This window comes from Lissotriton helveticus, chromosome 3_2, assembly GCF_964261635.1.
Source record: "Lissotriton helveticus chromosome 3_2, aLisHel1.1, whole genome shotgun sequence".
Classification (NCBI taxonomy): Eukaryota; Metazoa; Chordata; class Amphibia; order Caudata; family Salamandridae; genus Lissotriton; species Lissotriton helveticus.
In genome coordinates this window covers 111,167,552-112,320,984 of record NC_136062.1, presented here as the reverse complement: position 1 = coordinate 112,320,984, position 1,153,433 = coordinate 111,167,552, and the positions used below count along the sequence as shown (strand labels likewise).

At 46.0% G+C, this 1,153,433-nt stretch overlaps 4 protein-coding genes and 1 long non-coding RNA gene across 11 annotated transcripts in view; 3 read left to right on the top strand and 2 right to left on the bottom strand.

Annotated features, from left to right (window-relative positions):
• Positions 1 to 15,761, bottom strand: part of PIGB (phosphatidylinositol glycan anchor biosynthesis class B) — a 166,197-nt gene extending 150,436 nt beyond the window's left edge. For all 4 annotated transcript variants that reach the window (XR_013609834.1, XM_078684865.1, XM_078684866.1 and 1 more), the window contains exon 1: positions 15,636 to 15,761. Coding sequence is in view for 3 of the 4 variants with exons in the window: in XM_078684865.1 (XP_078540991.1) it covers positions 15,636 to 15,735 (100 nt within the window). In the remaining variant the exon portion in view is untranslated. The remainder of the gene's footprint in view (positions 1 to 15,635) is intronic.
• Positions 15,755 to 38,536, top strand: PIGBOS1 (PIGB opposite strand 1). The gene is made up of 3 exons (XM_078684868.1): positions 15,755 to 15,876; positions 16,418 to 16,530; positions 37,929 to 38,536. Exon 3 carries the CDS (start codon positions 38,004 to 38,006, stop codon positions 38,169 to 38,171), a length of 168 nt encoding a protein of 55 aa, XP_078540994.1. The 5' UTR covers positions 15,755 to 15,876; positions 16,418 to 16,530; positions 37,929 to 38,003; the 3' UTR covers positions 38,172 to 38,536.
• Positions 38,537 to 446,437: 407,901 nt separating this feature from the next.
• Positions 446,438 to 980,177, top strand: RAB27A (RAB27A, member RAS oncogene family). Of its 4 annotated transcripts, XM_078684862.1 has the most exons (8): positions 446,465 to 446,694; positions 559,105 to 559,236; positions 866,873 to 867,046; positions 887,572 to 887,657; positions 890,418 to 890,521; positions 915,941 to 916,064; positions 977,131 to 977,223; positions 978,556 to 980,177. In XM_078684862.1, exons 3-8 carry the CDS (start codon positions 866,894 to 866,896, stop codon positions 978,599 to 978,601), a joined length of 606 nt encoding a protein of 201 aa, XP_078540988.1. In that variant the 5' UTR covers positions 446,465 to 446,694; positions 559,105 to 559,236; positions 866,873 to 866,893; the 3' UTR covers positions 978,602 to 980,177. The 4 variants fall into 4 exon arrangements, with proteins under 4 accessions (XP_078540984.1, XP_078540988.1, XP_078540985.1 ...); XM_078684858.1 differs by having other exon boundaries at positions 446,438 to 446,694; positions 977,131 to 980,177; XM_078684859.1 differs by lacking the exons at positions 446,465 to 446,694; positions 559,105 to 559,236 and adding an exon at positions 785,577 to 785,722 and having other exon boundaries at positions 977,131 to 980,177.
• Positions 980,178 to 1,090,767: 110,590 nt separating this feature from the next.
• On the bottom strand, positions 1,090,768 to 1,113,480 carry LOC144826487 (uncharacterized). Its single transcript, XR_013609833.1, has 2 exons — positions 1,113,202 to 1,113,480; positions 1,090,768 to 1,091,176 (listed from the first exon to the last, which is right to left on the bottom strand). It is a non-coding gene; the product is annotated as an uncharacterized LOC144826487 (long non-coding RNA).
• Positions 1,113,481 to 1,113,534: 54 nt separating this feature from the next.
• RSL24D1 (ribosomal L24 domain containing 1) overlaps positions 1,113,535 to 1,153,433 on the top strand; it is an 80,320-nt gene continuing 40,421 nt past the window's right edge. The window contains exons 1-3 of the mRNA XM_078684857.1: positions 1,113,535 to 1,113,690; positions 1,143,976 to 1,144,089; positions 1,150,735 to 1,150,807. Coding sequence (XP_078540983.1) covers positions 1,113,610 to 1,113,690; positions 1,143,976 to 1,144,089; positions 1,150,735 to 1,150,807 — 268 coding nt within the window. The 5' untranslated portion in view covers positions 1,113,535 to 1,113,609. The remainder of the gene's footprint in view (positions 1,113,691 to 1,143,975; positions 1,144,090 to 1,150,734; positions 1,150,808 to 1,153,433) is intronic.

Sequence of the window (1,153,433 nt, the reverse complement as noted above, 5' to 3'; positions counted from 1 at the left end):
AGTCGATGTATAATACCGGAACGTGAAACGCCTCGTCCTTGATTTGAATCTTTGAGGCATGCTACATACATGTCCCTTTTCGGCTTTATGAGGGTGTCGTCAGTCAGTCCATCCACCTGGGCGTGTGTTTGATGGGGGTAGGAGGGAGGGGGGGTGGAAGGTTCTAAAAAATTTCAGGGACGAAATATTCTGGTGAAAGTTGAGAGATATACAGCATTATGATCAGCACGGGTTATCCTTACACTTCCATCTCTCACCTTCTTGATGGTGCGCGGGGCCTCGGAGATGCCCCCTCGGCGCTCAGCCTCGCATCCTCGGACTGCCGGTGGTGCCGGTGCTCGCTCCTCTTCAGGACAGAGGCCGGGGGCTAGGCGCCCTTGCTCCCCAGGGGCAGCAGCAGCAGCAGCATAGCAGGCGACGGCTCGGCGGGGGAGATCGGGGGTGCGGGGCTGGTGCGCAGGAGCAGCTCAGACAGCGCGAGGGTCACAGCCAGGATCGGCTTGAGCGGTGGCTCAGCGGCGGCGGGAGAGGCTCCAGACACCGTCTCCAGTGGCAGTGGGGCGCCCGGAGCAGGCAGCGGGAAAAAGACACGGCACATTGGGATGGGGAGGACAAAAGGGGAGAGGTAAAATAAAAGAAAGACAGACCGTGTGTAACGCGGACGCACGGTCCTAGACGGGCTAGCTGACAACAACAACAAAATAAAATGGCGGCCGGCAACTATGAAATCTTTCGGATTGGGGGCGTGTTTTGCTGTTTTGAGTGACAGACAACGTCACTGTCTAAAGAACAGCAAAACGTACGCCCCCAAATCCGAAAAAGACGGAGCTTCTTTGGAGGGACGGCTCTCTCCTCCAATGGCTGGCCTCCGTTTAGGAAGCCAGCCAATGGAGGATAGACGGGCCAGGGAGGCGGGTTCTAAAGCCCTACTAAGAATCATTAAATCTCCTACCCAGACTGCGCAAGCGCAGCCTTTAGGTCCTCGACCTAAAAATGACACTTTAGAAAATGTATGATTACATCAAACAGGGGCAGCCCTATTCCCCATGACCTGGGGACAATAAACAATGTAACTGCTACAATGGTTCAGGGAAATTTATTTTTTTTACAAGAAAGGAAACACCAATTATACTGTAATCAAATCAGAAATGTATAGGTCAGTGCAGCAATGGAGAAAACAGAAAATAAGGTAGCCACAATAGGTTTTTACAGAAAACTTGTTTTGCTGTTGCGAATATTTTTGTAAAACATGATAGTACAAAATCTAATATAAACAAACAATTGGTGCTCATAAGGTTACACACAAACATAATACAAATCACAGTGTAAACAAAAACAGACCCAATGACAGAGGAAAAAATATACAAATGCTTGTCCGTATTATACCAAGATCAGAATGCAATATATGCTTCCTCTTGGTTTGCCAAAGGAGAAAGACAACGGTGTTTCGACCTTATTGATTTGTTAAGTCATCATCAGGACATAAAGCATTGTTTGAGAGCAACCATAAAATTCAATTTGTAGCACATAATATTCTGAAATGTCAGTTCAAGAGAATTTGCACCAACATATCTGTATTGTCTCAAGGAAGCATAGTTCCGCTATCATGTGTGTATAAATTACACTGGGATTGAATTCTCGAACACAAGTATTGGATTCCATACAACACATTCAAAGCGCTGTCGAGTTCACAAATTAAAGCCCCAGGGAATTAAATTCACTTCAGGTTGCCAACCACTCTCCGACCGTGAGGAAGAAATAATCTATCTATTGTAGGTACCTTATTTTCTGTTTTCTCTGTTGCTGCACTGAGCCATATATTTTTATTTTCATTACAGTATAATTAGAGTTTCATTTCCTATATATACACATTATTTTCCCTCAACTATTGTAGCCGTTACACAACTTTTAGAAAATTGGCATTTTCTTGCCCATTTGAAGCCTGAAACCTGTTCCTGGGTCACATGACTAGGTGTAGCTGGCAGTTGGTCTTTGTGTATTCCTCCCAGATAGCCACACAAAGGAGGGTCTGGGTGTTGGCAGGATGGCCATCATGATTTGACGAGGGGGCTGTCACCTACCACACTGCCCCAGCACATACACAAAACTCTTCACACTAAGCAATCATGATTCCAGACAGACTGGGACCAGGGGAGGGAGGAAGGAAATTCCCAATACCTCTGTGGGGAGAAAACTCCAGAAGCTTCTCCCATTTCAAAATTACCACTAGGTATAACAAGCATTGAAAATGCAATAGGTCTCGCCTTTGATTAAGTTAAAGCCATTTGTATAGCAAGCAAATGGCTTTAACTTAATTAAAGGCGGGACGTATTGCATTTTTAATGCTGGTTATTTATGTAGTGTGAGAGTTACTCTAAAAGTTACGTCTCCTGTGATCATACCGTGGAATGGTTATTAGCATATTGTGTTTAGCTGTAAGAGTTAACAAGAAGGTTCCCTTTGGGTAGAAAATAAATGTTCAGCAATCACACTCCTTACACAACTCAACCACACCCCTTCATATGGGTCCCAAATGAAGCACTTATAAATCAAACAACTAGGTTCTTATATCTAAGAAATATATTCATCAATTTATTTTTATCAAAAACAATTTCACAAAATACAATTTATACATCAAACAATTTCGAATTAAAATACAGTTAAAAACCAGAATGTATGTTGAAAGGAAAAACCTAAAAAGACAATGGCCTCTGTCTTTGCTTGTGGTAATTGTCTTAATCAATAACCAGCATTAGAGCACCCTTCTATTTCTCTTGTCTCTAGTATGATGCTGACTTGGGCCCAATTTAACATCCCTTAATCATCAGGCGTCGACGCGTTTCGATGGCATATATATTATTGATATCATCTTCTTCAGGACATACACTTTGTTCTCCTTATGTAATACAATTAAAATTCAGATTCAAGGATCTGTACGAAGTCAAACCGGTGCCTCACTGCACTCTGGGATTATTATTCCTTGCTCATGTTCTCATATGCGGGAACGGTTAGGAGAGGTTCCTCACGGATACTTTACTCTTTTTGTTCTGGGAGTAATCGAGATAGATGACAAGCCGGTATTCCAGGTTTCCTGATGACCACTCTATCATGGATTGGTTCAGTGGTCTATAAATCTTTCTGCACCGTCCGTGTGTTATATCTTTGAACATCTTGCCTTTGTGTTTATCATTCACTCTTGTGTTTAGCTCGTTGGTCTTTATTCCGACGAGCGCAGCGTTTAACCGGGTTTCTTTTTCAGCAATGGTTAGCTGTAAGAGGCATGGGGTAGGTACAGATGTTTAATGCAAATATAAGTCCAACACAGGGAAAACCACTCAGGACGGCTCCTCGAAACCATGGGTCCCTTACCTGCTCTGGACGCGGCGCTTTGGGTGACTGCTCTGCTCATCGATGGCAGTGGCTACAGAGAACAGATCCGTCCAAGCCCTCGGCTTCTGTTTTTGCTTTTGGGTGGCTGCTGTGCCCTTTGATGGCGAGGGCTGAGGAGAGCAGCTCCGCCCGAGCCGCCTGCTTTTATTGCTGCTTTTAGGGCCAAAGCATCACCGAAAGGAGCACATTAACAGCATCTTGTGATTCTGGGCAAATCACTTAATCTCCCCGTGTCTCCAAGAACAAATGAATGTGTTCTTGTGTAACGTAACTGGTGCTCGTGTAAAGCGCTCCTATACCTTCGTGGCGAGTTTGCGCTATATAAATCTGCAATATAACAGGCACTTCTTTCTTTGCCTAGACATTGACAGTTTAAACCTGCCATACTGTATGAGTTGAAGGGTTAGGGTTGCTTTTTGTGTTTTTTCCAGCGAAGTTGCCTCAAATGCAAAGCAATCCAGTTGACCTAACAGCCACTGTAGAAATGTGTGCATAGCAATCTCCAGTTTTCACTCAGCCTTTCATCTATCCGAGATCGCTAAAATAGGTACCAGTACTGCAGAATCGGGCGATTTTATGGCGCTTGGAAGGGTAAGACCGGAAGCAAGCGCTATTATTGTAGAGAGCAGATTCTCTCGGCAGTTCTCGGGATCTGGAAACTTCCAGTATCCTGCTCCTCGAAAGAGGCCAACCGCAGTGGAAAAATTTGCAGAAAAACTAGCTCAGATCACGCAAAAACAAGCAACGAAGAAAGGCTGTTGAGAAAGGCATGCATACAATCAGGGCAGCAGATGCAGCCACAGAGACTGTTCCCAGCAACATATGCTAATAATGCTCCTGCGAATTACCTATGTAAGGCCAACATGACACCTATCGGCGACTTCAAGGGATTAGGGACCAGAGCAAACAAGCGGACGAGATTGTCACAGCACCTCTAAAAGTGAAAGTGCGCAGAATGTAAATAAAGTGGTCCATTAGCTGCCTGCTTCCACGTCGCGGGAACAAAGATGGCGTCGGGCTGTCCACATGGGCCGTCCTAAAAGTGGACAAGGCGTGAACACAAAACCCCGATTGCCAATCACGCGCCAGCGTTTAACATAAACGCTGATGCAAACCAATGGAAAAGAAGGGCGTGGCTTAAGCCCCCTTCTGAAATTGAATCGATTGCAAAAGGCACTTGCGTGTTGAGAGAGGCGCATGCGCTCTGCTAACGCCAGGCGAGACCTAAAAATGGACCCTCAGACCCACTCTTCAGTACACTCCTGGACCCATGGATGCTCCAGAAGAAGGACTGACCTGCTTACAGAGGTCTACCCTACTTGAGGCTTGAAAAGGGAGATTTCACCAGCACCCTTCATCCCAGGGTGAAGTGACTCCAAGGTTCAGCTGACTGAACTACTGTTCTGAGCTACAGAGACACAACGAGCTCCAGAGATCTCCCTGCAATTACCCAGTTGACCTGCTGCCCTGGACATGCAACTGGGCCTGCCCGAGTTCTGCTGGCCTCTGTGCTGGAGTGAGTTCCTGATCTCAAAGGGGTGTCTCCCAGGTCCTGGACCCCTGGTGTAGCATCAGTTGAGCTCCTCTTAAACATAAAAGAGAAATCCTGATATTTTGGGTTATTCACGCCCCACTAACGGGTCTGTTTCATCCAAGATCTTGCTGCAACGCCGACGTCCAACGCAAAACTCTGCTGATGTGACTCTTCATGCTACAGCGACAACCGCCAATGTGAGATCTGCACTTTGCGCTATATCATCGACAGCCTGTGGTGACAGCCAACACGAAGCTCCATCAATGACCGTTTGCGACGCCCAACAGTACTATCTCGCTACAGTGAAACTGTCCCCGATGCTCAGCCTCCTTCTCGTGCTACAGCGACAACCACTCATGACTCTCTCCCTTCTCCTTGTAGCCTCCTCCACTGCGAACAGAACACTTTGGGTTGGCCTTAAAAAGGTGAGTTTTCTGCTGGACTAACCTGGTCCCTGTATCCGACACCCACTCTAATGCGGTTGGACTGAACTTGTGACTTTCACCCAGTCTCACACAACCAGATAACCACGGGTGGCGTTTCGTGCTTTGAAGAGCTGTACTTATCTTAAATCTTTGAAATTGCATATCTTTGGTTCTACTGATTGGATTTCTGTCATTTTGGTATCAAAAAATGTATACCAGTTTACCCTATTTTGCTAAATTGGTGTGGGATTCTTCTTATGTTGTGTTTTCACTTTATTACAATTTTGTGCTGCATAAATAATTTACTCATTGCCTCTAAGTTAAGCCTGACTGCTTTCGTGCTTAGCTATCAGAGGGTTAAGCATAAGTTAATTGAGTGACTTTTGTGGTTCATCCGGACAAGAATTGCGGTTGCTGCTTGAGAAGGACTCACAACTTCCTCAACTAACAACCAATTTCTCAGTTAGGAATGAAGGTAGGCTTTTCATTCAACCTTTATGTTGTCGCCATATTTATGATCGCTCACCACTGATGTTACTGATTGATTGATCGATTCATTGGTCGGCCACAGAACTCCTGCCAACTTAATTTCATGTTTTGTGCACCCTTCGTGCTTCACTCAACACAGGGATTAAATAAGGAAGAACTTATTGGAAAATTTTAAAAAATAAATGGGACCCCCAATAATCTCTAAATTGAGAGTGCAACTTTGGTGAATATATGTCAAAATGGTTAACTGTAATAGAAATAATCATTGGTCAATAGATCTCGCCATTAAAAGGCAGATTCTCGTCCAGCAGAAAAAAGAAAATTGATATAAAAATAGTATGATTTTGGGGAGGGCAACGTAGGAGCAACTCAATGTCATGAATCAGCGGTGAAAGGAAAGCAACAAGGAGTTGGGCAGGTTGCCCCAAAAAAAAACAGTTAGAGCAACAGGTGGGTAGTAGAGCAACAAGGAGAACTTGGAAGGGGGTGGAGGGTGTCAGGGATTTGAGAGCAGAAGAGTGAAGGAGGCAAGAGGAAAAAACTGCACTCCCATAGGTGTGAAACATATTTCCTGTAAGACTTTCCCCGTTGACAACATCTCGGGTTGTGAGGCCTTGGGCTTCACTCTTCGTTTTTCCCCGTCACAAGCTTGTGCAGGGCTTCTTCTTTACAGAACACCTGGACCTCTTGGGTCTTTTTTCGATGAGCTTCAAGTGGCGCTTTCTGTGCCGTGCCTTAGATCAGAACAATGCATTCTATTAGGTGACCTTAATTTGCACATGGACAATAACTCGGACTCTGATGTTATGAAACTTCTTGACATTACGGCTCCGTTAGGGTTGGCCCCTTTTATCACTTGGCCTACCCATAACAAAGGTCACACTCTGGATCAGGTATTTTCTACGAGGCAGATTAGTGTGTCTCCGCCACAGCCAGTCTTGTGGTCCGATCATTTCTTAATCAACTTTGCGGTGCTTTCTACCACAAAAACATGGTTGAGAACATTAAGAGACACCAAGAGGGCCACGCGGCCTTTTCATCAGATTTCGGCCGAAATGCTGTCTGATGCCCTGCATAGCTTCCCCTGTCAATTATCGGGCAATCTGGAGGAGAATCTTAACCTCTTCCAGAAGTGGCTTACGGCCAGACTGGAGGAGTTAGCTCCCGAGAAAAAAGTTAAATCCACTGGGAGGCGTGCGTCTGCCCCGTGGTTTACTTCCCATCTCGGGGTTTTACGTCAGGAATGCAAGAAGGCCGAAAGGGCCTGGCGGCGCTCATATGACCCTATTGAGAAAATGAAATATAGAGTCGCGATCAGATCTTACCATAGGCATATCTGGGACGGAAAAAAAGCCTATTTGGAGCATAGAATAGATGAAGCTGAAAATGCTAGCAAAGAGATCTTTAGGATAGTAAAAGATTTCACCTCTCCTTCCCTGAGCATTCCCGCTCATTCGCACTCCGAGTCCTGGATTAACCAATTAGCAGAGTTCTTTGTAAACAAAATTAAGTCCATTCAAGAATCTTTTCCTCTCATCTGCCCCTAGTCGGTAGACGGTCGTGTGCCTTTTTTGTCCCCCTCCTTGGAGGGGGTAGGCCCCTTTCTCTCCGAATTTCCCCCCATGTCTCTCGCCATTTCTCTGGATCTCCTTTCCCGGTTAAAGTCTGGCTCACCGCTGGATCCTTGTCCGGCGAAATGTCTGGGAAGAGTGGCGTCGGCTCTTAACATCTTGCTGAACCCACTTCTTAACTCCTCCCTTTCTACCGGTGTGGTTCCTCAGGCATGGAAACGTGCCTTGATTTTGCCTTTGATTAAAAAGCCCACCCTGGATCCCCTTATTCATGCCAACTATAGGCCGATCTCTCTCCTCCCTGCGCTGGCAAAAGTGACGGAGAAGCATGTGCATCTGTCGATCTCCAATTTCATCGAGGAAAACAACCTTTTGCACATGTCTCAATCAGGCTTACGTGCTAATTTTAGCACTGAGACAGCCCTTCTCGAGGTCACCAATGCTATCAGGGACGTTTTAGACTCTGGAGGTAAGGCCATGTTGGTTATGTTGGATTTGTCGGCGGCTTTCGACACCGTCCCCCATGAGGGTCTCCTTTTAAGACTCTGGGAGATCGGCTTTCGTGGGACGGTGTTGAACTGGTTTAAATCTTTTCTTACCGGCCGCCGGCAAATGATCTGGGCACCTCCACATTCCGCCGAAATGTTGCCGCTAGAGGTTGGGGTTCCTAAGGGTTCTATCCTCAGCCCCACCCTTTTTAACATCTATATGGCCCCTCTGGCGGCGGTGGCGGAATCTTTTGTTGCCCAGATCATATCCTATGCTGACGATACCCAGCTTCTGTTCACTTGTGGCAGAGGTGGGGCGTTCGACGGCATGCGGATCAGGGATTGCTTGGGTGCAGTCTTCGAATGGTTTCAGCGGCACGGTCTAAAATGCAACTCCGATAAATCGGAGTTGCTTTTTTTTGGATGTATGCCAGATCCCAGCTGGAAGGCTTGGTGGCCGCAGGATATGTTTCCCCCAGATGACGTCTCTCTCAAGGCGAAAAACCTTGGAGTTTTGATTGATTGTGATCTATCATTCAGACCCCAGATTATAGGGTTATCAGGGAAATGTTTCAGCATCCTGAGGATGCTTAGGAAGTTTCTTCCTCTGCTGTCACTTCATCACAAAAAAACTATCATGCAGGCCCTGATAGGTTCGCGTTTGAATTACGCGAACGCCCTCTATCTGGGTTTGCCCAAATATCTTATGGCCCGTCTGCAAATTGTGCATAATTCTGCGGCTAGAGCTTTTTTTGGGCTTCCGAGAAGGCCTAAAGCCACTGAGTTGCTCAAAATGCTGCATTGGCTGCCCATCTCCAATAGGATTTTATTTAAAATCCTGACCCTAGCTTTTAAAGCCCTTCATCGCGTGGGTCCAAAGTACATTGGGAAACGTCTGTCTTTCTATCTACCCAGCAGGACTCTTCGGTCAGCTTCTTTGGCCAAAGCTGTTGTCCCCTCTATCAAGCGTACTAGAACAGGAGGCCGTTCGTTTCGATACCTGGCTTCTCGGGGTTGGAACGAGCTGCCTCTCTCCTTAAGAAAAGCCAATAGTCTGCTTGTCTTCAGGAAAGAGCTGAAAACCTGGCTCTTTACTCAATAGAGTTCTTCTGGTTCTTCTTGTTTTTAGCTGTTGTGTTTTCACTCTGCCTTTAGCACTCTTCGCTAAAGCGCAGGGATGCTCTTTGGAGTAGCCGTGCGCTATAGAAGAGATTAAATAACATAACATAACATAACATAACAAACTGGAACTTAAGTCTGGCAGGACTGTACAAAATAAGCTAAATTATCTAATAATGTAAAACACTGAGGTGAGAGTCGTATCTACTGCCAACTCCTTAAAGTTGCTAAAATAGGTATTTTAGCTAATTGACTGCATCTTATATTGCCCACTTTAATAACCAATCTGCCTTTTTTCTCAATTAGTTGAACTTCTAAATTTGCATAGGGGAGACTAAGCCCCAGCCAACAGCTATTGCCATCTTAGAAGCTCAAAGTTTGACTTGAGTCCTGTATACTGTCTGTAAGGGTATTTTGGCCCAAATACAATTTTAAAATTACCCTGCTTGACAGTGAATGTGTTAGGTAATTACTTACACATTTCACAAGCTGACACCATTTTTTATATTGAGATTTACCATATACGAGTGAACGTAGTCTTTTATGACTTTGTCAAAGATCTTTTAATAATGGCATGTGGCTGGGCGAAGAATATTAACGGTGGTATCCAGGACATACCAAAACTCTGGGAGCTTCAATTCCACAAGCGCTGTTGACCATAAACAGGGCTGCTGAAATTAAGCATCTCCGCAGTTTCTGCGTTTTCCACATAATTATGGATTAGTCACATAATCCATCTTCTGCAGATTTTTTCTAACTCCAACAGATTAAAAGTTATTAAAAGCGTGGAGACAAGTGTTCTTGCACAGTGAAAGGCCCTTTGCAAAGATTGACTAGTTATCTTTCCGTTGCTTACTGCTGTATTTGGTTGTTAAATAGACACTAATGAGGTGACATTTATGCCAGTGTTACCAAGTGGACAAAATAATTAAGTAATACTAAAGTCTGCTGTGCTGCATTATTCACCTTTTTTACAACATAATTTAGTCAACCCTGCTGCCTAATTCGGACTTTCAACTGCCACCTAATGCCAGTGGCCCAGACTATAAATGATCAAGGCAAGTGAGCCTCCAAATGAACTGATCTAAGTCTGACTGTTCGAGTCGTTTTGCTCCCAACTCATTCTTTTATTTGGGTAAGGTTAATTAAAGAAGCAAAATAGAGTTCATTAATGATAACTCCTATTAACATGGCCCCTAAAATGCAAGCATGTTGTAATTTAAAAAAGGAGAACAGCATATCTGAAAACTCACATGGTGCCACCGTGTGACAAACAATATCCGCTCCAATCACCTGGTCATCCGGTGAGGAGTTGATATCAAACGATGGCAGGGAACACAAGCTGAAAACCTCTGTACAGAGAGCACAGATGCCAACATTTCAGAAGAGGAAAGTGGGAGATTTACAAAAAATAACTGAGAGACTGTATTTCTCCCATTGATTTCTGTTGAGTCCAGAATCGAGTCTATTGTCATGTATGGGACTTGCAACTGTGCTGCTGCAGGATCGGATTATAGAAATGTAAATACACATTTTTTCCCTGCATGTCAGGCGCATGGATAAAGTGCTATAGCAGACAGAGTGTGTGACAAAGGAGCAGGTGACTTGCAGAGCACACTCCAAGTCACACAAGACCTGTCCCTGTCGCCATAAGTCTGCCGAGGAATCGGAAGACAAGCCTTGAAATCGATAGTCTCCCACCTGAATTGGGAAGGTTGGTATGTACGATAGAGGTTTTTCAGCTCGTTTCCCTAGGTTTTGAACTGCCAACGTACATTAAGGGGTGTGAAATCATCCCAAGACAGTGCACCAGCAAGGGAGGTGGGGGGGGCGGGGTGCACAAATGCCTCTTCGATACTTCCTCACACGAGGCCCCACCCCCTCTTCACACAGATTTTTGATTCAAGTGGTAGATATGAAATAGTAACCAGAGCTATGTAGGAAAAAATTTCTAAATAATGTGTGGGTCTATATGTATTCACCACACCTGCGGCTAATGGAACAGGGGAGAGACAAACATTTTCTGTGTACCCTTTGTAAAGTCAGTCTCTCATAACTATAATAATGCTAATAGTGTGAAGCATGTAAATTAACCAACCGAGGGCACTTGAATTCTACACAACACGCGGGAAACTAATTGCTGTTCGGCAGAAATTAATTTACTAATAAAACAATGAGTCACACTAATATAGAGCTGTGATATCGTAGATATAACTGAATAAACGTGTATATTGTGTGCTTATGTTAGGAGTTTTGTGGCAAAAAGAACGCAGATGGTGAGTAAATGACGAATATTGGTGTGCTTTTGCTAGGTAATTACTAATAAGGAATTTTAGTATGGTGGGAGGTAAACAGAAGGGCTAAAATTCTATATCTATCTTCTGTTGTGTTTGTTTTTGTATTCGTTTTCATTGAGGCTTGTGCGGCCTAGTCTGAAAATGGCTGTTTAAACGAAACAATGAAAGTTAACTCCAGAAAGATGGCCCGCACACATGTGCTGTGTAAATGAGAGAAGAGTGAATGGCCTATAATTGGAGCAAAAGATGTCAAGGCCAGTTGGGCCTATGAACGGGAGATGTGCCAAAGGATGCCTGCATTTAAAAGCCTGGGAAAGGAAGGAGCTGAAACGTTCTTATGTATAAAAGATACAAGGAGTGGACGGCAAGTACAAATGTGAACATTAAGTCATGAGAAAAACCTTGGGAATGACAGGGCAAATTCGTGGACTGGTTTGAACAAGGAGGACATGAGGTGATCATCACCACCCCTCTAATGGACCAATAAGAAATGAGTGCGGACCCTAAAAGTTTCAATTTTGAGTTAGATAGTTAGTGAAAAGGGTATAAAAGAGCTTGCGCGAATGAGCGAAAATGTTGGTTCCGTGGATTTTATTTCGCACCATGACATGCTGACGGTTTGAACAATTTTATGGCGCAAAAGACTTTGAAATATTTTTGGACTTTAACTTTTGATGAGGCAAAGGATCGATTGCGGAGATTTATTTCGGGAGGGCGACATCGAGGAGGTTAGAAAGACAGTCAGCTAGGGAACCTGTTCTATGCAGTTCTGTCATCTTCCTATGGCAGATTGGTAATATACTTTCTAAGTTTTCATTTCTTGAATGTATTTAATAAATGCTTAAATTGTGCTTATCTAAAGAAAATGTTATTTTTTTCTTTCCTAATGAATCTAGATAAATTTCCTGTAAAATATAAACTAGAGTCTGTTTTTATTCAGAATAAAAAGTCATGACAAATTAGATACTTGAAAGTTATGGGAATATATTGTGATTGAGCTGGACTTAGTCGCCATCAACTGACTTCTACTAGTTGGTCCATCGACCAAAATAGCGGAGTATCTTGATTTTTTACTCCTTATGACTGTTGAGTAACTTTGAAATGTATATAATGTATAATGTATCTGGAATTTAGGTTAATGAGGTACCCCGCTTATCCAGCAGCTCGCCTTCTTTTTCACTGACTCGGGGACAGTGAGTATTGATGTGTGAATGTGTGACTCGCGTTGTTACGGGCCCCACCCATGAGTAAAAAGATAAGTAATTCCTGGGTTAGTGGGATTGAGTTTGAGGGTTGTTGGGAAGCTGCGCTGCGTCACTGCAAAAGGGTTATAATTTATAGTGAGTGGAGGTTAACTCTGGATTTTGTTTTAGAAAAGATGACAACCTTATCCTAACGCCAATCCTCTTGTCCATTATCCTCTTGTCTCAAAGAATATCGTATTCACCCTCTGGCTCCTCGTCTACTACTCTCCTTCAGCTGTCTCTCCACAATCTGTCTCTGTACTTACACTTACACCTCTCTTTTTTTACTTACACGTATCTCGCCATGATCTGTGAATACAGGCTCTGGTAGCTAGTCCCACCATTACTCTTTGGAGGCGAGCCACGGAGGACGTTTTCCGCTACTCTCACAATCGTTGACTCTTGACACATATCCGTGTCTTCTTTTTGCTTTCCCGCTATCACGTGGATTTGACGTGAAGCCAGGGGACACAGCTCACCAATCTTACTCAAATTTATCACATTTGAACACACACCTGTGTGCACTTCTGTGGCTCTTTTTAAGTCCTGAAACCGTGTTTTCAGATCACCTTACCGATTGGGCACGTTCCCATACACCCAGGGGTACAGACCTGCCGGGTTGAAATTATCACCGGCATCTCGATTACACCACCTTGTTTCCATCAACACAGCCCTGAATAAGCTATTGGAGTATCCTCCTAGACGAAACATGTGTTGGCTGGTTGTTCTATGCTGATTGATTTACAATGCAAAGGAAATTAAAGGAAACAAGAAACAACTCCTCTGCAAACTTTATTTAATTGATCTTTCTCATGGAGTTACGTTTTAGGGAATTTTTCGAATTACTCCCGTATATGAGTGCCCAGGACTTGGCAGTACGATATTGTTGTGGGATTTCCCCACAAACACATAGGGGTCACAGGGGTCTTGCCTACCTGGCTAGCACCATATCTGCTTGTAACGTTCTTGACACATACGCAAATTTAGCTGTGCGCCACAACTTCCTACTTACTGAAAACCCCCTCTTTTAACTATAGCTCATCTAGCCTATGTTTTCGACTTGCAGGCTTGTTTATCCTATTGTAAAATCCGGAATACGTGTCCCAGAATGCAAAGCAAACAAGCATTTGCAATGCAATAGGTCTCGCATTTAAGCATGTTTAAGCTATTGGCATTGTAAATGTCATTGCCTTTTATTTACATAGATAAAAGGCATTGTCATTTACAATGCTAATAGCTTAAACTCTTGCAAATGAGACGCATATTGCATTGCAAATACTTGTTATTTATTTGCGATGGAGCCTCTTGGTTTTTGTCGGCATTTTCAGATGGATTCACACTGCGCAATTAAAATCCTAGGAAATTTAGTTGTTTCATATCTGTAACCACCTCTTTGTGCACGCACTTTGGCAATCGTTAACACATAGTTGAGAAGACCACCATTACGACACACTCATTGTTTGCTGGCTAAGCCTTCTCTGCTCATCAAACTCTTCACAAAAAAATAATTACGATTGTCTGGCACTGAGGGTCAGGGAGCCACGGAGGCAGGTGGTACCAGTGTATTTAACACTTTTGTGAACGTAGCCGAAATCTTTCCCATTGAAGTGGAAAACTGCGCACACGACTTTTTAAACGAGCTGCTCCGTTACAAGCACTATTTTGGTTATACTTGAACAAAAAGCAAAGGCTTTTTCCCTATTGGGACCCACTAACGGCAAAGTGTTTTTTAAAGCGGGTGAGGGACGCACACAGAGGGTTGATTGTTGGGGCGGAAGCAACATGGAAGGGGCGGGGGACTGACAAAGAGGGTGGGGGGTCTGGGAGGGTGGGGGGGGGGTGACCGAGGGCGAGGTGAGGAGACCTACAGAGAGGGCGGAGGGAACCGACACAGAGGGAAGGGGAAGCAACAAGGAGTGTGGCTGGATATGTATCCAACACTGAGAAGCAGCAACGTGGATCATGGGGAAGAAAAGAAACACATGGGGGAGAAGAGAAACACATGGGCGGGAGAGAGAAGCATGGAGTGGGCAGAAGGGTCCTGGGGGAGAAGTACACGAGGGAGAGAGCTAGAACCAGAACGCTGCCTCCCTCGTGGTGTTATGGGGCTAGTGTGTTTATGTATGAGGGTGACCCTTTAACAACTCACAAACATGCTTCCCCCAGCATCACCCGCAGATTTCTCAACCACTCCACACAATTTTGGGCCTCTTACCCCGGTTCCGATGGAACTCATGTTTGTGGTGAATCTGCACTTTCTGGACACAGGCGATCCCGCACGCCGACAGAGTAATAACGTGCTGACTCATTGGCTGGGTATCCACCAATCAGTACGCGTGATGCCAAGAACACGTGACCTCATGCCAGAAGAAAGCAGGGGTTCCGGGAGTGAGCAGGCAAGGTATAACGGTGTGAGACATCACGTAGCAGCGCAGCAAGAAAAGAGCCATGTGAGTGGGGGGTGAGTGGGGGGGTGCGCGTGTGTGGGTGTATCTGTGTGTGTGCGCGTGTAGCTGTGTGTGTGTGCGCATGTGTAGCTGTGCGTGTGTATGTATATGTGTGACTGTGTGTCTGTTAGCTGTGCGTGTGTGTGCGTGAGTACTGATGCATTGTGCCTGCGTGGGTGTATGTATGTATGTGTGTGTGCGTGCGTGCGCGATTTCGAATGCATGACTTGCTCTGAATATAGGACAGGGGATGTGCAAGGCGCCGGGCTGGGCGTGCGCGCCGACGAGGTCAAATCGCCAAGGAAAAGCGCGTGCACATCCCCTGTCCTACATTCCCGGCAAACCCACAACAATAGGTCTTTCGCTGGACGGAGCGCTTCGCGCTGCTAACACCAGCAAGACCTAAAAACTAGCATTATTACCCACTCACGCTTGGTGATCTGTTACTGTTACACTTACGTCTCTGCTCCTCCCACCTCTGACGAAATATTTGGTTGCCCTCCAACATTTCAATCTTCTCCCTACACTTTATTTCCCTACTTCCTCACCTGTTGTCTTGGCACTGACACTACCCCATTGCCTCCTTCCATTGTGCACGCCTGTCCCCATTGTTCCTGGCTCCCCACAGTACCTGCCCCATTCCGAGTGCCTGGACCCTCTGTGCTGTAAAGCACGGATTTCCTCTTCCTCAATCGCATCTGCTGGTCTCTTTTACGCAGCGCGAAACTCATCTTGCTCTGTTCCGTAGTGGAGCAGAAACTACAGGACAGGAGGGACCGGTCCCATTAGAGGAATAATCCTTAGCAATAACATCTGATCACATGACAGGCACAGCGCCCAGCACGTTGTTGCTATGTTTCCAGATCCTATGTGTATGTATTTTGCTTCAGCGGTGAGCTGCGCCCGCTAATCCTGAGCGTGAGGTTCCCCAGTAAAGGCTTTACGAACTAGTCAACCACGATGGTTGTAAAGTGAATGCTTGGCGGCAAGGGCTGGGGAGGTCCTGGACTTCGAGGGCCGATCATTAAATTGTATTTTAATATAATAGCGCGAACAAGAAAGGGGCTTGTGGTAGTTGATGATTCCTAAAGGGATCCCATGGCCGTCAAGGTCAGCCTTCGGATGCTTGTGGGTCACATGAGAGGTTTTGGCAACTGTTTTTCCTGTTTAGGCAGGCTAATTATCGTATTTTCTGCATACGGGGGGTTTGGGCCGGCAGATTGCTTCTTTACGGTAGTAGGGTTTTAAGGACATCAAGAACTAGGCGTGGGTTAAGAAAATCTTGAGAAATCTCTAATTGAGTACAGAAAGGGTCGCTTAAGAAATGACAGCCCGCTCCTCTTGAAGATGGCCGCTGACTTACTATGTAAAGGTCTTTGACTTTTTGTCCCTCTTCTGTGTCCATTTCTTCAGCGTGGTGTAGACAAATAGTATCCCGTCCTGACAAATAATCATCCAATCTCCTGGAGGAAGCCATGATAAAGTCAGGCACAAGCTGGCTGCACACGACAGTAGCGTTTTAAGAGGTGAGTATCACCGAAGTATGTGCTACTACTAACCTGTGCATATGACTGTGACCAATTATTAATAGGCTTGTAGAGAGCGTGCTGTCTGTCGCAGAAATGGGAGACGGGCCCTTCATGGAATACGTGTGGACTACTTTTATTGAAAGTTAACCAGAGAAATGAAACAGTTATTTGTGAATACACGCCAAGGTGATATGTGTAAAGTGACGGTTCTCTTGTTGAAAGTAATATACAGGAGACGTCGTTGAAGTCTTTAAGTGGGTTTATTAAGATAAACCAAAACACATCACAGGAGCACATCCACACCCGGTAAACTCCAACTGTAGAAGTGACAAACTCACAGTTGAAGCTTACAGGTAATCATTGCCACGAGAGACGCGTCTCTTGAAAGATAACATTCTTCAAGAGATGCGCGTGATAATATACATCATGAGAAACTATGCACGTGATAAACATTTACTTGAATTCTACGAACTCTACATCTCCTCTCTCCTTATCAAATAAAGAAATTGAAAGAAAACTTAACTACTAGAAATGAAACTTAACAAAAATAATAATCTCTAAAGCGAGTGGGAAAAGAGCAGTTTCTATGAGTTCTAGATGCATTATCAGAAGTTTGGCAAGCAGTACTATCATTTTCAACATCGTCAGTAAGAGTAAGTGACATTTCAATGGGAGGTGAAGTTTCCTCATCAGAAACTGGAGTAACTTGAGAATAAGAAGAAATGTCATTAGGAGTTGGACATTCTAATTGTGGTAAATCAAGAAAAGACCCAGAATGACTTTCATTTTCACTCTTGGTTCTGAGGATGCTCTTGGCTTGGTCAGAAGTTAATTTGACAAGTGAACGTTTATTACGCCATCCTCTCTTATCTAAAAATAAAGAACCTTTGGACACTTTAAGTACTTGAGTAGGGAGTGAAAATTTAGAAAGGCCTTTTTTAATTCTATCTACAGACTTAAACATGACCCAATCACCTACTGCAAAAATTTCAGGGTTAGAGACAACTTTGGCATTAAAATTCCGTGTTTGTACTGCTTGTTGTTTCTCAACATTATTCTTAAGTTTTGTTCTGTCAGAACATGCTAAACAAACAGTTTTCTCTGGAATCAGATTTTTAATCCAGGAAGGACAAACAGTATTATGTGGGCTTCTTTTCTTAAGTAATCTGAAAGGTGATAAGCCTGTGGTGGAGTGTGGTGTAATTAGGTATGCCCAAACTTTCTCTCTTAGAAAAATTTCTACATTTTCTTTACATGAATAAGCAGTCTGAATGCCCTCTTTTAAAAATCGATTCATTCGTTCAATTAAACCATTTGATGTAGGAGAATATAGGGCTACTCTTAAGTGTTTTATGTCAAATTTCTTGAAAAATTCCTCTATGACGTTAGAACAAAAATGCGAACCATTGTCGCTAACAATTTCTTTGGGAGGTCCTTCCATCCTAAAAATCCTTTGTAAAAATCTTATAGCTGAAGCAGAATCAGGGTTAGTACAAAAATCAAAATCAAACCATTTGGAGTAATAGTCTATAACAGAGACAATGTAACGTTGATTTTGAGGCAAAATTTCAAAGGGTCCTGAAAAATCAATGGCTAGCTTGAACCAGGGGTCATCAGGAATAGGAACATTATGTAAAGATACATTTCGTAACTTCCAGTGTTTATCAGAAGCTAAACAAATGCTACAGGTATCAATCCAATCATTTACATTCTTTTCCATAGCTGGCCACCAAAAATGCTCTTTTAATTTGCGTGAGGTACCACCTACCCCTAGATGACCTTGATGCGCAGTGAAAAATAATTTTTTGCGCAAAATTAAAGGTGGAATGCAACGGTCATCTCTAAAAATTATTCCATTAACAATTGTTAATTCTTCAGAAACCTGTGCAAAGGATTTTAAAGGGGCGGGAAGAGAACGAATTTTGGGCCAGCCTGAGATTATAAGGTTTTTTACTGCCATAAGAGTTTCATCTTCAGTGTAGCATTTGAACCAATCCTCTTCAGAAATAGAAAGAGGAGAGAGAATTAAGTCCTCTAAGGATGCAACAACGCACTCAATATCATTTCCAAGTACGTCATTATTATTTTCTAATGGCAATCTAGAGAGAGCATCAGCTCTCATATTTCTGCCTCCAGCAATGTGGTGAATGCTGAAATTGAAGTCATTTAATTTTGAAAGGATTCTAACTAACCTTGAAGAGGCTTTGCCAGTGCCATTCCCATTTAGAAGATGTATTAAAGGTTTGTGGTCAGTGTATAATAAAAATTGAGAGCCCCAAATGTAAATCTTAAATTTTTCTACAGCCCATACACAACCTAGGGCTTCTCTTTCAATGGTGCTGTAATTGTATTCCGCACTGCTGAGTGATTTTGACGCAAAACCAATGGTATGTTCTACTGAACCTTTCCATTGACAAAGGACAGCACCAAGGCCTTTTTGACTTGCGTCTACAAAAATGCCACATTTGAGACCTGGTGTAAAGGATGAAAGAGCTGGAGAATTTATGATGACCTTTTTGATGTTATTAAAGGCCAAATCTGCTTCATCATTCCACAAAAATGAAACATCCTTTTTCATTAAAATTCTAAGAGGCTGAACCAATTGAGAATAATTCATCACAAATCTCGAATAATATTCGGTGAGACCAAGAAAGGATCTCAAATTATCTTTGTTGTTTGGGATGGGTACATCTTGAATGGCCTGAGTAAGGGAAAGTTTAGGTTTGATACCTATGGTAGAGATGGAATGACCTAAATAGTCTAATTCTTCAACAAAAAACTTGCACTTTTTTGTACCAAGGGTGATACCAACATCCCTGAAGCGAGATAAAACAACATATAAGTCTTTAACATGTTCATCAACATTTTTGGAATGAATTAAAACATCATCTTGATATGCTTGTACATTCTTAATATTGCATAAAACGCTGTTCATAAATTTTTGAAAAACACTTGCGGCACTTGCTAAACCAAAGGGGAGTCTTAGATATTTAAAGGCTCCAAAAGGAGTAATAAACGTGGTAAGTTCAGATGAACATTTGGTTAAGGGAATTTGGTGGTATGCACTCCTTAAGTCTAAAAGCGTAAACAATTTAGAATCAGCAAGTCCAGTGAGAAGTTCTTGAATTTTGGGTAATGGATAACAGTCAATCAAAATATTTTGATTTAATGATCGAAGGTCGGTACACAAACGAATGCTGGAATCTTTTTTTTTAACAACTACGATCGGACTGACCCATAAAGATGAGTCAACAGCTTCAATTATTTTCTCATCAACCATCTTCAAAATTACCTTTTTCAAATCATCTCTTACATTAAGAGGAACATTCCTCAATTTGTGTATGACAGGAATAGCATTGGGTTTAAGGCGAATGTGATGTTCATAGTTTTTAATCTTACCAACTGAATCATTGAAGACTTCTGGAAAATCTGAAATGATTTTGTTAATTATTCCTACATCAATGAAATTAACGAAGGATACATCACATTGTTCATTTATCTGAACGGGGCAATCAGAACCAGGGACTAGCTTGAGACCCATTTTGGCAAGATCTTGCCATCCAACAATGCATTTTCCATTAGTAGCAACATATACTTTTGTATATATTTTTCTACCTAAACAAATTATGCTAGTAATGAAATATCCCCACATTTCAATGCTTTTTCCAGCATATGCTTTTGGTATGATATCCAATGGTTCAAGGGCAATCTTGGAAGACCAGTGAGTATTGAATAGTAATTCAGAGATAATGGTCACGGGGGCACCGGAATCTGCCATCATGTCAATTGTTAAATGATCAACAATTACCTGGCAAGTTGGATCTTTTGCGTGTGCCAGACCATTGGAATCAACCATGCAAATAGAAACTGAATGAATAGAAAGAATTTCTTTTTCAACTAAGTTTCTATTGGGAGTAACAATTTCAACAGTGTTAATAGTGGTATTTTTCATTTCAGTGTTAATAAATTCGACATCATCAGAGTTTTCACCTGTAATGTAAGAAATATTATTAATCTGAGAACTCTTACGATTACGACAAACGGTTTGAAAATGCCCTATTTTTTGACAAAAAGTGCACTTTTTTCCTTGAGCTGGACAAATTGGGCTGTTACTTAAGTGTGTTTTCGAACCACAACGAAAACAAAAGGCATTTGTTCTTCTTTGAAAAGGTTTCTGAAAGGGCTTATTTCTAGTATATAAAGCATTAATATTTGTATCAGGTTGAATGAGAGAAGAAGTTTCAGTAATGCATTTTGACGATACAATGGATCTTTCAATACCTTTAGCTATTTCCAATACTTCAGATAAGGAAGGGTCTCTACAACTCAATATTCTTTCTTGAATTTTCTTGTGACAGCAATTATACACGAATTGATCTCTCAATGCAGTTTCAAGGTAAGTTCCGAAACTGCACTCAGCAGCAAGGTTTCTTAAAGCAGATATGAATTCTTCAATAGATTCATCTTGTTCCTGACGTCTTTTCATGAAATTATAACGTTCGAGTATGACACTAGGTAGTTCAAGGAATTTTCTTTTCAATTTTAAAATTGCAGCAGAATATTCATTAATGTCACCTCCACCACTAGAGGATGGAAGAGGGTTGGGAAGATTGTTGAAGATTTGTCTGCCCTCTTTACCTAAGTTGCTGTAAAGTATTGCCAATTTCCTTTTAGGAGAGTATTCATCAGCTCCTATGGCAATTAAATAACTTTCAAAGTTTTGAAACCAATGTCTCCAAGGTTCTTTAGGTTTCCCAGGTACTGGTAAAAATAATTTAATGTAACTATTTGCTGGCTCGTGGCCATTTCGCTTATTGCAATGTAATGTTGAAAAGACAAAATTTGTAAAATTAAAATTTACTGAAAGTTGTTTAAATATTCCTTTAGAATCCTCAAAAAGAGGTAAAATTCAATATATTTCTTTAAAAACCGCTCACCGTAAATCCTTTAAATGAGTAAACGCGGTTGTTTCCCTTCTGATCTCTCCGATCGGTAACTGGTTGTTATGGTAACGTGGAAACAAATTAAAATGGCCTCCAAGCGTAACCACGCTCCTACGCATGCGTGATGACGTGTTAGGAACGAGATGATGATCTCGTTAACGTCATGAATGACGCGCAGCAGGGTCCGTCAACAATTGTAGAAATGCATAAAATTATGCAAAATTGCGAGGAGACGGCCAATCGGCGGCGGATTTTTCCGTAGTGAAGCTTGTGGAGGTCTTGGAGTCGGCGGTGAGGGTAGTGGGATCGTGCAAGGTAGGTGATGTGCTTTTTCTTTGGTGAAATGGAGGTCCTCGTCGCCAAATGTAAAGTGACGGTTCTCTTGTTGAAAGTAATATACAGGAGACGTCGTTGAAGTCTTTAAGTGGGTTTATTAAGATAAACCAAAACACATCACAGGAGCACATCCACACCCGGTAAACTCCAACTGTAGAAGTGACAAACTCACAGTTGAAGCTTACAGGTAATCATTGCCACGAGAGACGCGTCTCTTGAAAGATAACATTCTTCAAGAGATGCGCGTGATAATATACATCATGAGAAACTATGCACGTGATAAACATTTACTTGAATTCTACGAACTCTACAATATGTCATCTAGGTCCGCGGTTGTTATACACGTACCTGCCAACTCACACGGTGCCACAGTGTGACACACGATATCGGCTCCCACACCACACGGTCACCGGGCGAGGAGCCGATATCACACAGTGGCAGAAAAAACGTGCTGAAAATCACTGGATTTACAGCTCGTTTTACGAGGCTTTGAACTGCAGATATCCAGTAAGAGGTGTGTGAGAACACCCCAGGACATCGGCACCAGCCCCCTCAAGCTTTTTCTCTGGACTTGCAGGAGGGTGATTGGGGGCACGAGGCCATGCCCTTCCAAGGCAACCCCCCCCCCCTCACCGAAATTTCTGTTTTAGTTGGCAGGTTTGTAAACATTTGATTTCTGTGGATCTGCACTGAATGATTCACTCTGCAAAGTTTCCCCATGAAGCGAGACACCTTAACCATTTCTTTGGTTTCAGCTAGTAATACTCTGCATGGTATGATGTAAGGAGGCAGGTATATGCAGGGCTTTAAGCAAGCAGGGTCCCTGCAGGTCACAGACCCAGTAGTAATTTAAAACTGACCGTGAAACGGGTTCATCTCAAGTCCTGTGTTTATGTCCTTAACTTTTCATGCAAAAAAATGGATCCATTTCTGATCTCTTCACACTGAGTGGCACGTGTCCCCATATTTGGAGGTCTGTGCTATTTTCATAATTGTAAATTGATTTACATAGCACTTACTACCCCTGAAGAGGGGTTGAAGCACTTTATGGCGAGTAGCATGCCACTCCAAAACTCAAGGTTAGTGGTTAATCTAGTGGTTATTGTTGGTAATTGTGATTCGTCATGGGCTCTGGAGTAAAAACTGCATGCATTTATTCCAGTTTCTTAGTGATGTATTAATACCAGGTAGGTGTGAACATTAGTGGGGGCTGTATGCTTTTCGGTAAATGGTTGGTGAGTTAGGTTGGCGGAGATTATGCAATGTTACATTACAGGGATAGAGTTTTGAAGTTGTGATCTATGAAATGGGGTGTCAGCCAATTGCAGAATTAGTAGGATTGATGCAGGTGTGGGTCTGAGCGAAGCTATTCTCAGAAGGAATGCAGAGGATTGCAAGTTAGAAGAGTGTCACTGAAGAAAAAAAGAATCAAGCGGTCGTAGGTCAAGGTGAAATTTTCATTCAGGGTTTTAGAAGTATAGTGGACGAAGGCTTTCTGAGTTGGCAAGCAATCAGGGAATGTAAGCTGTAGAAAGAAATAACATTATACATAGTGTTCCATATCCATGGGAGGCAGTTTAAACAGGTGATTCCAAGTGTACATATCATTTAAACATTAAAAAATCTGAAATGTAGTCTGGAGTTTCCCAACCTTGGTACAGGATTGTATGCTGCACAAAGGGAATTGGCAAAGACAAAGAATAGGTCTCGTATAAGGATTTTCCCTCACTACTCTGCAAATACGTTTTTTTCACTCTCCCACTAAAAATTAGTTATGAGGCAATGTCTGAGAGCTCCTCGCCAATGCACAATCAGATTTACACCACATTTTGTCACCTAATCCCACCCAAATGTACTGTTGTGCATGTTTCTGTATGTGACTTTTGTTTTATATGCATTTCATGTATACGTGAAATTGTAGTGATGAAGTCCTGTGGGTTCCATTTTGGATGTCCCAGGCCTGTTCCTGTACACAAGAAGTGGGTGAGTTTGTTTTTCCAGTCAGTGGAAGTGTATCAGAATAGAGGAGACTTAGACAGTGAAGTCAGGACAAAGGAGACAAGGCTCCTTTGGAAATTCGAATATGGCCTTTCTGTAGCACTGCCACTTGGTAGATGGTGAGGGTGAAAGGCGCTGCGGTCTGTTGTTTAGAGTGAGAAGTGTATTTTAGTTAAAACCACCCTTTTGTCTCTTTCTTTCTGTAAACACACTAGGCAGAGAGGGAGCCCCCAGATTTTGAGCACGCCGGGTCCTTAGTTTCCAATGCACAACATGCAGCTACCAGTCCAAACTGCTCAAAGCTGTCTAATTTCCTCTGTATTTGTTTTTGACTCCAACAATTGTCAACATTTACAAATGTGCTTTTTTATCATGGTTTTCATTGCAGCTTTAACAATTGCCTGAAAGCATGGGGGCACTCTTTCCTTTTCTGAGCTAAAATACAGATCAGTTTTCCCAAACTTGGCAGGCACCAACATGACGGAGCATGCGCTACCAGCCTACATTTTTAATTGATACTTGCTGAGCACTGGCATTCCACGAGTAGGCCTCAGGACACTTTCACCTCCATATAAGCTCTGACTAAGCACACCCAAACAGCTCCCTGGAATTTCAGTCCCACCCCCAAACCAATATCCAAGGATTCAACAGGGCAGGCGTCCCAGACAGCAACCTGCAAATCCACCATCCTCGAATTGAAGGTATATAGTTTGGCTTTGAGGCCATACAATCGGTAGAAATGAGCTAATCAACCAGTAGTGGCATAATAGGACATAGTGCTGCAAAGTTGACTTCAGGCAATAAGATGGTGCTTTACAACATATTCGGGCAAAGACCGCTACATAAGATGGTGAGAGGCAGTCTTAAGCATTTGCCCCTCCCTTGCCACTTCATGTTTGAGGTTGAATACATTTTCTCACCGAATTTGAATTAAACCACCTTCTTAGAGCTAAGCGAGATAAGCAACATGGATGAATTTCTACAACTCTGACTAGTAGTCTGAATCTCCCAGAAATAACAACCAATGATGCCATCTGCAATTGGAGAAACAGTTGAAAATGAGAAATGCTTTTTAGTCTGAATGAAGTGTATACAACAGGCAATACCTTTGCTCCCCCACATCACGTGCCCATAGGTGGCTTCCTGCATTACCGGAGAGACTGCACAAATCCCTTCATTTTAGAACACATAAGGGGACATTTTGCAATTGAAAATCGGAAGCAATATTTGTGCCCTTGACTACCATCGTAGTGTTTTTTTTTTGTGGGGTGCGGGGGGGAGGGGGCTGGGGGGTGGGGGGGATCCTGGGAAGTTAAAATGGTTTGGAACCATTAAGATTTTCAACTGCAAAGGATGTTTTTCCCTCCTACAGATTGAGAGGATGTGTAGTCTGAGGTACTCAGTTTGAAGCGATAAGTCCTCCACAGACTTACACTGTCCTGCTTGAACCCCCAGAAATATTTACAATTTATTGTACGTTTAAATTGAAGGTTTATGTTGGTTCAGGTCTGCATAGTCGGGGAACCATCATAATAATGTGGACAGGTTGAGAATTCTGTGTATGGGGCAAAGCAGACCCCGCTCTCCCATGCCAAACCAGAAGTAGCCCTCCTGCTTCCACCTGTACAATCCCACCCTCAAAAAGCAGGGCTATAAAGGCATGTTACCTCCATGGGTGATGTATGCCAGAAGTAGCAGGCATAGCAGGGGCCCCTATAACCACGAAAGCACCCTGCGGTCTTCGATTCTGCCCCTTCCTGGCTGAGTTCAGTCCTGCTGCCTGGCAACCGGGTAAGGAAAAGAAGAAATCAAAGTCCTCTGTCAGCACGGGTACTGCAGGGCTCTGCCCATTCTAGAGCTCTGCTACTCTCACCCTATACCGCAGGGAGGTTTGTGAACATTCATAAAGCATTGTGGCATGTATTTAGTGTAACTACCAATCCCTAGAGATGATGTGGTAAAGCCTACAATTTATAAAAACAAAAAAAAAGGTTAAGCCTGTTCTGGATTTCGCTTAGGATTAGTGCAAAGAACTACTCATACACTACCTATTTTACAGCACCAGGTCTACAGTGCTGGCTCTATCTGCGCTCTCCTGGTGCAACATGCCCTGGATTCAAGTAAGTGAGTGTAGAGATACCAGAAGTGCTCTCAGGGCTCCGATGTGTGCAGGCTCTTCCACGGGCCTTGTTTTCACTCAGGGACTCTGTTTGCTGAATGCAGCAGAGAGCTCAGAGTGAAAAAAAACCAGAGATATTTGGGGAATAACCAGGGAAATCAGCTGTGAGTTACTGATTTCCCCAACCCCAAAGTAATTCCTCATTCTTGGGGGTACTCTCGGGCTACACCTAAAAATCAACTAGTATCTTCATCTCTTCCTGGAGTTACCAAGATCTACGGACGCTTCATTCCCAATGCCTGTTGTAATGTTGGGGAGAGGAGTTGGCCTAACGGCTAGGGCGCTCGACCTCGGACCTGGGGATCTGGGTTCGAGACTCGGTAACGACGCCAAAACCTCCTGTGGTTCTGGGCAAATCACTTAATCTCCCCGTGCCTAAAATGAAAGTGTGTCCTCATGTAACGTAACTGGAAAATATGTAAAGCGCTCTGATACCTGATTCGGTTCGGGTCTGGTTCGCGCTATATAAAACTCTGCAAAAAAAAGTCACACAAGTCTCTTCACTCTCATATCCCCTCAAGATGCAAGACACTGCTAGAGAGAAATAGTATTCCCTTCTGTATGGTGGAACTGCTGGATGTTTGTTCATTACTACTTTAACATGAAAGGTCCTACAGCTAGGTGATCTAAGATTAGTCGCTCATCCTCAAAGCCAATTAGCTTAACCAGGAGGTCCACAATGTGAGGGCCTGACCGGTTTCTTAATGGAAACTGTCACCGATAAGCCTGAAAGAAATCACACTTTTAAAGTGTATTCCTATCACAGCTCAGATTCAGTTTGGAAAATTATATCTTTAATTTGCATTTCCATCACTCCATCTATCGAGTGGGTCACAACCCGGTCTAAGGAGAACTCTCTGGATGCTTGTATAAGTAACTGATCGGTTTCTCAGTTTTCAATATGTCCGCCTCACAGTGACTGTCTATAAATCTAAAAACTCTGTCTAAGGACTGAACAGTTATCATACTCTGATCGTTGCTTCAGTGTGGAAGCTGCACTCACGGATGTAGGAGAGTAGGGTCTGCTTCCTATGGTCACCCCCACTTTTTGCTTTGATTCTCTTGTTTTTCGACTTTAATATGGCTGTGGGCCTGCTAATCAGACCCACAGCCCAGCTGTTCTCTCTCTAAATTGATACCATGCATTTTAGGTGCATACCAGATTGGTTACTGGGTCACTCTTGTGAGCCCCTGTATAGTGTACCATAGGTACCCAGGGCATAGGTGTACCCTAGGCCTACCAGGGGCTGCAGCATGTATTGTGCCACCCCTGGTTTGCCTTCCAAACTGACACCACAGGTATGTTCACACAGCCTGGGTAAGGTGGTGTAATCACCCCTTACTTAGATATAGTATACCTATATCTACCTTTATATATAGACACATATACACATATAAGCCACTCCTATGGTAGGCCTCGACAATAATGGAAGCAGAGTGCTTGGTTTTATGTGAGAGGGTGCCCTAGCATGAGCTGAGCCCCTCTGCAGCTTTTGAAACCATCTCCTTATAGCTGTTCTATGATATAGCCATACCATATACTCTTAAGTGCATTATAATCCTCGCAGTTAATGCTAACTTTGGTTTGGCTTTTTTATCAAAACATGTCATGTAAGGTGTCAAACACTTTGGAATGCTACGCCCCCGCCAATTCTGGCGGCGGGGGTAGCATTCTACCCTTCTAGAGGTAAAAGACATGTATGTTACTGCTTTACCCGATTATAGTTAAACAGAGCCTCAGCATCACAAAATGGATGCTGCTGCCACAGACACGAGTCTGACCTCCTGTTGCTGGGGGAAACTCCAGCAAGGGCGACCTGGACAATAGGTTTCCTGTTCGGGGAGGTGCCAGCACCTCCCCAGACAGGGGTTTTGTGTATTGGGGCAGGGAGGGCTGCATTCAGTGAATGCATCTAGACACTGCCTGGGGCATACAAGGTGCTCCATGCATAGCCCGGTTCAAACCAGTTGCTGGGGCACTCCAGCCCCAGCTCTGGCGCGAAACTGGACAAAGGGAAAGGGGTGTAACCACCCCCTTCTCAGGTCCACCCATAGGAGGGACCTAGTCAGGTAATCCAGCCCCCATCCTTAGTATAAGTATAGGAGCTGTGTCCCCAGGACTTTAGATTATCCTGGAACAAAACTTTGATACAGAACTCCTGGACCTTCGACATTCTATTCTGACTAGAAGACGGAAGACATCTCCCTTGTGGTCAAGGAGTGACCACCTTGTTCAAACAGGCACCAACAACAACTTTGCGGGTCTGCAGTTTCAAGGCTCCTGCCGGAACCCGAAGACTCTGCGACTCAAGAACTGGACTTCCAGACTTCTCTGACCCCGACCCACATCCACAACAAAGCTGAGACCCGTGGCGGACATGAGAGACGTGGGACCGGACATTTTGGACATCCTGTATTTTGCTACCTGCACTCCTTTACTGAAGCCTCAGTAAGTTGTGCATTGGGGTACGAGAAGCCCCAGCCCCGAGCATCATTTGACCTGAAGCCCAGGCCCCCACACTCCGCGAGTGTCCCGTGGGCCCCGCCTTTACATTTGTGCTCGATGCGTCTTCCTGGCTCCTTGCCCGTTGGCTAGTGAGCCCCCTGAAGTCGCCATCTTGAATCTGACTTGCGATCCTGGTTGCTTCAGGCTTGCTCCTACTTCCCTAAGAAGGAGAAGCGCCACAGACCTTGCTGGTCTGCAACAGAGCCAATCTCGACATCCTTCATGGGTTGCGGTTGCCAAGGCTTGTTGGGTCCAATTCGGAGACCGACGCTGCAGTCATCTAGATCCATCATGGGACAGCTCGAATCCAGCTCCTGGTCATCGTCTATGCCTCCTGGACCTCGTGGCGGAAGAGACAAACTCACCTTCTTCACCTTAAAGCACCCAACATCGCCTGGTTCCTTCCTGGTCACTGGCTAGTGACCCAGACTCTGTCCCCTCTGCTTTCAGGTTCTTTACATCTCCCATCCACCCTTGGATCCACCCAGACACTTTTCCTCTGGTCGCCGGCAGCACTTCTCTGAAGCTCTCCATAGAAAACGACGACGAAACCCGACATCAAAAGACACCTATGCACCCGGATTCCGTGGGTGAGGTAACACGAGTACTCTGGTAGTCTTGAGGGTATTGGCCCTCCTAGTGTCTAAGTCTAAAAGGGTACCGTCCTAGTCAATCCGGAAGTGTCCTTAGCTTGTAACTTTGACGAACTCCATAGAAAGTCAATGGGAACCTGCGCCTGTGTTTAGACACTGCACGCGGCTCCCGTGGGTCTCCTACTTCCTAACCTTTGGTCGTCTAGTGTATCCCAGTGATTCCACAGGCCCTAGGCCTGCTTTCTAACTCTCACATGGTACTTATACCACTTTCTTAGTATATGGTTAGTGAGGCCCCTAGGGCATAACGTATACTGTGCAACTTATTGTGTATTAACTGTGTGACTTGTATTGTATTTTTACCTCTGACCTCATAAAGAGTGCAGAGGGGTTGTGTTTAGATTAAATACATATACCTTGTGTGGTGTCCTTTCATTTGGTATTCAAGGGATTATATATGGTAAACAACTTGCTTAAATCGCCTACTGAAGTCTTAGCCTGAAGACTGCTGGTTCATGCTACCACTAGGATAGCTTTCTATAAGGTTGACTTTACAACCACCATCAATAAGGGTCGATTAGACTGGTGCAAGGTGCCCACTAGAACTAGTGGACGTCATATGCCAGGCTAACTTCTCACAGCGGAGAGATGCCTGATTCAGTCTGAACATTCAAAGTCTCAATATAACGGTCACCTAGCTCTTGCTACTGCTTTCCCTGTTTTATTTCTAACAGCATTTGTATCTCCTGTCGTACTTTTTCAGAGTTGCTCCACTACTCAGTACTATTCATTTTATTTTTCCCACAAGACTTTCCCAGCCATAGCACAGACACATCAGTGTTTGTTTGCTTTTTCTCACTACACAACCTTTGTTGTTGTCTCATTCTCACTGATGTTGGTACCTGTGTAATCCTTTACAAGCCTATCTAAGGAGTAATGGAGCAATCTTTATCATCAGTATATTGCTGAACGTGGCACTGTGCTTGGAAAGGAGGGCTTCCAGGAGCTCAAAGACAAGTTTCTGATAAAAACGGAGATTATAATTCTGTTTTATTAAACATACCTGTTTAATCTGCAGGCCGCTCTTTAAAGAATTTAGTGTTGGATAGGCAGTAGGAGAACCTGCAAAGTATTGTCATAACATAAGTATGTTGACAGGGTGTTTATTAGGGTTTGATGGTCACCAGAATTTATTTAACCCCTTCAATGCTCATGACGAGCTGAGCTCGTCATGAGGTACACGTCTCGTGCACTCATGACGAGCTGAGCTCGTCATGCACAATGGGTTTTTGTAAATATGCACCGCATTCATGCGGTTAAAAAGAGAGAGGGATCTTACTGGTCCAGGAGGCGGGGTTCCTGTCGTCTTTATGCAGAGCTTCATCCATGATTTTGACCGTTGCAGCTTTAGTGCTGTTTGAGATTTGAAGCTCGACTAGCAGGCGCGGATTGTTAGTTTAGCCTTGCAATGGGATCGTTGCTGCTTTTTCAGATGCCTGCTCAAAGATTGTAGGTGAGTGACAGGATGGTAGCTGGCATGGTCACTGGGATGAGCTTTGCTTTATTCAATAGTGGATGTACTTGTTCTGTTTTCATAAAAGGGAGTGTCGTCTTTTTTCTTTTAACTGGACGCTTCTCATTGGAATGCTTCTTTTTGTTCATTCTGTAATTATTTAATGGTTTTATTTAGCACTGATGAACGCTGCGGTATATGGTTCTGTGGAGAAAACCAGAAGTGATCTAGGAATAGTGAAAATAAAAGAACAATAGACAAGCTTGTACTTTATGAAATGCGTCGTCAATGGCTGGTAAAGCATTCTCTTTGTTTTCGTTCAGCTGCCTGTTTCCCTTTTCTGCTACAAACCCTCTCCTTTATTCATTGTATGTCCTCTTATTTTCATGCTGTAGTCCATTACCAGGGAATCCTATTTGCTCATTTAATTTAGCAATCCTGTCTGGTTGTAAGCAGACATAGTTCTGCTCATGACGTGAGCCTTGCGTCCTACACTTCAGTACACTTTGAAATAGACACTGACGCCAAGCGCCCTAATTGATATCCCCTCTTGAAAAGCAACACGTCATAAAGAAGCATGCATCATCCCTTCTCGTCAGTGCCATATTCAACAAAGATCTATTTGTTTGGAAACTGTACGGACTAGTGATATTCTGAAAGTCTGAGATATGTGTTAAGCCGCCCTTTACTTTGGTTGGTAAATCCAAAGATTCACTCCATTCCACATTTCTTGAAGTTGCAGAGATGCACCCTTAATGACTTGTTAGCTCTGCTGAAACCTCCTGCTCTTATACGTCTTGAATTGATTCCTGCAGCCCATGACCTACCTTGCACTTGGATCTTCTTGTGTCCGTCCATTACATTGGTTCTCAAATGTATTTAGCAATCATGTTTCTTTACATGTGCTATCCCTAAATTGAACCTTGCTTCCTTTCGTAGAATACACCTCACAGATAAACATTGCTTCACCCTAAGGCCTGCAAGCTTTAGGGCCCTTTTGTGAGCAAAGCAGTCCTCACAAATGGGCTTAATATGTTCAGTCTACTGCACATTCCACCAACTCGACTTTCCAACAGGTGTGTTGTAAACACAATGTAAAGCAAATGAAATTGTGTGCCCCACTACATCAGGTCAAGGCTGGCGGGTCTGTTCCCTTGGTGATCATTTTGAATAGAAAATGGGCAAAATAATGCATTTGACAGTATATTTTTTTCAAAGAAGTATAACATTTTTGTTTTACAAGTAGCTCTGAATGGCAACTGTTTTAATAGTTCAATCCTGTGGTCTGCAGAGTGAACCTGACTCTCCCACGTGTTATTTAAGGGTCAAGACATGCCACATGCATTTACAGCACGATTGTCCAAAAGAAAGTGGCTGTAAGGACATAGGTTGTACAGACAGATCAAATACTGTGTATTTTTAAGAGTATCTCCATCGTATTCTGTTTCAAAATGAATAAAAAATGTCTTTCTTCCTCTTCTTTTAATTGTATCTTCCTGCCTCAGGAGTGGAGGTGGAGGCACTTAGGGTCGCAGGGGGGGGGGGAGGGGGAATAGAACTTGCCCGCAGCCATCCCAGTCGCGCATTTCTGCTCCTCTTCACCTTTTCAGGAAGGCACATGCTCCCTGCGGCGTACCTTGAAGCTGCTCTCGCCCATGAGCAGCTTTAGGATTGGCCTGATCGCCCTCGATTTACGCTCCAGGACAGACTGTGAGTCTGTGCCTTCTCTGTCCAACCCAGCTGCTTTGGTGAGAGGTTTCACTGTGCATGATGGTTTGGCGGGCCTGATACGGCTGGCAAAACCATCATGCGCAGTGATGGGAGGGCACTACCACTACCCTCAGTGCCTTTCACTACCAGAACCAACCCCCAAGAATCGACAGGAAACCTAAAATAAAACGAGTGGCATTTTATTTTTCCTTTCCTGACGTTTTTGGGGGGCGATGCTCCTCCGCAATAAAGGAAGAGCCGCAGCTGTCCTAGCTTTTCTAAATAGATTCCTAGATATAAAGTTGGAATACCCTGGAAAGGGCAGTAGCAGTTACCAAGTCACCTGCTTGAATGGGATAGTAAATTTAAAAGTAGCAACACCCACAATATCATTCATTAAACTACAGAGTTATCTATCTGGGTCGACATATATTAAATATTAGACCACAGTAATATTCATTCTTGGTCTCAAAGCAGCATAGCATTTTGTGAAAATACACTGGTGGAGATTTGCCCTTTCAGCAGTGCCACCTCAGTTTAATTTTTTTTTTTTTGCTGAACGCTATTTTTGCTGGCTATAGAGCTCTGTGTGCTTTACCCCTGCTAACCAGCGGTGAAGTTCTTGTGATCCTCCTTTCAACGTGGTGAAATTGGCATACCTCTAATTGGCATATTTAATTTATCTCAAAGTTCCTAGTTTACAGTGCCCAAAGTGTATCCAGGGCCTGTAAGTAAAATATCACCAGTGGGCTGCAGCACTCATTGTGCCACCCACTACAGTGGCAATGCAAATTTGGCTGCTGGCCTACCATCTGTAGCCTGGCTGTGCTGCTTAAAACTGAATTCAATCTGTAAAAATAACCCCTTTCGACAGACTAAAAACTCTCCTTTAAATATTTATAAGTCACACTAAGTAGTTAGTATTTCAATGGGCATGTATTATTGCATTCTTTCTTACTTCGGTGATAGAAAGGGACATATTTTTACATGCATTCCATTGAACCAGGGCTGCTTGTCCCTTAGATGGCAGTGGAAATTGTATTTATTATGTTAGTCTGTCTACTGAAAAAAGCAAGTAGGTACCTGTTGCTATTTACACGCAAGAAGACTCCCTGCTCGCCCAACTTCCACTTACCCCTTCTTGCAATATGCATACGATCTGCATGAAACTTACAGATGGCATGACCGCTACAATTGTGCCTTTCTGTCGCAGTATTAGACACATTACATGCTAAACATCCACAATTTCTAAAGCATGTTTAACCAAAAAAGACTTTCTGGTTGAATAAACAAGAGATTTACTCTTGTCTCAACTGACAATTATGGATATGTCAATTTGCAGATCTATTTGGGCACCTGGAAGTCTGGACTATAACGGACTAGCATTAAATGCTGCTGATTTGCTCAGGGTGTCTCTCCTCCCCCACCCTACAAGGACCGGCTTGTTCAGAAACTCCGAGCACATGGAAAAGGGTTGTTCCGTAGTAAGCAGCTTGGGCGTCTGTAGAAGCTGTAATCTTCTAGTCAGCCCTACTGCAATTCTTTAAGTCTGGGGGTACTAACATTTACAGTACCATGCAACAAATGTATTTAATGGTCCCTAATGGAAGGGTTTGTGAGAGGCTCTCCCTTGTGAGAATATGGTTTCTAATGACATACAGCCTTTGAAGTCCCCCCATTCACACTTACTGCTTAATACTTGAAACTGCTCTTGCCGCAGAGTGGACCCTTGTGTCGACTAAGATTCTTCAATTGACCATGAGAGCAAACCTAAAACAGAAGTTTACTAAACGTTCTCTTTCAGGTAAAACAGGTTTGATCCAGAATATGCATGCAGCAATATACAACAATCGCAGAGAGCATCGGGAAAATCAGTGTGTGTACTCTTCAGACCCAATCACTAATACCCAGTGTTTAATATGCTCTCATGCATGCACAGTGTCTTCAGAACCCTAATTGGCCACCTTGGGATTATTGTGGCCCTCTGATGATTTAGGTAAAATCCCACACCTTTCCTACTCATTTGTTGGCTATTGTTAAACACCAGTCTCGATATAGTCTCTGAGAATCATTCTATTTATTTAACATTTTTATATATCTCCTCTCTACACAAGATGGGGACTAGTTACTTTAATAGAAACAACCATAGAGAAGTTCGTAAGGAAGCCAGATGGTACTGGAAAAGTGAACATGAAAGTCTTTGTATAAAAGAATAGTCTTAACCGAAAGTAAAGCACACGCAATAACCGAATGGCACCATTGTGAAATAGCATCAGATGGTGTTTGAGCAAATGTTCCAGAGGAGATGAATGTGGAGGAGATCATACGTAGTTAATAGAGGTAGTAATGTTTAAGGCATTGCAGAGTTTCATTCTATATGCTTTTAAATTGGGGGAAGAGATTGCAGTGAGTTTGACATCGCTACTTTCTCCCTCTTCGTTCATAGGAAGCTCTTTGTTTCTTCACATCTACTGCAGGTGTTTGTAGATGGTTCTCATGGTTCTCATACTACGCAGTCTTTTCCAAGATGTTATTTTTAGTTGTACTGTTCACAATTCCCCTGGAACATATCCCTTTCACCCTCTTTGCACAGGACTTGTAGCTAGTGAATTCAACTGTGTTGATAGATTTAGCGAGTTTATCTGAAAAAATAAACTCGGCTTCAGTTCAGTAGATTTATGGGCTAGAACGATGTCCATTTCTGTATAAAGAAAAGTTTGACCAGAGTTTTATTTTCGATTTTTTTTTCTTATCCATATTTTTTAGGGCTTGTGGAAGTTTTCTCTGAAGCCTCCTAGAGATCGCAGACCACGTTACTAGAATCTGTATGTCAATGAATGTAGGCCTTGCAAGACCTTCTAGTGCCTTTTATTAAGTCAAATTAAATAGCAGCTTTAAAGTGTTGTTCTAGAATTTGTTGCAAATTATTAATATTTATGCTGGCAGAGATGGTGTTTACCGAACCTCGTCTATCACAATTCTTGTGTTTAAGTACAGGTAGCTGATAGTTTGATTTATCAATCACTTTACTCTTTTACCAGATAAATTAAAGATCATTCAACTGTTCATGGTGCCAACTGTTCATGGTGCCCTGCACCAGAGAAGTTTCTGAGGAAAATGGCTTAGATTGTGTCACCCTGTATTACACCTGATGACAACTTGGGTCGCGAGTTGGAAATGGAGCCGCAAGATTACATCTCCCTTTTGTTGTTGACAAGTAGCCTATGTGGGCATTTCATGAAACATCAAGAGTGTTAATCCAGGGACAGCGTACTGGATTTTTCAGGATTAGGTCTATTGGGATCAACATACTGCCAGAAATCTGTCGGAAACCAAGTTATTTCTATTTATTTAGTTATAAAGTTTTATATAGCGCAAACAAGATTCCAAAGGATATCAGAGTGCTTTACAAAAGGATGGAAGGAAGGTAATACATTTCAATATTGACATATAAAAAGCATAATAAACATGAATAATTACAGTACAAAGAGGTCAAAGGAGAAAAAATACAACATCTAATACATATCGGGCTAAGAAGGGGGCCCAGGATGAGGTAAAGAAGAGTGGTATCAAATGAAGGTATAACGGTTGTAGGATCAGAGACTTCGAGCGGGTGATCATAACCCATTTAAGGTAAGAACTTGTTCATTAGGAATCTTTTGGCTTCCAGTTTGAAAGCAGCCGTGGAGGAGATTCTGCGTACCTCAGGTGGAAGAGAGTTCCAGATCTTCGGGGCAGCGCCGGAGAAGGCTCGTTGGGAGGTTTTCCTTTTCTTATAGATTTGTGGTTTCAGGAGGGAAGAGTTTGCACTTCTTGAGGGTCTACCGCCCCCAGATAATTCAAGTTTTTGTGCTAGGAAACTGGGAGTTTTGAAATGTAGGGCTTTGTGGACCAGACAAGCCATCTTTAGCTGAATTCGAGCTTTGTAAGGCAACCATTTGCAGGGCTCGAAAAATCCAGAAAATTGTACTAGTCCTGCAGGACTAGTACCTTAAAAAATGTCCTCGACCTAACTGCAACCTACTTGACCTCCGTCTCTGAAAGCAGAGCTAATGTGACAAGATAACAAGATTTAAAGGCATCTTTATTGCCATTAACTTTGTGAGCAATAAAAATGCCTTTAAATCTTATCTTGTCACATTTGTTCCGTTTTCACAGACAGAGGACAAAAATTGGTTTGTTTTTTCACAGACAGAGGACAAAAGTTGGTTTGTGTTCCTACTCTCCAGAAAGGGCGAGTAGGACCTAAAAACAGCTCGACTATGCGAGCAGTCAAGTGGCATTTTCGAGCCCTGATTTAAGAGATTTTAGAACTGGGGATATGTGCACGTCTCTTTTGGTAACCAACCTAGCCACAGCAATCAGAGAAGCCCTTAAATGAGCCAATGTATATTTAGAGAGTTCACAGAGCGTAGCGCTGCCATAATCAAGTCTCGGCAACGCAAGCTCTTGCTTGAAATCAGATTGTGGAAGCAATGGTTTGATATTTCTGAGTGTCCTCATCAAGTGATTAGCTCCCTTACACACATTGCCGATATGAGTCTTCGTGTTCAGTTGCTTGTCCAGGGTGATTCCAAGAGATTTGTCTGAGTCTATAATGAGGGGGGAGCAGTTGAAGGCAGTGAGGTGATTCAACCATAGCGTCTGGCTTGGGGATGTGTTTAGAAGGTGAGATGAGAAGGAATTCAGTTTTGGAGGTGTTGAGGAGGAGTTGGTTCTCAGTTAACCAGTTTTGAGTAGATGTTAGGATAGAGTTGAGTGAGATGATGTCCGGGAAGGAGAGTTTCAAATAGTTGTGTATCGTCCGCATACATGTGGAAGAGAATGTTCCTGGAATTTAGTGCATTAGCTAAAGGTTCCAAGAACAGGTTGAATAGTATAGGAGATAGGGCGGACCCTTGGGGGAACCCCCATGAGTACTGGAGAGGGCTGGGAAGTGTGTGGTTCACCTTGACTCGTTGTGATCTGTGATGGAGGAAAGACGAGAACCATTGTAGCACCTGACCAGAGATGCCCATCCTGTTCTTCAGAATGGATATTATGTTATCATGATTAACCGTGTCGAAAGTGGAAGAAAGGTCAAGGAGGATTAAGAGGCAGGATTCATTTTGGTTGAGCATTTTAAGATGTCATCCAAGACGTGAATGAGAGCCAATTCAGTGCTAAGCCCCTTCCGAAACCCAGATTGATGCTGGTCTAGGAGTTAGAAGTTCTCTATGTGCGCACAGAGTTGGGATTGGACGTATTTTTCTAGGAGCATGGCTATGGTGGGAATGTACGAAATAGGGCAGAAGTTGTTAAAGTTAGCCCTATTAGCATTAGTTTTTTTTAGTATTGGTAATACCTGAGCTGCTTTTAGGCACAGTGAAGTGTTTACAATCCTTGTCCAGGTGGGGATGAGGATATTCTTGATTTTCTGGACAGAACATATGAGTGCATGTTGCTGTTTTAATGTGTTTGAAAGGATGCACCCCTGTGCCACACCACCTCCTTTCTGAGCCTATCTGGCTAAGACATCACCAACCCTAATGCAAGCCTGTATTTCGTCAATTACTATAAGTTTGCAATTGAACTCAAAATAGTAAAGCCAGTTTCCTTCTTTGTTTATTTTTTCTAGATTTGAAGATTTTACTTTTGTTCCAGTGTCACGCAAACAGAATATTTGAATTCCAGGGGTTTTCCGGTTTTCGAAATGTTTCGTAGATTTACTCTACCCCAGATGCTTTTAGCCTCTCTCATTGGTATAGTAGGAGGCTACTACATTTATAAACCAATCTATCAACAATATTATTGGGATAGCAGGACAACAAAAGGAACAGAAGAGATGCCACAACAAGAGGAAAAGAAGAATCAAAAGTGATGTGGACAAATGTGGACGCTTCAAATGTATCAACAATATTGTTTTTATTGCTCACCATGCAGGTGTGTCTTTAAAAATCGTTGGTCGGTGGAGAGGAAGAAATAAAATTGGGACGTTGCCAATCAATAAGCTTCAATGCAGAAGAGCACAGAATGAGTTTATCTGTAATCATGTATGCTTTCCCAAAAATAATATATTTTCAGTAGTATTGTACCTGAAAGGTAAATTCTATTAAAGAGAACTAGCTATTATGATTATCGTTATTTACGTTTCCTAGTCCATAGCAAATTGAAACATTTAAAAGCTTTTCCCAACAACTTGGCTTTAAATTGTAATGCTTTCCATTAATAAACTATTGCCTGTGATTGCAAGGCCATCATTGTCATGCTAAGTAAACTCTGAACACTCTTCATTCCCTATCCGTAAACATTGATTCCATAGTTGCAAAAACTACTATCTAATGTGATGATTCTCATGGTAGTGACCCCCTTTATGCAAGACAATACACATTCCAACACATTTAATATGCCTCCATTGTGGGTAAATTAATCATATTACAACATTTGCAGCACTGTTAATGGACACCAATTGACAGGGTAAAGCTAACAGAACGTTCTTGTAAATTAGCTTAGAAACTAGTAATCAATGGCAAGACATGGAAGTTGCCATCAGTCTTTAAAGCTCACCATGACCTCTGGCCAATCGATTTGAAATTTCCTCAAGCATGGCTGTAGTCATGAAAGTTATAGACCCCATGGTGGTCTATAGTTAGACCACCCAAAAAAATCAGATGGTTAAACCCACCTCTTGCACCTTCAAATGTACACATCTTGGTAGAGAATGAGAGCAAACTTGGGGAGTGAGGGGTGTGTTCAGGTCATAGCCCATTGACGTCTGCTTTTAACGCCTATGGAAGTTTGGAAACCGCCATTACAATGCGGTCATAACCACGCATGACCATTACCACACATATGCCTTTAGCAGGCATGCCTTAACCACACATTTTCGTTGTAAAGACAAGAATTATAAAGGCATATGGGTTGTAATGGCTTAAGTGTTTCATTTGAGGTGTGCCGTGCTCGCGTTTTAGGGGTTAGTTTCAGTGTGCCCCAAGCTAACATAAAGGCTCATTCAAATGGAGGATTGGGCTTGTGTTGGTGTGTGCTACGGTTCGGATGACCTTCACTCAAATATACAGGCTTTTTTCAACTAAGGATTGGGTTTCTTTAACCATCTGCTTCACTTTGGACTATCAATGGAACGTACAGCCTCACAACGGGCAACCTCACAAGCAAATGAGTTTCACCAGACAACAGACTCCACCCATTTCCTAAAACTCTTTGGCCGTCTTTCAAGCCAGACAGCCACGCTGTAACACACTGTATTGACTCTCTAAAACCTCTTCTCACCTCACCTCCTTAATGTCAGGTACACAGTGAGTGCAGCTTTCAGCATTACAAGCAGTACTACTTATACCACAATTTCGTTTTAGAAGTGGTATGCGTGGTAATGGCACTTTCAATGTGTTCTGATCTATGCGCATTGTAACATCATGTGTGGTATTGGGGTGCGTGGTAGTAGGTCATGCATGTTAGTGTACGCGTTGTAAGGGCATGTGTGATGAATGCATGCTTTGTTCCATCATACAACCTGACAGTAGACCACACACATGCTGGATCAGTTCAGCCGGAAACTCCTAATACATTACAAAGATGGTACTATTTTTATTCCTCATAAACATGTAGGCAATGCATCCATTTCCCTAGCATCTAAAAGCCTCTTGCATAAACGAGAGACCGCAACATTGCCACATTTCCTGCTAAGACTTTGTGGGACGCATCTTTGGCCACTCCTTGAACAAGTGAAACATTTTTGTTTGTGTACCATAAACAAGATCATCTAGAGGCCAGTGCGCTGATGTAATATTCATATGTCTGCTTAACAAGGGAGTAGCTGTGACTAGGAATCCTGCCACATACTCGTGTCCTGGCCTTTTTTGTTTCTATAGGGTGTACAAGTTAATTTTAAAGTGTGAGCTATAGTCCAAGGAGGATGCAAGTTTTGTTTTACATGTTCCAGCTCTGCTCTGTCCATGTTGCTATGTAGGCCGTGGGCACATGCAGTCCTCTGGTAACGTTTCTGCAAAGGTCTTTGGATTTTCTTGTGTGTCCGAAATTTTTTAACCCACTAGCGGGAATGACCCCTTCAGCAGCAGGAGGTGTTGTTGACCATGCCAATGCCTCAGTAGATCATGTAACTGGGTTAGATATCCTTGAAAGTAAGTAGAACTGTACAGAAGAACTACACCCTAGACAGATGTCCGATTATTGTTTCCTTCAGCATAGCTCTATAGTTGACGTATTTTATTCACTGTCCACCACTGTCAGCCCCAACACTATTACTGTTGCCATATGTTTCATAAATACTTAATATTCACCCCCCTGAACAAATACGACCTCAATCAACCATTTTCTGTGTTCCATGTGATCTTTGATCAGGACAAATTTGCTTTCTACCAAATGCTCATAATCTTGATACGCACTTAGAAACTGTCTAGGACATTCAGAACCTTCCTCTCTGTGCCCGCTTAAAACTTGTGCAATCCTCCCTTGTTCAAAAATGCTATGGCTCAGAAAATAGTTCACATGCAAAAACAACAGTTGATGGACAGAATGCAGAACAATGTCATACATTCACCCCAGTACAGAGATCTGGGCCTAAATCCATCGTTTTTTTGCACTCCACACCACCCCAGTTCAGACATGGCCATATGCAAATCAGCCTTGACCCTGTTCCTCATGGGAACAGTCAAGCCCGAACTGCCAAGCCATGTCTTTCCTGGACCGGAATCAAGGCTTTCTGGGGCATATGGTTAATTGAATGATTTCTGCACCCACATATCAAAGCACACCTGATGCACAGACCTTTTTTTTTATAGACCCAAAGAGGTGGCCTCTTCACATCACCCAAATTAATATATATAGCCCCATCACCGCCACCAACGCGCCTGAGCCAGGATTGGTAAATGTGCTCTGAAGTTTTAACGTGGTTTAATGAGCTAAGAGACCCTTACAGTGATGTGTTACTTGTACGTCACGGGTTCGGTTCTGCAGAAGAAAAAAATGAAGCAGTTCTTAAGTGGCACTACGAACGACAACAATGTTATACCAAACTGAAAACTTAAATTGAAACCAAACTGAAAACTTAAATTAAAAGCAAACTGGAAACTAACATGAAATGGACTTGAAATTCCAACTCCCTCAACGTGGTATACGGCGTTTTACTGGGGTTTCGGAATGCCTGGGATCCGGTTGGTCTGCTTTTCAGACAACAAAAATGAAGTGATGGGGATGGGGGCAGTACAGACGGGCGCTGAAGCCGAACAGCCACGGACAACAGCAAATGTAAACCAGTGCATATTTTTAACGCTTCAACCCCGTCATAACAAAAAGAAACAAACAAGAATTATGCTAAAACAAAGCTTTACAAAAAGACTCAAGACTATACACGTGAGCAGTGTTTAGGTTCACTGCTTTTAAAATAGGCACCATTGTCCTCCACTGCGTCGAACAACAGTCGGCGGGCCCCTCTGTCCTCTATGTCTTGGTGTCATTGCACCTGCTGCACAACTGATGCATACGCCTACATTTAAGCTATGTGTCCTGGTGCCACTACACCTGCTGCACCACTAATGCATATGCCTTAATATGAAGTATGAACCATGCCCATGCTGTTAATACGATCTCTGCTAACATTCAGGTGCACATTTTAATAGAAGCCTCTCGGAAACTTTGCAGCATTAATTATAAAAAAATAAATTAAGATAGACAGCAGTAGCGGACACTGAAGTTGGGTGGCAGTAGCCATGATAACCGTGATAATGGTGGCGGCACAACAAACTTGCACGAAACACTGCTATGCAAGGACGGGTAGCAAACAGCAGCAATTTAATCTATTCTTGAGCTGATGCTTAAAATGCACATATAAACTGATGAAGGACAACCTGTCTTGATGTCATTGCACCTGCTGCACCACTAATGCATATGCCGAAATCTAAATTATAGCTCTTTCACATTAAGGAGGGAAGATAGTAGCAAGAGTCAAATACTGAGGTGTATAAAGGGCTCACTTTAGGAACTCACAGAATGGACGGGCAATGAAAGTCACAACAACTTTAACATCCTTCTGCTCTGAGTAGTGATGTCACTTTGTATGTTTTGTCCCCTGCTCTGATTGGATCAAAGTCTTTTCGATTTGGTCAGGCAGCCATTCAGAACTCGCGACTTAACTAGTTCTTTTCCACTGCAGTGCAAGTGCAAAGGGCGGTGTGGCGGGAAATACAACTGTTTGCGCACAACATTATACATCGCAACTGTAAAGAATGACTGTTCCGCAGACACAATACATTTGTTATTTATTTTTCTAGAACCTTGGCCATGCACCAGTATCTCAGATGCCACGTTATTTTCCCCAGTTTCAATGGAATAAGTCACTAGCAGCTGCGTCCGTGACAGCCATTATGAAGGTTCGTGCCTTTGAGACCACGCTAGTAAAGGTGCTTTTTCAAAAAATCACTAGCATTTGTTGTTCCATGAAAATATTGGGCCCTTTGGCAAATCAACAGTTATCTGAAAACTCTGAATGGTCCACTTTGAAATAAAAAATATTGGCGTTAAATTCCTAGTATGTAATTTAATTCAAATGCCTAGCTGTTTGTGTAACGAAGTTTACAGATCAGTTTATTATAATATCACTCAGGACGAAACTTCATGGTCTAACAGGCGTGATGTAGTTTCTTATAATGTTTATAAATCATTGTAATGTTTATATTATTGGTTGAATAAAGTTATATCCACAATCGAGCCAGCCAGGAGTCCAACCTGGAATCTTTGCTCCGCAGCAGACGTGTTATCCATTGCGCCACTGGCCCGCCGAGGATACTTTTTGATAGGGGTGAAAGTATAGAGATGCAAATCCCAGGGTATCGGTGGAGATTGATACTGAAAAGTTTGGAGTGTTAGCATGAGCATGTAATTCAAAGCCAAACGGGGAACGCTACAGTAGCAAAGGGTGAACTCCCAGAATGTAGGAGTCATGGGGAGAGTGGATAGCTTCAACAACCTTGTGCATGGAAGAGCGACTAGCAGGGAGACTGGTATAATTTGGACAGAGTTCATGTTGACTGCTCTGATTGGATCACAGTCTCTTAGATTAGGCTAAACAGCCAATCAGCACTGTGCACTTTCCCGATAAAAGTCCACATGCAAAAGACGGAGTGAAGTGTTGCAATTACACACCACACAATGTATTGCATCAAGGAGCAGCCGTCGGGCATGCGTTGACACACAGCTTTCTTAGTCATGTTTCAAGAAAGAGATTGAAACTTGTAACTGGCAACTGATACAGACAATAAGTAAAGTCATGCATTTCAGAAAACAAACACCAACAGTGATTTTCTGATTATAAACAAATCTCCCTCAGTGCTAATGAATAGACAGCAGGTGATTACCAGCAAGTTGACTGGACTTTAACAAGTACTGCGCTTTCCAAAATTATGCAAGATATTCTTTCAACCAAAGACCTGAAATAGAGCCAGACAAAACTGTTGTGAGATCCTGTTCTCCACCACCGGAACGCGAACGCCTGCCCGTGAGCGTGCACATCCCGAAACCAGAAGTTCGGGTGCGTCACGCCTGTCGTGGGGCGGGACCTCCGTCTTCTGCGGGAAGCCCGCGCCCACGGAGTGGCTGGCCCAGAGGAGCAGTGGTGATGCGTGGCTCCCATGCCTGAGGGAGAGCCCCGCGGAGGGTGCACGAGTGGCGCCGAAGCGGTGAGTGGGGCTTAGTTGGGGGAAGGGTGAGCGTGTGTGCGCGCGCGTGTGTGTGTGTGTGTGTGTGCGCGCGCGTGTGTCTGTGTGTATGTGTTATCCACTTGCTGGGCATCTGGTACAGGATTATGCGTGGGTGAACGTGCGCGCACACACGCTGAAATCGCCGACGGCTCTGCGCGTGCCCATCTCCTGTCCCACTTTCCCAGCAAGTGGATAACAAAAGATCTTTCGCTGGACACTTCGCGCTGCTAACACCAGCTCGACCTAAAAAGGCAAGAAAACGACAGAAAAGTCTATTTGAAAAGATTGTGTTAAAACATAAACACTGGTCATGTTGTAAGAACGTTAATCCAATAAAAAGTACCAATGTGTCTGGGCTTTTAAACTGACCACAAAAATTGCATAAATTATTCATCATTTTAAGAAATACCTTTTAGTTTGCAAAATGGCCTATTTACTGATAGGTTACATTGCAAAATCTGCAGTTACTGGGGGTCGCAGAATGACCTGCCTAATGAAAATTACCCAGGTCATTAAAAAACCCTGTGAGGCCATAAACACTTGGATGGCGACCTGCAGGTTGCAATGATCTGCGGACCACCATCCCTGTATTTGTGTTCGCAAATGAGAAACTTGTATTTATTTATTCAGTTATTAATTTTATTTAAGCAACCAGTGTTCATTTAAAGAGCAGGTGCTGCTTTATCAAAAAAAATCCTTTTTTGGAAAACATTGTGGAAACGTGGAAGTAGTTTCCTGGACCACAGCCGGCTCCCGCTGAGGGCATTTGTTTGGGTTGGAAGTGGTTTTCCAACTTTCAAAGTGGTTTTAGTACACTGTAACAAGCCATTTTACTATAACAGATCCTCTGGCTTTGCAAATCGTTGTTTTTGCCCGGTAAAAGGTTTTGTACATTGACTCTTACTTCTGGTATGGACCGTATACCATTGTAGACTAACATAGTCCTTCGCCATGGCTTTGTACATCAGACAACAAACTCAAAAGTTGGAAGCATACCACTGTCTTATTTTCAGACATACGATATCAATAGCTCATTAATGTGGCTAGAAGGACTGCAGCTGGTGGTATAAACTACATTGTATTACTGAACCCTTTAATTATGTGGCAGTGGAGGGTGAAATTATAGAGCGGGTTTACTAAATATTGATGCAGTAAGCAAATGCAAATAATGTAGTTAAGGCAAGTTATCTTGCACGTTCTAACTGACATTGATACAGGGGGATCCCAATGCTTTAGAAAAGTCATGTTTCTCAACCGAAAAAAAACCTACGTAAAGATCCTATCTACATCGTTATTCACTGTCTTTCTTCGAAGATTTTTCCGTCACATTGTCCATTTGCCTCCCCCCCCCCCCACACACCTCCAGTGGATTCATTTCTGTACCAATATGCAACATTGCACTTGCCTAAAAGCAAGCTTTATGACCTAAAGACAACTTTAGCTTTCTCGCAGGTTCATGGTTTCCAAAAAATAAATTAATAAAATTCATCCGTATATACATGGGCTTTTAGTCGGTCATCTTCATCCATTGGTCTGTTCATCTGTAATTCACATTTTACTTCCGCTCACCACAGCTTACAGCATGGGTCTGTGGCTCAGTCTGCTTCATCCACTGCCCTCTTGCAGCTAGCATGATGACATTTTGCCTGATCACATGTGAGCAGCCATCTGAGTAGGAGTGCACCGCAGTGGCCGGCCTGGTGTGCCTATGCTGCTAGGCCACCCCTTTATTTTTATTTTTTTTAAATGTTTGGTGATTCTTTTTGTAAGATGCCAAATCTAGACATATGGCTTCGCCAATGGTTTTTATAACTTTTCTTCATTTTTAAGTTTAGTTTGTGTTCTCACCTTAGGCTTCTGGAAGTGCCTCTTTCCATTAAGAAACAACCATGAAGAATTTTATATTACTTATTTATCATGTAGGCGTCTTACAGGGGGGCACTTTAAGATTGGGGAGAGCAGACATATGAACTTTGTAGTCTGAGTGAACCATTAACGGAATCCAAGTCAGTTGATAAACATTATATATTGATAATTCATAAGCAGTTTTGCCTTATGTGATCTCCTTTATGTAAAGCCTGAATGACTGATCAGCTGTACTGACACCTTGACCTCGCGCCTCGAGGCTAGTGAGAATGCTTTTGGTCTCAATCAGTGCTCGACACTCGCCAGGTGCATCAAAAAGAGATAATTGGCAGGATAGTCGTTAGAGGTCTAACGCAGGCCCCTTCGATGCAGGGGTGCACAGCTCTTCAACGGGAGCTCGTTCAGCTCAAGGCCAATGAATGTCTGTGAGATACAGGTGATGGGGGCCCTCCCCCTTCAAGTTATACAGGCGGGCCTCCTCATTTTGCATTTTGCACTGTCCTTAGTGCTTTTTATGGTTCAGAACTATTTGTGCTCTTTTATAGCTCCCTCATATTTCCCCCTTGCAAAACAGCAGTTTTTACTTTGCATTAGCGCGATCGAAGATGGCCACGTAGTGGGTTAGCTCCAGAGAGCGTCCCTGCCCTGCGACTATCCTGCAACGACATCCGTCTCGCCCGACGACAGCCTCAGGGGTCGGAAAAGTAGCGGATCCCAGCCCGCTGTTCCGAAATAGCAGCGCAGGTTGGATGGGGAAGATATCCTCCCTGGAACACTGAGGCCTACCACGATCTCAGGAGCCGGGGCCCACAGTACTCGGGGCGCCGGAGGAGAGGCCCGACTGGTCCGGCCCCTTTGTGAGGTGGAGCCGTGGTCTGGAAGGGCCGCCGCAGCTCAGTAACGGAGCTGTAAAGAAGTGATTTCCGCCCGCGGCAGTGGCAGTGACTGTACACCTGCACCAAGCGCCTGAACACTGTGCAGCACGAGAACGCTGGTGAGGAGCTTTAAAGAAGTGATTTCAGCCCGCGACGGTGACTGTACGCCTGCACCAAGCGCCTAAATACTGTGCAGCACGAGAACGCCGGGGAAGGGACCCGGCCGATGAGACCGCATTGCCTGGCCACGCTGCGGGATCAAAGGTGCCGCCATGGGTGTCTGGTACCCATGGTACCGTGAGTTCCATGCAACACTCCCGGCGAGGCGGTGGGGTGCAATCCTCACTGCCAGCTTGGCGCGCATCCGCCGCAAGTTGGCTATTGGTAGTGATGCACATTTGAGAATTGTGGCCTCCCCCTACTTTCCCCATCGGAGCCACATCTATCACACAATCTGCCTCTTCAGTGGCCCTGCACAGTACACAGCTGGTCCCTTGAGGTGCTGGAGAGACCCCTCCTGGGAGCTCTAGGGCTGGCTTTGAGGGAGCAGTGGCCCCCCTGTGCTTTCACTGGCATTCAGACTGCTCCAGGCGGGAGGAGCCGAAGCAAGTGTCCCCTGGATCAGCACAGGACGACTGCTGGGCGTGCAAGCAGCGACTGTCCCGGATGCCTGTGACTCCCTTGGCGGTTTTGGCCCCCATGGCGATTACAGCTGCTAGAGACTGATTGTTGGGGGCCCATCCCCCACCACTCCAGGGGAGAACAGACAGTGTGAGAAACCACCAAGGGCCTGCCCGGCGCTATTGAGGCCATACCAGACTGGCGTAGCTATTGAGAACTGGGGTGGGGTGGGTGGCGCTTCGGCCAACTCTGAATGCCCTAGTCTGGTTGGCAGCATATCTTGGACATTACTTGAGCGCGTCAAGGGCACTGGATCCCGCGGGACGAAACCGGTCCAGACTAACAAACTAGACTGCTACACAGTTTCCAAAGACACTCAACGGGGCCGACTGTCCGAAGATGCCGTCAAAGGGAGACCCGGAGAAGATGAACTGGAACCGTCGCTTAAGGATGTCATGAAGGCCATTACCGGAGTCGAAACTTCCCTGCCTACTGTGGCGATTGACGTTAATCTTATTAGGGCCGACCTTGGTAAACTTAACGAAAAAGTTAAGCAGGTAGAAATCACTACCTCTAGCCTCGTCGAAGACGTCTCGCAGCAGTAAAGGGAGGTCCGCGAGCTCCAGGACTCTTGCACCCTGGCGGATCTCAAGTCGGAGGATTATGAAGGTCGACTGCGGCGCAATAATCTTCGCATCCTGGGAATTTCGGAGAAAGCTGAGGGGCAATCCCCAGACCTATTTATAGAGGACCTTATCCTTAAACACCTCCAACCCAAAGGCCTAAGTAAGTTCTTTGTTATTGACTGTGCTCACAGGGTCCCGGGCGGCCGTCCCAAACCGGGCGCTCCCCCGCGGCCCATGCTGGCTCGAGTCCTAAACTTTCGTGACAGAGATGTGATTCTCCAGAACTCCAGAACAGGGGCCCCCTTCGCTACGAAAACGCTGACATCTCCTTCTTTCCGGACTTGGCGCAAAGAGTGCAGAAACGGAGGCATTCATTCCTCTCTATGAAATGCGACTTGAGGGAAAGGGGCCTGAAGTACTCTGTTCCCAGCACGCCTCCGGGTTGAGGCGGAGGGGAGAGCGTGGTTCTTCGACCGGCCGGAAGCAGTGGCAGAGTGGATTGAGTAGCGAGGTGCAAAGGGTCCTACAGATCGCGACGCCGGGGAGCATGCTGACACTCGACCTCCGTGAGATAGAGACTCGGAACATGGCAGCCTAACACTGAGTAACTGGGGGCATGGTGGTGACGGGGTGGGCCGTGGAGGGTGGGCCACGAGTGTTTTAATGCAGGGGCTGAGGATTGCATATGGCTTTACGCTATCTGTTCATTAGGGGCGTTGCGAGTACCATGGTCAGGGGCAGGGACGCGGAGCACACTCTTTCTCCCCTCTTTCTTGCTTTGAATTTTTCTCTCTTGCGACAGGCACTCTGCAAGTTTTCGATGGGCAGTTCTAAGCCCAGAGTGCAGAGTTGTTGGGTTGGGGTGTATTGTTTGTTGGTTTGGTGCTATTTTTGCTACATCGGCACGGTATATGACTATATCCTCAGGAAAATAACAACTGGGGTAAAATGCGGAGGATATTTGGATTTGTGACCTGCAGGACAGACGTGATGGGGTAAAAAACGTTAAAATCTTGAGCTGGAATGTTAATGGGTTAGGGGATAAAATCAAACAAAGTGTTGTTCTCCAGTACATTAAGAGACATGCTCCAGATATGGTTCTGCTCCAGGAAACGCACCTGGTTGGGAACCTATGTAAGAGCGATGCACAGGGGGGGGGGGATATAAAATTGTTGCACATTATGGGTTTACCTCAGGTTCCTGGGGGGTAGGTATCATGACAAGAAATGTATTTCCACTAGCGGTGAATTCCATGTGGGCGGATGATCGAGGCAGATACATTGGTGTCTCCGGGATGTGGGAGGGCCGGATTCTTACCCTTATGTCCGTCTATGTCCCTCCAGGCTTGCAGGGCACAACGTTTGCTAACTTGGGTGCGGTCCTGCTCTCAATTCCAGAGGGGCTCATAGTGATCGGGGGTGACTTCAATGCAGTGGTCTCCGGTGTATTGGATAGGTTTCCCCCCCGGGAGGTAAGGCCATCGGCTTGGTGGTTGCCTGACCTTCTTGAAGCAATGGGACTGGTTGATGGATGGAGAGTATACCATCCTGACCAGATACAACACACCTTTCACTCTGGGGAACACCATAGTCTCTCCCGTCTAGACTATTGTCTCGTACCGGCCGCACAAGCCACCTAGATAAACAAAATCAAACACTTAGCTAGGGGAATCTCTGATCACTCGCCCCTCTGGGTCCATCTGCGCATAAGCCCGGGCATGGTAGGAAGCTTGGCTCCCATTAACCCTTGGTATCTACGCAACCCAAAGATCCGTAAAGCCCTTATTAAGACCATTGACGAATACTTCTCTGACAATGTGGGGTCTGTGTCTTCTTCCTGGACCTCATGGGAAGCGTTTAAGACGATGAATTGGGTATAGGCACTGTCACTAATCACTGGCTCCAAAGGAGACAGGCAGAAGGAAGTGCTCGAGCTCGAGACTGATATTTACAGGCTAGAGAACGACTTGGAATCAGGGGAGATGCCGGAGAAGCTCCATCTGCTGAACCTGAAGCAACATGACTAGAGAACTTTAGTCTCCGATAGAGCCAAGGCCCTCAGCAGGGAGCAGCAGGGGAGACTTTACGAACTGAGAGATAAGGCCGGGAAGCTCATAGGGTGCCTGGACAGAAAGGAATGGGCGAGCCAGCTGGTCCCGTAGCTTATAGTAGAGGGTGGCATCTCGATCACAGAGCCCTAGGAAATAGTAAATAGATTTGCTGCCCATTTTCAAATGGTCTATACGTCAGTGAACTCCCACACAGAAGCAGATTCCCAGGACTTATGGCAGGATATTAAGCTCCCCTGTCTCTCCCTTGAAGATTTTGTCTTTATGGATAGCCCTCTTACGACCGACGAGATTGCGCAAGCAATCCAATCTCTAAATTCCGGGAAAGCTCTGGGCCCAAACGGACTCCCCATTGAACTTTACAAACTTAAGCCGAACAAGCTTGCCACCTATCTGAAAGCCATGTTTGAAGAATCAATGGAAGCGGGAATGCTCCCCCGGAGCAGAGAATAGCTACCATTGTCACTATTCATAAGGAAGGGAAGGCTAGAACAGACTGTGCTTCGTATAGGCCCATCCCTCTTCTAAATGCAGAACCTAAGATATTAGCCAAACTGTTAGCTAACCACCTGGTGAAAGTGATCAGTGGCCTAGTGCACCCGGATCAATCTGGTATATGCCCCATAGAAATACAGCCCTCAACCTACGTAGGGTTCACGGGGTGGTGGATAGAGCCCACACCCTTCGAGAACCAGCTGTGATCGTATCACTAAACGCGACAATGGCCTTCGATACAATTGAATGGCCCTATTTATGGGCAGTCTTAGCGAAGTTAGGATGTGGTCCGAAATATATCCACTGGGTGTGACTTTTATATTCCGAACCACTGGTTCAAGTGGTGGTAAACAAGAAAGTTTTGGCCACTTTTTCGCTTAGTCGGGGAACGCATCAGGGTTGCCTATTGTCCCCCCTCCTTTTCTCCTTGGCCTTGGAACCCTTGGCGGCTTGGATCCGTTGGGATCCGATGATAAGAGGCTGCGGTGGTCTCCCGGATGGGAGGACCAAATATCTTTATACGCAGACGACATACTACTTTATTTGGCCTCTCCTAAGAAATCTCTTACGGTAGTGCTAGACATCCTCACAATCTTTGGCAGATTCTCTGGACTCTCCTTCAACTGGGGAAAATCCCTACAATTTGTACTGAGCGGACACCCCCCTGTTCCACCCCGGGGCTGTCAAATACAAATCAACACAGTCGGATTTAAATATTTGGGAATTTTTATCTCACTTGACCCCTCGGTCTGTTATGCCCAAAATCTTCTTCCCCCTCTTCGAAGACTGAAAAGTGACATCGCTAGTTGGAAGACACTGCCTATTTCGCTCCTGAGCAGGGCGAATATGAGCTCGCAGACACTGAGTACTTTCGTTATGCTAAGGTTTCACACTCCCTCCAATCTTTGCTGCCTAAGGGTTCCGATCCCCCCCGGGGCCTCTCCCCTGGAAGACAGAGTTTTAGACGGTCACCTCCCCGACAAAACAATCTCATTAATATATAAGAAGTTAATCAATCACATGGCAGACCCTCTACGAATACAACGGGATAAATGGACACAGGATGGGTTGGAACTAGATGATGAGGATTGGCAAGCAGCAGTATCCTCCCCTAAAGAGGTGGGTATTCCGGCACGCTTGCGACTGGTTCAGCTTAAAATCCTTCATAGGATTAACATAACAGGACCCCGGTTGGTGCACATGGGGTGGTCTGACACAGGCGAATTCAAAAGGGGTTGTGGCCTCACCGGAACATTTATGCACAACATCTGTGAATGCACACATATTAGCTCCTACGGGGTCCAAATCCATGACACAATCAATGAGGTGTTACATGTCTCTCTTCGCCCGGAGGCGAGACGATGTATTTTAAATATTTGGGAGCCCACAGTCTTGAACACTTCGCAAACGCAATGGGTCACACTGGGGTTCATGTTGGCCAAACAAAACATCGCTCTGTGGGGGGCAGCACAACTGCCCACTCTGGAAGCCTAGGAGAAGACCCTTGATTGGTGTATGTTTATAGAAAAAACTGTATATTTGGCAAGGGAGTGTCCTAGGAAATGGTCCTGTACCTGGAATCCGTGGAATGTATATAGAGGAGAGATCTGTGTACTGCCTCGAAGTATTGAGCATGATGACCCTATAACCCCTAGATGTTCATCTTTATGATGAAGTCAATGTGTACTGTAACGTGTAACCAACACAACCTTCTGCACTGTACTGTTTTGCCGATGTATGTTTCAATAAAAAGATTTATTAAAAAAAAAAAAAAATCAGCAGGATTGGCTGATGCCTTGCTGCATTTCTGGAGAGGGAGCTTCATGATTTAAGAGTGAAAGACTCCCCTGTTGCCCATTCACAGTATTACACCCTTAGCCATGACATATGATTGTCCCTGTTTGTATTTATGTATTTTCGAAATTAACAGAAAAGAATAATTAAGTTTGAGAAGAAAAAAAGCGACATTGTTTGTATAGAATAATGAATATATTGTACTCAAATTATCATCTTGGGCGACTTTAACTTGCATGACATAGGGCACCCTACTGATGAAAAACACCGTAGCGGAAACACAAGAAAACTCAATGCCCTAATGCGAGCCTATAAATTGGGAACAACACACCAAATTTCCATGAAGTACAAACCAACAATATTGATACCCCCGACCTTTAATAATCATACAACAATTGACTATATCTTATTAAGCGAATACTTACAAAAGCACATGATACGCTACACCGTCCAACCTCGGACTGACAGTGATCACGCTGCACTCTTGTTAGAGCTGTCCATGAGCGCAAACTTTAGACAGCCTATTCAACACATAGGATCCTCAAATGGAGATGAACTATACAAACTGCCCAAAAGAATCAAATGGGGACTGCTCCCGATCCATAAATTTGCCGAATGGAAATCATCATGGAAAGGGTGGCAGGCTGACCATAAGGACCAGGGAAGAATTGGAGAATGGGGAGCCCTGGCATACGACCTTGCCCAACAGCTCCGAGGGAACACTAATCAAAGAGCTCGTGACAACATCGTATACAAACTGGGATTCCATCCTGCAATAAAGGGCTCAAAAAAAGAGCTCAATTCCAAAAGCAGGGCTTACAGGGCAACTGGAACAACAATCGACAAAAAGGGTTTACAGGAGGCGGCCAAGGCTTATAAAAAAATCGTCTGGCAAGTGAAACGTGAGGCAACTGAGCAAAAATGGCTGACAATCTTCAAACTGCTCGCTCCCTCCAAGACACAAGAATTTTGGCATTATATAAACAAACTCAGCCAGGGGTCTTGCAACATAGAGAATTCGATTGATGCGAGCACGTGGGTAGCCCACGTAAAATCCCTCTATACTAACGACTGGGAAACAAACCCAAGTAAAAAATTCTCTCTTGATGACCTGCTAATTGACAATTTAACAGAACCAACGCCCCTCAATGCCAATGCAACACCAGCTGGAAACAAGGCTCTGAGAGCAATCTTGAAAAAAATACGCCCCAATGGGGCACCTGGACCAAACGGCCTGCCTGGCTCTCTCTTCAGAGAGGACATCAACTTTTGGACTGAGAGCCTGAGTCTGCTGTATGCGGAGTGCAGACTCATGATGGACGTCCCGGACTCCTGGAGGGGATCCCTGCTACACCCAATCCACAAAAAAGGGGCGTGCGTCGACCCAAAGAACTATCGAATGATTGCCCTACTGGATGTGGAAGGTAAAGCATATGCAAGTTCTCTCCTTACAGAACTAACAAATTGGGCAACCAAGGAAAACCTGCTCCCCTTGCACCAAACGGGTTTCCGCCCGGGAGGCTCAACCATAGATAACATCATAGTGCTCTCATACCTTGCTCAACAATCAACGGCCCAGGGTGCCCAACCTCTTTTTGCCTGCTTTATTGATTACACAGCAGCATTCGACGGTGTCGACCGGAACATCCTATGGAGCAAACTGGCAGGTTGGAACATCTGTCCGAAACTTTTACAAGCCATCAGATCCCTGTACACCCAGACGTGGGTAAGAGTCAAACTTTCGAGCCAATCAGCCACGGAAAAAATTGGCACAGATCAAGGCCTAAAGCAGGGGTTTGTCCTTGCCCCGCTCCTTTTTAATTTATACACAGCTGATTTGGGCAAAGCCCTTAAGGGAGCAAACCTGGTGACTCCGAAGATCGGGGAAACCAGACTTCAATTGATGCAGTATGCCGACGATCTGGTCATATTGGATCATACAAAAGTCGGCCTTCAAAAAGGGCTAACTGCCCTAGCAAACTACAACGCCAAAAATAAACTGGTGGCAAACCAATCAAAATCCAAAATACTGATTTTTGGCAGATACCCAAACAAGAAATTAACAAAATGGAGACTGGGATCGCTCACGTTATCCACGACTCAAGCATATAATTACCTTGGAGTATGGCTTAGTGAAACCGGCAGGCCTCACGCTCATCGACTCAAGCTTATGCAGAAAGCCAAAATGGTAACCTATGCAATTTGCAAATTAAACGCAACCTTGGAAAGCCCGACCACCGTGGCAATCCAACGGGTCTTGAAAGCGAAACTACTACCTTCAGTCAATTACGGTATACAGGCGTTTCCAGGAAAACTGTCGCAAGACCTTGAAAAGCTTAATTGCGCAGCATATAAAAAGCTATTCTGTCTACCAGCATGTACAAGAAATACCCTAATTCGCCTTGAATTTAACCTTACCCGACAATTCTTGGAAGAATTGGCAGGCATGGCAAAATACTTTTATTTAACGACAGCAGCTCCAGAGAATTCGATGAAGCAAGTAATAAATAAAATATTCACAAAATCTGGTAACCCCTGGTCGGACTGCCTGACTTTAGCTAAAGAACATCTGGAACTAGCAATAGAAAACTGGTATCCCAACATAATAAAATACACAAACATAAAAGCAGTCATGAGAAAACAAGTAAGAACTCGTTCACGAAACCTGGACATCGAAGCCTTGACAATCAGAGGCTTCCATGATACTCAAAGCTCCCCGCATATTTTAAACGGTCTAAAACCTCACTTGGTACAGTCGGTGGGCCGGCAAGCCCTTCAAAGGATCCTGGCTGCAAGACTTCATGCGCTCCCCTTAAAACAGCTATATCCATCTGTTAAAGCTGCACCAGAGATCAAGGAATGTCGACTCTGTCAATATAAGCGGGAATCTTTATCTCATATTTTATTATGCTGCCCTGTCCTCCTGACAGTTCGAAGAATTTATCTAAGACCTATCCTCCTCCAAATAGGAGTACGGACGGCAGAAGAGGCTGTTTTCCAACTATACCTGCTGGACACAGTGAAGCATATGGCCAACTTCGCAAAATTCATCTATCATGCTCAAATAGCTTTAATGGCCAAATCAAACAAGCCTGTAACTGATTTTTACCCGTTACCCCACAACCCTTTTATTTATTTATTTATTTATTTTTTTGTTGTTTGCATTGTGTATGTATTCTAAATAGGAAATTCCAAGACCAAGAATATAGACTTTTAGTTTTAAATGAAATATGAATTTGTTCTAAATATGTGTTTTTGTACAGATTGCTAAAATTTTTATTAATTAAGCAATAAAGATTACCATACCATACTCAAATTATTGATTCAATTGACAATTGTTCTTATTTGACTGATTATACATGTTTATTAATTCAGATTGAAGAACTACTAAATGTATGAGACTAGCATTATTAGACAAACTAGTGCAATTGTGATACTAGGGCGAAAATGCATAGCGCAAAACTTGATTTAATAATCATGTAATGCATATATCATTGCTAGTTGTCTTTTTATAAAATATAAGGAAAAAATAAGAGAGAAAAAGAAACTAAAAAAAATGTATATTAAAAAATGATGAATGAACAAAATTAAAAATCAATAAAATATGAGCTTTTGATATCAAATAATCTTTGGATGGTTACATAATTGTTCATGGTAACTAGACAGTCCACTACTCATCATGTTTCCTATATGGCTTTTCACATAAGCCCATTCACAGTATAACATTTTTAGGTCTCGACTAGCGTGGCTGCGCACTTGCGTAGCTCGCTCAGCGAGATTTGTTGCAGATGAGGAGTTTTAGAAAACTGCTTTAAGCCCTGCCCCTTATTTACATTGGTTGGCGCCACCGTTTATGTTAAATGGTTGCCTGCCATTGGAAATTAGGATTTTTGGTGGACGTCCTTTGGCCTCCGAGCCGGACTCGGTGGCCTGCTTTGCATCTGTCGCAAACACTTTCTTATCTCTTTGGGGCCCATAAAGATAAGAGATCGGTGCCTGCTAATCCTCTGGCTTTGGTTGGTGGCTGCTGGCAAGCAGGCCACGCGGCTGTGGGAGCTGGGCTCCTGGTCACTTGCTCAGGGCAAATTGGGAAGTAGATTAGGACAGAGGTTGCACTCCCAGGGGCACTCTGGCAGCTGTGTGCAGGGTGCATTTGAGCCGTCAGGCGCTCAATGTTATTCAATGAAAAAGCAGGAAGGTGAACAAAGGCTGCAGGCTCGGGGACGGAGATTCTTCAGGTGCGACCACCACTTCGAGAGGTAAGTTGGGATCTTGGAGGATATGTAGGCACCCAGAAGTTGGGCACAGGGGGCCATGGGGCGCCGAGGTGTCTTTTGATGTCGGGAAATCTTACCCTCAGCTGGTCGCGGTTGGAGGGGTCCCTGGTTATGAGGCTGCAGGCGTCGTCTGGGTCGTCGAGGAGGGTCCTTGGGCACTGGATTTCAGGTCACAATCGCCGGGGGGACGTCCTCAGGGTCTTTGTCCACTCAGGCACAGGCCGGGCTGGGCGGGTGCAGAGTGTGCTGGATTTGCGGTTCCTGGCTGGCACCGGGGGTGTTGCTTTTTTAGCAGAACCACTGCTCGTGGGAGTCCCAGTCTTGGTAGAGTCACAAGGCAGTCAGGTCCTCCGGGGTTTTTGAGGTTGCTGACCACTAAAGACGCCGGGTTTTAGGAGTAGTAGGTTAGAAGGTCTACAGGCCCGTAGGACTGGGGCCAAGTCCATTGGTGTTATCCTCTTCTTAGCAGCTGCACGGCAGGTCTTCTGGTATCTTGATCTTCTTGCTTGTTTCGGTATCAGGAACTGAGGAAGGAAGGTTCAGGGTGCCCCTAAATACTAAATGTAGGGGCGTTACAGGTAGGGCAAGGGCAGGGACCAATGGGTCCCTCTCCTGGGGTGAGTACACCCCCTATCCTGCTCCTCTCCTGTGGGAGGGGGCCAGGTGCCAATCTCTGATTGGGCAGGGCTCCCCATCCTCAAGATGGCGAGAGCCCGGAGTTGTGCTTTACCTCGCCTCCCCCACCTGAGATGTGAATTTGGCAGAGGCTGGCACACCCTTTTCCCTTCCTTTGTTTTTCCCGCCTGTCTTCCCGCCAGAGTGGGGGTCAGAACTGGTGGGGGCCAGTTGCTGAGTACAGCAAGTGGCCTGGAGAAGCTCACAAAGGCGGCATGCCTTTGAAGCACCCCCTACCCATCCTGGGGGAGGAGACCTAGCACCTCGTCCCAGGATGTGCATTGTTGCAGGCCCAGGAGACCAAATTGCTCTCCACCCAGGGGTCCAGCAACATGGCTGCTGTTTGGCAGCCTAGGCAGCCTCTCAGTCAGGACACTGGTAGTTGGTTAGGTTTCAGGGTCCCAAACTTCTCAGTCTTCAGTGTAGTCAATTTGGTGCTGTGGAGTTCGTAATGACAACCTCCCAGCACCATATACTCTTAATTGCATCACTGCACTTACAGTGCCCACGAATGGCCTTGGGTACTGTAGGGGCACAGTGCTCATGCACCTGTGCCCACACCACTGGCATAGTACACCCAGCTAGAGGGGTGACTGAGGTATGCCAGGGCAGTGTGTCTGTGGGCATGGCACACAGGGATGTGTGCCATGTCAACTCTCTGTTTATTTCTGCACCAAGTCCCTCAGCCTGCAAAGGCAGTGTGTGTGTGTCAGGGTACAGGGCCTCCAAGGGTGGCACAATACGTGCTGAAGCCCTTAGGGGCCTTCTCTGGTCACAGTGCCCTGGGTACCTAGGGTACCATTTACCAGGGGCTTACCTGTGGTCAGAGATGCCAATTGGGTTTAGGCTTTAGTACAGTTTTTAGGGAAGGAACACAGGCGCTGTGTACCTGATTGGCAGGGTCCCAGGGCACACCAAGGAAAAGTGCATCAGTTATCAGGCAAAAAGTGTGGGGGGTTACTGCAACAAAAACCCACTTTCCTACATCCAGCTTTAGCATTGTTGGCGCCCGGTGCAACAGCCATTGTTGGCGCACCTTAAACATTCTCCACAGATTCCCTCACTGACACCCAACAGCAGTGCCCCATATCTTTCTATAGCCTATCTTTCCCATTTATTTTATTTCATTTATAACACCACTCTCACCACAATGTAGGCTTCCAGAGAGCTTAATATCACACAAATATTATGCTGAGTCTGTGAATCATACAAGTCTGTAAATCAATGTATATGAAATGTTACATTAGACAATGAGGCCTACAGGGTGTAGAAGCCATGTGCCATCCCTACTGATAGGCAGTATATTTTAAGAGTGCTTCCTCTGGTGAAACACAAACTCAGGATTTAAAACGTAAATCAGTGGTTGGGGTTATCTATACTAACAAGAACGTATCACTACCCCAAAGAGCCTTTTTTAAGCAACCTATGTTATGTTATATGTTAGTTACTCTTTTATAGCGCACAAATCACCCTGGGCATCTTGGCGCTGCTTGGAGAAACATCACAGATAATGTGGTCCTGAGCTGTAGTCGTCTAATACAAGAAAGCCTTTAGATGTTTCCTAAAAGTTGCGTATGTCGGAGTGTCTCGCAGGGTCTTTGGCAAGCTGTTCCAATACTTGGGAGCTAGATGGGAAAAGACTCTGCCTCCAGTGCGATTCAGGCGAATGCGAGGGATCTGTAGCAATTTTAGGGAGCCAGATCTCAGATTACGGTTTGGAATGTGTTTTTTCAGTTTCTTTTGTCGATAGTAAGGGCCTCGGCCATCTAAAGCATTGTATGACAGGCAGCAAATTTTAAAGATGGATCTTTTTTTTACCGGCAGCCAATGCACTTCTTTTAGCAGAGGTTCGGAGGGGGAGACTGCTGGCATATTTAAGATAATTCTGGCAGCAGTATTTTGAATGACCTGTAATTTGTTTAGTAGGGTTACCCCCACTTCGGCCAGCAAGGCGTTTCCGTAGTCCAAGCGGCTGATCACCATTGCTTGGACCAGTTGTCAGTCATCCAGTTGGAAATTGCCAATATACCCTAGGAGAAACGAACTTTGTCGGTTTCTGGATTGGGGCCGATGGTGAACAGCAGCTGGGTGTCGTCAGCATAGGAAATCATTTCAAAGCCCAGGGCTTCTACTGCTTTAGCCAAAGGGGCCATATAAATGTTAAAAAGGGTAGGGCTGAGACAAGAGCCCTGAGGTACACCCTTGTCCAACGGCATTTTATCTGATTGAAATGGGCCCAAGATGACTGTTTGAGTTCTATCTGCCAGAAAGTTCTGAAGCCATTTTAGGGCTACTCCCTGGATGCCGCAGGAGGTTAACCTCTCCGCGAGCCTTGTATGGGAGATGGTATCAAAGGCCGCGGAGAGGTCGAGACGGATCAGTATTGCTGACGCACCTGCATCTATTGTCATCCTAAGGGAGTCCGTCACGGCTAATAGTTCAGTCTCCGTACTGAAACCCGGGCGAAAACTCGATTGTGAGGGGTTCAGGATTAAGTTGGTTTTAAGATAACTACTCAATTGCCTGTTGATAATACTTTCTAGCATTTTGGCCAGTAATGGGAGCAGAGAAATTGGGCGGTAGTTGACGATATCCTGGGGGTTTGCCAAGGGTTTTTTTCAGTATAGGGCGTACAAACGCTTCCTTCCTGGTTGTGAGTATGGTTCCAGATTGTATAGATTGATTAAACATTTTTTGAATGTCAGGGGCACAGCTGGGGGTCAGAAGAGCCATGATTTTAGGAGGGCCAGGATCTGTAGATGAGCCGGATTTAGCCGAGCACAATATTTTTGTTACCTCTTCCAGTGAGGCAGGTGAAAAGCAGTCAAGGGAGCAGTCTGCCACTATTCTGGGTCCATCAGAACGTGGCCGAGGGAGGGAAGTTAGAATAGATGTTGGCAATTTTTTCCTGAAAGAAGGCTGCTAGGAAGTTACAGAGTTCTTGGGTTTCCAAAGGGGATTGTTTACAGACTGGGGGAGATACAAAGTCTCTAACTATGTCGAAGAGAGCTTTGGAGGAGTTGCTAGAGCGCTCAATTTGGTTCAAGATAAATAAATGTCTGGCTGACTTTAGGTTTTGATGGTAGCTTGACAGTGCTAGTTTGTACACTAGTCGGTTCTGGGGGTTCTTACTCACTCGCCAGCGTCTCTCTAGTTGCTTACAGGAAGATTTTTCCTGCCTTAGCTCTACAGAATACCAAGGGGCTGATGTCCGCCTAGGGATTGGGCCAGGGTTATTTTTTATTGGGATTATCAAGTCTAAAGCTTTCACAAACGACTTGTTAAAGGAGGCCAGCATTTTTGATACTTCTAATTCTTTTATTTGTGGTTCCATGTAGAACACCTCGTCAAAGGCCTCTGAAGAGAGATTGCGCCAAGGTCTGTGTGCAAGATGTTTCCTGCAAGTAGTCTGAGATAGGATTTTTGGCTGAGGATTAGGAATAGAAAACTTTATCAAGGAGTGGTCAGTCCAGGTAAGGGGCAGAGTAGTATCACAGGTCAGATTGTCAGCGTTGGAGAAAATAAGATCCAATGTATGGTCAGCCAGATGTGTTGGGCCTTTAACTCGTTGGGTTAGGTCAATATGCTCTAAGCCAGTGAGGAGTTTGTTTACCTCATGGGTTGTGTGTGTTTCACCATGGAAATTGAAGTCTCCCTGCATCAGGAAATTATTTGACGCGAGGACATGAATGGCTATATAGTCAATGAGTTTATCCGTGAAGTCGGCTATAGGGCCAGGGGGCCGATATATAAGGCTCCATTCCAGCTTTCCGTGGGAGATGAAGTGACCTTAAAGATACCTATTTCTAAATTCTCATTAGTTAGGGTAAATAGCCAAGTTACACTGAGATGGTTCTTGAAGGCGATGGCTATTCCGCCTCCTGTTTTACCCATCCGATCCAGATGAAGGAACTTACAGTTCTCTGGAATGGCTAGATTAATGATGGGATGGTTCGAGGGGTTCAGCCATGTTTCCCTGAGGAAGCAAGTCTCAGGGGAATGGGAGGTAATCAGGTCCCAAATTTCGAAAGGGTGTTTCGCTAAGGAGCGTACATTGCATAGGATGCTGTGTGGGCCCTTTGTTAAGCGATCTGTCAAAAGCCTAGATGACAGCGAGTTAGATGCAAATGAATCGCTTTGAAAGAAACAGTGTCTGCAGGCTACCGGGCCTTCCAGTGTGCTGGGGAACGTCTTTGTGCAACATATGTCTGAGCATCGTTTGGCTACTTCCGAGGCTCTGAAAGTGTACAATATGTCAGCAGAGTATGATATATTGGTAGGATAGGTGGGTTCTACCTGATTTTGAGCAGGGTCCGTGGCCTCTGGGCTCGGGCAGGCACGGACTGGCGCAGGCAGGCTTGCCTTCGGCGTGCCCGCTAAGCCCGTCCGCTGCGCGTAGGCATTTCCCCTTTCCTTCATGGGTCCGCTAAGCGCAAAAAAGACTAGCCCGCCACCCTATGTGATTCCAAAGATGGCCGCTCATTTCCCCCGGATGCCTCCGTGGTCATGCGGCACTCAGCGCCTAGATCGGCTGAGTGGTAGAGGGTGAGTGCGGTAAAATTGCGTGACAGTTAAAAGATTATGTGCGATCTGCGACAGCAATACAAAGATTAAAAGTACAACAGCTCCCGGCTTCTGCCTCAGGAGTTTCTAAGACTAGCGCCTGCCCGTTCCCACCTTCCTTTATGGGTCCGCCGAGCGTGAAAAAAGACTAGCCTGCCACCGTACGTGACTCCAAAGATGGCCGCTTGTTTCCCCCGGCTGCCTCCGTGGTCATGCGGCACTCAGTGCCTAGATCGGCTGAGTGGTAGAGGGTGAGTGCGGTATAATTGTGTGACAGTTAAAAGATTATGTGCGATCTGCGACAGCAATACAAAGATGAAAAGTACAACAGCTCCCGGCTTCCGCCTCAGGAGTTTCTAAGACTAGCTCCTGCGCGTTCCCACCTTCCTTTATGGGTCCGCTGATCGCGAAAAAAGACTAGCCCGCCACCATACGTGACTCCAAATATGGCCGCTCGTTTCCCCCGGCTCCCTCCGTGGTCATGCGGCACTCAGCGCCTAGATCGGCTGAGTGGTAGAGGGTGAGTGCGGTAAAATTGCGTAACAGTTAAAAGATTATGTGCGATCTGCGACAGCAATACAAAGATGGTGGAAAAAAGTTCTAAACCTATGCTTTGCAGTTTGCCTGCAGCTCTTAGAAGGATTGTAATGCACCAATTGCAAGGATCAGACAGATGTCCATCTAAAAAGCACTAACCTCCTGAGCTTTCTGCATACAATATACATTTATGACTTTCATGTTACATGTTGCGCTGGATTTTGTTGTGTCTCCCCGATGTTCCTTAAATTTGCCTGTCCGTCCCCCAAAATTCAAACATTCCTGCTCATCACTCATCCTTGCTAAATTCTGAGCCTACAGGCTGTTCCATTCTGAAGCTTTCTTTTAACAGGTGTATGCTGTGAAATGAACTAAAGCACCTTAAGACTCTGGTTTGTTGGCACAAGGAGCGTGTTCCTGATAAACATGTTGAGGTTCTCTGCCAGTAGCGGCAACTGGCATCTAAGGGTAGGGGGCAAATAAAATTAAATGAACATCACTTACCTAACATGCCCTCCTCCCACCGGACCTCGGAACTCTTCATTCGTTGACTGAGCAAACTCCCTTCACCAATCCTGGTGCTGCTCACATGCTGTTTACTAGCATGAAAGCAGTGCCCTGATTGGAGGGAGTGGCCTCTCTTGGGGGCCCCCAAAGCACACTCGAGGCTGGCAATTGCTCTCAACCCATCTGTCTTAAGACAGCTAGGTTGAGAGGTTTAAAGTATACATATCTGACTGGCCATCACATGACAGCCGGCCAAAGAGGCATGCGCACTGTAAACGGTGCACTGGCAACCCTCTGCCCACCACTCCTCCCTGCCCCGCCACAGCCTGAGACTTTTCTGGAAGGAATGATGAAAAATTAAATGGTAATAAATTGCCATTTTATTTTTTATCTCTGGGGTCTAGGGGAACATTTAATTGGGGTGATGCTCCTCTGTTGTAATGGAGGAGCCATCCCATCTACCAGCCCGTTGGGTGCTACGGAATTTACAAGCACCCCTAACAATGGCCCAAAAAACAATAATTTGTGATGAGGTTTAAACAAAACAAAAAAAAAAAAGATTCTGGGGTGAGGTGCTGGTATGGGGGGGAGGGGCGATTAATTTCTTGCTCAACAAATGAATTCTCCAGGGACAGAGTGATAGGTGTTAGAAAAAACCTGCAGACCAATTAAGAACAAAACGTCATACTAGTGCACAGTGATATATAATTACGCCCTCCACCCTCTTTCATCTTTTGTTTTGGTGGCTGACCACTAATACTGCCATTCATGGGCTGAGAAATCGAGAAACATGTAAATCCCATCGGTGCCAAGCAGGAGCCTGTGCCTACCTCCGAGTTTTGAGACTCCAGCAGCAGTTCTACTTTGAGGCACCGGGAAGAATTAAATCATAAGTTCCATCTACGAAGGTAGCACTGGAACCGACCCAATACTGGCGAATAACTCTCGTGGATAGTAAAGCGGAAGGCAGCAGGTCAGCTCCGCAAGCTACACCATTTCCCAGCAAGCAGCAAGCAAAGTTAACTCGGAGAACTGTGGAATTTTGGGCACCAGTGGACATTGGGCAGGAGTCATGGGTAAACGCAGCTTCCCACAACTCCCTTGCTAGCTATGCATGCCCTTGCACATTTCAGGACTGGCAGTTCACCTCAGCCGCAGCACCAGGTCAGAAGGCACATAAAAATATCACGTACCCCGGGGGTCGGCGCACTCTGAACTCCTGGAGAAGAGTGCTTTTAAAGTGCATGCACAAACAGTGCCCCCAGAAACGTGGTGCCCAGTGTCGTGACACCACCTGCACATCCCTAAAGCTGGCCCTGGCTGCGGGGTGCCCATTGTCAAACATTTTCTCTCAGCCTGATTTAACCATGTCCGATGATAAGCAACTCTCGTACTTTCAGCCCTTTATGAGCTGTTCAAGTGGATGGACGTTTGGGCCAGCAGAACAGAATGGACTCTGCACAAACCAACCCGCTTCAGGAGCACCTTCAGTCAGAGCATAACGCAGGCCAGGTGCCCAGGGCATGGGGCACCCACCCGGGGTGGGGAAGGAGGAGACATCCACCCGGGGGTGGGGAGAAAGAGGACACCTGGGGAGGATGGCAACCTTCAAGGGGCACCATTGAGCTTCAGAACCATCGGGGAGGAGCACACACATAGGTGCACTTACGGGAGACGCACCTTGATGCAAGTTTGAGTACAGGGATCTTCCCTTCTTTTGCCCTCCTCCCATGGGGCATTTAGGTCTCTACTCCAGGACTTCGAAATGAGTCCTTTCCTCTGTGGAGTGTGACATAGGTCACCACACCTATTGGCATCTTATCACCACAAGGCAGGTAAGATCGAAGCTCTTCATTAATGTTAAGTCCTGATGAATGCCACGGACCCGACTGGGCCACACGGCAGAAACATGTCAACCGCACCTACAATGGTGAGGGGACATTAATTTCCCCATTGCACCGTTCACTTGTTTTTAATACCATATGGCTGCCTGCCACATTAAAATTAATTTGGTAACTATAACGGCTTTTAAATCTCACTCACTTGTCACGCGCCCCACTTAGTTTGGAAGTGCATCCCTGTTGTCAGGTGTATGCCCGCCCTCCACCAAACCAAGTTTCTGGAGGGCGAGGATTGGTCAATGATGAAGCATGACACCAGGTGGTATGTGAGACCAGTTCACAATTTAAGCTTCACCTAGGTCACTACCCTGGGAGCGGCCCCACTTTGTGTTGAACAAAAATATATGCTATTAGTCTTAGGTACCCCTCATTACATTCTGCTTGGGGGACCCATCCCCTTGAATTTTGCCACTGCCTACAGCTAAAGAAGCAAAACAGCCCTAATGAATACAAAGCTGGGCTTCCAGGAGTGTACCCTTGGTGATTTCTTCCATTCTGCACCTTCACAGAGACGAGTCTGTCAGAACACTACTCAGAAGCGCAGGAAAAAGTATTATTTGCCTAGGATTAAGCAGCTTGTTAAATTAGCATACCCAAGATTGCATGCAGCACACTGGTACTTGCTGCAAAGGCTAAACATTTACCACCATATTGCATTTAGGTGAACATACCTTTTGACTGGGTAATTCTCCCCTTCCTCAGGTAAAGGTGCATACATTTTGTAGAATTTACTTTCAATTAATTACGTGAACTTTTTGCAAAAATACCCCAAATTATGCATAATTATGCAAAATGTAAATCCATTATATAGTGCTATATTGTAGCGCACATGCGTTCTTGAAAAGCACAAAAAAAGGTATCGTGAACAACAGCCACCTGTGTTCTGTTGTTTTTGTCCATTTGAAGTAAATTTTGACCCCAAACGGTATGTTTGCTGTAATTTTTCATCCCAAAAGGCATAAAATTAAAAAGTGGCATCATTTTGTGAATTCTGCCCAACAAAAAATTCCTGAAATTACACAAAATACTCTGGGGTGATTTAAATTTCACCCAGGCTTAGTAATACCAGGTCAACTTTTTAAACCTCACTCTTCCTCACAGCTTTTACACTGAATATAACTACTCATGGTCTTGCCATAAAGAAGGCAGAGAAATAAGGGGCACATGACGATGTCAGAACGAGATTTACCCACTGCCATATTAGGATGGCGGTGGGTATCGCGGTGGACGCAAAGTCCGTCCACTGCTTTTTTGGCGGTGGCGATTGCCTGCCGGGCGGAGCTGGGTCAGTAATATGGTGGCGGTGCCTAGCAGACACCGTCCGCCATATTAGGATCAGGGCATTGGACAGGCCTTTCCATGGCGGTGATCCCACCATAGAAAGGCTGGCAGGAATTGGCTTTGGGGGCCAGTTGCGGGCCCCGTCTGTGGGGGGGAGGAGTGCACGGGGGGGTACCACAGTTCCCTGCACCAAGTGGCAAACACAGCGTGGTGCCTGCCACGTGGTGTAGGTAAATGCTGTGCATGCTCTTTTACCATTGCGGACGGTGCTGCATCAAACAGCACCATCCGCAATGGTAAAAGACCAGGATCCGCCCGCATCCTAATTGCACTGGTGGGACCACCGCACATCTGGTGGGCGGTCCCATCACCGTTATGATGGCAGGCGGACTGATGTCCGTCCACCATCATAATGACCCCCTAAGTTCTGAAAAGTAATTGCCCAAGAGAGCACAAGTCATCCAAATGGGAAGCTGGGATTAAAAACTCTGGTCTTGATTTAGATCTTGGTATACGTGTTACTCCTTCACAACGGTGACGGATATCACATCTGCCAAAATGTAAATCCCATAGACTATAATGAGATTAATATTTGTTGTGACGAATTAACCCATTAGCCAAGATCGAAATCAGGCCCTCTATCTCCTGGTTCAGCGTTTTCTGGTATCAGTTTAGTGTGCCAGGCTTATAGCATCATTTAATTGCATTTGGGTATGTGCTTTCCAGGTGCAAAACTGGGAAAATATTTGTATGCAGGTGAAAGGTGATATATCTCAAAACTAGCAATTGAATCTGCATCATACTAATTTGCAAAAGAAAATGCACACTGGGGCCACCAAAGTGTATCCAAATAATTTATATTAGAAATTTTAAAAGCAGCAGAGGACATTTATAGGGGCCTTGTAGCCTTGCGTCAGGGCACATGACATTACCTCAGCCTACATCTCATTGTATTCTGGTAGTTTCTGGTATTTTAAAATTACTTGAATGATGTGTGAGGCCTTCAGTAACAGTCAAGTTACTTTTAGCTGTTTGCTTCCATAACTTTCTTGCTGAAAAATCTTCTGCCCCACACACCTTATAGTGCACTCGGTATGTAGAAAAAAATATTAGAATTCTAATCCACGCTGCCCCCCTTTAAGAGCATCATCCAGGCTGCAGCATACCTCATTATGGCATTTGTCAAGCCACCCTGATGGAACTCCACAGGCTCCACTTGCCAGTTTGCACCAACTTCAAAACCAGCTTCATTATCGCAAAATGATAGAGGCTGCCCATCATAATGCTTTAATAGCCCCCAGACCAGCCTAGTCTTTTATTCCTCCCTAACTATATGCTCATTTTTGACCATGTACAGCACTCTGCTACCTTTTGGCTAGTGTCAAGCTATAGAAATACCACAACATACGTATGCCCCTCTTTATATTTGGATGACAAGCTCACTACCTCTGGAGCTTTTTTGCCCACTGGCAGCAAGGACAAATTCAGAAGGAAGATCAAGACGTGCCCAAGGGCAGAAAGCTAACTTGCCACTAGATATTTCATAATGGTGCCAAAACAAAAGGATAAGGACAGTCCTCCCTGGCATTGGGCCATACCCCATCCCAGAATTATTGACAGTCATCTTTCTGCACTTCTGTGGTGCAAATAGGTTTGCCCTGACTGCAGGTTTGTCGGTAACTAGCCCCCTGGGAGGTGAAAGCCCACTAGAACACCACAGTGAATTTATCCTGGGGAAATAAAAGGGGTGGGTGTCCTACTCTGACATTCTGTCATACACCTTCTCCTAAAAGGAACAATAGAGGCTTTCTGCTCCTCTTCCCCCAAGAGGCAGATTGGGGGCAAACCCAGGAGAAGAAGACAGCCCACTACACCAGAGAAATAATAAGGAGTTGGAGGCAGCCCACGCAGGCATTGGGCTACGTATCATGGGTGCTAGACTCAGCCACACAAGAAGGGTAAAGTTTTTATAGGGAGAAATGTTGGAATGATGGATAGTAGGAATATTGTCGATCCACATAGCTTCCAGAACTTTCAGAAATGTGAGGAAAATGATTGTTTTTAGCCAAATTTTGAGGTTTGCAAGGCTTCGTGGTTTAAAAAAATCTTGGGATCCACACAAGTCACAGCACCTGAACTCTCCTGGGTGTCTAGTTTTGAGAAATAGCTGAGTTTGGTAGGTTTACCTGGGTGGCGGCTGAATTAGGGCCCAAATTCTACAGCTACCAACATTGTAAAAAGTTGATTTTGCTAGGTGAAATGTGATGCTACCAGGTTACATTTTGGGGCATTTTGTGTCAAGGCCCAGCCACCCAAGTGGGTACCTTTTTTTATCAGGAGAAGTGTGGAAACCCAAAATAGTAAAATATTTGTTATTACAGGCTGGATTTCTGTGCATTTTGGCTTCCAAATATAAGTCAGTGTGCAAGAAGAAAGACGGCTTGTAAAATAGTTTTAAAGAATGTCATCCTTTAGCCACCAATATGTACAGATTTTTGTTGTATCAGTCAAACAATATACTCTGTTTAATTTTGTGATATAAAAACAACAAATGTATAAATATAATATACTTCTGCAACATATTGAGAATGAGAGGGATGAGAAGTGGATGCATGCAAGGGTATGTATGAGTATTGGTATGTCTGATGATTGCAATGTATGTTATATATATAGTGTATATTTTTTCTGTTAATAATTATGCTTAAAGACACAGTGTTATTGCTATTTATAAGATAAAAAATATCTTCCTACTTTTGTATCAATAAGACAGTTTTGCTGTGTGTCTTTTACTGTGCCCTCAACCCATTCTATAAATCACTTGCCTGAGGTCTCATTTTCAAATTCATGACAGTTTGTAAAATGCCATCTGACTCCCCTGATAGTATAGGTAAGCCCGAATTCAGAACTGTTCCTAAATTTCAAATATCATAAATGGTTGTGGACTGAAACGTTACAGTCCATTCCCAAAACGTTCCAAAATCCATGTGTTCCAAAACTTCTTTATTTTCTTTGATAACAAGCCGAGACCCCAGTACAGGCAGGGGCCAAACCAGTGGGCCGCATCCGGGGTCTCAGGAACCCCCTCCCACAGTCCTCTGCTGAAGTTCAAATGCACGCTACGCCTTATGATAACGGGGAAGTGTTAACTACTTCGAATCTCAGTGGTTTTGTCCAGTTCTTCACACACACTGGAAAGTTCAAATCAAAAGAAGTGTAGAAAACACGGTTCTGTCAGTATTAGTGTGGCCTCCTGACTAAGCTGCAGGCCGGAATTGCTTATTTTCAAATTAAAATAGTTTCAAGGCGCTTGCATAATTGTCTTCGAATTCTAGATTTCTTAAGATTTCATTAAGGTCACTATGATGTGTACCGCTGCTATATGACCGCGAGCAACATGTTCATACTGCCTGCAGGGCAGTGTTTTTGTTGCACCCTACTGTTTGAGTTTTTTTCATTCACCAACAGCAAACTTTTTTAAAATAAGTTTCGTGGACGATCACCTTATAGCAAAGCGAACCCCCATTGTCACTGTAGACGTATATGATAACGGAGATAGCATAGAACCCCAACATTCGGGCATTCCCTCTAATTTCCCGCCACTTTCAGCCAGCTCCGGTCACTATTCAGGGAGCAGACTCCTGTCATCTGTCGCGAGAGCACCGCACACTGCAGCAAGGGGTTTTATGGGAGCTTCAGTCTGGGTTTGGTGGTCCATGTGATCTGCGCTCGCTTTGGTGCAGACTCCCGTATCTGAGGCGGCTGGCAGTATTCCGCGCTTCATTTTCACACAGGAGTCGGTGAAGCACGCACTCTGCAGGTCACCCCAGGGGTACTTGCTCAGCTTTGGGATGTCCCGGAAACCCTGCAATGTGTTTTCCGTGGGCTGCTGGGGGTTACTCTGAAGCCAGCCTCTCCCCGCCACGCTCAGGAGGTTTGACTTTGCCCGCAGTCTTGGCCACTTTTGTTTTGGAAGATTCTAGCGTGTTTCATCACAGTTTGAATTAGACGAATCAGCTGTAGTAACAGCAGCGGAGCAGGACTGTGTTTTATTATTTTCCTCTGAAGTGTTCACGTAAAAAAAAAACGGGGACTCCTTCTTTTTCTGTCTGATAGTTAGATGGTTCAGTAGTTCGGCAATCCTTATGTTTCCTACAGAAGTTGGTTGAAGCCTGCTAGTATGCATCCCAGGAACTTGCCAAAATAAAAGCGGCAGTGAAAGCCATCGCGACAGCGATCGCTAATGTAAAAATAAAACATGCCCGCGAGTCGTACGCACGCGCCACTGCGATCCATATGTGTTTTGAATTACCGCGCCCGTGTCTGGGCACGATAATTGAAAACATATGGGCTTTGGTGCGCTTAACAGACATCAATAGCCCATTGACGGAGCAATGCGACCACCTTTGGCCTATTGCGTGCTCTGTTTAAAAAAACACACACACAAAGCCCAATAGCGGAACCCAAAAGGAAAAGCACACGCACGAGCGTGTGCGATTCCAGGGTTCCTTTTTCAATCCCCGGACAAAAGGGCTCTCGTCTGCGCGAGCACTGCTGCACTGTGCAACGCATGGCGCGAGCCATAAAAATGAGACAGTCAACGTGTTTCGTTCACCACATGTGAACTTCCTTGGTGCATTTAAAATTCTATGCCCATTCGGTATTGGTCCTTTCATCCTGTTATTTTACGAGACACGAGACTGTACGCCACGACAGCTTAATGGTCGAAGACACGCATCGAGGGGTTAGCCATGGGGTCTAATAGCCAAAAAGGTTTAAGGAATTGAGATCGGTTAGAAATGTGAGGATTGCATGTATGCAAAGGTCCGATACTGAATGACATAGAATTTTAATGCCACCAATTTTGGTTATTTTCTGTTTCTTCCAGGGGAATCTACAGCCTTTAGAATTCCCAAGAATATTGAAAAAAGGACACACATTTGGTGTGAATATCTTTTGTTGAAAAGAAGTAATTATTGTTTAAGCTCAAATTACCAAAAACATCTAAGAAAGGACTTAACCCGAGGAAAAGACTAAGCAGCCAAGTGGTTAAACCATGTTGCTCCACTGCCTTTCTTTGCACAATATCAATGTTCAATAGAGCTGTTTACTTTCACCCCCTACCCGAAACGCCTCTGCTGCTTCCCTGCTCGTCCTTTTCATTTCTTAAAATGTTTTTTCTCACTTTTAGGCTGTATTTGTAACGAGGCCGATCCTTTCTTTTGTACACATTTTTTAAATTACCTCCAAAATACCAGCTGCATAAAAGGCGATTGAGCACATGTGTGTGCATTTATCATCATGCTGGGGCTGATTGAGCGTGAAGACATATATGTGTGCATGCTTGATGATGCACGTACACTTACTCGTGAATATGATTGTACACTTGTAGATCTTTTGCCGTTTCTGAATAATATTTTTTTTTCTTTTTGCTGATGCTTCAAATTATCGACAGAAAGCAATGGCCTCTGTCAAACAAAACTAGTATTGGCAAAGCCCGGAGCTTGCCACTTGTTTTCAAAAGATGAGACCAATTAGCGTTGTCAATGCTTGGTTAATAATGGGGCTGTAAGAAGAGCTGGATTCAAAAGTAGAACTGGAGCTGGTACAGGGAGGTATAAAAGAGAATCTGTGGAAGCAGGTAAGGGGTGAAAGGACAAAGTGGACCAGAGGAGCGGAGTACAAAAAGAGTATATAGGGTGAGGAACAATAAATATAAACCTTGTAAAAAAAGAAAAAAAAAGAAAAATGCATGGTCGAGGAAGGCTAAGGAGCACACGGATAGACAATGACGAGGGTTAAGGACAACGGTAGTGGGAGATGATGTAATATACTGTACAAAGGTAACGGTAAAGTTTTGTTGACAGGATATAAGAATGAGGAAGCTATTTTTAAAACTGCCACAAATAAATGAGAAAGATGTCAGGAGTAATTACAGGGAGAGGAAAAATCAGAGAGGAGAGCCGGCGAAGATTTCCTCTACCTTTAAAAGGCAACAAAGAGTGTCAGTGAGGGAAGGATAACAGGGCTCGTCGTGAGGTGTAATGGCCTTGCAATTGTTATTATCAGAAAATGCATTAGTTGGGAAAGTTTGATACGATCCATCCAACCCTATGAAAATTTCCACCAGGTCAGATTTGTCCAGTTTAAGCTGCCATTTGTGATTACACTATAGAAACCGCTGTTGGTGCCTACTGTGAAAAAGTGATTGGGTAGGTGATTAACCCTAGGATACAGCACTTATACTGTCTGCCAAAAATACATAAAACACATCAGCCATCTCCAGGTAGACAAATCCTGTTGTGCATAGACCTCACTGCTAAGGTTTCAGATTGCTTATCTGTGACATTTTCATAATTTCAGGGCAATAATGAGTGACATTCAACAACTATGAGTGACACTTTCTCGCGAACAGTATAAAGTCACCCACACTTAGTAGTAGCATGGCACAGCCCACAGCTGTAGTATGCGCTCTAGTCTATGAGCGTGAACGCGATGACGCGTCACGCTATAGACGAGAGCGCGAGGCTTGCGCATGCGCAGGGCGGAGTTTGTGGAAGGCGCGAAGAGCGAGAACGGCAGTTGGCGACCGGAGCGATTGTGTGCAGACGCTCGGCGCCCTAATGCTCAGATTACTTGGTGACTAATGCAAATAAAGAAGTCACACACCTACAGAGCCTCAGTGCATGTTGTGGGGGCAAAGGAGCGACATTACATTGGCGACGAGGCTGGGACCACGAACACCAGTAAGCACAGTGGTCAGGAGCAGGCACTTTACAATAGCCCCACACCAACCAGAAGGACTAACAGCATCAAGGACGAGCAGAGGGCGTGGCAGTAGCGAAACAGAACGAATATAAGTACAACACAGCTCCAACAACCAGGTCAGTGCCGGGCTAGGGAACGGAGAGTACAGCTAGCACCCTGGCAGCCAAAGGCATCACCCCCAAGACAGAGGAAGGGGCACAAACTGACAACCCCACGCAGGCTATAAGGGACAACACTCCAGGTAGTCCCAGAGGGCAAGGTGACACGGCAGGGAGTGCAGGAGCATCCGGTGTACCCATTCAACACAGTGCCCAGGTGGTAGACCCCAGAGGCGAGGCCAGGATGGCGAATCAAGCGTCGGCCCTGATGGCCCCTGTCCCATTCCTGCCTAGACAGGGAGAACCACAGTTAAAATGGGAAGATTGGAAGGAATACTTTCAAAACTACATTGAGGCGCTTGAAGATGAAAATGAGGGGGCATTTACCCCGGAAAGGAAGAAGAGACTGTTACTCCACAACCTGGGCCCGGAAGGGGTGAGAGTGTTCAAGAACCTGGTGCCCAAGGAGAGGGGAGCGACTGAAACAGATGTCTTTAAAAATGCACTAGATGACTTGGACAGCCATTACCGTCCAGCAGTTTGTGTCTCCATAGACAGGTATAATTTCCAACAGAGGAAGCAGGAGGCTGGTGAATCGATTGATGACTATGTGGCAGCACTCCGGCGCCTGGCCATCACGTGTCAGTACGGTGCTCTTCAGGAGGAGTATATCAAAGACCAGATTGTCATGCACACCACCTGCAGGGCTGTCCAGGACAAACTTTGGGCGCAGAGCGAGACATCACTTAAAGAAGTTGTTGCAATGGTCAAAAAGGCTGAGATGTCAAAACGCGGCGCTGATGCAGCCAAACGAGAGGGCGCACCGAGACAGATGATTAACAAGATAGACGAGGCGCCCCAGTCTAGCAGACCCAGAGGGATGTATGGAGACCAGAGGAAGGATTCGAGATGGACAGGGAAACAGACGGCCCGCCCCGGCTCAGACAACAAGTTTGCATGTTACAGATGTGGCAGCGCGGCACATTCGGCACAGGATAAACGCTGTCCCGCGTTCCGCGCCAGATGCTCGTTTTGTGGCCTGGTCGGCCATTTTGAAAAGGTATGCCGCAAGAAAGGAAAGAAGTCCACCGTCAAGTGCGTCGAGGCGGCCACAGCGGACGTCAGTGAGGAGGACGACCTGGAAGACGGAGATTTGGTGCTATGCATCGAGGACCAGGTGCTAGAAGTGGCGGGGAAGCGAAGAGATAAGCCTCGCACGGACATGCTGATTGGGGGAGTGAAGGTACATGTGGCCGTCGATTCAGGATCTCCTTGGACTATCGTGCAAAGATCCATATGGGAAGAAGACTTCGTCCCAGTAGTGGGGCCAGACCTATGGCCGCCAGACATCAAACCTATCTCGTATACCGAGAATGCCATTCCGCTAGTGGGGTGCCGAGACTTCGCATTTGAATTCAGAGGGAGGTCAGCCACGTGCACCCTGTATGTGGCAGAGAGAGGTCCATCAGTGCTGGGGTGGAGAGACGCAGGAGATCTGGGAATCATACTCAACCCAGGTGGAAAAGAGCAGATTCTCTTGACGGACGAGTGGCCCCTCACGAGAGATGGAGACTGGAAATCAGCATACCCCAAAGTTTTTGATGGCTCAGTCGGGAAACTGGACAAGTTCGTCCACAGAATGGTCCTCAAGGAGGGTGCAGTGCCAGTGGTGCACAAAGTCAGGAACATACCCATATCCACTAGCGGAGCGGTACAACAAGAACTTCTGAGGCTAGAGGAGCAAGGCATCATAGAGCCGGTGGACAGTGCGGAGTGGCTATCCCCCTTGGTGGTGGTCAAGAAACCTAATGGACAGGTTCGCCTCTGCGTTGACCTCCGCGAGCTCAACAAAAATCTCATTGTGGAGAGATTTCCTCTGCCCAGAATTGAGGAGATGCTCGCTAAGACGAAAGGTGTAACTCACTTCCCCACCATAGATCTCACGTCTGCATACTATCAGATTGAGCTGCATCCGTCGAGTAGGAAGTACACCGCCTTCATTACACCATTTGGGTGCTACCAGTTTCGGAGGATGCCCTTTGGCCTGGCATCCGCAGCGGCTGTATTCCAGAAGCTGATGCATCGGTTGTTCAAGGACATTTCGGGGGTACAGTACTTTCAGGATGACATCCTGGTGATGGGCTCTTCCAAAGGAGATCACGACAGCAAACTGCATAGAGTTTTGGGAGTACTGCAGAACAGGGGGCTAACAGCGGAATGGAGCAAATGCAAGATTGGGACCCACACGGTGACGTACTTGGGGCATGAGATTGGCACGCTTGGAATTTCACCCAAGGAACAAAATGTGAAGGCCATAAAGGACGCCAAGGCTCCCAGCACCAAGGAGGAAGTGCGGTCATTCCTTGGAATGGCCGAGTATTATAGCAAGTTTGTGAGGCACTTCGCCACCAGGACATACAGAATGAGGCAACTCATCAGAGACAAGACTAAGTTTGAGTGGGACTCAGAAGCGCAATTGGAATTCGACACGATAAAAGACTGCATCAGCCATGCTGTTCCCCTGCAAGGGTATGTCCCCACGGGCAAGACTGTGGTGACTACAGATGCCAGTGATAAGGGTTTAGGGGCGGTTTTGGCACAGGTGAGGGATGATGGAGCTACTGAAACGATCAGCTTTGCTTCACGTGCGTTGTCCCCGACGGAGCAAAGGTACAGCGTCATTGAAAAAGAGATGCTGGCAGTCACCTGGGCCTTGGGCAAGTTCCGGCAGTTCGTTTGGGGCACGAGATTCAAGCTTCAAACCGATCATAAACCCTTGATCAAAGTCTTGACGTCTTCGGGTCACGAGACAGCGACCCCGAGAATAGCTAAAATGACTCTGAAGCTGCTCGATTACACCTATGATGTGGAGTACCTACCAGGAACGCAGAACAGGGTCGCGGATTATCTCAGCAGAGCTGCGGCGATGGAAATGGCGCCGGCGGATGCCCTGGATAAGGAAGAGATGGTGGCCAGCATGGAGGACCATGAAAAGTCCATAAGTATCCAAGAATGGGCGGCAGCCTATGATCAGGACGTGGAAAAGGTAGAGATTAAGAGACATCTAACATCGGGCTGGCCTGACAAACGGAGACTCACCGAGGGAGTACGGAGGTTCTATGAAATGAGAGAGGAGCTGTCCCTGAGTGACTCGGGAGTGTTCATTTACAGAGGTGAGAGGGTCGTGCCACCAGATTCACTAATACCCCGATTATTAACTCTACTTCACGAGGGACATCTGGGTATTGTGAAGACCAAGGCACGTGTCAAGCAAATGTATTGGTGGCCAGGCATGGATGTCCACATAGAAAGGCAAGTAAGGGAGTGCGGCCAGTGCCAAGGAGCGGACAAAGTGCTGAGACCACTCCGTCCAGCCTTAGGGAAGTTTGACACGCCACAAGGCCCCTGGGAGAACGTGGCCATCGACATACTAGGGCCTGTCCTGGACAGCAAAGGTGTGAACAAGTATTTATGAGTGGTAATAGACAAGTATTCCAAATGGCCTGAAGTGGACATTCAAGAATCCATGGATACGGACACGATTCTGAAATTCCTGACGGCGGTGTTCTTAAGAGAAGGTATTCCCAAAAATATCCTCAGTGACAATGGCCCGCAGTTTGTCTCGGACAAATGGATTAGGTTTATGAGGAGGAATGGGATTGAGTCTAAACACACGGCAGTATATCATCCAGCATGCAATGGTCAAGTGGAGCGGTTCAACCGCGTGCTAATGGGCTCCATACAGGCGGCCATCACGCAGGGAAAGGACTGGGAGACCGAAGTGATGAGTATGCTGTGGGCCTACAGGATCACCCCCACGGCTGTGGGGTACAGTCCATTCCAGGTGCTGAGAGGACGGCATCCGTTCACCCGGGACAATGTAGTGTGGAGGGAGAAGACCATCACTAGCAAGTGGTCCCCCGCGGTGGTTCAGCACAACTTGGAAAAGGCCCAGAAGATATATGCCGCAAACTATGACAAACGTCGAAATGTGAAAGGGACAGAGCTGGAAGAAGGAGAGTGGGTCAGGGTCAAACTCCCTACCCTACAAAAGAAAGGTGAAAGCAAGTATAGCCAGCCTTTACAAGTCAAGGAGGTGCGAGGCAGGGCAGCCCTCCTCAGCGACGGCAGGGTGTGGTCCCAAGACCGCATGGCCAGAGTAAACAAGATAGTTGTGTGGCCCAAGCTGGAGGAGATAGAGACACAAGTGGACTCCCGTGAAACCAGGCTTCGACCAGAGGAAAGCGATGAAGTCCGGCCCGAGGGAATAGGAGAGGACAGTGAGACGGAAAACCCCAGCACAGGGTTTGCAGCCAGAGATGGTGCACCGGCCGGTGTAACACAGAGTGGAGATCAGAGAGACGGAGCGAGATCAGGAGGAGAAAGAGAAGTGGAAGAGAACATGCCGGTAAGACACACCCGTAGTGGCAGGGCAGTCACTGTGCCCTCTCGATATAGAGACTTTGAAATGAGTGGACACTAGCCATGGGCATGCCAGGCATGAGCACCCTCCAGAGACTATTGGGGACAATGGACTCACAGTTAGAGTTGGAAAAAAGTTATTTTGGTTATTGTTGAAAAGGGGAGATATGTAGTATGCGCTCTAGTCTATGAGCGTGAACGCGATGACGCGTCACGCTATAGACGAGAGCGCGAGGCTTGCGCATGCGCAGGGCGGAGTTTGTGGAAGGCGCGAAGAGCGAGAACGGCAGTTGGCGACCGGAGCGATTGTGTGCAGACGCTCGGCGCCCTAATGCTCAGATTACTTGGTGACTAATGCAAATAAAGAAGTCACACACCTACAGAGCCTCAGTGCATGTTGTGGGGGCAAAGGAGCGACATTACAACAGCGGAGTTCGAACACCTGTTGCTGGCCAGCAGAGCAACCATACATCCAATAAAGATTCCCTGCCTTAGCCAACCTGCGTCATCCTGGTTTGATCAGAACACGATCAATTGACACAGTCTGTCCAGGCTCTCTGCCACGTGGGACCCGAGGCCGACCCCAGATTGTGACAGGGGTCCCAGCGGGGATCTTCTCCCCGTACAGTTCTCCAAATAGGCCCCTCTTGTACTGCAGTTTAGACTGACCCAGTTTTTGTCATGTATTTATTTTAGAAGCTTCGTTTTGCGGCTGGACCACGTCTATTTGATATGGTTTTAGCAGGGGGCGCTGTTTTACATTAATTATGTGGGTGGGTGTGGTTTTGTGTTTCGGTCTTAAAATCTCTAACGTTCCTTCTTTGGCTTGAATATGAGTTTCTATGAAAGGATATTTCCACCTCATAATATATCGAAAATCTTTTACCTTCCATTGTACACTAGCGCCATCTTGTGGCCTTTGAAAAACGTACTCTGCTTTTATACGTTCCTCCCAGCAAAGCAAGAAACTGTACAGTTTTATCGCATTTAGGGAAACGGTTCTTTGGCGAGACTATCTCAGGCATTGCAGTAATCCGAGAACATTATCGGAAATGCATTATTCTAATGCGAGATGCATGGCACTTGGCAAGGCTGAATATGGTTTGTTTTGGAGTCTTTATCACTGTTTTGTAATTTATTGTTGCATCCCTTAGTACAGTGTATGTATGCCCTCTTATTTGAAGGACACAAATGACGTACTGGTATTACACAATGATCTCAACTTTGACTGCTCCACAGAGCAGGTGGAAACCCTATACACCAGCATACCACGGGACTACTATAACACATCTCCTCACCCCCTAGAACAACGGTGCCTGATTTACCAATTTTTGCAGCCACAAAACAAGACAATTGCAGCCCAAAAAGCAAAATTTGGGGAGTTTTGCAGTTGACACAGAAACACAGTGACCCATCCAGTTAATTAGCACCTTGCAGCAAGCATGAGCTGGAGAATGAGATATCTGATGCCAGAGAGAGTGCATAATACATTAAAATCTGCTCTCTCTCTCTGGCATCATCCAGACACATCGCTTCCCAGCATGACATACATTCTGCTAGATGGAGTGTTACTGTGCCCCCTGAGCCCTTATTCCATATTAATGTAATGTGGGGGAAGTGTGGTACGTGATACTGTAACAGCCCCCGGCAACAGTTTGTATTTCACACAGTTCAATGGTGTGGGGGGTGGTGAGGAGCAGAAGGTGACAGGGAGGGAGCCAAAACCGAAAGTAGGACAACTGCAAGGGGCAGATGGGTGAGGAGGGGGCTGGAACAAACCTGTCAAGCAGGGCTGTTGGGGGACCAGTTGAAAGAATATTAAAGGAAGCCGGGACGCTCACATACCTGCTGTGTCCCGGCTTCCAACAGTTTTATTTTATTTTTAGTGCTGGCTTGACACAGCTTGTTTTGAGGTTCTCGGAAGTGGGTTCTACTTCCAGGAAGATCATAGTGGCACTGAAGAGCAGGAGAGCGTCAAGGAACTAAAATACCTCTCTCATGACCTACCTCCTTTTAGTAGCAGCGCGTCAAATAAGCTTACAAGTGTTTTAAAAAGATTTTTGTGGGGCATTTTGTAAATATCACAGGATTTTTATAAAAGATCCAATTTCACAATTGTTTTTAGCAAATTCCGAAATCGTGAAATCCTGGAAGGTTTGACTGTAGAAGATCTGTTGAGAAGCATTGAATGGGGATATTTGACTTCTGTATTCTTCAGCAGTTTGTGCCTCCCTAGCCATGAACAAAAACTATTTCAAGTAAGGGAATTCTGTTTTTTAATAATTCAAGGGGACATGAATGAGCAGTAAGCTCCTGCGCCCTGAGCTTAGCCAAGCTATACATGCCCAGTTTTGAGAATGAACACATTTATTGTATTAAAAATTCCTTTCCCCACCAATTAGATCTGATCAAGTGCTACAAGGAGTTTATCCTTGTGGCATCATTACACTGAAAGTTACAGTCAATTCGTACAATGGATCAATACCTTGAACCTGAATCTTCACTTCTCCAGCGTGATTGGACAAGAGGACCTCAATTTTTTCAATCTTCGCGTCATAGAACACAGATATATGTACCAACCCAATGATTGCAATGCTCTTCTTTGCTTTGATAGTCAGCATCCCAGAGCACAGAGGGGGAGAATCTTCCCTTTTGGAGACTCAGGAGAAATTGTACACTGCTATCTCGATTTGATGAACAAGGAGAGGCGTTGACACAGAAATTAGAGGATGAAATGTACCCAACAAGAAATGATTTGCTGCACCAGGAGATAAGCAAGAAATAACAAGGATTCTCTTCTTGAAACATTCCAAAAGAAAAACCCAATGGACTGACGTGTGATTTGTGAACACTTTTTCCCAGGCCTCCCCAATCACATAAAAAAACCTTAAGCTATATTGGCACATCTTGAACTTTGGGAATCACTGTTTTAGACCTGCATTGTTTGCATTTAAAAGACCTCAAAATATAAGATACTTTTTGGTCTACACAAACCAAAAAAGTGAGAAAAATGTACATTTAAGAATTTAAGACCAGTCAAAGGATAGTTCCCTTTTGAATGCTGTAGTGAGTGTTCTTTTACAGAATACAAGGCTACTTTAGTTTGGAACTGTCTACACCATGGGAGTGAACGTTGTACCACAATAGTCACTTAATAAACCTGTGCTTAATCCTCTGGTATCTTGGCACAGAGCAGTCAGGTTTAACTTGGAGGCAATGTGTAAAGTATTTATGCAGTAGTCAAACAATAACAAAGTGAAAATAAAACACAAGAAAAATCCAAACCCTATGAAGCTAGAGAATATTCTAATACATGAAACCAAAATGGCAAAAGCCCACTAAGTAGAACTGGAGATGTGGATTTGTAAAGGTTGAATATTGAAAAATAGCACAAAGCGCACTATGCCAAGTCCAAATCAAAAGTTAAGGTAGACCTCTATGGATTTCAGATTGGATACAGAGACAAGGTTTGACCTTTAGGGAAATTCTACCTTCTGACTTAGGAATTTTCCTGGAGGAAAAGTGGTTGTTGACAAGTTGTTGGCGGGGCAACCTGCAAGATGGTTCTGTAGTAGAGTTCAATAGCAGCAGGTAGCTGAAGAGCAGGGTGCTAGTGCTGTTGTCAACGAAGGTGGGAAAGCTCCAAGCGGGTGAAATTCGAAGTCTGTGCTCACGAAGGCCTCAACTTCGATGGGCTGCTGCTTGCGATCTGTCCTGAGAAATTCCTCTATGCTCGGACTTAGAAAGATTTCTGGAAGTCAGAGTTCCCTCAGCCCTTTGTCAACTGTCTGAGAATACATATCTCGCCATAGGGGAGCTATCCAGGGTCAGGTCACGTGGTCACTGGAAGTAAATGTTTTTAGTTTTAGCCAGAAAAATGACATCTTTCTCAAAGTATGATTTCTAAAATAGTAAATTAAAATCCGACTTGACCATTAACTTGGATTTTAAATTACTATTAAAATAAGTATTTGATTTTTTTTCAAGCTGTCCCAAACCTAATGTAGCACTTAATAAATGTAATAGTGTAAACCAATGTTAGCCAATGGGAGCAGCAGCCTTATCACTTTAAAAAACGACTTAAGAGGTTTATCACTGCCAGGACATGTTAAACAATAAATATACATGTCCTACTTTTTAAATACCATGCACCCAACCTATGGTCTTTTAGGATTTACCTATGGGGTACATAAGTATTAAAAATAAAGGTTTATGCCCAGCTCAAGGTTTATTTTTCAAGGCACATGGCAGTTTAAAACTGCACATCCAGGTTGCAGGGGCAGTCCTGGAGACATGTTTTTACAGTGCTACTTTAGTGGGGGACTGTTGGAAATGGCCCTTTTTTGCAGGGTTATTCCCAAACTTTTTGCTTCTTCCTCCTACCTTTTCCTGACCTGTGGTTGTTGGCTTTAGGACTCTGGGCACTTTACCACTGCTGATCAGTGCTAAAGTGCATATGTACTCGGTGTAAATTATTATTATGATTGATTCTCCCTTAGCATAATTAGTTTACTAGTAGGTCCCTAATAAAGTGCATCACGTGTGCCAGAGCTGGTCAACAAAATGCTACACGTGGGCCTGCAGCGCTGATTGCGCCACCCACATGCATAGCCCGGAAAAGATGTCTCAGGCCTGCGAACGCAGTGCCTGCGCACAGTTTGTTAACTGCAATGTTGACCTGGCAAGCACACCTACTTGCCAAGCCCTACCCTACCCTTTCCTTGCACATAGGACACCCCTATGGAAGGCCCAAGGTACCCCCCCCCTGGGCAGGGTGTAGTGTATGTGAAATGTAGGACATGTACAGAGTTGTTTAACATGTCCTATTAGTGAACTACTGCCAATTTCTTTTTTCACTAACAAGAGGCTATCTTGCCCATAGGATAGAATGGGGAATGCTCTGTAATATTTTACAAACATATCTTCCCATAGGAGTAAGATGGAAAATTGGAGTCTGGTATCCCTGAACTCAGAATTTAATAACACATCTTTTAGGAAGGATGGTTTTTAAATGCTGTGCTTGAAAAAAGCACTTTTAGAAAGTATCTATTTTTCTTGTTCAACCTTTCTGTGTGCCTCTGCCTGGTTGTAGATTGACTGTCTGGCTTTGGAAGTGACAGGGGCTGGTGAGGTGTTCTGGCTCCAGGAGTCTGGGTGAGTCAGCACTAGGCTGAATTGGCCGATCTGCATTTGGAGTGGTGGGAAGAGTAGCACCTGTATCTGTATAGGGCTGTGCCTGCCCTTCACAAAAGACTGACTCCACCTCCTGGGGTGTGTTTGGGACCCAGGCTCTCACTGACAAAGGAAGAAGTTGTGCACTGGCAGAGTGCACCCAGAACTGGTTTGGACTGGGCTAGGAGCCCTTACACAAAGAGAACAAAGACATCTTGGAGTATAAATATTAGAGCTGAAACCCCTCGATGTAAGACAAGAGGAACCTTTGCCAAAGAGGATAGCTGTAGAGACTGAGGAGAAGTACTGTGTGTCTGGGGTTGGCCTGCAGTTTGCTGTTTCTGCTGAGGGAAGGACAAAGCACTTTGCTGTGTGATGTGCCATCTGTTCTTGAAGAAGAGTCCCCAAGGGCCTGAGTGAGCTGGCCTCCTGTTGTGGAAACTCAGGAACATCAAAGTTTCCAAAATCGTCTCAGCGACACTGTGTGCGTGTCTGCAGCTCTGTTTTAGTCTTTTTTGCCATAATAAGCTGATTGGAAAGGGGGCATGGCCTCACAATCTGGGCTTGTGGTGCACAGTCAGTGGAGAAGCGTGGCTCAGTGGTTAGAGGCGGCAGACCCGGAAGCTGAGATCGGCCGTGGACCAGGGTTCGATTCCCCGCCTCGGCGGGTCTCGGGCTCAAAAATTCCACGGACTCGACAATTCTCGCTCCGGTGCCTACTCGACTCACGGGGTCACACTCTGCGACTCTGGGCAATAGCTTGCTTAATCTCCACTACGGCCCCTCGCGGCGGGATGCCTGGCTTTCACCTTGTGGATACCCTGCCGGGGTATCTCACAGGGGAATACCAGGACGGGTTCCCTAAGCAAGCGCCTTGATACCTTCGGGTGATACGTGCGCTATATAAGTCACAATACATTTACATTTACATTTACAGTCTTAACGCCAGGTTGATACAATCACAACCTTCTTGTATTGCCACTTTAAACTATGCAACGTCTTGTCTTTTTTAGGTGGAAGCTTACCAGACAGCATAGTTATCTGGTTTGCAAAGACATCTTGGGAACATTCTGAAAGCTGCCCTGTGAATGCATTCGGCTGATTGCTTACCATTGGCTTTGTGGTTTGTAACTCACATGTTCTTGCTTTCTATTTACTGCCTTTATTTTTTTTAGGTTATCCAGTGTGTCATTGTAATTCCCGTGGAGTAAAGCTTGTTCAACGTCGCTCCTAGTATTCTTCCACAAGTGCTCATTTTCTGTACATAACCTTTACATTTTGTTCTCATCTTGTCACATTTACTGTGCATACAAAGACAAAGGTCAAATGTCAGGCTCTGTCTTCCGAGGAAACATTGTGTTTACGTTTCTTTCTCAGATTTCAATGTGAGAGGATTTATATGACAATCCTGCTGGGTACCCATGTAAAAGGAACACCTTTAGCTTTTAGGTCTTGCACTTGGCGATGCAGCGAGAAGCGCTGTCACCAGCGAGACCTATTGTTGCTGACTTGCCTCCCAAGGGAGACAGGAGATGGGCACGCGCAGGCCGGACTGGAAATGTGAACGCGGCGTGCACATCTCCTGTCCACCTTCTGTCCACACAAGCCAGCTGCATGCAGTACCTGTGCGCGTGCGCACACACACACACACACACACACCCTCCACCCCCACGTATCCCCGTCTCCCTCAACAACAAACATGGCACACTTTCGTTTTCCCTCTCTCCGCCTTCTCTATGGCTGGTCTCCTACCGGCCCTGCAGCGCTGTTACCAGTACAATGATGCCCAAGATGCCTGTGCTGTGGCTCCTCTAGGCCCTCGGCTGGGCCGGCAAGTACTCCCGAAAAGACCCGCTGGTCATCTTGGACTGCGACAACCGCTCTCACCTGCTTCACCGAGTTCTACACCCCGCCACTGAGCGCGAGCCGCAGGCCACGCCGATGTGCACGCTCACGGCGTGCCTACAACGCACGCAGCTCTTTCACTTTCCCTTGTTATGTACATTGTCATTGTTTTGTCAAGAGCTACATTGTAAGATTCTGTGTATGTGGGTAAATACTGCGGTTTATCCTGGCTCCATGAAATATCTGTTGGAAAAAATATTCCATGACAATTTTAATTTCTTCGGCCAAACCCCAGCTCAAGTACATGCTACTTTATTTTCTCCACTTATGACTGCGTATGTAAAAGCTTCCTCTTTGTGTTGTCTTTTAACGTACTGACCACTCTGAAGGAACCTACTTATCTGTTTTGGGATCATGTAGGAGGTTGGTACCACCGAGAAAGCGTTAGAATTTCTCGCGTTTTAGCCACATAAGCTCCAGAATGGATTGATAAACAAGACAACGAAACACCTGTTTAGGACCCCTGACTGCGATTGCATTTCTAGAAAATAAATGGGGCTCCTGTTTTAAAAATTACGCCAGAATGTTTTGATTGCAAACCCCTTAAGCGTCTAAAAACTACATTGACCTGCAGCACACCCCCAACAAAGCAAGTGCATATAAGCTGCTGAACAGCATTTGCCACATGCAACCAACGCCTTCACAGTTCCTGTACGCTCTGCTTCACCTACCAGCTGAGAACCGGGTGTGCAAGGAAGCGACACCGTGACCTAAACAGCGATGCTGTGTTCAGGCTGCAAAGAAAGAGCCTGGCCCAAGGCTGCGTGGAAGGAAACCACATGGCAGGTGTGACCTGCAGCCACGGAAATGACCACTGCCTGATTAGGCTGCAATGCAATCTGGCCCCTGCCAGGCAAGCACTTATGTTCAAGAAAATTCCCTTAAGCGAAAGGTAAACGCTCACCGGAAAAGGCAAGCAGATTCTGCCAAGCTCTGCCAGCGCTCGGAGCCCAGCACCAGCCCCCATGTGGTTTGCAGGCACTGAGGGACTGCCGTGATGGGTGAGTGGCAGCAGCACAGCCAGGAGTGTTTCCCCAGTCCCTGTGGGATCCAGTTGTCAAGTGAAGTGGTTTGAGGCCACGCGACAGCAGAGGAACGACCTGCTGCATTGGGGAGGCCACTGCGAGCCGATAGAGAGTAGCTGGAACCACGGCACACTATGCTAAACACAGATTTTTAAGGTAAATTTGTTAAAGCCACGCCCCTAATTACACTGGCCACGCCGCTTTGAGAGACCCTCCAGTTTCTTCAACCCACTGAAAGCTCTGGCTGGAACACCACCTGGGGTAAAGGCTACCTGGACTGCAATGCAAAGAAAGAATAGCACAGTGAATAACATTTCCAAATCCCCACACAGTTTTGGAAGCATAACGTCATACTGAAGTAAGCAAAGGAAGTGATCGCCTGCTGTACCCCCCCATACCGTCATCCCTGTCCTGGGACGACCCGGATCTTTCCTCAGTCCTAGCAGCCTGCACTGTAAAGCTGAGACATGCGGTGTGCACCATGCACCTCTAGTGGCCACTACTGCCCCACCGGCAAAATAGGGACAGACTGCTAATCCCCAGGTGGCAAAGAGCCACAAGTGAACACAAGCAACATAAGCACTGCACAGAACCCTAGACCAGAATTGCATGCATGGATGAGATTTATCAGCTTCATAAAGTAGCACCACCTGGAGTTTGCTGTGTCGCTATGCACCCAGCCACAGTAATGGACCCCTTGAGAGCAACCTTGTCCTGTAGTGGCTAAATTAAGTGAAGAGTGACCTGTGAGTGATGCCTTCGACGCATGCCAGTAATACCCCAACCACGACACACCGACACAATGTGGAAGGGCCCTCTGAGCATTTGCACTGCCTGCAGTAACACCAAGCATGACTCAAGTTGATAACACGTCCCCTGACGTGACTTGAGTAGCCCCAACGGTGGAGAATTAGGCCAGCGATGAGCCCCAGCCACCCCATCAGGGAACAAGCATTTGCAATGCAATAGGTCTCACATTTACGAGAGTTTAAGCTATTGACATTGTAAATGACAATGCCTTTTATTTGTCTGTTTTAAAAACCAACACAAATAAAAGGCATTGCCATTTGTAATGCCATTAGCTCAAACTCTCACCAATGCGTGACCTATTGCATTGCAAATGCTTGTTTTTCTAGCACACAACTCCACTCTGACTCTTTACTCCACTCAACGCTACACTGATCCACTCCACTTTACTCTACGCCTCGCCACTCGGTCATTTCCCTCTATGACACTCACTATACTCTACTACCCTCTATGCCACTCCACGACACTCCATGACACTCTAGGCCCCTCCATTCTACGCCCCTCCGCTCTATGGAACTTAACCCTATGCCTCTCAAATCTAAACCCCTCCACTCTATGACACAACACTCTGCAACACAACACTGTATGACACAACACCCTGCGCCACTCCATTCCACTCCATTGCATTCCAAGATATCCCATGCTACAACAATCCACTGCACTCTACGACACTCTATTCCACTCCACTCTATTCCAAGATATTCCACGCTACAACAATCCACTGCACTCTACGACACTCTATTCCACTCTGACATTCCAATCCTTGCCACGCCAATCTACGTTACTCTATGCCATTCCACTCTACTACACACTAGCCCATAGTGCTAGGATGTGTGCCTGTGTCTACTATAAGTTTTGGACAGGAAGGGTACCCTTCCTGTAAAAAATACTATATGTCGACACACTTTAAAGCTTTTCCTACGTTGCATGTTTGCTGCACAGTGCAGCACCCACGCAAAGAAAAGCAGGCAGAAATAAAAACATTTCTCCTATTAACGCTTCTCTTTAAATGGCGTTAACGTTTGGCACTAAACGCTGTCTACTCCAATTTGTAAATAGAGATTTGGGTCAAAAGGCATAAGTGGTAGCATGGGAATGCCCATGTACCACCCCTTTAAGACCCCTTTGGCACTAAGTAATGCAAAGCAGTGCTTCCCGCTGCTATGCATTAATTTTACTGGACTTTCCAGCGCAAAACAAGTTTTGCAATGGAAAGTAAATTAGGAAAGAAACATATTGTGCTGGTTAACGTCACTATTGTGATGCTAACACAGTGCAAAATGTTAATAACTCTATCCCCAAGTGTCTCCCCTGACCAGAAGTTCTAGTTTAGACATCAAGGCTGTCAAGTTAGATCATGCAGCGGTTTGCTGTTTTTCCCTGTCTGCCTTAAGGTCAATCACCTCCTATTGCAGTCCTTACTGCCTCCCAGACTCTCATGTACCTTCCACAGAGGTTCGGAGTATTGATTGCTGCCCAGCCCTCACTGCTACCAATGGCAAATCAGCGGTGTGACATGCACGGTCAAACAGCAAGTCAGTGTTGGGTGCAGGTCAGTAGAGAGGTGCACGAATGCTCCTCTGTGTGAGTGAAAGGTATAGTACCCCAACCCGTGTTTGAGAAATAACAATCTAGGCAATCATAGCGAACATAGATCAATGTCAATATTAAACAAGGAAATTAAGCTACAACAGTAAAGTAAAATTCAGTATTTTATTAGGAATTAAACAAAGAATCACATTTCAAGACTTGAGAAAAGGTTCTAATTAAAAGATTCTACATTTAGAGAATTGACATAATAATAAAAACATTTTATGTATTAAAACATTTCTTTTAGTAAACAACAAGTAAGGGGGAAATGAGTGGCAAGTTGGTACTCTACGCGCGTTTCGGCGACCAGCGCCTTCTTCTGGAGCAGCCACGAATGATTATGATCGAAGTTTTTTGGATGTGTTGAATAAGTTGTTTTGGTAAAGCTGAACCCACATCGATATTCTTTATTTTGAGGGTTTATACTGATAAACTAAAAACAAGTGAGGTTACTTCTGCCGTCCGGAACCTTTAAATTGTTGTAGTCAAATAAGGATATCTTGACAAGACGTGAAAATGATGTATCCTCCTGATATGGGGATCTTTGATTAAAGAAAGCTTTTTTCTTTTTACACTTGCGTGAGGTGCTTCAGTCTTGGCGAGGTAGTGATATTTTTTGATTAAAATAACTCCCTGTCCAAAACGATATAACAGGGCTCCAAATTTCCGGCGGCAGGACAGCGACTTCTCCCGATCTACGCGGTGATGGAACCCCAACCCAGCACCACTGAGGTTTCAATTGGGTCAACTGTTAATGAATGGCGGCTCAGAACTTCTTGCACTGAGGCTAGCCAGACATGCAGGCAAAAGCCAGTACTGCAGATGCCGTAACCCGACCGCACATATATCGCCTGGCTCGAAACAGAGACAAGGGGCCATATGTAGGTACACATTTCCCATAGACACAACATGGGTAAAACCCTTTGATACGTCTGGCCCAAGGTATTTCATTGCATTGTGGAACCCTGGTGAAACCCGCCACTGTTCCAATAAACCAGGACGTCCATTAACCTTGTAAGTCAATACGTTTGTGTGGAAGATGCTAGTTTCATGGAGGAACACAGAGGAAGATCCTTGGGATCATTTATGGACTGTCCTAAACCACTTCCTTACAACTGAGCACACTCTCTTGCCCTTCAGGTATTTCTTTTGAAAATTGAACTATTTAGAGTGTTGTGCCTACTGAATTCCTGCATTTCCAGGGGCTGTGATCATAGATCATCCGCTTGGAGCTAGCTCCCTCCCTCCCTGCTTGGACGTTTCTTCCTGACCACATCCCGCCATTGCTTCCTTCATCAATCAATCAATCTATCTTCTTCTGTTTAAACATTTATTTATTCCCCAATCTCCCATATCAAGTAACCAAAAGATTATAAGCATGCAGTGCAAAACTCCCAAACAAATAGATAAGTGGTGGTCCACACGGGGTGGGGCACTGTCTATGGAGGGTCTCAAGGGGTGGTTAGGAGGATCTCAAGGGGTGGTCTGGACTGTTAGCCCACTCCTTTTTGCCGCCACAGGTTGTGCTATTTCAGGTCCCATCCTAAGGTCAGACAACACTGATGTGGAGGATGCTGATCATCTGCAGTGCGTTGTGCTAGAGATTCTGTGCAGAGGCGTCTCTTTCATTAAGACGGAGGAGCGTCGCCCCACTACCTAAACACCCCCCAGAGATGTAAAAATAAAATGGCAATCAATGTTATTCATTACCATTTTATTTTTCAAAACCCTGTCCCGAGCCGAGCATCTGCACGGGGCCGGGACTATCTGCTTTCTGTTGCTGCCAATCAGGCTGCAGCAGAAGCAGTGTTTGGGCTGGGCACTTTAAGTTTGAAGTGCACATGTCTCTTTGGCTGGCCGTCTTGCGACAGCCAGCCAGACATTCACACTTTAAGCCTCTCAAATCCGGCTGTCCTATGAGGTGGTGCGGTTGTGGGCCAGTTGACCCCTGAGAGGCACTGACTTTCAATGGCAGCTTAAACCCATGGACTTTATAGGTGACAAATGACTTCCCCCATCCGTGCTTGGGCTGTTGCACAGTGCTAGGGACACTCTTTATTTTAAATGTTTTTATTTTCATCTTTCATATGTATGCACAAACCAATGAAGGCAATACAGTCACATACCTAATATGTTATTCTCCACATAGAGCTATTAATAGTATACAATATCACATTAATGTGCTTAATACAACTCGTAAGACACACAGTTGTACCTCAGATAGAAAATAGTGTACAATAAACAGTAGAAGACATCATCATGCCATCTGTTTCTGATTGACAGTCAGACCTGGTGTCATACCGAAGGCCCAAGATTGACTACAGAAGACGAGAGTGGAATAGAAGAATTAGGATTCTGGAAAGAGGATAGTCATGAGCTATGCTAGATCAGACTGGAGGTAGGATGTGTGTACCTAAAAGAGGAGTACAAGGAGAGCGCCACTGATCCAGTTAGGGCACATTATAGGAGGGTGTGGAAAAGGTTAATGAGGTGAGAAACAAAGCTGGAAAACTAATATCTTGTCTTAGTTGACAGTAGGAGGGCGCCTGATGGCTAGGGAGGATTGAGGACCTTAAAGTTACATTAGTGAGAGGTTAGGAGATAAAACAAACATTTGCTGGATGTTATATGAGGCATTAATCCTGCCCTCGATATATGGGTCAGTCATGGATGAGCCCCTTGGTAATCTTGATAACCATCAGCTTGTTGCCTTTGATGTTTTGTGTCTGGAGAAGGATCTTAGAAAGAGGAGGCACTAGAGTCAGCTGCAATCTGGTAAGGTGCCTTGTCCAAACAGGATCCTAGTCAAACAGTTCAATGCCCTTTCTGACCACCCAGGTCCCAGATTCTTGAACATATTTCTGCAATTAACATTATGCTGATTCAAAGTCTGGGAAAGATTGCTGACAAACGCTCATCGTATCGCCACCTTTTCCTCCTAAATGTTGAAGCTAAAATATCACCACCACTGCCCACCACCAGATTGACGATGGTCATTATATCATTATTACATCCTGACCAATCCGGTTTATGCCTCAAAGATCCAGGTATTGAAACATAAGATGAATTTATAATTCTATGGACAATGCAGAGTCTATAGTTGCGTTTTTGATGTTTGGTTTTACTACAGTGAAAGGGTGTTCCTCTCCATTGAGTGATGCTTTTTTCTCGGTATCCTGCATAGTACGGGCTTTAGATCGGTATTTGTGTCCCGAGTTAACCTTCTCACAAAGCCTTTGGCGGCCATGGGGGTGAGTAGAACACTCTCTTCACAGTTTCATCTTAATATGGAACCAAGGCAGAGATGTCCATCTCACCCTTTATTATTGCCTTAATAATGGATTCCCTAGCCTGTAGGATCAGGAGTGATTCTTTGGTTAAGGGATTTTTCGATGGTTGTAAGGATCATATATTGTTGCATGTGGACAATATCTTATTGCTTGTTGCCGGCACACTAAACTGAGACTGGGCTCCAAATTTACTCAAGGAAATGCACTTATTTCCCTACCATGCACTGGTGCATCAGACCCTAGCAAATTTTCATCTTAATGTGAATAGGATTGGTTTGCGTTACCTAGGTATCATTTTTCTTTGGAAGTAGAAATGGATCAGGGCAACTTGCAAAGAGTCCTGGATAAAAGTAAGAATGATTTCTAATATTGGAATGAACTATCTTTGTATCTTCTGATTATAGACACTTTCTTTAAGGTGGTCTCTCTCTTCCAAAGTTCCTGTATTTACTTCATAATACCCTGTTTTGGTAGTATCTATTCTCAGTTTTTGCCCCCCCCCAAGTGTGTAGATCATTTTATGATGGTGGCCTTTCGTTGCCTCACTTGGGAAAGTCTACTGGATGCTGGTAAACAATTGGCCTTTGGATGAGCTCTCCACCTGAAATGTTACAGACTCGCCATGGGCCAAAAGTCTTTACTCTATGCGGGTAGGGGCATTTGGTCACTATCCTAGGTCTTGAGGATGCTTCTTAAATATTGGGTGGCTGTTAGTAAGCGGTTGGGTTGAAATGACAAATACACAATGGATACAGTCCTTTGGGAAGGCATTAAACTTAAAGAAGTTTATAGACATGTGGGATTTAAAATGGTGGAGATATAAGCAATTTTAAAATTTGGTGACCTGGTAGGAAGGGGTGGAGCTAAAACCTTTGGTCAGTTAACTGCCAAATCTGATCAACGTGGGTGGCATGGTTCTACTATTTGGGGGCTTAATATGATTTATGATCTTATGGAATCAGTTGGCAGGATCTGCAGGACCATTCCTCCATCAAGACCAGTGTGCTTAAGTGAGAATTGATGGGGGCAAGAGCAATCACTCTATTATCTAGGAACTTAGGGGCAAATTCACAAGCACCTTGCACCTCTTTCTCGTCATTTTTAACATGGGAAAAGTGACGCAAAAGTGGCGTAAGGGGTATGTAAACTGCCCCTTAGTGTGCAACATGCTGAACACTGTACTGGCACTAAGTCTTGTGAGGATCTGATATAGATCCACTGTTCAGTTTATTTTATTAGCATAGTTACTTAAAACCATTGCTTCAAACACATAAATAAAAAGGATTTTTTCTCAAAAAATTATATATTGTTAATAAATAATTAAGAGAATTTAATCAAGATAAGTAGTTGTTCATTTCTATTTCAATTTGTAGTTGGAAGTTCATTCACTGGATATCTGTTTAGAGCCTTTTTCGTTTATGTTGAATTTATTGCTATGAAGTCAGGATGTACAGGATAATACAGTTTGGGACCTGGAGCCTCTTCCTAGGGCTCTTGCATTTCCCCCCCTGCCTGTCTTAGAAACGTCACCAAGCAGCAGTACAGCTGTAGGTCATGAGATTCGAAGCAGGCCAACACAGGCTGTCTCCGGGTGTGAATGCCTCGTTGATTAAAAGAAGATTTTAAAAGTTGTTTCCATTTGTTGACGAGTTCCTTGCAAGTTCAAAGTAAGTGCAACATGTCCTCCTGTGCTGTGCCACATAAGCGGCATGTGGAGTCAGTTTGAGCCTTCACCCAATGTGGAAAGTGCTTTGTGCAGGGTAGCAGCCCTAGTCGATATTTTAAAAACTGATTTTTTATAGATTCAGCATACCCCAGAGCTAAATATTTTTGAGCAGCAGGTGTCGAGTATGTGTTCAGAGTCATCCAGCCATGTGCCCGTTTTGATAGGGAAGCTTTGTCCTCAACCAATGATAGGAGTTTAACTGTTTTCCATTCTAGCTTTTTAAATATGCAGTTGTTGGACGGTGTTTCCCAGAATTGGGCTACCCCCATGTTGGTCAGACTTGTTTGAAAATATTTTGCTGCGGGCGATGAAGTCTGCTGTTGTAGTTCTAACCACAAGTGACAATTGAGCGTTGCTGATGCAGATTTTCGGACTTTGTCCCAAAAGATAATATATGCTTCTTGCCTTGCCAGGGTCTGTTTTTGAACACCGAATATAGATCCACTGTATATAAGCATATGCATATAACTGATATATCTTTTGTGCACACCTAGCCAAAAGGCAGCGAAGTTCTGTACATGGACAAATGCAAGCTTAAAGTTGAGATGTCAGCAGTTAAGCATCCATGACTCGTCTGAGGGATATAGCCATATAGATCAGACTGGTGAAGTGCATCTACTTTGTGGGCTGCATGATTGGTGAGGACCGGACGTGTACAAGATGTAGCCTAGAGGGTACCTTTTTTTGCATAAGATTTGGGGTGTGTTTTGTTGAGATTCAACCGTTTTGGAACAGGACAGGCGCTGAGCTAGCCAATGTATCTGCGGTGGTGGTGGTTATAAACCGAATATCGCTGTACTGGGAATGTGGAGACAAGTTGAACGATCGTGGCACAAACTGACCCTCGAAGCTTTCAGTCTGATGCTTACCCGAGGTTATTTTGCATGTGAATGGGGGAGTCCCAATATACCAGACATTTGCTGGATGACGGGGGGGGGGGGGGGGGGAGCAGGGGGAGAGGTTATAGTCCAGGGAAGTTTGAGAAAATGCGGACTGTATGAAGTGAAGGTTAATATTTGGCTTGAAGTTGGAAGTGTAGACGGTGTGTGCAAATGGTGCAAGGGGTGTAAACAGGGCTGGCTGACGTAAAAAAGGGCCCATATCAGATCAATGCACAAGTTATGTATATATTTAAGCCATGTTCCAATGGCTAGTGCACGCTATGGAAATTCCAATAAAAAGATATTATTAATGTTAAAACAAATAAAAATTGCAAAAGACAGGATAAACGATTTATTAGCCCAGTGTGAGCGGTGGGGAATAAAATATGACCCCAGCCTGCCTTGAGCTCAAGCTACAGGCTCCTAGCTCTCTCTGCCCCGTGAAATGGCTCCTCTCCAAAGCTGCCCTACAAGGAGGCGAGGCCGCTTTCAATTAAAAGGGAAGAAGCGCCCTGGCGCCGCCAAAAGGGTGGCCAACCGACCCGCAAATTGCAGTTTTGTCTTGCAGTTGTGACTTCTGTCCTGCTGATACACATGTTCCATGACACTTTTACCGGACAAGTAACTGTCACTTGTTGAGCCCTTTATAAGCAGTGAAAACAGTGCATGTGGTGGCTGAGAAGAAGGAGCTGCAGCACAGGAATGCAATTTCTGCTAAAGAGATGCAAATTCAAACACCTGCTTATCAATAGACCAGAAAGTGTGAATGAAAACCATGCTGGGATATTCTGGGAGTATGCCCCTGATGTTTATTTCTTTCATTAAGCCTGTTTCATAGTGCTCACATACAGGGGTGACTCCTCTACAATGGCGGTAGAGCATCACCCCACTGCTGAAACGCAGCCGTCAGAAGAAAAATTAAATGACAATAAAACTATTTTATTGTCATTTTATGTTTACTTCTAGCCCGCCAGGTCGAGGGCGGGGCCAGGCCACAATGTCACACAGCAGGGGGAGTGGTGGTAGGCACTAAAAGTGCGCATGTCAGTTGGGCCGGGTGTCAAAAGCCGGCCAAACCGACATGAGCACTTTCATATCTCCAGGCGGTTTCTTGGGGTTGTCTTAGTGCTCAGGGGCGCAGGCTCCAAGACCGTGCTGGAGCGTAGAACTGGTCCGCTCCGCCCAATCCAAGTGCTTGGGATTAGTTGGAGTCTCAGAGCCTGTGCTCAAGGGAATCGTAGTATCAGGAGCAGCGGAGCTGCACAGCGCGGGATCAGAAGATTGTGGCAGCTGACGGGAAAGGTGAGTTAATATTGTTGTTATAATTATTTTTTATTTTTCCCGCTCCCCCCAGCAGCCACCTTTGCTCACATATTGTCAGATAAATGGATCGAGGCACAGGGAAGATATGATTTTCCCAGGATCAAATAGTTTATGAAAGTAGGAGACCTGAGACTGTAGTATTCTGCTTCTTGCTGCAAAGGCTATATATTTGCCAAAATATTGAATTTTGCTGAATATACCATGAGACTGGGCATAATACCCGTTCCCCTGGGAATATAACATCCAGTCCATTTTTTCAATCACACATTTACCCGTAGCTTTTATATTAATTATAAATACTCCAAACATTACCCAAAGAGAGCATAGAAATAAGTTCAAAAATTGATTGCCCAATTTAGCATAATGGGTGGCCGGAGGAAAAGGCATTTCACTGTGCTGTGTGCCCTGTCCCGCTTAGGAATGCTGTATTTATTTCCAGTATATTTGGGCAAAGTGGTAAAGATTCAAGTATCCGAGTTCCCTGCTTAAAGGTAGACACTGGATCGCATCAAAAAAATTTTTTTCCCAGTAATCTTTTATTATCTTTTAGATAAGTAACACAGCATTTTCAGATTTAAATTCCGATCAGCAACATACAGCAAAACTATTGACCGGAATTTCGAAAGAGACATTATGAGTAACAGACTAATCAAACTAGACCCTGAGATATCTTTCTTAACAACCCAATTATATTCCAGTTCTAATGGATCAACTCCATATCTATAATAGTAGCTCAGATCCTGTCTCGTTTCTAAGGCATTGCCAGCCTTATTTTAAAAACCTGAGATGTACATGCACTGAGAGAGAATTTTGCAGAGGCACGTCTGCTTCTATAATGTTAAGTATATACCAAAAGGTCTCACCACAGTCCCCTGACATTGTGAATGTTTACCTAAGTGCCATTGCTAATCTGAAGTGAGTGCACATGCACTTTGGGTGGAGTGCAAAAGAGACCCTAGAGTTGGATAAATGGTTCCCAAATTCCTTTAAAAGGAATAATCTGATCTTTAGTTTCCAAAATTATCTGTTCTTACTCAGTCACCCTTACACATTCCTCATCCATTGGTATTGAAGGCAGTCAGCAGTGTCTGAAGAATGCACACTTGAGCACTGGCTAGGGGGGTAGCTATCCATCCGTGCCTGTGATCAGTGCCCAAGGTGCAATCAAACATATCGTGCAGGGGCCCCGTGATTGGATGGAATTATCTTGGAATCTGAATAGGAGAAAGTGTGGCCAACTCATCAGATCAGATTTGCTTCAGTGTATTGCAATCTCATAGGACATGGGTATGGTCACATACTATCTGCCTACATCACCAGCATTGAGAGTGTTGGTGTAGAGCGGTGCTGTATCGGCGCAAAGGGGTCTAGTACCAGTTATGAAAGATTTTCAGAGAGGAGAACGTGATTCTCGATTCTCTTGACAATCTATCATGTGAGTCCAGAAGAGACTTCCAGTCTACATCTGAAAATCCAAGATTCAAATCGGTTTGCCACGTGGCCTTAGGCACAGTTATGAAGGGTACGGAGTAATTCTGGTCAATCAAAGCACAATAAAGACTCAAGACCCCTCCGTTCTATTCCCTCCAGTTTTTCTATGTGTCATCTACACGAGGAGTGTGTCAATCCAAAAGGAAGTGAGCCTAACTTGTAGCAAAGACTTCCAGTATTGTTTTGGGCATATATGATGTGTTTCCTGTAGCTCTGGGAGGGTTTTGAGTACCACTGCATGTTTTCTCTGCTTCCCTTTCAATGGTAGCGCCCCCAACTACTATTCCCTCATTTAACCAAATGTGTGTCGACAGATGGATCCAGAGATCCACCTTAAGTATTTGTGGCCTGCTGTCCAGGTCTATAGTAGGCAGGTTGTAATGATTGTCATCCTTGAAGGACTTGGGAGGCCAGTTTTAGTAAAGGGGATTGATGCTGCGCTCTCTGTTAAGAAAACCAAATTCAATAGATAGTCAAGTTGGACGGTGAGCAATGTCTGTGTAAAAATATATTAGTGGTGATAAATGGTGAGCCAAGTATGATGACGAAATAAGGAGCAAGCTTAACCCACAGGCAGCCTACATTTTGCCCATGTTCAGTCTTAGTCTAGAGACCCAATAGAAAGGATCCTACCTTTGCGAGCAGTGAATTCTTTATACTTATGGATAGCATCCCTAGGACATAATTAAATCTTGGGTCCATTACCATTTTAGGTCTGGCATTAGCCAACACCTGGTGATCTTACTAAAATTATATATAATATACTTATGGGAGCTTTCAGCCAGCCTTCTTGATACATTGTTTATTAGGTCACGCTTCAGCGCGCAAGTACTGTCTGCAATACCTGCTGTCATCAATAATACCACTCTATTCCTGCCTGCTACTTGCCGGCATTGGTTTAACTCCTGCGTCGCTCTTCTTTTCGGCCTTCTAACTGGTATACGAGGCGATACATCACTTCCGTTATTCAGCAGAGGAGCACCACCTAAGTACAGTGTTGTTACACTTTCAGAGCAATTCTTTTGTTATAAGTGAACAATTTTTTGATTTAGCTTTCTTCCCATCGCTTTTCCGCCCGGTGTCGCTTCTCGCTAGGGCTGCTGCTTTATTTTTGTCCCCACGCTGACCATCTTAACCGAGGTCCTGCTAGCTGTAAGCTGCCGACTTCTCTCAGCTGCCCTTTTGCCTTATCTGGGTGCTTCCCTCTTGCAGACTGGCCTCAGACTGTTTAATTGTTAACAATTTCACTCACTCAATTTGAAAATCTTTAATTTTGCACATTAGTTTGACGTCACACACCCGAGATGCACTAAATTATCGCTGGAATTGCAGACCTTTAATTTTGGCAAGGGTGTATCTGACAGAGGGCACCCTGTAATTGTACAGTTCAGCTATGGTGCGTGAATTACAACGGCTGCGAGGACTGTTAAAGGTCTTTTTATGACCGCTGCACCAACATTTATTCATTTCGCGTCCAATTGTGGAAAAAAGCCTCTCCTTTCTGTAGTTTTTTCCATTGATTTACATGTTACTGAGCTGTCTGTAGTGTCCTGCCAGGACACAGTCTAGTTGTTTCCAAGTGTAACCCTACACTGAACACCCACCCACCACAGACGTCACTGGGTCAGGTGACGCTGTTAATAAAAGACACCGAGCGCACGTGCTGGTGGCCAGAGCTACGACCCCTAAGCTGGTGTCTATGTCACAATCATTTCATCATGCGGACCCCAACCCTTACATTGGCGACGAGGCGGTAACGCGATGCCACGCGTGCCAGCTGAAAGAAAAACAAGGGGGGAAAAAGGAGGAGAACGCTGCCCGTGCCATGAGCACTCCCCCTGCAGCAAGCGACAATTAGCGGAGGCCCGCGGGGCGTGTGCTGAGCCCCGGGCCGAGAACACGAAGCAGAAGGTGACCGGGAGCTCACCCCGCACCTTCCGTGCCCAACGTGTGTGCCCTCCCTGCCTGGGCGCAGAGAGAGCCGTGCGGATCCCACCCGCATCGGCCGCCACCGAGCCAGAACTGGACGCCCCCACAAACAGAGCAAGTCCACCCGTGGGGCAGGAGAGGCCGCCAGAGAAAGACAACGAAGCCGAGTGCCCACCTCGACCCCGCAGCCGGGGAGCCGACCCGTGGCGGGTCCAACGCAGGAGGGGAGCCCGCGAGGCGAAGAAGGCCCGTAGGCCGGAGGGGAGCCGGGGGAGTCGCGCATGCAAGAAGCGACCCTCCCCCACGTGGCTGTTATCACAAGCGGAGCCCACCCGCTATAGACTATAAACATTGACTGTGCCCCCAACAGTGTGAGCGGCGCTGGCCGCTGCTACCCCCCCCCCCCCGCTCGTGTGTTAAGTGCGGCGGCGGGGTGAATAAACATAAAAGAAGACCGCCCGCAGCGTGAGGAGAGCTGCCGGGCGCCGAGTAATTAGAGCGGAGCCCACCTGCAGCGAAGCGACCGAGAGAAGATCGGTCTCCGTCCGTACCCTCCCCTCTCAGTGCGCAGCCAAGTAGGAAAATGCCCACTGTGAGGGGTGGGAAGGCGCTGGAAACAAAGTGACACTCACCGCAGGAGAGGGGCAAAATACACCGTGACAACCCCGCCAGCATTCAGGGAACTGAAGACACGGGTTGCCCTCGGGCGTTAAAGGAGAAGTTAGGCCCACAGCGTCTGCAAGCTGCTGAGGCGGATCGGAGCACCGAGTGTGGGGACGGTCAACCCCTGAGGCCTTGGGGGTCACTGCACGCGTGCTTGGCAGGCATACACAGATGGGACACACACACGGAGTACTGGTCTGGATGGAAAGTGCCGTGCCACTTCCGCCCGTTTATTTTATATCTCTCTGGCCACGCCTGGCCAGAAAGTGCTACAATGTGTGCTAGTGCTTCCGGGGCTCAGGAGAGACCCTCGGAGCACTAGAGCGCTACATCCCTCCCCAACTTGGATTTTGAAAAACTTGGATTTGAAAACAAAAGTTTGTGTTAGTTCAGCATCTGAAGTCAGCCAGCTTCTGGCTCGGCTTTGGATTAGGTCTGAGATCATACCTCCATCGTCCTCGGGCTGGTACCTGCTCAGCTCTCGGGCTAGGTGTTGAAATGCTTGCTTCGCCCTGGTCTGTAGTGTTCAGAAGCGTGTTCTCATCATTGGACCTTCCTGCTCCTGTCTCGGACTCTTCTCCTGCTGGTTCTGCTTGGTCAGGGGTGCGCTGTCGAGCAGCCGGTATTTGTTTGAACCAGGAGACATTCCTAGTTACCACCTCTCCGTCCCGGCGAACTGTGACCGCAGTGCCCCGCGTTTCTTTGACGACCCATGGTTCTGGCTCAAACGTTGTGTTGAATTTCCCTCCAGGCCTTCTGGTCCGGATTAGCACAGTCTCGCCTGGTTTTACCTTTCGGGACTGGGCACGCCTCTTGTGGCTTGCTTTCTCATTCGTTCTCCTCCGCCGTTCTTGAGTGCGCCCGGGGGAGTAGGGTGTTGGTGCCCAGTTGTCGGCCATGGGGAGTAGGTCTCTTCTTGGTCCGGCAAACATCAGCGCCCAAGGTGACTGTTGCGTGGTGCTGTGGGGTGTGCTTCTGTACTCCCGTAGAAATAGTTGGAGAGCTTCCTCTGGGTCTTTACCTTCAGCGGTGGCGATTCGCAGGATCTTGTTGGTTGTCCTCATGAACCGCTCCACCTCCCCGTTTGCTTGGGGCCATTGGGGCGTGATTCGGTGATGTCGGATGCCCAGGTTGTGGAGGAACTCTCGGAACTCGCTCCCCTGGAATGGGGGCCCATTGTCTGTCTTGACGACAAGAGGAACTCCAAACATGGCAAAGGACTTGCTCAGGAGTGGGCGGATGTTGGCAAAGCTAGTGGAGGTGGCAAGATCTACAATCGGGTATTTTGTGTAATTGTCAATCAGCACGACGGTGACTCTCCCATCCGGGAAGCTTCCAAAGTCCAGACTGAGCCATGACCACGGCGAAGGGGCATGTTCTTCTGTGATGATTGGCGCGGGAGTGTCCGCAGAGCTAGTTATCTGGCATGCTCGGCACTGGCGCACCACGGTGTCAACAGCTTCTTCGAGGTTTGGGAACCAGACCTTCTCTCGCATCCTGGCCTTCATCCGGCGGGTGCCCTGGTGTCCTTCATGTGCTAAGATGGTCGCCCTTTCTTGTAGAGTCTTGGGGATGATCACCCGGTGGCCTCTGAGGATGAGGCCATTGCTTGCTTGGCTCAGGTCATGTCGCACTCTCCAGAACTGTGTCAGGCGTGCTCGGTCTTCCTCGCCCCAAGTGCTGACATTCCGCAGGAAGTTTTCCCAGGATCCCGACTGTATGGCATCTGCTACCCGCTGGACGACCGCGTCGTTCACATACTCAGGGATGATGGCGTCCGCTGTGAGGGCTTGGGGACACGAGGCAGCTGACAGCATGTCTACAAAGTCTTCAGTGGGGCCTTCAAGTTCTGTATGTCGGCACTCCTCTGGGCCGGGATGTCTGGATAGAAAGTCTGCGGGGTTCTTGGCCCCAGGGCGGTAAGCGAGGTCCATTTGGTACTGCTGCACTTGAATCGCCCAGCGTTCTATCCTCGGGGGTGGATGAGGAGCGGTGCCCTTGAACAAGGGTATCAGCGGCTGGTGGTCTGTTATCATGCGGAAAGGGTGTCCTGAGATGTATAAGTGGAAATGAGCACATGCCCACTTCACTGCCAGGGCCTCTCTTTCGACCTGTGAGTATCTTGATTCAGTCGAGGTTAGTGCTTTGCTCGCAAATGCTAGTGGCGACCATGTGCCGGGCTCGGTTTCCTGTGATATCAAGGCTCCTAGGCCAACCGGGCTGGCGTCTACTACTATTTCGGTGGGTTTGGAGGTGTCAAAGTAGGCCATCGTGGTGCTGTCTAGCAGCGCCGTTTTTATCTGGTCGAATGTTTTGGCTTCGATCTCTGTCCATCGCCATGCGTTCTCTTTCTTCGTTAGGTTCCTCAATGGCTCTGCAATTGTGGCCAAGTTGGGGATGAACCTCGCACAATATTGCGCCATCCCCAGGAAGCTTCGCACTTCCGACGCCGTGGTGGGTGCAGGGGCATTCTTGATAGCCACCGATTTGCGTGGGTCAACAGCGACTCCTTCAGACCCGAACACGTAGCCAAAGAATTCGATGGACTTTTTGAAAAACTGGCACTTGTCTTTGTGAAGGGTTACGCCATACTGTGCCAGCCTATGTAGCGTTGCCTTTAGCCTGTGGTGGTGTTCCTCGCTCGTTTTGGCATGGATTAAGATATCGTCGCTGACGTTCAGCACTCCTTGGAGCCCAGAGAGGATTTCTTTGATAGTGTTCTGGAAGATCTCAGCCGCAGATGAGATCCCAAAGTTCAACCTCTTGTAACGTCTCAATCCAAGGTGTGTCGAGAAGGTTGTGATGTATCGGCTTTCTTCAGCTAGCCTCAGCTGGTGATATCCTGCATTGAGGTCCAGTTTGGAAAACCATTGGGCGCCGTTCAGGTCAGTCAGGATGTCGTCGACTGTAGGTGTGAGGTATCGCTCACGGCGAATGGCTTTGTTAGGGATCCTCATGTCAATGCAAATTCGGATTTTTCCTGGTTGTTTCGGTTTCTCGGCTATGACCATGGGGGACACCCATGGTGTCGGTCCGGACACCTTCTCGATCACTCCTTGTGTTTCTAGCAGGTTCAGTTCTTGCTCGACCGCGGCACGCAGGTGGAATGGCACTCTTCGGTGTCGAAGTGCAATTGGTTGCACAGTGGGGTCTATGTGTAGCTTGATGGGTGGGTGCTTGATAGTGCCAAGGCCTGTGAATAGCTTGGGGAACATGAGGAGGATATCTTCAACTTGCAGCGCTCGTACTGCGTTTGCGAAGGCAATGAGGCCTAGGTCTTCCGCCGTGTTGCTCCCTACCAACAGGTCTGCCTCTTTGTCGATCACATGGAACGTGGTCGTGACTTCCTGGTCCTCTGCCCGGACCTGCACTACCATCTTGCCTCGTAGTGGGAGGGGATCCTGACTGCCATAGGTGAAAATCCTGGCTTTGGAGGGAACAAGTGTGGGTTTCGGATTTAGTGCTTTGTAATGCTGAATGCCCATTACATTCACCGTGGCTCCGGTGTCGATGACTCCGATTGCTGGCGATCCGTGGATCTGTATCTGGCACTTGGGTTGTGGTCGTCGGCTTCTCTTCAGCTCACTGACGAAAGACACGAAATAGCACTCGTCTTCGTCGTCTGTAGATGAGTCATCGTACTGCGGTTGCTGTGACCTGTGTGACCTAGTGGAACGTGATGTTGTGGGCTCATCTAGCGACAGTTGTTTGACTGCCCCTGCTGCTGATCGCCTTCCCGAAGCGTTCCGTCCTCGGGATCCTCCTCTACACACGCTGGCAAAATGATTGGGGATGCCGCATTTGGAACATGTCTTTCCACGTGCTGGGCAGCCATCTTGGGTGTGTTCATCCCTGCCGCAGTAGCCGCACGGCGTTTGGCGTCGTGTTCGCGTCGGCCCTCGACCTCTGCTTCCTCGGCTCGACACGCGCACAGCATCCGCCCGTTCTGTTTTGATCACCGTTCCTGTTTCATGGTGTGGATTAAGGGCCGCCTCCATCGCAGTGGCGCGGGCGTCAGATAGCTCATGGGACCGTGCAAGGATCAAGATTTCGTCGAGGGATATCCGCGGCTGTCTCAGGATTAATGTTCGTAGGTGTTTGTTGCGACAGCCCTGGATGAGTTGTGCTGTGACTTCCTTCTTTTCGTCGTCTTCGGTGCACGTGCTTATCAGGTCTCTTAGTCGCGCGTGAAACGCGTCCATTGTTTCCCCTTCCCGTTGTTTGGCTTGTCGGAATTTGAACCTCTCGTAGTGGGGGTTCAGCTGGGGGTCGAAATGGGCGTTCAGCGCGTTGACGGCAGCATCAAAGTCATTGGCGGCACCTGTGTTGGGGAGGTGTCTAAATAGCTTGTACAGTTCTGTGCCTCCGAAGTGGAGAAGTAGAGAACGCTTCACTTCATTGTCTTTCTCTCGGGTGGCTGTGAAGTAATTGTTGAGTTGCCCCAGCCACACTGCCCATCGGGGCGCTGCTGTCCCCGGGTCAATCAGCTCGCTGAAAGGCGGTAGTGCTTGTAACTGTGCGTGTGTGGAGGGTGTCGGGGCCTGAGCTGCAGGGGGCGCTGCCACCTGTGGTGCACCTCCGGTGGCCCCTCCTTGGACTTGAGACATGCTTGCGTGGGCAGTGCTCTAATCGCTGTCCTGGCGCTGATTTGGCTTGCCTTGCGCTTAGTTGTATTGTCCTGCGCCTGTTTGGACCGTTGGATTGCCTTGTGCTTGTTGGTCCTGTGCTTGTTTGGACCGTTGGATTGCCTTGTGCTTGTTGTTTTCCTTCGTGTGGCCAGGTGTTCCTTTGGATCGCTGGGCGCACGCTTTGTCGGTGCCTCTGTCTCCCAGCATCTGGTGTTGCCGGGCCTGCGTGCTGCCTCTCTTCCTCTCGCGTGCTCACGCGATGCGGGCTTGAAACCTGTGTCGGCCTCACTCGTCTGCGCATGCGCGCACTTCCCAGTCGGCCGGCTGGGCCTTTCTCCGGCGCTTCCCTGCCTCGCTTCAGAGCGTCGCCGGTACCGGTCCCTCACGCAGCTCCTTGCATATGCTGCTTACCGGTAGGCGATTTCTTTCTTTTCTCGTCGCTGGGTCCCTCGTGTCGGTGCTGGGCCGGCGGTCTAGGCCGCTTCGGGGTTCGGCGTCTTCAGCGCCTCCGTCCGCTGTTTCGCTTGTGGGTTTGGGTGGATCCCACTCCTCGTCGCCAGTGTGGGGACGGTCAACCCCTGAGGCCTTGGGGGTCACTGCACGCGTGCTTGGCAGGCATACACAGATGGGACACACACACGGAGTACTGGTCTGGACGGAAAGTGCCGTGCCACTTCCGCCCGTTTATTTTATATCTCTCTGGCCACGCCTGGCCAGAAAGTGCTACAATGTGTGCTAGTGCTTCCGGGGCTCAGGAGAGACCCTCGGAGCACTAGAGCGCTACACCGAGGGTGAGGAATGCAGCCCAGAGAAAATACTGATCACAGGGCCGCGAGCGCAAAAACACAGGGGATGGGGCCGGCAGCATTGGTGAGACTGCTCTGGCCGTTAGAAGCGCGGCAGTGCATGTGAATGATGTGCAGCAGAGCACCCGAGCGTGTGTTGCACAAACAGGCATATGAAGCAGCCTGTCGACATCAAACAGTGGAAACATAAGAAGAAGCACCTACCAGGCTATGAGTGCCCTTGCCCTGGGGGGAAAAGATTACAAGGACGCGCCCAGTCCACGAGGAGCCTGCACCGTCACTCCTCCAAAGAAAGTGAAAGGCATTGGAAAACTCGGTGAGGAACGAGCCGAGCACAGCACTGGAACAGTAAGCTCCAATGCCATCTAGTGGCCGAAAGTAGCAATTGCAAGCAGAGAAAGGAATCCAAGGAATAGGAACAAGCCTTGGACGAACCAAAAGAAAATATTCTGCATAAGAAAGCCTGCAGCAACACAAACTGATGATTTCAGCCCACCCACAGTGATGCTCATAGTGGAGTCACGACACCGACCGTGACCAAGTGCTGTCGCAGGGTTTCTGTTCTCACACAGAACTGTGCACAGAGGAGTGGAACCTCGGCAAATTAGGGTGTCCCAAAACTTACCTTAGCAACCAACTCACCCCTTACCGAGCTAGCTACAGTGTCTCATTGGACATATCAAACTCCCAATGTTTAGACAAACCAGAACATGAACTTACAGTACCTCAGGGTACGTGGAACTCATGAACACTCTTTTGTTATATTATCATTACAAACCAGAACATGGAGTAAAGAAGACACATGTGCATTTGAAATGTTTATTTACTAATGCCGTCTTCTCAGGCGCAGTATCTTAGATAATACAAGTATACTTATTATCAGTATCAAAATTATCAGCATAGTTACTAAGACATAAAAAGCGAATGGTGACAGCATGTTAACATGCTGTAATGAATAAGAGTTAACAACACTTATATCTCACCCTCCCTAACACATATATTATATTATTAGCTAAGAAGGTCTCTTTGGGTTGTTTTAGGGCGGGCCCATACCTTAGTGTCCTAGCATGAAGGAATCACATCAGCATACACCAGCTCTCTCTGCATGTGCACCGCATCAAGTGTTTTCTATGTGCCTCGTGCAAAGCAATATCAATCCCGCCTGAAGCCAGAGTTGGCAAAGGCTGCACTTGTGTTATGACTATGAAGGCGTGGAGATCAGACCTCATAACAATTCCATATCGTGTTGTTCCTGAAACTTCAGCACTCTTCGTGCAGACATAGTTTATTAAGCAAAGCTGATATCAGAGCAATAACATATTATTCTCACATAAACCACGGCAAACTACTAGGTCGAAAGCTAAGTCAACAATTAAGTGTTGTGTGCAGAAGTTGCAAGAAAGAAAAATGGCGTTTAAACCTCAAATGTACCTATGCTAACTTAACACGATATAAGGATATACAGGAGCTATATGACACCCCCCCATGATCCGAGAACGGACTAAATATGATAACAGAAGTGCCATCACATGAGAGCAGAACTCAACAGTAAACGAGCATGAGTCGAAACCAAACTTTAAAAGTAATGCTAAAAAATAGCCCAAAAATATAACGTGGCTCAAGCCAATAGGCAAACGAAAACAAAAAGTTCTTGACAAATAAGTCAATAAAATCAATGAAATGCTATTAATCAGCACGTCAATCCGAAGCAGTGTCTATGACAAAACTGTATATGAAAAGTAAGTAGCAACAGCCTCCAATAGGAAGTCACTGTCCTCATCCGAAAACAGTTCAGCCATCCAATTTAAAAGATGAAAGGAACATACGTGTTCTTCCAGCACCGGATCCTCTATAACCATCAGAGGACAGCTCGGTGGGTTTTCAAGAAAACTCAGTTCCAAGAAATTCCGTGCTGCCGACAACACATCCCAGGGACCAATTAGTCCATGCGCCACTGCTAAGGCCATAATCCTCTCGTCAGAACAAACCAACTCGTGAGCAATGATAGGACTCATCAGTTGATTAAAATCGACGTCAGGAGAAACCGGTCCGCAGAGACACAAATCAATGGCCCACTGGAAATCACAGGTCAGGCAGTGAAAAACAGGTTGGACACAGGTGAAATAGGAGAATCGAAAAGATAATCCAAACGCCGTGCTCAAAGTCGCCAACGGCAGTGTGCCATAATATTCAAGCATGCGATTGCGGAACCGCGTCAGCAGCAGTTGCGCGTGGTCTTGCACAGGATGGGGATCCATATTTAAAAAGACAGAAAACCACCAGAGCGCCAGCCGCTAGTGCAAGTAAAAACGGGAACCCTCCAAACAAGGATGAAAAGATTGAATGGAAGAAAGCAGGGATGACTCCAAAAATTTTCTCAAAGGAAGTCACGAGACCACTGCTAACAACTTTAAAAAAATGTGATAGGCCCTTTGTGGAGGATGCGTTAAAGATTGTTCGAACCATTGCTCCGAAATGCAAAGGCAAATCAGTATTTAATAGAGCCTGAACTTCTGTACGTGTGTTAGCAATGTGAAGCACGAAAGTTTCACGGGCCGAGCTCAAGGCCACCTCTTTCTGGGACAAAAGAGCTCTTATTCTTGCCATGCCGCTGAATTCTGCTCCCAAGGTTGGTATTCTTGGCCAGATGGAAGAATCTCTATGTTCATGTGTGGGAGGGTAAAGCACATTTCTACAGCAAATAACCCGCTCACTTACTGTAACTATGAAAGGGATACCTTTAATTAACCCACAACAGTCTTCATTATTGAGCATTAAATAACTTCCATTCCCTAATAATTTAAACGTGGGGATGATAGCAGGAACAGGCGTGCCCTGTAAAACGCAAGCCATATTCGGCCTGTCCTTATTGCATGAACCGTGTAACTGTATGTGTCGACACATTAAAGAATGATCTGGCGTCTCAGTACACTCCTCCCCTGTTAGATAAACCTCCTGTTCATCCTTGAAACATCTGTATGTGTATGGGAGTGACCAGACTTCATGAAGAAAACCGCTACCTAAAGGCTCATAACGACCTATGGGTACATATTTCATGCAATTTGAAAATTTATATAAAGCAAAAGGCAGCGTTATTAAACCGTGGATAAGCCACGTTGCAGCAGTGGCTTCAGCCACGGAAAAAGGTAAAGATTCTAACCTTTCAATATGTAACATAGAAAAGGAAGCATCACGCATTGAAAGCAAGCGTTGTTTGTCAGTCAAATTAAACGGTGCAAATAAAGAAGAAACGTTCATGTATCCCCAGGGAACTTTACCCATTTTCAGAGTTTGAAGGGTCCATGCAAACTGCATTATTGACCGTAATTGATTTTGACCATGGTATAATACTGACACCTCATCATGCACAATATCAACAACAGACGACACAATATTATCCAATGTGTAAATTCTAGAGGAAAGCACGTTAATGCTATTGTCAACAACTGCAAGCACTTTCTCAAGATTCGCCTGATCAATAGCCCTAAGGCGTGTAGCAGCCTCAATCTGTGACAGTTTCCAAATTTCATTGTAAACCCCATATAACCACCTTTTCGACCTGCCACTAGCTGGGCCTTTAATGAAATCATTCAAATCCACGTCTGAATTCAGTTTGGAAAGGTGATACTTAACCGCAGGTAAAGTTGAATGTTTCAGCCAAGCTTGACACAACTTGCCTACAGAGTAAGAGGTAACAGTATGACTCAAGTCAAACCGGGGATCAGATCTAACAGTCTTAAAACCGTCAGTCATATTTAAAAATCTTTTTTGGCAAGAATCAGCACTACGGTGCCAAAGCAGCCAACCCTTAGGATTCATACTGGAAATGTTAAAGGAAGAATTAAGAAGCAGAGCCTGTAAATCTTTAATGGACAATTGAGTAAAATTACTCCAACCCTCATATTCCTCCAACTCCGGGAAAGAAGGAGTGTTCAATCTTTTAGAAGTAGCCAATCCAAAGCATGTGGTCTGGGAAATTGTTTCATTCAAAAACAACATATGATTCGGGATGAGACATGCACGGTGCAAAGCCTCAGTGCCTTGTACCTGCCAGGCCCTTGAACCCCAAACCGATTTAAGGTCTATTGTTTCCTTCCATAGCTCATAGCCTCCAGTAACCAATTGATCTAAAAAGGCCTTTGAATACAATAATTTAGTATCGGTAAGTCTAACCTTGGACAGTGGCTGTTTGTGAAATTTAAAATAAAAGGACTCGGGATTGGACTGGTTAAAGTCAGTGAAATAAGTATACTTTTTCAGAAATGTTTCTGAACTCCCGTGTTTAGGTGCTGGGCAATGTTCCCACTGAGTGAAATTAACAGTTTCCCTTCGGGATGACGTTTTGTGTAAGAAGTGATTGCCATAATGTTGGTAACAGAACAATTCACCATAATTAGCAGATTCTAAATATAAATCCTCAGCATCAAAAGCAGCATAGTATTTCAAATCAGAAAACAAACTTTCCACAGCATTAACATCCCAATCATCAGAACGAATGTTTTGTTTCACCACATCCCCCATATTCACTCTAAGTACATTAGGAACATTAACGACTTCCGTTGGGCCATGAATCTGAAACCGAACTGCATCCCACACGATTCCATCCAGGACAGGCCATGCTGTGATGTTAACCAAAGTCAAGTCTCTTCTTAATCTGTGTGTAGAATGTGAAGAGGAAAGTGGGGCCAAAGTTCCATTTAAATGAGTAATGCATGTTCTTTCCTCGACATAATGTCCATTGATGATCCGAAAAAAATAAAACACAAAACCAACTGACATAAAAAGGTAAATCGAAACAAGGACTAGCCAAATGTAAGTCCAAGGTGGTGTTAAAAAATGTTTTTTAAACAGGCTTGCATAAACTGCAACACGAGAGGGTTCCTTTGAGGTAAGAGAAACAGAGTCAAAAGAAAATCTGGATTCTGTGGCTAAACGTGCTTGCAGGTCAGGTATGGACAAATCAGTGGGATAGGCATAGTCTGTCTCATCAATGTTAGTTCCCGGTAAATTATTTAATAAAGGACTGGAAACAGCAGGTAATTCGATGGCCACTCCAGGTTCAATATTAGAAGCAGTGGGCATAATTGAATTTCTCACAATGGAAGGACAGGAAACAGCTGGTGTCATGCTAAGAAGAATCGGCCACTCTGTGTATCTTGACATTGTCAATAGAAATAAACCTGTTTTCCTTACGACCTGGAAGTGGTGGTAATACGACTGTTCTTGTGCCCTTCACTCCAAGCACTGGGACTGGAGCTCGATAGGAGGGACCAAACTCTTTCTTGTTGTCGATCTTCTCTCGAACCAGTTCTCCAACCTGGGGTAGCCAGCCAACTACCGGGATCTGCAACGCATCATCCGATGTGGAGGGCAAATGTTCCCTTGCAAGACTGTCTCTGGTCTTTTGTAGATTCTGTAAAACATTGCAATGTTCATCTGCATCAAAGGAAGTGGCGCGAACCACTGAGTCTAGACCGTCAAGGTCAGGGACGTACATTTTGATGCCAAAGAGCATTTCGTATGGGGTCCGCCCACCCAGAGACCTTCTAGGGAGATTATTAAGAGCACGCTGCACGCCATAGAGATGAGCCAGCCAGTTTCTGCCAGTGCCTATAACTCGGGCTGTCAAAGATTGCTTTAAATCACGGTTCATTCGTTCTACTACACTATTACCCTCAGGTCTGTAGGGCGACGAAAACTTGACTTGGACCCCCATTGAAGTCATGGCATCCTTATACGCCTTAGAGGCGAAAGCCGGACCCTGATCCGAATGGAAGGTACCACAGGCAAAAATCCCTATAAAGATACGCAAATCTCTAATGACAGTCCGTGAATCAGCGCTGCGATGTGGCCATACCCACACAAAGCGTGTGCATGAGTCAACTGCTACTAAGATGTACTTATACGCAGTATCAGATGAAAAAGGACCGCAGTGATCTAAATAAACACAGCCTAGCGGTTTATTAGAAATGTACAACTGAGTCTGTGGCGGACGGGTAGCAGTTGAAGGTTTAATCTGCTGGCATATGTCACAGAGAAGGACATAATCACGCGTCTGTTTGTACAGTCCCCGCCACCAGAAACGTTGTTGTAATTGCGTTACAGTGGCCGAGACGCCCGCATGCGCAGACGCCACACCTTCATGAGCCGCTGTAATCAAGTCTGCTCTGCGATCCGAGTTGGGAATCAGCCGTTCCCCAACATCAGGAATTGTCACAAAAGGAACCTTTTCGGGACTTAAGTGGTATTTATACTTCGAAGGGAATCCCGCAGGATGTTTACTTCCCTTCTCAGAGGCAGCAATCGCTGCCAAGATGTCGCTATCAATCTTGGTTTTAGACCTAGTAACCGCTGCAACTAAGTATGTAGATACTGCTGATTTCGCTGCTTCATCAGCAAGCGAGTTGCCAACAGCGTGAACTCCTACGCGCTGATGACCGAGAGTATGAATAACAAAAACGAGTGGTAACTTAGCCTTAAGCTCTGCCACTCGAACCCAGATCATTTTATGTTTTATTGTGCTACCCTTTGAATCATGAAAATCATTTTGAATCCAAAAGAACAAGTTTTCATTGTAAGACTGGACACAGTAGTAAGAATCACTTACAATCAGAGTAGTAACACTTGGATCCGCGTACTCTAACGCTAGTAATAGAGCACGAAGCTCTGCCAATTGTGCGGTGCAATCGCCCAGGGGCAACGTGTGCACCTCCCTGGAAATGAACTCATCATTCAACATAGCACCGACCACAATGGCGCATGCGGAAACGTAGGCATGTTTAGAGCCATGCGCAACCTGCGCCGACCCATCAGTGTAAATGATGCAATGGAAGTCCTCCAAAGGTCGCATAGCCAGAGGAGCAGGATGAACGAATTCATACTGCAAGTACTCTTGCGACCGTAAGGAGGCATCAAAAATAAACATGACATCCGTGGATGACAATGACGCAGCCCACTGAATCCACCGAGGGTGCAAAGCTTTCGAATTTGGTACACTGGCTTTCGTGACTGCCTCCAAATGAGGACAGGGTGTTACCACTAACATGCGTTTCCCCTGCGACAGTGCTCGTTCCTTAAGAATCGCCATCTGTACAGCAGTTAAAACCTTTTCCACTGTGGGAAACCGCAACTCAGCCGAAGTGTACAAGTGTGACTTGTAAGCAATAGGTACTGTGTCACCTTCATTAAAAGTGAGGTATGTGAAACCCACCGTCCCAGGAATTATTCTTATTACCAGGTTGGTGTGGTTATCACGAGTCAGTAAATATTTAGAAGCGAGCAGATCAGCCTGCAAGGATTGCAAAATGGCTGAATGCTCAGGCAGCCAGCATGATTTTGAGAAAGTTGGTTGTATCAAAGCATACAAAGGCTTGATACGCTGGGCATATTCCGGAATGTAAGTTCTGCCGAAATTCAAAAAGCCCAGCAAAGACTGTAATTTTTTCAGTGTCGTAGGAGCGCGCAACTGTGCGCACTTCTCCAAGAAGTGAGGGGCCAAACCTCTACCTTCATTGTTCAGCTCATAACCGAGGAACAACACCGTGTGTTCTGCAATGTGCGATTTTGCAAAATTAAATTTGTAACCCATATCAGCAAAGGTACAAATGATGGAATTCACTCGACACAGATGCATCCAAATTTCGTCGTCTGTGAGATAAATGTCATCCACATAAGAACATGCATCTGGATCGATACCCTCCAATAGAGTGACTATTCTGGAGGTGAAGACACCAGGACTATTTTTGTAGCCCATAGGGAGTCGCCGGAAGCATTTTTGCACACCAGCGGACGTAAAACTTGTCCATTGGGAGCTAAAGCCATCCAGGCTGTGGGCATAAAAACCATTGGAAATGTCAAGCGTTGTCTTGAAACGCTTACGCACTAGACTATCCACTAACGCAGAGCCGTGAGTATTCTGTACTGCACAGTTACGGCAATGCGAGTTCAAATGCCGGTAATCCAATACCAAACAATACGATCCGTCAGGTTTGGTCACAGTAAAAAGGGGATTATTCATCGGTGACACACACGTTTCAATTACTCCCTGATATTCCAATTGTTCAAGGATTTCTGCGACGGCTGCTTTAGCTTCACGCCGTATGGGATATTGAGGCTGAGGCTGCGGCTCAGACCGCAAAGGAATTTCGTGGCAAGGGGACAATTTGTCCCAACCACATTGGTTGCGGTAGAGAGCCGGTGCAAGAGCCCGAGCCCACTCTTCTGCAAAATGCTGCGCATGCTCAGTCGAGACAGTGTGCGCGAAACTGGGAAGGATTACCTCCTCCCCTCGCGGCGCTGCGAGCACAAAAGGTGGGGGCCAGTCAGCCTCAGAAAGCAAAATGTCGTACGTAGACGACAGGTTCTCCCAAAATACCCCTCTGACTGTACGCTGTATGTCACCTTCAATTAACAGGACAATTTAAAAAAGTCTTTCAGGGGGAGCTAATCTCGTATCGGCTGTTTCTATGACAACAAACACTTCAGTCGCTGTCACCTTCAGTAGTGGACGGAGCGCCTCTCTGACTATGGTAATCTCCGCCGCGCTGTCCAGCAAGGTCAGAGCCCACGTCAGATTCCGAAGCCGCGTTCTCACTATCTGTGGCATATCTATGCGCTGTTAAGGCTGCGACTTTCTTTTTCGCAAACTGCGGACGCTTAGGCGTAGAATCTTCCTGCTTCACTGCGCCGTCCGTCTGGCGGGACTGACCACGTCCTTGTTGGCCACCACGTCCACGTCCACCCCCTCCTCCAGTGGTCTTCGGGACCGATGTTTCCTGAAAGGAACGAGGAGAGCGTTGATCAGAAACCTGAAATCGATCAGGTGATTTAATCATCGCGCGATCGCGCAAATCATAAACTTTTTCCGTCGGCGCAGGTGCTTGTACTGCAGGAAAAGAAGCCTGAGTCTGTGTATTCTGCTTCCCCTGTGTCTGTTTCTTAGGCCAATTTTGTTTTTGGACTTGGGCTGGACATCTGTCACTGCAGATTGTCCCTGAGGTTGTTTTTTCTCCTTTACTGGAAAATATTTCAGACCTCTACTTGTGCGGCCAATCGTCTTATAAGCGGCCACTACAATCTTTGCCAACTGACGGGGTTTGTCGGCATCGGGCAGAGCAGCCAAAGCATTCGACACCTGAAAGTTAACTGCATCTCCTTTAACATTGGAGAGAATGAGATCACATACAATCTCAAAAGAACCACACAGGCGCATACCCAATTCAACCGCTGCCTCTGGACCGTGATCATTCTGAACACGTCTAATGATGTCAGGCAGGGCAGTCATAGACGGGGTGCCGAAGCACCTTGTATAAACTGCCGCAAATGTTTTTCCCCAGCTTTCACAGTCAACAAGTTCAGGAGTCAAATCCTTCGGTAGAGTAATCGTTAACATTCTATGTTTATCAGCAGGAGTAGAATTCGGAAAAACCGCCTCCAGTTGATCAAACTTCTCTGCTAGCCAGAACGGGAAGTCATCGTTGTCAACCGGACGAGCACCAAAAACCGAATTAACCATCACTGGATTGAGACGCATTCCGCCTCGATCCACGGGAACGGCCGCACCCCCCTGGGGACCACCAGGCAGGTGGCGACCGATGTATTGCACTAATGCACGAATCACGGAAATGGAAACAACATGCAGCCTACGAATTTCCTGCAGGGTACAAGCGCCGTGATTCGGGTGCGGGGTAAAGCCACCCAACGCAGGCCAATTTGTACCTGGAATTGAGAGTGGACCTAACCTCGCCGCGGACAAAGAGTGGGGGAGGGCGCCATCAAACCAAACTCGATGCTGCCAATGATCAATAGGTATTTCCAATGCCCTGTACGGCGTATACTCAGCCGGGACATCCGAGGCGGTGTAGGAGTGGAACAAACCAGAATTAGCGTCCACAGCCGGAAACGTAACCCAAGAGTAAAACAACTCATAAGGGAACGCCGGATCTGCACACACCACGAAAATCACAGCCATCCCATCTACCGGTACTTGGTACGTCTGAAGATGGTTGCGCACCGCCACGCGACTATGCTGCGCAATGGCCACTGCCGCCATGACAACACTGGAAACTAGAAAACACAAAGAATACTTTGTAGCACAACTGGGTAGTAATTCAAAGAAACCGTTTAAGAAAGAATCAAGCTTGAAAAAAGACCTATCTCAAAAAATAGGTAGGTTTCACCGACACCCCGCTTTCCGGAAACGGAGGTGAAGGGGTTAAGGCATGAACGATATACTACTCGAGTGTCATGATATAAGACCACCGAAACCGTTGGGCGCCATGTCGCAGGGTTTCTGTTCTCACACAGAACTGTGCACAGAGGAGTGGAACCTCGGCAAATTAGGGTGTCCCAAAACTTACCTTAGCAACCAACTCACCCCTTACCGAGCTAGCTACAGTGTCTCATTGGACATATCAAACTCCCAATGTTTAGACAAACCAGAACATGAACTTACAGTACCTCAGGGTACGTGGAACTCATGAACACTCTTTTGTTATATTATCATTACAAACCAGAACATGGAGTAAAGAAGACACATGTGCATTTGAAATGTTTATTTACTAATGCCGTCTTCTCAGGCGCAGTATCTTAGATAATACAAGTATACTTATTATCAGTATCAAAATTATCAGCATAGTTACTAAGACATAAAAAGCGAATGGTGACAGCATGTTAACATGCTGTAATGAATAAGAGTTAACAACACTTATATCTCACCCTCCCTAACACATATATTATATTATTAGCTAAGAAGGTCTCTTTGGGTTGTTTTAGGGCGGGCCCATACCTTAGTGTCCTAGCATGAAGGAATCACATCAGCATACACCAGCTCTCTCTGCATGTGCACCGCATCAAGTGTTTTCTATGTGCCTCGTGCAAAGCAATATCAATCCCGCCTGAAGCCAGAGTTGGCAAAGGCTGCACTTGTGTTATGACTATGAAGGCGTGGAGATCAGACCTCATAACAATTCCATATCGTGTTGTTCCTGAAACTTCAGCACTCTTCGTGCAGACATAGTTTATTAAGCAAAGCTGATATCAGAGCAATAACATATTATTCTCACATAAACCACGGCAAACTACTAGGTCGAAAGCTAAGTCAACAATTAAGTGTCGTGTGCAGAAGCTGCAAGAAAGAAAAATGGCGTTTAAACCTCAAATGTACCTATGCTAACTTAACACGATATAAGGATATACAGGAGCTATATGACAGTGCAAGAGAGCTCCAGGAGTGCACAAAGCGCGCAAAGAGCAAAGCAAGAGACAAAGGTCAGCACAGCAGGTACGCTCCAAGAGACTGAGCAGGACCACGCCAGAAAACTCCAAAAACGTGCAAGAAGACAGCGCCAAAAGCGCAAGGAGCACATCAGGAGATTGCGCAGGAACGCATCAGAACCTCCCGGAACACACCAGCAGAAAACGCAGGAATGCGCCAGAAGCAAGGACCCGTACCACAAAGCGCAAGAACGCGACAGGAGTGCAAGAACTCCACACCCGCACAACAGGACCGCGCAGCACTGCGCCAGAACGTGCCAGGAGCGCCAGGAATCAAGAGCGCCAGAGTGACGCTGCACAGCGACACGCCAACGCCACGGGATAGAGCACAAAGGTCCCCAAGAGAAACAGCGACGTCTCGCAGCAACCAGAGCGCCATCGTCAACACGCATGGTGGCATGCACATGAGATGCACCAGGGGCGGTGACGCAACCCTCCTCCGCGCAGACAAAAGTGCGCCAACGCCAAAACACCGTGACGGTGAATAGCGACCACGAAGAAGATAGCACAGCATGACGACTCATGCCGAAGATGAAAGCCGACCACCCAGTCTGGTCGCCAAGGAAAGAAGAAGCAACTGAGAAGATGGCGACAACCGGTCCAGTCACTAGAAGATAAGACCAGTGTCTGAGAGCCATGCCCAGACCAGAGAGAAACAGGTGGAGTGCACGCTACCTGGAGAAGACTGGCTGGGAAGACCAAGGCAGTACAGTGACCGGATCACGTCGCAAGAAGGAAAAGGGAGAAGAAGGGCGCGACGCCATAAAGAAAAGGAAGAAGGGACAGTAGAGCCAAAAGAACCCGACAAGACAGGAGAGTCACAATGGAATTGACCAAGGAAGGGTATCCTGATTGAAGGCAACAGAAGTGATCAAGTACCAGGAAGATACGACAACAGGTCTAGTCAACAAGCCAAGTGAACACAGTGTCCTACCACATGGACAAGACCAAGGGGACGACATGTAGAGGGCCCGCTACATGGAGAAGCCTGGTTAGTATGAGTAAGCAAGCAAGAAGACTGGACCGCGTCGAGGAAGAGAACGAAGAGGAAGAATGGAGTAACACAACATCACTCCACAGAGGAAGAGAGAGAACCACAGCACACAGGAACATCGGTGCTGTCCAGGGAGCATCGCAACAGTCAGCACACAGGAACATCGGTGCTGTCCAAGGAACATCGCAACATCCGTGTGGATCCCAGTAATCCCTACAACCTGCATTCGAGGAGACCAACCACTGAAGAACCGTATGGGTGCCCCGTGAACCTGAAGCTTGCCGAAGCAGAGCATACCCGAGCACTAGACAATCCACCCTTGTGGACTACACAAGACTCGACTGTGGCCATGTCCGAAGTTCCGCAGTGACCCACACAGCCCACGCGATCAAGTGGCAGTCCAGGGGACAAGGGCCTCGGCCGCATGTCCTGTGAGAGAGGAATCCGGATGGGAGAGGTGCAGCAGAGGTAGCTCCACGACAGGCAACAGGAAGCACGAAGGCCCCAGGTGAACATCTGGCACCGAGAAACGGTCTGGTGAAGACACTGAACCCATGTCCTAACGGCAAGAACATCCTGGCGGATGACATCAACACCCCTGAGGACATCATGAGAGACTTGGCGGTGAGTCCGTTGGCAGTTCCTCAGCGAAGCTTTTGTGCGGCTCATGCGAAGCCCCGCACGGTCCACCCGGTCCCATCGTGTCCGGCAAGAGGGTCCTCCCAGCGTCTCTAGTGAGAGAAGAGTCCAAGCAGGAGAGGCCAATCTTCGAGGCTCCAGTGAAAGAGGAGTCCGGCAAGAAAGGCAAGTCGGAAGTTACTTGGCCGGACGGAGGTGTAAAGGCATCAAGATCAGCAAATCCAAAGAAAGACCTCTCGTGCCATAGTCGTCTCCAACAACCAACAAGCGTTGTCATCCACTGGACTAGGAACACCTGCGAGACCCCTCAAGGGTCACACCCATTCTGCTCCCGATGCTCCAAGTGATGAACACTGTATATAAGCGTCAACACAGCAAGACAAGGATGATCTGAAGTACACCGCTGAGGTGAAGCTCATCTGACTGACTTTGTGGTCCAGAACTTCAACATCTCCCAGCCGATCGCCTTAAGAAAATCTGTTGGGGCTGTAAACTGTTGTTGTTCTGTTTTTCTTGCAGGTTGGACATTTTGTTTTCCTTTCATAAAATTTTGGGAGGGATGTAGTGTCCTTCCAGGACACAGTCTAGTTGTTTCCAAGTGTAACCCTACACTGAACACCCACCCACCACAGACGTCACTGGGTCAGGTGACGCTGTTAATAAAAGACCCCGAGCGCACGTGCTCGTGGCCAGAGCTACTACCCCAAAGCTGGTGTCTGTGTCACAATCATTTCATCATGCGGGCCTAGGGCCCCAACCCTTACACTGTCGAGGGCCATTGTCTGCAAGCTTTTCTTTGGTCCCCTTTTGCGGCTGTGAGTTGTGTCATTCCCTCATGATCAGCACTTTTAATATCTTTGTTGTCTGCTACGCCTCAGAAGTCCATCTTTTCTTTCATCTCCTTCCCATTCGTACACAAGAGAACAGTTGCGCTCTCTGTTGTGGGAATGTTCTGCTGGGTTTCGAACAGTGGTTTTTTTCTCCTCTCTTCTGCACCGCACAATAAGACTGAGTGTCTGGTGCTCACTGAATGGACTAATTAATCTGCCAGGTTATTTTGTTCCCAAGAAGTAAATAAAAATGCTACATTTGCACTCGAGCCCTTGGCGTCCTCTTTCTTCAGTGTTTGCCTTGATGTCTCAGGCTATCCCTCTGTTTGTTTCTCACTTTTAAATATAATCCTCGCTATTAAGTTCAGGCATGGGATCAAGAAGCCCTTAAAATGGAGGTAAGATGCAACTGGCAGTGGGGCTGCTTTTTCACCACCGGACTTGGCAGTCTGAACTAGCCAGGGCAGGATACTGGCACCTAAAGCCAGATCTCATTGACAGAGGCTAAAACTGAAGGCTGGCGGTAACAGGTGATATTAACACGCTTTGCACCATTTCCACCGTCTTCGAATCAAGCTACATTTTCAGTCTGAGCATGAAAGTTTTAAAGGGGTTTGAGAAATAATGGTATTTGAATTGTTACCAGGTGTGTTCAAGTAAGTGTTCTGTATGTTGCAGTGTTTCATCGAGCTAACAAAACAAGATTAATGGTGGTGTAGACTATAGTTTCTCAGACCAGTCATCACACGAGGTTAGCTCACATTGTTTTTGTAGTCATTAGGTTTTGGGCATGTTGTTTTATGCTTTAGCCGACACAAGCAGCAGCCAACTCATCAGTGATAGAGCAAGGGCACCTGGCTGATGTGTGGAGTGGAAAACATTTAATGTGATCCTTATCAGCTCTTTTCCTTATTCTAGTCTATAAAATAAGTGTGTACCGCAGATCCGTGTTCAGTAATGTGGTCTTTTTAAAACCATACTGCTAAATTTTTTCACTCCACTTTGCAGCAACTAAAGTCATATTTTTTAGTAACTTGTGATTCTTTTGAGCTACAAACAAGTTTTTGGTTAAATTCCTCAGATTATGCAGCAGATAATGTATTATATGGCAAACATAGCAAAGCCATAATTATGTGGAAAACATTTGCAAACTAGGATATTTTGCCATTCATGTTTGAACTGCTCTTGTGGAAAATGGGAGAAGTGCTGATGACAGAAACTGCATGGTTCAGATACAAATGGCTTGTGATTCCACTTTTAAGTGTATTTGTGACATTCTATGAGTAGAAACGTATCCCACTTTGTGAATGTATTTTAATTAACCCTGGGCAATGAACTACGCTTCCACTTTTAAGTGTATTTGGGACATTCTATGATTAGAAAGGTATCCCACTTTGTGAATGTATTTTAATTAACCCTGGGCAATGAACTACGCTCCGCTCTTGGAGTTTGCGGAGAAAAACACAAAGTCAGGGAAATAATTCTAGCCAACTTCTAAACTGCACCCATAAATGCTTTGATAAAGCAACTTTACATGTTAAAAAGCATATAACCAATTCACAACGGTGAACTTTGATATTGAAAAATATCAGGCAATGAGAGAGGTGAATTTGGGGTCCATCCTAACCTAGGGGGAGGACCAAGCAGATGCCTTGAACACAAAGAGCATATCATGCTGAACGATTCAGTGGTGGTCTCATCCTCTTAGGACCACCCCAAGCTCAGTTATTATGGGCAAAAATACAATTCCAACCAAAGGCCCTGCAAAGCATTATTGGATGAGATTAGCAGTGGGCAGTGAATATTATAGTATCCAATATCAAAATAATTCTACAAAGAGCTGCAGTTCAACTCGTCGTTACTAGGTGTCCCTCACGAGTCAAATGCAAAAGCATTGAATCAAGCTGCAGTTCCATTAGTCCTTACTAGATGTCCCTCACGAGTCAAATACAAAAGCATCACCCTACACTTCTATGCACAGATTTGCTCAGATCTTGGGTGTTCTTCTTGGTTTGGGTACGGCCACTTCCCAATACCTTCCTCACCCAGTCACGTTTCAGCGTGTCCACTTCGGAAGCGGGATGTGACTGTCTTGGAGCATCACAGCTTTCTTGATATTCAAGTATTGCAGTACCCTCTTGCAGTTGATAAAACTGTATAAGATTTAAGAACAAGATACAGATGGGTCTCTGGGATCCATGCCTGATAGGCATGCCCCAACTTGTTCTCTAGCTGGTCAAAGGTGCAGAGGGTTGATATGTAAAATGATGTAAAGAAGCAAATGTCTGTTATATGAGTCATTTTCTGAATATAGTAAAGGCATTGTTGGATTAAACTCTGTGAAGGCCCCTAGGCAGTTGAAATTTTGGGGGCCCCCTTGCAAATGATCTCCTAATAGCCAATGCACAGGATATTTTTACAAACTGGCAGTTGCTAGAAGATGAGCTTTTAAGATATAAACTGTTACGTGAATCTGATGTCTCTGGTTTATGCACTTTAAGTTGTTAAGTGGGTACATTACATTAATACAGTATTTTCTCGATAGAGGTGCATATGTATCAACACATTTCCCCATAGACACAGAATGGGCGAAACCCTTTGATACATCTGGCCCAGAGTCTTTAATGTATAGTTTTCATTTCTTTGAGTTGATTTATTTTTTTCTATCTTTTGGAAACAATATTCAAGAAAGCTTGAATGTAATTTTCTTTCAAGATCAAATCAATAAGGGAAATTTGTAGAAGCTGTGCTCTATATGGTGGAGACTTACGTTCAGTAATACTCAGACACCACTTCTCAAGAATAAAGATTTTCATAGAAAATAAGCATCATGTATCCTACAGAACAGTCTCTTTGCCAAATGGTGAACATAAAAGAATACAAGCATTCACACCAATTAGTAATACGATCTTTGTGGAGCAGGACTTATGCCTGTGTTGTACTAGAGAAGCCACTACTCAGTTTAGTCTATCGCGGTCCGACTTCTATGATGGGTTTCATGTACAATAGGCACGATTTCTTCAGGGTCAGTCTTTTTTCAGGTTGCTGTTAGTTCTTGTTTCTTCTGCCGTGGTCCCCAGGGTCAAGAGGATCCGTGTCCATGGATGCAGGCAGGATATTGTCCATAAAGTTTACAATGTGATTTGGCTTGGTGAATACTGAGATTTTCCCCTTCAGTTGTCATTATTTTCATCGCAGGGTCCATGAGGGGAAATTTGAGGTTCCCCTGTCTCAGGTCTGAGGCGAACTGCTAAAACAGTCTTTCTTTTTTATGAAAGTATCATAGGACTAATCCACAATCATGTGAATATTTTTTAGAAGCAGTGGCAGTGGTGACCTTTAAAAGTGGTGCGGTATAATCCTTTGTTTGAATTCCAATGCGCTTCTTATTGAATGGTTCTCTTACACTTTCTTGCACTAAGGGCCTCAGTTACAAATATTTGGCATCGGGAATAGCCACAAGTCTTTCTGCTGCGCTGTCCTATGCCTAATCAAAGGGCATGAATGCACCGTATCTACGAGATACAGTGCATTCCCATTGTTTCCTAGCACCAACACAGGCACCCTTATTCTGAGTTGTTGGCAGCATTGTATTTGTGCAGGAAGGGACACCTTCCTGAACAGAAACAATCCAAGGAGGCGTTTTCCATGTTTTATGTGTGCTGCAGAATGCACCAGACATGGACACAGGAAAAACGATGAGAAATTAAAACATTTCTCCTCGTTATGCCTGCTCTGGGCTGCGTATGGTTTTGGCGCTGCCCCAGGTTTATGTGAATTTGTAAATCTTTGGCAGCGTCAGAATTCATGAGTTTTGCATGGGAACACCCACCGCAACGTCCATGGAGCGCCTTCTAGACACAGAGTAAGGCACGTAGTTCTTTGAGCTGCCTTGTCTTACTCCATATCTGTAAGGCCATGCAAAGTCATGCAGGGTGGCCTTGTGTCGCCTCATAGATATGATTGAGAGGCCTACACCCCGGGAGTGGCTAAAATAGTGATGCCCTGGTGGCACAGCCCTCTTATAAATAATCCTCTAAGTTTACCGTCTCACTTTGACTCACTCTGCCTCACTAATTCACGCAGTCTTACTCATTCTACTCTGACCCACTCATTAACACTCCGTTACACTGACTGTCATTCTCCCTCACTCACATTCATTCTCACACATATTAGTCCTTATTTTCACTCCTTCTCATTCAATGTGACTTACTTCTTCACTGACTCTTTCTCACGTTAACTCACACATAGTCACACAGACATGCTCACAGTACTAGAATGGCACAGGCACCTCCTTGCACCAGTGTCAGCAATCAAACAATGTCACTAGCTGCCTAAGTTTTTTTTTTGGAACCAGAAACAGGTTTGCATCCCACTTTTATTGTACCAAGAGTGAATAGTTATTCACTCTTGATACAAATAAAATGGGCAACAAAACAAGGAGGGCGTAGTGTAGTTGTGGAGCCCATAAAGACGTGCCCCCACAGGTCCAGGGACACCCATCCATCAAACCAATCCATCCACTCAATCATCCATCCTTACATGTATCCACCCCTTTTCATCCATCCTTTCTTTCAATCATTCATCCATTGTTTCGTTTATTAAGTCACCCTTTTGCTCCATCTATCCATCCTTTCACTCCATCCATTCATCAACCTCCCTTTGGCTCACTCTTCTATCCACCCTTTCACTCAATTATCCATTCTTACACCCATCCATCCTCCTGTCATCACATCCATCCACCAATACATCCAACCATCCATCCATCAATCTTCTCATACATCCCTCTATTCACCCAGCCATCTATTCTTTCACTCATTTTGTAGTGTGTTATCTAGGAAACCTGAATCGATATTCCTATTTTATGCCCTTGTCCGGTTATAATCAATAATATCCATACAACGGCATAATAATCATATCCATAATTCAGTCGTAGCACATGCTGTCACATTAAGCAAGGCTACTTCTCCGGCCCCCTAGTAAGCACACCGAGTTCTCTAAACAAAACCAAGCCTCCAGCAACCTGGGAAATCCCCCTTGCCTTTGTTTTGATTTCGTCCTAGAACTCCAGTAAAGCACTGTAAGAACGGCCAGTTCTTAGTGACATCTTTATTGACGTCTTATGTCCAACCTTACGTCAAACCCAGGCACCTTTCAGGTATAAATATACCAACGTTGCCTTAAGCAAACACACGGTGGTAATTCTGGAGCAGAGCAGCTATCTACTTCCGAAAGCCCAGCTGATGCGATAGCCCACGGACGCTGCCCCTCCTCCTTGACGCGCTGAGAAAGACGCTGTCTTTTCTCCTGCCGAGAAATCCAGCTCCGGCGTTTCCAGCCTACCCTTGCGTGTTGCTGGGATATCGAGTCCTGAGAGAGAGATACCAGACCTCCTGCTTTCTATTACCCAGGTACGAAACTGACTAAACCCTTACAGAGAATTCTTGAGTCAGATTCTTGGCAAAACAAACTTAACTTAAACTGCTACTTACTTACTCCCTCCCACGTATTAGGCTTAGGTCAGGTACACCGGGGTAGGTGTAGTTAGAAGCACCAATTGAGTACGATTAGTCAATGTATATATGTATGTATCTATTTTATCTATTTTAAAGTATCATATGGCTAAGAAACCATATCAATGCTTTTACAGTATTATTTTATAATCCTCCTTTTACTGTACGCACTTTACTTTACCATGAGCATTACAATCGTGGCAATTCATTTCTCTTGTATGAGGAAGAAGACTGCTCAATAAATAACACCTTTTATTGAAAACGCCCGTCTCTCTTTTCTCTGCATTCTGGTGAAACTAAGTACGCACGTTTGACTGAGTGAAATAGCTGTCTTTTGTTTTCACACAACTCTAGAGATACACTCTTATTCAGGGAGAGCAAAGTTGTCATGTTTTATGGTTGTCAGAAGCTAATCCCTTCTTGTCTATCCAGGGAGGTTAAACTCCTCCTCGTTTATTCGAGAAAGTTTCTAGTGACCTCTGAGCTAGCTGGCAAACCTTAAGTCTAATATAGTCAGTAGAGACCTAGATAACCTCAGTCCTACATCTACACTGCTGAATATATTATTCCAATGCGCAGAGCCTATTGGGAATATAGGAACTACACTACGTGGCGCCCAACGTTTGGTAAGGCGATAAATCTAACGCAAGACGTTAGAGTAACTCAGTCGTGCTTTTTCACACAGACCCTTTTTTCCCGTAAATACTCCAAAAGACGTCTGGAGTGGGTAAAAGGTTAAAAATCCGCCGGAACTTAGAAGGAAGAGATTTCTATGTATAGTTTTTGGTTTAGTCAACGTTGAAGGATACAGTGTTCCAAAAATATTGTGCACCTAATCTTTGTTTCCTTGAAACTTGATCTGCAACAAAAACCTTTCTGTCAGTAAAATGGCAGAAAGTGAAGAAGAAAGGGAGACAGCTAGAATAGCAGCTCAACTCCTAGAGGATGACACTAGTCTCCTGCAGACCGACCCGAATGCTATACTCATTCCGGTCAACATGAGAAAAACTATAACTCTTAAATTTATAGAGAATGGACTAACATCGAGAGGTGGTATAGTCGTATTCGTAATTGAGGCACATGAATATCGGCAGACAGAGGTATTCTATTCATGGATAAACTTTCCAGCAGCAAACGCTGTCACACACGAATTCCACTATTACAAAATAGAGGAACCACCGGATGAATACACTCCTTTCGAGGAGGTGGAAATCCCATTAAAATACCAATAGCACCTGCTCTGGTTTAAAGGCGCCCTAAAACATAATAATCACATCACCAGGCTCGGTCCACTAGGTAGACCAGGAGCAACGTGGCCGGTTCTAGCCAGCTACACACCACATCCAGACATTGAAAAAATGTCAATACCAGAACTTTTAGCACAGCTAAAACAACTGATTAAAATTCATAGACAATTAGTCCAATATGTAATGCGGACTTCAACAGTCCAAACAGCTATTAACATTCCACAGCTGACCCCTCATCAGGGGAATACAAATAAAACAACACCACAGAACATACAATTATCTCTGGGTAAAGTACCAATAAAACGGGAACAAATTCCATTCTGGTTAGCACAAAAAATCACTCAAATAGAGGCGGTATTTCCAGATACTACCCCTACTGAGAAACACAGAATTCTGACTATCTGCCTTCCAATGGGGATCGCACCACATGTGGAGGACTGTGACACTTGGGGCACAGTCTTTGCTTCCATTTACACAAAAACACATGGTGTTCCGTCCATGGCGGTAATACCCGATGTGCTAAGACAGATTCAAAATGAATACGGTCCAGAACCTGCTTTAACTCTGGGTATGAAATTACTAAAAGACTTCAAGCAGGTCTGGGCTATATTATTAGCCAACATAAAAGGGGAAGCAGCATCTGTGGCGATCCTCCAGAAATTGAAAGAAACAGATATAACAGAACAACCATTTGAACTTGCCAGAATCATAGAAAAATCCTATGAAGAACTAGGAAGAGATAGTTTGGGTGGGAAACCAGTAAAACCCCAACTAACTGAAAATCCAGAAAAAATATTTATTAAAAATAATCTAAACACTCCAAAAAAGAGCTGGGATGGAAATAAACAATCCACTCCCAAAGAAAAAAGATTCCAGTCTAGAGGAAGGTCTCCTCGGCGGAGAGAAAGATCTCCGGACCAAAGACACAAGTCTCCCAGGAGGGAGCCCTCTGAGAAAATATACAACCTTAGAAATAGGGATAATCTGAAGAAACCTGATAGATATCAAGATATTGACACACGTCCCTCTCGATCTTTTCAGACTTCCTCGCAGAAATCGGAAAGAAGTGGACGGTCAGAACAAAGGGAAGAGCACGTCAAGTCCAAAGACAAGGAACCTGCTCATCAAAGTAAAAAATTACAATTTCCAAGAAAGAAGGTAGCCAGCATTAAAATAGTCAAACATGCCGAGGATACTGAGGACACAGCTGAAAAATGGAGAGTGGGCCCAGACAGTGCTAGACAACGCAGCAGAAGTGACCATAGCTTGCAAGATCCTGATGAATCATCTGGAGACAGTGGACACGAATGAATACATTCAAGTGGAAACTGCAGACAGCAGAGTTAGCAAACCTCATAAAATATACGAGATAACATTACGTATAGAGGGAGAAAAGACTAGGAAAATAAGGGGTCTATTTTGGGATAACCTTTCCAAAGGCTATGACATCCTTTTAGCTGAAAAAAAAATGGCCACCAGAGTTTGTCAGGGGTGCCCTCATGGCGAAGAAATGATTATGCCTGCCTTCTCAAATCACATTCCAATTCATAAAAAATATACACTTGCAAGAAAGTGGGCAGTAGCCCAAGCTCCTGCATTATATAAAAATCATGTAGGATGGGATGAGGACTCTCCTCCTCACAAAATCCAATTAAAATGTCAACCAACTGCACAAAGGCAGTACCCAATTAAGCAAGAAGCTAAAAAACAGGTCAGGGAGATCTTAAATCAACTTGAATACCAGGGGGTGATTGAAACATGCACCTCACAAATGAACAATCCTTTGTTTCCTGTCTCCAAGCCAGACGATTCATATCGTCTAGTTTTGGACCACTGACACCTTAACTCATGTTGCAAGACATTTGCAGTACAAAACTCATACAGTGCAGCACTAATGAATAACATTGTGCGCAAAAAATACAAAACAACATTAGACATCTCTAATGGATTCTTTTGACAAAACATTGCACCTGAAAGCAGGTATTTGACCGCTTTCTCAATAATGGGCTCGCAGAAATTTCTGTCGACTCCCACAGGGGTTCAAGAACAGCCCAGGATTATTCTCAGCAAGAGTAACAGAGTTACTACAAATGTATGATGATGAGGCATTATCTTATGTCGATGACATCTATCTAACAGATGATGACTTGGATACTCACTTGAAAAGAGTAAACACCATAATACTTGGGTTCGCAGCAGAGGGTTACAAATTCAACTTTAAAAAGTCACGAATTGCCCATCTAACAGTCCTGTTTTTAGGATATGAATTATCAAGTGAAGGCAAAAGCCTAGCAGACAATTTCTTAGAGAAGTGTGCTGTACTCCAAGCACCAAAAACACTGAGGAACTTTCAATCAATACTATGTTTCCTGAATTTCGGAAGATCTTACATTCTAAATTATGCAGAGAGGGTTAAACCTCTCTATGAATTAATAAAACCTGATTTTAAACCAATCAATTGGACTCAAAAACACACTGAAATTTTGAGATCTTTGCAAACAGACATGTTAGCAAAAATAAAATTGCAAACTCGTGATAATACACGCAACCTTGTAATCAGAGTCATCCCAGGAAGATGCAGATTCACGTACCTGACCTCTAATGAGGGAGAAAAGGTACCAATAGCATACAAATCACACTTGTACTCACAGGCTGAAAAAACATTCAGTTTTGCGAAAAATGTTGTAAATGCGGTTCAAACAGCTGTAGCAAAAGAAAGAGCCCAGGCAGACGGATTACTGTCTTAACAGCAGAATCAGCCTTCGAGGCAGGGCTGGGCTGGCTACCGGGCAGTTTGAAATGCTGCTGAGCTGGGGGCTGATTTTGTTCATGGAGACCTGCGTGTGCTAAACTAAATTCGTTTTTCTTTAATTATTTCGAAGCACACGCAGGTCTCCATGAACGAAATCAGCCCCCACCACAGTGAAATCAGCTCCCAGCTCGGAAGCATTCCAAACTGCCCGGTAGTCAGTCCGGCCCTGCTTCGAGGCATTAACAAGCCCATGTAATTTAACTACCGTGGCATTAGATCCAAAATGGATACAATGGGAAAATTCTCTTGCTACAGAAAAAGTGAAATACTATTTTGACCCGGAAATGAAAAAATTGAAATATCTAACATATAACGACATTCTGTCCATACAACTTTACGCCTGCGTAATATACACAAACAGTTATGCAGAACCCTCAGTTTGGGGAAAACAAGCGTACAACGCTACGTGCGAGGTTGTCAAATGCCGGTGGCGCGGAGGTAAATTGATGCCACTGGTCACAATGTCAATGTTGGACCTGGCCCTTTTGGCAGGTTCACCCCGAAACTTTTTGCTTTTTCCTAGCCTGTTTCTGGAACCTGGGTTGGTGATTTTAGGCCTCTGCGCACTTTTTCACTGTGGTACAGTATGAAGTGCGTGTGCTCTCTGTGTATGTGTGGTGAGTGACCTGCCCTCCCATAGGAATGAATGGGGAATATGTATGCCCATGGTAGTTCCTGAAGTGTGGGGAGTGCAGGGTCGAGTTTGATATGTGCGAACTCGTGAGATTGAATGCTGCGTAATGGTGTATGCGGCATGGTTGTGTCTAGTCTAGAAGTGCTACTTTGAGAAGTTGGCATATTTGTGTAATTTGTGCCTGGCGTGTGATTGGCTGGTGAGCCTGGCCCAGAGTGCCTGGGCCTGCTTGTGGATTGACTGTCTGGTTTGAGTGTGACAGGGGCTGCAGAGCCCCCAGGAGGTTGTCTGAGTCAGCCCGTGGATGAAAGGCAGCATCTGCTGCCAGGGAAGTGGGTGGAGATCGCACCTGATAGTGAGTGAGGCTGTGCCTGCCTGCCACAATGCTGGCTCCACCCCCCCGCTGGGCGACTGTCACCTCTGTCCCTGATACTGACAGGACTTCCCTATAACCAGTTCTAGCTGGTTCTCACACTGCCTACACAAAGACTTCAAAGACTTTTCTGTGTATAAGAAGGGGCTGTGTCCCCTTCCAAATTGTTCTTGTTTCTAACTTGAATCTGCCAGGGGCGTGCTGCTGCTGGGGCTCAGGGGAATCCCTGAGCCCTGCCCAGCCCCTGGACTCCTGATGCACTTTCCCTGCTGGGAGTTGTGTTGCTCCATCTTTATTCTGCCAGGACTGCTAAGGACTTTGCTGCATCTCCTGGAAGACTTTACTGGACTTTGGATGTCCTTATAGTGCTGGGGGCGCTGTAGATTGATTCTGAGCGCTGATAGCGCTTTATTTTTAATCCTGGGCTTGACGGCGCGTGTTCTTGCCCCTTTAGCGCTTTGGAGCTGTTAGAAGCGGCTGTCTCTAGTTGGCAGAGGTATACACTTCTGACAAATAGGGACACACCTTTTCTAGTCAGGGCAAGGAGATCACACACTTAGATAACCCCTGCTCACCCCCTTGGTAGCTTGGCAAAGCAGACAGGCTTATCTCAGAGGCAGTGCGTTAAGCATTTATGACCACATACAGTAATAAAGTGAATACACTACAAATGGACACGACACAGTAGTATTATAAAAATATGGATTTTTATATAAGGTTTAGCACAAGACCAAATAACGACAAAAATATACCACAGTCTTAATAAATACTCTTGGAAGGAAAAATAATAGTTCAAGCACGGTTTCTTCTTAGCACAAAGTCTTTAGTATCAAAAGCAACTCTTCTTCTCTAAAACACAGTTCTTGGCAACAATGTAACCCACACGGGAGTCACACGACGTCGAGGCAAAGTTAATCCAAAGGTTCGGCGTCGACCGCGAGGAGCGCTACGTCGAGCCCGGAGTCGCACAGACCCCCAACAACACAGTACCTTGGAAAAGTGAAGCACTCGATGATCAGCGGCGTCGAGATGTCCGGCGTCGCGTCTTCGGCGTCGATCGGGCCTCGGAGTCGGGGCGATCTGCAGCGGCGTCGACCGAAGTCAGGCGGGAGCAGCGCTCACGGGATGAGGCGGGATACGGCGTCGTCGATGTCGATGTTGCAAGAGTGAGCAGCGCTCACGGCGTCGAGAGGGCTCGAAGTCGATGCGATCAGCAGCGGTGCAGACACGGGGTCACTTGGAGCTGGAGCCGAACTCACTACTCACTGGCGTTGCTGCTGGCGTCGATCGGGCCCGGCGGCCGGCGTCGAGGAAGCGGGACACTGGAGCCGTTACTCACGATGTCGAGCTGGATTCGGCGGCGTCCGTCGGCGTCGAGATTGCTGGATTCTTTCAGAGGTGCTGGATTCACAAACTCCAGCAAATAGCACTTTAAGCAGATGAAGTCCTTTAGCCCTGTGACTTCAACAGGAGACTGGCACTCTTCCAGCCCTTGGAGATTTTCTCAGCAAAGAGTGAGAGTACACACAAAGTTCCTCTCTCCTGGTTCCTTGGCAAAAATAAAGAAGCAATGCAGGATTCCCCCAACAAACAGCACTCTGGCAGAAGGGGTAGGCAGTCCTTAGATCAGCAGGCTTCTTGTCCTTGGTTCAGGTTTCCTTGTCAGAAGTGATCTGATTTCTTGGTTCAGGGGTCCTTCTCTTATACCCCTTTTTGGCTTTGATCCCTTTGTCCATGCAGGGGAATTTCCCCCCATCCTGGGTTTGTTGTGGGTGTTGCCAGGCCAGAGCACCTGGCCTATTCACTGGGCAGGGCAGAGTCCTCAGCCGCTCAGCAGGAGCGGAGCCAGCATTGTCACTGGCAGGGGCAGGGCCATCAGCTGCCCGGCAGGAGGCGGGCCAGGAAAGTCCCAGGCAAGCACAGAGTCATCAGTCGCCTGGCAGGGGGGCGGAGCCAACATTGTATCAGGCAGGGCAGGCTATCAAGAGCTACTCTCCCCTACTCTCAATGCAAATGCCCCACTCATCCCACACTGACTCATTCAGACTCTCTGGAGCCACCCAGCTCCTGTCACACACACACCAGAACCAGCAGAGACCGGTAGACAGTTAGACAAGAAAATAGCTACTTTCTAAAAGTGCTATTTTCAAACACAGAGTCCAAAAACCATCCACACAAACGGATGCGTTATTAAACCCTGAGTTCAGGGATACCAAACTCGACATTGCACCATGCTCCCCGAGCCCGCTAGGATTATAGCATTAATAATCCTGGCAGCCCATTCTAACTGATGGAGAGCAGGCTACCTTACAACAGTGAAAAACGACTATGGATGTAATTCACTATTAGGACATGCCAACCTTGTCAGGCTTGTCCTACCTTATGCTTACAATGCACCCTGCCCGTGGGCCTACCATAGGGGTGACTAACATGAAGTTAAGGGAAGGTTTAGGGACTGGCAAGTAGGTGTACTTGCGCAGTCCTCGTGACAGTCAGACTGCACGTGGTCTGGCAATGGCAGACCTTCAGACATACTTTTACTAGGCCGCTCTTGTGGGTGGCACAACATGTGCTGCAGGCCCACTAGCAGCATTTGTATTTACAAGCCCTGGCACTCCTGGTGCACTCTACTAGGGACTGATAGTAAACCAAATAAGCCAAAACATGGAAGTCAATCAATACAGCAATTTCACATAGGGAGCACTTGCACTGTGGCACTGATCAGCAGTGGCACAGTGCCCAAAGCATATACCAGCAAAAACATCGTAAACAGAGGAGGCAAACAGAAAAAACGGAGGAGAGACTCATGCCAATGATGCCAGGTCTAACACGTGTCCCCTCCAGCTGAAATGTGGGGAGAACTACCCTTACCCTAGGGAGTCCTCATCACTAAGGCGGAAAAATCTGGACAGACCATCAGCATTGGCGTGATCTGTGCCAGGGCGGTGTTCCACCGTGAAGTCCATCCCCTGTAGGGAAATGGACCACCTCAACAGCTTTGGATTCTCACCCCTCATCTGCATCAACCATCTGAGGGGCCTGTGGTCTGTCTGCACCCGGAAGTGAGTCCCAAACAGGTAGGGTCTCAGCTTTTTCAGTGCCCAGACCACAGCAAATGCTTCTCTTTCTATCGCACTCCACCTCTGTTCCCTGGGAAGTAACCTCCTGCTGATGAAGGCTACAGGTAAGTCTCGGCCCTCTTCATTCACCTGAGCTAGAACAGCCCCCACGCCATGCTCTGAAGCGTCCGTCTGAACAACAAATTCTTTAGAAAAGTCGGGTGCCTGGAGTATGGGTGCTGTGCACATTGCAGTTTTCAGGGTGTCAAAGGCCGTCTGACAGGCGTCAGTCCAGTTCACAAGTCGTGGCTGCTTCCTGGAAGTCAGCGAAGTCAAGGGGTGCACAATGTTACCATAATCCTTGACAAACCTCCTGTAGTAACCCGTGAGACCCAAGAAGGCTCTCACCTGAGTCTGGGTTTTGGGCGGTGCCCATGCCAGGATGGTATCAATCTTGGGTTGCAGGGGGGCCACCTTGCCGCTCCCTACTTGGTGCCCCAAGTACACCACTGAACCCTGCCCAATCTGGCACTTACTGGCTTTGATTGTGAGGCCTGCTCTGCGCAGGGCCAACAACACTTCCTGGAGGTGGCACAAGTGTTCCTCCCAGCTGGCGCTGAACACTGCTATGTCGTCCAGGTAGGCGGCACTGAAATCCTCCAGTTCAGCCAAGACCTGGTTGACCAACCTCTGGAAGGTGGCAGGGGCATTCTTCATCCCAAAGGGCATAACCCGGAACTGGTAGTGCCCATCTGGTGTGGAGAATGCTGACCTCTCCTTTGCCCCATCGGTCAAGGCGATCTGCCAGTACCCAGACGTTAGATCAAACGTACTAAGGTACTGGGCAGCCCCTAACCGATCGATGAGCTCATCAGCTCTGGGGATGGGGTGCGCGTCAGTCTTGGTGACTGAATTGAGTCCTCGGTAATCCACACAGAACCGAAGTTCCGGTGAAGCACCAGGCGCTGCCGCCTTTGGAACCAAGACCACGGGGCTGGCCCAAGGACTGCTAGAGGACTCAACCACCCCTAGGGCAAACATCTTGGAGACCTCCTCCTTGATGTATGCTCTGACCTTGTCAGTCACTCTGTAAGCCTTGTGCTTGACAGGAGTGCTGTCCCCGGTGTCTACATCATGGACACACCACTGAGTAACACCAGGAATCAAGGAGAACAGATCAGGGAATTGCCCCAACAAATGGCGACAATCCTGCTGCTGTTCAGGGGTCAGTGTGTCAGAGAGGACAACACCATCCGCTGACCCATCTTGCTCTTTTGCATACAGGAGGTCAGGAAGAGGCTCACTCTCCTCCTCCATTCCAGCATCTGTAGCTAGGAGCATGCCCACTTCGGACCTTTCTAAGTGGGGCTTCAAACGGTTGACATGCAGGACCCGCAAGGGGTTCCTGGGAGACTTTAAATCCACCAGGTAGGTGACATCGCTCTTCTTCTCCACAACCTCAAATGGTCCAGTCCACCTGTCCTTGAGCGCACAAGGTTCCACAGGGGACATGACCCAAACTTTCTGTCCAGGCTGAAGCTCTACCAGAGTGGCCCTCTGGTCGTACCACCGCTTCATCTCCTCCTGGCTGGCCTCCAGATTTGCCTGAGCAAGATCCCTGAAGCGCCTAGTCTGGTTCCTAAAGGCCAGCATGTAACTGTATACATCCTGGGGAGGTTTCCTGGGAGATTGCTCCCAGCCTTCTTTGACCAGACTTAAAGGTCCTCTTACCGGGTGACCATACAAAAGCTCAAAGGGGCTGAACCCTAGAGACTTCTGTGGCACCTCACGGTAAGCAAACAACAGGCATGGCAAGAGGACGTCCCATTTACGCCTCATTGGTTCTTCAAGACCCATGATCATGCCTTTAAGGGTACGGTTGAATCTTTCAACCAACCCATTACCTTGAGGGTGGTAAGGAGTGGTGAACTTATAAGTTACCCCACACTCCTTCCACAGAGACTTCATATAGTTGGAAATGAAGTTGGTGCCCCGGTCTGACACCACCTCTCTGGGGAACCCCATTCGGGAGAAAACACCCATTAGTGCCCGTCCCACCACGGGGGCAGTCACTGTTCTGAGAGGGATGGCTTCCGGGTACCGTGTGGCATGGTCCACCAAGACCAGGATGAACCTGTTGCCCAGGGCTGTCTTGGGGTCCAGTGGCCCAACAATGTCAATCCCCACCCGGTCAAAGGGGGTACTGACCACGGGGAAAGGTTGGAGGGGAGCCTTCTGCTTCCGCCCGCTCTTCCCACTTGCCTGGCAAGTCTGACAGGTCTTGCAATGGACATCTGTGTCCCTTCGCATCTGAGGCCAATAGAAATGGGTGACAAGCCTGTCATAGGTCTTGTCCTGCCCCAGATGTCCAGCTAAAGGAACGTCATGAGCCAAACCCAGTAGGAAGGCTCTGAAGCGCTGGGGTACCACCAGCACACGGGCTGACCCAGGCTCAGCAGCCTTAGGCTCGCTATACAGGAGGTCGTTCTCCCAGTACACAAAATGTGACCCTGACTGATCACCTGAGGTTTGGGCTGAGGCCTGCTGCCTCATACCCACAAGAGAAGGGCACACTTTCTGTTCTGCACAGAATTCCTCCCTGGAGGGACCACCATCCTGCTGCCAATGGGTCAGCTCGGGCAGGTCTCCCAGTTCGGCAACTTGTTCACCTGTGGGTTCCAGGGCATCCCCCTCGAGGTCTGCCTCCTCCTGGACCACGGGAACTACGGGGGACGGTTTCCCGCGCCCCCTGCCTCTTCTCTTCACAGCTGGGTCCTGGGCCATACTTTCAGGCTCCAGAACCCCATCAACACCCTTACTTGCTGTCATGGATCGAGTGGTTGCACACACCCACTCTGGCACACCCAACATTTTCAAATGTGTCTCCCTCTCCACCTTAGCCCAAGGGGAGTCTTCTAAATCGTTGCCCAGGAGACAATCAACAGGCATGGCGGGCCTCACAGCAACCTGAAGAGTACCCGAAACTCCCCCCCATTCAAAGGAAACTTGAGCTACCTCACACTCTTTCTGGGAGTTGTCAGCAGCTATCACAGGGTAGAATGCGTGGGGAACAACCTGCTCTCTGGACACCAAGTGACACTTGACAGCTGTCACACTCGCTCCGGTGTCTCTGAGAGCTTCCACTCTATGGCCATTAATGGTCACCCACTGCCTATATTTCTTAGTGTTACTAGGCAGAGGGGGTGGAGGGACCAATTCCATGTCTCCTAGAGAGACCAGGGACATCTCCGCGGGACCCTCCCCACCATGGGCAACCATCTCCTCCCCTCCCAGAGCTACACTAGCCAACTGACGGGGTGGTGCACTGGGTAGTGCACCAGACTTCTTCAAGGGACACTGAGGGTCATAAAAACGGTGTCCTACCTGCTTACAAACGAAGCAGGTCAGTGGGCCCCTATGACCAGGTTTACCTGGCGGGGCCTCTGATTTCTTCACAGGGGGAGGCTGGGAACCTTTCCCTTGGTTCCCTTGGGGATTACTTTGGGGCCCTTTCTGGGACTCCTTCTGTTTACCCCTGTCCCCCCCACTCTTCTGCTGGGGACCCTGCCCACCTTTGGCTGAGTCTCCCACTGGACCCTTGTGGACCCTGGTACTGACCCAGCGGTCCGCCTCTTCAGCAAGTTTTCTAGGGTTAGATATCTTGCTATCAATAAGGTGCTGGCGCAGCTCTGGAAAACAGTTATTAGACAAGTGCTCCCAAGCAAACAAATCATAAAGAGCATCATAACTTTCCACTTTGCTGCCCTTTACCCAACCATCCATGGCTCTGCAAAAATATGACACATACTCCACCCACGTGGTACCAGGCAACTTCTTACATTCTCTAAAGGCCTGTCTGTACTTTTCTGGGGTTAGGCCATACCTTAACATTAAAGCATCTTTCATATGAGCATAAGACGTCCTATTCTCAACAGGCATGTCTAACAGGGTATCTCTTCCCTCATTCACAAAGCGACCCCACAACCCCGCTCCCCAATCCTTCTCAGGGACCCGGTGGGCCAACAATGCTAACTCATATGCTTTAAACCACTGACCAATATCCTCATTCTTCTGAAAATCTTTGATCACATCTTTGGGAAAATAAAACCTACTTTCTGCAGGCACAGATGGGACGCTGCCACCAGAGGGATTCAATTCTAACTCCTTAGCTTTGAGCTCCATGTCCCTCACCATTTTCTCACGCTCAAAAGCTAACTTCTCTCTCTCAAACTCTAATCTTTTGATCTCCAAATCAGCTTCTCTCCTGCCTCTTGCATTCTCTATCTCCAACTGCCCATTTATCTTAAGTTTTGCCATTTCCACGTTGTAGGCTCGCTCCTTCGCCCTTTCTTCTCTTTCTTCAGGGGAAAGACCCTTGGAGGAAACACTGCTGCCAGGAGGGGATACAGGCCCAGTCACGGGCACTTCCTCCTCCCCTTCCTCTGTCGGTCCCACCACCGGATCAGAGGGATTTCTGGCCTCTAACCAGGCTTCCAATGCTTTGAAATATTCTGCTTTCTTGGAGAGGCCTGGAGTAGGGACTTTCAATTGTTTGCAAAAGTGTTTCAGCTCCTTTAAGGAATAACCATTTATCTTACTCCTATCAAATTCCTCCACAACAGCAACAACAGGTGTAGTGCTTCCAGCAGTACTCATGGTCAAAACTGGCAGTTTCAAAAATCAAGCTTCAGGAAAAGCGGAGAACAAAAATAGAATATCCAACCAAAACAGATTGTGGCTGCGCTATGGTCTGCTTTCACTATGTAGCGCACACTAATCACTGCACATGGGTCATAAATGCAAAGTTCAAAATCCCACCGCTGACCCACCAATGTTAGAAGCGGCTGTCTCTAGTTGGCAGAGGTATACACTTCTGACAAATAGGGACACACCTTTTCTAGTCAGGGCAAGGAGATCACACACTTAGATAACCCCTGCTCACCCCCTTGGTAGCTTGGCAAAGCAGACAGGCTTATCTCAGAGGCAGTGCGTTAAGCATTTATGACCACATACAGTAATAAAGTGAATACACTACAAATGGACACGACACAGTAGTATTATAAAAATATGGATTTTTATATAAGGTTTAGCACAAGACCAAATAACGACAAAAATATACCACAGTCTTAATAAATACTCTTGGAAGGAAAAATAATAGTTCAAGCACGGTTTCTTCTTAGCACAAAGTCTTTAGTATCAAAAGCAACTCTTCTTCTCTAAAACACAGTTCTTGGCAACAATGTAACCCACACGGGAGTCACACGACGTCGAGGCAAAGTTAATCCAAAGGTTCGGCGTCGACCGCGAGGAGCGCTACGTCGAGCCCGGAGTCGCACAGACCCCCAACAACACAGTACCTTGGAAAAGTGAAGCACTCGATGATCAGCGGCGTCGAGATGTCCGGCGTCGCGTCTTCGGCGTCGATCGGGCCTCGGAGTCGGGGCGATCTGCAGCGGCGTCGACCGAAGTCAGGCGGGAGCAGCGCTCACGGGATGAGGCGGGATACGGCGTCGTCGATGTCGATGTTGCAAGAGTGAGCAGCGCTCACGGCGTCGAGAGGGCTCGAAGTCGATGCGATCAGCAGCGGTGCAGACACGGGGTCACTTGGAGCTGGAGCCGAACTCACTACTCACTGGCGTTGCTGCTGGCGTCGATCGGGCCCGGCGGCCGGCGTCGAGGAAGCGGGACACTGGAGCCGTTACTCATGATGTCGAGCTGGATTCGGCGGCGTCCGTCGGCGTCGAGATTGCTGGATTCTTTCAGAGGTGCTGGATTCACAAACTCCAGCAAATAGCACTTTAAGCAGATGAAGTCCTTTAGCCCTGTGACTTCAACAGGAGACTGGCACTCTTCCAGCCCTTGGAGATTTTCTCAGCAAAGAGTGAGAGTACACACAAAGTTCCTCTCTCCTGGTTCCTTGGCAAAAATAAAGAAGCAATGCAGGATTCCCCCAACAAACAGCACTCTGGCAGAAGGGGTAGGCAGTCCTTAGATCAGCAGGCTTCTTGTCCTTGGTTCAGGTTTCCTTGTCAGAAGTGATCTGATTTCTTGGTTCAGGGGTCCTTCTCTTATACCCCTTTTTGGCTTTGATCCCTTTGTCCATGCAGGGGAATTTCCCCCCATCCTGGGTTTGTTGTGGGTGTTGCCAGGCCAGAGCACCTGGCCTATTCACTGGGCAGGGCAGAGTCCTCAGCCGCTCAGCAGGAGCGGAGCCAGCATTGTCACTGGCAGGGGCAGGGCCATCAGCTGCCCGGCAGGAGGCGGGCCAGGAAAGTCCCAGGCAAGCACAGAGTCATCAGTCGCCTGGCAGGGGGGCGGAGCCAACATTGTATCAGGCAGGGCAGGCTATCAAGAGCTACTCTCCCCTACTCTCAATGCAAATGCCCCACTCATCCCACACTGACTCATTCAGACTCTCTGGAGCCACCCAGCTCCTGTCACACACACACCAGAACCAGCAGAGACCGGTAGACAGTTAGACAAGAAAATAGCTACTTTCTAAAAGTGCTATTTTCAAACACAGAGTCCAAAAACCATCCACACAAACGGATGCGTTATTAAACCCTGAGTTCAGGGATACCAAACTCGACATTGCACCATGCTCCCCGAGCCCGCTAGGATTATAGCATTAATAATCCTGGCAGCCCATTCTAACTGATGGAGAGCAGGCTACCTTACAACAGTGAAAAACGACTATGGATGTAATTCACTATTAGGACATGCCAACCTTGTCAGGCTTGTCCTACCTTATGCTTACAATGCACCCTGCCCGTGGGCCTACCATAGGGGTGACTAACATGAAGTTAAGGGAAGGTTTAGGGACTGGCAAGTAGGTGTACTTGCGCAGTCCTCGTGACAGTCAGACTGCACGTGGTCTGGCAATGGCAGACCTTCAGACATACTTTTACTAGGCCGCTCTTGTGGGTGGCACAACATGTGCTGCAGGCCCACTAGCAGCATTTGTATTTACAAGCCCTGGCACTCCTGGTGCACTCTACTAGGGACTGATAGTAAACCAAATAAGCCAAAACATGGAAGTCAATCAATACAGCAATTTCACATAGGGAGCACTTGCACTGTGGCACTGATCAGCAGTGGCACAGTGCCCAAAGCATATACCAGCAAAAACATCGTAAACAGAGGAGGCAAACAGAAAAAACGGAGGAGAGACTCATGCCAATGATGCCAGGTCTAACAGGAGCGCTTTATCTTGCCCAAGCGCTTAGTAGCGCTTTTATTTTCATATTTAATGGAAGCCGGTGCCCACCCGGCATTGCCCCGTGTTGTTCACCGCCGCTGCCCGGGGCCAGGAATATCCCTAAAAGTTGCCGTTTGTAAACGGAGGCTGCAGCGGCAAAAATCGGAGCCGCCGTGCTCTCATTGGCTGAGAGAGCCGAGCCCCCTCACCAACGCCGCGACGGGATAGGCCCGTGCGGCGCAGCGTCATTGCCATTGTCATGCCGTGATTGGCTGAAGAGTGGAGGCTCGTCATCGGTGCCGCGACGGGATTGGCTGGTCGAGGGATGCCCATAGAAGAGAGGAGGAAGTTGGCGCGAGCTTCCGCGGGGCTCCCATGTCGAGAGGAGAGCCCCGCGGTGATGTCCAAAAGCCCCGGGTCCCAGGAGGGGACTTGGGTGAAGCTGTAATGGCGGCCGAGCGGGGCTCCTGGAGTCCCGGGAAGCCCCGCGCTGAGGAGAAGGCGCCGCCTCTGTGAGCCCCGCTGTCCAGGACCGCCACCGGAGGAGTCTATGCAGCCGGTGAGTGCGGGAGGGCTGGAGGCTGAGAGGGAAGGTCAGAGCGGCCCCAGATGGCAGCGGGCCGCTCCAACGGTGGACAGAGCCTGAGAGGCTCCGCAAAGGCTGCATTCTGTTTGGAGCCCCGAGGCTCCAGGGGCTATTTTGTGTTTAGAGCCACGGAGGCTCTAGGGGGCCATTTTTGATTCACGAGCCCAGCGAGGCTCGAGGGCCATATTGTATTTACGAGCCCAGAGAGGCTCAGGGGCATGTTTATTTACTGAGAGCCTGGGAGAGGCTCTAGGGGGCCATTTTTGATTCACGAGCCCAGCGAGGCTCGAGGGGCCATTGTCTGCAGAGCCTGAGGGCTCCAACGGCCATACCTAGTTTAAGAGCCGGTGTGGCTCCAGCGTTTGGCCACTTTTAGTTATAGGGGCGCCGGGGCATATTGCCGGTGCCCGCCCCCTCCTGCCTGTGAGGAACTTGCTTTTAGAGCCTGTGTGGCTCCCACAGTGGGTGCAGTTTGCGCCCAAGGGTCAGCGAGGACCCTGTCGCAGTTTCTTTGATGGTTCTCCCAGCTGCCCAGCAATTAGTGGGCAGCTGCACCGTTTAGGTCTTGGGATTTCACAGGTGCCCAGCAAGTAGTGAGCACCTGCTACGTTTAGGCTTGTGCTTGGACTGACGCTGCATGGCAGCGCGCCCTGACATTGAGACTCAGGGCGTTCTAGCCCCAACAAGGCCAGTTGGCCTAGGGACTGCCACAGGTGGTGGCTTATGTAAGGTTGTGCGCAATTGTATGGTTTTTATTCCTGCACCTCTGAATGTTTTTGAACATCATGTGACTTTTGCGCTATTGTATTGTTATGGTACCTCTGAATGTATTTTTATTGCATCATGTGCTTTGTTCTTAACACCGCTGAATGTGTAGGTTTATGCATCATGTGTTTCCCTTTACTACTCCTCTGAATGTATATTTATGCATCATGGATAATGTGTTCTTTCTTAGACCCCTAAATGCTGTATGATACTTAGGTGGTTGTTCTTTTTAGTACAGGTGGTCCTAGTGAGGTCCTGGTCCCCTGCGTGACATTCTCCTAAGGTGTTTAGGGTTGCGTAGGTGGTACTTACCTGTCCCCAGTAGTTACTGGATGTGATTTACAACTGTTATTCTTTTTGCTATACTTATTCTAAGTTCTATAAGTGCTATTTCTATATCTACAAAGTGTTGATTCTGACAGTGGGGCCCTGTCCTGTACATAATCCCTTATGAATGTTGCCCGTGCCAGTTGGCACAATGTACATGTGTGATTTTTATCTGATGTGTTTTGACAATACAAAAGTTATTTTAATATAACCTTGTGTGGAGTTCCTTTTGTGGTGTGCCTAGTATGTTGTTGCTGTTGTGTGCTGGAGCAAATGCTTTACACATCGCCTCCGAGTTTAGCCTCACTGCTCGTGCCAAGCTACCAAGGGGGTGAGCAGGGGTTATCTTGGCGTGTGACTTCCTTGCTCTGACTAGAATGGTGGTTTCTGCCTGGCTTTGGCGTCAGCCTTAGCCTACCAGAAATAGCCAGTTCTAACATTGTTGGTCAGCGGTGCGGATTTGGACTTGTGTTTGCGCAGTGCCACAGCGACAACTGGCTACATTACAAAACTCTGCATTTTTTAGATAGTCACATGTTTGGGATTATTGTTTTTGATTTTGTTTTTCCTCAAGAGTGTCATTTTCAGATGGTGTTCCTGCGCTTTATGTTTAGTGGCAGATGAGAGAAAATGACAGGGCGGGATGCCAGTAGAGGGGAGGTTCCCATAGATTAGGAATCCCTTGCTGGGTCCAGTGTCCAATCCTTGTTCCTGTTCCTGTGTGGGTAGATGGAAGAGAGGGAGTGTGGAGGAGAAATGGCTTGCTTGGGAGGGTAGTTATCCCCTGAGTGTAGCGTGTGTGTCTGGATTCCCCAGTATGGTAGGATCCAGTGGTGGCAGCTTAAATGTGTCCAGTGCGTGAAGTCCCATTCCCAGTTCCCAGAGTATGGTGCCTGGTGCTCAGTAAGAGGGTGACAGGTTGAGAGTCAGGGGCAGTGAGGAACTGTCTCGCCAGTCTGGAGGGGGAGTGTGTGGATGAGTGCTGTGTTAAACTGGAGGAGTTGGTGTGAGTTTTTTTTTTAAGGAGCTTGCACGTGAGGTGTACCTCTGGTGGTGTGCAGGAGGTCCTGCAGAGGCATTGGACAAGAAGGTGGATGTCTGGCTGTGTGCTAGATGTCTTGCAGAGACATTAAGGGAGTGATTCTAAAAGTAGTGGCTTGTGTATCTGATGATCCTGTGTAGGCGAAGAGGTTCATGTGTAGCCCAGCTAGGTCCCATTAGGATGGTAGGGGTGTAGGGGCTCATGTCCTGTCTCAGTGGAGGCGGAGTGAGTGTGGGACGGTGTGTCTCACGTTAGCCTGAAACCCTGTCTCAGGGCCTGGAGGGTTCCCTAGGGAGCGCCAGGTCAGGCTGTATTACAAGTCATTTGAGGAGGATCTTCCTGTGTCTAGAGGACGGGGAGTGTCTGTAACCAGAACTCCGGCGGTCCTGGTGTTGGGCTGTACCGCTCCTAAGTGGAGGGTGCAGAAGTCCTGGTTCGCTGGGCATTTGACCGTCTAGAGTGCTTGACCATTTTTGGGGCCTCTGGAGGTCGTTCCCCGAGGAGGGGGGAGGTCAGGTTCAGGTTCAGCCTGACCTGGAGGGAAGGGCATCTGTAATCAGTGTCCTGACCTGGTGTTTGGCTTCTAGGGGTACCGCTCCAAGGTGGGAGGGTGCAGAACTCTGGAAGGGGGTGCAGAGAGACGGTGTCCTTACTTCTGACCCCGGTGCAACCTGAGGGTTTAGATCCTAGGTTGGGAGATTAGGAAACTTCTAGTTCAAGAGGAATCACTGCCAAAGTAGATCAGCTGAAGAGACTGAGGGGGCTGCCCTTGCTGTGTGTTCTGGGGCCCGCCTGCAGTTAGTTGTTTCCACTAAGGTAGAGGAAAGGGGGCTTTGCTGTGTGCTGTTTCTCCCCACCTGCTTGAAGAGGAACTGTGCTGTGTGCTTTGTACCTCAGAAGTGAAATAGTTTCCAGATCCCAGGTGGTAGACCAGTGATGGAGTGAGGTCCTGATCTGGTGACAGAGTTGTGTTCTGGCGGGTGCTTCCCTGGGAGGGTACGGAACCCCAGAAGTAGAGGTAGGGTGGGGCATTCTCGCCCGTGACCTCTGGTCAGCCTGAGGGTGTGGTCCCTAGGTTGAAGGATCAGTGGTAGTTGTAGCTACACTGAGAGAGAGAGAGTGGAGAATGGCTATTGTGTGCCAGGGGTTACTGCCCCACGCTCTGTGGATTGGTTAGGACCTGTGATATTTGGATGGCCTAGGGCCTGGTCCTGGCTGTGGATGACTAGTGTGTACCAGTGGGGTACCCTAGTTGGGTCAGAGAGTTCTTGTTTGGAGGAAACCATGTAGGTTCAGAGTGGTGAAAAACTGGAAGGTGTCCCTACCTTGCGGGCCCGTGTCCGTGTTTTGTCGCCCAAAGCAAGGAAGCCCATCAGTGGAGTGATTGGTCTACCCTGCGTTTTGGCTGGAAGGGGGTTGTGTTGGACCTGGCCCTTTTGGCAGGTTCACCCCGAAACTTTTTTGCTTTTTCCTAGCCTGTTTCTGGAACCTGGGTTGGTGATTTTAGGCCTCTGCGCACTTTTTCACTGTGGTACAGTGTAAAGTGCGTGTGCTCTCTGTGTATGTGTGGTGAGTGACCTGCCCTCCCATAGGAATGAATGGGGAATATGTATGCCCATGGTAGTTCCTGATGTGTGGGGAGTGCAGGGTCGAGTTTGATATGTGCGAACTTGTGAGATTGAATGCTGCGTAATGGTGTATGCGGCATGGTTGTGTCTAGTCTAGAAGTGCTACTTTGAGAAGTTGGCATATTTGTGTAATTTCTGCCTGGCGTGTGATTGGCTGGTGAGCCTGGCCCAGAGTGCCTGGGCCTGCTTGTGGATTGACTGTCTGGTTTGAGTGTGACAGGGGCTGCAGAGCCCCCAGGAGGTTGTCTGAGTCAGCCCGTGGATGAAAGGCAGCATCTGCTGCCAGGGAAGTGGGTGGAGATCGCACCTGATAGTGAGTGAGGCTGTGCCTGCCTGCCACAATGCTGGCTCCACTCCCCCGCTGGGCGACTGTCACCTCTGTCCCTGATACTGACAGGACTTCCCTATAACCAGTTCTAGCTGGTTCTCACACTGCCTACACAAAGACTTCAAAGACTTTTCTGTGTATAAGAAGGGGCTGTGTCTCCTTCCAAATTGTTCTTGTTTCTAACTTGAATCTGCCTGGGGCGTGCTGCTGCTGGGGCTCAGGGGAATCCCTAAGCCCTGCCCAGCCCCTGGACTCCTGATGGACTTTCCCTGCTGGGAGCTGTGTTACTCCATCTTTATTCTGCCAGGACTGCTAAGGACTTTGCTGCATCTCCTGGAAGACTTTACTGGACTTTGGATGTCCTTATAGTGCTGGGGGCGCTGTAGATTGATTCTGAGCGCTGATAGCGCTTTATTTTTAATCCTGGGCTTGAGGGCGCGTGTTCTTGCCCCTTTAGCGCTTTGGAGCGCTTTATCTTGCCCAAGCGCTTAGTAGCGCTTTTATTTTCATATTTAATGGAAGCCGGTGCCCACCCGGCATTGCCCCGTGTTGTTCACCGCCGCTGCCCGGGTCCAGGAATATCCCTAAAAGTTACCGTTTGTAAACGGAGGCTGCAGCGGCAAAAATCGGAGCACCCGCGCTCTCATTGGCTGAGAGAGCCGAGCCCCCTCACCAACGCCGCGACGGGATAGGCCCGTGCGGCGCAGCGTCATTGCCATTGTCGTGCCGTGATTGGCTGAAGAGTGGAGGCTCGTCATCGGTGCCGCGACGGGATTGGCTGGTCGAGGGATGCCCGTGGAAGAGAGGAGGAAAGTGGCGCGAGCTTCCGCGGGGCTCCCATGTCGAGAGGAGAGCCCCGCGGTGATGTCCAAAAGCCCCGGGTCCCAGGAGGGGGCCCGGGTGAAGCTGTAATGGCGGCCGAGGCCGCCAACGGCCGGGCGGGGCTCCCGGAGTCCCGGGAAGCCCCGCGCTGAGGAGAAGGCGCCGCCTCTGTGAGCCCTGCTGCCCAGGACCGCCACCGGAGGAGTCTATGCAGCCGGTGAATGCGGGAGGGCTGGAGGCTGAGAGGGAAGGTCAGAGTGGCCCCAGATGGCAGCGGGCCGTTCCAACGGTGGACAGAGCCTGAGAGGCTCCGCAAAGGCTGCATTCTGTTTGGAGCCCCGAGGCTCCAGGGGCTATTTTGTGTTTAGAGCCACGGAGGCTCTAGGGGGCCATTTTTGATTCACGAGCCCAGCGAGGCTCGAGGGCCATATTGTATTTACGAGCCCAGAGAGGCTCAGGGGCATGTTTATTTACTGAGAGCCTGGGAGAGGCTCTAGGGGGCCATTTTTGATTCACGAGCCCAGCGAGGCTCGAGGGGCCATTGTCTGCAGAGCCTGAGGGCTCCAACGGCCATACTTAGTTTAAGAGCCGGTGTGGCTCCAGCGTTTGGCCACTTTTAGTTATAGGGGGCGCCGGGGCATATTGCCGGTGCCCGCGCCCTTCTGCCTGTGAGAAACTTGCTTTTAGAGCCTGTGTGGCTCCCACAGTGGGTGCAGTTTGCGCCCAGGGGTCAGCGAGGACCCTGTCGCAGTTTCTTTGATGGTTCTCCCAGCTGCCCAGCAATTAGTGGGCAGCTGCACCGTTTAGGTCTTGGGATTTCACAGGTGCCCAGCAAGTAGTGGGCACCTGCTACGTTTAGGCTTGTGCTTGGACTGGCGCTGCATGTCAGCGCGCACTGACATTGAGACTCAGGGCGTTCTAGCCCCAACAAGGCCAGTTGGCCTAGGGACTGCCACAGGTGGTGGCTTATGTAAGGTTGTGCGCAATTGTATGGTTTTTATTCCTGCACCTCTGAATGTTTTTGGACATCATGTGACTTTTGCGCTATTGTATTGTTATGGTACCTCTGAATGTATTTTTATTGCATCATGTGCTTTGTTCTTAACACCGCTGAATGTGTAGGTTTATGCTTCATGTGTTTCCCTTTACTACTCCTCTGAATGTATATTTATGCATCATGGGTAATGTGTTCTTTCTTAGACCCCTAAATGCTGTGTGATACTTAGGTGGTTGTTCTTTTTAGTACAGGTGGTCCTAGTGAGGTCCTGGTCCCCTGCGTGACATTCTCCTAAGGTGTTTAGGGTTGCGTAGGTGGTACTTACCTGTCCCCAGTAGTTACTGGATGTGATTTACAACTGTTATTCTTTTTGCTATACTTATTCTAAGTTCTATAAGTGCTATTTCTATATCTACATAGTGTTGATTCTGACAGTGGCCCATGTGGCCCTGTCCTGTACATAATCCCTTATGAATGTTGCCCGTGCCAGTTGGCACAATGTACATGTGGGATTTTTATCTGATGTGTTTTGACAATACAAAAGTTATTTTAATATAACCTTGTGTGGAGTTCCTTTTGTGGTGTGCCTAGTATGTTGTTGCTGTTGTGTGCTGGCGCAAATGCTTTACACATCGCCTCCGAGTTTAGCCTCACTGCTCGTGCCAAGCTACCAAGGGGCTGAGCAGGGGTTATCTTGGCGTGTGACTTCCTTGCCCTGACTAGAATGGTGGTTTCTGCCTGGCTTTGGCGTTAGCCTTAGCCTACCAGAAATGGCCGGTTCTAACAGTCACAATCTGTAAAAGACAATTCAGGTCAACAAACTGAATTAATAGCTTTAAAAATGGCGCTCGACATTGCCGATCGCGAATTCCCGACACTAATAGTGTGCGATTCGCATTCCTGCGTCAAATCATACAATAATGACTTGCAGAAATGGGTTCAAAACGGTTACAAAGATGACACAGGTGCCACAATAAAGCAAAAATCGCTTAGGGAACAAGTAGTTCTTTTTAAGAAAGAACTACAAAAGACTCACGTGATACATACACTGAGTCATCAGCGTGATGGCGTTCACGCTGCAGGGAATTCATTGGCTGAGACAGCCACAGCGGAAGCAGCTCAACAGGCTTCCGTAGCCACAAAAAAGCGTTCAGAAAAATACATAGACGGGGAAACCGTGCTGGCGGTAAAAACGTCTTCTAAAGGCGACTGTGCAGCATTACCCGTGAACTATCCACTCAATTATACATACATAATCGATGCAAACTCCGTTCCTTTTGCTCGATTTCCTGGAGTGGGGGATAGAGTTATTCCAAACACGAACAGGAGAGTCTTGCTAACAGCATACGCACACATGGGTGAAGGTCTAGGGCACCGAAAGATCAAGGAATCTCTGACAGAATTACAAACAGAATACTGGTGGCCGGGAATGAGCGTGGACAATCACAAATTTGCGAAAAATTGTGAAAACTGCAACAGAGATCGCAGTGGCGAACCGGCCGAAATAGTGCCAGAACACCTAATAGAAAGCATAAGGCGATCTATTCGCATGATTAAACAGGAAACATGCGTCCCTATGTATATTATTTAAGACTAGATTCACATACATTTTGGACACCAGTGCTCGGCTGACGCCAGAACTGTTATAAAAGATTTGCGAGTCTATATCGGCATATACGCAATTGGCATGCTACATTCTGATCATGGTCCTGCTTTTAGCTCTCGAGCTTATAAGGAGGCCATGACCAGCATGGGCATTGCATTGCGGTATTCTTGTCCCTTCCATCCTGAGGGAAACTGGATTGTGGAAAGAAAAAACCGAGACATAAAGCAATCTATAACGGCGAGGGTATTAGGTACGGGTACTGGGTGGGTCCAACATTTAACAAGTGTCCAACGTAGTCTTAACAATCTGCCAAGAAAATCTCTAAAAGGCTTCAGTCCGTATGAACTATTGTTCGGGACTAGAATGCATATTCAGGACCTCGATAGTCAGACTTCAGTGGTAGAAGAAAAATGCTTTGATATCAAAGATCGTTTGGCTATTTTACAGGACTTAAATGAAACAAGAAAAGACCTAACGTAAAGCTAAAACACCAGCCAACAGCCACTGAAGAGAAACCACCTGTCCCAGCAAGGCCTGTCTGGATTCCAAAGATTGGGGATCTGGTCAGAGAGAAGATCGCGGTGAAGAAGGAATTTGGGCCTTCTTACAGAAAAGCAGTACCTGTCTTAGCTGTCAACGGAACAAGATCAGTTTTACTACCGCCCCTTGCTGGTAAAAAGGAGAACCGAGTTGTATCCATCGACCTGGTAAAACCACAATCATGTGGCCGATAATAAGTAGTAGGCCCAGTGAACTCCCAAGAAATAGCAGAAGACCAAATCTTGCTACAATCCAAGAGGTTCAAACTGAGAGACTAATCACATTTGATAAACCTGCGGTGATTAAAAAGGGACTATGCAATAATGCCATGGAACTTGTGCCTCTTGAAGCCCAAATTGAAACAGTTCATCAAGAAACGCCTGTCTACAACGATGTAGCCACAGACTATGCTAATGAAACAAAGAAAATTCCAACAGCAACTAAAAATCCGGAAGCGATTCCAACAATTGACAGAACTGCATGCGGCTACTTCATCAATTTCGATGACTTTTCTGAGAATCCAAGCGAGCCTGAAGAACAGCCAACAACCAAATCTTTTAAAAACAAAGTTAAAGAACTCTTTCATCAACTCAAAGAAACCGATCTGATTTCTCCATGGATTGAATTTTGGATTGTGTTAGGTGTACTTTTCCTCCTGCTTTGGCTCATCATGGTACTTTGTTTGGGAAAATTCATTGAGGGAAAATACAGTACAATGGACACAGCAAGTCAGAACATCAACTTGGTCCTAAAGCCACACAAGTCATCTCACATCGAGAAAAGAGAACTATCATCCGTGAATGTCACAGCCAATCCAATACCCGGTGGGGTAGCTTGGGACAAAACAGATTACGATATTTATGGCCCGGTCGAGCTCTTGAAGTATCCACACCAGTTCAAGATTTCATTAAGTAAAACCGAGCACATTCTCTGATGATTGGGACTTTGAAAGTATTAATGATATGATGTCAGATTTAGTAATGTCAGCAAAATTTACAGAACACGATTACTTGCAGGGTTCATCTAATTATGACGAATTGTACTGCTACAACCACTTTGCGCATCACTATTTGCATAAATCTGCTCAACCTAGAAATGTTTTCAATTATAATCAATGGGAACATTGTGGAACTCCACCAAAAGGTAGTTCTAAAACATTTTATGAGAAATTCCCATACTTCTCAGGGTTTAACACAAGTGAAGCAGAAGTCTTTTATTTCAAAATGTTAAATAAGACAGGAATGAAAACGATGCTGACAAACACTAAATTAATCTATTCAGAAGCATTTTATGAAAAAATGACTACATTTGGTTTTGATTTTTGGAAAAACAATATTGAAACAAAAACCATCTGGGGTACCAAAGATTGGCAGGTCCAAGGTATAGAATCATTATTTAGAGCCTGCATGATCCCAGAACAAATTATATTCTTGAATGATACCATTCAACAGACAACCTGTCTTGGCCTAGCAAAATTAAAGACTTAAACAAACCGTCTATTCCAAAGCCAACACCTGACAGTAATAGCACTACAGATGTTGAGATAGACGTATCTCATATTTTTTAACCAAAACAGAACACAAAGATTGTAAAAAATGGTTGATCTGGCCCACAGACACAAATAACTGTCAAGATAGATTCCTGAACAAAATACAGGGGTTCGAATTGACCAGGCCAGACCCTAGATACTCCCAGGGACAACATCCAGGGATAGTTACAACATACAGTGTAGGAAAACTATGCCTCGAATGGCTACACACATCCACACTGGCAGAAATTAAGCAACACTTGACTTTACTTAAAGACGGTGCTGACTTGCGTGATTTCATAATGGGACCACGCAAACAGCGTCAAAAACGTTTCATAGCGGCCGGTATATATGCAGCTTACAACGAGGCTTGGAAAATAATGCAAATTGAAACAGCAGAGAAAATACGGGAAATTGCCCGTATTAATTTGGAAAAATCACTTTCTGTTGTGGACAATGGGTTAATGACTCTGTCTTCCAGAATATATTCACTGGACAGCATTGTATCATCTGCTATAGTAGAACAGGACTTGTTAATGTTACAACATGGTCAGTCCCAATTACGTTCTATTGTACAGCTTGGCTGGAGGTTACAAAATCTGCGTTCAGGCTATGTGCCTTGGCGTTTAATCAACACAACGTCATTATTCTCTATCTTTAACCTTACTGATACACAAATCAGCTTGGCACCGAAAGGAGCGGAATATACAATTCTGAGCATTGAAAAACTTGAGAGATTACCATTGACAATGTCAGAACGACCTGTCATTGAATGGATAATACACGGAATAATAACTATTCCGATAACAACTTTCAAATTTAAATTCTGTCAAGAATATATACCAGCAGGCCAGTATGAAAGGTTGAGTAAAGGGTACATTAAGTCATCATGGAAATTACCTTACACACACACATGTTATAGTGAAAAGGAACAGAATGTATTTCTTAGTGGTAATAATTGTAAAAGATCACTAAGTGGTATACTTCTGTGTCAAGGTATTAACCTGCATGGGGCCTGTGAGGGGACTTCAAATAACCTTTCATGTCACCAGCATGGCACACCTGCAATTCGAATAGAGCCATTCTTTAGACGGCTTTCTAACGGGAGCTGTATTCTAATAGTGGACCACAGATGTTGTGGCATGGTGCCAGGAAAAGCTTATCTAGTTAGCGTTAGTTCCATGGTCACTTGCTGTATGCAAGTATTGTTTCCAAACAGCACTCCAGACAGGGAGGAAAACATGTGGCCATTTTTTAATATCTCTTCTATTCGAATTTATACTTTAAGCAGAATAAAGTCTGTCCTTTTGCAGACAACTGTGCCCTTGACGTCATCAAAAGAAACGTATGATCTGCAAGTCGCAAGGACAACGGCAGAGATACATAGCCTTTTATCAGCAAATTGTCCCCTACATTTCGCAGAAATGTTAAGCCAAATCCTAAATATGTCCGATACAGGAGGTATCCCACATGTATTTAAGACAATTTTTTCGGGACTGTTAACACCCTTCACAACAGTTCTGGGCATTTTTCCTAATTTTGTCCATTCTGTCTTTGGTGGCCTACCACTCCTGTTGGGACTCGTAGCAGGCATTTTATTTTTGATTCTCCTGCTTTGTTATGGCAAGCCAAAACGCAGACAAGACTACAGGAACAATGGAAGAAACGATCCTAGCTATACGCTATCAGGACCGCATAACTAAAGTCCTTGGATTAGCCCGGCTAAGAGATCTGAATATGACCTGGTTTCTTTCATTCAGACCCATCTGGCAGAATTGTATCTTACCTGTGCTTCGATGTATGCTATGCGGAGAAGAATGCGTGTTGGACGTCTGTCTTACACTACAATCAGAAGTACCATTGGATACAGATACTTTGCTAAGTCCTGTAACGGCTCATGCATCGTGTTGTCCCCAGCGGTTACCCATCCTGATGACGGCATTCGTTGAGACTTCACCACTGTGATTAAAGGTAGTGAAGTACGAGATGAGAGCAACATCACCCAGGTACGACCTTCTGTGAGCACTGCTGATCCTGTCATCGATGATAGCAATCATGCTCATGACTGCACAGTTGCGGCATTTTCCAACTTGGTCGAACTTTCACCTGAAGCGGTAAACTGCTTTTTTGAAAGTCTTCCTGAAATGATGTTTTCCCCCGAACAAAAAGAATAACTTTAAAGCAAACTAGTACACAGCGTTCCCTAAACTCTGAATTCGGCCTTCGGCTTTGATAAACAAAAGCTACTGAACATATTTGGAACTATATATATTTTTTCTCTCTCTCCCTTGAAAGCAAATTTTTTTTTCCCGATTCCAAAATATTTACTTTTTTTTTTTTGGGCACATTGACTCTGCTTGAAGTAGAACTATTCTTAGAGAACAGAGCTTCTATTTTAGGACCTCTAAAGACAATATATCACGTCTAGCACATGTACAGCAACTGTATTTATATGTGTTTTGGAATGGTCTCGCACCTTTTTTCTGTATTAAGAGCCATTTCATGTGTAAATTTCGCAAATCAGTCATGCTGATATATATATGCATCCTTTTTTTTAATGAATGATTACACTGCTTGAAACGCGTACAGTACCTATAATCATTTTCATGTATTTCGCATACACCATTTCAAAGGCAAAAGTGTATTTTGGGGTGGGTTGGTATACACGTGCTCCTTTTATGTTTACTATTGCTTAAGTTTTAGTAATGATGGACATTAATTCGTGGAGTGGGTGTAGTGTGTTATCTAGGAAACCTGAATCGATATTCCTATTTTATGCCCTTGTCCGGTTATACCCAATAATATCCATACAACGGCATAATAATCATATCCATAATTCAGTCATAGAACATGCTGTCACATTAAGCAAGGCTACTTCTCCGGCCCCCTAGTAAGCACACCGAGTTCTCTAAACAAAACCAAGCCTCCAGCAACCTGGGAAATCCCCCTTGCCTTTGTTTTGATTTCGTCCTAGAACTCCAGTAAAGCACTGTAAGAACGGCCAGTTCTTAGTAACATCTGTATTGACGTCTTATGTTCAACCTTACGTCAAACCCAGGCACCTTTCAGGTATAAATATACCAACGTTGCCTTAAGCAAACACACGGTGGTAATTCTGGAGCAGAGCAGCTATCTACTTCCGAAAGCCCGGCTGATGCGAGAGCCCACAGACGCTGCCCCTCCTCCTTGACGCGCTGAGAAAGACGCTGTCTTTTCTCCTGCCGAGAAATCCAGCTCTGGCGTTTCCAGCCTACCCTTGCGGGTTGCTGGGATATCGAGTCCTGAGAGAGAGATACCAGACCTCCTGCTTTCTATTACCCAGGTACGGAACTGACTAAACCCTTACAGAGAATTCTTGAGTCAGATTCTTGGCAAAACAAACTTAACTTAAACTGCTACTTACTTACTCCCTCCCACGTATTAAGCTTAGGTCAGGTACACCGGGGTAGGTGTAGTTAGAGGCACCAGTTGAGTCCGATTAGATAATGTATATATGTATGTATCAATTTTATATATTTTAAAGTATCATATGGCTAAGAAACCATATCAATGCTTTAACAGTATTATTTTATAATCCTCCTTTTACTGTACGCACTTTATTTTACCATGAGCATTACAATCGTGGCAATTCATTTCTCTTGTATGAGGAAGAAGACTGCTCAATAAATAACACCTTTTATTGAAAACGCCCGTCTCTCTTTTCTCTGCATTCTGGTGAAACTAAGTACGCACGTTTGACTGAGTGAAATAGCTGTCTTTTGTTTTCACACGATACACTCTTATTCAGGGAGAGCAAAGTTGTCATGTTTTATGGTTGTCACAAGCTAATCCCTTCTTGTCTATCCAGGGAGGTTAAACTCCTCCTCGTTTATTCGAGAAAGTTTCTAGTGACCTCTGAGCTAGCTGGCAAACCTTAAGTCTAATATAGTCAGTAGAGACCTAGATAACCTCAGTCCTATGTCTGCACTGCCGAATATATTATTCCAATGCGCAGAGCCTATTGGGAATATAGTAACTACACTAAAATGTATCCATCTATTCATCTATCCATCAATTTACCCTTTCACTCATCCACCCATCCTTTCATCCAGACATCCATCTACCCTGCCTTTCACTCATCCATCCATTGTTTTACTCATCCATCTTTACGTCCATCCTTTCACTCATTCATCGTTTTAATCATCTATCCAAATGTGTATCCTATCCATTCATCCACTCATTCATCCTTTTACACTTCCACTCATCCACCCATCCTTTCACTCATTCTTCCATCCATCCATCCATCCTTTCTTTCATCATCGATCGATCCATCCTTTCACTCCTTCATAAATACACACTTTCACCCATCCGTACATCCTTCCTTTTACTTACCTACCCTTCCAGGTTCATTATGAGCCTTTTTTCTACCAATCTGCAGACAGAAGAGGCCCATCAAGAACCCCACTCCCTCTGTCGCTGCTAAAGCTGCAAGGGGGGTGGGTTCGGTGTGGGGGGTGATGATGCCCCTGATACAGAAGCTTACCTGCACACTTATCTCTTAGTCCACTAGTGCAATTGTTGTCAGCAGCTGGTTCCTTCCTTCTCTCGGGCCTCTGTGATGGCGATAAGGAGCACTCTGTGTGCTCAGCTTCATAATGTTTTTTTCACAGTGAAACCAAATGCAGTACTAAACACCTGTTACTACCAAGAGATCAGCCTCCCTGCACCCCTCCTACAGCCTGCCCCTCTGTGATAATCAACACATTGTTGCCACCCACTCCCTCCTTGTCCTTATCGGCCTGCCCAACCCACAGGCATTGAAGTGAATGGAGTTTTGTAACTTCTCCCGTAGCCACAGTTTATGCGTATACAGTTGTGCTCTCGCTACTACAAAAAGTATCACAAGCAGTACAATCACTGATACGTATTCAAGGAGACAGAAGCAGATTCTTTGGTGTGTTCAAAATGTAGCAAAACGTTGGTTTATTCTCTCCAGGTTCAAGTAATGTGAAGCAAAGCCGACACGTGTTTCGTCGTGTACAGTTGAGTCAACACGACTCTTCAGGGCTTGAAAATTAGTATAGATTTAGATTAGATTTGTGTCTCTCTCCGACAAGTAACGTCCAACATATGGATAATTGCCCAGACCTAGTGATAAGCATCACGAATATACTAATTTTCAAGCCCTGAAGAGTCGTGTTGACTCAACTGTACACGACGAAACACGTGTCGGCTTTGCTTCACATTACTTGAACCTGGAGAGAATAAACCAACGTTTTGCTACATTTTGAACACACCAAAGAATCTGCTTCTGTCTCCTTGAATACGTATCAGTGATTGTACTGCTTGTGATACTTTTTGTAGTAGCGAGAGCACAACTGTATATTTCTGTTTAGTCCCTTGACTATCTTAGACGGTTAAGGGTGTTTTTCCGCCTGCTCTTCACGCACTACATTTCTACTTGTCAATCTATACTCTGTAACGTCTGAACCGAGGCAGTGCGCCTGAATGATCTGATTTTCTAAAAACCCCACTAAAGTGTTTCCACAGTTTATGCGCCCCAAAAGTAACCGGATCCACGGAATTCTAATTCAGTACTCCTGCTCATGTGGTGTGACTGCTGTAGCTTGTACTTGCAGGTTGTAGAAACCCTCCCCGCTGGCACTTGCGCAGATGGAAATCTGTAAAGGTTACTAGAGTTCACCAATGAGATTCAGCACACCCTCTCATAGCAGTAATTTCATTTCAGTTGTTCTGTGTTAATTTTCCCTGTTCTTAACTCTTCCCCGAGGGTGGCAGGGCAATGCCCCTTTAGTCCATGAACACCAGTCGCCCCTGTCAAGAAGGATGACTCCTTCCTTTTTAGGTCTCGCGCCTAGCGTTGAGTGCCCAGAATTTCTCGCGCAGCGCGAGACCTCTTGTATGGACTTCAGAAAGCTAACGCTTTTAAAGGCTGGCATTGGCTGTAGCGCGCTTAAAAAAAAAAAGTCACGCAATCGGGCAAAGACGGGCGCATGTCCCGCCTTTGCTCTGCCCATTCGCATCCGTGTCTAGGATGAGCATCAGCGTGCAGCACAGACGATAGGCTCCCTCGCCCCACTCCTCTGTGGTGCACCACAGCTTTCAATTCCCAAGTCGGCTCCTCTGTGGCGCGCGCTCCACTGGTTTCATTTCAGCACGGAAGGGGCCGGGGAGGTACTGCTGGAGCCGTCTCTGCGCCTGTGGTGAAACGTAAAGATACACAAGGCAGCGCCTCGAGACGCTCATCCGTGAGTTGCCGCCTTTTATAAATGTTCGATTTATTTATTTATAGACCATAGTCCAAACTCGGATCTCCCTGAATCTGCCCGGTGCTGCTGAACCCTGCACAGTTTGAACAAGGCAGGGTCCCCTGACGGTAGTGTTGTGTCCTTCAGATCGGTTGGACCAACTCAGCTAATCGGCACTAGGCCTAACACGTTTTCCTCCAATTTGAAAGGATGTAGAGGGTGGTGGGACTGGCTGGAGTAATCGGTCACTGGCGTCCGCCAGCGCCCCTTTTGGAATTCCTGCCCCTGAAGGTAGATCGTCCGTATGAAGATTGACGGGCTTGTTGTTGTTTATGCTGGTATTGATTTTTGTTGGTAGAGGAATACGAGGACCGGCTCTGGTAGGAACCGCGATAAGAGGACTGACCTCTGGATCGGTTTCCTCGAAAGGACTGGTTCCGGGACTGTAACGTGCCTAGTGCCCTTGCAGTGTCGGTGTCCTTCTTAATAGTTTGCAGTGCCTCGTCGATCTTGTCCCCAAAGAGATGCTGGCCGTCGAAGGGCATGTCCAGCACCTTCAATTGTACTTCCTGGCGGAACGACGTCGCCTTCAGCCATCCTTGACGGCGTAGCACAGCAGCTCCGGCTAGTTGACGGAAGCCAGTCATGGCTGCATCTATAGCGCAGTCAATTATTTCCGCCGCCGAAGATTGACCTTCCGACAGGAGAGCCTTGACCTCCCCCCTTACGGCATCAGGCAGTTCCTTCAGGTATGGGGCTATGTCCTCCCAGAGTTGGCGATTGTAGCGCCCCAACAAGGCAATGGAGTTGGCGATCTTGATGGTCATGGCCGACGTGGACGTGAATCTCTTCCCTATCGTGTCCAGCTTCCTGCCTTCCTTGTCCGGAGGAGCGGACAGTGGGGAGGAAGGGTTGCGGGAGTGTTTCTGGGCCGCCTGCGTGACGACCGAGTCAGGTTTTGGGTGCCCGTTGAGGCAAGCCGCCGCCTTAAGTGGGGCTTTATATTTCTTGTCCAGGCGCGGAACAACCGCAGGCACGGAAGCGGGTGTCAGCATCAATTTCTTGCCCTGTTCCCACAAGAACTCTATGATTGGAATAGATTTGGTTGCCTTTTGTGTCTGCTCTTTGAAGTCATGCAGGAAGCAGTCCGTTTCCGTTGATTCCACTACCATATGGAATCTCTTCGCTGCCCGTTCCACAATTTTGTGGAAGCCTGCTATGTCCACAGGCGGCGAATCCGCCTGTCGCGGTTCAGGTGAAGCCGGGGATGGCGCTACATACTCGTTATCTCCATACTCGTTATCTCCATCCTGGTCCGAGTGGACCGAGTGGACTTCCTGGACCTCTCCTTCCTCCAATTCTTCCTCCTCCTCGTCGTCGTCCGAGGAGTCCATCACCTGAGGCTGGGTCTCACGGTGGGTTTGAGGGAGAGTTTGAGATCGTTTTGGGGCAGACGCTGGTGTATGGTCTACCGGTGTCTGATGACCACTGTCCGCATCCGGGAATCTTTGCTTGTAGTCCTGTACAAGGAACCGCAGGTCATTGACCAGAGTCGCCGGTAGGCATATCATGGGGGTGACCTCCGTGCGGACACTAGTGTGGATGGAGTGTTCCTGAAAAGTTAGCTCCTCCTGCTCCTCATCGGTGCTTTGGCACTTGACGTTGAGGTCCGAGATGGAGGTAGCTGGACCCATGCGGTCATCCTCTTCGGATTCCTCACTTTGGAAGATGTCGTGAGGTGGTTGCATCTCCACTTTGCTCGGAGACGTGGTTTCCGGGGTAATTTGCGTTTTTCTAGACTTGCTAGACGCAGCATGTGTTCCTGTCGACGTCGAGGGCGTCGTCGACGGCGGTAGCATGAGGGTCGGCATCTCTACCAGTTCGGATTTTTTCCATGGTTCCGATGCCATCTCCGACGACGAGTCTTCCTTCGTCGTCGGCGTCGTCGACGACGACGAGTGTGTCGTCGACGGTCCCTTCGTCGACGGTCCCTTCGTCGACGGTCCCTTCGTCGACGGTTCCTTCGTCGACGGTTCCTTCGTCGACGGTTCCTTCGTCGACGGTGTCGTCGTCGACTGCGTGGACGACTGCACCTTGGTCGTCGACGACTTCGATGACGATGTTGTCGTCGTCGGTACCTTCGTCGACGGCGAGCCCGCCGTCGACGGTGTCTTCGTCGTCGTCGTCTTCGTCGACGTCTGTGAGTTCTTCGACGACGGTGGGCTCGTTAATGACGATGCCGTTGTCGATGGTGTGGTTCTCGTCGTCGACAGGGTCTTCGTCGTCGACGACGATTGCAGTAATATAATAGAGGAAACAGGTCTACCTGATGATGTTGAGGAAGTAGTCGTCGTCGTCGACGCTGAAGGCGATGACGCTGATGTCATCGACACAGTGGTTGTGACAGAGGTTGTTTTGTGGGTCTGTCTGGTAGACGATGGAGCAGGCCTTTTGAAGGTGTGATCAGCCTGAACAGACACTGAAGATGACGTAGATCTTGCCTCTGAAGACTTTTTTGTCTTCGTAGGAGGAGTGTCTGAGGGGCCCGGGGAAGATACCCTAGGCCTCTTTTTAGAGACTTCTGAGCTTTTGGAAACACTGCTCTCAGAAGATTCTAGATTGTCTCTGTCCTTCAGCCTGTCCAGCCAGATGAGAAGGCGTCCTTCCCTGTCTCTCACAGTCTTTTTAGGGAAAGACCTACAGATCCTGCACTTGTCCGAAACATGATCTGGGTAAAGGCAGTACAAGCATAGCTCATGCTTATCATCCACATGGATCCTCTTCTTCCCACAGGAAGAGCAGGCCCTGAACAGGGCTTTCTTCTGTGACTCCGACATGGAAGAAGTTTGGGGAAAGAAGCCACTTACTGCAAAACAGTGTAGTGAAGAATCCTTGAAGGGTTGAGAGCGAGGAATCACTTTAGAAGAAAGTTAGATAGTTATAAGTAATCTTGAGCAGAGCTCAAGCTGGAGACTCCCTAGCACAACGTGCGGTAGAAAATCTGAGGGACTGGGGCTCCTCCCAGGGAGGTCCTAGAGGGAGGTCGGAGCTGATTGGCTGACTGTGAGAGTTTGGTCCTTTTTACATAAGGACAAGGAAAGGCCACTAAGAATAAAGGAGTCAGACACGGGAAATAACTTGCTGGCTCTCCGTGCGCCCGTCTCAGAATAGCGTACGTGCGTGCGGAGCCTTTCTTTATTATAGGCGGTCACATGACTTTAACACTACACGCCCCTTGCGCCAGGGGCGGAACATGGGCCCAGAACATAACATTCCTCCTAAAACAAGAAAAACTCAAAAACCAAATTCACACAGCTGCAACCCTGCAGTCTCGATGGATAGTCTATTGTACTAATTTTCATAGACTTCGAATTCACTTTCCAAAACCACTACTGACAAATGTGACACATTACTGGACATTGTATTCAACACTGATACATAGAACAGTCTTACGTGAGGTAATCGCGTAGTCGACAGGAAGGCGTCGGGTTTCGTCTCAGCCTTTGATCCACGCCCCTCTGGCTTGAACAGTCTGTCTCTGGGGCGGAGCTGGTCTCAGGCGCCTCCATGTCGGGCTCCTCCGGATCTAACACCCCCTCCTGGGCCTCCGCGCTGCCTTCCGTCTCCTTGATCACCGCCCTCGGAGTGTTACTCTGGGTGACCTCGAGACTAGGCGTCGGCTCCCTTCCTGGCAAGTCCTGTGCAGTTTCGGTTTCTGTTGTCAGAGTTGGTGAATCCGATGTTCTCAAACCCCCATGAAAATGTTTAAAGTGCGACACATTCCTGGTTACAGTCTCTCTCCCTCGGACCACAGTGATGCGGGTTCCTTTCACACCAACCACTCGCCAGGGTCTTCTCTCATAGTTCAAACGGAATTTTCCACTGGTCACTCTGTTACGGAGAAGTACCACATCTCCTCTGCTGAACTGTGTCACCCTGGCTCTTCTCGTTTGACTAATTTTAGCAAAGGCAGTCTTTCTTTTGCGGGCAATTGTTTCTTCATTCGCGGGTGCTGGGGCCCATTGGGGATGGTGAGGAATGGAATCAGGTATGATCCGTCCCATCAAAAGATGTGCCGGAGCTATCCCTGTGGTTGAATGTGGAGTTTGTCGGTAGCTGCGGAGAAAAGTGAAAATGGCCATCTCCACGGACTGCCCTTTGTCATGAGCAATGCGAATCACTTTATTGAGAGTCCTCATGAAACGTTCCGCTTCCCCATTAGCTTGTGGCCATCGGGGAGTGATGCGTCGATGCCGAATGCCCAGAGATGATAGATAGGTGGCCAATTCCTGTCCTTGAAATGGGGGTCCATTGTCTGTGCGGATTTCACACATAGCCCCATGTGTGGCAATAATCTTCTCTACTTTTGGGATTACACACTCGGCACTGGTGCTGGCTATTATTTCTACTTCCGGATACTTGGAATGGTCATCAATCATGACCAGCGTGTTCTTTCCATCCGGAAGACTGCCAAAGTCCATGCTGACCTTCTCCCATGGCTGTTGGGGACGAGGTTCCACGGCAATCGGGGCTTCCCGAGGGGCTTCCCCTGTCACCTGACACGCAGCACATGTCTTTACTACCTGCTCCACCATGTCATCCATCAGGGGAAACCACACCTTTGTCCGTAGGCGTGCCTTGGTTTTGACAATCCCATGCGCTAACTGTATTACTTGATCAGTGAGGGCTGAAGGTATTACCAAGCGATGCCCCCGCAGCAGGCATCCGGCCTCATCCTCATTGAGCTCCTCCCGGACATGATACAGGCTTTCCATTATTTTCTGGGCTTCAGACGTGAGCACCTTCCACCCCTCCTTGGCCCGATTCCAGTTGGTCGTGTGAACAAGTTCTTTGGCCCTCTGAAGGCAGGCGTCCTGTGCTGTGGCACTCACAATGTCACTGAGAGAGATGGGACGAGGGCAAGATCGCGCCACCACCCACCTGACATAGGCCTCCGTTTCTTCAGCTTCTTCCATCTCCTCGGCCATGGCTGGTCTGGGATGACGTGACAGATAGTCTGCCGGGTTCTTAGCCCCGGGCTGATACTCGATTGTGCAATTGTACTCCTGCAGTTGAAGCAGCCACTTCTCTATGCGAGGCGGGGGTTTAGATGAGGTTCCCGCAAACACAGACAGCAAGGGCTTGTGATCAGTCACCACAGTGAATGGTTTGCCATAGATGTAGAGGTGAAAGTGTCGGCACCCCCAATGAATGGCAATTGCTTCTTTCTCAATCTGCGAGTACCTTTGTTCCGTGTCCGTGAGAGATCTGCTCGCAAAAGCAACAGGCGTCCAGTCGATGTCGTCTCTCTTCCTTGCATGAGAACCGCTCCCAGTCCAGCAGGCCCCGCATCCACAGCAATGAGCGTGAAGTTGCGTGGGTCAAAGAAGGCGAGAGTGGTGTTGTTAGACAGAGACTCTTTGATGTCTCGGAAAGCTTTTTCTTGCTCAGGTCCCCAGTGCCAGGGAGTGGAGTCTTTGGTGAGGTCCCGCAAGGGGAGCGTGAGATTAGCCAAGTCTCTGATGAACCGGCCACAATAGTTGACCATGCCCAGGAAGCTCCGGACTTCAGTGACGGTCTGCGGGGGTGGCGCATCTTTGATGTCTTTTACTTTATCCGGATCCGGGTTGACACCCTCAGCCGAGAAGACATATCCAAAAAACCCTATCCGGTCCCGCAGGAATTCACACTTTTCTCGGTGGAGCGTCAGTCCTGCGTCTTTGAGTCTTCGAAATACTTGGGCCAGCCTTTGATTGTGCTCCGGGATGGTGCGGGCATGTATCATTATGTCATCACTGACATTGATCACTCCCGGTATACCAGCGATCAGCTCCTGGATGACGTTCTGGAATACCTCCGCGGCGCTGGAAATTCCGAAACTGAGGCGAGTGTATCGCCGAAGGCCGATGTGGGTGGAGAAAGTAGTGATGTTGCGCGACTCCATGTCCAACACCAACTGGTGATACCCTGATCGCAAGTCCAGCTTGGAGAACCACCGGGCACCTGCCATCTCTCCGATGAGGTCGTCTATAGTGGGCGTGATGTGGCGCTCCCGTCTTATGGCAGCATTCGGGAGGCGCATGTCCATGCAGATCCGGACCGCTCCGGGTTGCTTCGGTTTCCGGGTGACCACGATGGGCGAGACCCATGGGGTGGTGCCCGAAACCTTTTCGATTATGCCCGCCGCTTCCAGTTTGTGGAGTTCCTCTTCCACCAACGGCCGTAGATGGAACGCAATGCGGCGGTGTCGCAGAGCCACCGGCTGTACCGTTGGATCTATGTGCAGATGAATTTCTCGGCCTTTGAACTTGCCAATGCCCTCAAAGAGATCCGGGTATTCCATAAGGAGATGTTGAACGGATTCCTCATGGACCCCAAAGGCAAATGTCACCACACCCAGGTCTTCAGCCGCTCTGCAACTCAGCAGCATACCTTGGCCTTCTTCTGACACGAAGATGTTGGTTTTGATTGTCTTGTTCCCATGGCGGATCACCGCTTTGAATTTCCCTCTAATCTCGAGAGGGGTGTCTTGCCCATATGCGAAGACAGTGATGGGGGTGGGACGCAGCGCCGGAGGCGTGGTCATGGTCCTGTAGAGGGAAACACTCATGAGGTTTATGGACGCGCCCGTATCCACCACTGCTATTAGATCTTGGTCCGCTACCTGTATGGCGCATTGAGGCAGTGGCCTGGTACGGCGGGCAGCGGTACCGATCATCTGTACCTTGTGTACCGACCGTTCCTCCTCCTCATCATCATCCATATCACTGTGACTCTGTTCCCCCTCCATTATGGCCTGCACAGCGGGGCGTGGTTTACAGAATTTCTTCGACCGGCACACCTTCTCAAAATGATTCTGCCTGCCACATCCCGAACACCGCTTGCCCCGTGCTGGGCATTCTGCCATCTGGTGTCGCGGACCTCCACAGTAACCACATGACTGTCCCGACGCTCCACCCTGAGTGGGCGGTCTCTTGTGCCACTTAGTGGGCGTGTGCGTTTGTATTTTGTTAACCGGTTCCACTTTAACCGATGCCTGCAAAGCAGCTTCCATGTGCGCAGCCCTAGCTTTGGAGAGTTCTTTCGTGCGGCCAAGAGTTAGGATGTCCATTAGCGGCTTGCCAGACTCCTCTAGAATCCGTTCCCTCAGTTTGGCCGATGCACATCCCTGTATAATTTGTCCCCGAATTTCCTCGGTGGTATCTTGAAACCCACACGTGAGCGCCAACCTTTTGAGCCTGGTGTGATATGTGTCCAGCGACTCCTCGGGCAACTGGCGCGCTTGTCTGAACACAAATCGTTCATAATCTTGATTGGCCATGGGCTCAAAATGGGCATTGAGGGCATTAATCAGCGTGTGATGAGTTCTGGGGGTCGCCTCCGGGAGGGTCCGAGCAATGGAATGGATGTCCTTGCCGCCGAGATGTAACACCATGGCCCGTTTCTGTTCCTTGTGCGTCTTCGTGGCTTCGAAGAATACTAGGAGTCTATCCACCCACTCCTTCCATTTGGGAGCGAGCGCTGATGGCGCACCTTCCACCACAAAAGGTTCAATGGGCCGAATCGTCGCCATCCTCCCAGTCGCGCCAGATCAGGCACTTCGCACGACCACCTGATGCGTGGGCTGAAACGGGGCACCGCCCAGAGCACCGTGCAGATGTGAGCTGTGCGGCAGTAGAGTCGGAGTCACCTACTCGATGTCCATGCACCAGACCGCTCCTCTCGGCGGTCTGCGCGGGGGTGGGGTACGCCGCACGGCACGAGAACCACGAGCCGAGGAACAGGCTCGCGGCCGCCACACGGGGCAGGAAGCACGTACCATCACCCAGCGAGGATTCAGCATCCCACCCTCGTCGCCAATTGTTGTGTCCTTCAGATGGGTTGGACCAACTCAGCTAATCGGCACTAGGCCTAACACGTGGCCCTAGGAATAAAGGAGTCAGACACGGGAAATAACTTGCTGGCTCTCCGTGCGCCCGTCTCAGAATAGCGTACGTGCGTGCGGAGCCTTTCTTTATTATAGGCGGTCACATGACTTCAACACTACACGCCCCTTGCGCCAGGGGCGGAACATGGGCCCAGAACATAACAGGTAGCATGCCGGTGCAAAGTGACCTCTGCATTGCAGGGGCTTGGAACGACGCGATAATTTAGGCAGTCACTACATCCATAGCGTCTTCATTGTTTTACTGCATCCACGTGCTCTAGATAAAGAGTCACTCCCAACCAATCGGATGTAAGAGTGGGTCTTGCCGTGATTCGAAGCGGCGACTTACTTGTCACAGTAGGAGATTAGCGGCGAGCACTTAAGCAAGTGGGCCGTTACCTGCATGTAGGGAGCGTTAACCGAGACACGCTCAGGAGAAAAAGCAAGGATAAAATGTGTGCAGAACATCTGTGTCTTGGGCAAGTATGACCAGGAGGGACAACACCTGTGCAGGTCAGGCACCGAAGATGCTGATCACAGCGCCTGGAAGCCATAGCGCAGCGTCCCGTGTACTTGGGAGGAAAGACGTCATCTCCCTGGACAGAGCCTGGACCCACTCTGACTAACTGCCTGCATTTTTTTAGCCCGCTTGTCCCTCCTTCCCTGCCCTCTTCTCCTCTTTCTGCCCCCCTCATTCTCTCACGATTTCCTTCTTTCCCTCACTCATTGTCCTGCCCCTTCCCCATCTCTCTTCTCTCTCTGTCCCCCTCATTATCTCACAAGTTCATTTTCTTCCTCACTCGTTGCCCTGCCCCTCCCTGCCCTTTTTTTCCTCTCTCTGCACCCCTCATTCTCTCACGAGTCCCTTCCCTACCTCACTTGTTGCCCAGCCCCTCATTCCCTGCACTCTTTTCTTCTCTCTCTCTCTCTCTCTCTCTCTCTCTCTCTCTCTCTCTCTCTCTCTCTCTCTCTCTCTCATTCTCTCAGAAGTTCCTTCTCTCCCTCACTCGTTGCCCTGCCCTCCCTCCCTGGCCTCTTCTCCTCTCTCTTCGCCCTCATTCTCTCACGAGTTCCTACTCTCCCTCACTCGTTGCCCTGCCCCTCCCTCCCTGCGCTCTTTTCTTCTCTCTTCCCCCTAATTCTCTCACGAGTTCCTTCTCTCCCTCACTCGTTGCCCTGCCCCTCCCTCCCTGCACTCTTCTCCTCTCTCTTCCCCCTTATTACTAAAGTTTGCACTCTTTTATTCTCTCTCTCTCTCTCTCATTCTCTCAGAAGTTCCTTCTCTCCCTCACTCGTTTCCCTGCCCCTCCCTCCCTGCCCTCTTCTCCTCTCTCCTCCCCCTCATTCTCTCACGAGTTCCTTCTCTCCCTCACTCGTTGCCCTGCCCCTCCCTCCCTGCCCTCTTCTCCTCTCTCTTCCCCCTCATTCTCGCACGAGTTCCTTCTCTCCCTCACTCGTTGCCCTGCCCCTCCCTCCCTGCCCTCTTCTCTTCTCTCTTCCCCCTCATTCTCTCACGAGTTCCTTCTCTCCCTCACTCGTTGCCCTGCCCCTCCCTCCCTGCACTCTTCTCCTCTCTCTTCCCCCTTATTACTAAAGTTTGCACTCTTTTATTCTCTCTCTCTCTCTCTCTCTCTCTCATTCTCTCAGAAGTTCCTTCTCTCCCTCCCTCCCTCCCTGCCCTCTTCTCCTCTCTCTTCCCCCTCATTCTCTCACGAGTTCCTTCTCTCCCTCACTCGTTGCCCTGCCCCTCCCTCCCTGCACTCTTCTCCTCTCTCTTCCCACTTATTACTAAAGTTTGCACTCTTTTATTCTCTCTCTCTTTCTCTCTCTCATTCTCTCAGAAGTTCCTTCTCTCCCTCACTCGTTGCCCTGCCCCTCCCTCCCTGCCCTCTTCTCCTCTCTCTTCCCCCTCATTCTCTCACGAGTTCCTTCTCTCTCTCACTCGTTGCCCTGCCCCTCCCTCCCTGCACTCTTCTCCTCTCTCTTCCCCCTTATTACTAAAGTTTGCACTCTTTTATTCTCTCTCTCTCTCATTCTCTCAGAAGTTCCTTCTCTCCCTCACTTGTTTCCCTGCCCCTCCCTCCCTGCACTCTTCTCCTCTCTTCCCCCTCATTCTCTCACGAGTTCCTTCTCTCCCTCACTCGTTGCCCTGCCCCTCCCTCCCTGCACTCTTCTCCTCTCTCTTCCCTCTTATTACTAAAGTTTGCACTATTGGTGTTGCATGCTCACCTAGTTACTCTTGCCTTGCCCCTACTTCCGTCCTCAACATATTTTGCTATCCCATCCGAACTTTCTTTACCTTTTTACTCTTGCCTTGCCCCCTTCCTTCCTCCCCCTCACCATCTTTTGCTATCCCTTCCCAACTTTCTCTATCCTTTTTACTCTTGCCTTGCTCGCTACTTCCTTCCTCCCCCTCACCATCTTTTGCTATCCTTTCCCACCAAACAGATGTGCACTCCCAGCTGCTCGGGCGAATTTATGGGCATCTCATCCAGACCACATCTGGAAAGATAGCAAGGAGAAATAGGGGATGGACAGACACTTTTGTTTTCTAGTGGCTAGCATTCATCCCTCGTTTTGGATTAATATTCACACAAAAGGATGTTTGCAATCATCTGTGGGCAAACCAAAGCATAATCCCAAGTAGTAATTATAATGATTTATTATCAGTATTTAGTCCGGTCTACATAGTAATAACAAATTATTACAATTACCATTTGGGATTATGCTTTGAGCCACATATCATCCATCACTTGCTGTTGTTGATAGGAGTATTACAGTTCCTAAAACCTTGGTAGAACAGTGAAACAAAGCAGACAGGCTACCTCACAAGTTAAAGGTGGGAGTTACCTCTCTTTGGCCTTTTTTTTTATTACTATTGTGGACCTCCTTTGTCTTCGTATTTACGCAACGTCTGGCCATACCCTCTTCCTTCATCCTCACACTTTAATACAAGTTTGCCAATACGTTTTTTTGTCTGAAATGTGACCCAACACATAGGCAGAACTCCTATTCACCAGTTCACATGTTACACACAAGAATCGATAGAATGTATTGTTCAAATAGAATTGCAATGCAGGTGAGAGCTACTACATACTTGACGAAGTCCTTCTCCGATCACAACCCACTAGAAATAGTGATTGGTTGGGGCAGGGTACCCACCACAGTACCAACTTGGGGGTTATGGCCCTAAATGCTGGAAGACTCAGTGTTCCATGCTACTATATTTGACACTATCCAACACTATTTTGTTGAAAATAGTAACAGCATCTACTAGGTTGATTGAGTGGGACGCCTATAAAACAGTGATCCATGGGAAGGCAAAAGGTGCGACAGTAGGTGCACGACAAGAGGTCCATAAATCCCTTATGGACATAGAAGAGAAGCTGAGCAGGCTAGAACAGGAAGCCGCGATAGACGCCAACAAGCAGGTGCCCTTGCAGGAGGCCAGAATTAGAGATGCCGAATTACTGGAGTCTCTCCGTGTCTTAGACCATCAACAATACACGCAATTGAGTCGCACAGAGGCAGACAAGGGTGGGACCCTGTTGGCCACATTACTAAGGGATGACCCACCCAACGTAATTATTAATGAGGTCACTACCCTCGCAGGAGATACAGTGTCTACCCAGGAAGATATTAATGAGGCTTTTAGACAATACTATGCAGCACTCTATTGCGAGCCTACGGAAGGATTGGGCACACACATAGATGACTTTTTATCCGCAATTCCATGCCCTCAGTTATCGGTAGACGCACAGAAAGGGTTACTGGGCCCCATCACCAAGTCCGAAATTAATATCACCATCAAGGGACTCCCCCGAAATAAAAACCCTGGGGTGGATGGCCTGCCAGCTGAATTTTATGCCACATATGCGGATATACTTGTGCCCCAGTTGGAAATGAGGTGCTGGAGAAGGGTTACCTGCCCCTCACCACAGCGCAGGTGCTGGTGGTGTCACTCCCAAAACCAGGTAGGGACCCCACTGACATGGTGAGCTACTGCCCATTATCATTGCTAATGACGGAGTATAAAATACTTAGTAAAGTACTAGCTAACAGACTCCTGCTGACACTGCATAAGCTGATCCATATCGATCAGACGGGTTTTCTGCCTGCGCGTAGTACGTCATTAAACACTAGGAAACTGCATCACCAGCTTGCAGAGGCCCCAAACCGATATGAACATGCGTGTTGTATTTCATTAGATATGCACCAAGCGTTCAACACCATTAAGTGGGAATACATATTCAGGGCCCTAGTGAGATTTGGACTGCCGGAGGGGTATGTCAGATGGATCCGCCTCTTATATAACGCACCCACGCCTAGAGCACGGACGGGTGGGCATAAATCGCCAGAATACCAAATACGCAGGGGGACGAGGCAGAGATGCCTGCTTTCACCGCTTATATTTATACTGGCACTTGAACCTTTGGCATTGATGATCCGGGCGGAGCTGGCTGATATGGGGATAAAGGTGGGTAACACCACGCACTTGCTGTCGGCATATGCGGATGATATGATCTTATATTTGCGTGACCTCCGCACCCCTATGGACGCTATAGCTGCGATGTTTGAAGGCTTCGAACGGCTGTCAGGTCTCACTATCAACCCACTGAAATCGACTGTATTCTTCTTTAATGAACAGGCTCCTTTACTGGACTTTCAGTTTGGCACACTGCAATTCAAGGTTGCACCTCACACGTTTAAGCATCTAGGCATCCACGTATATCGAACACATGCAGACATGCTAGAGGGTAAGCTGAACAGAGCCCTGAGAGCCCTACGATCCAGCATTTCTTTCTGGACCACACTGCCATTGTTAGTAGCGGGTGTGGCAGCAATCGTAAAAATAGTGGTCATCCTGCGACTACTCTATTATTTTATGAATATACCACTTATGCTCCTGAGCACCACCTTTAAATTAATTAATACATTACTATTGAACTCATTTGGGGATCGGGTAGACGGAGAATCAGTCTTAAAAGATTACAGCGCAGCACGTCCGGAGGGGGTCTGGGAGTACCTGACCTCAGAGCCTGTTTCTACGCCTGTCAACTGCAGTGGCTGTCCTTCTGGAGAGCGGGGTGTAATTTACAGTAGATATGGATGACTGAGCAGGATGTAGGACATGGGGCTCTACACACCCTCTTACTGCCCAATAGCAAAATCCCACGGGATCTCCCCCCCTTTTGCGCACGGTGTTACAGTGCTGGAGGGCAGCTCTACAGTATACCAGATTGTCCCCTGCATATGCCGGGAATATACCTCTGCTTGGTATACCATTTGCAGGGTGGACGCTTGACGACACGAAGACTCACACCTTGGCTAGACGCGGCGGTCACAGGGCGTATCTTACACCACGCAAACTAGACAAAATGTTTCCACCAACACGACACCACTGCCCCAGATGTAGAGCGGAAGGAGCTGACCTGGTGCACACGATATGGTCATGCCCACGGATTGGAGGGTATTGGGACTCGATTAGACGTCATACGGCGGAGATCACACAAAGGGAGATACCTGGACTGTATCCTGGGATTAAGAAAAAGAACTTCCGAACACAAAGTACAATATAGGTTCATAAATCTGGCACTCCTGTTGGCAGTACGGGCGATCACCATGTGGTGGAAATCAAAAATACCACCCACCACGTATGCATGGCACAGTGAATTGGTACACTGCGGTGGAGCAGAGTGTGCTGCGTTGAGGTGGGTGGAGGCGAGAGGGCTGTGGAAAACCCCGATCGCGATGGACTGGGATGTCATGCTGGAAGCATGTAGGTCGTTGGATATAGCCTTTGATACTACTGTTAGCAACACACAATGAGGTGAATGAAACTGGGCTTGGATCTGGCACGACCCCGGATACAAGTAGAGTGCAACGTATCCGATGTAGGAGGACATTATACTAGTGCCGACGACCAGGATTTGTGGTTTCGTATGCATATAGGACTAGAGAGTGGGGGGAGGGAACAAGTACAGTTGTGGGATTGGTCATTATTTGTTGCTGTGAGACAATGATAGCACCATATACAGTAGTGTAAACCAGAGGCAGATAGTTACAATGATGCTGATTTGATGACGATTCGAGTTGACAGCAGCCGAGTTATTAGGGGGTCGACTGTAAATTATATTCTGAAATATCATGTGTATCACTGGATATGAGCGAACAGAAATCGTTGCAGAATGATATATGCAATAATGTAAGATGTCTGTAGTGAACACTCTGCAATACTGCGCTACTGTATGGTACATGAAAACTAATCAAATCAATAAAACTTTGTTTCAAAAAAATTGTCTCAGCACGTCACTTGAGATTGTCTACAGTGTCACATTTAAAGCAGCCATTCTTTTTTTTTTGTATTTCTTTTTATTGAAACTTTTAACAACATGAACAACAAAAACAATCCAGGCAGTGCAGTCAATCGAATGGCGAAGCGGCCTGCGGGGAGGAAAGCATAAGAACAAAGTACAATCATTGACATTGCAGGATGGGAGGATTAAGTGAGACAGCGAGTCCGGAGACAATCAAAGCAACATGGTAGCAGGAATGTCGGGTCAGGGGGAGGGAGGATCCGCCACTAATTGTGTGAAGGGAGGTGCACATATATCTCCCCGGTAGGAGTTCCACTGACCCCAAATCTTACCCCACTTGCGGGGCCTGCCACGGGCCACATACACCGTCTTCTCCCTGAACATACACCAGTCAATATTCTCCTTCCATGCCAGGTCTGTGGGCGGTCTCTGGGAGCCCCACAACTGGGCGATATCCCTCTTAGCGATCATATTGCCAAGGGTCACCATCTGAGTCTGTGACAAATCATAGTCATTCGTTTCCCAAACATTCAACAAGCAGCGTCTAGCTTCAGGCAACAACGCAACACCCGTGACCTCTTCCATTACTGCATGCACTCGATTCCAGAAGCGAACAAACACCGGGCACTCCCAGAGTATGTGAAGAAAAGTGCCCGGAAGGCCACAACCACGCCTGCACAGCCCATCCGAGGCATAACCCATACTGACCGGACGCGGACCGGTAACATAGATCCTATGGAGAATCTTAAGCTGCACAAACCTAAGGCGGGCCGGAATTGCAACCTCTTTCGGCGAGGATATGGCCAGCTGCCAGTCCTCGTCGTCTAGCTCCAAACCATCGCCAGTCCAGGCTTCCCGGAGGCGCTGCAAAAGGTCGGTCCTATCGTTAATCAGCTTTTTGTAGATAAGCGAAATTGTACTGTCGGGAACGTGCCCATCCAGCACCCGATCTTTAAGCGGTGACGCCTCCGGAACCACCGTGCCCGGAGGGAAAACCGCCATCAGCGCGTGTCGGATCTGAGCGTATCTAAAAAACTCCCTGTCACTCAGGTCATACTCCAATCTCAACTCGTCAAAGGTTTTGACTCTACCCTTGGTCCACACATCATTCACCCTGCATATACCAAGCACGTCCCATTTATCAAAGCCTTTCGTCTTCCATAGGGAGCCCAGCCTCTCGGAAGCATAAAGCGGAGTAGCGCGTGTTAGTCTATTCTTCCATCCCATGGCATCATTCGCACGATGCCATACCTGCACCGCTATTTTGGTGGGGCCAGTGAGCAGCCTCCCTGCGGAGTTTGTGTAAAGCGCCCTGTTGTAGTCACCACCAGGCAGCAACCATCTGTCCATTTCGAATGCGGGGTTCGACGCAGGATCATACGTACCGTGATTAATCGCCCCCAGTTGGGAGGCCCAGTAGTAACGCTTAATATCCGGGAGAGCAATTCCACCGTCATACCAAGGAAGTGTCAACTTGGCAAGTGCTATACGGGACCGTCCACCCCATATCAGTTGTCGCTGCAAGCTTTCAATCTCCCGAAAATAGCTGGCCGGGATGGTATCACAAGTAATTTGTAAAGCATATAAAAATCGGGGCAGTGACATCATCTTAAATAAAGCCGCACGTCCGAGCGGGGACAACGGAAGTCTACGCCATGCCACAACGTCGTATCGCAAGCGCTGAAGCGGGGGCAGCAGGTTACGTTCATAGCGAACCAAAGGATCTAAGGTGATAAACACCCCCAAGTATTTGAAACCCGCGTGTGCTACCTGTATTGGGCACCCACGCGGCAAGGGAGGAGGGTCTCCCAATATAACGTACACGCAAGACTTGGACCGATTAATCACAAGGCCAGAATTTTTACCGAAGGAAGTCAAGACATCAAACAATACCACTAGCGACTTCCGAGGCGACGTGAGATATAACAGGATGTCGTCAGCGTAAAGCGATATCCGGTCCTCGAAATCAGGGGTCCAGCGTATACCCTTCATTGACGGCTCCCAGCGCAGCCAAGCCACCAAAGGTTCCAAAGCAAGAGCAAAAAGGAGCGGAGACAATGGGCACCCCTGGCGAGTACCCCTCCCAAGAGAAAATGAGCCAGAAACACGACCGTTGACCACCACCTGGGCCAAGGGGTCCTGATATAGTAGCTTCACCCAACTGATGAAAACAGGGCCGAAACCAAACTTGGCGAGGACAGCCCAGAGATACGGCCATTCCAGCGTATCAAACGTCCAAGGAAGCCAAAATGGCCTATTCACTCAGCGAGGACGCTCTCGCAAGGGCGCCATGTAGACGCTGGTGATTCAGCGCCGTGTTCCGGTGTGGAATAAACCCGGACTGATCCGGAAGGATCAGGTCGCAGACAACAGAGATGAAATGATTCGCAAGCACTTTAGCGAGGATCTTAGGCACAGCGTTTAAGAGCGAGATGGGCCTGTAAGACGCACAGCAATCCCACGGCTTTCCTTCCTTGTGAATTACGACGATAGACGCGAGCCTTTGATCGGATGGAAGGGTACCCACGTCTAGCGATTCTAAAAACATTGAGCGAAGATGTGGTGCTATTTTGTCTGGACGCAGTTTATAGAGTTCGATGGGAAGTCCATTCGGACCCGTGGCCTTTCCCGATCTCACAGAGCGGATCGCGGTCGCGACCTCCTCAACCGAGAGTGTCGCGTCCATCAATTCCCTATCCAGATCCGACAAGCAGGGCAAAGCAATGTCTCTCAGAAGCAGATGCGAATCCTGTTCCGGTCTGTCCGATACAGGGGAGTATACGGTTTGAAAATACTCAGAAAAACACTCCACAATCTCGACCGGGTCAGTCACCCTCACTCTCACTCCATCCGCCCTCTCAATCAAAGGAACAACACGACTAGCCCTCTCCTTCTTGTCCAACCAGGCTATCAACTTTCCGGCCTTATCACCCACATCATACAAACGGCCCTGTTGCTTTTTACTCATCACCTTGGCGGAATCAGTGACCAACGCACTATAGTCAGTTTGTTTGAGGCTAAGAAGGTGCAACCTGTCCTGGGTAACATCAGATTCCAGCTCTCTTTCTATGTCTGATATCTCAGTTTCAAGTCGGACCACTGCCTCGCACTTACGTTTCTTAGCGTTATTAATTAACGATAAGGCGTGGCTGCGGATGACCGCCTTATAGGCTTCCCATAGCGAGACAGACGATGACACAGACCCCACATTCTCCACAAAATAATGGTCTAGTGATTTGATCAGTTCCGTACGGATCTTAGGGTCACGGAGATACCAAGGGTTGATCGGGGCCACCCGGCCCTCAGTTCCCGGTCCTGCCTCCATGACGAGCCACAAGGGGGAGTGATCTGAAATACCCCTAGTCAGATGTCTAATTTCCTTAACAAGTGTGGCCTGCGTTGCGGGCATCAGGATATAATCAAGTCTCGAGAGACTACCGTGTGCACCAGAGTGGAAGGTGTATTGTAATTGTCCAGGGTGTAGCAGCCTCCAGCAATCTATTAGTCCCAGAGTGTCAAGGAAGCCACCCAGCGAGGACTGGGACCTCCCAAGATCCCTGGGCGGGTAGCGATCGACATGGCCAGAGACCACTGAATTAAAATCGCCACCCACCACAAGGATGCCCTCCGGGAGCCCCAGTATCACCCTCCCCAGGTCAGCAAAGGTCGTAGTTTGGAGGCCAGGCGGGACATAAACGGAGAGCAGAGTGACGACCTTCCCCTCCCACCGTCCAGAAATGGCGGCATATCGCCCCCGGTCGTCAAGAATGACAGCATCGATCTCAAGGGGGAGGGAGACTCTGATCAGGACACCCACCCCCCCTAGAGCCAGTAGTGAAGCCAGAGTATGCCAGGAGACGGTAGGCCCTACGGTTCAGAGCCTGGCATGTATTGGCCATCAGACGCGTTTCTTGTAACAACACAACATCAGGGGAAAGACGTCTCAAGAGTTGTAACACCACACCACGTTTTATCCTGTCCCCCAACCCGTTAACATTCCAACACAGTAATTTTAGCCCCCTACCCCCATCCCAAACGTATTCGCAGCATCCACCCCACATTAGTCGCGACAGCCAAGTCCAAACGTCCATCAATATAGTGCCTTGAAGGAAACCAAACAATAACAACTTCCCCCCCTCCCCCACACCTACCCAGGAAACAAAACCCCCCACCCTGCACCCCTGCGTTAGACTCAAAGCCCCCCCCCAACTTGCAGTGTGCCTGTCGCCCTAGCAAATAACTAATCTACGAAAAGAAACCCCAGAGGAGGAAGAGACTCACTCCCCCCGCCACCCCTGGAGGACCACCTCAATTAAAACAAGTTAAAGGATCTGCAAACCATGCCGAAAGATCTATGCGCAGTCCAGCGAACCAAGTCCATTACTATTCCTGGTCCATCAGTCCACCCTCAGCTCCACCAGAATGTTCAGGGTGTTCCCGCTGCCTGGGCAATGTGTCGATCCAGTCACTTGCAGACTCAGGGCGATCGAAGAAGAACGTCCGATCTCCATGTTCCACACGTAGTCGGGCTGGAAATAGCATTGCGTATTTCATGTCCCTGTCTCTCAATCGTCTCTTCACTCCCTGAAACCCCATTCTTTGCTTCTGCACCAACTGAGTGAAGTCGGGATAGAAACTCACCGTCGTGTTCTCAAATTTCGTGGGGCCACCCAAACGCGATGCCTGCAGGATAGCATCTCGATCACGGAAATGAAATATCCTGGCAATGATGGGCCGCGGGGTAGCACCCAGCCTAGGTTTACCACCCGGCACTCTGTGAGCCCGCTCCACTGCAAAGAATTTACTCAGGCCTTTGGGTGCAAGATGGTTGACGATGAGGTCCTCCACGATGAGATCAACATTTAAGTTGTCTGAATTCTCAGGGATACCCACAATACGGACGTTGTTCCGCCTAGAACGACTTTCAAAATCTTCCAAACGACGGGAGAAGGAGTCATTAGAGGACCGTAGATCGCGGACCTCCGTTTGTAGATCGGAGACATCCGTCGTGAGGTTAGAAGTCTTCAAGTCCAGGGATTTAACCTTTTCGTTCGTTTTAGCCAAATCCGCCCTGATCAAGGTGACATTGATCGCCACTGTATCCAGTTTTTGCGCCAGGGTCTCATACTGCACACCAATTGAGGCCTGCATACTCGCAATGGTGCCCATGATATCGTGCAGAGTCGGGTCTTCGTCCGCCGTAGGGTCGTCTCCCTTGTCCGCTGGGGGCCTGCCCGTTCCACCGGGGGAGCCCTTGGGATGAGTGTATCGGTCCATGACATTAGATTGTATGGAGCCCCCACGGTGAACAGCCTTGGTCTTCTGCTTTTCTACCTCGGGCTTGCCGGCCATTTTGGAAGCTGCGCCCCCGAGGGGACCCCGAGATCTGGTGAAAATGGCTACGTCAAAATCACCCACAGATGCTCAACCAAAGTACAGCGTGTTCCAATTCACACGCCGAGCAGTGATATATAGTCCCGGCCCTAGAGTGGGACCGTGAAGTGAAGCAATCCGTGGGCGGCAGGGCCAAATCCGCTGCGCAGAAGGGTATGGGCCAAAAGCGAAACCGAAAGCCAAGTCCAGGATTAAAAGTGGGATCAGGGAGACCGCTGTTGTTCAATTACGACCAGGCAGCTCATCAACTCGAGCCCGGGGCAGATCCGTGGAGCCGGCCAGGAAAGTTCAGATCACCATAAAATCGGTTCTCTTGGACCAAATCGAATTTTAAAAGCAACTGTCATATCAGCTGGGTTTCATCTGTGATGGTCCGTAGTCATATCCAGGATTATGGTCAGGATAAATGCCGGAGGTGGCGAAGGTCCGGGAGCCCTGTGCTCACGCGACCATCTCGGTTGCGCGCAAAGCTCCTCCTCCAAAGCAGCCATTCTTTGTCCCTTGTCAGATCCACCAAACATAGTCACCAAGGTGTGGTTGGGATGTGAGGGTCGCCTTCCCTTTGCTGAGATGTCGGATCCCCTTTCACCCCCACAACATGCCATTTACAGCCGAACCTATCCCCTTCGATCAGCAGAGATGACCACATAGCAGCCATATTGCTCATGTCTAGTTCCGCTCCCCACCATATCTAGTTTTGAATAATACAAATCTTGAAACTTGAATCTTGAAACTTGTTGTCTGCACACTCCAGTGACGTGGCCACCTTTGAGGGTCCTGTCAATGTGTTTTATAGCACTCATTACCTTTTCTTAGGGTCTTGTGGCAGGCGGTTTTTACTGGGCACTATGTGTGATGGATACTGATGTTTACTGTTGGTGTTTCACAGGTACGACTATTTATACCATGTGGATGTAGGGTTGCCACCTGGCCATTTTTAGGTTTCGGCTGGAGGGCGGAGCTCTTAGCTCCGCCTCCAGAGAAATCTCTTGATTTCCAGTAAGGAGAATGGAATACGCCCCCCTGTCCCATTGGCTAGCTCCATAAATGGAGGCTAGCCATTGGAACAGAGATCTGTCCGTCAAGGCCGGACCAGATTCGGGGGCGTTCCCGAGATTTTTTCCCAGGGCGGAGTTACGTTTTTTCCCGTTCCCTCCCCTTTCACTGATGCGCTGTCGATTCCCGCCCCCTCCGTGTGCCTTTCCGCCCCCCCCTCGCTGTCCTGTGCACGTTTCCCGCCGTCCGTGTCCTCTCCCGCCCCCTACCGCCGTCCGTGTCCTCTCCCGCCGTCCGTGTCCTCTCCCGCCCCCTCCCGCCGTCCGTGTCCTCTCCCGCCCCCTCCCGCCGTCCGTGTCCACTCCCGCCCCCTCCCGCCGTCCGTGTCCACTCCCGCCCCCTCCCGCCGTCCGTGTCCACTCCCGCCCCCTCCCGCCCCCTCCCGCCGTCCGTGTCCACTCCCGCCCCCTCCCGCCGTCCGTGTCCACTCCCGCCCCCTCCCGCCGTCCGTGTCCACTCCCGCCCCCTCCCGCCCCCTGTGTCCTCGTAGGTGCTTGTTGTCTTTTGTTTCCTCCCTCAGAGCTCCGTCCAATTACTTGTATCTTTATGCTTCTGTGTCCACTCCCGCCCCCTCCCGCCGTCCGTGTCCACTCCCGCCCCCTCCCGCCCCCTCCCGCCGTCCGTGTCCACTCCCGCCCCCTCCCGCCGTCCGTGTCCACTCCCGCCCCCTCCCGCCGTCCGTGTCCACTCCCGCCCCCTCCCGCCCCCTGTGTCCTCGTAGGTGCTTGTTGTCTTTTGTTTCCTCCCTCAGAGCTCCGTCCAATTACTTGTATCTTTATGCTTCTGTGTTTGTGTTGTTTTAGGGGACAATTTTTTATTTTTATTTGTTCCTGCCTGTGTTTTGTCATTGCTTGTTCAACTTGTTGCTCGTGTTGTGTTTCTTGTTTCTCCTGTCCACACACCCTTCTTGCTTCCACATACACGCACCCTGCCCTGTCTTTTTATTGTTGTTTCCCTCGTTTCCCTTGTCATTAGGCCTCCACCACTCGTCGTTGCTGTTCAACTTCCGACCACTATCTTGTCCGATGATAAATGATCACGCTGTGGCAGAGCTGAGCGGAGGAAGTTGGCATTTCTAACTGCCCCGCAATGCAATAGGGGGGTTAGGAAAATCTGGTTATGCTAATTGGTGAGTGTGTGTGCGCTTCATACGGCTTCAGTATGCCTCTTTCTGCTTATTTGGAGCATAGCCCAGGTACTGATGGTTCCGGTGATTACTCTTCTTCTGTCCCTCATCCCTCCCTGTCCTCGATGCTTGCCCATACCAGAGCCATCTTCTCCCCTCCTTGTTTGGCCGTTGCACCCGCAAAAAAATAAATGCTAGTCGTGATGCGACCGCCGCCTCTGTTTATTCGTTAATATGAAGGTGTATTAATTTGGAGAGAAAATTGTAGTCTTCGCTCCTAATAAGATCAGGCAGTAAGAAAAAATACTTTTTGACACTAACATCTTCTCTTGGCCTTCTCAGTGGGTCAAAATAAATGTTCTGGCCCCTTCTACTTTACTTGTAAAGCTGGGATACCACATTTAAACAAATCGCAGACACGCACACAAACTGCTCCCACAAACACACTCCAAAACGGGCACACACCCATCTGCTCACTCGGATAGACTGAAAGGAGCGCATGGAGAAAGGTTCAAACATGCTCACCCAACGAACACCAATCACAGATGCAAACAAAAACCGTGGCTCATACGAACTCACAAGCTAAGATTAACATACATATGTACTCTGGGCCACAAGCACATACTAGGCTAGACATGCAGACATGTATATTGACTAACACTCAAATGCACATAAACACAAAATTCATAGATACATAAAAAAAACACGCCTAACTGTATACACTAACAAAAGTGCTTGCTTACTCAGTCATAGAAACATACACACATGATGTTCACTCTATCAAACATAAACGTTAACAGACAAATATATATAAGCACTAACTGACCGACACACACAACAATAATGAGCTTCAGCTCATACATACAAGATGCAGACAACTGACTCGGGAGACTTCTGTTTACATGCAACAGGCTGACGCTACACAGCAGAGCTTCCCTGAAGGAAGATGGGGAAAGACCTTACTTCCCAGATGCCAAGAACTCCTCCTATAATAGTAGTTTCGCCTCTTCGTCCTTGTTTTTTAAGAATGCCAATGAAGCTATTCAGCTGGTTTCTAACTGCTCCAGAACCACCAGAGATAATGCCCAAGATCACACAGTCTAGGCATGCATGGACGCCAGGATTAGACTTTCGAGTTCTTCTACTTGTTAAAGATAAAGTCATGCCAGTTCATGTTCAATGAAACATTTAGTAGATTTACGTTGCTAGATTGGGTGATTGGTCTTGATCACTTTCTAGCTTCTTTGAAAGGTCGCAGCATTTTACATGTGCTATACAACCAGTGGTTGTTTTATACATGGTATGTTTTTACCAATTTGAAAGAGCATTGTCTAAGTAAAAATATTTTTGTAATCTAGCTTCACAGACCATGTATTTGCCCTTTTTTCACAGTGTTTTCTGTTTTGCAGTGGAGTAAGAAACGAGCACTTTAGATTTACCCGAGTTATACATATTAAGCTATGAAGGATGAAACCCAAAGCCAGCACTGCCGAACTTTTCACTCACATGCCCAGTTAATGTTTGTACACTGTCATCATATGGTCCTGTGTTGCAGTTACAATCAGCTTGCTCTGCCTTGTCAGGCGACAACACTAATGGGAAAGTGAAACTACAGTCTGTTCCACACGTTTAGTGTTGTTAAAAACAATCTCAGCATCGTGTGGGTATGGTGGCGGGGGAGAGTTAGTTGTGAAGTTATGTTTCAAAGCTGGAGCGTACACTCTTTCTATGCAGTCCCCAAGTTCGGCCGTCTTAGCTCTAAAAAAATGTCTTCTGTGTCATGCAGATTTAATGTGATTTATAATGTATTTGTATGAATAGTCATTCTATGTTATATCCTTCGCATTGGGAGTGGGGAACAGATACGGCATCATGGAAAATTATAATCAAAGCAGGAGTCCCCTGCATAATGTTTTAATCATTAAACTGAGCAACCGTAGCTACTATTAAAGCGCATTTCAGATTAGGGTGACCAACTGGGTTGGGTGAAAATTCGGGAAGGTGAGCGTAAAAATTCAGGACAAAGGGTCGAAATTCAGGACAAAAATTCAGGACAGGAGGTCCAAATTCAGGACAAAAAGTAAGTTTTACAGACACATCAGAAGAGGTCACACAATAGTATATATAATAAGTAAATAGACAACCACTTAAGTACAAGTGAAAGGAAGTTTATATTAGGTTGAGACAATTGTGCACTTCATGTTTTTTTTCAGTATGTGCGCAGCTTTGAGCAAATGTGCAGGTCTTTTTGTGGTAACAAACCGCCCCCCCCTCACTTTTCCAGCCTCCCAGGAAAACGCTCTATGCCCTGTCCGGCCAGTCCGGCCTTGCTACCACCCTCCAATGGTGACCCTCCTCTTCACATAGACCCTCTCTCGTGTATTTAATTTCTTTTATAGTGCTACTCATCCCAGGCAAGTAGGAAAGGGTGTCGGAGTGTGTTACATCACACACATATTATATAGAGACCATGACTCATAAATGTGAAAGTCAATCTATAGGAAATGTACGATAATGGGGGTTACAAGGTGTAATTATTCTCTCATCCATCATTCAGTCTTTCACCATTCATTCTGTCCTTCCATCTGTGTGTCCATCCATATCAATATTCAGCTATTTGCAAACCTATTGATCATCTCTCCTTCCATCCATCATTCCACTCATCCATCCCTCCATCCACCCTTTCACTCATCCATCCCTCCATTCATCCTTTCACCTTATCCATCCATCCACTCATCCATCCACTCGTCCATCGATTCATCCATCCAGCCATTTATCGTTTCACCCATCCAGCCATCCTTTCCCTTACTCATTCATCCGCCCAGTCACTCATCCTTCCACCCATTCACCCTTTCAGTTATCCATCCATCCCCCTTTCTCTCTCCATCCCCCTTTCATTTAGCCATCCATCCTTCCATCCACCCACTCATCCATTCATGAATCCATCTATTGACCCTATTACTCATCCATCCTTTCACTCATCCATCCATCCCTTCTCTCATCCATCCATCCTTTCTCTCATCCATCCACCCTTTCACTCCTTCACTCATCCATCCACCCTTTCATTCCTTCATCCATCAATCCTTTCTCTCATCCATCCACCTGTTAACTCCTTCATTCATTCATCCATCCATCCTTTATCTCATCCTTCCACCCTTTCTCCCTTTCACTCCTTCACTTAAGAATCCACCCTCCTGTCCTTCCACCCTCCCTTTCACTCACACAGCCTTACATCCATCCTTTCACTCATCCATCCATCCATCCATTCCACTTACCAGTTCATCAATCCATCCATCAGTTCACTCTTTCAGTTATCCACCCATCCCCCTTTCATTTAGCCATCCATCGTTCCATCCACCCACTCATCCATTCATAAATCCATCTATTGACCCTATTACTCATCCATCCTTTCACTCATCCATCCATCCTTTTACCTCTCCATCTACCCTTCCACCCATACATTCATCTATTTACCTTCTCTCATCCATCCTTCCACTCACTCATCGTCCATCCTTTCTCTCATTATCCATCCACCCTTTCATTCATCCATTCACTCTTTCACTAATCTAGCCATCCCTTCACTTACCCACCTTTTCACATTAATTATGAGCTGAGCCTTTGTCTGCTTATTTGCCGACAGAAGAGGCCCATCAAGGACTTCACCCCTGCTGTAGTTCTTAAAGCAAGGGGTGGAGCAGGGGAGGGCTCACTATGCCCCTGTACATAGGCATTCCGTAAAAGTGGAAGTCATGAGTCATGCATAATGCACAGTGCTACTGTGACATGGTGTTGTTTCCAGAGCTTTAAGTGGGATGAAAAACTGGGGGTCTCTCCAAAGGGGGTGTTCGATGTAATTAAGGGCATGGCTTAAAACACCTAAGCTAAAAATCTGTGCTAAGCATAGTGTGCCGCCCAACTGGTAATTTGCTGCTTCTGTCATTGCATCCAGATATATAACACAAAAAAATGCCAATAGCTCTAACTTTAACAAAGGCGAAACCATTGCATTGTAAATGCTTGAGGCACAGCCAGGGGGCAGGGAAGCAAGCACAGCCAGGGGGCAGGGAAGCAAGCACAGCCAGGGGGCAGGGGAACCAGGGGGCGGGGAAAAGGTTTATTGGTCACCTTTCTATTATTTATTACTATATTGTAGAGCGGAGCTTGCATTAATGAGGTGCAACCTATGCTCAGACATTATTAACAAGTGTAAAAACTTCAAAATAATAAAGTAATACTATTATAAGTACGTTTTGCACTTCTCTGCCTCAGGACAGCAGTGCCCAGTAAATGGCGTAGCGCAAGATGACGGCCCCCTCTTACAGAATGTGATGAGAGACCCCTCTGCCCCACAGGGGCTGCAGGGGCCCTTTGTTACGCCCCTGAACACAGAAACAATATTACTAGGCTTGCAAGATTGCGCCTTTGCCACTCCCATTGGCAATTATTTTCCAGAACAAATAATTGTCCCACATTTTAGCAGCCAATTCCAGATCCCCCCGGCATGCTTCCTCCCATGCTGTCCGAACTCATCTAGTTGTTTTCCTGTCTAGGCCCCTTAAGGCATGCGCCTCGTGCACATTATTCTTTTTAATGCAGCTATTAGTGCTTTGTGGGCCTCACAGCACGCTTTTGTGTACGTGCACTCTCACACAGATACTTTCTGTGCTTTGCAAATCCATCGTCCCCATTGGAGTTACCCCCATATTTGGATTTCTCAAAGATTATAATAAAGGGTCGAGCACCATGGAGACAAAGGAGAAAGGAAGACCTGGAATGGATTCATGGACGGAACACCTTCACGTGAACAGTAATATCGGATCAGTGTGGCCGCTGAACTTTAACTGCTCCCGGGGTTTTGTGAACCATTCCTGTTCCAATAGCACTGGAGTGGATTATGAATTTTGAGCAGGTGTTCACTGAATCGGCATTATGTTTGGATAACATTTCACTTTTTTGGTTTTGTGAAGAGAGAGCCTGACGGGGGGTGGAATCCGTGAGTTTTTGCTTCATTTTATTGTGTTTTACGTTTTTATTTTACTGATTTCGTTTGATGGGTGACAGCAAAGAGCATTGTGGGATTTGGAGTTCCTAGCACTGTTTTTGGATTATGGAACAGCCAAGGTGATTGGGTGAGTTTGAATGAGCAAATGAGGGTGAAGAGAGGGGCTCACGTGGGAGAACACACCTCAATAATGCTCGAGAAGCGGGAGCGTTTCCTGGCTTTGCACCTGGAGTGGATTGTGTGCGGGGGTCAGGCTGCCGGCGGAGGCTCAGAAGAGGTAAACTGTCTAAGTGCAGATGTTGTGGTGCTAAGGGAGGTCCGGCTGTTCTTTTGAGGTGGGGTTGGTGCTAATGACGGAAGAGGGGATTCATAGGGGACCGGCGGAGGCTCAGAAGAGGTAAACTGTCTAAGTGCAGATGTTGTGGGGCTAAGGGAGGTCCGGCTGTTCTTTTGAGGTGGGGTTGGTGCTAATGACGGAAGAGGGGATTCATAGGGGACCGGCGGAGGCTCAGAAGAGGTAAACTGTTTAAGTGCAGGTGTTGGGGGGGCTCCGGGAGGTCCGGCTGTTCTTTTGAGGTGGGGTTGGTGCTAATGACGGAAGAGGGGATTCATAGGGGACCGGCGGAGGCTCAGAAGAGGTAAACTGTTTAAGTGCAGGTGTTGGGGGGGGGGGCTCCGGGAGGTCCGGCTGTTGTGGAGAGGTGGGGTTATGCTAATGACGGAAGAGGGAATTCATAGGGTGAAGAATGGTTCCAAAATCGGGGATTGGAAATGAGTTTTCCTTTCTTGATATAATTTTACACACTTGTTGCCCTTTCAGCTTGTAAGGGTTGAGGGTAACGTAGGAATGGGTTCATATAAGTTAAAGCACGTGCGTTTAACTTTAATGACGTGGTTTGGGGGGTAGTATAGCCCCCCAGCCGTATTGCCGGCTATACAAACATACTTCACAAACTCTGAATGCCACGGACGTGGAGTCATCCACATTTCTGGGTGGGTACAGTTGGCATGACGTGGCATCCAACCATTTGGTAATATGAACATTCCACCGTTATGATGGATTTCCGCAACAGCAAATTGAGTCCAATGGGTGGGCTTGTCAGTGTCCATTGATGGTCACTTGTAAAAGGGCAGTCACCTCCGGAGTACAGCCCCAGCTCACTGGCACGTGACACACCCATAGGCAGAACACTGTTTTCATGTGACGGTGCAAACACACATTATTCGTTTTTTTTAGCCAAAAGGTCTCGCCTTTGGGACCTTATAAGTGTTTAGGTTTCCTTGGTGCAACAACATTAACTGTTGCATGCCTAAACACTTATAAGGTCCCAAAGGCGAAACCTTTTGGCTATGCCAATGCTTGTTATATCTGCATGACCGGGATTTTATCTCCCTGCCGGTACAAGTACAAAAATTACAGAAATCACCTGAAGCTGGTATTTTTCCTCTAAGTCATCAGTAGGGCCAGCTCTAGGGCGGTGCGATTGTTGCCACCGCACCGGGTGCTGACTTGGGGTGGGGTCGTCATTTTTGCAAGTAAATTATCTTTTTAGGAGCTCTTGCTGGCGTTCTTGGCCTCCAGCAATTTTCAGGCATCTATTAAAATGTCAAAATAACTCTGGTGATTAATCGTCTTCGTGTAAAGAGACCGGAGGTGTGTGTATTGGAAGTTTTGACTAATCCTAAGGTAGCATAGAGGGTTAAAATACCTGTTGCTAAGAACGTGTACCATGCACCTAACAAACTACATATAATATAAAGAGGTCAGTGGGTTACTGCTTCTGTAAGAGAGCTCCTTTTGTTACTGTTCGTTTATAAGTTAAAATCCTTATATAGAACATTGAGCTATTAACAGTCATCAAAGAGCTGCATGCAAACTGCAAGGTATATATTAGAGCTATATGTTTTTTTGCCCAGTCTTTCATTATCCCAATCTTGCAAAAAGGGCTCATTTGGGTAGAAAATAATTCTTATTATTAAAGAGAACCCCTAACAATGGTGTTAAGTTTTAAATTCTGAATTTGCGCTTTAAAGAATAAAGACTCAAACTATATTGCCTACCAGAATCGATGACATGTCACTCCTACGCTACACCTTGTAGTCCTGTCTGATGTAACATTTCCTATACACTGATTTACACACATATTATTGTTTCTGTGCAATGTGTGTGTGATGTAAAGTGCTCTGACACCTTACACTGGTATGGGTGGTGCTATAAAACAAAATGAATCTGAGAGAGAGTGGTTGTGGAGACTTGAGGGGCACTGTTAAAAGGTGATTGTGAGGGAATCCGTGGCAGAGGCAGTCAGCAGTCATTGAGGGGGTGCCAACAAATATTGTTGCACAGAGCGCCACCAGTGTTGAAGCCGGCACTAGTTATCAGTACATACTTTATAACGTAAATGTTAGAAGAAAACACTTTCAAATGTGTTCTACAGCAGTCCTAATGACCCCTGGCTGATAGTTAAAATAAACCATGCTAGAAAGGGTATCTTAAAAATGAATACAAATTAATTCATATAAAGTTATACTTAAGAATCAGAGGGCAGATTTACAATAACTGGCTCATCCCTGCATATCAGCAGGGATGCCCAATTTATTTTGCGTCACGGCAGACACCTTTTGCACCACCATGGATGCACCGCATTTACAATGTGGCGCACCATGGGGCCGTAAAGGTGACGCATTGCTGGAGTTGTGTCGCAAGCACAACGCAGCTCCAGCAAGGCTCGGGGTGCCCCTATGCCTAACATGCTGCGTCAATCCTTACGCCTGCTTCAAGCAGGCGCAGGGTTTTGACACAGCATGGGCGTAAAAGTGCTGACTGAAATCTTGTAGAGTTCACTCAGCCACTTTTAGGAGGCGTTCCTGCGCCAGAACCTCCTCCCTGTGCCGGAACGCCCACATGTGGCGCAGGGCTTTACAACGTGACGCATTTCCCTAGACACGTCACGTTGTAAATACCCCGCAGCATGGCACTGGCTTTGTGCTGCCGCTGCGTCACAAAAGTGACGCAAAGGTGGCACAAATGTGGCATACGGGGCTTGTAAATCTGCCCCACATCCGGCCCTTTTTAAACGTAGACAGAATGGGCAGTATTTTTCTCTGGGAAAGGTGGCAACTCTGTGTAAATGCCAGAGCTGTTCCTTTTCTAAGCTTGTTTCTCGGAAGTTGCAATGCCAAGCAATCAAGGCTGACGAGAGACGATAAAGGGATGCAAACTCAAATACAGTAGAAGTAATAATCACACTTGATGAAGTCATCAGTAGCCCGCCCAGTTATATCTTTTAAAATGGCCTGATGTAGAGGAGGGGGTTAGGAAGTAACTCCAAAAATGCGTTACGTGACTTATAGTCATCCGTTCCCCATCAAACACCTTCTGATGTGCGTTTAGCGTCTCTTCATGATTGACACATGAATTGTGTCTCCTCACTCGCAAAAGTGTCCTCCGATCCATTGTATATCTTTTTTCCCAGCAGTTTTTGCACAAGCTTATCGGAGCCAACAATGGCAGTACCTGCATCATTTTCTTGTATTTGTTATACTGTCTCTTTTTCTAGCTGACCTGTAGCTCTATTTTTTGTTCTCTAAAATTAATCAAATGTGCTTTAAAAAATCAAGGGGCAGATTTACAAGGCCTGTACGCCACATTTGTGCCGCCTTTGCGTCACTTTTGTGACGCAGCGGCGGTGCAAAGCCAGCGCCATGCTGTTTGGTATTTACAACGTGACGCATCTAGGGAGATGTGTCACGTTGTAAAGCCCTGCGCCACATGTGGGCGTTCCGGTGCAGGGGGGGGGGGCGCCTCCTAAAAGTGGCTAAGTGAAATCTACAAGATTTCACTCCGTCACTTTTACGGCAATGCTGTGTCAAAACCCTGCGCCTGCTTGAAGCAGGCGTAAGGATTGGCGCATCATGTTAGGCATAGGGGCACCCAGAGCCTTGCTGGAGCTGTGTCGTGCTTGCAACACAACTCCACCAATGCGTCACCTTTAGGGCAGCAGATGCGTCACGCATCTGTCTATACTTGCCTCATGGTGCCCCGCATTGTAAATCACCACCCTCTTTTGTACCGCATTGTAAATGCGGCGCATCCATGGTGGCGCAAGAGGTGTCTGCTGCTTTGCAAAATAACTGGTGCAACCCTGCTGATATGCAGGGATGCACCAGTTGTTGTAAATCTGCCCACTAGTGCTTTACTTTTGCACTTGGAGTGCTGAAGAGACTGGTTTTTGAATTGTTAAATTGAAAGCATGGAGACTGCGACTGTTTGAACAGCAGAGGGCGCCTGTGAGCTGCAGTCATGTGGCACGCGCTGACAATTTGTACCTTCAGAAGGAGGACGATCAGACCAGCGAGGGGCTCGCGCCAGTGGATGTGACAGGGGCAACAGGAGGGACCGCAAGTGTTGCATGTGATCAGCCCTATCTCCGAAAGGAAGTACAGGCCAGTGACGAGCCGGAAGTATATGATAACACATCTCTTCAGAGATGTCCAAGACACAGCAGGGCAGGCACACACGTGTATAGTGTGTCTAGGAGTGTGCGAGACACAGCTGGACACACACCGACGCACCTACGTGCAACTGTGATCTCTAGTTTTAATAGTCGGGGGAGTAAGTAGTGATGACGTGCATCGCACACTCAGGATATATTCATAGGGTGATCAGTTGGCTGTGTATAGCTGGTGCACCACTTTTCCATTCCTGGACTTTCGGTGCACATATCATTGTGCTCAGCGGTGTTGGTCGAATTGGCTCAATAAAAAATGTCCAAGACTCCAAATCCCAGAATGCACTGATATATAAAGGCAAAGAACAGCGGTGTCCCTGTGCCATGGAGCCATCGAGTCACACTATCTATGGAGCGTGTCTGTTAAGTGCTGGAAGAGAGACAAAGTGGATGTGCTGAAGACAGAAGTGCAGGACTTTTCTCACTGTGTGAAGAGAGGTGATGAAATGCGAACTGAGGAAGACGCGCAGCTCTGGTGGTTAATGAGAGGGGAGTGGCGACTTGGGCAGTGCAGTGCAGGAGCAGTGTCAGCTTCGGGTGAAGGCCAGTGGCTTAGCCTGGAGATCACGGGCCCCAGTGCAAGCAATGAAACTAGGCCCCGGACGGTATTAAAATCCTGCTATAAATCAGGTGTGGCTGCCATCACACCCAGGGGCCCTGCGTCATTGCACCTGCTACACTAATGTCATTTACAAGTTCCTCACTGTACCCCTCCTTCCTTCACACCGCCCCATCTCTAAGCCTCTCTACTCTCTTCTCCTTCATCCATTTAATGCTCTCCTCTCTATTCCCATCCTCTGTCTCTCCCACCTTCTGTCTCATGTATCCACATCTCCTTCCATCCCTTATTTTCGGTTAATTTCTCTTCTTTTTTCTTTGCTCATCCTTATCTCTTTTCTCTTTCTCGCTCAACCTTATTTCACTTCTCTCATTCTGTCACCGTTCCCTCCCCTCCTCCCCGTTCTTTCAGCCCCTCCTTTTCTTTCTGCTCTTTCCTGTCTCTTCTATATTGCTCCCTCTGTGCCCTTCTCCCTGAAAAGTAAATATTGCCAAAACTCTGAATGCACCGTGTCTATAAGAGAATCAGAAGAGACAGCCTCTGAAATACCATCAGCTGATGCAGGGCAGACTGACCCCCACCCTCCCATCTCTGGGCCCTCGTGCATTGCAACGGCTGCACAAATGGTAGCTGCACCCCTGGGAAGGTCTGGCACTCACCTTGCACCTGAGTTCTGATGTCACTTTATTTATTTAATGAAGTTTTATATAGCGCAAACCCAATGTGTCAGAGCGCTTTACAAAAGAACCAGGTAAGTAAGAAAAGGTACACAAGATAGATTAAACACACTAATAAGTTACGTATATACAGTTACAGGTACACAGGATAGCCTGATCACGCTAAAAGGTTATATATATATGCAGTTACAACTCTAACAATTTGCATATTTATATTGTTAAAAATATAAAAGGTGTCAGCGTTAGGTTAGAACTGGAGTAAAATACATATTTACAAAGTTGATCTCATGTAAGTGGCAGGTAAATTACAAAAGAAAGGTACACAAGATAGATTAAACACACTAACAAGTTACAAATATACAGTTGCAGGTACACAATATAGGCTGATCACACTAACAAGTTACATATATGCAGTTACAACGCTAACAGGTTGCATATTTATCTTGAAAAATATGAGAGGTGTCCGCGTTAGGTTGAAACAGGAGTAAAATACATATTTACAAAGTTGATGTCATGTGAGTGTTCGATGGTCGTAATGGTCAAGGAATGGGTTGAGTTATTCCAGGAAGTGCTTTTTGAGCAGGAGAGTTTTAAGGTCTGTTTTGAAGTTCTGTAAAGAGGTGGTGATTCGGAGGGACGGAGGAAGTGAGTTCCAGATTCTGGTCGCATTACAAGAGAAGGATTGAGCCATAAATCGTTCCCTTTTGAAGGTAGGAGGTTCGAGCAGTAAGTTTTCCGCATTTCGTGAGGGTTTAGAGCCTCCTGAGATTTTGAGTTTATTAGCCAGATAGCATGGGGTGGAGGTGTGCAAGGCTTTGTGGGTGATACAGGCTGTCTTATAAATTGACCTCGCTTTGCTAGGAAGCCAGCGAAGAGACGATATATGGGTGTGATGTGATCATTTCTTTTAGCCCCATATATGAAGCTAGCTGCTGAGTGGAGGATGGATTTTAGAGGGTAAAGGTGGGATTTGGGGAGGCCAGCAAGGAGAGAGTTGCAGTAGTCCAATCTGGAAAGAACCAATGATTGGATCAAGGTTTTTAGGTCTTGTTCAGGAAAGAAGCGCCAAACCCCCCAGAGAAGGCGCAGTTGGTAGCGTACATTCTTGGAGATGGAATCTATATGAGACTGTAAATTGAGCCTTTTATCTAGGATGATGCCTAGAGATTTGGCCCTGTCAACAATGATAGGCTTGTTGTTGAGAATTATCAGATTGTTCATCCACGATTGGATAGGAGGAGGAGATAGTGAGGTTGAGAGGAGGAGAAATTCTGTTTTGGAAGGATCCAGTATTAGTTGATGAGTAGACAGCCGGTGGTGGATGGAGTTGAGAGTCGTGTTGAGGATTGAAATGTCATGAGTGGAAGAAACCTTCAAGTAGATTTGGGTGTCATCTGCATATAGGCGATAATGGATCCCAGATTTTTTTAGGCGATTACTTAGCTTTTCAATGTGGAGGTTGAACATTGTGGACGCTAGGATCGAGCCATAAGGGATACCTTGTCCAACAGCCAATGAAGTGGAGAGGCAATTGGCTATTTTGATCATCTGGGATCTGCCCGAGAGGAATTATTCAAACCATTTGAGCACTGTGCCTTCAAAACCCATTCTTAGCTTTAAAGTGTTCAAAAGAGTGTTGTGATTAACAGTGTCAAATGCTACGATAGGTCAAGAAGTATCAGTAGACAAGATTCACCAGAGTGAAGTACTCGCAGGGCATCATCGATCCCTTGAAGTAGGGCTGTTTCGGTACTGCAACCTTGGGTAAAACCAGATTTGAATTCGTCAAGGAGGGAGTTGTCCTTGATATGTTTGGAAAGTTGCTTCACCAATCAACTTTCTGTAATTTTAGCAAGAAAAGGAAGGCTGGTGATTGGGCGAAAGTTGTTGTGATCTTTTGTATTACCAGAAGGTTTCTTAAGAAGCGGGGTAATCTGTCCTGTTTTAAGGGCAGCAGGTGGGGAGCCTTGGTTGAGGAAGAGGTTCATCAGACTGGTCCAGTAGGGGAGTGTGTGGGTGTAAAAATCACAATGTCACTGGGTATGGGGTCGATGTAGTGATTAGAGGGTTACGTTTCTAGAAAGCTTTCAAGGAGGGCCGTTTCGGTGATGAAGTCAATGTTCTGCCACAGGTCTAGGGATTTGAGGTCCTCGGGGGTAGGATGGGTAACCTGATCCACAAGTGCTTTTACTTTTTCATCAAAGAATAATGCAAATTCTGCCGCTATCCTTGGGGGGGGGGGGGGTCGTTAAATATGGTGGGAGAGGTAGAGATGTTGGTGCTTTTGATAAGGTCGAATAACTTTTTAGTTCTGTTTTTGGCAAAATCTAGGAGGGTTCTGAAGTGCATGGATTTTTCTTGGAAGATGTGTTTGTGGTAACGAGATCTTGCGAGACGGAGATTGGATAGATTGGTGGTGGAAGGAGAATGTCTCCATAATTTCTCAAGGTTCCTCAAGTGTTTACTTTCTTCGTAGAGGGATTTATTGAACCATGGAGCAGAAGCAGTAGGTCTTTTCCTTTTACTTTGCAGTGGACCAACATTATCAATTACGGCTGATAGACTGGTGAGACATTGGGTGGTCAGGTCGTTGACATCAGAATAGGGGTCTAAGATTGGAAGAGAGCTCAAAGCTGTGTTGCATAAAATGTCCAGGCTGATATTTTTGATGTTGCGGAAAAAGGTAGTAGTTATTTTAGGTTGGACAAGAGTAACAGAAGGAGATGGGTGAATAGAGAAGGGGATGAGGAAGTGGTCAGACCAGTCTACTGGTATAGGATCAACAGCGGTTAGAATATCTACTTTGGAGATAACAAGCTCAAGAATGGTGCCCTTAGAGTGTGTCGGTTTTGTGTTATGTTGAACAAGATCATTTCCTAAGAGGAAAGTGACAAGCCTCTTAAATTCGTTTTTCACTACTGCAGGACCTGCCTCTCCCATAGGATAACATGGTACTTACCTTGTTATATTTAATAAGTGATAGCTTCCAAATGGTAGCAGGTAACCAGTTCGTGTTTGGTGTCTTTGGAATTGTAAAGAAAAAAACCTTTCTAATGGTGAAGTCTATTTTAAATTACAGTTTGGAAAATATCACTTTTAGAAAGTTGTCATTTTGCGACGATAGCCATTTAATGCTTGCAGCCTTGTCTCTGGTTCACATAACTGGGTGTAACTGACAGTTGGGCTTTGTGTATTCTTCCTAGACAACCACACAAAATAGAGAGCCTAGGTGTGCCTGGATGGGCCTTCACTTGCAGGATGGGAGTGAGGAACTGGGCACAGCCCTAAATAAACTTGAATAGGCTGTGTCCATCCTTCACACAAAGAGCTGCATAACCCTTGTAATTAGTCTGGAGCCGGGACAGGGAAGGCAGGATGCCTGCAGACTGCAAGGGGAAATATCTACAAGCCTCTTCTATGTTAAAGGAAGGCCCAGGTATAAATATTGGACCTAAGACACCAATTCTTCAGTACACTTTTGGACCTGTGGATACTTAGCTAGGAAGAAGGGCTGCTGTGCTGCTGAAATGACAGACACTCTTCTGGACTGCTGCTCTCGAGGACTGCTGCCCTGCTGTGCTGACCTGCTGCCCCCTTGCCTGGCTGAGAAGGACTCAACTTGCATCTGTTGAACCCATGACCCCAGAGCGACTCCAAGATCTTGTTGTCTGGCCTCCTGACTAATGCCTCAGGGACAGAAGGCTCCAACAACCTTGAAACCAGCACCTGGACTCTGCCGCTGGTGCCACCCTAGTACTGGACCCTTGGAAATGGACCTCAAGGTGCTCTGTCAGCCCATCTGTGGGTCCAGCAGACCCCGATGCATCTCCTATGCTGCACGATGCAACCACGAGCAGAAATTACTCATTGTGAGGGTTCTCCCAGCACAAGGACTCTGCATTGACCTTGCACCCGTATCAGAACCGCGGCTGTGTGTAGCTTCACAGATGCAGGTCTTTGCATTGCAAATCTCGTGTCAACAGCAGCCTCGATGATGACGCAGGTTCTCTCATCGCAGCCTTGCAGCTCTTTGGAGCTAACGCATTGCCTCGACTGTGCAACATATCCATGACATCGGACTTCGCATCTCAAGGCCTGGCCAATGTGATCAGACATTGCAGGACCTCACATCCCAGTTCCACAGCTCCATGGATTCTTGATGTGGGAGCACACAATGCTCCGCACCCTGGATTTAGGGTATTCTAGTTCAGTGGACCTAACTGGGTCCATGCAGCTGGCCCACACTCCACTGCTTTTGGCCTCAACTTGTGACTTTGTCCTTGTCCGGCACAATCAGATATCTACTGTTGCCACTTTGTGCTTTTTGGCTCTATTTTCACTAAAATCTTAAAAATTGCATATCTCCAGTTCTACTGATTGGATTTTTGTCAGTTTTGTTATTTTGGTCTTTTTTATTTATTAACATTTACTCTATTTTTCTAAATTGGTGTAGGATTTTTCTTGTCTTGCGTTTTCACTTTATTACTGTTAGAAGTGCTGCATAAATACTTTACACCTTATCACGAAGTTAAGCCTGACTGCTCTGTGCCAAGCTACCAGAGGGTTGAGCTCAGGTTAACTTGAGGTTTGTTTGTGCCTATCCCTTACAAAGATTGTGGTTGCTGCTTGCGTAGGGTTTCACCCAATTTCTTACAATCTCCCTCGTGCAAGTGGTAGTTGTGTGATAGGTTCTAGTCCAGTTTTGTGATTTCACATTTACTACCAGTGTTTAACTTTACTCTACGTACCCTCATCGCTGGCAAAAACAGAAGCAGAGGAATAATCCAAAAGCATTGGCAATGCCAGTAGGTTTCGCTGTTTACCTTTACCAGTGCAGACCTACCGGGTTTGTGAGTGTTTTTTTGCTGATGTATCAGCGAAAGAAAGGAAATCGCTGAGTTGAACAGCACAGGTAAAAGAATAAAAAATGTGATCATGCATAAGTGCGCATGCGTCATCATGCATGTGCACATCTCCGTCATGAATCTATAGCTTCCCTAGCATTACCATGCCTGTGCGCGCTTGTGTCACCACACATGAATGCATATGCATCATAGCCCAGCAGCAATGTTGTCTTAAGATTTAATTTACAATTCCAATGTGGCAGAAGCCCATCTTGAAGCGTTAAGTTAAAAAAAATTGAAAGGTATGGCAAGCTAATTTTTTTTTTGTTTTGTAGAAGAGGAATAGGAACCTTCTCAGCTTTCCCAAAAAGTGAATAAAATAACTTTAATGGGATGCAAGATAGAGGGTGCAATGGTTAAGAGAGCGAGGGTGGTGGGTTGAGTATGTGCTGACGGGTGGTGGCAGCAGAATACGGGTGAGCAACAAAGGTGCTGGGTGGGGGTGTGTAAAATAAACAAAATATAAAAAGACAATTCCTAGAGAGACAGGGATTGGCTGAGGAGGCAACGGACAAGTTGGGAGGCTAGGAGGGAGCAACATAGAAAAAGCATGGGGGGCAAGAATTTGAATGGGGAAATGGTACAAGAGTGAGAGAGCAAGAAACACATACTCTTGCTTGGTGTGCTAAAAAAAAGTAGTTAATTGAATGTAAGCAGAGGAAGGATGGTAAAGAAGCTGCCCGTCCACGTTTTCCAGGTCCATGCATGATGTGCTACTCCAGTCTGGGATTTGTCTTTGAAATCTGGAGTTTGTAGTCATGTATATTGCATTATAAAACAGGACTATATGTCTCACAATTCAAAGAAAAACCTGAATTGGAGAAGCACATCACACATGGATCTAGGAAACTTGGCAACTGTGAAGAAGCTATGCTCCAGGCGATGGACAAACCCAAGAGAAAGGAAAGGCATTGACTAATATTATTGTCCACAGTTGGACATTCACAATCGACAGCTAAAAGCTATCTGCAAGCGAGACCTAAAAAAGCATTGCCCAACAGCACACAATTCAGGCACATGCCAAAGCTGGGATTGAAAACCATGCCTCCTGGTTCTACAGTCTTGGTTTGCTAACTTCACTACAACTGGAGTAGGGGTGGCTCTGATGACGATACTCCGAGACAAGTCATCACTGAGGGTATGCTGCTTTTTGGGAGGCCTTGCCCATAAATTCAAAACAGGTTTATTACCAGCATATTTTGGTAAAGTGGTGAAGCCTAAATTATATTTGAAGTTTTAGTTCCATGGCTAAAATATTTCCACTGGTTGGTATCTAGCGGTAGGTGTGGAGGTGGTGTTTACCCACATCTTGCAGTCTCTGTCCCCCTCTTCGTCCCAGTGATGGGAGTTCGGTCAGAGCATTTTCTTTACTGATTAATGCTCAGTACCAGGACTGAAATAAGTCTGTGTCTATGTGCCCTCAAGTTTGCATATAAGGGCATAAGTGAAGAAGGAGATTGTGAGGCCTTTTCTCTGGGTCCAAGGTAGCCATTGGTTACTGGGAAGTATCCTTACTGAATACTGTAGTTTACATTTGGTGTCCCAGGGCTTAAGGTACTAGCGCATTCCAATTGGATACCCAAGGAATCTGCTTTCTAAAATTGTCTCTCCAGTGGTAGTGATAGGGAGCAGCCAGGTCTTACTCCAAGAGGTAGTAGAGGGATTGAAACTGAGATACAGGATGACACAAGTAAGCATACTCAATAAACTCAATGTCTAATCAGAGTTTTATCTTTTCTAGAGAACGGAGCTCTATTTTAGAGGAGTGGGGTATTGTATAAAATCCCAAAATGTACTTTGTGTCTCTTACCTCACCCCCACAAATAAACAACTTCTGCTGGGTCAGTGTGTGCGGTCCTGTGAAATGATAATTCATGCTTGGGCACTGTGGGGTTTAGTCGCGGCCGACATGATTCACGTTTGGGGGTGGGGCTTTCAGGACGGGCGGTGGGAGGTTTAATTTTAATTTTAAAAAAAGTTAACCTATCTTTACCGGCACGCCCCTGTCCAGTCCTGCATTGTCTCTGCTTCTCTGCTCCTCACAGGAATCAGGCAGCCTCTCTCCTGTAAGCTAATCACAGTGCTGCAATGGCAGTCTTGTGATTGGTTGGGACGCCGACCACACAGGCGTCTATGGGAGGCCTACGTGGAGAAAAGACAGTGTGTGTATGACTGGCTTGGTCGGACCTGGGGCGGACCTTACAGTCAGCACACTGAGAGTGGGCAAGCCACTCCTCCCCTGCCCTAGCGAAGGACCTAACGAACCAAGCCCTTTGTTATACTATATTAGAGTGTCTTCTGCTAGGCTGGGTGACGTTTATCTATGATGTACTTGGTGTTCTATGGGTGATGTAATTTCTGGTGGGGCAGTGACAGTTGAGCCAGCTGCGTCTGGTAGGGATAGTTTGGGGTTCTCCTGAGATTAAACTCCATCTGAAGATAAAGGTAATTTCCAGTCCTTTTTATGGACAACATTTTGGCGACATCCAGATGTGGCGAGGAGCAGAAGATAGACTGACCCTGAACGGAGAGTCGAACCGATGAGTGTGAGCTGCTGTCCGAAAGATCACACAAGCTGCGGTGTCATGGGGCATATGTAAATCAGTGAGAGTAGCGTGGCAATCGTCGTGAAGACTAAGGCTTGTTTAAAGCATTTACAAGCGAAGTGGTGCAGTGTGAAACGGATCAACAAAAAACAACAACAATGTACGGATCAGTGTACAAGAACAAGTAAGCGCATTTTAAAATGTCGTGCAGCAGTGTGGAAGAAAGCTGGTTGAGCATACTAGCGGAATAAAGACAAGCTGCAAGTATTAATTAACTTTGTCTTAAATTTTTTTTATGCGCGATGGATAATTAAAGACAAGCAGATTTGTCTGTTGTGCGGTGTTTGAAACTGTTAGGTCTTCTAGGAGGGAATCGCAAACTGCACCACAAGTTACACGGGGAGGAGCGGTGTGTTGTCGCATACTGCCCTGAAACAGGTCACATGACCTTGGAGGGAGTAACTTAACCACCCAGCGCTGTGATGGCGGCGCTTGGCTTTCCTTTCTGTTCCTACCTGCCTGTTGGATTCCCGTCATCTCAAGCTCCCCTTTTTGAATGTTCCTGCCTTCTCCTTCGGTTACGAGGAGCTCGCTCACCCCACCCTTTTTTGATCGGATACTGGTGTGCTTTCGGTGCGCTGTTCGAAAGTGCTTCGTGTTTGCCCGCTCGGGCTCCCTGTAATAGCAGATTCTTCCATGGGATTCTGCTCATTGGAGACGCTCCGCTCGACCATTACAAGTCGGGTGTTAGTTCCTGAATTGGAACGTTTGTTGCATTTCTCACCAGTGAATTTCCTCGCGTCCCCGTGACTATAACGGGTAGACGCGATCCACTTTTTTTGCTTATTCTCTGTCGTGAGCAGTCTGGCATCTTTATTGACTCTGACAAACCTTTCTCCCCGAACAGCGTGTGAGAGACGCTATTCCCTCTCAGCTCGCTGTCTTCAGCTTTACTCGTGCAGCGCGATTGAGACGCTGCTCCATCTTTGTACGTTGTCTGACGCTGGATCAGAGGATTTTGAAACCTTGAAAATCAAAACTTTATTTACAGACTTTTCCAGCATTCGTGATCCCAAAGACTGGTTTTATTGGGTTGGTTCATTTCCGTTTGTTGTTCTCTTACACCGGATTTAGTGTGGAGATATTTCATTTCAATCTGGAATTACTGTTACTTTATTTGGAGACCAAGTTGCCTATATTGAGTCACCGCTGTTGAAGTCCTGATTCTTGTATTTTACGGGTAAGTGTGGGATATCACACACACCTTGTTATTTTTATGGGGTTACGTTGTGGGGTGCATAATAGAGTAACTTTATGCTGTTTTCTCTTTTTGTTTTCACTGCAGCTATAGCCACCCCTTCCTCTTGAACATTCCTCCAGCGGATAGACCTCTGACTTGGTCTCTTCTTTTTCTGGGGTTAACGGTTCACCCTGCCTAGTTCTTAGAACACAGTGGTGGCGGTCCTCCTAGGAAAAATTGAGGCAGCAGCTTCACTCCTGAGGTGTTGGACTTCTCTCTGGATACATCCTGAACCCGACAGAAAGCCAAGCCCACGATATATACGCCTCCTGAGTGAAGCATTAGAATGGATGATTTAATGCAGGGAGAATCAGCTGATAGCACCATGAAAGAGCTAGCAGCCGCAGTTGTAAACCTCCAAACAGAATTGAAACTTATGAAAGTGGAGAATCAACGCCTAGTGTCAGAAAATGCAGTATTAAAAACACAACAAGATATCACTAATAAACCACCTGATACTACTCCTAAATTTAAACGAAGTTATATACAACCTGCACATTTTCAGGTCCCTTCAGCAAACACTACGTCCACTATCCCTGAGGGGGTGTCCTCTCCTGTTAACGTCACAGTAGTTACCCCTCCACAAACCCCTTTAGCTATGCCAGAACGGTTTTGTGGAGATAGTTCTAAATACGGAGTATTTATGAACCAGTGCCATTTACAGTTTTTATGTAGAGCCGCTTCTTTCCCGGATGATGCTGCTAAAGTTGCATTCATTATCTCTTATCTAAGTGGGAATGCTGAACTATGGGCTGTAACATTGGTTGAAAAAGATGATCCTATCTTGTATAATCTTGTGTTATTTAAGGATAAGATGAGAAGCCTGTTCGCCAGGCATTCGTATATGCAGGCCAGCGACAACGAGTTACTAAACCTGAAGCAAGGGTCAAAAGATTTATTATCATATATCACCACCTTTAATAGATTAGTGACCGAAACCCAGTGGCCTGAGGAAAAGAGAACGTCCTTGTTCTATAGAGGACTGAAGGATGAGTTAAAAGATATACTCTCTCAAATAGTTGATCCACCAGAAGACTGTTCTGCCTTTATTGAACTAGTAATAAAGATAGATCATCGTTTAGCGGAAAGAAAAGGGTAAAAAAACGAAGGGAGAATATACCCGCATCTTTCTGAATCGTAGTGAAAAGAAAGAGCCTAAAGACACCCCTGAACCTATGCAGATAGGAAGCATTAGAGGACCGCTGTCTTCTGAAGAAAAGGAGAAGCGGAGGAAGTTGAACCTCTGTTTATATTGTGGGAAAGGAGGTCATTTTGCTAGAGAGTGCACTGCAAAACCAAAGCCGAGTGCCAGAGACAATACTGTCAAAGGCGGTCGAGTTGCTACGTCGGAAAACTAATTGACTTGGAGAGAACAGAGGTCGCTCCTCCAAGTCCTGTTTTTTTAAAGACCTCTCAACATGTAGGACACACATGGACCTCGATCCCAAAACCTTTTTCTATAAACGTGATCTTTGTACTACCTTCGCAAAGAAGACATACTATGGCGATATTACTGGATTCCGGAGCTACAGGAAATTTCCTAGATATAGCAGTAGCAAAAAGGTTGGGGTTGGAATTCAAACCCAAAAAATATCCAGAGAAGGTCAGGGCTGTGGATGGAACTGAACTCTCCTCTGGATTAATATCCTTTCACACAGCCGACATTATCCTTTTGTGTGATAACGGTCACTCAGAATCGATATTTTTTGATTTAATTGACACTCCAACATTCGGAGCCATTCTAGGGGTTCCTTGGCTTCAGTTACATAACCCCCTTATTGATTGGGTAGCTAGAACAGTCACTCTAAGATCTTCCTATTGCCTCACTCATTGTTATCAGGACATGACTCATTGGCACACTCCTATATATTGTGCACTGTCCACAATAGATGGTGCATCCCTCCCTGAAGTATATCAATCATATGCAGAAGTGTTCGATGAAGTAAAAGCTACGGTCTTGCCCCCTCATAGATCCTATGATTGTAGGATAGATTTGCTTCCAGGGGCAGACCTACCTGTCAGCCGGGTATACGCCCTTATAGAACCTGAGACGGAATATCTTTACGAATACCTCCAAGACATGCTAAACAAAGGTTTCATACGCCATTCAACCTCTCCTGTTTCTTCCCCTCTCTTTTTTATTCCGAAAAGAGAAGGGGGCCTAAGAGCCTGCCTTGATTATCGATCCCTAAATAAGGTGACAATTAAAAATAAGTACCCTCTTCCACTCATCTCAAATTTGTTGGATCAGGTGCGTAAGGCCACGGTGTTCACAAAACTCGATCTTAGAGGGGCCTACCACCTGATACGCATAAAGGAAGGAGATGAGTGGAAAATGGCTTTCCGCACCAAGTTTGGACTGTATGAATATTGTGTAATGCCTTTTGGCGTATGCAATGCGCCTGCAGCGTTTTAGTTTTTTATCAATGAAATCCTAAGAGACTATTTGGATGTGTTCGTGATCGTCTATATTGATGATATTCCTATATACTCACAGAACATGGAGGAACATGTGAAACATGTACAAATGATACTGAAAAGACTGCAGGAGAATCATCTGTTTGCCAAATTGGACAAAAGTATTTTCCATACACAGAAAGTGGCATTCCTAGGATTTATCATATTTCCTGAGGGAATACATATGGACCCAGATAAAGTTTCTGCCATAGTGGATTGGTCCAGTCCCACCTCAGTCAAAGAGGTACAATCCTTCTTAGGGTTCATCAGTCATTTTTCAGAACTCATCAAACCCATCACAAGACTTCTAAAAAAGGGTGTGGTATTCAAATGGGATAATGAAGCTGAGAAGGCTTTTCAAGTCTTAAAACACCAATTTATTAATGCACCCATAGTCAAACACACAGACAAAACTCAACCATATTTTGTGGAAGCTGATGCTTCCCAATATGCGGTTGGAGGGGTTCTCCAAAACCCTATCCCAAGCAGAACAGAATTATACCATAGGGGAAAGAGAATTGTTAGCCATCAAATTGGCTTTCCAAGAGTGGCATCATTACTTGTTGGGTTCCCCTCATGTTATCACAATCTACTCTGACCATCGCAATCTGCAGTATTTCCGCACAGCCAAGGCCCTAACTCCTCGTCAGATGAGATGGGTTTCATTTTTTGGGGAATATGATTTTCAGGTACACTTCAGGCCTGGAGTAAAACAGGGCAAGGCTGATGCTCTATCACGTTTGGGCAAAGAACATAAGTGGTCGATTGACTACCCTGTTCCCATTATTCCAGAAAATCGAATAGTGGCCCTTGGGGAAAGGAGTATCGACTCCCATAACTTCATGACTCATTTGGAAAAAGTATACTCCTCCATAGATCAGGCAGAATGGGTAAAAAATCCCTCTAACACCATTGCAGAAAATCTCTTCTTTCATAAAGGGAAATTATATCTACCTACTAAAGAAGAGCAAAAATTGATCATGCAATGGTGTCATGCCCTTCCGCTTGCAGGACATCCAGGTGAAGAAAAGACAAGATTGATATGTCAGAGGTGGTTTTGGTGGATGGGAATGACAAAGGACATAGCCGCCTATGTAACCGCTTGTCCCACATGTGCTAGACAAAAATCTTTACATTGTGCCCCTGCAGGTCTTCTACAACCCCTACCAGTGCCCAATAGTCCTTGGTCTTCCATTAGCATGGACTTTATCACTGATCTCCCCTTGACTCGAGGATTCACTTCAGTATTAGTAGTGGGGGATTTGTTGTCCAAAATGGCACATTTCATACCTTTGAAGAAACTTCCCACAGCCCTCGAACTTACTGAGATATTCATACAGAACATAGCTAGGCTACATGGGTTGCCTTCCATGATCATATCCGACAGGGGACCTCAATTCATCTCCAAATTTTGGCAAACATTATGTTTAGCCCTCCACATAGACCATCGTCTATCGTCCTCTTATCATCCCCAAACTGATGGGCAAACAGGAGAACTAACCAGACCCTAGAGCAATATTTGAGATGTCTGAGTTCTACCATTACTGGTGATTGGGTTGAGGCCCTACCATTAGCTGAGTTTGCTTATAACAACTCCTTGTTGAAATCTTATCTGCCTCTTTCCTGTCCAGTACCCCCTCCACCTCCTATCAATGTGAACAATGAATTCGAATATGAAGTAAGACGAGTGATAGATTCACGAAGGGTGAGAGGCAGACTCCAGTATCTAATAGGTTGGGTTGGGTACTTCCCAGAAGATAGAACTTGGGAACCTGCTGAACATGTACATGCTCCCTTATTGGTTAGGAGATTTCACGCCCTAAATCCCACAAAACCTCGACCTATAAGGAGGCCTTTAGGGGGGAGAACTGTTAGGTCTTCTAGGAGGGAATCGAAAACTGCACCACAAGTCCCATAATTCCTTACACGGGGAGGAGCGGTGTGTTGTCCCATACTGCCCTGAAACAGGTCACATGACCTTGGAGGGAGTAACTTAACCACCCAGCGCAGTGATGGCAGCGCTTGGCTTTCCTTTCTGTTCCTACCTGCCTGTTGGATTCCTGTCGTGTCAAGCTCCCCCTTTTGGATGTTCCTGCCTTCTCCTTCGGTTACGAGGAGCTCGCTCACCCCACCCTTTTTTGATCGGATACTGGTGTGCTTTAAGTGTGCTGTTCGAAAGTGCTTCGTGTTTGCCCGCTCGGGCTCCCTGTAATAGCAGATTCTTCCACGGGATTATGCTCATTGGAGACGCTCCGCTCGACCATTACAAGTCGGGTGTTAGTTCCTGAATTGATACGTTTGTTGCATTTCTCACCTCATTTTTGTGAAACATGAACCTTGTTAAGTCAAGAAATATGTTTTACCTAACTAAACTGTAAAAAATTATGAAGTAACTGCCTTGCCTTGGATAAATAATTTAAAAATTCAGTAGTGAGCATGTAACCACAATACACGTAGAACAGTTGTACCCGGATTTGAATCGCAGGAATTGGCCTACCTGTCCAAGAGCAATAGCCAAGTGACCTGCTAAATAGGTCCATTATTCATTTTTTTAGTACCAGTAATGTCAATGAAGATCACTACATCTGTGCCTCTTTGAAGGCGTTAATCTTGTGGCCTACTCAATAGGCCCATTACTCGCATTTGTAGCACTTGAGTAGCATTTTTAAGATGGCTAGGATAACCCTATTAGTATTTAGTAAATATACGGGTTTTTTCATCATAACCTAGGTGGCAGATATATTCCAACCAATTTAAATAATGGGTGTAAAAACTAAAATTATCGACATCATAAATCAAATGTGATTATCTTAAACACCTTAAAGATTATGTAAATGAAATAACAAAATCCTTCTTAAAGATGGCGACCACAACAATATAATACCATTCATCTAGTTATTTAATCCCCGTTCAAAGATGGCCGCCACTGAGCGAACCATAACCATTTAGTCCATCTTTGACTCTACTACTCTTGAACAGCTGATCTGCGTCTGGTTTGGCGCGATATTTCGGCTATTTAAAACCCAACATGGGTAGTGTCTTTGCGAGTCCTGCCCCCCGTGAGGATAGGTCGATCTGGCCAATCGACGGAACCCCATCTATGGACGACTTGTCAGGGATGCCAAGTAAGTGCGCTTTGTCGATGCCCCTCGTTGTCTCTAAAGCAGAATGCGCGAAGAGGCTTTCCTCACTCTGCCTCTCTTTACTTCTAAACATTAGGCAGTTCCTTTTAAAGACCTACAAACTAAAAGCGCCTGTGATAGAACTCCATCTATGGACGCCTTGTTAGGAACGCCAAGTAAGTGCCCCTTATCGATGCCTCCTGTTTTTTCTAAAGTAGAATGCGTGTAGAGGTTTTCCTCACTCCGCCTCTTTTTACCTCTAAACACTAGGCAGCTCCGTCTAAAGATCTACAAACTAAGTACGCTTGCGAACCTCGTCCCCCGTAAGGAAGGGTCGGTCCGGCCAACCGACGGAATTCTATCTACGGACTGTGTGTCCACTCAGCCAAGTAAGTGTATTTAGCCGATAGCTCGGTTTTTTGAGCAAAATGCGCTAGGAAGCTTTATTCACTCGATTGCTTTCCTTTATTAGGCGGGTATATGCCAGCAGCGTTGGGGGATTCAGATTTCCCAGACTTGCTGTCCCTAAGTCATCGTTCATGGTGTGTATAAACTATTAGCAACCATACCCTGTGACTAAGTGAGTGATGGCTATTATGTATATTTACTATACTGTCTTACTTTAGGGATGTCTGCGTGATATTTCCAAGAAATCTTCAAAGTATAGCAGTCCCCAGCTCACCGTTCATCTGTAAACCCCTACGTAGTGGAATTCTCCCATTGACAAACACATTTTTTTAAAAATTCAGGTAATGGAATTAAAAGCTCACCTAGTGTCTGGTTGAAACAAATCCATGAGGATAATATATAATCAGAGTTCGTGTATCATTTATTAGATTCCTGATTTGCTGGAAAAATCAATTTTATGCGCCCTTTGCTCTAAGGAATCCTCTGTAGACTACTTCAGGTAAATTGAATACTTGGATCATGGTGTGAGCCTTTAGATCATCTTTTTACCGAAAACTACCAATAGATAGAATAACATTCAGTTAAATTACCCAGATACTACCTAATATCACCGCTGTCTGTCCTTACCTATTTTACTTAACATATGCTTACCTGTATTGACATCTAAATATCCAAGAAGTATCAAAGGTTGGCTTCTAGATTCCGTATTCTATGACTACCAACCTGATGTATAATAACCCTTGTTGGTTCTGGTCAAAATGTGTCCGAGAATTAATGTTTCGTATAATGTTAGTAAATGTGAGATATGAAAGATGCTAAAATGCTCTCTTTTTGGTTACTTAGCTTAGGTTATCCAATTGCCTTTCACAGATCTCACCGTCTGGGAGTCTGGTTTAGGGAGTGGCCCTAGATGTGTTGGGTACTGCATGCTGTCACAATGGCAACCATATAAATATCAGATTAATGACGACAATTATGTTTTCTCTTTTATCTATTTTTTATATAAAGGAAATGTATTAGAAAGAGATATGCATTGACAAACCGAAATTGTTATATAGATTAATACTAAAGCAATGTATTTTATTCTTAGATTATTATCCTGTCTCCTCCCAGTCAACAACTCCCAGCCCTGACGAAGGTGTGGCCCACCCGGCCTGTCACCGAAACGCGCGTCGGCCTGTGGCTCCAGAAATACGGCATACTATGTAGTATCAACTAACAAGATTAATTTTCTGGAACAATACTCTGCTCTATACCACATATCTACCATCTCTGTGTGGCATACAACAGAACGATTTGTATGAATTGAAGAATGTGAGCGGAATGTCTGAACTTTAGGTAGGATTAGGTTTTGAAAAACTGAAAGAATGAAAGTATGATTGAAGTATGAAGTGTTGCTGGGTAGGTTCCTAATAAGAATGCAATTTTGTCATTTTTACCTTTCTCTAAATTGACTATGTATATTGTGCAATATCTGTAAGATAATCATGTGTTATAGATGTATATAAAAGCTTTCTACACTAAAATAAAAATACCTATATATTTGCTAAAAACCTTCTCTTGCAAGTATTTGAATGGTGTTAACCTTGTAATGTGCAGTGCCAACTCCTAGGCTTATCACCCCTCATATATTGGGATCCCGGACTCGGGACCACATCAATAATTGGCGGGGTACGTTCTTTGTTCTCTGTTCAGTTTTTCTCCCCCCACGTCCCGCCTACATCCAACAAGAAGCCCATTGGGGAACCCCCTTCTTTCGCTTTCTTACTCACAGCCTTGTGCTGTGGGGGTATTCCGGGTGTTTCTCTCCTAAGTAAACCAATTGAGATGGGCTATGATAGATAGTTGTCATGATTTGAATGGTGTTGTGAATGTGGAACACATTGTTTGACCTATAAAAGCTGAGGTGCATAGAATCCCTATTGTAAAATCCACCTTACACGATATAGCTCCAATTGAACTGTACCTATTATGGATACCATAAAAACATTTGGTTTTACGGATGATGACTTTGCCAAGATGCTTGGTCTCCCAGCAGATGGTAATCAGGATTTCACCGTTCCTAAAGGCCTAAACGGTGATTGGAACAAACTGTTAAATCTCCGTAAAAAAACCAAACGAACAGAACTACATGCCAAATTTATGCTCGACTACCTACGAGCTGGCACCATCCCGATCGGACTTAGAGTCCGGAATATCCCTGGGATGTTTATTGAAATCAGACAGTTCCTGGAGCGATGGGCACTTATATCCAACCGTTGCTCCAGGGACTGGATGATGCTGATTGTAGAAACAGCACGTGCCATGATAGATATCCTAAATAAGGAGATCCGTGAACTAGAAGATAAGCTGAAAGAAGGAGATGCGGTAGACGATGGTAAAAGGAAACTAGAGGAGATTCAAATTGAACTGGAATCCTTCTCTGACTATCTTCTCAAAAGGAAAACCAAAAAACTAAGAAAGGATATTCGAATGTTTACCCAAGAAAGGGCATACCCCTACCTGGCTACCAACTTTTACACAGCCCAGGAAGAGAGTGCACCTCGAGGACAAGCCCCTAGGTGGGGCCAGGGAAGAAAAATCACCACCTTTTCAGAAACTACTGACTCCGAAGGAGATACCCCTGAAGACTATGATCCCATCTATGATGAAGGTCATAACCCCAACCAGGGACATAATACCAACCGGGGGAACCGGAATGGTAATTATAATCACCAGCAAAACCGTTTTTTAGGGAACCGCCGAGGCAACGCCCGTCCTCCATCGAGAGCGCCTCAGACGAGGAATTACCGTCAGGGTCGCGGACAGCCGCAGATGTACGTACAGACCCGCCACCAGCAATATTGGCGAACATAAGGGGGCTCCCTGTGTTCAACATATCGAGTGAAATCATTGACCCAATGGCCATACAACTCCTAACAAGGGGCCTATCCTTTGTACCATCAGCAAACTTTAACAAGTTTGAACTAAATAAGGATCTGCAACTATTTTTTAGGAAAGTGCGTCTTCAGAAATTCTTCCTGGAAACCCAATCTACAAACAATGAGAACAATAGATCTGGGTGCAAACCCCCGTCTTCATTTACACCATCGCTGGAAATGGTGGGCCCGGAGGTAAACATCTTCGAAAAGACGGTCATGAATAAAATCAATAAAGTGACCAAATATGTCCCGATACCAAAAGCAAACCTTCCTTTATCAGAAAAAACTGCTCTAAAAGAGCTTGAACAGAACAGAAACATCACAATTAAACCATGTGATAAAGGGGGTGGGATCACTGTATTTGATACCAAAGACTACAAAAGAAGAATGACCGAACTGCTCTCCGCGTCAGGCCACTATATTCGAATTACCAGGAATCCTGAAAACGCCCTGAAAAAACGAATTTTAAACCTTGTCCAGAGAGGGGTCAATCAAAATTACATATGTGAAGCGGAAGCGGAATTCCTTACCCCATGTAACACCAAAATGCCCATCATATATGGGCTACCGAAGACCCATAAGAGCAGCATTGATCCCCCCATGCGACCAATCGTCTCTACCATTGGCTCTGCCACCGAGCCACTGTCAAAATATATTGACAGATTTTTAAATCCCTTGGTAACTGAACTAGACTCGTACGTGAGGGACACAGGACATCTCATCCAACAAATAGAAGGACTACCATTCCAGGAGAACTCTGAAATAATGGTTACCCTCGATGTAGAATCATTGTATTCTAATATACCCCAGAGAGGAGCATATGAAGCCATTGAAAGCATACTCTCTAGAAAGCCCGGGATTACCAACGACGAATTCATCTTGCAATGCCTCAGGATAGTTCTCTTCGAGAACTATTTTGAATTTGATAACAACATATATAGGCAGGCCATTGGAGTCAGCATGGGGGCAAGCTGTGCCCCGAGTATAGCATGCCTATACATGGGCGAATTCGAAAAAATCAATATCTTTAATGAACTGGCCCCCTTCTTTGAGAACGTCATGAACTGGAAACGGTTCATTGACGATATCTTTTTCATCTGGAGGGGGACCGAAGAACAGCTATCTGAATTCATCCAATGGCTCAATTTAGCGGATGCTAATTTGAGATTCACTAGCCACACAAGTACCTCCAGAATTGAATTTTTGGACGTCTGGATTGAACATGATAAAAAAGCCATTAAGGTATCATTATACACTAAACCTACGGCTCCGAACACCCTGCTCCAGTACTCCAGCTTTCATCCGCGGAGCCAGAGGGACAGTATCCCTTACAGTCAATTTCTGCGAATTAGGAGAAATTGCTCTGATATGCATGACTTCCTGACCCAAGCGGATATCCTGCAAGAGAAACTCCGATTTCGAGGCTACCCAGCAAGGCTGATTAAAGAGTCTTTCAAACGGGCCAGATACACCAACAGAGAGGCTATGTTCACATCAAGAAACTCTGAGAAAACCAACCAGCTTGTATGTGTAACTCGCCACTCTGAAATGAACCACAAGATTAGACAGGCCATCAACTCAAGTTGGCATATCTTGAATGTAGAAAAGGAGAAACCACATCTGACTCGACCGATTTTTGCTTTAAAAAAAAATCCCAACCTAAAAAACCACCTGGTCAGGGGTAAATTCAAGGAGACGCCCGAAAACATTCAAACCTCAAGAACCGGACTTGAACCAATATATGGAAACCATAAATGTGGGACTTGCCACATCTGTCCTCAAGCTGTTGTGGGAGAGACAGTCAGTACCAATGACCGCACGATATCTGTACGACGGAATGCAACTATGACAAACTGTCGCACGAGTAATATCGTATACCTAATTCTGTGCCCATGCAACCTCCCATATGTTGGGGAGACGGGCAGAGAATGTAGAGTGCGGATAGGGGAACACAAATCGAACATCAGGAATGAAAAAACCACTGCTCCCTTGGTCACTCACTGGCTTGAAAAAAAGCACACTGAACAAGATCTTCGCTGGTTCATCCTAGAAAAAATAAAAGCGAACCCAGGCACTGACCCCATAGGTTTAAGAAAAAAACGGGAGGTGTTCTGGATTTTCTACTTGGATACTGTAAATAGAGGACTCAACGAAGAATGCCCTTGGCATCAAGCATTTTTGTGAAACATGAACCTTGTTAAGTCAAGAAATATGTTTTACCTAACTAAACTGTAAAAAATTATGAAGTAACTGCCTTGCCTTGGATAAATAATTTAAAAATTCAGTAGTGAGCATGTAACCACAATACACGTAGAACAGTTGTACCCGGATTTGAATCGCAGGAATTGGCCTACCTGTCCAAGAGCAATAGCCAAGTGACCTGCTAAATAGGTCCATTATTCATTTTTTTAGTACCAGTAATGTCAATGAAGATCACTACATCTGTGCCTCTTTGAAGGCGTTAATCTAGTGGCCTACTCAATAGGCCCATTACTCGCATTTGTAGCACTTGAGTAGCATTTTTAAGATGGCTAGGATAACCCTATTAGTATTTAGTAAATATACGGGTTTTTTCATCATAACCTAGGTGGCAGATATATTCCAACCAATTTAAATAATGGGTGTAAAAACTAAAATTATCGACATCATAAATCAAATGTGATTATCTTAAACACCTTAAAGATTATGTAAATGAAATAACAAAATCCTTCTTAAAGATGGCGACCACAACAATATAATACCATTCATCTAGTTATTTAATCCCCGTTCAAAGATGGCCGCCACTGAGCGAACCATAACCATTTAGTCCATCTTTGACTCTACTACTCTTGAACAGCTGATCTGCGTCTGGTTTGGCGCGATATTTCGGCTATTTAAAACCCAACATGGGTAGTGTCTTTGCGAGTCCTGCCCCCCGTGAGGATAGGTCGATCTGGCCAATCGACGGAACCCCATCTATGGACGACTTGTCAGGGATGCCAAGTAAGTGCGCTTTGTCGATGCCCCTCGTTGTCTCTAAAGCAGAATGGGCGAAGAGGCTTTCCTCACTCTGCCTCTCTTTACTTCTAAACATTAGGCAGTTCCTTTTAAAGACCTACAAACTAAAAGCGCCTGTGATAGAACTCCATCTATGGACGCCTTGTTAGGAACGCCAAGTAAGTGCCCCTTATCGATGCCTCCTGTTTTTTCTAAAGTAGAATGCGTGTAGAGGTTTTCCTCACTCCGCCTCTTTTTACCTCTAAACACTAGGCAGCTCCGTCTAAAGATCTACAAACTAAGTACGCTTGCGAACCTCGTCCCCCGTAAGGAAGGGTCGGTCCGGCCAACCGACGGAATTCTATCTACGGACTGTGTGTCCACTCAGCCAAGTAAGTGTATTTAGCCGATAGCTCGGTTTTTTGAGCAAAATGCGCTAGGAAGCTTTATTCACTCGATTGCTTTCCTTTATTAGGCGGGTATATGCCAGCAGCGTTGGGGGATTCAGATTTCCCAGACTTGCTGTCCCTAAGTCATCGTTCATGGTGTGTATAAACTATTAGCAACCATACCCTGTGACTAAGTGAGTGATGGCTATTATGTATATTTACTATACTGTCTTACTTTAGGGATGCCTGCGTGATATTTCCAAGAAATCTTCAAAGTATAGCAGTCCCCAGCTCACCGTTCATCTGTAAACCCCTACGTAGTGGAATTCTCCCATTGACAAACAAATTTTTTTAAAAATTCAGGTAATGGAATTAAAAGCTCACCTAGTGTCTGGTTGAAACAAATCCATGAGGATAATATATAATCAGAGTTTGTGTATCATTTATTAGATTCCTGATTTGCTGGAAAAATAAATTTTATGCGCCCTTTGCTCTAAGGAATCCTCTGTAGACTACTTCAGGTAAATTGAATACTTGGATCATGGTGTGAGCCTTTAGATCATCTTTTTACCGAAAACTACCAATAGATAGAATAACATTCAGTTAAATTACCCAGATACTACCTAATATCACCGCTGTCTGTCCTTACCTATTTTACTTAACATATGCTTACCTGTATTGACATCTAAATATCCAAGAAGTATCAAAGGTTGGCTTCTAGATTCCGTATTCTATGACTACCAACCTGATGTATAATAACCCTTGTTGGTTCTGGTCAAAATGTGTCCGAGAATGAATGTTTCGTATAATGTTAGTAAATGTGAGATATGAAAGATGCTAAAATGCTCTCTTTTTGGTTACTTAGCTTAGGTTATCCAATTGCCTTTCACAGATCTCACCGTCTGGGAGTCTGGTTTAGGGAGTGGCCCTAGATGTGTTGGGTACTGCATGCTGTCACAATGGCAACCATATAAATATCAGATTAATGACGACAATTATGTTTTCTCTTTTATCTATTTTTTATATAAAGGAAATGTATTAGAAAGAGATATGCATTGACAAACCGAAATTGTTATATAGATTAATACTAAAGCAATGTATTTTATTCTTAGATTATTATCCTGTCTCCTCCCAGTCAACAACTCCCAGCCCTGACGAAGGTGTGGCCCACCCGGCCTGTCACCGAAACGCGCGTCGGCCTGTGGCTCCAGAAATACGGCATACTATGTAGTATCAACTAACAAGATTAATTTTCTGGAACAATACTCTGCTCTATACCACATATCTACCATCTCTGTGTGGCATACAACAGAACGATTTGTATGAATTGAAGAATGTGAGCGGAATGTCTGAACTTTAGGTAGGATTAGGTTTTGAAAAACTGAAAGAATGAAAGTATGATTGAAGTATGAAGTGTTGCTGGGTAGGTTCCTAATAAGAATGCAATTTTGTCATTTTTACCTTTCTCTAAATTGACTATGTATATTGTGCAATATCTGTAAGATAATCATGTGTTATAGATGTATATAAAAGCTTTCTACACTAAAATAAAAATACCTATATATTTGCTAAAAACCTTCTCTTGCAAGTATTTGAATGGTGTTAACCTTGTAATGTGCAGTGCCAACTCCTAGGCTTATCACCCCTCATATATTGGGATCCCGGACTCGGGACCACATCAATAATTGGCGGGGTACGTTCTTTGTTCTCTGTTCAGCATTTCTCACCAGTGACTTTCCTCGCGTCCCCGTGACTATAACGGGTAGACGCGATCCTCTTTTTTTTGTTTATTCTCTGTCGTGAGCAGTCTGGCATCTTTATTGACTCTGACAAACCTTTCTCCCCGAACAGCGTGTGGGAGACGCTATTCCCTCTCAGCTCGCTGTCTTCAGCTTTACTCGTGCAGCGCGATTGAGACGCTGCTCCATCTTTGTACGTTGTCTGACGCTGGATCAGAGGATTTTGAAACCTTGAAAATCAAAACTTTATTTACAAACTTTTCCAGCATTCGTGATCACAAGGACTGGCTTTATTGGGTTGGTTCATTTCCGTTTGTTGTTCTCTTACACCGGATTTAGGGGCCGATTAGGATGGAGGATTTTCCGCCTCCTCTGGGCCGGCGGAAGCCACCTCCGGCCCGGAGGAGACGGAAAATCCTCTGCGGAGGCTCCAAAGACCCACCGCCAAATTAGGATGGCTGGTGGGTCTGGAATTCCGTCCGCCGCTTTTCCGCCGCGGTCGGCTTCCGACCGCGGCGGAAAAGCTATAACATGGCAGGCGGTGTCTATGAGACACCGTCCGCCATATTATGATGGTCGTGTAAAACTGCTTTTCCACGGCGGCTTTTCCGCCATGGAAAAGCATACAGACATTCACTTTGGGGGCCCGTTGCGGGCCCCCTGGGTGAATGGGGGGTGGGGGGTGCACATGGGGGGTACCTATGGTACCCCCCTGCATTTGCGTGCACAAAGCAGCAGGCACCGTGCGGTGCCTGCCGCTTTGTGCATGTAAATGTAACACATGCTTTTTTAACATTGCGGCGGGTGCAGCTTGTAGCTGCACCCGCCGCAATGTTAAATATAGAGGATGTGACCGCCACCCTGGCGGTCACATCCTAATCAGCACGGAGGGAACGCCGCTGCCCCTGCGGACGTTCCCTCCTCCTCAAGGGTGGCGGACGGACGCAAGTCCGTCCGCCATCCTAATCGGCCCCATTGTGTGGAGATATTTCATTTCAATCTGGAATTACTGTTACTTTATTTGGAGACCAAGTTGCCTATATTGAGTCACCGCTGTTGAAGTCCTGATTCTTGTATTTTACGGCTAAGTGTGGGACATCACACACACTTTGTTATTTTTATGGGGTTACGTTGTGGGGTGCATAATAGAGTAACTTTATGCTGTTTTCTCTTTTTGTTTTCACTGCAGCTATAGCCGCCCCTTCCTCTTGAACATTCCTCCAGCGGATAGACCTCTGACTTGGTCTCTTCTTTTTCTGGGGTTAACGGTTCACCCTGCCTAGTTCTTAGAACACAGTGGTGGCGGTACTCCTAGGAAAAGTTGAGGCAGCAGCTTCACTCCTGAGGTTTTGGACTTCTGTCTGGATACATCCTGAACCCGTCAGAAACATGCAAAGTTTCCATGCTGCGTAGTGAAGAAGACGCATGCTGTGAGTCTCAAATGTGCACCGACAAAACTTGTACGTTCGTAATGTTTTAAGCTGAACTGTTGAGAGGAGCGCTGTGCCCACGATACAAGGAAAAAAGGAAAAATAGTTGTTTTGAGGTTGGAGCGCAGTGTGAAGCAGCAGATTAAGCGCTGAAGTGCGCAGTGTGAAGCAACGGTTCAATGGCGAGACCACAGGAGGGCTGTAGCGCTTGTGGAGTGGAGCACGGAAGCCATAAGCAGTCCACTGTTACGCATCAGGAATATTACATGAACCTGAAATAACTCACGGTGTGTGTAGAGCATGTCCTTCGAGTGTCAGCTTAACCTCTGGTGGAATAAACAAGCAAGGTGATTTTTCATTGGTCGTGTAGAGCAGTGCAGCAACGTACATTCTTATTGGTTGAGGGAAACACTGTTGAGGCATTCAAGTCTATTACAGAAGACAAGCCTTGAGTGGAGTTTGCAGCCACCTGCTGGAGAAAGACGGAAATGGATGTCAGCAATGCAATTGCTGTTCCACCACCCTTTTTAATGTCACCTGGAGAGCCATCCATTGAATGGGAGGAATGGATAGAGAGTTTTGAAAATTTCCTAATAGCGTCGGATGGCACGAGATTCCCTGTAAGGAAGAAGGCTTTGCTGTTGCGGTCTTTAGGAAAGGAAGGCCAGCATCTTTTAAAATATTTGCCACCAGAAGGCAATGCGCAAGGAGGAGTAATGGAGGATGTGTATAAGGAGGCAGTGTTGAGATTGCAAAATAAATTTTTGAAGCAAGTTCTATACACAGCCTCAACGTGCAAATGAATGCATTGATGATTTTGTTGTACGGTTAAGAGAGCTTTCGGCGAAGTGTGAGTTTGGACAGATGCAAGAAGAAATGATAAGGGATCAATTAATTGTTCAGTGTGCTTGCAAAAAGACTCAGAGGCTCTGGGCGGCCAGCAATCCAACGCTCAAGGATGCTATAGCCATTGCTAAGGTTGTGGAGGAGTTGGAAAAATGTATGAGGGAAATGAAGATCACCTCGAACAAAGTGAAGGATGATGATATAGCGGCGTTGGAAGATGACACTGATACAATTAATGCTGTAAAGAGTAAATTTCAGAGTGGTGCTGTTGCCAGTGGGAAGAATAAATATCAGAAGCAATGGAGCAAAGTGTCTGCAAAAAGCGTTGTCAAGCAGTGTACAAGATGCGGGAGTAGCTACCATTTAGCTTTTTCAAAACTATGCTTTGCTGTGGGAAAAGACTGTTTAAAGTGTGGAAAGAGAGGTCATCTGGCGAGAATGTGTAAGCAGCAAGGAAATATGCTGTTGAAGAAGCACAAACCTCGTATAGGGTTATAGTTGTTGATGGTGGAGAGGAAGTTGCATAAGTCACAGGAGACGAGCGGAGGAGAGTGCGTCCTAAAGCAGATTTTGAAATCAATGGCAGGAATGTGTCGTTGATGGTGGATCACTCTACACCATTTTTCCACATGTGCTGTTTAAGGAGACTTGGCCGGAATCGTCTTTATCTTCGTCGGATGTCGTGTTAAAGTCTTACCAAGGCAATGACATAAGTGTCCTGGGATATTTGGACGCTGACATTTGTTTTCAAGGAAGAGCTATACAAGGGAAGATGTATGTGGCAGAGGAGGGTCCACCCATTTTGGGTTGGCCACACCAATTTGATTTGGGTATAAAGGTGGATCCACGATCAGATGTTCCGGTGTTGGCTGTTGATAATGTGAGCTTGGATGATATTTTGAAACAACACAAGGCTGTCTTTGAGTCCAGATTGGGTCAATTTAATGGGTATGAACATGAAATAAAGTTGAGGAAAAATTCAGTTCCAGTGAAACATGTAGCAAGGAGGGTACCTATGGCGGCAAGAGGAAAGGTCAAGGAAATTATTAAACAGTTGTTAGAAGACAAAGTGATAGAACCTGTCGAAGCAACAGATTGGTTATCCCCGGTAGTTATTACTAAGAAAGCAGATGGATCACTCAGATTTTGTGTGGACTTAAGAAGTTTAAATGAGAATATAATCATGGACAGATTTCCACTTCCAAACATTAATGAATTAGTAATGATGTTGAATGGTGGCAAGTTTTTTTACAAAACTAGATATGCGGAGTGCATATCATCAAGTCATATTAGCTTTGCAGTCTAGACATTTAACCTCATTTATCACTGGCGAGGGAACTTTCCAGTTTTGTAGACTCCCTTTTGGTTTATGTTCGGCTGCGAGTGTATTTCAACGGTTGATGTCCACAATTCTTGAAGGTGTGAAGAAAGCAGTTGTGTTTCAAGATGATGTGTTGGTGTTTGGGGCGAATGAAGAAGAACATAATCTGTCTTTAGCTAAAGTTCTAGGGTGCATAGTCAAGGCAGGGTTGACATTACGAAGGGAGAAGTGTAAGTTCTTCACCAGAGAGGTAGAGTATTTAGGTCACTTGGTCACCAGTGAGGGAATTAAACCGAAGGAAAATTTGGTCAGTGCCATTGTTAATGCCCAAGCTCCACATGACAGAGATTCCTTAAGATCTTTTATGGGACTTGTCGAATATTATGCAAAATTTGTGTTTGATTTTGCACGAAAGACTGAGCCATTGAGAGAGTTGTTGAGACGTGGAAGAACGTATGTTTGGGAAGTACAACAGCAGGAAGCTTTTGATCTGGTTAAACATGATATCACACATGCAGGGGTGTTGACTCCATTTAAGTCTGGCATTGAGTGTGTTGTGACTGTGGATGCAAGTGCTGTTGGGATTGGCGCGGTTTTCGCACAAAGACATGGAAAAGAGGAGAAAACGGTCGCTTTTGCGTCCAGATCATTGACTGAGGTTGAACAAAATTATGCTGTGATTGAAAGGGAAACAACACCAACATACAAATTGACCCTCACACCTTTGTTTGACACTTATTAGTGAAACAACAATAATCAGGACTGTTTCTGATTATGTGGGCTTAATTTATTTGGCCCTTTACTTTATTATTCGTTCAAGTAAAAAGATTATTGTATGTATGAGAAACACACGAAGCATATAGTAATTCAATCAAATGTAAAAATTCACAAATAACAACACATTGTTTTCAAAGACATTAAATCATACAAAACAAACATGAAGAAAAATGAAGAAAAACTTTGCACGTTATTTGCAGTTGTAGCATATATCAAATGGTGAAAATGATGATAGTTCTTTGAAGGACAAAGAATCTACAAGAAGGCTAGTGGATACAAATCAATAAATATAATATCACAATATATTCTGTGTGTTTTGTAGCCTTCTTACTGCCGACGCGTTTCTCCCCGTTTAAATCAATGGACGGGGTCTCATCAGGGCCTTGTCACTTCTTTCTTTTCTATATCTAAAAAGTTTGTGCAAAAGAAGAGAAATTGGAGAACAACACCTTAGTTTTATTGTTCTGACCCATTTCACCATCCTAAGCCTCAGTCTATAAGCAATAGTGTACCTGTAGCGTTTGTGTAGCCGGATCCAAGTGGTTCAACAGCTTCCTTGTCTTATCTGTATCTCTGGGGACTCTGTAAAATAGTTGTGATCTATTAGTGTGGTGGTCCTTGTGGAGTCCCTTCACTAGTGTCCAATGCGTGTCTTTCGTACCTGTTTGCAGCACCGTTGTTTTCGGCGTCTGTCTACGTTTAGTCTTTTTAACTGTTTGTCTCTGTGGGTGGCTGGATTTTAGTTCTCAGTGCGTTATTCTCCCTGTGTGAAAGGAGAAAGTCGTTTATGTGTCTATTTATCATGAGCCTGTGTTGTTACATAAAAATGCTTTTAATCAATGTACCTTCCGAGGGAGACGTCCCTCGATGGACGAAACTCTGATCTCTTCAGAAAGCGGCACAGTTCCACATCATTCTATTGAGTGAAAGCGGTGTGCATTAGTCGGTGTCCTGCACTCACATTTATATGTGTCTGGTAATCTGTTTAAAACGGATGATTCTTACCTTTAGAAAAACGGGGTTTTATTTGGATTCAGAAATCCTCAGCACGCTCTGTCTAACACGTTGCAACTGGCGTTTTTGGCAACAACAGCCATATTGCTGTGGGAATGGTTTATGGTTGTAGGTCACATGACCTTGGAATTCTGGGATACGTAGTTCTGTGAAATCGAGATGCCGCCTGACGTTTTGATTATATGAAGGTGTTTTCTTTGTGATGTTTAGAGTAAAACCATTTGAAGGAGACTCTTTTCAATGTCGACTCGCACAGGGCACTACATCGTTCTCAGCCGCTGAAATTTCGCAACAAAGATTTTGCAAATAAGAATTTTTACAGCCGGGAGACCTCTGATAATGTATTTAACCCGCTCTGGGTGCTATTGAATTTCAAGATTAAATACGCTTCTTTTGTTAGTAGCACTTTTTCAGTATCAGGTGGACACCTAGTTTGATTGATGCTGTATAGTACTGTCCATTTGAAATCTGTCTCTCGGTGGTCAGTCTCTGTAAAATGCTGTACCATGGGTGCATTAGCCACCTTATTTTTTAATCTTGATCTATGTTGTGTGATGCGAGTGTTTACTTGTTGGTTGGTCTTACCAATGTAAATTTTGTCACAAGGACATACAATCGCATATACAACATTTCGTGTCCGACAATTTGAAAATCCTAAATTTTTCCATTTGATGTTTTTGTGGGTGAATTCACTTCCTTCTATCGTGGTGTCACATGATACACAATTACCACATCTGTGGTGACCAACGATCGGTTTGAGACCCCACTTGGTAAGTAAATCACTTTTCGCTTTTTGTATTCGCACATCTGCACGAACCAATTGTTGGCCTATACTCTGATTCTTTTTGTAAGCGAATATGGGCCTTGGAAAAGGACATTCTAATTCCTCCAACAAATGCCAGTTCTTCAAAATCATTTGTCTGACTTTGTGCGTGTCTGGACCATAAGTCGTGACGCAGACCATCTTGCCAAGCTCCGGTTTGTGCTTTTCTTGTGTTAGCAGACACTCCCGTGGTGTATATCTGGCCCTTTTGTAGGAGTGTTTTAGTAATTTTTTGGGGTAGCCTCTGTTGATCATTTCCCCACAAAATGTTTGGGCATGTCGGTCATAGTCAGTTACCTCGGAGCAGTTCCTCCTAATTCTTAAAAGCTGTCCATAAGGGAGGTTGGCTCTGAGATTTCTAGGATGTGCACTTCCATGGTGTAGGATCGTGTTTTTGTCTGTCTTTTTCTTAAATAGAGACGCTTTTAGGTGACCTCCCTCGTTAAAAATTTCCACATCGAGAAACGTCATCTTGCTTTTGTTTTGTTCGATTGAGAATTTGATATCTTGGTGTTTGTTGTTCAACCACTGGTGAAATTGCATTAATTCCATGTGGCTCCCCTGCCACAGGAGCCACACGTCGTCAATGTATCGCAGCCATTGTTTGATGTGTTTCTTGAAAGGATTGTTATTTTCCACAAATTTATGCTCATATTCTGCCATATACAGTACTGCCATTTCAGGCGCATGAGGACAACCCATGGCCGTACCTTTGATTTGGATAAAGAACTGATCATTGAAGCGAAAGTAGTTTTTCTTCAATGTCAGTTCTGCTAGTTGAAGAATGTACGCTGTAGGAACCCGGTGAGGCCTTTCTCTGGTTTCTAGGTACATTTCCATGACCTCAAGCGCCTCATCTTGTGGGATTTGTGTGTATAGGGACGTAACGTCCATTGTCACCATGATCTCAGTTTCAGCGTTGATTTCTGTCCCTTCAACTTTTACCAAAAAGTCGGTGGTGTCCTTAAGGTACGACTTGACTTTACTCACAAATGGCTTTAGGAAGTAATCTACATATTTTGAGATCGGTTCCAGGCATGAATCACACCCGGAAACGATTGGTCGTCCTGGGGGGTCATCTAACTTCTTATGAATCTTCGGTAAGAAGTATAGAATGGGTGTTCTGGGGCATTTCTTTACCAAAAATTCTGCCTCTTTGGGTCCCACAAAGCCATTGTCAACCCCTGCTTGAACCAGTTCCATTATGATCCCTTGTATTTGTCTCAATGGGTCTTCCTGGATTATCCTATACCACACTTGGTTGTTTACCTGTGTGGACCCCTCAGCTAGATATTTGTCCCGTGGCCAAATTACCACGGCTCCGCCTTTGTCGGCAGGTTTAATTACAACTGTTGGATCTTCTCTCAAGTTTTTCAATGCCAGTTTTTGTCCTTTACTGATGTTCTGTTGGACATATTTTTTATTCCTTTCGAGTTTGTTCAAGGATGATAACAGGACTTGTTCGAAAGCAATGACCTGTTTTGGGATGTTATGATTGGGACAAAAAGTGGACTTATTTCTAAGTCCTGTTGTTTCTTTGTCGATACTGGGGGGTTGGTTTGCAAAAAATGCTTTTAGTCGTATCTTTCGACAAAAGGCAATTGTCTCCATTTTTATTTGAGCAAAATCTGTGTGTTTTCTAGGGACAAATTTAAGTCCAAGATTCAGTACGGATTCTTCATCCTTTGTTAGAACTTTTTGAGACAGGTTGACAATGGAAGAGGGTGCCTTTATGACTTGTAGAATTGTTTGCGTGTCCGCATCTTCCATGGTATTTTTTGTCTTGGTTTTGGCTGTTGGCCCTTCTCTAAAAAATTGACCTGTTTTTTATTGGTGTTGCTTCTAGCTTCAGACCCCGAGGAGTCCGATGAGGTTGTCTCTGAAAAAGTTTTGAATCTGTTGCGAGAGCGACCCTGATAGTTATATAGTGCTCCGCGCGAGTCCGCCTGTGAATAATAATCGTCCCTTAAAAATGGGTAGGCCTTTTCTAAAGTAAAAGACTTTGAATCTCTTTCGTACTGGGCAGTTTTACTATTAATAGTGGTGTCTTTAAACAGCAGAATTTCTTTCTCTATTTTTTCTATTAGAGTCTTTGCATCAGGAATAACATCACTTTCTGCAATGCTTTTAGTTATTGTTTCAATCTCTGCGAGTTCTTGTCGGCAGAGTCGTTGTGCAGTCTCGATGGTGTGAACCATGAGGTCCCGGCTACACTTCGTATTTATCTGGCTGAAGCCTAATTTGTATTCCGCATCCTCCGTGAAAATCACGGGGACATTTTTCACCTGCAGCCCCCACGGGATGGTGCCACCCCTCAGGTGCTTCAGGAGAAAATGTCCGTGGAGCTCGGTTCTGATGCGTTTTTTACTTAATCGGATAAGTTTGTCTGATTCGTTTTGTTGCTGAGCAGAAGTGCTTAAGGTAACATTGGCGAATGGGGATGAAGCTATTAGGTTTTGAATATGGGTCTCTGAAAATGATAACGTGTCTTTCTCAGACATAATATTGAGAAGGACTGGTAGTACTTCTATGCAAAAAGATATCTGGTTGGAAAAAGCAATGAATTTATTGCCCTTGTGATTGAAAGGGAGGCATTGGCGGCAGCTTGGGCAACCAACTACTTTAGGGTATTTTTGTGTGGAAGTCCTTTTACATTGCGTACGGACCATAAACCGTTGTTGAAGGTTCTGGGTCCGGGCGGAATTTAGAATTGTTCTGGATGACTGGCCCGGTTAGCGGGGAAATTACAGGAGTTTGATTGTAAGTTTGAGGATGTGTCTGGGTGGCGCAACAGGGTGGCGGACTGTCTGTCGCGTTTACCTGACAAACAAGGTTTGGTAGTGGATTTACCAATGGAAGAGGTGGTGGCGAATGTTGATGATGCTTTGGAGACGTATGCAAATGCAATTTAAATGAATACTTGGTATAAGCATATGGAGGAGGATGTTGTTTTGTGTAGTGTTGTGCGAATGATCAAAGATGGTACTCGGAGAGAGGGCGTTTTACCAGTGGGTGTATGACCATTTGTGAAAATTGTAGATGAGATGTCTGTGACTGCAGATGGTACTGTCATGAGGAATGACAAATTTGTTCCTCCGTGTGGATTGCATTCTAGGTTAATTAGTTTGGCTCATGAGGGGTATCTAGGTCAAACCTTAACGATGAAGAGATTGAAGGCGAATTATTGGTGGCCGAACATGGATGTAGAAGTAAAGGATTGGGTGGAGCGGTGTTTGGCTTGCAGGGAGTCTGAGAAGAGGTTGAGGGTAGGTTTGGGTGTCTCTAAAGAGTTGCAGCATATTACTTCAGCAGAGAGAGTGTGGGAGAAAGTCTGTTTAGACTTTATTGGTCCATTTACATTTTTGCCGCACAGTCAGAAATTTGTGTTTGTGTTAGTTGATGTAAAGTCTAAGTGGATTGAAGTAGCCTTTATGAGTTTGCTTACTACTGCTGCTACCATTGGTCTTTTGACAGAGATTTTCAAAAGAGAAGGTTTTCCATCAGTTATTCTGTCTGATAATGGCACGCAGTTAATGTCTTCTGAGATGAAAGAGTTCTTGGATTCTGTTGGTGTCAAACATTCATGTTGTTCATTATACAACCCACAGGGAAATGGATTGGTGGAGCGTCTAAATAGAATGGTGAAGGGTACCATGCAGTTGGCACATAACTCTCGATTGTCTGTGGTGGATTCTGTAACTGAAATGTTGTGGGCTTACAGGTCAACTTTTAACAGTAGTTTGGGTGCGAGTCCTTTTGCAATGATGCGTGGAAGGGTGGCTGGTACAAAGTTACTTCCATCTTGGATGTGGGTTAGCTCTGGGTCTAAATGTATGCATAACACGTTGTCTGAAGGGAAAGCTGAAAGGTTGTTCATCAATGTGGGTGATTGGGTCAAGGTTAAGCCTGGTCTTAACACTAATTTTTTTAATAAGTTCAGAGGTCCGTTTAAAGTTAAAGCTGTTCGTGGAAATTGGGTAAAGTTGATGAATGGGCAGACATGGAATTTGAGGCGTGTTGCTTTGTATCAAAGGAAGAATGGAACGTCAAAGGTGGATTTGGAGGTGTACACCGATTCGTCTGGGTCGTCGCCTTGGATGTTGATGGCTGATGATGAATTTGTGAAAGTTGATGTTGTTGGTGGTTTAAACAGGTGTGTGCTTGATGGGTTGGTTGGTGAAGAAGGTGATGGAAGAGGAGGAGATGGGTTGTTGGGTTCATCTCGTGTTTTGAGGGAGGCGGGGGAAAGAAGGGCACCTGCGTACCTTAAGGATTATATTGCCACTGTGGTGAACTAACTTTGTTGTATTATTCTTCTGGTGGTTCGTCAGGCCTAGTTATTTCTTTTTTTCATTTTCTTTTTCCTTTTACTCTTTCCTTAGGTTGTTTTCTTTTATTGAAATGCAAGATGGGGAGATATGTTATACTATATTAGATTGTCTTCTGCTAGGCTGGGTGACGTTTATCTATGATGTACTTGGCGTTCTATGGGTGATGTCATTTCTGGTGGGGCAGTGACAGTTGAGCCAGCTGCGTCTGGCAGGGATCGTTTGGGGTTCTCCTGAGATTAAACTCCTTCTGAAGCTAAAGGTCGTTTCCAGTCCTTTTTATGTACAACACCCTTCTACTTTCTCGCAGTGTGAGAAGCAGAAACATAAAATGGTATTTATAATACAATTTTACGTTTCTGCTTCTCGCACTGCCAGAAAGCAGTAGGGCGACGCTCCTCCACCCACATGGAGGTGCTGCCCCTGGTGGGTTTTTTGTAAGAAGAGAACACAAAGTAATGGCCAGGGTTTACGTGCAACACATGGTACAGCTCAGCCTCTGGAAGAGCCAAGTGCTGGAGAAGAAGGTAGAAACGCTGAACAGAGAAAACAGAGAAACATCTGCTGAGAGAAGGCAATGGATGGTGAAGAACTGAGGGGAAAATGGTGGCAAGAAAGGTGAAGTGAGGGAAAGGAGAGAAAGGATGAGTGTAGTCTAAAAAGGGGGAGGGCAGTAAGGGGCAAGGCTAAAGTAGAGGAAAAGAAAACAATAACAATTGGGGTAAAAGGCCTGAGAAGACCAGAGGAGAGTAAAACGAAGAATGCGGCCTGAATGTGATAAACATGGAGAGGTAAGAGGTGTGGGGTAAAAATGAGAACGGTTAAAAGGAAAACATAACTGGTTAAGGCAAGAACGGACAGAAACAACTGAGACTGAGGAAGAAAATGAAGGGCTGCGGATAAAAACCTGGTCAACTGACGGGAGGAAAATACGAGGACGAGTAGGAAAAGAAAGGAAAATGAGAGGAAAGTGAGGGAGTCAAAGCGAGAAAACAGGGTCAATGGCTAAAAAGGTGAAGAGGTAATACAAAGAGTGGAAGGGAGATGGACAGAAAAGAGAGGAACAAAGGTCTGGGTAGACAGTCGGGGAGGTGAAAGAATGAAAAGAACAGATAAAGAGCTTGGAAGTTGGGCCAAGGAAAGGACTCTAGTTTTACTACTTTTCGCCAATGATTGGCCCCGTGTATCAACAAAGGAATAACTCACAAAAGTTTGCGATCCATCCACGTGGGCCATTTTTCCGATGTCCGGCTCCAAATTTGGTCCGAATCCTACCTTTGCCATTGGTCAGTATGATGGTAGGCAAAGCTACTCTTGTGTTGCATTATTATGCACTTCTCAAAAATCCCCCTGTCTTGGCTCTTCTAACAGAACACATTCTGAATATCTGATCTGAATGGGGAAAGTATGAGTGCATTTACTAGGTATTTATGAATACTTGGCTTCACTTTCACTTTGACTACAGCTTATTATTTTTAGTAGCTCTTATTTCATATCAAAGTTATCGATTTTTGAAACATTTTATTCATGAGCGTCTTCCATTTACCCCCAGAAAGCTATAATATTGCTGGATGCTTTTGTTGATTTTGCAAGCTTCATCTAGGATTAGTTTTTGATTCTCGGTGTTTCATATAGATTTTTAGTTTTTTCCTTGTATTTTCATTTTGATTAACTGTTTTCATCCAGAAGCGCGGAAGTAATAGGTTTTCATATTATAATACGTTTTTTCGTAACACAAACCAAATTACCAAAGTCATTTTAAATTATGTCTCCTCTCTAGCTGAATTTGTGATCTCGTGCCAGTAGTACATAGCTTTTCACAAGAATGTATTAATGATCTGATTGACACATCCTTTTAGGAAATAGCAGCACAACCGTTTCCAAAGCCAGACTATTGCAAAACAAAAGATCTCACGCTCGTTTTGTCAGCCACAAGCAAAGTTCATACTTTTTCCAAAAGTAGAACGAGTACCGTGGCATCGCATTTCTACCTACATTCATGCATATCTACTGAAGAATCATAGGTCTATCCCTGTTTTACGAGGGGCACGCACATGTTAGCCTACAGCAATGCCAAGGAGGCACAGCAAACAACAATAACGCATCAAAACAGTAAATGCAATAAAAACCAAGAGGTAAAACAGAGATATTCACAAAACTATAAGACTGCTGCAGAAAAGTTTGAGAAAAAAACTTTGTAAAAGTCCTGCCTTGTGTGGAAAAGTAAATTTTGCCATGTTCTGTGTCCCTACGCCTCATCCATCATAGGTTATGTGTGCATGACCAATATGCATATGTTATTCCCCATGTCCGATTAATGACGCAATTACAGTTGTGTCCACCTTTAGTATGCTAGTTTCCAGTCCTCGTGAATACTACGAATATCAGGCCTATGTAAAGTTACGTTGCCACGTTTCTCAGTGTGCACGTTATTCCATTATAAAGTCCCCGTTTCCAGGCCTCAAAAGGGCCCGGACCACAGATTCAGCTCCTGTCTCCTGAAGTCTCGCTGAGGAGCGATACAGCCCCCACCTGTATCCTCGACCCTTCACTTACTTCCTGCCTCGCAGTGCCCGGTGCAGCCTGGCTCTGCCTCTGAGTCTGCCAAAAGTATGTTATAGTTCCAGTTATCAGTTCAGTCCTCCTTCTCTGCATTCCTAAGCTACTGAACTGCATCAATAGTTCCCGTCATTGTCTAGCCTATGCGGCTCCACGTTAGAGAAATACTGTATTTAATGGTCATTTAGTATTCTTCATCACACACTACATGTAGAATAATGCATGGTCCAGTCTTAGAATCAAGTTAGCCTTTCCCCTCATGACTTCTAGTTTATATCAACATGTTCCCTAAACATCAGATACTAGATAGGGTTTAGGTACAAGTCGCTCCGACCCTCCAGACTTTAGTCTCTGCTCCTAGCACAGAGTTCATAGCCCCCAGCTTCTCCTAGTAATACGTCATTGCCAGTTTGCGCGCACCACCAGGTTAGAGGTCCCGGCTCCTTAGGTAGCCCCCTCCTATGTTTCCGCCCCATTTCATGACATATTCTGTTACGTTTGCACCACATGTCTATGTATACGCCCAGTTACACCTACTTTTACTGTTATCTTTCGCGACTGCTACGCGTCACGCCTTCTGCTCCACCCACTGCTACGCCTACTGCAATGTAATGCTATGTGTTTGCGCTATGTATATAAGTTCATGTATTGTTATTAAAAGTTAGCGCGCTCATCCCAGACCCGGCCCCAGCAGCTGCTGGGTCATCCTATGCAGGTTGTCCTGATCCTGTCCTTATGCTGTAATAAACCTGCAGAAACTCCTACTACCTCGAATCTTGACTCTTATTTATTGAGCTATCTGTTATGCTATATGCCTAGTCAAAAATAGGGTATTATTTATTTATTTACCACATAATGGCGCCCGAATAGGGACTTGCCCTTTCCCCACGCGTCGGTGAAGCCACGCCGACCCCCTGACCCTCTACAGTCGTGACGGAACTCTTCTGCGCAGTGGCAGATATTTCTGCTCAAGTATCCCTCAGGCCCACGGAGGAGACGGAGGAGGCGGTCCAGCATCCGAACGAGACGGTGGAGGAACGCGGCGAGTCCCGACCAGAGCCCAAGCCGAGAGTCCAAGGTCCGAGGTATCCGGAGGCCCACCCGTAACTGAAGTCCGAAGTCCGTCGTCGTCAGCCCAGTCCCGTCCGAGGCCTTCCGTTCTTGCTGCCCGGTGAGTACCATTGCTGGGGTAGTATCTAGACAGGACCAATCTAAATTGACTCCTGGTCCGTGGGTTGGTGGTACCCAGACTCACAAACGAAGTGTTCACCTAGGTGGATACGGGTCTTGATGCGTTCCTTTATGGGACCGGTATGTTCCGTACTGTTTCAGCAGTGCATCCAGTAATTCTAGTCTGTTCCGTTCTCGAGAAATTCTGTTCTGTTTCTGTTCTCAAGTATTCCAGGTAATATTCTGTTCGAACTGTTATGTTATGATATTGTTTAATGTAATTCCAATGTCGTGGTATGCCTGAATTGTTATTGTTCTTCGTGTATTGTATTGTGTTCCGATTCAAGTTTACAATGCCGCTCTTTTCAAGATTACATCAGCTAAAAACTAGAAAGGGTTTATTAGAAGAAGCAGTTCCTGTCCCGCCTAGGGACAGTCCAGGTCACTTTATGTATCAGAAACATGGCATAAGCGCCATATTGTATCTAGATTTATGGGTAGAGTATACCAAACAGTTAGAAGAAAAGTATAGATGGCCCGTATCGGGTACATGGGATGCCGAATGTATCATGCGAGTAGAAGAAGCATTATGGAAAAAGAAAGCCAGACAGTCACAGAAAGATGCCATCGAGTTATGGCGTAAAGAAGCGCATAGAAGAACCGAAAAGGAAGTCAGAAAGTCAGAGTTAAGTAGAGAATCCCAAGAACGAGCCCAAGAAAGAGAATTAATCGAGATAGGTGAACGAGTCAAAGCCGAACAGTCAGACAGACAGAGGCATGCCCTCATTAAGGGTATGTATCCTCTTCTTGCCGAGGGCTTGCCAAAAGCGACCCCAGAGGCATCCAGTAATTTCCCGCCACCATTACTTCCGACCAAGCTACGTCACAAACCGACCGCAGCTGATATTTTTATTTCGTCCTACTTGGACGACACAGTCCCAGAATATGCAAATCCTGTTCGCGCTCCGCCAGTCCCTGTAAATCAGGCACTTCCCGCCCCTCCAGACACCGGAGTACCTGTTACGGTACCCCCGGTCCAGCCCGCCATACAAGTCCAGCCTACATTTCCATTTCCCACTCTGCCAGGACGTAGAGCCTCAGTAGACGACTCCAGTTTAGGGGCTGCAGGAGGAGGTCCTCCTCAAACCCCGCCGCCACACAAGCGTTTAACGTTAGCCGAATTACATGCACAAGCATCACAGCGTACGCCTAGATATCAGTCTGTTGCAGAAATAAGAAAATCCCTTGCCGAATGTTGCTATGATCCAGTCCCAGGCGAGGATAATATGGTTTTATATTCATTTCGCGTAAGAAAGGTGGCCGAGTATCTAGTCACCTTACCGAATATGAAAGAAGATCTAGACAGAATATATCGTTTCATCCGTACAGGGGATGATCCAGAAAGTATTAGCGAGACTATGTCTCAAAGGAAAGCCGAGATCCAGCTCATGATATTAAAGTTCCTGATCAATTGTCTAATAAGAGAACAAGATTACCCGTCTAAAGATTCCGCCGAAATGAGAATCCTGACAAGGTGGAGTGATAATATAGCCGAGGGTAAGCACAAGACCGTCGGTGCTATGGAGAGTATGTACAAGAAAATCCGTAAAGAGATAATAAAGATACACGAACAGCGTAAAGCAGCACAAGTAAGCGAGAAAGAAAGTATCTCTGATCCCGAAGAAGAAGAGGACGAGAATCCCGCCAGAATAGCGTATGTAGGAAAATCTAGATTTCCAGATCGCCATTTACGCCTAGAACCCAAGTCTATTTTTCATCATTCAGCACCAGAACAAGGTTCTCTAGAACAAGTATTTCAAGCTACCGATCACATTCTGAAATCACGAATCGGTTATAGTGAGTTAAGTACCATGCATGAACAAGAACTAGCCCGATCAGCAGTCCGATGGATTACTGATTCTACCACTTTTCCAGACGAAATAGTGGCACAAATGTTTCTGAAATTGCCCCCAGCCGAGCAACGACTGGTGGGTATGTATATGATTCAGCACCTCATTACTCTGTATGAGGGTCAACACTGTGATCCAGGTCCGTTACATGATATCCTGAACGAGTTACTCCAGTACAGATGGAGAGGTCTAGGTACCGATTTAATTAGTGTCATTCTAGAACAACGTCACAAATATAGAACGTTTTTGAACCCGCATTTTGTTCATGTCTCACCCCCAGAAAGTAAATCATTCTACATAGACCGACAGAATCCGTTACGAGAAGTCCACCCAGTCAGAGGGACGGGTGGCGAAATGCAACGAGTGTTTGTATACACTCCAATAACAAAGATGGAACTTCTTGAAATGAAGAAATTAATTCCCTGTCATGACAAAGATCCAGCGGGGTTCCATAGAGAATTAAAAGACATGCTCCGTATGGGAGAATACACTTACCCAGATATCATTAAAATGTTAAAGGTCCTGTTACCCGCAGGGGTGTATGAAAAGCTAAAGGAAAAAGAATGGGAGGTGGGAGAGAAAAAGATCGATTGGACAGCTCTAGAAGCTGAAGACAAGGCTCGAGTACCAGGTACCGGTCTTGGAGATAAATGTAAAGAATTACCAGAATTATTGATTCAAGTTTTACCCAGATTATTGACAACTAGAAAAGAAGACTGGGATGCAATCTCAGCCTGTAAACAGAAACAAGACGAAGATATTAGTGATTTTTATTCTAGATTTGAAAAATGTTTTAGTATTAACAGTGGTCTCAAGACAAGTAGTGAGTCATACCCTCACCTTTTCGTTACTAAATTAGTCGAGAATTCAAGTCCTCAAATTAAAAATCGAGTTTTGAAAGTCGAAAGCACCTGGCAAGCAAATACTCCGTCCCAGATGCTCCAGATGCTCCAATACCACCAGAATAGAATCAGAGAAGAGCAAGAACACGAAAGAAAACGTATGAAAGACACGAAAATGAAAGTGCTAGTTGCACAATCTGTTCCTCAAGACAGTCAGAAGAGGGGTCCGAATCAAGCCAGTCATCCTGCAGCTCCCGTTAAAGGGAACTGCAATTATTGTAAACAGCCAGGTCATTTTATAAACGAGTGTGCAGTTCTGAAACATAACATAGCTACTGGTAAGACTAAAGAAAGACCACGTCCGCCTAGACAAGAACAAGTTTCACAGACTCCTCAGTCACAGAATGCACAACAGACAGTTACAGTACCGCAGCCTATTGCTGCCACACAGCATGTCACATCACAGATGTACCAGTATGCACAGTCCGAGTATCCAGAGTATCAGTCATATTCATGAAACAGCCTAGAGAGGGAGGTAGGCTTGCCTCTCATCGAGATACCTATAGATCAAGAAGGTCCCTATGTTCACAGTCAAGTATTAGGGAAAGACAGAAAGTTTTTGATCGATACAGGGGCAAGTAGGACCACAATTAGTCATGCCGAAGTTCCAGGGGCTCCGCTCTCAGGCTCAAGAAATGTTTCCCTTGGATTTTCAGGAAAACCCATTATAAATGAGATCTCAAAGCCAGTTACTCTAGAAGTAGGTCCATTGTCCCGCACTACTGATCTGTTACTTACTAAGTCATGTCCAGAAAATCTATTAGGCATTAAGACACTGAAAGAGTTAGGTGCAGTCATTTGCTGTTCCCCAGAGGGAATACGTCTGTTCCTACGTGACTTTAAGGGTCACTATGTATTATGAGATTTTGATTCCAGACTGTCTAATGTTCCGCAGCATCTATGGGCACAAGGTCCAACAGATGTAGGTTATATGCAAATCACACCCTATCGTGTGACTCTCAAACCAGGTGTAGTGTTACCACGAATCAGACAGTACAGATTGCCACCTGAGGCTGTAGCAGCCTTATCCAAAATTATTGACGAGCTCATGGCTCAAGGAGTAGTTGTAGAAACTGACTCCAATGTATGTAATTCTCCGATCATTCCAGTCAAGAAACGTACTGATCCAAATGCACCCCCAGTATAACGATTAGTGATTGATTTACGAGAGCTTAATAAATGTATTATTCCTCAGTACCCAGTAGTCCCAGATATCTCTTCCCTATTAACAGCCATTGATTCTGAAGCCACGTTCTTCACTGTCATAGACCTCAAGAATGCATTTTTTAGTGTTCCTATTCATCCAGACAGCCAGTTTCTTTTCGGATTTTGTTTAAATGGAAGGAGCTATATGTTCACACGCGCTCCTCAAGGTTTCACAGAAAGTCCTAGTATTTACAGTCAGGCACTTAAGAGACAACTGGACAACATTCACATGCCAACGGACACTGCCCTGCTCCAGTATGTCGATGATCTACTGATCACAGCCCGTTCTGAACGTGCTTGCGAGCGAGCATCACTTACAGTCTTGTATTTTCTAGCCGAGATGGGGCACAAGGTGTCCCCTTCGAAGCTTCAATTCTGTGTCCAGCAAGTGGTCTACTTAGGACACTTACTGTCCAAGAGGGGTAGGCAGTTGACACCCGACCGTATCCAGTTAATAGCGAGTCTTCCCCAGCCCAGAACCCAGAAGGAGGTACGTGCTTTTATCGGCCTTACTTCTTATTGTAGACAATGGATTCCCCAGTATGCATTTCTAGCCAAGCCACTGATACAGTTAACGACACAGGAGGCAGCCGTATCGACTGTCCTCCCTTGGACATCTGAACATACACTTAGTTTCAACGAGTTAAAGAAAGCCCTATGTCAAGCTCCAGTTCTAGCTACACCGAACTACAGTAAGCCTTTTACACTTTTCGTTACTGAACGTGAAGGTACAGCATTATCTGTTCTCACACAAGATCAAGCAGGACAATCCAAGCCCTGTGCTTACTTTTCTAGCACATTAGATCCAGTCGCCCAGGCGTTGCCTGCGTGCCTTAAGTCAGTTGCAGCCACCGCACTAGCTATCAGACAAAGTGATTCCATAGTTTTAGGACATTCCCTGACAGTACAAGTTCCACATTCCGTGGAAGTTCTTTTAAACCGAACACAAACTCAGCACTTGACAATTGCACGTTTAACAGGTTATGAATTGACACTGTTCCAGCCACACATAGAAATTAGACGCTGCAACGTCCTGAATCCTGCTACACTGTTACCATCAGTCAGTTTGAACCCTGACCCACATGACTGTGTGGAAGTAGTTAACATTACGACAAAGCCAAGACAAGACCTGACAGACATTCCGTTACCAGATCCTGACCTGACACTTTATGTGGATGGTTCATGTATGAGAACTAGTACAGGAGAACTAGTCGCCACGTATGCAGTGACTACTGACACCGAAGTTATTGAAACACACCGTATTGATACCCTGTCCGCTCAAGCAGCAGAGCTAGTTGCTCTGACACAAGCCTGTATACACGCCAAGAACCTGAAAGTTAATGTTTATACAGATTCACGTTACGCATTCGGAGTTGTACACGACTTCGGAGTGCTCTGGCAGGAGAGAGGTTTCATGACTTCTCATGGAACCAAGATTCAGCATGGTCTCCTTATTCAAGCTCTGTTAGATGCCATACATTTACCGACATCCATTGCTATCATGAAATGCAAAGCACATACGAAAGTTACTGACATTATTTCCCAAGGTAACGATCTAGCAGACCGCACAGCCAAGCTTACAGCACAGACTCTAGACATTCCAGTTAATCAGACACATACTCCAGATCCGACTACATGCATGACAGTTAAGGACCCTACACAAGATGTCATAGATATCCAGTTACATGCTACTCCCGAGGAAATCAAGAAATGGTCCGAACAAGGAGGGGTCCAGACAGATCAAGGATGGTTAACAAAGGGTAGAGCCACATGGTTTCTCCCCGACTCTATGGTTCAAGTCATTATCAATACCGCACATAGTCCAGCACATTTAGGAGAAAAAGCTATGTTAGACAGTATCCAGAACATTTGGTTCAACAAGCATTTACGAGCTGCAGCCAAGCAGAAAGTCCGTACCTGTATGATATGTTGTCAGTTTAATCCAGGTAAAAGTGTCCCGGTGGAACAAGGTGGTTTCCAGCCCCCTGACCACCCTTTTGAGGTCCTCCAGATGGATTATATTCAAATGGAGCGATGTCGAGGTTTCAAGTATGTCCTTGTAGTAGTATGCGCTTTGTCCAGGTGGACAGAAGCATATCCAGTCCCAGATTACACAGCCGCGACCACTGCCAAGCAGTTGGTTCGTGAATTCTTCCCTAGATATGGACTCCCTAGAGTCGTATATTCTGATAACGGTCAGCCATTCTCCTCAGAGTTAATGAAGCATGTTTCCCTGTTGTTAGGGTACCAGTGGAAGTTCCATTGTGTACGCCATCCTGAAGCAGCCGGTCTAGTCGAGAGACATAATCAGACCCTGAAAATCCGTATTGCAAAAGTTTGTAAAGAAAAAGGTGTGGACTGGCTAGTAGCTCTGCCAGTTGCTCTATTTTATATGCGCATGGTCGCACATTCCAGATCAGGTCTGTCCCCGTATGAGGTCGTATTCGGCCGCCCCCCTAACATGTGGGGTACTCCTAGACCCCGAAGTATTACCGATGTTTCATGTAATATGTTGACAGATTACCTAGCTTCCTTGATGTCTGCCCTCAACTCATGTCGTTCACAGGTTGCCGCCGCCTTTCCAGACAATACCGAGGTGGCACCGCATGAAATCGTTCCAGGTTCCCTTGTGATGGTCCGGAATTTTGACAGATCAAGTCCGCTGGAACCTCGTTGGAAGGAGCCACGTCAGGTCCTCTTGACCACCCGTACTGCCGTCAAGCTGGAAGGCAGGAAGGGGTGGGTCCACCTTTCTCATGTAAAACTTTTCAATGGATTGAAACCCGTTTCTAAAAACATTTCCAAGGAGTCCCAGGATTTTAAAGACTGCCGAAATATTGTTCCTAAGGACTGTCCCGCAAAAGACATTGTTACAACCCCTTCCCTGTTAGAGAAAACTCCGCAACAGGAGTATAAGCAAAAACTACGGTCTAGTAAGTCAGTCAGTTTGATTGTATAAGTCCTCCCCTAGGTGAAACGGTTAGATTGTTTCTGACATGTATAAAATAGACCCCCATAGTGAGAGAGTCAGTAAAAACTCAATTCAATGTATCGTTTTTCTAAGTTTCATATTATTCATCAGCCTAATGATTTCCTGCACCAGTTATGCCTTTTTCCTATATTTTCCAGTTTCTCATGTAAATAAGTCTGCTAATGCTACAGTAGAGCACACGTTTAGTGATCTGCCTCCTCACGAATATTCTTACTGCCTCGCTATGCGTAATAATTCATTTATCCGTATGTTACATTATTCACACCAGACCAGCAATGCCACTAATTGTTGGGTGTGTGGTCGACTCCCCCCTTTCCAGACACCGAAGGGAGTTCTGCCACTCTTTCCTTATCCTTTTTCACATAATGGTTCGTGTGGAGCATGGTCCACGTTAACGTCATCCGCAACAGATATGTCTTTTCTTAACAGTACATGTTTCCCAGACAAGCAAGGTCTCCCCCACAGAACCGGGTTAGATCTAGAAAATGAAGTGTATAATTTAGGTAATTATTCGTCGAATTTCATGGTCCTGAATGTTCAGTCTGATACTACTCCAGACTCACCTGCTATTTCAGTACTACCAGTCAAAGGCGAATTATGTGTCCGTAATTATGGTTCTGTACACGTAGGCCATAGTGAATGTACTACTGTTATTCAGTATAGTGACAGTGGGAAATCTATTTTTAAAGCCTCACGTCATTCTTATTTTGTTTGTGGTCAAACAGCATATGTTCGTCTGCCCCTCGATTGGGAGGGAACCTGTTACATTGCCTTCCTACTGCCGCCTGTTTTTCTAGCCCCACCTGACTACCATAGGAATTCCTTCCTAGTACATACTAGACACAAGAGAAATCTCCCGATTGTCGATTATACTGAAACTGCCGCAGAGCAATTCATTGATATAGATAAAGGTGTTTTCCCTTATTTAGGCACAGTTGTAAATAGTAAGCTAATTCGTAGGTTAACAAGAACCCTTGAAGCAGTAGTAGATGAGACTGCCTCCGCTCTAGGTAACTTAACTGAAGAGCAATCCTTTATGAGAATTGTCGTTTTACAGAATCGTCTCGTCCTTGACGTCATACTGGCCGATAGGGGCGGGGCCTGTAGAGTCCTCGGATCTAGTTGTTGCATTTTCATTCCAAATAACGCGCCGTCTGTTTATTCAGCTATAACCAGACTCCATAAAATTGCCCATCTGTTACATCAAGATCCAGGCACCTGGACATGGTCCGGTTGGTTCTGGAATATAATTTCCGCATGGGGATGGAAATTCCTGTCCTTTCTAAGTATTGCAGTAGCGATCATATTTAGCTGCTGCCTCTGTATACAATGTGGCCCTGCGATTTGCAGCATGTGTGCTACCTCTTGTATTCCTAGTCCTAAGCCCCGTTCTAAGTCCCGTTCCAAGATAATTCGAGACGAGCAAATGGTACTGTATGAAATGATAGATGGTATCATGAAAATTGATGTTTCCTGATGGAAACGTAGTGACAAGGAGGGAATGTGGAAAAGTAAATTTTGCCATGTTCTGTGTCCCTACGCCTCATCCATCATAGGTTATGTGTGCATGACCAATATGCATATGTTATTCCCCATGTCCGATTAATGACGCAATTACAGTTGTGTCCACCTTTAGTATGCTAGTTTCCAGTCCTCGTGAATACTACGAATATCAGGCCTATGTAAAGTTACGTTGCCACGTTTCTCAGTGTGCACGTTATTCCATTATAAAGTCCCCGTTTCCAGGCCTCAAAAGGGCCCGGACCACAGATTCAGCTCCTGTCTCCTGAAGTCTCGCTGAGGAGCGATACAGCCCCCACCTGTATCCTCGACCCTTCACTTACTTCCTGCCTCGCAGTGCCCGGTGCAGCCTGGCTCTGCCTCTGAGTCTGCCAAAAGTATGTTATAGTTCCAGTTATCAGTTCAGTCCTCCTTCTCTGCATTCCTAAGCTACTGAACTGCATCAATAGTTCCCGTCATTGTCTAGCCTATGCGGCTCCACGTTAGAGAAATACTGTATTTAATGGTCATTTAGTATTCTTCATCACACACTACATGTAGAATAATGCATGGTCCAGTCTTAGAATCAAGTTAGCCTTTCCCCTCATGACTTCTAGTTTATATCAACATGTTCCCTAAACATCAGATACTAGATAGGGTTTAGGTACAAGTCGCTCCGACCCTCCAGACTTTAGTCTCTGCTCCTAGCACAGAGTTCATAGCCCCCAGCTTCTCCTAGTAATACGTCATTGCCAGTTTGCGCGCACCACCAGGTTAGAGGTCCCGGCTCCTTAGGTAGCCCCCTCCTATGTTTCCGCCCCATTTCATGACATATTCTGTTACGTTTGCACCACATGTCTATGTATACGCCCAGTTACACCTACTTTTACTGTTATCTTTCGCGACTGCTACGCGTCACGCCTTCTGCTCCACCCACTGCTACGCCTACTGCAATGTAATGCTATGTGTTTGCGCTATGTATATAAGTTCATGTATTGTTATTAAAAGTTAGCGCGCTCATCCCAGACCCGGCCCCAGCAGCTGCTGGGTCATCCTATGCAGGTTGTCCTGATCCTGTCCTTATGCTGTAATAAACCTGCAGAAACTCCTACTACCTCGAATCTTGACTCTTATTTATTGAGCTATCTGTTATGCTATATGCCTAGTCAAAAATAGGGTATTATTTATTTATTTACCACACTTGGACCAAGAGGAATCCAGATGGCTAAATAGGCTTGCAGATGTCTACTCTCCTTCAAATCCAGGACTAGTGAATACTTTCACAAACAGATAGAGTTCTGACAGTATCTACTAACATCGGTTTCCTTTTAAAGGAATAGTGAATGAGGTAACTGGACTTGTAAAAGAATATAAACCTTGAGCCTGGTGTAATGGAGGAGGTTGTATGTTGGAACTACGCAAGCCGTAACTACGGATGGGTTTATGATGCGGTCTTTACGACACGCGCCTTACCACTGCATTGCTTTACCACACAAGTATTTACAACTAACGACTTGCCTTAGGGCAGAGCGCAGGACTTTTGAGAGGTATAAATTAGTATTCCATCTATGGTCTGTACAACAGTAGGGAAAGCGTTGGAGTTCGAAGTCGAATGCTGCTTTCGCTAAGGCAAGTTGTTGTAAAGACTTACCTGGTAAAGGAATGCAGTGGTTAAGATTCATCGTTGTAAAGACCGCGTTGTAAAGCCAAGCGTGGTTCCGACTGCGTTGTAAATGCTGTTTCACGCGAGAGGACTCCAAATTTGAATAATTGCCTAAGTAAATTCCACTCACCAGGCCTCCTACAAGTGTTTGTCACTGTGATAAAAGGCTCACCAAGTATGGGCCTGGTGTCCAGAAGCAGGCTTGCTCTTCCCCATAGAGGAACCATATGTTATGCATTTTTATGTAGCACGCGTCAACCAGTCGCTTGGCCCTTAATTAAGTGGACACTGCCAAAATTACAAATTGAACATATTCTCAGATATCCTTCAGTGCACCGGTACGCCTCTCCACTGAGAGAAATGTTATTTCACTGCTGACACAACTGCTTTTAGAGATTATGCACATACCTTCGATTGGTTTAAATAAGTTAAATGAGTTTTTCTCCTGTTGAGTTGGCAGTTGAAAACGTCCCCACGTGGAAAGTCTACAGTTAAACAGGAAGCTGTGGCGAAGAAAGAGAAACTGTTTTCAGTGGTCGTAAAGGAAATGGTGCACTGCCATGGCATGTCGTTGTAAACAAATACCGACTTTGTTCCTTTAGGAAAAAATGTTACCTTAGCTATGTTTAAAATGTAACCCAAAGGTCCGCCCAGTCTGCCCATTTCCTGCCAACTCACTCATGTGGTATGATATTGTAACCAAACTATTTATTGTCTGACAGAAATAATTGTGCCCAACATATCATTTACCAAAATATTGTTCCATTAGAGTTAACAAATAATAGAACTCTGTAGATATTTTTGTAAACGATATTTAAGACACAATATTTCTGTCAGACAATATTTTTGCTAATAGTAGTCTGGATTTCCATACTAACTGTTCTGTATGCCTCATTATGAGGCAATTGCTAGTTTAGAGGGGGCTGGTTCTGTGAGTTAGCGGCTGCATTGTGTGACAAGGTCCACGGTACCCTTGCGTTTCCGATTAACATCTGGGTGACACACCAGAAGAAAATTTGGACAACCATGGAAATCCTGTACTATATTCTTGATTCCATTGATAACTCCCATTTAACAGAGGTGCAAAAGAGTTGAACTTGTAACCCAGTTTATTCATCTCCTCCACATAACTACTCATTCCCATGGTATCGGTATCTCTAAGGAATGGGGGTGGTGAAACACCAGTCCGTTCTTAGATCGATCTCATAAGGGACCCACAGTCTTCAGCTTTATTCCCTGTTGCCTATTTAATAGAAATGGTCCCATGCCAGCCCATTTTTAAAATGGTTACATTTTATTGTCTCTACTCTTTCGTACTTTTGGTTAGATATTTTTCTAATACTTAATTTTTGGCACGGAAGCGCTCATGAATAAATGTCCACAAATATATGAAATATATAATGCTAGAAAAAGTAAAAAAACAATAGAGGCGAAAATGTGGAGTCTTATATTTAAAGCATGGGGTAATTTTCAGTGATGCACAATCTTGCTATTGCACTTCCATTCTGCTATAATGATGATGATGCTTTTATTTTAATCTTTACTGCATGTTCTTGAAATATGAAGAACAAGCTTCCCAGTTTGAGCTGTGAAACACAAGAGCCACAAGTGGTAAAGGTGTGCACCTCCCTCTTTATGTATTCACCATTCCCTTCCTTCTTCATAAAACGCATCTTCCTGTCCACACTATGCTGCCTCCTCACACTTTCTCCAGTGAATTACTACTCTCAGTTCATCAATCTCCCTGGTTAAAAACAACTGGCATAACCCACTGCTCGAGAAGAAACCAGCTGACCCCCCTCTATCATAGATACCTACTGACCCTTGACCCTTCCAGGTAGGTTGCTCCCCCTCCGCACAGCACCGCCTGTGTCCCTGCCCAGCCGCCGCTGCTAAGGAAGTTCGAGGCCCTCCTCCACCCACAGGCTACCACCTGAACCTCATCCCTGGTGGCCAGTGGTAGGCCGTAGGTTTGCTCATCCTCCATTGTATTGCCTGTATTTTCTTTCATTGCTCCCGTTGTAGTGACTGCATTTTCATTGTTGTGTCTGTGACTGCTGTTGTCTGTCTCCCCCGCTGCCTGTACGTGGTCTGTGCCCGTTCTCTCCCTCTGTTCCCCTCGCTGACCCCGTGTCTCTCTGCCCGGTTTCCCTTCTGCTCTCCTCGCTGCCCCTGTGTCTCTCTGCCCGGTTTTCCTTCTGCTCCTATCGCTGCCCCCATGTCTCTCGGCCCGGTTTATCCTTCTGCTCCCCTCGCTGCCCCCGTGTCTCTCTGCCCGGTTTATCCTTCTGCTGCCCCCGTGTCTCTCGGCCCGGTTTTTCCTTCTGCTCCCCTCACGGCCCCGTGTCTCTCTGGCCGTTTTTGCCTTCTGTTGCTTAGCTGCCCTTGCATTTATGTGACCTTTCTGCCCTTTCTTGTGACCTTTGTGCCCTCTGTGCCACTCGTTTTCCCCTGTTTTCTTGTGACCTTTTCTGCTCTTTTTTGGGACCTTTCTGCCTCTGTGCCACTCGTTTCCCCCATTATATTTGTGACCTTTTGCCCTTTTTGTGACCTTTCTGCCTTCTGTGCCACTCGTTTCCCCCTCAATTGTTGTGCCCTTTGGCCTTCTGTTTCCTTCGTCGCCCCTCGCCGCTGCGTCCCCTGCGACCCGCCCCCTTGACTGCCCATTCGCTGCCCCCACCTCCCGCCTCCCAGCTGCTCCTCCCTCCCACCTCCCCATATAGGTCGGCCGCTGCGCGGTGAGGAGAGCGACCCTTGACCCTTCCAGGCAGGTCGCTCCGCCTCCGCACAGCACCGCCTGTGTGTCCCTGCCCAAGCCGCCGCTCCTAAGGAAGTTCGAGGCCCTCCTCCACCTACAGGCTACCACCTGCGCCTCATCCCAGGTGGCCAGTGGTAGGCCGCAGGTTTGCTCATCCTCCATTGTATTGCCTGTATTTTCCTTTCATTGCTCCCGTTGTAGTGACTGCATTTTCATTGTTGTGGCTGTGACTGCTGTTGTCTGTCTCCCCCGCTGCCTGTACCTGGTCTGTGCCCGTTCTCTCCCTCTGTTCCCCTCGCTGCCCCCGTGTCTCTCTGCCCGGTTTCCCTTCTGCTCCCCTCGCTACCCCCGCGTCTCTCGGCCCGGTTTTTCCTTCTGCTCCCCTCGCGGTCCCCGTGTCCCTCTGCCCGTTTTTGCCTTCTGTTGCTTAGCTGCCCCTGCATTTCTGTGACCTTTTTGCCCTTTCTTGTGACCTTCGTGCCCTCTGTGCCACTCGTTTCTCCCCGCTTTTTTGTGATCTTTCTGCCCTTTCCTGGGACCTTTCTGCCTCTGTGCCACTCGTTTCCCCCCGTTTTTTGTGACCTTTCTGCCCTTTCTTCGGACTTTTCTGCCTTCTGTGCCACTCGTTTCCTCCCGTTTTGTGTGACCTTTTTGCCCTTCTTGTGACCTTTTTGCCTTCTGTGCCACTTGTTTCCCCCTGTATTCTTGTGACCTTTTTGCCCTTTTGTAACCTTTCTGCCCTCTTAGCCACTCGTTTCCCCCTCAATTGTTGTGCCCTTTTGCCTTCTGTTTCCTTTGTCGCCCCTCACCGCCCACGCCGCTGCGTCCCCTGCGGCTCAGCCCACCTGACTGCCCATTCACTGCCCCCGCCTCCCACCTCCCAGCTGCTCCTCACTCCCACCTCCCCATACGTGCCGGCCGATGCGCGGTCGCGCCGCTGGCATGCGGCATACCCGTCTGCGCCTGGACCACGCCCAGCGGCAGAACCCCTGGCCCCCGCACCCGCCACGATGACCGCCGCCACTACGACGCCAGCACCATGTGCGTTCTCAACCCCGGACGGACCCACAACTGCTTCAAGGCCACCCCGAAACGCACACACGGTCCTTTCACCTGCCGGAACTGCAGCTACACTAGCCACAGAGCCGACGAACCACCCACCAAGAAAGACCTCAACCACCTCCGATGGATACTACTGAACACCCGCTCCACACGCAAACACGCCGTCGAGCTCTGTGACCTGCTTAACACAACCTCCCCGGATGTCGCCTTCCTGACAGAGACCTGGTTGAACAACTCCTCCGCACCCGACATCGCCATAGCCATCCCAGGCGGCTACAAGATCACCCACAGAGACCGCACCAATGGAGTCGGAGGAGGAATCGCCATCGTCCACAAGAACAGCATCAGGGTCTCGACTAGCACCGACGACGCGCTCAGCACCACCGAACACATGCACACTGACCCCAACTCCACCCTCAAAGGCACCCTAGTCTACCAACCCCACGAACCCTGCCCCCAGTTCAGCAACTCCATCGCCGACTTCATCAGGACGCACGCCCTGACCTCCACCAACTACATCCTCCTCGGAGACCTGAACTTTCTCCTTGAGAACAACATTGACAACAACTCCACCACCCTGATCGACAACCTCACCAACCTCGGACTGAGGCAACTCGTCACGACGCCCACCCACTCCGCCGGCCAAACGCTCGATCCCGTCTTCTCCTCAAGCCCGCACGTCTCCATCAGCTACACCACCGAACTCCTCTGGACCGACCACCGCTGCATCCCCTTCACCTTCCAGAAACCCACCACACACTACCGCACCCGACCGATCCCCCGCCGCTGCTGGAGCAAGATCACGAAGACCAACTACATGCAAACCTCGCTCTCCGTCCACCCACCGAACCCTCCAACACCGACGTCGCTGCCCACAACCTCAGACGCTGGATCGATGACTGCGCCAACACCCTCGCCCGCTGAAGAAACCCCCCCACAGAGACACCGGCAAGAGGGCCAGCTGGTTCACCCCAGAACTCCTAGATTCCAAGGAAGCCTGCCGGAAACTAGAGAAGAAATGGCACAGTGAACAAACTCCGGACAGCCACGCAGCACACAAGAAAGCCGTCCGCAACCACCACCACCTCATCAGGGCTGCCAAGAAGACCTCCTTCAAAGACCGCCTCGACAACAACGCACACGACAGCAAGGAGCTCTTCAACATCGTGAAGGAACTCTCCAACCCTAGCACCAACACCAAAGACATCCCGCCGTCGCCCGCCCTGAGCGACTCCCTCGCCACCTTCTTCTACCGCAAGATAGCAGACATCCACGATAGCTTCAACACCCAGACAGCCCCAACAGACAGCAACACAACAAACCCTCCACTCACCATCGACCACGTCCCCTTGATAGCCTGGACCAGCGTGAGCGTCGATGACACCATCAAGACCATGAGCACAATCCACTCCGGCTCTCCTTCAGACCCATTCCCGCACCACATCTTCAAGAAAGCAAGCAGCTCCATCGCACACCACCTACGCAATGTCATCAATCTTTCCCTTGAGACCGCGACCTTCCCAGAGAGCTGGAAACACGCCGAGATCAACGTCCTACTCAAAAAACCCAAGGCAGACCCAAGAGACCTCAAGAACTTCCGACCCATATCTCTGCTCCCCTTCCCGGCCAAGGTCATCGAGAAAATCGTTAACAGACAGCTAACCCGATACCTCGAAGAGAACAGAATCCTGGACCCTTCCCAGTCAGGGTCCTGCAGCAACCACAGCACCGAGACTGCCCTCATCGCCACCACCGACGACATCAGGACCCTGCTAGACAACGGGGAGACTGCAGCACTCATCCTCCTAGACCTCTCCGCCGCCTTCGACACCGTCTGCCACCGCACACTACGAGCACGCCTCCACGCCACAGGGATCCGAGACAAGGCTCTGGAATGGACCACCTCCTTCCTCTCAGGCAGAACCCAGAGCGTCCGCCTCCCCCGTTCCGTTCCGAAGCCTCTGAGATCATCTGCGGCGTACCCCAAGCATCCTCCCTAAGCCCGACACTGTTCAACATTTACATGGCCCCGCTTGCACACTTCGCCCGACAGCAAAACCTCAACATAATCTCCTACGCCAACAACACTCAACTGATCCTCTCCCTCACCAAGGACCCCATCATCGCCAAAGCCAACTTCCATGAAGGAATAAAGGTCGTCGCCGACTGGATGAAGATCAGCCGTCTAAAGCTGAACTCGGACAAGACGGAGGTCCACATCCTCGGCTCCAACCCGTCAGCCTGGGACGACTCCTGGTGGCCAACGGCAATGGGGGCAGCCCCGACCTCCACCGACCACGGACGCGACCTGGGAATCATCCTCGACTCAAAGCTCTCAATGACCAAGCAAGTCAACGCCGTCTCCTCCTCCTGCTTCAACACCCTCCGCATGCTACGCAAGATCTACAGATGGATCCCGACAGATACAAGAAAGACAGTCACCCAGGCCCTCGTCAGCAGCAGACTTGACTATGGAAACACCCTCTACGTGGGAGCCCCGACCAAGCTCATCAATCGACTACAACGCATCCAGAACGCCTTGTCACAACTGATCCTCAATGTACCACGACACGGCCACATCACCCCCACCTGAGAAACCTGCACTGGCTCCCCGTCAACAAGAGGATATCCTTCAAGCTCCTCATCCACGTACACAAGGCACTCCACAAGACTGACCCAGCCTACCTCAACAGACGACTTTCCTTCTACACCCCCAACTGCCAGCTATGCTCCGACGACCTCTCACTCGCCACCATCCCGCGCATCCGAAGAACAACCACCAGCAGGAGATCTTTCTCCCACCTCGCCGCCAAGACATGGAACACCCTCCCACTGAGCCTACGACAGACCCAAGACCTGCTGACCTTCAGGAGGATACTAAATACCTGGCTGTTCAATCAGTAGCGGCCCCCACTCCCCCCCCTCAGGCCTTGAGACCCTCGGGGGTATGTAGTGCGCTTAACAAATGACTGATTGATTGAATGATTGATCCATCCAACTCCTGCCCTTCTCCTTGGTCCCACAGCTTACTACATTTTCTACAACTCTCGCCATGTGCACTCAGCAGGTAGGCTGTGCTTCTTCTGTACTGAAAGTACAGCACATTGATGGAGCTCAGATTTAATCTGGAGTCAGGCATTGCTTTATTTTTGTGCTTCAGACAGACTGCATTTAAAATGATGTACATTTTGGTGCAAGTGAAAACACATGGCACATGAAAACATGATATGAGGCCTAGTCAGTCGGAAATGCTTGTGCTGAATTAACATGTGTTTTTGCAGTGTAAAGAAAACTCGTTATTTCAGTAGCCTTTTTAGCTTTGAAGATAATCATGGAATGTGTTCTCTCTTCCCAGCTCATTTTCTTTGTAATCTACACTCCCTATTCCTATCTTAAGAGACTTCGGCTTTGTTGTATATTTAGACAAATATATTCAGTTCATAACACATCTTTTTCTAATGTGTGTAAATTAACCATGCAACATCATTACATGGGGGCAAACACATTTTGCATGAAAAGAGTATGTATTAACTGTGTGCGCTTTGAAATTTACACTAGTGCATGTATAATGCTATGTTGTACATTGCACATTTTTGCATGTTGTACACAAATAATAAGAAAAGCTGCTTTAAAATAATAGCTTTTGCTAGGTAATCATTTATACAGGGTACTAGTATGGGATGGAAAAACATAATGGGCTTATTTACATAAAATTAATACTCTTTTTATGTTTTTTTTTATGGGCCCACCATTAAATGGCTGCCTAGGAATCCAGCGGTACAAAAGGGGGTGATGATGGACGGAGCATCTGAACCAATCAAACACTCACACCCAGTCAACAGATCTGGGTTTAATCCATCACCGTTCTTTAGCCCACTCAGATGCTCCGTCCATCACCACCCCCTTTTAGTACCACCTAAGAATCCAGCATGGCTGAGAATCGTGCTGAGAAAAGAGACGCATGGGCCAGACTGCCAAGTACCTCAAGTACAGAAGGAGTCAAGGCCAATGTGAACTGTACATTCTTGGTATCCTGCAAATATATCAGTGTTTGTGGAATGTGCCTGTCCTGCGTGCGATGTGACAGGAAGGAGGAAATAGGCTGAAACATTTTTCCTAGTAAATGTTGCTAAAACATATAAATGTAATAATCATTAACGCTTCTTTTGTTAAAACCGGTATGGTTTGGAATTTACAATGAGAACAGAATTGTGAGATCCTCATGTCATATATGCTAACTAATCAGGTACAAACATTACTGAAAACTTGCAACATTATTAGAATAGTCAGCCAAAAATTAGGGTATAAATAATGACCTCTTAGGGGGCGTGGGGACTTCTCTTTAAGCCAGGGGGCCTCTGTCAGGAGGAGGAGAGGCGAGGTAGCAGATGAGGCCAGACATCATATGGGTTAGGTACATGATCATCCCGGGTGCAGCCTGGGTGAAGATTGCGTCCGAGGAAAGACAGAGGGAGGTTGGGTTTCTTGCTCATAGTTATTTTTCAGAGAAGCCCTTGCACGTCATATTTTTGGCAAGACAGATCACATTCCTCTGTGGCCTTGTGAAGGGCGGGCTGTCTCGCTCCTTGTGTAGCTCAGATCATGGCCAGAGATAGCAACAGATGCAGAAGGTTTAGAATTTAGATGCTAAAACTTTGACTAATTAATTAGTTTTGAAAAGATTTATTTGTCTTATGTATTTATTTCTCTTTATGGGAGATGTTTGCCATTTATTAATTATTAATTAGCCTTGCAAGACTCACTCTTTTCTTAGAAGCTCTTTAAGAGTTTCTGACTGACAATTGTGCGTCACATTTTCTTCCTACATGGAATGCCTTGTATGCAGGCTGTAATATGTTCTGTATTAATGCTATTTTTCCTATTTTTTCAATTATGTAACCTGATTGATATTTGACTAATGAATAAAGAGCCAGAGAACCTTAACGTTTTACTAGAGAATAAAACCCTTTAAAAAGATTCACAACTCTCTTTATTGGCTTAAATCTTAATTGCATTTTTTGATTTTTCATGTTAATGTAAAGTCTCCTGAAGGTAATACATGGTGTCAAGGGCCCAACATCTTATACAGCGGTAAAATAGAGGTAAATGTGGTTTTGCATTGAGAAATTACCGTGAAATTGCCGCTTTATCACAGTGCATCAACAAACTCATAACTTAAACATCTGGCTACCAAACAGTTTGGAATGGTTAGGTTGGGAATCCGGGGACACTAATTCAAAGTGTTTTTATCGATTTCAATTATGGGTATGGACATGTTGCATCAAAGAGAAATGCACATCAAAACAGATTCTGTTTGGATGACATAAAAAAAGAAACGCACAGATCTGATGGAAGTGGAGAAAAGAGGACACTAGTGACTTCACCACCAGCTGAAAAAGAGCCACAAGTCAAACAGAGAAAAAGAAACAAACAGATGGAGCCTGAGTGATGGAAAATAACTTGAAATGAAAGCAAATTATTTGCAGCAATAATAAAACACATTGAAGAGTCATCTACAACAAAAGTATTGATGATATGTAGGGCTGTGCTAGTTGACCCTTGGAATAATAAACGTGGGTTTTCAGGATATCTGCAATAGGGTTTTGAGGGGACAGCCGACTGGAGGGAGGAGTGTCCCCCAGAGCACTGGGCGAATGCACACGTTACGCACGTTGGGCTACATCCATAAAAGGATGTAGCCCAAGGTTATATACAAGGCCATTTTGGGGCTGTCCCTCACTATTTTGTGGTAGATGTACCTGGTGGCAGCCCTAGCATTAGGTTGAGAGGAAGTTTTTGAAAAAATGTTCTGGTTAATTAGTTAGCCATAGCAGTAGCTTCAAAAGCCGTAGATTTGGTAGTGATTCAATTGCCGTGTCATTAATTAGTGGCTGAGACTTACCGCAATGGTCAAAGCGAAAGTCTGCAGGCGCTCGAAAAGTTGAAGGATGCAGGCATCTGGAATTACTGGGCGTACTACTGCATTCAAGCCCCAGGTATGTCGTCAGGGCTGCTCGCGAGTGTGCGGAGCGGCCCTCAGGATCAGGAGAGGTCAGGTGGGGAGGTGCCATGGGCATAAGCGGTATGGGGGTTTGTGAGGAGGGAAGTGGATATTTCCTCCCTGGAGGCCGGCGACCTGGGGAGGCTTCAAAAGTGCTAAGGGGCGCGTGGGGAAGCAAAGTCTCAATCACCATGTGTGGATAGGTTTCGAAGGAGAAGGGTAGGAGCCTTTCACAAGCATTCATTTAGGTCTAGTGCAGGCTGGAGACCAAGAAGAAGAGGGGCTGCAAGCTGGCACGTGCAAAGCCTTCTCTGCAGAGTCATGTGGGGGCACAGCAGGTCCAGAGGAGAGGAGGATGGAGCACCCTACAGGGAACACCCTCAAGTGAGGAGGTGAAGAGGGGTTAGGCCAAGGGGAGGATTTGACAGGCCCAGTAACAATTGAGGTGATTCAGCTCGAGGCAGACACAGACTGAGAGGCAGCAGGGCTGGTGAAAAGCCCAGAGTCTCATGGAATAAGTGGGACTGGTTGGATAGGGCACCTGCAGGTGTACAGCCGAAGTGGACTGAGAGGTTCCCATGGAAAGGTCGGACATATCAGGTGGGGGAGGGGGTCGACGGAGAGTGAGAGACTCCATTGGTCCCAGACGTTCCCAGTGGGGCACGGAGGGGACCAGCATGTTATGTTATGTTATGGGTGTCTTTTATAGCGCTCGGCTACCCCGAAGAGTGTCCCGGCGCTTTCTTACCCACAACAAACTGCAAAGGGCAGGCTCAGAGAAGAAAAAGTGCAAGTAGATCCTGGCTAAAAAGCCACGTCTTCAAATCCTTCCGGAAGGTCAACAGATTAGAAGTACTACGAAGTGACAAAGGAAGAGTGTTCCAAAGCTGAGGCGCCAAACGTTTAAAGGAACGCCCCCCAACCCTTGCTTTTTTAATGGCAGGGACAACGGCAAGGCAAAGAGATTCCGATCTCAGAGCTCTAGCCGGTTCATAGAGAGCAAGCCGTTTCTGGATATACTCTGCTCCAACACCATGGAATGCCTTATGCGCCAACGTAAGTGCTTTGAAAGCAATCCGCCAAAGATGGCACGGGCCGCCGAGTTCTGGACTACCTGTAGCCTTTGAAGAAGATATTCAGGCAAACCCAGATATAGGACATTGGAATAGTCCAATCTTGAACCGATGAGGGCCTGGACCGTGATCTTCCTATGCGCCAGCGGGAGGAGAGGAAGGAACTTGCGCAGCATCTTGAGGAGGCCATAACAGGTGCCGGCCAATCCAAGGACCTTTGACTTAAGTGTCAAGCCGTTGTCAATCTTGACCTCCAGGTTCTTGGCAATCAGAGAAGATGACACACTAGCATCAGTGCTAGTGGCTGCCATGTTGGAATGGAGCGTCAATGAGAATCAGGAGAATGAAACCTTGGCACATAGGAAGTGTGCCCAATGGGTTTACTCTTGGGAGGGTTTGGGGGCACAGGGGTTGCAGAGCACAGGGGGTTGTCAAGGATTTGGCTCCTTAAGCCCTGTTGAGGATTTTATGGATACGTCTCAGGTCATAAGGGTCCCAGGGCACTGCATACCAGACTTACATTCTTTTTTACAGTTTACAGGCAGTTCGTCAGTCAGTCGACTCAGGGGAGCATAGTTCAGCTCACACACCCTGAGGTGAAGAGAAGGCATGGCGCAGAACGACCGGACAGACAGCGTCTTGTGTCTTTAACTGGCAAGCGAAGGTCTGGTGACGCTTCGTCAAGGCAAACAGCGGACGGTCGCAGAGCATCATTGAGTGGACAGACACACAGGTCCTGACGGCCTGCATCAACAAAGGTCCTGGGAGAGTTTGGTATGGTCCCTCAGGGAGAGGCTGACGGTGACCCAATAGGGGGACACAAGGTGCACAAGGAGTGGCTGGTTTAAAGCACACTGCGAAGGATGAATGGAAGGATTGCATGGAATTGGACTATGATGAAGACAGTCTTGAGGAGGGTGAGATTGTGGATGGTGATGTGCAATGTGCCACAGAACAGAGATGGTGGATCAAAGGTGTGCGCTGATTAGAAGTGGGGGTCACGCTATTCAGTGTTTTTTTAGTGTTTTCCAGGCCTAGCAAGAGGCACCACCAAGATCCATTAACACCCGGTTGGCAGAAAGGAAGCTTTCACTGGCAAGGCGGCAGGCTTAATGGGCACCAACCTTAACACCAGGTAAGAGTGCAACAGCTGCTAGTTTAGCCCGGGTAATGGTGTCAATGGGGGTGGACGCTGTGTGCAGGGAGGCGCACAAAAAAGCGAGATTGCAGAAGGGCAAATATGTGAGGGACACTGGGGTGAGGACAGAACAAAAGGGGTCTACAGGCCACAGAGGTGGCTACTAAAAAGACAAGCATTGGCATAGCCAATAGGTCTCACCTTTGGGACCTTATAAGTGTTTAGTTATGCAGCACAATATCCTTGGTGCAATAACATCAACTGTTGCACTTATAAGGTCACAAATGCGAGACCTATTGGCTATGCCAATTCTTGAAATCGGGTGCGCTTGTCCTTGCGCATGCTCAGTGCGTCCATGCGTCTGTCCTCTGGACCTGGTGTGAGGGGTCTAGCACTCAGGGAGGGGTTCAACAGCCAGCCAGCCCCTGTTGCCCACGGTCCTGCCGGGCTCCAGAAACACCCCTTGTGTGCCAGCGGCCTTACCTCGCATACAGGGGCGCTTGTACCCAGGTACACAGACTCCACCTGAAGACAGAGTGCACAGGCCTGGCATGGGGGCCTCGACTCAAAGGGGTCTTGTGTGGCAGCTCCCCGAGGAGGGCAGGCCAAGGGAAGGGAGAGAGAGTGTGGAGGGCAGGCTGAGGAGAGAGCAAGAGGGTGGAGGGCTGGCCGAGTAGATGGATGGGCAAGCTGAGCAGGAGGATGGTCAGGCCGAGGATAGAGCAATAGCGTTGGCAGGCCAAGAAGAGAGATGGGTAGGCCGAGGAGAGTGGGCGGGCAGGCTGTGGAGAGTGGTGGGCATGCCGAGGAGAGAGGGTGGGCAGGCCGAGGAGAGAGGTGGAGGGTGGGCAGGCTAAGAAGAGAGATGGGCAGGCCGAGGAGAGAGGGTGGGCAGGCCGTGGAGAGTGGTGGGCAGGCCGAGGAGAGCGGGTAGGCAGGCTGTGGAGAGAGGTGGACAGGCCGAGGAGGGCGAGTGGGCAGGCCGTGGAGAGAGGTTGGCAGGTTGAGGAGAGATCAGGAGATGGGCAGGCCGAGGAAAGAGCAGGGGGGATGGGCAGGCCAAGAAGAGAGGTGGGCAGGCCGTGGAAAGATCAGGAGGGTAGGCAGGCCGTAAAGAGAGGTGGAGGGTGGGCAGGCCAAGAAGAGAGGTGGGCAGGCCAAGAAGAGAGGTGGGCAGGCCGAGGAGAGAGGGTGGGCAGGCCGAGGAGAGAGGTGTAGGGTGGGCAGGCTAAGGAGAGAGGGTGGGCAGGCCAAGGAGAGAGGGTGGGCAGGCCGAGGAGAGAGCAGGAGGGTGGGCATGACGGGGAGAGAGCAGTAGGGTGGACAGGGCATGGAGATAGCAAGAGTGGGCAGGCCGTGGAGAGAGCAGGGTGATGGGCAGCCCGTTGAGAGAGGTGGGTAGGCCGAGGAGAGAGCAGGAGGGTGGGCAGGACGTGGAGAGAGCAGGAGGGTGGGCAGCCCGTTGAGAGAGGTGGGTAGGACGATGAGAGAGCAGAAGGGTGGGGAGGAGGTGGATAGAGCAGGAGGGTGGGCAGCCCGTTGAGAGAGGTGGGTAGGCCGAGGAGAGTGCAGAAGGATGGGCAGGTCAAGAAGAGAAGTGGACAGGCCGTGGAGAGAGGGTGAGCAGGCCGAGGAGAGAGGGTGAGCAGGCCGAGGAGAGAGGGTGATTAGGCTGAGGAGTGAGGTGACCAGGCCGAGGAGAGAGGGTGAGCAGGCCGTGGAGAGAGGTGGAGGGTGAGGGAAGGCTGTGAGGAGATAGCAAGGCAGCAGGCTTAGGAGGGAACAGAAGGCAGGCCAGGCCGAGAAGAGCAGGTAAGGGGCAGGCATGGGACAGGAAATACACAGTCAGAGGAGCTGGGCCGCGCAGGGCCGCCGTGGCCAAAGCACTTGAAACTGCTTGTCCATTTGCTACTGAAAAGGGCAAGTACCGACAAACATGCATTAAAATGAGAAATCACTGGCCCTGGGCACCACAGGACGCTGGAGGGTGAGTGGGGGGAGCGAGGGTCTGCGGTGTCTTTCCCGGATGCTGTCAGTGCCTCGGTTGTCGCCCATAGCTGCCAAGGTTTCAGATTGCTGTGTGTGACATTTTCATAATTTCTGTCTAATTATGAGTGACATTTCAAGGACTATGAGTGACACTTTCTCGTGAGCAAAATCAAGCAATGGAGACCAGGTAAACATATCAGTATCAGAAATTACACCCATTTGAGCAACGAGAAACTCTCAGAAGATTTTGAAACTGCTTTTAACCACCAGAAATGAAAAGGCACTAATAACTGACAAAGAGTCTGTCCAGGCTCTGTCACATGTAAGACCTGACCAAGCAGACTGAGAGGCCCCAGTGAGGATCTTAGCTGCTATTTATAATTAATTTACTCGGTCAGTGTGCTACAGGGTTAGTCAGGCTGTAGTAATATTTTAGACCTCTAGTGCTAATAAATAAATAACAAAAATTAATTTATGGACTGCACTCACTGTGTCAGCTGCGTGGAGGGCTGGCGCTCCAGTGCGTCCTGACAGCACTGAGCTACAGGCTCAGACAGAGCAGTGACGTTGTAAATAAATATAATATACTGGTGGTTCGAAAGCTGGACGTCACCTGACTAGAATAAAAGGAAAAGCAGGATGTGACTGACTCGTACGTATATTTCAATCAAATGAGACAATAGTAAATAACATTTACTGATAATTGAGATCTGGATCACGCTCAGTACTGAGTGCTGCTCAGTGCAGCCTGGGAGAGCAGGGAGCAGAGTAGAGCTGTAACTGGATCTCAGACAGGCAGTGAGTGATGCTCTAAATTAAATACTACCAGGTCTTGTATTAGTTATATTTACCACGAGCCGGTTAGAAACTATGTGTTACAGTGGAGGCTGGAGTAAAAACAGAGTGCCAGGGCTCGGCTGAACCGCCCGGCCCAAGCAGCACAAAACTAAGATAATGTTGTTGCAGCATATTTTAGATACCAGCATTTGTAACGGAGGGCGCTCTGACTAGGCAGTCTCAATCCACGTGGGACGAACTAAGAAGGCTGAGAGGCACTAGTGCACATCTCAGCTGCTGCCTTTTACCCAATATTTAACCAACATTACCGAGGCCCCAGCTGTGGTGAGCACAGCGGAGAGTTAAAGAATCAGGCTGACTACAAAACGAACATTCCCAAGAATACTTTGAATTCCCACACTCCGCAAAGAGTTCTGCAGCAGTGCACACACCAGAGGCAGTTAGTCTGTTCCCATTCTAATGATCACCTGATGCTGCCTCATGCTCTGCCATGACTGTGCGACCCACTCACGTCCGTAAACGCCGGTGTCCATGATGAATGAGGTGCCAATAAAATGATTGCCATGACGCCTGGCGCAGCGGCAAATGAAAGCGCCATAATTGTAGCTTCCCCCGGCCCTGCCGCACATCAGAGAGAGCTGTTAGTTGCATTCACGGGACCTCACCACGTTACGTGAATGCCGTGCCAGACGTGCCGCAGCAGCTGAGCCATTGGTAATGAATGGTCATTCATCCACATGCCCAGACTAGAGAAGCATTGGCCACGCGGCCGTGAAAGTGAAACTGATCAAGATCGCGATTGCGCGGCTACGTCAGTTTCACGGTCTCCAGGAGCTGTTGTAAAAGTGCCTGTAAATGGCCATATGGCGTGCACGCGTGCGTGGCCGCAAGCTGGTGGCCAATCAAAGCTGGTGGTAGCACTTTGAAATGCCACTAACTAAATATCTCGACATACCAGCGCATGCGCTGACTCTAGCGAGACCTAAAAAAGGAGTTGGATTGCTCAGATGGTGGGACATCCACAGGTGAGCAGTTAGGTGAGCAGGGCAAGGCGACGAGTGATGATAGAAAATACAAAGATGAGGAAAAAGGTACGATGGAAGAGACAAAGGGCACAGAAAGTATGAAGTTGAAAATAAAAAAGCTCCACTAGATTGGGGTGACCAAACCATTGTGGTTATAAGGAGGAGGAATACAAACTGGCGAAATGCTTACGTGTGCCTATGACCATAGAGAACTGGACAGCAGCCTTTTTAATTTACGTCAGCGTATAGTTTGAGAAATACCCTTTAGTGAAGTGTGGCTCTTTTTAAATATATGGACATCATAGGTAAAGAGCAAATTTAGTTTGGTGCAATGCGTGGACGCAGTATGACGATGAATTCCGTGCTCGGATGGCCATTGATCCAGAGGCAACATTCTGACATATGGCAGTACACAATAGGTTTGTTGTATTTGGGAAGACAATTTTTACAGCTAACAATTTGTCAACTGTCTACAGGCCTTTTCAGGCCCGCCCATCTCGGGGAGGGGTAGGTGGTGCAGTTAAAAGCCAGGGAGGAACACTGGGGGCCTGCTGGGACTTCAATAAGAGGCTGTGCACTAGAGAATATTGTAAGTTTAAACATGAATGTTCAAAATGCTCGGGAAGCACCCTCTAATGCAATGTTATGGTAACACTGGGGGCATAAAAGGGGGACATGAAAGGGGGGTTCCACCAGCCAGTGGCAGTAGACCGTTGTGGAATCAGGGATGCCCCACCCAACTTCAGGAAACTACAGAGAATGATTGGGTCACAGGGATCTGGGAAAAACAGCTTGTATGCCAGTTAGATTAGATAGGCTGACATTCTGACTGCAGTTCTACCCTCATAGGGAAGGCCCAGCGATTCTGCACGAGGGATTTCAGTGGGGATTTCATTTGGGATCCAGAGTGCGTGGGTGGGCGGGCAATTTCAAGTTAGCCAGGGCACACCAACACGTTGCGCAAGAAACATTTAAGAAAGCAGTGTGGAAGGGTAGGTTGGCTGGTCCTTTTGACGAATGCCTATGGAGAATCTGATTATGTTCCTGATGGGATGGTTCCCAAAAAATAACAGGGTCAGTTCTGGTTAATCCAGCATGTGTCCTGGCTGGAAGAGCAATTGTTGAAATATTTTATTGGTGATGAGCTTGTTTCAGTGTCCTATTCGTCAGTGGAGGTATCGATGGCACTGGTGGAGCAAGCGGGGGTTAGTGCACAAATGGCAATGCACAACATTAAATCGAGTTTCAAATTGCTACCCATGCACCTAGATGATTTTCAGTTACTGGGTATTAAATTTGGAGGGCAATGGTACCCTCTCGATGGGACCTTCTATTTCATGTGCTTAGTTTGAGCAGTTTAGCTCCTTTCTGCAATGGTTATTCACTTGGTGCACTAGGTACCAGTGGGCGACCCATTACTTGAATTATTATTTCTTTGTCACGGACTTCGGATCTGTGGATTGTCAGAGATTGTTGGCAAGTTTTCAGGAGCTCATGGAGGTAGTTGGGGTGCTGCTGGTACCTAAGGAAATGGTAGAACCACGGATAGTGCTTTTATTTTTGGGATTGAGTTGGGCTCTGGGGCCATGGAGGCTCGCTTGCCGGCAGACAAAAAATTGAAGTTCAATTGCTGTTGGACACAATGCTTGCTAAACTTATGGTCATGGTCAGGGATGTGCAGACACTTTTGGATCATCTCAATTTTGTATGTAGAGTGGGACGAGCGGATAGGACTTTCTGCAGGATACTTGGCTTGGCACTCCCAGGCTATCCTTGCCACACCATCATGTGTGTCTGTCTGCAAGGGTGAGAGAGGATTTGCGAATGTGGCGATTCTTTTTGGATTCATTCAAAGGCATCCCCATGGGTACACCGCATGAGTTTGAGTGGGATGTTTAGATCTATTCAGATGCAGCAGGGGGTATAGAGTTTGGCTTGTACTGGCAAGAACAGTGGTGCGCGTAGGAATGGGCAGTCATTTGGAAGCATTGGTTTCTTCGAGTTGTTCCCTTTGATGGTCGCTTTCACTCTGTGGGGAGATTTGTTGAAGCAAAGTAAGGTTCTGTTTCGTGTGGACAATATGGCTGTGGGGCAGGTAGTTAACAGACAGTCAGCAAAGGATGTGCAGGGGCTAAAGCTGCTGCAGCTTTTTGTGCTCGCGTGCTTAAGGCGAAACATGTGACAAGTGTGGACAGTGTCATTGTGGATGCTTTGTCATGTTCACCATGGAAGAAGTTCCATGGACTGTTCATGGAGGTGGACATGTCAAGATACACATGCTGACGGAATTATGGACTGTAGGAGACAGAGGATGTTCCAGCTGGTGGTTGGGTATGTTGTGTAGGATATATGTGCTTGTAGGAGTTCATGGGAGTGGTTAAGAGTTGAGGATGTGGTGCAGTTTATTCTTTAGTTGACGGGGAAAGAGCTTTGATCGCTGGGAAATTGGCGGGTATCACATTCCTGGCAAAGATGTTTTGAGGATATGTGCCTTCCTTTGGAGAATTGGGCAGGAGGATGTTGAAAGGTTGGGCAAGGGAGCAAGTACGTTCTGGGCACAGAAGAAAGCCTCTTACATTGAAGGTCTTTTGCAAGGTTGTGGGTTCTTTGCCAGACATTTGCTCACCTGCACAGGAAACTATTTTGTTCTCCACATCGATGACATAGATTTCTTTTGGAGCATTTAGGGTGTCTGAGTTGTTGGGGGATAAAGGTAGTAGGAGGGCAGTGGTGTAATGAAACTTGAGGGGGCCCTACTTCAAGGTACATGGAGGGTGCCCCCCACACTCCAGACCCATTCAAGTCCACCACCTGTGTCCAGTGCCGGAGGCAGGCCCCTGGAGCGCAGGGCCCCCCGCACTGCGGGGGCTGCAGGTGCTATTGTTATGCCACTGTAGGGGGGTACTGAGGGGAGGTACATTTTCAGCCAACAGGGCATCGGAATTCACCGGCGCAGTTCAAAAACAGATCAGATGTAGAGAGGTCATACTGCCCTACTGCCAGCATACCCATTATAAAGTTTTTGCCCAGGAGCGTTGGGAAAGAAACTTTGGAGGCAAAGATCGGCACCTGGGGGGCAGTTTTCCAGCATGTGCACAGTGATTCGGTTACTGCATTCCAGCTTTTGGCAATTCTAATGAAAGCTCTTGCTAAGCTGGGACTAGTGGCCACAGAGTTTGGCACACACTCTTTCTCGCATCGGGGAGCAATTGAAGCAGGGAAGAGGAGTTGATCCAGGGATTAAATCATGGGGTTGGGCAGATGGTCTTCTGACTGTTTCCAGCATTATGTCAGGACCGGAGAGGAGGTATTGTTAAGCATGTATTTTGCAATATGTTCACTGACTGCTGTTTCTCTTTTCAGGTTTGGTTCGGGGCCTTTGGCTGCGGGCATGGCAGTTTGGATCGTTGGACATTCCTTTGTGAAGTGGGCTGATCAGGAAGCTGGGAAGAGCACCTGGGGCCATAACCTGGGGTTTGATTCAAATACTCTTTTGGTGACCTGGCATACTAAAGGGGGTATGCAATGGAAATAACTCTTGTCCATGTGAAACAAGCTGTTACAGGGGAAGGTTGGTCCTGACATTTTGTTATTACAATTGGGTGAAAATAATATGGTTGTGGAGAAGGGTCTGTCATTACTGTGGGAAATGAAGAAGGACCTGAGGGAGATCAAAGCTCAGTGGTCAGGTTGGTTTTTAGCATGGACTGAGTACATTCCTAAGGTTTCAGTTTTGTAAAGAGGTCTACCTAGGAAATTGTGATGTGCACCTTTTCAATAAAGCCTTCCTTTTTCACACATACTAAAGTGTCTGTGGTCTGTGCTGCGCCACTTTCACCCAATGATGTGTTAAAAAAGTGGTGTAACAAAACTTGAGGGGACACAGGGGGGCTCCCCTCTCCGGCCCACCACCTACCACTTTTGCTGAAGCGGCCCCCTGGAGCTCCGGGACCTCCCACACTGCGGGGGACTTATGTTACGCCACAGTGTAAACAGGATTTACAGATATTGAAAGTCAAGTAATGTAATTCAAATTTCAGGGCTACTTTTTAATGCATTTGATTGTCCAGCTGTAGTAAGAAATAATTGAAAAACCAAACATGCAAAATTACCACATTACTCTTTCCTAAAACCTGCCTGCTGACGACACCCAGGTCTTGTTCCCCCACCACACATTTCCAGCAACAAGTAACCAAATGCCTCACCATTCTGCACCGCGCCACCCTATGTTGAATGCTGCTAAAATAGAGCACCAATGATTTCCCCGGAAGACTTTCTCGATTCTACACAGGAAGAAGGCTCGGGGTTCACTTTGCCACATGTATCTATAAACAGTAACAGTCGCCTGTTACTTGATATCTAACATAACCAGATCTACTTTAAACCCTTGCATCAGTCAACTAAAACCGTGATCACCAACTTAGCCCCCAGCGAGCTGGACTGCAGGGCCTCGCCTCCTTATCTGACTCCCACATTATGCCCTCTTTCTAGAGGAAAATGCCATCAGCTTAAGCCTCCTCAGATCATCAGTCAACCTCCCCTTAAAACAGAAGGCTGCATGGCTCTCAGGTACACAAGAGGACCCAGAAGGTGTTCCTGCCCATTATTTTGAAAACCATTCTTCTGCATAGCCCATGTAATCTCCTTCCACACTGAAAAATGCTGGATTCGCTTTCAAGCCAGCCCTGCCTTACTAATTTAAATCCTGATCCACCACTTATTTATCCTTGTCCCTTGTCTCATACTGGAACACTTGTCCTCTTGACATGAAGACATTTAACTCCTTCCCTACTGTGTAAGTGGCCTACATAAAAGACCTCCTTCTAAGTTAAAATCCTCAACACCTATAAAAGGGACCAACATTGTTGGATCCGAAGACCCAAACTTAATGTATACAGAATGTAATGGACTAATATGAATTGCCATTTTGTTCTGTATTGTTTCACTGGCTTCTCCCTATTCTCTACACATATTTAAGTGCATATGTAGCTTCATTTCCGGCAAAGAAATATTCACGCAAACCACTGTTGTAACGAAACTTGAGGGCCCCCCTGCAAGGTACATGAAGAGAGGCCCCTTCTGGACTCCATCGAGAGCTCTCTGGTGAGAGTACTGTGCTGAGGGGACCCTCTAGAGCTTGTGCCGCTCCCACAAGCAGGAGCTGCATGGGCCTGTGTTACGCCACTGACAAAAGCAATACATACATCTCCAAGTAAAACAAGCATGGCAAAGCCAGCAGGTCTGGCTTATAACAAAGTGCCTGCATGTTTATTTATTTATTTAAAGAGTTTTATATAGCGCTGGATAGACCCGAAGGTATCAGAGCGCTTTACATCAGAATCAACAATGTAACAGAAAAAGATCAACAATTACACTATACATCAAAAAATAGGCAATACAAATAGGAGAGGAGAGAAAGGAGAGAGAAAAGTAGTGGAGTGGTCAGGGGAGATGAGAAAGGGGGCATAAGGGAAGAGACAACAAGGATGACGAAAGGAAGTCTGTCTAAAGACCGACTGGGTAGGTGACAACCAAGGAAGGAATCCACGGCCCATCTCCCCTCTAGCTAAACCAGGTAGCTCCATCGGGCATCAGACAAAATAGTTCAGTCTCAATACATTGAGAGAGGAGAGAAGGAGAGACATAAATAGAGCAAGGATGCGGGAAGAGATGACAGGAGAGACGAAAGGAAGTCTGTCTAAAGACTGGGTAGGTGACGTCCAAGGAGGGAATCCCCGGCCTGTCTCCCCTATAACTAAACCAGGTAGCTCCATCGGGCATCAGACAAAATAGCTAGATCTCAATTGACGAGGGAAAATTCACAGATAAACAGGGTGGAGACCAAGGGCCAGGACAGGAGAGGGCTAAGGTCAGTAGCAGGAAAGTGGAGAAGAGTAGAGCGGAGAGGGGTAGGGGGCAGAGGGAGGAGGGGGATACGGTCAGGAGAGACGCAGGAGGGTTTGTTGCAGCCATCATTTTAGGAAGACACTCATCCATCCATCCATGCACACGGTCATACAGCCTTGTACTCATGCCTCTGTTCATCCAACTTTTGACTCATTCTTGCCTCCACTTATATGTCCATCCTCAGAATCATATACACAAACTCAATATACAATAAAAAGGCACTTTCAGTTATGAGACTAGCCTCTTGGCTTTCCTAATGAATGTTAGTTTAATATCCCATGAGGCTTTGGGTTAACTTGTGACCATTCTTCAAGAAATGCTTGTATGTGTCCCAGCACAAGCTGAGGTACTTAGGTCTTCTGTATTCTGAGAATAGTGTGCATGGATTTGGAAAACTGTAATGCCCTAGGCTATTGCACAACACAGCATCAATTGGTTCTACACGGGCTAGGTTGGTCATCTAGTTGCATTTGCCTTTTCAACAGTGCCAAGAGAACTTTCAGCAGTCCTGTTTCTAGAGAAGAGCCCTATAAATGCTGGGACACGCAGAACTGTGACTATCGTGGGAAATGTGAAGGAATACATTGCAGCATCCTTAGTGCTGTTGACTGAAAACTCAGGCCTTCAGCCCTGTCACACTGTATCTCTCTTGCAGTCTCAACAAAGACCTAAGACTGAATGGACAAGCTGTCTGGTCTACCCTGCGGCTGTAGTTAATCCCTAAAGGTTTGTGGCATGGTAGTGCTGTACATTACTTGCTGATAAGGTGTAGCTTTTTCTTATACCTGCCTTTCTACATACTCTACATATACTGCCACAAAATTACTCTGAGCAAAAGTACCCCTCTTTTCTCTCTCCTGGTTGAAGAAAGTGTGCACTCTGTCTGGAACACTTAATTACATTTTTTGAGGTTACTTTGTCTGTATGTCCTTGGATAGCACTGGAAGGAGTGCACAGGGGTGTACATAAAATACTGAGAGGTGGGGAAGACTGTTGCCTTCGGCAGGGCCGGACTCGAACACAGACCAACCCTGGTAATTCAGTTGGACCAGCCCTGGGGGGGATGGGAGAGGGGTACTAGTAATAAGCTCTGCTGCTGCTTTTGTAACAAGGGGTGATATTGTAAAACTAGCCCCCATTAACAAAAACAACCCACACCACTCAAAAACTGCCCCCCACCCTCCCAGCCCACAGAGAAAACGCCTGGTGCCCGATACCACTAGTATGGCCCTGGCCTTTGGGGCTGTGAAGATGAAATGCCCAGGCTGCTACTCCCTTCACAGACTGTTCATACTCCCTCCATTCACCTCCCTCAGGCATGGGCAGTGCTCAATCCCTGCACTTAAGGGCTTCACCCAGACAGCAACTGCAACACCATATGCAACAGAGAACGTTGAACACACAGGGTGCACAATGCAGGTATCTCATAAGTAGCCATATGGAAATAAATGACTTGGTAACTTACTGGTAATCTCCATTACTCCAAATCATTGTCTTCCTCGCCATAGTCCTTACCCCTTGAGCACCTTGTGTATTGTGCACAGCAGTCACCAGTAAAAATAAAAGAACGATTACTATAATGCCCACACCAATATGGCCCCCACAGGAAGTTCTGCTAATCTGGGGAAATATAAATTGAGCCACAGCAGAGCACTTCAGTTGTACAGTAGTGAAACTCCTTCTACACTTCTCCCCCAGCCCACCCCTGAACCTGAGAGAGATGAAAGAGAAAGGCCCATCATTTAGTAAGCCAACGCAATCACAGTTTTAATCCACCTGCTAAGTGTGGAAACAGTAGGCTTATGTCCCTTGGACCACATTCCGTAAGTGAGAAATAATAAATCCACTTTCAATGAGGCAGCTCTTTGTAAATACATTGTAAGTGCTCTACCAGATGGATGGAATGCAAAGCAATTTTTTTCTCTGAGAATGAGTAAGGAAGAAAAAGGGGAGAACCAAGTCCTGAAATAAATGAAAAGAGGAAGAAACCTCAGGGAGAAAGGAAGGGTATAGGTCTCAGTACAGCCTTATCAGGAAAGAAACATAAACAAGCATTTGCAATGTGTTAGATTTGGGGGTCTCTAGTTGGCACTGGTAGGTACCTGTGACAAATAGGGACCCTCTCCTCTAGTCAGGACAAGGGGATTACCCTCCTAAAATAACCCCTACTGACCCTCTAGGCTGCGTGGCTCGTGCAGTCAAGGCTTATTTCAGAGGCGTTGTAAGTTAAGCAGTTGTGACCACATACAGTAACCCAGTGACAACACTACAAATGGACACCACACAGGTTTTATATAAAAAATAAGTAGACTTTATATAGAGTTACCACAAGACCATACACGACAAAAGTACACACTATGATTACTTTAAGATGGTAGATTTAAGCTTAGTTCAGTTCAGTTCTTAGATGCGACACTCTGCGTCAATGTACCTTAAGTTGCGTTGCGCTTCCACGACAAGCAATGTCGCAGCGATGGGAAATGCGGCAAAGTCAGGTGCAAAGAAATAAAGACGTGCAGATCTTCCAGATGTGGCACGCTTCTCGGGGATGCGAGAAACTCTCGGTTCGATGCGTGGACTGCAGCGGCGACACCCTTACGATGCGACGGCAACAACTCCAGCACCGACGCTCTTCTCCACGATGCGTGAAGCTTCCGCTCGATGTGACAACTACAGCGGCGACATCCAAGGTGCGACGGCAGCAGCTCTGACGGTGGTGCGCTTCTCGGGTATGCGAGGTGCTCTTGGTCGATGCGGTGCAATGCGACAGTCTCAGCGGCGACACCATCCTTCTTCGGAGTTACGACGGCAGGCACAGCGATGGCGACACGCTCCGACCTCGTTGCGAGATTCTTCTCCTGATGCGGTGCAGTGCGACAACTACAGCGGCGACACCCTCCTTCTTCGGAGTTGCGACGGCAGCAGCAGCGACGGCGACACGGTTCCTCTTCATTGCGGCACGCTTCTCTCCGATGCGGTGCAGTGCGACAGTTCCAGCTGCGACACCCTCCTTCGGAGTTGCGACGGCAGGCACAGCGATGGCGACACGCTTCTTCTCGTTGAGTCACGCTTCCAGCTCCTTGCGACACGCAGTTGCTCAGAAGGCCCAAAACAGCAGCAGGCACTTCCAAAAGAACTCTGAGATGAGGCGGGTGAAGTCTGTTGTCCCTGAGACTTCAGCAGGAGGCAAGCTCTTTTTCCAAGCCCTTGGAGATCCTTCACAAGTTGAAAGCAAAGTACACAAAGTTCCTTTCTCCTTCCTTTGGCAGTAAGGCTACCACTGCAGGCCAATCCCCCAAGCAGCGCTTCAGCTGGGGAATAGTCTCTCCTCAGTTTCTTCAGTTTCCTCTCCTCAGTAAAGGTTTCTTCTTGTAGTCCAAAAGTGATCTAATTTCTTGGGAGCAGGGTCCCAATATTTATACCCCAAAATCCTCTGTTCTCTGAGGGGAGAGGGGCTTGTGCCTAGTCCAAACCAGTTCCTGAGCATTTTGTTTACCAGACCTCTCCTTTCCTTTCACAGTGCAGGGTAGAGACATCAGACACCCCACAGGAGGTGGAGCCAGCATTGTGGAAGGCAAGTACAGTCCTGGAGCACTTTGTTGACAGGACTCCTTCTCTTCTTTCAGTGTGCAAGGCAGAGACATCAGCCACTCCCCAGGGGGTGGAGCCATCATTGTGGAAGGCAGGCACAGCCCTATTCAGAGTTCAGGTGCATTCCTCCCTCCCATCTAGATGCAGATCTCTCTATTCACCACTGGGTGACTCAGCCTGTCTCCTGGAATTCCCCAGCCCTGTCACTCACAGAAAGCCACATATAGGAATACACATCCTAGCAGAGGCAGGTTTGTATGGTTAGACGAGCAAAGACATACTTTCTAAAAGTGGTATTTGCAAACACAGAATATTAAAATAAAGTTCTCTAAAAGGTATATTTTATTATTCTAAGTTCAGGCATACTAAACTCGAATTTCTACCATGTTCTCTGAGCCTGTTAGGATTATAACATGTAATAACTCTAACAGCCCATTCCGGCCTATGGAGAACAGGTAGCCTTGCAATAGTGGAAAACGAAATTGGCTGTAATTCACTATTAGGACATGCCACACACATCAGGGCTTGTCCTACCTTATACTTACAATGCACACTTCCATGGGGCCTACCATAGGGGTGACTAATATGAAGAAAAGGGAAGGTATAGGGACTGGCAAGTGGGTGCACTTGCCCAGTCAGCATGACAGTACCAGACTACACGCAGGCTCTGCAATGGCTGACCTTAGACACATTTTACAATGCTGCTTCTGTGGGTAGCACAACCAGTGCTGCAGGCCTACCAGCAGTATTTGGATTACACGCCCTGGCACAGTCAGTGCACTAGGCTAGGGTTTGACAAGTAAACCAAAGTAGCCAAACATGGAATCACTAATCCATACATCAATTTACAATAGGGAGCACTTGCACTGTGGCACTGGATAGCAGTGGCACAGTGCCCAAAGCATTTAACATAGCGAAAACACATGAGGCAACAGCAAAAATAAATGGAAGGGAGACCCACGCCAATGGTGCCAGGTCTAACACAATGCAATAGGTCTCACATTAGGAAAGCTTGAGGTATTGGTATTGTAAATGACAAATATTTTATTTGTGTTGGTTTTGAAAATAGCAAAATTAATAGCTTTGTCATTTACAATGCCAATAGTTTTAACTTTCGCAAATGTGACACATATAGCATTTGAATGCAATATGTGTTGTATTTACGTGACTTAGATGTATTGATATTACAAATAACATTGTCTTTTAATTTTTTTAAATAATTAATACATAAATAAAAGTTATTGTGATTTACAATGGCAACAGCTTAAACTTTTGTAAATAATTTTTGTGAAGATTATGTTCAGTGTATTTTATTATGACGAAAATCCAAGAACAGAAGTGAAATATTAACATTTTTTTGTGACATTTGTAATAAAGCTTGAAACATTGAGAGAACATATAAGTCTAGCCCTATCACACCAACATCTATAATTACATCCAGTTAGGTTAATATCATATTACAAATTAGGCACAGTATTTACAACAAGAATATTTTTAATTATAATATCTTTCTCCAGGTCCAGCCAACACGTATATCGTCGTATGGGGTCAAAACCCACGACTTCCTCAGGGCTGGGAAATAAAACAAACAAAAAAACATCATGTAGTCCCGCAATACATCAGGTATTATGACAAGTTAGATGCATTAAATCACATCCATGCATAGGTGACATTCTCTGCTGAAGTGAATCTCATATTCAAATCCCACCACCAATGAAGGTAGTGTACATGGATATAAAGGGTGAGCAAGAGACGGGGATAGAATTCCCTTAAAGAGTAAAATTATTGTTAGCACAGGTTGAGGTCAGAGCCACATATCAAAAATTCCCACAGAGAAGTTATCGTAGTGCAGATATGGCTCACAACCATACCAAGTCACAGCATCCAACATCAACCAGTATGACAAATCAGTGCGCAAAACACACCAGGTGTCCTTCTCCACAATAACAATAGCATACTGAGCAACATGCTCAGGCCTACCTAGTGTTGCTCTGTATCTCTCTGTATGCCTAAAGAGGGTCACCAGATTAAATCATCAGTACAAATCGAATCTGAGATAAAGCTATACTTCCATATATCAGGCCTTCACACATACCTTCTGGTTGGTTATAATACCGACCCAACCTATAAATGGCTGGGTATACACTCCTGTTCTGTGTGCCAGTTAAACTCGATATTCTGCAGAAAAAGAAATTATTGAAATGGCTCTCAGACTGATGAGCAGCTTGATGTTATCCAAACACCATCACTATTGTGCCAATCTATCACTCGCTCTTAAATTATCTCATGTGCTCATACAGTTGTGCCACATTTAAAAAAAGTCTATCAATCAAGACAGCAACTAAGTATCCATTCCTCTTGAAATCTAGGCTGGCTTATCCCAAATAATGCGCCTGATATCCCTGCAATTTATCCACCAGTATTATTCCAAGTTATAAAAAGATCCATGCTTCGTATTTGACTAATGTTATAGTCCAAATGTGGATGCGACCATCACAGCCAGGGCCCCCCACCAAGGCCGGCATTCCTACTTACATCCTGCTATTTCTAGGGCCTCTCCCCTATCCAGCGAGAACCAGTCCATACTTATACTGGGCAGATATACCCTTTTGTTCACCAAACACCCTGTGAATTTGGCATCTAGCACCCATGTCCAATGCAGCCAGGTCTCCTCTGCCCAGCGAAAATTACGCATAGCGCAGAACTTCCTGCGCGCAGGGACCATGACCTCCCCTGCCAAGCTCCCTGCCACTGGACCAAGGGTGTTTCCGACCGCTGAGGAGTACCTATCGCCCACTGGTTGCGAAATAGCCCTGTGTGGTCATTGAGGTCTTCCTCCCCGGTTCATACTTTGCCACATTTACCAGACAGCTCCATAGGTATTTACAAATTATCCCTGGTGCCCATAGCAATGGTGTCACAGCAGGTTCGAGGGACTAAGTGTAAGGTGTCCATCCTTAGACCTAGCACATATCGTGAAGTGCCAACCTACAATTGCCCGGACCCTGTTAACCACCTGTGACCCTTGATACCTCTACCAGAGAAGGTGTCGAACTACCAGCTGGTGTGTCACATGACTCGCTATAGTCCTAATTAGTGGATTCGCTGGGACCCATCTGTGACCCTGCCAAAGCTGTTTCACACACTTCAGTTCTAAAAGCCCTAGCTCGTCCCTCAAAGGCACCTCACAGCCAGGAATCCCCTGTTGACATTGTGAGGGGGGGTTAGGGCCCAGCCACCCCTTCTACGTTACTAACCTTTGTCCCCTTAAAAGGCTCCGGCTAGTGTCAGGGGCTCACCCTGTCCTGGCGAGGCGCAACAATGGCCGATTCCAACCTGGGGACTATCCTGCCATAGGATAAGAGACATAGAAACGGGGTACCCTGTGTCCATGTCTTAGAAAGGGGGAAAGCCTAAACGAAAACTCTAGACCCATTTGTAGGCAGTCGAACCGCCAAAACAACCTACTCCAACCATTGTACCCAAATATGATGACCCCATGTTCTCCTCCTGTTCTCGCACTGCAACCCACCAAGTAGCTGGCAGCTACCACCACTGCCTAGCTCCCTGGCATTTGCCAGGTGTTATTTTCTGACTTGACTGGACATGGGCATCCAACACCTGCCAGCCTGATGCCCCCTTGCAGCTTTGGTGAATGTCCCAGCCCAGCCCACCCAGTCAGAGTTTGGCGTTACCAGATATTGTGCGTGGCTAGCCCTGTCCTGTCAAGGCATGTCAATGGCCGTACCCACTTTTAGGTGGCTATCTTGCCATGGGGTGTGAGACAAATGCACGGGTGTCCCCGAGGCCTGCAGGGTAAGAGGGGGACTACAAGACAAATACTTGCCCCTTCTTGAGCAGTGGGAACGCCCTTGAGTCTAATTGACTGTCTAGGCTGATGTTGAGGATCCATCTCTAAGTGCGTGTTTGCCCCCATAACAAATGACAATAGCTGGACAGCCCACTGCCTGGCCGCAAGGTTCTCCATCATGCGTATACTGCCAGTATGAGTTTTGCTTAGGCAACATCCCTTGTAACACTGAGTAGAGGATCTCCTCATATTTGACACTTGTACAAGACGTCCCCCTCTGCGCGGCCGTCGTTGGACCCAAGAAGCTTGTAACAAGCAGCCTAAACAACTGTAAATACAAGTTGAGCAACTAGGGGAACTATTCCTTCCTCCCTCTTACTTCCTGGCATGAGACCACTGCCAAAGGAGTCCCTACTTCAGTGTCGGAAAACACTAAAAGAATACTGTCTAGGTGAAAGCTTACCCGGGCACCTAGCCAAGGGCCCTCCACTGTGTGTCAACCCCTGATGTTGAAATATAGACTGCTGAATTTGCCTACCCACTTCCGGGCCCTTAACGTAAAACCAGCCAAACCAAATGCTTACATGGACACATGTGTGCCAACATGTGTCCCAAGAATAAAACAAGATAGAGGCTTGAAGAAACCGCCTGATCCAAAGTGGAGCCAGAGCTGCGAGGTCCTAGTGGGATCAGACTGGGGGGGTATGTGTGAGGCTAACGCAGGCCCAAAGTTCTGTGCAAATTGGTAATGCTTCCCCATACTGCCAATGGGCCAAAGAAAAGAAAACAAAATAAAATGAAAATAACCCAGGTTTTTTTACCGTTTTCTTTTTTTTTTTAATCTGTTGGTAGCGGAGGAGCCGCCGCTGGCTCCAACCACACATCACAAAAACAGAACGATCCAAAAGAAATTTCTTGACTGATCAGCAACGATCACTGGCACAAGCGTTAGCAGATGCCTCCGAATCACTCATAGGGGAAGGCAGCCTGCCGTGTATCAGCGAGGCAAAATGCCCAATGTGACCGTTATATGAGGCTGCATACATAAATATATAATAAAATAAATAAATAGGGGGCGTGGCTAGCAGCCGATGATGGCGGCCGCTGCTTAGGGAGGCTCCCGGGAAGAAGCGGCTTCCCGCAACAATCCGTATCTAAATATCCTTCCCTCACTAGCTGGGTGGGGCGGGCCAGACCCGGAGTCCGTGCGGCTGTCATTGCCAAAATTTTGGGAGCGACGGTGGCTTGATGACGTACGGAGTCCCCGTTTTAAGGCAGAGGAGGAGCTGGGCCTACCTGCCGCAGTGCAGCCGCGGAGCCACAGAACGTCTGCAGCCGGCCGGAAGCGGCCGGGTGTCGGAGGAGGAGTGACCGGAAGTGCCGGTGCGCCGGGCGCATCGCTCCAAACATCCACGGAGCCCCATCCAGTACCGTGATTACTTGTGCGCTTCCGAGAGTGGCCCTTGCACATCTACCGGCCCACGTGATCCGCCCGGAGGAGCGGAGGACGCCGCGCACCCTGGGCTCGGCGCCGCCGTTCTCCCGCAGCACCCGCGAGGCACACCAGGACCAAGCAACGGCCGTATTTACAAAGCGGTGCCCACGGTCTGTGAGGTAACTACAGCGTGTGCAGACCACTTCCTTAGGGCGCCGGGTGGCGCTTACTAGCCGGACCATAGTGAGGGCGGGGGCCCGGACAGCGTCACACTACGGGGGCACTGCAGTGAGGTGAACCACGGGGCATACCACGGGGGCATAGCCTGGTGCTGGAGGTACTTTGTGGTGACCGCCTGGTTCCCCATCAGGCCCGCTACTGGGGTGCGGATTCGACACAGACTCGGCAGACGGCCGGGGCATAGCGTCTGAAGGGGCGAACCCCCCCCCACCCTCCTCCTGCTACGAACTTGCAAGAAGACGTCCTCCACCCTCACTGAGTAATCGCCTGCACGCGTTGCCACGACCTACCACCGAAGTGCGTGAAGACGACCCAGCTTTCAGTCGCACCCGATTGCACCCTTTTTGGCAGCTTCACCACAGCCTGCGCCATGTCACACAGGGGCCCTAAAAACACCTCAACTCAAGCCAAGCTGGACAAGTTTGCATACGACAGGCAGTCACCGCCCCAGGAGCAACGCAAAAATGCTGGTAAGGTGACGGAGACCGATGGGGCGAAAAAGGCCACGCTTGATGATGTCCTGGCGGCGTTGGCCCAGGTGCAGGCTACGGTGGGTGCCACGGCGACCGAAGTCACCTTAATAAGGGCGGATCTCCAAAAAATGAATGAGAGGGTCAAACAGGTCGAAGTGGTTACTAAATCGCTGGTCGAGGATGTGTCCGAACTGCAAACGGTGATGGAACGGCTGCGGACTGATAACAAGCTGCTCAGAGACAAACTGGATGACCAGGAAGGTCGTTCCAGGCGCAACAATGTCCGCATTATAGGTGTGCCAGAATCGGAGGACACGGGGGCACTAGACCTCTACGTGGAGGACTTGGTCAAGACTCGGCTACAACCCAAGGGGCTCTCGAACTTCTTACGGTCGAAAGGGCTCACCGTGTTCCGGGAGAAAAGCCCAAGACGGGAGGCGCGCCGCGACCGATATTGGCCAGACTGTTCCATTTCCGCGATCGTGACGCCATTCTACAGGCTGCGAGAGTGGCGCCGGCCATTCAAATCCAGAACTCGAAGATCGCCTTCTTCCCGGACTACACGGCGGAAGTGTCCAGAAAGAGGAGAACGTTCCTAGAAGTGAAAAAGACCCTGAGAGAAAAGGAACTGCCATACTCCATGATATTCCCGGCTAAGCTTCGAGTGGTTGCGGACAAAAAAGTGTGGTTTTTCGATACCCCCGAATCGGCCCGGGACTGGCTGGAGGGCTGGCACACTGTTGGGCGACAACGCAGGACGCATAGGCCGGATCAAGACCGTAGAGGTGGCAGCAGAACGGGCTCCCAAACGTCTGGTCGAGTGGAGGGAGCGGAACAATCTCCATCCCACGGATTTGAAGGGGGAGGTGGGGACGAGTGACTCCTACCCCGAACTCTGACTTGCTGAGGATCGCTGATTCCCAAAGGTGACTGGTTGTTTAAAACGCTGCACGTAGACTCTGGCATGGCCGCCCCGACAGCCTATAGGGAGGCCGCCTGCCCGGGGAGACGCTCTCCCCCCTACACGCAAGTACTCTGGTTGTGGGATGGGTAAAGCACTCTGCTCAGTTGGGGTGGCGGGCAGTTCGAAGTCCGTTAGGCAGGGGGGCAGGGAGGGGGGTTTGTTTTGAACTGTTCTTGTTATTGTTGGGAATGTATGCAAACGGTCAGGGTCACTGTTTTAATTCATGTGTGTGCCAGTGCATATTGATGGGGAAGGACAGTGATACTAGGCCCCCGTGATGTCCCTTTGTTCTTTGCCGTGCAATGGCACGGCCGCTAGATTAGACCTGCTTTTCAGCCGGTACATCCTGCGCCCAATAACCACCGATGGCTGATAACTCTGGCCCGACAGTGGATGTAGGGTCTGCTGACTCACACTGCCCTCCCTTGCGTTTAATGTCCTGGAATGTGAGGGGCCTGGGAGATAAGGTTAAGCGGGGGTTGGTATTAACTGCAATCAAGCGCCAGCGGCCTACTGTGGCCCTGTTGCAAGAGACTCATCTGGTAGGGGGGGCTGCGAAAGCCTTGGACAGGCGTGGTTATAAAATGTGGGTCCACTCCGAGTTTACGTCTGGATCCAGGGGGTCCGGCATACTGGTACAAAAAAACTCACGATTCCTGCCTTTATCGACTAAGACGGATGATCAGGGATGCTTTGCAGCCTTACATGGACAGTGGGAGGGAAAGCTCTTTAACGTGGTGTCCGTGTATATCCCACCAGCATTACAGTCGGTCCACCTCCCAAAGCTGGGAGAATTCCTCTTGACTCTCCCCGAGGGCGAGATCATTCTGGGGGGGGATTTTAATGCGGTCATGGACACGCAACTGGACAAACACCCCGCGCCGGCTCCACAGGGGGGGGGCTCCTACCTCCAGCGCTTCGCAGCAGCTATGGGTTTGACTGACATCTGGAGACACTTGCACCCCAGCGCGCAGCAATACACTTACCACTCTGCAGTGCATGGCAGCCTTTCGCGCATTGACTACTTCCTGTCGCTGGGTGAGGGCCTCCGACATGTTGATGCAATGGTAATTCTCCCTCGAGGGATTTCTGACCACTCGCCACTCACACTGACACTTTCCTCGCAGACCAGTGCGCGCAAACTCATCTACCCCATTAGTGCTGCCTACTTCAAGGTCCCGCAGGTTCGTAAGGCTCTTAAAAACACAACGAAGCAATATTTCATTGAAAACGTGCATTCAGTGCGCTCCCCGGCGACTCTCTGGGAAGCCTATAAAACGGTCCTACGGGGGCAAGCCATTAATTCCATTACGGGGCATAGGAGGCAGCTGTCCCGGGAACTGGCCGATCTGGAGGTGGCACTGCAGGAACAAACTGAGGCTCATGAGCGACACCCCTCTCCCTCCGGCCTTCACACACTCACCCTCCAACAACAACTATATACTGCTCACTTGCGCCAGCTGGTGAAAGGACACATAGCCGATACTCAAAATAGAATTTATGAGGTGGGTGACAAAGCAGGGAAAATGTTGGCGTGGCTTGATAAGCGGGAGGGTAATTCTAGGGGGATCCAACGTCTGAAAGATGAGAGAGGGGAGGCACATACTGATCCACGGCATATCACGGAGCTACTGGCGGCCCATTTTGAGCGAGTGTACACCCCGGAGTGTGCGATCACGGCTGAGAGGGCCAGGACCCTCTTAGCCCCAATCGAGGTCCAAATGTTGTCACCGGAGGCCTCCAACGAGTTGGAGGCGGACATTACTGCCGACGAAATCCAGTTGGCGATTAAGGCTCTAAACCCGGGTAAGGCAATGGGCCCGAACGGCATACCCATTGAATGGTACCAAGCGATGCCTGAGACCCTTAGTGTGCACCTGTTAGGGATGTATAAGGATTGTTTGGAGAACGGTTGCCTCCCGCCGGACCAGCGGGCAGCGACCATCGTGACCATCCCCAAGCCAGGCAAACCGCCGGAGGAGTGTTCCTCTTATCGACCCATTTCCTTGTTAAATGCCGAAGTGAAGATATTGGCTAAACTCCTGGCGCAAAGGGTCCTGCCCCATCTGTCGTCGATTATACACCCGGACCAGTCCGGATTTATGCCACACAGAAATACATCGTTGAACCTGCGGCGGCTGCACGGGGTACTGGCTAGGGCGGACACCATCGACACACCAGCAGTAATTTTGGCATTGGACGCCAAAATGGCTTTTGACTTGGTGGAATGGGAGTACCTTTTTGAAACGTTGAACCGCTTGGGATTTGGACCTCGCTTTATAGCATGGGTCAAACTACTGTACACTGAACCGGTGGCGCACGTGGTGGCTAACGGCCACATTTCACACACATTCCCGTTGGGGAGGGGCACGCGGCAGGGGTGCCCTTTGTCGCCCCTGCTGTTTGCGATCTCTTTGGAGCCTCTTGAGATGAGGAGGAGGGGCCCTGAGCACTGGAGTTGGGCTCTACAGCCGATTGCAACAGCAGAGGGGGCGCAGGAGTTGGGGCCTCTGGGGGCACCCGGGGGCTCCACCGACGACGCTGTCCTTGGCCTGCAAAACGCCGCATCACTCGCCCCTGGCAGGACTGGCTGGAGCGACACCGCTACATCCTCGAGGCCCCTGACCGGCGCAGTGCTGGTGGTCAGGAGCAGCTCTTGCGGTATACGAGCAGAGGAGGTGGCGCCGTAGGGGGAGGGCCTGCGGGGATGGCCTTGGGACCCCCCCTGCCTGCTCCAGTGTGACAGAGACCGGCCCTGTGGACTGGCTCCACGCGCCAAATTGAGGTGGGGCTCGGCCTAGTTGTGGACAAATACAAGTGACCTGCTACAGGCCTGGGTGGAGATAGCTACAGCACCCCGCCCCACTCTCTGCCCCCCCACAGTAATATCCGTTGCGCTGTGCGCCTCAACACTTGCTGAGTGCCTCGGATGTGGAGCAGGAGGCACCATTGAATACGCAGGGCCACCCCTGGGCGAGTGGAGGGTGCCTACAGACAGCAGAGACAGGCGGGGGGTCTATACAGTATACACCCGAAGAGAGGCTGCTGAGGAGACCACGCACGCAGGGGAGCCCTATTCCTTTGCCGGAGAGGGCACAACGAGTGAGGTACCTCCATCCATGGGTTCTGCATCCCGGCGCCATGAGGCCAAAAGGGAACGCTCCCCCTCAAACTAACAAGCTGGACAAATACGCGGTCCCTCTGGGGCAAGACCAGGCAGGAGGCGCGACTGAGGGCCAGACCGGTCAAACAGAGCCATCCCTGAGCTCGATCATGAGGGCGATCCAAACTCTGGGCACCAACCCGGAAACAAAAATGGATGAAATCTCCATAGAAGTAAACCTTCTCCCGACGGACCTCGGCAAGACCACGAAAAGGTCCAAGACAAATGAAGCTTCGATTCAGGCGCTCCACACCTCCTTGAAAGCGTTGGAAAAGCGAGTTAACAAACTGGTCCACCAACACCGTGAAATGGCCTTGCGGCTCGAGGACCAAGAAGGAAGGGCCCGACACAGTAACGTTCGCGTGGTGGGTGTGCCGGAGGGAATGGAGGGGCCTAGCGTTGAGCTGTTTCTGGAGGACCTCATCCTCACCCACCTGAAGTTGAAACGCCTGTTCAACATCTTCACAGTGGAGCGGGCCCACCGAGCGCTGGTCCCTAAGCCCAAGCCAGGGGCGCCGCCCAGGACTATTATAGCTAAAATCCGCAATTATAGGGACCGTGATGCCATCCTTCAGGCGACAAGGCAAAGCGGGGAACTACGATTCGAAGGAGCTACGATCCGTTTCTTCCCGGACTTCACATTACAAGTCCAGCGTGAGAGACGCTCATTCACGGGCGTGAAGGCGGCACTCCGGGAAAAGGGGATAAAATACATGATGTTCTTTCCGGCCAAGCTTAAGATCATCGAAGGAGGTAAATCCTTGTTTTTCACCGTGCCCTCAGAAGTGCAGAATTGGTTGGATAATGAAGGGCCACAAGAGCAGGGACGACCGGATAATGGAGACTGAAGGGACACTCGGGACACCTCTCCGAGATCCACGGCGGGGGGTCGGAAGTGGATGCCCAGAGCCAGCGGTCATGGCGTTCCAGATCAGCTAGCCCCAAAGGGGGATCTCCCCGGAAATCCGACGATCGCTGAAGAGGATGGGTACCGACTGCGGACACTACCGAACTGTAATGTATAACTTGAGTATTTGGGGGTTACAACCACAGGTCACTCTCGGTGTGTTAACACTTTCAGGACTGGGACTTAAGCAAACTCAGTGTGTGTCTTAGACATAATAAAGGTATGCAAGCTTGGGGGGCAGTTGCGAGCAGTGGTTGTGGTTGGAGCCGGCGCACTTTTACCCCTTCAGGAGTTTACACGGGAGGGGGAGGCTTCCTCACTCCCGGGTTGGGTCTGGGCGAAAGGCGCTCTGCTAATTGGGGTTGTGGGTAGTTTGAAACCTACGGAGCAGGGAGCAGGGTGGGGGGGCAGTTGTTGGGGGGGGAGTTTAAATTCTCTGCATGGGGAACATTGAGGGACTGTTGCTGGGGGAGGAGGGGTGCGAGGGGGTGGGAAATGTAGGGTTGGGGGTGGTGGGAAGATGGGGGAACTGTTCAACATGGTCACACAATAACTATATGGTCACACATGTGCAAGATGTTGGGAAGGGCAAGGTTGCTCCTCTAATGGAAAGTGTGTACTGCAATGAAGTGGGATAAAAGCCTTAAGATCCTGAGCTGGAACGTCAACGGGCTGGGGGACAAACTTAAAAGGACTATTGTGCTACAATTTATTAAACAACATCTTCCTGATGTGGTGCTCCTACAGATGACACATCTGCTGGGGAACACATACCACGCGCTCAACCGTTGGGGGTACTCATTGGCGGTCCATGCTGGCTTCACCTCCGGATCTCGGGGAGTGGGCATCCTGCTCCGTCGTATCTTCCCCCAGGTTGTCGACTGCACGGATTCTGACCCTTTAGGACGCTAGGCGGCCATCTCGGGGAGGTGGGAGGGTCGCAGGATAAACCTGGTCACAACCTATATCCCGCCTGGTCTCCAGACCCAATCATACCACGCCCTGGGAAAGATGCTCCTCTCTCTCCCCGAGGGGCACCTTCTGGTGGGGGGCGACTTCAATGCCGTAGTTTCAGGGGTCCTGGACAGACACCCCCCTAGGGACCTACCAGTGGGTCACAAGTGGTTAGCTGACTTCATCGAGGCATTTGGGCTCACAGATCTCTGGCGACTACGTCACCCCACAGACACACAATTGACCTTCTTTTCAAGTCCCCACCTTTCTTTTTCTCGTATTGACTACCTCTTAGCACCTATGCAACAGGGCACTACTATCCACCAGATCACACACCTTGCAAGGGGTGTCTCAGAGCACTCACCGTTGCTGGCCCACATCATAATGGGGGATCGGCAAGAGGGTTGCGTAGCGCCAATTAATGCTTGGCACCTTCTCAGCGAAGAGGTGAGGAAGAAACTGATCCTCTCGATCGAACGCTACTTTGAGAAAAATGAAGGGACGGTAGAGTCCTCAACGATACTATAGGAGGCCTTCAAGACTGTACTCAGAGGGGAGGCGCTCTCGGTGATGAGACCGGGAGGCACAAATGGTCGACATGGAGAAGGACCTCCTCGTGCTCGAAAAAGCAGCTCAGGGAGGAGGCGACCCGGTGACAGTCCACCAGATGCAGCTTAAGGCGGCAGAGTACGAGGCATTGGCCACGGACGCTGCCAAGACTATAGCAAGAAACAGGGAGGGCAGGATTTATGACCAAGGGGACAAGGCGGGCAAGCTTATAGCCTGGTTAGATAAAAAACTACAGGCGCAGAGAGTGGTGGCGGAGCTTCGGGGTGAATCAGGAGCTGTCCTCACGAAACCCCGTGCAATAGTGAAGGAATTTGCGTCACACTATCAAAAGGTCTACAGTAGAGGCTCTGACAGGCCAGAGGAGAACTCGGTTTCCCTGTTGACTGACATCCGTATGCCCACCCTATCGGACGGCGAGCGGGAAACCCTGGAGTTGCCCATTACCACAGAAGAGCTGAGCCAGGCCATTAGGGACCTCTGGCCGCGAAAGGCTCTCGGGCCAAACGGCCTACCGATCGAGCTGTACAAGCTTAAACCAGACGGCCTTAGTCCATACTTAAGCCGAATGTTCGAAGAGAGCAGGGAGAAGGGCATCCTGCCAAGAGACCAGCGTATAGCCACAATAGTGGCCATTCCCAAAGAAGGGAAGCCGAGAGAATCCTGTGCCGCCTATAGGCCTATATATTTCTGAACACAGAGCCCAAAATCTTGGCTAAGGTCCTCGCTAACAGACTCAAACCTGTCCTGCCCACACTGGTTCACCCGGATCAGTCGGGCTTTATGCCCCACCGGAACACGGCACTCAACCTCCGGCGACTCCATGGAGTGCTGGGGCGATGCCACACTCTCCGCGAGGATGCGGTTGTGGTGTCTTTGGGTGCCGCAATGGTGTTTGACACGCTAGAGTGGCCCTATATGATGGCGGTCCTCCGAAAGTTGGGCTTTGGGCCCAGCTTCATCAGCTGGATACGTCTCCTCTACACTGAACCCCTGGCCCAGGTCTCAGTCAACAACAAATCCTCTGAGGTGTTTGCTCTCAGCTGAGGGACACGGCAGGGATGCCCACTCTCGCCCCTGCTCTTTGCTCTCTCCCTAGCTGAATGGATCAGACAGGATCACTCCCTTAAGGGAATCCGCTGGACTGACGGATGGGAGGATAGGATTTCGCTTTATGCGGATGATATCCTCTTATACCTCACGAAACCCCATATGTTCCTTATTGTAGCCATGGACTTCTTCGCCAACTTCGGGAGGAACTCAGGATACTGTATCAACTGGGACAAGTCCCTAATGTATGTACTACATGGAGATCCTCCGACAGCCCCCCGAAACTGCCCGATCAAGTTAGCAACGAATGGGTTCCGGTACCTGGGAATTTTTATCTCTAAGGAGAAGGCCACGAGGTACGAGCGGAATCTCCTGCCGCCCCTGCAGCGATTCAAAAGGGACGCTGCCTCCTGGCGCAAGCTCCCGCTGTCTCTCCTGGGAAGGGTGGCGCTCTTCAAAATGATGGCTCTGCCCAGATTCATATATGCCCTTCAAAACTACTCGGATATGGTCCCGAAAACATATTTTGCGTCCGTTGAAGCCACACAAAGAGAACTTCTGTGGGCTGGGACGCCGCGCATATCCCTTCAAAAACTGACACTGTAATGGTACGGGGGAGGCATTGCGCTCCCTGACATCCGGAAGTATTACTGGGCAGCACACCTTTTGGCAATTAACCAGGGCACGTATTGTGACAGGAACGATTCTGGGTATGGAATGGACCGGTGGCTTTTGCTTGGTGGTAACTTTGAGGCGGCGCTTTATTCCAGGCCTGGCAGGTACCCGCTCACGGGACAAACGAAGCACTCGGTCCAGCTATGGCACATTGTGCAGCGCACAATGGGATGGGCCAACACCCTGACTATAGCAACCCCATTGTGGGTGTCGGAGAAGCTGGGCACTCTGGGTCGTACCAAGGGGTTCCGTAACTGGGACCTTATTGGAATTTCTCGCATCAAAGATCTGTGGGGCCCGGACGGGGTAGTGTCCTTTGCCTCACTCCAACAAACATACGGACTAGCACACACAGAACACTTTAGATATTTGCATGTCAGACACTCACTTCAGACTAACATCCCTCCAGGGACCCACCCTCCGGAATCTTCCCCACTGGAGGACAGACTCCTGGACGGCCACCTCCCTGACCACGCCATCTCACTCACATACAAGAAAATTATCAACAACTCCCCAGACCAGCTATTGCCACATAAAAGGAAATGGGAGGCTGACGGGTTGGAAATTGACGAGGAAGAGTGGAGGGGTGCACTGGCCTCCCCTAAGGAAGTAGCCATTTCAGCTAGACTCCGACTGATTCATCTTAAAATTCTCCACCGAGTGTACCTCTCTGAGACCAGACTACAGAGGATGGGTCGTAGCGTGGATGAGTGCTGCAGGAGGAGCTGCGGAGAGCTGGGGACTTTCTTTCATACCCTGTGGGAATGCCCCGTGTTATGTAATTATTGGAACAGGGTGACCCGCTGTATGCAGGAGGTGTGGGGTGTGGAATTGAGGTTGGAAGCGAAGAGGTGCCTCTTGAACATCTGGGAACCCACGGACATGCCGTCCTGGGGGAGGATATGGGCGACACTGGGATGTGATTGCAAAACGTAACATAGCACGGATGTGGGGGGTTAAGGAACTGCCGAAACTAAGCTCCTGGAAGACCGATATGGACTGGTGCATGCTCCAGGAGAAAACAGTGTACGTGGCACGTGAATGCCCACGGAAATGGATAGAAGTTTGATCCAAATGGAACGAGTATAGAGGCAACATATGTGAGCCCCCCAAAATTGTCCCGTTGGACGAGCCACTCGGATTGTAAATAGAACTCTGATGTCCTGCCGTATACACTCTAAAAATGTAAAAGCTTGGTACGATTTGTGTTCTCCCACGACACACATGTGATTCAGATGTATTTGGAGGGGGGGCGTGGCCTGCAGCCATGGGGAATGGCCACACTCTAAGGCGGCTCCTCGGCCCTCGCTGCTATTCCGGACATTGTTCCTGTGCCAGTGCCTGTTTTTGCCCCTATGCTTGGGGGTAACGACTCGCTGAACGCCTAGACGGCCCCACCTGCTCCCTGTCTGCTGCCGGACCCCCGATCACCGCAGCTACCTCCTGAGGCCCTGCTCACCCCCAGCCTCAAAATGGCGGCCGAGACCGCCGGCCGATGTTTGGCCTGACTCCCGGGCCGCTGTGAAAGCCTGGCATCCGCGGAGATAATTATCCGGCCTCGGCGGAACTTGAGAAGGCGGGAGCCCGCCGATCCCTGCTGATCATGTTCTGCTGAACCCCAGGGGTGACGATCGCGGCAGCTGGTGCTGGGCCCCCCTGGTGATCGGGGCTGTGGCTACGCGAGTCCCCGGCTTTGGGCCTACTGCCGGTGACTGCTTCTCGACTGCCCGGAAGCGCCCAGATCTGCCGGCACTGATCGCAGCCACTTGTGCTGCCTAATTGAACTGTTCCTTGCCTCTGTGACCTGCTCCTGATGCCGCAAAAGACAATTTGGCACTTCTGAGCCCACACTGCCTGCGAGAGACTGGAGCGAGCTGGAGCTAGGTTCGGGGACGCAGGGGGCAGTGCTCACCTCTCTGCGCCCATAGAACATTGTGAGGAGCCTGGGCCCGGCCTGACCTCGAGACCCTGCTGGACCTGAAGTGATTTGCACTAACGGAGGCCCTGTCCTCTTTGCACTGAGGGTGCCGACTGGAGGCTGTACCCGGGAGGCGGCTGGACGTTCCCTTGGGCCTGGACTTGGTGCCCCTGCGAGGCCTTCCTTGACACTCCACGATCCGGCGCGGCGACAACGAGGCCTCTCCCACAGACTCTGGCAGTTGTGGCACGGACTGGACCCGAGGTATCGTCCTCCTCGCTCCTTCTGGTCGGACAAGCTGCGCTCCCCCGTGCAGAGAGCCAAAGTGCGTGACCAGCAATAGTGAGTAGAGCACCCGCTCCCCCCCTGTGCCCTGCCGCTGCCCTGCCTCGCCTTCCCCTGCTCGCACCTGGTCCTGCGTCTCACTGTGGGTACTGCCCTGACAGGTGTGGTGACTACTCATCTATCCGAGGGTGACGGTGATCCCCTTTTGATTACACGCACTCCAATCCAGCGCCACCGGGATATACTTTACGTATTGGACTCCACGATGGCCTCTAACAAAGGAAGTAAGCCCTCCAGCCAGAGACAGATTAATAAACTCTCATGGGGTTGTAAAGGGGAGCCTAAAGATGCCAACCCCGAGACTTTACCTAATACCGTGACTCCTCCTCCTGCAGCGAGGTCCCCCACTTTGGAAGACGTAATGGAGGCAATCGCTGGTGTCCGTTCGTCCATGGAGACCCGCATTGATTCTGTTAATATTGAGGTAACATTGCTGCGGGCAGTTCTCCGCAAAATGGACACCAAGGTTAAGGACATGGAAGTTAAAACCGCGGCGCTGATAGACGACACCTCCACCCTCCAACAGCTAGTGGCCCAACTCCAAAAGCAGCAGCAGCAAATGGGGGACCTCCTCGATGACTATGAAGGGCGCGCGAGGCGCAACAACCTCCGCATCTTAGGGGTTCCGGAGCGACTGGAGGGGCCGGCTACGGATCTATTTGTAGAGAACCTGATACTGAACCATCTCCAGCCAAAGCAATTATCTAATTATTTCTCCATTGAACGGGCACATAGGGTCCCGGGGGTAGGCTGAAGCCGGGTGCTCCCCCCCGCCCCATCATTGCTCGAGTATTTAACTTTCGTGACCGTGACGTCATCCTTAAGACGGCACGAACGGGACCACCCCTACGCCTAGACAATGCCCAGATCACGATCTTCCCTGACTTTACGGTGAAGGTTCAGGCTCGTCGGCGCAGTTTTCTGGAAGTCAAAAAGGCACTCGGAGGGCAAGACTTCATTTTTTGAGTTCCCTGCTGAGGTTTGGGACTGACTTGAGGGATGGCGTCAGTCAAGTGCCACTCAAAATCGCCGCCGTCGGTCGGCTGACCACTCCGGCCCGGACACGCTGCCAGAGAGCCAGGATCTGTTCACGGACGCTGCTCAAGACGACCACTGAAGCTCCCAGTTGTCTGGACCCATTCCACTGGTTGGCCCGAAGGGGGGTTCTTCTTTTTGCTCGACGACCTGCTACATAACTCAAAGCTCATTTACCTTGGTCCGGCCGTATATTGACTGATGTGTACCTACCCCTGTTCTTCGTGCACTCTCCTTTGTGGATACGATGCTGGGGTCCGTCCAGTTCATTTTGCATTGTTCTGTTATGTAAATGTTATCGCTGCCATCACTGACTTAAGTTGCATTAGACTCCTTCCTCTTGTAGACTTTAGGCGTGATTTTTGCAGCTGCCCGTTCTTTTTCCGCTGTTAATCCAGGGCGCTATCCAGTGCCTGGTCTGGTACTGATTAGACCTCCTGTTCTGAACGGCCTGGGGTCCACTGGTTGGTGCCCACCCCTAGCCTCCACATATCCTTTTTCTGGTCCAGACACTGTGGATAGTCCAGATTGTTTCCTTAATTCCTGTACTATGTGAATGTTACTGCTGATGTAATTTGTTTTTAGGTGCACTGGGCAATACACTCCTGTCAACTTTAAGCGGGGGCACCCATGGCTCTCCACACACCCCATTAATGTTCGGGAGGGCGACAGGCACTCTGCCTAGTTGGGGAGTGGATAGTTTCAAGTCCACGGGCAGGGGGGCAGGGAGGGGGGTTGGGGGCAGGGGGACAGGGAGGGGGGATGGTATGGGAGGGATGTGGGTAGTTGGGAAGTCTGTTATGATTTTGGAATTGTTTGTGTTTTTGTTTTTGTTTACACGCTGCAGAGTTTTTTTGGGCATGGAGCTTACTACACAGCGTTGCATGCCCTCGCAAGGCATTCCATACTCATCATTAGGACATACCTAGTCTACTTTGGATTTCACCCTCGACCGGTTCAGGTCCGCTATCGGCTCTGGGAAACACTCTGAGACTCAAGGGCCTATACTCCGTAAATATCTTCCATTCTTTAAGCCGCCATGACAACCCCCTGACTAAGTCTCTCTCCCTCATGACATGGAATGTCAATGGCCTTGGCAGTAGAGTAAAAAGGGGGATAGTCATGCAATATCTCAAGCGCCACGCTCCGGACCTGGTTCTCCTCCAGGAAACACACTTGATGGGTAACACATGTCAAGCACTGCACCGGGGGGGTTACAAATTGCTCGTTCACGCAGGATTTACCTCCGGGTCCAGAGGAACCGGTATCCTTGTTCATAAAAATGTTGCACTAACGTGTACAAAGACATGGGCTGACCCACTTGGTCGCTTTGCTGTGATAGAGACCATCTGGGAGGGAAAACAGTTAAATGTTATCTCAGTTTACATTCCTCCAACCTTGGGAATAGACACATTGCAGACCCTGCAGCGACTCATACTAGATCTCCCACAAGGACCCCTGCTTATTGGGGGTGACTTCAATATGACAATGAACGACGCCCTCGATCGACACCCCCAGTGTACGTCACATAGGCAAGGCTCTGATCTCCTAGATTTTACACAAGCGATGGGACTTGTAGATATATGGCGTTCGTTTCACCCGACAACTTCTTACTTCACACACTACTCTAATGCCCATAATAGTAGCTCTCGTATAGATTACCTTTTCTCCCCCACAACTGATATAGAGATTTTCCGCCACCCTAAGGGACTCCCCAGGGTAATCTCAGACCACTCCCCACTTCTTGTAGAATTTACATACCATCGCCAGAGATCCCGCGGTCCCATAATAATAACCCACTGGCTTCAAAATTTTATTTTTTTTTAGAAAAAAAAAAAGATGTATTTGGAATGTGATGACCACTGCCTTGTTTTATGTTGTTAATAAAAACAGAATAAAAAAAAAAGAAAATACACAGTATCAATCAGATTAATGGAAGCTAATCACCAACTAAAATACATTAGAGGGGACAAAACAAAAAGAGGAAAAAGAAAGAAGAAAAAAACAAAACACATTCATTTCATCCAGTCAGATGCTCATGCATAGCCCCACAAATATACATGCCCAATTTCCGTTTTTTTGAGCCTTTGACCGAATATAAACTAAATTCCATATTAAATGTATTATAAAAACTTGAACGCCACATTTCAAACGATGGTGCCTCCGGATGTAACCATGTGGAAGCTGTACACAACCCTATTACAGCCACAGCGATAAACACAAAATATCTAAACTTATACATCGGTCTCCCAACCAGTAAGTTTTCCCCAATCCCAAGCAATATGATGGAAGGCGATATTTTTATAACTACTCCTGTAATCTCTGATAGCAATCTCTCAATATTTTGAATAAACAGTCAATTTGGAACAAGAGTAGAAAACATGAAGGATATCAGCATCATCTGCACAACATCGAAAACATTTCCCATCGTAAACACCCCCCCCCATTTCTTCATCTTTACGCGAGTAGATGCAGATTTAATATAGTTTTATAGTGTTGTGTTTTCAGATTCGCCGCCATAAAAAATGTTCCCAGCAATATCAATCGAATCCTCTAAGTAAACCAGTGGTTCTCCCAAAATATTCCCCCCCTTACGATTCTGTTTCTCTAAATCACCTACTTTGGCAGTTTGCAACTCTTTATAAAGAACCCCAATACTTTCTTGACGTCTAATAATTTCAACTATCTGATGCTGTTTTAGCGTAGTTACATGCTTATATAAGAAATCGCGTATCTGCAAAAACTTAAAAAATTGGCTATTAGGTAACTGATATCTTTCCGACTAGGGTTTAGAAAGAAGAGAGGGAGCCGCCACCCTCCATAAGATGCCGCAATTGCGTGATATCAGCCAATTCCCATCTTCTAGTTATATGGTCATGAAATATCGATGGGAGGATCCCCTCAGCAGAAAGCGGTGTATAAAATGAAATCCCGTCAATATGAATCTTTTTACGTACCAACTTCCAAACCTTGTATACTGCACCCAATATTTAAAAGCGAGTTCTTTTGTAATAATTGCCATCAATTTTCTTAAAAAAACAAAGTTTGGCCTCCGTCCCCAATACCTTTTGATAAATTGTCTCGGTAAGATTATCGACATCTTCCCCAGTCAATAGTAACCGTATATTTACTAAAATGCATGCATAATAATATAATGCAAAGTTAGGGACTGACCACCCCCCTTTATCATACGGCAAGGTCATATACCGTGCAGCGCGTCGTGGTTTCCCGGGGGCCCTAAAAATTTGTTGAAGCTGTTGTAATTGCCAGTGAGATATCTCAGAAGATACAGATCTGAAAAAATATAATACTTTCGGCAATATGTTCATTTTAAGAACATTTGCTCTCCCTTCCAAATGCAGATGGAGACATTCCCATCTCGCAAGAGCTTGTTTAATGTTTCTGGTAATAGCCCCCCAGTTGTCATCAACAAGCTCTTTCAGACACACCTGTATCTTAATACCTAGATATATAACTTTGTCAATCACTCTCGGATTGTCGAGGGTTGCTCCGCAGGATCCGGTTGCCGCAAGTAATGGTCCACCTCCTGATATTACCAACACCCGAGAGCAGAATACAGGGGGTTCGAACTATCAGGCGAGGGAAAGGAAAGGGAAGGGACTGCAGGGAAAGGAACCTGAAACAACAAAAGAACAAAATATAAACAAAGCCTGACATACAATGCTACTCTCATGAAGTCTCACTAAGTCAGTATATACCTGCTCGAGAGATAAAACATAACATAGCTTCTCATATCAGTCAAACATCTCTCTATTTCTCTCAAACCTGTGATAGAGCGAGGTGAAGAATCAAAATTTAGTATACCTCTCGTGAAGTCATTTCCTCATAACTGTAATTTTTTTTATTATGTGGTATGAAATACTAATCAACGTAGTATAGAATGCACACACAAATACACGTGGGAATATTAATCTGCTTGCATGGAAAACTATAACTGACTAATTTAGTAATGTTGTCATGGTGTTTATTAATGCAAAGCTTTAAATTAATCAAAAGCGGCATAAATTTGCTTTCTGTTTATGTATTTCGTGGCAAAAACATGGAGACAGGCGAGTATACCATGCATATGTGTTGCTTATTTGCTAGGTAACAACTAACAGGGAAAACCTTAGTATGGGGGGAGGTAAACAGAGGGCTATATTTCAATAATTAACATTTATTTGTGTTTGTTTCTATAATAGTTCCCATTCTGGCTCGTGAGGCCCACTTAAAAAAGGAGGTTTTCGATTACTGTGACAGTGAAAGATACTGCGCACGCGCGGCTAGAGCCAAGATTGAATGTGAGCTGCCTGTGCCTGAGCGAGAGCGGTTCAAGGACGACTTGCCCTGAAAGTCCAGATGACTGCCAACAAAATGTGAACATCTGAATTTCAGAACGTGGGAAAGGAACCACATATAACAAGTTGAGGATGTGCCCAAGCTGGACACTTTTAAAACAATAAACTCTTTAATTTCCGCTGATGCTACAGAAATTGAATATTAGATGATGAGGTGATGCTCATCCACCCTCAAATTGTCCAATCAGGACTTGAGTTTGTACTGATAGTTACTTTTGTAGATAGATAAAGTTAGTGAAATAGGGTATAAAAAGACGTGACTTTTCTTAAGAAAAAACCCTATCTTTTCGATTTCCTCCTGAAATGCTGTCGGAATGCTGATTTTTCCTGAGATGTAAGACTTTGAATACATTTTCTATTTTCTTTGAATGAGAATTGAGTTTTAGATGAGGATGTTAGTTAGGGAGCTAGGAGAAAATGAACTTTGGAACTATCTGTCTTTTGCTAATACTTGCGACCTGAAAACTAAATAATAATGTCTATTTCTGAATCTTTGAAATAAATGAATATAACAGTTTGAGATAAAACTTTACTCTTTTAAGGTTATTTTTGAATAAAGAAATAAATAAAGCGAATTAACTGTTAGACATGCTAAACTTTGCTTTTAATAAAAATTAGATAAATGGAGAATTAAGCTGGTCTTGTATTTTCCATAGCCTCGTTTTTTACTAGCAGATCCATTGACCATAATGGTGGTGTGTCTGAATAAAATGTCTTATTAATAAAAAAACATGGTAAAAATTCCTTCAAACTGCAGGTGTATATAGTATAAATATTTAGTTTTGATTTAGACACTCCGCTATGATCCAGCAGCTCTCCTTTGAATCACACCGATCCATGAAGTAGGATGAAAGTGTTTGTGAGTAACTCGCAGTGTCATGGGCCCCACTGATGAGTAATGTATGATTTGGTACTTCAGGGAGAGGTGATATGGTTTTATAAAACATTTCCGGAGTAGCGCTGCATCACCTGTAATGAAAGATAAATCAATGCATCATTAACACATTTACCCTGGACTTGAATGGTTATCGTATTGTTTGCCCTGCCAAACACATGCCATAGTGAAAACGAGAGTTCTCTTTTTAGGGTGGGTTTCTACTTTGAGTGAGCTTAAATGATAGTTCCTTTCATATCACAATCCCATAATAGAAAATGTATCTGAGTATTGTTAATGGTTCTACTACAGCTCCAAAATGCACAATATCAGAAAAGTGAACAAAAACGCTGGAGGAATAGGCAGGTTCATAAGCAGTTTGATAGTACTGTAAGCGAGGTGTTTCATGAATAGTCTAACACCACATAAAAACCCGGTAGCGTGTAATTGAGACCACCATGCGCTCCGCTAACGGTAGCGCGTGGTTGCGACCACCACCGCGCTCCGCTAATTGGCCACATCAAAGAAAACACTGGAGAGACGAAAACGGCAGCGCGTGGTTGAGACCACCACCGCGCTCCACACAATTGCCCCAAAAGATCCGATTCTAATAAACAGAAGCGCGTGGTTGAGACCACCACCGCGCTCCGCTCATGCCCCAAAAGATCTGTTCCGAAGTAACAGCAACGCATGGTTGACCACCACCGCGCTCCGCTCAATGACTCGAAACAAACAAGGAAGAAGTGAAACGGTAGCGCGTGGCGACCCACCACCGCGCTACGCTCACCCTTCCTGCAAAAACTCCTCTTACCGGGAAGAAACACTCCAGTAACCTCTCCTCCTCACACGTACTTCAGAAAACAGGAAACAAAGGACTAAAACAAGGAACCTTCCAGCCGGAGGTACCATTCATGTCCTCACGAACAGCAGATTGCCAAGAATAACGCGCATTGGCCAATGCGCGTTCATGCCTGAAGTACTTCCTTCCGGCCAAGGATCATGGGAAATGTAGTTTCGGAACGTATGGTAGGCGCGGTTTGGCCCATCCTGACACGGATCACTATCCATCAAATGATTAGTACATAGAATCTGAGTTTTAGCCGAGTTGAGTTTATAGCAAGAGGGACAACCATATGTGATAGATGTTCGAATTCGGGTAGAGCCATCACAGGATCCGATGTTACTATTATTACGTCGTCTGCATAAGCGAAAACACATAACCGATCTTGCCCTACCATAAATGGACTTATCCTAGAACTTCTCTCCAACATCTCCAAAAAGGGTTTGATATACAACGCAAACAGGAGCGGGGAGCAGGAACATCCCTGGCGTGTACCTCTAAAGATTAAGACTGGTTCAGATGTCATTCCCGTAGAGCATATCCTAGTAACCTGAGAACGATATAAAACCTTCAATGATTGAATAAACCCATGGGGGAATCCCATCAAATCTAGGAACCCCAAAGGAAATCCCACGACACGGGGTCGAACGCATTCTCGGCATCAAGAAGCATTATTCCTAAATCACGAGACTCCACTTGAGCAATGTCAGGAAGGGCAATAACTCTAGCAATGTGATTCACAGTTCCCCTTCCGGGGATAAACCCATGTTGCCTTAAAGAAACCAAAGGGCATATGACCTTGGCTAGTCGATTGGCAAGAATTTTCGCATATAACTTCCCATCACAATTAGTGAGGGAAATTGGGCGATAAGACCCTGGAAGATCAGCGGGCTTATCCTTCTTTGTAAATACCACAATGTTAGGGTCATCCCATGACTGTGGGGCCATACCCCTTTGAGCGGCCTGAAAAACAGCTAGAAGGTCTGTTTGAAGGTCTTGAAAAAAGGTGCGATAGACTCCAGATGGAAGTTTATCAGGCCCGCAGCTTTACCCCTCATCATACTTTCAATAGCCTCCTCTAGTTCCTCCAGCGGAATCGGGCCATCTAATATCCGCCTGGGTTAATGCTGAAATTGCAAGTTAAGATCTCTAACATCCCGCTGTATCTCTTGCTCTGTATAAAGCTCTTGATAAAAATTATGAAAAATCTCCCGAATTTGGTGGGGATCATGCACCAAGGTACCCGCAGGATTCTTCATACCTTCTATTCTATGTGCCGCCTCTTTGGAACACAATCTCTGAGCTAGAAGTGATTCTGGGGAAGATTTGTGTCTGAGCATCTGTGAGTAATGAAGGTGAGATAAAAAAAATTATCCAGCCGAACAAGTTTTTTGTCTGGGTGAGAGCAAGGTGTATTAAGCGTACCCCACATGTCAATCAAACCATGATGTAACAATAGATTGTATAAAGCCTTAAACACTCTGAGTTTCCGACCATTATAACGCTGAACACCTAACTGTAATTCCCGCCCCACCAAGCTAATATTAAAGTAACCACATAGCACCAATGGAGTGGGCCATAGTGCTAACTCAAGATCAAGTTGTTCGAGGACAAGGGTTTCGTCAAAGTTAGAGCCGTACACAGTACAAAGCGTGAACCTAACACCCCCATGACATACTCCACAATTGCCCATCGCCCCTGCCTATCCGTTAGGGTCCGCCCAGTAGTTTGGACATTCGGTTTTGCCAACACCGCTACCCCACAATTCATTACAGTTTGTTGTGAAGAAGCTAAAACAGAATATCCAATTTCCGACAGCACGCTACGCTTCGCCCAGGGAATATGAGTCTTCTGTAAGCAGAATATATCAATGAATGAATCACCCTGAGTTCAGCAGCAACCCTCTGTCTTTTATTATAGTTATTAAGCACACAGACATTTAACGAACAAATTCTGAGGCTTACCTTAGCCATAAAATAAACATGTAAACCATCTGTTGTTCACTTCCCTTAGTTGACTTCTGACATCTCTGAGTCTTCATAGATTTAACTATACTGTGGATTAAGTTTCTTTTTTTACCCCGATTCATCTCCCCTCTCCACCCCACCCGCCAGCAACCCCCACACCCCTCCAGGTCCCCCCACTGGCCCCCTCCCCAACCCATCACTAAGGAAATAGGACTGAGCGATGACAAGCTCCCACCACCCGGGTGTCCCCACCCCACACTAATCAACAACATCTGTGCTAATAAGCCTTCCATTGTACATTAACCTAAAAAAAAGTACATTTTGAAAAAAACACAACGCATCTAGAAAGTGCAATACAGATACCAGCACTACTGACCTACCCCTATATAGATAATATGCTGAAGACCAGGTAATCATTCCAATCATATCAGCCCACTACCCCCACATTAAATCATACTATATTACAAAGACTGTAGATACTCTTTGGCCTGGACTTCAGAAGTAAAGAATCTGGTATGGTCTTTAAATACAACTTTTAACTTTGCAGGATTAAGCAAAAAAGCTTGTGCTCCTTTAGCCTGGAATGGTGCTGTAAGTTGCTGAAGCTGCCAACGTTTCTCTACAGTATAGTGACAATAATCAGGGTGTACAAAGAACTCCAAACCCTTACCAGCCCTCTTTCTATCGGGGGGGGGGGGCAGTTCATACACAGCTTCCAGAGCAAAGGAAATTATTAAGAGAAATCAAAATAGCTCTGCTTCTTGCAGTGGCTTGATCGGGACCAGAGCGAATAGAAAATGGAAATCAGTGTGCCCTCTGCACCTCTCTCTGCCAGTCCCACTGTTTAAGTTCAGAAAAAGCCACAGAAAATAACTCGATGATAAACTTGCGAGGATCCTGCCCTTCCAAGCCCTCTGGAATCTGAAGGATTCTAAGATTATTACGCCGAGAGCGATTTTCTAAATCAGCCAATTTCCACTGAGTATCATCCTTTACAGAGCATAAAGTCTCAGTCACAGCTTTCTGTGCAACCATTTCCTCTTCTAAGCTGGCAATCCGTGTCTCGACTTCATTGAGCGTAGTTGTGAATTCCGTACAGGTCTTCGCTATACGCCGCACCGAATTCTGAAGCTTACGGCAGGACCTTTGCACTCTCTGGCTCTCTATCCGTGTCTTTCCCCTATGGGTCATCAGATTTTGATATATCAGAGCCAGTAAGATCTCTTCAGATGGGCCTGATGCGTCTCCTTTAGCTACCTCAGTACCAGAACGAGTGCCACTCTTGGTTGTAAAAGAATAGTCCCACTGTAGAGCAATATCACCATTACTGTTATCTACACAAGCGGGACCCATTTTAACCTCATATTTCTTTCGATCCGTGCGATCATCGGAAGTATCCCCACCTTTATCCCCCGGTTGAGCACTGCTGAGATCGCTGCCACCGACCCCTGCAGTCCATCATATATCGTTTGATCCTAACTCCAGTTCTTCACTAGAGGAGTGAGAGTGGTCAGATAGAGAAAAAAAATTATCACCAGAGTCAGTTTTCTTCATGGAAAATTCTTTACTTTGTACGTCCCTTTTCACGGCTAAATCCTGCTTTGTGTTTCTATCATTCACCATAGTTAGTAACTGCTCAGACCCTTCCTCAATGTTAGGGGTATTATCACTATTAATGTTGTGAATGAGTGAGTCCCCCTGCCGCCCCATCCACCGTTGGTGTTGATGACAAGGGGTATTATGAGCCATCTTGCTACCGAAAATAGTAGTATCAGATTCCCCCATATTTTGAACATTTAAAGCATTTACAACGTTTACCGCGTCAGGGGGCTCCAATGCCTTCATACTTCCCTCTGCAGGTTCAGTTTGAGGGGAATTAATAACCTTTTTCTTTTCTCTGCCAACAGAAAACAGCAGGGGAATAGTGCACATAGCGGTGATTTCTTTAACAGCTTTTTCGTCCAATAGCGCGGTATCCCCCTTTGCAACTTTGTTACCTTGATTTGTAGCTGTAGTTGTAGAATTCCTGACATTCACTGTTCCGGCCGCCGCTCCACCAGTTGAATCAGCCAGGGGGCGAGAGCTCCCTTTGGCGGCCTTGGGAGGCATCACTGGAGGAGTATATCGTATACCTGAACGGCCACCGTAGAAATCTGCCATGAGAACACCACGCGGAGAACTCCAGTAGCCTCACAGCAATCGTCGTAGTCCCAGCAAGATAAAAGCGCTCAGCATCCTGGGGAGTAAGCCTCCACTTAGGTATGTTTTCCGACATTTTTTTATATATACGGAATGTTTTGGGGTTCCCGTCTCCTGCTCTCCTGCGCCGATTCCTTTCTCTCCTCACATAGGCGGCAGCCGACAGCCAGAAGCCAAACAAGTGATAATAACAAATGGCTGTAGCAGTCAGAGGTGGTAGCAATCAATATCACAGCCCCTGAGGTTTTTCCAAAAAACGAGCAGAAAGCCACTCTCCAGTATTCAGATGACCATAGTGCTATTTCTCGGGAACTCAACAGCCGAAACGTATACGCAATTCACGCCACATTGTATCCCGGCAAAATAACAGTCCGTGTGGATGCGGGGAAACCCAGGAGCGACCAGCTCACACGTCCGCGCTTGCGGACGCCAACTAGCCTCTCAAGTGAAGGAAGTGTTGCCAGCCATCTTGTGACTCGCTAACCGAGTCACAAGAAAAGAGTAAAAAAAAGTGGAAAACAAGAAAAGGGGGCAGGGTACTAACACCCTGACCCCCTAAGCCTGCTCAGGGGGTCCTACAAGGACGCCCAAGGCCAAAAAAAGCATTTTTTTTTAAACGTCCAAATTCGTGCTTGGTGCGCAAATCCGGGAAAAAAATTAAGCGCGGACTCCCGCACTTCATTTGTGAAAGCCCCCGGGTGGGCCAGGTCCCGCGTGCACTCACCAATCAATTTACGGGGGCCCTGGGGACCGCCACCTCCCCGGGGCTTATTTAATTGTATGCGAGGGGCACTGCGGCCCTCAGCAGTCCTGGGGACCGCCACCTGCCCGGGCCTTTAAAAATAAATCCATGGGGGGTCCCAATCCTCCCCACGCTGCCCTGGGGCCCGTCACATCCCCAGGGCTTTGATAATGAAACGCAGAGGGGCACGCATCCCCCCGAAGTCCCGGGGACCGCCACCTCCCTGGGGCTCTGTTTTAAAAAAAAGATGTGTGGGGAGGCAAGAGCCCCCACACATGCCCTGGGGACCACCACGTGGTTAAGACGCATTCGTGGTTGGGCTGCGTGGTGGAGGCACTTGTGGTAAAACCATTCGTGCTTCTATCATACAACCCCCTATGGTAAATCCTGGCAGCATGAAAGCAGCATCAAGATTGACCTGAGCACTCTCAATTTGTGCTCCCGGTGAGACTGGAGCCTGTGCCTGCTGTCTCCAACCCAGCAATGTAGCTCAGGCTGGAGAAAGCTTTAGTGCGCATGTTGGTTTGGCCGTCCTAAGACTGCCGGCCAAACCCACATGTGCACTGAAGGCAGTGTGTGCAACTACTCTCCTCAGTGACTGTCATTCTCTCCGCCCCTACCCCACCTCCCCCCAAGACTCAGCCGGGAAACAAAATAAAGTTAAAATAAACCCAGGTTTTTTATCGTTATTTACTTATTTTTTTTATCTGTTAGTAGCGGAGGAGCCGCCGCTGGCTCCGACCACACCTCACAAAAAAGAGAGCGATCCAAAGAAATATCTTGACTGATCAGCAACGATCACTGGTGACAGGCACAAGCGATAGCAGATGCCTGAGAATCACTCAGCAGGGAAGGCAGCCTGCCGTGTATCGGCGAGGCAAAATGCCCAATGTGACCATTATATGAGGCTGCATACATAAATATATAATAAAATAAATAAATGAATATATCCTACCTGAAATATTGGTGAATGAGATGTACGAGTCCACAGAAGAAAAAAAACGTGCCCGCCAAGATTTCCCCAGACTTCCAGTACTTCCTTTGGGGCCATATTGTTGTGGGCATTATAGTAATCGTTTTTTTTATTTTTATGGGTGAATGTTGTGCACGAGACACAAGGTGCTCATGAAGCAAGGACTGTTGTGAGGAAGATAGACAAGGTAGGTAATGAAATCAGATTTGTATTAGTTGACCAACCCTCTTAAAGACTGTGTGGTCCAGGAGCTTATATTTTATCAGCAAAGGTGCCCACTAAGCACCGTAGTCTGATCTTTGGGAGGGACTGATATTTAAATTTTTTCACCGAGGCAAAAAAAAACCAATGAAAGGCCACCTCTGTGTTCTCTCCTTAATCTCTTTTTACAATTCCATCAGCAACAGCAACAGCTAAAGCTGTCTCAGGCTACACCTAAAATCATGTCAATAGCGGTGGATCTTTAAATCTGAGGCAGCGACATGCAATAGCAGGTGTTAGCAGCCGCGGTCGGCAGTAGGAGTTCCTGTAGGGCGGTGACGTGGGGAGGGGGGTAGTAATGTATGGATTACGGAGTTTAACAGGTAAGTAAACATATAAATAAATAAAACGAATTTCGTTGCGCGCACTGCATCGCATTTGGTGATGCAGTGCGCACAATGAAATTCATTTTATTTATTTATATGTTTACTTACCTGTTAAACTCCGTAATCCATACATTACTACCCCCACCCTACCCCTCCCCCTCCCCACCTCATCGCCCTACAGGAACTCCTACTGCGGACCGCGGCTGGGTGTTAGAAGGGCGCAACGAGGAGACAACGCCATTAACCCCTTCCGTGCAGGGCTGTTTCCCCCGCTGTGCTGGGGGGCGGGTGGCGCGTATAGTGCCCCGGTGCTCATGACGAGGTCAGCTCATCATGAGCTCCGGCGCTCCGGTGCTCATGACGAGCTGAGCTCGTCATGGCCACACCCGTTCCCATGGAACGTTCAGCACAGCAGGGGAATCAGCCCAGCGTGTGGGCGTTCCACGGAACGGGCGCGGTCATGACGAGCTCAGCTTGTCATGAGCACCGGAGCGCCGTAGCTCATGACGAGCTGACCTCGTCATGAGCACCGAAGGTGTTACTGATTGATTATGTGCAGGAAGGTGTCCCTTCCTGCACATAAACAATCGTTAAATAATGACGATTTGCAGAATGCAGCACATTCTGCAGCACACATAGAACAAATCATCATTATTGATTGTTCAAGGTGTCCCTTTCTGCACATAAACAATCATTCCCTGAGTTGGCCCTAGGCAGCGCTAGGGAAAACACCGGGGTGCACCCTAATGTTGTAAATACAGCGCATCTCTGCGTTTTGGAAATGTTAGAATGCAGCGCTGCCGAATTTGGCACAGTTCTGCGCTCCAATATTTCATTGTAAATATGCCCAAAAAGGTACGACGGCCATGGGTACCAAGATTGCGAGTATAATCTCTACAGCATACATTTTCAATGAAAAGAATTATGCCAAAAGGCAAAAAAAGGCAGCTCGATCAATAATCACGAGTATTTGTGTTGCTGCTCGCCAGACTCTTTGGATTTTTATCTTTGGCGGTTAATTTTGTAGGAATCGTAAAAAACATAAAACAAGCGCACACACACCACTGCCATTTCAGTGCCTCTTGAGTAGCTTTTATTGCGGAAGTGAAGTCACGCCGGAAGAACTGACTAAACACATAACTGCTCACCAATCGATACATTATTTTACCATTACAGGCACTTCTTTTGCTGCTCCGGAGAGGAAAGTGCGCCCGTTGTTTTCTCACAAAGCATTTATTGGCTTCCACCTTGACCAGGAAAAAATAATGTTTCCAGATGATTCTTTTCTTAAAAACGCGTTTTATATCATAAAACCGTTATCTGTTGTCACTGTTTGGCGTTCGTTTGTGTCAGAGGGTGTGCTTGTCTGCTTATCATTTCCTAGTGGTGGTTTCTCTTTCCTGGCAAGAATGACTTGAATCATTTCTACATGAGTGCTGTGGTCACAGTTTCCCTGCAAGCGAGGCGAGCACCCTTCCCTAAATCAGCAACCTTAACTGAATTAGAAACAAGCATTGGCAAAGTCAATCGGCCTCGCCTATGCCAGATCTATTGGTTTTGTCAGTAACCCAAATATTTTATAGGTGAACAGACCTCTTTAAATAAGAGCAAAAAAATTCTTCAAATAGCGTGCAGATATATTTTTTTAAGTTTACCGCACTCTTTCAAGTATGAAGAACTCACTGAACAGTGAACCCCCCCTCCCATCCCACTTCTAAAACATAAGCAGTTCTCAAAAAGGCATGTACGCAGCGTGCAGTACAATGACAATAGTGCAGAACACTTTACAAGTGTACAGACTTTTCTATCAAACGTGCACAGGATGTTTGACAGGAGCGCTTCCCTCAGCCCGAGGTGTCCAGGTAAACACCTGCCTTGTCATCTTCAGACAGCCGTCGCACCTCCCAGACTCGGCATAACCCTCACAAGCCCAGGCAGCTGTTTTGGGGGTTTTACGCACCCAGGGTGGGTGTAATTGGATGTGGCGAGCCATCACTGTACATCTGTCACTTGCTGATCAAAGGGCAGGCAGCTCCTGGGATTTGTTGGGTCGGTGTCAAGCTGCTGGCTCAGTCCTAATCCAGGCTCCTCCACGAACAGATTGTGTGACTCTGAGCACATTGCATCCCCTCCATATATATCACATGGTGTTTAAATCTGGCAGTAGTTTAGAAACAAGCTGACATACAAGCATCAGAAATGCATGTGCCCATAACCACACACAATTGCACACAAGAACATTGAACAGTTTACAAGGTAGTGGGCGCAGTGCAGGCTTCTCAGTACTATGCTGGTGTCCTCATCCTTGGTTACATTTAAAATACACGAATGCAGCATACTGAACATATTGAAAAATGCATGCTCTCCTACAGCAAACGGAATAGTTTCTGAGCACTACCTGTTTTAGCATATTAAGTAAATAAGGCAAAGATGAAGACAGGTATCGAGACCACGCCTGAGACCTAGATAGTAGATCACATCTTCTCCCTGCATAACGAACAAGCCTCATAAAGTATAACACTAAATAGAACATAACGCCAGAGTCATGAGCAGACATACACTAATCCATATGAATCAATGTGTCCGTGCACCACTGAAAGAAAAGGAAGTGACGCAGGAAGCAACACCAAAAGCTGGCGAAATAGAAGGCAGCAAAGAAAATTGAAAATTATGCCAATGAATGGCATTTAATGCCAGGCTAAAAGGTTTTTTTTAGATTTTCTTTTTTAGACACAATATGTCGGAATGCTACGGTAGCAGAAGCGTGCTGCTTACAGGCTCGACCTAAAAATAGAGGCTCAAATTGTAAGAGACAAAGGAGAGACATAGTTTCCTTCTCTGCAAGTAAAAAGGTCAGAAAATTAAATTACATTTAGAGTTGACAAATAACCTGTAATAAGTACAAATAGGTGCTAAATATGGCAATGACCAAAAAGGATTTTGAAATCTTTCTTATCCTTTAACATATCTATGTATATATCCATGTACGCATATATATGCATACATAGATATATGTTTTATATACATATATATATATATTTATATATATATACACACACATATTCAATCCAGAAGAGTTGCCCCAACACGAAGAAGCCACACATTTGGAGCTTTCACCTTTTAATTGGAAATTGCAGGAACCTGCTACCAGTTCATCACAAACACCATGGGCGCCAGACGCGTAATAACCCATATACATACACATGTAGCTACTCAGCAACCCATGCAGCCACTTATACACAAAGTGAAACACTAATACATATATTTAAATATTTAAACATTACTCACTAATATTTATTTTTCAGAAAGACACACATTCACTGGATGGTGTCATCAGTGATGTCATGAGCGATGTCACTGACCATGTCATGAGTGATGTAATATGTGACGTCATCAGCAGTGCATTGCACGCGCAAGTTATAGTGAGTCCAACTAACTATAACGTGGGAATTTCAATGGTTTTATGCGAGTAAAATTTCCAGCTAACTATAACTGGTGTAAAACCAATGGTTTTTTTCAGTGAATTTAATAGGTTTTTTAAATGCTAATTCCTAACTATAACTGGTGTGAAACCTATGTTTTTTTCAGTGAATTTCAATGGTTTATTAATAGCAAATCTCTATAGGTATGAAAAGTAATGTTTTATAACGAATTTTATATTGTATAATTATTTTTATTTTTTTTATTTCAAAAAAATTTTTTTTAATTCTTTTTTGCCCTGGGGCGCTCCCGGGGCGCGTACCGGTGAACGCACGGGTAAGCGCAATGTTACGGCACGCCCTGGGGCGCGTACCGGGGAGCGTCCCGTTAGCGCTACTGCCGCGATCAAAAAAACCACATCGTGACGCGTCGCGTAAGCGTGACGTATCGCGTTGCCACGCAATGTGTCTTATGACGCGCTTCGTAAACGCACCCGGAAGCGCTCCACGGCGCAGCCCGGAGCGCATAGCGTAAGCGCGCCGGAGCGCGTAACGTAAGCGCACCAGGTCATGTGTCAGGTCATGTGACCTGAAAATAACACTTTTCATTGGTTCTCATCATTTTTTTTCTCCAAATGATGAAAGCCCCCTCCTTTTTTCCTCATTCTTACTTTCTTTATTGAGAGAGCAAGAGCTATTTTTGATCACTGCAATGGCATCACTTGTAGCTGCAGCTGGTGCACCCCCACCACCACCACCACCACCAAGAAAAGAAGGTCCACCACCACAGTTCCTTGGAGGAGAAGAAGAAGAAGAGGAAGAAGAGGAGGAGGAGCAACAATCAAGGCACTTCCTGCCTGAACAACCAAGGCCAAGGCACGTTAAAGTGCACTATGTTTGGCAATTCTTTTCCATCCCTGAAGGCCAAAAAAAGGTGAACGCCCCAAAAGTCACCTGTCTAATTTGTGGCTCAGTCCTCTCCAGGGGCAATCCCCTAGAGAAATATTCATTTGGTAATTTTACCATGATCCGCCACATCGAGAGGTTTCATCCAAATAACTTAGCCCACGCTGAACTACAGGAACTTCAGAACAACCTACCCCCTGTGGCCAGCACCTCCTCTACTGAAAACTCACATTCTGGTCCTGAAGCACGCCAAATGGTACCAAATATACAACCAAAATTTGGCACCATAAAACATGTTTGCATTTTCTGTGGCAAAACATTATGTTATGGTGAATTTAGTGTCACCTTAATAAATTATGCTGTGGACAACCACCAATGCAACAAGAAAAGGAAGCACTAATTCTGTTCTTTTTTTTGCTCCTGTTGAGCCATTTCCACTTCACTGTTTTTTGTTTGTTCCCTTAAAAAACACAAAAAAATATAAAATTGTTCAAAAATACAAACAAAAAAATGTTCAGTAAAATAATAAAAAAAATAAAACAACAAAAACAATAAAAAAAAGTTCTTTTCAGAACTACCTCACATTTATAAAATTAAACCTATATTTTTAAAGGATCTCTGTCAATTTTTTGTCCTTAGGGTACGCGTACCGGGGCGCGCCCCCCCAAAAAAAGATTTTTTTTTTTTAAATTTCACCAAAGTACGCTCCCTGGTACGCTCCCCGGTGCGCGTACCGGGCGCTCCCCCCGCGAAAATCAAAAAATTTTTTTTTTTTTTTTTTACCCGAGGGACCCTTTTATGGCCTCCACATCAAACCTAGGGGGTCAGGTGGGGTGTACCCTGCCCCCTTTTGGTCATTTCCCCCTTTGTTTTTTGCCACCTCTTGTGTCTCGATCCTACCGAGACACAAGATGGCGGCCGCTGCGGACTGTTTCGAATGTTTACAGACACCCGAGTGCCAATCAGCTTTCCGTGCGCAAGTCGCGTGGCGCGCCCGGAGCGCTCCCCGGTACGCGCACCGGGGCGCGCTTACAGATATATAAATTTTTTTGAACCTAAATTACTCAAAATCCTCTGGAGCACATATCTTGAGACATAGCAAAGGCACATCGGGCTACCAGTCCCTACAATTTTGCCAAGTTTGGTGAAAATCCATTCAGACGTTCGAGCTAAAAGTGCGACAGACCGCCCTATGGAAATTAACATGGGGAAAACATGTTTTGGGACCCCCCTTTTATCTCGCCCCCCGCTTGTCGAATCCCCCCCAAACTTTCAGGGAAGGAGCGGAGAGCCGCGAGGCAAAGTTGCTGAAAAATTCAGGTAGATTCCTCAACCGGCGCCAAAGTTATTCCCAATAGAATGTTGCGATTTCCCTATGGAAATCAATCCTAACTATAACTACCTACTGGCGACCGCCTGTAGGTAATATATAGATATATATATGACGAAGGCAAGTGCTGAAACGCGTCTGTTTGGATCATCTTTTGCGCAATAAACTTATAACTGAGTTTAGTCTGCTGCGAGTGCTGTTTCTTTGGCCCGAGGGGCTGTGGAGCTCTGAATATATATATATGTATATATATATATATATTTATATATACATCAATCAAAAGATCACAAAGATTGCTGTCGGACATACAGAAGAAAGGATGACTCTCTCATCAGTTGTTTTATTTTTTTAATTTACTTCAGCCCTGAAGATGTATTTTGGTATTACAGCCTTGGAACTTGATTGTTACAATAAAGCACAAAATAACGAATATTTTTAAAATTCTCCATCCCACAACAACGATTGTAATAGGAAAAAGATATGTTTACTTTACTCCATTAAAAAACAAAGACAGGCATCATTCGTTATTCCAAAAGAGCACATGTAAAATCGGGAAATGCAGTAGCAGTTATCTTCTCTTGGTCATACATAGTTATTTTTTGGGTATTTCCCGTGAGAAGGCAGCAACATTTAATTTGAGTTGTGTGATTGTGGTCAATTGCACTTGACAATGCTTTTAACATTCCATCCATTATCATCTTTCTGTTGAGATGTGAACTTCCAAGATGGACTTGAAATCTTGAGCAGCACGAGGCTGTTGTTAGAAGGTGGATCACCTTGCTCACTTGGGTTTTGATTGATTGCAGTGATTTATATATTTTGGGGCACATGTAGGAAGCATTTTTTAGGTCATAAACGGCGATCGGGCTGTGTGCGTCCGCAAAAATGCTTTTACATGTGTCCATAAGAGAAATTGTGATTCGATAGCACGTTATCAAATCGCATTTTATGTTTGTGATTCGGTATTCGGAAGGGGTGTGTTTAGAGTGTTCCTTCCAAATACCGAATCTGAATGGGATGTATGAATGTTTTGCGACCGAATTACGGTCGCGAAACATTCATATTTTGCCTTCTCCTTGATAGAGGTGTGTGGTCATGTCAGTGGAATTAGTGTTTACATTGTAATGGGATGTCACTTGGAATGTTATGAGGCGGCACTGGTATTCTGCCTGTCCCTTGTTGACAGTTACAACCTGTGCCTCTCAGTAGCTGGATGGCTGTATGTGCTCTTCTAATAAATACATGAATAACTCACCTTGAGTTCCGACAAGAATTCATACAAGAATCGGACGTCTTCACAAAGTGGTAACCCTTTAACAAATAGAAAGAGGTCCCCAGGGATCCCCTTCCCCTTTGAGAATGGAAAACGAATCGGTAAAATTGCCCCCCTACATGCCAATTCTTAAATACCGGTCGGTAACGGCCGAAATCGGCCATTACCGACCGGTATTTGGGCTCCTACATCTGGCCCTAGGTCTTCAAGCTGTGCTCCTTTCACCAGCAAAATTAAAGGTTCAAATGGAGCTATTAGAATATTTGTTGATGTTACTTCAACCAGTGCATGTCTGTGTGGGCTCAGTAAAAATAGAGTCAAATCTGGTATCCAAAAATTAATTAATTCTCTGATGTCTGAGCTAAAAAATAATATTTATAAAAGTAAATAGTAAACAGCCTTAAAATTGGAAGAAAAAATAAGTAGCTATATTAGCATGGCTTACTAGCTGGAGCTCTACAATTATATCACATAAAGAGATGCATATTTCAAAGCATTTAGTGAAAAATCAAGGTTGGCCATTCTTCAGCCTGCTCGGGTTAACATCAGCCTCAGCAGCTTGTAAAGGGGTCACAGTCTTAAAATCTATCAGATTGAAAGTAATTTACCCGAGATTATGATTGTAGAAGAGTAGCTATAGAGCTTGAAATAATTCAACAGCAGCTTACATTTTGATAGTATGAACAATTAGAAAATGAACTCCTCCAAACTACATATCTCTCAGACGAAAGCACAATATGGAATATCTTAGGTTTATTTAAAAGCAGAGCGGTGGGTGAGGGTGAATGATCCATAGAGGGCTGCAAACATTTCTCCAAAGCAATTTACTTATTTTTTAAAGTAGTAACAGACAGTCTCACGGTTGGATTTTTTTTAGTCTCTAGTACTAATCAAAATCCTTCTGTGGGATTTATTTCCAATTGTTTCTCAGACCACACTGCTTTGTACTTAAAAATGCATTTGCTAGCAACACCAAAACCATTGTTTAGATGGAATTTTGATATGTTCCTACTTTTAGATGCTACTGTTACTAAAAAAAATAAGACAAGACTAGGTTATTTTGTTAAGAAAACATAAGAACGTCTTCTATTGAACATGTTTAGGGATCCCATTATAGCTAGCCGCAGAGGTGAAGTAATTGCCCACTTGATATATGTACGTAAAATGAATAAATGTGAAATACAGGTAGTATAAAACTCATTACACCGAGCTGAAGCAAAACATAATCTAAACAATTGGGAAATTGCAAAGGATAAGTTAAAAGCGTTTCTAATAGAGAAATAATTAATTAACTCTAGGACTATAAGGCAGCAGATATATGAAGACAGTGAATATACCGGGAAGCTATTGATCTGTTATATACAAACTAGGTCAATAAAGATACAATAACAAAATTAAAAAATACTAATATAAACTCTGTAACTGAAGAAACAGCAAAGATAGAAAGGATTTTTTTGAACCTTTCAAAAATATATATCTGGATCAAATAGCAACTTCGGAGCAAGGGATTTTAGGTTTCTTAAGCCAATTAGAAAAGCCCTTCTTTACTTGCGGCTCTATAACTGGTTTGCCATTTTAACCAGATGAGCTACTACACACGATTATAAAAACGTAGTTTAATCTAAGGCATCTGGGGAGGTGAATTACTTTTCAGAATGGTACCAAAGTTGTGTTGAAGAACTGAAGGCTCCACTAATTCGGTTATTTAATCACATACTCACTGGAGGAAAAGTGCCACCTTTGTTTCATAAAGTAATTTTGTTTATTTATTTATTTTTTAAAGGCTATAATATTTGACAGATTTAATTCTGCTAAACACATATTATAAAATATTTTATAGCTTGCTAGCCACTTAAATAAGCTCAGTAATTAGAAATCTAATACATGTGGATCAAAATGGCTTGTCAACTATATTCCACAAATTCTTTTTGGCCAAAGTGATAGATAACTGTTCATAAATAAGATACCAACTACAAATATACTTTTATATGCTCTAAAATCCTTTGATCTTGTGAGCAGGGAGTTTATATTACATTAACATCAGGTGATGATTTTTCCTTTCCAGCACAACAGGATAATAGCCTCTTTATACCTGGGCACAATTGCTTTTTTTGACGATAAACAGCAGATGTGTTAAGGATATCAGCATCACACAGGAAACTAGCTAGGGCTGTCCTTTAGCACCTCCTTTTGCACCTACCCTGTTCGCAATTATAATAGAGACTCTAGCAATAGTATAAAGGTAAATGTATCAAATTAAGCCAGCCGTACCTTGGGCCCGCAAACTTACAATATATGCTGATATATGGTGGCGCTTCTAAGTGCAACTAGATACTAAATTGACAAATCGTTCCAGATAATTGCCTCTTGGTCCGATTTAGTGGGTATATAGAGTAAAGAATGCAAAAACAGAGGGGCTTCTTCTTAACACTACTCTCCAGTTTCTTCTGAGCTGCCATAGACAGAGCTACAAAAGAGTGCCTAACCAAAGGTAGGTATTTGGGAATCAGGAAACTGTGAAAATCTGTCTAAATTCAATTATATTCCTTTGCTACAGAAAATTAAGAAACTATTGGCAAGATGGAGCAAAGTCCCAGTGTATATAATTGGTAACGGTTTGGTTCTCAATATGTATATCAGATCCCTATTTATATTTAATTTCTCTACCCTCCCATGTATTTATTTTTGATACAATCATTAGAAAAAAAATTAAATATTGATTATGAACTTTCTTTTGTAGAAAAGCAATCTAGAACAACCTTGAATAAAGTACAGCTACAAAGAACAGAAAGAAAAAGAGTCCCTCTCAGAATTATAGAATTATTGCCTCACTGTCTATTTAATAGTACACTATTGAATACACTATACATCAAAAAAGAAATCTTTGATAACTATTGTTTTGATTTAACTAACAGAGATAGATATTTGTACCCAATTTCCCAAAAATAAGGACTGGAAATCCCATGTGCGATATTGCATCTAAATTGATATAATTCTCTACAACAAAAGCTATTCTGTTACTTTCACATACCAACTGTGCATGCAGAGACATTGTTTAAGATGCCTATTATGGAACTATCCCAGAAGGAGTTAAATTGCTGGGAAACAGTAAATCTAGTCAGAGTGTAGAACTGGCTTATTAACGGAAAAATTATTTTCTTGAAAATATTTATATGGTATTTCCTTGAAAAACTGTAAAAGAAAGATCCAGAGAAAATAGGGGGTGGTTCCAATTTTCTTATTGTCAAATATGCAGTATGATGCCTGACATTTCAGAACAGGACACCGAAACCTCTAGAGCTACAGTTGCCTATCTCTTGGGAATTGGGGTTAATATTTGAGGAAATACAAAATAATTAATTTATTTGAAATGTTTTGTAAAGAGCGAACATGACCAAATCATGTATCAGACCTCTGTACAAAGGAGCGGAAGTGGAAAGAGATAAAAGCATGAGTACAACATCATAGTGGAACATGTGAGGTACATGGAAAGCAACAAAGTCATACAGGACCACTGGGAAAAACAAAATACAATGTTAAACCAAAGTAATCAGCCCTTCTTGTGGGACATGTGAAGTTCCAGAAGAGCAATAAATCTAAAAGGGCATGTGAGGAGATAAAAATAGACCAAAAGTATAAAACAATGTCAAACAGGAGATGGAAGTAGGTTAAGATGGTTCCAGGACTATTGCTGTAGAAGGTCATTCAGGAGTAGCCATTTAACATGTTTTTTGAATGAGGTAGGAGAGGGGTTTGATCTGATCTCAGGAGCAAGACCAGAGAAAGCATGATTGTATGTTCTTTCTTATTGAATTCAGGAGATTTGAACAGTAGGGTATTAGAGCTTCTTCGGTTCTGACTCAAACCCGATAGTTTAAGTTTTTTTGCCAGGTAAACAGGGTTGTTGTAATGAATATCTTTGTGCATCAGGAAAGCTGCATTGAAACTAATCCTTGCTACGATGGACAGCTAGTTTAGTTGAATTAGGTCTAGTGTGATGTGGTTATGTGTTCTGGAGCCTGTGATGAGTCAGGCTGAAGAGTTCAGAGTGGCTCTGAGAGGTGCCAATCTAGCTTTAGAGAATCCAGCTAGGGTCACCAATGCATATTCCAATCGTGAGATAACTAAGGATTGGACTGTAGACAGGGTGTCCTCAGAAGGCAAGAATGACTTGATTTTCCTTAAGAGTGTTCAGCTGATGATTGGCTCCCCTGAAAGTAGCACTGATGTGATCTTGCATATTTAGGTCTTTGTCCAGAGTTATACCTAAGAATCTTGCAGAGTAAACAACATAAGGGGTGCAGTTGAGCTCAGTAAGTTGTTTGAGCCAGTTTTAATTAGGTGCAGAGTGATTGCGGGAGGCAATTAGGAGGAATTCTGTTTTGAGGGTATTTAACAAAAGATGATTATGAGTAAGCCATTGTTGAGTTTTTAGAAGCGCACAATTTAGAGTTTTTATGTCATCTGAATAGATTTACAAATACAATTGAGTGTCAACAGCATACATATGGTATAACAGTTCTTCTCAATATCGGGAGTTCTGATTCCGATGCATAGTTTCTGGGAACACATGCACCAAAGGCCTGGTGAGGGACATCACAAGGATATTTAGAAGTATCACACAGAGTCCCTGGATAGCCCAGACAACATTGACCAAATGACCCGTACCCTCCATAGCGGTGCATCAGAGGGTGGGCTTGGGATCTCTCCTCAACGGGTAATTGTTACAGATGTTCAAGGGGACTAAGTGTAGGAGGACAATTCCATCTGTCAAATTGATATCCAACCAATGTTTGATATATAGCCACTTGCCACGGATTACTGGACCTTTCTGTTATATTAAAACGCTCACCAAGATACTTGATGTAATGTAATGCAAAAGCTCAATAAAAACATTCAAACAAAAAAAAACAGCATACATATGGTATTGAATGTTAGAGCGGTTCAGACTTTTGGTGAGTGGTTCCATGAAGAGGCTGAAAAGCGTGGCCGAGAGTGTGGAGCCTTAAGGCACTCCAATTGTGACTGGGGTACTGGCTGCCAGGGAGTGGTTAACTTTGATTCTTTGCATTTGGTTACGTAGGAAAGAGGCAAACCAATTTAAGCATGTCTAGTTTGTTACCTAAAGAAATATTAAGAAAGTGGCAAATAGAGAAAGGCTTACTAATTAATGCTGCAATGTGGTTTGACACATGTGAGTACTGTCTAGACATTTTAGGAGGACAAAACGATAGGAGGATGCAGCTATAAGCACAGTGGTAAGTTTCTTATACTCTGGCTTATTTGCAAATATGCAATCCAAATTTAATAGTATGTCAATATGTCAAGAAATGGAAATTGGTTAAATATGTTTTGGTCCTGTGCTATGCTAAGTGACGTCTGGGAACAAGTTATGGCATTTATAATGGATTATCTAATAACTAAGATAACAAGGATGTGATTTCAATATAATTGAACTGCTCAAGGTAATTGGGGGTCTAACCAAATACTCAGTGCACCGTTGGTGGTGTCACAAAACAGTCCACATACGCCATTTGTCTTTTAAGCCACTTATGTTGTTTCTGCACAACTTTACTGTGAGCATACGTAACAGTGAAGTGAGACAATTAGAGCTAGCCAATTATTCACCATTTTCCATGAGTAAGAGCACTAGCAATCGGAGATGTTTAGCAGTCACACAGAGTCACTCAGAGTCAAAATATGGCAGCAGATCTAGTTAGAAAAAATTTAATCTAGCAAAAAGCAAATCTGGTTAGAACAAATGGGACACCACATACGAAGATGCCCTTTCCTAAAGGAGTGCACAGAGTATGCTCTTTAAGAAAAAGTGTCAGTGAAAATGAATGACCTTGGCTTCTGTATGTATTTATGCTTGTATGAATAAATGTGTGGTTGATATCTGCATAGCACAACCCTATTCAAAAGGCAGCCAAGCACAGTATAGGGGCAAAGACAAATATACAGTCAACAAGTAATTGAGGGGTAGCAGGTTTGTGAGTGGACTGTTATTTCATCATGATGTAGTGTTCTTTAAAAACGTGTTTCCTAAACTGGAGTGTGCTGAGAGCCACTGGATTCCTAGTGGGTCGTAAATAGACCTACCTCATATGTATTAATGAGGTAGGTCCCAATCTGCAACCCATTAAGATTTGCAGGCATCACAGGGATGGTGGTCTGCTGAGGTAAATACCGATTCGGTATTGCCCATTGATTCCTATGGGCTTCAAGGCCCATAGGAATCAATGGGCAATACCGAATCGGTATTTACCGATTCGGTAAATACCGATTTTTACAGATTCGGTAATTCAATTACCGAATTTACCTACATCTCCCACCTTCTATTTTACCGATTCATAAATACCGAATCGGTAAAATTCGGTATTTATGAGTCGGTAAAATAGAATTACCTACATCTAGCCCCTAGTTAGTTGAATCTGGGGTATCATTTGCTTAAACTTTCAGCTGTTTTGATGTTTTGTAAGATGTCTGAATATGTGTGGAAACTGAATACCCAGTATTTGAATATTTTTCCATGCAGTACACTGGTAAGAAGTTTGTCTTTAATTCTAAAATTGCCAGAATTTCCTAGTTCTGGGACAGGTATTATTCCAATTAATTAAAAAAAGGGACTATATGAAAGCTGCTTAGTAATGCATACTTTTTAGTGCCTGGCAGCACATACCTTCAATTATTTCCATAACCAAGGTTTTTTTTTTTTCAGGAATACCAACAGACCATAGATTTTATTTCCCTGTCTGATTTTCTTGTTCTTCTAGCTGGATAAATAGATTAGAATCTTCAATATCAGAATTTTATGTGTGGAAATAAGTTGCTACAATTTTTCTTTGTTTATTCTGTTTATTTGTGATCTGAAACCTGCACGTTTGGCTTTCCCCTGGTTGGTTGGTGTTTGTTGAACATAGATAAAACCTTTTCTGAATGTGCTTCTTCTTTATCTCTTCAGTTGGCTCTATTGGAATACTTGTAATCCTCTTTTTGGTAGCAAATGTGAGAAGGTGAATATTGTCCATGAGTTTTGCTGTGCCCTCCATGAATGACAGCTGTCTTATGCTCAAACAACCCCTTTCTTCAATTCTTGGGTTTTCTGCAGTATACCAAGCCCCACAGCTGCTTTCTCAGATATTTTATTGGCCAAGCAATGGAAAGAATTTGCTTTATTTTAAGTTTCCTTTGCACTTTCCGTGTTAGCGGGGTGATTGTCATTAACTTACCCAGCCTGTTTTATTGCTTCAACAGGTGGCAAGCGGTTATTTAAGTGAGCAATCTCTTTTTTTGCAGCAGACATTATTTGGGTCCTGCCATTTACTTGTGTGTGAGAGCTTTTTCTGCCAATTACTGGACTTATTCTTCCTTTACTCATTGACAATACAGTTTTTATCCCAAATATATTTCGTCCAACAAATAAAAAAGTTGGTCTAATTTCTGTATTTATAGTTTATAGATAGATTCTTGCCTCGAAATCTTGCCAAATTTCAGTTCATAGCTTTCATAAGGTATTCAAAACAACCCCCTACCTTGGATCTTCTAGGACATCCGTTTGGCTGCCGCAGTGGTCCATTCTGGCTTTAGGAAGGTGGTCACCAGGCTGGTCCCGATGGTATAGTAATTTGCTGTTTATGCTGCTCATGTCTTCGTTTGTATCTTGCTGTCTTCCTGCCTCTCAGGTTGCGGCTGTCTGGGCATTACAGTGCCTTGTTATGCAGTGTTGCTGAAAAGCAAGACGGAGAATACAGCGCCATCAATGTTGCACTGCTGCGGCTGAGTTAGTCTCGCGATAAAGGTAGTGCTTCGTTCACCGCATAAGCATTTGACTTGACTGATCGGCAACAAATTTGTTGTTGAACCCTTGGTCTTCGTAAGCGGCTTCCAAAGGGTGTCAGTGCGTATCCAGGGTCTCTTTATTCTTGCTAGTCTTACCTCGTAGGACGGCTGTGACAGCTGCACTGCTGGAAGATTCCTAGTAATAAGACATGGATGTTTAATTACCGGGTCATCAACCTACACTTATCTCACAACCATAAGGGGAGGAAGGGTAAGATGACAACAACTGGCCACAGAACACCCAGGCAGAAACTCTGGAAGCGTTGGTGTTTATGTAAAAGCAAAGATATAGTGCAATCGTACCTTTGAAATTAACCACTTCCTAACCAGGCTGGTTCCTCTCATTCAGAGAGATCAGGGGAGAACAGGGCCAATGAACATAGGTTTTCCATTAGTAGGAATAGCGAGGTGTTGATATTTGAACAGGCAAGACCAGGGGTGAGCTGCTAGGGCTCCAGCAGCTGGAATAGCCTTCTGCTACTTCTGGAAATCCCTAGAACAAGACGTCCTGTGAGGGAGAACCACCGTAAAGTTGTGAAATTACATAGGTTCGGACTTAATGAGGATTGCTCAGGGCCCTCCACCAATTACAGCTGAATTACTACTATGTCTTGTGGCTCCCACCACCTGCAAACCGTAGTGCTACTGGATTTGGAGGGAACAACAAAAAGAATGAGAGGAAATCTGCTAGCTGCCTTAATGCCTTGGATTTTGATTTTCTTTGTTGCTAAACATTTAAAGGGCCAAGAAGGCTGGCCTTCTGTAGTCCACAGCGAAATCCTGGATAACAGAGCACTAGCTCAGTGGACTGGTTTTTTGATTCTGCCAAAGGAAAGAGGTAGCAAATTCTTTTGCTCCCTTGTAACTGTGGCTTGCATTCCTAGAAGAGTTACTGAAGGTTTGGCGGCATTGGGAGCCCCGAGGAAGAACTTGTGCAAATATTTTCAGCCTCCAGAGGAATGGGACAATGTGGACAAGATTAATTTGGATTGTCCCACTCAGAGCTTTTTGCTCTAGGAAACAAAGCTCCAGTGGACCTCCCGCAGAAGGTATTAAACCTCACAAGTCGCTGTCAGCTACCAGGCAAGTTTTCAGCCATTCCTTGTTGGAGGATTGCAAGTTCCTAAAAAGGGACCAAATTTAAAACCTGAGAGTGAGAAAAGGCGAAAGTGACCACAGCTGCGAGACGACTTTTTATCTAAACCTCATGCTTTTACCTCTCTGAGGTTTAGAAACAAAAATCCAGTGGTTCAATATGTCTACAACCTGTGAGACCTGGTGGAGTCCTTGGGAGCCGAAGTGTCCTGCCTTGCTGAAAGATGTCTACTCTCAGAAAAACAACTATGTCAAAAGGTAGTACTATTGACAGGGGCAAACAGCTAGACTTCTGAGATCTGCTCTGCTATGTGGTCAGTCTGAAAGTACGCCAAGGGCCCAATCGCACATGAGACGTAAGCTAACATCAACTACGGTCTTCATCATTGTTTTCTATAGATCTTCACTGAATCCTACTGTTTCCTTCTTGCCGAGTGTGTTGCTTAATATTGTGGTTGCTCATACGTTGCTCATCCACTTAGTTTATAATACTGTTTCTCGCAACTAGTCTTCCTAGGTTTGTGGACATACACCCAGCAATGTATTAGCCCAGACAGGTAAAATAAGGATGCTGCCAAACTCCCTAAGATAGAGGTTCTTCCACCAGTTGTCTGATTTGCATAAGGCTAGCTCATACCTTTTGTTGCATAGTGAGCAAAAGTACAATAAACTGGAATATGTACATAATAATTATGACTTTCTCAGATGAATTCAACCATTCCACCTATCACATTTTTGTTTTAACGTCTTACATGGTAGTCCAAAAATAAGGTGTAGTGAAATTCACCATGGTCACCAAGGTTCCATTAGGTTTTTTGAAATTGGAAGGCAAAAAAAGCTTTTTATGATAGTGATATCTGACTGGTTGACTCATAAATCTTTCTTTCTGGGACTTCTGTTCTGTGGTAACCCTATTGCTCCGTTCATCTTTCTCTGGACTCCTCTGAGGGGAAAACACGGAAATGCTGGTGCTTTAGAGAGACCTCAGTTATTGACTTTAAAGGCTTCTTGAGTGCCTGGTTCTACTTGTGTCTGAGGAGACACCTAGAGTTAGTTACTTTTTGTTAGATGTAGGGGCAGATGTATCAAGCGTTTTGCGACTCGCAAAGGCCGAAATTCGCCGAATTTCGGCCTTTGCGTATCGCAAATGGTCTTTTTGCATGTTTTTGAATGTATCAAAAATTAGCAAATTAAGAAATCGCAAATTTTGCGATTCCTTAAATGCTATGTAAGAAGCATTTTTATTTTGCGAATTTTGGTTAAGGAATCGCAAATTACCACCGACTTGTAGTTGATGGTAATTTGCGTAAAGTCCTCAACAAATGCACACATTTGCATTTTTTAAGATGGCATGTATGTGCGCCATATGCACACATATGTACATTTCAGGGGTGCAGCAGGGTGTCTTTCACACCCTTGAAATAATTCTCAAATTGCGATTAGCAAATTGCGAATTCGCAATTTGAGAATTACTTCAAAATCATTCCTATGGGCCTCCTGGCCCATAGGAATGCATGGGAAATTATTCCTTATTTGCGAATTCGCAAAATGCAAATTCGCAAATAAGGAAGTGTAAGGAATCGCAAAAAAATAGCGATTTTTTTCATACATTCCATTTTGCGATTTCTAAATAGCGATTCCTTAAAAATCGCTATTTAGGAATCGCAAAATGGAAACTTGATACATCTGCCCCGTAGTCCAGAAAGGCCAGTTTTACAGAAAACATGTATTCTCGTAGGTGAATGGTTAGAGTGGAGCAATCATTGATGGATGGATGACAGCTTGGTACATTGGTCTGCCTGCCTTGCCTTTGTGTAGAGTGAACATACAAAATGAGAACTTAGATCCAAATAAACTAGCCTGTAAGACATCAACCTGGCTGCTGTGACTACAACAATGGGGCATATGTACAAGGGGATTGCGCCACTGGAACGTCACTTTTTTAGACGATCTGGTGGTGCAATGTCCTGCATCATATATGCAAAGCGGTGTTAAGCCACTTTGCATTTCTTAACGCCGCTTTGTAAATATAGTGCCCTTTTACGCAGATATCTGCATGAAAGAAGCGTGAAATGGGTGATGCTGTGGGCGTTCCACCACAACACCCATTGCTTTTTGACTCTGCCCCCAGATTTACAAGGATGTGTACATTTGAGGTAGCACCAAAAACGAACGCCATGCAAAAGCAGGCATTAGATTGATGCAACAAGGAGAAATACTTTTATTTCTCCTCGATTTTGCTTTTTCTATGTGCGATGCATTCTGCAGCACTCATGGAAAAAGCAAAACGCCATTAAAGGGATACCTTCCTGCACATAAACAATCATCCCAGCAACACAGGCACCTTTGCATTATGGTGCAAGGATGTCTGTGTTGGCGCTAGGAGCTATTTTGAGCACCAGCACTAAGGAAAAAGCAGGGGTGCGCTTTATGCTTGTGTATTCCTGTGTTTTGGAAATTGTGCGGTGCTGCAAAATTTGCAGAAGCATTGCGCTGTGCCATTTCTTTACACATATGCTACATTGTTGTTTTTGCCTGCCATTTTGTCTGGAGAGACTCAAACATAAAGGCCCTGAATATTGCCATCAGGCCTTTCAGGTTAGATTAGTCAGCATTTGTGGTCAATATAACGCTTAAGTCCAATTCAGATCAAGCCAGGTCCTTCCTGGACCTAAAACAAGAATCCTGGGACTGGTTTTGGGGCATCATCTCGCCACTGGATTCAAGCTAGCCTGGCTGATATGGGGTGGTGTGTCCAGTCCAGGGAGAATCTGGCTTGGCAGTTCGGGCTGAACTGTTCCCATGAGGAACAGGGTCAAGACTGATTTGCATATGGCTGGGTCCAAACTGGGGTGGTGTGGTGAGCAAAGATTAAACCCAGATCTTTATGACTGGGGGAGTGAATGTTTGCATTGTTCAGCATTCCTTCCATCATTTTTTCTTTTTGCTTTTGTTGCCCTAAGTGGGAGGGGTATGTCCAGACATGGTCCTGTGCTCACTGCACCACTGGGTTCAAGCGAGCCTGTCTAATGAGGGATGATTCCCCAAAATTGGACCCAGGATGCTTGTTTCCGGTCCAGGGAGGATCTGGCTTGGCAGTTCGGGCTGGATTGTTCCCACGAGGAACAGGGTAAAGACTGACTGGCTGGGTCCAAACTGGGGTGGCATGGTGAGCGAAAGAACAATGGATTAAACCCAGATCTTACTGACTGGGGGTGGATGTTTGCAATCTGTCCATCATTTGTTCCTATTTCTTTTGCTGCCCCAAGTGGGAACGGTATGCCCAGATGTGGGTCCCATACTCACTGTGCCACTGGATTCAAGTTAGCCTAGCTGATGAGGGGTGATGGCCCAAAGCAGGTCCCAGGATGCTTGTTTCCGGTCCAGGCATGATCTGGCTTGGCAGTCCGGGCTAGACTGTTCCCATGAGGAACAGGGTCAAGACTGATTAGCATATGGGTGGGTCCAAACTGGGGTGGCGCGGTGAGCAAAAGAATGATGGATTAAATCCAGATCTTTGTGCCTGGGGGTGAATGTTGCATTGTTCAGACTTCCGTCCATCATTTGTTCCTTTTACTTTTATTGACCTAAGTGGGAAGGATATGCCAAGACTTGGGTCCTGTGCTCACTACGCCACTGGAGTCAAGCTAGCCTGGCTGATGACGGCTGATAGCCAGAAACCGGTCCTAGGATGCTTGATTCCGGTCCAGGGAAGACATTGCTTGACAGTTCAGGCTGGACTGTTCCTATGAGGCACAGGGTCAAGACTGATTTGCATATGGCCATGTGTGAACTTGGGTGGCGTGGTGAGCAAAAGAACGATGGATTAAAGTCAGATCTTTGTGATTGGGAGTGAATGTTTGCATTGTTCTGCATTCCGTCCATCATTTGTTCCTTTTACTTTTGGAAAGCTGGCATTTTCCTGCCTTAGCCATATAGTGCATGCAGCCTGTCTCGGGATCACATGACTGAGCGTATCTGACAGTTGGGCTATGTGCATTTCTCCTAGACAGCCACACACAATAAGGAGATTAGGTGTGTCTGGATGGGTAATCACTGGTAGGAGGGAGAGAGAAGCGGGGCACAGTCCAGCTGACACTTTAATAGGCTTGCCTTGCCTACACACAAAGGGCTGCATACCCCCTGTAGTTAGTCTGGAACCAGGACTGGGAAGGCAGGATGCCTGGTGTCTTCAAAGTGTAACCTTTAGAAGCTTCTCTCACTTGAAAGGAAGGCCCAGGTATAAAAATTGGACCTCAGACACCAAACTCTTCAGTACACTTCCGGACCTGTGAATACTGTGCCAGGTAGAAGGACTGCTGTGTACTCTGCTGGCCTGGTGCTCTGAAGGACTGACCTACTGCCGTCTGCCCTCTTGCCTGGGTGAGAAGGACTGGACCATAATCTGTTGAACCCAGAACCACCAGAGTGGCTCAAAGGGAAAGTTGGCTGGCCTTCTGACTTGACCCTCAGGGACAGAATTTATTTATTTATGTGTTTTATAGAGCACGAACTTGACCCGTTAGGGTATCAGAGTGCTTTACAGGGGAACGTAGCAATATACAGACAGGCTTTGAATCAACCAGTAACAGATCGAGTAGTAGGGGGGCAGGGAGCAGGATACATAAGGGAAAGAAGGGCACGTATTTACAGTTTACATAACCAAGTACTCAAGACGAGATAACATATTTACAGATTACGTTTACAAATGTTCAAGATAAGGCCCCAAGTTTCAGACGGGGTGACTAGGTAGTCTGTGGGGAGGCAATGGACGGCTATACATCAGGGCTATGGTGGTGGTTGAGGCAAAGTTTAAACGAGAAATTTACCCATGAGGAAGGTTTTGGCATCCTTTTTGAAGCAAGTCAGAGAGGGAATTCTTCTGATGTTAGGTGGGAGAGAGTTCCATATTCTTGGAGCAGCCAACGTGAAGGCCCGATTGTACATTTTTTTCTTTCCGAAAGCGTGCAGGTTGGAGTAAGAGGTTTCTGGACGATCGGGAGTTTCTGATTCCTCCGGAGATCACAAGTTTCAGAAGCTCGAAGAACCTCGACCTCAGCACCTGGACTGTGCCATCTGTGAGTCTACCCTGCCAAGTGGTGACACCCCAGTCCTGGACCCCGGAAGTGGGCCTACGGTGCTGTGCCAGCCTCTGTGGACCCAGTGGAACCGAAGCATCTACTCTGCTGCAAACCGGACGTGTCGCTGCTTGTGTGTGGATATTCCCTGTCCCAAAGATCTGCATCGCCTTGCCAGCCCGCAACCTCCTTGAACCGATGGTGTGCATCGCATCCTCGATGCAGGCCCTTGCATCCTTTGTCGGTGACCGCTTTGATGCCGGATTCCGCAACATAGCCTTGTAGTTCCTTAGAACCATCACATCCCCCAACTGCGTGACGCATCCTCGACACTGGACTTCTTATCGCAAGCCATCTTTGACAGGATCCTCGATGATGACAGAGAACCTCGCACTGCAGCCTCGTCGCACTTCAGAACCCATGCATCGCTTCGTCTCCACAACGTATCATTGCCGCTGACCCTGGCAACGTTCCGCCAACCAGGATTTAAAGTTCTTTGTTCAGTGTGCTTAACTGGGTCCCTGTAGCCAATATGCACTCCATTGCAGTAGGCCTGACCTTGTTACTGTGTCCCGGTCCGGCTTGACAAGATAGCCACAGATGGTGCTTTGTGTTTTTTGGTGCAACTTTTACTGAAATCTTTAGAATTGCATAACTGTGGTTCTACTGCTTGGATTTTTGTTGTTTTGGTCTTGCTTTATTTGCAAAAAATTACTATGTGTTTCTATCTGGTGTGGGATCCTACTTGGGTGGTGTTTCTACTTCATTACTGTTTGTAGTGTTGCACAAATACTTCACGTGTTGACTCTAAGCTTGACTATTCTGTGCCAAGCTACCTGAGGATTTAGCACATGTTAATTTGGGGTTTGCTTGTACATTACCCTGACAAGGATTGTGGTTCCTGCTTAAGTAGGGTTTCACCCTCTCCCCAAATCAGCAACTCAATTTCTTACACTGGTATAAAGTGAAGCTGAGATGTGGACAATATCTCATCAAAAAAGGCCAGAAATGGTAGAGAACTTAAAATTAGTATGGCCTTCTGCTCATTCTTAGAAAATTGCTCTGATCCAGGGAAACTGGGTGTACTTTAGAAATCTGTAAGCTGGACTGTGGGGTGCTGTAGAGGTCCTCCTTTCCACCAGCCCTATATAAAATATAGTTGTGCCCTTTCTTTGAATGTGTAGGTAGCGTCTGGTGCTCGTCTTTTTCTCCCACCTGGATTGGGAGGTTGCTTTAGTTAATGCCAGAGGCAGGGATAGATGTTTCCCTTTAAAAACATTTTAAAGGTGTACCTGCTTTAAGGCTTTTTCTTGAAGTCCATTTCGCATGCCTGTTTGCAAGTAATCCTCGTGATTTAACCGTGCATGTTATATACCTTGATCCTAGCTATATACACTGAGAATTTCCTAGAATTCGCAGTAATAAGTGTAGATGTAGACATATTCTAACCCTCCTGGGGCCCTCCTGGAAGGTGGAGAAATAACTTACTCATCAAATTTGTACATTTAAGTGTCTTGCACGTTCAATTTCTGTCACTTTGATATGTTATGATGTGGCTTTTAACATAGTATTAGGTAACTAACCACTGCCTTTTCCCTTGAGCTCTGGTACCAGCGGACATGGTGGTTATGCAACCTTCAGACAGTTCATTCCGTTATTGCGTATTTTTGAGGAAGTAAACTCTTACTGAAGAGGCAGAATCTGCTAAATTGAGACCCTTTATTAATTCGCGAGCGTTCTCTTTTTTCTTATTTAAAGACGTCAAGTACTATTACTGCCATGGACAGTAAACATATGAAAGAAGACGTGAATGAAATTGCTGCCACAGAGCATGTCATTGTTTTCGAACTAGGAATGAAGAAAAACACATTTCTTACTGTTCATTTAGTCACAGCTGATGCTCTCTTTCGTTTATTTGCAGCACATACTGGCACGTAAATACGAGTGAACTTTTGTATTAGGTAAAATGCTGACGTCTCATACTGGTATATTAGTTAACGTTTGTGTTTAGTAAAGTGCTGACGTGCCCTGGTGCAGTATTAAAGAAAGATCAGCTGTATTTGGTAAATGTTCAGCATCCATATTATGTTGAATTAGAAGTGACATTACTTTTCCCCCCTCGAAACTGTCTTTTAATTTTCCAAGCAGGCATACACCATTATAAAATATATAGTACAATTCCATCGCAAAATTAGACAGCTAATGAGAAATACAGATTTTTACATTATGTGCATTTGACAAAAATCCAGCAATAAACAAATCGCCTACATTGTAAAGAAAAAATACAACTCGCCACAGTTCAATAAACCCTCCCCCTCACACTAACCGTAAACCAAGAACTAACTAACTAACGAGCGGTACATGGGGAAGTCATTAGTGATAACGGAAGGTTCTTCACCTCACTCCCGGGAGACCTCCTGTGGCATTCCTATTTTAGGTCTCGCCTAGCGAATGCACCGCATGCACTGCTTCACCTTGGCGAGACTATTGTTGTCGGTTTGGTGCACAAGGGGAGATAAACCATTGGCGCGCACGGACAGGCCATGTACACGATCACGGCGTCAGTATCAGACAGCTGATGTGCACCCTCTTGTTAAGTATGCGTGCGACCGGCTTGTGTTTGAACACAACGCGCTTTCACTTTCCTAGTTAATGCATTCCCATCACTGCCTACCCAGCAGCCTCTGTTCAGACCGGGCCGCCTCCGAGCCCTCGCTCCTGGAGCCATTGCACTGCGTCTCTCGGAGGGACTGCTGATATACATCCCTGTAGGACGGTATATTGTCGAGCACTTTCTCTTCGCTGTCTCACTGTGGGTGCTGACATCCTGTACTGCTCCAGCCTGGCTATTACTCAGTGGGCTATTTCTTACCTAATAAGTGACTTGCTATATCGCCTACACTTCTCATTTCCTAGGTGTTCAAGCCAGTAAATTACCAGCTGTGATGCGATGTCACTGCGCAAGGATTCCCTGTGCACAAAATATTCTCTATTTTGGGCTCGCCGCGTCCAACACCCACTCCTTCACCCCCACCGTTTTTGCTGTGTCCTTGTTCCTCGTATCCCCTCCCCATCTGTACTTTCCTCTCTCTGCTTTTCCACTTCCCCTCCTCTTTTTTCATTACTTTCCTTCTCTCGCTCTCGTTTGCTTCCCCCTTCTCTACAGTCTATAGCTGACCAGGCAGCTAGTAGGGTAACATGCCTGCCACAGAGATCTGTGCAGAGCCTTTGCTCCACAAATTAAATCAGCATTATTTCCCTCAGCTACCATATAAGTTACACCTTTCGGTTAGATGCCAGTGGTTCATATTGTACGTGCAAAAAGGTTTGCACATACAATTTGTTAATTTCCAACTTTGACAATATTTGAAAGATAAAACATATTCGCCTTTCGTGTTTTTCTTTCTGAGTCCTCCATCTTCCCCGTTCTTTCTATTTCTCCATTAATCTATGTGCACCACTCTCTCTGCCCTGGCCCATCAATGCACCTCCATTTCAATCCCGTAAAATTTAACCTAAAACGTCTACCTTCAAGCCCCACTAAAAAACACCTTCAAAACCAGCATTGATGAGGCAGACTCGATGGGACAAGCACTAATCCAGGACTGCGGCCTATACTTTTACTTTTATTATGAATTTGTAATACGTCACAAAACAAATAAAGGAATACATCTCACTCTCTGTGTTCTTCACTCGTTCCTCAATGTACCTTATATATCGAGTTCTCACGCTCCTCTTTTTTCCAATACAACTCACTCACCCTGGAACTTGTGCACCCTTTTCTCTACATAGCGCCTTCTTCCGCTTCCACCTCGAGCTCATTCATTTCTCTGTCATTCTCTCTCTTCAGTCTCACTTATATCACTAACACTTCCTTTTCCATAGTTCACCTATTTGTCAAACATCCCCGTTCTTCCATTACCTCTTCCAGTGCCTACATAACTGTTTGTTTCTGTTCTTCGTCGATAAGTCATTCACCTTACTCGCTCTCTCTCCCTTATGTGCAGCCACAGAAAGCAGCTAACTGATCCTTTACTTAAGTTGTCAAGCCATTCATTTGTAGGCTTCCAGTGTTGAAATTCAGGCTCCTCCTAATCATTTTCTCTAAATAAGCAATCAAGAAATCACTAATACATACCTTGTTATCTGCACCCCTCAGCTGCCCTGCGAAGGACTGTTGCACTAATGACGGTATGATTTAAGGTTACAGCGCCCAGCCATTAACCCCAAGAGTGACCCCTGACCCGGCTTGCAGGACATGTCGCTCCCCTGCTGCCACACAGCTCCACCTGCGTGTCAGCGCCTCCCTCGCTGCCGCTGCTCCGCCTGTTCCAGAAGCCCGTTCCTGCCGTTGCTCTCCTGCGGCCCCGCCCCCTCACCATCCCGCTCCCGCCACCCAGCTGCTCCTCCCTCCGTACTCGCCTTAAATGGAGCGCCACAGGCAAGCCTGTCTTCGCCCCTCCACCCCTGGACCCCGCACACACCACGACGCCAGACTCCGGTACGACGCCAGCACTCTCCTGGCCGTGACAACCGCTGCTTCCAGGCCGCCCCCCAGCGCACCCACGGACCTTTCTCTTGCCGCACCTGCAACTTCACCTGCAGCAGAACCACCAAACCTCCAAGGAACGGACCCAACCACCTTTGCTGCATCCTCTTCAACACCCGCTCCGCACGCAAACACGCTGTCGAGCTCTGGAAACTGCTCAACACCTCCGCACCAGACGTTGCCTTCCTGACCGAGACCTGGTGGAACGACTCCTCGGCGCCCGACATCGCCAAAGCCATCCCGGACAGCTACAAGATCACCCGCAGGGACTGCGCCAACGGAACTGGAGGAGGTCTAGCCATCGTCCACAAGTCCACCCTCCAATGCTACACCCACGCAGATGACACCCTCAACACCGCCGAACACCTGCACTTCCGGATCCACATCGACCCCAACACCACCCTCAGAGGAACACTCGTCTACAGATCCCCTGGACCCTGAGCTCAGTTCTGCGACTCCATTGCCAACCTCGCCAGCACCTACGCACTCGCCTCCACGGACTACATCCTCCTCGGGGACCTGAACTTCCACCTCGAGAACAACAACAACGCCAACTCTGCCACTCTCATCAACAACCTCACCAACCTCAGCCTCAGACAACTCGTCACTGCACCCACCCACGCCTCCGGCCAGACTCTTGACCCCGTCTTTGCCACAAGCACCCACGTCGCCTTCAACCACACCACCGAACTCCACTGGACCGACCACCGCGGTATACAACGTTTACAACGCAACTTTTACAACGCACTACCATTACAACAAAACTTTTACAACGCAACATCCATTACAACGCATACATTTACAACGCAGTCATTACAATGCATGACACTACAACGCACACCACTACAACGCATACCATTACAACACAGTCATTACAACGCATACCATTACAACGCAAAACTTACCATCCAACACTTACCCTACTGTTGCACCCCCTGGAGTTAGAATAGTAATTTTAACCCCTACACTATCCAAAACTTTCCCTACTGTTGCACCCCCTGGAGTTAGAATAGTAATTTTAACCCCTACACTATCCAACACTTACCTTATATGCAATGTAATGTAATGCGTTGTAATGGTATGCGTTGTAAATGTAGTATGCGTTGTAGTGGAATGCGTTGTAAAGGTATGTTTTAAGAATTCGTTGTAATGGTATGCGTTGTAAAGGTGTGCGTTGTAATGGATGTTGCGGTGTAAAAAATGCGTTGTAAAGGTATGCGTTGTAAAAGTGTGCGTTGTAACGTCATACATCCGACCACCGCTGCATCCATTTCAGCTTCCAGAAACCTACCACGCACCACCGCATCCAACAGCTGCCCCACCGCTTGTGGAGCAAAGTCACCGAAGACCAGCTGACCTCCACCCTCGCCCAGAACCCACCCACCAATCCCACCGACCCAGACGCCGCCGCCAGCAACCTCAGACAGTGGATCGACGACTGCGCCAACACCCTCGCCCCACTCACGAAACCCCCCAACAACCACACCAGCAAGAAAGCCACATGGTTCACCGAGGAGCTCCACACCTCTAAACGCACATGCCGGAAACTGGAGAAGAAATGGCTCCACGAACGCACACCGGACAGCCACGCAGCCCAAAAGGATGCCATCCGCATCTATCACCACCTCATAAGAACAGCCAAAAGATCCTCCTTCAAAGCCCGCCTGGACAACAACGCACACGATAGCAAAGAGCTATTCAAAATAGTGAAGGAACTCTCCAACCCCAGCGCCAACACCAACCATATCCCGCCCTCACAAGATCTGTGCGACTCACTGGCCACCTTCTTCCACCGCAAGATAGCCGACATCCATGACAGCTTCAACACCACAACCACCCCGACAACGCCAGGCTCCAACACCCCCTCGAACACCACCAGCACCAACCACCTGACCTTCTGGTCCTACGTAAATGATGACGAGACGCGCACAGCCATGAACTCCATCCACTCAGGATCACCATCGGACCCCTGCCTACACCACATATTCAACAAAGCGGACACAACCATCGCACCCCAACTACTGAAGGTCATCAACATCTCCTTCGAAACAGCGACATTCCCGGAAAGCTGATAGCACGCCGAAATCAACGCCCTCCTCAAGAAACCCAAGTCAGACCCCAAGGACCTCAAGAACTTCCGGCCCATCTCCCTGCTACCTTTTCCGGTGAAGGTCATTGAGAAAATCACCAGCATGCAACTGACCCGCCACCTCGAGGACAACAACATCCTAGACCCGTCCCAGTCCGGATTCAGACGAAACCACAGCACCGAGACAGCCCTCATCGCCGCCACAGACGACATCAGGTGCCAACTCAACAACAGCAAGACATCAGCCCTCATACTCCTGGACCTGTCAGCCGCCTTCGACACGGTCTGCCATCACACACTAAAGACACGCCTCCATGAAGCTGGAATCTGAGAAAAGTCCTTGGACTGGACCACGTCCTTCCTCTCCGGCATAAACCAGAGAGTTCACCTTCCACCCTTCCGATCTGAAGCCACTGACACCATCTGCGGTGTATTCCTCAGCCCTGTTTAACGTCTACATGGCCCCCCTCATACAAGTGGCCCACCAGCACGATCTTAACATTATCTCCTATGCCGACAACACTCAGCTCATCCGCTCCATCACCAAGGACCCTCACACCGCCAAAACCAACCTCCACGAGGGAATGAAGGCCGCCGCCATGTGGATGAGGAGAAGCCGTCTGAAACTGAACTCGGACAACAGAGGTCCTCATCCTCAGCCCCACCCCCTCTGCCTGGGGCGACTCCTGGTGACCGACCACACTGGGAACAGCACCGACACCCACGGACCACGCTCGCAACCTATGATTCATCCTCGACTCCTCCCTCTCCATGTCGAGGCAGGTCAACGCCATCTCCTCTGCCTGCTACAACACCCTCCGCATGCTCTGCAGGATCTACAAATGAATTCCGACCGAAGCAAGAAGAACGGTGAGCCAAGCCCTCGTCAGCAGCAGACTGGACTACGGCAAAGCACTCTACGCAGGAATCCCTGCCAACCACCTACGACGACTACAATGCATCCAGAGCGCTTCCGCCCGACTGATCCTCAACATCCCTCGTCGCAGCCACATCACCCCCACCTGAGACACCTGCACTGGCTCCCCGTCAACAAGAGGATCACTGTCGTGTATTGGTGCCTTAGCTCGGCAATGAATACACAGGAGCCAGGTACCGGTTTATATCTCTTTATTACTGAGTGTGCTCAGGGTGCCTCTTGCGTCCGTCCTCTTCGTCGTCCTGATGTTAAGTGTCCTCTTCCTGTCTGCCCACAGGAAGTCGTGTCCAGTGACCTGGACGCTGCCCCGTGGCCCACAGGGTCCTAGTGCCCTGGGATGGTGGTCAAGTCACCACATCTCCCCCTTTGTTGCAAACGGAATGTCTTTGTCCCATGTGCAAGTCCTTGGCCCAGGGAGAGAGAGAGGGAGAGAGAGAGAGAGAGAGAGAGAGAGAGAGAGAGAGAGAGAGAGAGAGACAAAGTCTCTACATTTCTTCCAGTAGTCTTCTTGTCTTCTTGCACTCCCTTTTTGGTCTTTGTTCTCTGCTCTGTTCTTGTCCTCCGTTTTCCTCTTTTGTTAGTACTGTCTCCCTTTTTGGTCTTTGTTCTTGTTCCCTGTCTTCAGTTGTTATTGCACGTTCTTCTTCCTCCACTTTCAATTCCTTGAAGTGGGAGCTGTTCCTTGTTATTTTCCTGTTGTCTGAAGCTGCAGTCACCATTGACCCCTTCACATCAGTCACAACCAGCGGGTCTCTTGAGAATGGACTGTCTGACTTCCTTTGTTGTTTCTGTCGCACTACCACCAGATCCCCTTCAGCCAGCTGGTGTTCTGTTGCATTTCTCCTTTTGTCGGCATATTCTTTAATTTTTTGTTTTGCTTTGTGATCTCTGGCCGCCATGTCACTTCTGGTCGTGTTTTCCGTTACCTCTATCTGAGGTAATCTTGTTCTGCTCGATCTCCCCAGCACCAGCTCTGCTGGGCACTTGCCGGTGGAGCTGTGAGGGGTGTTCCTGTAGTCTCTGAGTACTTGACAGAGCGCTTGCCCAATAGATATTTGCGTCAACTTCGCCCGCATGATGGCTTTCTTTATTGTCCCCATGAATCGTTCTGCCATTCCATTGGCCTGTGGCCACAGGGGAGTTATTTTCCGATGTTTTATCCCCAGGTATTCCAGGAATCTGCGGAATTCCTCTCCCGAGAATGGAGGACCGTTGTCCGTTTTCAGTGTTTGTGGGGAGCCCCAGGCGGCAAATATGTCATCTAGCACTGGTAGCGTAGCACTTGCCGACGTCGACGATACTTCTCTTACTATTGGAAACCTCGAGAACTCGTCAATGACCACTAGTAGGTATTTTCCATTCTCCAGTGGCCCATAGAAGTCTGTTGCCAGCTCTGTCCATACTGCAGGTGGCAGTTCCGACATCTTTAGTGGTGTCTGTTTGGCGGGAGGTCCTGTTACTTGACAGGTGTGGCAGTGCGATATCTCTTCCTCTACCATGTTGTCCAAACCCGGGAACCAGACTTTTTCTCTCAGCATCTTCTTTGTCGCCACAATGCCTCGATGCGACTCATGTGCTAGTTCAACTGTTCTCTTTCTGAGCCGACGTGGTATTACAATTCTGGAGCCCCTCATTAATATTCCTTTCTCTGTTTCCGACTGCTCTTCGCTTATCTTTTTGAAAGCCAGCAGTTCCTCTTTATTGACTCCTTCCTCTGTGATGGTGTTGCTGTTGATGTGTCTCCACCTCTGCTGCCGTACCACCACTCCAACGGCTTTCAGTGTCGGGTCTCCTTTTGTTTCTCGCTCTAGTTCTTCATTTGTTATGGATGCCGGAGTGCTCTGTCTCACGATGAAGTTCAGATATTCCTCTGCCATCGTGGTGCCCCCTTTTTGATAGGGAAGCGGATGCCGTGACATGTAGTCCGCTGGATTTTGATCCTTCCCTGGTTTATGGACAATCGTGAAGTTGTAGTCCATCAACCTTATTCCCCATCGTTCAATTCTTGGTGGTATCTTTGCCTTTGGGTTTCCATAGATTGTCACTAGCGCTTGATGATCTGTTACGATCGTGAACGGTTTTCCATATATGAACATGTGATAGTGCTCACATGCCCATACAACCGCCAAGCTCTCCTTTTCTGGTTGAGAGTATGCCCTTTCAATGTCTGACAAGCTCTTGCTTCCATACGCCACTATCTGTCGCGGCGAGTCTTTTCCTGGCTTGTGTTGGGCTAGTATCGCACCAAGGCCTACCGGGCTGGCATCCACTGTCAGTTCGGTGCAAAGTCTCGGGTCAAAGTAGGCTAGGTGGTCCACTGTTGTTACTGATGCCCTTATTTCTTCGAACGCCCTTTGACACTCTGTTGTCCAGTCAAATGCTTGGCCCTGCTTCGTCAGTTCTCTCAACGGCGTACTCACTGTCGCAAAGTCCTTTATGTATCTCGCGCAGTAGCTGGCGAGACCGAGGAATGAGCGCACGTCAGCGACATCTTTTGGTTCTTTTGCCTTTTCAAGGGTGTCTATTTTGCCCCGATCTGGTCTCATCCCTTTCTTTGAGAAGACGTGTCCGAAGAATACTAGTTCTTCCCTGCCTAGCTCGCATTTTTTTCCGTTTACGGTCAGGCCCACCTCTACTAGCTGTGAGCACACCTCTCTCAACGCCTTATCATGTTCGTCATCACATCTGCCAAACACCAGGATATCATCACTATAGTTCAGACTGTTTTTGATCGGTCTTATTATTTGCCTTATTGTTTCCTGGAAGATCTCTGCTGCTGACGATATTCCGAAGCTTAGCCTCTTGTAGCGAAATAATCCGAGGTGCGTGGAGAAGGTTGTGATGTATCTGGACTGTTGGTCCAGCTCCAGCTGGTGGTACCCTTTGCATAGGTCGAGCTTGGAGAATTTCCTCATTCCGGTCAGGCGACTTATCATGTCATCTAGGTGCGGCCCTGGGTGTCGTTCTCGTTCTATGGCTGTGTTGGGTATTCTCATGTCCACACATATTCTTATCTGCGCAGCGTCCTTTTTAGGCACCGCCACTATTGGGGATACCCATGGCGTTGGCCCCTCTGCTGGCTCGATGATGTCCTGTTCCAGTAGTGCCTTTATTTCTTCCTCTACCTGAGGTTGTAGATGAATGGGCACCCTTCTATGATGCTGGGCCATAGGCCTGACCGATTCATTTATGTGTAGAGTTATTTGTCTTCCCTTTAGCTTTCCAAGTCCTTTCGTTAGTGACGGGTACTCTTGTAGGATGTTTTCTCTGTCTGACATGTGGTACATCATTTTTAGTAGGCCCATTATCTTGGCCGTTACGTTGCTCAGTAGGCATGGTGCAGGAATGTCTCCTCGTAGCACGTGTATGTCTTCCGTGACAGTCTTGCCCTTGTGCGTCATGGTGTCCGTGAATTTTCCCATGTTCGTTACTGGATTCTGTGCACCCCATGTGAATACTTTGACGTTTGACGGTCTAAGTGGAGGTTTCTTCTTCATCTTATCATATTCTGTGGCACACATGATGTTACATGTGGCCCCACTATCTAGCACAAATTCTGTTTGATGGGGCCCTACGTCGATGGTCACCCAATCCGTCTTTTTTATAGACTTCCTATCCACTAATCGGATGTGCTCCTCCTCCTGCCCTTCCTCTGTGGACATGAGGTAAAGGCGTTCTACCTTTCCCGCCGTTCTTTGGTCCTCATCTTCGTCTTCCGACCCTGCCGACGAGCTCCTTTCGGTCGCTTCCATGTGACGTACATGTTTGTTTGTTGTCACTCTTTGTTTTCCTCTTTCATTTCTGAAATGTGCCCCTTGACACATGGTGGCAAAATGGCCGGTTTTGTTGCATTTTCTGCATGTCTGACCAAATGCCGGGCATGCTCCTCGGTGTGGAAAGTCCAAACCGCACCTGTAGCATTGAGAGCCTTCTTTCGAGCCCTCTTTCCTTGCTCCTTGTTCCTTTGATCCTTTCTTCCAGTTGCCCGTCTTGCGGGTGTCTGTCATCCGGTGTAGATGTTCTCCCTTTCGGTCCATCTGCCTGGCTTGCACCATTGCCCTAGCTTCCGCTCTTGCCAAATCTAGAATCTTTTCTACACTCGTCGGTTCTTTAAGTAGTCTTGTGCGAAATTCTGTGTCGCGACAGCCTTCTATCAATCGTAGGCGAAGGGCCTGTTCATTGTCAAAGTTCTCAAATTCGCAATGAGCCACTAGTTTTCTCAGCCTTGTTGCGAAATCATCCATTGACTCGTCCTGCTGTTGAAACGCCATGTTGAAATTGTATCTCTCAAAATCGACGTTCCTTTGGGGATCGAACTTTGTCGTCAAGCATTTGATCAGCTTGTCATAAGTTTTTATTTCGCTCGGGGGCAGTGTGATGAGGAGGTCCTCCACTTCATCCCCCGCAAGGTTCAGGAATAGTCCTAGTTTCTTTCCGTCTACCACATCAGTCGCCTCCACAAAGCGCTCGAACTTCACGATCCACTTCTCCCATCGAATTCCCACTTGTGGTTCTGACACGCTGAACGGTAGTGGTGTGCGATACTGCGCACTGTGCTTTGTTTCTGGCATTTTCTCTTTCTTTGGCCCTTTTGTTGCCTTTGTACTGTTATTCCTTTATTTTTTTTTTATTTTTGCCTTTCACCTGGCAGCCTTTGACTTCCTCTTGTAATTTCTCTTTGTCTATTGTATTTTTTTTTTCTTATTCTGTAGTCCTTATGTTTCTTTTCCTTTCTTCTTTGACTACTTTGTCACTCAATTCGGAGCTTTTTCTACTCCTTTTCCTCTTTTCCGGCGTTTTGCCTGTTTCCAAAATGGCCGCCTGTTATTCTGACCTTCTTATTGGCCCGGGCGCCTGACTCCAAGATGGCCGCCAAGTCTCGCAATCTTTCGCGCTCACTGCAACGTTGCCTGGCTTCAAGATGGCCGCGCAGCTGTGCAGCTTTTCTATTGGCCCAGACCGCCTGACCCCAAGATGGCCGCCGAGACTCTCGCGAGAGCTCGCGCCTATTTTCTTTCCTTTGCGCTCTTTCCTTACAGCGCTTACCCGATCAGGCGGGGGTCTCAGCCGGCAATCTTTCCCGCAGTCCTTTTTCAGTCGGGGTGGGCTCCCGCTTCAACGATGAGTTCCTCTTCCCCAGACAGCGATGCAGGGTGGGCTCCTGTATTCCAGTTCTCCTTTGTCGTGCGAGGGACGCACACGCGTGGATCTTCAAACCGCCTCGTCGCCAGTTGTCGTGTATTGGTGCCTTAGCTCGGCAATGAATACACAGGAGCCAGGTACCGGTTTATATCTCTTTATTACTGAGTGTGCTCAGGGTGCCTCTTGCGTCCGTCCTCTTCGTCGTCCTGATGTTAAGTGTCCTCTTCCTGTCTGCCCACAGGAAGTCGTGTCCAGTGACCTGGACGCTGCCCCGTGGCCCACAGGGTCCTAGTGCCCTGGGATGGTGGTCAAGTCACCACAATCACCTTCAAGCAGACTCAGTTTCCACACCCCAACCCAGCCTCGCCCTCGCAACCGTCCCCCGCATCCAACGAACAACCTCCGGCGGCAGATCCTTCTCCTTCCTCGCCGCCAAGACCTGGAACACCCTCCCTACCAACCTGCGACAGACCCAAGACCTGCTCACCTTCAGAAGACTCCTCAAGACCTGGCTATTTGAGCAATAGCAGCACCCCCCCCCCCCCCTTCCCTCAGCGCCTTGAGACCCTCACGGGTAAGTAGTGCGCTTTACAAGTGATTGATTGATTGAGTCATCATTTCTGTAAGTGTGCATTAGTTCATTACACCTAAAAAATGAATGGTTTAAAAAAGAGAGCTACCTACTCAACGTGCTGGCAAACGTCTTGTGGTTAATTAGCCATTAGCAACGAAGAAGAAAACAAAATTAATCAACATCAGTCCTAACAAATTAGTAACTATAACCTGAGAATTTGGCATTTAAGCAAAATCTTATAAGTGAGGTACAAGCGGTGTCACAAAGATTATTCCTGTATAGATAAAATCACTATGTAATTTACTTATCAGCAGTGAACTTCTTTATTAATTTGGTGTCTTTACACTTCCCATAGAATGAAAAATCCATGTATGTTAAAGGTCTCAGATGAGACAGCACATGCGCTTTTGCTTGCGGGCCATTTTGTTTACTTGCAGGGGCCTTGTAGCATGCCCGTTGCTCACAATTGCTTGACTTCATTGCCACTCTAATTTCCTTGCTTGTCTTTGGTCAGTGGGTACCGGCTTCACTTCTTCTTTATATGTATGTCCCTCCCCTGGAGCATGGTCCAAGTACTGTTTCCATGTCTAGTGTCCTATCATTACTCGCGCTTCAAGAGCAACTTTTTTTTTACTTACAACACTCCATAAGAGTACATGTGTTGGCAGATCATCTCCCACCCCTGTCCCTCTTTGCACTGTTGCTTTCCCCCTCCCGCATTGTTGCTTGTACCCGCTTCCCTTCCACATTGTTACTTGCCCCATCCCTCCTTAGTTCTTGCTTGCCCCATCCCTCCCTTTTCCAACGTTGTTGGTTGCCCTAGTCCTCCCACACCTTTCACACAATATTGCTTGCCCCATCTTTGTTGCTTGTCTCGTCCCTCTGCCGCCTTGCCACGTTGCTTGCCCCATCCCCACTTCTTCCAGCATTAGTGCTTGACCTGTCCCTTGCCCCCTCCTGCATTGTTTCTAGCCCCATACCCCCACCCACTCCCAGGTTTATTATTTGCTCTGTCCCCGCACCACTCCCATGTCATTGCTAGCACTTCCTCTGCCCTACTGGCATGCTGTTTCACTGGGTCAGCTCCCGACTCACTGATTTGGTATGTGACTGGATCTTTCCCAGCCCAATTGGCATAACATTCGACCAAACCTGAAACAGCCCCAATAGTGTGGCCTAAGTCTTTTTCTTTTCAGCCCTACTGGCCTGACAACTGACTCATTCAGTCCCAGCCTGCCAGACTTTGCATGCAACTGGCTTTGCCCCAGCACTGCGAGCCTGCAATGCCACAGGCTCTACCCAGACTGATGAGGCATGACTGGCCTATCCTGTGACTGTCTCTAACTGATCTGGCCCCCACGGATCTGACCTTTACTTCCCTGGCATGCAACTGTCTTTGCCAGACTGTCATGTGATTGTCCCTGCTTTAACCCAATTTTCATGCGCCTTCCTCTGTTGCACCCTATAATGTTGCAAAACTAATTGTGAAGACATCGAACCTCAATCGCTACAGGGGAGTGATGGAATTGATGACCGCCGATACTATATGGGAACCAAAATTAGGAGCCCCCCTCCTGACTTTGTGAAGAAGCTAATTGTTTAGAAGATCAGCAGTAAGGCAAATGTCACATCCACCTCACACTAATAGATTATGACGAGCATCCCCACCTCCTGTCCCTCTTCGTTGGACTGCTTGTCCCACTCTCCAGCATAATACACTCTCAGGAGTGCACTGTCTTTATTCCAAACACTTCCTTCATTACAGCACAACGCAAAATGCAGATCTGAATGAATAGGTACAAGTGTAGGGAGATATACAGGGGGAAGAGGAATGCTGTGTTCAAGTCAAGTGTGTGAACAATCACTGCCATGTGACAGCTGGGCATCAATATTTATAGACGTAGCTCTGCTCAACAATCCATCAGCAATGCCATTCCAGGCCGTGGAAGATGTGCCCACACAGTAATTCACATGAGATGATTACTGTCTGGTTGCTGTCTGTATTAACACCGCTGCACCAGCCATAAAAAAAGTTCATTGCAGCTTTCAGAATGGCTGAATGTTCCTTCCAGTTTGAGGATAATGTTACTTCGTTTGCAGATCACGGCCTTATTCACTCAGCGATCTGAGGGTTGACCACAGCCTTTCTTTCATGCTAGCATTTGTCGTAATCACCAGTGGCAAGGTTGCTTCTACCAGCTGCCACTGACAATCCCTGATCAGGACTCTATTGATAATAACTTGACATTTTATAATCCAGAAAATCCAAACATTATGCATGTAGGATAATCTTGCAAGCATGTACATCAGATATATCCTTAACTGAGTGGCAACACACTCACATGAAGTCATGTTCCCATGAGAACAAAGTCACTGCTGGGCAAAAGGCACATGGCACAACTATTCAATTTCTACTTGAACTCCAGCAAAACATGTAAGCCTTTTTAAGACCACTTCGTTTCTGACAAAGAGAGGGCCCATGTAAAAGTCAGTCGTTCAGAGAGTGGGCAGAAATTCCACTGGTTCAAAGGTGTTCCTAAAGCCCTGCAGGGCAGGCTTCTCGCGGAATGAGAGAACCTTGAATTGGAATTGGTACGGGCCACTCAACACTGAAAAGCAAAAGAACTTTCTGTGGGATTGACAGAACATGATGTGGATTGAGTCTTCCTATAGGTCTGTAGTGGCAGGAACTCAACCGGAACAATCATCAAATTACATGCAAAAAGATTTTCAACCTGAAATGCATCATCTGAACAAAACAGTTGGCCCTCGTCAACTCTATGATGATAAATAAGGAGCTAAAGCATTTTGAGACCAAGAGCAAAATGAAAAAAACACCCAAAACATTCTGCTGAGTTTTTGGTGAAGCTACAGATGAGGGTCAAAGATCTCAGAAAGAGGCAGAGTCAGTGGCTGTTTTCAGGCTTGAGGCCAGGACCTTTAAACCAGATGTGAGTTAGGGGAAAGAAACTAAAACGTACTATATATTTCCTGCAATAAATCCTAAACTCAGGTGTCTGAAAGTCTGGATTTTCCCTCCTCTTAACTCTACATAGTTGGCATGCGATGTGGAGCAGATGCTGGATGATTGCTGACTACTGGTATTGGAAGTAGATCATCCCTTTAACAAAGTACTCAGGGCTTCCCATTTGTCTCTCTGACTAGGTGAAAAACTGTGCCTGGTGCAAGCCTCGTCAAACTACTGGAACTGATGGTCATCAGGCCGCTGTTGGACAGATGAAGTTCTTGGATGAATGGTAACAGAAAGTTTGCATCTTCAATACCCTGTTCTAGTAATCCCACTACCATTGGGCCAAGCAGTTTCTGCTCCAACACAGGCAGTTTCAGCAGCATAACCTTTGGAAGTGACCCATACGGCTGTCTTGTTTTCACCACTAAAACTAAAGTCGTAACTGATGCCTGCAAAAATTGATGTGAAATGCCAAAGGAGCATATTTACTGTTTTTCAGTTATATCAAAGAGAGGAGAACAGTGAGTGCCCACTTTCAAATCCATCAGTAATGACTGAAAGTCTTGGATCAAGGAAGGGTATAGGTTTGAGATTGGCTACAGCAGAAAGCACCCTCTTTAGGGAAGCCTCCACCCTCTTACAAATGCTGCCAATGAGAGCAGGAGTCTCTAAAGATGCAGTTCAGCCTGATAAACTGTGAAAAAGGGAATCAGCAATTAGTGCTTCTGGAAATTCCAATTACAAACCCTAAATCAGATAAAGCCTTTTCCAGAGCTTTGGCCCGATGTACTATACCTATGCACTAGCCAGAGAGGTGATTTGCACATCAAGGGCTTTGGCAATACTGTTTGGACCTGTGTGCTAATAGGTTGCATCACAAATTGTACACTTACAAGACGGTCACAAAATGATCTGCCAAATATTATTACAGGACCTAGTTTTCGACCCCTTTCAATGCAGGGATGGAGGCTTAAGAGCAGCCAAAGTCCATTAGAGGAGCTGGTGTTGATTTTAAAAATGGTATGTTTCCCGACTGGGAAGACCTCACGGAAAGTAGGCAGTGGCATTGCCGGACCGACCCTCTGCTCCCAAGGCTGTGTCATGATACTCAAAGACGCTGTCATGATTCACAGAGACGATGGCACCCGAGGACCTCTCCCCTTTTGCAAATCAGATACACCTTCTGATCTTTCGGAATCTGATCAATGATTTGCGACTGCCGGGGTTGCACTGGCCTAAAGGGCAACCAGGCAGTGTACAGGAACTGGTCTGATAGGTCAGTGTGTGCCAATGGAGGTTTGTGGGTCTGCTTTATGCTCTGGTTAGCCGGTTTTTACGGTTGGTTTCCCTAATATTACCACAAGTATTGCCCGTATCAAGCAGACATGCATGCAGTCTCCCATACCTTGCAAAACACCTCTATAAACTGGCATTACAAGTTCAAAACTGCCCTGTTTCCAAAAGTGGGCCACCATTTTTAGAAATGATTCTGTAATGGGGAGGGCACATTTATTTTGGTGCTTGAGCCTGTTTTCTATCCCAGTCCGCCTGGTGACTGCTACTGCGTTACAACCCTTGATACCTTCTTCATCCATTCGCAGATATGAGGGTGCTCCCCAGTGACGTAACTAACGCCCCGGCGGTGCAGGGGGCCCAAAGTTCCAGGGCCCCCCTCAATGCAGTACTCTGGCTGGAGAGCTCCCAAGTGAGTCCTGATGGGGCACTTCCACGTACCTTGCAGGGGTGGCCCTCAAGTTTTGTTACGCAATTTAGACATGGTCGCAATAGCCCTTTATGAGTCCGAAAAATATTTCAGCTTATTTCTTTGGTTGAGGTCTGAGTTTTGTTTGTTTTCAAGTATTTTGGCACAAGCATATTGGTTCATGCTGTTTAGTTCCCTTATCTCTTTACCTTCAAGTGACAAGTACAGCCTGATGTCATCAATGTGAAGGGGCTCAGCTAAGCATGTACGCCAAATACCTGTAACTAGTGCAGAAACCAACCACGTTTGGCTGATACCTAGTAACGGAAATACGAATGTTATTGTGTATAAATTTTTTTTAAAAATAAAAACACTTTGAAATTAAAAGAATATTAAAACTAGTAAATAAGTATCACCTATTTTTGCAAAAAGTCTACACTTTATCCGTCCTGAGTCATAACTGCAGGCTTTACGTAACTGCCTGATTTGCAACATTAGCTCAGGGGGGCATCGCAAGCATCACATCACTGACTGATTTGCCGTTTAATCCATTGATCTTTTGTTTACAAAAGACACCTAGCGAGCAGATAGATGTCTCTCTAGCACAGATGAACTTCCGACTAATTCCAAAATATAAAGGAGGGACAAGCATTTACTAGGCGGGGCAATGGGGTTACGATGATAGCCCATCAGTCCTTGGCCATTGCTATATATACAATTGTGTGGTAAAAAGAGGGGCGGAGGGGGGGGTGGTGGTGATGGACGGAGTATCTGAACCAATCAAACACTCAGACCCAGTCAACAGATCTGGGTTTAATCCATCACCGTTCTTTAGCCCACTCTGCCACCCCAGTTCAGACATGGCCATATGCAAATCAGTCTGACCCTGTGCCTCATGGGAACAGTCCAGCCCGAACAGCCAAGCCATGCCTTCCCTGGACCGGAAACAAGCTTCCGAGGGCCGGTTTCTGGCATTTCAGCCGTCTTCAGCCCGGCTGCTTGAATCCAGTGGCAAAGTGAGCAAGGGACTCACGTCTGAGCATACCCTGCCAACTTATGGCGAACAAAGTGGTACAAAAGGGGGGGTGATGGACGGAGCATCTGAACCAATCAAACACTCACACCCAGTCAACAGATCTGGGTTTAATCCATCACCGTTCTTTAGCCCACTCTGCCACCCCAGTTCGGACATGACCATATGCAAATCAGTCTGACCCTGTGCCTCATGGGAACAGTCCAGCCCGAACTGCCAAGCCATGCCTTCCCTGGACTGGAAAAAAGCTTCCGAGGACCGGTTTCTGGCATTTCAGCCGAGGACCGGTTTCTGGCATTTCAGCTGTCTTCAGCCCGGTTTGCTTGAATCCAGTGGCAAAATTGAGCAAGGGACTCACGTCTGAGCATACCCTGCCAACTTATGGCGAACAAAGTGGTACAAAAGGGGGTGGTGATGGACGGAGCATCTGAACCAATCAAATACTCACACCCAGTCAACAGATCTGGGTTTAATCCATCACTGTTCTTTAGCCCACTCTGCCACCCCAGTTCAGACATGGCCATATGCAAATCAGTCTGACCCTGTGCCTCATGGGAACAGTCCAGCCCGAACTGCCAAGCCCTGCCTTCCCTGGACTGGAAAAAAGCTTCCGAGGACCGGTTTCTGGCATTTCAGCCGTCTTCAGCCCGGCTTGCTTGAATCCAGTGGCAAGCTTAATATTGAAAGTGAAATGCTGACATTCTCATGCACTACTAATGCCCTGACACTGTTGCAGGGATTCTGTTAAGGAACAGAACTATGCTTGGGACCATAGAACCTCACTATATATATATATATATATATATTCACTGAAAAAACCATAGGTTATAGACCATATATAGTTAGGAATTAGCATTTACAAAACCTTGAAAATTCACTGAAAAAACCATAGGTTATAGACCATATATAGTTAGGAATTAGCATTTAAAAAACCTTATTTTACTCACACAAAACCATTGAAATTCCATATATAGTTAGTTGCACTAACTATATATCGCGCACCTGCAATCCACTGCTGATCATGTCACATATTACATCATTCATGACATGGTCAGTGACATCACTGATGACATCACTGATGACATCTCAAATGACATCACTGATGACATCACTGATGACATCTCATTTGACATCATTCTTGTGCTAATACGATAAACCTCTTCAGACTCTAATATAACCTTAGATACACTCAGTGTATACAGACACTCACACACTTCCACTCATCCATGGAGTTACTCACACACCCAGTCAGTCATGCAAAGAAACAATCTCATCTCCATTTCTTCAACTATACAGTTAAACACACCTTACTTATTGAAACATATACTAACACATATTTACTCTCTTATACAATCCCTGATACAAGTTCACAATGATCGATACAACCACTCACTCATTCGGTGGCTCTCATGCACAGTTATTTATATATGCCAACTCTCACATGTACTGTGTTTTACATATGTACTTACTATGACATGTAGCATTGAGATATCCATTCACTCATCAATACACTCATGCACACAGTCAACTGCCCATGTAGCTGTTTCCACATGCACTCTTGAACTCATACACCTAGTGAATAAACTGTTCACACATCTATGCATAGAGTCACACACCTTCCAGCCACCCCCACACAAACTCAATCTCCCATAGAAATACTTGGGCAAGCAATTAATAACACATATAGCCTCTCGTATAGCTAATGATCAACACATGCAGCAGTTTACAGAACAACAGACATAATGATGCACAAATTAAGACAGTTTAGTCACTAACCCATGCATTCAGTGAGACACATTTAATCACTCACTCATACAGTCAGTCACGCACCTACTAAATCCTTCATCCAGACACTTATACATCCACTCATTCTTCAATATGTAAGATATATTTTAACTTTACAGAAACATACAGTCACTGGATGTTGTCATCAGTGATGTCATCAGTGATGTCATTTGAGATGTCATCAGTGATGTCATCAGTGATGTCACTGACCATGTCATGAATGATGTAATATGTGACATGATCAGCAGTGGATTGCAGGTGCGCGATATATAGTTAGTGCAACTAACTATATATGGAATTTCAATGGTTTTGTGTGAGTAAAATAAGGTTTTTTAAATGCTAATTCCTAACTATATATGGTCTATAACCTATGGTTTTTTCAGTGAATTTTCAAGGTTTTGTAAATGCTAATTCCTAACTATATATGGTCTATAACCTATGGTTTTTTCAGTGAATTTCAATGGTTTTTTAATAGCAAATATCATAAGCTGTCGAATGTCAAGTACGTGGTAAGTGAAAACATTTTCGTGTTTATGCACACTGATCTGCTTTGAATGGTGCCCCCCCCCCCCTCATTTCTATTAGGAGTACTCTCTCTTTGCAGATAGTGAAAGGTAGTTAACGCAGGTCTTTGCCCCCATTGTAATCCGTCGTGCCTGCTTCTCTCTCCATTTGATTGATTGTTATCCAAGTATTTACTGTTTTAGAATGAGTTCTCTTTGGTTCATTCTCTATTTACAAACAAACACAGAGTCGCAATACTCTGTTCAGTCTTTGCAGATAACGAAAAATCGTGTAAAAAAAAAAGAAAAGGAATCGAGCAAAATCAGTAGGCCACTAATGGGATCTCTTTTTGACCTCGCTAAAATAGAAACATTAGGAACAACCCCTCATGACAAATACAAAACTAGTGAGATGAACTGAACTCCACACAATGATGGCTGCAAAACAACTCGGCTCCGCCACCCACCCCGCCCAAAATAACGATAAAGAACGGCTGCCATGATTGGTTGCGGAATGACCACGACGGAGCTACGAAATGGTGCTGCTCTCATGCTAACCCCAGCTTTAGTCTGAAACATCCAGAAACACTGTAGACTACCAATTCGATCAGTTCCGGTAGCGCCCCAATGTAACCCGGTAGAGAAGAACTAGCTCTCCCCTCTTTGACTGATGGTTCTTGTTGCCTGTCCCTTCTGTTGTCATTTAACAGAACTATTTAGCCTGCTGAAAGGGGTTGTGTTCCGACCGCTGGTTGGTGGAGACATTTTGACTATATTCTGTACCTGCGTTGTCGCGTAATGCGTCATATGACGCGCCGCGTTAGCGCATCCGGAAGTCATCCGGGGCGCGCAGCGCGTAACGTAAGCATAACAAGTCATGTGACTTGTTAATAAAACTTTTCATTGGTTCATTTTACTTTTCTTATTGTAATGATGAAAGGCTTGGTCATATGACCTAAAAATTACGCTTTTCATTACTTCCGAACATTATTTTTTCTTAAATATATGTTATAATGTTCCAGGCTAATGTACTTTCCCGGAAATTTTACAACTGTCCTGCAAGTAAAATATATTCTTTTTTCGAGAAAAAGAGCGTTTCTTCGTCCCATGACGGAGCCGTTGAGCAAAAGAGGGTCGACCTGCTGTCTTAGTCGCCGATACACCTGAATATGAGATTCTTATCGATCACTTTATGTTGCAGGAATAGAAAACACAACAGCCCTTGACCATTTATCTTTACTGCGTTCCTTCGTATTATACCTTTTACCCTTCATGTAATTGGTCTGCTTTATTTCACTTGCCTTTTAATGATTCTAAAACAGTCACTATTATTAAAAACTTTACCAATGTATATACTACTACCATGTTTTCTTTTAAAAACCTTTATTGAGAAAATTTCATTATACAAATACGAGCCTATAACCACGTGGGCCTGCCACAGAGCAAACTGTAATCGTATATGATGAATAGACATTTACACTGTAGAGGAACGTAACGGGCGGGCCATTAGGTTGCAAGAACTAAGGTGTCTAACAGTTACGGAATCGGTGGACGTACATTTTATAATTAAAATACGACAGGGCCAGTTACAATAAAATTATCTAGATATACATTTGCGGGCAAGTACCATGGGTGACGTTAATTCGAACTTTCAACAGTACAGTAATCAATAACACATCAGAACTTAATATCAATAGGGATGTCGAAATATTCAATCAATTCTCGTCCCCGCCCGCCATGTGCTTCAAAACTGCATACGTATCTCGTGATTTTAAGGTTCTGCAACCAGTACACAACAAGGAGTTACGAGTCCCATTTATTCTGGCGCCATTTTGGGCGAGGACGGGCAGGTCCAGGATATAGTCAAAATGTCTCTACCAACCATCGACTATGATGATCTTCATATGCTGTATTTATTAGAGTAACACTCATCTGTCCACATGAAATTAATTTGCCACAATCTAAACATGTCATTTTAATCTTTCCAAAGTTCTTCTAAATATTTGGGACCGTTTCCCTTGCCTCTGAAGCTCTCAGTGCCACTTCTTTGATGAATGTACTAGCAGGTCAGGGGTTCTCCTCCAAATCTCTCTTTTATGCAGCACTATAATTAATTGGTGCCACCTCTCCATATGACGATGCATGGTATAGTTACCACAACTATATTTTTTTTCGGTTCCTCTGGAGAGTTCATCGTGGCAGATGAAGCGTGTAACGTACCGGGCATTTACCTTTTTTTGCATGTACAGGAAAGGAAAAAAAAATCGAGCGTCCGAGTTCTAAGGTGTCCCAGGGCCATTTTGGTGGACCAGGCCCAAATCCAAAGAACAGCCATCTCACAGGCTAATGGGGCGACCCACGCCGAGTTTCAGCATTGTAGGATGACCACACAAGTACAGCAACTTGCTAGACATCACCTCGGTGCCATCCGGATCTCGGCGCCCCACTGCAGATGAAGTGCCTCTCAACTATGAAACCACCACGGTGACATCCGGATCTTGGCGCGTTGTGCTGCCTTCGGCCTATTCGCACATCGGTCCGCTACTGACGCCATCTCACAGGCTAATGGGGCGACCCACGCCGAGTTTCAGCATTGTAGGATGACCACACCAGTACAGCAACTTGCTAGACATCACCTCGGTGCCATCCGGATCTCGGCGCCCCACTGCAGATGAAGTGCCTCTCAACTATGAAACCACCACGGTGACATCCGGATCTTGGCGCGTTGTGCTGCCTTCGGCCTATTCGCACATCGGTCCGCTACTGACGCCATCTCACAGGCTAATGGGGCGACCCACGCCGAGTTTCAGCATTGTAGGATGACCACACCAGTACAGCAACTTGCTAGACATCACCTCAGTGCCATCCGAATCTTGGCATCTCAACGCCTAGTAGTATCTTCCATACAAAAAATATTGTTACGCTGCCTTTGGCCCCATTCGCACATCAGTCCGCAACTTAGACACCACCTCGGTGCCATCCGGATCTTGGAATGTCAGCACCTTTTGGTGTCTTCTCGTCAGAAAATATTGTTGCGCTGCCTTTGGCCCCATTCGCACATCAGTCCGCTACTGACGCCATCTCACAGGCTAATGGGGCGCCCCACGCCGACTTTCAGCATTGTAGAATAACCACACCAGTACAGCAACTTGCTAGACATCACCTCGGTGCCATCCGGATCTCGGCGCCCCACTGCAGATGAAGTGCCTCTCAACTATGAAACCACCACGGTGACATCCGGATCTTGGCGCGTTGTGCTGCCTTCGGCCTATTCGCACATCGGTCCGCTACTGACGCCATCTCACAGGCTAATGGGGCGACCCACGCCGAGTTTCAGCATTGTAGGATGACCACACCAACTTGCTAGACATCACCTCAGTGCCATCCGAATCTTGGCATCTCAACGCCTAGTGGTATCTTCCATACAAAAAATATTGTTACGCTGCCTTTGGCCCCATTCGCACATCAGTCCGCAACTTAGACATCACCTCGGTGCCATCCGGATCTTGGCATCTCAGCGCCTTGTGGTGTCAGTCAGAAAATATTGTTGTGCTGCCTTCGGCCTATTCGCACATCGGTCCGCTACTGACGCCATCTCACAGGCCAACGGGGCGCCCCACGCCGACTTTCAGCATTGTAGGATGGCCACACCAGTGCGGCAACTTGCTACACACCACCTCGGTGCCATCCGGATCTTGGCATCTCAGCGCCTTGTGGTGTCTTCTACTCCGGAAATATAGTAGAAAATATTGTTGCGCTGCCTTTGGCCCCATTCACACATCAGTCCGCTACTGACACCATCTCACAGGCCAACGGGGCGCCCCACGCCGACTTTCAACATTGTAGGATGGCCACAGAAGTGCGACAACTTACTAGACACCACCTCGGTGCCATCCGGATCTTGGCGCGTTGTGCTGCCTTCGGCCTATTCGCACATCGGTCCGCTACTGACGCAAACTCACAGGCCAACGGGGCGCCCCACGCCGACTTTCAGCATTGTAGGATGGCCACACCAGTGCGGCAACTTGCTACACACCACCTCGGTGCCATCCGGATCTTGGCGCGTAGTGAAGCTGCAGCAGCTGCAAATAAGCTTCAGACAGTGTTACAACCGCTGCTCAGAACTCTCAACTATGACACCACCTCGGTGCCATCCGGATCTTGGCGCGTTGTATTGCCTTCGGCCTATTCGCACATCGGTCCTCTACTGACGCCGCCTCACGTGCCAACGTATTTTCTCCGCATTTTATACCCTATGCCGCATAACAGGTCATGTGACTTGTTTATAAAACTTTTCATTGGTTCATTTTACTTTTGGTTTCCTAATGATGGAAGGCTTGATCATATGACCTAAAAACAACACTTTTCATTGGATGAAAACTTTTTTTTTCCCCCAAACGATGAAAGCCCCACCTTGTTTCTGGATGTTTCAGACTAAACTGGCGTCACCATGAGAGCACCACCATCTCCTAGCTCCGTCGTGGTCATTCCGCGAGCAATCATGGCAGCCGCTCCCCACCAGAAGCCTGCAGGAGTCGGGGCCCCCAAAACTTTTGATGAATTCTCAAGGCGGAGGGGACGCTTTCGAGAATGGGGTCCAAGACCTAGCAGACAAGCGTCCGATTTCCAAGGTGTCCCAGGGCCATTTCAGTGGACCACGCCCAAAAAGGAAAGAGCCTGCCGCCATTTTGAGAGTCCTGTGGCAGCCGCCTATCGCTGCACCGCAAGAGTGGGCGCAACTCAGCTGAATGGCGGATTTTGACACAGTGGACCAAAAGCGGACGGAATGGCAACTGAAACGGTAAAGGGGCGCCCCACTAAAACAGATGAGACTCCACCTGGAGAGGCCCGTTCACGCCGCCTCCCCCGGGGCGCTCCACGCCGTTATTCGGAGCAGCATTGTAGGATACCAAAACCAGTGCCGCAACTTACTGGACATCACCTTGGTGCCATCGTTCTGCTGCCTTGGAACTATTCGCACAACAGTTTGCTACTGATGACCCACCCCCCGCGACGCCCCACGCCGTTATTTGCTGGGTGGCAACTTACTAGACATCACTTTCGTGTCATCTAGATTTCGGCGCGTTCTGCTGCCTTGGAACTATTCGCACAACAGTTTGCTACTGATGACCCACCCCCGCGACGCCCCACGCCGGAAATCTGGACGTTGTGCTGCGTTGGGACTATTCGCACAGCCGACCGCTACTTCGTTGTTTTTCTCTAAAAATGTTTATATGTTATTACTATTTTTGTTTTCTTGTATATATTTATAAATTATTAAAGTTTTATAATCTTACTACTTTGTCGGAGTGCTATATATTTTTAATGTGACACATAATTGTAAAAACTTTGATGTACAAAGAGTCATCCCTGGAATCTTCCGCTTCACGCTCGGTCCCCTCCCCAATCACAATACAGGATGGTTTTCAGATAATAGCAACGCTTCTGCTGTGACGGATCTCATCGAGTGTGGGCCTTGATCTACTATAACTCCTTTGAAGAGGGGTGATTCTTTACAGCTGTGGCCATAAACTACATCTGCAGGGCTAGCTGATAGCCTAGGACCGGCCTGGACAATCGGACACAGAGGAAAAGGAGTGTCAGAGGGTGCGGTAGTGAATAGGGCGAAAGGGAGGTGTCGGGCGGGCACAGGGTGTGATTCTCAGGGAAGAGCAGCGCAGATGGGGGGAGGTTTATTACCCATGCATAAGACAGAGATCGGGGGTGACCACTGCCTGGGTGAGATGCTTGCGAGGGTGGGGAGCCATGCTAAGGATCGACAGCGTGCACAGAGTGGGTCTGGTCAAGGCATCTAAAATGGCTGCCGTGCACGACAAAAGTGTGGCATTTGAAAAAAGACAAGATGGCGCACACAATGTTTTTCAACAATTCCTGATTTCCTTCGAATCGAACGTTAACAGACGTTGGGGCATATTACCAAAGTTAAGCGATATTTATCCCTAACGATGCATTGCAAAGATTTTTTTACCGTCAGAAATTATCGCAGATAAACCTTGCTATTATCAAGGTTTATCGCAAATACGATAAAAAACGAGCGCAATGCATTAATATCGCTGAAAACTCCGCGATATTCATGCATTACCGAGCTAATGCTCTTAGCCATGTTATCCACCTCCCATTGGATAACATGGCTAAGAACTGCTCAGGGCAGCTGTTACTTTTTGGAGATATTCGCGCTTATCTCGAATATTTCCAAAAGTTGATAATAGGAGATAGCGATGTTAGCGACTGTTTCCAGTCGCTAACATCTTGGCATGCCCACTTTGCATGTCATTAGTGATAAATATCACTCACATGCAAAGTGGGACCCAAGATGGTTGCTATCTCCTACTAGCCGTCGCTAACTGGTGTTAGCAACACCTAGGTAATACAGATATAATTTTATCTCCGCGAAGCGGAGCGCTGTTACAGATATATATCTTGTTTTTGAACGTTAATTTCTCAAAATGCACTGAAGCACATATATTGAGACATAGCAAAGGCACATCGGGCTACCAGTCCCTAATATTTTACCAAGTTTCGTGCAAATCCATTCAGCCGTTCGATTATTATTATTATTTTTTTTTTTTGCCCCGCGGGGCCCTTTTAAAACCTCCACATCAAACCTAGGGGGTCAGCGAGGATCTACTATGCCCCCTTATGGTCATTTGCCCCTTCGCTTTGGCCTCCTCTTGTCTCTCGATCCTACCGAGAGACAAGATGGCGGCCGCTACGTACTGTTTGGAATGTTTACAGACACCGGAGAGCCAATCAGCTTCGCTTCGCAAAGCTCCGTAACGCGAAAAGTACGCGAAGCGGTGCGCTGTTACAGATATATATCTTTTTTTGAACGTTAATTTCTCAAAATCCACTGAAGCACATATATTGAGACCTAGCAAAGGCACATCGGGCTACCAGTCCCTACAATTTTGCCAAGTTTCGTGCAAATCCATTCAGCCGTTCGATTATTATTATTATTATTTTTTTTTGCCCCGCGGGGCCCTTTTAAAACCTCCACATCAAACCTAGGGGGTCAGCGAGGATCTACTATGCCCCCTTATAGTTATTTCCCCCTTTGTTTTGACCTCCTCTTGTCTCTCGATCCTACCGAGAGACAAGATGGCGGCCGCTACGGACTGTTTGGAATGTTGACAGACGCCGGAGAACCAATCAGCTTCGCTTCACAAAGCTCCGTTGCGCGAAAAGTCCGCGAACCAGTGCGCTGCCTGGTCCGCGCTTACAGATATATATCTTTTTTTAAACGTTAATTTCTCAAAATCCACTGGAGCACATATATTGAGACCTACAAAAGGCACATCGGGCTACCAGTCCCTACAATTTTGCCAAGTTTCGTGCAAATCCATTCAGCCGTTCGGGCTAAAAGTGAGGCCAACCGCCCTATGGAAAACTCAATGTTAAAAACACGTTTTGGGACCCCCCTTTTTTCTCGGCCCCCACTGGACGAACCCCCCCCAAATTTTCAAGGGCTGCTCAGAAACAAAATGTGCCATTTTCCTGAAAATTTCAGCCAATTCCGTCCACAAACGCCAAAGTTATTAGACATAGAATTTTCAAAAAACCCATAGAGAAAAAATCCTAACTATATATACCTACTGGCGACCGCCAGTAGGTAATATATATATATATATATATATATATATATAAATAAATATATATATATATATATATATTACCTACTGGCGGTCGCCAGTAGGTAGTTATAGTTAGGACCTAGTTTCCATAGGAAATCCACAACATTGTATTTGGAATAACTTTGGCGCCGGTAGACGAATCTTCATGAATTTCTCCAAGAAAATGGCCTGCTTGGTTCCGCTCCTTCCCTGAAAGTTTGGGGGTGATTTGTCAAGTGGGGGCTGAGAAAAAAGGGGGGTCCCAAAACGTGTTTTCCCCCTGCAATTTTCCATAGGAACCTTTAGCAAGGGCTACAGCCCGAACGGCTGAACGGAATTACACGAAATTTGGCAGAGAGGTAGAGTTCTGTTCGCAGATTGTGCTTTTTGTTAAATGGTGTAAATCCGTTCAGTAGTTTCTGAGAAAATTGCAAGTAAAATCATAGCGATATCTAGAGTTGGAGTTCAGTACGCCTACTGAAATCTGTTCAATTACGAGCGCGAGCTGCATGTTGATTGGCTGTGAACTGTCTGTCAACACTCGAAACCAGGAAGTGTTGGCGCCCATCTTGTGCCTAGCTAGAACCGAGTCACAAGAAAATAGTAGAACAAAGTTGAGAAATAAGGGAAGGGGGTAGGGTAGAGATATTCTGACCCTCTAGGCTTGCTTAGGGGGTCGTATATGGATGTTTAGGCTCTATTTTTTATTTAATTTTTTTTAAAGAAAAATCGCGGCGTACGCGTATGTAAATACCTACAATTACGAGCAGGAGGTGCATGCTGATTGGCTGTCAATACTCCAAACCAGGAAGTATTGGCAGTCATGTTGTTTGTCGGAAGAGCAGAGTCACAAGAAAACAGTAAAACAAAGTTGAGAAATAAGGAAAGGGGGCAGGGTAGAAACGTTCTGAGCCTATAGTCTTGGTCAGGGGGTGGTACATGGATCTTTAGGCTCAATTTTTATTTAAAAAAAAATAAAAAATGGCGGGGTACTCGTGCAGTACTTGTACGCGGTGGAAAAGGTGAAAAAAAAGTAGAAGTCCGTTTTATTCATTAGGTCTCGGGGGGGTAAATTACGGGGGCAATTTTTATTCATTAGGTCCCGGGGGTAAATTACGGGGGCAATTTTTCTGCATAATGGGGGCTTGTAAGGTGCCCCGAGCACTGGGGAACGGCACTCCTCTGGTTTTATTTTGAAGTATGCGGGGGGGCATGGTTACGGTCCTACTCCCCGCAGTCTCGGGGAGCGGCACCCCTCGGGTCTTTTTAAAAAAAAAAATATGTTTTGAGCTCTCTCTCTCTCTCTCTCCCCGTACACGTCGCGGGGAACGCCACCTTTCTGGGGCAGTGGTATGTAAAATGACCTTCCAGCTCCAGGTATCTGCATTGTCTGGAGTTTTTTATTAATGTTGGGAGGGTGGGTTTGATAATACATCCTTGTTAATTCCCATAGAAGCCTATGTTCTGGTGCTAACATGGGGTTTTATGGGAAATAACAAAGCCGTATTATGAAGCTCATTATCGCCGTTTTATCAGCAGTTTCTTGCCAATAAAACTGCGATAATTTTAACACCGGTCCTTGATAATATGCATCTAAGTTTACTGGTAAAAAGAAAGAGCAATGGTCTATATTGTCAACAAAAGGCGATACATTATCGTCGCATTTATTGGCAGGAAACTGCAGATGAAGCGGAGATAATGGGCTTGATAATATGTACTTGTGAATAACCATAGCAACCTAGGTTAGGATCAGAACCTGGGCTGCTATGGGAAGTTACAAGGGCCTATTATCAAGCACATTATCGCTGCTTTATCGGCAGTTTCCTGTCGATAAAAGCGGCGATAATGTATTGCCTTTTGTATGTAAAGCTTTCCTTTTTTTTGGTGTAGCAGTTGTACTCTCTTCGCATGCTCAGCGTCGTTTTGAAGTTCACGTTTTTTTCTTCAAGTTCAATAAGCAAACCTTTCTTTATATCAGTTAGTAAATCTGTCGCTTTCTTTTCCCGGTTCGTGTGATTCATCCGGTGCTGTACTTTTGTACAGTATTAATAGTCATATTTTTTATATATTTATTTGAAAGGTAGTGCCAAGGCGCCAAACGTTGATTACGTACTCCGTCCACCGCCATTTTAGTAGTTTCTCACCGTTGTATTTATTATATCAGTTAGTTAGAACTCAGTAGTTTTCAATCCTAGTCTTGAATATCTTACTATAGTATTTCAACATTATTTTTATTGTGGACCGTCATACCCCTCCCCCACAAAATAAAAGTATGTCGTTTTTTTTCATTAACTTTTACTAAACAATAAATTTAAACGAAACTCAATTAACTTTTATTCAACAATAAATATAAACCAAACTCAATTATAACAATATTAGAACTGGCAAAATAAGTTAAACAATGTTATAAAGAAATTGTGAAATGGATTCCAAAAGGTGACCGATTGGTAATCTGCAAAAGAAAAAAGAAAATTAGAGTTTAGAATTATGTAGATGTGAGTAAATGAGCTGAAGCATTACGAATTGTGGTAACTCTACAGTTTTACGTGTGCAGTGTGACTCGTATATTCCTGTTCTGTTATAGTGCCGCGTTCAAGTGGTGTCTATATGGAAGTGCCTACTGCGTTACTGACGCCCGTTATGCCGAATTATTTCTAATGCATTCCTATGAAGGATTTGTAGATCTAGGCCTCTGTGCTTACCGTTGTGTAAACTTTGTGCCAAACACATTAGGAAGTAGAGTTGACAACTTAAGTTGAGCAGATCTTCTACACGTCCAAGCAGACAGCAGTGTCTAAGTTTAAGAGAGAAAGAGAAATGATGTCATAGAGAGTGAGAGAGAGAGAAAACAACATTAAAACTGTGTCGCAGAGTCTGGAGTTGAGATTGTTTGTTGAACCAGACGTAGATTTACTAGCTCCTTGCATCACTTTACCCATGTTAAAAGTGACTCAAAAGTGGCGTAATGAGGTTGATGATCTGTTTGTCAGACTGTTGTAACCTATCTGTTGTCACTGCTTGGAGGTAATTATACATTTTACAGAGAAGCTGCTGTACACTACGCACTCTGGGCCATATTTCAAACCTTTGGCGACAAGAATTATTGCCACTTTATCGCAGGAAAGTGTCGCTAAAGTGGCGATAAAGGGTTTGATAATATGCTCTATGGAATTCCAATCGAAGCTCATGTCAGATGTCCTTCACATCGAACATGAGCTTCGATTGGAATTCCATATAGCATATTATCAAACCTATTATGGCCACTTTAGCGGCAGTTTGCTGCCGATAAAGTGGCGATAATTTTGTCGCCAAGGGTTGATAATATGGCCCTCTCTCGTTTCCGAAATAAAGCTAACACTACAGTTTTACGAGTGCAGTGTTCCTGGTACATTTTACTTGTTATAGTGCTGCGCTCAAGTGGTGTCTATATGGAAGTGCCTACTGCGTTACTGACGCCCGTTATGCCGAATTATTTCTAATGCATTCCAATGAAGGATTTGTAGATCTAGGCCTCTGTGCTTACCGTTGTGTAAACTTTGAGCCCAAACACATTAGGAAGTGGAGTTCACAACTTCACTTTAACAATTCTTCTACACGTCCAAGCAGACAGCAGTGTCTAAGTTTAAGAGAGAAAGAGAAATGATGTCACAGAGAGTGAGAGAGAGAGAAAACAACATTAAAACTGTGTCGCAGAGTCTGGAGTTGAGATTTTTTGTTGAACCAGACGTAGATTTACTAGCTCCTTGCATCAATTTACCCATGTTAAAAGTGACTCAAAAGTGGCGTAATAAGGTTGATGATCTGTTTGTCAGACTGTTGTAACATATCTGTTGTCACTGCTCGGAGGTAATTATACATTTTACAGAGAAGCTGCTGTACACTACGCACTCTGGGCCATAATATCAAGCTTGGACGACAAAAATTATTGCCACTTTATCGGCAGGAAAGTGTCGCTAAAGTGGCCATAATGGGTTTGATAATATGCTCTATGGAATTCCAATCGAAGCTCATGTCAGATGTCCTTCACATCTAACATGAGCTTCGATTGTAATTCCATAGATTATATTATCAAACCCATTATCACCACTTTCCTGCCGATAAAGTGGCGATAATTCTGTTGCCAAGGTTTGATAATAAGGCCCTCTCTCCTTTCATAAATAAAAATTACACTACAGTTTTACGAGTGCAGTGTACCTGGTACATTTTACTTGTTATAGTGCCGCGTTCAAGTGGTGTCTATATGGAAGTACCTACTGCGTTACTGACTCCCGTTATGGCGACTTATTTCTAATGCATTTTTATGAAGGCTTTGTAGATCTAGGCTGCTGTGCTCACCTTGTATAAAATGTGCGGCCACCGGAGTTCATCATTCGACTTGAACTCTGCCTCTATACGTCAAAGTATATTCAGTAAGTTGCAGAGAATTCCATTGCTGTTGCTCGATAGGCCGTGGTTGCTTCTGAAGGATGTTTGCTGAAGGAAACAAAAGGACGTTTTGATTAGTCATCGTAAACTGAGTTGCGTAACTACTATCAAAAGTGAATTTTAATGTGGGTTCTTAATATTCCGTAGTTAAGACTGTTGCAACTCCAGCAAACAAAGGAAGATCAATAAATTAATAAAGGCCTGGGACGGCCTTGTGATGCAGAAAAAAAAATACTATCATGGACACACAATAAATAATAATAGAGGCCTAAGCACGTGGCGTAGTACAGAAATACTTATTACAAGAAACAATGGTCCTGTGCTAACAAGGATTTTGAAAACAACGATTAAATATAGACTACGATGAGTTCTATATATGTATTTCCAATGCCCAGCCGGACAAGGAATTTTATTTCAGTCAATCTTGGAGTATAAAATGAAAGGAATAGAAGCACAGACAAATATAAGTGGGCACAATCCTGTACCCAACATAAGGAAGGAAGTGAGGGAAAAAGACAACAAAAAAATAGTGCAAAAACATACAAAATAGGCAGGCAATAACTTTGGAGCCACGGAGGCTTGCACTTGAAATATAGTAAAGCAAGCTCTACCAAACAGTATCCACAATAATATCACTCAATGGTCAGTTTGTGGCACTGTTTCAAAACAGTCGACGTTTCGATCCCTAGCTCCTAGATAAGTGGGATCATCATCAGGACTAATTTTAATTACAATTGCCTGGTATATGTCGTTGGTGCCTGTTGAAATAAGGAGATAAGAAACAGGACAAGGGGGAGAAAAAGAGACAACAGCGACCTGTCAGATACATTACATTGGTTGTTGTTCATTATATCAATTACTAGTGTCCGGAACAGGTGCCACCATATTTTGGACAACCTAAAAGAAAACGTGTTCAATATTGTGCTCGGGCCACCGGTGAGGTAACATCCTGGTTCGTGCTGGTGTCTGTACAAACCACTAATGGAGTGATGATTATCGTGCCTAGGTGCATTGTACAACCGAATGAATAGCTGCGGCGAATCAAGGGACTGTTTAGTGCCAAGTTGTGAGGAGTGAGAATGAACGCAACGAAAGGTTGATTAAGAAGAACTGTGGCGGATCATTCACTTGGTGATTAAGCGTGATGAGTGAGACAGAACGCAAGGATATTGTGCGACACGGCGCTCCTACGTAATGTGAATTACCTTACCCGATTTCAGGCGTGGAGTAGCATGTATTCGGGCAATTCGGATGTTCAAACCACTGCGTTAGGCATCTGAATAGAATCAGGGAAAAGGGGGGGAAATTCAGAGCTGGTTGCCACTGAGGGAGTGTCAGGTGGAAGGCAGGAGGCTAGGGCTCATCTTTACCTGATCTTCACATCTAGCGGTCCTTGGAATTGTGTCCATGGTCTGTGTGGGTTTGTGGTAGTTAATGTGTCCGTTCGGCCGCGCCGGTATGCGGTATTAGCCGGATCGGAGCTGGGGAGGTTAAGAAAGCAAGTAAGCGAGTCACGGCTTGTAGATAGACGAGTCCGTCTTGCGCTGGATACTGCCAGGAGACTCCTGAGAAGCAAGTCACGGCTTGTAGATAGACGAGTCCGTCTTGCGCTAGCAATGACTTACCTCTAAGGAGTCTCCTGGCGGTATCAACGATATCAATCTAAGGTCCTCAGCATGATGGCGGGAACCGGACTGTACGCAATGTGGCGTTTTTATGTGTTACAGTACGCCATGTCGGGTAATGGAAAGCGAGGAGGGGCTAACGGGTTGAGAGTAGCTCAAGGGAACCGCCCTCTTGGATAAGTAGGAATTATTCAGGGTAGACATGCTGAAAAAGGTCGGGCGATAATTCGGGGGTGATATGTAGAGGGAATCGTGATTGTGAAGCAGTGCAGTGCAATGTGAGTGCCATAAAAGTACTATACACATATATGGTTTTTATCATGTGAATCTCATCATATTTACAATTTGGATTGTTTAGAAGGAGAAGAAAATTACAGTCACTTAAAAGGGCGTTTTGCATAGTAACATTGCAGAAGATTATAATTTTTCAATTTTCAATGCATGGTCGTCAATTGGCATTTGTAATGGAGCCACATTAGTTCTACATTGCGCCTTATGGCGGGGGCAATATTAGTCCCAGAGCCATGAACAAAATCAGCAGGGGGCTCCTTGCAGGTAGTTAGTGAGGAAAGTGTTCCTTATAGTTCTGTTTACCACCATTGTTCATAAAAAAGTAGTCCAATCCTCCATTCTGTTCAAACCATTTCTTATTGTGTCAAACTGAATTATTGACTTGAGTTCTTCTCTGTTGAGAAGCTGTGCCTCTTGGCGGAAGTTTCAAGACTTTCAGGATAGTCCAAGGGATGTCATCCTCGTCGTGGTTGGCTTCAGTGAAATGCTCCACCAAGGGGGCATTCTGTGTCCTGCATCTGATGCGGCTCCTGTGCTGTCCAATCCTTGTCTTACTCTTTTGAGTCGTTTGGCCAATGTATAGTTTGTCACATGGGCAGTGTATTAAATAAATCACGTTGCTGGTATTACAATTGGACAAAGTGCGGCATTGGATCGTGATATTATTAAATGTCAAACTTTTTCCCTCAATCGTGAATGTGCACACATTACAACAACCACATTTCACATGCCCCACAAGAGGGGTTATGCCCCATGCAGAATCAAGAGTTGCAGATTGGACAGTAGTAGGTAGGGCAGCTCTAACCAAATGATCCTTTAGATGTCTACTTTTACGGAAAGCAAAAAACGGTCTCTCAATATTCAGGATTCCTGCATTTATGATAGGCCAATGTTTGATTATCATTTTGCGTATATTATTGGATGCTGGCGAAAAGGTGGTAATGCATGGTATCCTTTCCAGTTCTTTTTTGGGTTTTGGTGTTAGTAGGATGTCCCGTGGGCAGTACCATGCTCTCTTTGAGGCATTCTTGACGATTCTTTTTGGATACCCTCGATCCTTTAATTTAGAAGCCAGTGTAGTGGCTTCTTTGATATAGTCCCCTTTACAGGAACAATTCCGTCTGATCCTCAAAAACTGAGAGTATGGGAGGGAGTCTCTCAGGGCTCTAGGGTGATTACTGGTGTAACTAAGGAGTGTGTTACGTTCAGTCGGTTTTCTAAACAGACGTGTCAGAAGTTCACCTTCGGAGTGGAAAATTGTCAGATCAAGGAAGTCAATTGAGGATTTGTCTGTGGTTATAGTAAATGATAGTCCAGAACAGTTATTGTTGAGCCAATGGAGAAATTGATGTAGGATGATTGTTTCATGTCTCCAAATGATAAAAATATCGTCACTATATCTTCGCCAGAGGCAAATGTCTGAGAAGAATGGGTTGGTGTGTGTGAGAATGGCCTCTGTTTCCAGGTAGTCCATAAAAAGGATGGCCAGGTTGGGGGCAAAAATAGCCCCCATGGATGTACCTTTGATTTGTTGGTAAAAAAGATTATTGAAAGAAAAGACGTTTTTGGTTAGACATAGTTCAAGGAGCTGCAAAATAAACAGTGTAGGAACTATATGAGGACGCGGACGTGAGTCTAGTGGTTTTTGGATCACCAGTAGAGCTGCAGTCTGGGGTATATTGGTGTACAAGTACTCTACGTCCTTAGTACATAATGTGTCAATTGTAGGATTGAAGGGGTGATGCTCAATTAAGTTTATCATTGCCATAGAATCTCTTACATAGCAGCTGGTGTTAGGGACAAAATCCTTAATAAAAAAGTCCACATACGCTCCAAGGGGTTCCAAAATGGAACCACAGGCTGAAACAATAGGCCGTCCTTGGGGATTGGTTGCGCTTTTGTGGATTTTCGGGAGGATGTAAATGACAGGGGTCCGAGGAGATTTCACATTGAGGAAGTTAAATTCCTTCTTACTAATGTAACCTTCAGTGAGGCCTTCAGTGGTGATTTTGAGAATCAATTAAGGAAATCAAAAGGTCCAATGAGACCAACTCTTGGGGCCCTTTCCAGTGTTACCCTTATAACTCAAAAATGCCCACTCTGACTAAACAGTTTATATAATTGCACAGTGAGAGGAGAGGTGAAAACACAAATGTAAAAAAAACATCATCATGTGGTCTTATTAAAAATTAAAACAGTTTATTACAAATTCATATAATCATAAATTATACACATTAATAAAAAACCATATGTTAAAACGATTTCCTAAACTTTTTTGTTTAAGGAAAAGGTTAATCCTTATACACATAAAAAATCATACAAGATCGTATTATTCAAAATGTACAAAAAAATCACAATAGGCATGGATGTCCAGTTATCAAAAGTTGTCGACGCAGCGTTTCGGTGTATTATGATATCACCTTTATCAGGACAAAACAGTTCTACACAAAGGAAACATACAATTAGAGGCATTCATAATGTCAATTTGCATACATTATTCTTTTTTATTAAAATGATTTCGACACTTTCCAGATTTTCTCAATAGGGTAATAAATGTTTTCACCGTAGTTATTAGTCGCATATTTATCACAATCAGGGGCATTGTTGTACTTAAATCCTTCACACATTTGAGTTAAGTCGGGTAACATAGGAAGGTAAACAGAATGAGGTGACTGTTTATCACTATTAGGTAGCTTGGCTGAATCGCTTAGTGTGCATACCTGTAAAGATTGATTAGGCCTCTCTTTTTAACTGGAGGTGGTTTACTCGATGTATCTCAATGGATAAAAAGCTCTGATATAGCTCGATTGGGTATCCCGTTCCTTTCTGTGAAGGGACACAAAATTATGCAAAATAACCGAACATTCAGGGGGCTAGATATCATCTATTTGCATAGTTGCATAGTGGCCACGTTAAATTCGTGATATTTTAAATTACCTGATTAATTCAGGGACCCAGTGATAAGGATGTTGCTGGAGGGGTGCCACCGCTTTTTTTTAAAGGGCGTGACTGCCTATAAGAGAATACGTGTACTTAGCCACCCGTTGCTTTTCATTATACGGGACCAATAGTTTTATAGAATGGGTGCTTTTTTGTTCACCATGGTACTCACCTATAACGGAGGATTCAACGACCCTTACTGCAGCATGACTGGGTTCTTTTAATTCTTGATCAGTGCTGGCTTGTCGTATCTCACGTCTTATTCAATTTAGACCTGCGGAGGAGTATGAGAAATGTATCTCTTTCGTTCTATTATCTCCCTCTCTTCTTAAAATGTAGTTACGAGTCTCTTTGATTAATTTACAGAGATTACTGTGCTGGTAACTTATTATCACACATGTTCTTGTGCATTAGAACTATATTAACTTGGAGAATCAGTTTAACGGTTATGTTGCCTGCTATTTTCCTGACTCACAGTAGGTATTATATTGCTCTTTGTGGAAACTCATCTTCTGGATAGACATTTTTATAGTTTTTATACAAAAGTTCTCTATGCCCCGTGCCCCGTGCCCCATGTCATGTCTATCCAGAAGATGAGTTTCCACAAAGAGCAATATAATACCTACTGTGAGTCAGGAAAATAGCAGGCAACATAACCGTTAAACTGATTCTGCAAGTTAATATAGTTCTAATGCACCCGACACAACTACGGACTCGGTAGAGTGCCTAGGCCGGAGGCCCGCTTGACAGGACGCCAAGCCCCCCGCTGCTTCCACGTGGGCACTGAGTATCGAAGCAACGTGGCGCTCGAGCACTTTACCCAAGTAAGGCAACAGGGAGATGGGGCGATAATTGACTGGGGCGGATGGATCTGCGCCTGGCTTCTTCAGGATAGGCACTATTGTAGCCGCTTTAAAAACTGGAATCACAACCCCTTGCGCAAAGGAATTATTACGTAAAGTAATCGGGGGCTGAGTGCAAACAGAATAGATCTGTTGAAGAATGCGGGCTGGGCAAATTGTATGCAAATTGACATTATGAATGCCTCTAATTGTATGTTTCCTTTGTATAGAACTGTTTTGTCCTGATGAAGGTGATATCATAATACACCGAAACGCTGCGTCGACAACTTTTGATAACTGGACATCCATGCCTATTGTGATTTTTTGTACATTTTGAATAATACGATCTTGTATGATTTTATATGTGTATAAGGATTAACCTTTTCCTTAAACAAAAAAGATTAGGAAATCGTTTTAACATATGGTTTTTTATTACTGTGTATCATTTATGATTTTATGAATTTGTAATAAACTGTTTTAATTTATTTTTAATAAGACCACATGATGATGTTTTTTTTACATTTGTGTTTTCACCTCTCCTCTCACTGTGCAATTATATAAACTGTTTAGTCAGAGTGGGCATTTTTGAGTTATAAGGTTAACACTGGAAAGGGCCCCAAGAGTTGGTCTCATTGGACCTTTTGATTTCCTTAATTTTGTCTCTCCTGGTCCCTTATTCAATTCTTAAGGAGTCCTCCCTTCCTTTTATGATTTTGAGAATCAGCCCCTGGATATCTTTAGTGGGGTTGGAAGCTAGTCTCAGGTAATGGTCTGTATTGTCAAGTTGTCTTTGGATTTCTGCTGTGTAGGCGTCTTTTTCTTGCAATACTATCCCTCACCCTTTGTCTACACATGTTATTACAAGTGAGTCATTGGTTTTCAGTAGATTGATTGCTTGTTTTTCTTTTAGGGTGATGTTGTATGGGATAAATCTTTTGCTGCTCTCCAGGTTTGACAAGTCTTTGAGAACCATTTTCTCAAATGTTAGGACCTCTGTGGGGATCATTCCGGCAGATGGCGAAAATGTGGAAGGTGGGCGGAAAGGGGTACGGGTGGTAGTTTCCGGTGTAGGATGAATGTGAGAAGTTCCGTTTGGAGCTCCATGAAATTCGGGGGTACCGTGGGAACAAAGGAGAGTCCATTTTTGAGTAGAGAGAGTTCTTGTTCAGCAAGTATATGCTTTGACAAGTTGAAGATAGGGACTACATCGGTGACTGATACATGCTGGTTGTTTGATTCTATCATTGGTAATAGTTGTTGCGCGTCTTCCATTCCCCTGGAGGATTGTACCATCTTTGAGTTTTCTTTACTCGTCCTCTCTGCGGTGTCTCGTGTTGGCCCCTGGCTAAAAAAGTACTCTGATGGACTCCACCCCGTCTTGAAACGCAGTGGTTTGAACATCATCCGAATTGCCCGAATACATGCTACCCCACTCCTGAAATCGGGTAAGGTAATTCACATTACGTAGGAGCGGCGTGTCGCACAATATCCTTGCGTTCCCTCTCACTCATCACGCTTAATCACCAAGTGAATGATCCGCCACAGTTCTTCTTAATCAACCTTTCGTTGCGTTCAATCTCACTCCTCACAACTTGGCACTAAACAGTCCCTTGATTCGCCGCAGCTAGTCATTCGGTTGTACAATGCCCCTAGGCACGATAATCACCACTCCATTAGTGGTTTGTACAGACACCAGTACGAACCAGGATGTTACCTCACCGGTGGCCCGAGCACAATATTGAACACGTTTTCTTTTAGGTTGTCCAAAATATGGTGGCACCTGTTCCGGACACTAGTAATTGATATAATGAACAACAACCAATGTAATGTATCTGACAGGTCGCTGTTGTCTCTTTTTCTCCCCCTCCTCCTGTTTCTTATCTCCTTATTTCAACAGGCACCAACGACATATACCAGGCAATTGTAATTAAAATTAGTCCTGATGATGATCCCACTTACCTAGGAGCTTGGGATCGAAACGTCGACTGTTTTGAAACAGTGCCACAAACTGACCATTGAGTGATATTATTGTGGATACTGTTTGGTAGAGCTTGCTTTACTATATTTCAAGGGCAAGCCTCCGTGGCTCCAAAGTTATTGCCTGCCTATATTGTATGTTTTTGCACTATTTTTTTGTTGTCTTTTTCCCTCATTTCCCTCCTTATGTTGGGTACAGGATTGTGCCCACTTATATTTGTCTGTGCTTCTATTCCTTTCATTTTATATTAAAAGATTGACTGACCCTTGACTACCCTCCCCTGGATCAGAGGTGTCCGAAAAACCCACCAAGGTTTGGCGTCTATTAAATCTACCCCAAGGTCTATTGTTTTGTGGATTGGAGTAGGATCTGTAGGTGTAGAAATCCTTGTGTAGATATGGGTAGGTGGTTTGTGTATTATATGTTTTGATGTCCTTTTTGATTTTGTTGGCTTTTTTATTTTGTTCAACCCTATGAAAGTCAGCAATAGTCTTCTCTATTTGTTCCAGCAATTTTTTGCTGTCAGTCGTGGGATTAGAGTCCTGAAGTTGTTTTTCAATGTCAGATATCTCTATTTCCAGTGATGTAAGTGTTTCAGTGGCAATATCGATACCTAAACCAACCAATGTCGGGAGCAGGTGGTGCCAATATAACTGAAATTGGAAATGTATTTTGGATTGTCAGTGAATATGCCCGGGATGTTGCGTACCTGTAAGCCAAGAGGAATTACTTCCGCTTTTAGGTAATCCGTGAGCATTAAGACCATCAGTTGTAAGCGGACCTGTTTTTTTCTGAGTCTCTCCAGTTGGTCTGGAAGGGATGTGTTGGTGCGGTTGGGAACGTCAGGAGTGTCAGATAAAAGTGAGGGGCCAGAGCATAGTTGTTTAATATAGTCGTCCGAACATAGTGGGGCATACGCTGACATACTGGGATATCAGTTAGGATAGGGTAAGAGGGGGTCGTTAGACAAGGAAGGTGACAGTATAGGGCATAGATTGGAGAGTAGGGGGTTACAGGGAAGGCCCAACCCAAGCAAGGGTGGGAAAGGAATTGGAAACCCTTGCAATCCAGCGATTGCGCTAACGTTATGATTTACAAACAAGGGAACCCGATAGGTAGCGTAGGACCGCGGGTATCAATTATTACAAGAAACAATGGTCCTGTGCTAACAAGGATTTTGAAAACAACGATTAAATATAGACTACAATGAGTTCTATATATTTTTTCCAATGCCCAGCCGGACAAGGAATTTTATTTCAGTCAATCTTTTAATATAAAATGAAAGGAATAGAAGCACAGACAAATATAAGTGGGCACAATCCTGTACCCAACATAAGGAGGGAAATGAGGGAAAAAGACAACAAAAAAATAGTGCAAAAACATACAATATAGGCAGGCAATAACTTTGGAGCCACGGAGGCTTGCCCTTGAAATATAGTAAAGCAAGCTCTACCAAACAGTATCCACAATAATATCACTCAATGGTCAGTTTGTGGCACTGTTTCAAAACAGTCGACGTTTCGATCCCAAGCTCCTAGGTAAGTGGGATCATCATCAGGACTAATTTTAATTACAATTGCCTGGTATATGTCGTTGGTGCCTGTTGAAATAAGGAGATAAGAAACAGGAGGAGGGGGAGAAAAAGAGACAACAGCGACCTGTCAGATACATTACATTGGTTGTTGTTCATTATATCAATTACTAGTGTCCGGAACAGGTGCCACCATATTTTGGACAACCTAAAAGAAAACGTGTTCAATATTGTGCTCGGGCCACCGGTGAGGTAACATCCTGGTTCGTACTGGTGTCTGTACAAACCACTAATGGAGTGGTGATTATCGTGCCTAGGGGCATTGTACAACCGAATGACTAGCTGCGGCGAATCAAGGGACTGTTTAGTGCCAAGTTGTGAGGAGTGAGATTGAACGCAACGAAAGGTTGATTAAGAAGAACTGTGGCGGATCATTCACTTGGTGATTAAGCGTGATGAGTGAGAGGGAACGCAAGGATATTGTGCGACACGCCGCTCCTACGTAATGTGAATTACCTTACCCGATTTCAGGAGTGGGGTAGCATGTATTCGGGCAATTCGGATGATGTTCAAACCACTGCGTTAGGCATCTGAATAGAATCAGGGGAAAAGGGGGGGGGAAATTCAGAGCTGGTGGCCACTGAGGGAGTGTCAGGTGGAAGGCGGGAGGCTAGGGCTCATCTTTACCTGATCTTCACATCTAGCGGTCCTTGGAATTGTGTCCATGGTCCGCGTGGGTTTGTGGTGGTTAATGTGTCCGTTCGGCCGCGCAGGTAAGCGGTATTAGCCGGATCAGAGCTGGGGAGGTTAAGAAAGTAAGTTAGCAAGGCCGTCTTCAGTCACGGCTTGTCGATAGACGAGTCCGTCTTGCGCTAGCAATGGCTTACCTCTAAGGAGTCTCCTGGCAGTATCAACGATATCAATCTAAGGTCCTCCTACCTGGAAACAGAGGCCATTCTCACACACACCAACCCATTCTTCCCAGGCATTTGCCTCTGGCGAAGATATATTGACTATATTTTTATCATTTGGAGACATGAAACAAACATCCTACATCAATTTCTCCATCGGCTCAACAATAACTGTTCTGAACTATCATTTACCATAACCACAGACAAATCCTCAATTGACTTCCTTGATCTGACAATTTTCCACTCCGAAGGTGAACTTCTGACACGTCTGTTTAGAAAACCGACTGAACGCAACACATTCCTTAGTTACACCAGTAATCACCCTAGAGCCCTGAGAGACTCCCTCCCATACTCTCAGTTTTTGAGGATCAGACGGAATTGTTCCTGTAAAGAGGACTATTTCAAAGAAGCCACTACACTGGCTTCTAAATTAAAGGATCGAGGGTATCCAAAAAGAATCGTCAAGAATGCCTCAAAGAGAGCATGGTACTGCCCACGGGACATCCTACTAACACCAAAACCCCAAAAAGAACTGGAAAGGATACCATGCATTACCACCTTTTTGCCAGTATCCAATAATATACGCAAAATGATAATCAAACATTGGCCTATCATAAACGCAGGAATCCTGAATATTGGGAGACCGCTTTTTGCGTTCTGTAAAAGTAGAAATCTAAAGGATCATTTGGTTAGAGCTGCCCTACCTACTAGTGTCCAATCTGCAACTCTTGATTCTGCATGAGGCCTAACCCCTCTTGTGGGGCATGTGAAATGTGGTTGTTGTAATGTGTGCACATTCACGATTGAGGGAAAAAGTGGCATTTAATAATATCACGATCCAATGCCGCACTTTGTCCAACTGTAATACCAGCAACTTGATTTTTTTAATACACTGCCCATGTGACAAACTATACATTGGCCAAATGACTCAAAAGATTAAGACAAGGATTGGACAGCACAGGAACCGCATGAGATGCAGGACACAGAATGCCCCCTTGGTGGAGCATTTCACTGAAGCCAACCACGACGAGGATGACATCCCTTGGACTATCCTGAAAGTCTTGAAACTTCCGCCAAGAGGCGGTAACATGGCACAGCTTCTTAACAGAGAAGAACTCAAGTCAATAATTCAGTTTGACACAGTAAGAAATGGTTTGAAACGAATGGAGGATTGGACTACTTTGTTATGAACAATGGTTGTACACAGAACTATAAGGAACACTTTCCTCACTAACTACCTGCAGGGAGCCCCCTGCTGATTTTGTTCATGGCTCTGGGACTAATGCTGCCCCCGCCATAAGGCGCAATGTAGAACTAATGTGGCTCCATTACAAATGCCAATTGACGACCATGTATTGAAAATTGAAAAATGATAATCTTCTGCAATGTTACTATGCAAAACGCCCTTATAAGTGACTGTAATTTTCTTCTCCTTCTAAACAATCCAAATTGTAAATATGATGAGATTCACATGATAATAACCATATATGTGTATAGCACTTTTATGGCACTCACATTGCACTGCACTGCTTCACAATCACGATTCCCTCTACATATCACCCCCGAATTATCGCCCGACCTTTTTCAGCATATGTGCCCTGAATACTTCCTACTTATCCAAGATGGCGGTTCCCTTGAGCTACTCTCAACCCGTTAGCCCCTCCTCGCTTTCCATTACCTGACATGGCGTACTGTAACACATAAAAACGCCACATTGCGTACAGTCCGGTTCCAGCCATCGTGCTGAGGACCTTAGATTGATATCGTTGATACCGCCAGGAGACTCCTTAGAGGTAAGCCATTGCTAGCGCAAGACGGACTCGTCTATCGACAAGCCGTGACTGAAGACGGCCTCGCTAACTTACTTTCTTAACCTCCCCAGCTCCGATTCGGCTAATACCGCTAACCGGCGCGGCCGAACGGACACAGTAACTACCACAAACCCACACGGATCATGGACACAATTCCAAGGACCGCTAGATGTGAAGATCAGGTAAAGATGAGCCCTAGCCTGCCGCCTTCCACCTGACACTCCCTCAGTGGCCACCAGCTCTGAATTCCCCCCCCCTTTTCCCTGATTCTATTCAGATGCCTAACGCAGTGGTTTGAACATCCGAATTGCCCGAATACATGCTACCCCACGCCTGAAATCGGGTAAGGTAATTCACAATACGTAGGAGCGCCGTGCCGCACAATATACTTGCGTTCCGTCTCACTCATCACGCTTAATCACCAAGTGAATGATCCGCCACAGTTCTTCTTAATCAACCTTTCGTTGCGTTCATTCCCACTCCTCACAACTTGGCACTAAACAGTCCCTTGATTCGCCGCAGCTATTCATTCGGTTGTACAATGCACCTAGGCACGATAATCACCACTCCATTAGTGGTTTGTACAGACACCAGTACGAACCAGGATGTTACCTCACCGGTGGCCCGAGCACAATATTGAACACGTTTTCTTTTAGGTTGTCCAAAATATGGTGGCACCTGTTCCGGACACTAGTAATTGATATAATGAACAACAACCAATGTAATGTATCTGACAGGTCGCTGTTGTCTCTTTTTCTCCCCCTTCTCCTGTTTCTTATCTCCTTATTTCAACAGGCACCAACGACATATACCAGGCAATTGTAATTAAAATTAGTCCTGATGATGATCCCACTTACCTAGGAGCTAGGGATCAAAACGTCGACTGTTTTGAAACAGTGCCACAAACTGACCATTGAGTGATATTATTGTGGATACTGTTTGGTAGAGTTTGCTTTACTATATTTCAAGTGCAAGCCTCCGTGGCTCCAAAGTTATTGCCTGCCTATTTTGTATGTTTTTGCACTATTTTTTTGTTGTCTTTTTCCCTCGCTTCCTTCCTTATGTTGGGTACAGGATTGTGCCCACTTATATTTGTCTGTGCTTCTATTCCTTTCATTTTATACTCCAAGATTGACTGAAATAAAATTCCTTGTCCGGCTGGGCATTGAAAATACATATATATAGAACTATTTGTAGTCTATATTTAATCGTTGTTTTCAAAATCCTTGTTAGCACAGGACTATTGTTTCTTGTAATAATTGATACCCGCGGTCCTACGCTACCTATCGGGTTCCCTTGTTTGTAAATCATAAAGTACAGAAATACGACACAGAAATTTATGAACTCACAATTTTTAAGATTAGAGGTGTATAGGACCTCGTGACTTATAAAGAAATATTTCAATTATGTGCATACAATTTAAAACCACTGAGGGGTAGGAAAGCCATATGAAGGATAAAAAAATAGTATTATGCATTTACAATTTACAGTGGATGCTGATGTTGTGACGTCTTCTCTTACCTTTGTTTCTGTCGTCTTTCGTCGTGTCTTGAAAGGCTGCGGTTTTGCTGAGTCTGGGGTGTTTTCGACAGTCTGTCTGTCATCGTAGCAGAGGCAGGCAGAAGAGAGTGTGCTTACGTCAGTGCCCGCATTATATGGGAACCGCGGGAGCTGACCAAACCAAGCCCAGGGCCGTCATTGGTAGAGTTTTTTCGGTCTATAAGAATGATGGCCCTGGGGAACATCAAACTAGCTAATGTATTGGTTTCCAGGCTAAATTATAGCAAGCATGCTTGGTGGTGGCATGTGGATAGTGTGGGCGGGCGTGCACCGCGCATGTGCAAGTATGAGTTTGTGCACCAACAATTAACAACAGAGAGAGATGGGGGCGGTGTTATAATGTACGCAGAGGCAGGCCCAGAATCGGACTCGCAATGAGTCAGCACTTCTAATCATTCTTCTTAGCGCGCCCTGAGCTCTGATTCGTCACTGAGAGGGTGATCGCACCATAGTTTGTACTGCTTATCATACTCAGAGTGTACCCGCGCATACGGTACGAATATGCTTTGACGTTACGCGTCGCATTAAAGCTTCGGTGTGACGTCATGTACGGCGTTCTGTACGCGAAAGGGGGCAATGTTTCTACTTGGTTCAAAACATGTATGTATTTAATGTAGATACTAAGGGCAGACATTTGGGATAACTATGATTTTTGTTTAATACTTTTAATAATCCTATATTAGTTTTAAAAAGAATTACACAAATCGCGGTAGAAGATCATACGTACTCGTATTGAAAGAGCATCATAACCGTACGCAAAGCCATGTGACTTTAAAAGTAAAGATTTGATTGGTTCGTAACTTTTCCTATTGCGAGTGTTGAAAGTTCCGTCCCATTATAATTATTCGACTTTGACTTTCTAAGAAGAAGCATTTGTTGTGAGAATCTTCTCAAATAGAAGGAAGATCACCATAATAAGAGCAATGGATTCATCTTCCAGCAGCTCTTCAGAGGGAGATTTCATTCCTGAAGAAGCTCCAAAGAAGAGGAAAGAAGCTCTAATTTGGAAGTTTCTCACTTTTCCAGAAGGTCAAAAAAAGGTTAATGCTGCAAAAGTAACCTGTAAAATTTGCTTAACAACTCTTTCAAGGGGTGATCCATGTAAAAAATCCTCCTTTGGCACAGCAAATATCGTGCGACACGTGAAGAACTTGCACCCCAAGAACTTTGCTCGAGCTGAAAGACGGAGGTTGCACGAGAACCCACCTGCTGCTACACCAAGCACATCATCTGCGGCAGTATTTTCAGCAAGCAGTCCACACCCACATATTGATTCTGACTTTGCTAAAGTTAAATTTCTTTGCATTTATTGTGATAAACGTTTGTGTTATGGGGAACAGTCTATCGACCTGATAAAACGCAGGATACAGGATCGTTGCTTTCCTCGACATTAGTTGTTCTTTTTTTCATTCTTTTGTTCCGCTTGGAATTTGTTGAGAAAACACAAAAAAAATAATACAAAACCAAAAAAACTGTTCTTTTTAGAACTACCTTCACTGGTCAAAGAAAGAACTATATTTCTATGTTAGTGTGTAAAAGTTTGTCAGAATGAATGTGTAGTTCATAAATGAATGAATGAATATATTACTAGTGTATGGAGAATGTGAAAGTGCAGAGCTATAAGGAAGTGCTACAGCATAAATCTATAGGGTGTTTACCTATAGTATACTGTAGTATGTGCGAAGCACTTGAATGTAACATATGTACATAAATATGTTAGAAGTCTATGCTTCAATTTGCGCTGCTGGTGAAACTGCCTGGGTGAATTTGTATGTGTTAGGGACGGATTTACAATACCCTTGTGCCTCTTTTACAGAGCCGTTGCGTCACTTTTGTGACACAGCGGTGGTGCAAAAGATGTGCCATGGTGTGTGCTAATAACAATGTGACGCATCTGGAGGGTGCATTACATTGTAAAGCCCTGTGGCAGAAGAGGCTTTTCTGTGCAGAAGGGGGTGCAGCAACCTCTCCTAAAAGTGACTGAGTGAACTGTATAATATTTCATTCAGTCACTTTTGAGCTTATGCTGCGTCAAAACTTTGCACATGCTTGAAGCAGGTGTAAGGATTGATACAGCTTTGTGAGCATAGGGCCCCCGAGCATTGCTGGAGTTTTGTTATACTTGCAACCGAAGTCAAGTAATAATGAATGCAAAAACTACTTTGCAATTTAGTTTTGTTATTATTTTATATTAAGAATATGAAATATAATCAAAAAAATTAAATACATATAAATATTTATATTAAAAATATAAGAAATTAGTGTAAAAAGAAAGACATAATAATTAATACATTTATAACTTATCATTTACAAAACCTATGAAATTCACTGAAAAAACCATAGGTTTCACACACGTTATAGTTAGGAATTAGCATTTAAAAAACCTTGCAAATTATAGGTCTCACACACGTTATAGTTAGGAATTAGCATTTAAAAAACCATGCAAATTCATTGAAAAAACCCTAGTTTTCATATGTTATAGTTAGCTGAACATTTCTCTCATACAAAACCTTTGAAATTCCTCCGTTATAGTTAGCTCAGCTAACTATAACTTGCGCGGCCGCAATGCACTGCTGATGACGTCACATATAACATCACTCATGACATACGTTTTGTCCAGTTCTTATGAATGAACTTATTATGCTGTTTAACAGCTCTCTCTTCCAAGATATTGTTCCCTAAGACTGGAAGTCTTCAGTGATAAACATGTATTTAATTTTCATAACATTTGAGTATTTGGCGCTCAGAAAGTAAAACACATTCCCCACCTCTAATATGTATCCCAATTTTTGTGGGAATGGAGTTAGAATAGCAAATCTGACATGCTGCCCACCTCCCCCCCAATAGATGCATGATCTGACCTCACCAAATATATACAAGTTCACCTAGTGTTTGTAGGATTGGTGTTAGAATATAAAATCTCACCCCAGAAAATACATGAACATGACCTCCCCAAATATGTGCACTGTTTCCAGTGTTTGTGAGAACTGTGTTTTACAATATTACGTCTGTCCCCACCAAATACATTCATGTTATCTGATGCTTGTGGGACTGGAGTTATAATAGTTAATCAATGTAGGAAAGTAGGATCTGCTTTAATGGTTACCCCCACTTTTTGCTTGATGTAATACTGTTTCTGACTAGTCTGGCTGGGAACTTGCTAATTAGGACCCCCGTCTGTGTGCTTTCTCCCTTAAATTGGTTTGGTAAGTACTTAGATACATCCTAGATTGGACACTGGTGTACCCTTATCAGTCCCTAGTATATGGTACTGAGGTACCCAGAGCATAGGTACACTAGGGGTCCCCCATGGTCCGAAGCATGTATTATGCCTCCCATGAGGGACCACTCAAACTGTAACTACAGGGCTGCCATTGCAGCCTGTGTAAGCTGGTTCTAGCACCACTTATGAAAGATATAGATTTACCTATATCTAGGGTCACTGCACTTAAAACCTATGAGTCACCCCTAAGTGTTCTAAGTGTGAGGGTGCCCTTGCATGAGGAGGGCACCCCTACAGCCCACAGAGTCCATTCTCTTGGGTTGTAAGTGAAACAGCCATATAACATATAGAGGGGCACTGAGTCATTACGTGATAACCATTGCAAAACTGGCGGTAATGTACCCTATCATGTATGGTATCAAACATGTTGGAATCATACCTCCCACACTGAGGTATGATTCCATGCACTGTAAAGCTCCTCCGGGAGGCCTCAGTGCTTTAGGTAGCAGTTTTCTAGACCCAGAGAGCACAACATGGCTACTGCCAACCAGAGACACAATTCTGCCCTCCTGGCACTGAGCCAAGCTCGAGCAGGGGAAGGCAGAACAATAGGTATCCTGTCACAAGGAGGTGTGATCAACTCACAGATAGGGTTTAGTGTATTGGGGCTAGGTGGAAGCGCTTGCTAGTGCCACTCAGTCTGCTTGAAGGGTACACTTGGTCCCTCCTTGCATAGTCCAGTTCAAGCCAGCTCAGGGATCCATTGGCTCCCCCTCTGGTGTGACACTGGCGAAAATACATGGGAGTATCCTCCCCACTGTCCGACCCCTCCCCTGGGAGGGAACTCTGAATCATCCAAACCCTTTCCTTAGGGTACTTAAGGGCTTACATGATTGTGGGGCCCTAGATTCACCGCGGGACAAGATTAATTTCAAGATATCACTTCTTCAACTGTCTGTGCACTCTGGACTTCGCTGGACTTCACTCTGGGTATCAAGGCTACAACTGGGAAATCTCCTTCTGCTCTTGATCTCGTCGCCCTGCTTGTCTCCTGCAACATCTCCTGGGACCAAGATCTTCGTCCTCACTGCATCACTTGCACCATGGGCCTGCTTCTTTGGTGAGCTGCTCGAGGCCCTCTTGACCTGTGGGCCTCAGACCTGTGGGACCTCTTTGGATTCTGTGGGCTTTCCTGATTGCTTGGGGCCTGCCCTAACTCCCCTGCTTGTGGTGAGTCCCCCGGACCTTGCTGGTCTCAACACTGCACCTTCTTTGCTTTCCACGTTGTTTGCAGTTGTCAAGACTTGTTGGTGCTCCTGACGGACACCGACCCCTCAACTCTCGACATCTGACGTGGTACAAGCTTGTGAAGGGCTCCTGGTTTTCCACAGCATCGCCTGGTCCTCACAGCTGCAGCTCCAAGGTCACCGCCATCTCTCCAGTAACACCCAACATCGGTGGGCATTAGTCTTCCGTGCCTCCTGGTCATTCCTGAGTGGCATAGACTCTGTCTCCTCTGCTTGCAGGTACTTAATGACTTGAATCCACCTTTGGGTTCCAGCGGACACTTTCACCTTCTCCAGCAGAGGCATCTTCCTGAAGCCCTCCATTGGGTTCGACAGAGGTTTCCGACGCCACTTCACACCTTTGCAACCAGCTTCCCTGGTGTAGGTATCCTGGTTCCTAGGGTATCCACAGGTGCGGTGGCTCTCCAACCTTCTGTCTTCCACAGGGTTTCTACAGGGTCCACTGGGAAGGGTCCTTCTTCTTTAAAATTGCAACCGCGACCTACCCATTGACTTGCATTGATCCCGCGGTGGTGTACCACTCTGCACACTGCCTCCATGGGACTCTTGGTTACTTACCTTGGGTAGTTCCTTGGGTCCACAGCACTTCTACATCTTCTGGGTATAGTCTTGACTTGAGTTGTAGTTCACATACCACTATTTTAGTATATGGTTTGGTCTCCCCCTGATGACCACTGTGTATTTCGTGCTATTTACCTGTTTCTATTGAAAAGTATTGTGTGCATTGTGTATATCTCTGGCTAGGAGATATATGTATGTGTTAGTGAGTTTCTTAAATTAATTACTTTATAAATACACTGTGTGTTTCTTTTTCACTTAATCTTTACATATCAGATTATGTTCTGGTAAATAAAGTTGCTTTACACTACTTCTTGACTAACCTGAAGGCTCCTCTCCACATCTACCACTTAGAGAGCTTTCTAAGCTAGTCTAAGACCACTAAAATCACCACAAGGGTGTTCTGGATTGGTGCAAGGTGTCCACTTGCATAAGTGTACACCATATACCAAGCCAGCTTTTCCCACTCACAGCCACTCTACCCCAAAATATATGCACTCTACCCATTGTTTATGTGACTACTGATAGAAGATTTCATCTCACCCCCTAAATGTATGCACAGTTTCAAATGTGGTGGACTAGAGTTAAAATGTTAAACATGCTCCCCTCCTAAAATGCACTTTCCCCAGTGTGTGCAGAAAGGGGGCTATAATAGTGAATGTAATTTCCCTAATATATGTACTTTACCAAATGTTTGTGGGACTAGAGTTAGAATAGTACATCTGGCCCATCCCCCTCATATATGTGTATTTTCTACAGTGTTTCCGGGACTGTAATCAGAAGAGTAAATCTCTGCCTTCCAACATGCACTTCACCAATGTTTGTGGGAGTGGAGTTAGAATAGTCAATCTCTCTCCACAAATATTCCTCAATGTTTGTGGATCTGAAGTTAGAATAATAAATCAGACAAGGCATGAGTTATTCACCTTGAAATGGGTCTGGATTCATCTCACTGTGAAAGCAACGATGTAAAGCCTGTGCCAACCGAATTCAAGATTTAAAAAAAAAGTTTAAACCTTTCTCCAATCTTATGAAAGAAAGTACATGTTGGTCTTATGCTTGTTTGCTTTCTCTCCTGCAAGAAGACCATCAGAGTCCTTTAGACCACAGGAGGCCGTCCGCAAAGGCCATGGACTCCACAACAGAGGTGGAAGACTGCCTGTGTATTATGAAATTCAGCCTGCCTAGAGGGCATCTCACTGTCTTCTTTGCATCCACGGGTGCTGAAGTTGCACAGAAGGTAAAGTTGGTTGCAGAGCAGGAGCCATGTGCAATTTAACTATCCAATATCTAGAGCAAAAACCCATTCCAGGTTTTGGATAATTTTTAAACAGAAGTACACCATCGTTTGCCAATTCACTGTATATTTATTTCAGGTGGGTCATGCTGCCATTAAATGCATTCCCAGTTAAATGAAAACAAGGTTACTCTGTCTCATGTCCCGCATGTGGGTATTGTCAGGAATCAGTGGACTTTGTTTTATTATTCTACCTACAATACGTCTATACACGCCATAAATGATTAAGACTGATTTGCCTAACACTTGTAATCTGGAATTATTTTTCGGCTTTCAGGCTGGTGAATTCAGATACCACAGAGTATGTAGTTTTCTCCGTTTCTAAATGTCTATGCTCCGCTAGCTTTAGAAGGCTAAAGGGTTTATCATGAGTATCTTAGTGGTGTTAAAATGCACCAGCACTTTTAGATGTAACTTATGAAAGTGATGTTGCATTTTAAGTTGTGATGATTTACTGTATATTAGAATCAATTTATGATTTTAAATGCCAATTAAAATCAAACTTCTATTTTGTACTGAGAACTAGTGTGTGATACTAAAGGTATTTTGTATTGGCTGTGAATTAATTACTGTTTTATGAACTCTGTTTCCGAAATAAATAAATAAATGTTTTGTATATGTTCAAGTATTTTGTTGTGATTATAAGAAAAGGTATGCAATCTAGGTATACTGCCATACATACATGCAATACGTTATACCAAGTGCACAAGTCGGTATAATGAAAACCATATAACAATAATTGCGGCTGGAGAAGTATCAGAAAAAGTACTCATATCAGTGCGAAAATGATGAGACAGACCTGTCATATGAGTGCAACCAGGAGCAATTCAACAGGATGTAAATTATCTTCCGAAACATTCAGATAATAGCTACAATCCTAAAATATGAAGATCTAAAAAGGCATTGTTGTGACGAAAGTAGCGCAAAGTCAGCTGTGTATTACAGCACTGCCATGTGCGGCAGAATATGTATCGCCTAATAACCAGAATATATCGGTAGTGGACATTAAGCGAAGGGGGTAAGGGAAGGTTGAAAAGGGGGAGGGGGTTGGACTTGGTATAATGGGACATCTACCTTATTTATATATTAATAACCCAAATAGATTTATCCAAGGAACACCACATAGTGCTAGCGATTGGAGGTGTATATTGCTTGTCCCCAATACGTGTATGAGCTCCTCAAAGATATGATAGTTCCAAAGATTATTGATAAATGCTTTTGTATAGGAGCCCAATAAGAGTCTAGTAATGTACACTTAAAGAACATGTGATGGTGAGTGTCCGGCTCTTTAATTTTAGTTCCAACTTTTATCGGTATCTCGTAACTTTAGTTTGTGTAAACAGGCAGGGGTCAAGTGTAGGAGATTCATTGTGAAGAAATTTGATTGAATAAGTAATAGAGCAATTTTATTATCCAAAGATGATTTCCCCATCAACTGCCAGGTTGACCCGTTTGGGTCATATGGCATCCAAAATCTACACATTTTTCTCTGTCCCCCAGTCCTTACAACACACAATTACTTGTGTTAAATGGTCAAAATATTTCGATCAGGAAATCTATCAACACATTTCCTGATCGAAATATTTTGACCATTTAACATAAGTAATTGTGGGTTGTGAGGACTGGGGGACAGAGAAAAATGTGTAGATTTTGGATGCCATATGACGACCCAAACGGTGGCAAAGGGCCAGAAGAGAGACTACTACAGAGTCCACAGACAGGACACGTCTAGAGAGTTTGACTTTGAGTTTAAAAAAAGTATAGAAATACATGTTACTAAGATTATGTTTCTTAGCCAAGGATAAAAATGGAAGAGGATCATGATTAGTATCGAAAAGGTCCCTAACTAATCTGACACCTTGGGGTGGCGTGGCTACCGGCCAAACATGGAGGACGTGAGTTGAGACTGCTCCGTCCACCACCCTGCAAATAAACTATTAATCCTGACTTACCCAACACCACGGAGCCCCCACCTCCACACAGCGGCAGCGGGACACACAAGGACGGTGCGCGACAGGAATAACAGGCTACTGGGCGCTTTATAAGACATCACCGAGAGCACGCCCTTGAGAGGCCGCAATCAGAGTGAAGCCGCGGCCCACAGTGAAGGCGGAGCCGGGAGGACTGCCGAGGAGGAGGGCGGCCGCCGAGACTGCTACAAGCCGGCTGAGGGCCGCGACCCGAGGCGACTGCAACTGCGGGGTGAGTGACCCCCCCCACCGGCCCAACAACGAGCTGCGGGGACATGACGGGCGGAGCGGAAGATCCTGCATAGCAGCCAGACGCCTTACATTGCCACCGGGGAGCGAGGCTGATGCGCCCGGAGCCTCGGAGCAGCCTGTGCCGGTCTGAGAGAGCTTCCTGCGGGGCTGGAACCCAGAGGCAAGGAGCGGAGAAGTTTTGAACAGGGAGGCTGCCTGCCGCATAAAGGGAGGGGGCCCCTCCCCACTCCATGCACAAATCACCCTGAAGGAGCACTGCCGAAAATATACAGACGCTACTGCGTAGCGCAAAATGGCGGTGTGATACTGAGGGGAGGGTGACACGGACTGCCAGACAGGGGAATGCACCAAAGGAGGGACGGGGAGTCCTTAACTGAATACAGAATCAGGTGGTCCTTACCTCAGCAAAAGGGGGCGAGCCGAGAGTAACACACACGGACAGACAAGCGGAGTGCCCGCGGATGGCAGCACGAAATTGACGGCGCCCGGCTATGCACCCTGATTCCCCCCCCCACACAGCGCGGAATCTGAAGCTGGCACAACAGCTGGAGCAGGCACCCGGGCACCAAGCAAGCAACGGTGAGAGTGGAAAGAGGTACATACAGGCACCAATGCGCCGAACTGCGGCTGGCGCCCGCCGCGAGCTTTCGTTGGGCCTACGGTGGGCCGATCCTGGTGACCCAGCGCCGCAAGAGTGAGGTGCACCACCAACAACTGAAGGGGCTTGTACGACAAGAGTGGAAACGGAACGGATGCGGGTGCAGAGAAACACCATGGGACGTAACAGGGCTAGGCAGCTAGACCCCGCGCCGGACGCCGCAATGCAATCCACCGGATCTGAGGAACCTTAGCCTCGTCCAACAATGACGTAGTACCGCCTACTGGAGTGGACTCACAAGATGCCAAATTGGATTTAATACTGTCTGAGATCAGAGCCTATAGAGAGGCACTGGAAACACGCATGGACGCAATGTCCACAGGACTATCTCTACTGCTCACAAACTGACACTTGATTACCTGATATCGCAGCAGACTGAACATTCCACGCGACTGGAGGATCTGGAGCGCCAGCTAAAGGGATTGCCGGACAGAGTAGACGACGCAGAAGGGCGCTCCCCCTGCAATAAAGTCCGAATTCTGGGTATTCCAGAGCGCAGCGAGGGATCGAACCCCACCCAGTTTGTGGAAGACTGGCTCAAAAACGTGGCGGCACCAACGGGCCTTACACCACTCTACAGCGTGGAACGCCTGCACAGGGTGCCTCCGTGACCGCCCAGACCGGGAGCACCCCCACGCCCCTTGATTGCACGCATACTTCATTACAAGGACAGAGACACGATCCTTAGAGCTGCCAGAGAGAGCGCCCCGGTGAAATACGAGAACAGGACAATATCGCTATACCTGGATTTCACTCCAGCAGTCTAGAAAGCTAGAACGACCTTCCTAGGAGTGAAACGTGCACTGCGGGACCACAACTTAAAGTACGCTCTCCTTTTCCCAGCACGCCTAAAAATCATACATGACCACAAGACTTACTTTTTGATACCCCGGAGGAAGCGTCAGAATGGATGGAGGTAACGCTCACGCCTCACGCCTCACAGGCTCCCCTGACAGAGACACAGAGAGACGGCCCCTCGCATTGGATGGAACCGATCACGCACCAGTCGACACACACTCAAGGCGCAGATACCACCGATTCGACTCAGCCACCGGACCTGGAAGGGACAGTTGTAGAGACAGCGATCCTGACAACAACAGCCCCGGCGGCCCACGACGCCCAGGAACAGACAGGTGCGGATCATCAGTCTGGCACACGCACGGAAGTTTCAGAATCAGACGCTAGCCTGCAACTCTTTCCGCGTATCACAGCGCAGATGGCGAATTACTTTTGACTGCCTGAGATGTCGACGCAAGGTGGTAACGTATGTAGTTGTATAATACGAGCAGGATGAGGGGGGCACATGTGGACTAGGGTTATTTGCTATAACAGGGTGCACCCTAAGGACTATCAGTGGACAATTATCTAGTGAGCGCAAACTGGACCCACCCCCCCGCCCCCCAGGCGAAGGCACAGTTGCGCTTAATTGTTTTGCCCACGTTGGGTAACAGATGTTTGGTCCCCAGCTGGTTATGAGTGATGACCTTAAGGTTGGGGAGTTTCACGTAGTTAGAGCACTCAGTTCAAGATTAATAATGTCCTACAAAACTGCTGTAATGGGTAAAGCATTCACTGTACAATCTCCTCACTATGACGACACCTAACACGTATACGTTCTGCACCTGAAACATGCGAGGAATGGGTCTACACCCCCAATGCGGAACAGGCGAAATTTCTTACCACCCGTAGCGGAATAATATCAGACTGGTCTGAACACGGATGGATCATAGGCGGGGACTACAATGCGGTCCTGGATGTTTCCCTCAATAGGTCCCACCCCCGATTACACACCGCCGATAGCAGAAAACAGGCAGAGGCACTAGCGCACTGGGCAGAATGCTGGGACATGTCAGACGTGTGGAGAATCAAACACGTGGGGCATAGGGAGTATACCTTTTACTCACCACCGCACAAATTGCAATACCAGAATAGACCACTTTTTCTGTTCTAACACACTTCTGGGGTCCATCAACTCGGCAATTCACATGGGAAAGACACTATCAGACCACAACCCAGTAGAACTGATATTGCAGTGGGGGAGGATCCCAACCCCGATACCAACCTGGCGCCTGCCAACAGGGGTACTTGAGGACCCGGTTTTCAGAACAACAATCTCGGTAGCCATAACTACGTTCTTTACCGAGAACGCGGGCACAGCTAGCACCAGACAAATAGAATGGACGCCTTCAAGGTGACCATACGGGGAGTTGCCTTGGGCACAAAAATAGGCATGCGGCAGACTCTGATGGAAAAATTAACGGAGGTGGAGGGCAGACTAGCAATGCTAGAAAGCGAGGCTGCGGGCACAAACGACCAACTCACACAACTTCAAGAGGCCCATATACAACATGCCGAGCTACTTGAGGAGTTAAGGGTTATTGATTACAGGGAATACACGACTAGACAACACACTCAGGCCGACAGGTCGGGACCATTGCTAGCGCGCATGGTGCGTAATACACCCATGTGTGCCCCTATAGTAGAGGTGCATGATCAAGTAGGAAGAACGGTAGGGACACAATTAGGCATCAATACTGCCTTTAAGGACTACTTCACACACCTATACGGACCGCACCCACCGATGACGGACATGACTTTCGAGTCCTTTATGGAGGACCTACCCATTCCACAACTCACGACCGTGCAGCGAGACGACCTAGCGCGCCCCATCACGACCGCAGAAATCAGACAAGCAATTAAGGCCTTGCCACGAAATAAGACCCCTGGGACTGACGGCCTACCAGCCGAGTTCTATATCACATATATTGATTTACTAGCTCCACAGCTACATCTCCTATACCAAGAATCAATAGCGGCTAGTGCCCTACCACCTACGCCTCTTCAAGCACTAATAGTCTCCCTTTTAAAACCCGGAAGAGATGGTTTACAAATGTCGAATTATAGACCACTGTCCCTACTAAATACGGACTATAAAATTCTTAGCAAGATATTAGAGACAAGACTGAACCAATACATCCCAGTGCTTATACATGCGGACCAATGTGGCTTCGTGCCCGGACGGAGCATGGTGCTCAACCTCAGGAGACTGAACCTGATAATGTTGCATGAGGACGCACGGAGAGGTGCAGAAGGCTGTGTCTCCTTGGACCTAAAGCAGGCATTTTACTCCCTAAGATGGGACTATAAGTTTGCATCCCTGGCGCGATTCGGCATACCACCTGCATATTTGGCATGGGTGAATCTCTTGTACCTACATCCGACGGCACGAGTCCGAATCAAAAAATGTATCTCGGGACAGTTCACGATAGCCAGAGGGACGGGACAGGGTTGCCCATTGTCGCCCCTACTTTTTATACTGGCCCTGGAGTCGTTGCTCCATAGACTCCGAGCCCTAGCTACACCACGGGGAGTACTGCGTAACCTAGTCCCACATGTAGTGTCGGCCTATGCAGACGACATAATACTATACGTTAAGGACATGTCAGGCTGCCTCGACCCTATACCCAACATCTTTGAAACTTTCCGAGTAATTTCGGGACTTGCTATAAATGAATCCAAATCCTATGGCTACTCTCTTAGTGGCGATACGGGAGATGCCCAGTTACTGTTCCCCCCACATAGGTTCCAGATGGCGCCCTCGTCATTTAAATATTTAGGGATACAAATATACCGCGACACGCGAGACCTTCTGGATGGTAATCTGGGTAGGGCGCTCACAACTCTTAAAGCACAAATACAATTTTGGACTACCCTGCCATTGTCGATAGCGGGAAGGATAGCTATCTCCAAAATGGTGGTAATACCCCGATTAGTATACTTCTTTAAGAACCTCCCACTCCTAATACCGATGAGCACCTTTAAATTACTGAACACGATGTTGACGGAACTGATATGGGGATCAGGGAGACAACTGATTTGTCTCGCTAAGTTACAACTACCAACATCACAAGGCGGTATGGGAGTCCCTGACATGGCGGCATATGGCTACGCCTGTCAGCTGCAATGGCTGGCCTACTGGCTAGCAGGTCGTAACCTCCATGAAATAAATATGACCGCGACCGATAGAGACCGCGGAACCATACATCGCCTGCTCCTACCGAATGTCACATTGCCCAGATTAACGCCACATTTATTACGTCTTGCAATTAGGTGCTGGAAGAGAGCTGTCAAATACACGAACGCGACGACCCCTTATGCACCCACAATACCTTTACTGGGTCTGCCCCTCGGGACTGGGACACTTACGGAGCACGCGCTCCAACCATGGCATGACTCTGGTGTTGCGCACATAGGCGACTTCTTCGCAGATGGCAGACTCATGACGCACATGGACTTCACACGAGCGCACCAGACCCCTGAAGCATTGTTCTTACTGCATGCACGAGTGACGCACTACATTACTACGATGTGGGCACGAGACGGAATAGAGCCGCCTACGAATCCGCTTCTCACCATGCAATATGTAATGGGGAATGCTAGTCATTTAACAAAATGGTTGACGTATGACATTCGCGTTGGCAGGGCGATCTCATTACAACCCACTCGGGAACGATGGGACCAGGACATGGGGCGAGCGCTCAGTGATAAGGAATGGGACAAGATACTAACATTTCCCAAAAAGGTGTCACGGAACCCTAAATTTAAATTTATACAACTAATGATTCTGCATAGAGCGTACCTCACTCCCCACCGACTGCACATCATGTTCCCCGACGCGGCAGACACGTGCCCTCGGTGCATTGCCACGGATGCCGGCTTGCTACACATGTTGTGGGAAGGCCCCAGGCTGGATCATTACTGGGGAACAATCCACAATGCCCTGACTCGATCGACCCCGCAAGACCTTACTCCTCCCCGGAATACTGTATATTAGGCCTAGGCCCCAATGAAAAGAAGAAAAGTGCTACCACACAATTTGTGGATCTGGCCCTCCTATTGGCTAAAAGAACGATAACAACGAGGTGGAAATCAGCCAGGCCCCCTCACCCTGGTGACTGGCACGGAGAAGTGATACGATGGGGGAAAGCAGAAGGGACCGAACTGCAGAGGGAGGAGCATAGAGGCCTCCGTAAGACGCACATCTCAATGGACTGGCAGGCCATACTCATAGAATTCAAAGCATATGATGTCACTGCGTAGGTATAGACAAATGTTGCTAGTACAGTGATTATAATGATGAACAGATACAGAACACCAGGTCCACCTCCCCTCCCCCCCCCCCCTGCCTGGCATAGTTGCACACTGAAGGGTGCAGTAGTTGATAAAGTTGGAAGAAGACAATACAGAAAGCAGAGATGTCGGAAGTAGAGGAAGTAGAGGATGTTACTGTTACATATAGCGATGGCCCAGTGAAATGTGGAATATGTAGATACTTTGAACTGAGTATGGGGAAAGTTGTGGGAGGGGGGTTTAGGAACTCATTGGGATTAGTTGTATGAAACAAGAAAACTGCATTATTATGTTTACTAAAGCTTTATGTATACAGTATATTGTAAAGGATTCAATATATTGGATTTACATGCTGTACTGATGTGACAATTAATGCAGAACAATAAAAATATATATTTTTAAAAATAATAAACTAATCTGACACCTTTAGAGGCCCACTGAAATGCTGTGCTAGGATTGATGTCAGTAACAAGCTTGGGGTTGAGCCATAGTGATGCCCATCTGGATTTATGGATGGGTTTGGAGAGCTTCTGTTAAGGTATTTTAACGCACTAACCGTATTAGAAAGAATATGCTAAGAGTGTGCAGCCCTACATTTTGAAATTGTGAGAAGGGAATGTGTGCCGAAAGGAGACCACAGTTCTCTTTCTATATGCACCCGTGGAAGAGTGTAATGAGAGTCTAGAAGAAACCAAGATGCCCATTGTTAGAATTCGGGGTCTCTAGCTGGCACAGGTAGGTACTTGTGACAAATAGGGACCCTGGCCTCTAGTCAGGGTAAAGGGGATACACTCTTTAGGTAACCCCTGCTCACCCCCTTGGTAGCTTGGCACGAGCAGACAGGTTTATCAAAAGCAATGTGTAAAGTATTTGTACCAACACTCATAGTGACACATTGAAAACACCACAAATGGACTCCACACCAGTTTAGAAACTAGAAGTATTAATCTAAACTAAACAAGACCAAAACAACAAAAATTCAACATACACAGTTCAAGAATATGGTTTCAAAAGAGATAAGGTTGCATTAAAATAATCCACAGTTGCGTCACGTTTTAGCCAACAGTACCTCTAGATGTGACAAAAGTTCAAAGTGAAAGCTGCAGCGTTGAAAAACATGCGATGCGTCACTCCTGAGACCCTGGGGAGGCGATGCGACAACCCCGCTGGACGAAGCGGGCGTGTTGCGGTGATTCCGGTCTGTATGGGGAGGGATGCGATATCTTGTGTGGATTCCGGTGCGCAGGTTTCGTAGGAAACGTCTCGCAAAGGTACGATGCGACTATCTTTGGGGCGGCGACGATCTCAGGTACGGCGACGATGCGCAGCGTCGATCTTCTCCTCTCACGGCCCCTCGATGCGATGGCTCTGCGACGAAACCCGCAGCAACGTGATGCGGTCCGCAAGCAAGCGCTGCGACGATCTCACCCATTGACGACAGGCTCTGCGACGATACTCGCAGCAATGGTACTTTTCCCGCACTGGAGCGATGCGTTCCGCAAGCGAAGGATGCATCGGTTCTTGCAGCGGCAACAGGCGCTGCGATGATCTCGATCTTCGCGGCGGCGGGAATTTCCAAGCACTGACGGGGATGCGCTCCGCAAGCGAGCGATGCATGAAACTTGGTAGAAAGACTCAGTTTCTTCTTGTCCAGCTTCCCAGCCAACAGGTACAACTTCCAAAGGCATCACAACTGGCCCAAGCACTCTAGGAAGGACGGAACTCTCTCAATAGAGTTCATGGGGGAAGCTGGGGGTGAAGTCCATTTGTTCGTGGGACTTCTTAACAGGGAGCCAGCTCAACTCAGGCCCTTGGAGATCTCTTCAAGCAAGGGGACACAGCAGAAAGCAAAGTCCTTCCCCTCTCCTTGGCAGCAAAGCAACTGCAGGCCAGCCCACAAACACACAGCAGGACAGTCCTTCCGCTTCATTCTTCCAGCTTTCTCCTTGGCAGAGGTTCCTTCTTGATTCCAGGATGATCTAATTTTCTGTAGTCTGTGGTCCTATACTTATACCCCTAAAAGTCTTTGTTCCCTTTCTGCAGGAGGGCTCTGAGCCCGGTCTGAACCTGTTCTGGTGTTCCTTGAGCACTTTGTTTTCCTGGCATCTCCCTTCCTTTCAGAGAGAGGGGCAGGGTCGTCAGCCACCCAGCAGGAGGTGGGGCCAGCATTGTGGAAGGCAGGCACAGCCCTATTCAGGCCCAGGTGCTACCCCCTCCCACCACTCTAGATGCAGATGGAGCCATTCAGCCCAGGGATGGCCCACTCAGCCTCGGGGAGCCACCCAACCCCTGCCACTCACTAACCAGACAATCAATTCACAAACAGGCCAAGGCACACCAAAAGGTCAGACAAGAGAACAGCAACTTTCTAAAAGTGCTGTTCTCAAACACAGGATTTAAAAAACACCTTTCCTAAAAAATGTGTTATTAAATTCTAAGTTCATGGATGCCAGACTTTTATGTCCTATCTTGGTCCTATGGGAAGATATGCAGGTAACCACTGTACACAGCATTCCCCATGATAGCCTATGGGCAAGATAGCCTTACAATAGTGAAACAAACGAAAATGGCTGTCATTCACTACAAGAGCATGTCACCTCCACTAGTACATGCTCTACCTCTCACATACACTGCACCCTGCCCAGGGGGGTACATTGGGCCTTCCATAGGGGTGTCCAATGTGTATAGAAAGGGAAGGGTTAGGCCTGGTCAGTGGGGACACTGGCCAGGCTGACAAGGCAGGTCACAGACTGCACACAGGCACTGCGGTGGCAGGCCTGAGACACCATTTTAGGGCTACTCATGTGGGTGGCACAATCAGTGCTGCAGGCCCAATAGTAGCGTTTGAATCACCAGCCCTGGCACACTTAGTGCACTTTACTAGGGACTTCTTGGTAATACAAATATGCCAATCATGGATAACCAATTACACTCAGGGAGCACTTGCACTTTGACACTAAACCAGCAAAAAGGAAATCCAGCACAGCGTCAAAAATACAGGAGGTAGAGGCGAAAAGACAGGGGAAACCATGTCCAACACCCATTGAGCCAATAAGAAGGCTTAATGGTATAGGTTTCAGTCCAGGAGACTACAGCCCCCCTAATGAGGGCAATTTCCTAAGCGATTTGTATTAGATATTAGCCCTCTTATTTGGGAGACCAGGTTATTAAAAGGTCCTTCACCTTGTTATTTGTATACGTTTCGTTATAAAGTACAGTATCTGTAGGTCGCTTCAAAACCAGGTGCCTAAATATTTGATGCATGTGGGTTGCCACTTAAGGCCAGAGTCTCCTAAGTGTGCAGGAAGGCTCAATGGATTCAGAGGAAACTCTTCAGTTTTGTCCTTATTAAGGGTATATCCAGAAACTTTAGAAAAATCGTGTTTAATGGGAAATATATGGAAGGGATTGCTAACTCAATATCTTCAGAAAAAATTTCAACATCATCGGCATGAGCAGTTAAGTTTATGTGTTCCAAATTGGAGTCTTTTGATTCCAGGATCTGTATTAAGAAGCTAAAGTAGTGGGTTGATGGATAAAAGAAAGAGTAGGGGTAAAAAGGGGGCACCCTTGTCTCGTTCCTTGGTGGAGTTCAAAATAAGGGGATGTCATACCATTAATTCTAATATTAGCCTTGGGTTGTGCATTGAGCGCCATGACCATCGTTACAAAAGAGTTGCCAAGGTTAAGTGATGCTAGGACCGCATGTAAAAAAGGCCAAGACACCTTATCAAATGCCTTTTCTGCATCTAGAGCAATCGCCGCTTTTTTCTAGGATATGACAGAACGTGCAAATATTGTCCCTTGCGAGCCTACCTTTAACAAAACCAGTCTGTGAGTTATGATGAGATTGGGTATGTGACTTTCTAGTCTGTTTGCTATGATGTTTGTCAAAATGTTTGCCTCCCTATTCAGGACAAAGTGGGGCAGAGGTTTTATGGATCCGAAAGATCCTTACCCTCCTTAGGTATAACCACTATAGTGGCCTCAGCGGCTGTTTCCGAGACTTTGTTCGATGAAACACAATGGTCAAAAACATTTTTAAGATACTTGATGATTGAGGTAGAAAAAGTCTTATAGAAGGCAATAGGGTAGCCGTCAGGACCAGGTGCTTTCCCAGAGCGAGTAGCCTTGTTTGCCTTAATAATCTCCTCAGTTTCAATTGGTTTACCCAAATTCAATTTGTCTTCATCACATACAGTGGACATGGAAAGAGAATTAAAAACATTTTGACATATCAATTTAGTGCAGCTCTTTTGTGGGGTATACAACTTTTCGTAGAACTCTCTAAAGACTTCAAGAATCTCCTGGGTGTGAAATTTTTTCAAGCCTTCCTTGTCCGTGATGTGGGTTATTTGTGTAGTCTTGGTATTGCAATACTTGAGTGTATCAGTGATAATTTACCTGCTCTATTACCTAACAATAATTGACGTGATTTCTGAGCGTGTACCCCAAGGTAGGCTCTTATGCTGACTATGGAGTTGAAAAAGTATGTCTAGGAGGAGAGATTGACTGATTGATTGCACAACAGGTCCCATGCTGTTTTGGTACTGCTCAACAAACTTTTTTCTGTTTTCAGAAACAAACCCTCGAAATGCACTTGCAGTTTTCTCTCGCCAGGTTGGGGGGTCATTTGTGATTTTCCTGTCCAGGGACCACCAGGTTTTCCTCAAGGCCCCAATCAGGAAAAATGGAAGTCAGAAGGAACTGCTAACTCTTGAGAGTGGAAGTACTCTTGATCTGTAGCAGGACTTCTGATCCACTTAACTCGAAAAGAGTCCCCATGTCAGCCCAGTCAATACTTGTCAGTTTCTGGTTGTTTAATGGAGTGATATAGGCAAAGTGCTCATGTTGACAAGCAAAAGCCAGCAATAAAGGAAAAGAGGTAAAAGAGAATTACATCAAGCAAAGAGAAAGTTACATCCGTCAAAGGAAACAATGAGGAAGCCTTCCACAACCCATTAAGTAAATCTGTGCCTGTGAGGGTGTCCTAATCAATGGAACATGCATCTATCGCCTTTTTAAAAAAAAAATTAAAATCTTTTATTTTGATCCAACATTTTCAAATAAATCATACCATAATACCCCCCCCCCCCCCCAGCCCACCCACTTCCCGGAAACCGAGGGAGATCACATTCCAAAAAGAAGAAAAGAAAGAAAGAAAGAAGAAAACTTATATTAGATTAATTTAATTTGATTCAATTTAATTTTAGTTTGTGCCCAGAGCCCATTAACTAATACCTATTAGTCTAACCGGTTTCTGGTTCTTACCAGTTCATCCTAACCTAGCAGACCACTTAACCTAGTTGTCTGCTTAACAGTTTACAAGCTTAAAACATAGATTCATTAATCCATGAACTAATTGTAGCCCAAATATCAGCCCCTTTTTTCCGGGCTCTTACTCCTCTGCGTTTGTATATTTCTTTCTCCCAGCGGTATGTAGCAAGCAATTTTCCCAGCCAGCAATGAACTGAAGGGGGCTCTTTATCAAGCCGCACTGTCGCTATGGTAAGCCTGAACACCGCCATCATAATATAGAGCTACGCTTTCTTGGATGTAGGCAAACCCTGGTTGCTTACGCCCAGCAGTATAACCTGTGGTGAAAATACAATATCATTATCCATTATTTGTTTAACGTTATGGCCCATTTTCCCAATTAAACTCAATAGACAGGGGCATGTAGCAAAAATATGCACACTATCGGCGGACAGTTCTCCACACTGGGAGCAATTAATTCCTGAAGTACCTCCCCACCTGAAAATCTGCGCTGGAGTAATATACAGATTAAACCACGTTTTATAACATTGGACCAGAATATGAGCTGAGATAGCTGTAGTAGAGCTTAATATTAAAGAATCCTACCAGACCCCCGGGTCAGACTGGACCTTCTCTTGCCAATGGTCCATGTGCTTTGCGAGATCATCCTCCATTATTATCATTAAGTAATGTGTAGAGCTTAGAGATTGATGCCCCTTGCGTTCCTAAGACTGTCTTCATTAGTGGAATTTTATGGCCCTGGATCATCTTTTTAAAAAGGAAGTCCCTAATTTGTAAATATTTAAAAAAGTGATTATTCCCCACACCAAATTTTTCTTTAATTATAGCAAACGACAGAATTGTGTTGTCCCGTATTAAATCCCCAATGTGCCTTATCCCTTTCTCCTTCCAAGATTCCATATAGCCATCGTGAAAGATTTATGGTAAAAGTTGATTGTTTTGTAAAGGCGTATACCTATGTATCCTATTTAATTTCAATTTTGTTCCTAATTGAGGTCCAAATTTTGAAAGCACCCAATTTTACTCTTTTGAAGTAGGCAAGATCAATATGCCGCGTCAGACAGCCATGGGCCTCTTCCCCAAGAAATAGTTTGTATATGGAGGGGTAGGATCCATCTTGGTCATCAGCATATCCTTTACCCAACAGTTTGGACAGCTGTTGGAGATTAGCAGCCCAATAAAAGATCTGAATATCTGGGACCGACCACCCCCCCGGTCCTTGGGTAAAGTCATATACTTCAAAGCTCTCCGTGGGTGCCTCCCTGCCCATAAAAACTTGGAAATGACTTGGTTAAAGGCAGAAAGCCAATTTTTGTTTACTTCCAGTGGGATTGATCTAAACAAATATAAAATTCTGGTCAAAAACATCATTTTGATAACGTTGCACCTTCCTAGTAATGTCAAGTGGAGGTTGTTCATTCTATTGAAGTCTGTCTTGGTCTTAAGTAGTAGAGGCGCCAGGTAACATTGTACTACATCTTCCACTTTTGCTGTAATTTCCACCCCTAGGTATCTCCCCTTCTCTGTGACCCTGCTATCAGCCAGGTCTACCATTGAGTTTTTAATGATCATGGTTTTCACCCAAATAGTAGCCTGAAACATCCCCGAATTTTTCAGCCTCTTTTTCTACCACCCTAACTGCCTCCGCAGGGTTAGATGTTGTTATAGCGAGATCGTCTGCATATGCTAAGATCTTTACTTCTCTTCCCCTGGTTTGAGCTCCCCAGATGTCGTTGTTCTCCACTATTATCCTAATAAAGGGGTCTATATATAAAGCAAATAATAGTGGAGAACAAGGACACCCTTGACGAGATCCGCGTGCGATTTTAATTGGATCTGATGAGGTGCCCATCACATTGATCCTTGCCTCAGGGTTTTGATACATGCAACCTATTGTGTTAATTTAGCTTCTGCTCAAACCCTGCTTTGCCATGGTGGCCCACAGAAAGGGCCAGGAGACCCTATCGAAGGCCTTTACGGACTCCAAAAGTATGGCCGCAATAGGATCCCCTGACACTCTAGCAAGATCAAATAGCGTAATTATCCTCCTTATGTGGTCTGTAGTCCCTCTGCCTGGTACGAATCCGTTCTGACATGGAGATACTAGTTTACCTAAAACCGCTGAGAGCCTTTTTGGGTTTCGCCTGCCGAAAGGCTGCGCTCTGCGCAGCCTTTCAGCGCAGGTGAAATCCTATGTCAACAATAAGGACTTCTGGAACGTCCCCCGGCTCTCATTGGCTAGCTCCATAAATGGAGGCTAGCCATTGGGTGCCGGATCTGTCCGTCAAGGCCGGACCAGATTCGGGGGCGTTCCGGAGATTTTTTCCCAGGGCGGAGTTACGTTTTTTCCCGTTCCCTCCCCCTTCACTGAAAGTGAATTCAGATGCGCTGTCCATTCCCGCCCCCTCCGTGTGCCTTTCCGCCCCCCTTGCTGTCCTGTGCACGTTTCCCGCCGTCCGTGTCCTCTCCCGCCCCCTCCCGCCGTCCGTGTCCTCTCCCGCCCCCCTACCGCCGTTCGTGTCCTCTCCCGCCCCCTCCCGCCGTCCGTGTCCTCTCACGCCCCCAGCGAGTGCCCACCTCGCGATTTCTGCCCGCCTGCCTGCCTAGCGAGGGCCGCCGCGCTGCCCGCGGCGACCCGGAAGTACCTGGCAGGCCGGCCAATCCCTTCGCGGCCGGCCGGAAGTCCCGCACCCGCAGCCCGGGGGAGGGAAAGGGAAGCCTTGGTGTTTGCCGATTCCCCCTGTCTGGGGGAAGCCTTTGCCGGTGTTGCCGGTCTCCCATGCCTGGAGGGAGACCGGAGAGGAGCCTGACGAGGGAGGAGCGGAGGGGGCGCGGGGCACATTGTGGTGCCCGCCCCCACCGCAAATCCGTACCGGCAGCAAGGAGGAGGGCAGCAGCGATCAGGTAAGGATCAGCGGAAGACGTTAGAACCGTGCAGATCTCACCACCCACGGAGCACGGCTCTCCTCGCGGAGGCTCCCTTCCCCCACCGCCTGGGCCTGCCTTTAGTCACGGCGCTTCCTCGAGCACTCCGCTGCCCCTGGCCACGAGCACAGCGTGGAGCCTCTGGCACCCACCCGAGGGGTGGGGCGCGAGCGGTGCGGCAGACCCCGTTTCCCTCGTGTTTTTATAGTTTAATGCTCGTTGAACGTGTGTGAGCTATTACTTTGCGAGGTTTGAGTAACTGTGAGTGCTTGGGAAGCGACTTTCCTTGCTTTCTTGTTGGTCGCTGCTGGGACACTCTTTCCACTCATTAACTTCTTATCTGCTCCTTGAAACCCTCCTCGGGGCTTCCAGGCACCCTCTGGGTTGAATCTCCTACCACATCAATGGAAGCCATGTGAGATGTTTAGCGCTCTGTTCCCCGCGTGCATGGAGACAGTCTATAACGTGTCATTTAGTGTGGGTTGTAACTGGTCAGCCCAGATGTTGAACAGCACCAGAAGGGAGATGGCAATAACTTTTATTTTTCTCCCGTATTTCATACCCGACGTCTGAGTTTCGACTGGCGGTAACTAAGCACGTTTCTCCCTCAACTTTGTCACTCTTCTCAACATCCCCGCGTCATCGTTTTACTAAAGATTTCAGGAAGGATGTGGTAGGTTCTAGGGCTGTGCGAGCCAAGTCTTCTGAAAATACGGGCTTGACTAAAAAGCATAATATTGTTACAGAAAGCAATGTGTCCGGAAGTGACATCCTACGCATCACGAGTGAAAAACCACTATTTTGTTGCCAAAGTCTGGGTACAATCTGTTCAAGTTAAAACATTAGTGTGTATGTGCACATAACACAAGCCTAGTGTAGTTAAAAGAACACTATATATTAAAAAAAATCCTAATGTCGAATAAAACCAAACAAATGGCTTAGATTTAAATGCACATTATGCAAAGCAGACATCGCATTTGGAAGCCAGGCTGATTTCCTTCAGACAAGGAACTAATTTGGTGGATATTAGGGATCACAGCAAAGGCTAGACAAATAAACGACACGTCATTGCCCCCATATTTTTCAATAGTTTTGGGTTTCTACAAGGTTTATGAAACTCCCATGCTTGACTCCACGAGCCATCGAAAGACGTACATGAGGTAGCACATTTAAAAAATATCGTCTAAAATGCAAAAAAGTTTTCTCAGTATCTCAAATAAATACATACTCCTATAATTGAATGACATTTACTGAAAGTAATATTTTTAAATGAAACTTTGGCAAAAATTCCCATGACCTGACAACATTGACACGTTATTCAAAATGTCAGTCTGTCATGTTATTTATTTCTATAGGCTATATTGCTATTAAATGTTAGCACGGTTGTTTACATTAACCATGTACGTGAGGATTTTCACCTGCGCCGAATTACTTCATTGTGCTCTCGTATTGTGTGGCTAAGCAAAATGATAGTGAAGTAAAGTGATGGGCCGTGGAGCACACAGTTTCGTCAAGTGGAAAGCCAGGTTTTTTCAAGCAGAATAGCATATTGTACAGTTTAGAAACTCTAAAAGCACACCCATTCTGTTTAACACGAAGTCATTGCTATGTGTTCAGCTATTGAACTAGTGATACTATGGGGAGTTTATCACCTTTCAACCAGACTGACACTATACACATACGTGTGTGCAGTCATGAGATGTAAACATGTGCTTTTCTGTTTGGAATATTCTGGTGGATGCTGAAGATCAAGCACCAGTGATGGAACACGTCTATCTGGAAAAATAATCCTGCTCTTTACAATTGTCCCCCTGACGGCCTTTAAACTAAGGAGCAAACTCATGGGCTCCAGGACCTGAGTTTTTGTTCCCCTGGAGAGGTGTCGAGCCACTCCTAAAATCAATCTTTTTCTCAAGTCAGCAGAGGCAGAAGTTGCCCTGTAGCAAGCAGTGATTGAAGAATGGTGCTGCTGACCAATTCCCTGAGGCTTCAGGGAGGGTTGTCCACACATAACCTATAAATTGGGCTGGCTTGATCTTCTTGTCCAGTATGGAAATCACTGTTGATCAGATTCTCAATTCTGGCTTGCCCTAAACTGTTTTTTCTCTATACTGTTAGTTTTTAAACATAATTTAGGTCGCCATCATATGCCGGTAGATTAAAAATGGATGCCCACTTTAAAAGGCACGACAGATTTACAGCCCCTCACTCCTAGTTTACTCCACCAGTTATACAGAAGCTACGACTTTGAGCATTGGGCACCGGTCCAATATCTCAGCCAAATTCCAAATGTTCTTAAATGAAACTGTTTTGGGGATCTAAAGAGATGCTTGGCCGCATAAAAGCGAGGAATCAAAATGTGTTTTGGGAAATGTCTTGGGTGGGACTTTGAGAAACGCTTTATTGTTATTTGTAGTTTGAAAAATGTACTATGCAGTTGTTTATTTTATTTTATTATTATATTTTATGTAGTCTGGCAATTCACCTTGGTAGTTTTGTAGCTTTTAGCAAGGTAGTGGCTCGTGTCCTTCGTCAACAGCTAGACTAGAGTGTCCATGTCTGTATCTCTGCTCCCATGTAACTCTTTTATTGTGGAGTGGCAGTGTGTGTGTCCTGTAACTTCCCAGGTCTGGCATTCTTTTTGTTTGTGTCTTCCTGTAGCTACCCAAGAGTGGAATACAGGGGCTCCGCTCCCAATGGTGCAGCAGGTGCTGTGGCACCTGGACCAAGAGGCTTTAGGCGTGCACTGAACCCAGTTTCGTATATATTAGCCATCCAACAATATGGAGACCCATTTGGCATGCTGGGACCCATGCCCACAGCACTCTTGGTATACGACTGGTGGTAGAACTGTGGATCCCATATGTTTGGGACTCGAATCTGATATTAAACATTTCAGATGATGTAAAGTGAAAAGCAGGTCTTTAAAAGGCTAACACACCCACTCATCATGCAGCACCATGGCTGATGTTAGGTAGAACTCTCACATGCCCAATCCCCTTTATTACCTCTTGGAACCACCAAGACCAATTGATTTAATTAAAAAGGTATGTATGATTACAGAGGCTTCCAACCAGGCCTCTTCATCCATTGCTCTGTTGCTGTGTCATTCATATTTTTATTCCGCCTACTCTAGCGTACAGCTTGGAACAATGGGTAATGCAATAGTCTATGGGAACGAAACTGGGTATTAAGTGGTAAAAGGCATTGTATGCATCACACTTGATTTGAACTTATGCAAATTATAGGTATTTTGTGCACTTAAATATATTAAAATCCTCAAATTTTTTTTTTTAGTGTTGCCGCCTTTGATTTGTGCAGTCTTTAGTTTGACGGTGTTCCCCGGTGTCTGTCCCGCCGAGTAAGATTAGAGTGGTTGCATTGATTGAAGCCGGCCAGTCTCCAGGGGTGTGCTGGACAATGCACTTTCTACACTGAACCTTAGGGTGGTAGAATAGCATAGATGCTAACTGTGCAGTCTCTTTAGCGGTCTCTTTCTATTGGGCATTTGTAAACCTCAAGCATGCATTTGTGGTTTCCTTGGGGTATCTCCATTTTGCATGGCTGGTAGTGGTGCAACAAATTCTGCTCCATTGACAGTTTTCAGGCAGAAGACTGACTCCCTAAATCAGACTGTAATGGAACTTGCTTGGCCACTGCTAGCTTAATATTGAGCCCTAAGACACAATTATGATGGAGTAAGGGATCAAAATGTGTAATTGTTGGCTAAATTATGCAGCAAGAAAAAAGAATTATGCTGTACATTGTGGCACATTTTGTAATATTGTGATATTTTACACAGTTATTTGTCTCGGCAAAAGTTGTTTATTCTTTGCAACGGGTCTGCCACAAAACAGCCCCAAGTGTTCGGCTTGTGTTTTTTAGTGCGCGTTAGCAACAATATTGTTCTTGGTGAAAACTCCAAATTATGTGGCAAAGGCTGTGTTGTGTGGTAAGTGCTGTAAGTTCATGAGTATTGCATTGCAAAATTTGTATAGAACTTACTACCTCTGTGGGGCACAGAAGCATTGGCATACAAAGGTAGTACAGTATGTAAAGGTGTGTGGTTAGAGGAGTATGCAAAGGTTTGTGGTTAGAAACGTGTTTGTTTTGATCCATTGTGACCAGTGTTTCCATGCCATGAATTCGAAAAATGTAATCAACACAATGACAAAAAATCCAATAAGGTGAGATTGAGAGATTCATTTTAAAACGTTTTAAATGGGAATAGCGCCAAGAAAGACAAAGTGTCAATGATATTCAATGGTCATAGTAGACCGGGACCTAGGCACCATTACACATTGGCCGTGATAGAGCGTAGGTTGGATACACTAACCAGCTTCGTCCTGGTCAGAGGTTTTACTTTCTAACTTTAATACTTTTAAGTCCCAGTCCACGAAGGTGTACACGTTAAAGAGCCCCAGGAACTTAAGCACAGCACTTGGAGACTCACAGGGTGTCAAGCAGAGGCCAGCAGTAGGGTCCAATCCAGGTCCAGCTGCCGCTGGGCACTTGCATTAAAGGCTTGTTGTAGACGTGTAGCTTGAGAAGTGGGTTAGCATTATGGCCCTTTGAGTCCACTTCTTTGTCCTGGGTACAACAGGGAGCCTATTCAGGACTTTGAGGCTCCTCTCAGGTCACTGCTTGTGCCTCCGTGTGCCCCTGTTGCCTGCTTGTGCCTCAGTTTTCGTGCCCCTGTCGCCTGCTTGTGCCTCAGTTTTCGTGCCCCTGTTGCCTGCTTGTGCCTCAGTTTTCGTGCCCCTGTTGCCTGCTTGTGCCTCCGTGTGCCCCTGTTGCCTGCTTGTCCCTCCGTGTGCCCCTGTTGCCTGCTTGTGCCTCCGTGTGCCCCGGTTGCCTGCTTGTGCCCCTGTTGCCTGCTTGTGGCTCCGTGTGCCCCTGTTGCCTGCTTGTGGCTCCGTGTGCCCCTGTTGCCTGCTTGTGCCTCCGTGTGCCCCTGTTGCCTGCTTGTGCCTCCGTGTGCCCCTGTTGCCTGCTTGTGCCTCCATGTGCCCCTGTTGCCTGCTTGTGCCATGTGGGTGTGTGTGGAGGGCTCTGTGTAGCTGTGTGTGTGGGGAGCTTTGTGTGGCTGTGTGTGGGGAGCTTGGTGTGGCTGTGTGTGTAGGGAGCTTTGTGTGGCTGTGTGTGTGGGGAGCTTTGTGTGGCTGTGTGTGTGGGGAGCTTTGTGTGGCTGTGTGTGTGGGGAGCTTTGTGTGGCTGTGTGTGGGGAGCTTTGTGTGGCTGTGTGTGGGGAGCTTTGTGTGGCTGTGTGTGTGGAGGGCTTTGTGTGGCTGTGTGTGTGGGGGGCTGTTTGTGGGTGTGTGTGTGGGGGGGCTCTGTGTGTGTCATTTGCGAGGGATAAAGCTAGTGGCATTGTAAATGACAATGCCATTTATTTATGTTAAAAAAAACATAAATAAAAATGTCAAGAGCAATGCCAATAGCTCTAACTTTAACAAAGGCGAAACCATTGCATTGTAAATGCTTGTTGATAATATTTTTGAGTAGATCTTTAAATCACTATTCAGCAGGCTTATTGGCCTGTAAGATCCTAATTCCTCAGTTGGTTTACCTTTTTTCGGGAATACTATGATAGACGCCCCTTTCCATGAATCTGGCGTGATCTGGTCCCGTTGTGCCCTTTGGAAGACTTCCAACATCAGTTCCATAATGTGTATTTTACATTTTTTATAAAATTCCCCTGGGATTGAGTCAGGTCCAGTGGCTTTGCCTAATGGGGTCTGGTCTATTGCTGTTGACAGTTCTTCCCGGGTGATTGGGCCCTCTAGTTGGTTTCGTTCTTCTGCAGATAATTGACCCAAAGCCACCCCTGTTAAGTAATCCTGAATTTTCTGGCTCCCACCCCTGATGTCTTCAGTATACAGTTTCTGGTAAAATTTCTGAAATGCTGTGATAATGGCCTTTGTCTCAGTCACCAGCCCCAGATCTGGATCCCTGATCTCTCTTATTCTGGCTGTCCACTGTTCTCTCCCTGGTGCGTGTCGCAAGAAGGTGCCCTATTTTTTCACTGCTCTCATACACCCGGGTTTTCCATGCCAGATATTTACCGGCTGCCTTTTTCACTGAAATTTGTGTGATGGCAGATTTTGCAACAGTAACTTTTATCTGCATAGCCTCTGAGTCTGTTCCAGCAGACAGCGCCTCTATCAGCTGAGCCTCCGCTGCTCCTAACTCTTGATATAATACTTGTTGCAGGCTTTTCTCTTCCCTCTGGGATTCCCACCCATATCTGTTTGTTTCTCCCCTTACCCCTGCTTTCAGTGTATCCCACACATTGCTTAGATTAGTGCTTCCGTAGTTATCTTCTATAAACCTTGGGATCCACTCGCCAAGCTGCAGGATACATTCTACCTCACTTAAATAAGCCCTATTGACAGACCACTGTGTCTGCCTGAGAAGAAGCTCAATATCTAACTCGATTACCAGGGGGTTATGGTCTGACATGACCTTTGGGAATAGATCAATTGTACTTTTGGAGGCTAATTCCTGAGAAACTAGAAAATAATCCAGCCTAGCAAAGGCCTTGTGTGGCGCGGAGAAATATGTATATCCTAGATCGGCCCCCCTGTTTAGAGCCCACACATCTTCTAACCCGTGTAGTGCCTGTAGCTGGGATAAAGAGTTAAACACTTTGGGCTTCCTGCCCTGATAGGGAATCTTCCTTGAGGCGACTTGGCAGTTCAGATTAATATTTAGGTCTCCACAGAGAATCAAAGGTAAAGTCCAACCTACTAGTTCCGTCCTAAGCCAATCCAGCGGAGCTGGCTCATCGAATACTGACCCGTATACAGAACATAGAGTAAATATTTTATTTTCAATACACCCTTGAACAATCACCCATCTTCCCAGGCTGTCAGCCTGACATCGAGGGAAGCTAAGGAAGCCCCTTGTCCCATTCTTTGCCAGGACAGCCACCCTTTTTGTGCGAGATTCTTGTGAGGTATTTGCTACAATATAATACCCAGACCATTACAGAAGTCTTTTCCTACTTCCCTCAACATGCGTTTCCTGGAGGCATAAGATATCAGCTCTTAAAACTTGCACATCAATACTGATCTGCCTCCTTTTCTGGGGATCATTTAAGCCGCAAATATTCACTGAGGCAATTCTAATTTTTATCCCCATTTATGACATAAAAAAATAACAAATAGATGCGATTCGACACCTGGACAAAAAAAGAAACACAACATTTTATTCACACCGTCTATCGTGAAATAATACTGCTTCTCCCGTGGTCCCCCCCCCTAACCCTCACTCCCCCTCCCTTCAATGTGGCAAAAAAGGTCCTGAGACCCTTGTGATGCCTTCTGCATGTGGTTGCGCCCCCAGCCGCTCCCGGCCCTGACCCCACACCCAAACCATTAAGTGATACTGCCTGTTTTACCAAAACTAACTCTCATTTCCTACTTCCCCTGTCCTTAAGCTCATTCAGGTACTCCTGCGCTTGAATTTCGGAGGTAAACACTCTAGTCATGCCTTTAAAAATAACTTTAAGCCTGGCTGGGATCATCAAAAATACTTCGCACCACTGCTGCTGGAAGGGAGAGATTAGAGAACTAAGTCTCCATCTCCGCTCTACCGTGGTGTGGCAGAAGTCAGGGCAGACGGAGAAGGAGTGTCCTGCTGCAGTTCTTTTTGCATCGGGCCGGCTTTTTAAAAAATGGCTTGGCGTAGCAAAAAATTGCCAAAGAATATTAGTATGGCTCTCGGTTTGTCTTCCTGGCCTGGCCTTTTCTTAAGCATTAAGGGGAACCTGTGCACCCTTTGCACTTCTGCATCCCAGTCCCAATGTGACAGCTCTGGGAAGGCCTCCCGAAAGAGTCTCAAAACAAAGCCTTGAATATCGTCGCCTTCCTCCTTTTCCGCAATTCCTAGTAGCCGTAGATTGTTTCGCCGCTGTCTGTTTTCAAAGTCCTCCAGCTTCCAGAGGACGTCCGTTAGTCTACTTTCCTGAGATGTGGATTGCTTGTCGGAGTTCTCCACACTTGCCTCCAGATGGACTACGCGCTCCTCCAGTGCGGTAGTCCGGTCGTTGATCTCGGAGCAAGCCTTATTTACCTTCCTAACCACACCCTGAAGTTTTCTGGTAGCTGCGTGAGCCCTCTTATGCTCCTGTCGAGCTTCTGTCTGAATTTGTTTTAGAGTGGCATAGATTAATTCCATCAAGTGTGGGCACCCTTTTGCCCCTGCCCCCTGTCTACACCTTTTTTGACATGCTGCCCGGGTGTGGTATCTGGCTCTAGGGCTCCTTCCAGGTGTGAGGTGGAATAGTCCCATACCAGCTGGTTTGACTGATTACCATCAGACGTGAATCCGTGATCTTTCCCAGAGCCTTTAAGGGTTTTCTTCCTACTGCGGGCTGGCAAGCGCTTAAAAGTGTCAAGCTTGAGAGCGGGGTCGCTGCTGTCAGAGGAAAACTCATCAGGGCTGTTCTACCAGCTTTCCTCTGAGGCATCAAATTCATCTGTCATGGAATAAAAATGATCCACCTCAGGAGTCCCTGCACCAGCTCTGTCCGTAGGTGCCTGACCGGACAAGTCCAATAAGCCTTTAGTCGGGGTTTGGGGGGGTCTGATGTCTGTGCCCCCAAGCTTTCCTTCATTTAACACCATGTCCTGCGTGGCATCTGCTGAGGTCTGAATTACAGGCCCGCTATTTGTGCTAGGGGGAACAGTAGTGAAAATATTTGCCAGATCATCAGCAAGGCCGTTAATCTCCTCTGCACTTGACACCAAGCCCTCAGTAGTAGTAGTGATCAGCCCATTGTTTTGTGGCCCTTTGCCAACCCCCTTAACAGCTACTTTATCAGCTACCTTATCGGCTGCTTGCTTTTTTCTCCCCGTATCTTTCAGTCCAGTATCTTTAAGCAATCTGTCATTAGAGTTAGTATTGGTAGCGTTTTTACCTTTTATTTGTCCTGAGGCTGCTTGCGAAGTTGAAGCATTGTTAGCGCCTCTGCCTGCAAACATTCCTGGCACAGTTGGTGCCTTGCTGTGGGCTCCTTTTTCTCCTTTCAGCTCCCCCGGGGTTGTACTCATCCCCTGCACACCGTCTCCGTGCGGACCAGAGTGGCGAGCATCAGTATTGGAGTCCAGGGCTCTGCTCTCGCCGGCACGCCGAGTAGTGGATGCGATCAGGGATGCCTGATTGACACCTGCCCCGCTCACGTCTTTCCCTTCGGGGGCATTCCTGCGTCAATACAGATTATCCTGCCGGAGTGATCTGGACTCTCTGACTCCGCAACAGTGTATCTTCGGTTCCCCATCCGCTCCGCGCTTCTGATCACGGCTGTCGCAGCTCCTCTCCAGGCTCAGAGCGCTTTGGTAGCGAGTGTCAGCGCCGTTGGGGAAAGTCGAAGCCGCATCCGTCTGATGCCGGGTAAGAAAGTTATTTTTAAGAGTGCTCCAATGTCCAATATCTCACATCACCAATTGTAGGTAATTTTCAAACGCTTTAGGCAGTCGTCATGTACTCCAGAGTCATTTTAGCGGGGCCGTGGTCAGGAGACAGCTAACCGCAAGACTCACACAGCCGCCATCTTGCCGCCAATCGCATCTACCGCCTTTCAATAGAGCAGGCCTCTATTGAAGAAACTTTGAGGAAAAGGAGAGCACTTCCAGTGAGTTTGGAGGTTGTTGATGGCACTCGTGTAAACATGAGGTAAGTGGAAGAAAAACAACACACTTGTGTCCACCTTTTCAGAGGACTTCTGTTTCCTCAGCATGCCCCTCCTACACCACACTAACCCACTTGAGTTTGGAGACTTTGACATTTGGCAAAAAGATATGCATGTTCCCATGGGCTTTGGAATGTGAATGAGAGGAGCTACAGGAAAGAGTGGTACTTGCTTGTTAGAACTGTAGCAGTACCTAGAGCATTTGTAAGAAATGTAGCAATTCCCAAGGGCACGTGTCACCATCTTTAAAGGCTCTTCAGTAAGTGGTGCGTGCTTTTCCTTGTTCTTGTGCTGGAGGATACTGACAATATAGGATAACTCTGGTGACCTAAATCGATAGTCTCCAAATCAAATGCAGACATGCGTATAATATTATAAACTTGTGATCCTGCCACCTCAGGGCATAAGGAGGAGGCCCCTCCAGCCCCTGTGGTGCAGGGTGGGCCCAACTCTTTCGGGGCCAACAAACTCTTCAGAAGGGTCCCATTCTTCCCAAGCCCAATGAATATCTGTGAGATATGTGAGACTATAGAGGACCTCGTTATATTTTGTAGTGGTCTCTATTTTATGTTACGTCACTGTGCCACCTATTAACTTTTGGTTGTATCGTGGATCAATTGAAATTCATCTCAGTGTTTTATATGGATAGATTTCTTCAAATATACACACGGGCAATCCTTATGAGACCAATTCTTACCTTTTGGTGTTTGCAGCTTGTGATTAGCTCATAACTTGATTGTTTCGCTTAATAAGGACCAACATTCTCACTTGTCTCTATTTGCTCTCTCATCCTTCATGAGTCCAACAGATTTCTGCTTCATAAATTTGTAAGTAGCTTTCTACTTTGACATGAATTATTTCAGAGACATTTTAAGGCATCGGCAAAGTGGGCTTTGGCACAGGGCTCCAGCCATTCAGGGGGCCCCTGATATTTCCAGCTCTATTCTGCAGAAAGTCTTGCCCTCGTGACATTGAATAATTCTTAAACAGATTGTTCCAAATACTGGTTTCCTTTAATTTAATGTTAATGTGGGTGTTGAGTTAGAGTCTATTACAAACATTTTGCAGAGAAATATTGTGTTTATGTTTAATGCAGCGTTCAAAAAAAAGTTTCTTTTAGATCAAAACTGGACCTCACATATGAGAAACAGGAAGGTGTCACAGAGAATATTCACAGCAATACTATACTTTACAATCCCTGAACATTAGATGTAAACACGTTAACAAATTTGGATTAGGGGGAGGAGCCTAGCCGGCGACCAAGATGGCCGCGTAGGGAACCGGCTCCGCCGACCGCCGTTCCCTGCCAACTCATCCTGTTACTTATCCTGGCCCGAGCAATACTCCCTGACTCCGGAACGGAAGCAACGCCTAACGCTTCTGCCGCGGGTCAATTCCGTGGCTTGGAGGTGCAGCTGTATCCCCCTGAAGATCGAGGTCTGGTCCGGCGTGAAAGCCGGGACCTCGCGTACCTGAGTGGCCGGCTACAAGTGTGTCAACACCCGGGGGTGCGGATGGACTACAACCGGTCCGGCCCGTGGAGCGGGAGCGCACTCCCCGGGCTCCGCGATTGGACGCGCTGCAGACACAGGGGCGGCATAAGTGACCAGGGGGGTGCGGGCGCATCCGATGCCCTGGCACATCTTGATTTGCAGATAGTAGGGGCTGCTCTGTGCCGAGGCCGCACTGGAGTACACAATACAGGGGCCGCGTGATTGCCTGCCACCGGCCAGGCTACGGAGGAGATATATCCCAGGGGACACTTGGCGCCCAGGGAGTGAGAGAGGCGGTGCTGCAGAGGAAGAGGGTTGCGGGCGTTGGACGCTGAGCCTGCCTGATGACGGGTGCCCCCAGAGAGACTGTGCATGGAGAGTGGCGGAGGTTTTGGCGCCTCTGTGGGCCGCAAGTGACAGAGGACACGTCGGTGGCCGAATAGGTAATAGGCCTGCCTGGACCGTCTTGAAAGCACCCCACACAGAAGACTTGCTTTGCAAGCGATCTGAAAACAGTGCCGGAGGCATCTGCGGGGTGCCCGCTGGAGGTGCCACCCTTGTGGTGAAGAAAGCGCGTCATGGTGGTGGAGTGACCTGAGTGTTCGCAACGCAATCCCTGGCTTCACAGGAGGGCACCGAGGTGAACATTTGCTGTGTAGAGCTACAACATAGGGGGGCTCCGGAGAAATGTATAGGTCGTATACAATATCGAGAGGGTCGAGAGAGACTGACTGTGGGGTGTCCTGCTCACGCGAACATCGAGTGGACGGGGTGTTCGGTGGTGATACTCTGGGAGGGCAGCGAAACCCTCGGACTGCCGCTCACCTCCCGGGAGTGGTGGAGATTGTCGCAAACAGCCCTGGCCGGATGAACGGATGTGACTCAACAGAGACTCGCAGACGTCAAGATCGTAGATACTCGATTGGTGGACGGCGGAAGTGGATGGCCAACCAGTGACATTGACCTCGGGAATAGACTACAACTTGGTCTGGCCTTGGGGGAAAGGGCGGCGATATGGCGACGAAACCGGAGTTGGACAAACCCCTGCCCCGGTCCTCCAAGGGATCCAGGAGCATCCAAACAAACCGGCTGGATCGCTACACCTTCCTGAAGGGGTCCCCAGAAGAACCGAAGAAGGCCCAGTCTGGGAGTGAAGAGATCACTCTTCCCCCACGGAACCGACATTGACAGACCTAATGGCGGCCATCAATGGGGTTCAAGCAGCCCTGGGCCAGAAGATGGAAGTCATGGATAATAAACTTGACACAGTCACGATCGAGATGGGGCTGCTACGGGCGGACCTCACTAAGCCCAACGAGAAGGTAAAGACACTAGAGCTCAAGACGGCCAGTTTGATAGACGATGTGTATCAGCTGCAACAAGAGGTGAGGAACCTTAAGGCCTCAAGTGTCCTCGTAGTTCGCAAGCTGGATGATTATGAAGGCAGGGCCAGGCGGAACAACGTCCGTATCCTTGGGGTGCCCGAGAAATCTGTAGGGCAAACACCAGACCTCTTTGTTGAAAATATAGTCCTCAATCACCTCAAACCATAAGGCCTTAGCAACTTTTTCATGGTAGAACGTGCACACAGAGTCCCCGGAGGCAGACCCAGGCCGGGAGCCCCCCCAGACCTATGATTGCCAGGGTCCTGAACTTTCGTGACAGGGATGTGATCTTGCAGGCGGCTCGAGCTGGGCCCCCCTTGAAGTTTGAAAACACAACTCTCTCCTTCTTCCCAGGCTTTACCTAAATGGGGCAAAAACAGCGTCAAGGTTTCTTATTGGTGAAGAAGAAATTGAGGGACAAAGGACTTAGGGCTAGATGTAGGTAAATAGGTTTTACATATTCTAAAATACCGAATTTTACTGATCCGGTATTTTAGAATCGGTAAATCCTATGTAGGTAATTAATCGGAAAAAAATACCGAATCGTTAAGATTCGGTCGGTAATTACCGATTCGGTATTTGCCATTCATTTCTATGGGCCTGGAGGCCCATAGGAATGAATGTCAATTACCGAATCGGTAATTACCGATTCGGTAAATACCAAAAAATTTAAGGGTGGCAGGGTGTCCCTTTGACACCCTGTTGCACCCCTAAATAGTGCTGGTGTGCACATGTGGCATACATACATGCACTAAGGGCATGTATGTCTGCCACATGGCACAGGTGTAAATGCACATTTATGCATTTACACAGGAATTCCTTATATACCACCAACTAATAGTTGGTGGTAAATAACAAAATCTTAAAGCCCAGAAGCACTGTTTACAGTGCTTCCTACATCTCATTTACCATTCGGTAAATGATGATTCGGTAAATACCGATTCGGTATTTACCGAATCGGTAAAATAGCCTCCTACATAGGAAAAGGCTTTTACCGGTCGGTAACGGCCGATTTCGGCCGTTACCGACTGGTAAAAGCCTACCTACATCTGGCCCTAAAATATGCCATGATGTTTCCGGCCCGGCTCCGAGTGGAGCTCAACGGTAAGGCCTGGTTTTCGACAACCTTGAGGTGGCGGCGGATTGGCTGGACACTACCCATGCGACGGAGGCGGAGATCCAAGATCGAGACGAAGCGGACGAACAATAGCCTTGTGCATAAGGATGTTCGAAGGGCATAATAGTAGGATGTTGCGCGCAGGGGGTGGGGCGGGTATGTGACAGCTCCTCTGATTTGCTGCCCCTGTACAGATATCGTTATAATCTGATTTAGAACACAGTAGCGGTGGCGGGGCGGGAGACGGTGGGGTTGGCGGGTTCGTTCGGGCCCTCCCTCTATTTTCTACTTTTAGTTAGCTGTAGATAAGTGTTGGGGCAACAGGCAAACTGCTAGTTGGGGTTGAGCGTAAGCTACATGCAGGGGTGCAGGGTGGGGGGAGGGGGGCCGAAGTTTGGTTTTTTTTTTGCAACTGAAATTTTACTATGTGCATCATTATTAGCGATTTGTTGTTGTTTTTTTATGGCATCAGGTGACCTAGACAGGATTTACCATTACAGTGTCTTCTGGTAAGCAGGGATTGGGGATATCCACGCTTAGTTGGAATGTGAACGGACTGGGGGATTAGATAAAGAGGGGATGGTTAGTCAACTTATCAGGAGACATTTCCTGGATGTTGTGTTGCTGCAGGAGACGCATCTGGTTGGAAATCGAGGAATGGCTCTGCACAAGGGGGGCTATAAGTTAGTGGCACATGCCGGGTTTACCACCGGGTCAAGGGGGTAGGTATCCTGGTTAGAAATTCCTTCCCTTTGACTGTTCAGGCCACTTGGGCTGACAAACGAGGTAGATACATTGGCATTTCGGGGTTGTGGGAGGGGAGGAGTGTAACTTTCTTGTCCGTGTATGTTCCTCCCTGTCTACAGACAGACACCTTCCGAGATCTTTGCGCAATTTTTCTAACTTTGCCTGTGGGGCTCCTGATTGTGGGTGGAGACTTCAATGCGGTAATGGAAGGTGAAGTGGATAGACACCCAGCTCGAATTCTGACACCGTCCCAGAGGTGGTTGTCGGATTTTGTAGCAACTACTGGGCTTACCGATGGGTGGCAACTGAGAAATCCTGGCCGAACACATTATACGCACGCCTCTGCCACGCACCACTCCTTATTAAGAATAGACTATTTCTTGGTCCCGACATCACAGGCTGCATGGATCCGGGAGGTGCGGCATGTGGGCAGGGGGATCTCCGATCACTCCCCAGTCTGGCTTAGGATGGAGGTAGGACAAAGAGATGTGGGTAGGATTGCCCCCATAAATGCCTGGCACTTACGAGACCCTGACACTAGGAAAGAGGCGATACAGGTCACAGAAAGATACTTCCAAGAAAATTTAGGAACAGTGGAGTTGGCACAGTCTCTGTGGGAGGCGTACAAGACAGTTATCAGAGGGGAAATTGTATTGTTAGTTTCAGGGAGGAGGTAGAGAGAGTGGAGATGGAATTAACGAATATGGAGGGGGAGATGTCGAGGGCTGCCACTCCCGAGGGGTTGCACCGCTTGAGTCTCCTATGAGATGAGTACAGGAGCTTGGCCAGAGGGAGGGCTAGAGTAGAGTGCAGCATGCAGATACCCAGAGTAGGGTATATGAGCATGGAGACAAAGCGGGGACGCTGATTGCGTGGCTGGAGAAAGGGGAGTGGGCGTCGAGATTAGTGCCAGAGTTGCAGATAGAAGGAGTTGGTAGTGTGACTGATCTGCAACTGATTGTGGACGAGTTCTCGGCTTATTACAATTCGGTGTATACATCTGCAGCCACCTATTCGGAGACAGATAACGCGGAAATGATACAGGACATTCAAATGCCTATTCTGTCGGAGGAAGATAGGAAGTACTTGGACTACCCCTTCACAAACGACGAAGTGGCTCAGGGTATTCGGGGGGTTCATTCCGGAAAGGCCTCGGGCCCGAACGGAATCCCCATAGAATTGTATAAACTCAGCGCGAATAAATTAGCACCGTTTCTTCGGGCCATGTTTGTCGAGAGTAAAGAAAAAGGCCAGCTCCCATACGATCTACGAGTTGTGAACATCATTGTTATTCACAAAGATGGCAAGCCTAAGACATGTGCTCTTCGTACCGGCCAATCTCGCTCCTAAACGCAGAACCCAAGGTGCTAGCAAAACTGCTGGCGACTAGGCTATTCAAGGTCATCACCACTCTGATCCATCCAGACCAGTCTGGCTTTATGGCGTCCCGAAACACGGCCCTTAACCTACGGGGGTTGCATGGAATCCTGGGAGGCGTGTCGCGCATTCACGAGCCAGCGATCCTATTGTCCTTAGATGCTACCATGGCCTTTGATAGAGTCGAGTGGCCCTATCTATTTGCAGTCTTGGAGAAGTTGGGTTTCAGACACGAATTTATTGGCTGGGTCCGTCTTGTATATGGATCCTATAGCCAGGGTAGTGGTGAACAACCACAAATCTGCAGACTACCCTTTGGGCAGAGGTACACAACAGGGGTGTCCTCTGTCCCCACTTTTATTTGCGTTGGCACTCGAGCCACTGGCGGCCTGGGTTCGTTGGGATCGTTCGATTAGAGGTCTGCGCTGGACGTCAGAGTGGAAAGACCAGATTGCATTGTACGCAGATGATATTCTGCTTTATCTCACCACTCCCATAGAATCACTGATTTGTTTCATGGATGTCCTGGCCATATTTGGGAGGCACTCTGGCTTCGCCATTAACTGGGCGAAGTCGGTGCTTTTTGTCATCAGCGGAGACCCACCGACCATTCCGGGCTCCTGCCCGTTAAAGGTTGAGAGGGTGGGATTTAGGTACCTGGGAATATTTGTGACTATGGACCCAAAGTTGAGGTATGATAATAACCTGGGTCCTCCTCTTGGCAGATTTCGGAGAGATGTGGCGAGATGGAAGTCGCTGCCGCTCTCTGTATTGGGTCGAGCGGTGTTGTTTAAAATAATGGCCCTTCCCCGCTTCTTGTATGCGCTCCAAAACACAATGGACCCTGTACCCCCCTCATATTTTACAGAAATAGAGTCCCTCCAAAGACAGCTTCTCTGGGATGGTAGGCCTCGCATAGCTTTCTCCAAGCTTACTATTCCCTGGTATGACGGAGGGATTGGCCTGCTGGACCTCAAGAAATACTATTGGGCTTCCCAAATGGCGGTGATAAACCACGCTGTTTACGGGTCTCCTTTAGATCCCGGATATGCAATGGACCGGGGCCAGATGCCAGGGGAGGATTTCACTAGGGCCCTGTATGCTAGGAGAGGTCGGTTTCCCCTTGCCGGGCCAGCGGCTCATGCGGTCCATGTGTGGCACACAGCTACTCGATCCCTCAAATGGGAGGGGAGACTCACTCAGGAGACCCAGTTGTGGAGCTCGGAGAGATTGGGCAGCCTGTGGAAAACAAAGGGTTTCGACTGGTGGGATCTCATTGGGATCTCCCAGATCAAGGACATTTAGGGGACGGACGGAATCCTTGCCTTCGACGCCCTGCAAAGAAAATACCAGTTGCAAGAGAGTGAGCGTTACCGATACCTCCAGGTCAGGCACGCTCTTCTTGCAAATGTTCCCAGAGACGCTACACTTCCAGAGGCCTCACCGTTGGAAGACCGGGTCTTGGTTGGCCATGTCCCAGAAAAAAAATCTCACTAATATACAAGAAACTGATCAATCACATGGGGGATCCATTGGTGACACTTAGGGAGCAGTGGGGCGCCGATGGCCTAATATTAGATGAAGAGGACTGGAGAGAAGCAGTCTCCTCCCCAAAAGAGGTGGCCATTCCTATGAGGCTTAGGTTGGTGCAATTGAAGATACTTCACCGGTCTTACACCACGGGATCCCGGCTGGTGCGGATGGGTTTGGCAGAGAGTGGAGAGTGTCGGAGGGGATGTGGGGAGATGGGGACATTCATTGACATTTTGTGGCACTGTGTGAAAATACAAGACTACTGGGTTAAAATCCATGAGATGATCTGTAAGGTAATGAGTGTCGAGTTGGTGCTGGAGACCCGATGATGTGTGCTGAATGTCTGGGAACCCACAGACCTGACCTCGTATGGGAAACAATGGGTGACCCTGGCGTGCATGATTGCCAAGCATAACATTGCTCAGCTGTGGGGTGCCAGTCAAGTGCCCCAGATTGGGAAGTGGATGGAGGATCTAGATTGGTGCATGTTCAGGGAGAGGTCAGTGTATGTGCAAGGGGGTGCCCCCGGAAATGGGGGAAAGTATGGGGAGCTTGGAATAGCTTTAGGGGGCATATATGTACTCCTCCAGCTGATGAAGAAGCGTTAGTGGTGCTGGATTCCCCATGATCCCAGAAAGTTATTGAATACATTATTCTGTAATATGGTACTGTGTAATTGTCCATAATGAAACTAATGTTTGTCACCTGATGCTTTTATTTTATTTTGTTAATAAAAAAATGTATTAAAAAAAAATTGGATTAGTGCGCCTGTGCACTGTCAGGGACCTGGCTAAAGAGTGAATGAAAGAGCTGAAATCAGATCATAAATTCCAAGCTATTCCAAGCAGGGGCCCACATTATACGTTTGACCAGGGCCCCCAAAATCCTAACGATGTCCCTGATTATTTTTACATTGTAGGTCTTCGGGATCGGGTCACCTATTTTCCCCTTTCTGTCCGATCTGTAAGCTTTGTGAACACCGTGAGTTCTTGTATCTACTATTACTTCCACTTTTACCCTAACTTTTTAGAGTGCCCTCGTTGATTTTATCCCTTTCAGCACTTCGTGGTCTTGCTTTACTTTTCCTCGTCTTGATGAGGACTTGGGAACTGTGAGTGGGACAAACCGTCTCGACTATCCCAGCCGCTATTACTATGAACACTGACATTTTCGACTGATGATTCATCTTGGCTTAGTTTGATCATTTATACTTCTTTAGGGGAGGTATTTGGCTGTGGAAAACGTATGCCTGATCTGATACACATAATTATTGTCAGACTATTCAATGTGTCAACAAACTACACTGAGTTTATTGCTCATATTTTCAAGTTTAGGTTAAGTTTGCCCACCTTTGTTTAAAGAAATGTTTGACTGTATGGTGTTTGTTAATTTTTCTCTCTTTAAAATTGCAATTATTTTGCGAGGAGTATTCATTATACCTCCATGACTCATAGAAATAATTTAATTTCATGTATCAAATATTGACCTCAGTGGAAAACTGCTGTTTAAAGTGCTCATGATACAGCTTCAATAAAGCCCCTTGTTTCTTCAACATACTGTGGAGAGTAAGTAAGTAAGTAAGTAAGTAAGTAAAATCTTTATTCGGCATTCATTTTCCATGAGTTACCATAAAAGCATTTATACATTATATTTACGTGCATTTTAACAATACTAAAACATATTCAACTCATTTAGAATTTGTAACGATAATGGTTTATCAAGACAATTTAATGGTTGTTATTCTGAAGATTCAGCCTTAGTTTAAAAATACATTTTAAGAAACTACTAACGACTTTGGATACATATTCTGAGGTTAAAAATTGTAACCACAACATAGCGGGACGGCATTTTCGCAGGCCTAGTGTTCTCAACAATGGGGTTAGCCAAAGCCTTCGATGGGTGGAATAATATTTGCAGAACAGTACAGTGTGCATCGTTGACTGTTCAGATAGTTCATCACATGGGCAAGGGATTAGACTCTCTTCCCAGCTATTTCTGTTTGGGAATGCTACGACCCTATGGAAAATATTCAGCCTGAATCTCGCTAATAGAAATCGCTCAAACTGCGAGTCAACATAGGTTAAATATGGTTCCATTTCCATTGTTGTTGTGACCGCCAAGGAATGCTGTACAGATGGTTTCTTAATCTCCGCAGTGATACGTAATTCTTCAAAGTGACTCAACGCCTTTGCCTTGAGGTCTTTCTTAGGAATTCCAATAATAGATTCCGGGTTGTAATAATACTCGGCCATTCCTAGATCAATGAGGAGATTTTTAACATATGTTAACCAGTCTATTTTATCTACGCGATCTAGGGTCATACAATCCGCAACAATACCTTTAGTAAGAGAGTTCTTTGTTGAGACCCATATTCTGCGCCAAAGAAGTACGGGTTCAATTTTGGCCAAGTCCTCAATGTGCGGTAGTCCCAATTCTGCATGAGAGGCAAAAGTTGATACTCTTTTAGGGACTGACAGTAAGAATCTTAAAAAAGTGTTCTCCGCAATCTGTAGGACTTTTGTGTGTTTGTGGCCCCATAAGCTCGCCCCATAAAGTGCGATTGAATGGCACTTGGCTCTATAGATTTGGAGTAGTTCAACCGGGGTTTTTTTCCCTAATTTCTGGGCAAATTTCATGAGAGCAGCGATAGATCGCAAAAGTTGGTGCTTGCGAGCTTCTATGGCCGCTCTCCAGTTGAGCTTCTCATCTATCATAATTCCCAGATAGGGCTATTTTGAAGTGGATTCTAACTTTTCGTTATTTAGAAAGATTGTTTTTCCATGTCTCCTAGCCCGTCCAGCTACCATAACGAAGGTTTTCTTTATGTTTATAAGAAGGTCTAGGTCGCTCATAAATTTTGCATAACTATTCAGGGATTTTTGTAGCTCACGAGGGGTGCGTGCTATAATCACCGCATCGTCTGCGTACAAGAGCGCGGGCACCAGTCGATCTTTTACAAGGGGTAGGTCCAGTCCCCCCCGTAACATCTCTACCTCAAGACCATTAGTATAGAGGGAGAAGAGGAAGGGGGCAAGGACGCATCCCTGCCTGACGCCGCGCTCTACAGGGAAAGAAGGGTTCTGTCAATTCACCCCGTACTCCAAAACGCACCCTCGCGGAGGCGTTGGAGTAAAGTTCTCTAAGGAAGGTCACAAGAACCTCTTCCATTCCCATATTAGTCAGAACTGACCAGAGTTTTGCATGACTGACGCAGTCAAAAGCGGCAGAGAGGTCGACATATACCATGTACAACCTCTCGCGCTTTGCTGTGACATACTTTCCCATCAGTAGGGCCAAGTTCAGGGCTTGTTCCATTGTTCCGTGGCCCTCTCGGAAACCATACTGAATGTCCGAGAGGGTCCCGGTATCGTCTGCCCACTCCTGTAAGCGCTGGAGAACCACTCTGCCCAGTACTTTCCCCAGTGAGTCCAGGAGGGAGATTGGACGATAGCAGGTCACCTCCTCTCTGTTTCCCTTCTTGAAGATGGGTACGAGTATAGATTGGGTCCAGGATGAAAGTAATCCACGGACCATTGATGCGTCAAACACCCTTTTTATTATCGGGGCCCAGAGATCTAATCTGAATTTGAAAAAATCAACTGGTACCCCGTCCGGGCCCGGGGCTTTTCCACTCTTACTGGCATTCAGTGCGTTTATTACCTCATGTAGTTTAAGTGTCAGTGGAATTGGGAATAAATTATCCTCGTTTATATGGTATTTTTTCCACTAGCAGCTACTACTGATGGTTTGCCAAAAATCTTAGCGAAGTAGTTTATCCAGGTTTGTCCCTCAATAACTACATCAAGACTTGGCTGGTCTTTTGAATCCGTCAGGAATGGTGCTTTAACCACTTTCCAAAATAGTTCGCTATTTTTTTTTAATGAGCTTTCGTGCAGCTGGTCCCATAATGCCTCTTTTAGCTCTTCTTTTCTCGCTTTACAGGCCAGCTTAAACGCTATTCTCAAATTCCTGACCTCCTCTTTATCTCTTGTTGTTTGTGTTAATGCGCTTTTTATGGGCTACTGAGCAATCGTGGCTGAACCATCCCTTTCTTTTTTCCATGTTCCCTTTCTGCTTCACGGTAAGGTGTTCATTTACTTTACCTAAAATCGTCTTAAAATTGGACAGGACTTCCTCATCGGATACCTCCATATCTAAGCACTTTAAAATTTCTGTTTGTGCTGCAATTACGACCTTATTTGTCAATTCGTTTGGATCGATCTTCCCCCACCCAAGAGTATAGCCATTTATTTTTGTGAGGTGGATATTATTCTGGGAAAGGGTAGACATCAAGGTTTGGGGTGATAATTGAGATTGGTCCAGGATTAGATCAAAGGTTAAAGCTGAGTGATCGCTTAATGTATTGATTTTCACTCTGAAATTCAAGATCTTATTTACGAGGGTCGCTGTAGTGAGGATGTAATCAATTGTAGTTTCACTTCCCCTTCCGAGATAGGTAGGGTCCAGCTTCCCAAGTAGAGGGTTTGTTTGGTTTAATATTGTTAGATCCAAACTGGACAGAGATTTGTTTAGGAAGTCTCCCACCGCTGAGTGAGTAAAATGGGTTATTTGCTCCTCCGTCCCATGGCCCATACCGCAGATATTACTGTTTTGATTCTCGCAGGGGTGGAGATTAAAGTCACCTCCCCAAACAATACTCGGTGGTTCTGCCCCTAGTATTAGTTTTGTATCCCTACTTAGTTTCTTGCGTAAAACCCCCAACATTTTTATTCTCTCGTTTTCCGCTACATTGTCATAGAGGTTGACGAGAAGAATGGTCCTCTTTGTCTTAAATACCAGTCTCAGGATCTGATAGTGGGTTTCTAAGCTAATTGGGGTAACTACTAGGCCAGGTATAGTGTTCGATATGTAAGTTATCAGCCCGCCTTTAGGTCTCCCATGGGTTCCTGCAATTCCTGCTGAGAAATAGGTTTTGTACCCTATCAGATGCATTTCTTTTGTAAGCCAGGTTTCCTGCAATGCTAAGACTTGGGGTTCATTGGCAAACTCTAAGAGACTTCCATCCAGAATTTTTTCTCTAAAGCCTGCATAATTCCAGTACATGAATTGAATTTTTTCTCCTCTCATGACGGAGGCCTGGGTTCCATTTATCCTATTTGGCGTATTTGGCACAGGTACCTCCATCTCCCTATTATGATCCTCATGAACTAGAATGGATTTAATGGTAATATTATTCCCCCTAGTTAGATTGTCCCACTCCCTATCAGGTGGTTGGTTAGATTGAGTCAACTGGCTGCGTTCTTCAGTTCTACGATTTTCACCCATGGTGTCATGGGTGTTATCACCAGCTAGAGTACCTTCTTTTATCGTAGTACAGTCTTGTATCAAGGGAAGGTTACTATTAAGTCAATCCAGACCTTCTAAGCCACACAATGTTGAAAAGTGATTAAATGTTGGAATGTTAAACTCTGGGAATGGTGTTTGGTGGTTGTTACTCAAGTTACAAGTGTGTCTGAAAGGGGAGTTGTTGCAGAGGTTGATTCAAGAAATGATTCTGAATAGGTTGGTAGCCTACTTCTCTCCACTCCAGACAATATCTTCTTGTTTGGAAATGTCTGGAATTGTTTATCAGTTCTCGTGGATAGAAGTAGCTGACATAATGTGTGGAGATAGTATCTCCGCCTATAGCCTCGTACCAATCTCCTAGGGTTCTTACCGCCCTGTGATCCTTGAAATTAATGATTATCACATCTCCCCTTTTGTCTTTTGGCCTTGAGCCCACCCACACTGCTCGTCTTACTGACAGGATTTCTCCATTTATGTGTGCCGGAAGGGGTCTATTCTGCTTCAACCAATAAATGGTTTTATTTTTTAGTGCGTGATAATTCTCTCTGGCCCCTTCTACTAGCTCTGGAACTCCTGTCAGAACAATTGTATATGGAGCTGAGTCCGGGGGTAAATCAACAGTCTTGGTCTTTTGGGATATTTTGTTGACTGCTCGCCCGAAACTCTGCTTGGTATATTATTTGTGGGCGGATTGGATTTTGTTATTGGTAAAGGAGGATTTGAATGTATAGAATTATTTGTCACGGGGAGGGCTGGACATGAAGACTGTGATGATGGATTTATAGTTTTACTATGTGGGGTCAAGGGTGGATTAGCCACAGGAGGATATAAAAGGGGGGTATCAGTGGTCGCCAAAAGAGGCCCCGCATTACGTTGGAGGTTTTTTGGGGTGGGGTGTGAGATAGGGAAGGTTTTGGGCTCAAGAGGTCTATCTCGAGTAGTAGCCGTTGATTTCATACTGCTCAAAGTGGCTTCTAAAATGGTGAGCCTATTCTCCACTTTCTTTATGCTCTCGCTGATAGGCAAGAGCAAAGATCTAAGCAAGAACTCCAAGTTACCCAAAGGAGCGGCAGGGGGTACTACATTCAATGTGTTAATCATGGGGGGTTCCTCAGGGTTAGTAGTTTGAACACCTCTTTCGAGGGAGGGACTATGCACATCCACCATCGATCTATCATGATTTGGGGCAGGTTTAGAGCCTTTCCCAAAATCAGAATGGGGAATTTTCGTTTTAGCATGTCCTCCCCCCGTTTTCCTTCTTCGCTTATTGGGGGGGGGGGCAAGCACCTTCGCATCAGCAACTGTTTTTGGCTTGCCTTTCCCAACTTTAGGTACTTTAATCGGTAGGATGGGTTGGGAGGTTAAGTCAATGGGCACAATACTAGGGATAGTTGAATCAGCAACGCTAGGAACTTGCTCAATAGGTGGACAGGGGGGAGTAATACGGTTCCTCAGCAGAAGCGGGACGTCCTCCTCAGATGGTGACCCCTCGCTAATACTGAGAGACGCAGCCTCTTGGGAGATAGAAATTTCAATCAGGGGCCTGTTTTTTAGGATTTCAATAGAGCGACGTCGCTCGGCCCTACGCTCGGCTAGAGAGGAGTCTTTCTCCCCATCCCCGCCACCTGGTGTTCGTGCGAAATATGTGTCCAATGTCCTGTTTTTTTGTTCCCCCCAACTTTGCAGTGAGCCCATCCATCGCTGGTGAAGGCATGTCAAATATATGCTATCTTAAGCAAGGGAAAAAACGGGGTGAAGATGGTGCGCCAACAACAAACGCAAGAGGGTGGGCCCAGCCCAGACTCCTCTGGCCTCTGAGGGCCACAGAGGGCCCGCCCTTTGCCCGGGCTTAGCCCCGGGCGCTCCCGCGCGCTCCCGCGCAGCGGTACTGAAACAATTATGAGGGCGAGGTAAGGCGAGGGGCGGGGCAGGCAGGGAAAGCGACCCAGGTGTTGCGGGTCTCGACCTCACGCAGGGACTCCTGGTATATCGAGTCCCTGCGGGTCAGCTCGCAGCCCTGCAGCTCCCACACACACGCAAAAAACGCAGCGGGACCCGCGCAGCGGGTCCGGCAAGGAGTTGGTGATAGTCCGGCGTTTTCTCCACACAGAAACAAGGGCAGGGTCTGTCTGTGATTCCCACGATGGTAGAACACCTTACAGGAAGTCCCAGCGAGAGGCGGTGCAGCAGATCCTTTTCTGCTGAGGCGAGGGCGGGGCAGGCAGGGAGAGCGACCCAGGTGTTGCGGGTCTCGACCTCACCCGGGACTCCTGGTATATCGAGTCCCTGCGGGTCAGCTCGCAGCCCTGCAGCTCCCACACACACGCAAACAGCGCAGCGGGAGCCGCGCAGCGGGTCCGACAAGGAGTTGGTGATAGTCCGGCGTTTTCTCCACACAGAAACAAGGGCAGGGTCTGTCTGTGATTCCCACGACGGTAGAACACCTTACAGGAAGTCCCAGCGAGAGGCGGTGCAGCAGATCCTTTTCTGCTGAGGAGAGGGCGGGGCAGGCAGGGAGAGCGACCCAGGTGTTGCGGGTCTCGACCTCACGCAGGGACTCCTGGTATATCGAGTCCCTGCGGGTCAGCTCGCAGCCCTGCAGCTCCCACACACACGCAAACAACGCAGCGGGACCCGCGCAGCGGGTCCGGCAAGGAGTTGGTGATAGTCCGGCGTTTTCTCCACACAGAAACAAGGGCAGGGTCTGTCTGTGATTCCCACGACGGTAGAACACCTTACAGGAAGTCCGAGCGAGAGGCGGTGCAGCAGATCCTTTTCTGCTGAGGCGAGGGCGGGGCAGGCAGGGAGAGCGACCCAGGTGTTGCGGATCTCGACCTCACGCAGGAACTCCTGGTATATCGAGTCCCTGCGGGTCAGCTCGCAGCCCTGCAGCTCCCACACACACGCAAACAATGCAGCGGGACCCGCGCAGCGGGTCCGGCAAGGAGTTGGTGATAGTCCGGCGTTTTCTCCACACAGAAACAAGGGCAGGGTCACCAACTCCTTGCCCGGGACCCGCGCAGCGGGTCCGGCAAGGAGTTGGTGATAGTCCGGCGTTTTCTCCACACAGAAACAAGGGCAGGGTCTGTCTGTGATTCCCACGACGGTAGAACACCTTACAGTGGAGAGTAGGCTTGCACCTGGGCAGAATGAATGGACCTGGTAGGCCTTGACTTGCAGTGAGATTCTAAAATGCTGTGTTGCTGGTCCCCTTTTCTAACCACAGAAAATGGTCCTTTCCTGCTTGCTATGTTGAAACATTTGTTTTGATTTGACACTAGCCAAAATTAAGGCCATCTGAGTACATCACGCCAGGGAGGATACTGAGTTTATAGTGACTCGCCAGAATGACTCAACATTCAGTTTGCCGCCAATCTACTCTCGTGGCACCCTTTTGGCAGGCAGTTGCTGTGTTTGTGTGGCCACAACTGGACTCTGACGTCCCAAGGATCATGAGTTTCCTCGGGCTTGGAAAAAACAGAACACAATGGTCCATTAAATATAAATAAAACACACATTAAACCATATTTTCACATTTAGTACATAAAAGATAGTTTGATCTTCTGGGTGCTCCTACTGTACTTATAAAATCAGATTTAATTTTGCAAGTGATTTAGTTAACCCCGCTGCATAAGCGTAGAGGGCCTGCATAACATTTTTGTTTCATAAGCTTTGAAAATAGGCAGAGTGTAGTTCTAGTAGTACTCTTCCGTGCAGGACCTTTGCTGTTTACGGCTAACATGTACTGTCGGCTTGGTGGCAAACTGACCCTGTAACCCCCACTGAATATGTCAGCCTATGTTTTCGCATTAGCTAGCTCGCAGTGCTACTTGAATCTCCTGTTATCAGAGAGATTCGTTTTTGCAACTTCAGAACATAATAACCTCAGACTCGTGGAAACAATATACTACTTTTCACCCAGTCACTTGTGCTTGCTTGTTTTGCTCTCAGAGAGATATACAGAAGAAACAGTCGAGCGTGATTACAATAAGAATTTATTGTACCGTTGTTCTCCTCATGTAAAATAAGTGCCCTGCTACAACTGTAACACAGTAGCAGAGATATAGAACCAGCAGTACAGTGATTAAAAAGAAATAGTATTGTTCTACCATTTTGTAATAGTCATGAACACATACATGACTATAAAATGCCTTTTTAAAATAAAGTGGTTACTCCCTAAATGCCTGTCTAATGTACCTAAGTGTACCTAGCATGTGAGTAGGTGCGAAAGAGCCTAAGTCTGAGAACCTAAGTCTAAGAGCCTAAGTCTAAGAGCCAAGAATCCCACTAGGATTTAATCGTACCCCCATACCTGAATAGTGAGAGTGTGGGACCTCGTCCTGGACTTGAGTTGGACACCCCGCAAGGGATCGTCAGACCACTGTCAGCTGGAGCGATGGCATGCCGGAGCTACATGTCTCTGGTCAGTGTGTTGGCCTTGAAGTCTCGGTTCCCTCCTAATTAATGATAGCAAGAGGTGCTGTATTTATACAGTCTATGTGCATAGGTTCCTCATTGTTCAGTATGAGGATGATGTTGGGGATTAAACCATGTGCGTCGATGGGAGAAGTGAAGTGGACCTCCTGTAGAGTGTACTCATAAATTATTCATATGTGCTAAGGATAACGTCTTAGCAATATCGGTTGGGAAAACCCCACCCTCTGCATGGTACTAGGTGAAAGGTTTAGTCCAAAGGCAACAGTCCTTATAAGGCGTTATGGCCATATAAGGCAGTCTGTCCATATTTGGAGTTATGTCCTTATAAGGCTTGTCATGTGAAATGACGGGGAGACGATGAAGGGAAGGTATATGATGTTCCCTAGACCTATATCAGGCTACCGATATGAAATATAACATTGCCATCACTGAGCAAGGATTTTGTTTATGTCATTTTGTTATTTTCAAGCCATCCAAGCACCCCTCACAAACCATACCCAGTCACACCCAGACAATGTTAATGTTAATGTTAAAAAGATTTTATATAGCGCACGGCTACTCCGGGGAGTGTCCCGGCGCTTTAATAAAAACTAGGAGACAGACAACGGGGCGAAAAGGGATCAGACATACGGACCTACTGGACAAAAAGCCAAGACTTTAGCTCCCTCCTAAAACCTAAGAGACTTGCATTAAGTCTCATGGACACTGGCAGAGAGTTCCAGAGCTTGGGGGCCAGATAGCGGAAAGAGCGTCCACCAATTCTGGCCCGTCTGATTGATGGAACTTGAGCCAGAGGCAGGGAAGCTGACCTTAGCGTCCTCGTAGGCAGATAGAATGGCAAACGATTCCTAATGTATTTAGCTCCTGTGCCATGAAGCGCCTTAAAAATCAGTGAGAGAGCCTTGAAAATCACTTGTTTTTTAATGGGGAGCCAGTGGAGATTTTTTAATAAAATAGTCGCACTGGTTCTGCGATGAAGCCCATAAATGGCTCTGGCGGCAGCATTCTGCACGACCTGCAGGCGAGAGGGAAGAAACTCCGGCAGGCCCAAGTAAAGAACATTGGAGTAGTCCAAACGAGAGCCAATGAGCGCCTGGACAATAACCTTCCGGTGGCAGAGGGCCAGCAGAGGAAGAAATTTCCTCAGCATCTTAATAATGCCGAAGCATTTGCCAACAAGACCCAACACCTGAGGCTTCAAGGTAAGACCGTCGTCTATCTGGACTCCCAGATTCTTGGCCCTGGAGGATACAGCTGCAGGGGGTACATAGCCGGCGGCCACCAGGTCTGCCATCTGGGGTCGGCGGGACAGCCAAAAAACAGCAACTCCGACTTGTCGGAGTTACATTTCAGGCTGTGCCGTTCAAACCAATCAAAAACGGCTCCCAGACAGCCTCTGATCTGCTCCCCATCGAAATCGGACCCCTTCAGACTGGTAAAAAGAAGCTGGGTGTCATCAGCGTAGGACACGATCTGGGCACCGAAGGACTCTGCCAGAGCTGCCAGGGGTGCCATATAGATATTAAACAGCGTAGGGCTCAAAACAGAGCCCTGCGGCACCCCTACCTCAAGAGGTGGCATCTCGGCGGAGAAAGGAGGGGCCCAGACCGTTTGCCGACGGCCAGCAAGGAAGGACTTAAACCAGTTAAACACCGCTACCGCAGCCCAATCTCCCTGAGTCTTAACAGGAGACTGCCGTGGGGAACGGTGTCAAAAGCCGCCGACAAGTCCAACATAGTCAGCATGGCCTTACCTCCCGTATCTAACACCTCTCTGATGGCATCCGTCACCTCCAGTAGGGCAGTCTCCGTACTCATGTTGGCCCGGAAGCCCGACTGAGTATCATGGAGGATGTTATTGCTCTCCAGGAAGTTCGTAAGCGAGGAGTGAACGTGCTTCTCCACGACTTTAGCCAAAGCCGGGAGGAGGGAGATAGGCCTATAGTTGGTGTGCAACAGAGGGTCAGGATTGGGCTTCTTCAGAAGCGGCAGTATCAGGGCATGTTTCCAGGCCTGAGGAACAACTCCCAGATTCAGCGAACAGTTGAGAACAGGATTTATAAGCTCATTCATGACAGGAGCCATTTTTGCCAAAACCTTCGCTGGACAAGGGTCCAATGGAGAGCCCGATTTAAGTTTAGAAATCAAATCCAAAGAAGAGGCGGGAGAAAGAAAAGGAAAAGTAGCCAAAACCGGACCATCCTCCGGGAGTGATACAGAAAGAGGGGCATATATATCAGAGGGGAGCATCGAAGTGAAAAGAGGAAATGAGTCTTGGATGGTCTTGATTTTAGACATGAAAAAAGTAGCCATAAGAGACACCCAGGATTCCGAGTGATGAAGTGTGGGCATGGCCGAGCTGGGGGAGATGAATTCCTTAACAATAAGGAATATTTCCCTACTGACCATGGCAGCATCCTCTATTTTACGAACCAGGTAGGCTTTCTTTTCCACCAGAATGCTACTGTGATATCCCTTGATGGCCTCTCTGTAAACGATTTTGTCCAAGGGGTCATAGAAGCGCCGCCAGGCTCTTTTCACTTTCTTACAACTGCGGCGCAAAACAGCCAGGGAGGTTGAAAACCAAGGAGCAGAAGTCCGAACGCTGTTATTGCGGACAGTAGAAACAGGGGCTAATTCGGCAAAACGCTCCGTCAGCCAGCTCTGCAGGCGGTCGATATCGACCTCCAGACTGCCTGACAGCTGGCAGGGATGTACAACGAGAGCTTGAGCTAGCATGTCAGGTAACACTCGACTAAAAGCTCTTGACGTTTGGCGCCCGGAAGATCAGACAATAAAACCGGTTCAGGGGGCAGTACAACAATAGGAATTGTGGAAAACACCTGGTCCAGGGTATGTCCTTTATTGTGTGTGGGCATGGTGATATAGGGAATAAGGTCTAGAGGGGCAGTAGCATCCAATAGTTTGATGGTGTCAACATCAGAGCTTATGTCCATATGAACGTTAAGATCCCACAACAGAAGGCACTGATCAGTTTTTAAACATATCGCCGGAACAGCTGCATGAAGGTCTTCATAAAAAGAACCTAAGGGTCCTGGGGGTCGGTAGACCAGGAGCCCCGCACAGGTCTGGTGGGGGGACAGAGACAAAGAGAAACCCAACGAATCGCATCCCGAAATAACATCAGTGGGGATTAAAACAGGAAGGGAAGCTTTTGTCGACTATCAGGGCTATCCCACCTCCTCTGCCCTGAGACCTGTCTTTCCTGAAGATGACATAGTTTGGAGGAATGGCTGCCGCCAGATCAGGGCCAGAACAAGGCCCGAGCCAAGTCTCAGTAAGGAAAAGACATGAAGGTTTAGAGTCAGCTAGAAGGTTATAAATATCCTGACAGTGTTTACTAAGAGATCTCGTATTTAGCAAGAAGCAGGATAGAAAATTAGGCATGTCGCGGGAAGGCGGAACCGCAGATCCAGCCAAACCCCATCCACAGGCAGAGCAGCGTTTTTTGTAGGCGTATCTCCCAGGGAAGATTTTCTGACAGTTGCCTGCATTTCCTCGTAGGGTAAGAAGCTCCGCGGCGGTGTAGGTACACATAATTTGAGATGAGCGACCAAAAGAAGAGTGGTAGGAAAGCACCGCCCGCACCCGTCCACTTCCGTGACGCTGACGGGCGCAGACGGGCTTTCCTTAGGCGCTCCTTTGGCGCGAGAGCGGGCGCACCCGCACCGCGCGACCGCTGCGCGGAGAAAAACACCCCTAGTTTTATATCAGTCAGGCTATAGGTGGAAAGACCGCCCCCCTGGTCAGCCGACCAGCGTGTCAGCAGTCCTCCCGAAGATGGCCGCTGATGCACAGTGCAGCCTCCCAGCCTACCAGTCCCAGAGTGCCGTGCGGACCCTAATCAGCCCAACAGGTATGGGGAAGGTGATCGTAATTTTCCACAGCGATGCTGTGCCACCCAGCAAGGCGAGGAAGTGCGGTGAGGAAGGTGCAAGGTCAGGGGCAGGAGACCACCCGGCTAGTTCGTCTCAAGTGGGAAAAAAAGAAGAGCAAGGAAAGAGGCAGTATGCCGTCAGGTGAAGCCGACGGCATACAAGAACACAGGTACTTATACCACATCTTCACAACACACAGACCCAACTTCATATGCATCCCACTAACCACCACACACCCTTAAACTATTGAACACACATTCAAACTCATGACAATCAATACATCCTCTGAATTATTATATGTTCCAGACATTGCAGACCACATCTTCTATTGCAATATTAACTCAGTCTTCATCCACATTCTTGTACATCGTAGATGTCCTTGTTCCCAGGATACTACATACAGAATGTGCATCTCGCTCATTAGAATGAAGGATGAAGCAACATCATCCAAAAGTCCTCCAGGTCCTGCACTCTAGACAAATAAAGAACACTAAAATCAATGGAGCCCCTCTCTACACCCAGTCCACCACCTTCCACCTCCTCTATAAGCCTCCCAGTCATAAATAAAATGTATTTCATTGGTAAATTCTGGGACCTCCTCACCACTTCATCTATCCAACACATCAACACCAGCCTTCTTGGTGACTTATAACCTCTAAGACAGTGCAAGAGCTAGTGAAACAAGTAACACACCTCTCAGCCTGATTCACAACATGGTTCAGCATGTCACCCAACCAACACACTCCAAAGGCGTTATCCTCAGCCTTATCTTCTTAACATCACCAACCATTGAGTGCAAACAACCTATGCCTATGAATTGAACTTGACCATCTCACCCTTCCCATCATTCAACTCAGCATCCAATCACCACAACAAGGTCAACCCAAAAGAGATCAATAAATCTTCAGTGTCTTAAATGACTTCTCATCAACAACTAGAGCACAGAATGCACAAACTAGTTTCTCTGCTTGCCACTTCCAAACCAACATCTTAAGTTAGCTCCTCAATGTAAACACCATTGCTCCAGCTACAACAAGCAAGTTCAAACTGAACCCTTTAGTATTGCGATACTCCAGAGTCCTTCCGACAACAAATGTTCCATCAGTAGACAGGAAAGAAAATAAAAGAAAAGCAGAACCCCAGAATCCTCGCACTAGCAAAGTCCTTTCATATAATGGACAGGCAACTCATCATATCAGACAAAAACAAGTACTGTGAATGGTTTTATGACGGGACCACGCATGCAGTTCAGTTACCCAGCAGCCATTACAACGACCGTCACACTACCACACGTGCCATAACCACGCAAGTCTTTACCAAGCATATGCCTTTACCATACATGCCTTTATAACACATTTTCGTTGTAAAGGCATATGTGCTAAAGGCATATGCGTGGTAAACATTTTACAGGTAAGTATTACCCCTCCAACACTATATATTTTTTTACACACACATATAGGTATATATATGTGCATATATATGTATATATGTGTTTGTAAAATAATTTGATGTCATATGTCTGTAGCACACATGCCTTTACAATGAAAATGTGTTGTAAAGGCATGCGTGGTAAAGGCATATGCTTGGCAATTACAATGCCTTTACAATGAACTTCGTTGTAATGACATGGGTTGTAATGGCATGCGTGGTAGTGTTGCATGCGTTTTAGAGCCTATGTGGTAAAGTCATGCGGGGTTCTGGCGTAGTTGTAATGGCTTTTTCCCCTGTGAATCAGCCAACAGAAGCAAGACTATCAGCATTGCATCAGCCACCTACCTAGTCCTTTAATCTCTATCTTCATTGACAAGTATACTTCTCTCAACCACTTCTTTTGTGAAATAAATACAGAAGATCTGAGAACACACTGACAACACCAACATGCTTCTCCTCTTACAACCGCCCCTGTGCACTGCATCCCACAATGGACAACTATCAAACTCTTGCCTCTCACAGATAACACCACCATCCTGAATTCCCTCAGTGTCACCACCTTCTACGAAGATGATGTGTTAACTTTATCCATCATCAAACCCCTCTCATGACACGCCCTATTACCTCATCAATGTCTCCCTTACACATAATATCTTCTCAGAACTTCACAGGACAGCCCAAATCCTGATGACCATCCCTCACCTATCATTCATTACCATTTATCAGCAAGATCATCCAAACATATTTCATGTATGCCAGCCATCTCTTGCGTTACTAACAATATGACTTCAGATCATTCTGCAACAAGAAGACAGCTACACTACAAATCATGGAATATATCCCCTGACGGCAGATAAAGCTAACCTCTTTCTCCTGGTACCACTGTATCTACTGGCCGCCCTTAAATCATTCAACCAACTCACCATCATCTAAACCCTAAAGCCTCAAATGGGATTTACTGGTTACATCCTCTACTGGTTTTCATACCTCTCCAACCAACACCAGTTTGTTAAACTCCACCCAATCCCAGATGTTCCTCTTCGCCTGTAGACCCCCCACAAGGATCCATCTTGTTCCCCATCATTGTTGCCCTCTACATGGACCCCATTGAAACTCCACTCACTGATATCATCATCAGAATTCATTAGCATAGCGGTGACACAAATCTCCACTGGAAATTCTCTTCTACATTATGCATCTAATGTCTTAAACACTGCCTGCACCATATCCACTCCTGAATGTCCAGCACCTACCTAAAACTTAAGTCTCACTAAATCAGCATATTCTCCAACAAATACCAACTAGTCCAAACTTGGATTGATGACATGAACGTGGATGGATTCAAAGATTAGCTTTTGACAGTGTGCCTAGTCACCTTCATTTATCCTTGACACTTATCTCACCCTTTCGGAATATATCAGCAAGAAAACTATGAAAGCTTGGTATCAGGTGTCTTTACTATAACTGAAGCCATTTCTCCCAGAAAGTGACCTTCGAACTGCCAATCCAGGGACTTGTATCTGGATTGAGGTAATGCCTTACACTCTGCAGCCTCCATACTCCACAACATTAACTTTTGAGGTTATTCTGTTATCCTACATGTCAGAGAAAACCTCAAGGGACAGCAGAAACATTAGACTACATCCACCTACCCTGATTGAACTCCACTGGCTCTCCTTGCCGGCTTGCACCACCTTTAAGGCAGCTGCATAATCTACAAAGTCATTGTGACCAGACCCCTTGCCCATCTGGCTGAAAAGATCCCCCCTTCCGGTGGCTGATGGCACACCCTTTAGTCAAGACACCATCAGTCTGGAGACGCATGAAAGACATTTGCCAACAGGGCTTCTTCACCTATGTACCCTGAATCTGGAAGAACATTCATGAATCGGTCCGGACTACCCTTACCTTTCCTCAATTTAGGTAAGAGATGAAAAGGCATCTCTTTAAAGAGCATTACATGGCCACACAGCAAGTAGGGTAACTCTTTTGTAACACATCCAACTTGATCCACTCTCTGATGTAATTTCTTACTTCGACCATGTACAATCATATTTACCCCAAACCAACATCTGAAAGTGTGTGTAAATGAATGTTTTTAAATAAAAATATTGCCATGACCTTAATTCTGGTCTAGATTTTCCTCTTCTTGTTTATTCTTTGAGGCAACATTTTTTTTAAAACTTGCAAAAATTAAAACACAAAATGTCAGGAAGCAGAATGGTGGTGCCAACTACTGCTCTATGTGGTTTGTGCGCATGGAGGCAGTGTGTCTAGCCCACTCGTACTTGGTGTCTTACAGTCAAGAGCAGGTCAGCAGTCATCACTAGTGCTGTTTGGATTGAAGTGTCATGCGCATCGAGGATGCCCTATGCGGTAGTGCACTAGATGTGAACTATGGTGCGGAGCAGTCCGAACTCTTGCATGTTCCAGAGAGATCACGGCCATTGTGGATTATTTGGTATAGGTTTCCTCATGGTTCATGATGTCTTTCCTAATCAACTGTGCTATAATATTAATGCAGCTTTAATTTACTGTTGATTAAAACAAATTTTGAAATTGAGCTTATTGGGAACTATTGGAACTATGAGCCAGATGTACGACGCAATTCTCTGGTTGCACACAGGCCATCAGCCTGTTTGCGGCTGGTAAAATGCATTTTCAAATGTACCAACACTATTTTGCGAGTTGGCCACCTATTACTGACTCTCAAAATAGGGTTTGCGAGTCGTTATTCGAGTCGCTATTAGGAAGGGGCGTGCTAAGGGCATCCGTTCCTAATAGCGAGTCGCACTGGTATGTACCACAGTCCGAAAACATTCGCCGTTTATATCAAATTTCTAATTATGGTAAGCCATTTTCAAACGGGAAGGGGTCCCCAAGAGTCCCATTCCCTTTGTGCATGGAGACGGCAACATTGTTCCAGAGCAGGCAGTGGTTCCATGAACCACTGACCAATCTGAAAAAAAACAAAAAAAACCTTCTCATTTATATTTTTGAAAAGCATCCTGTTTTCCTTGAAGGAAAACGGGCTGCATTTAAGAAAAAACTATTGCTTTTTTAAAAAGCAGTCACAGACATGGTGGTCACCATACCTGAGAGTGCAGACATTCCCAATAGGTCGCAAATTGCGACCTTTCTCATGAACATTAATGAGGCAGGTCCCTTGTGACCCATTTGGGAACCAACAGCTAGATGCATCAAACAAATATCCGCTCGCAAAGGGGCAGATTCTCAGAATCTGCCCCTTTGCGACCGGTATTTTTGCATTTGGGATGCATCATCCCAAATGCAAAAATCGCAAATGGAGAATTCGCTAAATTGCGATTATTTGCATTTAAGGAATCTCAAATTGAGATTCCTTAAATGCAATGCATGAAAGTTTTAAAAATAGCGAATTCGCTAATAGGGCACGCAAATTACCATGAAGTACAACTTCATGGTAATTTGCAAAAACTTTGAAAAATGCACTAAAGTGCATTTTTCAAAGTTTCATGTTGCGCACACACATGCCCTAAGGGCATGTGTGTGTGCAACATATGTGCACAGATCAATTTCAGAGGTGCAACAGGGTGTCCTTTGGACACCCCTGCACCCTTGAAATCGCAATCTCAATTTGCGATTCGCTAATTGCAATTCGCAAATTGAGATTGTCTTCCCATTCATTCCTATAGGCCTCTAGGCCCATAGGAATGAATGGGGAGGTATTCCTTAATTGCGACTCGCAATATGCGAGTCGCAATTAAGGAATTCTAAGAAATCGCTATTTTTTTTGTGATTTCTTGATGCATTCCATTTTACTATTCCTTAATAGCGAATCTGTATTTTTCGCTATTAAGGAATCGCAAAATGGGTTGTTGATACATCTGGGGGTATAAACAGTGTCTTAGACACTGTTGTAAATCAGGGTTGACGACTCGCAAATTGTGAGTTGCAAACCCTGATGGTCGAACATCTGGCCCAAGGAGTATAGTGAATATTTTAAAATTGTGCTATTGCTGAAAATGCCCTTGAATTAGCCTACTGAATGTTTAATGGCTCCTTATATATGTTCACAAATAACATGAATAAGGTCTTGTTGTTTGATTAATAACATATTGCCAGATTTAGGAACTACAGGATATTAACGATATCAGTTATCTTTCTAGTTTATAGAATTCAGACTACAATTCATCTCAAAAAGAGAATGTGTAGCAACAATACGTTGTAGTTATAAGCATATAGAGCTGCCTTACTTTTGAGCTGTCTATTGTTTGTATGTTTAGTTTTCAAGAATTTCCAGTTCCATATTAACCTACATACAGAGAGTTTGTTAGACTGGGATAGAGTTAAATATATCAATTCACAAATGTAGTTGTGTTTGGTTCTTTTTACGACAAAACACGCAAGACAGCTCTTAGCCTTGTAGTAATTCATTATATTCCGCATTCCTTCCTTATTGACCAGGTAAGCGACAAGACGTAGTGGTTGAGTCCTAAGTGTCGGTTTTATATCTTATCTGTCCCACTTTTACCACCTCAACCACTGCTCTCATATTTCCATATATAAGTACAGTGGTGGGAGTGGTGAGAGGTACAAAAGAGCATCACTCCCCTTTAATCTTTTGCACATTTTTACTGCAAACATGACACAAATATGTGAACCCATCACAACTATGGGGCCGATTACGATGCGGGCAGGAAGGGCCCCAACTGTCGGTTGGAGCCCTGCTGCCTGCATCGTAATCACTGGCTCGAATTCCCTTCCAACGAGCCATTTTGATGGGCTCGGTCGGAAGGGAATCTGAACCAGTTTTTCAAATGGCTTACGATGGGGTCGGATAGCACATCCGCCATTCGGAAAGCCCACTGTAATCCCCAGCCACCTCATTCCGGCCGAAGGATTACGATGGTAGTTTCCCACTGCCTTTTTTTGCCGGCCTTTCTGGCACAAAAAGGCAGTAGGAAACAGCTTTGGGGGCCCCCAGCAGGGCCCCCATTGGTGTAAGGCAGCCGAGTGGAAGCCTAGGGGACACTGCCCCCCGTTGATTCCTAAACCTGGTGGCAGGCACCTCTGGGTGGAGGGATGAACTACACCTTAGCATTTTGCTATGAGAGCACGCATTCCGATTGGAATGCATGCTTCCATAGCAAAGTATAGGATTGCGACCAAACCCAATTCCTGGAATAGAACCGATGACTGGAGGTCGTTCGGTTTCAGTTCCAGAACAATGCCGGATGGACTCGGGTCCGTCCAGCATCGTAATCTGCCCCTATGTCTTCAGTGAATAGGTGAGGATGGTGGTGTTTGTTTGTAGAGCTTTAAAAAAGCTTTTGTAAACCAATGTATTAGTAGTACATTTTTAAGACTTGTTCCACGTTAAAGACTAGCAGCTAGATTAATCATTATCCAGTTTTGCGAGTCCTTAATAGTGATTCATAAGGAATCGCTATTAAGGACTTGCAAACCGGGATTCATGTAGGAATTGCAAAAAATATTGCGATTCCTACATCTTCCTTATTTGCGATTGGCCCATAGGAATGAATGGGGAGTTATTCCTTATTTGCGATTAGCAATTTGCTAATCGCAAATAAGGATGCGATTTAAAGGGTGCCAGCGGTGTCCAAAGGACACCCTGTAGCACCCCTGAAAAGCAAATGTAGCCAGATGTTGCGCATACACATGTCCAAAGTGCATTTTTCTGAGTTTTCGCTATTTACCACGAAGTCTGACTTCGTGGTACATAGCGGCCAGAAATTGCGAATTCGCAAATTAAAAATGGTTGATGAATTGCATTTAAGGAATCTCAAATAGAGATTCCTTAAATGCCTCAGGGAGAGCAATTCTCAACCTGCTTGACTCCCTTAACTGCCCCACAACTTTGCCCTTGTCCAAAGCACTCCTACTCCCCTTGTTGGGGATAGATCCATCTTCTTCACCCTGGAGTCTCAGAGATCCCTCCGAGAGTCCACAGTGACAAGAGTGACACACCTAGTGAAGGAATGGGACGGATCCCCTTACCATACCCTGCCTGACGTCGGACTCTGTGTTCCTGCCGGGTATTCCACCCCCTCCCCCACCGCTTCCCTCCTTCATTCGTTAGTGTGCCCGTGACCAAAGCACTCCTCTCCCCTTGTTGGGGAGGGATCCTGCATCTTATGCCCTGGAGTCTCAGCGACCCCGCTGAGGGAGTCCACCCTGTATTTGGGAATCACACATAACTGAGAACTGAGAATGATCCCTGTCCCACGCAACTGGACGTCAGACACAGTTACTTTCCCCGTCTCTACACTGTTTCCCCTACCCCCTCCACCTCTGCTTCCCTCCTTCATTCTTTGGCTACCTCCCCTTTCCCTTCCTCTCTCCCCTGAATTCCTCTCCACCTGCTTGCTTTATCTATCCTTTTACCCATGCTCTGTTAAGTTCTCCCTCCCCTCACCCTTCTACTCCACCCCCTTACCCCATTACATGCCATCAACGTAAAAATGGAACTTGTAACTGTTGTACCTTATGTAACTATGTATCATTTGTAAGCTATGTAACTCTCCTCATGTAAAGCGCTCTGATGCCTTCGGGTCTAGCTAGCGCTATATAAAACTCAAGTAAAATAAAAGCTCACCACCAAAATTGAGGGTTTTTATACAGAATTCCTGCATATGAAATAATAAAAATCACAGTAAGATCTGGGTGTGGGAACACCAGAATACTTATAACAGAGCTCAGTGGTATCCTACCCTGGGGAATGCTACGCAACACTCACAAGAGGGGCCTTAGTATAACCAGGAGTTTTACAGTATTTTCACAAGTTCAAGTGACCCGGCCCTTCTGTGTGGTCTCTCATCACACCAGCCTTTCAGTGAGGCAGTTTTAATTGGCATTTTAGAGTTCGCTAATATTTCTACTGTAATCTTGAACATAAAAAAACAGATTACAATTGCACACTCATGTAGCATGCAGCAGGACAAAACATGACTATACCAGAGCATTCTGCATGGTGGTTTGGCAAGTTCATTAGAGTCAACAGACCCCCATTCTAGAAATTCATGTTTTTAATCAAAGCACATGCTTACATTTTTTCTCATCAGTTTTTCAATGTCCTTAAACATTAAAATGCAGTAGCATTGTTTGCTTGGTAGCTCCCTTTTTACAGGGGCGGTTCATGAATAGGGTTATCACCTTTGTCAGAGAAAATTCCTGGTACTTTGTTGATGATTTCAGAATGTGGGGGAGTCAAGAGTTCATACTAAAAAAAACAATTTGTGTACAATTCTCCGTATATTTTTTACTTGGCAATTTAGCCTATGTTTTCTTTAATATTCATTTGTGAATAGTATAGACAGCTTTAACATACGTTTCATCTAACTTCTTTTTACAGTTACTATTGTAAGTATTTAAAAGTATAAATAGTGGCATTTGCTGATTTCATGCTTCATTACAAGTACCCTGAAGCAGGATGTGTTATTTTTTATGTTTACATTTCTTTATTGATTTTATGAGAAGTAAACAATACTTAATAACAGAACAAATAAAGAGTGTGTATTCGAATCTAGAATCCTACAGGACATAGGGTAGCTTATAAGAAGGGATAATACATTAAAAACCCCAAATCCCCCATAAAGGATCCTTCCCCTACCCCCGTCCTCGATTTGGATCTCTTTAGATTGATAGTACCACTGGTGGGGACTTAGTAAACTGTAGCAGCCGAAGGAATTTGGGACGTGTGAGTTCCCGAAATGCAGTGGTGAGTAGTGATAAGAATGGTTTCCAGGGTTCCTGAAATTAGGCTTATTGATTGGAGAGGGGAGATATATCTTCTCCATCCACAAGATGTACCATAGACGGTGGAGCCACCCCCGGGGAGTAGGAAGGCTACTTGACCTCCAGTGAGCCAAAATATCCTAGAGGGCGGCACCCAAAGCCAAGGCTTTCTGTCGAACTCTTCGCGATTTAAGTGGGAAAGTGAGAGCGTTGGGCAGTCCCAGTAGGGTGTAGGACGGAAAGTGGGGGAGCTGAGTGTCGAAGTGAGCATCAATGTCATCTAATACAACTGACCAGTAGTTGGAGATGGCAATCCCATAGCAGATGAGTCAGTGTGCCAGGTGAGCCAAAGGCCCTCCAGTACAGGGGGTCTCGGGCTGAAGTCCCTCTATGGAGTTTTTGAGGGGTCAGATACCAATAGTTGACTATTTTTGTAGCTGTCCCAATGCTTGCAGCATTATACGTGGTGTATCAGCCTCTGTAATAAATGTCTTCTCATTCCTTTTTTGAGAGCGTTCTCCCCAGTTCTGTTTCCCATCTCTTTTGACCCTGGGATTTATCGAACATTGGCGCCTTTCAGAGAAGGCAGAGGAGTTCAGTTTTAAGGCGAGAGTCTGAATGTTTGGTCACCAACCATTTCTCAAATGGAGTGAGGTGTCTCTGCATCTTGCTACAAACCTGTTTGCAGTACCCCATGTCAATGTTCCGACTCTGGGAGGTTCTGTTGTGAGCTTAAGTTCTCAAACGTCAGGGGGCTGTCCACATCAAAGAAATGGCCATTGAGTGTAACTCTCTGCTGCCAGCCCACGTATAAAAGCAGGGTTGTTCACAATGGGGGTCAGCGGTGAGGGAAATGTCAGTAAGTCTCGATTCATAGCTACCCTATCCCATGCCACCAGGGGAGTTTGAGTGGCCAGAGAGAGATAGAGGTTGTGGGGGTGTGCCACCCCGTGAAGAAAAGTGATCCCCCACAAGGATTGACCCGCCACAGCCCTGTCCATGAAAACCCAGTGCTTTTCTGATTTGTGGCATGACCATTCCACAAATACTCAACTGTACCACCAAGTAGTACTCCTGCAAGTTTGGGACTACTCGGCCCACCTCCCTCGGGTATCTGTAGCATATCTTCCAATGTAAGCGGGGTCTCTCATCAAAGCCAAATAAAATGTTCCAAGTCGCGCTGCATAGAATGAATGACTAAGTGGGAGGTGGGGGTGCTAGCAGTTGAGTCTGGAAAAGAAATATTATAATTTTTACCTCTGCTATGTGACCTGCCCAGGACAACACATGTGACCACAACCAACGCAAATTTGCCCGTATTTGTAGGAGTAGTGTAGTATAATTCAGTGATATAGTGCGTTGTATGCTTGCAGTGACCTGGTATTTGATAATCACATTTCAATTCCGCTAGTGTAGCATTAGTGAGGGATATATTAAGGGCTTGGGATTTATGGGCATTAACCCTAAAACCTCCCGCTTTGGAAAATTGCTCAAAGTCCGCCATAAAGGCAGGGAGAGAGACCCTGGGTTCTTCCAGCGTCACCACTACATCATCTGCATATAAACTAATCATGTGCTTATCACCCCGACAGCTCACCATGGGTATTAGAGGATTATTGCGGATCCTTTGGGCCATTGGCTTCATATAAAGGGAGAGGAGGAGAGGAGAGAATGGACATCCCTGCCTCGTACCTTGCTGGATGGGAAAGGGGGTGGATGTGTAACCATTTACTCAGACTCGCTACTGGTCTGGTGTTGCGAGTTAGAATCAAGCTCAATAATCTTTCTGGTATGCCAAAATGCCTCAGGGTCTCCTCTAGATACGGCCAGTGTATACTATTGAACACTTTTACTGCGTCGATACAGAGAATCATGAGTTTGGTGCCAAAGCGTTGTGCTTTATCTATGATATGAAGTAGACGCTTTTTATTGCCAACGCATTGGCGATTGCGCACAAAACCTGCTTGACTTGGATCTATCAAACCTGGGAGAAGGGGGGACAGGCGCATCGCTAGTATCCCAGTAAATAATTTAAAATCTACATTGAGGAGGGAGATTGGTGCATAAGACGCACATTGGCTTAGGTATTTATTTTTTTATTTTTTTATCATTTGTAAAGCGCGCTGTTACCAACCGGTGTCCTGGCGCTGTATTGATAGCTCCCATGGGTTCAAGCCTCCTGCATAGTGAGTGAACAGACAAGTTTTTAGACTTTTCCGAAAAGTAATCAGGTCCGCACTCTGTTTTAGTGCCAAAGGTAATGCATTCCAGGCGTACGCCGCCCCTTTAACGAAACTTCTGCCCCCCCAGCGTGCCTTCCTGATACGAGCTGTACTTATCAGCCCCATACTGGCCGATCTGAGTTGTCTGCCCGGCTTGTACCATTGGAAATGCTGCTGGACAAACGATGGACCAGATCCATGTACCGCCTTGTACACTATGCACATTGATTTGAACATGATCCGTGCAGCTTCCCCAACTCCCGGGAAACGGAAGCGAACTTGCGCAGACCAGTAATCAGGCGGGCTGCAGCATTTTGCAGCACCTGCAATTTACTGAGAAGCCCATGTTGGGCTTCAAGGAGTAGACTGTTGCAATAGTCGAGGCGGGAGAGCACGAGTGTCGTCACCACCGTCTTCTTGCAACCATCCGGAAGGAAGGGGAGGATCTTCCTGATGATTTTCAGAGTCCAATGGATGGAGGAAGACAGCGCATTTGCTTGAGGTTTGAAGGAGAGTTGGTTATCAATAAGGACTCCGAGGTTTTTGACCTTCGTTACAGGAATGGGGGGGTTCCCATTTCTTCTGGACACCACGTAGGACTCCAGAAGTTGACATTGGAGCCAAAGAGTAGAATAGGACCTCTGTTTTGGATGAATTCAGTTTTAGGCAATTTCCAACCATCCAAGTGCTGACTGCTGTCATGCAGTCCTGAAACCTGGCTGCGACGCCTTCCTCTCTCCCCGGGAGCAGTGATACAACGATCTGCGTATCATCTGCATAAGATGTTATTTCAAATCCGTATGTCCGGATAACCGGGGCAAGAGAAGCTACATATATATTGAACAGGGTGGGGCTTAGAGAGGATCCCTGGGATTTTGAAAGGTCTCGACTCAAACTCTCCCAGGGCCACCACCTGAACCCTGTTCTCAAGGAAGGCTTTCAGGATGTTCAGGGCCCTCCCCCGAACCCCGCAGTCCTCATAATACTGTGGTGGACCGTAACGAAGGCCGCGGACAGGTCAAGGAGGACCAGAGCCGCTCGGCCCCCCCACATCCATCGCCTTCCTGATCTCCTCAGTTGATTTGATCAGGGCGGTCTCGGTACTGTGTCCTTCCCTGAACCCATGTTGGGCTTTATCCAGGCCCTGAGAGGATCCCAAAAAAGTGCAGAGCTGTGAGTTCATGACCTTCTCTATAAGTTTGGCTGGCAAAGGCAGTCTAGCAATGGGCCGAAAGCTGTTGGGATCGGCGATGTCCAGCGTAGGTTTCTTAAGCAAGGGGACAATAGATGCCCGTTTCCAGCAGGTTGAAAAATCCCCGTTTTCAAACATCTGATTGAAAAGAGTGGCAAGAGTGCCAGCTATCGGAGTTGCCGCCTGCTTTGCCACTGACGCCGTGCAGGGATCGTGGGGAGAGCCTGATTTCGTGGCGTACAGCAGTTTTTTTTATTTCTTCGGGACTCACAGGACCAAACACTGATAGTTTTGCCTCCTGTGAATTAGCAGCGGGGTTCCTATGTGTCCCATCTAGTATACTCTGTTCGACTTTGGGCTCAAGTGCGGTGAAAATAAGTTCCACCTTGCTTAAGAAGAACTTGGCTAGGTTCTCGCAGAGTTCCCTACTCGATGGGACCGTCACTGGCTTGGGTATGGCCAAGCTGGAGACCTTATTAAAGAGTTCCCTGGGTGAATTTTTGGCCCCCTCAATACGGCTTGTAAAGTATGGTATAACTACCACCGAGGCCTCGAGCATAGTCGATGGATGTGGGGAAGAGATCCCGATGGAATTGTATACTCTCATAAGCACCGGAGCCAGTATAGAGCAGAAGGTTTTATAAAACAAAAAGGGAGGAAAATCCATCCGGGCCTGGGGATTTAAGCAGTTGCTGTCTGGAAATGACGGAAACCACTTCCTCGATTTTAATTGGGGATTCGGGAGACTCGGCCTAATCAGGTGTTAATTTGGCGGTGTTTACTTCCAGCACATAATGGGCCGGGGAGCTCTGCGAGAGGTGTTGCACTTCGTATAGCCCCGCATAATAATATTGGCGGAATGTTTCCAAGATGCCCTGGTCTGAGGTCTGTTCCTGTCCTGCAGGGGTGACCACCGATGAGATCCCAGATGTTTTCCTCTCTATTCTAAATCTGCTGTCTGAGAGCCTCCCACATTTGTCCTCCTCCCGAGTGTAGAAGGTGTGGTGAAGAAGCAGTGCTGCGCATTCTACCCTGTCCAGGTCTAGGCAATAGCGATGAATTCTTCCCTGATAATCGCCTTTAGGGTGTCCCATAGGATAGCTATGGGGATTTCAGGAGTGTCATTCACTGCTAGGTAATCAGTTAACGCTCTTGTGATCTGCTGCACTGCCTCCGGGCGCTGCAGCATTGTTTCTCTAAGTCACCAAGGCGAGGTACGAGTGGCCAGGAGGGCAAGAGTCAAGATCACTGCAGAGTGGCCCAATAGCATACGGGCTAGTATGTCTGATTGTTGAATGTGGGGTATGACGTTTTTGGTGGCTAAAAACTGATCTATCCTAGGATAGGTCTTGTGGGAATGGGAATAAAAGGTGAACTCTCGGTCGGTAGGGTGAAGCGTTCTCCAGACATCAGTCAACCCAGTCACCTTGAGCTTCTGTATTCCCTCCTCAGTAAGAGCTCCTGACTGACCCTGCTATTGGGCCGATCTGTCTGTCTCGTTATTGAAGGCCAAATTGAGGTTGCCCCCCGTTAGCAAGATCCAGTCAGGTGATCTAGAAATCTCTGACACAGCCCTGTGTAGAAACCCCTCCTGCCCCTCATTTGGAGCGTAGACTGAGCCTATGGTGAGAGTGTGGGAGTCTAATTGAAAAGTGTGGCCACTATTCTTTCCCTGAGCTCTGCCTGTTTGGGGCCAATCTGTCCTGTAAACTTGGAGGAAATAAGAATGGCCACTCCGGCAGTTATAGTGGCATGGGATTAAAAAGGCTGATGGGAGAATGCCTTGGAGCGCAGCCTGTGAGTATTCTCAGGGAGAAGTTGAGTCTCCTGAAGGAGACATATATGTTCACCAGTATTTTCGAGATAGGAGAGTATGGCGTGCCTTTTAACTGGGCTATTGAAGCATTTTACATTCAATGAGATTATTTTAAGGGGCAGAGTCATAGCATAAGCCTTCGAGGGAAGTGTATTGAAGTTCGCCTGTGCGAGACAACAGCGGACCTCCTTGAGATGTAAAAGGGAAAGGGCCTGGGACCAGTGGCACGGCAGTGAGAGGATCCAAGAAGTTAGATTTGTGTACATTTGGGGTGGGGGTAGGTCCATACAACCCAATGCAATGCAACAAACAATTACCAATAATCGAGAAACATTATCAATTTCCAGGGTGAGTTGACGCATGAGAGAGGGGTGGAAGATGTCAGCAGATCCCATCCCACTGACTGTCCAGCCCGGGCCCCCTGCCAAAAGTTAGGGAATTCAAAGAGGAAGGACCGATAGAGCCTCAGGCCAGCCCCTTTGCAGTGTGCCGGCGGCAGAGTGCAATTTCCTTCATTCTGGAAGATCAGTGTCCTCTCCTATGGAAGCCAAGACCGCCTTACGTTGGTAACGGATGGTGCGAAGGCCCTTAGTCGGGAACAACAGGGGCGTCTCTATGACGTTGGGGACAAGGCTGGCAAATTAATTGCATGGCTGGACAGAAAGGATAGGGCTAGTCGTGTGGTACCAGAAATTGAGATGGATGGTGGGGCTCTGGTCACCGACCCACAGGAGATAGTAGTGTGCTTCGCTGATTATTTTCGCTCTGTGTACTCTTCTGTTTCGGATAGGCCGGAGGAGGACTCAGGCTTGTTGTTGCGAGATATTGCGCTCCCGTGCCTGTCTGAGGCGGACAGGGACCTTATGGATGGTAAGATTACTGCAGATGAGGTGGCGTTGGCAATGCGCTCCCTGAACTCTGGTAGGGCGACGGGTCCTAACGGTCTCCCGATCGAGCTTTATAAGCTTCGCCCGGATAGGATTGCCCCGTATTTGAGAGACATGTTCCTGGAGTCCTGGGATCGTGGTTTCCTCCCCCGAGATCTGCGATTGGCATCGATAGTAGTAATCCATAAGGAAGGAAAACCGAGGAATAAGTGCGCTTCGTATCGGCCGATTTCATTGTTAAATTCTGAATCTAAGATTTTTGCTAAATTGTTGGCTAATAGACTAATAAAGGTTATTAGCGATCTGGTTCACCCAGATCAATCTGGCTTTATACCGCACAGGAATGCGGCGTTGAACCTTAGGCGCTTGCACGGGGTACTTGCGAGGGCCTCGACGCTGCGTGAACCGGCTATTTTGGCGTCATTAGATGCCACAATGGTGTTTGACACTGTTGAATGGCTGTATTTGTGGGCGGTGCTGGCTAAATTTGGTTTCGGTTCTGATTTCATTAGCTGGGTGCGCTTTATGCAGACCCTCTTGCCCAGATTGTGGTGAATGGTCGCGTCTTGGAGCCATTTTGTCTTGGGCGGGGTACTCGCCAGGGTTGCCCGCTTTCTCCTCTTTTATTCGCGTTGGCCCTCGAGCCTCTTGCGGCTTGGATCCGCTGGGAGCCTTCGATGAGGGGTATTACTTGGTCTCCGCAGTTTGAAGATCGTATCTCATTATATGCAGACGACATTTTGTTGTATTTGACCTCCCCCAGGAAATCTCTAATAGTGCTCTGTGATGTTCTGACTTCCTATGGTAGAAACTCTGGCTTGGTCATTAATTGGGTGAAATCCTACCTCTACATTCTTAGTGGCGAGATACCGATATTACCGCGTAACTGCCCTATTAAAATAGCACAAGAGGGGTTTCAGTATCTTGGAAATTATGTTTCAAAGGACCCTGTGGTCCGATATGAGAGGAACCTTCTCCCTCCTTTGACTCGGCTAAGGCTGGATGTTGCGGGCTGGCGGAAACTCCCGCTATCAATGCTTGGGCGGGCAGCCCTCTTTAAGATGATGTCCCTTCCTCGTTTTCTGTATGCTCTTCAGAACACGCTTGATGTAGTCCCAGCTAGTTACTTTCGCTTGGTGGAAGATCTACAGCGGAAGCTGTTGTGGGATGGACGACCGCGTATTGCGTTGGCTAAATTAACGCTCCCGTGGTATGATGGGGGCATCGCTCTTCCTGATATTAAGAGATATTATTGGGCTTCGCAGTTGGGAGCCATCAATCACGGAATGTATGGCCCTGAGTTAAACCCTGGTTTCGCCATGGATAGGTGGATACTTCCTGGTGGCACTTACTATAGAGTGTTGTACTCTAACACTGTAGTGAAGACTTTGACAGGGCCAACCAAGACGGCTGTACGGATCTGGCTCGACGCTACCAGTTCATTAGGGTGGAAGGACCGTTTGACCTTGGCTACCCCGCTTTTCGGCTCTGATAAGTTTGGTAAACTGTGGAACACTAAAGGGTTCGACAAGTGGGATCTCATTGGCATCTCCAAGGTGGGAGACCTATGGGTGAAGGGACAAGTGAAATCGTTCACCGCCTTGCAAACCGAGTTTGAATTGGGAGGGACGAAGTACTTCCGGTACGCTCAGGTTCAGCATGCACTAATGTCTGTTTTCCCAGAGGGGGAGGATATACCGGAGTCGACCCCGCTAGAGGATCGTATCTTGGATGGCCATATGCCTGGTAGTACCATTTCCCTGGTGTATAAAAAAATGATTAATCACAGGGCAGACTTTCTATTGCAACTTCGTGATCAGTGGACCCGTGACGGCCTTGAGCTTGACGATGAAGACTGGCAGTCGCCGATTTCCTCACCAAAGGAGGTCGCGATTACGGCACGACTGAGATTAGTCCAGCTCAAAATATTGCATAGGGTATATGGCACGGGTCCCCGTCTGGTCCGGATGGGCTTTTCTGAGGAGGGTCTGTGTCAGCGGGGTTGCGGTCATTTGGAACGTTCCTTCATATCATTTGGGAATGTCGGGCAGTGTTTGACTATTGGAGTAAGGTTCATGAGGTGATGCAGGAGGTCACGGGGGTGGCTCTCTTACAGGAGGCCAGACGCTGCTTATTGAATGTTTGGGAGCCCACTGACCATAATGTGGCACAGATCAGTGGGTGACTCTAGGAGCCATGATTGCCAAACGGAACATCGCACAATTATGGGGGTCCCAGAGGCCTCCTACTCTTGAGGTGTGGACAGAAAACATGGATTGCTGCATGTTCCGGGAGAAAACGGTGTACTTGGCATGGGGTCGCCCCCGGAAATGGCATAAGATATGGGGCCCTTGGAACCGATATAGAGGAGACATATGCGTACCACCTGTAGCTGCAGTCTTTGATGACCCACTTTCCCCCTGACCCTTCATTGTTTTTTTAATAATTTCCATAGAAATACTGTGTTCTCTTCTCCTCACCCACTTCTACCGTCACTGTATTGTTTATTGTAATGTTTGATGACATGATGCTCAGCCCTCGTAGAGTCCTTGCATTCCTATGTTTTGTATATGCCTTGCTTTGTTTTCAATAAAAAGAAATATTTAAAAAAAAGCTTGGCATCGATATTGAGGAGGGATATCGGGTGGTATGATCCGCACTCTATGGGATCCTTTCCCGGCTTGGGGATTACCGTGATAGAGGCCTCTGACATTGAAGGGGTTACCGCTCCCGTTTCCAGGAAAGAGTTAAAAAGGCGGGTTAAAAAAGGCACTAGTTCCACACAAAACTTTTTATAAAAAACAGCTGTGACGCCGTCCGGCCCCGGGGATTTGGCCACTTTCAACCGCGCAATTGCCGAGATAACTTCTTCAATGCGAATATCAGCTTTGAGCGCCGCTGCTGACGTCTGGAATAGGGGGTAACACCGCAGGACTCTAAGTATGCCTCCACCCGTGCGGGGTCCACAGGTTCCCTGCAGTATAGCTTGTGATAAAAATGACTGAAGGAGTCTGCAATAGCGGAGTTGCTGGTTTGTTCTATCGCGACTTTGATCTGCAGTGCTCTGGACCTCCGGAGGGCGCCAGAGAGCTGAGAAAAGCAGAGCAGCACAGCGTTCGTGAAGAGGAAAGTGCAGGAGAGCAGGAGAGCAGCGCAGCGTGGTAGCCATCGTAGCTAGCCACATCCCCCGAAAGGAAAGGAACGCCGCAGCCCCCGTCCGCGCCCCACAGCAGTAGAGGGGCAGCAGTGTTGAAGCACCAAAAGCGCCGAAAGTGGAGCTGCGGAAGCCGTGGGAGCCGCAGCGGTTTTGCGGCCAGCGGCGACGCCTATCTGCAAAGGGAGCTGCGAGTACCACCGGCGGGGGGTGCACAACCCGCCCCAAATTGTTCCACGCATCCCGCGTCTCCCGCTGCATACCCCTCCCATACCCCCCCTGTCCCCAGCTCGAGGGGAGAGGAGAGCCTAGCAGCCGCACTCAGTGTGGTTCACGGACTGGCAGTAGGGGCTTGAGTGCAGAGCAGTGAGGAGCGGGGGAGAAAGAAGAGACGAAGGCCGCCCTGGGGAGCTGCTCGACCAGCGCCAGGGACAGGATTGCCAGGAGGGCCATCACGGGTGCGGCGTGGGACCACGGCAGGCAGAGCAGGTTGGTGTGCCTCCTTCCCCCTTCCTCCCGTGGCCCTTGGTGCTCTGGTCCCTTGCTCCCCAGTAAAGACAGCAGGAGAGAACAGCAGTGGTGAGCTCCCCTGAAAACGTACAGTGGGAGCACTACCTGACTCCCCATTCTTCATTCCCCACCTAAGAAAGAGAAAAAAAAAAAACACCTACCCACAGGAGAAGTACTAACCGCACTAACTGCACTAACTGCAAGCGGACGGCTGCGTTGGCGAGGCATTGTCCTGGTCTTTAACCAAAGGCTGTGTAGGACTCGATCTGACCCCGAAAAACCACAGGGACCCACAGACCTGCAGACCGGCAGTAAGTCCACAGAGAGCCGGCTTTCGTGCGGCCCTTGTGTTACAGGACCCGCGGGAGGCTTTTGCAGTGCCTCAGTGACATTGCTGCGGCGGTTCTGCTGCAGCGGTTTCAGCGCCCATTTACAGGACCCGCGGGAGTCCGCGGAAAACCCAGGAAAGACCCCAGAAAAAAAAATATATATATATCCGGAAAACCTGGATAGCCCAGGCTTTTGCAGCGCTTCAGGGGCTCTGCTGCGACGGTTCTGCACCAGAGTCGCCCTCTGCCCACCCGGCATCTAGGCGCCCACTCCTTTTGCGGGCAGCAGGGCAACAGGGGGTCAGGGCAGGCTCGGTGTCTAGGAACTGGGCGGCGGCGCAGGCGTGCCGGTGCAGGTCTGACACCCCCTAACCGACCCCTTCTAATCGCCCAACCAAGGCAGCTGTATCAGTACCGGCAGTACCCCACTCCAATAAGCATTGTCGGAAGGTCGGGAATTATAGTTTCATCAATGCCGACCAGCTGACTTCTTGATTTTTTGACTCAGCAGAGGCTTGTGCTGCCTGCCCTGCTATAGTTTGTTGTGCTGTGCTGTGGTCTTGTGTGCGCTGGAAGGAGGTCTATTGCACCAAGGTGTCTGCTGTTCCAATGTGAATATTGATCCAAGGCGATTGAATCGTTTGAATCATTTGAGAGTACTGTGGAGCTATAGAGGAACGCAAGAGGTGTATTGGTGCTGGTGCTGGTGCTGGTGAGTGCTAGTGAGTAAGACTAATATGCACACGAGGACACTGGGCACTAGGTAAGGACTCTTGCTTTGTTGTCCTATTGTTTTAACTGCTGCTGCATAGCCATCCTCCCTGCTCTGGTCTGGACCCTGTTTCTTCCTCACGGCAGCTGTCCCTTATCGATAGGGCAGACGGGCTTGGGAGGGCGCGCCCACACGGTGTGGGGGGGGGAAGGCATAGAAGTGCAGCACTGCAGTACTGCAAATCAGTCATTAGGAGGAGATATACTAACAACTAGGCACCATTCAATCTTATACAAACCTGTACAAACTCACTTCCTTGAGATAATCTCTAATACCGGGGGAAAGCCTGCCCAGTGAAAGGACGAAAAAGTCAAGAAATTGTGAGTTTGAGGGTTATTGTGTTTAATTGTTATATTTGGACGTGAGTATGTGAGAGTGGAGACACGCAGAAATCCACGACAGGAAAATACCTCCACTACAAGTTGCAAAGTGGGAATCTTGCTGCAAGTGGGTCTAACGCAAGCGTGAGAAGCACTGTGTCAATAAACGCTGTGGCTGCAGCGACTGCAGTGCAGGCTGCACATTTGCAATAACAAGAAAAAGAAAATTGGAAGTGTGTTATCCCTGAGTTTGAAGACCTGAAAAAGGAAACAATTAGTGTGCAGTAGGGATTACACAGGATAAAACACAAGGTAAGAATGTGCTCCGGCAAAGTGAGAACAGCGGTGACAACTGCCAGACGTACAAAGAAACTACAGCAGCCAAATATGAAAGCCAGTACTCTAAGACAAAATCAAACCTTAATCTCACCAATAGCTAGAATGTTTGCAAAATCAGGAAAAATACCGAACAAGTTTGAGTTCCTGAAAGATCCGGCTGGTGCTCTTATTATTATGCATAAGGATATGGAAAAGGACAATCTACAAACGCCAATAAACCCAATAAACCCAATGTCAACTGAAAAACACAAGAGGCAAATCAGTGAAAGCACCCCTCTCAAAGGAGATTGTGTTTTACAAATGGAGGACTATGAGTTCCAAATTAATGACCACGATATCCTAAATGTAACTACGGACTCAAATAATGTCGACCTAGCTAACCTAAAGGATCCAGAAATGCAAGGAAAACAAAATCTACAAACTGTCAGCAGCATGATGGAATCAAAACTGTCAGTAATACCATTGGAAGTAAATGTAGAAATTAGGAAGAAACCTCAGTTATACAATGATGATACTCATACTGCACCAATTAATACATTGGTTCACAATAATGATTATGGGAACCAAGAAAAGCTGAAAATATGGCAAAATAACACCACAAGAGAGAATGTGCTCTCAAAGGCAAATTTCATCCATAAGACAGACTTTGCGTCTCTATTAGATCCTATAAATGAAGCTCCTCTTGAAAACAACCCAATTGGAACAGACATGCCAACTGTTGGAATAAAATGGGACCTATTCTATCAAACATCAACGCTAACCCTAGAGGCATTAAATTATCAATCGAACAAGATGGATATTCAGATTGATCTCCTTACAATGATGGCTACAGCAGTTCCAGGGATAGATAACAAACTCGCACAGCTTAATAATCTGATAACTAGAGTCCAAAAGGATAAACAAAAAACAGACATGGAATGTATCTGCTCTCCCCTTTTGGAGAAACTTGCAGCAATACCGGAGGTCTTGCATACTATAATTGAGGATACAAAAAATGCTCTAAAGGAAGAAACTGGGCAGGAAGTGGGTACAAGGAAATATAAAGATAGGAATATAGTCAATATGGAGGATGACCAAACCACCACTAAAACAAACAAAGATGAAAAAGTAATAGTGAGGTTATCAGAGGACAATGAAGAAACACAGCATGTAAATGACCTTTATTCTGAAAACAATCAAAGGAATGCAAAGCACGAAGAAGATATAAATACAGCAGGAATAGGAGAAAATGATTGTAATACACAAGATTCATACGGTTATACTATGTCAAAAAGGCAAAAGAAAAAATTACGCAAAGCAAGGAAAAATCAAAAGTGCAGCCAACAGAAAAACGAGGAAACAATAAAGTCTAGTCAGCAGGAACATGAGGAAACAATAAAGTCTAGTCAGCAGGAACATGAGGAAACAATAAAATCTAATGGTAAAACAAAAAATACAGTATGGCAACAAGAAGCTCCAAGCAAGGAAAGAAAAAGTTCTCCTCTGCCCATCAAGGAGCCTAAGAAAGTATTCTCAATGTTCACACAAAAACCACTACAAAACCAACTGTTACACAATGTGGATAAAAATAGACAAAATGAAATAAAACTAAATGAGATGGCTAGAACGAATCCTCCAGCTAAAAAACAAAATAGAAGGGAGGGAGTTGAAGCCCAGGCGAACGATTCTAAACAGGGTTATAGGAATGGAATGTTTCAGTCACTAAAAACAATGAGCAAATCCTGCGATCAACAAGACGGGCTTTACAATGGAGACACAGAGCTATGTCTGAGGGAAACCAAGAACATCATACCTAGATGGAACTCAGAAGCTATAGTAGAACATAAAATCAAATCTCCGCATTGGGACCAACTGGTAATTGAGAAACGAGAAGGAGAAAAAACAATTAGATATAAAAAAAATCCAAAAACGGAAAAACCATGTAAAGAAAATCAAGTTGTTGCTGAGAATATTCAACTGATATTCAACCCTGAATATGAATCCAGAGGCAGATACGATATATTGAATAGAGGGAATATCCTCAGATTATTCAAATCAATTCCAGCATTAATCAATATCAAGAATGATGACATCAACTCCATCGAATTTATCACTGATAAAAACAGCTCCCAAGAAATGACACTGGTCACGGTTAATTCAATGCCAATAGCGGAGCAAATCTTAAAAGAAATTTCGACATTTAAGTCCTGGGGGATAGCTATTATAAAGCAGGCCCCAAAAGTGTACCCAATTCCATTCACTAAAGAGGCAAATCTGGTTCAAACAGAGCAAAGTACCAAACGCAATGGAACTGTACTTAGGAATGCTCGGGGTAGATCCATTAGTTCATCAGGAGTGGCACCGTCACCTTCCACAAATGAAATTACATCAAGAATAAACGAAAAATGGATTGTGCAGGCTCTGCATAACAATTACGAACAATGAAGGATTAAAAAACCCATCTCGGAACCAAAAGCAATAGAGTTCAGAATGTGTTCATGGAACATAAATGGAGTAGGGCCCAAACTATCCAACGCACATATAAGGGGTATACCCATACCATGTCAAATATTATTTCTACAAGAAACATGGGAAATCCAACCGTTTGCACTGAACGGTTATGTAGGTTACTATGAAAATGCAAGCAAAAATCACAGATACGGTCGTCCAAGTGGGGGGTTAGCGACCTTTGTCTCCTGCAGTCTGCAAGCAGAACATGAAAAAATTGCAACAAATAGTAAAAACATTCTCATAGTAAAATTGAAATATAAAAATACTGAGCAAAAGGTCAATAATCCTGATTAATGTATACATCCAGCCAACAAAAGCAAGCAGAATTGATATATGTGCTACCATTAATACCATACTGTTGGAACACATGCTAAATAATCCATTAGTAGACTACGTGATGATTGGGGATTTTAATCTGAACCTATTAATACCATTTATAAGGGATGATGTATCACAATCCCAGGACCATCAATGGTCGATACCGCAGCATGATCTTCAAGGAGTTACGAGCAACAAGGGACAAAACCAAATAGGTAAGACATTCATCAAGGATATGGAAGCGCTGGGTTTGCGAGTCCTTAACGGTCGATTTAAAGACAATAAACCACCTGCATACACATATATAGCCAATAATGCAAGCTCAAGAAATGATTATACAATGGTCTCATTGAATATATTCCAAAACATAATCACTTATAGGTTGGCTAAAGTCGAAGACAGCGATCATTGTCAGCAGATAATAACCACCAATATTACAAACAATATTAACCAACAATATTACACTGTGCCAGGATACACTGGAACGATAAACTACAAAAAATTAATTTGGACTAATTTCAATAAGGACAGTATGAACGAAACGGTCAAAAATATTATAAGGAGCTGCTTCACTGATAATAGGAAGGAGTCGGCAGTTGACCAGTGGGTGGAATTTACTAAAAAATTAGTGAAACCCCAATCCTCGAGTAAGCCAAGCAATATGAGGTTGAAGCGTGAAGAAGAGGAAAAAGACTCATATATGAATCTTCCATATACAATAACAAAGCTAAAAAGAGCAAGGAATAGGATAAGAAGACAACTAAACTCCACTTTGACTAGTGAAGAGACCCTGACTAACTTAAAAACATTGAACCAGCACCTAAAAAAACTTATATGGAATGAAAAATATCAAGCAAAACAGGAATTATGAACCAAACTATTGCATGCAAGTAAGCAGGCTAATGCTAGAGAATTCTGGAAAATTATAAACAAACTAGTAAGGCCAAACAAATTGGTAGTTTCGTCAACACTAACAGAACAAGAATGGGCAATGTTCCTGGAAAAACATCTAAACAATAATGGTGCGGAAAAAATCACTGTGAGCATGCAAAATAGTTGTACAGCTAGCGACGAGATGCAAGAACAATTTGTAATTTCTAAAGTGCACTTAATAAAATTAATTAAGAAGCAGAAAGATGGGGCGCCAGGCCCCAATGGGATACCATTTACCCTATACAAAGAAAATCCTGACTTTTGGTCGACGTACTTGGTAAAAGTGTTCAAAGAAGTGATAGAGACGGGAAAAATCCCAGATTCCTTGCGAGGATCTCTAATCTCTCCTATATATAAGAAAGGTAACTGGTCTCTTGCTGAGAACTATAGACTTATTACCTTACAAGACACAGATGCCAAATTGTTTGCTGGAGTACTCTTAAACAAACTAAATGATTGGGTAACAGAAAATAATATTTTGCCAATGAATCAGACTGGCTTCATTAAAGGGCTTGGAACAACGATAAACATCATGGCATTAGCACTAACAATTGAAAAATCAGTGAGGATAAAACTGCCATTATATTTATGTTTTGTTGATTTTAAGTCTGCTTTTGACTATGTGCAAAGAAACCTATTGTGGAAAAAACTTCTGGAAAAAGGCATCCCAGCTGTGCTATTAAATCTAATACAATTGCTCCACAACAAAACCTGGGTAAGAGTAAGGATGGGGGATGGTCAATCACTAACAAAGGAAATTCCTGAACTTGAAGGGTTGAAACAGGGATGTGTACTGGCCCCCCTCCTTTTTAATCTATTCTTAGGAGACTTATCAGTCAACCTGGATGACCTTAATGCACATCCTCCGAAGCTGGGGGATAAGCTGATATCCAACTTGATGTATGCGGACGATGCGATCTTACTAAGTCACACTAAAATAGGTCTCCAGCGCTTAATCAACAGAACACTTTTGTATGCAAATGAAAATGGAATGGTTATTAATGAAACGAAAACAAAAATCATGGTGGTGTCCAGGAACAAACATGTGAGACAAAAAAATAAATGGTTCATGGGAAATAATCAATTGGAACAAATAGAGGTGTACAAGTACCTGGGAGTACTGTTTGACCAGAAGGGAACTTATCTCCTTCAGAAACAAGACATCCAAAGGAAAGCCAACCAACTAACAGCAGCATTTAAGATAGCACCGAAATCCCTTGGGAATTTAACTTATGGGCCACTGTTGAAAATTATAGGAGCTAAATTGCTCCCAACTATTACATATGGAAGTGAGGCACTAATGGGCACGGATGCGGAACTAATTAATAAGGTACTTTCTAGAGTATATAGATCTCTCTTCCACCTCCCAAACAACGCTTCGCCAGCACAAACGAGACTGGAATTTGGTTTGAACAATCAACAGTTAGCAAGAAAAGGCCAGTTTATTAAAATGTGGTATAGGTTTAAGAATGACCATGATAATCAAATTTCACAAATACTCTGGCAAGAAGTAAAAAACAACAAAAAATCACTTGCTTGGAGATATCTTCACGAGGCATTAGAAGAGTTCTCGCTGATGCCTATATGGAACAATACGATAAACAATGGATCATTTAAAAAAATAGTGAATCGAACAACTAACTACCTATCACTTTTACATGACAAAAATGTGCTGGCAAAAAGAAAACATTCGTGGACAGTAATAAATGGATATGAAAAAAAGAAAGTACAAGAATACCTGGAGATACCATGGTCCGAAAGAAGTAAACAATGGTTTATGAATGCAAGATTTGGAATTCTGCCAGGCCTTAGTCATGCTCTGCCATGGAAAAAAACTATCTCCGGTCTATTGTGCAGACTTTGCAAAGGTGGAGAAGAAAATATTGTCCACCTCCTATGTATCTGTCCTGGACTTCGTAGGGAAAGATGTGCATTACTCAAACCTCACTTCAATCTCCGTGGTATAAGAACATGCAGGCATGCACTGAAAATTTGTCTTCACCCAAATGATATAGTCATGAACGTTGCCTTTGTAAAAATTTTAAAGAGAATAACTACTGAACTAGAAAAATAAATGAGGAAAAAAAAAAAAAAAAAAAACAATTAATTTTAAAATTTTAATCATGTTTTTAAGACCTAAGCATCTCAATTTTAAGGATAAAAATTGCCTATTTTATTTTTAATGTATTGTACTATATAAACTGAAAATGATTGTGTATTGAAATATTGTAAGATTTTAAATAATCAAACAATAAAGAATTTACTTACTATCGCGCTGGCATCCCTGATGGCCTGGACGGCGGCTTGCTGCGCTCGCGCCCTCAACCTGTGCGCTAACTTCCGGCCCCCTTTATCCCCACTGAGATAGAACTTGCGGTGCAAGCGCAAGAGGGTGTTTTCCACTCGGTCAAGGTCGAGATGTCTAAGCATTCGTCGTTTTGTTTCCAACTCTCTCCAAATGCGCGGCGCCCCTGTTCTCTTATGTATCGCTTCGAGCGCTCCCACCTCCCTCTCCAACTCCGCACGTTTCTCCCTACGAATCCGGGCCAATGATGCAGACACTGCAATGAATTCCCCTCGGGCTACCAACTTAAGGGCCTCCCACACGGAGCTTAGCGCCATGCCCCCCTTATCATTCTCTACAAGATAGTGGGTGATCGTATCCCGCACGCGTTCAACTACAGACTCTGAGTTGAGGAGGGAGTCCCTAAGCCGCCAACCGGCCGCCAGCGCCCCCTGGCCACCACATGCAAGCTGCACAGAAATAAGAGCATGATCAGACAAGGAGCGCGGGGAAATCGCGGCTGCAGACAAGTGAGGCATGAGGGACGTCGTCGCAATGAAGTGGTCTAGGCGCGCATACGTTTTACGGGCTGCCGAGTAATACGTGAAATCCCGCTCTAGGGGATGGTGCACTTGCCACACGTCATGTAGCCCCCCATCGCGCAGTCACTGCCTCCCTCCCTGGGACATGATCCCTGTCTGGTGTGAGCGCGCCACAGATCTATCTAGTTTCTGGTCCATCACAATATTCAGGTCCCCACCCACCAACACAGCCCCATCCGGGGAAGCTAGGACTTCCGCAAGCACCGTTTTCAAGAAGGATTCCTGGTGTTCATTTGGGGCATACAGGGAGCCCACTGTGAAGAGGGTAGACCCCCACTGCACCCTAACTGCTAGGAGACGCCCCTTGATATCAACTATTTGGGATAGGATCTTACAGTGAGCTTTAGCGCTGAAAAGGATGGCCACCCCCTGCTTCTTCGCCGGACCTGAGGACCACAATTGCACTGGGAAGCGTCTGTCCCTCATCCTTTTGGTATCCTTAGAAAGGAGGTGCGTCTCCTGCAGCAAACACACGGTCCCCCTCCGCACCCTCTAAAAGCGACAGTATTGCAGTGCGTTTAACGGGGTTATTAAGAGCCCTAACATTTAGACTGACAATTTTCAAGTCTCTCCCCATACTCGCCAGGTATGCAGGAAGGCATTAAGCAGGGAACCCGGGACTGTGCCATTGTGGTACATTTCGGAGGCACCCCCCAACCCCCACTCCCCGAGGACTGATGCGGAGCGCCTAAAACAAACCCCCCCCAAATCCCCTCCCCCCCAAGTGCAACAAGCACAAACTCAAGGCATGTGGAGAACCAAATGAGAAATGACAAAAGTGACAACCAGATCATCCTTACGTGGAAACACAGCACCCCTCAACACCTTACCCAACCCTGATGCAGGGCACCCTCAGTACTAGGCGCCGGAAGGATAGAAAGTCACAGTCTCTGCACCTGGAATCCCATCCCGGCACCACCCCGCAAATCATACCTGGCCAGGCAAACTACCCTCACCCTGCTCCATCACCATCAGTCACCAGCGCTACGGAAGAGACGGCAGCCTCCCTTTCAATAAGGCTTGTAGAGGGATCAGGCTTCTTCACCGGGGATGCTTCCCCCACTCTCTGCCACTCATTGGAGCACTGGCGCCGTTGCACAGGCGAGCTCTCTGCACCACACGCTGGGTCCGGACTTTTCAGGCCGAGTGTCTCGAGAGCCGCTTCCAGGGAACGGAGCTGTAGGAGTTTCCCCTTGTATTTAAAGATAATGCGGAATGGGTGACCCCATGAGTAGGGGATGTTTTGCTCCCTCAGGTACGTGGTAACCGGCTTAAAGCTGCGATGCTTGATCAGTGTGGAGGCCTCCAGGTCCTGAAAAAGGGCGGGTTGATGTCCACGAAACTGTACTGACTCCAGGCCCCGTGTCTTACGCAGAATCTGCTCTTTGGTCTGGAAGTCATGCACACAGACTAGAATGTCAGACGGCGGGGCCTTGGCACTTCTCGGTAGGCCGACGCGGTGCACCCTGTCCAGTTGCAGATCGCAATCGTCACCGACGTCCAGAATCTGCCTAAACAATGCAGTCATGTATTCCCGGAGGCTGTCCCCCTCTCCCTTCCAGGGGACCGCTCGGATCCTAATGTTATTTCTCCGGGAGCGGTTTTCTAGGTCCTCCGTGTGCGCTTGCAGGTCCAGGTTCTGCTCAGTCAACCGGAGCACGTCCTGCTGAAGCTGGTGCAGTTCATCGGCCGCGCTCACATCATGCTCTTCCAGTGTCGCCACCCTGTCGCCAATATCATCAACATCTCGCCTCATTTCTTGTATGTCGGAGGAGAGTTGCGAGCGGATCTCCAGTATGTCCTCTTTTATGGCAGCGAACAGTTCCATCATAAAGGCTTTGGTCGCTGGGGCCTCTACATCCTCCACGCGTGGCTTCGAGGCGTCCGGCAGCAGAGAGACCCGACTCCCTTGTTTCAACAGCGGGTCCTTAGGTGCCTTGTCCTTCTTGCCCCTGTTGGACGCCATTTCTGAGGCCTTAAAGTCCTCCAGCCCACTCCTAGCTCGTCGCCAAGAGGGGTCGGTCACCCCCCTCCCACCTCTGAGTACTTGCTTCACTCCGGGCCACCGCTCCACACCAGAAATCAGATGCTCCGCCGCAGGATCCCCGTATGCCAAGCTGGGGCCACTACCCGTGGCACAGGTCCCAGGGGGGGGGGGGGCAACACGGACCCGGACCTCAGCACACTATCCGTCCCAGCGCTAGGCCCTCACCAGCCTTCAAACGGCCCCGTAGTGCAACTCCCCATTTACCTTTTGCAGACTTCGACCCGGGGGGCCCCACCAAGCTCCTCATGGGTCGGCACGCACTCCACTCCTGCCACCTCCCGCTCTCAGGCCCTGCCAGCTAATCACGGCCTGATCCAGCCAGGAAAGTGCTCCGTCGTAGTCCCCTTCAGTGGCTGGCCCCTCACTTCCACCTCGAGGGGCCCCGGCTCCGCCAATAGCGATCAGGCCCCCTCTGGGCACTCAGCTATACCGGTGGGAAAGCAGGCCCAGCCCCTCTAGAGCCTCCGTTGTCTGCCCAGGCCGGCGCTGTCTCCACGTGGGGGGTGACCTCCCCCGGCACCACACCGAGACCGGGATCCCCCTCGTCCGCCGATCCGCGGACCGCCCCTCTAGGCCCCAGGCCCCGGTATGGCTGCCACGCTCCTTTCAGGATCACGGAGCGTTATCTCGCACTATGCTAGCGGGGGTTCCGCACGTGCCACCTCTCTGCGAAGCCCCTCGCTGCCAGGCACACAAGCGGGGGTCTCTGCACCAACGCGCTGGGGGCTGTTCACCGCACTGCCAGGGAGCCGCCCCCAGCTCCTCACCTCCGTCCTGGGGCACCAGCATCCACTCGACCAGCAGGCTCCGCCGCGACCTTCACCCCGCACGGGGTGCACCGGGGCCAGTCCACAGCCCAGCGTCAGGCCTCACAGCGGCCCAGGACCTGCAAGTTCCTCCGCGGTCCAGGGGCCCGTAGCTCCCACCCGGCCGGGCCTCGTCCGCTCGCGCAGCCACACCAGCGCAGTACTCGCTCTGCCTTCAGGCCTCCCGCCGATCGCCGCCTCTACACTCCACGCGGCAGGCACTGCCTATAGGACTTCCAGGCCGCAGTCGCCAACAGGGCGGAACATCGCCCGTCACCCCCGCAATATTACCAGCGCCAGAGCCACCGCGAAGCAGGGAGCGCCAGCCGCCTCCGTGCCCGCTCAGATGGGCAGCAGATAAGGCTATAACAAGGCTATTTTGCCAGGCGGTGCGGGAGGGACAGCAGGACACGTCCTACACCGCCGCCATCTTGGCCACGCCCACTACATCTGCACTTTTACCTGCTGATATGTACCCGGAGAAAACTGAAAGGGTATGGACTTAACTGAACCCGGTATATACTGATCAGAGTAAGTTCCACACCAATCATAATTCTGAGGCCTGTGCACACAGCAATTTATGCTTACAAGCAAGTAATAATCACCTTTGACAAAACTTTTAGTTTTGTCCTTGATTACAAACGTCCCGGAAGCATTGGTAATAATTATTGCACCTGCTAAAATTTGCGTGCCATAATCATCACCTGTTATGACTTTAGCCCTTTAAAAAGGTGTGACATGCTAATTTCAGTATGTTACACACCAAAATCCATATGCCCAGGTATTTATCAGACATTTTTCCCTTTGTTAAATTACAGCAGGTTTCACCTGTTGACTTTTAACATGGTGTGTGGACTATATCACATCTGGAACCTCCTAGGTGCGATAAAGTCCTCACAACTAATTCCAACTGTGCTAACAGAAGTTCGCACAGGGGTCAGATTTTTCCCACCAACTTGTAATCAGATCCCTTAAAAGAAAAATACTGGTCAAGCCATTAAAAACAAGCATTGGCATAGCCAATAGGTCTCGCATTTGGGGCGTTATAAGCATTTAGCCATGCAACAGTTGGTGTTGTTGCACCAAGAATATTCTGCTGCATAACTAAATACTTATAAGGTCCCAAAAGCGAGACCTATTGGCTATGCCAATGCTTGGTTTTTAGTGTGACTAAATCTAATGAATCAGTTGCCAACTCCTGAATACTAAGAATAAGACGTTGATTCCTACGAAGACTACTACTTTTTTGTCTTGTATGAGTTTGCTACAAGTAATGTGGCAACAGTGTTTTCGGTCCAAAGTATCAGCCAAACATAAACCAGAAAATGCTGGTTGTGCAAAAGTTGGCTGACGGGGTAGCCCCGCTGAGAAGCGTGAAGGGATTACGCCGCCTGCAAAAAATAAACTGAAGGGGGCGCGGTCTAGTGTTGAACTGCTAAGAGGGAAGCAGGCAGTCAGTCAAGACGGAGATCTTAGGACGCGAGTGGTGCGCGCGTGACGATAAAAATGAAGGTGAAACCTAACTATGCACCTGGAACAAACAGAGAAGTTAGGCGAAATTAAAACACGCAAAAGATAGGGCATGAGGGAGTGCGCGAGAGCGACTGTAAGGCATGAACAACGAGAGAGCGGGGTGGTGAGGGGACGAAAGGAACAAGCATTGGCTGCGAAAGTAAAAGTGATTGTGATCAAGCGCGGTGGCCGCTAGAAGCGATCTGTGGTGGGGGAGGGGGAGAAGAGGGAGTTGCGTGAGGAGGAAAGACAGCGCAAGCAACAAGAGCGGCCGGGAAACTGAAAGTACGGCCGGCCACCGGCCAGCCATGAATAATTAGGGGAGGAGAAGCCGCAGAGCACACGCTGGAAGAAGCCCTTTGATGTGGTGGCGGCCGTGAACAAAATGCAATTAGGAGGGAGGCTGATGCGCGTGCTTGTTTGGTCACGTGATTCACGTGAACTCAAAGAAAACCGCACCAAAAAGCCCTTGGTTTCACGAGTATTTTGAGCACTTGAATTCTCTCCATTTCCCATTCCTTCGGAATGGAAAAGGCGAGACCTAAAAAATCGCCCAGGTAGAAACCCAATTATAGATGCACTCTGGTACCCATAGCATTAGCTTCTGCAAGTTACAATGGCACCAATGAGGACCTAGATTAGCTATGCTGGATACTGCCAGTCCCAGGTATTGTTCCCATTCCTTGTCAAAGAAAACTAAAAAGAGTTACAGCTCTCTGAGATCTAAGACAGTTACTGGGCTTGCATGGAGGGTTGAAAACAGAAGGGTAACACTGGGTTGGTCGATTCATTCATGTGCTGTCAGGGCAGCAACCTATCAATCGCTTCGTCTCTCACCCTTACATCTGCATGGATGGGTCTCACTAGGATGTATGCCATGACCATACTAGGGCTTGTCTGATTTGTGCACATCTGCCTTTTGGGAGCCAGTGGAAGCATGAGAAGGGCTTTAGGTTCAAACCCTTCTTAAAATGTTGGCCTCCTCTGGCTTAGCCAAAGTAGGTGGAATTTGGGCCTTTTAAAGATCGTGCAGTTTCTTTTCTGGTTGAGAATTCTGAGTCTTTCCTTCCTCAAGAGGTGTATTTTACAGCATTAGGCTGTATCCCTGTTTTTTTTTAGAAATTATCATGTCTTCTACTCTTCTTTGCACAAGTTGGCATATCAATTACTGGGCCTTCTCTGATTTTCCCTTTACTGGTGTATGCGCATACAGCACCACAGCGCCCACCTGGCTTGGATGTTGCTGCTGTGTAGCTCCCTAGATTTTCAGTCTTTTGGCACCCCACCCATCCAATTGGATCAACTGTAACACAGACCATCCAAGTAAATCCCTAGCTCAAGCATAATTGAAGATATGAATCATTGAACGCGATATTAGGAGCAAATAGTTACCGCCAATTACAGTTATACCATGTCTCTCACACCTACTCCCTCACCATACTGCTAGGCGCTGCTCCCACCAACGAGATAAAAGCACCACTTAGGTAGCTCTCTCACGACACCAAAACGCTTCCTTCACAGGATCAGAACGAAACAACTCAACACTGCCAACTGTGCTCTCTCTGGATACTTTAACAAACAGTAGCATCCTGAACCCCCCGCTTTTACAGCTTAAGCGGGGGTGGTGTTGATGACAATTATAGCTATTAATGAACCTGTTCTGTCTGGAGCAGTGCAGACAAAAAGTAAGTAAAGAAAAACGAAGATTAGGGGTTAACCACTGGAAAGGAAGTAAGAGAAAAGAGAGGGAATGAAAGATAGGGGAGAGAGGGTTGGAAGGAAGAGCGAAAGGAAGGACATTTGAAAATAAGGAAGAAACTGTGGATGAAAGGATGGATGCAAGCCAAAGGGACTGATGGATAGAGGGGTAAAACAAGATTTGCATTGGTGGGTGAAAGAAAGTGGCTGGAATGATGAAAGGCTAGATGAATGGGTGGATGGATGAATGGATAGCTGAATGGAAGGGTGAAAGGATAGTTTGGTTGATTGATAAAAAAGGCTGTAAATTGATAGTCGGGTGGAAGGGAAAAATATGGATGAATGGTTGGACGTGTGAGTGGAAGGATCGATGCAAGACTAATGATGAGAGGATAGATGGATGGAATGGTGAAAGAATGGGTGGAAACATGAAAAGATGGATGGATGCATGAAAGGCTTAAAGGGTGGAAAGATAGGTTGATGGAAGGAAGTATGAAGGAACCTCATCTAGAGTGGGTACAGTTTCCTCGTTTCACTCGCTTCTGAGGAATGGATCAAAGTGGGGGGTATTTTCATTTTCTGGCTACTCCCTTGTTAAAAACGCCTCCTTCCCCCACCTCACAACTCAAAGATAGCTGTTGCTGCTCCGACGAGGAAGTGTGCCGAGAAACGGCCTGGGCTCGCACTCTCCTCGCTGCGGTTAATAAGACGAAGCTCTTTCTGCACTCAGGGGGGGAAGTGTTTATAAATGCATTAATCCTGCGGAAAGCCGGGCACATTACATCACCTTATAAAGTCACCGAGTGCGAGCGAAGTCTCAGCCGCCGTATCACTTAAAAGCGGCTCCACGCCCTCATCCTGTTTAGAAAATAGTTACACTTTTTATTCAGCTGCTCGCAGCACGGTCCACATTCTGAGACATGCAGGCGGAGAGACTACATCTCCCGTGAGTCTGTGCGAGCTCTGCCAGTGCTAGCAGGGGAGGGGACAGATCCCTTCATAAGGACCCTGGCTTTGAACAATTTTGAGAATTGTTGGACAGTTTGTCACATGGATGGATTGAAGATGCTGGCGAGCGAGGTCACTCATGAATGACACACTTGCAGACGGCTGAGTATTATGGGCTGTGAGTATAACGTTTATTTTAGTTTCTTGTGAAATATGTGAAGCCTTTGTAACTAATGGTGCTTGCAACCAGGAAAAGGGCATTTCCTTTTCTTAGGCAGAAGTTCTTTTCTGTGAACGTTAGGCCCCTGTCACTCTTTCCAGTTTCCACCCGTCTGTGCTCGAGAGAAGCGGAAGCGCTAAAGCAGCGAGTGACCATAAAGATAAATATAAAGTGCTTTCTTTCTGGACTCTTTTGACTCTGTGTTTTACTGGGTATTTATAAGGCATGTTTTTCCTTTAAGTCTAAAATACTATAATATCAAGTGGTACTATTATACTGCTCATTTTATTGGCTTCAGAAGAATTAAAAGCTTAGAGGACAGACAGGCATTTTAACTTCTGGCCTCCTACCTCTGGGGTCGATTTAGTAAGGCATATGTTGTTGGCTGTACATTGTTGTAGGCAGGCAAACGAGCATCGACATTCTGTAGGGCAGAAACTAAGTTGAACGCTTAAAATGCATATTTTGATGTACATTACCTAGTTTGAAACTTTTATTTTGAAATTGTTAACTGTCCATGGCCACGTGAGAGGCAAGGATATGGTTTACACCAGAATCGTGATTCTAATGAATGTATACAAAGTACACGCTGCCAAGTTTTTACCGGTATGAATTGTTGGAAAGCTGGTCAAGCACCGTGTAGGCAAACTGCACAATTACAAAGCGTATTATTGCACAAGTACTGAGCGTGCGCACCTCGAACGAGAGAAAACTTAAGCTATTCATTTCTCCACCAAGCCTTTTACTGTAAAATGTTATGGAGGCCACTACGTGTGTGTGAGCGTATTGATGAAATTTCCTGTTTTGCTGACACCCCTGTTAATAGTCGGAGCTTCATAATAAATCCATGGCTGGGTAAAATATTAGCAGCACGTTTCTTGAACATATATGGAGAAGTAAACCTTCGAGGTGCCCAGAATTTCAGTGGTGCAGGGGTTCGGATCCACTCTGAAAAGAAGAAGTTCTCCACCTAAAGACCTATGAGCTTTGCCAATTGCCTCCCTCCTGCCTGAATCACTGAAGCACACAAGTGAAAGCGGAGGCTGCTCAGTGCATGCACCATGCTCCAGTTTTCAGCCTGTTTCTTTTTCAGCTCTCCCTTGCCTAACCAGTCACTGGGTGGGATGGGGATAGTGATGTTCCTGGCCCTACCCAAGCCTCTGACGAGATGAGAGAGAGTGAGGTGATAGTCTGATTCGTGAGTAGCCATGTGCACTCCAGGGCCAAAGCCTAAAACATCCAGGATATCTTTGTGAATTATGGTGCAGTGTGTCACAAATGTGGTGGCGCCTGCGCTTGATCAGCCCCTTGGGTCACAGCTAGGAATTCACCAGTCTTTGATGGCTACACTAGCCCCTCTGTATGCCTGCCAGCCAGCAGACACTTTCACTTGCACACCGCACAATGACTTTATACAGTGGGTCGTATTTGGTTAAATATCTAATGTGTCCCCATCATGACTCTACATAGCCAACATGTGTCAGTTAGTCCTCCATCACTCGGACCTTATTTACTTGTTTATTTTATGTGGTAGTTGAAATAGGGGCGAGCGCTGAAGATCCACTACTCGGCTATGGTTTTGCACCCTTAATAACTGTCCCTCTTCAAGAGTTTGCACCATTACTAGGAACAATAGCATTCAGAACTCGAGCCGCGAGCATGCCAGATGTAGTGGAGATCCTGAAGGCTAAAGGAATTATTGTTTGAAGAACCACGTTTTGAGATTTTTTTTCAAAATTTAGGAAGGCTGAGCTTAGTTCATAGAGAGAGGGCAAGGGCGTTCTGAAGCTTGGAGCCTTGAACCCGAAAGGGTCTTCTGCCTCATTTTGATAATCGATGGGGCGTGCTGTTGGAACTTCTGCGAAAGGAATTCTAGCCAAGTGCTATAAAAGATTTTGTGAAGGATGCATGCCGATTTGACTTCGATTTCTTTGGCTACTGCAAGCCACTGCTACAGTGTCAGATTTTCTGAGAACATAGGCATAGGCAACCATGATTTTTTAAAAAAAAGTAAAGAAAGATAAATAACAGAAACATGTAAGGCAAAACCTAAGTGTGTACTGTGCATGCACGAGTTATGTATAGTTTTTTTGGCTGGCTGTATCAATCAGTCACAAAAAAACAAACAGAAAAAGATGTTCATGCACAGTAAATCCTCACATCCCTTACTCTCTCCGTAGAGACATAGTGTGGGGTGAGGGATTAATAAAAAGAAAAGAAAGAAGCACAGCAGGAGACCCTAGTCTGCCTTATGCATTTAGGGATAGGTCAGTAGGTCTTGGCCCAGCCACATATGTATATCTCTCCCTGGCCTTTCTAACCGGCAGGCATTGCCTCTGAACTCTACCCCACCAGGCCTATCTGAAACTTGGGGAGCAACACACACCTCCGCATAACAGGCTGGGATATTAAAAACCATAAACTCTCCTCGTCCTGGTGGAGTGGCTGCATGTTTTTTTTGCGTTTTCTTTTTCTGTTCCCCCCAGGGCAATGACTAAAGACGGGAGGTAGGGGTTTTATTTCTTCCATCCTTTGCTTTGACTAAGTGCACTGGAGGAGTAAAAGTTACACATACCTTTCAGCCTTGCTCAAAGGTGGAAGGACAACGTTTGTCCATTGCACCTCGGCAGCAAGGATGTGTCCTAACGTCCAGAAATGGCACCTTTGGAACTAGGGATCCAGGTTCGAGTCTGGCGTTGGCTCAACATCCTGTGATTCTGGCCAAATCACTTAATCTACCATGCCTTAAAAAAATGAATGTGTCTTTGTGTAATGTGACTGGTGCTCATGTAAAGCGCTGCAATATCTTCGGGTCGAGTTTGCGCTATGTAAAACTGTAAAAAAAACTTGCTGCTCATGTGCAGTAAAATAGAACCCTCCCAGCACAGCTTAGGGAAGGAAGGGAGTTGTTGCCAGAGCCCCCTGACAATCCTGATGCTGACGTGTGGGAGATTTTATATACTCACCCCTCGCCTTGACTTCAACTATACTCTTCTTGGCAGTTTTCAGCAGCACCATCTTGTGTAAGGGTTCAAAGACAAAGGTGTAATTTCTAAAAATGTTATACCATGCCTCCTCCAAAGGTGGTGTAGTGTGTGCTCTGGAGGCAGGTAGTAGGTGCTCCCTCATCTGAACCCGTACGGAACAGTTCTGAGCAGGGCCGGACTTGGTACGCAAACTGGCCCTGGCAATTGAGTCGAACTGGCAGTGGGGTTGGGGGCGAGGCGTTAGAGGGGCACATGGAAATCACTGCAGCTGCTCCCGGTAACAAAAACGGCCCCGGGGTCCAAAACCAGCCCCCACCCTGGCGGCCCACCGGGAAACGCCTGGTGCCCGCTATGGCCAGTCCGGCTCTGGCTCTGAGGTGTGATGGGGCTCATTCAGTCTCACAAAAAAATTGTTAAAGAGGACTATTGCAATCCACATATGTTCTCCTGGTCTGTTCTTATACTTTGTAAGTAGCTATTGTCAACATATCACTTTACCGTTTACCTGAACTCCCACTCAACTTTAGTTATTTTATAGAATGTCTTACTTTTTTGTGGTAGTAGTAAGGCTTTTGTTTTTTTGTGTGGACTTTCATTGTTTTTATAGAGTAGCAGGTCTTTTAATTACATTTTGAGGCGAACCTCACTGAGAACATCCTATTGTTGGCTAATGCTAATAGGGAACCAGGGCAGTTGCAGTTTTTCGCTCCATCCTTTGCGAGCAGCTGATTAGATGATTCTGAGATGTCTGTCACATGTGATGCAGGCCAAAGATTATCAGGGCAACTAGCAACATCTCCGAATGGCTTGTTCATTAAGGTGAAGAGTGTGCTGGGACAGCTACCAGCAGTACTGGCCCTCCTTTCCTCTCTTTGTTCGAGGGTAAAATAGGATGAAGAGGTCTGAGATGTGGCACGGTGGCCTGCTTGCAATTAAAAAGAGAACACCTGTCTAGCTGTGACCTATTCTGGGCTTTACTTGTCCACAGCGTGTTGATTGCCAGCGAGGACCAGGTTTCTGACATCTTTTTGAATGGTGTGAGCAGGGTGCCAAGGCATTCATGAGCTGTACCGGCGGTACTACATCCACATTGTTTTGAGGGTCAGAGAGGCCTGGCAGGCCACTTCAATGATCAGACACCTGTACCCCTGACTAACCCAACCCAGGACAATACCTGTCATTTTGTAGATGTGAAGACCGACCTATGTAAGTGACTGTCGTTCTGGGGCACTGACTGACTGTCCAGTGCTAGGAATACCCGGCCTGGCCAACTGAATATTGAATGCCATTTTATCCTAGTGACCCTCCCACTTCCTGGCTCAGTAACTGTCTGCCTGACATAGTGACTTCCAGTCTGGTAGACTACAGACACCTACTGACTCCTATTCTAACTGACGAATCACAGCCCAGTGTCCTCCCACCCCAGGCAAGTCCAATTTCTTGCAACCAGGCTGAGTGGCGAGTCAGGTCTAGTGACATCCATTGGCCCAGCCAGGCTCTAAACTGGCGAGTAGTATGTTTTCAGGACAGCTATGTTTTTTTCATTTTGACTGCAAGTAATGTGAACAATTCTGACATTGTGCTAAGTCAATGAACACATTTAAAAAGCACACTTAAGCATTCACAACATTCGGCTGCACTTGAATTGGAATAAGCACTGTAAACAGCGTGTAGCTGTAGGTAACTTCCTCTTCGTACATATGCTGTTGTTGCCACTTAATCCTTCTTCGACTTTTCGACTACTCCCTGCTACTGACTCCTACACTTACTCCTAAACGATCCATTTGAGCAAGTAACATTTTTTTATTGAAATCTGCAACTTATGCAGCAAATGATTAAGGATGCGCAGGTCAGTAATAGTTTGAAAAACAACAGCCACACAGTCGCATAAATCCAATGACCCTGGACAAGGGTTGAAGTGAATTCCCTGTGGGTTTTATACACTGGAAGCCAGGCAGCTGTAATAAACCAAGATAGCTCTTTTATAGGTAACTAGGAGATTTTAACTTTCACTTGGATGCTTTATCAGACAGAGAAACCACGCCTTTGCGGATACATTGGGCACGCACAAAAAATGTACGCACCTACACACTCGGCCCGACATACTCCCAATGCCCTTTTTACTAATAATAAGCTGATCACTACCAAGGAGGTTGTTACTTTAGTTTGGTCTGATCATCTTGCCATCAAATTGAAGACTAGCAGCCCGTCCCGACCTTGTCCGGGTGCAACAGGCTTCCCCGACCCCCGCCCGCCCCGACATTGTGCAGCAGCCCGGGCCGCCGCCCGGCCAGCCCCGACCCCCGCCTGCCCCGACCCCCGCCTGCCCCGGGTGCAACAGGCTTCCCCGACCCCCGCCCACCCCGACATTATGCAGCAGCCCGTGCCCCCGCCCGGCCTGTCCCCCGCCTGCCCCGAACCCCGCCTGCCCCGACATGGGTCCCCTTACCTGAGCCGCCGCTCCTCCCGCCTGTCCGCTGCTCGCACCGCCGCTGGCCTGTCCGCTGCTCCTCACGTCACCGCTCCTCCCCCGCGCTATGTCCGCCGCTCCTCGTTGTGCTCCTGGACGCCGCTCCTCCCCGCGCTCCTGACGTGAGCACGCACGTCGCGGCCGGCGCTACTTCGGAGGGACTACTTTTTTTTGACTTAAAATTTTTTAAATAACGTTTTACATTTTTTTTATATAGCCTATAACCATCTACACACCCTGACGATTCCAACGGTGTATCGGTTGTGTGGATTGGCGCTGTGGTTCCCGAGTTTACCCGCCTCAAAGGCTGAAAGTTCTTCCTTTATTATAGTAGTACTAGCAGCCGGTCTCGACCTTGTCCGGGTGCAACAGGCTTCCCCCACCCCCACCCGCCCCGACATTGCCCGCCCCGACATTGTGCAGCAGCCCGGGTCCCCGACCGGCCCGTCCCCCGCCTGCCCCGACCCCCGCCTGCCCCGACATGGGTCCCCTTATCTGAGCTGCTGCTCCTCCCGCCTGTCCGCTGCTCGCACCGCCGCTGGCCTGTCCGCAGCTCCTCACGTCACCGCTCCTCCCCCGCGCCATGTCCGCCGCTCCCTTACCTCAGCCGCCGCTCCTCCAGCCTGTCTGCTGCTCGAACCGCTGCTGGCCTGTCCGCTGCTCCTCACGTCACCGCTCCTCCCCCGCGCCATGTACGCCGCTCCTCATCGCGCTCCTGGACGCCGCTCCTCCCCGCGCTCCTGACGTGAGCACGCACGTCGCGGCCGGGGCTACTTCGGAGGGACTACTTTTTTTTTTACTGTAAATTTTTTAAATCACGTTTAAAAAAAAAAATTATATAGCCTATAACCATCTACACACCCTGACGATTCCAACGGTGTATCGGGTGTGTGGATTGGCGCTGTGGTTCCCGAGTTTACCCGCCTCAAAGGCTGAAAGTTCTTCCTTTATTATAGTAGTATAGATAGATGGGGAAGTCTGCATAGTGCTAAGTGCATTGGCAGTGGATTCCAGAGTTGCCCAGGCAGTGCTGCTGAGACAAGGCAATACTAGGAAAGAACACACGGGCCATCAGCATGGGGGCACACACCACACTTAGGAGCATCAACCTTGGCACCATTACCATGAGAGGGGGCATTCACATTTCATTTCGCCTACAGTGTCAAACTATGTTGTGCTTCTTTAATGTGTGTTTTTAGACTTTTGTGGAGTGGATAGCATTGTGGTTAAATATGTTTATTCCTGTGCTGGGCCAGTGACACTTTAATGGCAACCAGAGGAAGATGTGAGTGTTGCCCTCTACTGCCATATTTGCCAGTCTAAGTACTTTGAAATAAGCTTTCTAATTGATGGGTACCCACAGTGCACTAGTTTTTATGACATCATTTGTTGGCTTGTTTTTGGCTGGTTCACTATTCCTCATTTAAGGTTGACTAATATGTAGATGATTACTGTCTCATAAACACTTAAAAGAAATTCAAGAATAGAGGTGCACCCTCTCTATCGTATTTTACCACCAACATCAACACTTAACCTTAACTCTCACCCATGAAACTCTTCCACTAAGATACACCTAAGCAAAGTTACCGTCTGTAAACAACGTCAACCTCATACAATTTAACAAAGTACATTCGGAAATCCTTGGAAGTGTCAAATGTTATAAATATAGTCATAAAAACCAGGCACAAGTGATTGAGCACAGTAGCAAAAGTTAACTGAGCACCTTTCGACTGTTGAGTGCAGTATCGGAGACTAATCACGTTTTAAAGACATTTAAATATTGCCCATATATTATTATAGCCCCCACTTTGTAGACTGGGGCAGATGTTTTGTCTCCAACATCAAAACATTATTCTGTCTTATTTAAATGTAATTCAAATACTATAGAAATTATATTATACCTTGCTATGAAAATATTTTTTAGCCATTATTTCACTTGCAAAGTCATGTTACAACATAGGCACTGTTCTCATAGTCACAGTTATTTCAAGAGAGGACAGCGAATGTAGGAAAAAAACACCAAACGTTTTGCTTCTCTTTTTAACATCTGATACCGTGAACTTTATAGTGACACCTAGTGGCATATATACAGAATACAAGCGAGGAGCTTGAGAGTGCTGGTCCTTCTCCCCTGGATAATCTAAATCATGGGTACTCACAAACTTTCTCTCAGGGGCCAAATTTACAGTGTGGTTTGTGTCCGAGGGACGCACCGGTGGGGTCGGGGTCAGTGGGGCAGGGGGCGGGGCTAGAGCAACAAAAAGAACTGTGACCATGAGGTTGAACACAGGTCCCTGCAGCAGACGCCTTCGTCCACTGAACTGAACTACCAGACCCGGCATACACACCTCTCTCTCTCTCTCTCTCTCTCTCTCTCTCTCTCTCTCTCTCTCCTCCCTCTGTCTCCCTCCCTCTATCTATCTCTCTCTCTCTGCCTCCCTTCCTCCATCCCTCTATCTCCCTCTCTCCCTCCTGGTCTCCCCCTCTGTCTCACTCACTCTGACTGTCTCACTCCCTCTCACTCTCTCTCTCTCCCTCATTCTGACTCACTCCCTCTCCCTCTCTCTCCTTCCATCTCTCTCCTTCCCTCTCCCTCCCCTCTCCCTCCCTCTCCCTCCCTCTCCCTTCCTCTTCCTCCCTCTCCTTTCCCTCTCCTTTCCTCTCCTTCCCTCCCTCACCCTCTCCCTCCCTCACTCCCCTTCCCTCCTTCCCTCCCTCACTCCCCTTCCCACACTCCCCTTCCCTCTCTCCCTCCCTCACTCCCCTTCCCTCACTCCCCTTCCCTCACTCCCCTTCCCTCACTCCCCACTCCCCTTCCCTCACTCCACTTCCCTCACTCCCCTTCCCTCACTCCCCTTCCCTCACTCCCTTCCCTCACTCCCCTTCCCTCATTCCCTCCCTCCCTCCCTTCCCTCACTCCCTTCCCTGACTCCCTCCCCTCTCTCCCTCCCCTCCTTCCCTCTCCCTTTCCCTCACTCCCCTCCCCCTCCCCCTCCTTCCCCTATTCCCCCTCTCCTTCCCTCACCCCCTCCCCTCTCTCCCTCCCTTCCCTCTCTCCCTCTCTCCCTCCCTCCCCTTCCCTCTCTCCCCTCACTCCCCTTCCCTCCCTCCCTCCCCCCACTCCCCTCACTCCCCTTCCCTCACTCACCCCCCTTCCCTCACTCACCCCCCTTCCCTCACTCCCTCCCTCCCCTTCCCTCACTCCCCTTCCCTCACCCCCTCCCTCACTCCCTCCCCTCACTCCCCTTCTCTCACCCCTTCCCTCACCCCCTCCCTACTCCCTCCCTCACTCACTCCCTCACTCCCTCCCTTCCCTCACTCCCCTTCCCTTACTCTCTCACTCCCTTCCCTCACTCCCTCACTCACTGCCTCACTCACTCCCTCCCTCACTCCCTTCCCTCCCCCTTACTCCCTTCCCTCCCTTCCCTCACTCCCCTTCCCTCACTCCCTCACTACCTTCCCTCACTCCCCTTCCCTCACTCCGCTTCCCTCACTCCCTCACTCACTCACTCACTCCCTCACTCACTCCCTCACTCACTCCCTCACTCACTCCCTTTCCTCCCTCCCCTTCCTTCCCTCCCTTCCCTCACTCCCCTTCCCTCCCTCCCTTCCCTCACTAGCTTCCCTCACTCCGTCTCCCTCACTGCGTCTCCCTCACTCCGTCACCCTCCTCCCTCTGTCGCCCTCCTCCCTCTATCTGTCTCCCTTTCTCTGTCTCCATTTCTCTGTCTCCCTTTCCCTCCCTCCCTCTGTCACCCCACCCTGCCTGTGTGTCACCGGGCTGAGACAGCTTCCCCAGCCTGCTTCCCCAGCGCGCACAGACACACAGCCCCACCCGAGCACTTCACAGGTCTTTAACGAGACCATTTGCATGTTAATGGGACTTTGTGTCATTCCACCTCCTTTTACCGCCCCTGCAGCTCCATTCTGACCTCGCCGGAATGAATGGCCCGGCCCCCACAGAGCAGCAGAGTGTATGCAGACACTCTTTGAAAACACAGGTACGATGTCTCATGGTCCGCGGGCCGCCACGGAAGGCTTGCCGGGCCGCTGCTGGCCCGCGGGCCGTACTATGAGTACCCGTGATCTAAATCAACAATATGAACGGGCTAAAAAAATGCCAACTGCATCCAAAATTGAGTTGTTAGAGGGAAAAACGATTAGGTTTTTAACCCCTTCCATGCTGCCGTCGGCCATTGGCCGACGGCAGCACTACCTCGCTGGTGCTGCCAATGGCCGACGGGGCCCCGCCCGTTTTGCGGGAGTGCCGCACTTCCGCAAAATCGGCGGCGCATCCGAGGGGTTAAAAGAACCCTCAACCACCAACCTAGTTGGTGGCATGATTCATCATTGAGTTCCGACCTAGGGTGCTGAGTGCATCTTAGGTGTGCTTCGATGCCTGACTACAGCGCATCTGAATCTTTTTTTGGTTACAATTTGTGATAAAAGAGAGGCGGATTTTAAAAGTGTCTTCAGGAAACGCCTCCTATATAGGAGAATTTTAATGATGGGTACCTGTGACAGGGTTAAAAACGGAATGCGGATGTTTACGAGATATAGATGGTCTCATACATCCTACAACTGGTCTACATGTTTCAGTCAAATAGAGTCGATTATAATAACTTTTGTCAGGACCAAAAAGGGAAACGCCAAAGGAAACTTTGCCTTTGGTGATGTGAAAACACACACACTAAGGTGTGCTAAAACGTAACAAGTATTATCTCTATTTTCACGGTGAAACAGTAACTTACCGTTAACACCCAGCACGCACTACCTAGAGGAACAAAAGGTGACATCATAATCCAAGATCATTACTGTACATCAGGTATTTTTTATAATGCAGTCTACGATGTAAAACATCCATCACAACTAATCATAGGTGCAAGTGCATGCGCAAAGATCAATCATCCCAGCCACCAGTGATTTGGCTGGTCATCAGTGCTTTTGGAAAGCAAACCACAAAAGAGTCATCATTCTCAGTAAGTGAAAATGCACTTTTTTTTTAATTTCAGTAATTTTTTATTGAAAATTATATTTACATGGTGCAAAGGATATACAAGGGGAGTAACTGAGAAGAAAGAAGAGAAACAAACACGCCCCCGGGGGGGGGGGGGTTGGGATGGTCCAGTCGTCCGCTTTTCCTCTTGTGGCTTCTCTCGGCTTTGCCCCACCTGTTCGATTGTCTCTCGCGTGGCCCCACTCCCCTGGTGGCTTAGAAAGAGAGGATAAAGAGTGAAGAAGCACAGGGTAGGTCGGAATAGGCAGGGGTCGGTGTGTGCTGTGTAGTGGTCTCTGACTCAGTGGTGTCGCTTATGGTCCACTGCTGTGATTACGGTGGCTTGTGCGAGGACAGGTAGTTGTCTAGTGAGAGCCACATTTCGCACTTTTTCTGTGCCTTCAATGTGTGGTTGGTAGTTATGGTGTCTGCTCTCCTTAGGAAGGTAACCCAGTTGAACCAGGCTTTAAAGGTGGCTTTCGCTGTGTCCTTCCAGTTGTTCAGTACCGTCTTGACCGCCGCTGTCAGCAGGTGGTCAATCAGATCCCTGTCCTCTCTGGATTTGATTGATGGATCCATATACCCTAGGGCTAGGTAGTGGAAGTCAAGTAGTAGTGTAGCTCCTGTTATATCGTTGATTAGTGTGTTTATCGTGTTCCAGAATTTTTTGACCTTGGTGCAGTGGAAGAGGAGGTGTGCAAGGTCTCCTTTTTGTTTGTTACAGTTCCAGCAGGAGTCGTTTTCTCGGATGCCGAAGGAGGCGAGGCGGGCGGGGTCCAGTATGCCTTGTGTATCAACAAAATTTTTGTTTGGTCTAGGGTAGTGGATACCTTCCTTCTTGACGCGGAAGACCAGAGGTCGGTCTTTTCGTCCTCGCTGAGCTCCCGTCCTGTTAGTGTTTCCCAATAGGATGTGACCTTGTTGTTGAGTTTGGAGGATATGGGGCTCAGGGCTTTGTACAGGTGCGCTACTTGGTGACCTAGTCTGTTTAGGTTGACGGCGTATTGCAGGATTGAGGGTGTATGTTTGTTGATGTTTGCTTTGCTAATTGCGACTCTGATCTTCAAAAAGTTGTACAGCTCAGTGTTGTCTAGCTTGTGTTCTTCTTTGAGTGAGTCAAACGTGATCTGTGTTCCTCGGTGTTGGAGTTGGCTTACTGTGGTTATGCCATGTCTGTACCATGTGTGCATGTCTAATGTTCTGTTCCTGTACTTGATTCTGGGGTTGTGCCATATGGACTCCAGTTGGGTGTTTTTAACGCTTATGTCCAGTGACTAGTCTATCTTGAGAAGGTCCTTTCTCGTGTTCCTTAGGATGGGGTTGTGTTTGATTGCTGGGTGTTTGGTTGCAGTAAGAGGGCTATAGGTTCCATGCCCCCTAGCAGTCTTTTTTCTAGTGAGAGCCAGGCCGGGGTGTAGTCATTTCTGGGGGTGAGCCAGTATAGGCCTTGCTTTGCTATGCATGCTGTCTGGAATATTTTAAAGTTTGTTATGTTAAGGCCCCCCAGTCCTTTGGATAGTCTGAGCTTTTGTAGGCTGAGTCTGGGTTTTTCCCCCTCCATAGGAAGGTGTTAAGCAGCTTGTCAAGCTTTTTATGAAAGTCCGCCGTGTTGATCATCGGTAGCATGTTAAGCATGTAGTTCACTATTGGTGTGACCATCATCTTGATGGTCTCTACCCGCCCCCACCATGTGGTAAATTTGGGAGACCACCCCTCTAGCCTCTCTTTGATTTTGCGCAGTATTGCTTGTTCATTTTGGTCTAGTGTGGCGCGCAGATCTCTTTCGAATAGAAGGCCCAGGTACTTAATGGATTTCCTTTGCCAGGTCAGTCCTGATGTGCCTAGAACCGTTTTGGTGGTGTGGATATTTAGTGGTTTACATTCGGATTTCTCCCTATTTAGTTTATATCCTGACACTTGTGCGTACTGTTCTATAGTGTCCATGAGGGCCTTGATCGACTTCTCTGGATCCTCTGTCACAATAAGGACATCGTCTGCATAGGCTGCGAGCTTGAAGGTTTCCCCTCCTATCAGTATTCCCGTTATGTCTGTGTTTGTTCTTATCATGTTAAGTAATGGTTCTATTGCCAGGAGGAAAAGGGCCGGTGAGAGCGGGCATCCTTGTCTGGTGCCTCGTTCCAGGTCTAGTAGCTCTGACATGCCCCCATTTACAACCACTCGAGCTTTGGGTTCGTTATAGAAGGCCATGACCATCTTCCTGTAGTTAGGGCCCAGTCCGAATTTCTGCATGCACTGGTACAGGTATGGCCAAGACACTCTGTCGAATGCTTTCTCTGCATCTAGGGCTATCATGACCGCAGCGTTACTGCTCTTGGCGGCATGGTTTATTATGTGGCAGAGCAGTCTTGTATTGTCGTGGGGCATTCTGTTTTTCAGGTAGCCTACCTGCGAGCAGTGTATGAGTGTGGGCAGGAACATGTTGAGTCTGGTTGCTAGGATTTTAGCGTATATCTTGCAATCTACGCTTATGAGTGAGATTGGCCTATAGTTTTTGGGGTGCTGTGTGTCCTTGCCTTCTTTTGGTATGACGATGATGTTTGCTTCCGCCATTGTTGGTGTCATGCGCCCGTTATGTACGCAGTTTGTGAACACCTCTGTCATCATGGGTCTGATTATGGGTAGATAGTGTTGTAAAACTTGGCAGTGAACCCGTCTGGGCCCGGGGCTTCATTGTCTTTAAGGCTTTTAACTGCTCTTTCTATCTCCTCGCCTGTGATTTTTGAGTCAAGCATCTCCCTCTGGGTGTCGGTCAGTTCTGGTGTGATGATGTGTTTCAGGAGTTCCTTGCCTCCATCCATACCTAGTGTGGTGTCTCTTTTGTAGAGTTGTTCATAAAAGTCACTGAATGTGTTAAGTATCTCCTTGTTTGCTGTCTGTGATTTGTTGGTGTTGTCTCTGATAGCCGCTATCGAGTGTTGTTTCTGTCTACCCTTGATGTAGGACGCCAGTGCCTTCCCTGCTCTGTTTGCGGTGCAGAGATTGATTGATTTATATTTGTTGATCCAGGTGCCCGCCCTCTCGCTAAGGATCTTGTTTAGTTCATACTTCTTTTTTGTTAGGGTCGTGAGGGTGTTCCTGTCTTCTATGTTGGCTATGTGTCCTGTTTCAAGGTTTTTAATCTCATGTTCTAGGTCAGCTATTTTTTTTGTTCCTCTCTCTGTTTTGCCTTCCTTTAATGCTGAGTATTGTTCCTCTTATTGTTGCTTTTAGGGCGTCCCACAGGGAGTTTCTGTCTATTTCAGGTGTGTCGTTATTTGCGAAGTACTCTTTTATCGCTGTCTCTATTTCCGTGCTGGCTGACGTGTTTTTGAGCAGGCCATCGTCAAATCTCCACCTGCGTGTTGCCCTATCGTTGTGCTTTCCTGTCAGTGCAAGGCTGATGTGTGAGTGGTCTGAGATGGTCCTCGGTCCTATCTCTGTGTGGTCAATGAGGTGGGTGTGTGTGTCTGATATCAGGATATAGTCAATTCTGCTATAGGAGTTGTGTGGGGTGGAGTAGAAAGTGTACTCTCTGCCGTCCGGGTTTTGTAATCTCCACGGGTCTCTGAGATTTAGCTTTGTGCATAGGCTCTCCAGAACGTTCCCTTTCTGTGCTGTCTGGCTCTGTCTCTGGCTCTGGTTCATGTCCCCTGCTACTATTAGGAGTTCTCCCAGTAGGAGGGATCTCAGTTGTTTCCCAGCTTCTTCCCAGAATGCCCGGTCTTCGGTGTTTGGGCCGTAAATGTTTGCCACATGTATAGGCTCCTCCCCTCTTGCCAGGCTGGTAACTAGCACTCTGCCCTCAGTGTCCGCTTGTGAGTTTACTAGTGTGAGTTTCGATTTCTTACTTAGTAGCGTTATAACCCCATTCTTTTTATTTTGCGCGGGTGATCCTATTACCTCGCCTATCCAGCTGGCTTTTAGGCGGCCTATGTCTTCTGCTTCTAGTCTCGTTTCTTGTAGGACATAGATGTCGCTCTTAAGCTTAGCCATGTAGTCTAGGACTTTCCTCCTCTTCACTGGGTGGTTGAGACCCTTTACGTTCAGGGACACTATCTTGATGTCAGTGATTAGGTCGTACTGTTGGTTGTGTGTCATTTTGTGTGCTGTTTATCTGGCGGTTTCTCTGGCTGTGCTTTGTATGCAACATTATGTCTTGCTGTTCGTCTGCCCCTGTGTGTTGCTAGATGCCTATCTTCACTTCTGTGCTGAGAGTTCCCGTGGGTATGTACGGGTAGGTGATAGATACAGAAGGATAGAAAAAGAGATAGAAATAGAGACAGCCCATGTATGTGCTCCCCGCACCCCCCTCCCTCCACCTTGCCCCCCTCCCCTCCCACAACCCATCCCCCCCTTACTTGCGAATTGGGTGTGCGACGACAGAGTCCCTTTGCCCCGCATTGTCCCTGAGGCCATATTGCTGGTTCTTCATTTCTCCTCAGCCGTGGTCCATTTCTGATTCCGTCTGTATCTTTTCGTTCTTTGCTGTCTTTGAGGTAGCTCACTGTGAACCCTGCACTTTACTTAGTAATTTACCTACAAGCATTTCTTGTTGCACATGCATAAGAGAAAACGTGTGCGGTAACCTAAAGTCAGTTCCAACACTGACAGGTTTCTTTCGCATCCATTCTGAAGTCAGCGTTCCAAGTAGGGGGCCGTGACCTCTTTTTTTAAGAGCAATTTGTTTAGCATCAAAGTGTTATCACATATTTTTTTTTCTTTTTAAATGAACCTTTCCCAGGCAGAGAATTCTTGGTGTGAGTTGACTGAATTGGAACCCCTCAACAGCCAGGATAGCCTGACTCCAGTGGCATGGAGAGCATGGGACCCATGTCTGGGCATACCCGTCACACTCGTGGTGACCAATGCAAAAAGAACAATTGATGGACAGAATGCAGAACAATGTCATACATTCACCCCAGTACAGAGATCTAGGCCTAAATCCGTCGTTTTTTTTGCTCCCCATGCCATTCCAGTTTGAACCCAGCTATTTGCAAATCAGCCTTGACCCTGCGCCCAATGGGAACAGTCCAGCCTGAACTGCCAGGCCAGGTTCTCCCTGGACTGGAAACAAGCATCCTAGGGCCGGTTTTGGGGTTTCACCTCTCATCAGCCAGGATAGCCTGACTCCGGTGGCATGGGGAGCAAGGGACCCACGTCTGGGCATACCCATCCCACTCGGGTGATAAATGCAAAAATGTCATACATTCACCCCAGTACATAGATCTGGGCCTAAATCCATTGGTTTTTTGCTCCCCATGCCATTCCAGTTTGAACCGAGCCTTATGCAAATCAGTCTTGATCCTGCACCCAATGGGACTGGAAACAAGCATTCTACGACCGGTTTTGGGGTTTCACCCCTCATCAGAAATTGCTTTTTTCTAATGTGATATTTTACAGGTACACTGATATAGGCTAAGGTAGTAACCACACCTTTCACCTACATTTGCCCTGCCATTATACTACATAACTGTTCTTGGTACGGACCTCTTACCTAGTTAAGGTAATGACTAAATAACATGGGGGTTTCACCGAAAACTAGCCTCATTCATTATGCATGAGGATTCTTGGAATCTCAGCAGGACCCACCATCTCCTGCATAATAACTATGTAAGAGGGTCATACCTTCCGTCATCCTAGTCCGAAATGACACAGCAAGGTAGATCCCCTTAGGGTACCACTTTGGGTATATAAACACCATATCTTTGCTGAGGCAGGGAGAGGAGAAAAGGACTTCCATGCTGACATACTGACGCGAGACACTGAAGTTCCTGCACGCAGACACTCCTGCTCGCAGTGGTCTGACATCCCTCACTTGGTGTCCTGCTCAAGACCAAGACGGGTCCCACAGTCTCTCACTTCAGGTAACAGGCTTGGCTTTATCCTAGGGGGATTCTTGGCACCTACATACATGTTACGACACGCAGATACATCTAGATAGGTTTGCATTGTAGGAGTACGCATTTATTACTGTCATGTATTTTTATATTTGCCTGTATTCATTGTTTTAGCACTATGGTAGGAGTCTACCATCCTTTTATTCTATTGGTGCTGATAATCATTTATATCTGTTTCTGTCTTATGGTTGTTTCAGCACACCTATTTTACATTAGAATGACTATGGTTCAATAAATGCTTATTGAAAAATGTCTCCACCATTTATTCTGTGTATTCCTCTGAGACGGAGAGAGCAAAGGTGACTGAGCGAAAAGTACTGTACTGTTTCCATGATTTTGAGGGATCACGGTTGTCATGTTTGATAGTTGCCAAGAACTATTCTCTCTTTGGTAAGAGAAGTGTATAGTGGCACTGTGAGCTAGCAGGTATACAGGCTAACAGTCCCGGTCTGGGTGTCTGGAATCAGTCTGGGCACCAATCCTGCAGTGTATGTTGTCTAAACGCGCAGATCCTATATAGAGTTATAGGAACCACACAACATCATTGTCCACTGATGGCACATACGGATTCTAGAATTTCTACTGAAATGTGACATCCTGCAGCCTTCCAAAAGAGTATGGACACTAGAAGCCCTATTGGGGTTTTTGAACTTTGGAAGGCTGTACCTGCCAAAGTATGTTGAGCGGGATAACCCTTTCTATGAATTTTAGCACCTCCCTTTCTGTAAAAAAAACTAGATGGATGCTCACACAGGTATACGGCGTGGGTTTCAAGCAGACATGTTGGAGATTAACTATTTCCAAACCAAGAATGATAAATGAAACCCAGAACATCAGGCTACACCTATGTGCTATATAATGAGGGATAAACGACCCCCAATGACATATAAATCACATTTAAATTTCACTGAAATTCTCATGGGTGCAAATTGCTATCTGGAAGGAGAGACCCCTTATGCATGGTAGAAAGAACGATTTTAATAGTTTCTCCTGTACCTACATGAGAGGTAGCTACTAAAGAAATCATTTTTAAGGCTCATGTCCTACACCTACATTGGATACATTTGACCTCAATGCAAATGTCAATTGACTGAATACGATCCAACACTGAGAAACCAGGAATTCTAAAATATTGTGCAATAATGCAAACCCTTCATATGTGACCTTTACATAAAAAATGTTTTTTTTTCTTCAGGGATGGCTGGCCCTGCACAGCTACATTTGGCACTAAACAGAAGCAGAATGTTTCTGCTTCTCATATTTCAGTATAGATGGTGTTTCAAGATGAAGAGCTTTAAGTGCTAAAACTCAGAGTAAAGCGTTAAGCGACTTAGTGCACAAAAAACTGAACATCAAGCTTCCCTTTTAGCCTGAATTATCCAGTGACCATGGTATTTTTAAGCAAGCCGTGACTGCTAGAGTATTGGACATGGGATTGTTGTGGTACAGACTCTATATAAGGCTCAAATAGCACACTATAATTTGCTGAGTAGTGTACTATGTGGTTACACAATGTATGACCTGCTGCTTGAAAAATAAATGTATGTGCCTGATTTAATGTTCACTGCAAAGACTGAGGGCCTTCAAAAAAACATGAGTAAATACTCTACTAAAAAGGGCTCTGCAGACTCTGTGTTTGAAACTATGGAGGAGGGCTCCTCAAACTGGGTGAGTTGGTTCAGTAGAAGATTCGTGAAAAACTATAATTTGGACCTTCCTAAAAACCACCTGTTCCAGTTCTTCGGGTAGAAGGCACCTGTACAGTTATCCTGCCTGGTACCAAGAAAAAGAAAAAAAAGTGTCACATACTTAGCCTACCACCACTAGCTGGTACCAAGAAAAACAGAAAAGTCTTGATTTATCATATCAAGAAGCATTCTGTTCCCAATTATATTCAATGCCCCCGACCCCCAATGAATACGTCCCTCCATATCTGCATTCTGAAGTTACCTGCCAAGGTTTAAATTCCTTGGAAGCAGTACCCTCAAGATGCAGCCCAAAATGTGCACATAAAATAACTAAAGTTTGGAGTGGCCAGAAGAGGGGAGGGGAATTAAGTAGGAATCAGCAGGGAAGGAGCGATGACTCAATCAGCGATCTTACAAAGTCTACAAAACGTAATATTATAGTATTCCTATTACACGGTGAAACTCAATAATTCCCTATGGAAAGATTGGTGGTTATTCATCAGATTCTCAGTTTAAATCTTTAAACTTCGATATACCCCTGCATTTTCTTTGTTCACATCCTTTATTCTAAACAGTTCAAGTTTTCGTTTGAAGATTAGACTCATACCTTTTTAGCAAGAAACATGTTATAAGTGTATTGCTTTTCTCTAATAAGTTTGTTCCTCAATTCAAAGTAAATGCATAGCAAACATTATTCCCTGTGCTCACTGATTACGAATGATGTTCTTTTTACTCAAACGTTATAACAATTTTGACTTTTAGAATGTAATAGTATCGCCAGAGAGAAGCTTTCACTTAGAGGCATTTTTTCTTCTCAATTTACCCTACTATAACTTAGCAAAAATTGGTTTCACCATATTATTGCTTCACATGCGCACACCTTCCTAAAGTTCTTCACCAATCTGCTTGGAACACTAACGCCAACTCTGGACTGTCTCACTTGAAGTCATAGGAACCGAACGTGTCTTCAGAAGCGGCACAACAGGAGTTCCTCGACCGATTATTTAAAACCATCTAAATAATAAGTGGTGCGGTCAGGAAAGGGCTCCTTTATTTGTCATCATGACTCAATATGGTAGGTGAGATTTCCTTTCCTCGCAACATTTTGCCTTCTTCTGCGCTCACTTCTCATTTCAAGCAATGGAAGCTCTCAAAATGACTTGGCTGCAATAAAACAAATCTGTTTACAACAAACCAGGCATATTTTGTACAATGTGAGTATACTGGAATTCACTATAATAATAATGTAACCTCAAGGCATGATACCTCAAACAACACAGATTATTTGTTACCTCATAATATATTTTAACTAGCAAATTTCTGTGCCCTTGTGTTGTGTTTCCTGCCCCTAGATTTGTGTTGATATTTACAACTCCAGAATTCTACACCAGAAAGGTGTGCACGACCATATGGTAGCTTGCTGTATCTGGTATGGGCGAGATGGACTTTCTAAGAGCCACTCTTGACATTACCCCGAGAAGAGATCAACTCAGTTGAGGATATTGGAGGAGCAGCTGAGCCTACTTGCGGGTAAGCCCAGTGCCAGAGAATACTGAACAAGCATTGTCATTGGCACCATTGCAGGAAATTGCATCTGTGCAGGGGACTGCACTGTTGTTACAAGAATCTGCAACTTTGCAAGAGGAAACTGGAAGAAGCAAAGGATGTTTTTCTTCCCTCTGTTCCACACACTCCAAAGTCTAAAATGTCAATGCAGCACGGTTTAATGATTGCCCGTTGCCATCAAATTGATAGACATATTTGTCCACGTCTGTCCTACAACTGGGCTTTTGCAGCCAATTCTTCATTCCTAGTGTGGATTACAATTCTGATTATTATTTTGATGACTGTGCATGGGCACTATCCTCCACCAGATCACTCACATAACATCAAGGTCAACAGTATTCCAAAATATCATGTCCCTATACTTACAATGGTAAGGTCAAAAATATCAGAATTTTTTTTTGTTGACTCCAATACCGTCACAAATGTACAAAAATATCGATTTTTGAAAAATATAATTGGAGTTTAAAGTAGCAAATATTAAATATTGTAATATACAAATTTAATATAATGTAAATGAAGTAAATTACACTAATATTATTTATAAATATATAATTGTATATACCCACCCACACATATATATACAAACATATATATATATATATATATATATGTGTGTGTGTTTATATAAATATGTATATATAGTGTAACAATTAATAAAAACGTTTATTTTAAATTATATTACGTTTTAAATATTAATAATGTATTACTTTAAAAATAAACATATATATATATATATATATAAATACATACATATATATACATTTATATATATATGATTTAAATGTACCATTCCCACTCCAATGTGTACAACAGTAGGGAGAGTGTTGGACTTCGGAGGAGTTACATTAACTATTCCCACTCTAGTCTATGGGACCACTGCCTGCCCTTAAAAAATATTTCCTCCTTCGTTTGCAAAGGGGAAGGAGTCTCCTGGGGACCCATTCCCTTTTGTAACCCCATTACCACCCTATTGAAGAGGTTGGTAATTTGCGAGAGTTTTGCAACCGCAATTGCAGTCATAAAACATTTGTACGTGGGGTTGCGCTCGCTATTAGGAAGGGAACACCCCTTCCTAATAGCGAGTCGCAAAACCCTATTTTGCGTGTCGCAAACAAAGACGACTCGCAAAATAGGGTTTGTACATTCCCAATGCTGTTTTTGCATGCGCAAACGGGTTCGCGAACCCGTTTGCGCATGCAAAAATGGTCGTACATCTGGCCCTAAAAGGTTATAATTTTCATTTAACGAGCAAGATCAAACATACATATCCACCCAGTTCCATCTGACTTTGTAAACTCTTAAGTCACACATAGTGTCTTAATGCCCTTTAATGGAACTGCTCTCATTGCTCATCATAATTTTACTGCATGGCAAAAGTATGTGGCTGAAGAGATGTAGTTTAACATCTTTTCACAGTACAACAGATAGAAGAGATGCCTTCACCAGCTAATGATCCAAGTCTGTTACTGCTTATCATTTTATGGCGGTCTATGGCAAACATCTATGGAATGGTATGAGCTTATTCATAGCATCTGTGGCCTAGTGCTTTATGCAAAGTGTGAAAGAGGCAGAATGGGCAGTCTTAAGGTGAATTGAAGTCCCAGCAGTAAGAGATTGTCCCCAGGGTATCTACATGTATCTTTCAGTATATTGTGGAATAAATTTGGTTCCGATGTGTTTAATCATTGAGTCCAGTTACATGTAGTTTTTAATCTATTTACTCGTTGTTCCTGGGTCAATAGTTTTTTTGTCTTGTTAGTGTTTAGTTCATCTCAAATCGTTTTCTGAATGTCCTAACGTCATGAAATGGACTGTCATTTTTCTAGTCCAACACAAGGACAGAAAGATTTCCGAGGATCATAAGAATGATTCCCCTGAGTGGCTTCAGGAAAATAAAAAACACTTATGAGGATATTTCTATGAAGAATCCCAGCTGACCACTGGCAACTGGACCAGGACTGGACTTTGCTGTTGCCATCTGCCTGACATCCTTGGAGTCTCTAATTGCTCCCCTTGTGTCCTGTGACTTTAAAAAGTGTACTTTTGTTGCTTGGGGATCAAAAGAAGTTTGGGAACTTTCCTAATTCCAGGCCTTAGTGTGGGGCTAATCTGCTTGGTTTATCTGACCTGCGCTTTATTCCTGTCAGCCTCATATTTCGCCTAGGTCCCAGTCTACTGTGACCATTGATCACAGTGGCCGCTTTGTACTTCTTGGCGCTATTTTATCTTAACTCTTTAAAAACATATCTCAGGCTCCCCTCAGCAGATTTATGTCATTTTGGTGACATTTTGTTTATTCATTGTATTTTAATTTTATAAATCAGAGTGGGATTTGTGTCTTCGACTTTTTAACTCTCTTGGTACTTCTAAATGCTTTACTCATTTTCGTTATGGTAAGCCTTTCTGCTGTGTGATATATTTGTTCTAATCCATCAGCCATGTTTTGTTTGCATATGTTTTCAATTCAATTGAGTTTATAGAATTGCAATTTCTCCACTTGATTAAAACTAAGTATAAAGATTAATACCATTTGATAATGGATGTAAAATGAAATTTTCGTGATGTTCTAAAGGATCACTATATAATGATACATTAACTTTAGATGAATGAATGCGCAAGTGTGAGTGACCATTTAGGCGCGTTCTAGCATCAACTGATTGAAGGAGATATCATTGTTGTTTCAGGAATTTTGGACTATTTATTTTATTAAACACATTGTTAACTATTTTTCTATATGAATCTGTACTTTTGATACTAATGAAACACCTTTGTTATAGATTTGGATCTGGGTTTTCTATTCACTATTTTTATTGTTTGCCCATATATATATTTATAGCATAAGCTGTAACTGTCCGAGGCATATAGGTTATTTCTTGCACGTATGAGAAGGGTTATAAGTGACATATATTTTTTTGATAATCAAGTTTATTCGCATTTGAGATAGGGAAACAAACATAGACAGCATAACAGTGCACATTATAGCAAGCCCATCAATGGCAGACAACAGGAGACCTGGCCTAGATGTAATGCCCTCGGACAAACCATCTTGTGCAAACACAATATAACGACATTGGAGAAAAATAAACACCCAAATCAAGCCAATAGATTAAGCCACTTGCACTTTTAAAAAATTTCGGGACATCCCCGGGCCTCGAATTGGGGTTCCTCCTGGGCCATAAACCAGTCCACTCCCCGCCGCCACCTACGTATGGTAGGGGGTGTGGCTCGTGTCAAATCTGCTGCAATATCTTGCTTGGCCACTGCCACCGCAGTGCGCAAAAAGCCTGTATCGGCTCTAGAGCCATCCAGGCCATCAAATACTCCCAGGAGAAGCTTAAAGGGTCATGAGGGACCTGCCACCCCAGAGTCTGTATGAGCTCTAATTCCACTCCCGACCAGAATTGGGTGAGTCCAAGGCACAGCCAGACCATGTGGTAAAAATCGTCCGGGACGTGACCACATCATGTACAATCCGGGGATGGGCATAATCTTGCCCTGTGCAAGCGTGCAGGGTGTGATATGCCGTGTGAAGGTAATAAAGTTGGATGAGATGTAGCTTAGAGGAGGTCATCAGGGTTTTGGGAGCTAAAGGGTGTCTCGCCAGTCGGCTTCCTCCAGGGGGCTCAGCCAATCCTCCCAGCGGGTACGCAGCGAGTCTAAAGTAGTAGGGCCATTGTTCACGAGGGAGCAGTAATCCGCGACACCCCCCCCTCTACCCAGGTTCCCCATCATGACTTGGGCTTCTAGCGGACTAAACTCAGGGAGTGAGGTACCTGATGAAATATGCGTAGTGATGGCTTGACAGAGCTGCAGGTATTTGTAGAATTGAGTGGCGTGAAGGGAGTGGCGTTGCTGCAGGTCGGAGAAAGCCCTGATGTGATTTCCCACCCAAATGTCTCCAAGGAGTGAAATCCCCACCCGGGCCCGTTGCCGAAAACCCTTGTAGTATAGTTCCTATATTCCCAATAGGCTCTGCGCATTGGAATAATATATCCTATAGATTTGACTTAGGACTTAGGTCGACTATGTCTCCATCAAATATATTAGACTTAATTGTGAGTGCCAGCTAGCTCAGAGGTCACTAGAAACTTTCTCGAATGAACAAGAAGGGATTAGTTTCTGACAACCGCATAAACATGACAACTCATGGAAACAATAGATAGATATTTTACTCAGTCAATCGTGCATGCTTCGTTTCATAAGAGGTGCAGAGAAATAGAAATAGAGAGACGGGCGTTTTCAATGAAAGGATTTATTGAACAGTCTTCTTTCTCATGCAAGTAAAGTTAACTGCTACAATCGTAATACTGGTTGCAAAGTATAATGCGTACAGTAAGAAGAGTATTATAAAATAATACTGTAAAAGCATTGTATGGTTCCTAGACCATAGATAAATACATACATAAATAACAGAGGCTAAAAGTACTCAACTGGTGCTTCTAAAATACGCCTACCCCAAATGTACCTAACCTAAGTCTAGTACGAGGGAAGAAGTAAGTGAGGTGTACCATAGGTTTAGTCTGTTTTTGCCAAGAATCTAACCAAGATTTCTCTTAGGGTCTAATCAGCTCCGTACTTTGGTTTTAGAATGTAGAAGGGCAAGTAGATAGTCAAGCTGCTCCGAACCACCGCGCGTTTGCTAGGGCAAGAGTAGGCATATTTATACCTTGAAGGTGCCTTGTTTGAAGTAAAGTCGGACATAATAACATTACCAAAGAACCCCAAGGGAATAGTAGTTATTTGAAAACACCATGATTTCGAGGACAAATCAATATTCAAGTAAGGGGATGTCCCTGACTGCTGAAGCCGAGTTTTCCAGGAAATCGTTGTGGCTTTTTGGAACTAGTGGAAGTAGCCATGCCTGCATTTGGACTGGATGGGTTATGTCTAAATATGGGTATGATTTCTATGTCTATATACGGGCAATGTGAATTATACCTATATAAGGGCATGAATCGGTAAATTTTGCTCGGATCCTAAAACTCCATACAACACCCTGAAGGGCCGATGCCTCGCGCAACCATGTACCGCACCACAGAGGTGTATGATGGGTGAGCCTCTTGTCCCATCGCCTATGGCGCAGAGCGCCAAGCCGTTAGGACCGCCCTAGTGAAAAGTGGAATAGTTTGTGGAATGGGTGCACTATACAAGTAGGCTTGGATTTGTGGGAATTCCATAGTTCTAAGCTCGTTGCAATAAGCCGGGTCAGACCAGCCTCCAGCAAACCAGTTGTGGACGACAATGAGTCTAGTGGCAAGTAGTAGAGGTGAAGGTTGGTCACACCCATGCCACTGTCGAAGGGAGCTATCCGGCAGCGAGCCAGTGCCATGCGTGGCCTTCCACACCCCAGAAGAATCTGGTAAGAACTCAGGGAACCAACTAACCAGGAGGTGAAAGGTGATATTCTGAAGGATATATAAAAAACGGGGAAGGATCATCATTTTAAAAAGTGCCCCGCTTCCAAGGGGGTTGAGTGGGAGGGATTGCCAGCGCTTCAGGTCGGCTTTGGCTTTCGTGACCAGGGGCGTCATTTTGAGAGCCCCTTCCAGCTCTGGAAGAAGGACCACCCAGATCCCAAGATATTTAAATGATTGCCTCCGTAGGGGGATGTTGGATTGCCAGTCGAAGCTGGCTCTCGAGGGATGGAGGGAGATCAAAGTGGACTTCGCCAAATTGAGCTGCAGGCCCGAGACATTCTCAAAGGCCTCAATGACTTCCAGACAGCGTGTGCCAGAGTTCTCGGGTTGGCCAAGAAAAGGGGGACGTCGTCCGCTTATAGGGCAATATTGTTGACCTGATGTGGGTCCCATGACCACACTCGGATTTGGGGGTCATTACGTTTGAGGCCGGCCAGGGGCTCCAACGCCAGTGCGAATAAGAGCAGCGAGAGAGGGCACCCTTGACGGGTGCCTCTCCAGATTGGCAACGCCTCAGAGGAAGCACCGTTAGGCAGGACTCTTGCCGTGGGGCTGGAGTACAGGAAATGGATGAGGCGTAGAAAATGGGGGCCGAACCCCATCATAAGGAGGACGTCCTTCAAGTAACTCCAGTCAACCGTATCGAAGGCCTTTTCAAAATCGATGAGCAACAGGGCCAGGTACGGGGTGAGTAGATGGCGATGGGCTAAGGCAAGGTGGAGGCGCCTTATGCAGTGCTGCATGCTGGCATGAAGCCACATTGATCCGGTGGATCGATTGATTTAACAAGGGATGGAGACATTGAGCCAGGATAGTGGCATATATCTTCATTTCGGTGTCAATGAGAGAAATCGGGTGTTAGTCTGCACAGGAGGAAGAAGGTGGCTGGGTCTTCCATGATTGTTGCCACGTCAGTCTCTGAGGGGAAGGAATCTGTCTCGACCACATGCTGGAAGGGGTCAACCAGTCTTGGTGGGTCACGTAGTATTTCTGCGGGAAGCCTTCTGGCCCTGGTAACTTCCCAGAATGCAATAGGGAGTCGCTCCATGAATCTCTTCAGGGGTAAAGGGAAGGTCGAGGTCCGCCTATTCGGCCTGAGCAAGACAGGGAGCTGGACCTCTGTTCGCTCCAGCAAGTCAACCAAGGAGGTCCCAGGGGGCCGAGCTGAGTAGAGCTGGGTGTAGAAGCCCGTGAAGGCTTAGGCAATAGCCCGCGAAGTACAGTGGTGGGTACCCGCAGCATCGCAGATTTCAGGGATAATTCTGTTGGCCTTGGGGTAGGACACCAAATTATGAAGCAGCTTTCCATTTTTGTCGCCCCACCCATAGACACGGGTCACAGAGGAGCGCCACATCATCTTAGTGGAGTCAAGGGAGATCTGGCGAATCTTGTCCCGGAGCAGCGCAAGCTGTCTAGCGAGTTGGGCGTCGTCCGTGTCTCCAAGGGTCAACTCTAGCGTGTGGCCTGAGCTTCAAGCTGGGTCAGGCGAGCAGTCTGCGCCACCCGTTTTGTGTGAACCAGACCCCTGGCCACGCCACGTATGTGGCCTACCGGACAGGGCCACATAGCGGCCTCGCGCATCGGTCGTCACGTGTAGTGAGGTGAGAGGGAGACTTTCCAGGTCAGTATAGTCACCTCCCGAGAGCCTCGTTTGAAACCCGAGTGCCAGACCCTGTCGAACCCATATCGGGCTGTGGTCAGGATGACGGCCCATGTCCCGGGGGCCCGTTCTCCTGCAAACAATGTCATTTTCAGTCACTCTCTGGTCCCCCCCCTCTTAGACATTCCTACCCCTGTGGACCCCAACCCCTCTTCCCCCAGGGGTAATAGCATACTATGTAATGTCAGATCTCTCCCGAAGCACCTTTCGGAGGTTTGGGACCTAATACACTCAACCCGCCCCGACTACTGCTTCTGTACTGAGACCTGGCTTAAACCTCACCTGGTCCCTGCTATCACCCTGGCGGTTCCCTCGGGGTATAAGATTCTTAGGCTTGACCGCCCTGTCAAAACCGGCGGTGGGGTCGCAGTAATCTATAAAGATACTCTCACTGTCACTCTTCTCGACCAATGTTGTACTGATGACATTGAGATACTGGTTTTTAAATTCGGCTCCTCGCCCCCATTTTACTGGAAGGGAGCATTGGTGTACCGCCCTCCGCGCCCCTACACTGAGGCCTCGACCACCCTCCTGGAGACACTAGCCCCCCATATTAGATCAGGGACTAATTTTGTACTCCTAGGGGACTTCAATGTCCACAGCGAACTATCCGACAACGCTGAAACCCGCAAACTGTTGACCGACCTATCTGCCCTAGGCTTCAAACAGTGCAACCAGGGTCCGACTCACCAAGCCGGCCACACTCTCGATTTAATTTTATCGAACTCTAATTCCCTGATTTGTCACCCCCCATCGCAGGTGGATTGGACCGACCACTTTATAATTAACTTCTCCCTCCCTACTCTCTTGGAGGAACGCCCCAAACCTGTCCCCCTGCCGTTATGGCGCAGGCAGTGGCATAAGGTATCCGCCAACTCCTTCGGTGCTGCCTTTATTCCTCCTGATTTTCTCCCATCAGACTCCCCCAATTTGGCCTTGTCCAAATTTAATAATGCCTTGAGTACGGCGGTCAACTTGATCGCCCCCCTAAGACGCTGCAATCAGCGGTCGGACCGAAAACAAGAACCATGGTACTCAGACGCACTGCGCACGGAGAAAAGAGCCTGCAGAAAGTTGGAGAAATCTTGGAGACTTTCGCGCAGCACCATTGATAGAGACAGGTATAGCTCAGCAATGAGACTCTATCATAAAAACATCAGAGCTGCCCGCAAGTCCCACATTATCTCCCAACTCTCTGGGGCTAGCAACGACCCCAAAATGCTGTACCAGGTGCTTTGCACATTCACCAAACCTGTCGCTTGCGACAGTGCAGAGGTGCTAACCCAAAAACTGTGCGATGAAACAGCCGGTTTTTTCTCGGATAAAATTGATGCCATTTACCAAAATATCTCCCAATCAAGCACATCCGCGGATGAAAATGTCCCCTCTTCCAGTCTCCAGTCTGGAACAGCCTGCGCTGTCCCAGCCTCATTATCTCTCATCCCTGAGATCACCTTAGACCAGGTCAACTCCCTGATTGGGACCATTAAGTCAGGCAGCCCAGTTGACCCCGTACCTGCCCGTGTCATGCACCTTATTGGGAGTGTTATTAGCCCCTGCATTCAAACGGTGATCAATTGCTCCCTGTCTGAGGGACTGGTCCCCCAGGTGTGGAAGGAGGCCACGGTCAAGCCTATCAGGAAGAACTCCGCCATCCCCTGGTCGGACATGACCAATCTGCGGCCAATTTCCTTGCTGCCATTCATCGGCAAACTGACGGAGAAGCACGTCAATCACCATCTCTCCGCCTTCATTGAGCAGACTGGCAGCCTAGACCATTCTCAGTCCGGGTTCAGGCCTAGGCATAGTACCGAGACCGCCCTCCTCTCCGTTACGGATGCCATACGCCTGTCCTTGGACAGAGGTTTGTCTGTGGTGTTGGTGCTGTTGGACTTGTCCGCAGCATTCGACACCATATCCCACGCCATTCTCCTTACCAGATTAAAGGAGATAGGCATTGATAGATCTGCCCTGGCGTGGTTCACCAGCTTTCTCTCAGAGCGTACCCAGAAGGTGAACATGGGCTCCTTTACTTCCACCTCGGCCAACATCATCAGAGGAGTCCCGCAGGGCTCCTGTCTTAGCCCTACGTTGTTTAACGTATATGTCTCCTCTCTGGCCAACATGACTAGGTCCTTTGGGTTTATGCCAATCTCCTACGCTGACGACACGCAGCTGCTGTTCACTTTTAAAACCTATACCCCGGAGATAAGACAAGCTTTCTCCAACGGCATGACTGCAATTGCCAGCTGGATGGCCAAGAATTTTCTACAGTGCAACGTGGGAAAGTCTGAGGTCATGTTATTCGGGGAGGCGAAAATCCTTTGGACCCCAGACTGGTGGCCTTGAAGCCTGGGACATGCCCCGCTCCCTAAACAGGTGGTAAAAAACCTGGGGGTTCGTCTAGACCAGGACCTCACCCTTTCTTACCATGCCGGCACCACTGCGGGGTCCTGCTTCCACGTTATTGGCCTCCTTCGGAAGGTGTTCCCCCTTCTACCCGATGATACCCGGAAGACCCTGGTCCAGGCCCTCGTTTTGAGCCGCCTGGACTACTGTAATGGCCTACTCTTAGCGGCCAGCGAGGGAGTGCTCAATAAACTACAGGTGGTGCAGAACACCGCAGCACGGCTGGTGACCAACTCCCCCCCCAGAACTCCATCCCTCCCCCTCCTCAAAGCCCTTCACTGGCTTCCTATCCGGAAACGGGTAGAATTTAAGATCTGCTGTGTGATACACAAGAGTCTACACAATCTGGGACCCCATTACCTGGCGGACAAATTTGTTTATCACCGTCCATCCCGCATCCTCAGGTCCACCAACCAACAGTTGCTTCAGGTTCCCAGGCATTATAAGACCAGACAGGGAGGCCGCGCCCTTTCCATCATGGGTCCGCGTCTATGGAACAGCCTCCCCCTCTCCCTTAGAGAGTGCCCCAGTCACCCAGCTTTCAGGAAGCGCTTAAAAACTGTACTATTCTAGGAGGAGTCTCTTAAATCAGTCCACTTCACAGCACCGCGCGGAGATACACCTTCGGGTGTGATGCCGGCGCGTAATAAGCCTATAAATAAAATAAATAAATAAATAAAGGAGCAGTGGGTTCCCAGGAGGTGTGTCTCTTGAAGGAGGAGAACGTTGAGCACTTGGCGTTGGGTGCTTCAGAGGACTGCTGTGCGATTGATACGGTCCAGCAACCCATTTACGTTCCACAACAGGACATGGAGGGATCTACCGCTAGTGGGCATCTGGGGAGCAGCTGGCATGGGGGAGAGGGACTGGGGGACCGGGGTGCCAGGCGAGGTGGGGCATTGCAGCTAGGATAGGAAGATGCAAACTGTTTAGGGTGTTGAGTCTCCTGTCGATATTGGGGGCGTGTGCGTATGGTGAGCTGTCATTAAGAACGAAAAACAACAAATCAAACAGAACTGAAACAAGAAGAGTCCAGAGGGCAACGTCTCCCCCGTCCTCCCCAATCCCACCCATCTCCCCCACCATATACTTCCGAAATTGAAGCATCTGTCGCCCTGTAAAGGAAATTTAACAACAACAGTAACAAAGAGCTAAGCTAAAATATTTAGCAGGGCAGTTTGTGGCAATGATGGACCCCTCCATGTAGACAGATGTCATAGTGTCATCAGCTATTGATTAGCAAAAATAGGCAAAGACTTCTGCCTCAAATCCAGTCCCGTGGGCCTCCATTCGTCGGGTTCCTGTATCGTTGCTGGATCCATGGAGTGTGGGATTTCTAGATAAGTTGGCGTCTGATAAGACAGGGCGGAGTGTCCCAGATGGGTCGGGCCATGACTTAAGTCAATCAGAGAATTGGCTCAGCTATGTTCATCGAGAGCCGGAGGAACCTCAGAGGAAACCAGCAGTTGTGACCCAGCGCCTGGCGAACGTGAATCTCCCCCCTCCACCATTCTCCCCACCTTCGGGTCCGATTGTGCCCCCGCTGCGGTTTGGGAGAAGATGAGTGAGGCCTTGGAGATGTCGATGAGGCGGGGAGGAAGGGGGTCGGGTCCGCAGCGGACGCTCCTCTGTGAGCCAGGTCCAGGCCGCCTGCGGGGTATCAAAGAAGATTGATTTGCCTTGGATGACGACTCGGAGACTGGCTGGAAAGAAAAGACCATAGCACAGTCCCAAGTTGCGGAGCTTTTGTTTGACGTCCGAGAAGGTACGACGTTCGATATGGACTTCTCTTGTGTGGTCCGGGAAAACCATTATGGTGCTGTTTTGGTGCTTCAAGGGGCCGTGGGCCCTCGCTTCCCGAAGGATCGCATCCCTGTCTCGGAAATTAAGGATCCTGATGATGAGAAGATGAGATGACGCCCCGGGAGGAGGCCTGGGTGCGAGGGAATGGTGGGCGTGTTAGATTGCGAACCATGCAGAAAGAGCCTCCTTGAGTATCCATGACTTCAACCAGGTCTCCACAAAGGTGTCCGTCCGCCCTTGTTCAACTCCCTCAGGGAAACCTATGAGGTGCAAGTTGTTCCGTCGGGAGCGGTTTTTGCCATCTCCAGTGGAGCTCTGAGTTTTGTGTCTGTAGGTGGGCCACCTGGGTTTTCAACAGACCCAGCTCGTCTTTAGCCATGGAGAGGTGCGATTCAGCATCTGAGATTATCGCTGTGGCATTGCGCAGGTCCTGGTGGATAAGGGTCACGTCCACCCGCACCTCGCCAATCTTGCCCTCAACTGAGGCCTGAGGGGTGCTAATTGCCTGAAGGATGGTCGAGAGGTCTCCTCCAGCAAGGGGGGAACCCCCAATGGCCCCCTTTGTCGGATTCCGGTCAGCGATGGTGTACTGGCCCATTTTTGTTTGGGTCTGTGGGGCAGGTGTCTTCGGAGTGTGATCGTGACCGCGACCCATCTCTGCTGTGAGCTGGGGACCCAAACGTCCCGGTGGATGGAGGGGCAGGCTCAGATCGATGGTGCATAAAACTACAGAGTGGAGAAGAGCCCAAGGGGAATTAGTTTATAGACCTACTAGCATCTTGTCCCCCAACTATACATTTAAATACACGAGAGATGCCACAGGTCTTTGTAAGATCCAGAAGCGATGTAGAACCTATAAAGTATTCCACAAGGGTAACTGGAATAGCAAGATAGATTGAGAGCAGGAGAGATACAAAGGATAGGACAAATTAAAGTACAGTCCAGAATAGGAACTTAATCCAGAATAGAAAGTACCCATCAGCCCACTCACTAGTGGAACTTCGTCATCTGGGATTTCATGCTTGAAAATTGGTGTCCAAAAAGCCCTTCCTCATGGAGAAATTAAGGCTAGCTTAGGACCCAATGGTTGAACCCTCAACCAGGAAAGATGACAGAGTTAGAGGCCGATAGGGCTTAGTTGCAGTGCTCAAAGAAAGTATATAAGAATATGTGAAACAAAAAGGATGATAATCCAGGTGATTTAAAAATGCCTATCTTGATGTCAAAAAGGAGACTTTATTGGGTCTGTCCATCAAGATGGTATGATTAAAAAACAGAGTGATAATAGCAGAAAAAATAGTTTGCTATTTACCATCGATGTAATTTGGTCAACATGTTTCAGCCTTCAGAGGCTTTCGTCCGGACCTATGGATCACTACTGCAACAGTTACTTCTTGTGCTGTGAAAGACACACTACAGACATTCTCATGGGTGGTGTATCATCTCCTGTCAAAAGATAAAAAAGAAAAAAAAAAAAAAAAAAGAACACAAAACAGACCACATAACAGAAAGTTATGGTCATTGTAGCAATTATCATATGCATATACATTGATTTGTACAGTGTGTTCTTATTAGTAACTCACCCAAATTTTAGGGATGAAGAACCTCACCTCACCTGGCGACGGCTCAGGCTACAGGAGGCCACGCACTAAAAAGAATAATTTAAAATAATGTATTTCAGTTCATCTTGTAGATCGGATCAAATAATCCAAAATTTATCCCAGAGTAGATACAGGTAGGCAGCATAGGTAGCCGTAGGGAGAATGACGCTTGTTCTCAGAGATGCATCATTCCTACTTCATCTATGTCTGGTCAAGTGACATAGATAAGAACGTCTCTCTAGCCTACTCGTAAAAACATGGATCACACTTATTACCCTCAGTGCGTTTTTGTCAGTTATAAGCCTGATCCTGTGTACCTTAAAATGAATCATAATTCTCCCAAAATGAGCTAGTGGTGATCTATGGGACCAACGCAGTAGAGCGCTGTCCTTGCTATGGGTGATGCACTCATCGGACATCACATTCATTTTAACAGTGCCAAATGAGTAGACGCGACAAAGTAAATATCGCAGCTTGCAGCGCACCTACCTCTCCGTCGTTACCTCGTGCTTATTCTGAGCCGAGGGGGAGGTGATGGCTTGGTACGGTTCGTGAGATTAAAAAGTGAACCAGCGGACCAAAGAGAGACTCACCTTATCCTGCGTTTTGATTGGTTCTCCGTGTCGTTCACACGTAGACCAATCCTATGTTTTCGACTGGAGAGCGGCGTATGCTAATGTTGGGCCGCGTGCTGCTTCCTGTTCAACCTAGCAGTTACCATGGAGCGGACCGCTCTGAGAGCAAAGAACGGTCCGAACCTGATAGGTTCTCCTGCTCAGACCGGAAATTTAAGAAACCACCAATGACCTTGCGCCCATAGATGTATAATGTTCACTGTGGCTGGACGTTTATCGGTGCATTAATCGACTCTGTCGTTCGTGTACACTTTTATCGGGAAATTGTTTGCTCATAATACGCATGTTCTCTGTATTAAAAACCTAGGATAACATAAGTTTTAACATGAGTTTTACCACATTAGCCGACTGTTCGGAGAGACCGAACACGGTCCATTCCTGCAAATCACTTTTTTACACATAACCCTCTGCGGATAGTTACAATCATCTCGTCTATTTCCGAGATATCGTTTGTTCATAGTGTGGTATACACTTTGTGTTCAAAAGACCCAGGCTGACATAAGTTGACCACAGTAGCCGACTGTTCTGAAAAACAGAACACGGTACATTCCTGATTGGTCTTGTAAATCTGTGAGAGAACCCAACTGACTCATCAGCAAACAGAATGAGGAAGCCACATTAGCTATTAGGCAATGTCGGTGCCTATGCAGGCATTTGTCTTAGTCAACCCCAGATCACTAATTAGTACTGCAAACGGCATATTCACAGCTGTAACCACGGGATATCATCGTTCAATCCCTCTGAGTTACATTTTAATTTGTAGACCCATCTCTGTTCTTTTCTTAATAGGAAATGAGAGACATCTGTGACGTGCTGGGGTATGTAGGGTTGTTCTAACACCACCCATTGCAACTCATCTGCCTGGTGTTTGGCAGTGAGGAAGTGGGAGGTGAGACGGGTAGCTTGTTTATTGCGCCTAATCGTGCTCTTGTGTTCCTGTATACGCAGCTTGATCTTCCTCGTCGTCATCCCTATGTATCTCAGACTACATGGGCAGGTGATTAAGTAAATAACTCTCTCACTGTTACAGTTGGTGTGGCGTTTTAATACCCATGGTCGAGTCGTACCAATGTCAACATTCAGAGTTCTTTTCGTCTGTGGACAAACTGAACAGTTCCCGCAGGGGTGATGTCCCTGAACTGGAGGGAGATTCCACAAAGTAGGGATGAGTTCCTCAGTGGTTTGTCGTGGTCTTGTGTGGACCAGTTCGTCCTCGAAGACAAAGATGGCGTATTTTGAACAGTACCGGAGACAACATCCCCGTGCCACTTTTCTCGTTTAAAAGAGGAAGTAACCTCAAGGACGAACTGGTCCACACAAGACCACGACAAACCACTGAGGAACTCATCCCTACTTTGTGGAATCTCCCTCCAGTTCAGGGACATCACCCCTGCGGGAACTGTTCAGTTTGTCCACAGACGAAAAGAACTCTGAATGTTGACATTGGTACGACTCGACCATGGGTATTAAAACGCCACACCAACTGTAACAGTGAGAGAGTTATTTACTTAATCACCTGCCCATGTAGTCTGAGATACATAGGGATGACGACGAGGAAGATCAAGCTGCGTATACAGGAACACAAGAGCACGATTAGGCGCAATAAACAAGCTACCTGTCTCACCTCCCACTTCCTCACTGCCAAACACCAGGCAGATGAGTTGCAATGGGTGGTGTTAGAACAACCCTACATACCCCAGCACGTCACAGATGTCTCTCATTTCCTATTAAGAAAAGAACAGAGATGGGTCTACAAATTAAAATGTAACTCAGAGGGATTGAACGATGATATCCCGTGGTTACAGCTGTGAATATGCCGTTTGCAGTACTAATTAGTGATCTGGGGTTGACTAAGACAAATGCCTGCATAGGCACCGACATTGCCTAATAGCTAATGTGGCTTCCTCATTCTGTTTGCTGATGAGTCAGTTGGGTTCTCTCACAGATTTACAAGACCAATCAGGAATGTACCGTGTTCTGTTTTTCAGAACAGTCGGCTACTGTGGTCAACTTATGTCAGCCTGGGTCTTTTGAACACAAAGTGTATACCACACTATGAACAAACGATATCTCGGAAATAGACGAGATGATTGTAACTATCCGCAGAGGGTTATGTGTAAAAAAGTGATTTGCAGGAATGGACCGTGTTCGGTCTCTCCGAACAGTCGGCTAATGTGGTAAAACTCATGTTAAAACTTATGTTATCCTAGGTTTTTAATACAGAGAACATGCGTATTATGAGCAAACAATTTCCCGATAAAAGTGTACACGAACGACAGAGTCGATTAATGCACCGATAAACGTCCAGCCACAGTGAACATTATACATCTATGGGCGCAAGGTCATTGGTGGTTTCTTAAATTTCCGGTCTGAGCAGGAGAACCTATCAGGTTCGGACCGTTCTTTGCTCTCAGAGCGGTCCGCTCCATGGTAACTGCTAGGTTGAACAGGAAGCAGCACGCGGCCCAACATTAGCATACGCCGCTCTCCAGTCGAAAACATAGGATTGGTCTACGTGTGAACGACACGGAGAGCCAATCAAAACGCAGGATAAGGTGAGTCTCTCTTTGGTCCGCTGGTTCACTTTTTAATCTCACGAACCGTACCAAGCCATCACCTCCCCCTCGGCTCAGAATAAGCACGAGGTAACGACGGAGAGGTAGGTGCGCTGCAAGCTGCGATATTTACTTTGTCGCGTCTACTCACTTTGGCACTGTTAAAATGAATGTGATGTCCGATGAGTGCATCACCCATAGCAAGGACAGCGCTTTACTGCGTTGGTCCCATAGATCACCACTAGCTCATTTTGGGAGAATTATGATTCATTTTAAGGTACACAGGATCAGGCTTATAACTGACAAAAACGCACTGACGTTAATAAGTGTGATCTATGTTTTTACAAGTAGGCTAGAGAGACGTTCTTATCTATGTCACTTGACCAGACATAGATGAAGTAGGAATGATGCATCTCTGAGAACAAGCGTCATTCTCCCTACGGCTACCTATGCTGCCTACCTGTATCTACTCTGGGATAAATTTTGGATTTTTTGGTCCGATCTACAAGATGAACTGAAATACATTATTTTAAATTATTCTTTTTAGTGCGTGGCCTCCTTTAGCCTGAGCCGTCGCCAGGTGAGGTGAGGTTCTTCATCCCTAAAATTTGGGTGAGTTACTAATAAGAACACACTGTACAAATCAATGTATATGCATATGATAATTGCTACAATGACCATAACTTTCTGTTATGTGGTCTGTTTTGTGTTTTTTTTTTTTCTTTTTTATCTTTTGACAGGAGATGATACACCACCCATGAGAATGTCTGTAGTGTGTCTTTCACAGCACAAGAAGTAAGTGTTGCAGTAGTGATCCATAGGTCCTGACGAAAGCCTCTGAAGGCTGAAACATGTTGACCAAATTACATCGATGGTAAATAGCAAACTATTTTTTCTGCTATTATCACTCTGTTTTTTAATCATACCATCTTGATGGACAGACCCAATAAAGTTTCCTTTTTGACATCAAGATAGGCATTTTTAAATCACCTGGATTATCATCCTTTTTGTTTCACATATTCTTATATACTTTCTTTGAGCACTGCAACTAAGCCCTATCGGCCTCTAACTCTGTCATCTTTCCTGGTTGAGGGTTCAACCATTGGGTCCTAAGCTAGCCTCAATTTCTCCATGAGGAAGGGCTTTTTGGACACCAATTTTCAAGCATGAAATCCCAGATGACGAAGTTCCACTAGTGAGTGGGCTGATGGGTACTTTCTATTCTGGATTAAGTTCCTATTCTGGACTGTACTTTAATTTGTCCTATCCTTTGTATCTCTCCTGCTCTCAATTTATCTTGCTATTCCAGTTACCCTTGTGGAATACTTTATAGGTTCTACATCGCTTCTGGATCTTACAAAGACCTGTGGCATCTCTCAGATCGATGGTGTCCAGCGGGTGAGACCCAACACCGATGCCGTCAATGGTCAGGCCCAGGCACCGAGTCCACCCCCGCACCAGCCCTCCAACCTCGAGGGACCAGTCCAGTCGATCTGGGAACGATGTCCCCGGCCGCCCAAGACGATGGCCGAATCAGGGGGAACACCGCCTCCCCAACCCAGGCGTAGGCGATGCCAGGCCGGAGGAAGGTGGACGATGCCAGGCCGGAGGAAGGTGGGGGCATCTCCGCTGCTCGACGGGTACGGCCGGCTCCGATTTGCCTTCAGGGTCACCCACAAGATGGAGATGGCCTGTGAGCGAGATCCCGCAGATCAAAGGCAGGTGAAACCAGGCAACTGGTCAGCAGGGTCAGGCTGGGTTTGCAGATAGATCAATAGGGCGGCCATTTCACAGGGGAGGGAAGGGCCAGCACCGGGGGTCCCACGCTGCTCGATGGATGCGGCTGACAATGGCTGGCGACTACTATCCCCCGTGGGGCGCTCCAGATCCAGGGCACCAGGCCGGGAGTCACCGAAGGGCCCACCACCGGGACCTCAAGCCGCCTGACAGTCAACCCTCGTGGATGCAGAGCTGGAGCGAGGGCCGGGGAGGCACGGGGGGGGGGCGGACACAAGGATAACACCTAGAGCACCCCCACACCTCTGGGCAGAGGAGTAGACAGTCACCCACCTCAGCGTGGAGTTGCAGGTCCGTGAAGCCGGCCAGGCACAAGGAGAGCAGTCTGCCGCCCTCGACTCACGTCCTGGTTATGTCTTGCACCGATGGAAGGGTACCGGAGGTGCATCGGCCCCAGCAGGCGTGACAGGCCTTTCCGCTGGCCCCAGCAGAGGGGAGTGGGGGGGCACCCTCACAGTCCAGTTGTGCCGGTCATCAGGCCCCGGTTAACCAGCAGGCCCAGAATCCCCCGGGGATGCCCCAGGATCCGCCAGTGGACTGGAGAAGCCATGGAAGGCCAAATCTGCCGTTCGTCTGCAAAAGGGAGAGGGAGGGTCAGGGGTCCGGCCGGTGGAGCCGCAGCGGCAGCCTGGACCGCAGTTGGGCGCAAGGCAGGCCGGGGCACCAGTCACGGAGGTCAACAGGTCTCCAGGTAGCCCTTAGAGGTCAGGTCCAGCGACCCGGAAGCATCAGGGCATCCAGGACCCCCTGCGGCGGCCAGATGAATCCCAGGGCCCAGGCGACGGGTCATTCACAGGGGAAACCAAGACATCCAGTCACCGCCACCTGATCTAGTGGCCGAGGTGCCGCTCATCCGCCTGCGCACCCAGGAGCACCCAGGCGGCGGCGTGGGGTGGACCACCGTGTCAGCAGCCCAGACGGGGAGGTGGACCCGCTCCAGAGGACCACAGCGGGGAGGCCGGCACTCCGCTACACCAGCAGCGGGAAATATGCATAGAAGGACCCGACGGATCACTAAAGCCCACAAATCCTGCCAGGTAGGCCGCAATGCCAGACCCCAGGGCACAGAGAGGTCTCAGAAGACCACCAACGCCATTTTGTAGTAAAGGTGCGTCTGCATCTCGGACGGGAAAGCCGACTTCGCAGGAAGGTAGGGCGACATTGGGCACATCGCCGGATAGCGTGGGTAGAGGTGGAGGCCACAGAAGCATATCAGTGTAGTTGCCAAGCTGCTGGCGTTAGATCATAGTATAAAGACAATGATGCCAGCAAGGGACTTTGTTTCAAATAATCACTTTCCAGTTCAAGATTCTATCTTGAAATGATGACTAAATCTTGTCTGACTAATCAGAAACTGCAACAATTTGTCTATAAATTAAATACAAAAGACAGGGTATTAAACCAACCAAAATGTGTAAACACCCAGATTGAGAGATGAGAAAGCATCCTCATTGAGGACAATCTGGATGTCGCTTACCGTGAACCCGGACATCGTATGCTGGAGATCGCTGCTTTGAAATCTGAAGAACTACACAGATTAAGCCCAAAACGTTGTGACGATTGAATAGCACGAACAGCCCTAAAATTACTTGGCAATTGATAAACAGAAACATCAAGGACCATCATAGAAATTCACATCCACATAGGTGGAGACCTGCTAAGTCGCACTTGGACTTTATTGCAAAGGGTCCCAACTGTTTATTTACTTTACTGTCCTGAGGAAGGTCTGAAGGATTAATTCAACCGAAGACCGAAACATCGACTATACAGTCCTTCTCCAGATTCATGATTAATTTTCGTTGATGATTATCTTATTGTGAAGGAATAGATGTCATCTTTTTGATTGATTTAGGATTGGATTTTTTTGCAAATGAATTATACTTTGATTGTACAATTCTTTATTTCATTTGTTTAGTGCTGTGTTTCTACCAGAAATAGTTGATCTGTACTCTTTTGACTTGAAAAAAGCAATATATAAACTAAAGTATTTTTATCAAAAGATGTATTATTCCGTGTCTTTCTCATCTCTCAATCTGGGTGTTTACACATTATGGGTGGTTTAATACCCTGTCTTTTGTATTTCATTTATAGACAAATTGTTGCAGTTTCTGATTAGTCAGACAAAATTTAGTCATCATTTCAAGATAGAATCTTAAACTGGAAAGTGATTATTTGAAACAAAGTCCCTTGCTGGCATCATTGTCTTTATACTGTGTTCATTAGCCCAAGCTCGCAAGGGTATATTGGGTCTTCCCACCCCTCTCTATTTTGGCGTTAGATCACAGCACTGATGTCGGAGGGGTTCAGAGCACTCTTAGAGTGCGATCTTTGTGACGTATTAGTAAAGTTAACATCGTAGTTCCAAGGCTGCCACATTTAGTTGACCTAGTCTCATTGGCTGAGGAGCCTGTGACATTACTCCGGGTATTCAGGCTAGTGATAACTGGTTCTCTGTCAGGTATATGGGAAAGCTGGTGGGAGGAGGATGACAGAACCATTTGCCCTATCAGAAGTAGAGCATCCTTCCTTCAGAACTGAAAAACCAAGCGTGGAGCTAATTTAAAACCCTACTTATAGCCTCTCTTCTGTTTAGTGTGAGGGGGTGCCATGGCATTCGGCATACATGCCAATACTACTGATTTAGGTGGGAGACTTGAGATTTTAGCCCAAAAATGTCGTGGGTTTTTTCCCCCCTCTTCAAAACATTCTTCATTTTAGTGCAAATTAATGACAATAAAATTCCCCTGTTTATTTGTCTAAATCTCCTTCTTATCTATTGCCAAATGTTAGCATGCATTAACCCCCCAATCCCTACATACGTGAGTCAAATACTCCTGGACTTGTAAATCACAAGTGAGTGATGGACATCTACCTTTAGATGATCTGCCAGTAGCTTCATTGGAACTTTGGTTCAAATGGGCTGCCAGTGGTAGATTGGTGATTGGAAAAGTATAGGATGGACACATCGAGTGTGGAGTGAGTGCTACTGGAGAAGATCAGCATGCCTTAGTTCCATGTCAGGGCAAATGAATGCAGTATTGGCAAAACTGTTTCTCATCACAGTTGAGAGCTGCATCCCCTCCTAAGACATACCTTGAAGACATGATATGAAAACACCAGGGCCCTGATTACAGAGGGCTGTGTGACGCTAGTGAAGCAGGGATGAAAGGTCGGGAAAGAATCCACACGGTCCCACATTCCTGATGATTACAGGATCAGCAAAAGGTGAGAACCCCAACCCACCGATGTCATTGAATTAATCATAGTTCAGATAAGTGAAAACAGGACAAGATCCTCCATGGGTTGTCGATTGGGGAATAGACTGATGAATCCTCACTAGGTGAACCAGAGATTAATCTAATTCAGGCTACTGAAAGGTGAGTCAGTTAAAACTCTGACATATGCCTTAAGGACACAGGCAGGTCAGGGTTGCATGGGAAGTCTCTATGGGAGGAACCAAAATGTAGACCTAGTAAAGGAACTGGACTTTTATGACTCACCCCCCAATCCCTCTGCAGAGTGGTAGCAAGGTCATGGAAGAGCAGCAAAACTCCTTTACGAAGAATGCATGCATCCATCAAGTGCTACTTCTCCCCCCTGCAAAGTACACAGAGAGGTCCCCCACTCTCTGGACCCATTCAAGAGCTCTCAGGCCTGGGGCCCATGCACTGTGCCGGAGGGGGGCCTTTGGAACTCAGCCTTTCCCCCTTTGCGAGATTAGATTAGAGCGTTAGCATTTTTTCCCTGGTCTTTCATTATCCTAATGTTGCAAAGTTGGTTAATTTGGATAGAAATCAATTCTTATTATTCAAGAGAACCCCCAACCATGGCGTTATGTTTTATATTCAAAGTTTGTGCATCTCCAGACCGAGCACTCTTAAACTACATTGCCTACAGGCCCGGACTGGCCGTTGCGGGCACCGGGCAATCCCCCGGTGCGCCGCAAGGGTGGGGGGGCCGGTGGGCCCTGGGGGCTGTTTTTGTTACAGGGCCGTTTTTGCAGCAAAATCGGCCCTGTAACAAAATCGGCCGAAAACCGGGCCCGGCAAAGAGCTCGGTCGCACCCCCAGGAGGCCGGCCGAGCACTTTGCCAGGGCCGGTTTTGGTTCTCAGTCCGGCCCTGATTGCCTACCAGAATGGATGACATGTGACACCTACCCCTTGTAGTTCTCTGTGTTATGGAACATTTCCTATACTCTGATTTACACACATATGATTGATTGTTTCTGTGTAATATGTGTGCGATGTAAAGTGCTTTGACACACTACATTGGTATTAGTGTGAGTAGCGCTATAAAACTAATTCGGTGTATCTGAGAGACAGTGGTTATGGAAACTTGAGGGACACTGATGCCAGGTAGTAATCAGGGAATCCATGGCGGAGGTAGTCATTGGGGATGGGCGCAGGGCTTTAATTGGGCTGGGTCTCACCGGGTCTGAGCACTGGCAGTTTTTTCAAGGGGGTCTCGAAACGGGTCTCTATCGGGCTCTGTTTTGTGGTCTGTTTTTTCCGGCCTGCACTGACAGAGACATATCATGTGCTCCTGCTTACACTGATCACTTCTCACTAGTGGAGAAGTTACGGCATGACGTCATGCCAGATGAGCATTGTAGGGGACGGGAAATCCTTTAAAGAGAGTTATTTTCTCTACCAGGGATTTAAGTGCAAGCGTTTTCAATATTATATGCAATCCGTAGTTGCTGCTTATTTATCTTATGCAACTAACAACCATTGACAAAGGCAATAGTCCTGACTTCTTGTAGGTAAGATGTTAATTGTATCATATATCTGGATGCAATGACAGAAACAGCAAAATACAAGTCGGGCAGAACACTATGCTAAACACAGATTTTTAGTTTATGTTTTTAAGCCACGCCCTTCATTACATTGGCCACGCTCCTTTGAGAGAAACCCCCCTTCTCCCCCTCTGGATGGGCGCCTACAAACATAGTTGCACCAGGCACCACCAGCACCTAAGCAGGCCCTGGGTGAATGTGACTGACATGTTAGTGTGGGGCCAAATCACCAGCGCACTTATGGACCAGGCATCTACTTTGAAAGACTTCCTTTCTTCAACCGGCAGCAAGTTAAGGCTTTTCCAGCTGCCGTAATACGTTCCCGCTTCATTAAGCCTAAATCTAGACGGACTGCCGCGTCCTGTGCCATCACAACAGAATCAGCCGGCGAGCTCAAACACTGCACACATAGCACTGCAGTAAAAGTATTGGTAAACGTCTTTTATTGTGATATTGAGTTAAATGCACTGCGGTGTTTTATCTGGGCCTGCATTGCTGCGGCTTCCTGCAAGGCGTTTCTAGACTGCACGCTAGTTTTGTTTGGCCCCAGGCCTCTGTAGCAGAAAGAGTAATGTCACATCCTGGTCGTGCTCGCTGGCCTCGCCGCGCTGTTAATATTTTACAGAAAAATTCCAACAATGTTAACCCTGGTAACATTTTGAAAGCAAGGAAACAATAAATGGGTGTGTGCCGCCTGCTAGTGTCCTAGAGATATTTACAGTTTAGCTTACGCAGCTCGGCAGACTCAATGCCTCTTGACAAATAAAGGTGTAAACTGTTTTTGTCTGCAGCAACATGAGAAAGATACAAAGAAGTGCATTTAGAAAGAAAATAGTGACGGTTACATATTTCCTTTAATGGTATCGGTCAGAATGGCGTTTTATAAATACACAAACATCCTTGTAGATTCAAAAGTGAAGATTCACTGCCGTGTAATGGACATTGGGAGGTGGGTACGCACTTCACAAAACTCAGCTCCATGTATACAGAGCCTGTGTTCTATGGGTTGGTCGGAATATAGCGTCTGTTTGGCAGTTCTGCTGGTGAATGCACGAGTTGCAGAATTGCTTTAACCCATGCGGGTGCAGATTATAATCTTGCAAGGTTAGATTAGCGTTATATCGGTTCAAACTTGATGACAAATACTAATCCAAGTCCGTTGGCTAATGTTATTTAATGCTAAATAGCACATTTTGAAACAGGCGTATCTGAGAGATTTCGAGCCACAGAATCCTTACCTTAGAACAGAGGTCTTCAAACTTTTGGATGCCGAGACCCCCCTGTCGACATTTTCAGGTGTAAGGACCCCCTCATTAACAAACGGTTTCCTAAGCCTACATACTCAGGGGCAGATTTACTAGCCCCCTGCGCCACCACTACGTCACTTTTTGTGACGTATTGGTGGCGCAGGGGGCCCCTCTATATTTACAAGGAGATGAAAAGCCATCCTGCAAGCCTTTTCCTCTCCTTGTAAATATGGCCCCTTCACATGCAGCACTGTGCGTGGAAGGGGAGTTCCACGGGTGTTGCTGTGGGTGTTCCCACGCAACATCCATTGAACAAGACACATCTCCATATTTACAAGAAATCCTAAATCTGGAGATGCGTGTGAATGCTACACCACCCTAGAGGTGGCGTAGCGAGGCGCAACGAGGAGAAATGTTTTCATTTCCCCTCATTTTTTCCTCTTTTAGTGCATGCTGCATTCTACAGCACGCATTGAAAGAGAAAAATGCCTGTAGTGATTGTTTTTGTGCAGGAAGGTACCCCTTCCTGCACAAAAACAATCTCCCCACGACGCAGGCATCCTTGCACCATGGTGCAAGGGTGCCTGTGCCGGCGCATGGCTGAAGCTTGTGCGCCAGCGCAGGCAAAGGACGGAGATGCGACATTTTCTTGTAAATAGGTCGCATCTCTGTGCTTTCCAAACTAACAGAGCAGGGTGCAGCAAAATGACTTGCTGCACCGTGCTGCGTTACTTGGTGTAAATCTGCCCTAAAGTGCTTTAAATTTTTTACAACTCCAGCACATCCACAGGACCAAATTCTCCCGAGTGCCAAGATGTAATGGGACTTGTATATAATGTTTTTATAAGATCAATTATTCTTATAATAGTAATTGACAAAAGTGAAAAACATTTTGGGGCAGATTTACAAGTCCCTTGCGCCACTTTTGCATCACTTTTAACATGGGAAAAGTGACGTAAAAGTGGCGCAAGCGGCTTGTAAATACGCCCCTTGGTGTACAGAAAAAAACCTTTTAAGATGTATGAATGTCTTTTCTGTTCTTGGTTAATTTCATTTGTTGTTCACCTGTGACATTCTTAACTTCCTGGCGTTTTATTCACAGCTACTGCTTGATAAAACTGTTTAAATGTAAGGAATAGGCAGAGTGGGGGCCCAGGGAGTACTGGAACCAGAAAAAAACCAAAGCCTCTGTAACCAGTTTACAAAGGCATGTAAATATGCAAATGGTCTTTAACGACCTGTCAAAAACTCGGGTGTGCCGGAGATAAGACTCCAGACACTGCCCAGCCCACAGCAGCTCGAGCTGCACTGCAGCAGCCGGGGCTGAGACACAGATGAGGAGGAGGGGGGCTGAAGCCCTTGTAGTTCCATGGGCCTGGGAAGAAGTTTGACTGGGAATGCGCGACCCCCTTTGTAACACTCCACGCCCCCCCTGGGGGTCGCGCCCCACAGTTTGAAGACCCCTGCCTTAGAATTATTCCTGGGCGTCAGACTGGGTCCAGAAATTATTTGTGAGCAGTACCCGTGCGTGCCAGTAGGTGGCGTTGTTTGGTTTAACGTGACATGGTCAGCGTCCTCCGTGACATAAGTAACGTACGCTATACGGACAGAGGCTCTGCCCTAATGTGCTGACAGCAGATCTTTCCTTTCTGCGTCAGTCAGCGCAGATTGGTAGAGAACTGCACCCAGGCATTTTTTGACTGACCTTTCTTCGACTTTAGTTGAAGTGTTTTCGAGACTTATCTCCTGGTGTGACAGGGATGTCCACGGAGAACACTATATTCAAGCCCTGCAGCATATGTCGGTGACGGACCCGCACCTCGTTTGTCTCTGGTGCCTTGAGCACGACCAGGAAGCCAAGACCTGCATTGATTGTCTCGCCGTGCATCCTAAGGCCTTGAGGGAGCGAATCCCTCAAGCTCCTTGCTGCTCGATGTGCAATGCTGGGACAATCTCGATCGAGAGGAAGATTACGAGATTGTTCATAAAGCCATAGAACTTCGTTGCAGTCATAGTTGTCCCACTGCGGTAAGTCCCACAAAAAGAGAAAGAAGTTGAAAAGATCATTGACTTCACCCCATCCGTCGAAGTCATCCGATGCGTCGAGGGAGCTTTGTCACTCAAGGAATGCCTCTGCAGTTGAGCCTACCCCTGATCTGTCTTTGCGCCTACCCAAGTTTCCTGGAGCCAAAGCGACCCCTGACCAACTCCTAGAATTCTATGAGGCCATGCACCTTATATTTGGATTGCCCATCGCCTCTAAATCGCCTTCAGGCCTGTGGGTTTGGGAGGGGCCCCTACTGGTTCACCTCCTGCGGGTCCACCCCTGGTGCCAGTCGGGCCCCTTGGATCCACAGATGGATCCCGGACCGGTGGCGGTCATACCACCTCGACCTTTCCCGATGCCTGTCCACTGTTGATGTTCTAGGCACCACTGATGCTCTCTAGTGGTGCCGTCCCCATTCTTATAGTTGACACAGAGCTGGTGGGGCGCCGTCCGATGCTGACTTCGAAACCAACTGGAGCCGTTCACTTCAGGCCAGAGCCTGAGCCCTATTCTTATGGGCTAGGACTTGGGAAAGATTGGGAGGGGCCATGGGACCCTGAAGTATACCAGCCCCCAGACCCGAATCTGGACTGGTGTGAGGAATTGGCAGATGTCAGTGGACTTGACACCGCCCCAGATACTGGCTTGGGTTCTCATCCTACCATGCTTATGGAGGAGGGTACCACATTTACTATGGTCGTGAGGAGTGCGGCTGATGTCCTCGACCTTAATTTGCCCTCTGTGGCTGTCCTTACTAAGGTCTTGACGGAGGGGCTTCAACCAGGGGTCACCCCTTCAGAACCACTTCTCTCATTTAATAACACCCTTAGAGACGTCTAGCTCGGGGCCTGGTCCAAGCCCTACACAGGGGCTCCTGTGAACAGGACAATTGTCCACAACTATCACCCCGTCCCAAGAAACCCTTCTTTCCTCACCCAACACCATACCTGGAGAGCTTGGTGGTCCAAGCCTCCACTTCCAGAGTAGATTCTGGCGCATTCCCTATCGCCCTACTGGATAAGAAATCTAAAAGACTGGATGTTGGACTTGGCTTTTTTTGCAGGGTCATCCCAGAACTTTTTGCACTTTATCACAGCTGTTCAGTGTTAAAGTGCATGTGCTCTCTATGGTAAACTTGATAAGATTGGTCTACACCTGTTTGGTGTATTTAATTTACCTATCAATCCCTTGTAAAGTGGTATCTCATATACCCAGGGCCAGTAAATTAAATGCTACTGGTGGGCTTGCAGCGCAGCTTACGCCATCAACCAAAGTAGCCTTTCAAACCTGTCTCAGCCCTCTGCCATTGCAGGGCCTGCTCATGCAGTTTATTGCCACTGTGACGTGGCACATAAAGTGGTTGCCATGTCTGTGACTCCCCATGTACTACATATCAGTCACCACTAAGGTAGGCCCTAGCTAGCCCTATGGGCAGGGTGCGCTGTAGGTAAAAGGTAGGACATGTGCCTTTCCTGTGTGGCATGTCCTGGTAGTGACAAACAGCCTATTTGTTTTTTCATTACTGTGAGGCTGCCCTCTCATAGAAATGCATTGGGGATTCCCTGATATGTGTTTCAATGGTAATTCCTGATATGAGACGGGTGGCGTGATCAAGTTTGGTATGTTTGGAATAGTGGTAATAAATGCTGCATAATGGTGTTCGCAGATGTATTATCACTATTTTAGAAATGGCACTTTTAGAAGTGGGCATTTCTGTGTGATATGTGTCTTTGTGCCTACCTGTTGTGTATTGAATGTCTGGCTCTGGATGACAGAGGCAGGGGAGGAGCCAATGCTCTAGAGGGGCTGGGTGAGTCAACGCTAGGCTGAATAGGCTGATCTGCATTTGGAGTAATGGGAGGATGAGCACCTGACACTGAATAGGACTGTGCCTGCCTTCCACAATGCTGGTTCTGACCCCCTGTGGTGTGTCTGGGGCCAGAACCTACACTAACAATGGGGACTGTTGTGCACTTGTTAAGTGTCCCCAGCACTGGTTTGGACTAGGTCCAGTGCCCTGTGGCAGGGCAGAACAAAGACTGGAAGTAGTGTAAGTATTGAGGCTGTGACCCCTTGAAAGTGAACTTAGTGTTTACTTGACCAGGACGAAGGAGACTGCTGGGTGCCAGGAGGAACCGCCACGAAGGGCTTCCCCTCTGCTAGAGGGCCCTGTGCGCTGGCCTGCTGGGCTCAACTCTACTAATCTGGACTTTGGGGCTTAGTGCGTGGTGAGCGCTTTATCTGTTACCTTTAGGGCTTGGGGGATCCTTCCCTGCAGCACTCAGAAGCTGTAGTTCTAGATGAGGAGAGGAGCGCTTTGTGCCCTGCAGCGTGGGCAGCGCCTCCCTCTTTTGTGGCCTGAGCAACGGAGGGTAGAGCCAAGTCGTGGGAAGCGCTCTCCCACTTCCGGCCGTTCGCCCCTGTTGCGCTTCCAGTTATTGGTAGCCGGTACTCTGCTACGTGGCCCCGTGATGCGAGGAAGCTCCTAAACCATTAAGAATCCCTAGCCAGGATTGCCTGGTGACATCAGAAGGAGGGCGGGAGCCTACCCCGTATTTTTGTCCACTGAGAAAGCAGCTGCACCACAAACCCGGAAGTCAGGCAAAGTCGCCAGCTTGACTGTGGGCAGAGCTACAGCCCCCCTTCCCAGTCAGGCAGCTGCTACCCCTGGTTGTGGACAGGGCCCACTGCCGCAAAGATAGAAGCAGAGCCTCCCGGCCTCCCATCAGCTGGGGGCTGCCAGAGGTTCATGAGGAAGAGTGGAGAGAGACTTTATGTGTCTCGCCGAAGGAAGGCCCATCTGGCACCGCAAAACTGACGGAGTCGGTGCAGTTTGAAGCGGGTGGGTGAGTACGGAGCCCCTCACCTCTACCGCCCTTGTGGATCACCTGCCTGGGGCAATTGGGTTATTTTCTGTGGAAGGGAGATTGAGTCAGTGTCTCCCCTTCCCCTACCTTAAAGGAGCGTTACTCACCTTAGGGACCTGACGGAAGCCTCCACGGAGGTCCCGGTCCGGCCCAGTCGGTCAGAGCATTGGGAGTGTTCTTTTGCAGAGGCAGGGTGAGTTGCACCTGAGATGGTGTATCCTGTGGCCCACTGGTTGCCCATAATGGTCAGAAGGCAACCTAAAGAGGCTTGGAGGCTGCAGGGGGGGATGGACCAGGTCGATCTCTGGCTGCCTGACCATGGGGTCTGTGGGTGCTGTATCCTCGACCATGCAGGGGCTGGGAAGCTTGCGGGCCAAAGTGGCTGGGTGGGAAGAGAGGCAGCTGAAAACCCCTTCTGTGGCACAATAAGAGCCAAAAACGGACTGGGGTCGAAGGGGCGGGGGGCATAGAAAGGCCCAATGACCTGGCTGTAGCTCTGCTGTCCTTGAAGTGCTTCAGTGCTGATTCCGCCTTGTCTCTTAAGAGATGGGAGCCATCAAAGAGCATGTCCATAGGCGGAGCTTGGTCATCCCCTGAAAAGTCAGCCACTCTGCCTAGTGAGTCGGTCATATCCAGCCACATCTGATTGTGAACTTAACTGCGTCTCTCCCATCAGCCGTAGCTTGGGAAAGTATGGCTTGGGGCTCCTCTGGGACCATATTCAGCACCTACACAACCAAATCACAAAGGGAATCGGAGTAAGAGCCCTAAGGGCATTCGGGGTTCACAAACCACAATGCAAGGCAGGCGGAAAAAACATTTTCTTTCACAAGATGCCCATTGATAGAAATTGGATTTCTGGTTGGCTGGGGCAAGCGTCTAAGCCAGGCAGAAACCACCACTCTAGTCAGGGCAAGGGAGTTACAAGCTGAAGATAACCCCTGCTCACCCCCTTGATAGCTTGGCAGAGCAGTCAGGATTATCCCAGAGGCAATGTGAAAAGCGTTTGCGCAACACACACACACAGCAGTTACACACTAGGCATACCACAAAAGAAACTCCACACAAGGTTATATCAAAAATAGCCTATGTATTACTCATAAAACATATTAGAACGTAATCACATATATACAATGTGCCAACTGGCACTTAGTATGACTTTACAAGGATGACATACACTACAGGGCCAATCGGGCTGGTGTCATAACCATCAGAACTCACAATTAGTGAAGACAACCATTGACTACTGGTAACACTGCACTTAGCATGAATGCCTGAGACATGTACATCATAGCATGACATAGTATAGCCTATTATGCAAAACATAATCAGCAGGGTGCACTTCAAAACACCTTTCGCAGTGTACAGGCAAAAGTATGCGGTATAAAGGACCATAAGAACAGTGCACCGCAATGACCACCTATAAAGTGCGCACACTACTCCATGAGCATCACACCCAGCGCAATACCTGCGCTCTCCTTTATGTACTCGGTGTCATGGGTATAGGCTTCTGGGCCACGTGCCCGCCTAACTCTCAACAGAAGTGAGTTGCACCCTGCCCCTTTACTCATGGCAATGTGTCCCTGAACCGGGTGAGACCCCAACAGATGCCTCTGGGGACAAGAGTTGACTTCTGTTGAGAGTTAGGCGGGCACGTGGCCCAGAAGCCTATACCCATGACACCGAGTACATAAAGGAGAGCGCAGGTATTGCGCTGGGTGTGATGCTCATGGAGTAGTGTGCGCACTTTATAGGTGGTCATTGCGGTGCACTGTTCTTATGGTCCTTTATACCGCATACTTTTGCCTGTACACTGCGAAAGGTGTTTTGAAGTGCACCCTGCTGATTATGTTTTGCATAATAGGCTATACTATGTCATGCTATGATGTACATGTCTCAGGCATTCATGCTAAGTGCAGTGTTACCAGTAGTCAATGGTTGTCTTCACTAATTGTGAGTTCTGATGGTTATGACACCAGCCCGATTGGCCCTGTAGTGTATGTCATCCTTGTAAAGTCATACTAAGTGCCAGTTGGCACATTGTATATATGTGATTACGTTCTAATATGTTTTATGAGTAATACATAGGCTATTTTTGATATAACCTTGTGTGGAGTTTCTTTTGTGGTATGCCTAGTGTGTAACTGCTGTGTGTGTGTGTTGCGCAAACGCTTTTCACATTGCCTCTGGGATAATCCTGACTGCTCTGCCAAGCTATCAAGGGGGTGAGCAGGGGTTATCTTCAGCTTGTAACTCCCTTGCCCTGACTAGAGTGGTGGTTTCTGCCTGGCTTAGACGCTTGCCCCAGCCAACCAGAAATCCAATTTCTATCAATGGGCATCTTGTGAAAGAAAATGTTTTTTCCGCCTGCCTTGCATTGTGGTTTGTGAACCCCGAATGCCCTTAGGGCTCTTACTCCGATTCCCTTTGTGATTTGGTTGTGTAGGTGCTGAATATGGTCCCAGAGGAGCCCCAAGCCATACTTTCCCAAGCTACGGCTGATGGGAGAGACGCAGTTAAGTTCACAATCAGATGTGGCTGGATATGACCGACTCACTAGGCAGAGTGGCTGACTTTTCAGGGGATGACCAAGCTCCGCCTATGGACATGCTCTTTGATGGCTCCCATCTCTTAAGAGACAAGGCGGAATCAGCACTGAAGCACTTCAAGGACAGCAGAGCTACAGCCAGGTCATTGGGCCTTTCTATGCCCCCCGCCCCTTCGACCCCAGTCCGTTTTTGGCTCTTATTGTGCCACAGAAGGGGTTTTCAGCTGCCTCTCTTCCCACCCAGCCCCTTTGGCCCGCAAGCTTCCCAGCCCCTGCATGGTCGAGGATACAGCACCCACAGACCCCATGGTCAGGCAGCCAGAGATCGACCTGGTCCATCCCCCCCTGCAGCCTCCAAGCCTCTTTAGGTTGCCTTCTGACCATTATGGGCAACCAGTGGGCCACAGGATACACCATCACCTGCACCACAGGAGCTCAATAACATCAGACCGCTGGATTCACCAGATTGTCCGAAGGGGCTACTCCCTTCCCTACATAACTACCCTCATGCCCATGCCACCCACTTATGACTGGTTGACGGAGGACCATTTTATCTTTGCTCCACCTAGGAGCAGTGGCTCTCTTGGGCAAGAGAGTCATAGAGAGGGTACCAGCATGAGAATTATGTCATAGTTGCTATTCCCGCTACTTTCTGGTGACCATGAAGGACAGAGGCCTTTGTCCTATCCTAGACTTGTGCACTCTTAATTTCTTCCTGAAATAGAAGAAATTCAAAATGCTCACTCTCTCACAGGTCTTGTGTGCCCTGGACCCAGGAGACTGGATGGTAGTGTTGGACTAGCAGGACACTTATTTCCACAGACGTAACTGCGGTTCACGGTAAGCCACAAGCACTTTCAGTTTGCAGTGCTATCTTTTGGCCCTACCTGCAGCCCTCGGGTGTTCACCAAGGTGAGGGTGGTGGTTGCAGCTCATCTACGTAGATCAGGGGTGCCAGGCTTCCACTAGCTCAACGACTGGCTGTTGAAGGCGGGCTTGTCCCAGGCTGCCATCTCCGACCTACAGACGATGGCGGACCTCCTGCACTCGCTGGGGTTCACTATCTACATGCCAAAGTCCCGCCTGACCCCTTCTCAGATGCTCCCTTTGATCGGAGCTGTTGTGAACACAGTGCAGTTTTGGGCTCATCCTCCCGAACTGTGAGTCCATGATATTAAGGCTTTGATACCATTGTTTCAGCCTCTATCCTGGGTTTAGGTGAGACTGACTCTGAGGTTGCTGGGTGTCACAGCCTCATGCACCCTGCTTGTGAAACAATCCTGTTAGCATATGTGAGCTCAGCAGTGGGACCTGTAGTTCCAGTGGGCGCAGCATCAGGGGAATCTCTCCTACATGGTCCAGATCTTGGAGGGCACTGCAAAAGATGTGCAGTGGTGGTTAAGGAACCATGAATGGGTCAGCGGCAGACCCTTTTTCCGTCCTCAACCAGATCTGACAGTAGTGACAGATGCATCACTCCTAGGATGGGGCGGCCATCTAGGAGAGGTGGCGATCAGAAGCCTCTTGTCTTCGGAGGAATACGGACCCTACATCGACCTATTGGAGCTCCACATTGAAAGCCTTTCTACCCACCATGAAGGGAAGTCTAGTGCAGGTGTTCATGGACAGCACCACCGCCATGTGGTACTGCAAAAAGCAAGGCGGTGGGGTAGTGGACCCTTTGTCAAGAGGCCCTGCACCTCTGGACATGACTGAAACATCAGGTCATATTCCTGGTGGTTCAACCACTGGTGGGCTCTCTGAATGCCAGGGCGGACAAACTCAGTCGAAGATGCCTAGCGTATACTGAATGGTGTCTCCATCTGGAGGTGGTGCAAGGTCTCGTTCATCAGTGGGGGGAGCCTTGATTAGATTTGTTTGCCACCGCAGAGAACATGCAATGTCAGCAGTTTTGTGCTCTGAAGTTCACCAAGGCAGCTCTTGCTCAGTGATGCTTTTCAGATTGAATGGAGCAGGCCTCCTGTTTGCCTTCCCACCCATACCACTCCTGCCCAGAGTTCTCAAGAAGATCAGGAACGACTAGGTTCAAGTCATCCTTGTGGCTCTGGGCTGGCATAGAAGAAGTTGGTATTCCAAGCTGTTGAGCATGGCTATCGGTCCTCTGATCAGGCTGTCCCTTCGGAAGGATCATCTGTCACAGCAGCAGTGAGGTTTCTCCACATAAATCTGTCAATGCTCCACCTTCATGTGTGGAAACTGAGTAGAGACAGTTGACTGCTTTTGACCTTCCACCTGAAGTCTGCTATGTTACCTTGGCAGCCCGGCGTCCCTCCACCAAGATGGTATACACCAGCCATTGGAATACATGTGTGGCCTGATGTGCTGGGAAAAAGACTGATTCATTATCTACTTCCCTTTCCCAGGTCCTTTTGTTTAACCATGACCCTGCTCTGGGTCTCTGCAGGGCTCTGCATTGGGCACCACAAAGGGTTATTTATCCACTACCTCTGCCTTTCTGCAACTGCCAGGTCAGCCCCTTCTCTTCAAGTCCCCTATTGTAAATGGGTACCTTAAAGGTCTACAAAACGGTTCCTTTGCTCCCTTTGTTACGCCTCAATGGGACCTTAATTTGGTTCTTACTTTCTTAATGTGCTCTCCCTTTGAGCCCCTTCATTCTTGTCCTCTTAGTCTCTTCACCATCAAGACGGCTTTTCTGGTTGCAATTACATCTGCCCGTAGAGTCAGTGAGCTACAGACACTGTCCTCTCAGCCTCCCTGCATCTCCTTTTCTCCCCGAAAAACTGGTGCTTCGAACTCGAGGATCCTTCTTGCCGAAGGTAGTCACCCCATTTCGTGTAAGCCAGTGCATTACTTTGCCTACCTTTTATGCTCCAACTCATCCTTCTTTTTTTTTAAAGTTCTTTATTAATTTTATTAACCAAGAGTATACAGCATATAAAGACGTAAGAATGCATCATATTTCCACCCGCTCCCACCCCCAAGAATCATCTCACCCCCCCACCCTGGCTGGTCCTTGAAAGGCAAGAAAGAAAGAAAGAGAGAAGAAAAAAGATATATATTCATGCACTGGCATAAAGAAAGAAAAAAAAGAAGCAAAGAAAGAGAGAAGAAAAAATTAAAGAAAGAGGCACTTTCCGGAAATAAAACGTAGCTTTGCCCATGTTAACGAACAAGTTGGGCCACACACAATATACATATATACATATACTTTATCACCCAATCCCCTCAGTTTTGCTGTATTCAGACATCTAATCAGAGGGGCCCAAATGTCCATCACATTGGCTCTAGTTCTCTGCCCCCTTCTCGCATATACTGCCGTCTCTAGCCTGAAGAACGCCAAAAATCTCCCCAGCCATTGTTGTCCCGTAGGAGGAACAGGATCAAGCCAATGGGTGGCTTAGCAGAGTCGAAATACTATCATTGCAATAAAGAGACAGGTCTGTACCGAGCTGGTAGTCGAGAACTGCTCACTCCCAATACTATCAACTGTGATGTAATTTCTATATGCTGTCCCAGATGGGATTCAAGAATGGTTCCAACCTCCATCTTAATTAAATCTAAATTGGAGCAGGATGCAAACATATGTACGATGTCTGCTGCTGGAAACCTACAGCGTGGACATGTTTCCCCACCTCCTCCCCATTTGGAAATATTCTCCGTTGTTATATAAAGATTAAACCAGGTCTTAAAACATTGCAGTTGGAGGTTAGTAGCAATATAAGAAGTTTGGGCCATATTGAGTGAGTCTTCAACCTCTCCCGCTTCAATCTGTAGCCGCTCTTGCCAACGTTCACAGTGTTTGTGTGAATCGTCAATCATCGTCTCATTTAGTTTTTTTATAGATCCCACCTAGTTTAACTGATCCTTTGAGCAGCATCTCGACCAACATCACCCAGGCAAAACCACTGCTCCCACCAGATTTACACCCTAAAAAATCTCTTATCTGGAGATATTTAAAGAATTGATCCCAAAAGTTTCCTTGATCCTGTCAAAGGAGATCACCCCAGTATCGTCCATAATGTTCCCAACCATCCTAACACCTTTACCATGCCGTATTTTCATACGGCCATCATTCAAAATACTAGGGAACGATGTGTTACCATACAATGGGGTGTAAGCATGGATGAGGGCCAGACCAAGCTTTTTTCGAACTGCAACCCAGATTTTGAAAGCACACATTAGCGTCTTGAACTTCACTCTTTTGTAGTACTTAAAATCAGTATAATGCAGAAAACACCCCCTAGCTCCTGAACCCAACAGTAAATAAAAAATGGATGCGGGAGCCCCCTCCTGCCCTTGATCAGGTTCATCCCTAATTAGACTTCCTATTTTTAACAATATGAACGCCCAGTGGTATAATTGAAGATTAGGGACGGGCCATCCTCCTCTGTCCCTAGGTAGCGTCAAAAACTTTAGCGCTTTCCGGGGGCGGTGATTGGCCCAGAGAAATTTAGTAAACAACTGGTTCATAGATTTAAACCAAGTATTATCAATGGGCAGCAGAATTGCCCTAAAAAAACTTTCGGGCAGAAACACCATCTTAATAACGTTACACCTGGCCACAAAGCTTAGCTTAAGATTGTCTGTGCGATTTAACTCTGTTTTGAATTTTGGAAGTATTGGATACAAATTAGTTTCTACAATCTTAGACACATCTGCCATTATCTCGACCCCAAGATATGTTGCCTTTCGTGCAACCCGCGGGTCATTAAACTGGAGTCCCTTGCGACTACCACAAGAGTTTTGTTGGAATTGAATCGCTATTCCGAGATATGTCCGAAAGTCTCTGCCTCCTTTTCAATTTCAGCTAGTGCACCAAAAGTGTTGGGGGTCGTGATAGCTAAATCATCAGCGTACGCCAGGATCTTGGAGCTCCCCCCATTACTATGTATAGCTAAAATCTGATCATTATCTATAATTTTTCGGACCAGAGGGCCGATATACAGAGCAAATAACAGGGGGGAGCAAGGGCAGCCCTGACACGTCCCCCTTCTAATCGACACAGGATCTGACAGTTCCCCCATTATAGCAATTCTAGCCACCGGATTGTTATACATTATTCAGATAGCCTTAATGAAACCAGTACTAAAACCTCTCCTCTCAAGAGTGGCCCATAAAAACGGCCTGGAGACCCTATCAAAGGCTTTCTCTGCATCTAGCAGGATTAGCCCGATAGGGTCTCCTGTAATCTCTGCCGCATCAAATAGAGCAATCACTCTCTGAATATGATCGAATGTGCTCCTACACGGAACAAACCTATGTTGGGTGAGGGAAACCAATTTTTGGATGACTGTGGCTAACCGATTTGCCAGAATCTTGGCATAAAACTTTACATCGCTATTAATTAGCGTTATAGGCCAATAAGACCTGAGCTCCTTGACCTACTTACCTTTTTTGGTGAAAACCACAATGTTGGCCGAACCCCATGACTCAGGCGCCCTCTGACCAGCCTGGGCTTTTAGAAAAACTTCAACAATCATTTCCAGTAAGCAGGGAGCCAATTTTTTATAGAATTCCCCTGGGATAAATTCAGTCCCGCTGCCTTCCCATTAGCCAAGGAGCTGATGACATCTGCTACCTCTACAGCCGTAATGAGTACCTCTAATGCTTATCTTTCCTCCCTAGTTAGCCTTTCTCCTGGAAGCTCTGCTAGATAATCCCAAATTTACTCCTCACTTCCCATAGTTTCCTCAGTATAGATTAGATGGTAAAACGCTGGAAAGCAGCCCTAATGTCTATGGCCTCAGAGACTAACCCAGCTTGAGGTACGTTGATTGCGAGGATTGCTCCCTGTGTCACCGTTTGTCTAGTACATACCATAAGCAAATGTCCCACTTTCTCACTGCATTCATACATTTTGGATCTCCATGCTGCGTATTTCCCTGTCGCTTTTTTTGTTGAGACTTCAAGAATTTTGGATTTGGTTAATGCGACCAGAGTTTGTACCTGTCCCACGTCACCCCCATTCATAATAGCTTCAGCCAATTGTGTCTCTGCCTCACCTAGTTTATCTTATAGTTCATGTAGGTAGATTTTACCCGCTTTCTGAGACCGCCAGCCGTACCTTGCAACCCCCCCCCCCTTATCCCAGCTTTCAGAGTGTCCCATACGAAATCCACCCAGGTGCTACCCCTGTTCTCGGATATAAATCTAGGAATCCATGCTCTCATATGTGTTAAGTACTCTTGATCATAGAGGAGTACTCTATCAAAAGTCCACCGCCTTACCTCCTTCTTTAAGGCCTGAAGTGGGATCTCAAGGACTAGCAGATTGTGATCAGACATGACCCTAGGAAATTTGAAGATCCGGCAGTTAGTAGAGAGACACACAGAAATAATCCAGCCTGGCATGTGTCTGATGTGGTGCTGAAAATAGGGTAGAACCAGTCATTGGGTTCTTACCAGGCCCACGCATCATTTAGTTCATGAGTCAAGCATAAATTCAGTAGAGCTTTAAAGACTTTAGGTTTCCGTCTTCTATATAAGCTAGTCCCGAGCTTCATCGTATTAGCTCCCAGATTTAAATTAAAGTCGCCACAGATAATTAAAGGCAACGGCCACCCAACAAGTTCCATATTCAACCAGTTAAAAAGAGCTGGATCATCGAGCACTGACCCATAAATTGAGCAAAGCGTAAAGGAGTGATTATCCGCATTACATAGAGTAAGGACCCATCTGCCCCGGTGATCAGCCTTAGAGCGTAAGAAATTAAACCTTTTACTGTGAGCCATAATGCCTACCCCTTTTGTGCGTGTGCCTTGAGTTGTGAAGGAAACTAGCTGATACCCTGCTAATTCTGCCAATGTTTGTCTCCCTGCTTCAATATGTGTCTCTTGTAGACATACTATATCAGCATTCAAATACGTGATATCTTCATTTTCCGAGCGTTTTTTGCGCGGACAATTCAACCCACATATGTTAACCGATGCAATTCTTAGCTTACAACTTGTCATTTACTATATTCTCAATTGTCCTAGATGAAAATTCGCCTATAATTCCATATAATCTTCAAGCCATTACATATACTTCAACCCGATGGACCAGCTGTACACCCAGAAGACACCCTACCCCTCCACCCTCCCCCACCCTACCTTGCGGCAAAAAAGGTCCGAAGACCCATGTGATGCCTACTGCATGATGCTGCTTCCCTCCACCACCCATCACACTCCACTACATGCACAACAAAAGACTAAATCTAGTTATTGTCCGAGTACATCAGCCTAGAGAGTCTTTAAGGCCTGCGGCTCCTGATATCTCCCGTAGAAAATCCTGTGTTTGTATCTCAGATGAAAAGACCTTTGTGCTTCCCCTGTAGATAATCTTAAGGCAAGCAGGACTCAGCAGATACACCTCACAGCCAACCTTTTGGAAGAGAGTGATGAGCTGTTGTAACCTCCACCTCTTTTCCACCATAGCATGGCAGAAGTCCGACCTGACAAAAAAAGGAGTGGCCCTCCGCTGAGCACCTTGCTTCAGGGCGTGCTTTGTCAAAGATTGCTTGTCGTAGCAAAAAGTTACCAAAAAAAGATTAATGTAGCTCTAGGTCTGTCGTCCGCACCCGCCTGCCCCTTCCTTTTTTAGGTCTCGTAGAGAGACCTATTACGGTGTAACCAAAAATTTTAACTAAAGCGGATTTCGACGAGTGCATGAGTTCTCGTGACCGCGCTTTTATCCGAGCCGCCTGCCTCTGAGAGCTTTAAATTAAAGCCATCTGTTGCTTCCCCTGCGCACTTGGCCTCACTTCTCCTCCCCCTAATTAAGACACACTTCTAGCACGGCCGCGAGGCCGTGCTTCAAAGGGATCCGCTCCGGCTTGCCCCACATGGCTGCATGCCCCCCAGAGTGTATGGCTCACGAATTCCCCAGCGCACTTGGCCTCACTTCTCCTCCCCCTAATTAACACACACTTCTAGCACGGCCGCGAGGCCGTGCTTCAAAGGGATCCGCTCCGGCTTGCCCCACATGGCTGCATGCCCCCCAGAGTGTATGGCTCACGAACTCCTCGAACACTTGACACTTCTGCCCCTGCTTAGTGACGTAGGTTTTACTGGAAATACCCATGTGATTTTTACCAACAGGTAGAGCAACAGGTAGAGCGCAGCACTGCTGAGACCCGGCCTCTGTCTCATCTCGGACCCCGACCATCGCCGGAGACTCGACCGCCGGCGCACTCACCCGCCTGTCACCTCTGAGTCAGAGCGCACTCTGCTGTCACCGTCCCTGCACTCTCGTCTCAGTATCAGACCTCTCTCACTCTCGTCTCAGTGTGTGTCAGACCTCCCCCCTTTCTCTCCGCTCTCATCTCAGTGTCAGACCTCTTTCCCCTCTCACTCTCTGCTCTCTCTTCCCTCTCACACTCCGCTCTGTCTCCCCTCTCACTCTCCACTCTCTCTTCCCTCTCTCCGCTCTCTCTCCCCTCTCACTCTCCACTCTCTCTCCCCTCTCACTCTCTCTCTCCCTCCCCTCTCACTCTCCACTCTCTCCTCCCCTCTCTCTCCCCTCTCACTCTCCGCTCTCTCTCCCCTCTCACTCTCCACTCTCTCTCCCCTCTCACTCTCCGCTCTCTCTCCCCTCTCACTCTCCACTCTCTCTCCCCTCTCACTCTCCACTCTCTCTTCCCTCTCACTCTCCGCTCTCTCTTCCCTCTCTCCGCTCTCTCTCCCCTGTCTAGGCTGCTCTCTGACTGTCTCCAGTGGCCTCTGTCTGTCTCTGGTCACCCCTCCTCACCATCACACACCCTCACATCCACTCACCCTCACACCCTCACCCACCCTCACACCCTCACCCACCCACTCATCGTCACCCTCACACCCCCTCACCCTCACACCCCTCACACCCCTCACCCTCACATCCTCTCACCCTCACGCACCCACACACCCTCACACCCTCACCCACCCTCACACCGCCTCACCCTCACACCGCCTCACCCTCACACCCCCTCACCCTCACACCCCCTCACCCTCACACCCCCTCACCCTCACACCCCCTCTCCCCCGTCACCCTCACACACCCTTACCCTCTCACCCTCAGTCACCCTCACACTCACACCCCCTCACCCTCACCCCCCTCACCCTCACACCCTCACCCTCACACACCCTCACTCACCCTCACACCCCCTCACCCTCACACCCTCACCCTCACACCCTCACCCACCCTCACTCACCCTCACGACCCTCTCACCCTCACACACCCTCACCCTCACACCCCCTAACCTCACACACCCCCACTCACCCTCACACACCCTCACCAGCATAGCATAACAAAACCTAGCATAGCATAGCAAAGCATAGCATAACAAAACAAAGCATAGGATAGCAAAACCAAACCTAGCATAACAAAACAAGAAATAGCATAGCAAAACACAGCAAAGCATAGCATAGCATAACAAAACACAACAAAACATAGCATAACAAAACATAACAAAGCATAGCAAAACAAAACATAGCATAACACACAACAAAACATATCATAAGATAAAACATAGAATCACATAACAAAACAAAGCATTGCATAACAAAACATAGCAAAACACAAAGCATAGAATAACAAAACACAGCATACATAAAACATAGCATAACAAAGCATATCAAAACATAACATAATTTAGCATAACAAAACATAGCATAACAAAACAGAATACAGCATAGCATAACAAAACAAAGCTTAGCATAGCATAACAAAACATAGCATAGCATAGCATTACAAAACATAGCATAACAAAACATAGCATAGCAAAACAAAGCATAGCATAATAAAACACAACAAAACATTGCATAGCATAACAAAGCATAGCATAGCATAGCATAACAAAGCATAGCATAGCAAAACACAACAAAACATAGCATAACAAAACATAGCATAGCACAAAAAACAAAGCATCGGATAGCAAAACTAAACATAGCACAGCATTACAAAAAAAGCATAGGATAGCAAAACAAAACATAACATAACATAGCAAAATATAGCATAGCAAAACACAGCAACACATAGCATAACAAAACATAGCAAAACACAACAAAACAAAACATAGCAAAACACAACAAAACATAGCATAGCATAGCAAAACACAACAAAACATAGCATAGCATAACAAAACAAAGCATAGCAGAGCATAACAACACAAAGCATAGGATAGCAAAACTAAACATAGCATAGCATTACAAAAAAAAGCATAGGATAGCAAAACAAACCATAGCATTACATAACATAACATAACAAAACATAGCATAACAAAACACAACAACACATAGCATAACAAAACATAGCAAAACACAACAAAACATAGCATAGCATAGCATAACAAAACACAACAAAGCATAGCATAGCATAACAAAACAAACCATAGCAGAGCATAACAAAACAAAGCATAGGATAGCATATCAAAACAAAGCATAGCAAAACAAAACATAGCATAGCATAACAAAACAGCATAGCAAAACAAAGCATAGCATAATAAAATACAACAAAGCATAGCATAGCATAACAAAATATAGCATAACAAAACATAGCATAACAAAGCATAGCAGAGCAAAGCATAGCATAGCATAACAAAACATAGCATAGCATAACAAAGCACAGCCTAGCAAAACACAACAAAACATAGCATAGCATAACAAAACACAACAAAACATAGCATAGCATAACAAAACAAAGCATAGGATAGCAAAACTAAACATAGCATAGCATAACAAAACAAAGCATAGGATAGCAAAACAAAACAGCATAGCATAACAAATCATAGCATAACATAACAAAACATAGCATAACAAAACACAACAAAACAGCATAGCTTAACAAAACAAAACATAGCATGGCTGAACAAAACATAACAAAACATAATAGCATAGCAAAACACAGCATAGCATACCAACACAACATAACAAAACATAGCATAGCAAAACAAAGCATAGCATAATAAAACACAACAAAACATAGCAGAGCAAAATATAGCATAGCATAACAAAGCATAGCATAGCTTAACAAAACATAGCATAGCATAACATAGCATAGCATAGCAAAAATTAGCATAGCATAACAAAACATAGCATAGCATAACAAAACAGCATAGCATAGCATAACAAAACAAAACATAGGATAGCAAAACAAAACATAGCATAGTATACAGCATCACTCAGCACCACCACAGCATCACTCAGTGGCACCACAACATCACTGAGCTCCACCACAGCATCAATCTGTGCAACCATTCAACAACAACTGGTTCAAATATGTTATCTCAATGTTTCAAGCTTTATTACAAATGTAACAAAAAGATGTTAATATTTGACATATGTTCTTGGATTTTCGTCACAATAAAATACACTGAACATAATCTTCACAAATGTTATTTACAAAGTTTAGGCTATTGCCATTATAAATTACAATAACTTTTTAAAGTATTAATTATTAAAAAAAATTAAAAACCATTGTTATTTGTAATATCAATACATGTAAGTCACGTAAATACAACACATATTGCATTACAAATGCTATAGGTGTCACATTTGCGAAAGTTATAACTATTGGCATGGTAAATGACAAAGCTATTAATTTTGCTATTTTAAAAAACAAAACCTAAATAAAAAATGTGTCATTTACAATACCAATAGCTCAAACTTTCTTAATACGAGACCTATTGCATTGCAAATGCTTGTTTCAACATGAGTGTAAACCGATGTCCCCACCGCCCTTCTGCAATCATATCACAAACCCTCTGATGTCTTCGCCTTCCGCATTTTCTGAAATGCCCAAAAGTCTTAGATTGTTGCGCCTCTGGCGGTTCTCGAAATCTTCGAGCTTCCACATGACATCTCTCATCCTTAATTCATTTGAAGTCACTTGTTGGGCTACACTCTCAGCTCCTGCCTCTAGAGTCACCACTCGCTGTTCCAATACCATTGTTCTTTCGGCAATTTCTGTACAAAATTTATTGCTTTTCCGGATGGCCCCTTGTATCAGCTTAGTTGCATGGTATGCCCTGTTGTACTCCTGTCGAGCCTCATATTGTATCTGCTTGCGAGTGGAATATATAAGATCCATCGAGGGGGGATCTCAGAAGTGGACTTCACTAGAGTAGATATGCTATTTTCCCCTTGAGCGCCAACATCTGGTGTCAGCCCATTATCAGTTTCGAAATGCGTAGCGGAGTAATCCCATTTTAATTGTTCAGATTTACTTTGATCGGAATCCGATAGCCTTGCGCACAGCATTTTACCCCCTCCCCCTTTATTTCTGCTCCGGCGCCTCTGAGTGGAGATACGCTTTTGTGTATTGAGATTGGAATGACAGCTGTCTGAGTCCACCTCCGATTCCTCTGGCACTAACATTGGATGGCTCAGAGTCCTCATTGAGAGAGTAGAACTTGTCACCACCTTCAGGAGTCCCTGCAGTCAGATACTGTGTCAGAGTGGGTCTGGGGTTGACAAATAAATCTGCATTGGTGGCTTGTTCTAGTTCCTTGTTCCCCTGTTCCCCCACCACGGCGTCATCCACCAACAGCTGGGGTCCCCCCTGTAAAATTATAGATTTGTCTGAACATGTGGGTGCAAAGGGCACTAGTCCCGTACTTACAGTAGCCGGGGGTGTATTACCCTCACCGCTTGCTGCCGTCACTGGAGTTTCCTCATTATTTTTCTCCACGGCTTCGGCGAGAAATTTGCTTTTCTCCTGGACTTTCCCTCGACCGGTAAACATTCCTGGAATCACTTGTTGCTTGTCAGAGGCAGCGCCCGCCTCTTCGCCTGGACGCAGATCCTTTGTTTTAGATCTCCTGAGGGCCTCCTCCGCACTTCCTGCTGCCGCAGGAGTAGTGTCTCCTCTCTTCTTCCTGCCTGGAGTCTTGTGAGTCACTGGGGGGCCGCACTGACTCCCGACAGCTCCCGCTCATGCTCCGTTGCCTGTTGCTCCGCTGTCTCCACGGTCCCGTGGGGGTTTGAGGGCTTACGGCGGCAAACTGATGTGGCGGGGTTGGCAACCGTGACTGCCTGCACCCGACAGTATCCTCACGGCAGTCCAAATCAGCAGGTACGTAAATGCGCCTATTTTGCCTTGCGATCGCCCCAGCAGTCGCCTCAGACCATACAGTCTGGCCATTTAAAACATTTTAGCTGATGTCCCCTCGGAGTTTTCCTGGAGTCTCGGATGGGTGGTGAACTGCAGAACCTCATGCAGCCGCCATCTTGCCCACACCCCAACTCATCCTTCTAAGGAAGAGGAGAGACTCCACAGGCTGGACCCAAAAAGAGTGTTGTCATTCTACTGTGACCAAACAAAACTGTTTCATGTGGACAATCAACTTTTCATTAGATAAATCGGGGCCGCGAAAGGGAAGGCCGTGCAGAAATGGACCATCTCACTAGAGATCAAGCTCTGCGTTAAAATCTGCTAAGCACTGGTCAAGAAGAGACACACAAAGGGTTTGTGTGCTCATTTTACCAGAGCAAAGGCTGCGATCACACTGTTAGCATGCAGAGTTCCTGTCTTGGAGATCTACCAGCAAGCAAAGTGGGCGTCGATGTACACATTCATCAAATGCCTGTATGTATGTATTTGCCTAACACAAATAATCGTGTCCTCATGTAATGCAACTGGTGCTATGTAAAGCGCTCTGATACCCGATTCGCGCTATATAAAACTCTATAAAAAAAACAACAAAAAAAAACACTACTGCCTGGACAGTCAGGTCCGTCCGTCGGAATGGGAACTGTTTCCATTCGGTCATGCAGGACTTTCTAATTTGAATCATGTTCGCAGACCCACCTCTGGGAAGCTGTTACTTGGGTATCTATTCTAAGGTAAGGAGTCTGCGGCTGGAAGTCTCTATCAGCTGAACAAGTTACTTATCTTCGGTAACGCCTTATCTGATAAAGACTCTATCTAGCCGTGGATTTCTTACTGACCCACCCATCCTACGCACTCTACAAACAGATTTCTAATGTCAAAGCTATTCAGGTTCCTAGTTTTCCACACTAGTGGTCCGTGTTCTTGGTGGCTACGCGTTCCTGGTGAGGAAAACTGCGAAAAGAATCTGACATCAGCGTGCTGGGGTGGCACATATATAGGCACTGTGTACGTCACTTCCGACGCAGATGATGCCACGCAGAGCTGAACAATACCACCTACTGGCGCGCAGGCATACTACTTCCGAAAAACTTCCAAATCCAGTCTGATGCCTGTGGATAATTCTAAGGTAAGAAATCAGTAGCTAGTTAGAGTCTCTCCAGATAAGGCATTACCAAAGGTAAGTAACTTGTTCTTTAAGGTAAAGGCAGCCCCTGTAAATGATTATCTGTATGGGCCAAGGTGTCCAGAGGGGTCCTGGATGGCTTGATCCTTGCCACATTTTCAAGGCGACCACTTTCTATAGGTAAATGAGTTATTTTAGGTTGCTAATATAAAAATCTAGAAAGGATTGTGTTGAGCAAGCCCTCATGGATTTCTACTGAACAACACTGGACAAGAACGTTGAAACAAAAACGTTTAATCTCCGTTTGAACCTTTGGCTATTTCATGGTAAGCTTGTGCACCAAATGTTGCAGCTAAATTTAATTGGTCACTCCTATTTGTGTACATTATGATTAACTAATCTCAGAAGCTATACCTGCAAACATTAGAGAATTGCATTTAGGAGGATTGTAGTAGTATATTTGACAAGGAGTCCAAATATCCCTTATTACATTGCAATAATGTTGCTCTGTACATTTTACACATTTAAAAAACTTATAATTATGAGTATAAGTTAGCAATTGCTGCTCCCCCATAAATTAGTGAGAGTTTTCAAGTACAAGATAGTGTTTGCTGTAGAAGGTTTCTCGGCCAAGATTTCACATTGCATCTGGGAATCCAGTGCAAGAGTTTGATCATTTGATAGATGGGTAGCCATCAACAATATGTTCAGCCAAGAGATTTTCATAGGTATTTGCTAAACTTTCCAAGAATATTGCTTTAATTGTACGAGGTATGTCTCCTTCAATTTGGATGTCCAAATCATAGTCTGTCGGTAGGGCTAACCATCTGATCTGGTGTTTTAACTTGAATAAATTCATTAGTTGCTCTTGAAACCGGAAACTCTTGAAGATTCCAGCAAACTATTGTGACCTCTGCTGCGCTGTCCAGAATTGTCTCTGCCCAAGTCTTGTTCTGAAGAAGCTCTTACATGGGCTCAATATCTATCCAGTCGTCTATATAATCATTTAGAGAAGCTCCATCATGGACAAATAGAAGCAGATTAGTGGTGTCAACTGTGTGATATTGGAATTTTAGAAAACACACCTGCTACTTCCTGAGCATTAAGGAAGCTGTGGAATCAACTTCTTAAACTGGTCTTCCCTCAGACCACAATTGATACTTTTGCAGTTACTCTTAGTTTTCTACTGAATGCCTACATAAATGAGCAAGGTGTCTTAAGCAAAGAGTTTGAAGCCACAACACAGAAATCAATGTTCTTGTTGAATATCATATTACCCTTGTGGACAGATTTCTTGGACATCCGCTAACACATTTTGAATTATGGATAGGTGCCAATAATTGGGTATTTTCCCATCCGGGATACCATCCAAAACTTGCGGTAACCTCCCAGTCAACAACAGCTGTCCATCTACAATTGTATGCTATAAAAAGACCTCCTGTAGAGCACCTCCTTCTATAAGGAGAGGAGTAATGGGGGAGCCATGCATAACATTGTATTGCTTACAGTTCTCTACACATGTCGCTTCCAAAAATTGAAATAAGCAGTGGCAAAGCTAATAAGTCTGGCATTGACTGCTAGGCTTTTGGTTTTGTCAATGCCTGTTTTCATTTTGTCATGGTTTTGCCAAACTCTTATTGTTGATGAAGTTGCAGGGCCTTCATCAATTGGAAAAAAAGTGCAGTGGCTAAAAGCAAGAATTTTTCTGGTCTCAAAAAGGGATGTATGACGTTACAACGCACACTTTTACAACGCATACCTTTACAACACATTTTTTACACCGCAACATCCATTACAATGCACACCTTTACAGCACATACCATTACAACGAATTCTTAAAACATACCTTTACAACGCATTCCACTACAACGCATACTACATTTACAACGCATACCATTACAACGCATTACATTACATTGCATATAAGGTAAGTGTTGGATAGTGTAGGGGTTAAAATTACTATTCTAACTCCAGGGGGTGCAACAGTAGGGAAAGTTTTGGATAGTGTAGGGGTTAAAATTACTATTCTAACTCCAGGGGGTGCAACAGTAGGGTAAGTGTTGGATGGTAAGTTTTGCGTTGTAATGGTATGCGTTGTAATGACTGCGTTGTAATGGTATGCGTTGTAGTGGTGTGCGTTGTAGTGTCATGCGTTGTAATGACTGCGTTGTAAATGTATGCGTTGTAATGGATGTTGCGTTGTAAAAGTTTTGTTGTAATGGTAGTGCGTTGTAAAAGTTGCGTTGTAAACTTTGTATACCCTCAAAAAGTATACATTGCCATAGTAGTCCCAGGGACTGAAGATAATAACTTTGTATGTGAATTTGCTCTTTGTGAAAGAGTAGAATGCTCTTTCACAGTGAAGTCTGCAGGTTGCTGATCCAGATAAGGGTGGAAGAAAACTGGTACACAGTAACAGACCGATATATAAAGAGGGCTTTCTGAAAGCCCATACAAGTAGGACAATTGTGCATATCATTTTACTCAAATCGAAATGTCTCAGCTTACGTCAGACCTAAAAATACACATAGACTCCTGCCAACCTTCTCTAACAAGTAATGGACACAACAAAAGTCAAACATAACTGGCGTCTAGTCACTTTCTCTCAACTACCAATACCATACATTGTATGCTTCATGTCATTGTATTGTAATTGAAACACACAAAACGTGATGGGATGCTACTTGCAATAAGTCAACATCAGTAGCTGTTTGGAAGATGGCCCATTGTATCCATCTAGGATGTAAGGCTTTTGCATTAGGATTGCTTGCCGTGGTGACAGCCTCTCAGGCTAAGACGTGAGTAACCCCAATTATGTGTTTCACCTGAGCAAACAATCTTTCCTCTATACCAACTGTCTGAACTGCAGTCCATCATTAGAATATAAATATGATTTATATGCAATTGGCACAGACTCACCCTTGTTAAATGTGACATATGTATATCTTGTAAAACTCACAATTATTCGGATCCCCAAGTTAGTTGATTTGGCACGAGTGTGTAAGTGTCTTGATGCATGCATGTCTGTTTGCAATGTTCTGAGGATATCAGTGTGTTTCAAAGTCCATAGATTGTCTGAAAAATCAGGGCGAATTAAATTGTACAACGGTTTAACCCATGTGCATAGTCTGGTACGTATTTTCTAACACAGTTGAGACAGCCTAACAGTGATTGTAGCTATTTGATAGTGCTGGGTGGTTGTAAGAGGGCACATTTCTCTAAGAAATGAGGGGCAAGGCTTTTGCCTTCATTTGACAATTAGTATCCCAAGAAAAGGATACAGAGAAAATCATTTTTTGTTTTTTGAAAGTTGAATTTGTAGCCACGTCCAGCAAATCCCAAAATCTACTTTGGCGAAGTCATGACTGTTGGACTTGACCCTTTTTGGCAGGTTCACCCCTAAACTTTTTGCCTTAATCTGACCTAGTGTTGGTGGTTTTAGGCCTCTGGGCACTTTAGCAGTGTGGTCCAGTGTAAAGTGCGTGCACTCTCTGTTTACCTTTGATAAGATTGGCATGTCCTCCCATAAGAATGCATTGGGGATTCCCTGACTAAGTGTGTCAGTGGTATGGGAGGAGCAGCGTGGTAAAATTTAGTATGTATGAAATTGTGAGTATAAATGATGTGCAATGGTGTGCGCAGATTTATTGTGACTATGGCAGAAATGCCACCTTTAGAAGATGGTATTTCTGTGTGCTATGTGTCTGCCTGCCTGATGTGAATTGTATATCTGGCTTGTGGTGACAGGGGCTGGAATGTGTGTGTAGCTCCAGGAGGGGCAGGGTGAGTCAGTCCTGGGCTGAATAGGACATCTGGGCTGGGAGTAGTGGAAGGGATAATCCCCTAACTCTGAATAGGAAGGTGCCTGCCCTAGTGAATTCTGGCTCCGCCCCCTGTGGTGTCAGCCCCTACCTGACAAAGGGAAAGAGGAGCTTGCAAAACAAAGTGCTCCGAATCCCCCCTGAACCAGTTGCATTTGGTTCCCCCTTGCCCTGCACTAAGACAAATGATTATATGGTATAAGTAGAGGGGCTGTGACCCCATGAGAGTTGTTCAGTTCTGTACTTTCGTACTGTCCTGCGGGGGCATGTTGTTGCTGGGGCCAAAGAGGAACTGCCATGAGGGCTTGCCTCCCTGGGCCCAGCATGGCCCCCTTGATCCCTAAAAGAACTTTCTGCTTGGATCCTTGTACTTTTCCTTTGTTGCCCCATGGACCTGAAGGACGTCCTGCTGCCCTAGCGCCTCGCGAGCGCTATATTTCTAATTAGGAGGAGTGAGCAGGCTTTGCAGTGCTGAACTGCCTGAGGAGACAGAGAGGGAATCCCCAGCGTAGGGATTCTCCCGTGATGGTGAGAGTGAGGCGGGAGCCCACCCCGCGTTGGGAAGTGTTTGCAGGTGCCCACCCCGCTTGTTTGCCTTTTGAGCGGGTGCCCACCCCGCTTTGTTTTATTAATTGAGCCGGTGCCCATCCCGCATTATTTGCCTTTATTGGAAATTCACCGCCGCGGCCCGAGCCGATAAAGAAATCTCTTCCGGGCCGCTTCTCAGCGCAACCCAGAAGGCAGGCAAGGCAGTGCCTGTCCATGTGCTGGGCTTCCGAGAGGAAAGGGAAGCCCCGTGGTTAAGAGGTGCCGGAGCCTTGCAGGCTCCAGGTCGAAGTCCCGGGTCCCAGGAGGGAGCCTGGGTGAAGAGGTGAAGCAGCCAAGACCGCCGATGGCAGTGCGGGGCTCCCATGAGTAAAGGGAATCCCTGCGTGCAGGAGGAGCTGCTCCAGCGCAAGTGACCAGGCGAAGAAGAGAGACGGAGCCACAAGAGTCGGAGAGTCAGGACTCTACATGGTTGGTGCGGATCTAGGCAAAGTGTCCATGCAAGTCTTCTGAGCGGCCCAGCAGGACAGAGGTCCGTTCCAACAAGGGGGCACATGATTATTTGAGGGCTCAGGGTGGCCCGGGTTCCCCTGCATTTCGAGGCACATTGTCGGTGCTTGGGTGGTATGGCAGAGAGCGGGCCGCTCCAACGAGGGGCATCTTTCTTTCTAGCGCCTCTGGGGTGTCCCGTGGGGCGCTAGAAAGAGGGCCCGTGGTGCCCGTACCTCCCTTCGGCCATTTTTCTACAGCTGCCCCGCTTGCGAGAGGGCAGCTGCAATGTTTTGGGGGCACATTGAGTCTAAAAAGCCCCAGTGGGGCTGAAGGGGCACAGTTGTGCCAGAGTGCATCGATGTTGGCAATAGCTGCAACGACCGATTATTTCGGGTATCGGGTCTCTCCTCGAACCCCTGTCTTCATTTGTTGAAGTCTTTCTGAGTCCCCTTGTCAAAACCATGCCAACGTACCTCCAGGACACCAAAGATGTCCTCCGACTATTACCGGAGGTCGAGTTCAACACCGAGACTGACATCCTTGTCAGTTTCGACGTTGAATCGCTATATACTTGTATACCGCAGGCACAAACTTTACTGGTTGTACAAGAACTCCTTGAAATGATCCCATGGGACAGTAGAACACCTATCCGATTCATCATGGAACTTGCGAGAATCGCCATGACCGAAAACGTTTTCGGTTTTGAAGATCGCTTGTAGCTCCAGACATCGGGTACATCGATGGGCAGCAAATTTGCGCCGAGTCTGGCCAATTTGTATGTCCATCATTTTGAAACCCACCATGTCCTCAACCACAACAACCCGTATTACCATCAAACGGTGTTGTGGAAGAGGTACATCGATGATATCTTGGTGGTGTGGCGAGGAGACTGTCAGTCGATACTGGATTTTCAAACCTGGCTTAACAACCAAAATCCGTTTTTAAGATTCACTGTGGAGTACAGTAAAACAGAACTCCCATTTTTGGATCTTCTTGTGATTCCAAAGGAAGGACATCTCACAAGCAATCTGTATCGTAAATCAATGTCTCGCAATTCACTACTCAGGTTTGATAGCCATCATCCTCGATCTCTGCGAGAGAATCTACCTTTCGGACAACTTCTCCGAGTTCGAAGAAATTTTTCTGAAAAATCTGATTTTAAAATTCAAGCTGAAGATTTGTCATACAGACTTAAAAAACGACTCTATCCGAGTGATTTAATCAGTAAAGCCTGCAAAAGGGCTTCTAATAACCATCGAGAAGCTCTACTCGTACCCCCGCTGGTGAAACCTCCTTTGGATAGACTGACATGTGTCACCACGTTTAGCATGGCATCCACGATGATCCAGAAGATCATCAGACACAATTGGCGGATTCTGAACAGTTCAGGTGAAAAGATGTCTTTGCCACTTTTCTCTTTCAAAAGAAGTACCAGCCTAAGAGATGAACTTGTTCATACTAGACCTAGGAATCCCACTCAGGATACCACAGCAACTCTGTGGAATCTTCCGCCTGTACAAGGACACCACCCATGTGGAAATTGTTCTGTGTGTCCACAGACTAAAAAACCATATCGGTCGACATCGGTACATCACGCCCCTGGTTGTTGAAACGGCATACAAACTGTAATAGTGACAAGGTCATATATCAGATCACCTGCCCATGTGCCCTTAGATATATAGGCATGACGACCAGGAAGGTGAAGTTGAGAATACAGGAGCATAAAAGCACGATCAGGCGAAATAAGCAAGCAACCCGGTTGACTAACCACTTTCTCACAATGAAACACTCGGCTGATGAGCTGGAGTGGTTAGTACTAGAACAACCATTCATACCCCCGCACGTCAGTGACATTTCCCATTTTCTGTTCAAAAAGGAACAGAAATGGGTTTTCAAGCTTAAATGTGACACTGAGGGGTTAAATGATGACATACCTTGGTTGCAGTTATAACAAAGAATGTTGGCAGATTTATTAGATCTAGTAAGTCACTTACACATCACTAGCGAGACTTACGTTTGCTCCTAGCAATACAATCTGATCAATTGTGCTGGACCTACCGGTTACCAGAAGTGACAAAACAATCAGGTCCGCAATGTGATAACACAATCTGCACACCCGATCATCGGCTTACACATGGTTTTTTCAGTGTTGAGAATAGGGCATCTAATCGGAACAGACCCTTTTGATAAAGACTCCTTGTACTCTTTTCAAATACACGTTAACATGATGTGGGTGCCGGGCGCTTCCGGTTTTCGCTGTTGACTTAGCCCTCCGACAACCGAGTTAGCATCCTTTACCGGTCCGCTCATGTTCCCAGTATAGCTTTCTATAAGTATTTCCGGCACATCCGTCAACCAATAGACGTGATACAGCGGCTTTAGAGAGAGTTTCCTTTCTGGTCCGCATCCAATTTCATTTTTATTTAGACGTCTTTCCATAAGTATTTCCGGCACATCCGTCAACCAATAGACGTGATACAGCGGCTTTAGAGAGAGTTTCCTTTCTGGTCCGCATCCAATCTCATTTTCATGTAGACGCCATGTCGTCTTCCGGTTTCCGGTTTGAAAATTGAACCAATCATAACGCCATGAGAGATAATAGAGAGTTCCCTGTGTGGTCCGCTCATAGAAGTTATAATTCGAAACCATAACAAGTCTCGTCACCTTCCCCTCGGCTCAGATGCTAGCCTGAGGTAACGACGGAGAGGTGAGTGCAGGCTCTGTTGTTCTCTTTCTTTACAAGTCTGATTTACTTTTTTACATCTCCCGTTTTAGACGAGAGGAATCTGTCTATATAAGAAACAAATGATGACTCTTGCTCTGCTGTTCTGCCTTATGTTTACCCTCACCTTCCAGAGTCATTCTCCAGAGTCACACCAATAACCGACTTTGACTTGTGATGCAAAGTATACATGTTACATACACCCCCTTTTTTATATTTTCATTCTAATTTAGAGCGTGGCCTCCATTGACCTGAGCGAGTGCCAGGCAAGGTGAGGTCTCATCTCCTTTACAAATGGGTGAGTTATATTGAATGGAGTAATATTCAACACAATAGAAGCTATGTCAATATGTATGATAATTGCTCTATTTTGTGAAAAAAATTTGTTTCCTTTTCCTTAGGAGAGTTTTTGTTATTATGATATGAGACTGCCTTGAAGTTAATATTACTGGTAGGTCGACATAATCATATTACGACACACAATTGTTTGGTTTGTTGCAGTAGTGCATATCATAGGTCCTGATGAAAGCCTGTAGAGGCTGAAACATGTCGACCAATTCAATCTATGATAGATAGTAATTCCTTACATACTATTTCCACTCTGTTTTTTAATCTTGCCGTTTTGTTGTTCAAATCTAATAAAGTGTACTTAGGCATCAGAACAGGCATTTTTAAAGTTTTCACTATTCTCTTTTTTTACACCTTTTTGAGCACTGCAACTTGCTTTTTCAGCCTACCACTCTTACCTTTTGGCTTATACGTGTACTGGAGGATCCGACACTAGCGATCCTCATAAAATGCGATGAGGTGTCTAGCGGATACAAGTTATTCATTTCTCTAAGACCCAGATGACGAAATTCCGCCAATGGGTGGGCTGATGGGCATTTTCTCCACTGTTTTCACACTTTCTTCTCCTTAGGAACTGTGTTTTTAGGTTTTAGTAACATGTTCGGTTCAGTCTTGTACAGGCACTACTATTGAGTGTTGAGAAGAAGACTTTTGCAAGACCCTTGGTATCCTTCGTGTGTGTGGTATAATAGCTGCAACACACCAGCGCGGGCAGCTGCAACGTTGTTGCATAAACTGTTCAGAGGGCACGGTGAGTGCCAGGCCTTATTGGATTCACAGCTGCAAGGCAAGTAACATCAGCTAAAATGTTTAGGCCGCAGTTCTTCGCAGGGGAGAGAGATAGGAGTGAGATGCACTCCTACGCCCCAGCGCAATGACGCACTTGTGAATTCTGCTGCCTTGGCAGCAGCAATGACATTTAGGACATAGGGCATTTGAGCCCCTTTGAGAAGGCCAGTTGGCCAGGGGGACTGTTGGGTTTGTAGGGCGCCAGGCCCTAATGTGATTTATGTGATGCTCGGAAATGTGATTCATGTACTATGATTTATGCACCCTGTTTTAAGCCTCTAACTGTGGTTTATGTATGAGGTTATTTGCATACTGTGGTTTATGATAGTGAGATTAATCCCTACTGTGAGTTATGCCCCTAATGTGAGTTATGCTTAGGGTCTAATGCGTTTAGACTTATGATGTGATTGCATAATGTGTCTATGCTGGTGGGGCTGGCGCAGAAGGTAATTCACGCCTAAATGAGTTACTGTGCATAATATGGTTTATGTTACAGGATGATGCGGAGTACAGCGGTTGCAAGTGATTACTGGCTGTGTTCTATGTTTATGATATGTCCTACATTTACTAAGTTCACTTTGTGAGGGTTCTGACAGCGGTCCAGTTGGCACTGTCAGGTGTACATAATCCCTTGTAGATATTACCTAGTGCCAAGTGGCACAATGTATATTATGTGATTAGTATTCTAAAATGTTATGAGAATACAAAGGCTATTTTTGATATAACCTTGTGTGATGTTCCTTTTGTGGTTTGCCTGGTATGTTGTTGCTGTGTGTGTGTGCGCAAACGCTACACATTGCCTCCGGGATAAGCCTGACTGCTCGTGCCAAGCTACCAAGGGGGTGAGCAGGGGGTATCTTCGGCGTGTAACTTCCTTGCCCTGACTAGAGTGGTGGTCTCTGCCTGGCTTTGGCGCAGCCTTAGCCAACCAGAGATCCCAACGCTGATGATATATGTAATCAACACAGGACAATTCTTCTAGATCAATGTTATGTAAAATTGTATTTACTCAGGCTGTTCTTAAACCCCTGAGGAAGTCGGCAAAATTTGATCACACTGCCTAAATCGCAAAATTCAGTCAAGTCTCTGCTTTCAGGTGCTATATTTTGGCAGAAAAAGCCATTGGAAATATCCAAAGTGGTTTTGTATTTTTGTGCAATATGTTGTTCATTAGTGTTGCGCTTGGTGCCTTTTGAATTGCAAAGGTGCATGTGGGGCTGTTTAAATGCGAAGTGAGCTAAAGAACGATGATGGATTAATCATCTGAAAAGTTTCAGCTCTGTCTATCATCTCCTTGTGTTTGCTTTGGTTGCCCTAAGTTGGCAGGGTATGCCCAGACGCTGGTCCCTTGCTCAATTTGCCACTGGATTCAAGCAAGCCAGGCTGATGAGGGGTGCTACCCCGAAACTGGTCCCAGGATACTTGTTTCCGATCCAGAGAAGACTTGGCTTGGCAGTTCGGGCTGAACTGTTCCCATGAGGAACAAGGTCAAAGACTGATTTGCATATGGCTGGGTCTGAACTGGGGGTGGCAAGTGAGCTAAAGAATGTTGATAGATTCAACCCAGATCTGAGACTGGGGGTGAGTGTCTGAAAAGTTTCAGCGCTCCGTCCATCATCTCCTTGTGTTTGCTTTGTTCGCCCTAAGTTGGCAAGGCATGCCCAGACGTGGGTCCCTTGCTCACTTTGCCACTAGATTCAAGCTAACCTGGCTGATGAGGGGTGCTACTGTGAAACTGGTCCAGGCATGCTTATTTCAGGTCCAGGGAAGACCTGGCCTGGCAGTCTGGGCTGGACTGTTCCCATGAGGAACAGGGTCAAGACTGATTTGCATATGGCTGGGTCCAAACTGGGGTGGAGATGTGAGCTAAAGAACGATGATGAAGTATCTGAAAAGTTTCAAAGGTTCATCCATCATCTCCTTGTGTTTGCTTTGTTCGTCCCTTATCAGGAAACGCTGCTTCGAACGGGTTGTTTTTCTGCAATCCAGAATGGAACTTCCTCCCGTCTGGCAGGAACTTGTCACACAATTGCATTGATAGTGACTAGACTAATTGTAGGCACAGTTAACTGTGACTGCACAGTTTAACAGCCCTCGCTGGGGTAGCTGTTATAGTACGCATTACAAATTGTGTTATGCATCTACATAGTCCAACCTGGCCTGTATCCTGTATAGAGAGCACTAAGGTCTAGCATGTTTAATGGTGCTAAATTTGGATATCGTGTCTAGCCGGGCTAGTACAGGCCAGGCCACCTCTTCATTGTTAAAGTGACCCAGTCTTATTGTATGCGGAAGGGCGCCTTTGTAAAAAGGCAGGGCCGAATTCGACCAAGAACCCTTCAGTATTTGCCCGGCGTTAGCCGCCTCTCATACCATTCAATATTACCAAACAAAGAGGCAGGCGCTGGAGACTGGAAGGCAGGAAACAGGAGTTTATTCCGACGGAATCAGAACACGTCAAATCAGACAACAGGGTATCTTCTCGAGGTGCTCTAACCGCATCTCTGAGGCCTGGCCTCTTATACACAAGTTTATGGCTTTATTACATTTATGACATCCGTGGTATTGCTTTGAAGTACGAAAAGGCATCCTTGGAATCCCCGGTTCAGGCCCGTTCTCACACATATCTACAGTAGGGGTCCCCACCCAAATCTCAGCATGATGGCTATCGCGCAGCTGGACATTCCGCTGGAAACAGGAATGCGGGCGATCTAGGGGTGTGAAGGCATTGATTAATCCCCGCTCCTTTGATGTGAGGCGAGGTCCTACTGTAGGGGGCAATAAACTGCATCTGTTGGGCTAGGTGATGGCCTGGGATCAGGCCGGACAATCGGGCAGGGAGGAAGAGGCTATCAAAGGGCCTGTTCTATGAATGAGATGAAAGAGTGAGGGGATTCAGCACGGGATGTGGCTCGGAGAGCTGGAGGTGCGTTTATGGCCCAAGCAGGAGAGACCGGGAGCTGTCGGGGCGCGGGGGGATGCTTGCGAGGCCGGGGAGTGAGGGGGAGAGAGACGCGCAGGCTATTGGCAGTGGGCAGAAAGGCTATGGCACACAAAATGGCTGCCACTTACGTGCATGAAGGGGCCTAAAAGGGACAAGATGGCGTGGCCACTGTTTCACGATTTTCACTTTACTTTCAACAGTGGCTGTGGTGAACATAAATGAACGCCGCTTATGTATACCTAATTTAGTCATTTTCCACAGTCCCCAGTTTTTATCATAAGTTAGTTCATTTCTGTTCATGTCACAGGTGAGGATGTACAAGCTGACATTAGTTATACAATTCGCTTTGGCAGCCCATATGCATTACGGGCAGATGGAAATAATCCTGCTATCAATGCTGACAGACTCGTACATAACCATATGTAGTCAAGGTGATAGGCGAGGAGGCAGTGCATACAAAATTAAATTAGCTGTGTCATACATTAGACCTGGAGATGGGGACATTACTTAGATGATGTAGGGAACTCGTTCGAATACAAACATGATGTCATACAAAAATTGTTCTGGCGGAATAAGGGCTATTAAGTACATTACTTGAGGTCTGGACTCCGTGGGGATCAAAACTAGACAGCATGTTCATGTGTATGACTGGTGTTCTATAATCATCATGATACAGAGTTGACGCTTTCTTAGTTATCCATGCACAGTTGAAAGTGACCGATGTAAGGTTTCGAAAGCTCAATTGGGTGATAATCAATACAAAGTGGTTGGGAGAGGAATTCAACTTAATACAAGTGACAGTCAAGGGGTGGTAATGTCCAAAAAAGGTTCTTCTTTCCAGTGTCTTATTACAGCGAGCCATCACTGGTAGGCTCTCATTGTTCTTCCTCTTTTTTCGTTGGCACTGTTGAGCACCGGCGGTGGAGCTATGCGTCCAGCTCTAATCCAGATTTCGCGTTGCAGGGTGTGGCCATTCTTTGCTCTCGGACCACAGTCCTGATTGTCTTGCTCCTAACTGATCTACCATAGGTACTTTAGGCGGAGTACCCGCATTCCGTTCTTCTTTCGTGACAAACCCTATTCTATCTTTGTGCTGTGTTTCTTCTTGAAGTCAAGTTAAAAAAAAAAACTCCATATGGAAAAAGGGGGGGGGGCGATGGGGGCGTGCTTTGGGAGGCCGAGGGAAGAGAGGGTGGAGTGGGATCAGATCTGAAATGGACCAAGGAGGGCAGAAATCTCAAGCAAGTGGGCCCATCAATCGGGCTCAATGGGCTGGGACTTTCGGCACGAGCTGGTCAACATGCAGGGGCTTCTGGACAGCCCTTCTTTCTTTCATTTTCCATGTTGAGAATGGTGCCTCGTCCCGCATCTCTTTGCTCTGTGGCTCCGCCTTGGTCAAGGTCATAGATGTTCCCAGATCTGCAGCCAGGCTGTGCGTTACGTCCGGCCCCTCTCCTCCGACGACTGCATGTTATCTTTAAATAAGTACAAAAACAAGTCTTAGAGAACTGGCAGGGGAAGACGTTCACATACTTCAATTTCTCTCCCAACCCCAAGTAGCTGGGGAAACGTTTATCGGTCACGATAGGGTGCATGTTTATTAATCCTTACATCGGGGTATGCTATTAACTCATGAATCATCGTTGTGGTGCAGGTTTGCAGGCATTTTTACTATTTTTCATCATCATGTCTGTTTGGTGTTTATTCCTGTTACATTCGCTAACGTGATTTATCTTTAAAAACAAGGTCATCAGCTACACTCTTTAAGGTTTTCTGGGATGGCTGGTACAGAACTGGGACCATTCTGGAAAAACGGGGACGTTTCGGACACTCTACTTTTGTGCAATGGGCGGTGGTAATCTGAATGGTGAAGGTGGTGTTACTAAAGCACTAAAAAGCCACTGACATATAGCTCCCTTTTAAGGGCCAGATTAGGGGACATCAGTCGTCTTACCTGTCCTTTCTTTCTCAGCCAATTAAGTTCCATCATCTTACAGAAAGGAGAGGTAGTAATATGGCAAGATCTGATCGTTTTGTTTCTGTCAATTTGTTCAAACACTGTCGTGTTCAAAGCCAATTATACATGTACCGGCGAGGTACAGTGTCGTCATTTATTCAAAAGGGAGCAAGGGAGCCCTCAGAGGGAGAGAGCGTCGTGCGAACCAAATAGGCTATTCGTACACGTACAACATAAAGAGAGAGAGAGAGAGGAAAAACGTGTATAATAATAGGCTATTCAGTGCACACACACATAGAACAGTACGGGTCAGTTTTACGTGTAAAAACACAAGCTGAGGGAAAACATAAATCCCTAGTTTACGTACACACAAATACCAGATAGGGCGCGACAGTACATACATCAAGTACGAAAACCTAAGACAAGACACAGAGCTATTTCGGGCAAAAGGACTTTGTCATGCGTGTTGCGTATTCTCAGTATTCCCTTTAATTCATTTGGGGGTCGAGCTCTTTTTATTCTCCTTCCTTCCTAATAGTAGACAATTTTGGTTGGTAACCTCGTTTCAAAAATACGTACTCCTTTTTAATTGGTCGGACATTAGTCCAGTTGTGATTATACTCACGGTGGGGTCTTCCAGCATCTAGCAAATGATGATGATAAAGGTACAATTCCGGTTTTTCTATGAGGATGGAAGAAGAAAGGGTAAATCTAAAACATGACAATATCCCTAATTTCTGGGCTGAGGGGGATTTTGGATGAACCTCGACCCGGGGTACTCTTAACTTCTCTTATTTTAGTCAGCGCATAAATTGACTCACTGGTGCGCATTATTTTTGGGTATACATTTGGGATATCGGTTGGGGTCGGGTTCGTTGTACTGCAGTAACCCTTCAAGTTTCTGGTGTAGGCCATTCTCCCATTTACTAGCTCCAGAGAGAAAGAGTCGTCTCTAATTAAGGAATGTGCTATACTCTTATTCGTCTTTCACAGGCAGGTACCATGTTCGGGCTTAATTTTCCTACCCCATTAATCGTTCGATCAACACCTCAGTCATACAAAAAGCATTCTTTTGTCAACCCAGACGTGTGCAACACATAAGCATTCATACGGCACAAATCAGGGCCCATGCGCACATTCATACCATACATTTTTTTTTTCACGCTCCCAGAGATAGCTCCTGTATGCAATGCACCATCTCACAGAGCTAGCCTATATATATTTTTTTCTTTTTGCGTGGAACACGGTGCGTTTTTAGGTCTTCTCCATACTTCAGCTGAAATTCCGATATTAACCTGCAGAAAAAGAAAAGAGGGGGGGGAGGGGGCAGCGCTCAAAGCACATCAGCGCGCATAAACACGAAAATGTTTTTACCTACCACGTACCTGACTTATCTCTTTGGGATGCAGTACCTTGCATCTCGGCATTGAAGCCCAGAGGAGCTGGTAGTGCGGCAAAGACAACCGATGATAGGCTGTTTATTACATAGATCACCCGAGGGTGGTAGTACAGACCGCATGTAGGAAAAGGTCAAAAGCCAGGGGTATTCAGTATAAGGTGAGGGGGGGTGACGGAGTCATGTTTTCATTTGAAGGAGAGAAATGGTCTACAGTGGTATAGGGTCGTTCCTATTCGCAGAGCATGGAAACTATTGGGGGGTGGCAAGTTTCACTGAGGGCTTTCGTGCCTTCAATAGTATGCGTTTTGCCTAACGTTAGACTAGAGGGCATTCCTCTGGTGAGTTTTAGGAGCGTTTAAAAACTCCTCTGATACACGGGGTGGGTAAAACAAGGATTATGATGTTTAGGATTCCGAGGACCAGAATGCACTCGGGGTTCATCACTAACAATACTTCGGGTCAATGTACTTCTTCGGGGAATTTACAACTGTAGTGTAATTAAAGATTCCTAGTTTGAAAAAGGCGCGTTTTCGATCCACAAGGGGGCTGTGAAGTAAAAGAGGTCTGGTCTACTGTCCTATTCATAGATACATCTAAATATCCGGATCTTTACCTATTGCTTATGCTGCAGGAATGTAAAATACGACAGATCTTGACTATTCTTTTCGCATTATTTCTGTGTACTATGTCTTTTTAATTTTTCATAATAAAAATTGCTCCATTTTATTTGCCCTTCATTTATTTGAGGATAGTAGCCTTTATTCGAAAACCTACCAATCTAAGTGACTGTTATGATGCTAGTTCCTTTTTTATTTTTTTGGTAATCCTCATATATCACAGATGGAACTCTTGATGGGAAACTGGCTCCTCCATGCACCACTGGTCATTCTGTACCGGCCCTTGTTAATTTCGACCAGATGCAATTTGGTTTGCCCGTAACCTCAAGTAGCCACTACTTTCCCCTCCATACTCCTCTTTTTGCCGATCTTTGGGCGCCCCATGCTACTTAGGAGATCGGGGAACCAGCAGGGCTCCAGACAAATCATTGGAATACCAATCATCGAGATTGCCATGACGCCATGGCCGCCCAAACATTCGTCTAGCTTCTGGGATCACATGCCACATCTGATTTGCTCGTTATCATAATCTGCCTCAGGCAGTTAGCAAAGGTGGGGGGAGTTGGATCTTTCCACGCCCTGCAGATCTCACGCCTTGCTAACAGAATAATGTTGAATACAAATTTCGTGGGAAGATCATTAACCTGATAGTTCGTGACTAGCCCAGACATTATTGTAAACCTTGGGACTGATATAGACATTAAGAGGACCTCTTCTAGAAATTCCCTTACCTTACTCCAATATTCCACCAATTCCGGGCAATCTACGAACATATGTACATCATCTGCCTTCAGAAGGCCACACCTTGGGCAGTTGTAGTCTATGTTTGAAAATTTGGCCAGTTTTTTGGGAGTTATATAAACCCTATACATAGTGTATATATGATTTCTTTTCAGCGCTGCAGGCTTGATGACGGCGTTTAACACCCTGAAAGAGTCATGCCAGAAATCCATGAAGGACCCGCTGGCCGGGGTAAAAGCGTTGCACCACAATTTGCTGATTTCAGCCTCCGTAACATCCTCACCCTCTAACAATGCCGAATACCAAAAAGATATTTGGCTCTTCCACTTACCCCTTCTAGTTACCGCTTCAAATTTGGGGTTGGGGGGATTGTTTTCTCCGGGTGTCACAGGTCTCGTTGCCCACCAGCCTGATAGCTGATAATATTTAAACCGCGTCAGAGATCCCCTAGTTGGATTCGACAATATATCCCAACTTAAAAGTTGGCCATCTCCCTGCAAGTCTCCCCAACTCTCCATCCCTGCCTGCTTCAATGGTAAGGATAATTGATCATTTAGACAGGCTGGAAGTCCTGGTGAGTCCCATATAGGTGCCTGCGGCGCATAATAAGAAATATTTAGTTTGTTCCTTACAAATACCCAATTTTTCAAAGCTGACCTCAAGATCTTCAACCTCACTTTTTAAAAAAAATGTGGGTCCCCAAACTTATAAAGGAAAAAAGTTAATCCCTGAGGTACATCTTTTAACAAGGCAGAGAATAGCAAGCCCATCGAAGATTCGTCCAAACGGCCCGCCATGGTTCTAAAATGCTTAAAATGAAAAGCATGGCAATACAACAGTAGGTCAGGGAAGGCTAGCCCTCCTGTCTTGAGACCTCTTCTTAGTTTTTTCCACGCTATTCGAGGGCCTTTGGCATTCCAAATAAATGAACCCAATTTTCCTTGGAGTTTTTTAATTAAAGGTAATGGAAAAGATAAAGGGATAGCTTTAAATAAAAAAGTAATTTTAGGAAGGACTATCATCTTCAGGAGGTTCACTCTCCCGTAGATATTTAAAGGTAGAGAGGACCAGCGTTGTAACAGAGCGATTGTGTCTTTCATGACCCTTTCTTGATTGGTTTTGGGTATTTCTTCGATCTTATTGACCAGATGGATTCCCAAGTACCTCATTTTATTCTTTTTCCCCATCGAGCTAATCTGCTGATTCCATTCCATTATTTCCGTTTTTTCAGCATTAATAGAATACCCTGAAATATTACCAAACCCCTTAGCAAGATCTAATAGTCTGGGTATTGCTACATCAGGATTTGTAGTATACATTAGCAAATCATCAGCATACAATGCCAGTTTCAACTCCATATCCACGATCTTAAAGGGTTTAATTATTGGATCCGCTCTTAACAGACAAACAAAAGGCTCTATATACAAATCAAACAAAAGGGGGGATAAGGGACATCCCTGTCGTGTGCCTCGGAAAATAAAAAACTGCTCAGTCAGGGAACCATTTACTAGAACCTTCGCTGTCGGGGCTGAGTATAGGAGCTTAATGGCCGTTATGTAGCTCATCGGAAAGCCGAATTTTTCCATCGCCATCCAAAGGTAGTCCCAGTCCACCTGGTCAAAAGCCTTTGCGCCGTCGACTGCTACTATGGTCAGGGGCTGCTTCGTTTCTTGAGCAACATCCATCGCTGCCACAACTTTAAATGTCAACTCGTTGAGCTGCCTATCCGGGATGAAGCCCCTTTGGTCACAATGTACCACCGATTTTACAACCTTTGCTAATCTCGTTGCCAACACCCCCGAGAATATTTTATAGTCCACGTTTAATAGTGATATGGACCTATAGGACTCTATCCTACTAGGGTCCTTATTTGGCTTCAACAGTAATGTGACCGTCGCCTCCGCCCATGACCTAGGGACCTGCCCCCCCCTAAGTAAGATTTCGTTAAACAATAGAGTCAGAACCCCTATAATCTGCTCTAGAACGATCTTGAACAGTTCGACCGGCAGCCCATCAGGACCTGCGGCTTTGCCCTTTGCCATTTTCACCAACTGAGCCCTGACTTCCCCTTCCTTGATTTCTGAACTGAGATAAGACCTGTCTGAATCCGACAACTCAGGGAGCTGTACATTTGCAAACCACGATTCTGCTTGATGCCTACCCAGAGAGGGGTTAGTTCCGTATAAAGACTGCATGTATCTCTTTGCTTCTTCCCTGATGAGGTCATCCTCATTGGTTTTTTCCCCTGTGCTTGTTAACACCAAACTGTCTATCTGGTTTCTAGTTCTGTCCGCTTGGGCCTTCCAAGCTAGGAGACGCCCACACTTCTCACCATAGGCAAACTGTTGTAGATTACTTGTGTCCCACTTTTCCTTCAGAGCCTTATCCATCCCGCTTGAAATTCTGCACGCAGACCATCCAGTTCCCTCTGGAGAAGTGGCCTATTATCCGACTCCTCGGCCGATGCCTTCTGCAACTCCAGTTCCTTAAGCTTGATTCTCAGAATCCAGGCTTCTCTTTGCTCTTTCCTCAGACTGTTCCTCCTGATCATCAGGGTTGTTAGTAAACCTCGGGAAAAGGCTTTATATGTTTCCCACACGATTTGTTTACTTGCCGATCCAGTATTGACCCTAAAGAACTCTTCAGACTGGGTCACTAGGTCCTGTCTGACCCCTTCTTCCAGTAACAATGTCCGGTCCAATGTCCATCTCCTTTGTTGTTTTTCCTGTTTCAAATTGACCACCATTTCCACCATTGAATGGTCTGACAGAATTGCCGGAACATATGATATGGAGTCAACTGCTGATGAGAGATTATTATCTAGCAGGAAAAAATCTATCCGAGAATGATGCCCGTACCTTCTGCTGTAGAAAGAATAATCTCTTCCCCCCGGGTTTTTAAGTCTCCAAATATCTATCAGGTTAAAACCCCTCATAAGGTTCTTCAGTTCCTGACTTGTTTTTTTGGGGGGGGAAATCTCACTCTTGATGTTCTATCTAGTTCTCTATCGAATATCAAGTTGAAATCTCCCCCTAAAATTATGGGGCCCGTTGTCTCTATTAAGTTGGTTTTAAGTTTCAGCAGAGCCCCCGGAGCATCTAAATTCGGGCCATAGTAGACTGCACAAACAAAAGGGGTACTTCCTACAATCAAGGAAGTTATCAACCATCTGCCTGAGTTATCTGTTTCATGTTTAATTAGCCTGATCCCCATGCCTGCTCTAATGATTATGGCCACCCCCGTGTACTGCCGCTTTGGCCCGAGGAGACAACATCCTGGACCCATCTACATCTCCCAAAGATTTGATTACATTCTTCCCTTTCCAGATGCGTCTCCTCCAGTAGACAAATATGTGCCCCTGATCTAAACAGAAAATCAATAACCCTTCTTGCTTTCTCCTATCCCTTAACCCATTAACATTCCAGCTTATTAGTTTTATACTACCTATCATATTGGCCATAATTCTCTATAATCACTCTATGTATTCTAAGCCGGTTCCCTACCTGTGTGTGATTTAATTCCAAACATATATGAGGATTACACTTTTTTTTCTTTTTCCCCCTGCTCCCCACCCTCCCACCCCCCTCCCCTGAGGAACCCCCCCCTTTACTCCTACGGCGATCCTGTCGCCAGTCGGGAGCTCACCAGACCCCTGGATGGTGACCCTTGTGGTTTGTTTGACTTTGTAAATGCGACAAAAGCTAAAAAAACAAAAAACAGAAAGAGGTCATTCATATTTTTTCTTTTTTTACTCTTTTCTTTCCCCTTTCTCCCTTTTCTTCCTTTCCCCCTTTTTTCATCTCTCTTCTCCTCCCCTTTCTAATAAAATTTTTCCTTTATGTATATATATATATATATATTTTTTTTTTCCCCTTCCTTCTTTTATTTTTTTTTATTTTTTTTCCCCTTTTCCCCTTTTTCTTCCCTTTCACTCTCGATTAACTACTTACACCCATTAACCCCCCACACACCCCATTGTTCACCATGATACGTGTATTACTTAAGTTCTGTACTATATTTCTTGCTGATTATGATCTCTGCCCCCCCGGGGTTTCCTACGTCTTACTGGATTTTACCAATTAATATCTCTTACTGAGGCGTATTATCTCGCATCAAAGTGAGAAAGGAGTCAACATCTTGGGCTGAGTTAAAGTTGGATGTCTTGTTTTTCCAAACCACTCTAAAAAAAGCAGGGAACTTCATCTGCACCTGTGCCCCTAAACTCCTAAGTTCAGGCATTCGGCTCCCCAACTCCCACTGCCTTTGTGCTGTTACCTTCCCCACATCAGATCGGATCAAATAGTTAGCTGATCCGAATTGTAGAGATTTTTCCTGCAGAGCTCTACTCAGGATTAATTCCTTGACCGAAAAGGACAGAAAATTCACCAACATTTTTCTTGGACCTGACCTCCCTTGACGCTGCCGAAAAGGATCTCTGTGGGCTCTTTGTATCTCGCCCTCAAGGTCTATATCTGGACTATCCTTAAGGACACCCTCTCTAAGGATTTTACAAATGAGGGCCTTGACATCCCCATTTTCCGTCCCTTCTGGTATTTTCAAGAATTTCAAATTGTTCCTTCTAGAGTGAATTTCTAGTCTTTCCACGTCCATCTGTAGAGCCCTATTTTGTGCTCTTAGAGTCTCGATGTCCCTGTCATGTCTTTTTGAAGCCCCCGTTAACAGGCTAACTTCTTCCTCAAGCACCTCTGTACGTTTGCTTACATCCACCAATTTTTGTTCTAAGCTTGCACACTGGTCATGAATGATTTTTTGGTTCGCCTCGGATGTATCAAATTTCTGATCAAGTTTTGTCAAAAGATCCTCTCTGAGACTTAATAGGAGAGCCCCAACCTGTGACAAACCTGCATCGGGGGTTGTTGACAACGTTCTTACAGGAGGCAAGGGACTAGCTTGAGCTACTTGCGATGACTTCTGTCCTGTTCCCTCTATTCTATCTTCTTCTACTTGCACTAGCTCTTCCTCCAACCTCTCCTGACTTACGTTATCCTCTAACTCTGCCAACACCGTATAACTATTTTTGAGAGGAACTGTGAAGGAGACACCTGGTATGATGGGAGAAGTATGATCATATTGACTGCAGACACTCGGTGCGGCTGCACCTTTCGGGTCTTCTGATGGAGGGTGACTGAGCGAGCCAGGAGAGCCGGAGGGGCTGGGGAGAAGAGTACTCAGGGTATCAATTGTATTGGCTGTTAGCCCCAACCCGGGTAGTTTCTTACTCCCCCCCCCCCTGTTGAGATATCAACCACCTTCTCCATAATTTTAAAATAGGCCTTTAAGGAAGGGGTGGGCTTTGGCTTTGTCCAGTGTGCCTTTAGGGGCTTCTGCCTTTGCTTGTTCACTTCCCCCGGGATATTACCCCTCCTGTCCCTCCTTCTTTCTATCGGGGAGATCGGGATTGGGATGGCTCCTGCCTTAGCAATGCAAGGGACCTCGACTCCTGTCTTCTGTAGTGCGAGTCTCGACCTCAGCTTGTCGTGTATTTCTATAGGTTCTGAATCGATCCCCCTATTCCTGACCCTATTCTGGTTAAACTAACTATCAAGTTAACTAACAGTCAGCCCATGAGGCAAGAACAGCCCCCATGATGCAGATACCGTTATCTGACGCAGTCACACTACGGCACAGGAACGTGTTATCTGATTAGGTCATAACGCTTGAGATCTAATTAGACAAGCGACATTCCTCCAGCCCCTGATAAGGCATACGACGTTCTCATAACAAATCAAACCTATGACAACCTGGAAAATACGTGCGGCCATTGTTTTGATTTCACAGAGAACTTTAGTAAAGAATGTGCTAACGAGCAAGTCGTATGACATCTTTATTGACGTATCTATGTCCATCCTTACGTCAATCTCGGCACCTTTAAGGTATAAATATTGCCGATCTTGCCCTATGCAAACACACGCGTGGTGACAAGACGGAGCAGCCATACTTGCCGAAGCCGAGAGCAGAAGCAGACCCCGCTGGCGCAGCCCCGCCTTCCTGACGCGCTGAGAGACGCGCTGCTATCTCAAGCCGAGAGACCCAGCACCGGCGCTTCTGGGCAGCCCTCGCAGGCAGCCTGGAATATCGAGAGCAGAGAAAGAGATACCATTCCTCATTCATCCTAACTTCCAGGTACAGAACTGAATAACCCCTCACAGAGAATTCTTTAGTTATTCACTTGGCAAAAACAAACTTAACTTAAACTGTAACTTTCTATTCCCGCCCACGCATTAGACTTAGGTCAGGTACACGGGGTAGGCGTATTTAGAAACACCAGTTGAGTACGTTTAGTCAAATGTATATGTGTATGTAAATATATTTTAATCATTTTAAACGTCATATGGCTCAGAAACCATATCAATGTTTTTACAGTATTATTTTATACTATTGCTTTTAATGTATGCACTTTACTTAACTATAAGTATTGCAATAATATCGATCCATTTCTCATGTATGAGAAAAGAGACTGATCAATAAATAACACCCTTTTATTGAACACGCCCGTCTCTTCCTTTTCTCTACATTCTGATGAGACTAAGAATGCACGTACTGACTGAGTAAAATAATTGCCTTGTGCTCACACGACTCTCGAGATTGACTCTTGATTAGGGGAGAGCAAAGTTGTCATGTTCTATGGTTGTCAGAAACTAAATCCCTTCTTGTCTAATCAGGGGAGTTAATTCCTTCCTTGAACATTCGAGAAAGTTTCTAGCGAACTCTGAGCTTAGCTGGCAAACCCAAAAATTAAGTCTAGTATCGACAGTAGTAGACCTAGTTAACGTCTGGCCTAGGCCTTTACTGCTGTAGGTACTATTCCAATGCGCAGAGCCTATTGGGAAAATAGGAGCTACACTACATGGCGCCCAACGCGTTTGGAAAGGGCGATAAAACTAACGTAAGACATTTAGAGTAACTCAGTCGTGCTTTCTCACTCAGACCCCTTTTCCCAAATACTCCAAAGACGTCTGGAGTGGGTGAAAGGTAATATCCTCCAAAACCTCGCAGGAGGGAACTCCTATGTATGGTTCTTGGTATAGTCAACGTTGAAGGATAAAAACATTCCCAAAATATTGTGCATCTAATCTTTGTTCCATAAAGAAACCTGATCTGCAAACAAACATAATACCATCCTGTCTGTAAAATGGGAGACAGTGATGAAGAAAGAGAGGCAGTTAGATTAGCTACTGAACTCGCAGATGCTGATGCTACCATGCAAGCAGCAGACCCGAATATAACACTCATTCCGGTCATTAAAAGGAGATCTATAACCTTAAAACTTATAGAAAATGGACTGACACCTAGAGGTGGCACAGTCATATTCGTAATTGAGGCACACGAATATCGGCAGACAGAGGTATACTATTCATGGATACATTTTCCAGCAGCAAATGCTGTAACAAAGTACTTCCACTATTACAAAGTAGAGGAACCTCCTGAAACATACACTCCTTTCGAGGAGGTGGAAGTACCACTCAAATTCAAAGAGCATTTGCTCTTATTTGATGGCGCCCTAATACATAACAATCACATTACAAGGCTCGGTCCTTTAGGAAGACCAGGAGCAACGTGGCCGGTCTTAGCTGGATACACACCGCATCCAGACATCGATAGAATGCTTGCAGCAGAGCTGTTAATACAGCTAAAACAACTACTAAAAATTCATAGACAATTAGTTCAGTATGTAATGCGGACTTCAACAATTCAGCCAGCAATTAAACTTCCACAGCTGACCCCTCACCAGGGGAACACAAATAAAATCACACCACAGAACATCCAATCCTGCCTAGGTAAAGTTCCAGCTAAACGGGAACAAATACCATTCTGGTTGGCACAGAAAATCACCCAAATAGAGGCGGTGTTTCCTGACACCACCCCGCTGGAAAAACACAGGATTCTGACTATATGTCTCCCAATGGGAATCGCACCACACATTGAGGACTGTGACACTTGGGGTACAGTCTTTGCTTCCATCTATACAAAAACGCACGGTGTCCCATCCATTTCGGTAATACCAGATGTGCTAAAACAAATTCAAGATGAATACGGTCCAGAACCTGCTTTAACCCTTGGTATGAAATTACTAAAAGACTTCAAGCAGGTCTCGGCTATATTATTAGCCAACATAAAAGGTGAAGCAGCAAACGTGGCGATCCGCCAGAGGTTAAAAGAGACAGATATAGCAGACCAACCAGCTGAAATTGCCAGAATCATAGAAAAATCCTATGAGGAACTAGGCAGAGATAGCCTAGGTGGAATACCAGTAAAACCGCAACTGACTACAAGTCCAGAAAAAATATTTTTTAATAATAATAATTCACCAAAAAAGAACTGGGATGGAAACAAACAATCCAATCCTAAAGAAAAGAAATTCCAGTCCCGAGGAAGGTCTCCTAGGCGAAGAGAGAAATCTCCAAACCAAAGACAGAGGTCACCGCAGAGTGACCCCTCTGGGAATAGATATAACCTTAGAAATAGGGATAATATTAAAAAACCTGATAGATATCAAGACATTGATACACGTCCCTCTCAATCTTTTCAGAATTCCTCGCAGAAATCGGAAAGAAGAGGACGATCAGAAGAGCACGCCAAGTCCAAAGACAAGGAACCTGCTCAGCTAAAAAAGAAATTACAATTTCCAAAAAAGAAGGTAGCCAGTATCAAGGTAGTTAAAAATGCAGAGAATACTGAGGACACAACTGAAAAACGGAGAATGGGCTCAGACAATGCTAGACAGCGCAGCAGAGGTGAGCATAGCTCGCAAAGTCCTTATGAATCATCTGGAGACAGTGGACACGAATGAATACCTTCAAGTGGAAACTGCAGACACCAGAGTTAGCAAGCCCCACAAGATATACGAGATAACATTACGTACAGAGGGAGATAAGACTAGGAAAATAAGGGGACTATTTTGGGATAACCTCTCAAAGGGTTATGACATCCTTCTAGCTGAAAAAGACTGGCCACCAGAGTTTGTCAGGGAGTGCCCTCATGGCGAAGAAGTAATTATGCCTGCCTTCTCGAATCAAATCCCGATTCATAAAAAATACACACTTGCTAGAAAGTGGGCAGTGGCCTTAGCACCTGCTTTATATAAAAATCATGTAGGATGGGATGAGGACTCCCCTCCTCACAAAATCCAGTTAAAATCACAACCTACTGCACAAAGGCAGTACCCAATTAAGCAAGAAGCTAAAAAACAAGTAAATGAAATACTAGATCAGCTAGAATACCAGGGGGTGATTGAAACTTGCACCTCACAAATGAACAACCCTTTGTTTCCGGTCTCCAAACCAGACAATTCATATCGTCTAGTTTTGGATTACCGACACCTTAACACATGTTGCAAAACCTTTGCAGTGCAAAACTCACACAGTGCTGCACTAATGAATAACATAGTGCGCAAAAAATACAAAACAACCTTGGACATCTCCAATGGATTCTTTTGTCAATACATAGCACCAGAGAGCAGATATTTAACTGCATTCTCAGTAAATGGCACTCAAAAACAATTCTGTCGGTTAGCCCAGGGGTACAAGAACAGCCCAGGGGTATTCTCAGCGAGAGTAACAGAATTACTACAACTATATGATGATGAAGCATTATCTTATGTCGATGACATTTACTTAACAGATGATGACTTGGATACTCACTTGAAAAGAGTGAACACCATAATACTTGGGTTCGCTGCAGAGGGTTACAAATTTAACTTCAAAAAGTCCAGAATTGCCCATCTGACAGTCCTATTCTTAGGATATGAGTTATCAAGTGAAGGCAAAAGCCTGGCAGACAATTTCCTAGAGAAATGTGCCGTAATCCAAGCCCCTAAAACACTAAAAAACCTACAGTCAATTCTAGGCTTCCTAAATTTCTGAAGAACATACATTGCAAATTACGCAGAAAGGGTCAAACCCCTTTATGATCTAATTAAACCAGACTTCAAAAGATCCAATTGGACTCAAACACACACAGAAATTTTGAGATCCTTACAAACAGACATGCTAATTAAAACAAAATTAGAAACACGTGATAACACACGCAACCTTGTGATCCGAGTCATCCCAGGGAGATGCGGATTCACATACCTGACCTCTAATGAGGGAGAAAAGGTACCAATTGCATTCAAATCACACTTGTATACAGGAGCTGAACAGAAATTCAGTAATACAGAAAAAATAATTCGTGCAGTTCAAACCGCAATAGCTAGAGAAAAAGACATAGCTGACGGTAGACATATCACAGTCAGAACAGCAGAATCAGCCTTTGAGGCACTAACAACACCTTGTAATTTACCAACAACAACATTGAATCCGGAATGGATACAATGGGTGAATTCAATCACAACGGACAAAGTATACTACTACTTTGATCCAGAACTAGAAGAATTAAAAAATCTAAAATATGAAAAGACGTATCCTCTGCCAATCGACATTCTGCCTCTACGACATTACGCCTGTGTAATCTATACAGACGGACATGCTCAACCCTCCGTTTGGGGAGAACAAGCATACAACCCCACATGTGAGATTACAAAAGAAGTGTGGCGCGGAGGTAAACTAAGACCTCTATTAACAAAATCACACTCAGTAGAAACTAATTCAGAACTACAAACTGAAATAATAGCTTTGAAAATGGCGCTAGATAATGCGGATCGCGAATTCCCGACACTTATAGTGTCAGATTCATATTACTGCGTCAAAGCATATAACAAGGATTTGCAGACATGGATTCAGAACGGTTACAAAGATGACACAGATGCACTAATAAAGCAGAAACTGCTCTGGGAACAAGTAGCTCTTTTGAAAAAAGAACTACCAAAGACTCACGTGACACACTCACTGAGTCATCATCGTGATGGCGTTCACGTTGTGGGGAATTCATTGGCTGAAGCAGCCGCAGCGGCAGCCACTAAACCGGCTCCCGTAGATCGAAAAAAGCGTACATTAAAATACATTGACGGTGAAACAATGCTGGCAGTGAAAACGTCATCAAAAGGCGACTGCTCAGCGTTACCGATCAACTATCCACTCAATTATACATACATAATCGATGCAAACTCCGTCCCTTTTGCTCGAATCCCTGGAGTGGGGGATAGAGTGATTCCAAACATGGACAGGAGAAGCTTGTTAATCGCAGACGCACACATGGGCGAGGGTCTCAGACACCTCAAACTGAAAAATTCTCTGGAAGAATTACAATCACGGTACTGGTGGCCAGGCATGAGCCTGCACTACACCATGTTTGTAAAAAACTGCCCAAACTGCAACAGAGATCGCAGTGGGGAGAGAAACAGTTTAATACCTCGCCGTATCAAGGCAGATAATATTACCAGTAAAAAGAATGGCTTGCGATTAACATATACAGGCTAGTTTCCACTAATAATGTAGATCCTCAGCACTCGGCTGACGTCCGGACTATTATACAAGATTTGCGAGTCTAAATGGCATATACGCTAAGAGCATGTTACGTTTGACCATTGTTTTCACTCAGGCATACCAGCCTGGGGGGAAACATGGCCAAATGAGCACAGCCCAGCGGGAATCTTCTCACTTCCTTCCTGAGGGTACGGGATGGTGTAAAGAAAAAACCAAGGCAGAAAGCAATCTATAATAGAAAGGATATTAGGTTCGGGAGCTGGGTGGGTCAAACATCTAATAAGTGTCCAACGTAGTCTAAATAACTTGCCAAGAAATTCTCTGAAGGGATTCAGTCCGTACGAATTATTATTCGGAACTAGGATGTTGATCTCTGACCTTGATAGTCAGACTTCAGTGGTAATAGAAAAAACCTTTGATGTCAAAGACCGTTTGGCTATTTTGCAGGACTTAAACAAAACAAGAAAAGACCTGAGCAACATACAGTTGAAACAACAGCCAACAACCACTGAAGAATCACCACCTGTCCCAGCAAGACCTGTCTGGATTCCAAAAGTCGGGGATCTGGTCAGGGAGAAGATCGCGGTAAAGAAGGAATTTGGGCCTTCTTACAGAAAAGCAGTTCCTGTCTTGTCTGTCAACGGGACAAGATCAGTTGTACTACCGCCACTTGCTGGTAAAAAGGAGAACCGAGTTGTATCCATCGACCTGGTAAAACCACAACATGTGGCCGATAACAAACAGTAGGCCAAGTGGACTCCCAATAAGTAGCAGAACACCAAGGTTTGCTACCAGCACAGAGGTCCTAACAAAAAGGCTCATCACATTCGAAACGCCTAAAGAAGAACAAGAAGGACTATGCAACAATGCAATAGAACTCAGACCTCTTAAAACCCAAATAAAGACATTTAGCAGAGACACACCAATCTATACTGAAGTACCAAGTGAAAATGCAAAAAACAGAAATCCTGAACCAATTGGAACAATTGACAGAACTGCATCCGGTTACTTCATCAACTTCGATGATTCCTCTGACGGCTTCAGTGAATCAAAGACACAGCCATCATCAAAATCCTTTAAAGACAAAGCTAAGGAACTTTTGAAACATCTGAAAGAAACATATCTGGTTTCTCCATGGATTGAATTTTGGGTGGGTTTTGGTGCATTTATCCTCATACTTTGGCTCATCATGGTATTTACTTTGGGACGCTTCATTGAGGGAAAATATGCTAAAATGGACACAGCAAGTCAGAACATCAACTTGATCCTCAAACCACACACATCTTCACACGTCGAGAAAAGAGAACTCTCTTCAGAACTTTCTTCAGCCAACTTCACAGCCAATCCGATACCTGGTGGGGTAGCCTGGGACAACACTGACTATGAAATTTATGGTCCGGTCGAGATCCTGAAATATCCACACCAAATCAAGATCTCCTTGAGTGACTTTGCAAAACCAAACTCATTTGCTGATGATTGGGACTTCGAAAGCATCAACAATATGATGTCTGACTTAGTAATGTCTGCTAAATTTACAAAACATGATTATTTGCAAGGTTCTACAAATTATGATAGTATGTATTGCTATAACCATTATGGTAACCATTTTTTGCATAAATCGGCACAACCTAGAAATGTTTTAAATTATAATCAATGGGAACATTGTGCTACACCTCCAAAAGGGAGCTCTAGAACCGTTTATGACAAATATTCATATTTTTCAGGTTTTAACATAAGTAATGCTGAAACATTTTATTTTAAATTGTCAAACAAGACAGGGATGAAAACCATGATAACCAACACAAAATTGATATATTCAGATTCATTCTTCGAAAAAATGAATACTTTTGGATTTGATTATTGGGACAAAAATGTTGATTTGAAAAGTGTTTGGGGTACAAAAGAATGGCAAGTACAGGGTATAGAAGCTTTGTTTAGAGCCTGCATGATCCCAGAACAAATGATATTTTTAAATGACACTGTTCAACAAACCACCTGTCTTGGCTTAGCCAAAATCAAAGATTTAAATAAACCGTCTATTCCGAAGCCAACAATGTTTAGCAATAGCTCTGATACAGATGAAGAGATAGACGTAAACCATATATTAAACCAAAACAGAACACATCCTGATTGGAAACAATGGTTGATCTGGCCCACAGATACAAATTACTGTCAAGATAGATTCCTGAATAAAACACAGGGTTTCAAAATGACCAGGCCAGACCCTAGATATCCCCAAAGACATCACCCAGGGATAATAACAACCTACAGTGTGGGCAAATTATGCCTTCAATGGCTACAAACTTCCACACTGCCTGAAATTAAGCAACACCTAACTTTACTTACTGATGGTGCTGACTTGCGTGATTTCATACTGGGACCACGCAAACAGCGTCAAAAGCGTTTCATAGCAGCCTCTGTATATGCAGCATACAATGAGGCCTGGAAGGTTACTCAAATTGAGACAGCAGAAAGAATACGGGAAATTGACCGTATCAATTTGGAAAAATCACTTTCTGTAGTGGACAATGGGTTAATGACTCTGTCCTCCAGAATTTTTTCATTGGACAGCATTGTGTCGTCAGCAATCGATATATTATCGCAAGACTTACTGTTATTACAACATGGTCAGTCACAATTGCGTTCTATTGTACAGCTTGGCTGGACGTTACAAAATCTGCGTTCAGGCTATGTGCCTTGGCGTTTAATCAACACAACGTCACTATTCCAAATCTTTAACCTTACTGATAGACAAATCGGTATGGCGCAAAAGGGTGCTGATTATACAATCTTGAGCATTGAAAAACTAGAAAGATTACCGTTGACAATGTCAGAACGACCTGTCAGTGAATGGATAATCCACGGAATCATAAATATTCCAATCTCAACCTTCAGGTTTCAATACTGCCAAAAATATATACAGGCTGGCATGTACGAGAAATTGGGAAAGGGGTACCTTAAAACAACTTGGAACCTGCCCTATTCACATGCATGTGTCAGTAATAAAGGACAGAAAGTGTTTCTTAGTGGCAACAATTGTGCTATGTCACTAAGCGGCACGCTTCTGTGTAACGGAATTAGTTTGCATGGAGCCTGTGAAGGGAATTCATACAACCTTTCATGTCACCAGCAAGGCGCACCTGCAACTGAAATAGAACCATTCTTTCAAAGACTCTATAATGGGAGTTACATTCTTATTGTAGACCGCAGATGTTGCAGTCTTATGCCCGGGACTCCTTATCTAGTAACTACAACGGCGAAGGTCAAGTGCTGTGGACGTTCTTTATTCCCCAGCTCCTTTCCAGACAGGGAGGCAAGGGCATGGCCCAATTTGAAAATTACTTCTATTCGAATAGATACTTTAAGCAGAATGAAAACAGTGCTTCTTCAGACGCCTACAAGGCTCACGTCATCAAAAGAAACGTATGATCTACAAGTCGCAAGGACGACTGCAGAGATACATACATTATTATCAACTAATTCCCCCGTACATTTCGCGGAAATCCTAAGCGAAATCTTAAATATTTCTGATACCACTGGGGTCTCAAAGGTATTTAAGACAGTATTTTCGATGGCATTAACACCATTCAAAGCCATACTGGGTATTTTTCCAGATTTCGTCCATTCGATTTTTGGCGGACTTCCCCTGATCCTGGGACTGATTGCAGGAATCCTATTCCTAGTCCTTATTTTTCGTTATGGCAACCCATGTCACAGATCAAACTCTCGCGACAATGGAAGATACGATCCTAGCCATTGGATACCGGGACCGGATATCAAAAATCCTGGGACTCTCCCGGCTTAGAGACCTGAACATGACTTGGTTTCTATCATTTCGACCAATGTGGCAAAGGTGTGTTTTACCTGTACTAAGGTGTCTGCTATGCGGAGAAGAATGCGTGTTAGACACCTGTCTGACGCTACAATCGGATGCGCCAGTGGATGCAGATACACTGTTGGTTCCTACCAAGGTTCACGCTTTGTGCTGCCCTCAAAGGCTGCCAATCCTGATGACGGCATTCCTGGAATCTTCACCACTACGATTGAAGAGTAGTGAAGTTCAAGGTGAAAGCAGCATCGAACAGGTACAACCTTCTGTCAGCAATGCGAATCAGAATGTCAATGGAGACAATCATGCGCACGAATGCATGGTTACCCCTATTTCCGACTTAGTGGAACTTTCCCATGAAGCTGTTGACAGTTTTTTCGAAAGCCTGAATGATATGATGTTCTCTCCAGAACAGAAATAGAGACTTTTGAGTAAACTCGCACATGGCGTTCCCTGAATTCGGCCTTCAACTTTAAAAATAAAGTCACAGGAACAATTTCACTCCAGCTCACGGACAGCAATATTTTTCAGCAAGCCCCTTAAAATATTTTTCTACATATTTTTTTCCGGGACACTGATCTTCTGCTTAAAGTAAGAAACTATTCCTAGAGAACTAAAATTTCTATTTTTAGATACTTTATAGACTTTAGCTGCTCGCTGGGATGTTCACGAATATTTTATTATGTGATGAAATGGTCTCGAACTTCCTTTCTGTATAGCTATATTAAGAGCCATTTCATGTGTATTTTTCAAATACCAAATTAGCAATAATGCATAAAAATGCGTGTTTACTTTTGCATTTAATTCATAGCTTAAGTGCACACAATATATATGACTGCAATTTTTCAGTATATTTGAAAATTTCGAAATGCATTTATGTATTTTGGGGTGGTAAGGTATACACTATACTCTATAGTATGTTGTACTATGTTATACAATGCATAGATTAGTAGATATGACCATAGTTAGCGTGGAGTGGGTGTCGTGTATTTCTATAGGTTCTGAATCGATCCCCCTATTCCTGACCCTATTCTGGTTAAACTAACTATCAAGTTAACTAACAGTCAGCCCATGAGGCAAGAACAGCCCCCATGATGCAGATACCGTTATCTGACGCAGTCACACTACGGCACAGGAACGTGTTATCTGATTAGGTCATAACGCTTGAGATCTAATTAGACAAGCGACATTCCTCCAGCCCCTGATAAGGCATACGACGTTCTCATAACAAATCAAACCTATGACAACCTGGAAAATCCGTGCGGCCATTGTTTTGATTTCACAGAGAACTTTAGTAAAGAATGTGCTAACGAGCAAGTCGTATGACATCTTTATTGGCGTATCTATGTCCATCCTTACGTCAATCTCGGCACCTTTAAGGTATAAATATTGCCGATCTTGCCCTATGCAAACACACGCGTGGTGACAAGACGGAGCAGCCATACTTGCCGAAGCCGAGAGCAGAAGCAGACCCCGCTGGCGCAGCCCCGCCTTCCTGACGCGCTGAGAGACGCGCTGCTATCTCAAGCCGAGAGACCCAGCACCGGCGCTTCTGGGCAGCCCTCGCAGGCAGCCTGGAATATCGAGAGCAGAGAAAGAGATACCATTCCTCATTCATCCTAACTTCCAGGTACAGAACTGAATAACCCCTCACAGAGAATTCTTTAGTTATTCACTTGGCAAAAACAAACTTAACTTAAACTGTAACTTTCTATTCCCGCCCATGCATTAGACTTAGGTCAGGTACACGGGGTAGGCGTATTTAGAAACACCAGTTGAGTACGTTTAGTCAAATGTATATGTGTATGTAAATATATTTTAATCATTTTAAACGTCATATGGCTCAGAAACCATATCAATGTTTTTACAGTATTATTTTATACTATTGCTTTTAATGTATGCACTTTACTTAACTATAAGTATTGCAATAATATCGATCCATTTCTCATGTATGAGAAAAGAGACTGATCAATAAATAACACCCTTTTATTGAACACGCCCGTCTCTTCCTTTTCTCTACATTCTGATGAGACTAAGAATGCACGTACTGACTGAGTAAAATAATTGCCTTGTGCTCACACGACTCTCGAGATTGACTCTTGATTAGGGGAGAGCAAAGTTGTCATGTTCTATGGTTGTCAGAAACTAAATCCCTTCTTGTCTAATCAGGGGAGTTAATTCCTTCCTTGAACATTCGAGAAAGTTTCTAGCGAACTCTGAGCTTAGCTGGCAAACCCAAAAATTAAGTCTAGTATCGACAGTAGTAGACCTAGTTAACGTCTGGCCTAGGCCTTTACTGCTGTAGGTACTATTCCAATGCGCAGAGCCTATTGGGAAAATAGGAGCTACACTACAAGCTGATATCTATTCCTGGCCGGTGGGACGGGGGGTGCGTTGAAAGGCTCCTTACTCCTTCCCCTATCTTTATTTATAGTCTTACTCTTATCCTCCTCCCCGACAAGGCTCTCCAAAAGAACAACTATCTCTTCCTCTTGCCGAGGATATGTGTGTGAGTTCACTGAGGCAGGACTTGCTCCTAAGTCCATGCCCTTGTCCCGTAACAAACTCTGCAACTCACATAATGTCCCCCCACTGCACAGTTTTAGCACAACAGTACCCCTCGAGTTCTTTAACACTTGATCCCCCTCCTTGCCCCCCTCCTTAGATAGTGCGCGGAAGAGAAAATTGTTAATTAGAGGCGAACTGAGGCTTACTCTTGTCAGCAACCGCCTAGCATGCCCCCAAGCACAAGCCCAGTCACCTGGACCCCGCACTGTACCGCCAGAACACCTCCTCTCCTTCGACGGTACGATGCCTGCTCCTGTCGCTTCACCGGCTACCCTTCCGGCTTCCTTTTCCACCATGAATCTGGGCTCGGGTAAGGGAAGGAGCCTGTACACACTCATACCACACCGCCTGAGAGCGTTTTGCAACTACCTCACCTGCCAGCTTCCTTCGCGTCCCGACACCGTCACCGTCTCTCCTGGGTCCTAGTGCCGGGTGTGCTCAGAAGGGGTGCGGACGCCGCCACTTGCTCGTTTCTCCGTAAATGAAGGGTAGAAAGAAAACAAAAGGAATGCCTCATCAGAAAAACCGCCTCATAACGAACCACTAAATCGTCCGCTCTGTCCTCACCGTTTTAGAGCTTCTATCGCTGCCTTCTCTTCGGGGAAAACCACCTCCCGGTCTGGAGCTCCCACGGCAGACGTCAGCCTGCCGCCATGTTCCTCCCAAAAAAAAAAGCGTTATGATGCTAGTTCCATATATTTTAAAAAACCTTTATTTGTGAAGATGTCAGCACTCAAATACGGGCCTCCAACCATATAGGCCGGTCACGGAGCAGACAGGAAACGCATGAGGTAAGGAGAGATTACACTGTAGTATAGAAGTACGTAACAGGCGAGCCATTTAATTAAAAACTAAACGTGACTAACGGTTGCAGGATCAGTGAAGGTTTAATTTTATAATTGGAAGTATAACAGGATCAGTTACAATAAAATCGTCCATACGCACACCATGGGCGAATATCATGAGTAACATTACTTCGGAGCTACAATAATACAATAATCAATAATGAATAAAAACCCACATCAATAGGGTTGTCCGCATGCCCAGTCAGTACCCTTCCCCGCCCGCCGTGTGCACAAAGACCGCATACATATCCCATAACATCAAGGCTAAGCAACTAGAATGTCATAAGGAGTTGCAAGTCCCGCCTATACTGGCGCCATTTTGGTTGAGGCCGGGCAGGTCCAGAGTATAGTCCAAAATGCCTCCAATAACTAGCGGGCAGACCAGAACCCCTTTCGGCAGTTCAAAATAAATTCCGTTAACGCCAACGGAAAGGACAGGCGGCATGAACCGTGACTTAAAGGTGAGGAAGGCAGAATCTTCCCTACCGGGCCACGCTGAGGTCCCACCGGAACTGATCGAGTTGGTAGTCTACAGTATCTCTTAGTAATTTAGGACAAAAGCTGGCATTAGCATGAGAGCACCGCCATCTCGTGACAACGTCGTGGCCCCTCCGGAGAGCGGGACAGCAGGCGTATCCCTACGTCGATGCACTGAATCATCCTCCCTCACGGCACCAGATGAGGGTAAGGCGGAGGTCACCCCCACCGGAAGCCCGCGGGAGTCGGGGGCCAACGACTTCCGTAGAATCTCTAGAGCTGAGAGAACGTCTTCAAGAGTGGGGTTCATGCCCGAGCAGGCAAGCATCCGAGTTCCATGGTAGCCCAGAGCCATCTTAGTGGACGAGGCCCAAATCTGGGGAGCCGGCCGCCATCTTGACAGTCCCACAGCAGCTACCCTTCACCACGGCCACCGGAGCGGTCCTCCCCCCGGTCAGCCAGCCGCGGGGGATCCGCAAGTGGAACGCGAATGGCAGTCTTGGTGCAGGAGAGGAACCTCCATCTGGAGGTGGAGGGGGCTGTCCGCGCCGCCTCTCTGCGGGCACCCCACGCCATCTCCTGGCGCAGGTATACAAGATGGCTGGACCAGGCAACAAAAGGGGGAGCCATCAGCAAGGCATCCCCCGCACACAACTTGCTGGACACCACCTCTGGACGACCCGGGGACGGGCCTCGGCGCGTTGTGTTGCCTCCGGCGTATTCGCACAACGGTCCCTTTTGGTCGGCCTCCATCCTCCACCCCAGGCCGCCACCGATGTCGCCTCACCGGCTGATGACTGCAGGCAAGGCCCCGGTCTCCACGTGCTGGAAGCCTTATTTTCCGGACTAGCGTAGCTGCGGATCTGCTGCATTTCGGAGCCCCCAGGACGGATGGTAGGTATAAGGTTTGTCGTTATTGGGCAGGGTGGGTGGCAGGATAGACACGTTTGGGCAGCGGGGTCGGCGGAGCCGAGCTACCTTGCGGCCATCACGGTGTCGAGCTCGGCTCCTCCCACTAGTTTCATATTTCTCATGAAGGGCTGTTCCTAGTGTTTCTTTTTTAGCGGGGTCAAAAAAGATCCCATCAGTGGCCTATTGACTTTGCTTGATTCCTTTTGTTTTTCCTAGCGATTTTTATGTCATAGTTTATTGGAAAGATACAGCGGCTAATCCGCATTTTATATACATGTCCTTTTTATTAGGGGTGCCCTCCGGTGGAGTCGGATGGTCTACCTCTAATAAACGGTCCGGGTTGAACCAACTACTGAACAATGGGGAGAAGATAGGCATGACGGGTTACAATGGGGACAAAAGTCTGCACTACCTATCCTTCACTACTTTGCGAAGACTAGGCAGAATATTTCTATTCTACAGTATTCGCAAATAGGGAATACCCAAAGAGAGAACTAATTCCAAACAGTCAATGTTCGGACAAACAATCAATCAATCAAATGAGGAATAAAATAGGCGCGACGGGTTACAACGGGGGCAAAAGCCTGCGCTACCTACCCTTCACTATCTGCAAAGAGAGAGGGAAATTCCTGTTCCTCCCCGTTTGTAGGCAGAGAAGATCCTTTCAAAGAACCAATTTCGAACAGTTAATGCTCGAACAAACAATCAATCAATGGAGAGGGAAGTAGGCGCGACGGGTTACAACGGGGGCAAAAGCCTGCGCTACCTACCCTTCACTATCTGCAAAGGGAGAATACTCCTATCCTTCCCCGTTTGTAGACAGAGAATCTCTCAGAACCAAACAATCAAATGCGTAATACTAGTATTTTCCAAGACAATCAAACAATCAATTCCCAATTCGTCGTGTTACACGACCTTACCCGGACCGCATGGACAGTTTCTCGTCTTCCGCTTCCAGCGCCTGATCGTCCTCTATTCTCCGTAATTGCTGTGGCACTCCTGATGGTTCCCAGTCAGGACCGTAGATCACTCGAGAGAGGTCTGCTCGGAACCGGTGAAGTTCGGATGATCGGCTGCCAGACGAGGGTCTATCGGGCAGGTGCACTCCCCGATCGTTGCAGTCGTTCACTCTGTCGTTGGGACCTCTCCCACTGGATCCACGTGTCACTGATGGGCCCCACGTTTGGGACGCCAATTGTAAAAAGGCAGGGCCGAATTCGACCAAGAACCCTTCAGTATTTGCCCGGCGTTAGCCGCCTCTCATACCATTCAATATTACCAAACAAAGAGGCAGGCGCTGGAGACTGGAAGGCAGGAAACAGGAGTTTATTCAGACGGAATCAGAACACGTCAAATCAGACAACAGGGTATCTTCTCGAGGTGCTCTAACCGCATCTCTGAGGCCTGGCCTCTTATACACAAGTTTATGGCTTTATTACATTTATGACATCCGTGGTATTGCTTTGAAGTACGAAAAGGCATCCTTGGAATCCCCGGTTCAGGCTCGTTCTCACACATATCTACAGTAGGGGTCCCCACCCAAATCTCAGCATGATGGCTATCGCGCAGCTGGACATTCCGCTGGAAACAGGAATGCGGGCGATCGGTCGGATCTAGGGGTGTGAAGGCATTGATTAATCCCCGCTCCTTTGATGTGAGGCGAGGTCCTACTGTAGGGGGCAATAAACTGCATCTGTTGGGCTAGGTGATGGCCTGGGATCAGGCGGGACAATCGGGCAGGGAGGAAGAGGCTATCAAAGGGCCTGTTCTATGAATGAGATGAAAGAGTGAGGGGGTTCAGCACGGGATGTGGCTCGGAGACAGGGTCGAGCTGGAGGTGCGTTTATGGCCCAAGCAGGAGAGACCGGGGGCTGTCGGGGCGCGGGGGGGATGCTTGAGAGGCCGGGGAGTGAGGGGGAGAGAGACGCGCAGGCTATTGGCAGTGGGCAGAAAGGCTATGGCACACAAAATGGCTGCCAATTACATGCATGAAGGGGCCTAAAAGGGACAAGATGGCGTGGCCACTGTTTCACGATTTTCACTTTACTTTCAACAGTGGCTGTGGTGAACATAAATGAACGCCGCTTATGTATACCTAATTTAGTCATTTTCCACACCTTGGAACCAATTCTGGTGTTCCTGATATGTTAATGGTATTGCTAAATCTTCATTAGCTCTGCATTGACCTGGTAGTGCAGCTGGTGTGTATGTGTGAAAATGTTGTGTAGTACCAACGACTGCAGGAAAGTAGACTCATGGGTAGAATACCTCTGTTTTATATTCTTCATGGACCTTAACCACGAAGGTAACATCTCCCCCTCCAACAGGGAGCGCTTGTTGTAATAGTAATGCTGTAACAGCATGTCTGCAGATAACAGGAATGATAGCTGCCATCGTCATTTTTAATTAATGGAATTCAAAGAAAGAAATATACTATAGTGGGGTAACCTTTTTAAATGTTCAAGCTTGAACAACCTACAGACTAAAATAGGGGTTTCCTATTAAGTTGAGGAGGATTAAATTTCTTAACACCATGGATGTCTCCGTATGAGGTGAAAAAGAGACTTTGAGCACACACAAGAACTACTCAGGAGACCCATCAGACCTAGAACGTTGGTGGCGCCATGTAATACGGTTCCTTCGAATTAAGAAGGACTGTGTATCTGGACAACATATACTTTAGAATATGGCCACTTAGTTCACACTCACCATCATATAATGTTGCCATGGATCCTAGCTAGCTCACAATGCCCCATCTGAGCCCCTATTCTTACCAGGGTTCCAGATGGTATCAACAACCTTGAAAATTACTACCCATTTACTGCCCAAGGATAACGTGGAAACAGATCTAATATTTTGTGGTTTACTTTTGCATACCCAAGGTAAACACAAGAAAGATACGAATTGTTTTTTGAAACATTTATTGTAATAATTGTATTCTTTTTTTTTTTTTTCTTTTTTTTTTTCCTCATTTTCCACCATGGTTTACACAATAAGGTCAACAGAGAACGAAATACTGCCACAGTAGGACTGGATGGGATGGCCAACCATTAGGTCAGCCTAAAATAGGGGTTTCCTATTAAGTTGAGGAGGATTAAATTTCTTAACACCATGGATGTCTCCGTATGAGGTGAAAAAGAGACTTTGAGCACACACAAGAACTACTCAGGAGACCCATCAGACCTAGAACGTTGGTGGCGCCATGTAATACGGTTCCTTCGAATTAAGAAGGACTGTGTATCTGGACAACATATACTTTAGAATATGGCCACTTAGTTCACACTCACCATCATATAATGTTGCCATGGATCCTAGCTAGCTCACAATACCCCATCTGAGCCCCTATTCTTACCAGGGTTCCAGATGGTATCAACAACCTTGAAAATTACTACCCATTTACTGCCCAAGGATAACGTGGAAACAGATCTAATATTTTGTGGTTTACTTTTGCATACCCAAGGTAAACACAAGAAAGATACGAATTGTTTTTTGAAACATTTATTGTAATAATTGTATTCTTTTTTTTTTCTTTTTTTTGTCCTCATTTTCCACCATGGTTTACACAATAAGGTCAACAGAGAACGAAATCCTGCCACAGTAGGACTGGATGGGACGGCCAACCATTAGGTCAGCCTCACCAATCAGTAATTTCACTGCCTCCCGGACCCTCGAGCAAGAAACCATTAAGGAGCGAAATTGCTGCAATTGTATACCGACAACTAGGACCGGGCCGGTATACATAGGTGCACAGGAAAGGGAGAAGAAAAACCAAAGCAGCGTAATCATTGGACCATGGGGGAAAAAAACAACAAAAAAAACATCATCGAGTTCACTGTTGCATTCACAATTGTATTCTTGTATAGAAAGAGTGGGCTGCAATTATTAGGCAGAAGAAACAAAGCATTGTTACCAGCATTACAAAAAAGGTGAAAAAGATAAACAGTTCAACCATTATAACGTTACTATGTGATTGTATGATTATATGGTTATACTCCTACCTAACACTACCTGAGCTATCAAGAGCATAGCGGGAGTACCCTCTGCCAGATGCCTTGGGAAAGCCTAAACCCCCATACCTGAGTGTAATGTATCATGAAGCCGTCCTGTGCAGAACAGGATTTTGTCCTTTGCAGGTTAGGGTTAGAGTCAGCAGGATTGCATGACAGCCACAGTTATTGTGCTCCAGGACAATTCAAGCAGAAGTGCTGCTCTGCCGAAAGTAATGAAAAGGCTGTATATATTATAAAATCACTGTTCCAATCGTACTGTGTCAAAGGTGCAGAGCTGCTACAATGGTTTGTCTAGAACCAAAAGCTGTCCCCAACCGGACAACCAAATGCGAGGGCATCATGTTCTATGTGCCTTGCCTTGGACAGAGTGTAAGAATACAATTATAATAATGTTTGCTACGAAATGAACTGCATGTATAATGATTTTTCAGTACATTATCATGTAAGCGCAAAGCATATACATAAGCCACCATTTGAAAAATATTTCAAGCTAAAAACGGGAACTAAAATGGAGGCTTAGAACAGGCCCCGGTGTGCCTCACAACACTACTGCAGTTCTGTCTGAGGCCTTTCCATGTTCAAAGATGGGGTGCAACCTGGGTACACATGGGTGAACAACCTGTGTGCACACAGGGTGCTTCTCTCTTTGGTTGGTCTCCAGCTTCCTAGGTGTGAGGTCGCACAGAGTCAAGAGAAGGGAGCCCATGACAATGAGAGTGCAAGATGCAACTGTGCTGTCACGCCACTATTCATTTGCAATATGTTATTGCAAGTGAGTAGCAGTGCACTTTTCTTATTATTAACTCATTCTGATGTAAGAACATGCCTATAAAAAGAAAATAAACCTTCACAACTAATAAAGAGATTAACATCTGCCATTAATCATATTTCACCCGCACATAATCCCAGATAATGGTGAAGCTTCTTTTAAGAAAAGCCATGCTCACTGTATTGCACAAGTTGACACCACTGCGGGTCATGTCTAAAGCCATAGTCCCATTACTCTGCTTTTTAGAACTGATGCCCATTGGCATATACACTTTAGATACACTCTCCACTTTTCCCTCTCTCATTTATTCCTCAGACCATCTAAGTTATTTTTGAGCTACAGATTCATGAAGCATTAGGATGCCTTTTGGCCAATGTTCACTGCGTAATAATAAATATCTTTACGATAAGATGTCATTTGTTCACCATGTCTTGTAGGCCATCTTTAGTCTATTCTTGAGTTTTGGTTCAACTTCATTTTGGATTCTTTACATTATAGGATTTGTACTTTTGATACTGTTAATGTTTGGCCTACAATAACGACAGTGCGTCTGGCGGTACTGGCTAACAGACACAGGACATCTTGTAGGTGAACTTCATATGACTGAGCCAGCAGCCACCTATGAGCTTTTACCTCTTCATGGTGTACAGCGTTTTTTTTTTGTGTTATAATTTTTTATTGACATTTTGAGAAAATTACATCATAAAAGCATATATGACAATTACTAAGCACCAATAAATAAGACTTACAACTATAAAGATAAATAGCAAGGTATACAATTGAATTAATATGGTGTGAGAGACGTTAAATATTTAAATAATACAAGCAACATATATAAGAATTATAAAAGTCTTAAAGAATGGTGTACAGCGGTTTTACCATTAGATGCTCTTTAAACCTCCTCCTCTGGCACACCTATCCACAAGGCCTGGCTAGTTTTACCTATGGAGGAGCTAGTTACATTACCTTGTTCACATTTTTAAACATACTCTAAGGACAGCGGGCATGTTTATCATGGGTTTGTTTCACCCTTGAACCAAGTACGGTAATGCCAGGGCGACCAAAACCTAGATGAGATTTAACAAGGTGGCCTTGCATGGCTTGGTAAATGTGTAGTAATGCAAGGAAGGCAGCGCAAGTGGCTGTCTTGCATTACTTTACGTGGTGGAGTGATAGAGCGCAGTGAAATTCCGGAAATTGTAGGGGTACATTATATTCACGAATTGTCCATACACACATATATTCTTATGTGTGTTAATGTTAGCTTGTAAATTGTGTTGTAATAATTGGTGGTAAATGAAATGATAGAATGAGTGGTGCCATACAAAAAAGTAAAATGGCATTTAGATGGAATCATGTAGTTTTCGATGTTCATTGCAAATGCCTAACAAAGTAGCTCATATGTAATGTAATGCATTAGATTTAAACATGCACCATATTAAAGTCTGCACACGTACAGTTGATTAATTGTGCCTTAAATGTGATTAAATGTAGTGCTTGAGGATTCATCATTTATAAATGCGTGTTAATTTGATGTCAAATGCCTAGATGGAGTAATTGCACTTTCGTGCTGTGAAAGGCCTATTCGTATTTCTTAGCTGAATTTGTAGGCCTGAAATGAATTTTCCCCTGGTATAGCTCTCATTTGGAGGCAATCAGCAGAATTCATGTGCGTGCAAGGTTGTTCTATTCTCGTGTCTCTTTTGCAGGTGCAAGGACATCTTCCTTGTTAGTTAGACTAACACCTTTGTTTTAGCAGTTATTTATCGAAGAGACCTGTTACAAAGTATTCAGGAATGCCGATAATTCTGAGCCGATATTCTTCCGTGCTGAAGAAGCCTGGGACCCAAGGACACACCAGCCGTTGCTGGACCGAGTACAAGTTTTGGTGGAAAATTACCTACGAAAGGTGCACGGCCAGAGGAGGTGTTTCAGGGGTGTGTTCTGTCAATGGTGCATTTTGTATTAGGGACAGTTCCCCGAGGGATGAGTTAGCAGAGAGCCGTTAGGAGGATAGAAGGAAGGGATTAACTCTTAGAAGGAAGACTTAGAACGAATTCTGTAGTTTTGGCTACTGACCCTTACAACGTGAGTGTACTTCTTAGGAAGTCTTCACGAACTGACACCTTTTCTTGATCGTGCCTGGGAAATGTTAAGTAGAGATGCCCTGTTAGTGATAATGTAGGGATAGATTAACGGATTTCTTTTGCAGCTACTAATGAAGACTAATATAGACATTGCACCAGTTATTGCTTGTTTGGTATTTTTGGAGTTGCTCTTTCTTTTTATGTTGCACCGGATTAGACTGATTCGTAGGATGAACTTTGTATTAGTGCCTATGTATTTTTACAACCTCGTCATGAGGTGCTTGTATGTTCAGTGATTTTTGGCTTTGTAATAAAACCCTTAACTTGAGATCTGGAGTCAGTGATCCTTTCCGAGCTTTACTCAATTGGTCCATGCTTGCTGTTAAGAATATATTGTTTCTCCCTTTACACTTCCCAGCAGGTAATAAAGGTCCAGTCGACCGAAGATTCCTAGTAAACTTTTATATTGGAATCCAGCCTTATCAGTAGCGTTTCATGGATGGAGTGTAGTTGTTCCCACGCATTAACCCTTCTATTCTGAGGCATTCCCAGATTTAAAAACACCTGGGAATGCATCAGACTTTGGAAGCCTTGCCACCAGAGGCACACCGAGTAGAAATATCTTTAGTTCTAGTCGTTGTTTCCTCTCTCTAAGTGTGCTGCATTCTACAGCACACTTAGAAAGAGGATTGTTTTGTGTTGAAGGTGTTCCTTCCTGCACAAAAATAATCTTGCAGTTAACGCAGACACCGTTGCTCCATGCCGCAAAGGTGCAGGAATGTGTCATATCCTAATGGATATGGCCCATTCCTGCCCTCCCTCTTTCACATAGTGCAGCAAGGGTTCCTGCTGCTTTGCGCTGCATGAAAGGTTGATAAATCTGGCCCATAATGTATACTGTGTAGATTCAAGCACTTCCATGCTGGTTGCCAGACTCTCCATCATTTATCTCTCAAATGAAAGACACTCTCAAGCTGGCTGAGTGCCATGCTCAGTTTGTTCACAGACACTGAATCATTATGGCAAAATGTAATGAAACTTTATACACATACAGCCAGATTGTAAATGCTCACTCTTACAGGTCTTCATGCTCTTTACCTAGTTGCTCACTCACACCAGTTATTTAACATTACTCCCCGTTGTCAGACAATGCTACATCAACACATCCTGAATCTTGATAATATTCCCTAGAGGTGTAATACAAACATTCAAGGATTTGGAAGGTATTCCTTGAGGCACCACTGCGTGTGTCAGCAGATGTGGGAATGGTTTCCTCTAATATATATCTGCAGGGTTGGACTGATCTTTAGGGCAATGAGGCAGTGCCCAATGGGAACAGATTATACCCACTGGTGGCTCGATATGGCCTTGTGCCTCGCCGCCCAGCTCTTGGATCCCTTGGGATCCAGTCCATCCTGTCGAGCTGAAGGCACTTTTTAAGGGTCCTTCCTTCAGGAGTAATGCCACCCAGGCAGGACACAGCAAGCAACATCTGTGCCCACGAGCAGCCCAACACGTTTGTGCCCACGAGCAGCACTCTGCTCTCCCTAGATACCAGCTCTAAGCATGAGTGCCTAAAAACTACTGTAAAGGTCCATTCATGCTCTCACATAATAATGCAAAAAACACAGTTGATGGATAGAATGTAGAACAATGTCATACATTCACCCCAGTACAGAGATCTGGGCCTAAATCCATCGTTTTTTGCACTCCACACCACCCTGGGTTAGACACTGGCTATATGCAAATCAGCTCTGACCCTGTGCCTCATGGGAACAGTCCAAGAAACCTGTCCTTGGATGCTTGATTCCGGTCTGGGAAAGACATGGCTTGGTAGTTCGGACTGGACTGTTCCCATGAGGCACAGGGTCAGAGCTGATTTGCATATAGCCAGTGTCTAACCCAGGGTGGTGTGGAGTACAAATAAACGATGGATTTAGGCCCAGATCCTTGTACTGGGGTGAATGTATGACATTGTTCTACATTCTGTCCATCAACTGTGTTTTTTGCAATTTTCACCCCGAGTGGGCTGGGTATGCTCAGACGTGAGTCCCAGGCTCTCCACACCACTGGAGTCAAGCTATCCAGGCTGATGAAGGCTGATAGCCAGAAACCGGTCCTTGGATGCTTGATTCCGGTCTGGGAAAGACATGGCTTGGTAGTTCGGACTGGACTGTTCCCATGAGGCACAGGGTCAGAGCTGATTTGCATATAGCCAGTGTCTAACCCAGGGTGGTGTGGAGTGCAAATAAACGATGGATTTAGGCCCAGATCCTTGTACTGGGGTGAATACTGGGGTGAATGTATGGCATTGTTCTACATTCTGTCCATCAACTGTGTTTTTTGCAATTTTCACCCCGAGTGGGCTGGGTATGCTCAGACGTTTGTCCCAGGCTCTCCACACCACTGGAGTCAAGCTATCCAGGCTGATGAAGGCTGATAGCCAGAAACCGGTCCTTGGATGCTTGATTCCGGTCTGGGAAAGACATGGCTTGGTAGTTCGGACTGGACTGTTCCCATGAGGCACAGGGTCAGAGCTGATTTGCATATAGCCAGTGTCTAACCCAGGGTGGTGTGGAGTGCAAATAAACGATGGATTTAGGCCCAAATCCTTGTACTGGGGTGAATGTATGACATTGTTCTACATTCTGTCCATCAACTGTGTTTTTTGCAATTCTCACATAATAATGTAGCAGCCTGGACGATAGTAGTGGCACCACTAGGTGAAAGAAGCCCGATATATACCATAATGAGATCAGATTGGGACATGCTTCAGGGTAAATGTTGTATTAGTAAATCACAAGCTCATACTTCTAAAGTTCTCTATGCATCATCAATGTACATGCATTTGCGATACTGTATATTGCAAATGACGAAAGTTTAATAAAAAGATTTTCACACAAAAAAATAATAATAATGCCAGCAGCCCATCAGACAGCAGTACAGCACTCAGACATGCAAGAGCCGATCAGCTCATCAGTCCTTGCAGTATCCTTCCTTCCTGGGGAGGAAACGTTGTTAACTTCCTTAAACACGTACTACTTGGTACTCAACAAACATATTTCTGTATCCAACTGTTAACACAGCATGACCAACTCATTCGAACTTTTTTAAATTGTAGAGTAATATTGCCAATTTACATAACAGCCCATATTTATGTATCCAACTGTTAACGAAGCATGATCAACTAATTCTAACTTTTTAAAACTGTAGACTATTATAGCCAATATACACAACAGCCATTCTTGACTTTGTAGTGAATTTAAAATAGATTTATGAGACTTATGTTTTCGCATGTCCAGTTAAAGGTTCAGTCTTCAGCATGCTACGGTTGTGGTGTAGTAAGCGTCCACAGCCTAGCTGCAGTACTCTGCAATGGAAGGGAATTCTGTTGCTGGGTGGCAACTCACGCTTTCCTCAGCTTCTAAGAAGGAAGGTTTCCGGGGGCTATAGATAGAGTATTGGAAGTAGTTGTTTGCAAGCATGGAGGGGCTTTTATGAAGCTCGTCGTCGACAATGTCGAGGGACACCAGGTATATGGCTATGGTCGTAGGTGCCAATACTATTCGCTCCACAAAGCCTTAAGTTCCTTTCTTTTTCCCGTCTCTTGGTCCATGCTAATTGCACGCGCCCAGAAGCCCCATTTGTGTGGAAAGCTGCGCTTTACTTCTGTGAAGAAGCGCTAGTGTAGCACTGCGCCCGTGTACAGCTGGCAGCACCAGCCTCTCGCTCGGTCCCCGGTTGGTGAAGCGAGGGTAATCACTTGATCCGTCAGCAGCAGCACATGACAAGCAGCTGAGAGTAATTAGCTGCTCCGGCGCGAGCTGGGTGGGAGACAGGGCTCTGGGGGACGAACTGCCGCCGTCCGAGCATCCAGTCCAAGAAATGCGCTTGTGCGGTGATTAACATGCGGCTGTAGACTGTGCCTCATAATTACACTCTTCCCTTCCCTCTGGCAGCTCCTGGGATGAACACGGACACGTTTTGTGTGGATGCACCGATAACCTTTTTTTAAGTGCGCCGAACCGTGGACACTGCGCGAGTATCTGGGAGGGGTCGAGTCTTCGCCGTGCTGTTCATCTGAAGCCAAGGTAAGCACTGTTATTTTTATTTACATCATTCTCTGGGCCCCTTCTGAAATTAATCTTAATGCTCTGGTAGGTGTTTGAATGTGTTTTTTTGTGAATTACGCAATTTTGTGATTCTTTCTCATCTCATATACTAGGACACAGTCAAATGTCATAATTGGAGAAATACATGCAATAGTGAGAATATGAGTAAACGTAAAGTACAGCTTGGGGCCCTTTCCCCTTACAATAACTCGTTTTTGCGCGTGTAATTTAAACAACCGTGAATACATTTGAGCTCTACCGCCCTCCCCTTAGTAGACAACAAATACACTTTAAAGTATTTGCTTATGCATTGGGGTCTCTGTGTGGACTTAATGGCTCGGTCGGTATCGGCCCTCTACTCTTTTTTTATAAAGATGAGTGTCAGTAAAACTAAGTTCAGCCCGATTTGTAATTCCAGTTGAGAGAAAATGAGATCATGTCTTGGGATGAGCACGGGACTGAACATCACGCTTTTGCGTTGTAATATCCTCGTCCTGCCCCAGGGGCTTTGGAAGTCTTTTACATGTTCGTTTTCCGCCTCTGTTGACTCTACTGGGGGTTGTGGTTGGCCAACATTTGAAGACTTGTGCCGTCCAAGTTCAAGTTCATTGACATGAAAGATTGTGGACGAGGCTGATTTTTTATCCCCATCAGAGGTCTGATCTCCTTATATGGAAATTAAGTACTCCATTCTGGGCCATTCCTACTAGATTTGATCTCATGTGCATCGCCTTGATTGATTTTTCAAAAATACTTACTTCATATGAGGACTTAAAGGGCCATCCATGCCCTCCCCTGCCAGCTGTTTACGCATACACCCTGCACCGTTTTCAGCATTACTCATACAGAGTGACTTTGGAATTGGATTCTGACAGACGGTGCTTTACAAATGGCTAATTTCGAGTTGCTAATTACTGAGAAGGATTTGTTGTATATTATGTCAATATTTTTTAGGTCTATGCTAATGAATATTAAGTATCGGGTCGACTAGCCACACAAGATGATTTGCATACACTGAGTTTTAGTAAAATTGAGTAGGTGGTTATCCTGGAAATTTTTCATGGATCTGATCTTCTGGACCTACGTTAGACATTGGAAGATGGCCTCCTTATAGATGAATGCCGAAGCGCAGTGTGTTCCAGTGAGGTGGAATACGTCGGTGATATCCCGCCCCACCAGGACTAGCAGCCGGCTCTTGGTTTTATCTCTTCAACTGACTGCTTTGTCAAGATGACCAATTCTCATTCATGCTTTGTCTTGTGAGTAGAGATTGGACAAAGTTTAACGTCTGATGTGTTCCTTCTCCAAAAACACCTACAATGAAAATTTCACGTTTCATTTAAAAGTGCGCTAAAATAAGAGTTTTAGGTTGTTTGCTACATTAATCTACTGTCTGACAAAATACTTAACAATTTACTATAATACCAATCTGCCGCCATCCAAGGGGGTATGAACTGGTCTAGTTTGCCTGTTCAGTTAATTTGTGAACAAACTTGGGTTAGAGGCAAGACTGCAGTGGCTGCACAGCTCAATTGTGTTATTTTGTAATGTGGCATTTGTTGCTGATCAACTTCGTCAGGCAAGAGTATTATAGTGCAGCAAACGGAATAATGCTATTATGAGATACAGGCCAGTAGTCAGGGTGTGTGATAACCAGTGATCCCGGAAAAAAGCACTGCTGCTTACACAAATAACAGCATCATACAGTATGTTCAAGTTCTCACTTAGTTAATCTAAAGCCTTAATTTTCTTTATTGTTAACTAAAGCTAGCCCTGTGGAATTCGTGCTCTTCGCGCAAGGAACTGAGAAGCAAAGAACACAGAGAATGCTTAACATTTTTTACGCTCCTTAAATATATATTATAAAGTGTTAACATGATTTTATGAGTAGTCAGCTGACAAAGAACCCCAGCTAGGCGTCCAGTCTGTGATGTCTACCGTCTGTGTTAGTTTCTCATCCACTTATAATCAAAGCATTGCTAGGGTTAGGTGGACCTCGATGGGTCATTCATTAGCATACAGCTTTTTGTAAAACTAAGGCCCCTTGGTGGTTATAAATAAGTGTGACACTTTAAGGAAGATCTGATCTTAAATCATAAATCACTTTACATTCTTGATGTTTTGTTTTTCTCATATGGTGAAAAGTCCCTGCGTGGTTCACGATTTAGGGCTAATGCTTGATTATACTGAAGACCATTGCAATGAAGAATCTCCCATTCTCAACACCACAAATGTATAGGAAATCAGGTGTCAGACAGAAATAGCGAGTGAAAAAGAAATATTCAACAACAGCCTTCCTTATTTCTTGCCAACTCCATGCACTAGCCAGATAGTTATTTCTAAAGTAAGAATGTAATGTAAAATGTAAATTGATACTTGTATAGCGCACTACTCACCCGCAAGGGTCTCAAGGCGCTTGTACGAATACCGCTATGGAACCCATCCTGGCTTTCCTTGTGAGGTGTCCACTCCTGGGCACCCCCAAGGTGGAGGCCAGGCATCCTTAGCGTTGTGGGGGCCGTTGTGGAGATTAAGCAAGCTATTGCCCAGAGTTGCAGAGTGGGACTCCATGATTGGAATAGGCACCGAGGCGAGAATTATCAGGTCCGTGGAATTTTGAACCCAAGACCCGCCGAGGCGGGGAATTGAACCCTGGTCCCGGGCTAGACCTCCACATCAGGGTCTGCCTCTCTAACCATTGAGCCACACTTCTCCACTAAGCATTCTAGAGGTAACGAAATATTAATATTAGAAGTACATACACACATCTAAACATTACAACACTGTCAAAAACTAGGGATATGGAAAGAAAACACTGCAGATACCCCCAGTTTCCTTGCAGCTATGGGTCCCCCTCGATACAGTATGTATGTGATGAACTAGGAAAGAGATGGTTGCGGGAACACAGGGGAATAAAACAATGAGAAACTGGAGGAAAACAACAGGACCAGGAGGGATACTCCAGGACCTGGGAATATTTTCAGAAGATAGTAACAAAGGTTTAATATATTTGATGAGAAAAAAACAAAAGTTTACTCGCAGAAAGGGCATTTCAATATTACTCACCTCCTATAAAGCCGGGGAACTAGTGGCCAGATGAAGTGAAGGAGACTGGTGCCTCTGGAAACAGCAGGTAACTCTAATAAAGCACAAACACCTAAAAAGGACTAATCCTAGCCAGGCCTAATCGATGGGAATGAATGTGAAGGAAGCACCAAACGCTAGCAAGGATAATGAACTGCATGGAGGAACAGAAAACTCACAAAAATACAATGTTGTCAGTCAGTGTGTTTCTCCATCTCGGGGCCTTGTAGTCAGCCTGCGAAGTACCACTATTGACCCAGAAGAGGAAGGAGAACGTCGGGAGTGCCACATTGGATTGGGATTAGTCTAGCTCCAGACTTTGCAGGCCTGAGTGACAGATCCTCCAACTCCCAAACCCTCTAACCTGGAATCCCTGCTCGCCGCTGTAATGCTGGACCTGACGTTGTACCAGTCAGGCCATTTCTGATGTGGAGTGTCAGTGCTAGTTCTGAAAATCACCCTCCAATACTATTCAGCAGATGGCTGATTAAAAGCCCTTTAATACTCTACCAGTAGTTCAAAGCATTTCCAGAAGAAATAAAAGAGCCAACTGTACATTGCATTCGCTCCTGAAATGCTAGTTTTGTGTTTGTTTGAGTATATATAATATAATAGGAACACACTCACACACACATACACACACACACACTCACACACACACACACGCTTACCCACTAATTTATATAATTTTTCATACCCCAGCAAGAGCACAAGAGACTGGTAGTGACGTGACGAGTCGAAAGCCGACGAGCAGATGCAGTTCAATCTTTGTTGCAACCTGTGAGTCGTGGATCAGGAGCCGTGTGCCGCAAGCCGCAAACAGTGAGCTGCAGGCAGCGTACCACAAGCGGGACGGGCGGTAGCAGTATTATTGGCTGGAGCAGTCTGGGGCCGCAGCCGTAAATTGAGAGCCGTGGCCACGTCCCACAAGTGGTGGCGGTAAGTGCAGAGCACTGCTCCCTGGAAGTGTGGAGCAGAGCAGTGAAATAGACCAATCAGGGATCACAAGAAAAAGGGATTGTGTGAAAGGACATGCGGTTTCTTGGACATTGAAGTCCCTGGAGCAAGGTGATCCCCTGTGGCCTGGTTTTTTGAAACCATTGAGTCAAACAAGTGTGGCACTGGGGAAGTAGCAGTAGTTTCACAAAATCTGGAATACCAGAATAAATACCGAACCGTGAGGAAGAACAGGGTTTTCACTGAACATGTATGAAAATCCTCTTTCAAGAAAGAAAATTCTTTTCTGGAGTCCCCTCACCCACCAGGGTTTCCCCTAGGTGGCATGCTTCATCGTTGGTGTCCTCTCAATCCACTGCGGATTGAGGCGTGCTGCGTCTTGCGGAACTATGAAGGAGCACTAAGTTGTGGAAAATGTGTAGTGCAGTGAAAGTGGAGGGGAAAAACAAATATTTAAAAATACCTAACTAGTGGGCTAATATTTTATTCCTGCCCCTAGTTGGTATGGCTAAAATAAGGGGTTAATAATAGGGAGGGTTTAACTATAATGAGTATAGAGTCCCTAGTATTGGGTCGACATGTTTCAAGCTGTCCCCTCAAAGCTCTTCTTTAGGACCACACAAGGACCAGCCCCGTGCATGCCACTCCTAAGGAAACCTATAATTAGTAATTAATGAGGTGCACACCTACTGTGTATGCATCTAACACGTAATACATAGTGTTAATCACTGACATGTAGTATTTTAGTTTAGGCAGAATTTTGCCTCATGATCTGCAGGGGTAGAGGGGCTTGTAGTCACACCTTCGTCAAGGCGCACCTCTCGCAAATCACCTAATGACACCACCGCTTTGACCGCTTTGATGAAGGTGTGACTGCAAACCCCTCTATCCCTGCAGATCATGAGTCAAAATTCTGCCTAAACTAAAACACTACGTGTTAGTGATTAACCGTATGTATAACCTGTTCTTCCCCACAGTTAGGTTTTTATTCTGGTATTCCAGATTTTGTGAAACTTCATTCAGTTAGGAGGGTGAACCTAACATCAACCTCCATCTCCCCCCATCTTTTGATTGCAAGTAGCAGTAGTGGCAGCAGAGAAAAGAAAGGGAGCGATGAGACCATTGCTATCTTCTTCAGCCGATAAGGCAACAAGCCGATTAGCCAACCAGTCCATCTGCCAGCCGGCTTGCCAGCCCACCAGTCCACTAGCCTGCTCTGCAATTCTGCTGCTCTACTGTTACAGCTATTCCCGCCACAGCTTGCTTCTTCACCAGCTCTTCCGCCCTCCAGTGACGCAGCTATACAGATCGATACAGCTCACAAATTGACATGTCAGTAAGCAACTGCAGGGATTTGGCTCACAGGATAGGTGCACCCGGGAGCTGTGGAGGCTGCCAAGCTAGGTCGTGGTGCTTCTTGCGGCTCTGGCTCCCACTAGCATATTAATTACCAGTTGCTTTTAATTAACATCTGCCTCACAACACCATCAGCTACTCAGCTTCTCGCTCCTCACTACCTAGCTCATTGTCAGATCGGCATGTGTTGCAAAACAACCACAGCTCGGCCCTCGTCACCCCAATATGAACTGTTCAAGCAAGACCAAACAGTGCCAAACAAGACTTAAATTAATCCGCAAACAGAATAATTAAAAGCGGACAACAAAATGAGGTCTGGGAAAACAAGGGGTAATCCGGGGCAGTATAAAAAGAAAGCCACTAAAAGAGCGAGAACCCCAAATAAAACAATGACAGGTGAAGAAGAGAAACCTGGATCACCTTTAGAGTGATGGTTACACCTCCTTTAACCCCAATTAAATTAACAGCATTGGATGTGAACTTTAAAACTCTGAAATGATGTGATGCGCCTCACGACTCTTCACTAACCAGCACCAGGTCTTCATCAAAGGTTATTAGCAGAAAAATCTTGAACTTGAACAAAAATCCGGTAAAGATAGTGGTGGAGAAGCACAACACCGTTGTTAGCACCTCAACCCCCCTCAAAAACGATGGCAGCATCACAGGCTCTCCTAAATACAGTGGAGGCAATATCATCGGACATCCACTTTCAATCAGACAAACAGGAAATTTAGGTAGATCTTCTCAACACACTTGCCATCTATGTATCTGGCATAGATTGCAATTTGCAGTCGCAGAATGATCTGATTCATAGGACCCAGGACAATTGTTACAGTACACCCATTGTCAATGCTCTTCCCTGTTAGATAAGTTCCAGACTTTACCAAGTATCTTTTCTGAAATCTTCGAAGAAGTTAAAACCCAATCAAACATTGGCCTGGGAGATTTCAAGCAATTGGAAATGAAGCATTAAAATCAAACATTAACCTCTATTGCCTCAGTCAAGTCACCCCTATAGTCTCCAAGTGTAAAGCTTGAGTCAATCCATCTGAGATTAGGTGACACAAGACAGACAAACCTAAAATGGTTGATGCACGACAAGAAATAGAAACCATCAAACACTGCCAGGAGGAGTCCATTAACAAAAGTGGCACCCAAGCCAAAAGAGAAAAGATCCAGGAAAGCTTGGAAGAAACAAAAAGTGCAACAACAATATGGCATTCACCATCTATTCGCTTGTAAAAAAAAGGGGGTGGAGACAACACAATGACCGATATTAACCAAAAGCAAATATGAACCTCTTATAAAAATGGGGTGGGGGTGGAAACAACACAACAATTATTAATCATGAGCAAGCAGTAACTCTACCAGTGGCCATGGTACAAAGTCAAGATAATCTCAGATAATGCAGTGCATCAACCAGGTGCCCTTGAATTAGAAGGAGCATTCCCCAACCAGGGCACAACACAGGTCCCTTCAAAAACACAGGGGGATTCCCATACACAAAGCCAACCACAAAACATCACCCAGGAAATTAATGTTAGTCCCAAACAATACATCAAGAAGAGCATTTAATACTTATAGAGTGACATTGTTAAAGTCGAAAAAGGAAATTAGCTCACCAGCGTACCTTAAAGCATCACATATAGAAGCAATATAATTCCAGCTACACCCACATATAAGAGAGCAGGAGGTCACATAGTAATCTGGGCCACAAGTGATATTGCAAATCAAGTTTTTCAGCGGCATGAAGTCTTTCAAAACTGGGGGATTGAACTAAGTACAGTCAAGCCACTAAGATATCCGGCCCATTGTTTCCAACAAACCTGCCTCATCATAACCTTCCCCTCAAAACAGGGCATAATAACAAATTCAACTAAAGAGTATGCTCTCCTCAGGAGCGCCCTAGGGGCAGAGTTCTACCAGTTCTACCAGATTTAACAATAGTGAAATCAACCAACAAAGAGTCCCTCAGGCTCTCTACAATTCTTCCATCTGAGATGAAAACACAAGAATGGTCCTGCCTGCTGCAAGCGTTGGACTTGATTAACAGCAAGCCCCTCCTGAGAACGACCATATTAATATCTGTTTCTGGAATGTACAAAGGTTTGGTTAAATGTGCCTTGTTAAAGACACAATGGACTACTTAGTCAAATTCGATATCCTAGTATTGCAGGAAACCTCGAGTCTACGATCAACACCAGTTACTGGGTATATGGCACATCACATACCATCAGTGAGGATTTCACGTTATGGCCACCAAAGCAGGAGTTTCTCATCCTTTGTCTCAACAAAATACAAATGTTTCCAGGAAAATATAGACCTGGGGGTTCAGTGGCTACATGCCACCAAGTTAGAAACCAAAGATCAGCACGGACACAGGAAGGCACTCATTGTCCTAAATCTATACATCCATCCAAGCAAATCAAAGAAGGAAGGGAGGATCCTCACCCTGCTGACAATAATCAAGACCCTGCAAACCTTGTATCAAAACTCGCACCTAATAGTTTCAGGTGATTTTAACAGCAGGCTTCTTCAAAACCCAACCATCTCAAATTCCTACATTTGTCAAGAGCTAGAAAACCAAGGTTTAAAAATTCTCAACTGCATCTTTGAAGAAGACAAGCCTGCAGCAACAACTTTCTTGGGCATTCGGACTGGTTCAATCATAGATTATACTCTAATAAACAGTGAATCATTTTCCCCTGGTCAGGTCATTTCATGTTTAACCATCACCCCAAAAGCTATCACCTCCCTCAAGTATTTAAAATAAAATTTGCTTCCCGTCAACTGATGGTGATGGCTGGCTTAATCTTTTATCCCAACTGTCAAAATCTAAAAAGACTCAAAGGATGTCACTCAGATATGGGGTCAATCATGGCCCTGGTATACATCTTAGCAGACACCACCAAGAGTACAAACAACATGGCAGAAGTAGGATATCATACATAGGAGGAGCAATTTGTGAATTTACTTTCAGCATCCCCAACTTTTCAAAAGATATCCCAAATCAGCAAGGAAACTTCAATTTTTCAATCCCCCCAAAATCAGATCTGGTATAAAAGCCAACTGCGTGAAATAACAAAAGTGCCTTAATAGAGAAGTAAGAAGTTACACTCCGAGCACAGGAATAGGCATGGCGTCCGGCAAATCATCACATTACAATAAAGAAAGATGGCAAGCAAAATAAAACTGACAAGAATGGATATTAAACAAGCTCCTACAATACAGCAAACAACCCAATAGTAAACAATTCAGGGGCGAGATAAACAAGCTGGTCGTAGGACAAAATCATCATCATAACGCAGGTATCTCAGAGGAAGCCTGGATGTCCCACATTTAGGCAATATACTCATTCCCAGAAAGTAAATCAATCTGTATGAACATAATCATTTTGGCGACACAAAAGCCAGACTCTATTGAGGAAAATCCCAACACTCAGCTGATACTTGCAAACACTGACAGCACTTGGGGGCGTGGCTACGGCGCGTAGCGGAATGGCTGCCTTGTAAGGGAGCTCCCCACGCCGGGATCTTACACCGGGCAAATACCATCCTGAACCCCGCTGAAAACGGGCCGTGGACGCGCCTGTGGAGCCTGGGAGAGCGGCGGCGCAAATTGAGCCGGTGCAGAGAATCTGGGAACCGCGCCTTCGCCCCGATTCCTTGAAGGCAGCTCGCGGAACATTGATGGACAAGATGGCGGCACCACGCTCGGAGCTGTGAGCGCGGAGGGCTAAGGGGCCCCACAAAGTCGAGACATTTGTACCAATTGTTGCTCACAGGGGTGTAGGAGTTATCGGACTGCTGGGGCATGCTACGTGGCGTCATGGGCAAGTCAGAGCCCAGACAGGCGAAACTGACCTTTGAAAAAAAGCGGGTAACGCGGGCGGTGGACGGTCGACATGAGCAGGGCGAGGCTGGTGACGCAATGGTGTGCGGGAAGTTGCGAGGCACATTGATCATTGTTGTGAATATGTATGGCCCAATAGTGGATGATCCGGCGTGCGTGGCTCGTATCTGTGTTCAATTGAGGGAATGGCCTGATGCGCCTGTTGTTTGGGGGAGATTTGAATACGTACCTGGATGCGCAGTTGGATAAGTCTAATCCGGAGACGCACCGCACCCCCAGAGTTGCCACGAATGTGTTGCGGGCAATGGAGGAGTTTGGATTGCACGATGTGTGGAGAGTGCGAAATCCGGAAAGGCAGGAAGGTACGTATGCAACACCTATGCATGGCAGTTGGTCGAGGCATGACTACTGGCTGGTTGGTGATGAGCTCATGGAGTGGGTGGTAGAGGTGGCGCCTCTTGCTCGTGCGCTGTTGGATCATAATCCGGTGTGCCTGCTTTTGAGAAATCCGGCTGGAGTGCGTCGTCCTTTTACTTGGCGGTTGCGCGCTGAGGCACTGCTAGATCCGATCTATGACAAAACCATACATGACGCTATCGTGCAATACTTTATGTTGAATAAGGGTACGGTTGATCAGGCTGCAATGCTGTGGGAGGCCTTCAAGGTCACTATAAGAGGGACATGTATTGGTACAGCAGTGGGCATACTTCGGGATATAAGAACGCAATTACACAGACTTGAATCCGAATTGCGTGATCTAGAGCATGATTACGCTACCCAGCCTGAACTGTCTAAAATGGCTAAGATAAAGGAATTGATGGTAGAATATGATGCGCTGGCGGAGGCGTAGATTAAATATATATCTCGCAGGCACGAGGCTCGGCGATACGGTGAGGCGGGTAGGCCAGGGAGGACGCTGGCGTTCAAGATTAAGGCGAGACTAGAGCAGCAGCGGGTGGATAGGATAGTGGATGATGCGGGGGCTGAGCATTACACTCCAGAGGCGATAACGGAACAATTTTGTATATTTTATGCGGATTTGTATAGCACACGAAGTACGCTATCTACTGAGGACTTTGATGAGTACTTAGATGACATCGCGTGCGCTTGGTTGTCAGATGCGCAGCGTCAGTATCTATGTCTCCCCATTGATGAGCAGGACATCAAATTGGCAATAGCGGCGTTGGCTAATTGTAGGGCACCGGGCCCAGATGGGCTGCCGGTCGAATTTTATAAGAAATACGCTGATCTCCTTGCGCCGGATCTACTGGAGGTCTATGCGGAAGCTCACGATACCGGTATGCTCCCCCCATCACCGAGAGTGACTCTTACTGCCCGCTGCCCTTGATTAATATCAACGCCAAGATCTTAGCAAAAATCCTAGCCACTAAGCTGCAGCCCCTAATGCACGGATTGATTCTGCCGGATCAGTCGGGTTTCATACCTGAGCGGTCCACCTCACATAACTTGCGCACACTCTTCTCCATGTTCCATGTGCTGGAACCCACGTTGGAGGCTGCGGCAGTGTTATTGGATGCTGCCAAAGCGTTTGACTCCGTGGAATGGCAGTATATGCACAGAGTACTGCGACACATGGGATTTCCCCCTTTATTTCTCCAGTGGATAGCGGTGCTTTACACGGCGCCATCGGCGAGAGTGAGGGTCAGTGGGTTGTCATCGGATTCGTTGTGTATTGAACGGGGGAACTCGGCAGGCTGTCCCCTCTTGCCCATGCTGTTTGCGATTATTCTGGAACCACTGGCTTGCGCTATCCGGCAGCGTCATAGGGAAACTGCATTGAATTTTAATATTCGACCGGTTTTTATCTCAATGTACGCGGACGACATGGTATTGTTCGTACGGGAACCATCTCGGTATTTGGCGCAGCTGCTGCGGGAATATGTGCGGTTTGGACACATTTCTGGTTTGCAAATAAACTGGGAGAAGTCGATCGTAATTCCGCTGATGGCAGGGACCACACATCCTGATTTAGAGTTCCCACTGGTGTGGTCAGTAGACCCCGTTAAATACCTAGGAGTGTGGGTGCACCGCGATCCGGCAGTTGTAATAAGAGAGAATTATGGCAGAGCTAGTTCAAATTTGGAAACTGTGGTTGAGACTTGGCTGCAGCTGCCGCTGTCGCTTGCGGATCGTATCGCTCTTATCAAAATGGTGGTGCTGCCTCGGTTTCTCTATTTGTTCATGAATGTGCCCATAGTGCTTAATTTGTCCTTTTTCAAGACACTTCGTGGTCATCTGCTTCGGTTGGTGTGGGGAGGTAAGGCGGCGAGAGTGCAGTGGTTGGTTCTCACCAGGGGGTATGAGCGCGGTGGATTCCCAGCCCCGGACTTCTATGTATACTACTTAAGTGCGCAGGCTCAATATCTATACTACTGGTATAGACGGCATGCTTTCATGCCACAAGTTGCAGTGGAGGAGGGAGATGCTGCTCCGGTCCCTTTGCATAGTGTAGTCACACATAGTTTGCGCGGTACCCCGAAATCGGAAATCAATGCGATCGACGCCACGATATAGGCATGGCAGCGCATAGGGAAATTGGCGCAGAAGTTACCGCTGTATGCACCGGACCTGCGCCTAGAGTATCATGCGCATTTATCGGTCACGCTGGAGACCCTGTCTATGAGGGTGTTGAGGGAGGTAGGCATTACTCACATGCGGGGTGTATTCCCAAACGGCACTTTTATCGAGCAGGGGGACTTGAGCCACATTGCAAATCAATCACTTCTATTCCGCTTTGCGGAGTGCAGCCCGGGAGCATTATACCACCTTTCCGGACGAGCCTCCAGCTCTGGCATCTTTGCAATCTGTTCTCACTGTACCTAATAATAAGAGACTAATTTCTAAGATATATAAACTTATCAAAGACGAAACAGTGTTGGGCGTGGATAAAAGCCGGGTCAAGTCGAATACTTGTCTGAATGTCGTCATATCCGAGGATAATTAGAAGCACATATGAGGATTGACTGGGACACTCTGTATGAATGGCAACCTTAAGATTATTCATTTCAAGTATATACATCATGTATACTACACTCCGGCACGACTGCATGGATATGGCCTGCGTGAGACGGCGAGTTGTGACAGGTGCGGACAGGATGATGCAGACTTTCTGCATTTAGCGTGGAGCTGCCGACCGGTAGCTGCATTTTGGGATGCGGTGATGTGCGGTTTGCGTGAGATGGTTGCTGCGGACCTTCCGTGTACGCCGCTGGTGTGTCTTCTCTGTTGTGTGCCACGTATTAGGGGGGCGACTGGTAAATTTGTGAGACTGGCGTTGCTCATGGCTGCTAGGAGGGTAGCGATCACGAGGGGGAGGGGTAAGCGACCTATCCTAAAGGCCTGGCTGGCCGATTTGGTGTATTGTCGAGATAGCCTCAGCGTGTATGCGGAGGAACTGCCCCTATCGTCTAGGCCGGGAGATATCTGGGAGCGGCTGCGATTGTATTTGCTTGCACATTCTGAGGAGGGCACTGATTGAACCGGAGTAGGGAGGGAGATGTATTGTAGGGTGTTTGTAGTTGAGGAGTCCAACAATGGGAGAGAGGCGATGGCTGTAGGAGCACTTGGATAGTTGAATCGCACAGTGAGTGATCTTTAATAATGCAATTGTATTGTGATTGAGTGTTTTTTTTTGTTTAATTTTTTTATTTGTGTTTTCATTTGTTTCTTTGTCAGCACAGGGGTTTCTTTTCTATTTCTTCTTTGTTTGTTGTGATCCGCATCTGCTTGGGCTTTTACTAGATTGTTATAATGCTGCTGGACTTTATTGCATATATTGAAATTGTTTCTCTGATTTGACAGTTGTTGTGGAAAACTATGTGAAATCTGTAATGCAATACGGATGTGGATGTTGTTTTTTAATTGATGTCAATTGCAAAATACAAATAAAACCCCCCCCAAAAAAACCACTGACAGCACTTAGAAGGTTCTAACATCGACACACCCAAAAAGACCTCGCCGACTTCACAAAATGTTAATAATCTAAGCAACTTTGAAGAACCATTAACAGACGCAAAGCAGTTAGCACAGATACTAAAAACATTGAAGAATGAGGGTGCATCAGGCCCCAACGGCCTTCCTAATACAATGTTCAAGCAAGATATCAACTTCTGGGCCAGTTACATAACACCTCTCTTCAATAGGTTTCATAGCTCCAACATCATCCACCATTATGTAGAGAGACCATACATAATTCAATATACAAGAAGGGCAGCCAATCATCACCACTGAATTGCAGGCTAATAGCCTTAATCGAAGCTAAACTGCATGCCACATATATACTCCCAAGAACTCCAGGCATGGGCGAATGAGAACCAGTTAATACCTAAAATGCAAACAGGATTTCTGTATGCCATGGGTACATTAACAAATCTGTCAGTACACACCATCGTGGCTGAAAAGACGATACAACAAAGGGGTTGACTATTATATGCTTTGTCCACCTCAAATCAGCCTTTAATAGAGTCCCCGTGCCCAGTGTTTGGGCAAAACTGGCAGAATGAGGCCTCCTGAAAAATTGCTAAATTTGATTATCACTCTGTATAGCAGCACTTGGGTACTTGTCAAAGTTGGCAATGGCAGTAGGGTCACATCTAAGATCCAAACCAGCAATGGCCTCATGCAGGTGTGCGTTTTGCCCCCCTTTTTATTCACCCTCTATCTTGCTGACTTAAATTGAAACTTTGCATAAGTGGAATGTTTTTCGCCAAGACTGGCAACATACACAATAGGTCATTTGGAATATGCTGACCATATAGTCGGGCTAACCCAGATTCCCGTTGGCCTACAGAGATTAGTAAATTTCCTGGTTGGGTACATCGAGTATCAAGGCCTGGTGTTGAACCTAAAAAAACACAAAGGTGATCCTCTTGGTTGATCCAATGAAGAAATACCCAAATTGGTCTGTGAAGGACAACTGCATAGAAGGGTGTAACCTCTCGCAAATCTTGGAATAACGATAGAGCATCCTCTGACCTTCAAACAGCAATTTACCATGATGCGAGCCAAAACACGCACTTTATCTTTCACAATTAATCGGCTGCAAATGAAGATCAGCTGCCTGTCATATCAACATTTACTTACAGTAATGGCAACACAAATCCCAACGACAATTATATATGGCCAGGAAATCACCCCTGGGTAAAGAGGCAGATTTATTAAACCGTTTACAAACAAATGTTTACAAAGCCATCTTCCGCCTTTGAGGTCCATCTCACAAGCTCAAGTACAGCTGGAATTTAGCCTAATGAACCAAGTACTGATAAGAATGAGTGTATTTATAAAGATATCTTGGAATCTTTGGGCTTTTGAAAAAGGCTCCTTGAACAACTTGTGCTGGCAGGAAATTGAGTTTCAGATTAGCAAACATGTAAACAATTCTTTTGGAGCGTATTTGTGCTCATTAATCACAGCACTATGTCTAAAGGAAGCCTGGGTCCTCCCCATGGTAAGAGCATCTTTCACTCAACTAAGCAACACCTTGGCCAAAGTTTTGTCACAGGTGCAAGATAAGAACACATTAGCTGCCAAACGCCACGCATGGGCGGTTATAACTTCATATCAACATTTGAAACCCTTTCGACGCGCATGACAAAGCCAGCTCGTCATGGGCGTTACCTGCGCTACACGCATGACTAGCTGACTTTGTCACGTAACGCGCGATTTTCAAAATCTCAGCGCGCAGCGGGAAAACCCGCTAGCGCGCATGCGGTTAACTACTACTCATTCCTCACCCATGCTAAAGAATCAGCTTATGCTGTTTCATTTTGGGCAGTTAGAAATGAAATGAAAGACCTAATCCCTTCCTGGAAAAGTCGACTGACAACGTTAAGTTGCCGCCTATGTGGATACAAATATGAGCCATTAATTCACATTTTATGTGCCTGTCCAGCTCTTTTGATACACAGACGAAGCTACTAAGACCTGCTTTTCTACAGTAACAAGTGCGCTCCTGCAGACGAGCTGCAATTTGTTGGCTCAGTGGAGACACCATTGCCCTGGCATGCCAGGGGAAAAGATATCTGTGCCAGGCAGGTGCGCAAGGCCCATTGGGCTCAAAGGGATTCAAACCCCCCCTCACACCCCACCTCCCCGTCAGGCTGAGACAGCTTCCCGGGCTGGCTTCCATCTTATTGCAGCTGCACCCGAGTACTTCACAGGTCTTTTGAAGACCATTTACTTGTTAACGAGGCTTTGTTGTGTTTTCACCCCTTCTTAGAGCCCCTGCATCTCCACTCTTGTGCTGGAAGAATTAACACCCCGCCCCTGAAATTTGGCTCTAGTTGCGCCTCTGGTGCCAGGTGCAAAAAGTGCTCAGTTAGGGCCACAAGAAAATACTTCCTCAAAAACTAAACACTTGGGGGCATATGTAGGAAAAAATGAATTTGCGATTCTGAAATAGCGATTTTCCGATAATCGCATTTTGAGAATCGGGAATTCCGATGTAGGCAAAATATTGCAGAAAAATAGCGATTCCCAAAAATTCGCAGAATTACATAGCGATTACTCAAATTGCGGGGGAGCGTTTTTTTGGACTTGCCTGTTGCCACTGCCGCTGGGGAGCCTGGATGGAGAGTTGCTGCCCTTTTCGCCCTTCCACCTGCAGGGGTCGCCGCCTGCCTCCCGCTGCCCGCTCCCATTTCCACCTGGGGAAGCGCCGGCCACCGCGTGGAGTGCAGGAGAGGGGACTGCAATCCCCAGCAGCCCATGGGAACCACGTCCCACAGCACAGCGCCAGGAGGCGCATAAAATTACCGACAGTCCTGCTGAGCGGGGGGAGCGTTTTTTGGACTTGCCTGTTGCCACTGCCGCTGGGGAGCCCGGGTGGAGAGTTGCTGCCCTTTTCGCCCTTCCACTTGCTGGGTTCGCCGCCTGCCTCCCGCTCCCCGCTCCAATTTCCACCTGGGGAAGCGCCGGCCACCGCGTGGAGTGCAGGACAGGGGACTGCAATCCCCAGCAGCCCACGGGAACCACGTGACCACAGCACAGCGCCAGGAGGCGCATAAAATTACCGCGGGACACCGGGCTAAGCCCGGGCAAAGGGCGGGCCCTCTGTGGCCCTCAGAGGCCAGAGGAGGTCGGGTCCGTACACCCATCCTGGTCTTCCGGGACTAACGTAATGAACTAAGGTATGCTTATCTAGAGACTAATCATCTAGAGGCTGACAACGAACATCTTTGTCCTCTCCAAGTTGCCCCATTGATGATTAAGATACCCACTGGTCCCATACATAGGTGTTTGCTTTTGGGTCATAAGCTAGTTGCACCATGACCCCTAAAGGGCCCCCCAAACAATCTTCTTCTCAGGGAGGGTCACTCAAGGGGACACTGGACCTGTATATAACAAGGGTAACATCGGCCATTGAGACAATAGAACACAGCCTTCCTAATGATACCACCTGCTCCGTACGATCCCCTTCGATTCCTACCGACTCACCAAACTCTTTATTACTTAGGGAACTTAATGCAATTTGCAATACTAGGCACATTCCTAGAGAGCAGGGAATTGAACAAACCGGTTCCCCAACGTGCCCTACTGGTATTGGAAGCCCCGAGCCTAGGAAATCGTATCAACCCAATAAAAGTCCCCAGGAAACTCCTGTCGCACTAACAGATAAATCTACCATTCAAGCGACAGCACATCCCCAGGTCTCTTCCCAGAGCAGAAAACGTAAAGGCATGGAACATAAGGGGAAATCAGCGAAATACCCAAAAATAAACTCAAGACCCCCTCCGGTTGTTGACACCACCACCCTCGAGACACCCAAAGCACGTCAAATACCGGAAACCCCTGTATCCCTCTTACCTTCTATTTTGCTGGTCCATCTAGAAGAACTGGTTAAAACCTTACAATCCCCGCTCATTGAGAGGATAGAGAGAATTGGGGAAAAGCTTTCAAAAATAGATGAAAATACCAAACCAAACAACCAATCCCAGAGCATAGTTGCTTCAAATAAGCTTGACACCACTGTAAACAGCAACATTGCCCAGAGCCAGCTACTGGATCCCGTACCATTAGTTTTTAAAAGCAAGGAGGTACCCAAAAAATCGACAATGGCCCCTAGCTCTGCTCCCAGAGCAGGGTTGAACAAAGTAGAAATGAGTTGTGAGGGGTTAGCTGCAATTAATAAATGTATAAACTTACCACCGAAGGCAGCACCCTATGTGTGTGTCCTTTCGGGAGTGCCTGAGCTCACTATCGGAAAAACTGAAGGTCATCAGGACCTTAAAAACAAAGTAAAGTTTTTATTGACGAACAACAGACCCCTTCCATTTAATATCGACGGAAGAATTCTAAATGTGAGAAGGGTGGGGTGGATAGGTTCCCGACCAAAGACCATAGCCGGAGACCTGGTAATTGTTAACTTCAGGGATAACCAGGTCGTCCCATATCTGCGTAACTTGGAGCCACAAAGAGGAGATGGGCCAATAGCAACACGGGAATTGTGCGATTTCTACCCCAGAACTGCGTATTTTCCAACCACAAGTTGGAGTGTAGAGGAAAACCACTGGGTGGACAGGAGGGGCCCTGTATCGATCAGTCACCAGCAGATACCCACATATAATCACCAAAACCTACTCCCTAGCTTAGATATGGTGATCCGATAGGACAAGGATATTGCCCCAATCAGTAATCATTAATTTTTTTGTTTGAATATTTTTATTGGTGTTTCAACATATAGTAACAACACAGAGCTGTACACAGTGTAGGGCGAGACAACAATTATCGATGTGATCGGCAGCAAGGAACAAATACAGTGGCAACACTGCACGTTACAATCATCTCGAGCCCCATCCAACATTGCTGAGAAAAAGAAAAGGAAAAGAAAATAGTATTGGAGACATACAGCAGTCCCTCTCCGCATTCCCCACCAGGGTGTTTTGCCCGTGACCGTTTCCACCCGTAACCATCCACCAGAGTAAAGATTGCCTTCGAAGATCAAGGCGGCTGGACTTAGCATGCGAATGTGAATGTGAATGTGGTTCATCACAAATGTCAAGTGCACGGCCAGTGGGGTGTCATAGGGGAGGGGCGTCGCTGAAGGTCGTGATGGGTGCGGCACAGGCCAATCCATGTCCAGACATCTCACGTTAAGTATGTCGGGGGAGAAGAAAAGTGAAAGTATATCCTACTCGTTTCTAATTCACAAGGATATAGGTAATGGTCGCAGTGCGTTGCGCATAATGTTTCTCTCTGCCACTCAGTGATTCGCAATGTGGTCTCAGCAGTGTCATTGTAGTCTCGTGCGCTCCGTCGTATGAACATGTAAACAGGGGAGAAAAGGAAAAAAGAAGGGGGGGGGCGGGGTGTGGTCATGAATCTCGGTGGCGTGTCGTGCGTGATGCTGTGGGAGCGCCGCAACATGAGCGGGTCTCAGAGAGGCCATCTTGTGTGTTTGCCGGTGCATTTCTGTTGTGGGGAGGGCGCGGGGAGGCGTGCAGGAGCTGCGAGACGCGGGAAAGGCGTGGAGTTCGTCATCTCGTCAGCTAGAGTGTGGCTCAACTGATGGTGTGGTGATCTCCCTTTCAGGGGGATGCATGAGTGGCTAGGCTAGAGATATCAGGGCTGTTGTTTACCTCGGCCGCTTCCGCTATCGCGTCTCCATCCCTGCTGGGGGAGTTGATAGGCGTGTGGTCTCCTAGTGGGTGCCTGTCTCTATGAAAGGTGTTGAGCATGTCATCCCATATTGCTGCTATTGGGAACTGGCGCAATCCCGCTGTCTCTTCATTGTGGAGGACTATGCTTTCCGCTCTCGCCCAGTTGTCTAGGGAGGCGCGCCAATGTTGCGTTAGGGGTGGAGTCGCGCGTTTCCAATGTTTAGTGAGCAGTCTTTTGGCCGTAATGAGGCCTAGGTCCCAGAAGCGGGAGGGGACTCTATTGAGGGCGGTCCTCCTGTAGAGGCCCAGTAAGCATGCCTCCCATGTATGCGGCAGTGGCATAGCCGTGCAACGTTCAAGGATCGAAAGCACAGACCGCCAGTATGTTTGTATCCGTGGGCATTGCCACAGCATGTGTAGCAGGTCCGCTCCAGCGAGTGCGCATCTTGGGCAGCTAGCCGAGGCACCCGGGAAATATTGGTTGATTCTGTCCAGCGAGAGGTATGCCCTGTGTAACACGTAAAATTGTATCACCTTAAAGCGTGCGTTACGAGGATCAGTAATCATTAATGCACAGTTATTATTCTTTTTGTATGATGTACAATATCGCTTTGCCAAAATGTAACGAACCTCAACTTTCGTTTTTAATTGCTTTTTCCTTTAACTTGTAACTATTCCTGGAGGTGTTGACTGTTTATTGTTTGATCGCAAGGAAAACTGATCTACATTTTTTACTTTGTCTAATATTTTAATGTAAATGAATTTTGTACTTTGTATGCTTTTATGGTTATTAATTTTAACCAAATAAAGTACTTTGACTTGACTTGAAATTGCGATCCTTAATTGCGAGAGCGCAATTAAGGAATCACAATTCCGGGAATCTGCAATTCAGGTGAAGAATGATGACATCACAAACAGGAAGTGTGACTGCCCATGCTGCACCTGATTGCCAGAAGCTGGGTGAGAGCCAGAAGCTGAGTGAGAGCCTGTGAGGAGGGTTGGAGATTTGTGCTCAGCAACTGAAATCAGGAGAAATTGAGTCCTAGGGGACAGAAAAGCAGCAGGAAGAAAATCCCAGAAAGAGGAAACAAAAAATTAGCAAAAGGGAGCTGGAGGTCCTCACCCAGGAAATAGTCAGCAGCCATGACCTCCTGTTTGGAAAAAGTTCACTATGTGTGCCAGAGGCAAGAAAGAGAAAAATATGGACTGACATCCAGGAGAAAGTGAATGCAATTGGCGTTACACTCTGCTCAGTCGAAGACCTTAGAAAAAGGTGGTACGACATGCGTCAAAGGTCAAAGGAGATGTTGGCTACAAGAATGGCCGAGGCCAAACAGACTGGTGGTGGGACGTCCACAGCACCAGACCCAAAGACCCTGGAGGAGCTGGTGGAGGGCACCCTTCAGCCTGAAAGTGTGAGTGGCGTGGCTGACCTGGACAGCTCCGAACACACAGACACCAGACAAGGTAAGATGCATGCCAAAACCCCCTGATACATACCCAACCAACTCACACCCCCAGACACCCAACCTGAGTGCATCTCCAGTACATGTCCACAAGCACACCCAGAGATGCATTATGGGAGATGTAGTCACATTCACTGATACCTGGTCCAGTGAGACATAGCAAGGTGGAATAGGGATGAGTCATTCAGGAAATGAAGAAAGCATACAGATAGTACTCATGTAAATTGAAAATTGTAAACTGTAATGCATTACAAATGCGAGACAGGACACAGAATTAATGTGTGCATTTAAATTCACAGCACCACCCACAACACAGGAAACCGTAGTAGAAGGGGTGGACACACCAGAAAATGAGGACGAGGCAGGGCAGTAGGAGCAGGCCAGCAAACCCTGTGCCATGCAGATGGCGCAACATAGTGCCTCCACTACCACTGCTGGAGGCAGAGGCAACAGACACAGTAGAAGAGGCACAGCCAGTCCAGAGGCAACGTTCAGGACAGCAGACAACACAGTCCCCTGTACAATCCCGAGAAGGGAGTGGGTGGAGACGCAGGGCGCAGCCCTCCACCAGCACTGCTCCTGTCGAAGTAGACACAGTGTTCTCGGGCCTTGAATGCAGCATGCTGAAAGCTCAGCGTCTGCAAGTGAACGGAATAAGGTCAATACAGGGCCAATTGGCTGCACACAATCATAACATGACAGAGTTGCAGCTTGGTGTAATGGCCATGACAGGTGCATTGAAAGGACTATGCAGGGAGATAAGGAGAGACAGGGCAGCCAGGTGCAGGGAGAGACATCGTCATCACACCCGCTGGACTTGTACACAAGAGCTGTCAACCATCAGTCAACCGCCACATCCCTGCTGGCCCGAATTTGTGTCAGTATTCAGCATGAGATGGCCCACTGCTGCCAAGACATGGGCAGGGGCCTGGTGCAGGTTACATATGCCGTGGACCAGATGCGCGCAGCTGCCACTTAGCACAATGGATACGGACACACAGTCCAGCAGGAGCAGCATCACTCCACCACTTCCACCAGACAGACGCCAGAGTGCACGTCAGGGGAGAGTAGATGATGACTCCAGGGAGGTCAGTGGGCAGCCTGAGCGAGGGGCAACAGGGCGTGCACGTAGGAGGTGAAGAAACTTCAGGGACTCATGGCTATGTGTGAAGCAACACATTCCATACGGACTTATTGACTTGCACTGTGGCACAAACATGTGCAAGCAATCACAATAAAGTCACGCTGTGTGACAGATGTATTCCTGCAGCAAAGGAAATAAACATCACAGTTAAGCATCATTGTGTGGCATTGTGTCCTCATTACTCACTTAGAAGTAGTTCTGTGTGATCTCATCTCGTCTCAGCCACCCGGCAGGCGCCCCGGCACCACCTGCTGGTCTGCGACGTGGAGCTGGTTCCTCCTCATCTGATGTGTCTGAATCTGTCAGATCGACTGGGGTGCCTTTCTTGGTAGCGATGTTGTGTAGCATTGCACAGGCAACCACGATTTTGCAACATGTCTCAGGGCTGTACTGTAGCGCACCTCCACTCTTATGGAGGCAGCGGAAACGCCTCTTAAGGATTCCAAAGGTCCTCTCAATGGCACAGCGTGTGGCTCTGTGGGCGTCGTTGTACCTCCGCTCTGCTTCTGTGGATTCAGGTACGGTGTGAGGATGTAGTCACGTACAGCATACACACTGTCCCCTGCAGGGTATAAGTAGATTTATGTTTAATACTGTCCTGCCAGTTCAAACCTTTACTGGTTGTGTTTTTGTGAGCCATGCATTTACCTAGCAGGTAGCCCTCTCCAAACTCGCCATTTGTGGGTCTGCGATTTAATCCACAGTGGCAAAACATCAATGAGTTGTGTGTGCTTCCTGGGTATTTTGCCACAATATCAGTGATTATATGTTTGACGTTGCACACTACCTGGATGTTCAGGGAATGATTTGAGTTTCTGTTCCTAAACACATACTCATTCTGGGATGGGGGTGAGAGTGCAACATGGGTCCCATCTACGCAGCCAATAACGTGGGGGTAATTGGGCTATTTGGTAGAATTCCTGCTTGGTCTGATCTAGTGCCTGTTGTTGGATGTGGTGATGCAGCCTCTGAACCATTGCATCAAGGAAAGTGTGTAAGAAGTGCGAAAGTGCTCTCTGAGAGACCCCTCCTGCTGTGGCTATCACCCCCTAAAAACTCCCTGATGCCAGGAGGTGCAGTGAGCACAGAACCTGGACATGGGTGGGAATGGTGTGTGCCCTGTGTGTGGGGTGTTCAAGTATGGGTGTCAGCTCCTCTATTAAATCCAGGATGCTGTCTAGGTGCAGCCTGTAGTTCACATGGATCTCCTCCTCGGTAAGCTGGAAGAGGGTGATGCGTGCTCTGTAAATCCTTTCCTGGCGTCTCCTTCTCTGTGCAGCATCTTTGATTCGCAGCCTCCTGGCTATCACATACAGGCCAGCCATGGTGGAAAATCCCAGTGGCATTTTGGGCATGTTTAAATAAATAGCACCTGGTTACCACCTGCTCAGAGTTGGTGGTAATTGAGAAGTGAAAAATTGCGTATTTTGTAAAATCGCAAATTGCGACATTTTGCTACATCTCAATTTGCGAATTCGCATTTAGCTGGAACGGTATTTGCAAATTTCGCAAATGCTGTGGCACAGATTGCGATTTCGCAAGATAATTAGCAGAATCATTGGAATGCAAAAATGGTAAATGCTAAATTAGCAATTCCCATTTTTGCGCTCCGCAAACCTTTCCCACATAGGAACATTCTGTTTTGCGATCGCATACACCCTGATTTTTGCGAATCGCAGTGTTTGCGATCGCAAAACAGCTTCCTACATATGGACCAAAGACTGTTAGAGATCGTCTGAGTACTCTTTCACTTTAATTTCATCAGGAACTTAGTTATGCAGGTTTTAATACTAAATAGATATGAGACAAATGCCGGGGCAATTTTAAATTTAACATTGGATTCACAAATTGAAATGCATAATGCACTTGAACTTTGGCTTTTATACAACTTAATATCAGTTAGCTTTAATCTTAGAAACGTTAAAATAACTTGTTTAATTGTTTTTTTTCTTAAATCATGTATGTTTGGTGACTTTTTGAAAGTGAAATGATTTTAAATAATCAATCTATAAAGTATTTTCCATACCTCAGCTAAGTTCTCTGTGACCGGCACTGTGCACAGTTACACCCAAATACATGGTGTTTTCATTTTGGCATAAAGTACTTGCCAACAACATTAAGAAATCTCTATCTCTGTGCGATGTGAAGCTTTTCTGTTGCAAGAGGTTATCTAATGTGCAACACATACACTTCCCACTGAATAAAGCGACTAAGTGATCCCTTTGTTGATTATACAAGAACAAACGACTATTCATTCCGAAAACCATGGGAGCCGTTTTGAAAGCTTTTAAGTTTGATGATGTAATTACTATAGTGTAGTGTCATGTGCCACTCACAACTGTTAACTACTGAAATGGCCTCCTGGTTCAAAATGTCTATCTGTTTTCTGATCCATCCTAAATATTTATGTTCTGAGGAGGTGTTTTGTTTAATATTTATTGTCTTTTCAAATTATACACAGGATTAAATATCAATGTAAGGGCTCCTGCTCTATGCTTATTTACATGACAGTAACTGATATCTTTTTATCTTGTAATATTTCCACAAAATTCCATTCCCCTGAATTGTTTTCACTCAAAACTAGTTTGCTGCACAAGTCAGATTTTTATATTCTTACTGCTGAAAAAACCCTTTAATTGAAAACAATTGGTCAGATGCTTTCATTAAAAACGGATTTGAAAATTTGAAATAATGTTTCTAAAACATTTTTTTTAAAGTGCCGTGAAATATACCCACACCACAATCCTAATTATATAACCCTAATTCTACACCAACGTTTTTCATTTACTCTCTCTAGGCCGGTAACCTACCAGTACCTTAGTATTGGCCCTGTGCTTTATGTTGTCTAATTGTGTTGCTTGTATATTCAACAATTTTGTTCCGTACTCAAATATATCATTTATTTGTACCGCAATTTATATATTCATCAGCCTTAGTTATGCGGGGTAGTGTCACTAAGATGTCTCTGGTAGATACGCTTGCCTAGATTTATGTTCTTCAACCTGACCTAGAAGCCAGAACGTCTTTCTAAGGATTGTATTGATGGGTAGAGTCTCCGAGAGGGTAGAGGCCCGGGTTTGTTCTTTTGTGAATTTGCCTCAGAGTCGAGTTTACAGTGGACGATTTTCAGTGATGGTCGATTTTTAATCTTGAGTGTCGTGTAATGAGTCACCAGGAGCTGCAGGTATAGTGAGCTTTGTGCACATTGCTCAGTACCTTGAACTCCATTTTGTTTTCAAATGGAGGCAAATGTAGAGACCTAAATGAGTATTTGAGCAGGTCTGTAGTGTAGTTCCTATTATCCCAATAGGCTCTGCGCATTGGAATAATACCTCCAATAGTATAGACCTAGACCAGACGTTAACTAGGTCTTCTATTGTCGATATTAGACTTAAAGTTTTGGGTTTGCCAGCTAGCTCAGAGTTCACTAGAAACTTTCTCGAATAGGCAAGGAGGAGTTGAACCTCCCTGGATAGACAAGAAGGGATTTAGTTTCTGACAACCATAGAACATGACAACTTTGCTCTCCCCTAATCAAGAGTGTATCTCTAGAGTCGTGTGAAAACAAAAGACAACTTATTTTACTCAGTCAGTACGTGCATTCTTAGTTTCACCAGATTGTAGAGAAAAGGAAGAGACGGGCGTGTTCAATAAAAGATGTTATTTATTGATCAGTCTCTTTTCTCGTACAAGAGAAATGGATCGATATTATCGCAATACTTATGGTTAAGTAAAGTGCATACAATAAAAGCCGAATTATAAAATAATACTGTAAAAACATTGATATGGTTTCTAAGCCATACGTTATTTAAAATGGACAGAATAGATACATGCATATAAACATTTGACTAATCGTACTCAACTGGTGCTTCTAACTACGCCTACCCCAGTGTATCTGACCTAAGCCTAATACGTGGGCGGGGATAGAAAGTAGCAGTTTAAGTTAAGTTTGTTTTGCCAAGTGACTGACTCAAGAATTCTCTGCAAGGGGTTATTCAGCTCCGTACCTGAGGTCTAGGATGGTTGAGGGATAGTATCTCTCGTCTGAGGTCTCGATATTCCAAGCTGCCTGCGAGGGCTGCTCGGAAGCGCCGGAGCTGGATTTCTCGGCAGGAGAAAGGCAGCGTCTCGTTCTCAGCACGTCAGGAAGGCGGGGCAGCGCCAGTGGGCTTCGCTCTCTGCTGCGCTTCGGCAAGTCTCGCTGCTCCGATCTCGTCACCACCGCGTGTGTTTGCTTAAGGCAATATCGGTAATATTTATACCTGTAAGGTGCCGAGATTGACGTAAGGATGGACATAGATACGTCAATAAGGATGTCATACGAACTGGTCGTTAGCACATTCTTATGCTGAAGTTCTTTGAGAAATCAAAACAATGGCCGCAGGGATTTTCCCAGGTTGTCATAGGTTTGATTTGTTTTGAGAACTCCGTATGCCTTATCAGGGGCTGGAGGAATATTGCTTGTCTAATTAGATGGCAAGCGTTATGACCTAATCAGATAACGCGCTCCTGTGCCGTGGTCTGGCGTAATCAGATAACGGTTTCTGCATCATGGGATGGCTGCTAGTTAACTTGTTAACCAGAATAGGGTCAGGAATAGGGGGATCGATACAGAACCTATAGGAATACATCACACCCACTCCACGCTAACTATGGCCATATTTACGAATCTAGGCATAGTAAAACATACTGTAGAGTATCGTGTATACCTTACCACCCCAAAATACATATAATGCATTTCGAAATTATGTAATATACGGGAGAAAAAAAAGTCACATGTACTATATGCACTTAAGCAGTAGACTAATGCTAAATTAATCACGCATGTATACATTATTAGTAATTGAATATGAGAATTACACATGAAATGGCTCTTAATACAGAAGAAAATTTCGAGACCACTCCATCACAGTTCAAGAGAAAAAAAAAATATTTATGAACATACCAGCGGGCAGCCAATGTCTATGAAGTTTCTAAAAACAGAAATTAGTTCTCTAAGAATAGTTCCTACTTTAAGCAGAAGAAAAGTGTCCCGTAAATTTAAAAAAAAAAAAAATAATAATTTTTTGGGGCTGCTAAAAAAATTGCTGTCCGTGGACTGGAGGAAAAGTTGATCTTGCTACTTTATTATTAAAGTTGAAGGCCAAATTCAAGGTGTCGGGAACGCCGTGTGCTAGCTTGTTCAAGAGTAATTATTTCTGCTCTGGTGAGAACATCATATCATTGAGACTGCTGAAAAAACTGTCAACAGCTTCCTGTGAGAGTTCCACTAACTCGGAAAAGGATGTAACCATGCATTCATGCGCATGATTGTCTCCATTGACGTTTTGAGTAGTATTGCTGACAGAAGGTTGTACCTGATCGATGCTGCTTTCATCTTGATCTTCACTACCCCTTAATCGTAGTGGTGAAGTTTCCACGAATGCCGTCATCAGGATTGGTAGCCGTTGAGGGCAGCACAACGCATGAGCCTTTACCGGACCCAACAATGTTTCTGCATCCATTGGCGCATCTGATTGTAGCGTCAGACAGGTGTCCAACACGCATTCTTCTCCGCACAGCATGCACCTTAATACAGGTAAAACACATCTTTGCCATATCGGCCGAAATGAAAGAAACCAAGTCATGTTCAGGTCTCTAAGCCGGGTTAGTCCCAGGATTTTTGATATCCGGTCCCGGTATCCAATGGCTCGGATTGTTTCTTCCCTTGTCGCAGGTGTTTTGTCTGTGACACGGTTTGCCATAACGAAATATAAGGACTAAGAATAGGATTCCTGCAATTAGTCCCAAAATGAGGGGAACTCCTCCAAAAATCGAATGGACGAAGTCTGGCAAAATACCCAGTATGGCTTTGAATGGTGTTAATGCCATCGAAAATACTGTCTTAAATACATTTGAGACTCCATTGGTATCAGAAATATTTAAGATTTCATTCAGGATTTCTGCGAAATGTATGGGGGAATTAGTTGATAACAATGAGTGAATCTCTGCAGTCGTCCTTGCGACTAGGAGATCATACGTTTCTGTTGATGACGTGAGCCTGGTCGGCGTCTGAAGAAGCACTGTTTTCATTCTGCTTAAAGTATCAACTCGAATAGAAGTAATTTTCAAGTTAGGCCATGCCCTTGCCTCCCTGTCTGGAAAGGAGCTGGGGAACAATAAGCGTCCACAGCACATGACCTTCGCAGTCGTACTAACGAGATAAGGAACCCCGGGCAGTAGACTACAACATCTGCGATCCACAATTAGAATGTAACTCCCGTTATAGAGTCTTTTAAAGAATGGTTCTATCTCTGTTGCAGGTGTGCCTAGCTGGTGACATGAAAGGTTATTTGAGTTCCCTTCACAGGCTCCATGCAAACTAATTCCATTACACAGAAGTGTACCGCTTAGTGACATCGCACAATTATTGCCACTAAGAAACACTTTCTGTCCTTTATTACTGACACATGCATGTGAATAGGGCAAGTTCCATGTTGTCTTAATGTACCCTTTTCCCAATTTTTCGTACATGCCAGCCTGTATATATTTTTGGCAGTATTGAAACTTGAAGGTAGATATCGGAATATTAATTATCCCATGTATTATCCATTCAATGACAGGTCGTTCTGACATTGTCAATGGTAATCTCTCGAGTTTCTCAATGCTCAGGATTGTATAATCAGCACCCTTTTGTGCCATACTGATTTGTTTATCAGTAAGGTTAAAGATATGGAATAGTGACGTTGTGTTGATTAAACGCCAAGGCACATAGCCTGAACGCAGATTTTGTAACGTCCAGCCAAGCTGTACAATAGAACGCAATTGAGACTGACCGTGTTGTAACAACAGTAAGTCTTGCGATATTATGTCGATTGCTGATGACACAATGCTGTCCAATGAAAAGATTCTGGAGGACAGAGTCATTAACCCATTGTCCACTACAGAAAGCGATTTTTCCAAATTAATACGGTCAATTTCCCGTATACTTTCTGCTGTCTCAATTTGAGTTATCTTCCAGGCCTCGTTGTAAGCTGCATATATAGAGGCTGCTATGAAGCGTTTTTGACGCTGTTTGCGCGGTCCCATAATGAAATCACGCAAGTCAGCACCATCAGTAAGTAAAGTTAGGTGTTGCTTAATTTCTGTCAGTGTGGAAGTTTTTAGCCATTGAAGGCATAGTTTGCCCACACTGTAGGTGGTGATTATCCCTGGGTGTTGTCTTTGGGAATATCTAGGGTCTGGCCTGGTCAATGTGAACCCCTGTGTTTTGTTCAGGAATCTGTCTTGACAGTTATTAGTATCTGTGGGCCAGATCAACCATTGTTTCCAATCAGGATTTGTTCTGTTTTGGTTTAATACATAGTTTACGTCTATCTCTTCATCCGCAGAGTTATTGCTGTTCATTGTTGGTTTTGGAATAGACGGTTTATTTAAGTCTTTGATTTTGGCTAATCCAAGACAGGTAGTTTGTTGAATAGTTTCATTCAAGAATATAATTTGTTCTGGGATCATGCAGGCTCTAAACAATGATTCTATACCTTGTACTTGCCATTCTTTTGTACCCCAAACACTTTTTACTTCAACATTTTTGTCCCAATAATCAAAACCAAATGTATTCATTTGTTCAAAAAATGAGTCCGAATATATCAATTTCGTGTTTGTAAGCATGGTTTTTGTTCCTGTCTTATTTGACAATTTGATATAAAATGTTTCAGCATCACTTGTGTTGAACCCTGAAAAGTATGAATATTTGTCATAAAAGGTTCTCGAGCTTCCTTTTGGAGGGGTTGCACAATGTTCCCATTGATTATAATTTAAAACATTTCTAGGTTGTGCACATTTATGTAGAAAATGGTTACCATAGTGGTTGTAGCAGTACATACTATCATAATTAGATGAACCCTGCAAATAATCATGTTTGGTAAATTTAGCAGACATCACTAGATCAGACATCATGTTATTAATACTTTCAAAGTCCCAATCATCAGCAAATGAGTTTGGTTTTACAAAGTCACTCAACGAGATCTTAATTTGGTGTGGATATTTGAGGATCTCAACCGGACCATAAATTTCATAGTCAGTATTGTCCCATGCTACCCCACCCGGTATAGGATTGGCTGTGAAATTGACTGAAGAAAGTTCTCTTTTCTTGACGTGTGAAGACGTGTGTGGCTTGAGGATCAAGTTGATTTTCTGGCTTGCTGTGTCCATTTTAGCATATTTTCCCTCAATGAAGCGTCCCAAACATGGTATCATGATGAAACAAAGTATCAGGATAAATACACCAAAGGACACCCAAAATTCAATCCATGGAGAAATCAGATAGGTTTCTTTCAGCTGTTTCAAAAGTTCCTTAGCTTTATCTTTAAAAGTTTTTGTTGATGGCTGTGTCTTTGATTCACTTAGATCTTCAGAAGAATCATCAAAGTTGACGAAGTAGCCGGATGCCGTTCTGTCTATTGTTCCAAATGCTTCAGGATTACTGTTTCTTGCAGCTTCAGCATATTCATTTGTTACTTCATTGTAGGTTGGTGTGTCTCTACTAAATGGTTTTATTTGGGTTTTCAGAGGTGTGAGGCACATTGCATTGTTGCATAGTCCTTGTTGTTGTTCTGTAGGTGTTTCGAATGTGATTAGCCCTTTTAGTTCGCACCTCTGTATTTGTAGCAAACCTCGGTGTTCTACTACTTATCGGGAGTCCACTTGGCCTACTGTTTGTTATCGGCCACATGATTGTGGTTTTACCAGGTCGATGGATACAACTCGGTTCTCCTTTTTACCAGCAAGCGGCGGTAGTACAACTGATCTTGTCCCGTTGATGGACAAGACAGGAACTGCTTTTCTGTAAGAAGGCCCAAATTCCTTCTTTACCGCGATCTTTTCTCTGACTAGATCCCCGACTTTTGGAATCCAGACAGGTCTTGCTGGGACAGGTGGTGGTTCTTCAGTGGTTGTTGGCTGCTGTTTCAACTTTATGTTGCTCAGGTCTTTTCTTGTTTCGTTTAAGTCCTGCAAAATAGCCAAACGGTCTTTGATATCAAAGCCTTTTTCTTTCACCACTGAAGTCTGACTGTCAAGATCTAAGACTAACATCCTAGTTCCAAACAACAATTCGTACGGACTGAATCCCTTCAGAGAATTTCTTGGCAAGTTGTTTAGACTACGTTGGACACTTATTAGATGTTTGACCCACCCAGCTCCCGAACCTAATACCTTTGCTGTTATAGATTGCTTTATGTCACGGTTTTTTCTTTCAACAATTCCGTTTCCCTCGGGATGAAATGGACAAGAATACCGCAATGCAATGCCCATGCTGGCCATGGCCTCCTTATAAGCTCTAGAGCTAAAAGCAGGACCCTGGTCAGAATGCAGCATGCCAATTGCGTATGTGCCGATAAAGACTCGCAAATCTTTTATAACAGTTCTGGCGTCAGCCGTTCGCTGGGGCCACATCCATATGAATCTCGTGCATGAATCCACTGCGACCAAGATATATTTATAGTTACCATCCCTTTGTAAGGGACCACAGTGGTCCAGGTAAACACAGGCTAATGGTTTATCCGAGATTAGAAGGGGCGTCTGTGCTGGTCGTCTCACTGTTGATACTTTAATTTTTTGACATATTTCACATTCTAGAACATAGTTCCTGGTTTGTCTTCTCATTTGTGGCCACCAGTATCTCTGTTTTAATAACGATACTGTGGCTGAGACGCCAGCATGTACAGAAGCAAGTCCTTTGTGTGCCGCTATGATGAGTCCTAACCTATGTTCCATGTTTGGAATTACTCTATCCCCCACTCCAGGGATTCGAGCAAATGGAACATTATTCGCATCAGTTATGTATGAGTACTTTACTGGAAAGCCTTTCGGGAGTGTTTCTATCGCATCTTTTACTGTAGCGCTGACAGCTTGTAATATATCGCTGTCTATTTTTGTTTTTGACCGAGTGATGGCAGCTACGGAAGCCGTTTGCACAGCTGCCTTCGCGGCCTCATCAGCCAATGAATTCCCTGCAACGTGAACGCCATCACGTTGATGACTCAGTGTATGTATCACGTGAGTCTTTGGTAGTTCCTTTTGTAAAAGAACTACTTGTTCCCAAAGCATTTTATGCTTGAGTGTGCCTCCTTTTGCATCCTTAAAACCATTCTGAAGCCAGATCTGTAAGTATTCATTGTAAGACTGAACGCAATAGTATGAATCGCACACTATGAGTGTGGGGAATTCGCGATCTGTATTTTCAAGCGCCATCTTAAATGCTAGTAGTTCAGCTCGCTGAGCTGTACAATCTCCTAGAGATTGCGTTTTAGTGACCAGTGGTTTAAATTTTCCTTCGTGCCAGCGACCTTTAACAATCGCGCACGCAGCACTGTAAGCTTGTTTACCTCCTACTGCGGGTTGTGCTGATCCGTCTGTATATATTATACAGCCGTAATGTTCTAGAGGCAGAATTTCGGTCGGCGGTGGACATTCGAATTCGTATTGGAGAAACTCTTGTGTTTTTAAGTTAGGATCAAATTCGTATGCCACGTCTGTTGCAGCAAGAGAATTAGCCCATTGTATCCATCTCGGATGGAGTGCTTTAGCATTCGGAATGCTTGCCTTTGTTACCGCCTCCAGGGCTGGTATTGGTGTCACGATGATTATTCGTTTACCTTGTGAAAGGGCTCGTTCTTTTGCTATAGCTGTCTGTGTTGCAGTAAGAATTTTTTCCGTTGGGCTAAATTTCATTTCAGCTTTAGTGTATAAGTGTGATTTGAATGCAATTGGTACCTTTTCTCCCTCATTAGAGGTCAGGTATGTGAATCCGCATCTTCCTGGGATGACTCGAATCACAAGGTTGCGTGTGTTATCACGTGTTTCTAATTTTGTTTTAAGTAACATATCTGTATGTAAGGATCTCAGAATTTCTGTGTGTTTTTGAGTCCAATTGTTTTTTTTTAAATCTGGTTTTATTAGATCATAAAGGGGTTTGACCCTTTCTGCGTAATTTGCAATGTATGTTCTTCCGAAATTTAGGAAGCCTAGAATTGACTGTAGGTTTTTTAGTGTTCTAGGTGCTTGGAGTACGGCACATTTCTCTAGGAAATTGTCAGCCAGGCTTTTGCCTTCACTTGATAATTCATATCCTAAGAACAGGACTGTTAGATGGGCAATTCTAGATTTTTTAAAAGTTGAATTTGTAACCCTCTGCTGCGAACCCAAGTATTATGGTGTTCACTCTCTTCAAGTGAGTATCCAAGTCATCGTCCGTTAGGTATATGTCATCGACATACGATAATGCTTCGTCATCATATGTTTGTAGTAACTCTGTTACTCTCACTGAGAATACTCCTGGGCTGTTCTTGTACCCCTGGGGTAACCGACAGAATTCTTTTTGAGCGCCATTTATTGAGAACGCTGACAAGTATCTGCTCTCTGGTGCTATATTTTGACAAAAGAATCCATTAGAGATGTCTAATGTTGTTTTATATTTTTTGCGCACTATGTTATTCATTAGTGCAGCACTATGCGAGTTTTGTACTGCAAAAGTTTTGCAACATGAGTTAAGGTGTCTGTAATCCAAAACTAGACGATATGAATTGTCTGGTTTGGAGACAGGAAACAAAGGGTTGTTCATTTGTGAGGTGCAAGTTTCAATCACCCCCTGGTATTCTAGTTGATCTAGAATTTCTTTTACCTGTTTTTTAGCTTCTTGCTTGATTGGATACTGCCTTTGTGCAGTAGGTTGTGATTTTAACTGGATTTTGTGAGGAGGAGAGTCCTCATCCCATCCTACATGATTTTTATATAAAGCAGGAGCTTGAGCTACTGCCCACTTTCTTGCAGGTGTATATTTTTTATGAATTGGAATTTGATTTGAGAAGGCAGGCATAATTATTTCTTCGCCATGTGGGCACTCCCTGACAAACTCTGGTGGCCAATCTTTTTCAGCTAGAAGGATGTCATAGCCCTTGGAGAGATTATCCCAAAAAAGGCCCCTTATTTTCCTAGTCTTATCCCCTTCTATACGTAAAGTTATTTCATATATTTTGTGAGGTTTGCTAACTCTGGTGTCTGCAGTTTCCACTTGAATGTATTCATTTGTGTCCACTGTCTCCAGATGATTCATAAGGACTTTGCGTGCTATGCTCACTTCTGCTGCGCTGTCTAGCATTGTCTGAGCCCACTCTCCGTTTTTCAGCTGTGTCCTCAGTATTCTCGGCATTGTTGAATACTTTAATACTGGCTACCTTCTTCTTTGGAAACTGTAATTTTTTATTTGGATGAGCAGGTTCCTTGTCTTTGAACTTGACGTGCCCTTCCATGGGTTCCGATCGTCCTCTTCTTTCCGATTTCTGCGAGGAAGTCTGAAAAGATTGAGAGGGACGTGTGTCAAAATCTTGATATCTATCCGGTTTCTTTATGTTATCCCTATTTCTAAGGTTGTATTTTTTCACAGAGGGCTCCCTTTGGGGAGACTTGGGTCCTTGGTCCGGAGATCTTTCTCTCCGCCGAGGAGACCTTCCTCTGGACTGGAATCTTTTCTTTTTTCTTTTGGATTGGATTGTTTGTTTCCATCCCAGTTCTTCTTTTGATTGCTTAGATTATTTTTAATAAATATTTTTTCAGGACTTTCAATTAGTTGGGGCTTTACTGGTATTCCACCCAAACTATCTCTACCTAGTTCTTCATAGGATTTTTCTATAATTCTGGCAATTTCAGCTGGTTGGTCAGCTATATCTGTCTCATTTAACCTCTGGCGGATCGCCACATTCGCTGCTTCTCCTTTTATGTTGGCTAGTAATATTGCCGAGACCTGCTTGAAGTCTTTTAGTAATTTCATACCGAGAGTTAAAGCGGGTTCTGGACCGTATTCGTCTTGAATTTGTTTTAGCACATCTGGTATTACCGACATGGATGGTACACCATGTGTTTTTGTGTAAATGGAAGCAAAGACTGTACCCCAAGTGTCACAGTCCTCCACGTGTGGTGCGATTCCCATTGGAAGACAGATAGTCAGAATCCTGTGTTTATCCACAGGGGTGGTGTCTGGAAACACCGCCTCTATTTGGGTGATTTTTTGTGCTAACCAGAATGGTATTTGTTCCCGTTTAGCTGGTACTTTACCTAGGCAGGACTGTATGTTCTGTGGTGTAATTTTATTTGTGTTCCCCTGATGTGGGGTCAGCTGTGGAATTTTAACTACAGGTTGGATGGTCGAAGTCCGCATTACATATTGGACTAGTTGTCTATATATTTTAATTTGTTGTTTTAGTTGTACTAAAACATCTGCTGCAGACATTCTTTCGATGTCTGGATGTGGTGTGTATCGGCTAGGACCGGCCACGTTGCTCCTGGTCTACCTAGTGGACCGAGCCTGGTGATGTGATTATTATGTTTTAGGGCGCCATTAAACAAGAGCAGATGCTCTTGGAATTTAAGTGGTACTTCCACTTCCTCGAAAGGAGTGTAGGTATCCGGTGGTTCCTCTATTTTATAATAGTGGAACTCCTTTGTTACAGCATTTGCTGCTGGAAAGTTTATCCATGAATAGAATACCTCTGTCTGCCGATATTCGTGTGCCTCAATTACGAATATGACTGTACCACCTCTTGGTGTCAGTCCATTGTCTATAAGTTTTAACGTTATAGATCTTCTTATGTTGACCGGGATGAGTTTTGCATCCGGGTCTGCTCCTTGCATAGTATTATCAGCTTCTATTACTTCAGCTGCTAATCTAGCTCTCTCTCTTTCATCATCACTTTCTGCCATTTTACCGACAGGAAGGTTTTTCTGTTTGTTTGCAGATCAGGTTCCTTATGGAAACAAAGATTAGATGCACAATATTTTGGAACAGTGTATCCTTCAACGTTGATTGAACCAAGAGCCATACATAGGAGTTCCGTCCTGCGAGGTTTGGCGGATTTTACCTCTCACCCACTCCAGACGTCTTTGGAGTATTATGGGAAAAAGGGGTCTGAGTGAAAAAGCACGACTGAGTTACTCTAAAGTCTTGCGTTAGTTTTATCGCCTATCCAAACACGTTGGGCGCCATGTAGTGTAGTTCCTATTATCCCAATAGGCTCTGCGCATTGGAATAATACCTCCAATAGTATAGACCTAGACCAGACGTTAACTAGGTCTTCTATTGTCGATATTAGACTTAAAGTTTTGGGTTTGCCAGCTAGCTCAGAGTTCACTAGAAACTTTCTCGAATAGGCAAGGAGGAGTTGAACCTCCCTGGATAGACAAGAAGGGATTTAGTTTCTGACAACCATAGAACATGACAACTTTGCTCTCCCCTAATCAAGAGTGTATCTCTAGAGTCGTGTGAAAACAAAAGACAACTTATTTTACTCAGTCAGTACGTGCATTCTTAGTTTCACCAGATTGTAGAGAAAAGGAAGAGACGGGCGTGTTCAATAAAAGATGTTATTTATTGATCAGTCTCTTTTCTCGTACAAGAGAAATGGATCGATATTATCGCAATACTTATGGTTAAGTAAAGTGCATACAATAAAAGCAGAATTATAAAATAATACTGTAAAAACATTGATATGGTTTCTAAGCCATACGTTATTTAAAATGGACAGAATAGATACATGCATATAAACATTTGACTAATCGTACTCAACTGGTGCTTCTAACTACGCCTACCCCAGTGTATCTGACCTAAGCCTAATACGTGGGCGGGGATAGAAAGTAGCAGTTTAAGTTAAGTTTGTTTTGCCAAGTGACTGACTCAAGAATTCTCTGCAAGGGGTTATTCAGCTCCGTACCTGAGGTCTAGGATGGTTGAGGGATAGTATCTCTCGTCTGAGGTCTCGATATTCCAAGCTGCCTGCGAGGGCTGCTCGGAAGCGCCGGAGCTGGATTTCTCGGCAGGAGAAAGGCAGCGTCTCGTTCTCAGCGCGTCAGGAAGGCGGGGCAGCGCCAGTGGGCTACGCTCTCTGCTGCGCTTCGGCAAGTCTCGCTGCTCCGATCTCGTCACCACCGCGTGTGTTTTCTTAAGGCAATATCGGTAATATTTATACCTGTAAGGTGCCGAGATTGACGTAAGGATGGACATAGATACGTCAATAAGGATGTCATACGAACTGGTCGTTAGCACATTCTTATGCTGAAGTTCTTTGAGAAATCAAAACAATGGCCGCAGGGATTTTCCCAGGTTGTCATAGGTTTGATTTGTTTTGAGAACTCCGTATGCCTTATCAGGGGCTGGAGGAATATTGCTTGTCTAATTAGATGGCAAGCGTTATGACCTAATTAGATAACGCGCTCCTGTGCCGTGGTCTGGCGTAATCAGATAACGGTTTCTGCATCATGGGATGGCTGCTAGTTAACTTGTTAACCAGAATAGGGTCAGGAATAGGGGGATCGATACAGAACCTATAGGAATACATCACAGGTCGAAACTTTTCAGCCGCGGGCATCTTTAACTGCTTGATTATGTTTTTTCAGCAGCTTTTGTGTTCGTTTTTTGGAAAGGTCTGTGTCTAAGATCTTTCCAATGTTCCACTTTTGACAGCAACAGGGATTGGGTGATTGCTTTTCTGATATGTAGAGGAGGAGAACCGCCTTTCAGAGAATATTGAGTTTGAACACCGGATTAGCAGGAGTGGCATGCACCGGGGTGATCAGACACAGCCTTGACTCTTCTTGCTTATGCACAGGGAACAGAGATTTGCCAAGGGAAATGGACCAGGAAATAGTTTTTCATGTATGTTTCCTACTTATAACCTTCTAACTCTGACCCTGTCCTACAGCAGGCTTCCACCCACTAGAAAATGTGCGCAAGGAGGTAAAAGGAGAATCTCTCTTGTATGAAGCAAGAGACATTAACATGCACTATCACAGAAAGAGGATGTGGCTAGTAGTCGTGATGTTGTAGATGATTATACCGCACATAATACACATTTCTATGTAGTCTGTTTTCATAAGAGGTTCACCTTAAATAGTTTTATGTGTAGTACGTTTTCTGAGATCGAATACTAGTAGTAATTTCAGTCCCTCCAATGGTAATCTGTGTATGAACTGGTATTTCTAAAGTGCGAACCTAAGTGACTAGCAGTGGAGCTCTATACAGGGGTGCAAGTCGTAGTGGGGATTCAAGACGGGAGAGGGACGAGCTAGAATTAGTGGAAGGGATGAGAAGTATGCCTATAGGAGGTAGTGTTGCTTATTTTCTTGGTTTAACCTTCCTGTAGCATGTGCCTACTAATCGGGCAACATCGATGCTGCTCGTAATGCATTGACCTCCATATATTGTGAAATTGTTATCTACATAAACAAGAGCATTAGTATAGATGGCCTTGTAAGTGATGCAACATATTTTGAAGATGATCCCAACTTGCAGAGACCCAGTGTAGATCCGTTAATGGGAGGATGATGTGGTAGGATTTCTTCAGCCCCTTGATTAGCCATGCTGATGCGTGAAGGATGTGTTTCGTAGGAGCATGGTCGGCCTCTGGGATGCAGTTGAGCAGGATGTTACCTCAATGTTGTTGAGAAATAACTAGTGTATGGGCTGCTAGTCTGAAGTCTACTCCAGGAGAAAAGGTTTCACTTTGTTTCAGGGGAGAGAATTGGAATCATGCTGTCTTGGCAATTTATTTAGAGGTGTGAGTTGAGGTTGAATCTGAGTGATTTGACCTGTTTTGTCTGTTATGGTGTGCAGCCAATTGGATTTAAGTTGGAGAGCTTTGGCTTAATCAGAGAATGTTTGATGTGTTTGGAAAACAGAAGGAATTTGGTCTTTGTGGGGTTTTGAATCAGATAGTTTGTTGACATTCAGGCTTGTAAGGTTAAAGGCAGGCTGTTTGTGTGTGAATATCATTGTTTGAGGAGATTTTCAGACTGAGCTGGGCGTCATCAACATTCTGGTGAATACTACTGCCATCCTCAAGGATGGCTCCAAGGTTTCTACATAAAGGTTGAAAATGAGTGACAGGTTAGAGCTCTGGGGTTACCGCAAGTGATGGGGATAGTCTGGGCTCTGGTAGTTCATATCTGAATAGTTTGGTATCAGTTGGTTTGGTAGAATGTATATCGTAGTAGCGGTGTGTTAGTTAAGCCCTGCTGAGTATTCACGGTGTGAATCACTGCTGCAGAGAGGTCGCGTAAGATGAGGCGGCAATGGTCGGTTTTGTAGTTAAGGAACAGGGTATAGTGACTACTTGGGCTGATTCAATACTGCAGCCTGTTATGAACCCCAGTTGACAGTTTGTAGGTACATTTTTCTTACTGGTGTGCTCTTCTAGCTGGTTGGCGACTGCTGTCTCGATTTTTCAAACAAATAGGAGGTAGGTATTAGGACAGCAATACACAGGTAGGTTGGATGTAATATAGGCTTTTTAAGCAGAGGAGGGGTGGAAAAGGTATGTGGGGCCATCTCCTTGCAGAGATTTGATAGCAGAGGAGAGAAACATATCATATTCATAGTGGGTGTCTTTGAATGCATTCAGAATGTATGGGAAACAGTGTTGAAGGAAGACCAGATAGTGGTGTGGCGGCAGGCATAAGTGACAGTGTGATAACAATGATGAATAGATTTGATTTTTCTCTATGAAGAAGCTGGTGACAGAATAGTGGGTTCTAGGCTGGAGTTGGCACACATTTTGATAGCCTTATAGAAGGCTTTGCTTTTGTTGAATGCCTCATAGATGGTGGTCTTTCAGTAGGTGGCTTTAGTTGTGGAGATGATAGAATGACAGCTGGAGTGGACTGCTTTCAGAACTGTAAGGTCCTGTCATTTTGATCTTCTCCAGTAACCTGTTGGTTGTAGTAGAGTGCTGACTGCTTAGGATAGGCGGTGCAAGTTTTGAGTCCAACATGTTGTTCATCTTGATTTGCCAGAGTGATGTTGTAGATGTTGAGAACTGTGTTACCATCTATTGAGGGCTAAAAGTGTTGGGGTAGGTTGATAAATTCTTTGGAATCCCTATAGATCTTATGGATGAAGGAGTAAAGGCTAGCTTTCTCCTTTTTCTTCTGCTCTTTATGTGTTGGAGTGTCATGTATGATGGTGAAGGGGATGGCAAGACATTTAGACCAATCTAGCGGTATGTTGGGGTATGCAGAGACAATGAGGTGAAATGTGTTGCCTTTGGAGTGAATTAGATCCATGATGTTGTTAATTTCCAGTGTGTTGAGTAGTGTTGAGGGCTACAATAATTGGTTTGGTGCTGGCGTCGCTGAGGAAGGTGTGGTGGAAGAGGTGAATGGAGCCATGTTCAATGAGGCCTGATAGTCTTCTATGCAGCCCTATGGTGTCTGGGTGGTCTGTAGATAAGATGAAAGGATGCTATTTTGCTCGCTGGGAGAGGAAAGTGGCAGGTGAGGCACTCAGAAGACATTGATGTGGCTATGTTAAACATGGTGCAGGACCATGCTGACTCACATGACTGCAAGCTCCCCTCCAGTTTTGCTGGTGAGGGCAGTCTTTGTGTTGGATGCTGCGACTAGAGGGGAGGTGGACATCAAGAATGTGTATGGAGCAGGGTGTGAACCAGGCATCTGTGATGAAAAGGGCATCTAGGTTGGTGGTATGCAATGATGTTGGTGATATGGGAAGAGTGACTATTGCTTTTTGCTGAACGTGCTTTAATAAGCTTGAGTTCAAGATGGTGATGTAAGTGGTGTGTGTGTTCTAGTGAGTGGTATGTTAATAAGGTTGTTTGTTTTAGATGTGTGAGTATGGAGAGTATGCTTGCGGAGTCTTGGTGTGGTCTTTGTGTGTAGTGGTGTTTTTGATGGCTTGCTTTGCCTTGACAGCAGGGATTCTGGCCCCAAGATATTCAGATCCGAACATGTCTAAACGGGTTGGCCTCCCTTATCTTGGGATGCTTAAGAGAGGGACTTACTGAGGGAGGGCAGGCTTTTGAAGGTTGTAGAGAGTGGGAATCTGCACTGGTGTCACTTCCTGTTGAGATGGATGGTAGGGAAGTCTGGTGACAGTGAAGATAGTGTTTGCAGGACACCTATAATATCATATTCTGTACAGATGGATGCTTGGCAAATGCAGTGATGTTACTTCCTGTTGAGATTAATGCTGGAGCATCCAGCTATGTCTTCTTGTTGAGATACAGAATGGGAAATGGATGCCGAATAATGTTTTCCAATACCTTTACTATATTTTGATGCCTGTTTTAACTACTGATTAGGAGGGTAAGAGGTCATTGCCTGTGGAAATAAGGGCTTGTATGGCATAGAAATCGGGATGTCATTGTGATTCTGGAATATTTTTAGAGAATGGATTTTCAATCAAGTTCTCTGCAATTCCATTCCCGTCAAGCGAAACACTCCCCGAGCATTCTCTTTAGGTGTTCCATTCAGTGGTGTTGACATTTGTTTAGGTTTACCTTAATGTACTTGTATTAATGCCAAATCATTAGTTGCTAAATTAATTGGGGACTGGAGTATCTTTTGTGGAATTGTAGGTATTGCAATTGGAGTCACAAAAACAGGGTCTGCAAGAATCTTGCTCCAAGAATGGAGTTTAAGTGTTGCACGATGCCAATGTAGAATCTGCAGTCTTCATTTGTGCTGCATATTAAAGACTTTCATGTACATGCAGTGTTGATGCCTGAGTATATGGCTGCTTAAATCTTGTTTTTGTGCAGAACACATGACTGGCTGACTCAAAGTGAATCAACTTTTCCTTGTTCAAAGGCCCTTTTGCTTCACAATGAAGTCATTCATTTTAGAATGGATGTTATTTGTGTCCGCTGTCATATTAAAATAGCTCATTAGATGTTCTCAAAATTGGAGGACCTCAATAGATACGTTGTGGTTTCTAAGGCACATATTTTGTTCCATCTGTATGACAAAGTAAAAGCAGAAAACGCTTAAATTACATTTGTATATATTTTTGCATCAGCTTAGCTGCTAACTCATGTTATGTGACTCCTTCAGTCCTTTTGGCTTTTTAGCCAACAGAACTTTGGATTCTGGGACTTTTAAATATACTCTTAGCACAAGGTACCCTCTAAGGGCACATGGCCATAGAGGAAGTAAGGAGAGAAAAGAAACAGAAGGCAATAATTGAAAACACATATGAAAAAGTAAGGTTTTCCGTTTCATTCTGAAGAGTAGGTGTGCGGATATACTCCTCAGCTCGCAGATAGGTTGTTCCATGGCTGATAGAAAAGGGTTAAGAAAGCCTTTCCTACATAAGAGACTTTATTTTTTTAAGTGGGTTGTACTAATAAGTTAGCAGAGAATGAGCCAAGAAGCCAGGTGTGAATGGAGATTTTTGCTTTTAAGAATCCAAAGGTGTTTCCTTAAAGGCACACACATGAGGCAAAGTCATTTGAAAGTTACTCTACTTGGACTTTTGGAGCCAATGTAGCTTGTCTAGAATAGGTTTAGAAAAGGGAAGTGGTGGTAGTAACTAGACTTGCTCCTTGATATTGTATAGATTGCCATTTTTGTTGAAGATATTTTGACATTTGGAGAAAGAGGGAATGACGGATCTAGAGCCTATAATTGGAACTAGACTGGCTTTCCGCTTTTCTGCTGATCAAGAGGCCTCCTGGGTCTACGCATATGCAGGTAGATCATGCGAGATGAGTCGACTGCAGATACCTGGCAGTTAACTGTAAATTTGTTATCTAATTTGATGCCAAGTCTTTGGACATTAGGTCTGGAATGTAGAAAAGGTCCAGGAGTTTTGGGCAACAATGAAGAAGATCAGAGCGGTTATTACAGATTATTATAATTTCTGTTTTTCTAACATGATTTTTAACCAAGTTAGGTCCATCCATCTCTTGACACTGCACAAAGAATCTTTGAGTATGATGGGATTGACAAAGGCTCCTTGGAGATGAAATCAGCTGGGTGTCATCGGTTTAGGTATAGACTCTGCAGGCGAATGTGCTGATCAGTTGAGTGACAGGAAGAATGTAAATATTGAAAAGGTATGGAGAGAGGATGGACCCACAGATACACCAGGTTTAAATGAAGAGAAGGTGATGAGTATTTGTTAAGGGGCCCTCTTTGTAATCTATTTAGCTAGAAAGAAGTGAACCAAGCTAAGGTAGCTCCTCTGATACTACAGTTTGAGTTAAGAACTCATCTTAAAGGCTGTTGGCCAGAACTGGTTGAATGTTTCACATATGATATGGGCCACTTGTCTGCTTTGCAATGTGTGCACATCTATATGATTAGTGCAAGTCTTAAAGGCCTGTGCAATGTCCAAGTGTTCTCACAACTAAAGGCTGCAAAGGCTCGTCTATGTAAAAGCTAAAATAACTTGCTAAGGAATTTGTTGGAGTACATTGAGAAGGTAGTAAAGGAATTCCTTGAAGAGTACAGTGTGAGAAAGTTGATAAATCTGCTAACTCTTCTAAGGCACTGTCAAAGGCCTAATGAATCCCTTGAATCAATCTGATGGGGTATGCTTCAAGTTCTGGCCGTGTGGAATCAAATGGGTGAGTATGAGCCTGTGTTTAGACAGTCCTGTATGTGCCATTGTGTTGGACCCTTTATGAAATGACGCCCCTTAAGTACATTAACCCTTTTTGTGAAGTTTCTCAAAGAGTTGCCATTGTCAGTGAATATTAAGTAAATGTGGGCTGATGAGCAATAGGAAGACAAATACCCATAAACTCAAGGTGTTTGAGTGTTTGGCTGCATGAGCAGTTGTCAAAGCTTCAAGGTATGGCATGTAACTCATCTTTTGAAGGAACTGAACTGGTAGCTAGTTTCATAAATGTATTACATTTAAAGTACTTAACCCAGTAACTCATCTATGGCATGAATTGCATTATTTAAATAATGTAATAGGCTTTACATGCAAAGTATTGGCAGCACTTCCCAGAGGGCCAACAAGTTACCCGTTCTTTTGTTTGGCACCCAGGTAAGCTATGGAATGTGTCACCTGGAGAGTTTTCTGTGGCTCAATTGATTATACATTCCTTTCAACCTTTGTCCAGTCCCTTCTCTGTATGAATCATCTCAAATCTTTCTGCCTACTACAAACTCCTAAACATCCTTTTCAAACTTCCACCTCTTTCAAACTTCCTCCTCTTTCAAACTTCCACCTCCCTTGTATCGAATTCGCCCAAGTAACAGGCATACATGTCCCCTACTCCTAATACCAACTCACAACTTCCCTTGTGTAATCCATTTCCATTCATTTATTGCTACTCAGAACACTACTATACGCATGAGAACTCAATTAATCTACAAGGAAATAACAGGGAGCTCATATTACATACTAATCTACTATTTACCTCTATCCTTGGGTTCCGGTGTAGCGTATTACTCGTTGCAAAGTCCTTCAATGCCTAGTCAGGGGTAGTAAGCACTGTATAATAAAATTTACATTTACAGTTAGTTGGCTACAATTCTGATCCTCTCATCTCTCTTGGTTCTTGGATGCTCACACGGGTGTGGTTGAGATGTACAAATGCATTTCGATGATGATGATGATGAATAAGAAGGCGTCAAGTGACTCATCCTTAGTGTTGTCTGATCCACTGCCAAAAAACCTGCTTATGTCAAGGACATCTAATTTATCATGGTCATGGGTGCTCAGATAAGTGAGCATGACACAAAAAGCTCTTTCTGTCTCCCTCTTCACCATGCAGTAATGCTACAAAAATGGACTTTTGCAATACCAGGTGTTCCCATTAAGTGAACCAACCAGCTAAATAGGCGGACTACTTGTACTGTGAATGGGAATTATAGTGCCAAGTGTTGTAGACCATGTTCCAGACCAAGGGTGTTTCATCCATGAGAAACAGAAAGCACTCAATGTGCCAATAATTAGAAGGGGATGTTTGTTTCCCTCCTGGACAATATTCTTCTAGAGAGGTTGACTGAAAACCTGCATGCCACCCCCTCACTTCCCATCATGTACACTGTTAGAGGTGGGCAGCCACTGAAAGCTTGAGCTAGACTCCAGACAGATGCTTGGCTCTGGCTCAGCTTCAGGCCCAGTTGGAAGCTCGAGCCAAAAACGAGCTGGAGCACATGTAGGTTAGAAGCTAAAACTGTTCACCCTGTAACATGGGGAACCAGGTTCGAGTACCGGCCTGGGCTCCGCATTAAGTAAATCCGTAAAATCTCCCTGTGTCAGTAAAAAAACAAACATGTGAAGTAGTCGGTGTCTGTAGTGAAGCACTCTAGGTCCATGGGCAAAATGTGTGCTATGTGAAACTACCCCAAAAAAATGTGTATTCTGCCTGTCACTCAGGCCTAATCTCCTCATTTAAGAATTATGGATCCAGCATTAAGCTTTAATGCCAGGAAGAACTACTCCTCAGGTGACTGAATTACCCAGAATCTGGAAAATATGGAATCGATCCCACCTCCTTACTTCACCAGATTGTTTGATCCTAGGCAAATACTTTTTCACCAAGCCTCTTTTTTGTTCATTATCGCATATTATAGCACCTTCAAATATGTGTGTTCAGGATGTGTGTTGTACAAACGCCTCTCTTGTGTTAGTTTATTAATCAATAATGTTGATCTGTGTATAATAAGAATCTAGGCCACATAAGGGGGAGACAGGATAACTGACTTGCCTGGGCAGAAATGTTTCTCAGTTTCTGTTTCACAACTACCACTTCTGACAGATAGTTCTTTCAATCCAAAGATGCCACTGATATACTAAGGTGAAACACTTTCTTGTGTTAAAGAAATATGCTTTTTTGATTTGGAAGACTGTATTCTTTTTTTAAAAAATTTATTTGTATTAAACAAAATCAACAAAGAAACATCAGGTTACGTAGTACAAAATGTTACTGATCAATGGATGGCATTCCATACCTCCAAAATATATTGCAGTTAACGGATCAAGGAGACATGTGCTCCTCGGCTTCACTGGGACCCACTGGCAGGGAGCAAATGTCCCCCCTATGTATTCCAGGCCTCCCAGATCTTGCTTCACTTCCCCGGACAACGCCTGGCTGAATACACTGATCTTTCCCTGAACATACACCAGTCCAAGTCCTCCCTCCATTTCTCCACCCGACACGGCTGACTGGCTCCCCACAATTGGGCCACATTGCGCTTCGCTATAATGAGCGCCAACGTTACCCATTGCTTTTTATATGCGTTGAGGTCAGTTGGCTCCCAGATATTCAGAATACATCTACTGGCTTCCATACACAATTCCATGTCCAGGACTGCCCGCAACGTGCTGTGGACCCTCCCCCAAAACCCCTGCACTCTCGTACAATGCCATAAAGTATGCATAAATGTTCCCAGCTCCCCGCATCCCCATCTACATTCCCCCTCTCTGAGCAGCCCATATGGACCAATCGGGCCCTGTGATATACGACCTATGCAAGATCTTCAGCTGCACCAGGCTGAGCCTCATCTGGATTGCCACAACCTGCGGAGAAGATACCGCTTCCTGCCAGTCCTCATCATCTAGTTCCAATCCGTCCTCCTGCCACTGCAGTCTAAGGAGCCCTAGTGGGTTTTCCATATGGTTTATGAGTTTTTTATATATTAAGGAAATAGTTCTCTCGGGAAGGTGGCCATCATGCGTCAGGGAGCGCCGTGTCCCGGGGGATATGCGTAAGTAATGCATGTTGTACCTGAAGGTACCGGGAATATTCTCCGTCGCTCGATGATATTGTATCTTAAGGGAGTCAAAGGACAGAATTGTGCCGTCTCCCCAGATATCCGTTATGCATGTAATACCAATGAGGTCCCATTTGTCGAAGCCTTTCGACTTCCACAGACTTCCAAACTTTTCAGAACTCCATAGTGGGGTGGCGAGCGTAAGTCTTCCTTCCCACTTAAGGTGTCTGTTGGCCGCATGCCACACCTGGATGGCATGCGCCGTGGGACCCGTAAGATGGAATCTGCGGGGTCCCGCAGAAAAATGCTCTAGTATAGTCTCCCCCTGGCATCAGCCAACGATCCATCACATAGCCGGGGTCATTAGGGGCCCCGTATATCCTGTGATTAACTGCCGCCAATTGGGAGGCCCAATAATATTTCTTGAGATCCGGCAGCCCTAGCCCCCCGTCGTACCAGGGAAGGGTGAGTTTGGAATAGGCTATACAGGGTTTACCATCCCAGAGGACCTGCCTCTGGAGGGACTCTATTTCTTTGAAATATGACAACTGGGTCCATAGCGTTCTGTAGAGCATACAGGAACCGGGGTAGGGCCAACATTTTAAAGAGTACTGCTCTGCCCAAAAGGGAGAGCAGGAGCATCTTCCAACGCGCCACATCTCCCCTAAAACGAGTCAGAGGGGGGGACAGGTTATTAGCGGAGCGGGCCCTGGGATCCAGGGTGATATAGATACCGAGGTACCGGAAGCCCGATTGGGCAACTTGTATAGGGCAAGCCTTGGGGACGACCAGTGTGTCTCCCCTGAGGATGAAGAGTACCGACTTGGACCAATTAATAGCGAAGCCTGAGTGCCTCCCAAAAATAGCCAGTATATCCAAAAAACAGCTCAAGGACCATCTCGGGTTAGTGAGATAAAGCAGGATGTCATCCGCATAGAGCGAAATGTTATCCTCCCAGTCAAGAGTCCATCGCATCCCGCGGATGGTGTGGCCTTGCCAGACCCATGCCGCCAATGGCTCCAGAACCAGTGCGAACAGGAGTGGGGACAGGGGGCATCCCTGCCTTGTCCCTCTGCTCAGTGGGAAATCGAGGGACTTGCGGTTATTGACCACTGCTCGAGCCAAGGGGGCAGAATAGAGAAGACGCACACAGTCTATAAATTTCGGTCCAAAGCCGAACTTCTCCAGCACCGCAAAAAGATAGGGCCATTCGACTCTGTCGAACACCATGGTAGCGTCTAGCGATACCACTGCTGCTGGTTCCTGAATAGTTGGGGCCTGGCTCAAGACCTCGTGGAGTCGGCGCATGTTAAGGGCCGTATTACGACGCGGCATGAAACCCGACTGGTTTGGATGCACTAATGAGGTGATGAGCTTGGCTAATCTTGTCGCCAGCAGTTTCACCAGGACCTCTGGTTACACATTCAAGAGTGAGATGGGCCTATACGATGAGCAACTCACTTTGGGCTTACCCTCCTTGTGGATAACCACAATATTGGCAATACGCTGATCATATGGAAGCTCCCCCCATCCCTACTCTCCACAAACATAGAGCAGATGAATGGAGCGAGTTTATTAGAATTCAGTTTGTAGAGTTCTACAGGGATGCCATTTGGCCCGATGCTTTGCCAGAGTTAACCCCCTGATGGCCTGCACTACCTTGTAGTTGGTAAGCGGGGAGTCCAAGTATGCACAGTCATCCTCGGAAAGCCGGGGCATTTGGATGTCCTTAATCATCTCTTTATTATCTTCTTCTGAATACACTCCTTCTGAACGATACACCATGCTATAGTAGTTGGCGAACCTGTCGGCAATCGTCTGCGGGTCAGCAATCACTTCGGAGTCCTCTCCCTGCAATTCAGACACTAACCTCGATGCCCACTCTCTCTTTTCAAACCAAGCAATCAGTTTTCCCGCCTTGTCTCCATGTTCATACACCCTACTCTTGGTCTCGCTGCACTGCGCCCTGGCCCCTTCCCTAGCCAATCTACCAAACTCATCCTGCTTTAATTTGAGAAGGTGGAGACCCTCTGGGGTTGCCGTCTGGGATACTTCCCTCTCTAGTATTATCACTGCCTCCTCCGCTTTCTCCAACTCGGCCTTCCTCTCCCTCTTTTACTTAACAATCAGGGATAGGGCGTCGCCCCGTACTACAGCTTTAAATGCTTCCCACAAGGTCTGCGCCGCGTCCACCGTACCCTGATTGTCTTGGAAGTACCTGTCCATGGCTTTGACTATGTCCCTCTTAATGGTAGGGTCCCATAGATGCCAAGGGTTGATGGGAGCCATCCTGCCTGCGGTGACTCGGTCGAATTCTAGCTGCAACCAAACCGGGGAGTGGTCGGAGATGCCCCTCCCAAGATGCCGCACCTCCTGGACAGCCCATGCCTGAGCGGCCGGGACTAAGATGTAGTCTATCCTAGACATACTGTGATGTGTGGATGACACATACGTATACTGTGTGCAACTCTGATTCAGCACCCGCCAGCTATCTACCAACCCCGTTGTGTCCAATTAGTCAGGGAGCCACCTCTGCGCCGGACGCAATAATGTAGCAGGGTGACGGTCCATTTCTCCGTCAACCACCCCATTAAAATCTCCTCCCATGACCAAAGTGCCCAGGGGCAGAGTCAGGAAAATTGCGCCAAGATACCAATATGTATTGGTTTGTAGACCTGGTGGGACGTAGACGGAGATAAAAATGGCGGTCTTCCCCTCCCATTGGCCCGAAATGCCTACATATCTCCCCCTCTGATCGGACCATGCGGCTTGAATATTTAGGGGAAAGAAGTTTTTAAGTAAAATACCGACCCCCTTCGACTCAGATGTGAATCCCGCATGCGCCAACAAATTGTAGCCCCCCCTGTGTAGGGCCATGCACCTATTTCCAATAAGATGTGTCTCTTACAGCAGCACCACGTTTGGGGAGTGACGCCTAATAAACTGACTGACCACCCCCCTCTTGATTTTATCGCCCAAGCCATTTTCATTCCAACTAAGCACGTTGATCCCCGATCCCTTCCCACTATTCGGCATTAAACTGGTATAGAAGCATCACATTTGCTACACTGTCCCCTGATGTTGTAAACTAAAAACACAAACCAAACAGACCCATAAACAGCACGACCCCGACCACCCGGAGCCCCGCCATCCCCTCCCCTCTCTCCCCCTCCCAGCACCCCTGCTCATGGCTTACGTCCACCCCCAACTGGCAGTGTGCCTGTCGCCCCAAACTCTAACTCTACAAACTAACTAAAGGAAGTAACGAGAAGGAGAATCGATGTCCCGCACTCCCCCCCCAGCTCCAAATCAAACATTAGTCCCCAAGTTCGGAGTAGCCCACACGCCTCTCAATTTTACTGCGCTAACAAAATAAGTAATCTCAGTGGGCCTAGCCCCACCACCTTACAATTAACAATAGTCCCACAGTTCCGTCCGCCTCCTTCACTTCCTCTCCTGTTGTTCGCCTTCTCCCTCACGATTGTTTCTCTCCGATTCGGCCGGGGGACGCCTGTCAATCCAGTCTGATGTAACCTCCGGGTTGTCGAAGAACCAGGTCCTCCCCTCCGCCTACACTCTCAAGCACGCCGGAAACATCATTGCATACCACAGGCCCTTGTCTCTTAGTTTCTTCTTCACCGTTAGAAAACTTTGACGATGTTTCTGGACAAGTTGTGTAAAGTTCGGAAAGAATGAGAGGGTGGCATTCTCGTACTGGAGGTGCCCCCCGAGCGGGCCGCTTGCAATATACCATCCCTGTCCCTGAAATTAAGGACCCTCGCGATCATCGGCGAGGTGGGGCCCCAGGCCTGGGCCGACCCCCGGGCACCCTGTGTGTCCGCTCGATTGTGAAAAAGTTACCCAGTCACTTGGGCTTAAGGTGGTTCAGGATAATATCCTTGACGTACAGGTCTGGGGCAGGGTGCTCTGCTTTCTCTGGGACCCCAAGGATGCGAATATTATTGCGTTGGGCTCTCCCTTCAAAATCATCGAGCTTCTTGTCAGTCAGGGCCCGGGAGGCCTTGAGATCACGGCCCACCTCCTGCTGGAGCAACGCCACGTCGTCGATCAAGCTGGCAGTCTTTATGTTCAACGATTTTACCTTCTCGCTCGCTTTCGTGAGATCCGCCCGGATGAGGTTGACCTCTATCGTGACCGTGTCCAGTTTGCTGTCTAGAGATTCCATTTTCTGCCCCAATGATGATTGGACACCTTCGATAGCCGCCATCACATCCAGCAGCGTCAGCTCCGCCGGCGTTCCCGAAGAGTCACCACCCGCCGACTGGGCCCGCTTCATTTCTATAGGCGAGCCATTAGACATGGTGTAGCGGTCCAGCTTGTTGGACTGAACCTGTTTAGTCCCTCTGGAGGACCTGGGCAGACTCTTGTCGGTATCCGGCCTGGTTGCCATCTGAAACTCCGCTCAATGGTCACTTCCACTTTCGGGCTCCGTGTGAACGTGCGAGAACCCAAGCCGATTCAACCACACTCGTTAAATTGTCCTCCCCTCTTCTGCCCGATGTCACCGTTCGGGACGGGCCAGAGTAGTAAGGCGCCCCGCGGGGGAGCAACGACTCGCGGTCCCCGAGCGGCAGTGCCAAAAGTACAGGCCAGAGCCAAGCCAGTCAAGTAATGTCCCTCACGGGCCAGACGACACGGGGCCCATACAACACACCTCAACGTTGCCGAAAGTCCTGGGCGTCGGAGGTCACAACACCCACGGGTGGGTCATCGTCGCAAATCGGCTGCAGCGGTATAACACCACAGGGCGGCGGTGCAAATCAATGGACAAACAATCTGGGGCCGTACCGTGGAAGAACCACCTCATCAAATCCCCAGACGACTGCACAGACAGCACACAGTGCCTGCCTTATCCACAAGCGGGACAATCAACCCAGAGACCCGCAGCAGGATGGTCCGCTGGCCGACGGCGTGGCAGCACCCACGGAGCCTCTCACGCTGTTAAGTGTTCCCCGGACAACCATGCGGGACAGCTGATGTTGCGGCCGACCCTCTCACACCCCACCGCACCCCCATATGCCAGCCTCACCGGGCCAGTCCGATATTCAAGCGGGGGGCCGGGGGGTTGGAAGGCCAAGGCCAGTCTATTTCCCCTTGAGGCCCCGATGCCCCCCACCGCCTGCTCCACAGTCTCACCGACTCAGAGCTTCTCCAGCGCGGTCCAGGGGGGCCACAACCGATGCGGCCGATGCTGCAGGCAAGTCCCCTCTGCACGCGTGTAGCTGCGACTCCTCTCTCGACACTTCGCCGCTCTGCCGCCTTCCTCCAGCGGGCCGGACGGTGACATCCGGTTCCCAGCCCTGCTCTTTACTCACTACGCCTCGGCCACTGGGCTTACGCAAGCGCCCGGTCCCAGCCGCTCCCTAGGCCGCAACTGTCAACAGGCATATCTCCGGCCCCTGATATCGTAGCGGGCCGGAATCACCATCGGAGGCTCAGCGGCACTTCTTCCGTAGGGTGGTGGGCTCCGACGCCAGGATAATATGCAGGATTAAGGAGCATGAGGGCTGGTAACGCGGAGCCGAGGTCCTAAGCGGCCATCTTGCTCGACGAGTTGCTCCTCCTCACTTCTTCCTATATTCAACTAGATGGTTGTTGCATGATTGAAATGAGGAATATTTTTTAGCGCTTGACTCGTGCACGGCCTCTTAGAGCCAGAGCCTACCTTTGGCTCAGTTCTCCCTGTTAAGTTGTTGGCCCACCCACCTTTGTACACTGTGGATAAATGGTTCTTCAGAGCCATGGGCGTGTCCTTATCCTGCGACACTTCTGACTGTGTCAAATTGGGCTCTGTCCTCTTGTCGCTTATACGTTTTAGGTCTCACGCCTAGCGTTGCAGTGCGCAGCATTGCTCGCGCAGCGCAAGACCTCTTGTAAGGGGGTACGGAAAGCTGCTCACACGCTCGTTCGTGTGAGCAGGCTTTCGCCGCCCGCCATTGGCTTTAGCGTGTTTTTTTTAAAAAAAGCATGCGATTGGGCAAAGGCGTGCGCATGTCCTGCCTTTGCAACGCCTATTCCCGTCGGTTGCCAGCACGTGCAGCAGCGCGCGTTCCCCTGCTGCCGCTGCCGTGCTCCCTCCCCCCGCTCCTCTGTGGTGCGCGCGCACATGATCAGTTGACAAGTTGCAGTAAAGTGGATGTCCCTGAGGCCATTTTAAGAATACAAAATCTGAAAAATTTGAAACACCTTGTCTTCCCGAATAGAAGTACGAGAAACACATTTTTAAAACTAAAATCCTTTAAAAAAGAAGCTTTAGTAATTGAGCAATTACCCACAAACTGCTGCTGCTCCATTTAACTTCCTATTGGCGCCGCCAATCCGGGAAGCTTTAATATAATTTTTTTTTGTAAGAGTAAATTTTTTTCCTTAGCTCTCGGTATGTCATCCAGAAAGCTAATGGAAGCTTAAAGTGCTAGAAGTAAGTTCAAGTCGCCGAGCTGTGACGTGTATTGAGCTGCTCAGGCTAGTGGCTTGCAGCTTTAAAAGCTTTCAGTCACATCCATTTATTTAGTGGTCTAGTAACTCTATATAGCGGTTCCATACAGCGGCTAAAAAAGGGGAGTATTGCCCATGTGGGCAGCCACAGAGGCAGTAGCGAGCGATGGCCCAGAGTGAAACTGAAGGTTTGCATTCCCCCTAAACCCCTCCACACACACACCCACACACCCATTATAACATTAATCAAGCATACAACGTCCAGAATGCACCATAATCTTCAGTGAAAGGCCAGGCAGCACATGTGGATTCATATGGTCACCCTTCCCCTTGGCAGACTTTAAGCGTTCCGTTTTTTAAGTGCACAAAATTGCAACAGTTGGGTTTCCAGTGCAGTCAAAGCAACAAACAGATCAATGAGCACGAAAAGAGTTGGTTGTAAGAAACATATTCGCTGCTCAAAGATAGACGAGTGTTTGGTATTAATCAGGCTGGTCTAATATTCCGGTGTATAAAAAGCAGCCCACTTCGATATCCTACAAAGCGGGCCAACCTGTGGCGCACTTTCCCACACCTGCGCACTTCTCTGGGTTAGTCCGTCCTCCACAGCATGGCGCGGGTAAACTGTTGTGTGTCAGCCCACCAAAACAAGCTTTATGCAAAAGTGTATTCAAGTGCACTCGCAGAAACGGTTCCTGTAGCAATGTATGGTTTGGCGAACCAGGATTTAAACATGTATCTCGCTAATTTAACGGTGCAGCTGTTGATCTTTGTGTGGCTTTCTCTGGAGCCAGTGTAGCTGCCTAAAAACATGAGGGTGTGTAGAGAAAGGGTTGTGGCCTAGGGACCAGTGCATAATCTTCCCTTACTACAATGAGCAAGCGCTGGTGCAACTGCTTTCCGCGTTGCAGACACCTACCTGATTTTTGTTCAACAGGGCGAGTCTCTGGTTTCCTTAACAAAACCTCAGAGTAACCCTGAAGCATTATCATGCAGGCATCCTGCATTAGTGCTATTGTTAACAGACCTTGCTTGGTTACCCAGCCTGTGGAAAATAACCCAGACCATTCCCGGAGTATCCCTGTCGCACCACCCCAACATGAAAACGTCCTTTTTCTATTCTGACCCAACCAGAGGTCTGACCAGTGATGATGCACCCTTTAATAGTTCCTTGATGAAAACTACTGCACGTATGTTGTTAAAATGGTGAATGGTCCATGACTGACACTAATAGCAGACTGTCTCTCCTTAGGTGCTTGTCCAGAAGAGACTTGCAGCACTTTAGAACAAACCATAAGAAACAACTCTGGATTGCCAGTTATTTTTAGAGCTAAGAGCTTGTATACGGCAGAAGCCAGCAGCTACTAGAGTATCCTTCGAGTACCAGCCAAAAACCCCAGTGACATTATTCATCCATCATCTGTGTGCCTTTTACTTGAAGGAGACTCCCCAGATGTTTTGTCCCAAGGGTTTTTAGGGTGATTACACATGTACAATGTGCGAATATTACCCAACACAGCAGCCACATATCCTCACAACATCTGCGGACTCACTCTGCGTTCCTGTAGCCCAGGCCCTGCTGGTAGCCTTAAGCTTTACTTCTGCAGGAATACCTTGGGTTACCACAGATTTCTCTTTGCTAGTAATACTTCCAGAAAAAAATAAAACTTGAGACCAGATTGATAAAGTATAAGATGGTGAGTGCGGAGTTATGAGCATGATGAAAATGAGGAAGAACATCCTCCATTGAAATATGGGTTATTATTGTCTTAGTAGGCATCGCTCTTTGGATAGGTCCCCTCCCCATCCGCTCTTAGCACTGTCAAAAACCTGGGCGTCAAGTTGGACAGTACCCTCAAAATGAGATCTCAGGTCCAGTCAGTAGTAGGCTCATGTTTTGGGCTTCTAAGAATGCTTAGAAAATGTCTCCCCTTTTTGTCTCTGGAACATAGAAATACCGTGGTCCAGGCATTGATCACCTCAAGACTGGACTACGTAAACTACCTGTACCTAGGACCTTATGAATAGGCAGTCCAGAAGCAGCTGCTAGAGCGGTCCTTGCGCTCCAGCCTAGGACGCATATTTCCCCTCACCTTAAGTCCTTGCACTGGCTTTCTTTAAACAAGGATTTGCAATGCAATAGGTCTCGCATTTACACGAGTTTGAGCTATTGGCATTGTAAATGACAATGCCTTTTATTTATGTTTTGGTTTTTAAAACATAAATAAAAGGCATTGCCATTTACAATACCAATAGCTCAAACTCTCGTAAATGCGAGACCTATTGCATTGCAAATGCTTGTTCTTCTTTCGCCGGCCTTTCAGGAGAGGTGACTCCCTCGTCCAGACAAGGTGTCTGTGCGTCGTCTGACCATTCTCTCTAGCAGAGCTGGAACGTGAGGCCCGGACAAAGCAGTCTGTCAGCAGCTGCCACGGGCGTAGTAAAGCTGCAAGAGAACAGTTCACTTGGAAGATGCCCCAGGGTGAAATGAAGGGTGTCTTGCTTATGAGCAAAGCGTCTGTACATGTTTCTGGGGAGAGTAAGCAAAACACTACATTGACGCTCTAAACTACCTCCCTCAACAACAAAAATTCTGTAAAAGGCCACATGTAATTTTAAGACAAGTATTGGAAACATAAAACATGCAGGAGAGCACAAATCAAACAACTGGTGCAGATGGAGCATGCATGGGGCCTGTGAGAAGAGTATTGTGCGAAAGTGCCTCTTATGACATGGTTTGCCCCCCCCACGTTTTGTCTGGAAAATGATGTGCTTCCGATTGTAGTGCGCAGGGACCCAGCTAACCAGGTCCCCTGTACCAGTGCTTCCTCCCTAAAACTGTTCCACAATTGGCTCTTCATGGCCCCGGTAAGTCCATTGTAAATGGTACCTTGGTACCTAGGGCATGGGAACTGTAAAGGGTGTCTTAGGGTCCCCTCACTGAGACCATGCAGATTGCCACTGCAGCATGCATGACCTGATGCAGACAAAATGACAAAGAGGACATGACACATTGCCTGTGTGCCATGCCAACTAGCACTGCCTAAGGTATAGGTAAGTCAGCCCTAATGCAGGGTGCACTATACCACAGGTGCTGGCATATCTGCCTGAGCAGATTCCCTAAAATATTTAAGTCTATTCTTAGCCAGGGAATCAATAAATAGTACATGGCCTGGAAACTCGACAACTAGAGTTCCACAGCACCATGATGGCTTCTCAGAACCCAAGAGTGTTTGGTACCAAACTGCTTCTCTCACTAAACCCACACTGACACCAGTGTGAGATCTATTGAAACATGTACTCAGAGGGCACCTCAGAGGTACCCCCTGAAAACTACCAACCCTGGTATGGTCACAGACTGGCTTTAGGAAGCCTGCCACCACCAGACATGTTTCCGGATCCCTGGATCGAGAGCTGCCATTCTGGGACCAGAATCAAAGCACATCTTGTACCTCCTCCTCCCCCAGGATGGGCCCGTTGCTTGAGAGGGAAGCTTCAAAGGCCTGTCACCTTTTTAATGCGACCCCATAGCCTCTTGATGCTATCAGCGGATGACAGCACCCGGTTTAGACCCCCACTTTGGGCAAGAAAAGCTAGGAAGAATAAGAGGTGTCCTTACCTCTGCCAACTCCACCCCTAAGGTGTAGGTGGCGAGGTGAAGCATATCTTTCAGTCCCCACCATCTTAAAAATGGTTGGACTCCTCCAATCAGGGCTAGGACTTTGCCCCTCCCACAGGAGGGTGGTATAAAGGAGGGTGGAGACACCCCGGGTAAGGGGCTCATTAGCCTTACCTGTTACTTCCTTCAAGCACCCTAAATGTAGTCTTTAGGTGGCTTCCCTACAGACTGAAACTAGTTCCTAACCACCTAAGAAGAAGACGCACCAAGAAGATGCCATGCAGATAAGACTGTCGAAGCCCACTGACTTAGCCCCAGCCCTACCGGCCTGTTTGCAGCCCTCGAAGATCCTGTAAATAAATTATGCCTGTCCTGCAGTCAGCGACCTCCACAAACCCAGGGAAGGCTGCCGGCCTTTGAAGAAGACCTGAACTCATGAGGACAGCGGCTCTGTCCTCAAGAAGTGAAGAGAGTAGGGCACCCAATATACCCTTGGAGGCTTGGGCAACTAAAATATTTTAGGTCAAAAGTGCCTACAAGGGATTTTATTTCAGTAGAATTCAATGAGTAACTGTTGTCAAAAATGTCTTTCTGTAGGTGAGTCTCATAAGAACATCCACCCAAGTGTCATATGACAACAACAATGAATTTAAAAGCAGATCAGCTCAAAGCAAGATGGCGACCACCTGGAAGTCGACTGCAGCACTGGTGGGCTGGGTCACGTTGTGAATTGAGGAAACCCCTACAGGACTAATGAATGTAGCAAATCAGTTTATCAAACTATTTGAAGATATTTTCGGACGGAAAATACACCCTACACCTCTATGCTGAGGCCGCGGAGGATCCATTTCAGGCTCTGGGCGGCTCTCACAAAGATTGGGCTGAGGCTAGTCAAGCGCGTTATCTGGAAGTATTTCCCTCACCTGGCGATCCCGCAGAGTGGGGAAAGAATGGCTCCAAAGCTGATGGCGAACGCTGGAGCCAGGGCGGCTGCGGAAGCTCGTAAGCTTAGAGGAGAGACTGTCACGGGCACGGCCGTGTCGGAACCACTGACATGCAGTGGACGCCAACAACGGACCCGCCGAGGAGAAGGAGAGGCGGAGTCATGGGCAAGAACTCGATAGCAGGGATGCTGACGCGCGGCAAGGAACCACTGACAGAGGCAGCAGGGGCGGCAGCGGTAATAACGGCGGCGCCTGTTGCTCTCAAGGACATAAGAGGTAAGCAAGGCAATGAGGTGAGCCCAGGCAGAATCCAGGTCACCTCTCCAGGCAGCAAACTCAATGCAGCTACACTGGGCACTGTTCTAATAATAGACCCCCCAACCGGGGGAGTCTGGCACAATTGAAACACCAATAGAGAGCGCAGCCCCCATAAGGCTGATTCATAATGGCGAAGATAGCGATGAATTCACGCATATCCCAGAAAAGGTGACTGCACCTGGAGCAGCAGAAAATTATATAGGGTCTCACCTTCCAACATCTGTGGTAGAGATCAGTGAGGAGCTGGATAAGGACAAGGAACCTAGCGACTGCTTTTTTTCCATTTCTGAAGGGGCCGAATGGTCCGATGACCGGAGCTCATCACCAGGGTATAGAAATCTTGATTCTGATCCTGAGGACAGCGATTTAGATCCCCCTACAACTACTAAGAAATCCAACTTTCAGTCAGAGGCACAAAAGATCTGAGATGGGACTATTCATCTGCTACTCCACTGTCTGGTATACCTACATCGGAATCTGCTGCAACCCCCCCCCCCACCCCCACGTTGGAGATAATACACCAGGCCCTTCTTTCTCACAGGGAAGAAACATGCCAGGATAGCCGCAAGGCTCAGGCAGAAATGGGAAAGATGCAAGGGGTCATAAAGAAGCTCTCCAAAGCATGTATATATGTAGGATATAGGGTTACGAACCTTGAGGAGAGAATAGTAGCGACCGAATCAGAAGCAGTCACCACCTCCACTCAAGTAGAGGCTCAAATTGCGCAAATCAAGGATATCCAGTGGAAGCTGGAAGAGTTCGAAAACAGAGAGAGGAGGAATAACCTTAGGGTATCGGGGGTCCCAGAGGGGTGGAAGGGTCAGACACCAGGGCCTATATAATTGATCTGTTTAAATCTGCCTTTCCTGAGCTGCTCGAGTGGAATTGGTCAGCTGAAATTCAAAGGGCACATCGTACCCCGTTTAAGATATGAGCTTCAGTAAGAGAGGGGGCTAAGCCACGGGCGATTTTGGTATTCTTAGGGAACTTCCTCCTGCGGCAGGCAATTTCAGAAAAGGCCAGACCTGAAACAAGGAGATCAACCGGGGGGGGGGGGGTTCGTTTTTTGTCCACCTCGACTTTTGCCACACAACGGTGGAATGGCGCTGGAGGCTAAGGCAGTTAATTAAGCCATTTCAAGAGAAACATATCCAGATCTACCTTATTAATCCAGCACAGCTGAAGGTGGTTCACGATGGACAGACCAGGTATTTTGCATCTGAGATAAAAGCCAAAGAATATCTGGATGCTGTGGGTAATCAAAAAGAATAAATCCTACTGTTGGACTTGCAGAAATTTATGATCTGAGACTTGGTGGGGTAATGGGGCTGATCAACAACAATATGAAGTATGGTATGTTGCTGTTTTGCTGTTTTTTTAAATATTTAGGATGGGGGGTAATGTGTCTTTTTTTGGGATTAGGAATGACCCAGGTCGCTTTGGCTGCATACATCACATGCACAGACCTAGGTCTGCGTGCTTCATGAGTGTGGTGGCGGGGGGGAAAGGGGTGCTGAAGGTTGGGGGGTGGAGGGTGTTCGGGGGGTTGGGCGGTTGAGGTGGTGGTCGGGGGTGGGAAGGAAGGGGAGGGAAAATCTAAAAAAAAAAGAGAAAATACCTGGTGCTATTTGGTTTTGATTTTGTACGGACTTGGGCTTTCTATATTGGTACATATGCTTGGCTGTTGCAAAAGGGAGATGACAAACCCTAAAGGGATAAAAAAAATGTTTATAAAAAATAAAAAAAAATAAAAATCATTCAATTCAAGAGCACAAAAACACAGGAGTATCTTATTTGTTTAGAAAAATCAGTTTGTTTATATATCAGTTATTCATTAATAAGGAGTACAAAATTGAAAATTAAATCAGTTTTTGTGCTCTTGAATTGAATTCATTGTTGTTGTCATATGACACTTGGGTGGATGTTCTTATGAGATTCACCTACAGAAAGAAATTTTTGAGAACAGTTACTCGCTGTCCTCAAAAAAGCAACGAAAAGGACTCTGGAGCTCTCTGGATCCGCGTTCTCTGCCCCCTCTGAACCCGATGCAACAGGCCTGTGTCCTGGTGGCCTACAAATCCACAAAAGGTTCCCCAGCAATCCTGATTCCAAGTCCAGTGTTGGCTAACCCCTCCTGGACTGCACGACGAAGCCTACATTATGAACCTGAATGCTCTGCCTGACCACGGCTGATTCCGGTTAGAGAAACTCAACGTCAAAGCACACCCCTGCACCCGTAGCCCCGTAGCCTTGAAGAGCTCAACTGACAGTGTCCCTACTACCTACAGTATCTTGAGTTACCTACTTTCGCTGGTTTCCTTCCTGCAGCCTCCAGTTCGTCACCTACAGCCTGTTTTCCAAACCGATTTTCTCCATTGAATTGCCTTGGGTACCCGATGCCATATTGCACTCTTTACCTGGCAGCCCCTGTGCTGCTGGTGGTGTATGTTTGGTGCCCCCCTATGCTTGTTTTAACCCCCGAAGCTTGAGCCCTGCTACCGATCTATTTACCTGCAAGCAGGGTGAATTTAAGAACCCACAGCCTCCATTGGATAATATTGGGCCTGATCTTCAACTTTGACCTCTGCACCAGGCAGCCTCTGTGCTGCTGGTGGTGTAGAGTTTGTGCTGACTTGAACCTTGCCCCCTGCTGACCCTGCAAAACGAGACTGGATTTGTAAGTCGCTTGCTTACCTGATAAAAACGCATTATTGTTTTCCTTCATAGGTTAACACTGCAGCAACTGAAGATTGCAGTGTCCACTTGTGAAACTGATAAGAATTTCTATTTAAAGGCATACTTCCCTTTTTCAAAGATCTTGGTCTTAAAATTCATCTTGAACGAAGCTTATTTTTATAAAATTGGCGTAGATCTCCTTTTTGAGTTATGTGTCATATATTGGTCATTGTGTACACATCAAATGTCTTATACTCTTCGGTGTTAGGCCTAAGGCTGCTCACCCACACTAACACAAATAGAGCACTTTGGGTTTGCATTGAGCTCTGTACACTTCTGGGGGAATCTCTGGACTCTGTGCACGGTATAACCACGTAGTGGTGTACCATATACAAAGGAAGCTTCCTATTAGTATTTTATGGGCTGTAAAATAGATAAGATGGGCAAACACATGCCAGCATACAAGCAATGTCTTTAAGCTGAAAAACAGGTCATTAAAAAAACAAAAACAATTTGGAGATCATGAAGGTTCAAACGTGATACAAATTGTGTACATTTATGTAGTGCTGTTCTTTGTGAGTAATGGGATAATTCAACATTCCATTAGGTACAGCCCCTAAAGGCGAGTTGAAATATATAAGCTTGTCTGAGCCGAGTAAAATTGCAGGCTGTTGGTGCTGTAATCACATACTTAACTTGCTGCTCCATAGTCAGACAGAAATTGCAAATGTATATTAAAATTGTTTATTTTGCACCTAAATGTAGTAATTTCTCATTCCGTGTAACAGCGGTAGGTGCAAAGCATCCAGTCTTCCCATTGTAAAAGATGAGTCGATCAGTGGCCCTAAGGAAGGGGGGTGGCAGAATAAGAACATTTGTCAGTTGTCTGATAGTGAGGAGTAAAGCTTTTGTTTTGGGCTGTCCACCGTAGGTCAAGAAGGGCGGAATCCATTCCAGGTTTGCTGCCTAACCACTGACTGTCCAATTTAGATTCCTCATGTCCATCATACATGATGAATTTGGCGTTAGTTACAGTATTACAGACCTGAACGACCCTAATGTATTCCTGTTAGGCATATTCCCCTTGAAAACTATGGTTAGGATGTGTAAGGTGCCAGCACTCCATACAATATCACTAGCCAAAGAGGATGGATATGAACTGAGTGAGCTCAGACCATCCTATTGCGGAAATATGGGTTAATGACGTGGATGAATGGGAAATGGTAAAGGAAATCCACCAAAATATGTCCCACGTAGATGATAGCGTCCTAGAAGTTTTGTCGAACATATATCTAACACGTATTTTAACCTCTTGGTTTACTACCTCGGCAAATGCAGTGCATGGTGTGTATAGATGCAATTATACAAAAGGAATATCATTTCCCCCAACTTTTGAGTGAATAGGTGGGCTGACCGTTATGATTTATGCTGGTGAGATTCTGTGCTGAGACACTCTTACTATTTGGCTGTAATGATATTCGGGTCATTCCAATCAGTACTCCGTTAATATGGGCCCCTAGCTGGTGCTACTGAATGCCAAGACTGGCTAGTTTTGATTTCACCCCATGCCTTTTAGATCCATTGCTCTAACTCTCTGCTCCTTTATCTCACTTTTGTAGGCACTTGGACATCTTCATTTGTGGTTATTTTTCAATCTTTCTCTTCCTCCTTCTTTTCCACTTTTTTGCTGTTGTTTCTGTTGCTCTGGGTCAAAGTCTAATGATGAGAAATAAGACCCGTTCCTCAAAAGTGATTGCCTGTGGGCCCAGTGTGCAAACACTGACTCGAATTAAGCACTACGGAAGAGCGATGAAACCGTATGGGACGTATCACAGTATTACTAATGAGTTGATAAGCACCAGATCGACTTATCTTTATCGTAACGTAGCTCATAACCATCACTCTTATTGTATGTACTTCCTATCCATACTGTAGTTGGCACACATGTTTTAGTTGCACACAAATCTATTATCCCAGTGCCTGTACTAAACACATTGCAAGTTTCTACTATGCAGCTCTCTCCCATGTTTGTGTTAGTGCATTCATCAGGTCAGACCATGTGATCGGTCTTCTTATCTGTCCTAGTCATTCACATTCAAATTCCCTTTGCTAGGACTGTTTCCAATAGGTCCCCTCTCCTGTGTTCTCTGCCTGGCTCCCAGGTTGGAGGCTGTGGATTGCTATACGAGGTTTTACAAATAGTAGTGCACGGATGGCTAATTTATGGTGGGTTCCTGATCCTTTGAGTTTTGGTACTATACCCAATAGGCAATTTTGTACCGATGTGTCAGTGTTAATGTTTGTTGCCCCCTTCAGTCTGGTTGTTACTCATCTCCAGGACTCAGTCAGTGATTCACAAGAATTTGTCATATGTGAAAAGGTGACCTCCTCCTCACATTTAGAGCTTGCTGTGGATCTATCTGGGTAAAAAGAGGTTGATTCGATTGTATGAAATTGTAGGAGGCTGGCTTTGTAAATGGCGCACACTGTTTTAAGTAAAGCACCTTGCACTAATCCAGACAACCCTTATGGTGATTTTAGTGAAAGCTGATTGAAAACAGGATAGAATGTTGCGGATTTTCTATGGTAGCCAATCCTAACTATATATACCTACTGGCAACCGCCAGTAGGTAATATATATATATATATATATATATATATATATATATATATATATGCAGTTCCACTTCCTTCGCAATTGCCGGGACACCAAAACAGCGGTGCAATCCAGGGGCAAAGGTTACCCTGTAGACAAATTCAGGCTCACGGCACGTAGTCAGCACGGCTACGCAAATGCACTCTCCCCGACAGAAAAGATCACTCCCAATCCTTCTTGTGCGCTTTCAAAATTTCTTTAATCCATCATGTGCAGCATCGTGAATATAAACAACGAAAACAACCCCAACGCGTTTCGGCGATCCTTCGCCTTGGTCATTGAAATTCCCACGTTATAGTTAGTTGGACTCACTATAACTTGCGCGTGCAATGCACTGCTGATGACGTCACATATTACATCACTCATGACATGGTCCGTGACATCACTCATGACATCACTGATGACATCTCAAATGACATCACTGATGACAACATCCTTGTGACAAAGTGGCAGACCTCCTGTATGCATAAAATAACCTTTGACACACACATTCAAAAATAGAAACTAACATTTTCGTAAAAAAGGAGAAACCAATACCAATTACAACAACTTATTAGGTAATTCCAACACCTACATACACATCCACTCATTCACCAACAGTTCTATATAGTCACTCATGCATGTACTTACTCATCATATGTACTCATACACCTATACATCCTGTTACACACTAATACTCATCCATATAGTTACTCACACACAAATTCACACATGCAAATAAACTATCAAAAAAACATTTACTTGATTATACTGCTATATACACACCACTACACATACTTCTACAGAAACGGAAACATATTTACTCTCTTAAACAATCAATTATAAAAACACATACTCACTAACCCACCCATACACACAATCATCCACCCATACAGTCTTGCACACATGCTGTCTTCAAAATACATACAAATAGTGAGTCACTCATTCATGCATCTGTGCTCTAAGTAATATCCCCCACCGAACCATACAGGCACTGATACTGATACTCAAAAAAACAACTAATAACCCATATACACACTCATGTAGCTACTCACCAACCCATGCAGCCACTTATACACAAAGTGAGACACAGATACAGATATTTAAATATTTAAACATTACTCGCTAATATATGTATTCACTAAGATACATGTAATAAGTCAGTTAACCAATCAATTTTACACAAAAAAACATCCATTTAGACATTTATTTACCCATTTATTCTTCCATCAACCTTTAGATATACATATATAAAAAAATATTTATTTTTCAGAAAGATACACATTCACTGGATGATGTCATCAGTGATGTCATTTGAGATGTCATCAGTGATGTCATGAGTGATGTCACTGACCATGTCATGAGTGAAGTAATATGTGACGTCATCAGCAGTGCATTGCACGCGCAAGTTATAGTGAGTCCAACTAACTATAACGTGGGAATTTCAATGGTTTTATGCGAGTAAAATTTCCACCTAACTCTAACTGGTGTGAAACCTATGGTTTTTTCAGTGAATGTAATAGGTTTTTTAAATGCTAATTCCTAACTATAACTGGTGTGAAACCTATGGTTTTTTCAGTGAATATATATATATATATATATATATATATATATATATATATATATATATATATATATATATATATATATATATATATAACATTTCTATGGCAAAATGAAACCCCTCATTTTGTTCCTTTTCAAATTAAATGTATTAAGTGTTACCACTTTATTCCAATCAAGATGACTTCAGGTGTTCCATACTTTTGTCATAAGTAAGACTGTTAGCGTTCTAGTTGTTCTTTAGAACACTCTGGGACATTCTGTCATTGGGCTATAGTTGGGCTACATCTGGCTGATATTTGGGCTACATTTGGGCTCTTTTGTCTCTGGTGGCCATCTTGGGAGACTGCATATCAGAATTTTTTTAATGAAATATAAGAGGATTTGAGAAGTCACTCAAAATGTGCCCTAATTTTTCTTTCTTCAGCACTAATCATAATTTCTATGGCAAAATGAACCCCCTCATTTTGTTCCTTTGCAAATTAAATGTTTTAAGTGTTAACACTTTATTCCAATCAAGATGACATCAGGTGTGCCATACTTTTGTCATAAGTAAGACTGTTAGCGTTCTAGTTGTTCTTTAGAACACTCTGGGACATTCTGTCATTGGGCTATAGTTGGGCTACATCTGGCTGATATTTGGGCTACATTTGGGCTCTTTTGTCTCTGGTGGCCATCTTGGGAGACTGCATATCAGAATTTTTTTAATGAAATATAAGAGGATTTGAGAAGTCACTCAAAATGTGCCCTAATTTTTCTTTCTTCAGCACTAATCATAATTTCTATGGCAAAATGAACCCCCTCATTTTGTTCCTTTGCAAATTAAATGTTTTAAGTGTTAACACTTTATTCCAATCAAGATGACTTCAGGTGTGCCATACTTTTGTCATAAGTAAGACTGTTAGCGCTCTAGTTGTTCTTTAGAACACTCTGGGACATTCTGTCATTGGGCTATTGTTGCGCTACATCTGGCTGATATTTGGGCTACATTTGTTTTTTTTTGTCTCTGGTGGCCATCTTTGGGCTACATTGGGCTACATTGGGCTACATTGGGCTACATGGGCTACATTTGGGCTCTAACATATATATAGCCCAATGTGGCCCAATATATATTTTTTCAAAGTTAATTTTCGTAAAAACCACAGGAGCATATATCTTGAGACATAGCAAAGGCACATCGGGGTACCAGTCCCTACAATTTTGCCAAGTTTGGTGGAAATCCATTCAGCCGTTCGGGCTAAAAGTGAGTCCAACCGCCCTATGGAAATTAACATGGGGAAAACACGTTTTGGGACCCCCCTTTTATCTCGGCTCCCGCTTGACAGATCCCCCCGAAACTTTCAGGGAAGGAGCGGAGCGCAGCGAGGCAAAGTTAAGGAAAATTTCAGGCAGATTCCTCATTCTGCGCCAATGTTATTCCCAATAGAATGTTGCGGATTTACTATGGAAAACGATCCTAACTATAACTACCTACTGGCGACCGCCAGTAGGTAATATATATGCACAACAGTAGCCAGACTGCAGCCCCAGGTCCCAGGACGGAACAGACGACCAAACGAATCCAATATGAGGCAAATGAGATTTGAATAAGGCAAACTGAGCAGCAGAGCGAACTGACACGTTTCGGGCAGATGCCCTTGATCACAGTCAAATGTTTACCCATCATGCCTGAATTTTTAAAATGCTAGTGCACACCATGTGATTAAATTAAACATGGAAAAAATACTACTACGTTTCTATGGCACATCAGAGTACAGAGGTGAGTGAAAGCCGAATTCAATGTTGATATCACATGAATACAAGTTGATAACTGAATCAATTCATAAAAAATGGCAAGAATGTTTCTGCGTAAATGCTTAGTGGTCTTAGACAACCTTAGAAAGCTCTACAAGTGGGAGCTGTGGAGAGCAGCCTTCAGGGTTATCCAGAAGGTGAAATAAGCAGCTTGTTTTATCAGACCAATCATGCAGTGTAGATTAAACGAAAAAGAACCACACAGTCCATATATAAAAATATGTTTGTTCATTACACAACAAGCACAATACACAGTGGTCCCAAGGGGGAGACAAACCCATATACTAAAAAAGTGGAATGCGAACTGTGACCTAAGTCGGGACTTGGACCAGGAAACTCAGATGAGCTGGGGACACAAGGAACCACCCAAGGTAAGTACCCAGTAACCACACAGAGGCTGTCTGCAGAATGAAAACACAGCCACGTACTTAATAGAAGTCAAGAGGAAAGTTGCTGTTGCAGTTTTGAAGAAGAAGGACCCTTCCCAGTGGACTCTGAAGACACCTCGTGGAAGACAGAAGGATGAAGAGTCACCCCACCTGTGGATATCCCAGGAACCAGGATACCTACACCAGGGAAGCCGGATGCATAGGTGCGAGGTGTTGTGGGAAACCTCTGTAGACCACAATGGAGAACTTCAGTAAAGATAACACTGGCGAAGTCTGTACATGAATCCGGTGGATTCCAAAGGTAGATTCTTGAAGAAAAGAACCTGCAAGGAGAGAGGACAGAGTCTATGCCACTCGGAGGTGACCAGGAGGCACAGAAGAGCAAAGCCCACCAATATCGGTTGATGCAGGAGTGATGACGATAACCATGATGATGACCTTGTTGCTGCAGCTGTGAGGACCAGGCGATGCTGAGGAAGACCAGGAGCCATGCACGAGTTGTCCCACATCAGAAGTAGAGAACCAGGGGGTCGGTGTCTGGCGGAAGCACCAAAAAGCATTGGCAGCTGCAACAGGTGTGGAATGCGAAGAATTAGCAGCGTTGGGACCAGCAAGGTCCAAGGGTCTCAACACAAGCAGGAGAGCCAGAGCAGGCCTCGAGCAAGTAGGGGAATCAACTGAAACAGGCGAAGACCTTCGAGAGGACCCACAGGCCCAGTGCACAAGAGTCACAATAGTACCTAGAGCAGCTAATTAAAGATGAAGACCCACAATGCAGAGGATGTGTTAAGGACGCCGATCTTGGCAGGAAGAGATGCTGGAGGCTGGAGCTTATTGTAGCTAGAAGAACTCTGGAGTGCAGAGCCAACAAACCTTGGCAATGGCAAGTCTACTCAGTTCACAGGGGTTCGGTACTAGCGGTTCGGACGAGGGTTACTACCCTAATAATTGGAGAGAGGGCAGGTCAGGCCTCGAGAGAGTTGCAGAACCACCACATGTGTTGCTGAGTCTTTCGAGGTCCGCGGGACGTCAGGAGTAGCAAACTGGTTAGCTTTGTTGTGGTCCCTGCAGATGCAGGGGAGTGACTCCTTCACTCCAAGGGAGATTACTTCAGGTGTCCTTGATGCCCACAGGTCTGTTGAAGAACCTGGAAGAAGTACAGACACAGATGACAAAGAAGACTTGCAGAACAGCAGGACCAGGAGCAGCAGGAGTTTTCCTTGATGCAATCTTGGTTCCAACGAAGTCCAGTGAAGTCCAGATGTTGAGACCGTCAAAAATGTGATGTGGTTTCAGGCTCAAGTCTTATCATATGAAGAATCTGAGGAACTACCTAAGGAAGGGGTTAGGATAACTCCGGGTTCCCTCCCAGAGGAGGGGCAGGACCGAGGGAAGGATACTCCCATGTTCTTTGTCCCATTTTGTGCCAGGGCGGGAGCCAAGGGCTCCCAGAACTGGTTCAAACTAGAGTTTGCAAGGAGTGCACCAATGTGCCCTTCAAAATAGTCTGATGGTGCTGGCAAGCGCCCCCACCCCAGCCCAATACACATAGTCCTGTTTGAGAGGTGATCACAACTCCCTGTGACAGAAAACCTATTGTTCTACCTTCCACTGCTTGAGCTCAGCTCAGCAACAGGAGGGCAGAATTGTGTCTGGGTTGGCAGCAGCACTAGCTTGCTGGCAGACCCTGGAAGGCTGTTACCAGAGGTACTATGGGCTTCCCGAAGGAGCCCACCAGTACATCAAATCATGCCTTCAACCCCAGTACCTGTTATAGGGTATGATTCCAACATGTGTGATACCAAACATGCCCAGGTTCTGCACAGCCACCATATAATTAGCCATCGCGTATTGACGGATGGCCACTATATGTATCATAAATGGTTGACCGCACTTACAAAGTCTGGAGAATCGACTCCGGGGTTTGAAGGGGTGTCCTACTCATGCAGGGGCACCCTCACACTTATAACCCAGCACCCTGCCTTCAGGGTTGAAAGGCCTGTCTTAGGGGTGACAACGTTTTTTAGGTGTTGTGACCTCAGATTTAAGAAAACGTATATCTGTCGTAAGTGGTGCTAGCCGCAGCTTACACAGGCTGCAATGGCAGGCCTGTAATCACAGTTTGAGTGGTCTCTCATGGGGGGCATAATACATGCTGCAGGCCATGGGAGACCCCTGTTGTACCTATGCCCTTGGTATCTCAGTACCATATACTAGGGACTTACAGGGGTACACTAGTAGCTAATTATGGAGATAATATGTCAAATTTAGGGAGGAAGGACAGTGATTGGGGCCCTGACTAGTAGGATCCCAGTCCGGCTAGTCAAAAAACACATACTGACACCAGCAAAAAGTGAGGGTAACGATGAAAGCAGATCCTACCTTCCTACAGAAATTAAGTATGTTAATCTAAATCTTGCTGTGCTAGGTACCTCTTGTACTTGTGCACGTACTTTGTGGGTCAGCATCCCATAAATGGCTTGCTGCCATTGTGAATTCCTTCACGTCTTTTTTAGAGCTTTCTGAACATGCATTATAAAACCATGACCGTGCCCACTTCTAACAATACATCTAATATAACCTATGGATCAAGGGTACGATCTTCCTACATGTTCTGGACAATTTTGTGAATTGGAGGAATCAACCTGGACTGACACCAAATGTCTTCTGGGCCTGTGCAAAGGAGGAAAGTGGAAACCTCTTCCCCTGGGTATAGACCACCAACAATCTAGCATCCTTTCTCTGGCCATTGACATGTCCCTGGATATGTTTTTGAATAATTTCCAAGTTTCTAACGACTTGGAGAAGGGGGTGCATTTCAGTTCTTAACTATTAGCAGGTTCCTATGCAGCTTTTGCCTGTCAAACACCACGGGGGTATTATATAGGTCTCTGAAATCAGTTTTTTTCCACGTTTGAATTTTCTCAATGCTAACTGTAATCACCTTGTTTGTTTTGGTCAGGAATAGTTTCAAGTGCTGCTCATTGTATGCATTATAAAGAATGATTTGCTGTTTGTAGTATAGGGCTGTTTTTTGTCATGATTACCTCCACTTATTGCCACTGGTACTGATGTTTTTTTTATATATACTTATTTTTATTGAATGCTGATATACATCGACAGATTTACAATATAATGATGGATAATCAGTGGCATACATTAAGAATCCAGGTACTTTTAAATATGGCATAGTTTCACATTTTAGGACACCAACTCTATCAACCCCTCCGCAGCCCTTGGGTATAGTCCAATGCAGCAGGTCTTGTAACTTCCATATGCTTAGATTAGTCACTATCATCCGATACCTGCTCCAGTGGGGGAGGTTCGCAAATGACGCCCCGATAATGGTTCAGAGTGCCCCAAATTAGCTTTTTTTAGAGCATCCTCTGTGGATGTAGACAGATTTCTCTGCCACTATTGTACAGTCCATGTCTTGACACCACTTTTGAGAAGTCGGTACTGATGTTTTTCAACTGATGTGCAGTGAGACCCTGCTAAACACGCCCCAGTGCCAGTGCTCTCTCTCTAAAAACAAGGTAAAATGGTCTAATTGTGTTACAATTGGCACACACTTTGGCACCCCTGTAAGTCCCTAGTAAATTGTACCCCTTGTACCTAGGTCCTGGGTACTAAAGAGAGTCCCTATGGGCTGCAGCATGTATTATGCCACCCTAAGGGGCTCGTCACAAACTGCATGCAGACTGCCGTTGCAGGCTGCATGACGTAGTGCAAGCCATGTGCGAAAACACAACATGGCTCACTCACTGTATGCCATGCCAAAGTCACTGCATATAATATATACAAGTCACCCCTAACATAGGCCTTGGAGCCCTAAGGCAGGGCTCATTATATTTTATGTGAGAATATATCTGTATGAGCAGATATGCCCCTAGTCCTATTACTAGATATTGTAAGTGAACAGGGAAGCCAGCTTAAGGTATATACTGGGTACTGGTATTTACAAGCCACCCAACTACATAATGGCTTCACAGAAACCTATGGTTTTGGTATCAAACACATGGTCTTAATAAAGCCATACTGATTCCAGTACTGGATTTATTATGACAAGCACACAGAGGGCACCTTAGAGGAGTCCCCTGAAAACCTACCAGTATTTAGTGTGTTGGTTGACTGGTATCGTCCAGCCTGCCACCACGGACGAGTTTCTGATGCTCTGTAGGTGATAGCCGTTGCTCTCTCAGGTCAGGAAACAACTGCTCCAGAGAAGGTCATATCCCATCCTCCAGCAGAATGGCTAGTGAATCTGCATGCCAAGGCCAGAGGCTTTAAAACCTCTGCCGCCTTTGATATGCCTCCCTGGGAATGCGATCCCCTGCCCTGAGGCCCATTTTGCACCAGGACAGGGAAGAAAACAGCTATGCAAGAAGGCATGTTGCACCTCCAGGCTAGTCACCCCATAGTTGGGCTACATGATGTGCTCCACGAAATAAGAGTTCCACCATCCTATTTTTGGTGTAATTTGGAACTCTGGGACAGGGTTATGCCCACTCCCCACAGGCAGTGGTCATATAGGGGGTGTAGAGGCCCCAGGGGTAAGTAGCCCATTGGCTACTACACTTCATTCCTCTTAATGCCTCTAAATTTTGTATTTAGGTGGCCTCCTGATGCCAGAAACTGCAATTTGTCCGCCTGAAAGAAGAACCAAATACGTGAGTAAGGTGGTCCAGCACTGAACTTGGCGCAAAATCCTGCCTGGCTGATGCTCTCCCGACAATCACCAACACCAACTCGTTGAGAAGCTCAACAGCCTCCCCAAACCCTTAGAGGTCTGCCCAGCACTTCATCCACCCAGCAACATCTTCCTTGGAGTGGAGGAGCCACTTCCCCTGCACCATCAGGCACTGACCGCATCTGCCCAGTACATCGATTTGTTCACCTCTGGGCCAACTGAGGGAGCTGCGCCCCAGAAGAAGGACTTTGGGTCAGCCCCAGCTCCCCAGCGAATACTGAGCTGCTACAACCTCCAGGAGCCTCCCAGCACCATTACCCCGGTGTACTGGAGCCAGTTGCAAGCACTAAGGCTTGTTTGTATTCAGTCAGAACACCACCACCGCCAAAACTTATCTGCATGTCGAGAGACTTCGAGAGAGGCCATCTCCACTCAAAGAGTGGCCCTGCTGTGTTTCTTTGCCCTCTTCTGTAGGTACCCCAAGTACTGTTAGAGCCTCTAACTCATCAACCCTCCAGACAAAACCCCTCTGCACCCAAGCTCCCCAGCCAGGATAGAGTAAACCAACGGAGTCTCTGTGGTCCTGAGCCCCTCAAGAGCCGAGGCCCTTCCTTGGATAAGTCTCCTCTTTCAGCAATTTTCCTACAGGTACTTTTCCCATTGACTTTAGTGTGTAGCGTTCGAGGCTAACATGGCGTACAGCACCTGTGCCCCCAGCCACCCCAGATCAAGTAAACTTGAACTGCTGGTACTTTCTTGGACACTGACCCTGACTAACCTAAAGTCCAGAATGACAGTCATGTAAGTCTGTAAGTGTATCTATGCAGTGAATGTTACTCCCATAGGATAACATTATTGTGTTTGAGGCACATGCATAAAAATCGGGCAGTCTGATTTTCTACTGTAAACATTGATTACATCTAAAGTGCTTATCTGATTCTGATGATCTTGGTGCCCTAAAATTATGTCAAAATCTGTGTTATTTTTTTTTAATTAATCTTGAGTTTCTTCTTGAGTGTGTGTCTTATTTATTGACTCTGTTTGTACAACAATTGCCTATCACTATCCTCTGATAATCCTAAACTGCTCGCCCACACTACCACAAAAAGAGCATTTGGGATTATTAAATTAATCCCTGTAAGCCAATAAGAGTCACCCGGACCTCATTCTGGTACAATACATAAAAAGCTAACTCTTCAGTAATACAAGACATACATTTGCTGCCACAAGTCACCTATGGGCGTCTCTTGATCTCATTAACTGACAATATAGCATTTTTTGTATTTTACCTCAGTAAATTCCATCTGTGTTTGCTCCTTCTAATGTATGTTTTTTGTAAATCTTGAATGTTCCATAGTAATGATTCTCTTTTGGTGGTATGACTAAGGAAAGATGTAGTGCTCAAGTTTCAAGTTTCAAGTTTTTATTTTATTATGATAAAGGAACTCATTATGAGGTCCACATAAAAACCAAAATATACATACCAAGCAAGAGGCACATAAAATATCATATCAACACTGCAAACAAAAAAAAACCAATATAAACATCTTAATACAGGTCCAAAAAACATTTAAAGAAACCGTACAGTTTAAAACAAAACATTTCGTTAGGTGGGTTAATCAAGGCCGCCTGAAATGATGAAGCTGAAAGAATGTTAAGTTGATGGCAAATTGGTCGTAACCATCTACGCCTGAAAGGCATCAGGGCAGGACAAACAAAAATAACATGATTTAAGTCCTGGTCATACATCTGACAAAGATCACAAAGTGCTGAATGTCCATACCATCTGGCACTAAGATCTTTCAACGGAAGCAGATTTTGTCTTATTAAGTACACTAAGCGACGAACGCCATGAGAGATGTTCCAGTGCATATAAGGTTGTGCTTTCCGCAAAATACAGGACTCAATAACAGGAGTACCACCTTTTTTTAGCAGCCGGGAATCTCTGTCCTGACAAAACCCCAGTTCCCATGTGGTAGATTTCAGGATGGTTTTTAATTGATAAGAGGATAAAGAAAATAAAGTCTCTTCATCCAATTTCAATTGTACCACGGCGAATTTGAAGTTTTTTACAAGTAAGGAATAGTCATTAAAGGTTCCCAGCAATTCATTTTTTATAAGATCTCTTAAGGTGTTAGACTCACTTTTTGCTATACCTACTACCCATCGTATAACACTGGCCAAACCTTGGACCCAGCTACTGCGTAAACCCAATTCCTGTCTCAGGGAAACAGTAGAATTTGCTGTGCTAACAGATAATAAACTACGCAGAATTTTCCCTTCTGCGGCGTTTAAAAAACTCCATTTTCTTAGATCTATTAACTCCATACCGTATAACAGGGAGGCAGGAACTTTTGCTCTAAAAACATCTAGAAGAATTGAAAAATGCCTTCTACCTGTGGCTTTATATAGGGATACTAAACTCTTTCCCTGTGAAATAGCCTTCCGGGAGTTATTATCCATATGTGCTTTGTCACTTAGAGTATTTGTGACAATTTTACCCAGAAAGGTATAGGATTTCACAATTTCCAATTTTTGATCCCCCACAACCCAAGGAAAGTTAAGAAATTTGGGTTTCTTCTTACCGGAGAAACACATCACTTTGCTTTTTGCCGTATTTATCAATAGGTAATGGTTTTCGGCGTATTCAGACAGCGCTTGCAAACGATTATTCAAGCCCTTCGGGGTAAGATCCAAAATCAAGATATCATCTGCATACATAAGGCATGCAATCGGAACTCCACCCAAAGACGGGGCAATACCAGCGCATACTGAGAGGGCCACAGGTAAATCAACTGTATAAAGGGAAAACAGCAAAGGAGCCAGAAGGCAACCTTGCTTTAACCCATTAGAGGTAAAAATTATTTTGGATAAACCACGTTCACCTCCCAGTAGAACTCTGCACCAGGTATCTGAGTAAAGTGCGCGAATTAATTTAATAAGAAAAGGGGGCATACCTAAATCAAATAACTTTCTCCAAAGCAATATTCTATCCACTTTATCGAAAGCGGTGGAGAAGTCAATAAAGGCGCCGTATACCTGCCCACCACGGACTTTCACATATTTTTCCATGATAACTTGGAGTGCAGTCAAGTTATCTAGAGTTCCGTGATTTTGTCTAAAACCTGTTTGTTCAATAGGCAGGATTTTAAACTCAGTTACCCATTGATTCATTAAAATAAGAATACATTTTGCGAAAACCTTACCAATGGCGTCAAGCAAAGCGATTTGACGATAATTTTGAGGAAGATCTCTTGCCCCTTTTTTATATAAAGGAACAATGATACTTCCTTTCCAGGAAGGGGGGACTGTTCCACTCAAAAAGCAAAATTTGAATACAGGAAAGAGAATTTTGCTCCAAAGTTCACTCTGGTGTTTTAATACAGAGATGGGGACTTTATCTGGACCCATCGCACCAGAGGAACGCATATTCATAATAGCGAATTCAATATCCTTTACCGATGGACAATCGAATCTACGGGAAACATGGTTAGATTCCACCATGGGTAATTGTGGATTATTATTACTATACAAATTCTCAATATATTGGACCCAAATCTGTTCCTCAATGGCAATAGGGGTAGCACTGGCTCTAGTCCCACAACCCTTGCCAATTAAAGACCAGAACGTCTTGGCTTGGCCGTTATAGGAAGCTTCCCTCAGTTGTATCCAAAGAGAATCTTCCTTGTTGCGCTTTAAACGGGCCTTAAGCCTAACTCTTCTTCTTTTTAAAATTGATAACCTATGCTTGGCTTCTTGGGAAAATGATAAATATTGCCCCCTTATTACTTTATTTATTTCTATGTTTATAGCCCGTAAAGGATGAGGGACTGCAAAAGATTTTTTCACATAGGGATTCTTTTCCGCTATGGAAATTACCGATTCTAAAAAATTAGCAAATCCCACCAGCTCTCTCCCTTCCCAAAGAGATAAACTCTTGACCGTTTGATTCAAAAGAGACACCAAACTTTCAAAGGTGCGAAAATTCCAGAAACATTTCCCTGAATTGGAGTCAAAATTCACCAGATCCGTATCCATACTCCACGAATCTACTTTCGGAAGACTGACAGAGACTAAAAGCATCAACGCATTATGGTCACTAAGATTAGACTCTATGACTTTCATATTTTTCAACTGGGAAAATAAGGCATAATCTGCCATAACATAATCAATAATAGATTTTCCCTTATTTGATTTATGCGTGAAGGCAGCCGGGGTGTCAGAAGGAAGCCTCCCATTTACTATTAAACAGTCAACTTTATGTAGACCTTCTAGGACAAGTTTACCTCTTTTGTTAGTTTTAACTTTAACAGGAAACTGGGCCGGTGGTATCTTCAAAGACTCCTCCCTGAGATTGTTTCTGAATAAATCCAGCCCACAATTGGATATATTACAATTCAAATCCCCAAACATTAATACATGAGGAGGCGGAGAAGCATCCATAATTTTAGTTAAAAAGGAGAACAGTGTTTTTAGACCATCATTATAGCAACAATTTGGGGGAATATAGATGTTTATCACTACCAACGATGTATTAGGGGAGTCCTTAAATACATCTTTTAAGGTTATTGCCTGGAACAATTTCCCTGGATCGAGATAATGTGAATAATTCCATTTTATTCTATTTGTTAACAAACATGCTATTCCTCCCTTTGCATGGCCTCTTCTAGAAGGGATTGCACCATTTTCCAACACAAAATAATCTTTTTCTAGAGCTAATCTACCTTCCACCCATGTTTCTTGTAAGCAGATTATATCTGCCTTATGGGAATACAAAAAGCCTAATTTCTCCTTATGATCTTTAAAGCCTGCTGTATTCCACGATATGAGCTTCAACTCTTCGTTAAAAATTTGAATGCGGTTTGGGGCAGGAAGCAGATGTACTTGCTAAAACTCCAGGTAACCAACTCCACTTAGACTGATCATCTTTCACAGTTTGTTTAAGAGGAGGATTTTTATATGACACTCGCCTTTCATTCCTAGACACACATATTTTTAAATCCTCCGATCTAGAACTAGACCAATCCGCTGACAACAAACCCATATTGGAGGGAGATAACAGATTGGGAACAGTACATTGATTTCGTTTTTCCCCAAAAAATGGCACAACATCTATTCCTCTGATTTGTAATTCCTCTGCCCACTGTAGAATAAGATTTGATACTATTTTAGATTGGAATTTCACCCTTGTAGATCTCCCTATCAAAGAGTTAAGAAGAAATACTACATCCAAATCAGATGTTTGAACTAATTTTAAACTATCAATCTCTTTGAAACAAATAAGTAAGGCAGATCTATTTAGGATCAAATCAGTTTCAAATAGGGGAAAAAAATCAAGAAACAGAGTATCTACGTTTATTTTTTCTTTAGGAGGAATGGTTCCAGTTGAGGGTGCCTCTTGGAAAGGCCTCGCTAAAGGATTAAGAGGGCAAAGGGAAGGATTAACAGAAGGAGAGGAGACCTTAGGTACATCTTGGAGAGACCTTGCTGAAGGATTGAGATGGGAAAAAAGAGGATTAATGGACGGGGAAGTAACCTTGAAGAGGAAGGGATTAGTGGAAATTGTGGGACCTGGTCCTGTACACATAAGTTCCACTTTAGGGGAAGCAATCATATCTTCCTGAGAGGCAGAAGACTGCTCACCCTGAGGGGGATCTTCCAGAATTGGTTCCAAACTTTTATCAAATAGAAGTTTTCTCTGTCTTTTTTTAGAGAATCTTCGAATAGGTTTTCTCTTCTTTATTCTGTTCTTTTTTTGTTTTGGTTGAATCAAATTGTCAGCTATTCCAGTATTTACTATACAGATCTCCTCATTTTTTGACTGTAAGGAAAATATAGGGAAAAGAGAGGGTGTTTCAATCTTATGGATGACTGGGGACATAGAAACTTCCTCTATCTTATCACTAATGGAAGCTACACAATTCGCACCAGAAGAAACCGCTTTGGACATTTTAAGGTCAACTGGAAGTGTGGCTGGATTCATTGTTTTTTGACTATCCATGGGGTGAGGAGTTTGAGCTGAATCCCGTGCTATTAGAGCACTTGGAGAACTTTTTTTGGGGATCTCCAACAAGGTAGCAGACGTTGGCGGGCAATCAGACACTGCTCCATTCTTATTTTGCAAAAGAACTTGTAAAATTTGAGTTACCGTGTCAAAAATGCACTCAGAACCTCCCACAAATTTTTCAAGTAGGCTCAGAATCGAAGATAAAATTGTTTCCAAAGAAAATAATGAATTAGAAATTAACTTCCCATCAATACTTGGAGACCCCTCAGCTAAGTTGTTCAAAATAGGGCCAGAGCAAGAGGTAAAGTTTAATTGAGCAAGGGAAAAATCTAATTTATTAGAGGGGGTACTACTTAATGGACCCGCACTTGAAATGGATATAACTTCATTAGAATTTGGGATACCCCTAGATTTCCCCAGTAAAGCTGTCATCCGATCCTTATGAGCTGTTAAATCGATGTCAGGTAATGTAAAATCCCTTTGTAGGATGGGCGGATTAACTGGCAAAACTAACAAAGGACTAGTGTTAACTATAACTTTGGGAATTTCCATAGGGGACGCTTGAGGAAGAACAGTACTATCGGGTATCAAAGCCTTATTACCCGAAGACTCTGAAGTAGCATTCGGACTCAGTTGCAAGTCGTTTGAAGTCAAGGGCAAACCCCTTGTTCTTACGGGGCTAGGGGGTATTAATAGAGATTGACTAGGAACCAAACTCAGGGTAGAGGAAACGTTAATAACCATATTAACAGACTCCGGAGCATTATAATCTGGTACCTCGCTTGGGGGCTGTGACTCAAACGACTTGTCTTTCCCTTTATCCCATAAATTGAAAAGTTGACACTGGCCTTTAAGTTGCATAGAGGACGTAATTTTGTTGCGTAAAGGGTTAGATTTCGTTTTGGACCCGGATTTCCCTACTAGAACACGACCAGAACGGAGTTTTTTAGCCGTCATGAGAAAAGATTTTATAAGATAAAATTGATTAAACTCTCTAAAGTATACAACAAGCCTGTAAATGAATGTCAAACAAAATGATACCAAGGATCAAAGGGAGAGGGCCCAGCCCAGCCTACTTCAGCCTCTGACGGCCTCAGACGGTCCCGCCCTTGTCCCGGGCTTCTCCCGGCGCGCTCCCGCGCGCTCCTGCGTTGCGGTACCAAATAGGAGATTTATAACTGCGCTGAGGCGGGGGAGGAGCCGGCAGGGAGAGCGGGTCAGCTGATGGAAATGCCGAGGGTCAGGCGCTCCTGGGACTAGTAGTCCTGCCCCTGCCCTCGCTCGCAGCCCTGCACTCACCACCGCCCCAGGAGTTCAATTGGTAAAGTTCAAAAGACGCTTTAGCTTCGTAGCACAGCGCACTTCTGACAGCGCAGTCCAAGGTGACAACAGACGATGCGGGACCCGCGGAGCGGGTTCCGCGAGAAGTAAAGTATTAAAACAGCAGGAAGAGCAGTTCCAACGTGCTCGCAGTCCAGTACTCCTTCTCTATTCCACAATAGCAACAGGTGAACAATGATTTCGTTGGTGACGCTCCATGTATAACAACCGTCTGTGATGCTCCATGTATACGGACCACTGATGTATCTGTTGATGTATTGTAATATATGAAAATGTAATTGTATACACTGTAAAACTGTGTTGAGATGTTTGAGGCTTTACAATATGTAGTTTTGGTTAGGATTGCCATATTGCTTTGTGTCATTAGAACACCATTCACACAGGCATTAAATTATCAGATGTTAGTCCTGTTGGTTCAGTTGAATGAAACAAAGGCTACAAGTCCCAGGATGCACCAATGTGTTGAATGAAACCCCTAGACTGGAGGTGTGGTATCCACCTGCAATGGTGCCCTGCTGCAATAGTTCCCTGCTTTATGGAGGCTCTAAAGAATATAACGCCTCTTAGTCTCTTAAATGACAGCGTACATCGGTTTGCATTGTGCTCCAAAACACAGTCCACACCCTTTATGAGGGCTCCTTGTGTTTGGTGCAATTTTCTACTGTGGTATTTCTGAAATCTCAGTTTAGGAAAACTACAGCCTGATCTTCTCGCCACACATTATGCACATTGCGTGCTGGTTCATAGGCCAATCCCTCTTTGGGCCTGCAGAGATGTATAACCTCTCTGCCCTGGTATTTTGGCTCTGCGAATGTATGACAAAGTGTGGTTGCTTGGACAACTAATGCCTGAATACTGGTTTCTTGCACAGTTACAGTGGTTCTCACTATAAGCATAGCAGTGGCGTAGCTAGACTTTTGGCTGCCCATGGCGGTTAACGTGTTTGCCACCCCGTGGCGGCCGCATGTAAGCGCAATGGCTGCAGGTAAGAGGGGGTGGGGGGAGGCCGCTGCCCCAAAACACAAACTGACTGGGGTGGACCACCCCCCAACACCCCTTGCTACGCCACTGAAGCACGGTAATAAATGATTCATAGTTACCCAAAACATAAACTGGCTGGGGTGGACCACCCCCCAACACCCCTTGCTACGCCACTGGAGCACGGTAATACATGATTCATAGTTAGAACAACTGCGTGCAGTGCTGTGAGCATGAGTGGTGCATTTTGTGACAATCATGCCTACTGGAATAAAGCGATTTTGTGTCTGCAGCAGGTTCTGAATAATTTATGCACAATTATGAGGTTTCCATATAATTCATCTTTAGTACATAATATGCAGATTTTGCAAAAACATTTTTGTTTCTAGCTCAAACGGATCAAAAGTTAGTAAAAGCACAATAGCCTGTGTTGGTGCTTAGTGACAAGCCCTTTACAAAGGCTGTCTGGTCACCTTTCTGTTGCTTGTTTCTGTATTTGTGTGACAAACTGGTGCTAATTAAGTTATGTAATGTTATCAGATTTCTAAAGTGCACGAATACACGTGGGTGTCTTGGCGCTGATAGGTTTAGCAGTTTCGCAGGAGGAGAGATGGCTAGATGTTAAAGAGCCAAGTTTTGAGCAGTATCCTAAAAATCAATAAGGTGGGAGCTGCTCTAATGCTTATAGGCAGGCTGTTCTAAAGTGCTGGGCTTCTGAAGAAAAACAGCTGAGACCCCCATGTTGCTCTCTTTAAATTGGGGAGAGAGACCCTCATGTTGTTATTATTATTATTATTATTAGGGACATTTATAAAGCGCTGCGTTACGCACACCGGCGTGTCCACGCGCTAAAAAGTGGGAGAGGCAGCGTACAGGGAACACAAAAACTGAGCAGACAGTTATTTGGTATAAAGGAATGTTTTTAGCTTCGCTCGGAACCTCGTTTCCTCCGGTTCCAGGCGCAGGTCCGCTGGTAGTTTATTCCAATTATTAGATTGTAAGTCTCTGCTGGGAACGTACCAGGTTAGGGACTGTTTAAGCTGACACGGACCCGAGTCATGCAATGCCTTATAGGCACAACCCCTTGAATTTAATTTGGTTGCTCACTAAAAGCCAGTGGAGTACCCTGATGGAAGCAGAAACAACTTGGAATTTGGGGAGATCAAGAATAAGTCTTGCCACCGCATTCTCTACGCTTTTTTACTTTTTCAAATATTGTTTTTAAAGTTAGACATAAAGTCCATTACAATAATCCAGTTTGGTACGAATTAGTAATGAAATGACTGTTTTTCTCCAATTCATTGGAATGAACGGGAAGATCTTCCTGAAAATTCTCACGGTACTAAGACTAGAAGAGATAACTGAACTGGTGTGTTTATAAAAATTTTATTTATCATCTATAAGTATTCCTAAATTTCTCACTTTTGGAACCGGAGTGTGTAGTGTTCTAGCTCAGATGGCCAACAAGGTCCTTCTTCAGACATAGAGACAGCTTAACAAAGTGGTGCTTCTTGTAAACCTTAGCAGTGGCTCTGGCCAATCTCCTGGCAAACACCCTCCCCACCGGGATGACTCTGGCTGCGAAGTTAAGTTTGCCCAAGAGGCTCTGGATGACACCTAGCGGCGCCTTGTCTTTCCCCAGCAGTGACCGGATGTCCTGTTGCAGCTCCTGCACCTTCTCAGCAGGGAGTCTCGACACACCCATCACAGTGTCCAACTCAATGCCCAGAAAAGTGAGAACCTGCGCAGGGCCTTCCGTCTTGCCAGGTGCTAACGGCACCCCCAGGTGTCTGGCCAAATCCTGAAAGCATTGTAGTCCCCTGCTGCATTCCTGCGTACCAACTCCCCGATGAACAGGAAGTCTTCCAGGTAGTGAGTCACCCTCTCAACGTTATACTTCCGTGAGAGTGCCCACTGCAGAAATGAGCTGAAGGCCTCAAAGAAGGCACAAGACACCGCACAGCCCATGGGCATGCACCTGTCGAAAAAGAATTCCCCTTGCCACTTGAAACCAAGAAGGTGCTGGCTCTCCGGGTGGACTGGCAGAAGTCGGAATGCTGACTCAATGCCGGCCTTGGCCAACCATGCTCCCTTCTCTGCCCTCTTAACCATGTCGACAGCCATGTTGAAGGAACAGTACGAGACCGAGCATGAGCCCTCCTCCAGCCAGAAGTTCACTGAGTCACCCTCTGGGTAGGACAGATGCTGGATCAACCTGAAATCCCTTGGCTCCTTCTTAGGGACCACACCCAAGGGAGAGACCACAAAGGTCGGGAGAGGGGGTTGCTGGAAAGGGCCTGCCACCCTCCCCAGGGCCACTTCCTTCCTAACCTTTGCTCCTACCACCTCGGGGTAATCCCTGGTCGACCTGAGGTTCTTAGAGTCCCTGCCAACCATTGGCCCCTGATAAGGAATTTTGAATCCTTCCAAGAACCCTTCCGCTAACACAGTCCTGTCTTTGGCATTGGGGTACTCCCGTAGCAGAGGTAGCAAGCTCAGAATGTCAATAGGTGATGGGCCTTTGGCCAGGAGAGGTCCAGGAAGCGCCCCTGGGAGAGGAATTGCAACTGTGACCCTAGCCGCAGGAGGGGAACCTGCAGGGGGAACCAAGGTGGAGGGAGGGTGGGGTGGGGTGGACCTAACCGCGGTCGGCCGGTCGGAGAACTTACTTGTCCTGTCTAGCGGACCCCGGGGAGGACTCACGCTTGTCACACGCGGTGGCGGGGTGAGTACCACCACACTGGCTGCAGGTGTGAGAGAATCTACAAGCCTTCCCCCAGGAGCATATCCCCCCTTTATAGAGTGTACACGTCCCATTGAAGGGCCTTCTAGTTCCTTGCTTCTGCCCCCAGCCCCGGCCTCCCCGAAAGGACTGCGTAAACTGACCTTTCTTGTCCTGCTTCTGTCCCTTGCTCGTCTTCACTTTCTTATGGCTAGTAGGGGCCTTCTCTCCGGGCTCTGAACTTCCCTTGCCCATGTGCTGCATCCAAAGCTGCACTTCCAACTGGTCCCACCCCAGTTCTGGGCACATGGCGATCTTCTTCCTAAATTCACAATCGTACTTATAGCACCTAATGCCCCCATTGGTCTCTGCCTCGTTGGTGATAATGCTTGCATATTGGAAAAGACCCGGTCCCTGTTCTGGGTATCGCTCCATCACTACCGCTGCCAGGATAGCGAAGGCCTGTCCCCATGTCTTAATCGATTTCTCAGGCCATGCCTGAAAGCGCACTTTCTTATCCTCGTCCTTGCCGCCCATTTTCCTGGTAAATGTAAATGTAAATGTAAATGTAGTTGAGCTTATATAGCGCACAGCTACCCGCAGTGGGTGTCCCGGCGCTTGCTTAGGGAACCCTTCCTGGTATTCCCCTGTGAGATAGCAGGGTATCCACAAGGTGAAAGTCAGGCATCCCGCCGCGAGGGGCCGTTGTGGAGATTAAGCAAGCTATTGCCCAGAGTCGCAGAGTGTGAACCCGTGAGTCGTGGAGGCACCGGAGCGAGAATTATCGAGTCCGTGGAATTTTTAGCCCAAGACCCGCCGAGGTGGGGAATTGAACCCTGGTCCAGGACCGATCTCAGCTTCTGGGTCTGCTGCCTCTAACCCCTGAGCCACACTTCTCCACGAGCCCCATGCACCATGCATTAGTAATGTAAAAATATCAATGAACTCCCTACACCATATCCCTTCCTTGGCTGCAAGTGGCACTTCCCATGCCAAGGAGCACCGACCTAACAACAGGGGGGTCCAACGTCACTAGTGGCCCAGGCGCCCCAAGCGCCGTCTGCATAGCTGCTGTGGGGTGGGACTAGTCGCTTCTGGGAGTGCAGGTGGTGGAGTGCAGCTGCGGCACTCGACAGGGATGGGGAAGACACTGTTTTGGGCGGCGCGACAGACTCTGCCCTCTGCTGGCAGCCTAAGTCACTTGTAGTTCCCACTCTTGCAGGGTTGATGAGTGAACTCGGGCCTCCCTGTGTCCCAACTGAAACTTCCCCTCCACCCGACACTTATGTGATGGATGGGCCAACCTGTGCCTGAACTGGTGGAGCTGGTGCTATAACCCCCACGCCACTATTCGTGCTGGCGACCCCACTGGTGTTGCTAGCAGCCCAGAGGCCATCTCTGACTTCAGCCATGAAGTTCGATAACGTGTCCGTGAGCTTACCAAGGTCCTCATGTGTGGCATACGTCGACGATGTCGAAGCGCAGGCTAGGGGTAACGCTGGTCCGACGGCGGGGGGGTGGAGAGGCAACGACCGGTACGACTGCTGCACGTGAATGTTCCATGGTCCGACTCTTAGCTGGCAGCGGGTCTGCTGGGAAGTCTTTTACTGTGGGCCTGCGCACCCTTTTAGACCTGGTGGGGCCTGTCTCCTCCACAGGTTCCCGCCCCGTAGGCGGGACAGATATGGCGATTCTAGAGTCGCCCGGACAGTGCGCTCTCAATAGCTCGGCGGCCCACGCCACTCCTTTGACCCTGACCATTTCCATAACGGCTGCCAGCTGCGCATCTTGGGAGGTTCCTGGCAGGGAATCCTTCACCTGGGACATCTCCGAGAAAAGCAGGGGGGGATCCCTGGCTATTCATATTGAACGTCTCGGACTCAGTTCACTTCCCAGTTTGTTGCTACGATTTATCTTGCGATCCTTTCGTTGGTGAGGGGCGTCTGCCTTGCACTGACCCTTCCTGCGTAAGGTGGAGAGAGAATTATTAACACCTAAACTTTCCGGTAACCGCCGAGCCCAGGCACGGCTGCAACCTGCCACGGCCGTCATGTCCTGGCCCCCTGCTGAGACTCTATGTGTCCCAACCTGTCGTGCTCGGTTACACATCGCCCCCACCACATGTATTACCTCAGAACACGCCTCCTTTTGATGTGCTTGTGTTGAAACCCACGCCTCAGGGACGTCAGATGGCCAGTAATGGACTGAAAAAGAAAGACAGCGCAGTGTGGACAAGGCATTCCCCACTATTAAACTGTGGGTCCCCCGGTGTCATCCCTTTTTACGCTTTAATGCATCGTGAAGCAGGGAAGACTTCCGCTTTCTACGTGACTCACGCCTGCCTCGCTCGCCTCCCCATTACCTTCTAATTCGTGTCCATGCGGGCCCTAGGAAGGAGGGGTAAAACCTTCTTTCCTGCAACCTGCATAAATAAAGAAATTGCATTAATAACCTTAGACACCATCCTGGAGCTGCCCTTGCTTTTTTGTGCCCGACGCATCCGGCCCCAATTGTAGCATAATCATACAAAACAACTGCCATGCCACCGACATGCTTTCCCACGGGTATTACAAGGCTAGCACCGTGCTTTTTCTGTGTTCATTACCCGCCTATTGTACCTGACGCAGGGCCTGTGGGGGCAGGGCTTTGAATGTTCCTCTTGATGTCCCCTTCCCACCTTAGCACAAGCAAGCCCAGATGCGTATCGTCAGCATAAGAGGTGGCTGAGAACCCAAAAGATCTAATCAGGGACGCCAGTTTGGGGACATAAGTATTGAAGAGCAATGGGTTCTGTGAAGCTCCCTGAGGGACCCCTCATGGAAGCGAAAATGACCTAGATACAAATTTCACAAGCATGATTAAGTGGTCTCTGCCCGTTAAAAAACACTGATGCAAAGCAAGTGCTTTGTTTGTTATGCCACGTTTTTGAAACGCCCAATGAGAGTGGCATGATCAACCGTGTCGAAGGAAGCCGACAGGTCGAGATGGATGAGAGCTGCAGAGCCTCTGCTGTCCAGGATGATTCTTAACTCATCTGTGGTCTTTATTAGTGCTCAGATCCTATTTTCCACAAAACGGGCCGCTTAATGAAGTATAATTTGCCTTTTGCGGCATATAAGTTTCTCAATCCTGCCACAAAATGTGTTCATCCCCTGCTGCATATTTACAGTGGCCCTGCTTCTAATGGAAAACCTAGAACTGAGATGTAGTGTAAACCTGCAACCTGACATGGTGCCATCATGTGTCAACAATTTTGGTTCCCTTCACAAGGTCTCCCTGTGAGCAGCCGAAATCACACGGTGGCAGGCAAGGTGAAATGGTAACCACTGCATATAGTGGATTTCCAGCTCGTTTTTACGACTGTAAGCATCTAATGTCACTTAAGAGGTGTAAAAACACCCCAGAACATTTGTGACAGCCTCAGTGACCGTTTGTGTTTTTTCGGGGGAAGAAGGGGTTGGTAGGCATGGTGGAGGTCAGAGTGCCTCTTGGCATGAGGCCCCACCCCTCCAAAGCTCCGCCTCTCCTCATGCTGTGAAATATATTTACAGGTTGTCAGGTTTGGTCAGGAACGTAGCTTCAAAGGAGGTGTATGGGGAGGAACACCCCCCTAGTAATTACCTAGTCAGGTCTTGGCCTGACAATAACAGTCAAGTAAGTCAAGTAAATAGTTGCCTAGTTACTTCATTTTAAAAACGTGTGTTTCCTCAAAACAACATGCAGAAGTGTTTCGCCTTGGGAGTTCAGATTGTATCACTGCATTTAGAGTCATTTATTAAGATTATAGTTTTAAAACATGTACTTCGAAATACTCATTTTCCTCCCCTCCCCCAGCCCTACCAACAATGCCACTTGTAAAATTAGAGGCAAGTCAATTGGCATGTGTAACCAGTATGTTGTCTAGATTCTTATTATAAATAGATAAATATTGTAGTTGTTTGAATCAAACACAAGGCTTTTGCACAACACTTCCTGAGCTCACGCATTTGAAAGTACTCTCATATCTGATAATGAAGACAAGCAACTGCAATAGGTCTCGCATTTGCGAGAGTTTAAGCTACTGCCATTCTAAATGACAATGCCTTTTATTTATGTGTTTTGTAAACACATAAATGAAAGGCATTGTCATTCACAATGGCAATAGCTTAAACTCTCTCATGCGAGACCTTTGCGGCACCTGCGATTTAGGTTTACTCATCTTAAGGTAAAGTGCATGTGCCGTGATAGCTTCAAAAGTCCAGCAATAGAAAAAAAAAACTATTTCTATTGCTTTACTTGTGAAATAACCGCAGCAACCACGCTTTAGCTTAAGATGTTCAAAGGGAAAGGGCTGGTGCCACCACTGTAACAAAGGTAAGCAGACAGAAAAAAAAGTGTGCGGACACATGTTTTTTCTATTTACTTACTTGTGCTACTATGGCGACACCCATGCTTTCGCTTTGGACATCTTAAGCTAAAGCCCGGGTGCCGCGATTGCTGTAAAAGTAAACAAATAGAAAAAAAAGCACCCGCGCTTCAGGTTAAGATATTAAAAAGTAAAGCGCGGGTGCTGCCATGTAAAAAAAATAAAAAATAAAGCCAATAAAGTAAAAAAGTAAGTCATGCGACCACGTTGAGACAACAAACATGAAAATAAAAGCACAGCAGCCATTATGCTTGTGGAGGCGTGCAGCGCTGAAAAAACAAAAAAATTAAGCCTAGAGCAGGCAGGACAAAGTTATTTCAGAAAATAGTGCTTGGAGGCTGAAGTTAAAGCCTACCGAGCAGCAACGCATGTAACAGGGGGTGTCACCATGGGAGGATAAAAAATGAGACCAGGAGGAACTAAGAAGTGACTACTAAGCCTATTGACCAATGAAAAGTCACAGTGTCCAAAGGACAATGACAAAAGCCAATGAAAATATGGGCAGGGAGTGAGCAGAGCTTCATGCCCATACCTGAATACAGCATTCCTCGCAGAGAAGCGCATGCTCTGCTCAGACTCGACCTAAAAAAGGAAGCTTAGTGAAATAAAATATTTACCAAGGATATTATTTATTTAACTTATAGAGCGCAGTACCACCAAAAAGACATCCTGGCGCTGTTGAGTCAACACAAAAAGGGACATGGTAATGGAGAAACAGGAGACCGGACGACCGACTAAGTTTTAGGAAACAGACAAGTTTTAAGACTTCTTCTAAAGGAACACAAGTCATTAAGTTGTCTTCGTTCCAAGGGGAGTTGATTCCATAGCTTAGCAGCAGCGTACCCAAAGGTTCGCCCACCTGACCTGACTTTCCTAACTCTCGGCATTACCACCAATCTAGCCGCCGAGGAGCGAAGACATCTAGCAGGCACGTACCACTTGAACTTACGCTGCATAGACACAGGACCCTCCCTGTGTAGGGCTTTAAACACTATACAGAGAGACTTGAACTGGACTCTCTAGGCAAGAGGAAGCCAGTGTAGTTCCGCCATCGCCACTGAGGAGGCAGATCTTCTAGGCCACCCCAAGGCCAGTTTGGCAGCTGTCGACTGGATCCTCTGCAGCCTTTCAAGCAGAAACTTAGGTGACTCAAGAAACAGGGCGTTACAATAATCGAGCCTGCTAAGAATGGTGCTACGGACTATCAAAGCCCGAGCGTAAGATGGAAGCAGATGGAGGATCTTCCGCAGGGACCTAATAATGGCCAGGCAGCAGGTCACGGTTTTCCTGACCTGTGATTCAAGAGTAAGTTTAGAATCAAACAAGATGCCAAGATTACGCACCAACTTTACCGGTTGAACCCTGGTCGTGGAACTTGCTGGCCAAAAGTTACGAGGTAAGGCACAGGGTAGGGCAGAGGGGATTCTGTCCCTCGGACACTAAAGCACCTCTGTCTTATCTGCATTAAATTGCAGCGAATTCTCCCTCAGCCAAGAAGTCGTATCCCGCAGGCAGTCATGAAACACTTCTGTTGATATTGATTGATCTCCCTCGAGGGAGAAGATCAACTGCGTGTCATCGGCATAATTAATGATGTTGATGTTATGCTTTTTGATGACAGCAGTCAGAGGTTTCATGTAGATGTTAAATAAAATAGGGCTGATTGCCGAGCCCTGTGGAATGCCATGTGAGATAGATGAGTAGGTAGATAGAAAAGGAGGAAGGGATACCGCCTGCTGTCTACCCCCTAGGAATGAACCCAGCCACCTCAGGGCAGTTCCCCTCACCCCAACCTCCCTCAACCTCTTCAGCAAGATCCCGTGGTTGACAGTTTCAAACGCGGCAGACAGGTCGAGCAGTACCAACACTGCTGACTGTCCCCTGTCTGTCCGCGTCCGAAGTTCGTCCATCACGGTCACCAGAGCCAATATTTTCCAGCAGGAAAGCCGGGATTGATCCTAATGATCTATGAAGATGTATATGATGCGCAGGAATGGGTGAGGGTAAGTATCAGAGTGGGCTCCTTTCTATCACTCACTCCCCATCAGTGTGCCAAGAGCAGGGCTTTAAGTGGGTCGGGTTCTACCAGGTCTCACATGCGGCAGTAATTCAAAACTGTCAATGAAATTGGTCCCTACTTGGTCCTACATTCATGTGCTTTCCAGACAAACTATAACAGTGAAACATTCACTCTCTGTATTTATTTGTAACTTCATCTTGTATTCTCTAAAAGTATTTGTATATCCCACAAGTAGTGTTTCTGTAGTTTTTTTTCATTTAACATAAGTCCCATTTACATGAACCAAGTCACCTCTAGGCATCTGAGTGCACTCTGGTTGTGGGCAAGGATTCATGATTGTGGCAAGAGTGAGAACTAAAGTGAGTCTGTGGGTAGTATGCTTTTCGCACATGGCCCGTCGGTGAGTCATAAAGGCGGTCAGGCTTAATGCACATGCAGTTCTTGGGTACTCTTCATAGAGCACAGAATGACGGTCACATAAGTCCCTCTTGTAATCGTGATTTTGTGAAAAAGTGTGTGAAGGAGTTGCACAACTCAAAATATTGACAGTGCCAAAATAAATTAAAATGGAGTGTTAAAATCTAAGTTGATGGGTTTTTATGTGGGGGATGGTCAAATGAGGAGATGAACAGAAGTGTGTGCAAAAGACAGTGTCACAACGCTGTTAAGAGGAAAATGATGATGCATGAGATATGCAGATGATTTTAGAAAGATGTGGGAAGAGAAAGGGAGTACGTGTGTAAAAGGCTAGGAGGCAGGAAGGAAGTGTTGTGAATGGAAACAGAAGGGATTGAAACACTCTGAAGATCACCTCTTCTACCACAGATCTTAGCAATGTTTGATTCAGTCTCAAATATAACTGAAACATTTTCAATTCTAAATATTAACAACAATCATTGTTGTTACTCATATATGTGATCCTGCTAAAAACACAGGAAAAGCCAATAGTTCTTGCTTGTTTTTTATTTGTATGTCTATTGTTTGTCTATTGCGTGTTATATGTCTGGATACAATAACATACAACTCAGAGAGAGGCAACCAAATATTGGCTGGCTTTGCTTTGTAAAGCACAAGATTTTAGTTTTCCACACCCTTAATTACATAGGTTCTGCACATTAGAATGGATTCCTAGTTATCCCTTTCAAATAACCCCCACTTTTTTCATCCCATTTAAAGCACTGGCCACCTATGGATGATGCCCACAGTAGTCTGAGCAACACACAGTGTTGTACCTTCATGCCGCGTTCAGACCTTATGTGTGTTCTTGGACACTTGGGACACTATGGTTCAGCAATATAAATTGGTTCTTAAATGATGTTTTCCCATCACTGCATCAGGTTTTCTCTATCTGCATCTGTGGGTGCATATGAGAAGTATCAGATTTAGGAACTGCATTCCAGTAAATTTATCTGGCGCTGTGAGCTCTTAACAAAATCCAGCTTTGCTCACTTTCAACAGATTCAAGATGGCTCTTCAAAGCCCCAGCATCATTTACTTCCCGTAGGTATGGACTGTCACCCATCTATCTCTGCAGCATGGCAGTGGGTCACGGAGCCAGTGTATGGGGTGGTTTAATATCTACTCAGAAAATAGCACAGCGGGTTGGTTAACTCTGTTGATAGGCCGTTAGCATCCCAAAGATTCGTTTTTATAGCACTTCATCTTGTGTGATTCTGGAGCGCTGTAAATAATAAATGTTCTTATAAATCGTGGTTCATGGTCAAACAGAATTGCTGAAGTTGCATGTCTCGGCAATAGGCTTCTCTTACAGCCGGCAGTGTCCAAGTCACAGTATCATATCAAAGAGATCATGTTTCAACTTATTGGGGTATGATTCCTACATGCACAAAAGACAACTCCCAGTAACTGTGCTGTATGAGGATTCTTGATGAGATTCAGTGACAGTCCTTCCCCATCACAGAGATGTTTGTGCCTTGTTGCCCAGCAGATAGATGTGCATTCCCTTCAAGGTCACTCGCTCCTTGTTAACTCTCATCATGTGCACCAGGGATCCAGCTCCAAATGCAGGCGCAACAAGGGCAATTTACAAACACCCATACACATATATATCCATCTGGACATACGCATGCACCCAAGACTCATCCATACTTAGACTCATCCATACTTACACACATCCATGCACACACCAAACGCATACACATATACCACATACACAAAGGGACCTTTAACCCACCCATACACACCAAACATCCTGGAACTAATGCCCTTCAATCCACAGACATTTTCCTTTGACATGCAATCTGCATCCACATTCTCCATTCACCGGCACATCCATCGGTCCACACTAAATTAGCGTTCATCCAAGTATAAATTCAGCCGCCCACTAATCCACCTGTCCACGAACTGAGACCTCCATTCACTCCTTCATCCATTTACTCACGTATAAATACAGCCATTCACTCATCCACACGCAACATAACATCTGCATTTGTAGGCGAACGTTAACCCCTTGGTCATATTGGTGCTGAAATAGCATTTTTATTCACAACCATCCATATTTAAACGTTTTACTCGCTCAACCATCCATCCATCCATTCACCAATCCACACACCCATACTGAAATATATACGGATCATATAGGCACGGGTGTTTGCTGTAGGCTGTGCTGCGCCTGGTATCTGAGAGAAGAGGCTTCTTTATAATTCTTGAGCTTTACCTGTTCTGGTCTGTGACAACAGAAAGTTTGTACTGCTGCTGTAGTGTCAGAGAGAGAAGTTTGCGCTTCTGTTACTACAGTGCACCTGTTCCCTGGATGTGAAAAGGTTGTATTTCTGCCCATGCTGCACCTGTTCCATGAAGAATGGAAACCTGCACTGTTAATGCCCAGCCGTGCCTTTTTGTGTGGCTCTCGGGGTTTAACAGGTACATTAAGGGCCCGCGTGATTGGGACCTTCACCTTGAGTCCTTATTGAGACCCGTGGAAAGGTCAGCTGCAGATTTCGCTCGGTTGTTAAATGGTCCCATGTCTCTGGTTGGCTTCCAGTCAATCTTGACGTTTTAGCCCACAATCATGTTGGGCCTTGTAGTTTTTTTTGTTCCCAGGTAGTGGGCTACAAGTCCACAGGAAGCTTACTGCTGCCGTAATAAAACAAAATCCATAGAAAGCCGTCTCTGTGGCGTGACTCAGTTGACAGCTGTCGTGCGTTCCTTAAACGTCCATGCAGCCCAACCTGATGTGCAGCGGAAACAGGAACATGTAACATTTCAACTCCAGTATTTCTGGATGATGTGCACGTTTTACTCTCACTGAAAACACTGCTAACACCACACGCACCACCCGTAGGAGTTCAGGGGCCGGGCGCGCGCCAGTTATCACCACGAGAAGTTTAATCTGTTCATAGGGTCGAGGCTCCCTCGGAGGCAGGCTTCCAGTCACGGTATGCCAAGGATGAGCTGCTGAGCTGCGCCCCCCTCTGGAGTTTTAGGAAGTGCTGGGGGTGAGTTAAATTACTCAGAGGAGGAGACCAAGTGCCCGGTATTTGGGGAGGGAAGGTGGAAAACGAGTCAAACCAGTAGAACAAACTGGACAGGTTGCTTGGATAAAGGTGAGGGGTGGGGCTGGCTGCCGCTCTGCCAGAAGCGGTTCAAGCGGAAAATGCAGAGAGCCGGGCGTTCTGTACGTCGCTCTGCTTGATCGCAGCAGTACAGGGCTGCTGGGCACCGGTGGGCAGGGAGAGGTGTACAGGACCACCGGGGATCGGAGTACGGGGCCCCAGGCGTACAGCGACACTAGGCACCGGCGGGCAGGGTGAGGTGTACAGGACCACCGGGGATCGGAGTACGGGGCATCGGTCGGCCTGGAAGGCGCAGCTTAACAGGTAGGATTTGGAAGTTAAATCCTGGCTTTGCCAATCTTTGTGATCTTGGGCAAATAATATACGGACGCAGGATTGTTTGAATGCCAACCCAATAGTATTGATTTATGAACTCAGTCAGGCAGGTACATGAATGTCGTTGTATGAACCAACCTAGAGCAGACTGTACCCCAACATTTTTTAGGTCGAGCCTGGGCAGCGCATGTGCTGCTCTGCGAACTATGCTGTATTGGAGTATGTACTTGAAGCCCCACCCAGTCTCTGCCCATATTTGTCATTGGCTTGTGTCATTGTTCTTCTTAAATGCTGGCTTCTGATTTGTTATTAGGCTTGTTAGTCCCTCCTTAGTATCGCCTTGTCTTCATTTGTACCCTCCCATGAGGACTGGCCCTTTTACTTTAGTTGTTACATGGTACGTCTTCTTTAGTTTGTAAGAACTATTTTCTTTAATGAGTTTCTCTTACCTCAGGAGGGCAGGAGGGTCTCTCGTGCACAGTTGTGACCACCGGCTTCAAAGTGGTTGTCAGGGCAAGACTGGTTTCTGGTACTCCTTCAGGAAAAAATTCCTATCAAACAATAATTCATTTCGTTAGTTGTTTATATAGGTGTTGTCACTCTATCCGTGAGTGAGTGAGAAACAAACTGACAGCCAACACGTGTTTCACCCCTTTACATGGCCATCCGGCCTGGGGCTTCCTCAGGGCGTTGCGATAATATGGATGAAATTGAGTCGTCTGTGTAGAAGTTTCTGGAATTTCTCGTAATATCGGGCGTAATGCTGGTCTGGTCAATCTCGAGCTGCAAATGTGGTGTGACACCACTTTTGCAGATCGAGATTTCATCCATGTTATCGCAACTATCGCGATGTTGGCCCTTCAGGAAATTATCAAAAATAAAATATTTTTTAAAGATTATAGTGGGTAAGATAGAACTGAAGGAGCGGGTGAGTAACAAAGGAGTTAAAATAAAAATAAAATTAAAACTTGGTGTCATGAGAGAGGCTAAAGAAGAAAGTGCAAAGTAGCATGTGAAGGAGAGAGCAACACAGAGCACAGGGATTTGGCAGGGGGAGACGCAAACAAGAGAGTGCAGCACACGAGGGACAGAGCAACACGGAGCCTGGTGGCCAGTTATTTGGCAGAAATGAACCACACAAGACAATGAGAGAAAACACATGCATCCTCATGGATTGCTCACCGAAAAAGAAAAAAGGTAGTTCCCAAAAAATGAACAGTGGAAGGATACAAGGCACCCAATCACAAGGTTGATGAAGAGGCTATGCTCCAGAGGTACAGCCAACAGAAGAAGAGGTAGTTAAGTAATCAAATTATAAAAAAGCAAATAAGAGTGGCAATAAAGCGAGCAAGGGTAAGCTATGTGCTGGCTCTAAGCCCACTGTGCATTTTTGTTCTGGTCCACAAGAGGCTTCTCCTACAGACAGCAAAATCTGTGTTGTAGGTGAGACCCAAAAGAGTCTTCTATGGTTTCAGGATCTGGGAACAATTGGGAGTACACCGGAGCACTCACGGTAAAAACCTGTCTATGAGCTTTGGCTACCAAGACACAGATGCAGAGGGCCTGATCGTTAGTGCCCAGGTTTTTTTAAGCATTAATCATCACACCTGATAAATTGTCACACTAACGGCCGTATTACGAGTTCGGTGGTGGTGGTCCTAGCATGGAGAGCTCAGCAATCCTACCGTCGTATTACAAGTTTGGCAGATTGGCTTTGGGAAGACTGCCACCAGGTTGCTGAGAGTACCAGCAGACCGCCGACCGCCGGATTCGCACTCAGGGAAAGGCAGCCACCATAGGGTGGTACGAGGGAGCTGCACTGCCATGCGTATTAAGAGTTTTCTAATCCACAAGCAGACCGCAGCGGTCTGACCGCCTGCTTCATGGTGGCAGTGACAAAGGATTTAGGGTGCATACTAATCCCTTCTTCTTGACAGAGTCTGACGTGGATCCCTGTCTCCAATTCCCCCTTCCCAGCAGAATCTTCAACTCGAGGGTTACAACCCTGTGTGCGGTGATATTCAGGTGAGTCTTTTATATACCATAGTCCATATGCACATTGTCTGGACAGCACACGTGGGCTGTACCCCAGTAATGGGTATATGGTATTTTCTACATATATCATGATTATGTGTGCATCCGACACATATGCAGTCAAAATGCACACACAGGCAACTATATATTTGTAAAGAGTACTCCCCACCGCTGCAAGATGCCCGCCTCCACACCACCAGCCCCCTGGCCAACTTGTAATATGGCGGTCTTTGGACCACCAGCACCATGGGTTGCTGGCGGTGGCAGACACGGTTCTACTGCGGTCAGACGGTGAAACTCCTAATAAGGCCTAGAGTGTATGGAATTTTGAGAGTGCCATAATTATGACCTAGTCTGATTTTTGTCCTGAACATAGTGCAGCATAACATGAGGGCTTTGGTGTGTAAAGCGCTAAAATCCACGTATCCTGGTATTTATTAGGCAATTTTCTCCTGTTCAATTTTTGGAATTTACCCTTTAATGGCACCAATGGGAAATCGTCTTCTTAGTGTTTTTCTCCGTCTGCGGCAGATTTCTTAGAAATATGATTTTTTTTAAAAAACAATTATATTTTCGGGTTCAAGTTTGATGGTCACATATTTCCTTGAGGTGAACAGCAGAGATTGGAGTTTTTTACAGACTTTCGTCTGCCATGTCCTGTTTTCTGTCAAAGCTGTCTTTACCCAGTCCCTCTGTGACACACTCAATACCTATTGTACCGACAAAATAATAGATATTAAAACCAGTATTCCTCAACCGGCGTGCCCACTCACTACTGGTATGGCTATCAAACCAACCCTTGGCACCCTCAGTAGGTTCTCGCCTATAACTCAGAACCAGCTCCGGGAACTACTGACAAGAGTAAAATCAGGCGCCCCCTCAGACTGCTGCCCCCCCCCCCCACATCCTGAAAGAGTGTTTTTCCACCTACCCGGCCCCTGCCCTCACAATCCTGAACGACTCTCTGACTTCCGGTATAGTTCCTTCATCGTTTAAAGAAGCCACGGTCATACCGCTTCTGAAAAAACCCGGGGCTGATCCAGCTTGTAAGGCTAATTACTGGCCCATTTCCTTACTGGCCTATCTGGCTAAGGTCCTGGAGGCCCACGTGGCCAAATGCCTCTCTAATTTTCTTGAGGACTCCTCCTGTTTCGACCCTCACCAGGCTGGTTTTCGGCCGGCACACTCCACAGAGGCAGTAGTCACCACAGTCCTGGATACGCTACAAGATTGCGTTGACAAACGCTCCCCACAGGCCTTGGTGCTCCTGGATCTGTCGGCCGCGTTTGACACGGTCGACCACAACATCTTGGTCGACCGTGTCAGACAGGCCGGCATACGGGGCACGGCGGCTGGTTGGCTGAGCTCTTTCCTGGAGAACCGCACGCAGGCATTACGTCTCGGAGATCTAACCGGCACCAGGCAGTCTATTACATGTGGTGTGTCACAGGGTTCTTCCCTGTCACCCCACCTATTCAATTTATATATACTCCCTCTGATTCAGACTCTTAGAGACGCACAGGTGAGGGTTTACTATGCCGACGATTTACAGTTACTTTTTACTATTGACAACACTGAAAATTCTATCCTGCATTTCCAGTCAACCATGAGGTTCATAAAATCTTGGATGGACCAAAACCAGCTGAAACTGAACCCAGGAAAAACCGAGCTGGTCCTTACCGGGGACAGCGTCAGGCACTGGGGCCCTCATTACTGGACCCCGGATTTAGGTCTAGCCCCGACACCCTCCCCATCGGCCAAAACACTTGGAGTCATTGTGGACTGTGACCTTTCATTAAAAGCACAGGTGGGCCAGGTGGTCTCCAAGTGCTTTTTCCAGTAAAAAAAAATCCGGAAGGTTCGGCGTCTACTCACGCCCGAGGCAATCACCCAGGTTGTGATCGCCACTGTTCTGTCCCATCTGGACTATGCGAATGCCATCTATCTAGGTCTTCCCAACTACCTATCTAAACGTCTCCAGATGGTACAGAACTATGCCGCGCGGCTAATTTTGAATCAACCGAGGCGACAGGCAGCTACCCCCTTACTTAGGAAATTGCATTGGCTTCCAGTCACCCAGCGCTGTGCATTCAAAACCGGGTGTATGATATTTAAGTCTTTGCATTGCAAAAGCCCCAAATTCATCGACCTACTAATCACCAGATACATACCACCCCGCAATCTACGCTCACTCCATCAGGGCCTCCTCCAGACGCCTTCTTTTAAACTCAAGCGCGCTGGAGGCCGTAGGTTTGCAATCCGTGCCCCTTGCTTATGGAACACCTTCCCTCTGGAGATTCGGAACTGCCAAGATCTCCTCTCTTTCCGAAAAGCCTTGAAGACCTGGCTCTTCAGACAAGCACTGTAATAATCCTCTATTCTTCATCCTCGTTTATGTTACTGTCGATCTTAGCGCCAAGAAACCAATCGGTGATAGCGCGCTCCACAAATATTTTAATAACATAACATAACATAACAGGGGTATCCGCTGTGAAACATTATGTGTAACATGTTGTGATTTGAGCTGTTAGGCCGTGTTAATGTACACAGATATGTTTTAAGTTAGTGTACAGGGAGGAGTTTGTGGACCTGATGCTTCTTAACGGTGTGCATTGGACTAGGTTTTTCTGTAAGGGGTGGGTGTGGGATGGGTGGAGGTTTCCTTTTAAACATTTATCAAGCATAGGATTTTGTATTTGATCCTGGTTCTGACTTTGATACATTTGAATTCTCAAGTAAGGGGGCAGTGGTTTTGTTCGGCCATATGCATTTGTTTTTGCAGTCGCACAATGGATTTGCTACAGTTTTTCTTTTTATGTTGGTAGTTGCTCTGAGCTATTGTCTCCCTCTATTGACACAGGAGAAGTTTAGGTATTGATCCACATGCTGAGAAGGACTACACACCAAAGTAGTACGTCTCAACCAAGCTAAACAGGACATGTTTCACACCACGTACTAAATACTGGGATACATCCTTTCCCGGTTTGAGATTGTGCAATGCAGCAAACATAAACAAGCATTGAAAAAGCCAACCAGTCTGACTTTTGTGTAGCGAAAATGTTTTCTTAACCTTCAGTAAGACACACCGAATAGCACAGGCCACAACCATGCAAACTGGATGCAGCATGGACAGCAGAAGTGCAAGCTTCACTCACACAAAGAAGAGCCAGCTTGAGTAGCAGCAATGTAAGTTTCACTCACACATACTAAATGGATGTTGTGCAGTTAGCAGGCATCAACCCATCACAAAGAGACTGCCTCTTTCTTTACGGTTACAGCAAAGACTAGGACAGAGCAGGCTTTGTAATGTCAATAGCACATGCTTCAACAAATAGTATACTGACAGCTAATCTGCAGAAGTGCAAGCATCCCTCACACCCATATATAACTGGTTCATGGCATACAGCAAGAGCACAAGCCTCACCTAAACCTAGACCCCAAGTACAGCAGAAGGACTTGACTTTGCACAGAGAACAGGTACAGTTCTTGCAACAGCAGTGTAGTGCGCCCTCACATAGAACAGGTGCAGCAGTTTAGCAACTTTTGTCACATACGCGCACACTGATCAGTTGCAATGTAGACTTAACAGTGCAAGCCTACTCTACATAAGCAAAACAAAGCACAGACAGCATTGCAAATTCCCAGTGTCCTCACAAATGCAACACTGAGTCTAGGCCCAACTAATACAATCTACTTTCACTCAAACAGCAGATGCCCCATGGGCAACAGCATTGCGGGCATTCCTTGTCCATAGAAGTGACTACATAGGTAGTCATTGTGTAAGATTCTCCACATATATACATGCACAGATTTACAACAAGGTGCATCGCAGGAAGCTGTGATGCATGTTTCCTCCACACACAAAACAATTACATAATGGCAACCAGCGCTGAAAACTTCCTGCACACACAGTAGTTTTTGCATGGGTAGCATTGTGGAATACACTCCATACACATGTACAGTACAGTGCAAGCTTCCAGGCAGAGCGTCCTGAATGGGAGCTGTGTGCTCCGGGCCATGGAAATATGGTCTGGACTGTTTGCACCGCTCTGACCACATCCCAGACCCATGTCTTGTGTGCCTACTGTTGATGCAGAGCTTGCTACATGTGGTGTTGCTTCAGGCGCTTTTTAGGCAGAATACTGGCTCTGGTGTCTCCACTAAACACAGTGAGAATGAGATGAAGGCTGTAGTGTCCATTAGTAGCTGCACTTCTTTGCAGGAGTGCCAATATAATAATCTCTGTCTACCTAATACCGCTGGAGAGATAGAGCTGTGTCAGTGTGGCATGACTGAATCTTCCCTAGTTAAGCTGGTACTTCAAATGCACAACATCGGACAAAGTTCAGCTTCCTGTCCCGCCTTACCATGGGAACACTGGAGCAGGGAGATTGTTTCCTAAGCACAAGGGCAGATATGAAGGGTCAGAGCTCAGTGTGTGTGAAACCAACCTAAGGACTGCAAAAACAACCGATTAAAAAGCAAAATCCACACAATGATATGGACCTACCACACATCTGGAATCTTAAAGCATTTAGATGGTCGTCAAGAAAGCCGCCTGGATGATAGCGATTGTGTGACAAGCCCACCACTGCAAGACTTGCCCCACTATGCCAGTACCACACCCATCCCGGCCTTGCATAGGGTACAGTAATAGCAAAACTGTAATGCAAGAAGTGGTGATGCAAGGATAAGTGATGCGGTCTTTTAACTGCCATGCTACTCTCTTAAAATATCAATACAATACTTTGATCCCTGCTGTCGCCACAGCACTAAAATTATTTTAATTTGCGAAATATAGAGGGGTAACACTTTATTTCAAATGTATTAAAGCTCGCTTTTTTATTTTCATGTAGTTTGATCTATGCTCTACAATGCATATCTGGGTATACCAACACTATCTGTGAATAATTATAAAACTGAAATCCCATAGGAGAAATCACAGGTTACCATTGTAGATGCAGCACTGTCTACTTCTGACCTGAACACTCGCCATCAAAACTATTCATAGACCATTTGCTGTGGTCCCACTTAAATGAAGCCAGAGTCGTAGAGATGTATGTGTGTTTTGCTCACGTCATGAACAGAAAGTAGTCAAGTAAAACTTTATTAGATTAATTAAAATCATTACAATATAAAAAGTAGTGATGGAAAAAAATTCATTAAAACAGTAAAACTTCTTATCATTTAGCGGCGGAGAGACCACAAAGTTCGTAAATTAGTGTCCCAGCTAAAGAATCGAGTCCTATTTTGTGCAAATGAGCAAGAGGTTGCGTAGCATGTGTGAGGAGTTTAGCGATTAGTTCCACCTGCGACTCGAACAGTTCATGTTGTCCGGTAGAGAAATCAAAAGAAGAGACCGGTGCAAGTGGTGATAGAGGTACAGTGAGTACGCTGGGGATTCAGGCCCAGTGCAGCGATTAGTGAGGGAGATACTGTGTCTCTGCCCCTCGTTGGGTACTTTCTTTAAGGCCTGGTCAACTTTCTATAGATAGTTTAATGTTGGGGAGAATGCTCAATGGTCCCCAGAGTTTAAACATGCTGTTATTGATTGCCTGCAGGAACGCACCTTGGCCTGGTTCCAGAAGGCCCTGAGTCAGCAGTAGCGCAGATTTAAAGTGAACCTGCCGAGGCTGAAAGTGTGCATCTCATCTTCTTTTGGTTGACCGGACAGCCTACAGGTAGCTTCTCTTTCTGCACTTAGCCAGGGTGATGCATGCGCGTTAGTAGGGCGGACTCCAAGACGATGTTTTAAGTAGGTTCCCTTGATCCTACTGCTGAAGCTTCACCCAAGTATGGTTGTGGTTTTAGCAGTGTGTAGTTGTTTAGTATAATCCACACGTGGGCATGGTTCTCAAGAGAGGCCTTATCCTCTATGGATGAGATTAAGTTCGGCATTTTACTGGATGTCCTTCAAACTGACTCAAGGTTGGGCATTGCGTACCATAGTTGAGCTAGTCCGATAAAATCTTCGAGATATTTTCTGGCTGCTGAGTGGAGTTTATTGGTCTTCTGCCAGACGTTATAATTTATGGAGTTCCTTTCCGCAGACTAGTGCCTACAGAACATGATGGTGAATGCTGCTCTTCCAGCTTTTGATTGTTTGGCTAGACCAAATTCTAGTCTGATCTGGGCGGCCGAAGTATATCTGGATAGACAGAATGCCTCCCTGTAGATTCTGATGACAGTGTTGTACTGAGTGGTTGAGGGCTTTGCTTTCATATGAAACTATCTTCACCCTACTAGTTTCTAAAACGGGAGTGTACGATAGCCCACTAAAAAGTACCCTGAGACCTGCTGCCAAGGCAAGCTCTTTTCTTTTCATTTCCTCCATGTGTGGCCTAAAGTTTCCTTTTTAAAAAAAAAAAAAATTATTGAAATATTTCCCTTTTATGTGCGTGGCATGGCAAAATGTTACAACAGAGCTAAACATAAAGTATTTCATTATTTCTTCACTGTTAAAATATAAACAACAGTATAGTCATAGAGGAAAGCAATTGATATACCTCACATCTTTCTAATACATAAAGTCTCTTCAGCTTAACATCTAATAATAGGATTGAACAAAAATTACCAAACAATAGAAAACAGAGAGGACTAAGTCAAACATCTATGACACACATATATATAGCCCAGCACACAATGAGCAGATACATTACTAATACTTCAATCCATGTTCCCTTCTTTCCATCGCGTAATTGGACCCCAAATTTGCTTACCAAGCTTCCTTCCCTTTTCCCCTTTCTTGCATATATCTCAGTCTCCAAATTATATACTGCTAGTAGTTTGGCCAGCCAATGATGAAATGAAGGTGGCAGAGGGTCTAACCATGCAGATGCTATACAAAGTCTCATAACTGACAAAGCTACAAACAAGAATTCCCCCCCACCCTGCATTTGCCCCTCATCCTCGTTCACTCCCAGAAGGATTATCGAAGGGGTTAAGAGAATTTCGATTCCTAATACCCTATTTATAAAACCCTCAATGCCTTTTTTGAGCAATTGCAAGTGAGGGCATGTTGCAAACACATGTACCAAATCTGCATCCAGGCTTCCACACCTAAAACAGCAGATCCCTGTTGTTCCTCCCCACTGAGCTATATTTGCCGGCGTATGATATAGATGGTATATAGTTTTATAGTGTTGTGCCTGGAGAGGCGCCGAGCACAACAACGTATATCCCCTTTCTAGAGACATGTAGAAACTTTCCCCCCTAATATCCAAGCTATTTTTCCATTTATCTGCCCATTTTTCCATATCATCCTGCTTTGAGATTATCAATTCAGCATATAACCTCTTTACTGTACAATCCTCCCCTGCTTGAATCACTTCCATAATAGGGTTTTTGCTGAAGCCCGCCGGTCCTCCCTTCTTATTATACAAAAAGCTCCTTATTTGTAAATATTTATAAAATGGTCTAGTATCTAAAACAAACTTTGTCTGTAATTCAGAAAACTGGTAGACCCCTTGTTCCCCCAAAACATCTCCTACCCTTCTGACTCCCTTCCTTTCCCACTCCGTAAAGATAGGGTCAGCAAATACCACCTCTGGAAAATTTGAATTATTTTTCAATCTAGTATAGAGATTATACTTACCCAGCCCAAATCTTTTAGAAAAAGCTTTCCAAACTGTATAAGCTGCGATGAGCGTCTTGAACCGTGTCCTTTTAAAGTAGCTAGCCTCCGTATATTTCAAAAGGACATTCTCGGCTTCTGGTCCCAGAACTAGTCGATATATTGCCAATGAACCAAACTCAGTCCAGCCTTCAGACTCTCCCCCCCCCCACTAAGCCTACCATGTTTTGTAAAGCTGCTGCCCAATAGTATAGCTTTACCTCTGGCAGTGCCCACCCTCCCCTCTCCCGTGGAAGTGTCATAAACCTAAATGCCCTCCTGGTTTTCCCCTTTGACCAAATGAATCTATTAATCATATGTTCAATATTCTTAAACAGTTTGACCTCAAATAATAAGGGTATTGCTCTAAAAAAGTATAAAAACTTAGGTAAGACCAACATCTTTACTACATTCGTCCGCCCAACAATTGAGAGATGCAAATTGTCCAATCTATCCAAATCCTTCCGCACTTTATTCATTAAAGGTGTTATATTCTTTTCTACTAAGCTATCTAGATCAGCCGAGATAGTCACCCCTAAGTATGTTCCTGCCTGTACCACTCGACTATCAGTGCAAATAGCATGGCAATTTTTAATTATCTGCGTCTTAGCCGTGTTCAATTTATAGCCCGAAATTTGTCCAAACCTCAGTGCCTCAATTTCAACTTGTACTATAGCCTCCGTAGGGGTCGATGTAATCACTGCCACGTCATCGGCGTATGCTAATATCTTACAGTGTCCAATACGCGTAGGCAATGGTGTTATTAGCTCACACATCTCTATTCTGCGGATCAGTGGATCTATATACATGGCGAATAAGAGCGGTGAGCAAGGGCACCCCTGTCTCGTACCTCTCCTTATCCGAAATTGTCGTGTGGACCCCGCATTCACTCGCACAGAAGCCACTGGATCTACATATAATGCCTGGATTGCTTTAACAAATCGCTTTTTAACACCTGATCTTTCCATTACATACCAGAGGTAGTCCCAGGAGACCCGATCAAATGCCTTTTCTGCATCTAACAGCATAACCGCCTTCGGGTCTCCTGTGACTGCTGTGGCATCAAATAGAGTTATCACCTTACGTGTGTGGTGGGTGGTGCCCCTTCCCGGTATAAAACCATGCTGATTACTGCTCACCACCTTATCTATTGCCCTGGCATATCTTGTTGCAAGAGCTTTAGAAAATACCTTAGTATCCGTATTCATTAAAGTGATGGGCCTGTATGATCCAGGTTCTTCCGGAGGCTTCCCTTTTTTCAAAATTATCACAATTTCCGCGCCCCCCCATGATCCAGGAATAGATTCACCTGTCTGTGCCTGCTGCATTGTCTTAATTATATCCCCTTCTAGGGTATTCCAAAACACTTTATAAAACTCGATTGGGATTTGATCAGGGCCCACTGCTTTCCCTGAAGGGAGGTTTAAGATAGCATCCTTGATTTCTTCAACCTGCAAGACCTCTTCAAGGCCTTCTGCATCATCCTGCATTAACTTAACTACCGGGACCTCCTGCAAGTAATCTCTAATTCCCCGTGTATCTCCCCCCAATGGTTCGTCATACAATTTCTCATAAAAAGTTCTTGAAAACTTCCCTTATTTCCTCTGAATCTGTATGGGTCCTGCCTGAGATATCCCTGATCTCTCTCACAGTGCCTGACGCTTCTTGTTGCCTTGTTCGTATAGCCAGCGTTCTCCCTACTGTTTCACTGAGCTCATGGCATCTCTCTCTTTTTGTCGTATATATTTTCGCAGCTTTTTTGGCAATATCTCCCTCTGCCTCCCCTTTAGCTTTCATAAGTTCTATCATAACAGTATCTACTGGGATTCCAGTCATGACACACTTCTCCAGCTCCTCCTCAGCCTTGAGTACTGCCCCCGCTAATTCTATATTCCGCAATAGTTCCTGCTTTCTTTTAAAAGAATTAAAGCTCAACGTCTCACCCCGGACCCCCGCCTTAAAAGCATCCCAGACAACACCTGTAGCAGCACTACCCCTGTTGATCCCGAAGAATTCCCTAATCCATTTTTTCATATGTTCCACATATTTATCTTCTTGTAGAAGCCCTCTTTCAAAAGTCCACATTCTTTGCTGTCTAGTGTTTGTTGACTTAGTTATTGTAAGCAAAAGGGGATTATGATCACTAAGGATCCGCGGAAGTCTTTCTATCCTCTAATCAGAGAGAACTGTACTTGAAACAGGAAAGTAGTCCAATCTTACACAGGTTTGGTGCGGAGCAGAGTAATATGTAAAGCCCTTATTATCTGCCCTTTTTTTTCCCCAAACATCTGATAAAGCATTATTTGCTACTAAGTTCTGTAGCGCCTGACTTACTCTCCTCTTCCTACCTTGATATTTACCAAATGAACCCAGCCCCAGGCCATCGGCACCATTGATATTAAGATCCTCTGCCAAGATGATTCTAGGCGCCCAGGTAGCTAATTCCACATCCAAGAACTGGAAGATCTCAGGGTCATCCTCGGTTGATCCATATACTGTTAATAACGTAGTCCACTCCCCGTCTATCAGACACTCAACCATTGCCCATCTCCCCCATTGATCCTGCGCCTTTCTTCTTATTAACAGATTTTTATTTTTAGTTAATATAGCTACCCCCCTCTTTTTAACACCCTGCCGCGAATTTACTAATACATGAAAACCCAGCTGGTTCAGAAAATATTCTTGTTAGACCATAACATGTGTTTCCTGTAAAAACATAAAATCAACATTCATTTGTCTTAATGCAACTGAAACCTTTAGCCTTTTCTGGGCATCATTTAAACCGCAGACATTCCATGTTACATACCTAGTCCCCATAAATAGATTCTTAGAGTTTTACCATCTATGCTAATGCATTTAATAACCACATTTATTTTCATTTTTTTTCCATTATTTTTTGATTCTTTAACTTTATGCCAACCACCAATTAGTGCCTTCCTTCCTTTAGGCCCCAAGCACCTGACCCACTCCCCTTCCCTCGCACCTCTTCTCCTGTGAAAAATTCCAGCTTTTGCTGCCATGCCGTGCCCTGCACTCCCCCCTCCCCCACCCCCTCCCACCTCTGCTCCCCCCCTTACTGGCAAATAGGCCAATCCTGACCTTTGTCTGACAGCCGAACCCCCCTAGGAAGCTTCCCCCATCCCCTCTCCACTATCCCTTTCTTAGTCCTGCCTAGCAAGGATATGCTGATCCCTTCCCTTCCCTTCCTTCCTTATTGCTTTGTCATATGGGCTGTCTGTCTTATAGCTGCGACCCGATCATTTTGCGTCTTTCCTTCCCTTTGCGCCTTCCCTTCTCTAAGGAAAGTCAGGTACTCCTGTGCCACTATTTCAGAGTGAAATACTCTGAACTGACCATTGAGTCCAACCTTGAGGCGACTGGGAAACAGCAAATATACCTCACATCCTACATTTTGAAAGGGTGTTATTAGCTGCCTCATGCGCCACCTTCTCTCCACAGTAGTGTGGCAAAAGTCCGGACAAGCAAAAAAAGTTATATCCTTGTATGATCTTTTGGCCACTGGCTTTGCCTTACTAATTACTTCCTCCCTTAACAAAAAGTTTCCCACATACACCAGTATAGCCCTTGATTTGGAGCCTACATTGTTCTTTCTCTTAATCAGAGGGAAGCGATGCGCCCTCTGCACCTCCTTATCCCAGTCCCACTTATCCATCTCTGGGAAAGCTCCTTTCAACAAATCAACAACAAAGGCACGCACGTCCCCCCCCTCCTTCCCTTCCTCAATTCCAAGTAGCCTTATATTATTGCGTCTTTGTCTGTTCTCAAAATCTTCAAGTTTCCAAAGAACGTCTGATGAAGTCTTTTCTTGCTCATGTCTATACTCCTGCAGTTTCACTACTTCATCCTCCATTTTACCTGTCCTCTCCTCCACCTCCTCCAGTCTGCCAGATACTTCCGCATACATTTTATTAATTTTACGCAGAGACCCTTGAGTTTTCTTGTTTGCGTGCTTAGCTCTCCGACTTTCAAGCCGAGCCTCCCCCTGTATTTGCTTCAGGGTTGAGAACAGAAGATCGAAACTAGCTGCATAGCCTCCCGTCTGAGCCTGTGCCTGTGATTGGACCTCGATTGGTTCTCGGCGGCCACCAACTGCACCCTCCTGGTACATCTGCGAAGTAGCTGCATAATCCCAGTCCAATTTCTTAGCTACCCCTATTTGCATTGTGCTCCCAAGTTTCTTAACTCTCCTGCGGGACCTTCCTTTGACTCTACTCGCCTTGGATACTGGGTTTCGTTTCAGTGCGGTGTTACGCTCTAGCTCTAGCTCTGAAGTATCCATCTCTGACTTCTCTGAGCAGCTCTCCGTAGATGGTGAGAGATCATTTGACTTAGTAGACAAATCATCACTTAAGTCTGAATCATCGTCCTCATCCTCATTATCCTCTTTATCTTCATCATTACCGGTATAAAAGCAGTCATCACTAGGCGAGCCAGCGGCTGATGGAGGCAAATTGTTTTTCCTACTATCATCTCCCCCATTAGCCTCCCCCACATCCGCCACTTGAGCATTGTCAGGTCTTTTATGGGCCGCCCCCTCACTGGTGTTCTCCATACTCCCCCCTTTAGCGTTACTGGGTTTGTCTGCTGACTCCGTGCTTAGTGGTGCGCCCCCCGGTGCTTCATTATCGCTCAGTGATTGCTGTGCTTGCAGTGCTTCGTCCACTATCAAAATATCATCACTCAAATGTTCAGTCCCCTCTCGTACCTTGCCCGTCTGAGCTTGCTGCACACTCTGCACAGGTACTAATACGTGGAAGAGAGTCACAGCTTTTGATACAACTGAGACAGCTGCTGTAACATTCTCTTGTGGTTCCTCCCCCACAACCCCAGACCCGAGACTTATCTGATTCGGGTCGGCCGGCTGCACCACAACTGTTGCTCTGCGCTGTGTCTTACTAATGAGAGCGCTCTCGGCATCAGAAGCATCCACCATATTCTCCCTCTCTTCCCCCCGAGTCGGCTGCTCCGAAGCTGCTGCTTCACCTAGTACCTCGCCCCGTAAACCGCTGCCATCATTCTCGGCATCTGGTTGCTCCAGTTGCTCTTCTCCGAGATTCATCTGTATCGCGTCTGTTGCCCCAGACTGTGCTTCGCTCTGGTCAATGACGTCAGCCTCAGCCTCATGACGCACGGCTTTCCCTACAACAGTCAGTGAGCTCAGCTGCTCTGTAACCCCAGCTGGCCCGGTAGGATCCGCAGGCGCCTTCTCTGTTCTGGCCGCCGGGAATGACTCAAACAGCGTAGGCTGCCGCAGGCTGACTTCCCTCGGAGGATCAGAGCCGACATCCATGCTCTTGAGGGGCCCCCCTCCAGGTAGCTCCTTCTTGCTTTTCTCGGCTTCTCTGACCTGTTTTTCTTCTGTCGGATGCAGACAGCCTCTCTTCTTCGCGCAGCCTGGCAGCCTCCCTTCGTGCTTGCGCTCTGTGGTGGCCCTTTGCTCTCAGATTTGCCGCCGGGATATCAGAATCGCTCACTAGTAAATCCTCATCTCCTCTCCCGGTCACATCTTTAATCGCTTTGTGCACTTTCGGGGCCATGACCCGCTTAACAGTGTCCCAACCCGTATAGAAGCGCTGTAGTGTCTCCACAATCACCAGCCCGGCTATCCGCCAAAGAGCACTCGAGTCTTCCTTAGTATGGCCGTACACATGGGCTGAGGCCCACTCCGCCTGAGTAAGCCAGCTGATATAGTCCTTAAGCATCACTCTATGCGGCTCAACTGTAACTTCTCCAACATACAGTATATGTATGCGGCATAGTCTTACATACGCTTTTGAGGAGAGAGAGAGTCCGACAGCGTCTCAGTTTTGTTTAAGCCAGGGATCAGCACATCACATCACATCACCATGGGAGAGTAGGTTGGGAGCTGCTACCTCCTACAGTCTGTCGGCGGCCATCTTGCCTCCGTGGCCTAAAGTTTCCTTTGTTGTCGAATGTGAGAATGAGATATTTGTAATTGGGGACTTCTTTGACCTTCATGGAACCAAAGAACCAACTGATTTTCTCACTCGTTCTTCTGGAAGAGTTCATGATTTTGGTTTTCTTGGTGTTGGGTGTCAGAGCGTTTCCTAGTGAGTATTCATGGATGGCAATCGGGAGGCGCTGCATCCCCACCTTGGTCTGGCTAATCGACACCAAGTCATCGGTGTACAACACGTTTGATAGGGGAATAGTGCTGAGGTTTGGGGCGTGTGAGTTACTTATGGCCAGGGATGAAGAGAGGCCCACCAGAAATAGATTAATCAGCATCGGGGCCAGGACACAGCCCTGCTTGAACCCCCTGGATGTTGAAAGTAAGTTTTAATGATGAACATTCTGGAGTAAATATCAAAAGCCTATGACCTATCAGGGGCTAACTCATATTAGGTACATGGTAAAAGAAGTAACCAAAAAAGTCCTTTGGGCACTGTATTTATCTTATTCCATCCAGTCATTACTGGCATCATCACAGTACACAACATGTAGGTCCTGGATAATAAGGCATTGCTTCAAAAAAAATAACGTATACATTTTTCTTACGAGTTTAAACATAGAGAAAAACTTTCAGTAGTTAGTTTTAACTCAGTTATATTATGCATACGTTTCACCTACATACTGCAGATTCTCGGGTTTAAATCTGTCAATAATAAACTAACATTTTCTTCACTAGATGGCCCAACACCACAAGCCTAATATATACTCTGCACTTACCCTTCCAATTATAATAGGTGTGAGGGTAGAACCTTTCACACATAATAAACTTTCTTCGATATCTCCTCCCGCTCCGTCTAACATTGGAACAAGATGTTCTGTGATGTGGCAGAGCATTGAAATCCAACCTGTTCTAATTGGTCTGCGACCAAGGGTCATCAAAAAGAACTTGTCTCAGGCGAAAGACCAAGGGTACGATTTGGAATTTGAGGACTAGAGTACTTCATCGCAAACCTGATAGAGTGCCCTGTCTGCAAAACCCTTTGCTAGCCCACTTCAATTGGCTCCATTGATGTAAAACTTCCTCCAACGGTCCAACAAAGTTGGGGCTGTCAGAGGAAAGATCTTACAATTCCCATCCTATTTTGGGTGGACAGAGTAATATCTTTGTTTTTCCTGTCATCACCACCCGTTGAAAAATAATGACTCCACCCCCAAACAGGGGCGTAGCTTCAGGAGGTGTGTTTGGGGTGTTACACCCCCCTTAGTTAATAGTTGGTACAGCTGCTTTATGTCAGATATGGTGAGGTGTTTGTTGGATTTCACTTTGGATTTCTACATACACAAGCATTCAACACACACACGTCTGTTTTAAAGGTCTTAATAAATTGTTATTTTACACAATTTTAAGTTTTAAGTACCCCGCATTCCCTTCCTCTTGCACCCTAAGCCCTCCTCTTGCCCTGCTCCTCATATAATGTATTTAAAGCAGTGTGGATGTTGGGAAATATGTAGCTCACTATCCCCACCTTCCCTCCCCAATCTTACTGAATGAGCTACGCCCCTGGAGCTGGTAAACCCAGTGTGCAGTAGGACCTGGAAGAGGAGGGTGACTGGGTGATATGTTCCTGGGAGGGAGGGACGAACTGAAAGGGTCTCAGCCTGCAGTGTACCGAATGAAGTACAGTTTAAAAAGGTGTTCACATTTCTCCTAACAGTTAACGCCACAAACTGGTTCAACTTCACAAACCGGTTTGAGGTTAATGTACACTATTTTGCATAGGGCAGTACATAATCCAAATAGTTTCTCTGGAAAACCTGATGAGGCATTTCCTGTAGAACACGAATATGAAACCTATAATCTGTTTTTGGCAGGTTTAGCCCGCAGTAACGAGAGTCGCGCGCAGTAACGAGAGTCGCGAGCAGTAACGAGAGTCGCGCGCAGTCTGCTTTACAGAGCATGCATCGTTTACAAGTTCTCTTGGACAGGCCAAATTCATAGGTGTTCTACTGAAGGAAGGGTGTGCAGTTAAATACCTTTATAGGTTGAGCAGGCATTATATAACATATAACATATAACATATAAAAATATACCTAACCCACCCCCCACCCAAAATCGATTCAACCTGCCTTGATGCACAGCCCTCACATCCACCAAAGAGCCTGAGCGGCACTACCTCTGAAAATAACTGAATTCCTCCTACTTATGAAACATTCTACCATAACTACCTTCGAACTTTATTGTCTACATATCACACTGTTTATTGTATATTTATATTGTATGCTTCTTACTGCATATGTAACTCTTGTTGTGCATACTCTGTAAAGCACACTTAAGACCTCCTCTTATGCCTTGAATCAATGTATGTATATCCTCCTATTGATGCTGCTTTAACCCATGTTGTGAAGCGCTCCGATACCCTCGGGTCTGGCTAGCGCTATACAAAACTCTACAATAAATAAATAAATAAATGAATAAATGTAATAACTACACTATGCTTAGGAATTGTGCTGCCTACAGACCAAACTGGATTGCACCAATGGGCATGTGATTCTCTGTGTTTATCATGAATTGACGTCCATTAACGCAGGGAATATACTGACAACGGGAGGAACATGCCCACCGGTGCTAAGCAGTCACCACTGCCTTGTGCCCTGACCACTTATGATTGTGAAGCCTGTCTAAGCTCAGCTTGTCTGAAAGGTATGTAGTTGCACTGTGGGTGTTTGCAATGGCAGTAACTCTGGTGCGGCCACAGTTAGTCGGTAATGGTGCCTTGTATGCCTGGTGTGCAAAAAAAAGCCTGTTTGTCTCTGCTTTTTCCGCTTCAAGCCCCCATTACCTAAATGGGTGGCACGCTTAAAATCCCATGAGAAATGAAATATTACCAGTGATATTGGTAATTTCATGATCAACAATTCCCCTGATAATTCTCATTTCGAACTAGCATTTCTCCGACAGCAACAAAAGCAACAAAAATCCCTAAGAGGTGAAATACAAGCAACAAAGCTTTATTAACATGTAAATGGTCTTTTAAAGACCTGTGAATTACTGGGGTGCGGCTGTGTGTGTGCGCCGGGAAGCTGTCTCAGCTGGGCTGAGGGCTGACACACACACAGGGTGAGATGACAGAGGGAGGGAGAGGGAGGAAGGAAGGGAGACAGAGGTTGACAGAGGGAGGGAGACAGAGAGGGAGACAGAGATAGGCAGTCAGGGGGAGACAGAGGGAGGGAGACAGAGAGGGAGACAGAGATAGGCAGTCAGGGGGAGACAGAGGGAGGGAGACAGAGAGAGACGGTGAGAGACAGAGGGTGACGGAGGGAGGGAGACAGAGGGTGACGGAGTGAGGGAGACAGAGGGAAGGAGAGGAAGGGAGACAGAGAGAGAGAGAGACAGAGAGGGAGACAAAGAGAGGCAGAGAGGGAGGCAGGGAGGGAGAAAGAGGGAGGCAGGGAGGGAGACGGAGCGAGGGAGACAGGGAGACAGGGAGGGAGACAGAGGGAGAGGAAGGGAGATAGAGGGAGAGAGAGAGAGACAGGGAGGGAGACAGAGGGAGAGAGACAGAGGGAGGGAGACAGAGAGAGAGAGAGAGAGAGAGAGGGAGACAAAGAGAGGCAGAGAGGGAGGCAGGGAGGGAGGAAGAGGGAGACAGGGAGGGAGACGGAGCGAGGGAGACAGGGAGACAGGGAGGGAGACAGAGGGAGGGAGACAGAGGGAGGGAGACAGAGGGAGGGCGAGAGAGTGGGAGACAGAGAGGGAGGGAGACAGAGAGAGTGGGAGACAGAGAGAGAGGGAGAGGGAGGGAGAGGGGGAGAGAGAGAGAGAGAAAGAGAGAGAGAGAGAGAGAGAGAGAGAGAGAGAGAGAGAGAGAGAGATGTGTGTATGCCGGGTCTGGTGGCTCAGTGGACAAAGGCGTCTGCTGCAGGGACCTGTGTTCAACCTCATGGTAACAATTTTTTTTGCTTTTCCTGCCCCCTCCCCCTCAGACCCCGCCCCCACCGCTGCGGCCCTCGGACACAAACCACACTGTAAATTTATCCCCCGAGAGAAAGTTTGTGAGTACCCATGTTCTAAGGCCAGCTGTAGGCGTTTAGCATGTTTGACATGACATGTACATTTATTTTTACCTATCCTCAAAAACGGCCCTCTTCGAACCATGGGCAGTTAAGTGCAAACATATTGTCTCTATTGAATCATGTACTGAGGATAATACAAATCTCTACTAACAAAGTTCATTGAACATGTTTATTGTTACCATTTTCTCTTTCCAAATTCACAAAATTATTCTTCATTGTGTTCATTTTACAAATTGATTCAAACATCTTCTTCCACTAATCCAGAGAAATACAGCCAAGCCTTGATACAAAATCTTCTTTCACAGATACAAAGAAAAACGGCCAAGCCAACATGTATTTTGCGAAATACATTTGCTTCTTCAGGGCTTTAAAAAGTGCACAAACAATTCTGTATAAATACGTTCTTTCATAAAGTCAGTCGTTCCCAATGATAAATACTCCTTGCGAGAGGTTTCATAATAATTGATACTGATCAATTGATACTGGCTATTGATGCTGGCTCCAGCCTCTTTCCGGTAAAGTGACTGCGGAGAAAATGAGAACAATTAACATGTTCAATGAACTTTGTTAGTAGAGATTTGTATTAATCCCAGTACATGATTCAATCTACAATATTCCCTGGAAGGAAAACGGGGAACTGAGAAGTAACGCTGGGAAATTTTTCTCTTTTATCCTGGGTTAGAATTAATATATTGTCTCTATTACCTTTGTCTGCTGTCACACTGCTCATCAGGGAACAGGCGAGCTTGGCAGTAATCTCTAGTGACAAGGAGAGGGGACTTAAGTTTCATGAGGAAAGAGGAAGGCTTGCTCACTCCTAAATACATTTAAAAACAGGAAATTTAGGATCACCAACTTCATTTTAGGTGTTCCTATTTCTAATACTTCCAGGCTGATTGTCCACCAACACGTGCCACAAGTTAGAAGACTGCAGCAACAGCAAGGAGATGGATTGAATGCTCAAATTAATATAAGCCACAGGCAATCGCTTGGGGCTGCATCCCAATCCTTTGTTTTTCACCCACCATGCTACCTCAGTTTGAACCCAGCCATTTGCAAATAAGTCTTGGACCTGCTCCTCCTGGGAACAGTCCTGTCTGAACTGCCAAGCCTGGTCCTCCAGAATACAAACAACCTAGGACCGGTTAAGTCCTGATAATGGCTCATCAGCCAGGTATAGCTCGATTCCACTGGCACAGTATGTGGACCCACGTCAGGGCAACCCATATCACTTAGGTTGTCAACTGCAACAAAAGGTGATGGATGGAATGCTTGAATTAATCTCAGCAACCGGGAGTTGCTTGGGACCACATCTCAATCCACTGTTTTTCACCCACCATGCCACCTCATTTTGGATACATTTTGCTATGAAATACAAACCTAGTTTTGTATTAAAATAACCTCTCATTTTATCTAACTAAAGCTTTTATCTTTGCCCAAAATATGTTTATTTTCGTTTTAGTAAATGCCTTGCTTGTGCTCAAACATCCCATTGCGGTTTTCATCAATTACTTTCATGCACTGCTGCCTCTTACGGCACACTGTGCCATGGATGTTCATAATCATCGTCAAATGGTAGGGATGTAGAACCTATCCCAGGAATGCATCATAATGCCAGGATGGGCACCCCCATCACAAAGACCCCCACTATATACTAAAGTCAGCTGGTCTTGCCTATGTGAGATCTATTGGCTTTTATCAATGATTTAAGATGTATGCTGCTGTGTAACATGGTTTATTGTCAAGAAAAGAAAATGCTATGACGCAGCCCGCGTTGACCGCGTCACAGTCGGGATTTGTTGTAGCCATGTTGCACACCAGTCTGCTCTGCCCTGCAATATGTTGAAAAAGAAAGCATGGGGGGAGGAAGACGAGGGGTGAAGGGGAAGGTGCAGCAAAAAAGGACTGCGGGAGGAGTGGTGTATGCGAAAACAAAACGAGGCAGGTGTGGGAAGAAGAGAGGTGAGGTAGTACCAGACGGGGCAGGAGGAGTGGGAGGGGGAAGAAGAAATAGTACCTCAATCACAGTGCAAGCAGTGGACAGGCACTAAATAAATCTGTGCTTGGTCAGTGTTCCACAGAAAGGAATGGAAGTGACGCATGGCCTGCGCTGGCCAATTTAGAGACTGCAGAGAGGACTAACACTGAAGCCAACAAATGGTAACAATTACGCGGGCTCCAAGCCTTTTATTGTAAACAACAGTGTCTCACAAGTGAGAGCACATGAAGAGCATGGGCTGTCGCAGGCTCAATCTAAAAATTACCACCCTTCTATCAGGGCCATCATTGCATGGTTAGAAAGGGCAACATAATTTCAAATATCCCCCCAATATGCCAGTATTTACCAACAGTGTGCCAGAGTGATATTCCAAGGATAGGCATCACCATGCCAGAGCTGCACATAATATCACATGAATTAGCTTCATTACACTAAGATCAGCATTGGGCACCATCATCCCAAAATAAGGATGCCCACAATATGTCAAGAGTGGCCACCATTATTCCACAGTAATTGTCATATTCCTGGTAGCAGGCAATCACCAGTTCTAACTTGCTAATATCATGGCAAGAATTACCACCATTATACTAGCGCAGTCATGATACAAAAGGTGGGTAGGGTACCAACATGTTAAAGCTGACCAAAGCATGTTTGGATGTACCACTATTATTTCAGAATAAGGAGTATGCCAGAGTTGATCACCTTCAGACCAAGGATGCCCAAATATGTCAAGTGTGGATGTATGATAGTACAACGCGCAGTCGGGTCAGATAGATGACAGTAAGGAACACCATAGGTACTAGGCACATAAAAATACTCTCGCTCATACATGAATTCTCAGGTACACACACCTTGCATTCTCAGACACACAACTGTCCCTGCAGCAATTGCTACATTCTTTTATAGTTTCTCTCTGTTCTGCTGTGGCATGTAGTCTGACTCTGTCTCTTACTCCTGGCCCAGATCATACTCGTCATCGTCTCCACCGTTCTTAGTTCTCTTTGCATGCTGCAAGGCAGACCCTTTGCTGACATAATAGCATAATTGACAACATTTAAACTGCCATAGGGCCAGTCTTTCAGACCCTATGCTGTCAATCAAACGGGTGGTGGGAGTGCAGGACCTATTGTTGGCTTTCAGTAATGGGTGTAATGAGCTATGCTGGAAAGCTGAGTATTGAAGTCTCAACCCCAGATCTCCAAAATATCCCAGTGCACCCAACCCCCAAAAGATTCACACAAACTATAAAGGTGCAACGAGCAACTACATACATTTGAAGGGTGACAGAAAATCTTGTGGCACTTTTTCAAAACATCCAGATGGGAAATATCCCCTGGATCAGGGACAGTGTCTACTGGGTTTACTACTGTTTTTTCATTGAAAGGCAGTTTGTATTTATGTGGATCAATTCAGTAAACGTTACGTGTGGAACTCGATCAGGTAGTTAGGTAGCTAGATTAGATGGCTCAATAGTATCCTGGTCGAATAATCTGAGACCACTGGATGGCGACTACTGTGAGAGACCACCGGATGAATCCTAGCAAGAAGGAACAGCTTTTGGTGGAGGTCACCGATAATGTTACTAAACATGCCATCTGGGTTGCTGGTAGATGCTGGTCGGCCTTACACATTTGGCAAGGCAACAATGTATAAAAGAGACAGAGATTGCATAAAGACAATATTGTGCCACTAGCCGTGTTCCAAATTGAAAAGGTCGGTCTTCAAATTGCAGATGTGCAGGAAAGGGGTTCCAGATTAAGAAAGCATGTGCTTTATTTTATTTACTTTATTTATATGTAAAGCAAAAATTGCCGGGTATTGCATCACAACGCTGAGTTGCTGGTAAGTTAGAGGAAGGAAGAAAATGGATATGGGCACAAAACTAGAAAAAAGTGATTAGAAGTACTCCCTTCTGGGAAGAGAGCAAGGGAGGTCTAGTGCTTTGTCTCGAGGAAGACGAAAGTCTGACTGCCTTATTCTATTTTATTGATCTTATAAACTACCTGAACTCAACGGACAAAGACGCAAGGACAATAGAGAGTTTTTGTAAACTACTGGGGTGGCAAATTGTGTTATAGCAAACGCAGACTCTATTAAAAATTAGATTGCCTCGCCTCGGGAAGCTGATGGAATGAAATCAAATCACCAGCGATGCAAGGACCTCCAAATATCTCAGATCTGGCTAGATGGATGGCGAGTGAGTTTATATTGAGTCGCTGACCTCAGAGTTTTGATGTATACAGACAATATATTGGAACATCACTAGTAACAGCATTCTAATTCAGCTCTTAGTGTATACAGTCAGTTTTAAACAATTGATGAAATATAAGAGCTAACTTGTAGAAGTTGAAACAGAGAAGCTGCAGATGTTTTGGGAAGATATATGCTGGTTTAAAAGTATTGGCTGTGCTGTCAAGTCCTAGGCGAAGAAAGGCTTTTAAATGCAAAACTGATAAGATGTATGCTGTAGCAGTCATAACCATTAACTAAACCTTGAGAAACAAAGGCGATTTAGAGTAGCTTTGTGATTCAGGCGCAGATGTTAGAGTCTATGTAACATGATAAACTGTGAGAAGTGAGACTACCTTGCTTATTCTGTCACAAATGCATAATACAAGTACTAGTCCTAGTTAGGGAATTGTTGGTAATTATTATTACTCTAAATGTGATCTGGAGAGTTCTGCAGGCTGGTGAAATTGTCAAAGTTAATTTTATTTCCAAATTTGCTGCTACCTTAGTTTGCTTCAGAGCACACAAGTTAACTGTAGAGTAGACTAAAGTCCAGCAGCTTGAATTAATGGCCAGTCCATACTCATTATCAGGCATCTTTCTAAAAGATATTTCCTGTGTAATGTTATTCGCATTTTGATATTGCATGATCCGGTATGCCATTGCAGTGCTTTTGTTAGTCTTTGGAGTTGCTTCGAAACGGTTCCCGGGTTTCGCTCACTGAGTGGAGTCTGACTTGGCTTGTAAAAGATATGCTGTCAGTTTTTGTCAAGGGGGATGTTTCTATGTTGAATAAAGGTTCATTGGGCTTGTTTGTTGGGATATGATGATAGTACCCTATGGAATAGCAGTTTGGTAGCCCTGCTCATTGTCCAGCAGACGTATATTTACGATTGGTGGTCGAGTATTCTCTTGTTTCCCTTATATGTTAATTATGCTTTTTTTTTCAAGAGTAGAACTCCATCTGATGAGTCCGTGTACTTCAAACACTTGATTGTGTCTTCCAGATTCTCGTCAGTAGCGAAAGGGCACTCAGCTATGCACAAATCTGAGCATCATGCAGATTTTACACACGTTTTGCCTGCTATCCATGAAGTCTGCAGTGTAACTGTCTGTGACTGTTGCATCACTGCCATGCCATTGTACTTCATCCTCTGATCTCTGTATAATCGACCATCTGTAATTGTATTCATGTACCATACTGACCTCGTGTTCAGCATCTCTGTACGGATGGCTTCCGAATACCAATAAAAACAGCGCTTACCACACAGAATCAGAGGCTGAGCAAAAAGAGACTGTTAAGAGTGGGTGATCTGTTGAGACTAAGAATATGAATGAACATCTCTGTAATGAATGCTGGATTTGAAGAGCACCGTGGTCATGCCATGAAGTAGGGTACTGGAGAACTAGGGTAAGGCTGTTTGGGGTGCTTTATTATCCTGGTAGCCTCGGAGACAGTATTTGAATGCTTCAACAAAAATATGGTTTACAGAGACCGCCTAAAGGTATTGTGGTTATTGTTGGATGTTAGTTGGCTGTAAATTTGTGGATCTGCCTGGATCACAGATCGTTAGCCGTTTGATTTCAGGTCTAATTGGACAGGTCAGAGGGAGATCTTTATGGATTGAGTGCAGATTTCAAAGCCTTGGCTTGGATGATTCAGTGTAAAATGCATCTTTGCCTTTGTTGGAATTACAGAATAGGCAATTTTCATACTTAAGTTTTAAGATTGTCAAGATTCTCGGGTAAACCTTAAACAAAAGACATTTAGAGTTGTGTGAAACTAGAATGGTAGTTTGGATATAAAATATATCCTTTCTATGTAATTAAATATTTGATGATTTGTATCATGGACGTCATTTAGAGGTCGCACTAGTTACCCCGGCACTTCTCTTACTACCGCTGGTCTTAAAAAAGGCATATTTACTGCAACAGAAAGTAAACCGGACTCTAAGAGCTATTTTTCTCCTGCTCCTAGCACATCAGCAGCAAGTAGGAGACTGTCAGGGAGCTGAGGTTTGGAAACGCAGTCAACCCTGGGGTATTATTATGAGGTCAAATGTTTTGTGACGTCACTTCAATTACAACTACATTTTGGTGAATCAACGTCCTTGATTTTATGGATTCAGACCTGAATATTACATCTCCGCAGTTGCATTTCTCCTTAACATTTATAAAAAAAAATAGTTTGCTAGGTTTTTGAAAAAGCGTCTTGTTGTAGTATACCTCATTAAGGGCCTCATTATGATTGCGGTGAATCCGCATACTCCGGGCCGGCGGTGGCTTCCGCCGGCCCGGAGTATGCGGATTCACCGCTGCAGCCACATAGAACACCCACCGCCAGATTTGGATGGCGGTGGGATTGCGGTTGGACCAGCGGCGGACGGCAGGTCCGTCCGCCGCTGATCCGCGGGGTGGGGGGGCTATTTGGTGACGGTGTCTGCAAGACACCGTCAGCCAAATTAGGATTTGCACGGAGACATGCTTTTCCGCGGCGGCTTTTCCGCCGTGGAAAAGCATGTGGACTTTGGCTTTTGGGGGCCTGTTGCGGGCCCCCAGGGTGTCGGGGGTTGGGGGGTGCACATGGGGGGTACCTAGGGTACCCCCCAACATTTACATGCACAAAGCGGCAGGCACCGCGCGGTGCCTGCCGCTTTGTGCATGTAAATGTAATACATGCATTTTTAACATTGCGGTGGGTGCTGCTTGAAGCAGCACCTGCCGCAATGTTATTAATACAGGATGTGACCGCCACCCTGGCGGTCACATCGTAATTTGCACGGAGGGACCGCCGCTGCCCCTGCGGACGGTCCCTCCTACTCTATGGTGGCGGACGGACTCAGGTCCGACCGCCATCATAATCGGCCCCTTAATGTCTGCAATAATGTTCTTTCTTTCTTGATAAGACAGCAATTCTAAATTCACTGAGGAATCAGACTCTTGAAAAGCGCTACTGGGAATAAATGTCCCTAACCATAGACAGATGCAAGCACCAACTCCGGATGGTGTGAAGATCGCCTCATACAAATGCATTACTGCTCTCTAGAAAATGCATAAATATGTGCTGTCACCAACCCGGAAGCAATCCATTTTCTTATCATACACTTTACAAGAAAACATGCACGGCATATCATTTTTGACAGTTCATATATATGCTGCCTATTATGAAAAACTCCCAGACCAGTTTGGCCAGATCTCTGTAACAACCACTCCCGTCAGTCATTCAACAAAAGACTAATGTATGTTATCCGTCAATGGTACCACACCACACCTACCTTGGAATTCCGTAGTTTCAACAGTGGTTATTGTCATTCCCAACACAGGCACTTGGTATGGGTGAACGCTCTGGCATTTCATACAAATGTTTAGTTTAGTAATGCTTTTTCAAGACAATAGAGAGAGAGAGGTGGGAGAAGAGGGTGGAACGTATAAGCGAAACGGGGTGAAACCTTGTTGTAACTTGACAAGGTTTTATGACTTATCTTTCCCTCCTTTCCTTTCCCTTACCTCCTCTCCTCCTTCCCCCCTGCCTCATCCTCCAATGGTTTAACCCAATCTGAAGACAATTTAGAATGTTGACACCGTGAGGTACTCCGTATCTCTTGTCAGTGTCAGAGGAGCAGGGAACTGGGACAGAATAAAGAAGCTATCAACTTACTTGTGTGTGTACTATTTTCTCAACAAACCTAAAAGTAGAGATGCTCCATTTTTAAAATGTCATCATTATGGCTTCCATGATAATGCTTCATTGAGCTTTTTTGTAATATTTTGTTGACCCGAAGTCCAACAAATAAGTGTCTATTTCCAAGTCATCTAAGTCGTGCCTGCATCAAACTCTGTTTTCAAGAAGCTTTCCTGAATCAATGCACCTAGGAATCATCTATCATGAATTGATCCTAGCCATATCCACTTTTCCCTCTCAGCATGTTGGATGCTGCCATGTTACTGTACGTTGTACTACTGATTCCTTCCAGATAATTAAAAAAAACTAGCTATCCTTTTTTGTGACCAGGCACCCTGCAGCCACCCTGTAGCTCTCTTCAGCATGGACCTCAGGTTATTAAATCCGGTAGGTACTCCCTAGAGCACAGTTCCACAGATGCTTTTCTAAATTAGACTCTTCAGACTCAATAGGCTATCAGCAGGAAATGGGCATCTGGCCAAGGTCATCATGGAGGGTGTACTGAGTGGCTATTGGATAAGAACATGGTAGTAACTCTTACAAAAGGGAAGTCACCTCCAGAAGCACCACACTACTCAATTCGAGGCTGTAAAACATTCTGTTCAGATGGCGAATATTTGTCATAAGGGGGCCTTTCTTTGGCTGGTGTCGGTGTTCTCTTTCTGGCTCTTGGTCCCATCTAGTATTTTTCTTACCTCTTCTAAGTTCAGCATATTCTGTTGTGAGCGTGCGTATAGTTGCCCAAGAAAGCATAGTACTCTGAGAGGAGAATTTCAGTTTTTTACAGTCCCTATAATTTCTTCTGAGGAGGTGCAAAGCTCTTTTGTAGCTCCTTAGCATGTTTTGACAGAGTAGGCACCCTCCATATTAAGCAGGTGTACAGCATTGTAGCTAAATCTGATAATTTAATCGGTTTCCTGACATTGGTCTTTGATGTAGGGAGGCGATTTCCCTGACCCAGTATTTGAGGATTATATTATGTATAAGGGGAGCTGGCACTCTTTCGAATTTATAACTAAACCCTGTGAGTGTGAACTGGGTCAAGGGTTTTATTGTGGATTGTTCCACTGAGGTGCTGTGGCACTTGTAATAGCCTCAGCTATGCCATTGCAGATGTAGCCGCATTGTCTGGCATTGTAGAAACCCTACTGGTACTCATTTGTCACTTTTTTTGTGTGTGTAATTCCCCTGTTTTGGGATCTATCTGTATCAGTGTTTTTGCTATCCATGTGTACATTACCTCTATACCCCCTCCATGCACCTTGTTTCCTTGTTCCTTAGATTTATTGTTTTAAAACTACCCTGTCCCCAAAGCTTTGTGTCTTGCAGATCCCTACCTCTTGGGAGTTGTGTAATCGTGTCTCCATATCACCTGATACCAGTTTTTTCTGTGTCCCTAACACTTGTTTGAAATTGCCCATGTCCCCAAGACTTGTGTCTTGGTGATCTGTATAGTTTGTGAGCTGTGCTCCTCGGACTTCTTGTCTAAATAGTTCTATTTATGTACCTTCCTGCTGCAGAATCTCCCTGCCTCCAAATGTTCCGTTATTATTGTTTAATTAGTTTTGGTATCTTAACTCTCGAGCCCCAAGCTTCTTCAGAGCTTCCTTGACCTAAGTCTATCGCATGCATATCTCTTTTCCTGTATCCCCTATTTGTTCTTCTGCCCATGCGTCTTTACCCCCCTGCATTCTTTACCTGGACTGCGCGTTTTCCCCAACCTGTATGACTATCTGCTACCAGTTTCTCCCCAGCCTCACTGCTGTTGGATGGTGTTCAATGATGTGATGTTATAGTGTTACACAAAGTGCTGTAGAATGTTTTCTTAAATTTGTTTTTCACTACTGCAAGGCTTACCCCTCCCATAGGATAGCATAGGGGTTACCTTATTACATTGTAATGCAATGTAATCAAATGTAATTTCCAAATGGGTACTGGTAACCAGTTTATGTTTGGTGTCTTTAGAATGGTAATGAGAAATCCCAACTTATAGTGAAGTCGGAATTTAGATTACAGTTTTGAAAATGCCACTTTTAGAATGGTGCCATTTTCCTGCATTAGCCATTCAGTGCCTGGAGCCTGTCTTTCGGCCACATGACTGGGTGTAGTTGACAGTGGGCTTTGTGTATGCCTCCTAGACAGCCACAGTCAAATATGGAGCTTAAATGGGCTGGGGTGGGCCATCGCTGGCAGGGTGGAAAAGAGGAGCTGGGCCCAGCCCCACTCACACTTGAATGAGCTGTGTCCTGCCTCCACAGAAAGGGCTGCATACCTTTTGTAGTTGGTCTGGAGCCAGGGCTAAGAAGGCAGGGCACCTGTGCATGTCAGAGGCTATGCCTCTAGAAGCTTCTCCCCACTTCAAACGTACAACTGGGTATAAATATTGGGCCTCAGACACCAGCTCTTCAGTACACTTCTGGATCAATGGATAGTCTGTCAGGAAGAAGGACTGCTGTGCTGCTCAAAGGACTACCGCTCTACTGAACTGCTGCTCTCAAGGACTGCTGCCTGCTGTGCTGACCTGCTGCTCTCTGGCCTGGGTGAGATGGACTGGACCTACATGTGTTGTTGAACCCAGGACCCCAGAGTGACTCCAAGGGCCAGTTAGCTGTCCTCCTGACTTAATCCCCAGGGTCAGAACGCACCAACATCTTTGAACCCAACAACTGGACTCTGCCAACTGTGAGTCAACCCAGCCAAGTGGACACTTGGATGTCGGCCTAAAGTGCCCTGCCAGCCTCCATGGATCAAGCAGAACTGACACATCTCCTCTGCTGTGCAGCCGAAACCTGAGAGGAACCGAGGCATCACAGCTGCTGCGTGGATTCGACCCGTTGCAAAGACCCATATTGCCTTTGCAACCTCTTTGGAACCGCCGCTGCACAACACATCCCCGGCGCAGACCCTCGTATTCCTCGTTGACGGCAGCTTCGACGATGATGGGCCCTGCATCGGAGCTTTACCGCTCCTCAGAACCGATGCATGGCCCCCGACTGTTTGACGCATCCTCAATGCCGTACTTCACATCCCAAGCCCTTGTCGACGGGATCCTTGATGACGATGCAGGACATTGCACTGCAGCATTGGCGCAGAATTCTCAGATGCACAACACTCCACAAACCAGGATTTAAGGTGCTTTGTTCAGCTGGCCTAACTGGGTCCCTGTAGCCGACCCACGCTCCATCGCAGTCAGCCTGAACTTGTGACTCTGTCTCAGTCCTGCGTGACCAGATGTGCATAGGGCTTTTTGCTTTTTGGCGCTATTTTCACTAAAATCTTTAAAATTGAATATCTCCGGTTCTACTTATTAGATTTGTGTCATTCTGGGCGTGTTTTACTTATTATGAATCACTCTGTCTTTCTAACTTGGTGTAGAAATGTGTGGTATTTTGCACTTTGTTACTGTTTAAAGTGTTGCACAAATACTATACATATTGCCTTTAAGTTAAGCCTGACTCCTGTGTTCCAAGCTACCCAAGGGTTGACCACAGGTTAATTTATGGTTGGTGTATGCCTCACCCTGACAAGAATTGTGGGTACTGCAGAGAAAGAGAGATGGTGTGGTGTCTCTCCCATCTGGCTCGTAGATCATCTGTGTTTATGTATGTCTGTGTCTCCAAATGCTGTCCAATTCCTTTGTCCTTGTCTCCTGCGTCTGTGCCTCTACACTATATCCCGGAGTCTGGAGTTGCGTCACTCAGTAGGTTTTCTTCTATATAACCCTCCAGATCTCCTCTGTGTAAACATCTCCTATAGCCTATGTTATCCAGCATTCGACTCCCTTGGTTAGTCACATCCAGGGTGCTTGCTATTCTCTAATTGTATCCCCTTTTGTCTTGCTTAGTTATCTTAGGCAGCAAGGGGATTCTGCACCAGTGATTCACTGAGGCGTCGGACAGGAAATGTTATACATTGCCTGAGTAGAACTTCGAAAGACGCCCACCAGGTTTGGAAAACATCCCAAAATATTGGATTTGAAAAAGCTTATTAAGCTTTTGGCCAGCAAGAATCAAAATGTAACAGTTTCCTACATATCACAATTATTTTATATAGTTCCTTCATGTAATTTGTTTATTTTATTTATTTATTTATTTGTTTTTTTTTAAAAACAGTGAAACCACCTTGCAGATGTCAATTGGTAGTATTAGCTCTTCTCAACCAGTAACTCTGCATGGTCATTAATCCAAGACTCTTTTTGTGGTAAAAGTGAGTGATGTCTTCAAAGGAAATCAGTCTCTTCAGATTGGGATCAGACAATAATGAACTTTGGCATACATTTATTAGATTTGAATTAGAGACTTTATAGAGCCCACAAAGGATGCAACTTGCAAGTCGCATAGTCCTTCTGAAAACTGAATACAATTCATATGAATTAAATCTTTTTCAAAATCGGTGAGAAAATAACGGGCTTCTCAGTTTTTACACCACCTCTAAATTCTCATTTGGCGAATGGAATTAATACACCTGTGCACCCTTGCGATCTCATATATTATATAGAGGCAGATCTTAACTATTTGAGGTTATAAGCCTGAAATTCTACTTGTTTTTTAATGCTGTTCTGGTGCTGTTGCCAAATCGAAAAACAAATTCTAGCTCCAGGCATTGTGGCTGTTTACAAACACACTAGGTTGATTTAGTGTGAAGCTTTATTAGACCTATAGAACCATGCTTTGCTGCTCATGTTTGCGCAGATTGTTTAAGTATACAATGAGGGTGGAATAATGTACTTGGTATACCACCAGTCCTCCAGTAAGGACAGTGATGTGAGTAATCTGGTGGCTGCTCTTCCCTAACGTTTAGAAGAATGTAACCAGAAACCTTTGAACAGACTAGAAACATTAGGGAGAGAGTGGTTGTCAAATAAATCTCTAATGAAACACTGGTGATGAAAACAGTGTATCTTACTCCAAGGTAGGAGGGGGTATGTTAAGAGACACAGAGAATAACAAGCATTTGAAATGCAATAGGTCTGGCATTTACGCGAGTTTGAGCTGTTGACATTCCAAATAACAATTCCTTGTATTTGTGTTTTCGTTTTTAAAACATAAATAAAATGCATTGTCATTTACTATACCAATAGCTTAAACTCGCGTAAATGCGAGACCTATTGCATTGCAAATTGCTTGTTTTTATACTGTGTGCAATATATGCACAGTGCTTTCAGTCATTTAGCTGGGACCACGAAGCACTTAAAATGGTCACCACTATTCTATCAGTGCCCCAACCAGGATTCAGTTGGACGACTGTCTAGTGACACACACACAATTTGTTTTTCATTTAAGGTATGTGCGCTATATCTTATCTGGAGTTACTTCAAGGTGATGGGGAACAAAATAGTTTCAGAACACTTTGGTTTTAGTTTTTTTAAGCCATATCACCAACATTGTTCTCAGGATCAGAGTTCAGGTCGTTTTTTCGATGCTCCTCAACCTCTGGATGACCTAGGAAATACCTTGTACGAGGGGAGCACCCATCAGCAGCGCATCCCAGCACACATCAGCTAAAGAATGGTGTGTGTCCTGGAGCTGCAGCAGCCCAGGCTGACACATCACGGAGGGCCATGGAGACTGCCACCGACTTGTGTGCGTCCTGGAGCTGCAGCAGCCCAGGCTGACACTTCACGGGTGAGGGTATGGGGGGTCATGGCGACTGCCACATTGGAGGAATTACAGAAACAGCAAAGTTCCGAGGCTTGCTCACCCAATTCAAACGAAAAAAATGCCAAGTCTCCCTAAAATTATACATGATAGGGCCATTCAAGAGGATAATATTGTAAAGATGTGGTGAAGAGGACATGTAGCAGCAGCCAAGATGTGCCTAAGAGCACACAGGGTGGAAGCAGAGAGGAGGCTATGGGGCAGTGAACTGGACATGGGGAGGGTGGGGGGGGAGAGTAGAGCTGGGCGAGCCCATAAAAGCTCGAGTCAGATGCCTTGCTCTGGCTCTGCGCAGGGTACTCTTGGAGACTCGAGCCCAAACTAGCCACGCTTACATGCGGCTTCTGCCACCCACACTCTAATCGCAGGCACCAAGAATTGAAGACAAGGCCTTTCACGTAAACAGGCAGAGAGAAACAAATGCCTATGTAGTGGCTGGATCTCACAAAGTAAAACCAGAACATTTTGGATCAAGCTAGTTTCTCCGCTTAACCAAATTGTGGGATTCTAGTAGGTGGGTTATTTCTCTGAGCTTCCTTTTTCTTCACTAACACATATGGGAGAAGCTTCATATGGGAGAAGCTTCATATGGTAGAAGCTTCATATGGGAGAAGCTTCATATGGGAGAAGCTTCAGATACATGCGTTCAAGAATATGTGTTCTGAGCCAAAGCCTCTGGCACTGAAGATAAACTATGACGCTGCAGCATGTACAACAAGAATCTAGGTCACATAAAGGATGCGTTGAATAACATTGTAACTCATTTTATTGACCTCAGAAGGATGAAAGGCTGGGAAGACCTACCAGGATTTGAACCCCTGACCATGAGATCGAACACAGCGGGTGCATTAGTCCACTTAGCCACCAGATACGCATCTTAGTTCACTCTTGGCATTTCTGGGATGGGGGGGTATGAGTTTTTTTTAAACTGTTACTTTGTAATGAATACCTTCAATGCAGCGAGGGATATAACTTGATGTGAAAACTATATTAGTGCTTAATTTGTACAAAGATTGAGCGCAGAGCAAAACACTACTGAGAAGACCATGGCCAGTTGATTAAATATCCACCCGCCGAAAGTAAAGATGCATTTTCGGTGCCTTGTTAGTCCACTATCAGCACTCCCTGCCCCCTTAGCTCACTCTTCCTGGTTCTGACTTTCTCCCTTTTGATGTTTTTTCTGCATTTATCTTCCCCCCTTCGTTCTCCTTTGGTACGCACTCCCCCTCTTGTTCGGCATAAATATGAGATGAGGAAAAATAAGTGTTGGTCACAAAATGAGGGTGAGCCCCATCAGCAACTACCAGTTCAAATGACGCACTGTTCACATGTCAAATCAATCCACTTAAAAAATGAAGAGGCCATCATATGTAACATGATATGTGTTGCATGATTTACAGAACCAAATATTTTTGAAGGCTTCGCTCGTACACAGGACTTTAGAGCCAAGCCAGGCCATTGGCTCGGTTCTCCCTGATGATTTTTTTTGGAGCTCGCCCAGCTTGTGTGAAAGTAAAGCGGTGTGGGAGAGCGATAGAGCTCATGGGGCAGGAGTAAAGTACCACTGAAGATGCGATGGGGTGAATACTTCCTCTTAGCCGGAGGCAGTTGCAAGGATACAGCGCGAGCAAGTCCTCTGCCCAGAGGCTGGCAGAGGAGATGTAGCATAGGAGTTAAAGTTACAGCTTAATATGATAGTGTGTGTTAAACTAAAATACAAAAGTGGGACATTTGGAAAGTAAAAATGCAAATAGCATGATCGAAAGAAATATCTGTACTGTAGAAAATACTCATACGTGGTGCAGGCAGCTTCAGACCTCGAGGGATGCACCACTGCAAGTTCTTAAGTGTCCCAAGTGTTCTCATTAAGCGCCATGAAACAACCCCGGGTAAAACTAGGTGCTATAAACTCGTTACCCATGTGCACCTCACCCGCACAGAACATTTCCTGGCTCCAGCATGCACGTCACCGAGCAGCCCGACGAGGAGTAGGCGCAAGCCCTGGCTCTGGCGTCCTGCTCATGCGCTTCGAAGTCCGGGTTCGCGCACCAGCTACTCTCCACGGTTGGCTGGAGCAGCGACTCAGTCTCAATTGCAGCAGGGGACTGACTGAGACAAGCAGTTCCTACCTCGAACCCCCTGGAGTACTCCGTAACAGGATCGCAGTACTGTCAATTATTTCTTTAAAAATGTAGAGCTTCTATAGCTCAAACCTAGACAAAAATGCGGAGAGAAATGATAATAACTACTCACACGAGGTGCAGGCAGCTTCAGATCTCGGGGAATGCACCACTGCAAGTACATAGGTTAGGGATCCCAAGTGCTCTCATTAAGCGCCATGAAACAACCCTGGGCACAACTAGGCGCTATAATCTTTTTACCCATGTGCACCTCACCCGCACAGAACATTACCTGGCTCCAGCATGCACATCATCGAGCAGCCCGAAGAGGAGTAGAAACAACTCCTCGCTTTGGCGTCCTGCTCATGCACTTCGAAGTCAGGGTTGGCGCACCAGCTCCTCTCCACAGTTGTCGGGAGCAGCGACTGGGTCTCCATTGTGGCAGGGGACCGAATGAGCCAAGTTGGTCTTACCTCGAACCCCCTGGAGTCCTCCTCAACAGGTTTGCAGTACTGTCAATTCTTTATTTAAAAATGTAGTGCTTCTATAGCTCAAACCTAGACAAAAATGTGGAGAGAAATGTTAGTAAAAAAGCGCCACCAGTGTAAAAAATAGCGCGTCCGACTCACGCCGCGAGTAAAGCATCCAGTCCCCACGTGCACAACTTCTGCCCGTCTGTGTGCACATCAGGAATCCGTATTGATTCCAAAAGGCTCTCGCATGGCGAGAGCAGCGCATACGCGCTGCTGACGTCAGGCGAGACCTAAAAAGCAACATACTTGAATGTCTGCACATCAAAAGGCTTTAAAAAAAAGTGAATTTACAACAGATTCTACTGCCAGAATACAAAGTAGCTTGGGCAGGAGTACCATCTGAACATAGAAACTGGACACGCTGTCCACCACAAGTAGAATTTCGAACATGTTTTGTTTTCTAGGGGAAATTATTCTCCCATTCATGACCTGAAAAGTAAATAAAAACTGCTTTTCTATAGCATTTCTTCTTGCTGTCACTATGTATGGGGCGTCGTTTGTTAAAATAGTGCATATGTAGTGGCAGACCATGGATAGACTGGCACTGGGTTCCCCTCTCGACTTTACCCTTCTTGACAGTGCTGCAAACTCTAACCAAAATTTGAGGTTTCTGTAATAAAGGTTTTTTCCACTTCCAACAGTGCCTAAAGCATTTATTTGTAACATTTTTTTAATTGAGTTTTAATATATACCGCAACGAAATTACAGAAGGCTGCTGTTACATGACATGAATTCAATAAGTTGAGTACATTTATGCCGTACATTACCATACATGCTGGTGCAGACATTATAAACATAATATATCATAGCATATTCCATAGCATATATGCCTGTGTTATATATCTGCAGTTCTTGACAGTAAATATGCTGTACGGAGGCCCCACATATCCTTAGGCCTTGATGTTTGAGGCAGTTCCTCTGAAAATAAAGTGAGTTGTTCCTGACAATATGCCATGTCTTTAAGCCATGTATCAGTCTTAGGAGCAGACTTCTTCCCCCAGTGCATCGGCACTCTCCTCTTGGCCAGAAGGAGGGCAACTGCTACCAATTTTCAGTTTGCCGGTTGTAATGACTTGACCAGTCCTAGCAAACACATTTGGGGGGTGAACTCTAGTTTCTACAGTACCATTTCAGTTAGAGCATGTACAACCTGTACCTAAAAGTTATGAACATGCACACATTGACAAGTTAGATACATAAAATGTACCCCCTCAGCACTACATTGCACATACCTGGTGTCCTCACATAGTCCGTATTTGCATAAGCTTACAGGGGTATAATACATTTCTTGCAAGTATTTCAAATTAATTATTCTCAAATTGTAATTAGGAGTAAGCGTGCCTGTTAATGTGCAACAAAATTCCCATTCTTCCAGGCTTAACGGTATTTACAGCTCAGCATTCCATTTCAGCAAGATTGCTGGAACTGCCCCTCGCTTTTCTCTTTGTGCAGCACTATATAGCCCACAACAACCTTCTCACGCGAGGTGCTAGTCAATAGCATCTGCAGCGCGTTCAAAGCAGCAAGTTCAGCCGGGAATTGAGGATAGAGTTCTCTCATGGCAGTGAGGGAAAATTAATTAATTATTTAATTTTTCCTCGTGGTTGACTGTCGAATCCCCTCCCTCACCCACTGTCTCCCTACCCCCCCAACCCGGCCCACTGCTCTTACCTGCATGGGCCGCAGCTGATTCTGGGCTGCTTAGCTGCCAGGCCAGTGTTATCATATTTGAGAGTTTTGAAAAATTGTAGAATTAGTATAATGGCTATGTTAATGAAAATATGGAGAAACCTGGGCAGTATGACCATTTTCAATATTGCTATTAGGTCTGATAATGACTACATTTGTAACATTTGAAATGATGTCTAATCCCTCCTTCGTTTTTAGCGTTTGTACCTCTGGAAGCCACGATGCATGCGGCGGTCCTGTTTCAGGTTGCTGCTCAGCAGTATCAGTTCTTTAAACTCCAGACCCCATCATTCTGAGCCTGGAGACAGTGGCTGACTTGGCTGCTGCAGAGGCAGGGACTGTGGGTAGCAGAACAGTCCGGCCCACGCCCAACCACTGCAGCTGTACTGTGGGAGTAGACAATGCCTCCCACCCCAGCAAAAGACACACAATTGATGGACGGAATGCAGAACAAATCAAAACATTCACCCCCAGTCAAAAGATCTGGGTTAAATCCATCATTCTTTTCTCACCATGCCACCCCAGTTTAGACCCGGCCATATGCAAATCAGTCTTGACTCTGTGCCTCATGGGAGCAGTCCAGCCTGAACTGACAAGCAAGGTCCGCACCGGACACAAGCATCCTAGGACTGGTTTCGGGGTTTCACCCGTCTTCAGCCAGGATAGCTTGATTCCAGTGGCACAGTCAGCCCAGGACCCACGTCTGGGCATACATGGTGCACCTAGGGCGAGAAAGCAAAAGACACAATTGATGGACAGATGCAGAACAAATCAGAACATTTACCCCCAGTCAAGAGATCTGGGTTAAATCCATCGTTCTTTTGCTCACCATGCCACCCCAGTTTAGACCTGGCTATATGCAAATCAGTCTTGACCCGGTGCCTTGTGAGAACAGTCCAGCCCGAACTGCCAAGCCAGGTCCAACCAGGACCGGAAACAAGCATCCTAGGACTGGTTTCAGGGCATCACCCGTCATCAGCCAGGCTAGCTTGAATTCATTGGTGTAGTGAGCACAGGACCCATGTATGGGCATACCCTTCCTTCTTAGGGTGACATATGCAAAAGGAACAATTGATGGACGGAATGCTGGACAATGCAAACATTCACCCCCAGTCACAAAGATCTGAGTTTAATCCATCATTCTTTAGCTCACCACACCACCCTGCCCAGGGTCCTTTCGCCCCCTCCTGCTCGTGAGTTCTGCCTCCTCAGAGATGGAAAATGTCAGGTTTTTTTTTATCCTGAATTGAGGAAAAACTGACTGACAACCGACCTGGTATGTCGTGTCTGAGAAATGATTCCCTTTTCTGAGGGAAAAGCCCCGAATAGATGGAATTTGGTGAGGGGTACCAGAGGGCTGGAATATCTGATCCCTCACATCACATTCCGCCCAAGTCAAAATCAGGGCCTAAATGTGCTATGGAGAAGGAGCTTCACCTCGCAAGGACCGGAAACGGGTTACACGCTCAGGCTGCAGAAGGCGCGTCACCACTCACCACGAACTGGGTGCAGAGCAGATTTCTTATAAAGCAGACTGCTGCCCAAAAAGGGTGTCATGGTACTAGAAAAAGAACCGATAGCGATCAAACCGGAAAAAAATGAAGAACCTACAGTTGCAGTCGAAAAAGCCATCTATTTTTTTTTTTTTGCAGAGTTTTACTTTGCGCGAACTAGACCCGAACCGAATCAGGTATCAGAGCGCTTTACATAGCACCAGTTACGTTACATGAGGACACGCATTCGGGGCGATTAAGTGATTTGCCCAGAATCACAGGAGGTTTTGCCGTCGTTACCGAGACTCGAACCCAGATCCCGAGGTCGAGCGCCCTAGCCGTCAGGCCAACTCCTCTCCCCTATTTAATATTCTTTCTGAGCGAGGAGTGTGCGAGTGTAATTCTGAGGTAGGGAGAGACTCGAGAGAGTTCCATTGCGGGGCTTGAAGAGCCGGGACTTGTAGTTGCTCATAGAGCTATCGCCCTGGGATACTTCTCTGGGCAACTCATATAGGTGGCCTTACAGGGCAAGCTGTATGTCAGCAGAGTCCTAGGGTTACACAGAGGAAACTTAAAAACAAACACCATGAAATTCTAAAAATGTACCATAGGCGTATACCTATGTATATATATATATATATATATATATATATATATATATACACCCTACCGGTGGCTTTTTTCATTAAACTTGCCACAGAAGCAAACTTCTGGTTTTAAAACCGATGCGTGTGTCATCAGGAAGGGTGTAAGCAAACTATGGAATGTTTATGGGAAATAATATCCCGCAGCACCTTTTATTTTGTGGCGTCAGAAAACGCCCTTCATTCCTGGCACGCGCTCCGTTTACCGAGGGAGTCGAAAGCTGTACACCTTTGGCAAGTAAGGCAGTGCGCCCATTGCAGAAAAACGCCCAGGGCAAAAAGCCAATTTAAAGAGCAATGCTGCTGAAATCCTTATATGGAAGACAGCATGACACGCAGCCCCCGTGACGCGCGTGCGCAGTGCCTCCTCGTGTGATAAGCAAATAAGTATTCTCATGACAGACATTAACGATTATGCCCGAGGCAAACAAAAACCTCGTGACACACGTCAGAAATGGACACCATGCATCCATTGATAAAGTCATTATGTCTTCCTTTGTATTGTGGTGAAAATTACGTGTTTTGAACATAAAATTGTGTTTTTTTTTGTGAGACAATTCTGCAGATTATTTGATAATTATTGTTAAAGACATCCATGCAAACTGGCAAAAAGAGAGCTGTGAGTTGTGAATAGTTGTGTTAAGAGGCATCATATAATTATGTGTAATGGTGAAAAGGGTTTTCAAAGATGATCACAGCAAAACGTCTTTAGGTGAAAAGAAAGACTGGAGACTTGTAGTTTACATGGTGTTGTTGAAGACCTAAATAGAGTAGAGTATATGAGAGTGGTTAAACAACTGTATGAAAAAAATCAGAATACAATCTCAAGTAGCAAGACTAAAACACAACTGTGATTAAGAAACAAACATGCAAGATATGCAAAGTAAACGTAAAGATCACAACCCACGTGAACGAGGACTGAAGGCCATGATAACATGGATTGACCTCACTGTGGTGATTAGGAAAGAATACAGAGTAGCAAGACAATAAAATCAAGGGGAATACTGAAACTGTGTAGTAGACAAAAGAAACAAGCATTTGCAATGCAATAGGTCTCGCATTAATTAAGTTTGAGCTATTGGCATTGTTAAATATTGCAACATCAATTACAACAAAAGTTTATAAATTGTAGGCCCAAAAAATTTGTATTTATTTTTGTAGCAATGGTGGCATGCTGCGCTTTAGATGAATATGTTTAAAAGTAAAGTGCGCCATACTGCGATTGCTACAATAGTTAATTGTGGATGCGTTAACAATTGATGTGTGCACTGATGGCTGGTGGTGTGTGTGCTTGTAGAAATTGTGCACTAATGGCTGGTGATGTGTGTGCCTGGTGGAAGCGTGCACTGCCGGCTGGTGGTGTGTTTGCCTGGTGGAAGAGTGCACTGACGGCTGGTGGTGTGTGCCTGGTGAAAGCGTGCACTGATGGCTGGTGGTGTGTGTGTGCCTGCTGAAAGCGTGCACTGACGGCTGGTGGTACGTGTGTGCCTGGTGAAAGCGTGCACTGACGGCTGGTGGTGTGTGTGTGCCTGGTGAAAGCTTGCACTGACGTCTGGTGGTGTGCCTGGTGAAAGCGTGCACTGACGTCTGGTGGTGTGTGCCCGGTGGAAGTGTGCACTGACAGTTGGTGGTGTTTTTGCCCGGTGAAAGCGTGCAATGACGGCTGGTGGTGTTTGTGCCCGGTGAAAGCGTGCACTGACGACTGATGGTGTCTGTGTCTGGTGAAAGTGTGCACTGATGGTGGGGTTGTGTGTGTGGTTGTATGTGTGGTTGTGGTTGTGTGTGTGGTTGTGTGTGGTTGTGGTTGTGTGTGTGGTTGTGTGAGTGGTTGTGGTTGTGTGTGTGGTGTGTGGTTGTGTGTGGTTGTGCGTGTGATTGTGTGTGTTTTGTGTGGTTGTGTGTTATTGTGTGTGTGTGTGTGTGTGTGTGTGTTGTTGTGGTTGTGTTTGTGGTTGTGTGTGTGTGGTTGTGTGGTTGGTTGAGTATGGTTGTGTGTGTTTGTGGTTGTGTGTGTTTGTGTGTGGTTGTGTGTGTGTGTGGTTTGTGTGTGGTTGTTTGTGTGGTTGTGCGTGTGGTTGTGTGGTTGTGTGTGTGTGGGAGTGTGTGGTTGTGTGTGGTTTTGTGGTTTGGTGTGGTTGTGTGTGTGGGTTTGGTTGTGTGTGTGTGGTTGTGTGTGTGTGATTGTGTGTGGTTCTGTGTGTGGTTGCGTGTGTGGTGTGTGTGTGGTTGTGTGTGTGTAGTTTTGTGTGTGGTTGTGTGTGTGGGTATTTGTGTGGTTGTGGCTGTGTGTGTGGTTGTGGTTGTGTGTGGTTGTTGTTTTGTGTGTGGTTGTTGTGTCCCTGAGTGGTGTGGTGGTGACCCTGAGTGATGTGGTGGTGTCCCTGAGTGATGTGGTGGTGCCCCTGAGTGGTGTCCCTGAGTGAGGTGGTGGTGTCCCTGAGTGATGTCCCTGAGTGCTGTGGTGGTGCCCCTGAGTGATGTGGTGGTGCCCCTGAGTGGTGTCCCTGAGTGAGGTGGTGGTGTCCCTGAGTGATGTCCCTGAGTGCTGTGGTGGTGCCCCTGAGTGATGTGGTGGTGTTCCTGAGTGATGTGGTGGTGTTCCTGTGTGATGTGGTGGTGCCCCTGAGTGATGTGGTGGTGCCCCTGAGAGAAGTGGTGGTGCCCCTGAGTGGTGTCCCTGAGTGATGTGGTGGTATTGCTGTACTCTTCCTCCTGGTCACGTGACTGCATGCAAGCCGCTTTCCGATGCAAGTTGTCATGGCAACTGATGATTTCTATTACTGCAACGTGTTCTGTTTCACATTATGCCCCTGTCACTTGCTTCGAAATTTCCAGCTAAAATAGGTATTTATGAGGAGAAAGCTCAAAATCTTCTGCAGGAGGGGAGGGGGAAACAGAGTGGGGGAGAATGGGGAACAGAGATAAGGAAACTTTGAGGAGGGGGCAGAACTTATGGCGACTTGAGGTAGTGCTGGGGAGGGGGGCTCACTGTTTCAAAGCCCCTATGGGCATGGGTTTATGCGTATCCTTGCGGTATGACCTTCAGAGCTCCAGTATGGCTGCATTTTAGTAATGCACCTCGTTTTCAGTCTTTCCTTTTAAACATCATGGTTTTCCATTTGGTGTTATCCAATTGGTACTGTTCAGCTAAACTAAGACTACGCGTCCCAGCATGCACCACTGTAGTTACGGAAAGCCTAAGACTGGAAATGATGGAGTCCTGATACCAGTTGCCCCAATGAACAAATGGCACCAGGGCCCGAGGCAAGTCATCCAAATGTTTTGGGTTGCTGTAACCATATTTTTCACTCAGTTCTTTATTTCAGTGCTCCTTACATTGTCACCGGTGGTCTATGTAGTGATAGGTGAATGTTCTTCGCCTTGATTCTCATTGTTTTTTCCCCTCTGTTTCTGGACCGAGCTTTCATGGTATGGGTGGGATGGTGCCTGCCGTTGGGATGAAAAGGGGAATCGAGAGAGAAAAAAGAGATAGCGAGTCAGAGTGAAGGGGAGAAAAAGAGGTGAAGTAAGAGGGAGAGGGGGAGACAAATGGAAGACAGACTGCAGCAAAAAAGACAGCAAAGAAGAGAGAGGTGCAGCTATGGAGGCCGTGGCATCCCGGGAGGTCTATAAGTTTGAGTATTTAATAAGAAGCGAGTGAGGGAAGGGGCGAGTGAAGCAAGGAAGAGAAGAACGTGAGAAGTGGTGAACAAAGGGACAGCGGAAAGAGGCAGAGGAAAGTGGAAAAGCAGAAAGCAAGGGGGGGATATTTAGGGAAGACAGAAAGAGAGCGATTGGAGGGGCGAGCAAGACAGAGGCAGAGCGAGCCAGCGATGCGGAGGGGGCTGGTGAGGGGCGGCTGGGGAGGGCCTAGACACGGTGTGGGAGGAGGGGGCTGGAGACGCGAGACACGGCCAGACCAACGCGAGAGCAGGGAAAGACACTGTATAGGGAGAGAAGGGCATTCCTTTGAAGTCTGATGCGGCGGGGGGGGGGAGCAGCAGCTTTGAAGTGGGGTGCAGAGATAAGGAAACTTTGAGGAAGGGGCAGAACTTATGGCGCCTTTAGGTAGCGCTGGGGAGGAGGGCGGGGGGTGCACTGTTTCAAAGCCCCTATGGGCAGGTGTTTACGCGGCTCCTAGCGATATGACCTTCAGAGCTCCAGTATGGCTGCATTTTAGTAATGCACCTTGTTTTTAGTCTTTCCTTTTAAACATCATGGTTTTCCATTTGGTGTTATCCAATTGGTACTGTTCAGCTAAACCAAGACTACGCGTCCCAGCATGCACCACTGTAGTTACGGAAAGCCTAAGACTGGAAATGATGGAGTCCTGATACCAGTTGCCCCAATGAACAAATGGAACCAGGGCCCCGAGGCAAGTCATCCAAACGTTTTGGGTTGCTGTAACTATATTTTTCACTTGGTTCTTTATTTCAGTGCTCTTTACATTGTCACCGGTGGTCTATGTAGTGATAGGTGAATGTGCTTCGCCTTGATTCTCATTGTTTTTTCCCCTCTGTATCTGGACTGAGCTTTCATGGTATGGGTGGGATGGTGCCTGCCGTTGGGTTGAAAAGGGGAATCGATAGAGAAAGAAGAGATGGCGAGTCAGAGTGAAGGGGAGAGAAAGAGGTGAAGTAAGGGGGAGAGGGTGAGATAAATGGAAGACAGACTGCAGCAAAAAAGACGGCAAAGAAGAGAGAGGTGCAGCTATGGAGGCCGTGGCATCCCGGGAGGTATATAAGTTTGAGTATTTAATAAAAAGCGAGTGAGGGAAGGGGCGAGTGAAGCAAGGAAGAGAAGAACGTGAGAAGTGTTATGTTATGTTAAAATTACTTGTACAGCGCACGGACACCAAGCGGTTTCATGGCACTAAAAACGGATGAACAACGAAGGGAGACAGTGCGCAGTTGTTATTCATAGGCTTGACAGAACAAGTACCTTTTCAGGAGTTTCCTGAAGAGAGTGTAACTGGAGGTTGACCTAAGTTCTTATGGAAAGGAGTTCCATAGACGGGGTGCCAGAAATGAGAACCTAAGGCCCGCGTGTTTTTTCCGTTTGAAAGAAGGGACGGAAAGAAGGTTATGGTAAGACGAACGAAGGTTACAGACAGGGAGGTACCTATGAATCCTGGAAGCGATAAAGGCAGGGCCCTGACCAATTAGTGACTTAAAGATGGTACAGCCAACTTTGAAAATGCAGCGTTTGGCCACCGGGAGCCAGTGAAGGCGCTTCAGCAAGGGGGACACATGTTGATGTTTAGGATGATGGAAAATCAACCTGGCTGCTTGATTCTGTACCAGTTGTAATTTGTGAAGCTGATAAGCCGGAATGCCAACATAAAGAGCCTTGGCATAGTCAATGCGAGAGGTAACCAGGGCCATGATGACAAGTGTAAGGGCCTCAGTGGTCAGGAACCTGCAGATTTTCCGGATTCTCCGAAGATGGAAAAAACACACAGAGGTAACAGCGTTGATTTGAGGTTTTAATGATAAGTGTTTGCTGATGATAACCCCAAGACTCTTCACTGAGTCCGCGGGAGAGGGAGTAGTGCCCCAGGATGGAGGCCAGAAACTCGGGTTCCAAGGGTTGGAGAGCCCCCCAGTTAGGGCAAGCTCTGTTTTGTCAGGGTTAAGTTTCAGGTGACTGTGGCACATCCAATCACTAATGGAGAGCATGGTAGATTGAAAATTAGTGATGGATGCCGGGGTAGGATCAAGATTGAAAACAATTGAAGGTCATCAGCATAGTTGAAAATAGTAACCGGGCTATTGCGTAGAGAACAAATCAAAGGTTGCATGTAAAGGTTGAATAAGAGAGGTGATAGGGCAGAGCCCTGAGGGACCCCGCAAGTCAATTTCATTGGAGTAGCTGAAAAGGTGTATAGATGGACAGCCTGGGAGCGATGGTGTAAAAAAGATCTTATCCACTTAAGAGCCAAGCCCTGCATGCCTGCATTGTTGACACGGTCGATCAGAAGTTCATGATCAACCGTGTCAAAGGCCGCCGATAAGTCCAGAAGCACGAGTGCCTGGGTGATGTTATTATCGGCTCCCCTCCTAAGCTCGTCCATCACAGCCACAATGACCGATTCAGTGGAGTGTGCCGGCCTGAAGCCTGCTTGCTGTGAGTCCAAGAATTGGGAACGTTCAATAAATGAGCTAAGATAATTAGTCACATGAGCCTCTAAGATTTTACTGCGGTAGGGGAGCAAAGAGAAGGGGCGGAAGTTGCTCAACACCGAGGAGTCAGCATTAGGCTTTTGCAGGATAGGCACTACAGCGGCGCATTTAAAAGAGTCCGGGACAATGCCTGTAGCTAGAGAATTGTTGAGGAGTGAGAGTGGGGGTGGGGGATCAGGGCAGGCAAGAAAAGCTTCCTTCAGGATATAGTGGGGGCAGCAATCATTAGGAGAGCCGGATCCCACTCTGTTCAAGAGAGTCAAAAACTCAGCTTTGGTGATCAGGGGAATATGATCCAATAAAGAAGAGTTTTTAAAGTGGTGGTAGGGGCAGTGGACAAAGTGAGGGGAGGAATATTATTTTTGATAGTAATGATTTTATTGATGTAAAAAGGAATTAAGTGAGTCACACAATGTCTGAGAGGGGACAGGTTTAACAAGTACCCGGTCAGGTTGTGTGAGCTCATTGACAATAGAAAAGATATCTTTGGATTTGGAAGATGAATTAATAATTTTTTGTGAGAAGTATGTGGTGAACAAAGGGACAGCGGAAAGAGAGGCAGAGGAAAGAGGAAAAGCAGAAAACAAGGGGAGATATTTAGGGAAGACAGAAGGAGAGCGATTGGAGGGGCGAGCAAGACAAAGGCAGAGCGAGCCAGCGATGCGGAGGGGGCTGGGGAGGGCCTAGACACGGTGTAGGAGGAAGGCGCTGGAGACGCGAGACACGGCCAGACCAACGCGAGAGCAGGGAAAGACACTGTATAGGGAGAAAAGGGTATTCCTTTGAAGTCTGATGCGGCGGGTGGGGGAGCGGCAGCCTTTGAAGTATGATGGGGAAGTGGGGGAGCGGCAGCTTTGAAGTTTGATACGCGGCACAGACAAATGGTGGTTTGTGAAGTGGCTGGTTTGTGCACCCGTGTGTCTCACATGAAATGTGACTAATCCGCAGTTTTGGTAGCGTTTTCGGACCGCTTACTAGAATCTCGACAAACAAGCATTGCTAAAGCAATGCTTTAGGTCAAGACCTAAAAAGCACTAGTGGACTGCATTGAACGAAGCTCCAACAGCTGCAAGGAGATCTTCTCGATCGTCAAGTATTTCACCTCGCCTTTAGCCACTATCAACAACTTTGCCACCTCCCAACAACTCTGGGACAACCGATCCAACTTCTTCCACAGCAAAATCACAAACATCTATAGCAACTTCGCACACCAACGCAGCTCCAGAGAATTACCCACCACCAAACAAGACGACCACCTGACTGAATGGACAACCATCACCAGAAACAACACAGCTGCAATCATGTCGGCCATCCACTCGTGGGCATTTACGGACACATGCCCCCACCACATCTACAACATAGGAATGTCACCAATCAGCACTACCCTGGCCCACATCAACACCTCCATTGCGTCCACCACTTTCCCGGATAATTGGAAACTTTCAAAAATCAACGCCCTCTTGAAGAGACTCACAGCCTGACCCATCTCCCTGCTCCCCTTTCCACCCAAAGTGATTGATGAGGGCATCAACAAGTGACTCACAATCCACCTTGAATGTCACCATCTTCTGGATATCACACAATCAAGATTCAGAAAGAACTACAGCACTGAAACCACACTCATCGCAGCCACAGACAACATTCGATACATCCTGGACTGAGGAGAAACCGCAGCCGTCATCATGCTCGACCTCTCTGCGGCCTTCGACATTGTCTCCTACAGCACCCTCATCAGAAGATTCAACAAGTGGCTTACAAGGATCTGCTCTCAAATGGATCTGTTCCTTCTTCACAGGAAAAAACCAAAGAGCCTGGTTGCCACCCTTCACATCAGAGTCCAAGAAACTGATATGCAGTGTTCCACAGGATCGACCCTCGGCCTCACCCGTTTCAACATAAGCATGAGACCGCTCGCCAACATCATCCGATCACCAGTCATCACTATCATCTCCTATGCTGATGACACCCAAATCATACTTTCCCTGACAGACGTGACAAACACCACCAGACTTCCAACTAACTTTACAAACTGCATGACCATGGCAGCAGACTAGATGCAAACTAACGGCCTGAAATCAAGCTCCAACAAGACAGACGTTCTGGTCTTCGGCAACAGGGCCTCCCCATGGGATTCAACATGGTGGCTGTTGAAACTAGGACCAACAACCACACCCACAGACCACACATGACATCTAGACTACAAGCTCAACATGACAGCTCAAGTCAATGCAGTGTGCACCTCCTTCCATAACTGAAATGTGCTGCGGACCGTCATGCAAGCACTCATCACCAGCAGGATAGATTCCGGCAACACTCTCTATGCTGGAATCTAAAAGCAAATCCTACAGACTCCAGACCATCCAGAACACAGTCACACCCACATCTCACCACACCTCAGGAAGCTTAATTGGCTCCTCATTCACACGCGCAGCCAATTCAAACTTCTCATGCACACAGACAAAGCCCTACACAACACATCACAACACAAAACCAGAATACCTGAATAGCAGCATACACTTTCACCAACCCACCAAATCACTCTTACTCAAAGACATTCCCTGTATCCACGAAAGCAAAACTGGAGGTTGCTCATTCTCCTACATTGCACCCAAGACATGAAATTACCTCCCTCAAACACATCAGACCCTGATCCTCACTTCTTGAGTTCTGCAAGAAGCTGAAGACCTGACTCTTCATATAAACACCTTGGGACCACACACCTACACACTTTGCCTAAGCGCCTGAATAGCATCTCGGGTGATTAGTGTGCTATACAAATCAACATAATATAAAATAACGGACTTCTTTTACAAGGCCATAGGAAACCCCACCCACCAGTCAAACTCCCCGGAGCCAGCACACACACACTTCCAAATCACAGCACTCAGTGCCAGTCCACAATTAACTTCACTCATATATCCAGCTGGAAGGCATGCAAATATTCATATGGCTACAATCCCAACATGCAGATAAGTTTCCCTTAGTGCTGTTTCAGTGCTGTGGTACTTAGCACTCACAGAGTATTTTCACAGCAACAGTCCTGCAAGCATGTCTCGCAGAACTGCCAATCAGCAGCACCAGTTAAAGGCTTCGGTGAAGGCGGTTCTCTGGACATGTTTAGTGGCTAGCACCAGCCCGTGGCATAAAATTCACCAATGTCTCCACTCCATGCAGGAGACAACACCCACCTTGGAAGAAGGGGATCCTGGAAAAACAAAACAGAGGAAGGCATGTCTACGCCTAACCCAAACTAGCTCTCCACTCTCCTGCAATTCAGTAACTGTGTGTTCCTAAACATTAAAAATTGAAAAGTAACATTGGCATGTTAGACACCTGATGCGTGCCAAGTTACATTCACCCCTGTAAAGCTGCCCTACATCCCCTTTGCATCAGCTAGCCACGCAAAATATATATCTCACCTACAGCTCATCACCTCATGCAGTACATGTGCTCCTCCACAAACAATGGATGAAGCCAAACATACTAGCAATGGAGATATCTGAGGGGTCTGCTAAGCCATGACACCGAAAATGACTTGGACAGTCAAAAACAGCTGCACCCTACACCCTCCACCTCCTAAAAGGCACCTTATAGGGCCTCTAAAGGAAGTGGTAACCCATGACTTCCCAATACACAGACCATGGGGACACAGCACAAAGACATCACAGCCACATAATATGACAGCATCCCAACAAGAAGTGCCCATCAAGTGATTGCACTCATGAAGGCTACTTGATCACTTACCAACATGTTCAACTAGTTTTGTGCACAAAAGCAACACTGTAAAACTGTGGCACAAATAAAGATCAAATATAGCTCAAGCAAATGCCATTAAACAAATGACTCGAAGAGACTGCCACACATGAAAGCCACAGGGACTGCACAACAAAACTCCAGGTACATGTCCGAACAGGACACTATTGTGGCACATGGACTAGGGACCAAATGATAAGAATAACGAGGGCCCACCACATCAAGTAGTAAGGCAGATCCATTGGTTACCAACATCTTTTTATTATTTTTCCGAATGAGTACACAGTCAAGCAAACAGGAGTTCACTGATGAAGTGTCACTTTCATTTTGGTCTAAACACAGCCAAAGCTGTGACTGCTAAGAATATGGCAGGCGAATGACTGCCTGCTCAACAAGGATTTTTTTTATCTGCCCCCCTTGACATGTGTGGCATTTGAGAAAAGTACTGGCTAGTTGAAACTTGTTGGGTTGATGTCCATGCATTTTTTGAGGTCCTTAGAAGTGGATAACCGAGCCCTGAAACAAAGTGGATGGCAGAGTCCATACCCACTCATTGTCCATACATATGTACAGCAGTGCACTGGTTGTGATGCCACTTAAGGGTGTCTGAGACCATGTTTCAGATTGACCTTACCTGGGGGATAGGATGGAATTGTGACCGTCTTGATTTTAAGTCGTGGCAGATGAGCATGCTGGACCTGGGAAAGCTAAAAAGGAAAATCAAGTCAGAAGCACTATACCAGGATGTGCAACATGAGATCAGGGAAATTAGGCTGTACAGCAGCAATGAAGCCACAGTGTGCCATGAGGGCCTATGGCAAGGGAAGGAGAACATTGGAAGATGAACCAGAGCACAGTAAGTCGAGATGAACCATGCACAGGGAAGAACAAGGAAACAGTTCTAACAAAGCAGCGCACTGAAGAAACAGTGAAGAGGGTCGACCAAATTGGATATAGTGTCTCACCAGGTAAGGCATTCGGCAGGAGAAGGACGGAAGGAGTGGCCAGACTGTAAGAAATGGTGCAGTGTACTTGGTGGTAAAAGACTAGCAACCATGGTAGGGGTAAAAGATGAAAGTATTGAGAGAGGCATAAAAGAAAATTCAAAAATATTACAGGTATCCAACTACTTTTTATCATATGCCTCAAGTAAAGAAAGAGAGAGGCACACGTGCAAACTTCCACCCCTAAACTGACAGTGAACTGTGGATTAACAACAAGAGGACCCAAGCAGGTGTCAGTGAATCACCCGAGCAGGCGAAGAAGAGATTAACTACTCTGCAAAATTGGAGAATTCCCACTACAAAGTGAAAAGCGAGACTTTGGGGATGGGCTTCAGGAAATAGATATGAACACCCACTGTGTAGCCTGTAACAGAGACAATGCAGAGAAGGTTTGCATCAGCAACACATCTGAGGGACTTGGCATGCCTGACAAACAAAAGAGTGAAGTGACTTAAGAAATTGTAGACGAGTTAAAGCTTAATTTAAGTTTATAGTGTGATCATGGGTAAACACAGAAGCACAAGGCCACAGCAACAGAGTAAAATGGAGAGGTACGCGTTCTTGATTGGTCCACTTACTCAAAAGCAGGAGTCTTTATAGCCCTGGCAAAGGGTGCAATCAAGTGCATTGGTTGCCAGAATTATCCCTGCAGGACATACTAGAGATAGTCAAGGATACCAAAATCATTCAAGAGCAGAACAACAATATTATAGCTGTGGGTGTTAATCTCCCCAGAGCAGATTTTCAGAAACTAAATTGGAGTGTGACATCAATGGAGAAAGGTACAGTCCAGATGGCTGACAACATTAAAGGACCCAAAAAAGCAGGGTGAAAGCTGCAAGCAGAAACAAGATATCTCTAGCACGTTAGAGGATGCAGAGTGCTAGTAACAGTGAAACAATGTACGTATAGTGGGGATGCCGAAGAGAGAGCTGAAGTAAAAAGCACTGAACTCTGTGTGGATAGCTTTGTCTTAAATTGCTGTTCTTCTTTTCAGAATGAGTTCAGTGGGCTCTGGTTCCTCCTCCAAGAGCCGTCATCACCGATATGCTGAATTATAAAAATAGGGATGCAATCTTCCAGGTAACAAGGACGCAAAGCCACATACTCTACAGTAAATGAAAGACCCTGTTAATCCTGGGCTTCACCCAGGTGGCACAGCTCCAAAGAAGAATGTTTGACATGATTACATTGAATAAAGGAGTGAAATAAATTATGCTTTTTCCTGTCAGACCACTGGTGCTTCTAGATAGAAAATCAAGACAGTTCAAGTTCCTTGCAGACTAATTGGAAGGCTGGTAGAAAAGTGTGAGAGGTGCATCCCAGGAACGCCAGAGGAGAACAGGAAGGTAGGGGCAGAACAAGTGTCACAGAGGTCTGCGTCAGGGGGAACCAGTTTGTATCAACCACAGAAGCAAAAAAGCCTGGAGCAGTAATGATCACAGATCCCAACTGGTCGCACTGATGCAACCAAGTGGAGAAATTCAGCAACAGGACAAGACATTAAACACAGTTTGTTGATGCGGGTAAATACTGTAGTGAGACCCCTGTGATGCAGGGACAGATGTGTGGCTAAGTGGTACAACTGAAAATGCTGTGCTTTGTTGATGAAGGTGTGCATGGAATGCAATGAAGGATAGATTCTGATATAACTAGTATGATATATTAACCCGTTCCATGCTCGCGTCGGCCAATGGCCGACGCAAACACTACCTGCCCAGTGATGCGCATGACCGTTGGCCGACGCAGCCCCGCCCACTCTTTAGAAGTCCCGCACCGCAGCGAAATTCCCGCCGCGGTTAAGGAGTTAAATAGGACATTGGCGAAGAGTCTCAAAATCGGAGTTGCCTTTATTTGAGTGGATAGGAGTGCAGGGATCTAGAAAGATGGTTTCCCTGATTCCACTGTACCAATGTTTCTGAGACGTACCTGCTTCTCTGGTTACATGGATTGGTACTTTTCTTCTAAAACTAGGATGTAATAGACACTATGGTCCAAATTTATCAAGCCTTTTCATTGTCCTTGTGCCGCGGAAAGGCTTCATTAATATTTACAATGCCACGCAATGGGGCGATTTGCACCTCCTTGCATGGCTTGCTATGCATTACATTAATTTCAAGATGGCGGCATTCTGTGGGTGGAGCATGAGTGCTTCCATGCATCCATCCTTAATGGATTGTGGACCATTCCCAGATTTACAAGAACTAGTAAACCTGGGAGTGCGTCTCAATATGCCTTCCCCAGTGAGGTGTCACAAGGAGAAATTTTTATTTCTCCTTTTTACTTTCTCTTTCAATGCATTCTACATCCTACATAGAAAGAAAAAATGCCTCTAAGTCTAAGGATTGTTTTCCTGCATAAAAACCATACTGCCTGTAACACATGCACCCTTTCACTATGGAGCAAGAGTGCCCTTGCTGGCTGGCACGAGGTGCACACATAAAATATGAAGCATTTCTGGTCTCTCCCTTTAACACAACGCAGCGCTGCAACTTTGCTTGCTGCTCTGCGTCTCGTGAAATATTAGTAAATATGCCCCCTGTGCATTAGTAAAATGGGTAGCTAACCACCATCAACGTGGCACTAAATGGTGCAGAGAGTTTGAATTACAGCTTTGGGTTTGGATAGGCACATAAGGTCGACGGCAGATCACAAACAGGACCTGACAGGTGGAAAATCTTTACATTGGGTGATGGGGTGAATAAACAACATCTACGAATATTGAACTGGAATTTCACTGGCCTGAAAATAGTTTCAGATGGAGAGTACTGATGCAGTCTGTGCTGCCCCATAAAGTAGATTTAGCAATGCTTTTGGAAATACACCCGGCAAGGAATAAATGTCATAATGCTAGTCCATGCAGGTTACACGTCAGGCCTACACATGAGGGTCGGGGGCACAGATATACTTATACGAACGTCAGTCCCATATTGGTACAAAAACATTAAGGGATCCACAAGGAAGCTAAGGCGTAACTATAAGGTTGTGAGATGGCGGGCAAATAGCACTGTTTTTGGTATATTTGCCACCAGGACTCCAGATGTCTGTTATAAAGAAGAGGCCCTCCAAGTAGCGGGATGGGGTATTTTGAACAAAGGGTGGGGCAGGAAGATACCACCCTTTGCTCATGATTTAAGACTCTGCACAGGCCCGTGCGTTTTACTTAAGTAGGACTTTAAAATAAAATCGTCCGTATTCCTTTTTATGTCGAGCTTAGAGTAGCGCATGCGCTGCTCTAGGAGATGACCTTCAGAAATCGGTCTGCTCTTTTCAAACACTCGTACTTGTGGTGGCATCCACCTTGCGGGAGCAAGCAGCGGCGCGCAGGGGCCATCTGTTTTCAATTAGCATGGCCACGTGCGCTTTATTCTCGCTCCCCTGCCTGAGCGCCTTTTATTGTGCCGATTACTATTTTTTCTCCTTCCTTTTAGCCAGCCATGAAAGTATCCAATGACTAGATAAGGGGTTTCCCGTCCCTGCATCTGAACAACACATTTATTTGCAACTGAAGAACAAGACTGCTCAGTTCGCTGGTGACAGAATGAGTGGCATTTTACCAGCCATCCTCCTCTGGCCCATGCCATCACCACTGGGAGCTAAGGCAGAAGCCACTCTCAGCCACACGGGGCTTAAAATAGGACCCCGTCTTATGGTTGGCTTTGCCTATTTTACAGTGCTTGCATCCCATGACCCCCCTCGCCCCCTGAAATTCGTATACTGCTAATGCATCACTTATTACAGAGTAAAGTACCCATTTGCTGTACAATCTAAACGTCTTTAAAATGAGTCGCCGGTTAATGGTGTTTCAAAGCATCGTATCGGACTTTCACTCGTACAAAAAGTTTTTTAAAAGGCAGGGAGGGGTACGAGGCTGAACGGTGTGTATACACACCCCATTAGAGGCTTGTTGGAAAGGCAGGGTATTCAATGATTGTTTCACGAAATACTGCACTCGCGCTTAATATTTAAGGACATATTTCAAATGGATATTCTGTTTGTTTTGTTCTTAGGTACGTGCCATGGACACACCGCGTTGCCACACGTTGTAAGTGCAGGTTTTGGTCCACACAAAGTAGTCCTGTTGTTATTACTCGCTTCTGAGAGCGTTAACAATGAAGGCTGTTAATTGCCCATTTATAGGCCCGAGCCAAAGGCACATATTGAGCTGAAGGGCAATTTATAGCTGTTAATGCTTGACAGTATGCAATTAATGTCAACATTCTATGCAATCAGATCGTCTACACCAGCCCCAGCCTCCCTAAATGATACATAAATAAATAACATTATAGCAACATCAGAACATTTGCTTATGTTTATTAAGTGCTTGTATGCCTCCTAGAGAACTCACTGCGCTGCAGAAGAATTGCGAACAGAAGAAAACTCCGTACAAAGGCCTTCTAATTGGCCCGTCAAAAGGGTTTCAGAAGATTGTAAACTCTCAGGGATGTCCATGTCTGGCGTGGTCAACAGGTTGAAAGATCAGTACAACAATGACCCCAGCTCTCCTATGATCAGCATTTTAGGTCTTTGCAAGTATTAACATTCCACCACAGAGAGAGAGGCTATAACACTGGGCCAGAGCCATGACAAGCTGTCTGGATGACTAATGCAAATCAGCCCTGCCCCAATTCGCTCTTCAGTACCATTTTCCTACTGAATGGAAGGGTACCACCTCTGGAGAGACGACCGAGTGGCGTGGAAGTGCATTTGTGTGTATTAGCCCTGGATTATATATTGCTTTAGCACAGTCTCTCCAGCCATCCTTAGTACAAATCACAAATAAACAAGAATTGACAAAGCCAATAGGTCCGCAGTTGGCTGCCAACCTTTATGTCTTTTCCAATGCTTTTTTAGTAATTTCTTTTGTAAAACTTTATGGTTGTGGGAGCTGCAGGGGCCCTATCCATAAAAAAACAAGCATTTGGCATAGCCAATAGGTCTCGCCTTTGGGACCTTATAAGTGTTTAGTTATTCAGCACAATATCCTCGGTGTAACAACATCAACTGTTGCATGGCTAAACACTTATAAGGTCCCAAAGTTGAGACCTATTGGCTATGCCAATGCTTGTTAACGGCTTTCCTGTCTCTGTTTACTTTACTTGTAAGTCATGAATTAGAGCAGCTGTAGAACACATTTTAAAATGCTTTCTTATTATATTCACTTTTGTAAACATGTACTGAGAATTTTTTTAAATACAGGCTTTGGGGGTGATTTTCCTAATTTTGGTACCGACCTGGGGGGCGGGGGGGAGGTTAATGGATTATTCTCCATTGCTGACCAGAGGCACACGGCGAAAGGGAAAGTGGAACGAGATTGGTGCACGAGAAGCTAAACCAAGATGATGAACTGGCATAGTGTAGAACTAATATTGCCCCAGTTATAGCTTAGTAGAATGAAACCCTCTGTAAATCTATATTATATTTCTGAGAGACAGAAGTGAATTGTCGCTAGTGCTTTTTATTTTATTAAAGCTTGATTTTAGTGATCACTTTTTTTTGGGTGGATATGGTCAGGCAGAAATTGATAAATGCTTGTTCTACCTTTTTTGTGAATGTGTTGTACTCGCACCCCTTGGCTTGTTTGCTTGATGTGTACATCAATTTTGAAAGGCTATATAGGATTATTTTTATGACACTATCCAATATGACGACTCTGTCTTCTCTTATAGCTTCATGTATGGTGGGTGTCATCTACTTTCCTTGTCTAGGTCAGGCACGGAATGCCTTTTAGGCTAAAAGGACTTCTGCCTCCATCCTCTGCATCCATGACGCTGGCCTGGAGCGTGGGGTTGAAAGAACGGTTTGTCCCTTTGGGGTGCGGGTGTGAAGAGTGCCAGGGTGCAACACCTGCATCTCTTTCTTTTGCCCCAGATGCAAAATCCCTGCGATCTAGTGGACTTTCTATGCCCCCCCCCCACTCGACGGGGAAGATTTGGGGCAAAAGCTGCAATTGGGACAAATGACAAATCTGTCCCCTTAGGGGCAGAAGGACACTATTGCCCCTTTTGTGGCAGGGATATGGCTTGATGCCAAGGTAGGCTGCCCCCTCTTTTTGTTTGTTTTGGTACCATTTTGAATTCCTTGGTGTCTATTGGCCTGTCTGCCCACCTCACCCCAGAGAAAGATTGGGGCAATTCTCCAATCTGGCCGCCTGGGGGAGGCAGAAAGACTGTCGTACCCTTTTTGTCCAAGGTGGGCAGCCCTCATCCCTCCTTTTTGTAATGATTATTTTATCCCTGGTATCTAGTGGAATTACGGCTTCCCCAATGGGCAGATTGGGAGAAATACCGTATAATGCCATATCGGAGGAGGAAGAAAGACTATTGCACCATTTTTATAGGTGAGGAGGCATGGCCATGCCCATGGTTGCAGTCCCCACCTGGTTTTTTCTACATTTATCTGATGTCTGGTGGGCTTTCTGCTCTCCTCAGAAGAGTCAGATTGGGGAAAACCTCCAATCTGCTCCCAGGCAGGTTTAAGGTAAGTTTATTCTGAAATAAGCAGCCCATAGCGCTCTGGGACCAGTCAGTTGGAATCCTAAACTGTCTGGAATATCCATGCTCAGGGCTCGCAGAGCATGAATAGGACTTAAACATACACAACTCTTAAAAACGACAGAACGCGAGGATGTGCTCAATACTAAACATGGGCCTGTTGCTACATATAAAGGTAAACCACGCAACAGACATATTATACACATTTATTACACTCCACAATTAAGACAATTCCTATCTATCTCTCCCAGGTGGGTAGAAGGACACTATTGCTCATTCTGAGGTAGGGGTAAGGCTCAATGCCAAGTTAGAGCACCCTCTCCTTTTATTTGTTTTGGTTCCATTTTGAATTCCTTGGTATCTAGTGAGCTGTCTACCCCCCCCCCCCCCTCCACCACCCCACCAGGGTAGGTAGATTGGGGCCAACTTTCAACCTACCTCCCTCCCACAGGGGCAGAAAGACATTTGTACCCTTTTGGGGTGGGGCATGGCCATGGTGGGCAGGCCCCACCTCTCCTTTTTTGTAATGATTTTTTTTTAGCATTGCTGTCTAGTGGAATTTCTGCCCCCCGAGAGGTAAATTGGAGAAAATACCCTAATCTGCCACCTCATGTGGGAGAGAGACTGTTGTGCCCTTTTTTGGAGTGGGGGCATGGCCTTACATTTGGAGAGCAGCCATCACCCCTATATTTTTTTCTACATTTACCTGGTGTCTAGTGGGGAGGCAGATTGGGCAAACCTCCAATCTGCTCGCCTGGGGGGTGGGAGGGGGAAGGAAGGGTTGCAGAAAGATGTTTTTACCCTTCCTTAGATCTGTGCATGGCTATTCCAAGATGGGCAGCCCCCACCCCTCCATTTTCTAATGAGTGTTTTTACCATGGTGTCTATTGAACTTTCTTCCCCTCACCCTAATTGGGAGGAATAACCTAATATGTCACCTCCGGGGGTATAGACATACATCTGCACCCCTTATTAAGGATGGGACATGGGGGAGCACAACCCCTTGCCTAAGGGGCCACTCCCCAAATCTCTGCTGCTTAGTAGGTGGATCCCTCCATAGGGATCTTTCTCCTTTGGCGATCACCCAAACAGGGATCCACTGGGCAGAGATAACATTGGACAGGGGAGATACCACCAAACACAGTCATTGTTCGGGGGCTGAGATATGGCCTCAAACACTGATGCAGTAAAGGTAAAACGAGCCAGTCGGCTCGTTTTCCTTTACTTTGGCGCCATTACCCAACTCCCCACCAAAAATCAAATAGAGGGTCCTTTTAAACCCTCCCTAGCATCGTCCACTAACCGTCAGATGCACCGGTGGAAGTAGTGTGGTCTGGGCGTCAGCCACTGGCGGATGCTCGCACTAAAATGTTTAAAGTATGCCTTTCATGTGTTATCTTCAGGGTGGTATCTAAGCAAAGGCAGCACACCTGCACTCTCCTTGTGTAGGTGGTACATTGCTTAGTCTTGCCTCTTCAAACTAGAGTAATTTGCCACAAAATGTTTTGTAAAACTTTATTCTGCAGCAAACTAAGCCTGAGTCTTGCAAAAATCAGCATAACTCTAATATTGTATGTAATAGGTAACCAATGCAAAGTAGTTGCATAATGAAAACACTACTTTGTACGCTACTTGTTCCACTGTTACAAAGACAAACTGGTAAAAAATGGCCTGATTTAGATCTTGGCGAACGGGTTACTCTGACACAATGGTTAAGGATATGCCATCTGCCGAAATATAAATCCCCTTCTGCGAAATATAAATACTATGGGATTTATATTTTGGCGGACGGGATATCCGTCACCGTTGTGACAGAGTAACCCGTCCGCCAAGATCTAAATAAGTCCCTATGTTGACTTGTGTCTTTCGTGTGCCCCATTCAAGATTGTCATTTTCTCTACTTAGGCCAGGCTAATTGCTATAATTAGTACACACATTTATGAACACCCATTAGAGGGACTCATGGGCATTCTTTTCCAATACATTTTGGAGACATTTGTAACTAATGTTACAATTTATAATGCACGTTGCCCCTGCATTGATATTTTAGTGAACTTGACACTTTAGGTGCTGGATGCTTCGGCACAGCATTAAAAGCAGGGTTGTTGTTATTATAACATTAAGAAGCACTCTTAATGTTTCTGTATCAGGGACCCTTTGCAGAATATTGCCCAGCTGCCTCATTCTATGTGTTTTGTTTTGAAGCTTGAAGGAATACTTGTATCCTCTGCATACTAGAACACCAGTGTTGCTAAATTATTTCAAGGCAACTACTTCTTTTGTCAGTTCTGTAGGCCTGGTCGCTTCCCACATGGGCGTAACTCAGTCATCTCAGATGAGAATTACTCAATGTCAGGTACTCACAACAGCTATTGTATTGTTTTAGAATAGCGTAGATTCCAGGCTAAGTAATTAGCTGGTAGTAATATTGCCAACTGATTGGCACTCACTTGTATAATCTCAGGTGGAGTGGAAGATGCTTTAGGAATCAAACATGTGGCTTGCCAGTAAAATATCCCCAAATCAAGTGTATTAACCCACTAAGCGTAATATTCTGAAACCTGTAAATATGTGCGGCCTCGAGCAAACATATATTACCACTTTCTGATAAGCATACTGAAAACGAACTTTTAGGCAACAAGTCAGACAGGATCCTATTTCTGAAGATGGAATTAATATATCAGAAGATCGTTGTAATTTCACAGAAGGAATTTTCAGAGAATTGGCAAAAGGGGTCGCTGTCCTGAAGTAAATATATAAAATTAGTTTTAAAATGCTTTGTACTGAAATTTGTAGGAACTTCTTTTCAGTTGTCAAATTACAAATTTTTCCTTTTAAAGATTTCTGACAGTATCCTATAAACGCTGTCTAATCCACTAAAACATGCTGGTTGTAATTATGTCTGATTTGACCAATAAAGTTTAAAATGCACAATTTAGCACTATTCTCTTGTTTTGACTCTAAGGATAGTTCTGTCATATTGTTTCAAGTGTTAGTGCCTTCTCCATTGGTTGGCCTGTTAGCGCTCTATTCCGAAGCTCAGGTCAAATTGAGCCCCTGATCAAGGTGGCTGTGTATTGAATTCAGTGGCGGCCGACACTAACAACGGGTGGTGAGGCAGGTGGGGGAGAGTGGTGGGGGTGGGATGGGGAGCGTGTTAATAATTGAAAAAAAACGTACTTGATGCCACCAGCCACCTCCCGGGTCGCTCCTGCTGGCCTCTCCCTGGTCTCAGCAGCCCCCGGGACAGACTCCCATCCACTTTTGGCCTGCGCGGGCTGGAGAGACGCTCCACTTAGGTCATTGAGTCTGTGGGGTTTCTCCAGCCCAGCTGCTGAATGCAGCCGGGCTGGAGAAACTTAAGTGCGCATGTGTGTTTTGGTGGCCTGAGATGGCTGGCCAACACACACATGTTCACATAGTGAGTGCACAAGCACTCTTCCTCCCAATGCCCCTCCCCTCAGTGCACAAGCTGGCTCAGAGCCGGCAAACTAAAAATAAAATGATGCTAGAACATATTTTTATTTGGAATTTGCTAGCTCTTGGGGTGACGCTCCTTCGCCATTGCAGAGGAGCCGCCGCTTATTGATTTGCTTTCGTGAAAAACTTCCATGAAATGTGCGTTTGTTACTCTTTTAATATACTTAATAGAAATGCTTACAAACATGCACCAGTGGCGTAACAAAAGCCCCCGGAATCCTCGCGGAGCTTGAGCGGGGCCCGCTCTGGCACTGTCAGGCCCCTGCCCAGAGAGCTTCAGACTGGGTCCAGAGTATAGGGGCCCCCTGTATGTACTTTGCTGTGGGGGCCTCTCATGTTTCGTTACGATATTGACATGCACTCCACCCCTTTATACCCCATAAGACTGCTGATGGTACTGTATTTTATTGCTTTTATTTTCAGAGCTTCCATGCTAAACAGATAACCTTTTTAGGCGTATGTTCTTACTGTATGAGATAACCAATAGACATCAAAAAGCAGCTAGCTTGCAACCTTCCTATGTTGTTCTTATTAAAAAATGGTCCTGGACAACAGGAAAGTAGCCTCTTTTCAGATGCATGTAATAAAGATGAAAGCAGAAATAAATGCTTGTTTTCAGGGTACCGGAACATACCAAGAGACAACCCGAGGCATGTGCTCTTGTGACGCTGGAATCCATTTACGCTTCCCGGTTTTCAGACGCTTTCCATGATTTTAATTACATGTCCCGGTTTTTGTTTTAAAGGTCAAGTTATGATGCTGAGGAGAATTTAAAGTCCAGTGAAATACTTTATTGTATGATTAATTAAAATCTTTTACAAAAACCGAAGAAAATGCGAATTAGAAAAGGTTTAAAAATAAGATGCAAAAAATCAGAATAAAACAACGAGAAGTTAAAAAGAAATGTTGCTATAAAGTAACTGTACATAGGTGACTTTGTACCAAAAATAGTCAGTTTAGAAACCGCTCATGTAGAGATGTATCATGCGGGGGATACGCAAGTTGCGGAGGGCATACTGTTCCTAGTACACGTTGGTATAAACATAAATACTATTAAAAAGTGGTATGCCAAGTAATTGCGAGCGCCAGTAGTCCTCTGAACATGATTTATTCAACTGTCACTTCTCTGGCCGATTGTAAGAACATTCCAGCAGCCATCAAGACTATGGTGGTGTAAATGTGCCTTAAGGCCTCCTTGCATGATCTTACGCCGTGTTGTATGAACATAGTTCTTAGATACATACACCTTGGGGACAGCAAAGCTGGGCAACAGCAAATGACATGTTCAGCAAGTACATCACCTTCAGCCACGCCACCGGACTCCACTGGACCGACCACAGCTGCGTCCACTTCAGCTTCAAAAGAACCACGACCCACCACCACCCGCAACAGGTACCTCACAGGAATTGGAGCAAGATCACCGCGGACCAGCTCACCACCTCCCTCAGCCAAAGCCCACCCGCCAACACAACGGACCCCAACGAAGCAGCCCGCAACTTCACACAGTGGCTGACCGCCTGCGCCGACAACCTCGCGCCACTAAAGAACCCTCCCAGCAGACCCAGAAGCAAGAAGGCATCCTGGTTCACCGACGAACTCAAGGACTCCAAGAAGACCTGCTGCACCCTCGAGAAAGCCTGGCTCCTCAACCGGACCACCGACAACATGACCGCCCTCAAACACGCTACCCGCAAGCACCACCAGCTCATCCGCACCACCAAGAAGAAATCCCTGAAGGAACGACTGGACAACAACGCCCACGACAGCAAGGAACTCTTCACCATCGTCAAGGAGTTCTCCAACCCCAGCACCGGCACCAACGACATCACTCCGTCACAAGACCTCTGCGACTCCCTCACCTCGTTCTTCCACCGCAAGATCACCGACATCCACAACAGCTTCGGCGCACCACCCATGCACCCAACCGTCGAACCCACGCCCCCCACTGCCACCCTTCGCACCTGGACCACGGTGACCACCGAAGACACAACCCGCACGATGAACACCATCCACTCCGGATCACCAACTGACCCCTGCCCACACCACGTCTTCAACAAGGCCGACTCCACCATCGCACCCCAACTCCGGAACATCATCAACACCTCCTTCAACACCGCCACCTTCCCGGAGAGCTGGAAGCACGCCGAGCTCAGCGCCCTCCTGAAGAAACCTACAGCGGACCCCACCGTCCTCAAAAACTTCCGCCCCATCTCGCTCCTCCCTTTTCCTGCTAAAGTCATCGAGAAGATCGTCAACAGACAGCTGACCGCCTTCCTCGAGACGAACGGATCCCTCGACCCCTCGCAGTCCGGCTTCAGAGCCAACCACAGCACCGAGACCGCCCTCATCGCAGCCACCGACGACATCCGGACCCTGCTCGACAAGGGGGAAACAGTGGCCCTCATCCTCCTGGACCTCTCCGCTGTGTTCGACACTGTCCGCCACCGCACCCTAGTCCAGCGCCTCAGCAACATCGGTATCCAAGAGAAGGCACTGGAGTGGATCATCTCGTTCCACGCCGGAAGAACACAAAGAGTCCGCCTCCCCACGTTTCGCTCCAAGGCCACCGAAGTCATCTGCGGCGTCCTGCAAGGATCTTCACTCAGCCCCACCCTCTTCAACGTCTACATGAGGCCTCTTGCAGCCATCGCACACCAGCACAACCTCAACATCATCTCTTACGCCGACGACACCCAGCTGATCCTCTCCCTCACCAGAGACCCCGCCGCCGCCAGAACCTGCCTACACGAAGGGATGAAAGACGTCGCCGAGTGGATGAAGGACAGCCGCCTGAAACTGAACTCGGACAAGACGGAAGTCCTCACCCTGGGATCTTCACCCTCCGCCTGGGACGACTCCTGGTGGCCCCCAGCCCTGGGCACCGCACCCAAGCCAACCGACCACGCACGCAACCTGGGCTTCATCCTGGACTCCTCCCTCTCGATGACCAGACAAGTCAACGCCGTCTCCTCATCGTGCTTCAACACCCTACGTATGCTTCGCAAGATCTTCCGCTGGATCCCGACCGAGACCAGGAAGACTGTCACCCAGGCACTCGTCACCAGCCGACTGGACTACGGAAACGCCCTCTACGCCGGAACCACTGCCAAGCTACAGAAAAGACTCCAGCGCATCCAGAACGCCTCCGCCAGACTCATCCTGGATGTCCCCCGACGCAGCCACATCTCCAACCACCTGAAGGACCTGCACTGGCTCCCCGTCGACAAGAGGATCACGTTCCGGCTCCTCACCCACGCACACAAGTCTCTCCACGACCTGGGCCCCAAGTACCTCAACGACCGCCTGACCTCCTACACGCCCACCCGCCAGCTATGTTCTACCAGCCTCGCCCTCGCAGCCGTACCACGCATCCGAAGAGCCACCGCCGGAGGAAGATCCTTCTCTTACCTGGCTGCCAAGACATGGAACTCCCTCCCCATCCACCTTCGGCTGACCCAGGACCATCTCGCCTTCAGGAAACAACTCAAGACCTGGCTGTTCGAGCAGTAGCATACCCCCTCCCCCAAGCGCCTTGAGACCCTCCCGGGTGAGTAGTGCGCTATGCAAATGGTATGATTGATTGATTGATTGCAGATTCTAAGTGATGTTGGCACAGACAACAGCCGGACCCACTTGACGACCAGTTTTTCCAATGGGCTCTATAGTCTTGTATTGGCAAAGTTAAGAGCCTCACCCTCATGACATTTTGTAGGGCTTGCCTTCCAAGACCTGATTTTAATTAGGGCTGGCATGCAGTAGTTTCATGTGACTTATTATTTATTTATTTGTTAAGTTTGTAGAGCGCGACAGCTACCCAAAAAGGGTTTCCCGGCGCTGAAAGACAGTGTGCAAATGACTCGAAAGTACCTTGTGTTGGGCTTATTGATTAAAGAGCCACGTCTTGATGGCCCTACGGAAACGAAAGTAGCTAGTCTCAGAGCGGATGTTAACAGGGAGGGCATTCCATAGTTTTGGGCCTAAGAAGGAAAAGGACCTTCCGCCCATTCTGGCGAGTCTGAACTTGGGCACATGAAAAAGTCCTTGAGATGAAGATCAGAGACAGCGTGCAGGGATGTAAGAGTGGGCCAGAGATTGAAGGTAGGAGGGGGCCGTCCTCCACTTTATTTTATGCATGTAGCTCAGGGTTTTGAACTTGACCCGGCTCTCTACTCTCAGCCAGTGAAGATCTCGTAGATGCTCAGTGATGTGGTCAAATCTGCGGCTCTTGCAAAGTAATCTAGCTGCGGCATTTTGGACAAGTTGCAGGCGTCTAATGACTGCCTTGGTAGCCCCTAGGTAGAGGACGTTACCGTAGTCCAACCTCGAGGTTATCAGTGCTTTGACAACGGATTTTATGAGTGTCGGGCGGCAGCATCCACATAATCTGTTTTTAACCAACGTAAAATGGTAAAACAGGTGGCTGCCACCTTGTTTACTTGGCACTGCATGGTAAGGCCGTTGTCAATGGTAACCCCCAGGTTGCGCACGTGTTCGGATGGGGGGGAGGGCACCCATCTCTGCAGGCCAATGCCTAGGGCTCCAAAGATCATGTTGTTTACCGAGGACTAAGACCTCTGTTTTTCCTCCGTTCAATTTGAGCAGGTTTTTGTTCATCCAAGTTGATATGTTCTTTAAGCCTGATTGGAGAAGGGAAGTGGAGACTGGATCCGAATGGGATAGGGAGAAAACAATCTGGGAGTCATCGGCGTATGTAAATAAATTTAAACCGTCTTGATCAGCAATATGGGCTTAAGGCGTGATGTAAAGATTAAATAGGAGGGGACTGAGAATAGAACCCTGGGGTACACCGTAAGGGGAAGCATAAATATTGGATGTGGCGGTGTTGGAAAAAAGTTGGAAAGTCCGGTGGGCAAGTAAAGATGTCAGCCAGCCCAAGGCCAGGCCACTGATTCCCATGGCAGCAAGAGATTTTATAAGTATAGTATGGGTAATGGAATCAAAGGCTGCGCTGAGGTCGAGCAGGATCAGCGCGGCTGTATCACCTCTGTCTAAGAGATGTCGAAGATTTTCCGTGACTCCCAGAAGAGTAGTTTCAGTGGAAAACCCTGGACGGAAGCTGGATTGCGAAGGATGGAGCAAGTCATTAGTTGCAACGAATTGTGCGAGATGGGAATGAATATGTTTCCCCAAGCATTTGGAGAAGGCCGGCAGCAAAGAGATGGGGCGAAAGTTGGAGAGGACTTTAGGATCAGCAGTGGGCTTCTTCAGAAGGGGGGTTACCATGGCATGCTTCCAGCTTGCCGGGACAGAGGCACTACGCATAGAAAGGTTGAGAGCTTTTCAAATTATGGAGAGCTGTGGAATGTCCAGTAATTTAAGTGTTGCAATGGGAAGGGGGTCTGCTGGTAAGCCTGATTTTACTTTGCTCAGAATCTCCGCAAGAGCTTCAGGGTTGATATCAGGCCAGGAGGTTAAAGGCTCATAAGTAGGAGGCGGACGGTCGGCTGAGCAGTGATGTATGTCTTCAGGACTAATGTCATGTAGCAGTGGGGAATTGCTGCCATTTCGTTTAGCTATGTCTTGATAGATGTTTTCAATTTTGTCCGTGAAAAATTGCGCTAACTCGTCGCATTGGTGGTTGTTCAGTGGGGGAGGTATGGCTGTAGTATGGGAGCCTGCTAAGTCTTTCACTAGGCCAAACAGTATTTGGGATTTGTTTGTTGCCTCGGCAATAGTCCTTGCAACATACCTAGCTCTTGTCAGGGCGCAGGACTTATGGTAGATTTTCAGTTCTTTCCTGTAAGTAACACAGGCTTCGGGGGAGTAGTCCTTTCTCCAGGATCGCTCCAATTTTTTGCATTTGGCCTTCTCGGATTTTAGGGAGTCATTAAACCAGGGTGCTGGTGGTTTGTGCACTTTCAGTTTTTTGTCGGACAAAGGAAGACAAATGTCTATGGCCTCAGTGAGCCAGGTGTTAATTTTGGCGGAAGCAATTTCCACGTCGTCTGTGTCACTGAGATCTAAGGAGGAATGAGTCGCAAGGACGTGATTGAGGAAGTCAACGTTGAGTTTTTTCCATTCTCTTTTGCGACTAGTGGCTGTCAGGCTTACAGGAGTCAGAGCTGCAGGGTGGGTTAGGGTAAATTTGGATAATAAATGGTCAGACCAGTGGAGGGGTAAGGCAGGGGCACAGAGTATGTGGGGGAGATTCGAAAGGATGGGTTCCAGGAGGTGGCCCCCTCTATGTGTGGGACAGCGGTTATGTAATCTGATGTTGATAGTCGCAAGATCGGCAATGAGATTGTGCCCTGCTGTGTTTCGCAGGTCATCGAAATGTATATTAAGGTCACCCAGAATGAGGAAGTTGCTGGAGTTCGTGAGTAGTGAAGCTATGGTTTCTGAGAATTGGGTCGCCCATACGTTTGCAAGACCAGGAGGACGATAGACCAGAAGGCCGGTAAGGGTGAAGGTAGGATGGAGGGTTGGTTTAAAAAGGGCAGCCTCGCATTTCTTCAGGGTTATGGGTTCAAGCATGCACTGAAAGTTGCGTTTGAAGATTATAGCGATGCCCCCCCCCCAATTTTGTTAGGTCTATTGACCTTGACTATGGCATAGTTGGGAGGCAGGGCTTCAGCGACGTCTGGACCTGAGCTGTCGTGGAGCCACGTCTCGGTAATAAACAGACTTGATGAGGCCTTCTGCACCCAGGACTGATCTGATCTGTTCACGGTCTTGTTGCCTCGAGATGTTCTTGACACACTTTTTTCACAGGATCTTTAGGCTGCACGTTGTTAATAATGTGTCTGTTGAAAATTCAGTAGATAGACCCAGTGTTTTTTTGGCCATCAAGAAAAAACTTGTCCAGCGACTATTGTTATCTGTAAAGACCACCTGTAGCGCAGCCCTAAGTGTGCCCGGGCATGCATTGATCACACTATGTTGGAATTTGACTGTATCTTTTTTGCATTCAATGTCCATAGCTGTGAGGTTGAACTCTCGTCAAATCAGTGAACACCTGGTCGTGTGAGGGAGATTAAAGACTTTTCTATATGCCATTGTGTATAGACCCTCCAGTTTTTTGGTCAGCAAACCAGGGAAGGCGAGGTGGCCATAGCTGAGTGTAGACATTAACATGGCTTGCATTACTCGTCTGATCACCTCCGTTAAATGACTTACAAGCTTATGGTGTAATTTACACAAGCTGTATGTTAGCTTAGCTGCTTTTGCCTCTAGTGCTTTAACCTTCAGTGCCGGTCTGCAGGTATCTATAAATTGTACTCCCAGGTAGGTGTACTTATTGGTCGTAGTTATCCAAAGAGGACCTAGCTGCCATGCCAATGTTAGTATTTAGGTCTCGGCTAGCGTAGGCTGCACACATGCGCAGTCTTGCTGGCGAGATTTTATGTTTCTTAGTAGCTAGGGTAAACCCCGCCCCTCTTCTCCATTGGCTGGCTTCCTAAACGGCGGCTAGCCATTGGAGAAGAGGTTTCAGTGATGTCATTTTTTTCATCTAAGCCCCGTCTTTTTCGGATTGAGGGGCGTGTTTTTTAGTTTCTTTCTCATTCTTCTCCATTGGCTGAAACGTAGCAACAACAGTCAAAAACACGCCCGTTGTTTACATTCCAGCCAATGGAGAAGAGGGGAGAAAGAAAAACATGCCACCCAGTCTGAAAATGACGGGGCGTTTCTCAGTCTCTTTTGTGCTTGACCTCGGAGAAACATGGTGGTGTTCATGGCGTGGTCCGAGGTTCAGCTGAATATGATCGGCGCGGGTGCCACCCCACTTATTTTAAATAGTTGCGAGCAGGTACCCACCCTGCATTCTGGCCGTGTATTGGTTCTACGTAACGGGTGCCACCCCACGTATGTGATTGTTTTTTTTGCACGGGTGCCCACCCCGTGACTTTGCCTGCATTTATATTTTTAATTCCTAAGCGGGTGCCCACCCTGCTGTTTATTTTCAATTTGGAGGGAGCCTACCCCTCATCTGCCCCGTTTTCACCGCCGCAGCCCGGGACTGCAGGGAATCACCGCCGCGGCCGGGGATCACGGCGGGCGGGACTTCCGGTTTCCAAAGAGGAAGTCCCACGCCCGCCGCCGGATGAAGAAGAGAAGCTGCCGGTGCTGGGCTCCCGTGGTTAAGGAAGAGCCCCGCAGACGCCCCTGGTGCAGCCCGACAGCGGAGGGGGTGTGAGGCACATTGCCGGTACCTGCCCCCACCGCGTGAGAAGCAAGGGAGAACATCAGAGTCCTCCGCCCCAGCCCGTGAGTTCCAAGGGAGCCGGAGGGGAGGGGGCAGAGAGAGAGAGACAGAGTCAGAGCGGCTCCGGGCGCTCAGTGGGCCGCTCCAACGTTTGGGCAGGTTTTGTAAAGAACCCCAGAGAAGGGCCTAAGTATTGTGAAAAGGGCTCAGAGGGGCCCGTGTCTTCCTTCCCTGGTGCCCATTTTTAGAGTTGCTCTGCAAGTGCGCAGGCAACTCCAATGTTGGGGGTAAGTGTGTGTGTGTGTGTTTGAATGTGTGTGTGGCTGTGTGTGTGGGGGGGGCTCTGTGTGTAGCTCCGAGTGTGTGTGTAGCTCTGAGTGTGTGTGTGGCTCTGAGTGTGTGTGTGTGGCTCTGTGTGTGTGTGTGGCTCTGTGTGTGTATGTGGCTCTGTGTGTGTGTGGGGGGCTCTCTGTGTGTGTGGGGCTCTGTGTGTGGGGGGCTCTGTGTGTGTGTGGTGGGGGCTGTGTGTGTGTGGGGGAGCTCTGTGTGTGTGTGGGGCTCTGTGTGTGTGGGTCTGTGTGTTTGTGCGTGGCATTTGCGAGAGATTAAGCTATTGGCATTGTAAATTACAATGCCATTTATTTTTCTGTTTTCAAAACCAACACATAAATGAAAATGTTGTCATTTACAATGCCAATAGCTCTAACTTTTGCAAAGACGAGACCGTTGCATTGTAAATGCTTGTTTTAACTTGTGGCCACAAATCAGCACTTTTGTCTTAGATGCATTGGCTATGAGCTTGTTTTTCATGTTGTAATTATGTAGTGTCTCTAATGCCCTTTTCATGCCAATTCTTGTGTGATCCAATAAGACGAGATCAACCGCGTACGGCATAATTGGCAGTCTGAGGTGGCCCAATTTTGGAGGAAATATGTTAGTTTTTAACAGTGCTTCTACTAGGTCTGCGGTGTATGAGTTAAACAGGGTGGGGGCGATCACGCAGCCCTGTTGTAGCCCACTGTTCGTGAAGATCTTGGCAGTAGCACATGTGCAATGAGCTTAACTCGCACCCTTGTGCCATTGTAGAGTGATAAAATGGCCGCAAGGAGTTTCCTTGGTATACCCCACTTGGCCAATTTTGCCCACAGAATATTTCAGTCGACCCCATCAAAGGTGGCACTGTTGTCCACGAGAAATGCGTATAATGATGGGGAGGTGGCCCCAGTTGCCTTCGTTGCCAGATATGAAAGCGCGATGGCGTTGTCCATGGTCGACGAGTTCAGCCGAAAGCCAGTCTGGTATTGCGGGATTACATGGTTTTCCGGGATCCATAGTTCTAGCTCTTTCAAGAGCGTTTTGGCGAATGCCTTGCCTTCCACGTCCAGTAGAGCAATCAGTCTATAGTTCCCCGGGTCAGAGGCAGCCCCCTTTTTATGAATGGGTTGTAGGATGGAGCCTTTCCATGAATCCGGAACTGCAGAGATGTTGTAGCCATGGTTGAATAAGGCCTGAATGTGGGGTGCCCAGTATTCACGATCTTCCCTAAAATATACCCAGGCAGCCCATTGGGCCCTGGCGCCCCATCCTTCCTGATGCCCTGCAGATAGTTTTTATTTCCCTTTCTGTTTGGTAAGGATCCACCACTTTGCTCTCTTCATATTGGCAGTATTCTACCCTGACCATGTTTGCCATGGAAGTTTTTTGGTCAACATATAGGCTGGCCGCATGATCTGCTCATTTGTTAGCAGGTACAGCATTCAGGGTAGGATGGCCGCCTTTTAGACCATTAACATGTCTCCAGAATTCCTTGCTTTTGTTGGGTGCTAGTAATGCGTAGATATTTCTCCATTTTTCCTCTATACAAGTTTGTTTCAATTGCCAGGCAATTTTTTAATGCGATTTTCTTGCTGCCTTCAAGAGTCTTTCCGATCTAATAGACTTTTCCCTCCTGTGCTTTGCTTCTGCCAAGCGGCATCTCTTTTTACTTTCAATGAAGGTTTTGTTGTCAGTGAAGTTAAATTGCCCCGGTGGGGTATATTTGTTAGTAGACCGTTTACCTGAAGCCAAGGCATTAGATAATGAAGTCATAATTTTGGCCCAGCTGCTCTGTGGACCAGTTATGCATATGTTCTGCTTCCATTTTGTGTACTTTGCCCGGCTTATAGGGCCCCATTTAATCTGTTTTATTAAAGCTGTTTCATTGTGTTGAGTGAGTATATTGCCTGAAGTTAGATGTTCCTCGTGCATCATGCTGCTGGTGTTGACAAGGACAGAGATTGGTTGGTGATCACTACAGGGAGTGTGCAGAACCTTATACTCTTCACATCTTCTCAACAAATTCTTGCTCAGGAAGATGTAATCAAGCATGGAGATGTTTTAAAATGTAGGTCGTGGTATCGTTGTCAACTGCCCTGCGTTATTCACAGACCCCAGATTGAATTCATTAATGCAGTCTTCCATTACATTACGACTGAGATCTTCATGTCTTTGTTCAGGGCCACAGAGGTCTCATACGTTAAAGTCCCCAGTGATGATGCATTCATGTCCTGGGTTCTCGTGAAGATATTTTCTAATAAGCCTAATGATCCTTCTGATGTTTGTATTTTTATCCTTCTTTTTTGGATTGACATAAAGGTTAATTACTCCAAGTTTGAACGGAGTACCCTCTACTCCGAACCCATTTATATTTATAATCTGGACTTCTGGAGCGTGAGTGGGCCATTCCTCGATTTGTAGTTTCAAGTTTAATTTTGCAAATATCGAGACCCCGCCACTTGGTCTTCCGAATATGTTTTTTTTGCTAGCCATTGTGTGGAACGCCTGATAGCCTTTGATGTTGCTAGCTATTTCCAATCAAGTTTCCTGCAAACATATTATGTCTCCTGTCCTCAGTAATTCCATAGCTTCTTCATTGGTCAGGATCGACTTAAACCCTGCCACGTTCCAGCTTATTAGCCTGAACTTAGTATTTATTCTCTCCATTTTAGTGCCTCAATGTTTGCTTGTTTTATCCCTCCCTAGTAGGCCACGTTGTAACAGTCCGTGAGAATTTGGTGTTTTCCTTATACTAGGAATTTCCCCAATCCTTGGAGTGCAATGCAGAAGTGAGCCATGCCCAATCTTCTTGTTTGTCAACCTGGGGAACGCTCACCTCCTTGCAGAGTCTAATAGTGGTGCCCTTATGAAGCTCAATTTTGATGTCATTATTAAATAATTGGCTGGAGTTTGACTTTGTGCCCCTTAATTTACTACACTGTAAGGAAAGCACCTCTTTGTTTTGTAACCTCTGAAGCAGCACTTGTGGGCACTTTTCAAATGGACAATGATCAATACTGGATACCCCCAGTTCTTCAGTGTGTCAATTTCTGCCATAATATTTTGGATGTCTGACTTAATGGGCCACTTTGTTAGGATCGACTCCTTGTTCCCTATCCAATTGTATTTTTTAAAGTGCACCGCTGCAAGTTGGGCAGATGTTAAATAGGCCAGTGACGGTATGCTTGTCAGAAGAAACAAAATGTTTGAACAATTTAGAGTGTTGCCTGGGCCCTTTGTCTCAAATTCAGGGGTGAAGAGCAACATGTGCTCCACATCTGCCATAGGAACAGGAGCTACGACATTTTCCATACCCTCATGGATCAGTACATGGGTTGTTTGTAGTGAGGGCCTTGTTTGCCCATGATTCCAGCCAGACACATCATTTACATTCTTTACTATGTTAATATTAGGATAACTAGGCTGCTCACGCATCTGACTCCTTTGACCAGGGGTGGAGTCTTCATTGCTTGTGTAGTCTTCCTTGTTTGTGTGGAGAGAGCACTTGCTGTGTTTTGAGCTTTGCATTGGCATTCCATATAAGATTGATGGATTTTCACTACGCTGGGGTCCTTCTCTGTTGCTGATGTCAATCGCTCGATTTTATCTCCTGGTTGCTTTTCGATGAGCATCTGACCTGTTGAGTGGAAAGTGATACAGTTGCTGATGTCTGGCCTAAGCCTTGTTTCCTGGTGTTCTTTCCCTCTCAATGATTCTACTATAAGGTCACGGCTTTCTAGCTCAATGGCTGAGTTGCCAAAGTTAATGTTCACCGCCTCGGCATATGTTTTTGCTTGTTTATTTAAGGGGATTTGGTTGTTACAAGGTAGTGATTTTTCCTTGTGTAGGCTTTCTGTATGCTGCAAGGTCAGGCATATCCTCCCAGGGATTTCCTGGCAGTTGGTCTCATAGGATACTTTGGGAGTGGCACTATTTCTTATTTGGAAAATGGGATGGATCATAGGACTCTTTTCTGTACAGGCATTGCCAATGTCTGCCTGATTACCGGGTTGGATTGAAGAGTATGTTATTTCATGCTTTTTTTGCATAGGTAACATTCCACCTTTCCATTTGTTTGTTTTTAGAGTTTTCCGAAGTTTTTTCTTTTGCAGTCTAGATAACTGCCCATCAGTTGCCTTTTGACCTATGTTCTTAGTTGGTTTAACCTCCTCTATGCTGAGTGCCGAACTAACCATTTTGTCCGGGGTCGTGCAGATATTTGTCGCTACTTTATCGTTTATAGCCTCTGAGTCCCTGGCTATAGGGCTGTTTATGCAGATGTTTGTAGCTACTTTATCATTTATAGCTACTGAGTCCATGGTTGTAGGGATGTTTGTGACTCCGGAGCCGCAGCCATGGTCCCTTTATTCAGAGTATTTTTTGTTTAGTCTGAAGTTTGTCCGTGCCTCACTGCATTGATTTATTAACGTTGTCAACACTCTGGGAGTGTGGTTAGTTTCTCCACTATTGCTTCACTAAAGTTTTTTCCTGGGCTTGTGAATCTCCCTTTGCCCTTTCCACTAACAACCAGAAGATCAACTTTGTGGCTGATCGTGTCCACTTTTTCGTTAATTGCCAAGACGGTTTGTGCCAGCATGTGTATTAGGTCCAACTGAATCTCTAGTTTGTGTGATTGCCAAGAGAGAGTGCCTTAACAGCTTCCAGTAAGCACAAATTTATTGTATTCAAGATATATTCAGGACCATTCTTATCATTTATGTCTTGTTCGGCTCTCTGGGCTCCGCAGTGTCTGCCTGTTGTTTCTTCTGCAAATCACTCTCCCAGTGATTGGAGGATTTTATCATCCAATATATATAATTCTTTATTGTATAGTTAATAAAAATCATTACAAAAATAAAAAATACCGGTATGTTTAAAAAGCAGAAAATTGCATTAGACTGCAGATACATGAGCAGTAAGTCATACAGTTTTTAAGTTATAAATGTCACTCTGATATCAGTCTCCCAGTGGTTGAAGTTTAAGATCTGCTGTAAATGTTGTTTTTGTTAATTCAGGGCATGCCGAATCTGAATTGTTAGCGGCACCAAATTGTTGTTGTATATGTACCCTGCCTTGGTTTCTAGGCGTGGAGCAGCTCTGAGTGCTCCCCTGACGGCCGGGGTTGATGGAAGCATCCAAGTTGTCCTGGAGCTGGTCATTTGAGTGGTGGTGGACTAGCGCCACTATGTCAAAAGCGTTCTTGTTGCAGATAAGCCCACTGGATTGGTAATCCTGTGGTGGGCCCTGAGGTGTGTATGATGCTTTAACATCATTTAAAGTTGATGATATCTCAATGATTTGCTCTGGCCCATGTTCCTCCGATTCATGGTTTTTGTGTTTAGCAGTGTTTTTTAGGTCTCGTCCTTTACCATTGCGAAGCAATGGGAAATGGGGGAGAATTCAAGTGCTCGATCGGCTAGTGAAACCACTGGCGTTTCTTCACAGTGCATGTGAGGTCACGTGGCCACAAAGCGGGTCACGTGACCACACAAGCACGAGCATCTCCCTAATCCGCCACACTTCTCCTCCCCTCGCAGGCCGTGTTCCCTCCCACCTTTCCTCCTCTCTGTCCCTCTCTCTCCGTACATCCTTTAACTGTGTGACTGAAGCCTCCATTACTGTTGCCTTTATAAGGGTCGCTTGCCTTTATGTTTCTGGTGCACGTACATGTATCCCAAGCCGCACGCGCGCTTCCTTGTATTTTCTGTGCTGTTCACACCGCCGCGTGACTGAAGCATGCATTACTGTTCCCATTGTAATGGGCGCTTCCCTTTAGGTTTCTCGATACATGTTTCCAAAGCGAGGGAAGCACTTGAATTGAATTTTCTGTGCTATTCACATCACCTGTGCGAGTAATGCTTGCCCTACTGTTTCTTGTGTGAGGGATGTTGCCCTAATGTTTCGATGTGCATCTATGTCCATGAACGCGCTTCTATCCGCCCGAGCCGCCTGCCTCCACATCAAAGCCGGCATTTCTCCTCCCCTTATTATTCACTGCATGGCCGGCCGGCCGGCCGGCACATCAAAGGCTGCTGCTCCCCATGCGTCTCGTCACCCTTCCTCCCTTGCTTCCAGTTAGAGCCTTGGTTTCCTGTTGCTTGTTGAGTAAGCGGTCAACTTAAAAAAATACAATTGCACGAGATACCAGCAGAAGACTGAAAGCATGTTGCTGAGAGATATGTTTTCTCAATTGCGAGGTGTGCCTTTGCATAAAAAAAAACTACAGAAGGTACCAGCAAACCGCCTTTTACTCTGTCATGGAATGTCACAAACCTTAATGAAAAAAGCTGCGATTTTTCACACCCGTTTCCACCCGTTGTGCTTTCTTTGTTCACATTCGTGTTCTTTCTTTATTCCCTTCTTCTTTTACCCATGCCCTCTTGAGCCTTTTTCTGTTCTTCCCATTGTGTCGGCGCTCCTCGTTTCCGGTTTCTACTCCTCGATTCCCCCATTTAACCATCTTTCTAGCCTCTCTGCTCGCCCTATTTTTTCCCATCTGCCTATCCCACCCTAACCACTGTTCCTCCTCCCTCTCCCCATAACTAATCTTCTTCCCCTTTACCCAAACTCTCCCCTCCCCCGTCTCGCTCTCACCCCTCGCTATCAGTCACCCTAGGCCACGGATCAACAATTCAAATTGGAGGAAAGGTTTGCCTGCCCGGTAGCCTTTGCGACGGCTCTTAACATTATAGAGCAGATGCCACGCACCCACCGAGAGAGATAATAATACAAATAAGTATTGATCTGACTACCACCTTCCGTTTCCCCTTCCAGTATGTTTGACTCTTTCCATCCGTCTATCCCCCGTTGCTGGACCCTTCCCCTGCTTCTCCTCTGGGAGCAGGGGCGTAGCTACCATTGGTGCAGCAGGTGCAGTGACACCGGGACCTATTGCACCCTGATAAATGTTGCATTTTACTGCCACATCAGCATAGGGAGCATGTTGCTTCCATGCACCAAGGCCAATGGCATCCTTCTACACCACCGCTTCGGAGAGAGGGATTTTACTCTCTGAGTCTATCCCGAGTCTTTCTTCTTGTGTCATTGTCCTACTCGTGGGTCTCTCCATCTCTGAATTGCATGATCTCTTTTTAACCCTTACGGTTTTTCATTTAGTGGTATTTAAGTGGACTGTGGCAGCGTCCCTACCGCTTTTATTACTTAGCGCATCTGCGTGCAGCTCGCATGCTTTGAGGCGCGTGAGCGTTTTATGCTTTTAAAAATTCACTCTGCACATTATTCTCTTCTTACCTGGCTGGGAAGCACTGCGTGTGACAGCGCGTTGCGTGTGCCCCTCGCATTTTGCTCAGCTGAGCTCTGGTAGGTGGATCACGGAGTGCTGGTCTCGTCCCTCCCTCCCGCCTCGGTCTGACGCCGGCGATTAGCGTCGTTTGAGCAGAGGGCGTGGAGGGTCCGAGCCAGGCACTTCCGGTAGGAGCAGCAGCGCTCTAGTTGTTGGAACGCTGGGGGGGATATAAGGCGGATGTGCTGCCGTCAGCGCAGCGGACGAGCGCAGCGGGCACGACGAAGGCGCGCCGGAGTTGCGCCTGAGTTAAGCCCGTCTGCGCCCGTCCGCGGCCGACTGCGGCCCAGGGCCAGACCTCTTGGGTCTTCTTCCTGTCAAGTCTGCTGGAGTCGAGATGACTTACTTCTCCTCCGCAGAGAGCTGCGCGGGCTTTGTCCTCACAGCATTGATGCAGGGACTAATACGGGCTGCAGTCACTGTGATTATTCCTTCAACACAGATAGGGCGCTCACCACAGGCCAACACACTTTGTTATGTGGTCTACTAAATGTACGCTCTCTACGTAAACACTCCCTCGACATCCATGACCTTCTTACTGGGAAAAACTGGGATCTGTTCTTCCTTACGGAAACCTGGCTCGACCAAGACTCCATGCCGGAGATCATTGAGGCCGTCCCTGAAGGTTACTGCCTGCAAAGGCTAGACAGGCCACGAGGGAGAGGGGGCGGCATAGCCATTGTTGCCCGGCAAGAATATCAATGCCAGCTGGATCGCACTGTGATTGACGACAGTGAGGCCGGCGCCTTTTCTATTTCTATTAACGGCCGTTTCACCTTGAAAGGTCTGTTAATTTACCGTCCTCCAGGTTCCTCCGCAGCCTTTGTTGAAAAATTAGTGGAAGGCGTCACTGAAGCGGCCTTACGTTCGGATAAATATCTGGTCCTAGGGGATCTTAATCTACATCTCGATACCCCTACGGACAGGGTGGCGAGTGAGTTATGCCACACGATGGCCAACTTACAATTCGAACAGAAGGTATCGCAACCTACCCATAAGCTGGGCCATCTTCTGGACCCAGTTTTTGCTAACTGGAGTCAGGTTGATGCCCAAGCCCCGATTCCCATCGCATGGTCCGACCATCTCCTCGTCCCGTTCACTATTGAAATACAGGGACCTTGCCCCAACGACCCTCCCGCTGACAAATATCTGAGGCGCAGATGGACAGCGTTCTCGCAGGCCAAATTCAATCGGGCACTTACCGAGAAAGGTCATTTGGGGGGCGACGGGGTTGATGAAATTAATTCCAACCTGGACCAGCGTATTTTGGAAGCCCTGAATCAAGTAGCACCACTGGGAATGGCGAAATCAGGCGGCCGCGCGCAACGTTCGGCGCCCTGGTACAATGATAACTTGCGAACGGCCAAAGCTGCATGTAAACGCGCCGAAAGGCAATGGAGGATTACATACTCCCTGCAGGCTAAAACTGTTTACACGGACAGCAGACGCGCTTATCATGCTCTAATTAGGAAGGCCAAATCATTGTATTACTGCAATAAAATTGAGGAAGCAAAGCAGTCTACCAAGGAGCTTTTCTCCATCTATAAATCCATTGCAATAGGCAAATCCGCCACAGTTCCTAAGAAACTTTGCACTACGGAGGGCTGCAATCGAATCGCGGAGTATTTTGCAACCAAGGTCTCCAACATCTATAACTCCTTCCCCCAGAGGGCAGACAATGGCCTTGCCTCCCTGGAATCCACAAGAACGGTAGGGGAACATCGGCTAACCAGGTTTGTCACTCCTTCCACTACGGAGCTTCTCCGCATTTGTGGATCTATAAAATCTGGTTCCCCTAGAGACCCGACCACTCCTAGTCGGTTAAAGGATAGCTTGCCAGTTCTAGAGCCCCATGTACGTCAGCTGCTGGATATCTCCTTTGAGTCTCAAGTGGTGCCTAAGGCCTGGAAACAGGCTGTGGTCCTTCCCCTGCAAAAAAAGGCCAACGTTAGCTTTGAAAAGCTGGATAACCTCCGTCCTATTTCCCTTCTTCCTTATATGGCAAAGGTGGCGGAAAAAACAGCCAACATACAGCTCATGCAGTTCGTGGAGACGGCGTCGCTACTCCACGACTCGCAATTTGGTTTCCGCCCCCGTCATTCGACGGAGTCCGCTCTCCTTGTGGCGGTGGAAGCACTCAGACAGGGAGCTGACGAGGGCCAGACGATGGCACTGATTTTACTAGACTTAAGTGCAGCATTCGACACTGTAGCACATTCCACCTTGCTACAGTGTCTGAATGGAGGAGGGGTGACAGGAGCTGCGCTTGGCTGGATTAAGTCCTTCCTCACGGAGAGGTGTTTCCAGGTCAGATTGGGTGACTACTACTCCAGGGAGATTGAGTTGGGCCAGGGCGTACCGCAGGGTTCGTCCCTGAGCCCAACTCTATTTAACATCTATGTCTCCCCCCTGGCAGCCATCGTGGAGGGGTATGGTCTCCGCCTGGTGTCCTACGCCGACGACACGCAGCTGGTTATCTCCCTATCGCGCGCGCCCGGACTTGCGGCAGACATCTTCAGGAACTGCATGAACGACCTTGCTGCCTGGATGTCTGCCAACTGTTTAAAGTTAAACGGGAGCAAGACCGAGGTGCTCGTGGTGGGGGGAGTGCCGTCTGCGTGGTCGTCGGCGTGGTGGCCACCGTGTCTGGGGGAGGTTCCTGCTCCCTGCCGCGAGGCCAGAAACCTTGGCGTATGGTTGGATAAGGACCTCACCTTTGGCCCACATGTCGGTCGAGTGGCAGGGATCTGTTTCGGTGTTCTGAGAGCTCTCAGGAAAGTATTAGATCTGCTTCCCACTCCTGCTCGTCAGACACTGGTGCATGCCCTGGTTACCTCCCGACTCGATTATGGGAATCTGCTCTACCTGGGGGCCTCAGGCAGGGTCCTCGGCCGCCTGCAGGTTCTACAAAACGCAGCGGCGCGGCTGGTCCTCAGACTCCCCAGGAGGTCATCCGCCAAACTGGCCTTGCGGGCGCTTCATTGGCTCCCCATAGAGAGGAGAGTGGAGTTTAAGGCTCTTGCCACTTGCCATCGTATCCTGAGTGGCAAAGCACCTCTCCCGCTCCAGAGCCTTATAGCCCATTATGAGCCTGCACGCAGTCTCCGGTCTTCGCAGACCGGGCTGTTAAAAGTCCCAAGAATATTTAAAGCTCGCATGGGAGGCAGATCTTTCAGATACCTTGCTCCCAAGCGCTGGAACAATCTGCCACTGGAACTTCGGTTGGAACCCTGCGAAGTCCAGTTTAGAAAAAAACTTAAAACGCACCTGTTTCAGTAGATAGCTTGGTTGGGAGGAGGGGGGGACAGCCACACCACTTGCCATAGCGCGGAGACACGCCAGTGGCGTAATCAGGCGCTTAATAAATTTCCAATAATAATAATATTGCTATTCTAGACGAGATTGGTGTTTTATCACACAGCTGAATGGTGCAAAGTTTACCGACCTCACAAGGATGAGAGGCTGGGAGGGGCACTCGGGCTCGAACAGACGACCTTCAGACTTCACGTGCATGCCTGCCATTCATTTTGGTGCGTTGGTGTAAAGAGCTATCATTTGCGCCTTGTCTTGTCTCTCTTTTACCGCCTCTCGCTATTGCCCTTCGCCGCCGCTCTTTTCTCTTCATCGCTCCCGCTGTAGTCCTCTCTCTCCCTCTCTAGCTGTCTCTGTTGCATTGTTTTATCACTGCCGAGATCAATCTCTCTCATGCCTTTTTGCCTCTCTCCTGATGTCTCTGTTTTTGCCCTCTCGCTCCCTCGGCCTGTTGAAATTCCTAGCAGTCCCATATTATCTATCTGCACTGTCTCTCCCTGTTCTGCTCTGTCTGCGTCGCTCTGTCACTCTCTGCTCAAGTCACTCGTTGGTATTCCTCTGCACCCTCTCTCTGTCCCACAGTCTCTGTTCCTCCCTTTATCTCGCTGTTGTCTCTAGCTCTCCGCTTCTCGCCCAAACCGTTATCGCCCGACTTTGTCCTGCTAACTTCCTGGGTAGCCCCCCCCCGCCTCTATTCTATTGCCCTTTCATTCCTAAATCTCTGCCTTCATCTAATTTGTTCTCCGTGTCTCGCAACCCCATCTTGCCCCCGTGCTTCTCAACCATTCTCTACTGTTCTTTACCCCTTTCTTGCTCTCCCTCTCTTCTCCAGCCCCCCCCTCTCCCTCCCCCGCAGACTCTCTGTTCGGGCAGTCTCTAACTCTCTCTCATCTCTTCATCATCCTCTCTTTTTTGCTGTTTCTAGCTCAACCCCTCAGCGCTGCGGCCTGACTGGTATGTTATCAGATGTTTGGGTAGCACCAATTCCACCTTCAGGCTGTCAAGACGCGGGGGCTCGCTGCGTCCCAAAACCAACAGCCACACAGGAGGCAATTGAGTCCCAAGCATGAAGTACCCCACCGTTCATTCACTCTGCTCCATGGACAGACAAGCCTGTGGAGAAAGGAGGGTGTGGATAAAGTTTGCTGGCATGTCCCTTCGTGGTTTAAGACACTTCTCGTACCGAGAAACATAATGCGCTGGGTGACATGACACAAATAAAATAAAACAAGCATTGGCATAGCCAATAGGTCTCGCTTGTGGGACCTTATAAGTATTTTGTTTGGCAGCACAATATCCTTGTAACAAAATACTTATAAGGTCCCACAAGCGAGACCTATTGGCTATGCCAATGCTTGTTTTTATGGCATTGATAACTGTGTCTACCAGCTCTACTGTTTCTGCAAGTTTCGCCATCTCAATGATGGATGTATGACGTTACAACGCATACTTTTACCACGCATACCGTTACAACGCGGTATTTACAACGAATACCGTTACAACGCATAGCGCTTAGAGGTGCTGGATAGTGGTAAGTATCATTTTCTATTCCAACTCCAGTCCCCGTGGACACTAGGGAAGGTGTTGGATAGAAAATTAAACGTATTACTTGCCCTAGAGCGCCCCCCAGCGCAATGCGTTGTAATGGTATGCGTGGTAATACCTGCGTTGTAATGGTAGTGCGTTGTAAAAATTTCGTTGTAAACGTTGCATACCCTCAATGATTAATGTCTCCTCCAGACTGTCCTGAACTGTGCTTTTTAGGTTGAGGGGGTAGAAGGGGTTATCCTCGACCGGCATTGCTAACTCCTGGCTGTGTGAAGCGAAATTGAGGCTGTGTTCTAATGTACCCCCGTCTTTCCTCTTATGGGCCTTGTGAGTGCTATGAGCTTCTATTTTTTACCTTGTAAAATAATGGTGAATTTGGGGACTCCCTATTGTTTGTTTACGGGTCTCTCGGTTTTTGTTGGAGCTACTCATTTTCCTGGCGGCTGTACTGTACCTTCGGTCCACAAATACTTTATGCGCATACTTCCAATTGGAGTGGAATGCGGAGGACTGTAACCTTACCCCACATTCCCACGTTCTTACCCTCTCTCTAGCCTTCTGCTGCCTCAAAAGGCTGTGACCGGGCGCTATTTCAGCCTGCCCTTGCTAAGCCTGTGCTGGCTGGTGCATGAACACAGCGACGCCAATTGGATCCAGTAAGGCAGCTAAGTGGTACCGCCTGAGAGCTAATTGCGCGCTAATTGTGTGTGATTGACTCCAAAGACTGTGATTTGAGACAGTTAAATTAAATTTAATCTCCAGAGCATTCCTGAACATGCCACGCTGTGGTTTTGAGAGAATTGGATTAAGTTTTAAACTCCAAAGCATTCCAGAACATTCCATGCCAGGCCGAAAAACCAGTAATCCGATATCCGTAGTCCGTGGTTTCAGCCAGACTATGAACAGGTGCTAGTTCTTAATTATGAATGTTGAAACATGATTGTAATCAACCGCCTAGGAGGGTTTCCTTTTTCGGCTCACTACAGGTCTCGTGGGAAAGCCTGTAGGACTCAAGTTTTGCTTGTGTTTGCTACACCCCAGGCGATGTGTTTAACAACTTCTGACTGTATGCTTCACTGCCCTTCACTGGTCCCCCTCGCTGCTGTGGTCATCTTGATGGCAGTGATAGTGACAGTGAGGGCAGTGGGGGTGGCTTGGCAGTTGTGGAGGTGGCAACTGCTGCGCTTAGATTGTTCCCTTGCTGCGATAATGTCAGTGGTAGTGGCGAAGGCTGTGCTAAAATCCTCAAGCACACCTCAGGCTGCTCACGGCTCTCACACTCCCCCCGCATTGGCCTCACCCTACTGCCTCTCACCTGCCTCACCTCGCTTGGCCTGCTCCGCCCGCCTCACCTTCACCACGTACGCCGCAACCGCTCACAGCAAGGGCATAGGCAGCGGGACTGGCGGCATAGGCTGCTTCTCAGTACGGCTGCGGCTGCATCGGCGCAAGTGGCTCAGTACGGCTCCGTACAGGAGCTCGGGTGCTTCAGGAGTGCACCGGCCACAGCAGAGAGCACCAGCACCAGCCACAGCAGAGAGCAGAGGCAGCAGCAAAAGCATGGAGTCTGGATCTGGTGCTTGCGTAGAAGCGCTGCAGTTTCACAAAGGATGAGTCAGAAGTTGTTGGCCACTCTTGTTAAATAATCTTTGTGTTTCAGGCAGGGCTGGTTGACGTTGGCTGCATGCATGCTGCAGCAGATTGGGGGGGCACAAGGGCAGAGAGGCATTGGCAATGTTATGTAAGGATAGCTTATAAATGTGTGTGTAAGTGTGTGTGTGTGTGTGTGTGTGTTTGTGTATATGTTCGAGGCATGTGGGCTGCTAAATTCATATCTTTTGCATTAGATCGCCGCCTAGTGTTGGGTCCGGATGATCGCACATTGTTGTCCTGGAAGAGTCTTCGAAGTATCCTGAGATAGGTGGCTCCTCCCCTGGACTACAGTGCGCATGGGCATCGGCTCCATCCCCAGATTGTTTTTTTCCGCCATTGGGTTCGGATGCGGTCTCGACGTCTCTCTGTCGGACCCGAGAAAACTAGCTTTTTTACGGCCAAAAGGCCTTAGATTCATTGCGTCGGTATTGTTTGCTTACGGTCTCGAGTTCTTCCGTCTCTTTGAGTCGGAATCTACGGAGTCGTATCACTCTTCGGACATCGAGGCCTTCTCATCGCAACACGACCGCAACTTTTTGACATGGAGCGGAGCCCGTTTAAGTACTGTCCCGTCTGTGGGTCAAAATACCCACATATCGATGTGCACCCGGTCTGTAACAAGTGCCTCTCGCCGGACCACAACGAGGACAACTGCATGGCCTGCTCCAGATTCAGGTAAAAAAAGACACTCAAACTTCGGCGCGCGGTGCGCCTTGAGGCCAGACAAGCGGCCCCGGATCCAGAAAACATCTTCGGCGACCAAGAAGAGGAGGGCCAGAGCCATCATCTTCAAATCTCACCGCCCGCGACGGACATCGAGGCGGATCCGGAAGACGACGACGGAGTCGTGGGTCAAGGCCTTGAATACGTCGACGAGGTAGGGGACGTCGAAGAAGTTTATGGGGCCGCGGAAGATAGCTCAGGGGATGAGCTATGCCCCGAAGGTTACACGGATCAGGCTCGGGTCACGGGATCGCCAGTCGGCCTTACCCAAGATCCTGCACCGCAAGCCACGGCCCCGCCCTCAGGCCCGGCCACGGACATACTTGCTGCGAAGCCCGTATCGAAACCGAAACTGAAACAAGCGGTATCGATTACACCTAAAATGGCCGACCCGAAACCGAAACCGAAACTTACGGATTCGAGCGTTCCTAAGATGGCGGCCGCTCCACCAAAAACACCAAAACCTGCTGCCTCATCGACTCCGTCGACCTCCGGTCCACAGAAGTCGAAGAAAACTGTCGATTCGACGGTGTCGAAATCGTCGGCGGAGGAGGTTTCCTCTAAGAAGGGAGTTCGGCACGGGTCGACAAGTGCGATGCCGTCTAAGCCCGCCAAAGCCAGCGACAAGACTCCGGTGCCGACTGGGACATCGTTAGTCGGACGCGTGGTGGAAACGGAGCCTGCAAAATCACACGGATCGAAAGCTGGAAGCTCAACACATCGGTCCAAAGACTCTGTGTCCACGGCTGCAGCATCCACGTCTAAGACTCAAAAGGGCCAACAAGACGTCGGATCCAAGGGCAGGGTGAAGGCCTCCTCGTCGGCGCCAAGTGTCGCTGTGAGTGACGCGTCTCCCATCGCCTCTTCACTACAGAGGATTCGGGAGATGGCCTCTGCAACGCCGGCTCCGACGCCGTCGCACCAGAAGCCGATGGACTTGCCGGCAAAGCCTGCAGGCAAACTTCTCTTCCTTCTGCCGCCAAAGGAGGCACCGAAGGCCTTTACCACAAAATCGGCGCCAAAGACGTCGGAATCATCAACGTCTGGAGCACTTTCAGGTCGACTACTCGACTCAGAAGAAGATTCTGAGCGTTTTATCGACGCAGACACGGGCAAATTGACCCTTTACAAACGAAAGATCACTTCACAGCCAGTGGACTCTTATGTCATCCCACTGAAGAAGAAACGGCTTGCTCAGGACGCTTCAGCCCTGATGGAACCTATACAGCCTCCTCCTAGAAGGAGCCCAACACCTTCCCCAGAACACTCTGAGGGTGAGGGATATGGAGAAGATGACCAATACACTTTCCCCATCAATGACCCTGATGCACAGCAGGATTCCTATGACGACATAGGTGACCAAGACACCCAGAATGTGGGGCAGGACCCACAGCCTTTCATTGCACGTGCATCCCCAACAGAAGATTCTGCAGGTTTTCACGCACTCATTGAACGGGCAGCTGCTAATCATGATGTGGACATGCATGCTGACCCAGTTGAAGAAGACTTTCTATTTGACACTTTTTCAGTCTCTGAAAGGACAGTAAAGACACTGCCTATGCTCAAAGGGGTCCTTAAACATGCTGCGGACATCTTTAAAGAACCAACCAGGGCGAGGGTGGTCAATCCTCGCATCGAGAAGAAGTACAGACCAGCGTCTGCAGACCCGGCATACATTCGGGGACAGTTGCCACTTGACTCCCTTGTGGTCGCAAATGCCCGCAAACGGGCGAACTCCCAAACGACGGGTGAAGCTCCTCCCCCAGACAAGGAGTCAAAAGTGCTGGAGGCAGGGGGCAAAAGGGTAGCTGCGCAGGCTGCCAATTTCTGGCGTATTGCAAATACACAAGCACTATTGGCACGTTATGATAGGGCGCATTACGACACCCTAGAGCAAGTTTTACAACACCTGCCTCCGCAGTTTCAAGAGGCTACCAAACTGCTTATAGAAGAGGGCAAAATAATCTCCAATGCAGCCATAAAGTGTGCCCTTGATGCCGCAGACACAGCGGCTAGGGCTATTAACACTAGCGTCATGCTGAGACGACAAGCGTGGCTCCGCATATCGGGGTTTAAACCGGACATTCAGACGACCATACTCAATCAGCCCGTCAATCCTGATAGACTGTTTGGTCCTGATGTTGACACCACCCTCGAAAAGATTAAGAAAGACAACGAAACAGCTAAGTCTATGGGGGCCCTACAATCACAACAGTTCCGGGGCAACACTTTTCGTCGCTCAGGTGCACGTGGAGTCACCAGAGGACAGATGGGTCAACAGTCGCAGTTCTCTAGAGGTGGAGCACAGTCCTCGTACCCCAAGCAGAACAAAGGGGGTAATCGAGGAAACAACACCAGAGGACGTGGCAGAGGAAACAACAATTCCCGTTCCTCTGCCCCAAACAAACAGTGACTCTCTGTCACTGCCCCCCGACCATTTAACACCTGTCGGGGGGAGACTCCAGCAGTTCCTGCCAGTCTGGACAAACATCACCACAGACAGGTGGGTACGAAAACTTGTCCAGTACGGTTATTGTCTAGAGTTAAAGTCCACTCCACCCAACATTCCACCAAGGCAACGGCCTATGTCCGCAGAGCATTTGCACTTATTGCAGCAAGAAGTAGTGGTGATGCTGCAAAAAGGCGCAATCGAGCTCGTGCCAGTGGAGGAGGAAGGCACAGGGGTGTATTCCCTGTACTTCCTTATTCCAAAGAAGGACGGATCTCTCAGGCCCATTCTGGATCTGCGTCCCCTCAACCTGTATATACTGTCAGAACATTTCCATATGCTAACACTGCAACAGATTCTTCCCTTGTTAAACCAAGGGGACTTCTTAGCAACCTTGGACCTCAAGGATGCTTATTTCCACATTCCACTACACCCGTCCCACAGAAAATACCTCAGGTTCACTATCCAAGGCAAGCATTATCAGTTCAAGGTCCTGCCCTTCGGAGTGACCACAGCTCCAAGAGTGTTTACCAAGTGTCTGGCGACAGTAGCGGCGCACCTCAGGAGGCAGAACATCCATGTCTACCCCTACCTAGACGACTGGCTCGTTCAAGCCAAGTCGGAACAACAGTGCGCCGCGGACATGTCGTCTACCATTCACCTCCTTCACGACCGAGGCTTCTCCTTGAACTACCCAAAGTCGCATCTTCAGCCGGCACATGTCCGGCAGTTTCTAGGTGCGACGATCAATACCCTGACGGCCAAGGCTCAGCCGAACCAAGTCAGGATAGACAGCATGCAGTCTCTAATCCAAAAGTTCAGACCACAACACTCGCTCCCAGCGAGAGTGTTCATGCAGTTGATTGGCATGATGGCCTCCTGCATCTTCATAGTCCCTCACGCACGTTTACATATGCGTCCGCTCCAGGAGTGCTTAGCAAATCAGTGGACACAGGCTCAGGGACAATTAACAGACCTAGTGTTGGTTACCAGTCGGGCGTACGACTCTCTGCATTGGTGGAATCCACACAACCTTTGCAAGGGCCGACTGTTCCAGGAGCCAGTGCCACAGATTATCCTGACAACGGACGCGTCTCTCCAGGGATGGGGAGCTCATCTGCTCACTTACACAGTGCAGGGACTATGGACGACGCAGCAACAGAAGATGCACATCAACTATCTGGAACTGATGGCAATCTTCATGGCGCTCAAGTCCTTCAATGTACATCTGTGCAACAAGGTAGTGTTAGTCCGGACGGACAACATGACCGCGATGTACTATATTCAAAAGCAGGGGGGCACCCACTCGCCACAGCTGTCTCATCTGGCTCAGAGCATGTGGAAGTGGGCCATTCAGAGGAACATTTTCCTCATGGCAGAACACCTCCCGGGCAAGGACAATCAGATGGCGGATCTGCTCAGCAGATACAGCCATCAAATGCACGAGTGGGAGTTACACCCATCAGTACTCCGCCCATACTTCCAGCAGTGGGGTCAGCCGGAGATAGACCTGTTTGCCACAAACGAAAACGCAAAATGCCAACACTTTGCCGCCAGGTTCCCTCACCCACAGTCGCAGGGGAATGCGATATGGATGAACTGGTCAGGCAGATTTGCGTACGCTTTTCCGCCAGCCCCTCTGATACCGCTGGTGGCAAGAAAACTAAGGCAGCACTCGATGACACTCATCCTAGTTGCTCCAACGTGGGCGCGCCAAGCATGGTACACCACGTTTCTAGAACTCTTGGTGGTGCCGCATCAAAGGCTGCGCCTAACGCCCAGACTTTTGACGCAGAACCATGGAAACATTCAGCATCCAGATCCGCAACAGCTCAACCTGGCGATCTGGCTCCTGAAGTCCTAGAGTTTGGATACCTTCACCTACCTCCAGAATGCATGGACATCATCAAGGAGGCGAGAAAGCCTACTACCAGAGCATGCTATGCTGCAAAATGGAAGCGTTTTGTCATTTACTGTACGGCTAATAACATCAACCCGCTAGATGCATCTATCCCTAACATCATTTGTTATCTGTTACATCTTTACAAGTGCAATCTAGCGTACACTTCCATTCGGATACATCTATCCGCCATAGCAGCTTATCTTCAGAACAGGCAGCATCTCTCTGTCTTCAGAGTGCCTGCCATTAAGGCTTTTCTTGAAGGTCTGAAACGAGTCATTCCCCCAAGAACACAGCCAGCTCCGGTGTGGAACCTCAATGTGGTCCTCACCAGACTGATGGGACCACCTTTTGAGCCACTACACTCGTGTGAACTCCAGTTCCTAACGTGGAAAGTAGCTTTCCTAATAGCTATTACGTCACTGAGGCGTGTTAGTGAGCTGCAAGCGCTCACAATACAAGAGCCATTCCTTCAGATTCATCCAAATAGGGTGGTACTGCGTACTAACCCCAAATTCCTTCCGAAGGTGGTGTCACACTTTCATCTCAACCAAACTATTGACTTGCCTGCATTCTTCCAAAACCCACAAACGGTGGCGGAAAGAATGCTTCATACTTTGGATGTCAGGAGGGCATTGATGTACTATATTGACAGGACACAACACTTTAGGAAAACTAAACAACTTTTTGTTGCCTTCTCGCCACAGCACAAAGGCAACCCTATTTCCAAAGCAGGAATAGCCAGGTGGATTGTTAAGTGCATCCAAATCTGTTATCAGAAGGCTAAACGTACCTTGACAATACCCCCAAGGGCGCACTCCACACGCAAATTGGGGGCATCTATGGCTTTCCTGGGGAACATTCCTTTAGAAGACATTTGTAGAGCAGCCACGTGGGTTACACCACATACCTTTACAAAACACTACTGTGTTGATGTGCATTCCAAGCAGCAAGCAGCTGTAGGACAGGCTGTTCTCAAAACACTTTTTCAAGTTTCTGCAGCTGGCACGGGCAACCGCCGCTAATGGAGGGACTGCTATATATTCTATGCAAAAGATATGAATTTAGCAGCCCACATGCCTCGAACTGAATATGCTACTTACCAGTATGCATCTGTTCTTGGCATGTAGGGCTGCTAACATTCATATCGCCCACCCTCCTCCCCGGTGCCTGTCGCAGCTGCAGACATACTCTTGCATTCAATCATTAGCATGGACATCCTTTACACTTTACACTCCATCTCTGCCACAATGGCGCAAAACAATCTGGGGATGGAGCCGATGCCCATGCGCACTGTAGTCCAGGGGAGGAGCCACCTATCTCAGGATACTTCGAAGACTCTTCCAGGACAACAATGTGCGATCATCCGGACCCAACACTAGGCGGCGATCTAATGCAAAAGATATGAATGTTAGAAGCCCTACATGCCAAGAACAGATGCATATTGGTAAGTAGCATATTCAATATATATATATATATATATATATATATATATATATATATATACATATATATGGCGGAGGTGCGGGTAATTTGCACAAATCAATAATATTGCACCTTGAAGGCTTGGGTCCGCTGTCGTCCTTTTAAAGCGTAAGGTATCGACTTTCTGTTTCATATATATATATATATATGTGTATCCTATTAAATGGCAGGACTGTTTAAAAGACTGTGGCCAATCATCGATGGCTTTTCCGCACTGATGAAGGCAGAAGCCAGAAACGCGTCTGCGGATATGACAAAGCCCACTAATGCCCCGAGTGTGCACCGGAGTTGCCCTGTGTTTATTGATCTTTAAAGCGGTTCCACCTCCGCTTTTCGGTTGCACCCGCCGTGAGTTCGGCTGGCCCTGGGTGGAATGGTGTTTTTTCTGTTAATTTGGGATGCCGGAAACACCGCTAACAGATACTGTCGACCGAGTGAGGTCGTTGCTTATACAAAGCAGGAGTGTCTCTCTAATACGTGGGCCACTCACAGGTGTGGAGCGGCAGGCGAGGGGACACAGGACCACAGGAAATGGAGCTGTCATTTAATTTTAACGATGGGTGCGCCATGAACATTGCGATTGGCAAGAAACAACGGGAATGAAGACGCCCCATTGCTGGCCGCTCATTGGCCAAGAATATACCTATTAAATGGCAGGACTGTTTAAAAGACTGTGGCCAATCATCGATGGCTTTTCCGCACTGATGAAGGCAGAAGCCAGAAACGCGTCTGCGGATATGACAAAGCCCACTAATGCCCCGAGTGTGCACCGGAGTTGCCCTGTGTTTATTGATCTTTAAAGCGGTTCCACCTCCGCTTTTCGGTTGCACCCGCCGTGAGTTCGGCTGGCCCTGGGTGGAATGGTGTTTTTTTTTAATATATATATATATATATATATATATATATATATATATATATAATAGAATTTTTTTCAGGGCTACGCGAAAAAACACAAAGTTTGGGGCAGGCCAGAATTACAGGTAAGGTCAAAGGCTTTAATCTGACTTTTATGTAGTGCCTGTCCCGGTTTTTGCTTCTTAAAATCTTGTCACCCTACTAGTGCACACGTTCATGGAAGAGTGGTGTGGGAGCAGTCTAAAAACAGCACAAGGCGGCGTTTAATGATTTGCAGATATAGGTGCCAGATGTATGCAGAATTGTTTTTGCGAATCTTAAACAGCAAATTTTACCGATTCGCTATTTAAGAATCGCAAAATTCAATGTATGTAGGATTTGCAAAAAAAATTTGATTCCTACATATTCCTTAATAGCGAATCGCAATGCGATTCGCTAATAAGGAGTGCCTTCCCTTTCATTTCTATGGGCCTAGAGGCACACAGGAATAAATGTGAAGACATATGCGATTACCAAATTGGTAATGCAATTATAAGGGTGACAGGGTGCCAAAAGGCCACCCTGACGCACCCTGCGCCACATGGCACTTAGAAAAATGTGCATTTTTCTCGGAATTTGCAAATTCCCACCAACTTGAAGTTGGTAGGAATTTGCGATTCCTAAATGCAAATTTGCATTTTTCAATTGCTACATGAATTGCATTTAGGGAATCGGAAATTGCGATTCCCTAACTGCATTCACAATTTAGGTAAACGCAAAAAATTGAGATTACCCATAATGCGAATGCCAAGAATTTGATGCATTGAAAAAGTCATTTTTGCGTTCGCAAACTCAATTAGCCTTGATACACCCGGCTCCAAAACTTTTATAGCAGGCTGGAATCCCTACAGTTTGAAGTGCTCATCAACAATGGGGAATATCGAGATGCAGGCACATTTTCGAATGTCACTGTATATTCCCTTTCGTGCGATAAGCATTTCTATTATACCGAATTTTCGAGAGAACGTATGTTTTACAAGATGTTTCAGTATGTTGATAACTCAAAGCAGAGACAGCTCGTTCATCTGTACGCAGCCCGGTGTGTGCCAGTGACCCCCGCAGGTACTTCTGTGGAATCCTGCATCGTTCTAGAAGCTTCTGAGGTGGTGACTCCACCAGGCGGTTTCTTTGCTGCTCTCATCTGTGTTGTGCAGTTGGCTGGGGGGTATGCTGCGCCTTTGTCGTCTGCTTGCGCGCTTTGATGCGGGCAGCCTTTGTGCATTGAGAAACCGCTCTTCATTGTTGACTTTTATATTGGAAAACCTTGAAGTGGATGCACTTGTTGTTTCCTGCTTTGTGAAGTATTTGTAACTCAAAATAGCATCATGAATCAAATGCCTGAAAACACCAACAATGCTTAAAAGACCGACTTCTGTGCCTATGTCCAAAACCGCAGTACTTATTTTATTAACTTTTTGGAAATAGTATTTTTACGCTTGTTAGTGGCATGTGTGCAGCAAGCCACCCTCTTGGAGAGATAAAGTGACAAGGAACTATTGTCACATTTATTCTTAGAATAAAATCCACATCCTCGAACTCACAGGGATTGGTTCTGACTTTGTGTTGTGAGGTATCTTATATATAACCACATTTGGGAGCGTCAAACAGTTACTCTTAGTAGCAAACAGACACAAAACGTTACTTTCTCACCGGCTTTCTTGGCAATGCAGGCTATTTGAACAACGAGGAAGTAAAGAAACATTACACTACTCTATTAAATGGTAACCCCTTCGGCGCGAAAGAGAAATCGGGAATCGCCTATCAAATTGGGGGGATACATGTATCTGCTGTTTGCATTTACAAATATTTACATTTTTTAATAAATCTTTTTATTAGGGTACTTTTCAAAATAAATACGCAAAACAGCACAGGCTGATTAGAGAGCAGTAAGTGCTGTGGATAGTTATGAACATACACTTCGGTAAATGTAAACATAATATCATGTTCAAGCATTGGATTTTATGTCTAATAAGAATAGTTCTGAGATGTCTTTAATCATTAGCCTTAACTCAGCACTCAAAGACGTTTGTTATGGTCTCTAAATATTGTTTAATTTCTGTGTGAACTCTTTACTATCAGATAATTTCTCTATCTTTAAAAAGCCTTTACTTTCCCTTATGCAGATCTATCCTATTATAAAGAATATATTTTCAGAAATGTCTCCACATATTTGCATTAATCTGCCAGAATGTGTTAGTGGGAATTGGGGGATGCAGTTTCAGCATAAAATTCAGAATTCTAATTTTTGCAAAGATAGAATTTATCCTGCAGTTTATTACCAGGACCTTCGAGTATTGAGGCTGGTAAAACAACTGAACAGATTACACAGGATTACATAAACGTGGCCTCCATGAGAGGACGGGTTTCTCCTGTAACCTTCATATAGTCATGTGAATGGAGTTCTGATAGTAAGCTAAGGAAGTCTATTTTTCAGATATCTGCAGGGTCCCAACAGTATAGTCTCCCACATTTTGTCTGAGGAGTCTAAGTGGCGTGCCATAGATTTCAGAGCAGTAAACTTACCCTCATTGAACACATGTTTGGCGCCAGCTCTGATTTCCACACTATTTAAATGCTGCATTTGGCCTGGTCATGGAAGCTTGGAAGACTAGCCTATGGGTAGTGATTATCCGACCTCCCATTTAGGTCTCTAGCGTGGTCTGTATCCTGCTCCCAGACAGGTCATAATTTAGGGTACTACTAAACCACATGTAGAAGGTCTATCTGAGTGACACCCGGCATCTATCTATCTATCTATCTATCTATCTATCTATCTATCTATCTATCTATCTATCTATCTATCTATCTATCTATCTATATATCTAGCTATCTGATACCTGCGTGACAGGCCTATCTGAGTGACGCCTGGTTCATGCATGAACTCGTAAATCTTAAGCAGTTCTAGTGTAAGGTGCTTACTTTTAAGTAATGTAATCATAACATGTTAAAACGGTAATTGAAGGAAATCTGTAGAAAAAGTCAACACTTCGAAATGTTCTCGTTTATCATGCCCATTAGTCCCACTGATACTCAATATTGGGACCTAGTGCATTTAACAGTGCTCTGGACACAAGAGTAATTCCTTTCCTGGCATTTCCCATATTTAACAAGGTTTGCAGTACTACTTGGGAAGCAAGTTCATGCCTGCCTGGGTTCCATGTTAGGCGGGCAGTACTCCTTTTCTTACTGTGCAGTAGAAATGGACCTATGGGCACCCTAAAGTTGTCCCTCAATTCAGCAAGCATGCATGCTTCCCTAGAGTTGTACAAGTCACTAGTGTATAAAGACCTCTGAGGACCAATGTCTGTTTCAGAGCCAATCCTAGTGAAAAGGCAGAACTCACATAACGTTGTCTTTGTTGAGTACACTCATAAGGCCCTTTTTTTGTGTGCCTCTTCCAGCAGTAACGTGTCATTTTCCACTAGCCTGGGAGGGATAATGAAAATGTTTCTAGCAATCATAAAGGAAAGTTTCAAGTCTAGTAAGGACATGGAGTGAGGATTAAGTGTTAGATTTCTTCTTGAATTTCTCCAGCTGCCATGAGAACACTCATGGCACCGTTAGGCCAACCCCTCTCTAGGGGAGAGGGGTTGGCCTCAGGCGCTCGACCTCTGACCTGGGGATCTGGGTTCGAGTCTCGGTAACGACGCCAACAGCCCCCTGTGATTCTGGGCAAATCACTTAATCTCCCCGTGCCTAAAAAAAAAAAAAAAATGAAAGTGTGTCCTCATGTAATGTAACTGGTGCTATGTAAAGCGCTCTGATAACTGATTCGGTTCGGTTCTAGTTCGCGCTATATAAAACTCCGAAAAAAAAACCCACAAGAACTTAGATCTACCATTCCCATAACCAGTGGTTAATGAAACAACAGATCATCCAATCAACAATCAGTGCTCCTGTAAAGAGATGTGTTTCCCCATGCCCTTCCTCTTTCTTTGCACAGCAGCCACCGTGAAAAGTTACAGCTAATCCGTCTTCTGGTTTTCCTATTAAATAAAAATTAATGCATTAATAAACTGTACATAATAAAGAACCTTAGTCCATAGTCATTATGAACCATCATCACATTAATGCAGTCAACAACCTGTCAAATAGTATACTTATTCTATACGGGGGAGAATCTCAGTTTTCAAGTTTCATTCCAACTTCATGTACAAGAAAGGCTGGACTACCGCCAGTGTCCCGTTCAGGTGCACGAGACAAAGCTTTCATCAGTGTGGTAGGCCCAGACTACCAGATATTTGAAGCCAATGGATGACAATGACCAGAATAAAGGAGAGCACGGGATTTGCCTTAACACAGTCTGTGATGCACAATGTAGCAAGCATAGGCAGGACTTTTCCCAGGCGACTCTAACAACCGAAATCTATCCAAAGTTGTCGGCTGTCTCTGAAATGAACATGGCAACAATAGGGTAAATCAGTTAACACAGCCACTGTCAGGGCAACAGTAGGGCAAATCAGTTACCGCAGGCACTGGTCGGTTGTTCCTGTCAAAGGGGGCACAATTTCTGCATGACACTCTGCCAAGTCAGAGGGAAACACTTGCACCAAGACAGGTGCTGAGTGGATCAAATAGTCAGTGCGGCCAATCAGAAAATGGATGCAGCCTTGCCACATTGGTGTGCAGGCTGACCAAGTTGGTGTGCACATGATCACCCCTATACCACCCAAGCACCTAGGACTTAATTCCTCAGTGAAAGCTGCTGCACGGTACTCAAAAGTGTCAACTGGTGGCTTCTTCTCCATCCAGTCACACTGTATGACGTGCAGCTCCAGGCTGCCTCTAGCCTTCAGTCAGGCTGGAGGGACTGACTGACATGACAGTCAGGCGTCTTGTGAGGGCAGCCACAGTTCAAAGCTTCCAAACTTCACAGAGTTATTGTAGTGATGTATTTGGCTTGATCGCCATGGCAGACATAGTCTCTCTGGTCTTTCCGAGTCGGTCTCCTCTTTTTCTGTGCTTCCGTTCCAGTCTTTGGTGTTGAGTCCAAAGTCTTTGCCTTCCTCAGAGAGCTCCCTTTGTGGATGCCAATGCACAGTTCGGGTAATTCAGGTCTGCTACTTTCTAGTTCCAAAAGCAAATCTTCACCAAATCCAGTGCCAGAGCTGTTACAACTGGTCTGCTTCACAACAAGAATCCTTGTCTATTTAAATTTAAAAAAAAATTGAATTTAAAAACATTTGTTGAGCGCACTTATACTAAGCGGTTTCATGGCGCTTTAATGATTACGACCAGCAGGTAGCAGCAAAAACATTTTAAGTAGAAAAGGCGCTGGAAAAGAGAAAAGTTTTAAGATTTTTTCGGAACTCTAAGTAAGAGGAAGATGTACGGATCCCCAAGGGGAGGGAGTTCCAGAACGTTGGTGCCAGGGCCGCAAATTTTGCCCCGCCAGCTTTCTTTTTCTTAAAGCGGGGTACGGTCAGGAGTGCCATGTGGGTTGAACGAAGTTCTCTGCCCGGTAAGTAGGGGATGATGGCTGAGTTGATAAACTCGGGGGCAGTGCCCATCCTGGACTGGTAAGTGAGGCAGCCCAGTTTGAATAGGGATCGTTCTCTCACAGGCAGCCAGTGCAGGGCCTTCAGCAGTGCGGTGGCACGATGGTATTTGGGCAAACCATGGATCAGGCGGGCAGCCTGGTTCTGCACCAGCTGTAAGCGGTGTATGGCATAGGCCGGTGCGCCATTGTAGATTATGTTTCCATAATCAAGGCGCGAGAGCACCATAGCCATTACGATGACCTTTAGCGCCGGGAGAGAGAAGAAACAGGATATTTTCCTGATTATCCTGAGGGAGAAGAAGCAGGAGGATTCTACCGAGCTAACTTGAGAATGTACAGAAAGTTGGGTATTTAGCAAGATCCCAAGGGTCTTGACTTTAGGGACCGGGAGTGGGGGGGCACCAAGTGAAGGGGGCCAAAAGGACGGGGACCATGGACTGCAACCACCTCCGGTCAAGACTAGCTCAGTCTTGTCTGGATTAAGCTTGAGGTGGTTGCAGTTCATCCAGTCCTGAATGAATAACATAACAGTTTGGACGTTCTGAGCAGATGAAGGGGAATGGGAAAGATTGAAGATTAGCTGGAGGTCGTCGGCGTAGTTGAACACCGTGACCTCCAGCTGCTGCAACATAAAAATGAGGGGGTAGATGTATAGATTAAACAAAAGGGGGGAAAGTGACGAGCCCTGGGGAACGCCGCACTCCACCTTGCGGGGAGCGGCAGTGAAATCAGCAAGGTGGACTGCCTGAGCCCTATCGCATAGGAAGGATTCAACCCATGAAAGGGCCGAGCCCTCTATGCCCGCCGCCTTGACACGGGTGAGAAGGGTGGAGTGGTCCACCGTGTCAAAGGCGGCGGACAAGTCCAGAAGGATAAGGGCCTGCGAGAGATTGGTGTCGATGCCTTCGCGAAGTCCATCCATTACCGAAATCACTACCTTCTCCGTGGAGTGTAGCGGTCGGAAACCTGCCTGACGGGGGGAAAGACAGTGATTTGCTTCCACGTGAGCACTCAGGGTGGTGGTGACGTGAGTTTCCAGAACCTTTCCCAAGTAGGGTAGTAGGGAAATGGGACGGTAGTTAGAAGGGGATGAAGGGTCGACACCAGGTTTTTTCAGGATTGGAATAACGACCGCTGCTTTGTGAAAGTTGGGGACAATGCCATTGCTGAGCGAGTCGTTGAGGAGAGTGAGGGGGGGGGGGGGCAGGGCAATTAAGATAGATTGCTCTAAGGATGTGGGCAGGGCCGAAGTCTAGTGGAGAGCCAGATTTTACCCGTTGAAGTAATGGGGGAAGAGAGTCTATGGTCAGAGGAGGAATAGTGGTGAGTTTGGTGGCAGTGGGGGGGGGGAGAGGGATTAACGAAGGTTGGTGAGGGAAGGGGAATGTTAATTTTGATTTTGGCAACCTTCTCAAGAAAGAAAGCATTGAGCGAGTTGCATAGATGTTGTGAAGGGGGGATCGTGGCCGTGGCTCTGTTGGATGCAGCTAGTTCGTGCACCGTGGCAAAGATTTCTTTGGACTGGGACTCGGCCATTAGAACTCTGTTAGAGTAGAAGACTGTCTTGGCCTCCAGTATGGCTTTTTTGTAGGTCTGGAGAGCAGAGAGGTAAGCGGTTTTTAGTGTAGGGCAATAGGCTCTCCTCCAAGCACGCTCAGCTCTCCGCGTAGCTAGTTTCTTTGCCTTAAGGTCTGAGTTGAACCATCTGTTGGCTGCATGAGCCCTTTTAACCGTGATGCGTCTCAGGGGAGCGAATCTGTTGCCTGAATGAGTTAGCCAGTTATTGATGGTTGCCAGCTGGGCAGGGGCGGCGAGGCCTGAGAGATCGGGGCTGGTCCTGGCCAGGGACGAGCAAAAGGAAGGCATGTCAGCTTTGCCCCGTTTTCTGACCCAGATGTTCTTGCGGAGTGGAGGCTTCGAGTCGGGGGCCAGAGCAAGGGAAAATGAGATAAGGGAATGATCAGACCAGGAGCAAGGGGTGACGAAGGGGGGTGAGATGGGGACATTCAAAGCCCAGACCTGGTCCAACGTGTGACCGTGGATGTGAGTGGGACTGTGGATGTAAGATGTAAAGTTGAGACTGGTCATGAGGTCCGTGAAATCCCTGGAGAGGGGGCTTTCAGCTGGGTCGTTAGGCCAGAAATTGAGATCTCCTAGGACTAGGACTGAAGAGTTGTTGATCGCCAAAGTGGCTAGGAGTTCTTGAAAGCTAGAGTTAAAAGACGGGGTGAGGCGAGGGGGGCGATAGATGAGGACGCATGTCAGAGACGTCTGATAGGAAGTAGAGCGTGCTACCAGGTAGTCCACTTCTGGAATTGGGGGGGGAGGGGAGGATCTGAAAGTGGAGGTCAGTGCGAGCTATCAAGGCCACTCCTCCACCCTTCTTGCCCTCTGGCCGATCCACTCGGATGGCAGAGTGTGAAGAGGGCAATATAGCTAGAATATTGGGTAGGGAGTCCTCCTTGAACCAAGTTTCTGTTAAAAACAGGAGGTCAGGAGCATGAGTGTCGATGTAGTAGGATAGCTCATGCTGGTGGCTGACTGCTGACCTGGTATTAAGAAGCGTGGCCGAGATGTTAAAAGCCGGAGTTTGGGGAGTGAGAGGGTAGTCGGGGATCGAGGATGGTGGGACATGCGGGGGCATCATTTGTGACACAATCATAGGAGGGGAGCGGGGGGGGAGACAGACAGGCCAAGGGCAGGGTTGCTACAGGGGAGGAGATGGTGCCAGGAATCTAATGAGAGCAAAGCTGATGTGGGGGATAGGTGATCAGCTGGGCAGAGTGAGGTGCCCCTTACCCCTGCCGGCCGCAGACGGGTGCAGACGGCGCGCCCGCTGCGCCCGTCCGCTGCGCCTCCGGGATGATGGCTCCATTTTGTATTGCCGAGGGTGGGAGGGTGGGAGGGGCCGAGCACTGGTCTGCCCGCCCTTCTCCTGCCCTCAACCAAGATGGCGGGGGCCCCAGCAGCGTCTACTCGGCTGCAGGGGGAAGGTCTGGGGAAGCTGCACACCACCGGCCCACCAGGGATTCAAAGAGGCGGCGGGGGTGAAGCGCAGGTAAAAAACAGAATGTGCAACTAGCAATTCAGTCTATCAAGGTAATCTTGATATTACGTGTAAAAAAACAGGTCTATAGCCTGCAACACAATGTGAGAACTACCAGCTGTTAAAGGCTTACCGGCTTTAACAAATGCTTTTCACAATAAATAACCTAGAACAACTGACTTTGTCATAACTTTTCATAAGCAAACCACTATGGCACTGGGCATAATGTTTCCCAGTGCACTAATCAGGCCTTGTCACCATTACCAACTCAGCCCTACTGTTTGAGCGTAAGCTTCTTCCCCACTCTGGGCTCTTGGGAATCTATGTAAAGGACACCATGCCAGTGCCCCCAAGAACGTCACTCTGTATGCCCACTCTGTCTGTCCAATCCAAAGCCCCAGACAGCAACCACTTTGTCCAACCCACTAGGATTGACACTTCTTGTGCGCCCGCGTCCCCTCTAGCACGCCGCGCAGTTTAAAGTTTAAGGCGTGCCTGCTGGGGAAGAAGGGAGAACACTTCTCATGTGTTCCTGGCTACTTGCAGTTTCTGTCTTCATCATAAGCTTTCTTCCACCCAGACCCTAAGCACGTCAGTGAAAATTATTTGCTCATGTAACCAAGTAGATTCGAAAAGACAGCCCGTACTAATTATTGTAGGCCAATATTTCAAGCACAATTGCTCTATTTCTTCAAAATCATTTATAGTCCAGACAAGGTTTTATCTTGAATACATTTTTTATTTTGTGTATTTATTTATATTCCAGAAGGAGCAAAGGCTCTTCTGGTAGATGGCACATTTGGACCTCATCTGTCCGTGAGTGTACATTCAGTGGTATGGGTAATGGAACGATGTGTTATACCTGGGCAAAGACAGAACTTTAAAAAGTCATTGGTGTATGTGGGTAGATTTATATTTATTTATGACAGAGACTTGGTAACTAACAGGTCATTTCCAAGGAGTAGGCGGAGGGTCTGACACTGAACGTGCTTGGGGTGTACGTAGGTGATTCCGGTTGGCGGAGTTCATATTCTGCACAACAGTGTAAAAGGTGAAGATTCGATGGATACCGGTTGGAGGGGATTACCATCGTTCACTTTAAAGATTAAAAGTTTAGCCCTTAATCTGTGCCCCTGTTTCTGGCGGACAGTAAGGGGAAATGCGTGTGTTCAGCCACATAAAAGACGATGAGAATGGGGAAGTGTGACTTTGTATAATGGAGAGTGCTGCAGGACACCTACCAGGAGGTTGTTGGCCTTGGTTAAGTGAGAGAAAGAAACCTGGGGTTTATTTTACATAAAACCTGCCTTTAGTGGAGATAGAGGACTCCGCCTGCAAGCAGGGGTTGAAGCACTCGCCATGCTTCCTGTTGTAGGATGGAAGTGGCCTTCAGTGCCCGGAGCACCGCATACAGAGAAATAGAGTATTTAATTTTTCAAGAATTCCGTACGAGAGAGCGGAGAGTCCTCCAGTGAGTGATGGTTGTAGTTAAACAGCCTGACATATATCTGAGGGCAAGTTCAGTACTGTCAGGTAAGAGGGTTAGGGAGTGCATTTATTGAAGAGATTGCTCCATGGGGACTAGTCCCAGGATCGAGCATTTCGGGAAACGTTTTGAATCTCAAGTCACAAATGCCGAATGCCTCCTCCGTACAATACCACTCGGTCGGTATCTGCGCTCCAAATATACATTTGCTCAGGGCTGGCTTTAGGGCAGTGCGACAGGTGCGGTCGCACTGGGCACTGACCTGTGGAGGGGGTGCTGACCTCAGGGGGTGGCACTGTGGTTACCAAAACTTATGACTGTAGGGATGAGGGGCACTTCTGCCCGGTGTAGTGAGAGAATCCGAGAAGGCGGTCATGTGGTGTGGGAATTTTTGAAAAATAAGGGGACCCCTACTCAAGATATATTTACTACCAGTAGGGACTGACAGAAATTTTTGAGGGAAAGGAGCAGTAGTGAATAACAATGAACCAAATGCCAAAACCTAGGGGGTTCAGCTAGATATCTATTTACTGTGACATGTAAACGTTATTGACAAAGACCAATCATGATTTTTATATCAAGATACTGTTTTTAATTTATTTATCTTTTTTTCTTCATGTTTTGTGTTTCCAGATTAAAATTACACATAGTCATTATAATGAAAAAATCAATGAAAAACATACAATTTATAACACACAAATAAAAAGGGGAGGGGGAAACCCAAATGACTTGGTTGTAGTTGTGGGCTGATGAAGTTAGCAAAGCGGTGGATGGAAACTCTACGCGCGTTTCGGCTATTGCCTTCTTCAGGAGTCCGTCATTTGCAACAGGATAAAATAAATAACAATGATGGTTGACCGTCAAATCTTTATATTTAAAAAGATATTCCGAAGCTTCCTCGTCTAAGAGCAGTACAGTGGAGATAATAGTCGGTTTGCTAACGATCGCTGTGTGTGGCTAGAAAGATGATTCCTGCCTCCAGGGCAAACCGCAAACATTGTCACCGAGGCTGGATGCTTTCTGCTAGTCCTCTGTAATAACTTAAATAGTATAGCCAATTGTTATTCCTCAGTATGATCCTTATGAAGTTCGGTTGCTTGCAGTATGTCGGTAACACCCGCTACGTCGGGGAATTGTATGACTCCTCTCTATTTCTTTTAAAATTTTAGCAGGGTACGTCCTTAATGATCCACGTCTTGAAAACTGATAACGGCCATATCAAGGGGTATAACTCTCTTAGATCTATTTGCCGAGTTCGTAGCTGGGGGTCTGATGGACGAAAACCACTGTCCGCAACCGGGTAGAAGTTCTGATGGACGAAAACCACTGTCTGCAACCGGGTAGAAGTTCTACCCGGTTGCGAACAGTGGTTTTCGTCCATCAGACCCCCAGCTACGAACTTGGCAAATAGATCTAAGAGAGTTATACCCCTTGATATGGCCGTTATCAGTTTTCAAGACGTGGATCATTAAGGACGTACCCTGCAAAAATTTTAAAAGAAATGGAGAGGAGTCATACAATTCCCCGACGTAGCGGGAGTTACCGACATACTGCAAGCAACCGAACTTCATAAGGATCATACTGAGGAATAACAATTGGCTATACTATTTAAGTTATTACAGAGGACTAGCAGAAAGAATCCAGCCTCGGTGACAACGTTTGCGGTTTGCCCTTGAGGCAGGAATCATCTTTCTAGCCACACACAGCGATCGTTAGCAAACCGACTATTATCTCCACTGTACTGCTCTCAGACGAGGAAGCTTCGGAATATCTTTTTAAATATAAAGATTTGACGGTCAACCATCATTGTTATTTATTTTGTCCTGTTGCAAATGACGGACTCCTGAAGAAGGCAATAGCCGAAACGCGCGTAGAGTTTCCATCCACCGCTTTGCTAACTTCATCAGCCCACAACTACAACCAAGTCATTGAGGTTTCCCCATCCCCTTTTTGTTATTTGTGTGTTATAAATTGTATGTTTTTCATTGATTTTTTCATTATAATGACTATATGTAATTTTAATCTGGAAACACAAAAAATGAAGAAAAAAAGATAAATAAATAAAAAACAGTATCTTGATATAAAAATCATGATTGGTCTTTGTCAATAACGTTTACATGTCACAGTAAATAGATATCTAGCTGAACCCCCTAGGTTTTGGCATTTGGTTCATTGTTATTCACTACTGCTCCTTTCCAAAAAAAGGTCATGTGGTGTGGGGGCACCAAAAATGATTGTCGCACCAGGTGCCACAGAAGCTACAGCCGGCCCTGCGTTTGCTTCCCACGGTTACATTGGAGTTACTCAGTGGCGACTGGTGACATTTGAAAGTGGTAGAGCATAAGAGTTCTATATGAGTACTCAGTGGTAAGCGTAGCAAGTGAGCCCGACCACATAAGAGAGGGCAAATGGTGCATTTTGAAGTAAATCTGAGGTAGCAAGAAAGTTTTTAAAGAAATGGGAAACTGCAGTTATGACAACAATAAAGAGATTTCATATGATAATGACATAGGTAGGTAGCTGCTTACGTAATGAGCAGGGAAGGTAATTTATGTTTAATGACCTCTTTTCCCTTCTTGTCACATCCTCACCTATAACTTAGCATGTGTAACTCAGTGAGCAGAAGGTTATCCTTAATTTACGAAGATTCTTGTATTTATCAAGAAATTAATTTGCCTCTGAAAGATGCACAGATTCATTATATAGGGAGGTATTGGGTGTATGACTGAATGTAAAGGAGGTGTAGACCCTAGAGATACTTTGGAGTAATCAAGAGGAAAGAAGGATAAACAAAGGCAGTATTCAAATGAATGAGCTAATATTTTCTGCCTGTGATAAGATCTTGTAAGTCATAGAATGTGTAAAACAGATTTTGACCTATATTTTCCATGTAAAACGAGAACTAAATGCACGACGAAGTGGTGGAATTTACTCATGAGTGCTTTGGTTTTACTCAGATATGAAGAAGAAGTGGATGGATAGAGAAAAGGGGTTGCTCAATGAAGCATTCTACAGGATGATATAAAAAAAACTGTGAAAAACAGATACCCTTATAAATCACTAATTTACTGTAAATAAAGTCATATTTTGCATCCAACCCGCTCTCATTAGCTGCAGCGCTCTAACTCCTTTGCCTGCCTGTCAACAATTAGACTTTAGAGACTAACGTTCTTCTTAAATTATTGTCTATTTGACTGTGCTCTAGACTGTGAAGTAAGTGAACTTCAACATGAATAGACCTCACAAACATTCTGTGATAGAAACTCGCAATGTACAAAAACGAAAAGAGAAAACTGACTTAACGAGGCAGTGGCAAAAACAGTGTGATTACATCAGTGGAGAAAATCAATACTTCGAAGTCACCGTTACGGGACGCCTTCACTGTACCGTGTGTGCAAAATTAGCTATGCAATGTCCGATACTCCTTTAATGCAGTGTAATCGAGCGCTTTTGCACTTACAGTAGAGCAAGACACAGGAGTGCCCTACCGAAAGAAACAGACACAGGCTGTACACTACAGGGAAAGACAACCCAAATCGGCCGCCGCTGTGGCCAAAAAGGCATCCCGCAACTGGAACTCGGAAACGGGCCCATTGCCTCAGAGTCCGCATTACCAATCCGACCCTGCGGACATTTTTCAAGATGGTAACATGAGAACCTGAGCATCGAGAGTGCCACTGGGGGACCCACTAGATCAAATCTATGCACACCGACAAGAAGGTTTGTGATTTAAATGTTAATCATTTTTTTACTCCTATAAATTAATGCCCCGTAATGACGGAAGAGCTTTTAGGGAACTGCTGTGAGCTTCTTGGAACCAAGAAAAGAAGAGATAGCAGCAACATCTTCTGCCCATGTGATCTATTTAATTATAAACCATTTATATAAGTGGCAATATGACCCAGCCCCTTCTGATTTTTCAGGCCTATAAAAAGATAGCGCTGCAGGCATCCTTGCCCTTTCCCCTTTCTCTGCACACATTGCCATCGCCGACAACTGTGAAAATGGTGAAGGGCTTCTACGTGAGTACGCTGCTAGCAGGGGTGGCCATCACCTTCACCCTGGCTGCCGTGGCCACCATCATAGCCCTGGCGGTACTCTACACTGAGAAGTCCAAAAATGTCACATCCGACCCCACCTGCGCCAAGCCCTGCCATGGCGCCCTAGCCTAGAACAGGCCCCTCAACTACTTCGGAAGCAAGAACAACGCCTGCACGCCACACAATCACTGCCACAACCGGTTTGCAACAAACCCCCCTCCTCCTGGAAAAAGTACAGACTGCCCAAAACGCTGGCCCCATTACACTATGAGGTGGACAGTCGCGGCCTGGGGGAGGGGGAAAGCGGTTTGGGGTCGCGCGGGTGTGGGACGGTGCCAGGGAATTAAATAGAAAACTTACCTCACAGCTGGTCCGCGCCACCTCTGCTCCCCTTGGCGCCTTCACGCACGGCACTGGAGCGGACTGGCAGCCCCTCTCAGCCAATCCTGGCGCTGCCAGCAGCGCCAGGATTGGCTTAGGGCACGGTTAATCTTCGCCCGCCGCACGCCCATTAGGAGACCGAGGGGCTCCTAATGGGTATGCGCAAACAAGTGCAAAAACAAGTGCACATAACTGGACATGGGCAAAAAACTCACCCTCCGTCCCCACTCATGCGCACTTGTGTTGTGCTGCTGCCTGTTGCCCCCTACTGGTCTGACAATCATGTCAGTCAACATGACGCCAGACCGTCCACCCCCTTCAGACTCTGAAGGGGTAGGCGGTCCGACGTCATGCTGACTGACATGGTTGCCAGTTCTCCCTCGGCGTCTTTGAACTTAAGTAAACTCATTCAGTTTACTTAAGTTCAGAGACGCCGAGGGAGCTGCGGGCGGGGGGGGCTACGCCCCTACGCCCCAATGGACCCACCGCGCCTGGTCAGTTACTCATGAGTTTCGGTGTTAAAAAGACTTTATCGAATTCAATACACACTACATATCAACCAAATACAAGAACAATATTGAAAAACCAAAATGAATATGCAGTACTAGAAATCTATAAGGAAAAACCATGAAAAAGTCTGTATGCATTTAGAGAAGTGGAGAGGGAAAGGAGAGAAGGGAGAGCATGTCTTTTCACCTTTAAGACCCTGAAATAAGTCATCACATCAGCAAAATGACCAGACGTCCCGGGTTTCCCCGGAAAGTCCCAGTTTTCGGTGGACTGCCCAAGTGTCCCGACACATTTCCTTATTTTGAATAAATGTCCCGGTTCCTGGACAAACGTCAGGTCATTGCAATTGAAAGTAGATTTGGAAGGCATGCTCCCCTTAAATGCTTCAAAAGAATGAAAATAATTTCTGGCGTGTCCCTGTTTTTGGTTCTCAAAATCTGGTCACCCTACATCAGTGCCTCCTCATCACCCAGTATAGGCCACGTACCGGGGTCACTCTGTGTGCGCATGCGAAGGTGTCACAAGGACACGGCATTAATAATATCGGACGGCAGGGGGCGCTGCTGGAGGGATGGGAGGCTCCCATCTTTATCATGGCATCAATTTATTTTGAGGACACTGAAGCTAGCAGCCTTATGATAGTGGCGTTGAAGGCACCCGACCTGGCACAGAGGCGGGAGGAGCGAGAGATGTGAGGGAGCCCGGGGCAAAGCCAGAAAGTGAGAAGACGGAAACATGTAGAGTACTTGTTCTTGGAGAGACAATCCCGCCGCGTCGTCCTCGTCTTGGTATCTGCCCTAGCAGGCCTGTGTGAGCGGTGTGACGGAGCGTCAGAGGCAGGGCTCACGTCTCCATAGCAGCAGTCAACGGTCTGAGCGTTCCCTTTTTGGCAGAAGGACAGGAGGAGGGGACGTGTGGGGGAGGCCGCATAAAATAACCTTATACTTTGCAGCTGCGACTTGCATGTAAAACGGGCACTTTTGCAAGCTGAGCCAGAGGACTGATTCCTGTAATCTTTGTAAATGATAGGTGTGCTGGGAAGAAATTGCATGTCTTTTGCCTGTCATTAGACACCCTTTGTTTGGTTGTTCTGATCCGCGTCTAAGTAGACTATCATAAAATACATGATCAAATAGTGAAAGCTAGCGCAGGCTGAATGATTAATAAAATACCACTTCAAAGTGACCCCTGTACAGGGACTGCGCCCCTTGATTATGCCTAAGGATGCATTGGTGAGCAGTAAGGCAAGAGGTTAATGTACATGCGAAAGATACTTTACGCTAGTGTAACAATTAAGTAAAGTGATGTGCTTAACTTTTGCTAATTTGTAACTGGGAATGGTGAATAACGGTACTAGCTTTTTACACCACGACAATACAGTAAGCAAACTGACAGCCACTTCTTTTGCTGTGTTCATATAATGGGAAATTAAGAACATGTAGTACTACAGTTTCCAATTAAGAAAGATGGGACTAAATGTAGAAGCTGTGTCGCCCAGTAAGGCAAATTATCCCAACATTGCTCAAAACCACCTCCTAGGTAGGCAAAACGGCATCAGTAAATGTTAGCATTTTTACAATAAAATGAATAGTTTTAGGTACGGAAACAAGCAGCTCTACTTTCTCACATCATTTATGTTTAATAATGATTCTATGATATACGCGAATGCAATAAAAATCAACATAATAAACTGGAGTAGCTTCTACACAAAGACAGGGGATGCAGCAGGACAAGACCAGACATCAGCCAAGTACCAACAATGAGTGTTCAGCAGAGAGCACCCGTCAAGGCTTCTCATCTGGATGGCACAGGGTACATAGAGGCAAATATTCAATGCACATCTTTTGGGATACATTTGAGATGCAAAAAACAAGAGAGAGCAGGGGATGGCCCACATCTTCTGGCATTGAAGCTGTAGTAGCACCTTCCTTTTACTTAAGATTAGGGATAATGCAACATGGAGGTGTATGTGAAGAGTCTTGCAAACCCTCCGCTAGCCCAGATGATGTAATTGATGAAAATCTCAGCCACATCTTGATATTCTGACCATGTGCTGCTGAGTTTGCAAGTAGAATCCAATCTGTATTTTGGAGGTCAAGACTATGGTGACCATCGAGCTAAGCTTGGATTGCATCATTGATTAGGGTGGCTGGATGTACAACCATGGAGTCCCTTTGAGATTTTCACAGATCCCATACGTTTCACCGTCATCCAATCAAGAAGTAATGTACCTCAGTAAAAGTCCTTACATGTGCCACATTGTTCAGGAAAAGTGACACATCCAAAACTGCATCTTCTAGAAAAAAGGTAGAAACTTTACCAACTGTAGCTTTTTGAGTTTTTCCTTTTTTTTAATTGAGTGGATAGTTACATACACCTGGTTGCCTACAATCAGCTGGTTGGCAAGGTGTAGCTATTAGAACATTACATGTTTTCCAAGTACTTACGAAATCAACAAATGAAAAAAGAACTTCAGGCCATTTCGAAAACATATCAACTAACACTTTGAGAAACATCTGTTGTCCGGCCCCATGAGAAGGCCCTACAATTTCCGATGCAATTTCTTTCTATGATCTATCAGGGGGTTTGCTGACAACCATTGACTGCACCCTTGTTTGTTTCGTTTTATCGCTAAGTGCACACATTGAACACTCACGCACAACCCTTACCACATGCTTGTCCCTGCCTGGCCACCAATATGAACTGCGCAGTCTTTCCTTACTCTTTGAAATGCCTGTTGTGTCTCATGGGTCAGATTGATCAGTTTCTCCCTAAGGCTGTCTTAAGGAACAAATCTCATCCCTCTAAACAACAACCCCTTGCTGGTGCTTAATGCACCTCTCACACTCCAATAGGTTCGACATCCCTCGGACCACTGTTTTTTGCTTCTCCACACATTTTGCACCAACTTCATCAACTCATTAGGAATTTTGTCATTTGTAAATTCCTCACACAATTTCTCCTCTGAAAGGATCTCGCAGTCAACAGCACATACAGATTCTGCATCCTCGTCCAACATTCCATCAACATTAGGTGCGTAGCAACGTGCAGGGACCAATCTGGAAGGAGCACAAGCCACTGTATTTTTAATACCCTGTAAGTATTTAATAGAAAAGTTTAAATCTTGTAAGGCAAGTACCCACTTTGTTATCCTACTTGACACTAGATCTGCCCCTTTTTTCATCAAAACTCCAACTAAAGGCTTGTGATCACTCCGTTTGACAAAACGGGACACTCACAAAACGTTTCTCAGCTTCTTCACCGCCCAGAGGTCTGCTAGGGCCTCTCTTTCAATCACAGACTACCTAGACTCCATGTCTTTCAAACCGTGTGAAATAAACATAATGGTGTTCATGACATGTCTCTCTTCTTGTTGCTGGACAGTCCCAAGTACTTTCAAACTGGCATCAGTTGTTATGACAGATCCTTTCTTAGGGTCAACATTTTGAGCTTAGGAGCTGTTCTAAGGAACTCCTTTCACCCCAGAAACTCCTCACAGACATCATACCAGGTGAACTCAACACCTTTCCTCAGGTGACTTCTCATGTTGATACTCAAGTCAGCAAACTACCTGATAAATATAACATAAAACTCAATCATACCAAAGAATTTCATAAGTTCCTTGCGTAATGAGGTCAAGCTCATCTGTAAAAAGCTGTAAACCAGTTCTGCCTTAGGAAACACTCCCTGTCCAGAGATGGTATGGCCTAAATATTTGTCTGTGTACCAAATATACAGTTCTCTGGTTTTATAGTGAGATTAGCATCAGCTAGTCCCCTTAAGGCTTCTCTTATGTAAGCATCATGTTCCTTGAAGTCATTACCAAAGATCAAAATATCATCCTGGTAGACACAAACCACTTTAGCACCTTCAAAACGCTTTCCATCACACGCTAAAACACAGAGGATGGCAAGAAAACCAGAAAGGAAGTCTGACAAACCTAAATGTATCAAAGGGTGTCACGAACTTGGTTAAATCTCTAGAGGATTCTTTTAGTTTAATTTGGTGATAGGCCGAGGTGAGATCTATGGTGCTAAACACCATGGGCCAACCCAGCAACAACACCAGCTCTGTGATATTGGGAAGGGGATACCTGTATTAGATAGACTTCCATTAGCCTTTCTGGCCGCCACCAATGGTGCCAGACACTCAGTGCCTTCTACCTCTTCTTTAATACCACTATCCTTGAATTTACTGATATCTTCACGCATCTCCTCCCATACTGCTTGAGGCACATTTCTCACCTTATAACAAACCGGATGTGCTCCTGAAATTAGCCTAATTTAATGTTTGTAGTCCTTTAAACAACCCAGCTATTCTCTAAAAACCATGGGAACTCACCCTTGAGTTGTTCCAACAAATTACCATCAGTCATGGTATCAACAGAGCAGACTTCGCTTTCCCTTAAGCGGATAGGTGAGGAGCTGCCAGAGTCCAACGAGACACCCAAGTCACCCTTATGTGACCAACAAATGATACTATTGCCCCTCTTAAACCTACATTTTCCCAGATGTGAGACATTGTTTGTATTCAGTCACCCCAATGAAATAGCGATGTGATTTTATAAGTTCCCATCCATACGCACGAGGTCTTTTATCAGGCTTGAATAAGGTGACCTTGTTCAGTAGTTAGCTTTGATCACATTTGTTGGAGACTATAGTTATCTTTGCTCCTGAATCAAATAATACATTGGTTGATTCACCATCCACAGAAATTGCATCAACAGGTGTGGCCTTGATCTTACCCTCCCCACTCACTTGAAATACAATCTGACCGCTGGCAAAATCTGTGTCATCACCATCTTGATCACTCTCCACACACACTTCTTTGATCTTTGGTTTGAAAGTTTTCATTTTGTATGCCGCCGCAAAATGTCCCTTCTTTTTGCATTTTACACAAGTAGCTTTGAATGTTGGACAAAATTTGTCATTTGCAAAATGACTAGTCTATTCACACCGGTTACATTTGCATGCAATGAGTTTACTTTGTCCACAGTCACATTCTGATCTTTCACTTTATCTTTTCTTAGGATCCCCAATCATTCCATAGAATGTTCTACGTGTTGCGTAATCGCTAACACTTCATCCAGATTAGGCTCATCCTTTAACCACAGCTCATCCCTTACTTTTTCAATTCCATAACCCACCATAAACGAATGCCCGAATGCGTTTGTCGACCATTCCGCCAAATTTACAAGATGCAGCAAGCCAACGCAATTCAGTGACATAGTTCTACAGATCGGCCCTCACTTTGAAATCTCTTGCCAAATTATAGCGTTCAGGAATTGTGCTGACTTTCCGCAGAAAGTGATTATAAAGTTTCTTCATTGCCTACTCATTAATTCAATTCCTCTATGTCAGATTGGGAAGGCTGAGGGAGGAGGTAAAAATTTCCTGACCCTCTGGGCCCAAACAGTGTAGAATGAGAGATGCCTTTCTCTCGCTCATAGATGCACCACACACCTTTGTGTACCTCTCAAAAACTTTTTTCTAGTTTTTTCACTTTAGGGCAAGATCACCTGAGCTCATGAAAGAAAGGAGGTGCGGGAATATTCAGCATTTCCCCTGTAACACGCGACAGTGAAAAACATTTATATAAAGTAACACTGACTCTCAAAAGCGCCTTACAGAGTGAAAGAAATAAACCTCGATGTCATGTACAGAACATGAGTCATCCGACGTAGTTCTAGTGCCTTCAAACATAAAAGTGCCACTGAAATAATCTTCCAAAGTGTGCGTGGAAATAGTGTGTGTCACTGTGACACCCACTTTGACTCCTATTATCAGCCCGAAGTATGCAGGTCAGCATTCTAGTGTGCATTCTAGTGTGTGTGCCACTGAACCTGAGCACACTAGAAAGACTTCCTGAACTAGCCCAAAGTATTACTGAGCAGCATTCTAGTGTGCATGCCACTGAACAAGAGCATGATGGGAAGACTACAACACATCCCTCCAATAGGATTACGATATAGATCAAGTGTGCATGCCACTGCGAGAAGACTCTGTGACTGATTTCGATGTAGAAGTTTCGTAGGTTCAAGATAGGAAGCTGAACCGCCGAAGGCTCATAGATCAAGCAAGTGAGCAACGAAGGCTAAACAAAGAAAATTGAATTTGGGGCGCTAGAATAAGCAGAGCACTATGGGCTCATTCTGTGACTGGTATTTGGGAAGCCATACACATGGAAGGAGAGAGTGCATGTACATGGTAACAGGACAAAAATAATGAAGGCCACATCGAATACCGGGTGCCTTCAAGTCACAAGCAGCTGAGCTTGAGCAGAAACGTCCAACAATGATGCAGCGGGAGGGGGGGGGCGTGTACAATGGCACCCAATTCCACAAATAACCAGTGATAAAATAAACGAGCCTTAGTAAGAGAGTTACAATGAAACACAGCAGAGTCGATAGCTGTTGGGCTTCATTAATTGCCCCAAGCTTCAATTATTGCCTCTGTACTAAAGGAAGCAGGTTAAGGTGCCTAAACTTCGAAAATCGCTTCCATTGTCCCACACACACCCAGTCAGACGCCAGGAGAATGTCAATGTCGCCTCTAGTACACCAGCTAAACGTGGGCTACAGAGTAATACAAATTACTGCCATCCACAACAGCATTGCTCCCAGGGAAAGTTCAACCACATTTTTTGATAGGTGTTGACTAAAGTAACACCAGCACCCACCTCGCACACAGTTAGTGGCTACTAAGAGATGCCAGGGGAGAAAAGAAATTGGAGCGATCTCTCCAACTTCCATCCGCTTCCATGTAGCTTGAATCGGGAAGACCTGGTGTCTATATCTGTTGGTGTTGGGACCTCTTTTGGCATCCTGCTGGCTACGCCACTGTTGCAATCCAAGAAGTCAACTACGCAAATTAAGCACAAAGGGTTGTAGAGTTTCCAAAACAGGTTGCTTTGTTCTTAAAGGAGTCCCGTCTACCCCGCCACAGTCCTCCAGTGCAACTGACACTGGTCACTTAAACCCAAACACATTCCCATCACCTACCTAACACATATCACTAAGTATATTGTTTGGGTTTTCGCCCGTTCCAATATCCTTATACTATACTCTCCTCCTCCTCAAAAATATAAAAATGAGTTAAATATGGCATCTAGCATATGATTGCCAATCACTCTCTGCAGAATCAGGATGGAAGATCAGCGTTAGCAAAGTTCCAATGCCGAACACCGGCTTCATTCCAGGACTGTCGTGGCTAGCTGCCCCTGTTCCCTGTAAAGGGTCAGTGCACTGTTGGTATAGTAAAACCAGTGTGTTAGAGGTACCGCTCTGATGCAATGATGTGTCTAGATGGTATAAGCTGTCTCCGAATGGACAACGCAAGCAGCAGGATATCTTGTTCTGTTCTTTGCCTTAGACGAAATGTACAGATTATGTTGCAGGAAAGGCTTTCTAAAAACAATCAGCACGTATAACGTCTTCTAAGAAATAAAACATGTAAAAATAATATAGCTAAACAAAGTCTGCTAAAACATGTAAAATGTAAAACTGAAATGAAGGACCAAAGTGGGTGCTAGAGAGTCTCACTACAATACCTTTGGGGAAAGCTCCATTGTTGTATATTTTGTGTTTGTATGTTCTTAATCAGCATGTCTAACAAAATCCTGATTTTAGTGTGAATCAGAATACAGAAACTAAGACATTCTTGCGTTTGGGATAAAGATAGCACTGGGTGCATGGTTTAAATTTTTTCTGAGACTTAGGCTTCCCTCTTCTCAATGGTTCTCCAGGTGCAATGTACCAAGGAGGCCAATTGGAGTACTGTTGCCTTTTGAATATTTCAGCCCTATGTATGATGACATTAATAGCTTAAATGAGTTGACTACTGACTTCTGAGGGCAGAGAAGAAATCACGGAAAGAGATGGGAATCATACTGAAAACCAGAACTTGCATGCCTCTCCAAAAATGGCTATTGTTACTTTATAACTTTCATCAGCTATCTTAATACTTCCAGTTCTTAAAAACAAAACAATTGACCTCAAGCAGACTGATTTTCACAATTTCGGAGCTAGAACATGCCTCCCTCAGAGTACTTAAAGTGAATTGGAGAAACATTTATTGAGCTCGTCCTGTTATCCAAAACAAAAACTATGCTTAAAAAAGAAAGGAAAACACATTTGCTTCCTACAGAGAAAAATCAATTTCATTCTATGCCTTCTGCTTCATGTGTCAGTTCCATGGGGTAAAACATTAAATACGCAATGGATGCCCATTTCAGTCTCTTGGCATGTTGACTCCACATTGTGATGCATGGCACAGGTAGAACCATTCTGTTTTTGCACAGATGTGCCCTTTTTTCATTTACATGAGATTTTAGATTAAGTATTTGGAAAATCAACTTAAAAATACAATACTTACTAGATCAAAACACAACATCCATGACAAAATCTTGCTGAACCTCTGATAGATGTGGAACAAGCAGCAGATATTTCCTCAGAAATTTTTAAAAGACTTACAGGAGCGAGGCCCAGCAAAGCCGAGTTATTTACTGATGAAACTTTCATGCAGCACAGAGTTGGTGTTTCTGAAGGTACCAGTACAATATTTGTAGCAAAAGTCTACCTTCTTTGTTGAACCAGGTTTTTGATAAATATAGAAAGTAATTTGTGAATGAGCTTTGTAGTATTTTTCTATCCCAATTTGTGGAAAAGTATATTTTATTCATAAACAGGAAAAGCTATAGCAGACTATAGAGTGAAAATATAACTTTTAGCTACTCATTGTACAAACATACTATTCTTAACAATTACCATGTCCCAATTCTGTGCATGAAGAACCCAGCATTGCAGGCTGCTTAGTAGGTCGTACCTAGTGTATAATTGTAGCTTTGCTATATGCCAGACGTTTTTCCATTGACATGCTACTGTATTGTTTTGGATGGTAGAGTTTAATGCCACAATGGTAGGCCTTAAGAAAAAGACTTTTATAGTCATACACGTGGACGGTATAAATATTTACTTTACCCTGTATGCAACATTTACCTTTTATGTCGCTCTTGCATTCCCTCTGCCGACCTACTCCAATCTTATATAAAAGTAAATAGGTTGGTTGGGTCTTGTTACTTTTGCGCCATATTTAGGGGGCAATGCACACAAACAGGGAAATTAAATGCCAAACTTACAGTGCTCGGAGTCAAACTTCTATCAAAACCAAAGCAACAGAATGCGGGCCGCTCAAAAAGATGCAGTTTCTCATAACCACAATAATCATTCCTTACTCAAAGGTTGGGTTTCTGGCAACTCTTAAAAACAGAGTTGCTTGGTGGCCTTTAACTGAGGCCCTGCTTATGCAAACATAGTGATAAAGTTATAGCCGATAGGAGCATAGCCTGATTAGATTAAATTTTAACTATCCTCCAGACATTCTGCCCAAGAAACCTAGGAGAAGACACGCAGAACTATTTAAAGCGTCCAAATAAATGAAATATTACTCTTTATTGGAGAATTCTAATTGACTTGATTATCCCAGTCCCTTTATTTCTGCATGTGGTTTAACAAACTCTTCTTGTGTAAAGTATTTAAGAAACTGGCAAAACCTCCTTCTGTGAATGGCATATTCTTTTGAAAAGTGTTACTGTTGTCAAACTTCACATTTTATTTTGGTCGACAGACGTTAGAGTGTACCTGATCTGTTGATGGAATTTCAGGTTTCTTCACAGGTACCATGGAAAGGGGTCTTTGTATCTGCATGTGGTTATTGGTTAGACCTGGAAGTGTTACGATAGCTGATAAAAGGTTTAAACGATAGATTATAAAAGGTATAAAATATAGATTATAACAGGTATAATAATCCACATTTGTAAAGCGCACAATCACCCGTAAGGGTCTCGGGAAGATTAAGCAAGCTATTGCCCAGAGTCACATGGTGCTGGGCTAATCTGCCGCCGGTGCCGGAGATCGAACCATGATCCACAGATTCCAGAGTCAGCCACCCTAGCCGCGGCGCCACACCTCTTCCATTATAAAGTCAACATAGCCATTTTATGGAGGGGTCTCCAAGTCCTGGTTCTCAATATGATTTCTATCTCTTCCTGTGATTGCTTCTTTGTCCTCAGAAATCACTTCTCTACTCGTTCAAGCTATTGACGTCCTCATGCATAGGGCCGAGATATCCATAGGGAATGGTTACTATTGTAGCATTTTAAAATACATTGTTCTTTCAGTGTTTTCTTTCAGTATGAAGCATTTGCTTTATGTGTGGTGGGGCTGTGAGGCAAGGGAATGTTAAACCAACACTGTGTTTCATTGCAGTGTGGTCCATCCAGCATTAAACTCAATGATGGTGATGGTGGAACGGACTAAACTGTGGACCGAGAAATATGTCTGCTACACTAAAATAATCAGTGCCTTTATGATGACACGCAATTTAGTTGGGCAGGTTGAGTAGAAACCCTAATCTTAAAAGGACAGATACTGGGCTTTTAGATGTAGTGCGAAGCAGGGAGTGTGCTACAGTGCGCATGTATTGCACAACCTGCTGAGGATGGACAAATCTTGACTTGATTTGGACATCAGGCAGTAGGAGAATATTGTTATTCTTCTTGTCTGTCTTGCCAGTTATCTACTTTGATGTTCTGATAAAGTTCTTAATTTTACCTCATCACCTTATCCTATCACTTGAAGAACAGTCGTAAAATCATGTTGTCCGTGACAATGCTGCCCTAAGCTGTTGTATTATTCTGCAATCGATTCTTGAAATTCTATCCCAGGTGTCCTGAAGTACTGTGCACAGACATCACAGGCGGCTAAAATACAACAACCAGGAGACTGTTTTATCCTTAGACGTCGCATTTCTTCCATAATGTAAATACTTACTAGTCTTTTTGACAATCAAAGTAGTCTATAGAGAGTGTCCAGGCTGTCACAATGTAGGAGACATGCTTGCTGTGGTGATGAATGTCAGGCGAGAGTGTAAGCCGCTCATGTAGAGGTTGTTTGAAACTTTGGTGAAAGTGTTCACTTCAGGTGTGTGAAATTCTTTAACGTTCCTTATCCTTTTTACACATAACCATATCACAGCACTCCAAAAACCTATACATATAGAACGGTTTAACATTGGCAGATTGTTTTCACCCCCATTGAGACGACATCCAGCTGGTGATCTAAGCCTGGATCCCAAGATGCATTGCTTCTCTAACACTTGGGCTGTATAGTGCAGCCTGTCAAGCAGGGTGGAGAGTCTGTACCTTCCTCCTATGCCTGCTCCCATCTCAACAATAAACATGAGATTAATCAGGCCCCCTTATTGAAAACATATAGAATTATAAATGGGTAACAGTGAATAACATGGAATTTTTTTCACCTCCAGGTTCTGAGTGACATCAAATAGACAAAGCTCAAATTGTCTATGTCACTAGCGACGGTGAAGGAAAGACGAGGCAGATTGAAGTAGAACTCTTCTGTATCTTTATTTCCAAATGAGATACAAGTAAGATACAATGTATCGGGACCCACAGTGGAAGAAGCTGCTCCAAGAGAAAGGCAGGGTTAGAACAAATCCCAGCGGAGAAGGATTCTAGAAGGTAGAATGATAAGAGTAGAAAGAAACTAAGGGCAAATGACAGACAGAGAAAAGAAGAAGGAAAGCGAAAAAGAGAGAAATAAGGGTATTACAACATCTCCCTTTTTTATATAAACAAATTAAGATATAATAACATCATTATAACATTGTGGTAATCTACAGATTCTACAGACTGGCAAAACAGATGGAACAGATGAAGGAGCATTTACAATAGGTGGAGAAATATTAGAAACATTCAATTGAGAATGAAGATGATCCACATGAGAATGTACATCAGAATGAGACACAGAGGTGTGAGATGTTATCCTAGGCTCAAACAAAATAGAATCATCAGAAAGAGATGGTATTGCAGTTTTCTTGTAAATGTCAGCTTGCAAGTCAGAAATAGGAACAAGCCTGCCTGGGTAATGGTATGTCCAAAGTAGTCGATTTGTTCATCCAAGAACTTATACTTTTCTGGCTGAATGGTAACACCTCTGGCATTGAAAATGGAGAAAACTTTGTATAAGGTGTATAAATGAGCCTAATTTGTTTCAGTGAAAACAAGAATATCATCCTGAAATGCCTGAACTTGGTAAATGTCTTTAAAAAGAACATCCATGGCCTTCTGAAACACTGAGGCTGCGGAAGCCAAACCAAAAGGTAGCCTTAAGTACTTGTATGCTCCGAAGGGAGTGACAAAGGTGGTGAGTTCTTGAGACTCAGTACTTAAAGGCTATCTGATGGTAGGCAATATGTAGGTCAATAGTGGAAAAATATTTAGAGTGGCCAATGTTGGAAAGCATTTCTTGAATGTGGGGAAGAGGGTGGCAATCAACAATAATGTTGCGGTTTGAAGACCTGAGGTCAACACAGAGGCAAAGATCGCCATTCTTTTTAGCATGAACAATGGGAAAAACCCATTCAGAGGAGTCAGTGGTAGTAATAATGCCATCCTTAGTTAAGGTCTCTAGGAGTTTCTTAAGGTCGGGTTTGACGTTTATGGGAACAGATCTGACCTTGTGCGTGACCGGAGTGTTCTTGGTCTTGAGCCTATTGACATGTTCAAAGCCTTCGATTGTGCCGATGCCATTGCTAAAACAGAGGGAACATTGTTTTTAAGCAAGGAAAGAAGGTTAATAACGTTACGATATGTGTTGTCAATAGAAAGGAGAGCTACATCTCCTGGAACAATATGATTCTTATGGCCGGGCTTTAAAATTATTCCCAGTTTGGTTAGGTCTTTCCAATCGACTAAATCTCTGCCTTTGACTGCGACGTAGATTTTGGTTTTGATGGATCTTCCCAAAATGAGTAAAGAACCAACAAAGAAACTAAGAAGATTAATGTCCTTCTCACCGAAAGCCTTGGGAGAAGCCTTGTAATAGAATGACCCCATAAAGTATTAAAAGTGGTGTCAGCTAGTACAGTAATGGGGGTTCTGGAGTCAGCCATGACCTCTAAAGGCTTGTCATTAATGAGTGCTTGGCAAAGAGGACGCTCAAATTCTATGCAACTCAATGGTTCGTCAATGAGGAGAAGGAGATTTGAACAATTATTATTGCAGTCAGACACAGTGGAATTATAAGAAGAACTAGAGTGAGTTTGCAGTTCCACATTATGGATTCTAACATTTTGAGAGGTGCGTTTCCAATATAAATGACTTCTGAAAGAGAAGGGTTACGACAAATAAGAAGTCGTTCTTGCATTTTTTCTTAAAACAGTTAAAGACGAATTGGTCTTTGATGCAAATGACTACGGAATTCATGAAATCGCAGATAGAAGCTAGGACACGTAGAGCAGCTACATATTCTTCAACTGATTTATCGCTGGCCTGTTTGCGTTTGAAGAAGCTGTGCCTTTCCAAAAGGGCATTGAGTTCTTCAGAGAACTGTTTTTTAAGTCTTTCTTTAGCTTCAAGGTACATTTTCTAAGTGCCATCACCAGCGGGCCGTGGAAAAGGCGGCAAGTTGTCGAAAATCATTTGTGCGGCAATGGCAAGACAATTGTAAAGAAGAGCATTCCTCCTTGCTGGAGAGTATTCCACGCCATCAATGCCGATGAGGTAATTTTCGAAAACGAGAATCCACTGTTTCTAAAAGATTTCAGGTTTCCCTGGTTTTTGGAGGAATGGCGGAGGATGCAAAGCATTGTCGGTTGACGACATTTAAGAAGAGCAGAGGAGAAAAGAAAGAAACATTTTCTTTTCTTCCTGTTTTATATCTCCTTCTTTATTATTTTGTAGGAAAAATTTACCAAAGAATGAGCACAATGTGGTTGGAGCGAAGCCCCCACAACCAGAATGCCCAGCGATGCAGGAAGGAGCAAAAGTGTACGCAAAGTAGTTGGAGCGGAGCTCCCACAACCACTTTGAAGTGGTCCTTTTTTTTTTAAAAAAGAAGGCGTGCTGGAGCGAAACTCCCACAGCCGAAGTAATTAATGGGAAAGCAGCCAAGTGCAATGATAAAGAGGTGCCTTGCAGAGTGTAGAGTGCCATCACAGTGAGAAGTACAGCTGGGCAACAGGGAAAATGCAGGCAGCGTCACAATAAGGATGTCATAAAGAAGGGAGGCCCAGGAGGAAATTCTTTGGTTGTAAGGAATGCAGGCAGTGTCACAAAGAAGAGGAGAACAGGGACGCCACAGTGAAGACCTGGAGGTAGAGCACGCTATTATGCGCGAGGGTATCCCGGCACTGAGCAGGTGCAAGTCCTTTTAGTCTGCCTAGGGTGCATAGGGTGGGTGGTTAATTGAAGAGCCAGATAATCAGCTTTTTGGGGAATTCAAGAACTGAGGAAGAGGCTCTGGTATTAAGAGGGAGGTTGTTCCACACTGTGGGAGAGATATACAAGAAGGCCTGGACTCCTTTCTTTGTATGCATGGGATGTGTGCAAGTAGGAGTCCAGCGACTCAGAGCTGCTTACATAGTTGATGGAAAATTATGTTACTCTTCAGGTATGCGGGCCTATGTTATGTAGTACCTTGAATGTGTGTGTAAGGATTTCGAACTTTGCATGTTTGTGTATAGTTAGCAAGAGGATCTCTGTGAGGTGTGGTGTGATCTGGGTTCTGCTGGAGAGGTTGAGTATGACTCTACCTGGCGAGTTCTGGAGGGTTTGTGATCTTCAGGTGAATTGCTTGGTGATTCCAGCATAGAGGGTGCTTGTGACGACGGCGAGGGACAAATTTTCTGGTGTGTTTAAGGAGCCACTAGAAGATTATCCTCCGCTTCTTCAGGTTGTGGAAGCAGGATGTTGTGGCAATGTTTATTTTTGTGGTCAGGTCCAGTTTGCGATCAATGTTGATCCTTAGGTCCCTGGCGTGGGTGTTGTGTGGTTGTGGGCCTGAGTCTGGCCGGCCACCATTGGGAGTCTTATGGTGAGGAGTTGTGCAGAAAATCTCTACTTATATCTTGTTGGTGTTGAGCTTGAACCTGTTGGATTTCATTCATTCGGCGGCTTCTGTCATACAGATGGTGAGTGTGTTCCTTGTGCTGGGGGGCTTTTCTGAAAGGGAGATTAGCAGTTGAGAGTCATAGGAGAGGATGTTGTGTGCACAGATGACGTTGACTAGAGGGGTCATGTATGCGCTCAAGAGAGTGGGGCTGAGGGACACATTTTGGTGCACCCAACTGATGGGTTTGTGGGCTTCCAAGGAGTAAGGTGCCAGCGTGACAGCTTGTGTTCTGTCTGTTTAGCTGGAGCTGATTAGTGTTGAATGCAGCAGAGGGGTCCTGGAGGTTGAGCAATGTGTTGTATTCTCTTCACTTATGTTTCTCTGTACCCCTTTAAGTCCTGCATTCCATTTTCCCTGATGTCATCTTCTCCTGTGTTCTGCCCTGTCAGTTAGCTCCCTGCTTTCTGATGGGAACACCAGTTATTCTCTGTGGTGCTTAATAAATAAGTATTAAGCCTTACATCTGCCTAATAGCTTCATTTACAACACATGGCAACGTCGAGCAGAAGGAGCTAAACAACCACAGAGGGAGGAGTACTCCACTGGTGAAAAGAACCACGCGGATTTTGAGAAAAAAGGAAAAAAGCGCTCCCATTTCAAAGAACCACGCAAGTTTTGGAACAAAGAAGAACCTTTTATTCCATGTCAAAAGTACTGTAATGGAAATATCTTTGCTACCTTGAGGAAGAAGAAATATTACGTTGTGAACTGAGGCCTGCATAGTTTCCAAAACAACTGGTGAGTTTGGGAGAACATTTGCCTATTTATATCTTGTATCTAATAGAGACTTCGTCATGCTGGGATTATAAAGAAGCGCACCTTGCTAAAGGAATTGTATCCAATGCTACATTTCGGAAACTTTGGACTAAAAAAGCGAGGACGCAAATTCTTAAAAGGAAACGGAGCGATTTGTGTTGTATTTGTGTGACATTCAAGATATATTAGACTTTTCCCTCGTCTGAACCGGCATCACCGGTACAAATTCACAGGTTGCATCTTTTAAAAGTCTCCTCGAGCAGAGAGACACACGAGCAGACTCCTCGAGCGGAGAGACACACGAGCAGACTCACCATTCGATTTCACTGGCATTGTTTTGCTTCAACGGAGCCGCGTCAAGAAGGAAGCACTCGAACAAGAGAGGAACAAACGTCATTGACGGAGATGACGTGCCGGCAGTGACGCGACTGCGCAACGCAACGTACGTGGCGGCCATCTTAAAACGTCTTTGGTATCTTAGCAACTGGCATCTCTCCTTTAACATCGCACCAAGTTGAAACCGATGCTTCAAACGGCATACCGTGTGACTGGAAAGAGCCTCTAAAAAACGGAAACGAGTGTCAGCAAGAGAAATTTAAGGGTGAGAGTGTCATTTACAAATTGAATTTATAATTTGTTTTTTTGGACTCTAAACAGCGTACATGGAAAAGTCACCACGAACACATTTCCCTACATAGTTAAGGCAGAGAAAGAGTAGGGAAGCACATATTGCACGTTTTAATGAGGAAGAGTTGACATTTTAATCGAGTTTCACTATCTCTGTGTCAAAGAGAACAGTGCTCCTCTAAAGAATTTTGGAATGGAAAATCTGAATGTCATAGCACCTCCATTGTTCCTACAAGCTACTGGAGATCCACCCATTGAGTGGGATGAATGGATAGACATTTTTGAGAACTATATCGAGGCACTTGATGGGAAAGATTTCAGTGCAAAAAAAAAAAAAGCCCTCTTGTTAAGTGCATTAGGCAAAGAGGGTCAACATTCCTTTAAATATCTTCCAGTAGCAGTTAATCAAGATGGTAGGGCAATAACCAATGTATACACAGAAGCCAAAGCTCGGATAAAAAAACAATACGCAAAAGAAGTAAATATTGTCATGGCGAGGCACAAATTTTACACCCAACCCCAGAGGAATGAGGAATCAGTAGACCAGTTTGTAGCTAGGCTACGTGAGCTGTCAATAAAATGTAATTTTGGAGAGATAAGAGACGAAATGATAAGAGACCAGCTGATAGTACAGTGCCGAAACAAAAAAATGCAGGAGAAACTGTGGGCGGCAAAAAAAATCCTACCCTACAAATGGCCATCGACATAGCAAAAGTGGTTGAAGAATCGAATGCATGCATGAAAGAGATGGAAAAGAAAGATAACACAAAAGAAAATGTTCAAGGGAATGGTGTTTCTTGTGTTGATCATGATGAAGTTGCTGTTGTGAATAAGAGAAGTGTAGATCAAAGGGGAAGTGGTCAGAGGAGAATTAACAATGCGTTCTCAGGCAGTGACAGGAATAGATCCCAAGGAAGAATGTGCAGTAGGTGTGGGAGTACTTTTCACAGTTCGGACTTCAGGAGATGCTTTGCTATTGACAAGATGTGTAGGAAGTGTGGGCGGAAAGGACATTTTGCGAAGATGTGTAGGGGTACAAATGTTGATAAAGTAGCTGTTGTCGAAAACAGGGATGAAGTAAGAGACATCGTTAGTATTGAGGGTGCCAACAAAATATTGTGTCTAGGTGGGGATGGTGTGAATGAAGGTGAGCCTAGGAGAAGATTCAGACCAAAAGCCCTGTTCCTTATTGATAAAGTTGAGGTCCAGCTGATGGTTGACCCTGGATCCTTATGGACCATTATTCCCAAGAATATGTATTTAACAAATTGGAAGGATGTGCAGCTATCTCCTAGTGACATTAATGCCTGTGGTTATCAGGGCGAAAGTATAGAGGTGATTGGGTTTATGGTGTGCGTAATATCATTCAAGGATCGCTCAGCCGAAGGAAAGGTGTATGTAGCCAAATCTGGTCCTGCAATTTTAGGATGGGGACAACAGTATGACCTCGGAATAATAATAAATCCTAGGGCAGCACAACAAGTGATGGTGGTAGATAACATAACCACAGATTCGATAGTTGAAGGAATGAATGGTCTGTTTGATGAACGTATAGGAGAGTTGAAGGGTTATGTGCATAAAATTGTTTTGCGGAATGATGCCATACCCATGCAACACAAGGTGAGAAAAGTTCCTTTCATTGCACGCGAGGAAGTGAAGAAGATATTGAAAGAGATGCTAGATCAGGGTGTGATAGAGCAGATCGAAACGTCACCCTGGATTTCCCCCGTAGTTATTACGACCAAATCCGATGGAAAATTTCGTTTTTGTGTGGACCTTCGCACCCTGAACCAAAACATTGTAGTAGACAACTTCCCCTTACCGAACATCAATGAGTTGGTTTTATCACTTAAAGGTGGAAAGTATTTTTCCAAATTGGACCTTCGCAGCGCCTATCATCAAATAAAACTGCACCAAGGCTCAAAAGCACTGACAGCGTTCATAACAACCGAGGGAATATACCAATTTACGCGAATGCCTTTTGGACTCGCCTCTGCAGCCGGGGTATTTCAAAGGATGATGGGTGCTGTACTGAAGGGCGTGAACAATGTAGTGTATTTTCAGGACGATGTCCTGATATTTGGAGCGACTATTGAAGAACACAATGTGATCTTGAAGACCGTTTTGGAGAGGATGGAACAAGCAGGATTGACTCTTAAGAAAGAGAAATGTAAATTTGCGGTGGAGGAGGTTGAATATCTTGGGTATACCTTGTCTGTTGACGGGATAAAACCCAAGAGAGACTTATTAGACTCCATTAGAAATGCACCACCTCCAGGTGATAAAGATCAGTTGAGGTCATTCCTTGGCCTCATCGAGTACTACGCTAAGTTTGTAAGAGATTTTGCAGAGAAAACCGAAAAGATCAAGGTACTGTTGAGGAATGGATGCAAGTTTGTGTGGGGTGTGGAACAAGACGAGTGTTTTAAAAGAATCAAGGTGGAAATTTGCGAGGCAGGCATTTTGACACCGTTCGACACCAACCGCAAGTCAGTTTTGACAGTAGACGCGAGTGCTGTGGGTGTTGGTGCGGTTCTGGCTCAAGTACACGAATCTGGTCTTAAAACTGTAGCGTTTGCCTCGAGGACACTCACTACAGCCGAGAGGAATTACTCTATAATCGAGCGTGAAGCTCTAGCCGCAGCATGGGGTTGCGAATATTATAGGATGTACCTGTGGGGGTTCAAGTTCACGCTATTGACAGATCACAAACCCCTAGTTAAAATACTTTCACCTGGCGGCGCTGGCAAGGGTTCTGCCAGGTTAGCCAGACTCGCTGCCAGGATCCAAGAGTACTTGTACACTGTGGAATATATTCCCGGTTGGAGGAATTGCCAGGCGGATGGACTCTCTAGACTTCCACTACCTTGGGAGAGGGTGGACAAGTTAGGAGTAGAATCTCTCAACTCAGAGGGTTCTGTTGCCGCTGTAGACGAAGTGGTAGATATGTGTGCTAGGGCAATTAGTAGGAGTTTGTGGAATACATCTATGGCTAAAGATGTGGTGTTGTGTGGAGTCAAAGACCTGATAGCGAAGGGTCCAAGGAGAGAGAGTTGCTTATCTCCCGCACTTCGTCCCTATTTAAAGGTTCTGGAACAATTGTCTATCTTGGACAAAGATGGTTTCATGATTTTAATGGACGACAAATTCATTCCTCCACAAGAAGTGCGTTTTACTTTATTTAAGTTAGCCCATGAGGGTCACCTGGGGCAGTCCCTTACTAAGAAGAGAATCAGGGAGAATTTTTGGTGGCCCGGAATGGACTCCGAAATCTCGCAGTGGGTAGAGAGATGTACCGATTGCTTGGAAAGCGAGAAGAGACTTAAAGTAGGTAGCCATACTGGTTGTGGTTCAATAGTAGATCCCGGGTGTCCTTGGCACACCATATGTCTTGATTTTATTGGCCCATTCTACCAGTTGAGTCAAGATATGAGGTTTGGGTTAGTGGTAGTTGATGTCTTTTCCAAGTGGTTGGTAGTCAAATTCATGAGGGAGATCACTACGAACAGCACCATTACTGTGCTGAGTGAGATCTTTAAAGAGGAAGGTTTTCCCACAAGGATCATTACCGATAATGGGACGCAGCTCACCTCCCTAGAGATGGCTAATTTCTTGGGAAGATGTGGTATTGCACACTCAAGGACCTCACTTTACAACCCCCAGGGGAATGGCATAGTGGAGAGAGCCAACCGCATGGTTAAAGGTGCCATTCAAATGGCGATTTCTTCAAGAACGGATGTGAGGAATTTGGTTAATGACCTGGTTTGGGCCTACAGGACTACTGAAAATAGTGTGACTGGTTTGATCCCGTTTTCTGTCATGAGGGGACGTTCAGCAGGCACTAAACTGGTGGCTGCGTGGATGAAAGAATATCTGAACGCTGACCTTCCTGCTGCTCCCGGTGAACCTGACACCGTGCGTGAATCAGATGGCGCGAGTAGATTTGCTGTGAATGATTGGGTGAAAGTCAAACCAGGTCGAGTGGGTGTCGGATTGACGAAGTTCAGGGGACCATTCAAGGTCAAGTCTGTTCATAAAAGATTTGTCACTCTATATAATGGTGAGAGTTGGAACTTGAGACGTGTGGCACTGTATAAAAAAGCCGAGCAAGAACCGGTGAGAACCGATGAGTCAAGTGCCAGTACTACCAATGGGTCTTATACCAGTAGAACTCAGAGAGTAAGAAGACCCCCAGGTTATTTACATGACTATATTTGCAAGTAAGGTTTCTCTCTGTAACGAAGAGCATGTACTTATTATGTTTTTTTTAGATTTACTTTCCTTTGTTTTTTTTTGTTTCTCCATATGAAGGGAAGAGGATATGTTGTATTCTCTTCACTTATGTTTCTCTGTACCCCTTTAAGTCCTGCATTCCATTTTCCCTGATGTCATCTTCTCCTGTGTTCTGCCCTGTCAGTTAGCTCCCTGCTTTCTGATGGGAACACCAGTTATTCTCTGTGGTGCTTAATAAATAAGTATTAAGCCTTACATCTGCCTAATAGCTTCATTTACAACACAATGCAATGTTCCCTCTGTCCTAAGAATCATGAGTATGTTGTCAGTGGCAGTGATGAGTGCTGGCAGGGTAGTAGAATCTACCAGAGTTTGGTAGCGCTCAAGGACAGTAATGCATAATATTATCCTACTGTATTTCAAACCAGCCTATATTTTCTGGCTGTTTAAAGAACATGAGTAAGAGGGCTATAATACTCCTTTTACTATGTGACCAGATTTTAACCATCCCTTATTTAAAAACATTTAAATGTAGGCACATAACATGAATGGTGGAGATAATAAAGTATTAGGAGGTCCACCTATTGATCTACTGACAAAAGGTAAGTTATGTTGGGAGGCACCCAATCAGGTTTGATTTCCCTTGAGGATAATTCCAATGGGTCCGTCGGTTGCTTTGTAGAATTATTTAAAATTGGTATTACCACAATTTAGCATTATTTCCGACACCTGAAGTTCACTACTCTACACCACAGTTATGTACCTGAGCCACAAGTAAGTGCCTATAGTGAGGGGCTGGTAAAAACAGACGCTATTACCCTGCAGATAGGGGCAATAAGGCCATTAGCAGTCTCCCTCAAAAACTGAAAACACTGCAGGAGCAGTGTCCGAGTCTTACATGAAGAGATTGAAAACAAGCATTGGCAAATGTAATAGGGCTTGTCATTGAAACCTATGGACTTTGTCAGTGGTTTTAGCGATGTTGTACAGCATCCTAATACTTTGCAACATGGCTAAAGAGTAGTTTTTGAAGCGCATGTGGGGGGAAGCAAAACCGAAGATGCAGAGAGGAGCAACATGGAGGGCACAGATAGGGCAACACGGGGGTATGCATGTGGCAACATGGGAAAGCCAGGGTGGGGGAATGAATGAGGGGGGTCGACAGGAGAAGCAATGAGCAACAGAGATAGGGCATGGGTTGGGTAAGCAGCACGGAGGATGGGTGGAAGCAACATGGAGGGTGAGCATGGGGAGGAGAAGTAACGGACCGGAGAGCAATGTGGAATGGGCAGGGCAGAAGCACACAGGAAAGTAACCAAAGGGGGAGGACACACGAGCCAGTGCAACATGGAGGGGGCGGGGAGTAGCACATGTGACAGTGAGCAACACAGAGTGCAGGGGGAGATAAGTACATGAAAGAGACAGCTGGAGAACACATGGAGTCTTGTGGAGTGCTTAACCAAAAAAGTAGTTCATGAAAAGTTAGCAGTGGAGCACAGAAGCCAGGTAATCAAGAGATGGTACATAGGCTATGCTTTTTTGGAGGGACAAACACAAGATTGACAATCTGCAAAACAAATAAGAAGCAAGCAAATGAGAGTGCCAGGAAAGCCAACCAAAGTTAAGCCAAGCCCCGGAATTTTCTTGGTAAACCTACAATATGACTTTTGCACCTAAAAACAAGCATTGGCAAAGCCAAACTGTCACGTTATTCGCGAGATTTTGGCTTTGCTTGTGCCTTTTAGCCATGTTATACAGAAGCTTGGCAGTGTAGCATGACTAAAAGTAAAGTTAGAAAAAAGTGCTATGGCACGGCTATCATAGCATTTTTTTCTGGCAGGACGGGCAAATAAGGACTGGGGAAGAGGTTGGGGATACAGGCTAGAAAAGACGTCGGGGAGGGGTGGGAGGATGAGGTAGCAACAAGGAGAAGGGGTTGTAGGGGGGAAGAAGCAATACCAAGAAAGGATGGGTAGGAGGTGAAGAAGAAATAGTACCTCAATCATAACGCAAGCAGCTAACGGACACTAATCAAGAAGCAGCACGCTGTGCTTGGTCCGTGCTTCACAGAAATATAAGGAAGTTGTGCCTGACGCGCGCGCTGGCTAATTAGAAGACTGTAAAGAGTGACAGACTCTAAATTCTTTATTGTAAACAATACAGCTCGCAGCAACAGCGCATGCACTCTTGACAGGCAAAACCTAACCCCCTGCATTCTTCTGTGGTGCTCCCTCAGCTCTGCCTCTTCTCAGACCCTCCAGGAGTTCGCGATTTCGCGTTTCCGCGATTTGACGCGAAATCGGCACTTTTGTGAAAATGCCACGATTTTTACAAAAGTGCCCGCGAAATCGGCACTTTTGTAAAAATCGCTGCATTTTTACATAAGTGCCCGCGAAAATGAAGCTATGCAGGGAAAAGCTGAAGAAAACAGTGCACATGTGGAGTTCCTGGAAAGATAAGAATGCATACATTATGCATTAAACACATCTTTTTTATTTGATGAGCAGTAGAAATAAACTGAAGCAAAATGCTCAGTTAATCAAGAAGTAAGGACCAGGAATAAAGAGTGCACAGAGCCCTTTCGCATCATACTCCTGTCTGCTAAGTGATCTCTTCTACTCCCTAACGGCTCCTTCACCACGATAGGCGATGGTTTTTCCTGTGACCACGCCTGCTATTGTGTTGAAAGTTCTGTTTTTTCATTTCTATTACAAGAGGGGCGACGGCGTTCACTAAATCCGAGTTTCGATTTGACTACTTTTTCGTTTTTCAGATTAGTTGTTAGGGCAGAATATTTCTGGGTGCTTATTTAGGGCTTATTCGTTAGAAATAAAAGTTGTATTTATTTATCTAATGTATTTTAAGGGGGGCTTTTTCTTGGTTTTCCAGATTACGTAGGTTGGAGGAGTGCTGTGCACAGAACACGATAAAAGGGGAGCAAGGACTGTTCTGGTGGCTGACGGGAGGGCGTGCACACGCGTGCTTCTCGAAAATAGAAACCAGTGAAGTTACTGATCAGGGTCTATACTGTATTACAGAAAAAAAAAGATAAGCCCTAGGTATCCAAAGGACCTGGTGTAAGCACCATTACAGAACAGCAGTGGTCCCTACGGAGGTGAAAATAACGAGTATCAGACAATACAATTAAATCAAAACAATATTTCTAATATGTAGTGATCCATTAATAAATAAAAGTGCAAAAAAAAGTACTGTAGTGGGATGTGAGTTTTGAAAGGTGGTATCATCACAAAAAGTTTAATGTAAGCCTGAGTAACTGTAACTTAAATGAGTGATGTCTGTCAATAAATAAATCAAACGCATGAAGTGGGCCCCCTCTGTAGTCTGGAATGGTTCTCGAGAGGCGGAGATATAAACGGCGCAGAATTTTGCTAAATACTGGAAGGGTTATAAGTAAAAGTACACCTGTCTGATAAAATCCAAAAGCCCGGGACAATGTCAGGCGTACTGGGGCTACCACACTGGCCAATCTGAAACATCTCTGTATTGATAACCTATACAGATGAGACCCGGATCTCGAATGTACTCAACTGTAGCCTGCAAATTTACAATTTAGAGATCGGTGGGAAGGCAGGTGGTCCCAGAAGAATAAATCACACCTTAAATATACCGAATTATTAGCAGATTTGTTTACTTGCTTTCACTAAATTGTCTAGACGATGCCCTGATCAGTGACCGCATACTGTGTAAGATGGTCAATGTATTAGCAGTGATTCGCTAATAAAAATGATTATGAGTAAAATAAAGTGCAGCAAAAATGCCGCTAAATTTCCATATTTGTGCCGCTAAATTTCCATATTTGTGCCGCTAAATTTACTAATCCATGACACTATATCCTGGGGGGTCTATAGTATCCTATATACAAATGGCTGTGTGGACTCCTCCTCTTGATCAGTTAAAAAAGGTGAACAACGTTTGTTAAAGCAGATTGGGCTTAGAAACAGTTTGTCGCTGATCGAGAAGGCATGTTTTTCCTCCCCGAGTCTCCCATGCATTTTAATTTGAATTGAATTTAAATGAATTTGTAAAGCGCACATATACCATGCGGTTTCTTGGCGCTGGAGGATGCTAATTTTAAATAGGTCCTGGGGTGGCCAGGTCAGTTGAGACAGTCTCGTGCTTCAAAAAAATTGAAAATTGTTTCACATTGTCATAGGTCCCACCCCCTTTTTACATGCAGAATACTTACTATGGAATTGTCCGGCAGCAGATGTGATTCTATAATCCTGGTGGGTGAGTTTACAGAGATGCGTGGCGGCTGTACAAAGTTTCACTGGCCGTGAATTTTACATTAGATATGGAATGGTTTTGGTGAAAATTGCCAAATGTTTCAGGGGCTTTTGTCTTCTGCCTTCTTTTATATCTCCATGACAAGTCCGTACATTCTCGGTGGCCCATGTTTACTGCGTCCACCAAGCGAGGTGTGTAATTATGTAACTATGTAATTAGAATCACAGAGCGGTTGGTTGCAGCATATCTCGGATCGCGGCGCTCCACGGACCAGCATTCCTTTTACATTCTCCCAGCGCGTCCAACATATGTCACACAAGGGGATGACCGTGTTGCAAATTAGAAAAGCAGAGTTGCAGTCAAGGAAACGGTCTCGTTTTAGAGCTTACTTCTTACCTTGTGTGTTGTCCTAGCTTATTTAATTACATTTTCATTACTGGCCTTATTTCAGGTCATCTGCCTCTCTAGCGAGAAACACGAGACTTCACAGAGGGACTAATGAGTATTCTAAATGCAGCTCTTCCAGCCAGCTACTCATCATCAGCGGATAAAGAATGCAATATTCATGCAGGAAGTGGTTTCCAGATGGTTTACATTTTCTCCAATTCTGGCTCACACAAGTTATTTAAGCTGTGGGATTCCCCCCTTGTCGCATTATGATGTAGCAGGTTTGCAAATGCATCGTTGGTGGTTGTTTCCCCATTGGAAATTACATTCTATTTTACCTGGGTATTGACTGGGTTTGCTCCTTGGCACCAGTGGGTCGATTACATAAGTGTCTGCATTGGAACAAGTGGATTGCCACCTCCGCATGCTCAGTAATCTTTCGTGTTCACCGGTGACCTCTTGCTAGTGCAGCACCTTCCCTGCCAGAGATCTGACCTTTATTGACCTGGACCAACATTCTTACTTTTGTTACCTCCGTATCCTGGCATTTTTTTTTACTAGAATTGTAGTCGCCCCTGAAGAGGAGGGCTGTAGATACTGTGAGCCTAATACAGCATTTACAGGTGCTCCATTTGAGTAATGAGGTTGCAAAAAAGGCTCTAAAAGTGCAGGTTATCAAAGGCAAGGAGTACTTCTGTTGAGACACGAGTTTGCGATCTTAGTTTCCATGTTGACACAATATTTTGATAATCAGATCGGTCATATGAAGAGGGCTTTGTCAAATACCAGTGCTGCATGAGATGGCCCTTCCAGATGAAGCCATTGGACTTCTACTGTGGAAGCTTCAAGGAAAGTACCCACTGAATGTCCCACCTAGCTACTTCTTTAAAGCAAGAATTTAGAGAAATATTTTCTCCTGTTTTAGCTGTCACATACCCATCTAATCCCGAGAAGCTGCCTGCAACAGTTCTTTTAACTTTCCGATCCTTGGTGTTGGATGATAAAACATTAATTCTGAATTTTTTTGGTCTTCTCTGTGGGCGCCACCATTTTGTTGTGGCAGAAATTCTACTATTCAGTTGTGTCAAGATGAAGACCTTCAGCCAGACTCCTTCACAAGAAAAATAAAATGGGCTACGCCACACTAAGAGAGGCTAAAAAATGAAAAGATGTTCCTAGTTGAACTTGGTGGTCGTCGGCTTGGAAAAAATAGTTAAAATATAAAAATAAAATTACCCACTGACATAATTTTAATAGAACAGCACGTAGCGCAGGCATGGAAACCATATTTAGTTTCTTTTTTTCAAAAATATGAATTTTATTTTAGAACCTAAAATAGTTTCAGTGTAGGAAAAAACGCAAGAAATACTATACTCGTGGATAAGAATGTCAAACATAAATTACAGCCACCACAACCCCAGATTCCATACTTAAGCAGCACAGACAGTGCAGGTTTTCTTCTTTATATTCTGGCACTTGTAGTCCTCTTTATTTATTTTCGCAACAAAAAGGGATACATTATACCAAAGGAAAAAAAAGGCGAGTACAAGTGTTACTGGCAATACACAATTTCCAATAGGTACATATACAGTTATGGCAAGCCATCAGGGATCATGTCCGCAATATACTGGCAGTCTGTCCACTCCGCCATGGCCGGGGATGGCGATATATGGGAGCAAGGTATGAATGAACTAGTATTCAGTCGTATCAAACTCATATTTTCGCTTTAGTTCCTGCCAAAACACACAGCTCCTCCAATATTTGCATTTCTATCCACTTTTCCGTCTGTATAGACCATGAACTTACATCTGCCCTGTCTCTCCTCAGGTAGGGAGAGCGAGCACTCGCTTTTGAAGATGTCTTGCTATGATCTGTTGATGTACCATCTTGCCCGAGCATCTCAGCATCATTATATTGTAACAGATACGCCCTCACTGGGCCCTGTGTCTTTGTGAGCCGCGAAGCCCGCGGCTGTAACAATGCTGTGGCTCCATCATTGCTTGTAATCCTATCTTTAGCCCTGTCTTTCTCATCTGGCACAGGGACCCTGCAGCAATGGGTTGCAACTCTGCGCCTGGGCAAGGGCAGTGCAATTGCGGCAAATCTTTTAAAGCTGTTGGAAAGCCTTTTAACATAACCCAAGACAGCAACCATTGCATCTCGGTCAATGTGTCTTCACATAATTGTAGATGTAATTCGTAGAATGTTGGCCCAAAGACCATGGAATGGTGGGCAGAGGAGAACAGCATCCTTATTTGCACAATGAAGATGTACTATTAGCTTTAAATTAATGTAACCTCGAGACCTACATAAATACTCCGGAAAGATTAAAAAAAGTTTAACAATTGGAAAGAAGGGGCCTCGGGAAAATAAAGAATTGGCCACCAGCAAGGGGCTGAAGTGTATGTTTTTATCCATTATATGGATGTGCACGTGATGACTGAAAGTGCCGCTGGAATGCAGGCAAACCTGTGGCTTAAGTAGGCTGGCCCACTGCCTGATGCTGCATGCCATTGTGGGCAGGCCTGTGGATGAAAAGGACTGACTATGTATGTGTGTTTGTATTTTTGATTTGAATGTATAACGTAACAAAATAAATGAAGGCTCTTTCTAGCCAGAACTAAAAACCAAGCGGTCTTCTATCCATTCTTAAAACAGTTATTGGCAACGCCAACAGGACAGGTTTATATTTTGAGTCCGGACTAATACATGTATGCCTGCTGCAATGAAACACGCAAGCAAAGGCATTGCTTTCTGCATAACGGACACGTGTGAGATAAAGTATTTGGTGTGTCCTGTTTCTGTGTACTTTTGAGACGTAGAATAGTTCCTTACACACTGCAATGCAAGCACTCCGTGGAGGCAGAATGTTACACCAAACAGCCAATAGCAATAGGCGCAAGAGTTGACTCTTCTGGCTGGGTCCGAAGCCCACTCAATGTACATTTTAAAGAGCTGGTGACATTATGTCATACAGACAGACCGAGCAAGTGTTGCTTCCGAGTAGATGGAAAAAATAAATGCTCGGTATATACGTAAATACAATTAACGCTGATTTTAGCTAGATGGAAATAAACTAGCATCCACCACATTTGCACACATGTTGTTTCACGTGGCCTTTTAATGCGTCGCAGCTTTGGGCATTAATGCCTTGTTTGGCAGAAGATGATGCCTGGAAGGGAGTCGTTTGTTACATGATGCTTTCCTGTGCCTGTGCCAGCTGCAGAGAGTAAAATAACAGGGTCTGGAGTGATAACCGCGATGGCCTACGGCTTTGCTTGGCCCTGGAAGGGGCCGCGTTTGGGAGATGTCCGATTCGCAGCGCTCCTCCGCCGCCGGCCTCACCACCCCTCCTCTGCTCTCACACACCAGACAGGCACACCTTTATCTGCTCTCAGTCACACACCGCAGTGCAAACAGGTGACACGTCGGCTAATCGCCTGTGTGCGAAGCAGGTGGAGCCGAGGAGTGCTCCTGCTGCAGACACCTACCCGAGCTTAGAGCTCGCCCGGATCCCTGACCCCGGTGCCGCAAAGAAGGTGAGTCGCTTTGTGTTTAATACAAAAACAAGTTGCATCCAAGATATAAAAGTTACGTTTTCACTAGATCTCTTGATAGCCGTCCGCTGCCCACCGAGGGCAGTGCCTGCGCAAAAGCAGCTGCGACTGATGGATGTTGTGCGCGCGCCTGGATGGTTTTACCTCACGTGTGGCGCTGCTGGGCTCACAGCAACAGGTGTTCGGGAAGGGCTGCGAACCCTGGCGCGAGGTGGGGTACGGAGCCCTGGCGCGAGGTGGGGTACGGAGCCCTGGCGCGAGGTGTGGTACTCGCGAGACGGAGCCGTCTGCCTCCGCTCAGCTCCGTGTTCGACGTACTGCGGGGCACACACCGGCGTCACGGGAAGCCCCTTCCGTCACCTTCTCGGCGCTTCATCTAACAACCCACAATGAATGTGGCTGTCGCGTTTTAGCAGGAGCATTAAAGGCATGCGCGATTGGGTACTTGAGTCCTTATTGAGACCTGTCCAAAGGTCAGCTGCAGATTTCACCTAACTGTTAAATGGTCCCATGTCGGCTTCCAGACAATCTTGGCGTTTTAGCCGACAAAAAGAAGCATGTTGGGATTTGTAGTTTATTGTTTCCAGGTAGTGAGCTACAAGTCCACAGGAAGCTTACTGCTGCCGTAATAAAACAAAATCCACAGAAAGCCGTCTCCGTGACGTGACTCAGTTGACAGCTGTCGTGCGTTCCTTTTGCTGCCCAACCTGATGTGCAGCGGAAAAAGGAAGATGTAACATTTCCACCTCCAGTATCTCTGGGTGATGTGCACGTTTTACTCTCACTGAAGACACTGCTAACACCACACGTCCCTTCACACGCCCCACCCGTAGGAGTTCAGGGGCCCGGCGCGCGCCAGTTATAACCACGAGAAGTTTAATCTGTTCATAGGGTCGAGGCTCCCTCGGAGGCAGGCTTCCAGCCACAGCATGCCAAGGATGAGATGCTGAGCTGCCCCCCCCCCCCTTAGGAAGAGCTGGGGGTGAGTTAAATTACTCAGAGGAGGAGACCAAGTGCCCGGTATTTGGGGAGGGAAGGTGGAAAACGAGTCAAACCAGTAGAACAAACTGGACAGGTTGCTTGGATAAAGGTGAGGGGTGGGGCCGGCTGCCGCTCTGCCAGAAGCGGTTCAAGCGGAAAATGCAGAGAGCCGGGCGTTCTGTACGTCGCTCTGCTTGATCGCAGCAGTACAGGGCTGCTGGGCACCGGTGGGCAGGGAGAGGTGTACAGGACCACCGGGGATCGGAGCACGGGGCCCTAGGCGTACAGCGACACTGGGCATCGGTCGGTCTGGAAGGCGCAGCTTCACAGGTAGGATTTGTAAGTTAAATCCTGGCTTTGCCAATCTTTGTGGTCTTGGGCAAATAATACACAGACCAGCGCTGGACTGTCTGAATGCTGACCCCAAATTCTTGATGTTTGAACTACATGAAGGTCGTTGTATGAGCCAACCTAGAGCAGACTGTACCCCCAATATTTTTTAAAACCTATTAGTAATTGCCGTTTTTTTTAATGCTCTGTCCAACTGGAGACTGCCAGGTGGAGAGCTCTTGGCTTTAGAGCTGCAACGCAGTCCCTCTCGCATTGCGTTTCTTGTGATTGGTTGGAACCCATAGTAAGATTTGCCTCTCTTCCGCTTGAAGTGTGAAATAGAATTAAAAAAACACACGGACGGAGACCGATGACAGCTGCCAGGTGCTAACTTTCAGCTGTTACATTTGGGCAAAAAAGTGTAAAATGCTTGATGGGGAACTTCCTGTTTAGGGGAAACAAAAGAAACAAGCATTGGCAACGCCATTACGTCTCACTTTTGGGATACCGTGCATTAGTAAAAAAGTAAAATAAACAAGCATTGGCATAGTCATTAGGTCTCAACCTTTTCTTTTTGGCGATGCTGTACATCAACCAAAATATATATTTTTTTATCATGATGTGTTTTGTGCATAAGCGTCAATATGCTACTTGTGTTCGAGTCATTCAGTAGGCATGCACATTTATGATACTGTAAATGAACAATCAATCAATCAATCGGGGACTTTTAAAGCACGCTACTCCCTTGTGAAGGTCTCGAGGGGGTGGGGGCAGTGCGAGCAGCTCCATAGGTCATCTGAAGAGAGCCAGGTCTTGAGATCCTTTCTGAATTGGTGCAGTGTCGGGCTTCGTCTGATGGGAAGGGGGAGTTCTTTCCAGTTCTTGTCCGCGATGTAGGAGAAGCAGGCCCGGTTCTAGCGAGTGGGCTGGGTGGGCCAGGCCCACCCAAACATGAGCCTGGCCCACCCAAACAGGAGCCTTGGCCCTCGCAGTGAGGGCTTGAAGGCAGGCGTCTTTGGGATGTAAGTGCTTCAACCCTCCCCCGTCGCGTGTGCAGCCCGGGCCGAGGGTCGCACACACACACACACACACACACACACACACAGACAGTTTTAGAGATTATCGCAGCCGCACCCGAGTACTTCACAGGTCTTTACAAGACCATGTATATGTTAACGAGGCTTTGTTTATTTTTTCACCCCTTCTTCTCTGCATGGCAAAAGGCGACACATCCTTTCTTTGTTTGGTAACCTTTGCTTACTGTCCTGCTGCGTTGATATTTATTTTTATATGCAGCGCAGGAGAAAATAAGTTTGTTTATTCCTATTCACCTTTCCTGACCCTTGCAGTGGCTTATCACATAAGGCTGTGGCACACAGTTTGACTAATGGAGTAGTTAAGAGAATGTGTTACTATATATTTTTCTTTTTAAAATTTGCACAGGCCCAGCAGAATACAAAATGCCCAGATAACGCTGGACATTAATAATCCTGCTGGAGAGCAATCATGTGTCTGTTACTAGTTGTCAAATGCAGATGAACTGTATTTTATGTGGATAGCTCCAGGGCTTTGAGTGGGATGAAAAAACTGGGGGGGTCTCTCAAAGGGGGTGGCCAATGTAATTGAGGACATGGCTTAAAAACAGTACGTTAAAAATCTGTGTTTAGCAGTGTTCAGCCCGACTTGTATTTTGCTGGTTCTGTCATTGCATCCAGTTATTTGATACAACAAATAATATCATACCTACAAGTCAGGACTATTGGCTTTGTTAATGGTTGTTAGTTTCATAAGATAATTAACAACAACTATGGCTTGTATATAATTGCAAAAGCTTCCGGTTAAAGCACTGGTGACGTCAAAACAATGTTGCTGCTCCTGAGTTTCAAAAAGAGAAGGGAAATCCAGAGAGAAAATGACTCTCTTCAAAGGATTTCCCTTCCCCCTACAACGCTCACCTGGCATGACATCATGTCGTAACATTCCACATGTGAGTAGTGTGAGCAGGGTACACCGATGTGCCTGCTGTCGCGAAACGGGTCTCTATTGGGCTCTGTTTTGTGCCCTGGCACTTTTTTCTGGACTGCAGTGACTGCAGTTCGGAAAAAACGGACTATCTGTGACCAGCGCACAAAACAGAGCCCGATAGAGATCTGTTTCGAGGCCCCTTTAAAAAAACTGCCGGTGTTCAGACCCGGTGAGACCCGGCCCACTTAAAGCCCTGGATAGCTCAGTGGGTTACTGCCTTTGTCACCGAGATCCTTGTGTTACTTGCTGTTCAGAAATTACAATCCTAACATAGGACAGTAACCAATGAACTGTCATCTAAGAGCTACATACAAACATGAATGGTATAGTTAGAACTTCGCTTTTTTGGTTTTGTGATATAGTTAGAACTGCCCCAGTCTTTCATTATTCTATTGTAGTTAAAATGAGTAAGTTTGGGCAGATATACATTTTTATCAGTAAAGCTGACCCCCATGGAATACTCTTTAAATCCTAAGGTTGTGTTTCCCCAGATCAAACCCTATTAAAATATCCCTCCCACCAGTATGGATGACATGTGATTCATACACCTTATAATCCTCATTAGCTTATGTGACATTCCCTATAGACTGATTTACATACTTGTATGATTCATTGTCTCTGTATAATGTGTGCGTTGTGTAAAGTACTGATACACACTACACTGATATGAGTAGCGCTATGCGACAAATGAAATGCATATGAGAGAGGGGGTATGTAAAGATGAGGGGCACTGTTGGAGGGTGGCAGTGAGGGAATCGGAGGAGGAGGTTGTGGGAGGGGCTATGGAGCGATGAGGGGCACTGGTGGAGGGTGGCAGTGAGGGAATCCGAGGAAGAGGTCATGGGGTGGAAGGGGGAGTTAGTGAGAGATGTGGGGCACTGGTGGAGGGTGGCATTGAGGGAATCCGAGGAGGAGGTCAATACGGGGAGGGCTATGTGGAGAGGAGGGGCACTTGTGGCATGTGGCTTTGAGGGAATACGAGGAGGAGGTCAATAGAGGGGGGCATTGGGAGATGAGGGGCACTGTTGGAAGGTGGGAGTAAAGGTATTTACGGAGAAAGAGGTTATTGGCGCAGCGCCCAAAAAGACTTTCGCATCAGCGCTGAAGCCGGCCTTTCTGTTTTTGTTTATTTAATTAGCAGTCGGGTCATAAGGGCTACTGTGGAAAATACTTTAAAGTGTGTGCTGATTATATTTACTGCTATATTCAATGTTTTAAGTTTGAAGGTGATTTTCCTAATGTTTTTACCGGGGAAAATTAAAGTGGAGTCCGATGGTGCCTGATATGGGGCTGGGACCCAAGGTCATCTGTGAGATAAGGTGCACTGGAGAGGAGTAGTGGATAATCAAGCCTGTAAGGGAGTGCGTTGCAGAGTCCGTGGTAAGGTGGAGGTAGTAATGAAGAGGGATTCTCCCTGAAGGCTCGCACAGAGGGAGCCCGAGAAGTGTCACTTGCCTGATACTCCCACCTCAGAAACCTCCTCTTCCCATCAAAGGGACATTACATAGAAAAACACTTTTTAGAGTGATCACATTTAGAAAGAGATTTGGGAAAGAGTGCGTTTTACTGGGCCTTGTAAGACTAAGAAGAGATAAAGGAGAGCCCTGAAGCAGGCCTGCCTAGACATATATGTGAAAAATCGAGCTCGCACTGGCCCACCCAAATGCACCCTTGGCCCACCCAAATAAAAATTACTGGAACCGGGCCTGAGGAGAAGGATCTGCCACCCGCACTGGCCCTATGGATGTGAGGGACCATGGCTAGGTCTTCATAGGGGAGGTTTCTCTAGGGGAGATTAGTACGTTGAGGTATTGGGGTCCGGTGTTATGGAGGGCTTTGTAGGCGTGTATGAGCAGTTTGAAGGGTATTTTTTTTCGATGTATCGAGCATAATGCAAGAAGTAGCGAGGCAAGGATAAGTGATACGTTTTTTTAACCACTATGCTATTCTATTTCTTAAAATGCCCACACAGCACTTTTTTCTCTGCGGGTGCCACATCTCTAATATAATTTTTGTTTGTAAAATATAGAGGGGTGAGATCAGGTAACACGTTATTTCAAATTTATTACATTTTGCACACTTTTATTTTCATGTATTTGGATCTGTCCTATGCAAACACTATGTAGGTATGTTAACAATATCTATGAATATTTCTATAACTGAAATCCTACAGGAGAAATCACAGGTTACCATTGTAGATGCAGCACTGTCTACTTCTGACTTGAATATTCTCCATCAAAACTATTCATAGACCATTTGCTGTGGTTCCACTTAAATGAAGCCAGAGTCGCAGAGATGTTTGTGTGCTTTTCACACGCTAAGAATAAAAAGTTCATTTTAATGATTAACATTCAGGAGGAAATATATAAAAAAGTGACATATCAGGGGTTAACCCATATCGGGAACATGCTAAAGAAGTATGCAAAAAGTCCTTTGTACGCTGTATTTATCTTATTCCTGTCATTGCTGAAATCATCACGGCACACAAAATGTAAATCCTGGATACTAATGCATTGCATCCAAAAAGAAAGTGTCAATTTTTCTTCCGAGTGTAAAAATAGAGAACAACTTTCAGTAATTAGTTTTAACTCAGTTACATTATGCATACATTTTACCTCCATACTACACATTCTTGGGTCGCCATCTGTCAATAATAAACTAATTTTCTTCATTAGATGGCCCCAGGTCAGCAGCCTAAAACATACTGTGCACTTACCCTGCCAATTATAATAGGTGTGCGGGTAGAAACTTTCACACATCATAAACTTTCTTTGAAATATCCTCCCGCTCCGTCTTACATTGGATCAAGACGTTCTGTGATAGACAGAGCACTGATATCCCACCTGTTCGTCACAAGAGAACACGCCTCAGGTGAAAGATCAAGGGTATGATTTATAGTTTGAGGAATAGAGTACTTCATCGCAAACCTGAAAAAGTGCCCAGTCCGCAAAACCCTCGGCTCACCCACCTCATTTGGCTCCATTGATGAAAAAGTTCTTCTAACAGAGATGGGGCTGTCGGAGGAAAGATGTTAAATTCCCCACCCTATTTAAGGTGGACGACGTAATGACCTTTTTTTCCTGTATCTTACCACCCAGTGAAAAATAAGGACTCCACCCCAAACATTTGGGGTGTGTGGGATTATTAGTTTTTTGTTTTTCTGAAACAAACTGCTGTTTTGGGAGTTTGTGTATGAAAAGCAAAGAATTGTTAGAAGTTCGATGGTCAGCCTTCAAAACTGAAGGTGGTTGGCCACCAAAGTTTTGTACATCAAAAGAAGCCGCTGTGATGGCGGTTCCTTATAGTGTACACAGGGCACAGCTGGGCTGGTCGTTTTCTCAAAATTTGACAGACAATAGTCTGCCAGGATGGTGGCGGTAATGTCATCTGCCACCCTGGTTGAAAGTGTGCGGTCTATCAAATCCTAAATCAAGCCATAGGCATCCTTTGGCCCTCTGAATCACTGGCACTTCTTCTGTCTCGAGGAAGTTATTGACAAGTGGTGTTAGCACTATAATACACACTCCACTAAAATCAAAATAAGCGTTCATAATTGTACAAATAATTAGCTCTAGGGATACAGGTTGTTCTTACTGTTTTTAAGTGTCTCCATTTCAGGGTTATTTAAAAAAACTTTTTTTTTTACTTAACGTACATTTTCCATCTCACCATTCCAAGTCTTGCTGGCCATGTCATCTTTTGGCACATTAACTTTTCTTTCATTGTTTTTAACTATGGCATCATCTTGACAGTTTAAACAACAATTTCATTGCAACAGTCTAGAAGCTTTATTTTTGTTTTTCATAGTGTTTAAGTGTGGACACAGCCTGTACATAGATACATTGATGCTGATTAGTACTTATAGTAACATAGCCCAGAAGAGGTTAGACAGTAGGATCATGGGAAGAATGGCACACATTTGGTTGATCATAGGGGGTGGGAGGGGCAGAACGCTAGGGGGTGTAGTGGGTCTTACAGGTCTTCTGGAACGGGAAGGGGTTGTAGTAGGAATAGTTTGCAATTGTTGAAAGAGAGTCATCTTTGGATCATTCTAGAATTGGTAGTGTAAATTTGTTACATAGAGAGGGAAGCCATTCATAAGGTTACAAGATGATTCTATGTCACCGGAATACTGCTTTTCTGAACCTGGGCTGCCATTTCAAGAATGGGTGCATTTTAGATGTTATTCATAATTTAGTTCAATTAGTTCTTTCTATAAGAAATTGGATTATTAGTTGAGGGGGTTGAGTACCCACCTGAAATAATATTCACAATCCTCCTCCTGGTGAACCACTATTGTCACAAAATAAATCTGTGTTTACCCCTCTTGTACCTTTGTAAAAAAGCATTTAGGCTTAATTTGGAGGCAATGTCTGAAGTATTTTAGCAACAGTCAAACAGTAAGAAAAGGAAAACACAACACAAGAAAATTCCCAATCCAATTTAGAAAAATATAGTACATTTTAGTAAATACAATTGCACCAAAAATCCAATAAGTAGAACTAGAAATATGCATTTTTAAAGTTTGAAGTAAAATTGTGCAAGAAAGCTCAAATTGTCAACTCTAGTTATCTTCATGCCTGAGACTGGGTCAAAGTTAGAAGTTAAGGACGGCTGCAATGGTGTGTATGTCTGACACAGGGAACAGGTTTGTCCCGCTGGTTGGTTAACCTCCTGTCTTAGAAATTATTATGGAGGAAAAATGGCTGTTGACGAAGCCCCAGCATGCCAAGCTGGAACCAAAGTGGAGCTTGATGACAGCGGGTTGCTAAAGAGCTAGGTACCACTGTGGTTACTGATGAAGATGGGACAGTTCCAAGTGGGCGAAGTCTGAGGTCGGTGCACAGGAAGGCCTCGATGTTAATTGGATAGTACCCGGCGTTGGTCTATATGAAGCCATCTACGTTCGGAAATAAAATCATTTTTTCTGGAAGGTTGATCTCCTTCAGTAGGGCAAACCATCAATCTGAGGTTGGCCGAATTTTCGATGGCTGCGGCTTCAATGCCCATCCCAGTGTCTGTTTGTTCTTCAGGCAACACTTTGTCAAAACGTTTCTAAGTCCAACTTCTTGCAGTTTGGGGGGCAGGAGGAGCACACTCTAACATCAGGAAAGGGTCCAGAACATGAGGGAGCTTCACTTAGGTGGTAGGACTCACTCCAACAGACGCTAGTTGGAACTGGTCAGATGGGCACTTACAGGGAACAACACCCCTGGAAGCTGTTTATGCATCCCTGTAGCTCAAATAGAAGCCCGGCCAACTGACCCTTGGAGTTACTACTGGGTGTCCTGGGTTCAAGGCAAGCAGATCAGGCTTCTTTCAGGTTCTTCAGACAGCAGGGCACTCCTAATTCTTCACAGGTCCTGAAGTGTTCTAAGTAGAGTTCTGTGAGGGTCCACCTTTATGCCCCATGCAAGCCTTTGGATGGAGGGCAACTCTTTGTCCACCCCAAAACCACTCCAGGTCTGTTCCTCTACCTCCACTCGGTTTGGTGCCTGCCTGACTAGAAAGACAAATGGGAGGAAGGCCTGGGCGTGAGCTTCATCTGCTAGTGACAAAGTAGGTATCCTTTGAAGCTCAGGAAGGAGCTGGGCACAACTGTCAAATGTGGTGTACCCCTTGCCACTCCCAGGTCCCTTTGTCAGCTGTCTGGGAGCAATACATATTTCTCGCCAGGGGAGCCATTAGGAGTCAGGTGACAGCTGGAGACTAGCAGGAAAGTCTTTTGGTTTTAGATAAGAAAATTACAACATATTAAAAGTGACATTTACAAAATAGTGATATAATATTTGACCCGACCATTAAGTTGGATTTTAAAATATTATTCCAATGAGTCCTTGAACGATTTTTCGAGCTACTCTCAAACGGAATTTAGCTCTTATTAAAGGTAGTAGTGAAAACCAGTGCTAACCTATGGGAGAGCCAGCCTTGCCATGGATAAATATGCTTAGGTTTTTCACTGCTGAGGCATGTAAAACATTTAATATACAATTATGCATACTCTAGGGGTGGCTTATAAGTATTAAAAAGGAATGTTTAGGATTGGTAAAAGGTTTGTCAGGTCGAAATAGCAGTTTAAAGCTGTGCACTCACGGTGCAGTGGCGGGCCTGGAAACATGGTTTACTGTGCTACATTAGTGGGTGGCAAAATGAGTGCTGCAGCCCACTAGTAGCTTTTACTCTAAAGGCCCTGGGTACATGGTTTACAGTATTGTAGGGGCTTATATGTAACTAAATGTGCAAATAAGTTATATATGTTTAACATCTAGAGTACAAAACGTTACCACTGCATAGTGGGAGTAAAGTGCACAGAGCTACAAAGTCAACAAAAATAGTGTTCCGTAAAAAGACAAAAAAAATCCGGGTGACCCTGCAGGAAGGGCATATTTCCAAAACTTTCCTTGCGGGTTCTTTGGATTAGCAACTTGTCTGTATCAAGACTGCAACTATATCTTTGGCCTCCAGTGATTCTTCTTCTTTTTCTTCGTATTTTTTTATATTTATTTATTTTATTTCTTATAAAGCGCTAACAATCATCCAGAGTAGGATATCATGGCGCCGTAGTAGCTACAGTGCGTGGTGGGTTGGCATAGGTCGTGTTAGATTAGTCTGGTTTAGGGAAGAGGAAGGTTTTCAGATGTTTCCTGAATGCCAAGTGGCAGTCCGTGAGTCGGAGGGCCGCGGGCAGTTCGTTCCATTTGGTTGCGGCTATGTGGAGAAGGCTCGCTCTCCCATCCTGGCTCTCTTCACCCGAGTGGTTCTTGCTCTTGCCGTGAATTGAGAGCGAAGATTTCTGGTTGGAGCATAGAACTGAATCCTGTTTCTAAGAATAAGTGGGCCTGTATTATGCAATGCTCTGTGTGTTATACACATCATTTTGAAAGTTGCTCTTTGCTTCATTGGCAGCCAATGAAGATGACGTAGACAGCTCTTGGCTGAGTCAAACTTTCTTTTCATGCAAACGGCCTTGGCCGCTGCGTTCTGCACCATTTGAAGTTTAGTGAAGAGATATTCTGCCATGCCTACGAACAGGGAGTTTCCGTAGTCCAGCCTGCTCATCAGCAGAGACCTGACCAGGATCTTTCGGCACTCTATGGGAATCCAGGGGAAGACTCTTCTAAGCATCTTTAGTACAGCAAAGCCTTTGCCGCATATAGTGGATACGTGGGATTTCATAGATAGGGAGGTGTCAAGCATTACTCCTAGATTTCTTGCTGTTAGTGTCGGAGTTGGTGGAGTACCCAGGGATTCTGGCCACCAACTGTCGTTCCACAGTTGAGTGTGTCCGCCGAACAGCAATATCGCAGATTTGTCTGCATTTAGTTTGAGACAATGGTTGTGCATCCAGTCAGACAGTTCTGAGAGACCGTTTAGTAGCCTATCCCTGGGGTCGTTCCTCTCATCCAGGATTACAGTTAGTTGGGTGTCGTCTGCGTAAGAACAGATTTCGACACCCCACTTTCTACCTATTGCTGCCAGGGAAGACACAAATACGTTGAACAACGTTGGGCTTAGTGAGGCCCCCTGTGGGACCCCATATTTGATGTTCCGGTGCGGGGATGAAAAATTGCCCATGTGCACTGATTGCATTCTATCCGATAGGAAGGATTGCAACCACCCCAGTGCTCTGTCCCTGATGCCTTTAGCTGCCAAAGTTCTTAATAGCAGGTTGTGTGGTACGGTATCAAACGCCGCCGAGAGATCTAATAATATCAAGGCAACTGTTTTCCCCTGATCTACATGCATTCTGATATTATCCAGCACGGACAAGAGTGTAGTTTCCGTGCTGTTGTTGGCCCTAAAACCCGTTTGTGAGATATCTAGTAAGTTGTTTGTTTCAAGAAAACTGGCCAACTGCCTATTAACCAGTTTTTCTAATACTTTAGATAAATAGGGTAGCTGAGATATAGATCTCTAATTAGCTGGATTATTGATGTCTAAACCTGCTTTTTTTAGAAGAGGGGTAACTGTGGCGTTCTTCCAGCTGATTGGGAATTCCGCGGCTTCCAGCGAGTGGTTCAGTAATTGAGTCACTGCTGGGCAAATTATTGGGGTGAGTTGCGAAAAAATATGGTGGGGACAAGGGTCCTGAGGGGACCCTGATTTAATTTCTAGCATAACTTTGCCCACTCCCTCTTCCGAGAATGGGCCAAAGCTGGAATATATATATATATATATATATATATATATATATATATATATATATATATATATATATCACAAAAAGTTCCAATTCCACAGTGCTCTCAGTCCGCAAAATCACACAAGAAACTTCTGCTGCTCCAAGGGTGTTTATTTAAACTAACAACATGTTTCGGCTGCGGACAGCCTTGATCACGTTAGTTGATAGGCGTGTTCCCATTGTTTATGAAGTGAAGGTGCAAAGGACAAAGAAACAGGACTGGTAACCTCGTAACTTTGTACATAACTGAAAACAGTACTAAAATAGTAAATTTCACACAATCAATGATATATTTCACATCACTTTACAAGATTGTAATTAATGTTATCATAAGCACGAAGAAATACATAGCGCTATCATGGTCAATTAAATCAAAATGCGGCGGCACGTTCAAATTGCAAAAGAAACAATAACCATTAAAATAACAACAATCTGTTCTTATCGTGCCGAGTTAGGTACGTTGTGCGGTCCAGCCGGCACCACAATGATAATATCATATCGCAGATCCGCCATGTTTGTAGTTTTACATGGACTGAGCAAAACTCACAGCTCTTTAAGGATTCAGAGACCACGTAAAGGTGCAAAGTGCACCAAAATACGAGCACACTCCTTGCTCTGTATCAATATACACAGAACAGTGTATCCAGGATTGATAGAGAAAATAAAATAAAATAAAATAAATTAGAAAATGACCTAACCTGTAGATCAAAGGTTAACAGTCTGCACAAATCTGAAAGTCATAAAGAGATAACAGTACAGAAAGTGTGTCTCTGGGGATGGTATAGTGAACCATAGAAATTCATGAAACAAGCATAAATTTACAAAATTAGCTATGTAGGTTAAATGCCACACATTTATGTGTGGCATTTAACCTACATAGCTAATTTTGTAACATTTATGTGTGGCATTTAACCTACATAGCTAATTATGTAAATTTATGCTTCTTTCATGAATTTCTATGGTTCACTATACCATCCCCAGAGACACACTTTCTGTACTGTTATCTCATTATGACTTTCAGATTTGTGCAGACTGTTAACCTTTGATCTACAGGTTAGGTCATTTTCTAATTTATTTTATTTTATTTTCTCTATCAATCCTGGATACACTGTTCTGTGTATATTGATACAGAGCAAGGAGTGTGCTCGTATTTTGGTGCACTTTGCACCTTTACGTGGTCTCTGAATCCTTAAAGAGCTGTGAGTTTTGCTCAGTCCATGTAAAACTACAAACATGGCGGATCTGCGATATGATATTATCATTGTGGTGCCGGCTGGACCGCACAACGTACCTAACTCGGCACGATAAGAACAGATTGTTGTTATTTTAATGGTTATTGTTTCTTTTGCAATTTGAACGTGCCGCCGCATTTTGATTTAATTGACCATGATAGCGCTATGTATTTCTTCGTGCTTATGATAACATTAATTACAATCTTGTAAAGTGATGTGAAATATATCATTGATTGTGTGAAATTTACTATTTTAGTACTGTTTTCAGTTATGTACAAAGTTACGAGGTTACCAGTCCTGTTTCTTTGTCCTTTGCACCTTCACTTCATAAACAATGGGAACACGCCTATCAACTAACGTGATCAAGGCTGTCCGCAGCCGAAACATGTTGTTAGTTTAAATAAACACCCTTGGAGCAGCAGAAGTTTCTTGTGTGATTTTGCGGACTGAGAGCACTGTGGAATTGGAACTTTTTGTGATTAGAATTCACCGGTTGGCTCGACCGGCGTTGGTGCCACTTCCCGCGGGGCCGCAGTCGGCGTCTTTGAGCGGAATTTGAAACATATATATATATATATATATATATATATATATATATATATATATATATATATATATATATATATATATATATATATATATATGTTATACCAAGTGCCCTGAAGCTCACTCGAAATCACTCTACCATCCGGCTCTTTCACGTGCAGCCTGCGCTCTGTTCCACGTATTTATACAGGATGCCTACGCGTTTCAGGGTTTCCACTACCCCTTCTTCCTGGGCCAAACAAACAACAGCATTTCAACTTGTTCATGCTTGCATTTCCGGTTTTATTCAATTGCAGGTAACGTGTGCATTTCTAAAATCATTACAATGCATGATGGGACATAGAGTTTCTTAGTTAAGTTCAAATGCGTAGTCCGTGATTATTAACTTCATCATTACCTTAAGTAGGTTTGTGTCACAGTTTGGCAGGTTTCGTTAAGCACTGAGTGACTTGCAGTTCCAATTTTGATAAGTTTGTTTGGCCCAGGAAGAAGGGGTAGTGGAAACCCTGAAACGCATAGGCATCCTGTATAAATACGTGGAACAGAGCGCAGGCTGCACGTGAAAGAGCCGGATGGTAGAGTGATTTCGAGTGAGCTTCTAAGCTTCAGGGCGCTTGGTATAACACATTTCTACGCGGCGGCCTGGCCGTGGGAAGCAGCACCATTGCCAGTTTGGAAAATACTTGCAACCAGCTGGCGAGGCGGCAACTTTGAACTTATCAAAATTGGAACTGCAAGTCACTCAGTGCTTAACGAAACCTGCCAAACTGTGACACAAACCTACTTAAGGTAATGATGAACTTAATAATCACGGACTACGCATTTGAACTTAACTAAGAAACTCTATGTCCCATCATGCATTGTAATGATTTTAAAAATGCACACGTTACCTGCAATTGAATAAAACCGGAAATGCAAGCATGAACAAGTTGAAATGCTGTTGTTTGTTTGGCCCAGGAAGAAGGGGTAGTGGAAACCCTGAAACGCGTAGGCATCCTGTATAAATATGTGGAACAGAGCGCAGGCTGCAAGTGAAAGAGCCGGATGGTAGAGTGATTTCGAGTGAGCTTCTAAGCTTCAGGGCACTTGGTATAACACATTTCTACGCGGCGGCCTGGCCGTTGGAAGCAGCACCATTGCCAGTTTGGAAAATACTTGCAACCAGCTGGCGAGGCGACAACTTTGAACTTATCAAACTTGGAACTGCAAGTCACTCAGTGCTTAACGAAACCTGCCAAACTGTGACACAAACCTACTTAAGGTAATGATGAACTTAATAATCACGGACTACGCATTTGAACTTAACTAAGAAACTCTATGTCCCATCATGCATTGTAATGATTTTAAAAATGCACACTTTACCTGCAATTGAATAAAACCGGAAATGCAAGCATGAACAAGTTGAAATGCTGTTGTTTGTTTGGCCCAGGAAGAAGGGGTAGTGGAAACCCTGAAACGCGTAGGCATCCTGTATAAATACGTGGAACAGAGCGCAGGCTGCACGTGAAAGAGCCGGATGGTAGAGTGATTTCGAGTGAGCTTCTAAGCTTCAGGACACTTGATATAACACATTTCTACGCGGCGGCCTGGCCGTGGGAAGCAGCACCATTGCCAGTTTGGAAAATACTTGCAACCAGCTGGCGAGGCGGCAACTTTGAACTTATCAAAATTGGAACTGCAAGTCACTCAGTGCTTAACGAAACCTGCCAAACTGTGACACAAACCTACTTAAGGTAATGATGAACTTAATAATCACGGACTACGCATTTGAACTTAACTAAGAAACTCTATGTCCCATCATGCATTGTAATGATTTTAAAAATACACACGTTACCTGCAATTGAATAAAACCGGAAATGCAAGCATGAACAAGTTGAAATGCTGTTGGTTGTTTGGCCCAGGAAGAAGGGGTAGTGGAAACCCTGAAACGCGTAGGCATCCTGTATAAATACGTGGAACAGAGCGCAGGCTGCACGTGAAAGAGCCGGATGGTAGAGTGATTTCGAGTGAGCTTCTAAGCTTCAGGGCACTTGGTATAACACATTTCTACGCGGCGGCCTGGCCGTGGGAAGCAGCACCATTGCCAGTTTGGAAAATACTTGCAACCAGATGGCGAGGCGGCAACTTTGAACTTATCAAAATTGGAACTGCAAGTCACTCAGTGCTTCCTTACGAAACCTGCCAAACTGTGACACAAACCTACTTAAGGTAATGATGAACTTAATAATCACGGACTACGCATTTGAACTTAACTAAGAAACTCTATGTCCCATCATGCATTGTAATGATTTTAAAAATGCACACGTTACCTGCAATTGAATAAAACCGGAAATGCAAGCATGAACAAGTTGAAATGCTGTTGTTTGTTTGGCCCAGGAAGAAGGGGTAGTGGAAACCCTGAAACGCGTAGGCATCCTGTATAAATACGTGGAACAGAGCGCAGGCTGCACGTGAAAGAGCCGGATGGTAGAGTGATTTCGAGTGAGCCTCTAAGCTTCAGGGCACTTGGTATAACATATTTCTACGCGGCGGCCTGGCCGTGGGAAGCAGCACCATTGCCAGTTTGGAAAATACTTGCAACCAGCTGGCGAGGCTGCAACTTTGAACTTATCAAAATTGGAACTGCAAGTCACTCAGTGCTTAACGAAACCTCCAAACTGTGACACAAACCTACTTAAGGTAATGATGAACTTAATAATCACGGACTACGCATTTGAACTTAACTAAGAAACTCTATGTCCCATCATGCATTGTAATGATTTTAAAAATGCACACGTTAGCTGCAATTGAATAAAACCGGAAATGCAAGCATGAACAAGTTGAAATGCTGTTGTTTGTTTGGCCCAGGAAGAAGGGGTAGTGGAAACCCTGAAACGCGTAGGCATCCTGTATAAATACGTGGAACAGAGCGCAGGCTGCACGTGAAAGAGCCGGATGGTAGAGTGATTTCGAGTGAGGTTCTAAGCTTCAGGGCACTTGGTATAACACATTTCTACGCGGCGGCCTGGCCGTGGGAAGCAGCACCATTGCCAGTTTGGAAAATACTTGCAACCAGCTGGCGAGGCGGCAACTTTGAACTTATCAAAATTGGAACTGCAAGTCACTCAGTGCCTAACGAAACCTGCCAAACTGTGACACAAACCTACTTAAGGTAATGATGAACTTAATAATCACGGACTACGCATTTGAACTTAACTAAGAAACTCTATGTCCCATCATGCATTGTAATGATTTTAAAAATGCACACGTTACCTGCAATTGAATAAAACCGGAAATGCAAGCATGAACAAGTTGAAATGCTGTTGTTTGTTTGGCCCAGGAAGAAGGGGTAGTGGAAACCCTGAAACGCGTAGGCATCCTGTATAAATACGTGGAACAGAGCGCAGGCGGCACGTGAAAGAGCCGGATGGTAGAGTGATTTCGAGTGGGCTTCTAAGCTTCAGGGCACTTGGTATAACACATTTCTACGTGGCGGCCTGGCCGTGGTAAGCAGCACCATTGCCAGTTTGGAAAGTACTTGCAACCAGCTGGCGAGGCGGCAACTTTGAACTTATCAAAATTGGAACTGCAAGTCACTCAGTGCTTAACGAAACCTGCCAAACTGTGACACAAACCTACTTAAGGTAATGATGAACTTAATAATCACGGACTACGCATTTGAACTTAACTAAGAAACTCTATGTCCCATCATGCATTGTAATGATTTTAAAAATGCACACGTTACCTGCAATTGAATAAAACCGGAAATGCAAGCATGAACAAGTTGAAATGCTGTTGTTTGTTTGGCCCAGGAAGAAGGGGTAGTGGAAACCCTGAAACGCATAGGCATCCTGTATAAATACGTGGAACAGAGCGCAGGCTGTACGTGAAAGAGCCGGATGGTAGAGGGATTTCGAGTGAGCTTCTAAGCTTCAGGGCACTTGGTATAACACATATATATATATATATATATATATATATATAATCATGGAAAAGAATGGACAAGATCAACAGAGCACTTTTCATAGAGTAATGTGCAAAGTATGGTAAAAAAGTTGCAAACAGTTGCTCAGCAGGGGGCCAGTACTATAATATTCACTGCACTACAGAAACTTGCCCGATAATGCTTTGCGGGACCTTTTTTCAAAACACATTTTTGCCCTTAACTCAGCCTGAGATGGTCCTAATACGATGGGACCACCACAAAATCATTACGCACGGCATGCTTCTCCTTTCTATGACATCTTCTGGGTCCTCACCTTGAGTTGAGGGGACCCCAAAATGAATCACCTTTCCCACTGTGTGTTGAGATTTAATGTCATTCTCCCATAGTTGGAACTAATGCTCTACATCTGGTGGGATGTGTTTCAGGTAACTTTTTTGAAGACTTACAAGACTTAAGGGAGGTGCAAAGTCTTGTTAGTGAGATGATGATTTCTAAGGAATAATTATATGGTTATGTAGCGTTGCTTTAATTATAATGATGGTGAATTAAAGTGAATGTGTTCCCATCGGTAAACTATTGTATCTTTATACAGTTTTACATAAGACTTCTCCGAAAGAGTAGCTCTGCAGCTACCTGTCAGTAGCCCTCCTGTGTGCATCCCAGCCTTTTAAATGGGAAATGTTTGTTTAAATTAACATGTGTAACAAAATGAATTATTCAAAGATGAAAATGTGTATATTTTTATAGCTCGTAAGCTGATCTTTAGAGAAAAATTGTTGAATTTCCAAAATATATTTAAAGGTGATTTTTGAGTGATAAATCATGTGCTGAGACTTGATGCACATTATTTTTTCACTTACCATAAGACTGGCAGCTATCTGTTTTTCTTTGAAAATAGTGAAATAAAAGGAGAAATTCCCTACTTTTACATAGTATATTAATACTCTAGGCTTTATTTTTCCGTTTGTTCCTTTCATAATTTGCTTTATTTTCTTATGACTGGCTTTTAACTCTTGATGGCGATTAGTACTGCAATCGGCATTCTTGAGAAGTTATTATAGGTATTGAATTGGATGCCGGTGACGTAACAATACAATCATGATTCAGCCAGAACACGGTATAACACCATGCAACATATTTACACTCCTCTTGATACCACTAAGCAACACAGTTCAACCCCACTCTACCCAATACCACATAAATACACCCCTCATAAATCCACTCTATGCCACATAAAAGTCCACATACACTCCACACCATACCACAATAATTGAACTCAACATAATTTCACTGAATGCTGCACAGTTCCATGCCACACAATTCAACTCCACAAAATTCCATTTCACACCACATAATTCTACACAAAACCACATAATTCAACTACACAACACAATTCCACTCCACACCACATATATCCAATTCACAACACATAATTCCACATTGTGGCGCGAAATTGAACACCACAAAATTCCACTCCACTACATGCCACTCCATGACACTCACTCCCCCTCCACATAATTCTAATACACTCAATGGCACATCATTTCTATCTACATAATTCCATGACACATAATTTCAGTACACACAACTTCACTCAACACCCCACAATTCAAAACCACACTGTTACACAAAAAAACATTCCACCCCAACACACATAATTGCAATCCACACCACATACAGCCAATCCACTCCATAACACATGGCTAAAACACATTAACAATGCCAATAGCTCTCAAACGCAAAGCTAACAGCACTGTTCCACGTCACACAATTCACCGCCACACATTTCCAAACCACACCACATAATTCAACACCAAACCACATAATACAAATCAACACAATTACACAACACACCACATACATCCAATCCACACCACACAGTTACAGATCGTGTCACAAAATTCAGCAGCACACCACATAATTAAACTCCACTACATACCACTCCACAACACAAAATACCATTCCACATAATTACCCTCCATCACACACAATCCCACTCCACATAATTCAAGTACACCCAATACCACACTATTACTATCCACATAATTCCACAACGCACCATGCCAGATAATTTCACAGCACAAATCCACTCAAATCACACAATTCCATGCCACACAATTACACAACTAACTAATCCCATCCAACCCACATAATTCCACTACACACCACATACAAATACTCCATAACACACAGGTAAAAGACATTGCCTTTTACAATGGTAATATCTTTAAATCAAACAAACATGAGACTGATTACATTTCAAATGCTTTGAGGAGGGTGGGCGCACACTGCCTCACACTCCAGCACTGAGTTTGCCCTGATGCATCATAATAAATGCAGTGCATGATAACACTTTCTTTGGTGTCGGGCTTTAGTTTTTCACCCTTGTTGGTGCAGCCAGTGCTATGTATCTCTAGACACGTGTTTCAGGATAATTGTCCTTCTTCAGTAGAGAGCAACACTTTTTTGGGGGTGCTGAAGATGCTGCCCAAAGTCTTCTCAGGTCTCAGTACCACTGGCTGGGCGCAGGTGCATCAACCAGAGCTCGTCAGCTCGTTGGCTCAAGGGAGCCTTTTCAAATAGGAGGGGGGTGGGCGCACACTGCCTCACACTCCAGCACTCGGTTTGTCCCGATGCATCATAAGAAACTCAGTGCATGATAACACTTTCTTCGGTGTCAGGCTTTAGTTTTTCACCCTTGTTGGTGCAGCCAGTGCTGTGTATCTCTAGACACGTGTTTCAGGATAATTGTCCTTCTTCAGTTGAGAGCAACACTTTTTTGGGGGTGCTGGAGATGCTGCCCAAAGTCTTCTCAGGTCTCAGTACCACTCGCTGGGCGCAGGTGCATCAACCAGAGCTCGACAATGCATTGGCTCAAGAGAGCCTTTTCAAATAGGAGTGGGGTGGGCTGCACCAACAAGGGTGAAAAACTAAAGCCTGACACGGAAGAAAGTGGTGTCATGCACTGCATTTATTATGGTGCATGGGGCAAACTGAGTGCTGGATTGTGAGGCAGTGTGCACCCACCCCCCTCACATTTCAAATGCTTGTTTAACAGGGAGACTGGTGTTTCCAAACTCCCCTCACTTCGCAGTCAGAGAAAGAAAAACAAAGTGAATTATGTGACAATCCTGATGGGATGCACAAAATGTGAAAGGAAAGCTGCAGTATGTAATTTTTTCCTAACACACAAAAAAATATAAATACTTGTAAATGAACTGTACATGTTAGGAAAGCAAAAGTAAGCGTGTTTTTTTGTAGTTTTCAAGTATGGGGAAACAAATATTTAAATAGGATCAGAACAGATCAAGACACTTTAGTTGGTGACCCACAAATTACACGCGTTCGCTCAGACCCGATTTCCACACATTATCGTTTATGTGCAGTATAGTTTCATTTATTAAACTGAATGTCTGTGCAAATTTAGTGACCATTTCTATTGAAAATGAACTCTCACACGATGTTCTAGTACATTAAATAATAACCTGCCTCATATCCATACCAGCTAGGTTAGCCACGAAAGTTTGTTGTTCTAATATGTGGGTCGTGGTTCGAAAAAGTTTAAGCACTGCAATAGAGCAATTTCGCCATCAGCGTAGGCGAGTATTACGACCATGAAAGTTTATTCAGTAGTGCAGAGAAGCTGCCTGGGAAAGGAAGGGATGGTTTTGGGAAGGAGACTCTGCTGATAGTATACTAAGCTGTGTGAACCCACTTGGTGATGTGATACTGGAACGAGGGCACGAAGTCACTTGGGAACTCAGAAGGCACTTTAGATAGAGTGTGACTGTTGGGATAAAACTGCTGGGCTCTTGTTCGTTAACTCAATTTGAATGTATGTGCTCCTGAACAGTGGCGGCATGCACAGGTAAGAGTGGTGTGGCAGGGGCAGGGGCAGGGAGGGAAGTTGACAGATGACTTGATAGGTAAAATTAGATAAAAAATAAATAAAGCCACTTACCTTGCGCTCACCGCATCACTGACTCGGCGATGCTGCGAGTGCAAGGTAAGTGGTTTTAATATTATTTTAACTTAATTTCAACTGTCTCATTGTCTTTCGATGACTCCTCCCCCCAACCTGCCCACCGCTCTTACCTGTGCCGGCTGCCACTACTCCTGAAGGAGCACACATTCTATTTTAGTGCGCTTTAATTTAATTTTTTATAAGGGGAGGAAATTATTTGCAGTTGAGCTAGTGTAGCATGAAATGTTAAACCTCGAGACCCCTTGTGGGGAGGTCAGTTGATTCTCTCAGCCTTGTTCTGTGGCACAACATGTCTGCTTTGATTATTTATTTTTGTTAGTGGGATCGGATGGAGGGGGGGGTTTGAGATTGGAATGCCTATCTTTAGATTTTGTGTTTTTATATATGGCAGTGAGTAGACAAACAGTCATTTCTGTGCAAGGACCAGGTCCGTGTCATATCTTTGGACTCTCACGCACATTACACTTTCACAATACTGGCCTCAACATTTATACATGTTCAAAGAAATCATTCAGAACATTTTGCTAAACTTTCTGTAAACTTCCCTTTGAACTACTGGCCTGAAATGTGCGTTTTGTGTTTGGTTAGGAATTTGCAAATTATATATGTTATAGACATACGTACTAGCCAGTGCACCTGCCACACCCTCTGAATAAATGAGGGACTTGCTACAGTGCCTTTAAAAATACATATTTTTTATTATATACATTTAATTTTTCAGATTATCTACATTTCATTTTTTGAAGTGTACCCTTACATTGAAATATGTGATTGCGTTGTTTTGGAGAAAAATGCATCACCTTTTGACTGTGGGATAAGAAGGAAATACACATCCGATCCAAATGATCGCACCAATGATCTTGCCAGCTCTTCTTCTGTGTTTTATCCTTGTTTCTATTCACCAGACTACGGTACAGGTCGACTCTGTAGCAGTGGCGGCTGGTGGGCTTTAGAAGTGGTGAGGTGAACAGCAGCAAGTGCCTCGAAGCTAAAAAGCATTGACCGTGCCATCAACAATGGAGAGCAGATCAGAGGTTGCTGCCTCTTGCTGATGTTTCTCAGTGCTGTATTTCATTTTGTCCTTATTTTTCATTGCATGCACAACTCTGCCACATTGTAAGTCTAAAAAATAAAAATCATATGCCACTGCATTAATGTGGCCAGATTCCCTGAATACACAATTTTTCTCTGCCACTAATATTCTGAGGCGGCAGTACCACAGATAACTTGTGCCTCATCAAAAACTGGTTTGCTGAGTCCATTTGCACAGCTGCATTCATATTTCTATGAATTATGTACTTAAATATTGTTTACAAGACCTATCGTAACTGTTACACATCCATATATTACATTTGTCTTCAGTTGGTGCACATTTAAGAAGAAAATCCTGGTTTCAGCATATGGTAAGACATTTGGGGCACATTCCAACAAGTATTTCCCAGTTGTATAATGTTCATAGTACTGCCCCAGTTACCTCAACAAGCAATGGGGGACAAAGATTGGCCTGTCTTGTGAAATGTAAAATGATGTGTACTCCTATTCTCATCACATGCAAGAGAAAGGCCCTTTTTAGTATTTCGGGCTATTTGGTCACACCGTGTAAATTGTTCCTATAGTACTAAAGCAGCAACTTTTTAATGTAACACATACCCTGACCGCTCAGCCCTCCACAGGGCTTGGTCGCCCCACTCACTGCTGCCGCTCCTGCCTGCCTTTGCCGCCTCCTGCCTGCAGATTCCTTCGCTCGCTGCCCGCTGCTCCTGGGAATTTCCCGCTGCTCCTGGGAATTTCCCGCTACTCCTGGGAATTTCCCGCTGCCCGCTGCTTCTTGGAATTTCCCGGCGCTGCCTCCCTGCGGCCCCGCCCCCCTGTGATTCCATTCGCCGCCCCTCTCCCGCCACCCAGCTGCTCCTCCCTCCCGGCTCCTTACTTAAGGGGACCGTAGGGGACCACAGAGTGTGACCGCTCAGCCCTCCACAGGGCTTGGTCACCCCACTCACTGCTGCCGCTCCTGCCTGCCTTTGCCGCCTCCTGCCTGCAGATGCCTTCGCCCCCCTGTGATTCCATTCGCCGCCCCGCTCCCGCCACCCAGCTGCTCCTCCCTCCCGGCTCCTTACTTATGACGCCCCCAGAGCGACCGTGCAGCGGACGCGCGCAGCGAGAGCACCGAATGAGCACCGAATGAGCGCCGAAGGTGCGCCAAAGGTAAGCCCGTCTGCGCCCGTCCGCGCCTGGCCCGCGCCCAGCGCCAGGACCCCTGGCCCTCCCCGCCGAGGCAAGACGACCCGACTGACCTACGACGCCGCCACTCTCAACGCACTCAATGCCGGCCGGACCCACGCCTGCTGCCGAGCCACCCCGAGACGCACCCACGGACCCTTCACCTGCTGCACCTGCAAGTTCACCTGCCTCCGAACCTGCCCCGCACCCGCCAAGACAAACACCAGCAGCAACCACCTCAAGTGCATCCTGATCAACACCCGCTCCGTCCACAGACACACCGTGGAACTCTGGAACCTCCTCGACGCTACATCACCGGACGTCGCCTTCCTCACGGAAACCTGGATGAACGCCTCCTCTGCACCCGACATCGCCATCGCCATCCCGGACGGGTACAAGATCATCAGGAGGGACCGCATCAACCAGACCGGAGGTGGCATCGCCATCATCCACAGGAACACCATCCGCATCACGACCGACGCCAACGACTCCTTTGCCGCAGCCGAACATCTCCACTTCCAGATTCACACCGACCCTAAGACGACCCTCAGAGGCACCCTCGTCTACAGACCCCCGGGACCACGCACACAATTCAGCGAAGACATCACAGACTTCATCAGCCCGCACGCCCTCCCCTCCACTGACTACATCCTCCTCGGGGACCTCAACTTCCACCTGGAGAACAACAAGGACCGCAACACCACCGCCCTGCTGGAAAACCTCACCAAGCTCGGACTCAAGCAACTGGTCAACACCCCCACCCACTACGCCGGCCACACGCTTGATCCCGTCTTCTCATCCAGCAAGTACATCACCTTCAGCCACGCCACCGGACTCCACTGGACTGACCACAGCTGCGTCCACTTCAGCTTCAAAAGATCCACGACCCACCACCACCCGCAACAGGTACCTCACAGGAATTGGAGCAAGATCACCGCAGACCAGCTCACCACCTCCCTCAGCCAGAGCCCACCCGCCAACACAACGGACCCCAACGAAGCAGCCCGCAACTTCACACAGTGGCTGACCGCCTGCGCCGACGACCTCGCGCCACTAAAGAACCCTCCCAGCAGACCCAGAAGCAAGAAGGCATCCTGGTTCACCGACGACCTCAAGGACTCCAAGAAGACCTGCCGCACCCTCGAGAAAGCCTGGCTCCTCAACCGGACCACCGACAACATGACCGCCCTGAAACACGCTACCCGCAAGCACCACCAGCTCATCCGCACCACCAAGAAGAAATCCCTGAAGGAACGACTGGACAACAACGCCCACGACAGCAAAGAGCTCTTCACTATCGTCAAGGAGTTCTCCAACCCCAGCACCGGCACCAACGACATCACTCCGTCACAAGACCTCTGCGACTCCCTCGCCTCGTTCTTCCACCGCAAGATCGCCGACATCCACAACAGCTTCGGTGCCCCACCCACGCACCCAACCGTCGAACCAACGCCCCCCACCGCCACCCTTCGCACCTGGACCACGGTGACCACCGAAGACACAGCCCGCACGATGAACACCATCCACTCCGGATCACCGACCGACCCCTGCCCACACCACGTCTTCAAAAAGGCCGACTCCACCATCGCACCCCAACTCCGGAACATCATCAACGCCTCCTTCAACACCGCCACCTTCCCGGAGAGCTGGAAGCACGCCGAGATCAGCGCCCTCCTGAAAAAACCTACAGCGGACCCCACCGATCTCAAAAACTTCCGCCCCATCCCGCTCCTCCCTTTTCCTGCTAAAGTCATCGAGAAGATCGTCAACAGACAGCTGACCGCCTTCCTCGAGACGAACGGATCACTCGACCCCTCGCAGTCTGGCTTCAGAGCCAACCACAGCACCGAGACCGCCCTCATCGCAGCCACCGACGACATCCGGACCCTGCTCGACAAGGGGGAAACAGTGGCCCTCATCCTCCTGGACCTCTCCGCTGCGTTCGACACGGTCTGCCACCGCACCCTAGTCCAGCGCCTCAGCAACATCGGTATCCAAGAGAAGGCACTGGAGTGGATCATCTCGTTCCTCGCCGGAAGAACACAGAGAGTTCGCCTCCCCCCGTTTCGCTCCGAGGCCACCGAAGTCATCTGCGGCGTCCCGCAAGGATCTTCACTCAGCCCCACCCTCTTCAACATCTACATGAAACCTCTCGCAGCCATCGCACGCCAGCACAACCTCAAAATCATCTCTTACGCCGACGACACCCAGCTGATCCTCTCCCTCACCAGAGACCCCGACACCGCCAGAACCTGCCTACACGAAGGGATGAAAGACGTTGCCGAGTGGATGAAGGACAGCCGCCTGAAACTGAACTCGGACAAGACGGAAGTCCTCATCCTGGGATCTTCGCCCTCCGCCTGGGACGACTCCTGGTGGCCCCCAGCCCTGGGCACCGCACCCAAGCCAACCGACCACGCACGCAACCTGGGCTTCATCCTGGACCCCTCCCTCTCGATGACCAGACAAGTCAACGCCGTCTCCTCATCGTGCTTCAACACCCTGCGTATGCTTCGCAAGATCTTCCGCTGGATCCCGACCGAGACCAGGAAGACTGTCACCCAGGCACTCGTCACCAGCCGACTGGACTACGGAAATGCCCTCTACGCCGGAACCACAGCCAAGCTACAGAAAAGACTCCAGCGCATCCAGAACGCCTCCGCCCGACTCATCCTGGATGTCCCCCGACGCAGCCACATCTCCAGCCACCTGAGGAACCTGCACTGGCTCACCGTCGACAAGAGGATCACGTTCCGGCTCCTCACCCACGCACACAAGTCTCTCCATGACCTGGGCCCCAAGTACCTCAACGACTGCCTGACCTTCTACACACCCACCCGCCAGCTACGGTCCACCAGCCTCGCCCTCGCAGCCGTACCACGCATCCGAAGAGCCACCGCCGGAGGAAGATCCTTCTCTTACCTGGCTGCCAAGACTTGGAACTCCCTCCCCATCCACCTTCGGCTGACCCAGGACCATCTCGCCTTCAGTAAACAACTCAAGACCTGGCTGTTCGAGCAGTAGCATACCCCTCCCCCCTAGCGCCTTGAGACCCTCCCGGGTGAGTAGTGCGCTATACAAATGGCATGATTGATTGATTGATTGACTTAATGAAACCTCAGAATTGTAAAGTAAACATATCTAAAATGTCAGTAATGTTGTTTTAAACTTCATTCACACAACCCACTCTCCTGCAATGCGTCGTCTATCCTCTTTTCTTTACATGTTTTGCAGGCTATATAATCGATAACAGCCATTGGGGCACCACATTCATCCCACCTACAGGCCCAAGTTAAGCTGTAATGTGCGCCATAATTCGCACACAGTGTTGAATCCATCTTAAGTTTTATGAAATGAAACCGATACATGCAATTACCCAACATTGCAGGTGATGGCTGTGTTTGTCCCGCCTTCATCTGGTCGTCAGGCTCCACTTCACAGACAGGCCTTCTCCCTGACTTTGCAGTCATAAATCATAGTCCTTGCAGGTCAGAGGGAGCGCGAGCCAAGCCTCCCATTCCTAACACGCCTTGTATTGATGAAGCAGTAGATATGGAATCCACCTCGGGAGACCACTGCCACGATTTACATAAACAGACTAAACTGGGGCTACTCCTGCACAGGCACCCAGTCTCGGGCCTTGCCAACCCCTGGAGAATACATCACAGGCAGCCTTTCTAATTACATGCATACACCTAAACTTTAACACCTGGTCAAGCATACACACATACTTACACATGCACACAAAGACAGTAACACCGACACTACTGCTTACGAGGCCTTGCAGTCTGAGATACCGACCGAAGGCCCGTAGTGGGATTTATAACTTCCCTTCTTTGGATGTCTGGGATAAAACAGCTCAGTTGGCTGAAAAAGGCACTGAAGAGGTGCGTGATGGGCTTACAATAACATAGTTTAGCCAAATTCCATGACAGCTCGCACTCTTCTCCAGTTTCTGTTCAGAATCACTTTCGTTACTCGGCGCGCTCAGTGAAACGTGGGAATGAGTGACCTGGATTTTGTGCAGTGGATTCAAATCCCACCATTCTCACTCTCGTCACAGAGTGGGGTGGGGTCGTTAATCCCACCCTACTCTGTGACAAGATGGGGATGGGTAGGGAGGCTAGCTCCAGTCCTTGATTGGCGGAAAGTCCACTGTGCTGCATGGCTTCCTACTTAAGAGCCCGGAGCCAACTTTAACAAAATGTCATCAAGGGGTGGAGCTTAGCCGAGGAGGTTATTGGTTTTCTGAGATGATGACATCACAGACCTCGGGGCTGAGGAATCGTCCGCTCTGCAATCAGTTGCAGCCCCAGGGAATAGGCTGTGAATGACTGTAAGTATTCATCTCACATGCAGTGCCTATGTGTCTTTAAGATTAAGCAGTCGTCTTGATTGCTTAAGAGGGACTGGCAAAAGAGTGTCTGTGTGTTTCTTTTTTTTTTTAAAGTGAAAAATCACAATGACAAAGCTGTAACGCCTATTTAGGTCGAGCCTATAGCGGCAGCGCGCATGTGCTGCTTGCTTTGCAAGGCATGCAGTATTCAGTATGGCGTGGAAGCTCCGCCCACTCTCCGATCATCTTTTTCATTGGCTTGATTCCTAAATGCTGCCTTCCGATTGGTTTTAGGCGTGTTAGTCCCTCCTCCTGAGGGCCATGTCGTCATTTGTATCCTTCCATGGCTACTGGCCCCTTTACTTTGAGTACTATTTTCTTTCCGTGCCACCTCCCCCCCCTCAGTCCGTGCCTTCTCGCCCCCCCACACCTCCCCGCACTCCTGTTTGTACCTTCTGTTTCCGATGCAATAGGTCGAGTCCTATTGCATTGCAAATGCTTGTTTTTTTTCCTTAACAGTTGCAAACAATAACTTTGCTCTTGCGTGTGAGAGGCTGATGACGTGGGTTTCTGCCTGTGGGTGCTCTCTCACGGAATTGTAAAGAGTCTTGCACTCATTCGGAAGGAAAAGTGGAAATGGCAACATTTTGCTTTACAAGGTGTGGGTGCTATAAGTTTATCACCCAGTTGAGCAGAGCTTAGCCATTAGTGATTGGAAAGTCTATTTACCAACTTGCTACTGACCAACATGCCTGGTACCGTCGGAGCGAACATTTTCTGTGTAGAAACGCACATATCCTGACTGTACCGGCTTCTTTCAGCTCCTGCCTCCAGTAAAGCTTTATATTTCCTAGTCTCTGCTTTTTAGGTTTTGCTGGCAATGCGTACGAAGTACGCATGCGCTAGCAAAATCCTTATGTTTCTCTGTTTGGGTCGGGTATCCGCCCCCTCCTCGCCCCCTCCTCCCATTGGCTAGCTCCATAAATGGAGGCTAGCCATTGGGAGCCGGATCTGTCCGTCAAAGGCCGGACCAGATTCGGGGGCGTTCCCGACATTTTTTCCCTCTCCGCCTCTGCGATGTCGTCATCGCGGCGGTGGGCGGAGTTTCGTTTTTTTTTTTAATTTGGTTGTTTTTCCCATTACGCGGCTGACCGCCGCTGGAGGAAGTCGAGGTGAGTGTTTGTTAATGAATGTGCATCTTCGTCCAGGTCCCGGTCCCGCTCCCCCCCCCTCCCCTCCGCCCGCAGCTCCTTCCGTCCTGCTCTTCCCCCCTCCCTCCGCCCGCAGTCCTTCTTCGTCCCGGTCCCGCTCCCCCCCCTCCCCTCCGCCCGCAGCTCCTTCCGTCCTGCTCTTCCCCCCTCCCTCCGCCCGCAGTCCTTCTTCGTCCCGGTCCCGCTCCCCCCCTCCCCTCCGCCCGCAGCTCCTTCCGTCCTGCTCTTCCCCCCTCCCTCCGCCCGCAGTCCTTCTTCGTCCCGGTCCCGCTCCATACACCCTGATTGGCAGACAGATGAACTGGGCTCACTGGCCCAAAAACTGGGCTACCCCTGCTGCACCATAATGACCATCATAATTTGTTTGCCTTGCCGCCAACTTGCCAGCTACCACCACTAGGGAGACTGAATGAGGCACTCGACTACTGTACTTACTGCCTGTCTTCTCCAGCTGGACGCTGAATACTAGTTTAAAAATAAGCACTGTCAAAGCCAACTGTTCTAATCTTTGGAACCTACTGGATTTGTCCCCAATGCTTTTTGACGATTCTGAACAGCCTCGATATGGCAAAGCTTTTGCCAATGCTCTTTGTATCTGCCAAAAAAAGAGAGAAAAGAAGGTGCAATGCAACAACTAAGACGCTGCTGGTGCTAGCTTCATTCTGTCGGCATGTGCATGAGTCACAGTGCATGCATGTGGCTACAGAATGATACAGGCAACATTTTGTTTGTGTGAATGATCTACTTTGACACTATAAGTGTGCAAATGCGCTTTTTGTGGAGGACCTGCAGCAATTTGCCTGGCTCTTCCAAAAATGTGAATTTAAAAAAAAAGTGCAGCAGGGAGTGGGTTGAGGTGAAGTATCAGGGTGTGACTAGGGAGCATAAGAGGGAGAGAGCGCAACATGAGCTGTAGGTGGAGAAGCACATGCGGGAGACAAGGGAAGGAGGGACAAACCCACACAGGTGACTGCAGCATCAACCATGGGGGCAGGGAGAGGTACATTTGCGTGAGGGAGCCAGCAGCAAAGAGGGTGAGAGCAAACAGAGAGTGGCGGCAGGTATTTGGCAGGGAGAGGGGAGGGAAAGACTACAGAGAGAGCTGGAAAACACATGCACTCTGATGGAGTGTTAAACCAAAAATAACAAGCATTTACAATGCAACGGTTTCGCCTTTGCAAAAGTTAGAGCTATTGGCATTGTAAATGACAAATTTTTTATTTATGTGTTGGTTTTGAAAACAGATAAATAAATGGCATTGTCATTTACATTGCCAATAGCTTAATCTCTTGCAAACCCAAACCTACCCATTATCTACACACTCCCTCTCAGACTTCTTGCTGTGTACAACCCTTTTCACACTCCTCTTTTATCTGCACAATCCCTCTCTCTCTCACTCCTACATCATCATCTCTCTCCCCAGTCGGTCACCTTTGAAGTCCTTTTTACACCTGTTGGTTACCTATGCGGTCGGTTCATCTCTAACAACAGTGTATAACTTGCACAGGGGGCTCGTAGTGTGTGGAGGGCTCTCTGTGGGTGTGTGGGGGGCTCTGTGTGGGTGGCTCTGTGTGGGTGTGTGGAGGGCTCTGTGTGGGTGTGTGAAGGGCTCTGTGTGGGTGTGTGGGGGGCTCTGTGTGGGTGTGTGGAGGGCTCTGTGTGGGTGTGTGGAGGGCTCTGTGTGGGTGTGTGGGGGGACTCTGTGTGGGGGGGCTCTGTGTGGGTGTGTGGGGGGGCTCTGTGTGGGTGTGTGGAGGGCTCTGTCTGGGTGTGTGGGGAGGCTCGCAGTGTGTGTGAGGGCTCTGTGTGGGTGTGTGGGGGGGGGCTCTGTGTGGGTGTGTGTGGGGGGGGGCTCTGTGGGTGTGGGTGTGTGTGGCATTTGCGAGAGATTAAGCTATTGGCATTGTAAATGACAATGCAATTTATTTATCGTTTTCAAAAAGAAAACATAAATAAAAAAATTGTCATTTACAATGCCAATAGCTCTAACTTTTCCAAAGGCAAAACCGTTGCATTGTAAATGCTTGTTCCTCCGTGCACTCGATTTCCTTTTTCCTGTCTGTTAGCCTTTGGAAGATTCCCTCGGGTCACCTTCAGAGCCATATCTTGACAGTTGCAAACATTAACTTCTCTTTTGCATGTGAGAGACTCGTAAAGGTTTGTTTCTGCTTGGGGGTGCAGTCTCATTGAATTATAGGTGTATTGCACTAATTGTTGGAGGTGGGGTGCGGGGGATTGGAAGGAAAAGTGGAAATGGCAACATTTTGCTTTACACGATGCAGGTGCTATCAGTTTATTGCCAGTTGAGCAGAGCGCAGCCATTAGTGATTGGAAAGTCTATTTACCAACTTGCTACTGGCCAACATGCCTGGTACCGTCGGAGCGAACATTTTCTGTATAGAAACGCACATATCCTGACTGTACCGGCTTCTTTCAGCTCCTGCCTCCGGTAAAGCTTTATATTTCCTAGACTCGGCTATTTCCTCAGGGCACTCTGTTCCACTTTTCCTGTCTGTTAGCCTTTGGAAGATTCCCTCGGGTCGCCTTCGAAGCCATATCTAAATGTCCATTTATTCATGAGACTTTTACTCCGATTGTATACGCGGCTCGAGCTCTAGAAGGTAACAGTGGATGGCAGCACTTTGTCTATGGAACACCATTACAATCACTTCGGAGCCAATACTTTATAATGACTACAAGTAGTGTGCACCGTGTTTGCAAGTATTTTAGTTTTACAAGCACCTGTGGCCGCCTTCCTTTCCTCCTGAAATGTTCATACAACAATAAAAATGTCACGATAACTCTGTGATTAATGTTCTTCCTAGTGTGTAATCATTTTATCTAGTGGAAGTTTTCACTGAATATAAAGTAGAGCAGAGGGTTAAAATGCCTGCTGCAAAGTACGTGTTCCATGCAGACAGATCACTGAGTGTATATCATGAAAATAGCTCAGTGCTTTTGTTAGAGAGATCCAGGTCACAATTTTGAATCCAGTTTGGGGCATCACAGCCTTTTATCCTTATGAGGTCGAAACTTACTGTTAAATTAGGCAATAGCAAAGCCGATTATTTACAGCACTTAGGAACAGTAACATGTCCAACTAAGTAATGCATAAAGAACCAATGAGTCTATCACTTTAGAGTGACTTCTGCTGTGCTCATTTCTCATTAGAATGGCCTCATAGCGCTGTTTTATTATTATTAGTAATCTTCCTCTCTCCCATGTTGACCTGTTGAGTCAGGGTACACTAATGCCCCGTGGCGCCAGTGTGGGATATCGAAGAGCAGCAGATCTGTGTGCATACAACCACATAGACGTGCCTTGTGATCCTGTGACACCCATGCATTCATTCAACCATATTTGCACCCACTCTATTCATCACAGACTGGAATTGGGTCTACTCTGCTTGTTGGCAGGACATCTCGACTGCAGCTCAAAGCAGGCTTTGACAGTGTCTGTTACCAGCCTCATTGTACAGCAAGTAAGTGCAGGGCATCGCAGTGCAAACCCGGCCCTACATCGGGTGGTTTGGGAGCTTAGTCCATCCATAGAAAAGTTTGTTTAAATGGAACACTATTTTTCAAGTCCATTGGTTGTCAATCAATGGGCTTTACAGGCAGTTCTGCAAAGAAACTCGTAGAACATGGAGCATTATTTTCCTACAGCAGGAAGTCATGCGTGTGCCTATATTATGATTGTTTTATGCCCTCACATTTTTCTGCTAAGGGTTCCCGAGCCCGTCTTGCTGCAGTAGATCACTTATCTCCGGCCCAGCTCAACTTAGAGAAGGTTTAGACTTTGTACTGGGAGGCCCAAGGCCTGCAGTATCTTCTGCTCCAAATTAGCAGGAGTCACAGAAGAGCATACCTTCCTCTTACAAAGCACCACTGGGAGGTAAGAAAGGGAGTAGATTAAGGGCATAGTTTGAGCTTGACAGTGCGCGCTTGCGTAATAACGATTTCTAGCTGGAGGCGTTACGCCTCTAGAAAATGCCTCGGGTCCCACTTACCAGTATCATTATGTGCATTAGCTAATGTGAAATTTATAGGATCACCTAGAGGTAATCCACATACGAGCCGATTTGGGTGAGTTTGAATGTTTGCTCTCTGAAGAAAGCGCCTAGAAGTTCTTGCACCGCAGGCAGAAATGGGGTGTGCGCTTTCACTGTGGCAATGCAATAGGTCCTGCGTTTGCGAGAGTTTGAGCTACTGGCATTGTAAATAACAATGCCTTTTATTTACGTGTTATGCCAGTAGTTTAAACTCTAGAAAATGCTAGACCTATTGCATAGCAAATGCTTGTTTTTGTTCACCTCCACTTTTTGGGTACACAATGTACATTTGTACCTGTTCTCTCCCTCAATAGTCTTTGCTTTCGTTAATCGCTGTCAACGCAAACATTTGATCATTGAATGCATCCGTATACTGCAGATTCAAAACGTCTCGGTACATTCAGGAATCCTGTCAGTTTCCCTCCTCTTTGCTACATAACTCCAGGATTGTGAGCTGAATATGTATTGTCTGACATTGTGAACCCACGGAGTGGCACGTATGTCCTCACATTCTCCTCTATTATTCGACACATTGCATGCGTGGGATCTGAGCTGCAGTTCTTTGTGTTATTCTGCATTTCTCCATTCTTTCCTCTCCACTCATGGGTGCCATGGTTACTCGCTCTACAAACGACGTAACTGCTCTACTCACGATATCCCAAGGTTGAGGTGCCGCATAAGCATGCTGCCCACCTACCCTCTGGGGTCGTTTACATGCACTGAATGAGACAAATCTTAAAATACAAGTAATAGGTTAAGAATATTCAGTATCACCATCAGGGCCCTACTCCTTGTCTGTCTCTGCCTGCTAAAGGACATCAAGGGCTCATCCAGAGAGTACTGCTTGGCAGTTCTTGCATAATTTAGTTTCATTTTCCTGGACCACTGCCATCCGAGGACCTGCCTCAGCAGCTTTGGTGCTTCCATGCCTTATAATTTCCCGCACCTTTATTCAAGTTGCTATTGCTCTTTCAGTAGCTGTCTTCTGTCCTACCCATTTACGTACTAAGATTTGGGAGCCAATGAGTGGCCACATTTGTTAGTAGTCTAAGGAGCTGGTTGATGCAGCCTACAATGCTTGTTCATTTTATTACCATGTTCTGAATCCAGGTGCCTACCGTCACATGGGTGTGTAAATGTCTACACCTGACCGACCATTAAACTGAGAGCAGTTTAACGTTGAACTAACGAGAGGACATTAAACTCTGCAAGCAGATGGAGCAAGGAAATGCAGTGAAAAATGATATAAAAGAGTCTGGATAAAAGGGCGAGGATATTAAAACAGTGTTTCCGATGCCACATCTAAGGCCTTTTCCGGTGTTAGCTTAAATTACAGTTGACTTATCCTTACAGTGTTTATCTTCACAATTGCGTCCTGGTCACATCCTGGTGGTGCAGCAGAGCCCATTCCATTGTTTGTGGTCCAAATCCAGTTTAATCTTTTCTATCCGTGTTAACACCTCCCCTTCAGTCCTCAAACAGACAGACTATATACTTCTCTGACTCCTTTTATTCAGTCTCACGTCAACCAACCTGCGATTGATTTTCTAAACTATATATAGAGTCCGCTTTTAGGAGTGTTTCTGTTAGCGAGAAATCGGTAGGGAGATTGATAGACGACAAACCAGGCCTCAGCCTGTCACCCAGAAAGGGGATAAACAGTGATTCCCGGTCCTCCAAGCTGCAGCTAGTCACTTGCTGGCAAAGGTATTAGTTGATCCCCAAATCTAGAAAAAGCGTGATCAGTTCCTCAAATTGTTGAACTGACCAACCTATTAAACATGATAGAGTGCCAAGCTTATAGTTGCAAAGGTTCTACAGGTTCAGTTCTGTCAATATAACGTACAGTACTAACCTACTAACCAGAAATGGCTTGATGGCAGAATTCCAGAATCCGGCATTCCCTCAGCGGTAGTGAGTATCCGAATAGCTGGGCTTACTGCGATTGCATGATCTATGTGACGAGTCAGTCATTAAACCCTTTGAATGGGTTTATGAAGATTTGCTCATTCCTTCATCCCAATACGTGGGATGAAGATATGTCTACGAAGAACAATCGAGATGGACGAGGACCTGAACGTGGGGTTGTCACTGCTGAACCAGATTGAAGGTTATAAGACAGTGCAGAAAATATGGCTACACTTGAGCTTAGGTCTACAGAATACCAAAATATTTACATTGACCAGGACTGTGTTAAACTTTGCCCAGAGGCCACACAGCACGAGGATCCTCCTTTGTAAGTTGTGTACAGGTCCCCAGGAAGCACAGCTGTGTTTTAGTGCCATAACGACGTTTGCTTGAACCGACTCCCTCCAGTTCCATCTTGGATAGTCATAAGCAAGCACAGTAGGCTGGTAATGTATGTTTGTCACAAGATTCCTCATCTCATCAAGGTAAAATACAGACATCATAAAATATTCTGACTGGCTGAGGATTTGTGCCCAGGTTACATATACTAAAATTATGTTTGCTAGACTGTGGGGGAGATTTACTAAGATTTTGTACCATGTTTGCGTCACTCAGCACTAAATCTACTTTCCCTATTTACTTTCCAGTGCAAAACTTTTTTTAGCGCTGGAAATATCAGTAAAGTAACACATTACTTTGCGCCAAGGAGGCATACCAAGGGTGGAGCATGGGCGTTCCCATGCAACCACCCAAGGTTTCTCACGCTAAACCCAATTTACTAAATAAAGTAGATTAGGTTTAGTGTGAGAAAACTGCGCTCTTTTCAACTAGGCGCAGGTAGGAGAAATGCTTTCATTTCTCCTTCCTTTTTCGACTATGCATGCGTGCTGCACTATGCAGCACGCATACAAATAGTGCAGCACGCATACAAAGTGGGAAAAACTTTGCATTGTGTCTGGGCATCGTATTTTGTTCAGGAAGGGTGCTCTTCCTGTACAATACCTATGCTATACTAATGCACACACCCTAGCGCTATGGTGCTAAGGTGTGTGCTTGGCGCAGGGCAGCTGAAATCTGCGCCGGCACAAGGGAAAGGGGAGGAGACAGTCATTTTCTGAAGATATTGCGCTCTCCTGCACCCTTCCTGTCCTGCAGTGCAGTGCAGTCTCGCATGGGGGCTGCACTGCGTGTTTTTTTAAAATAAATCTCTCCCTAAGATAGTGTGGTTGACACATTCATGCATTTCTTTATTGCCAATAGGCATTGGCTCCATCACTATGGCAGACAGAGCGACATGAAAAAACGTATTGTGTGAAGTGGGCAGCTGTGATATAGTGAATTTCAGGTCTTCTGCTTCAGAACACCTCTATAATCAACTATTTGCCTATATTTAAACCGAAATTACTATTTACTTAAAAAACATCCAAGCTAATGACACCACCGATTACTGTGCTAACCTCTAACATTGTCTGCTGTTCATTCCAGTTGTCAAAGTAAGTCCCAGGCAACTCAGCTCAAATAAAACATCAGCTTATCCCATAGTTACTTTAACACAAACGTTTCTGCAGCTAGAAATAGTAAAGAGTGTTCGGCGATGCTGACAAAGGACACAGTACAGGTCTATAGAATGGTCTTTCTGCTCTGTTGTGTTCTATTTGTGTCTGTGTATTACTTTGGAGTTGGTAAAGCAAGCTAATTTCATTTATCTTGCTGAATAACTGTGTGATCTGAAATATGCTTCAGATGTACTGAATAGATTCGTGCACTGTTACCCATGATTGTTGATGCTTTGTCGCTGTTCATTGGGAAACAAACTTTTCTAGCTACAATTCTGTATTTAGAATTTAATTGGTTATTTTGGTAAAAACGCAGTACATGGTGCTTTTTTAAATATTTTTGTGATAGTTCTAACTCATTGTTGTTTTCTTTTGATTACATTTAAGGATGCATGGTTATTTGTGCAGTCCACGTGGCGGTGGAGGTAGCGGCGGCGCCTTGATAACCTGTATTTCCTACACACAGGGTTTTTGTCACAATGCTGATTATTGTTCCACCAGAAAATCAAAAGGGTATATTGGTACTTTTTAAACTGCAAGCGAGAAACGTCGCAGCAATCTATCATAGTTATTGTGACGTATGAAAGGAGCGGCTGCATGCTTGTTGTGCATGTTCAATCCAGTGCCTTTTGATGAAAGGGAAGGGGCCGGGCCACCACTTACCTGTCATACTACTAATGCAACCTATTGAAGTTGAGTGCTGGCTGCAGGAATATGGCATTGTGGGGTTCTATACGCAGGGCTGGGCCTAAATCGGATTGACCGGGACCGTACCCTGGGCGGAAGGAAAATATGGAGTTTTTTATAGGGCCCGGTGGTCGTTGTGGTGTGACGGCAGAAGGTGCGAAGAAGATAGGAGTAGAGCTGGGGGTTGATGAGCTGTTAACAGTTATGCTGAGGTACATTAAGGACTGATTACAAAGTCTTCAACGGAACGCCATTGAGACCAAGTGGGATGGACGAGCTACTGTTTGCATAACATTAAGTCAGGCAGCCCCCTGCTGCGAGTCCAGTGTTCCCGCTAACCTGCGCGGCTGCGCGGCCGCCCACATTTAAGGTACCGAGCGCGCAGTGTTCCCTGTGAAGCGCGCACAAGTTCTCACCGCTGCCCGCTTTTAAAACGCGAGCGGCGAAAAACGGCAATTTACTGGTTTGCTGAGGCCTTTGTGAAAGGATTCCTGTTAATCAAAGCACCCATCATGCGCTGCAATTAACAGGAATCCTTTCACAAGGGCCCATAATCAGCACCCAGCTGCGCTCTATTTAGAAAAGAATTGAAGCAAGTCTAAAGCACTAAGCACACGGAATGCTTTAGGACTTGCTACATGTCTTTTCTCAATTGCGAGAGGGTGCGGGCTGATTGTGGGCATTTGTGAAAGTATTCCTGATAATTGCAGCGCGTGACGGGCGCTGTGATCAACAGAAATACTTTCACAAATGCCCACATAATTCACATGCAATGTAGCGTCTGTGAATGCACAGCTGCCTGCCTTTGAAGTTTATATTAGCCATGTGTGGACTGCGAGGGCAAACTGAAAGGAAAGTCGATTCCCTTTTTGTTGGGAAATAAACAGGTTTCCTAGCAGTGCTATTTTCACAATCCTAGCTTCCTTTGACTGGCATTACCGCCCCCACCCCTGTTCACGTGCATATCCAGACACCAAGCTACATGGGTAGATTCCGACTGTGGAAATTCAGACAAACGAAAGAGGAACTCATTGATAATGGAGCTATAGGTCAGAGGTGACGAGAATGCAGGCATACTGGCGTAGGCGCGCCCTGGGCAAAACGAGATTTTGCCTCTTTCCCACTCGTCTTTAATTTTCTGTATGTTGAAAACTTTGGCGGGAAAAGACTAAAAATGAGGGTGAAGTAGGGGGGGCAAGGTTAAGGCGCTCCATGTGAAGAGAACGAAATGATATGATGACACAGTCACCAATAGGCTTCCTACAAAGTGTGCACACTTTACTTGTCTGCTATGTGGATGGAAAACTGTTCCAGGAAGCTTCGGTGTCTCTCGGAAGGGGAGCGCCCTGTGCCTGGGCACAGCTCGCCCATGCTATAGGCCGGCCCTGCATAATGGGCAAGTTACACAATATTAAACTAACCAGAGCAGTTACTTTCCCAGCACTAGATGTAGGTTTTTTTTCCAGTATAACAGAACGTGCACAACAAACCTACGTCATACAGAGAACCACAGCTGATTGGCAGTCCAGTGTTTAAGAAGGGGTCTCACTCGCTAGCATGGCAGGATGCAGAGCACTGTAAGAACTGCGGAGGTCGCTGCTAGTGGGCTGCACTATATATAGTCTCGCCAGCACCAACACAGCCAGTGACAAATAACACAAAGGTTATCGCAATAACCACATGAGGCATGAGAGGAATAGAAATATACAGGCATAGAAAGAAAAATGAGAAACAACGAAAAATTGCTCGCAGTAAAGTGGAAAATAACTTTATTACGAGTTGCTCTTTACTTAACATGCACTGGATGGAGTTAGATATTTATTGTCTTGCAACAATGTTTTATGTGGGATTCAGTGTCAATAGTCACGGTGTAGGGAAGACACAGTAAGGATGGCTATTTAGTGGACTAATAGCTAATATCAGAATAAGAAACATGCATTGTGCTCGAAATTGTACCTTTAAGTGACGTAGATTACCAATCACAGATACATCAACCTTTAGTGCCTGCACTCTCCATGCATTACTGAAGCTCACCATTTATTTAATGATATGGAATAATTTCCTCTTTAATGCTCTTGCCCAGTCATCCCTTCTCTCCTCAGTCTAAGTGTAACCTCTTGCTCTACTGAGTTGGAGAAATGAGGCAGGGGGAGAATAGAGAGGTATTGTGAATGGCAAATGAAGAGAGGTAAAGAAGGGGACAAGCGGGATAGTAGTACAGGTAAGGTAGAGAGATGCTGAACATATGGCGAGATTCAAGCTAAAGAGATGAAGGTGAGTTAGCCAGAATGAAAGCGGCCGAGGGGAAGAGGTAGGCAGATGGTTTTACATTCAGGTCGAGTGGCGAGGAAATGCAAACGAGGGACAGGGAAGAAGTTCAAAGAGAATTGTGACAGAAGGAGGGGAGTTTGAAGAGCTAAAGAGGGAGAGACGAGTGAGGTGTTTAGAGAAATGGAGACAACAGATGCAAAGTAGACAAAGAGTGGTGAGGATCAAAGGGCGGAAAAATGATAAGAGGCATAGGTAGACTGGTCAGGAAAAGACAGTGGTGAAGCTAAGAGAAAGATAAAGCAAGGGAGTGCTGGGTAGAGGGACAAGTTGTAGAGAGAAAGGAGGTGAAGTAGAGATATAGAGGTGACGTAGTTAAAGAGAGGCAGTGTTGATATAGAGGCAGAGAGACAAGGTGAGGTAGAAAGGAAAGTGGCAAAACAGGCACAGGGGTGATGTAGAGTTGTATAAAGGGGGTAGGTAAATTAAAAGAGGGTAACATGAAATAGAGAAGGAGGTACAGAAAGAGAGAGAAGAGAGCGAGAGCAAGTAATGATTGATTGGAGTAGAGATAGAGAGAGAAGAAAGGACGAGAGATGGGATAGAAAGAAGTGGTCAGATAAACAGAGGTGATGTAGTGAGGAGGTGGAGTAGAATAAGCTGAAGTAGTTAGTAAGATGCATTGTAAGGAAGGATGTGGCGGAGTTGTGAGGAAGGGAGCAGTTGAAAAAAGGCAGAGATGAGAGAATAATTTAGAGGTGAAATAAAGAGATGAGATAGAGAGAGATGCAAGAGGTGAGATTGAAATAAAGCAGTGAGGTGCACAAGTAAGGACAGGGTAGAGCGGTGCAAAGAACAGAGTGCTAGGGAGGTAGAGATGTAGAGGTAGGTACACAGAAGCGAGGCTGTATGAGGTGTGGTAGAAATGTGTATTTGAGAGAGATGGGAGCTAGAGAGAATTTCAATAGAGATAGAAGAGGCAAGTATACACAGATCTAGAGCTATGTAATGGGAAAGATGTGAGGTAGAAGAAGGGAGTTGAAGTAAGAAGAGAGATGATGTTGCAGAATAAGTAAGGCAAGGATAGGTAGAAGATGTACAAAGAAGTCTCATAAGTAGTGAGAGAGGGGTATATAGAAAAATGAAATCGAGAGAATATGGGATAGGAATGGCTGCTGTATGGTGATCTAGCATGTACCCCATCCCGACTGCCCAACTACATGTACATCTGGTATCCCGACTTATTTAGACTATGGCGTGATGCTAATCCAGCGTGTACTCAGAGACCTAACTATACAAGGCCCAGGACACTACAAGCATGCTCTCATAGTGGAACAAGCATTAGAAATGCAATAGGTCTCGCAGCATTAGAGTTAGTGCTTTTAGAATTGTTAATGGGTTTTTTTGTAAATCTTTAGCATGAGGTTGAGGGTGAGTGAGGGTGAGGGGTTGAGGGTGAGTGAGGGTGAGGCTGAGGGGTTGAGGGTGAGGGTGAGTGAGGGTGAGTGAGGGGTTGAGGGTGAGGGGTTGAGGGTGAGTGAGGGTGAGGGGTTGAGGGTGGGTGAGGGGTTGAGGGTGAGTGAGGGTGAGGGGTTGAGGGTGAGTGAGGGTGAGGGTGAGTGAGGGTGAGTGAGGGTGAGGGTGAGTGAGGGTGAGTGAGGGTGAGTGAGGGTGAGGGTGAGGGTGAGTGAGGGTGGGTGAGTGTGAGTGTGAGTGAGGGTGAGTGGGGGTGAGTGTGGGTGAGTGTGGGTGAGGGGTTGAGAGTGAGTGGGGTGAGTGAGGGTGAGGGGTTGAGGGTGAGTGAGGGTGAAGGTGAGTGAGGGTGAGGGTGAGTGAGGGTGAGGGTGAGTGAGGGTGAGTGAGGGTGAGTGAGAGTGAGGGTGAGTGAGAGTGAGGGTGAGTGAGGGTGAGTGAGGGTGAGGGTGAGTGAGGGTGAGGCGTTGAGGGTGAGGTGTTGAGGGTGAGTGAGGGTGAGGGCGAGTGAGGTGTTGAGGGTGAGTGAGGGTGAGGGTGAGTTAGGGTGAGGTGTTGAGGGTGAGTGAGGGTGAGGGGGAGTAGTTGAGGCTGAGTGAGGGTGAGTGTGAGTGAGGGTGAGTGAGGGTGAGTGAGGGTGAGTGAGGGTGAGTGAGGGGTTGAGGGTGAGGTGTTGAAGGTGAGTGAGGGTGAGGGTGGGTGAGGGTGAGTGAGGTGTTGAGGGTGAGTGAGGGTGAGGGTGAGTGAGGGTGAGTGAGGGTGAGGGGGAGTAGTTGAGGCTGAGTGAGGGTGAGTGAGAGTGAGGGTGAGTGAGGGGTTGAGGGTGAGTGAGTGAGGGTGAGGAGGTGAGGGTGAGTGAGGGTGAGGGGTTGAGGGTGAGTGAGGATGAGTGAGAGTGAGGGTGAGTGAGGGGTTGAGGGTGAGGGGTTGAGGCGAGACCTAAAAACCTGACGATCGTAGGGTTTAGCAAGATTTTGGGGGTGAATGTAAAGAGGCTTGATGTGTGCATAAGTGCCTCTCAGGCAATACTTAGCATGAGCCCCTTCCCCTCCAAGAACACACCCCCACAGAGTTATTTTAAGTTTGCACAGCTGCATTTCATGTCCAGATGAATACTGAGAATGATAATTTTTCATCACTGAATAGAACTGATGTAGCTTATGAAAATAACACACAGTTTAAACAAACTGGAGATATACCAATAAAATACATCTATATTATTATAAATAACACCACTATTGTTTCATGGCGATCATGTCCGTAAAGGAAAGTAATTTGTGTTACAGCATAAGCGTTTAAAGAGTTTGCAATTGTTTCAAGACTATTTCTATACCATAACTGTGCAACGTTTCTCTACACGGACATAACCGCTTTACTCGCCATTAGAAAGTGACACAGACTATAAGGCAATGAAATATCACACAGGAGCACACTGAAAACGTGCAAATGTCACACTTAAGACTGAAAACTTGGCAACTTTGGACAATGCGGGGGTGGGGTGCCGTGCAGACTGAATACCAGTACCAGTCAGATCCTTCAAGACTGACTCTTCGGCTGTTAGCATCAATTTGCAAATCCCCGCCTCAATACCTCAAGTGATTGTAACATTGTTTGGACACGGGAAGTCTTTTTGCAATAAAGCTTATTTGATTCTACAGCCACGATTTCTACTGAAGACGGAGGGAAGAGAGGGGAGGGGGGAGGAGAAATGCGACACGGCGGGAAGGGGAGGGGGCGGAGCTGATTGGAATTGAATTGGTTGAAGTGTGAATTTTTTTAAGTGGGTGAGGGAATGTAACACTGGTTTGGCAGGAGAGACCACTGGGACAGAAGCAACATAGCAGGGCTGGGGGGTGTTGTAAAGCAAACGGGTGACCGAGCAGTGAGGGGTGGAATAAAGCAAACTGACGAGCGAAACATGAAGCAGGCAAGGAATACTACTGGCAAGAAAGCAACCTGGAGGAGGTGAGGCACAGGAGTTCCAGCAGCGCATTACTGAGGCAGATAAGGGTGAAGCACATGTCAGGCAGCGCATTACTGAGGCAGGTGAGGAACGGGAGCAGGCAAAGCCCAGGTCAAGCAGCGCATCACTGAGGCCGGTGAGGGAGAAGCACATGGGTGAGCAACATGTCGCATGGCAGAGGGGGAAGAGAAGTACATGCGGGAGAGCAACACCGAGCATGGTGGAGGGGGACGAGAAGTACATGCGGGAGAGCAACACAGAGCATGACGGAGGGGGAAGAGCAGTACATGAGGGAGACCACTGCAAAACACTTGCCTGCATACTGGCGCTTAAATAAATGCCTGTTTCGACCCTGGCACGGGACGCTGTCTGAAAGAATATTTTAACTAAATCTGACGTAAACACTCACTCATGGAGTTTTCTTACACCGCTAACCTACATAACAGTGAAAGAGCGATAGACGAATCCCTCGGGACGAACCCCAGGAACTTTGGTGCAATGTGGAAGGGTGAGTGACCCCCTTCCTGTTGTCATGAAATAACAAGACGGACGGACGGAGGAGAGGGGAGGGGGGAGGAGAAATGCGACACGGCAGGCAGGCAGGGGAGGAGAGGAGGAGGGGGGAGGAGAGTAGGGGAGGCACGGCCTAGCGGCAGGCAGGCAGGGGAGGAGAGGAGGAGGGGGGAGGAGAGTAGGGGAGGCACGGCCTAGCGGCAGGCAGGCAGGGGAGGAGAGGAGGAGGGGGGAGGAGAGTAGGGGAGGCACGGCCTAGCGGCCGTGCAATCAAGTAGTGAGGGGGCGGAGCTGGGGGAGGCTGTGAGAGATAGTAGGCAAGGCAGGCGGCTGGGGGCATGTGCACGCGCATTTAAGCTCAATGCGCATGCGCATTGAGCTTAAATTTCTCGTGCACTGCAAGGAATCGCCACGATTCCTTGCAGTGTGGATAAAGAGCGGATAAGTCCCAATACTCTCGCCTTGCTCGATGCGCATGCGCATCGACAGGCGAGACCTAAAAAGGATTGTTGTTCCTGTCCTGCTTTTAGCACACACTGGCGGTGGCAGCATACAGTGTTTTGAGATTGATAGTGTGACCAGAACATTTTATTTGAGATAGTGGGAGAGCAGCCTACTGCCTCTCTCATGCAAAATTCAAAGCAAGATTAGTACTGCGACTAGTAAATCTGTCGTGCATCTCGTTAGTTGCTGAAAAGGCGTAAAGACTGACTGCAGAACTTCAGCTGCATTATAGGTGGCTGACGAGCGTGTGTTAGGTGATTTTATAATTTACAAAAGACCATTTTTATTATTAGATGTAGTAGAGTGAGAGCTAGCTCACTGTAGCGACTGACTCACTTTACTTACTTCAGAAACGCCAGGCCCGATTAAAACTCTCGGGATCAGCAGCAGCTGCACAATGGTGTGCTCTGGGACGCCGAGGTCGATGGGTTGAGTCATTTTTCATGTAAAATTTACTGAGGTGCCACTGGCTGCAGCCTCCCACATCTTATTCCCCAGAACTGCAGCCACACTTGCTCACACCGCCGTTCTCTCCGGATGTAATGTCAGTCATCATTTAATGTGGCGCCACGCGAATCGTATTGTTACATTGTACCAGCTAGACCTGCAAAGCAGCTCAACCAGCCCCCAAGCCAGCCAGGAGCAGCGCTTATGGAGCAGTGTGCATGGCACGCTCCACTCCAGCTTTAGTTTCAGTCCGAATTATTAGTGCATGATTACCAGCCGGCGCTAGGATTTGAGCGCCAACAGGCCCTATACTTATGCGTGACTTTGCATTTAAATGCGGTGATGCGGACCACCACACTGAAATGCGTTAGTCTAATGCCTGATGCAAGATACTTGCCAGGCCTGCATGTAAATGCAGATGACCCATACTGAATGCAGAAAAAGCTCAAAACCAATTTCTTCAAAAAGCACTATATACTCACTTCATCAAACTCGTAAGTGAATTAACGTCATTCAATTCACAGAGCCAGATAGTTATAGCACCTACATTCAAGATAAGAGGAAGCGGAGGGTAATGTGTGAAATGAAGGTTTGTCAAATGGTTCCAGTATGACATGTAGGAGTAAACACGATGTTACAGCGGCGCATGTAGAAGAATCAGAGAGCTGCGTAAATTATCAGCTATGAATTTCTCTAAAAGCTCCATGTGTTGTACATCCGAAAGACTTAGGGCCCGATGTAGGTAAATCTTTTTGACCACTTCTTAAATACCGATTCATACTGAATCGGTATTTAAGAAGTGATAAAAAAGAGGAGGGGAGATGTAGGTATTTCAGATTCGGTAAATACCGAATCGTTAAGATTCGGTATTTACCGATTCTGTAAATACCGAATCGGTAATGCCCATTGATTCCTATGGGCATTGAAGCCCATAGGAATCAATGGGCATTACCGAATCGGTATTTACAGATTCGGTAAATACCGATTTCAGCAAGGGTGCAGGGGGTGTCACTTGTACACCCTCTGGCACCCCAAAAATAGGCATGTGCGCCATGTGGCACACAGACATGCCCTAAGGGCATGTCTGTGTGTCACATGGCACAGGTGTGCATGCACACATGTGCATACACACCTGGATTCGGTATTTTACCACCCAATTGGATTGGGTGGTAAAATACCGATTCTTAAAGCCCTGTGGCACCCTGACATGTGCCAGCTACATCTGCATTTACAGAATCGGTATTTTACCAAGTATGTATTTACCGATTCGGTAATTTTACCGAATCGGTAAATACAGAATCGGTAAAATACCGATTCTGTAAATGCATGTCCTACACCTGAAAACCCTAATACCGGTTGGAAATGGCCAAAATCGTACATCTGGCCCATAGCCTTTCTTTCATCCCCTCGGTTGTTTTGTTTAAAAGTTCAAAATACATAAATAATAAGTTAGTGCTTTTATTGCCATATGATACAGAAGTAATCAATCCACAAGATTAGAAGCAATACCCCTTACGTTTAAATGATTTACTCCCAAAACCGTCATCTGGTAGTAGCCCTTGGGCTTAGGGCCATTAACTTAAAATCTTTCCCTTGCCAGGCCTTTCCAGGTCTCGCCTACAGGCTGTCGCCTTAAGCTGTTGTCGAAGACGTATTGTGGACACAGGGGTAGGCAAAGAACAAACTGAAATACCCCCCGCCAATTCGATCAGTACCTCAAATGCCATCAGGAGAGTAAAGCTAGTAAGGTCTGTCCTCCCTAGAAGAGGTCTTTCATCCCTCCTATCAATCTCTCCACCCTTTAAGCCTTTCATCCAGCGTCCATTTCACCTGTCTATTCATGCTCCCAACCGTCTGTCTTTTCATCTAATCCATCCATCCTTCCTTTACAATTCCATCCATCATTTCACCCTCCTTTTATCAATCACCCAGTCTTTCACCCTTCCATCCAGGTTTCCATCCATCTATCCAAACATTCATCCTTCAATCCATTCTTACGTGCACCCATCCATGCAAAAATAACTTTACTCTTCCATCTCTCAAACCTTTCACCTTTGTATCCATTCTTTTATTGACCTCTCCTTCATGTCGCAGTTTCTTCCTTCTTTTCATATTTCATATATTTCATTCTTCCTTTCTGCCCTCCCTTTCTCTTTCCCTCTATTTTCCTAATTCTTTCTCCATCTGTTATGGTTTCTACCCCGCATTTAAAAAAGGATTGCAGCAAGTTTTTAGATGCAAATTCAACCCAAAAGTATTGGAGCGCTTTACATGATTTATTATTATATTTTTTTTGTATGCATGGGGAGATTAATTGATTTGCCCAGAATCACAGGATGTTAGGCTGACCCGAGACTAAAAACCCATCTCCTAAATCGATAGCTCGAGCATTAGCCATAACCCCAACCGCAAAAGCGGAAGCATTTTCAATATTATATACAACCATGGACAAAGCCAATAGTCTTGACTTCTTGTAGGAGTAATGTTACTTGTCTTATATATCTGGATGCAATGACAGAAGCAGCAATATATCAGAAGGGTGGCACACTATGCGATGCACATATTTTTATTGTAATTGCTTTTAAGCCACACCCTTATTTGCATCGGTTACGCCCCTTTGAAAGATCAACGAGTATTTCCATCTAACTCAAAGCCCTGGTCTACACACGCGGTAAGGTTCTTGGCGCACATAGCCCTGGCTGCAGCGCACACAGACCTTACTCTGCCGCACACAGAGGAAAATAATTAGAGGGAACATTGGCTGCGACCCTCAGAATATTGGGCCCAGCTCGCCTAGGCCCAAGGCCGGCCCTGTCTGTACGCAACCACTAGGTCTTGGCCCTTTATCTCTCAGGTTAGATTATTTGTAAAGATTTGGACTGTTTTTACGTTTGGCAGGTTTGATTGTGCTACTGTATGTTGTCTCGTGATGCGTATTATTACTGTATCAGTTCATTGTTCTGTGGACGAGCATGGCACTTTTGCCATTGATGGTGAACATAGTGTATTTTATACTAACTTCAAGGGGCTTCGGGTCCGCCTCCTTCAGCACTTGGACTGAGTTTGCTCCTGATCCTTTAGCAATTGGCATGAGACATTATCAGCTGCATCTTGGATCAGCCCACAGGAGTATTTTTGTTTCACGATTTTCTGTTTGTTGATTGGGTGTGCCCTTATTCCTTCAGTGGGAATTTGACCTAAGGGGCATACCCTTTGGCCTGTGAGAGAGATATTTGAAGAGAAAGTGGAAAAAGAATGCACACATGCTTCGAAAACCATTTACCAGTGCCATCCATCATCCTCAATGAGAAACACACTATTGATAACATTTCATTGCTCCAACAACTTACTAAACTGGCCCTCAAATATTCGGCCCCTCAATAGGGGATATTACTAGTGATAACGCCTGGTTCCTCTCTACCAATTTACTCTGGAATCCTTGGTCGATTAACCTTTATTACTTGCTGAGAAGTGTAGAGGGGAGAAATAACTCATTTAGGCACACTAACAACTCTAAAGAACCATGACACTGAAGAATCACAGACTCCGAATTCCAAGTTAGTGGGTTAATTACAAAGCCAAAAACAACTGGACATACAGAAACCTCAAGACGAGGTTGTAGAAGTACATTAGAACTAATACAAATACAAACCTACGGGCAAGATTAAAATGCTGGAGCATGAAAAGAATGACAAATTCCAGAAACAGAACGCCCCCACATCAAGATCCGTCTTCATTTGGGATTGGTAAATGGAAAGCATTAATCTATCCCTACACTACTACTACAGTGACATCCCTATTTAGCATTCCCCAGGCAAGGTCAGGAAAAGGTGTCCACATGTTAAGACTTCCTAAGAAGTACACTTACGTTGTACTGGTCAAGTAGGCAAAGCTACAGAGCTCGTTCTAAGATGCTCCTTCCCTCTCCAACGATCTCCTCACCTTCTATCCTAACTCAACCCCCGGGGCACTGTCCCTATTTCAAAATGCAAAACACGCCCACTGTTTGCATCTGGATCACCTCATCTTGCAGGACACTTCTCATTGGTGATTTTCCATTTAGTTTCGCTACTCCTGGCTCGATGGCCTTTATTGCCAGGCTTCCTCCAGTGAGAAAGAACACTGTCTCACAATTATCAGCAATGTTTGCATAAACGTATCCGCCCCTCTCCAAGCCTAAGTCCTAAAACAAAAGGCGTTATTCTAACTAACAAAGACGACTTTCTCTACTTGCAACAGAAACGTGAGAACAGAGCAAATCCAACATGCACATGAAATTTTGGTTCCCTCATTACAAGAGCAGTCAGGGAGAATACATTTCAAGCCTACAGAAATTGGCCAACAGAAGAGTAAAGCACACAGGGCCTACGAATTACTCATAAATGAACATTTTATATAAGCATTTCCAAACTATCATGTTACATGAACATCCATACACAAATCCTTATGAGCGGCCTATGAAATCTTACATTTTAAAGCTCTATTAACCTCTTCCATGTGCAACTTTAATATGGTGCACATTTAAATCTATGCATTATATTATAATTGAGCAACTTTGTTAATCAATTGCTAACAAGTGCTAAGGTTGCATTATTCAAAACACAACTGCTGCATCAGTTTCTTTACCCAACACGTAATAATTCTATCTTTGCACTTTTACATGTTATTACCAAGTACATTCTAATAACCAAATGTTAACATGACAAAGGAATACATGTAGGTACAGACTATTTGTGATTATAATGCACCCCTACAAGTAAAAAAGCACTATCGCGCTCCATCACTAGTTAGGGGAGGAGGCAAGTGAGGTTGAGAAAGGGAGTAGCCAGCCCACAATAGTCATTACTCCCAATAGTTAAAAGTCATACCACTCTCATTCTTCTTTCAGCATTAACCAACAGGTATTCCGTAACTTGGGCAGAGTTGACGGAGTTGCAATCATTGCGAACAGTACCATACACAGCGCAGTCTTACCTTTTCTGCCGCTCGAGTAGATTTTTACTCGAGTGGCAGCTTTCTCAATGAGAACGGGCAATTTCTCATCGTAAGCGGCCAAGAGCATACACGACCACTCACAATGAGAAACCTGATTCCCTCCCCGCTCCCGCGCGTTGAGAAATCTCACCGGGAGGTTTATTTTACACGCTCGCGCTTGCCGACTTGATGTTGGCGAACGAGGACAAATCTTGCCGGGAGGTGGATTTTCCTCGCTTGTGCTCGTCAACTTGACGTTGGTGAACGCGGGCGAGGGAAAAAAACTCCGTTCCTCGAAGCGGAGTTTTTCGGAACTCCATGAGTTTGGCGTAACATGGAGTGCGGGAAACTCTGCAAACTCCGCGAGCGGAGTTCACCGCCCAGGGTTGGTGTTCAGGGAAATGACAAGTACAAAACCCAAATTCAGCACCACAGTCACTATTGGTTTCCCTTCAGGATTCAATTGGATCTCCCTTTTGCTCATTTAAGAATCTGCTGCACAGTTACGATTTGGTGAAGGTTTGTCCTTCTCCTTTATGAGGAGCTCTAAACATAGATATTGATTTATCAAAGTACCAGTGGAAGCTGGAATGACATCACACACCCTTTGAACTCACATGAGACCAAAGGGTGGATCCCTGGTCCTACCTTTTGCCACTCAACAGAGCCCTATTGACTGCTAATGGACTAGGAGGAAGGCAAAGTTTAAATTAAAGAAAGTAGACTGGTTTTACGTTCTATTTCTGCCACTGCCTTGATGATTCCTGAGACCAGGTGTAACGTGTAATTAGGGGTATACAGGGGTAGCAGGGTGACATCGGCTGTTCACAATTGAGATTTAGGATGCTAAGAAATTGCAGATGGCTTACTGAAGCGCCAGGATGCCTGCAAGGTGACAGTGCGCTTTATAAATAAATTAAATAATAAATAAATAATAAGCCAAAATGTTGAGTTACTTCTAAGCAGTGTTGCCCTCCTGTAGCTCTCGTGCATCACTCCTTTTAGTAGTCCTCTCATCTTGATGACCTCCACAAGGGTTGCCTGATCCTCCTTCATGAGCCACGTAGCTATAAAAGTATTTACATACTTGATAAGAGTTTTAACTATGGATCTGGCTGGAATGCCCAGGATGTGTAAATTGTTTCCCCTCCACACCATTAGTGGCCAGTGAGTATAATTTAGAGGAGGCCCCCGCACACTCACTTACACCCATGCATTCACATGAAGACAAGCGCACACAGCCACCCATACATTCATACATAAACGCACGCACCAAAAAATCAATAGAAATAACACTTACCTGCTACAGCTCTCGGGGAGAGAAGCCTCGGAGGTGCCAGGAGGGTTGGGACTGCTGCCCCCACATTGGCTGACTTTAGGTCAGCCAATGAGGGGAGACAGCAGTCCCTACCTCGTCACAAAGTAGGATGAGGTCAGAGAGACTACTGCCCCTCCCGACCCTGTGACAAGGTGTCAGTGATAGACATCCGGCCGTGGGCACGTCAGGGCTTAAACTGAAGCACCCTGGCTATCACTAACGCTCCCCCTCGTTATGTGGGGGCCTTGAGAACCTTTGCCGAGCTCAGGCGGTCTTGTCAACAGGAGCTGTGACATCCTCAGTCCCGCAAAGTTCAGATCAGGCAGCTAGGAGCCTGTACATTTAGCGCCTGTACAGCTCCTGGTTGTCTGACCTAAAAATACACAGTGCATGTCAGGCTGACCTTTGCTCAGCCTGAGAGACACCAGGGGCAGCTCCTCCACTAGGACAGAGGAGCATCGCCCCCACTGCTTTCTCGCAGTATGATTAAGCAGAAACATAAAATGGTAAAACTACCGTTTTATGTTTTTGCTTCTTGCACAGCAAGAAAGCAGAAGTGTTTGGTTGGGGCGGGCAGGTGGCCGGGGCTGCTGTAGGGCAGGGAGGAGTGGCTTGCCCACTGCTGAGGGCGCTGACTGTTTGGACGGCCCTCTGGGACGGACCAAACCAGTCATGCGCACTCTGCCTTTGGCCTCCCCATAGGAGCATGGCTGTTCGGCGTCCCGACTAATCACAATGCTGCTATTTCCGCGTTGTTATTGGCGTAGGGGAGGGGAGGGAGGCTGCATGCTTCCTTTTCCTGCCAGAGGCAGGAGAGACGACGAGATGATGCAGTACTGGGCCGGCGAAGGTAAGTTAACTTTTACATTTTTTTTATTATTGATTGAACCCCGCCCCAGCACCACCGCCTGCCCCACTCCCCGCCCCTCCACTCCGAGTCATGCCGGTTGCGACTGACAGACACTCTTTATATCCAAAAGCTGCGGACAGGACTGGTTAGGTCTGCCTAGCGTACTCCTCTTAGGGTATCATGCCAGAGCTTCTTGTTCAGGAATTTTGCATGCTTCGGTTGTATTGGGGCCTGCCACTGGCCACATACTGTTGATGTGCTGCCAGCTAATACATTTCATAATCTGGATATCTGAACAAGTCATCTGGCATGGGAAGACTGATCTACCCAAGAGCTCCCATTAACCTAATATCCTTCCATCTCAATGCTGGCAACAGCGAGCTTGAGGAAAGGGAGGCAGCAATACACAACGATTTAGTAATATAGTAACCGGGTAGCCTTGTCCCTACTGGATTGCATCTCTACTAATTCAAAGAAAGCCTTTTCACTATAAGCAATTAGAACATTTTCAGGCATTGATTTTCGAGGAGTTTTCAAACGTAGTTCTTCTGTCTGATGCTTGGTAACAATACATTGAAACCCTGTATATCTGTGACCCTTCAGAAGCACAGATGCAACCCATATCTCCACACTGGAGTATGTGCCTGCGTCTCATGGTGGGTCACACAGGTGTGATACTGGTTTTGAGGTACTGGGAGCTTTGGAAGCGTTGGGGAGCGATGTGTGTGTTATATACTTAAAATATTCACTTCAACTAACAGTCTAAGAAATCTGCCTGGAAGTGCGCTGTGGGTTATTTGTAGATGCTGAATGATCCTAGTGACCAAAAACAGCTGCACTTATTTGTGACTGGATTAATATTTCGGAAAACATTGTGGTTAGACTAATTGGTATTATAATGAAATCTGCAGTAAAAACAATGACCACTACCATAGTAGGATTAGCTAAATGAGTCATTCAACGCCCTACTCGGAGTAGCAATGCAGGGGGCTGAGGTATCCTAGATAAAGTTGATGACAGGAAGCTTAGACAAGCATTGGCAAAGGCAATAAATCTCAATAGGTGTTTAGCCATGATTGACTGCCCTGAAAGAATTTGAAAACATGACAAGCGGGCTGTCTAGACCTTAACTACCCGAAGGGTAGTTCCCCCAAACCGACCAAGAGAGTGTGGGCAATGTCAGCTGCATGTCGAGCAAAACCTTACATGTGACTTCCTCTGCCCCAGACCTGCATGGCAAGCATCGATGGAGGAGGGAGTGCGGGGGCGACCGGTGAAGTAATGACAGTGGGAGAGGAGGCTAGCAACAACACGCCCTGTGGCCAAAAGAGGGATTGGCAGAGCTCGCTTGATTCACAGTCAAACTGGTCACTTCAGTCCTCTCATCGAGCTTCTAGTGAAAAGAACACCATAGAAATTAATATGAAGTTCAATTAATAGTATCTTTTAACAGTTTTCACAATTTGCCTATGCAAAATCTTGACAAATGTCAGTTTCCTGATGGTAACAGGTTGTTGTTTAAAAGCCAGCATGATATCTAGCAAGATGGGTACTCTCATTAGAATAGCACATTATCTGTTCTACCTTCGCTCAGTCACATAACCCCTTCCTCGGGAAGCCAGAGAGACATACGTGGCACTAAAAGCTAATTACCAAAATTCAATGTTAACCTTATAAAGGAGTTTTTTTTGCAATATTATCATTTTTTTTCACCGAAAATATTTTTGCCTGGCTGCTATACAGATCTCCTGTGTTAGACTTGGCATCTTTGGTGTGGTTTCCACTGCCTTTTTGCCTCTAGTTACTGTATTTTTGATGATGTGCTGGATTTCGTTTTTGCTGGCTTAGATGCTTTGGGCACTTTGCCACTGCTGATCAGTTTCAAAATGCAAGTGCTCCCTGTGTAAATCCCAGTGCAAATTGTTATTATGATTGGTTCTCCCTAATTGGCATATTTGATTTACTGGTCAGTCCCTAGTAGAGTGCACTGTGTGTGCCAGGGCTGGTAAAACAAATACTACTAGTGGGCCTGCAGCACTGACTGTGCCACCTACACGAGTAGTCCTGAAACATTAACTCAGACTTGCCACTGCAGTATCTGCCTGCAGTTGTTAACTGCTATGTCGACTTGGCAAGTGCACCCACTTGCCGGGCCCTGATCTTCTCTTTTCTTACATGTCAGTCACCCCTAAGGTAGGCCCAAGTTACCCCTGTGGGCAGGGTGCGGTGTATGAGAAAGGTAGGACTTCCCAGATGTGTGTGGCAAGCGGTGTATGAGAAAGATAGGACTTGCCCAGATGTGTGTGGCATGTCCTCATAGTGAAATACTGCCAGTTTCGTTTTTCACTATTGTTAGGCTATCTGTCCCCATAGGAAAGTATGTGAGTTAATGTATAACATCTTATAAATATAACTTACCAATGAACCAGATAGGAAAATAAAGTTTAGTATGTCTGAACTTAGAATCTAAAGCTGCATCTTTTAGGACATTGTGATTTTTGCATTCTGAGTTTGAAAATACCACTTTTAGAAAGTGGCTATTTTCTTGTTCAACCATCCTGTGTGCCTCTGCCTGTTGGTGGATTGACTGGCTGGCTTTGGAGTGACAGGGGCTGGGGAGGTGAAGTGGCTCCAGGAGTCTGGATGAGTCAGCACTAGGTTGAATAGGCCTGATCTACATTTGGAGTGGTGGGAGGAGTAACACCTGTACCTGAATAGGGCTGGACCTGCCTTCCACAATGCCAACTCCGCTCCCCTCTAGTGTATCTGGAGCCAAGGCTCACACTGACAATGGATGTTGTTGTGCACTTGCAGAGTGCCCTCCAGTACTGGTTGAACTGGGCTCAGTGCCCCTTGCACAAGGCGTACAAAGACATTTTGGGGTATAAGTATCAGATCCAAAACCGCTGAACTTTAGACTACTTCTGGAATCAAGAGGAACCTTTGCCAAGGAGAAGAGCTGGAAAAACTGAGGAGAAGTACTGCCCTTGCTGTGTGTCTGAGGTTGATCTGCAGTTGCTGTTTCTGCCAAGGAAAGGAGAAGGACTTTGCTGTGTGCTGTGTCCCCTGCTCGAAGAAAGTCTCCAAGGGCTTGAGTAGCGCTTGTCTCCTGTTTTGAAGTCTCGGGAATACAAAGTCTTCACCCACAGCTCCCCTGAACTTCCTTGCTGGGAGTTCTGACCTGCCAGGAGTCCCTGTGACTGTGTGGGGCCTCTTAAGGTTGTTTCTGCTGCTGGTAGCTGGAAAGCAACGCAACAAACAAGGAAGTTGATGCATCGCTCTTCTGGCAACAGTTTCCCGACGCAATGCCGTGGTGCAAGAAGAATCTCCCCGCAGTGCCATGCCGCTGCTGAAACAGACGCAGCGCCTGTGGCCGATGCAAAAATTGACGCATCAAGGGATCAGGGCTGGAAAGGTCGGCGCAGCACCGCTCGCCGACGCATCCCAGATTTCCAGGCATCGTCCTTGTGCCGCAAATTTTCCCCGACGCATCACCCGCAGAACTATCACATTGCATCCACAATCGTCTCAGGAACTACGCATTTCTTTGTGTTTCGACACTTCTCATCGCTGCAGCTGTTTGGCTTGGTGAACTTTGTCGCAACAACAGGTACTTTGCATGAAATCACACATCCATAGTCTATGACCTCAGTTGCTAAAACCTTTTGAAAGTCATTTTTCTTAATACTTGTATGTTGGATTTTTGGCGTTTTGGTCTTGTTAAGTTTAGATAAAGATACTTTATTTTCTAAACCAATGTGGTGTCTATTTGTGGTGATATCACTGTGTTACTGTGAGTGTTGGTACAAATACTTTACACATTGCCTTTTGGATAAGCCTGTCTGCTCTAGCCAAAGAACCAAGGGGGCGAGCAGGGGTTATCTAAAGTGTGTATCCCCCTTACCCTGACTAGAAGCAAGGGTTCATATTTGGACAAAAGTACCTACCTCTGCCGACTAGAGACCCCCATTTCTAACATCCTGAAATACAAATAAAATGCTTAGAGAGGACACTCAGTCAGAAGTGTCCGCACTTTCCGCCTTTAGGTAAATCTGAGTTGTCATAACCACTAACTTAGAAAGAATGACCAGCAGTCTGTGTTTTGATTTAGTTAACATCCTTGGAAAAGGAAATGAGGGCCTTGCACCTGTGAAGTCTTGGTTGAGTGCACTTTCCAAATCAGGCACAAATTTATCAACGACATTTGAAATGTGTTTACATACACAGCCATGGATTTGTGTTTCCCAAGGTGTGCAAACAATGTTCACAAACACTCATCATTTACACTGAAATCTGCGCATTGTGCAAGAATGTGCTTAGGGACATACGTGTGGAGTAGGCAACTTCAACAAGGAAAGCACGAAGAAAACAAGCAACACAAGTCTGGTGCTGTGCAAGCAAAAAAACACTGGCTGGGGTAGAGGCCGGTTGAGTAGAAAGTAAAAAAATCGCTATGACCCAGCCAGCGGAGGCACGTCATGGCACTTTTTAGTTTGAGCATTCAAAATCTCTTGTATATACTTTAGTATATACTTATATATGTATGTACTTTGTGGGCTCTGGAGATCAGCCCTAGAACTTGTCTGCTTCTACTTAGGGACTTTTCTTCAGTTCAACTGCCTCTATTTAACTGTCTTGAAGAAAACGACCAGTAGAGGTCAGTAAAATACCAGACTTGCTTTCTGCTGAGGGACTTTAAAAAAAATATTTTTCTGGCAACTGCCTCTTTTTAACTTTCTTGATAGAAAATGACCAGCAGAGGTCAGTAAAATACCAGAAGCACTTTACCATTCTCTAGATTCCAGTCCATAAGAAATTTTCTTCCACGAACCACCGCAAACAATATTTTTTCCAAATCTTGTATTTTCAGTGATATGGCCACTGAAGGCCCTGATTTTATATTAAAAACAGAGGTTTGGAATATACCATTTCCAGCTGAAAGGCAATATTTTTCTCCATGTTTTCCCATACCTGGTATGTCACGCAGTTTGGAGCTTACTTTCCCTCCATGTTAAAGAACAGTAGATGTTTCAACACCCAGGCTAATGTGCTGCACAGCTGAATTCATATAAGGTCCCAAAGGCGAGACCGAGTGCATTGCAAATGCTTGTTTGTTATGGTGGGCCAACGTAGCAACAGGAGTGAGGCAATACTAAAAGCAAATGGGAGGTCAGAAGCAAACATAACAACGGGGGGGGTAGCAGACCGATGGGGCGCAATGCAGGACAGAGGCAGCTACAAAAGATACACGCTATAGAGTGTGTCACCAAAAAGAAAAAATAGCTCCCAGAAGCGTGAGCAGGGCTATGTTATGTTAAGAAATTTGTAACATGTCTGGTTGCTTCATGGGAGTATCCTTGCGCTAGACAGTATAAGGACTCAAGTACTTGGGCCATGCACCAAAGGAAGGCCACATAGAAGAAGAGGATGTGGCGACTGCAGAGCTGACCTATGGGATGCAATCAATTGAGAGGCAGTATGATGCCAACCAATGGTTAGTAAAGCGCGCCCTCGAAGCCCGAGGGTAAACAAAATGTTTTATAGAGAAGGCGCATGCACTGTCTAGCCGAGACCTAAAAAGATGTCTAAAGGGATAAGTATCAATAACCGACAAAAGAGGTTCCTGTAGTCTCGACAATCTGTGAATGCCTCTATGTGCAATGGTAACTAGTAATATTCTTATTGGACGTGTGGATTTAGGGATGGACAGGTGGCTCGTAATAAGGAGTATGATAGAAAGAGAGCTATCTTCTGTAATCTTTAACAATAGAAAAGGGGTGTCATAGCATGGCCCCTAAAAAGGAAATATGGAATCGCCTTCAGGAGAGAGTTTTTCTTATTGGTTAGACTTCATGATCCATTGATCTCTGACACATCAGTTGGTTTTTCTGTTTATTCCGGTTGACTTTGTTCCTGCCTTTCTGTTGTTGCCAAGGCTGAATCCTGCTCCATTATGTATCAAGAAGAAGCTTAAGCCATATTCCCATTCAAGCCAATTCGTTTAATCACTGCTAACGGAGCACACGTGTTTTTTCCATAAAGTGGATGCCATACCGCAATATTATTATCTACTTTATTTAGAACATTGTGTGGTGAACTTGTGATACGTGTTGCATGAAAGTGCTTCACTCTGGAGATCTTAGCAGAGTGCCATGTGGCGGGTTCTGGTTGGTAGGTTTTTTTAATGTGTGTGCTTCCTCGTCAGGTATTACTGCAAACAATCCCTCATTGAAGTCAATGGACAGCAAGGAATTATGACTACCAATATAGGTTGGTTTTCAACTTGCGGTGAGAGATGAGATGGCTGCATGTTGCTGAGCCAGTCTGTGGACCAATGGGTCTCGAAATATGTGGATAATTTGCATCCAGCATGTTGAGAAAAATATGCTCTTGTTTTATTTCTGCATTCACAGTTGTAGGTGAAAGGGTGGGGAGCCCATTTTAAATATTTGTACAGGGAGGAGAACAGGGCAGGACCTACCTATGACTAATTCCTTTCTTGAAATCGCCAGTTATTGTTTAGTAAATGTGTTCCTTCCACCAGAGAGAGGGCAGAGTTCAAGTCTAGCTCTGATCTGTGTACTCAGTAGTCTTTTTAGGTTGTACTTTTCTTTGTATTGTTTTGCATTACGTCCTAAATGCAAGATTACAAATTAATATTAAAGCTGAAAAAATACTGGCCTCATTCATTTGCAGTAAAATTGCTAATAAACACAGCTAGAAATAATGGATAAGCAGTAAACACACAGTGGAGGAAGCCATAGACCCGCAATGGAGGAATTGAAGGTGTAAGCGGAGTAGCTGCTCCCACAAAGAGTGAGTATCCATGTTGGTGAGTGTCAGGTCGCAGCATTGTCCCTTTGACAGCGCATCAGTGGTCCAGTAACAATGTTCCAAATTCAGGAAGGATACGTAGATTTTACCGCAAGTGGTGACATGCAAGAACACCACTTTCCTTACATTGCATTAAACTGAGAAATCCTAATTAATGTCTACTGTTGGCTTAATTCTCAATTCGTAAATAGCAGCACCAGAGATCTTTTCTGAAAGTGAGACGAACTTCCACACGTGTTTTTGAAAAAAACCTAGTCAAGCATGGTACAGTCACAGGGACACCTTTATAAAGGCATGATTGTTTACTGCTTGAAAAACAGTTTTTATTATCAATTTAGATCTTACAATGAGATCTACAATATATAAAATAAATAAATGAATAAGGTTTTAAAAAAAGAGCAAAAAATGAAAAAATATTACAGCACATTAATTCATTGACAGTGCAATTTATCATCTCCATAGCAGCTTTACAAATGTAACGTGTTCGATAGTCTGTATACCATTATAACAGAAAGTGCAAATTCTTTCTTCCCAGACTACATTCTGCCAGGCATCCCTCAGTTTTTAGCAGTAAACATTTCAACCTACAAAGTATTATACTCCTTTGCACCCGTGTTTCAGGTTCCCGTTTAAATACGCTTGGGGTACTGCTGCCTGACAAAATTGTGTTACGCACTGGAAGCGACGGATTTTGATTTTCCTAGCCCCTCTTTTGTTCAGTCTTCTAAGCTTTTTTTTTTTTTTTTTAGCTTTTCCGATATTTTCTTTTTTTTAGTACAGCTGGAGAAGGTGACCTTTCATCAGCCCCTTTCATTTTTGCTTTTGTTTTAAAAATTGGAAAAACTTCTTTTTTGAGACTTGGCGAGAGGAGTCCTTCTTGATAAAGAGAAGCTCCAATGAAGAAAAGTCTATCGCCGGCTTTGATTTTTGTGCAATCGTCGATAATTTCGATATGTGACAACCTACTTCAATTCTAATATTGTGCTTTTGAACAGAATTAGCATGAGGAAACTTCTTACCAGTTGATACGTCAACTCCTTCGTATTTCAATTAGATCTCTTTCAGAAATGCTGATAAATTGCCTTGCTATCTTAGTTATCAGTAGTATTTTCCAACAACTGCATAATGGAGGACAACATTCTCTCAAGGCAGCTTCCGTTTTAAGGCGCTCTTCATTAGATCTAATAAAGTAAGTCTGAATAATTGATTTCTCCACAAATGTGGGGCCTTATTCCTTAATGGATTTGATTTGGTCTTGTGACGGCACCTTGAGATTAATCTCCCTGATCGTAAATGTTTTGCTGTCATGAGAAATGCAGGCAGAAGCACAGTTAGTCTAGGAGGAAGATGACTGAGTTAAGCGATTAAGTCAGCTTTTTCCTGGACTTCTACAGGAGATGGGAAAAGCACAAGATTTGTGACCAATACAAAGGTGCACTTTGCTCAGACTCCTTTCCACTGGTTACAGGCCACAAATGCACAATCCGCCACTACGCCACCACAGGTACTAGCATGAGGGTTGCCTAGGATCCAACTTACTGCTACAAAATATTTATTAACTAGATCCTTATAAGGAAAAGGCTTGTGACCTGCAAGCTGCACCAGCACCTAGGCTGACCGCATCCAAAGGGAAGCATCCCGCTTCCTGCTCCTAATGTGGTGCTATAAAGTTCTTTCACAGTTCTCCCAAAGCAGATAGGTAGTGGCAGCGGTATAACTATGGCTTCCCCAGCCGTCAAAAGCCAAACATCCAACTGGGTATCCAGCGAGACACATTGTTTTCGGTGAAGTAGATGACAGCACCTCCCCCCCCCCCCACTGTCCCCTCCACAAGGTGGTCGCACGCCGCACCCAAATCTTGCCAGACCGCCTTTGCTGCCTGTGGGGGGTTTCTTAGCCTGTGGCACAACATTTTAACAAAAACTACAATAAACAGCGCTGATGCTAAAGCACTGGTGTTAAAACAAAGGGCCAAGGGTCTAGAACTGTGGCTATGGCAAAGGCCAGAAAGGCTAAGGCTGTATTACAATGCCTTAAACCTTAGCTTCAACTGTATTTGAGACATTTTTTATTGGTCTCCCCTGGTATCCTATTCCTGCTGCTCTTGGTAAAAGTGAGGAGAAGCGGGTCAAGTGGGCGTGGGACTGCAAGCCGCTCTGAGTCCTGGCTCTGCCGCCTCCACTGCACTCGCGCTCACTCCCTAAAGGCTCACCCCCATTCTGGGGGACTTGTGCCATGCTGAGCAACAGGAGCTCCCCTCGCCCCCTCCGATATTGCTACTCACCTCTCCTCACGGCTGAGCACATCGCCAGTCCAAGCCATGCTGATGACTACAGGCTGCAAGCAGGCAACAGATGAATAGGCGGATCAAGGGGTCGGGACCAAGGGGTCAGGATGACTTCCATCCAGACTACCCGCTACCGGACCGGCTCCCTGCTATGTCTTAAGATCAGAGACAGCCCGCTGCTCCACTACTTGCTCGTCTTACCAAATGGTGTTTCAATCTGGTTGCTCCTTGTTGATGGTAGCAGTTTGTAAATAGCCTCTATTTCCACTACTTATCCTCCTTCGAGGTCAGAGATGGGCCTACCAAGACAATATCAATCAGATGGCAGGCAGACAATACCTTATGTAGGTGGGATTTTAATGCTAGCTATCACTCTGATATGTTACTTAAACTGTATTACCTGGTATCAGAACTCCCCGGGTAATAGGTCTCAATTGTATGTAACCATTATATATGTTAGGAATTTCTAGAGCATGAACCTGCCTTCAAGAAACATGGCAGTGTTCTTCATAGAAAGGGTGACTTGCACCACACAACAGGTGTGCATCAAGTAATTCGATCAGCATATGATTACAATTAAGAGATTGTTTACAAGTAAGCTGGGGAGGGGGTGTAAGCAAAAAGGGCACATTGTAGATTTGCTCAACTGTGACATTTCAGGACTATGATAAGGTGTTCTTTATCACAGTTTCTTATCTATTTATAAAGATGTATATAGCGAAAACAAGATCCCGAAGGATATCGGAGCACTTTACAAAAGGATGGAAAGAAGGTAATAATTGCATTATTGACATAAAAAAGCATAATAAACATGAATAATTACAGTACAAAAGGGTCAAAGGAGTAAAATACAACAGCTAATACATATCGAGCTAAGAAGGGGGCAAACGATGAGGTAAAGAAGAGTGGCATCAAATGAAGGTCTAACGGTTGTAGGATCAGAGACTTTGAGTGGATGATCATAACCCATTTAAGCTAAGAACTTGTTCATTAGAAATCTTTTGGCTTCCAGTTTGAAAGCAGCTGTGGAGGAGATTCTGCGTACTTCCGGTGGAAGAGAGTTTCAGATCTTCGGGGCAGCGCCGGAGAAGACTCCTTGGCAGGTTTTCCTTTAGCTATAGATTTGTGGTTTCAGGAGGAAAGAGTTTGCATTTCTTGAGGGTCTACTGCCCCCAGATAGTTCAGGTTTTTGTGCTAGGTAACTGGGGGTTTTGAAATGTAGGGTTTTGTGTACCAGACAAGCCATCTTTAGCTGAATTCGAGCTTCGTAAGGCAACCATTTAAGGGATTTTAGGACTGGGGATATGTGCTCATGTCTTTTGGTACCTGTAACTAGCCTAGCCGCAGCATTCAGAAAAACCCTTAGAGGAGCCAATGTATAATTGGGGAGTCCGCAGAGCGTAGTGCTGCCATAGTCAAGTCTCGACAACACAAGCGCTTGGACCACCTGCTTGAAATCAGATTGTGGAAGGAATGGTTAGATATTTCTGTGTGTCCTCAAGTGATTAGCTTCCTTACCCACATTGCTGATATGAGTCTTCATATTCAGATGCTTGTCCAGGGTGATTCCAAGAGATTTGGCTGAATCTATAATGAGGGGGGTGTAGTTAAAGGCAGTGAGGTGATACAACCAAAGGTCTGGCTTGGGGATGTGGTTCGGAGGAGAGATGAGAAGGAATTCATTTGTGGAGGTGTTGATCAGGAGGTGGTTCTCGGTTAACCAGTTTTGAGCAGACGTTAGGATAGAGTTGAGTGAAATGATGTTGTCCGGGGAGGAGAGTTTCAAATAGAGTTGTGTATCGTCCGCATACATGTAGAAGACAATGTTCATGAAATTTACTGCATTAGCTAAAGATTCCAAGAACAGGTTGAATACTACAGGAGATAGGGCGGACCCTTGGGGGACCCCCATGAGTACTGGAGAGGGCTGGGAGAGAGTGTGGTTCACCTTGACTCATTGTGATCTGTGGTGGAGGAAAGACTAGAACCATTGTAGCACCTGACCGTCACCTCACCTGACTTAATTTGGGGCTTTAAACTATTTTGAAGATTTATGTGTGTATGTATGCATGGTCCAGTTTGGACAAGAAATGACGTGGCCTCATACTGTGACAGAACCCTAGGCAAAAATCATGGTCCGCCAGTATGACTTTATTGGAGCTGCTGCCTGTCTACACTGTAGATTCTAGAACAAACCCTTTGCTTAAATAAATGTGAGGTTTAATATTAAGTAAAGTAACAGATATGCCACATGCTGGGCAGTGTAAGCAGCTTGCTGATCCACCTTTTCCTTGGGTAACCTAGAGTGAACATCAGGTAAGCACTCTTGTGTAGACCACTGATGTGCCGGTTCTCACCAAAAAAGGTTCCCCAGTCTCCTCTCCTACTGTAGCTGACCATTTGTTCACACACGTAGCAAGATGGCCGGGTCAGCCTGTTTGGTTCAGACCCCTGGTTGCGATGGTCACTGATCCTAGTGTTTGGGGCGGCCAAGGGTTTCTACTTCCTGCAACAACAATATATCGGGACAGTGTTCTCTGAAGTCGGGTATCTATGCATTCGAGTGTTTCTCCTTTTGTATTCCAAATTTAGATCGATTAACAAAGCCAAAAGGTTTGGGTTTCATTTTGAGCTGCAGTGAAAACACCAAAGAAAAGTTTGATTTCTGTATACAATGCATCTGTGAGACAAAGAATATAATGGGTAATGGCTCCAGGTTCTTTGGAGATGTAAAACCCCCCCTTTGCATTGTAATACAAGCACTGCTTAGGAGGCGGAATGATACATGCACTAAAAGGCCTATAGCATGAGGTAAGAGAGGAATATACTCCCCTGGGCCGAGCCAAAGCCCACTCTAGGTATAGTTGAAAGATTGGTATGCCTAATCTGACAGCTGCTCGCGCTGGACACCAGCTGACTACTTTTCTGCAAACACCATAATCAGTGTCACTGTTTCTGTTTACCTAATAAATAGATTTTACTGCCCCTGAAACACAAATATGTTGTCCCTTCTGGAAGTACCTGTTTATATCTGTCTTTTTTAAAGAGCCTCAGAAGGACTGGGCTCCCGTACCTTTGGTAGGTATACTTGGTATGTCCCTGTATGTAGAACTCTTGGCTTGTGGGTCTGTGGATTTTTGTATGGCTCGCTTATGGTTCTCTCCAGTGATCGGGCAGGAGTTTAACGTAGTTGCCCCTTTGCGTAGCTACTGATAGGAGGCATGTTGTTTTGGTGGCATCATACTATGAAGGGGAGAGGGTCATGAAGTAACTTTCAGTAAAGTAATTAATAGCATTTACGCTTGCCAGGAAGTCACGCAAGGGTTTTTGGCAAGCTGATATGGATTTACTACTGCACATGCTGAGCCACGGCGCCTTCCCACCATGAAATACTCAAAAAGGCTGGAGTAACTTCCCTTCCTGGATGGGAGGAGAACGGATCAATCATAGATTTGTTGGGAGTATTTGGAAAGTGGTCTCCCCTTGGGAAAAATGTATTTTCAGCGGAGAAAAAAAGAAAGACAAAAATGTGCGTTTGCACAGTGGGATCCTTTACCTCTGTGCTTAAATTTAAACTAGGTAGACACCCAGGCACCCAGGCGGAATTGGAACAGTAGAATATCTGCACCTGTCTGTAGGCATACTTCTACAGCCATTAATTTACTATTTTTTTTCAAGAATAGTGCCCTTTATTTTAAATTTCATTTAAAACCTCCTTGACCTACAGTGTATGACAGTGCATGAGTTTGCAGTGAAAACACCATTTCAGCGCGTACCCAATTCCAAATTTGACATAAGGAGTACGGAAGTGACAATACATGTAATTTAACGTTTTACTTTAACTCACAAACGCAGGCTCACACATTTACACCGATTCACACACACACACAATCTTTCTCACATAATCACACTCTCACCTACAAGCACGAACACAACAAACATTTAAAATAATGTTTCTGCTCCCAGGGAGAGTCCTGTTCTAGTTAGTGTAATAAAGAATACATTATAATTAATAGTGAATAATAAAATATTATTCATTATTAGTGTAATAAAAAATTGACAGAAAACAAGTAAAGTGGAGCCCCAGGTGACGTCCATAAGGACGAACTGCTATTGTGTCCCTGGCACAGATTTTGCCAACTCTGAGGCCATGAGTCGCAAAGGCAGCGGCACGTGTCACAAGAGGCAAACCAGGGGTCACAGGAGCGACACCTGGCGCCCATTAAATGACGCCCATGGCAAGATCGAGGCCAAGTTACGTTGATTAAATCAAGTAGCTTTGAATATATCCACCCCAGGAAGTCATGGATATAACTATCCACTTTAACCGATTCTTCTGCTAAGGGCTACGGAACCCATTTGCATTGGGTTCCAGATCATCTCTGTTCCAGCCTAAGACGGGTATCTTCTCTGGAGAACTGTTTCTGCAGAAGGAGTGACTGTATTAAGGGTATATAAAGAGTAATATTTGTACCAAATGTTTGTCCTGTCCAGGAGAATTGCAGGAACAAAGGCATAGATTCATCAAGCGAAATAGCGATCGCAATAGCTGCGAAACAACAATTGCGATTGCAATTTCCGCTCCCGCAATTCATCAACTACAAAAGCAGCAAATAGCGAATTCGCAAAACAAACAATCGCAAAACCATTTGTCAACCCACATTGCGATTCCTTAACAGCAATTACCCACATTTTCTGCGAAATATATTGTGAATTCGCACATATATTGCGAACTCGCAATTATATTGCGAATTCGCAAATCAAATCGCAAATCAAATTCATCATAAATCGCAATTTACGCAAATACCCAAATTCGCAAAAAACGAATTGCAATTTAAGAAGAAGCTAAACCAGGTGGTAACCATGAAGTCCAATTGGAAAAAAAATGCAAACAAGAAACAGGTGTAGGGTAAACCAAACACACTTAAGGAGACTCAGTAGGAGGAAAGTCACAATGCCAGGTCTCTACATCGTGGCAAGGCGGCTGAGGCTCCAGGCTGCAGCCCAGAACCGACGCAGGATCCAGGAGCGCATCTTCCGGCTGCGGATTACACTCCTGGGACAGACTGAAGAGGAGATCTACTCAAAATACAGGCTCAATGGGGCAATGATAAAGAAGCTCATCAGAGACTTTGACCCTCTGATGCAGCACCCAACGAGGAGGACCAATGCCGTGCCCACCTATGTCCAGGTCCTGTGCTGCCTGCACCTCCTGGCCTCCGGAAGCTTCCAGGGGACAGTTGCATATGCAGGGGGTATATCACAGAGTGCCCTGTCACGCTGCCTACAGAGTTTCCTGGATGCCATGCTGATCCGAATCCACCACTACATCACCTTCCAAACAACCTAACAGGACTTAACGCAAACTAAACTGGACTTCTATCACACCGTCCATTTTCCCCATGTAATTGGCTGCATTGACTGCACCCGCATTCACATCTGTCCACCCGCTGAGACCGAATACATGTACCGGAACCGCAAGTCATACCACTCCCTCAACATCCAGATGGTCTGCAATGCGAAAACCATCATCACAGACATTGTGGCACAATACCCGGGAAGCACGCATGATTCGTTCATCTTCCGGTAGAGCGGCATACACACCCGCTTGGCCAGGGGTGACTTTGGCGAAGGACATCTCGTAGGAAAGTATACATGCCCACATACAGTATGTCAAGACAATGTAGCTGCGCATAACAGGCACTGACCCTCTGCTCCTATCCTTCAGGTGACCGCGCCTACGGCCTCCGTGAATACCGCCTCACCCCATACCTCAACCCGGCTACACCACAGGAGCGGCGTTACAATGGTGCACACATACACACAAGAAATGTCATTGAGCGGACATTTGGCATGTTAAAGAGTCGATTTTTATGTTCAACAAGCTCTAGATGTGCTTTAAATCATCAACAATTATTACAACTGTATTGAGTCATACAGGCTCTTGTATCCAGAGCAGGCGGGCGTGGTTACATCACCATGCACTGCCGGTAATGTTTAGTCAGTCACTGGCGCCTCCTGCCGGACCCACCCTGTCGCCTCTCCAACTCCACGTTGGGAGTGTCCGGCCGTGATGCAGCACTGGGCCTGGAACTGTGGCGCCTTTCTGGTAGCACCGGCACAGACAGGCTGTTCAGGCTCGATGTGCCCTCACTGGCATCAGCACCCCCGCCTTGCATGGCCATGGCCGCACACCTGTTGATTCTCAACTGCGGTGGTAACCTGCTCCCGGGCCCTTGCTACATCTTGGCAGCATTGTACCATCTGTAGCTGCATGGCCAGTGACCTGCGCGACAGTTGTGAAGTGGCGTTCCCAATGAGGTGGTTCAAACGGGTATAGGCAGATAGCCGGGTCAGCAGCTGGTGGTGGCGTCGGTGGGTGATGTCCTGCTGCGCCACCATCGGTTGGTTGTTCTCTTTCACAGCAGCGGTTAGCTCCTGCACACTTTCAGTCAGTTGGTTGATATTGCGTACAGTTTTGTACAGCTGCAGCTGCATGGCTGCCATGTGCTGTGCCTGCTTGCGGTGCACAGCAAGCATCCGGGCTTCAATTCCTAGCCCTAGATTTTGGACCTGTTGCTCCATGTCTGGTCGTGTGGCCACAGAGCGCTGCTGTCTCAACCGACCGCGTGCCTGGGACCGCACAGTGGCTGTGCGGCGTGTCTGCCTCCTGGGTGGTGGTGGGGTCTGATCCACTGCCATGCGTGACACCTGGGGTGGGTGAACTCCTCCTATGGCTGCAGGGGTGGCCCTGTGCATTTGGGAAGGTGCTTGTCCAGGTACTGGTGCAGGTGCAGGTGCATTTGACGGTCCAGGTGCTGGGGCTGTTTGGCTCTCTCCTCCGTCTCATCTGGAGTCTCCACGATATGGAGTGCCTCGCTATCTGAGGTCTCAGCATCTGCAGCACCTGTGATGTGAAAGAGTGCATGATTAATGTTATGATTCAGGCACCTGGGATGTAGCAACATGCATGCATGCATTCCCTGACAGGCTTTAGGGGTATGTTTCACTTGACCGTTCTGGCTGTGTGTGGCTATCATGGCACATTGTCACACTACAGGTCCACAATGCAATTGGGTGTTTGGGATGGGCAGGGACTGCATTACTGGGGTTACCAATATGGCTTGCTCTGGGGGCAGGGGCATTGTTAGGGGACGGGGTCGCAGTTGCATGGCTCTTACCTTGTGATTGGTGTGTGGCACGGGAGGTGTCCAGCTGAGTGACCCCCATGCAGGCTGCAGGGTTGATGGTGTCCTCCTCCAAGTCCTCCAGTGGTGTATTTGCGGGAACTGTGGACTCTCCTCCTCCCGTGGCCAGTCCCTCCCCCAGCCTCTCCACAATGCGCTCCTTGGCACGGCCTCTGAGGTCGTACCACCTCTTCTTGAGGTCATCGATTGACCGCTGTGTCACTCCTACGGCGTTGACCGTTGCCCTGATGCGCAGCCAGATGTGCCTTTTGTCAGCCTCGGGCACCTTCCGGGAAAGCTTTCCGAAAAGCTTGTCATGGTCCCTGCTGACTCCCTCGATCAGGTACTCCAGCTCTTGTTTGGAGAACTTGATTTTCCGCTTCCTGCCAGTTTGACTGGATCCTGCTGCATCCTGGGACATTGTGGTTTCAATGTGGGTCCTCTCTTGGGACTGCAGGGTGTGTCTCCTGGAGCTCAGTGCTGTGCCTCCTCCTCTATCCAGCTCTGTGTTCCAAATGAGTCCTGGAGCTGGCTACTTCCTGGTTGTGATGTCATCACTGTGCTCAAAATGCAACTTCCCGTTTTTGCGATCTCGCAATCTGCGAGATCGCTATTTGCGATTTCGGTATTTGCAAAATCGCAATTTGGGATTGGAAAACAGACGATTCTGTGATTTAATAGCGATTTTGGGAAATGCGCACACGGCGATTGCGAATCGCACTTGATTCGCGATTTTGATGATGCATCCCATTCTGCGAATTCTAGATAGCGTTTAGGTATTTTTCGCAATTTAGAATTCACAGAGTGGGTGCTTGATGCATCTGTGGGAAAGGCATTTTGGTAGAGTAGTCTACAATGCAGAAGACAGGTGAATGCGAGTCTTATAACCTACTGCTAAGAGGCTTGAAGCAGTAAAAGGCAGTAAACCTGCTAAGGTGTACTGGGGAGATTGAGGTAAAAGCATAGAATTTATATATTTTTAAGCATGAAAATATTCATTGCAGAAACAATTTAATTTCTGAATATATTTGCTGACTATGGATCTTACTGGATCACACCCAGGGTATCCCTTCTTACTTGGACTCACTGTGTGCATGTTCTCCCTCAGACGAACCTCTTTGTTTCCAAACAACCATCTTGACTAGGAGTAACAGCTGATTCAGTGTAAGGAGTACACGCCGCCAGATGACCTGAGAGCCACTTTGCTCTTGGATTAAGTTTTCTTCAGAGAAACCTAAATTAAAAGGAAAATTTACACAGATTGTTCAAACCTCTGCAGTTAGCTGGGTTGGTCTCCTTTCAGCCTGACTCTGTTCTAAAGACACTTACCTTTTATGTATTTTTCTGCTGGCTGATTGCCTGTTCTGGGAGTAGTTTTTGCTTGGGGTTTTGGTACTCTAACTTTACTTAAGTTTGCGGCAAGTAATATATTCTTACTAGAATCTCCTTTATCAGCACAATGCGATTTAAAAAAAAAAAAAAAAAAAAAAAAAAACCTTTATTATACTTCTGCTTAATACACAGCTGTCAGCCTACAACCCAATGGGCCGGCCGCTATGACATCAGACAGTACGCATTTCACACAAGCGAGACTCCGCGGCTGCCCACTCGGGGGTAGGCGGCGTAGCATTAGAACCGCGCACATGGTGTAAAATCAAGAATCAAATATTGAAGGTTTTGATTTTGAATTTTCGTTGAAATGAAACTAACAACATAAAACACATTCACATGGCGAATAAACATGTACAGGGAGTCAAAGGGACAGGGCGGAAGGACCCAAAAGCATAGTATGATAGAACATATGTCTCGGGATGAAGGGCGATGAGGAGATAGCTCAGTATACACTAATAGCAAATAGGAGCCTGGAAAGCCAACTAAGGAGACAACTGGACGTCAAAGGTGTAGTCTAGTGGGGGAGTGCAAACATTTCCTCTGTAAGTGTTCCACTGGGACCAAATTCTACCCCATTTCATGGGTTTGCCCTGGGCCACATACACCGTCTTTTCTCTGAACATACACCAGTCCATGTTCTCCTTCCAAGCCGCTATAGTAGGTGATCTGTGGGATCCCCAGAGCTGTGCAATGTCCCTCTTGGCCACCATGTTACCAAGAGTCGCCCAAAGAGTCTGGGCAGCGTTGTAGTCCGTAGGTTCCCAGACATTGAGAAGACATCGTCTGGCCTCAGGCAAAAGAGAGACCCCGGTGACTCGTTCCATTATAGCATGCACTCTAGACCAAAAAGCAGCCACATCCGGACACTCCCAAATAACATGCAAAAAGGTTCCACTCATACCACAGCCACGCTTACATAACCCATCAAGAGAGTAACTCATTCGCACCAGGCGCGGACCAGTGACATCTATACGATGGAGGATCTTCAGCTGGACGAAACGGAGGCGAGCTGGGATGGCCACCTCCTTTGGGGAGGTGACGGCCAGCTGCCAATCCTCATCATCCAGCTCCAAGCCGTCTGCGGTCCACGAGGCTCTGAGGCGCTCAAGCAAGTCAACTCTGTTATTGATAAGCTTTTTATAAAGCAAAGATATGGTACTATCTGGCACGTGGCCATCGAGGATGCGGTCTTCTAAGGGCGAGGATTCAGGGATCTCCGTCCCCGTAGGGAAGACAGAGGTCAAGGCATGCCGCACCTGAATGTACCTGAAGTATTCCTTGTCATCTAGCTCATATTAAAGCATGAGCGCCTCAAAAGTCTTAACACTACCCTTGGACCAGAGATCCTCCACCTTTCTTATACCAATCGTGTCCCATTTATCAAATCCTTTCGTTCTCCACAAATTACCCAAACGGTCAGAATCATACAGCGGGGTTACCCGTGTTAACCGATCACTCCAACCCATGGCAGCATTTGCGTCACGCCAGACTCGCACATCAATTTTCGTGGGACCAGTCAGGGCACCAAGTGGCTTCCTGGAATACAGTGCCCTATTAAAATTCCCACCCGGAAGGAGATGTTTATCCATTGCAAAAGCAGGAGAATGACCAGGGGCGTATGTCACGTGATTGACAGCACTAAGCTGCGAGGTCCAATAGTAGCGTTTAATATCAGGGAGGGCAATGCCACCATCTTTTCTCCTTTTCCATCTCAGAAATTGCGGACAATATTGTTCTTTCAAAGGTTATCACTGCTTTGGGTACTTTGTAATTGGGGTATTCTTTATCCCACAGTTTGGTCCTGATGAGAACTCGAGATTAAAAAAGAGTTCGAAACGCGTAGACCGGATGTTTATTATGCCATAAGAACACTGTTCAAGATATAAGATTCTGTACAAACAAACTAAAATACACATGAAGTACATATCTATGGCAGCATTGTAATTACAGTGCTTGATTTTTCCTCTGATTTATTGTAAATAGTGCGTTGGTTGTGTTGAGTGTATGCGAGTGTATGGAATTGATTCACATATGAGTGGTTGGATGAATGAGAGAAGAAAAGGGAGTGTTTTAGTACATTGAAATGTTTTCAAAAAAACGTTTGTATGTTTTGTATAGTATTTGAATTTGACAAATGTGTTTTCATAAAAAGATGAACAAATAATCATATGAAGTAAAAAGAAAATAAAAAACTTAGATTCATTCAAGGAAATCAGATCCTCTCACCTTATGTTCTAGTCGAAAGTGAGTTGTTCAAGTTGATGGTTTAACATAGATGGCAGCATTGGCATATTTGTGATTATATTACTTTAGGCCGTGGCTTGGCCTTGCTGCTTGGGAGCCCGTACCCAGTGGTGTTTTTACCATTGTACCATGGCAAGGTAAGTTTAGGCAAAGAGATTCGAGCACGCCCATCCCAAATTAGTTGCCTCTGAAGGCCCTCAACTTCACGGAAATACCCCAGAGGTATAGGATCAAAGAAGTTCTGAAGTGCGTATAAGAACCTGGGGAGCGACATCATCTTAAAGAGAGCCGCACGTCCCAATGGGGAAAGGGGCAGACGCCGCCACCGCAGGACGTCAAGTTTGAGCCGCTGGAGGGGGGCTCGGAGGTTACGTTCGTAACGGATGGCAGAGTCCAGCGAGACGTAAACCCCCAGGTACTTAAAACCAGTCTCAGCCACCTGAATCGGAAATCTACGGGGCAGCGGGGGGATAACCCCAGCCAAAACGTAGACACATGACTTGGACCAATTGATGACGAGACCCGAGTCTTCCCGAAGGAGGTCAGAACATCGAAGAGCACATTCAGAGACTTCCGAGGGGAGGTGAGGTAGAGGAGGATGTCATCCGCATAGAGCGAGACGCGATCCTCAAAGTCGGGAGTGCACTGAATACCCCTGATCGAGGGTTCCCAATGAAGCCACTCGGCCAGCAGCTCCAGAGCGAGGGCAAACAGCAACGGAGACAATGGACAACCCTGACGTGTGCCACGTCCGAGCGTGAAAGTGCCAGAGACCCTGCCATTCACAACCACCTGGGCCAGCGGTCGTTCATAAAGGAGCTGAACCCAGGCGATGAATTTAGAGCCAAACCCAAACTTAGCGAGAGCTGCCCAAAGATACGGCCATTCTATCGTATCAAAAGCCATGGTAGCATCGAGGGAAGCCAAAATGGCCGGCTCCGTCAGAGTCCCAGCTCTCGCGAGAACACCGTGGAGTCTCCTGAGATTAAGGGCGGTATTCCGGTGGGGGATGAAGCCGGACTGATCCGGATAAATCAAGTCGCCTACAACCTTAATCAGCCGATTAGCTAGCAATTTAGCGAGTATCTTGGGTTCAGCATTGAGTAATGAAATGGGCCTGTATGAAGCACAGCGATCACAACAATGGTGGCCAGGCACTGATCAACAGGAAGGAGACCAGTTTCGAGTGCTTCGAGAAACATATCTTTCAGATAGGGCGCCATCTTGTCGGGCCGCAGTTTGTAAAGCTCAATGGGCAAGCCATTGGGCCCCATAGCCTTACCAGATCTAAGGGAGCGAATGGCTCCAGCGACCTCATCCACTGTATGGGGCGCATCCATCAGGGTCCTATCCTCCTCAGAAAGGCAGGGCAACGCGATATCGCGCAGCAACAAACGGGAATCACACTCATCCCTGTCGCTCACAGAAGCATTAACTGTCTGGAAATGGTCCACAAAACAATCAACAATCCCAATTGGGTCAGACACACATTCACCACTCAACCGTTCAATCACCGGCACAACCCGATTCGCTCTCTCCTTACTATCCAACCATGCAATGAGCTTACCCGCCTTATCACCCACATCATATATTCGACCCTGTTGCTCTCTATTCATAACTTTAGCAGCATCAGTCACCAGAGCTCTGTAATCTGCCTGCTTTAAAGCAAGGGAGTGTAAAGTTGCAGGGGTATCATTTTCACCCAGGTCACTCTCAAGTACTGATATCTCATCTTCGAGACGTGCCAGTTCTACATGTTTGGCCTTCTTAGCCGCAGCAATCAATGACAGTGAATAACCACGAACAACAGTCTTGAAAGCCTCCCACAATGAAACAAAGGAAGAAACTGACCCCACATTTTCATCAAAGTAACAATCAATTGCCTTGACCAGTTCTGAGCGCGTCTTGGGGTTTCGCAAATGCCATGGATTTATAGGAGCAACTTTACCCACACAACCGACCCCAGCCTCAACACTTAGCCACATTGGGGAATGATCCGAAATGCCCCTAGGGAGATAACGGACCTCTCGCACAGAGGAAGACTGGGCAAACGGCAATAAGAAATAATCAATTCTAGAGAGACTACCATGGGCCCCAGAATGGAACGTGTATTGTAGTTGTGCGGGATGTAGCATTCTCCAACTATCAACAAGCCCGAAGGTTTCAAGGAGCTCAGCAAGCCACATCTGGGAGTTCGGTAAATCTCTGGGCGGGTATCGGTCCAAGTTGCCAGAGACCACGGAATTAAAATCCCCCCCAAGGATAAGGAGACCATCAGGGAGCCCTAGCAAAAGCCGCCCAAGGTCAGCGTAGGTAGTAGCTTGTAGACCCGGGGGGACATATATACTAACTACTGAAAGCATCTTACTCTCCCACATCCCCGAAAGTGCGACATATCGGCCCCTGTCGAACCGGAGGTGAACCCGGCGTGAGCGACCAGTCGGTACCCACGTCTATTCAGAGCCTGACAAGCATTCCCTATCAAATGGGTCTCCTGCAATAAAACAATATCAGGGGAATGGCGTCGGAGGAACTGAGACACTACTCCGCGTTTTATCCTGTCTCCCAATCCATTAACGTTCCAGGACAACAATCGCAACTCACCCCCCCCCCCATCCCAAAAGAGGACCGCCGCCCTTCCCCCCGGAAACCCAGCCACAGCAGGATGAGCGCAAAGAACACAGTGCCATGTGAAAGAAACAAATACAAAAACAATAACAATCCCCCCACCCCCCAACTACCCCCGTTACAACACCCCCCACCCTGCACCCCTTCTTACGACTTAAAAGCCACCCCAACTTGCAGTGTGCCTGTCGCCCTCTCATAACTACACTACACAAAGAACCCAGGAGGAGGAAGAGTCCCCTTACGCCCGAACCACCCTCTGGCTCAACCATATAAATAGTAAAACAATAGGCATAACTCAGCTGATAAGCAAGTAATAAGAAACCGGACGTCAAGAACCACAATGTCACTCCTGATCCGACGCGCCCCCCTCGGCTCCACCGGGGCGTCCGCCAAGATCGTCTCTTTTGGGCAATGTATCAAGCCAGTCACTGGCGCAGTCTGGTCGGTCAAAGAAAAGGGTTTGTTCCTCATATTCGATGCGCAGTCGAGCTGGAAACAGCATCGCATACTTGAGGCCCAAGTCCCGCAGTCGCCTCTTCACTCCCTGGAACCCCATTCTTTGTCTCTGGACCTGCGGAGTGAAATCCGGGTAGATGTTGATAGTACTGTTGTCTATCTTCAAGGGGCCACGACCACGGGAGGCCTGAAGGATAGCACCCCGATCCCGAAAGTGGAAAAGTCATGCAATAATAGGCCTCTGGGGGGCCCCCAGTTGAATCTTCCCACCCGGGAAGCGATAAGCACGTTCAACAGCAAAGAATTTGCTGAGTCCAGCGGGGGCAAGATGTTTGAGGATCAAGTCCTCCACAAGAAGGTCGACAGTAGTGCCCTCTGGATTTTCCGGCACCCCCACCAGGCGTATGTTGTTTCGCCGGGCCCTATTTTCATGCTCGTCCAGCCATCGAGCCATCAAGCCGTGCGACGATCTTAAGTTACCGATCTCCGACTGTGCATCCGCCACATCAGTAACAAGGCTGGAGGTCTTCAAACCAAGGCCTTGACCCTCTCATTCGTTTTAGCCAAGTCGGCTCTGATAAGCGTGACATCAACAGCCACGATATCGATTTTGGCGGCGAGGGCCTCATATTGTTGTCCCATATCAGCTTTCATTCCAGTAATGGCCCTCATGAGGTCCTGGAGAGAAACCTCCGTTGGCGCAGTGTAGTCCGTCACGGGGTCAGCAAGAGTACGGCCAGTACCGCCGGGGGACCCCTTCGGTAGCGCATAACGGTCCATAACATTGGACTGAGTAGGTCCCCCGCGGACCGGTGTCTTTGTCTTGCGCTTCTCGAGCTCAGGTTTAGAGGCCATGCTGGGAGCTGCGCCCCGAAGGGGCCCCCGGGACCTGGTGAAAATGGCCGACGTTGGTGGGATCCAGACTTCAAAAGTTAGGGCCAAAACAGTACAAAGTCAGTTGAGGGGTAGGCCGAGGATAAACCGATGTGGTAAGACACTGCAGCGGGTCAAAGTCGCACCGTCTCAGGAGCCGATCCGCTCGTTAAATAGTCACTCAAGAGTCCGAGGAGAAATCGAAACCGAAAGCGAGACTGAGGCCGACTGGGGGGACGTCCGTCCGGCCGTTGTTGTTGACTTACTCCCCGGCCCAAGAAGCAGCTGAGTCCCCGGTCTCGTCAGGGGTGGGCCCAGAAAGTGGAAGTCGGCATAGAATCGGTTTCCGATGTCCAAACTCAAATTTTAAAAGGATGTTGAAATCAGCGAGAGTAGGTCTTCAAAAGCCCATAATCGTAAACAGGATATCTTGAGGATATTCGCAAGAGGGCGGCGTGGGTCTCGGGAGCTCTCTGCTCACGCGACCATCTTGGACGCCCGCGTAGCTCCTCCCCATCTCGTTAACTGTTTTGATTTATTTGAGATTTAGTCTTTGACACCCCAGCTCCTCCAGCTAGAGTTATTCACAGTCCTACAGTGTAATAAAGTGCAGTAGCTAGAGCTTTTTACTTCCTGCAGATGGGTCGAATACACTGCGTAATTCCATTTCTAAACCGAGCTTTATACAAGCATGTGCGCTGCTGAAATAGGTGAAGAGGTATTTGAGTTCATAAATGTTTGGTAATATTCATCCAACCATCTCATCTTACTTTATAGAGCTATGCAGCGAAGCCCACTTGAGCCATTAAAAGTGTGTCTCTCTCACCTTTCCACAAGCATTTACTGCATCATAAATGTGTCTATTTTTGCCCAGCTTAGACATGTTCCCCATCATATTTTTCGTGTAAATCTGTGGTCCTGTTTCCCACCATATTTTGTACAGAGTACATAAGCCCATACGGACATGCAGCCGTCCTATTAAAAGCGTGCCTAAGACAAGTCTGTCTGTACCAATCCGAGCATCATATGGGCAGAATATGCTGCCAGTATTGCTTTCTACAATCCTCTTTGGTGAGTAAAAAACGTAGGGCCTTATCTAGAGTTTGGCGGATGGGATAGTCTTTAATGAACATGACCGATATTCCACCTAGCATATTACAAGTGCATTATAGCTTTTATCACTTGTAGTAAGGCTGACCGGCTATACGCCTCATTTGTGACAGAGCATCCTATCTTCCAAATTCTAAATAAGACCTGTAGTCTTTCTTTCTCTTTCCTTCTTACCTTTAAATGCTCTTAAAACTAGATTCCCTGTGCGAAGTGCCCTTTACCTGTGAATTTCTTATCACTTCTTACAATTTCAGTCCAAATCCTATCGATTGTCATTCACTTCCAATCAAGCAAATTCATGCCACCGTCCCAAAGAAACCGTTCTTGTTGCCTCACCTGATCTTGTGTTCTTCTGAACGCCCACTACATTTCCAAGCACACATTGATATTCATTACTTTATCATTGAACTTGATGTAGATGTAATGTTTGTAACAGAATCATGGCTAAAGAACAACTCTTGCTCTGATATTGCACAAGCAGTTCCCTCATGCTATCACATTACTTGCAAAGAGCACGCTGGCTCCAGTTGTATTAAAGGCAGGGTGGCTGCAATTAGCTGAGACCTCATTTAGATCTCCACTTTCTCGATTGGTAATAAACTTGCAGCCGAATTCTCTTACTCAATCCTACTATCAGACCAACTTGCAATAATACATTTATTTACGTTTATAGACCTCCAGACTCGTTGAGTATTGCTTTTGTTGCACTCCCTTTCTGGCCTTACGAAATCTCTAACACTTGCAAATGACAAATTGATTCTGTTTGGATATTTCAAAATTAAAATAGATGACTATCGTCCTAGCAATGCACAAGACATGTCCAGATCCAGCACCATTCTTGAGCTAAATTAAATTGTAGAAGGACCCACGCACTGCACTGGTCACATGAGCTTTTTTTATTTTTGCAAATCCTGATCTAGTCCAGTTCAATTCCACACTTAAATTGTTTTGGTCTGACCACAAGATAATATTTATTTCAATCAATCCTCTCTTACATGGTACAGCCACTTACAAAGCTCTTCCTGTTCAGGTCTCGCAACTTTATACTCTTCTAGACTCTTCTGCGCCCTGTTTTCATGTGAACCTAATTATTAATGATGTTTCTTTTAACCATTGGATTCCACCAGCACTCAATGCCTTTCTTATTTTGAGTGGTACAAAAGGGGGTGGTAATGGACGGAGCATCTGAACCAATCAAACACTCACACCCAGTCAACAGATCTGGGTTTAATCCATGACCGTTCTTTAGCCCACTCTGCCACCCCAGTTCAGACATGGCCATATGCAAATCAGTCTGACCCTGTTCCTCATGGGACTGGATTCAAGCAAGCTGGGCTGAAGACGGCTGAAATGCCAGAAACCGGTCCTCGGAAGCTTGTTTCCGGTCCAGGGAAGGCATGGCTTGGCAGTTCGGGCTGGACTGTTCCCATGAGGCTCAGGGTCAGACTCATTTGCATATAGCCATGTCTGAACTGGGGTGACAGAGTGGGCTAAAGAACGGTGATGGATTAAACCCAGATCTGTTGACTGGGTGTGAGTGTTTGATTGGTTCAGATGCTCGGTCCATCACCACCCCCTTTTGTACCACTTTGTTCGCCATAAGTTGGCAGGGTATGCTCAGACGGGAGTCCCTTGCTCACTTTGCCACTGGATTCAAGCAAGCCGGGCTGAAGACGGCTGAAATGCCAGAAACCGGTCCTCTGAAGCTTGTTTCCGGTCCAGGGAAGGCATGGCTTGGCAGTTCGGGCTGGACTGTTCCCATAAGCAACCGGGTCAGACTGATTTGCATATGGCCATGTCTGAACTGGAGTGGCAGAGTGGGCTAAAGAAGCTGAGTCATCTGTTGAGGTACGTTGGTCCGGTGTTGTGGAGTGCCTTGTGTGCGTGGGTGAGGAGCTTGAAGGTTATCCTCTTGTTGACCTGGAGCCAGTGCAGGTCTCTCGGGTGGGGTGTGATGTGGCTGCGGCGAGGGATGTCGAGGATCAGGCGTGCAGAGGTGTTCTGGATGCGTTGGAGCCGTCTCAGGAGTTTGGCCGAGGCTCCTGCGTAGAGGGCATTTCCATAGTCCAACCTGCTGCTGACAAGGACCTGGGTGACTAACCTCGAGTTAATATCATTTTAAGTTTCCTTTAAAAGCAGAGCAGTGGGGCGATGCTCCTCCGCATTAGCGGTGGAGCCGTCACTGCTTGCCTATGACCTATATAAGGTCACTTATCACTCTAACTTTCTCAAAGTCTCTGAAACTCACCTTTTTTTTATTTCAAAGTATTTTATTGATTTTTAATTAACAGATACATTACTTTTTGTGAAAATGTGTCAGATTTTCTTCTGCTGGAACCAGGAAAATATAACTAAAGAGATCGGTATTTTTCGTGACCTATTAGTTTCAGTTAATCCATTCTTTCTTATTCTGTGGAGAAAATATCAGAACAAAGTGATTTTAACAGTATCCTAAAGTAGCTTGTGTTTTTTGGATGAGTAATTTTTTCAGAATTGAGCGTTTTACTGTATTAAAAGTATAGCACTTCAGTCTGCAGGAGACGTTTTCAATATTCTTATTTTGGCAGTTTGGTAAACAAACGTACGGAATGTTTTACGTCTTGTGCCCTTTAAATAGCGGCCTTTAACTTTAAAAGAATTTGCGTGTAATTCCCACATAGCTGCCAATGATGACGTCGGCAATACCGGCTAGCTTTAGATCTAACCAGACTACCGTGCCAGGCCGTTTTGGGAATTGCCTGACCTCCATCTTCTGTTAAGTAAATTAAGCTCAGACTGGTTTCTACAAGTTGGCTCGTTTCCCAGAAGACTAAGGGAACTCCAGTTTGATTCCTGACATACAACTTTATTTTTAAACAGCTACTAAAACAAATGCACGCTGAGAACTATGTTCCTTTTGACACCTCGAGTAATAAAGAACTGAGAGTCCTGTATTGCATGTCAGAGACAGGTGATAAATATGTATCTGTAGGAAGTGGTACCGATTTAATTTGCTAAAACATATTGTAGCGTTTCTCTAGATGAAAAGACTCAAACCTTCGTGCCCAGGGCCGTAATGTCGGGCTGCAAGGAAGGAGGGTAAATAAATGCCCAGGTGGGATGTTTCATTTTGAGGGTTCTGGGTCCTGGATGGACTGAGATTTGCTGTCTTTGAAGCCTGAATAATAGTGTCTCTCGCGTATCTAATAAGGACACCGTTTATACTGAGATGTTTTAAATAATCTAGGTGATATTGACAGATGCAGTGTGTTGTCCAAGTCTTACAGAAAGAACTGCTGGTTTGCCTTGGTGATTGTAATTTTTAAAGTCCAGGTTGCTACATGTATCTTTTAGTCATTCTGAATTTCCATACCTGCATTATAATTATGTAGAACAGATCCCTTGCCACTATACTGGGTTCCTGGGGACAGAGCTCTCCCACCAGCTTTCTTTCTTTCCCTCTCTATATGATCCTATTGCTTCACTAAGACACTGTGGCCCATAATCAATTGTGGACCTCTGCTGACAACATTGAGTCCCCCATGAATCTTCCCCCTGACTCTGAAATGGAACCGTGTCATTGTCCTCCCATACAGTATACTCCATTATCAACCACTATCCCTCTGTACCTACCTTCATTCTGTAATCTATTACTGTATCTCTCCTTCTTCATCAGCCTATGGTCCTTCTCCTGTCCAGTGCATTATTTTAGAAGCCTGTCTTTTCTCTCCCTTGTGCACCTTTCGCCTGCCTTCTTTCTCTTATTTTCATATCTCAGCGAGCTTCTATTATTTCCTGATTCTGTCCATAAATCCTTCAACACTGTTCATCACTCCTTTCTTTACCCTGACATCTCTCTATTATCTTGCCTCCGCTTCTTCTGCATTGTTCCATTCCAGGCCCTATCTTCTATTTCTTTGAGATGCATTTTATACCTCTGATTCACTCATTTAGCTCCGTTCTAACCTCCTTCTTTACTCCAAATCAGATCCTCTCTTACCCACTCCCTCCTATCTGTGAAGACTGCTGTCTTTTTTCTCCTTAGAACTGCCCACCCCTAATAAAGCACCATACATGCCCTCCTGTCCGCGTCTGTGTCCCTTCCTCTGCATGTATCCATCCATAAAAGCCTGTATCACAATCTTTCTTGGCAACGGTCAAGCCTGTCTCATCTCCCATCAGTGTCCGCACTATTGAAACTCCAGCTGTCCCTGTCGCTATCCTCATTCTTCCACCGAGATCAGATGCCATCCACCTCTAGTGCATCATCCTATGGTATATATTCTTATTCTCTACCACATCATCATCATGTGGTATAACGCCCAACTCTGATCAACTGCATCTGTCACTTCACTCCCTATCCCAGACTCCTCCTTTCAGGTCCTCCATTTGTGGGTGCCTCCAGCAGTCTCAACGAGGTAAATCCCCTTCAGCTGGTTTATTAATTTGTATTGTTTTAGCAATGTGGAATGAATGCATGAGGACTTCAGTTTGTAAGTGACAGTGAGATGAGAGGATAGTGTCGAGTGGATCCCATCTTTGAGAAAGGGAGGTACTTGCCATTCCACTGCTGCAGAAGTCACTGATCAATATTTAAGTGTTCTAAGTTAGAATTTAAACCTTGAAATCACTAACCCATGGTTGTTTCATCTCGCAGGTCAATAACTGAACTATCACCATGTCGGATGGGGATTACGACTACCTCATTAAATTCTTGGCACTTGGAGATTCGGGAGTCGGAAAGACGAGTTTTCTCTTCCAATACACGGATGGAAAGTTTAACTCCAAATTCATCACAACAGTGGGCATCGACTTTAGGGAAAAGAGAGTGGTAAGTCGGCTCATCTCTATAAGACTCTGTTCAAGGAGCATTAAAAAAAAGAATCATGGTAATTTGAATCCCATAAACCCTGACACATTATTTTGGAATATTTATAGAAAAGAGCCAGAACATTGGCATCAGATTCCAGTAGTGTGACTGCTTTTAGCAGAGGCACATTGGGTATTTAAAAGCAGCCCTAGTAAAAATGCTCAAACTAGCCCGGCTCCCTCCAACTCCTAGTGCAGTCTCTCACTTGCCATCGATCCATTCTCTCTATCTTCTCTTCTCTTTTCTTTTCACTTCCCTTCTCTTCTCTTTTATCTTCCCTTCTCTTTTCTTCTTTTCTCTTCTCTTCCCTTTTCTTTTTTTCTCTTCCCATCTCTTCTCTATTTCTGTTAGCTTTCTGTCAGCTTTTTCTTCCCTTCTCTTCCCTCCTTCCCTCCCTCCTTCCCTCTCTCTCTTTCTTTCTCTATCACTCTTGAAACCGCCCCATGCCTGCTGCAATTAATGTCTGGAAGCTAGGGTGTAACAGGGTATAAGGAAGAACACTGGGCTTTCAAAACCGGCATCCAAGGCCACTAACCCACTGGGAAAATGTCCAGTGTGATAAAACGCCAGTCCGGCCTGGGCTGAAAGTAACAGAGAGAAGTGTCCTACAGAGATCTTTGCAACAAAATGTAAAATGTTGAGGGATTGTATCTTTAAGAACTTTGGTGTGATACTTTCAGACACACTTTGTATGTGCCACACGCTAAGCACTGGACCATCCAACCCTAGAACATTTGACACATCTGGCTTGTTTATGAATATTGATAGGTTAGCTGTACCCTAAAGGAGCAGCACGTGGGGGCCAGTAGTTAGATCAATGATCTAGTCTCAAAGGAAAGCTTTTCAGGGGCTGTATTTGCCTAAGCCCCTTAGAAATGACATATTGGCCAATATGGACAACTGCCTGATTCTTATTGTTTACATTCTGCTGTGAGCTTTTAGTTGTCAGCTGTAGTTGCAATACTGTAGTACCTGGCTCACACCCATGGAATTGAGAGCACTCCCCGTTGTCTGATTGGATTCAAAGAAGTACATGGCATTTTGAGACCCACAGGAGACTTTATTAATTATAAACTGCCATCGGCAAATTACCAATTCTCTTTGGACCTGTTTAAAGCCCACGTCTTACCGCTTCACACTTTAAAATATTTGGGGTCTCTAACCAAGGCATTCAACCAGTTCTTACATTAAAGGTTGGCCTAGTGCTGGGATGTGCCCTAGTGTGTGATCATTCTCAATACTGCTGACATCTCATCACACTGACAGCGCTTGTAGATGTATTTGAAGTATTGTATGTTTATGTCTTGCCTACTAGACAGTCCATGCACGGTCTACTGTGATATGCTTACAGAGTGGCTTAGAGCCCACCCAGTACTTAACATTGGTTGGCTTCATTGCCACTCTTATTTGCTTGCTTCTAATTTGTTAGCTGGCATGGGCTTTCCTTGTTCTTCTGATATTTGTCCCTTACCTGATGTAATTACAACAGAAAGGTGGCCATTCTTTGGATCATAAATTTGTGACGTTTTCACTGTTCCTCATGCTATTTCACGTGTCACTTGCGCCATTCACTTCCTGCACGAGCACTGATGTGCCCACGAATGTTTGGGTTACCCCCACATACAATGTAAATAGTGCTAACACACCAATTGTATTAATAACTTTTTAAATATAGACTGCTCTATATAATTTTCATAAACTATTGATGTCTCCTTTCTGTTGTAATTGTTGTTTACACTTTACATAATTGCCTACAAATATTACCTGTTGAGGCGTTGTTTGTTACACATTAACTACCCAGGTCTCAACTGTGTTTAGGGGTTATCTCCTGTGGCTTTTTCCTTGTCCCTTACCTGGAGTATTGCCCTTATACAGTCTCCTGCCATTGCTCGCTTCTTCAGGTATTACATTTTTCGTTTTGTTATAGCACTCTAGGAGATTGCATGTGTTTTCCAGCTATCTCCCTCATGTACTTCTCTTCCACCCTCTGCGCTGATTTGTCTTGCCTGTGTGCTTCTTCCCGACTCCTTCTGTGAAGGGCTTGCCCTCGTGTGCCCCCCACAATGATTTCTCAACCGTGAGCTTCTGCCTCCTACGAGCTCCAAATTCTGTCTCTTGTAATGTTGTGTGCCTATATGCGTTCTGCAGCTCGAGTCTTTGCCCGAGCTTATAGAACTATATGAAGTCACACAGTGTGGGTTGGCATTGTGAAGCTGGACGGATGTGGACACGGACCCCTGTGCCTGTGCTGTATTGGAGGGCTGAGTTAGTGAATAAAGCTTTTAAATCCAAATGCCTTTGATTCATCATTACAGTTATGGCAATGGGTGGCTCAAACCGCTCCAAACCCATACTCTGAGCCACCCGACCATTTGTGAACTCCACCTTAAAATGAAGACTGCAAAGGAGGTACCTCGCAAGTACAACTTTGTTGTGGATGGGTTGTTCACTTGTTCATGCCATATTCATTACCCCTGTGTGATCTTCTCACGGGCGTATCAATGTTTTGACTGTTACAGCAAGCATGTTCTGTCATACAATGTCGGCCATCTTGGATTGGGCCCAGCACTGTTTGTGTATTTTGTGTTTTTTCCACACATGATCGCAACAGCTATTACTGTGTCGGCAACCTTTGGGTTCATACAGCTTTTGTTCTGGTGATACACATACCACGTGTATTGTCCCAGAAGAAATGTTCGTCAATTAAACTTGGTGACATGCACACCTGACATGAATTGTGTGTCGAGGATCAGGTTAGTCATTGGTGCTTGGAGATAATTATTTGGGTGATACGCACACCTACCTTTGCGTGTTAGCCAGAGAGAATCTCCCGAGGTGCAATTAGTACACAGTGACACGCACACCTACTGTGAGTGTGGAACTAGTTTTCATCACTAAATGCAGAATTGTTGGAAGTGACTTGTTCTATAGTAAAAAGGTGATTTCTGTATTTTAGCTTCAGCACGTTTAGGTGTGGGTCCCTATTTCTGTTTTGTGGTTATTTATTGTGAATACTATACTGCTATGACCACAATGAATCTTGCCGCTCTGCAGTCTTTCATGATGAAAGATGATGTAGTGAATAGCTTGAGGAGGGAATAATGAAAAGATGACTTCATTAACTTTTGAAAATGAGGATATGTCTCCAGTCAGAAGAAAATTCTTCTGCATTGTCTTGGCCCTGGGGGAAACCTCGCTCTGGGGATGAAGGAGACATATTCACCGAAGCCCGGGCAGATTTAGGTGCTTAATTTGCGCCTACAGTGTGAAAGGCTATTGATTGGATCGGTATAATTTCTACCATCATAAACAGGGTCCGAGTCAGAAAATAAAGGACTATGTGGCCGCTTTAAGAAAGTTGGCATTGTCTTGTAAATTTAGCGGGTTGAAGATTAGTTGTGGGTCCATGGGGATTCTAGTGTACAGAAAGTTACAGCCATAATTAGCAAATCTGAGCTTACTTCTAGATGTACGAAAGCTGTGGTTTCTTCTAGTAAAAAGGAAGGTGGTGACGATATAGTCAAAATTGTTAAGGAAGGAATTTCCGCTAAGGTCACCAAGTGAGTCTTAACGAGGAGAAAAGTGTTGGAAAGCAGAACCCAAGGTGGAGGATGTCTGACTTGAGGGGAATATGTTACCAGTGTGGTAGCACCTCTCATTTGGCCCAGGATTAGAAACGTCCTGCTTTGGGCCAGAAGTGTGCAAAATGTAGGATCACTGGACATTTTGCACATTGGTGTTGCAAATCAAAGTCTGTAAAGTGTGTGGTCGAAGAGTGTGATCAAGGTGAGGCCTAGTTCTGATATGGATGACTCAAGTTCTTAGCATACATGATAAGGTGAAATGGGTAAATGGCAAACACAGTTAAAAAACAGTGTGTAAGTTGGTGGCAGAGGGTGTTTAAGTGACTCTGGTAGCAGATTCTGGCTCGCCTGACACCATCATTAAGCAAGACATATGGTTGGATTTATTCTTTGGGAAAATAGTTTTAGGGGTTAAGAGGCCGGACGTTCACCCACAGAGTTACATGGGTGGGGTTATTGATTTATTGGGCTGTTGTAAGCAGCTGTTTGAGTTAAAAGGGAGGCAAGCAGACTGTAAACTTTGTTTCCATGCCTGGTCTGTGTGTTCTGGGATGGTGGGATAGAGGGGAGTTGGGCATCTTTCTCGACTCCAATAGTCCAGATCCAGTCTTAAGTGTGGGCAGTGAAAGGAAGGAAAGCAGTGAATTTGCAAGAAATTTGCGTAAGGTTTTTACTGGTTCATTGGAGGAACTTAAGGGTTTTGCCCTCAAAATATTTTTGAAAGGATATGCTTGCCCCTGTAAATTAAGGAACATCCCTATGAGTGTTAAGGATGGGTAGTTAATGAGCTCAACAAATTGGTGGAGAGTGGAGTAATTGAACAAGCCGAGTCATCAGACTGGGTCACCCCCCTGTTGTGGCAAGGAAGGAGAGTGGCCACATCCGTTTGTGTGTGGACTTCTGGGAACTTAATAAGAACATTTATGTGGAAATGTTTCACCTGCCCAGGATTTTTCAATTGCTATCAGTTACTAGGAAGATGGAATGGTTTTCCACTATAGATTTGACTTCAGCGTACTACCAGGTCCCTCTACATAAGAGCAGCAAACAACCTACCTCATTTATTAACCCGATTTGTATGTTCCAGTTTAGGCATGTTCCTTATGGATTGGCGTCAGCCGCCGCCATGTTCCAACGACTCATGCACCAATTGTTAACGGACATGAGAAACATAATTTTCTTCCCGGTTGACATCTAGGTCATGGGTAGGAAGGAACATGATGGGATTTTGCTGGAAGTGTTAAAAACGTTGGAGCTTTATGGGTTGAGAGCTGAGGAGCCCCAAGTGCAGGTTTGAGAGGAATACTGAAACACATTTGGGGCATGAGATCAGCTCCAAAGGGATCTTTAGTCTGAATTAGTTGAAGCTATTAAGGCCCCTATACCCCAATGTAAGGATGAGGTAAGATCCTTTTTAGGATAAGCTCAGTTCTATTTCAAGTTTGTTTATAAATTCTCAGTCAAATGTTTCCTATTTACCTCCTACTCAAGAAGGGGTGCACATTTTTACGGACAGATGAATGGCAATTCTGTTTTGACAGCATTAAGGGGGATTTTTGCTCGGTTCTGGCCTTCAAGGTTTTGAACCCAAGCTCAAGAGTTTCATCACCACTGATGCAAATGGAAAGGGATTAGGGGCGGTACTGTCCAAGGTGCAGGAAGATGGAACAGAGGGTATTGTAGCCTTTGCGTCCCTCACACTCACCCTAACTGAGGAAAAGTACTCCATTATTGAGAGGGAGATCTTGGGGTGTTTGTTGGGGCTCAGATACTTTAGACAGTTCATTTGGGGTACTAAAGTTATAGTAAGGACTGACCACAAACCTCTCAAAAAAGGTCCTCACATCACAAGGTTTAAGCAGTGTGTCTCCTACAATTTTGGGTGTGTCTATGCAGTTGTTAGATTTTGTTTATGAAATAAAGTACATGCCAGGGGTGTGTAAGAAGATAGCAGGCTTTTTAAGCAGATTTCCGTTATCAGTGGATTGTGAAGTAAAGAATGACTGGGAGGATTAGTTGGTGGCAACAGTTTTTGAGGAGAACTACAAAGTTTTGGTTGTGAGGAATTGGCCAATGCCATCTCTCATGGTGATATGTGTATTACTGTTTTTAGGTATGTCCTAAATGGCTGGCTAGAGAAAGCTCAGTTGTGTAAAGACCATATTCCATTCTGGGAAGTAAAGAATGATTTATCCGTGGAAGAAGAGTTGTTGCTTAGAGGTGGCAAGTTAAATCCGCCATGGGCATTCTGGAACAAGGTTATAAACCTTTGCTATGAGGGTCTCACCTTGTTATAGTAAAAACGAAGTGTAGGGTTAAATAATAATACTGGTGGCCAGGGGTGGATAAGGAAATTGAGAGAGTGGTGAGGGTAGTGTGTGAAGTGTATTAATTCCGACAGAACCATAATCACGTTTAAGCCACCCTTGCACCCTACTGCAGTCCAGATTATGTCTTGGGAAAAAGTAGGGATTGACATTGTTGGACCTGTGAAAGATGTTAATGGTTTGCACTAACATATTCTGGTGCTGGTTGATCACTTTTCCAAGTGGCCTGAAATCAAAGTGGTGCAAAGAGCAGATTCAGAATCGTTGTGTTTGTTAGGAGAGGTTTTAGTCCGTGGAGGGTTGCCAAAGGATATTATTTCTGCAAACTGGGGACAGCTCTTGGCTCATAGTTTCAAGAATTTCATAAAAGAAAACTGGAATTGTACCCGGGACCATGTCCCTGCATCATCCAAAGGGAAATGAAAGCATTGAATGCGCCAATAGAGTCATAAAAGCGATAATGAAGTTTTCAAATAGTAACAAGATGGATTTGGAGGATGAATTGAGGAAAACTGTGGGTACCTAGAGGGTTACCCAATGTGAGTCAACAGAAAATAGCCCTTTTGAGCTGATTAAGGTGAGATCACCAAGTATTAAAGATAATATGCGGTTGTTAGGATGCACGAAGATTGTTTCTTGTTCACCAAGAAAAGTGAGGAATTGCATGGAAATGAGACAAGCTAAGTATAAGCAAACATATTACTTATATGGTGTGAAAAAAATGGACCTTTGCGTTGGCTATCGTATGAAGTTAAAAAAAGGCGGTTAATATGGAAATGGGAAAGTAAATGCTCTACACCCCTGAAGGTAGTGAAAATGTTGTTTAATTCTGCGCTACTCATTGATGGGAAAGTCTACCATGCAAAAAGCCTAGCATTATTCAGCGGGAGAACAGTTTGAGGTTCAAGTGGGGAAGGCTCTGAGAATGGGCAATGAGATTAGTACTTTGCCAAGAAAGTATGATTGGGTTGATGATGTAACCCCTTTGGGTGTATTGGCAAAGAATTCTCCGTAAGAACCTATGGGAAGTGTTGACCCTGTTCCTGTGTCTCAAGACTCTGTTGTAGTAGATCCTGTCCCTGTGTTTCAAGACCAGTTGTGAATAATTGTGGAATTTCAAATTGTGGAAGTCCCAAAAGATTGTATAGATACAGGGAACGCATTTCAGAAGATCACCAGGTCGGGGAGGTATGTTTGAAGCCCAAAAACCTGGATAATTATCTTATAGTTATAAGTTGTTAGTTCCTTATGAAGATGTATTCTGACTATGGGATTCAAATCTTTTAAGAATTGCAGTGGAGTGCTTAGAAATAGCTCGCTGTCTCCTTTAGTCAGATTTTAATCACAAAGTTAATGTAACAATGTTCTGCATATATATAGTGTGGAAGAGGGGAAGTGTTATGTTGTGTGCTCATATGTGTTCTGGAGCTCGAGTCTTTGTCGGAGGTCATAGAGTGATATGAGTTCACACAGTGAGGGTTGGTATTGTGGAACTGGATGGAGGTGTAGGCGGACCGCTGTGCCTGTGCTGTATTGGAGGTTTGAGTTAGTGAATAAAGCCTTTAAATCCAACTGCCTTGGACTTATTTTTACATCTTTCACCTATTTGCTTTTCTGCCATGCTCCATGTTGTTCTCCCTTTTGCCCATTTCCCCACAATACCCTCCGTGTGGCTCCACAGACACACGCACTTCATGTTGCTTCTATACCCCTGTAATGCTACAACCCTCTTCTTCCACATGTATTGCTCATATCTGCCTGTTTTCTGATAAAAAAATCAAACCTCATTCTACGACTATGTCCTCCCAAATAAACACCCTGTAGACTCTTCCCTCCTCTATACTATTCAAACCAAGTAACAGACTCGCATGTCCACCACTCCAATTAACATCTTATATTTCCTTATTCTAATCCACTCTGGGTTCCAGAGTAGCGTGTTGTTAGACCTGGCATCCTTGGTGTGGTTTCTTCTGTCCTTTGCCTCTACGTCCTGTATTTCTGATTATATGCAGCACTTCGTTTATGCTGGATGGTTTACTCTGGGCACTTTACCACTGCTGATCAGTGCTAAAGTGTAAGTGCTCCCTGTGTAAATTGTGATTGTGTGTCGGGTTCCTCAACTTCTTAGGATCGGAACGATGCTCATTAATGGTCCACCTCTCGATAGCTTCAAGTCTGAGTGCTATTATAGCGCAGAACAGTGAAGCGATCAAGCGAGGGAAGGACAGGGAGGGAACAGCAGGGAAAGAGACCTGAAACGACACAGAAGCAAAGCACACAATCAACATCTATGGACATACTCTATTCTTCCCCCTTCTGTAGAAGGGCATAGTGGTACAACAAGTAACTACCTGTAAAGAAAAAGAAAGACGTGTGTTGTCTTAGTTGATCCACCTCAAATTGTGCCTCTCCAAGAACAGGAGGCCGGTAAGAGCACTACAGAGAAGAAAATAACATACTATTAGGTGCGTGTTCTCATCCCTATATGTAACATATTCTCATACCTACCAAACGTGAAGGGACGCGTACCCAGCACCCCCTCTGGCCTAGTTTCACAGAGGTTGTTTGAGACCTAACTTGGCTCATCCACAATCCTTTGCTAAATGGATACACAAAAAAACAAAGTTAGAGAAAAAACTCAAAGCCTTAAGTTTTTAACGGTATTTTCTTATGGGTATGGTCTATTAAACTTGAATGTACACTCTCACCCAGCCGGACTACGTAGCGCCAGGTAACAGCCATTGGTAAACATAAAAGTTTGTTGATCATCACAGAAGTGCTCCTCCACTTGGAACACAGGAAGCCATGGACTCTCCGTCCTGAAGAAAAAGCACTCTACCACTCCTGTAGGTACTATCAACATGTATTAACAATCTGTCTGTAGGATAATGGTATCGCTCCGACCATACACCCCAGCACAGGTATCCTTTCTACTCGCGAGAGACCACAAACGTGTGTCTCACCAACGAGGAGGTACACCTAGTGCCATGGGATGATACTTCAATTCAAGCAGGACGCTTCTTAAAAGCGCAGAATTTAAGGGATGTTAGTCCCGACATGAATTCCCCAAATATCAATATGCACACTCTCTCACTCTCATACTATTAGGGAAGGTATCAGTGGGGGTGCAGCAGCACCTTTACCGGACCCGCACTCGTGTCTGCTCTTTGTTGTTCAGGACTGGGTCCCTCACCGGGGCACTGACTGTGGAGCTCCTCAAACAGCAGTTCCCAAAGGCGGCTCTCCTCCGAGGCGCCAGCCGCTCGGCTCCCCGTAGAAACCAAGAACCAAGAGGGAAAAAAACAGCAATGCCCCAAAAGCAGCCTCTTTGTGCTCCGAACGTAGAATACTCGGCAACGCCGCAGGGGCGGAAGTTCGCTCATATGCCTTCCGCTTCTCTGCGTGCATGCACGCTGCCGCCAGTGCTCATGGGACTTGAAATATTTTGAGCATTTTCAGCGCAAAACAGGAAAGGGCTCGTTTCGAGACCTGACATTATGATTGGTTAATAATGATTGTCATATTTGATTTACTGATAAGTCCCTAGTAAAGTGTACTGTGTGTGCCCAGGGCCTGTAAGTCAAATGCTTCTAGTGGGCTTGCAGCACTGGTTGTGCTACCCACATGAGTAGTCCTGTAAACCTTTCTCAGACCTGCCATTGCAGTGTCTGTGAGTGCAGTTTTAAACTGGCATGTCAACCTAACAAGTGCACCTACTTGCCAGGCTCAACCATTCCCTTTTACTACATGTAAGGCACCCCTAATGTAGGCTAAGGTATCTTCATGGGTAAGGCACAGCATATGTGAACGTTAGGACATGTACTGGTGTGTTTTGCATGTCCTGATAGTGAAATACTGCCAATTTAGGTTTTCACTATTGCAAGGACTAGCCCTTCCTTAGGTTATCATTGGAGCTGCCTTGTAGCATTTTACAGGTGTAACTTTAAATTGGGGAAATGCTAGAGATTTGGAGTTTGGGCTCTCTGAGTACAGAATTTAAAAACACATATTTTAGTGAAGGGGGTTTTTTAATTGTGTGTTTGAAAATGCCGATTTTCTTGCTCTATAATCCTGTGCCACCGCCTGCCTGTGGAATCAAAGTCTGGTTTAGACAGACTGCTAGGTTGCTTTTGCATTTACTCTAGACAGTAGCACAAAGGTTGTTGAGGTGTGCCCTGCATAATCTGATAGCTCATCACCAGGCTGTTAGGCCTCTCTAAGCTAGAGCGGTGGGAGAAATTGTCCCTGACACCTGATTTGGGCTGTGCCTGGCCTCTCACAGTGCTGTCTCTGTCCCCCGTCACCCCCCCCGTACTGTGTTCAAAGTCATGGCAGGATCTTGTGGACAACAAAAATTTTCCTTTAAAGTATGGCCCTTTCAAGGCCAAAAGGGGGATAAGTATTGGACCTAAAACCCTAGACTTTTAGACCACTTCTGGATTGGGGACTCTGCCAAGAAGAAGGGCTGAAGAACTGTCAGGAGGAGTACTGCCCCTTTGCTGTGTGTTGTTTTGCTGGGTTGGCCTGTAGTTGCTGCTTCTGTCTGTGGGTAGTGAAAAAACTGGTCTCTGCTTTTGAATCCTACTTTTTCAAGGTTCTCCAAGGACTTCTGTGTGCTTCCCTCCTGTTGGAAGTCTCAGGGCCATCCAAGTCTTCACCTGCAGGATCCCTGAACTCCTGCCAAGTGGTGCTAATTCCAGTTCTAGGCTCTTGGAGGTTGTTCCTGTTGCAAAAGACTGGAAAATTGCAGGAACAATTTCCACACGCCACCACCTTGCGGCTAAAGAGATCGATGCATCACTGGTCTGCAGCTGAAAGAATCGATACAACGCCTGTTTGCCACCGCTGCATCGACCTCCGGCACGTCTGGATTTCCACTCAACGCACCTGTGCGCAAGTTTTCCACTGCATCACTCGTCGACCACAACAGTCTTCGGATGTTGACGCATCGCTTCCCCCTACAGTCTGGAACTGACACAACACTTCTCCCGCAACACTTCTCCGTGCAGCAGAACTGATGTATTGTCTGCCTAGGGACTCAGGAACCTACACATCGCCGAGTTTTTCAAAAGCTTTTGCGTGTTTTTTTTTTTCATTTAATTTGCCGATTAGAATTGGAGCAGCAAATAAAAAAAGTGTCTGTCTCATTTTGTAGACTTGTGACTGCGTGATGTGTGCACCTACAAAATGACTCTGTAGGGCTTTTTTTTTTTTAGTGAGCCATGTAGCACAGCATTGGGAATACTGTACAGCATACCTAAAACGACTGAGAAAGCCAGCAATTATAAAGGTGAGGCCTGTGGGCTTTGTCAGTATTGCTAACTATTTAGCCAGAGTAAGGTAGGCTGAAGCTCTATGCAGAGGTCTGATTGACTGTAAGTCATCTGGCCAACAAACCTATGTGTGCATCTCTGTGTGAAAAGCATTGGACTCGGCAACCTTTTCACATTCAGAAAAAAATATTTGGTTCCATCTGACATATTTTGACTTTGTGTAACACTTGTGTTCTTGCCTCACTAAAGGATATTTATAATTGTTTTTATTTAATTTCTACAGATTTAACTCTTCTGTGTAGGATTCACTTTTGAGGAAGTGATGGGCGTTCTTGGTTTTCACTTCTATCCTCTTTTACAGGCGAGCGTGCATGCGCGTGTTTGTTTGGTGTGGGTAATGGAGAGGCTTGCTGCATATGCTCGCTGCGGATGATAAATTCACTTGTCTAATAATTAGGGTGTCAGCATTATAGAGTGGAAAAATAAAGAATGAGTCAGATGTTTTTGTTTCTTCACCAGTCTCATTGTAGGCCTGAGGGCAGTTTTTATGGAATACAGATCTGCTGCTGGGCAGCTATATAAAGCTCCTGCCTCTCCTTATCTACTGAAATTAGAGGGAGACTGTGCTCTGTGTAGCATCCGAGATTAGATAAAGGTAACCTGGCAAGAACACGTTTTTGGATTGCTAATAATATTACAGTTGCTAACCACCTAGAGTATATATAGTTATCTACACTGCTTAGCCTCCAGAAATGCTGATACTTTCATTGGAGTCCTACCAGGGATATCCTGCTGTTAAAACTTCCTTAGAGACTCTTATATTGAAAACAGGCTCCTCACTTGTGAATGGTCAAGTCATTCACAGAGTTATAGGTTTTTTGACCCCTGACTTGTTAACACTATACTTATAGCACCTTCAAACCTTCTTTCTCCTTTTTCAAGTGTTGAAGCAGGAGTTTGGGTTTCCATAACCGAAACACTAGATTTGTTGACGACTGTTGTGTTGTGGGACCTGGGCCCACATGCTCCTCAAATGACGGACGCACATACACGTTGGTATTGTTGATAAAGTGGCCACAAGCACATCCACCTAGGCCCTTTTATTTTCAGACTCACATCATCGTGACGTGACGCCTGTGATGGATGGATGGATGGTGCAAGTGTAAGTGTGTCCAGCCCTGAAGGGAGTGGCTGGTAAACCAAGTGCCTGCTGAGACACTAGAACGTGTCCATCACAACAATACAACAACATTAAAGTTACATGTGGGTCTCACAAATTCTGTTGGAAAGTGAAGCACTGTCGTCCTAAGTCAGACTCCATGCTTAGCTTTAAAGCAAACCTACCATTTTCAAAAGCTTCATTTTGCCCATCGAGTTGCCAGCACTTAATTTAATTTATGCTCCAAATTACGTTGCAACTCTACATGGAATATACAAGCTTATGTCATTGGTAAATAAGGCAGAAACATCTAAGTCTTAGTCAAGAAGCGAAACAAAAATTGACAGTGGTGGCTGCAGCACAAAAAAACCTGTTTCATTCGGTGAATTAAGGAACATTTCTTTGGCCTTATCAAATGATAAGGCGATACACCGTAGACCAAATCTAACGTACTCCCGAAGCAGTTGTGCCAAATATCTGGAGGGTTCACGCACAAAAAGAACCATATCCTCTGCATAAAGCGAAATGGCTACTGGTCGGTAATCAAAATTGAGTGCGGTCTCCCTGTGTCGCTGTCTAATGACACAAGCTAATGGTTCCAACACGATTGCAAACAGGAGCGGAGAAAGGGGACACCCCTGATGCGTACCCCTCTGTATTTGAAATGGTTCGGAGGTCAGCCCCCCAACACGTACTCTCGCGGTCGGTTCTGTGTAAAGCACAGCTATCCACTGTAGGAACAGGGCGGGAAGCCCATGCGACGCAACACATAATACATGTACTGCCATTCCACCGAGTCAAACGCTTTGGCAGCATCTAACAATACTGCCGCTGCTGGCAAGGTCGGCTCAAGGACGTGGAACATGGAGAAAACAGTTAGAAGATTGTGCGATGTGGATCTCTCAGGTATAAAACCCGATTGATCGGGCGCACCAGGTTTAGGTCTTGGTCCCAGCGAGCGATTTGCCCGCTCCACAATCACCACCGTGGAGAGTACTGATCCAAAGAGCTCTCGCAGTAGGCTATCTATAAACGTCTCCATTTTGTTAATAGGAGTAGATTCCGAAAGCCCAGTAATGCGAAGATTATTGCGCCTCGAGCGCACTTCCAAATCTTCCTTTTTTGCACGCATTACATCCAATATCTTTTCCATCTGTAGGATGTGCGTCCTCGATTCAGCCTGTGTGTCCGACATTCGATTTTCCAAAACGTCTAGTCCATGTTCGTGCTTATCAACCTTCTTCTTTACCACGTCCAACCCAGTCGCCAGCGCATCAATTTTGCTGTCTATAGATTTCATGCCAGCCCGCAACTCCAACAATATGGTCCTGGTGTCGTCCTCCGCACCCTCCGCCAGCCCTGAAGCATTCCACAACTCAGACTGTTCACCCATCGCGTCCGTGGCACGAGTATTGCGCTTATTATCAAATTGCAGTTTGGCCTGTTTAGGGTATGATTTACCCATGCTGAAGATAGGAATCTCTGGATGCCGCAGGCCACCCAATCCCGCAGCCACACACACGTTCTGCCCCATCAATCCTTGCTCCAGTGTTATCCCACAGCACCACTTCCGCACACAACTTCTTGGGTGTTATATCCCAGAAGGGTGATCCCACTGCCCGAATGCAAGCACAAGCAACGAGAATCCAGTCAGAGCATCAAGCGCTCCACAACCATGGGCTGAGCCCAATGTCATCCAGTGCTGCGCCACCCGCATGCAACACCTCGTTGCTGTCACCCTGTCTAAGAACCGGTCAGGGCCCTGCTTCCTCGCAGCTAAGAGGTCTCCCAAGGCTCCCCGGCACCGCCAGCCTGATAAATCCGTGCCTGTTAGAGCTCAGGAGCTCCCCAGTCACACCACCGATCGGCAGGCCCGCAGCTGCCTGGGGGAACATAGGTAGCGGCTGCGATCCTGCGCCCCCAGCGACCCGACAGCCCGAGCCCCACCAGGCGCCACCACGTACTCGGCAGCGACAACCGAAGAGGGCCGTACCGCCCAGTCAACCCAGGCCCAGCCCGCACTGGCGCTTGACTCACCCTGTTACACCGCGGCCAGCTCTGTCCTTCAAATCCGCCTCGTCCGCTCCAACGTCGCCGTTCTTGCCGGCTCACAGCGCCAGTCCCAGGTTCTCAGGTAGGCCTCGCTCCAGCCGCCACCAGCTGCACACTTCAGGGGGAGCATCTCGTGCAGCATTGGCGCGGGTCCCTCAGGCACTGTCGGACTTTGTAGCCTCCACTCCCACCACAGCCATGAGCAGATGCGCATAGGCAACCCCGATCTGCAGCACGCCTCGCTTTCTCCAGCGGCCGATATTTCTCAGCAGCAGGTTCACCACATCTATCCAGCTCATGGTGCGTCCGCTCCAGACAGGGAACGCTGATCTGCGATCACCAGGCCAGTGCCATTTTCTCACCCGACCCGCCAGGGAGAGATCGGTTCAGTAGCTACCCGGCAGGCACGGTGGCTCAGATCACACCACTGCTTGCCACTGCCCATGAGCTATGTCCCGTGAGGGCTTCGCAGCACGCAGAGGGTCTTTTCAGGATGGTATCAATCAGATTTAGTGTCCGGCTTGAGGAGCTCCCTTAACAGGCAGCCATTCCGCCTCGCGCCGAAGCCACGCCCAGCATTGATCAAAGTTAGAAGAGATTATGCGACTTTCAGGTAGCGTGGGACATGGGTTGTGGGAGATGGTGGCCCATATTCAGGTTTTACATTTTTGCTACAGCAGTAAAGCTCGGTCTACATGAAATGCAGAGGCATGGAGAACTTTTTTCTACCTCTTCTGCCCACTTATTCTGTGTTCATGGGTTAGGTCAGACAAGTATCTAAAATATGTTTTGCTTGTAATCAGTATGTATTTTTGTCAAACGTTATCACATTCTAACTTGAAGCAGGTGCCAATTCATTCATCGTGTCATTTCCATGATCATCCCTATGTCTAGAGTTACAAGTTTACATTTCGGCCATTCAACTCATATTTCCTCATTGCATTTTTTTAAATTCTCATAAAAAACTAGTCATTGCCCTTCACAACAGGAGACCGTGGTAAATAGTCAATGAAATTATGAACTTGGTAATATTTTGCCACAAAACTAAATCCGTCTGTTTTGAACCTTGGAATGGTAAATATATATTATTGTGCGTAATGAATACCCTAACACACATATATATCTATATATATATATATATATATATATATATATCTATACATACATATATTTATATCTCTCTCTTATATATATATATTTCTGCAATACCTCGCAGCAGCAGCGCTCCACCAATCGAATGGACACACGAGGCATGGACCAACTAGTTGCAGCATTCAAATTATTTATTTCCCCAAAACAGCTTTGCCACGACGCGTTTCGGCCGTCCCTGCGGCCTTGATCACATGACAATGCATTGTGCTCAGTTCACTTTTAAAGTGCAAGTGCGTGACATGTTACCATAGACATAGAGAATATACTATCCACATAAATGTATTGCTGAAATGCCATGGTTACCTAGAAGAAATACTTTGTGTGAATACAATAATGATCTTTCTTCAAAAGTACAATTTTGTTTACCATAAAACAAATAATAGTGGTCCACCATGTACAGTTTTGTCTCCCGGGACATCTCTGCAGGGGTATATCGAGGTACAAAGGGTGCCTCGAGGATTACGAATTTTTACTGTCCCTGCATATGAGAACCCTGACCCCCTCCTGCTGGAAACATGGGCTGCACATATAGCCAACTCATGCAAAGGGATGCTTTAAATCTTAGTCCAGTTTGCATGGAGTGACCGGGACAAGGTGGTAAAAGAGATTGAGGAGTTAGAAGAACAACTCTAAAAAAAAAACACAGATAAAGAAGAACAGGAACAACTAAGGACAGCCATGAAGAAAAGACTACAGAAATATGAAATGAAGATCAAATTGAGAAAACAAGAAAAGTTTGATCGCGATGAACGGGACTACGTGATGGGCAGGGTTCTTACCTTCTCCAAAAAATATGATCAGCCACGTAAAGAACTAGCAAGAAAAAGTCAAATGCCGAAAACATCACCGGAAGTAAGAGTAGAAACCTCCGACTCAGATGCCACTGTGAGTGAGTTATCTGGCGATGAAACGGCAGGTCCCGAAATACCAACTACCAAAACCCCTTTTCAACAGGAATTCAAAGTAATCCGGGAAAGCTGGCTACGAGATGGCAAAAACAAACCCCCGGAAGGGGTAGGCAAACTAGACGTGGCGGCTGGAAGGGGAAGAGGCAGCGGGCAAGTAAGAACAACTCCAAGGGTAACCAGGAGTCAGAGAAGAGGAAGATGGTAGGTGCATCTGACCATCTCATGATAGTGAACTTATCCCACAGACTCCTAACAACTACGGAAGAGTCTGTTTCAAAATTGGGACTTACATTCTGCCCGAATAGCGACATGGAGTATACCCAAACTAGGATCGATCTTTACAAATTCATCCGTAAGATCAAATTACATAAGTTTTTCAAGGTAAAACCAACTGCCAAAGAAGAGCGGTTTTAAACCTACATCTAAATTTGTTCCACAAACCGCGGTGGATGCCATTGTGACTTTCTCTGATGCGGTTATCAGGGATCTGATGGCCATGAGGACAGAACAAGGTCTCCAACGAAAAAATTTCAATGTTACAAAAGAACAAAGCTTAGCCATAAAAGGTCTGTCGGAAGAAAAACCATTGTATGTAAACCTTCCGACAAAGGAGGCAATATCATCATCATGTCGAGAGAGCAATATGTGGCAGAAGCCATGCGTCAATTACAAGATACAACCTGTTATGATGTGATAACTAAAAAGGATTATCTTGCGAGCACTGACATTTTGTATGATCTGCTAAAGAAATGGCATGACAAGCAGATGTTGGAACTTGAGGAATATCTTTTTCTAAAAACTGTGAACCCGATTCTGCCTTGTTTTTACCATCTGCCCAAGGTTCATAAGAACATTGCTAATCCCCCAGGAAGACCAATCATCTCCTCTATAGGGGGATTAACTGAGAATCTATCGAAATTTGTGGGCCACTATTTGTTTGATTTCGTACTTTCATTGAAGTCATACATCAGAGATACTTCAGACTTCATTGAAAAAGTGGAAAATTTAGACTGGCAACCAACTTACACGCTTGTAACCCTAGACATAACAAGTCTCTATACATGCATCGAGCATGAACAGGGCCTACATGCTATAGAATATTTCCTGAACAAGAGACAACTAAAATATGCTATGCACAACAAGATGTTGTTAGAACTTACCAAATTTTGTTTGTATAATAACATCTTTCTTTTTCAGGATGACATATACAGACAGCTATCTGGTACGGCGATGGGCTCCTGCTTCGCCCCCAGCTATGCGAATTTATTCGTTGGCTGGTGGGAGGAGCAGGTAGCCTGGGCCTCCAGGAATGCGAAATGGAACAACAAAGTGGTAGCATGGAGCAGGTATATTGATGACCTGTTCCTTGTCTGGGATGGGTCAGTAGCAGAGGCCAATGAGTACATACAAGCGCTCAATAACAATGATTGCAATTTGAGGTTTACGGGAGAGGTGAGCAAAGAAAGGGTCAATTATCTGGACCTCCAAGTCAGTGTGAGGAATGGTAAGATATGTACCCAACTCTATCGAAAACCAACGGCAGGCAATAGTATATTGCACGCCTCCAGCAGTCACCCCCGTAAACTCATAAATAGCATCCCCTATGGGGAATTTCTAAGACTTAGACGCAATTGTACCCTAGAGGAAGACTTTGAACAAGCAGCCAGTGACAGTATGAACAGATTCTCAAATAGGGGATATAATCCCAATCTTTTACATGATGCTCTAAGTAGAGGGAGGAGATTGTCCCGTAGCTCCCTTTTCGAAACAAAGATTCGTCCCACTATTGATGGCAAATTTCGCATGATTACACCCTATTCAGCCAATTCTTTCCGGTTAAGATCCATAATGATCAAACATTGGCATATTCTAAAAACTGACCAAATTGTTGGATCTGACATACCAGCTGTTCCACTTATAACCTTCAAAAAGGCCAGATCTCTACGTGATCATTTGGTTCAGAGCCATTTGAAGCCCCTAGAGAAGAAGCAAGGGACTCTGAAAGATGCCACGGGTTTCTTCCCGTGCGGGAAGTGCAAAGCCTGCACAGCCAGTAAAAGAACCCTGACATATGATGTGAAAGGCTGTAAAGGGGGAAAGAAAATAAACAAATTCATGTCTTGCCACACAGATTATGCTGTCTATTGCTTAATGTGTCCTTGCCAATTAAAATATATTGGCAGCACAATTAATCCTGTAAAATTGAGAGTGCTAGAACACATGCGGGCCATTGTGAATAGAGATTTTACCTATCCAGTGGCTCGACATTTTGCAATTAAACACGACAGCAATAGGGATCTTTTGAGATATTTTTGTTTAGACTGTGTGCCCGGAAGTCCGAGAGGTGGTAACAAATTACAGACACTCAGGAGACTAGAGTCTCGATATATAATCGATTTAGAGACCAAGGCACCGGGAGGTCTGAATATGGGAGAGGAAATGTCATCACACTTGGGTTCAATCCTAAAATACCAGTATCTGGAGAACAGTGATATGTTAAGGTGCTTTAATGAACGGTTGAGAAGATATTCAGCACCTTGAGAATAGGTATGATATAAGGGTTATTAAAATATGAATTGAAAATGCACCGATCTTTTTAAATCACGTTTGGTATTAGATAAGTCTGGGGCATGTCAAATATAGTCTGCTCATGAGATTATCCTGAGATTTATGCGGCCATTTAGGCTGCAATTGCCAATACACGGCAAGATGTTATCAGTAAATTGGTGCCCTGATGAATTACGATATTCGTATTTATGGAGATGTTATAAGTTTTATAACATCAGTTTCTCGGGAAATTTATGTCCAGGTAATCAGTGCCAGTAAGACCTCATGACTGATGTAGCACTAGATAGTGTACTTTCTGTGTTACATATTTGCCAATACATGACGTGATGAATTGTTAGAATAACATGATTGAAACATATATGAAGAAATTCTTTTGAATGAAATGTACACTCAAAGATGGCGCGCAAATTCGAATGTTCGCTGATGTCTGTTGTTTGTTTCAATGACCCAAATGAATACACATAATGGTGCCACACAGCGCGTCCGGATGTGAACACTGACGAAGGGAGTTTCTCCCGAAACGCGTTCTTTGAATAAACCTTTCTGAAAGCTAAGAAAAAAACCCCGTGAGTGCTGTATTTCTTCTGACCCGGCCGGGTATTGCAGAGGAATTGGAGCTACTATTTGTTACGTGGGACACCGCCGCAAAACAGCACCCGCTTTTGAGTGACTCGTGTTATCGGTGGAAAGGAGCTGATATATATATATAGTTGGCCTAACGGCTAGGGTGCTCGACTTCGGATCTGGGTTCGAGTCTCGGTAACGACGCCAAAAACCTCCTGTGATTCTGAGCAAATAACTTAATCTCCCCGTGCCTAAAAAAATAATTTAAAAAATGAATGCGTGTCCTCGTGTAACGTAACTGGTGCTATGTAAAGCGCTCTGATACCTGATTCAGTTCGGGTCTAGTTCGCGCTATATAAAACACTGCAAAAAAAAAATATATATATATCACAGAAACTCCTCTCGAACTGCAGATTTCCACAGGAGAAAAGACACGAGCCCGGACCACGATTTGGTGCAGAGCAGTGAGTTGTTTATTGCAGCTCAATCAAACCTCAGCCACAACGCGTTTTTTTATATTAATGTATGTATGTATATATGTATGTGTGTTAGGGTATCTTGTGGTCAAATATTTCCTTATCATTATTCATGGCCCAATAGGTAACTTCCTTGTAGTGCAAGAATAGCCTCTGCAGACATAGTCAGGGAACTGTGTGTACTTTCTACATAAGATATGAGGTTATTTCAGCTGCTCGCATACTTGACTGTTTTCACATAATGTGTAGTGTTCATTATCCTTAAGACTAACAGAACATGCCAAGCAATACTCAAGAATGTTATGTTTTCCTTCATTAGCCATGCTGTTCCTGCAGGAAATGCATAAATTACAGTTTTCGCTCTATGAGAAATTACATAATGAATGCTCTTGCCTCACCTTTTATCTGCTTAATATTGTAAAGGTTTATAGGTCAAATGGACCAGATGGCGTTGCGGGGCGAGGCCAAAGAATACATCTTCAGCTGTGGGACACTGCTGGGCAAGAAAGGTATGAAAACAATACTTCTATGTACTCCTATGGCCTAGAAGAACCTTAGGTTTGTCTCTAGTAGATTGTGTATTCATTCCCTGTGGCAAGGCTGAACTAATTTAATATTCAATACTTATGATAATCTACTATCTGTAGTGCTGTGGCTCCATGCCGTAACTCACTCGGCTCCTAAGCCATCTAATGTGATTTTGACGTGGAACCCCTATTTACCAAAGTGCTGGTGTAGCAGCAAGGCTGGGGCAGCATTTGAAGATTTCTGGGCATTTTGAAACGCATCGTGACCGAAAGAAATCAAGAAATGATAACCCAGTAACATTGCTCAGGTATTCACTTTCTATGTGGAACAAAATGAAGCAGGAGTTGTTCACCACATATTAAATGTGACTGTATGTATTTATGCATATTTATTGAGTGCAAACCTGGCAATAGAGCACTGCACAAGGTGAGGGCAGAGGCAAGAAGTGCAGCGGGGGGAGGGAATGCTGGCAGAACAAAGGCAGTGATCAGTTAGGGTCCAGAATTCTGGTCGGGTTACCCGTGGATAAGATGTTGATAGAAGAGGCATGTCTTAAGTTCCTTCCTGAAGAGCAGGAGTGATGGAGCTTGCCAGATTTGTCCTTCTCCTTTTGCTTTTTTGTGTCCAGACTGATGAGTTTGATGCTGCAAGTGTAGTGTTGGTAACCAGTGCTATTAATGTTTCTTGTCAGATATAGTGAAGTATTGTAAAGTTGAGGGAGTGCTTTTTAGCACACCACATTTTACAGTTTTGAAAATAAAAGCCAACATTTTGCTATATTTTGTCTATTTTCTCGGTTCCCTCATTGGGGCTCCCGAAACACTGGTTAGAATTCCCAATACGTGGGGGCAAAAAAGGACATAAATTTGGCTCAAATTCCTTTTGGGGGTAAAAGAAAACGCTATGAAGGCTTAAGCGTTAAGTGCCCCAAACATCAAACAAGCATTGGCAAAAAAATTAGTCTCGGCAATGTAAGAGCCATTGGCTTTAGCAATGTGTTTCAGCACTACATGGCCTAATGGTAAGTGTTCCCCAGGCAGATGCAGCACCCACGTGCACAATAGCATTTGAGAAAGCGGCCTCGCTCTTTGATTGCACAGCAGATGTCACGAGATAAGAACAAGATTTACAGGCAAGTGAAAACACGAGTGCTCGTGTTAAGTGCTTTCCAACAAAGAAAAAAGTAGTTCCTGAAACAAATGCTAAAATGTGACCAGTGGAAGGATAGGGTAATTGGTCTCTGCTCTCAGAGAGGGCTAAACACAGGAATGGACATGACACACGCATGCAGTGGTCAAAGTCAAATGGGGATAAAGGATAGAAGAGTGATAACGGAGCCAGCAAATGAGAAGCCTATGGGCGGACTGAAGCCCACAAAGTATATACTACATGTTTCAAAGAGACAGCACAAGCGCTGGCAATGGGCAAGACCTAAAAAGGGCTCAGCACAGAGTGTGTAAAAGCCTGAGCAGGAAAGGGAGTTAATATTTTAAGGACCAAATTTTGTTGTTTTATAATTCATCACTGATCTGAAAAGTGTTAGATTGATCTTTTACTCCTCTCCCTCGCTCTCTTTCACACACATGCTCCTCCCCACACACTGTTGCAAGTCAAATAGTGGCAAGTGCCCATGCTAGTCTTTACATTCTAAAAGTATGTTTCTTTTGCACTTTTCATGGATAGAAATGAGAAAACTGATATTTTATCCTTGGTTCTTCCTTTCCACAAAATATTACCTCTGATTAGTAGTGAGCGCTAGACCATTGTCACTAACTTGTTGGTTATACTTCATCTTGGTGCTTCTTGTTTAACACTACAACTAGTGCATTGCTCCAAATCTGGCACCTGACTACTAGCTGAAGTTTTGTTTCTTAGGGCCAGATGTAGGAAGGCTATTACCGGTCGGTAACTGCCAAAATTAATGAATTTCGGACGTTACCGAGCGGTAATAGGCTTTTCTGATGTAGGTGGCCATTTTACAGATTCGGTAAATACCGAATCAGTATTTACCGATTCGGTATTTACCGAATCATCATTTACCGATTCGGTATTTACCGAATCATCATTTACCGATTCGGTATTTACCGAATCTGTAAATGACATGTAGGAAGCACTTTGATGAGTGCTTCTGTGCCTTAAGGATTCGTTATTTACCACCAACTATAAGTTGGTGGTAAATAAGGAATACCTCTGTAAATGCAAATCTGTGCATTTACACCAGTGCCATGTGGCAGACACACATGTCCCTAGGGCATGTATGTGTGCCACATGTGCACACACGCACTATTCAGGGGTGCAACAGGGTGTCATCCTGCCACCCTTGACTCTTTCCCTATTTTACCGAATCAGTATTTACCGATTCGGTAATTGCCATTTATTCCTATGGGCCTCCGATTTGGTAAATACCGAATCTTAACGATTCGGTATTTTTTACCGAACTTTTATCTACATAGCATTTACCGATTCGAAAATACCGAATCTGTAAAATTCTGTATTTTCAAATTGGTAAATTTCAATTACCTACATCTGGCCCTTAATGCTTTACGTGTCTATGTAAGTTTCAGCTTTGATTTTTACTGTACAAGTTTGTCTCAAAAATTACTAAGGCACTGTGTGATGGTGCACATATTGGGTTTTTATCAGATATTATTAATTTCCAAATATATTTTTTGTAACTGATCAGTGGCAATGCTTTAGTATCGGAAAAGTAGAATGAGTTTTGTCTTACTTCGTTTTTGTAGGTTTCGTAGTTTGACGACTGCTTTCTTCCGGGATGCCATGGGATTTCTTCTGCTTTTTGACTTGACAAATCAACAGAGTTTCATCAATGTCAGAAACTGGATAAGTACGTTTTTCTTCACTATATTTTTTTTACGTTGGTGCATTTTTTAAGACTTCGAATTACCTTACCCAAATTACAGTGATTTGTTTACCAGAATAGAAAAGTTTCATTACACTAGGAAAAGATTAAGTTTCAAGCAATGATGATTTCTATAAAATCAAGAGAATATGTTCTATTGCGTCCTCTGTTATATTAAATTAATTTGTAAGATGTTTATACTATCCACGGGTTATCCTGGTGCCTAAGAATGAGAGGGCCTGGCATGACTGGGCCCTATTTGAATATCCAGGTTTTAAATTTTTGTGAAATTCTAAGAATGAGCTGGCAGCTATAATGTATTAGGGGAGGTTGTTGCAGGCTTTCGGAGCTAGGTAAGAAAAGGTTCTATCCCTATCTCTTCAGAAGTAAGGGACATGAGAGAGCAACAGGTTGGCAGAGTGGAGGTGTCTGGCAGGGTCTGAAAGTTGATACAGCTGTTTAAGTATGTGGGGCTTTGCTTAAGTATTGTTGGGTGTGTGGGAGTGAAGAGTTTGAAGAAGGCACTTTTGAGTAGAGTTAGCCAGTGGAGGTCTTTTAGGTGATTGGATGTGTGTGCATGCAGAAGGAGTTTGAGGGTGAGTCTGGCTGCTGCGTTCTGAATAACCTGGAGGTTCTTGGTGAGTTGCCCTATGATTCCAATGTAGAGAGCGTATCCATGGGCCAGTCTGCTGGTGATCACTGTTCGATCTTCATGTGTTTAGCAGGAGCCCTCTAAAAACTTTCTTGATGAGTTTGAGGGTGTACAAGCAGGTGGAGTCAACCATGTTGACCTAGTTAGACACCGATATTTGTTTGTTGATTACAATCCTAGGTTCCTTGCTGAGTTTGACAGGATAGGTGTTTGTCCTTGTTCTGAGAGCCACCACACTGCGAATCGGAGGGAGGTGTCTTTTCTGAAAAATGGCCACCTCGTTTTGCCCACTGCAACTCCAATCAATGATGTAGCACTAAATGATGGGCCCCCTTGCAGAATGTTATGAGAGGCCCCTAGGTCTACCATTTTCTTGCAGATATTTATTAGAATTGGCCTAAATGGAGGCTCCTTTAAAGGTTAGGGGCATCCTTCAAATCAGGGGCCTACATTACGCACCCGAATCCAATACTTAAGCAATGTGTGGGTAATTTTGTCTTGGATAAATGGGGGCTGGTTAGTGTCTGAAAAAATGCACATTTCTAAGTCATTCTTAACCTGCAAGAGGAGGTGATGGGGGGAGTGTAGGAAAGTTTTTCTAGTAACAGCATTCCAGTCATAATGGTAGACCTCTGCTCTGGTGTAGATACCCAGTCATCTAGGGTCATCTTCAACTATTTCTGGTGGAAAGTACGACATGATGCTATCTATTTCTGCACCAACTTCTTACTTTCCATCTCTTATGCTTATTTTCATGTGGAATTCAAGGTAAACCAACAAAGATGGAGCTTCTGTTTCAGGTACTCTATATTTTTTGCAGTTCTGCAGCTTTACTGGGCTCTTGTTTAAGTGATCTCAAATATACTTAAACTACGATAATATGAACAACGGCTGTTTGTTAAATGCTACAGATAAGATTTAAACTGCCATGAAAATTTCAATCAGCCACTCATGTTGCAAGATACTTACTGGAAATACAGTCTGTAACTTTTCGTAAAGGATGTGCATTGATTTTACTTGCTGATTACAGAACATTTGAAATATTTGTTTTCTTTGAGTGTTCATGTTCATATCTAACAACTATGTTTAAGCATTTATGTTCAGAATTTCTGGTAGCAACAATGATACCAGCACCCTCCTGGCTATCACTCTAATTTACATTAGAGAGTTTGTATACCTGTTGCAGACATGGGTGCCACCATCTGTAGTTGAGCATGAGCTCACACTGAACAATGGCGGGATCAAACACTAGAGGCCCAAGATTTACAAGCATTCACTCCTTCTCAAATTGTCCAAAGACTCTAATCAGCCGCTTTCTGGGCCTGTTTTGCACCTTATTCCTCATAGGGTAGGCTTCCATATTTCTTTCAATGGTCTTCAGTGACTGTTTGATTACCTCAGATCTCACTGTCATAGAGGACTGCGGCTCATTAATGCATTTCAAGAACAATTTCTTATGTTGTGATAGAGATTATTCTGGGGGGTGCTTCCTCCCAAAGCACCTGTTTTCCCTTCTCCCTAAGCCAAGATTTATATATCTTAAAGAACTGTTCTCCGCACACTTTTGATTGTTCTTGGATGGCAAGGTTCATCTATGCTTCTTTCTGCTTGGTTGTTCAGTAGGATGCACTGTAAACAGCTTTTCTCTCAGACACCCATCATCCCAAGTATGTGTTTGGGAAACCAATCAGAGGCTACAACCTCATTGAGGGTGAGGTTGGTGTTCGGGGTGAATCCAGGTGACTTGGCTTTCACTCAGTCATCCACATTCATGTCCTTGAGCCAGATTTGTACTATTTCTTGTTTGTTGTTCTTGGCAAATAAGAGCAATTCTGTCTTGGTTGGGTTGATCTTCACGTACGTGTTGAAACATCCATGTCTGGATGATATGCAGGCAGTGTTTAATGTGTTGGTTGTCTGAAGCAGAGGAGATTTGCAAGTAGAGTGGTGTATCATAGGCATATTGGTGAATCCTGATGCTGTTATCTGTGAGTAGAAGACCAAGTGGCTCCATGTTGAAACACAAGAGAACATGGATGTTTATCCTTCTAGTATCCTCAAAGCCTTTAGTAGGAGTTAGCTTGTGTGTATTTGAAGCCTCCTTTACAAAATGTTGCAAGGTCCTGCATAAACAGACGGGCTGTAATTAAGGTCTGGTAGAAGCCAACGTCTTGAACCTGTCTACATTTAAAGGGTCCAAGATTACACTAATTAAAGACAGCTGACATTTTTGGTGGATTTACATTCATTTTAATGTTCTTCTATTTGTAGCCGTATAGACTCTTTATTTGATTCGGAATTCTTGTTTATATACATTGGTTATTTTCAGGCAGATCCTTAGGACACAAGACTCCTATCTCAGGGTGCTTCAGCAGTATGACTACAGAAGAGCTGCTTATTTTATTAGTGTATTGGTTCTTGTTGTTTCCATTGTTACACGAAATCTATGAAAAACATATTTTAAGCGGAAATAGCTGTTTAAAAGTCCATAATGGGTTAATAGTAATTTGCCAGAATCTCCATTGCTCAAGGGAAGCTTAATTTAGAGATGTGGTGAGCACTGAAAACAGGAAGTGTTGGTAGATAAGGAAGTGTTGTCATATGCATGTAACTCTTTGGAAGAGAGGCCATGCTAGCCTGTACTTGCTTGTTAAAAGAAGCTTATCAGCTGCTTCACACCATGTACTGTTTTTTTTAAACAAATATTTATGTATTTTACATTCCCATCACATCTAAAAAAAATTGCTGCTACAGGTCGATCAGTGTCCTTGTTCAAAAACGCTCTCCTTGTTTTCTAACTCACAAACGTTTTGGTGAGGGCAAATCGGCAGAAGTATGTCAGTCAGTCAGTCAGAAATCTTTATTCGATAAATCAATATCAAAAAAGGCACGGTACATGAAGAAATACACACATTATACAATGTTAAAAATAAACATCTTTAAATTTAAAAAACACATATCATAGTTTAATAAAAGACAAAGCAAAAGAATAAAAACATTTTTAAGATCATCACTAAATTCATAAAAAGATATGTCATAAAATATTTAAAAATCATCATCATACCGCCATCAACCTAGTTCCTGATATATGGTAGTATTTAATTAATAAAGTGCTAGGTGCAAAACTTCACAACAATATTGCCAATCTCTCATTCTCCATAAGTCTTTTCTTGGTGCGCACCGCACACACCAAATAGTTGGCTACGCGAAAGACAATGCTGGGATGATTTAACAGCTGCAAATAAAGAAGTGCTGGTCTTACTTGCAGAAACCCTGCCTTTTTTAAGATTGGCACAAGATACTTCCTCCTTTCCACTGTAAAGTGACCACAGAACATGGTGAAATGTATAGTATCTTGGATAGAGAAGCTATCACAAGAACAAGGTGGAAATTCATCAGGTTTACACCAAGTTGTATACTGACCTAATATCAGGTGAATCATATTGAAGCGGAAACGAGTTAATAAAAACCTATGAAAAGGGCGGTTAACCAGGGTAAGATAAAATTCAGGGCCTGGAAAGGTTGCAACCAAAATGTGTGCTCTAACCAAAGGTTTTATCAGCTCCTTTTCCTCTATTAATAAGGACAGCCTCTTGAGCATGTCACTTTTGGTTCTGACAATATCAGTCCGGGATATAGACTCCGGTGAGGAAAAGAGGTTAGGTCGACCCAGGGCGCTAAAGCCATTTTTAACGTAGGTTAACCACTTGATTTTATGGACGTTGTCAAGTAAAAGACAGTCTTTCAAAATGGCCTGATTTAAAGATAGTTCACTATTAAGCCAAATTTTAAGCCACATGATTAAAGGGGCCACTCGAATTTTGTCTGCTATAAAATCGGCCCCCAATTCAGAATGAACTGAGTAAGATGGTGTGGACTGAGGTAGAGACAAGACTGATCTAAGAAATTTATTTTCAGAAACCTGAAGACAGTCTATGGATCCATATCCCCATAGTGAACAGCCATAGGTTGCAACAGACACGCACTTGGCGTTATAGATGGTCATAAGGGCTGGGACTGGCCTAGCCCCCAGCCTTCTGCTGAAACTCAGGATGGCAGAAGATGTTCTTACTAGGGCACTATTTCTGTTTCTTATTTGGGGGCACCAGTTCTCCTTATCTTCAAACGTGACTCCTAAATACGGGAATGTCGAAACTCTTTGCATTTCTGCTTTGCTACAATAGAAGGTTTTAACTTTCTTGCAGCGTGAGCCTTTACCCACCATCATAATTTGTGATTTTTTAGCATTTATTTTGAGATCTAATGAGGTCATAAAAAGCCCAAATGCGTCTAGTAACCGCTGAAGTCCCAGTCCTGTGCGGGACAAAAGCACCGCGTCATCCGCGTACAGGAGGACAGGAACACAGGTCTCCCCTATACGCGGTATGTCCGGTGTTGCTGTCTTTAACTCGGATTCAAGGGCATTGATATAAACTGTGAAGAGCAGGGGTGCCAAAATGCACCCCTGTCTCACCCCTCTTTTGGACTTGAAATGACTAGTGCGTCGCCCCCCCGGGTCAACCCTAACGGAAGCCTGGAGGTCTGAGTGGAGATCGGCGAGAAGGTTTACAAGTGCTCGATCAAGACCCAGATCTGCAAGAATGTGCCACAATTTATTACGGTTCACGAGATCAAAGGCCGAAGATAAATCCATGAACCCTAAATATAACGACCCATCTTTAGCCCTGGTATATTTATCCACTAACATCTGCAGATTAAGGCACTGGTCCATAGTACCCCGTTTAGTTCTAAAACCGTACTGCAGGTTGGATAAGACCCCTCTATCGTCAAGCCATGTCTGGAGTCTAAGTAGGATGACCCTGCCCAAAGATTTTACTGATGAATCGATAAGAGATATCGGGCGATAACATGCCGGATCTACCCTACTTCCCTTCTTAAATACAGGAATAATTACAGACTCCTTCCAGGATGCCGGGATACTGTATCTAGTTATGGCATTAAAAACACCACACAACACCCTCGACCAAAGCTTTGGGTCCATTTTAAAGAAGTCAGCAGGGACTCCATCCGGCCCGGGGGCTTTGTTTTTTAGGGTCTGATCGATGGCCTTCTCCACCTCCGAGACCTCAAAAACAACGCCCTGCACCTCATGAGAAAGAGGAAGACCGTCTGACAGATCTTCAACTAAATTGCTCGAATATATTGCCTCAAAGTGATCAATCCAGTCACAATCCGGGATATTTAACTCAAGTGAAGCTTGATCCTTATCTGAAAAGAAGGGCTGATTGACTACTCTCCAGAAGTCAGCACTATTTTTAGCAATCTCAGGATCAGACAATTGTGACCAGGCAGATTCCCTGATCTCCTTCCTATTTTCTAAGGCTTTTTTATATAAAGATCTTAATGTAGTTATTAGTGGACGGTCTTTAGGGACAGCTTTAAGGGCCTTAAGCAGAACAGTATGAGCTCTTGAACAAGCATGATCAAACCATTTTTTCTCCCTAGGCTTAGACTGTTTTTTCTTATTTGTTAGGCTAATGTCAATGGTTTTACAGATGTTACCAAAGGCAGACATAACTTGAGGATTTGATGCCCTTGTATCTAAACATATCAGCACATCATTTTCAGTGCTATCAAGGACAGCATGAAGAACATCCTCAGGGACAACAGAAGACCGCTTCAATCTGCGACCCTGGTCCTTTAACACCACATCTTGACTTCTATTCCCCCCTAACCCACTCTGGTTCAAAAAGGCACTAAACAACATCTCCGCTACTACAGGGTTATGGTCGCTAAATACTGAAACCATAGTACCATAGTGAACCACCCTCTCTAAAATCTGACAAGACATAAATATATAGTCAATTACAGTACCGTTGCCATTACCTTTAAAGGTAGGAGTTCTGCTATCAAATTCCCCACAACTAGATTCATACAGATTCCAAGCATTCAAGTAAGATTCAAGGGTCTCCCCCCTAGTAGAATGCTCAAAGTGTGGTAGTAAAGAGTGCAAAGGCCCCTCTTCTGAGGGATCTGTACATGACTGATTGCAGGGATGAATGTTAAAATCACCTAAAAGAATAACTTCGAACTCTTTTACCTTTGTTCTATAGACTGACAAAAAAGATTCAATGATATCTAAATTCTGCCTGGTGTCATCGTTAGGACAAGAATTATAGAAATTAATAAACAAAATATTGGAAAAAGAGGGAGGATTAAATTCGACAATCAAACAATTTTTGGAGCCAGAATTGTGTTGTGTTAACACCCCTTTTAAAGACGATTTAAACAGAATTAACAAGCCCCTCCTTGGTCTGCCTGCCCCTCCTCTAGTAGCAGGTACAGAAAAATGTGAATAACCATCCAAAGAGAAACTGTTTGTTAAGTCCCAAGTTTCCTGGAATGCAAGAATATCAAAGGTCTTCAGTAGTTTAGTCCATTCATCAATCCCTACCTTGGCCCTAATACCGGCAATGTTCCAGGTCATTATCCGACAATATTCATTTGAGGGACCCTCATTAGTAGACAGTCAATCATTTTCACTTAAAGATGATAGAGGGGCAAACCGGTTAAACAAGGGCAAAATTGGAAGTGATTGTGAATTAGGCCTACACAGATTATAACAATATGAGTCCATATTCAGAGATGATTGGTGTTCTTGGGGCATCCCAGGCAAAAAGACCTGCCTGTTTGAGGGGTAAGTAGGGGTCTGATGACCAACATAAGAATTAGGAGTAGGAGTCATGTTCAGATGGTTATAAAAATATCCCAACGGGTGCACACTTATATTATCCTCGGTAACCGGTAAGGAGGCCGCCCTTAACAAGACAGTTGCGACGTGCTGCGGGTGTCTTAAATTTACAATAACACAGTCGCCTATGCATGATTTTCTTGAGGTGCCAATCCAGTCAACCCTGCGCACTAACAGTATGTCATTACAAAAAGCGGTGGGAAACCCACAGTATTTATTTAACCAAGCAATGACTTTATTGCCTAGAGAGCTGGTCAACTCATCCTGTGCTTCAAAAGAGTTTGGGTCTACTGGCGGGACATTTGTTAAGACCACTGTGTATGGTGCACAATCAGGGGGTAAATTAACTACAGGTTTTTTCCTCCTCATTGTCCCCCCCAAACTATTATCGCCTGCCTTATTAGCGGCTATTTTCTTCTGTAAGGTAGGAGCTATGATATCAGGTTTTGACAGAAGTTGGGCAGAACTCACACAGATAACAGGTTGACCCGTGGATGTACCTTTGACCCCCTTGCCGCTATTTAAGTCAGAGACCGCTGGCGTGGCGGCTATTCCAGGTCCAATGATCTGAGGCAGTTTAGTCCGTGACAAATGTGTGGATAAGAGGCACCCAAGTCTAGAAACCTCCTTAGAGACTTGGTCTAGTTTGTAATCAACCCCCTTCCTGTTTGCTACAGCGCCCTCAGAAGTATCACTCTGATTTGCATTTATAATATTTTCAGTGATCGCTTGAGCTGGTGGAGATAGGAGTGTGCTTAATCTGGCTACCTCTTTTGTCACCATGTCTACTTTTGCTATTAGGGGTTTAAACATTAACTCCATTTTAGTGGTCAGCATGTCTGCAAGTAGCTGCAGATGGTCGTTATTCACAGCTTCGTAACCCCCCTCAGTACTATCATCATTCATTACCTGCGCCCGAACAGGCTGAGAGGTTGCAGTTTTCTTGATTTTACGTTGCCCCCCACGCTTATTGATCAGTCTTCTACAAGCCCTAACAGGGCGGCGGGTCAAGGATGGAGCAGCAGTGGGAGAAGATGACAATGCATCATTGCTATCAAGAATGTCCGCCGAAGAAGAAGCCGTGTCAAAATCTAATACAACAAGGGGAGAAACAGATGGGGCGCCCTCATTCACAATATCAATGTCAATGTTGTCTACAGCAAGAAGGTCGACTGTGGGTGAGGCAGGGGGGCTAATCCGGCTGAGCGACAGACGACTATCAGAATTTATCTTTGTGACCATCTTGACCATATAATTGTCCAAAGTCCCAACTAGGGCAGGAGTTTTGGCAGAGCGCAATTTTGCCATTTACTCAATAGACAAGATCAATATAAACAAATGAGTAAACGAGAAGTTATGCACTCACTACAAGATGATTGAATCCAAGGGCCAAACTGCCAGGGGTCGTGGCCCTGCCCTGCCTCCTCCTGCCCCGGACGGCCACAGACGGTCCCGCCCTTGTCCCGGGCGCGTCCGCGCGCGTCCCGCGTGACGAGGAGGTGAGGGGACCTTTATGCGCCTCCAGGCGCTTCCTAATTACAAGTGCGGCGTCCTTGCCGCAATGAGGCTGCTGGGAGTTGTAGTCCACGGCCCCCGGCGGAGCCAAGCCCGGCCAGGAGCACCGCAGCGAAAAGCAGGGGTCGGCGGAGCCAAGCCCGGCCAGGAACACCACAGAGAAACTCAGGGGTCGGCGGAGCCAAGCCCGGCCAGGACACCACAGCGGAGCCGAGCCCGGCCGTGTACAGCAACCAGTTGGTGAAAAAACGTCTCTCCCAGGACTCAGTGGTGAGGGGACCTTTATGCGCCTCCAGGCGCTTCCTAATTACGAGTGCGGCGTCCTTGCCGCAATGAGGCTGCTGGGAGTTGTAGTCCACGGCCCCCGGCGGAGCCAAGCCCGGCCAGGAGCACCGCAGCGAAAAGCAGGGGTCGGCGGAGCCAAGCCCGGCCAGGAACACCACAGAGAAACTCAGGGGTCGGCGGAGCCAAGCCCGGCCAGGACACCACAGCGGAGCCGAGCCCGGCCGTGTACAGCAACCAGTTGGTGAAAAAACGTCTCCCCCAGGACTCAGTGGTGAGGGGACCTTTATGCGCCTCCAGGCGCTTCCTAATTACGAGTGCGGCGTCCTTGCCGCAATGAGGCTGCTGGGAGTTGTAGTCCACGACCCCCGGCGGAGCCAAGCCCGGCCAGGAGCACCGCAGCGAAAAGCAGGGGTCGGCGGAGCCAAGCCCGGCCAGGAACACCACAGAGAAAGTCAGGGGTCGGCGGAGCCAAGCCCGGCCAGGACACCACAGCGGAGCCGAGCCCGGCCGTGTACAGCAACCAGTTGGTGAAAAAATGTCTCCCGTCAGAAGTATGTAAGACCCCAGGACAGTGGTTAAAGAATTGGTGCTGTCATGTGCCATGGAATTACTGACCTTGAAGCTAGTAATTAAAATGAGTTCTCCTACCCCATTATGTTCCTTTCCCTCGCGGCTCGTATAGCGGCATATGACTATGCCATTGACGTGTTCTGCAGTAAATACCACTACTATTCTATCTTTTCTAATGGACCTCCATAGTCATGATAGCAATTGTTGTTTGTTATGAGTAGGGTGGTTTGATTTTCATTATCTTTACACTGTTTCGTCTCCTCCCCTGGGCCGTTGACTGGTATCTTTAAAGTGAGCCCCTCAGTTGGGTTAAAATATGTTTTACATTTTCCCATTACACACGCTGTTGTACTAAACTTCAGAAAAGATGTGTGTTCCACGAATGAACGTTTTTCAAAGAACTCTGCTGGTGAGAGAGTGTCAAGGTGCTAGTAATACTGGAACAACAGAAAAAATAGCTAAATAGCCATGTTTTCAGGGCCTTGGGGAAATTTGCGTCGGTGGGACCATGACTGAGCTCACACTTCATTCGAGGCCCTAGAAGCTAAGTAGATGATAGCACGTTCCCCCCAGTCCGTGCACAAGAATATCTAGGTACATTCAACAATTTGGCACATGCCGATCTTAAAAGCCGCAAAGGCACCTAAGAATGAAACAATCTTTGAAGGTATGTGGGCCCCCTGTAAGTGACGACACAAGCTTTGAACGTGATTCTCTTGCTGCTAGCCAGCATAGTTTTTTAGGTGAGCAGAAATGGATTGTATCCGAGGTAATTTAGGGGTGAGTCGGGCTCTCACATTTTGAATGATCTGAAGCTTTTGAATGAGGTAATTTGGGAGTCTAATGTATAGCATATTGCCGTATTTCAGTCTAGCAGCTAACAAGGCATGGATCGGCATTTTCCAGTGGCCACTGGGAGAATCTCAGTTGTTTTGCGGTGCGCTTCCAGCAGAGTGAAACAGCTTGCAGAGATTGCGGCTATTTGAGATTTGAAAGAAAGGTTCTGATTGACGATCGTGCGAAGATTACTAGCAGATTTGGTAGGATTATGGGTCTTTACAAGCTCAACAGATCTCGAAGTATGTGTCCAAATCAAGCTGGGTTGTCTAAAGGCGATGTTTTTTTTTCTTTGTTTCTCGTCCTTTCATAACTGTTAGCAAGTAGTCTTTCAAAATGTCTTGGGTCAACATAATGTTTTTGGAGAAGACTACTTACTTAGTGTCATCTGCATAGGAAGTAAATTGTAAACTAAAGCTGAAAGATTCAGTAAGAAATACCAGTGGAGCCTTATGTAGATGATAATAAAGTAGGGCTCAAGGCTGAGCCATGTGGAACCACAAGTTTGAGATGTAGGAAGAAGGGTTTGTATGGAGATAAAGAAATGTTTTAGGAGCATTTGGGCAGAAAAGCAAGGATCCATTTGAGTGCAGGACCATGTATGCCTATCCTGAAAAGCTGTTCAGTCATAATAGAATAAGACACCCTGTGCAACGCCTACAACAGCACCAGAGCCACTGCCCCACTTTGATATAAGATATTACGAATCTGTTCCAAAACGTCTAAGAGGGAAGAGTCAGTGCTGTGTAAAGGCATGAAACAAGATTGAAATGTGTGGAGAAATGTTTTAGTTGTTCTCAAGATAATCAGATAGTTGAGTATTAACTGATTTGTCTGAATTTTTCACCGTAAACATCAGAACAGAAATTGGCCTATATTTCTTTTTAATCTGTTTTTATTGATTTTGCATTGACCAGCAAAGCACAAGATGCAATAACAGATTTCATAGAAATTGTTAGCAGGGTACATCCCTGTAGAACGGGATTGCAAAATTATTTTAAAATAGGATCTAAATGAACTAAAAGTTCTCAATAGGGAGATAAAGGAGGAAGGAATAGAGACAGAAACCCCAAATCCAATACGCCATGTGGAGTGTAGGGGTGTGCATACCCAACTAAATGTAAGTAAACTTGTGGCAAACTAGAGAGAAGGTAGGGACTGGTGGCACCGGGGTTAACTCACGAAGAGCTAATGATATGATATCCAGGTTAAAATGGATAAGTCAGGAGATCACATGACTAGGTCTATACAGAACAGAGTCTGGCTATATGGGCAGAAAGACCAGGAGCAGGTGGGTGTGCTTAGGGGCCATCAAAAGAGGAGTGTGGGAAAACACCAGCTCTCACTCTCCATTGTGCAGCCACATCGGTGAGAGTAGCCGGCACAAGTCCGGACCAGACCATCCAAATAGGCGTGATGGGAAAGCAAATCCGGAGGAGGAACACATGAGGAAGAGGTGCTATCCGCCTGTGAGTCTGTAAACTGGGATAGTGGCTGGTCCTAAACCAGAGTTATTGGGCGTCTGCGAAGACCTCTAGCTTCTTACCTACGCAGAGCCACCTACTCTGCCTTACCCCAAAGACTCACTGTGTGTTTCCAAGCGGCACTACTAGGAGCAATGGAATATGTTTTCCATTTTAGTATAATTGCCTGTTTTGCTGGAATGAGGGCCAGGTCCAGGAATCAAATCTGTTTTGTGCCATTTATACATGTCCAGTGCCCCTTCTTCTTGAGTCCAGTGTCTGCAAGCATGTGGTTGCTGAGATTTTCTGCATCACCTCTGACTAGTATGACTGCAGGCAGGGGCAATCCCTTAACACATTTGAGGTACGCTGCTGGGGATACGCTTCAAAAATAAGTCCAAGGCATACAGGAATATTCTCTGAATCCCTTGTGATGAGATATGAGCTTTATATAGAAGATACAACTGTATGAGTTGCAGGTGCACATTTTGCAAAGCCTTTCGGGGGTATTTTAGGGCTGTCACACATTCCTTGTTGTGTAGATCCCTGTCAAATTCTGCCTCCCAGGTATTTCTCAGGGATTGTAACACGATATGAGTGTGGGTGACCAGCGCCTTAGATAAGCAACTGATGAGCTGTATACCGTTTCCTATCGTATGTAGATAATTTGAGATGGAGAGTAGCAGATTCAGAGCCCTCCACTTGCCATGAGTCCCGGAGAAGGCCTTAGATTAAGAACTAGCCTCCATGAAGATCTTGCTGCCCACTGAGGCCTTTAAAGGAAAATAGCAGTCGATTCTAAAAAAGATTAAAAAAAAGTGGAGAGTTCAACTTGATCCTAAAGCTGTAATTTGTGTCTGGTAAGGCTTCCGGACCCACTCAGACCAAACTGAAATACTCCTCTTCGGAAGCAATAATTCTCTGTGCGATGACTCCTGGTGGTCTTCGGAGCTCAGCCCGGCATCCGCACCCACAGAGCACGCAAGAAACCTTGGAATAATACGCAAAAGCAAGCTCTCAATGAGGAAACAGAATAATGCTGTCTCATCCTCCTGCTTTCTCACCATACACCTGCTCAGAAAAATCTTCAAATGGCTGCCCTTCGACATCAGATGCACCGTCACCCAGGCCCTCATCAGCAGCTGCCTGGACTATGGCAACTCCCTCTATGGGGGGATCACCGCTCAACTTCTTAAAAAAAAAATAATAATAATATTTTGGTTTTCCACATTGCAGGATCAATACACATTGTTGTTTACACAAATTACATATGTATCACTGGTAGATATTGCAAAGGTCTAGAGTCTTTGTTACAGGTGGGTAGGTTTAAAAAACTGGCAATAAGATACTGCTCCACTTCTTAACATACTCTAAACCATCCAAAACGCGGCATCCAGGCTCATCCTCAACCTCCCGACTAGGACCCATATCTCCCCACACCTCAAAACCCTACACTGGCCCCCCACTAGCAAATGCTGCCAGTTCAAACTGCTCACCACGCCTACAAGGCTCTTCATAACAAGGGCCCAGCCTACCTCAACCACAGGGTGAACTTCCACCAACCCAACCGGAAACTGAGATCCTTGTCTCTCTTCCTGGCCCACACCTCCCACATCCACAGAAGCAGGGGTGGTGGCTGTGCCTTCTAACACCTAGCGGCCAAGTCCAGGAACAACCTCCACCTCCGCCCATCACCGACCCCGGCAAAAGTGCAAGAAAGACAGGAAGACCTGGTTCTTTGACTAATTTGGCACAGCACCCCCACTCCCTGCCAGCACCGGGAAACCCTCAGGTGTGATAAGCCATGCTTTGCAAATCCTATTTCATTTGATTAGGGAGATACAGAAAAAGTGTGGTGGGGTCATGAGGGAAAGACTCTTAGTGAGCCAATGACCTCTTGCCAGGCATTGCAGAGCCACCCGTAATAGATGAGGGAGGCCTTTTGCAGGGGGGGTGCCTGAAGCCTTCAGGCCAGGACAGCAGGTGAGTCAAGCAGGGTGTCGAGACACTGGTATCTTCAGGGAGATGTTCAGATAGCCAGTGTAAAGGCATTGAGGTTGGGCGGCAAAGAAATAATATTCAAAGTGGGGAGCACCAAAGCCCCCATGAGCTGGGGCAAGCTTCAATTTCAATAAGGCTACCCAGCCACATAGGTCTGCCTAGCAGTTTATCAAGGTCCTGTTATTGGCTAGCACAGTGGGGTCTGTTTTGCCACACCATAATCTTTGCAAGCATCATCCACTGGTTGTATTTTTATTTTGGATCAGACTTTCCGTTGTTGGGTGTGTGCTTTTACATGATTTGCTGCATGTATCTAGATTGTGTGCGAGGGTTATGTGGACTGAACTTTTTTTCTACCAGCTGCATACCTCCTACTAGGGTGTTCCGGTATTTATCTAATCTGGCGGCGTGCACCAAATTTTAGGCTGGCAACCTTGTTAACCAATACATGCTTGTATGCATGGCTATTTGCCATGGTGAGACATGTCTCTGTTCATGTGTTTTTTATTGCTGTGGTGTTTACCTTCCTACACTCCACCTGTCAATATTCTATTGTCAGGGGTGCAGCTTCAGGGGGAGGGAGGTGTGTTTGCAGTGTGACACCCTGGAACTAAGTGCTTTCTTGGCTCTGTAGGTGGATCTGAGAGCCCTGAGTCTGGCCTGCTGTTTCTGTGTTGGTTTAACTCGTCCTAATTTCACTTAGAGAGTTTTACTTGTTTATTTTTTTGACCAGGAACTTAAACATATATAGTGACCACTTTACTAAAATATTAGCAAATCTGTACCCTTGGAAGTACTTCTTGAATTGATGCAACTTTACTAGTTTTCAAAATTCTCAAACATTGGCAGTAGTTGTCTTGGAAAGCTGCACTAGTCTTATGTTTCCAGGCATACATACGACTGGCAATAAACCACAGGAGATGGTGGGGCAAAATGAGCGATGTGGTCACCCAGCGCAACCCCTCTCCACGGCCATGAATAGACCCCTGCTGCTCTCAGCCATCTGCTACCAGCATCTGCTGCAAGCATTGTCCCACTCAATGGGCCCCAGCTGGATTGCAGGGACCCACGTGTGAGGCTGCCCGATTGACACTGCACTCGGGAAAGCAGGGCCACGCTGGACAATCTCTAAATATCTAATAAAAGTTTGTATTGCTGAAACATGTGAGCAGTCGGACGGGACCATCCGCCGCTGGGGATCCTTAACCACCATGAGCCCGTGAAACCTACCGGGCCCATGCTGTCTGTCTCACGGAGAGCACCAAATTCCAACTATGTCGAAGCCATTCTACAGAGGTGGAAGACTTTGGGTGAGGAGCGGCTGGCAATACCCATGCCCTCACCGGAACTGAAACCAACGCTAGGTCAAAGTTCCCGTACCCGACCAAATGACATCAAGGGCAGCTGCGTGACCCACGCAACAGAGGCACTGTGAACCAACTAAGCCCCCCCCCCCTTCTAACAACCACGCTCCCTGCCCCACATTGCCGTTCACCACCACTTGAATTTGCCACATATGGCACAGGCGAGTCGGCGGTTAGTAGGGTACATGCAGGCTGTACACTGTGTGTTTCAGGCCATCCCTCTTACGGGAAGGGGAGGGGGCTTCATAAAGGACCCAGAGCGTGTGGGAAGGGGTCCCGACTAACCTCACGCAATAATCAGGCCACACTGATGATTAAAGCATAAAAGGCCATTCATTAGGACCAGGCTGCACAACCATAAACAACCAAAACACAACAATCAACAACAAATCCCCCCCTCCAACATCAACTCAACCTTCAGACTCTCCTTCTATTCCACTCCATGCCCCATTCCGTTCTTCATCCCTTTCTTCAGATGTCTTTTAGCATCCTGGCACTACTCTCATGCCTCCAGTCGCCGCCCCATCATTCACTCCCCCCCCCCCCCACGAGAGGTGGGTGCGCCCGCTAGTGACTCCCCCACCCCTCCCAAATACCACCAACCAGGGAACCCCCTTTAGGGCGCTTACCTGCCCCCCCCCCTCCTCCGGGGACCTACTGTGCATCTTTCGCCCCATCCCCTCATGCATTCCTGTGACACCATATTGCCTCATTCCACAGCTTACTCACCACATCCCTCACTTCCATTATATAATAGGCATTCCCAAGCGTCGAAAGATGCACTCCGTCATCCCTAAAGAGCAGTCTCTCCAAGTCGTAGTCCGGGGTGGGCTATCACCTTAATGTCTGTGTCCTCCCAAAAAACCCTCATAGCCCTGTTCAACTTCCTCCGAGCTTTCTCAACTGCCCCATGCTTGATCGCCCCCTTCCAAATCCTTCTGGGAACAAATTCAGTCCAAGCAATTAAAGTCCAAGATCATTTCTGTTTCATCACTTCCAAGTCCCTCTGCATCAGCTGCAAGAGCGCCAAACCCGACAGCTGAATCAAGTCATTCTCCCCCAAGTGAATAATCAACAGATCCGGTCATCCTTTCTGAGGGACCATCTTCGTGAGACAGGGCAATAGTGCCCCCCATCGCATTCCTCCTTTCCCCCACCAATGCACCTCATGTTGTTGTCCTCTGAGTCCCAGGTTACGGCCCTACACCTGTTGCTCTGCATATTTGGAGGCCCAGTGCACATACGAATGCCCCACAATCCATGTGACCGTCTTGGCCCCCGGTCCGCCCACGCAACCTACGAAAGAAAAAGGAATTAGTATACATCCTGGTATGCAGCTATCACCAACCCCATACAACCCCTAACCCCAAGACCCTACTTCCTGACATACCGCTCATAACACAAGGTCTTCCACCTACCAATCGCCCTATCCTGTGCCATGACCAACCCAACCTTGCCGCTGCTGTCGCTGCCCCAATGCGGAAAGAATGTGTCCCAAAACCTGCCGGGTTCAAACCCAACCTACCCAATGCCATGCGCAGAACTGCCAACAACTGTGCGGCCGTCACCCTGGCCCCAGACACATGACAAAAGATCTCATCCCCTGTTGCCGCCGAAAAAGTCACAAATGCCCTCCACTCAGCCACCGGGCACACGCCCCCCCATCTACTTTCACACAGCCAGACCCACTTACCCTTCGTTAACTGATCCGTTTTAGACTGTCCCAACCAAATCCCCAAGCGACCAATCTCCAGCCTGACCTACTCAAACCTCCTGCCGCTTCTGGTCCTCGTCCCCAACAACTCCGAGACCCTAAACGCCACAAAAAACATCCATACCATACACAACCTGAAAATGCGAACCTCAAAACTATCATAACAACACATCGGTAACACCTCAACCAAATGGACCAACAGTCCAAAAGTCACTGCTTCCCTCAACACCCCCCCCTCCGTTCCCTACCCCAACCACTGAGCAAACTACCAATGACCACATCCTTTGTAGGGTCGAAACCGAAAAACAAGCTACTATAGAAGGACAACCCTGCCAATTTTCCAGCAACGGTTGCGGACGACAACCCCTTGTCAATACAGTGTAATACAAACTGCAACACCCCTTGTTCAATCACTGAACGAACTCCACGTGCCGCATCCTGCCGCCATCCCATAAATGAGCCAAACTCCTCTCACGCCAGCTTGTCGGATCGCCTCGTTGAGTCCGCCACAGAGTTCTCCACCAGTCCTAACACCCTCACTCCCCCAAGGCCCAGACGCCGGCCGGCAGTCCAGTCTTGCACTGATCCACTCCAGGTGCCACCCTCCAGAACCGCTGCCACTGCGAACGAGACAAAGCATCTGCAATGTCATTATTCGCTCCAGGGACATGCTTGGCTCTAAAAACCACATTCAACCTCAAACATTTCGGCATGAAACTCCTCAACAAGCGCAGCACTCTCAGATCTCTTGCCCTCTGTCGGTTGACCAACTCGACCACAGTCATATTGTCTACATGAAACAACACTGATCTGTTCTGAAACTCCGACTTCCACACCTCCAATGCCACCAACAGGGGAAAGAATTCCAAAAACGCAATGCTCCTCCCTCGCTTCACCCATGGCCCCGGCCACTCCTCAGCGCACCATCTGCCATCCCAAAAGATGCCAAAACCTGCCGCCCCTGCTGCATCAGAGTAAATTTGAATCTGCCAGACTGTCCGTTCTTCCACAAAGTCTAGAGACACCCCATTGAAATCAGAGAGGAACGTCAGCCATATCTGTAAGTCAGCCCGCACCCCCATTGAGATTCGGACCATGTGATGTGGTAAGGTTGCCCCTGACATGACCATGCCGAGCCGCGTGCAGAACGTCCGTCACGCCCTCACTACCCGGCATGCAAAGGTCAAGAAACCCAAAAGTTGTTGCACAGCCCGTATTGCAGTCCTCTTTTCTCCAATCGCCCAGACATGCCTGAATCTCCTCCACCTTTGTCCGCAGGAGGCGAGCCAACCAATTAATGGAATCCAGCTCAGTCCCCAAGAAAGTCAAACAGCAGCTAGGCCCAGCTGTTTTTTTCCGGCGCCAAGGGAACTCCAAACCGCAGCGCCATCTCCTGAAACTATGACAGCGCCCTGCCACAGTCCCCTGGGTGAACCTTCCAGATGAAAAAGAAATCGTCCAGATAGTGCTTCACGTCCTGATGCCCGCTAATCTGTGTAAAAGCCCACTGCAAAAATGTGCTAAACATCTCGAAAAGCGCACAGGAAATGGCTCACCCCATGGGCAAGACCTTGTCCATGTAAATGGCCCCAGCAAACTACATGCCCAACAGAGCAAAATCAGCCAGGTGAATTGGTAAAAGACGGAAAGCCGATTTGATATCACACTTTGCCAATTCCGCCCCTGGCCCGCTCACCAGCACAAGGCGAATGGCGTCATCCACCGACGCATAGAGCACCCGGGAGTCTACCTCTGCAATGAAGTCATTCACGGACTGACCCTCCGGCCAAGAGAGGTGATGTATCATGCAAAACTTGCCCTCCTCCTTCTTTGGCACGACTCCCAATGGGGAAACGATCAGATGTTAAAGGGGCCAATCCGCAAACTGCCCCGCCACCCTACCTTCCAACACCTCCTTCTGCAACGTGGCTGCCACCACCCCAGGCAATTCTTTAGCTGATTTGAGGTTGTCCGCCCATCTCCGTACCCTCGGTAGCCCACTCGAAAGCCCTCCGTGAAACCCCATTGCTACTTCAGAGTCACCTCCTTGACACGAGAGCCACGGGGCCATCGCCTCCACCTTAACCGGAGTAAGCGCCCTTCTGTCCAGGCTGCCCCCTACCCATCGCATTTGTGTTGCGCCACTGCTCCGAAGGCGTGACCAGTGTGAAACATTGAGTGGCCGCATGCCGGACTCCACATTTGGAGCACTCATGCTTGAACTTACAAGTGTAACACGAGCAATATCCCTTGTTGTAGCTCCAGCAGGCACCGGTAGTGCTGGTGCCCGGCTTAGTCGATGGAGCGGTGTCTCTTGCGGGTGTTACAACCCCTCCTGCCCCAGACTGGGTGGGCCGCGACGGAAAGGACCGATAAGGGACCAGTAAACGACAAGCCATGTGCGTGGACGCCGACGAGTGTGTCGATGCCAGCCACTGCATTCACAGCTCCTGATCAATTTCACCCCAAGGCTTGTCGGGGTTCACACTAACCCGGGCCCAGAACTCCTCATCGTAACTCAGCCAGGTAAACCCCCCAAATTGTAACTGCGCCTTTCTGATAATATCCATGTACTTCAACAGGGGGATAGCCCTATCTAAGTGCTTCTCGCAATAGATACTCGCATAGATGAGAAAGGCAGATGTCCAATTCTCCATGTTCACTGGCACCCTGGGACTCCTAGTCAGCTCCCATTCCTCCTCTTTAGATCCTTCCTTCACCTGTACCTCCCTGTGCAAAAGCTTGAACATGTCTACGTATTCATGCTTCCAAATCCTACTCTTAATCTTATCCAATAAGTGGGACCCCAGGGGCAGGCCAAACCCATATATGGCAATTTCTTCTGATGCTTTTCCGTCCTTGTCCTCCTTCCTGTCTGTCTTGTCCTCTTTCCCTACAGGTTTGTCAGTCTGGACCCCGGCCGCCACCACTATCTTACCTGCCGCAGCTGCGGGCGCCCCGACCCTTGACACACCAGCCGCCACCCCCGCGTCCCGCACCGACACCGACACCACCCCCACACCCACAGACCTGCAAGCCTTCTTCCTGCCCTCCTTTGGACCCTCCTCCCAAGCAGACCACCAATCCCCCTCACCTGCCAAAGGCGTCTGTGTCACTCCCGACCGTCCTTCCGAGCTGCTGGCTTTGGAGGTGGACACCTTCGCCTTGCCCTTCTTCTTCCGAGAGGTCTGCAAAACACCAAGACCACTGTTGCTCTGTACCCCCCGTCCTGTCCACGTCATCCCTTTCCTCCCCTTCTTCCAACTCCTCACTTTCAGAACCATAATCCAAATCCAACACGAGCTCATCCTCCACAGGCTTCCACATTACCTCAAGGACAGCTCTCTTCACTACTTTCTGCACCTGCACACCACTTCCACTCCCCTGCTCCACACACGCCGCTGTTGCCCGCTTCCGTGCTGAAGGGAAGGCCGCTGCAGACCCCCCTGCTGCTTCAAGGCGGTGTCCTGAGGCAGTCTTGCACCCCGCCAAACCTGCCACCCCTCTGCTGACCTCCGCCAGCTAGGAAACCCCCCCTACCCCCAGGTCGCTCCAACCTGGGCGGGCTCTGGCATTGTCGGGCCTCGCCGCCGTCCTGGCCGTCCCTAACTGCCCAAAGCTCCTCCTCCGAGGTAGGCGTAGAGGGCCCATCCATCTCCTCCTCCCAAGCTGCCCCTGCCCTGATCGCCTTAAGTTCGGCCCACCGGGCCCCAGACTCCAGCACTAGCTGACGCTGGTCCCTAATTGTGGCTTTCAGATTCATTGCCTCCCATCTGGGTAACAAGGGCTGACAATGGATCCTGGGCCTTACACCCTGCATGCGCCTCCAAGGGGCAACTGCCTCGGGGATCCCCCCACTCCCAAACCTGACCTCCTCCAGGCTCACTCTGCCACCCCTCCCCTCTACCCCATGCATGGCTGGGGTGCTAGCGCGCTGGCCCACAGAAAGATCCAGGGGCCCAACACCCTCCCCAAAGGACCCAGCCTCCTCGCACGCTGCCTCCTCGCCCTCACTGCACACCTTCCGCTCTGCCTCCTCCTGGGCATCCGGGCCCACCCCCCACCGGACCAAGCACCATGGGCCCTACACCTTCCAAAGCCTGCCGGCCCGCTCCTGGCCCACAGCCACAACCGCCGGAACAGCACTCATCATGCGCGAGGGGGGAGCTTTCTTCACCCCCCTCTTCACACTCCCCTCCTCGTGCGCAGACACGGCTGCATCCAGGCCTCCGCACAACGCTCCTCTTCCCACCGAGCCCCGCCCCCTCCCAGACGCACCACAGCCGGCGGTGAAGACTCTTCAATACAGGCCAACACAGCCGCCAACACCCCCGCAGAGGCCGCACGCTGGACCCGCTCCAGGCCCACCCACACCTTGCTCAACACTCAGTAGATCCTCCCTCCCAGACCTCCCCAGGACACTCAACGCCTCCCTCACTGCCTCTGCCATAACCTTGGCCATACCTCCCCGCACCTTATTCGCCGCAATACCGGAACACTGCCGACCGCCACGCACCGCTCCACCGACCAGTGGGACCCTCGCTCCTCCAATGGCCTGCCTTGACACTCGATGACCCCTGCTAACCTTCACAAAATTATCCCACCCAACAATGCCAGAATGTAAGAAGAGGAAGTTGCCTTCACTTCCTGCATTCTTATACCCACCCCCCAAACCACACCCCTACCCTAAGCCTGGCCCTCCCCGCGCGAATGACCCCAGGGGAAGACTAGACTGCGTTTTCGCTTCCCCTGGGGCCCTGCATTGCACTACTCCACCGCAAGATCCGAAACACGACAACTGCTGAACCCGCGGCGTCACAACCAGGGGTCCCTTCCCAGAGGGCGTGACAGGCAACAGAGAGGATCTAAAATGGAGGGGGAGGCCTAAATACCCTCCCCTTCCCCCGGCGCGCCAAACATGACGTGTCTGGTGCGACCTGTAAGGGGACTCCTCCTGGAGTCCTGCAGTAGAGTGGGGGTGGGGAAACACCCAAATGGCACTAAGGGAGGCCGCCCACTGAGGTGGCCCGCTGCAGGGGCTGTGGGCAGCCACATTCTACTCCGTGAATGTAAAACTTGCAGGCCACTCAACTCTAAAAAAAAAAAAAAAAAATCAGGAGGGTGGACATTGAGCTCGACGGAAAAGGTAGTCGTCACTGTTGAAATTGAGAGTCTTCCTACCCCCACCCCACCAAATGTTACTAGGCCTCGTCCCAGCCTGCCGCTTTCCCTCGCTTCTTTGTTTTCTACGCTGTGGGATCTCTCCCTGTCAAGGCAGAGCGAGTGGTCTCCTTATTGTAAGCTCCCTTCCAGCTCGTAGCCGTCCTGGCTGTATTGTGGGAGAGGGCCTTACTTGGGCGGCCATGTTACAGTCACAGCACTTATCTCCCATTGCAGCTATTTGCGGGCATTTTTGGCCGTAGGTGGAAATTGTACTGTGGTGATTTTGCTTCCCCCGTAATTTTATTTCCATCATGTCATGTTATGTTTTTTCTGACTACTGAGTCGTACATCCCTAATTGAGAGTAAGCTCCCGATTTATTGTTGAAGCTCTCGCCTAAAATGGTCAGTTAGGACATTACCCCGATTTTTGTGAGGCAAAATCTCCCACTTTCCTGTTGTAAGCTGTTGGCATGTATGCTTACACTATAGTTGGTCATCTGAAGGGACCACTTCCAGGTGAAAGCTTCAGGAGTCGATTGCATTTGAAACTTCCAAAACACTCGTTGCTTGAGAGATCATGTGCAGTCGGACGTTAACTGTCACGTTGACCTCGGTCTTGGTTCGAGTTCGGAGGATAGCGCTTATTTGACTTTATCGCCTCATCTTGTGGGATCTGTGCACCACCTTGTGGTGGAACAGAAAACTTCAGTTTATCATCTCGGTCTCCGACCAGGACAACAATCACTTTTCCTAGTTCCTAAATGTCATTTTCATCCTGCCTATTCCCAGGCCACCCCATTGCCGGACACCTTTATTGTTTCAGCACGTGGGTTAAAGTTTCACAATTTTCCATTCTATTGTGGGCTGATGTGTACTACACAAGCCCCTCTTCCTCACGATGTAATAAGAGTCCGCTCTTTGAGGTGTCCTGCAGATTATCCTGCCTAGGGCAGGTAACAAGACCTACTTCGACGCAGGGAGAGAAGATATTGAGGAGGGTATATGCAGGCCCACACAAAAGGTTAGTACCACTAATCAGCCAGCCAGTAAGCTCTTTTGGAAACCCGTATTCTTTTTGCTTTGGTCTTTTCACACAATAGGCACGCCTTCCCCAGGAATTCTCTCACAAAAACAGATATTCCAATGAAAGTGAAAACGTTAACTTTGTGAAGACTAGTGTTTGCAGCATTTAATAATGTGGGTAGAGGGCAGTGCTCCATATCTTTTCTATTTCCTTTAGACTGCAGATTTTTTTTTTTTTCACTTTTGTTCTTTAAAAAATACATATTAACGGCAGGATTTTAGAAGCATGGTGACAATGCTATTGGGGACCATTTGGTTTGAAACTCCATTTAAAATTCAAGGTGCACGTGAATAAATACTTTCAAGAAAATGCCTGCTCTGAGCCTGAAATTCTTGAGACCAAAAACTCTGGACCCAGTAATTCAAGGTCTGGAGGCGTCAGACTGCTACGTTTCCTAGTGGGGCTCTGGACAGCGGCATTGCCTGGCCTCGTCTGGCCCCCTGCAGCAATCCGGGGGGCAGGAAATGACCCCTCCAGAGGGCACGGGCATGCCCTACAACTCTAAACCCTCACGTTCCCATCCACCACCCTAACACCCTCTGGCTCTTTCTGCCTGCTTAGAGCAGGTGGAAAATGTGAGCAGGTTTTTAGCCTAAATGTGGGTAAACTGCCTATTAAATAACTCAATAACTCCGGGTTCGAGCACTTAACATATTTTGGGGGAACAACTTGTAATGGTAGTACTTTGATGCAGCGATACTGGGGTTCAGGAGTCTGCATTATTGGCTGCTATCTCTTCACTGAGCTCACAAGGGCTTAAATGGGAGTGGTGTAGGGGAATTTGAGGAGGAGTGTGGGAGAGACCTGGTATGTATGCACGTATGCACATGGCATTTTTATAGCACGGACCTAGCCAAAAGGCCGTTGAGTGTTGTTCTTATTCAAAGAACAGCATAAAATCACCAAGTAACAAAAGAGGAACCTAGGTTGTAGGCGGTTAGTGCACTGTAAAATACGGGAGAACAAAACATACTTTAACCAAAGAATAAGACAATTGCAATTTACAAAATATATTTCAAAATTCACTACAATCCTAAAAGTGCCAGAACAGCATACTTGCCTTGGGGGTCATTCAAGCACCACACATTGGGCACCATTGATTCTGCAACACACTCCCATAGAAAACAGTGGAAGCAGGGAATTAACATAACACCAAATAGTATCTATCTATATAATATTTTTTTTAATTTATCAATACATTTTCCTTTTAAAAATATATGAAATGTTTAAACTGTAAAAGAAAAAATAAATTATGGAACCCCTATTAATTTGAGTTCACCCCTTGCATTACTTGTTTAATTCATGTGAACTACTGTCTCAGAAGAGAGCCTACTTTGCTGTGTGTGTGCCAGTGTTATCTCACTGTTGCGTGCTAAGTTGGCTGTTTTAAACATATTTATGGATCTGTTGACACCACAGGATTGATCTGGTGAGTGATTATCAACGGTACTCAGTGGAGGGGAGGAGTAGATCAATAATGAACCAAAAATTGTAATACACTTCTGACACCTCAGTTCCAATCACAATATGCAAAATGAAGTATCTCCAAGAAGGATGATGAATCACTAAAAATGATGATTTACGAATACGAATGTGAGTTTCATTCATAAACATTGAATGGAATGGATTTAAATTGGATGAAAAACTTGCCAGTTTTGAAGCTGTGTGTGCCCATCAGCTAGGTAGCGGTTCTTCCAAACCTGGCATTCCTGTAATTTAGATTCAGGTAGCGCCTACAGACACAGCGCTAACGACTGGGACGCACAGGGATTAAAGGAAATTTCGAAACATAAAAACTCTGACGACCAGAGTGCACTGCGATTAATGATTTCTATTAATACAACAAATATGCCATTATACCTTCAGTTGAGAAAAATATGCGAAATACAGTTTGTGAGAATTGAAGAATGTTAGAAAGGCCTAGAATCTAATTTAGTCTTTTAGATAGACGTAAAATGTGCTTTACTGCTGTGTGGTTAAGAATATTTTCTGCATTGCCCAGTGTGGCTAACACAATATTTTCCATTCGTTTTCTTTTGGGTAGGTCAGCTACAGATGCATGCATACTGTGAAAACCCAGACATTGTACTCTGTGGTCATAAAAGTGATTTGGAAGATCAGAGAGCGGTTAAAAAGGAGGAAGCTCAAGAACTTGCTGAGAAGTATGGGTAAGTAACTTCCTTCCGCTAATTGCGTTTGAACTGAAAACTGTGAAAAAATATTGACCTGCTGCGCTATAAAAACATTTATCTCTTAACATTACTTGCTAACAAATGACCTCATTGCCTCCTACCTAGATGCAGCACTTGCCCGAGTACTTTTTTTCTGCAACTTTGTTATGCTATGTTTTCCCTAACTTCATTTCATTTGTTTTTTATTTTGGAAATACAATCCATAAAACAGAACAAAATAAATAAGATAATGGCAACGTTTCAATCTTTGAAGAAAAAAATAAATAAATCACTTTAATTAAATGTTATCGAATACATCAAAGGAAAATAACATCATGGTGTTTTATCATAGATCAACTTGTTGTTCATAGGATTGTTTACGGATAATCCATGCAGATGTCTAGAATTTTGTCACACTATGAACTTTGACTTCGTCAGTACATGAGCTAAGAATTTTTAGGGCCTCTAGATGTTTTCTGACCCCTAGTTGATGACAGATTGGTAAAATTCACTTTTTCCGTGGGGTATTATAAGCGTCACAAAAAAAAGGAAGTCGGGAACCGTTTCCATCACTTTACCACATACTGGACAAAGGCCACTTTCAGTTTTAAGCCTTTCTCAATTCATACAAAACTCATTAGTGGTAAAATTATGTACCTGAATTTGGCATTAAGAATTTTAGATTGCATCAATGTTATATTATCTAAAAAAGGGGTCAAAAGATGGTGTACATTTATAATCTAAACATTTATCTGGGTTTACATTTGTGCATATCGTTTCCCCAATGCACATAATAAAACCATTCTTTCAAGGCCGACTTTGTGATTGGGGTTAGCTCCATGGGCGGATCCCCAGAAATCTCTCAACCCCAGATGGAATAAAGATTCCCTTATGTGCGTAAGTCAGGGAATATCTTGATAGCTGTTGCGAAATTGTAGTTTGTCCAAAGCAAGCCTATATGAAACTAGCTTTGGCGTATAATGTAATCTATGCCAGTAGAATAAGGTTCTCGCTTTTAGCACATACACAAAGAGGCGTGGCTCAATGCAATGAACAGCTGGATTAGGGAAGGTTAACGAGATTTTAAAAATGTGTATTCGTAGCATGTGTTGGCCATCGATACATAAGCTTAGCATACTCCTGCCATCTAGTGCTGGGCTCTGAAGTTTGCAACTTGTTTTTCTTTGAATAAGTCTTTCGAGTCACGAGGTATAGTGACTCCTCCTATAGTCTGTATTGCCCAGGGTCATTAGCTCCTCTGTTAGATTGTTTTTCTCCACCATCTGGTTCTGACATCTACCTTGCAGCTCTGGGATTGAAGCTTCAACCCAGTTTAACCAGCCTCTCGATTAACAATAGATCACCCTTTGACGAACACTAGCAAATGAAAAAGTGTAAAACTGGTGGTTTTTGCCACCCGCCCAGGCCTGCGCAACTTTGACTTCTACGTTTCACTGCCATCTTTGTTCACTCGGTGCATGCAGAGAGATGGAAAAAACTACTTTCACCTTCTGTCCCAAGTGCCATGCTAAGTTATCCAGACAAAATCACCAGCCAGTCTGCAACCTCTGCCTGTCCCCAGAACATGACAAAATGTTGTGTGAAGCGTGTTTGGCCTTCCGATCGAAGAAAACGTTTCAACAACGAAGAGAGGGACGCTGGGAACATAACACAATGCAGGCACATCAAACTCAAGATGCACCTTATATCTTCAAGGACCAGACACCACCAGATACAGAACGCAGTCTCCATGCTACGGTTGACACTGACGAAGAGTTAGAGGTCTAAGGCACTCCAGTGGACGTTCCCATTCTTCTTCTTAGCAGTGGGGAAGGGTCCGACTCCAACCACGAACTTGAAGCCCAAGAGATTACTTCCAAGGGGAACGTGAGTACTGTGCAAAAGCCTTCCAGACACAAACAAAGGTACAAACACGGCTCATGGAATCTCACAGCCCTCGGTCCGTGGAGGTATCAGACAGAAAGTAGTAAAGAAGCAGACAGTCGTCGCTCTGCCTAAACTACCCTTAAAGACCACAGAAAAAAACAAAAGCACTAACTCCTCAAAAGTCAAGCCTACTTTTCAAGCCTGTGTTAAATAAAACAAGCATTGATGCAGGAAAAGCCTTCTGAACCAAAATCTGGGACAGAAAGACCCAGGACACCTCCAGACTCCTGCCTGTATCGGAGCCAAAAACACAGTTGGCGCAGAAAACACCTTCACACCCCAAGCCGACATTAGTTCCAAAAACCACATCGACATCAAAAATGGCTTTCAACACAAAGGCTTCCATGCTTAAAACAGTCCTGATTCCGAAAACAGCACAAACCCACACATAGCCCAAAGAACAGCCTGTTCAGCCTATTTTATCTACATGTCAAGAAAAATTTGACGCCGAGCAAATAATGCTGGTCATAAACCCAGATGCAGGCAGGGTGGGAACCAAACCACCTTTCTCACTTACAGAGACATTGTCAAAACGTACAAAAACGTTTGAGGAAGAGATCATGGGGCCACAACCACAAAGACCCCATGCAAAAAACATAGAACAGGAGCACCAGTCCTGTGCATTTTCCACCTGAACCTCCACCTCCTTTACCTCCTACTCCACCTCTACCTACACCTCCTCCTCCCCCACCAACTCTTCCTGTATTATCAATGCCAGCTACATCTCCACCTCTACTAAACTCTTCAAAACACCCTGCTCATTCTCTGCCACAAGGGCCACCTACCACCTCTACTCTAGGAGACCACAGCATTGGGGAAAATATAGACCCCTACACTCCATATTTTAATGGCCTACAGGGTGATTCAGGTACTGTTGCTCAACCCCGGGACACTTATAATGTAGATCTACAAGGGGATCCAGATCTATACCCCTTGAAACCTTCACCAACTGAGGATACCGCCACATAATATGAGGTACTACACAGGGCTGCCGAATATAATAATGTTGACGCACACAATAGAGAATGAGAATGACTTCCCTGACGAGGCACTATCCGAGATGCAGCAAACTGTCCAATTTTTACCCATATTTAAAGGCATGCTTAAACGCATGATAGACATTTTTAAAGAACAGTCAAATCAAGGGTACTAGCCCCCAGGGTGTAAACTCACACCAACTGACCCAACAGACATCAAATGGCATGTTCTCCCCCTATGATTCGCTTGTGGTGCACACTGCAATAAAACATGCTAAATCACAAGGCACAGGTGATGCTCCTCCTACAGACAAGGAGAGTATGACATTTATGCTGCAGGTAAATGGGTAGCAGTGCAGGCAGCAAACCTCCTTAGGATCGCCAATTCTGTAGGACTCCTCTCACGGTACAACCTGAAAGTGGGATGAGATGCTAGTCAAAGTCAAAGTCAAAATTATGTTTATTATGACCATAGTCTTTAAACAAGAGCAAGAGGCAGTATTACAAGTTTAAAATATTCACATAAAACCCATAAAACAGTGTAAAATAATCCAATATCAAAATAAAACTCTTACACACCTTTTTACGTTGATCAACTTCACTAAAATGTGCATCTTGAGATAAAACTTATTCTTTCATTTAAAACACATTTCTTTCCTTTAGTTCTAGTATTGTTTCCTTCATATAAAAGTTCATGCAGCGCTACAGATTATTCATGATTTCTTAATGCACTTAGTATTACCTTTATATATTTCCCCAGGGCAATTGCAATGTCAATAGTTGGAATTTCAAATAGTAGATTTGTTGCCTGCGCCCTTGTTCTTATATCGTGTTTTACAAACACAGGTCGCAGCCACATTTTCCGCTGTTCTAAAAATGACAAACAATCAAGTAGAATGTGTACCAGGTCTCCTTTACGTCCTAGACTACACCTGCAACACCCTGCCTGATCTAGCATTTTTGCTTTCAGGTCTTTATTCATTAACCATGGGTGGATCCCGATCCGCAGCCTTAATATCTCCTGCCTATAGCCACGGTTGGGAAGAGTGTCTAAGTAGGGAAACCAATTTTCATTTGACCAGGCATTCATCATGTGTGTTACTGATTTCTTCTTCACTAAGTATCCCATATCAGTGGTTCTGGATGCTTCCTTCCCATTTAATTTCAACTCACTCTTAGTACATGATACTTGGAGCGTTTCCTGGGACACCTCCACTTTTAACCTTTTACAGATTTGCATCAGTCTTTCCCTACATGCTTTTGCCCATTTTAGGTCACTCTTTTGGATTTCTCTCCTGCACCATTGTGCAACTTTTTGCCCTCCTGAATCTTCAAATCGATTCCAAAGTCTAATTAGTGCCATTTGTGTTTGTATATCCTTAGACTTTGTGCCTATTTCAATTCTTATGGCTTGAATCATAGACGATTGTGGGAGAGATAGAAGGCTTTTTAGACATTTCCCCTCCACCAAGTCCCAGGCTCCCTTACCGCTCAAATAAAGGATTTCCGCTCCATATAGGACTTGGGGGGGGGGGGGGGGGGGAGATCATTGCCTCAAAAGCTCTTAGCATAGGTCGATGTGACATTTCTCCGTAGTCCCTATTAAACATTTTTAGTCCACAAATAGAAGCATATGCTTTTGCTTTTTGTGATTCCAAATGGGTGCACCAGTTCAATGTCTTATCAAACCATATACCTAGGTATCGGTATTCATTTACCGTCTCTAGTTTAAGCTCCCCTAGGTACCAGTTAAACCTGCTTGTCTTTTTCCCAAAGCATAATTTTTTTGTTTTATCTAGGTTAACTGTTAGGAATTTACTGGCACAGTATGCACTGAAAGCATTAAGCTTTCTTTGGAGGGCTCTCTCGGTCTGGTCCACTATTACCAGGTCATCTGCGTAGAGTAAACAGGGCACCTTGTTTCCATCCATTCTCAGACTTGCACTACCCTCGACCTCTAAATAGGCCGGGAGATCTGACAGGAATATAGAGAATAGTTGTGGGGCCAAGACGCAACCCTGTCTTAGACCATTGTCAATGGGTATTTTTTTCATCAGAGACCCCTCGGTATCCTTAATAACTTGCGCCCAGTTTCCTCTATGTAATTCCTTTATTGTGCTCAAAAGGTCTTTGGGGATATTTACCTTCGTTAAGGTTTCCCATAAGCAGACCCGATCGACTGAATCGAAGGCTGCTCGGAAGTCGACGAAACAGCATAACTTGCCATTTTGTTCCGTCGACTTCTTGGCCATAGCCCATAAAGCAAATCCGTGATCAATCGTGGAGTGCCCCTCCCTAAATCCTCCCTGTTCTATGGGTACAATTTGGAACTCCTTTACCCATGTGTTAAGTTGGTTCAATACAATTTTTGAGAAGACTTTCCCTCCTATGTCAAGGAGGTTAATCTTCTTTTTGTGGGTATCACAGGCAGATTTAAACAAAGTAATCAGAATTTTGTTGTACATAACTACCAGTATTTACACAAATATTACAAAAAGTAGTTAACCAAAACTTGCAAATAATGAGCACTACTCCGACGGGCACTTAAATACAGTAATAAAAAAAAAAAAAAAAGCTATCACAAATAAATACAGTCTTATCTAAATTAGAGATAGACATAAATACAAATCAGGTTAGTTAATTTCGGATGTGTAAAACACGCCTCCCCAAATTCTCTTTACTTTAATCATTGCTTTCACTCCTCTTTTCCTGGCTAGAGATAATTCCATATGATGTATCTCTTTAACCAAGCACCACCATTCATTCGCAGTGGGTGCTTGATCAGCTATCCAGGCTCGAGCCAGTACTAGCCTTGCGCATGCCAACACAATAAAGATTAAATCTTGAAAAGGTGTAGGATTGGTCTGTATACCTATCAGAATCATTTTAGATGTTAAAGGTGCATCAATTAGCAATTTCAATCTCAGTATCTTTCCTATACCGTCCCAAAACGGAACTAGCACAGGGCAAAGAACCAACATGTGTTCTAAATCAGCGGCCTGTAGATGGCATTTTGGGCATTTAGTTCGATCATTAAAGGCGTTATTCGGGGACCATTTGCTTATTTGTAGAGGTGTATAATAAAGTTGGCATATTGTTTTATATGCTTGCAGTTTTAAGCATGAAGAATGGACTAGCGTGTCAATTTTCTTGAAAGAGTATGATATTTCATTTGAGGTAATACCTATGGGATAGTGTAAGGCCCATTTCTCTGCTATTTTTGGACATTCATCTTGTTTATTTTCCATGAGACACTTATATCCCTCACTAATAGTTATTTTTTGATTTTCCTCTCCCTTGTATAAGCAGTGCCAAAAATCTGAGTCCAAAATCTCTTTCAATTTTAATTTTCTTACAAGGAAGTCACGAATTTGTACATATTTAAAAAAAAGTGTATTCTGGTAGCTTATATAATAGCCTTAACGTTTCAAACTCCAAAAAACCTGAGGAGCCATACAGATCCCCAAGTTTCAGTATACCTTGACTCGCCCATATTTTACACCCAGAGTCGGAAAAAATGCTAGGCAATCCTGGGTTGTTCCATAGGCGTAAAAGAGGATGATAAAATGACAACTTATTATAATTCATAAGTATCCTCCAAATGTTAATCATGTCCTTTGCGGTCTTGAACCTCACTCTTTTGAAGTAGTTTGGGTCATTACTTCTAGCCAAGAACTGCAAGCAATCTGGCCCCAGCATCAATTGATGAAAAAAATATGGGTTGCTGGAATTAAACAAGCTCTGTAGCCGCCCCATAAATGATGCAAAATAAAATAAAAATAATATAGTCGAAAATCTGGGAAATTAAGCCCTCCCTTTATAAATGGGAGTTTCAGAGAAGAAAGTGCTCTTCGGTTCTTTTTATAACCCCAAATGAAGCTGCCCAATATGCCATCTAGTTTTTTAAAGAAAACTGTGTTTATTTTCAGGGGTATGCATCTGAATAAGTATAAAAATGTTGGCAAAATGTTCATTTTAATAAGGTTGATTCTCCCGATGAGATTTAATGGTACCTTATGCCACTTTTTTAAGGATGGTCTCAGTTTCTTTTAATAAAGTATCATAGTTCAGCATAATAATTTCCCTTATATTAGATGTTAGCTTGATGCCGAGGTAAGTAGCAGCATAGCATACTCCCATCACAGGTATTGGCGGTTTATAGTTGGCTATAATTTGGGTTTTATCTAAGTTTAACTTGTAGCCCGAAACTTTTCCAAAGATTTTCAGCCTCTTTAACTATACCTAACATGGATTCTGTCACATCGTTAGTGTAATTTGCCAGATCATCGGCGTATGCTGTTATTTTAAGAGAGTTTGCCCCAGATATAAATGGTTTTATCATAATTTGAAACTGTATGGCATTAATAAAAGGTTCCATAGAGAGTGCAAATAAAAGGGGTGATAAAGGGCAACCCTGCCGAGTTCCTCTTCTTATGGGAAATTTAGTGGAAAGTAGACAGTCATATCCAATTATTGCATTAGGTAAATAGTAAAGTGCTTTTATCTTTGTAATGAATTTACTCTTAAACCCCATTGCTATCAAAACTGACCACAGGTAATCCCACCCCACTCGGTCAAAAGCTTTTTCAGCGTCCAGTAGTATAATACCGAGTGGGGTGGAGTCAGCTGCGGCCATGTCAAGCACTGTGATGGCAGTATTTACATGTTGCGTCGTATCTCTACCAACTACAAAACCATGCTGGTGTTTGCTAACCAATCTCGGCATTATAGGGGACAGTCTCAAGGCTATTAATTTGGCAAACACCTTGGCATCAGCATTAATCAAAGAGATTGGGCGGTATGATCCGCATTCTGTAGGAGTTTTATTTTTTTTCAAAAAGAATATAATTTTGGCGGTGTTCCAGGATGATGGGGCCCCATCATCTGTAACAATATGATTGATAACCAAACAAAGTACAGGCACGAGTTCCTCCCATAATAATTTATAAATTTCAATAGGGAGGGTATCATCTCCGGCAGCTTTTCCAGAAGGGAGGGAAAAGATAGCTAGTTTTAATTCTTCCTCAGTATAATCTTTTTCTAGCTCTTCCATATCTATCAAATCGTTCTCCGATTGCCAGTCATTTTTTATATAATTCTCCACCAAATCACTGGAGGGCATATTCTCAGGGGTATACAGCTTAGTGTAATAATCAGTGAACTGCTGCAATATCTTATCAGCTCGAGTATAAATAGTACCGTCTGTTCCTTTTATACTTTTAATTAGAGAGGTGGTTTGTTCGTCAGCTATTTTATAGGCAAGTATCTTTCCTATTCTGTCACCGCTCTCATACTGTGTAATTTTATATTTGTATAGTTTAGCAATAATTTTATCTCTTAAATATTTTTTAGTCTCGCAGCGCATCGTAGTTAATCTAAGTTCGAGTTTATCTTTGTTTAAATTTTTAGGAGCTCCTGCGCTTTCTTTTCTAGCAATCTCAGCCAGGTGTTCTTCTAACCCTCTAATTCCTGAAATTAAGCATTGAGTCTCTATTTTCTGATTTATATTCTGCTGAATAATATATTGCTCTGCAAATCCTCTGATACTGGCCTTGCAGTCAAGGAGGTTAATCAATCGGTAATTTTGTGGCGCCTCCATACTCCCTTTTTTATGGATTGGCCTAATTATTGCGCCCTTCCAGTTAGGTGGCATTATGCCTTCAGTAAGGATTTTATGAAACATCTGTGTGAAAAATCTTGCCCACCAATTTACTTCTGATTTTAATATTATTGCAGGAAGGTTGTCGGGTCCTGCCGCACGGGTTAACTTCAGTTCTCTTATTGTATGCTCTACCTGTTTTTCTTTAAACTTTGCTTTGAGATCTTCTGAAATGTCTTGCCATTTTTCGTTATCTTCGTGATCTCTAGGAGCTCTTAGCCCGTACAATTTCCTTATGTACTCCTCCCATACTGCCTCGCTAACTACGCATTTTAGTTCACCATCTATTGGGCCAATTGCTGCCTTTACCAATTTCCAAAATTGTCTAAGGTTTTTTTCTTCAATTGCTTCTAACAGGTTTAACCAACATTTCTCTTTATATGTCCTTTTCACATTGTCTGCCATTTTTTTAAATTCTCTTTTCAACTTGTTTATATGTACCTGTCTCTCATGTCTGAAGCTCTTTTTTTGCCTTCTTTGTGCTGCACGTATCTCCCTTTTTTTAGATTGGCACTCAGCGGAGAACCATTTTACTCGGCTTTGTGGTTTTACCCTAGAATATTTGTCTCTTTTTAATTCTATTCTTAGGCACTGGACCACTTCATCTAACTTTTCTATGAACCATTCCAGGTTTTTATTCTCTAAGTTTCCGGGCTCAACCTTAATTTGCATGGCCTTTAGTTTTTCTTGATATTCCTCCGTCAGTCGTGTCAACACCCGTTTTGGGTACTCAACCTCCTGGGGATCACTTTGTCTCTAAGCGTTTTGCTTCCCCCAGATAATGTTAGGTATAGTAGATTATGATCACTAACCTCTTTTTGTTCTATCCTAAATTCTCGAACTAGGGGGAAGTTCCAGGCTTGTAGAAACATGTAGTCTATTGGGCAGTTCTTTGAGCCTAATTTAAAGGTCTTCCCTGCTGGGCAATCTGTCTTCAATCTACCATTCACACATTGGAAACCCCTACCTCCTAGGACATGTACTAGTTCTGATTCCTGTTTTGAAATCTCTCCTACTGGGAAGGTAGCAAGGTTTATTCCATACGCCTCTAACAGTTCTCTATTCCAGATGTCAGCCTTCTTTGGATCTAATTTGTGGTTAAAATCCCCCATTATTATCAGTATGTCCAATGCATATTTTTCTAGTATAGTATCAACATCCTCCTTAAAAAACCTCAACTCGTTTTCATACTCTGCTCTATTATCCCACTGCATGTATACATTTATCACAGTCAACAATTTGTACTTCATTTCCACTGTCAGTAGTTCTATTCTGCATGCTTGGACCCATTTACATTTTGTTTTCATCGGTGTAACTTCTCTCAGCACTTTTGTTGAAACCAGTGTCATCAGTCCCCCCGAAGGGCGGCCTAAGCTTTTTTTCGTGGCCGGGCGACTTACTTGTAGATATCCCTCAAAGATTGGGGTTTCGTCGCATGTCCAGGTCTCTTGTAGGCAGGCAATGTCCACATTATTTACTATTTCCTTTATATATTCTCTCTTTAGTTCATTGCCTAGCCCATTCACATTCCAGGTTATGAGACCTAGACTTTGCGGCACCCCCCCGTCCTATTCAACCTCGCTCAAGCCACCCTCTTGTACTTCTTCCTCCGTATAGCTCGCGTTATCGTCTCCCACAGGGCTACTGCCGCAGGACCAGTTATCCCAGGAAGCATCATTTCCTGTGTTATCTATTACTATGTTCAGGCAACTACGGTTTCCTTCATTTTCTCTATATAGTTTCACTTGCCTCCTCCCTAGACCTGCATGATGTTTTAGAAATGTGTTATCAATAGGGGCCATTACTTCTCTCTCTGGGATTATCTTTATTCCCTGTTGATTTATCTCACTTGAGGTTCTCAGAATTGCCTTTTTTACCAGGTCTGAGTGAAGTGACATTTTTGTTATTTCTTTCCCATTTCTATTCTCTAAAAACCGATTTGCCGAAGATCGTTTGTACTGATCCCACTCAAGCTACTACATTTGGCAAAGGAGGAAAGTATCGGTGCCCTGTTTAGGGGGTTCATTTTTCTTTCCGACTTTCCCTTTTTCCATATCTGATCCAAGTATACCCATTTATTGTTGTCTACCACTTGTACTTTCTTGGGGGTTTCAAATTTTTGCTGTCTAGCCTTTGTTCTCCCTATCTCCCACCCTTTGCTTCCCGCACCGGTTGGTGCCTGTCTCTGAGAGCTATCAAGTCTACAACCATTACTGGATTGTTCTGCGGCTATCCTTACTTTCTGCTTCACAGTAGGGGATGTTCCGGGTTTCTCTTTTACCACCTTGCTTCTCCCATTTTTACATGGGACTATCGGGGTCTTTGTTGTTTTAGGCTCCGATTGCAAGGGTCTATTCGGGACGTATAACGGGCTAGGGGATTTAGACCTGACTGTGCCTCCCCTTCTATTATCTTCCCTTTTCTCTTTGCTGTTGGATTTGTTGCACGCTTCTTTCCGGCCCTATTCCTGGTGGTAGCCACTGCATACACCCCTCTCCTTTTTATCAGCATTGGGCGTCTAGAGATATATACGTTAACTAGTACTTCAGCAGATTCGTTTGTTATGCTTTGTTCTATGGGGTGAGGTGTCCCTGCAACCACGATTGCTTCTGCCGGTGCGTTCTCTGTGTTTCGATCAATGGGTGATGTTGTCACTATTGGCCTTAGCATATTTGGCATTTGGTTTTTTATCTCAACTAGTTCCTCTTCAATCTTTTTTAAGTACAGTTTCTGAGCTTTTATCACTCCATTATTTGAAAGTGTTACTTCTAGGATTCCTTGTAATATCTTCTGTAACATCAATATTGGGTCCACCAATGATGGTGTGGGCGTTACGGAGAAGTCAGGATCCTGTGTATTACTTCTTTCTGGGTTTATATGCTGACTGGTTCTTATGCTTTCTTGCTGTGGTTGGGGGATAGGGGTCTTTTGGTGCTGCAGGGATTGGTCTGGCGCGCCCCCCCAGACAAAGCTCTGGCTCTGGCTTTCGTTCCCCCTTACCTCTTCATTTCCCGATGATTGTAACGAGAACATTTTTGGGGATGATGAGAGACGAGGCGCTGATATGTGGAGATTTTGACTATGGAGCGTTAGGTTTATCAATATGGGGTCCTCCCTTCCTTCCTCTCTATCTGGAGATTCTTCTTCGGGGAGTTCTTCCATAGCTTTACTTGTCTGGCTCGTAACTGCTGCCCCTGTCTTTTCTCCGCCCTTCAAGCCATCTTCCTCCATGTCTCCCTCTTGATCCAGATTTATTAATGGCTCTATAGGTTTGTAGTGTTTCCCTACAAAATCCTTTATAGATTTGGACGCTGACATGTTGTCTTTCTGTTTGGCGGTTGTTAGGGTACAACCCCTTTTAGCCTGTTGGGTGTTTTTGGTTGCTCTTTTAACTTTTCTTTTCTTGCGTCGTCCCTTACTGTTGTCCAAAATTGAGGCCTGGCTTTCTTGGCTCTCTTCCAGTGATATTGAGCCCTCCAATTGTTTACTCTTCTCTGGCCTATCATCTGAGCGCAATTTTTGCCCTCTTCTCTGTGCCATTTCTTTAGTTATATTACTTAAACTGTAGTACTGCTGTTATTAACTTCTCCGTTTTTATTTAATAATTCTTTTTATTTTAATAAAATACTTAGATCCTTCCACTTACCTCTGTTGTGCCTTTTAACCACCTGCCTGCCTTATCGCACTTGTTGTCCTCTCTTCCGGTGACTCCTCAGGCTTTTCCCTATGCTTGCACTCCTTGTGCTTTGTAGGTTCTGCGGGCGGGACTCTAGGCTCACGCTCACGCCTTCAGTTCTTGGCTCCTTGCTTATTCTGGTGCCATAGGTAATTATTTAAGCCTTTGGTCACTATTACTGACTAATCCAGGTAATCCAAATTGTCCAAATGCAGATAATCCAAAAGCAACCTGCCCCTCCTGCTCCTGACCCGCTGTTGGTGTGCCTCTGCTGCTCACTTGCAGCGCCGTGCGGGTACCCCCTCTATCTTGCTTTCACGGGGGCGGGGGGTTTAGAGGCAGCTGGCTGATGCTTTTGGCAGCCGGCAATCACGCTCACCGCGTTTCCGTGCTGCTGATTTTCGCGGGCGCTGTTTGCCGGTCTCCTTCCTCCCTATCGGCTTGTAACCCCCCTGCCCAGCCCCACACCGCGCGCTTCGTATTCTACGCTTCCGCGTAGCAGGGGGGGTAGAGCGGGTCTCGGGGGGGGGGGGTCTCGCAACTGGTGTTTGTTACCCTCCTTCGGCGTCCTCGGCGTCTTCGCTCCGGGGTGCTTTGCAGAGCTCTCGGCGTCCTGCACAGTGCTCCGTAGTGCTCCGTTGGCTGTGCTCTGTTCGGTGCTTGGCGCTCGATTCTCCTGGTCTGGCTAGCTGCGGCAAGGCAAGGTGTGACTAGCAACAACAGAGTTCAGATCAGATAAGATGCTAGAATTACTACAAAACCTTCCTGAACAAGCAAAGGGGATCAGAATTATTGGAAGAGGGGAGAATCATATCTAACACTACAATTCAGTGTTTTTTAGACGCAGCAGGCACCAGTTCAAGGGAGTTCAACACCAGCATTATTATCAGAAGCCACACTGATTACGAGCGTCAGGGTTTAAACCTGATGTCCAGCAATATCTCCTCAAATTACCTTTTGTTGGAGAACACCTCTTTGGCCCACAAGTACTGGAGAAAAATAAGAAAGACACCAACACTGCCAAAGCCATGGGTGCCCTTCAAAGATATCAGCACAAAAGATCCTTTCGGAGGGGCACCCAAAGCTACCACCTCCACAGACACAGGTAATATGAAACTTATAACGCGCTCAGCTTACCCGGGGGCATCCCGGCGCGACCGACCAACGAAGGGGAGACTCAAAAAGAATCACTACTGTGGAAACAAATAGGTTTTAAGAAGTTTCCTAAAAAGTAGGATCTTGGGCTCTGAGCGAATCTCAAGGGGCAAAGAATTCCACAAATTTGCCACCTGCACCGAGAAACGCCTGCCCCCAGTGCGAGCTCTCCTAACTCTCGCTGATTGCAGCAGATGTTTTTGGTCCGAGCGCAGAAGGCGTGGGGGTTTATAAGGACGGGCCATATTAAAAAGAATGGGGGGGCCTTTGCCGTGTAGAATTTTATGGGCCGTGCACAGCGCCTTAAATTTCACCCGCTCCTTCACAGGGAGCCAGTGAAGCGCTTTGAGGGCCGGGGTGGCAGACTGCCTTCTGGGGATATCCATCAAGACTCTGGCAGCTGCGTTTTGCACCTGTTGGAGGGTTTTAAAGGTCGCTTCGGGGGCGCCGAGAAACAGGGCATTCCCGTAGTCGAGCCTCGATAGGATTAAACCACGTATCAAAAGCTTCTTAGCTGGATCCGGAAGCAGTGGTAGCACCTTTCGGGCTGACTTCAGTAGACCGAAGCAGACCCCCGCTGTCTTCCTTGCGTGGGTCCTAAAAGACAGATCTTCCTCCAACCATACTCCCAAGGACTTGATCTCCTTCTTGGGGGATGGTGGATCGCCAAGAGACCGGGGCCAACAGCTAGCAATAATGGAGGGACTGGAGTTACCCAGGAGCATCAGCTCGGTCTTTCCTCCATTAAGCTTTAGAGCAGAGTTGGACATCCAACGGTAAACGTTGGCCAGACAGTCATGTAGCACATTGGGTTGTTCCGCCAGCTGAGTGAGGCCAACCACCAGCTGAGTATCATCAGCATAGCTGATGATCTTCAACCCCGAAGGGGCTACCACTCTTTCAAGTGGAGTCATGTATGTATTAAATAAGGTAGGGCTCAACGATGAGCCCTGCGGGACTCCACATTGAAGAGGGAATAGGGAAGACTGCTCTGCCCCTTCCCAGACTTGGTAGAAACGGTTAGAAAGAAAAGATCCCAACCATTTCAAAGCCGTCCCTGAGACACCTACCTCTGACAGGCGTTGGAGGGGCACCTGATGACTCACGGTGTCAAAGGCAGCACTCAAGTCCAGGAGGATCACTGCCACTGATCCTCCTGTATCAAGAGTGCTCCTTGCTTCCTCCACTACCGCCAGCAGGGCTGTGTCTGTTCCCTGGCCGGGACGGAATCCAGTCTGGGAGTCTCCCAACAGGCGGTTAAAGGCAACCAGTCCCTTATCAATCACACTGTACAAGAGGGGCATATTCTATAAAGCGCACTACAGAGGCAATACCAACAGGGGTCAAGGTCATGGATCCACTTAGAAGGGAACCACTTCCGCCAAAGTAATGACTCTGTCCACCTCCCACCCCTCACTTAACACCAGTAGGGGGACGGTTACAGGACTACCATGCAGATTGGGTACTAATAACCTCAAATCAGTGTGTCCTCTCAATATTATAATTGCTATGATATTGCTAGCACAAACTCCTGTAGGCATGCAGATACTGATTACAGAATTAGGAGTTTACACCACCCTGGCTCAACTAACGATCAACCATCAAAAAACAAAGGTGATGTGTTTCTCTAAACACAATAACACAACGAAAAAGCGTACATTTTCCTGGAAATTGGAAGAGCAACCACTAACCCGGGTAGTTTCGTACAAATACCTAGGTTTTCAATTAGATTGCAATATCAACTTTAAGCTGCATCGAGACCAAGGACGCATGAAAGCAAAACAATTGTTGTTTGCATTTTTTTTAAAAAGCTTACAGGCTGTTCTACTGGTCACCTGCTAAAAGTGATTGTAGCAAAATTCCTACCCTCCATTTCTTATAGCTCAGAAATTCTGAATATTAAAGACGCCACAGTTCTAAATACTTTATTTAACGTGAACAGAGGTCCTGAGCTTAATTAGCCATATGAGTTATTTTTAAATATAGAACACCATAGGGACTATATATTTGACCTGTCCAGCCGGACCAGGATTTTTATTGCAATCAAAAAACAATCAATGAAATACAAAAGGGAATTACTTGTGGTAGGGCACAATCCTGTATTTGTGATATTTTTGTGATATTTGTGGGGTATTTCTAGAGCGCGGCGTTCGCTCCGGAGGGAGCATCTTGGCGCTGAATGATCCAGAAAAAAAAACCAGTCCAAGAGGAATTAGATGGAGGCTTTGGAGTAATCGTCAGGGAGAGTAAAAATCCAGGTCTTAAGAAGCTTTCTGAACGGTTTTTCCTGGGTCAGTTGTCTCAGGGTTTTAGGCAGTTTATTCCAAGCTTTCGTGGCCAGGAAACTGAGGGTTTTACCACCCTTTGTTTTCAAGTTGTATTTAGAGGGGAGAATGAAATTGTCATGGGTTGAGCGAAGGTGTCGACTGGGGGTATAGTGGGGAAAACGCCTGGTGAGGTATGTAGGGCCAGTTTTGTTGTATGCACGAAAGGCAATGATCAGAATTTTGAAGAGGATTCTTTTGTGAAGGGGTAGCCAGTGGAGGGATTGAAGCGCTGCAGTGATGGAAGATCTGCGGGGTAGTCTAAGGACTAAACGCGCGGCTGTATGTAGTACGCTTTGCAGTTTCAAAATTGTACTCTTTTTGGCCCCTGCGAGCAGGCCGTTGCAATAATCCAGGCGTGAGATTATGAGTGCCACTGTCACCGTTTTTCTGGCGTCAATGGGGAGAAAATCGAAGAACTTTCTGAGAGATTTGATCGTTCCGAAGCATTTACCTGCGACGGTGCTGGCATGCTGATCAAAGGAAAGGTCGGAGTCAAAGATTACGCCGAGATTCCTGGCGGATGACACTGTCTGAGGGGGAGCAACAGAATTGTCCGGCCACCAGAGTGCTGGACAAAAGGAGGTGTTTTTTCCGATCGGGAGGATCTCCGTTTTACTCGAGTTACACTTCAAGTGATTGTTGTCCATCCAACGGAAGACTTCGGTCAAGCAGTGTTTAAAATTGAGTTCTGCTTTAGTGGATTGATCCTCTAGTGGCACAATGAGTTGTGTATCATCGGCATACGAGGTGACAGGTATGCCGAATGATTCAATCAGGGTCAGGAGGGGAATGAGGTAAATGTTGAAAAGGAGAGGGCTCAGGATGGATCCCTGCGGGACACCTGAGGAGACCAGCTTATCTTTGGAGTGGAAAGGGCCCAGAGCGACGGTTTGAGATCGGTCAGAGAGGAAAGACTTTATCCAGGATAGGGCGGAATCAGAGATGCCAATGTCCATAAGTCTATTGATGAGGATGGAGTGGGAGATGGTATCAAACGCCGCCGTTAGGTCGAGAAGGATGAGAATGGAGTTTTTCCTCTGATCTTGTAGGGTTTTTATGGTGTCAGACAGTTCGATTAGTGCGGTTTCGGTTGAATGTTTGGGCCGAAAGCCCGATTGTTGGGGATGGAGAATATTGCTATTATCCAGGAAGCGTTTTAGCTCACTAAGAACTAGTTGTTCCATAATCTTCCCCAAGGCCGGGAGCAGCGATATAGGGCGAAGGTTGGTGAGGTCTGTCGGGGGTTTATTAGCCTTTTTCATGAGGGGTTTGACAATTCCCTTTTTCCAACGGCTGGGTACTAAGCCTGAGCAGAGCGATGAATTGATTAGATTGTTGATGGTCGGGTTAACCACGTCAATTAGTTGGTGAAGTATTTTAGGGGGACAAGGATCAGACGGGGAGCCCGATTTACAAGTCAGGATTGCTTTTCTAGTCTGCTCTAAAGTGACCGGTGAGAAGCTACTGAGAAAGCAACCTTGAGGGTCCGGAGGAGGGGGCCCAGGAGGAGTAGCTGGAGGGGGGAAGTTGATTTGAATAGAGGCAATTTTGTCCTCGAAGTAGTCAGAAATTTGGTCGCAGAATATCTGAGAAGGGGGAATTTCAGGCAGAAGTGCTTTGGGCTGCGTGAACGATTTTACTATCGCGAACAGCGCCTTTTGTTTTTGGCCAGAGTTTTTGATGGCGTTAACGTAGTAGTTTTTTTTGGCCAATTTAATTTCAGAAAGATAGTTTTTCCTTATGGCGATATAGGTGATACGATTTGCCACCTCGTATGTCTTTCGCCATTTACGTTCTGCCTTTTTGCATAGCAAGTGAGCATTGGCTAGTTCAGGTGTGAACCAAGGGGCATTGGTTTTGGTTTTTCCCCGGGAGGTACGGGAACGTGGGGGCGGGATTCTGGAATTCATTTCTTGTATGATCCAGTTGTGAAAAAGATCGGCGTCGGTGTCGACGTTACCGGATAAGGTAGGGGTTTGGGTTTGCATTATGGGGTTAAGAATGATGTTATCTTGGACCTTTTTCCAGTTGATGTGATTGTTGAGGTGAGGAGTAGCTTTGTTGCAGATAAGCGGATTTACGCTCGGAATGCGAAATGGGATTAGGGAGTGGTCAGACCAGATCTGAGGTAAAGGGGGCAGTGTAATTAGTGAGGGAGAGTTTGTACAGACTCCATCAAGGGTGTGACCCAGGGAGTGAGTGGGTAAAGTGACAAGTTGCTTAAAATTGAACATGTCTAGGGTTTGAATGAAGTTAGTAGATTGTGCATCTGTTGTAGATTCAAGATGTAGATTAAAATCCCCTAGGAGGGTGAAGAATGGGTATCTGAGTGAGAATAGTCCTAAGGAATCGCACAGGGAGTCGAGGAACTCGGAGGCATTGCCGGGTGGGCGGTAGATAAGTCCGCCTGAGAAGGAGGTGTTATCGTTCAGTTTAATAGAGAAGCCTAGTCCTTCTGTCTTTTTTAAGAGCTCTAGACTGAAGGTATGACAAGGAAGGGTGTCTTTAAGTATGATTGCGACACCTCCACCTCGGCCCTTAACTCTATCTTGCCTGTAGAGTGAAAAGCCCTGGGGTAGGGCGACAGCAATGTCAGGGTTACTGTCTGCCGTTAGCCATGTCTCAGTTATCATGAGGCAGTCGAGATCGGACTCCAAGATGAGGTCATGTATATCTTGGTTGTGCTTGCACATGGATCGTGCATTAATCAGACCACCTTTGAAGAAGGAATGAGAGGCCTGAAGGGGAGGTAGGTCGGCCGGTGAAGGGGCTGAGTGGTGGCCAGCGGTCCAATGGCAGAGCTTGCAACTAACTGGGCCTACCAACGCGGCTGGGTCAAGTATAGATGGACAATGCTTAGTGACCTGCAGTTGAAGGAGGTCGCAGGGCTGGTAGGAAATGTGGGAGCAAGAAAGGGCAGAATTTCCTGCGCCTGTCGCGGTCTTGTCGCGGACGGGCGCAGACGGGCCCGCCTTAGGCGCGCCTTCGGCGCGCAAACGGCGCGCCCGCTGCGCTCGTCCGCTGCGCTTGCGTGGAAGGCACATTTGTAGTGGGAGTGGGCGTGGCCTGTCAGGGGGCGTGGCCTCGCGTCAAACGCGATGGCGGCCATGAAGGAACGCTATCCCTCAACAGCGCTAGTGTCCGCTGCTAGTGATGTGCCTGCTTGGCGATTTTAGAAGAAATGAGCTCTGGTGCAGGTGAAGGTTTTAAAAATACATCAAACACAGAAAATACAATTTTTTTTAAAAATCGGCGAGGGATTCCTCCGGCTTTCCGCCTCAGAGGTAGATTTCAGTACCCAAACATTAAACCCAAACATCTGGAGAACACTGCTTACACTGATTTATAAGTGTCCAGTTTGCTCTTCTCCTTGCCTGTGAATTTTTCTGCTCCAATTCTTATTTCTATTTTCTTTCTCTCTTAATGTTTGGGTACAGGATTGTGCCCTACCACAAGTAATTCCCTTTTGTATTTCATTGATTGTTTTTTGATTGCAATAAAAATCCTGGTCCGGCTGGACAGGTCAAATATATAGTCCCTATGGTGTTCTATATTTAAAAATAACTCATATGGCTAATTAAGCCTAGGACCTCTGTTCACGTTAAATAATCTATACCCATGGTCCTTTGCAACCTTTTGGGTCCCCCTTGTTTTCATAATAAACAGTTCTAAATACAGCACAATACACATGTTTCAAGAGATTGTTTTTAATACAGCTACATACCTCACAGGCACAAATCCGCTTTGAATATGGATTAAAAAATCCAATCCTGGCCAGACAAGGTGCACTAGTAAAGTATTACTGGAGGATGAGGAAAGCAGAAGACAATACCTTGGCCCACTACTGTTGGGTGGAGATTGAAAATCAAGCAAGGCTAGTCAACTCAACCACAACAGTTTTGAAGGAATCCCTTTTGGCATTACAGCTAGAGGAGACCAGGTTTTCCCCTACAACATACTCCGGATTTAAATCTGTTGTGAATAAGCCATCAAGCGGATTTCTTTATTAACGGATAAAACTACCTTTATAAAAAAATACCACGCTTGGTCAGTGATGCATGCCTATCAGACGCTGAAACCAAAACCATACCTGTCCGAACACTTCTCTCATCAGAAAAAGCACTATTTGAGGCTGCTGCGAATGGGTTAATTTCCCTCAAAGGATCGGATTCCGAAATGGAAACACACATGGCCATCCAAGGAATGCTCCCTTTGCGGACAAGAGGACTAGTCATTATTACATCTAGTATGCATTTGCCCTTTACTATTAGAAACTCGAAAAAGTGTCCTTCAGGAGGCCTTTAGGAAGGAACAAATAAGAACATGCAGAGCAGCAGTCAAGTGTCTAGGAGGGTCATCAGTTCCTCTGTCTTGTTGAGCCATAAAATTCTGGAAAACTGCGGCAAAAGAACTGGACAAAAAAGAAACTTAATTTAAGAAGCCTAAAAATAATCTGTAAATACACATTTTCCAATTGCACTGATACACCTGTCAAGACTTTTTTTTAACCAGTTGCTTTTTGTTTGTGGTTATGACCTTGTGGTCTTTTCATAATATGTTTTTAAAATGCACACTTAAAGTATTATGTCCCACAGTGATTCTGCCACCCTTTTATGATTTTTAACGAAATCAAATAAAAGTATATTTGACTACTTTGACTTAATATTATAACATGGATACTGTCAAGAACTCACATCTTCTCCACCCAAAAAGCTCATGCACAAGCTATGTCAAAGGAACACGTCAAAGGAACACTTAACACTTCTACAAGAAGAAATTCAGGCTCTACTTCAAAAGGGGGCTATTTAGTCCCAAAGCAACACCAGGGACACTGTGTGTACTCACTGTATTTCCTCATTCCACTTGGTTACTGTTAGATCAGACACCCTTTGGGTGGTCTTCCCCAAACCTTTTGCCTGCTAGCCTCATATTATTGCTGATTTTGTTTTGTTAGCCTTTGAACTCTGAGCACTTTACCACTGCCAACCAGTGCTAAAGTGCATGTGCTTCTCCCTTACAGCATGGTTTAATTTACGTATACACAATTGGCATATTTAATTTATTTATAAGTCCCTACAGAGTCTATTACATGTGCCCAGGAACCGTAAATTAAATGCTTCTACTGGGCCTCCGGCACTGATTGTGCCACCCACACCAGTAGCACTTTAAACCTGTCTCGGGCCTTTCACTGCTGTTTACCCTGCCATGTCGACTTGGCATTTAGGAACCTTTGCCAAGCCTTACGCTTCCTGTTTATTACATATGTCATCCCTAAGGTAGGTCCTACGTAGCTTATAGGGCAGAGTGCTGTGTAATTAAAAGGCAAGGAGATATATGTTTACGTTTTACATGTACTGGTAGTGAAAGCCCCACAAATTTTGTTTTTCACTACTGTGAGGCAAGCCCCTGGCATAGGTTAACATTGGGAATTCCTTATCACACATATAAGCTGCAATTCTTGATTGAGAAGGAGTAGCTCCGTCATATTTCATATCATTGGAATGTTAATGATAAAACCTCTTTACTGGTAAAGATGAACTTATCACTACCCTTTTAAAAATTCCACTTTTAGAACCATTACATTTTCTGCTCATAGCCTTGTGTGCCGCCAGTCTGTCTCCAATATATGTCTGGGGTGGGTGACAGCTGGGCATTGTGTATTCTCTCTAGACAGAGAGACACAAAGGGAGCTTAGGTGTGACTGAGAGGATATCCACATCCTGATGGGCCGTCCAGGCATTGAAGACAATGTACCGATCGGAACCAGCGCATCTCCCTCGATGCCAATACATCGCGGCTGCTGCATGGACCACGGACATCATATCGCCGACTGCACAGTGCATCGACTCCTGGTTTCTGGCGCATTTTTAACTTTGTGCAGATCGGTGTTGACACATCGCTTCATGCTGCTTGCATCACCTACAACCCAACGCTTCGACGACGACTCATTGCATCAGTGCTTCCCACATCTCGAGACTTGATGCATCTTCGAAATTGCACACCTCGGGACTGATGCATCACCTTCATCGAAAGGATCAACCTTGATGCTTCACCTCCTTTTCTCCTTGCATCATCGTTGACTCATCCAAGGTACTGTTTTAGCGGGCCAAGGCTGGTCCCTATATCCGATCCGCGCTCCATTGTAGTCCGACGGAACCTTTGGATTGACCCCGCGTCAAGCACGACCGAATGCCCTCGGTTGGCCCTGCAAACTTTTAAGCACTATATTTTCATAAAATCTTTTTTTTTAAATCATAATTCCGGTTACACTTATTGGATTTTTGTCATTTTGGTCTTCTTTTATGTCTAAAAATAAAAGCTTTTTTTCTAAACTGATGTGGACTCTTTTTGTGGTGTTTTCCAATTTTTTACACATTGCCTCTTAAGTTACGCCTGACTGCTCTGTGCCAAGCTACCAGAGGGTGGGCTCAAGTTAATTTAGGATGTGTATCTGACTTACCCCGACTAGGATTGTGGTTCCTGCTTGGACAGGGTGCATACCTCTGCCAACTAGAAACCCAATTTCTAACAGTTATGCTACATAAGTCATATATCTACTGCAGCAAGGAGACTTCATGACACCCATAAACCAAGGAAGCCTATTTTCACATACCAATACACCCAGTCCATTAACGCTACCTCTGTTTTCAAGTCAGTGGCCAAGGTTATCAGTTCAAAGTGTTGCCATTAAGGGTCACTTATGCACCAAGAGTGTTTGCAAAATGTCTTACAGTAGTAGCTGCTCATTTTAGAAGGGGTACAAAAGGGGGTGGTGATGGACGGAGCATCTGAACCAATCAAACACTCACACCCAGTCAACAGATCTGGGTTTAATCCATCACCGTTCTTTAGCCCACTCTGCCACCCCAGTTCAGACATGGCCATATGCAAATCAGTCTGACCCTGTGCCTCATGGGAACAGTCCAGCCCGAACTGCCAAGCCATGCCTTCCCTTGACCGGAAACAAGCTTCCTAGGACCAGTTTCTGGCATTACAGCCGTCTTCAGCCAGGCTTGCTTGAATCCAGTGGCAAAGTGAGCAAGGGACTCACGTCTGAGCATACCCTGCCAACTTATGGCGAACAAAGCGGTACAAAAGGGGGTGGTGATGGACCGAGCATCTGAACCAATCAAACACTCACACCCAGTCAACAGATCTGGGTTTAATCCATCACCGTTCTTTAGCCCACTCTGCCACCCCAGTTCAGATTAGACATGGCCAAATGGAAATCAGTCTGACCCTGTGCCTCATGGGAACAGTCCAGCCCGAACAGCCAAGCCATGCCTTTCCTGGACCGGAAACAAGCTTCCTAGGACCGGTTTCTGGCATTACAGCCGTCTTCAGCCAGGCTTGCTTGAATCCAGTGGCAAAGTGAGCAAGGGACTCACGTCTGAGCATACCCTGCCAACTTATGGCGAACAAAGCGGTACAAAAGGGGGTGGTGATGGACGGAGCATCTGAACCAATCAAACACTCACACCCAGTTAACAGATCTGAGTTTAATCCATCACCGACCCCACCCGCTTAGCATAAGCTCCTTCAAAACACTTTGTACGTTGCATTTTATTCATTCATTTCCCAAATGAAGGTATTGTTATTGATCTCTAGTTTTGTAGTATCAATGAATGAGCAACTAACATCATAATGGCAAGAAAGCGCCCTTGAGATTCAGAAAGTATCACCTCCTGGCTACCTATATAAAAACATTACTGCTTCTGGAGAAAGTTTATAAGGTTTCCTTATCGCGGTACTAAAATACACAAATATTTGTTCCAAAAAAACTTGAAGCTTAGGACAAGAGAAAAAAATATGTCGCCATCCTCCAGCTGCCAAAGCTCCGCAGCGAAAACAGCTATTCTGCACTTCTGGATACATTTTATTTAGTGCTTCTGAAGTGTAATATACCATCCAATTGGCAAAAAAACCAACATCCTTTTATAGTTAGCTGCTCTCAGAACGTTGTTACCTAAAGACGAGATCTTTTCCCAATCCTGATATGAAAAAACACATTGTGTATGCACCTCCACTTTTTCCAACATCTTTCGTACCAAAGGAGATTCATCCTGCTGGTTTAGTAAACGGTACCAATTACCGACTCCAGTTAATCTTGCAACGTATAATGTGGAAGCAATTTTACCAGGAGGGATGCAAGAAATAAAACTACATATTTTTAAAAAGTTGATAATTTGAAGAAATTCAAAAAAGGAAATTTTATTCGACCCCGTGCATCTGGCTTGAGCTTCCTGCCAAGTAATCACCCGCCATGGATGCCTAGTTGACTCAGAACCCCTAAATCGGAGTCGTTCCATTTTTTCAATAAAGCAGAGTGGATATATAGTCCTAAGTCATGACACTCGGTTAATTTTAACGCAAAAAAACAGAGAAATCTTTTTGCTTAAAAACCATACGTAAACGATATGAAAATTCTACCAATGTCTTATAACAAGTTTTTTGGGGATATTTTGCAGTCTTTAAAAAGGCCGGGAGTTGAGATCCGGCTTCCTGGATCATTTTGCTGATGAAGAAATTGTCCACCTGGTAAGGTTTAGACAACAGACCTGCTATATAGTCAAATAATGCTGCTTCATAATATAGTCGAGTATTCGGGAGTGCAAGCCCACCCAGCTTAGTATCTAATTGCAAAATTGGAAGCCTCACTCTAGCAATCTTTTTGTTCCACACAAAAGTTCTAATCATAGCATCAATTTGTTAAAAAAAACTAACATTGACTTTGACCGGGATATTTGTAAACAAGAAAATCAAAAGCGGTAAAATAGACATCTTGATTAGTGCCACACGTCCTATCAATGTCAGGGGAAGATTGGACCATTTATTCAGAAGATTTTGGATCTAGGTGCTTGTGCTATCATAATTATTCTTAAATAGGTCCCTATAATAAGCTGTGACATATATCCCCAAATATCTGATAGGCTCAGTTTTCATTCCCTGGTGTTTTAATTCATCTGGAAGACAATCCAACCCAGAATTTAACATTAAAATTTCTGTTTTAGAAGGATTTATTTTATAACCCCCTATTTGCTCAAATTTCCGAAATTCCAACATACTAGACTGTATATTTAATTTTTCAGGATGTAAATATAAAATAGCATCATCTGCAAAAAGCTTTAGTTTTGCCATCCCTTCAGTGGGGGCTCTAATAATGCTATTCGTGCATATTCTGATCGCAAGGGGTTCAATAAAAAAGGTAAACAAAAGGGGTGATAAGGGGCAGTCTTGCCTAGTTCCCCGATTTATCTTTATGAGGCCTGCTTGATCCCCATTAATTATAATCTGCGCCTGTGCCCCCTGATAAGTAAAAAGTACGTAAAATAATGAATCCCAATTAACTAAATCAAAGGCTTTTTCTGTGTCTACCATCCCTGATACAAGCAGGGGTGTTATTTACATTGACAAAATCCAGAGCTTGAGTCAAAAAGCGAGTATTAGTTGCCATCATGCAGCCCGCAATAAACCCAGATTGATCTTCATGAATTACTTCCTTAGGTGCGGAAGTCAGACGCAGAGCCCAAATCTTCATAAAGATTTTATAATCAGTATTCAGCAAACTGATTGGAAGATAGGAATTCAAATTATTGGATGGTTTGCCTTTTTTCACGAAACTAACCACTATCACTTTTTTAAATTCCGGAGGTACTACTCTGCCCATTTTGATGTAGTCAAATAGTTTAACCAGAAAAGGGGTTAGCTTCTTCATAAAACACTTATAATTCACTTGGAAATCCATCTTCACCACAAGCTTTAGCACCTGCCAAAGATGTTATTGCTGTCTCTATCTCAACTACAGTTATTTTCATTTGCAACATTGTCGCCAGATTATGCGATAATTTGGGTACTTGAAGTGAGTCAAAATAGCCCTCAATCAGCTCTTTATCAACCGAATAATTAGTGGTATAAATCTGCTGAAAATGATTAAAAAATTCGAGTAATTTTCGCTCTGTCGGTGACCACTGTATTCGATAAATGATCTATTATTTCAACGATACAAGCGGATTCTTGTCGAGCCCGAGTTGACCAAGCGAGCATCTTACCCACCATGTGGCTCTCTTCATACACCTTCTGTAAGTAAGTCTGGGAGCTATTTATTTCTTCCAAAACAAAGAAATCTCGTAAAGCCTTCCTAGTCTGTTCCAGCATAATTTGATTTATTTGTCCCACCGGATTAGCAGCATTAGTTAATGACTGCTGAAGTTGTGATATCTTATCAAGGCGTTCCCTTGTTTTCTTGGCGGAGGTGGCAATCATCCTCCCACGAGCTGCCGCCTTAAACCCCCCCCAGACTGAAAACATATTGGCGGTCCCTTCATTAATGGAGAAGTATTCTTCTATCCACTCTCTGAATTCGTTGATCCACACTGGGTCCTGCAGAAGGAGCCGGTCCATCTGCCACTTGGACCTGACCCTTCTGCCAAGACCCAGTTCTATACAAACTTTCACATAAGAGTGATCAGAAAAAGCATTGATGCCAATTTCGGCATCACTGAAACTCAAAGAGTGTGATAGCAATAAATAATCTATGCGAGATGCCGTTTGGTGTTGGCATGAAAAACAAGTATATTTCTGATCAGTTCGATTTAAAAATCGCCAAGCATCAATTAGCTGGAAATCATCTATCAATGCATCAAAGAGTTTCTTTGTTTTAGGTTTCAATTGTTTTTCCCTCTATTGGAAGTATCTAACTTCAAATCCTGAATATAATTAAAATCCCCCCCCCAAACAATTTGACCCGTGACCCCTAATAACAAATTATATAGCGAACGTAATGTGGATTCATCATCGAATATTGGACCGTAATAATTAACAAAATTCAGAATCTGGCTATTTAATGACACTTGTACCCAGCTCCACCTCCCTTGAGGATCTTTCTTCCTGAAGAAACACCAAGTCGAACTCACGGGAAAAGTAAATCACCACCCCGCATTGCGACCCCCGCTGAAGCAAAAAAAAACCTTGCAAACATTCCCGGGATATAGCATTTTGGGGTATTTATTTTCAGATGAGTTTCTTGTAAGAAAATAATTTGAGGTTTTAAAGTAACCAACCACCTAATCAATCCCCCGTATTTACATCTATTTAGAGTGCCATTTACATTCACCATAAGGATTTGACAATTACTCATAAGAGGAGAAAGAAAAAAAAATTCCCAATAAGCTCCATATACTGCAATACTTTTTTTTCAATAAGTTCCTCAACCATCTCACAAATTCTGTGTAGCAACTGCTCATTTTTTTTCAAACCCCCATAACCCACCCTCAGCCAAAAACCCTCCACCCCAAAGGAAATGTGGATACTCCCGCTGTCCACATGTTCCATCCCCCAACACATACAGATGCCCTGATATTGCACCTCAAGGTGCCCCCCCTGCAGTGAAAAAGAAAAAAAAACATAGCTTAGAAAAGGATTTTCTTAGATAAGGGAGAGGGAGAAAAAAAGAAAAAAGTCCAATAAGAAAACCAGCTAGTCCGTTATTTTCCAGCAGAAATTGTCCTAAGTAGCTCTTGTGCATCTTCTAAACGAGTGAATAGGTGAAATTTTCCATGTAGAAGTACTTTAAGTTTGGACTGTTGTGCAATTGAAGCTTGTGCCCCTTGAGTCTTAAACAGATATAATAACTTGACAAACTCCTTCCGCCTCTTAGCGGCCGTTACTGACATGTCAACAAAAATTCTGCATCTTCCTCCGCTTTCAATTTCAAATTGCCTTGCCTGAATTGCTGAAGACAAAACTTTTTCTTTTACACGATAATCTGCAAAGTTGGTGAGAATCGTACAAGGAAATTTCTCATTTGGAGGAAGATGAGCAGGAACCGTATGTGCTCTGGTTAATGTTAGATCCCCTGCAAAATCCAGTAGCACAGCCCTCTTTATAAATGTTTCCACCCATTTGAAAGTATCGGCCCCTTCAACGCAATCGCAAACACCAATTATCCAAAGGTTTGACCGTCTGGAAAAATTCTCAAGTTCCTTGATCTTTGTTTCTGTGCGCCCACCATCCTACACCTGGGCCGCTCTCCCTGCAGAACACGCCCTCCGCCCTCAGAGTTAAAACCGGCTGCCTGTTTCCCCACGTTGGGATTCTTTTATCGTTTACCTGGACTCAGCTTGCTGTCTTTGTTTCTTGGGCATCGTATCCTCCACGGCTCGCCGGACCCGCTGCGCGGGTCCCGCAGCGCCATTCCATCAGCGGGAGTCGTTGGGGGTATTTCCTGATTTTAAGGAGGTTCCTGGGCTGAATTTGTGCGGAGCAGGGCTGCGAGCGCGAGACAGGGACTCCGTATCCCAGGAGTCCCTGTGCGCCCAACAGCCTACACCTGGGCCGCTCTCCCTGCAGGACACGCCCCCTGTTCATCTCTACTCCTACTAAAGGCTGTCATTATTCCCGCGGCGCGGGAGCGCGCGGGAGCGACCGGGAGCGACCGGGAGAAGCCCGGGACAAGGGCGGGCCCTCTGTGGCCCTCAGTGGCCTGAGGAGACTGGACTGGGCATAACCCCTTGATCGTTTTATTTTTTGTTTTATCTTTCTCGTGTCAGTCTTAAGCAAGTCAACCCTGTTTTAATATTTAAGCCGGTTGTTTCTTACAAATGTCATTTTCACTTTTAAGTACAGATATAGTTATGTCGGACAAGCAAGGGGGTACGGTTAACGGAACCCTTGACAATTATTTTACAAAGTCTGGGGGTGATGTCCCCAAGGAAGTTGCTTTAGCAGAACGACGAGCGGAACGCCGTCGTTCTGTAGAAAGTCTGAAGATTAGGTTAGTGTCACAGTCACCTTTACCTGTTGTCTCTATTGCTGAAGGGAGTCAAAATGACAATGAAAGCTTACTACTATTGGATAGTTTGCCTCTAGTATTTAGGGATTGTTCGTTGACACCCAGTACTTGCCCTAAGTCAAATACAAAGGGGCTCTCGCCCACCAATCATAATAGTACTCCCAGTATAACTAAGGCACCGACCATTCCTGCACCTATGCTATGCACAAATACACGGAATAGGGCAAAAAAAATCACACCGCCACCTAGAAATTATGGCCCATCCCCTACCAAAAAAAGGCGGAAAAGGGGGGAACTCCACCAACAAAAATTGAGCCATTCTGACTTTGGCAAAAAGGCAAAGATTACCACTAGGAGTGATAAGGTCCTAAAAGCTGCACCTGAGGTTACAAATTCAATGCCCCTACCGCTAGCTACTATGCACATAGATAGGGAGGCTAGTACTGATACCCGCCCAGATGCCATTGTGCCTCAAGCAGTTCAAAACCTTGTTACATTGGATAGCATTGAAAGCTTAATTAGGAGCTATTCCCTAGCAATTTTAGAAAGATTGAATAAGGTGGAAGAAAGACTAGGGAAAATTGAGCAGGAACTGGGGAAAAAGGAAGTCCCTACTAGTACAGCCGCAAATAATGCTACACAAACTATTACACTGTCTACCCAACCCACTACATCTGTTCTGATTCCTGCTGCAAACACGAATATAATTAACTCAAAACCCATTGATAACAAAAATGATAGACAACATAATTCACCTCTTAATTTGCCAAAATCCAAACCTGATCAGACTTCGGCTGTTCTAGTCAGTAAATCATCTAAGGGCTTAGGTGATACATTACTGAGGAGACCGCTAAGGGAAGCGGAAGGCACTAGGCATATCCGGGGGAGACCAAACCGGGACCCACTTCCAGAACTTCCACCGGAAGCAGTGTCTTTCATTGTAGTCCTTACAGGGGTCCCTGTGTTGGAAGAAAATAAGCGGGAAGGTTTTGCCCAACTGAAGAACAAGATTATCCACTGGCTTAGGCTAAATAGGCCAATTGCAAGCAACATCAACGGCGACATTGCACATGTTCGCCGCACTCAGTGGCTGGGGGGCAGACCCAAGGATATTGAGGGTGATGTGGTGATAGTGAACTTTAGGGACCCTAATGCTGTTCACTTCATATTAAATTGGCCCCCAGGCAATACTAATAATCGCATCATTCCCCGTCCACTGACGTATTTCTATCCAAGATCAGTGGTTTTTCCATCCCAGCACCAACCCCCTCATTATATGCAAACACAAGCTCATCCTTCAACCTCACAGGACGTCAGGAACTCTCTTTATGTGCCCTATCCCTTGCTGGTCCCTGATCCCTATGGGTGGAACCTTGTACCAACTAGGTCCAATTTTACCTCCAATAGGAGAATGGATTACTTAAAACCATTCACGCCATTGGAGACCATAAATAGGTTTGACATTTTTAACGGCCTAGATTATTGTGATTGACGCCTTGTGAGTCCAGGGGATGATGGAATTGGTATTCATTCCCTTAGTATGGATGGCATTTATATTGGAGTGGAAGGCATGGGGATTCCTGGGGTTAATTTTTCAATCAATGCAATACTCTTAAATAGTCCGATTGTAAGTACAGAATCGGTAGCCCCGAGATTGATTGATAATAACCAGAGGCCCACGGGGTGTGATGAGCACCCAGGTCCCTTAAGTATATATGGGAAAGGCTGCTCACGATATAACTCGGCCCCAATGGTACTCCCCAATGATCCTGAAGATTGGGGATCCTCGGGTTATTGTCAAGATCAAGCTATAGGAGTTAGCCCAGGGTGTCCAACTGCAGTAAACTCACCAATGGCCAGTATGGCATTGAGGGATGTAAGTGTTAGTGGGGAGAGTGGAAGAGGTCCTAATGCTCTAGGGGCGGCAGAAGAAATGTTGACACGTATGTCAACAACTGAGGAGACAACACTGGTGGCTCATTCTGTGACCCTGGTCGATGCGATGGAGCCTCTAAGGTTAGTCTCCTGGAATACAACTGGAGTTTCAAAGAATTTAAGGGACCCCGAATGGGCAGAATTCATTGATACCAATGATCTTTGTCTGCTGCAGGAGACCTGGGCGGTGGTAACGCCTCATAGACTAGGGTTTAAATCTTTTGGAATAGGCGCCACCCCATCCAAGAGCGGAAGGCCCTCTGGGGGCCTATTAATCTGGGTGAAAGTTAACTTGAGGGTACAGATTGAGGTGGTAGATGTAAATTCGCTTGATATATTAGTACTAAAAATCACCACATGTGAAGGGAAAAAATTCCTCTTAATAAATGTTTATAACAGACCAATACCTCTATCAAAAGACTGCGTTTTCTTCATGTCTCTGATCTCTTCCAGGATCATATTTAACATTGTTTTAATATCCATCTGACATGAGATCTCCCTCTCTTCCTGGATTATGAGGACCGGTGCCTCGAGCTTAGCTTGAAGTTCCTTTTCCTGTAAATTAGTCTCGGCCAAGAGTAGGCTGGAGCTGTTAGCCAGAGAGATTTGCAGGCCTAAGTCAGTTGAAAGTGTTAATTGTTCTATTGACGACTGTTGATCTGATTAATCTATCTGCTCCTGAGCCCGGACCGCGGCCTCAATTGTTGTATATCTTTAGATTGAGGTTGTATCTCGTCAGACCCAGTTTGACAAGAGGAGGGGGGAGACGTAGGCAGAGGGGTTGCAATTGCCGCAGCCATCTTTACTCCATTAAAAGATGTCGGATTTAAAACATCAAGTGCTGGGTCTTGCATCTAAATACGTAGCGGAGAAGCCGACCCTTGAGGCGAGGTGATCCTGGCTAGTGAGTATTCTGATGCTGTACCCCCTATGCCCCCTAAAGTCGCTTGCACAGTATCCAGCAAAGGAGCATCTTTTCTTATATTACTATTGAAAACAATGAGAGGAGCCGTCTTTTTCACAAAAAGAGGAAAGTCTTTAGCATTTTTCACCTCCTAACCCACCCGAGCATCCGAATCCCCTGATGGAGAGTCCTGGTTTCTGAGAGCGGCTCTGTAGATACCATCATTCTTGTCGTTTTCAAAGGTGAGTCCTCAATCCCAGAGCTTTGTGAACTAAATGAGGACTCTGCAAGCTGTAATTTATTGCTCCCTTTAGACTGACTTAGTTTTGCTTTTGCGGTGCGCGCTTTATTTTTTGCGGCAATAAGGCATCTGCGGCCAACAGCTTGTGTTGCTTCTTCATCATATTTTCTTCCTGCTCCTCTTAAGACTGCCTCGAGTAGCACCTTCTTCCCCTGTAATGTAGGCAGAGAGAAACCTTTCTATTGACTCCTTTAAACTTTTTACGCTTTTGCTTTTGCAGGACCAATACCTGGGTGTTCGCCTATTCAATTCAACAAGAGCAGTATATTAAGCTTAACAGTTCTCGCCCCACTCTCCTTACAGAAAAAACATCATCAATTGCTGCCAACCACCCGCAGTGTACTCAAGTTGAAGTCCCATCCTACAATTCCTCGAGAATGTCTCAGAAATTTTCCTTTACCTTTCCGCTCGAAGCGTCAGTCCAAACAAGTGAATCCTGTGAAGATGAAGCCGCCGGCGCCCCCCAGTCAGGAGAAGCCGAGGATCACACTGTCGGAACGTTCACTGGGAGCAGAGGCAGCCGACCAGAGAAACCAGCAGATTAGGCAGAGAGAAGACAAACAAGCATTTACAATGCAATGGTTTCGCCTTTGGAAAAGTTTGAGCTATTGGCCGGGCGGAGCACAAGGGCGGGGGAAGAGTGGCTGGCTGTGCCCGGCCGGACGGCGGAGCAAAACCCGGCTGCCGGGCGGAGCACGCGGGCGGGGGAAGAGTACAGGAAAGGCTAATAACCTCGGAAACACAGATTCCGAAAAAAGAACGTAAATAAACGAACATAGACCTATGCTGTCCCTGAGATTCGTAAATTTTATTTCTATACAGAGACTGCTGAAGTGATTATTTTTGTACTTTCGTAAAGAAGGAACAACTGCTTCTACTAGTTGTTTTAAGGGAAGAGACTTTCTACCCAACAAGTGAAGCCATGCTGGAATTTGTTGGTAGCTTCCCGTTTGATGAAATTGATATCCGTTTTTAAATACCTGTTAATTTCTTTGTTGTCCATTATTGCTTGGGGTAAGGTCATTGTATTGTGACTATCTTAAATATTCTACATGGAGAGCTGCACCAGCATAAGGTATTAACTAAACAAATATAAAATGCATGTATTTGGGACGTGGGGCCTCCAGTAAATGACCATTTGTCTAAAAGTAGGGTTGAACTATACCACTCGCAGTATAAAGCGCAGCAGGGGTTTGGTTCATCAGCAGACGGGCTGCCCATGCTGCATGGGTTCTTGTCATGGACTGAGACCCCCAGAGTGGCCACGACCCCCAGTATGGAGACCACTACAGCAGAGACTCACCGGGATCTCTCAGGGTGCGCACAGAGAGGAATCTAACGAGGACCCCCGACTTTTAGTATGGGTGAAAATAGTAAGTGGGCAATTCACCTTTTCATAAAATATTAGGCACCGGCAAGGACTGAAGAACACTGGAGTGACTCTCCTGTATGCGATGGTCAAGGGGTGGTGGTCTGGATTTGACTGTCCTCATACTCCAGACCTTTGTGCTTCAGGCTGCACTCGAATTAACTGAATTACACGTTTGCCAGGCCAGTAATGTCGATGTTAATCTGCTAACTTCACAAAGCATTGCAGTTGTTCGCGTGGTAACTTCAAATATCTCTCCCAATATACGGAGCTCATCAGAGTGTTAGTGTGTTATCCGAATACTTCAGTACCTGTGCTGCGAGGTGCCGTCTCCCCTGCAGCCTACCCGAAGCAGAGACTGCAATCCGTGTGTGTTGTGACTGCACTTCAGAAAATAAGGTGGCCTTCTGTGCTGCACCAGGTAGCGGGCAGCAGGGGAGCATGGGAACAGTAGCAGAACCCCGCAGCCGTCCTCTCTGCCAGACCCCGATGCCAGAGGCAGAGAACGGGCAGGACTGACAGTTCCGCGTCATACGGGGTTGGCACTGCCTTTCATGCTTCTAGGAAAGATAACATGCGTACCAATGAGCCCCGCCATGACAACACTTATTGTTACTGCTGAAAAGCAAACACTTCCTAGTCTGCGAGATGTAAATCTTCATTAAAGCAGCTGCAAGGCGCCCATGCTGGAGAAGCTTCGACTTTGAAACAATATGAACAGCATTGTATTATTATAGTGATTTTTAGCACTTTTGTGAGAATGCAATTATTACCATGATGGTTGTCTTTGTTGTCATTAATGTTCTTGGTTTCGTTGTTCTTAATATGCTGTGTTATTATTCCGATACCTTTCACTGATGTGGTTGTTCTCCTGTTTTCTTCCCACCCTGTAAAAATCCCGGAGCATCATTACAAACACACTACAAGTGTGCTCCAGCGCCTTGAGTCAGACACTGGAGCTAGCGCCGTCTGTCGAGCACGCGTGATCAAAGACAGATAATATCCGGGATTTAGAGCTCATACTTTAGTATTTAAAGAAACACACTTCACACGCACACACCAGTCAGCACATGTATGTATAAATACTCACACATATGTACACATATCTCTAACATAGTTATTTTTTTCTGTTCTACTAAAAGCGGTGGGTTCAAAACCCACAATTCACAGGAAGGAAATAATCCAAGCACATGGAGGGTGATGGTGGCCCCAAAAGCGCTAGATGGTTAGGTTGCGCTATACTACACGTGTCAGCCGTTATCTGTTTATATCACACGCACTCCAAACCCACAGCCATGACGCTTCATTTCAAACAGGCGAATATTCATAAACTACAGAAAGTACAATACTGAACGTCCTAGTATCTAACAGATTAAGTAAGGTGAATATTTATGTTGTCCAGAAGGGCTCGTTTAATTAGTGCGTGTGCGAAATTCATCACATTTTGTGTTGAATCGTTTTCCTGACACTTGTGTAAAAGGACGCGTGATGCGGTTGCTGCCGGCGTCTCCTGTCGCTGGTGTTTCACTGTCACGTGAGACACCGGCAGGAGCCCGGTCCGAGAAGGACATGTCTCATTCGAGGATAGTAACGTCTCTGGCCGAGGCGCTCCACCGCAGTCAGGCTTCGAGGAGCTGTAATGGGGCATTTCACCTGGAGAATAAAGGGGGGCGAAATAGGGCACATTTCGTTAAATTGAAAATTCGCAAACTGTGTCAAGTTTCTCCTGCTGCAGACATCTGGACTGGGCCAGCTCTACGGAGCGAAGAAGGGGTTTTGGGGCTGCGAGAGCTAAGAACGTCCCTGATTGCGTTGTAGTCGTCGGAGGGTCCGCTTGGGTCGGGGTTTGTGGACGAGGGCAGGCGTGACGTGCAGCGGAGGGGTTGGGCGTCATTGCGTAAGGGTGCGGGGGAGACTGGGGGGAGTCTAACTAGGGTGAGGGGGTGAGGGAGGGAGGGGGGGGGTTAAAAACCGATTGCGGCATGGGTCCTGATGGAATGAATTTGCAGGATTGCAGTTTCTGCGAATTAAGGCGCCATTCTCTCGAAATGTGTGTATACAAAGTGCTGTTTCCATGCGACAAAAGTAGCAAAAAATGCACATAATGTCTGCGTGTTTGTAGTACAGGCACATACATGCGCACACACGTGACGTGTTGGTACTTTTATTACACACATTGCACAGATAATACACAGAACCTACGAAATACGGAAACATCTCTCAGTTCCCAGTGAAATATGTGTTTCATCTTCACAATGACACCCCTGAGCCTCGCTGCACAGTGTCAGCAGCCTCAGCATTGCACAGTGTTCAATCAACGGCACATCCGTGAGCAAGGGGCAGACGCTGTGCTGCCGCCAGGGCTTCGCAGCACCTTGCAATGAGCAGCTTCGTCAATCCGCGCCTTCTCAGACAGCTTTTGTTGTTTACACAGAACAAGCACTCACCTGGGCTTCCTCCAGCGGCCGTGGTCGGCAGGCATGGAATGACCAAAACAAACACAGAAAAAAAAAAACGAAACTCCGCCCACCGCCGCGATGATGACATCGCAGAGGCGGAGAGGGAAAAAATCGCAGGAACGCCCCCGAATCTGGTCCGGCCTTGACGGACAGATCCGGCTCCCAATGGCTAGCCTCCATTTATGGAGCTAGCCAATGGGAGGTGGGGGACGTTCTGATAGCCAATATGGTAAACAAAAGATTTCACCTGCGCGAACTGCTTGCGCAGATCGCCAGGTCGAAACCTAAAAAGGCAGACTTCCAATTTTACTGCCTCCAGCTAATCAACGAACCCTCATGTAAGCGAGAATGTAGGCAAAAAAGGCAAACGCCCAGCCTTCTAGCCTTACTGCCTCTGCTGAATCCATGTAGCCATCACAAAAACAAAACCGATCTTCCTCAATTCTCCGCTCCATTTGATTCCATTTCACCAAGAAGCATCGCCGAACAGCAAGAGGTTTTCAGCGCCGAGAGAGAAGCCGCCTGCAGCATCCTCTAGGTAACACGTCTTGTTTGAAATTCCAGTTGTCAAAGCTTGTATGAAGGGATAATTCAGGTTTTTGGTCTATATGTCCTTCGTTTATAGAAAACTCATTGACTGGGTTCTCATGAGCCAAAGGGTCAAATCTATTTTTGTAAGATACCATTATATAATTTGGAGGAACAGCCTGAGATATTGTGTCATGCAGGGTGTGAGCTTCAACATTAACCTGTGCTTTGGCTTGGCTTGGGTTTTGTTCCCTACAGAGAGGGGTCTGGCGTAGCATAGTTTAGGGGCTTCTTTTTAGGTCTACAAAAGAGCTTAGCGATTGGTTTGTCACAAGCAGGGACAACTGCGAGTCTCTGGTATTTTAACATTCTTTTCACTTCCTCTATTAGATTGTCTATTAGCCTCAAGGAACAGTTATTTGATCCTTTTGTGGCCAAATGTATGTTTTTTTGTCTAGTTGCCCCCTGTGAAGTGTTGGCTGCCTTTCGTTTTCCCATCCTTCGCCTTCACACCACAAGAACTATGATAGCTTATACAGGTTCTCAATAAATATAGTAGTACCAGGAGATCAGAGTAGTAGGTTACACTACAATAACTGCTCTTTGCGAAGTTAAGCAGAGCAAAATACTAAACATTTTTAAAATTCTCACCAGTAATGCATCCACTGACAAGTCTCGGGCAATGAAAGCCAAGAGGCTAGCTCGGCCTGGCCTCCTTCGGGCTCTGACTGGCACAGACTGGCTACTCTTGGCCCGGTTCTGACTTTAGAAAATCACGCACTGCGGTGCTCGGGATCTTGTTTTATGTGCCTGATGGCGCTGAGGTTGGAAGCTCCACTCACTGCGCTGCAAGGGCTCCTGGAGTTCGGTGTCCGGTCCCCCTCAGGCAATTACTTTAGCCCATCTGGCGCCGTGGTACTAAGGGGCTTGTTTTATGCACCCGTTGACCCTGAAGGTGGAAGCTTTGTGCTCGAATGCCCCAACCCCCCTAATGGTGCAAGGGCTTCAGGAGTTTGTAGTCTGGTGCCCCTTAGGCAATGAATTTAGCGTGTCCGCGCTACTCAGGGGCTTGTTTTATGCGCCCAATGGTGCTGAGGATGGAAGGTCCCCATGGAGCAAGGGGTTCATATTCTGTCCCCCCTCAGGCAATGAGCTTAGTGCCTCCCACAATGCAGTACTCGGGGGCTTGTTGTAGGGACCATACGGTGCTGAAACTGGGAGCTCCACCTTTCCGTTCTGTACAGGCTCCTGGAGTTTGTAGTCTGGTCCCCCTCATGCAGTGACTTTAGGGCGTCCCGTGCCGCTGTACTCAAGGGCTTGTTTTATGCACCTGATTGCTCTGAGGCTGGAAGCTTTGCCACCCTATGCTGCAATGGCTCTTGGGGTTTGTAATTTGGTACCCCTCTGTCAACTTTACGACTTTAGCGCGTCTTGCACCCGGGTACTCAGGGGCTTGTTTTAAGCGCCGATGAGACTGGAAGCTCCACCCTGTGCTACAAGGGCCCCTAGAGTTTGTAGTCTGGTCTCCCTTAGGCAATGACATTGGTGCGTCCAGCACCGCGATACTCGGGAGCTTGTTTTATGCAGCAGATGTCGCTGAGGCTGGAAACTCCCCCACCCATGCTGCAAGCTCTCCTGGTGTTCGTAGTCTGGTCCTCCTCAGGGAATGACATTATCATTTTCCCTAACTTAGTAACCCTTTTCTGCCATTTGTATAGCTTCATAGTGATCTTGGTCAAGGGTGTAGATCACTCACAGGATCAACCTGAGTGGAAAAAGTAAAAACAATGGGCCAAACTGCTATCCTTCCACGAGTCTCTGTGGATTTTTTTTTACTTTGCTGGGTTATCCAAGAAAAGGGGCACATCCATGGTAAAATGTACATTTGGTACACCTACTCCCACCATTCCACAAACTATATTGGGTCTGGGCTGGGTTATAACAGTCAATTATTGTACCTTAGAATTGAGCTTGTCTCTGCCTCTGGGAACTGTAGCACTGGGATAGTGCACAAAGAACTGAGACTAAGGGCCCGATTTAGATCTTGGTGGGACTCCTGTTGTCCCTCAATGGTGAAGTATCCAAGTACTACACCAAGCTGATGGTATCCCGCCCGCCGAATTTAGATGTGTGCTGGATTAACCTTATTCTGCATCGACAGATTATTACCCATCGCTTAAGAGGCACACCATCATCAAGGCGGCAGACTCCTTTACTGGCTTACAGTACTTTTTTGCCGTCAGGTTTGCACCAGGCCTGTTTAGATGTGGAGACTGGTAAGTACTACTGATTTATGTGCCAATACACATATATGTTGTGTCAACACACTATTCTTCGTAGGTCAAGTGCAAAAGAAGCTTACCTTAGATCTTACCGACAATGGAGTTGATTAGCGTTGTGGTCTTGTAGCAGCAGCAACGGTAAGACCTGGACAATGGGGTTCAAGACAGAAACAGAAGTTTGAAAGAGAAAAAAAGGTATGTTTCTACCTCAATTCCTCCAACACCACCAACTCAAACTGGGAGGTATCCCTGCCACAGTTTTCTCAACTGAAAAGCACATCGTGATTGGCCCAGCTGTAGTCTTGACTGGATTCCCTCCAGCAGGTGCTTCTGCCTATGACACACTAACATTTAAATAGAGCAGCGGGACCGCCAAGTAGGTGGGTGTTGAAACCGTTGAAAAAGTGATGGCGGGACAAGATCCACCAAGACCTAAATCAGGCCCGAAGTAAACATCTGCACTAGTTTGTCTGAAAGATTGTACATGGTAGTAAAGCAAGTATTCCCATTTGCGTGTTCACCTGTTGAGTGCTAGGCTAAAATTTAAATATATGCTTCCATTCAATCTAGGAGATTGTTCAGTGGTAAAACGGGCTGCATAAAAAAAAGAGTGTCCGACCAAGTCCTTCCAAGTCTCCAGCACTGCACCACAGTTCACCAATGCATGTGAAGGACAGACACTGCCAACCATGTCCAACACTCCTGTTAGCCTATCCCCTCTCCACCCACAAATCAATGTGGGTTTGTTATCCCAGTTTCAATTCACATTCTCAGATTAATGAGTAAGGTGTTGCCCCTTTTTCTTCATATTCCTGATGGTGAAAACCTTATTTTATGCTAGTCTCCATGCTCATTGAGCAGTTCTTCACTAACCTCTTCTGTCCTGGTGATGCACCACCAATGTATTTCAGTATTAGAGGGATTCTCACTGGCCATCTCTGAAGCCTCACTGGCCTGGTCAATGTCAGTGACTCCAGTACATCATTTCTAATGGATAGTGGTACCTGCAGATTTCTTACTTCCTTCTTCCATGGTCATGAGATTGTGCAAACTTGAAATAGCTCTTTGCTGCCTGAGGGTGTTGCTTTGGCTCTATCTTGACTCCGATTCCTCCCCAGCTGTTATGTCCTGGAACCAAAAAAGTGTCCCTGGTGCGTTGTCAGTTCCTTTTTTTTCTATGCCCTTCTACACAGATCGGGCCTGCTCTTCTTGGATTATTTTTGTATTTGCAGTGGCAGTGATTGGTCATTAGACACCCGATTTTACCTAGCTGTTTGACAGAATTCCTGCTTGACCTTGTCTCGGCTTCATCTTTCTCCAATGAGCATTGGAATGCCTTTGCGGAACTGGCAAGTTAGTGGGAATTGTCATCCCTCCAGGTAACAATCCCTATTGACCTGCTCGAGGGGCAGGTCTTTGTCATTGGCCCCTCTCCCCAGCTTTGGCCTTGGCATCATCAATTGACCTTGCTACTGTCCAGATGGATAGGGGCCTGGTGCTGTTATTCCGATGTTTCAGCTCCGTTCCAATGCTGCTGAATGGGCTTCTGGCCTTCCTGATTCTGGTGCTGACCCAGCTCACTTGGCCACTTTTACTCCAGGTTTACTGGTGATGTTCTGCCCCCTCTACAGTGCCTCTGACCCCAAGGAGCCTTTAGGGTCGTTTGCTATCTTCCCCACAGATTGTTCTAGACCTGCTGTCCATTTATCTTGCTGATCTTATCAATATCTGTTCAACCTTAACGCCTCCATGTCTGCCACTTGAAATCTTCTATATTTGTCGGGTTTTGACACTGAGCATGGCGTCATCCTTGACTCAACCTCTGTCCTGGGAGTTGAAGTGCTAGGAGGCAGTCTGACTGACACTGATTTTTCAGCTAAGGTTTGTATGAATAATGACCTCCACCCTCCCAGCCCCCATTAGGCGTGCTGCCTGGGTTCCAGTTCTCTTGGTGTTTTTTGTTTTCGAGTGCCAGCTTTGAGGCAGTGACCATTTCAGGGTAATATTATGGCAGCACTGTAGGAAACTGGGTCTGTTTCTGCTCTTCCTCCTCCTTCTCTGAAGGGCTTAGAAATTCATTCTGCCAGTAAATGGTGTTTAAATCTCCCTTCATGTAACATCCTCTCCTTTCATTCTACCTTATTTACGGTATCTTCATTCTTGGAATTGCCCCAGCCTTTAGTGAGGGTTAATATTGACTTGTTTTTTTGTTTTTTGTAAAACATTTTTTATTGGTGAAAAACAGACATCAGCAATACAATGACATATAAAAGGGAGTAACACATTAGGCATCATCGGTACAGTAGGTGAATCACACTGTTAAGGTATAGAGCGTGGAAGGTCTAGGGTGAGGGGGGGTCATCAACAATAGGGGCCAGGGGAGGTTGACAGATACGCCCCCAATCGCTGGGCAATATTTATCTTGGCTAGCATTAGTCCCAACGTAACCCATTGTGTCAATTTGACGTTTAAATCGGTCGGTTCCCAGATGTTTAACAAACACCTACGAGCTTCCAGACGGAGCTGTATGGACAAAACAGTATTAATGATATCATGAATGTCGCGCCAGTAGGGTTAGATCAAATCACACCCCCAGACTATATGGAAAACGGTTCCCAACTGGCCGCATCCCCATCTATAAGCACCCCCCGTCTGTCCTCCCCATCGGTACCAATTGAGGCCCTGTTACATATATCCTGTGAATGAATTTTAGTTGAACAAGTCGGAGATGAGCCGGTATCGCCACCACTCTAGGAGAGGAGATGGCCTCCTGCCACTCCTCACGTCTATCTCTATGCCATCTCCAGTCCACTTCTCTCGGAGGGCCTGGAGAGGATCCAAGATATTATTGACCAGTTTTTTATATATCAGGGAAATTGTGCTGTCAGGGATATAGCCATCTACTATTCTATCTTCCAATGGGACGATTCTGGCAGCGTGGCCCCGGGCTGTAAGTGTGTGCGAAGTGCGTGGCGAACCTGCATGTAGCAGAAGCGCTCTGACTCGGCCAATTTGTACTGTTGTTGCAATGTGGCGAATGACTTAATGTCTGAATTTTCCCACAGATCGCCTATACATGTAATACCTATGAGATCCCATTTGTCGAATCCCTTACTTCTCCACAGATTGCCCAGTTGTTCGGAATCCCATAGTGGTGTTGCGAGTGTTAGTTTGCGTCTCTAACCAAGGCGTTTGGTGGCCGCATGCCAGACATGAACTGCGTGTTTAGTGGGGCCCGTAAGCGGATGGCGCCGGGGCTTGGAGTAAAGGGCTCTACTGAAGGTCTCTCCAGAAAGAAGCCACCTATCCATGATATAGCCTGGGTCACGAGGTTGGGCATAAGTGCAATGATTAATGGAGGACAGGTGAGACGCCAAATAGTACAATTAATATCGGTTAGGCTGATGCCTCCATCATACCAGTTCAGGCAAAGCTTGCCAAGAGCAATGCGAGGCTTGCCATTCCACAATAGATCCCTTTGAAGGGTTTCGACTTCCCTGAAATATGACGCGGGCACCGGATCCATGGAATTCTGGAGTGCATACAAGAACCGGGGTAAGGACATCATCTTAAAGAGGGCTGCCTTCCCTAGTAAGGAGAAGGGGAGCGACTTCCATCTGTCTACATCTTTACGCAGCCGGAGCAAAGGAGGCCGGAGGTTGAATGTTGATGGAGATTCTGCAACCTTGTTTCTCCTCATTAGTATCGTTGCCTATCCTTGAGACATTCAGCATCCCTCTTTGAGCAGTGTACGGTAGGCCTGCCTCAACTGTGACTCTTAATGCTTGGATTATGCACAGATATTGCCCGACTGAGGATACATCTGACTTTTTGTTGTTTGTGCCCCTACTGGCTTATTTGGAGTGGCCTCCCTCTTAGGTCCTTGGATCTGAAGGATTTATCTTGCTTCTTTCTCCACTTCTCTGCCCGAGGAGTGCCTTAATGTTGATCCCTTTGGTAGAAAAGTATTTTTGCTGGAGACATAGTCCTCCTTTCTTGCAATGTCATGTTCTTGTTGGCCCATTATTCCTAAGCCCCTTAGGAGATGACAGTCTGTCGTGAGGTCTATGGGCTCATGTCTATCCCTGCACTGCTTTGCCCATTTGTTCAACTTTAGCCTCCTTGGAAGGTTCAGATGTCCTTTAACCCCTTCCATGCTCATGACGGAACGGTTCCGTCATGAGCGTCGGTTGAGCTGTGCTCATGACGGAACCGTTCCGTCATGAGCCCATAGGCTCATTAGAACCTTCAGCACAGCGCGAAAATTCGTGCCGAGCTGAAGGGGTTAAAGATTCGCTCTTTAATGGTTCACATCTTTTTGGTTCTAGGGCAGCTGCATTTCTAGTGGGCTGCATGTGGACTATGAGGGCCCTCCTATCCTTCTGGAAGTGTGGTCCCTCCTTCCTCTTGATCATGGGGACAACATGGATTTTCTGAGGGTTGCTTGAGGGCCAAGTCCTAAAGAGGGCTCCGGAGTAAGGTGCTAGTTCAGTTGTGCTTGGATCTTCCCTTCCCAACATATGGTTTTCACCCTCCTTGTCTTTTGACTTGTGTGCTAAGCCATCCTGGTTGTATTTGCGGTGTAGATTTTTTTTGTCCTCCTGATCCTTCAAGTTGGCCAGCTTGTCTGCCATTTTGGCTATGTTACTACTTTTCACTGCAAGCGGTTCTTGCCATTGTGGATGCATGCTATAGACCTGGCTAATTCTGTTCCTGTTAAGGGCCGTGTAGTGACATCTCATTTGCTGCAATGGCTGATGTTTTTTTTTTTTTTGAAAACCTTTATTGTGCACGAAAAGAGAACAAATACGGGCCTACAACCATCAGGCCGGCCACGGGACTTTTAAGCACAGGTGCGAGCAATGCGGTTCTACAGCGGCATTAGGCAAGATAGCATCAATTAGTAACAGTTACATCGAATGGAGTTATGCCGCCAAGGCGAAGGAGCATTGAAGGTTAAATTTCTAAAGTTCGATTGAAATATAAATCAGTAAAGAATAGAGTCAAGAAGAACTGAGTCCGGACATTAGCTTCATAACATGAGCAGGCGGCATCAATAAGAACAACATTGGGAAGAACATTTCGTCAATATGGCAGTACCATACAAAACAACAGTAGCTGCAGTTCACTTTTACGCACCACCCTCAGCGCCGCCCACTCCCTACTAACCCCTATTGCAGACCCAGAGCAGAAACCAAAGCAAGAAAGCGCAGAAATTAGAGAAATAAGGCCCATAGAAACTAAAAGAGGAAAACTATATCTACCCCCCCACCCTGCAACAATCCGGAGGCTACGGCCTACCCCCCCCCCCGGCAAAGTGCCTGTCGCCCAGTAAAGAACCCGAAATATAGAATCAGAAGAGAAGAGAAAGAAGAAAAGATAAGAAAATAAGATGTTCACACTTGAAGTATCGGGAGGAAGAAAAGAACAAGCTATTCTACCACTCCCAAAAGAGAAAGGAAAGGAAACGGAAACGGGGGAGGAGCCCTAACACTAACAAGACTCCCGGTCCCCCAGCCATGTATAGCCCCCTTTACCGAATGAAACAATAATATCGAGAAGTACACTACCAAAAGGAGAATTGAATCAGATACATCCGGGTCCCCAAGTCAGTACCGGAATGATCACCCCGTCCATACGGGCAATAGCAGGATACGCACAGTCCCACCCCATGTGAGAATATACCAGGATAGACATCATTAGCAGAACAATTGTGGGGAGCTACAACCATTACATACGCCAGAGAGGCGGCAGAGTTCAAGGTCGTACCAGCTAGTCTAACAAAGGTGAACCCCCGGAGATCTCCAGCGCTAATCAGGTCGCGAGCGACCACTACACCATGACGCCCAGCAGAAGCCCGCCCCAGTCGGAACAAAGGGACAAAATGGCCGCCTTAATGAGGACGCAGACAAAGGAGAGCAAGATGGACGCTACCCTAAACAAACAGCCCCCACATCACATTAAACTTCCATGATCAGGAGACAGGAACCAAAGAGAATGCGGCGGAGCCGATAGCCCGCGATTTATCAGGGTAGCCAGTATATGGTGCCGACTGTGCCATTGACAAAGGTCACAATATCTCGAAGGACGCCATGATTGTAAAGCAGATCTACCCCTAACAATAATAAAGACAGACGGGGGAAACAATCTACACCATACATATGATACATGCAGCCAGTACGTACAACATTTCAACCCCAGTCCCCAGCAAGGATAGATCTATTATTACCGGAGGAGGGCCAAGTCCAATGTCCCCGGAACTCCCCAGCCATCAGTGTACTCTTCCACCCCATACGTGAATAATCACTATAAAATTGAATTACAAAACAAGATGGGAAGGGATATTACTGTAGCACGTGCGGAGGAAGCGCCAAAGTCCGAGACTCCACCAGACAGTCCAACACAGTTCAGAACATAGAGACTCCTAGCCCTGGCCCGATCGTAAATGCCCGCCCAGCCATGGCTCCCGGACAGAGCCCACCACAGATAGAACAAAGGAGCAAGATGGCCGCCCTCGGCAGAATCGAGTTATCAAAGGGCAAAACGGATTCCGCCAAGCGCATTCAGTCTCACTGTCTCCAGGGAGTATCAAAATCAGGGCAGACAGGCATTCCAGAGTAAGATACAAAAGTAACGGAGCCTGCGAGTAACAAATCTGCAGGAAAGACAGTCGCTGCACTGACGGCTCTGTAAACCATGGTTGCACTGCCCCGGTTGAAGTCTTGATATCCAGCAAGAAGGGAAACAGTGTAGCGTCGCCAAAAGAAACATCCCCCATGTGTTCGGGCGGTAACATCGTAGCACAGTTGGAGCCCAATGAAGGCAGATCAGTACTGCGTGGGGAAGAAGACGGTGGTATAAGCGCCACTGAGAGTATCACATCGTCAAGCATCCTGCCCAGCAAACAGGAGCTTTCACACCACGCAGCCCTCAGGTCGGCAAGCGCTAACATAACAGAGCCGCGGGTCGGCTCGGGCGATGGTTCCACTTCATCCACAGCGCAATGTGCGGCTCGCCCCCCGGCACACCGATCAGAAGCTTCCCGGATGGCACATTTATGGGTCATAGCATAGCCTTCCCTCGTTGCAACAGCGCCATCCATTTCCGTCCCTCTGCCGGGAAAGCACGGGGTTAAGTCGGCAAGGTCCGCAAAACGAAACAGGGTCTCAGGTCACCGGTGCAGTTCAGGGCAGCCGGTAACGGAGGCACAACAGGATGAGACACCCTCGACCGACCCAGGGCGAGGACGAGTCAGAAGCAGGCACCGTCAGCTCGCCACAGACCAATGCGGGAAATGCGCGGCGTGTCTCACCTGAGCATCCTCCACAGCAGAGCGGTGGGGCAAAGTCCAGGCGGCCAAAGGAAAGCCCCGTGAGAGGGGCCAATGGCTATAGGCATCTGTGTGTTACAAGGCAGGTCGTCAGCATTGCCCCGGCTCGATCGGGTCACGGAGCTCCAGCAGGCGCCATCTTAGCGGGTCAGTCCGGGTTTCAGCTCAATGTCCAGGAGCGGCCGCCGAAGCAGCTCGGCGATATCTCCAGTTGGGAGGCTGGCAGGGCCCTCGGAAAAACGGCAACAGCCTTCGCTCACTTTCGCCGTTCCCCCGCAGCCACTCAGTAACAGGATGGATAGCAGAATTTATCTGCGGGAGACAAAGGCTCGCGGAGCCGGGAGACTACACGTCTGTCTCCTCCGCCATCTTGGCTCCTCCCCCCTGCAATGGCGGATGTTACTGTCATTTGGGTCCTCTTTGGTTGTTGACCAGATGTCCATTTGTTTGGTGTATGCCTGTTTCCTGTCCCCTTCTGGTGTTAGAAGGGTGCACAGCACCCCTTTTCTTAATTCTTTGTTTCTTACTGGTACTGTGTGCCATGTTGTTTTATTTTCTTCTAGCCTGCTATTATGGCACTTGGAGCTTTCTGCTTTGTACTTCAGCATTGCCTGTAGTGTCCACAGTTCTTGATCCCTTTTCTGCTGCAGGGTTGTTTGATGGGCTGTGCGCTTGATGGGAGCTGTTGTTGTCATTCTGTTGGTGCCATGGTCTCCTCCTTTTTTCTATCTCAAAGTATCCCTTGAACTGTTTTCTGGTTCCCTCAGCAGTGCAGCCTCCCTTGGCTCCTGACCATCGGGGGATATTTAGATGTTCAAACCATTCTTGTTTAGTGGACGGCTGTAAATGACATGTTGGCTTCCCTGTTGAAGCATCAAAAGGGCCATTTCTTATGGACTTCATTAGCCTGGTACTGTGTATGTGACGTGGGTTGGTGTAGCCTTTGGATTTTACTATGATCAGGTGTTGCATTGTCTTAATGACCAACAGAGAATGGGTGGTGTGGTTGCCCTTCATTGGTTCTTACATTTTGTAGGATGTGTCTTTCACAATGGACCATGTTGATGTTTTTTTTTTAGCCTGCCTGCCCCTTCTTGTTTCCACACTAGTGGTTTGTGGAGCTGCTTGACGAGAAGTAAATACACAATTCCACCTTGTTTGGTGGTTTGTCAGTGGTTGGTCCTGGTGCTTTTCGAGCCTGCATTTTGTTGGCCATGACCAAGGTGTGTAAGTGTTCTGTTCTTGCTGGACGCTGATACTTGCTTCTTCAGAATGAGTTGGCATCCTTGCTGGTGTATCTTGCGCTTTGGGCTTGGTTGTTCTTTGATCTTGTGGCCCTCCTTTACTGTATGTGCTCGAGTCCCAGGAAGTCTCCTCTCAGGTGCTATACAGATAGCGTACTCCTTGGCAGACTTTTGCTTCTCACTGTTTGACTATGCTACACTTACCAAAAATTCCCCTTGGTCACCTGCTCCTGGTTTACAATTCTTGTGGGCTACTAGAAGCTGGACTCTCGAGGCATTGTCCCATTTTTGGTTGTGGGGGGTTTGATGTTACCTTGATGACTCTATAGTAGGTGCTATTTACCCTGTTGTTTTCTGGGAGTGGCAATGTGTTCATGTAATATCACCTACTGGCTAGTGGACTTTTGTTGTTGTTGTTGTGATGCTGTTTGTTTTCATTCTTGCACTGAATGGATGTATTTCCCTTCAGGTGCAGTGGGTTTTGATTCCGTGAATCTGTTGTGGCCGTTTTTATGCTTTCAATGGAAATGGATGTGATGGTGTCCTTCCTGCTTACTGGCGTTGGTGTGTGTTGGTTCACACCTGCCAATTCCTACCATGAGACTGGGTTTCTTTCTGTTCTTCGGTTGTGGACTGAGGTTCTTTCTGTTTTTCCGTTGTGATCACTTTACCAGTGTTGCTCGCCTCTAGTTTGGGTTGGGCCTTGAGCATGTGGTACCTCTGAGTAGGGATTGTGGTGCCTTTAACATGCCCTGTGTTTTCACTGTGCCTCAGACAGGCTTCCTTTGGGCTTCTGCTTCTGTAATGATTCGTGAGGTGAGGATTCTACATGTAGAAATATCCAAATTGTCGGACTAAAAAGATGCGTACCTTTGGTAACGACTTTTCTAGTGGATGCTCTATCTACGTGAGGTGTGGCTGTTATGGAGAGCTGGGCGTAGTTTCTGATTTCTGCATTGACCTGCTGCTTCTTTTGTCAGTTCTGTCTCCACCTCTAAGGGTATCGATAAATGTGCAGGAGCTGATGTCAGTGCACCAGGTGGCACCTTATAGGGCTCAGTTCCGTAGCATTGTCCTCCAAAAGGTTTTTAATTGTCAAGTAATTCTATTTTTTCCTTAGATTAGCAAAGCTGCGTCTGAATCTCTCTGAAGGTTAGGACCTTCCATCAAGCCACAATCGTTCCATAGCTTCTTTTCTAGCTTCCAACCACTATCTCTAATTCAAAACAGACCTTTTCAATTTCAAGCATTATTTTCCAAATTGTGTTGCCTTTGGTGTTAAGTTTACTGAGAAACCTCCTTCAGTTCTTTCTTGGCAGCTACAATGTAACCCGATATCTGGATCCAGTTAGTAGTCTGGCTACTGCATACTAATTTGATTCCAATAAACTACTACCTAATGAACCATTTCCAAACCTCCGGCTATCAGCTACTTCATTTGTTTCTATCTGTGTAAAAAAACAGCGGTGCCCTTTGTCTTCCCTGCTTTTTGATTAGCTTATTAAACCACTGGTTAGAGAGGTTCTTAAAAATGCAGGGTTTAATGGATTACAGTGGGACAGAAGGAATACAAACTTTTTTCTACAGAAAAGATACTGTGTTTTTTGTTGTTACTGAACTGTCTAGGATAGTTCCTATCATACTGGGAGTCGTCTATGTCTGGATAGAGTAAACTGAAGGAAATTGTGATATATATATACAGACGCAGTCCGTGCAGGTAACAGCAGTGGAGCGGTAGTGCCGCGTGGGGGATTTCGAGGGACGATGTTGAGGGAAAAGTAAATAAATATTTTTCCCTCTGCATCGTCCCTCGAAATCCCCCCCCCGCCCCCGCTGTTTCCTGCACGGACCGTGCGGCTATATATATATAGATATATAGATATACACACACAACGGAGGCACTTTATTGCAAGAACTTGAGCAGTAAAGAATTTTAAAGGAAGGGAGATATTAACATATTTTGTCCGCTGAGTCTAACAGCAATTCCGAAGGACCTTTCAAGAATTGAGTGTAATTTTGATCCATTGATTGACATATGCCAGAAAGATTCAACAAGTTGAAATTTGAGCCATGGTGAAAGCTCAACTCCATCAAACGGTCTGTTTAACTTAAATGTGTTTATTCATGTGCTAACTTACACACTCCTGTGACATTGTATAAAAGTACTCAACTGCTACTGTAGCTATTTCAGCTTGGGTATATCTGAAACCACAAATATGTGTTGATTGTTTGGAGGTTTTAGTTATCCAGATTTAGACCCTATTATTAGTCATGGATTCTCATTCTTAATCAAAAGGAGAATTCGTGCACTTCTGCATTGGTGGATGCCTCACCTCCTCCTTAGTCTCTAGTTTAGCATGCTCAAGATGTATGGGATAGTCCCATTTCAAGCCTGCAGTCCCCATCTCTCTCTCAACAATAGATGCAGGCCCCTAAGCATGATTTCATCTTAATCTCTGGCAACCCTCTTGCCAGTCTTGTAAAGTGATGATGGCTTTCTGAAAGAGATGTTTTGCTCTTGCACCAGGAAGGTGTTGGAAATGGCCCTTTGCTTGACCTCAACTTTTTGCTTTTTTCCCTCCTGATTTTCTGCTGATCTTTGTGCCAGCTTTAGGACTGTAAGTGCTTTGACTCTGCCGTTAAGTGCCAAAGAGCTGTGCTTGTCATATACGTACTGGTGATTGGTGCATTCATCATTGGCCGATATGAGTTAGCCGTACGTCCCTTGTCCAGTGGTAGGACATATACCTAGGGCATGTTACTCAAATGCTACTCTGTGGGCCTGCAGCACTGGTTGTGCCACCCACAGAGGTAGCTCTTCAAACTTACCACAGGTTTGCCATGGCAGGGCCTGTGTGTGCAGGTTTCTGTTACTCAGCTTGGCATTTAAAAGCTACTTTTCAAAGTACTGCATGTCTCTCGCTACATCTGAGTACTCCCTGGAGGTAGGGTGCGGTGTAGGGAAGAGTTAGGGCATGTGTGCGCTACATGCCCTAGTAGTGAAGACACCCAATGGTGTGTTCAGTACTGTGAGGCCTGCTTCTCGCTATGATTAACATTGGGAATATATAGAAAGACTATTGAGCTGTATTTCCTACATGCAGAAGAGTAGCAGTAAGGTGTTTGGTATTGATGGACTAGTAATGGCCAATCCTCTCCAGTGAGAGTGGATTTGACATTACTAATGTGGAAATGCAATTTTGAGAAAAGTGGGCATTTCAATGCTCTTGGCTCTCCGTGAGCTTGTCAGCCTGTCTCCAATCCACATCTGGGTGCTGAGGGGACAGGTAAATCTAATCATTCCTGATAGACGGCCAAACTAGGGGCCCTCAAGGGAAGCTGCAGACCTCTGACGCTGAGGGGCTTTCCTGGGATGGATAAGAGGGTGGGTGGAATTCACACTTGCATTCCAAGGGGCAGGGCCCTAGGCCCACTAAAGATATTAATCAAGCCTCCCAGGATGGTAAACAGGACTACATTTAGAGGGGGCCTGTGCATTTCAAAGGTGGGCTTTTGAACTAATGTCATCTTCAAAGGCAATTGTGGGTATAACTCCTATGGGCTCTGTCCTCAGGAGATTGAAGAAGCTTGTGGGATTGGAACCATACTATGGTGGGCCATCGACAAGAGGAACTACTGGGGAAGTAGTGACTGCAACTAGATTATTGTGGTGGCCTGGGGCTTGTTGTGCTCCGGGAAAGGGACTATCACTTGGTGGATTGTGGCTGGATGTTGCTGGCCTGCAGCTAATTGTCAATGGTCAGGGCCCGTTTCCTAAAGCACTCTCCACGGGCCTTTTGGCTGGCCTCCTGTCCACGAGATCCCAGGGACAGAAAGGATCACCCCGGTCCACGAGATTGTAAGCACCATGCAGGGTGTGGCAGAAACAGGTGGAATTTATCGTTGGTTGGAACAAGGATCGTCCTCAAATATGCACTAACCACACTATGCAGAGGAGTCTTCTCAAAAAAGCTCAGTGACCCATCTGGGAATGCCGTAACGTGAGGAGTTCTATGAGTCCTGGGAAGTTTGCCGAATCCAAGGGACCCGAGCTTGCAACCGGAAACATGTGCTAGCTCGCACTTGGTAGCATGGGGTGTTGGGGAACGTTTGCCAAGTCTGTGGGACCCGAGCCAGAAGCTTGGACAGTTTCAACCTCCAGATCGGGAGGACGACAGTGCCTGACATTGTGACCTCAGTCCGAGGTCGCCGGTTCCTTCTTCCTGGACCAATGTCGCAAGGTACTCTGTTATTGGTAACATCGTGACTGGACCCGAGGGTTCTCAGTGTGCCTTATATGCACTCACAGTTGGCTGCCTGGAGCAACTGCAGCTCGCACCTCTGACTGGGGGGAAACTGAATTGGAAGCGCTCCAGCTTCCGGTGTCAGTCATTTGCCTTTCCGGGGTACAGTGATTAAGCAATAGTGAAGGTGCCAATGGGTGCCTTGACGGCCTGATCTGGATGGACGAAACCAAGTAACGGTTTCCTTCCGCTTTAGGTGGTCCTGACAATTTAATCAAAGTGTCACCAGCAGGTGCAACATGTATTATTGGCTGATGTAGTTTGAGTACCTGATGGGCCAGGTCACGAGGCGTAGTCAAAACCTGTGATTTCTTGACCATTACATCTGTGTGGGGTATGCGATATTGGGGAATGTCGTGGTTTATGCTAATGTGATTTCGGGAAAGTTGAATACTTCTGAACAGCCTGCATATGCTTCTGTTGTTTTTGATGCCTTCGATCATGAATACCTCAGGAAAGTATGCACATGGGTTTATATCACTTTCAAGGATGTGGGGATAACAAAGCAAGTTTATTCCTATGAAGGGTACGTATATGTTCATGCCAGTCTGCTGCTAATGGTAGAGTTCAACAATTGCATATAACTGTAATGTCGTTTTGATTGCAATGTGTGTGTAATACCAGTGTTTTATACATACGGTGTGAAGTCTTTTTGTAGTGTACTCTGTGTATTGCAAGGGTGGTGCTGTGCTAATTCTTTGTACTTTGACCCTGAGGATAAGCCTGACTGCTCTGTTGCAAGCTACCAAAGAGTGAGTACTAGTTATCTGACGAGGGCATCATACTCATCCTATCGGTGGATTCTGTCTGGCTTTGGTGTGTCCCAGCCAGTCAGAAACCGCTGAGTCTAACAGCAAGGTACAATATTTCTCTTGAAATACGAGAATAAAAAGCATCCATCTGGTGGTCCTTCTGCAACTCTGGCACAGTTTTGATCATACATCCTTATTCTTGGAACTGTATGTGCAATGGAGTATAGGTTGAGACTCATTCTGGACAAGGATGCAGCAAAGCGCAATCTACTGATGTTCATGGCCTTTAAGTGGCATAACACCTATACCCTATTTCCTCAGCCATCCTCAAGACCACTTCTGCAGCAGTCCATCAATAAAGAACTTATAAAAGAAGTAGCAAGGGCTATCATCCTAGAACCCATAAAGCCCTCCCATCTTCCATAATGTGTCAGGGCTACTATTCCAGCTATTTCATAATTGAAAATATAGAAGTGGGTTTTACTCTGTCCTAGAAATGTATGATCGATCTCAACCTGCTCCTTCCTTTCCAGATGTTCAAGATCTTGAGTCTTACTTAGTTACTGCTATCTGTTCAGACCAACGGATAGATATACTCTGTGCCTTTAGACTGCATTCCATATGCCCCCCTTCAGTAAACCTGTGGGCTGTTCCTCAGATTCTTCATGGGGAATAAGGATCCATTACTTGAACTACTTATGTAAAATGCTGCCCTTTGGCATGAAGACAGCCCCACAGCACTTTACAAAACTTTTGGCTTCTGTGGTAGTATGTCCACCAATATTCAAACACAAGGTGACTGTCTAAGGCACTTACAGTTAACCCCCGGCCTTTACACAGTCATTCACAGCTCTTCCATCGAGCAGTGAGTTTGAACATACTATCCTTTCATTTAGTGATAGACGGTGTCTTTGTGGGTGACTGGGAAGAGGCTGATCTGCATTTTGCATAGATTTTTCTGTGGAAATGTACCTTTTTAGGGGTACACTGGTGCAGATTCACCCTTTTGTCCACTGGTTCAAAGACCAACAAACTAGAGCTCGGCACTGGAGTTGGAATAAATAACAAGTTTATTAATCACTCATGAGTGGAACCACATCCACACAACACTCAAGGGCTGCAGGAGGTAGTACACTGAATTCACAAACGTTGTCCCTTTTATACTGGTTTTCTGAAAATGTAAGCATAGGGAGGGGGAGTAGAAATGCTTATGGCAGCAGTAAATGGTTGACTGTTAACATCTGAGACCAGGTGCACTGGCAGCTAGAAACACTCAGCACGTAAATGTAAATGTAAATGTGTTGGACTTGTAAAGCGCACAGCTGCCCGTGAGCGTCCCGGCGCTGAAGACCGCTGGGGAACCCATCCTGGCTTTCCCTGTGAGATGGTCCCTTCTGGGTATCTCCAAGGTGAAACCAGGCATCCCCGGCGTCTGTGGGGGGCCGTTGTAGAGATGAGGCAAGCTTAATGCCCAGAGTTGCCGAGTGTGATCCCTGGTTAGAGTAGGCACCGAGGCGAGAATTGTCGAGTCCGCTGACCCTGGTCCACGACCCTGCCGCGTCGGGAATTGAACCCTGGTCCCGGGCCGTTCTCTGCTTCCGGGTCTGCCACCTCTAACCAGTGAGCCACACCTCTCCACTACGTACAGTGCTTTAGCTGAGTCTGGAAGTCAACTAAAATAGATAACACAAGCAGAGTGAAAAAGACGAGCAGCAGAGGACGGGAGAATTACAAAGGAAACTAAATGTACACCACAGCCAAAATGGTTGTCGCTTATGCTAAGTAAAATATTACACATTTCCACAGACGACCATTTTAGCATAAACTAAGACATTTTCTTATGCTTCAAAAGGGGTACGATGTATATCAATTAGCTTCATATCGCCGACTTCTCTGTCTATTGCTAAACGGGCATTTACATTTTGGGCATTCGGTTTAGATGGTAGACAAGTAGTACAAGTGGAAATACAGAGGAAACAAAGCATTGGCCTGCATTGGATACATAAACAACAAGAGAAGAGAATTGCAATAATTATGAATTAAGCCGACAATATTTTCAGACCCCATACAGAAAATATGTTCCAGAACCATCCAATTGGTAGATGATAGTAACCTTCACTTCCACAAATGAAGTAAGTGGTGTGTGAGGATAGAAAACTGCTATTGTTTGTTCCAGTAATTTTTAATACTGTACTACAGTCACTTGTTCCCACTTTTTCCCACTGGGATACTACCAAAACTGCTCTCATAAAGATTTGCTCTAGTAACAGCAATAACAAAAGACCTGTTACCCTTGGCTGTTCGAGTGTTGAGGAAAACATAACGTGTGGAGGAATTTCCTTTGCGATACTCCTCCATTTCTCGTACAGTTCCTTTGGCTTGTGGGTCCCCTTCCTCATCGGGGTAACAAACTTTATTAAGTTTTGCATTAGGTCCTCTTACATCAGCTAGAGTAATATTAGCAATTTCAGAGGCCCACAACAGTGCGAACCAGGCTGTACCTGAGCCATTTTGCGAGAATGGCAAGGGAATGAAAGGCGTTCCTCCCTTCTGCTGATGAGCTGGCATCATTCCGCATACCCAGCAGTTGGTAGTGTTTGTAGCATTATGAGTATGATGCAATATTTCTATAAAAGTGTTATTGAGATACGACATTCGGTGCTTCTTCGCATGATAGGGAAGAGGGAAATAATAATGTTCAGTGGGGACAGGAGTAGTAGCAGTCAGTAAGTTTTGAGACAGAGCTACTTCCTCCACAACCCACATTATTGTAGTAATGATAACAGCGGTCAAAGTTAGTCCTGTATCAAACATTGTGTATTTACTACAGATTTTTTCAGCATTCGATTTCTTCTCCTCAGGTATGTTCATCTCGTCGGTAAACAACACAACAGACGGTGCCCTAAGGTCCTGGGCAGGCGTTGGTTTATTCACTAACGTTGAGACAAGTAGTCACTAAAAGGCTATCCCCCTTTGTAGTCAGTCTTTAACCACCCAGGACAGTGGATCAAACAGTCTCTTTTTGCGATGAAATGTCTTTCTTCCTGGATCGAAGCAGATATCTATATGTACCAGGGATCGTGTGGTTCGGGAAGACTTCCTCAGGTACTTCAGGTGACGCGGCTTGCCTTATCTTGGTAATCCGAATGTTGCGGTGATCTTTCTGCGCAGTAGGTTCCACCAAGGCAAACCAAACTTTCTTGCAGTGTGTAACATGCACCCAGTTCTTCCAGTTGGTCACTCGCACTGCAGTTCTGGTAGCAAGGAGGACCTGCTCTGGGCCACGCAAGCGAGGTTCCAAGCAATTCAGGTTCTAAGCAATTCACCCACTAAAAAACTTTGATCATCACCTGGTCACCAGGGCGGGAAATTGTGTTCATCACCTTGCGACCTGTCTGGAAGAGCTTTCCGTACCTGCTGATAAATAGAAGGCAAGCTGTCAGTTAATTGTGACAAATAGGCACTCATCAACACGTGGGGAAAATCATGTATAGGGCGAGGCTTAGGGACCCCCAAATATTCATGGGCCTGCCAAAAACAATTTCATGCGGCGTAAGGCCAGATCGTGTATGTGGTATTGAGCAGTGTCGGCAATATCAAGATGATCCCAAACCTGCAGGAGTTGTTTTGCTATTGAGGATGCACCAACATGTGCAGGCCCATGTGCCATGTGAATCAAGGGATATAAGTAGGCTATGGGTAACTCCCATATGGTCATATCTTTATTCCTCCAACAGCCCTCACCATCCATTAGACCATTGGACCTAGTTCGTCAGCAGAGGCAGATTGTTGCATGTACAGCACTTCCTGCCTGGCATCATGCCAATGTTCAGCTTGTGACTTCACCACATACATGTAGGTGGTACTTCGCTGCATTGCGGTCTCATGGGCTGTGTGATCTGCAAATGCATTACCTGCTCCTATTTTATCAGTCACTTTCTTGGGTGCACTACATTTAACAATTGCCACTTTCTTAGGATAGGTTAGGGAGTAGGAAGATTATGCACTAATTCTCCATGCACCATCTGTGTCCCATGTGAGGAAACCCCTTTCTTTCCACGAGCGACCAAAATTGTGTGCCACCCAAAATGCGTACTGGCTGTAAAAATATTGACAAGTAAGTATGTACTAAGCTCACATCCTCTTGTTAGTGAGTGTAGTCTGGAGTTCCTAATACTGGTGCAGAACAAAGAGCATGGCGTGAGTGTTGGAAGGCATTCTGACATTCAGTAGTCCATGGTAAAGGCATTGGAGTGTCTTTAGTCAAAAAGAGCCAACAAAGGTTTAATAATGTGCGAAAAACTGGGGATCCACTGCCTACAAAAAGAAGTAAGGCCAATCAGTGCACGGACATCCTTCTGCGTTCGGGGCACGGGAGTGTCTAAAATAGTCTGATGCGATCTGATGAGTGCACGTCCCTCCTTAGACAGGAGGTGACCTAAATAGGTAACCTGCTGGCTACAAAATTGCAATTTCTTTCTAGAGACTTTGTGATTATGCGATGCAAGAAATGATAACAATAACAGTGTACCTTCTTCACATTGCTCAGGAGTATCTGGTCGCAGAAGTCTATTCAACTACACCAGAAATAGTAATAATCCCTAACTAGCTACCATAAATTAAATTCCTCTGAAGTCTGGAGTAAAGCAAAAACGAGACATAGTATGAACATAGAAGCAGGACTGCAATTTTATCAGAGCCCCTAGCATAGAAAGACTTACTTATCCCTTGATTACAAATGAGTCGAGTCGCATGGGAGTGAGGTATTTTTACTAGTTGTGGTAAATACATCCTGTTAGCTAGTTTTCATTGGAAAATGAGGCATGACATGTAGAACTTGATGCTCACAACACCTAGTTTCACGTGCATGCGTTTATTCCACATTTTCACAAAGGAAATCATGGCACGTTTGACCATGACAACATTTACCCGGGGAGAATTGCATGGCGAGCAGTAAATAAAGGGGTGCTGAAAATGCCAATATGTGCAGAGACAACCACTACCATCCTATGTTCTTAGTGTCACTGGTTTGAGCTGCCCTGACCCTCGTGCCTCAAAAGGGCAAAGCCCGCTGTATTTACTATTGACCAGCCCACCTCTCTTCAAAATCCGATCAAACATGGCCCATTTGCCGACCCTTCTTGTTAGTGACAGCATGATGCCGATTCATCGACTGCCCTTTCAGAAAGGGTGTCTGAATATTTTGATCCATGGCTTCAAAGAAGGACCAAATTCACCAGCCATGTCTGTTCTCCAGGTTTTGCCCTGCCCCTTTCCAAGCGGTCATTTGCTTATGAGTTTTTACGCCTCGCTGCCTGTGCCTCAATTAACATCTCCCCAGTAACATTATTTTACACTTTCACAGTAGTGAAATGACTATCCTTAAAACTTGTGACAACAACATTGTTCCAAGCGATTGGATGCTCTTGAGGCGTATAAACACAAACCGCAGTCATGCAACACCAAAACTAGCAAATGAAGCATTACCACTGCTAAACAACACACCTGCGCTATTTCAGTACTGCTCTCCTGCATGTGATGGGTGAATTCATTTTCAAGGGCCTGAAAAAAATATAAGTCCTACATGTATTAGCTACCAGGGGCCTTAGTCTGTAGAAATGCTATAAGTGTTAAATGATTACTCCTCAGAAATTACCACTAAACATGGTGGAAATTTTGGAGTCATTGGTATTTCTTACAACCGGTAGTATGCTATTACTGTTAGTGGTAGAAATATCACAGCAAAAATTCAAATGTTCTGCAGTAAAAGAAGTAAATATATATATATTTTTTATCTTTGTAGTAACTTTTTCCTGCAGCAGAAAATGCCACAGGCTAACATTAAATAGTAGCAATTAAAAGGGCAGTGACATGAATTGTGGCAAAATTTGTCATGACTAGAGTGTGTTGTTGCCATACCTAGACCACTCTTCAGGTATAGGCGTCGCGTTACGGTTTTACCCAGTTTAAGATTTGCTCAGAGCTGAACCTATTTTTGATTCTTCATTCTGCTGTTTTAGACCGTCTTATTTTAATGCTGTGGTCAGACTGACAGTAATGCATTTACTGCTGGTTTTATCCAGCAAAGTGTTTTTTTTTCTTGGCAGCAAGGTAAGTTCACTTTTGAGATGGGTGGTATTTTAAAACAAGCAATATTTTACATTTTCCACCAGTGTCCAAATAATGCTTCCTGTTGAGTGCCTAAGACACCTACTATGTAAATGACTATAATTACTGGCAATGCCAGGACGTAAAGTGCAGAGTATTAATACATCTCACACTGCTTGATCACTATGGAGCATGTACCACACATAATACTAAGCAAGCCTTGCTTCTATCACTGGGCATAGTGCAGGTAAAGAAAATAGAACAGTTACCTAAATCTACTGAAGTTTTATCTGCCTGGAGAAGGCAACTTTCATCCTTCCAAATTAAAAAAGAAACGGAGTACCATTAAATCAGGTAATAGTAACACCCGTCGCAGGGCTTAGCAAAGACAAAAGTACACTCAACAAATTATGATTATTCAAGTGCTACCAAGTATCCAGAGGAGAACACGACAGGCATACTTAGGCACAGCCTGTCCTAATAGGCAGCAGTCAGCCCAAGCAGCAACAAAGCCAATGGGTTTCAATTTCGTATAGTACAGAGAGATAGAGGCCAATAACAAGAAGGGTCAAATGCACCAATGTAAACAAAACAAGACAAATACAGGCTTTTATACACACACAAAACATACACATACAAGCACCTAAGCATACAGACAACATGCACAAGCACCCAGATGTATGTCAATCGTACACAAAAATAGAGTCCAACTAAAATATCCTAGCTAGCATATCGAATACCACAGTAATGTGAATAGAAATTTTTATAATCTAACTATGGACTCAAAATTCTTAATGCTACATCTAATGGCCACAGTAAGTCGAGTTCTTTCTTTGTGTATTTGTTCCACAATGAACCGTACATTATGGGAGAAATACCTTAGTTACTATACATCTCCCTGTAAGGGGTCCCTTCTGGAGGGGAAGGCTGACTTTATTCAAAACTAATCTTGGTACCACAAGAGCAGCAACACCACTTACGGAGTGTGCTGAGAACAGGCATGTTTTACAAATATGTGTAAAATATTACTACTCCAAACAAATATTCCAAAAGGAGAAAAATCTCCACATTACCTGCCTTCAATTTTTGCAAAAAGTGAATAACAAATCCAAACCAAAAGACCCCGGCCAAACAAATCAAGAGTGTCGCTTTAGCGACCTTACCAAACAGAAGACTCCAACTCCCACCTGCCAATCTCTGAAACCTAATGGTCACTGCAAAATTACGCCAAAGAAAACCTCAGTTGAGACCGGCCACCATCTGGAGGGTCAAATCGGGAAAACCAGAAAAATCCACCAGCCTGCAAAGACAAGGGTCTCATCATGCAGTGCGCATCCTCAGTAATAGTTCAATTCTCTGTCAAGACCACTCTTTCGGGCGACCGCGTCTCCGATGGTGCCCCACGAGTCGGGCGCCAACTGTGGAAATGTACCTTTTAGGGGTACACTGGTGCAGGGTCACCCTTTTGTCCACGGGTTCAAAGATCAACAAAATAGAGATTGGCAGTGGAGTTGGAATAAATACCAAGTTTATTAATCACTCATGAGTGGGACCACGTCCACACAACACTCTGAAGTATTGCAGAAGGTAGTGCACTGAATTCACAAACCGTTGTCCCTTTTGTACTGGTTTTCTGCAATGTAAGTATATGAACGGAAATGGAAAGAACAATTTTAGAAATAGCTATCAGCAAACAAGAGCAGATGAATAACCACTTGGTCAGCAAAGTGGGAGGGGGAGCAGAAATGCTTATGGCAGCAGTAAATAGGTGACAGTTAACCTCTGAGAGCAGGTGCACTGGCAGCTACAAACCCTCAGCACGTACATTGCGTTAGCTGAGTCAGGAAGTCATCTAAAATAGATAACACAAGCAGAGTGAAAAAGACAAGCAGCAGAGGACGGGAGAATTACGGAGGAAACGAAATAGACACCACAGCCAAAATGGCTGCCGCTTACGCTAAGTAAAATATTACACATTTCCACATGCCCATCACCAACAAAATAACCATTTATTTATTTTTCTGCCGCATGAGATGTGGACTGTTCCGTGTTTTTTCCCTCTTTTTTGCTATCTCAACGAGACTTCTATCACACTTGCCCCTCAATCTCTGTGGTATCTCACCTTTGTGTAGAATATTGTGACTTTTTCTGCTTCTCTCATCTTCCTATCATAGCTTTGTCTAAGCTCTTCACCACATGTCTAGTTCCTCTGTCTCCCTCTGTGCCATCTCTTTATCTCTTCCCTCTGAATCCTGGTTCCCTTACTCCTTAGTGTCTCTGTCTTCTCACTTGTGTTGTAGCCTCTCACAAAATTGCAACACTGTGGGTTTTCTCTGCTCTCTCTCCCTGTGTGTCTCTTGGTCTTGAGTGACTATGGATCTTGACTCCAGTCTGTCACTGATATTTCTCTATGAATTCTCTCATCTTTGTGACTGAGGTCTCCCTTGTCTGCCTATATGTAATGTGTAAAGAGTAATTTCCATTTTAATATACTTGAGTAAGGTTTTTTTAACATAACATTTTAGTTGCATGTTTGACTCATTAGGGGCGACTCCTGTTTTCAGAGCCAGTAAAGGTAACTCCCTCTTCCCTATCCTGCGTGCCTATATATCTTTCACATGCAAGCAAGTGTTTCGCCCTTGTTGATAATTTCATATAAAATGTATCTATTTGTGTGCAATTAAATTGGTATTGCTCGCTTGAAACGTGTGTCAAAAGTAGCATTTCACTCAAAGGCTGCACACTATATAGTAAGTAGGTACTCTGTGTAAGATGTGGCTTTATTCAATTGAAATGAATTCCACTAAGTAATACTTATTTGTAAAAGGCTGCTCTTCTCATTATTGTGATTTTGGAAACTAATCATAATACATTTTAGCCCCTTACCGGAATCTTTCATTGCCCTGTTTTATTTTTCTTGTATCTTTTACTTTGTGTTTATCCATCATACTCGGTCTTATTAAAATCTTTCGCAAATACCGGGTAATCATGTGTGGTATGTTCCATTGATTTTCAGGATACCTTACTACGAAACCAGTGCTTCCCAGGGCACTAATGTGAGTGAGGCGGTCGAAAATCTGCTGGACCTCATCATGAAACGCATGGAACGGTGCGTGGACAAGTCTTGGATACCTGAAGGGGTGGTACGGTCCAACGGCCACAGCTCTACAGAGCACTTACATGTGGACAAAGAGAAGGACAAAGAGAAATGTAGCTGCTGAGAGTGAAAGGAACTGCAGCAGTTCAAATGCCATAAGTATATATTTCTTAAGTACCGTTACTGTTTAGTGAATTTCAGCTAAAAGGAGGTATTCCCCACTTGCCAAATGTTTCAGGAGTTATTCGTCTTTGTCTCTGATTTTTAGCAAATGTAATGCTAAATGTTTTCTGGGTGTTCCACATGATATGAATAATTGTCCCCATATAGAAAGTTCTTAAACGCTTAGGCAAACTTTGGTACTTAACTTGGTGATACTAGACCTGCATTAGCAGAAGATGAGGCCTAAAAAAACGCTGTTCTTTAACCACCAGTGCCAAGATCATTAAAACAGATCAGGAACTGCATGTTGGTGTTATCTCCTCTGCTTAACTTTCATTCTTGTGGTACTGTTTCATAACTCCAAGTTGTCTTTACTTTTTAAGGAAGTATGTTTTATAAATAAAGGTTTACCAGCTTTGTATTTTAGCCAAAAACCCCATATTTAAAATGTCCCCCTTCTGAGATACCTTTGCATGTGTTAATCCTGAGCTGATTTACTTGATTATTGGACCCGAGCAGATAAGATAGTTTTCCAAAGCATTGTTGCTATATTGTTCTTTATGAACGTATATTATAGTAGATACTGCTGTATTTTCAACATCTTTATTTGTTTTCGGCAATTGAATAAATTACCTAAAATATGTCTACTTGCAATTTTAAATAGGCGACCATTGCTTATCTAGAGATTGTTATTGTTGTACAGTTGCTTCAAGTGGGAATGTTCGTAGCTAGCTTTTGTTTTTTCTGAGAGGTAGAGGTGCAAATGTACCGGGAGCCACGTGGTAAATCTCATTTACCGTAGCCATTTTTAACGTGTTTGTTATGCCAACAATAATTGTGAAAACTGTATTCCCATCGCAGAGGAAAACCACTTCTCTGTTTATGCATAGGTATTACCTAAACTCATGAAACGGAGCTTCCTGTTTCATAATATCTAAGTGTATTACACTCAATCTAATTATAAAATATTGATTTGTTTTGAACGACCTGCCAGAAACGCTTGTGTTATATTGCAAACTTAATATATTAATCTATAACTGTATTATACACACAATTTCACTGAAGGTGAGGGTTAAAAAGTAAGAACAAATAAATGGTAGCTCAAAGATTGACACCTGCTAATGTATGTATGTGCTTCTATATACACATAAATTATATGTCAATTTTCTTATGTTTCAACAGGAATTTAGGGCAGAGTAATTTCATGAGGGCTGGTGCTTTTCGCTGAAATTTTTGTCTCAAGTTTACTTTTTGGACCATGTAGCTTCGAAATGTGGATATAGAAAATTTCAAAATGGGGTCCTTTATGGTGAAACATCCTAAACCACGAACTTATGATGTCGAATCACTGGATTAATAACATTGAAAGCTTTCCAAATAGCTAGTTACCTCTTTGTATATCTTCTGCTTCGGTGCTCCATTTGAATAAACATTGCATTAGCATTGGGTTTTTTAAAATCTACATTTTGCAAAATGTTAATTTTCGCTTGTCATGGGAATTGTCCGGAGTGCTTATTCCAGTTGTTTCAACAAATAATGTACAGGACATGGAAACAATGTTTTTACTTTTTGTGTCTTTAATTGTGGTATGCGGGGACACAGTACATTCAATATGGCATGCAGTTGTGGGAATTATATCACTAAAAATACTATCCTGCCAAAAACTTTCAAGTGCCATTTATGTCTGCTTGTAAATTGTATGTATTTGTGAATGACCGCATAAAATCACAATGTGTTGAAACAGCATTGCTCCTCTTCAATAACTTTTTCATTACTGCATGCATTTTTGGCAATTCTATGCTCCGAACTAACCCAAATAGGTCCTTACTGCCTGACATGTGGATGTGAGCCACTTCCAACATGAGAAAAAAACATATTTTTAAAACAATTAAATTGGCTTGAAGCACATTGCGTAGGGACAAAAATGAAATAATGAAATTATTAGTTACTATATGAAATCTAGTTTTAGGACACAAAAACTACTGGCACAAGTTATTGTATATCAGATTTTTCTTATGAGTCAAATTATTATGAATGTGTGGCATCCTACATGACAATTAGAAAATAGTATGGCATTTTACACAATGCAAGGCCATAAAGAAAAACATAAAATGTATTGTGATCAAGTTATTTCATGAGTGCCTTGCTAAAATGTTAAGAAACTATAGTACATTTAATATTTCTTGCATGCACAACCAGTCTGCTTATTGTAGACTACAAAGCAAGCATACATTCAAAATTAGTTTTACTGAAATTTATTTCACCGAGGAGATATTGTTATTCATCTACTCCAACCAAATTTGGAAAAGTGTGGTTATTTTCTGAGAATGCCTTGAGAGGAAAATATTTGTGGTCCCAGATTTTATATTGTAGAGAGGTATGTAGTTCCTTAGTTATGCAGGTTATGAAGAAAATGATATTTGTAAAGTTCCCCTTGAGAATGCCTTCAGATATTGTTCAAAATGTATTTTTAAAAGTGGAGGAGACTGTCATTCAAGAGGAATTCCCCACATCTTAACAAAAAATATGTTTACAGCATTTACGTGATATTGCCACTTTAAAGACCACTGAGGGGTTTATACAAACATCCAAGACAGTAGAATGCCTTGGCTAAATAAACCACCACAGGCATGGTCAATCGCTAGTTTTAGCAGACTAGTCAATTAAATGAAGTATATTTATCTCTTAAGAATAGTTAATGGATGCTGATATATTTAGATTTGATACTAAATGCATAATTGCTATATTTTTGTCTTGCATATTGTATCTATTTACAAAACTGTATAAAGTACTATACAACTTTACCAACTTGTTTCAGTTTGTTTTTTCTCTCTCCATATATGGTTCCATACATACATGCGTGTGTGTGTGTGTGTGTGTGTGTGTGTGTGTATATATATATATATGTGTGTACACACACACGCACACACATATATATATACACACACACATATAAATATACAGGTAAATTAAAAATGAATTGTATAAATGTCTGTCTCGTACCGATTTTATTTTACTCTTTTTTTAGCGACTGCATATACATGTTTCATAGTGAGAAAAAAATGAATCCCACATTTCTCCTGTGTTGCCTAGTGTGCCCTGAATATGCCATTGCATTAATCGTTACTTCAGCTGCTTTAGCTATTACTATGTGTTGACCTTCATTGCAAACGACAGTTGAACAAAGAAAGCATTATTCTAGAGAGGACTTATTTCGGAATCTGCTCTTTAGTGACTAGATTTGTTTTTGAGAACATTATTGTCTCAGAGTGTGAAAACGTGTGCCATTGCAGTTTACTTGATTTATTCACACCACCAGTATTTGAACCTTGCCTTTTAGGGATCCTGCTGACGACCCTAAGGTAGGTGCCAATAGCCTCTGTGTCGGTGCTTAATTTGAATAAAAAAAATTAAAAAGTGCTGGATCCTACCACATGCAGTGCCCTGAGAAGCCTACAAAAATCTGATTAGTGCTGCATTTCATAGTTCAAACTCACTCAAGAAGACAAGATATCACACAAAAGCTTATACACTACCCAGTCATTACACATGTTGCCGAAGATACCAATACGAACTATAGTGTTAACAAGGGGATTGATTCATGAACCTATGGGAAAATGCATAGATCAATATTTACAACACAGTGTACAACACATGATGTCCTATGTAAAAAACACCACAGATTTTCTCATTAAACTGAACGAAATCAAGATGGAGGAACATCAGAACATATTACTTTGTTCCATCATTGTAAAATTCTTGTATGCATCTATTTCTCACGACGTAGGTCTAACAGCCGTGGAACAGGCACTCGTCAATTCTACTTTGGACGAACATTTGAAAGTGTTTAGCATGGAACTAATGCACTTCACACTTTATCACAGTTATTTTCAATGGGAATAGAGCTACAATATACAATTGTCAGGAACCTCAATGGGAAACAGTGCAGCTCCTTGCTATGCTAATCTTTTTATGAAAATGTTTGAGGAACATATTTACACTAACAACAAGTAGGCTAACAATTTGAAGTCATATATGAGATTCAATGATGATATATTTCTGGAATGGAAAGGTACAAGATTGGAAATGGGAGAAGCGATTACTGGGTTGAACACAGTAGACAACTGTATACAATTCACCCGTAAAAAAAATGACACACATTACCTTTTTGGATGCCAAAATAACCATCAAAAATGGGCAATTCACTACTGATATCTTCGTAAGGCGAAATGATCAAAACAATTTCTTACACTTAACAAGTTTTCTTTAAAGAAACATTTACCATATTCACAGCTTCTCAGAATCAGGAGAATAATAACTGACACAACAACATAAAACCCGAGCAAAACTATGAGGTGTGAAAAATTTGAAAAGAGAAACTGTCCGGAGAACATTATCAGGGAGTCAGTATAAAGGTATAAGAGAGGAAAAACAGAACGGAATTACAGGGCAACAAACCATTTACTAAAAAGCGGTTGAAAAATTCTCAACTAGAAGTACAAAGGTTAAAAGCGCCATTCTAAACTATAGGCCTATGTTACAGTTCGAACCAGAATTCAAAGGGATATTTAACGGTACACCTATGTTAGCATTAGAACGATCAAAGAACTTGAAATACATATTGCATTCTAATGGGAGAAACGCATCTCCTTATATTCGGACGATATCCTGCTATATGTCGGAAAACCGAGACAGTCAATTAACAGGATACTACTGATTGTCCACATTTATGAGGAATATTCAGGATACCACATTAACTTGGATTAATCCCTTCTCTTCCCTTTGGCGGGTGGGAACCTCGACCTGACTTCAAACTGTAAGATGCAGATAGAAAAACAAGGCTTTTAATACTTAGGAATTTATATAACGAGAGACCCCCGGGAGTTCTAACAACGTAACTTGGGTTTCTAACTAGACAGACTCATGGTGGACGCCAAACACTGATGGATCATGCCGCTTACCCTCATGGGACAAGCAGCATTATTTAAAATAATGAACTTGCAAAACATGACATATGAGATTCCCCCCCCACTTTCCTTACAGAGAGTGGATGCCGAGCTACGATCTCTATTTTGGAGCGATGGTGCGCCACGTAGCACTGCACAAACTTCAGCTAGGAGTCTATGATGGGGGATTAACATTGCCTGACATCTGGGTCTACTACTGGGCTTCCCAGCTAGTCACGGTAAATAGATGGGTATTTGGAGATCGAGCGGAGTCAGCATACAGGGTGGAAAGAATCGCCATGGGCGCTAGGGGATTCCGTCCTGTATTATATACCAGAAGAGCAGTGAGATGTCTACCGCAGCCTACCCTTACTTTGGCACTGGCATGGCGAGCAGCAACAAAATACCTGGGCTTGGAGGGAAGGCAAAAGAAAAAAAGGAAAAAAATAAAATGTACATTCTAGACACAAAATGGAGGATAAGAGAACATACAAAGGCACTATCCCATGTTACAACTGTAGTAACTGTAACAACATAATAAAGTGGCCAGAAATCAATCACCCATCCAGGCGTGTTAAGATTAAGTTAAAAACCAATGAACCTGGTAGACCAAAATGTGATTTACATGTTGAAATGCCCCTTTGGTCTAACATATGTGGGGAAAATAGAACAGACAAATTAAAATACATATAACAGAACATAAGAGCAATATAAGAATGCTGAATGAAAAATTGTCTATAGCTGTGCATTTCATCTTAGCTGGGCAAAAAATCAGTCAACTCAGATTTACTGTATTGGAACACGTACCTATTAGATACAACATGGACAACAGGAAGATCTTACTGAAGTAAGAGTTACATTGGAAAAAGAGATTGAACACTGTAACACCAACAGGCTTAAATTATAGTTTGGAATATTCTTGTTTTTTATAGGTGTACCGAGGATGTTCGCCACTAGAATAATGGACAAACATTACAGCAAATAGGATTGGTTAAGCACCTCAATAGATTTTGGGGATGGCCCTGAATTACCATTGAAGCTATGAACAGATTGTATATAATATCTCCACAGTGTACTCCGCATATGATTTATGTGCTTTTTATGTATATGTTCATATGTTTGAATCTTTTTTCCAATCTTGAAACGTGGGAAGCCCACAAACGAAGGATGCTGGCTAACAATATTGAGGATTTTATCTTTCATTGTAAAGCACACCCGTGAGATACGACAACTCATTCTTTTTCAGACTAATGAGTACAGGCTAAAATTGTCAAACTTAATGAATGTATTCTTCTTCTGCTCTCAGTGTTCATGTCTCACTTGAGCAAGTTTTAGCATACGCCATTCATAAATCGGAACATCGCTTTTGGATCATGCCATAAGCTATCCTTTCTTCACCTTTTTTGAAACCGTATTTAATATATTTCAATTTGGTTATCCATTTTTATATGGCAGACAAACACAGATATACTTCACTGTATGCACAAACAAGAGTCTGTCGTTTATGTTATACACCAAGTGGGCTTTATACGGGGCATAAACAACATGACACACACCGGTAAGCTTTACACGGCCGTGATAATTGATATACGGGATTATGACACCATTTACTGGTTATTTTTACCAAGTATTGAACAGGAAAGACCGCACATTAGATAATGCGTAAGATGTATGCTCACGGTTTCCCTTTGCAATTCACACATACTTGAATGTGCAAATTGCGTTTTTTTGCAGAATGGCAGTATGTCATCAATTTGATTGTAACATGCAACCAAGTCTATGCACACCACTCCTGCAAATCGATTATTTCACTGAACGGCAGCACAATTCAAGTTATTGGAAAGCAGCATGGGACTGATTGGATTGTAGCATGTGACTTATAACTGAGTACGGCGAATACGTCTTATCGAAAACACCCTATGGTATTATTGTTTTGGACAATACGGTGAAATAAGTCTTTCGCTCGGGTATGGGTGAACTTTTCAGTGCATGTAAATGAATTAGACCTCCCAACAAATAACGTGTATTCATATCCTTTGGGATGATAAACTTGCAGTGACATGAGCACATTAACATTTTTTAGGTTCATCCCAGAGTTACAACATTGCAAAATGTGAGCATTCACTGGTACTTGGTAGACAATGCAGGGCGATCCTGCTTCACAAATATTGACCTCTGGATACTAGGGAGGTACTGGGATACATAAAAAGTATGAGATGTGGCAATCCTAGGAATACAGATAAGACAAGAACATTAATTGAGACATGTAACTGACAAAGCAGGTGTTCTTTTAGGACAAGAAATAACACGTGCACATTATTCTCTTTATTCCTTAGCTCATTACCTCCTGATGAAGGACCTATGGTCCGAAAAGCATTGGGGATCCATATATGTGTCATTTTAGATACGTTGACATTTAAGAATGTGATCTAGGATTTTTGATTGGAAGAATCTGCAAGAAGCCGATAATTGAATGGGAAGGACTGCATTAAAGAAGAAAGCATTGTTTTCTAACCATAGTTTCAATTAAATTTTATTCAAGAGCAAATGATTTGAAATGATGTATGTAACCCATTAGGGGACCTAACAGGAGCGCAAATGGAGACAAGGCAACAGAAGGGCTGAGTGCATTCATTTGCATACAGGTCAAACAGGGCCAAATGCTTTTAAAGTGACACTGAAACACAAACAGAGTTATACTTCAAATTAAACTTGTGTAACCACAGGTCAGATGTTGCGTTGCATTCTCCATAGAAATTCCCCCAAAATGTCAAAGCACATGATTTGCCTTCAGGAACCTGTCACACAACAGCACTAACTCGAACAGTGTGCAAACTAGGGCATGTTGCAGGCACTAGGTGTGCACAATCCCCTAATTCACCACAGACACATTTAAAAAGTACTTGTGTACATTGTTTCCAAGATATGCTGGCAAGCGTAAAACATCTCTGCACACTCTTATAAACTGGATAAAACTCGCTCTTACCACAGTTCTAGACACTGTAAATGAACGTTAGTTACCCAATAACACTTCATTTGGCAACTTTCCAATGGACATCATTCTGGATCAGCCTGCAGGATTTGAATGTGTGATGTGCAGATCACTGGTATTTGAAAGGCAAGTGCTCCATTCACTGATCTACATGGTAATATTTACAATTTCCCTACTCGGATCATTAACTGTCTTGACTGATTATTTCAAACAGAAAAGTTAACAGCATGCCAAAGTGTGGGGAAGGCTCCCACTCAAGGTGCACAGTCCGAAGAATCTGCTTGCCAATCTTAGATGTCACACTGGGAAGAAGCCAAGAATGCACACAGGGATGGAGGTAGAGATGGTTGTGATCCGACTGGGTTTGTTCTGGAACAGGCGGCTGCTGCTCGAGAGGAATACTTGCCACAGCAGGTCATTTCACTGCTGGTGCTGCCTGGTTTTAGTTTAGTCCATGCACATTCACTGCTCAGCTTGCTCTGACTCTGCCTCCTGCAACCCAAGAATTGTCCCTAGTCGTATTGCTGTCAATGCCAGTGAGTACGGCTGTTGCGTGCTGGGAGGTGGTGCACTGATACAACTTTTATGGAGCATAAAAGTTGTGGTGGGCCACAGCTGCATCGAACACGTTGACAGCAAGTGCAAAGTCCACACTTTCTTTTCTTCTTCTTCTTCACGGGCCCTCACTACCAAGTTGGGAACGCGCTCTCCCAGCCTTGCTTGCTTCAGCTCAGCCATGAGCCAGGCCCCTGCTACAATTATCCAATGGGAGGCTTAGGCTCAGGCAGTGTGCATACAACAGACTTGGGTAAAAGAAATGCAAGACATTGATTGAGGATGACTTCCTGAATTCCTGACAGGCGTGATGACATCATCACTAAAGTGATGATACACATTCATGCCTGCCTGAACAAGGGTAAGTCAGCCTATGAAGACTTACCAGGCATTCACCCTGCAATGTATATTATTCTTATTATTTTGAAGTTGAACAATTAATATTGAGACTGCCACCTGCAGGGTCAGAAATCATTGTTTCGGCCCTGTGAAATAAGTACCGGTTCTAAGCACGTGAAACCACCGGCTCAAATTAAGCACTGATGTGTCATCTTACCAGCACATACTGTGTTATAACTGGTGATTTGGATAATACTACTTTCTTCATTTCCGAGTGAAGTCCATGATCGTCTTCATATACGGCAGTGTTCCTGCTTTTTCAAAAGTGAGAATGAACATTATTTAGCAATGGTCACTGCTGTTGCCCACACCTAAGGCATTAACCTGTTGGGCATGGGGACAGCTTAAGCTGAGTTACACTTGAATATGGCCTTGAAAATGTCAAGAATCTTATTCTGGCGACAAACAGCAGATCAGAGTTGCTCACACTGGTTCTGTCAAGCATCTGCTACTAGAAAGTCGCACTCAACGGGTTGATCTAGTTCATACATATTTTTCCATGTTTAGTAGAAATATTGTGGAACTAAGTCTTGTTTTTTGGCAGAATTTAACTACAGCGGTAGGAAGTCTGATTTCGACTAGATTATACTTCTACTAGCTGTACACACAAAATGGAATCATTTAATTTTTTGCCGGTAAATGCAGCTGTTGGGCACTTTTTGGGGGTTGGACTTTATTCTTTTATCATCAGACTTTGGCCCTGAGCAAAAACAAGAAAGGCAGAAAAGGGAGAAAATGAGAAAGGGAATGGTAGGAAAATGATGATGAAGGGAATTTTCAAGGATGAAAAAGAACTTGCAAGAGTGAGATAAAGAGAAAGGAAACGGAGGGTGGTGGAAAAAAGAGTCAAGAGGTGGAACCAAGACCTGGCAGTCTTGGTATTATGCAAACATAGCATTTGGCAGCACCAGTGCCTGGCTTAAAAAGAAAAAACGTTGGGCTTTTAAAGACTCGCCAGTTCACAGTCTACCCTCCCAGTGGGTAGCTCTCCCCACTTTTGCTCCATCTGTTGCTTTGTTTTTTTTAATTGATTGCTGACGATTGTGTCAGGATCACACTCCACAGGATCCGCACGCAGCAACAATGCTCCACCTCCGGACCCTCCGAACACCCTGAAGTATAAACACAGGGTGTTCAGACGATACGGCGAGGGAAAAAACCCCAAAAGGGGAAAAACCCAAAAGAACAAAGAGGAGAAGGAAAGGGCAGCAGGGAAAAAGAAACTGGAAGACAAAAAACACCAAGGTTAATACATTCCTTAAGTACTACACTCATTAATGTCTCACTAACATGTAACCGTAGATTCACAAGAAAAGATATGCGCCCATACACCTGACTGCTGAACCTCTCCTTCCTTTCACCCTGGAGAACACAAATAAACACATAAGGTATTAACAAGAAACGTGGCCCACCATCTGCCTACAATATGTTAACCCTATCTAGTAACATACCCTATGGCCTAGACAGCAACCTCTAAAGAAAACAGGTTCATGGCAGATGACTGAAGCACCAACAGAAGAAAAGCAGCGTTGTTGGAAAGGTAGAGAGGCTCCCTTTTTTAACGCTGATCTTAACTCCTATGCTTCCACGAAGGTGTAGACAAATCCTTTAAACAAAGTTATTCCTTGAAAGATAAACCAAATACGGTATGATGTAGTTCCTTCACTACCATCATCCGCTTTGGTATTTGCAAAATCCAAATAAAACCACTGGTACTCCAATGTCACTTTTCGTGACGGTAGTGTGGAGGTCCGTCAATTCCCCCCCTACACTCCGCCACCGCAAATCAGATAGGGAATATTAATGGCAGAAAATCCACTGATAGCGGTATCAGCGCGAGACCAAACAAGCCTCTGGTCCCCAACACAGTAAGTAATCCCCGCAGCCGCGAGGCACAACAAACACGGAGAAACTCCGGAAATAATTCAATGAACGCGCTAGCCAGCGCGTTTAACTCAAATACCAGGACGAATGAGCTTTTCTCCTCCAAACCTGACACTCAGCTGGGAAATCACTGGAAATGGACCGGAACGAACAGAGGAGCAGCCGCGCCTCCGCACACAGAATCACGAGCACTGGGTTCCTGGCTCTACCCCGTGATATCCTGCTCGCCGGGGATTCTGGGTACTGTAGTTCCAGGCCCAGTAAAGCTGGGTGACGTAGTTCATTGCAGGCGCGGTGACCTGCTACCTGACAGATTGCTGTTATCTCTCATTTTACATGTAATCTATCACATGCCCATGAATGCCAGGGTGCAATAGAAACTCAATTAATCAAAATTGTCTACCCCTCTGCATGGATGTCAATTGACCAAAATGACTGGGGTAGCGGAAGTGACAATTTGTGCCCTTTGACCCCTCCCCAGACCCGCTGATGACATCATATGACCTTTTACCATACTGAAATCAGAGCAAGTAACAACACATAGGTGGTGGAATGTTACTAATAACGCAGGGACAAATTAAAACCCCACACACATAGAGAACGCTCTAAATCTTACTACAACTCCTCTTACATATGTTGTCAGTACATGACAATACAGTCAGTTATAGTGCTGAAGGGAAACAACAGCCTTTATTATTGTTTCTACTGTTTACATGGTGTGGTAACTACAGATATCTACCAATGGGGCTTCATTGAGAAGTGCAATGGCATACAACCTAAAAACGTATATCAGATTCGGCAGCTCATTACATGAGACAAGTGGCCACGATTCAGGCATGGCCACCGTTGCCTCTGGTAAACAGTGGCAATTGTCATCAAGTGGTAGAAAAAGAGAATACGTTTACTTTGCCCATAGCAAGACTTGGATGCTTCGTTGCAACATTTTATGTGATCCCAGACAAATAATTTATTTCAATGTAACTCCTTTTCCTTCATTGTTACATACGAGCACTTAAAATATGTGAATACATTGTTCTGTTAATGTGTTATTTCATGCTAAACTCAATAAAAAAAGAGTTATTTTGAAGTCTTGATCATATATTTTTACATGATGTTTGTTGCACAGTGTCAAACATTTTCATTACTTTTAATCAACTCCTTTTTACTTTTTATTTTGTAATCAACTTTTGTGCAGGTTTATGGAGCCAAGGCAGACCAGACCCCTGGCTCGGCTCTCACAATTCATTTGTTGGCTGCCTACCGCTAGTGCCTGCTAGAGTTTTTTCAGCCATTCTGTCTCCGCAGAAGAGAAGTCCCCCGTAGATTAATAGCAGTTGAATAAATGCAAGCTTCCTTGGACCTTGTCATTCCTGCAGCCCTTGAAGTTGTGGAGAATCGGGAAAACAATATTCGGCGCATGTTGTTTGCAGTCTACATACACAAATACCACCACTAGGTTCTACCGAAACCACAGCAATCATTTAAATTCCAGACTGGGTGTTCACCTGTCAATGATGCTGCTTTTTGCGCCCCTGTTATTATCCTGTGCTCCTGTTCGTGCTATTCAACCTCATGTTGTTAGTTTGGGACTTAAAACAGTGCTGTGGTTATGAAGCACTAGGAGGTCAAGCGAGGCTCCGATCTCAGGTTTCTGCCTTTAGCAGCCCTTGAGCAGAAAGGCCACATGTTGGAGCAATCTGACGTTGTTTACGCCCAGTAGACAAGAAGCATTCTATGTGTAAGAGGCCGTCCCCACCTATAAATGTGAGTAGGTGAATGTCAGTAATATATGCAGGTGCCATTTGACTACTTCTAATCAATAAACCAAGAGGTACTGTCATAAATACAGAGGTTGCAAGGATTTTCCTTGGGGTCGCAATCTGAACTCTCATGTTGACGGCATTTAGGGGTCACAGCTGCGCCCTCTCATGGGCGCAGCTGTGACCCCTAAATGCCGTCCAGGCCCTCCTGGACGCTCTAAGAATTCATCCAGGAACCTTAAGGATCCATGTCACCTAAAACTAAAACCGAACTCATATTCTACACTCCATACACTTCTGCCTGGAAAATGACTCTGTAAATGTTTTGACACCCTCTGAAACTACTGAGAAAAACTGGTGGTTTCTAGCTGTCAAACCAAAAATGAGAATTTCATGTCATCAGTTACAGCAATGTAAAGATTATGCTGCATTTTACAAATGTTCACCTTCACATATTCTCCACATTGTTTGAAGATCTCTAACTAATGATATCACTTAATTTTACTCCTGTCACCCTTATTAGGGTTATGCCACCTTTACTTTTTGATCATCTTCCCATGAGGTACAGTACCTCAATCATTTCCTCTCCAGTTCCCTGACACAGAGATCCTTTATCTCAGCGTTGATACCCCTAATGTCTTTCTCTCTGTCAAATGACCATATGGATGCTGATTCTTCTTCTGAATTGCATCATCCCTTTGATACCCTGCATAGTCATCTCTTATCCGAGCTTTGCATTCCCCTAGCTCTTGCTCAGCTGCTTAACTTTTCTCTTGAAATGTATCCCACCTCTATCCTCTATGCACTCTTCCTCCCTTTCTAGTGCCTCCTATCCTCCCTCGCTATTCTTACGTTATGACTCTGGTGAACACGCAATTTGTCAGCTTCACTCAGCTCCTTACATTCCCTGATCTCTCTACAACCTTGTAGTATATTTTTTAACACACAAGACATAATTTCCTTGAACCGTGCTTTCTTGAGAGTTCGCCTCAAACTCCTCCCCCAGAAGCCCATCTCTTATCTTTCTCTACTCAGTTTCTTGCATCAACATAACTCCTGAAGCCTACACCATTCCAGCGATCAAACACCCACAGAAACCTAATTTTTCCATTAACTGTCTCTGTTATGTGCATTTCTTCAAAGTTGATGTGTGACATATTGCCAGTCTAATATGTATTCTACTCTAAATTTCCACCACTCTCTAATGCATTCCACTAACTCATTTACATACACTTTCAAACTTGCAGATCTAATTATCTTTAATTCACCATGCTTCAAAACGATCCAAATTAATCTGCCAACTCTTCCAGTCTAGCATGCACCTTGCAAGTTAATCTTCCAGCCTCTGTACTCGAAAACATGAGTTCAGCCTCAGCTTCACTGTATGTGTTTTTGAAGTCCAGTTCAAGAGTCCCCTTTACAAGCTTTTCAAATACTGCTAGTAGTTTTACAACATTAAACTCTTTGAAGGGAACCTTTTGTAACTGAGATGGTAACCCTGAATCTAAAGTTGATGACACATGTACTAGGGACTTCCAGAGATAGTGATTCTGCAACTAAAGCTGTTGTGACAACAGATGTATTTGAGATGGACCTGAAGTAGCAGAGAATACATTTCTTTCTGGGCTGGAGGGGGGCCTTCCACACTATGTACACCAGCATCTTTTACAGAGTCTGCCCTCTTTGCCTTGCCCCCAGCTGCGGTAGAGGTCGCACTTCAGGATGAGGGCGAACAGTGTATGGAGGTGGTTGGGAATTCAGCAAATCATGCAAGAACTTAACATCCATATCACTGTCATTGTAAGGCTTTCTCTTGTTTCCTCCCCACCAGCCCTGCTTGTGATCTTTGTGCCTCTGTCTCTTCCTTTGCAATCCCAGGATAAACACCAACACCCTTAAGCACACTCTCTCCACCCCTCTTGTCTCACATTCCATTTTGACCCCATCCAACTACAGATTTTGTTTATCATTTGGGTTTTTAATTCTGCTTCTTTTCAAGCACAGTATGTTCCTATGCATTCAACACTTTAAACTGTACAGGCCGTGGTTCATCTCATATATCATTCTTCTCAAATGTTCAGTTTTTCTTACATTGAACGTGCCATACAGAGAAAATTGCAAACACGCTTATCTCGCTGTGATCCTATTCTATTGTTTGACCCCAAACATGTGTGAAGTCCAATATTAATGATGGCCCCTTCATATGTGGGTGTGCACTCTGCAGGAGCCTCCTCCCTCTTTTGAGCAGGTTCATCATCGTTTTTTAACAGAGCCCTTATTTTCTTAAAGAACTTCATCTATGCTAGACGTGCAAAATAAACACAGCTTATATTAATCCCAAATGAAATGATTGGCTGTTTCCGGCATATCAGAACACGGAATTAAGCGACTCAAACACCCTATTCCAGCAAAACTCCATGGAACCAACCAATTATAGTTGTAAAAGAATAGTAGTAGTAGTAATAAGCTTTATTCGATAAAATTTATCATAAAAGCATATACATCCAAATTCATACATATAAAACATATAATGCAATGTAATAGGTAAGAATGACTGTACATTGTATATTTACAATTAAAATTAGGTTAAAAAGTTCCATAAAAAAGTAGAAAACAGTGATCAAAGTAAGTACATCAGGTGACGTGCATTGACTGCCGGGCTGCTATTTCTCGCTAAGAGCTTTGTTCTTGTTAGCCATGCGCAACCCAAAAATTTAGCCACACCACACACCAAAGTAAGGGAGGAGGTGTCAGTTTTTAAGATGCGCAATGTCACCCAATAGTTCTTGGAGCCAAGCATTTTACAGACTGGTTTGAGCAACTTGGCTGTAGCCATCCTGTACGCCGGGCAGGCAAAGAAGAAATGGGCAATGGACTCATTTGGGGCTGCACAGCCTGGGCACTGAACAGATGGAAAATTACGCCGGTTCCAGGTTGCTGTCACCTCATTTAACGGAAGAGTCCCTAATCTCATTTTCAGATAGAGTGCCCTATCCCTGGGTGTTTGAATAAAATCAAGAAAGGGTTCTAATTTGCAAATGGGTTTATGCTCAAGGAACATCTCAGTGAGTTTCCCCATTTTGGGATTGCGCATATCTTCTGCCTGTACCCATTGCCAGTAGGCGCTTTTTAGGTCCTGCTTGGATGGCGGAGTCTGACTAGCCCAAGCCGCCCCAATCCCAATATCAATTAAAAGCTGTCTGAGGTTGGTGATCAATTTGATCCTATTTCCTATGTCAGCTGTTATCAATTCGCTAAGGGCAGCATCATAATTGGACAGCTCAGGGGTCCTTCTTATGCGTGCCCAAAAGAGTAGGGGGCGCAGACGTACAATATCCTTGATGGAACGTCTTCCCAAATCCTGGTAAAGGGGCTTCAGCGGGGTGGAGGTTGGAAGAGAGACAAGATCCCTAAAGAACTTATTTTCAGATCTTGCCAGTTCAGTGGTGTTCTCGAAGCCCCATAACTCGGCCCCGTATAAGGCCGAGGGTAGTGCTTTACCCTCATAGACCACAAGGGCCGGAGCAACTAGCCTGCTTACAGACAGATGCTGCTCTCTTATGATAGCCCCGGACACCCGTTTGTGGCTGAGGAGCATCTTGGCCATGAGGGAGCTCCATTTCATCCCTTTTACGACCCGGATTCCCAGATAGTCAAAAGACTCAACGGTGTCAAGTGGAACATCATTAAGGGTAAGGCCGATTCTGAAACGTTTCAGTGGGTTGATTATCATTAACTTTGTTTTGCTTGTATTTATTGTCAACCCCTGAGAGTCGCAAAAAAGGCTAAACCTGTTTAAAAGTTTCTGAAGGCCGCCCTGTGTTTTGGAAATCAGGAGGGCATCGTCGGCGAACAGGAGGGTGGGGGTTTTCTCCCCGGCCAGAATTGGAGCGTCAGCTCGTACCGCTCTAAGATGATCTACCACCCCGTTCATAAATAAAGAGAACAGGGTCGGGGCCAGGACGCAACCCTGGCACACCCCCTGTTCACCACGACCCTCTCCGTCAGCTTCCCCTGAGAGCCCCACCTTATTCTGGCAAAGTTTTCCTCATGGAGACGTTTTATAAAATTGAGAATCTGAGGGGAGATACCCAGTTCATGCAGGACCTGCCAAATCTTGGCGCGTGGCACGAGACCAAATGCGGTCTTCAGATCTATGAACGCCAAATACAAACTACCTTTCCCAATCACCACTGCTTTCCAGTGGATCATGAAAAATCTGAAGACCTGGTCTATCGTGCCCACCTTCTGTCTAAAGCCTGCTTGATAGTGAGAGAGGATATTCCCGTCCTCCATCCAGGACCTCAGCCTCATAAGGAGGACCCTACCAACCACCTTCTGAATCACATCGATTAAACTAATCGGCCTGTAGTTGACAGGGTCCTCCCTATTTGTAAATTGGTACAACCTCCGCACCTTTCCATGACTCACGGACACCAGACCCTCTATCTATCAAATTAATTAGCAGTAAAATAAAATGAGCCCAAGGCTTCGGGTCATGGAGAAGCAGATCACCTGGAAGGCCGTCAGGTCCGGCAGCCTTACCAGGTGAGATGCAGCTTATTGCTAAGTCCACCTCCTGTAGATCAAAACAGTCAAGTATAAAGGAGGCACCAGGGGCAGTTTTGTGAATCTCAGTCTGGGAGCACAGGGGGGCTTCGTCTCCCGAATAAAGGTTGGAGAAGTGATCCTGCCATTGTTGCCTTGTAATGTGGTTCGGGATTGGGTCAGATCTCTTTCTCTTCCCACTATTAATTAGCTCCCAGAATAGGGTAGAGTTCTTTTGTTTAGAGGCGTGTTTAAGCTCCTGCCAGTGTGCCTCATCCCAATTGCGTTTTGCCTCCTCTAATGCCCTGGTATATGCCTTTCTTGCTGCTCTGATTGCCAGGGAGTCTTTCTTTCTGACAGCTAGCGCTAAGGCCTTCCTCTTCTCCCTACAAGCCGGTGAGTAACATGGGTTTGTGGGCCTTGCTTAACATCTCTTTCGTGCCCTGTTCCCATCTATGATAAACCAATCTTATCTAGAGTTTCTCGATAAAACAGAGGAAAAGAAGGTAAGTTCGCCGCTTCACAATGGATCTTTTCAAGCTCCTTAATCTTTAAATCAAGAAGTTCCCTAAGGCGTCTATTGCAGTTGGAGGGGGTTACCTCTTTTGTCGACATTAGAGAAGGGGATGGTGCCTTTGTTGCAGAGGGCGACCAGTCATTATTGATTTGCATACATAAAGGATTATGGTCGCTATCCAGAGAATGTTTAACAACCATGTCCAGGAGGCCCCCCCATAATCGCACATCTACAAGTATGTAATCTATTCGGGACGGAGAGCTCATCCTGTTAAAAGTATTTGCCCTGCTCTGGTCCGAATATGTCCTTCCGTTTACCGCTCCTAAATTGTATTCCAGTGTCAGGGCATTAATTTGGATGGCCCTCTGTGACCACTTATTGATAGGAGCTATATTAAGGGTTGGAATAGCCCATTTAGCATCTTCTTCATTTGTTTCCAAGAGGTCCTCCCCTCTCAGGGGTTCAAATGTGCAATTGAAGTCCCCGGCTGGTGGTTGAATGAGGCGGAGTGCGGGATAACTCCCACTCCAATGCTGCAATGGTTGCTGATGTTTGGGCGCCTGGAGAACCTCTAGCATATATAGAATAGTTATTTTCCTGAAGAAAGGAATTGTGCACAAGTTCAAGGTACAATCGTGGATATTTATTTGTAAGCTTGACCTGAGAGTCACAGAACAACCGGTTCCCAAGTAACTCTGTATTTTTTAGAAAGTCTCATGTTATTTATACGGTCTTGATTACATAAGTTAATATTACACAAGTTGACTCATTACCAAATCCAAATAATGCGTGCAGGGTTAAAACCTTTCAGCACAAACATGCTCAGCCTGGGACCTCAGTTAAAACATCTGCATGAAAGTACATGAGTCACACATAGATAACAGAAGAACAAGAGAAAAAGTTTTCCACGGAACTTGTGAACAAAGCAAGGGCGTACCTAAGCAAGCCACCGTTTTCAACAACACAAAAGGTGGTAGCCTGTAGTAAGTAAGTCCCCTCCACAATAGATGAAGTAGATAAAGTTTATTAATGTAGACAGGTGCTGCGCAGCAGCCAGCTCCATAAAATGCCCAGTCACAGTAACTGTCACCTTTCAAAGCACAACACTCTAAATAGAATGCTTTTGGCCAGAACATAATGATGCAAGCATTCCAAACCTAGATGAAGGACACTACATTATCCTCCTCCTCTTAAACAATAAAAAAAACGATAATAGAAAGAAGAATAAAAAATTCTAACAATTGAAGAAAGAACGATAAGAAGAAATACAAGAAGAAGAAAGAAGAAGAAAAATTCTAACAATACCTGGCAGGAACAAAACGTTGACGGCAACTCCTGCGTAAACCCACCATAGCGGGGAGAGATGAAGAAGGAACATCATTTTGATTACACAGTGGATTTTGATTGATAACATCATCATTACAATAACACAGTAGATTTTGATTGAAACGTTCAGAAGAAGGAACATCATTTTGATTACACAGTGGATTTTGATTGATAACATCATCATTACGACAACACAGTGGATTTTGATTGAAACGTTCAGTGACCTTTACAACTCTAGATACATTCCACCAGTTCTTTAAATTAACTCTTAGGGCATTTCCACAAACTTTGTCAACAGTGAAAGAGTATTTTGAGCTCCCCTTTTTACTATAGACTGGAATCTTAATACATACAATATTACCAACAACAATTGGTTGAGAAACAGATCTTTTCCTGGAGTCAAAATAAAATTTTTGGCGAGATTGAGCTTGAGAGACCTCATAGCTCACAAAATCATCCACATCACATACAGAGTCCATTTTTACCCATCTGGACATCCATCCAGGACAAACTTTTGAACAAGGTTTCCTCCCTCGTAGTAGTTTGTAAGGGGACACCTTTGTCGAAGAGTGCGGTGTGGTGCGATAGAACCAAAACATGGATCTCACAGCATTCTGAACATTGCACCTTCCAGCCAAAGCCCATTGTACACAGTTGTTAAGCACTCTATTCATACGCTCCACCAAACCATTGGTCTGTGGGTGATAGAACGCACTTTTAGAATGTGTAATACCACCTTGGCGCAAAAAACAATGAAACTCCTGGCTAACAAATTGTAACCCATTGTCACTTACAATTATGGAGGGGAACCCTTCTCGCAAGAAAATATCTTTCAAAAAGTCAATAACATTTCTCGAATTAGGTTCGTTGATAAAACGTATTTCTGGCTATTTCGAATAATAATCTATAGCCAATAATAATTTATAGCCACAATTGCAAATCTAGAATTGGCAGGAAGCATGTTGAAAGGTCCAACCAGGTCAATCCCATTTTTTTCCCAAGGCCTATTAGATAACCCAATGGGTTGAAGAGGTGGTGTACGAACTTTCAAACTCTTCTCCGAGTTAGAACAGACAACACACTCCCCAACAAACATGTCAACATCCTTGTCCATTTGTGGCCACCAAAAGTGTTTGTGTAATCTCCTCTTTGTACATATTTTGCCCAAATGACCTTCATGTGCTCCCTGGATTAACCTAGATCTTAGCACATCAGGAGGAACCAATCTATCTCCACGTACAAGCAGACCATCCTCAACAGAAAGTTCCTGGGAAACTTTCACAAAAGTCTGCAGAGAAAAGTGAGCATTCTTCTCCCTTGGCCAACCCACTTTCACACAGTTAATAACCTCACAAAGTAAAACATCCTTGGAAAGCAGATCCCTCCACTCTGTTTCACTAACAGCACACATCTCATTAAACACCAATACAGCAACAAAACAATCCTCCTCCTCATCATCGATTTCGTTGTCACAAGCAACAGGGTGCCTAGAAAAATAATCTGCTCTCACATTCTTGTTTCCGGGGATATAGGTGACCTCAAAATCATATTGTAACAGTTTAGTTGACAAATGTGCAATCCTCGGGGTATGTTCTTTCAATCTGTCACCAGAAAGAATGCATACTAGTGGACCGTGATCCGTGCGCAATTTGAAATGTTTTCCCTAAATGTATGGACTACATTTTCTTATAGCCCACCAGCACGCCAATAACTCTCTTTCAGTAACAGCAAAATTTTATTCCGAACCACGTAATACCCTAGAGGCATAGCCTAAAGTGTGTTCATGACCGTTGTTTTGGATGAGGACAGCACCCCAACCTAAACAACTAGCATCTACTGTGATAGTTCACGTAACATTAGGGGCAAAAGGTTTGAGTCTCCTGGGACTAGCTAACTGATGCTTAATCCACTCAAAAACAACATTGCAATGATTGTCCCAGAGGAGAGGAACACTTTTCTTGAGCATATTAAAAAGGGGTTGGACCCTGGAGGCATAGTCTGGTGTATATTGCAAGTAAAACTCACACAGGTCAATAAATGATTTGAGAGCTATCTTTTATAGCTTTTACAAGACCTGGCCTTGGTTCAACACCATGTTCGTAAAGAACATGACCTAGATACTCCACTTTCTGTACTCTGAAAACAAATTTTTCTTTTTTCAAAACAACATCAGCATCATGCAAAGCCTCGAACACACTAAACATAGTGTCATCATGAGAGTCACACGTTTCACCATGAACTAAAATGTTGTCTTGGAAAACAACTACACCTTTAATATTTTTAAGTAAATTTGACATAATTGTCTGAAAAACTGCTGCCGCAGAGGCCAGCCCAAACAGCATACGGCAGTATTGGAAAGTCCCAATAGGGGAAACAAAAGCATGTAGATGGCTAGATGACGGATCCAGAACCACCTGGTGATAAGCTGACATCAAATCCATCTTACTGAACCACTTAGAACCATTGATTAATGATAGCATGTCAGGAATTTTTGGGAGGGGATGAGAATCAATCCAAATGTTTTTATTAAGACTGCGTAAGTCTATGCAAACACAAAGCTTACCATTTTTCTTTATAGCCACGAACAAAGAAGAAAGCCAAAGAGACGACTCAATAGGTTAGATAATTCCTTTCTTACAAAGACCATTGAGCTCTTGTTCTAACTGATCCCTCACACTGAATGGAACATTTCTGAGTCTGTGCTTAACCGGTATAGCGTTGTCCTTGATTTTGATAAGATGGGTTAAACCTTTAACCTGTCCAAGACCATCACCAAATACTGTTGGAAAACGTTCTGACAATATATCTTCAAAATCATCCGAACGAATGACAGAAACTTGGTCTCTTGTACCTGGTCTAAGTACCATTTTGAAAAGACCCTGATGGAACCAACCAAGGATGTTTAACCCCTTGATGGCTACATAAACTTTGCCAACAATTTTCCTACCCCTAAATTCTAGAGGGTCCTCAAAGTATCCTGCTAGTTCAATGGTCCTCCCTTCATATGAAACTGGAGATCTATCTGGAAGTTGTAATGAACAAGAACCCCAAACCTCTTTACATTTTTCTTGTGTTAACATTGTTATTCTTGCACCCGAGTCAACTAACAAGCAAATACTTTTAGTACCAATTTCCACATCCACATAAGGATCCATACACTCATATCTCCGACCAGAACAACCATGTCCCTTAATTCATCCTGTATTTTGCTGAAATCATCAGACTTGGATTCAGACACAGAAACATTCGCAACCGAAGAAGAAGTACTGGTGACTTGTTTAGCATCTTGAGGAAAAAAAAACTTCTTCCGTTCTGACAAACTTTTGAGAAATGTCCTAGTCTACCACACATTCTGCAAATGAAATTTTTAGCAGGACACGGAGGTCCTGATTTAAAATGAGGGAAGTTACCACATTTAAAACAAATGTTCATCTGTTTGAAAAACTTATTTTCATTACGAGTAAAAGTGTTTTTTTAACCTCTTTGAACCTTATAACATTGACAGAATCGTCTTTGATGGATGTAGATAAAGATTTCTCATCTAATTCCTTCACGGAAAACTTGGAAAGTTAGGTGCTTTTCGCGATGTGAATTGTCTCTTCCAGTGTGGGATTACCCAAGGAGAGTAGTTTCTGTTGAATACTCTCGTCAGTGCACTTACTGGTCTCTTATCAGTTGGTCTCTAAAACCCTCAAACTGACATTCTGCACACAAAATACACAATGCAGAAATAAAATCTTCAACTTTTTCTCCAATTCTCTGTTCTCTCTTAAATAACTTGTGCCTCTTGACAACCAGACTGGGTTGAATGTCAAATCGTAAGTCCAATTTCTTAACTGTCTCTTCAAATTCATCAATCTCCTCCTCATCAGTAGCACGTACTAAAGGGGGTGAATGTTAAAAGATAGATCTCCCTTCGAACATCAAAACGTTTAAGAAGAGGCATTTTTTTCTCTCAGCTCTGTAGCGTGAACCACCTATGGCACCAATATAGGTAAGGAAAGCATCATTAAACAACGAACTTTCAAGAAGGGCCCAAGGGGATTTGAGATTACCGACCCTCTAGTGTCCTATCCCCTAATCTAAATGTGCTAACAACAAAATGGGACACTAGTGGTCAAACGATATGTGGCTAAGAGAGAAACACAAGTGGCATGGGCTGTGTCTTATGTACGTGGCACCACAGTGTACAGAAAACCCATCAGCCCACCCAATGGCGGAGCATCATCATCTGGGATTTTTGTGAAAGAAAACTGGTATCTCATCCGGGTGTCTCACTAGTTATTATCGTGAGACATCCAAGGACGGATCCGCCAGTGGTGTAAGACAACATATGCATGTATTTGTCTTTGGACAAATAGGACCCGATAAATTCCATGCATTAAGTATTCATAGTTAACTTGACCTCATTAATCATTAATGGTTTTTGCCCACCGGATACACAGGTCAATTTCACTCTTCCGGCAGCTTACCGCGGCAACCAATGAGAGTGAAGCATTCTCGTAGAACATTAAAGTCCCGGTTTCTAAACGGGCATTGGTTGCCAACTCTTCTTTCTATAACCGGATGCAGTCAAGATTTCCGGTTATAGAAGATATGTGGGTCCCTCTTTGGTCCGCCAATACGCAATAATTTTGCATAGAAATAACTCCTTCTAAAATTACCCTCTAACAAAATTATTTGAATATATGCATGCATTGGGTAATGAACAACAACAACCCTTTTAACCAAGTTGACTGCACCGTACACGATCTGCTTTTGCCTGCCAGAGACACGGGTCGGCGAAACTTTAACGGCATTGCATAGTGTCAACCAATGATTGTGAATCTTTCTCGCACACCAACAAAACGTTTTGCTTTCCACACGGGCATTGGTTGTTGACACTCTTCACACTAACCGGATATAAGACAGTATTTCCGGTTAGAATTGGCCATGTGGGTCCCTGTGTGGTCCGCCTATATACATCTATATGCTGCTCGATAACAACCATTGAGAGCACGCGATTGCCTGCTACAGCACACGTTCGGTCTGCATTTAGTCTCCATTCCGGTCTGCAATTCCTGAGCGGGAAGACCAATTGAGACTAATTGAAAGGGATATATATAGTGCCTTTCCTGATCCGTTTGGTACCTCCCCCTCGGCTTAGGACTAAGCCCGAGGTACCGACGGACAGGTACGGCCACAAGATATCAGGGAAGGTGCAAGAGGACTCTGCTCGGACGGTGCTTTACTACTAGTGTTTTCCGTCCAGTCAAGAGACCATGATGTAACGGCATTTTTTCTGAGAGCATTTTTTCTGAGAGCATGTTGCGCCCCTCGGCACCTTTCATTCTGACTCTCCGTTCGTCCGGGGGGCTGTCCTTTGAGCTCTCGCTGATAATTTCTTCAAAGGCAGCGACGACAGTAGTGTCTGTGCTTAAAGGGGCTTCTATAACAGAACCATGTTATGTTGCTACACCAGGTATTTCATGACAACATAGACTGGGCCATTTAACTTTATGGTTGTAATAAACATTATTCAAACACCAACGGGTCTCTTAGAGACTGTCCTCTTGTGTCTTGAGCATTTACCAAGGTTCTATGATTGCTTAAATAATATAATATAAATGGCAGGATAATATTTGTCTCTCTTGCTATTTTTCTTTTTCATATCAATAGAGCGGGCCTCATTGCCTGAGCGAGCGCCAGGAGAGGTGAGGTCTGATCCTAAGAGTTTTCTGGGTGAGTCAAAATTGGTATACCATATGGATATCAATTAAGTATGCTGATGGAATACCATAGCTACAGCATTGATCTATGTGGTTTTGTATATGTTATATTCAGTGGCTGTTTGTCTGTATCTGTATCGATGTATGTGTCTGTATATATATATATGTTTATACATTATTTTGCAGGAAAAAAATGAATCCTCAGAGACACCGTTTCCAGATTCTGGAACCCCGCAAAATGGTAGGGTCTCTCTGACTATTTACTTACTTTTTTGCGCACAATTGCAGTAGTGTTCCACTATTGGTCCTGAAGAAAGCCACTGGGCTACCTACTGTCCTTGATTGGCTGAAACATGTCGACCTATTTAAACATCACTAGATAGTTACCATCCATGTATACTATCCCAACACTATTTTTTAATCTTGACATTATGATGACCCCTTAATAAATTTGTTCCGTTGGCATCATAATAGTCAATTTTAGTTCTCACTTTTACTTTTTTCCACCACTTCCAACACTGCAATTTATTTTTCAGCACCACTACATCTCAATCTTTGGTTGTCTTACACCACTGGCGGATCCGTCCTTGGATGTCTCACGATAATAACTAGTGAGACACCCGGATGAGATACCAGTTTTCTTTCACAAAAATCCCAGATGATGATGCTCCCCGCCATTGGGTGGGCTGATGGGTTTTCTGTATACTGTGGTCAGGGCCGTTTCTAGGTCTTTTGCCACCTTAGGCGAGAATTGAGAAATGCCGCCCCCTCCCTTTTACTGTCATCACTCTCTCCCCCTGTCATCCAGGCTAGAAGAAAAACACATCAAACATTAAATACCACTGAAATTCACAACAAAATAAACACTGAAAACTGGACAGGCTGATGGATGGCTCAGCTTGTGCTCTGACTCTCACCCAGACTAAGCATTGCCTGTCCTCATTAATTAATTGTCTGACCCCTCTCACCCAAGACTGAATTGCAAATGGCTGGAGTGGCTTAGTGGGTGAACAAAAGGATGAATTTGGAAGATGCACCATTTAGTTACCAGTGGCTGAATTTAATAGAAAGATCCCACCTGTGCCTTTTTTGTTTTTCCCTGTGACATGTTTTGAGTATGATGGGTATTCCCAGACCTAGAACTCGTGCTCAGGTTGCAGTATGCCTTAAGCTGCTTCTCACTGAGGAAGGAGGCCCTTAAAGGCAGACACCAGTGCGGGGTTACTTGTGTTCTCATATAGGTGGGATCTGACCTATTAGTTCATACTGGACTGCTCCTATTAGAACATGACTGTATGTTTTGAATATGTCCTCAATACGAAAAGGTTGTTCCAACACTGGCCTTAAGTTTCAAATACTGGTATACATCCTATTATTAATCTAAACTAGGTGACAGATATATGACAGAAATATATTATTTTATAAAAAAAAAATATTTTCAGTTTGTCCATCATTTTATATTATTCATTATTTATTGTTTTGTAAAAAACATTTCATCACTAATTCAATTTTATAAACATTTTACAAAATTCATAACAAATACAAGAGAATATAATAAGATAATAAATATATACAAAAAAATAACACAAAATACTTCAAAAAGAGCACCACCTGATCTCATACACAAAATCTCAAAATACTACCACATTCACACCCATACTTCTTTCAAACCACACCATCAGAAGAAAAAGGAAGGAATGAGTCTTAATTGGCAGAGTCTTCACGCCAATTTATAGGTTTAAAAAAACAGTATGAGACCCTTCACCAGGTCGACGCGCGTTTCGGCGGCTCTAGGCCACCTTCCTCAGGACCTCTTTCATACAGTCTAATCCGAGATGCCAGGGGGACCTAAAATATATATAAAAAAACATTTTACTGTCACCATATGTTCTCTCCTTGAAGTGAGAGAGAAAGACTAAGTCTGCAAGGTAAGAGAACATTGCTCAGATTAACATAGTAGCTCCTCACATGACCACAACCAACGAAAAATGTGCATATGACAAGATTATCAAACGTACATGAGAAATTTGATAAATTATCAAAAAAGCACGTAATGTTCTGCTAATCAGGAAGACAATATTTATAATAATTCCACCTTTCTGCGAACATAGCTGCAGTACATGTCTTTAAAAACCGAGGGATATCCATTTCTATGAATTACCATAAGAAGGCATGAAACATAACCTGTCATGAAAAAACATGGGTCTACTTACGGTTAAAAACAAGTTATAATTCCTATTCCATGAATCATATTCTCATGTGAGACAACCAACTTCAATGATTAATCATAAAGATCGTATTGGGGATACCTAAGAAACAGAAAGAAATGCCCCACTCTAAGTAATTATATCATCACCTGAGTTGTAACACCCAAGGCCCGCCCTTCTTTTGGAGCCTGTTCTTACCGATTCTAAAGGCAGCGAGGGGCCAAATTCTAACGTCAAGCCGATTCTTTGTAGTAATAATTGCAATTGTAATTCTGAAGCTTATAAAGCGCATGGTTACACTTACCAGTGTGTCCCCGCGCTGAATAAACCGCTGAGGAACCCGTCCTGGCCTGTTCCTGTGAGGCGACCAACTCCTGGGCACCCCCCTGGTGAAGCCAGGCATCCTTAGCGATTAGGGCCGGTGTGGAGACTAAGCAAGCTATTGCCCAGAGTTGCAGCGTGGGACCCCATGATTAGAGTAGGCACCGTGCCGAGAATTATTGGGTCCGCAGACATTTGAGCTCAAGACCCTGCCGCGACGGAATTGAACCCTGGTCCCGGGCCAGACCTCTGCATCAGGGTCTGCCGCTCTAATCAGTGAGCCACACTCCTCCACTGTAATGCATGTCTGGTCTTCAACACAGCAATATAACTAGAACAAAAATACGCCAATATTTAGGAATGTATAGCTTTGTCGCGAACATTTTACCATCATATCTAACCTAATGACGTCTAATAGAGAACACACCTTTCATCCAAGCAGTGGATTCCGTTCTCCATATCCAATTCAAAATAATGTTCCAAAATATATTAGGTTGATAGAGACAGAAGTGGCTTGCTCGGCCCGTCGGAAATCTAAAACATGAAAACAAAATATGTATCATGAAGGACGTGAAATCAAGAGCGAGGAACGCATTAATCATTCAAAAACGTATATAAATACGTCCAGTCTTATGCCTCGCAAGAGTACTTCTTACCGAAATATCGTACGTCGTGCAGGTCAACGCTCTCCTCTGCCTGATATCCTTGTTACAAAACGGCACTCAAGGCTAGATCTCAAACTTTTAAGCCCTGGACGGAAGCGTGTCTTAACGCGATATTACCCAGTTACCCGACGTAATCTCGAACGTGGAAAAGGACCAAAAATAAATGAGGGACTGCTATGTGATCGCAAAGGTAGAAACAGCTACAATATAAAGTGCAACCAGTGCGGAAAATATCAATAATCTTTAAGGCAACAACAGGATGATATGCGTATGTCAAAAATCACCTGATGACCGCTTCTAAAAATCCATGCCGACCATAAGTTGATAAAAACAAGGTCTCAAAATGCCATTGTTTATATAAGGCTATCTGTTCCAGGACTTACGAAACTAATGCAGAGTCCAACAGACGGGGTTTCCCCCCCCCCCTGATAAATAATGTCCAGAAAAACTCCTGGACACATGAGCCACTCTTAACTATACACGGTGCAACAGGAGTAGGGGGGAGATCAATCTGTCAGTCATATTAACATAGCTCAAAAGAGCCAAAAATGGCTCAAATAAGTTTGAATTTCAGATATACGCTATGTATTAAGAGATGACATTTATTTTGTAACGTACCAGGATATCTCCTCATTAAGGCCACGTTTAACACAATCAAGGTAGTAGATCCAGAAGTTTTCGCGTTTCTTCCGAATACTTTCAGTAGATTGGCCTATTCGTGGTAGCACCTTTTCTAAGATAGACCACTTAATTTCTTGTTCATTGTGGTTCATTTCTAGACAATGTTGAACCAAGGGAGCCATCAGTTTCTTAGTTCTGATGGCAGACTTGTGTTCACTGAATCGGAGACGAAATTCGCGGCCTGTTTCTCCCACATAGGCCAAACCACAACTACACAACAAAATATAAATTATATTACTACTGCGACAATTTGTCAAATGACGCAGTTTAATTTCCTTATCATTATATTTGATAACCTCAGATGTGATGGCTGAATCACAGGCGTGGCAAGAGCCACATCTGTGGTTGCCTAAGACAGCTGGAAGGCCCGTTATGGAACGCAAGCCATCTGATGGGAAACTTTTTGCCTGCCGGGTATGCACTAGCATATCCCTAAGGTTCTTGTTCCTTCTATAGGCTAATAGGGGTAATGGCAAAGGGGGAGCATTTTCATCAGAGTTCAGGATTCTCCAGTTTTTATTAATGATGTTCCTAATTTTGAAGTTCAAAGTGGAGTGATTGATGACACATGTAATCCGATTCTGGTTTGAACGTTTCGACCCCTGGAGTAGCGCAGTTCTATCATAGTATTTTGCTCTCTTGTAAGCATGCCGTACGAGACGATGGGGGTAACCCCTCTTAAGAAGCCTATCTTTAAGTGCATCTCCATGTTTATGGAAGGCGCTCATATCCGTGCAATTGCGACGGATTCACAAGAATTCCCCAAAGGGGATGGACTCCCTTTGGCAGTTGGGATGGTAACTGTCAAACGTAAGAATAGTATTCTTAGCTGTGCTTTTCCTGAAGAGACTCACTAACAAGTGACCCTCAACACCTTCAATGCTGATGTCCAGAAAGTCGACCTTATAGTTGTTGAAATACACTGTGAATCTTAAGTTGGTATCACTGGCATTCAGCCAAAGAACAAATGCCTGCAATTGATCAACCGGACAACGCCAAATAAAAAAAAATTCTTCTATAAAACGCTTCCAAATAGAGACATTTTCAAAGAATGGGGCCAGTTCATTATAAATGTTCTGTAGCTCCCACTCTCCCATAAAGGTATTTGCCACACTGGGAGCACAAGAGGCCCCCATTGAGATAGCCTTGATTTGTTTGAAAAGGCGGCCATCACATTCAAAGAAGTTGTTCAAAAGAACAACCCCTAAGCATTGTAGAATAAAGTCATCAGGTCGATCCTCTGGGTATCTCTGTAATAGGGCTGAGACAGCCTGTAACGCTCGACACTGAGGGATATTGGTGTATAATGCCTCAATGTCGAGCGTCACAAGGATGTCTGTGTCTGGATTGAAGGGCAAACCCTCTATCTTATTGATTATATCACCGGTGTCACGGATATAGGAGGCATACTTATTGGTAAGAGGACACAGGAATTTATCAACATATTTTGATAAGGGCTGGATTTATTTCCGATTTATGTGTCTTTGGCAGCCCGTAAAGAGCGGAGATTGGTGGAAAGGATTTATTCAAGAAAGCATATTCATCTTCACAGATGAGCCCATCTGTGAACGCCACTTGAGTTATTTCTTGAATATGCTTATTCAATCTTTCCAATTCTCTCCATTGTGCTGGTCTATAGTGATCTGTCACTGACAGCATCTCAGACATCTTTTCATCATAGATGTTCCTATCAAATAAAACAATCCCCCCATGTAGGAGAGTAGGGTCTGCAATCCTATGATCACCCAGATTTTTGCTTTTTTTGCTGCACTGGTTTACGACTTTCCCTGGCTGTGGGCCTGCTAATCAGACCCACAGCCTAGCTGTTCTCTCTATCCAAATTGTACTCAGGTACTGAATTGGCCCTGGGCCCTCTCCAAGTCTATGTACCCAGGGCTGAGGTGCACCCAGAAGTCTCCCAGGGGCTGAAGCATGTATTGTGCCACCCCTGGATTGACTAACTAAAACTGACACAACTGGCTGCACGACAGCTGGGGCAAGGTGGTGTACTCACCCTTTGCTTTAGATATAGTATACCTATATCTAACCCTAAAATGGACACACAGATCTCCTATCAGTCACTCCTATGGCAGGCCTTAACAATCCTGAAGGCAGAGTGCTTGGAATCGTGTGAGATGGTGCTCTGGCATGAGCTGAGCCTGTCTGCGGCTTTCGGGATCTATCCCTTAGCCGTTTCCATGATATCGCATACCATATACTCTTAAGTGCATTATAATCCTCGCGGTTATGTGCCAACTCTGGTATCGCTTTATCAAAACATGTCGAGTAAGGTGTCATACGAATTGGAATACTAACCCCTCGCCAATTCTGGCGACGGGGTTAGCATTCCACCCTTCTAGAGGGACACGACATGTATGTAACCCCTAACCCCGGTTAAAGTCAGACAGAGCCTTAGCATCCACAAAATGGATGCTGCCACCGAGACACAAGTCTGCCCTCCTGCTGCTGGGAGTCCTCCCAGAGCAGGAGATAAGGACAAAGGGTTTCCTGCCAGGGGCGGTGCCAGCACCGTCCCAGACAGGGTTTTGTGTATTGTAGGTAGGCAGGGCTTTAGAGGAAGGTGACTGCAAGTGGCACCCCGGTGCTCACTGTGCATAGGCCGGCTGAAACCAGTTCCAGGGGCACTCCAGCCCCTGGCCTGGGGAAAGCCCGCCAAGGAAGTGGGTGTAACCACCCCCCTCCTGGTCCCACCCATAGGGCAGGACCTAGTCGCGTGCCAGCCCCCTTTTACAGGATAAAGGTAGGAACTGGCCCCCTTCCAAATCAGATCATCTTTGAATCCTGAAACTACTTTCTGCGAAAGGAACGCAAGACTTCTTCCTAAGATTTCTCCCTTGTGACTAAGGAGTAGTCACCCTGCATCCGCAGGCACCATCTAAGAACACTGCGGTCTGCTGCAAGTCCTTCCTCCGGAATCCGACTGCCCAGCTCGACGAGAACCGGCTTCCCTGGCACCTCTGACCTCTACCTGCATCATCAGTCACGCTGAGATTCGTGGGTGTGACGAGACCTCGAGGGACCGGCCATCTTCAAGACTGCACGACTTCTTTCCAGCAAGCCCGCCGAGTGAATTCCTGGTGAGTGCTTTGGGGTCCGAGAAGCCCCCACCCTGAGCAGCCCCAGCACCGAAGAGCAGCCCCCCAGCATCTCCACGATCTGCGTGGGGCCCTTCTGCTTTTTACTGCTCACCGCGTTGTTTGGCTACTAGCCCGCTGGCTTGTGGCCTTCCTGACGACGCCCGACGACATTTCTGCTGCTGGTCTGGTTGCTCCAGACTGGCCCTTGCTTCCCTCCATCGGAGAAGTACCCTGGACCCTCCTGGTCCACCCAAGACGCCATTTTAGGTCCACCGCGTGGGCCTTGCATTTGCCAAGACTTGTTGCCCAATCCTGGGTCCAGCGACGTCGACAGCAAGAACCTTCGTGGGACAGCTCGCACCTCCATCCTGGTCGCCGACAACGCCTCCTGGTCCGAGAGACTGCAGAGCCCAGCAGCGCCCACTCACCTGACTGCGGTGACTTCGCCCGGTGCCATCCTGGTGCCCACTTAATCACTGGCTAGTGATTCAAGAACTTGGTCCCCTCTGCTTTCAGGTTTCCTTCTTCCTTGATCCAGGCTTGGATCCATCGAACTTTTCTTCACTGGTCGCCTGCCAGCAACTTCTTCCTTCCAGGCTCTTGGTCCGGCAACGAGATCCCCGACGTCTTTTCAGACCTATGCAGCTGCAGCCCCTGGGCTAGGTAACTTCGGCACTTCGGTGTCCCAGCATAGCCTCACTATCCTAGGGTCAGGATCCACTGTCGTTTTCTTCCTACCAGGTCGGGTTCGCCCGTGAACACTAACTTTGCCTTTACTAGCCTCCATAGACTTTGTCCCGCATCCCGCGTGAGAGTGCACACTCTGCACCCGAGTCCCCTAGGTCTCCTAGTAGTAATCTAACGATTCCCTAGTCAAGTCCTAGCGATTCCAAAGCCTATTAGAACTGTTACTTACCTGCTAGTAATTCGCATTCCACTTTTAAAGTATATGGTTTTTCGTGCCCCTCGGGCATTTGTGTATAACGTGCTAACTTAAGTATTTTCGTAAGAGTTTTGTTGTGTGCCTAGCACCCTGTCCTCATAAAGAGTACAGGGTTGTTGTGATTCTAATAAATACACTGTTTATTTTCATAACACTTGTGTGGTGTCCTTTCACTGGGTGTTCAAGGGGTAATGTGATGGTAAAACAGCTGGCTTAACACGCCCTCTAGAGTCTTAGCCTTAGACTGCTCGTATCCATGCTACTAGGATAGCTGGTCTATAAGGTTGACTTACAACCAATCATCAATAAGGGTTGTTTGGACTGATATATAGTGATCACTAGAATAGTGAGCACTGCACATCAGGCCAACTTCTCACACCCCACCTCTGTCACATGGTTTAATGACAACGGAGGGATCTGTTTTCAATTTATTAAGAGATGCAATCTCTAATCTAGAAAGGTTGGACTGTGGTTTGTAAGGATTCTTAATGACTTGTGCAATATCACGAAGAACACTCTGTTCGAAGATACGCACATCGGTGCCTACCATATCCAGCGTAGGAGTAAAAGTCGATGGAGGTTTACACCTAGATAAATTATTATCCTCCTCATTTAGGGGGCGGTCCAAAAAGAATTTGTTCAATCTAACCTTCCTAAAGAAGGCAAATAAGTCCTCATGCAACCTAAATTTATTCAAGTGTACACTCGGAACAAATGATAAACCTTTGCTCATCACCTCTATGTCCTCAGGTTCAAGTGACATGGATGAAAGATTATAACTCAGTAAATTTTCTCCAATAGTGGAAGGAGATTCCGATGTACCTCCTACCACCAATACTGGTGGTTGCGTGTCCTCACATACTGTTGTGGAGGATGAGGGCTCATTTGGGCTTGAGCTCCTTGGTCCTGCCACCGTACATTCCTTCCTCAGTATTGGCCCGGGGTAAAAAACCCCTTCCATGAAATGGTCATTGAGTGGACCTACCTCTAAATGGCCTTGAGTTATATTGGCCATTACTCATGTCCTGATAGTTGTCTCCATCTGATCCGGAGGAACCAGAGTCTGAAAAATTGGTATACTTCCTACCTGAGTAACCATTAAAGTTAGGATTGTAGTTCCCTTGTGCTCCCTCTTGATAGTAACTAGGAGTAAGGTAGGGGTAGATCTTTTCTTTAGTAAACCATCTCACATCCTTTCGTAGCTTTTCTGTCTTTTTATTAGTGAGGTAAGTATCAAAGTCTTTCATCTCTATTTGGATTTTTTCAAGACTGTTTTTGGCTTCATCCACAGCCGTGGATGTACTGAGTTTGGCTTCTAAGTCGTTTATCTCCTACAAAAGGGTAGATGCTATTTCCTTGGCTGTTTCTATAATCAACATCATCCAGTCCCTGGAGCAGCGGTTAGAAATGAGTGACCACCGCTCCAGGAACTTTCTGATGTCGACAAATAATGCAGGAGCATTACGGACTCTTAATCCTGAGGGGATTACACCGGCCTTAAGGTACTCAAACATATAATAGGCATGAGATTCTATGGGTTTCAATTTTTTCCGCATGTTTAATACATTTTGCCACTCTCTATTATCTAATTGGTGGGTGGGGCGGGGACCACTATCTCCCGTAACTCTGCCCATCAAAGAATTGAAATCATCATCAGTAAACCCGAACGTTTGGAAATGATCCATTATCAAAATTATTCAACTCCACTATGTATATACTAGACGATTGATACTCACGTATCCAAAGTATGTATAAATAGAAAATCTAAAAGAAAAGAAAGATAAATAAAAAAGGAAACAATTATTAAAGAAATCCCCCAGATGTGCAACCAAAAATACAAAAAACAAAATGATGGTCATGTGAGAACAACATATGATTAATCTTACAAGGTAACACTTATATAGAAAAAACTGATTCAACAATAAATGAGCAGAAAAAATCCCACGGTTGAAAAACCGCGAATGCTGATAGCAGGTATGATGGGACCCCCTCAAAAGGTTAAAAGTGGCCAAGGAACAGAGGGGAAGAAACAGACATCAATACGAAAAGGTTGTTCCAACACTGGCCTTAATCTTCAAATACTGGTATACATCCTATTATTAATATAAACTAGGTGACAGATATATGACAGAAATATATTATTTTATAAAAAAATTTATTTTCAGTTGATCTATCATTTTATATTATTCATTATTTATTGTTTTGTAAAAACATTTCATCACTAATTCAATTTTATAAACATTTTACCAAATTCATAACAAATACAAGAGAATATAATAAGATAATAAATATATACAAACCATCAGAAGAAAAAGGAAGGAATGAGTCTTAATTGGCAGAGTCTTCACGCCAATTTATAGGTCTCAAAAACCAGTATGAGACCCTGCACCAGGTCGACGCGCGTTTCGGCGGCTCTAGGCCACCTTCCTCAGGACCTCTTTCATACAGTCTAATCCGAGATGTCAGGGGGACCTAAAATATATATAAAAAACATTTCACTGTCACCATATGTTCTCTCCTTGAAGTGAGAGAGAAAGACTAAGTCTGCAAGGTAAGAGAACATTGCTCAGATTAACATAGTAGCTCTTCACATGACCACAACCCACGAAAAATGTGCATATGACAAGATTATCAAACATACATGAGAAATTTGATAAATTATCGAAAAAGCACGTAATGTTCTGCTAATCAGGAAGACAATATTTATAATAGTTCCACCTTTCTGCGAACATAGCTGCAGTACATGTCTTTAAAAACCGAGGGATATCCATTTCTATGAATTACCATAAGAAGACATGACACATAACCTGTTATGAAAAAACATGGGTCTACTTACGGTTAAAAACAAGTTATAATTCCTATTCCATGAATCATATTCTCATGTGAGACAACCAACTTCAATGATTAATCATAAAGATCGTATTGGGGATACCTAAGAAACAGAAAGAAATGCCCCACTCTAAGTAATCATATCATCACCTGAGTTCGTAACACCCAAGGCCGCCCTTCTTTTGGAGCCTGTTCTTACCAATTCTAAAGGCAGGGAGGGGCCAAATTCTAACGTCAAGCCGATTCTTTGTAGTAATGCATGTCTGGTCTTCAACACAGCAATATAACTAGAACAAAAATACGCCAATATTTAGGAATGTATAGCTTTGTCGCGAACGTTTTACCATCATATCTAACCTAATGACGTCTAATAGAGAACACACCTTTCATCCAAGCAGTGGATTCCATTCTCTATATCCAATTCAAAATAGTGTTCCAAAATATATTAGGTTGATAGAGACAGAAGTGGCTTGCTCGGCCCGTCGGAAATCTAAAACGTGAAAACAAAATATGTATCTGAAAGAAACAGGTTAGTATTAGATTCCTTACCTTAGAATATCCCCAGGCGTCAGTCTGGATCCGGAAACTTTTGCGTAGCAGTACCCCTGCGCGTCGGTAGGCGTCGTCTGCAGGCGTCCCCTGCGGCTCCGCGTCCGTCGTTGGCGTCGTGCGCCGTGATGAGGTCGCTGGAGTATATAGACGCCGCCTCCGCGCGCTGACGTCAGTTCTTCTTTTTTCCGCGCCAGTTAGCGCAGATCCGAAGAGCAGTACTCCGGTCTTTTGACCAAAGTTTTTGATTACTATCTAACTCTTAAGGTGCCGGTAGGATGCCCGGTTTTAAGAATTGTGACGGGTGTGACCGCACGATGTCGGTCACGGACCACCACCGACTCTGCCTCCGGTGCCTGGGCGCGGACCACGACGTGGACTCCTGCGTCGACTGCCGGGCCTTGACGAGTAAGGCTAGACGGGAGCGGTCCCGCAAGCTACTCGAGCTCCGGGTGTCGGACCCGCGTCGAGAGCGGTCCCGGTCCGGCCGGAGGTCGAGGGAGCGGTCGAGGGAACGGTCGCGGAGCCACCACGAGCGCTCCGGAAGTCGTCACCATTGCTCTGGTTCCTCAGGTAAGAGACACAAGAAGTCGGGGCGTCGTCATCGTACCCCCGACTCCCCCCGATGCTCGCGCGATGCGGCCGGGGGTTCGGGTGGCCCCACCCCCCCGGCTCCATGTGGGTCGCCGGCGCTGCCTGCTCCATACCCGACGGTCCCTGGGCAAGGCGCGTCGCGCGAGGAGATAGAGGAGTTCCTCATGGCCATGAGGGCACTGTCTCCTCCGACGGGGCCTACGGCGCCTACGGGCCCGGTGTTCCCGTCCGGGGGCCCGAGCGGTTCGGGTGCTCCTGCCCCGACGCCGTCGGGTGCTCCGGCCCCGACGCCGCCGCCGGCTCCGGCCCCGGCGCCGCTGGGCCCTTCAGGGTCGACGCCTGCTGGTCCGCCGGCCTCTCCGGCGCCGATTCCATCGGGGCAACCCATGGTGCCGCCTACGCGCGGCGCCGGGACTCCGACGCCGGCTCCGGCCGGCGTCGGGGCTCCGGCGCCGGCTCCGGGCGGCGCCATCCCCATTCCCTCTCCTACTCCGGACGCGGAGTCGGACCGGCGTCGTCCGACGCCGAGTCCGGCGCCGATGGGGCCCATTGACCCCGAGGAGCCGGTCTACATCGTTGACTATGGTGAGGATGCAGATTATGGAGAGGGTTGGGAGGGGTCTGAGGACCCTCTGTCACGCGAGTGTCAGTACGACGTGGACTGGACAGGTGACTTGGGTGACGCCAGTGGTCTGGACGACTCTCCTAACCCTGGCTTTGTCTCGCCTCCTACTGTGGCTGCGAAGGCTGGGGCTGCTTATTCAGTGGTGTTGATGAGGGCTGCTAAGGCTTTACACCTTGAGCTCCCCGTCGCGGTCGTGAGGCCTAACATCCTCACTGAGGTCTTCAAACCGCAGTCATGCCCACAGGAGCCACTGCTGCCGTTCAATGAAGCCTTGACAGACGTTCTTTTGGGCACGTGGTCCAGGCCCGCTTCAGGTTCGCCTGTTGATAGGAACGTGGCCAGACGCCACCGTCCGTGTCCGGACGACCCCAAGTTCCTGTCCACCCATCCCACCCCTGAGAGTCTGGTGATCCAGGCCTCTACTTCCCAGACCGCATTTCCGTCGGCCCCGCCCGACCGGGAATCAAAGAGGTACGACCAGTATGGGAAGAAGGTCTTCTCGTCCCTGAGTTTGGGACTGCGGTCTTGCAACACCTCGTGCCTCTTGGGCCGCTACACCCACTCTCTGTGGGATACGGTCGCGGAGTGTCTGCCAGAATGCCCGCAGGAGGTACGGGCGAAGCTCGGCAAGGCTATGATTGAAGGCCGAGACGCAGCCCGATATTCCATCAGGTGTGGTCTTGATACGACCGACTCGCTGGGCAGAGCGATGTCCACGACGGTGACGATTCGTCGCCACGCCTGGCTGAGATCCGCCAACTTTTCGGCGGATGTCCAAAATACTTTGATGGACATGCCGTTCGATGGCAGTCGCTTGTTTGGCGACAAAGCGGACCACGCGCTGGAGCGCTTCAAGGACTCCAGGGTCACAGCCAAGTCCTTGGGTCTCTCGACCCAGCGCCAGCAAACGGGTTCGTTTCGCTCCTTTCGTGGCCACGGTAGGGGCGGTCCCACACGTGCTGCCAGCCACGCACCGCAGAATACTTCTCAACGCGGTGGCGGCCGTGGATTCCGCCGTGGAGGCGGTCGGGGTCAACGGCGAGGTCAGGCCACACCTCCCCCCGCAGCATCAGCCTCCAAATCCTCCTAGTCCGAGCTTTCAGGCCCATGTGACGCCAGTGGGTGGCAGGGTTCGCCATCACCACTCCCGCTGGCGCACCATCACATCGGACAGGTGGGTGCTGCAGCTCGTCCGAAGGGGCTACTCCCTCCCCTTCCAGAGCACTCCTCCAGCCATGCCACCGCAGAACCACCGTGTGTCGGGGGACCACTTGACACTTCTGCAGGAGGAAGTTACGGCCCTCTTGGCCAAGGGGGCCATCGAGCGCGTTCCTGGGCCAGAAGTAGGGTGTGGTTGCTACTCCCACTACTTTCTGGTACCCAAGAAGGACAAGGGGGGCCTGCGTCCTATCTTGGATCTACGGAACGTCAACGGCTTCCTCCGGAAGGAGAAGTTCAAGATGTTGACTTTGGCTCAGGTCTTGGCTGCTCTAGACCCACAAGACTGGATGGTGGCGTTGGACTTGCAGGATGCGTATTTTCACATCCCCGTCCTGCCGGCCCACCGACGTTACCTGCGGTTCACGGTAGGCCACGAGCATTTTCAGTTTATCGTGCTTCCATTCGGCCTTACAAGCGCCCCACGGGTGTTCACGAAAGTGATGGCGGTGGTCGCAGCTCATCTGCGCCGGTTAGGGGTTTCAGTCTTCTCCTACCTCGACGACTGGTTGTTGAAGGCGGGCTCGCCCCAGACAGTCGTCCACCACCTTCAGATGACGGCAGACCTCCTGCACGAGCTGGGGTTTTCCATCAATGTGCCGAAATCACACCTGTGTCCCTCTCAAAAGCTCCTTTTCATCGGAGCGGTTCTCGACTCGGTGCAGTTTCGGGTTTATCCTCCGGAACGGCGGGTCCGGGATATACAGGCTCTGATTCCCGTCTTTCAGCTGTTATCCCGGGTTTCGGTCAGGTTGACGCTGCGGCTGCTGGGGCTGATGGCTTCCTGCATCCTTCTGGTGCATCACGCCCGGTGGCGGATGCGGGCTCTGCAGTGGGACCTGAAGTTTCAGTGGGCCCAGCATCAAGGCAACCTATCCGACCATGTCCTGATCTCGGAGGGCACTGCGAGACAGTTGCAGTGGTGGCTTACGGACCGCGATTGGGTCAGAGGCAGATCCCTCTCCCTTCCCCAACCGGAGCACGTAGTTGTGACGGACGCGTCCCTCCGGGGCTGGGGAGGCCACTTGGGAGAGGCGGAGATCAGAGGCATCTGGTCTCCGGCGGAGTCCCGGCTCCATATCAACATGTTGGAGCTGCGGGCGATTCGCCTAGCACTGAAGGCATTCCTCCCCTTTGTCAACGGGAGTGTAGTGCAGGTGTTCACGGACAACACCACCGCCATGTGGTACTGCAACAAGCAGGGCGGAGTGGGGTCGTGGACCCTTTGCCAGGAGGCTCTGCGTCTCTGGCAATGGCTGGAACGTCAGGGTGTGACTCTGACGGTTCAACACCTGGCAGGTTTTCTGAACGCCAGGGCGGACGAACTCAGCCGTCGGTGCTTGGTGGATCACGAATGGCGTCTGAACTCGGACGTGGCGAAAGGCCTCTTTCTGCAATGGGGAGAGCCTTGGTTAGATCTATTCGCCACAGAAGAGAACGCGCAATGTCATCAGTTCTGCGCGTTGGAGTTTCCAAGACGGCACTCGCTCGGCGACGCCTTTCGGCGCGAGTGGAGTTGCGGTCTATTGTACGCCTTTCCGCCTATACCACTTCTGCCCAGAGTGCTGAAGAAGATCAGGCGCGACCGGGCCCAAGTTATCCTTGTGGCTCCGGACTGGGCTCGAAGGTACTGGTATCCCGAGCTACTCAGCATGTCAGTCGGTCCCTCGATCCGCCTGCCCCTTCAGGAGGACCTTCTGTTGCAGCAGCAGGGGACGGTCCTCCACCCGAACCTGTCCAGTCTCCACCTCCATGCGTGGACATTGAGCGGCGACAGTTGAGGCCATTTGACTTGCCTCCTGAAGTTTGTGATGTGATTCTGGCAGCCAGGCGTCCCTCCACAAAGTCGGTATACGCCTGCCGGTGGAACAGATTTGTGGCATGGTGCACAGCAAAGGCTGTGGACCCTCTCTCTGCCCCTCTTTCCGAGGTTCTCCTCTTTCTTCTCTCTCTTGCCCAGCAGGGCTCTGCTCTGGGCACTATCAAGGGCTACCTTTCTGCCCTTTCGGCCTTTCTGAGGCTGCCTGATCAACCTTCTTTGTACAAGTCCCCTATTGTAACAAGATTCTTGAAGGGCATCACGCACATGTATCCACCTGTTCCGTTCGTGATGCCTCAGTGGGACTTGAACCTGGTTCTGACTTTCTTGATGTGCGCTCCCTTTGAGCCACTTCATTCCTGTCCTCTCTGTCTCCTGACTTTAAAGACGGCCTTCCTGGTTGCCATCACCTCTGCCAGGAGGGTGAGTGAGCTCCAGGCTCTTTCTGTCAAACCTCCTTTCATGTCCATTCATCCAAACAAGGTGGTTTTGAGAACTAGACCTTCTTTCCTGCCCAAAGTAGTCTCTACTTTTCACATCGGGCAGTCCATCACCTTACCTTCCTTCTTCCCGCCTCCGCATCCTTCAAAGGATGAAGAGCGGCTCCATCGTCTGGACCCAAAACGTGCGCTTTCATTTTATATGGATCGCACACGCCAGTTCTGGGTGGATGACCAACTGTTTGTTGGCTACGTGGGTGCGAAGAAGGGAAGGGCGGTACATAAACGGACCATCTCTCGGTGGGTCGTTCTGTGCATCAAAGCGTGCTACTCTTTGGCTCGTAAGGAGCCTCCTGTTGGGCTGAGGGCCCATTCCACTCGGGCCACGGCGGCTACTACTGCCCTGGGCCGGGGAGTCCCTTTGCAGGACATTTGCCAGGCGGCTACGTGGGCCTCGCTGCACACCTTTGCGAGGCACTACTGCCTGGACAGTCAAGTCCGGAGGGATGGCTTCTTTGGCCGTTCGGTCCTCCAGGACTTTCTGGTGTAGGTTTGTATTGGTTCGCAGACCCACCACCGGGGTTGGTATTGCTGGGGTATCTATTCTAAGGTAAGGAATCTAATACTAACCTGTTTCTTTCAGATGAACAAGTTACTTACCTTCGGTAACGATATATCTGTAAGAAACAGTAGTTAGTATTAGATTCCTTACCGCCCCACCCATCCTCCCCGTTCTGCGAACTGATACCTAGGGTTAAGGACATCCCTTTCAGGGCCCTAGTTTCAAATGGCACCAGTGTTGGTTCTCACGTGGCTCTGCGTGTTCTGGCGCGGAAAAGCTATGTGCAAAGAACTGACGTCAGCGCGCGGAGCGGCGTCTATATACTCCAGCGACGTCATCACGGCGCACGACGCCAACGACGGACGCGGAGCCGCAGGGGACGCCTGCAGACGACGCCTACCGACGCGCAGGGGTACTGCTACGCAAAAGTTTCCGGATCCAGACTGACGCCTGGGGATATTCTAAGGTAAGGAATCTAATACTAACTACTGTTTCTTACAGATATATCGTTACCGAAGGTAAGTAACTTGTTCATCATGAAGGACGTGAAATCAAGAGCGAGGAACGCATTATTCATTCAAAAACGTATATAAATACGTCCAGTCTTATGCCGCGCAAGAGTACTTCTTACCGAAATATCGTACGTCGTGCAGGTCAAGGTTTTGAATATGTCCTGCCTCAATCTGTATGGGCATTTTGGGCTATTTGATCAATTAGTTTGAAACCCAGATTTGTTTCCAGCGAATGAGAATAATTCAAACATTTCATTCATAAACTTTTTCTTTAATGAGGTCTTGGCTATGATGAAATAAATATACTCTTGAAAACTGGGTAACGTTTCTGCTGGAAGGAGAATTGCTTTGTTGGATGTCTATATTTTTAAAGGCATTATTAGTACCTGTGGAGAGTGAAAAATTGTTACCTGAGGAAATTGTCTTTATGAAGACAGTGCAGTAAACACGTTCCTTTTAGTACTTGCACCTCGAGGCCTAAACGTCCACAAAGGTACAACGATTCGGAATACAGATTGTCACTTCCACGCACGCCTTTCAGTCTACCTTAATGAGATTATAAGGGAAAGGTATCAAAGACATGTTTTTTCTCTTTCACTAGATGAAAGGGAATAATTGACCCAGTTTGGTTTCTAAGCGATTTATGTTCACTTTCATCATACACTTACGAATTTATCAAATGCAATAACTTGTAAAAGCAAATTTGTACTCAGAATTATGCCAAAGTCTGAAATTTTTTCACAGGCGTGTGCATTTAATATACTCGCTGTTGTTCATTTTCGTTTTTATTTTTAGATTGATATTATATATTTTTTAGAATGTGAATTATGGATGCATTTTCAACAGAAAATGCCACGTCTACCTTATCTAGATTAAAAAAAAGACCAGGAGAACATCACACTCCCTGTAACCCCAATAGCATCACAGGGTTGATCTCTTGTACACCTCTTCACCCCTCAGCAGTTTCCTAATGGCTATGGAGGGGCTAAGGTAAGTACAATGGCTGAAACCTATAGAAAGTAAACAAGATTCTTGGGGCGGCATTAGGAGTGTTCCTTTGAAAGGAGCTTGCAATTCCTGTTACTGTCAAGTCCACTGGGAGGTCCTCTGTGCCTCAGGATTGGCTGGCTACTACCCAAGTCAGGGGTGCCTGAAGGTACCACTGACTCGGCTAGCTATTAAAGCTCAGAGTTAGTACCAAGGGCCTGATACAAGGAAGGTGACAGGGAACGGACAGGTGGAAGGAAACCTGAAATAATGAGTTTGAAAGTTACTACTATTGCCAGCCCATCTCCAGCTCCCAAGAACTTCTGTATATTACGTGCTAAATAGTCCATATTTTCCTCAGCGACTGAAACTCCTAAATAGCAAGCTCTGCATGTTCAAAAGGCACCCTCGCTTATGAATTAAACAGAAATAAAAAAATAAATGTATGCTGTTTGTCCCTCACAGCGGTTTTTAAGACCTGTACTTTTTCAGAACGATATTGCTGCTCTTTTAACACCGCCATCATGAATTAAATTAAATGCTTGCTTTATTGGATTGCATCTAAAGATAAACGTATTTTTAAGCAGTGCGCATCTATTATAGAGTAGTTGGTGATTTGATGCTGTCGATCTAGTCCTTCTTATTTCCACATGCAGCCCTGACTCTCCATTTATACTTAAACCCACTCCGGCTGTATCAACAAATTTACCAACACCTGCAGGCCGAAAGAAAATGGAATTTTCATCCATATTTAACCTCATAAATATATCTGTATAATTAATAGCTGGCTATGTTTTTTCTAGAAATATTCAACTGATATCACTGTATCCTATGTACATAAAACAGGCAAAGTGCTCAGGAAGCAGACAAAACAAGAGAACTGCATAGATTACCTACAGTCAGTTACGTACTTGAATGGCCACAGTTTCAGCAGATCATGATTTCAAGTAAAACAGTTGTGCAATCTGCCGGTTTGACAGCAATTACCGCGTTCTGAAGTTGGGAAATGGTAATGCCTGCAGGAACACATAGGTGACAGGTCATGTTTAATCTGTGACGGTATTCTGTTGCCAGGGTACCTCGGGTAATTAACAAAGTAATTTTGACAAGATTGCACGTTTTTGTCTTGAACTGTATGTTAAACCCACTTGCTGAATGTACTGGGGATTCCCAAACTCGTGTTTTTGCCGCCCTCCCCCTTTTGCCGCCCTAGGCAGCCGCCTAGTCCTGCCTAATGGTAGAAACGGCCCTGACTGTGGTGCCACGTACATAAGACACAGCCCATGCCACTCGTGTTTCTCTCTTAGCCACATATCGTTTGACCGCTTGTGTCCCATTTTGTTGTTAGCACAATGAAAGCATCATACAATTTTTAAGCCTTTATATAAAATGAATTTCAATGCATGTATATTCCAATAAATGTATTGTCAAGTGCAGTACTCTTTCTCAATCCCTCCTTTTGAACAATTGTATTCTAATTCTATCGCCATCATATATTCTACTTCACTTTCCTTTTTCTTTTGTGACAACATTATAGCTTTTTCCTCAGACACTTTCCTTACTACACACGTTTGTACACATTTGAATGCATAAAGGTGATGCATTGATGAATACACAACATATCAGCAGGGCGACTACTATAATCAAGGATAGATTTAGCAGCCGCTAACCCCAGTTTCCGAATAGGGGCCTTATATCATCCCATAATGTTCTTTCATTTACTTCATGCACTTGACGTCCAATATCATGCAGGGTTTCCACTGCTCTTGTACACATCTTGAGCTTTATCTTGGATTAACTCAGTTTTAGTTCTACAGACCTGCCACTCTCTGCTAGTATCATTTCTAAAATGAAGGGCTACTCCCAGCATCGGTATTATTACCCCTTTTCCGATTTCACTGGCTTCTTGGGCTGATGCATCTGTCTGGTGTACTCTTCTGTTTTTTCCCTAAGTACGGAATTGTATTTTGTCAATGAATGTTTTTACAAATGGTCTTTTGGTTGGTGTAACATAGTAGGACATACCCAATATATATAGCAAGAACCTCATTAATTGTTTGATACTCAGGTGATACCCTTTCCCACATATAAACTATACTTGTTTCCCCAGATACTTTGGATAGCCTAATGAGAAAGTGTACCTTTTATTGAAATATGTCTCACATTCACTATCTCCTACTGGTGCCCTTCTTTCATCCATTAGACAACTACCCCCCTTTAATCTCTTTCTCAACTTCAAAGGCACCTGTATAGGGGGGGGGGGGGGGTATATCATACCCTAGATCTAGAAATTCGCTATGATGTGTTGTAAAAACAAAAAAAAGCAAACATGGACATGGTGGTGTGTTGACCCCAGCAGGCCACCATCCCCGTGATTTGAGCGATTCCTAGGGGGTCGCAAATTGCGATCTACCTCATTAATATTAATGAGGTAGGTCAATTTGTGACCCCCCCTAGGAATTGGTATATGAAACTCGTTGAGTTTTATACATTGAAAATTGTGATTACCTAATTGCGATTCTCAGAAAATCGTAATTAGTTAATCGCAATTTCCAATTTTGATACATGTGGCCAATAATTATTATTTCAAATAATGGTCCTGAAAACAGTTTTTTCTTCCATGCATTTCCTACACATAGTCCAGACACTTTCATCAACATCTTTTGTGTTACTAGGACCCCAGAGGTTACTAGTATTTGTGGGGGTTTCAAATTCAGTGTTTACTACTGTTGGTCAATTTTGGAAGACACTCTTGGTCAGAAGTTATATCAGGGTTTATCAGTATGCAGTGCTTGAGACACATTTGCTGACTCACCAGGCTGTTCTTAATTAGTCACTGAAGGTGCCTTCTTTACCTGCAAAGCACATTTCCAGTTCTTATAGCCCATGCGCTTTACTTCATTGTTGGCCATCAACAGGAATTGTACTGGGACCTTCCACCTGGGCTGGAGGCAGTTGTTTGGCTGAAAGTTCTTTGCCATCACCCACTCACTCGGAGCAATGTTGAGACCGGCTACAGTCAAAGGTGTAAGCAATGCTTTCTTTACCTATTGGTGAAAAGTTGGCATGGTTTTAGTCAGTTGTATGCAATAGTTTCTCATTAGGCCATCAGATAGATGCAATGTGGTAGTGTACTGTGCCCCTCCCACCCCCAAACTGGCATCAGTAATCAAGTAGTGATTTACAAGAGGACTCAGCAAATGAATGGAGCATCATTTTTCTTTGTTTCATATTTTCTATTTTTGAATTTGAATTTGAATTTGTTAGGCGCGGCAGCTACCCAAAAAGGGTTTCCCGGCGCCGAGTCCTGAGAACATGCAGATTACCACCAGTGCATACCAATACTTATTCGTAGGAGACATGTCAATGAAATACATTTGAAGGTGTTCAAAATGTGCTTCTGTAGGTCCGGGAGAGTCTTACAGGTAGATTCATCAAGCATTTTTGCGAGCGCAAACAGTGCAAATCACAAAATTCGGCCGTTTGCGCCCGCAAAAATAGCATTTGGAATTCATCAATGGGTCATGAACTCACAATTTGAAAAATCGCAAATAATTGCGATTTCTCAAATTGCGATCGCATTTAAGGAATCTCAATTTGAGATTCCTTAAATGCTATTTATGAACGTTTGAAAAATTGCGAATTCGCTATTTTTTTACCGCTATTTACCGCGAAGTCTGACTTCGGGGTAAATAGCGAAAACTTAGAAAAATGCACATTAGTGCATTTTTCTAAGTTGTATGTTACACACACACATGTCCTCTTGCATATTTTCTGTCCTTTGGACATGTGTGTGCGCAACATCAGTCTACATTGACATTTCAGGGGTGCTACAGGGTGTCCTTTGGACACCCTGGCACCCTTGAAATCGCATCCTTATTTGCGATTAGCAAATTGCTAATCGCGATTAGCAATTTGCTAATCGCAAATAAGGAAGCTGTAGGAATCGCAGTTTTTTTTGCGATTTCTACATGAATCCTGTTTTGCGAGTCTTTAATAGCGATTCCTTAATAATCGCTATTAAGGACTCGCAAAACGGGACATTGATGAATCTGGCCGTTAGTTCCCTTTTCAGCATTATGTTGCGCACAAACCATAACCTTTTACATATCTCCTCTGCAGTCTTTCTAAACTTGATGTTACTCCACTTTTTACTGAAATATGCGCACATTGGATATCTCCCAACAAGTGCTAGGCCATATAAGGATAGTGCCATTTGATTGATTATAGGTTTTGGCAATCTTGTGCGACCCTGATTGTCCTTCAACACTCCCTACTTGTTTCCCAGTTTCTGCCTAGGTAGTGAATTCCTCCGGTGTGGCTAGTCAACCATCACTGTGCCGTTTTAAAGTTAGTTCATCTGTTTCATCGTGCCATAATACATAAGGCACATACGATAAGGGAACAGTCCATTTGGGCTGTTTCCTTTGCTACTGCATCCACAAAAGCCTTCCCACGTTATCCACATTTTTCTTATGATTACTGTATTTTATCATTTCTACTTGCTTGGGTAAGACCAATGCATTCAGAAATGTTACAATTAAGGTACCATGTTGTCTTTTCTGTCCTTGAGAGGTCAGAAATCCTCTCTCTTTCCACAGTGTTCCAGAATTGTGAGCCACGCCAAAAGGCATACTGGGTACCAGTATAAATGTTCACCATTAGTCTGTTACTTAATTCACATGCTCTAGTCAATGCAATAACCTTGGAAGCTTGTGCAGAACATTGCGATATTTTCATGTTTTCCGCCACAGTTGCCCTATCATCTGGTAGTTTGAAGCAAGAGCCATCTACTCACAGGTCTTCGTCTCTTTGTTATTACAGGGTATCAGTTAGATCTACTCTTCCTCTTGTTTGTTCCTCTGTTATCAATACACAATCGTGAGGTATTTCAAAGTTGGATGTTGGCAGTGGTAGCAGTGTGGGAGAATTAAGAGTATTACATCTGTGCAGTATTACATTGGGTGCATATAGGCTTAATTAGTAATGTCTGCTTACTTAGGATGTTATCTTGCCATCCTATCACTCTCCCTTTCAATGAGTTTGTTTCCTCTGATGAACTTCCTTCTTACTATTGTTGACTGTGCCATAGATTGAATAGTGCAACAAGGCGACAGGCATCACTAGCTTCGGATGCCACTTCCACCTTTTATTTAAAGCATGATGTTGTGAAAATCATATTTTCTTTTAAGAATGATACAGGCGTCGGGAGGCACCAGTCTTGGTGCTAACCTCAGAGCCTGGAGTTGTTGTGTGATTATACTCCTACATACTGCAAGAACAGAAAACAGGAGGGGTAGATTAGGGGTACCTCATACTTGGCTACATTCATTTGTGGCTTTACTGGTAAATATCTATATGTGAAGAGGTTTTTCAATCTCATTTTGGTCCCTTTTATTATGGCGAGCCTCCTTCAACTCCTGAAATAAATTACATGGATGCATACGCCACTCTTGCACTTTAGTAGCCATATCTAAAATGAGACAAGCACAGAGACCATCATGATGAACAGGAAATAAAGATCATCATATTTCTGAGGCCAGACAAGACTATGTATCAAACAGGAGGGAACTCCTTTACTTTCTTGGGAGCACTGATGAATAATATTGTAGAGCATTTGACGAACATTTATCAAACTGCGAGGAGCAGTCTGAAAAATGTTGTACATTGTATTCTTGTGTATTACAAGCCGGAAGTCACAGTTTGCAAGCTCTTTGTGCGCTAATTGAGAAAACGAATTTGCTGGATTTAATTCTAGCACCCTAGCATAGGGAGGGGGTCTATTTGGTACCTCAAATCATCTCTATTCTTGTCTTTAGAATTTTGTGCACGTGAAAGTGTAAGAAAAGAGCAGATCTGTGGAGCAATTTCCTCTTTTTGCCACATTTCTGTACAGTTTTGAAATTCTCAATTAGTCATATGAACAGTGTGCAAGTTTTTATAAAAATGAGCCAATATTAATTGACCAGCAACTAACTCACTCTGCAGCTTAAACAATCACTTACACTCCCCTAAAGGTGGTAGATTAACAAGAGGAGAAAGATAGAAAATACACATGTTAAAGATACAAGGGCAAAGAAACGCTACACGGTGTTAATAGCCAGATACAACACCAATTCTTCACAAGTAGGAAGTATATATGTAAAGAACATGCACTAGAGATGTCTGGTCCTTGAAAAGACCCGTAGGTTTGGTATCGTTGACACAAAACCCTTTGGACACTGCTCGCAAAACACAATTTTCTACAGTCGGGTACCCTGTGAGACCTAGGCAGTCCACTGTCAGTGGAGCCCCTTGCCCTGCGATGTTTCAGCAGAGGACTTTCTGTCCTGTACTACTCACATGCAACGTTTCTACGTCATAATCATAAAAGCAAGTCACTGTTTTACACACCCTCATCTGACCACATAATTTATTGACAACTGGCCTTTCTACTTGACAAAGTATATACCCTCTCTTGTCACCACATATACATACATACAACCTGGTGCTCTGACACTTCCCTATGTGGTGACAACCTATATGCAGTGGACAACTTAATATAGGAGTACGTGGACAATAGCAGCTATGTGGCCACTTAACATATATACATCTTCATCCTATTTTAGGAGAATGCAAAACAGTAAGCAAGGCCTTGTGTGATTACATTAATACTTCAATTAATCAGAAAGATTCATATTTCAAAATCCCTTTTTTGTCATTAGTTCATGGCCAGGCATATCTTTAGGAGGTTTGAACAAAAGTGGTGCTTCACTCTAAAGAGCAAATAATTAATTAGTGAAAGGATGTTAATGTCCATTGTCCATAGTCCATAACAAAACAATGTAGAGATATCTTCCCAAATTAAAAACGTTAGTCAGCGTTTTTGCTGTAGAAAACGATTCCTTTATTGTTTAAATCCATAGCAGTTCTTTAAAATCATAGCACGCATTTGACAAGACAGCCGACGCATTTCGTCCCTCTTGGGACGTCTTCAGGGCTTGATTAGTAAAAAACAAAAACCATATGTTCTTTTGAGGTTAATCCTTTAGTGAGCAAGCGAAAATAGTCGTAAAGACAAGTAAATGGGATCTGTATCTCCCAACGACGTTTAGTGGCGTCCGGTTAAAAAATCGAAAGGGAGTTGCTGGCCTAGCCTGATCGGGTCTTTTGGGTTTCAACAATAATTTCCCCATCTCGTTTCTAACAGTGAACTCCAGGAGGTACATTATTGAAACCTCATCATCATTATTTCGTCATCATTTCCTTTAGGCTTCATCATCATTTGTTTTTAGGTTAACCTCTCTACATTAACATAATTTGTACTCTTCATCCATCTTTCTGAAAGAACATTTCTCATCTTATCTTACAGGATCCCAACAAATGTACCTTGATGCGGCAAGTGGCATTCAGTCAATTTCGTATTCATCCTGGTCAGTCCGCTGTCTCGAGGTCAGGCCACTAGGTCCCCCTCTAATCCTGACTCCCGGAAACGCAATCCCCTTTGGAGATGTACACTTCTGAAACAAGGTATCATTTCACATATATAAAATTATTAAAAAATGAAAACCTCATTCCTTCCTCAATAGAGAATTAAAAACTGGATTTAGTAGAGCCAGCCCAAAAGAATAAAGCGCATGGAGCTTTGAGCCTTAATATGGTCGTGCCAACCGGGAATTTGGCAGTGCCGTCTCAAACTCAGGTTAAAGCAGGACTGAGTTGCTGCCAGGATCGATGTTAAAGTTCAGCTGAAAGAGTCCCTCAGATGGCTGATCAGATTGAAGGTCCACTTCGATTTAAGTGCTGTACTCTTCCAGCCTCTTGGAGACTAGCTTGAGAGACCTTGCAGCTTGGCATGATAATTACACTGGGTCCCCTCTTTGCAGGACAATTGCTGCTGGACGATGGTAGAGATTTGTTAAAATAGGCCCTCTGATGGCAAATCAGGTTGAGGGAGCATGTCAGGCCAGGTGCTATGCTCTTCCAGCTTCTTAGAGGTAAGATTAAGGAACCTCATGACCTTACATGATAGTTGCACTAGATCCCCCACTAGTAACGCTGTTACAGTTGGATGCATTGACCTCATTTTCAAGGCTCTTAAAGATAGACGTAAGAGTTTTTGTGTGTTTTAGCTATGCCCAGACACACACTTAGTAGATGAAGCAGCGTTTCGTTCATATATCCCCAAAGGTGGCACTGGCTGAATGGTCAAGACTGCTTCCAGAAGGGGACAAGATCCTTGGATGAGAAACTGCCGAGGCAGATCAGCATCAATCCGCCTCAGAGAAAGGAGAAGACAGGTAGGATTATGGGACCAAGGTTGCATAAGATGACATAACTGCCCATGCATACTGCAATCATAAGTAGCAAGGCTTTGAGTTTGTGGCCAGATTGTTCTTGCAGCCACACATTCAAAGTGTACTGCACTGCAGTCCGGCCACTAACTCGGCAACACTCCACTGAAGTAGCTAGGCTTTGGCGCCCCACGGGGTGCTAGCATTCGATTCCTGTTTTTTGCCGTCCCCAAAACTGCATACGCCACTGACTCCATCCCTATCCCCTTCCCCTCTTCCCCGAGGGCACTTACTTACTTTTGTTAACAAATGGCTGGTGCAGAGCTCACTTGAGGGGCGTAGCGGAGCACTCGAAATGGCTGGGGCATCAACAAAAATGTTTCATGTTACTGTAGGCAGGCACAGCTCTAGAATCAGGAAGAGGGCATGACGAGGTAACTCTCTGCTGGAGCATGGCAGTAGTATATTCCCGTTTTTACATATAAATACAGACAAAGGAAAACTTGTTTTCCATCTGTATTTATATGTAAAAATCGGTTTAAACGGAAAACCGGGAGCCCTAGTCATGATCCTATTTTGCCCTTAACTGAACCAGGGGATCGGACATGTTATTGGTTAGTTTCTTATAAATCCAAGATATGACCTTCTCTGGCAAATTCCCATCTAGCACTCTATCCTCGAGGCGGAGGACTCGGGGAGCAACACTCCTCTGGGGAGCACATTGAGCAAAGTGTGCATAATTTGCAGGTACCAAAAATACTCTGAGCCCGCCAGCTCGAACTCCCGTTGCAGCTGTGAAAAGGGAATGATATCTCCTGACGTCCACATATCTCCCACCTTGGATATACCAATGAGATCCCAGCAATCAAATCCCTTCGAGTGGATCAGCCTACTCAATTGCTCGTTATGCCAGAGTGGTGTTGCCTGTGTAATCCTGCCCCCCCCATCCCAAGCCCTTCGTGGCTGCTTTCCACACTTGCACTTCGTGCCCAGAAGGGCCGGTCAAAGCAGGCTTCAACGAGCGCACATACAGTGCCCCTTCAAAACTCCCACCCGGCAAAAGCCACCTATCAACCTGGAAAGCGGGATCACCCTGTGGTCTGTACGTGCATTGGTTAATTGCTGCAAGATGTGATGTCCAGTAGTATCTCCTAATGTCCGGTAGTGCAATTCTCCCGTCAAACCACCCCAGCGTGAGCTTGTGTGTGGCAATCCTGGGGGGATTACCCCCCCAGAGTAGACCATGCAGAAGACTGTCTATTAACGTAAAATGAGGAGTCAACATAGTGAAGTGTGTTTTGCAAAGCTGATAGAAATCTAGTGAGGGACATCTTCTTAAAAAGGGCGGCACACCCCACGAGAGAAAGAGGGAGCGTCTTCCAATGTCTGATCTGAGGCGCTGCAGAGGTTGTAGGAGATTGCGCTCATAAAACTTTGATGCGTCCCTAGAGACCCAAATCCCCAGGTATTTGAAGCCATCCATGGCTTCCCCGAGTTGGAATCTGCGGGGAAGCTGAGGCATCGTCCTGCTAAGGATATAGAGCACCGACTTGGTCCAGTTAATTTTATAACCCGCAAAACTGCCAAACACTTGGAAAATATTCAGGACTCTGTTTAGGGATGCATTCGGAGAAGCAAGATAGAGAAGGATGTTGTCCGCATATAGCGAAATGCGGTCCCCCCATCCATGGGTCCACTTGAGCCCCCTGATAACAGGGTCCCTGCGGACCCACAACGCCAGGGGCTCCAGGGTAAAGGTGAAAAGAAGTCGGGACAAGGGGCAACCCTGCCTAGTACCCCTGCCAAGTAATATTGATCACTATTTGGGCTAATGGCTGCTTGTAAAGTAGACAAACCCATTTATGTGTATATGCATCAAAAATCGGTAAAATGAGTCCTTATTAGCGAAAAATAAGGAATCGCTAATAAGGAGTCGCATACCGCGATGCATCAACAGAATCGGTATTTAATACCGAATCGCTAAAAATCGTTAAATATCCGGTAAACACGTTTGCGAGACACCAATTCAAAGATGAGCAAATACCGAAGTAGCAAATACCGAATCGGTATTTGCGATTTCGGTAATAGCGATTCCGCAAAAAAAAAAAAGTAGCATCGGCAGCAGGCTGATGACATCACAACCAGGAAGCAACACAGCCCATGCTTCATTCAGTGCCCTGAGGAGCTCAGAGGAGGAGGCAGAGCACAGGAGCTGAGGATTGTTACTTTGAGAACACCAAACAAACTCAGAGCAGACTACCAGGATGGAGAAGGATGCACCCCAGAACAAGGAGGCACCCAGGAAGAGAAAACGGAAGTTCTCAGATAAGGAACTCGAACTGCTCATCGAGGGGGTGAGCAGCAAACACGACAGGCTTTTTGGGAGGCTGTCCCAAAAAGTTCCAGAGGCAGAGAAGCGCAAATTGTGGCTGCGCATTAAAGACAGAGTCAATGCTGTAGGGGGTGCTCCTTCTAAGAGAGGTGCTCCTTCTAAGCGGAAAGGGATGCTGGGATCGGGAGGAAGGTAAGGCCCTGAAAACATTATTGTCTCTACCAAAGTCATCAATGATACAGGCTATTAGACTGGAAACAGATATGATTGGTTGGAATACCTTGGCCAAAATGGCGATGATAAGATTCTGGAAACGCCAATCACAGGGGGTAGGGGAAAAGGTCTCACATTGGTGTAGTGAGGAAATCCGCCACAGTAACCTAAGATGGGCATTAGATGCTAAAAGAAAAATAAAGGAAACAATTGGGAACCTAAAAGTGGGAGTAAATCAAAATTCTCTAGATGTGGAGTTCACGAAGAGTGCACTCAGAGCACAAGGGAGGGAGTACTCCAGAAGTCATGATAGAGGATATCTAAGAAATAAAAAATCTGTGGTAAATATGTTAGAATCATGGGAAAACGAGATGGGGTACCCATACTTAGAAACCCTGCCAAATTACGCTATTAGGTGGGAGATACTGAAAATTCGTATTGGCATCATCCCTTGGCAAATGGAGGGGAGAGTTAAGACAGAAATGTTATACCCAGATGGCATATGTAAATGTGGCCTGGGAGCCAAGTGTGAAATGTTACATATACTTCTTGATTGCTTGACATGTTTAAAAGTGAGACAACGGTTCCTACGCCCTCTATTTATAAAATATGGCATAAGACAACGTGTACAAGCAAGGAACCTGTTGTTAGGAATGGAAAATCTGGAAATAGCAATTGCTCTTGGTAACTACCTGAAAGAGGTAAATCGCCTAGCGCTGGAAGCAAAAGCTAAAGTACGAGGAATTGCAAGCCCATAAGACATCAGATAGTACTGTAATGAGCAACATATCAAAATCGCCTATTTTAAATGTAATAATTTCCAATTTTATTATGTATAGCATGTGTTTTCAATTCTTTTTTAACGATTTTATGACTTTTAAAATTGTGTACGGCTTATATTTTTTTTGTTTATTGATGTGATGCATCTCTATTTTCGATCTCATTGTTTAAAGACTACGGTCTAAATAAACAGAGTTTCTCTCTCTCTCTCAATGCTGTAGGAGTCACCCACCGCAGCATAGACAATTTAAAGAAGAGGTGGTATGACCTCAGGAAGAGGGCAAAGGAGAGGATTGCCGAAAGGGTGAGGAATGCAGTGGGCACAGGAGGGGGAACATCCAATGTGACTGCAAACACAGCCCTTGAGGACCTCGTCGAGGCAACAATTGAGCCAGAAGCTGTTGTGGGGGTCACTCAACTGGACACATCCGGCGCAGTAGCAGGAGGAGAAGGTAAGACGCATGCCAGCGCAGATATGCAGCGTGTTGTCCACCCATGCCCATCCCCCCAGGCCAATCACAGTACATATGTAGCTGTGTCTAATGCATATCCCCTCACCAGAGTAGTGCATCATGGGAGTTGTAGTCATATCATGAATGAGTGCATGTCTGACCCCTGATGTAATAGAAATGAAACTAGCTGCACATGGCCATATGTCAGTGCAAAATCTCCTTTGTGTAGTTTAAAATATGCAACACAGATACATCATGGCAAAATAATAACTATGCACTGTTTCACCTACAGATGCATCACCCCTCGACTCAGATGACAGCGGACGCCTCGTCATCTCAGAGACACCAGTGGTGACTGATGTTGAGACCCCACAGGGACCTGAACCCACAACACCACCATCACCGCCACCACCATGGCAGACATCACCACCACCACCACCACGGCGGACATCACCACCACCACCACCACGGCGGACATCACCACCACCACAGCGGACATCATCATCACCACCACCACCACCACAGCGGACATCACCACCACCACCACCACGGCGGACATCACCACCACTACCACCGCGGCCAACTACACAGAGCCGCAGGGCAAATGTCCCCTCCCTGCAGGTGATGGAGTCAGAGCAGAGGCCAGCTGACACAAATGTCCCACGACAGACAGTCGTTGCTCCAACCACCCAAGCAGTAGCACGTGTCCGAGTCAGGCAGCGGGTCAGGCCCCTAGGTAGAGCTGTTGAGAGAGCAGATGATCCAGCACACGGATACGGAGTGGTGGAGACACGGATGCTGCGTGTCCAGCGCCTGCAGGGGAGACACATGGGTGCTATGAACATTAACATTGTGAAACTGACAAACAAAATTGGCACCATGACAGACGCAATGCGCGAGACGACCACAGCCGTTGCTGAGGGCAACAGAGACATCAAACTGTGCCTGCAGGAACTCACACGTGCTGTAATTGCAGGCCAACAGAGCGAGCGCCGCAGGCATCGGCAGAACATGGTCCGTACTAATGCCACCAATAGAGCCATCACTAAGCTGTGCAACAGCACAGCTGTGCTGTCGCGCAGATCTGTGTCCCTGCAGGTCTATTTGGGCCATTATTGCGGGGATGTCGCAAAGTCCCTGGAGAGAGTGACCACTGCAGTGGAGCATCTGCAGTCTGGGACTTTCAGTGTCAGCAGTTTGGGAGGGGAGGAGGGGAGTGAGGCTGCCTCAAGCGTGAGCAGCGTCTCTGTTCCGGAGGCCAGCGAAAGGAGGCGCAGTGCATGCAGCACCACAGCCACAGAAACACATCGCCGAGATGTGGCCGAGTCACGGGACATGAGGCTGGGGGTACGGGGCAGGCGCAAATAGCCATGATCCATTGGCTCCCTGGCCATGGTGACGTAACCATGGGTCAACTATACAGCAACATGTTACACCCGTGATGACAACGAACATGTTTTCATTTGTTAAGTTAATTCTGCGTCATGTTGGCATCTCATACATATGCACCTGACAGGTACTCAAGTGCATTAAACAATTGCAAACATAAACATGTTGTTTTGGCTCTTTCATACCTGTCTCAGAAGTGATGTCTTGTGATGTATGTACCTATGTCCCTCAGCTGTATTTGGCACGTGTGCCTGTTGGTGTTGGGGGGGGGATTGCTGTGCCCGTAAGTCGTACTCTCCGTCCACCTCTATTGGTATCCCCCTTCGTGTGGCAATGTTGTGCAGCATGGCGCAGACTGCTATTATCCGGCAGCAGGTAACTGGGTCATACTGCAAGGCACCTCCTGTCTTGTGTAGTATCCGGAAGCGACCCTTGAGGATGCCAAAGGTTCGCTCTACCACATTCCTGGTACTGATATGTGCTGCGTTGTAGCGCTGCTCCTGAGGTGTTGCAGGGTTGAGGTAGGGAGTGAGTAAATAATCACGCAAGGCGTAGGCGCTGTCACCTGCAGGGAGAGGAGCAAAGGGTTAGTTGCATGGATACATTTACATATGTGAGGATGGTGTTCATTTGTAGGCATTTGTATGTACCGAGTAGGAGTCCCTCTCCAAATTCCCCGTTGATCAGGCGCCTGTGGATGCCACTGTGTCTGAATATGTATGCGTCGTGGGTGCTTCCTGGGAATTGTGATACGATATCCGTAATGATGTGCTTGGCATTGCACACAACCTGGACGTTGATGGAATGGTATGACTTCCGGTTGCGGTAGATGTATTCGTTGGCTGACGGGGGACAGATGGGGACATGGGTGCAGTCCACGCACCCTATCACGTGGGGGAATTGTGCCACCTGGTAGAACTCCTGTTTGGTGCGGTTCAACTGCTGTGGGGTTGTGGGGAAGGTAATGTGGTGATGTATCAATGTCAGCATGGCATCTAGGAAATTGTGGAAGAAGCGTGATAGTGCGCTTTGCGACACGCCTCCAGCTTCTGCTATGACCCACTGGAAGCTTCCTGACGCCAGCATGTGCAGGCTGCATAGGACCTGGACATGGGCTGGGATGGCGTTGGTCCTACGGGTATGGTGCTGCAGTAGTGGTTCAAGGTCGGCACTGAGGCGCATGATCATGGCCCTGTTGAGCCTGTACTTGTCATAGAACTGTTCCTCTGTCTGGCCCAGCAATGTGATGCGCACCCAGAAGACTCCGTCCTGGATCATCCTCCTGCACTGTGCAAGGGCGTTGATTCTCCTCCTCCTAACAAGCACGTAGGGGGCAGCCATTTTGGAAGACCTACAGGGTCTCCAGAGGCATATTTGAAGGGTTTCTGATTGGCTGCACCTGTGTTGGAATTATTATTTTTGCAAAATAGCGATTTTTTTGCATTTTCGGTATTTGCGAGTTTTGATGCATTTCGTTGCGATTCTTTATTAGTGATTCGGTATTTCCGGAGGCTGGTTTCTTTCTCGGTATTAGCGATTCACTATTATGCGATTCGGTATTTTACCGCCGGAGGTATTTACCGATTCTTTATTTTTTAAGGGTTTTGGGTTGATGCATTGCATTTCCAGGTTTTGCGGTCGGTATCGGCCTGTTTTACCGAATCGCAATTTTACCGAGAGGTATTTTGCTTGATGCATCTGCCAGTTAATGTATTCAGGGCTCAGCCCTAATTTGTGGAGCACCGCGAACATGTAAGAACACTTGATGATGTCAAATGCCGCCACCGCGTCAAGAGAGACCACTACTGCGTCTTCGCGAATGTTAGCAGCACGGCACAGTACACCATGGAGTCTACGCAGATTAAGGGAGGTGTTCCTAGCTGGCATAAACCCGACTGATCCGGGTGAACTAGGCTGGCTATGACCCTCAGCAAACGAGAGGCAAGGACCTTTGCCAGGACTTTAGCTTTGCCATTAAGCAGGGAGATCGGTCTGTAGGAGGAGAACTTGTTACTCGGCTTGCCCTCCTTGTGTATAACTACTATAGTCGCTAGCCTCTGGTCAGCAGGCAGGAGCCCTGTCTCGTTACTCTCAAGGAACATTTTGGTTAGATAAGGAGCAATCTTGCCTGAGGTGAGTTTGAACAATTCAATAGGTAGGCTGTTGGGGCACAATGCTTTTCCCCCCATAAATCATGGATAGCTTTCTCAACCTCAGTCACAGTGATGTCGAGGTCAAGGTTGAGATGCTCATCTTCTGTAAGGGATGGTAACGAGACGTCCTGTAGAAAGGAGGATACCTCCTCCTCCTCCTCCGTGTGAGGGTCTTGGGATGGGTAGAGGGTCTGATAGTATTGACCAAGGGCATTGGTTATATCCTGCAGGGCGGGAAGATGGGTACCGGTGTCCGTCTCTATTTCAACCACCACTCGGTGGGCCTGATCCCTACGGTCCAGCCACGCCAGTAGTTTACCAGCTTTGTCACCTATGTCGTAGAACCTACTGAGGGTTGCTCTGTAGTGTGATTTGGCAGCATCAGTAGCTAAGTCCGTATATTCCCTGGTTTTGATTTGCAGTGCCTGTCTTGTTTCCTCCGAGTGCTGCACTCGAAGTGCGCCTTCTAGCTGTATAATGTCCCCCTCCAAGCGAGTCATATCTGCACGTCTTTCCTTCCTCAGGCCCGCGATTTGGGCTAGGGTAACCCCCCACCCCCCCCCCCGAATGATGGTCTTATAGGCCTGCCACAGCGTTGCTGATGAGTCAACTGACCCATCGTTCTCCCGAAAGTAAAAGTCAGAGTCGCCCAGAATTCTGTCACTGATCTGGGGAATTTTAAGGTACCAGGGGTTAATCGGAGCCGTGCGGCCTGTAATGGGCTCCCCCACCTCCAAGCGACACGGGATTGGTGAGTGGTCAGAAATACGTCTAGCTGGGGGGTGTGGCTAGCAGCCAACGAGCATGGCCGCTGCCTAACTGAGCTCCCGTTTCCCGGACTTCTATCCTGCCCTATCCTGTGCCATCCACGGCTGAAACTAAACTAAGCTGTAGGTGCCGTGTCTCGTTCCTTACCTCCCCCCGGAACACTGGTAGGTCAACGGCTTGATCGACGACTCTGATCATCTTTTCCAGTGCTCTAGCTGGAGCGGCAATGGCGGCTTCCTGATGTCGGGAGGAGGAGGTTGCGGCCATGTGGCCGCACGTCGGCTAGCTGGAGCAGCTCCTGTTGGGATCCTGTTTTGCCAGCTTGATCCAGGTATGATCGGAACTGCCCTGAGCGCCAAACCACTCGCGGGCAGGGTTCTGTTTCACCGAGTGTGTTTTTCTACTGAGAGCGGAGCGCGGTGGTTAACAGCCACGCGTTACCGGTTTGTCTTCATAGGAGTGCGTTAACTCCAAGGAGTGCTTCGAAGGGTTCGGCCCTTGTATAACTACTGCTTAATCCGGTTGAGGGGTTAATCTCTCGCGGAGCGTAGTGGAGGTCGCATCTACACGCTACCGTGCCTTGCTTTGGTCCTAAGGCTAATGCTCAAAAGCAGCTTGCCAAATTTGCTTGGTCTAAGGCAGGAGACAAAGGCGAACCGCCGCAGATGGAGAAAGACGGGGGGCCACTGCAGGGAACGGAGCCAACCTTGCATGATGTTATGGCGGCAATCAATCGGTGCGTGCCTCGCTGGACTCAGTGACAGATGAGGTCTCTCTTATCAGGGCGGTTTCCGGAAGATGGATGAGAAAGATAAAGAGCTTAAGATAGTTACAAGCGCCCTGCAGACAGATACATCGGAACTTCAAACGCAGATGCTCAGATTGCAAAGGAAGCAGGAGCGGATGTCGCAGCGGCTTGACGACTACGAAGGCCAGGCACGCCGTAACAATATTCGCATCTTGGGGGTTCCGGGACGTGCTGAGGGGCCGGCGGCGGACCTCTATGTAGAAGATCTCATTACCAAGCACCTCAAGCCTAAGGCTTTGTCCAGCTATTTCTCAATTGAATGGGCCCACAGAGTGCCAGGAGAAAGACCAGAGCCGGGAGCACCGCCAAGGCCCCTATAGCTCGAGTGTTCAATTATCGAGATAGGGACATCATCCTGCAGACTGTGAGATCTAATCCCCCGCTGAAAATAGATAACTACGAGGTGGCCTTCTTTCCTGACTTTACGGCCAAGGTTCAGGCCCAGTGGCGCAGCTTTCAGGCGGTGAAGAGTGAACTGCGTGACCGTTAGGTTAAATATGCAATGCTCTTTCCGGCGAAGGTGAGAGTGGAATCGGATGGTAAATCATGGTTCTTTGAGTCGCCGGAGGCAGTTTGGGACTGGATGGAAGGCTGGAGCACTGTGGGGGGCCATAGAAGAGACCGTCCCGGTAGATCTGGTCAACTTAGAGGCAACCATACAGAGGCCACAAATAATTGCTCAGCAGGGGAAGATTCTCAGACGAAGAAGCAGGAGGGACGCCCCTAGGGATGGTTGTGAAGAGATTGTACCTCACTGAGAGTGCAAGTATGTGGGGGAAGGATGTGTTATGTGATACTCATTAGTGCGAGATATGTTAGATGAGACCTAGTGAATGGACCAAGACTGTTGGGTTTAATTGATGTGATCTGAACGGGACTAGCCCAAGGGGAATAGTGGATGGCTAAAATTCAAGATGATTATGATATGGACATACGGAGACGGGAGTTGACTAACCCTGTGCATTTTCAGCATTTCAGGGGGAGAGAGAGGCACTCTGCCATGTTTGGGAGTGGGTAGTTCTAAATCCACGGGTAGGGGGGCAGGGAGGGGGTAGGCATTGGGGGGTTGGGCGGAGGGGGGAGTTTAAATGTTCATTGTTTTATTGGTACAAAATGTGGTTTTGTGACTTTACTGCACAAGGTGGCCGTACTGAAGTTTCGACGACAAAGGATGAGTGGGGTATTGCACGTTTTCTCTCTGTTTGAATTGATCCGTATGTTATGGAATAGGGTTACAAACAGCTATGGGCGGGGGATAGAGACCGGGTACTTTCTGTATTGACTTGGAATGTTAATGGGGTAGGCGATAAGATCAAGAGAGGGATAGTGCAACAGTATTTGAAGCGACACGCACCTGATGTGGTTTTACTGCAAAAAACTCACCTGGTGGGACAGAAGACTAACGCCCTCACTAGATAGGGGTATAAACTTCTGATACACGCAGACTACACCACGGGATCACGGGGGACGGCATTCCTGGCAAAAAAGACTACACCTCTTATAGTTCACAAGACGTGGGCGGATCCGGGAGACAGGTTTGCGGGGGTTGAGGCCCAATGGGATGGTAGGTATATAAACATACTTTCAGTTTATTTACTGTCCGCTCTAGGTAAAACAGCGCTAGAGGACCTTGGTGGTAGGCTGACGGGACTCCGGGAAGGCACATTAATCATAGGTGGGGACTATAATATGACTCTTGATGACACAGTGGATCGTCACCCACCGAGGCCTAAAGCGAATTCTGATGGGCTAATGGCTGACTTTGCGAAGTCAATGGGGTTGACCGATATAGGCCGAGCGCTTCAACCTACTGGGAACTTATTCACATACTTCTCTAATGTGGACCGAAGTTTGTCGCTGTTAGACCTGACACCTTTGGCGTGGTTTTTCCCCCATCTTTTTGCCTCTGACTCATGTATTTTTGATGCTGTGCTGGATTTCGTTTTTGCTGGTTTAGATGCCTTGGAGACTCTGCCACTGCTGATCAGTGCCAGAGTGTAAGTGCTCCCTCTGTAAATTGTCATATTGATTGGGTATACCTGATTGGCATATTTGTTTCACCATGAAGTCCCTAGTAAAGTGCACTTTGTGTGCCAGGGCTGGTGATGACAGATGCTACTAGTGGGCCTGCAGCGCAGATTGCGCCACCCACATGAGTAGCCCTAAAATGGTGTCTCAGGCCTGCCAGCGCAGGGCCTGTGTGCAGTCAGTGACTGCCATATCCGCCTGGCCAGTGTCCCCACTGGCTGGGCCTAACCCTTCCCTGTCTGTGCACATCAGTCACCCCTATGGAAGGCTCAAGGTACCCCCCTGGGCAGGGTGCAGTGTATGGATAAGGTAGAGTATGTACTACTGCAAGTCACATGCTCTGGTAGTGAGCGGCAGCCATTTTGTGTGCTCACTGCTGTAAGGCTATCTTGCTCCATAGAGTAACATGGGGGAGGCTGGTCCCAATGGATACCAGCCTATCTTCCCATAGGAACAAGATGGGACATAAGTGAATGATATCCCTGAACTCAGAATTTATTAACACATCTTTTAGTGAAGGTTGTTTTTAAATTCTGTGTTTGAGAATAGTACTTTTAGAAAGTGGCTGTTCTCTTGTCTAACCTTTCTGTGTGCCTGGGCCTGTTTGTGGATTGACTGTCTGGCCTGAGTGTGACAGGGGCTGCAGAGCCCCCAGGGGATTGTCTGAGTCAGCCCGTGGATGAAGGGCAGCATCTGCTGCCAGGGAAGTGGGAGGAGATCACACCTGATAGTGACAGGGCTGTGCCTGCCTGACCACAATGCTGGCTCCACCCCCCTGCTGGGCGACTGTCACCTCTGTCCCTGATACTGAGAGGAAGAAGGAAGCCAGGAAACCCCCAGTGCCTCAGCAACACCCAGAATGGTTTAGACCGGGCTGAGGGCCCACTTGCACAAAGACTTCAAAGGACTTCAAAGACTTTTTGGGGTATAAGAGAAGGACCCTTGACAACAGAAAATCAGATTCTACAATCAAGAGGAACCTCTGCCAGAAGAAGGACTGCTGAAGGAACTGGTGGAAGATTGCCTTGCTGTGTGCTTTAAGGGCTGACCTATCCTGCCATCTAACTGAAGGAGAGGGGAAGAAAGGGACTTTGCTGTGTGCTGTGACCCTGCCTGCTTGAAGTACAAAGACTTTGCTGTGTGCTGTGTCTTCAAACTTGAATCTCCAAGGGCCTGAGAAGAGCTGGCCCCCTGTCTGCAACCCAGGGACATAAAGGTTGCCCAAGGACTACAAAACTCTGCTGTGCCCCCTGAAGCTGCTGTGTGCTGCAGAGATCGTGAGCTGTTTGATGAGGCTATCGATCACTTGGCCGTGTGAAGCGCTGGCCGTCCTCTGCCTGGCTTGAGGGCGCCGCGCTGTGAATTGCCTACCCCCCAGCTGCTGTGCTGGGATATCGACGTGCTCATCGGCACGTGGGAAGTGGTGGCAGTGCGCCTGGAAGTGTTTCCAGGACGAAGGAATCCTTGTGGGGGATTCGCGATATTCAAATCGCCCTACTGTCCTTGCGCGCACTAAATCCATCTCCCCGCATTTCACCGCCGCGGCCCAGGGGCCTGAAACTGACCCGAGTGTTCCAGGAGCTGTGTAAACAACAACGAAGAGGCCGCGACCCGATTGGCCGAGCCACAAGGAGAGCCGCGCTCTGATTGGCCCTTTGCCGTGGGCCTGGTCCAGGAGCCGCGCTGCAATTGGCTGACTCCTGGACGCTGAGTGACGTCATTTGGGGGCTCGCCCGAACGCCGCGACAGGATTGGTCCCCGTCATCGGGACCTCAGAAGTGCCACGTGATCACCGCCGGGACCGGGGAAGACTGACCCGACCTCGCCGAGGGAATCCTGGGAGTGCCCCAGCCCCCGGCCTGCCGTCTCTGCTCCCCGCCGCTCCCCGAAGGACTGAGAGCGGGCGGAGAGGTTGCTGAGACCGGCCGGGCCTGAGCGCGAGTGTGCGCTGATCGGCGAGGTGCATAAAGAAGTCCCCAGCATTCCGGTGAGGCGCGCTTGTAGCGCTTAGGGCCCCTGGCTTTAGGGGCTGATGGTCTTGGCCAATTTTTAGACTGACATTGTTTTTACTGCTTGTTTTGAGAGCCCATTTAAAGGAAAGTCAGTATTACTCGTTTTTAGTACTGATTCACAAGAGACTTGAGACAATTGATATAAGAGCTTCCTAACACATTAACTGCAACCATTAAGATTAAGTGCTACATTCTTGAAGAAGTGATTATCGTGCAACTGATTTAATTTTCCTTCTGAACCTAGATAAAGATATATATTTTTATAAAATATACTTACCTGTGTGGTCTCAGTTTGTGGTGGATTGGGGATTACTGTTGTGTTAAGTGCATTTATGGTACACATTGCCTCAGAGATAAGCCTGTCTGCTCGTGCCAAGCTACCTAGAGGGTGAGCAGGGGTTATCTACTTTGTGTACTTCTTCACCCTGACTAGAAGCAAGGGTCCCTACTTGGTCTAAGGTACTTACCTCTGCCAATTAGAGACCCCCAGATCTAACATTGTTGGACAGCGGTGCGGATTTTGAACTAATAATTGCACTTGACCTACAGTGATTTCTTGTACATCACTAGTCTAGTTTAACAGCACAGGTTGCGCAAGATTTTTTCTTTTTGGTGAAACCTTTTTGTTGAAAAGGTCAGGAAGCATCATGTCTCAGAAAGCAGCAAGCGTGAGAGTAGAATTGGAATTGGAATTTGAAATTCAGGAGTTGTTCAACTACAATAAGGAGCAACTGAAGCAATTCTGCAAACAGCTTGAATGCCCAGTGAAGGGCAGCGCAAACAAGGAAGAGCTACGGAAAGCTCTGAGGGCCTGGTGGGAGGCCAAACATGGTGATCCAGACGTTGTTATTGGAGAGGGAGGCACACAGGAGAATGCTTTTGTATCCAGTGATTTGCCAGTGAGGAGGCCAGCGTCTAGGGCTGGCAGCAACCTCTCCAGTAGGATCATTTCTCCAGAGGAGCTGGAGGATAATCAGAGAGCTAGGGCCCATGAGATTGAGCTTTTTAAACTCAAAGCCCAAGCAGATGAGAGGAGACTGCGCCTTGAAACTGAGAAAGAGGCGGAGGAGAGAAGAAATGCTCTCGCTTTGGAGGAGAAGAAACTCCAATTGGCTCATGAGTTGAGCATGAGGGAGCTGGACATTAAATCCAAAAAGGTGGAGTCCAGTTCTAATGGTGGCAGCGCACAACCAGTACAGGCGGGTAAAGTATACATACCAAAAGATCTGGTACAGAATTATCAGAGGGGTGAGGATATTTATGCGTGGTTTAGATCGTATGAACTTGCCTTAAAGATGAATGAAGTGCCTGAGAAGAATTGGGGGGCAGGTTTGTGGAAGCATTTTGAGGCCTCTGGGAGGGATGTCTTAGCACCCTTAGAAGCAGCAGGTACTTTATCCTACCCTGCTATGAAGGAGGCTTTGTGCCTCAGGTATGGGCTCACTTCAGAACAGTACCGCCAGAAGTTTAGGAACTTCAAGAAGCTTGATTCAAGTACTTGGGTGGAGTGTGTGAGTATGTACACGCGTGCACTGGAAGGTTGGATAAAGGGAAGCAAAGTTACTGATTATGTGGGGTTGTGTCACTTGATTAGTTGGGAGCACTTAAGTAGTTTATGTGTTCCAGAGCTGCGCCAGCATCTTTTAGATAGCAAGTTAACTGATCCCAGTGAGCTTGCTAAAGAGGCGGACCGCTGGACTAGCACCAGGGTCCACAAGGGGGTGGTAAGTACCCCAGCCAAAGGTGGACAGGGTCCCCAGCAGAAGAGTGGGGGGGACACGGGTAATCAAAAGGAGTCTTCTAAAGGGCCCCAAAATAGTTCCCAGGAGAAGCAGTCTCAACCCCCCAAGTCTAAGAAGTCTGGGCCCCATAAGGGCAAGCAGGACAACAGGTCCCCGCCTACTTGCTATGCATGTAGGGAGGTGGGGCACATTGCCCCCAAATGTCCAAAGAAGAACTCAGCACCCACTGGTGCTCCCACTCCGGCGTTAGCCAGTGTAGTTTTGGGAGGGGATTTGATTTCTAGTGGGGAGGAGGGGTTAGCAGTGATGACCTTGGTCTCTTTAGGAGACCAAGAGATGGCCCAGGAACCTTGCTGCCCCAAAACACTAAGAAATACGGGCAGAAGGTGACCATCAATGGACAGGAAATAGAGGCTCTGAGAGACACAGGGGCCAGCGTGATATCTGTCAGGTGTCGGTGGGTGTCTGAAGAGCAAATTGTTCCCAAGGTACTCCGACCTGTGGTGGCATCTGACAGTTCAGTGCGCTTCTGCCAAGTGGCAAATGTTTCATTTGAATGGGGAGGAGTCTCCGGTATTTTGGAGGTTGTTGTAAGTGATGCCTTGCCTGTAGATTGTCTATTAGGTAATGACCTGGAGAGCTCTCCATGTAAAGAGGTGGAGCACAGGACTCACTTGGAAATGTTGGGTTTGCCTGAGTGGATCTGTGTGTCCACCCGTGCAATGACAGCCAGAGAGGGCGGATTAGCAGAGCTGGAGCCTGGAACAATGGCCCAGGGACCTGCCAAGAGAGGAAGGGGTAGAGGGCGCGGGAAACCAGCCCCCACCGTTCCCACGGTCCAGGAGGAAGCAGACCCTGAGGGGGATGCCCAGGAACCTACAGGGGAGCAGGTGGCCAAACTGGGGGAATTGCCTGAGCTGTCCCAGTGGCAGCAAGATGGTGGTCCCTCCAGGGAGGAATTCTGCCAGGCTCAGAAGGAGTGCCCTTCTCTCATTGGTGTGCGGAAGCAGGCTGCAGACCAGGCAGCAGGCCTGGGGTCCAAGGAACATTTGATTTACTGGGAGGATGACTTACTTTATAGTGAGCCTTAGTTCGCTGAGCCCGGTGCAGCCCGTGTGCTGGTGGTACCCGAGCGCTTCAGGGACTTCCTACTGGGTCTGGCTCATGACGTGCCTCTCGCAGGACATCTGGGGCAAGACAAGACCTATCACAGGCTTGTCACCCATTTCTACTGGCCCCAGATGAAGAAGCACGTCTCTGCCTTTTGTAAGTCTTGCCAAACTTGTCAGGCCAGTGGCAAGAGCGGAGGGAAGTCGTGGCACCCCTCCAACCCTTTCCTGTGGTGAGCACCCCTTTTGAGCGGGTGGGCATTGACATCGTGGGGCCCCTGGACCCCAAGACAGCCTTAGGCAACAGGTTTATCCTGGTCTTGGTGGCCCATGCCACTCGTACCCGGAAGCCATCCCGCTTAGGACAGTCACAGCCCCCGTGGTGGGCCGTGCCTTGATGGGAATCTTTTCCGGTGTGGGGTTCCCCAGAGAGGTGGTCTCTGACAGGGGGACAAACTTCATTTCTAAGTACATGAAGTCCCTGTGGGAGGAGTGTGGGGTGACATACAAATTCACCACTCCTTACCACCCTCAAGAAAATGGGTTGGTTGAAAGATTCAACCGCACATTGAAGGGCATGATTATGGGCCTGGAAGAGCCCATGAGGCGGAAATGGGACGTCTTGTTACCATGCCTGTTGTTTGCCTACAGGGAGGTCCCTCAGAAATCCTTAGGGTTCAGTCCCTTTGAGTTGCTGTATGGCCACCCTGTCAGAGGGCCTCTCACTCTGGTGAAGGAGGGGTGGGAAAAATCCCGCAGGAAAACCCCTCAGGATGTGTTCAGCTATGTGCTGGCCATTCGCAACCAGACCAAGCGCTTCAGGAAGCTCGCTCAAGAGAACCTGGAGGCTAGCCAGGAGGAAATGAAGAGATGGTATGACCAGAACACTTCTCTGGTTGAGTTCCACCCTGGTCAGAAAGTGTGGGTGATGGTGCCAGTGGAGCCTTGTGCGCTCCGTGACAAGTAGACCGGGCCATATGAGGTGGTGGAGCGCAAGACCGAGGTTACCTACTTGGTTAACCTGAAGACTCCCAGGCAGCCCCTGAGAGTGCTACATGTGAACCGCCTCAAACCCCACTTTGAGAGGTCAGAAGTAACTATGCTCATGGCTACAGATGCTGGAGGGGAGGAGGATAGTGATCCTCTCCCTGACCTCCTGGCAACCAAGGAGCAAGATGGGTCAGTGGATGGTGTGATACTCTCACCCACCCTGACCCCAGAGCAGCAAAAGGACTGTCGTCAAGTCTTGGGTCAGTTCGCCCCCCTGTTCTCCCTGACCCCAGGTGTCACCAAATGGTGCGTCCACGATGTGGACACTGGAGATAGTCTGCCTGTGAAACAGAAGTTTTACAGCGTGGCTGACAAGGTCAGAGCTAGCATCAAGGAAGAAGTTTCCAAGATGTTGGCACTAGGGGTTATTGAGCCCTCCAGCAGCCCCTGGGCTAGCCCAGTGGTCTTAGTGCCTAAGAAAGCTGCTACCCCCGGTGGCACCCCAGAACTCCGGTTCTGCGTGGACTACTGTGGGCTCAATGCGGTCACCAAGACTGACGCGCACCCCATCCCCAGAGCTGATGAGCTGGTGGATCGTTTGGGAGCTGCCCAGTACCTGAGCACCTTTGATTTGACTTCAGGGTACTGGCAGATTGCCTTAACTGAGGGGGCCAAGGAGAGGTCAGCATTTTCAACGCCAGAGGGGCACTTCCAGTTCCGTGTCATGCCCTTTGGGTTGAAAAATGCCCCTGCCACATTCCAGAGACTGGTCAACCAGGTATTAGCTGGGCTGGAGGATTTCAGCGCGGCATACCTGGATGACATTGCTGTGTTCAGCTCCACTTGGGAGGAACACCTGCAACACCTCTGCGTAGTGTTGAAGGCTCTGCAGAAGGCAGGCCTTACTATCAAGGCCAGTAAGTGCCAGATAGGGCAGGGATCTGTGGTGTGCTTGGGACACCAGGTGGGGAGCTGCCAGGTGGCGCCCCTACAGGCAAAGATTGATACCATTCTGGCTTGGGAACCCCCCCAAGACTCAGACTGAGGTGAGAGCCTTTCTAGGTCTCACCGGGTATTACAGACGGTTTGTCAAAGGTTATGGCACCATTGTGGCCCCTTTGACAGAGCTGACATCTAGAAATCAGCCCAGGAAAATGAATTGGACTGAGGCCTGTCAAACTGCTTTTGACACCCTCAAAGCTGCCATGTGCACAGCACCGGTGCTTAAGACACCTGACTTTTCCAGTGAGTTAATTGTGCAAACTGACGCTTCAGAGCAAGGCGTGGGAGCAGTACTCTCACAAATCAATGATGAGGGCGGAGACCAACCAGTGGCTTTCATTAGCAGGAGGCTACTCCCCAGGGAACAGAGATGGAGTGCCATTGAAAGAGAAGCTTTCGCTGTGGTCTGGGCTCTAAAGAAGCTGAGGCCCTACCTGTTTACGGACTCACTTCCGTGTTCAGACCGACCACAGGCCCCTCAGATGGTTAATGCAGATGAGGGGTGAGAATCCAAAACTGTTGAGGTGGTCCATTTCCCTACAGGGGATGGACTTTACGGTGGAGCACCGCCCTGGTACAGAACACGCCAATGCTGAAGGTCTGTCCAGATTCTTCCGCCTTAGTGATGAGGACTCCCAAGAGGTTGGGTAGTTCTCCCCACTTTCAGCTGGAGGGGACACGTGTTAGACCTGACACCTTTGGCGTGGTTTTTCCCCCATCTTTTTGCCTCTGACTCATGTATTTTTGATGCTGTGCTGGATTTCGTTTTTGCTGGTTTAGATGCCTTGGACACTCTGCCACTGCTAATCAGTGCCAGAGTGTAAGTGCTCCCTCTGTAAATTGTCATATTGATTGGGTATACCTGATTGGCATATTTGTTTCACCATGAAGTCCCTAGTAAAGTGCACTGTGTGTGCCAGGGCTGGTGATGACAGATGCTACTAGTGGGCCTGCAGCGCAGATTGCGCCACCCACATGAGTAGCCCTAAAATGGTGTCTCAGGCCTGCCAGCGCAGGGCCTGTGTGCAGTCAGTGACTGCCATATCCGCCTGGCCAGTGTCCCCACTGGCTGGGCCTAACCCTTCCCTGTCTGTGCACATCAGTCACCCCTATGGAAGGCTCAAGGTACCCCCCTGGGCAGGGTGCAGTGTATGGATAAGGTAGAGCATGTACTAGTGCAAGTCACATGCTCTGGTAGTGAGCGGCAGCCATTTTGTGTGCTCACTGCTGTAAGGCTATCTTGCTCCATAGAGTAACATGGGGGAGGCTGGTCCCAATGGATACCAGCCTATCTTCCCATAGGAACAAGATGGGACATAAGTGAATGATATCCCTGAACTCAGAATTTAATAACACATCTTTTAGTGAAGGTTGTTTTTAAATTCTGTGTTTGAGAATAGTACTTTTAGAAAGTGGCTGTTCTCTTGTCTAACCTTTCTGTGTGCCTGGGCCTGTTTGTGGATTGACTGTCTGGCCTGAGTATGACAGGGGCTGCAGAGCCCCCAGGGGATTGTCTGAGGCAGCCCGTGGATGAAAGGCAGCATCTGCTGCCAGGGAAGTGGGAGGAGATCACACCTGATAGTGACAGGGCTGTGCCTGCCTGACCACAATGCTGGCTCCACCCCCCTGCTGGGCGACTGTCACCTCTGTCCCTGATACTGAGAGGAAGAAGGAAGCCAGGAAACCCCCAGTGCCTCAGCAGCACCCAGAACTGGTTTAGACCGGGCTCAGGGCCCACTTGCACAAAGACTTCAAAGGACTTCAAAGACTTTTTGGGGTATAAGAGAAGGACCCCTGACAACAGAAAATCAGATTCTACAATCAAGAGGAACCTCTGCCAGAAGAAGGACTGCTGAAGGAACTGATGGAAGATTGCCTTGCTGTGTGCTTTAAGGGCTGACCTATCCTGCCATCCAACTGAAGGAGAGGGGAAGAAAGGGACTTTGCTGTGTGCTGTGACCCTGCCTGCTTGAAGTACAAAGACTTTGCTGTGTGCTGTGTCTTCAAACTTGAATCTCCAAGGGCCTGAGAAGAGCTGGCCCCCTGTCTGCAACCCAGGGACATAAAGGTTGCCCAAGGACTACAAAACTCTGCTGTGCCCCCTGAAGCTGCTGTGTGCTGCAGAGATCGTGAGCTGTTTGCTGAGGCTATCGATCACTTGGCCGTGTGAAGCGCTGGCCGTCCTCTGCCTGGCTTGAGGGCGCCGTGCTGTGAATTGCCTGCCCCAGGGCTGCTGTGCTGGGATATCGACGTGCTCATCGGCACGTGGGAAGTGGTGGCAGTGCGCCTGGAAGTGTTTCCAGGACGAAGGAATCCTTGTGGGGGATTCGCGATATTCAAATCGCCCTACTGTCCTTGCGCGCACTAAATCCATCTCCCCGCATTTCACCGCCGCGGCCAGGGGGCCTGAAACTGACCCGAGTGTTCCAGGAGCTGTGTAAACAACAACAAAGAGGCCGCGACCCGATTGGCCGAGCCACAAGGAGAGCCGCGCTCTGATTGGCCCTTTGCCGTGGGCCTGGTCCAGGAGCCGCGCTGCAATTGGCTGACTCCTGGAAGCTGCGTGACGTCATTTGGGGGCTCGCCCAAACGCCGCGACAGGATTGGTCCCCGTCATCGGGACCTCAGAAGTGCCGCGTGATCACCTCCGGGACCGGGGAAGACTGACCCGACCTCGCCGAGGGAATCCTGAAAGTGCCACAGCCCCCGGCATGCCGTCTCTGCTCCCCGCCGCTCCCCGAAGGACTGAGAGCGGGCGGAGAGGTTGCTGAGACCGGCCGGGCCTGAGCGCGAGTGTGCGCTGATCGGCGAGGTGCATAAAGAAGTCCCCAGCATTCCGGTGAGGCGCGCTTGTAGCGCTTAGGGCCCCTGGCTTTAGGGGCTGATGGTTGGCCGATTTTTAGACTGGCATTGTTTTTACTGCTCGTTTTGAGAGCCCATTTAAAGGAGTCAGTATTACTCGTTTTTAGTACCGATTCACAAGAGACTTGAGACAATTGATATAAGAGCTTCCTAACACATTAACTGCAACCATTAAGATTAAGTGCTACATTCTTGAAGAAGTGATTATCGTGCAACTGATTTATTTTCCTGCTGAAACTAGATAAAGATATATATTTTTATAAAATATACTTACCTGTGTGGTCTCAGTTTGTGGTGGATTGGGGATAACTGTTGTGTTAAGTGCATTTATGGTACACATTGCCTCAGAGATAAGCCTGTCTGCTCGTGCCAAGCTACCTAAAGGGTGAGCAGGGGTTATCTACTTTGTGTACTTCTTCACCCTGACTAGAAGCAAGGGTCCCTACTTGGTCTAAGGTACTTACCTCTGCCAATTAGAGACCCCCAGATCTAACAGTCGCGCATTGACTACTTTCTTAAACACTTGTCCTCAATGGGGTCTCGAGTCCTGCCACGAGGCATATCAGATCATTCCCCGGTCTGGGTAGATCGCACACACTGGGAACGACAGATGCGTACCACCATTGTTATCAATCCATGCCTCTTGCACATCCCAGACATTAGGGAGGAACTTCACACACAAACAGAGAACTATTTCACTGAAAATGTGGGCTCAGTTGAATCTGCACACACATTTTGGGAAGCATATAAGGTGGTTCTGAAAGGACAAGCTTTATCTTTGAAGACTGGGTACATTGCCAAGAAGCGTGAACTTCTGGTCCAGGTGGAGGAGGACCTCTTTGTAGCGGAGCGGGAGCATGCACTGGATCCCTCACCGGATACTAGCCATAGGCTTTTACTGAAGCAAGACGAATATCGGATAAGAAGTAGAGAAGACATGCTGGCCAAGTATAGACACACCCAACATAGAATATATGAGATGGGAGATAGAGCAGGCAGGACACTAGCATGGTTGAAAAGGCGAGAACAGGGAACGAGATGGGTACATAAACTGACAACACCAGGGGGTGATATTGTGACGCATCCGCTGGAAATAGCGGAGGAATTCGCTAACCACCTGGAGGGGGTGTATTCCCCCTCTACTCACTACACAGCTGAGGATTCAAGTCAGCTCCTCCAAGACAGTGACATACCAGCACTCTCAGACGAGGAGAGAGAGACCTTAGATGGTGGCCTCTCGAATGAAGAAATAGGCAGGGCCATAGAACAGATTAAATCTGGGAAAGCGATGGAGCCCAATGGCATACCGTTTGAGGTTCTGAAAGCCACTGCCTCTCTAACCATGCCGCACCTAAGGGCCATGTATGAGGAAAGGTTGGAGGCGGGTCGGCTACCAGTGGTTCAACGGTTAGCTACCATTGTAGTAATCTACAAGCCGGGTAAACCAGCAGATACCTGCAGCTCCTATAGGCCCATCTCATTGATAAATGTGAAGGCAAAGGTTTTGGTGAAGCTCCTGGCTAACAGGTTAGTGACAGTTATCACATCACTGATCCACCCAGACCAATCTGGGTTTATGCCAGGGAGAAACACAGCCCACAATATCCGGCGCTTGCACAACGTGCTGGCTCGAAGGGAATATATCGAGGAAGATGTTGCGGTGTTGTCTCTTGATGCCTCAATGGCCTTCGATTCCATAGAATGGCCCTTTTTGTTCGAAGTCCTGGAAAGGGTGAAATTGGGCCCTAAATGTGTAGCCTGGGTAAAGCTGCTATACACTGACGTCCTGGGCAGGTGAGGGTCAACGGCTACACGTCCCGGACATTCGGGTTACGCAGGGGCACTAGACAGGGGTGCCCGCTATCCCCGCTGCTACTCTCCCGTTTACTGGAGCTCCTCGCGGCCTGGGTGCGCCGAGATGTAATGGTGCAGGAATGCGTTGGGCAGCTGATGTGGAGGATCGTATATCTTTGTATGCGGACGACATACTGCTGTATTTAGCATCCCCGTACAAATCAATTAGTGTGGTACTCGACATCTTCACGAATTTCGGGAAGTATTCCGGGTATGCGATCAACTGGCATAAGTCTGTCTTGTTTATGTTACATGGTCAGGTTCCCCGACTTCCGGCTGGGTACACCATAGCGGTTGCAGAGGAGGGGTTCCTATATTTGGAGATTTTCATCACTTTGGATTCAGCTCGTTTCTATAGCTTTAATTTAGCCCTCCCCACTGGCGGATGTCAAGCATTGGAGGTTCCTGCCTCCCTCGCTGTTGGGTCGTGCTGCACTCTATAAGATGTTGGCCCTCCCTCGTTTCCTCTACATTCTTCACAACTGCCCACACAGAGTCCCCGACTCATATTTTAGGGCAGTGGAGGGGGAACTGAGCACACTGTTGTGGGATGGGAAGGCCCCTAGGGTGGCACTGAAGATACTTACGCAAGGTTGGTAAGATGGTGGCATTGCACTGCCTGACCTGCAACTCTACTACTGGGCGGCGTAACTGGTGACTGTTACCCATTGGTTGTATCACCCCCCCCCCCCGACGACCAAGCATAGGCTCTCGACTGTTACCAAACTGATCGCTCCGGTTACCTGGGGGCCCTGTATAATAGTGACAGGAAAAACAAACAGAGTTTCTTTGGACCCACCAAACATACATTGGACATTTGGCGTATAGTACATTCCCGCTTAGGTTGGGCGGGCGTCCTTTCAAAGGTAGCGCCGCTGTGGTACACACAGAAAATGGGCATGCTGTGCTATCAGCCTGGGTTTGATAAGTGGGACCTCATAGGGATCTCGGCAGTGGAGGACCTGGTCAAGAAGGGGGCCGTACTAACATTTGGGGAGCTTCAGAGCCAATATAATTTGGCTCAGGGAGAAATATACAGATATTTGCAAATTATACACGCGATCCTGGCGGCTTTTCCATCCCTTAAAGACTTACCAGACTCGTCTCCATTGGAAGACCGGTTATTAGATGGGCCTCTGAGTTCCAAAGCGATATCCCTCACATACGAAAAGATGTGTAATAACCTACCAGACACTTTTCCAAAGCTTAAGGAGCGGTGGCAGGATGACCTGGGCCCGATCAGTGATGAGGACTGGCAGGCAGCTCTTATGTCCCCTCGAGAGGGGGCCATCACACTTAAATTTAGACCCATACAGTTTAGGATACTTCACCGATCATATATGACAGGGAAGACCTTGGCAGAAATAGGTTCTAGACCTGACAATCTAGATTTGAGGGGATGCAGACAGCAGGCCACCTTTTATCATATTCTGTGGAGCTGCCTAAGGATACGTACACTCTGAGAGGGAGCTTCCGAGCATATGCAGACGCCTTGAGAAAGGAGGTAGTGTTGACACCACAACTGGGATTACTTTATATATGGGAGGCGACTGATCTCATGGAAATTGAACAACAATTCACAATACTGGGATACACGTTAGTTAAACGGGAACTGGCAAGAGGATGGGGGGATCAAACCCGCCGCCCGTCACCGGGTGGGCAAAAGAACTGGACAGGTGCATGTTGGCGAAGACCGAAGTCTTTGTAGCTAGGGGCTGCCCCAAAAAATGGGATCAGAAGTGGTCGATGTGGAATAAATATTGTGGAGATCCTTGTATATCCCCTATGGAGGACCTTATGTTGTTTCGTAAAGCCATAAAAACTCTTCTGTTTTAAATTTTTCTCCCTCCAGTTATCCCCCCTGCGGTTTTGCTTTTAGTGTTGCTGTGCTCTATCTTGTTCTGCGCCGGGACGCTCCTTTGCTGGAGCAGCTGCGCGCTTAATATATGTCCTTAGCATAGCATAGCATGGTGGAATTGGAAATGAGTAGGCGTACTGAAGATTGTGACAATGTATAATGAATAAGCTACACTAATGTTTGCCCAGATGTTATCTTGCTTGATTTGGAAATGTCGTCTAATTCTGTATGTATGGCTGTATGTAAACCAATAAACAAATTTAAATTAAAAAAAAGAAATACTCCTAGCTAAATTCAGAATTTCTTTAACGCTGTCAATATGGTGTGCTAACGTGAGGACATAATTGATATGGGACATACTACGATGCGCTCCAGAATACAATGTATATTGCTGCTCAACAGGGAGCAATGCCTTCCATGCATCCACCAGACCAAATGCCCCCAGGAAACCGTGAATCTGCATTCGGGAGGGGGCAGGACCCTCTGGCGCCAACGATCTAGGGAGTCAGAGACAATGGAATTAAAGTCACCTCCAATTAGGACTCTACCCTCCGGGAACCCCAAGAGGAGGTTTCTGAGATCCGCAAAGGTCTGAGCGTGTAGGCCCAGTGGCATGTAAACAGAAAGGAAATTCAATTTACTCACCTCCTAGGTCCCAGAAATGGCCATAAACTTGCCTAGACTGTATGTGCGAACAGGGTCTATTGTCATAGGGAACAACTTTCTCACCATTATACCCACTCCCCCGGAGCCAGACCCAAAGGCTGAGTGTGCCACCAGGTTGAATCACAATATTGACATATCCCTACAGGCATTTCCCGGCAGGTGTGTTTCCTGGAGAAGGACCACGTCGGGGGAGTGACGCTTCAAGAACTGGAGAATTATACCCTGTCTGATCTTCTCCCCCAGCCCATTTACATTCCATAACATTGAGCCCTTGTGTAGATGCTACTCCCATCATGATTCAGGGTGTGAATATACAGCCGTAAGACCACCCCCATGAGTGTCATTATAACAAAATGTGCCGGTGAGCCCTCCGCCCACTAAAGCAGTAATACAAAAAGCGTAATGTGGTAGTTACCAGCTCTCAAAGAACATCCCCTTCCACCCCACCCTGCACTGAAAAGAGCCCTAAAGGATCACACTGATTATGGTTCTGAACGGAGAGACATAGGGCCATATGTATCATCATACCGTTTAGCGATTCCTAAATAGCGATTTTTAAGGAATCGCTATTTAGAATTCGCAAAACGGTATGTATGTACAAAATCGCTTTTTTATAGCGATTCCTTACCATTCCTAATTTGCGATTAGCAAATTGCTAATCGCAAATTACCCATTAATTTCTATGGGCCAGGAGGCCCATAGGAATGAAGGGGCAATTTGCGATTAGCAAATTGCTAATCGCAAATTAGGAATTTTTTCAAGGGTGCAGGGGTGTCTCAAGAACACCCTGCTGCACCCCTGAAAATGACATTTGGGGGCATATGGCGCACATACATGCCAACAACCAAATGCCAGTACTGTGCAACAATTCAAGAAATCACAAGAGCAATGAGCTGAAAATCACTCATTCCTACAGACCACTCTTTCAGTCAAGGTTTTATCAAAAATCAATTTATTTTGGATTTTTACTTTTATTTTTTAGAGAAGATTATTGTAGTCTTATAAAACACAACAAAATAAATATATGGCTTTGACTTTAGTCCAACATATTTATTATGAATGAAATGGGAGAGGAACAACATGCTTTTAAATTGAAAAAAAAATTTTTGTAAAAAAGCATGAGAAATTTGGGAGTAAGGAGAAGTGGGGAAGGAAAGATTGTCACATTCAAAACATTCGACTCGTGAACATAGATTAACGACAGACAACAAAAGATGGTGAAGGGGGAAAGGTTTTTTTTTTAATTTTTGGAATGGGGGAGTTGTTTTTTGTTACAGGCTCTGCGTGTGTCCTATTTATATTAGCAGGTAAAACCTAATCCACTTATTGGAGGAATACAACAGTTCAATTCTAATCATGGAATAGACCATCAACAGTTTTACATTTAGAGCACAAATTTGCAATAGATTGGTCTACACAATCGAAATGACAAGGTCGACGCGTTTCGAATCCCTTAGATTAATGGGATTCTCTTCAGGACCAAACACAAATAATCTGAAAGACATAAATTAAATATCATACTGTCAGTCGTATACATGAACAACTCTCAACTTAACGTTTAGTCCAGCATACACTCAGGTCCTACCTGTGCTTCTTTGTGAAGTCTTCTCTTTCGAGAAACTAGAAAAAGGGATGACAAACGGGCCTAATGAATTATAAAGATCAATTGGAATATCTTTCTCACGATATCCAGTTGTGTGTGTTACTCACTTGATTGCTGATTGAGCGTTGCCTACTGTATCCACTAAGATTCGACAATCCAAATCTGTCACATCGTTTTGTGAAGAATTTCTTGTTTTTGGTCGTTTCTGAAAGAGGAACCGGTAATTTGTGTAAGAATCAGGGAGCCGAGTGTGTTTTGATGCAGGGGAAACAAACTGCCGTTTACAAGTGACTGCGGGGTATTAACGTGAGCCGATCGTATAAGGAACCGATCATTCGTGTGCAATTCTTCAAGTCGAGTGGATTCTAAACACTACTGCAAGGTCGCATTAGAATTAATAGCGTACTCGTGACTGATGGAAATAATCTATTTGAGCTAATGAAAGCTTCACTCAGAGTACTCCGTTAGAATCGGTGTTAAAGAAAGTGCATTTCGGGACTCTAAAGGGCGTTCGGGAACAAAGGTGGATATTGAAGCATTGCAAAGCGTATTACCTTTGGTTTAGAAACAGATAGCCTCCAAATGCGTCGCTTCCGTGAATGAGAGCGCCGTATGCTGGTTCCGGGTTAGCCGGTTTAAATCGGGTCTTATTTCCGGGTCGGCGTCGGCGCGTTGATGGGAAATGTCGTTTTTTTAGGAAGTGGATGGTCGAATATAAGAGGATATCCTGAGATTTATGCGTGAATTACCTAGTGAAGTTGTAAAATCGAACAAAAGCCGGTATATATATTTGAATGTGCGTGGAGCACCAAGAAGTGACTGTTATGAATTTGTTCATGGCATTTATCTATATAACACATGGTTCTGTGGACATATGTGGGGAAAGCCACTCATGTTGTTATTACAGCATGCTTAGAGGCAGATACATCAAGGAGATTTATAGATTGTATAATTCAGACATCTCATTCAAGCCTCGGATGGTAGTATTAAATTTAAGAATGAGCTTGGCTTCTCGCTGTCTCAGTTTGGCCTCCAAATCTCCACCTCTCGGATCAGGTTCAATCTTGGATATTATTGTCCATCGTAAATCGTTTTCCCCATGGGATTCGTCGATCCAATGTTGGACAAGTGGGGCTGTTAGTACTTTCTTCTTTATCCTGGATTTGTGTTGTGACATCCTTTGCCTAGCTTCCTGGTTAGTCTTCCCTATATAAAGCTTGTTACATGGGCAGAGTATTCCATAGACAAGGTTCCGCGTTTTACAATTTGTAAAATGGGCATGTTTCCATTATATGCCTTCTAAGGGCATGTATGAGCGTCATATGGCACCTTTGGTTTTTTGGAAAAAAGCTTTTTTAAAAGAATTCGCAACTTACCACCAACTAGAAGTTGGTGGTAATTTGCGCATCCTTATGGGCATTTTTTGAATATTTTTTCTTTGATACATTGCATTTAAGGAATCGCAAAATTTGTGATTCCTTAAGTGCAATCGCAAAATAAGGAATAGCAATTTTTGCGATTCCTTATTTTACATCAAACATTCGCAGAATTTCGGCCTTTGCTAATGCTAATTAGCTTGATACATATGGCCCATAGTGCACAGGTACCCACCCCACCCAACATTTCAAACTCATCCCCCCCCTTCCTCCCTGCATGGCAGAATCAGAACCTCCCGCCACCCCAAACTTGCAGAGTGCCTTTCGCCAACCCGTAAACTAGAAGGTATGTGCACCCAACTAGGCAAGCTAGTAAGCAATAAGACAAAAGAGTTGCAGTCCTGATTGCATCATGCAAAACATTAGTTGACGGTCACATCATTTACAAGACGGTCCCTCACACACAGTCCTACAGCGGGATGTACTACAGAAAGGACTCAACAGTTGCCCAGTCCAAATGGCCGATGAAAAGGGCCCAATACACAGGAGGATTAAGATACAGACCAGTTATCCAAAGCCACCCGTTGCTGCTACATGACCGCCTGAAGAGGCGACCCCTGCTGTTTCCTCCTGAGTCCACTCTTTACCAGGCTTATGAGTACGATTATTCTTCTGTCCTGCCAGGCGCCAGGCATCCAGCCAGTCCCATGCCTCCTCAGGGGTAGCAAAGAACCAGGCCTTCCTCTCCGACTCAATCCTCAACTTGGCAGGGAATAGCATACGTATTTAATGTTTTCGTCTCGGAGGGCACGTTTGACACCCAAAAATCTGCTCTGCTGTCATTGTACCTTGAGGGTAAAACCCAGAAAGAAAGTTACAGTGCTATACTGGAATTCGAGTGGGGCGCAACTCGATCAGCCTGCAGGATAATGTCTCCGTACCGATAGTTGAAAATACCAGCAATTAGAGGCCGAGGGGGCTCCAGGCTTCAGTCTACCTCCTGGCACGCTGTGCACCCTCTCGACAGTGAAAACATTTGACAACCTCGTTGGCTTTAGATAAATAGTGATAAGCTCCTCGACAAATAGGTCCGCTGCCAGCTCTCCCAGGACTCCCAATATTCGGATGTTGTTGGTCTGGAGCGCCCTTCATATTCATCCAACTACGCCTCCAGTTCTGAAGTAAGAGTTTGAAGATCGTCTACACGTCGCTGAAGGTCAGAAGTGTTGGTGACCAACGAGCTTGCTTTAATTTCCACATCTTTCAATCTAGTGTTCATGGAGCACATGTCAGCTCAGATGAGGGACACCTCTGAGGATACGAAGTCAATCCATGACTCCGATGACGTGCGATCTGTGGTGACAGCAGTAAGGATATCTTGTGGCGTCGGGTCCTTCGCTCCCTCTTCCAATTGTTGCCACTATGATTGAGCATCGCCATCCCTTCTGGGCCGTGCCAGGGCCCTTGACCCAGGCGAATTTCTCCTGCTTGGCCTGCGTCGAGGCCTTGGAACTACGTCCTCCTGCCATGACCAGAGCGCTCCAGGCAGGGAGCGAGTAGGGAGGCTAGAAACACGCGGGCAATCCACAATTATCCTGTTGCACAGTGCAAGTCAGTGGGGCCCCCACGACAGGGCTATTAATGTTACCGGTAGACCAGACGGTGCTCAGCCAAGTGGCCCGTATACTGCAGGATAGTGTGTAGCCTTGCAGCAGGGCCCCCAGTGTTCGCTGGCCACAACGGCAACCCCACGATTGCCCCTCTCACTGTGATGTGAGAAGACTGAGAACTGGCACACTCTCAATGTCCCAACCGGATAGCACTGCCCGATGGGGGCTACACTGGCGGCATCCATGGGGAAAATGACCAAAGTCCAAAGGGTGACGGAGTTTCAAACACCCCTCAACGCACAAGTCCCAGGCTCAATAGCACAAACAAAAAATATGCGCAGGTTCAAAGGAAGTAGCTGACACCAGGCCTGGGGCAGAGTTCACTGGACGCTAAAGGGGGGGGCGACGACTTACAACTGCTGGTAGCTGGCAAGGGGGTCGCTGCAATGCCCAAACATAAGATCCGGAGCCATGGGGGGGTCCGAGATTCGGGGGGGGCACTGTCATGAGTCAGTGTGGAAACAAGCTGTTTTGGCCGCTGAACTTGGCCCAGAGATGTCGTGAATGCTGCGGGCAGATTCACAAGCCCCCAGAATACCCGCTCTCCTAACAACGGTAACGGTTCCTCTGCCCAGACTCTTCACTCACCAGGTCGCGCAGCAGGTCTCTGCAGCGTGCTGCCGCAACCTCAGCGGCGCCGGGGGTGGTTCAATCAGGCCCAGTGCCGAGTGCAAAATTTGCGGCGCATCTACCGCCAGGGCGCAAGCCACTGCCAAAGGCGCTGACCCTGGAGGCTTAGGCCTGATCGTCCGTCGTGCCTCATGGTGTTTTTGCCCCACCGGGTAGACAGCCAGCTCTTCTGAGTGCACCCAGGAGCCCCCGGCTGGCCCCCTCCGATATCTTAATGCGGCGAGTGGGCGTAGGCGCAGCGGGACACACAGGGGTCGATGACCTGATTCTGCGGCGCTAACCTTGTCCGGGGCCTGCTCGCCCCTCCCCCACCTCAAGCACCACCACGACGGGCTGAGTGCGACTTCGAGATGATCTCTTGCACCGCCAGCTGGAATCGGCGGAGTCGCGGCTCGATCGATTCACGCAATGATCAGGAACACGAATCAGGAATCGTTGCCCAGAATTATATCATATTAGTGAGCGGATTTATTGCAGAGCGGGTGCCCTCGGTCAGAGCCGCTTGAAGAAGGCGCCATGTTCCTCTGTGGTTGGCCACACCCCCTGGTGAAGGGTTTTGAGTGCAAACAACAAATTATTTGCTGTGGCTCGTCTAGATTGAAGTTGCATTTTGAAAGTTAAAAGTGAGTCTAGGTAGACGCCTAGATACTTACAGGATTTTATTAGTTCTAGGGCATCGCCCTTGTCCCTCCAGGTAAATTTAGGCTGCTTTTTGTTGTGTGGGCTCAAGAAGCAAACTACCTTGGTTTTTACTAAATCGAGATCTAGCCGCAGGTTGGTAGTGTATCCCGATAGATGGTCAATCAAGCGCTGCAGGTTGATTGATGTTTTGCTGAGCAAGACGATGTCATCCACATAGTGCATGCTCCTTATTTGTTCCTGGCCCAGCCTTGGGGAGGAGGGCGGTGGGTCGCACATCACTTGAGCCAGGTGGCTATCAAGATCGGACGTATAAATGTTAAATAAACAGGGGGCCAGAACACACCTCTCTTTTAGGGCTATGTTGGTGGACATTTAGTGGGTGGTTCTTCAGCCGGCCTGATCTTGATTTGTACCCAAGTGTTTATTAATGTAAAGATTAATGATTGCCTCCAGCAGTTTCGAAGGCAACCTCCCTCCGCAAGATATTTTTTCTCACAGCTGAGCCCTCAGAACTTTCTCAAAGGCTGCCTTTAAATCGATGAAGCAGGCATAGAGCTTGCTGGATTTTGCAGATGGTTGATCTTTCAGAGGATATTGAAAAGGTGGGATTTATCACCTCACAAGTAGAAGAAGAGTTTAAAATAGCTATAGTAAACCGGCACTGGCAATAAGTAGCTGATTTGATCTATTCCTACAGAGAGGACTTAAAAGAATGGAGAATTAACATTTAACACCATGCATAAAAACTCTACCCAACATCCTTATTTGCAAGCGAATCATCATAGACTTTGGATATAGTTCAGAGACCCTCTACCCTTTTAAAATTGCAAGAGTGATTAGGAGAGGAGTTGGCCTAACGGCTAAGGCGCTCGACCTGGGTTCGAGTCTCGGTAACGACGCCAAAACCTCCTGTGATTCTGGGCAGATCACTTAATCTCCCCGTGCCTAAAAATGAAAGTGTGTGTCCTCATGTAAAAAAAAAACATAACTTGTGCTATGTAAAGCGCTCTGATACCTGATTTGGTTCGGGTCTAGTTCGCGCTATATAAAACTCTAAAAAAAAAAAAAAACCTTTAGCTAATATACTCATGAATGATTCGCTGTCATCAGTTTTGGTACCCCAGGCCTGGAAGCAGGCAAAGATCCTGCCTGTGCTGAAAAAAACTCACGCAGACCCAGCTAAATTATCAAATTATATAACCATATCCTTGCACCCAGCTCTGTCTAAAGTTTTGGAGAAACACTTCAATTCTCAGCTACCCGATACCTAGAAACCAACAATTTATTACATCCTAGTCAGTCTGGCTTCTCCCCATGTGTCATTACTGAGACAGCGCTAGTGGAGGTGGTAGATTACATCAGTCTTATTTTAGACTTTCTTTGGAAGGCATTGCTGATAATGTTAGATCTTTCAGCGGCCTTCGATACAGTTCCCCATGCTGCTCTACTGTCCTGCCTAAAAGATATTGGAACTGGGAGTACAGCCTTAGGCTGGCTGACGTTGTTCCCTGAAGGACGTGTGCAAGAGGTCTGGATCCCTCCTTTTTCATTGGAACCATGCGGATTGCAAGTTGGAGTACCTCAATGCTCAGCTTTGAGCCTTACTTTATTCAACATTTACCTTTCTCCTCTTGCTTTACTTGCGGAGGCTCTGGGAGCTAAAATTGTTTCATATGCCGATGACATCCAGCTACTGTTTTCATGTAACTGTAAGACAGGGTTCCCTGGTGAAAATATTAGAACTTCTTGGCATCAGTCTTCTAGTGGCCAGCATCTCATCAGCTCAATTGTAATGCAGAAAAAAACTGAGCTGTTATTTTTTTGAAGTAAAGCCCAGCAATCGTGGCAATCTTTTTTCCGGTTGAATTCCTCTTTCCAGGGTGCCAAGCGAACTCGGTGAAGAATTCGGGCATTAAAATCGATGATGGCCTTTCATTCTTACCACAAGTGAACACAGCAGTAGGGTCCTTCTTTGGAAAGTTTCTTCATTTTTTTGTCCTTCTTAGCCACGAAACAGGTGATATGGGCGCTGGTGTCATCTAGGCTGGACTATGGCAGTGTCTTATATTTGGGCCTACCTAACTATCTTAATGGTAAACAGACATAATATCGACTCCAAAATATCGACTGGACATAATATCGAGTTCAAAATATAGACTGGACAAAATATCGACTGGACAGAATATAGACATCAAAAATATTGTTTTTAAGGTAAGTAATATAATATCGAATGTTAAAAATATAGACAGTTAAAATATCGAAGTATATAATATAGGTAATTAAAAATATCTAATTTTTAATAGTATGTAATTTTTATAATGTTTTTTATGTTATTATATGTGTGAAAATTGTGTATTTATGTTATAATTAATTTTAAATAATGAAATTTGTTTTTTTATTTTTTGTGTAATTAAATTCTGTAGCGGGTTGTGGGTTTATAGGGGAATAGGGTGGGAAGTAATTTAATTATAATTAATTAAATATGTACATTTATTTATTGGTATTATTTTTTAATTAATTGTTAATAAATTTATATTTGGTAAATAATTACATTTTCATTGGCAATTAATTTTAATTAATTGAATAATTGCTAATTATGTTAATTTTACTAATTTATTTTCCGTAGCGGGTTGTGGGTTTATAGGGGAATTGGGTGGGAAGTAATTTAATTAAAATTAATTAAATATGTAAAAAGAATTATTGGTATATTTTTAGAATTAATTGTTAATTAAAAATGTATGGGTAATTAATTAAATTTTAATTGGCAATTAATTTTATTTAATTGATTAATTGCTAATTATGTAAATTTTACTTATTTATTTTCAGTAGCGGGTTCTGGGTTTATAGGGGAATAGGGTGGGAAGTAATTTATTTATAATAATTAAATAATTCAATTTATTTAATTGTATTTAATTAGAAATAATAGATAAATACGTTTTAATTGTTAATTAAATACATTTTAATTTGTAATTAATTTGGATTAATAGGTAACAAATAATAATAATTAATTTTAATTTGTAATTTTAATTGATTAAATGTTATATTAAAATAAATTGGTAATTACTTTAAAATAATTAGTTATAGATATTAATTTATATTTTTTTAAATAATATATGAAGTATTTAATTTCCCTACTGTTGCACACTCTGGAGTGGGAATAGTAATTTTTACCCCTACGCTATCCAACGCTTTCCCTACTGTTGCACTCTTTGGAGTGGGAATAGTAATTTTTACCCCTACGCTATCCAACGCTTTCCCTACTGTTGCACTCTTTGGAGTGGGAATAGTAATTTTTACCCCTACGCTATCCAATGCTTTCCCTACTGTTGCACTCACTGGAGTGTGAATAGTAATTTTTACCCCTACGCTATCCAACGCTTTCCCTACTGTTGCACTCTCTGGAGTGGGAATAGTAATTTTTACACTTACGCTATCCTACGGTAATAATATTGATTATTATTTAATTATATTATGTTACTATATATATATGTTTTAACAAATATGATTGTAAAAAAAAATTCTTATAACTTTCATTAATTATTTAAATATTATAAGGTAATTTAAGTATTTTTAAGTATATTTTAGTAATTAATTTTTAATATTAATTTAATTTAACACTGTTTTTATTAAAGTCGATATTTTAACTAACTATATTTTTGTAAACGATATTTTGTAGTCGATATTTTTGTACTTACCTGTTTGTAGATACAAACTCGATATTCTGTCTGTCGATATTTTGTCAACGATATTTTTTCAACTCGATATTATGTCCCTCGATATTATGTCAGTGATCCACCTTAATAACAAAAAACAGGTGGTCCAACATATGGCAGCCTGGGTTTACCTTTGAGAGCTCATGTGTCTTCACATTTAAAGGCATTGCATTGGCTTCCTAAACAAAAGAGAATCTTATTTAAGACTCTTGTTCTGGTCCATAAAGCCCTTAATCAGAGGGGTGCAGAATATCTTAAGGTACCTATTTGTTTTTATGTGCCTTCCAGATGCCTTTTTTCAGCCAAAGCTTTCCTAGCCATAACACCTCAGATTAGACACACTAGGATTAGCGGCAGATCCTTCTCCTTCTTAGGCTCGTCCGCTTGGAACAAACTTCCCTCTGAGATTTGGAGCATCAGATTTGTCTCATTTCAGGATATGATTGAAAACGTGGTTATTTAACCAAGTCTAAACTGATCTGGCCTCTATGTGTGGGTTAAGGTGCAGAGCGCCAGACCACTCTGTGGAGTAACAGAGCACTTAAATGCCCTTTTATTCATTCATTTCATTCACAGGGTGCAACAAACGATGTGGTCCCCCTCACCTGGAATACTGGCTCACAGAGAGTGTGTCTATTAAAACAGGAAAGAAGAATAGTTGCAGCAAACTAGAGGAGATGGCCACCTCAGACACAAACCCTCAATCATCTTTCACTTTTGAAGTCTGCCACATTTAACTCTTCCTAGCATGACAGTTAGGAGTAGAAAGTCATCTGAGCCTAAAACTGACTCAAAGTCCATACATTTTGGCTTATGTAATGTTGCAGACTTCTTTAGGTTAAAAAAATGATGACACAATGTCTAATATTATTAGATAAACCCAAAAAACAGGGGTCACTGTTCCTAAAGGAGGAAAGGTCAGTCTAGGGGGTAGAAGAAAGAGTCAGTGAGACTCTTCCTTGTTGCCCTCACACATCCTAAAAGATGTAATTCTTCATCATAGGGCAGTTGCTCCTCTTTGGGCCAGGTCACTTTTGCGAAGATCTTTTTAATTCTCGCCGTATGATGCGTGTGAGATAGTGCTCATAACGTAGTGAGTGAAATAGAATTGACTGGAGGATATCAGTGCTGAGTCAGTTTCATGGGTGAAGGTTAGGGCTGCTGTAGGGTTATATTAGCAATTGGAAGTCAGGTGTATATTTATGTGGTGATAGTTGTATATTTATTGGGTCAACATGTATTGCACCCCTGATGGTCTCAAGTTGAGATCCTTGGTGTTTCTTCAGGACCAGCAAAGGAAATAGGTGAGTAAAACTAAATAGAGGGGCCCTCCCTCTTGTAGAGTGGTCCCTCTTCTTGACATCTTTTGTTGTCAAGAGAAGCCTGGTGTGTGGTGCCTGAACATATTGATGATTTTTTTCTAGGACATACTCTGGCACAAAGTTCCTTAAAACGTGGTTGACCAGTTGGAGGCATAGTAACAGATATATCTACTGCCATAGACCTTCCTATCACTAGAATTTCACCACACAAGCCTCTTATATAAATAACATTAATCAAACCTAGGAATTGTTCAACGTGGCTCAGTCAAATTGTAACATTTAACATTTAAATTATTCCAGAAAGAAAAAACAAAAAAAATGATGTTAAGAAAAGCTTGAAATTGGGGGCATGGCTGAGCTGGCCAAGATGGCGGACGCACTCCCCTAGAGCTCCGCACGGCCGCCCGCGCTAATCGCCCAAAAACTCAGCATCATGCCCGGGGTCCACTAAGACCGGAGCTCTGGTACCGCAGGATTTCATCGGCGGCACCTGGTGAGGCCGAAATCATGGCTGCTGCCGCCGTTGCTATAGGCTGCGGTGGCCAGACACCTCCGAGCCCCGCAACCAAAATAGCGGCGCCCACCGCTCAATGAGGGCCGGACCCGACGGGAGCGACAAGACCCGGAGCCCTGCAGACGGCCCTTGTGTCCTGGGGCGCGCACAGTGAGGGGCTGCAGACCGCCTCGATCCCTGGGGGGGACCCACGCCGGAGGCACCAGGCAGGTGTCCATCTCAAGCTTGGCGGCAATCTTCCCGGAGAGCGGCCCGCACCGCGCCATCTGCGAGTGTGGACCTCCGACCCCCTCTGCTATCATCAGGAGGAGACGGCCCGCTTCAGGAGTACCTGGGCGAGACGTGGGTGCGACCTGACACCTCGGAGGCTTCCTGCGCTCCTTCCGACACCTGCTACACGCTGATGGCCGGACTCGGGCGGTGAAGAGGCGTAGGACCAGTGCGGACCCCTGAGACCGGAGACACCACCGCCGCACAGCCGCGGACCTGTGTGGCCCCAGCCGGGCGCCTTACGCAGTGAGGGGTGTCCCGCCGCCGGCGGACTGCCCCCTGGGAAACGGCCTTCAACGCGACTGCCATCGGGGGAAAGAGCCCATCGCACACACGCCTTCAAGGGCCATAACCGCGACCAGTCACCTCTACACCACCACGCCGTGGAAAATGGCAGCACCCACAGCGGACTGACGGCCGGTCCCGGCGGGGGTAAGAAGGCCCACGATCTGCAAACGGCGCTTACGCACTGCGGCATTGCTGAGGTGGGGCCGCGGGTCTGTGTGGCCCCTGGCATTATGACTTGCCCGGGGGATGTCTACCGGCTGCGGACAGACCATGAGATGCGGCTCACAGTGTGACCCCACGCGCCGATAGGTCTCGGCCTTCACCACCATCGTTGGGAGGAACAAAAAAGAGGCTCGCGGACAGGAGACCACGCTTGTAGCATGCGGGGACAGTGACGGGAGACACGGCTGGAGGGGCCTGCCGCCTCGCGGCCGGAGAGGATGGGGGGCTCTGGCCCTGTACACACGGCCTGACGGAGGGCCGACCTCGCCGCTGCATTCGGCGCCTAGTTTTTCTTGGCAGTGAAACGTGTCTTGCACCAACACAACATACAATATGCACTTCTATTTCCCACCCGCCTCAAGATCATCCATGACAACACCACGACTTTCTTTACCGACCCCGGAGCGGTAAACGACTGGATGGAACAACATCTAAGAGACTTCGGTGATCGTGGTGGCTCACAAGGTTGGCACCTATCAAACAACCGACGGTGGCAGCGGAAGCGAATCACCTTAACGCAACTGCCCAAGTGAACGGAAACTCACGATAAAAAAGCGCCGGACCTAGAACAAATAATTGCGGAATGTAGAAGAGAGAAGCAGCACTAGTGACGGGACTGAAGGGCAACAGTTCTGATGGAGAAAGAGCCCCTCACCTGTTTACAACAGACGAGGAGCACAGCGACGCCACAGCGTCTCAGGATGGCTCTGTGACGCCGCCGTTGGTGACGCCCCAGACAGCGGACACACTAATTTGATTGTGACTTTGAGGAGAAAGTGACTGGAGGAGGGAGTCACAAGCAAAAGCCATGACGCTCCCGTCCTCGCTGGTCCTCCTGTGGGATCCTGCTACCTGACTTGAGCCCACCTCCGCGGGGGAGGCATACGAAAACTCTATCCTGGACCCTCCTGCGCCCCTGGCAGCATGGACTGGTGGACCGTGAGTAACATACGCAGCAGCACCCCTCCCCGGGCTCCTAGTACACACCATATAGCAGCGGGCGGTTGAGGCCAAACCATCTGGGACACGCACACAACACCCCCCCTAACCTAACGTAGCACAGTTAGCACGTAATGTGCAGTTTGGACCTATTGCCAGAGTGATGAGTCCCCTTAGTTGGGAACGTTTCCCACATTTCTGGTTACAGTTCCTAGTAACCCCAGGGCAGCCCTTTGATACCCCTACAGGAACACACGGACGGCAGGGAATTGACTTAGTAATGGGTGATCATGCAGATGAGAGGGGACTCCGGCCAGTTGGCAGGCAGAAGAGCACCCATCCCTGCCCCACAACCACAGAACATGACCAAACACCGTCCCAAACAAGGACATAACAATTCTCACCCTCAACATGCGGGGGATGCACACAGCGAGTAAGCGATATGTGGTATACGCCTACATAAAGAGGCAGCAAGCGCAGATAGCCCTTTTGCAGGAAACACATCTGACGGCCCCGGAGGTAGAGCACTTGCGTAAGAAATGGCGAGGTATCATATGCGCTACTCGGCCTTTGCGAAGGGAGCCCTAATTTGGATCCGTCCGGGTACCCCATTCCAGGAAATGACAAGGGAGATAGATAAAGAAGGGCGATACGCTATGTTGACTGGCCTCCTAGGCGGCCAACCCATATTGCTAGGAAGTATATATGCCCCGAACGTGGAACAACCCCCATTCTGGTCCCGCCTTACCAAAACACTAACAAGCTACACGCACACCCCATGGATCCTAGGCGGTGATTACAACTGCGCCCTAGACATATCCCTAGATAGATCTCATCCCCCCCGCACACTCACCTGCTCTTAAACAAACAGAGGCATTCAACGCATGGGTGACACATTGGGCGCTGGCGGACATATGGCAGTTGCGCAACCCACACACTAGGATATACTCCTTTCATTCCATTCCGCACGACTTACGGGTGCGCCTGGACAGGTTCCTCTGCTCGGCCGCCATACTACCAAAAGCGCAGCATACGGACTACCTGGGGAGGGTGCTTTCAGACCACGACGCGCACACACTGACCCTAGGGTGGCGACCACCACACCCCCCCATTACCACCTGGAAGCTAACGAAAGACTGCCTCACAGACCAAGTGTTTAAACATGATCACGGGAAATACATTTAGGAACATTTTACACTAAACACCGGCACAGCGACGTCTCGCCTGATAGAGTGGGACGCATATAAAGTTGCGGCGAGGGGACACTGTATTCAACAAATAGTAGGGATCCGTAAAACTCTGGAGGGCGCGTTGCAAAAAGCAGAACACACCCTGGCGAATCTATCTAAACAGGCGGACCAGGGTGGGACCACACCAAAACAAATGGAATAGGCAAAACAAATCTATACAGAAACACTTACTGACCTCCGTAAATATAACTTCCGCTTATACGCAGCGAAGGTCCACCGGGAGGGCAATAGGGGAGGCGCGCTCCTGGCATGGTTGGCCAAGCAAGACACGGAGCCCAAACCGATCACAGCGGTGGTGGTTGGCACGGGGATTCTCCTCCACTCACAAGTGGACAGTCTAAATGTTTTTTATGACTACTACTCCGGTATCTAAAAGGCCCCTGCATGGGATAGTCACCGAGCAAGTGCTAATTTCCTAGACCTCTTACCAATTCCCCAAATCTTGCCGGAAGATAAAAAGCAACTTGAGACACGGATTAAACCCACGGACGTGACCCACGCAATCAGAGCGCTAGCGCGTAATAAAGCCCCAGGAATGGACGGCTTCCCAATAGAATATTACAGCGCATATGCAACCCATTTGGCCCCCCGTATGGCAATAATGTATAATGAAGCACTCGACAAGGGAATACTCCCTGGCTCCCTCCGAGACTCAGTATAGTCACCTTCCCCAAACCACACAGAGATCCCACCCAACCCTCTTCATATCGCCCAATAACTCTCCTCAATACGGACTGCAAGGTGTTAGGAAAATCCTGGCGGAACGATACACCCAAATTCTGTCCCCATTAGTCCACCCAGATCAATGTGAGTTCATCCCACGGCGCACAACCTCACAAAACTTACGAAGGTTGTTCCATATACAGGACGAAACACAGAAACAATTCCTGCAAGCTGCCTGCCTCATATTGGACCTTGAGAAGGCCTTCGACACCTTACTATGGCCCTACTTGTTTGCTGTCCTCAGCAGGGTAGACATAGGCCTCACATTGGCGGCCTAAACAAAGTTCCTATATACCAGCCTCACATCGAGAGTCAGGCTGGGCAAAAATATCTCCCCACCGTTTGATGTGGAGGGGGAACAAGGCAGGGATGCCCATTTTCCCCCCTCCTGTTCGCCCTAGCGGTGGAACCCCATGCAATACGTTTACACCAGGAGGGGGAGGAGTGGGGCATTCCGCTGGCAAGCGCGACATATAGTGTGTCCCTCTATGCGGACAACCTTCTGATATACTTCCGCGACGCTACCCAAGACCTGACGCCAATATGGCAAGCGCTATACGACTTTGCGAAGGCTTCAGGCCTGAAGGTTAACTGGGATAAATCCACCCTATACCCGCTCAGCCCACACATAGCCCCATTCGAGATACAGATAGGGTCACAATCACTTGCGTGGAATGCCGAGGCGCCCAGATATCTGGGAGTGCGCCTATACCATACCCCGACCGATATGTACGACGGGAACCACCGTAGGGCCTTGGCGGGTCTCCGATCTGCGGTGGGGTCCTGGAAATCTTTGCCTTTGGCCCCCATAGGCCGAGTGGCACTGGCCAAAATGATTATGGTTCCACGCCTGTAATATCACTTTGCTAACATCCCAGTTATACCACCACGGCAATTTTTTAAGGAGCTAGAGTCCTTGCTTGCTGAACTAATATGGGGGGGACGACACTGGGTGGCCCTGATGACATTATACATCCCCACGACGGAGGGAGGGCTGGGAGCACCCTCCTTTGAGGCATACTTCCTCACGGCCCAGTTGCAATGGCTGTCATATTAGACGGCGGAGCGGCATACGGGGGAGACCGTCACCGCGGAAGGCCGCACGCCACTGCCAGTTATCCGCTGGCTGCTACTCCCAGGTACGAGGCCCGTACGCACGCGGCCTATGCAGCTGTCCATAGCTCGCACTTGTATGCTGCGTATCCATCGTATGTCCCGAGACTGGCCCCCATATTTAACCTTGCTCCCATTGCTGGGGTTCCCCAAAGACGACGGGTACTACAGTGCCAACCCCCTCCAAATTTGGACTGATCTGGCGATCACGGAGATGGAAGCCTTATTTGAGGACGGCCAAATCAAAACATACGCCCACTTATTGGAGCAATACAGGTTTCCCCCAGGACAATTCTTGCTACACAGGCAACTAGTCGACAGTAGCCGTAGATACTGGGACCCAGCAGCAGGGGAACCGCCAACTCACCCGGTGATTCACACAATTTTACATATGGGGATAGGGCGCCACCTGGTTACATGGCAATACGAACATGTATTCTCCCCTCCCTGCAACCGCTACGTCAAAAATGGGAAGAGGAAATAGGACGGGCATTGCATGATAAAGAGTGGGAAATGGTCCTCGAGTTTCCCAAAAAGGTTTCCAAGAATGCTCGCTTCTGTAATATCCAATTTAACATCCTCCATCGGGCCTACCTTACCTCTCACCGGCGCCACAAGTTTTATACAGATACAGATTTTACCTGCCCCCGTTGTTACCTATCAAGCGCGGATTTCAAACACATGTTTTGGGATTGCCCTACACTTCAGGAATACTGGGGCCGGGTCCACCAGACACTCAGAACCACAACCAACATCACATCCTTCTTCATCTGGGAGGCATGTGCCCTTGGAGTGCTCCGTAGACGGAAAACTCACAAAACACAGCATCGCTTCCTATCCCTCGCCATCCTCTTGGCGAAAAGGGGAATAGCCATGTACTGGCGAGCCCCGGCAGGTCCCCCGGTGGCAGCCTGGATGGGGGCGTTGAAAAAATGGGGGAGGGCGGAAAAAGAGGTTCTACGAGATGAAGAAGCGAAAGGGACCCGCAAACATCCAATCTCTCTCGAGTGGGCATAACTACTTCATACCTTACCCATAAAACCACCCCCGAGTCAGAACCGGCAAGCCCCCAACCGCCAGACGGCACATGCGTCCTCTATAGGGTCCGCGGCGGACGTTCCAAGGGCGTAGGAATGTTCCTAGGTCCACACCAGCGCATGCGATGTATTGCCGCGTCCTCCTTGTAGGTGAAACTGCTCGCCTAGACCAGCTTCGCGCATGAACCCTCTCCCTGCACATCAGGTGGTGGGTCACGGGATGACCACATCACATGAAACCAACATCATCACCCATACCACGAACTGTGATCCATCGACATATGATAACCCCCTGCCAATCCCCGTCCAATCTGAGCCCACACAGTTGTTGGTGTAGGGTTACGCACCAGACATTATGATTTAACAAGGTTACAGTTCACTTATTGGGGACACGAACACACTCAAGCACGGACACATAGCGCTCAGCATGTGCAGGTCTACACTACAAGTGGGATCACATAAGTCCAATGACTGCAAGCGCACCCACAACCACAATGGCGATAAATATGAACGACGCAGCACGGGGCCCACCCACCCCCCGCATCACACGCCCCACTGTACAAGGACTATATGGGTTGCAAGCTGCTGTCAGGCTGAACTACGGACCAGCATCCGATGTATGTTCTACAACAATTGTAATAATGATGTAAAACAAAAAAAGCGCCGAGCAATGAATTGTCTTTCTGTTATTTCGTTTTATGAAAAAACCTCAATAAACAAATAAAAATTAAAAAAAAGCTAGAAATTTAAAAAAAGATAAAAGCAATCCACATCACAGCATAGTTTATTCTAACGGGCGATTTCAACGTGAATTTATTAGAAGAAAATATGAAAGATGAACTAAATGAAAACCAGAACTCAGTTTGTGGAATTCAGTATCGTGTGCCATCACACAAAACAAGCTAAAATCAAGGAATTACAATTTTAAACTCCCTATACAACTGAAAAGGAGATTTCAATATGATGAACCTGCCAATTATACCAGAGTTACTAAATATAGTACAAAAACATTTGACTACATGTTTGAAAGCCTCACTAAGGGCCATATGTATCAACAAACTATTTAGCATTTCCTAAATAGCGATTTTTAAGGAATCGCTATTTAGGAATTGCAAAATGGTATGTATGAAAACAATCGCTTTTTTTAGCGATTCCTTAAGCTTCCTTATTTGCGAATTCGCATTTTGCGAATTCGCAATTAAGGAATAATTTCCAATGCTAATCGCAATTTGAGAATTATTGCAAGGGTGCAGGGGTGTCTCAAAGACACCCTGCTGCACCCCTGAAATGTACATGTGTGTGCATATGGCGCACATACATGCCCTATGGGCATGTGTGTGCATCACATGCCACCTTTAAAAATGCCAATTTGTGCATTTTTGGAAGTATTCGCAACTTACCATCAACTACAAGTTGGTGGTAATTTGCGAATTCTTAACCACAAATCGCAAGCCAAAAATGCTACATACATAGCATTTAAGGAATCGCAAAATTGCGATACCCTAAATGCTATGGAAAAATAAGGAATCGCACAAGTTTGCAATTCCTTATTTTGGGAATGTTTCATACATCCCAAGACATGCAAAAAGGCCGTTTGCGATTCGCAAAGGCCGAAATTCGCAAGGCTTGATACATATGGCCCTAACGGCCAGATGTAGGTATCCACATACCGGTCGGTAACGGACAAAAATACCGATTTTCGGCCGTTACCGATCGGTATTTTGATACTAAGATGTAGGGGATGTCAAAATGCAGATTCGGTAATTTTACCAAATTGGTAAATTTACCGATTCGGTAAAATTACCGAATCTGTTTTTTGACATGTAGGTAGCACTTTAAACAGTGCTACAGGGCATTAAGGATTCGTTATTTACCACCAACTATTAGTTGGTGGTAAATAACGAATTCCTATGTGCATTTACACCTGTAACACAAGCACTAATCAGGGGTGCAACAGGGTGCAACAGGGTGCCAAGGTGACACCCTGCCACCCTTGAATTTTTCGGTAACAACGATTCGGTAATTGACATTCATTAATGGCAATTACCGAATCGGTAAATACCGATTTGGGAAATACCGAATGTTACCGATTCAGTAAAAAATCCTGAAAATGTACCTACATCAGATTTACCGATTCTAAAATACCGAATCGATAAAATTCGGTATTTTAGAATCAGTAAAAATTATTTACCTACATCTAGCCCTTAGTTCTGATATATATGTCTTCAAACAGTGAATAGGTTAAAGTGCCACATGACTAGGCTAGACGCCTTGGTAGCTTGGAAAGATGATGAAATGGTGACTTAATGGCAATCAAGCTTAGAATCATCAATCGGCTTTCAAGTAGTGGTATCGTCTCCGTGTGCACAGCCAGTAGGACGCCGTTGTTGTTGTTGTTTGTACAGTGCACAGCTACCCGGACCGGGTCTCCCGGCGCTTGTACTCATACCGCTAAGGAACCCTTCCTGGCTTTTCCCTGTGAGATGTCCACTCCTGTGCATCCCCAAGGTGAAGCCAGGCATCCCAGCGCTGTTGGGGCCGTTGTGGAGATTAAGCAAGCTATTGCCCAGAGTTGCAGTGTGGGACCCATGATTAGAATAGGCACCGAGGCGAGAAATCAGGTCCGAGGAATTTAGAGCTCAAGACCCCGCCAAGGCGGGAATTGAACCCTGGTCCCGGGCCAGACCTCTGCATCAGGGTCTGCCGCTCTAACCATTGAGCCACACTTCTCCGCAGTGATCATGTCACATTTTGGAAAGCAGTGACACTTCATTAATTAAGTACAACGTTGCGGGGATCTTAAAGCATCAACGACTGGAACTCAAAGACAGTATAAAAATGGTTCTGAACTTTCTTCATACAAAAAATACAACTAAATTGACTCTGGTACCAGGGAAAGCTAAGCAACTCAAATCCCCAAAACTTAAGACGCTTTCAAAATTTTTAGGAAATCATGTAAAAAAAATTATGGGATGCAAATCGTTTTCAAACTATATCTGCAAAGCTAAAGGTTCAAGAAGTTTCTGGGCACATGCTTCTTTACACACACCACTTTCTTGGGATCTGAAAATGTAGAATTTGTCTTAATAATTATACCTGGTAATCTGCCCCTGACCCAATCACCTTTGACCTCCATTCACCTCGCACTCTTTTCATACATATACCTCCTTGAGCATCTGCCCATTTTTGATTCACACACAGTTTTTTCCCCACAAGCTACTCATCCATGGACTGACCAATTTATTGGCTGCCTCTCTTCCTTTGAACAGTGCAAAAGGCAATTTCGCTGTGACCATACTAGGCATTGTACGCAATGACCATATTAAATCTTGCAACTCTTTTTTCCACTCCAACCCATTCACAAAAGACAACTGAACTTTATCCTTGATTACAACTTTCTACCATGCCATTATTCCTAGGATGATACAAGTAAGTTGTTACATGTTTCACCCTCCAGTTATTCATGAACCTACTAAATTCCTCTGACATAAACTGCACGCCATTATCAGTAACCAATTCTGATGGGGCTCCTTCAAGCATGAATAATTTGCATAAAAATGTCACCACTTCTCTTGTGTTAATAGACCTTACAAACTTCACCTCTGACCAATGAGAATAACAGTCTACTAAGATTATACTGTATCTATAACTTTCTTTTAACATATTCATGGGTCCAATGATGCCCATGCCTAACTTGACCCACTGTCTGTCTGGCACTGCTTTAACAGGACTGGGTACAGTCATTCTCTCTCACTCCCAGTGTTCCATTAACCGGTCCAATCCAGGCAACCAAAATGTGTCCCTAGTTCTCCTCTTCATAGCTCTCATCCCTACATGACCCTCATGAGCTAACATCAATACCTTCCCTCGCATACACTGGGGCACCACTAATCATTTTTACCGCCTAAAAATACCCTCTGACATGCTTAACTCCTCAAATATTTCCTTGTACACCTTAAGGGTATTATCTACCGTATCCCTTGGCAATCTTTTACTCAACCACTAAATTAACTCCTGAAGCACTTTATCCTTCTTCACTGCATCTTTCCATTCTTCTTCCTTTCTACACTCTTTCTCATCCCTCATCGTACATGCCACCACACAAAAATTATCATTTTTGTCATCTTCCCCACCAATCATCAAGGGCAACCATGACAAGCAGTCATCAAAAATATTGTTTACGTCCGAAATATACTTCAACTTAAACTGAAATTCCTGTAGCCTGTAATGCCACTTGGCAATCATTGGAGTTGCTTTGTAAGCTCCTTGGGGGGAAAACAGACTAACCAATGTCTTATGGTCCATGCGTAAAGTGAATTCCACACCCCACAAATGCTTTCTAAAATAATTTATCCCTCACCAACATGCTAGGGCTTCACGCTCTATGACAGAGTATGTTGCTTCTGCCCCTCTCCATGCACATGACCCAAATGCCACACATCATCCTTGACATTTCTTGACTGCACTAATACAGCATCCAGCCCATACTGACTTGCATCCGTCACCATTATACAGCAATTGTGTGTGTCAAAAGATTTGAGTGGAATGGCATTTGCCGCTTCACCCTTTATCACACAAAATTCCTTCTCTACCTCATCGTCCACTCAAATCTAAAAAAAATCTTAAATAATGCCCTCATACTTTTTGTCCTTTCAGCACATTTAGGTATGAATCGAGCATAAAATTCCAACATTTCAAAAAATGATCATAATTAGCCCTTGCTCTATGGTGCAGGAAAATCTTTGATGGCTTTTACCAAACTCTCTTTCGGTTCCACACCTTAGCTGACCCCAGGTTACTCCCCACGCCGCTCGACCCTCCGGGACCCGAGGGCTGACGAGGGTTCGCCGCTGGTGTTCCCCGGGTCTGTGCATTCCTCGGTAATTGCTTGTGCTCCTGTAGTTGTCTATTGCTCCTGTATTTGTCTATTGCTCCGGTATTTGTCTACTTATTTTTACTGTTTCCTATCTTGGTTTCTCGGCGCTCCCTGTGCGCCTCTGCCCCTCTGTGCCCCCCGCTCCCTGCTTCCCGCCGCTGCTCCCCCACAGCCCGCCCCCTTTGTCCTTCTGTACCCCTGCCAGCCAATTGGCCGCCCGCCTCCCAGCTGCCCCTCCCTCCCACTTGGCCTCTTATGGAGGTCGCGCGGCTCAGGTGAGCGTGACCTGACCCCAGGTCACTCCCCACGCCGCTCGACCCTCCGGGACCCGAGGGCTGACGAGGGTTCGCCGCTGGTGTGCCCCGGGTCTGTGCATTCCTCGGTAATTGCTGGTGCTCCTGTAGTTGTCTATTGCTCCTGTATTTGTCTATTGCTCCTGTATTTGTCTACTTATTTTTACTGTTTCCTATCTTGGTTTCTAGGTGCTCCCTGTGCGCCCCTGCCCCTCTGTGCCCCCCCCGCTTCCCGCTTCCCGCCGCTGCTCCCCCGCGGCCCGCCCCCTTTTTCCTTCTGTACCCCTGCCCGCCCATTGGCCGCCCCTCCCTCCCACTTGGCCTCTTAAGGAGGTCGCGAGGTGCAGGTGAGCATGACCTGACCCCAGGTCACTCCCCACGCCGCTCGACCCTCCGGGACCCGAGGGCTGACGAGGATTCGCCGCTGGTGTGCCCCAGGTCTGTGCATTCCTCGGTAATTGCTGGTGCTCCTGGAGTTGTCTATTGCTCCTGTATTTGTCTATTGCTCCAGTATTTGTCTACTTATTTTTACTGTTTCCTATCTTGGTTTCTAGGCGCTCCCTGTGTGCCCCTGCCCCTCTGTGCCCCCCGCTCCCTGCAGCTGCTCCCCGCGGCTCCGCCCCCTTTTTCGTTCTGTACCCCTGCCCGCCCATTGACCGCCCGCTCCCGCCTCCCAGCTGCCCCTCCCTCCCACTTCACCTCTTATGGAGGTCGCGCACCAAAGGCAAGCTCGTCTGCGCACGTCCGCGCCTAGACCACGCCCAGCGCCGGAACCCCTGGCCCCAGCCGATGCCAGGGCACCCGACTGAGATACAACACCGCCACCCTCGTCGCACTCAACACCAGACGACTTGCCGCCTGCCACCGAGCCACCCCGAGGCGCACCCACGGACCCTTCACGAGCCAAGCCTGCAAATTCACCTGCCTCCGAACCAACACCCCGTCCACAGCAACGAGAACAACAACCACCTCAAGTGCATCCTCCTCAACACCCGCTCCGTCCACAAACACGCCATCGAACTCTGGGAACTCCTAGATACCACAGCACCAGATGTCGCCTTCCTCACGGAAACCTGGATGAACGCCTCCTCGGCCCCCGACATCGCCATAGCCACACGCGGATGGCTACAAAATCGCCCGGAAGGACCTCGTCAACAAAACTGTAGTAGGAATAACCATCTTCTACAGGAACACCATCAGCGTCACGACCAACGCCGAAGATACACTCACCGCCGCCGAACACCTACACTTCCAGATCCACACCGACCCCCAGACCACCCTCAGAGGAACGCTCATCTACAGACCGCCGGGCCCACGGACACAATTCAGCGAAACCATCGCCGACTTCATCCGCCCGCACGCCCTAGCCTCACCAAATACATCCTCCTAGGCGACCTGAACTTCCACCTGGAGAAAAACAGCGACAACAACACCTCCACCCTGCTCGACAACCTCGCCAACCTCGGACTCAAGCAACTGGTGGACACGCCCACCCACCTCGCTAGACACGCTCGACCCCATCTTCTCCGCCAGCAACCACGTCTCCTTCAGCCATTCCACCGGACTACACTGGACCGACCACAGTTGCATCCACTTCACCTTCAAGAAAACCACATCCCACCACCACACACTACAGATCCCCGCAGATGCTGGAGCAAAGTCATCACAGACCAACTGACCACATCGCTGAGCCAGAACCCACCTGTCGACACCCCTGACACCAACAACGCAGCACACAATCTCGCACAGTGGATCACCAACTGCGCCGACGACCTCGCTCCACTAAAGAAACCCCCAGGCAAGACTAGGAATAGAAAAACCTCATGCTTCACAGACGCCCTCAAAATCGCAAAGAAATCATGCCGAACCCTCGAATAAGCATGGCGCCACAAACGGACATCAGAAAACATGACAGCCCTCAAAAGCGCCACCCGCGAATACCACCAGATGATCCGCACTACCAAAAGGACATCGTTCAAACAGCGGCTGGACAACAACACCCACAACAGCAAGGAACTCTTCAACATCGTCAAAGAGCTCTCCAACCCCAAGGCCAGCAACAACGACTTCACACCGTCGCAAGACCTCTGCAACTCCCTCGCCACTTTCTTCCACCGCAAGATTGCAGATATACACGACAGCTTCGGGCCCCAGCCTCAGCCTCCAGCCACCAAACCAATGAACCCCACCACCAGCCTCAGCGCATGGACCCCTATCAGCACTGAAGACACCACCCACGTCATGAACACCATCCACTCTGGCTCCCCCTCCAACCCATGCCCTCATCATATATTCAACAAAGCCGACACCACCATCGCACCCCACCTCCGGAAAGTCATCAACAGCTCCTTCACATCAGCCACATTCCCTGAAAGCTGGAAACACACAGAAATCAACGCCCTTCTGAAGAAACCAACAGCGGACCCTAAAGACCTCAAGAACTTCCGCCCCATCTCTCTTCTCCCCTTCCCGGCTAAAGTCATCGAGAAGACCGTCAATAAACAGCTGCCTGCATTCCTCGAAGCAAACAACTCGCTCGACCCATCCCAGTCCGGATTTCGATCCAACCACAGCACCGAGACCGCCCTCATCGCAGCCACCGATGGCATCAGGACCCTGATGGACAACGGAGAGACAGCCGCTCTCATCCTTCTGGACCTCTCGGCAGCCTTTGATACCGTCTGTCACAGCACCCTAATAACCCGCCTCTACAACACTGGAATCCAAGGAAAGGCCATGGACTGGATCACATCGTTCCTCTCCGACAGACCCCAGAGAGTCTGCCTCCCTCCCTTCCGCTCAAAGGCCACCAAGATCATCTGCGGCGTACCCCAAGGCTCCTCACTGAGCCCAACCCTCTTCAATATCTACATGAGCCGCCTCGCCACCATCGCATGCAAACACAACATCAACATCATCTCCTACGCCGACGACACCCAACTGATACTCTCCCTCACCAAAGACCCTTTCACCGCCAAAACCAACTTCCAGGACGGACTGAAAGATGTCTGTGATCCTCTTCGGTCCTCAGGATCGGCGTGACGACAATAGGAAATGCCACGGAGTGATACCTGCAATGTAAAGACAGCAAACGATACTGCATTCCCTTAGGGCAATGAAGTAGAGGTCTGTAAGCAGCTCGGTATTCCCTGTGCAATGTGGGATCAAAAGAAAGCCAATACAAACAAGCTTGTTAGTGTGCTATTAGACTATTTATTGCAGCACCAAAGAAAGGGTTAACTTCACCATGAATATCCCGAATAACAAAGAAAGTAAGGTCAACGATACCCTCCACCATGCAGCTACTCCTTGCGGAACCCCCACGGCCGACAATACCGAGCGATTAGCAGGGACCAACCGTCCTCCGCATGAGCACCAGTCCTGGCTACTCGCCAACAGAGGACACCGTGCTAAGCAGCGGCCGAAAATGCCGCTCGAGTTCCGCCTGCTGTGGTGGGGTGTTTGCAACTTGCGGCGGTACTACGCTAGCGGTTGTCTTCACCGCTTGTGTACCTGTCCGCTGCTCTGTGAGCTATGCCTGTTCGGATCTCCGTTCACCACAGGCTCCAAATCGCCGGTCCGTACACCTTTGAGTGCTGGCAATCTCAGAAGCAGACCATGAGTGAGCGGCTGTTCCGCCCTGATGCCGGGAACAAGGACCGCACTGTTACTGAAGGAGACAAGCGCCCAGCCTTGCGCTTTGCCCGGAGAAATCCAACATCCGACAGCGTCCGGCTCAATATCTGACGCCGATCTGAGCCGCGGCCGCCATTTATGGCAGGGGTGGCCTGTGCATGCTCCGTGCACAGTCTGCTGGGACGTGTAGTTCTGCAGAGCGGCAGCGGTTTGTGCATGCTCCACGCTTAGCCCGTCGGGAAGTGAAGTTCATAGTCGGCGGCACTCACGGACTCCGCTGAGAGCTTCGCCGCATCCGTACACAGGGAGGAGGGGAGAGATGGGGGGAAGGAGCGAGCGAACCTGACAATGTCGCAGAATGGATGAAGCACAGCCGTCTGAAGCTCAACTCGGACAAGATGGAGGTCTTCATCCTCCGACAATCCCCATCGGCCTGGGATGACTCCTGGTGGCCCACGACACTGGGCACCGCACCAACACCCACGGACTACGCATGCAACCTGGGATTCATCCTGGACTCCTCCCTCACAATGACCAAGCAAGTCAACGCAGTCTCGTCCTCATGTTTCAACACCCTGCGCATGCTCTGAAAGATCTTCCGGTGGATCCCCACCGAAACCAGAAAGACGGTCACCCAGGCCCTTGTCACCAGCCGACTGGACTACGGGAACGACCTATACGCAGGAACCACAGCCAAACTTCAGAAACGCCTTCAGCGAATACAGAACGCCTCCGCACGACTCGTCCTCGACATCCCTCGCCACAGCCACATATCCACCCTCCTGAGAAACCTACACTGGCTCCCCGTCAGCAAGAGGATCACGTTCAGGCTGCTCACCCACGCACACAAAGCACTCCACAACATGGGCCCCGAATACCTCAACAACCGCCTCTCGTTCTACACCCCCACCCGCCAGCTCCGATCCACCAGCCTCGCCCTCGCCACCGTCCCACGGATTCACATAACCACCACCGGAGGAAGATCGTTCTCCTACCTGGCAGCCAAGACATGGAACTCCCTCCCCGCCCACCTATGACTGACCCAGGACCATCTCACCTTCAGGAAACACCTCAAGACCTGGTTATTCGAGCAATAGCGGCACCCCCCCTCCCTACAGCGCCTTGAGACCCTCACGGGCGAGTAGCGCGCTCTACAAATGTATTGATTGATTGATTACTTTGATGACATCTTAGTTCAGCGTTTGTAACAACTATCATCAAACAATCCATGGGAAGCCAATACTGCAGGCATGAAAAAACTTTAAGGTCCTAAAAGAATATCATTTGACTAAACTAGTCCATATCTCCCAAACTATCCCTGTGTGTAGATTGGGACACAATACTTTGAAGAAGTGAAAATGTATACCAAAAAACAGGCTAATTAAGAAATGACCAGGGATAATTAAGTGACCTGTATGAGAAAAGTTACAAATTTACGGTTACGACGTCATGGGGGCTATGAGTGGGCCCATTACTGATTTATACTGCCTTTTACTAAAAAGACTGCTTTGCTTAACAGTTTCATTACCTAGCAAACTAGTGCAGATTTTACTCGTATAGCTTTCTGATCACAGCAGCGCCCCTGATAACGTTTGCTACTGTGTACAGATATCAGGAGAAGCCACTGAGTGCAGATAATTGAAACTGTCACTATATGTGCACGGACTATGCTTTCTCAGTAGAGGGAGCAAAAATCTAGCTCTCACTGACTTATAAAGTGCACAAAATAGCACAAAGTGCAGCATGGTCTGCTTAGATGAGTTATCACAGGGGCATGGCATGAGCTTGCCCGACCACCCTCCTTGGCGACAGAAAGCTACCAAAAAGTGCACAGTGCCTAACTGAAACCTAGTAAGATAAAATCTAGTTTGGAGATTTGTAGTAAAAGGTAAGTAGAACTGTGGGATAGCCAAAATAGGGGGCGGAGCTCCAGGACAGCCCGGAGACTGGCGATTACACATATTGCCCCTTATTGAGAATGCCAGTTTGATAGCATCTTTGGCATGTGGGGGCATATTTTGCGGGTTTTCAAAGAGGTGACCTATTCATATTTCATAGAACCTGTCTCTTAGACAGTGGGACACGCTGCTGCAGGGCCAAGCAGAGGTCTGTGACACCATCTCGCCGACTTTCTCTGGGATGGGACTCGATCCCCCAGAGCCCATGGCTGCCATCACCTGGGAGGAGGGGGAGCCTCCATCAATGCCACTTAACTGCCATGAGACTTCCGCAGCACGGGACGCGCTGCAGCAGGGCCAAGCAGAGGCCTGTGACACCATTTTGCTGACTTTCTCTGGGGTGAATCTCAGTCCCCCAGAGTGCATTGCACATTGATGATACTCCCCTTGTTAGATCTTGCGCACCGCAACGGGCCCACAGGCAGAGAATCTACGCATCACCTCCGCACCGGTAAGGATTACGACGCATCCCCTACTCTGTGCAAGCATTGAGGCACGACGCATCATTTCCCCCGGATCACGGAACCGACTCATCTCCCCTTTTGCAAGCCTTTTGTTTACTTTGCGTTATGCATCCAGGTACTTTGTTGAGAACTTTGTCGCATTTATCATCAACTTGAACAAAGTAACTTTTATCATCTTTAAAGCAATCTTAAGTGTAGTTTTGTGGATTTTTATTGTTTGTGGTCTTGTGTTAAGTCTATATAAAGGATACTTATTTTTTATAAAACCTGTGTTGTGTCCATCTGTAGTGTTTTCACTGTATTACTGTGTATATACACAAATGCTTAACACACTGCCTCTGAGATAAGCCTGTCTGCTCGTGCCAAGCTACCATGGGGATGAGCAGGGGTTATTACGGCGTGTAATCCCCTTATCCTCACTTAGAAGTAAGGGTCCCTATTCGGACAAAGGTGAATAACATTGCCAACTAGAGACCCCCAGATCTAACATTGGTGGTCAGCAGTGAGGATTTGGACTTTGCATTTGTGTTTCATATACAGTGATTGGTGTACACTACTAGTGAGCACAGACCAAATGCGACCACATATTTGTTTTTAGAATCTTTTTCCTTGGACTGTTAGTTTTTCCTGAAAACTCCTAATTCTTACTACCATGAGTAAACCAGAATCTGTTGCATCTATGGATCTTGAATTTGAGGACGAGAGGTTGGAAACCTACACTTTGAAACAGCTCAAGCATCTCTGCAAGAAATTGAAAGTTGCTACACCAGTAATTTCTAAAAAGGATAACTACCAGAAGGCGCTGAGGGCCTGTGTAGAAGCCAGAAATGCCCCTGATCTTGTGGTGGAGCCAGTTGGGGATGCAAATGGACCCATTGAGAGGCCAGTGTTTTCAGCCAGGGGAGGGGGGGCTCTCTCCACCTGGCAGCAGTATCTCTTCCAAAGACCTGTCTCCCAGAGAGCTGGAAGACAGGGAGAGAAATAGGGCACTCAAGCTGGAGTTGGCTAAGCTTAAGATGGAGAGTAAGAGGAAAACAGAGAATAACAGGTTGTCTTTGGAAAGAGAGAGAATGAGAATGGAACATGAGAGGATGTTGAGGGAGTTAGAAATCAAGGCCAAGGGCTTAGAAATCAATCCCTCTGGTGGCAGCGCACCATCTGTGACTTCAGAAGGCAGGGTACATATTCCCAACAATGTCATCAAAGATTTCCACAAAAGTGAAGATATTGGGCAGTGGTTTGCAGCCTATGAGAGAGCAATGTTGGCCCACCGGGTCTCTGAGAAGGATGGGGGAGGGGGGCTTGGGGGGCTGCTTTTTAACTGAAGGTAGGGATACTATGTTAGACCTGCCCAGTGAGAATAGGATGTCTTATGCCCACATGAAAGTAGCACTGATGACAAGGTATGGTTTAACTCCAAAACTCTATAGACAGTGGTTCAGGAATTGTAAGAAGTTGTAGGGAACCACTTGGGTAGAATATGTCTTTCTTTTGCAAAGCTATGGATGGTTGAGGGTGGGGTAGCAATGTGGATAATTTTTAAGCGCTCTATGATTTGATTGCTAGGGAGCACTTGTCTGCTAATTGTTTTCCAGAGCTACGCCGGCACCCTATTGATAGCAAGTTGACTAACCCTAGAAAGCTTGCTGAAGAGGCGGCGGCTAGGTCAGTACCAGGGTTCACAAGGGTCCTTGGGAGACTCTGCCATAGGTGGGCAGGGTCCCCAGCAGAAGAGTGGGGGGGACAAGGGTAAACAGAGGGAGTTCCTGAAAGGGCCCCAAAGTAATTCCCAAGGGAACCAAGGTAAGGGTTCCCAGCCTCACCATGAGAAGAAGTCAGGTCCCCTGACATGTAAACCTGTTCATAGGGGGCCTGGTACCTGCTTTCAGTGTAAGCAGGTGGGACACCGTTGGTATGATCCCCAGTGTCCCCAAAAGGTTCAGTATGTGCCACCCCGTGCACCACCCCGTTGCCTGCTGTGCCCTGACTGCCTTCTCCAGCTCAGCGGCCGGTCCTGCTAGGGTGCCTGTGCTTGTATTTTGTTTTTTCCTGTGGTTGTTTTTTTTCCTTCTCCGACATTTAATTGTTGCCAATTTTACTGTTGTTGCCGCATTCCGGTGCCCTTTTGTGCCCTCTCTCCCCCCTAACCCCCTTTTTGCCTTGTGTGTCACCCCCACCTACTCTCCTCCCTCGCGCTTTCCCACTGCTGCTTCCCTTGCGTAACCGCCCCCCTGGTGCCCCATTCGCCGCCCCGTTCCCCGCCCCGTTCCCAGCTGCTCCTCCCTCCCACAACCCCTCATATGGAGGCTGCGCGGTGGTGAAGGGAGCGACCCTTGACCCTGTCACCAGGTAGGTCGCTCCCCTCAGCCGCCACACGGTCCTCCTATGCCGCTGCCCCGCTGCCTGCTGTGTCCTGACCGCCTTCTCCAGTTCCGCGGCCGGTCCCGCTAGGGTGCCTGTGCTTGTATTTTGTTTTTTCCTGTGCTTGGTTTTTTTTCTTCTCCGACATTTAATTGTTGCCAATTTTACTGTTGTTGCCGCACTCCGGTGCCCTTTTGTGCCCTCTCTCCCCTCCTTTTTGCCTTGTGTGTCACCCCCCCCACCCGCTCCCCTCCCTCGCGCTTTCTTGCTGCTGCTTCCCTTGCGGCCCCGCCCACCCTGGTGCCCCATTTGCCGCCCCGCTCCCGCCTCCCAGCTGCTCCTCCCTCCCACAACCCCTCATATGGAGGCCGCGCGGTGGTGAAAGGGAGCGACCCTTGACCCTGTCACCAGGTAGGTCGCTCCCTTCAGCCGCCACATGGTCCTCCTGTGCCGCTGTCCCACTGCCTGCTGTGTCCTGACCGCCTTCTCCAGCTCCGTGGCCGGTCCAGCTAGGGTGCCTGTGCTTGTATTTTGTTTTTTCTGTGCTTGTTTTTTTTTTCTTTCTTCTCCGACATTTATTTGTTGATAATTTTTCTGTTGTTGCCGCATTCCGGTACCCTTTTGTGCCCTCTCTCTCCCCCTACGCCCCTTTTTGCCTTGTGTGTCACCCCCCACCCGCTCCCCTCCCTCGCGCTTTCCCGCCGCTGCTTCCCTTGCGGCCCCGCCTCCCTGGTGCCCCATTCGCCGCCCGCTCCCACCTCCCGGCTGCTCCTCCCTCCCACAACCCCTCATATGGAAGCCGCGCAGCGGGCGTGTCAAAGGCAAGCCCGTCTGCACCTGTCCGCGTCTGGACCGCGCCCAGCGCAAGAACCCCTGGCCCCCGCCGAAACCAAGAACCCCGACTGAGATACGACTCCACCACGCACTCAACACCGGCCGACCATCTGCCTGCTATCGAGCCACCCCGAAGCACACCCACGGATGGCCAGTGTAGCCCTGGGTGGGGAGAAGATGGGTGCCCAAGGTGGGTGGGGTCCCGCAGAAATGTCCCTTGTCTCATTAGGAGACTTTGAGATGGTCCCTAGAACTCAGCTGCCTGATAACACTAAAAAATACAGGCAGTGGGTGACCATCAATGGCCATAGAGTGGAGGCTCTGAGAGACACCAGAGCCAGTGTGACAGCTGTCATGTGTCACTTGGTGTCTAAAGAGCTGGTGGCCCCCAATGCATTCTTCCCAGTTGTTGCCGCTGACAAATGGCTCAAGTTCCCTTTGAGTGGGGGGGGGGGGGAGTCTCCGGTACTCTTCAAGTAGCTGTGAGGCCAGCCATGCCTGTTAATTGTCTGTTGGGCAATTATTTGGAGAGCTCCCCTTGGGTTAAGGTGGAGAAGAAGACTCATTTAGAGATGTTGGGTATGCCTGAGTGGGCGAGTGTGACCACTCGGTCTATGGCAGCTAAGGGTGTTCAAGAGACCCTGGAGCCTGAAAGTATGGCCCAGAGACCTGCCTTAAAGAAAAGACGTCGGGGTGTGGGAAACCAGCCCCCATTGTTCCCACAGTCCAGGAGGAGGCAGAGGTCAGCCCGTGTGCTGGTGGTACCCCAGCCCTTTAGAGCCTTCCTACTGGGTTTGGCTCATGATGTTCCTTTAGCTGGTCATCTGGGGCAGAACAAGACCTTTGAAAGGCTTGTCTCCCACTTTTATTGGCCCCAGATGCGGAAGAGTTCAGATACTCATTGTAGGACCTGGCAAACTTGCCAGGCAATTGGGAAAAGTGGAAGGAGACACAAGGCCCCTCTCCAACCTTTCCCTGCAATCAGTACCAATTTTGAACGGATGAGCATTGACATTGTGGGGCCACTGGACCCCAAGACAGCCATGGGCAACAGGTTTATCCTTGTCTTGGTGGACCATGCTACCCGGTACCCGGAAACCATTCCACTCAGGACAGTGACGGCCTCCTTGGTGGGACGTGCATTGATGGGGATCTTAAAGAGATCCCCTCGTGCTTTCCCGCCGCTGCTTCCCTTGCGGCCCCGCCCCCCCTTGGGCCTCATTCGACGCCCCGCCTCCCAGCTGCTCCTCCCTCTCACAACCCCTCATATGGAGGCCGCGCGGTGGTGAAGGGAGCGACCCTTGACCCTGTCACCAGGTAGGTCGCTCCCCTCAGCCGCCACACGGTCCTCCTGTGCCGCTGTCCCGCTGCCTGCTGTGTCCTGACCGCCTTCTCCAGCTCCGCGGCCGGTCTCGCTAGAGTGCCTGTGCTTGTATTCTGTTTTTTCCTGTGCTTGTTTTTTTTTCTTCTCCAACATTTAATTGCTGCCAATTTTACTGTTGTTGCCACATTCCGGTGCCCTTTTGTGCCCTCTCTCCCCCCCTCTAATCCCTTTTTGCCTTGTGTGTCACCCTCTACCCGGTCCCCTCCCTCGCGCTTTCCTGCCGCTGCTTCCCTTGCGGCCCCGCCCCCCTGGTGCCCCATACGCCGCCCGCTCCCGCCTCCCAGCTGCTCCTCCCTCCCACAACCCCTCATATGGAAGCCGCGCAGCGGGCACGCCAAAGGCAAGCCTGTCTGCACCTGTCCGCGTCTGGACCGCGCCCAGCGCCAGAACCCCTGGCCCCGGCCGAAACCAAGAACCCCGACTGAGATACGACTCCACCACCCTCCACGCACGACCATCTGCCTGCTATCGAGCCACCCCAAAGCACACCCACGGACTCTTCTCCTGCCAAGTCTGCAAATTCACCTGCGTCAGAACCTGCACCCCAACGTCCGGACCATGCAACAGCAACAACAACAACCATGTCAAATGCATCCTGCTCAACTCCCAATCCGTCCACAAGCACACTGTCGAACTCTGGGATCTCCTCGACACAACAGCACCAGACGTCGCCTTCCTCACGGAAACCTGGAAGAATGCCTCCTCAGCCCCCGACATCGCCATAGCCATCCTGGACAGCTACAAGATCACCCGAAAGGACCGCGTCAACCAAACTGGAGGAGGAATCACCATCATCTGCAGGAACTCCATCAGCGTCACGACCAACTCCGAAGATGCCCTCACCACCGCCGAACACCTACACTTGCAGATCCACACCGACCCCAGGACCACCCTCAGAGGAACCCTCATCTACAGACTTCCGGGTCCACGCACACAATTCAGTGAAGCCATCGCCGATTTCATCAGCCCGCATGCCCTCGCCTCATCAGACTACATCCTCCTAGGGGACCTAAACTTCCATCCGGAGAACAACAACGACAACAACACCACCAACCTGCTCGACAACCTTGCCAACCTCGGACTCAAGCAACTGGTGAACACCCCCACCCACCACGCCGGCCACACGCTTGACCCCATCTTCTCTGCCAGCGGCCACGTTACCTTCAGCCACTCCACCGAACTACACTGGACCGACCACAGCTGCATCCATTTCACCTTTAATAAGACCACATCCCACCACCGCCCGCAACAAATCCCCCGCAGGTGCTGGAGCAAAGTCACCACAGACCAGCTAACCACATCACTGAGCCAGAACCCACCAATCAACACTGCTGACACCAACGACGCAGCCCGCAACCTCACACAGTGGATCATCAACTGCGCCGACGCCCTTGCACCACTAAAGAACCCTCGAGACAAACCCGGCAACAGGAGAGCCCCATGGTTCACCAACAACCTCAAAGAATCGAAGAAATCCTGCCGAACCCTCGAGAAAACCTTGCGCCGCAAACAGACAGCAGAAAACCTGACAGCCCTCAAGAACGCCACCCGCAAACACCACCAGCTAATCTGCACCACCAAAAAGACATCGTTCAACAACATACACAACAGCAAGGAACTCTCCAACATCGTAAAAGAGCTCTCCAACCCCAGCGCCATCAACAACACCATCACACCATCGCAAGACCTTTGTAACTGTCTCGCCGCATTCTTTCACCGCAAGATCGCCGATATACACGACAGCTTCGGCGCCCAAACTCCGCCCCCAGCCACCAAACCAACGCCCCCTACAACCACCCTCAATGTTTGGACTCCCATCAGCACTAAAGACACCACCCACGTTATGAACACCATCCACTCCGGCTCTCCTTCCGACCCATGCCCTCACCACATCTTCAACAAAGCTGACACCATCATCGCACCCCACCTCCGGAACGTCATAAACAACTCCCTCACGTCCGCCACCTTCCCTGAGAGCTGGAAGCATGCAGAGATCAACGCCCTACTGAAGAAACCCACAGTGGATCCTAAAGACCTCAAGAACTTCCGCCCCATCTCTCTTCTTCCCTTCGTTGTAAAAGTAATCGAGAAAATTGTCAATAAACAGCTGACCGCATTCCTTCGAGACCAATGGCTCCCTCGACCCATCCCAGTCCGGATTCCGAGCCAACCACAGCACCGAGACCACTCTCATTGCAGCCACCGACGACATCAGGACCCTGCTTGAAAACAGGGAAACAACCGCCCTCATCCTCCTAGACCTCTCAGCCGCCTTCAACACATTCTGCCACCGCACCCTAATAGCCCGCCTCCACAACGCTGGGAACCAAGGTAAAGCCCTGGACTGGATCACCTAGTTCCTATCCGACAGAACCCAGAGAGTCCGCCTCCCTCCCTTCCGCTCCGCGGCCACCTAGATCATATGCGGCGTACCCCAAGGCTCTTCGCTCAGCCCAACCCTCTTCAATATCTACATGAGCCCCCTCGCCGCCATCGCACGCAAACACAACCTCAACATCATCTCATACGCCGATGACACCCAGCTGATACTCTCCCTCACCAAAGACCCAGCCACCGCCAAATCCAACCTCCAGGAAGGAATGAAAAACGTCGCGGAATGGATGAAACTCAGCCGTCTTAAACTGAACTCAGACAAGACGGAATTCCTCATTCTCGGACCCTCCCCATCCGCCTGGGACGACTCCTGGTGGCCCACAGCACTGGGCACCGCACCGACACCCACGGACCACGCACGCAACCTGGGATTCATCCTGGGCTCCTCTCTCACGATGACCAAGCAAGTCAACGCCATCTCATCCTCATGCTTCAACACCCTGCGCATGCTCCGAAAGATCTTCCAGTGGATCCCTACCGGAATTAGGAAAACGGTCACCAAGGCCCTCGTCACCAGCCGACTAGACTACGGGAACGCCCTATACGCAGGAACCACAGCCAAACTCCAGGAAAGACTCCAGCGCATACAGAACGCATCCGCACGACTCATCCTCGACATCCCTCGCCACAGCCACATATCTGCCCACCTGAGAGACCTGCCCTGGCTCCCCATCAGCAAAAGGATCACATTCAGGCTTCTCACTTACGCACACAGAGCGTTCCACGACACAGGTCCCGAATACCTCAACAAACGCCTCTCGTTCCACACTCCAACCCGCCAGCTACGCTCCGCTAGCCTCGCCCTCGTCCCACGGATTCGTAGAACCACCACCGGAGGAAGATCATTCTCCTACCTGGCTGCCAAGACGTGGAACTCCCTCCCCACCCACCCACCTACGACTGACCCAGGACCATCTCACCTTCAGGAAACTCCTCAAGACCTGGCTCTTCTAGCAGTAGCAGCACCCCCACTCCCCTCAGCGCCTTGAGACCCTTATGGGTGAGTAGCGCACTCTATAAATATACTGATTGATTGATTGATTGAGAGAGAAGCTCTTGCCTGTGTCTGGGCTGTGGAGAAATGTAAGAATTTTTTATGGGGAAAACCTTTTAAATTGATCACAAGCCATTAGTGTATATGATGGATGGTGTGCGTTCTGGAAAAGCGTCTTTTAGACTAATTTGACTTATTGCCAGATTACAAGAGTTTAATTTTGAAATTCTTCACATTTCTGGAGGAAAAAATATTACAGCCGATTGTTTGTCTAGGTTGACAGCTAAAAATGTCAATGAAGAGTCCAATATTGATCATCATGAGTGTGTTGTTGCCTTGGTGGACATTATACACAGTTGTGAGGGTAAGGTTTCAGAAGCTGAATGGATCAAGTTTTCAGAGCAGGATATTTTGCTTAGTAAAGCAATTTCTTGTTCAAGGGTGGCCACCTACTAGGAACCTTGAGACAGGATTACACAGCTATGCACAGGTATCTAGTGAGCTCAGTATTGAGAATGGTTCTTTGGTCAGACATGACTTATTTATTCCTCCAATAGGTCTTAGATCTAAACTTACTGAATTAGCTCATTATGGTCATAATGGTGTGTCTAGCACTAAGAGATCCCTTAGACAACATTACTGGTGGCCTGGTATGGATTCCTCTCTTGACAAATTTGTTGATGCTTGTGTTGTTTGTGTGAAGTCGGATAAACATTGCAAAGTTTCTTGTGGGCGGTTGGTTTACAAGAAAATCCTAAAGGACCTTGGGAGAAGGTATCTGTTGATTTTTCAGGGCCTTATGATACTTTAGGCAGACAATATAGATTTTTGATATTGTTAGTTGCCAATGTAGATTTTCCTAGTTGTTATGACGGTATGTCTTGATTTTTATTAAAGACACCGAGGCGAGTATTATGTTTTCTAATCTTGTTTTATTGTAATAGCAGCCAAGATAAGTAAAAAACCACAGTTCCCAGGGGACCAGGCGAACAGCTGGCCAATGGGACGTGAAAAAACGATAACACAATGACCAATCACATCACAGTATAGAGATAAGAGTCACCACTGACTGCGCAGCTTCCTCTTTTCGCTGACGAGATGGTCAGATAAGATCGGAAAACAAAGGAACCGTAAAAATAACCAATGAAAACGCCAAAGTCCAGGAACAGACATCTTGAATCAGAGGAATCCAGGAAAGGTGTCCAACATGAGTCTTAGGAGAAGGATCCAGAAGTGCAGGAGGTGAGGACCGTAGAGGCGAAGAATGGAGTAGGTGGAGAGAAGTCTTCCTACGACGAGGCAGGCGGCAATGCCGGATTCGCTGAAGGGAGGGAGAACACAAGTTAGAAGTGTAGAGGTGGGATAATACTCGCCTCCGTGTCTTTAATAAAATTAAGACTTTCCGTCATAACAACTAGGAAAATCTACATTTTATGGCAAGACCGGAGGCTCCTATTATGCTTGTTTAAAGCATATCAACAACAACAGAAGCCACAGAATGGGTTTGCAATAGAACATACGGGAAACATTATCATTGGTCCAATCTGCTGATCTCAGAATGTCCTCTAAAGGGGAGCCTGCCCAAAAGGCCTTAGAGGCCATGGCACCTCTGGTAGAATGAGCTCCGAAAACGGAGACATCGATGCCCGCAAGGGACATAACCCACCGAACCCACCGGGCAAGGGTAGGGGAGGAGACAGGAATGTGGGGCTTTCGGAAGGAGATAAGGAGTTGGGAGTGAGAGCGCGCTCTGAGATCAGAAGTCCTTTGTTCGTACACTTTTATACACTGTCCGACACATAGCTTAGGGTGTGCAGGAAAATAAGGATTCTAAATGAGTTTTTGTCCGCCTGTGAATCTGGAACACAACACTTGTAGGGGAAAACTGACAAGCAGAAACATCTAAAGCTCTAACATCAGATACACGTTTTATGGAAATTAAACACAATAACATTATAAGTTTAGCAGATAACATTTTGAGAGAAAGAGCAGAATTATCTGGCCAATCAGAAAAAAGTTTGAGTACAACTGAAACATCCCATAAAGAGGATTACTTAGCCAACGGAGGTTTGGAGCAGCGGACTCCTTTTCAGCAGGCGGCAAATCAAAGGATGGGCGCCAGCCGGTTTGCCATCAATAGGTGCACGATTGAGGGAAATAGCTGAACGATAAAGATTGATGGTACGATAAGACTTACCTGAACTGGCCTCAGAAGCCAAAAAATTGACCACAAAATTCAGAGGAGCTGAAAGGGGATCGATATTCCTTTCCAGACACCAGCTTGCCCAAAGGATTTGTAAGCTTTGGAAGTCCAGGGGCCCAGGCCTGGCTGATAAAGAGAGCAGCCTCTTGTGAAATGAGGACTTTAAGAGAGGAAGGCCAGAAACTTTCCAGGCTGACAGAGTCATGGAATTGTCTAGAATGAGGTTGTGACGTTCGCCTTGGGGATTCAGAAGCAGATCGCTGAAGGATGGAAGAAGAATCGGAAAGTGTATCGCCATCTCCAGCAGAGAGGGGAACCAAATTTGAGACTGCCAAAAGGGAGCAACCAGAACCAGAGAGGTTGATTGCCGACGAATCTGAGAGCACTCTGCTGATCATGAGAAAAGGAGGGCAGGCATAGTTGAGATGGCGTGACCAATCCTGGGGGAAAGCATCTGTTGCCAAAGCCAAAGGATCCGGTCGCCAACTGAAGAACCGGGGCAACTGAGAGTTGAGACGGGATGCGAAGAGATCTATGGAAAAGGGATCCCATTTTTGAGAGAGAGAAAGGAACAAGGATAGACACAGCTTCCAGTCGCTGGAGTCTCGGAGGAATCTCGAATGCCAATCCGCCACCGAGTTGAGGTCTCCTGGAAGATACTCTGCTGTCAAGGAAAGCTGGTGTGACAGACAAAACTCCCACAGACTTTTCGCCAGCTCTGCCAAGGATTTGCATTTGGTACCGCCGAGGTGGTTGATATAGAGAACCGCAGAAAAATTGTCCATGCGCAACAGTATGGAACAACGGACTCTGTTTTTTGAGAGGCTTTGTATCGCAAAGGAACCTGCAAGCATCTCTAAACAGTTGATGTGCAATTTGGACTCCTCTTGAGACCATGTACCTCCAGTTGATATTGGACCACAACGGGCGCCCCAACCCGACAGGCTGGCATCGGATTCTAACACAAGATCTGGGGCTGAAGCGAAGATAGTGCCCCCGTTCCACGCATCTAAATGGTCTATCCACCATTGAAGTTCGTCGCGTGACTCTAAGTCCAGAGCGATAAGATCGGCGTAGGCAAGACCTTGGCGCAGATGCCTGATCTTTAACCGTTGAAGGGCACGATAATGAAGCAGACCCGGAAAGATGGCTTGGATGGAAGAGGAGAGAAGTCCGACGATCCTGGCTAACGACCGGAGGGATAGTAGAGAAGTTTGAAGTACAGATGAGATCTCCGCTTTGATCATGGAAACCTTTGCCTGAGGAAGGCGAAGAGATGCTGCCACAGAGTCTACTAGAAAACCCAAGAATTCCATGTTCTGGGACGGTGTCAGAGATGATTTCTCGAAATTGATGAGGAACCCTAGATCAAGGGGGAGAGACTGGGTAGTCTGTAGATCGGACAGCAGACACTGTTTGTCGGTGTTCATGATCAGAATGTCGGCTAGATAGATGATGAGTCTGATTCCGAGAGAACAGAGAAAAGCGACCACAGGTTTCAAGAGTTTTGTGAAGCACCATGGTGCGGAAGAAAGACCGAAGGGAAGAGAGGTAAACCTGTAAGTCACGCCCGACCACTGAAATTGCAGGAATTTCGAGTGGGAGGGATGAATGGGAACAGTAAGGTAAGCGTCTTGTAAGTCCAGCCGAACCATCCAATCGTTGGGGCGAAGCGTGTCCCTTAAGTGGAGAATAGTCTCCATTTTGAAGTGGCGGTACACTACGAATTGATTGAACCATTTCAAGTTGATTACTGTACGTAACTTTTTGTTTTTCTTTTGAACCAGAAAAATGGAGCTGAGAAAGCCTGAGGAGTCGAAGGGAGAAACCTGGATGGCCTGTTTTTGAAGAAGGGATTGGATCTCGTTTGAGATCAGAAGGGCCATGTCTGAGGAGAAAACTATAGGAGGAGGAAAAGAAGTCTGGATAGGTGGAGAATAGAGCTCTATAAGATAACCCTGAACTGTGCTTAGAACCCAAGGATCTGTACTGATGGTTTGCCATTTTGCCAAAAACAGTTTAACCGTCCCCCTACAGGAGGGGGAGGAGAGGGGCTTACCTTGCTGGTTGGAGTTGGAGTTACGGAGGTTCTGTCCTCTAACCATGAAGCCTCGACCCCGCTGAGGGTAGAACTGGGCTTTGTAGTCTTGTGAATTATTGTAGGAAACTCTGGAGCCTTGATGGTTGTATGGACGGCCAGAAGAGCGACCCCTGCCTCTGCCGGCCCGCCCAAAAACCTGAGGAGCGAAGACTTTTTTGATGGATTGCTGCGCCTTGTCCAGTGACGCAAAAGTGGAAACGAATCTACTGAGATCCCAGACAAGATTATCTTCGAAGAGGAGTCCGTTAGCCTTGGAACCTGGATCCAAAGGCGCGAGATTGGCAAGCTTGAGATCCAGTTTAATGAGGAGGCCTTTGCGCCGTTCGTGAGTGCTCGCAGAGTTGGCATTTCCTAGCAGACAGAAGGCATGTTGGGCCCACATAGAGACGTCCTCAGCTGAGAGGTCAGAACCATCTAGGCGGGCCGACTCGGCCATATCAAAAATGCGGACAAGAGGACCCACTACATCCAGGAATTTGTCTTGGCACGTAGACCAAGCCTTGTCCACCCCACTTCGAGGGTCTTTGCCGAACTTCGAAAAGAAGGTGAGAAGAGGCTGATCAATAGCAGGGACCAAGGTAATTTTATCTGGCAAAGCAGGTTTTGGACATTCGGACTTAAGCCTAGACCTAACTGCAGCCTCTACGGGAAGGCGCAGCCTGGCCGAAATATATTCACCTACATGGTGGGAAGGCAACCACTAGAATTTGGGTGACAGATGGACGAGGGATCAAACAAAGGGAGCCCTTCGGAATCAAAAACGGTCTCAAAGGTAAAAGTGTCTGACTTGAAAGGAGGGGAGGGGGGGTCAGCAATATTAAAAACATCCAACAAGTCATCAGCGTCAGGCATGTCATCATCGGTGTCCAAGACGGTGGAAATAACCAATTTCTGAATTGGCGACTCTGCGTGCTTCAACTTTTGTTTTCGTTTACCCTCGGAACCGACAAACCCCTCCAATACATGAGGCCAGGGAGGTACTTGGTCCTCAATCAGACGCGAGGAAACCTCGCTAGTCAATACTGACGCCTTTTTAGACGAACAAACTGGTGCAGAGGTAACCACCTTACGTTGTCTGCTTTCCCCCGCAGATTGGGCCAGAGCCTTGGGCATTAAGCTAAGCATGGAATTCTCCATATTCTTTGATATGCACCTCATAGAAATTTCAACAGCATTTTCTACTGAGGAATTAATACATTTATTTAAATCCTGCTTGAAAGTCTCGCCTTCTTCATGAGTTTGCACCATTTCAGGTGAGCTACCAACCTCCATAGTGCTTAACCACAGTAACCAGGCAGTCGAGGGTTAATGAAAACTGAGGGGAGTAACAAGATCTCAGAAAAACCACTCCAAGGGGCGTGACTGGAGAGGGAAACACTCCGTGAGGCAGACGAGCCGGGAAACAGAGGAAAAGCAGGTCAAAAGGGTTGCAAGAGCCGGTCCTGTTATTTTTATGAGGAGAAAAATGCTCGCGTCACTCCAGGACCTCAGAGAGCAAACGCGGAGCGGAGTGCGATAGCGCGAGCCGAGCGCTGACAGGCAGACGGGCAGAACCACCGGAGCGTTGAGCGCGGGGGAAACTGTGCGCATGAGAATTAATGCCGGGAGCGGCGAAGGCAGAGGGACAGCAACAAGCGGTTGAAAGCGCTAGGTGAAGCGCGAGGCTAAAAACCAATAAACAGTTTAAAACACATAATTTCAGACAACCAAATAACTTATTATAAACAATATCTGGGAGCAAAGATAAGAGGCACTTATCTGACTGCGAGCAGCAAGAAAAGAGGGAGCTGCGCTGTCAGTGGTGACTCTTATCTCTATACTGTGATGGGATTGGTCATTGTGTTATCGTTTTTTCACATTCCCATTGGCCAGCTGTTCGCCTAGTACCCTGGGAACTGTGGTTTCTTACTTGTCTTGGCTGCTATTACGATAAAGCAAGATTAGAAAGCATAATAGGAGCCTCCGGTCTTGCCATAACATTTTTCAAAATGGATGTATCATACATTTGTTGAGAATCCCAACACTGATGAGGTTATCAAGTTTTTGGCAAAAGTTTTTCAAATTAAAAGTTTTCCCAAGTTACTTCTGTCTGACAATGGAGTTCAATTTATTTAATCTAAAATGGTAGAATTTCTTTAAAAATGTGGTATTCGAGCTGAAAGGGCTCCTTTATATTGTCCAAAAGCAAATGGTCAAGTGGAAAGGGCCAACAGATTCATTAAGGAGGGCATACAGTCTGCTCATGAGAGTAAGAAGAATGCTTTTTGATTTTCTTAAAGAGAAGCTTTGGCCCTATCATACCACACCTCACCTCACTCATCATGGGTGTTTCTCCTTATTATTTAATGAGGAGAGTTGTACTCTTATTTCACCTTGTTTTGATTTTACTGTTCACAAGGATTTTGAAAAGGTTGTAGACAAAGTTAAGAAAAAATTAGATGAAGCTGCTTTTAAAAACAAAGGATACCATGATAACATACATAGAACCAAATCCAAACTTATATGTGCAGGGGATTGGGTTCGCATAATTAAGCCTGGTTTACAACGCAAAGGTACATCTAAATGTTCTGATCCTGTATAGGTCATTCATGTTTCTGGCAGTGCTGTTCTTTTTACACAAAATAGGTTGGTGGAACAAAAGTTCCATAGTTCTTCTTAAACCTAGTCAAGAAAATGTTTTAATGTAATGAGTTCTGATTAATATTTTTTTTATTTAAAAGCTTCTAAGGAGAAAAGTGGAGCTGTGGTTTCCGATGTGAGTAATTCTGATGTTGATACACGTGTTGTCAGTAATTCTTCTGACTTGAATCTTAATTCATGTTCAAAGTCATCTGATTCTGTTGTCAAATCTCATGTTTTTCCGGATTTTCATGTTCATGAAGTTTCTTACCCTAATCTTAAAATTGTCAAATCTGATAATTGTTTGAAAATGGTTGTTAAGATACACAAGAAATTTGATGATTTTGTTTTAAAGTAATTTCTTTTTCCTTTACTCTTCTTTCTTTGTTTTTCTCTTTCTTTTCACCCTTTCCTACTCTTTACCTTTCATTTTTCTCTTTCTTTAAAAACAAGCATTGGCCATGCCAATTGGTCTCGCCATATTGTTGTTTTACCAAAATTAAATGTTTAATTCATAGTTTGCATGGTATATGTTCTATAAGAAATGACTCATATAGTTTTTTTGTACATTGGGACTTGCATGCTTCTGTTTTTGCAATTTTATGTAGCGCAAACTCGACCAGTTATCAGTGCGCCTTAAATTAAAGCCAGTTACATTACAAACAGACACATGCATTTTTTTAGGCATGGGGAGATTAAGTGATTTGCCCACAATCACTGGATGTTCAGCTTCCAGCCAGACTCGAACCTGATTTCTTAGCTTCAGGGTCGGCCGCTTTAGCCGTTACGCCACACCCTCGTCCCTTGAAAAACTATGAGCTGTGCTAGGAGTGCAAGACCGCATTCCTACACTGCCCCAGCGTCGAGAGCAGAGAGAGGCTTACTCGTAAAACTGTCATGCACTGACCCGTGAAGAGAAGCTTACTACAGTGATGCCCTAAGATAAGATGGAGACAGAGCAGCCCAGCACCAACAGGAAAAAACAGGCATTGGAAGAACATATATAGAACAGAGAAACAGAGGGGCTTATTTACAAGGCTCTTGCGCCACTTTTACGTCATTTTTCCAATGTTAAAAATGACGCAAAAGTGGCGCAAGGGCCTTGTAAATCTGCCCCAGACTGTGCAGAGCTTTGCAACGTACATGAGCAAGCACATTCCTTGTCTTTTGCAGCCCGAGTCGTGGGAGGAATTAATTTGAATAATGGGCAGAGTTGGTTGTCCTTTCTATGTACAGGCGCCTACTACCTTTTCCTTTTAAAGAAACTTGTCTTTACATTGCACATTAGCTTTGCTTTGTAGTGCTGCGAATTAGAGAGGTATTAGTGAAGTGAGGTAATTGGCGAGTGCCACGAGAGAGAGGAGTCTGGATGCTATATTGTGGACAGTTAATAGAGGGGTGATCATGGAGTGTTCAGCCACGTGCTGTGGAAAGTGCCCATTTCGAATGCATAGATCAATTGCATGTGATGAACTGTGTTGCGACAACCGTGCTGTGAACGTGATGTATTGCTGGCATCTGAATGCCTTGTATGTGGTGCCATTTTGTAGGTGTATTTCAGGTACATGTGTTTAACACAATCACTTGCTCAGGCGTAGACACTGAGACGTAAAGAAACTTCACTTTTCCTTATGCATTTGTTATGGTGATCGCAAGAATGGAGCACTTACGCTCGTATCAGCAATCAATGTTCCGACATTATTAATGGAGATGGGAACCATCTCTATGTTATTATATTTTTTGGGCACTACTGACATTAAGGGACATGACCTGATGGAAAAATTGAATCTGAATTTAGACCTAGCAAACACCCTTTAGTGACATGATGTATGTGTGAGCCTTAATTATGCAATACCTCCGAATCAAGACAATGCTGATTCAAACAAAGTTGGCAGCCATGCAATCTAAACCAAAACAACTCCTGTATTAATAAACTTAGCACAAGCCACGGCACCCCTAGTGTTAAATAAAAAAGGCTCTGCCTAATTAAAGCGGAAACTGTGGAATAAACAAAGTCACCGAGTTAAACTCCTGGAAAAGACGTCTCTAATGTTGAAAGAGGCATGCTCTTATATAGGGGATTCATTTCTTTGGATGTCAATGTGAAGATTTCATCATAACACAACTATCCGCTAGCAGTGGCACCGCATGAAACAAATAGCTGTGCCCGAAGGAGGCATGAGCTTTGACTGAAATACACTCCAGGGAAGGCCACTCTTGTGGTGCAATATACTTTGGAAACAAAAAATTTGCATTCACGGTATGAGTGAAAGTAATTACCTTGGGGGTAAATGTGACGCCTTCACGAACCGCCAAAAGAGTGTAGGTGCCTGAACGCAGAAAGCACATTCGTTTTTCAAGTAGAACATTCACGTGAACGAACGCAGGAGGTGTAATGAAAGTGGTAAACAGAACCAAACAAACACACAAAAGGCATGGCGATAAAAAGCACTGCACTGCACTGAACGTAGAATATTGTGGTACATAAATGATGATCCGTAGTCCAGGTGTAGTAGTAGATCTCTCTTTATTAGCAGGTAGATAGGTGGCAAGTTAGAAGGTAAGAAGATACAAAGGAGAAACCCCACTAGGAGCGAGCTTCCAGGTTCTCAGCCTGAGATGACCAACTGACAATCTCACCACAGTACGGCACACAAACATTCCATGATGTCACAAGACATTCTGATGAAGTGGTAGAGAGGGAAAAGATATAGAAATCATTTACCACACATCCTCTTCCGTTAGCGAACAACAGCAAGTAAGAAGTTAAGACGGAGCAGAAGGATTCAGAGGAAACTGTAGACACAAGAGCAAGTCAAAGAGATCATTTGAAAAGCAGGAAACTTAAGCGTGGAAGCAGAAACAAAGAAAATTAAAAGAGGCATGTAGAAAGATATTCATAAGATGCACAAATGGTCATGGTTGGTCAAAACACAAGAATGCAAATTACATTACATGCCCATCCACCCTCCTTAATAAAACAAGGTAGTGATCCTGGTAAGCCAAATAGGGTGTAACAACCAAAAGACAAAATGTGTGCAGATGGAAGTAAGCGCAATAAGATGTACGCCAGGTCCAGATGTCCAAGGGAAAAGTAGCTATGAGCAACGAGGCTACAACCATGTCCCTAAAGGAAAGGTACAACTTGTAGCAACAAAACAAAACGAGATAGACAAACACCCTTCAAAAAAAAGGGTGCACCTATAAGTACAATAAGTAAGTACTTAGGCAACTGTGCCAAAAAAGTAGCAACCTTCACAGAAAAAGGAATGCTTTGCAAAACAGACTAGTGCATCACGACAACCTCCCCTAATAAAAGGGTACACCATGGAACAATGTAAAAATTGTTCAACGCAACTTCACCTAATGATGGAACAAGACAAAAATAGAGTGATGCAACTTTCTGACAATCACTGACAACCTCCCCTAACAAAAGGGCACACCATTGAACAATGTAAAAATTGTTCAACGCAACTTCACCTAATGATGGAACAAGACAAAAATAGAGTGATGCAACTTTCTGACAATCACTGACAACCTCCCCTAACAAAAGGGTACACCATCGAACAATGTAAAAATTGTTCAACGCAACTTCACCTAATGATGGAACAAGACAAAAATAGAGTGATGCAACTTTCTGACAATCACTGACAACCTCCCCTAACAAAAGGATACACCATTGAACAATGTAAAAATTGTTCAACGCAACATCACCTAATGGTGGCGCTGACCACGCACACCACCTTTCCCAGAAAAGGGTACACCAAAGGATACTAATCCTTGAAGCTTCTAAGAATAGTAGTTACATGCAGACAACCTCCCCTAATGAAAGGGTACACCACATTAACAATGTGTAACGTAACTTCTTCAAAGGGTAACAACATGACCCTAGGAAACAAAACTTTGGCACTGACTGGCACCACAACCTCCCCACAACCTCCCCTAAGTAAGGGTACACCATAGGGTACTAACCCTTAGTACATGAATGGGGCATAGATTAGACACAAACACCCTAGCTGCCCAAGCAGGGTGAAACACAGGATACACACCCTGTGAGACCAAGACTATAACATCCCCTATATATATACAGGGTACACCATAAGGTACAACATCGCCCTAGTTTCAAAATATGGCATTGACTAGCCACACACCCTCCCCTAAATAAGGGTACACCGTAGGGTTAAGACGTTGCCTTAGGAACCCAACCCGAACTCCCGATGGTAGGGTACAGCATAAAATAACCACTGACAAGAATACACAAATGGGGAAACACTCTAACAAGCTCCCAAAGATAAATGGAACAAACCATTATGCCCAACACACCCACCAGCCCACAACATACACTGAGATACAAATAAGTTGAAGCATAAGCATAGGAATAAACAAAAGAGTTTAGCACCGGTGAGCGATTTCTCACCGGAGGACTTCTTAGCCAGGATTGTCCATAAGTTCGGATGAGTGACTACACAACAGGAAACTAAGTGGGGTGACGTGCAGGCAAGTCCTGGATACTAATGTGGTTCTTATTAACATACACACGAGCGCTGAAGCAAAGATCGTGTGCTGTTGTTGTTTCTCTTCTTTTCACAACAATTCCGAAGAACAGATGCGCCATGTAAACTGGAATCCGCTACTGAGGAGACCGATCGGCGTTGAAGTTTAGCTGAAGACTGACTAGACGAGCAGGTTACTATGGTAACCAAAATGGCTTCCCTCGTGACGTGTGCGCAGTGAAGAAGAGAGATTGGTAGAAGTCACGTAACCAAGCGTGTGACCTCAACAGGAAAGAAAGAGTCACGTAGAAACACTTGATTGGAGGCTTGAGTAGGCGTCATCGATTCCTTCCACCATCTCTCTTACACATTCCACAACGTCATCAGAAGGTCAGAAAAGAGCAGGGAGTGCAGAACGGATGAGAACAAAAATGCTGTAGGAGTAAATGAGCGGTCTCGCGACTTTCACACCAAACAGGTAAACCACAGTCAACTTTGGAGATTAGCGTTAACCAAGCAGGTAGCGTACAAACAGCATAATAAATTTCGTGACCCTTCACTCACGATAGGAGATGCTGAAGAGTTAAAACACCCAAATCTTCCGCAGTCACTATTAAAAATAAAGATTTAATCTCTCACCACCTTGTAGTCAGTTTCCTCACGTCTTCATTGATGCTGGCAACAATCGTTCGAGTGGGAGAAATATCAGCCTCAAATTCACTGTGTGTTGGGATGTTCGAAAGTTGGCAGTTAAACTGTCATTAACGCGTGGCGCCATGTTGAGCACAGAAGTAGACCAAGAAAAATGCCTCAAAACCCAGGTTAAACACGTTATGTTATGTTATGTTATTTTGTGACTTTTATAGCGCACGGCTACTCGGAAGAGTGTCACGGCGCTTTATTGACATCCTATAAAGACAAACACAACAGAGTAAAAAAAGACATGGTCTGGAGAATATGAGAATCTAAGAAGAGAAAAGCCAAGTTTTCAGGCCCTTCCTAAAAGACAACAGATTAGGGGTGCTACGCAACGTCAGGGGCAAAGAGTTCCAGAGCTGAGGTGCCCGGAGCATAAAAGAGCGGCCTCCCATACGAGCCCTCCTCACACGAGGGACAATGGCAAGAAACTTCGACTCTGATCTCAGAGATCGGGAAGGACGATAAGGAACGAGCCTCTTCTGCAGGTATTTGGCCCCTGAGGAATAGAAGGCCTTATGAGCAAGGGTTAGAGCTTTAAAAGCTATCCGCTGTCGGATAGGCAGCCAATGAAGCGACTGCAACAGGCCAGAAACATTGACTCGCCTGTGCAGACCAAAAATGGCACGTGCCGCCGCATTCTGGACCACCTGCATCCGTTGCAGGAGATATTCGGGCAGGCCCAGATACAAGATGTTCGAGTAGTCCAGTCTTGAACCGATCAGGGCCTGCACCGTAATCCTCCTGTGGTCCTCCGAAAGCAGAGGAAAAAACTTTCGAAGCATACGGAGAAGACCAAAGCAGGTGCCAGTGAGGGCAAGGATCTGAGATCTTAAAGTCAGACCGTTATCAATTTTAACCCCCAAGTTCTTGGCTGACTGAGACGACTGCCTCGGAGGGGACATATCAGCCGGCCACCATACCTGCCAGTCCGGATCGGATTGACAACCGAAGAAGAGTACCTCCGATTTATCTGAGTTGCACTTGAGGCTGTTCAGTTGGAGCCATTTAAAAACAGCCCCAAGGCACTCACGGATACTCTCTCAATCAAAATCCTCTCCTTTCCGGCAGGTAAAGAGCAACTGGATGTCATCCGCGTAGGATACGATCTGGGCCCCGAAAGACTCGGCCAGAGCCGCCAGAGGGGTCATAAAGATGTTAAAAAGAGTCGGGCTCAATACAGAGCCCTGCGGGACTCCGACTCCCAATGGCGGCATCTCAGCAGAGCCAGAGGAGGCCCAGACCGTCTGTCTGCGGCCAGCCAAGAAAGATGTAAACCAGCTGAACACCGTCCCCCTCAGACCGATCTCATGAAGTCTGATGAGCAGGCCCTCATGGGGGACGGTGTCGAAGGCCGCCGACAGATCGAGCATGATCAACATAGCTCTCCCACCGGAGTCTAGCGTCTCCTTGATGGCCTCAGACACCTCCAGCAGCGCAGTCTCTGTGCTTAGATTGCGGCGAAAACCCGATTGAGTGGCATGAAGCAGGTCGTTTGATTCCAAAAAATTAGAAAGCACGTTGTGCACATGCTTCTCCAGGGTCTTAGCCAAAGCAGGAAGAAGAGAAATAGGCCTGTAGTTGGCCAAGACCTCGGGGGGCAGGCCGGGCTTCTTAATAAGAGGAATGACCATGGCTTGCTTCCAAGCCAAAGGGACCTCGCCTTGGCTCAGAGAGAGATTCAGAAGAGGGTTGACCAGCGGATTTACCACCACCGCCATCTTCGCCAAAAATTTGGCCGGACAAGGATCGAGCGGCGATCCAGATTTAAGATTGGCCAGAAATGACAAGGACGTAGCAGTTGAAATAGGCGGAAAGTCTGACAAGACTGGCCCTAAGGGGACCGATGGAGCTGGACCAGCCTCAGAACAAAGAAGGGCACCATAAATTAATGTCAGGTCACTGAGATACTAGGGATAGTGGTGGCTGTTGTGAGGGAGTACTGCTTGCGCCGGGGCACAGCCATGAAAGCAAAAACAGGAACCACTCACAGAATAAAACGTGCCCACACTGTGGGTGTACACAGCTGTCTCACCAGTCCCACAGTAATTTTAGCGAGGGCGAACTGTCAAGGTGCAAAAGCAACAGAGACGCAGTAGGGTGATCAGGCCAGCTGGGTCTCACTCGCTTTAATGGCTTGAGGCAGACAATCTCCAGATGACAACAAGATGGCAGTTGGCTCCTTCACAACACAAACGCCCAGGGTACAGGCTGTCCAAGGTGAAAAGGACACTGGTGGGGTTTACTGGGCGTTTCTCCGATTCCTTGAAATGATTAGCTTTCTTCTGTTTTACACTTTAACTGAGTCCCAGAACAGTCCTTAGTTTCCTTGAAGTAGAGTTTCAATCCTCTTTCCTTGCAGCATAGGTTAGTCCAAGAAACGTCGCCAAACTGTGGTACATAAATGATGATCCGTAGTCCAGGTGTAGTAGTAGATCTCTCTTTATTAGCAGGTAGATAGGTGGCAAGTTAGAAGGTAAGAAGATACAAAGGAGAAACCCCACCAGGAGCGAGCTTCCAGCTCCTCAGCCTGAGATGACCAACTGATAATCTCACCACAGTAAGGCACTCAAACATTCCATGATGTCACAAGACATTCTGATGAAGTGGTAGAGAGGGAAAATATATAGAAATCATTTACCACAAATATCATCTGTGTGAAAGTGTCAAAGCAAGAAACCAAGGACAGAAGAATCTAGCCACCTAATGCCACAACAAATAAAGAACAGAGCTGCCGACTAAGGTTCGAATCTCGGTGTCGGCTTTCCCAGAGTCTGTATAAAAACTAGGAAAGTGCATGGAGGTAGAGCGTGGAGCGAAGCCGGGGCAAGTGGGCAGAGCGTGAACGAAGGAAAGGAACCTCCCATTTCCTTTTTCTTCTTCGAACGAAAATACTTAAAGCCGATTTGGGGAGGGGGTAGGGTGTGCGAGAAAGAAAGTATGTGGGAGGGGTGGGAGAGAAGGGAAGAAATTGCCTCGCGCTAAGCGCGAAACTGACATGAATGCTGTCACACAGAGGGCCACACTGGGGGTGATAGAAGAAATTCTCAACAGTGACCAATGGGGGTCCAATATACCACCGTCATTTATCATGGAATGCGCTACCCTGGCATTGACAGAAAATTATTTCGAGTTCAAAGGAAAGTTTTACCATCAGACACAGGGCACCAGTATGGGCAGTACTTTTGCCCCTTCGCTAGCCTGTCTTTACATGGCTGACTTCGAAGGGAAGCACATACACCAAGAAATGAACCCCTACCACAGCAACATCAAACTGTGGAGGCGGTTCATCGACGACATCTTGATTTTTTGGACGGGAACAAGCGACTCCTACCATGCATTCTTTGACTGGATCAATACACTTAACCCCTATCTACACTTCACCATGACAGTGTCCGCAACTGAGATCCCCTTCCTTGATTTGACGATCAAACTCACGGAGGGCAAACTGAGTACGACTATGTTCAGGAAGCCTACCGACCGGAATAGCCTCCTACATTTCTCCAGCCATCACCCAAAAGCACTACGAACAAATTTACCGTTCGGACAGTTTCTCAGAGTGAGGCGAAACTGCAGTAACATACCGGAGTACAAGAAACAATCCACTATCCTATCCAGAAATCTATTGGAGAGAGGGTACCCGATCAGCGACATAGCTAAAGCCCAGAAAAGAGCCAGAAATAATAATAGGGATGCCCTACTTGAACAAAGGGAGAGAATCCCCAGTGATAATGAACCAATGACCTGTGTTACCACTTTTACACCGGCTTCAACACAGGTCAAAAGCATCATTAAACGCCATTGGCAGATTTTGAACACAGGGGACCTATCTTTTGAGTTGCCACGATTTGCATTCCAGAGATCTAAAAATGTCAAGGACATCCTGATTAAGACTAGACCAAAACCGATCAGGAAGCCCACTCAATCCACCCTTTGGCATCTACCACCAGTGACAGGACATTACCCTTGCGGGTCCTGTAGCGTATGCCCATACACTGCCATACACAAGACAATACAGCTGACAGAGTCCTTTAAATGGGAGCTAAGGGGTCATACGAATTGCAACACTTCACACTGCATATACCTGCTGAAATGCCCATGTGATCTACAATACGTGGGTATGACCTCACGTCCCATCAAGACACGCATTACAGAACACCACAGTAGTTTCCGCTGCAAAAAGGACAACACCAAAATGTGTAGGCACTTTATTGAGCACAAACACACTGCAGACTCCATCAAATGGCTAGTCTTAGAGGCTAGTCCCAACTGCTCCAAACAAAGTCTTTTCTTTAAAGAGCAACGATGGGTACACCGCTTAGCCACAGACAGGGAGGGACTAAATGAGGACATCCCGTGGAGTTCATTATGAGGGCAGGATACACCACATATTTCCCCTACACCACCTTCTAACACCACCTTACTAGGTACCTACAACGCTAGTACCACAAAGTTGATCCAAGTTTTAACTTCTCAGCTACCTAGTCAAATAACGGGGTTGAATATCGATATCCTAAACCTTATAAGCCTCAATTGAACAACCACTGGAACACTAACGCCAACCTTCCACATGTGGTTTTCTATTAGACACCAGGTGACTTACTGTTCTATTCCCTCACATCCACATTGGCATAATACACCAGACTGGTCTGTACGCCAACTGAGTCCGGGCATAATCATCCGATCGGGTGTTATTCTCTGACTCAAGTGTCCCACGATCACAAACCACTACAAAATGGCTGCCCTGTTTTCCAACTTAGTCATGTGACACGCACATTATATACCTAACCTCGGAATTCCCGTCAGTGGTATGATTACGCCCCAAAACATACCTTTTTGATTAGGGAGATACGGGGCAGACTGCGCCAGCATACCCTAGGCTTAATACACCGAACAGAATGAGCCCAACAGACTCTTTCCCCACGATCCAAAGCCACTACAAAATGGCCGCCTTGACAACCCACCTAGTCATTTGACACGCACATCCCAGACCTAGTCCCGGTTCGTGGCCACGCCCCAAACAAACTGTTCTTATCCGGGAGACACGGGGCAAAACACACCAGCCCGATCTCGGCGGAACGAGGGGTAGGACAATAGCCTGCCACGCGGAGAGCTATAGGTGAGTGATGCTAGCGAACAGAGGCACCGGTAGGTAAGATAGAACTTGGGCCATCTACTAGATAATGACTTTATATTTCCCCTATATATTTCCCCTCAACATGTGTGGGTTCACGCCACACGAGCATAATTTAGGACAGCACAGGGACTTTGTCTTAGGATCACCTGTACCGCTAGAATCTATGGCCAATACGGGGAGTCTGTTCACCCTTCCACTAATATATTACATTAGTGCCCTCGTAGTTGTGGGAACACCACATTAGGCAAGTGCCCTCTTATCTTTGGGAACAGGGTCCCTGACCGCCTACACACATGGAACGGGTTGTGGCCACTCCCACTAGTCAGCGCCCGCTTCCATGTGATAAAATAGGGAGATAATCTCTTAGCTTGCTAACTGCTAGACAAAACACGATACAAATCTTGTTTCCAGTACACCAAGAACGGGTTGTGGCCATTACTACTAGTCAGTGCCCGCGTTCACGTGTCAAACTAGGGAGATCAGCTCACAGTTTGCTAATTGCTAGATAAAACACGTTGCAAACCTTGTTTTTAACTCCCCATCACCTAGCCTCAAATCTAGAGGCATCTCTCACGCTGTACAACCCGCCGAGTATTGATGGGGCGGACAATTCCTGACCTTTAGGTAAGTTGGGGATGTCCTCTCTCATTACAACAAACTGAATGCTGCTACACTGTTTTTAATCACTTGATCCACCAGCATGCAGCCACACACGTATATGTTGCACCCTTATAAACCACGCTGCTCCACACCAAAGCATGTAGTGTGGTCCGGCTTTTTAATGGTTACATGCCTAGCGCGCCTTGCACCACTGAGCATGTCACCATGTATGCACCTGGTCACTGTTATAATGTCACTATTGCTCATAATCTGCCTCTTTTTGTTCCCCATTTCAGGCAAGGAACATCATAATTGAGGTAAAAACTCTTCCCATAATTTGATGTATGAGCTATCTTAGTTGACAGAAGTTATTTTCTTTTGTAGACAACACCACATAGGTCCTGACGAATCGCAAGTCATTGCACATAGCGAGAAACATGTCGACCGTCTTTGTACATCCTAGTCTAGTCTAGAACAAGGTAACATTATTTTCCAGATAGTCTAGTCTAGCTCCACCTTTTAATTGTAACGAGGGACCACCCGAATAAAGTAGTCTCAGGTACCTTACGCTACATTTTAACTCACAAATAAGTCTACAATCCCTCTGGCCCCATACCCACACTTCACCCATAGGCAGCTGGATTCAAAAGATCTCCGCTAAAGAGCCCCTCTTTGAGGTGAGCCCGTTGGGAATTTCACCGCCTACCCGACGAGGAGCAACGCCTATGATGAAGCATGACACCTGCAAGGGTGTGTGAGGCAAACATATCCAACATAATGGATACCCAGTGGGAGGTTAACACCCTTAAAAGACCACTTTTTCCCTTGACCAGTGCATCTCACTCCCCTTCCTTTCCACCCGAGGAACAGCCTTGTCCACTTTTCTTGAATAAAATATCGACTGAGGGCACGGACTGAGGCTGGACCTTCCACTCCTTGTGAGTGGGTATTACGCCCCAATCAATCCCTCCGGATCACGCTCTCCCTCCTTTTTGAAAAACATGAATGCTGTCTCACCATGAGATGAGGGGGGGGGGAGAGAAGGCTCAGACAGCGGGAGGGGTGACAGGGACACAAAGTAGTGCTTAGCAAATATGCAGTAATGGGGACAATAGCCGTGGAAGGAGACATGGCTGCCATAAGGCGGGACTAGCAGCCTCTAAATCAGGGGTCTTCAATCTGTGGGGCGCGACCCCCAGGGGGGCCGTGGTATCATAGAGAGGGGGTCGCGCATTCCCAGTTGCACTTCTGCCTGGAACTGGAATCCAAAACACTTCTTTATTTTCACGCCCGCCTTTCCCCAATGCTGTCTTTGAAAGTCCTCTGCTGTGCCCTCGCTGTAATCTGTTGCCGAACTCTGACCTCTGTTTTGGCTTGAGGAAAGCTCACATAGGCTGTCCCGGGCTCTGGGGTGGGGTGGAGTTGCAGGGGGAGGAAGGGGGGAGGCAGTCAGACTCGCACCTGCGCCACCGGAAAGACTAATCTTTTAAAATAAAAAGGTTTTTTCGAAGACAAAATGTGCTAATCTTAACAAAAGCTAAGGACCAGACCCCAGAGGTAAATGCACTATGTGCGAACGGAAACACTTCTCTGTGTACTTGCTTCCCTGTTAGTGTGTATGCAGGGCCAGAGACGCAATTAGAGTCAAGTTTCAGGAGGGGGGGCTAATAAAACCTTCGAAGGGGATAAATATTTTAGCAATTGGTAGATTGAAGATGCAGGGGTAAAAGAAGGGGTGAAAGAAGTGAACAACAAAGCCTCGTTAACATGTAAATGGTCTTTTAAAGACCTGTGAAGTACTCGGGTGAGGCTGCAGTGAGACGGCAAAAACTGTCTGTGTGTGTGTCCGGGAAGCTGTCCCAGTCCGGGCTGACACACACGAGGGTGAGGGCGAGCTGAAGCCCTTAGAGCCAAATGGGCGTTGCGCACCTGTGCAGGGAACTTACTGTTATCAATTACCATAATCAGCTCAGTTCTCCCCGACAACTGCCTACACACCTTAAAACCCCACTGTACACTGTCGTGGCATCTACCAAGCCAGTTACATTTGGTAAATAGCACGAGTTTCATTTACTGATGTCTGTTATTCAACTTATATTGCAATGTTATCCCACATGCTTCTCAATCTGACACTTCCATCTGAGCTTTATAATTCACAGGGTAGGCAATCACACTCCCACCTGCGCCACCGGAAAGAACAATCTTTTCAAACAAAAAAGGTTTTTTTAACACAAAACTAGCCATTCTTAACAAAACTCAGTCATGTGTTATCATTGAGTATTCAACATATGAAAAAGCGGGGAATCCAACCAGAGGCGCCACTTGTTGTGTGCTAAGGGTGTGCCTTTTATTTTCTTCCGGAGGCAGGGTTGGGCTAGTGCGGCTGTGGTGAAGGCTGCAGGTGCTCTTCCCCCTTTAGAAACGGCACTGCCATCATGCAGCTGACAGAAGGGCAGTGTGCTTGGTTGGGCCTGAGGAGGGTTTGAAGGGGGGATAACACTGTAGGGATGAAGGAGAGGATCCTGGACTGACAAGGCACTGTCTGTGTGTGATTATTAGGTATTGAAAGACAGGGCCAGACATACTTTAACTGACAGGAGATGGGGGTATGTGAGGCCGATTGGGAGCCAAGGAGAGAGGTGTGGCGCTAGAGGTGAGAGGCGTGATGCAGGTGTGAGCGGGGACTGGAGAGATGGGGTGGATGATGTGAGAGAAGTGAGGAGAGGCAAGGTGAGAGACGTGGGTGGGGTGAGAGGGGAAGATGTGAGAGGTGAGGAGAGATGAGGGTGAGAGGAGACGGGATGGGAGAAGACAGAGGAGAGAAGTGAGGAGGGCAGCAAGGGAGTAAGAGAATTCAATTTGAGAGGTCAGGGATGAAGAGAAATGTGAAGTGGCAAAGGAATTGCGGAAACACAAGAGGAGAGGTGAGTGTCAGAGAAAAGTGAAGGCAGAGGGGAGAGCTACCATTAAAGGGTGAGAGAAGATAGCTGAGAGGTGATCCATGAGGTATAAAGAGAATTTGTTGCGACGTGGGTGAGGGAGAGCAGCGAAAGGGGAATAGAGGGAGTACTGGGGTGGGTGCTGAGGTAACAGGAGAGAAGAACGTCAGTTCAAGAAGGTGTGGAAGAACAAAGGAGAGATGGAAACGATGAATGGCAGGACTGGAGAAGTGTAAGATACAAATAGATAGGACACAAATTTGAAGGGAGAGACTTGAGGTGAATGAGAAGTGATAAGGGTTGAGAGAGGAGACGGGGCCAGGGAGGCCATGAGATAAATAGGAGAGACTCTGAGAGAAGAGGGGATTGAAAAAACAGAACAGCGAGAGATGATTAAAGGTGCAGTGAGAGGTTGAATGGGGAGAGTTCAGAAGTTGTAAAAAGGGGTGAAAGAAAATGGCCTGCAAAGGGAGAGAGGGATAAAGGGGACGGGGTGGGAGGAAAGATGTGTGTGTGAACTGATTAACTCTGCACAAGACCGCCAGGGTGTTCAGGGACCCGTGCTGCTCCCGGCCAGGGCCAGGTGAGCTTCTAATGTGGCAACACTGTAGAGTGGAAAGCCCTTCACAAAGGATGACTAGACATCTTTCTGTTGTTTATTGCTGTACTTTGGTTATAAACTGGTACTGATGAGGTGAAATCTTTGCTTAGTGTTACCCTTTTTAAAAAATGTCAAAATAATGAAGCAATACTATCCCCAAATATGCTGCATCACATAGCATTATTTAAATTTTCTTACCACACAACTCAATCAACCCTCCTGCATAATTTGGCCCTCCCCTGTCTCATAATTCCAGTAGCCCTGCCTTTAGGGCAGGCTGGAACTGCCCAAAGGGATGGCCAATCAGGTCAGTGTGTGGACGTTTTTATTTTATTGCTGCTTAGTCGCCTGTTGTATGGTCTGGTGAACTGTTTTTACTGTTGATTTCTGTGCTATGACCACAAATATTGTCTGCAGCGAGCACAAATGCATGCAGTTTCCCATTCCTTGCAAAACACTTATACAGCTCGCCCTACACAAGTTTAAAACTGCCACATAATTCGGTCCTCCCTTGCCTTATAATTCCAGTAGCCCTGCCTACAGGACAGTCTGGCAGTGCCCAAAGGGGTGGCCAGGCAGGTCAGTGTGTGGGCTTTTTGTGGTTGCTTGCTGGCCTGTTTTATGGTCTGGTGGACTCCTTTTTACTGTTGATTTGTCACCCACAAACCTTTGATATGCTAATCACTGTTAAATAATATTTCCCCACTGTAAAAATGATTTTCTGTGGGAACTGGGTGCGTGTATGGTTATCGATAATGAGGAGTACCAAGTTCTAAAAATGTTTGTCAGGAGGGGGTCCTTATGTTTAAAAATGTTGACAGGGGGTCTCGGTATCTAAAAGTTTGAAGACCTCTGCTCTAAATCAACCAGAAGGCAGCATTTAGAAAACAACAAATGCACAAGCCAATTAAAAAGATAGATGGAAAGTGGGCGGGGCTTCCCCCACTATAGTGTATACAGCATCTTTCCCCAAGACAGAGCATGCGCTGCCTAGGCGAAACCTAAAAATAAAAAAGGAACATGTTGAGGGGAATCTTTATCGTCACTGCTCTTGTGTTCTGAGAGCAGGCGCGCAACACCTATTGGCCTCAAAGGGCTTCAGCCCCCCCCCCCACTGCCCCCCCCCCCCCGTCGTGTGTGGCAGCCCGGGATGAGACACTTCACGGGCCCGCTCACAGCCGCACCCGAGCACTTCACAGGTCGTTTAAAAGACCTTGTGCATGTTAATGGGGCTTTGTTGTTGTTTCACCCCTTCTAAAAGCCCCATGCAGCTCGACTCTGCCGATTGCCTAAAGATTCAGCCCGCCCCGAAATTTTTTCTTAGCCCCCCCCCCCAAAATTTGACTCTAGTTGCGCCTCTGTCTGAGAGAATATAGAACTATGTGTTGCTAGGCCACTAGTTAGAATGTGTTAGATTCATTTTGTATGCTGTGCTTACTGGTGCTGGAGGTTCTCACTAAGGTTCGCCCTAAGATCTAGACTACAACGGCTTTGTTGAGGTTGAGTTCAGAGGAATTGTTTATTTGAAATGTATAATAATAACAGAAAAATGCACGTGTCTGTTTTCTGTGATATCGTAGATTTGTGCACGATCATTAGTCATCTTCCCTTCCTCCCACACTATCCTCCGTTACATTACAACCATTCCTCCTCCCAGACCCCATGGGCGAGACCCATTGGCTTTGACAATGCATGTTTAAATTTCTGACTTTCTGATTCCCTTTCATTTTGGTGCGCTATTTTCTGTCGCAGTTCGACCCGTTAAGAGGAACAGTTACATTAAACCAGTTACATTGGGGAGAGGATGTGGCCTCACGGCTAAAGCTGCCGACTTTGGAGCTGGGGAGTCAGGCTTGAGCATCGGTGTCGGCTTAGCTTCCTGTGATTGTGGACAAATCATTTAATCTCCCCCCGCCCCCCAAATGAATGTGTAACGTAACTGGTGGCGCTCCAATACCTTCGGGTCGACATCGTGCTTTATAAAATCTGCAACAAAAAAAAACATTGGCATCGAGGTGGTACGTGATTTTCTCGAGAGCTTTCTTCAGGATTTTCATCAAGAAACATGGGTTTTGGTTTCGGTTGCTCACAAAGGTCCCCCAAGGCTGATATAATCCTAGTTGTACCGGAGAGTGGTTGAACAGTGTGAGTGTCTGTCCTATCTGGCACCGCCAGAGGTCGCTGTGCGGCAGCACTCGTCTTCTGCTTCGTGTGGTCTCTCTTGTCGGCTCATGTGTTGTCGCCTGCCTCGGACAAACATCATATCACTTCCTGTTGCCATAGAATCACTGCGTCTATTCCCACGTCACTTCCTTTTATCCGGTGGCTCGTGGTGTAGGAGCAGTAGCTCCTCTCCAGCCTCGGGATGCGTATCGAAAAGTGTTACTTCTGCTCTGCCCCAGTGTACCCGGGGCACGGGATGATGTTCGTTCGGAACGATTGCAAGGTGAGACGGCGTGGTGGTGAGGAAATGCAGGCATGGCACGTTCGTTTTGGGGATGACGGGCTCGTGGATAGTTGTGTGTGTTGTAGTTTTTCTTGAGGAACGGTGTCATGTTTTGGGAGTTTAGGGCACCCCAGGGGTTGGGCGTATAGATATTAATTTTAAACGGGGGACGGTGGTCTTGGGGTTCGAACGTGTATGGAGTTCGTGAGTATAGAACTGGGGAAAGCGACTGTTTCTTAGTTGTTCTCGTTGGGTGAGTACATATATATGGGAGCACAGACGTTCCTTTCTATTCATGGCTGTTTTAATGCCCCGTCGGACCAGGGATAACGAGGGGTAGTGAAAGTGTCAGACACCCATTCAGTTGCTCAATGCATTAGGGACGATCCACATTTGTTGAGGCCAAGATAATCGTTTGGCATTTCTTGTATTTTCATTTTCCTTCTGGTAAATTAAATCTTGACGTATCCATCCTATCCAGGTTTTGCTTTTGGGGGAAAGTTAGAGATCTGTGTATAGCAGCGTCAGGGGTGTGGAATGTAATAAAATATCTACTTGTCCATGGGGCAGGCTGCTTAATACATCTACTTGGCCTGTAACAAAATCTACTTGTCCCCTTTGTGCCATGTAATGTGGCAACAAATTACGCAGCAATCTCATTATATAAGAGTTCTGATATAGCCTCTCTGATTATGCTGGGGTTCATACCATAGTAGTGTTTGAATACTAGCAATTCCCTTATGCTGCTATGTTTCTGCAGGTCTACATACTGGGGTTGAAGGTAGTGGTAAGCAATAGTTCCAGGGTTGGATTGCCCTCTTTAGTCTGTGCAAACCTACTAACGTGCATGTTTTAAGGGTTTTCACCAATTCATCTCTAATCATTTCGCATACTGACGGTTGAAAATTTACTACTGGCAGTGGCAGACTTAAAACTTCTTCCAGGGTTGGGGAAAAAAAGTGGTTGGAGGAAAAGTGTACTTGAAAACATTCAGATTTTCACATAAGCAAATCTACACCTGCATATTTGCTCATGCTAAAATGCAGTTCACAAATATTTTCTGGGAGTACTATTTCTTGGCCTTCTCCTGTAAATTCTTGTGAATTCATGGAAACTGAATATAGGCACTTAATTCAAGGATATATACCATGGATGCACTTTTGAGACTAATGAGACTAATGGGGCCTCTAATTAGGCCTGGCGGTAACCATGACCTTTTGTTTTTTATTCTATCTCTCTCCGTCTATCAGCTAGCATCACTGTAAGTGACAGTATTTTGCTCTTTTACAAGAAGCATATTGGCACACAAAGTAGTTTTGTTCAGTGCCCAGAACCGCTGTGGCAATGAGTGCTGAGACCAACATTTTTTGTTTTGCTTTTGCCATGGCTTGTTAGAATGGTGAGGACCCAGCAGCTCCCACACTGTTACGGTTTTACAAAAACCATGCCTAAACAAGTCGCGCCTTGACAAACCCAATAGGCTGACCACCAATTTCAGACCCACTAGCTTTGCCAATGCTTGTTTGTTCTTGTTTTCCCTATTCATATTTAAACTGGTTACACTGATATTCCATTCTGAATATTTTTGGGAAATACTTACATACATCAACATGTTACTAAATGATGCTGCAAAGATACGATACCTAAAATCTTACAGTAGTTTAGCCAAATGTTTCCTTTTCTTACATGCACTTTTTTGTGAACGTTTTATTTTGAAAGCAAAGAATCATCACTCTTGCTTTCAAGCTTCTGCAAATATTTGTATATAATCAGAGAGCATTCTTGGTGCATTATACAGAGCCTCATATTATTAAACTTTGAAAATGTGTGTACACTTTTATACTGGAACCACCGTCAGTAGTGCAGCCTGAGCTTAAAACATTTACTTTTAGTGCTCACCCTAATAATAAAGGCTTTGCGTTAATGAACCATATATACAAGTTTGAACAGCAGTAACACACATATTACATATAACACACACTACCTTAATTGTAGAGAATGCCCTTCCCTGAGCCACAATGTGGTACTGTAAACTGGCAGCCAAAGGGTTTGTGCTGCAGGGGGTTGGGCCTACTTGTCCCAAGGACAACATGCACTTTAAAACTTGTTGCCCTTGACCCCAAGCCATATGTCCCGGACGTTGGGCTATAGGCATTCCACATCCCTGCAGCGTGATCTGATTTGCTGTATACATCGGTTGCACACTTACATATTTTAAGGAGTTAGCATGAAATATTCAGTTCTCGACGTTGTTTTGTGAGGGGTTGAGTAAAAATTGGATTTTCTGGTAAGGGTATGTGAAAGTCTCCTTAGCTCTATCTTTGTGTCATCTTTCATCGTGGAGATGTTGGCGATCATTGGAGTTTGGGGTCTGGATAATCATCTTCTCTATTATTGGATAAATGTTTGCGTTCCTAACGCCGTCCGTAAGACTCTTGGAGTGACCAAATTCTACTAACAGTCAATTCAAGCCAGCTATTTAGTTCCTTTTGTGTCATTAAGAGCAAATATAAGGTCCACAAGCATGTGGTATTCTGGATAGTTAATTTGGCAAACTTATGTCGTCTTGGTGGGTCTGAACATTTTATAGGGTCTTACTGGTAGTTTGTGTGTAGATTAAGTTAGCCATTCAATTCTAGCTATAGGTTTGCGTATGCTATACGTAGGTGGTGCCTCATGAAGTTTACCATACCTCTCTCTTTTTAGTCTTTCTGTTCAGAACTTGCATTAAGAACAGAGGTCTCTCTTTGCTATAATTTTGCCTAAGGCTTTACTGTCTACATTTTATAGGAGACAGTGGTGATTACTAGATATTGAGCACTATTATCACTATTCCTACACGTAGCATCAAGGAAGACGTGCTCTGCTTTAAATGCTTCATCATACATTACTAATTATGTAGCGAGTACCTCTGTACTCTTTATTTTATTTTTCCATTTCTAGAGCGCTTGGTTACACCAACGGTGTGTCCCCGCGCTGAGACATCGGATCTCGAATCTGAGGAGGTGTGCTATCATCTGCTTACCTACCAGGAAGTATCTACTAACTGTAGCCGTTATTCCGTTTTGGCAAACAACCAGGTCTTGTTTGCGAAATCTGATTTCACATGGCTCTATTCTTAGGGCCATCGGTGGGGTGTTCCATGTCTTTGCTACAAGGTATCTGAAGGAGCGAGCCCCCCCATTCTTCCTCTATATATTCTTGGTACCTTCACCAGAGCTTTCCCCATGGATCTTGGATTCCGATCTGGGATTTATTGGGTTAGCAGTGGTTGAAGGTGTCTTGGCCGTTCTTTGTAAGAATGCGATGGCAGTGGCACATTGCCTTAAACATAACTCTTTTCCACTGGCAGCCAGTGTAGTCCTATCAGTGTTTTCTTCGGGTTGGCTCTTCTCAGTAGACTAAGTACCAATCGAGCCGCCACGTTTTGCACTCTCTGTAATTTGGACAGTCCATTTTTTGTGGTGCCAAGGTATAACTCATTCCCATAGCCCAATTGGGAGGTTATTACCGCGTGTACTATTGTTTTCCTGGCCATAGATGGTAGAAGATCAAGGATCTTCCTCTGGATTTTCATGGCCCCATAGCATTTACCCCCTACTTTCAGAATCTGACTGTCGAATATCAACTCTGCATTAAACCACATTCCAATGTTTTTTACTTCTGCTTTTTGGGTGGGTAGTTGTCCTAGTGACTCAGGCCACCACGCCGATGACCATATGGTTGGTGCCTTGCCCACAATCATTACCTCTGTTTTACTCCCGAGTTTGAGGCAGTGATTAGACCTCTAGTCTGCCACCTCTTCTAAACATTTAGAGAAGCGGATTGCAGCCTGATCCTCATTTTGAGACAGCAGCACAATCAGCTGCGTGTTGTCTGTGTAGCACAATATCAAAACATTATGTTGCTCTACTTGTTCAGCCAGTGGTCCCACATAAAGATTGAATAGAGTGGGATTCAAAATTGAACCCTGTGGGATCCCCTGGGACAAGGGAATACTCTCCGATAGGTGTGTCTGTTGTGACACTTAAAAGCTCCGTCCGGAAAGAAACTATGTCAGCAAGCTCAGAACGCTTCGCCTGATGCCACAAGCTTCAAGTCTTTGGTGGCCGACCTGACCTGGTCAGAACCGGTCGCTCCTGACTGTGCCTGAATCGCTTTTGCCATCCTGTACCTAGACTCCATCTGCTTGGACTGCCTGGACTCGTAATTCCATCTGCTAGGTATCGTAACCCTGCATCTGTGCCCAGATCAGCATTGTTTTGCATCATTTTGGTATTGGCGCTGATTTCATCTGTCTAATATCGTACCCCTGCATCTTAATCGTGATTTCGTCCGTTTGTTGTCGCACCCCTGCATCTGTGCCTAGCTTTGCATTGTTTTGGTGTTAGTGCTGGTGACCTCCTGACAGTGCCCCGATCTCGGCTGCATTATTATTCTGGTGCCATTTTGTTGTGCCTCTCTGCCCGTCCCTGCCGCTGCTCCCCCGCGGCCCCACCCCCGTCCCTTACAGCATCTCCAAATCGATCCCTTCCCCACTCGCCACCCCGCTCCCGCCTCCCAGCTGCTCCTCCCTCGCTCCGCCCCCCTCCACTCTCCACTTATGTTAGAGCGACGTACGCGCTGCGGACGTGCCCATGCGCGCCAAAGGTAAGCCCGTCTACGCCCGTCCGTGCCTGGACCGCGCCCAGCGCCAGACCCCCTGGCCCCGGCAAAACCCACTACACCCGCCTAACGTACGACGCCGCAACCCTCTCTGCACTCAACACCGGCCATCTCCCCGACTGCCACCAAGCCGCCCCAGGACGCACCCATGGACCCTTCACCTGCCAATCCTGCAAGTTCTGCTGCATCAAGACCCACACTACATCCACAATCGCCAAACAGACCTCCGACAATAACCACCTGAAGTGCATCCTGCTCAACACCCGCTCGGTCCACAGACATGCCATTGAACTATGGAACCTACTAGACACCACAACACCAGACGTCGCCTTTCTTACAGAAACCTGGATGAACGCCTCATCAGCGCCCGACATCGCCATAGCCATCCCGGACGGTTTCAAGATCATCCGAAAGGACCGCATCAACAAAACAGGAGGAGGCATCGCCATCGTCCACAAGAACACCATCCGCATCACGACAAGCTCCGACGACACCTTCACAGCCGCCGAACACCTTCACTTCCAGATACACACCGACCCCAAGACCACACTTAGAGGCACCCTCATCTACAGACCACCAGGAACCCGCACACAATTCAGCGAAGACATCACTGACTTTATCAGCCCACACGCCCTCCCCTCCGAGGACTACATTCTCCTAGGAGACCTCAACTTCCACCTGGAAAAGAACAACGATAGCAACACCACCACCCTTCTGGACAACCTCGCCAACCTCGGACTCAAACAACTGGTAAACACCCCCACCCACTACGCCGGACACACGCTCGACCCAATCTTCTCCTCCAGCAAGCACGTTTCCTTCAATCACGCCACAGGTCTCCACTGGACGGACCACAGCTGCGTCCACTTCAACTTCAGAAAGACCACGACACACCACCACCCACAACAAGTTCCCCGCAGAAACTGGAACAAAATTACCACCGACCAGCTCACCACATCGCTAAACCAAAACCCTCCCGCCAAATCATCGGACCCAAATCAAGCAGCCATCAATCTCTCACAATGGATCACCCACTGCGCTGACGAATTAGCACCCTTGAAAAACCATCACAGCAAGCCAGGAAGCAAAAAAGCCTCCTGGTTCAATGACAACCTCAAGAACTCCAAAAAGAACTGCCGCACCCTCGAAAAAGCCTGGCGAAAAAACCCAACCACAGACAACATGACCGCTCTCAAAGATGCCACTCGCAATCACCACCAGTTGATCCGATCCACCAAGAAATCAGCTTTCAAGGATCGACTCGACAACAACGCCCACAACAGCAAGGAACTCTTCAGCATCGTCAAAGAGCTTACCAATCCCAGCGCCGGCACCAACGACATCACTCCCTCTCAAGACCTCTGCAACTCTCTAGCCTCGTTCTTCCACAGCAAAATCGCTGACATACATAACAGCTTCGACGACCAGTCTACCCCCCCTTACCACCGAACTGAAGCCCCCCACCACCACCCTTTGCGCCTGGAACCCGATCAGCACCTAAGACACCATCCGCCTGATGAACTCCATTCACTCCGGATCACCAACCGACCCATGCCCCCACCACATCTTCAACAAGGCCGACTCCATTATCGCACCCCATCTCCAGGATATCATCAACTGCTCCCTCAACACCGCTACCTTCCCGGAAAGCTGGGAACATGCCAAACTCAGTGCCCTCTTGAAGAAACCTACAGCAGACCCCACTGAACTTAAGAATTACAGCCCCATCTTGCTCCTCCCATTCCCTGCCAAAGTCATAGAGAAGACCGTCAAAAGTCAGCTCGCCGCCTTCCTCGAGTCTAACGGTTCCCTCGACCCCCCCCCCCCCAGTCCGGCTTCCGAGCCAAACACAGCACCGAAACCGCCCTCATCGCAGCCACAGACGACATCCGAACACTGCTCGACAACGGGGAAACAGCTGCCCTCATCCTCCTGGACCTCTCCGCAGCGTTTGATACGGTCTGTCACAGCACCCTTGTACAACGCCTCAGTAACGTTGGGATACAAGGAAAAGCATTGGATTGGATCATCTCGTTCCTCGCCGGAAGAACCCAGAGAGTCCGCCTCCCCCCTTTCAGATCAGAGGCCACTGAAGTCATCTGCGGCGTACCACAAGGATCATCTCTCAGCCCCACCCTCTTCAACGTCTACATGAGCCCCCTCGCATCCATCGCACGCCAGCACAACCTCAACATCATCTCCTACGCCGACGACACCCAGCTGATCCTCTCCCTCACCAAAGACCCAAACACCGCCAAAACCAACCTACACTAAGGAATGAAAGACGTAGCCGAGTGGATGAAGAACAGCCGCTTAAAGCTGAATTCAGACAAGACGGAAGTCCTAATCCTAGGATCATCTCCCTCTGCATGGGACGACTCGTGTTGGCCACCGGCCCTGGGCAGCGCACCCAAACCAACAGACCATGCCCGCAACCTGGGATTCATTCTAGACTCCTCCCTCTCGATGACCAGACAAGTCAACGCCATCTCATCATCATGCTTTAACATCTTACGCATGCTCCGAAAGATCTTGCGATGGATCCCCATCGAAACAAGAAAGACGGTCACCCAAGCACTTGTCACAAGCCGACTGGACTACGGAAACACCCTCTACACCGGAACCACAGCCAAAGTACAGAAAAAAAACTCCAACGTATTCAGAACGCCTCCGCCCGACTCATCCTAGACATACCCCGCCACAATCACATATCCGGTCACCTGAGAGACCTTCACTGGCTCCCCGTCAACAAGAGAATAACATTCCGTCTCCTCACCCACGCACACAAAGCCCTATACGACCTAGGACCCAGATACCTCAACACGCGCCTGACCTTTTACACCCCCACCCGCCAACTACGATCGTCCAATCAAGCCTTCACCACAATTCCACGCATCCGAAGAGCCACCATGGGAGGAAGATCATTCTCCTACTTAGCGGCCAAAACCTGGAATTCTCTCCCCACCCACCTCCGCCTTACACAGAACCACCTCTCCTTCAGAAAACAACTCAAAACTTGGTTATTTGATAAGTAGCGAACCCCCCCCCCCCCCTCAAGCGCCTTGAGACCCTCTTTGTAGGAGTAGCTTGTGTGTTACGGTGTCAAACGCCGCACTGAAATCCAACAGGATCAGTGCAGCCGTTTGTCCATAGTCTGCATGTTTTCTCAATGCTTCAGTGGCCAGGAGTAGTGCAGATTCCGTTGAGTGGGCCATTCTGAAACCTGACTGGGAGGGGTGTAATAGGTCGTTCATGTTGATGTGGTCTAACAGTTGTTTATTAGTTATTTTTTCAACAATTTTTGCTACGAATGGAAGTAGTGAGATTGGGTGTAATTTTTCTAACAGTGTTCTCTATTGATAGTTTATTTTTCAGTGGTCTGACAATCGCCTGTTTCCATTTGGTGGGGACCACCCCCTTCTGGAAGGAGTGGGAGATAAGCTCTGAAATATATATGGCAAAATCGAGTTTGCTCCCTCCATTACTATTTCTGGTCGTGCTGGGTCTTGAGGTGAGCTCGACTTTATACCTTTGGCTGTGGCTTTAAGTTCTGCTAATTCCTGGATCACGCCTTTAAAGTTTGTTTGGCTTGCATTGGTTAGGCTAGTACCCTGCCTCGCTTCCACCGGAAAGGTGTCATATATTTATTTCACCTTCTCTGCGAAAAATTCTGCGATCTTATTACAGCTCTCCAAAGAGGCAGTTGTGTCATAATTATCTCTGTGTGTTTTGAGAGATTTCAGTATTGTGAACATTTTTCATGGGGCGTTGCTGGCTTTTTTAATACTTTCCGTATAGAATATACATAAACATTTTGGCGGTAGGCCATCGCTGCCTGGTGTTTTTCCATTTTTATAGCTCACCTGCCACTGTCTAATTGCAAAAGACCTTTTAAGGGCCATACTAAGAACATGCATAGGGTTTAGAGCCCACCTGCCTCTTCCATTGGCTGTGTTGGCGCTCATTTGTTGCTTCTTATTTGATGGACTTCTTTCCTCTTTTTGTATATGTCCCGCCTCTAGCACTTTGCTTATATACCAATATTTTGATTGGCCTATTTGAGGGGCCACTGGAATAATACGATTGTGCGGCTGCTGAATAATTACAAATTTCTCGCATTTGCCACACAATTCATCTTCAGCTTCATAATCTGCCTAGTTCAAAAAAGAAAACTTGTTTCTAGCTCAAACGGTTCAAAAGTTACTAAAAACACAACAACATGTGCTGCCATAGTGGAAGGCCCTTTGTAAAGCTGGACTGGTTAACTTGCTGTTGCTAAATGCTATATTTGGATGTGAAACTGGTATTAATGAAGTACATCCAATGCCAGACAGTGTTAACTGGCGTAAAAATGGCAATATAATACCATCACAAAATGTGCTGCATTACACTGCATAAGTTGCATTTTTTTCCACATCATTTATTCAACCTTGCCACATATTTTGGCCCTCCCCTGGTCTTGATGACTTGTATCATTGCACAGCTCTTTTAGGGAACTTTTTTGTTTAGCACTACTCGAGAATGCATGTTTTCTAGCTCTCTTCCTCATGCTGCTCACCTACCAAATGCCTGCCCCTGCTCTCTGTGTTGCTGTTATGAGTGCTCCTCTCCCCTCCCAAACCCCCTCTTCACATTCTGTTTTCTGGTCTGTTATCCCCCGTCTTACCCAACCTGCAGGGGTGTGGAATTTTAAAAATAATCTACTTGGCCAAGGGACAAAATGCCACTGAGATCTACATGTCCTGTAAAATCCACTTGTCCCACCTACTCCCGACCCTACAACAATTAGAAGGGCTGACAGAGAAACATTCAATATATTTTTGTTTTATTAAAATCAGCAAACAATTAAATGCTTTATAATAATACAAATCTACCATCCATGTTACCAATAAATAAAATAAATGAAAAACATTAGAAATCATGTGTAACTGACTGCTCGAGAAAGATGATTGATGGATAAAATAAAAGAAAGAATGAACAGAAAGAAAAAAATTAAAGGTAAAGGAAAATAAGGCAAAAAGAAAGTAAAGAAAAATAAAGAATGAAGGTAGGTAATACAGAAAGTAATGGAAAACGTGAAGATAAACAGGAAAGGCAGAAAAGAAAGAAGGAAAAAAGGAAGACAAAAAGGAAAGAAAGAAATTGGAAGGAAAGAGGGTACAAAGTATAAAGAAATATTGGATACTAAAAACCAAGTTACACACCCCACCTATATTTCAATATAACTGCAGCAAATTAAACACCATAAAATGTGTTTTTTCCCTGGACAAAGCTGATCAAACAACCACTGGTGAAAGAGAGTCGAGGAATGCCATGAAATAGCAGCAGTCAACTTCAGACAGAATTTACAACAGCGCTGGAAGGAGATAGGAACTGATAAAGCTGAAATATGCCATGGACTCACTTCAAATGTGTCCTACGATCACATCTGGCAACACTGGTACTAAAGGAACCTCCTTGAGTGTGCATGTGCACCTTGTGAAAGAGAAAAATGCACTGCAGCTACTCAAAGTGACTTTAACCGGAGGATTAAGTAATGATGCTAACCCACATCCCCATGCTGTAGTGGGTAGAAGCAAATGGGAATGACACAACAACAGACCAATAGGTGAATGCCCCATTAAGTAATATTATACATATTATTTTAGTAAAATCAAAAGGTCTTGGCTAAAGCCAGACCTAAAAGTGATGACGCAATCATGCCGCACCACTTACATGCATGCTTGATGATCATGTACATTTATCAGAAAGCTGCACGAGCAGAATGACTTTTTTTTTTATTTACTGCCTGATCAGATAAGGATCTTGCTTTTCTGACCTATTGGTTTTGCCAGTGCTTTTTGGCCATGCTGTGCATCATTAGCAAAAAGCTTTTGGCTGATGCTGTGTAGCATTATGAATATAAGAGGAAAAACAAACAGCCATGATGATGACTGGACCATTTCCTAGGCTCACAGATTTATGAGGATGTGTGCAAATGCGGGCATCATCATAAATGCATGCGCCTACGGAATAAAGGGGTACATGTTTGGAAAATGTGTATTTACTGATCAAAAATGGACCCCCTTTGGCTTGCCTACAGACACAGAAGCCTGTTTCATGCCCCGCCACGGAGCTAGAATCTCACTGATTGTGTCTTATCTGAAATGTATAAGTAGAAAACGGAACACTCATGCTCGATTTGTCCGCGCCATCAGTCTTAACATTCTATGATGTACCACACTGCGTGCATGCCATTAGTGAATCAAGAGGCAAGGCAGTTGTCATGTGAACACTGTACTTTGGACAGAATATTATAGAACATTGTAGTCTATTAATTCAAAAACAACAGGTTTTGTATGGCTGGTATTCTGAATGCATGCATTTGAAAGTGCTTCCATTCTTCATTATGAAGATAATGTTTTGATGAAATAAATATTTGCCTAAGATCACACAAATTAAGCATGGAAGCCATTTTTATTTCAGCCAGGTTCTCTTTCACAAAAGAGTACTTAAATAGTTCCAGACAGTCATGAAGCATTCTGCAACATCACAAATAGCAGAATTTGATATTATTAGTACATTGAGGCGGCTACTATGTTCTATGGAAAACAACGTTCACCTTTCAAAATAAATATATTTTTCACCCACATTCAGATTTGGGTCTGAAGCCCTGCCATGGCGTTTTGGGTCTTAACAAACAATTATGAGAATGGTGCAATTTACGCGTCGTGCCTCTGTTCTAGACTCAGAGGACCCTCCTCAAGAGTAGACATAATCATCATAGTGAGTCCTGCAAATGCAATGCCACCTTTGCGCCTCCCTCTAATGATGTGATACACTGGAGGGTACCTCCATACCCATTATCCAGAATTGCCAGTATCCTTACAAATTTTCGCAAGCCTGCAGCTCAAGAATGATAAATTGCAGTGCTGACACTGATGCGCCGCCGCAGCATATAAAAATGCGCACAATGGGCCAAATGAAGCTTAAAAAATAGAAGGCACTGGTCAATTGAGTATTTTCTCGCACAAATGGGAAAAATATCACCGATTTGTGAGGAAAATTGCCCAATCTGGCATCTTTCACAGGTTTGGTGTGAAAGGGAGTTTGAATCTGCTCTGCCCACCAATGGAAAGGTGCACAGTCTGCACTGCTCCAACAGCAGCGATGAGGTCGATGGGAGCCTGCGCCTCCTGCAGCCACAAGGGTATCTCAGTACACAAGGTCCGTCACAGCAGGCGCAGCAGTTCTATTCTATTCAGAGCGATCTGCTCGACAAAATAACCTTTGTGAACACTCTAGCAATGCTTTAACAAAAAAAGATATTTTAATCACTGTCTTAAGTAGATTACTTACAAGAGGCGAGATTTACAGAGACACTGTTCACGATTCTCAGAAGCTCCACAGAAGCAAAGGCCCTTACGCCTGAAAATGGACATTACCAGAGATAATAGGATTTATTTTTTAAAATGAAAGCATTCCAACCCCCTAAAAAGTCCATGCAACGGATGGGAAAGTTAAAACCTCTCCCCTTCCAGTAACATCTGATAGCGACTTTGACACTTTACAAATAAGTGCTTTCCCACCTCATTGAGAACTCCCCTCACTCAGCTGCATCCAGTCAGGAGAAATGGTATCCCTGTATGGCAGGCATGCAACGCTCATTGGGGTCAAAGGGCTTCAGCCCCCATTCTCTTCCCCCAACCCCTGTCGTGTGTGTCTGTCCGGGCTGAGACAGCTTCCAGGCACACACACAGCTACACCCGAGTACTTCACAGGTCTTTCAAAGACCATTCACTTGTTAACGAGGCTTTTATTGTGCTTTCACCCCTTCTTCGAGTTCCTGCATCACCACTGCCTATGGTTGAAAGATTACCCCCCACCCCCGAAATGTGGCTCTAGTTGCGCCTCTGCTGTCTGGCTTTTTTTAATTTCATATGCAGATGTTCAAGTCTGCGCTATACAAATTCGAATTTACATTTTTTATATTTTACAAGAACCTAACCCTCGGTGCACAGTGAAGTCATGATACCCCGCTGTATATCGGTGAAAAACAACAGCTTGCCAAAATGCAACCCCAAGTTTCACACACACTGAGACTAACTTTGGCCAGGCCCAGTAGATAAAAACTTAACATGAAATGAGTTTTAATACAAGAGTGTATAAGCATGTTACTATTAAATATTTCTGTGTAACTCTTGCTTTTAAAAAATTTTCATCAGGCCATACAGCGCCCTCTCCTGACAGATTATATCAGCTGTAAACAAACACCAACTTTCCGGTTCGATTGTCTTGTCGGCGTGTGGCTATGCGGGCAGTATCCGCTTCAGTATTTCTTTTGAGGAAGGAGGAATTTAGTCTGGGAACTTCGCTTCAGATTCGAGGATAAGGTCGCCCTGCTGCTCTGGGGCTTTGGGTGGCAGGAGGCCTTCGCCTGGGATTCTCAGTTTCAATAACGTCACCCTTGAAGCCGGTGGGATGGTCCTGTGGTCCAGGGTCGGGGCATTAACTTGCATGGCCTCGTTTCGTTCTGTGCACTGAAGAACGTATCAAAAGGATTGCGGTCTCTGAAGAACTGTGAAAATATAGCATGAGGATCGCAGTAAAGTGTAACTGAATGACGGGTCATTAAGGCCCACCGAGCCCGCCACCCATGCCCTTCATAATTATCTGCACCGTACTTGTCGAAGAACTCTCGTTTTTTGGGGTCACTAACCACGTCTCAAGCAGCCTGGCTCCTTGTTTTTGTCAGAGTGGTAGCGCGGCGCGCCTGTTTGCGATATGTTGCTTTTTTGACGTCCTCTTCTAAGGCGCCACGGCGTGCCAGGGCTATGCTTTTGCACTAATTAATCTTTTTGCCCATGGTTGCTAAAAAAAAAATCGCACCTCTGTCACATTATCATACAATCAAGTAAAGTATAGTTTTATGCGAGCATCCAACCTCGCACTTCCAGATACTAACAATACGCAAAACTGCTTATTTTACCTGAATGTGAGGCTCGCACCGACACGGACTACTGCTTGCAGAAGCTGAGTGACGTCTCAGCCCCACAGCCAATCACTGGCTAGACCCCAGTCATGGGCTGCTAGCCAATCAGATGCAGCCACAGGCTCTCTGCAAGCTTCTGATTGACTGTGAGCCCCAGAGTGCCGACAGCCTGTTGTATTAATGTGATTTAATGTCTACTTGTCCGTCGGACGTAATAGACAGTAAATCTTCTTGCCCATCAATAAAAACAACATGGTTCGGGCGTCGGGCGATAGGATACCCCCACCCCTGCCCAACCTGGCTTTCTTTTTATTTTTTCCCTACTTTACATTGTTTTTTTAGGTCTCGCCTAGCAGCGCGCATGCTTTGCTGTGGGAAAAGACCTTTAGCCATCGATTCAGTTTGGCTGCCAAAAACGTGCACGCGTTGCATTGCCTTCAATGGCAACGCGTGCACGTTTGGCGCTTCCCTTGCGGGAGTGAGCTTTGACATATGGTTCCTGCTCACTCCCACCAGGGAATCCTGGGCAGGCCCCCTACTCTCTTCCACTCCCTCTGCTGCCTCTTCCTTTCCTCGTCAGCGCGAGCTGCACGCCCTTGTTCAATTATCAGCCGCAGCTTTACCTGGTAGCGGTATCTCAACCTGTGAGTGCCAACCGAGGAAAGGTGAACTGGAGCTGAATTAGTGGAGTCTGCTCAGGCCCTGGTAAACTGTGGCCTTCTCTTGCCCTAAACTCCTACCAGAGAGCCCGCCTGGCCCTACTACTGCCGCGGGATGGCACCCATGCTGGGCCGGAAACCATTCCCTCTGGTGAATCCGCTTGCCGAACCCATTCTTCCCTGGGAAGAGATCTTCACCAATGAGCACAGCAAGGAGAGCTTCAGAAGTAAAGAGTATCCTTCTACTGTCAGTCGGCGAGTTGCGAGTGAGTGACTGCCATCAGTAATGGGTTCAGAAGTAAGAAGCATCTTTCCACAGGCGCATGTTGGTACCGGCAGGCTCTTTTGTGTAGAAGTTGTGGTATCCAGGGTATCACTGAAAATACATATTTTACTACTGACTATTTATCATGGCCGGCTATATCCCTGGTGACTCCCCGCGCGACAATGTTTGTGCGCCCCCTCCGCCCACCCATGATACTCCTCCGAGGATTCCCTCGCCACCACCCTTCAACAGTGTCTCTTATGTCTCCATAACTACTCTCTCTCATGCCTTTCTTTTGTTTGATAGCGCTACTCTTATAGGTGGATGGTGTCATAGCACTTTACATCGTACACGCAAGATGATGAATCGTACATGTGTAAATCATTGTATAGGAAATGTTACATAAGCGAGAGGACTACAAGGTGTAGGAGTTGAAAGTCATCCATACTGGTATACAGTATAGTAGGAGTGCTTGATCTGGAGAAGCATAAACTGAGAATTAAAAATATGGTACCTTGGCTGGGGGTTGTCTTTACTAATAAGAATTTATTTCTAGCCAAGCGAACCTTTTTTACAACATTGGGATAATGAAAGACTGTTGGGGAAATATAACTAACCTATACCTTACAGCAGAGTTCTTCAATCTGTGGGGCGCGCCCCACCAGGGGGGCGCAACACCATCTCAGGGGGGGGGCGCGCACTCCACACTAACATCTTCCCTTTCAGATTCTTCTTACTGTCCCGCATCGTGCAAGTCTTCACCCCTTTCAAATGTTTATTTGTGAGCTCCGGTAACTGAGAGCTGGGGGAGGGAGGGGAAATAGATAAGGCACGACTTGCGCTTTTGTCATATATAGAGCGAACAGTTAACCTTCCCAGGAGGGGGATAATTGGTAGAGCTGGGCTGCTTCAGCTGCAGTGGGAGGAAGGGTCTCTGCTAAAAACGAAAACAAATGAACAGACAGTCCTGTTCCTTTGCGTTTGATTTCATAGCAGAGGAGACTCCTTGCCTCCCACTGCAGCTGAAATTACCTCTGTTCCTTGCTTTCAGTTTTAGCAAAGGAGACATCCTGCCTCCCACAGCAGCTGAAGCATTTCAGCTCTACCAGTTTAACCCAGTCCTGGAGGAAGCTGTTAGCAGGAAGGAGACAAAGTGTCTTTTAAATTTACACAGGCAGGCGCTGCGGCGCCCACAGGGCTTCAAGCTACCAAAAGAAAAATGCCAGCCAGCCATGTGTTTTTTTTAAACAGCCTGCAAATTGATTGTCTTGACACTAAATATACTTATAAATAAATATGTATACATTTGTAATGTGACTTTTCTGTCTTTGTTCCATTTTATTATCAGTCATGGACCATTCAGGCAGCCCTAAAACACAATTAAAAGTGCTACTATTTATATGTGCTGTTCAAAGTATGCACAGAGAAGTACTGGCAATGTAGCTTTAGGTGACTTTTTTGATGGCCCTGTTGATACAAAAATAAGCAATGATCTGGCAACCCTAACCATAAAACTGGAAGTTTGTTGCAAGATCAGCACATTCATTTCCTCCAACATGTTCCCTGGTTAATGCCATAATAGCAATAGTTTAACATATCTGAAACCCACGCTGCCGTCAATAACCTGCTGTGTTAGTTCAAGTGTCTGGGAATGCACCCTGCATTCAGACAACTCACTCCTCATTCTCGCCCTTCACTTTCATGCTCACAATACACTCACAGTGATCGCCATGCACTCACAGTGATCGCCATGCACTCACAGTGATCGCCATGCACTCACAGTGATCGCCATGCACTCACAGTGATCGCCATGCACTCACAGCGATCGCCATGCACTCACAGCGATCGCCATGCACTCACAGCGATCGCCATGCACTCACAGCGATCGCCATGCACTCACAGCGATCGCCATGCACTCACAGCGATCGCCATGCACTCACAGCGATCGCCATGCACTCACAGCGATCGCCATGCACTCACAGCGATCGCCATGCACTCACTCTGATCACCATTCACTCACACACCGCAGAGGTTTATGTGCCCGCTACAAAGAATGTGTACCATTCAGATCAAAGAACCGAGTGTGGGTAAACTATGAGTAGCACTATAAAAAAATGAAATGTTTACCAGAAAGGTGATATAGAGAGATGGGGTGCATTGTTGGTGAGTGGTAGTGAGGAAATTCATGGAGAAGGAGGAAATGGGGGAGGGGCGCCTAAACAGACCGTTGCACTATGTGCCACCAGTGCTAGGGCCAGCCCTGGATGGGAGTGTTAGCGCCCCCCCCCCCCCCCCCCCCAAAGTTCTTGTCTACTTGTGCCCCTGTACACAAGTATGGATGGGCATGTCGTGCCCCATCAAGGTTTTCGTCCTAAATTACAAAAGGACATATTACATGCACTGCAATCCAGCCTTTCCGGGGTTCCCTTGATAGAGGCAGCTCTGTTTTTGCCCTGATCGCCTGGAATACGTCCTAAACAGATTCTTTTTAATATGGTTTTGTTTAATTTCTTTTTAATGTGATTGATGTGAGAGTCTATTGCTATTTGCAGAGAAATGTTTTAGTTTCATGCAATTTTAGATCAAAACGGTCCACACATTTATGATGGTGGTGTTATTACTAAGCTAGACGCTGTTTCAATACACACACACCTGTGCTTTTTGTTAACACGGGAGACGCCGCTGCAGTTTGAGAGTTCCTGCTGCTACCTGGGGGGAACCCTGCCGACCTGCTGAACCTTGTTCTGGGCTGTGCTCGTCTTCGAGCAGGGAGAGAGAGCCTTACCTGCTATCCTTTATTCCCCCCCCCCCCCCCGCCCCCCCCGCCGCCGCACCTTGGAAACACCTGCGGCCGCAGAGCGGGGGGACTACACCTCCGATAAGGCATAGCGGGAGCGGACCTGCCGCACACGCCCACCTATGTGCCAGGAGGCGCACAAAAGACCAGCGCTCTCGCAGCGGAGCGGGAGACGCGGTTTCAATAAACACACTTGTGCTTTTTGTTAACACGGGAGACGCCGCTGCAGTTTGAGAGTTTCTGCTGCTGCCTGGGGAAACCCTGCCGACCTGCTGAACCTTGTTCTGGGCTGTGCTCATCTTCGAGCAGGGAGAGAGCCTTACCTGCTATTCCACCTTGGAAACACCTGCGGCCGCAGAGCGGGGGGGACTACACCTCCAATAAGGCATTACGGGGGCTGACCAGCAGCACACGCCCGCCTACGCGCCAGGAGGCGCACAAAAGACCAGCACTCTCTACGCATCGCGGGACGCGCGTGGGTGGCGCTGGGCTAAGCTGTGGCCAGCTGGGTCACCCCCCCTTTCACCTCTCATAGGACAGATTGGAACTGCCTTAAACTTGATACGGTAAACTGAAGGGGAGTCTCCTAAACCAGCCCCAAGTACTAACTTTGATACAGTGGGTCTTTGTTTTTGTATGATCGTATTGAAAAATCCTGTCACATATGCCAATGTCAACCCGCTCAGGAAGGAATGGGACGAATGGAGGGGGATGTGTGAGTGGTACTATGGACCAATTCATCACTTGCGCTTTCTCTGTCCTAGAAAAAGAGATTGCTCTAACAGAGCGGCGCCTTTCCATAGAATTAATGCATGGTAAACGTTCCTCGCTGGGCCCTCTATCTAGAGCTTTGTCGCCAGCTATGATCCAGGTGCACGCTGATTTCGAAAGTACCCAGCCGGGGAATATACCATCCAATGAGGGGAGTCCTGGGATCACTGCACGCACGCCTACTGAATCAGGCAGTGGGCCTTGCCTAGATATACAGTCATCACCGCAGAGGGTTGCCTCGCGGACAGTGCTCACATCAGTCCTAGACCTATCATCGTCCTCAGCTGCTTCTGAGCACTCTGAGCATTCATGTATGGAAGGGTCAAGCTTAGCCACCAACAAAAGGAAGAGGGCCTCCAGTGGCTCTATGGGGGGAGACCCTCCGATACAAAAAAAAACTAAAATTAAAAAACCTGATGCAAGAGGGCGGAGAGACGGGCGGGGGGGGTAGTAGACCTAAACTCTCTTCATTCGGATCCTGGAGCTGCTGCTAATGGCCGCCTCTCGATGGTCGCGGCAGCGCCACCAGTTATCTGTCCTAAATTACCTATGTCTACCTCGGGGGGGGGGGGGGGACGGGAGGACATCCAACAGCCTCACGTTTTGATCCATTTAGAACAGATCCTGACCTCACTTACACTGCCAATCCTGCAGAGGGTCAAGGTGCTGACAGAGGCTTGATCGGTTTGAGCAGGCCACCCTGGACAATTTCTTCTCCCTCAAAACCCTGCTCAAACTGCAGTCAAACTACCAGAGCAATGATTCCCGCCGCCAGAAATCCCCAGTAGATCCTACATCCCCCCCAGAAGCTGTTAGGAACTAATGCTACTTCAGTCCCCAGAGTTCCAGAAGCGTCCATTAAGGTTATGGAAACAAAAATAGGGAACCCTGGGGGAAAAACCAAACCCAAGCCCCTAAGCTCCCAAAATGAGGCAAAAGAAACCCCTAGGGGCCCCTCCTCTCATTCCAAGGATGAAGCTGTTATTGTGGACAAAACAACAGCGGTTCTTCGGGGGTGATCGGCCTCCGATAGATCTAAAGTCTGGGGCAGCACCTTTCAACGCCCGGACCGTGGCCTATGCTAATCTACTTCCCGGTTGCCAGCCTTACGTAGTGGTACTGACCGGAGTTCCAATGCTTGAGCCTGGGAAACCTGAATCCTATCACAAGTTGAAAAATAAAACCATGCATTGGCTGGATGGTAATAGACCCCTTCCAGCCTACCTGGATGGCCACATTTTGCATGTGAGGAGGGTAGATTGGGTTGGGAGCAGGGTCAAGGACATTCCGGTGGATTGTGTTCTTGTTAATTTTAGGGACCCTCGGGTATCCGGGTACATCTGTAGTCAGCAGAGCAACAATAGCTGTAGTGGGATCGGAACCTTTGAGCTGGGCCATTTCTACATGCAGTTTGATGACTACCAGTCCCATAGAAACACTCAGTACTATCTTGGGTGTGGGAGCACCAGAGAGTTAGCCCGCACAAACCATCTTGCATATCGAACATGCACCCAGAACCAATTTTCAGGGTTCTATGGAGGTCACATTAGCTACTGACTGGTAGGCACCTGCCTGTTAGCTGCGCCAGCCATGGAAACTGGAGGAATCCCGTTCCGAGGGAATAGGGTACCACAGCAACAACGGGGCACCCCAGTATTTACCACCATCACCACTTGTAAAACCAATGATCCTTGTATTTCTGGGTTTATCCCAGTCCCCCGAATTCTACTTAGTCACTCCGTTAATGGTGAGGAAGGCAACCATGTGAGGAGGATGAACATCCCTACAGAACCTATCGGTAGCCTTGAACACTCTGTAGACGACCCTGGAGAGAGCCTCCTCCTAGAAGTGCAGGCTCTAATGGCTGAGGTTGTAGCTCCCCCATTTGAAGGAGAAACAAGTCCACAACCTAAGACAGTGTATCCCAGCAAAGTGGATATTGGCCCTCTCCTGAAGTCCCCTCATACTTCTGAGGGCACAGTAGCGGCCGGCCGCCCGATTAAGATATTGTCCTGGAATATTGCGGGCATTTCAAAGAAACTTGACCAGCCAGATTGGAATGCCCTAGTCGATGCCTATTCTATCTGTATCTTCCAGGAAACCTGGAGTTTAGTGCCGCACCATGAAGTGGGTTATACCACCTACCATCTGCCGGCTACACCCTCAAAAACAGGGAGAGGTCGCCCATCTGGCGGACTTCTAGTCTGGGTAGCATTTCATTAGGGTGCTCTTTCAAGCAAATACATTGCAGCTCACCAGATATTCTCAGGATCATAGTACATGGTGGTCGGAGAGAGAAAGTCCTTGAAGTATTTAATGTGTATGCTCGTGGCACCCAGGGCGGCATCCCATCTCCCACTGTAGCTCTACTAGAAAACCAACTTAGGAGATGCAACCAGGACGCTTACGTCCTGGTAGCAGGGGATTTTAATTGCACCTTCGAGCCCTTGGCAGCCGATGATCTTCTCGGTACAGCTGAAGATGATGCCAGGAGAGGTATACCCGCTCTCCAAACCGACCCGATCCGAAGGTGGACGCAGCGGGCGATCCAGATGAACATGCTCGCCTTGGAATTTGGCTTACGAGCAGTGAACCACCTCTGATCCGATTGGGGCTTGCACTTATAACATGGAAAACCATGCCACGAGGATTGATTACTTTCTCCTCGATTTAAATCTGTGGCGCTACCTGGTGGTTATGGAGGTATGTTCAACAACTGATAGTGACCATAACCCCCTTTCACTGAGTCTACATCCTATATGGAAGGGAGTTGAAGTACACGTAACGGTGCCACTCATGCTCACTAAGGAAGTTACCCCATCTAACTGTGGTAGGTGCCTAAAATGGTGTAAACTTGTTCTGGATCCAGGGAAAATGGAGAACATTGAGGTTATCCTGTCTGTAGCGCAGGTTAAAATGCAGGCAATAGATCTAGACTAATGCGGCCAATCTAAGGTATCAGAAATATTCCAAGAAACCATCCAAGCACTAGGTAGTATATTCCTAGTCCGAAGCAGAGGCTCCTCACAGAGAAAACCCCGTAGGCCCACCACCAAGGAGGGGTGGTACACACCTAAATGACGCCATGCAAAAACAACGTTGATAAAAGCTGTGAAAAGCAGGTCCCAAAGATCCATTCAGCTTTCGCGTAAGGGATACAAACAGGTTGTCATTGAGGCTAAAAGAGACTGGGAAAACGAATACTGGTGCTCGCTTAAGGAGGCTAGCCTAGGGAGAGATTCAGCCCGCTTCTGGAATCTCATTAGCTTAAAGAACAGATCCACCAGCGAGTCCATAACCTGCAATATAGTGGATGAAACCTGGTTTGACCATTTCTTGAAATTGTATTCTTCCTCCCAGAGTAGGCACCCTGAACCAACTCCCCAGATCTGCTTGCCAACCTTAAGGGATGTGGATGGTACCCATTTTCTGGACAGGGAGTTGGAGGACGCCATTTGAGCCATTGTGCCGCAGAAAGCTCCTGGGCCCGACGGTATTCCCGGTGATCTCCTCCGCTCCGACCCCCGCAAATGGGCAAAGATTATTTCTACCCTTCTTAACTCCATCAATAATGGGGGTCCCATGACTGAGTCCTGGAAGGGGGCAGAGGTCGTCCCGATCTTCAAAAAAGGAGATAGGGGCGAGCCTGCAAACTATCGCCCAATCAGCCTTATCGACTCCACACAGAAGGTTATTGGGAAGGTGATCCTCATGAGAATCTTGCTATGGGCTGACGATAACCGGATTCTCTCGGACTACCAAGCAGGTTTTAGATCTGGAACAGGAACGATCGAGCAGGCCTTCAGGCTCCTACTCATCTATTGGAAAACGGTTCTTGTGGGGAAGGGAAGCCTCTACTTGGCATTTATAGATCTCAAGACGGCCTTCGACTTGGTGCCCCGGGCTCGCCTCTGGGGAGTGCTATCTGAAATGGGTATCCCAGGTTACATCTTGTCATTGCTGGTGCGGCTCCACGATGGTAATTCTGCCCAAGTGAGGTGGGGCACCCAGGGGCAAAAGACTAGAAGAATCCCGGTGGACAGGGGCGTCCGCCAGGGATGCGTTCTTGCCCCCACTCTGTTTTCACTTTATGTGAACGGAGTGGTGGAGCACTTAATGAAGATCCAGTCTGACGCACCATCCCTGGCGGGCGAGCATATTCCAACCCTCCTGTTTGCCGACGATACTCTTCTTCTTTCTAAATCCCCAGCTGGGCTCCAGAACCTCCTTGATGGCTTTCAGACCTTTTGGGCATCAAGGGGGCTTGTGATAAATACTAGCAAGACTAAATATCTGGTACTAAACCCGCCAAGAAAACTGGGTAGGCCCTCCCCCCGTCTTAAACTCTGAGCCCCTTGAGAGGGTCATGAAATTCGACTACCTTGGCATCCGACTTTCGGATTCCATGAAGTGGAATTCCCACGTGCAGAAGATGTCATTGGGCCATAGGAGGGTTACGGGGGCCCTGTTAAAGGAACAGCGCTCTGCCTCTATTAGACCCATTGGTCCAGTAATTGATATATACAGGGCCAGGGGGGTAAGTGCGGCCCTTTATGGAGCAGAACTTTGGGGCTTTAGTAATACGGAGCATCTGGCCAAATCTGAAAATAGATTCCTCAGGGAATTAATGGCACTCCCACAGAGCACGCCCATGGTGCCTCTGTTGCTGGATCTTGGGTGCTATTAGTGACCTGGCAAAACTTCGCCCACTTCTATTGTGGGCGCGGCTATGGCGGGTTCCAGAATTGGCCAAATACGCAGAAGGCTTGGCAAAGGTGATGTCTACTATGGGCTGGCAAAAAATCAAATGGCTCCAAGATGTCAAGTCCCTACTGTTTGACCTGGGCCTTCGCGAGTCCTGGGAGAATAGATCAGCTCCACCAAAAGCAGTAATAAAGAACCTCTATTGGAGTTGGGTTTCAAGCAAGCATAACTGTGACCCTAAGTTGGGAAGTGTAACGGACAGGTTCCTAACGATTAAGGACATTATGTTTACCAAGCCATATCTAGATATTATCCATAAACCTCTAGACAGGGCACTGTATTTTAAATTTAGGATCGGTACCTTACCTATAAGGGAATTTACTGTACGTTGGAAAACCCCATTCCAAACGTCTTCTGCTTGTCCCTGTTGCACTTTAGGAATAGAGTCTATGGCGCATTTCTTGTTTGCTTGCCCGGCCTACAGAGTTCCAAGGGGTTACTGGCTTAAACCATTGTGCAAAGCATTGGGTACCAGAGATTACGTTGTAGCATTGCCTATCCGCTCATCGAATTCTAGCCTTTTGTGTGCCACTGGCCTGGCCAAATATTTTAGTTGGGCTTGGTGGATTAGAGCAAAAATGCTGAAAGAAAATGTTTAATCCTTGTCTTAACGTTTTTTAATGTATAATAGTTGTTTTACCTTTTAACAAGAAGAATACATTTAATGTGTAAACCTGTGTTGCTAAAAAAAAAGGGAAACTGTAATTATAGTTTACTACCCTTCGGGAAATACTAATGTACCCTAATGTGTAAACTTGTGTTTTAGAGGAAATTGTGATAGCTTGTTGAAATCCAGTTGAGTTTAAGGGTTCCAAGCTGTGTTTTTATTGTTGTTTTAATGTTGGTGCTTTTAAGATATGTTTTATATCGAAATAAAGCCTTATTTACTTACTTACTAATCTAGGTCATGTGTAAAACAAAGCATCCTAGTAAAAACAATTTGCGCACATTTTATCTTGGAAAGTTGTGTTTTGAGCTGTGTAATAAGCCTCTGTCATTTCCCCACACCCATTCACAAACCTGCAGTTTAGTAAACACTCTTATTGTGTTAAACATTATTTGCCGAATATGGCCCGTGATATGCACGTGGCAGTCGATTATGTAGTGTACCAGATTCCAGATATTTCTGTCAGGTTGTGGGGGCCCAGCATCTAAAAAAATTCAACTGGGGGGGCTCAACCTAAGAAAGTTTGAAGACCTCTGCCTTACAGATTGCATGCAGCCCTCTGATGAGTTAAAGCGATCTGTTCTATATCATGATTTTAACATATATACTGCAAGTATCACATGGGTCTCTGACCGAAGCAGAAAGCCGCTAAACTATCTACGTTATATGCACTCTGTGATTTCCATGGTATATGTGATTTGCAGCCGGCATGCTAACTCTACCTGCGCTACTTTAGATGAGTCAAAACTGCACGTAGACAAAACTCCGATCTCTGTCCAGCAGGTCCACTAATTTCTAGTTATCTTGGCATTTTTGCTGCTGCCTGAAAATTGGTGGAGGGAAGGAGCGCGGCAGCAAGTGCTTGTAAAAAGATATTATACTTGAAAACATGGCGCCTCCTACAGTCAGCGCCCCGTGCGGTGAAACTTGTCGCACCGTCCTAGAGCTGGCCCTGTCTTTTATTTACTGGGGTGTGGGTATCCATAAAGGGGCATGTAGAGAAGCTACCTTTCGTACATGTGAGCGGGAACCGGATGAATCGAACACTTGGAACTGTTAACGAGCAAAATGTTTGTTTACAGGGTCACGGAAGGCTTGACTGGTGAGTAACGCGTATCATTAAGAGATGGGCAGCAGCTAGTAAAAAGGGCCTGTTAGCACTGAGTGGCAGGGGACCAACATGTCTTATGTGACAAAAAAGCAGCATAGGGATTGATGGGCGTGTAAGAAGCATAAGTATCGTGATGAAGGGTACAACGAGCGGTGCCTGGCGTGGGTACGGGTAACTCCAAGTGCTTTAGGATGAAAGGTCACCCTTTGTACCACGTTTCATTAGGACCAATGTGATGGCTTGACATATGGGTACATGAGTTTGCAGCTGGAATCCATATTTGGTTTGTACTATATATGGACCTACAGCGAGGTGGCAATGCTTGATCTTCCGAGTACATGCGTTTGCAGTGAGTTGTCTAAGGGGTGTATAATACGGTTAACATAGAAATTGTGTACACAGATGTGCCCATGTTAACTCTGTTGAAACGTATCCAATAATGTGTGAGCGTCCCTCCATCACAGCCTGCATCCATCACTTCTGCCACCAGCCAACTGTCTGTCCTCCCAACATTACACCACTGTGAGACCTACAGAGCAGCTGTAATGATAACGCAGATCAACGTGCAAAATATAAAATGATTACAATAATTCGAGATGACCCTCCTCTTTCGCGGGGTTTGGGGGGAACAACCATACTGTTGTAGTTTCCACTTTTACAATGATTAGTTAACATCACAAATGTGATGGCGCTGTAGAAGGCGACGTTATTTGGCTCGCCAAACTGAGTGCTCGCCTCTTAGTTCTGATGTGATCTTTAGTTAACTGTTCAAATCCCAGTAGAGCTAAATATACCTCCATGGGGAGAGGGAGATGAGTGGCATTATATTGGACAACACTGATCGGTTATTAATGGCCTTTAAAGGGGACTGCCATTCACTACTAAAGTTATGAAAGATGTGCTAAATGTTGCTGGGGCAAGATATAATCCATTCGTTAAGCTTCTCTTCATTGGGAGAGGGTGTTTATTATGGACAGAATGCGGGCATGATGGGAATGGAGTCGGGCAGCACTGATACTAGCATCAAGTAGTACCTGTTTCTAGAAGGTGCAGGGCACTGCACGTGAATTTTGCTTGGGTTACGGTCGGCGGTTCGGTAGTTGTCGCAGCAGAAGTGTATGATCCCATTCTGTGTTTTAATTCGGAGTGTGAGCGCAATGCGCAACTCTGTGAGCTGGGTCTATACACAACTTTTTTTGGTACAAGAGTTTAAGGGGAAGCGGGGCCATGGTCTGTTATTGAATCAGTATTGTTTTGCTAGTCAACTTTGACTAAAAGGGAGATGGGGTTCTGGAGAAGCCACATAAGCTGCTTCTACTGGCTGTACTGCTACGGTCTGAACAGGAGTGAGAAATGTGATTGGTTTCCCCCTAATGCCGCCTCCAGCCGAAACTTAACGCCCTTTCAGAACGGGTGGATCCCGAACACTCCTATATGGTAGGCAGCAAAGACCCTTTCTGACCGCAGGCATAAATCACTTTCCGTCCTACTAATCCTATGTCCTACTAATCTTATGTAGAAGTACCCTTGTGTAGTATATTCTGTTAAGTATTTTAAACTAAATTGCGTCAGTATGGCCACCTCTCGTGGATGCTGGAGTTCCTCCTGCCACTCATAGTCCTCCAAAATATCCACATCTGCCTGCCGATTTATTCACAACTGCGTTAGGTCGCCCTGTGTTTTATACAGGCGAGTCCTAAACGGTTAATGAAACTGCTTTAGTAGTCATATGGACATCTAGTAAATTGTCTCTCTAATGGTGACTCAGCCATTTCATCTTCATCAGGTGGATCCTTCTCTCGCTGCCCCAGCCCCCTGGCATGCCTCAATTGGTAGTATAAGAGATTGGGAGAGTGCCATATTATATTCTTCTCCTATATGTGTGAACTTCACTGTAGCGTTCTTATTCCATACATCTCGTGTGAAGACATGCCTTCGATCGCACTTTATTCTGTTATCAAGAAAACTATGATGCGATGCATCGTAAATTTCTTACTTTTTTAGTACATTTTTATATGGAACTCATTAGAGTTCACAATCCTAAATCAACAAATTGACTATGAAAGGTCAAATAAGGTCACATCCTCTAAAACCTAGTGGAGTGGTTACCACTGTAAAGTTTTGTGCCCGCCCAAATCTCTTCCCCCAACCCATGTCTTTCAAGAGTGTGCCATATTCTGCATACTGTCTTCTTGGTCTCTATATCTGTCATTTTTAACACACGCACTTTGATATACTTGGACTCTAGATGTTCAGTCCAGCTCATTCTCGGGCCACTTGAGGCGGTCCCGAAAGTCCGGTCTGTCCAAGTACGAATCGCTGAACTGCATGGTGGGCAGCCACATGGCAGAAGCGGGGTGCCGAGACTCCAAGGGAAGTGCGCAAGAGGCTGGGCGGCTGCGACCCCCCCTGCTGTCCGCCGCCGCTGGAGCTCCCCTGCTAGTGGTTCTCTCCCGCGTGTGGGGAAGCACCTCAGCCTGCAGATGCCGGGAGTCGTCCTCGGCCGGCTGTATGTTGGCTGCACCCAATCTATGAGACTCTCGGTAGAGTTGCAGAATGTTTCTTCGCTCATACACTTCCGGCAGCTCCAGGCTCTCACCCTCTCCCTCCCAATCTCCTCCTTCCCACTTACTCCCGTCCGCCTCCCTCTTTCCTCTTCCTCACCTCCTCCCCCTTATCCAACTTGCTTCCCCGTACCGACATTTTCTCCTCACCACTCACCCTTGCTCGTCTCCTCTTCAGTCTCCCTCACACGTACTGACCCCTTTCCCAGACCCATGATAAACCTCACACAGCAGCGCCCCCTCCTTGGGATGCAGCTGAAGAAATAGACCCATTTGACTCTTTTTTATTATTTTTTTTTTTAGGTGTACAACTGTGCGCTAGAGGTTTGTGAATGGCAGTTTGACCTCTGTGCGGGAGTTAATCCATTCTCTCCCGGTCTTCCCTGGCAGCCCTCTGCCCTGCGTGGCTACACTTTAATTCCAGAGACTCTTCCTAATTTCAGGATAGCCGCTTGGGACTAGGGAGGCAATTTGTGCATTTTAGGGATCTGAGATGCATAACTGCTGTGAGCGGTCAGCGAGAAGCAGCATTGTGGTAACACACAGCAATACTTTTGTGAATGATCTAAGAAGCAGAAAAAAAACTTTATTCAGGCTTAGGGTTGCTATTGTATGACGGTGAGATTCTATACATCAGTGGGGAAATGCAAAACGATAACCACTCCCCCCACCTCCACCCTCTGTATGGATGTCAGTACACCAGTATGCAGGGGTGGTGGAAATGACATCCACAAACCCTTTGAACTTACTTACATCACAAGAAGTGACATGGTGTGACCTGTGACCCTGAAACATCCCAGTAAGTGATGTCACATAACCTTCACCATGATGACACTTGCTATAAGTGGTAGCCAGTGTGCCCAACCTTTTCCAGGAAGGGTTTGAGGAGGAGAGAGGTTCTCCTCTTCGCCCCCACCCACCCCCTGAACATGTTGACAGAATGGAGCTAAGTAGTGCATTTTAAAGCACAATTTTCACATAAATTTACTAAAATCAAAAATACTCCCTGAAAGTTCACTCATTAAATATTTTCAACTCTTTCTTGGTGAACGAGGCCAATGAAACTGGGCGCTCTCTAGGAGTTGACTTTATTTATTTCAAAATGTGCAGAAGGTGCCGCCATATGTCATACCCTACCAGCACCATCTCTTTTCCACGGGTGCCCCCACAGCTAAACATTACATTAGATGTAGAGAGGGAGAGACGGTAGTGGTGTATCCAAAAGGAAAGGACCGCACATTCACTATTGACAATAAGAAGTATGATAAATACTGGAAATGTAACAAATCTTCAGTTGCGAAGACGGAGTGCTGCACAGACCGCTATCCCCCACTACCAAGAGAGATTCAATGACAATCCGAGATTAGCAAAATACAAATAAAGCAAGAGGGTCAAATCTAGCACATTCCTAACATACAAGTATCCAGGGGCAAACTAATAAACCTCCTAGTTGTTTCTCGATAAACAAAAGGTTTTCCAATAACAGTGGTGGTTGGACATCGCAAATAAACAAGGAAGTTCAGTTTCTCATGTTCTTTATTCAAAATTCCATAGAAGTAAGCTTGACCAAAAAAACAGCCGACACGTGTTTCGTCAGTACTAGGGGTAAGTACTAAAGACTTTTTCAAGGCTAGTCAGGACGAAAGATAACGTTTTGTGTCACATAGGGGCATGTCCAGACATGTAGATTTAAAATATGGAACCATATACAAAGAAAATCCGGAAGGTCAAGTCATAGTCCAGGTATTGAAGAATATGGACTCAAAGCATCCTGGTCTGGGTGTTGTAATAAAGCACCTGGGAAGTTCTGCATACACCAAACGCAGGAATAGTCGAGTCCGTGTAGTATCTTGTAGAGACAGCTGCACCCCGCGGGCTAGCGATGGCTTTGGCCCAGTCGTCGTCCGTCAAGTCAGGGATCTCGGCCGGCCACGCCTGCCGCGTCTTGTCGAACGTTGTGTGTGTGTGTGTGAATCATTCGGGTCTGATATATCTGTCTAAACTTGTGCAGGCCTAAATCTCCCATCAACAAACTGCCTTCTAAGGGATGGAATTCTGGAAGGGTCCCAAGCAAGCGAATCAGCGGTTGAGTGCATGGTGGAGTCGGAGAAATTGGTAGAATTGTGTTTTGTGCAAGTTGTATTCAGTTTGCAGTTGCTTGTAGGAATTCAGGGTAGTGCTCCGGATCACATCGCCGAGGGTTGATATCCTCACCAGGTTTCATCCCTGGAAACCCCCCGCGGCCACTGGACGGAGTTACTTTCCCTGCCATAATGTAGTTGCCCGAGTGAGCTTTCTGTGCCAACCCATCTGTCGGACTGTAGCCCGCCAGAGCAGTATTATTACTTTACCTGCTGGAGGCATAAAATCTAGGCGGGTAGCGCTATTCAAGAGGTGGAGGAGGTAGGTCCGCTCCATTGCCGCATGCTCAATCGCATATGCCAGGTCCGTAGGGAAGTTATACCACCATTCGTTTACCACAAGTACGGAAACCATATTTTTAAATCTCCAAACTACCCATTAACATTAAAACTTTGATTTTTGCATTGTACTTTATTTTGCTTGTGCATGAAATTTCATATTTTTTGTATTTGTTTAATTATACCTGTGTCTATTGTTCTGAGGTCCAAATTGTAGAAATTTCTAGTCATGGTCCCTGCCTTCCCCTAGTGGTTCTCTGGGAGGTTGGCAGAAGTCAGAAGGTGAGGTAGGAACTGTTGGTCTGAGATATCAGGCTCCTGAGTTACACCCCTCTGGCATCCAGCTGTGTCTCCATGTGCATTTGTTGTGTGCTGTCTGTGCATACGTGCCTCTGCAGTGGTTGGGTACCTATGTGTGTTGTCTGCGCATCCAATAATATTACATAACATATAACCATTATGATATAGAATACATCCACCTAAATAGTCCACACCTGTATGCTTCGCTACTGTTTACATTGCTAAGTGTCTATCATTTTAGGACAGTTAAGACTTAAAATGTGTTGGCTGAATTACTCTCTTATAAGGGCAGTTTAAGTCCAAATTTAAATGTTTGTGTGTGCCTTTTCAGATGTTCAGGTTTTGCAGATCAAAATGCCATAAGAACTTTAAAAAGAAGCGCAACCCCAGGAAGGTGAGATGGACCAAGGCCTTCCGAAAAGCTTCTGGCAAGGAGTTGACTGTGGTGAGAACCCAAAATTGTTCTTTTTGAAATAATTATCAAATGTCTTTAGATTTTTATTGTAACAGGCAATTTCTGGTTCAGTGTTGGATTAAAAGCAAGCAATGATCCAAGAATAAACTTAGCAGTCTGTAGCTCCTTTGTTTTTTTTCTGTTTTCTGGTATTAATCTGCTCGTTTTTAGGTCTCGCCTGTCGATGCGCATGCGCATCGAGCTTGCGAGCCTATTGCGGCTCAAACAACGTTTAACTACGAAGCAAGGAATCGTGGCGATTCCTTGCAGTGCCCGTGACTTTTAAGCTCAATGCGCATGTGCATTGAGCTTAAAAGCGCGTGCACAGCCGCCCGCATTCCTCCGACACCTTTGAAGTGAAGCTTAGCTTCACTTCAAAGGCCCGGCTTCTTCACACCCACATGCCGCTCTCGCTCTCCCCGCTCCGCTCCGCCCCCTCCCCTGCCCGGCCCGGCTTCTTCACACCCACATGCCGCTCTCGCTCTCCCCGCTCCGCCCCCTCCCCTGCCCGGCCCGGCTTCTTTACACCCACATGCCGCTCTCGCTCTCCCCGCTCCGCCCCCTCCCCTGCCCGCCGTGTGACCTCGGCTTACACTCACCCCTCCTTTCTCCCCTTTAGGCTGCTTTCGGATGCTTTGTTCGCAGCTTGTCATTTACTTTTGCATTGTGGGCGTATTATGATTCCTCATCAACATTCACTTGGATGAGTCAGAACATATTGGCCCTCAATATGGTAAACTTGAGCAATTATTGATTTAGCTGATCCAGTCCTTTTTCTGTTTGATTGTTTAACAGCACCACACCCATAATCTTTACTGTCCTAAATAGTCAGAAATCGTCAAGTAGAAGTGGGAGAAGGTCTGGTCTCAGTGGCGCAAATACAGAGGGAGTTGAGGTGCCTAAAAGTGTGTATTAAATGTATGGATGTATAATCGATCTTGCCTGTTTCATATACATCTAAAGTTGCCGCTCTGGCCATAAACTCTTGTAGCCGACCCTAGGGTCGCTCTTGGGGGTCGATGAATGTACTTGACATCCAACAAATGTTACACAAATTGACAACTGTATTGCATGCATGATTAACAATGAAAAGTATGTATTCAACTTGAGCTTGTTTTAATAAAAAAGATTTTGGGATTAAAGATCTTGCCCTAGCTTCTTGTATGCATGGTGGGGAAAGCTGTGATGAGTCCGGGGAACTAATGTGCATACTGGACCATGCAGTTTTGTTTTCCACCTTTAAAATGATTCTAATGTTTTAGGAGAGGACGCTTTGCAGTCTGGGACTAGTAGTTTCAGGTTTTACCATTACAAATAAGGCCATATACATCTCGCTAGGCAATCTCCTGTTCTTAAAGCATGGTGATGGTGCCATTGCACAGTTAAAAGTACTAAATAACAATAGCACGTTGCAGGGCTCCACTTAGTAGTTATTGAGCCGACTTCACTATTGGGGGTAACTGAATAACGAGAGAAAGCTGGGCGGATTTAAGCATCGTAGTTCATCCAGTCACAGACAGATGACCCGCGTCGTATATAACCGCCTCAGCCCGCCTTAACTATATTTTGTTTCAAACTGTAATTTATATTCTAGACCGGCCTGACTTGTAGGTCCTGATTAATGTAAAACCTGAAACTACATGTCCCACAATGCTTGTGCGTTGCTGAGACTAGAAGGCAGTGTCACATGGATGCATTTGGGCAAATCCTAGTAATTCCGTCGTTAATCTGCTTCAGCGCCACGATCCGGAAATAATGCGCTGCATTAATACAAATGCAGTGAGCAGTGTTAGCTTTTCTCGGCTCCTTTCCCCTCCCCCAGGTGCATATCCCACATTCCTGCAAAACAAAAGTTGCTATAGTTTCTAAAATCAACAGGCACCCTAAGTGTGTGTTCCCGTGCGTCCATGTAAATGTGTGATGGTATTGTAAATATGCAAAATATAGCTTTAGCAAATTATTACCTGCTTTATGTTCCTATTTAGAACAAAAATTCCTTTTTTATGTGAAAATAAATTCAGTTTTAGCAAACTAAAAGTGTTTGGAAGGTTAGTCTTGGTGTTTATGTATTCAAGGCTTTACAGCGACTCACTGGCACACGGCGCTGCTTGCAGTTAAGTTACTCTCCCGTATATCTTCCCCAAACACCTACCGCCCCTCACGGCTTGTTATTTAAGAGTAAGATTGTTCGTAATTGTGCCACTACACCCATTTTGTGAAAAAAAAACTCACTCCCTTACATAAAGAACAAAATGCTGCGCTGCAGGAAATAACTGATTACACTGATTACACGCCCAAAAGGACATTAAGCTGTCAACAGATATACAATCCAGAGCGAAACATAATACGAAAATAAACCGCAAAGCAAAATACGGGCTTTCCTACTCCGCTTACCCAGGCTCTTCCTAGGTGGCTTCCCCCTTTCATTTCACTGCGTTTCCATAGGCCTTTTTCAAATTTTTTCCTCTGGCTGTTTTCTCTCCCATCCCCCCCACTTTCTGTCGCTCCACACCCGTTTCCAAATATAATGTCCTGCTCCAACTGCTAATCCAGGAGGTGCCTGCCCCCCCGCAGCTCTCCAGTTTGCGCTTCAAGTCTGGGATCCAGTGTAGATCGATTCATAGAGCAGGACAGCCAGGGAAGTAATGCTGCCAGCAGCTACTTTTACCTACCTCACTTGGCCCTGCTGCCTCCTACCTATCTGCTCTACGTTCTATCTCAGGGGTCAACAGTGGACACTGCCAACACTCTAACAGCTGCCATTAATACATAAACAGTGAACAGTACCATCACAGCACTAACTAGGAGTGGCGTGCTACTGTAACCGCACAGCTGTGTCTACCGCAGTGATAACACACTAATAATGGGCACTAACAACACTACACGTTCACTGACAGCTGCCATTCCATATTGGGCGCAAGTATCCGCTTGCTTACTGTAATATGTTCTCTTAGCCTGGCATATTTCTTTGTGACCCGAGCTGGGTTGCTGCAGGTTGGCGTCTGCACTTTCCCCCAAATAGTTCCCATATGTACAATTAATAACACTCACTCACCCTCACTCACCCTCACTCACCCTCAAACCCTCACCCACACTCACCCTCACCCTCACCCTCACTCACCCTCACCCTCACCCTCACTCACCCTCACTCACCCTCAACCCCTCACCCTCACCCTCAACCCCTCACCCTCACTCACCCTCAACCCCTCACCCTCACTCACCCTCACTCACCCTCACTCACCCTCACTCACCCTCACCCACCCTCACCCACCCTCACCCTCAACCACCCTCACCCTCACTCACCCTCAACCCCTCACCCTCACTCACCCTCAACCCCTCACCCTCACTCACAACACATATTGTGTTACAATAGGTGTCACATTTGCGAAAGATAAAACTATCTAGAGATGTAGCATAACGACCAGAGCTGCCATATAAGTCACATAAATACAAAACATGTTGCATTCCAAATGCTATAGGTGTCACATTCGCAAAAGTTATAACTATTGGCATTGTAAATGACAAAGCCATCAATTTAGCAATTTTTAACGACCAGAGCTGCCATATAAGTCACATAAATACAAAACATGTTGCATTCCAAATGCTATAGGTGTCACATTCGCAAAAGTTATAACTATTGGCATTGTAAATGACAAAGCCATCAATTTAGCAATTTTAACAACGAAAAAATAAATAAATTGTCATTTACAAGACCAATAACTACAACTTTTCTAATGCGAAACCTATTGCATTCCAACCCCACTCACCCACGCAACGCCACTCTCACACGCAACGCCACTCTCACACGCAACGCCACTCTCACACGCAACGCCACTCTCACACGCAACGCCACTCTCACACGCCACTCATCCACGCAACGCCACTCATCCACGCAACGCCACTCATCCACGCAACGCCACTCATCCATTTGCAAAACGAAAAAAGTTAAACTCTTCTATTGCGAGACCTATTGCATTTTCAATGCTTGTTTATAATGTCAAACCCTACATGTGTCTCTAATGCTCACCAAACTGTAACTCAAATTAACAATGGCAGGCATTTTACTAAGAACTACATTCCCCATACATGGCAGATATTCGTTGTCTTTTTGCAGCTAGTTCATACTTTTAGATTTGAGGCATTGACCTCATGTACATTGCACGGTGTAGGGTCTAGCCCCCGTTAGCCAGTGATTGCTTCAGGTCAGCTGACATTTTACTAAGAACTACATTCCCCATACATAGCAGATATTCGTTGTCTTTTTGCAGCTAGTTCATACTTTTAGATTTATGAGGCATTGACCTCATGTACATTGCACGGTGTAGGGTCTAGCCCCCGTTAGCCAGTGATTGCTTCAGGTCAGCCCCATTTACCAGTTGCTTGAAGACCGTGCCATTCAAATCTTGGTTCGGTAGGAGGAATGTCGCTGTCTCTTTTCATGCCCAGGCTATTAGATGTGTTGTTCGGTCTGCTAGGTAGTGCTTCAACAACAGTGCATTTTTTTGGGGAGCAAACGCTGGCAGGGACTGTGTTGAATGCAGTAACCATCTTGAAAGGAAGAATTACCTCGCTATATGCAATACATTCTATTTCATTACCAAATGCTTACTTGAAGTATGATCTAAGTAAGTATGCATATGCGCTATAGTTTTTGCCGGTATTCTTTTTTAAACAGCCACTCATTTGTGAAAAACTGAACAAGCAAAATAAACTATTTTATTGGGGAAAAATGACGACCAATATTATGATTTATTTTCAAATGTTCCTTACACTTCTTTTGTGATAAAAGTTGGTGTTGGTTTCTTTATACCAATGCACCTTATCAAAATGGCTTCTGTGTTCCTCCAAATAAAACCCACAGCTATCGCAATACAGACTGTTCACTCACTCCCTTCCCCGATGGCGGTGAGAGCTCAAAGTGCTGCAACAATGTGGCAACCAACTACTCCGTTGTAGTTCCAGCAAAAAATACGAGGACACAATCCTTCCCCTATTTTATATTCGCTCATTCAATAACCTGGATGCCACAATGCAGGCTTACTACAATTGAATATTGAAACCAGCTTCTTTAAGATGCTTTCCGGCTTCTTGTTTTTTGTCTGTTAGGATATACCCCCTGTATTGTGAAGCTCTGGATTAAAAAAACTAGTAGCCACAGGCGGCTCCTCTGCTAAGGTGTTTAGAACCACATTGCTAATTTGCCAAGATTAATGGCAAGAAATGCTTGTTATAAATTGATTTAGACACCAAGTGTGCGTTTGCCTCTAAGGCTGACAATAAACCTGATCTCCAGGGAGGATTCACATGATCCCAGGCTCTGCCCGGCCTGATAAAACAGTATTATTATTTATTTTACAACAATATTTCGGTAAACAGTTGATGCCACATCCTTTTTCCTTAGGTGACGCCTTTTTCCTTAGGTGACGCCTATCATTCTCCTCCATTTGAATGTGCACTGCTTTTAAAATGCTGTTTTTTTAAGAGCAGCATCGATCAAAAACTGCTGAAGTCAACATTGTCTCGAAAAATTAGAAAAACTGCATTACATCCACAAGCTCCTCAATTTAAGTGATTTATTAAAGGGAGCCTGATGTGTGATTGCTTCACATGCTTCTTTTGGAGTTAAGTCTACATTTTCTACTTTTAAAAGTCAATTTAAACATGAGGAAATGTACGTTTTTTCCCTTTGCGTTTTTTCCTCAACATACAAGTAGGTGATCCAGGAGCCTCCATTGCCAAAGGCCACTCTGTTTCCTTTTTTAAACTTCACATTTCCAGTAAGATACTCCTACACTTACAGTAGTGGAGAATATATTACACCAAGGATAACCAAAACAAACCCCAAACAGTAATCAGACATCGGTGTTTATAGAATTATACCAGCATTGAGTTGCATGGCGGTACGTTCAGATACTAGATAACAATCAACCTGTTTATGTAAATAAGTAATTAATGAGCTCTCTGCCATTGGATTTTCTATACTTGAGGTAACTGAAATTGTGCAGGAGGAGAGGACCAAATTATGAAGCAGTGTTCACTAAATTATGCTCTGCAAAAGGTAAATTATGTAGCAGAACATGCCACATTTTGTGGTAGTATTACACGTGGTAACAATGGCTGTGCAAAATTTTCACCTTCTTATGAATGCAACACCTAAATACATCTAACAACGACTGAAAGGTAATCCGTTACCCCTTGCAAAGGGTCTGCAACTTTCCCAAAATATGTTTATTTTGATAAATTTCTTTTCGTTGGGTTTTTCCTATAGGAATACCTAGTGCTTTTTGACCGGCCACGGACAATGGTAGTGTGATTCACCCATCTCCTCGATCCTGAAATGCTGACATTACTTGTCGACAGTAGTCCTTATGTATTACCTCCAAGTTGCAATGCATTTGTACCCCCAAATATCTCCCACATTGTTTGCTCCATTGTTATGGAAACTCTGTATTAGTGGTACTCTGGGTTTAAATGGTATTTTCGGTTTCGCAGAAGACAGCCACTCTCACAGACACTGTTCTCTTAATTGAAAGTGTGCTTAAAAAGATGTTCTTGCACTCTTTGTAGGATGTGTGTATAAGTTGCTATTGGCGCAGCTTAAAGATGAACTGCTTTTTTTTCTTTCTTTTTATGCAGGACAACTCCCTGGAGTTTGAGAAACGCAGAAATGAACCAGTGAAATATCAGAGAGAGTTGTGGAGCAAGTCCGGTAACTGGTTCTTTTTTATTACTTTTAAAAACGTGAATATTGACCTGTTTTGTTTTTATAAATTAAAGTAATTAAACGTACAGGATTGCTCGTATAGTGTTTCTAATTTGTAGCCATGTCTCTAGTAAAAGCTATTTTTGCTGTTGCAATGTGAAGTATCACATTTTCTTTCAAAAGGATTTACGCAATCCGAATAAGTAAAATGTAAATGAGTAAATTTAGCTGCGTGTATTGCAGTTCTAAATCTACTGTGTGCGAGAAAAATGTATTTTGTTTCACCAACTTAGTGGCAGTGTAAATTGTTGTTGTACTGCTGTTTTTTTAAAATGTTTTTCTGATTTGTGAAATTTCGTTCTGTAAATAGATGATAGCCATGAGGTGCTGCTGATGCAAAGGACTATAAATTAACATTCTGTTGGTAAAATATTGAATGTGGTTTGAGAAACCTTTGGACGAGACTGGGAGTTCTTTGCTAACTTATTTATTTTATTTATCGTATTTATAGAGCACACTGTCACCTAACAGGTATTCTGGAGCTTAACTCTCCTGAATGGCTCTGCTGCCGAAATGCCTAGATCAGTTACTGATTACATGGGAATACCCAGGTTTTTAGGTTGAGGCTACCGACGCACTGCGTAAGCAGTGGGAGGAGCCGAAATGTTTCGTTGTGTAGTATGGGGGCCTGAACACGCCCCTCTTCTCCATTGGCTGGCCTCGTAAATGCTGGCCAGCCATTGGAGGAGAGGAGCGTCGCTCAGTTCAGGCCCCGCCTTGACGCGATTCGGGGACGTTTTTTCTCTTTTTTAAGCCCCGCCCCTTTTCTAGTGGTGGGCGTTACACCCCTCCCTCTCGCCGAGGTCCAAGTCTGACCTAAACACGTCCTTCAACCCAAAAAATTATGGCCGTTTCTCCGAGCCATTTGTGAATGACCTCGGAGAAACATGGTGGTGTGGAGCCTCCGCTCTTGCCTTCCGAGATCGTAAGGCAAGAGAGGAGCGCTCCACACCACCATGTTTCTCCGAGGTCATTCACAAATGGCTCGGAGAAACGCCCGTCATTTGGGGGGGGGGGGGGGGGGGAGCTGGCGTCACAGCTGTCTGCACTCACCCCCCCCACCCCACCCACCTCCTTGCCGTTCTTAATCTAGGATGCGGTGGCAGGCAGCTTGTTCTCCGACTTGTGCCGTGATAAAAACGCACCCCTGGCTCAGGTAGAGTGGCTTCCCCCGCCCCGAGATGTCTCGCAGGGAGCCCCGATCTCCCCAGAGAGCCACCTGTCTCCCTCAGAAAACCTCCAGCCTCCCCAAGTCTCGCACCAGGCGTCTCTCTAAAAATAGGGAATGTCTTATAGCCACAGCTGCAGACTTGGGAGCTTTGTGTCTCGGCGTCGACTCAAGATCCTGTGATTCTGGGCAACTCACCTAATCTTGTGCATAGAAGCAAAACAATTGGTGCTCATGCAAAACGCTCCAATGCCCTTGGACTGAGTTCGCTCTACATAAAAATGCAAAAAAAAAAAAAAATATTCAAATGTACTCGTCACAAAATGATGTCACTGTAAGAAGGGTTATTTTACTGCACATTTTGCGAAATGTGGGGGGGTGGCTGGCGTCACTGCTGTCTGCACTCCCCCCATACCCACCCCTCGCCTCGCCGTTCTTAATCTAGGATGCGGTGGCAGGCAGCTTGTTCTCCGACTTGTGCCGTGATAAAAACACACCCCTGGCTCAGGTAGAGTGGCTTCCCCGCCCGAGATGTCTCGCAGGGAGCCCCGATCTCCCCAGAGAGCCCCCTGTCTCCCTCAGAAAACCTCCAGCCTCCCCAAGTCTCGCACCAGGCGTCTCTCTAAAAATAGGGAATGTCTTATAGCCACAGCTGCAGACTTGGGAGCTTTGTGTCTCGGCGTCGACTCAAGATCCTGTGATTCTGGGCAACTCACCGAATCTCCTCATGCATAGAAGCAAAACAATTAGTGCTCATGCAAAACGCTCCAATGCCCTTGGACTGAGTTCGCTCTACAAAAAAATCTTCAAATGTACTCGTCACAAAATGATGTCACTATATTAAGGGTTATTTTACTGCACATTTTGCGAAATCACTCAATTCACTGATAACAGGGTACCTGGCTAATTCGACGTGTTTTATGCGTTAAATACATTATATAATGTATGTAATACATTCTTTAAAATCAGTTTCCCCCAAAACGGATTTTTTTTAAATCATGGTTTTGAGGAAAAAACTCATTAGATTACAATTTCTCCTAGCGACCCACCACCGTCTGGAAATAAATGGCTAACGCTGTAATCTGAAGTAATGTGTCCTTGGACGAAAACATTATGCAAATGAGCCTCAGATGCCGTTTCACGAACGCCCCCCTCTGCACCCGCACAGACAATCACCTCATGGTTTAGCGCTTACAAAGCTGTGCCTGGGTAGGACTGCTCAGCGGGCGAATGCATGTGCCGCAGACACCTGTATTCAGCACAGTGCAATGGCTTGACACCCAGCGGTGCCTGCTGAGCAGTCCATCCTTTGAATGTTGGTGAGGCATATACAGAGGGAGAATGCGGATGGAAAAGAACCTGCAATGGTCGGATGAAGAGAGAAAAGCTAGGATATGGAAGAAA

What these genes read in the sequence shown, in the direction of transcription:
- PIGBOS1 (XM_078684868.1), top strand. Translation starts at nt 38,004, where the DNA reads ATGTTTCGTAGATTTACTCTACCCCAGATGCTTTTAGCCTCTCTCATT.
- RAB27A (XM_078684858.1), top strand. Translation starts at nt 866,894, where the DNA reads ATGTCGGATGGGGATTACGACTACCTCATTAAATTCTTGGCACTTGGA. An exon ending in ACTTTAGGGAAAAGAGAGTG is followed by an intron (nt 867,047 to 887,571) that starts GTAAGTCGGCTC and finishes AATATTGTAAAG; the next exon opens with GTTTATAGGTCAAATGGACC. An exon ending in GAACTTGCTGAGAAGTATGG is followed by an intron (nt 916,065 to 977,130) that starts GTAAGTAACTTC and finishes ATTGATTTTCAG; the next exon opens with GATACCTTACTACGAAACCA.